The sequence below is a fragment of the Acanthaster planci genome, linkage group LG18 (genome assembly GCF_054643075.1).
Source record: "Acanthaster planci isolate LZ-2023a linkage group LG18, COTS_SCS, whole genome shotgun sequence".
Classification (NCBI taxonomy): Eukaryota; Metazoa; Echinodermata; class Asteroidea; order Valvatida; family Acanthasteridae; genus Acanthaster; species Acanthaster planci.
In genome coordinates this window covers 12,330,983-13,389,199 of record NC_141794.1, presented here as the reverse complement: position 1 = coordinate 13,389,199, position 1,058,217 = coordinate 12,330,983, and the positions used below count along the sequence as shown (strand labels likewise).

Genomic DNA, 1,058,217 nt, shown 5'->3' with positions numbered 1-1,058,217 from the left:
AAACTAAAATTTTTTGGGGGTGAGCCTTTCATACAATATTTATTAACTTTTAGAAAATTTTCCTCTGTGCAAAAAATAAGAATTTGGAAAGGGTTAGCCTTGGCTTTCAATTACCAGAACATTTTCATTTACCGAAAAATTTAAATTTGAATGAGGTAAGCCTTAAATGAATTCAGAGTTTTTCAGCAAAGAGGTGTGGCAGTGATGCATGAGGAAAGTCAAGGAAACGTCGAAGAGTGGCACGTCTGAGACTCGACTTTATTAGGGCCAGGCTAATGGACTATACCTCCGTATACGTGGCCCTACTCCTAAGCTAGAAACAAGTGGAGGAAGGCTTAAACATTAAAGCTCCCCGGCCGTAAATGGTATCAGCCATATACAGGTATTTCTCAATTGCCTTTTTGATTTTGATAATTGCAGTTTACTATACCCAATTTGCCCAAATAGTGAATTCCTGTCCATGCCAGTTGATGAATTATTTGTCATCTTGATACCATAATTTTGTTACAACTGTGATTTGCCCAAGATTTTCATAGGCAGTGAACATGTGCAACTCCAGACACCAGCAGTTGTGATCTCTGAGAACGTTAATTACTGAACACCACATCAGGTGCGGTCAACTAACATCTATCATGTGTTTGAATGAATCAATTTTTTAACATAGGAGTAGCTCTTGAGACTTTCATGCCTCTAAAAGTATGTAGTATACAAGTACAGTCATTGCAAAAGTTTAGGACCACTCGTACAAAATGCATCAACCTGAAGAAAAACCAAACTTAAACCAATCAATCATGGCAACTTACGTTTATTTTCTGTGTGTAACCTTTGCTTCTTGGTTAAACAGCTATTTGACTACATTTCCATGATTTGAAATGTTAACAGTCTAATGTTTAGTGTGCCCTCCTTTTTGCTGATTACTTAATTTTTTTTCTGATTTCTTTTTTACCCATGCTGCCTTACAGACAAAATATCATACAAGACCTACCTTTGCAGAAATTTTCATTCAAATGGGTATACAGATAGCACAGTGATGTTGTGCATCATTCAATGAGACATTGAGTTATTTTGATACATGTAGTATTGATGTGTGAGTCCCTATTGGTTCAGTTCCCTGCAACTTGGCAGTGATTCTTCAGTTAGTTTGAGTTTCTCTTATTTTGGTGGCTTGCTATTTTTCCAGGTCTGCCTTGTAATCAAAAACAACCTATAGGCTTGCAACGCATTGGCACACTTTGATGCTGGACCCCACACCTGCATACACACCTGGCAGCTGGCAATCGGGTAAGAGATGGATGACTGGACGATGGAGACATGTTAGTCTGGGTATGACATCATGCTCATGCACACATACATGTAATTGACATCTGCTTACTCTTCTGATTTGATCACAATTAGGCAGCTGTGTTGAAAGAGAAAAAAAGGGGAAGACAGTTTTGAAAGGGGAGGGGGCTGCGTGGGGTGGAAAGCAATGGAAGGTGTTATGTCACTGTGTTGGGGGGGGAGATAACCTTTCCCCTCCCCAGTAGGGTCAGGAAGATAAGGCATAAATTTAATAATGTATCTGCTTCAGCTGCAAATCTTTCCTTATTGAAAATGAAGTTGAAGTTCCCACTTGCAGCCATCAAAAACTGTACGATTCTGTGTTAATTTCTTTGGTCTTAGAGAGCCAAATTAAAGACTGAAGAGACTGCACAGTGCTGGATGTTATACACTTTGTAGACATGATGACAACTGTTTTCTGGCTGAGAACATAACCAACGGTAAACCTGTCTTGGGGTATAATTTCCCCCAAAATTTACTGATGAAAGCCATAGTTTTGAATCTTTGAGCATGAAAATGAATATCTGTCGTGTAAAAAGAAATTTTTTCATTATAAATGGGTGAATTAAATCATTTTATGATTATTTTAATTTCACTGAACAAAAAGCCCCTTATTGTCGTAAAATCTGCTCTTGGAACATTGATGAAGGTCTAAGGAATAAGACGGTCAGATTGTGGAATCAAAGAGGGCCAGCAGTCTATAACCTTTAGAAGAAGAGTTTAAAAAAATGGTTAAAACTGCATGTATCACTTTGCAAATACTGACCTTGACCCTAAACCCACCAGATGCAGCATACTGCAGCAGATGTAAAAGTCTGACACACTATAGCCGTGTTCCCATTGGACTTTCTTCCGCAGGCACATGGAAACTTACCGCGACATTCCTTCATGTCAATCTATGATGCACTGGGCAATCAACAGCAGACAAACTGGCCATGTTGAGACAATGGGAGCTGGTTTCATTGGACAATGCCACTGTTGGATCTTGTGGTGACTGGCAACCACAGACTCCTGGACTGTTTAGCCTTGGGGAGAGTTGACCTGTTGGATCTTGTTACACTGGGCAAGCAAATTACTTAGACAAATAATGCAGACTGGTGTGTTTGGCAGGGTTTCGAGCCATACAAACCTGAATAGTTAGGGTTATATATTGTGCTTGTTTTAATTATGAAAATGGCTTTGAAATCATTCACATTAATTAATGGAAATGAGGCCTTTCTATTTCTCCATTCCAGTTAACTTTTTCTTTATTTTTAGGGCACATGTTGGCAAGAGGATAGAAGCAGAGATGGTAGTGAGAATGGAGGAATGTGCTGTCCATCCAGGAGAAGTCTGTCTTCTGCAGTGGCTGTAAGTTGTCTTTTCAAATATTGAAGATGATGTTGAGGCCATACGTTGATTTCACAGACACATGCACAAAGTAACGAGAAGGCAATATTGAAGATTTCAAATACAGACACTCAAGCCAATAGGGGTCATAAGATATTACCTGAACCATGGAGGTAGGAAGTTATTCCTGAACCAAGCCACTTTCAGGTTTGACAGCTTAACAATCACTGTTGTGCAGTTATTGTGTGTGTTCATTTGACCCGAAAAGAACCAAGAGTAGATAGAATGTGCCCCCTCAAAATTTTGTCTGATATTGCCACAGACAGTAGTCAAGCCTTCAGGAGTTTTTCAGTAACCGTCTTTTGTGGTCTTTTTGACACCAATTCTGTGAAAATTGCACATACATGTACATGATGCATCTTTCTCGTTACAAGCACCCATTTTTTTCTGAAAGAAAAAGCAAAAAAAGCAAGTCTGGTCCGAGCCAATTTGGCTGCAGCTGCAGGCCTGTGTTCATTGCAGTTTCCTTGGCATGAAACAATAGAGAATATTTGTTTTTCCCCCTGGATGGGATGCCAGTCCATCGCAGGTTGCTGCCCCAGCTAATGCTGGTACCCATTTATATTCCTGGGTGGAGAGAGGTAAGCAGGGGTGAAGTGGCTTGCCAAGGGCCACAGTATACTGCCAGCAGCTGGATTTGAACCTCCAACCCTTTGATTGGAAACCATAAACCCTAACCACTTGGCCACATGAAAGAGGTCATCCATACTCTTCCATTTTTTATGAGCCAAGCCTTGGTTTCATAAAGCAGCTTTTTACAGTCACTTTGACAGCAGTTCTGTGAAAATCACACATATACTGTTCTCTGTGCAGCATCCACTTTCCCGAAACAGGTCAACCAAAAAAACCTGGCAACTTCTGGGTTAACACTGGAATAAAATTGACAGAACTTGATGATATTGATTGGTTTTCTCCTAGCAATCCTGGCAGGAGGAATTTCTGTTGTGTTTACTGCATCATCAGAGGCTTTGCTGTAAAATGCTGACCAACCATAGAGGGCGCTATTACCATTCCATGAAGCCTACTACATCACGCAACGGTAATGGAAAGATTAAAGGGAAAAAAAGAACTGAATACTGCCTTAATGGCACAATTGTAACGGAAAGAGGAAAAAGAACTGAACACTACCTTAGTGGTACAATGGTAATGGAAAGAGGAAAAAAGAATTGAATGCTGCCTGAATTCCCTGATTCACATCACCCCCCACTCATCTAGAAAAGCTGACAACTTTTAATGTTTATAGCAAGATACCAAAAACTGTAAAATATTTTCTATACTGAAAAATTCAGAGGACCTGACGTTTCAATCCTAGCAGAATCTTTCTCCAAGTTATGAATTCAAGTTTTTACCAACACAGTTGAATTTTTAGTGACATGTACATGATATAAAAACTGACCATTTGGAAGTGTACATATGGAAGGTTTGCAAATAAATGTTTGAACTAAAATAAAATACATGCAAGGTCTGACTATTTTGTGTTTTCTCTGTGCTTTTAATATATTGAAATTTCTGTTTTGTTATTTAAATACATGCAAATGTACTGTGCCCTCTGACCTTTTTTTAAATTGCGCAATCCTAACCTTTAAATATAAGTTCCGAATTCTTATTTATCAAGAGGCAATTGGCCTGGTGGTTAGCTAGCTGGCTGTCAGGCCAGGGGATCCCGGTTCAAATCCCGGGGTCCCCGGAAAAGGAGGTTTTTTTTTTTTTTTTTTTTTTTTTACTAAGTTTTTTAACAAAATTGTGCATGCCCACCTGGAATTGAACCCAGGTCCTTGTGCATAGCAGTTAGGGTCCTTAACCGCTATGCCACGGCACTTTCTTGGAGAAATGTGCTCGTTTCTAAATGTTAAACCTTCCATTGTTTGGACTTAGAATATTTTTCAGCCAAACTGTGTACTGGAGATGGGCAAAGGGGAATCCCTAGGGTCTAGAAGTCTGAGAGCTGATAGGAAGGGTATAGTGGATGGCTGAGGGCTTGGGACTACCAGTAAGCAGTATTAGAGCTCTGAGAATCCCATGGGGTTGAAAGACATGTTGCTATTGGGTTTATTGTACCCCTTATAAGATTGAGACTAAAAGGCTCCAAGAGGGATCTTTATATAGGGAGCTTGGAAGATGTTTAAGACTGGCAGGGTTTCCATGTAGGATGAGGCTATAAATGTACAATCTAAAGATGGAAACAGATGTACCTTAAACTCTGGCAGTGTAAAAGGGTCCAGATTAGAAGGGTTCAGTGGCAAAGGACTACAGTTTTACAAATAGATATACATGTACAAACAAGTTATTCTGGTGGTTTAAATAAATGAGTATTTATTTCACTTGAAAATAGAAATTTACTAGTTGTAATAAGTGGTGATTGTTTAACATACAAAGCATCTTTGTAAGGTAAAATTTTCAAATGAAACAAATTTCATGTCAGTGCTAATAGGTCCTTAGAATGCACTAAAAGGTGTTTAGTGAAAAATATTGTTTTAGACATTAATTTGGGAAACAATTGGTTAAAATTGAAACATGTTGGCCGCAAAAAAAAAATTAATATGAGTCAATGCGTTACGATGAAGAGAAACAAATTAAAGGCAAACAATAGTCCTTCAAGAGCAAAATGACCAATTGTCTATTCAACGTCACTATACTGAACAATTCGGTATACAGAATATGCCTCTTGGCTCCCAAATTTTCTGCGCACTTATACTACACATCACAAATTTGCTTTAAATTAACGAACAAAAATTTAAGACAGATGTCAGTGACTCAAAAGTTAAGATATAAAACTCCGAGATTGGAACAGCCATGTTATGAGCCAATAGAAAAACAAGCAGCCGCAAGAGAATCTGTTTTACAAGAACACACACATATGTATGTGTAACGACTGACATTTCAAAATAGGAAATATATAGCACCCTCTTCTTTCTGCAAATGGTGCCCTATTTTGCCAGGACTTTTCCCCCTTTTTTATGAAAATCAGAACGTTTTGATTTTTAGGCCTATGAAAATGCGACGATTGGAACAGTACCAATGAAATCGCAATAGTTAGGGAGATACTGTATGCTACACTAAGCATTGTGTATGGACCCTGCCCTGTTCATTATAGCAGCATTGTACTGTATACCAATACACAATACTCAAAAAAGTTAAGGGATCAGACATTTGTCTTAGAAAAGTTCAGCCAGGTGTGTACCTCACTGACTTTACTTATTGTACACTGAAGCTCATGTTCATGCTTGGTTGAGCACCATAGAATGTGATGAGACAATGCAATTGGTTAGTCTTGTTTCAGAGCCCAATCAGCTGGAGGGGTCAAAAGCATTGGGTAATGTGTATTGCTCAGGTATTGCACACCTTCAAAATGACCACCTTTCACTCTCTTTGCACATAAATTAAGGATGGAATGACTCTGAGGCAAGGGGGTGAGAGACTGGGAGTGTCTTGGAGAGTGGGGGGGGGGTACAATGACATGAATGAGACTGGCCAGTGCTATACAACCCCATTGTGGTAAAATTATGTACACGTATGTGTCTCACTTTAGGACCTTTTGAGAAAAAGTGACTGAAATATTGGACCTCTTACCATTTTGTGTTTAGGTTTTGGAAAACAGTGAAGTTGTTTTTTTATGTCTGACAACCACAAATTTGATTTTTTTTTAATCAGTCATCATTTTTACTCATAATTATGAAAATATGTGATTCGGGTGAAGATTTGCAAACAGATACATGTCCGATATTGCACTATTTCATTGAATAAAAGGGTCTCAATAGTTATATATAATTTTTCATGCTGAGATACGCACATCTTCGGAGTGCTTCATTTCTGTGATTCCGAATCACAAATACTGCCCTCACATTACCAGAATATACTCATAAACAGTGTCCTCACATTACCACGATATCATTCTAACTCAAAACAGTGTCCTCACATTACCACGATATCATACTAACTCATAAATAGTGCCCTCACAATACTTGGTTAAAACTTAATTTTTTATTCATCATTTTCAGGGCTGTGAAGGACCTGGACAAGGTGCTGACCAAAGTTTTTTTTTTCAGTGTCGTGAGACTTCAGTACTCTGTAGCGGAAGTTTCTTGTTTTGATGCCAGAAAATAGCCAAATTAATTGAGGCTCATTTTTGCGATGTGGATACATTTGTTTAAATTATTAATCACTATGTATGATCCTTTGATCCTTTGAGTAGTGTACAAATGCAGATAGACGTGCTCCACCACTAAGGTGGAAGCAAGATACTGCATCTCTGAGAAGATTGAGTCCTTTCCTTGCCTTTTTGTTAATCAATGCCTAAGATTCTGATGAGGATCCCTCATGCAATCTTGGAAACTGTTCCTTCTCGGTGATGAAGGTGAGGACTGGCATCTATCTGGGTTACTTCCTTTCCTTGACATTCTCATGAATCATCTCTGTGAAGTCCTAGAGGATCTTGTCCTCCATCTTCCTTCTCTCCAGGTTGAAGGAGGCGAGGGCACTCTTCTCATCAGCATCATGGTCTGCTTCTCCTGGGCATACTGCAGCTTTCATATGAGGAGGTCTGGGGAAGAAATTAATCACAAAAGGAACTAAGTTGCAGCAGCAATTGAGACATTAAAAAAACTGTTAGACTCCATTGCTTTTCTTCCATTTTTCATGTCAGAAAATAAACTATGACAAGAGGATTCCTTTGACACTGCCGACCCATTACTTCTGGAACCATTTGTGATTTGTATTCTTTGTTAAAAAATATTTTTTCCAGACACCCCTTTAGGGTTTAGTGAATCAAAAAGTGACATTTTTAAACACTTAAAATTGTTGTTTCCTTTCCTAACAAGTGAGGGCACTGTTTTAAAGTAAAACTGTAACGTCGATCAGGGAAGACCACAAACTTAAATGGACCAACAGCTCCTACAGAAATCAACAATTGATCCCAAAAGTGTTGGCAGACACATCTCAACAGTGTGCACAAGTCTGTTGAGTTGGATATAAATTGGAAATTTTGGGTGGTGACTGAAAATACTGTTTAGTGTTTATAACGTGGTCCCTTTTTGTGTTTAGGTTCAATATTTGTCAAAATTAAGGTAGATTCTTCTTTAAATAAGAACTCTGAACACCTAAATTTTTGTCCATGTTCACTGCTCACCTTCAAAAAGCCTGAAGAAATCCTCCTAATGCATGTGGTTTTAATTTTTAGACTTTATTTTTGAAATGATTTGGAAACAGTTCTCTGTGCTCTATCAGATAATACCTGAGAAAATCTGTTAAATTTACTTTTCAAAATATTCAATAAACAATAGGGATGTCAGGAATTTTTTATTTGAATTTCACATAATGTGCACCATGGCTTCTACCCATGGCTTGTAATAATGGGCAATATTATGAGGAAGAAAAATTGAACTGTGCCAGGTTGGAACTTTAATAAAAAGATCAACATGGCCAATTAATGTTTGGACAATTGCCACAGTTGCCCCCAATTCATCTTCTTGATGTAGAGCAGTGCTGCACAGAAAATCATGAAACCCCAGGGGACAAGGCAGCCATTTGCTCATGGTTATTAAAAATGGGGACTTTCCTTAAATTATGCCCCTGCTAATGTCAGTCTAAAGGTATTTTATGTCTGTGATTAGATGCTTCATTTCACGAGTTTTACTATTAAAACTATGAAACCCAAATTGCTCTTTGAACATGTTGAACATGTCTCAGGAAATGTGGACCACTGATCAATGGTAATTTGTCAAGAAACAGCAACGAACCATGAAGGAAAAGAACTTTAGGCCAGGAAAATGTGAACAATTCAACTACATTCAACTAGCTTGCCCTGGTTACAAGGGTTCAACCTCATCCCTATCATCTTGCTTGGTTGACACAATGTACACAACTATCCCTAGGTCAGGGTTGCCCTGAAAGCCAGCCACAAGCACCCGAGGGTGGATCCAGGACCCATTTTTTTTTGAGGACCAGGGACAAATTTGATTGTGGGGGCCTTTGTTTTTTTAAAGTTTTAAAGTTGTTTGAGGGGTTAGGCTACATTTCCACTTTTCAAAAGAAGGAATATTAAATACACCAAAATGATGCTTCCATTTTTTCAAATGAAAACAATTTTTGCTCCTTTTTTTTGGTTATGACCCCAATTGGCCCCTCCCCCTTTCCCAGAATCCAGGATTCATCCTTGCAGAAAGCCAGCAATGATATGAAACACAGGACTTACCTGTGCTACTTATGACGTAACCTGCGACTTCATTTTAGAGATTTCATGACACCATGACGCTATCCAGCCTCAACGTTCATGTAGGCAGCCAATGCAATACATTCACCTGGCAATGAGGCCTTCCCAAATCTAAAAACAGGGAAAAATGACGTTACACAACAAGAAAAGGTCACCAAAGGTTTTTAACATATTTTCCAATATTATTAAAGTGCATATTTTCCAGAAGCCTTCTGGATTTTTTTTAATAACTCGTTTTGTGAAAATCCAACTTGCCGTTTTGGCACAGCACCTTTCTTCTAAGAGAGGTCAACCAAGAATGTATACTTTTCTGCTGCCATTCCCAACTTCCAAGTGACTGTCAAACCATATGGCACATTTAGATAAGACTTTCCTTCTCAATTCAGATATTGAAAAGGAAAGTCATGCGTACAAAGTTTGTAAAAATATAAAGCACTGGACAGCCCAATTCTTGGGAAATTGCCGTGGGCTGTGAGACGGTCCAATGTAACCAAGCTCCTCCACGGTTAAGACGTTAGGAAGTACCACGGTTAAATCTACCAGCAAAAATTGATTTCTTCGCAGATGGCAAATATGACTGACAAGTGAAAGCTTTTTACCTACTGTTTTCTCCATCCACTGTTCTTGCTCCTCATCATCGTCAGAGTGGCCGTCACTTGGTTCCTAAATGGAACTTGAGTCTCTCTTGAGCCCATATCTTGAAAAGAACAAAAAGGATATAAAATACAGATGTCATCACTGACTCTCTGTGTTAAATTCAGCAGTGAAAACAGAGTGGTGACTTCTTCATAAAAAAAAATTGAAAAAATAAACAAAAAATGTAAGCAGTATCTTACCTTAGTGGAAAGCTGCATTGAATTGTCGAATTTTTCGGACAGAGGAAGTCACAGTACAAAGGTTTTGTATGGAATTGTTCATTTTGTTTCCGATATCTGCGGCCTTTTTACACACAGTCTTTGGGCAAAGTACATATATGTACTTACCTTCACTGGCTAACTTACTAGCTTACGGATAACATCAGAGTCATCTTCATCATTTTCTGTGCGGCCAAACTTGTCAGAGCTGACAAAGTGTAGACAAAGTAATGATTATTTATGCAGCAAGATGCAAGGATAGCATAGAAAGACGGTGGTTCCTGGAAACCTTTATGAATCCTAAAACTCCTCCCCCAGTATGATACATTCTCCAAAATGCTATGGACACATTCAGTTTGAATTCAAAGAGGCTGGGCTCTATCTTCCTCAATCTGCCACAACCTCCAGGTGGATTTTGAATTAAGACACAGGTAACAGTACGGGGGAAAATGAGTAAACTTGCAGGAATAAAGTTCACTTTCTCAATCCAGCGCTTGTCATTGAATAACCTGGGGCCAGCAGGAACTTAATCAGGTTCTGTGCTCTCCACTGATGCTGCCCATTTGTTCTATAATCTGCTCTTAACGACTTCCTCCCACACGTACAATAAAAACAAAAAAATGCATATAAACTCTTTAAAGGGCAAGCTTTGCATTTTCACGAATTGTAGAAAATTTTCAACCTTATTAAAGGTAACGTCCATAAAAGACAAGGACTGCAAGTTTATTTTGAAGACATTTTCTTTTTGGCAAAAAACGTAAAATCTGTAAGTGGTAAGCCTTGCGTTTTTATAAATTTTCAGAATACTTTTATTTTGTGAAAAATGAAAATTAAGACATTATTTCTTCTTATCAATTTTCTAAAAAATGTCATATTTCCAAGGAAAAGTCTGCTAGGGTTAGCTTTTTTGAAATCAATATTCAGATAATTTTAATTTTTCCGAGAATAACCTTAAATTTTTATACTTTTCAGAAAAGTTCATTTTGAAAAAAAAAGGAATATCTATTTTAGCTTCATGAATTTCAAATGAAAGATTCCTCAAGACCTCCAAGGATAGCTAAAGTTTATTTAACAAATACATGAAAATGCTAAAAGCATTTGGTTTAAAGCACCACTTATTTTATTCAAGGCTAATCCAAGAGAACATTTAAATTTGCATTATAGATGCACCAGAGTGTTACTGGTTGAAATTGGGCTTCAGAAATAAGCTCCAGATTTTAAAAACATAGCCCTGTATTTCTGGATGCCTGCATTGTTATTTGAAGTACAAAAATGTATCAAATGAGTGTGCTGTAGCTGGCAGTATTTTTAGGGGAAGAGTATTTAAAAAAAAACTGGCCAGTTTGTAGAAATACCAAAGCGGGAGGGCAGAACTTCCTAAAGGAAGGTAAAGTTTTTCCACCTTGTCGTCTTCACCTATATAACATGGGATCGCATCTCCTAATAGACAGAAAATTCTGCCAAGCAAGCCAGGTGACTTGTATAACTTGTCTTACTTTTGACTGATTCACATTTAACAGACAGTTTTCCTTCCATCAATTATCCAATGATGTTGGGCATTTTTATCAGAGAATTTGTTTTACCTTTGATTATACAGTTGACAACCAGCAGCATATAACTCTGTGATACTGTAATGAACATTTAAAAAAGATGAGGTTAAACAATGTTGCTAACCTTCAAACAGTTCTACATAAAATAACTTCTGCATCCCTACTGTACACAGTTACCTAGAGTCATTACCAATGCTAAACTTCATGGAATTTACCCTTAAAAACTTACACAAAAAAAATATAAAGCACGAAGAAAATCCCAATACAGAACTTTATAGACAAACAACAAGTTATCGAGCAGTATTCATAATGGTACAAAAATGTCAGTGGGCAGTTTTAGATTTTTCATGTTATATTAGCTTTCTGTTTCAATATTTTTGCATTGAAAGGATAGATAATCTGATAGGTAATTTTCACTGGAAGTTGATGAATATACACCATGGTACCTAACAATTGGATTTTATGTCACCTTCTTCATTCTTTTTGTCATCACCTATAACGATTAGCAATACAAATGTCAATACATTTTCCCTCTTGAAAATATGACCAAAACACACATATGTGATTTCAGCATTTTCAAAAATCTACTGATGATCAAGGACAAAACATGATTGTGGCAGTCATAGCAGGAGCACAGATATTTAAATATAACAGGAGTAATCAGCTTTTAGACATGATTAACTGTCAGCAAATCAGTTACTACTTCACAACTCAAAACGAAACCACTCTTAAACTTGCCCACCATACAGTACACCCATACAAGGCAGGTTGAAGAAAATTACATGAAACAAATAATTTTTTAAAAGTATTCAACCCCTGACATCATCAGCTGAATTTTGTCCCAAAATGGCACTTAAAGTAGGTTAAACCTTTGACTCTTGACCTTTAACATTAGCAAAGTAGTCTCTCCTATATCTACTCCTACTGATCTGAACATTAAATAGATTATTAGTTTAAATATGATAAAACTATAATGCTAAGATCATAAATGCTATAGACAGAATCAAACATCTTGTTTCATACACACAAGCCTCCACATTAGCATTAAGAGGAAAAAAGAAATACACTGTAATAAAAACTTGGCTTTAAACTGCGTATTCCCCAATAGCACCACGGTAAAACAATAAAATAAGATCTTTCAACCTTAGTACCATAAACACATAAATGTAGTTCACGATAAAACAGAATATAGTATACAAGTTCCTTGAAATGTTTAAAACAAGTTCCTTAGATGTTTTAAATGCACCATGTTGGACTGTTCTCACCATGTTAAGGCAAGACTGTCATTCCATATTTGGTTTCATGTAATACACAGCAATTATTTATTAGATTTCAAATGGATCATGAAAATATTTACTTGTTTTCAAGAAAGGTGTCCAGTCACTAACCAGAGTGACAATACTTTCAGGAAATTGTGAGATTAAAAACATCCTACTGAATGGAAAGATAACCAATCCAAACTATTATTGTATGTACAGAGTGAATTTAAAAACTTTAATGGATTTTTTAAAATCATAAATTAAAAAGAACAAAACAACATTGTTGCACAAACCTGTTGCTGACCAGGGATATTGCTTCTAAGAAACTGACGATCAAATTTGCAGGTGACTTTAGTTGACTAGATTTCCTTTTAGCTCGATAATCCTTACAAGTCTTGTCTCAGAATGAAAACTTGCAATTGCATGGACTGCCTCATTTTTAAAATGTAGGGAGCAAAATCTTTTGCACAGTGTATTTTGAAAGGACAGATTCTGTAAAAACTTTTAAAACTGCTTGGGACAAATACTGAAATTAATAATTTATAAACAAAATATATGGACACTTTGGAGACCCTGCAGGTCTTAAACCCAAATGTCTCTCGTTGAAGAAAAACACAAACTTTATGTAGCACCACCCAGCAGTCCTTAACCAGGGCCCTGACTATACATCCTCAGAGAGAAGAAATCAGTTCCAATCAATACAAATTATACGAAACAATCTCAAAACAAGCCAAATCATTTCAAAAGCAGTGCATTTCAGAAAAAAGTGAGTTTAATTCCCAGAAATGCTATTATTCTGCCCAATGACATATAGATAAGAGCCCTTGTTTATTAATTAAAAATAACATAAAACAATGTTTGCTTATTTCTTTAAATAGAGCAAACATGCACCACAATAACAAACCTGTAATCTGAAAATAAAACTTTAAGGTGTAATACTTCCTATCATGACAGGAAAGGTTCCAAAAATGTGACATTATTCCAGGAAATGAACCAGTGGTTGATTGTCTTATCATCAAATGTGTCGACTGGGGCGTTTTTTCCTTTCCCTTCGCAGGGACTTCAACTGTAAAGAAGATATAACAAATAGAATGATAATCAAACAAGTAAAACAATTCAAGGACAGAAAAAATGAGACTATCTTAAGTTGCAGTGTTACAGTCGAGTCCATCACAAGTCCAGTATAAGTCCATCACAAGTCCAGTACAAGTCTATCACAAGTCCATCACAAGTCCAGTACAAGTCTATCACAAGTCCATCATAAGTCCATCACAAGTCCAGTACAAGTCATTCAGTCTTAAGCTAAGTCACAAGCAATTTAAATGAACTGTGACTAAAGTCCTCCTTTTTCATCGTTCTACTTGTTAATTATGACTGGTCTTGTGAAAGAACTTCTGACTGGACTTGTGGAGTAGAGGAACTTGTGAAGGGATTCAAATACAACATTGTTAAGTAGGGGCTTGCATCTTCATTATTGTAATAAACAAAGACAAAGAAACAAGTTTACAGCTGCAGCAATACGTGTGTGGCATTTGGGAAAAGGGAGTATTGTTGGAAACACCCTTTGAAAACTATTTCTGATTCTATTTTCAAACAAGGTGAAATAAGTTGAGCTTCACACCAACCTGCTTTGTAATTTCACTGATTGCCGATTGCATTGTTTCAATGGTATCTTGTAACTCCACCACCACTTCCTCTAGGTAAGTTGTTCTCTCATCCAAGTCAAGCTCCTCCAAGATTGTGGACGCTGCTCCGTCCTCAGTCGATGATGCTGTCTTCTCTTGTGACTTGATAAAGGATTTCTTGTGGTTCTTATCTAGATGATGGTGTTTGAAGGTTGTGTGGTTGGTCCATGATGAAGATTCTGGAAACGTGTCCACAGACCGACGTGATCTGGACACACTACCCACAGTGAGACTAGATACAACCAGATCTATGGAAGAAAATCAAATTTAGCTTATTATTACGAAAAGTAAAGAAAATGCACATAAATGCACGTAATATACATATGTGGTTTGTAACAAGAATTGTAAGGAAAGGATGAATGAATAACAGACAATGTGGTACATGAGTACACCATGCACAGATCATTATGCATTATGGGTCACCAGTAACTGAACAATTTTCCTTAGTTTATTAGCATTTGCAGTTCTACAATTTAAAAAATGCATTCTCAATATAGTGAGTGGATTAAATAACTTAAGCCACGACTTTCAAAGCAATACTTGACTTTTGCAATTCAGAGCTCAAAGTAGAACTTTATGCTTCTAAATTTGGGTACTTCGCATAATATAAAATGTAAACTCTGCAAGATTTAAATAGAGCAGAAGTGGTAACTGTATATAGATGTTAAGGAACCAAAATGGCAGAGCATGAATAGTTAAACAGTTCTTGGTAAGTAAGCACAATGCCTTCAGAATGTGAATATGAAAGTAGAAAATACAACACCACATTGTAATTGTAACACATTTCTATGTTCTTGAAAAGCTAGATACTGATGCTTGTTTGCATGGAAAATGTACTGGTGTACCAGTACATGTGCCGGCATGCTTATGATTAAACATTTTCAAAGAAACACCTTTCGTTTCCAAGCTTAAGATTTGCTCCATCTTATGACAATCGCCCAACAGGAAACATGATGCAGCATCTTAGAGCAATACTTACCATGAGATTATTTTGAATGATTTTCATGCAATTGACATTGGTGCCACAATTCAAAGAACACACTAACAATACCGAGTCCTTGCCTACAGCAGCCCGGGATTCGTTTACTAAGGCAATCATTTTAAATATGGATCTACACATCTCCTGGTAGCTTATAACATACGCATTAGGGCATTGCACATCCAAAACAAATAGGAAATTTGAGATTTTTGAGAAAAATTTGTCAGGAACAAGAGGTGGTACTGAGGTAGTCAGTGGCGACAGAACTAATTATGAGTAAGTTGTAGGGTCAAGTCTAGGGACATCCGGTTCATCCAATGACCCTCACATGACCAACTGAATCACAAGAAGGGCAAGAATCAGACCTTGACTGAGTGGAACTTGAGGAAGTGATACGGGTAATTCCAGAAATTAGGGGTCCATTGTTTCCTGTCCCTGTCACATCTGACGTGATTTGGTATGTTCAGAACACATTTTCTAATTTCCAAGAGTGATGAATTAATGCAAATTACCTGCCAAACAAATAGTAATAGTTTGAAAACAATTGCGGTGATATTTCTATGTCAAATAACAGAGGTTAGATGTAACAGGGACATGAAAATGTCACAATTTTGGACCCCTAGTTTCTGGAATTACACATGTGCATGTAGAGCAATACTCTTTTCCAAGATGACCATTAAACAATTATAAATGACATCTAGCTTGAACTTGGCAGTGAAAAACACACCCCAATTTGAACTGGATTCCAGTTTTTAAAAGCCACTGTTCCTGCATTCTTAAAGTAGCCTTAACCCCAACCCTCCTCAATCCTTCACCTGTTGGACGGAGGACTGGGGAGTGTTAGGGTTAATGAAAACTGCACCATGGTCAAATATTTATATTTCCCACGGGAAATTACAACCAAAGATGAGGAACCTACTACATGTACATGTACTCTAAAAATGGGATCAGTCCATTAGACATAAAGTCTAAACCAGCCGGAAAACAGGAAGTCATGAGGAATCACAACTGACTAGACTATCTGACCGCCACTCAGCTGGTTCAGCTATGACATAACATCCTCACTTCAAGACTCTCTTTGGGGTTAGAGGGAGGGTGGAGTGTCATATCTATCCCAGGGGGGCGTATCGGCAGTGTCTGGACTGTGCCACTGAATCAAATAACAGCCCTTCCTGCCCATTAGTCCCTCCTTTTTGGTTGACCTAATAAATGCTATCTAAAATTAGCATGTCTCAATACACACTTACATACATGTCTCCCAAGAGAAGGAGTCTGCCTCCACAACAAAATAAAGATAGATGTTTGAAAACAGGAAGTGGCAAGGTGATGGTGGAGCAACAACGTAACCCCTGTGATATGGCTAATAATTGGCCAAGAATTGACATGTGACACCGAGTTTCTGCTGCGTAAGCATAGTACATTGCTAGAGTTCATTCATATGAAATAAGCAAGCTGATCATGTTACTATTAACCAAATGAACATCTGGAATTATAGGCAAGTGTATGATAGTCTTGCAGGAATGATAACATTCAATTGTTACATGTATGTTCGATTAGTATTATGCATTATCTATTTTGCACACTAAGCAAATGATGCATCCAATTGCTTTTTTTTAATTTGCAAAGCCATAACAGTAAACAAGCTGCAGGGGGGATGACAAGCCCTTCCCCCAATTTATTGCACTCCATCACATACAACTGTTCTTTGGAATTAGGATGATACATGAAACAAAATAATACAGATGTGTTAATCTGAATAATGACAATCATCTAAGAAAGCAAAACAAAGACTAGAAATGGTTAAGTTTGGTTCAGACTGGCAAGTACTATGGCTTGAGAATGAATTGCAGGTTCTACAGATCAACAAGAACAAAGACCACCGACTGATTGATCAGGAGATAACAAATATGATTTTGTTCTAGATTACATAGGATGCTTTTTGTTCTAAAGACTAACGAGCATGAATACACATATACATGTATGTATGAAGAACTATAAGGAACATGTGAAAGAAAGAAATAAAAAAAAACGTTTGCTACTTCACAAGCATTCACTGAAATGCAAAAAAGATAAATCACTGAAAAAATTTAATCACCATGGAAACGTGGACTACGCTGAATAGTTCCGGCAAGGACTGTATCTGTGTGCAAATTAATATTTTGTAAAGGCTAAGTATCCACGGTAACATAATTCACTGTTACTGATGCTTGGCATCATTTACCAGGGTTTTTTGAACAGCAGAGAAATGAGAAACTGAAGCCAAACCAATTAGGGCATGCTTTACTATAAGCTCCTGTGTCAATGGGACTAATTTTCTTGTTCACCTTCCATATGTTATTCACCTAATTTTGTTGGAATTAGGCATAAATGTTACATCAATCAATTTAGCTATCTCTGATCCATCAACTGCTGCACCATCCAAATCCAATCCATTATCCAAAGGGTCTTTTCCAGGTATTCTGCCTAAACCGGCAATTTCAGTCAACAGGGTGGGGTACATGTACACAGTCTACAGGAAATCAGGACAAGACATGCAAGATGAAAAGGGAAATATATCATTAAATTTGGAGGCCATGCTTCAGCACACGGAAAGGCACAACAACGGGACTGCCAAGGTTGTTGGGTGGATAATCATTACTCTGCTGCATCATGACATAGCGAAGTGTCTGTTCTTATAGTTAGTTGAAACATGTGATTCAAATTTCTCCACTCTGCCAATCAAATGCACAGACTCAAGGTAAAAATGTTAAAATTAGCAGACAGCAACCATCCAAAACTTGACACAATTCCTTTCCCCATTCCTACCCCATTGCTCATTAATCTATAGCAATGTGTTCTTGATGCCTGACCACACCATCCTCCTTAATGCAATGCACCCCTTTTTTGATCAGCTCCACCCCTTTTGTGTAACACATCAATCTAAAGTCACAGCGTGTTCATTCTGTACTTTTGTAAGCGCCATGGCTTCGCCTAGGCTCAACACCTTGACATATCAACACTTGATCAAATTCTAGGTCAAGCTGACAGAAGTTTACCAAATAAGCTTTGACATCTTGGCAAACTGGGCCAAGGACATTTGAGAGTAGGTTCCATACAATCAGGAGGCTGTTGAACTAAAAGTAAACCACAGGAATTTACATCAACGATATTGCTTTGCCAGCAATACAAAACCTCCCACATACAGTTGCTCTGTCATTGTTAGTTGCCCAATATCTGGCAACAAAAAGGGCACCACATGACAAAAGAGTACAAAGGAATAATTCAGCTTTGTAATCCAACAAAACATTCTTACAGGCTTTAAAATAAAAAAGGCACTAAAACTGAAAGCAGGACCAACTTTACAACTCAACATTATTTTGTTGGTATTCTTGACAATACAATTTTCTAGATGGAACAGAGAGAGAAATTTTGAAGATCTCATTACAGCTTAAAACCAAAGAGATAACAAAGTATGTTACCTTCTGGGCATTCAGCCCACATCCTCAGGTCAATGGATGGGATATCACTGCAATGTCTGAAGTCAATTGGGTAGTCATTCTTAAGGAAGAGATCTTCTGGGATTTGCTGGATGTCATTGGCATTGTCACAGACAACTCTAGCCAAGGAAATCTGCTTGATCTGAGTCAACTGACCCGGTTCAAAGGTGCCTGGGTTTTCATACCAAAATCTAGAGAAGAAAGTACCCAAATAAATGCGTAGTTTATAGCATCAGTTTGTAAGTTTTGGACAAATGAACAGATATGATACTATGCTTTGGAAAAGAAGATTAAATTTATTGAGCAATTATCAACTTCATACCTGTCCTCCCGCTCGCAGTCGCTTCATTTGTAAAGCCAATAAACAGCTGAATGTAGGACCAAGAAGACCCCCCTCTAGAGGATCTTCAGCTAAGCCTGCAACAAAGAGATCCAAGTTGCCTGGATGATGGTAAAGATTCTCCAGCTTGCCTCGGACTTCATCATTGGAGATTTCCTCCTGGAGATCATCAAATGTCTGAGCTGCAGACATGTTGCAGAAGACCCGCCAGTCATTGTAACCAGGAAGGGGCATGGTCACGCCCACGTTGGATGTTCAAGGAGGCAAGATCAAGAGCAATCTCATGAGCCATTTGGAAAAGTCTTTCAGTCAGTTCTGTGTTCATCATTTCATCAGGTTTAGGTTCCTTGAGTGGGGAGGTAAACAGTCCACGTAGAATTGGATCAATGCCACCTTCTTCAACAACACGATAAGGAGAAAAGAAAGCTTTGTGAAGAGGAAGATCTCTAAGCTCAATTGACTGATAAGTTGAGTTCAACCTCCTCAGGATAGGTTGGATTAAACTGTGTCCAAATCGGAAGGCAGCTGTTGCGAAGACATTCACAATAGCAGCACTGGTCTTTGGGTCATAACCTTCATAGGAACCAAGCCGGTCAATACCTTGAGGTCCAAGGACTTTAGGCATCCAGTGAGTGTAGGAGATGTGCTGCATTGCCGCACCTACAATTTTCCTGGTCTCCTGGTAATATTTTCTCACCATCCCAGTGTGGATTGATTCTAAGGAGTTCATCAGCAATGCGGTTGTGCTCGCGAAACCATAGTGTGTGCAATGACAGTAGTCCTAGTTGTTCATTGGCACGGAAGTCACCAGCAAGGAAACATGGGATGGGACTTTCATTCAAGTCACGCTGGCAATCAATCGGTGTATCACGATTGAAGGGAAGAAGATGTTTACCAGATGGCTGTGCAGCTGGTCCAGCTTTAAGACGACCCTTGTTGTTGGTGTAATCCCTGAGATCATCTGCTTGTCCTTTAGTGTTACCATAAACATTTGAGGCATCAATGTACGATGTAATTTGATTGATTTGCTCACGTGGCATGACAGAATTGAAGAACACAGATGTGCTACCACTACCACAGACAGCACTTGATCTAGTAAACTCCATACACTGCATGCGATGGATACGTGGATCATCATCAGGAACATTGATTGGGAAACAGGGTGGTTGATTCTCACAAGTGTCCTTACACTCAACGCCATCACTAAATCGAGCACGACTTAGACTGGTCACAGTAAAATCCATATCATGGTCTAGGAACTGACCCCACTGCATCAACATGTGGGAGTATTTCTCACTATCAGTAATAGTTGCTGTGGACATGACTTCCAGTGATACTTTCCGTACACTAGGTTTTGGGTAACCATTGTAAAGGTGTGACTGGTTCCAACCAACAGGTGTGTTGAAGCCATTCTCATAGATGGGTTTCAAAAGGCGTCGGAAGGGGGTAAGGGATGCTCCCCACTCAGGATTCTGGAGGTTATTACAAGTTCCATCATGGGTACGATATTTGCGATGGAAACAGATATCAGAACAGTTGACAATCTTGGAATGGGTTGTGCAACCAGACAGATTGGCAATCAGGTTCAGGAATGGACGAGACACCAAGTCATCATAGCTATACTCTGTAAACATAAACAAAGCAAAGGAAGGAATAGTACTCCAACAGAGTCATTCTGAATGGCATTAAAATCTAGTAGAAAATGTGTATGCATGTAGAATAAGCAAACAGTTTGGAAATCTCAATCTCCAAATGGCATATACCGGTAGGCCTACCCTTTCGATTATTCTTGGTTACAAATAACACCTAGAGAATACTGGTCCTAAAACGGTCTTGCTCGAGAATACAAGCAAAACATCTCTGCTCCAACTACAACACTGTGAAATTGCCTCTTTGATCTCATGTCAACCACAGAACACACCACTGGTGGCAGAAGGGGGGCAGGGGGAACCAGTGCCCCCCTCCCCCCATTTTCAGCTGGGGCACATGGCCCCCACTTTTTGCAGGGTCTATGGGTGCAGAACACAGACCACTAAATCAAGTGAGAATTTCTTGCCAGCTCATTAGCATTAAAAGTGCCCCCACAGTATCTTTGGAAAAAGGGGATTGTTTGGCCCCCAAAATGGTTAGATTGTGTAAAGAGGGCAGAATGGATGGTTTTGTTTGTGGGGATAATTAAAAAAGTAATTGGTTAACCCACAAAAAATTGAAAGATTAAGGACTAGACAATAACTTCATTTGTGTTTCTGAAATCTCAGGGATGTTGGTATGCATGTTAATGGGCCCTGAACAGTGATGATTTCACACTATTTTCAATGAGGCTTGAATTAGTGGACTGTACCCCTACATGTATAATGGGGTGGGGCTTAATGGATCGACCTTTTAATAGCTGATGTCCCATGGTCTAACAACTCCCTCTCCCCATTTGTAAATGGTTCTACCACCATCAGAACACACCAAACGTGCGACCAATGATTCAATCCAATAATAAGACATCTGGCCCAAAATGTCCATAAACTGAAGAAAATACATGTAATGTAGTACTCCTGTACCAACCCAAATGTCGCAATATTGATGGTTTGCGGATGTACATTTGGTTCTTACAGTAAAGTGACCCTAACATGAACACAGCTGAGAGGGTTAATGTCCCCAGTGAAAGGAGTACAGGAAAATATGATAGATAAATTCCAACTACAAATAAATGAGTGGAAGAAATTTTGGATGTGATAGCCTTCAGGTCCAATTTAAGGACATATTTAAAAGAAACATGGGTCAAAAGTTAGCTCTGCCCATTTTCAATTAATCTTTAATTCGGACTACTTTTGGCTGTACAAATTTTGTGCCATTGGGAAAAGCAAAGCTACATGAAAAGTCTATTCTTTATTTTAACACAGTGGAATATCATCTTTAGAGAGACAAGAGTGAAAGCATTAATTAAATCACATCAGAATTGGGTTGCAGGTTGAAAAGATTCCTAATACAGCCCACAACCAGCACAAATACTGAGGGTTAAAGGTAACCCAGCAATGTAGATACATCAACAGATCCTAGACAGATGGCCAGTCTAAAGGAGGAAACAATTGAGGAAATGAATATTTCCTGGGGAATTGCAAATACTGAACCTTTAATAATAGTAAATCTAGCTACAACAGCATGCTCAAAGAATGGATAAATTGCTCAGCTGAACTTGGCATAATAGGGGCAACATCTATGATTTGTAATTTCATACAAAAGACATTCCGAGTGCAACTTAAGTACATATACCATAGATACAAGATTATGTTCAAACAAAGCAAGCACAACCAAATCAAATGAATTGAAACAAAAAATAAAAACTACTTAAGTCTTCCCTTCATGCTCAAGAATTAGAAAATGAGTCTGTTCTCAAAAGAACCAGGAAATTTATGCAAAACACATTTCCACCCCCATGTAAGATTGTGAAGAAATATCCCCCTAAACATCACTTAAGGATGGAAAATAGGAATGCATGCTTCTACACTGAAACCGGAAATGTGAATTAATAAAAATCTGTCATAAACAAAATTCTGTGCAATACATTACCGTAGGTTTCCTTTAGTATAAGTGAAAATGAAAAGAAATATTAAAAACTCAAATGAACAAAAAGTTGGTTTTTTTTCCTTTATAGAACACTGCATTAAGAAAAGATTGAAAGCTGGCATCAAACATCAAAAATTTTGTTTCTCCAAATGCAAATTACCATACATATTTTATGAAAATTAATCTACAGAAATGGGACTGACTGCAGTTCTCATTTTACTAAGAGAAGAATCATCTTCTACCATTTGGGATAGCGTGGGCAGAGCTACAAAAAAATGGCAAGCTATGATCTGACTATCATTCCTTACCTACTCCAGTCAAGTTGACTTTCATTCCACTCTCAATGTGTCCATGAATCAATTGTAGCGTCTGCTCAAATACTTCGGCTGCTCTGGCAATGCTCATAGCTTCCATGGATGGAAACCTAAACAATGTCAGTAAATCGCTGGGTGTGAGGGGCTTGCTACGATCAAATAACTCTCGTCTTGTCTCATTGATGGCACGGTCAACATTATTAATGGCTTGAGTGATGGAATCACCAACAAACTGATCACCTTCACGGTCCTCATCAGGAGCATCTACAAGAAACAAAGATGGAATCCATAATCAAAATCAAATAAATCAATGCTACTCTCCCTCAACTGCTACAAGAATGTCCACAACTGGTAATCCCTTTAAACTGCTACAACTCTGTTTACTGTGAGCAAATGCTAGAGACCCAAGATTTCCACACAGGTGTAGCTGAATATTTGACATTTTGGATGATATTTCACTATCAGGAGTAAGCTTCTAGGCCAGGAAACAATTAAGATTAGAATCGTAGTCCCTGACTCCTTGAACTTCCTCCCTCAGTGGACTATGGATCATATGGGACATGAAGTCAGGGAACAGGACTGCAATCAAATGGGTCAATGGAATAACGTAATATGTCACAGTCTGTTGATTTGCAGAAATGTTAACATTTGTTAGAATGTTGTGTGTTATCTAATGAGCTGCCACTCTTACTATGGTTTCTAACAAAACATCCCACATGCACGTGGACAAAATGGTTAAGGAGGTCCCTAATATACAGGTGCACAGTGTCATAGTAGAAAGTGTGCATTACAATCCAAGGTTTCCAATTAGTCACTTCTTTTGCTATTTATCTGCTCAACATGAGTTGTTTTCCTTATTGACAAATTCTTCCTTACATGCATGCAACCTCTGATACAGTACATCGCCATTTCTTAAGCACTTTTAGGAAATTTTTAGTTAATTGCACTGTAATACTTACTGTCACACGTGCATACATTTTTAACAGCAAGCCAGTTCTAATGTCAGAAGTCAAACTGGTATGCCTTTAATTAGGTTCACCGGTGTTGCTATAAACAGACCGACTTCCAGTCAACTTGTCTGTACAGGAAAGCTCCCCCCCCCCTCCCATGGAGTAAACCAATGAATGTTGTTTGCGAAACTTTGGTCATTTGGGGGGACTGAATTCAGCTTCCTCTTGTCCTGTTTTGATTTTGTCTAGTCCAATCATCAATTAATTAATCACCTGTTTCCTCTTTCCAATTGACTACAGACAATATGGCAGCCCTGAAATTGAGAGCAACTCAACACTCAGAGTTGAAAGTGAGTTATACGGTAAAATCTCGATACCTCGAATCTCTGGGGAACAGACAAAAATTCAAGTTAAAAGAAGGTCCAAATTTGTTTTGAAGTCATTATTACGATGTGTATCAAAACATGTACCTATACGCTGACGCAGTTACCGTAGATCTCCCTACTTTTTGCTTACAGTTTTGTTGTCAATCAGCTGACAAATAACACATTACATGTACGGTAAATCATTTAAACTGTGTACCTTTGTGTGGCAAATCTTTCTTTTGCATTGTGCATGTGTGACGCATTGTGGTGGTCCCATTTCTGATACCGCACCGCAACACAGTGCCTTGCACATGCGTACTTGGGCGGGGTTTCCCAATGAGTCAGACGACTTTTTTCATCACATGAGGGAGCACCTTTTTGCACTTCAATAAAATTTCGTAAAACAAAAATTCTATTGGTGTCTGTTTTTATTTTTTGTTCTTCGTTCTTTATTTTCAAACTTGTTTATTTTTTAGGAGTGAGATTTGGCTACACAAAAGCTCTGCGTTGCAGTCACATGGTTGGTCCACTGCATGTGAGCATGCTGTGGTTTGTGGCTCTAATTGGGCAGCCATCGCACAGGCGAGTGCAAGCAGTTGGACCAGACCATTGGGTTAGACTTAACTTCCGTACATACGTGTGGTACCTGCGGCATACACAAAGATCTCCAACGCATTGCCGCAGCCACCGCAAAGAGCCATCAGTTGGCCTGCCAACGCACTGTCTACAATGGGCCCACAGTAACAATTGGGCCAATTCCTGCAAGTCGGATTTTGCGGTCACGGTGTGGTTACGTGTCTAGATCGATCATCATTGTAGTGCGCTTGCAAGTGTTCCGGTGTGAAGAGACGAAGTGCGCATGTCAGAAATGATTCATAACTCGACCCGCATTCTGTTTATACTTTCTGGAAGTTTTTTGGCGGCGGTTTCTTTTGGATCTGCTACACAAAAACTTTGAGGTAAATGAATCCAGCAAGGTGAGCAGTTCGAGTGACGGATATGTTTTTGTAAATAAGAGCCTATTCTTTTGGCAGGAGTTATTCTTCGAGTTAAGTGGAGTTTCGAGTTAACTGACTTTGAGTTATCAAGATTTTACTGTAATTCTTGATTTCTAATAGGACTTCTGAGAATGGTGTTGACATTTAAGGAAAAACGATGTGGAAGGAATTAACAAACTAACCACATTGCTGATTAAGTTTAGCAGAATGTTCAATTTGAGTTGGCCTTACCCACAATCAACAGCATACTGGTAGCAGCATATCCAATGCTGTTCCTTGCAGCGCATTCAAATCGACCAGCATCATCAGGACTGATGTTATGAATGACAAGATGACCTTCACTGCTGATGGTGTATTTGTTACTCTCAGGGATCTGGATACCGTCTTTACTCCATGTGATAACAGGTGTAGGATCACCAGTTGCTGAGCAGGGTAGGCGAATAGTCGCCCGGGTAACGACTTGTAGGTCACTGGGTGACTGGGTGAAAACGGGTGGCACTAAGAAGAGAATGACATAAACGATTAGAAACAGAATTATAAGATAAGCAAGGTAGTAACAAGTACCCCTACTTCCCTGGGTGAAATGAACAGCACTATAAAGAGAGCTATTCCCTGGGTGAAAGCAGGTGTCAATGGACACAGTGCATGGTATACTTATAAGAGACCCCATTTATGAGCTATTTACATGTATTAACCTAATGTCTGAAATGAAAATGGGCAACACTTGGAGTGAGTGAGCTTTGTGTAAGTGAATGCAGGCTATTTCAGTAAATTTACAAGAGTCTCTTAATGTCAGCTGAAAACAGAGAAAGCCAGGCCAACATGAGACAACTCAAGACCACAGGAAATCATTTCTTCTTTAATTCTACTTAACTCTTTCTAGACATTTTATCTCACCTCGGGGTCTGACTTCAATTTGTGCAGTGGCCTGAATGCTTCCAGCTGAGTTGACAGCGTAACAATCATAGTTCCCTTCATCTTCACGAGTAACTCTTACGATGCGCAATGTACCACTAGCAAGAGATAAATAGCGGCGACTGTCTGGCAAAAGACTACCTGAGGATGAACAATCAAGGTGAAATAAAGTTCATAAGTCACCAAACCTGGAAAAATCGCCCCAACATGGAACACCAACACTTGCTAGGCAGAAACAAGAAACAGGTCTTATTGTAAACGTACACAGAATCATTCAACCATAATCAAAATATTGCTTCAACTGATTTTCCTGCACCAAACCAATAGTATCACACAGCCATTTTAGAATACTGAAATTCAAAAACACTAAGAAACCTTTTGTCTTTTTACAATGGTTAGCAATGCATCAGGGGGCAAACAGAATATGTGATTACTGAAGTCCTAAAACCTGCACTTGAAACCGAACCTAGACAAAGAGAAGAAATATTCAGACAATTTACCATCTTTACGCCATGCAATGACAGGCAGCGGATAGCCAGCAGCTTGACAGAACAACTCTACTGTGCTGCCTTCTATAGCTGACAAGAACTGGGGGGTGACTTCAAATGACGGAGGAACTGCAATAAGTCATAATGAAAAGACTGCATCAAAACAAACCAAATTTGAAGAATCCTCAACTTTAAGAAATGTAGACAAATGTGCTTTTACTTCATTCAGATTTTCATTCTTTAAAGGAAATGAAAAAGAAACCAAAAGTTTACTAAAAGAATGAGAGTAAAGAACTTCATGAACCAATGTACAGATAAAGATTTTTAATAAAGATGCCCAGAAGTCTGTTTCAGTTGATTAACAAAATCTGATGATGAATACCCTCTGTCATTCAGCTTTCTATCCAGGGATCTTCAGCTAACTCCAGGCTCACCCCTTGATGCTAATACCTCTTAACTTACACTGTATAGATTTTTTTTAACCACATTAACATCGCGTGTGAGGGACACAGAGGCTTAAAACAATGAGTAACAGGAACAAATGTCTGCTTCAATGTTTGAAGTATGACAGCTAGATAGTGAGTCAAACCAATGTTGTGATTCATAAACACCTAACATTTTAATTGTACAAGAAACTATCTGTTGGATAATGGTAGGTCATGACTCAGATCATATCAAAGCAGGCAAATAAATTAAACGCTGCATATTTGCTCAAAAATACGCCAACATGTATGACCTTTAAGGCAGGTACTTTGAAAGCATTCAGGTTTTGATGATAAGTTGTCTCTGTAAAATTCTTCACTGGAATTTCCATGTTTAATTAATTTGATAAGTCTACAAGGGTCAAAATGCTCACTTTTATGCATCTTCATTCTCACTTTAAATAACCAGTTGGTTTGCTTGATCATTCATTCATAAATACCTCAGACAGTCTCCCTATTCAACAACGTACAACTTGACATTGTATTAGTGTGACAATGTCTGCTGAGAAGTGATAATGCCTGCTGCGTAAATCACATGCTGGCACCTGGAGACAAGACAGTTTAATCAATTCTGGTGGGTCAAAACTCAATGTACACGCAGCTCACCACACATGTGCCAACTGGACAATTTGCACATGGAATATTCAAAAAAGTGGACGAGGGTGTTCAGGAAAATGAAAGTAAAATTCTAGAAAAAAATCGCTGGAAATCTATTCAATACTGTCTTCTTTTGACTGACTAAAAAGGTATTTATGAATGGGAAGCCGGTCTTAAGACTAAACACTGATAATCCCTGAGCCACATATTTGCATCCATTCTCCTAAGCCGGTCTTTAACGCATGTATATGACCAGCCAGGCACATATTTATTCTCTTAATAATGCTTCGCCCTTTGCAGCAGGAAACAGTTCCTATCAATGCCACATCTCAATTTCTTGTGACTTTTTAGGCACTTTGTCATAAGAAGGCCTTACTTTCCAGACAGTCTGCCATCTTTCCATGGGTGGGGAGTCAGAGTCTAACTAACTACAGGCAGGGAAGTCCCTGGATAGAAATTTCAGGGTATGACTGAGCAGTTCAGGGATCACACAACACACCAGTATCACATTCATGTCCACATTATCCAGCCATGCTCTGTAACATTAAGGGAAATTAAAATTACCGGTGACAGTAAGGGTTGCAGAAGTACTCTCTGATCCAGCCTGGTTTGTTGCAGTACATGTGTATTCGCCACGATCTTGAGGTTGTACACTACTGATGTGTACAGAGCCAGTAGCTAAAAGGGTAAAGCGAGGGTCATCCACAACGCTCTGTCCATGTCTGGTCCAGGTGATGGTAGGACGTGGGTAACCACTGGCTGAACAGTCTAAGGTCACAGTTGTACCTTGCTTGACCTCCGTATCAGAGGGTTCCTGACTGAAAGTAGGTCGTTCTGAGCAAGAGGAAGACAATCAAAACTCATAATTGTAATTAATACTTATAAAGTGCTAGCCATTAAATGATCTCAAAGCATTTTTACAATCATAATTATTACTCCGATCAGTAGCCAACAAGACCAATTTCAGAAGTTTACAATAGCACACTTCCAAGTTCCAGCCACTATCTTCATAGGTACCCATTTATAATCTTGGGTGAACAAAGGCAAATAGGGGTGAAATGAATTACATGTACCTGTGGACTACCTGCTGGATTTGTACCCCTGACCGGTGACCATTTGAACCCTCTATACTTTACATCACCAAGATTATCCAAATCATACTGTCAGACTTACTTGGAGAGCCAAAGTATCTTAAATTGACCGCCTCTGATGTTGTTTCACCGACAGCATTCCTAGCCATGCATTCGTATTCTCCTTCGTCATCACCATTAGCATTCTGAATCATCAATGTGCCGTCATTAAGAATACTATATTTACTACCTACAGCATTCAGTGTTGCGGCAGGAATTTCTACGCTGTCAAAATAAAATTCAAATAGAGTTAAAAATATGCTTCCTTGTAGGATAATGTGAATTATTTTAAAAGTGGAAGCAATTCATGAAATAAAGAAACATTTTACCACATTAATTCAATTTTTCATGTAATTTTTTCAACTCACAACTGTCACTAACTGAAGCTCATTTTTCTTTCAAATGTCCCTTTTTTAACATTCCTCAGAAATTGCAAACTTCTATCATCCTGAACAGATGTTTGACATTAGACTGCTTGTTACTTGCATTTCCTATCCAGATTACCATTTTTTTTTAAAGCAGTCCGTGAAATATCAAAGCCAAAACGGAAAACATGTCTTCCCGATTGGCAAGCTAAAACTTTCAACACCTTACAGATGTTGGATACTGTTGCTACTGTAGTATCACAGGGGGATGTATAAACAAATCTTCAGGGTACAAAGTGGCACTTTCCTTTCCATGTTCAGGGCATATTATAACTCCAGGGTGTAATTAAAGTTTGAAGCTGTGATATTGGACAACTTGTCCCAATGGAATTCCAGGTATTAATCACTTCCTTGAGTAGCAAAAATTTCAGGTTGAAAAGTGGAGGCAATTTATCCTTCACCACTGGCTGTAAATTCACAGCAATCTAATTTCTTGCTTGAAGGCCTTAAAGTACACTTTATTAAGGTAAACCAGTAAATGAAGGGACCTTGTCAACATTTATGGTAATAAACTATCCAACATTGTGTATGGGACAAATGACATTCTTAGTGTGACAGTCAATGATTCTGTGAGACTTTATAGACTATTTACAAAAATGCACTTAAAGTGCATACACCTGCAAACTGTTAAAATCTGCAAACGTAAACAAATTCACTCATGAATGACTAAATTTAAACACATCCAAGTTACATTCCATCAAGACAGACAGTAAACAGTGATATAATGAGAACTCTAGAAGCCTGTTCAGGTTTGTGTGAGGTTACGTTTTTCTTAGAGGTGTCGTATCTCTTGATGTCCAACACAAACCAGACAGTTTATGACCCTGTAGCTGGAAGAAAACTGACTGAGGAAGGAAGCTCAATGTTTGGGTCAAAAAAAAACAAAACATGGCCTCTGGATTTTCCTGAAAACTAGCCGACCTCAAATAACATCCGACATTTGGGGTCAACTTTCGCACGACAACGGATTTATTGGCACGAAAAAGAATAAGGACTAGGTAAAAAGTGGATATACCCAGCTGAAAGTTGCGTGTTTTCCTTCAGGAAATTAATTGTGCAAGTTGTTACCGGTTTTCAAATGCTTACAGGCACGTAGGATAGCACTGCAGTGACAATATATGTACCTGTATATATAGGGAAACAGGCATGCCAAGTAACTCAAACGAAAACACACTTGGTCTGAAGTCCCTGGACATTTCACTTCTAGCCCAGCAAATATTAGAACAAAATCTGTGATATCACTGAGTGATGTAACACAAGACTTCATTAACGCTTTCATCAGAACACTACCAAAGAAAATGAGTGAGCCACTACTTTCATATTTGATTTCAAAGTGACAAAACAACTACAGCATATTTCCAAATGGGTCACAGGATTTTCTCGCATCTGTGTTCTTTTTATCATAATATTGAATTTAAAGACACGTCACAACCCTCAAACCTGTTCAACCTCATTATTTTGGTTTGCGTTCTGCTCATACTGAACATGAGAATGGGGACTGCCCACCATCAATGCTAAACAGCGCCCTCAATCATTCATGCACACAGTCAATAAAACCCCTAGAGAGCTGCTCTATGAGTTTGTGTTGAAGAACTACATGTACTAGATTGCCACAGCTATGTTACCTGTTGTGTAACCAGACTATTTCGGGTTCTGGGTCACCCATAGCTCGACAGCTAAAGTAGACATTGTTGCCTTCTACTGCATCAACATCACTAGGTTCAACCACAAAATGGGGTCTTCCTGAAAACACCAAAGAACAACGTTAAATTAATTTTTTTTAAGCGTTAACATCGATTTCTAACAATGAAATATGAAAGGAACCATTTCTGTTCTAGTTTTTATGGGGGTATGATTTTGCACCACATACACGTATTTAAACGTGTACATGTACAGCTGCATTTATGAATTGGATAATTGCGTAGGTTCAAACTGGATTAAAAGTATCTCAGCATTTTGTCCAGAAATGTAATTCCAGAAAATCTATAGCTGAAAACATTTGAACTAGTCCCCATAGGTGCAAGGAGGAGGCCAGTGTTCCCAACAGGATGCACTTCTTCAATGCCCTGTGCCTTGTGAATAAAAAAAAACTGTCCTGTGAATCCATCCTTCTCAAAATGGTTTCCAAAACAATTCAGAACTTGGGATAGTACAAGTTCCCCTGTGATACAATCCAATGTCAATATGAATAATCAAAATTGCTCTTACTTTACTAACATTACTTGAATACAACCTACTCAAGGGATCATACTTTCCATCCTAATTTGCATTAGTCATAATTCAGGCAGAAGTCATAGATCTGTCTTTCTTGATGCTAAACATATCCAGAATTCCTTTCACAAATCTCTCTTCTTAAACCCAATCCCTCCCAGAGTCCTTTTACACCTGATGTATAAGTTTCAGTAGAACCCTCTCCCTTCCATCAAACCTTTCCCAGATTCCAAGCCAACGCCCCCATTACAACTTACTACAGTTAAGTTCCTCTGGTGATATATCCATAAGGTTTCTGGATCGTAAGTTCCTAGGATATTCACAAGTTGCCGCAGCCTGCGTGTGACGTTGGTGACTGGCCTGCTTCAACATTTCAATCAGCCATATTAGCTTACAGTTACACATCAGCTTGTTTGCATCTAACCGTCTGCACAGAACAAAAGGTATTAAAGGAAAGTATGATACACAGTTTGGCTGGGACAAGAGTTGAAGACTGGTCACCAAGGTATGAGACCAGGTAAGGTTTCAACTGAACCAGATTCACTGTTGTGGGTTAAATACTTCAATTTTTCCCCATTGTTAGATTTCTTTTCACTGCTGGGGTCATTGTCTCCCTGGTTCCTTCCCCATCACCAACAAGTACATGTACATGTAGAATAGATGCTATTGAGGTTTCTCGAATTCTGAGTGCACAGCAAGAGATATAGCATCAAACTTAAATGGAGCATCTGAGAAACTATACCTAGACGGCCCAACATGATCAACTTTCAACCCATCCAAACTACCGTATTTTATTTTCCAATTCGTTATTAAATTTAGAGTACAATACCAATGGACCTCAGTTAACCTTTAATAGCTATTTAGGGGACCCCCCACATGGCAACAGATAACTAGACAGACAATGACCTCCAAGCAGTACCCACTAAAGTACCCTGCAAGCAAGGTTACCAACAAGAGTAACTCTGTCACCTGCATTAAGTTCCCAAATAAGCAGACAGCAGAAAGGTTTGAATGGCAAGAGAGGAGAGGATGTAGGAAGACTTGGTTTCCTGAATGAGTAGTTTGAATACACTAAGAACTGGCGTTTGATGATTGAAGTAGGATTTCACAGTCTAGACAAAATCTCCATGGTGTATGGCACTATGTAAGATAAGGTACCAAAAGCCCCCTCACTTGTTAAGATGGTTAGATAAAATTCCCCATGGTTGTGCGTCATCAGTTGTGGCTTGAACTTCACAGAAAAAAAGTGCAATAATTCCCAACTATAGTTGTTGATGAATACAAAGTCAGCCAATACTAATGGAGAAGTTCTGAATTAAAGTACATGTATGCCTGTGCAAATCTATAAGAGCATCAGCAACATGAGTTTAAGGTAGTGAAATCACATATTACATTAAAGATGAGGAAATAGTTACAGATGCCAATAGTAAAATGAAAGAAACAAAACTGCTTCAACTTAAAGTAACTCAAACTGTTACCATTAGTAATTATTTGATTACATTGGTGTTAAAAGCCAAAAGCTTAACATTATACAAGTCTCTATGTGACCAAACAAAGTCATGGTTGGTAGGGTTTAACTGGATATTTTATGTACATGTACCCCTGGCAACGACCCGTTCAGTAAAAATAAATTAGCAAGTTAAAATTGTGTATTTCTACTTACAACAGTGAACTTTTTCATAACCACCGAGTTATAAAGAGACACAGGCAGGGTATTTCCAATGCCAAAATGTATAAATTTTTGTTTATGGTGAAGCAATGACTCATACTAACAATGAAGGCAAAATGGCTGACTGCATTTTCTATTACTGTACATATTTTGATGGATGTGTCGTTTCAACAATTCTTTCCTATTTGTATAGCACTCCCTTCTTTTTCAAAAGCTAAAGCTTTGGGTAGGCGCATTTCAAGTGTGACCTCAGAAAAAGGTAATCTTAGCTTTCTAACCAGTCTCTGAGTGGGACAAACCTCTCTGCAATGTATTTACCTACAACAACCATCACAAATCAAACATGTTGATGAACATAAAGCTGACATATAATCATGTACACGCTTTATGCTCATCCAGACTTTGATCAATAGACTACCATCAGTGTAGCCCAAGGCAAAATCTAACACTGATATGCTCAGCAGCCTGGTAGCTTGTTAAAGGGAGACTAACATGAGCTAGGATTTAAGCTCAGACATCTGATGTTCCCTACCCACCTCTCCAATCACGACGCCCATTGCCCCCCCCCCCCTTGATGAAAAAGGAGACAAAAACAAGGCAATGAGGCAGCCAACTTAGGAAAACATGCAGAAACTTAACCACACATTCTTTTGGTAAAACAATTTAATAACATTTTTTCTGCTAGATTCTGCTGGATACATGTTTATGAAGTTATAGCAGGTTCACAGGAATGTATGAATACTGTACTGATATTGACCCATGCACTGTACATGCAAGAGGGAGACTGCATACATCTGAAGCCTCCACAATGATGAGGGTACACTTTGGGGAATAAGTTCATGCTACATGTACATGTGTAGTTTAGATATTTTCTAAGGCATACACACACAAGTCTGGATCTGTTTACTTTGCTCACTTTTAATTTGTTAATTTCTACTTTTAAAAAATATAACAGCATACCAAAGGATTATTCAATTCCAGATAAAAAAATGTGCTGATTCATTTGTCAAGTTTGTTGGACATCTAACAGCAGGGAAGTGGTTTTTCCTTTCAAATACAGACTCAAACTATCCAAATTAGAGAGAGAGTCTAAACCAGGAAGCTACATGTATGCCCGCTTGATAATTTTGGGTTGTATCTCATTCTTCTGGTAATCACTGTAACTATTCCATTCATGGATGAATCTACAAGTACAGACTGTATGTTCAAATAAAATCTTCACAAAAATCATCCACATGTAGTGTGCTATTTCATCATACATATTCTTCATCTAGCTTAAAAAATACAGCAGCTTGATTGTACCTGGTCAAGCAACCAACCACCAAAAAATGAAATTTAAATTTTCATAAATACTGATCAGTGAAGCGCATGCAAGACATACATGTACAATGACAAACTATACAAATTAGAACAACAGAGACCATATTCAATCTACTTGTGAACTACTGTGTAAATAGCAATCTACAAAAGCAGAGCTTTGACAGACAAACCATGAAAAGAAGGATCACCTGCCACACCTCGATCCTCAGTTACTTTTCTATGGGCTGGGGATTTGAAGTGTTCTGCAGTTGATACAATGTGTAATGTGAAAATAGGAAACAAGCCAGTTTGGTATTCACACAGTGGAGCCCAAACTGAGGCACAGTCTAAGGTCAATCAGATACCTGTGTGAGTCCTATGCAGACTTGCACACATACCTCTTTTCCAAATGACCTTGATTAATTTTAGATGCCAAACTGGCTCATTAGAGGAAAATGCAGGAGGAAGTTGAAATTTATGGCACTTGAGAGGACGGACTTGTGGATGCACAGATGGCAGTAGGGTCATTCTATAAATTAGGGGTCCAAAAGTCTGACATTTTTGTGTCCCTGTTACATCTGACCTTTGTTTTTTACATGGAAATATCACCGGAAGTAATTTCAAACTATTACGATTTGTTTGGCAGGCAATATGCATTAATTGATCACTCTTGGAAATTAGAAAATACGTTTTGAATTTACAAAGTGATGACAGATGTGAAAGGGACACAAAGAAATTTGACCCCTAATTTGTTGAATTCCCAATAGTCTAATTACTACAAGACTTGGTATTAAAAAAGCAAAGAGTATTTAGAAAAATAGATGAGGAAAAAGACAAATTAAAGAAGAGGACTCAAGTTGGGATAAAAGACAGCCAGTGCAATAAGTGCAATAGCAGCTTCAATCTTACCCTCTATGCTTAAAAGAGAAGTTTTCCCAACATTGTTATAGGCCATGTGGCAAACAAACCACTTTGCATGATGCCAAAAACACAATATGAAAGAACATTTAATGCTGAAATCTCACACTTACAAATTTGGTGGAGTTCCAGACTACAAGAAAATCTTGTGCAAAACCCAAAGATCCACAGTGCATTTTATTTTATTTATATCTGATCGTCCAACAGCACATTTTGTGCCAATTACAGGATGATAATGAGTGAAGAAGACAAGGAAGAAATGTTCAGTTTTAAAGGTGGAAGGAAAAATCCGGATACATGTTTCGAGGAAAACTCAAAGACTCAGGTAGGGACTGAAAACGCAATCCACATGTGAAACAAGCTGGATTCGAACCCAGACCCCCAGAAGTGGAAGGCGAGGAAAAAAACACTCCACCAACCTGTTTTCTAGAGAATGTATTACAGATATGCATGAATGCAAACACTCATAGCAATATGATCATTTTCTCACAAATGATGCTCACAATGCAAATGAGGAAACGAATGTATCACACGAAAGCATACACTAAACATACATACATAGATGAATCTACACGGGGGGGCTTCAACATTTGACTACATGATAAGCATCCACAGCAATGCAATCATGCCACTACAAGACAAGACTCTACCAACACAGGCACCAGTGCAATGGACACATGTACAAACAGACTTACAGCCTTTTTAGCGAATCAAGTCCCTGGAAGGTGCCGGAGTATATCGAGGTCAAATTGTTATTGTTCAAAAACCTGTAAGCATAGGACAAACGAGTAAAGAAGCAGAACAGAACGATGAGCTGTGTCCAGCGCATGCACGCATGCAGCAAGAGCAGAGGGTCCATGATAACTGAACAAAAGGTTTGCTGGTAAGCCAAAAAAAAATAGGGGTTGAGGGGCAAGGTATGGGAAACAAAAACTGGTGACAACATGTTTCAACAGAAAATGATAATTTGGATGATTATCAAAATGTTTTGGAATCAAGGAAAAGTAAACAGGAGCAGCATTAGTAAATTGACCTGACAACTAAACATTGCTGCTTAGGATGCTGTACCACAAAACTAACCAAAGTGATAAACTGACAATAATAGATTTTGCTTTAGTCTTCAAGAGATGTGTATTTATAAGCTTTTCAGGTGAAATTGGTGCGTTTCAAAAAACCTTACCGCTAGTGCAGGCTTTTTGTGCATAATCTGTGACTAAGCTTTTGATAAAGAAAATTTGGAACCCTTAATCACTGCAAATGTAAAAGCAACTACTGCATCTTCAAAATGAGCAAAGCTGCCAGTAACGATTATGATTCGTTTTGTTTGGATTTCTAGAGATTGATGATAGAGTTGTGAGTAGTGAAAATTACAATCCAGGCTCAAGGTCACTGCAACGAGCTTTATGAACTACACTGCTGTGTTCTACTGAACCTCTTTGCTTAAAAACAAATGAAATGACAAAAACTAATTCTGCAATATGCACTGTGTTGCACATGAAAAGAAATGATCAAATTCAAATTTATCAAAGAAGTCATTCAATGAGGACATCTCCTTCTTGATCATTTGAGGAATGAAATGAGAAATATTCCACACCGAACGTTTTAACGGTTTCTTTTTGCATGCACGATACTAGACATTCTGACTGACCAGTGCTAAGACAATAAAAGACATAACATGTATTTGGATGTCTGATCAGTTCACAGTACAGGTACCTTCAACTATTGGTACCAGCATCAAAGTGATTATTACCACACACATCTCACAAACAAATACCTCTTAACAGGCAAAAAAAAAGCAACTTACAGTCTCTCCAGCTTGGGTAGATTACTAAATGTTCCTGGCTTGAGTTCCTGAATTTCATTAGAGTACAGATACAACTGTTCCAGATTGACTAGTCCATCAAAGGCTTGGCTGTCAATTTCTGTTATTTTATTCTTGTAAAGATAGCTGTGGAAAACAAGATAAAAACATAAAGGATTACCGGGACAGAAATTTAAAAGTACATGTAAACATCCAAAAATTCAAAGGTAAGGTCAAAAGTGCCACCAACAAATAGAAATTAAAAAGCAAAGAAGATTTCTGGAGCAATGAGATTAAAAGTGTGGCTGGTTGATCAAAGTATCAAGTAAATTGACAGAAATGACTGATCAACTGCAGAGCCATCAGGAACAATTAAATCACACTTGAAGAAGACAGCTGGGAAACACTGACTTCCTCAGCACAGGAAAAAAAATTCAAGAAATAAGAGCATAAGGCAGAGAGAGCTACACGTATAAGGAGATGAGGAAGTTGGGAGTTGAGGTGGAAATTTGTGAAGTGAGAAGAAAGGTAATGAGTCAAATGCAAGGCCTAAAGGGGTTTAGCCTTCATTATGGATGCCCAAGTAAGTGGGACAGTAAGAAGATGCATGAATATGTATGTGAATTCATTCTTAAATATGTGTAACTTCAAATGCCAACTGTAACTGCAAAATGAAATTGCAAATCAAGACAAAAGGTCAACAGAATATCTTTCCTCAACTATTTTTAAGATGGCAATATTTTGTTAGCCTTTTGTGAAACATAACAATCCTTGAGTCTCTCAACTAGAACTCGCACTGATTTCAGGCTCAAAATGTTATTTCCTTACGTCCTAAAATCTATGGTTTTCTTAACTTAATAAACTTTTGGAAAAAACTTTTTTTTTCTGTTTTATCATCCCCTTGCCCTTTGAACTGTACCCCATAATGCCCTAAGAGTCAGTGAGCAGGTAAGCCTTAATTTCCATTTCTGCATTAGTGGCACGGGTACATGCCTAAAATTGACCAGACATTATCTGTGTCTACTTCCTCTATTAGCTACTTGGTAACTAAAGATGGGGGAAATAGAGAGAGACTTAGTAGGCAGGGGAAGAGAATCATTATTTCCATGCTTCTGCACGCTAAAACAAGTTCTTTCACTCCTAACAAGAAAAGTCTCCACCATACCTAACAGAGCATGTTCTTATATCAGACACAATTTACAGAATTGAGTTACAACCCACCTTGTCCACCAACACACCTGCCCCTCCCCCTTTATTTGTGACCTCCATATGATTGCATACACTCTTACGGTTCATATGACCTGATGAGGTGTATTTTCCCAGTTTCTACTTGGGGTAACAGGTGCAAATATATGGAGACAAAAGTAAGCCCCATGATTAGTTGGTTAGTCAGGTGCCATATCTTTTCTCCATAGGATACAGTTTAATCATTACCTTGAACTAACTCTTGAACCTTTTTACTGTCTCCACGTCTTCAAAAATATGTCATTTTCCAAGGATGTTTTAAGAGGAAACCATCCACAAAAAAAGACCGTTTTGTGCTAATTGACACATCACTGAAGAGACCATGTTTACCAGCCAATTAAGTTATTGTTTTCAACATGCCAGTATGGCCACCAACCCACATGCTAATAAGCTGGCTAATGGTCATTCAGAGGCAACAACAGGCAATGATTAGACGGCTTCAAAGCTCACAGACATCTACCCTGTCTGGTAGCTAGTTCAAGCTTAGTCTCTTTCTGTAACCCATCATCAAGGAACTTGGTACTACTACTTACAGATATTTAAGATGATGTAGTCCTTCAAATGCTCCCCTGGGTATCCTTCGAATATTGTTGTGGTTCAAGAGGAGAGTGTTTAGTGCTGTCAGACTAGAAAATGCCCCGGAAGGAATCTCTGCAATTTGATTAAACCGCAAATCTCTGGGAAAAAAGGAAAATCAAGAGATGAGGAACTATCATAATTACAAGTAGAGTTGGGTAACTTGGGTACACATAAAAACTAACCCTTACCTTCACCAGATCAATGCTACATGAATTGAACAGGAATTTCTGACATTATAATGCACAAACTCAACCAAATAAAACAATAAAATTACTCCCTTAAACACAAAATGAATACAAATTTTACTCAAAATATCAAATAAATTTATATAAAAGTCATATCAACAAACTTAATTCTTGAGAGGTACAAAATGCTACAAATAATGTAGATAAAATGTAAATAGTCAAAAGACAAATACTTGTGGTCTGAGAAAATGATTGACCATTTCAACTCCATGTGACAGACTCAGAACTGACATTTCTGATGTGTTGGTCTATTAACTACTTCTATTAATGTGCACTCTATATCATCCCCTTTCACACAACAATGGGTTGTGTTAAAGTTAGTCATTATGCCATGCTTGCATGATGAAAGCACAATCTAAAAGTTGACAACTTAGAAGCTAAGACTGCAGGTATTCGGAACAACTAACTGACCTCTGCTTGACTCCGCAGGTCACTGACATACATTACCTCCATTTCTTACTGTTCCCCTCGGGCATCAATTATTTTAACAGAAACTCCTGACCACTTAATGTACTGTACATAAAAGAAACAGAACACTTCAGCCCTAAACCCCATAATGCTAGCATTGATTTGCAATCTAATTAAAATGGGTCTCAGGCCAACAAAGCAGCCAGTGGCTCTGCATTGCAAACTCAAGACCAACTTGACAGATTATTTATCAGTCTGGGGAAGGAAGCTGACAGGTTCTGCTCCAGAACTTGTTTTGATATTCCTCCAGGGAGATATTTTTATAGACAAGTTCCTCCAACCATTCAGCCTCTAGCAAAAGATTCTGAAACCTTTTCACCTGATGCCTTTCATTTTGTCCCAGCTGTTCTAATTTTACCCTCCCTCCCCTAGTGGTGATAAAGAACAGTGTTTATGGGGAATAAAGTTCTTCAAACAAAGCTTGCATTTTGTGTTCAGACATTTAGGGTAGCCCTTGACACAAACAAGAGACAAAATATGTTGAAAAGGGGACAGGCAATAAGCACTAAATGTATGAAATAATAAGGTTTCAGCAATAGAAGGCAGTCAATTAACACTTAAAATTCTCACTGAAATGAGAATGTAGGATTTTCCGGAGGCCAATAATGATAAAACAGTAAGTTGAATGGCTAGACCAAATTTGAACCTTCCAACTGCGAGGCATAAATATGGCAAGTTCTTACTATAAAACGCAAGCTCTGTTCAGTAAGGTGAGTTGGCAACTTTTCACAGGACAAAGCCTGTTAACAGTATCCTTTGGAATAAAAAAGTGACTGTTTTAAAAAGGTGAACACTGTTGCAAGATATGAGGCAAATCGGTGAATCAAGCACTGTTGCAGGTAAGTTCTTCAGGAAAGACTGATCACACTATTATATTGATTCTTATCATAACTGCTAATCTTTTCCAACAATCAAAAGTGCTTGGACTGTGAATTGTAACGGCTGACAACGTGCACTACCACATATTTGTCAAATGTCTACATGCCAAAGGCAGAGCTTATAACTCTAAACCAGAAAATAAAATGACCTCAACTTCACAGGTTAAAATAAACAGGAACCTTTGAATTTCCAGTTGGACTGCTTGCTGATTCTCTCAGCAGGATTTAACCTTAATTTAAACAATTCTGCTTGGTTCACACTGTGAACTCTGTAAATGCCATGTTATACACATGTACATGTGTATAAATGCATACCGCATACAACCACAGATTAGGAGCTCTTCATCCTCAATAAGCATGGCAACCCACAGATTTTCCAACAATTCACCTCCCTCAGTGCGGTCAGAAGGTCAAGTGCATACAATGTACAGCTCCCGAATTCCTTGTTCCAAGTCATTCACAAATTTAGGCTGAGATTGTCATGTCTATGAGCAATTTGAAAAAGACTATTGAAATTTGTTCAAGCAAAGCCTTAATCTTACAAGAACTTAGATAATATCAAAGAAAGGTGTAAATGTAATGCTTCCGGTATAAACAGTTTTTCAGTACCAGATTTTGAATGTGAGAGCCCTACCATACACCTGCCCTATCTGTAGTTTTCAGATTCCAATTAAGTTCACATCCTCACTGCTCACTCCTCACAACTATACATGTACACTAATCTGATGTGTAGGCCGACATGTAAGTAACTTTCACCTATTTCTCGCAGCCTATCAGGTAGAAAATGACTCCCCGTAAAATTATTCCCTCATTTCTCAGGGAACTAAGGCTTCCGATTCCAGTAACAGACATCATAAGTAACAAGCAAACTTCACAAATAATGCCGCTCCAGTGCTTACATGCTCATGTATGTGTAGAAATCTTAGATGTATGTCAAGGATTATCTACCTAAGGAAACCACAGACACAGAAAAAGAGCTGATCTCATAAAGTTGCAAGAAACCCAGATCACACAGAAGATTCCATGGCCTAGTTGTTGTGAAAGGAGAGAAAATGCAGGACAAATTCAAGCAAACATTTAGGGGTCAATTTATTTGACCCCCAAATGTTAACTCTTAATTTTTTATGTTAAAAACAATGATTGCATGATTACACTACCGAAAATTCCAAAAAGATCAAGGGACATCTATCATTTGCAGCTTGATCAGTGTGCAGTGTGCTGTTGGAGTTAGCACTCCATCATTATGTAGACCAATGGTAAACTGTCAACTTTATAGAATTCACAGTTCCTTTTGATACTGCAGCAATCATTTCAGAATGAAAATCAAATCAAAACAAATGTCCACCTTGACTTTCAGGAGAATATCACTGAATGTGTCTGTCATTACCAGAGATGGGGCAATGACTTTACAGGTAAAACAAATACTCTAAGGTGACATTCACAATTTGGATCCAATTTGCCACCTGTGTTTAAATAACTTGTAAGATCAGACATTTCCACCACACATACCCTCACTCCTTTTGCACAACATCTGTTCAGAATTGTCTACAAGGTAATCTGTAAGTGGGACCTCCCATGAACATCCGCTGCCAACAACCAGGCCTGTCTATTCCTTCCTCAGAGATATACAACCAGAATGGCAACAGTGTTCCCTTGTATAAGCAATTGGGTCATTACTTCCATCACTGGCAGGTACGCTGACATGAGTTAGTGGAAATATTACAGACAAAGAAAGTTTAAGGCATCCTAGCACTAATTGGCTGCAGAAAAACAAAAGTTCTGTTGTGTGCATGTGTACAATGTACATGTGCGTGATGTACATGTACATTTACACATTGTACATGTGTACTGTACATGTATATGTATACACAAGTGCAGTGTACACAGGTACATGTACAATCAAGCGGACAAATTTGGAAAGGATTGGAAAGTATACCCTGGGATGAAAGACAGGAAATTGTGGAAGAAATACAAAGTTTATACAAAGTCAAATAATATATAATACAAAGTAGCAATAATTGATACAATATACAGTGTATCACAAAGCAATATTAACTAAAAATATAGGTATAAACAATATCCTGAGACAGACCTTTCTATTCAAACCCATTCTTTTAGATATTTTTAGGTTTCACTACAAGAACAACTTTGGCAGTTCAAATTTTATCTGATGGCAAGTCATATTAATCTGTATTGACATTCAAGCCTGTTTGCCATAGTGATGAAAGCAGGGTTTTTAAGAAGGAACACATCTCAGAAATAAATTGTTTACAAGAAATGCAATGTACGAGATCCCTTTTTCAATCCGTCTAACTTTGTATTTTGACCTTGGAAAAAATGTAAAACAGATCACAAAGGGAGTTTCCCCAGCACAGTCACAGATGGAACGGAAATTCCATAGAGCTACAGTCGCTGTGGGGCCAGACATTCTAAGGAGATTAGATCGTTCAAAGTCAGAAAGGAAAAACTGATATGTCTGGAGACTAAACCTCAAACTTAGTTTCTAATCGTACCCATGGGTGGCATTAAAATAGGTGTATGTACATGTATGTCAAAAAAAAGAATGAAACAGGTGAAATACAACGTCCATGCTTGGTCAAGTTAGTCAAGTTTCTAGGTTATCATTGAAGTTCCAAACATAAGGAGGATGGGAATATGGGTTGGATAGATCAAAGCCCCACAGGGAGATTAAGGGTTAGGGAAGATAAGGGGGTGGGTAGGGCCACACTGTTGGAAATCAGGCATTTTCCACTTGACCCTTACCAACCAATAGTGTAATCAAGACAGCATGAAACAAGAGCAGACTGGTAAAGGAATTTATTAAGTGTAACCCTCCATAATCTGACAATATCTGCTTCAGCTAAGACACTCCCATTTGCCATTGTTTATCAAGAGCAAGGAATGTGCCCGTTTTATGTGTGAGTACTTACATGTACATCTAGTAGGAGGATTTAGAATGAAAACACTAAGAGAAAGACAGGGTAAGGGTGAGAGCTCTAACCTAAGTGAAGAATGGCAATGAACTTCCTAAAGTGCTCCTAATACCCAGTTGGTATGACCTAGACCTCCATATCCCATAATCTGACATCCAGGTGCTCCAAAACACTCCCTTCACTTCAATGTTTTACTTTCATGTACAAAGCTGGTTATGTGCCTAGTCTGGCCAGTCACTGACTACACCTTTACTATACACTAGCAGGCTGCCGCACTTCGCTCAGGACCCGCAAGTGGCAACAAAGTAAGTGGAAGTAAGTAATATTTTTCCCAATGACACAGCAATCTCTAGATTTGGACAATTTTTAAACTGATGATTCTCAATAAAGAGACCAACTTTGTGCGGGGAGTGGCCCGGTGAAGTGTCAAAAGCACCTTCAAGAAATAGGAAGCAGACACCAACTCATGCCTTCTTTTGGGAATATTTCAGTTATTCCAGGCTACTCGAGTTTGATGGGCCCTATTTTGTAGGCCCTACATTCTGTTTTTGTTACATAGAAAAGTTTGTCTTTCTGTCTCAGTATTCACTGAACATTGCTTCAGAATCATCCCATGAACATGTCCTCCCCTTCGAGAAAATCAGGGTTTAATACAATGAATGTTTGGGATTGTCGTATATGTTATTATTTTCTCTTAAATGACAAAGTGCCACATGTACTCAGGCACTGTGGCAGCACAGGCCTGGAGAGTTTCTCCTCCAGGTCAAGTGGTGACAGTGATTTTTAGATGACGGGATTGGCAGTGGCATGCTGTCCGTGAAATGATAACAGGACATCCTTTGCATGCAGTGGAGGCACTTAGGGTGGACATGGACATTCACCATGCCAACCAAAGGTCACAAGCTTGCACAAAAAGGGATTAACCAATGCTGGACTCGACCACCAGGGAATAGATTGTGGATATTCATTACAATCCCTGTTGACCAATCAAACAGGAAGGTGGCAACCGGTACCACACCGGCACTTCCCACATGTGTGGACCAATCAAGTTGGAATGCATGTAGCAGCAGTTATTACGTCACTGCCAAGAAGCAGAAAAAGAGAACAGTCAGGGAACCAACACCGCTCCAGACCAATCAGGCAGGAGCGCCCCGCCGGTACTTGGCTCGACTGCAGGAAAATCCGTACTGGGACCATCGCACACACGCCCAATGGCAAAGACCATTCTATACGGCCACAGGACGAACGTGACACAGGCAAAGTTCGGGAGGGCGGCCGAGGGTCCAAAAATTTCATGCGCCAGGACCCCGTCCACCCACCCCACACAAGAGGAGGGCGCGTGGCTGGGACACCACTCCCAACATGGCAAAGGGTCAAATACATTGCCACCTCTGCCGGAAACTGCAAGATGGACGGGGCACCAGTGGGTTTCTCTCTTATTAGTATAGATGTACCTCTGACTTGCAATCTAAGAAAATCATGCATCACTGAATCTGACAACTTTTAGGACAAGGCTAAGATAAGAAGACAGACAGTCAGAACCTCTTTCCTGAGTCACAAAGTACAAATGTCAGTGACTCAGTTTGTTCTAGTACATGTGTGCACTTCTACTGATTAGAGCTAACTCTGTGTTTCACAGTTTGTGGATGGACTTTAAATCATGCCAAAACTTCACAAACGAGAATTAAGAGTTGAAACAAAGATCACCTGCTGCTGAGACTCTAGATTGTTTGCTCAAAGTCTGGGGCTCACATTGGATTGTTTGTCTGCTCCTACTGAAAGATCTGTATCACAGACTTCACCCTAACACTCCTCAGTCCTCCAACAGGTGAAGGATTGAGGAGTGTTAGGGTTAATAAGGAGATACCAATCAGAGCAATGGTTAGTGATTGAAAGAACAAGATTGTCATATTATTAAAGTAGACTGTGACAGATCTGTCATACTGCTTGCTCTATAAAGTGCAGCAATCTGTCTAAATCTCAAACACTTATTCAAATATACACATATATACAACAGCTGTTGATTAGGTGTACAATGCTGACTTTAAAAAGAAACCCTCACCATCGGAGTAAAATTGACACTAACGTCACTGGCTTTCCAACTATCAATAACCCGGTCCATTCCATTCTCAGATTTTGTTTAAAAATTCATCAGTTGATGCCAATTAAATGTGACTTTCTTTGGCTAAAGCAGCTTTCCTCCGCATGAAAGCATAATATGTTGATTGACAGGACATTCTGTGGGGATCACATTGAACAAATTCCATCTCTCTAGGTGGTAGTCTACCTTACTGAATGGTACATGTATCATAAACGAAGACATTACAGCTACCGGTATAGACATCTAATTGCATCCTACAATGTCTGTTTCGCTTTCTGTGACAAACAGTTCTATTTTTAGACACATTGCCTACCATCAGAATGTAAACTTTATTACACACAGTGATTGATGTACAATTTGTTTATAACTGACAATAATAACTGTCTAGGAATGAACTTTAAATTGATCACACAAAAGCCTGCATCTGCAGGAGCACTGTAAATCACAGAGGAAAAGCACATTGCTCTTTAAAGATTGGAGTTAAATGCGTGACGTGAGTGTAAGGTGTCGTTTAAAGTGTGCATGCTGGTCATTGGAGTTGACCTTGTGCAAAAATAAAGATAAAGAAACCGTTAATGCTTTCATTACTGATTAAGAATTACTGCTTATCTTTCTAAATTCTATGTAGGGATAGGAGCAGGAGAGTGTAACAAAATGCCTTGCCTAAGAACATAAGTACAATGCCCCCCTGAACTCAACCCCTCTCTGAAATCCACCAAACAACCCAGGATTTAAGACAATAACTCTGACACTTCATCATAATTCCAAAATAAATTCTTGTACATATTCAGCCTATGCCCATTAAAGTAGACTAGGAAAATGCTTTCACAAGAAGTTGACACTGATACTTCAATCGATAATCTTTCCACTGTTAAGGGCTTCATTCACAACAATTAATATTTGGCTTATCAGTCTAATCACCGGACATTTTTTCATCGCCACTGGAGGAGATGAACACCTGGTCCAACAAATAAAGTTGCACTGTCCCTGTGTCACTGCAAACTGATGACCAGGTTTCTACACTCTTATCACCGCTGTAATTGTATCACAGCTAATGATGACATTTTTCACATCACACACTGTATATTTTGAGAGTGGCTGGAATGCTAGGCGATATTTATTGGAGTTCACTGCTGGAAAAGAATCAACGATGAGCTGTGGAGAGCAGACTGTCAGTTGTATAAGTTGGTAATTGCCTGTGTCTTTTTTTTTATGCGACCCAGCGATAAATCGTAGCACAGACGGTATGAGGTACATGTATTTGGAACTGGACATTAGATTTAAGCCTGTGGAAAGTCTAGAGACTGAATTGGATTGTCAGTGCTAAGCTGTAAGCATGTGTATCATTTGCTTCAAAATGAGTTAATAAACAATTTATTGCTGTATTAACAAAGAGTTAATGGTTATTCCTTAAATTAAACTCACCACCAACGTCTTCCAATTTCCAGCTTCACAATTGCCACATGTTCTAACAATACAACTTTTCTAACCCATCTTTACACCTTACTTGGTGCAACACTAAACAACCAACAAGCTACAGGTCAGTCTAGTGTTCCTGTCTTGATTGTTAGCAAACAATTTCTTGTTGACTCAATTTGATAAACCTCACACCTCTGCAGACTGAAGACCCACACAGGAATAGGCCATGGAAGACCCTACAGAGCTCTTCTAGTATGCACACAATGCAAATACCATCCCACAATAGATAAATTATCTCTTTAGGGAAAAACAGCACACCATGATGAGAGAGACATGCCACCTGAATACACACATGTTGAGTCAAGTCAGTTTTTACATTTGTAAAAAGATAGCCTTAATTAAACAAACAGTTTCCTGCCAGTGTGATGAAAAATTATTTATGAATAATTTGCAGGGTTCATGAAGTTCATTTAAACACCTTATGAAAAGAAGCAGGGAACAACTCATACTGTATGTATATGTAGCACATCCCAATCCAAACAAACAAGAACTTTTTCTATCCATTAATTCAAAGTTGAAGAATGTTGAATGAACTGTAAACTTTGATCGATTTCTCTCCAGAATTATTTCCAGTGGCAAGTTCACAGGTCCACTACCACTCAGAAATGAGAAACCTAACCTTGCATTGCAGGTAGCCATTTTTTTTCAATTCAATCTATTGACATTTTGACCTTCACCGCATCTCCAGTGTCCTACTGCCCGCAAGCATTAACACTGATTGCTCTAAACACCACTTAGGTGGTATTCCTTGGACCTAAACTGAAACTAACCTCCATGCAAAGATTTTGATTCCAACATTCCCAACTCTGCAGGAAGTTCTAAACAAGACTGGTTGCCTGGGCTTCTGATGAGAAGCTCTATTTTCAGTATGAAGTATGGTAAGTTGGTTACTAATAATATGCAGGGTAAACCACAGCATATCTGTAATTTTATTCAAGCATAGATTTGTGTACATTAATGAAAATTGAGCTGATTTTAGCTTCTTTTCCTGATCATTTTTAGTTTATTGCTTCCGATTCTTTGGCATCAAAAATGTGACACAGAAATGAGGCTGTGTCCACAACTGAACTTTGAAATGCTGTGCTCGTCTTTTGAATAGTTATTTTCCAAAACGTATTATTTCACGTCCCTGGGCTCACACAAACTTTACTTTAGCCAGCTAAGGAATGTTCTAACCCATGCTAAGAAAGCCTGTCTTACTATATTACAAATTGCTGGCGGTATGGTACATGTATCAAGTTAAGTCTAGTGGTTTCAGGCATCAAGAATCAACCTTGCACTGAACCCTAGGTCATCTAGCAGGTGAAAGCAACTTGACAAAGTGAAATGACACCACTGTAGTAAATCATACACAATGAACTGCACTCAAACAAACAGACTTGTCATATCTTGCTATAAATATTCAGGACCTCATCAAAGGTTGGACCAAGAAAAGTCAGGTCAATAATGATGTGCATACAATGTACCTGACTAGGGTTAAAGTGGGTATGCAATGCACTATTCTAAATGTAAACTGGCTACAAAATGAGCCAACTGCAGAATTCTAAGGTCAACATTGCCCTAGATGACTGAGTATCCTGCTCATTAAATTGTGCATTCAAAGCTGGGGTGTTACACAATTTCAGTAGAATTCCAATGAGGACATAAGTCAAAAAAGCTACCCAAAAATGTTTTCACAGATACATATATACTTCACACCATGGCCAATTAACAAAATCCTCATTACAATTAACTGAGGAAAGTACATGTATGCCTATGCACACATCAATGTGTTCATTTATTTGCAAATTTGTAGAACAAAACATCTGCTGAGTTGTTGACATCACAAATTCAGTAGGCCTGTGTCTGGCATGTATGTAAGTTGTAACCATTGAGCTACAAACCCCTCTATGATGTAATGTACATGTACAGTGTACCAGCTAGTAGTCCAACTGTCTCAAATAAAATCTTTACATCCTTAACCTTGACTCGTGTTCCAACAGCTCCCTCAAACAGCTTCAAAAAACCTATGACCTCCTGATCATATTATATCCTGGCACCTGCTGGAGAATTAACCTACTCAAATCATCATGGACAGACTGACAGGAACTTGGCCGACAACAATACTGCTGAGGGCTAGGCTAGAAGGCACAGTCTATAAACAAATGGAGGGAAATTGAAAGAGCCATCCCCCCAACAATGACAGAAAGCACAATCAGGTGTACTGGTTAAGCCCCAGGACTGAGAAGATAATTTATATTGGACCTTGTACAAAACCTGTTAGCAATCAGTATCATGGCTTTAATGTGGCTGAAAGGCCAAGGTTAAAAGCTGTACCCTCTGATTGAATGCCATTAATGCTAACAACATGGATCTACATGTACATATATGTAAATCTACATCCATATGTGCAACAGATTTCCCAAAAAAGGCCCCAGATGTAAACGTGACCCTAGAGCAATTGTCTTTCCATAAAGCCAACTCAACTGGAAGAAAAGCCAAACTTGTTTTACAAAACTTTTCCCATAGTACAATACTGCAGAGCAGAAACTTTATAACAGCTTCTTATTTAACTTGTAAAATGATCTGCCTGTTTTTTGGTAATAAATCAAACCATGCATGATGAAAAGTTACTTCGCTTTTCATAGACAGGGGAGAGGTACAGAACTCGAAAACATGTTTACAAAGTGACTTGTGTGTACTGTTGGGTAAACTTGTAAGGGTAAAGGCTGCCATCATTTTTAAGAAGAAACCAATTTGGTGCATTAACCCTAACACTCCTTAGTCCTCCAACAGGTGAAGGATCGAGGAGGGTTAGGGTTAATTAAAACACTACTGCCTGCATTGAACAAACAAACATATGTCTCAGCCATTCAGAGAAACTGTTCCCAAACCTTCTGTTGAGTACTACATGTACATGCTTGAATAATTGGTAACTATAGGCATGAAATGATGCCACTGACTAATCCCACAGCCTCTAGGAATTGGGATATTAGGAACAATTGTGATAACAGTTGGTGAGGCCAGACCACCAAGAGACCTTCAGATAACCATCAGACAGCTTATGTCTAACAACACAAGATACAAGACCTTGCAAATAAATCTGCCACCGTTTTCACAAGGGAATATATAGTTCCTGTGGGCACAACCAGATGACAGTTGATAACCATGCACATGCACCTTTAATTATATGTATACAAATATGAACCTCAAAACAAAAAAATGGGTTCTCCACACAGGCAATGCAACTTCAAAAATATATGTGAGAAGCTGGTGCCAAAAAGAGACCAAGATCACTTTACAGAACAGTGGACAACTTTTTGACTGACAGCAAGGGTGTTGCCAAGCTAACTAAGAATTCCTACTTATTTAAATCTCCATTTACTTATCAGATACCCTGCCCTCAACCCTAACCAATAATAAGCTGTGGTCAGTATGGTATGGAAGTTAGGAGCCTCTTAAATCCAGACCAAAACCACAAAATCTACCCAAACAATACTGACAGGTTGTTTTCCCCCCACAGAGGAAAGTGTTTGCAGGTGAAGCAGAATCTCCCCCTGGTTGTATTTCACTGTGTCTTTGTTTGGGGTGAGTTGGTATTGGGTGAAGTTCCAGGTATGTCTGTTATGAGGTTGCTAACTTGCTATTGTATACAAATTTCTATTGCAATGTATTTTGGGCAACAGTATGGTAAACACTGATAGAGATGGCCAGGACAGGGGGACACATGTCCAACAAAGAGTCCTAGGTACTGGACAGGTGCTTTAGCCTTAGGAATCAATCTAAGCTGCCTGCTGGCTGAAAGTCTTTAAATTAGGATATCAAGCAAGACAAAATAGTGAAAAATTAAAATTGAAAATTGGGATTTGGATATCAAGATGGCCTAACATCCATAAATTCTGCATATTAAAAATACACAATTATTATGAACTAATTGGTAATGAAAATGCGTGTTTGGGACTACCTAACATGAATCCATTCTCCATCCTCCACTGCTGATTTATCGTTTTCCAATAGACTCAAACTTACTGGGAAACCTTGACAGTTTACAGTGACATGACAATTACACACAACAATCAAACACTCTACTAGTATGTTTGTGAATACACTAATTGGGCTGCGTAATTAAGCTTCTAGGTCATATTGCAGGCAGACTCCCACAGGTAACAGGTGCCTTCACCCTACCTCTATGTAAATAGAGTATACCTGCATCATTATCAAGGTGGAGTTGCTTCCTGTAGTTTGTGGATTCCGACTCCATCAGTCACCTGCCAGCTCCAATAAAAACATGTCTAACATGGCAGATTTTCTGCAAGTACCTACCTTCAAGAAATTTCCAGGGGATAAACATGTTTTTCACATTACATGTACACGTACCATGTAGGTAGATACTGTGGGTAGGTACATACATGAAGCATACATGTACATGTCAGCAACCAGGTTGGCTGCACCCTTGCTCCAAGGTTTAGCCTTGAGTCTATGTTTTGAGGATTGATAGACCCTCAGGCTACAGGCCTCAGGAAGTGCACATTACAATAAAAGAAGGCATCTTCTACCCAGAAGGCTATCATCAACATTGTGCCGTAAATGGTTTCAACTGAGTTAAATGTACTGCGGATCATTCCATTAATTTCAGAAAGACGTGAGAACTATTATTCTTACTTCTTCATTCAAGGTATAACAGCCAACTCTCGATACAGAGAACACTAACAAAATACTGCTTTTAAAGAGTAAATAACATGTGTGTGAGTCTCAAGGGATTGTCTTCCTGTGTTTTCTTTGTCTTCCAATTCCTTTTACAAGAAAGACCTGGTTGTTTGAAGTAATTTGTCGGGTCCCTCTGACTTTGTTGTAAAAAAGAGCTGACTGTACTCCTCTACCCCTCCTCCTTTTGTTACAGGTCATGACTCCTCAGCCGCTCAACTTTAGGCTATCTAGGTCATTGGTCTTGTGCCTATTGTCCTAAGCTGTCTATTTTTAGGGCTCTTTGTATCTTTGTTGTGGTACATTCCTTGCTGTCTGATTGAGTGACTCACTTCCTGACTCATCTTAGAGAAAAAATACCAGAATAAAACTAATGACAATCCCACTGATGAGTTAAAATGAAGTGGTCAACAACCACAGTTGATAACCAGCCAAGACAGCACATGTGCATACCATTACCATGTGTAACAGCGGGATGGTACAAGCCCACTTTATGATGAGTAGCCAACAGTCTATCAGGATAAATGACTTTATACTCTGATTTGACTGCACCATAACACAACTAAAGATATTGACAATGAAAAACAGACTGCATCTAATAAACCTGTGTTGTTTAATGTAAACCTGTGACTGCAATTGTATCAACCATGGGCTCCTATGTACATCATCACAACCATCAAGATGTAAGCCATAGGAATTCCATCTTGAAGATGTCTAGTCTACAAATGCATACCAGGACAGCATATCACCTAACAGATGGATGGATTACTATTCAACCCTTCCACTACTTGAATCAGTCCAAGGGATAATCATCAAGCCCATGCGGTATAATGTGCAATACTGTGGTATACATGTGTAAGCACAATGCTGTAAGATGTTTACTCTATGATTGCAAATGGAAATTACATTCCAAATTCAGGTGATTACAATGGCATCCCCCTTCGATTTTTCCCCCTGTATATGCCTTAATTCTGTCAAGAAATGATACCTCCATTACATGTAGTGGTAAGTGAAGTCACTTCTTAAATTCAAGTTGAAGAGCGAAGTAAAAGGTGACATTTCAACCACAAATTAAAAAAGATACATAATTATCTTTGCCAAACTTGCCAATGAAATTTTCCCATCATTCAAAGTTGCCCAAACTCACACTAGTCACACTAGCCCTGTCCTCCACTGGAGGGTGCTCAAGCCCACCATACAGTAACAGTATTTTCTGAACTACTTAACAATACAGTCCACATCATAAGAGGCTTATGGAGGGCTACAGGCAGAAGTGTACCCAGTAGGTTTCATGGAGTTCATGCAGAGATTGAACCGCTGTGTCAATACACCTGTCATTTTGAGGATAAGTTAACTGTAATGGTAGAACACGTAGCAGACACATTAGAGACTACCAGTCCCCAGGCTGAGACTGATTGTGGTTACAGAGTTATTCAGTTCATGAAAGAAGATGAATGAAAATTAAAGCTAACTGTCTCAGTTTTGATGTGGGAATGCCCACAAAAAATACAATAGAGCATAAAGAATGAGTTTCCTTCATGGTATCGTAGGTTCAGGACTTGCAGTTAATTAGAAAAAAACCTCTCCACTGGTCCAGTTCCCTCAACCTTTTGTGACTGTATTCTCTTTCTGTAATGCACCAGGAAGAAAGCTACATGTCTGTCTCTTTGTCAGCTTGGGTCACTGTACGAGACACGCTTACCACTGAAAAATAACCAGATGAGGTAAACAGCATTTATAATTGGCATTTAATTATCCATGTGCATTGCACAACCAAACCTACAACAACCAGACTACTTGTTTACAAGTGTATAAATGCAAACATAAGTTCATGGAGATCTCATAATTTTTCTGAAGCAATTAAGAAAACAAAAGAAAAAATAAGTAACAGTGTGAACGCTTTCTGTGACATCGTGAAATACAAGATTTGTGTCATCTATGGAACCAGACATTAATTTTTCCTGAAACAAATTGTTGATAAACACTTAATGTGTTTCATGGACAGACCAATTATAGCCTAGCTTAAATGCTGAAACAGACAACAAAGGCAACTGGTCCTCTTCATTACCCACGCAGGACAGTGGACTGGACCAAATAAACAACATGTTTACTCCAAGCTGCATTGTGGTCAATATGGAATGCCTGGTAACTTCACTTTATCAGGTCAGAAAAACTGGAGTCTGCCTGGTGTCTCAATAGAAAATGGCACATGAAGGCAGAACACAATACATAATCAAGCAATGAGTGTAATTTCCATCAGCTAGGTGATACATGTTCAGAGTTTTTTTTTTTTACAAAGGGACACCAAGAACACTGTAGTGTCAATAATGGGTCTAATTTCCTTCACACATTCCAAGAACAGTCTGACAGACAAGGACAAAACAAAACTGTGCCAGACAAGACACTACCTTCATTCTGACACTCATGAAGGTAGAAATAATTTTCAAATTATGTACAGTACACCAACTGCCTTGGGAAATGGGTAGGGTGTCCAACAAGGGGGACAAGGAAGTGGTAAGGGTAAAGGTACTAGATGAGCATGTAGCAAGGACTTATTGAACATGTCCAAATAGCCTTGAATGGGCATGTTATAATTATTTCAAACACATTTAAAGGAACTGAGGTTGTATTGTGCAGTGTGGATATTCCATTCTAGGGGGTGTGGCTTAAATAGATGGGTGTGGTTGGTGAGATGGAAGGAAAAATGGGGGGGGCATGGAAAGGGCTGAAGGGGATGATTTAAATGATTGTAGATGGTTTATATTTTTACTGTTGCATGCACTAGAATTTACCGTAACCATTTTGTCCTAAAATGCACCAAATCATTAATCATTTTGTTATCTGACAAAACAAATATATGTTTCAATTTATCACTAACAGTGGGTAATTAGGACTAGTTTTTAATCACTGACAAGTGGATGTTATCAAATAAGAAGATTTTAGTGCCGCCATCCTTAAAAAATATTGATGACAATGATAAAACTTTTCCAACAACTAAACACACTATTTGGTGGGTCTTATCTTCCTATGCATTAGTGTAAAGGGATCAAGTCTGGTCAATGTACATAGAATATGATGCCTGGCAGGTTACATGTAGATATGTGCAGTACGTATGGTACGTGTACAACCTTACCAAGAGCCTGCTTTAACTTTGTTGCATATATCCATGCGGATACATACACATTGGACATAAACTCTAACGACACAATTACAAAGCGATTTTCACCACACAACTGCTTAGCACTAAATGAAGAGCTGGTTTGGCCTAAGTTCAAGCATACCTCACACACTTTGTCATGCTGTAAGTTTTAAAGTCTCATCTCCAGCACCTCAATGAACTACCAACCAGTAAATGCTTAGGGCACATCCATACATGTATCACAACCTGTGCAAAAACGTACAGGTGTATAACTGTCATTCACAACATTTACCCTCTTTTAACCTCCACCCACATATTCACACCAACGCATTTATCTTTCAAGCATTCTTGGTTTTCAAACTTCACCTGTTTTCTGTTGATCCAACACACCCTTGCAAAGCCCTTTTCTACATCACTGAATGTGCACAGACAACTTTTTTCGACACTGGCCGCTAAAAGGTGTGGAGTCAGCACAGCTTTTGTTCAATTTGACAAAGAACTCCCAGAAAAATCAATAGGAACATCCGGAGAGTCTTGTACTTCTGGCTGGATGGAGTTGGCTTAGAAAGGTTCCTGCACAGAGAATTAAACCTGGGTCCATTAACAACCATGCAAACCAGCAACTACAGAAATAGAAATGGCCTACACCTTAGGGTCCTTTATGCTTGTCTCAATACCTGAAAAATGAAGAGAGAGAGACGGTTTTCCCTTTATATTGTATTGTTTGTAAAAGAGCTATCAAATAGAGGGGAAGTCCTCCATTGGTGTGCAATTCAGTGTCCTTGTGAAGGCTTTCTGAAGCAATAGTTGGCTGTTTGTGAATAGTACAAAAGGCCATGAGAACTTGATCACTATGGTCCTACTAGAAATACCTTCAATTGTGCATTTTATGACCAGTTGAGGTCCAAAACAACTGTCCTGCTTCAAGGGCAGTGTTTTTGTAGTCATTGCAAAGGTTTCAGCTGGATAAATTGAACATACATGTACATAAATTAAAATTGGATGGTTTGATGTTCCCATTATGGGAACCTTCAATACCAAAACATTCTTAAGTACAAATATAATATATATATAAAAATTATTGTTATTACTCACTCAAGTTTCTTGAGTAGGAGAATTTCAGTAAGTGACACAATCATCTTATTCTGTCCCAGTTCCTTGGTGTCATTCCCAACCTTCTAATTCTGCACCTACATGTACTCAATACATGCTGTTTCATCACAGTTTACCTAACTTCTTGACCCTCAACATTTTGGGTCTGGCAAGCAGGGACTTTAGACCAAACAAACATCAACTCTTAATGCCAACAAAAGTGCAGCACTGTACATACAGTGTACACATCAGAAGGAATTCAGTTTCTCAACTGACAAGAAGATCAGGGGTCAAATCAATATCTCATTGTATCAATCAGTTACTTTAACAACCTTCTGCATCACTACTTAAAGTCCCTTTTTTATTCCTGTTGAGCTTGACTGACTTGTCACTTACATGTAGATGTCAAGCCTCTTTGATATCCACCACGTCGGAAAAATCCATTAAATCGATTAGTAGAGATACTTGCACTCCAAGAGAAATACCATTAAGGACCAGAAACCAGTCTTGATGGATTAGGCAAAATCTGGTACAGATCGATTATTGTTATTGAGTAGTTCCGCGGATGTATACCTTGATCTACCATCCACCTCGTTGAGTCTTGTCACAATGCTGGAATTTTAAGCAAGAGATCTGACTAGGATTAAGGGGGATTTTCTTGATGCAGACCAGGGTCTAGATACTCTCTGCAAAGGAAGCATTTCTCAACCTGTGAAAGCAGCTTAGTGTAGTTAGTTTTTTCCTTTGCTTTCATCACTCTGACCCAGATAATCCGTCAGGGATTACGAATACAGAGAATCTTCCATTAATTTGCTCATAGTGTACACAGGTGCGCAGGCACCGTACCAGCACTCAAAGTAAGAGAACACATGGCCATAATATATCAAACCACTGATACATTTTTGTACAGTACGTTCAGGTACATTATTCAAACAGTCATTTGAGTCAGATTTTTAACTCAATCAGTGTGAACAGTGAACTCAAAGCAACACTTCAAAAACTTGTTTGACATTGCTCACAACTTCCAATAGACTGCACATAAGGCATTTACTGAAATATACACCTCATAATTCTGACGCCTCATAAGTTCAAAAAAAGCGTTTTAAAAAGTCCATAAGTCTGACGCCTCATAGGTCCAATGCCTCATAAGACCAACGCCTCATAGGTCCGATGCCTCATAAGTCCGACAAATGCGTTTAAAAGTTCCAACATTTTTTTTGGCTGATGGTAGATCTAAGGCCTCAAAAAATCTGACGCCTCAAAAGTCTGACGTTTGATTTGACGATCATTATGAGCATATGAAGACAATGCTAGGAACAAGACTGGTTCCTGGTGCAAGTATGGTGTACTATTTATGACACATACATATATTTTTATGATTTCAAAAGTACTACAGTCGAAAATGCCTTTTATATTTAGCGAAGTACCATACATCATTCCTACATGTAGTGTCATTTTGGATTAAACAAATACTGTACCAGTGTACAAACTGTGCAGGTAGTCTGCTTAATTTTGTTTACCTAACAGGGTCAGTACTGCCGAGGGCATGAGTAGGGAACGAAGTTGAATCTCGCTCACAGACGACACGTCGTGTGGGCCCGCACTCCTCCTTCACAGTCAATTGCACTGATGCCTCATATTAAGTCTGACCCCTCGTTGGTCCAACATCGGATTTAAGAGGCGTTGGACCTTTGAGGTGTCAGAACCATGATGCTGAAAAAAACATTGCCCATAAATATGACGCCTCATACATGTAAGTCCGAAAATTCGGACTTTTGAGACGTCGGACCTATGGGGCATCGGATTTACGATACGCACCCAAATTATCATGCTGGACATCATTCTCTGAGCATTCCACTTCGGAATGGTTGAAACACTCAGTCTATGATTCAACATCTGTAAGTTTGCTGGTTTGGAATTGCTAGCTCAAGTACTTTCCTTCACCCTAAATTTGATAAGAATCCTAATACACTGTACATGCCATCTTGACAGGAACCAGTTCCACAATTTTCACTTACAAAAAATGTCTGAGCCAACAGAGCACTTGGCAGCAGTCTCCAGACATCGCTCGCTCGAAAATTGCACAGGAAATCCTGGAATTAATCAACCCTGGTAGGAACGCATTCTTAGGATTACTTCAAATTTAAAAGGTGATATTTCCTCATTTGATTCCCCGATGAGGCAATTCCTCATGTCAGAACGGAATCTAGAAAAATACAGGAAATGAGATAAACTTCACATTTTCCAAAACACTAACAATGCAAACTAATATATATTTGAAACCCATGGATTATATTCATTCACACTATATTTAAGCACTCACATCTAAAAGAATTTAAACATAACATTGTACTTTCTTTCGCTACTTGTATTATAAGCTGGAACCATTCAGAAAAAATGTGGTATCACTATCACCATGAGGCAACAAACTTCGCGTGCACGATACTGATTACAAGCTGATAGCTTTGTTGATCAAATATTCTTATTCTTTGATTGCATTAAATGACAACTGAAGCAAGTACAAGGTTTCTGCAAAGTTTTTAAATGTCTGGGTTATCAATGTGGGGGGTCACTGATATGAACATGTGATCAGCCTGTTGTAAACACATCACACAGCAGCACAAACCATCATGAACATACAATACAGGTCTGAGCTGTCTTGGATAGCGAGACAGGTCAAGCAACATCAATCACAATGCATAGTGATACCCAATTGTGTCACATGTGAGAGGGTGTGTTCTACCATTGTAAACATAACAAATAATAAAAGCACCCTTTGGGAGTTTTTCCATGTTGACAAATTTTCTTTATTTCAGATCTTTAATACCTCCTGGTATGGGAGAATCAAATTCCAACAACTCTTTCCTAGAAACTGGAAATTTAAAATATCATTTACACATGAATTAGAGAGAAGCAAACAATTAGACAAAAATGAAGGAATATGAAGAGAAAAATCTCCAATAGGCACTAGTCTTGTTTTAAGTCTGTCAATCCTTTCATTTGGTTCAGTAGGAGTTCCGAACATTCTCTTTTTTCCCATTCCACTGTGATTTTCAGAAATTCCACTGACCTGGGAATTATGACAATGGTCAGCTTTCAATCAAATCCCTAGAGGCTAAGCCAATCAACAATCCATTCAGGAAACCATATTCTTGGGGTCAAAAGGTCAACCAGGCACCAGACATTACCTCAGACAATCACAATTTGTGATGTCACCTTTTTTGGGAAACTAACTTCAGGGCATCCCATAAAAATCAGTGGGGGTAGATTTATGGCATAAGTATGAGAAACTTGCCAAGTTGTTTTGCAGTCAAAAGACCAAGACAATAAGTACATGCACAATCTCACAATATGATTTGACTCATGGTTTCTGTATTCATTTTTATCTGCATCACACTGAAAAAAGCAACAGAGAGTTCATAGTTCATCAGACAGGAATTGACAAGCTGAACTGAATCTTCTCTTCAGTAGTAAAGGACGGGAGACCTTTGTGAATTGGCATACATTGCCTGGGCTAATGCACCTGATCTTAGGGTACACATCTTCAACCAGTTCATGTGTGTTGTTTGCAGTCAGTTCACAGCATTCCAATTAATAGCATGGGTTGGTAGGGGCAGTACCAATGCTACATGTACATGTATATGGGTGAGTAAATGCAAAAGTTCGTTGTCAGATTAACAGAGAGCTACACAAAGAAATCAAGTTGTTCTCTTGCGTACTTCTTGGTTGACATCACAATGCCAAGCTTTAATTTTCCAACCAGATACACACACTTCAGAGCTGAAGATATTCCAACTAAATGTTTGCCTTGCCATGCTATGTCTCTGTGGGAGATTTGTCTTAATCCATTCAGACAACAGGCTTTCTTTCAAGCCCAACCATAAGAAGCCCAGGATTCGAAAAAGACTTTCTTGTCCCAAGCTTTTTGAAAGTAGGATTAGACTTTAATCAATATGACAAGTGCCTGAGGAAGTGCTCTCAAAGTACAGTTTATTACAGCTGAATTGACTGGTAGAGTCACCTGGTCCATAAACATTGTGAAAGTTGATAATAAATTAATGCAAACTGCTAAGAATTAATAATGGAGCCAACCAGACAAAAAAGGTACTTCCAGACAGAGGCACTTACCAACTACCTGCTATTTGCCTGTTCACTGCAGACACCTGTGTACATTGTATAAGACAAGTGTGTACACCTGTAGGCTACTTAGATGAGAGACATTTTTGCCACTCTCAAGGAATGAGCATTCCGACAAATACCGGTACATAACTTTAATAATGTGGCCAGTCAATCTTAAAGCTTAAGTTGTCCCATTTCAAAGATTCCAATCCTTTTCTTTTTATTTTATACAATGTCTAACAGTGCAAGCACCAGAAATGGATGAATAAATTGGTTAACTGCAATGAAAATTTTCACAGAACATGTAAAGGCTTTACCTAAGGTACAAATAAACATAAAGGTTGTACATACACATGTACTTCAACATACAACCTTTATGTTTAATTGGCCAACAAGTTTTCCCTTTTTTCACCAGTGACACTACTTTTACATGTATGAGACCCACAACTACAAGTGCCCTCATTACATGTCAAGGACAGAAGGCCCCAAGTGGCTACATGTACATGTAGAAGTAGGGGTGCATGCAAGCATGTCAAAGGAGAGGCAAGCTATGTACATGTACATCTCTATGCATGGGTGGGGGTAAGGGAAATTATCTTTGACATTTTGGTGACTTTCTGTGACATTTAAAGTCTTTTAACTCTGCACAGTAACTTCGGAAGAGCAAATATTTTTGACTTCCAAACCCAACCAGCTGTACATGTACATGCAGGTCAGAAAAATACCAGTGATGACTGTTTCAAGGAAACCCTAAGCCAATAAAACAATAATAAACATTTTAACTACCATTACAACTTCAACATTTAAAAACTTTGGCACCTTATCAGCCAGTCACAGTGGTCTAAGTAAGCAGTAAATGTTTCACAATACAGCACCAACATCATACATGTAACTTTGTACATTCTGTACCAAAATAAACTGCCGCATACATGTACAGGTCTACATGTACATGTACATGTACTTTGATGTTTAAAAACATGTATGTCAGGTATTATGTTCCTTTGCCATAATGGCAGCCTTTTAAGTGAAGATTTGCCCGGCACCAGTCTTCAAATAGGGACAGTAATCAATCAAGGATTAGGATCTACATAGCTGTAAAATAACTCCAAACTATCCGAATGAATGGTACTCAATGGAAGAATGGGTACTACAAGGGCAAAGGTCAAAAGGATTCTTTTGGGACTCTGCTGTAGTGTCAGCCTGAAATGGATTTGAATTGGACATGACCTCGAAAATGGATGCGCTATTGAACATCAGCAGGAAGCCGATTCCATGGTTTTTTACTGCCACCACTCAAAGTTGAAGGTCATTTTATTTGGCTTAACTTGTCTATTTCCAGTCACATGATGTGTAGAATTGTGGGTCGGTGTAATACAAGATGACCCATGAAACAATACTCTTTGAAGTTTTTTTTTACAATCTCAGCAGCTGAGATAACTGAGGTTCATTGAACCCAGACTAAAGGATGACAAATTTTAAGAAATGAGGACTGTAACTTTGTTATGCAAGCAGTGTATTTCCCTATATATAAAAAAACAGAGCGAAAAAAATGTTGCATCCTGACTCTACTTCAGCAGTTGTGTACAAAGTCTATTGGGAGTGAAGAGAATTTTCCAAGTATTTCCCAACAACATTGGTAAATGTTTCTCAGTCCAGAATTTGTGTCTTTCCAGCATTTCTGTAATGACTGACTTTTATTGAGATGATACATGATGAGACAAGTGGAGTCGGGATACAACATCTTTTCCAAACAGAGATTTCATGAAACATAACGATTTGAAGAGCAATTTCAAACAAAGGTACCACTTCCCTGACTTTGTCACAATATTCAATTCTAAGGGTGTCCATAGTAAATTGTAAGTTTCTCATTTCCATGGTTTCCATTTTGGGCTCTGACTGAGGAAGGAAAAAACTTTTTTATGCTGCTGACCCTGTCTGGAATTTCCAACCAATAATACAAAATTGAGAAAATATGATTATTTCAAGAATTTCTATGGACAACACAAGTATTTTTCTCCCGACATATCCTCTCAGAGTCAGAAACAAAATGAAAACCACGTCCACAGAATTAATGCAAAGTCTTTCCAATCACAGATTGCATTCAAAATCAAATCTTATTCACAAAAATGGAATACTTACAGAATCTTTGTTTCATTATCAACTTGTGGAATCCTTGTGAGTTCCAGATGCATACATCTCACAGTGGTCCGGAAACACAAACAGCCGAGAGGGCAAGCGTGGCAGACAGCTGGTAAACACACGGTCAAAACTCCGAGGAGTAATAGTACGAACCTTGAATCCAGCGCCATGGCTCCCTGTCAGACACGGCGCAAGACTCACTGTCTGACCTGCTCAGTCCAAATAACTCACGTGGAAGAGGACTGCCTAGGCCTAGTTCCAGTCTGCAAGTGCCGCTTCAAATCCGGGCAATATAACCTTTTCAAATTTGTTTCTGACTGCTGCAACTCACAGGAAATAGACAGTCCGGATGTCGCTGTGCCTACTTGTCTGAAATGCAGATATCCCGGGTATGTGGCTGCCAAAAGAGAAGTTTTCATGCAAGTACCAGGCGCCGGCGAGGAGTAGTTAAGTTGACCATAGACGCGTCGTATCTACCCTTGGGGTACGTGTGGTGCGCACTCATACACCGCAGCTGATAGGGATACCATGCACACATGAGCCGGTTACTTACTTTTATTCTGATTCTGACCTCAGTCGTACCCTCTAGGCCACTAATTTTTTTCAACCCTCCGGTGTACACGTATGCCGGGTACTTCAAGGACAGACCGTCTGTTTGTTATCCGCAAAACATTGAGCTATAAAAGGTGTTGGAACTGACAAGAGTTGATTGGGGCCTGGTTTTCTTTTCTTTTTTTTATTAAATAAGATGGAGAGATGTAGGAAATTAGACAACTTTTCATAGCCGGTAAAAATGCATTGAATGGCATGCACACACAGGCACAAAATTTAATGTACAGTACATCTATCCATGATCTACCTACCTAGGCCTGAAGAATCTGACAACAGAAAATGGCTAAAACATGACATTAACAGCCATTGTGAGGCACTATATCATATATTATCGATGGCTGTTTTTGTTTATGATATGCTCACAATTTTTTGTCTGTCTCTCGTATGTGTCCTTTTCTTTAATTTTTAAGCTGCTACCCCTTATTTGCATGGTTACCTGCCCCATTTGGGGGAAACTAATAGGACTAGTTGTGAAAGGGGGCGCTATTTAATTTTTACAGCAAAACCTTACTATGCAAGATGGCGACTTCCAGAGACAGCACGAGTTCCAAGTTTGATCCAGCCTTTGATCAAGTTCATAGGCGAAAGAAAATGAAAAAGAAACCTAAACTAGAGACAGGAAAAACTGAAGAATCTGATGTGGAATTCAAAGGAAAGTGGACGGTTGCAGATGTGGATTACAGTGCCCTTAAGTTGGACGAACTCCGTGAATTTATGGGCATTGAAGAACTGTCAATGGAGCACGCGGTAGTTACTGGAAAACCGTCGTCAGCCCACTCAAAGCGTTCAAGGAATCGTGGTAAACGACGTCGAGTAAGTATCGGGGGACATGTAAATGAAAGACAGAATTGCAATACTTGTTTATGGAGAGTTAAGAGGAGTTGGTCTTTATCATATCTACTTGTCTTTGTCTATGTTTTTATTATATTTACTTTTAGATACTCAAACTCCAAAACGCCCTGCCTAAAAAATCATTATTTACAAAAAAAATTATTATTTTCACAAAAGACTATCAAACAGACCTTTGAGATCCCAAATAAAAAAGCAACAGTAAAGGGCGTAAAATGCGCATACATACAAGTATGTGTACGAGGTACCTCCGCAATACATGTACCTACCTAGGCCTAGGCTTAAACGATTAAATTCTATGATAGGCCTACATACATAATATGTACTGCTCAAATGTTTTGGACTCAAATCTTAAACTTTTATTCTCATGGCCTAAATAAGACGCGCAAAAAAAACTTTTGAAATCATCATTCAGGTAGCGAGGAAGAAATGTAATCTGATGTGATGTAGGCTATGTTAACATTGTCACTGATATGTAATCAAGTAAGTTTTAGTCACCATGGTAACTGCATACCCGGTACTTACATGTATCAGCATTTTAAATATTCAAAATGGAGGGTAGAAGCATTATTCATTGCCTAACTTTGTAATAAATAACACACAGGGACTAGACCTTAGGTGTTAAGGTAAAATCAGAGGCTATTCTTTATTTTAATGTAATTCCAATGAATGCAAAGATTTACTTAAGACTATGTGACAAGAAGAATGAAATACCCCCTAACGTGACGTCATGAATGTGCATAATGTCTGTTGTAAATTTTGAATATAAATATTGTAATATTTTTGAATTTTGCAGAAACAGCAACAAAAACAAAATTCCACTGAAAACCAACAAGTATCTCCACCCAAGAAGCAGAAAATGAGAAATCAGAGGAAAAATGCTTCTCAAGATCATACAATGTCAGGAAAGATGCAGCAAGAGTTGACAAAAAGTGATATCGGTAAACGTGCAGAAGAAGTTGTAGAGGTTACCATGAATACCAAAAGGAAGAGCATAGACAAAGTAGAGACAGAGAACCAAAACCCCATGCAGAGTAAGAAGGAAATGAGTTTCACCAAAGGGATCTCTGTTCCTAAAAAAGACAGTAGTAAGTTTATTTTTTTGTTGTCTTAAATATCTTGATATTTCACAGTGTGACTAAGATGCACAAGATTCATAAGTACCTCCAGTGACAAGCTCCGAGTGAATGCTTTAGCCATAATATCACCATGCTCTACAGAATTGTCCATGGACTTTGAGATGCTGAGCAGACATACTGCTTCTTCTTCACTGTATTAGGCATGCTCAGAACTACGTGTATGCACACATGCTCAGAAAAAGTGTGCATGCTCAGAACTGTTTGCCGCCACCAAGCATCCCTAAGTCTCCCATAGACCCATACTGCAAAGTCAAATCATATCAAAAGACCTTCCCGAGTGTCATATACTTGTGGAATATACTAAATAGACAGAACAAAAAAAAATGCTTGTCTTAACTGGAGTCTTGTCTTACCCGAGCTTGTATTACCGAAGAGTCAAATGTACTACACTCAGCTGTGTCTACCAGTTACTGGAGGTCTTGTGGAACCGCCTGAGCCTGCAATTCCTGTGTTTATTTGTTATTCTACAACTTTTGTTGAATTCTGGTCTTGCTTCACAGCCTTTGCACTGTGTTCAATATGATAATCCATAGGAGCTATTTACATGTAGCTCCTAAGAGAGATGTACATGTACATGTACTTGGTTGATGTCTGCACTAGTAAGCAGGAAGTCATGGGTTCGAGTCCCACCCAAGTACACTTGTGGGTTTCTTTACAAGCTTTGACTGAGCATGCAGTGTTACAATACAGGTCTGGCAGAGCAAAACTCCAAAATTAAATTACCATCTTCCTGATGCAAATTAATCCTTAGAAATAGGGATGTACTTGGTGGAAGAAGAAGAAAGATGCAGCATTTTAGTGATTATTGTAGTGGCAGAACTTTATTCATATTAAACATTCTTAGGTGAAAAATTGTATTATGATTATTAAGATTTTTTTATTTCAATCTTTTTATAGATGTTAATATGCCAGCTTGGAAGACTCTCCATGTTCCTCTGCCAGTTCTTAAGGCACTTCAGGACCTTGGCTACAAGGAACCAACACCTATCCAGAAAGCATCTATTCCTTCAGCCATTAAAGATAGCAAGGACATCGTTGGTGCTGCAGAAACAGTATGTCAATTTTCAGACTTTATGCATTGCAATTCCTCTAGGTTTCTGATGATTGTTAAAATACTAGAAACCACATACTGTGGTGTTTCAGTGTTTGGTCTTTTGCCCGGCAGAAGAGCGTTCAAGCCTTCTTCTTCCAGAGCAATCATTGCTACAGCTGGCAACAGGCAACAGACAATTTGTTGTGTGGATATATTGGAGACATCATTGATTGACAACTGAGAGTTGGCATGGGCGTAGATCTCAGGGGGATGAAGGGTGTATATCCCCCACTTTTCGAGGGGGGAATTGGCTGTTGCATCATCCACTCACTTTTTGTGATGAGCAAGGAAATTAAAGCGGATTGCGAAGAATTTTCAGGATTTCCCAAGGACTAAAATGTTTGCAATATTACTAAAAAGGGAAAGCAATATTTAAAAACCATAAATACGCCAATCTGATGTAAGATGGATGAATTTGATACACATTATAGATGCACATCTTTATCATGAACTCTGCCTCTACATAATGTATATTCCCCCCCCCCCCGTTTTTCACATTTTAAAGGGCCAGGCGAGAAGGCACCCCCCTACCTTTCCCCATGGCCCATTAGGCCACTGAACCGGAGTGGGGAAGTTACACTTTGAAATTCAGTTTGAGAGTCTTGTCAACTTGTTTGTCTGATGCTATTTCCTGTGATCTTGCATGGATTGAGTCATCTATGTGTATGGCCAAACTATGTGCAAGATATTGCTCTTACATGCATAGTTTAATAAACTGTTTCTTGTTGACAGGGAAGTGGAAAGACACTTGCATTTGGTATTCCAGTGATCCATAACATTCTACAACACAAAGCAGCACTACGGCGGGAAGCCAGATCAAAGATCTTCAAGCTGGCAAATACTGAATCCACAGATACCACAAAGCAGCAAGAAACATCTACCAAAAGGACTGCCAAAGAGACAGCAAGTGACCCAAAGAAGGAACAAAAAGCCATTAAGTTTCCTCACAGTAAAAGATCTGATGGCAAGCCATTAGAACTAGAAAGAACAGTGGTGAAAAGCAAAACAAAACAAAAGATGACGGGTCAGGAAGAAAAGACAGAAATTCAAGAACAGGACAGTGAAGATACAAATGTGGAAGATAATGACGAGTTTGAAATGGAAGAAACGGAAGATGACGATGAAGATGAAGATATTGAATATGATTTTGATGACGACGATGAGATTGATGAGGATGAAGCAGAAAGTATTGATTTTGATGAGGATGATGCTGATGACAGTGAAGGCAATATTGATGACATTGAAGACTGGGAACAAGAGGATGGAGGAGATTTCGCTGAGGCACAGAATGATGAAGACTGTATGGATGATGAGGGTGATAATGATGATGACAAAGACCTGAAGGGAAAAGTGGCCATCAAAAAGAAAGAAAAGATACCTGTGGAAAATGACAAACCCTCTGACAGATCTAAAAAACCTAAGGGCAAAAAGGGGCAAAGAAAACGGAAATTCCGCACTCGGGAACGCAAAGTGGTAGAGCTTGATGGTGCAGAGTTTGAAGGAATTGAGCTCATCAATAAGATGGACAAACGAGGCTTTGGTTGTGTTAGAGCCATTGACGACATCTCAGATGCAGAACTGTTATCTCAAGTTGGTCTGGGCGAGGTAGTTGAACAAATAGATGATGCAGGGGATAGGTCCAGTGATGACCAAGAGCTTTATGCCATGATATTGACACCAACAAGAGAACTTGCCATTCAGGTCAAGAATCATTTGGTTGCTGCATCAAAATACACTGATATCCAGGTAATGATAACATTCAGAGGGTTTATTGAAGCACTTGGCCCCAAAGTAAAAGAAACTCTACAGATACGGTTAAAAACTGCTAATTGTTGGATAACTTGGAGGAAAAGTTTTTCATAAGTAGTAACAGATACTTGGCTAATTACTACTTGACCAGTTCAGATGTAAACATACCATGGCCAAACTAGAAATAAATACTTTGGCAGCTTGCATGGCTACCTGCTTATCTTTGGAGTTGCTAATGATGCCTTTGTCCCTAGATTGCAGTGATTGTTGGTGGAATGTCAGCACAAAAACAAGAACGAGTACTAAGGAAACGACCAGAGATAGTGGTAGGCACCCCAGGAAGAATATGGGAACTTTTCAGAGAGGTAAACAAGTTCATTTCTTTTTCAAGATGTACTTCTGTTGGGGAGATGTTAAACTAGATAACGAGTTTTTGCTCTTGCATCAATGATTATCAATTAACACTGTAGGCTCAGTGCTTTTTCCCTGAGAGCTTGGAAAAACTTTACAAGCTAACTCATTTATACAGCTTACTTAGTACTTAGTGTTAAGTAATAAACATCGGTGTAAGGACTACAATTTGGTATTAAATTGAAGCTTTTTCCTTTTGTTTTCAAAAGGAAATTCCAAAAGTAAATTTTATCTCCTGAGATGGAACTCCAGCGATACCTTTGAGTCCTGGAATTCAGGACAGGAATTGTTCCTTAAGCAGGACTGAGGGGTAGAACCTCCTAAAGCCCAGAAAATCATTTTCTTCAGTATGCTTTGTGTAACCAGTGACATTTCAAATCCAACAGGGGGAGCCACACTTATCAACAATGTCAGGAGTTCGCTGCCTTGTTCTTGACGAAGCAGACAGAATGATAGAGAAAGGACATTACGAACAACTGATTGAAATATTACACCACATGAATAAGTGAGTATAGCTCCATCACTTCAAAAATTAAAAGTAAAAGTCTTCAGATTTGAAAGTAGCAGTGATAGAGTTGATTTGGGGTGCATTCAATCTCTGTGACTTACTTGTCTTCCGTGGAGATTTTGAAGTTTATGTGAATATTCGACAGAACACGAGTGTCTGTGAAATAGGAGGATTTGAGGTTGATAAGGAGAAATCACTTGTAATACTGTGATGCATCACAGCTTTATTTCATTTTTTCCTTATCCTGTGTAGCTCTCCTGCTAGTCTTCAACGACAGACATTTGTGTTCTCTGCAACTTTGACCCTGGTGCATCTTGGACCTGACCGGAAGAATTTGGCCAACAAAACCAATAAGAACAACCCCAAGCAGGAGAAAAAAGACAGAAAAGAGAAACTCAGTAAGCTGGAAATGATGTGATTGTTTCTGAATGTTTAAAATTCACTTCAACATTTTTGCTTGAGACAGTTGTAGGACCAGAAATTGGTCCATGAATAAAGCGCTAGGACTTGGGTCAGGAACAACAAAGTCCCAAGCTTTGAAATAGTGCCATTCTTCACATATGTTTATTCAAAGAAAACCATAAAATCCATGATCTCAAAAAATGAGTAAAATCATAAAAGTTATGTTTTATATTGGCTGAACAGTTGTTACGCAGTTGGATGCTTCCTTCTTTTTTGGCCCAGATGCCCTTATGAAGAAGGTTGGAATCCGAGATGATCCAAAAGTTGTTGATCTAACACAGAAACAGGGAACAGTAGCCAGTCTAATGGAAGCCAAGATCATTTGCGATGTTACAGTAAAGGTAATGTGCCATGAGGTCACAAGAGAAGGGCTGCTTAACTTGATAGACTTTAATACTCTCCTGTTATCTGTAGAAGGTTTGCACAGCAGTACAGAATGTTGCATTGTTTGCAGCAATACTCTTGCCGTGTGGTTGTTCATTTTCAGCCTGCACATGATGGTATGCAACTGACACACCAGAAAACAGGTTCAGGTTTTGCATATTTTCTGTTGCATTTGTGAACATAACCATCACATAACTCACATAATGCACTGCTAGAAGGTTTTCCAAACCAAATGTTGATGGTTGACATTTAGAATGCACAACATTTGCTCCAGAAGTTAGTGATATTACAATGGTAATTTCTCATTACAAAACCAGAGTAGGGATTTCAAGTCAGTCTCCTTGCGATGGACAGAGCATACTGCCTGACACATTGAGTTCCTCACGGTTCTTTTCAGAACCATAAAGACTCACCAAAAGATTGTATCCTTGCATGGTGCTACTGCAAGCTTTCCGACCTTAAAATCAGAGTTCTCGGGTTATTTTAATCCAAACTCCTCTTCGTTTTTGCAGGACGTTTACTTGTATTACTTCCTGCTTCAGTTTCCTGGACGGACCCTGGTTTTCTGTAACAGCATTGACTGTATCCGTCGTTTGTGTTCTATCCTGACACTCCTAGCCTGCAATCCACTACCTCTACATTCATCAATGCATCAGAAACAACGATTGAAAAATCTAGACCGGTATGCAGGTTATGTGCCTCAACGATGCTTGGCATCTGAATCTCAGCTAGTTTGAGTTGTTTTGTTCTGTTTTTTCTCTACTCTGACTTTGTTAAATTTGCATCATCTTCATCGTGTGATTTGTTGATACATTGTCAAGTTTCACGTGTCGTTATTTCAGCATTCAGTTTTTCTAGCTTCCTCAGACAACCTTTTCCCTTTTAATTAGGCAAGTGTCCTGTATCAATTCATTTCTTGACTTCTTGGTGCTTTTTCTGTCTTTGTTTGCCGCTACCCTCAGGTTTGCCTCCAATTCTACGGCTCTGCTCTTGGCCACGGATGTAGCAGCGAGAGGCTTAGATATCCCTGATGTACAGCATGTTATTCATTACCAAGTGCCAAGGACTTCAGAGGTAATCAGATCTTGTCTTTATCTTCACAGTTCAATACACACTTTGAAAATGAATTCTACACAGACACTGCTGTTAATTGAGAAAACTGCAGGATTTGTTTGCGCTTTCAAATATTGCACCTGTCAGATCTATATCCATCGCAGTGGACGTACTGCTAGACAAGCCAAGGAAGGCATTAGCATCATGTTGGTAGCTCCATCTGAAGCACACTTCTACAAGAGAGTCTGTAAGACATTGAAAAGAGGCAAGTTTAACTTTCTGCCAACTTTTAACCAGGGGTGAGATTTCTCAGCCTTTTAGCTGATTTCAGCTTTAGTTTTTATTTTGGATTCCAACTTTTTTCCTCACCGGCTATGTACAAAAGTATAGGAGATTTTCACAGTTCAGCTTCTTTATGCCCTTTTTCAGCTCTTTTCAGCTATTTTTATCATTGGTCAATCTCACCACTGTTATACAAATCAGAATCTCCAGTATTCTGGTTGCCTTGGTAAATACCCTAGTCCTGTAAGTTTATCTCACACTCACCAATTACTGTTCAAGTTTTGGAGATTTTCTATAACTGTTCTAATGTCACTCATGCCAACAAAAGCCATCTCCTGTGTTCTAAATCAGCTCCTCTGCTCCATCCAAACTAGTGACATTTGTGCATTTATTCTTTGTTTCACTATTACTTTTTCACTGTATTCTGCCAACAGATGACATTCCCAGTTTTCCAGTAGATCACATGTACTACAGTGCTGTCAAGGAGAGAGTTGACTTGGCCCGACTCATTGATCTAACCAATCACCGCATGGAAAAGAAGAAGCATACGAATAATTGGTTCATCAAGGCAGCTAAAGATCTAGATGTGGATCTGGATGAAGATTTAATGTATCCTGGATTTAAAATGACCAATTAAAAAATTGCTGCTCAAGGGTTGTGACCGTCCCAGTTTATTCCTCATAAAGTTTTTTCAGCCCTTTCTTTGCAACAAATGAGACAAGATTTACTTCTTGTTCTTTTGCTTGTTGCTGTTGCTTTAAAGCTGCAGGAATATGATAGCTGCTGAATTAAACACAATAAATTCATGTCAAATAATTCTTTAACATTTTCTCAGCTTGCATGATCTAGGTGATGCGAGAGAGCAAGGACAGCATGAGAGGAAACTTCAGCATATGAAAGGTAAATCTCCTTGCTCAAAATAATTCTGGCCAGGCAGAATTGAGAAAGTGTGTTGGTTTTTATTGGAAAGGTTTATTAATGAGCGTTGATGAAGACAGTCTCTTATCAAAGCCAAAGCAGGCTTCCAGTGTTACATCTTTGGTCAGCATTTCCCAGGTATTTCCAATGGGCAAAAACCCAGGCTTGTGTGTAGCTCTAGAAGACACATTTAGATTCACTGCAACATCAACTCAACAACTTTCATGTTATGGCACAGTAGCAGACATACTTTGCATTCAACTCCCGATGATATGCTCATTAGAAGATACTATGACTTGTAGTTTGTTTCAGTACCAACTTATGAAACCTGTAGTAATGTACAAGTTATGCCACGTTTGATTTAGTCCTGCTGTTAAACTATCTGTTGGCAGGTGAATTGAAGTCACTTCTGAAACGTACCATCTTCCCTCGTGGATCATCTTGGCTGTATCCAACAGCTGCTGGAAAGCTAGTCAGCCCACTTACACTAGGTCAGTTCAGATGAACACAACTTTGAAGGATAATTAACTAATGACCTAGTGGTAAAATGATTCAAAAATTCCATTACAAAAAGTTGATAGCATGCAGTGGTATAGTCTGGTATTCCTGAACTCAACATAGCACTATTATCCTTGTTCATCAGGCCAATTTAAATTGTGAATAAATGGTTAACATAATTCTTTAACTGAAAGTAGAGCTTTGTTATTCAGACAAATGCGGCACTTGATTAAAATAATGGAACAGTAGACAGTAAAAGAACATGTACATTCAAATTCACCTGATAACATGTTTCAATAAAATTCATGACTGAATATGTGTGTAAGCAGTCCAAGGTTTAGTACTCTTTACACTGCTAGATTGTGTGCTACAAATGTGTTTCCAAGAATGGATTTGTTCCTTGTTTTCTGAGCAGGTACCAGCAGTGCTTTGGGTGTGGTAAAGAGCAAAGTAGATAAAAGGAAACTTGAGGCCAGTCAGCAAGCTGAGGCAGAACCTCCCAAGAAAGTCAAGAAATCCAAGAACAAGTTTAAGAGAGCAGCAGATGAAACGGCAATCTAATCCTAACCTCCCAAGAAAGTCAAGAAATCCAAGAACAAGTTTAAGAGAGCAGCAGATGAAACAGCAATCTAATCCTAAGTGTCCGTTCTTAAAATAAACGTATTGCAGCGTCATGTTTTGACATTTATTTTCAAGCATGAAAGAATTATCAGAGACTTTTGCTTGTACACTCTGTTTCCGTTGACATGGATTGTTTTATTTCATTGTATGAATTTTGAAATGAGAAAGAAATTTGATGTCTCTTTCAAATTACTTTAATAACACACACTTCATTTAAATCGTAAGATAAGATTTAAAATGAAAAAGCAGTTCAATATTAAATGCAATTAAGCAACTGAAGAATTTGAAGGAAAATTTGGAGGCATAGTCACTAGATTCCCTAATTTACACACAGTAAAATCTAATGCTTTATTTCAGTCATTTTAGTTTTTCCATTACATTCTCTAGAAAAGCAAGATCAAAATACATTTCCAGAAAGGTACAAATGTGAAATCAAATTCCATATTTTGTATTTTAATTCAACTTTCTTCATTTTGATTTCAATTATTTGTGGCAAACATTTTAACTCATCTCTTTCAATAACTTCAGGTCACCAAGTAATTTATGACACACTGGGCTTGCAGCCATATTATACTGGAGGAACTAGAATACATCATTAAATATGGTCAAGCTATTTTATCATTAGAAATGTTCACTAAATCATAGAATTAGCAGTACATGTATAGAAAAGCCATCAAAAAAAGGGTGACGAAAGTGTGCCCTTACTGGGATCATATTTTGGGGAAGGAAAATCTGAACTAATTTGAGGTATTTCCAAATGTCCAACTACAGCATTGATCATCAGTTCTGGGTCCTAGAGCAGAACCAATGTTTATAGTACTGTATCAAAGAAAAGACAAAACTGACAAAACTTACAAGGAAAGGTGATGATGATGGATACCAGTCAGTTAAAGTCAATTTGACTCAAACATGGTAGCAGATTCTTTTCTAATAATCATAAAGAAACTTCCATCACAACACTTCTGATTCATGATTATCTCCATTCTGAGTATTTGTCAAACATTTTAACAGCTGTTTTAGTACAGACTGCAGAAAATAAATTTACTAAAACAGTCGGAAATTTCAATTTGGGTTGCAAAATTTGCACTGAATGGTTCGTCTGCATTCAAGTTGTATGCCTTAGCCATCTGCCTTACAGGCTACCATTGAGGAAGTTAGACACCAATGTTTTATTTACCAATACCTTAAGGTAACCTTAAAACCATACCAACACAGAATGTGTGCTGAGTCTGCATGGATAACTCGTCACATTCTACTTGAGGACAACATAAGATGCATCAGTAGCCACACCACAGTTATTGCCTTGTTGGTTCATGAGAATATAGCCATTATTGCCCCAGTAGGTAGACCAGGAGTTTTTAACAATCCAGTAGTTTGTGGTCTGGTTCCCCATCTTCTGGGACCCGTAGCCCACAACCAACACTGCATGATCAAGATCTGCAGGTTTGTTGCCTGTATAAGAAAAATCAAAATGTAAACTTTTATAAATATCACACTAAATCTTGACATGCATTATTTAACAGCACATAGAGAGATTGATAAACACATACTAAAAAACTTTAACTAAAACTCAAGAGTACATTTCTGATGAAATGCTGGGGCATACGAACATTATACATCTTACCGCAGTTCTTGTCATAGTAGATCCCAGAGGCATAGAAGCCAAACGTCTTAAGATGAGCATCAATACCAACGGTGATGGGACCAACATTAGCCACAGCTGTCTTCAAAGCTTTCATGTCTCCTGATGTCACATTCACATAGCTTTTAAGCTGAACTGCTGCTTTCTTGGGATCATAGTGACACATTCCATTCTAAGAACAAAAACAAAAAGTTCACAATACTCTAGGTAATGACTACACTGGCAATGACTCAAGCACATTGTGACTTTTACTAAAGAAGGCATATACAGCAAACAGCATGAATGAACCAAATGAAACACAACAGAGTTGAACTTCTTTTTGGAGACAAGAACAGAAGTCCATGTAGTCTACCTGTCCCATATAAGACCCATAGTCGTCTTCAGTCATCAATCCATGGTTCTGTTTAATCCATGAAAATGCTCTCCATTCCTCGCCACCATCACACGCATTATCACCAAAGCCCCAGGAGCAGTCCATCAAATTCTGCTGCGAGAAACGCACCATTTTCTTGTTCTGTTGAGGAAAAATGGAAATATTGGCCATGACACTGGTTAGTACAATGAAGATATTTAATTTAAATGATGACAGATTCTTTTTATCTAGATTTATCTAACTGCAAAATACACACATCAGTTGATTTCCATGTGACAAAAGACGGCCTTTACATAAGTCGTCCACTTGCTCATACCTTCAAGAAGTAGGCTCCTTCAATCGTCCCTGTAGCTCCAAAACTCCAACATGAACCACAAATAGCCTGGTCTTTGACTTGAGACACAGCCCCTGCACGGAGATTGAAAACAAGTCAATGACAAAAGGCTAGATTCAATAAAGGATGGTCATTCCCTGTTTGACTAGTTTAAGCTGATAGCCTGGTTGTAGTGCTGTGATACAATCACAAGCACAATAATGAAAACACAATGAAGACAAAGGCTAGAGCGACAACATACAGCTTGGTTCTAATTAAAGGTTCTAGCAGTGTAGATTCTAACAAATATGGAACAATACAAATTGTCATACCTCTGTCTTGGATACTGTCCATTTATTGGCCCAGATCGATCACATGAGAGGTCAATATATCTGCACATCACACTCACCATGAAATATCTCTTTCGTGCACATGCGCACGAGACAGAAGAGCTTCAGAAAGTTGGAGAGGGAACATTTCAGATCCTTTAGTCAGTTTTGCATGGTACCCGTAATACATTTTGTGCATAGGCTACCAGGGAATATGATCACACTCATAAAACAGACTCGTTCCCGTCCCTGCAGCGTATAAGGTAATGTGGGGACCACTAACCAGACTACATGTACTAACTGGTACCTGCACTAGTTTCATGTTAAAGTTTATGCAATAAAAGAAGTGAGGGAACAGTGCATTTGCAGATGATACCATTTACGTCTGTTTAATAGGTTAATTGTACTGTTTGACAGTAGGCTTTTGTCTTCTGAAATTCAGAGCTTGTTTCTTTGGATAAATTCCTTAAGACAGAGGTATGATAAAACAACTTTCGACCACTGCGGTGTGGGACATGACGTTTGGGTACGTATATTGCCCATGGCTTCGTCTCGGGGCACAATGCATCCCTCGTGTGTTCAAAACGTCATATGCCACACCACAGCGGTCAACAATTGTTAAATCTCAATCTAAATCGTGGCATCGGTAAATTTTCATAACAGTGGAAGTTATTGCTTGACTTCGAATAACCCCGAAGTAAAGCCCTCATCAAACACCTTTTTAGCAAACATTTGCAGTTTGGAGGTGCATACCCATAAGACGCCAATCAACAAAGTCTGGAGGAGTTGGAGCACTCTTGAACTCGTCATAAGGGAATGGTGCCCCGCCATTGTAACCAGTGGAAGTACGACGACCGCGCATCACACGGAGCTCATCCTCAGACCAATCAGCAAGATGATTAACTCCAAGTTTGTAGCTCAAACCTTGACGATTAACACCATGAATAAATCTGCAATTCAAAAGCAAACTGATGCTCTGAGGAAGTTCCCAATGAAAACTCTTATTCTCCTCAAAATAGTTTTCTTTGGAGTTCCATCAGCTCAGCTATTAAACTCTGTGTATTAACATACAAATACAAACTCCAAACAGTCCTGATTCTCCGATTTAAAGTTGTTCAACTATCCTTGTCTTTGTCTTTGTCTTTGCTTCAACAAAGACATCTGGTAAAAATGAGGTTGCTGAAATAATATTAAAGAATTCTTGAATGTAGTGGTTTACTTACCGGACATTGTGCGTAAACTGAGTCCTTCTCTTAGCATGCTCCAGTGCATCGGTGTATTGTTTGCCATGAATGGCCTTGTGTTCAGTAAACATCTCATGGTAACGATCTCCAAGCTCTGGATTTATCAATTCACGGTAGGGATTAGCAACAATATGTTGCTCTATACCAGGACCAGGAAAACTTCCACATTTGATACCTGTGTGATGTAAACAGCAGAACAGTTTATTTGGGTCAGCTCCTGAGTTGCAGAGTCGTATGATGGAGACTCAGGAGGATATGTAAGTCAAAGATTTTCTGTGGCAGGAATGGAACTCAGGAATGTTGTACGTGTTCCCTGTTCTAGTTTTTGAATACCAATACCGAGCTGACCCAATCACTGAAAACAACAATTTTAGAAATTCACAGTTACTCTTTGTGAATTGAAAAGAGCTAAATTACCGGTACCTGATAAAAGAATAATTAAATGTGAAATGTTAACCCCCCCCCCAAAAAAAGGTTACCAACCATCAGTCACCTTAATTCAGTTTATAGACTATTTCTGTGGTGATCTTCCAGAAATGTAACCCACTAAACACTTACCTTTTGGAGTGCTGAATGTGGAAGGATCTATGGCTGTCATGTTGTCAAAGAAATCAAAATCAATGACATACTTGTCAAAATGAGAGCGGAGGAGAGAGTCATAACCAAACATCTCATAGCGGACTGGGACAACAGGCATCATAGTGGAAACGTAGAAAGAATATCTGTTGACCTTAGCTCTTTTTACTCCTTCAAAGACAGTTTTTTTCCACACATCAGTAGACTCCCCATTAATCATTTCCTGCCCGGCATACTGTAAGAACACACCAAAAAAAACAGTGATATGAACTGACTAACTGAATAATTTTCAATTTCAAAATAATTTAAACAGCATGGTACTATTTAATTAAAGTTGATGGATAAAACTCCATCCAGACTTTTACGTTCACCATAGTTAATTCAATGGTTTTCATTTCCCACTGACCCCCATTTTGGCTTTGATTGAAGACAAAATAATTTATGATGCTGCAGCCATTGTCTGGGATTTCCTACCATGAAAAAACAGAACAAATGATCATAGGCCTACTACGAATTTCTGCAGACAACTAAATTTTTTTTTCCTCTTTCCCTGAGAAACTGGCCCTTCATCAAGGTGAGAAAAATATAAGAACCATGGAATCAACAATGGACGCCCTTACAAGGTGTCATTGCCGGGACATACCGTGAAGTTTTTTAGATTAGGGAGCATGTTTTGTGGCATCACCGTAGCGCTTTTGGTGCCGTTGATTTGGAAGCAGGATACCGGCTGGACATCAGTGCCCTTCCCTTTCACTGATGGTGAAATCTTGTACGTGAATCCATGAGGCTTCTGGTCTCCACGATAGAAGACCTTGTCCAAACCTTGGGAAAAAATCTTCTGCTTGAGATAGACTACTGAACTAATTTAAGCCTAACTTCAACAGATGAGTGTTATAAAGGCATATTAATCAGCATTGCCTTCTTTATCAATGCTGTTTAAGTGCGCACAGATTAAATTGATATCAAGGAACAATTTCAATTTCACACTGAAGATGACTCTGTGTAAAGACAATTTCAAGTACGAATGATAACAAATGCAATCTCAAACTAGTACCATTGTAATAATCAATTCTTCCCATTGCCTTGGGACCATCAAAATAGATTTCAAATGGTTCATCCAGCTCAGCATACGGTAGCTTAACATGGCCCCTTGCATGGTACCTGCCCCCAAAAACAGGGACCTTGGGAGGAGGTGTAGTGGTGTGTGCATGAGTGGTTGGTACTACAGTGGCAGGTTGTTGTGTTGGAGCAGTTGGAGGAGGTGTGGTGGTGTGTGCACGAGTAGTTGGTACTACTGTGGCAGGTTCTTGTGTTGGAGCAGTCGGAGCAGTTGTTTTTGGAGCACCAAAGCATGTGCCTAAAACAGTGAAAACAGGTACAAATATATCAGAACAACGGGACATTCAAGTGCCATATCAATTTCTGCGTGTGTATGGGTCAACCTGGAGGTTGAGTAAAGGCAGTTCCAACGTATGGTACTTGAAAAATTATCAAAAAGTTACAAAATGTCTTTAATGGACGTCATAACAAGAAATTGTTGTTTTTCTCTTTATATATTGACCAAAACATCAGTAAAATACTCTCATTGGCATAGCACGTCAGGCCAGAGGTCATAACAAACCGGCCTGGTATACTTGATTTCAGCACGTGATTAAGGTCTACCCGGGTTTTAAGTAAAAGTAGCTAAAACTTAATTGAAAAATTATCCAAAAATTACAAAGTATCTTTAATAAATGCCACAACAAGAAATTTGTGGTTTTATCTTTATTTATTGACCAAAACATCAGTAAAATGTTCTCATTGAAATAGCACCAATGATTAGCCACGTGGGGCTTCGGCAGTCAATAGAACATGGGCAGAAGATTGTCGGCAGGTTCAATACAACCTTTGATGTTGTGCCACCAAACGGATGTACGCACTGTACAGCTTTGAAGCAGAACATATGCTCTTTCTTCGGGTACATTGAACTTTCATTAATTTGACAATTCAATAATTTGGATTTACATTTCCTCTGTTGTCATGCAGAGATTCGCTTTTGAACAAGCTGCGTTGTATGTGCACAGTACGTACACACACGTCTTGAACACTTGCGGTAAAATCATCTTGACAAGTGTTTGGGTCGTAAAATGGCAAGCCCGATGGGAAAGTGATCCTTCATACCAGAAGGGTAAGTGAGAAGACATTTAAGTGCTTTACTAATTGTTAAATGCCATCTCAGGCTACCACCGTCTTAGGTATTACAAATGCCCTGGCAATTACCAACTGAGTTTAAAAAGTACAAACGTAGGCCTAACGAAAATTTTGTTCTTTCTGAAATTCCATCCACCATGTCCACAATCCAGTGAAAGCTTCAAAACACATCAATGCCATATTGCGTTTGAATATACTAACCAACAAAAGCAACCAGCCCCCAAACCACGACAAATCCTTTCATTGTCGACCACGAATGTTGCACTCAAATACAGAAACTTGGAATGCAGTAAAAGGGAACGACGAACTTCTGCAAGAAAGGAAGTGGCGGATCCCCGGTTAGTCTGGTTCCTAGATTACATCAGTACAAAAGTAATAGCTTAAGAGTAGCGTGGTGGAGAACCTGACTGTCTGGTGACTGGTCACATGATTTGTCCAAAGTTTGAAGGGCACATGACCACTGAGCTGGCGTTACAGGGGCGGGGCTTGGACGGAGGAGGGGGTTTGGTTACCATGTGTCAACTCAACTCATGGAAGAAGGAAACAAAATCATATTCCTTCCTCCATGGTGAACTGAACTCTGCTGCAAATGCAAAGCATTTTGGTTTGCTTAAATTTTTTTTAGGATTTTTCAATGAGATCCAATTTCCATCGCGGGACCCCACACACCTGACGGCCAATGCCAATGGCTGCTACTTAAAAATATGGTCAATACTGTAAGAGCTCGCTGCTGCTTTTTGATAAAAAAAATATAAACACTGAAAATGGTTTGACCTGGACCCCCACACAGTATGCAGGCATAATAATAAAGTGTAGGCCTCGCACTCAATACGTGTATAAACTATTACGTGCATGGCCCGCACATTTGCTCTGCCGGGCCGTTCATGCATGATCAGTCATGCGGCTCGTTAACTGATTCCGCGCGATCAACTGGTGGTATGGTAGCGATCTCTGGTGATGGTTAAAACCATTTACAAGTCACAAAATAGCCGAAAATGGTGGAGTAGGACTTCGGTATACATTTATAATTCATTCATAGTGTTGCATGGGGGTCTTTCTTCATCGTGATTGACCAACAGGACAGATGAAGAGTTTCAGAAGTCCGACGGAATGACGATATTTATGGAGTCCTGGGACGAATTTAGCAGGACCGTAACGCGCGCTCTACTATACTCCGTGCTGTACCGTCTGTTGATACAACTTTACCGTACAAAATGTGTGCAGTCACGCCCACACTAGCAACTCACGGAGTACATCAGACTGCCCAACCCCATTCGAGGAAATCCAAGTGTTAAGGTGGCTAAAAACACGCCGTCGTTCAAGCACTTTTCTGCCTGAAATCGTCAAATTTAGGAGTTGACAATATGGAAAGTAGCAGTGTGGTAAGTTTGAATGTCCAATTTTAAGTAATGGGAATGACCTCCGTGTTTTGCTAAATACATACATAGCCCTACATGTACATGTACGTAGTAACGACAGCAGTTCAAGTCATCAACATTTTATATGCGTAAGGTGGCACAGTCGTTTATGTAACCTTTTCCATTTTGGTGCTAATTTCATGTACCAGATTGTAATGAAATTACAATTTATTTTAAAATAAAAAATAGGTTTTTAATATTCACTTTATGATGATGACTAGGCCTATACTAGGGCCTCCATGTATGTAGGTCGTATGCATGTCTTTTGTGACCAGTTATATCCTTCCTGAAAACCAATCATGTTGCAGAAGAAATTTAAACTTTGTGTAAAATCTTATAAAATACCCCAGCTGGCATTGGCACTGTTGTTTTATTTCAGAGGGATGATTCAACTTTGATTCAAAAAAGTAAAGAAACACGATTTCCTTTATTGTAGGAAGATGTGTATTTGTGTGTTTTCCTTTTAAACCGAACTGGAAAGTTAAACTCACGAAAGATTAAATTAGTGACTGACATCAAAGAAGGCTTTTTAACTGCACAGAGAATGGATTTAGGGAAGATAAGTTTAATATTCTTACCACACATACATAACAACAACTATTTCCCTGTCTATGGAGGTACATTTTACATGTAGCTCATACTTAAGTTACAGAGTATTTCCATGTTGCCAAGCACCTTTTGATTTAGACTAAATGATGCATCTGCTGGAAAAATTGATATTCAACCTTTTTTTTCACACAAAAATGCATATACATGTACATACATGTACATGTGTGCAATGTATGTGTTTTGCAGGTTAATGTGCAAATTATAGCCATTCACAAGAAATTCAACTTCAAAATCTTTTTGGTTTTAAATGGAAAAGTAGTCTAATATGTGGCGAGCATTATCGTGATTTGGTCCAGCTTAATGTGTTACTGGAATCCTGCATGTATTACTAATACAAACCCCACTATACCCAGCAAGAAATGAGACCAAGGGGTACCCCCTCATGTCCAATCCCGATACACATTCCAGACTATTGTTATTTAACACATCCCCCCCCCAGATGTCTGAAAGGAATTCCCCAGATTCCTGCGAGACAATGACCAACACAAAGCATGGGGAGTGCTCTCCGTCTCATACCCCACACTTCCAGTATTACAGTAACTGCTGTTTAATCTTTACAACTGCAAACCATGGGCAGTGGCATATCCTGCAGCAACGCTGGTGTATAGCAGTTTCACCTGAGCAGTTGTGGACAATATCTGGGAGTTCTTTATCCCCTTGGTGCCCAGGACTGTTCATTGTTGGTATTACAGGCCTTGTCTGATATCCTTAGAATCTAAATGGAAATGGCCAGAATGAAGGCTTGTCTGTGAAGTATTGTGTATTCACTGTATCACTGTATATAGTGAGAGTGCACAAATACTTCAGTTTTATGTCTTCCATGGGCATAGGTGCCCATTACACCTAATATAAATGCATACATGTATGTACAGTACCTACAATGGTCCTAACATGTAAACAGCATAGACACCAGTGCATATTTAAGGTGTTTACATTGCACCTGTAGTATTGATATTTGAGCAGAGACTGTAAGAGCGGAGGATAAACAAGTTTTGGTTTGTTTGGTAAGATCATTGACATTTGTCAACCACTCCACATTCCCCATTTCTTGAATCATGTTCCTGGTCCCCTCCCTGCCTCCACAACTCCCTCATGTCAACTTCTCTAAGCATCCTAAATGATGGCATAAACAGTTTTTTAAATCCTATTTACTTCCACTCTAGATGATAATTATTGGTGCCTGCTTAGCTATTGGCGGCAATCTACTCATCAGTGTGTCTATGAATATTCAGGTGAGGACAAGAAACAGAGTGTTTAGCATTCATATACATGATGGATAGTATTCCAACAATTACATTTGGATATACATGTAGCGTGTACACTAAAACATTTTGGGCATGATTTTCATGTTTGAGTGTTGCTGTTTGAACAAAACATTCAAATATGAAATGGTATTTTTAAGCAGATGTTTGACATTTAGCATTTTCCGTGAGTAAAACTCATTTTTATCCCCACCATTATTGTCATCATATTGAATCATTCAAGAACGATATCATCAAATCATTTGAACAACTTTATAAAAAGCAACAAAAGGACACTTTAAAAAGTCATGCTGATGATGGAAGCAGGTGTATGAAGAATACAAATGATGGTTGAGTTTTAACAGATGGTACGGTGTTGTCATGCGTGCGTTTGTGTCCATTGTTCCAGTAACTACTGGTACATGTATGTGTGCAATATATAAACCTGTATAAAGATACTGCTTACTGGTACTCTGAGTATAATGAAGCATTGAGATCACGACAACATTACTAGTGCAGTGTTCTGTTACAAAGAATCCATGCTTATTGATTTCCGTTATGAATAAGTTCATTGTTCAATCATGTAAATGAAAGTGGAGAGTTGAGTGTGAAAAATGTCTTTACAAATTTATTGTTTGTGAAAATGCATTGAATCTCTGGACTTAATTGTGCAAAAAAATCATGAGAAACAGAGATTTCCAGTGAAAACAAGGGTAAATGATGTTCATGTGTATTGCTGTTGCATATTCCTTGAATTAATAGCATTTACTACATTGTACATGTACATGCAGTCTCCTTTGTTTCTTCTTTGACTTGAGAACTCAGAGCTTGAAGTTCATTTGTTGGTCATAAAATTTCATCTCTCCGAGTTCAGGCAGTCTTTCTTTTAAGCTTGTAATAAAAAATAAAATGCTGGCACCATCTTTCAAGCAAAACTGTCTAGAACAACCATCTACACCATCTACATGAATATGTAGGAATTACTGGTACAACCATGTACAGTAGACAGACTTGCCATTCCAGTGTCCTACATGTATACATGTACAAGCCTTCCCGGTTGATTAGTCATGCAGTGGTTCACACAGTATTGTCTTACTCCATTTATGATCTAACTCTCTTTGACCTTGCCATTTCAAATTCAGCCTCTTGGACTTGGGAATCTTTGTCTCAAACTTTCCATACAAGTTTATAATCGAGAAAGCGACTAAAAATCAATTGGTCATGCATTGATGGCAAAATGTCTGAGTTTTGAACCCCTTAAAATAGCCAATAGAAATACATGTAGCTAAATGTCATAACAATGAAGCACTTTGCCAAGTGGGAGCCTTTACTATAGAGTTGAGAGTTGAAATCACTTTGAACTCTTCATTAAACTGAGGAGACTGCTATGGGTGCCTTAAAGAGGCATCACATTTTACTCCTTCCATCTCTGATAGTTTTGTTGTGGAAACACTATTAGACAATACATAGCAAAGCTACATGGCATGGTGTTCTCTGAAGTCAATACATCCTGCCACTCACCCAATTTTGGACGACTGGCAAGGCAGGTTCTTCTCTCCACTTTTTCACACTGATAACATTTTATTACTCCCATATTCAGAAATATGCTCTAACAAGACTGGAGAACCAAGGCTTTCATGCAGAGACAAGTCACGATTACCTCAAAAGCAGGTTATGGTGGCTTGGTATCATCATGATGGTTTGTGGGGAAGTTGGTAACTTCATGGCCTATGGCTTTGGCCCTGCAACTGTAGTTGCTCCGCTGGGCACAACGACAGTAGTAGGTAAGTATGAGCTGGAAGCATTGCTGATGTCTACATCTGTTTTCTATTATCTATATTTGGGGTGCACTATGTCCCCATAAAACGTGACCTTGAAAAAGAGGTCTTTGAATCCCTTTTGACATTATTAGACTGAGAGGAAATGAGGGATATTGCAAGCACTCTGCCCTCCCTCCTTGGTCATTTAACAGAACTTAATTAATTGTTTAATCTTTTATTCTTGCAGCAAATGCATACATTGCAATCGTCTTCTTAGGAGAAAAGCTCAGAGCTCGGGATGTTCTGGGTAAGTTTTTTAGTTAAAAGTAAATGCAAAACTTCATAATCTGATTCTGTTTCCGTAAATTATGTAACTGCCAGTCGGCCAGGAGACTTCTGTCTGAACTTGTCAAAAATACCAACAAAATTACTTACATTGACTGTGGTTTGACATTTTACTTGATATCTGTTGCAGGGACATATCTTATCATCGTAGGTGCTTTTCTCATAGTGGTGTTTTCAACACAGGTAAGATGGCCCATTCTGCGAAATTCAAACCTAAGGCCAGAGTTTTACCGGTACATGTTAAATTAAAAACATCTGTTCTTCAGTACATGTTACCAAATTTGATACATCCCTTATCAATAATATTAATGTTACCATCAAAATAAATGCAACTTGAAACTTACTTCTTGGAACATGCAGAAAAGTTGTTTTGAATAGCCAACTAGAAAGAGAAAAAAAGGAAAAATGCTTGTGTGTTGATTATATGTCTATAAATTCTTCATAATTTTGTGACTTATGAATCAATATTTTTCTGTTTTTACTTATCAGAGTAACACCAGATTATCAGCTTTGCAGATCAGTGAACATCTCCTAAAGCCAGCATTTCTAGTTTATTTGGTGAGGAGAATGTGACATACTGATGTATGTCGAGAGAAATTTATTAGTATTAAGAGCATTTAATATCTCTCAATTTTTAACTTTGGCCAGGGGATGGCTTGATTTTGAGTTGGGAAAAAGTTGCCTTTTCAGCCAACCATCTTCTAAAATGTAGATCCTTCATTATCTGCTTCCAATTCAAAGCTGACATAAGCAAGAATGATACAAAATTGCTTACTATAATACAACAGTTAAATTGAAAGAAAATTCAGCAGTGTTACTGGGAATTTCACTTGACTTGCTTGCAAGTGTCAACACTAAGTATTGTACCTTTCATTGTAAATGAGATTTGATGCTTTATATATGAAATATCTGTAAATAACCAAACTTAAGTCTCTAAAACATGAAAATTAACACAGCTTTGTGCAAACATGACACTTACTTACCTGCAGATCAAAGACGATTTTTTCTTATTTTCATTTCTTTCAGGGAGTAGAAGTTATTGTTTTTATCGCTGTGAATGTAGTCATTCATTACTATGGGGCTCTTCATGTGATTTTATTCATTCTACCTGCAGCTATTCTTGGTAAGAAATTCAAACTTAAACAAAATTCTGTTATGTTTAACTGCAGTACTACTGTAATGCACTTGAGGTAAACAACATCTTGCAACTACATGTAGAAGGATTGATCCTTCGTCTTATTGAAAAAGATGCTCCTTTCTGAGGGATTGAAAGTCTTCCACCTGATTCTGAGATCGAAAGGATTAAAAAAGTGTTCCTTCTGATTTATTCTTTTTAGATTCATGTAAAGTTGCTGTTCAAGTTACTGTCAGTTTGCAAGAACAACCTGTAAAGAAGTCAGTTTTGTTTCTTTAGCTACCAGTAGTCTTCAAAATCTCCTTTTTCCTTTCTGCCTAAGTCTGCATGCCTAATATGCAGTCCTGTAATAAAGTCACTATGATTGCCATTAAGTATAATATATGTATTGTTTTTTTATAATCTATTTATAATTTTGTTGGCAGCTTCTCTGACAGTGATCAGTTCCAAGGCTGTCTCAGGCATGATAACTATGACTGCTGCCGGTGAAAGCCAGCTCATGTATGCTGTCTTCTACATTATGATCGTAGTCATCCTAGTCACAGGTGTAATACAAATAAGGTATGTCATACCAGAATTATTCTAGAATTGGCCAGTTCTTAAAATGGTGGTTTATTCATCACGCCTGAAACAATTCATGGTTCAAGTTATTCTTCTACACAGACATCACAAAGTACAATCTTTGAACAATTTTGTATGTATCCTTTAAGGAAATAACTTGATAAGTTATATCCTAATGAAGGTACGCATACACTACTGACACCATCTCATTGCTGATTTAGTGCAAGGACTTCCATGGCCTGCTGTTTGTTGTGTCAGACTAGTCTTGCAATTAAATGTGATCCTAATTAGAATTCCAGATTGAAGGCTTTTATTGATGTGACTGTAGCAAATTGGTCCTTGAATAGTGCAATCAATTCACTTCACTGCTGTGACATTTGAAAGTGATGTAACCCTTAATGTAATTTTGCAATTAATGTCTTGTTAGAGCAGCTGAGGCAAAGGCAGGTGGTTATTAAATCACCTGGATACCAGATGAAGTTTCAGGAATTGTATTTGGTGAAGAGTGGGAATACGATGTAGTCACATTGACAGCAGTTTGAGCAAGGACGTGTAGAAATTAGTTTGATCCATGGCCATGTTGGATGTTTATTTATTACAAAAATCAGACACACATTTTCTGTAACTCAATGTTGTCTCTGCTAATGCATGCTGCACAGTGCCAATTTTGTCCCATTTTGTGAGGAAAATGTGAAGGCTTTGCTTCAAAGAGCACAACACATCCAGATGTGCTTGTCTTGTTAACGTCTGTGAAATAATTGGGATTGAATTGCAGACTGACAAGCTCATTAGCCTTTCTCTTGACCTCACTCCCGATCCTCACAAAGGTCAATCCATTTCTTGTTTTTACAGGGCAAAATATAAATAGTTTAAATGCGGTAATAATACATGTGGCAGTCAACTTACAGCTTATGAAGTTTCACTCCCATACAAATCCACCGAATGGTGAATTTTCAATGAACATTTTTTTCACGTGTATGCAAATACAAATTTAAGTATGAGTCAGAAACTCCCCACATTACAAATCTGATTATTCAGCTTCTCTGAATCTGAGCAGCTTCTGCATAATTACATGTTTACGCTAAGCTGTCAAAGCCTCATAGCAGGAAACACTAAGCAGTAATTGATTAAATAGCAGGATTAAAGTCATTGAATGTTTGACTAAATGATACCAGCCCTGTGGCTAATAGATTACATGGCCTACAGGTTACTCATTAACTCTTATGTAGTTCCTTGCTAATACAGTCGCTGAAATAGTTCAGTTGCTGGTACACATGTGACTGGTCTGAACCTGTGCTCATGTGAGTTATCATACAGCACTCAGCCAGTATTGAATGAAATGTACAGGTCAATTTTCTGAACTCTAAATCCCAGATGAATCTTATAAACTTGATTAAAATTAATGAAATCACAATCAAGTATCAGAACAATCATCTCTTTAAAGAAAAATCATAATCATAGAAATGTGCATTATCATAATAATTCAAATACTTAAGCCAGTAACCCTTTAGTTCTCTGTTGAACTTACCTTTGTGAATTATGCTGTAACTTTATGATGATTAACATATGCTACTTTATTATGATGACCTTCTTTGCATATTTTTTTCCAGATATGTGACGCGAGCTATGCAGGCATTTCAGGCCACTGTAGTTGTACCAACATTCTTTGTATTTTTTACTGTCAGTGCCATATTAGCAGGTAAGCAATAATAAATGGGCATTCCTTTATTCAACATCACAAAATAAATTATACCAAATCCTGACTTTAATTTGAGTAATTATTTGATGAAAGAAGAAATTTACAGATGTAATTTGAGTTTGCAGCCTCCAGAATAACATACCAAATTTCTGAAGCATCAGATGAGCTTTGAAACCTTTTTGTAATGTTACTCATCTTTCTATTTCTTGCTAGGTATTTTTTTCTACGGGGAATTCAACGGTCTTACATTTGTACAAATTGTAATGTTTCTATTTGGGTGAGTTCAACTTTCTGCGTGTACTTCTTGCCAATTTGGAATTCTGCTTTTGTAGTGTTTGGTATGTCCAGCCTTTTGTAGCAAAGTTGATGTTTTACTCTTGTTTGTTGCTGGAGAATGCTTGGCCGTGCAACCATTGAACAAAAACCTTGTAAAAAGAGGATCAGAAGTCTTTATTTCTCTGCTTGTACATGTAGGTGCTTTTGTTCATTCCTGGGAGTGTACTTCATCACTCAGGGACGGACTGGTGAAAACTCACCACCGCTAGACAGCCAATATCAAACAGGACCACCAAAGGCTTTAAGTAAGTGAACAAAATTGGCAGCTTAAGGGCTGAAATTTTTTTTTATGAAATATTCTTAGCTATAAATAAAGCTAACCTCTCAGTTTGACTTCATGTCAGGAAAACTCATAATATTCTGGGTGCAGTAGCTTTAACTTTGAAACAAGTTTCACAAACCATCAAAGAGTTTCGATGGTTTTAGGATTATTTATGGGCCTTAGAGCAGGAATGATAAATTAATGGTATTCCTAGGGCAACACTGCTCGTGGATATGTCAACTTCATTAACACAGGTACACTCTATGTGTTATTTTATTAGTATTATCAAAAGACTATCCAGAATCTACAATCAGTGACTTAAACCTTCAATGATAGCACTCCTGTGTTTTACAAACGTTGACTTAGAAATTCATTATGAGAAAACTAGGCTTTCCTGTTTAATTGCTTTGTCTTTGTTGTCCATAGTGCCAATATGTCCCTTCCCATGCACCAATCATCTCGTTCAACCATCAGATGATGACGACGATGATAATCCCAGAGAGGTGGAGATGAAATCCTTAGTGGAAGGAGATGAAACTGACACCTCCAAGCTGGTAAGTGTCTCAGCAGACTCAGTGACGGGATCCTTGAGTAACAAGTGTTAGTGAAACAGGTGTTAGTGAGAGTTGAGAAGAGGAATAGTTACTCAGCATGTTCTCCAACCCTTTGTTTTATCAGTAGCAAAGATCAGCTTGACAATTCATCAATATCTCTGAGTTCACTGACAGTCAATCACAGGGCCAATCAATTCAGGTGGCTTTTTATCATTTCTTCCTGTTTATCCTTCAGCAGAAATGGGTTCTTTGGGTCAACAGTTCTTGATTCTATAAATATTAACAGAATTGTTTCTGTTTTATGTTTTCTTTCTCAAGATAATGTCCAATGGTACGGGAAAGTCACTCTTCAATCCTTCTCTACAGATGACCAGTCTGGACACAAAGACAAAAACATCACTACATATGTCTGATTTCACAAAAGACTCAGAAAAGCGAGGGACATCCACCAAAGATGACACAACATGACTGATGTCTACAGATGTCTGATTTCACAAAAGACTCAGAAAAGCGAGGGACATCCACCAAAGATGACACAACATGACTGATGTCTACAGATGTCTGATTTCACAAAAGACTCAGAAAAGCCAGGGACATCCACCAAAGATGACACAACATGACTGATGTCTACAGATGTCTGATTTCACAAAAGACTCAGAAAAGCCAGGGACATCCACCAAAGATGACACAACATGACTGATGTCTACAGATGTCTGATTTCACAAAAGACTCAGAAAAGCCAGGGACATCCACCAAAGATGACACAACATGACCTGATCAGTGATATCCTGATTCTGAGAGCTTGTACGTTCCATTTGTCTGGCAAAGTCACCTGAATTCAATTTGCACTTTTATGTGAACGGAAAGGTCCGCGTACATGTACCGAACAATGCCATGGTGTACTCAATAGAGGCCTTGCTTGGTAGCCATTTTGCTTGGCACGTCTTGTGTGCCACAGGGAAACCTCCTTTGTGCATACCCTTTTGTTCAAAACGTTGGCCTCCAAGATGGCATCTATGCAAACCCTCTATAGCAGCAGTTTACTGCCTCACCATTCATTGGGGTCTCTCTTAATAATTGACTTGCAGGAAACCAGATGGCACTAGTCGGTCTTTATCAAATGTGTAATCTATGACCATTTATACTGTTTTCAGTGGCAACTGATACACTGTGTATGGTCACATTGGTTGAAAAGAGTAATGTTGGTGAGGAATGACTGCAATGCTTGTGGTTCATATATATCCATGAATATCCAACGGTTTGTCAACCATTGGATATTCAGGTCCCACCAAAGGAGCCTCTCTTGCTTGGGACATTGTGCCCTATCTTGGTCCAGCTCGGGGGCCATAGGCCAGACAGAATAGGTGTTAGAAAGTTTATACAAGTAACCATTGGCCCAAGTGCATATGAAAATGTGATTGGAGAGTCAGAAAGCCATGCTTTGAAACCAGAGAGTCCTGGATGTATATCTGAAGGCTACATTTTGTTAGTATATGTTTTAGATCATTATCTGGTCCAAAATCATTCATATAAATACAAGTAACTGTATTTTCTAACTCCGCGTCTCCCTGTTAACATGGGTACTTGGTAATTTAATCAAGTATAAAATATGTGTATATATAGATTTTCTAATCTCGGTCATATTCATCAGTATAAATATTTTTTCACTAAAAACAGTTGGTATTATATTAGAGGCCTCTTGATCTAAATTAAACTTGACATTCATAAGGGAAAAGCCATGGAATCATGAATATGATTAAAAGCTGATTGTATTTTTCAGAAAAATGTTACACCTTGAAAAGTCATCTTTTGTTTTCTTGTAGTATCACAGGGCTTTTACTTCGAGCAACCATCAAACTATATGAACTCATCTCTCTTGATAACATGTTGAAGTGTTAGTTCAGCTTTTTTCATTGCTGAGCACAAGCTTATATTTTTTATAAATGAAATTTTTTGCCATCAGGGTATTTAACGTGGAAACCTTTATTTTCCGGTTTTTAGACTATGCTAGCTTGTGAAAGAAGTTCCGTAGTTTAGTGTTTGGCAATAATATATTGTCTATTGTCTACACTTTTAACAATAGCATCATCATACATTTCTGTGCAATGTTGGACTGGCCACTGCCTTCAACGAAAGAGACAAGAAGTTCTTAATGTAGCAAACTCTTGAGGTTAAGCGTTTTTCTACCATCTTTCTTGAGCTCAGTGTGAGGTATTAATTTATGGCACGTTGTCCATGGGTTACGAAGTTTTTTTTAACTTGAGTCACCGTAAACATGCAAGTTGTTTATAAAAATTATAAAGAGATGATTAGTGAATGAATTTAAGGACAAGGTAAGAAATCCAGTTGCATGCAAACATGTACACTGTGTGATACATGAAATAATGTTCAGAATGCCGAGTTAAGCTTTTGACATGCATCGCTGCAGCTCTTTTATTTGTGGTCTTGAATATTTTTATCTGACGTGTGATCTATCTATTACTGGTTTTATGATATCAAGGTGCTGTACTGTAGTGCAGATATTACCAAAAAGCCCTCTGAGCGTCCTGCTGGTAATAAACTTGTACTGTTGCTTTGTGTGATGTTATGTTCAATGTTCACATCTCGGACTTCTTTGTTTGCAACTCAAAAGGTGTTTGTTTAGTAAGGAGACACAGGTAGGACTTACAATGGATTACACAGGACTTTGGACATGTATTTGGTTGGCTCATCCTTGACATGTTCTTCTGTAGGGAAGCTACAGACTGGGTTGAGTGTACTGTTCAATAGGCATAACAGAGTTTTTATAGGTGCTTCTATGGCTGTCTTAAATTACAACTTCTGGTTGCAGGTTCTGCGTTTATGGAGCAGTAATCAGACAAACTGATTGTCAGAGATTAAAAGTACTGGGGGTTACTGAGGATTTATCTAAACCAAAAACTGCTGTTTTAATATTTAGAACAAATATATTTGTACTAAGGCAAAGGGGGATCATATATTGGTTTCCCCTCCTACACATGAACAACCCTCCATAACCAAAGGAGAATTCTTATGCAATTGTCACTAATCTTCAGTAATACATCCTCCATCATCGGTTGTGAAATTGTGCAAAGATAATTGCACAACTTTAAAAATAAAACTCAAGTAGTTATTAAAGGGTGTTTAGAGGCAAATTTGATAAAATTGTAATTGATCTGTATTTAGAAACATGTACACGTAAAAAATGTCAAATGTGATGGGTGAAATACTTTTGTATTCCTGTAAGAAATGGATATTTTTGAGAAAGAACCCAGTCTCTTCAATTTTTCTTCTAAGATTGTTATGCTCCGAACGCTACACTTTTCATCACAAATTGACTCCCTGATAATAAAACTTTACGTTGCCCCCAAGGCCCTGCCTAGAGATTGGTGGTGTACCCTAATAGCACGACCTGAACTACACAATATCAAAAGGGTATCTACAATCAACCATAATGTTAGAAGACAATAGGGTCCACTGTTACTCAAAGTCTATAGAGTTGGAAAAACACATCTCTTTCCTACAGGAGCCCATCACACAATGATAGTACGAACATGGAATAACTGGAGGCCGATGATGGATGGGTACTCTTTCAACCCAATTTCCCCCACTTAAAGACTTGTGGACCTATCACACAGTTAAAAACTCAAAAGTACGCATAAAAACTTGACTTCACAGAACAATTTAATCTGCGATCTCAATTACACACTTAACCACTCTAGGAGCTAATCTTGGATTCCCAGGCTGATGAACATACTGAGTAAAGTGGCAAAATGCAGAGACAGAATCAGTTACAAGACACACGTGATAACGAGTTTAGCCTTGCGACATCATAGAGCAGTTGACCACAGAATTCAGTAAGATCATCAACTTGGAAAAACATCAAGAAATATAGACTTGGAAAAACATCAAGAAATATAGAGACATTTTTAAATCATTTGCTAACATCGGCAGTCTGAAAACTACCCTAACAGGCTTTGGGTTCAAATTAACATTTCACAAGACTGAAATACTGGCCCAGAAACTGTTAAATTGCACAATTTCCTAGTTTGAGCAACAAGTAGCAGAATTTGTAACAATTATGCATGATTGCCCATACCAATACCAGCAAAATGTTTCTGAAGCTAGATTTTCACAACATCCTACTAACCCTTAATTTTTATTAAGAGAACCACTTTTTGGTTCAATGAGTTGTCAACAAACAAAAACATGAAATCAATATGACAGTTTGACATTCTTAACAAAATGTACAGTCAAGTGAATAGAATTCTATTGAATGAGCCAATTTTATATTTCAACATCACATGCACAACATGTAGTGCATTTTAGGTCATTGAAGAATATCATTATGTATGAATTCAGCAACATCTGTGTGGTCATACATCCACCCTCACAACTAAAAACATTCAAGCTGTTGTGATTTCACATTTTATTCTCAAATGACCTACCTTTTTGAAATACTGAACTTGCTCACTAGAGAACAAGTACTCTGCTCAGCCAAGATCTTTGGAAACATCAATGTCTGCAGTTGGAAGTACAAGTTTGTGAATTCTGAGACTAGAGGAGAGATTACCACATTATTTCTCTTATCTCTCAATGTCAAAGTGTTATTCTTTCAGTGACATCTATAGTCTGCCTCCCTCTGCTGCATCACCCTTGTTCTCCTCGGCAGATTTGGAAGTTTCCATAATCGGAACTGGTTCATCAATACCAAGTGCCTTCAGGACATCAGCCAATGGCACATGGTCACCAGGAGAGGACTGCTTGAAATTCAGAAGGACTTCTTTTCCCTCTGTAAAAGTACAAAAATCAATCAACTTGGACTGCAGAAAATGGTCTTTGTTCTAGTCTCAGGGCAAGGCTTCATATTAGTCCCTACATCCACATACTACTTGGGTTTTAATTAAGTGAAATTTTTGTCCCTTTATGCAATAGTTCCTAACAATGTCAAGTTGCTCACCCTTACTGACAATGAGAGTTCCTCCTGTCCCTAAACCATCTCCTTTCATGTTGCCTGTGATGCCGGCAGCTTTTACTCTGGGAAAATTCAAAGACAAAGTGTTAAGTTTAAAACACTCAAGGTGCAGTTAAGGATACTGGTACTTTAAGTTTTTTATGGTGTGTCTCAAATTTGGAATACCTAATCAGAGATAAGGGATCTCTAAAATAGAGTTTTTTGTAATAAATGTTTAAAATCAAAAGAATTGTTAGTAAGCATGTATTCATATCTTACCTTGGCTAGGGATTCTCTGTACTTCTTGGTGGATACGGCAGCCAAAATATTCCAATATGAAAATCGCTATGTACCCAATATCAGCATAAGTCTGCTTCTTAAGATCAACATACAATTCTGAAAAAAGACAACAGTCGATACATTATCCCAACCATGCCAAATACAAAACCATTCTATGTGACTCACACAGCAAATGTTGGCTTAATGCCGTTGTTTACTTTGGATTAATTAACAAAAGGATCATTAGCAAATGATATGTAAACTACACAGAGTCGGATAATTGGAGCTTTTGAAGCAGTTCATTTTAGGCTGAAATGAGCTACTATGAAGGTATTCATACCACTTGCACAATTTCTACTTCTCTTGCAGAATTACGATGGGTAATGTTTACATTCATCTTACATTCATCCTTCACTGAATGGTGCAAATAGTAAGTTAATGGTGGACTTGATCTCCTTGCCTTTGTAAATGTACATGTAAGATAACGACACTCAACTTGCTACTTTCCCCCAAGCAGGATTTTTTCACATCTTGAAACATTCGAGAAAGAACAAGAACACTTCTGTTTAACAACTCTTGACAAACCTTTTCTCCTTCCCTATATACTGGCAACTCACTTACCTCCATCCCAATATTTCCCTTCTACAAATTCCTCAAGGCCAAACTCCTCAAGTCCAACACCAACAAGGCGGATGTTGTGTGCATCAAGCTGGGGCTTGAGTAAGCTCAACTCTTTAGCACCCAGCCTGCACAAAGGTCATCCAAACCGACGCATGAAATGGATAACACAGGTCTGTGTCTTCCAAAATGAGCCCACAGTAACCATCTGTAACAAATTTGGATAACAGTCATTTCTTATCTAGGATTAATGGTAAGGTCAAAGGGCTCTAGATTTATGACACAGACCGACCTTCCGTGAACAGATGTTGGATGAAAGTTTGAATATGCATAAGGCAATTTTATAATTCTTTCAGATTTTACTTTTCAATGGTGGGGGGGGGGATTTTTAAGTCTCGCAATCTGTCACCACTACACAGCACAGTACATGTCGCATGTCCCCGCCTATGGGTGTTTCCAGGTCACAGCAGCAGTCAGGATGAAAATGGTCAAACCAAGATGCGGAGCAAGTGCGGTCATTGGTAGGCTCGACGCATGTGTGGTCTGATAAGCACGAACGGCATGAACGGAGTGACAGTCAAAGGATGGAAGCAAGAAATTGCAGAGCAAAAATCTCATTTCTTTTCAAAAACTGTATCATCCCGCTTATTAGGAGGTATAGATTATTTAGGTTTGCTAACAGGGGAAAATTTGATTTAAAAATAGCTCTTTTACACTTGTGAGCCATTTCACTACAAAAATTTGATTCGAAAAACCCATAGCATTACGACACCATGTAAACCTTGTCTTGTCTAAGTCACACAGAGTTTGCTGAAGTAGTGACTTAGAATTCTCAAAGTAGACTCTACCAACATGATAAATTGCCTTTGTTATCATTTGGACATGGTCAGGCGATAGTCAAAATGTTTTAAAAACGTCATACGTATATCACAAATAGGCCAAGTTACTTTTTACATGGAGGTAGGAAGAGACGACCTCCATGCTTTTTAGCATAAATTACATTCAAGTTGCAGGTTGCACTGAGGTCAGGTGGTTGCACTTGTAACCATGGTGCTACTTCTACTTACCGCCAGAACTGTTGGGTCAGAGGAGCGGACGTCGGACCCCACAGTTCCGGGGGTAAGTACTAGTCACTACTGCAGCACTGGTAGGGCCTATATAACTTTGTGTCCTTCCTCCATGCCATGGTTTTATTCCACCTCCATGAATAAACTAAGCACAGGCCTAAACATGTCCAAACTCACCTCGCCACTAGCCGCACTCTTGACAAGATTGCCGGCAATTTTAGAGAGAAACCCGGCGTTCTCCATCACGAGTAACTATAAAAACGGCCACTAGGGCCGTTCTCGTGCACAATCCGTAATACGATACGTTACGTTAGAGATGCCCTCTGCCGCTGCTGATATACGAAATAACTCGGGTCTTCTTGCACGTCTTGTATGTACAGTACATGTAAATGCACTAAATTTGCATTATATAACAGAGTCAGAAGTCCAGACACCCATTCGGCTTTTGGGCATAAGTTCATAGCATGGAGTTATCGATACCAGACTGCTCGTCTTGTGACCGCGTGAAGTACGCGCCTGCACCCCAATCGGAAGATTTCATCACACGGGGCGGGGGGGCATCGTCACCCTGACAATGGCATGTTACCTAATACATGTAAATGAATGAGTTTAACTTAACTGTTTTTTATTCTCCCATGATGGGTCTAAGACCAGGCATGTTTGTTTTCTGGAATTGTAAAATAGAACCTCTCGGTCGGATAAAATTGCAATATTAGACACAATATTGTGACGCCGCGCCCCTCCGACGAAGGCGAGGGCGCCCTCCTCCTCGAGGCGCGGCGCGTCGAACGGCACGCCGGAGGCCCTGAGCGCGGCTAGGGACGAGTCCGTTGGGACCGAAGTATACCGTCCCCCAAGAAAGTTGGTCTTCGTCGAGATGATGGCTAATCTGATTGGTCGAAACTTAATGACGTAACCTGGACAGACCTGACTTGAAACAAACTTCGCCTGGACACCTGACTTATATACAACAATTAATATAACCGGCTGGTTTATTCATCAACACACTCAACACCAGTAGAGGGCGCTATTGACGGAGAGACTGTGATTATACGTGAACGGACTTCGCCCAGATCTGAAGAGCAGCGAACACCACAATTAGTTGTGGGCATCCAGTGCCGAATCAGGGACTTTAGCAAGTCTACGGGGCTTATTGTCAGGGCTGCACTACACGCAACTCACGTCACGAGATCGCAATCCGCCCTTGCATCGACCGCAAGCTCCTATCAGGAATTATTATTGCACCACCAATATATAGCCCCTCAACCTACCGAGCCCCCCAACATCATACGCAAACCACTCGGACTTAGGCACAGTCACACTGTACTAGGCTAGGTGACTTTAACCCTTGCATGGGATTCTTGATCCTTATCTCAGGATCAGCCCTTGATCAGGACGACTAGGCCTAGCCCAAAGGCTGTGTAACACCGCGCTGTACAATCTTTGGCCTTGCCTAGCCTAGAGGATCGGAACGCGCGCCTTTCATAGCTTTCGCGCTGCTGTGACCACGCCCGCGCACGCGCTCACGTGACCAAGCAGTGACTTCCACTGCCCTATCGCACAACGCACAAGGCGGAGCCTATGCGCAGCGCTTGCTTAACACACAGCTATGTGCGCCTAACATCTGCCTCTGTTTACTTGGCAGAGCGCCATCTATTACTTTGCACCGTGCCTAGTGGACTAGCGCCCTCTGTCACGTCACAATATATTACATATTATTTTGTAACGCCTCTTTGTTCTCACAATTTCAGTTGGTCTGCCATGATTTTTTATTGTCCAAATTTTGCTCTTTATTCAATTCACCAATGCATTGCTATCTGCCAAGGCACCCCTGAAGGGCTCTTGTAACCAGTTTCGCCGTGATCGTACGGGGCACATGCTCTCTACATTCACGAAAAACTGATGCCGGGGTGAGTGTCCCCAGCCTGAGGTAAATGATGGAGGAAGGACACATTGTCACGAAGGGCTTTTCTGGGTAAAAATGTCTTTTCTATCTGTTGAGAGCAAAAGAAACCAGAGGAAGACAGGGTAAACCCCTTGGGCTGGGGTCTCTCGGCGGGACACAGTGCTTCTAAATTGACTTCTTTGACAGCAGACTATATATAAAAATTAAGTGGGCATTCGCGCTCACAGAAAAAAAAATTTAATTACAGTTCACGTTTCTGTCTCAAAACTACATGTATACAACAAACAATTTGCAGATTCGAACAACATCTCTGTTTGTGATCGATATCAGAAAACAAACATAGACCACCTAGACACGAAAAAGTGAAGCAACGTGCGGCCAGACATGTCAGAGACAAAAAGACTCACGTCACGGACACGATCGTTGGTTCAGTTGGACTTGAATAAGCCGAGGAGAAAAGGGTACGACTGATATCCCTCTACACAGAAACTCAGTCATGGTCTCATATCCCTCCGATCAGTAGAAATCTACAAACCCGTGTAATCTGCACACACGTTCAGCACACAGTTTCAACTGATTGAACCTCAAGGACAGCTGTAGGGAGTTATGTTGTTCCCACACCATTCCTGAGTGGAAGGCATTGCAACCCGGCCCGAAATCAGATCAGAGTTGTCAGAAGCTTCGGGGTCATGTGATCGACAAACGGCAATTAAGGAGGGCCTATGGACTCAAGAGACAAGTTGATGGTCGTTTCCTGGCCCACGATCCCGATAAACGGACGTTATTAATTTTCTGAAAGTTGTTTAGAGAGTTTTTCAATCCATGGGGGACGGAAAGCAACTTTCCCACCCATTCCCCTTGTTCAACTCCACCCATCGCACGACAACACCGCAATCTGACCAGCTGGAGAATTATTCCAGTACAAGAGGGCGCACTACATGCTGTCGAAACTCCAATCAAGCTGCCGCCCGTTCACCGAGTCCGAGGGAGACTTTGTCCATCCACAGGGCTGTGTGAGTTCAATTTTTTTATTGGATTAACTTTGTAATTACCTGATGATAACAGGTTACGTCATTTATCAAATACAACACTTGGAGTTTATTCGGTGGCTTTTACTCATGACACTGTACTTTGATCGAAAACAAACTGACGTACTGCCAGCCATAGGCCAGTGTTTTATCGAATTCGTGATAAAACTTGAACCGTAACAGGAAGATGACACTGTAGTGTGATTATGTATGTAGTATTAATTAGACATTAAACAGTGAAACTTTGACAGGTAAGAATTCCTATGCGGACGCTGCTTGACGCCCCGTGTACAAACTCTTTTGAAAGTTTGACTTTTGAGACTGGTCTGAAATGTTTTTTCTATGTAAAGTACTCGATACTGAACTTTTCTTGACTTTTTTTTGCTTTCTGACGGGCTAATAGGTCAGGTAGGGGGAATAATGCTGCCATCCATGTATAGAACTCTTTCCCGTTGACATAATCCTGTCCACTGTCCTTGTAAGAGATTCGCTAAACCTAGGCTAAGTAATCAACACTTGTACAAACTCAAACCAATGGCAAGGCCCAAGCCTAATACTAGTGATGTCTGACTGTATAGTCGCCAGGTCCCTAATTGCGCCACAAGTGTCATTGGATTTCATTGTAAGTAGCGAAAGAGACCTAGCAATTACACCATCATAGACATTTATAGTCCACATCTCCAGTACTGACATTGTTAGTGTTAAATGAAATGTTGAGTTATTATCCTGGAAAAGTGTGATGTTTTCCTGACTCTTGGATTTGAAAATTTTGGGAGGGATTCGGTACTACTAAGTCTTTGTAGTCACAATTTCACAAATGTAAGTACATGTAATAGTATTTTGATGTTTGAATGTTTTTCCGTTTCTTCATTGTAGAGTTGAAGAGATGCTCACTTGAAGCCAAGTCTTGTAACATCACAATGTTCAGTTTACTGTATGGTTTATGGCAGTACATATTTAGACGGGATGAATACTTCATCTTGATTCTTGGGCTGGATAATGCTGGAAAAACAGTAAGTCAGAAAGATATTTCCTGCAGAAAGCTGGATGAGATCATGAAAAATGAAAGAAAAGATTGAGAGTCCAAATATTTCTCATGACTACAAATCGGAAGAAAATGTCCCTCCCGAACAAAAGTTTAAAGATCACGTTTCACTTGACCACATCAATGCCGATTGGTGAATGATCATGTTTCACTTGACCACATCAATGCCGATTGGTGACTGATCATGTTTCACTTGACCACATCAATGCTGATTGGTGAACGATCATGTTTCACTTGACCACATCAATGCTGATTGGTGAATGATCATGTTTCACTTGACCACATCAATGCTGATTGGTGAATGATCACGTTTCACTTGACCACATCAATGCTGATTGGTGAATGATCATGTTTCACTTGACCACATCAATGCCGATTGGTGACTGATCATGTTTCACTTGACCACATCAATGCCGATTGGTGACTGATCATGTTTCACATGACCACATCAATGCCGATTGGTGAATGATCATGTTTCACTTGACCACATCAATGCTGATTGGTGAATGATCACGTTTCACTTGACCACATCAATGCTGATTGGTGAATGATCACGTTTCACTTGACCACATCAATGCCGATTGGTGAATGATCATGTTTCACTTGACCACATCGATGCCGATTGGTGAATGATCATGTTTCACTTGACCACATCAATGCCGATTGGTGAATGATCATGTTTCACTGAACCGCATCAATGCCGATTGGTGAATATTTTCCTTTCTTTCCGCAGACATTCCTGCAGACAACTCAGATGCAATTCAACAAGGACTACAAAGGCATGCCTTTGGACAAGATCACTACAACAGTTGGTCTGAACAGTAAGATAATCAACAGAATTGGAATACTTTTTGAAATAAGCCCACTTGAAGGAGTATGAGGTGATTTACTACCCTCAGCTCAAGGTGACTACACTGTGATGAGTCAGAAAAGACTCTTCAGTTTTATTCTTTTTGACTCTTATAAACCTTAGCTTGTCATTTTGTGAAATGAGCATATAAAGGTGAACTCAAATTTATTATTTTGTTTATTCAGTTACGCGTGCAATGAATCATGCTGTATGCTAGCCAGTAATGTGTTCATTGTTTGAAGTGGCCATGTTTGTGACAAATCTTTTATTTTGTTTATGTTTGCAGTTGGGAAGATAGACACTGCACGGATTCGTTTGATGTTCTGGGATCTTGGTGGACAGGAAGAATTGCAAGCATTGTGGGATAAGGTGCCTAATTTGCACAATTATCTGAAAGTCACATCATTCAAACTTACCCCAGGGAGACACCTCGTTGTAGTTATTATTCGATCATCCCCTTTTTTCTCCTTCCCAGTGGTGCAGAAAAGAAACAAAACACCATATATACCCTTTTGTGTATTATTAATTAACCTGTTTCGTTGACAACCTGCAGCAATGCATGTATTTTGTCAAACCTGTGCAGATCAGGGCAATGAAAAGTGATTGGATAGATGAGTATGCTTAGAGCCATGATCATTTCGAATCATTTTGTTTCTTCTCTGTTGAGCCAGTGAACACAAAAAGTAACTTTGAATGTCAACAGAAAGGTTTGTAAAGAAACGTAGCTTGGATCTTAAAAGGGAATAACAGAGAAGCTTGTTGTAATTTTTCTTGCAGTACTACGCAGAATCTCATGCTGTCATTTATGTTGTGGATTCATCAGATAAAGAACGATTAGCAGCATCTAGATTAGCATTCGGTAAGTTCTTATAAAGGTATAAGGCATTGTCATTCATACATATTGCTTGGGTGGAATTAATTTTCTAGACAAACTCAGATGGTCTATTAAATGTTTAGGATATGGACAAGCAATACTTGTTAAGGCTGCTTCATTCAAAAACTACAGTTGGGTCTTTAGGCTGTGTACAAAAATGTGGTTATGGCTAGATATAGCACATATCCATATGGAAGCTTCTTGCTAATAGCTTCAAGCCCTTTCCATTAGTGGGTAAGTTAGATCAGGCTTCAAGCAGTTGTTATGGACACCTTGATCATTTCTCCTCTGAGGACTAAACTTGCTCAACATGGATGCATAGAGCACATGCTTTAATACTTGGACTCCTTTCTTTCAGATAAAATGATATCCAGCGAAGCCTTACACGGTGTACCGTTACTTGTCTTAGCCAACAAACAAGATTTACCTGTAAGTACATTCAAGCAAGGTTCATTATGACTCTTGGGTAAAATTTTACCCAGTGTGATCTAAAGAAAATGATGTTAGCTGTTGTTTAATCTGGAATTTCAGCTTTCATATAGAAATCTTGTTTAATGCAAAAAAAAGAGAACTGGATGTACAGTAAAATCCAGCTAAGTCGGTACTCTCTGGACTCAAGAAATTATGACGACTTATGGGAATGCTGACTTGTGCTGCAAGTCGTCATTTTGCCGACTTACACGTACACATGTATTGCCTATGTACATTATGATTCCTTGCACTAATTCAATGGCTTTGATTTACCGTAGTTTATTTCTACCTCCATGGTCAATCACAGCAAATTCGCTCTCGATTATTATCCTGCAAATCCTGCAAATTCAATATTCAATATTCAATTCAAGGACGGCAAGCCACTTGCATATCACACCACGACTCGACAGTGCACTATGTACATGTACGTGATACAGTGCTACGGCACAGAAAATATACACTCATCCACACACACGCATTGGTTAAGTTCGTTCAGTATAGTCTGGATACCAGACCCGATGATTCTGACTACCCGACGAATCATTATCAAGGGTCGTCCGGGAATCTTTGGGCAAGGAACCAGACTACGTTCAATAAGGCAACCCCCAAAATGGACAGAGCGCATGCGTGTAGCACAAAGGGGTTACTGGTATTGATGTACTCATGCTGGCCGCATGCGCACGGGACTTGTCATGTGACACTTCTTGGCAGCTGCGGTGAAGGAAACTGATATGAAGCACGATTTTTTTTAAATGCCGACTTACACAAAGGAATTTTTGTGGTTTTGTGGAAAAGGAACCAAGAAAAACATATCAACTTATACGAAATGACGACTTATAAATGCCGACTTAGAAATGAAATTTTCAATGTAAATGCATTGCAGACGATTGGGACTTTTGTCAAACAGCCGATTTGGACAATATGATGGGTTACGCGATGCTGACTTCGTGGGAGTTTACTGTAATTTGGAATTTTGCTGAAGTAGATACTTCAGCGTAACTTCTTCTGTGTAATGTCTTCAAACAATGAGTAGACTGTTGGAGCCAGTCTGCATAAATCATCACACTGTGAATTTCACTTTTGTCAAAGTTCCTTTTCAATTGATTTTGTGGTAGGATGTTCTACATGTGTCTGACATTAAAGCAGAATTTAACAAAAGTGCATCCAGTATTGGAAGAAGAGATTGCCACATACAACCAGTGTCTGCGCTCACTGGGTAAGATAACTTACAGTGGCTGCCATATTGGTCTAGTACCTGTAATCCCAATTTGTCAATCACTAAGGTTTGTTTATCAGAGCCATCATACTATTCTGCCTGTATGTTTGTTAATGGGTGAAAGAATCAGTTTTGCAGTTATTTCAGTCTTGTACCCAGACTCCTTGATTTAAATCACAGTGTTGTAGATAAGCATTTTATGCAGTTCCGTTTTCTTTCGCACGCAGGGAAGGGGTGAATGAAGGCATTGACTGGCTAGTTGAATGTGTCAAACGGAATACATACCAAAGACCACCACATGCTCAAGAGATCAGCTGATGAGGTCAAATGTCCAGTCAACTTGATGTTGGCAGTGTTACATTGTTGTTTTGTGACTGATAACTGTTTATGGTTGTAAATACAGCGTACCATCATTCTCGATCAGACTGTCATTGGCAGCTCTTTCTGATGTTGAACTCAACCTCAAACAGACCATGAAAACTTGAAGTTGAGGTTGGACTTTCCACAAATAAAGGATATCCCATGGATGATGTGACATGCTGTTTCATTCCTGGTAGTTAGAGGTTAAGGACGTTCAAAGCGCTCACACATAGATCCTATATTCCTTGGAAATATAAATCCAATAATGAATGACATGTTAACATAGGATAAATGAACCATGTAATACACTTTGGTGTGGCAGTTAAAGTCCTTGGTAGAATGCTGACACTGAGTTAGATCTTCATACATGTATTATTTTATACCAATGTGTCTGTGTTTTAATTGGGCTTTGTAAGTGTATTTCATCATGTAATGTACTTGTTTTTCCAATGGGGGAAGAATTTATTGCAGTATTTTTATATCTAGATTATTAATTACATGTATGTATTGTGCTAGCTGCAAAGAAAACATTGCAAATGCATTTATTAAAGGTTTTTGGAACGGGACAAGGTTCTTGTCTCAATTCAGGTTTTGTGTTTGTTTTGATGTCTCTTTTCTTCGAAGGACTAGGTTAGAACCTTTTAATTTTGAATTTGATGCAAGTTCAGGTCTTCTTGATCTTGGAAACGTTTCGATAGGGCCTGCTGAACTGAGAGGCCTGGGGGTAGCGTGGAGACTTCGTTGTTTCTGTGTAGCATGTTGTCAACAGCCTAAGAGTTATTTGCGCATTAAAGGGAGGTTACACAAGTTGTTTTCTTGCCTTAATTTAAACAAAAAATGGCAGATGTAGGGGGTATAAAAGTTACTGCAGTTTTATTTCACTGACTTTTGTCGTGTTTGAGTTAATTGCTTTGGAAAATTGGAGAAACCACAGCGGCCTTTACAACAGTCAGTTTGAAAATCTTGTAATTTATCTGGTGGAAAATAATCACGGCGTTCTGAATGAGTGACAACGTACTCGTGGGGCTCGTCAGCAAATGAACAGGTATGACGGGTGCTCTTGTACTGTGAATTCAGGGGGAAAAATGTCATCAAGCAGCAGTGATGAAGTCACTGCAGTCGACTCGTTGCGGGATTTCCCGAACCACTTTTGCGCAGTTAACATCACCGGAAGTCTAAAATCCATTCTCAGTTTACTGATTAACAATTATGGCCACAGAAGAAATTATATCTTGAAACACGGGAGGGTTAACGCCTGGAAACCTTTTTTTTTCTTTGTGGACTAAACCTCTCGCTCTGCGCTGACTCGGTAACAGCAGCAATAACAAAAGTTGTACCATTATGTAACTGAGTGGTAGATTGCAACATTTTCGCGTAAAGAAATATCCCTTTTTGTACTCAAAGCGGACGGGCCATGTAGGATTAAATTGACGTTATATGATAGTTTTCAACCGTATTATAAAGAATAAGTTTGATTAACCCCTCTTTTATGCCATTAAATCAGCAAAACTTGACATTTTCTGTGTGCTTTTTTTCAGTTGCAGCCCGGGCTCTTAGCAAAAATTTACCGAAATCAGTCAATGAGGGCAGCAGACAAATCTTGGCAAAAATGTGACGTCATAGGACGAACTCAACTTGGTTGAGTGGTTATAAGCTGTCTGCACTAGTAAACAGGAGGTCGCGGGTTCGAGTCCCACCCAAGTACGCTTGAGGGTTTTTTTGCAAGCCTTCGGGGGCAACACTGGGTATACAGTGATGTAATGCACACCAAGGAGGGCAAAAATCCAAAATCAGTGTTTGGGTTTTTGTCAGGGAATTTCTTCAGACAACTTTTGGTTTTTGCTCCGAGAAGGGAGTGAAATAGGGTCGTGAAAACTATAATTATTAACATATTTCCGCGCATTTTAAAATTAGGCAGATGTGTTTTCTTATTACAACTGTTTACGTATGTTTGTTTTATGTGTTGGTACATGTTTTACAAGAAATCTTCCCAGCACGGCTCATCCCCTTTAAGATTTAACCTTGAACTGATCCAATTTCTCTTTTACTTTATACCTTACACCAGTTTTTCTCTTCTTTTGGTTTTTCATGCGTTTTAATGAATTTCCACCTGTGAGTTTTGCTGTTTTTCGTATCACCTATTTATGATAACTCCTGCAACATTTGTACACACGACACACAACATAGGCGCCTGATAACGAAAATGTTATGGATTTCTTTATTCGTCTATTTTAAAACGAAACGAATTTTTAACGCTGCATCGGTCGATCATCGTGAAACGAGAATAAAATGTCAGTTTCCTTGATAACTGCCGTATTCTACATGGGAGGAAATATTTACAGATTAACCGAAGCTGATACTTTTTTCAAGTAGGATTTTTAAGGATTATTTGGCAGTCCCATTTTTGTGATTGTACCAATGATGTATTTAAACCCACCTTTAAGGTGTAACATAACTCAAACTTTGGACTACCTCTAACTAAACCATAGTTCAAACCATAGTTGAGCAAATATGTTTAACCTTTGATCACGTGAAAGATATTGATCATATTGTATGTACCTTGCAAATACCGAATCGACACAATTGCGGTTGCTGGCGAGTGAACACTCGTTATCTTGTATCTGGTGGGTACGTTGAAACTTGGGTAAGCGTATGATTGTTGAGATTTCAAATGAATTGCGCCTTTCATTGCTTTTAATTGTTTACATCTTGCATAGATGTCCACCTTTTGCATGGTTGTGAAGGCTAATGTGAGTCTGAACCTTCATCCACAGTTTATCCGAAGGATATGAGGCCCTCCATCAGGAAGCATGATGGAGTTGGTATAGTAACCATATAGGGCCGTCACATGGCAGCCATCTTGATGCAGAAGTTACGTTGACTTGGGCTTTGTAAAAACTTCGCAGATGTTAACAGTATTAAATCTAGAAAAAAATCAAACTGGTTGAACATCATGAACATTAAAATGTGCACACTGCTAGCAACTAATTTAAAGCTTTCCAGTTCGTGTGCGTGGGCGTCAATCCGTTTTGAAAAGTGGAGGGACATATATAGGCCCAGCCCTGATCACAACAAAATGCGAGCGAAGCGCCGCTCTTGTGCCCCGGAAAATTTTGGAGTATATATGCTGTGTAGCATGATCTGAGACAATTTCTGGCTACGTTAGCCAGTTTTTTAACAAATGCTTTTGCAAGGTTTACATTTTCATTTACGTTTTTGAAAAATGTGGAGGGGGGATTGGTATAGTATCCCCCACTCGGAAAAGTGGGGTCCCCCACCAATTGACGTCCATGAGCATTGTATTACACTAAATCGATCATCTCTTTGCAGGTCAGATAATAACTATGCTGATCACTTACCACTGCAATTTCTCTGTAGAGTAATATAACCACATATTGATTATTGTTGTATATGATCTCGAGCTTGATTAAAAAGGCCATAACATGCGTTTCCCTGCAAAAAAAATTAACCACTTATGGGGCTCTCTGGTACTTCCCTTCGCCTCCAAATTCTTGTTAAGCGGAAGCCCTGATTGGCGCCACGATATATAAATTTCATATCATAAAATAAGTTTTTTTCACTTAATTGTCATAAAGACAAAGTATATTTCGGTCAAGATGTCTTCAAACTCCAGTCCAAACAGTGCCGACTTGAAGAATCTGATAGAACTGGCCGAATCAAAGATCGATAGCTCAGCCGAGCACTTGAACGATCTCAGTCTAGACATCTGGAATCACCCTGAGACAAACTTTAAGGAAAGTCATGCGCACAAAGTCCTGACAGATTTCCTGGAAAATGAAGGGTTCATGGTGGAACGGCACTTTGTACTGGAAACAGCTTTCAGGTTTGTAGACTCAAAAGTAAAATCCAAAAGTTCCATTTATGTAGCAGAGACTTTGAACGAACATCGCATAATATTATCCACATCGGCAGAAACAACTTTTTGCTTTGATATTGTGTATGCTTTATTTCTTATTCTCTTGTTTTCAGATAAGTTTGCTCATTTGATATTTGTCCGAGATTTTTTGGCTAGTATAAAGAACAACTTATTGCTTGAGGACAAGGTGAAGGGAAATTCGTTTTCCCCCTTAGAGCAACATTTGGATGTGACGACACTGGTCCTAATATATGCATCATGTGCGAGTATGATGCATTGCCTGGGATTGGTCATGCTTGTGGACACAACTTGATAGCTGAAGCCGGTGTAGCGGCTGGAATAGGAGTGAAAGCAACACTCCAAGCTCGTGGAAATAAGTATGGAAAGGTTAGGCAAATTTGCCTTGTGGCTATTGCTTAAATCTCAGCTGCGTCTCCCACTTTTGCTTCAAGATTCCGTTTCACTGCTTCAATTTCCTGAGCTAAAAGACTCAGGCTTACGCATGATTGTGTCAGTTTTCTACAAGGGGAATATCGCACGCCTAGCTGAAATTTTCATCTCTTTATGTGGATCAATATTCTGGCCTAATACTCGAGTCTGGGGTCAGAGACGAAGCTGGTGCTGGCTCAAAGCTAAGCTGTGGGAAAAGACCCTCATGTGAATAACAACATGCAAGGGAATGTGTTATGCAAGGACAAATACACTTATGCCAGCCATAAAATGCTTAACTGTAATCAACGTCTTGAACCAGCCCTCTTCATACTACAGACCTCTGCGCTGAAGTAAAGTGTCTTGCTTAGAAACATGCCTTCATTGTGTTCAGTACTCTATAGACAATTAACCAAGTTCTGTCTCAACATGTGATCGCATTTTTTTTCTAACTTAGGTGAATTTCTGGGCGGCAATCAGGGGTGCAAACATATGGAAATACTTAAAGCAAATTAACTGTGACTTTATGCTTGTACAAAATTTTTTGTACTTTGGCGGGGTGATCGGGGCAGCCAGGAGGGGACGTACTTATTTATTGTACCTTTTCACTTGGAAAGAGAAAGGTTTTGTTTTTTCATTTAGTTGCGGCCACTGAAACAGATGCCCTAATGTATACGTATAGACACCTTTGCAGAAGTGTGATTTTACGTGTTTCCAGGTGACTGTACTGGGAACTCCTGCCGAGGAGGGAGGAGGCGGCAAAAAATTCCTGATAGATGCTGGAGCATTTGATGACGTTACCGTAGCAATGATGGTGCATCCTTCCAAATATAACATCTTGCGACCCATCTATCTATCTATGGCCATGTAAGACCTTAACACATTCACAGTTAATTCACATTGCTTCTTGTACAGTTATGCTCATGAAAGAATTAAAATCATATTTTGTCGACACTCTTTTTTGATGAGTGTCAAGATTGATGGTATTTGCTTACAAATGATATGTTTGCTTACAACGGCTTCTTCATGATTATGGTTTTAAGGGGAAAGCAAATTTAAATTTAATTAAGTACCCAGGGACAGAGTTTTTAAGGAATACAGAAAATGGTCTTGGAGTAAATCTCCGTGGAATTCGAACCTAGATCCTTAAAGGAAAGGAAGGCAAATTAACGATCACCATTTTTCCTACTGTTGTTCTTTTTAAATATTTTTTCATAATCTTAATTTTTTCTTAAGTCTTTTGACGTCTGCCTATATTTTCTGCATCTCTTAATGTTCAGTTTCCCATGTGATTTTCCAGCTTGGTCATCAAATATTACGGGTATGCCGCTCATGCTGCCGCTGTGCCATGGGAGGGCGTAAACGCATTAGATGCCGCAGTTATGTGCTACAATGCCATATCTGCCATGAGACAACAGATGAAACCAACATGGCGCATTCACAGTAAGTTCAAAAGGGGGCCGGCCGCGGGGGAGAGTTCAGTACAAATCCTTTCGCTTTCGTTCCAAAATCTACCCCAGCGTTTGTCCTATGAGTGAAAATATGTGCATGTACGATTTCTCCATGCTTCCACATTCTTGCAAAGTTAGGGGGTCGGCCCAATTTAAAATTTTGTCTCGGTAATTGCAAAGACCACATGCATAATAATCCTTATTTCAAGATCTGGGTGATGTTTGTTCACAGTTGCTTGCAACTTCTATTGTCGTATCATTAACTTGTGCCTTCATCATTTAAACATTATTAATAAAAATGATTGTGGTAAACGAAAAATACATGTTCACTAATCTTCGTCAGAAAATGCCAGACACATTTTTTTAAAGTGTTCTAGTTCCTCGTTCATCTTTCAGCGATAATTACAAATGGAGGCGCAGCCGTAAACGTCATCCCTGACAAGGCTGAGTTAACCTGCAACATACGAGCTTTAGACGAAGCTGATTTGAATATCCTCAAGAAGAAATTAATTGCTTGTGCCGAGGGCGCAGCTGCAACATCAGGATGCAAAGTAAGAAATGGCTCAACCAAAGACTTCCAGGATGAATGCACGAATAGAGTCTAAACCTCTCTCTTTGTACCTTCCTGTTGAACATTTTGCTTACCGATGGTTAGTAAACTATGGCCGGCCGTTAGTACAAATAAGAAACTGAATAATTCATAAACGCCTTTAACAAATCGCACATAGTTTATCAAAATACGTATAAACATTCAAATAGAGTATTGAATGAAAATAAACCTCGTCAAATTTGGTTCAGGGTATTTCAGCTGACCTGCAATTTGTAGCAAACAACTAACCACAAAAAGGATTGACATCCCACACTAATAGTTAGCAATAGTGAAGTGACTTTAATCAACACTGTAGGTATCTCTATGTGCCTGAGTCAACAACCTTCCATTTGCCAGACTGACGGGCTTTAAGTTTAAGAATACTACTTACCTATCTCAGGAAGAAAACTCCTAGCCACTCTAGCATTATATGCTCCATTCTGATGGTACTTTTTTGTAGTTGCCATTTGTGATCAAAAGCAGCGAAAGATAATCTACACCATCTTAGTATTATGCGACACATTAAATTTACTAGCCGTCTCTGTGAAGCTGGTTTAATTTCAGAGTTCATTTCAATACATCTTCACTGGCATATTTTTCATTAAAAGTTCCGCCAGTATTCCGTCATTGTCGAAGTGAATGGACACGCCTTGCATAACATTGGGAGTGACCTTTGGCACCGAAATTAATCCAGTGCAAGAGAATTTAACCTTGAGGTTATTTACTTTTTTTCCTACAGGTTGAGTGGGAACAGTCTTCATCCTTTGCCAGTCTCATCTCAAACAACCAGCTGATATCCCTTTATGAGAAGCATGCCAAGAACCTTGGATGGAGCTGTGACCTAAACCTTCCGGCTGGCACTAAAATGACTGGGTCATCAGACGTGGGCAATGTTTCTTACGTAGTTCCAACCATCCATCCTGAATATAAAATTTGCGACGGAGCCAGTTATCATACGCCTGACTTCACAGCTCAAACAGGTAAAAGAGTTGCCTTCCAGTTAATATTCCATTCAGTGTTCCCTTTGGGACAAATCACCCAGTAGTCCATTTTCAGCACTTTAAAATTGGCTTTGGATTTCTGACGTAATGTCTTAGTCGAATAAATGTTGTGTATGCAGAATAGCGAATTTGCGATTCTTTTATTTAAAAGACTGCAGAGTAATACTAGACTCAGTGATTCTTTAGTTATACAACTTAGACCCCCGAAAAACTTTTCATGTAAATTTGTCTTCCAGGCGCGTGTCGTGCCCAGGCGCCAACTCTCAATCAGGGCAAGACCCTTGCATTCATCGCTATCGAGCTGTTACATCCGAGCGGACAAGAAACTCTGGACTAAATCCGTCAAGAATTCGAAGAAAAAGTCAATACGCTGTCTCCTCCGAAATACTAATGAAGGCTAGTCCCGGATCCAGATGTCTCTGAGGTTGAATTTAGACTGTAGGCCTATACAGGTTACAATAAACAATTATCGAAATGTTGCGATGGTGTCAGTAGGTCTAATTAGATGAATATTCAACCAAGTGTATGAACCGTTGGAAGCAGAGCTTATTCATGCGTTACCTGCATTCAGAATGAAGTAACATTTCCGGTCTTAAATGCTCATATCTGGGCTTGATACTTATTTTGGGAACAATATGCCATCTTGGCCCGAAACCCTGTCCAGGCTTGATATCCTGTCTAGACTCGTTACCTATAGTTGCCGAGGCTTGCTACCATAACATAGACCCAAACCCGTAAAGGCTCGAGACCCTGTCCAGACAATTTGTTTGATACCAAAGATTATCTTCAGGCAAACTTGAATTCTCAATACTGATTGGTCGATCCATGGCATTTAACAACTGTTACAATAATTGGCGTGTGGTGCCACCGCGGCTATCCACCCTCATACCCAAGATTACACAAATGCAATGCAGTTGACATGACGCATCAACTGTGGAAATGATCACAGTCATTCATCAGTTTTTGCGGCTCGGTAACATCGCAAGTGCCCTAGCGCTCGACGCGTGAATGATACATTCGCATCACGAGCCACCAAATACGGGCAATTCACAATAGTGCACCGCCAAGAGTTTGCAATGCGTTAACCAATCCCATTGCGCGAAATCGCACATTGTGATTGGTTAACGCGTTGCAAACTCTCGGGGGCGCGCCATTATGAAATGCCTGTATTAAAACTCACTATCTATGACCTTGGTGTAAGAAAGTTAATTAAATGTAAAACTGTTCGTAGTCATGGATCGACCAATTATGCCAGAATTCACCGCGTTTATCCACCTGCGGAACATCAGAGCTGGCCACAATCTCCCCGATGGAATGCATTTCCCATCAAAAGGTTGGACATTTCATTCGGTGAGCACGTTTTCTATTTTTCTTCCCAATTCTTCAATGCTCTGGAGTGCGTTGCAGTACATCAATCTGATAGTTACATGTAGTAGTCACACTGCTTGTTGTGCGTGATACGAAATTTAGAATAGGCCTATTCTGAGCCAAGATATCTTAATGGCGTTAGAAAGACACGCTTTCTATTGGTGGTCGACCTTCTTTTTACAAGTCAGTCGTTTGGAACGAGTCAATCATGATGCGAAGTCGCCCTATTCTTTCCCTGTCTTTCTTCAAAACCCAAACGGCTTATGAATTTCCCCCAAAACCCTTTTTTTGAATTTAACAAAGAGAGGTTAGCTCCCAATCTCGTGACTGTGAGGTGAAATAAATCAGGCAGTGGTTCTTAACGCGCTCTTCAGCGGCAACAACTACATTGTGACTGGTCAAGGGGTCAGCGACAAGAAGTCACCAATCAACAGTTTTAGACATCATTTGAAAGAGACTGCCTCACGCTTGGCATCATCTATATAGGACCGTTTTGTGCAAAGAGTGGTCCAGCGAACGGCGGGTGCACTGACCCCTCCAACCATCACCCATTCAGTACACACCATCACGATACCAACTAACAACAGTTACAAAAGTATAATCAGTACACGGTAATTTTCATGCAAATTCACCTTTTTATACTGCAAATCGTTTTAGTTACCCAAATTCCCGAAAAGGCTAGTCGAACATTTATAGAACGTCCAGAAATCTTAGCTAGATTTTTGCATTTAAAACTGAATACATCTAAAGCCAATTTAACTGAAGGGATATTCATAAAACCATTCACTATGACTCAACATTTCAAATTTCGATTTTTTTGGTCTTATAATGCTGTAACGTATTTCTCGCGGAATACTTTTGGCGTTCATAAATCACTAACTAATTTAGATTCTAATATCTTAATGAAGGAATGAAAATTAGTTCACGATAAAAGTACTAATCCACCTAGGAACCAAGAGGAAAATGCGGTCGGTAGTCGCATCTCTATTGTCATATTCTTATTTTAGGCCACAAATGTTTATCAGTCGTTTTTTGTTTTGTTTTGTTTTTGATGACGTTACTGGTTCTTTTGATCACTGTTGAACATCTCAAGCATTATCTGCCAAACACCAGTTTTCGAATTCCACGCCCAAAAGAGTAGGGTCCTGGTAAAATAAAATAAAAACAGAAAAGTTACAATGGTACATGTACATGAATGGTCCAAAAGTAAATTGAGAGGAGGCAATGGGAGACTTTGAGATGCTTGGTGGCGACAAACATACCGGTCCTTTTTCACCTGTTCTGAGCATGTGCGCACAGTCCTAAGCATGCGCAATGCCTTGAAACAGGGCCAGTATGTCTGTTACCACTCGTATAGAAGTCTCCGATTGAACAGACACCTATAAGCCAACTTGCAAGTAGAAACTTAAGCTGGTTTCCATATCGGCGTTAGAAATGCAGAGAGCAATGCAATCAAGACACGAACCGCAACGCGGACATATGGAAATATCGCAAACGGAGGTGTCGTCGACAATGCAGACAAATGCAAACCAGCCAGCGAACGATCAGCAAAGTTGAGCCAGGTTCAACTTTGCTAACTGTCTGCGTCGAGCAGCCGTTGTATCCCCACCCCAACACACATGCTGGCATGACTGGCATGCAATGATTCCCCCTCGCTTAGTTCCACGAATTTTGCCCATTTTCTCCTTAAAAATGCTTAAAAATTGCACCTTGTGATAAACTATATAGCTGAACATCGATGAAAATGCACGAAACTGGAGTAAAGTTTGGCACCATAAAGCGGTACAGTCAATGTAAAAGGTATTTTCCGCCAAACATCGCGGACTAACGCCATTTTGTCGCAATTTTGGGGTGGAATGACGTCATGCACTGTCTCTTCCGTTCGTGTCTGCGTCTTCACGTCTTACGTTCCATCTGGGTTACAAACGATTACATGCAGAGCTCGAAATTAGACCAAAAAAGTGTTTGGACAAAATATCATAACACAGTCAATTTTGTTCGGGCATGACCAGCTTTTGATCTGCCATATTATATAAAAGGTAACGTGCAGTGTCAGGGGTCGAAATTCACTTTTTAAATCTTTTTTCAACCTTTTTTAATCTGATTACTTACTTTCCCTTGAACATTATGTTTCCCTGCTTGTCCTTCACAGTAGATGTTTTCAGTTCGAGGACCCTTACATTATTCCCGTTGAGAAAATCCAAATACTTTATATCGTACTCCACCGTTCCTACATAAGATATCCAGTTCATGTTGTTCCCCAATTCTGCAGGAAAATAAATGTTATCACAATATACTCCCAGGTGGTAAGTCGTCCAGCCTATATAGAATTTGAGCCACAAGTGGTAGTGTTCTAAGGAATGTACAACCTCAATTTAATTGATCTTATGGGTCATTCAACGAGACAATAAAACAGAGACACAGGGCAAAGGACACAGTAGTAAAATGAAAAGTGCAAGTGAAATTTATAGCCGGGCTCTTGGATCTACGTTTATATTGGGTAACTATTTCTTTGATCTAATACTCCTCGGATGATTTCTTTGGGAGCCTTTTAAAGAAGTGCATGCTGAAAAAAAACGCGATGTTGTGGGCCAGAATACCGAAAATATAAACCGTGACTAGATTGAAAATTAGTCGACAATCCAGATTTACTTTTATAAGACACGGAACAAAAATCAACAAAGTCGGTCTCGGAATGTTTCACAACATTTTTCATCTTGATTCAACAACTTGGCAGACTTACTTTCTTTTCCTACGTAGCCTGGATACCCTTCTGGAAGAACCAGTACGTCTGGCACGTACATCGCAAGAATTGAAGCCTTGTCATCGGATTCTAATGCAGTCTTGTACTGCTGGTTCATTTGAACAATACCACGAAGCGCTGTGAAATTAACAATAAACAAGGGCATTCTGCTAAACAATCTGAGCCCAACTAATCTGCTCTCTTACATGAGAGAATATCCAGATTCTATGGACTAAACATGTCCTTCCGAAACTTTTAATGGAATGAAAATTTATTAAAGGTCAGTATCGATTCTGAAGGGTCCATGGCAGTATGAGACTTTGAAACACATTTTCTGCAAAGCACGTGGTCCTTACAAACTACTGGATACTGTTTATTGTTGGTTTTCTTACAGGGAGCTGACTTTTAAAATAATTTAACATTAGGATACCGTTACGGTTGCTCCTTTGGAAGAAAGATGTCATTGGCTTGTCAAATTTTCAGTTCTAGAGAGTAAAATATTTAAGTTTCAAGCAACGCTTGGTGCTTCAACATCGTCCATCAGATTTTTGCTACACTGAGTAAAAATGTAAACCTTACCTAAATTGCAACCTTTACTAAAATTATTTGGGGAGTGCAGAATAACAAAAATACACTCAGTTAGTAAACAATACCGGTACCTTGTTAAATCAAACTAAATAAGTGACGTTGCGGGTGTACAAACGATCTTTATACCTGGATTCAAACGAGCATGTCCAGTGGTGATGAGGGAACATCCCAGCAACAGAAGTACGCCAAGGTAGATCAACGAAGACATGGTGCAACGACAGGTGAATTGTGTTCAAGAAGAGCAAAGTATCGACAGATGTTAACGGCAAAAGATCGTGACCGTGTCTATGTTCAGAGGTCCTACGTGGCACAGTTAAGAAGGCCTTTTAGCAAGGACAAAACCGTGAAAGGATCAAAGTTTCGTCAGCGCTGATTGGTTGTTTTGCAGTGATCTTTTAACAAAAAGATTGGAGCCTTGCATGTAAAATTGCAAACACGCCAACCAAAGCCCTGACGTTGCAATGGTCAGTGGCTTCTTTGTCCACAAGCAAGGCTACCGTCAGCAATTTACATCTTCTCCAGGGGACCATTTTACACAAAAGGTACCAAATTCAATGGGTGTCTGTAACATAAGCGTCAATTTTCAGCAGACCTGAGGTTTCCCACTCCGGTCCTACATGGCAAAATCACTACCAAGTGTAAATGTAGTCTCAACATGATGCCAAGAAACCTTTAGCATAAAACCCCAGAAACCACATGGGAAAATTCCTATGAAGCATTGCAACCTGTCATGCATGGGATAATCAAGTTCGCTGTAGAATCTCTCCTGAAATTTGAAATAAATAATACAAGGCAACAATTTAGAAACAAGTACACTGTATTTGGACATTAACGGGATAGGAAAGGGGCCATGTAGACGGAATTAAAGTGTGAGTCTAGTCGCATTGAATCACTGGCTGAAAATTACCTGCTCAAACAGAAATTGAAATTGGGGAGTCGGGTGGGCGTAGTGGTTCTTTCCCCGCATTCCACCTCTGTGGAATGGGCTCGATTCCCGGCTGGGTCCACATGTGGATTGGGTGTTCAGTCCCTACCTGATTCCGTGGGTTTTACCCAGAATCCTCCTCTGGTGTTTTCCTCCCACCTCTAAAACTCTAACTGCTTCTCATTGTCTCCTCTCTACAGGTTTTGTCGGGCTTGCGAGCTGCAGTGCCTAGGGCGCTTTGAGGAATCCTTGGTGTCATTACCAGAAATATTAATAATAAAGATCTAAAGACTTGGGATAACACCAACAGAGCACCACCCCCTCACTGTTAGTTTGCATCAAAGTAAGGCCACCAAATCCCATTCTCATCGTTCCTAGGGTCGCATTTACACATGAGATATCAAAGTCAAAGGGAATCTGAAAAGTGACTGCCGATTCTCAGTAGATCTGAGGTTATTGACACCCGTCTTATACATCAGCAAAATCGCTCACAAGGCCATTCATTGTTCCCAACGCTTTAGCACGGAGTCCCAGAAACCACACGGGAAAGCGTTTTACAAAGCATGGGTTGATCCAGGTTGGTCCGGGAATAATCAATTTAAGTATTGGAGGAACTTTGAGAATATTTCAAAACTGAACAGCAAGACACGCAAACACAAGACAGGGCAATAGTTTTACTAGGGTTGTAAGCACAGACATATATATAAAAAAAAAACCTGGATTGCAACGCCTTTGTATGAAAAAGAAGCCAACCAGCGGCCATTTTACCGAGCCGAATACAAAAGCGTGGGTTGGCTCCCTTCTATTGACGTCAGGAAGAACAAAGGTGGGCATTGCCAGGAAAGCTTTGACAAGTTATATGTGGTTGAACAATTAAAAGCAACTTCTTGGCTTTCCATTGATATCTTTATTGCCCAACTACTGTCACGCATGACCGAGTACATTGCGATTGAAAATGGCAAGTCCAAGTAACATTTTAGCAAGTTTGGGTGATCGCTGCAAGCCAGGATGATCGTCGAAAGGCAGTTGAATGAACCTGATTTTCTTCAGTATTGACTGCAGTAACATTAGCCTCTTTATATACGCCCACACCTTCAACATATCGATACAAAGCTGACAGCGACGGAGCGAGTGGCGTAACTATTGGGGTAAATTTCTGAAGGGGGAGAACCCGGGGGGTGTGCACATATTTTAAGGGAGTACCACAAGAAAATAAGCTGTAGCTGCATAGATATTTAAACTCAATGGAGATTTCAAATGGGGGGGGGGGTTAACCAGGGGGTACGGACATCCGCTGGGGGATGTGTCCCCCCCCCGCCCTCCATAGTTACACCACTGGACGGATCATGTCGCCTCATGCGTGGCTCAATCTGTGACATTTTGTGTAGATTCTTCCAACAAACGGATGTTGCACACATCCCAAGATCCTGTATAATGAACCTTCGTCCTTTCAATGCACATCTAGACGATATAAAAAGTACAGTCTATGAGCAGTACACGGGAATTTCTCATGCAAAACTTCCTCTTTTTATTCGGCAAACTGTGTTAGGTAGACCTATTCTTGAAAAGGCTTGTTAATATATACGTGTTAAAAGTGTAGAGAGATTCTAGGAATTCCATATCATTTTAAGGATGGATAAAATGTTTTTTTTTTCAATTTAAGATTTATCTTAGATATTTGGAGCATCCGAAGGCGAACCCCTTATAGCCCACCTAGCTGAAAATATATTCACAGCACCAAACACTGTTATTCACCATTTAAGTTAAAAAAAACAATATACTCCTCTAATGCTGTAACGTGTTTCCCTTAACCATCACAACTGTACTAAACACACTTAGTGCTAATAAAACATGGTCAATTCTAAGGTCTAAATACCCTGCCTCTAAAACTGGACCTTCTTCCTAACTTCGTAATGTGATGCTGATTAATAAAGTGTATGAATAAACGTAAAGTTATTGGCGCAAATAGCCTGAGTTGCTGAAAGCGCCATTAAAACAAAACAACAAGGTCTAAATAAAGGACTGAAAATTTAAGTACATGATAAAAGTACTAGTCCACCTTTAGGAACCGAGTGGAAAATGCAATCGATTTTCACACCTTTTGTCATATTCTTAATCTGAAGTAAAAAAAGTTTATCTGTGGGTTTTTCTGTAGGTGACGTTACTGATTCTGTTGGTCACTGTTAATCATCTCAAGCACTATCTTCCAAGTCCCAGTCCATTTCCACAAAAGTAGGGTCCTGATCAAAATTAAATCCAAAATCAATAAAATGTTATTGCTAGTGTTATTTACATATAACACTGTTTCAAGATGTTAATTCAATTTTTTTTTTACTTACCCGATCAACTAATCAGCTACACTGGTCCTTTTTTCAATCTGATTACTTACTTTCCTTTGAGAATGACGTTTCCCTGATCACCCCACGCAGTGTGTGTTATCTGCTCCAAGACCAGTCCAGTATTTCGGTTGATAAAATTCAAATACCTAATGTTGAATTCCATCCTTTCCACGGAGGGTAACGATCTCAAGTACCTTGCCAATCCTGCAGGAAAGAAACATTATCACATCATGCTTCTTTTTTTGCACGTGTTAAATCGTCCAAACCACACTATAAACGGTTTGCATGGCTGCCATCTTGCAGGCCATAGGGTATGCAAAAAGGGATTTCCTTGTGGAACAAAAGAATTTCCCTGCAAAATGGCTACTACAAAAGGGTAATGTTCTTCAAGAATTCACAACCTTGATAGCATCAACTTTGGGAAATCCAACGAGACACTACCCGAAGGACATCGTAGTAAAATGAAAGTGAATACAAAGTGACATTTATTTTTCGCTTGTAACTTGGATATCTACTTAAATCAGGTTCCTATTAATCTGGTCTCATAATCCTCGGATTATTTCTTCCGAAGCTGGCATAAAAATGAACGAAGCGGCATGTGAATATTTCACAACGTGGCAGACTTACTATCTCTTCCCACAAAGCCCGGATGCCCATTTGGGAGAATCAGAACATTTATGGCGTACAGCGCCAAAAGCGAATTCATGTCCTTGGATTCTAATGCAGTCTTATACTGCCGATTCAACCGAGGAATATCACGAAGATCTGTGAAATTAAAACAGTGAACATGGACATTCTGATCACAAAGTCTGGGACCCCAGATAAGGAAACATCCCGCCAACAGAAGCACGCCAAGGTAGATCAACGTAGACATGGTGGAACGACAGGTGAATTGGATTCACAAGAAGCTGAGTATCGAGAGATATTAACTGCGTGACGGTGTATGTTCAGAGGTCCTATGTGGCACAGCTAAGAATGTTGGTTGCGAAGGTCAAACCCAACAGGATAACAGATTCGTCAGCTCTGATTGGAGTTTTTGCATTGACATTGTTACTAAAGGTTTGGAGTCTTGGACGGCAATTTCAAAAGCTCTAACCAAAGCCCTATCTCGACTTATTTGTCCCGAGGTGAAGTCACATCAACTCTTTACATCTTCACCAGGGTCCCATTTTACACAAGAGTTACCAAATGTAATGGGTGTCTGCATTATTTGTGTCGAATTTTTGCAGAACTTGGCCTGGGTTTTTCACCCCGGTCCTACGTGACAAAATCACTACCAATGTATGATGTGAAGTAACCTTAGCACAATGCCGCACGGGAAATCTTATAAGAGCATTGTTTAACCTCTTGTGAAACAACCAGGTTCGGTGTAGAATCCTTCTCGAAACTTGAAAATGAACAGGGCAACAGTTTACACAGAGTTGTAAGTAGTTGGACGTTAAAACAAATACACATAACTGCATGAGTCTACAAGAGATATTGAAAATTTGCAGTAAGGCACATTGTTCTCAATGAACCATTCATTCTATAAAGAAGTGTAAATTCTTCTGAAAATTTGTTTTTCTCAATATTTGGCAAAACAACAATATCCAACATTATTCTTGCGCAACGAAAAGTGCAATTTTCTACCACGGAACTATACAGTATTGGCTCTCCACTTCGTTTTTTCCCAAAGCATGCCCTACACACTTCGCCCTACCCAATTTGTGCGTCTCAATCGTGTACAGAGGAGCGCACCCCTTTAATTAGGCCACAAATATGTCCGCCGAGGTCATTAATAAAAGTTACGCACTAAAAATACTCTACATTAGAGAGTCATGAGAGCCATGGAATTGGAGAGTTGAAGAAATGTGGCGTTGAACCTCTGTCGTGGACTCAGGGCGTCCAATTCTAACCAATTTGAATGCACCCGGATCCGAAAGGGTGAACATGTAGCTTTTTTTTTTTTTTTTTTTTTTTGAGGGATGCATTTTCAAAATGGCTGCTTTCTGGGCAGGGAAATTTCCAACAGTTTTAGGGATGGTCTGCTTTGGGTGGGAATTTCCCCAATATTAAGTATGAAGTATTATCACTGGTGTCTACAGGAATTTATTTATTGGGGTGTAGCCAGAGGGACAATCCGTTCTTTGCACGCTGTCGCCATAAGCTTGGTGAACCTCTAAATGGTAGCTTCTCACATTTAAATGTAACGGGGTAGTGATTCCCGGCAATAAGCAATATACATGTACACAGGAATCACTGAACTGGCTACATTAATTTTGTAAAGCTGCCGTGGTCACACCGTTTTACCATTGGCTGAAAATCACCTTCCCCAAAAGATTACTAATTGGAATATCGAGAGACATAAAGCCAAAAAACTTTAAAAACTTCAGCGATTTAAGTATAGGACGTCTGAAAAATTATATGATAGCCGAAAGAAAACGTCGAGGTAAGGATGAAGTGGCATTGATGCAAATTTTCTACACAAACTCTTCGCATGCCAATGCAGCGTCAAATTGGGGTTGCGGTATTCAAACGACTGATCCAGGGTGTCTGAACAGAATAAAAAGATGCATTGCTGTCCGTGTCTATACATTACCGATCTCCTTTTTTCAGTCCTTTGGAAAGAGTCAAACCGTATCGAGGTCACAATCATTCTTTATTCTTGAGCCGAGTTGAACCATTCAACACAAGTTCTTTCCCAAAGCCCATAGACTTATCAAGTTGAACACGCTTACAAACGAATTAGGTCTACTGTTTACTCTTAAAGGTGCTACTATTTTATTGAATTTAGTATCGATAGACATAAACGGACATAAATATCGAAAGACGTGAGCCAGAATTTTTTCGAACTTGCAGCGATGAAACATTTCGATCATGTGGGTCAGATAACCATGTACCTCTTGAAATCGCGCACTTCACTGTCTTTCATAGGTCTAACTGTCCTCATCTGACGAGTGACGGAACGAGTAATGGTCGCTTTGGGACATGCAATGACAAACTTGTGGTCACTTAGTCCGAAGGGGAAAAAACATTCACCGCAATATGGGAACCACTTAAGTTCGTGACGATTTTATCCAAAATGGCGGGTATTGGATAAGATCGGCTTCAATTCTAATCGATTTAAGATACCCAATATGATATCACCCAAATCGGGTTGCCTTGTCAGGAATAGATCGACTGCCGAACTGATGATAGGCCCTATGGCCGATGAGTGTCTGAGCAACGTGACTTTGGGGAGGATGTACCAAAAACACTGTATCAACAATGAAGTTTGGCATTGTGTGCGGCAGTCCACGTGGTCGGAGTTTCACTCAGATGGCCTCAGTGTCATTATAGGGACATCGATGGAGTTGAATGTTTTTGCTTCAAGGTGTTCATTAACATAAACTACCACTCCATCTCCTTGACGGTCTTTCCTTGGTTGCGATGATAAGTTGTTTCCTTGGATGCTGAAGTAATTGCCGCAGTGTAACTGTAAGTTGAAATTATTCGCACAATGTGAACTTTCTTCTGGTTTAGGAAAACACTGAGATAGTCGACCTTATACCTTATTACCGAGGGATCGTGGATTACTTAAATAAAGAAGTAGGCATTTTAGGCCCATGCCTGATAGCATCCGTTGTAATGTTAATGAGATGTTGAATATATACTTCCATGGGAAGTAGGCCTCGGCCCAATATCACAGCGCTGCTTATTGTAAAATTCTGCGCTTACGAGAAAACGTTGGCACAAATGTATTTCATGAGTTCCGCACGCGAGGATTCTATGCTTGAAAGGATAGTGCAGAAATTCTGCACTGAAGGGCCGATGAACACGGTGAACAAGTGATGTACGAGAAACCAACAGATTTAAAACCATGACGTGATGGTAAAAACAGCAGAGAAGGTCAATTTAAATAGAAAAATCAAGACCGAATAAGACGGAAAACGCACAGCTAGCAACAGCGCCCTCAAAAACCTATTCAGGCGTATCAAGGAATTTTTTTATTAAAAGATTCAGAGTACTGAGCCAAGGTACTGTATCTCAAGGGTAAGAAAGATATGCTTTCTATTGAGGGTCAACCTCCATTCGTAAGTGAGTCGTTTAGACAGAGTCAATCAATTATTGGCGATGAATATTATCCATTCACTATTCTTTCCCGCCCTCCCTGGGAGAAAAGTAAAAAGGACCAATCCAACACACAATCTTTCTCCACTTATAAAGGCACGAGCTTATCCAGATGGTCACGTATCACAAAAAAAGGCCTACATGTTTTCCCGAACATGTACATGTACTTCTCAAACTGGCTGAAAGAACAAAATCTTCGGTGATGGTTCTTGACACTGGTCAGAGGAAACGCTGACTGGTCGCGGGGTCAACGACATCAAATAACCAATCAACCGCCCGAGACTTCATCTGGAAAAGACTGCCTCATGCGTGGCTCAATTTGTTAGACATTTTGGGTAGATTCGTCTAACGAACGGATGTTGCACCCACCCCAAGATCCATGTATAATGCACCTTCGTCCATTCAGTGCTCACCTTGACGATATAACTAATACAGTCCACAAAGGAATTTCTCATGTAAAATTTCCTCTTTTTATTCGGCAAACTATGTTAGGTAGACCATTCCCGAAAAGGCTAGTTAATACGTGTTAAAAATGTAGAGAGATTCTAGGAATTCCATGTAATTTTAAGGATGTGTTCTTTTTCCAGTTTAAGTCTTATCGTAGATATTTCGAGCTTCCAAAGGCGAACACCTTATAGCCCAACTAGCTGAAATATATTCACAGCACCATTTCCTCTTATTCAGCATTTTCCGTTTTGACAAATGTACTCCTCTAATGCTGTAACGTGTTTCTCTTAACCATCACAACTGTACTGAACACTTAATGCTCATAAAACATGGTCAATTCTAAGGTCTAAATCAAGGACTGAAAATTTAAGTGGATCATAAAAGTATTAGTCCACCTATAGGAACCGAGTGAACAATGCAGTCGATTTTCACACCTGTGTGTCATATTCTTATCTGAGATAAAAAAAGTTTATCGGCGGGTTTTCTGTAGGTGACGTTACTGATTCTATTGGTCACTGTTAATCATCCGAAGCACTATCTTCCAAGTCCCAGTCCATTTCCACAAGAGTAGGGTCCTGATCAAAATTAAATCCAAAATAAATAAAAATTTTACTGCTAGTGTTATTTAGAGATAAAATTCTGTTACAAAATGTTAATTCAATTATTTTTACCTTACCGATCAACTTATCAGCTACACTGGTCCTACTTACTTTCCCTTGAAAATGACGTTTCCCTGATCGTCCCACGCGGTGTGTGATATCAGTTCCAAGACCAGTCCATTATTCCAGTTGATAAAATCCAAATACCTAATGTTGAATTCCATCGTTCCCACGGAGGGTAACGATCTCAAGCTGCTTGCCAATTCTGCAGGAAAGAAACATTATCACAAGTCGTCCAACCTGTACAGAGTTTAAACCACACTATAAACGGTTTGCATGGCTGCCATCTTGCAGGCCATAGGGTATGCAAAAAGGGGTTTCCCTGTGGAACATAAGAATTTCCCTGAAAATTGGCTTCCACAAAAGGGTAATGTTCTTCAAAAATCCACATTGGTACCTTGATAGCATCAACTTTTTGCAGAATCCAACGAGACACTGTACCCACAGGACATCGTAGTAAAATGATGGTGAACACAAAGTGAAATTTAGGAACTTAGATATTTACTATTTTTTAATAGTTTGACAGACGGTTATTTAATGTTGTTCATACAGTGGTTACAGAGTAGAAGATGAATTAAGTTTTGCAATAGTTTGCCTGAAAATGTACAATGTCAAGCAGAAAGATAAAGCACACGTTAAAGAACAACATGTAGGAAAAGGGTGAAGCATAAATTTACCTTTGTACCCTAACCTATTGACAGACATACATATTACAAAATAGGACAATACAAGACATAAAATTGGGTTTTGGCAATGAGACACATACAGACGTTAGTCGAAATAAAGCATTTACTGTCCCAAGACACGGCACAAAAATGGACGAAGGGGCACGTGTATGTTTCACAAGATTAGTCATCTTATTTCAACAACTTGACAGACTTACTATTTTTTCCCACGAAGCCCGGATGTCCATTTGGGAGAATCAGAGCATTGTCTGCGTACAGCTCCAGAATCGAATCGATGTCATTGGATTCTAGTGCAGTCTTATACTGCCAATTCAACCGAGGAATATCACGAAGATCTGTGAAATTAAAACAGTGAACATCGGCATTCTGAGCACAATGTCTGAGATCCACTTATATCAAGTGTCTTATTTTAGAGAAAATCCGGATTCAAAATATATGTTATTCAGAAACTGCTTATAAGGAATGAAAAACCAAAGATGTCCACCTTTTCTAAATGGTCCACGGCAGTATCTAGTTTCGAACACACGTCCACAAAAGTTGTATTCCTTTCAACGCGCCTTTCTATATGCATGTGAACACTTTAACACGCGAAGAGTTGCGTATCCGTCAAAATCGCCCCGAAAGCGATTATGGCAAATAAACACACTGAACACGTGTGTAATGTTAATGGAGAAAAACGGGTACCCATGGGAAAGGCCTCAATACTCTTTGACGTTGTTATTAATTTTGGTTATCTTACTAATTGACTTTTAAAATAGTTGGACAATTTCCAAGCCTTTCATATCAAATTAAGGCTCCGTAGTGGTTTTGGAAGATATTTCAGAGCTTTCTGTTTAAACTTAAAACCTATATTTTGCTCATTGTAATGATGCAATAATTTACGGCTTGCTGTCCGAGAAAATGATAAATATTATTCAACTGATACAAAAAAAGGCAAAACATTCAGGTTTTAGGCAAATCTTGGCGCTTCAACACTCACTAGTTCTTTGCTATTTTTTTCGCACCACCCTAACTACAATTATTCAGGGGAAGCGTGCAATGGCTTAAATGCACTCTGTTAGTAAACAATACCTTATTAGGCTGATTAAAAAATACATAACATTGCGGACGCACACACCGATCTTGGCATTGTCCGTGTGCGTTTATAATTACAGTCTGTAACTTAACTCAAGCTAAATGACTGAGAAATTTAACACTGCAAAACATTTCTGATTCTTCAACCTTGTTTCTGTGTTCAAGCAGACTTTTTATTACCTGGATTCAAACCGGCTTGTCCAGTAGGGATAAGGAAACATCCCGCCAATAGAAGCACGCCAAGGTAGATCAACGTAGACATGGTGCAACGACAGGTGAATTGGATTCACAGGAGCTGAGTATCGAGAGATATTAACTACAAAAGACCGTGAAGGTGTATGTTCAGAGGTCCTATGTCACGGTGGCACAGCTAAGGTTTGTGGCCAAGGTCAAACCCAACAGCTGGACAATAGATTCGTCAGCTCTGATTGGACGTTTTTGCATTGGCATTGTTACAAAAAGTTTGGAGCCTTGAACGGCAATTTCAAAAGCGCTAAACAAAACCCTATCTCGACATTTGTCCCGATGAAAAGTCATATCAAGCCATTTAAGTCTTCTCCAGAATCCCATTTTACACAAGAGTTACCAGATGTAATGGGTGTCTGTATTATTTGTGTCGAATTTTTGCATACCTGGGCCTGGGTTTTTCACCCCGGTCCTATGTGACAAAATCGCTACAGATGTATGATGTGAAGTAACCTTAGCACAATGCCCCACAAACCACTCGGGAAAATTTTATGAAAGCATTGTTCAACCTCTTGTGGGCAATCAGCTTCGGTGTAGAATCTCTCCCAAAACTAGAAATGGAACAGGGCAACAGTCTACATATTAAACATAAACAAGCACTGCTGAGTCTACAAGAGATTATGAAGATCTGCCGTAAGGCACACTATTCTCAACAAAGCATTCATTCAAATAAGAGGTGTAAAATATTGTGAAAATTTCTTAGATGCAAAACCTGCATCAGGTTTGCTCAATATTGGGCAAAACAACAAATATCCATCTTGCCTCAACTGCTCTTGTCATTCCCAAAATTGATTACAAGTTCCAACGGCACAGCATAGCTGTGTTACAGCATTCTTCTTGTGCAAAGAAAAGTATTATCTTCTACCATGGAACTACAGTGCTGGCTTTTCACTGTGTTTTTTTCAAACGTATGCCGACACTTCGCCCTACACAATTTGTGCATTTTAATCGTGTACAGAGGGGCGCACCCGTGTAAATAGGGCACAAATATGTCCGCCGAGCTCAGTAATAAAAGTGATGCACTAAAAATATTCTACGTTAGAGAGTCCTGAAGCCGTGGAATTGGAGAATTGAAGAAATGTGGCATTTAACTTCTGGCCTGAACTCAGGACGTCCAATTCTGACCAATTTGGACGCAACCTGGTCCGAAAGTGGCGCTATTTAGCCGTTTTTCAGAGAGATGCGTTTTCAAAATGGCTGCTTTTGCAGGTAGTGAAATTTCCTTCATTTTAAGGGTGGTCTGCTTTGGGGGGGGGGAAATTTCTAAAAAGTTAATTGGTGAACCCACTAAAACTTGAATGGAAAATGAAAGAGGGCATGTTGAACATCATTTTCTGTCCAGCCTGGACACCTTTGAGAGTATTTGTAGAATAATTTTAAAGTATAGGGGTTTATCACTGGCGTCTGGGAATTCATTGTAGGGGTGCACGCAGAGGGACAATTCGTTCTTCGCTCGTTGTCCCCATAAGCGTGTGGACCCTCTATTCAGCTTCACCATTTAAATTCGGGTCACTGTGGTTCCCATCAATAAGCAACATACACAGGAATCACTGAACCGGCTCTTCATTGTGTAAAGTTGCCGTAGTCACACCATTTTGTGTAGTCACACCATTTTGGCTGAAAATCACCTTCCCAAACAGATTACGAATTGAAATATTGATGAAGTGGGATTGATGCGAATCTCATTTCTATACTAACTCTTCGCACGCCAATTCTACGTCAAATTGGGTTTGCAGTATTCACACGACTGATCCGGGATGTCTGAACAGAATAAGAAACATGCATTGCTATCCTTGTCTATACATTACCGACCTCCCATTTTCAGTCCTTTGGATAGAGTTAAACCATAGCGAGGTCACGATCATCCTTTATCTATTCTTGAGCCGAATTGAACCATTCAACACAAATTCTTTCCCAAAGCCCTATGCTTATCAAGTTGAGCACGCTTACAAACGAATGAGGTTTACTGTTAAATGTGCTACTCTGTTGTGGACTCTTTGGGACATGCAATGATAAACTAGTGGTTACTTAGTCCGAGGGGAAACAAACATTTCATCGGAGTATAGGAATAACTTAAGTTCGTGACGATTTTATCCAAAATGGCGCGAATTGGATAAAATTGGGTTCAATTCCAATCGATTGAAGTTATCCAATATGATATTACCCGAGTCCGCGGTTGCCTTGTAAAGATGAGATTGGCTGCCAAACTGATAATAGGGTCGATAAGTGTCTGAGCACACCTCGCTCAAAACAGATTGATTCCATGGTGTACCCGCAAACCTACTTCAACCACGTACACACGTGTGAACGCTGCATACTTAACTAGTTTATCTCGAATAAGTAGATTACCATCATAACACTATATGTATACTCATTACCATCACAACACTATATGTATACTCATTACTATCACAACACTATATGTATACTCATTACCATCACAACACTATATGTATACTCATTACCATCACAACACTATATGTATACTCATTACCATCACAACACTATATGTATACTCATTACCATTACAACACATCGCGGTCCAGCTCCTTTGACATCACAGGAAAAAGTTCTATAGTGCAGACGTCATAACCACTCGACCACCGAGCTTGCCGGGTCGGCTGGCCGGTCCGAGTCAGATGTAGCAGCGGGTACTGCGAACTATTGTCAAGATGTACTTTGCGTCGGGGAGATTTTAATTCTAATTATGGATTTTGCCCTTTTAATTTTTTTCTTAAGCTCTCAGACAACCACTGAGTATACAGTGTTAATTAATAAATGTATACGTCGGGTAAGGGCAAAACCCATAAATAAAATATAGAATTGCTGGAATTTTATATAGATTATAATAAGTTAGCCTTTCCAAGTCGTAAGATCACTCTGTACATATTTATTATTATTTTTACATGAAGTTTGTATAATTGACTCGTTAGTGATGCATTCGACGTTGATCATATTTCAACGATTGTTCAAAATAGCTCAAGATTTAACAGCCATTTTGTCCAGAATTTACAATGACTTAATTTTGGGTTGACCTTTATGTTTTTAGTTTTTGACCAGTGTTCTTTGTTTTCGAAATGAAAGCTCCAATTTGTTTTTTAAAGCTTTTCACCAATTCTGTATTGAACTTTTATAGCACCTATTTGCAAGCAGAAGGTTCGAAGCACTCAGCCGCATTGTGAACCCCCCGTCTCCCATTCTGTATAATAAAACCTAGAATCGATTTTGTGTTTTCTGTGTTGTTCGATTCAGTTTTCATTCAATAGAATCAGGTGGGCGCTGCGAATGAGCATGAAACACGAATAATTCCGAGTCGCGACCTGAAAAATCCTCGTGAAATATTTGCGCTCGGACAAATATATCCCGTTCAACGTACCAACAATTTTTTTCGGCCATGAAATCCAGTTTGTAAATGACTTCGTCACAAAGGCGGGCGCGCCAAGATTCGCGGGCTCCCATTGGACAATCGCTGAAGGTGCACGTAAACTTCTGTTTCCACGGTTCGATGAAAACGGCGATCGATGCATGTAACCCTACGTGCAGTGCATGTGCAGTGGGCGTGGTTTAAAATGTAGTGACGTCACACTTACGAACCGGATAGGATCGCATAAGCAAAGTATTTTCTGATGTGTGTACTGAAAATGAACGCTGTTTGGAAAATTCTGCCCTGCTGCCGCGTTAGGTTGCCCTGGCAAATCAAATCTTTGAGACTTTTCCATATTATGGTGCGGGAGTTTACCTTTCAAGTTCCATTGCCCAATCTGAAGGAGCTGATTATTAACAGAATGGCGAAGAAAAGGCGCCACGGCATCCTCAGTATTTGGCGGTTGACGAATTTGTCAATCAGTCTAGTGATACGAATTCCGCCTCAAGAGAATGACAGTTAACATTTCTAATTGCTCAGCAAATTTACTTAAACCAGGCAAGATATGGGACGGAGGGGTCCCCCCTTACCAGTCCAATCCCTATACACACTCTAGACTATTGTTACCTAACACATCCCCCTAGAAGTCTGTAAAGTATTCATGGGATTCCGATCAAACAATGACCAACACAAAGGCGGGAGGGGTTCTCTCCGTCCCATATCTTACTTCAAATGAATTTACTAACGGTGAACAAGCGACGTACGAGTAACCAACAGATTTAAGCAAGACGTAATGGTAAAACCAGACAGTCCATTTAAATAGAAAAATCAAGACCGGTTAAGAACGAAACAGGCAGTTCGTTAGCAACAACGCCCTCGAGGACGTATTCAAACGTATGAAAGAATTAAGAAGATTCAAAGTACTGAGCAAATGCAAGGTACCGTATCTCGGGTGAGAAAGATACGCTTTCTATTGAGGGCCAACCTCCATTTTGAAAGTCAGTCTTTTGGAAAGGGTCGATCATTATGCGAGGATGCGATGCAGTTATCATTAACTATTCTTTCCCGCCCTCCCTGGGAACAAATTTAAAAAGACCAATCCAACACGCAGTCTTTCCTCACTTACAAAAACATGAGCTGAATTATCCAGCTAGTCGCGAAACAAGGCTTACGTGGTTTTTTCTAATAGATACTCCAATATCCCAATCTGACTGAGAAAACGAAATCTTTGGTGATCGTTTTCCACATGGAGCAAGATATGGGACTGAGAGCGCCCCCACCTTTGTGTTGGTTGATCTCGGAATCTCAGGAACTCTTTACAGACATCTAAGGGAAATGTGTTACGTTACAATAGTCTAGGGTGTGTACAAGGATTGGACATGTAAGGGGCTACCCCTCCCTCCCATATCTTGCTGGGCATATCGTTTTCAGCGCACTGGTCAACGGAAACACTGACTGGTCAAGGGGCCAACGACACCGACTGACCAATCAACCACTTTATACTTCATCTGAAAGAGATTGCCCAACGCTTATATATTATATGGCTCAATCTGTAAGATAATTTGTATAGTCCAACGAACGGATGTGGCATCCTAAGAAACCCTGTATTATGTACCTTCGTCCATTCAAGGCACACCTTGACTGTATAACAAAGCAGTCTACAAGCAGTACGCAGAAATTTCTCATGCACATAATTCCTCTGTTTATTCAGCAAACTGTTAGGCAGACCAAGTCCGGAAAAAGACTTCTTAATACGTGTTAAAATGTAGAGAAATTCTAGGAAAATATCATTTTAAGGATTGATATTATTTCAATTTGAGTTTCAACTAAGATTTTTGGAGCATCCAAAGCCGAACACCTACCAAGCTAAAAATATATTCACAGCACTATGCACTGTTCTTCAGCATTTCCAATTTCGAAAAAACTTTACACCTACCTCTAATGCTACAATGTGTTTATTTCAACGCCAAGAACTGTATAGTTCTTGATTTATGACCACCATGGTGTCATAATTCTAACATTGAAATGAAAGATTGAAAAATAAAAGACATGATAAACACCTTAATCCACCTACAAGTGGAAAATGTAGTTGATTTTCACACTTCTATGTCATATTCTTATCCGAGGTCAAAACGTCCATCAGCGGTCTATTCTCTAGACGGCGTTACTGGTTCTATTGGTCGCTGTTGATCATCTCCAGCATTACCTTAAAACCTCTAGTCTGTGGATCCCATTTCCAGTGGAGTAGGGTCCTGGTATAAATTAAGACCAAAATAAAACCCCAGAAACATTAAATCTGTACATGAATCACCTGAAAGTGAATAATGGAGAGTGGAAAGCAAGATAATGGACAGACACGTCTTAAACAGACGCTGTATGAAGTATTGTTTATCACTTTTTCCAAAATGTTAATTTAATAAGGGAATAAATATGTGTCTTTGCCGGTCTTAAACGTGCGTTTAAAGGGTAACAGAAATAGAAATCATTCAGTTCACAAGTATTTCATAATAACAATAAATACGTAACAATTTAATAAACGTCATAAATTTAATATTTACCCCATTAATTGTGACCCCAGAATGAATAAAAAGATCCTACATTTCCCCGCCCACGAAACTCCACCTTTTTTGGCTGATTGGATGACGTCATCGCCAGATAACGATGCATGTACGGTGTATATGTACATAGCACACAGTACATGCAGTATCGCACGCTTCAATAAACCACATCGTGTTTGATGTAGCTTGGCCCACAGGCAAACACTGCCATGTCTCAGTTCAAGGTGTTTTTCTTGAACGTTGCGAGTTGTTAAATAGGGAAATTGTCTAAGGTATTTATGATTTTTTTTTTACTTTTCTATCACCGCATGTTCATAACCAAAGTGCACACGCGCAAGACTTGCGTTTGACAACAGCTGCATAGCAACAGGCTATACCTAATTTCGTGCGCTCTGGGCACAGAATGAGGCCGCGTCGCTTCTGTTGATGGATTTCCTGGAATCCGAGCATAAATAATGAGTTCTTTCATGACAATTCAAATTACAGTAATCATTTTATTTTCAGTAGCATTGATTTTATGCCCAGCGTCGGAAAATGTAAAGAAAAAAATGTGGATTTTAATAACCCCAAAATTATTCCATTGTTCACCTGAAAAAATTGAGTGTTGCCAAATTTGATAAATTTCTTTTGAGAATGAGTTTTCCCAGTTATAAAAAAACGAGATTTATACTCAGTAGAAGAGTCTCTTAATCGAATGCGGACAAAAAATTTTGAAAAACAAGTTTGAATTTGAACCAATGTACAAGTACATGTTCATGCACACAATCATGCTGATTCGCACTGGTTTATCCGTTGCAGTGAAAGTGATGAACAGGAAATGTCTCCACGACGATTCTACGTCGGTTATGAAATGGTATGGATACTAACAAAATCGGTACAATCCAACAGAAAATCATCAGCCTACTGTCAGATATACCGTTCTGGTAATCTGAATAGATGCAAATGGCTTTGAATTTTCGTGCGCCGTTGGAGCGGTGCGATTTTGGGGCGATAAAAAATGACCTGATTATTAAAAATGTTATCCTGCAGATTCAAAATAAATGCGTGAAGTCAGTGCAATAAGGGTAAAACTTTAATTTGACACTGGAATATTTTGTCTCAGAAAACTTACTTTTTATTGAAAGTAAGTCCAAAATAACTGCAAAATTTTACACATTTGATTTTTTTCTCATTGGTGGAAAGGGTCCAAATATTCACTTTTTAAACTGTTCTGAGATTCACCGTTACTTAAAAATCTTACGAATGGAGGAAAATGTGTGTTGCTCGTGGCTCTGCGTTTAGAATCTCGCGAAATTTATTTATGCTTCTACACTTTGGTATTTGTCAGGTCAGTCCTTGAAAAAATCCGCGCTACTGACGTCGTCTACTCGCACGAAAAACCGTTGGTGTCCGCTTGAAAATGAAGCGCGCATGCGCGCTGTTATGAACGTTGTCTCAATGGGGCATAAACATACCTGTAAGGTAAATAGCAACATTGGCCGTTTTTCAATCAGATTACCCACCTTCCTTTGAGAGTTACGTTTCCCTGCTTGTCCAAAACAGTCACTGTCAGCAATTCCAAGACCAATCCAGTCCTCTGGTTGATATAATCCAAATACTTTATGTTGTATTCCATCCTCCCCACGCGGGGTAACACTGAGCTGAAATAGCTTGCCAATTCTGCAGGGAAAAAAACCCTTCATTACACCATACTCTTATATTTTTTTACAATTATTAAGTCGTTAAACCTATACAGAATTTGAATCACTACAGAAGGTTTGCATGGCTGCTATCTTGCAGGCCGCAAGCTGTGCACAGAGGAAGTTTCTCTGTTGAACAACAGAACTGCCCCGAAATATGGCTAATGATCTTCACAGTAATTCACAACCTTGATACCATTAATTTTGGGTAATCTAACAAGACACGAGCCTAAGGACACTGTAGTGAACACAAAGTAAAAATTATATAATGCTAGGATCTCGGATCTTAAGTTAAATATGGTAAATAAAAGTGCAATTTAATCTTCGGAAGATTTCTTCGGAAGCCTGTAGTAAAGAGGTTCAGTGAACCAGGGTTTACTGTTCCAAGACCTAGCACAACATCAACGAAGCAGCATGTGAATGTTTCATAAGATTTGACATTTTCACAACTTGGCAGACTTACTATCTTTTCCAACGATGCTTTGATGCCCATTTGGAAGAAACAGAATGTTTTCTGAGTACGGCGCCAGAATCGAATTCATGTCACCGGATTCCATTGCAGCCTTATACTGCTGGTTAATCTCAGCAATAGCAAGAAGCTCTGTAAAATTAAACAGTAAACATGGACCATTCTAATCACAGAATCTGAGCTCCACTTACATCAGCTTTCTTATTTTAGAGAAAATCTGGAATCAAAATGTGTCATTAAGAAACTGGTTATAAGAAATGAAAACCCAAAGGTCTCTTCTAAAGGGTCAACATTAGTACTTCAAACACATTTTGCGCAAAGGTTGTGCTCCTATCGTACTGTTTGACGTAATTTTGTTTCGGTTGTCGTACTGGAATCTAAATTAACATATTTAAAAACAAATTTCCAGGCTTTTCATTCCAAATTAGGGTGCTAGTGCGGGTCACTTTATGCCAAGACATAATTCATTTTTAGCGCTTTCTGTTTATACTGGTGACCCATACTTGCCCATTGTACCAAAAAATAACGGTTTGCCCCGAAAAAGTAAAAAATATTATTCGCCTTTTTTTTCTTTGTTTTTTGAAATTCAAAAGAGTAAAATGTTCAAGTTTCAAGCAAATCTAGGCGCTTCAACATCACATCAGATCTTTGCTATCTATAGTACCTAGGTTAAACAGCAACCTTTACTAAAGTATTTAGAGTGCAGGATGGCGAAAATACTCTCTGTTAGTAAACAATACCGTACTAGACTAAACTAAGGTATTATAGTAGACGCACAAATCGATCTTGGCATTGTCTGCGTGCGTACATTACCTTCCGTAAACTTAAGCTAAATGACAGGGAAATAGAACACTGCAAAACATAACCAAGTTTTCAACTGTTTTCTACGTTCAAGCTGATTTTAGATTACCTGGATTCAAGCGGGCAAGTCCAGTATGGATTAGGCCACATACCAACAGAAGCACGCGAAGGTGAGTCAACGTAGACATGGTGCAGCAACGGATAAATTGGTTTCAAGCAGGGCCAAGCAGCGAGAGATACCAACTGCAAAAGATCTTGAAGTGGGTATAGATGTTCACAGGTCCTACGTGGCAGTTTAGAAGGGTTTTTGTCAAGGAACACGCCACAATATGACCATGGGTTCGTCAGCTCCGATTGGACGTTTTGCAATGACGTTGTAACAGAAAGATTGGAGCCTTGAACAATTTCAAAGGCGCTAACCAAACTCCCCTTCCCCGACTTGATCAGCTCCAGGGTCCCATTTTTACACAAGAGGTACCAAATTCAATGGGTTACTGTAAACATATGGGTCAATTTTCAGCAGACCTAAGGTTCTCACTCGAGCCAGTCCTACATGATAAAATCGCTATACCAAAAGGTAAATGCAGTCACAATATGATGCAAAGAAACCTTTAGCATAAAGCCCCCAAAACCACAAAGGAACATTCCCATGAAAGCAGTGGGGTAAGGTTAAGCCGGATATTAGGATGGGGGGGGGGATTGGAAAAGAGGAGGATGACCTGCTTGGCCATGGACATTTGAAAAGCAGGGGGGTGACACCGCATAGAGGCCGATGTGCATGATATTGATGTACATCTGTAAAATGTATTCAGAATGGCATATGGCTGTGTTTGATTTCTTTCCCTTTTGAATGATATTGCATCCATTTTAGTCTTCGGAGTCTGAAAATTCTTTAAAGCCCGCTCTATTTTTGCTCATTACAAAGGAGGGGGGGTCATTCAGTAGCCCCCCCAGCAAACTCGGGGGGGGGGGAGATATATACTGCCACCGCAAACCCCGGGATTTACGACCACAGTATGAAGTATTATCAACCTCAGGTGGGACAATCAGGTTCCGTGTAGAATCCCTCCCGAAACTTCAAAGAGGGCAACAGTTGACCGTGAAAGGAGTACTTGGGCATCATAAACCAACACAGCTGATTCTACAAGAGGTAATGAAGATTTGCAGTAAGGCACAATCTTCTCAACAAACCATTCATTCTAAAAAGAAGTATAAATTATTCCGAAAATTTGTTAGATATATAACAATTGTATCAGGTTCGCTCAATATTGGGCAAAAAAACCAATATCCATCTCGCCTCAACTGCTTTAGTCATGCCCAAAATTAATAACAAGTTTCAACTGCACAGGAAACAATGAAAAGAAAATCAAAATTACCCAAGTGATTGGTTTAAGAATTAGTTTAGTTTCACTACATAGCTGTGTCAAAATGAAAAGTGTAATTACCACGGAACACATGTACTGGTCTTCCATTGCTCAGTGTAAAACAAGCTCGCATGTTTTTTCATCAGCCTTGTCCAAAGCACACGACACTATTTCGTACACTACATTCACATCTTAATCATGTACAGAGGGGTGCACCCCTTTAAAAAGACCACAAATATGTATGCAGAGCTTATTAATAAAAGTTTTCACTAAAAATATTCTACATTAGAGAGTCCTAAGAGCCATAGAATTGGGGAATTGAGGAAATTGGCACTGAACCTCTGGCCCGGATTTAGGACTTTCTATTCTGAGGAATTTGGATGCAACCGTTTCCGAAAGTGGCCTTAGCCGTTTCTTCAGAGATATGCATTTTCAACTAGCTACTTTTCCAAGCAGGGAAATTTCCTTCATTTTTAGGGGTGGTCTGCATTGGGTGAGAATATCCCAAAATTCATTGGTCAACCCACTATGGAAAATGAAAGAGGACACGTCGAAGATCATTTTTCTGTCCAGCCTGGACACCAATGAGAGTTGTATTTTAAGAACAATTTTGAAGTAAAGGGATTTATCATTGGTGTCTATGGGAATTTATTTATAGGGGTGCACCCAAGTGGACAATTCGTTCTTTGCACGCAGTCGCCATAAGCGTGAGGAACCTTACACCAGTGGCTTCACATTTTTATAGCCGGGTCACTGGTTCCAGTCAGTAAGCATGATACACAGAAATCACTGAATCTGCTATACTTTAATAATTTAAGCTGCCAGTTCGGAGTTCTCCATGCTTATGGCGGCAGCGCGCAAAGAGTGAACAGTCTGTGAGACCTTACCACACAGGGATTTGTAATTCAAATGCATTTCAAAGTGAGTGAATGAGGTTAACCGAGATGCTGATACAAGAAAATCCATCTTTAGAAAAAATGACATTGCAACGCACTACCCCCACGTTATAATAGTCATGATAAATTTAAAGAGCACCTCTAAGGAAAACATGTTTTCTCTGATTTCATCTGTTCAAATAAATATGGAAGCATCCAAATCGAACACAGTATCATTTGTCTTCAGAGCTCAACTAAGAGAAGTTGAAAAAGGCTTTTTTCTGTTTATGCCAAGATGTGAATTCTGAATGTAGATTGCGTCATTCGGAGAAAACAGAGAAAACGAGGGGGAACCCTCGCCCAGTGTTAGTAGTGGATAAACCCTTGAGTATGCCAAACAACGGCTACATGCACTGTTTGGCATGCACAAGGTTCGATACCTTGTCCGGGGTTAACATCATGTCTGCGCCCGTTTACTACACGGAGTTGCATTTCTAGTCTTATTGAATTTGGAATACTTAAAACTGCTGACCCACGACGTCTGAGCAGAGTTAAAAAGGAATGCATAACCACGTTTCTATTCCTTTTAGAACGAGTCAATCACAATGCAAGGTCACAATTATCCATTCACTGTTCTTTTTTCCGTCGTCCCGAATCTCAACAAGATATTTTCCCCGGATGTAAAGGCACACTGGCTTATCGAGACAGACAAAGAACAAGGATGGGTTCAATACCATATTTTTGGGAAAGTTGTGTTTTTGTTGGTTGGGTTGGTGGGTTTTTTTATCATAAACATTGGGATTTTTCATGTAATCGTTTGGCCTCTTCTGGTCGATAAAAATGAAGAAAAATTAAATAGAAAAAATGCCTTTTCCCCGCACGTTTTCAAAGCATGACGACAAAGCAAAATAGAAACAAAATTTTGGCGGGGGTTGGGGTGGGGCTGGCATTTTGTCATTGATTTAGTGTTCATACAATACCGCAAGCTCTAATGCCAGGATGATTACACATGTAAATGGAAAGAAAGCAGTACACGTCAAGCTTTGATTAGGCCTACTGTAGTGCTAAGTTACAATTTTTGAATGCCTGTTTCAGTGTAGTTTTCTTCAAGTATTTCAATTTGCACATGCACAAGTTAAATGCACGAACACACTATTGTGCTGAATACCTCACTTGTCACTATCAATCACTTTAAGCTTGATGGGTGTTTGTTGACGACAGTCTGGTTGTGACACTGTTGACACATCCATCTTTTAAACTTAGTGTTTCTTTATTTGCATACAAAAATATTTGCATCGCGGGTAGTATAGGCGATCATGTACATGTATATAGTTCGGCTGGGTCCTAAGTCCTAACATGTAGAAATGTTAGTGGGAATTGAAACAATGAAGTGTGAAGTTGCCCGGTGTTGGCACTTGATACTTGTACTTGGCAGTCAGTCCTCCAGAAACATCTTCTTTGGAGTTTAACTAGAGGGGGTCGTGGGGAGCTATAGGCGTAAATCTTGGTCACATATAATTGTAAAAACTGTCCCTAAATATCTTATGCGTTGTTGAATCTAGGATATCCTGGGCAGATAATTTAACAGTCTTGGGGAAGAATGACTTCTTGAATGCTGTTGAGGATGTTTGTGACAGGAGCAAACAATTACCCCAAAGAAGGCCACACACTAAACAACGTCGTCTGTCCCAAGGCAGCGCCGAGCAGCCACGTTATTTCTATTGCAGTATGCTGAATTTTAGGCGTTTTTTTAATGAGGTTATATATGAAACCCTTTCTATAGGGCTTAAAGAATGTGCTTTCATGACAGAGGTTAGAAAGCTAGCTGCAACATTAAGGGAAGGTGTGCTGGACTACACTCAAGAACAAGGCATTCCCAACAAACTAGAATAAATTGATAAATTAGTCATCATCAAGCACGCAAAATTTTTACACTTATTTTAATACAATTACCACCTTTCCATCAGTGCACAATGAACACTACTATTGTTCCAAAGGTCTACAAATGTTGACATTGATGATCCTCGACACACACTGTACGCAGTCTTATAACTGCAACCTTTATCTGCTCATAAAATAATTTAAAGTATTTATTATATCAAAACAGATACATAACAAGATGCAGAAAAAGTGAGACAAATAAATGGTATATAACTCGTATGGTCACCGGTACCGTTGAAAATCAAAAGTCTTGACCAAAAGAACAACCAATTAAAACTAACGGATAAAGTAATTCGTTGTTTCGCTCGTCGCTCAGCGCCTGGGCGCTGGGAAGGGCTGATGCACTTGCACAGATTTTAGCGAAGGAAGTACGTCACACAGGGTCACAGCCAACGACGCAGAGCATGGTGGGTAAATTTCTGCCAGGTGCGCGAGCTCGCTCAATGCGTTAGACTAGCGGCGGTTATCAGTTCGACATTTTCTTCCTCAATGCTGAAAATATTCACACCACACTTTATTTACTCATCCAAAATGGATCAAGATAACCAATGATTTGAAATATGTCGCCAAAAGACACGTGATCAGTGATAGGCCTACTTAGTGAGAAGATCTATTACCAAACTGTGATTGCGCCAAGGCCGTGTTTTATGATACGCACTTTTCCCGCGTATTACAAGCATTGCCACCAGCGAACCAAGAAATTTATACAACGCTTCGCCAACAGGAAGTGTTAACCTCACGGTCACAGGTCTGCACAGTGCAAAGCCATCGGCCGCGCTGGGGGAAGAACAAAGTTCGTTGTTACCGTCAAAACGCACCCCTGTGAGTGTCCGTGAAACTAAAGAGGGCAGTGTTAATTTTTATAGCTAGAGTTGTTTACTGAGTTGAGACACGAGTGCCTCAATCACTGAATGTGTCAGTGCACGTGGAGAATTAGCCCACAATAGCTGCATGCTGAACACGTAGTGATCAGACTTATGGTTAATTTGGAGCTACATGTACTGTGATTTTAGACAGAGTTACAAAATAATTGAGACGTAAATGTCTCAACAGATAGCGAGACGAGACATAAGTATCTCCATTGTTGGAAAAAATTTAGTCCAGTGTGGGCCTATGCGCCAGAGTACAAAGACATTTGGTCATGTGATAGTCACATGCTTTTACCGCACACATCGTGAACAGCCATTTCGTTTCCCAAATCTGAAGAAGGTGCTACTCTCTCTATATGATATATAGCTCTGAATTTATAAGCTGTAAAATTTGAAGTACAGGTCACTGTACCGGGGTCCAGATGCATGGTGAAACGGTCAATAGACCGACTTTGATCTCGTCCAGTTGGAAATACTACTTCTAACTAGTGACGTAGCTAGGATTTTATTAGGGGGCACAGGAGAGCACAGGCATCTTATGGGGGGCCACTAGCGTTCAGTGGCGTGGTTTTTTAGGGGGCGTGTTTTAGTTAGCCTTGTTCAATATCCATTCATCTTTTTTATGGGCGGCACCTGGGAGGACACCGGGAGTTTTTTTTGGGGGGGGCACGTGTCTCGAGCCCCCCCCCCCGTGATTATGGTATCTTACAGCATTCCTTGCTCTAAGCAGGTTTACAGTGACCCACACAACATACACAACCAATTGCCTCTTGAGTTGACACTCGACAGACTTGGGCGTAAGACCACTGCTGGTTTATACACACACTAATTTCACTGTTACCTTGTCTACGAATGTACCAGGATTCAAGCCATATCACGCCCTCATTCGTACAGTCCCTCTTTCAAGATCGAACGATCAAAATGCCCACAAAATGAATTTTACTTCAGAACTTAAACGTCTTCTTAAATGTATTATAAATTAAAATATACGTAATATCCCTTTTTGTGAATCTCCTAGAAAGAACAATAGCTACTATGCAGAATTCACGAACCTAGATTTAGGGCTACCCAGAAAGATTTGCGACGTCTACACACTTTTTCACAAATTTTTCTGAAAGGCATGCAGCCTCTTAGCGCGATGATCGCTCGCAAATCACCCCCACATTAAATGAGAAGTGCGCCCTCAACGAATTATGCAATACATATGAATTTAAGGTTGTGCTCACGAACAGGGAAGGCATGTACAAGTAAATGTACATGAAACTGATGACACATATACGTAAGCCGACCCCCCCCCAAGAGAGAAAGCAAAAGAAGACTAAACTGCAAAATAAACGTTATTAAAGCTACGTACCGGATTATTGCAATTAAAAAATGGTTCTGGTGTGAAAGGGACAAATATTCTTTTTTAGCAATAACTATTCCTATAGAGTGAGATAACACTACACTGTAATATGTTGACTTATTGACTCTAGCTTAGTTTCGATTTTCAACCTGGTAAGCAACTGCCCCATCACCTTCGGTCATGGTCTGCTGAAGGTGGCTTCTTCAAACTGAAAATTAACTTCTTTACGCGAACAAAGACACATGGATAGTTTGGCTGCTTTTGGGGTTTTTTGTATTTTTTTGTTTTTGTTTTGTTTTGTTTTTTTTGCTTTCAAACAAGGACCCTACTTGGCGCAGTTCACCCCGCGTGGACCCAAAACTTCTTAATTCTTTCTTCTGGAACCTAATTCATCGACAAAGCTTCTGGCTGGTGCTTTAATTTTACCCCTACCACCACAACGTGGACCATATCAACACATATCAACTATCATTTGGCCATATGGAGGCTAGACTAGATGTCTACAATTCGTTTACACAGGGCACTTGCGTTTATACACTGACTCGACACCCGCACAGTAGTCAAAACACTCGGCGCAACACCCATCTTTCAAGCCGCCACAAATTGCGGGTTTAACTTTGAATTTACGATGGTAATAGCCCAAGGCAATGGTAAAATGACCGGGGGAGAACTAGCAGTTGAGCTGTTCATGTATTTTAAGGAACACAGCCAAACCACTCGTAACTCAACACCTTATGAAACGTGCATCAAATCTCATCAAATTCGGTCACAGCGCCACCAATTATTCTGCGTCTCATAGTTGTTGGTTTGTACAATCTTTTCTCTAGCTAAAGCTTTGGGGCCTGCATGTTTTTTACTTGACTGTATTTTACGCCATGTGGTCCCGTCATTAATTTTAAAACATAAGAATTTCAAAAGTTAGTTTTCCTGGCATGATCTTTCCATCTTGAAAATGATTTATTAAACCAGGTGCACGCTCCAATTTTCCTCAGTGTCTGTCCCATTAAACGTAGATGGTAATGCATAAAATGACGAATGAGGGTATAAAAACTGTGACTGTCACGGATCAGGGAGGTAGAAATCACAGCTTAAGGTATCGACTTCAATTTGTAAATGGTAAAAATGTAGCCTTTTTACCTCAACTTTTTCTTTAGTGAGCAAAAATAACATTGACAATTTTGGTCAACTTGGCTTGCAAACTGGCTTATTCTTCACGGGATGGGTTCTGCCATTACAGCCTCACTCCTTCCTCCTATCATAGAGCTCTATGCTCCTATCAACTCACCAGATGGTAGGTCAATCGTTCCTTACTCCATCGTCCATTCATAGAGCAATGTGTAGCGCTAAATACTGCTGGATAGACGGCCACCCCAAATCATTACAATCAACAAAGGGTTACGTCAGTCGGCGAATTCGTTCGTGTGATCTCACACCATGGAGGAAGGTCTCCATGCTCACACCAACCGTGAGAAATTCTTTATGACAAGGCGCTTCCCACGTGTATCAATGCATACCTATGTTTCTCTAATGAAAATTTAGCAAGTACTTGCCTTATTAATTTTCACGAACAGTGACTGCAGATATTTATATTGCGCTGAAAGGCCGCATGTACATGTACGTGACCAGCTACACTCTGCAGTGTTCCTACGCTGTAGGGTAGGTTCATTATAGGGGATTCACTGATCAACCCTTTGATAGTCCATTTTCTGGACAGTTGGCTACTAAGTGACCGCTGGTCATGAATGATGGTCAGTCCTCATTAGTCGTTGTTCAGTGCATGTTCAGTGTAAGTGGACGCAATCGTATATTAAAACGAAACTTTGCTATCGCATGTTAATTAACGGCAACAAAAGTGGGACAGATTTTATAGGGGGTATTTGGAGGACCCTCGTTTTCTGGAGGGGGCACTTAATGGGTTAGGTCACAGTTAACATTGACCAAGACAAAGTATCACAAACATTCGACCTTTTCCTTTCCCCTATTATCTGAGGGGGGGTACAGGTCTCGAGCCTTGTGCGTGCATCCATATTAATGGTCATCCCTTAGTTACGCCGCTGTTAACGAATCTGTGACGTTTTCAAAATTGTGTGTGGGTGAGGTCCTAAAAAAAGAAAAAAAATAAAGGAAAAATATATATAAATATATCGCTATATTCTTAGAAACGAGTCTAAAAGAGATAGGGGAGAACTTCCTGAACCCAAGTACACGTTCAAAATGGAAAGGGAAAACATAAGAAAAGTGCAGTCTACATTTTATCAAAGTCGTCGAGAAAAGACAGATCTTACGCTTCGAATTTGCTCTAAGCCCCACGTTTGTTTATTAGAGTCATTCTTTGCCCAACTGGAGTTGTTACATGAGAAGGTTCCGTGTAATGGACATCAAGTAAATATCTGAGAAATCAAACAAAAGAAAGCGGATTGGATGTCTACAACCTCACGTAACAAGACGAAATGACAAATGAGGAAAAACAGACATGTCTGAGTGAACAATGCTGAACGCGAACACTCCCGAAAACAGAGGGAAGAGGGAGAACAGCTGACTATCATAGGAAGGAAAGCTCACTAATCACCAGATTAATGCGTCTCAAGACCAGCTCCAATCTGCTCACATTATACTGTAAGGACCCATGCACTGTCCAACATCTCACCCGACGGTCGTTCATTGAAAATGAAGAATCAGGTGTCAGCTGTGACAACGTGAAAAACAAGAGTAGTTCGGAAATATGTGGATGGACACGCCCTTTGGCTCCAGCCAACGGACAGCTGGGGTTTATAAACCTTCCTTGACCACCGCACTAATTGATGAGTCGTGCATGAAAGGTTTTCCTCCTGCTACTCGTTGAGAAGAAATCTGTTTCGTAGAAGCGATCGTTGCCTCTTGGGTGGGGACATGGGGTATATAGCTGGGTCACGTCATTGGCACTTGTGAAGGTTCCTAACCATCAACATGGATCTTCCATGGCTCACCACAACAGACCACCTTCAAATACCACCACAGGCGACTTGTCCTTGTGGCGATCGAAAACCCTGCTGCCTTCAGTGTCTGTCAACGTCTTTATGATTGCAGAAACATTTGATACATATGACGCCCATTACATGCAGTCATTTTCATGACCACTGCCAGAGCTCTTTATAGAGAAGTTGCGACATGAGCGTCCCAATTGTTGGAACCAAAATGGTGGATTATGTGCCAGTGCACATGGATATTAAGCACACAATAGCGACGCGCTGTACTGCGCAGCTAATGAACAGTCATTTTAGTTCTAGAGTCTAGAGTTGACGCTACTCTCTCTACAGCTCTGCTGCTTTCACATCAAAAGCGCCCTCTTTCTTCACCTGTGGGAGCTGCCGTTTGAAAACAGAATGTTACTTTTACATACGCTCCCCACATGCCGACACGCAATGTTTATAGTTCACCAGTCAGTAAAAACCGACTATCAACTTACTCAGGGTTGCCTCCTCTCAAACAATATGTTTAACACGCGGAATCATGTCTTTTTCTGCAATGAAGGGAAATGTCTTTTGCTGATTGTGCGAGATGAGGTCTTTCCCTTTTTTTTAAAGATCCAGTTAGTCTTCGTACACTTTTGTGACATGAAGAATAATCAGCGTGCATGATAAACTTTGTTTGGTATGTGTTTCGAACTTGGTTACGGAGACCGGTCTTTACGGAACCTGGAGCAAAAGTACGTCTCAATCAGCTGGAAAGGATGCAAAAATACCTTACATTTCCCACCACTCCGAGTCATACATTTATAAATCGACCTTATCTGTATGATAATTGAACATTATCTTTCAATAACCTTTTTTCATCCATCATCTTCATAATCCAACCGAAAATAGGGCTGTGATCAAGTCTTTACACTGACGGACACCTTGCCCTGCACTATATCATGATGCGTAGGAAGCAATAATCGCTCCTTTATCTGCTTGCCAAAGGGCCGATTGTATGATCTATAAACCACTTGATGTAATACCTATTGTTAAGGTACCTCTAACCCCACACACGTGTGCTAGTTGAGGCCATGTTCCCATCTATTCTCTATTCATCACGCCTAGTTTTGGCGCCAGCTTGTCTGGACCGGAGAATGGGCTTGGCGTGCCGGCGCAGCATACCGATACCAGTGTTTACAAACACGTGGGAAGAGTCCGCTCACAGGGAAAAGGTTGTAGGCGTCTGGAAACCATCACGGCCACTGGTGCTCGGTGCAAGGCCCTCAGAACCTTTGGATAAATTTCGAGACTTTCAAAGGGGGGGGGGTGTCCTCTTGTGGATCAAGATAAAGATAACCATTCTATTGTGAGATGACGAAGTGACATCTCTAAAGGGGGTCAAGAAGCACTAAGCTATTTTGGGGAGGTGGCATCGAGGTGACGCCGTAAGAATCTACGAAATAAGATAAATTATGAGGTTGACTTAATCTAGGAACTGTGGAATAAAATCCATAACAACTAACATAGATCCAATTAGTATTCATATCATACCTTGCAAACATAGTCAAAAATTTCCTACAACGATTGAATAATTAGAGAAATTCTTTCGTGGGACTATTTTGCTTTTGATGCAACTTTTTATCACCTTTCGTTTAGTTTAGGCCCACGTTTGATGAAATTCAAATTATTTTTGTCAGAGTGGAAGCACAACTTGGCAGTAGGAATGTACCTGCATATAAACCGCTCTTAGTGAGATACAGACGGAAAAGTGATTTGATGGTACGTGGATTTTCCAGAATCTCAGAGACGGTTTTGCCCGATGGGCATGCTGAGCATGCAGTGAAGACATACATGTGACCTCTGACCTACAGTCATTGTAACCACAGTTCTTTTACAATCACCAACAATTCTTTGAATAATTGATTGTTGATTACATTCTCCTCATGATTTGGGACTTATTACAACATACAAGATCTAAAGAACATTCCACTGCATTAAATCGTACACAGACCCACACAACAATTACTCAAATGTTGACATCTTGGGTGGAAATTGAATGCGGACATCACACCTTTGACTGGTTCCATCATTTATGACCCAGCGGAGGTACGATTTTGTAACCTGGTAGTAAGATTCATTGCGCAGAGAATGGCAAGAAAGACTTGAAAAAGTGTCACGATAATTTAAAATGTTGAAATTAAAAATGGACAAAGTCCAATATCACAATCAAGAATGAAAACTGACTCAGGAACGGAGTCACATTTATTTTTTGGCACGCGTGATATTACACTCTTCTCGGTCCTCATGTAGACAAATCCGCAGTATCAAGTCATAATGAATCTTTAGTTGATGCTAATTGAATGTTTGCTGGTGTCTTTGTAGCATGACATGAATTCAAACTTTTACAACTTCCTCGGTACATCGGAGCTAGGCCATTACAACAGATTTCCTTTAATCCGATAAGCCCCAATTTTCACCTTGAGGTCCAATTAGTATTGGCCTATTGTAATCGCGGTCAAGTCGCGTTTTAACACAAAACGCCACCTGCAATATTGGAAAGAAAAATGAACAAAAAGCCGACGCCTTATTGTTTGGGGAACAATGCCCCCAAATCTTGGTAAACTTTCCCAGAAATATCTGGTGGGAGCAGTCAATGCTGATGACTAACAGCGTTGGATTTTATTCTCAGGAAATGTGTGTGCTTGTCCCACAGAAAGAATTGGAACAGCTGTGGCGATAATTATGCTGAAGCGTCGACCGTGACCGAGCAAGCTTTCTTAGTCGTGTTTACTGTTCGGTGTTGACATTTTTACAGTGTGTGGTTTGTGGTATTGTTGATTTTTAGAAGTGGTATCCCCGTATCGTTTTACACAGTACAAGTGTGCAGGTGTGCACGACTATTGTTCAGGGTCCCGTACTTGCCAGCGACGACCCTTTCATGATGAGCTACAATGGCCCGCATCTTCCACTGTTAAGTTCAGAGAGGCCCGGTCACGCCACAAACCGAAGCAGTATGAGCACCTCAACGAGCAACTTGAGAATTGTTCTACAGCTTCACGGCCAAGATTATAGCCATTAGAATACCTAAATTCAACAGTCTTCATAACTGTTTTGTAACTGTAATTCCTAGAATTTTTCAAGGAAATTGAAGTAAATTAGCGCCTTGCTAGACTTTGTATCCGCCAAGGCCCAATCATAGAGCTGGGACCGAAACAGCCGTCGACAAAACTAATCGCTGAGCGCTACTTCGGTAGCCAGCGGGTGCGTTGCACATTGTAGTTCCCTAAAATAAAATGTGAGAAATTGTATTGCACTTGAGGACTTTGAAGTCGCCGACAAGACACGGTTATCTACGATCAAACATGTAAAATAAACAGGCTGAAAATATATAGTTATGAAATTCAACCCGGTCACAGCAAGGAATGCATTTGTAGCTCTGCGCGGTAAAAGGTGGTATTTCCTAAGAAAATTGGGCCAGGTTGTAAATACATGTAAGTAGGGGAAAAGTAGGCCTAAGTTGTTCCAGAGGATTGTGACAGTACTCACAAATGTTCTGGTCCATAAAATCGGCAGGTTTCACATTGTTTAGGAAATTTGAGTAATTGTATAAAAATCACCGTTTATTAGTATATGTTTCGGTGTATAACCATGTACAAACTGGCTTTCTGAAAGGATGCACTAGGTCCGTAAAATGCAACAAATATCTCACCCTTTCTCCCCAAAATGAATTCACTCTGGGAATATTAGCAAGTTCTCTAAAAGATGGAGAAAGAAAACAGAGGAGGAGAGAAAGGAAATAATAGATGAGTCTTTGTACTTAACAGAGTTATATTACAGGTGAATTCAAAACCACATGCCTCTTGACGATTATGGTGCGTAAATATTGTGAGTCGTCTGGAGAATGCAGTCTCTTGACATCTTTCAAAAACTAGTCAAGGGCCATGGTACATCTTTGTACCTGCCGGCGTGGTTTGAACACCTGGTATTTTCGTGCCTATATTAGGCCTATGAAGGGCAATTCTATCATGTTGAAGAGGGAACACAATGACGTTTGTACTTACTACTATGAGTCGTATTTGACTGCTTGCTGTACCCGTTTATTCAAATTATTGTGAAATGTTTGAGCTGGACAGATGTTTGCGAATACCACTCAGGCAATGAATTTGGCGCAGACGAAGTTTTTGGTTGACATTCAATCGAGACAGCTGATGACGTCAAGGTCTTGATACTTGCATTTTGCTCAGGTTAAGTTTGGCTCAGGCTCATGCTTTAAAATCAAGCCAACATTGTTTTTTTTTTCTTTCAGTTTCCCTTGTTAGAACGGTTCTTCTGAACCACGACCACAGAATTTTAGATTCGTCTGAAGAGACACCATTACTACACGCAACGGTGAGACGTGCTTGCATTCATAAGAAGTCGTAACACCCTATCGATCGAAGAGATATTTAAAGAGTACCTCCATTCAATTGCAGTAATGGCTGGTCGACACATTGCTCGGGATATGGATGGGTAGAAGTGATGAACCGTGAGAATGGTTAATAAAAGTAAATAAAGTTTTAAACCTGCTTTTGGTTTTAAATGACATCCATCGCTTAGTAGACCTGTCCCAATTAGAATTTAAAAAAATAATATCGAGCATAAAACATATATTGGAACTTTCCAGGAAAATTACAGCTCTTCAAGGCTTTGCTTTAAAATACATGCATGATTTATTTTTCAACAATGTTGGTTTGGATCTTTATGGCCCCTTTACTAGAAAAACACAACACCTGGAGGTGGGATTAAAAAAAACTGGAAGGTCCCTCATGACAAAAGGCTACTTAGGGGTCATGGACATTAACGTACGAACAATGCGGATGTAGACGACCGTAAATTAGTCAACGAGTATTTTGGTTCCTGCTTTGTTGTACACGGTCGTGGTTTTAGTTATTGAATTATTTTACCACATGGGTACTTTGACAACTTCTGTGGAACTTGCCAACAATGGAATGGCAAACAAACAATTTAAGAATGGTTTACATCGTTCCTACCATGAACTTCCTTTATGAGTGAGAGCCATTAGTAAGGGAAATATGGTGTCACAACCATCAGTTGCCACACCAATCTCATTCTCAACCCTTTCGATTTGCAGAAATTAAATGCAGATAAACGATTTTATGTCCTCTCGTATGCTGCGCAAGATTTTACATTTCTCAGTTAAGAATAAAACTATGCTACTGAAGCCGAGAAAAATTAGTTTAACTTTCAGAGACATATCTTTCATTGAGATCGGTGATGCCGGTAAAATAATTATTCGCAAACATGTTTTACTAAGACGAACGCTTTTGCTGATAAAAATGACTCATACTACTACTGAAACCAGAGAATACAAACATTCCTTAATTCTTAACAAGAAATATGAAGGTCGATGTTATTACTCCCTTTAATATCAGACAATTTCTATTGCAGTTTCGGTATCATAAATATCATTTGCAGGTGTCTACCACAACATACCAATCCGCTCTCACGACTATCACACAGCGGCGCAGGCATTGTTTGCAGTAGCGACGAAGCAGTAAATTACACGGCAAGTCATTTCGGGAATTGCTCGTTGCACCTGGTGCCAAGTCCAGATCACTCCCACTGGGGATATTTTCGACTTTAATTTGGCCAACTTTCCTGAATCTCGATGTCCTACACTCATGCACGACAGCCAAGGGATAATTGGCAAATTTATTACTTCTACTTTTACTATTCCTCCATGTAAGCTTTAATTCCAGGTTTTTGTGATTTTTTTTTAGTAAGGACTGGAATTCAACAAGACCGTGATCTGCTTTCAATCAACGTCTGAGACTTGTGGCATTAGAAAGAGACCCATTCCTGTTTCAGTATTATGCTTAAAAAATTCATACCATTTCACAATTTTGATAATCAGTTACAAAAGTCATTCTCGTCAGGGATTGATTTGTTTCATTCTTTAAGAGAACACGTAAAGGACGAGGACAAAGTTGATTTGCTTAGCCACAAACGATAATTAGTGCTCCGTTCTGCATGGTACACAGACTGATATAAATATAATTCCTTACATCCATTACTGTGAGTAATGGTATTGGCTTCTGTTGTTTTCTTTATGACCCCGAGTAACCTTTTAATGGGAGGCGCGAATGCCATGTTATACGCACACCTGTTTAGCCAATTCACGTTTGTCTCCGAGCACACCCTGGAGTGAATCCGAAGGGGGAATCGTACAGGGTGCAGGCATAGTTAGCGAAACCCTGGCCCTATAATGGCTCAAAGGGCACGAAACGAAGCAAAGATCACGTAGTTAGGAGTCAAAGCGGCGCCCTGAAGACCTGTAAAAATAAATCCACCGAGCTAATTAGTGCAGTCAGCTAACTCAGGTCAAAGAGACCTGCTATAACCGTTTGACGCTCTTATAATTGTTGGTGTGAAGCCCGATATGGCGGCACCCCTATGCTAAAAAGCCACAAATGCCTGTGTCCCAGAGTCGACAATATTCGGCAAGCTACCCCATACCCTTAGACCACACTTATACATAGAATAAGGCAGGATTACGTGGCATGCAACCACCTCACCATACCAACGTGGCGGTGCTGTATTGTTCACCTGTCAGTAGAAGCCACGCCCACACTCATTTGAATGCAGCCGGCACGCGCTCGGCCTGTCATTCACTTCGTAGCACGCGACCAGAGCACTTCGTACCAAAGATTTGGCACTTTTCTTTGCCCAAAGTCACTTTCTTCGGGTATCATATTACCCGGTTTCTTTAAAGTATGCCTATTAAATCTGGACCAGTGAATAGGACACGGAAGATATGATGGAGATCATTACAAGAGCAATATCTCTGGAGCGTTGTGTAGCGTGGATCCCAACTTTCCCTCAAGGGAGACTCAACATCGGAAACTATCAGGCAATTCCACGCGAAATCTTTTGTTTCCGGGGAACCTCCCTCGTCCCTTTCTCGTGGGGAAAACTGGCCAAGTTTGCACCTGTTTTAACAGAGAAGAAATTAATTGCTGGCGTGGAAGAGTGATTAGAATGAGACCGCCGAGTGGTGAGCCGTGGGAAATTGAATAATTGGCACCAATTTGCCTCTGCCTTGTGAAGATTTGACAGAAGTTTTAAAATGGTTGCCCACTTTAATAATTCGAAGTGCAGTGACCACTGGAGTACAGTCAAATAAGAGACAAGCTGCTTGTTCTTGTGGTAAGTACCCCGTAGCCTTATTCAGACTTTGCAAATGTTTGTGTTACTTATTCGCATAACTGATCACATTTTCCTGTTTCTCTACCTGAAATTTGAATATCGAAGCTGGCATTGAATTGCCACGTCACCAATGTCTAGCAGCAGAACGAACGAAGATTTTTAGTTCTCCCTTGGTAAAATCGAGGAACATTTTGTGAATTCTGTTGTCATGACTTGTCCATCAAATGACCAAGCAGCAAAACCGCTGGTTCAGACCATGTGGAAAGTAGGCCTGCACGTTATTTTTTATTCAAGTATACCTATAAGGGGGGTTCGGTGCCTAACATTGTAATTCTTAAAGTTTTCGAAGCATCAACTAGACCGTAATAAAACAGACAGGTGGAATGCTTTTCAATGATTACGATTAAAACTGTATTTAAAGTTTTATTAAGTCTGATGGCGCGCCAGTACTAATTCTATAAAAGTAGAACCCAAGTTTCTATTGTTTCTAATAGTTAATGATCATCACCATTAATTAGTAGGAGGTGATTTTATGAACTTAGGAACTTCAATCGAAAATTAAAGGTACTTATTACTGTGCCGCACCTGCCGAAAGAAAACCACCATAATTGACGACATCTGAAAAAACGGTGGATTATTATCATTATTACTGATCTGCTGTCAAAAGTGAAGCATACTTTTGAACTTTGAAACTCCCAATTTAAGATCTAGGTCGTTATACCGACTCTGTTCACCAGCAGGTATTATATTTTGGCCTTGGTTCGAACCGAGCATTGCATCACCCACCGTAAAGCTTGGATTTTAACGGCAGGGTTTCTTATGCAAACCAGCGCGTACCTCGGGTGAGGCTCGACACCGAAAGACTTGAAGCTTGGACCATTACTCAGACAAAACGGCATCTAACCAAAAGATGACGACTTAAAAACACGATTATAACAAATTTTAGGCGCTTGCCAGGAATATGGAATATTCATGTTATATCATGTTACCATGTAGACTTAGGGATAAAAAACTACTCTTTACTGAAACCATGCATACATTAATAACCAATGCCAAAGCATTACATCACAAAGAATCCCGTCAACAGAGCAAAAACCACTATACATTATTTACTCATTTTTTTCCATATAGATACTCTATAGTGATATCAGCATTATCAATAACCTAACAATACAACACTCCATAAATTTGTTCAATGATCAACTAGGTAGCTCCACATTTTCGTACTGTCACCGCAGATTTTCAAGGGTGCCATGGCAGCTTCTGAGAGTGCGCACATGAGGTCTTGACACTGGAAAAAAAGTAGAGCACTGCTCACAACCATAGCAACCACCTAACACTTTGCGTATTCACATTCCTCCGTTGCCTAACTTACTTCGGAAAAGTTAGAAACCTCTTTTTCGTTTCTCCGTTTTGTAAATTAACATCTGCCACTCATGATACAGTTTCGTGTTGATTTTTTAGATCTAAGAAATCACAGACTCCTTGGACGGTTAGTGGGATAGGAATTGCTTTGCCCATGAACTGAAAACATATACTTGCCAGCGTTTACCTCAGAATACTTTTGGCTTTAGAATGGAAGCATCATTCAAAATTTCCTTCAAATCACATTGAAAGTTCATTTTGGCTCGAAAATTGTAGTCAGAATGAGACACAGGATCCACTGAGAAGTATCTTGATCTTATATCAGTTTTCCCACTTTCATTTGCACTGATGCCTAATGTGAATAGAGCATTTTGTGCATAAAAAGTAAGGAAACCTCCTACCATGGGGTACCATGCAGGCCGAGCCTGAAGCTACATTAGATCGGTACAGGTTGATATGCATACACCCCACGAGCCTCCTTAAAGCCGGCCCCGCGTCATCCAGTCAAACACATCTCCAGTTGCACCCCAATAAAAACCAGCTGACCCCAAACATTCCAAGCTCACAACTGTCAACTCCGCACAAGTTCACCATGTCAGTAACTGTTATCATTCCACTCCTTTACCAAGCACAAGCCACCCGAGCAATTTTTGGGAAGCGGGGAACCGAAACTGCGGTCTTGGTCACCACCTGTTATTCATTACGACCCTGATTTATTGTACACTGCTACGACAACCCTCAATAAGCTTTACACGCCTAAAGCAAGTCCTGATGTGAAACATTTTTCCAGACTTTTGATGAAAGTTCTTCATTCTTGCACGACATTTCACTCGATCTACATGTAGGTCTGTTACTCAGAACACGGACAGCTGGTGAAATGGTCCAGGCCAGTTGAGGAATGCTTCAAAGTCTGTGCCACAAAGAAAAGTCAGGGAAAACCATTTTCAAATTTACATGCAGCAAAATCAATTTGTCGGGAAAAATGTACACCGGTTAGGCCATCAATCTTCACACCAATTTACGGTCAGCACCGAACAAAACAAGGCTTATTATTTTTGGTTGTGATCAACCATCTAGCACCCTGGTCCTTTATCAAGCCGGGACCTGATATGGGTAATCTTGTAGGCATTGTTGGCTAGGCACAGGTGTTCATCGGGTGTGGGTGTCGCAGACATCGTGGCGCCAGTGAGGGTTAGCGAGGTCGCAATGTAAATACCTCGACTCGCTCTGTTGCCTTGCTTATAGTTCTATGTTTTCGTGGCCCGGTTTGCGACTGGGAAAACGAGTTCGCTGGGTTTGTTGGCACGGAGGAATGGTTGCACGTGCTTAATGTGATCCCGTGATGTGATGTTTTGAGATCTTATATCTCTCTACTCCTAAACATCCATCTCCGCCTTCCTCCACACATTCAAAGTTTACAAACTTTCTAGTGCAAAAAATATCCATGGCAATAAACACTGTCCGAAATGCAGTTGACAAAACCTGTCGTCTTGCGTCTGTTTTCTTAGCCTGGATTTCAAAAAGTTTGATGATCTGTTGATTCAGTCAGAGAGAGAGGTTTACTTGTAGTTGTATGCACTTGTTCAAGCCCCCTCGATTTACCTGTATAGTTCTTGCAAAGTGTACTTTTTGAAAACCTCATAGGTAAAGTGCTGATAGTTTGTTCCAAATATTCCGTATTATGTTGTAAAATTTATTCACACAAGTTTTTGAAAATTATGAAAATATTTGGCATTGAATGTCCTAGTCTTTCGCGGTTTTTTTTTGGGGGGGGGCTAAACTTTCCTAACCTAACACACTACATTGCTAACGATTAAATCCATCACATTTAAATCTGGAATTATTGTTGAAATTTTGCTCCAAGCAAAGTCCTTTACACGTGAATAATAAGCATTTCATTGTGAAGACGAAAGAATCGGCTTTTGCAGTTTCAAAGCACGGGTCAAAGTTTAGGATTATAAATATCGATAAGTCTATTTTTATAAGTTCGAGGGTGCCTATGGTGTGTTCTGGCGAAGTTTCAAGCTTGTCTTAACAATATGTGCCTGAATGAGCCCAGATGTTGGTTTGTGGGGGGCATAATACGCTAGCAAGCAGACATGGTAGAAGGGGTGCTAACGATTTTAGGAGGCCAATATTTGCCAAGTCCTAACCCTTGAATACCTTAAGTGGTTACAGCTACTCAAGCCGCCAGATAATTTCGTGTAATTTACAACAGCCCGGCGCCAGCTTGTCTGGGGGATCGGAACACTACGTAAACTTTCTGGCTCTGAAAACCTGCCACAACAAATGTGTAAATTGGCAGCTGGGTACGATATAACACTCCTACCTCCATTGCGTGGCTGGTGAAGCACTTTTTATGTAAAGTTTGTCTTTTCATGAACTGAGAGCGAACCGTGGGAAAGTTTTCTGGCATTTAGTCCGACGGATTCCAAATCTCGTTTTTCCAATCAACAACAAAGGAAAGATTTGGAATCAAGACCTCATTTAAAACCTTGCATGCTCAGACAAAAAAAAAATCAGTCAATGTTCTGGGTTCTGTGTTCGCCAGTTCTTAAAGAAGTTGAGAATATAAAACATTTATTGCAATTAAATATTGTTTAAAAAACCCGACTGAGTACTGAAACATTACAAATTAAACATAATTTTTTTGCCTTTCATTAGTATCTATTTCATACGACAATCGTGAGTATCTACATGTACAAAAAACACCGAGTTCTTCAGGCTTTCCGGGTAATACTCTGGGAAAGTGCAACAGGTTCATATGAGACAACCATGGATACGACTATCAATGTGACCATGTTAACAATCTCAAGCAGACACGACAGCTTACTTTGCCAGAAGTCAGCAGGGTTTCCTCTCCCATTATAGTTTAAAGACAACTAATTGTATTCAAGTTTACGGTATCATTTTTCTGGAATATGAACACCGCATTTTATTGACAAGAAACACTCGGAATTCCCCAACTCCAAACCATCTCAGGGTGTGAAAATATTTCACCGCTGACTTGTTGGCGGGTGCCGATAATTAGTGGCGAGAGAACTGGGCAGATTGCAGGTGTGCAGGTCCGACTTGACACCAGTTCGGAGGTGGCGATTTAAAAAGCTATTTATCACCTCTCGACGGCGTGTAAGTAATTGACTCAAGCGCGGCCCCCTTGTGTTCCAATTTGACTGACAGGGCGGTTGCTAGGACGACCGCCATCTTGTCGCCAGCCCGACAGTGTAGTGTACGGACTGAATGGATGACGTCACGTACCAGGCGCCGGTCTGGCGGAGGGTTGTGTTGTTGATTGTGGCTAACACTCACCAATTAATCACGTGTCAATTCTTATTCTGATCTTCATGCGAAAGATACACAACCATAGCGGACCCAGATGTTCAACACCGGGCTCCAAACAGCTAAATCTTTTCGGAGGGGATCAGAACCCAACCCCGAAAAACCCTCCAGAGGTGTGGGATCAGGTTTAGGGGCTTATTTCTCCGAGTGAAAACGGCGAGATTTGAGAGCAGTTTGCAGCTGTGGACATTTAAAAGGGGCGGGTTAATGTCTTGGGGTCGGTAAAGTCAGCGCCGATTGTGATATGCCGCGGGGTAAGGATGATTGACGGATGGGGGCGTAATACTTCTCGCTGATTGGTTGAACATGCGTCACCGATGTCATGCCGCTCATAACATTTCCACAGTGTGTGTTCCATAATTAATCAGGTAGAAGCTTGTTCATTGGTCGGCTTCGACTGTGTTGTTTCGTACAGACTCCACATCGGATCTGTGTACCCAGCTGATGTGGAAAAATTGTACAGTCGCCGATATATAGCACAGATCAAACGTGGACTACTGTGCGGATCACACTCTTCACTCAAGATCCACATCCATCTTACATTACTCTTGAATCCTTGCCTCCTAGTCTGAGGAATTTATACACCGTCAAGATGAAGACTACGCTTGCCGGTCAGAATTTAGCTCAGTCCTCCCTAGCGTCGCAATCTCATCTTGCAATGCACAGAACTCGTGATGAGAGTAGCTTGTCTCACCACGGAGGAGCGCATCCCAGCATATCCAAGAAAGCTTCGACATCCTCCAAGAGTCGTGCGTTCAATTACACCATGCACGACTGCTATGAAAGATTGAAGGAATTAGTCCCCACCATCCCCAAGAATAAGAAGATCACAAGGGTGGAGATCTTACAACATGTCATTGACTATATTCAGGACTTACAATCGGCGTTGGAGTCGCACAACATCAACGTGAGGAGATCTTCGATGCCTGGTCTCAGAACTCCCTTCACTTCCTTGACGCCTCAGCAAAACCTAGACATGTTGAGCGGAATAGAGGACCTAGAAAACTGCGATTGGCAAAGAGTGAGTTTGTTGGGAAAATGAATTTTACATCTTTCAATCGTAGTTGTTCCATTAAACGTGGTTGTGCCAAACATGCATTATTGTAAAAGCTTATTAATCGGAGCCTTTTTCATAATATACCCATGCAGTCATGGCAGAATGACAGTAATATAATATTGCCATGTATGTCACTGAATGTTTGGCGTTCTGTTGTACAATATTTAGAATTTTTCACAAAGTGTACGAGGTCATGTCACGTAGCCTACATGGACAATGTTATCTCCACTTTTCCATATATTTCATTTTACAATTTTTGGCTCTTGTGGTTTCATTTGTTGCGATGCAGTTATTACTCAATTATATGTTGATTGTTGCTATGACAACATGGAGGTCATACATTGTAATTGTAATATTTATAATCATCAACTGTGTGCCTTGTTGTGTACCGTCTACTGTAGATGTTCATCATCATGGAATATTTCTCTGTTGCCTTGGGGTAACATTTTTCAAAGAACGTCTGTCATCTAAAAGTCAAGCATTAGTATAGCGGGAAGTTCCTTTAGAAATCTGATTTCCACATTGACACGAATCTTTCCTTCCTTGTGTTTATTCCAAAGTGCGGAAGGAAGCCAGTCAACTCTTATCACGTCAGACCACAAATTATCTACACACGCTTGATTTCCACCATCCCTAATACATGTAAATGGAAAAAAGCGAACAAACCAAGTTCACTGACCGAGTATTTCGGCAGAAACAAGCCCAACTAATCCACACCGTTTTTAATTAACAGCAGGCGAAGTGTTCTAACCGCCAGCGGTCTTGATATGCAATTCGGACAAGCTGGAAAGACACCCTAAGGAGTTCACCTCCAAATTGCAATTACACTGGTTCCACAGATCGGTTTCTCAATTCGTTACACTTTTTTCTTCCAGGTACAAGTTCATCTACATGATTGTTATAAATAACCCCAGTTGCTCGTGAAACTGTCAGTTCGTTTTCCTTGGCCGATAAACAAGAAATGTTTAGTTTTTTTTCCCTGGAGGAGTGGGGTGGGTCGAAGATCCCAAGAACTCCAGCATGTCCAGACACTGCTGTCAATCACACCCATCTCCCTAGGTCAGTTGCGCCGACATTAACCCTCTGCCATCGGCGGTTTATATCTCTGACGCCCTCGGCCTAAGTGTGCGAGGACACATCAACATAAACTCACGGTGGTCCCTGTACCACTTGTTTGATTTATTTACTGAAAAATTACGATCTGTTTGGAGGTAATGTGGGGCCGCTGGCCCTGGCGCCACCACTTGGTAGTTTGTTGGGACATACGGTTGACAATAACATGTCCACACCTACTAGAAGAGATGCATGTGCTATGGCTGGAGCCATCTGTTTCCAACTTGTTTCATGAGTCCTGTCAAGAGCTGAAGTAACACTTGCTTCGATTATGGAGACTCCAATGCAGAAGCAACCTAAACAAAAGTTTTCAAGCGAAACATTGTAATACAGTCCAGTGTTTAATCTGTATTGTTTTGACATGAAATCAACGGGCATGTTTTTAACGGACCATTCTGACTTGTTTTGGCTGGGACAATCGTTTTGTACCCCTTTTTGGATTAGTTCGAGAATAGAAGCTGAAAGGTCTGCTGATATTCTTCAAATCCACAAGCGCTCTGAGGTTTTGTAAAAGACTGTTTCGGGTGGTGACGGATATATTGTTTAAAAACACTGCAGAAACAACATCAATTATTTACAGTCTGCCATCATTTCACTTCTTGTCAAAGATGTTCAATTTCAGAGAGACTTCGCCATCACCGACTTTCCTCGAAGGTTGCTGACCTACAGAATCAATCGAAATCGATCAAAGACCCCCTCGTTTACCTTCTCTTCTCAATGAAGCCTTGGTCAAATGTGACACTTGCTGGATGTCGGCGAATATGAATCAATATCGGTCCCAGTGACTTCCAAAGAGCTGTTTCCTTGACGTGGTTTTTTTTTTAGACGAAAATGAGGACACGATCCGGGGTAGACTGGCGTCAGTATATCGTGGGAAAGCTGTGTCACGCAGTCTTGGTAATCTGGGGAATGCCTGCCTGGTGCGCAGTAATAATAAACACAGCGCACTCTCTGGTCATCTAAAAAAGGCTAATATTTGCATTTCAATATTATTGTTTCTCACTTTGATTCTATGTGCACTGCAAAAATATCAATCCCTCGAGACAATTACTTCGATTCCCTGTAATAAAACTGTGTTCCCCCTAATTGGTTCAGGCATTATCTTGTAACCTCTGCTACAGAAGTTGAAAAGTACACAGAGATGGACTAATATACTAATAATTATAACAAATCTTTGCATGCCGTTGTGAGTTTGCGTTGTGGCCAGTGACAGCTGTTAGTGTGGGCGTATTTTGTTGAATCCCGCCATCCCTCTAAAAAGTTGTGAAACATGATGCCATGACTTTCTTTGGATTTGACATTTGCTATTCAGAGAAAGATTGGCGTCCTGCAAAGAAGCAAGTCTGTCTAGCGATAGATGGCTAAGCTCAATTCCTCATACTGATCATAAAATAGCTTAAAATCTGATATTACATGACCACTTCCAATACAGGGAATTTGAGTTGCGAGGTCGAATTTGCTAGTGTGACAACTTGGAGATAAATACAAATATGAAATTCCATATTTTCGCAGTGATCGATGTTAAACGGCAGCTTCAAGACACATTCTATCTGCAGTGCAGCGTCTATCAGCACCTGATATCAACGCACTGCTTTTTCAGGACCCGATACATGTACAAACTTCTGGTTTCGATTTCCGCTTTTTATCAGTAGCACTCACTCTTGATACGGTTGTGTCATGGGGAACAATTTTTAGGTTTAATTTCCCATTGTGGTCATTGATATTTGCCTTGTATAATCCCGCACCTGCTTAAGATGTGTTTCCTCAGTGCAGCATCTGCTGGGAAGAAATAAAATGCGAGCCTTTTTTAAATTGCGTTACTTCCTGCGTGATCGCAACCAGCCATTATGCTTTCCCCACCCAGTTTCGGTTTTAACTGTGTGGTACATGTAGTAATACGGTCACATGCATTCATACAATTTTAAGCAGCTTTCAGGTTCCATATTATACAGGTGGAGTTCTCCGTAAATGTGAAGTTCCATGTTTATGTATACGTACATGTAAATGATTTCTGCAAGCAATTCAGATGACTTTTGTGTACCTCTCGAAATTCTTAACAATAAATAGTGTCGTTCAGTCGAATTTACTTTCACCTATACCATCCTCGTTTTTCTCTTTCAGACGCTGCTAAATCTGACGTCATCAGCTAGAGGAACCAAATTGCACCCATACGAAACGCCGGAGAGTTCACCGGAGGCATTATCAACGTGTAGTTGCTAGCGATGCCTTAACAACTGTACATAATGCTGTAACATATCAAAGGTAAATGAACGATTCAGTGTCTTGTCTCCATTTCTTGAATTGTCTCACATAAAGGAGGAATCAAACTCTAAACAGTAAATTGTAAAGGTATTGAAGAATAAAAAGCGCGAAAAGACAAATACGTGTATGTTGAAAATGTTCAACTTATGTAATTCCAGTTGTTACTTCAACTATAAATAGAATTTTCAGCCGAAAAATCTTTCGGCCTGTGTCACAATGTTTGTTTTGCAATCCAGTAAAAATTGTTCCAGTTGTGGTCTTCGTCTTTTCAGACATTCTCGGAGTAAATTGAAACACGCTCATAAGTGCTGTGAAGATTTTGAAACAATGATTAAAAATATCTATAGGGCCTACACAAAGAGATTTATAACACTGTATGAAGTCGGACTCTTGTACGCATAGTTGGAATTCCCTTTCCATAATAAATTATGAAGGCCCTTTGGTACTTACTCTCCGCTGTTCAGCGGCCCGTGAAATTGAATCATGCTTCGATGAAGAAAAATAAATTGCTCAAACTTGGCGTAAATGTACCATTACATTAAAAAAGAAAACTTGTAATTGAGTCTCTCAAAAGAAACCTGCGCCGCACCGTTGGACCAACGTGTTTACAAAGAACAGGTGTTGGCTGGCACGGTTAGCGTTCTTCTGAGGTGTTCAGCAGTTTGATCTTGAACATTGGGTCCCTCAGAAATTTCAAACCGAAAATACACACAGTTTAAGAAGCCGTCTTTTGCTGGGTCATCAACGGTTAAAGCAGTTTCCGCTATGCAGTTCCATCCACGCACGCGGGAAAATACAAAACCGCTTTAAACCTGACGTGCGTATGTTAACACTCGGTTAATCCCCTGATTGCAATATCAGATATGACCTCCTTTCCTACAAGCTAACATATACATGTACATGTAGCAAAGCTAAGGTGTCAATTGCGGGAAAGAACAGTTGGGACCATGTCGCAAAATATGCACTGCCCACATACAATATCTCTTGATACTCAAGTTTCCACATATAACTCTATAAGGCCATACGCTCCTTTTCGCAACCTCAAATATACATTTTATATAAGTCAACGGTTTCTTTTCTTATTTTCCAGCTGTAAATATGTGAGTCGTCTTTATACACAAATTCCATTACCACCAGTTATCACGGGCACCTTACCTTTGAAGCATGCTCTTGGTGAAGACAGCTACCGTGGACTCGACGGATTCGACGGCAGACGCGTTGCACGGATCAGCGGTGTCACCGTATCTTCGCGGAGGTGTTAATACCTGTGCATGTTATGACACTGCATGGGAGATCAGTTCTAGCACCTGTTTATGCATAATTCAGATGAATATCAATCAGTCTTGAGACTTCAGCAGTATGTCTGATGACTCTGCGTACGAATTCATGCTAAGTGTAATTAAAGTGCTAACTAGAGATCAGCACTGACATTCAAGCACTTTAAGAATAGTTTGAGCCGTTGCGAGCAAAATTTGACATTTCAAGAAGGAACTGTTGTTGGTTTTTTACTTTTGATGCTTTTTAAAAAAGGAATTAATGGCTGCATATATCATAAATCAGAAGATACAGATGGCAAGCAGAGTGAGTCACTTGAGCGAAGACAGAATTGCTATACAAAGAGTATGATTTCAAATTTGGAAAAGGTAATAGCCGAAAATTTCAGCTTTCTTAAAATACTGTATAAATAAAAACGTAATTCAAAGTTTTAACACGTTGGTACCTATTTTTCCCAAGTCCATACAGCGTTTGGCAAAGGCATCTTCTGAGTTTAATCTTTGTGAATATCAGTCAAATTTGGTGGATGGAGAAATCTATTTTAAATTTTCACAATTAACCATAGTACAGAGTGCCGATTTACTGATGTCAAACCATTTTTTGAAAAACAAACTCTGAATATAGAAGTTGGATGTCGTGTGCCATATTACTGGTGTCAATTAAGTTGACATGATACGGAGATGTTATTGATGTATTTTGTTTTGGACATCTTCCGAGTGTCGTTCGAACTTGCCATGATATCTACCATTGTAGCCTTGCACATGTTTTTTTTTCCTTTCGAAGATGTAAAAGCTTGCATGGGTGTTGTTAGTTTGTTATTCTTCGTTGTGAGGTCAAACGGTGTTAAACGGGGGCAATGTTCGAGGTAAATACGACAGACCTTGGTGTGCTCATCCATGCTGAAAGTTTCTCATTGTTGCTTTAGAATTTGTCCTTGTGTTGCCAACAATCGGGAGGTTTCTATTTAACAGAATAGAACAGAAACAGCTTTTGTTACTTTCCTTTTGAAATCTTCGCCAACTGAACGTCTTACTATCATTTTTTCCTTCATCTGTGAAAGATTATGAAAACTCCTAAATTGACTTCATTGGGATATTTTCGCAAGGAAGTGAATTAGGGATACTACACCAGATACTTGTGAAATCGGACTGTGACCAAGGACAAGGATCGCTTTTTTAGATCTTAACAAATCTATGAATTTTCACATCTGGAATAATAAAGTAACCAGCTAGTGGAGAAAGTCAACCCGTACATTTCTTCATATTGCTGGTGAAGTACCCGCACATTTCTACTACATTTGTATTTATTGTTAGGCCGGGCAAGACAATGAAGCGATCCCTGGATAAAACGTCACTGTCGACCAACAATTTTATTGATGCAGGTTGTCTTTGCATATCAGCTTGATTTTGCTAAGTTTTAATTATTCACAAATGGCAAAAGGACCGGGTTACAGGCGGAAACGTCAAATTTTTATAACATGACTGTTCCGATGAAGATCAGGATATTACGCAATTATGTATGCTTTTTATTACTCCACATCTTGTTAAAAACCTTGTAAAACCTACCTTGATCTGCACAGAGGGTGCATATTTATGCCTTGAAAACTGGTGGCCAAATGTGGGATTATCACATCTAGAATTTGCTGATAAGTACAGGTTCATACATTCATAACTTATATCCATGTTAGACCATGCTTCACACGAACCTAAATGTTCCATTGAGAACCAAACAGAAACTCTAACATCTTGCTTTCCTATGTTACATACAGTATATTTACGAACCATGTGCTCAGTCGTTATCTTGATGTTATGTCTACATGTACATGTATATAATGACTGTTATAAAATTAAAAAAAAATCCAAGAATTTAACCTTTGTGTCCTGATATCTATTTCCCTGCGAGTTTATATCTGTGAATTGCGAATGCAGTCCCCATAGAAAGTGTACAGCAGGCTAGAGCGGTATACTATCAACGTTTACAATAATTACATGAACATCTGAAGCGACTTGGATAATTGTCTCATACACTCTATGTGACGAGACTGTTCCCCTTACTAAAATGATTTAATTACTGCTGTACGAATGCATTGTGGTTATGACATGGGAAGATGGATGCTAAACCTACCCGTAGGTGAAATTTGCCAAGCTTTATACAGAATGAGCGAAGTATGGAGTCCGTAGAGAAAAGTACATGTGCATTGTGCATGGATAGTCCTGACAGCGCGGAGGCAAAGTGTAAATACCACAAAAGCAATCGATGGTTCAATTTCTGCCCAAGAATGGTATTGTCCCATTAAGAAAGTCCCATCCGTAGTTAACTTGTTATAAACATAAACTCGTCTTTAAAAGACTGGAAAACAAAAAGTAGAATTAAAGAGACTCGAGACTCTGAATTTAGGCCTATACATAAGTACATGTACTGAATATACATTGTGAACATCAGTACCGGCTTTATGGCCGCATACTGAAAACTATTTTCCTGTGGATAAAATTCATGCAGGCCATGTCTTGTGTTCATGCTGGCAGAACAAGCATTGTACATGTACATTCAAGAATAGTGTGAGGAAATACATGAAGTACATCGGTTGTGTCTCAGCTCAAGAAGACGCCCATTTTGAGTACATTATCTTATCTTCCCTCGCTACCAAGATCAAATTTCACCAGCAAATACACTGGAAGGGTAAATTCTACTCTTTAAAGGGAGTTAACTGAGGGCATATTCATGACAAGTGTACAAGTGTCGAAAACAGCACAACCATGTTCTCCAGAATGTTAAGTCATACAAGCCTGGGTGCTCGGTTTGTCACAAAGAGGGCGCTATGCATGTACCAATCATTATGCCAGTCAAACAACCTGAAATGGTGCCTTGTAGTCACACTAACATGTGACAGAAGCGAAAGACTAGAGCAGTTTTTGCGGTCATTTAACCCTAACCCCCTGGCGTATCACCTGGGTACACATTTAAAATCTGAGTGTATCCCGAGTGTAGCTGATAAAGGCAAGAATATGGTTTGCTGTAAAGAATTTTTGTATTGAGTCAAGTAAGTCACAGGAAAGCTTTTTGACGAACCGTGTCAAATTGTAGATAGTGGCTTTTTACAATTTTTTCAGTTTGTATTTCCCAACTACATTTCTTCTTCACTAAGTTGACAGCAAATGTTGCTGATGCTTGTTACAACAATTTCACTTTATCATTTCACAAGTATATCTGTAATATTTTGCAAGTTATGAAAATTAAATACAAGACCTACAACACGGATCAAAATTTACACATCCTTCAGTCTCCATAATAAATGAAAGTGCTATATTATGTTCCTACTCGAGCTAAAAATACCACCGACAGGCAAAATTAAATAATGGAACACACATATCACGAGATGGAACCATGGTACAGACTTCCAGGCAATGATGTAGGAATACGCAGTACTATAAGTGCAATATGTCAGCATTGCGCTGGGCGAGGGCACAGCATTTGCACAAATTAGTAACCGTCATGCAAGCTCCTCGCGTTGAGTTCACCGATTCAATTTGGTCTAATGGAAGGTTGGATATCGCCAGACATCCATGGTCGACCGTAATCCTATTACCGAAATGGCGAGGTTCTCTCCCGTACAACCGAGGTATACTGGACGCGCTTCCCTGCTGATAACTCGTTCACCCTCGAGATGGTTTTCCATCACTTTCGCTTCTCCCAACGGTAATTTAAATCTCTGCAGATGGCCAAGGATGACCAAAGCAACCACTGGCCTACGATTTTAGGTATTCATGTTTTACAAGATGGAATCTGTGAGATTCAACACACCTTGCAATGCATTTTAACAACTACAAGAGTGTGCTATGATCAAGGAAAAAATTATACCTTGTGCTAAATGAGTACAATTTAAAACATGGATGGGGCACTGTACACGTCACCTCTCTATGATACCTGTAACTATTAAAATACGATAGAAAATGTGCACACTCATTACTTCCAATTTCAATTTAAACGTCCTCTCGGATGTTATAATTCTCAAATGAAAAAAATTGTAGCATATGAAATTAGCCAGGAACAAAATAACACGAGTCATTTATCTTTATAGAAGTCTTGAAAATCCGTGTAAGCTCAATAAAATTTTTCCATGGGAATAATATTAACAATCAACCGCGCAGAGCTGATAAATTCACTTGACTGTTTGGCCAGACGATAAGGTCCTTCGGTTTTTTTAAATTTTGGTATAAGGCATTTCATCAGAAAAGGACATAACAACAAAAAATGAAAGGTAAATTCATAGATCTCCATAATGTTACCATATTTGTCGCATTGTCACCCTCACCGCTACCACTTTCATCACTTTGCTATCGTCACCTACAAATGCATACCACAATTTTAATTTCATTCTTAAGTGTCTACATAATTTGACTTTGGGATTAGGACATGCAGGCACGTGTACGTTTTAACGCATAATATTCGTGTGCTACTCTTCGAAATAAACCAATACATATTTCTGAAATACACAGTTCACTTTGAGAAACCGATGAGGCTAAATTCAAATCAAATTCATCATATGGCAGACTTATGATTCAAATCAACACAGTTTTAATAGAAAACGTAAGTAACCTTGTCACTAGGATTAAATGGCTAAACCACATTATGAGTTTTAGAATAATTTATTCAAACTTTCAGGCTGTATACTACTCCAACCAGCCATTTCTATTATGCGCAACCTGTTTGCTACGCACAACAAAGCATCTGCCTACACGTATTTTAAAAATGCAGGTATAGAAAGCCTTCGAAGAAAGGCTTGAAAATACCTGTGAACAAGCAGTTAAAATATGCATGTATTACAAAAGTGAGGGTAGCAAACATCGTGCATACATAATATTTAGGTGCATACATTTAGATAAGCTCGTGAAATGACCAAATTTGCCAGGCTGTTGGGGGAAAACATCGTACGAACTGGGATACCCTTCTTTTCACTAATTTATTTTGCAGTTAAGAGCCACTATTTTAAAATCTCCTGGAGTGCTGGTATAAGCAACAGATCAAATTATGCCCAACTACAATACGACTGACGCCGATATTACGGAAAACGAATTTTTTTTTAAAGAAAAGCAAGCCACGGTATGTCATTTTTGGCGGAGAGCTATGAAAAACTCTCTCGAGTTAAATATTGTAATTGACCCTCGGTACACCTTGGCATCCTAGCAGCAGAAGCTATGACGGAACTATGGCAACTAACAACCTTCATTAAAACAAAGCCTTGACATGGCACGCATTAAAGCCTGGCATCCTGTTAAAGTTGTAGCACTTCAACAATGATGATGGCAACTACTGTGATGGTGGGCATTTTTTTGGCCTGACAGACGGTAGGACTTATGATTCAGAGTAACATGTTGGCTCTAGAACTAATTGCGAGTTTTACACGGGCGAGGGAAGTGACGCGACATCATCGGGCTACAGGGGTCTCCTGATCATCAACACTCTCAACTCAAAAACCTGTTCACTAGTTTCTGCTTTGGGAGTTGAGATCAATTCCACGACTGTTGTATGACTAATAAATTGGTTAGTCGCACCAAGGCTCGATGGTTGGCTGACTGTTTATGTTACTAGCATGGACTTTGCGAGGGGAGGAATGGAAAAAGGAAAAGAGAGAGGAGCTAAGAAATATCTCAGAACTTGACCTTTTTCCACTGTTAACGCTGTATCCGTTTGTTACTGATGAGAGATTCCGGAAAAAATGTGACGACAAGGCGCCCGGCTAAGTCGTCTAAGTCGTCCCATCTCTCATCATGTTCAATAAGAAGGAATTCACATAAGACAGAAACTTCTTTTGAATTAGCTGAAGATTTTAAAGGGAATTATGTTGAAGACGATGAACGAATCATGAATTGAACAAATCATTAGGATCATCCGGCCGCAAGGAACTCTCAGTCAATCAAAAGTTCAAGAGCAAGACTAAAAAAAAAATTGTTTCTTAGAAATGTGTGTTCTGAAGGTCGGGCATACATGTCAAGCTTCGAACAGAAATTACCATGAAACAACAAAAAGACGACTAGGGATTTTTGTGAGAGCAAAACAGCCGTCGTTTTTTGCCCCATCTGGCTACTCCAAACCGATACAACATATGCAATGATACATCACAGGCATCTCGACATCTTCCCCGTCCATTCTCCCCTCCTCTTTTTCTCTCTCGGGACAGCCCCCTCTGCCTCCTAGTCACGAGGACATGGGTTTATTTTCTTTGCCTATCAAGACAATCTTCTGCCTGTGATCCCCATATGGGTCCATCGCTATAATGAGAAGTACCGTTCCATATGGCACTGTGTTTGTCCGACCCTTCCATTCGATCCAGCTCTCTAAACCCTTCTCTACTGAGCTCAGCTTCGCATCCTTCTGCCGGAGTTAACTTTACTTATGCATGACGCGATCTCTCCAAGCTCAGATGTGGTGTTTAGGTTTCTGCACGTCACTGCATGACATTTACTTCCTCGGGCTAGCTCTGTACTCGCTGATTGAAGCTGGAAATTATTTATAAATCCAATCTAAATGCAGAAATTCGGCGATCGAATATGCTTATTCGAGACAAGTTCTCTGTAATTGTTTGTCTTGGAGTAGGGTTCATCTTAAAATATACAGTGGCACCACGCATATTTGATTCTGAGCATAGACATATACTTATTTCGGGCATTCAAATACATTTTTCGAGCAATAATCTCGCTTAGAAACATTTTGGTTTTTGTTTGTTTGTTTGTTTGTTTGTTGGGGTGTTGGGGGTGTTTGTTTGTTTGTTTGTTTGTTTTGGGGGTTTTGTACATGTTTTGGAAACAGTGCCACTCTTACAGAATCCACTCCCAAGAGGCATACGTGACACAGATTACATAACTTGTTCTGAAGCAAATTAAATTTTCAGTGTAATTTCAAGCTCTTTTCGACTCTACGCAACTTGATAGTATAAAACAATGATTCTCAAGAGGTATGTTACATTACAATTACCAGAAGAAGAACGAAACTTGAACACCTGATATCTGTATCGGTTTCTTATTTCAAACTATAACTTGATTTATTAAATTTAAACTCGTATAACATTAACCGAATTAAACCTGCTGCATTTATATTGTTATGTTCATTTCAGTTTAAAAAAATGTAAATCCGTTAACAACGCATCTGGTTACCACACAAGACTTGAATCATAAAACGGTCGTTCGTAAGAACCATGTACATGTACTGGAAACAGATGGAAGCGCGCGTTAGGCTCGTCCTATCAATCACGCAGAGGGCCAAGCACCTTGAAATAAATATCTCGCACCTCGGCCCATCAAATATACATGCCTTGGCAGGCATTTTCCTCCATGTCTCCGTTAATGATACTTCTGAAATAATTGGCCCGGATTCCGCAGGTTAGGTCTTTTGGGGATGGTTTCGCCTTGGTCTTTCCCGACGGCTGTTGGTGTTTAACTTTGGTCCCCAAGGAGACCCGAGGGAGACCAAACTCATTACTTCGTTCCGGTTTATGCACCACAATTTCCTTAAATGTCCTAAAGCAACAATGTTTCAACAGTAATTCTTCAACCTCGACCACTTAGTCAAGTATGCTCCTCACTACACCATCATCCTGCAGGGTTCATTCGGGAAGGTGGTTTCTTTACACCACCTTCCATTTCTGACAACCCTGGTTAGAATAACCGGGGTGGCTGAACTCAGTCCCTGTAATCTTGCTGTTGCTTAACATTCGGAACTATGAAGTCTCACTAAAAACCTCAAAGTTCCAATCTCATCAAAAGTAAAAAGATGGGACTGATGGAATGACGGCCAGTGCATAGTGACGGCCAGTGCATAGTGATGCTTATTAGGTGAAAAAAGGAAAGCAGAGCAGAGCGAATCAGAGCAGAACTGAGCAAAGCAAAACAGGCAGAGACAAAAAGGAAACCTTCAAGGCTTTCAAAATAATCACTTTCAGGATATGAAACAGTCGTTGTGCACATGACCCGTAATACTCTTCCTTAATGAATCAATGGGTCGAAGTAAAGAGTGCAAATGACTCCTTGCATGCACTATCACAATAAGCATACTGTCTCTCCTTCATACGACAGAAATGTTTATAATTTTCCTGACGATATTTTTGTTAACTGTTCTCCTTCGACAGAGTTTTCTTTAAAAAAAATACAATAATAAATGCGACATTTCATCACGTGTACGGATAGTGCATTGAGGGTTATCGCAAGGTAGCGTCAACGCGTCTGCATTGCTAATCCATTTCTGTAGAAAAACAAATTCGGAATACCAGTCGTAGATAAATTTAGCAGAGATGACGGTTTGATGTCACCACGTGCTACCATCTTTGGCTGTCAGGGGATATCTTTTGAACAGAAACCAAAGGGTTTATACTAAGAAATGGGAAATACAGGGGGCGGGTGAACGATCAATTAAGGGTGTTAGGATGGGCCAAGCCCCCAGCAGTTAAGGCGTGGTTTGTTGGTTTATCCACGCATCGACTTTTCATCCTCCAATTATCGTTGCTCATCAGTGTCGAACGTTTTCCACTCAAATCCACACACAATAACCAGTCTGTCTATCATTTTCTTGGCAGAACATCAACTGCCAGAGAAACTATATTATCAACCCACAACTACTGGTGATAAGTAATTCAATGAACGTCAGAAACCGCCAACAAGTGTCGATCATCGACAATTAATACTTTTGCACTAATGCTTTTAAATGTTGTGTCAATCCATGAATCGACATTTTAAAAAATCGATGTCAACGAGCGATTGTTTCAACATCATCTCGATTCATCATCTCAACACAGCACACGATGAAAGTCGGTCAATGGGCCAGTAATTCATGAAGATTAACATAATCCAAAAAATACAAACAGGATACGATAATCTGTAACCAATGATTTTATGAAAATCCTGTTGAGCTCTTCAATGGGGGGCACATGTCTGTCTTCTAGAGAAGACAGGCATCGTTTAGCTGGCGACAAGGCGTATCATCTTTTCCATCATCACCCTCATGCTTCCCATCTTCTTCCTCATCATCATCACCGTTATCATCATCTAACATCCTGCTACAACCTCCCCGCATCTAACTGTCGGAAACGGTCTTGATCAGTTTCTTGCCGAGTGAAGGCAAACTGACTCCTCTGCAGTGTTTTTGTTTTTCGCATTAAGAGCCACCTGGTTTCATTTGCTTGCAACTACCCGGTGGCCTGTTACGGAAGCAGATCTTTATTACTGGCAAAACCCAAAAAATATACTCACGTACATGCATTTTTTAATCATTTGACACCGTCAACAGTACTTTTTTCTTGTCCCTTTTTGCATGTGTAATTGTCGTGTTTTGTTAAGGATTAGTTATTTCCTTGTGTGTGTGTGTGTTTTTTTTTTTTTTTTTGCTCATCCCTCCGGCATTTCAAGAGCAGATAATCGATGATTTTCATGATAATGATGATTATGATGACACCGACTCACCTTGCAATGAAGATGCAGCATATGAGAACGCTTCGTGATTGCCAAGCAGTGACGGGGTGCAGGAAATTAATTTACCCCGGAATATTCAATCTGGAAAATTGTCCCTGGGAGTTAATGATGTTCGGTAATTACATATAGACACTCACGACATCGCCATTATTGTTGAGTTGGAGCGAGAAGGTTTGAGATTGAATGAGGTGGGGCAGGAGTGAAAGAAAAGAGACGGAAGAAACTAGGAGATTGATTGCTCAGTGGGGTTGAGAATGAAATGGGGACGGTTCTCACTGGGTTTTGAAATTAACATCTCGATAGGCTTTGGTTGGAAATAAAATAGACAAACTGAAGAAGGTAAAAAGTTGAACGAATTAATCGACTATTAAAGACTAACTGAATCTTGGAAGACAGGAGTAGGAGATAAGGAAAAAATAAAAATAAAAGACAACTGAACGAAATGAAAGTCAAGGTCAGGAGTGCTTAAAATCAAAAGAGAATTCAAATTGAATCGAACTATTAGAAAAATGGATTGACATAAACATTTTAGAGACATAAACAATTTACTTTAGGCCCATCAATTTTATGAATTTATTTTGGTTGAATAACTAAGTAGCCTAAATACATTGTATTTAAAATAGAAAGTTATGTAAATTGTGGTTCGCTATATTCTCCATTATGAATTTTTCATTACATTCTTTTCATCACATTGAACTGACGCTGATTCATGTGATATTATTATTTTCTATGTTTAATCACCCCTCTAATGAAGTTATCTTTGGGTAGTGGCCTCAGTGCAGTATGGGTAAAGTAGGACGTTGGCTCACAGCTAGGTCTACGTCTTCACTCCATTAGAAATGCGTGGAGACGCGTAGACAATTGACCTAACCGTAGCTCTGGAAGCCCGTTTCGGATCCGAATCAGCTTGCTGCGGCTACCACAAATGTCCACGAGAAAGGGCTTTACTCGCCACTCGCCTGTGATTACCATAGTCGCACGTGTAGTTCCCAGCCCTAAGCTAGCCATATAAATCGTCCACCGATATAGTCACAGGGAATTCTGGCTTGATCTTAAGTGGAACAGGTGAATACTATAGGGACATTATCGACCACAGAAACACTGGACACTTCTTGAAACACACAGCTAAATTTTGGGGAAACGAAAGAAGATGGCACCGTCTGGATCTTGATTAGAGGAGTCGTGCAGCCTCACTTTGCATCTCCCAGCATAAATATTTCAGCCTTTGAAGATAAGCAATAAGCGCCAAGTTCACGATCCAATTTCACATCTTTCTGCATCACCCAATTCGTGAGTGATTAATAAGACACACCACGGCGGCATGTTTTATAATGGTCGATATTTCCCCGCCTGCTTTGTTTATTTGCATTGCCCTGATAAACACATGGGCTAAATTTCCATTCCAAAGATTGTAATTTGTACCGTCACTGACATGGCTGTCTCGTTTAGTGTAGCTGTCTCTTGTCATTAAGGAACGAATAAACATTCATGTATTCCATTACCGTTTTTGCTAGGTATTGTTTCAGTTCTCTTGGGCTTTTGCCTCGAACCATCTCCTTAAAAAGCACGGATGTCAGTGGTATCATATCTCCCTACTGGGAGAGGATTTAGATGGTCAATCTTGGATGCAATATAGTTTTTGCGTCATTTTTCCCTATCTGTGGAGCCAGACGTGCTGGCATATATCATCATATCCGTCAAATACATGAAGCAAAATGATGGGGAAAAATTCAACTTAATTTTTAAATGATAAGGAAAAATATCTGAAGTGCTATTTCTGTTTCAAACATTTTTTGACACCTGACATTAAAAGTACTAAAATCCTGACAAGAATTGCCAACAAGTTGCTTAGAATCTACATCTATTCCTTTTATGGCTGTTCAATTCACATCCACTTACTTCGCCGGCTACTTTAATTTTGGTGTCAATTAAAATCGATTCAGAGTTGTTCTCTGCCTTGGCGTGTGGGTCCCGAAAGCTCGGACGTTTATGGAGATATTACTTTGACAATAAGAGTGACATGTCTCACAATTAAAGTGCGCTCTTTTGTTCTGCGGACGAGGCATTGTGCACTATTGTGTTGGATCACAATAACGACTCCCTCGTCTAGTGATGGTACCTCGACCGACGAAACTTACCGCCAAATTGCTAGTCATTGTGGAGTCTTTTAGCCGGCAGGAAATTTGATCTGAGATGAGGTGGGGGGAGTAGTCAGCCTGCGATATGACGAGCTCTGAATGAGATTGCCAAGCGGCTGGGATGAGGACAGAACGAAGATGTGCACAAAATTTGCTCCTGAAAAGAGGAGAGAAATATAACAACAAGAACACAAAGGGACAGTGGTTCTGAGAGGAAACAGGGATGGAGCTTGGATGAAAAGAACGGAGACGGGGTAAAATCAATACCATGAAACTGATGCGTAGAATAGAGGCGAATAGGGGCATGAACAAGAGGACAGGAGCCGGACGACGTGGTTAGGCAGAGGGAAGGGAAAGTGAAGCTGACAATGTAGTGTGTTACGAGATGACAAAAGATTTGAAACATTACGCTCACAGCTTTATACTGAATGGTGCATGAAGAGTGCGCATTTCCATAGTACAATGAAACAACGGGTTTTCGACACCTTCGTAAGTCAGATGACAGCAAATCGAATGTCTTAACTGTGCCTTTTTCACTAATTATCAACAAATAATGATTCAAAGTTATAACATTTAAACGAAAACTGCTTTCCTATATGATTTAATTGTATCATTACAAGTGTGTCTTTCTTCTTATTTCAAGTTGACAAGTCCACCTCATGGACCATGTTGTAAATTATGCATCTCATCCCATGATCCAAAAGACGTGACCCTGAGAGAGAATGGTTATCACACCGTAGACTCTATGACAACGAATCCTTCATCATCTCTAGACTCTGTTTGCTATCTGTCACGAAGACTTAAATCAACCAACGACACAATCTTGCAGGTGTCCTCATTATGAGCCGTATATCCCAGTCTAATTTACACCTAAATTAAGTGTTTACAAAGCCCTGTATTACATACGCTGAGATTTCTGTTGAATACACATATGCTGATGTAATCCTTTTGAATAAAATACTGTATTTGTTTTCTGGGATCAATAATACCTCATTAGTCATTTAGAGTTTATTGCAATATTAATGGAATGGTTGTTGGAATCGAGTCAATATTGACAAGTTGGATGCTGCACTGGCTAATAAGCCGTGAACGTTCGTCGTCAGGTGGTTGAGGCTGGCAACGAACGATCAAGCAGAACAGAAATCTGCGTACTTTGCTCCAAGAATTATTAATTGCTTCAAATGCTTCAAATGCTAATATTATGAAGTACACGACTGAATTTAACACATCGAGGAGACGGAAGAGAGGGCGGAAGGAAATGCAAAGCTGACGAAAAGGAATTCTGGAATGAGGAATAAAATACACTCACGTGATTCACACACTTAGCAACAGACACGGAGAAGGAGGCATAATTTATCACATATAATTTTATGTGTTTATATTTAAACTCATTAATTTCCTCACTTTAGCACTGTTGAACTCATTTTCAACAATATTAATTGAATAAGTGGTCCAATTTTGAAAACGTTAATATTAGTCGTTATTACTACCAACAAGCTAAAGCACAGCATCGAATCACCGAACACATCCTAATATCAGAGAAGGCCTTTAATAGAGCCTATTATTTCCAGAGAATGAAATTTCATTACGTGTACAACTCTTATGTTATACAGAAAGAATTCACGCGACAAAAATTATCAAAGAAGGAAGCTGATTTTGTAATGGGATAATTTTCATTCTTTGAAAATTACAGTGTGGCACGCAACATTGTTCTTCGAAATCTTCCCGACCTTTTCTTGCACTTAAAGCTACAATCGTAGCAGTCATGATTTTCACCACCTTGATTTTTATCAACCCTTTCCCATCTCATCCAAGACTGTCCCCTCGGCCTCTGACTTTTTACCCGATCGATTAACCTCCACTCAAGCGAGAGCAGACCGAAGAACCGTCAAATTTAAAATAGTGAGTCACAAAATAAAGATTCCGTCTCCTCTATTAGCGCAAATTTTGCCTCGCTGCGTCTGCTGTTTACCAATCCAATTGCCGGCAAATGAGGACAGTTTCTCGTCTGCCGCAGGCGCTGGATTGCGGTTGGGTGATTTTGCATATGCTTGAAATCGGAACATCAGCATCGAACTGAAAAATTATACCAAACAGCGGACAGTAATCATTTATACACCGATCGGTTAGCAGTTTCTCAAGGCTTGCATGGTCTCCAGCTTAATGTCCAACGGCATCTACAAAGGAATAAACATAGCTGAAACTTCATTTCATAGCAATACATCATTATCTCTCGTCTTTTGAATTAAGAAAATTTAATAGGCCGTAAATATGGTGGGCAGAATTAAGTGAAAAGAAAATTACATATGATGCTGAACAAACATTTTTGTGCTAAAAGGCCTAGCAAAGTCTAAGTGGGTAAACATGATTTAGGATTTGTTGTCCTCGACGGGACTCAGAAAGGTTGTACATTGTAATGAACACTCCAAAATCAGAGGTAAAAGTCTACAAATACATTAATTTGTGAATATATTTACAGCAGAGACACGGAGGTTGAGATGGATGGAAAAAGTAGGTTTGTCTCTTTGGAGGATAATATTGGACAAATTCTATGGTTCTTCCCGCATCGTGCTCAAGCAACTCATTGCTGGATAAGCTTTGCATCTCATTCTGAGTTCAAACATAAAAACAATGAGTTGCATTAATGGCTTCAAACATCCTTTACCTCCTAAATTTTCGCCCCAAACCTAGCTTATCAGTGAAATCACTGGGATATGTCAAGGAGCGCTCACGAATCAAGTATATTCAAAATTACAATGTAGATTGTATGCCTATGCTAATTTTATGTTTCAAAACTGAATCACTAATTGCTGCATTTTAGAATATCGTAGTAATGTTTTCTATGTGTGCATTTAGCAAATTATTCCCTAAGTTTTATATAATTTTATGAACTTTCTGTGAATATTACAATACCATACAAACATAACAAAACTGTGGTTTATGCTTATCCCGTGTCAAATAACGTGAATTCTTGTTCCCTGCAGCCTGTCGTAACATACAAGTATATAGCTGACAAGAAGCTGGGCTCATTTCAGCGTCTGTAAAGCAACGACAAGAGAACAGAGATCGGCCCTGACTGCTCGCTCCAACCCTGCCGGTCCGTAAGCTATCTACAGTAAAAGATTGCATCTCAGGGCAAGAGATAGGCTTAAGATCTCTACCGGGGACTTGTTTGTTCAAGTCGACAATAGATCTCTTCTCTCTTTGCCCTCTCTCCTCTTCACCATTCTCTCCTCTTTACTCTGACGTGGTTGTCATGCCAACAGAGTCCTCACTGAGAGAGCCTCGCTAGCAGCGCCCAACCGTTCACGCGTTCGGAGTGATATTCTACGCGGCATTCCCGGAACATGGTTTATTCACATCATGCAGGACCGTAACTGGCCGCGCATAATGCAGCTTGCTAACCAAGGGAAAACGCACCACTTTCGGGTCATCTTCCTTACTGATGCATCTTTCAAACACGCGAGAATGCGTGACAGGTTTCTTTCATGACGAATTACAATGACTTTTGAAAACGCGACTCTTTGTGAATGAATTCTTCAGACCCGTGTATTTCTCTGCATAATTACGAATCAAAGGTAGGCCTATAGGCCTATAGGCACCCCACGTTTATTTAAAAAAAACTGAAGATCTTAATTTCCATGCATTCTATTTTTTTGATGCCTTGACAGAAATCAAATCGCTTCCATCGATCTGCCCCCGATTGTAGTGCACCCCCAAGTGGCAAAAGAAAGAAAGATGGTAGTAGGTTTTCCAAGCAGGGTCTTGCATCCGTTCTGCGTGTACACAAAGTCCATATATTAATTCAAGGAATAAATTCGTTACGCGAACTCAGCGTGCTCCGCGTCAAACGTGCCTTTGATAACTATCATAAACGCGCACCTATGCAATGAGTACCAAAAAAACCCACTGTACCATTCTCACGTTTGTCCACAGTGACGATAATTACCATTTGAATTTTCTCAGTCATGTTTATTTCCAAAAAGTCACCATCACTTGGCACTTATTTCCACTTTCCGTTTCACAACTTCCACCAATTTTATTACCCTCCTCATGATCTTCATCACCATTTCAACCAAATCTCAACCTTCTCTCTGTCAGTGTCATGATCCAAAACGACCTGATTTTGCCCAATATCCTTTAAGAAATTTTCTCACAAATTTATTTAATAATGCCAATTCGACAGAAATGCCGTTTTCAAATGAAACAAAAAACCTGCACTTTACACTGACTCTGCTGTGCGATATGCGATAGTCAGTTTTGTTGTGATTTTTCCTTTCTCAAACAGAACCTGTTTTAAAAACGCCCTCATACAAACACGACAAATAAGTGCGGATCAACTGACGTTTTATTATTCTCCATACGGCTCTGGTCAACCCGTCTCTCCGGTCATTCATAAGTGCACGTGTTCTGCCTCTGGCATAACGGGGCTGATTTATCTGGTCGACGAGATCTTTGCCGATCCGGTCATAACTGTAAGAGTGGGTGAGTTCCCTTGCAGATAAAATCGATATCACCCGACCAAAACAAAATACGAAGCCTGTAAAAGCCCCGTGCCATTGCGCTTCGGGTGGAAAAACGATCTAATGAGTTTACAAGAAGATGCAGCGAATCTGTCTTTCTTTCTTGGTATGATGATTCCACCCACTGAAATAATCACTTTGCATTTGCATAAAACCTACATCAAACCCAAGTGCTTTCGGGATTCAGCAACTGATGATGAAGTCTCTTTGGGAATTTAAGCGGGAAATTTTACGCTAGAATGCATTTTGTATTTGAAGTTCTCTGTTCACTATTTCCAGTAGTTTTTCTCCTCCATCAAAATGTGATGATAGTTGCAAATGTACGTATTGCGTTATGATAAAACCACTTGAGGTCGAGTAAAAGGGATCATTTGTTTTTGACAAGAACTCATGCTTATATATAAGGGTTTTTCAGTGCCTTGATTTAAAGCTCGGTTTGTTAAATACCAAGGTCCAAGACAAATAATGGAAAACAAAAGGAACGGAAGGAAAAATCGATTTGAAATGACTCGAGTTTGTCTGTCCAGCCCCATATGAGACGGGTATCGATTGGTAGAGATGATTGACTTTAAAGAATCGAAGCGAATTGGCCTCTGGATACAACTCTATAAACGCGCTGGGAACGCTTCAAGCTGGAGCAATCACTCTACCGTGTATAATTTTGAAAAGTGGCTGTAAAAAGGTGATTTTTTTCGGAAATGTCACCAAGGATATGGGTTTGGATTTATTCCTTTTTTGTACAAGGCCACACAAGGGAATTGTTTGAACTGTTCTGTACTAATACCTGAATGAAATAATTTACTTAGTTACATTAACATTCCAACTTTCCGTGAAACCGCCATTCCAGCTTGCATATCCTATTAATCTACTATTTCCCAGTTTCTTAATACTCTATCATTTATTTCTATTGTCAGGACACTGACTTCCCTTCATTAATGAAAATCTCCTCACTTCCATCATGTTTCATCTCCCCATAGATTCTCTACCCTCACTTTTGAACTTTACCTTTCTGACACATAGTTCAAAGACGCCTTGTGCTTCATTTCAACAAAAGCTTCCATAACAAACGTTGTCGTTATTTTTTCATCATCCACTGTCCCTCCACTAATTACAATGTGCAGCCATAATATCAGCTAATTCTATTTTACAGTTTCCACTATCGCCATCAGCATCGTTTGCATTCATTTTGTCCTGGTTTTGTCGTCTCATCTTTTCAAGATCCATACATCTTTACAATGTTTATCTGTCTCTTTTGCTCTCCTCTGCTGTTCATCATTAGTTTGCTTTCTTCTTGTCACTTTCATCGCCTTGAGTTTCATCGCGTTCATGTTTTCATGAAGTCGTAAATATTCTCCTTATGACGCCGATCTTAATGGTCCACTGCTCAGATAAACAAAATTCTCTTAATAATCGTAAATGTGCAACACGTCGGTCTTTCCTTTCTACTTTCTGTAATTTCACTAACTTCGACACCATCAATTATAACCACGCAGGCCGTCTTGTATAGTTATCTTTTTGTGGTCGTATTTTTGGTCAAATGAATGCTCTTTTTATATCATACACTAGTCATTGTATTTCATGACCCTTTTTCCATCACCATCTTTCTCGTGACTTTACTACTTTCCCTTGACCTAAATTTGTACTTGTTTCTACCTCAATGAATCGTCGCAACCAGAAATACGAAGCGACACAAGAAAACCACACACCGTTGCCTTGTCAAATTTTGTTTGAATTTCGTTTTTGTGTCATGAAACGATGTGAAAATTCCATTGCTTCAACACCGGTTCGGCGCGCACGCGTCACCCCACGCGCCCATTGTATGGAGACTGAATCCGTCAACGTCTCGCACTCATAAACCTTCTCTCAACTCTATGTGACGATACAAAACGACTAATCGCAGAACCCTTTTCCTGACTGGCTAGCTTTTGTTTAATAGAGAGAGTCAGCCCCAGACTAGGGTTGGGAAAGACTCGGGTGTTAGGAGATGAATTGGAGGAGGGTAAGAGAAAGCCCCTCATAACTGGGAACCTTCAGCTGCAGAAGGAATCATCGCTTCGTATTTCCCTTGATTTCACGTCGCCAAGCTTTTCAGAACTAACCAGCGTATGAAATGTTACCACACGTGTTCACCGCACGGTACAACTTGCCAACTGCAAGGCCAATTCGCACGAGCGGACAAGGTGAACAATGTCGCCGTTTTACAGTAGGGGTGACGCGGCAGTACCGTGCAAGTGCAGCATGAGGCAATTTGCATAAAACAAGGTTTCTCCCTCTTTCTTTCAGTCAATTGAAACCAAACAATTAATACCTTATTAACCCAAGTCAATTAAGTGACTTCGTAACAATGTAGCCGTTTGTGGCGCGTGCACGCGTGGCTGAGAGACGCGTGGTGGGCCAAACCGGCTGAAGCATATAGGGCTAGCCAGGCGTTTGAGTACCCACTCCTTTGACTAGAAAACAGTAGCTCTTTGTTTGCTTAATACTAAAGCAGCTCTAGATATGCCCGTCTACCAACAGTGTATCATTATTCTCGACTGAGTTACTTTTGAATCAGTGACGAAATGATTTTCCTTGCAATACTCATTCCAAATTTGAGCTGCTTCCGATAGTACAGGACTCTTCCATGATGCCACCACAAAATATCATCGATTTTTCCAACCACAAATAAATTTTGTCAACTCTTACTAAATTTTCGGACAAGGTTTGATCAAGGGGAGAACACTTAAACTCGGTTTCCTTTGGTATACTTGCACAAACCCGTAAAATTTCATGATTAGCACTATTTGTTAAGTCTATACTAGTCATCTGAGATAGCCTACCCATATTGAAACTGAAGGACTGATAGGGTTTAGCATGTATTATGAGCATGTTAAGGCCGGTTCACACTTTATGGACTGCGAAAGCGAAGCGAATTTGACGTTAATAAAATTTGCAGCGAATTTTCGCTCAAGTTGAAATCTGTTCAATTCTTGCAAATTCGTGACGCGAAAATTTGATCAACCCCAACAAATTCCCGTCCGTTTTCGCTTTCGCGCGAAGTATAACCCGGTCTTTAGTCTGCGCTTAAGTTGCGATGATTTTGCTCCGAATGGACTACATCATTCTATACAGCATGCATGTTCATTGTATCAAGTAAAGCTCTAATTTGGTCGGCTCTTATGAAACCTGAACTGCAAATGTCTATCATTTTGGGATTACATATAAACGAGTATTGCCCAAATGGAGCTTCGAAACTCAGGCCGAATACTGTTTGAGGGACTTTGAGTTAAGATGCATTTATTACTCTGTAGGATCTTTTTACTAGATCTTTATAAGTCACAGTTTTGTTGTAGTGAATTCTGTGCTACTCACTGATTCTAACTAATAATTATTCCCAAAACAAATTATGACAGGTACGTTTATACTCGGTCGCCTTCAAGAAGATATACGTCTGATAATCAACTTGGTCATCAAAGTGCTATGATGAATTGCCAACTGATTGGTAAATTGATACAGAAGAAAAATAGACACGTATTTTCAAAACTTATAGATATGTCCAGAAATATATAAGAAGCCAAGTAATAATCGCACAAGCATCAAATACCTTGAAGACTGTGAACTTTGTCACCAAGAGAGTCTAATTTCCCATATCTACGATGCTATGGCAACGGCATAAAAGCACGCATCTTTTCCATCCATCTTCTCCAATCTCATAACAGAGAAGGTCAGTGGGTAAAATGGCGTGTGCCGAGAAAAAACTTGGCCGTAGTCCGAACACGTGCAGTAGAGCCGGAAACTCGCCTAATGCAGTCTCTTCCCCATCCCTCCGGCCTCTGCCCGGGGACCGAAAGCACCGCGTAATTACCAAAGAAGTCGACCTGTATACCCGCTGGCTGCCGCATCCGTGGACACGAACTCACAGAAACAAGGTAGACACGAGACGCGTCCAATATTTTTGATTAAGAAGAAATGTAATTACGCAGACCCGGCTCGAATTCCAAACGGTTTACCGGAGATTTTCGATGACGGGGCTCGGGCGTTTTATTGAGCGATTGCTTCTCGAAAACACAGGGTTTTTATGGGGCTTTTATGTTGCCTTCATTTCGCCAACATGCAGGTGTGCACTGCCGGAGGGCAAATATGACAAGATAATGAATAGAAGTCGGCAGGCCATCTATCTGGAGCGCTCTTCGACGCAGGTTCGGCGTTTCCTGAGTCTGAGAGAGTACGGAGGCCGGATTCGTGCTATCGCCGTTTGCCGGGCTGCGGCATTGCTTTTATTAGCGCTTCTATAATGACGAATCGTACAAAGGAAGAACCCCGAATACAGGTATTGCTCCGCTGAGATGCCATTCGCCATTAGATAGAATTTCGAAATATGATGATGGCTAGATCACCTCCTTAACTTCTATGAAAATCTAATCAATTTATCGCTGTACAATTCAAGAGTGCACGTCGCTTTTAGAAAAGAATTTTTGATTTCTTTCTGGATGCTGAATTAAATCTTAAAAACCGCACCAACACTTCGAACACCATTCTACAGACTACACGTATATAGCTTTTAGGTTCTTCAGAGTGAATTCCAACTCTTTTTAAATTTGAAATCATGTATAATACTTAATAACAAAATACATTACAGTGACATGGCGGAAAGTCCAGTTTTTAATCCCTCTCACTGTTGAAATAAATCACATCAATTTACCAAGAACAAAAACAAAATCCAGTTTGATGTTGGCTTTTTCACGACATTTGGATTTTAACATCAACTAATTGTTGATTCTTGAATGGATTAGCAGGCACAAATGCACTGAGTTTGAGTTTGCAACTCAACTATCTTTAACATGTTTAAGAAAAAGTAACACAAAATCCATACGTGGAGCGATCCCTGTTATTATCTTCTCCACCTCATAACGTGAATGAAATAAATCAGTTGCTAGGCGCCGCCGGATCCGATTCCCGCCAAAAAAAAAATCCTCCAAAGATAACATCCACGATAAAAAAAATGCTCGCGTTCGTTTTCATTAGTTTTAAGACAGTTTGGAAAGAAAGGGACAAACATGACAGTTGCTGCTGGGTAAAGAGAGAGAGAGAAGACGAAGGAAAAGCGAGGTAATATGAGACAATTTCTCAGACACGCGAAGAAACAATTCAATGCCTGACCTCCACATCTCGGATATTTAAAGGTTGCACGTTGAAAAACAAATCGGTTCCTACGGTGTTCTTCAAATAAGTGTGTCATACCGTGTTTTCTTTCTTTCAAGTCTTCAACCCTATTTATTTTGTGAATAAGTTACCCTGCGTCACCTACCGTCTCACGTAAACCGTGCACTGTTGAAGAGGGTTTGATTAAACCGAGCTTATACTACATGAAACGTGAATTGAATATTTGCTGAGTGATGTTTAGAGTCTGATGTGTATATTCAGAAACGGAAAAGATGGATGACTTCCGTATCAGAAAACGAAAAACGTAAGATCCCCTTTAGAATACCATGATACGGCCATGATAAGGTCATGATACGGCCATGATACAGCCAGAGATTTGATCATTATTTCATCAGACGATAATGGCGTTTTTGACGCCATGTATTTCCAAAAAAAATTTCAAATTTCCAAACGTACCGATATTTCCAATACGTGGGCATGTCTTCAAGCAAAAAAACTAGTTCCATTGGTCTGTGATCTTGCGTGCCATCCTACGATCATAATTACCATGTTGCATCTTTCAAAACACCAGACACTAATGAATATAATTACGGTGAATACAAATATTCATCGGGGTTGTCAGCAAGTAATAAGGCGTAATAACAACATGAGCCAAAAAGTAGAATCTGATTACCAAAGCTCCGGATAGAAAAATGAATAGCAAATCAAGGTGATCGTTAAGTTATTCTCAAACCATGACTATCCAAAACCTTTTATTTACTGGAAATAATCCAGAGCGCTTATGTTAATAGCAAAAAGTCTGCACTTTTTCAGCCATTAAAATATTATCTTAGTTCGCGCAGAATTACTACACAGATCCAATAAAATGAATTTATAATACGTTGCTTGAATTATTCTCCAATCATTCTCCATGTTTGTACGTCTGATATATATTTCATTTATTTTGTTAGAAAAAATGAGACTACCCTCCTTGAAATGATTTAATTAAAAATCGAATACACTCATGTATAAAAATGAATCTCACAATTACGACTGCATCGCTTTGTGATGGAGATTGTAGTATTCAAAGGGGGCAAACTGTCGAAGAGCCGTGTCTCAGAACCAGCTTATTCCATGGCTCCATGTAAATTATGTCTGCGTCCATGTTGCAAACAAACATTGCTAACAGCCTGCGATGACAAAAATCTACAGCCCAAAATACAAAATTCCTTCGCAGCTTTAATTGTTATACCTTTCTCGTTATCAGCGACCTCTGATAAAACATTGCAGTCACAAAGATTACCCTGAGGAATAGGAAGTTCACAATTTTAGAGTTTCTTTGTGGAATCAGCTGTATGTAGTCAAAGAAAAATATGGCACAAACGAATTACCATAAATGCAAGCATCGATTAACCTGATCTTTGTCTGAAACTCTGAATAAAAATGAGAGGTTCACGTTTCCCTTTGAAGTAACACGAATATTGAAAACACTAAATACGTATGTGCACAACACCACCCACAATTGCTGTATGTTGCACATGGTAAAGGCAACCAAATTAATACAAGAGAAAAGTACATGTTTTATTTGTTGGGCATAGCCATGTCGCAAGTGAACAGATGTCGTATCATCTATTTTTCATTGGCTCTGGTAGTACAGCAATTTCACATGTGATCACAAGTAGTGTTCTGTTTATGAGTTGTCTGACAACCGACCAGAGACTTGTAGTACGAGTTTATTATTAATGAAGCACTTTTAATCTTCATCTGCAGGGGCAGCACACCTGCATTCACTAATTAATCCACGGCAAACTGCTTCCCACGCTCAATGAGCATGTGTCATTCCAAAAGGACGGTCAAGTAGATTGACACTCATGATTAAAAGTCTTCACATTATCATAAAACTGTAAGGATGTTTACAAACTCGAGTGTATACCACATCTACATCTTGATGGTATAAAAATTGCAACAAATTTGTTCAGAATTTTAGGGGTTGATTTAATTGCTTCGATAAGGATGTACACACGGACATCGAAAACTTGCAAAAAAATATAAAAGTACCTCTTGGGGAGAAAATAATGAAATTTTTCAATGTGTTCCTCCACTGCTTCTCGAATACCAGATCTTATACCCTAACTACCTTCTATTATCATTATATAATTGTTGTGCCAGATAATGGCCCAATATCTTCTTTCTCCGTGGCAGCAACCAAGCACAAAGATTTTTGCTTTCAGTATGCTGGCTACGATAAACTCTGGAAATGCATTATGGACCAAATTATAATCAGCATCATGTAAAGGGGAAGGAGTTTCCAGCAGACAGCCCCATGACTAAAATACTCTGCAAATTTCTGCACAATTTTCTTCGTCTCATCACCTCTACGGTCTCGTCAAAGAATACCATTGCGGCACCAAGAATTGGAACGCATGCGTTTCCCCTTGAAGTCTTTTACAATGAATAATTTCTACCAGAAGTGATCATTTTGCATGCCTGAGTCTTATCTGATGTATTACACCGGCCTAAGCAGACGGTTTTCTGATAACTTTTAAACACAGCTTTACATTAATTATTAGAGTCCAACCTACCGACTCAAGACGCATCATATGACAACAGTTATGTAGCAAAAGCAGACAGGGGACCCCCTTGCGAACTCTTACTCCCATCCCACTCCCCTCCGGAAAATTTGGATTGTTTTGGGGTCCGAAGCTTTCGCCACGCCATCTGTTTCTATAAATTGATATACTAGAAAAAAATTTCCAAAGCCCCTTTTCCAAGTTGGATTTTAACTGAAGTAACTGAACGAAAAAAATTACAAATTCTAGAATCTTTGCACACGTTACTTTTCCTGTCCAAGGGTTCCGGAAGCGCGCCATCGTGGGTCAACTTTCAAGCTCGTTGGTCGAGTTCGGGCGGCCTGTTCTTGATACGGGTTTCTTGTTCTCACGCTCGAACGGCGAGAACACGACTTAAGAACACTGTTCTCGGAACAGGATCACACACCACCTCCTCAGCTCGTCAGGGTTTTACAGGAACACACGGAAAAACTCGTGAGATTTTGATTTTTGAACAGCTGCAAAAAGTAGACAGATGGCTTCCAAAGCCATAGACCATGTAGACAATGGGAATTTCTGAAAAAATTAACATTAATTATTTTCCGAAACACAGAAATGAATGTTCCTGTTTATATAGAAAGGAATTCAGCCCATCCAAACCTTAAGTCTCGAACAACGTACATCGACGCCGCCATGTTGCATGTTGCTTGTAATAACCGGTTGTTTGTTCCCAGCGTTCGAGCGGCCGACCCACGAACAACAAATCGAGCTGTTCGTGAACATACGGGGAGAAGCCGCCCGAACTCAGCCTATGTAAAATAAGTTACTCAGTGGTCACTGGCTGTCAAATGAGGGCGCACTCACAGAAAGCTTACGCGACGGTTTCTGGACACCGTACTGAATCAACAGTCGGCAAAATGTGACTCATGCCATTATTGATCATTTCCGCATGAGGCAATTTCTAAAATTTGGTGTGCAAAAGTGACAATCAGGGAATAAAGCAAGTCGGTGTGTGAATCACTAGGCTCCAACTTCCTGTTATCAATAATTACGTAATAAAAAATGCATGGATGCAAACATAAAAACCAAGGTTGAAAATCGATCTCTTGTGGCATTACCGTTTTATTATTAGTCACCTTTACCCAACCTTAAAATTCTGGCCCTCCCATCGATCATCCCCTGGACGAACTTGTTAACTTGACGTCTTGATATCTAGGAAGGGAGAAGTTCACTTTTCTAAATTACATTCCATTTGTTGGAGTTTCTTGATACTTTTTTTTCATGCTACTGATCCTTTGCTTGGCTACCATCTTATACAGGCAAGTGTTCTTGCTCCAAAGGGTATGGACAAAGGGGGTTTCCCTATGGAACAAAAGAACTTCCCTGCAAGATGGCTGCCACACGAGGTTTCTGTAGTTTCACGGAAGTCTTCAGAAAGGCCTACAATCCCCACTCAGTAACTTCTGGTTCAGTCTTTCCGTGAAGCTATGACAGTTATTACTTAGCAGGTTGTAGGATCCATAATGGGACAGATAGCTCGCTGCAACCTCTTTTACCTCTGAGGATGTACAATTACTCTGACCGTAAAGGCTCCAGTGGATCGGGCAACCGTGTGGGTCGCGGCCTAGGGTACCTCGGGCGTATGATCGCAACAAACCTTGTCCCCACTCGTACACCTCTCCACGGAAATACACCTTGAAATTGAAATAAAAACGAGTATGTTATAATGGAAATCTAACTTGGAATTGAAATCATGTCACTTTTAATAACAAAATTATGTTAGAACTTTCCAGCTTTCAAGCATTGAACACCCCTAAACTATTGCTTTTCGACTTTTCGATTTGGTTTTGGTGGATCACCGCACGGCAATGACAGCATTCTTTTTTCTTTTTTCTTTTTTAACTCCGCGCCGACTGGCTTCAGATTTCGACATTGTTGGCCTCTTACTTGATATCCCTGGAACATATTCTCACTTTCCTGTCCTCGGGCTAGGTTTTACTAGGTTTTACACGTTCCAATTCTGTTATCATCGTGGAACATTCGAGTCAACAAGCATTACCAGTGTGTGGATCGGATCCAGATTTCTTGGGATCAACTGGAAGGGGTCGATGACCTGCCTGCGAACCATTCCTCCTTTTACGGTGTCATTAGGCCAACCGCACATGTAGCTAAAAAATGGCAGTCGACCAAGCCACACATCGGAGATTGGATCTGGAGACAAATACACCAAAAACCAACTTAATTTATTGAGTGATGGAGAAATTCGCTGAAAGTATTCATGTAACGATGTTGATCATAAAGTGCACGTTTATTGTAACTAAATAATTGAGTCCATGATACACTTCCCTTTTAACATAACCAACGAAGAAGTGCATTTAGACAAAAATGGCATCTTGGGAAAAATCTTTGTCGCAATCTGTGGAATTAGTCTCTTCAAGTGGCAAACAACAATAAGTGTTTTCTATAATAAAACGTCTTCAGATGAGCCACTTTGCAGTCCTTGACCTAAGGAGAAGTTATGACGAAAAACTGATCTTATTATCGCTTTTAATTCGTTTCACTTCAGGTCTCACGTACCTTGCGTTGGTCCTTGACCTTTCGGAGGTATACTGCCACTGGTTCCCAGCCGCCTACACCCATGTGCGCCATGAACTAACACCAGCAAAAAAGTAGCAGAAAAAAATAACACTACGCGGGACCGATTCATTATCGCCGAAACTTTCAGGTGGGAGCACTTTTACACAAGAAAAGGTCTTTCTGAACTTTATCTTGACGGAATGTACGGCTTGTGAGCGATGGATCTGTATGACCAGTCACACGCTAGCCAGACCTCACACGGGAAATAAGCCTACATGTGAGTCATCGCTTAAAAATATCCACCAATTACTACTTACTTGACGTAACCTTTGTTTTTAGCATGTCGTAGATGGAAACCCATAAACGACTCTTACACAGTGTCAATTTGTCAAGGGTAAAGAACAGACAAAAAGAGCGGAAAATAACTTTTCAGAGGCGGAGCTACAATGTGAGGATCCCAGCAACTCAGTTGTACAGAAGTTCAGATACAACTCTTGCTTTCAAAATGAAAAGTTGGGAATAAATAGGCCTTGTGGTTAACAGTTTGTCGAATGGTCACTGGGTTATCTCAAGATTAGTTTTTATAAAATGAAAAGTCAAGAATGACAGCAGGCCTTGTGGTCTTACCTAAGTGTCACTTACCAGTTATTGTCGCAAGATTTGATCCATAAAATAAAGAAGCATTTATTTCACCATCGTCCATGACACTTAGAATTTTTCGATAACAAATTATCTGGGAAGTACAGGCACGTCTGACCACCCCCACGGAGTAGCCGCAGTTGACCCGTCAGTCAGGTTTTTGTGTGATTTATGCTCACATAAAGAACGTCCGCAAGCAGATGGATTTGGATGATGAAATAGATACCGCCTCCCGGCGGATTCAAGTCTGCCTGAAGTTGTTAGATTGTAAAATATTTAGAAAAACATAAGTTTGATGCTCTGATCAAATTAGCAGCCAACAGTTTAAAATTGTAGATCCTGTCCCAAATCGTCCTGCGCGTACATATACGCAATTCACCTGTACATTGTTATACACTACGGTACTTGACAAGACCGTTGGTATTACAAAAATTATCTTGAACTCACTGCTGACAGTTTCTGAATTTTCTAAATATAAGTTCACCCTGAAACCTACATTTAAAAGCATTCAAAAATGGGAGGCACGTTCAATGCTGTTGAAGAAACGTGCAACAAAAATACACAAATAGGGTTTTGTACGGCAAACAAAGTGTCGTATGGGGTCAATGTAAAGTCGTTCGACCAAAACCCCTGAACCAGACAGCTACTTTGAAACAAATCAATCATCAATGCACTTTACATCATTTTGACAGGTTTGCTAGGTACCGATAAGTCAGTGTACAAACGCCAGGTTTATCCATGACCTCCGTCTCAATGCTTTCTTTTTAGCACATATCCTTTCCATTCTCAGGGATTTTAAAAGCTATCGACACGAGTGGCAGATAGCTGTAAGCAATAATTCAACGGTTAAAGAGGCAGTATAAACTGGAAAGTTGCATTGAAAAGTTGAGTTGTTAATAAGTGGTATTTTTTAAACTGAAGAGCACATAATCAGGCATTCCAAATGACCTCTTGAAACCTGAACTCAATGTTTTGGTAAGCCTAAAAGCTGATAAAATGTAATTGATTTAGCTGACGTTCCTGGAACTTAATGCTCTCAAGATTTCTTGCATTTCGGGTAAACGAACTATTTCCCTGAAACAATTGGCGCATTCAGCAGTAGATTGGAACTATTAAGAAGTGCCTGACCTTCTGGATGAAGAGGGTAAATTCATCACAGACGTAAATGCTCAGGAGAGAGTGCCTTTTTAAGACTTAAAATCTGTTGGTGGATTGACAGAGTTTTGCATCAGTAGGTCAACTATGCAGTGCGTTGACTCGATGTCAGAGCTGCACTTTTGTCCTTCACGCGCGCAGTCATGTGGGCAAGTTCACAAGTTCATCGTGGGAGGATCTATCTGCAGGGACGCCTTGCATCTCGCATTTCATCAACGAGCTGGCACCATTTTGCATCATTTCAAAACTTCGAGCACGATAAGAGGGTCGATATGGCTCCATCTCTGCGAACGCCAGGTGTTTTCCAATTGCTCCTGATGCTACAACTTACCTTAAACTGGATACGGAGTGACGTAGAGGCGATTCGAGCCGTCAATCCTCCCGTCAGCACGACAGGCGTGGTAGGACATGAGGCAGAGTTCTCCTGCTCAGTGGCGGACAAATCAGCGAATGAAATATTGACATGGAGACTTGAGTGGGAAGGAACAGACTCCCCACAGTTTGTGCACTTGACAGCTGGGCAGAATACCACGACGTTTATCGTAGACGAAGAGCTCTTTCAAAAAAAACATGCCACCTACACAACAAGGTAATCGACGCAAGCGATCTAATTTGTAGCAATTCCAGACCTTTCACACTCAGTCGTGTTATTACTGTTAAACGTGCTACATTCAGAATACGCTAAAGGCAAGGACAGAGCTTGTGAAGGAGTATGCCTTTCGATCGCTATTTTCAAAGGAAGAGTTTCCAGACAGCACACATTTAAAAGCATGATTCCCACGACGTGCGGCTGCTTCCTTTGCTTTTTAGGCGTATAAATCTTATATCACTATTAAACTTGAAATGAGGCTTAAAAAATTTGATATAAGCTCTTCATCAGCATAAATAACACAAATTTGTTTTTAGGTTTCATTGCATTGCTCTCATTTTTATTCTCGGGTGCCAAACTGGTAACCTCGCTTTCAATTCAATATGGCCGACACACATGTGAACAAGAATAACTTGAATACCCAATAAGTTCACAACCCAATTACCACAATCTTATTGTCTTAAATTCTTACCAATTCAACCCGATTTCATTTCCAGATACAGTGTGAATGGATCCATACACACGACCGTACTACACCTGGATAACATCCAAACATCGGATGAAGGAAGTTTCGCTTGTGTATATCAGATTACCATAGGCAGTTCAATCATAACACGGATGATTCCGGATTACGGCCCCGTACGACTCACTGTATGGATACCCCCCTCGCCAACATGTTCCTACAGCAACCTTGAAAGCAATGCGACTGCGCACAGCAACACTACGACCGGTACGACTGTGGAGCTCAGGTGCGCAGACACGCTTGGCGTACCGTCACCGGAGTTAAACTGGCGCACGGATGATCGTAGACTAAATGCGGAAAACCCGCACGTCTATCAATACGAGCTTCAACCAGATGATAACGGAAGATGGTTCCACTGTGAGGCAACCAGTCCAGCAACGCGAGAGCCAGTTATCTGTAGCGTACGACCCATGAGAGATGCCCCAACGGCTGAAGTGACGCCAAAACTGCTTCAACTTATGGAAGGGGCGGGAAACATCGAGTTTATCTGCATTGGCAACGGCCTGCCGGAGATTGTGTCTTACCAGTGGTTTATCGATGGTTCCCCAACCTTCACAGTAGATCATAGAATCTACTCCAACATCAAAGTGACAAATGCTGGAACTGGATCAGTTCTTACTATTGAGTACATTTCCAAACTCGGACGGACTGTGGTATCTTGTGAAGTTATGGTGACAGCAGGGTTTACGGGGCAAGCGAGCGGGAGTGTGGTTATCTACGAACAAGAAAAATCAATCATGTACACACAACCCGTCAAGAAACAAGCTCATTTTAAAGTTGAAGCAGTAAAGCTTGGAATGAAACCATCCGTATATGCAATGCCCCTCGCTGTGCTCTTCTTAATCTTCATCCTAGTTCTTGTTTTATTCATCTGGTCTCGTAAACTAAAACGCCGGGACGAGGCTGCACACCGCTATACTCGGAAACTTTCCCCCAGTGAAGTGATTGCGAACGGGGAAGCTACCAAGCCGTTCAGAGCCTACAGGGTAACTACCGTGTAAACACACTCCAAGAAGAACCCAAGGAAAAGGTGTCACCAACAAAGATGTCGAGTAGAGACTACGCATCAAGTAAAAAAAAAACACATTTACATAAATGGGAAAGAACCACCCGGTTTACTAGTTTTCAAGAAAACGTCTGTCTGTTCACAATATCTCACGTAAATAAATACATGTTTCATTATTAATATATAGAAGACGCGAATACAGCACATGCTAGAACTCACTGACGTTCATAACTAAATAAGTACACATATTGACCTCAATTGAATAAAATTAATTCCTAATGATAATTCCTTTCTGCCAAATACCACAGACAAACAAACCATTTTCTGATAATCCATTACTATATTTCCATCTTAGCACAAAGTACATGTACACCGATTCCATAATCCACAGAGATTGAGGGACTATATTCTTGTAACGGTTTCGTTCGACTTAGGCCTAAGTTTGTTGTATTACTAGTTTAACACAAGAACAAGGAAAAAGTAAAAGTGTCCTCCACATTTTTGAATCGGCACAATTTTGAAACTTACAGTCTCATGTAAACAGTTGTTCAAGATTACACCAGTGGTTATTTTGAAAAAAATCAACCAGGGGTTAAACAACCGCGGTGCTCGTCTACTACTGATTCAGTTTTCTCATCAAACTTCCGATCATGCCGTTTTGAATAACTTAATCTTCCCTTTGAATGTTAAATACCTATATACACAGGATTTATTCATAGGAAACGTGCTGACGAACTATCAAACTTTTGCCTGAATATTTCAAAACCTTCACACTGTATTCTTCGTATATCTTAACAGCTGTATGTATTTATATTTGTTCCAAAAAGGTAGTTGAAATACTCAAACATTCATTAATGTGAAAATTTAAGTAACCGTGAAAGCAGAATTTTTAGCAAAATTTGTACAACGCATTTTTGGCTTGGCTTGTGTACTGTTGGTATAAAGATGGCAGGCATAAAGTGGGCTTGTAAAAAGGTTAATATTTCAAAAAATAAATGCACTGTTTAAGTATGTGTATAAGTTTCCTTTTCCATATCCTTCAAAAGCTTTCAAGTTTCGCATCAACATCTTCGAAAACAAGGACTGTTGAAGAAAGCAAAAGTTCACACTCGTGTTGGGGAGCCAAGACTCTAATCAACGCTTGTACCACACACCTCTTGCAGTGACAGCCAGGTAACTAAGGACTAACTTACCCTCAATTAAATGCCACGTATTTCGTACGTCATGCCTCCTTTCAGAAAAGACTAAAGAAGTTCGGATTCGGACGACTTGGTGACACCTAATGCACTCCGAACAAAAATCAGCAGTTGCCTCGATGGAATTCATAGGCTTCTTTCGCTTGTATATTATCCAAAATAAACTCTCGAGTGGGTCAAGTTTGTGGGCGGGGCCAAAGGGGAGACCTTTATTCTTAGTAGTGTAGTTACATCACAAACAGCGAAACTTGCTTGCATATTCTCTCACAATCCAGTCTTACATTTATTATTCCTCTGAGCTTCTGTTCATCACGATGAAGCCTGCTGCTGGCTGCTCTGAATTATTTTCAATTCGTTTTGTTCGTGTTTTAACCTCAGTCGCAATATTCGCTCCAGTAAATCAACTCTGCAGAAGCAAAAAATTCATGGGAAGAGAACATACTCTCAGACCAGTCTCATAAGTACAAAGATGCAAGGAATTTCTAATTCAATAGCCCAAACATTCAACAATTTTACAAGAAAGCATTATAATTTGAGTTCATTTCTCGATTTTAGAACGAACACTTAAAAAAACTTTCCCAGGTATTGGAAGGGCCCACATCAATTGCCAAGTAAAGGCCTTTACTATCGCCACCCCTTAAACAGTTGGCCACAAAGGCATGATACTTTCTTTAAGTTAAGAAAAAATAAGAAATTATACTTCAGAGGCTTAGGCGGAAATGATTTTTGGCTAGGTGAAGAAAGAGTTTGAGGAAGGACATGTATTGACAACTTCCAAGAATTTTAAAAAACTGATAGAAACAAACCTGTGATCTGGGTTTGTGATGCCCATTTTCTCCATTCTAACGGGATTGAGTCGCACTAGAGCACGCCCTAGGATAGACAGACAATTCAATGAAAGTCACTTGTGTGGTCACTGAATTCTTTGGTGAATAAATTTAAAGACACAGTTTGCCCTACTTTACTTTCACATTGCTGGATTTTTTTCAGTGTTGGGGTTGCTTCCATCTCCGATGGCCTTTGACCACATTCAGCATTGTAAACCTATTTATGATTATCAGTCCTGAATTGATCACCTTGTCTACCCAAGATTTCCCTTCTTATTGCCTCTCATGAACTAAAAATACACCGAACCATTTAGCTCTATCCCATTAAATCTTGACCAATCACAGCATTAGCCAGGAATAGTGCACCAGTGGCATATCCAGCAAGGACAAGATGGGGGGGAGGCAGCTTTCCCCCTGACAGATTGAACAAAAAGATTATAATTTTATATCAAAAGTTTATATATATTTATCAAATATTAACACCAAACCCCTAAGAAAACAACACCATGAAATAAAAGCAAGGATATCGGGACAATGGGCTAGGCTTTTGAGAATTTTTTCTCCCACAACATCATGTAGAATGAGTCCAAGCCACATTTGCTTTGGAATATGCCCCCCCCATAACACCAAGAGCTGGATATGCTGCTGTGTGCCATTGAATGTCTGACCAATGTGTGTCAAGCACGCGTTTGCCTAAGATATCTGCATTTGGAGCCTGAAGCATGGCAATCAAGAGGCACATGCATCATTGATCCATTACGCATAAACTCTTGGCCGCACTGCAGCTAAGGGAGGCAAATTCCATTTTAAGTTCTTTGACTCGCACCACAAACAATAACTGTAATAACAACTCCAGTGGATCCCTGTACCTGACAGGTCGTGTTCCTCGAACATCTGACTGTACAGGTTATGATACTGTTCATATTTTCTCAGCCATCGCAAAACCTCCACATTTCCCCAGTGATAAACCGTCTTTTTAGTCCGGCCACCTGGCTCATTGGGCTTCTGAGATCAAGAGCAAAAGTTCAAACATCATGACTCAATCTTCTGGAAATGAGATGCTGAAGATTAGTTTATTGAGACACAAGGATTTAAAAAAACAAAACGTTAGTTGAAGAGCTCCTGGACAGAAACTATGTTTGTTTTGGGGGTAGTCAAGGGGAGCTCTGGTTAAATATTTATTCCGTTGTTTGTTTGTGACCTCCCTTCTTGTGTACTCTATGTCACTGTATATTGTACAAGTACATGTACATGTTGAAAAATGAAATAAACGAAAAGATATAAAAACAATCACTGAACTGACTCCACAAACAGGCAATTAACACAGTGGAAATTTTAAAAGAAATATGTGACTAAGACGAAATTTTTCCATACCATTTTTTTATGCTTGGCCTTTGCAGTATGTGTCTTATCGTTATTTGCTGTTTCTTCTTGAGTTTCGTTTCTCATGATATGTTTGGCTCCAAAATCATCCATCACATGGCTTCATCTGATATTGCCTGATAAAATACAAAACAAAGACATTAAAAGCTTGGAAAAGATTTGTCTTCCACATATCTACTGATTATTGTAATGAAAATACTGCATGACCTACAATAAGCGCTTGTGATTCAGTTTTGTATCCAAGTCCATCCGAGTCCCTGTACATGTAAGTCCATCATGGGTCATGCAGGCTTAAGCCAATTCATAAGCTATTCAAATGAGCTGTGACAAAAGTATTCTTTAATCATTGTTCACGCTGTTATTTATTAATTTACATATATTCATCCAACAGTGCATTTAGTGCCAATAACAGGATGAAGTGATAATTAAGATAAAAATAAAGACACAGTTTTAGAGGTGGGAGGAAAACCCAGAATGAGTATTCAAGGGAAAACCCACAGAGTCAGGCAGGGACTGAAAACCCAATCAACATGCTGACCCAGGTGGGATTTGAACGCACGTCCCAGAGGTGGAAGGCAGGGGAAGAGCCACTACACCAACCTGACTTACGACTGGCCTTGTGAAAGGACTTGTGATGGACTCCCATAAAGCACCGGCATGATGAATACATAAGGATGTAAATATGCAGTGTATGAATAAGTTGGGTGCTATCAACACAATGGCGATCAGCAGAATTGCATCGCACTATCTGTCAATCCTGCATAAAATATCTTTAATTACCCTTTTTCAAACAATTTGCAACTACTAAGAAGTAAAAAGAAAAGCCAATTGACAATGTTACATATGCAATGTTACCCAGTGACAGCAAAAAAAATGAAAACTTGCCTATTACTATTATTACGCGAATGGATAGTCAAATTTATAATTGACCACTTTAAGCAATGATCATTTCATAATATACTTAATCTTTGAAACAAACAGTTTTTGGCCAAAGCAGTTAACCTTTAACATTGAGCTGGAAAGCCACTACTAGCAAGCAATTCATAACTTTCAAATTCAAATTTTTATCATTTAGTTTTTGAACTTTTGGGGGGGAGCTTCCTGACAGTAGACTGGTGAAGTTCAACTAAAACCTGGCCTAATACCTGGGGCATTTATGCGAGTCACCAATAACAAAAGCCCGGTATGGCAATCACGTTACTGAATGGATCTAGATCGCCAAGCCATGCAAGATGTGTGCATATATATCATATTGGCTGATGACAATCTTGATTGACAAGACGTGCAAGAAAAGATTGAGATCCTACCCACAAACATGATTAACATTGGTATCAACTCACATAGTAAAGTAAAACCATTCGGAGAACGTCTGGTGTCCCCACTGTTCCGGTTAATCTTTAAAATCCAAAGTGCAAGATGTAAGTTGAGGAAAAGCGTCACTAACATGAGTTGCCGATTACGCGCAGCACAGTCACAATGATGTGCAAGTTTTGGCCCGGAAGTAAACAACGCTGAAATGGCGCCCTCTCTTGATATTGGGCGGTGATCGTACGTAGGCCAGAAATTAGATACAATGCATATTATGAAAACCTGTCATCAGGAATGTCGCAGGTTCTTGGAACCTACATCTTCCTAAAAAATGTAGGTACCAAGAACATATCAATATCATATTGACATGCATGGCCGGTTGTTTGCTTTGTTCTTTTTTAATCACACTGTCTTGGATACACCATCTGTACTTTCATAATTTTATCGCTAGTCTGTCCATTATATTGAGAGAATAGTCCTTACGCCCCTATTGAAATGTCGGAATTCTACCAAATTTGACATATTTTATCCTTTATTTAAGTCGGGTTTATGGGCATGCTCTAATTTTACATAGCAAGTAGCAGAGGGGCTGATTCCGTTTAACCCTAACCCCCTAGGGTGTATGTAAAATCATATTGAAATCGGAAGATTTGGCACTGTTAGAGGTCCACTTCCTAAAGCCGCAATGCCCGTATGAGTACATTGGATGACGCTTTGTGACTTTATCGTGAAAACCTTGCGGCTGGGGAAGTCAGCCAGATATTGACAGTCTGTAGGTACCTCTGATGAGGAAGACGGTAGAATAGACACATGGCCACGTCACAGACCGGTGTACCAACCTGAGCTCATTATGGTTGACGATAGAGAGATAACAAAGACTGACACAACGAAATTCTTGACCGTTTAACTTGGAATAAAAACATCAGTCACATTCCTACTTCTTGCATGGGGCAATAGTAGTAACAGTAATCTTAAATGAATCTTCAAATTACAGAAAAAAAGTTCTGCGTATTATCAAAAATTCTAATTATCATGAACCTAGTAATTCTCTCTTTTACAACTCTAATATTTTAAATGTTCATGATATCTATCGTCTTCAGCTGGGCTCCCTCGTGCACCAACTCAACAATAACAACTTGCCTAAATCAATATGTTCACTGTTTACAAAAAATGATGGAATCCACAATTATTTTACACAACAATGTCATGAATTTCACATCAGGTCTCATGCCCGGACTGTATTTTCTAAAGCTACTGTAAAACACGAGGGGCCAAAGCTGTGGAGCTCAACTGACAATTCATCGAAAAAAAATGCCAGCTCCTCTATGTTTAGGCGTAAAAATATTATTAAATAACTATTTATATACCACAGAGGTACAGCCTACATGTTACTGTTTGTAATTATTTCTGCATGCTATTTTTTCTGTTTAACTGGTATTAATGTTTGTAGTTTGTTGTCATAAGTGTCTATGGATCCTCCACTCGACAAGCAATGCTTCTTGTGGGTCTCCATCCATCAACTAAATATGTCCCATAGAAAATAAAGTGAAGTGATGACATGACACGCGTTTGAAACGCCCTTTTGTTTCCAAAATGGCGGGTTGTTGTGTGTGCCGGGAATTGCATGAATCTTTGGGGAAATGAGCTTTAAGATTTTAAGATAAAGATACCAATCAGAGTTAGACAAGGTTACTGGAACAGTGTAAAGTAACAATTTTATTAATGGTGTATTGTCAAATTGCTCGCTGTTACGTTGTGAAAATGTTCATTTAATTAAGCTCAGTCTTCTCAAAATCAACCAAATGTGAAACAGGAGAGTGGTCCTCTATCAGCAACTCCCGGTACTTCCACTCAAGCAGACGGACCCTTTCTATGTGAAAATTTGATCTCCATGCTCACTCCTGGTGTTTAAATAACTTGTAGAACTTTTTGATCATAAAACAATGAAATTGAATAATCTTCGATGTACAAGTATTATTAAATCGTTCATCATTGCTGCCAATACATGTACCGTTGAAGTTGGTTTTTACAGCACTATACTAAAATCGCTCCAGTTTAAGTTAAGGCCAAAAAACAAGGGTCTCTTGTTTCTGGTCAGCGCGCGCGTCGCTGTAGACGTGACCTGCGCGTTGGCCAAAAAAGTGTTTATTTGGTATAATACTATGTCCAAAAGCTGCCAAACTTGCGTGATACACTGGAATCCTGCACTACGTAATTTTAAAGTTTTTAGTGGGGGGGGGGTTGACTTGTGTGTACAGTTAAGGAATCCCTCTAGGCCCCCATTAGTCGGGCATTCTTTCGTGTTCATCTACAAGCTGAAAACGCATATAAATAGAGTTGAGGCCTGTCTATTTCAGTGTTGGCAGCGGCGGTACGTACAAAATACGTACATGCAAATGTACATCAATTCTAGAAAACAAATAGGGGAAACAAATCCGCGACGCCGCACCACTTTTGGGGCCAGCCCGACCAGAAACCTGAGACATGTTTTGCCTCTAATAGTCTGTATTTGCAGTCTTGCAGCAACTGGACGAAATCGAAAACTAAGGAATGTCCGTCAAGATCAAGTGTCAACGTCACGACGGCTAAGACGACAGAAAGCTTGCCAGTGCGATAACATGAAAAATAATTTGCGTAGAATAGAGCTTCAAATTTGGCTCATGCATTGCTTTTGGTAATCCCAGCAAGCACACTAAAATGTATAAAGCTTAATTAAAAGATTAAAAGGTCACAATGGCTAAGAAAAGACAACTCTTGTTTGTGATCCAAAATTAACGTCGTGGATTTAGGTATATAGGCTTGGCTTTTTAAAGATTATAATACATTTTGTTACTTGTCAATAATTTATTACAATTTTGTTTCTTGTGAAACATTATATTTTATGGACAAATTACGAGTCGCTATGGGAATATTTTCAAGGGGAATACATGTATTCCGTTTCCGAAAAAGACTTATCGACAATACGGGCCGTTTCACAATAGTGCGCCACCAAGAGTTTGCAACGCGTTGGCCAATCACATGGCGCAAAATTTGTCGACCCAATACACGTTTGGAAAGAGTCGAAAGGTTACGTATTTATTGTCATTTTGAAAGACCTGACATGAACTAAATACTTCCAACCAAGCTTGGAAATGAATTTTTGGCAAGGTGGGTAATTTTCAACGTGGATGAGGCTTGGACTGAGTCCGATTTGACACACCTGGTAGACGCTCCTCAGTTGCAACTTGTAGAGAGTAGGAAGAAATATTCTCCGGCTATAAAGGCATGATGAAGAGAGGAATAGCGGCACATACTGGACCTGAGGCTCAGCTCGAAATACACCTCAGACACCGAGCCTTGGATGTAGATTCCAGGAAAGAGACTCGCCAAGAGTGATAAGGCGACTGGGAAGAAACCCATCTGGAACAAACGGTTAAAAAAAATTCAGTGGTTAAAACTCCATTTGTAAAACAAGAATATAAACAGTGAGAACATTTCCAGCTCCACAAAAAGCCTTTCTGATTTTTTTTATTTTTCTTGACAAAACTACAAAGCAAATGAAGGAATCGGGTCTCAGCGAGTAAAGGTTTGCATGCCTATCTATTTTATCACGCACCATGCACTTTCAAGTTATTTTATCAGTAAACAAGATCTCGGTTCCCCACTGATATGATGGAAACTGACCATATGATCTGGCAACACATACTAAACAAGCTGCCTGCTTCTGTAAACCCACTTTTTCACAAAACCTAGCTCGAAGTATCAAAATTATGCTGCAATTAGACATATTTCCAGAAAAAGGTTTTACAAGACACTTTACAACCCAGGTCCTAATGTTCTCGACTAGGTAACCCGTTGGTCAGAATACTTACAATCGTGTCAAATATTGATACAAAAGGGGATTCGAACCTTGAACCAATTGATTGCAAGTTTGGTTCTAAATACACTTTCTGCAAGTGATATTCAAAAGCACATCTACCCCCAGGCCTACCAAAGAGCGATCCCATTTGGATTACAAACGAAATCCACCTGATCTTTGAAGAGATTTTAAATGGACTTACCTGTCGACTTGCTAACACACATACTCATCGGTTGTTTTGTTTAGTCTGCTCCGTACTGCATAAAATTTACCAATCACTGCCGACACAGCCATCACTACGCCTAGAACGACAAAGTCGGCCCAGCTATATTTTGGTTGGTTAGTTTGCTCCATGATTTCAAACAAAACAGGTTGCTTGGAAGGAGAAAAACTAACGTGGACTTAAAAACAATCAAGAAACTTTAACTTTTGTGTCATTCATTAGGCCTATAACTACACTTTCAAGAGAATAGAGCCGATTCAAATAGAACACAGACAATACCAATGGTTATATTTTTCGCTTTGGTTTCCTTCGGAATGGATGCCGTCTTGACACCTCTGCTAGATTTAGTTCCAGACAGTGCTTTTATAACTTCCAATGTTGAAGAATGTCAATTCACCCCTGCGCTCCATTTGAACAGAAACGATTACCTTGGACAAATTTTGCAAAGATTGTAAATTTAAGTACAGACTATTAACTAAAAACTGGGGGCCCTTTTAGTAGTGTTGTGCAAGACAGCTTCAGTGGCAGCAATAACGATAATGGGGTTGAAGAGTCTCAGTAAACAATCAAAGATCAATCATGGTTTTATGATGGCGTTTTCTGAACACTGAGGGCGAACACTGCACTGAGAATATAAATTTCCCACTAGAAGGTCCCTCTGTTTCAAACCACGCCCGTTTCATTATTTGCTCGAAAAGTGGTATCATTTTAGATTATTTATCACAGGATGGTAGTTTAGAGGACTATTTCTAAATCACACTCAGTTGATGAGAATATTGAGCTCAATTGAATAAACATTTTCACAACGTACCAGCGGCTACAGTTACAAACTCCAAGGTGCGTCTTCCTTTATTTGACTATGAATCTTTAAAAGGTTCTTATACTTCACACACTGCTTCGGTGACCTTGTACAACTCTCATTTGTCTCGTTTTCATGAAAATTTATCAAAGCCCTCTGTAATTTATAGCCACTTCCCGAGGGAATAATGCAATTCCACGCACGACAGTGGACATTCCTTTCTTTTCGTGCAGTTGAGAAAACTCAGTGAAAATACTCACTTTTCTTTAACTGGGAAGTCCACATAATGTCTTCCTTTCCTGTCCTTCATGTGGACATCTTTTGATCACAAGTCCACACTAGGTATGTTAGGTTAGTGCATCACTTTGGGAACAAAATGACACCACAAACCTACATCCCGTGACCTAAACTGGACACTCAGTCTCAGTGTAAGGCATGAGGTCAGGGGTCCAGTCAACTGTTTTTTTCTTCAGAGCTATCTACAGACTGTTCATTTCTGACTGACTTTCCAAGCTGCTTTTTACAATAAAGCCACACAGTGTCCACCCCTTCATCAATGGATTTTACAGGCTCAACATCAGGAAAGGGGAAACGGCAAGCTATTACAACACCATCCGCACAAAGTTCCTCTCTCAGTTTGCCCCGTAACTTTGGCATCTAGAAAGAAAGTACACAAAATAACAGACATTTTAAAAAATATCATTGTCAATTTACTAAAAAAATTCCTAGATCTTTTTGAACTTCTAAAACCAATCTTCATTATTACGCTGAAATATAACTATGCTGTTGAAGAATCAATTTAATTTTGAGGAATACTTCTAAAGAAATAGATTGCGGGCCAGGACACAGTCTGACTTTTGTTACTTAGGCATGTACTGCTTGGTTTATCAAATAAAAACTTGTAAAACAAAAGTGCTCCAATAGGGGCACTACACAAGCACAAAAACTAACTCCAAATTATCCAATACCACTGCACAGAAATCAATGATAATACATATTAACCCTGGAAACTTTCATGCAAAAAGCTAACCATTGATGGTACTCCAAATACAACAGTGCTCTCAAACCGAGACAGGTCCACTTTCCATAAATCCCTCCTTTGAAAGTTGGCCCTACTATGTAATCCTTGTAGCCTGGCAGTCAGTCTAGAGTACCAAACCAACCATGGATTCAGCTCATAACCAGTAGCTTGGAAACCACACTTCGCTGCTTCTATAACCTGAAACACAAAGAGGGATACAAATGATACAAGATGATCAAGTGGGAGTAAAAATACAGCGTACCAAGTTTTAAAAATTCTGGTCAATATTTTATTCTTGACTAATCCATGATTACATCTATAATCATGATGACAAAATTCAAAGGAAATTATTATTCAACCATTCAACAAGTCTGAATTCCTAGCAATGCACATCTACACTTCTGGCTAAGGATCTAGGATTCCAAGAATTTGCAGCGAGAGGATGAAGAAAACTTTGATCTTCATGAAGAAATATCAATTTAACCATGGAAACAGTTGACAAATATGAACTCAATCCATCCGATGTGCTTGGAACTCTGTACTCCCGGTGAACCCTAATCACTAAGCTGAAAGGCAAAGCAGAGGATTACTTTATCACACAGGTTGTTTAACTCATTACTTCCGGAAACAAATTGTAAGACCTGTCATACTTGCATGAATCTAAATGAACAGTAACTTTATCAGGATCATTTGTAGCAATATTGGCCTGATTGAAATGTGTGTAGCTTTTATGAATTCAGGGGCAAATACTTTTCATTACAATTTGCACTTGTGGTCACTTTTGTGCTGATATCGAATAGACTTTCAGATGTGATTTTTACAAAAACTTACAATTCTTCCATCACCACTGCCAAGATCAACCAATGTGCCGCATGTTTTCCTGCTGAATGCAACATCTTAAAGACATTCTTCACCTGTCTCGTCGTGGCTGGCACATAGGGTAAGCAAATCTTGCGGAATGCTGGTAAAACAAACGGTGTTGCAACTGCATACAGTCCACCAATCACAGCTCCCGATATTCCAATAACGATAAGGCCTCCATTTAGACGTTTGGAAGGTCGGGTCACACGAGCATTGGCCTGTTAACGAAAACCAGGGGACAAGACAGATGAAAAATCATTTGATACTACGTTATTCAAACCTCATTTGCTACTGCTACAGTTAAAATACTATGCAAAGTGTCAAAAGTGTGGGCTGCTGGGATAAAGTTCCCACTTCATTAGACAATGTTCAATTTAATGCTTGAATTCCAAACTTTGTTAGTCATTAGATTCCATAATAACATGAAATACTAGACTCAGTATTGCTTATAGAGCAGCGTGGACATCTGAGAGTTTCGCAAAATGGCGGGTCGGTAGTAGCCAATGAAAACAACTGCAATGACTGCACGCGAATACTGATCAAAGAAATGATTGTGGAATCCGATCCTCTGACAGGCTGGAGCACGTGTACATCACCAATGTAGCCGTTTTCATCAGTTACTACCTGCCATTTAGCAAGATTCCAGGATGTCCGTGCCGTCCCATTCATGACATTGGGCTTAATTAAAGTAGGCCCAACTTAAACTAGTACGCCTAGGCCTAAGTACTGACTATCTATACTCAGAAGAGGAAAAAGCTAAATTTTGGCTTTCAGTTTAGTACTACTACATATTAATACTACCACTAAGCTACTGGTACTTAGTACTGGCCTACATGTACATACATGTACATGGCATGCAGTATCGCTCCCACGTGGGAGACCAGACTGGTCATGACGGTGCACTGACCTTAATTTTTAGGTTCTTGTCAATCATGACGATTTTGTAGGCAACATCAATTATGATTCCGACCTGCAGCCGCTCTGTATTCAATGCACTGTTTATGGAAAAAATAGCAACATTACGGTGCTAATAGCGCGTTAGAACTGGGGGCCGACATCACGAACGTGTTGGGCGCCGCCATTGGTAAACTGTAATTTACAAACCACTAGAGGGCGCTGTTGTGATTATCTCTGACCACTCATCTCTAAAAAAAAAACTTACAGAGATCAGGGTTTCTTACCTGTTCATGATTGGTGAATAGGTGAATAACCTTGGATTCAAGTTTAAGCCGCTTAGAGTTGAGTTGGAGAGAAACAGTACGAAATTGATTCCACTACCTTAGTCGGTCAATTGTTCATAGGAAACGAGAGAATGCTCTGGGTGTCATTAAAGGAGGAAAATGTGAGGCTTTTTCTTTGTTTGTTTTACTTATCGCAGTTGGTATTACTTTTATTATTGCTTTTGTCCCAATTAGTGACATTTTAAAACCATAAATATTGAACATTAAAAACGCCACTTCACTTCTTGTTTATTTGAAATGATGCATAAAACCTGACCATGGAACATTGTAAAACCGCATTCTAGCAATTTCTTGAACTGTTTTCCATATGATACCAGTACATGCTTTTGAAAGGTCATGACCTAAAAGCGTACCATTTAACAGGTTGGTCCGTCTTAAAATGACGTCACTTGGCAATTATCTTTGGATCACGACTTCCTGTCTGCCCCCTGCTTTGAACAAGCGCCAATCCACGCAAGTACAATCTCTGTCAAATTGCAGTTATTTATAACGGTCTCGTGTTGCAGACTCAAATGACTGAAGGTCAGTTCAGATATGCTGGGGGTAAAAAGGAAACAGTTACTTAGATTTCATTGGGGAACGTTTTGAAATAAATTTTCGTCTCAATATGACGTGGAGAATTCCCGGAAAGTACTTTTAGGCGCGTGTCGCTTTGCACGTCTTCTTAATAGGAAAGCTGAAACCTCCACGCTATGGCCAGTAAGTATTGCATACTATTAGTACGATTTCTGAGCAGTGAGTCCGTTCGTTTGACTACCCCACCCACCGAGTAAAGAATTTCAGTTTGCATTGAATTGCAACACAGAGGTTCGGCAATTTGGCGCCTTCGAAGAGAAACTGCAAAGCTAGTTGTTATCATTCGCAGAAATTCTATTTTTTATGGCTTCATCGATCCGGAAGCTCTCTCACCTATGTCATATGACGTCATACATATGAATATTAATGGTACATAAAAATTTACTGACACATGGTGTCACACAATATAGTTACAGCTTTTCCTCACTCACAAACATCACCAATGATCACCTCAATTTAAAAGTGGCTCAGTCTTTTGTGTTCTCAGCCGCTAGGACGCCCACCCAAGGACAGGCCGTGTGTTTATTCGTATCACATTCCGGGTGTACTTTGAAAACAGGTTCATTCAGAGCAAACCATGTTTGTCCAGGTATAGTTGACACGCAGTGAATCTTTCCGCCGCCTGAACGTCGTTTGACGTCGCCGAGAGATTAGTGCTGTTCAGAGACTGCAGTTCATCTCTGCCCGTGCAGTTGCTTTTCTGAAAAGGTGAGTCTTCAAAAGGCTTTCAATCACCAAAGGGGTGCGCGTTTTGAACCGTATATATATCGACTAAACAGTGAGTTGAAATTATAATCATAATATGTCAGTCTTGCGCTGGATTCAGTTCGTCCAAGTGTGGGTAAGTTGTAATACGGGTCCTTCCACGAACGTGTAATGCGAACCGCCAGAGGATTAAATGACCAGATTGCATACAGTACAAGGTGCATTTAGTTATTGTAAGATGTGGAATTTTTGTGTTTCCAGTATCATCATGCCCAGCTTCAATTAGCATGCACTACATGGTACTTTTTTCTTAGAGGGTCGCAAAGGCTGGAACTTTGCAACTTGAAATCTGCAATTTCTGGTGTAAACCTTTTTAAATTAATAGAAATTTGTTGACGAGTTGCAATACGAATTCAACATGTAACTTATAACCAGTAACTACCGATAAACAGGAATCGTCAATGGATTATTCATAATATCATGCATATTCGAAACGCAGAGCAGTTTTGAAAGCAAACTCATTTTATAAATTCATCACTCCTTTTACTCCATGTAGTTTACAATAAAACAAATCATTAAGTATGGTTGAGTTGGGGCCTACCTTTCACTGGGCCGACTACCTCATCTTCACATGCATGCTGGCAACCTCGGCAGGCATTGGCGTGTTTTATGCCGTGAGAAGCAGGAGCCAAAACTCGTCTGGAGAATACATGCTGGCCAGTCGGCAGGTGAGTAAGCTGTGTTATTGAGGAGGCTGTTAATCTCGGAAGACAGGTGCATGGTTGGATTACAGGCAAATGGAGGAAAAGAGAGCAAAGGGTCAAGCCGATTAAGAAATTGGTGTTAACGAATCCTGAGTGTTTGATTTCACCTTTGCTCTACAGGCCACTGACTTATATGAAAAAGTCGACGTGTTTGGAAGGCAGACTGCATGGGTTTCAATTAAAGGACACACCTTTCTTGAAACAGTAAATTCAAATTGGTCTAATAAGAATCAGTAATTTATATGTTATATTTAAACCCGTAGCAGACAGAGGCCTTTTTCAAGTTTCAACTCTCTAGCGTTTTCATATTTACCATTACGGTGCATCAACAGTTATGACACAGGCAAAATAGTATCACATAGGTGTTCTATTTCTTCATTTTTCTGAGATAACAGACAGGAAATATTAAGGCAAATTGAAATTATAGGAGGGAGTTTCAACGTTTGGATTAATTTCACTGTATGTCATATGCCCATGATGGATGTTCGACGATGCAGATAATAGTATACATGTATAATCATCACGTGGGTGTAGTTTACTTCCATGAGGCATAAAAATGGCATTTTCCATGCGCTCCCAGCCGGAAACAGTTGATTTGAGCTTTTTTTTTTTTTACAGCTGCTTACTTTTAAAGAGCCTCACACCTGAAAACTTTGTCAGCATATTAACTGGATGAAGATACTCCTCAGAAATTACTCTTTTTCGGTTAATTCCATTCTGAAACTGCATATTAATATCCCTTAACAACCAATAGTCAGCGTTTCTGAATAAAACATTTTATCGGCTGCAAAATCAGTTCCATGACTGACAAAAAGGTTAAAATCCTAGTGTTTGAGAAGTGGGCCGACAAAGCAATTCAATAACTCCTATGTATTTAAGTGAAAGCGCTGTCCCTGGCCTAGACAAGGAAGTTAGAATGATTTCATCCGGAAAGCCCACCCACCTAGGTCTGACCAGTCGTTCAGACCGTCATTGTTGCGGTGGCGTGCTTAGCTTGTTTGCATGATGACTTTGCAGTCGCACTATCGCGCAAGCGTAGCAAAAGTTTAAACTGAACTTCCCTTACGACTCTTTGTCGATTTAAAGTTCAGCACGGAAACAAAGTGAGCACACTGATCCTATTTGTAAGCAACACCTGACGTGCAGGGCTGTTCAGTATCGGTCCAGACCATGTTGACTTGACACAAGGAGGAAATTCCTCTTCGGAAATGGTGGAATTGTTAACTTCTTTCCCAAAACCTTTGAAACAATGACAGGTTGATTTCGCTTTGACGAGGAACTGTTCTTCCCTATCATTCTGCAGTGTTTGTTTCAAATAATTCATTCATTTCCTGATATCTAGGATGATACGCAGGTTGTGGTTTTAAGATTCTGGTCAACAAACAATTTACCTGCGTCATGTAAAATCCCAAGAATCTACCTGTCGAACGCATTGACCAGATCAGGCCATGGAAATGGTTCTCAAGAAACATATACAAAGAAATATATTAACGAACCAAAGCCAAACAATGCCCTGGGGAGGGACACAGTCGTACCTAATGGGGACCCTTTCGTGCGTTAGGTTGTTCCTAAAAATTGACGCTGTGGCTTACGAGAACCACTCAGATGATTAATGTAGCCCCCCACACCTTTACGCCTGATGGTTATATTCCTCCTTTCTTTCTATTGGTCTACCCTTAGATGAGTTTCTTCCCGGTGGCAATGTCTCTCCTGGCCAGTCTTTTTACCGGCGTCTTCATCCAAGGAAGTGTTGCTGAGACGTACTATCGAGGAGCCATCTTGCTGATTGGTTCTATTATTCCACTTGTTATATCTGGCACTATCTCAGGCCGTATCTTCATGCCCAAATTCTATGAGATGAAACTCACAAGTGTATACCAGGTGAAGAATGCCTTTAGAAGTTTTGATGTCTTCGATGTTCCTTTTTGGTGAAAAGATATTTCTGCTTTCATTTAGGAACAACCAATACTTTCGCTTGAACCAAACTAAAATATCATAGATGCAAAGTGTATTCGGATCTCATGATTTGGTCCATGGAATGATGTTCGAAAGAAGAAGCCCGTAAATAATCGGTAGGCCTACTATTCATGAAAGTAGTTCAAAATCACCTCTTCACATTTGGATACATCGTCGAGGACTACCCATTAAACCTACCAGTCCTGAGTCCTCCAATATCAACCCTCCAATATCAATCACTCTCTGTCAGCTGTCAAAAATAAATCACACAGCATTTTGCATTTATGGCTATCATTCTTTTTCTTCCTACACTGTTTCAAAGTATCTGGATTTGCGTTTCAATGTTCCTGTCAGAAACTGCTGTTTGCTGATTGGGTATCTATACATGGTAAGTGATGTAGCGTTTTAAAATTTCAGTAGTTTCTGGGGAAAGTCAAAAAGCCAGAAGATTAAAAGTGTTTTTTTTTCAAGTCAAATGAAATAAGTTTTGAGCTGTTGGAATCTGTCTCGTCATTTCAGATCCTGCACTCGGGTGTTGCTACGTATGCAGCAAGTGTTGTCCTGACAACGGGTAAGTAACTAAGGAGAATGCATAAAAGGGCAATTCAAACCTCAAGCCATTTTTCTCTATTATTCACCCTGATCATCTAATGGTTTAAATATTTCCTTTTCTTCCAGTTACTAGGGGCAAGTTGAGCGTGCTTTTGAGTGCGGTGATTCTCTCAGTAGTCTGTACCTTCTACACTGTCATTGTAAGTCATACAATGTAATGGAAGTTTTGCATGAGTAATTTCAATTATACATTAAATTCAGTTTCGCAAGATTGAATGTAGTGTACAGTGGCGATTTGTTTCAATTTATCTTCTTCAGACGTCAAATTGTGGTTTGTGGTGGTTGTGGGCGGGAAGGAGCTTGTAACGGTAATGTCCGGTCAGAGGAAATGGTCAGTCAGATCAGGGAGTTCTTGAGAACACCGGGGGATGGACGGAAGCATTTTGGCCAGTGGCTGAGGCCAAGATGACCACAATTGAACCCGGCAACCGAATCTAATTAAACTGATCCTTTGGTCATTGAAAATGAAGTGTGAATTCTAAGAGTTTCAACGGATCTATACGTTTGAGCTTGCAGATCCGGGAAACTTACGCAAGAATAGTCAACACAAGGAACCAGTTTGGTTTGCCTATTTAGCAGCCGTCCTTCGTGCAAAAATTGCAAACGTCGTTAAGGAGTTGAAACTTTTCACAGTTGTGTTTTTTTAAAAGCCTACTCTGATTAGATGTTTCTGTTATTTACTCAGGGTGGAATCAAAGCCGTTTTATGGGCAGACTGCTTCCAGATGCTTTTGATCTTCGCCTCTCTTTTGGCAGCAGTACTTCAGGGAGCAGTCACACTTGGCTATACAGAGATTTGGAATTTGAACTTAGAGGGCGGTAGACTCAACCTTTTTGAGTGAGTTGTAGTTCTACTGTACGGGGATAGCCAGCAGGCACATAGCGATTGCGGCGTCTTTTTTGTGTCTTGATAGACCTTTTCACCAATAAATTCAAAATTATGCTCACATGCGCACAAATGGCCATGGCGGCAAGATGTGTGAGCGGGCCATTGAAAACATACAGGGGGGCGAGTTTAAACATTTTCTCTCAGGTTTTTTGGCTTTGTTCAGTTTTTTCTTCAGGAAATGCCATGAAATCGTTTTGGCTATAAATAGTGCAAAAAGAGACCGGCTAAGATAGGCCACGGCAATCTTGTACGCACAGGAAAAATCACGATTGCAAAGTCTCATAGCACTAAAAATCCCGCTTGGATTAGAAACTAATAGCAAAGAAACGATTTAATGGGCTGTTTCAAAGAAAAAAATGAAAAAAGACAGAAAACCTGGGAGGAAATGATCAAAATCGCACCCCTGCCGCATGGGCTATTTGTGCGCATGCGTGCATAATTATGATTTTATTGGTTAAAAGTTATATTGGACAAAAAAAAACCCCGTTTACACGCGGAACGCGGTGTTTGAGCGGTCAAAAAACACAGAGCTTGCGCTTCACGATTTTTCAATGGTTCATGCTATGGAAAAGAATGGTCTCCGAGTTCCAAGTGAAAAGGAGTCAGTAATTGGGGAGATGCCTTGAACGGAGTGCGAACACTCGTTGTGCTCCTGTTACGGTAGCCTATACTTTCTTGCCTCTTCCTTTTTTTTCTGTACTATGACCTACATACGGAACCTATATGTAATACTGGCAACATTGACAATACCGGAATTATGGTAGAATGAACTTTAATGATCCGGTTACAATTGCACAAACAGGAAAAAGTGGCCACAGTCTGACCGACAAAAGGTTGTCAAACCTCAGTTTCCCAGGTCTGTCTTTTTTTATGTTTTGTTTTAAAAGCAAAGAAAAGTGAACGTAATTTTTAAGTATTCCTCAAATCGTTCTCTTCAAACTCTTCATGACATATCATATCTACGTCTTTATTCTGAACATTCTTTTAAATGATTTCTAGGCAATTTCAAGTTGTAAACAAAATATTAAGTGCCTCGTGTCAATTATTTCTAACCAGTTAATATTGCGATATTTTGGATCAGATTCAACCCCGATCCAAGGCTGTACGCTTCTTTCTGGACCGTTTTTATCGGAGGAACATTCTCATGGTTACCAACAATGGCAGTGCTGCAGTATCAAGTTCAACGATACCTCACCTGCAAAAGTCAGAAAACTGCACACATGTAAGTTGACCCTCCTTCAGACTATACCCCCCAAATCCTGTCATGAAAGGAAAACATATTTCACATTGTGTAATTATTTGCTTTCATGTCCAGGTACTTTATTTATTTGGTGTGCTCTAAAAATGTATGCACGGCGAAATGAAATCATTGCCCCAATATCCCGAACCACTGGTCCGTGTTAAGTTCTAGACCCCCCAGTCTATGCGGTGAAAGCGAACGTTGGTGCTGTACTTACATGAACGATTACTTGGTAAAAATGGATTACGTGCCATACATGAAAACAGGAAACGTATTGGATCGTTCGTGCTCCACAAGTCGAGAATTTCCGTGCTGTCGTTAGAGCCGTGCCCTCTATTTTTCAACAACAGCGACACAGTTCCGTGTTGTACCTAGTACTGCCAACTTACCGGTTCATCTACCGTAGAGCTATCTTGATCAAAACAATGTATCGGGCTAGGATTCGCTAGTTTTCGGCAAGCGCAGTCTGCATACCGGGAAATGTTAACCAAGGAAAACCATTAAACAATTCCTGAGAATTTTCAAGTGAAGTTTCTCTTATTCCAGGTATAAAATATCGAAACCGACAGGTACGAACTGGTGATCATAGTTGACAAAAACAAATCCAGAAAGATTTCCTTTTCTAATTACTTCTTTTTGTAGGTCATTTGGAACTTTCATCGCTGGGTGTATTGCTGTAACGATTCTCTGCGTTTTAGCCGGAATGGCATTATACGCCCGTTACGCTGACTGTGATCCATTCTCCAGTGGAAGTTTGCCCATCAAAGATGGGGTCAGTGATGTTAGATTATAAAAAGCTGATGAAAATATAAACGTATGGCTGTTTAAATCATCGAATGTGCCAAGTTCTCTTCTACTTTTACAAAAGAGGTTTCTTTCAGTGAGTGGATTTATTGTTAAAATTAAAGAGTTGTTTTGAGCTTTTATTTTTTTCAGTTGGTTAAAAAAGAGGTGTGTGTACTGTTTGCCCCACAGCTTCTTCCGTACTATATCTTAGATGCTTTCAAGGATCTTCCAGGTGTCCCAGGACTTTTTGTCTCCGGTCTTTGCAGTGCTGCTCTCAGGTAAAAGAAAATAATCAGCCAAGGAATTGATCAGTTCCACCTTTGTCAGCCCCAAGTGGAAGCTGAGGCTTAAACCTGACCGTTTACTAAGAACTTTCCCCCAATCCTAACCAAAACTGAATGTGCATTTTTCCAAATTCTCAACATTTATCCTCGTCGAGTCGAGTACACACTCATAAGTTCTTATCAGAATCATACCTTTTCCAAAAGAGATCTTTCCACATGGTGTTACAGCAATCCCTCTCTTTAGTTAGGCTCCACCATGCAAAACGCCAAGTTATCATATCAACATTTATCATACAAGCCAGTGGTATATCCAGGGGAAAACTTGCCCAATGACGGATTTTTGAGTAAAGCTTTTGATATTGTTTCTCCTCCAACCTCATGTCGAATGAGTCCAAAGTCACGTTCGCTTTTAACCCCCCACACACACCAAAAGCTGAATATGCCGCTGCTTCATGCCCTGACTGAACGCTCAATGTGGGTACTATGTTAGTCCTACCAGTGGCGTAAATTTGTGGCAGGGACTGTGGGGGTGATGGAGGGGGTGATGGAGGGGGTGGAGGGGGGTGGAGGGGGAGGTGATGTAACTCCAAAAAAGTCATCATATCAACCTTACCTCAAAACAGCCGATGTAGGCCCCTACAGGTGATTTCCTAAAACTCTGCCTTAACTCTGTGCTCACGAAAATTGATGTGCTGGGGGGGAGATAATAGAGAGTTTCGGCAGAAGTCGCGGTATATGGTCACGTACGAGGTGCGCCATAGAATTTGTTTCGGCGATCAGTATACGCTTGTGGGAGAGTGATCAAGCATGATTTCTGTACTTTTACTCTCTCTTTCTTTTCCATATGTTAACAATCTACAGCACTTAAACTGTCAGCCAAATCTCTGTCAGTCAGTATTTTTACACAAATGCTAGAGAAATGTTAAAACGACATAAATACAATACGTACGTAGTCCAACTCCTTTTCACGTCTAAACGTGTCCGTGGCCGCCACAGCCCATATTAGGTGCGCATGAATTAATGACGTCAGCAGCGAAATCTCGACTTCACGTTCACGGAGCGCGCGGCGGGGTTTCTGCCGAAATATACCCCCATCCACCCGAGATTTACGCCCGGGTCATTACTATGGAGTATTTCTTTGGGGGTAAGGACCTCTTTCACAACGTTTGGTTGATCGTTGCTGTTATTCTATTTTCTGATTTTTCTCCGTTTTAAACTTTGTAGCACCACTTCATCCATCTTGAATTCCATAGCAACAATAACTGGAGAACACGTGATCACTAAAATCTGGAAAGATCTTCCAGACATGAAGTACTTGTTCATCACCAAGATGCTTGGTAAGGACGCGACAAAGGTTGAAACTGTATATTTTTGTTTAACTAATGAGACTTGTCTAGAGTCAGAACAGTCCATTTAAATCAAAGTTTACGGGCAACATTGCACTTTATTTCAATCTCACTTTCAAAAATAAAACCGCAACGAGAATAACCTTTGCTCTGATCTCTCCTTTCACCTTTGTTTCTCGTTTTTACTTTGACAGCGCTTTTCTTTGGTGCTCTAAATATCGGAACGGTGCTTTTGGTCTCAGCATTCGGGGAACTTCTGCCGGTATGATTTTTTTCTCCTTATTTCAAATTAACTTGTATAACCTAGATATCACAACTATCATGTGCTGTTTTGCTGTAAAGAATGTTCCTTAACCAAATGGGCCGAAGATGTTCGACAACCGAATAGGTTGACGAAAGTGGGGATGAAAATGAAAGGCAACTAGTACAGTCTCGGTTTCTGAGTTATGTAATTTCCGACTCTGTGCTCGTTTTTCTATACAATAAATATTGAAACTCTTAAAATAACTGATAAAAGTCAGTGTTAAATTCTTTATTTCCTGACGATGAAATGCCAAGAAAGTTTCAACTTGCCTTAATTTTTCTCTGAAATTTCCCTTTCAGGCTTTGATTGGCATCATCGGTGTAACTAATGGCCCAGTTTGCGCGGTGTTCATTCTGGGTTTCTTTTTCCGACGGGCAAATGCAAAGGTGGGTTAAAATTTCGATATCGATTCACGGCCAAGTTTTCCTTTTATTCCTTTCGCAAATGTATTTTTCTTCAGCAGTTTACCACCTTTTTAAAATCCGTTTCCGTGTCGGAAGTGTTCGGAATCGATTAAATGCTATTTGTTGGCAAGTTCACCAAGATTCCCTGAGGTTGACTTTCTGAAATGTAAGGATCCACCGACATTTGGACCGTCATTAATTAATTCACTGGGTTCAGGTGCATGAATTGTTCATGAGAAAACCATAGACAGTAGAGTTATTCAAGCTGCAACACTCATTTTTCTCTCCATACAGGGAACCCTGGTAGGTTTCATTACTGGGATAGCTGTGGGTTTCTGGCTGTTTATTGGCTCAGTCTTTTACCAACCACCGATACCGTCTCTTTCACTGTCAACGGAGGACTGCCCAGATGTCATGACAAACACCTCAGTGATTGTCACTACAATGACCATGGATTTTGTAAACGTGACTGCGGCAGTTTCTCTACCACAGGCCAGTTCAAGGTAGGGAAAACCTTGGCAAGGCTAAAAATAAGATTTTTTTTGTTTCCTGTGTTGAACGGGGGCCGTGTTTCTTTACCTGAACTCCATCAAGTTTGATGAACAAAGTAAAAGGCATGTTCCCCATCGATACAATCAACTGCAGCTCCTTTGTGATGATCCAATTTACACCCTGCGGACTTGTCCATGTACTTTCAATTTTCCGAGGGGGTTCATTTTTTTTATATCAAGCTAAGATTTTCTAATACAACTTAACATTGACGACTACAGTATGCTAATATTTAATTATTTATTCTTTATACAAATTGGAATTCTCCCCTCTAGTTCAATCGTTGAGCTGTACAAGGTTTCTCGGATCTGGTACCCAACCATATGCATCCTGACGGTTTTGATTGTTGGTATTGTCGCCAGCCTAATATTTGACGGTACGTAAAACCTGCAAGAGTTATCGTATAATTATAATAGCATATCAGATAAATGCCGAGTCCATCTGCCTTTAATTAATTAATAATTATCCACTACCAGCCGGGGACTCCGAAATCAGAGCCGTATGGTTTATATGTGTGGCCGGGGTCTCCGACCTCGGACAAAGGAAACAGGCCCTGTAACAAAAGACCGTACTCCGAACAAAAGACCAGGCTGCTGGGCATTACCGGCATTTTTCACTCTCAAAAGGGGTGACAATCCAGCGTTATTTGAAACTGTATACCAGGGTTTGGGGCATTTAGAGCAAGCGGATTACCACCGAGGACAAAAGCTCTCCACCACCGCAGCGATGAGCCACACAGCACCGCTGCATGCTAATCTGGCCCCTATTGAAAAGAGGTCAGCAGTGCACTGAGCCAGGTTCGTGAACAAAAGATAGTTGTATAACACCGCACAATCTGGGCTCTGTTTACAAGGCTGCAGGCCTGGCTGAAATATTCGGGCGTCAATGAAGGTCACCCGTCAACTTGGAGTAGTGCCTAAAGATTACTCCGTGCGGCTATAAACGACTGTTAAATGGAATGAAGAATTGTTGAAGGATTTTGAAAACAGAAAAAATTGATAGTCATGCCGGCCCAGCATCATCAACGTTGAAAAATGCCCCGGCACGAAGTGGTTTTAAAGCCTTCTTTGTCGTTGAAAATCAGGAAGGATCCCAGACTGGAGGGGAAATGTTTAACAATTTCAGCTGGAAATAAGAAAAAATTATAGCTGTGTAGTCGAAGGAAATTATTTCCAATAAGAAAAACTAATCACTCTAGAGTTCATACCTTTATCAATTAAATAATTCTTTAAATGTTTGATGTTTTGTGCTGAATGTGTACGTTCCTTCTTTTTGCAGCATTCTTTGATAGACCTAAAGTTGACTCCCTGTTGCTCTGGAATTGGAGGAAATCTTGCTGCTGTTGCCTCACAAGCCCAGCAACAGTAGATGATGAGGTATATTGTGTCCCTTACCACCAATTATTGAAAAGCTTTGAAAACATGTTTCATTTAAACGCCCTTTTTATTTCAGAGTTTGATTTTCTCGCAGGCTCCATTTCAAACCTTTATTTTTTTTTCCAATAATAAAAAATCCCATTACCATAAATTTATAATTCTAAGCAGGAAGTACGTATACATATAGTTAACATTAATCCTAACGGTCCCGACTCGCCTTCAACTCTTATGTAATTATTCACACATCTTAGTGTTAAAATATAACATTAAGCCATTCAACTATTGGGTCGCTCAAAATACTGAGCATAAGTTTTCAAGTGTCAACTTTCAGACTTTGGTTTCAGAACAGTGTTCTTTGATTTTTAGAGTGCTTGTTGCCAGTTGAACCCCGCAAGCTGAATAGATTTTAAAGCTGTTATGAAAAAAATCATTTGGAAAGGATTCATTCATTTTAAAGAATGATTATTCCTATTTTTTCTAAAAAATATTTAAATATTTTTGTTTCCCTTTCACAGAAATCACTCTTTGGCATCACTAGCGACATCATGTCAGACATTACCGTGGAAAACGGCGAACCAGCCGGTGTTGCTAATCCTGCGTGTGTGGGATGCGAAGTGTGCAAATCACCCTCGAGAACGACTCACTTATAAATTGACATTTATATCACATCACTTATTTACAAACAGCGTTTCCTGCTCTTTGTCGGCAGTCAATAAATGTTTTTCGATTATCGGTTGATAATTTGAGAAATACATTGCTTCTGAGCAATACAGTGAGAGATTTTAAAGTACAAATTGGCAATGTTGCAATGGTAACGTTGGAAGGGAATTAAGCGCACGAATTCGGAAAATGCGGTCAAATTCTTCTGTTCCTGTATCATTAGAACTGTCTCTAACATTTAAAGGAAAATTGGGTCATTTTATGAAGTTCATATACTCGTATATCGATTTGTATCACTGAGACTGCTGTTTATGTACACAGGTTTATTTTCAGAATAATAGGGTAGCACTTTTACAAAGAGGGCTTCATAATAATTTTTATTTGGGTTTCAAGTACTGTGATCAAGTCTTTGCTATAAACATGTAGTATTTTCGCCATGTGGTGAAATGACTTTCGAAAATTGTGTGAAGCAATTGCATTTGTAACATAGTTTCTTTCTAACCCATCAAATTTACATATTTTGATTGCAGATGTATATAGAAATTTGCAGAACAACATAATGGTGTTTTTTAAATTAGTGTTTGTGTGTTTACATACTTGTACATGCATGGGCTTTCATGATACGGAATTAATGTACAAGGCTCCAAATTAATATTTACGACTTTGACACTGCTGTAGTGAACCATTTATGTTTTGTTTTAGTTTTCCCTGATTAACATTAGTGATATTTGAAATACGCCTGTATCAGACTGTGTATATGTAGCTAGTCATGTAACTTAGATTTTCAGGAAACGGCTGCAATTTGAACGATCCGCATTATTGTTTTTAACATTAAAAATAACGGGTTTGTCCGTCTGGAAGCAGATTTTGTAACAATCACACGATGCAATATTTCCTGGCAACTGGGAGAAGTAGCTGCAGCAAGATTGCATTTTGCAGCATGAAATGTCTTGACTAAATTTGATAGAGGGCGCTACACATAACAGCCCTTCACGTGTGTCGATCTCTACGGCCCAGAACTCCACAGTCGAATATGAAACAGGAAATGTCTTTTTTTCCTGTGTGTTATAGTACACAAACATTTATTTTAAAAAATGGCATAAGTCAGATTTTTATATTTTACAACTAAAATACAGCATATTTTTGGCAAACCATTCTATTGGGTCAGGCTTAACAATGTTTACGTTAAGTTGTTTAAACAAAGCTTAAAAATTATAAATTGTACATAAATCAGACAGTAATTTAGCAGAAATACAAAGTGAATATCGTCACTAAAGAAATGGTAATATTTCAAATAAAGTTTGGTTTCAATCTAAATTTAATTGAATCAAAGTCCATAAACGGTTCCTCAATATTGCCATATTATTAAAGCCACCCCTTTCCGTCATTGTAACAAAATTGGGGCATATAATTTACACATTTGTGAATTAATTCGCGAACCTACCAGATGTTTAACATATTATTTACTTTTATACACGTACTCGAAAAAATAGATTTTCTGGCATAAATCTCATGAATTAGCATTTTGTACATTTCTGACAACGTTACCATTTCCATCCACGGTCATAATTTTCTATTTTTTCATAAATTCTTCGATACATCCAAAGTATGATTTATTTATGCAAGTAATTTTCACTAACTTTTATCACATTCTTAATACATACATATAAACAGCCTCCATGGTCTCCTTTTACAGGCAACCTTTCCACGTCACGATTTCAGTTAAAACGTTACGAGGACTGGAAATCTTATTCAAAAATTACGATTTTGTTCTTATTATAAAACGGCCTCCCATCTCCCCTTAAAGCCGTCCTTTCCACGCCATTGTTTTGGATTTTTTTTTAGATTTGTACGAATTTTAATCCAAATTGTTTTAGTTTTCAGTTTATCGAAAATGCTATTTTTTCAGACCTATTAAAACGGCCTCCCTTCTCCCCGTACAGCCGTCCTTTCCACACCAAATTTAGATGAGTACGAATTTCAAACATATTTTTTATTTTTTTCAGTTCATATAAAATTACGTTCAATAGATCACATACATGTAAGTCTACGCTATTCACATCAATTTCAACCATTTCTTGGAGTCACTTAGCTCTAAGCCTAGCTAACTTTATAACGTAAGGCTTATCAGCTGAGGAATAGTACACATTACGCCTGATAACATTACATTATTTTTGAAGCTAAGCAAATATAACGTAATGTTATAGGCCTAAGTGAAATGGTTTAAATGCTTATATTCTGTCTTTAGGCCTGTCCATTATTAGCAACTCTAGGCCTCAATATAATCACCAACACTGTCCCTAGATTTTTTTTCGGTTTATGTTTAGGCCTACTCTGCAAAACCTGTGGGCTTACCTTCTGTATGGACCAAAGTGAGATGTATCATGAGTTTGGTTTTGTCTGACCACGATCTCTAAATCGTGATTTTTCCAGTACTGTCGGTCATTTTTCGCTTCTGTAGTTTATATTGATCGAAAAGGTAATGTAGCATTATTATCGATTATTTCGACCTTATAACACAGAACCCTCATTTGCAACAATCACATTCCAATTTGTCGAATGTACGACGTTTAAGTTGAATCTTCCGACTAGTAACACGAAGACCAACATCCGGTCTGATTTATGATGGTTCGGAAGGCATTATAGTAGTCGACTCAGTCTCATAACTTTTCGGATCTGAAAGCTGATCTATAAAAAAAAATTCATCACATCGAACATGTTCCCTTAAATTTACTTTTCTCAACTGTGGCATTTCAACAAATCTCCAATACCTTTACCCAACGTTATTTCACTGACCAATACAAAAATGGCCCTGGAGTCAATTATTCCTACTACAACTTCGCCAACTTTATAATTCGGTGACCACTGTAACCTTTCAGCCCTTGGCGCTTTCAACCATTGTATTTTCGTATCGGCCTCTACGAACCTATGTGGCAATTTTCTAACAGCACAATTCTACCAAAAGCGCCATCAACGTCGTTTCACGCGCAATTCAGTAAAGGGGAGGGGGGAGACTACCAGCCATCCCCCTAATAGCTCTCCTATCCGCGCCATTAAGGACATTTTAAAGCTGGCTAGTAGTCATGTGACAAGTGACTTAATACTGAACATCGGATTAGTGTAAATTTGACACTTTAAGCTACAGTTAAGCCTAAGATCATTTAAGTGGACACTGTGACACTTCCTGGTGTTCAGTTACCCCAAAACGTACGAACAGCTTGCAAACAGACATTCAAAGTTTATTTACAGCAAGTATTCGTTCCTTTACCCTGCAAATCTAATGAGTTGGGATCTTATTGAAAAGTACTCTGTTTTTACCATACTGACGCGTCTTTTGTGATCAATCAATAAATGTCGTGTTATCATTCTCCCTGAATCACAGAAATATTTTGGGGGGTAACAGTACCCTCAATACATCGTAATTATTTCACGTTAATCATTAACCGACTTCAGCCGTTGAACCCGATTGTCAACTGCCCATATTTCTTTGGCACAGGATTTTTAAAACTGTTACTAGTTTCTGAAAAAAAAGCAATGTTACATATACCAGTACACAGGTATCAGCCATGACAGACGAGTAATGATTGATACCTTTGATGAACCACCCATTTCTTACGCTATAAATACATGTACTTCTTGTAAATTCTATGTTGACTGATGTCTACACATTTATCACTTCAACAAAATCAGTCCATGTGATAAGAAACCATACATCACTCCTTTTACAAATATAATCAAAAGAAAAAAATTACATGTAGTTACACAAAAATTCATAGATGAACCGATCACAAAATCTACAAAAAGTAAGTTGCTTAAAAGCTGTTGTACAAGAAGACGAACGCTTGTCGGACGTGTAGATTTCAGCATAAGAATACTTATCGTTGAAAGATTCATGTTCATTATCAATCACGAATTTTTTTTATCCATGGATTGTCAACGTAATAACGCCCACATCGATTATTAATCCGATAACAGTAAACTTGTCGGCGTCTCGAAAATTGATACTGGTACCTTGCAGGGTTGTTACTAAGTAAACCAGTTGCCACTGTTCTACATGTATACAAATATCACTGATTTATGGTGGTTGATTATTAATTTCGATTGATCTGTCGATAAACGATAAACGATCGTTGGATTCGCGGAACTCAAACTTAATGGGCGATAAATTGATTAAGTTCATCACATGAAATAATATCATACAGAGCAGTAAGCTTGACAACGGAAACCTTTCAATACTAGTCAATACTCGATTATAAACCTTGTTGACAACTGCTGATACCTTACCAATATAATTATAACACAACACAACTGTATAAAATTCCACGACCCTTCTAATAAATCGTAAATAAAAATGTCTGATTAATCATTCAACTTTACAAACCGGCAAGATAAAAGTCATCTAGTATCGATTAAACCTTCGTTCTTGCTAACCGATGCATAATTTTACCTCGCACTTGCACGCTCGTTCATTTTACCTCGCACTCGCACGCTCGTACATCGTGTTCGCATACTCGCGGTAAAATACATGTACACGTTGTGTCCTCATAGTCACTCGTTGGATAACCGTTTTTCGCAAGTGCTCGATCAACTTTTTTCATTATACATGTAGGCCTACATTAACGTTCCCGTCGACACCATTTAACACGGTATATTCAAGGTTTGTACAAATCCCCGTTTGAAGTCACACGTAACAAGTTATTCCATAACAACTCACGAGATAATATTTTCTACTACATTTTTTGTAAAGACACTGTTATTAGTTATGTTCTTCCCATTTACCGTCTTGATAAATCAGTCACACAACTGATACCCGAATATACCATTACGAATTTCCCAATAGACCTACACCTTATCGATACATCAGTGTCTACATACAACGACCGATATAACTATAGAATTAATCATTTATCTTGAAGACAAACTCTTACTAAACACATACTTTCAATATGCTAAAGCAATTTAAATCTTACTGTAAATACCCTTCTTTCAATATTTACCCTGTAATCGATCACTTAAACCTTTGCGAATAACCATCACAAAAATTCTGACTTATTTCCCAGTCATAATAATCTACATTAAATAAAAGAATAATACAAAGAATAAACAGATTTCAGAAATCTACGATTTTTGATTTCAAGCATTTCATCGAGCATATCTCCCCCTTTAATACAAAATCATTTCTAATACTCTTTAAAATGGTGCAGACACGCGCTACCCGGAGTAACCCTGTTAAAAATTCATGATATTACTAGTGCTGTGTACAAAATGCAGCCAGTGACAACCCTTATCGGCAACGGACATCAGGCACCCAGAAGGTACGATTCATTCATACATGACTATTCCAATCTAGACCAAGAACTGACATCACTACCGTTCTCGAAGACAACTGACAAGGTAGACATCAGACGCAATTTGGAAATACAATCCTCGATTTCAACCTGTATGAGACTATGATTGTGTTTTATCCACCCTTATAATTAATCATCTCATTTTCTATTACACCGCGCAAGCAATACAGTACAATGCTATCGCAACTGATGTATATATATTTCTCTGTTGATTAATGGGCTTCAGCTTTTCTTGAATGTAGAAAATCTCCATCTTGGTTCCTGTCCTTCGGGTTATTTGAAATTCAGTCATTCAACACAGGTGCCTCGTGATGAAAATGCAGCAGATGTTTTGCTAAACTCTAGAGTCTTGTAAGGTGTGCGATTTTTGTCGAGGAGAATCCATTTAAAAATCCGCTGTCCATTAAAAGATGGGTATTCCTCCACAAAACTGTGACATGAACAATGTGGATCACGTAGTGGTACATTCTGCAGGTTTCTCCTGAAACTTCTTCATGCTTTATTCCAATATCAAGTTATGTAGTCATGCAGTCCGTTAGCAGACACGTGTCTTGCCTCCAGAAGTGAAGATCACATTTTAGGCTGGAATAAAAACATTTATAATCCGTCGACAATCCATTTTAAATGCCCGGAGGGGATGCTTACACATCCAGAGAGAACTCTTTCCAAATCAGACCATCCCTTCTAACGTTAAAGACGGTTAACAGATGCTTGTTGTAGAAAATTCTTATTTTCTCGTTACCAATACTTGATGAAAACACTTGAAGTCAAAGAATGTCTTTCATGAAGCTGCAGCAACTCAAAGACCAATCCACCTGAATACAAGTCCAACCCACTTACACCCATTGCAAATATTAATTAAATAATGAACTGAGATTCATTTGATTATATTTTATTTTCTTTATTATAATTCTAACACTTTAACTTTAGATCGTATTACTTTCTCATTGTGGCCCAACTCTATGACTTCAGTGATTTTTATTAGCACTTAAAATTATTTCATTATTCTTGTTTTAAATCGTTTATTGATTTAGTCATTGTTTAAATGCTAATTATTTTCCCTGCCCCTCCTTCCCAACCTACGCTGTGCTCTCGCAGCTGCATTAGTTGCTCTTAGCACTGAACTCGCAAATGAGTCTCCACAGAATGTTTCTCACCAGCTTTAAGCATCACACTAGAAAATTAATTCACCATCAGATATACACCCTGCACTCCCCAAGACGGAAACAAATCACGACCGTAAAAACCGAGATTTACCGCGAGAGCAAATTACCGACTCATGTCCGATATAGTTGGTGGTAGGCCTACCACACATTACGACGGTTGTGTTTCCGTCTTCGGCACACTTTTAGTTCAATTCACTATTCATGCTCTCATTAAAATTCACATAGGCTCAGTGACACTCTGCACCATCGTCATCACTATACACCACATCATGATCAAAACCATCCGCCATCACTACCATACACCATTATCGCACACCCTCACCACCACACACCCTCATCTACCATCACCACCTGCACTCTCACCATCATGCACCATCACCACATGCACTCTCACCATCATGCACCATCACCACAATGCACTGTCACCATCATGCACCATCACCACAATGCACTGTCACCATCATGCACCATCACCATCATGCACCATCACCACAATGCACTCTCACCAGCATGCACCATCACCACAATGCACTCTCACCAGCATGCACCATCACCTTCACCATACATCCAATCACCGCCATCCCTTTCAGTCACACGCATAGTGCTGCACCTGAGCAAAGCATATTGCATCGTTGCGAGCATTTCCCCCCATTCCCGTCCCATGAAATCCCCAACCTAACTGACATGAAACTTAAAAAGTTATGATCTTCTTTCCAGAATTTTTAATGAAACCTATCCGTCGTTTACATTTAGTTTTCTTGAGTTGAATACTGAGTTAGAAAAAGAATTAATTTCCCCTCCTATTCTGAGCTAAGTATCAGAAAACGGTCATCATCTCTGCATCAATGGCAAATACTTCTCAAAAGTTCAAACACGATTTGATTGACCAAACTCCGCTGTCTATTGAGATTCTTGGCGATGAATGTTGCTTCGAAGCAGATACTATGAAGAGTTCCTGGTGGCAGAACTGACGAATCTTCCGTTATTATACCAATATAAAGACCTGTTTGCATAATTGGAATCACAACTTCTATTTTCGATGAAGTGGTGTTGAATTTTGCCGAATCAATGCCTTTCCCAAACACATCAAATTTGAAGAAGAGCTGATGGTGTCGTTTGGCATGATGAACTCCGAGAAAAATCTTTGATTCTTGAAAATTCACAGTATTTTGAATCGTCGAAGAATTTCTGTCCCTTCATGAAGTTTCTTCCTTTGACTGTGTTCTTGTGAATCTTAACTTCACGAGTTTATCGGACGCCGATGATGGATGTTTGCACGTTAGTCATAACGTTGTTGACGACCTGCCTGCATTTAAATTACAAGTACACGTATTCCAGATTTTACACATAAATTTTTGACACTACCTCCAGTGCAAAGTTTGAAGGAGACATTCCTAAGTTTATCCTTCCGGTAGTTAGTACATCTTGATGAAAGGTATCGGTAATTTATAGGTTCTGGTTCAAGAGTCAAGATTAATAATTTACAGAAGAATGTGTACAAATTCGTAGAGATGAAGTTGCTTTGCACCTGTTATTCGAAATGTCAAACTTCACAACATACTTATGGAGACTTAACGTGATTGATGAGAAAAGTCTGGATTCAAGTAGGATGTTTCATGACGAAGATGTAAGGAAAGTTCTCTCCAGTTTGTAGACAACCAACATGTACATGTACTCTATTTGCTTTCTCTGGAAGGTGTAAAACGGTATGGAGCCTAATGGATGACCTTTTCCTTCAGAAGTCCATTTCATGAAATCTTTGCCAATTCATCTTCGAAACAAAGCTGTGAAATCATCTCCATGATTCGGTACAAAAACCTAATGAAACATCGGTATTTATAAATAGATGCCTTCCTGATGTTTAAATCCCCCAGATGGGCCTACCCATAAGTATTTTTAAACAGGTAAGCTCTGCAGTTGAACTGTTCAGGGTTTAAAATAGGGTTTTATGTCCTATTTATGATAATGTACTCCCCATAGGCACCCCTTATGAACCATCCCCTACGTGGCTGCCGCTCGAACTGTGCTCCTATGCTGCGGATGTTGTCGCAAAGGGCGTGCTTGCTTATTATCTCAACACCATTCACCATCCACCCCGGACATCACCGTTAACTTATACACACTTTCACGGCTCAGCAAGGTTAACACTCACATGTCCTTATAGGCTCACTATTCTCAGTATCGATTCTAGAAATAGAATCGATACTATATACCGTACGGGTACAACGAAACCGAATACCGAGTAGACTTACTCGTAATCACGTACGTACCGATGAGGAAAACACGTTTTAAAATCCGAAATTTTTCGATTCCGGATTTACGCCGGAAACCGCGAATATTCCAACACATCACTTTACAAGGGTCTTTCACTCATCTCATTCACCCACAACAGAGCCCTGCTCAAAGACAACCTCAAACACGTGGCAACTTACAAACTCTCTTTTGCACGCGCTTGCCCATGAGTTGATTCAATGTTATGCAATTCGCAGTGCCGCAATAAGCTTTTTTGTCCCCCTTCAAGACTTACCCAATTAGTTCATGACTACATTATTTAAAAATTTATGTCTTGAAAGTGTAACTGGCTACAAATAGTGTGTGTTTAATTAAAGGAAGAAAGAAGTCTTTTAAGAGTATTTGATAGACATGATTCCCACCCCTTTATGACAAATAAAATCCCTCAGACTACACAAGTGGGCCAGCTTTTTCCAGGTGATGCTCTCTTTTAGGATGACTTCAACTCGTATCGTTGGTCACCTTAAGATGAAGAATCCGAAGAGAGAATTTGAAGGAGATTGAAACAATTAAAAGTTCATCTGCCAGCTATTTCCATGACGTTTGAAATCCTGAAATCTTAGCAGGGAATAATGTTTCGATGGAGATAAAGGTCATTTGACCGCGTTTACTCTTAATTGAGCGAGCAATATCTTCTTGTGACGGAGAGACGAAGGAATCCGGTATATTGAAGAACCAACAGTCGTTATGTTATCCTCTTGAAGGAGATAAGCCACCATGCTTGTCTCTTAAAACATCACTACTTGCCAATAGTCCTTTTTGACGATGTACATGTACCAGAAGGAGATTTAATATTGTGACTCTCAGCTGCAGATCTCCGTTTTCACGAGTTTATCTAATTCCACTCAGCATTGTTCATGGTGTATAGACAAGGCGACAGCACTCAATTTCTGAAGCGCATGAGATTTAATCAAGATTACGACTACAAACGGGGAATGTTATTGCACGGAAAAGGAACATTACATGTATGCCAATACCACGCGTCTTTACCCAAATCAACAGCTGGGACAACATCCACGTGCATAATTGCATGCATAATTAACTGTTTGAACACAGGAAACCACAATCAGCGCAGGACACCTTGGGTTTGAAAGGTCAAACTAGCAAACTTTGGGCCAGCGGCCAGGGTGACATTGTTCACTTTTCAAAAGCGTTTTCACTCAGGAATTTACAGGTGGTTATTTCTTTCATTTCTCAAAACACCCTGAACCCACCTTAGACAATACACCGAGACAAAAATCAATACATGACTGTCGTCCGCAAAAAAATTTCAAAATATTTAAGTGCAGAGAGTAAATTTATAACGGAAAAGGGATAGACTCGGGAAATATTTTTCACCTGAAACTAACAAATTTTGATACTCACAATTAGAGCAAGGTTTTGATTTTTAGAATAGGCCTACACAAAAACAGTTGGAACAGGAGCAAGTTAACATAAAAAGGTTCACAATAAAGATCTTACCTCAGAACTGACTGAATTCTAGCGGCCTTGTCTTTAATTAAGCACAAACCTTTACCTGTTTATCATCGCTCAGATCATTTGACAAATCCACAGACACCTTCACAAATGCAGTTGAAAACTCAAAGCAATACTGTCACTCTTTCAGTTTCAGGTGTTTCTGTCCATAGTTCAAGTTTAAGTTTATTCCACCATGCCCACAGGCAGGTATCAGTTATAGTTTTCCAATTCTTAATTAGTTCCAGTGAGTTTGGGTAGTAAAATGGCGATGAAACATTTTTAGACTTTTGCGCAGGCATTATCCAGAGGAAAAGTTCGCTCAAAGTTCTATTGAAGTTTCTTTTCCACAATACTTTTACTCACGAAAGTTTCCAAAGACTTGAGTCATATCCTCCTCAGCACAGCGTGTCACAGTGAATTCCAACGGGGCAAGGGTAGCCCGAAAACAGCGTGGAAATGATGCCGTGCGCGCCTGCAGCATTCACCGTGACAATTGCCAAGCCGTCTCTCCTCCATTTTGAAGATTGCCCCCCAGTTCAAGAAACACTTCACCGTGAAAAACTTAATTGATGCCATGGCATTCCTTACACTGTTACCTCCATTCTGTGGGGTTTTCATTTCTTGAAGGTACGAAAATCCGCAGAAAATGTAAATTCCGTAGACCAACGATAATAGGCACCCACCCTGACGAACTGCATGACCACAAAATTCTCTTCAAAGGAACGCGCGTTTTCACTAAAAGCAGCCGACAGGTGAGTGAAAGGGCTTACATGTGCATTTTACACGGAAGGTCGAGCCTCGTGGATGTGTCCCTTCGCCTGTGCAATTCAACCGAAAATAAGATTTTGCTTTGAGTATATTTGCTTATATTAAACATATAAAAATAACTTAGTAAATAAGAAGTAAAACATTATGTTGGTATGAGTAAATTTCTTTATATTTCATGAAAACAAATGGCTCTAATTTATCTAACGAGGAGGAATATCAAAGTAATTTAAGGCTGCGTCCGAATACCTTGGCCCTTCTCCAATACTCGACTTGGGCTCCGTCTCAGGCTTCGTTCCCAAAACCAATCCCCAATTGTGGGCCTGAAGCGTTTAAATTATTTTGGATTACTGAAATTTTGTCTGTTTTGCATGTTATTTGAAGTTCTGTGGCACCATTAGACTGATTTCTTCGCTTACAGCTTCAAATTCAGCTAGTTAAAAAAAACAGTTGAAAAAACAATTGCACTGAATTGCGGCCACGTCTGTTGTCGGCATAGGCGCTAGGCCTACACATGTACGTTTCATGCGGATATACCTACAACAATTTTTGGATTCGGCATGAAGAAGAACGCCGAAGTGGAACAATACGAATTTTGACTGGTAGGTTAATCTAAAAAATGCATTGTTTAAAAAGATGGCTTGCACCTTAGTGTAGTGTGGAATGTTAACTCTGAAGAAACTGATTCCTTACCATACTGCGCATGTCTCAAAATACCTCGAACAAAACTATAATCATGGGCATCACCAGGATTTTTTCCCGAGAGGGGGAACCATTTTGACCTGTTTTCAAGATGTATTTTTGACCTGCAAAAAAACCTGGTGACAGATGAGAATTGGTGGTTTTTGATAAACCCCTTAAGGGGGGGGGGGTATTTTTAAAGCAATTCCGTGACTTTCATCCCATTTCCTCTCTTATTTCTATTCACTTCGTCTTTTTCCAACCTTTTTTAATGTTCCCCAATTTTTTTTTTGGGGGGGGGGAAGTGCCCCCTCTTGCCCTTTCCCCCGCAAACCCCATGGGTATAATCACGCAAAAAGGAAACAGTGCAAGGAAAAGCCCCGATACAAATGGTGTACGTGTGTGGGGGAGGTGCTATGGTTGTTACACAAACGCTCTGCGCGTTACAGGCAGCAATGGCTTCGTTCATTTATCAGGCTGGACCAGTATGGTGTCAGTTAGGGGCAAATCCAGGGACGTGGGGGCACACGCCCCCCTTTTTCGCTAAAGAAATTAAGAAAAAGAGGGAGAGAGAGGAGAAAAAGAGGGGTCACACTGCCTGAAAATGCACCACAGAGTGGCTAGAAGCCAAATGGCCCCAGACCCCATTCTGTAAAGTCTTTGTGCATTTTAGAGGGGGGCACGTGCCCCCCTAGTTTTGCCGCTGGGTACAACCATTTTTCATGAGGGTAGATTTAAAGATTTCTTTTGCGAATGAAAACAGAGAACTATCATCACCCACTTTGTCATCAGCGGCATGTTGGGGGCGGACCTGGGGGCACCCCCCCCACTTGCATTTGGAAAAACGGTTCACATGCATATCCTGATGTGATCACGATCATATACATGTATATGCCCAACATCCAGTCAGTTCCCCCCCCCCCCACTTTAGCATAAAGCCCCCGCTCGTCCCCCGTGCTCAGAATCCTGGCTAAGACGCTGCACCCCACCCTCCCCCAAAAAACCCTGGTCATTGCTTATTGTGTTTTAATCATACCCTTTGCTATCTATTTCAACAATCTTGTAACAGTCATTCTGTTGACATGGTAAACATTTATTCTATTGGTTTGAATTCACACTTCTTTTATTGCAATTACACTTCTAAAATGATAAGGGTCACAGCAATATCATTCACTGTTACCTGGACTTCAGTAAAAGTAATGATGACTTTAACTGTACTTACAGCATGAGGTATATATTTGATCTCTGTTCAAAGTAAGAATCATAATGATCAAGTGCTTCATAGAAAGATGAGAATAGAGTCTTACTCCAACACATCATTTCAGGTATCATTTACATTACAGGTGGCAATATTCAAAGAAACAAAAAGGAATAAAAACCCCAAACAAAAACTAAACACTAACAAAAATTACAGTAAAGATCAATCAATCTGTCCTTTTTTCCTAGATAGAAAGTTCGTATATCACACAATAGGCACCCTAAATCAAATCCAAATCCCACTCTTCCACAAATTAAGCCCCCTTGACCACTCCACATAAACTTTGATATTTAGCACAATTCCATTTGGCAAGTCACTTTTCAATGGGTAGCAATGAACCATATTTGGCCACTTTTATTCAGAATCCTGTCTCCAGACTGCTTGCACAAGTACCGACAGGAACGAAGGATGGGTGACCTAAGCCTTAACCAAATAAAGTCTTTTTGAAAGTTTAAATCTAAAATAAGATGAAAAATATCATAAAAATCATGTTTATCACAAAATGTCTATATTTAGGGATTTCAGAAGGAATGAAATCATACTATATTGTTCCCATTAAAATCACGTTTTAATGTTCCAAAAATTTGCTAAGCTGCTGAACTCTCAGTGAATACTGCGACCCAGGTCATAGGTCAACACTACGCTTTGGGCAATGTTTCATTGACAAGTTCTCCAAGAATGGCGATACTCTCTATCTCCACCAAGGCTCCCTAAAGATGATGAACAGGGAAAAAATAATCATTAATAATGCAATTAACTTATACATCAATTACTACGTCAATATAAAACACTCGTTACTGGTTCTTGATTCTGAATGGCTCGAACAAGATCCTTTGGAGTATTTCAGGACTCAGCATAACACAAAAAATGGCAGCTTTAATAACATGCATTGCGACTCTCAGACTCCCCCCCCCCATTTGTCCCTTGAGTGACACAAGCAAACCTTTTTTCTCTTGGTCCTGAACTCTGAGAAAATAAGACCCACTTGTGGCCCTCAGTCCACAAAACCACATGTACAGGTTGCCTTGGGGTCAGTACAACTTTTGACATCATGCCTGTCGGACGCTGATTGGGAACAGCAACAGCCACAGCATTCTACAGTGCGACCTTGACACTTTTAAATGCACCAATTTTCTAAACAATGAAATGATCTACAAGATAATATTGCATTAGGATCAGTTCAACTTGTGACATCATGCCTGTCTGACGCTGATTGGGAACAGCCACAAAAACAGCTTTCTTGTATTCCCAGCATTTTACAATGCGACCTTGACACTGAAAACAATGAAATCATCTACCAGTTTAACAGAATACAGCTCAAGGGTGGGATGACCATGGTTCAAAAGGGGAACAAAGTTATAACTTGTTAGGGCCTAAAAACTATGATTATACATGTGATTTGGCTTAATATTGAGATGATGTTGACCAAACATTATCAGTTCTGACTTCCTTTCTTCAGGTACAGTTCATCACAGGTCCCTTTACAGGTGCCAGTCACAAGTAATTTCACTAGGCCAGTCACAGTGATCAGTAACATGGGAACATGTGACCTACCTTAGTGGTTGGAGTTTGTACACCTTCCGATCATAGCCTATTGGGTCCAGAGTTCAAATCCTGGCAAGCGGTTACATATTGTGACCTTGGCAAAGTCACTTCCCCCTACATACTTCTCTCCATCCAGGAGTAAATGGGTACCTGTGAGGGCACATATCTTGATTTTGTTTTGCTGTTTGCAACTGATAGGGTAGCATTGGGCCAGCATGCCCCCCAGAAGCTGAGATTCTCAGGAATGTGAATGAAATTCCTTGGAATGACAGACACCGTTAGATACTGTGCACATTCATTATTATTGTTAACTGGGTGAACGATGACAAAGGAATGCATTTGTCGCTTTGATTTGAATAGCTCATGACTGGATGGCCAGTGAAGGACTTGTAATGGACTGACCACAACACAATTGAAAACTTACAGCAGGGAGAGCAGCAGCTTGATATGCAGCTCGCGCAGGATAGTTAGATGTGAAAACTGCCAAAAAAAAGAAGACAAAATGGCATAAACGCTTTTCCTGCATAATATATGTATATTTAGTGAAGTTCAATTTAAAATGACATTTATTTATTAGTCCTAGTCTGTGCTGATGTAGACATGTTTATGACATTGTGCACTCTGTTCTGCCAACAAGACATGTTATAACAATAATGCTGTTGCACTTTTGCAGAAAAATCTCGCCTAAATGGCTTTGTTCTAGGTTGTGCAATCATGAAATTCTTGCTTGCAAGGAAACGCCAAGGAAAGAAACTTTGAAAAAAAGAACCAGAAATAATTCTGACTTTTAACACTAACCACCAGAGAAAATAAATCCTTAAAAATTAAACACTTACACTTCTCGTATATTTGATTGACCACACCATAGTCAGCAATATCAGCCAGCAAAACTGTCGTCTTCACAACTACCGTACAATATGTATGAAGAAAGGAAAAGGGTAATTCCAGAAATTGGGGGTCCAAAAGTGTGACATTTTTGTGTCCCTGTTACACCTGACCTTTGGTATTTAACATGGAAATATCATCAGAATTGACTTCAAACTATTACCATTTATTTGGCAGGTAAATTGCATTAATTCATAACTCTTGGAAATTAGAAAATGTGATCTGAACTTACAAAATTATATGTCAGATGTGACAGGGTCACGAAAGAAAAACCCCCTAATTTCCAGTACTCATAAACGAACTTAAAAATGCTGTGCTGTGCACATTTGAGGGTGGATCAGTTTTTAGAGCACCATATTTCCGGACATTGCAGGTAAAATTCTACTCACTAATTGAGGGTCTGAACAAAAGTTGATAATATTTTTAAATCTACAGAAAAACAATGTTTATCAGAAGTCTTCTTGTTCAACCTCACCTTCAAACAACCTGATCATCAAATAGGCTAGGACAATGAATTTGAAGGTAGAGTTGCATGTAGACCAAAATAAGAATTTGTGATATTGGTTTGAAACAAACAAAAAACTTCTTTTACCATTACTGTAGTCGATGTTCTGTGTTTCCAGTATAGCCCCAATGTTCTTCAGTGTCTGCAAAACAAATTTATCCATTTCTTCTCATTAAATGAGAAAATCAACAAGTTGAGAGCTTCCACAAGGAGTACACTTTCCTATGTTCAGTTTTATGTTATCCAAACTCACACTGGTCTTCAGATAACATGGATGTAAATCTCTTTCCAGAGAAACAGTAGTTGACAGTTTCCCCAGTAAGATAAATCCTTTCGGTGACTAACACTACAATCATTATAATTTACAACTGTAGCACAGGAAAAAATGAGTGAAATATTTTCAAACCTGTGTTGTCTGTGCTTCTATGCCGTTTAGTAACTTGGAAGTGGTTGGGTCAATGCCTATCTGGCCAGACAGGTACAAAGTGTTACCAACAGCAATAGCCTGGCTGTAGTGACAGGAAATAATACGAAATTATTCTCATGCATACAAAATTGTCCAGAGAAGTAGAATTGTATACCTGTTTAAACTGTTAATCAAAGGTCTGAGGTCCTGAAGTTGTTCTACAGTACTCTACTCAGTGAAACTCAAGAGAACAAAAAAAGACGGATTCAATCATTGCCATTTTTTTGTGCACGCAGCAATTCTATGCAAGTCTAGGTGTACCTAATGTTGCACTACACCAAATACGCGCCCATAGAAAACAGTGCAAAATCAGTCCAAAAATGCACTGCCTGTTGACTCTCAGGAAGAGGTTGGCCTCCTTTTTTTACGGAAAATTCAAGATAATGGCCAGTAGTTCACTTTTCGTTTCAAATTTATCGGAGTTAAGCCACACGATTCTTTTTTAATTTGCCCAAAATAATAGTAAAACTATGTGCTCAGCAAAGAATGCCTCTAAATAGGCCCACAAGTTGGGCTTTTTCATTTTTTTGTGAAATATCCCAAACTGGAAACTACCAGATTTGTGATTTATAGAAATATCTCTATGAATGATCCCTCCTGATTATGGCATGTCTTATTGTAAAAACCCTGGCAGGAGGTCGTGGGTTCAAGTCCCACCCGAGTAAGCTTGTGAGGTTTTTTCGCAAGCTCTCGGACAAGCACTGAGCATACAGTGCTTAGTAATATACGTGGGTAAGGGCAAACCCGTTATATATAATTAACATCTCCCCAACGCAAAAATACATCTTGAAAATAGTTCGCGGTACCCGCTGCTTCATTTGACTCGGACCAGCCAGCCGACCCCGGCAAGCTCGGTGGTCGAGTGGTTAAGACATCTGCACTAGTAAGTAGGGGGTCGTGGGTTTGAGTCCCACCCGAGTAAGCTTGTGAGGTTTTTTCGCAAGCTCTCAGACAAACACTGAGCATACAGTGCTTATTAATATACGTTGGGTAAGGGCAAACCCGTTATATATAATTAACATCTCCCCAACGCAAAAAAAAAATACATCTTGAAAATGTAAAAACCCTGTTAGGATAACAAAATAGTGAGTGAGCGCACAGAAATCCAACAATCCAACGGGTCCTCCTTCCTCCATGGTGGAATGCACCCCTATCAAATATCAAGCTTTTGTGTACACGTAGTGATGTACACGTACGTGTAATGCATGTACATGTATCAACACATGTGTTCAGCAACCCTTTACAAACAAAAACTAACGCCTATCGTACTTATAAGGACCGATCGCCTTAGGGGCTTTCGGCGTATTGATGATCCTCCTCACAAGTCCAGCCATCTTCGTTCAAACTGATGGATTTTAGCTTCAGTTTTTCTCTTCAGCTGGCTTCGCCCTTGGCCTTGCACTCGACTCGCTCGCGGACTCAGCACACGCCACGTGACCTTTATTGATCACCTGACAGCAGTACATAACGCATGATCAGCAAATGTTTTGCTGGTACGTGGTTATTTGTTATAGCGCACTCAACGTACACGATGCATCGGCAAACCTCGCACGCGCGGCCCAAGTTACCTCTGATGGGCGGGGCTTTGGGCTGCGGACCCTCTCATCAGTTACAGTGGAAAACACGTGTTTCGTTTTGGGGGAGGGGATAGAAAAAGAACAGCTTGGTAACGGAAGCTATTAATAATTTTAACACTCAGAGGAAACAAATGGATAGAAAATGCTGAACGTAGCAGATTTATTTGTTTATTCATAAAAAAAAACCGCAACAGAAAGATTTTCTCGTTTTTTCTTATACAGCGGGTATGCGATTTGAAAATTGGGAGTAAGTACTAAAATCACGATGCAAATCTTTGTATTCTAGTTGCATATATAACGAAAATTGATAAAAGGGGTTGAATCAACACGATACCTGTCATCTCTAAGTGGGCGACTCAAGAAATTAGATAGGTGGGCCGTTTTCAAAACATTTCGTGAAAAAACCTGGTTCTATTGGCGCGGCGTTTCTTGGGCTATTTTAAAGACATCATCCTGGTGGGAACCATCCCCCGGATCTGCTTATATCTCAATGAACGAATTTTTCTATTTTATGAGCTTGTCTGTAATGTTCAACTTGTTTCGTTTAACTTAGTTCATTTTGTTTTCTTTTCTTTCTTTTTTAAAATTTACCCAGCTGCCCTCGAGCGGGACTTGCACTTTGGTAGCCTGTTGCATGCCGGGAAATGGGTCGTTTCACGCCAATGAGGTCATCAAATAAAGCGGCCATATTCTGCATGGAGGACTATCCTATCCTCGACGTGATCGAGGAAATTGTCCAACAACTTGCGTCCACAAATGTCTAAATTACACGGATGCTTGCTTCTGGATTAGGTTAAGATTTGGTCCTTGTCGTCGAACTGTGGTGTGACGTTCTAATATTCAGCTCTAATATGTGCAGGAAAAAGTTCTGAAGATTCGTGGAGTCAAAAAAGTAAGTATTAAAGTAGGCCCTAGGCGGCGGAGGCCCAGCTTACATTAGTAACGTAGGCCGTGGACTAGAGGTGCAGCTCCTCCAGCCTGTATCGTCGCGCGCTGCCAATCGATCGAGCTTGAGAAGTGGGTGGTGGCCCGGTTTCCGGACAGATGACTCCAAGTAAATTCCGAAATTAGGCTGTATAATTTCAGTGGTCCTTCTCTGTTTTGACTGTGGGTAGGCCTACTTGGATGTTTTTCTACAAAATGCAGTTGTTGAACTAGTATGAATAACGTGTAGCCTACATCATGCACATGAGCCATGGCATATAAAGACAGGCCTAACTGAAAGTTGTGCATGGACATTGAACATTAAGGTGTACATACATGTACATATACATACATGTCATGCTTGGACATGATGTAGGCCTATGACTATGTACTTTCATGTACCTCATCAGTCACTTACTCAGTCACTTTTGTACTTGTTCTGCGTGATTAGTCAATCTTGCATGAAATGCCTAACTTTACACGTACTTCCCTTTTTGAAACATCTCATTACCATGTCCACAAAACCATGTAAACTGTGAATTAGGAAAGGCTGTTGGCTTTTGACAGAATTATTGACAACTGATGAAATGTCTATGCAATATTGAGCGATCGCGCAAAGGTTGAATGATTGTGTGGATTGACTGAGAGTTACATCCTAAGTAAAAATGACCATCATTTCTCCCGTCAGCTGACGTGCATTGGAGCTTGGTTTGGAGTCACTTCAAAGTTCAAGCAAGGTGGATATTTCTGGCAAATTAAATGTGAAAGGACTAATAAGGGTGAATCATTCAATTTGGAAAGAGTTTGGAAAGAGAAAATAGGCCTAACTTACATTTTGAATCATTGTAAGATTTTTGTCGCTTTTCATTAGAATCTGCTTGAAACAAACCTTCATAGCACTGCGATTTTTCTCAATAAAAGCAAAAGAAAATTTTCCTTTCCTTTTCATGAATTTTGCATTTGAATATATTCAGATTTTGAAAATTAGTTTTTGAATACTGATAATCTACTGTACCAGTATATTCAGATATTCGGCTCAGCCTTAGAACTTACAAGCATTTACTGATGTGCTTTTTACATGTAATACATGTAGAAAGCAGTAAATATTTTGAAGACCTTTCCTTTCCGCTCTGAGCGGAACAAAAGAGGGCGTGCTTTTTTTTGGTACTCACCGCGTAGGTGCACGTTTGTAATGAATTTAATCCTATGGTCTTTGCGTACACGTAGAACGTGTGCAAGAAGCCGCTTGAAAAACTTACAATCATCTGCCTTTCTGTTGCTGCTGGTGGGTACTCTTCAACTCAGGGCAGAGTGTACGCAAAGACCATAGATTAAGGAATAAATTTGTTATACAAACTCAGCGTGCTCTGAGTCAAACGCGCAATTGATCCCATTATAAATGCACACCTAAGGGGTGAGTACTAAAGAAAACATGTCCTCTTTTGTTCCACTCAGAGCGGGTAGACCTACCCCATTGTTCAGAACTCTATGCACTGAACCGTACAGTGTTATATAAAATAATGTTCTCTGATGTTTTGTTCTTTGTAGAACTTTTACTTGATTGACTAAAGATGGGAAGTTTGAAGAGACGATATGATGCCTTAGAGGTCAAAGTGCGTGACCCGAGGTCAGAGTTAAACCATGAGGCACTGTTGGTAAGTTTTGCATCAAAACCAAAATAGCTGAATTCGAAATGGGACTCTGTACATGTAGTTAGTAATACTCTAGTTAGGATACATTTCTTACCATTCAAGGACACTAAGTCTGCTCCCCAAATAGAAAAAATATTTTCATATTTGTTAATATATTTATGGTATGTACATTGTACATACGGTATTGTACTGGTACATACGGTACAGTATACCGGTGTTGTACATAAAATTGTATTGATAATGTCCACGTACATGTGCATGTTTATCAGTTGATACTTATACACAGGCATTCTCATCATTTAGATTTTTTGCTTTTCCATAGAAATGTTCTCGTTTGAAAACCTTAAAATTACATTTTCTTTTTCATACAAATTGCATGTGGTACATGTAAAAAAATAATCGTCATGGAGGATTGCCAGGGTTATTTTGGTCACCTGTGAGTAATAGGTCACTGAGTCATTGGTCACAGGTCAGCCTTGAGTGAATTGTAGCAGTACACCAGTAAGTTGTACATGTGCCTGGATGGAAAGAAAAAGTGACTGGAAATTGTCCCGGGATTCAGCGAGGGAGAGGATATTCCCATCATATCCTGCCCCTTACCTCAGAAGATTGTGCCTTATACTATGACGAAACACTCATGCCTAGGAAAAAAATGGTTACAAATACTGTGTGATGCTATACATGTACATGTATATGCTGGTATGTGTCATAACTTGATTCAGTACTGTGTAAGGGTGCTTATCCAGTTAGAAATTTGCACATTATCTAGGGAAAGACCAACTCTTGTACACCTGTGTGAAGAAATGGAAAATTTTCTGTTGCCATTAATATACATTGCAGGTGTATTTAAAAAAACCAATGACAACATTACATGTAAACATAAATGCAATGTTGGAAGATGTCTGAATGTTGTTTGTGGCCCTATTCAAATGAGAATACCATTTTAATTAAGCAACCATGTACCGATACATCAAAGCAGAGAGTGTATTGGTAGGTTGAGAACAAGATTACTATAAAAACAGGCCATGGACCCATTGTACTGCATGGACTGGCTGACCTTTGCACACACTTTGAATACAACTTGGCTGTGCACACCCTTTTTAAGACCAGGATGTTTAACATATCAGTGAAACACTCAGAGCTTTAGACCCTATTACTTTAGGCCTACTACATTGTACATGTGTACCAGTACATGCACAGCACACACTGCTGAACACAATATTTTACAACTTTTATAGGGACTGAGGTGTCACATTGATTTCAAAACAGATCAATCAGATGTCCTACGCATGTACATGAGAACACCATAAGAGCACTTGGCCAGGTCATTAGAGGGGATATGGCACACACTGTCCGAATAAGCCAATGTACGTGTACATTGTACATACATGTACTGTACATGTATCTGCTTTCCAGGCACAGACATTGTGCATGCCAACATGTAGGGTGTATTCTGTGTGTTCCAGGCTGCACCCACTTGCAACTTGCATGTACAAAGCCTACAGACTAAAATGGCCCCAGGCTATTCAACAATGGTAGATTAGGTCTTGCATTGTCCACTGGATCATGAATGTAAATGCCTGAGTGCTCTGGACAAGGTGTATCCCACCTAGTGTATATACTGCACATGTCCCGCACTGGACAAGCGACCAACCATGGACCAGCGAGCTAGCCACAAATAATGAAAGAGTATCCATTTACACAGCTCAATTTTAAGGTCATTCCTGCTGTCAATTTTGGAGTAAATAAACCATCACAAATCCAGTGGTATGGTATTGTGCCAAAGGGTGGGTACTTGTAAAAGTATTGTACAAATATTATCATGATTGTGGAAGAACCATAGAGGTACCGGGTAGTTCCTACACAGCTCCATGGAACAACAGTGTTGTGCTGTGATGTAGGTTTGCAGGGAATATATCCAAACCTACATCTACATTTTGTATATACCGGTAATTACATGTACGTTGTGCTTGTATACATGTAGTTATAGCACTCATGAACATGTGCTTGTACTAGCGAGGAATCATTGAGTTGAAAACTGACACAGTTACATCTATGGTATGCCTACGAAGTAAATTTATGTTCATCCTCTGATCCTTCAATTACTGAAATATAATAATGATAACAGATGGGTAAGAACAATACACTGTACAATGTAACTTGAACCTGAGTCCCCTGACTATTGATGTTGAACTTCACTGTGCATGAACTACCAGGCACTGGACTTGACTTTATAATTGTACGCTTCCACTGTCTACATGGGTACATTTTACCTCAGGAAGTCATTCAAAATGTTGGAAACATGTGTAGTTTCCTCCCATTTTTCTAAATTTAGCTCCAGTGGCTGTGACAGTGCAAGTCTGTTGGTTGAAATAGAACTTTGAAGGGTACTTTGTGGTCTGTCATTCAGCCAAACAACCTCAGCCAACAACCAGATTAAAGCTTTGTCCTGAACAATGCCTGGCTCCAGTAATCCAGACAGTTAACTTGGTGAAGATAATCCAGTTATAGTAAAATGGTGCATACATGTAGACACCCTTGGGCTGTAAGTCTTCTTGGTCTCCATTTCACACCCAGAATCTCTAATCAGGCCTTCTCTAATGAAGTTAATGTTTGCCTTCCAGCAAATTTCTGGGATATTTCTCTCTCTTATTAAATTCATTTTGCAGCAGATTTGGTAAGATGAACTTTCATACATAAGTTTAACTTGGAATTTGCATTTGGAATTGCTGTTCTGTGACAATGCAATTACCTTTTGTGGAATCTAGCGAAAAAAAATAAATGTAAATGTTGCTGCTTGCATACTTTATCATCAGAGGTGGCAGAGATTGAATGTAGTACAATTTTAGTAGGATCGCATAATGACTAAATGCAATGGTGCATGGCCAAACATACCAATACATGTACTTAATCATGAATTATCAGAGCCACAAGCATGAGTGACATTCTTGAATTTTAATTGCACAAATAATAACATGTTCAGTCAGAAAAAAAACACTCTCGTGATGTGCATGACTAAAATGAGTTTCATGCTACAAAGTGCTGAAATAAACTCAGGTATGTGAATGATGTTTGGGGGGGGGTACGATAATTAATGGGAGATTCATAAAATATTTTGTCATATTTGAAAACTGTTTCCTTAATACAAGAGGGAGAACAGCTTGCGAGTAGAGCAAAAATAGTTTCAGTTGAGGAGTGCTGTGGTCAACACAAGTTGCCTAGATCTATTTTAATGGGGAAAAGATTACAAAACTCAGCGGTCTTAAACAGGACAAGGAAGGAGTTAATGCTGGAAACATGTGTTAGTAATTAGTGACGGATGGTTATGTGTCTATATCTTCACAACTTCATGCACATGTAATTACACGTTTCATTGGATGTATAGGAGTCTATCATCACCACAGGCCTTCACAGATAACGTAAATTAAACCTGCCCATGCAATCTTTGCGTGCGTGCTTGTGTAAGGTGTACGGCTGTCATCAACAAATCATGACTCTAGGATCTCCCGCTTGGATGCTTGGCTGAACCCAGTCTGTAAACCGCAATGGCCAGGGTACTGCTTGAATGGCTTGAGATGCTGGAGCTTGAGGAGAATTGACAAGCATGAGATGCATAATGATTTCAAGGTCTGGAAATATCATATCATGTATTGATGAAGATATATCCACCTTGCTAACCCCAGGAGGAAAATATGTCTGATTTGGTCTTACAGAGCTCAGGAACATTAGTGTTCCACTCACAAAATAATTTTTCTTCAAAGGCTTTATTTTCAATTGCTTCTACATGTAGCTATGATACGGTACTGTAATGCAGAATTTTTGCTTGTGAATACTTGTCAGAGATTCCTCCTCATTTGAACTTTCAGTTTAAAAACTGGTAAATGAAAAATTCTAAGAAGTGCTGTACAACATTGAAGATCAGTCTCCTGTCCATACAGTAGGATGTGCACCATTGCTTGAGAGCAAGTCCCCACATAGAGGAAGAATGATGATTGATGGTGGAGGAATTCCAGAGGTGTAAGTGCCTACTACAACACAAAGGTCAGCAGGTGACATAGGGCATAGGTCTCATCTCGGCCTCCTTGAGCTTCCCCCTTCTCAGTGTGTGTCTGTTAACACGGACGCCAGACTCTGGCCTACCTGTAGTGGGGTGGATGTAAGAGGAAATCATGCCAGCATGATAGGGGCATTGGTTTCACCATGCCAGGCTAAAGCCATGACATATCCGGCTAAAAATATCTAATTGCTGCCCGATTATATTTGTTTGGGAGTGGGAATGGGTTTGTGGCAGCCACAGGTTAACGACCTCTGACAGGTACTGCTTCTCTGCCCAGTGCATACAGTACATGTATGTACAATGTACATGTACATGTGTTTATTGCAGGGTACATGTATTCATGTACATCGTATGGATATCCCCATGTTGCTCATGACTTTTTGAGAGGCAATTATCATATTTGTACATCTTGAAATGTTCTTGGTTGTAACATCATCAATGATTATCGTCATTATCGATCGAGAGGCTTGAAAGGGCATCGTCGTAAATAAACATACTCAGGAAAAACGTCAAACTCTTCAAGTGCTTTGTTTTAACTAAAAGTATGTGTGTTCACTGCATGTTGGAATTCATAAGTACATTTTCTGTCTGTTTACGTGTACAGCATTTGTTACTTTGATCATATAATGGTAAACCAGCAATATTTGCATGACATGAAACAGATCTGCATGTACTGGTACATGTACTGGTGTTACAAATTTTTGATGGAAATAATCTTAAATTTTCCTGATTACAATGATTACCTTTATTACTGTACTTAGTGTATCACTTGCTACTAATTGTAGGAATAAAAGTGAATTGAAGTTCATCTCTGATTAACTTCTGAAATCAAGAAAAAAGTTGATAAACCCAGCTTGATGAAGTCGTAGTTTTGAATGCTGATGTTGACTTGCCAGTTGGCAGGTATGTTTTGACGTCACCCTTCCGACCCTCAGACCCCTGAGAAGGACTTCCAATGTTGTAATGACCTGTCTGTGTTTATAAAATCCGATAATTTTTAGCACTCGTTAAGGCAGTGAAGATAGGTGGGGTATTTCAGCGTCAATGTCTAACCCAACGCCATCATGTAGACGGATGATTTATGTTTATTGTTCTAGCTCTTCGTGTTGATTTATTGCTTGTAAGGCCCTGACCTGGAAGGAATTTTTAGTAATTGAAATAAAGGCGTGGGTCTTAATATATGCGCAGTGTAATGATTCATGTACAGAAATGTGTACATGATTATGAAGCAATGTTGCAGGTGTACGTATCTTGTCTGTGCATTGTAATACATGTACGACTTACATGGTTCCGAAAATGCAAAACGTAACGGAATCCAGCACACTAAAAACTTCACGTTTTTCTACATGTAACTCGTAAAACCTTATGTACATGTAAGTAGAACAGGATAGAAAAGGATATTGTCAGATGCAGTTTTATTCTGTACATGTGTACTGGTACATGTATGTCTGTTCATGTGAAAAAAAAATGGTGCATGGTTCAGAGTGAGTGCTATATTTTAACATTGGCGTCCTATTTTGCAGGAGGTCTCACCTGACCAGTAAGCATTCCAATTTAGTATCTCTGGGCAAAGATCTATGTCCTTAGTTTACAGTGTTCACTGCACTATACTAAAGCCAAGTGTGTCAAGTGTTGTGGCCTAATTACATGTACTGCGCTGCTATAGATCATGAGCAAGTGCATCCATGTCAGAGTTCATCTGCAGTCAATAGCAGCATTGTGTAAACCCTCAATAGGCCAAAGGCCTACAATATGAGCCATTTATCATACATTCCAAGGCAACGCATGATGAATGTAGCACTAGGGTATGTTGGGACAGGTTCATGGAGATAAGCACTTAACAGGTTCATACATGTGCTAAGCAGGTATTAGCTCGGAAGCAGTATTAAACATCATACCAGTATGATAGGCCCAATTTAGTGGGTAATTTGGTTTTAGCAGGAAACACATTTCTGTGCATGTATGAATGTGTAGCAATTACAGCTCCTGAAAAATACCGGTATACATGTAAGTTTACATGTACCTGTACTGTACATGTACCTGTACTGTACATGTACATATCGGTAATTCCAGATGTTAGGGGTCCATTTTTTTCATACCCCTGTCACATCTGACATATGATTTTGTAAGTTCAGAACACATTCTGTAATTTCCAAGAGTGATGAATAAATGCAAATTACCTGCCAAACAAACGGTAATGATCTGAAATCAATTCCGGTGATACATGTACATGTACCTCCATGTCAGATACCTGTAACAAAGGTCAGATGTACCTACATTACTGGTAACAGGGACTCAAAAATGCCACACTTTTGTACCCCTAATTTCTGGAATGTACCCATGTACATAAACATCTGGTAATTGTGTACATCAATACATAAATTTGAGCTGCTTCGTGTTGTCCTTTAAAAATAGAATATTCCACACAGTTTGTACTTTTAATTTTTTTGTAGTGTAATTAATTACAGGACTGTGATGGTGCATGTATGATGTTCTGGAACATTTGTCCCTACTGTATCACACTGTAATAGTGCTCTAGAATGGAGGGTACCAGGACTGTATGTACTGTAGGTACATGTACGAGACCTTGACACCAGTGATCAATGGATGTTTGTCCCATTGTTCATCCTGACAGATCTATGATAGCATGACGAACGTCCTGTGTGCATATTGCCTATGGGACAGGTTTGTGGTAACCACATTGATGGTGTTTGGATTGTGCAGTGTCACTTCCCATGAATCATTTCTGTTTTAATCAGAAGTGATAGGAAGTTTACTTTCATTTCAGCAAGAGGGAATTTTCCTTTTTTACTTCACCCCATAGGAGCAGTCACACAAAGGCACATTATTCCAGAAATTGGGACATCATCACCACCCAAGTGGATGAAAAATGCTTGGCTACATACAAAATGCCTCCATCAGATTTGAGCACAGTGAAAAGCTACATTTACATGTATATAAAGTGTTTTACAGAAGTGGGAAAGTTACATGTAAACATTATAAAATCCATAATTGTAACTGACTATTGTACCTGTACATGTAAAAAAGGGGCCCATGCAATATAAATGTACTGTATGTGTTCATGTTCGTGAAAATTTTGTAACACGCCCATGTTTTGTACACAATTCTGACTTCAAAAAGCACTAGGATAACAAGTGTGTAGCCTGGGGAATGGTGCTGTCAGTCACTATGACCCTGCCTGACAAATATGCATGGAATGTGATTGTCCAGTCATAGCATACACTATACACACAGCCTTGGCTGGCTAAGCGCGCCAATTGACAAGCAGAACTCTCTGTGTAAAGCTTGTGTGACTTCGGCCAACCACACATCACAACAGTCTTGCCTTTTGCTTCAACCTGACATCCATTCAATCATTTATTATTCTCCAGGATCAAAACATCCCTGTCTGAGTTCCAGTGCTATGCTAGAGGCTTTCCTTGTAGATTGTCATCCCATGGTCATTTGTTTCAGTCCAATGTCTCACTATAAATACATCGTGACAAATGGAGAAATAAAATCACCATAGTGCTGAGGTTTGCTTTAACAGCCCAAAGAATTATGCACACATCCTCAAGAACACAAAGATGAGCATGTTTACTAGGCCACCAGTGACTGGGTGAAGGAACAGTACCTGTACACTTCTCCCAGGAGTAAAGAGGAAATAATGACCAAAAAGCAATTTGGGGGAACTTTTTAGCTTCCTTTCAGTGGAGGGCCCTGACGTTAAATGTATATCCTTTCAAATATGAGAAAAGTCCCACAAAGCCTCACCCCACAGAAAGGCCATAACGAGTGACATAATGAAATTTTCAAAACTGTTTGGCTCTCTTTCCCCAAAGAAATTTTGCCCCCCCCTAAAAAAAATTGGTTTTGGATCTGTCCTAGTGCATGGCTGTAGACTGTAGTCATTGCTTAGCTGCTAAAGATAGTGGTTGGGCGTGGTGGAGGGAGTAATGGTGGCACAGTGGTACAAATGTTAATGAACTGGTTCATTTTCTCTCAATAGCTTTCCACTTTCTTCTAGAATTTGTTTGTGGGGTACATTGTGCATGTGTACCATTGCTCTTTAGGTACAGTACATGTACAAATACATGTACCTATCCCACAAGTGCCCTTTGTACAGGAAGAGTGTGTGTACATACATGTATGTGTAAGGACGCAATACTGGCTAACAAAAATGGGACACATAGGTAAAAATTCAATCTAGTGAAAGGTGTTTAATTTACTTTTAAATTATGACAATGGACCACCCTCTATCAGAAAATAGCAATGGGAAGATAATCGGCCCAAGAAATTTTCTTCCATGCAGTGCTTTCTGTAGAGGGGGACCTCATAAGTTAACGTTGGTTACGGTGTCCACTTTGCAGTCAACCATGCAATAATAAAAGTCAAAGAAAAACAATGTGGAGTTGTATTGTTGTGGTTAAGCTTTTCCTCCTTTCTGAAGGTCATCTTTAAAAAAAATGTTAATTGTTACTAATTTTACGATATCTTAATAAGGTGGACACCGTAACTAACGTTAACAAGTGTACTTTTTCACACACAACAATTTCAAATGATTTGCAGTTTGATGACTTGAGGAAAACAGCTGGTTGCGAAGCTTGCAAGTACTTCAAAGAGGACATTATCATTGACAACCAAAGAACAGATACCCTCAATTTCAAAGATCTTTGTCCTGTAGTTTAACGTTAGTTACAAAAATGACACGGACACCAAAAATTTCGAATCAAAGCTAACATTTCATGTGACAAGTTTATTATGACTTGCTTTACTGGAGCCCTCAAGGCAGTTGCCTCACCTTCAGAAAATTGCCTATGTTACTATGTGCAGGTGTTAATACATGCACATGCTTTTTCATTTCTTGGAGCATCTCTGTGATCTACATATCTGATAAGCCACTTCAGCCTATTTTTAGATGCCCTATATGCATGCAAGAAGGTTGCACATGAGCTTCACAGAAGTTGAAATCTTTGACATTGTGAACTTACGTACATGTATGTATATTTAAATGTGCACCATTTGCAACATTAAACAATTCTGAGGAACAAGTAAATTGAGTCAATGACTATTTTATTTTTCATTCTAATCTTGTTTCTTAAAAACTGTATTTCATTGTGGAGGCTATACACTGACGATCCCATCTGAAGAACATGGCACATCTCATTAAATGAATTTCATTGAATTTATTCAGTTCGTGCCACCTGGGTGACTCATCTTTGCTGAAAAACTGATGAATTTTTGACTACAGACCTTAGACAAACCTCTGATGACATACTTAGACAAAACTACTTTTGGCAATAAACGTTTAAAAATACTTATTAGCATAGACACTGTATAGTGCATTAATTTTACCTACTTCTTTGCTGTCCAAGTGAAAGTAACGCAAAGATGGATCTGGAATAAGTGAACTTGGATTAACAACACACAGAATGAATTTCCTGTTAACGGTCAGATCTTTTTCCCAAACAAAACTTTGCTTATTTTTATTTGGACGATCCATGCAGTATATAACTGCCAGTTCATCACTAATGATGCGCTTGATGGCACCTGGATGCATCCTCAAATGCGACGACAACTATATCCCCTGCAGTGAGCTGGCGATCGGCAGGCTCTTGTGGGGTCCTGAAATTACAGAAATGGCAACAGGAATGGTTGAAATCGAATAATCTTTGATTTAATTACTACTAAAGCTTCTTTCACAAGGACATGTGAATCTACAGACATATAATCTTATCCAACCATTGAATCTTTTTCTCCTTTCTGGCTTCTGAAATAAGATAGAAGAAAAATAAAATTCAAATAGAACAATTTTTTTAACATAACCGGCAGTGGCTTGATTTGTAGAAACATAAAAAAAAAACTCTAACAAGACCCCAGGGGTTCCACAAAGGCAAGTTCCCCTATCTGTGTAAACATCACTTGCCTACGTGTTACATCAACTTCGCTCCATTTACTTTTAATTCACTGCGAACTCGCCCCCATACTATTGGATGACAAATGGGGCGAATTTTAATACGAATGGGGCGAAGTCGAAAGTGCCGGTGTGTAACGAACGTGAAACACTGATGATTTCTTGAACTTGGCAAGGCTATTCTTTAAGTTTGTTCATTTTTGTGATGGACTTTAGCTTAAAAAGCGTAAATTTTTTGTCGTTTTGCAATTTCAAGCGGGACTTCAGATGTTTACTATTTTTTTCTTCCGTTCGTTAAACATGGACACGATTCACACGAAACCATCCAAGCGGTCCGCTACAAAGCCCAAAAATCACCCATTGACTATCCATTAAAATCTTCCCTTTTACAATGCCATCTGACCTCTTTTCACAAAAAAATACAGAAAATAAAATCTATTTAAGTTGATACAAACCTTTTGGCTGCTCTTTTTCCGGATATTGGCTGCTCTTTTCCTGATTGTTGGAGGGAAAGCTGTCGCGCGCAGCAACTTTCTCCGTTCGTTACAAAGAGACGCGAAAGCGGCGCGCGGTGGACACGGTGCTTAAAATAGCTTTATCTCGGAAAAGACGTATTCGAGCCTAAAACAATTGACCTTTAGGTCATCCATGCAGGGTACCATTGCACGTGTACGACCACTAGTCAGACTGCGTTGATCACCAGTTAAAACATGTGGACATTTTACGTTAGTTACAAAATGGACACGAAAATTATAGCGATCGATATGCTGATGTTTTCTCATCCTCGAGGGTAATTATGGTCTAGCACACATTTTACACGATGTTTATTAAGCTCATTTCGAATAAAAATGGCTTTTACAGGTAAGGGTGAGGCTTGTAAATGATGATTCTGGCCCTTTTCGTCATGGTATGGTGTGGTGGACACGATGTGAAACGAACGTTAACGCAGGTTCAGCTGCCATTTTGGAGCGTGGATTTATTTATTTTTTTTTTTGTAAAGGGCCAAAATATTACTTCATTGCTTAACTCAAAAAATATGACCATTGTGATAAAATACGTGAGCTATAAGTAAAGTAGTTGAGTTCATTAAATTTTGTTCAAGCAATGTCCCATTTTTGGGCGCCATTTTGAACTAAAATTTGCTCTTCAACGTGAATAAAAATTATAGACTCGCATTTACACTGAATTATTTATCTTTATTTATCTCTCAAATACATGTACAACTATAATCTCAAGCAAACATTGCTTGAAAATGGTTACATCATCTGATAAATTAAAGTTCATTTTTTGCATCATGAAAGTTGGCCAGTATTGTGACCTTACACGTATATGTTATCTGGTGCAGGTACATGTCCGCTGGTGCAGGTGTGGAACATGAATATGTACATATACATGTACATACCGGTACATAGATGTACTGTACATGTACATTGTACATACACGAACATGTCCATATACACGTATTTGGCTTTCTGAAGCAAGTAACGACATGTAAAAATCATGCATGTACATATTTAAGTTGTACTGTAGTGTAAGTCCAGTCTTGATGTACTGGTACCGGTACATTCAGAATGTACACAAATCCAGCGGACATACAATGTACATGTATGTACGGGCACATACCTGTATACACATTAACACTTTCTGTTGTTACTGGTATACATTGTAAATGTACAGTGTACTTGTACATGTAGTTATGTGTAGATACCCAGGTGCAGAATACGGGTACCTTACATGATGTACATGTATTCTGTGTGAGGATATATTGGTATGCAAAATGTACCTTCTATAAACACACCCATGTGTGTTTGCATACATTGCATTGTAGACTGCATGTATGTAGGTGCATATTGTACAGTGTGGTCATGTTTATGCAAGGCTAGATGGTTGTCCAATCAGTGCAGTCCCCTACATGTCTGTGTTCAGTTTGCCGTGGATTGATAAAGATATCTTTGTGACCTCTCTTTTTTTTCCATTTCATTGGAAGAGTCATAGATACCAGTACATCAGACAAAAATTAAATATGTGCAGGTGTTCATATCATTCAAACTGTAGAGATGTACTGTAGACTTTCCTGTGCCAAATTGTTCCATTGAGTACCAGGACTACTGGCGTTCACGTTCTTGTACTTGTACAATTTACATATGGGTCATTCTATAAATTAGGGGTCCAATTTTTTCATGTCCCTGTCACACCTGACATATGATTTTGTAAGTTCAAAACGTACTTTCTAATTGCCGAGAATGATGAATTAATGCAGATTACCAGCCAAACAAATAGAAATACATGTAGCTTGAAATCAATTGCAGTGATATTTCCGTGTCAAATTACTCAGGTCAGGTGTAACGGGGACACAAAATAGTCACACTTTTTGACCCCGAATTATAAAATGACCCATATAAATGCTTACAACTTGTCCAAGGGCAGGCAGAAGCCTGAATTTTTACTTGGCCTTTTGTCATTAACTACTGTTACATGTACATTTAATTTAGTAGAACTGTGAATAGAATAAAAATAGGGAAAACATGCTTTGACACATTTACGACATAAGGCTTACATTATACATTGCTTGGTATGTACATGTACTGTGTACCAAGCCTGTAGCTGTCAGTTTTTATTCCCAGAACACAGATGACATCCTGTCAATACACACATACCCTATCTCAAGTGGTCCAGCGGTGAATTTATAGCCTAGGAGTATCTCTTAGCATCCAGAGGATCCAGACTTTATGCTGAGTTTATTTGACATGCCAAATATAATTAGAGCGCCTGTGAATAAATCACAAATGGCCCATATGGCGGTGTCATTCATTTTAAAAGTCCTTGATGGCTTCCTGCTTCATGTCTCCATGAAGATTAGGAAATCTCATCCCCTACTACTTCACAATCCTTTTGCACGACATTAAAAACTTTTTTATGCTGCTTTCTAAAACTCCCGTAAAGGCCTTTTCACACTGCAGAGCCAATCCCTGGGAAATAAATCCCTGGAAAAATATTTTCTACCCCACCAAAACCACAGCAAACTTCACACTAGACCCATTTGGGAACTCCCAGGGACACTATTTAAGGGGAACACCAGTTGCTTTTCCCCAGGAAAACGTTAAATCCTGGGTTTTTTTCCTTTAACCCTATATGTACTCCTGAGCAGGGGTAAATATTCCCCCCCCTCCAAGGTTTTCCTGGGGATTTCTTTGGTAGTGTGAACAGACTGACCAAAATTCCTTGGCAATTTCCCAGGGAATTTGTCTAGTGTGAAAGCCCCTTATACACGTAGCTCTTTGTACATGTTATTAGTCCCACTGGCATATGAGTACTTGAAACGGGTCTCCAACATCATGCATGGATTCTTGAAAAGTTGGAGGTATTAAGCAGGTTATTTAGGACAGATCATTTCAGAAAAGAGCAAAATTTAAATTATTGGCTAATTAATCTATGTACTGGTACAAATACATGAGATGATATAAGCTAAAAATATGTTTGTTCAGCTGCTCATGGTGGCCCCTGTGGCAAATATACCGTACCTGTACCTATTTAACAGACAGAAAAACTAAACGCACAGTTTTTGTGACAGATACTTAGGTGTTATGTAGATTGTTTCTCCCCAAATGAATTTGTCAGGATTGGAGAAAGTTTTGTAAATATTTACATGTACATCATTTACATGATTTGGCAATATTGGTGACTCACATCCAGAACCCTGACTCAGATATAACGTGTATAATTGAAAACAAGGTTTAAAAGTTGAAAAAGTGAAAAGTTGACAATCCCAGTGGAATGCCCAAAATTGCTTTCCTCAATTATCTGCTCCAGGAAACCTTGTTTGTGCCATTGTTACAAAATGTCTGTGAGGGATAAAGTTCATTGTTATGTTGGGAAACACACATGATTGGCCATGGATGGCTAACACGTAATTTCCGTTTCTAGTACATGTACTTGTAAACAGTAATTTTTTTATAATTGTCCAGGGGGGGAGGATATTACAAAAAATGACAAAACTACCGGTACGTGTATGCCTACATGTGCATGTAACTACAAGTACATGTACATACGTAGCTATAAGTTTCCTGTTGTACTTTTGTCTCTTTGTACTTTTTTAACACCCCTCCTTCTTGTTCATATTTTGCACTTTTCATTCACTGAAACTCACAGGTGTTTCTCATACTGATACATTTACACCCTCTGTAATATTGATTACTGACATTAGAATCGTTTGCCAGTGATCCGTTGGGTGATTGGGTATGATTCCTCTCTCACTGTGGTGTCATGTTGCAAACCTTAGAGCATTACTGAAAAAATCATCTGCTTCAGTTAATCAGCTTTGGGCTTCTTGTGCCTGTCATAAATCAATAATAAAATAATAACAACAGTGAATAAAATAATGACAAAGGCAATTTTGGTGTTATTACGATTAAAGGTTTTTTATTACAAATGCATGCGTGTACAATGTACACGTATGTGATGGACTTTCGGTACTGTAGTCCGAGCAAGTTACAATGTACACATGTACATGTACGCACATTTCCATTTGTATAATGAGCATTACATTTTGTGTAATGTTAGAGTTAACTACATACATGTACATGTACCGTTACACATGTTTATGTAAACTGTGTAGTGTTTGAATATGGATAATGGAGGACATCACAACACATACATGTACATTGTAGAACATTAATTGTATTCACATGTGAAAGGAAACTGCAATATGTGTGCTTATTTTGCACTTTCAAATCCTGTTCAATAATGTGCCCATTTACCATATTTATTGCATAGAATATTAGCGTTGCACTTCCCCTACTGTACAGGTACATGTACATGTAATGGCAGTTTGATGCAGTCCACCTGTTGCTCACTTAGAGTTAGACAAAGTTTCTGTTCTGGTTTCATTCTTGTCAATAACAAGGGTTGGCTATATTTTTAGAACACAATGAGTATTCTGTCGTACCGTGAGTTTCTAAGTTTCATATCACAACAGTTAGAGTTTACTGCAATATTCTGTTTTGCTTTTGTGTTTTCTTTTCATTTTGTGTTGTAGGTTTCATGTGCGTGATTTTTTTTTTTTCAGGAAAAATATAGTTGAATCATGGTTGAATACACCTGTTTTTCATATTACAAGTCCATGTGCCGGTAGGGTCTAGTATGAACACTATGGTAGATTTTGAAATAATGTCATGATAAAACAGGATAGCCGTAACAGTCCCAAATCCTCTGATTTCAATATGATTTTACTTACATTGTACACCCTAGGGGGTTAGGGTTCTACCCCATGCACATTTATAACTCAGTCATTCAAGTTGTTTTTTACACTTTCTTACTGTTCCATTCCTCCAGAAACATGACCATTAACAGTCAGTATGGGCATCATTTTATTGACCAAAAAACACCATCAGTGTGATTTCCACAGTTTGTGGTGCGTTTGTAATTGTATAATAGAGCAAGTGGACTTTTAGTATGGACATAAATTTGCATACAAACATGTACATGTACTCGTACATGGGTAATTCAAACTATTACTACATGTATTTGTTTGGCAGGTAATTTGCATTAATTCATCGCTCTTGGAAATTAGAAAAGGTATTTTGAATTTACAAAATTATGTGTCAAATGTGACAGGGACACACACACAAAAAATGGACCCCTAATTTCTGGAGTTACCCATATTTATGTACCAACTCCAAGATAGAGCTGAGTCAATTTGACTAATTCAGTAAATTCAAATATTTGACTTTCAATTCAATCGGATGTCCAAATATTCGGTTGTACCAACCGGGGGATATTTGATGAACAAACCGCATACAAAGTCAGTTGCAATAACGCACACAATTGTAAGTAATAATCACTGTAACAGCTTCTCACCTCTTAGGAATATTTCCAGCCACGATTTTTCCAGCAACGATTTTATTAAGATTTAGAGATGAACAATACTTGTCCTGTTGAAAATTTCTATTCCTTTAAAATGTTTCAACGAATAATTTACTTTTAGAATCGTACGATTTCTGTCGCCTTTCATCTGAATCTGTTTGAAACAAGCCTCCAAGTGCAATTTTTCTCATATAAAACAAAAGAAAATTTCTCTCATCCTTTTCATGAATTTTGCATTTGAATATTCAAATTCAGAAAATAATCTTCAAATATTCAATAATAGATCAAATATTCAGATAGATATTCGGCACAGCCCTACTCCAAGACAGTCTACGTACACATGTACAAGTATCGAGCATGTACATGTACTACATGTATAACAATTTAATGGGATGTCTGAATACACCTGCTGATACAGGTAAATGTACGGTACCCTTGCAAATGTACTGGTAAATGTGCACATGTATGCACATGTACGCACGTGTAATTTAACTGTGCATGACTGTTACCTTTATGTTTACAGGATCAATTTACATGTACATAAAGTTCAGTGCTTGACTTCATCCAGTCGGCATTGTTATGATGGTGACACTGAGATGTCATTCTTTTGTTTGTAGGATGGAATCTCTGCTCTTGTGACTGACGTGAACATTCCAGCCATCAAGAGAAACAAAAATGTGGAGACCTTCCTGGAGAGATGTAAGTTGTTCATTACATGTACCTTGGATCATTGTCTGTCCATTGATTTTTGTTTTTAATCTGCTTTGTTCCAGTTTCATGTTAACACGTAAACGATGCTTCCAGATCCTTCAAACTTCACCAGGAGATGTTGGCATATTTTGAAGGATTCCTTGCAGTTTTTTTCTTAAAACCTAAAGTCATTTGTACCGTACTTACATGTACCAACTAGTTACTGGTACATACAACCCTAAATATGACAGATATTCACTTGCCAATCCAGCAATTTAGCCATTCTCATCTCTCTGTTTTACTTTTTCCTATTTTGGCAGATGACAAACTTGTGTTTGAAGTTGGTAAACATCGACTCTCTGCTAATGATTTTCAAGTCATCAAAGTCATCGGCAGAGGGGCTTTTGGAGAAGTCCAAGTGGTAAGAAATCTCATCAAAAATAGTTTAGATTAGATTAGATTAGAAATTTATCGTCTTCATCATAAACATACAGAAATCTTGTTTCCATTGGCATTATTAAGAATAATAAAAAGTACATTACGTAAAACAAAAGTTCATCCACGAAAATTATTCGCTGAGGTAAAATTACTTACACTGTAGTCCAGTTTTTTTGTCATATTTTGTCTTTGTAAGATACCTTTATGGCTGCATGAAACCCTAAATGCTGTACTGTTTACAGAGGTACGAGTGTATGTACTCGGTACCGATATTTGCTTCAAGAACAATACACTGTCTACAATTTATTGCAAGTGTACAGTGTTCACAAAAGGATTTCTAGCTCTGAAATCCCCCCCCCAAGTAATTGAGTTCCCAAAGTCTCTCATGAAATCATCACATACCGGTATATCTAATCCACAGAAAGATACTGCAGTACCGGCAGTGTTGATCTCATACAAATCAAAGTGATAGCCGGGAAAAAATGAATTACAGAATAGAGATTTGATTAGCAAGATTTTGTCTGTAAATTTGTGAAATGAGTACGGTTGTATTGTACATGTAGATGTATAATGGACCCAGTACTTTGTTTTCTCCTTCTGATGGACCGTCATGTATTTCCTTTGTCCTCCATAATTTGCAATTTGTCTCAAATGGCTGTCAGTCCAGATGTCTGTAGTTTTACTTTTCTCCTTCATATTTACATTTTTTATTCCCCCCATTGATCCTTCTCAGAAATGAAAATACAGGGCTGACTTGTTTTGAACATCGACTGTTTGCACGCAGCCAATTTTTAAAAATATCTTAGAGTGCACTTAAAAAACAGTTTGGGAGGCGAAAATTGACAGAAAGAGTGCTGTGAGTGATCCCTTATGAGCGTTCGCATCCATTAGCAAATTGAATGAACTTGCTTCACACATTAGTGGCCCAGAAGCCATACTTTTAATGGCCAAGTGAGAATACGGTGATGTAAACAGTTACCGCTACGTGAGTGCATGTGTCTAGGAAAGTCGTGTTTGGTCAGATAAAGGAAAAAATTGTAGAAGTAAATTTGACTTGTTTTTGTTGCAAAACTGCCTACTAATACCGGGTATTTCCACAATTTACTTCCTCAACACCTGGATAAAAGCAGCTTGTGGCATAAAGGGTTAGACAGTTTTACCTCCATAATTTTTAAGGCTCTTTTTTGAACATTATGCTCAAAGTTACATCATATTGTAGTCCTCTTACTGATACATGTAAATGCACCGCTTACATGGAGCGTTGCTTATTGTTCTCAAATTTCTTTTCTTTTTCTGCAAATTTTCAATGGTAGGTCCGGGAAAGAGAAACACGCAAGGTCTATGCAATGAAACTCCTTAGTAAAATGGAAATGGTAAGTTGAGGGGTTAAGATGTCACCAGGGCCCAATTTCATGGCGCTGCTTACTGCAGAATTCTGCACTTACGATCTCCATTCTGTGCTAACTGCGCAAGCAGAAAAATTCTGCGCTAACCCTTTAAGCACAGAATCTTTAGTTACTCGCTAACCTGTGAAATACTTTTGCTGCAAGCACAGAATTTTCTGCTACGATAAGCGCTGATTTTTTGCTTGCGGTAAGCAGCGCTGTGCAATTGGACCCAGCCCGTAAAGGAAGAATATCCACATGTGTCAGCAAAATAAACCCAACAACACCATTACTTTAGCCTTGCTGCACACGATTTGTGCAAGATGTGCCGGTACATGTACATTTTTATCCTTACTATTCGCTCCGAGCAGGAACAAAATAGGGCTTGTTTTGAAATGAAATTGACAGTCCTTTGGTATTCATGCACCGCACACATGTACATGTGCAAGTTTATGCGCGTTTGACGTGGAGCACACTGAGTACGTGCAACGATTTTAGTCTAGAATGTGTGGTCTTCGCATGCACCCCGAATGTGTGCTATAGAGCCCGGTTGGAAAATGTAGTACCATCTGTCTTTCTTTTGCCAGTGAGGGTGCACTTCAGCTCTGGGCGGATAACACACAAGGTCTTTTGTGTTAGGAGAATGCTTTGTTTGGGAATGTTTTGTTGATAAAAGCATGGGTGTGCTCAAGTCTGAAAAATTGTTCATAGTACCAAACCACTGTGCTCAATTTATTCCAAGATTTCTAATGTTTTATTTTGACTTTCCGGCATTTGTCCTTGTGGGTCGCTGTACTCAACCGATAACTAATTGCATTTTTATCAACATACCTTTGGTCTTTATGAAAGTCAGACATTCTTATCCCTTATTAATTTTGCCATGACTAAGCTGCTGACCTAGATTAATTTAAAATGCTTCATGCCTGGTGTATTTTGGTCAATTTTTGTTTCAGATAAGGCGATCGGACTCTGCATTTTTCTGGGAGGAAAGAGACATCATGGCATATGCCAACAGTGAATGGATAGTTCAGGTATTAAATGTGACAGAAATTTTCTAACTTGCAACTGCTGGACAGCATGGCAGAGCCCACATCTACAGACATACGTGAAAAGACAGTGTTTAGAAATAAAAATCTTGATAACAACAAACTTCCACATTTTGAAACAAGGAAGATATCCCATGAAGATAAACTGCAAAATAAGAATTGAAAATACCTGTGCTCTTGATTATGTTTCACTTTAAGCAGTATCTTTGCTCAAGAGAAAAGGTGAAGAAGAAATGATATTTACACCTGTGCAGACCTTCTTACATGACCGACATGACCATGCAATCTATCACATTGCATTATTTTTAAGGACTCAGTTTTGTTCTCACAGTTCACCTCAGATGATAGTGTGTTCTGAATTGTCCACATCTTATCATCTCAAAGTAGATTTTATTTCATGTTGCCAAAGGTTAACTCATGCATTAGGAACAGGTGCTAAGCTATTGGAGACAGCTAGAGAATTAGAAATTGCTTGGGGTAGCAGTATTACGTTACTGAGTGGGTAAAGTTACAGGTGCAGCTGTGTTGTAACATGCTGGGTTACTGTGTGTGTTATGGCACCTCAGTCACAGGTACCCTGTAGGATATGACAGTTGGTAACCTTGTCTCCAGTAAGATGTGATAAAGGATGAGACGTTAAAAATTCAAGGAGGTCAGATTAATGACTCCCAGGGTTTGATCATAGAGTGTGGTTTTATACATGACAGTGGTGTTGTTAATAATATGGAGGTACCGTACATGTACATGTGTGTGGACCGTGCCAAGAAAAGAAATCTCCTTCTATAAACCAAGATGTCTGTATGTTGTTGCAATTTGTCTCAGGTGCTTTGTGTTTGGGGGGTGCATGTATTCCAGAAAGCAGAGTACTTGATACAGTAATATGATGACCCTTGTACATGCACCTGTACATGCACTTTCTTTATATCCATTAAAATATCTGTATACACCTTTCTGTCCCACATTTCATACAGTACATGCAGGTACCGATAGCAATGGTCAACTTAACCCTAATAACTTAAAGAACAGGAAGCTTTGAGACAATGTGAGATAGAGAGGAGCTAATTATTGGCATGATTTCGTTTTGTCTTTACGACATAGCTTCACTATGCTTTCCAAGATGCCAAGTATCTCTATATGGTCATGGATTTCATGCCAGGCGGTGATCTGGTAAACTTGATGAGTAATTATGAGATCCCAGAGAAATGGGCCATGTTCTACACAGCGGAAGTCGTACTTGCGTTGGATGCTATCCACTCCATGGGATTCATTCACAGGTAAATAAACGCAAACATGCTTCATGTAGCTGCTACAAATTAATATTTTTGATGTTTTGAATCTGGGAACGTTGTACATGAGGACATTATGAATTCATGTATAAGTAAGATAAGTCTTGCATCATACGCAGGTCTCAGACCTTTTATTTAATTACATACAGTTACATGTACATTCGATCACATCTACAATAAGAAAGAGATTAAGGTCTACTGCATGGCTCACATGCATTTCACGAAGGTTGAACTTTCGGTCTTACAAAAACTTTCACTTGAGAAGACTGTTTCACTTGATAGATTATTCTGAGAACAGCACCATTCACATCTGATACAATCGACTGTTATAACAAACTTTCAAGGACCAGACCGCTTACTTTGTTATAAGACGAGTGAAAAAACAAAAACATTAGCATTCAAGAAATTAGGATTCTCAAAATCTGTTTTATATCACAGTAGTTTGTTATAAAAGTGTTCTTTTTAACGAGAGTTGACTGTACATTGTACATACGCAACTATGTACATGTAGTATTTCCTACTAATAAAAATCTTAATTTGGGATTTTGTTTTTCTCGATTTTTTTTTGTTTTGCAGAGATGTCAAACCTGACAACATGTTATTGGATGCAAGTGGACATCTGAAGCTGGCAGACTTTGGTACTTGCATGAAGATGGACCAGGTAAGGGCCCATTCATACTTCATGCAAAAGCGAAAATGAACGTGCATTGTGACGACAGATAAAATATTCACAATTTGAATTCGTAAAAGTTTAACACGTTTCAACTTGAGTGAAAACATTGGTGCAAATGTTTTGTGACACCCAATTCGTATACACTTGTAATATGGACCGGCCTTCAAGATCGATGAACCAGAGAGTATAGATTTCAACAATAATTTTTCTGTTTTTTTCCCCAAGTGCCTTATTTTAAAACTGGGCATTCTAAGCAAGAACATCCTCTTGATCTTTTGAGTTTAAAAATTAATCTGGAGCCTCTTTCATTTTGATCTTAATTTCCATAGGATGGCATGGTGAGGTCTGATACAGCGGTTGGGACACCAGACTACATATCTCCTGAGGTTCTCAAGTCACAGGCAGGAGATGGTTACTATGGCCGAGAGTGCGACTGGTGGTCCGTTGGCGTCTTTTTATATGAAATGCTTGTAGGTGAGTACCGGACCAGTTTTAATCTGAGCATTGTCCAAGTGTGTGATAGAAATGTGGTTTTGAATTCGTACTTACTTTATTGTGGTGCTTTACATTTCCCAGCTTGCGCTGTATTTACAAATTGGATTTTCTGTTAATACACAAAACTACATCAAATTAATGTCTCTAGTTACTGTATCGAATTCCATGATGATTACCCTTGCGTTTCCATTCCAGGTGACACGCCTTTTTATGCTGATTCCCTCGTTGGTACATACGGCAAAATCATGGATCACAAGAACTCTCTAATTTTCCCTGATGATGTCTCCTCAAGTGCCAAAGACCTTATTTCAGGTTTCCTAACTGACAGGTGAGTAGAAGGAACTTCTTAACAGTGATGGCTGTTGCTTGAAAGTTACAGCTATGGCTAAAAAGAACACAGTGCCTGTGGAAGCCACTGGCTAGCGGTTGCAACCACTCCTCATAGACAAGTGTGTTACTCCTAGCTACAGCCACTGGATGTGGACACAGCTTAAAGATGTTGGAAAGTATTGGCTATGGCTAAAATTAAACAGATGAATATGGAAAACATGTACATGTATGTGGGTAATTCCAGAAATTAGGGGTCCAAAAGTGTGACACTTTTGAGTCCCTGTTACATCTGACCATTGTTATTTGACATGGAAATAACACCAGAATTGATTTCAAACTGTTAAAATTTGTTTGGCAGGTCATTTGCATTAATTCATCACTCTTGGAAATTAGAAAATGTGATCTGTACTTACAAAATTATATGTCAAACGTGACAGGGACATACACAAAAATGGACCCCTAGTTTCTGGAATTCCCCAGGTAACTCCTAGCTGTAGCCTGTTGCTTCAGATAAAGCCCTAGTCCAATTCTAAAATGAACCTTAAGTGTTCTTCCTACAGTTAATATTGTAAGTGTGCAGTGAGAATTCTGCGCTTGTGAGTTAAGTTTTGGTTAATGTTTTTAAAATGTGTTTGAATTTTACTTTTTTGAATGTAGAGAGAACCGACTGGGAAGAAATGGAATTGCAGAGATTAAGAAACATCGTTTCTTTATCAGCAACAACGAGATGTGGACATTTGATAATATCAGGCAGAGTAAGTTTCTGTATTTATTCCAGAGTTTCTTGCAGTTGACCATCTTACACTCTAGAACAGCACAGATTGTGCGCAGAGCTGTGGCAGTAACTCTCCTGAAATAATAGCCACATTATCCCGGGCAAAATGTTATCATTCCTCACATACCGGGGTAGCAAGACTGTGCTGTGTCCTTCATAGAGCGAAACTTTTCCAAGATAGAACATTCCTCAATTCTTTACACAGCTAGTGCGACCACGATAAGGTACAAGAATACACAAGGCAAAAGCAGCTAGCGAAGTACCAAGAGAAGTTAGTTCAAGTGACCGATATCAAATCATTGTTTTCATTGTCATCACACCCACACTTACTTTACATACCTACTGTGGACATTCCTTTCTTTTCGTGCAGTTAAGAAAACTTGGTGAAAATACTCAATGTTCCTGAACTGGGAACACGATTATCAGCTGGCTTTTTGTACAAGGTTCCCTGACTTTTCCTCTATCTTTTATAACAGATGACCCCTACGCCAAAATGCCTCTAAAATTCTTATTCAGAGAAGGGGAAATGTCCTGTGGACATGTGTAAGTCCTCAGAACGTCTTCCTTTCCTGCATCGTGTGGACATCTTTTCTTCACAAGTCCACACTAGGTATGTAAGGTTAGCGCCTCAAGTTATCCCTTTCATCTTTGTTGATATTTCATTTTTTCCTAGCGGTACCTCCCGTAGTCCCAGAGTTGGCAAGTGATGTTGACACCAGTAACTTTGACGACATTGAGCCAGAAGAACCTAAACCTGAGGAGGATTTCACGGCTCCGAAGGCCTTCGCTGGCAACAACCTGCCATTCATTGGCTTCACCTACAACAGAACTCACAAGTAATGGATTTAGCAAAATATTTGTTTTGAATCCAAGCTGAGTGCACAGCACTGTAATTACCTCGTCCAAGAGGTGATCTTGGTGTGATAATCTGTGTATCAGGATATGTACATGTATTAACTGAAATGTTGCTTGATTGACGATGAACATTAGTTGGCTAATTGTTCAAGCATTGATCACCTGATCAATTAGATTATACAGTATAAAATTTATCCATTTTCATGATTAATTTTAACAAGTGGTAGCGTAAAAGAAACTGTGAAATGCAAGTGACTTTTTCCGTGAATGCTTTTTGATGCTTCTTCCAAATGTTCAGCATACGAGTACTGTTTTAGCCTAAAACTTCAGCAGGTTTTCAGTTTTGAAAACAACTGTAGACAAGTGTTACTGTAGCATTTTGTTTTCAGAATGGACTGGTGACAAATTGTTCATTTCTAAAAGTGAATTATGCATTGTTGTTTTTGTCTTCAGGCTCTTTAGTATTCCAAAAGGGAACGAGGAGGTAAGTATTCCTTCTCTGAAGATAAGGTTGTGGTGATTTTCCTTGTAATTGAACCCTGAGTTTAAAAAGTCTGTATTCACGTTACTGAAATGTGCATGTTGGAGATTCAGAGCACTCCCTCTCTCACCTTAACCCTAAGTCCTTTAACCAGTTAATGTCGGATTATCTTACCTGAAAAAACTGATGTGTGGGCTTTTTTTACCCGCAAATTCTTCAACCTTGCAACTTTGCTTTGATCCAACAAAGCATGACGTGCTAGTACGTCAACAGCAGAAATGAAAAAGAATTCTTTAAGATGCGTACATGTCCTCCGTGGAACAAATAAGAAAAAAAAAAGTGTGTTTACTCATCCAGCGTCAGGTAGTTAACGTCTGCTTGACCCCAGCAATGAGAGTAAAGCAGGAATGCTGGCAGTCCAGTTTTCTGATTCAAACAGTGCAATCACTACCTTTGTTTTAATCATTCTCATTGATTAAAGGCAACCATGTCTGATGAGGTGATAAGTTTGCTTATTCACTAGATATAGCACTTGGTGCCATTTATACACCGTCGGCATGTGTTTATCTCGTACCCACAAAACAACTTAGTCATTTCTCAGAAACCTGCTTGTTTTTTAGACCAGTAGGCAAGGCATTAATGGTTGTAGTCACATTGGTCAGAGTTAATTAGTCTTTACTCATCCACTCTGTTGAGTCATTGGATGAATTGAAGATGCCATTCTGCCCCCCTCCCCCGAAAGAAAAACTGTGTGCAAATAAACTCTGCCCAAGTGCAGGTTTTGAATTATTGAATTCATTCATCAAACTAGAATGCAGTTTGAGTGAAAGCTTCACATATAGTTGTAAGAATCTGTGGCTGCGATTTTTTAGAAATTGCTGCAGCTGCCAGTAGTTAGTTGCTGCCTGTTGAACACAGTCCAGTATCCGCCCTGAGCTGAAGTGCACCCCCAATCCGTGAAAGAGAGATATGTGGTTACAAGTGAGTTCTCGCTTGCGTTCTGCGTGTACATGTACAAAAAGACCATACATGCCAGAATAAATTAGTTACGCGTACTCGGCGTGCTCTGTGTCAAACGCGCATATACTTGCGCGCCTCCTGGCATCCCTATGTGGTGATTACCCAAAAACACGCCCTCTTTTATTCTGCTCGGAGCGGATACACGTACCAGTAGTTAACCTTCATTCACTGCAAAAGTAGAACCATTTCAAATCTTGCATGGATAGCTTGGTAGATAAGACACTAGATGTGATAAATTGATCTTGATAAGTTGACCATGCTATAAATTGATCTCGATAAGTTGACCAAGCGGTAAATTGATCTCGATAAGTTGCCCATGTGATAAATTGATCTCTAGCGTGAAGAAATGGTAGGAAAGAGCTCTCAAATTGTGTGGGAGAAAAAGTTCCAAACATCTTTAGGAGAATGCTTTGAAAAAAATGAGAAGTCAGTTGCCCCACCAGTACTTGCACAGCCAACATGTTTCAAAAACAGAGATGAATTCTCCACATGATGTTGTTTCAACATGTCGTCTTGTAAAATGAGTGCTTTAGTGTCTTCTGTGTCTTTCATTCAAGTCAGGATTAATCTTGTCAGAACTGGAAAAAGTGGAGGAACATTTTATTTTAAACTCAAAGAAACTGTCGCATGCTGTATTGACATGGAATTTACTGATTTTTTTTTTTTTTTAGAAAACTGAAATATGACCAGTCTGCAAACTAATATCGGGGATTTGAGAGATCCACTTTCTACTTTCACAGAAAGTGTGGTTTGATGGGGTTGGAAAAAATTTTTTGGAATACGACAAGAAATACTTTTGAGGGAAGAGACTCTACAATTACATGTTCAGTGTGTGGCTTCATTTGTTGGGTTCCTTCGTTTTGCCATGTTACTAAACCACAGCGGTCTGACTAACCAATCGCTTTTGTTTATATTTTCCCCTCTCATTTCTCCTTGAATGTCTTGCCTGATTGGGAACAACTTCACGTGGTGTGACCTTTGACCTTTTGCACCTAACATTAGCATGATGTGAGTTTTCCAATCATCTGTTTTGGAGCGTTTCAGTTCTACAAAATGAATCATTGGATAACTTGGTTGAATTAGTTTCCTTGACATACTCTCCAATTTGGTTGGATGTTAAGATGGGTGTTGATCGCATTGATAAGAATTTGTACGCTTTCTCTGTGAATTGTTTATAAATAAATTCCAAAGAAGACTCATTTTGTGGGAGCTGCACTTGCATTAACCATTTGTCCATAACATTTTCTTGGTCAAGTTTTTATATTTCATCAAGATCTTTCATAGTGATACTTACAATGCAAAAAAATGAGTCCAACTTAAGTTTCCACTCCTCTTCAGAGTCTGCAATTTTAGTAGAAGTCTATCATTTTTCACCTTTTTCCACTGCTAGAGGTCAAATGATTCACTTACAAGCTTCCAACTGGTTCTCCAAAAATCATCTGTGCTCATTTCAGAAAGTTTTAAACATACAAAATCCATGTAGAAAGACATTTATTGCTCTGAGAAATTAGCTTACCATTAGCATACCATTACCTTGAGAACGTCATGAGGCAAACTGGTTTGTACTAGTGGTTTGTTTTTGGTTGGAGCACAAACATTTGAGCAGTATTTGCGGCAAGATTGCTTCAAGAATTCATCATGCCTCAAAGCTGAGCATGTCAATACCAGTATGTAAGCTTATGTTTATAACTTTTAAGATTAATTTTAGAATCAGCTAGAATTTGTATTTACTCATCATTTTGCTTTCTTCTCCATGTTTATCAGGGTCCAAGACATCAATCTTCAGTAAGTTTGCCACGGGGACTTCCCCCACAATCACATCGATAGTGATAAAATATCACTAAGTGAAAAATATTGGAAAAGTGTTATTTAACCACAAATCGAAAAATTTTACTTTTAGGAACTTCTGCTTCCCAATGTATTTTGTATTCCCAAGCAGTTATTTTTTTCAAAAGGTCGTTAAATTATGCTCACAAAACTTTGTTACATTCCAAACCCTTTCATCCCTTCTGTTACTAAAATTTGTGAACTGAAACAGTGCGTTTGCTTTTTTCACAGCCGATTTTTGCGCAATATTTACTACTTTTTAACGAAAATGTTCTTGCTTTTTCTGCAGAGGGACTCAGATGAACTAATTGCAAAATTGAAGGACATGGATAAACGCTACGCCCACGAGAAACAGACACGAGAAAATTTTGAGCACAAGTACAGACAAGCCAGTGCTAAACTACATGCGGCGTATCAAGACCTTCAGAGAGAGGTAAGATAACGGCCTTGCTTGGCTAACCCAAGAAGAAATAATCGTCTCTTTTGAAAATAATTGTATTAGCTTCTCTTCTGAAGAAAAGGATGTGGGGTTGGGTTAGACTTGAATTTGAATCGATCACAAGTCCCTGCTAGTCCTTGTAAGTCCATCACATTCATCACAAGTCATTCAGTCTTGAGCAAATTCACAAGCTTTTAAAATGAGTTGTGACAGAAGCATTCTTTCGTCATTGTTTGCCCTGTCACTTGACTGGCCTTGTGAAGGGACTTGCGAATGGACTTGTGAAAGGACTTGGGATGCACTCGAAGACAACACTGAACTCTATAGTTTGTTCATGTTTTTCTCCACTCAGGAGGATGAAAGGAGACACCATGAAGGCAAACAAGAGAGGATGATCGCTGAACTGAAGCATAACAACAAAGAGGTTAGTTTGATTCTACGAATCATGGTTAACACTGCTGAACTTGTCACAGTGAAACAACATTCAGCAGTACCAACTTGTCAGTCTTGAAAGGACAGAAGTTGGTTCACAGCTAATTCCTGCTTTGTTTTATAAAGCAATAAATGTAAATCTGGTTCTGACTATTCAGAATGGTTAACCAGTTAACGTTAAATTTTTTACCCAAAGAAGCTGCTGCAAGCAGGGTTTTCCTTGCAAATTCTTCAACTGTGCAATTGTTCTTTGACCCAACAAGCACGCCGCATTAATATGTCAATGCGGAAATGAAAGAAGAATTCTTCAACGAGTGTATACGTCTGTGTATGTGTGTTTACACGTCATCTGACATCAAGTGGTTAATTGAGTGCTACACCTCAAGGGTAGGGGCAAGGGTAGTGTGATGCAAATCGCTACATGCCTTGGAAAGCCTTGAGCCTTTGAAAAAAAGTTACTTAGAAACACTGTCAGTAAGGTCTTAGCAGGGAACTTGATTTTTTCCTCAGATGAAGAGAAAGCTGGATCATGAGGCAGATGTGCGACGCCAGGTGGAGTCCCAGGTCAAGGTTATCCCTCAGCTGGAGGCGAAGATCCGAGAGATGAAATCCTACCAAGACAAGGCATCTATGCAGGACAGGCACATAGATAACTTGAAAAAACAGCTGCATGATGAAAGTGAAGCCTCGTCAAAATTCAAGAAATCATTGACAGATCACCAAAAGGTAAGACAATTTTGGGTCTAACAACCAGAAAAAACTCTCGAAAGAGCAACATCTTCCTTGAGTACCCAGGTGCACCTCCCTCATGAGTTGAAAAGCTATGCGACCGTAATCTGTGCATTTCATAGTCGTTTGTAAACCAGCGAAGTGCACTTCTCACCAAAGGAGCCTGCGTTGCTAGGAAAATTGTGCCCTCTCTTGGTCTCGCTTGGGACCCATAGACAACTTTCCACACTACAGTAGGGTTATATCAGTCTCGCAAAATTGTAAGAAAATAGTGTGAATTTTTCATGTTGAATGATTTTAATCTTGCAGTTTTCAAATCAAAATAGTAAATGCATGTTGAGTCCAGCCTGTTAAGTTGCAGTTCCTGTGTCCTTGGGCAAGATACTTGCCCACAAATTGCTTTTCTGTCCATGTTTCTCTCCAGTACCGTAGTAAATTCCTCAGACACGTGATATGTTTCGATTATTTTTAGTTACTTTTACTGAAAAGGACGCATCTTGTGTACGCGTACACTCCTGGGAGGTTAGATCGTCTGCCAAATGTTGCGTAGGCTAGATGAGCAGGTGGATAATAATCCGTACAGTCACTGACATAAGTGGTTGACAAAGGCTGTTAACAAATATTATGTTTCGAAAAGTGCACGTGTATGTTAAATGAGAATTGGAACACCTCCGTCTTGAATGCTGTATTTACATTGACCCAGAATGATCTCTTGATGCCACTCACCCTTTGACATCACATCACATAGCATTATAGACTATGCCCCACCCTGCAGTCCAAACCATAGAGCGGGGATAGTTAACTAAACGATCAGGACACGTAGCATCCTTGGCTTGGCCTTGGGTGCTGTAAGTGTCACAGGTGCTAAAACATTACCCACATCGGTCAGTCAATTATTCTGAAATGTTACATCGTTACAGAATTACTCCTTACTGGAGCAGGAAGTTCGCGACACCAAAGACAAATACAACCAGATCCTTGAGACAAAGCAGACCTTGGACCATGAGATCATCTCCTTACAGAACCAGCTAGAGGAGGAAAGAGAGAGGCGTGTCCAAATGGAGGAATTGAAGGCGGATGTGGAATGTATGACAATAACTGCCACAGAACGACTGATTATTAAATTTATATTCACTTCTGGGTGGTCCATTCATTGAAATTTGTGATATACTGGTCCTAACACACATGTACATTCAGTTTTCGAAGAATTCAATGGAGTGAACTCTTGTTGTAACAGGTCGCGTAACCAACCTAACGACTGACAATTTCCGGTTGAAAGAAGAGGAGAGTAGGGCCATTGCTGAGCAGCAGAGACAACAACAGCAGATCATCATGCTGGAAAAGGTACCTGACCAATCAGACAGATACATAGAGACAAACAAACAGATGAGCACTCATTAATTTACACATGATGTTGCAAATAGAAAAGAACTGTTTACCTTCAGAGTCGTATCCCTTTTGCCTTAGTTAATTGCTAAGTGAGTTTTCTCCTTTAAGAATTCCAAAACACGTTCATAGATAGTAACCAGGCTTTAAGCCTGGCAGTTTCTTTTGCCCTCATCTCATTTCTTCTTCCAAGCTTAAAGCTGTTTCTCGAGTGAGATTTGTCACGATTTTTCCTGATTTCAGGAAGTTTTCATTGAGAATGTTCCGATTTCAGGATGTCTCAAACAATCCCTTTCAAAATCTGGAATAGCCTGAGTTTACCATTGATGTGTTTTTTTTAAGCATAAAAGTTGATACAGAAAATAACACGGGGTGCCCTATTGACAAACAAATATATAGCATAGATCCTATACCACTGTGGGGTCCGTCAAACTCTCTGGTGATTAGTTCATGGATATTCTGTTGTCCTTGAGTCTCTCCCCTGTTGTATCCTGGCTTCTTTTTATGGCAAGGCTGACCTTTGCTCTTTGACCCATAGATGAAAGCAAGCCTGGAGTTTGACCTTAAGTCATTGAAGCGGAAAGATGAGCAGCGTGAGCTGGAATACAGGGCCCGAAAAAGTGTGATTGATGAGGTTAATCGCACCTCCAAAACCCAAGAGGAGGCCAACATGCAACTCATTGAAGGTGGAGCATTAAAACTTTATTTTTTACCCTTACGCAGGGAGAAATGTAGAACTCCAACTATTTCCAAACTTCTCTCAGTGACGGGCCACATTGCTTGTAACCTTTCAGGGGTTGTTGATGAGATTTGAAACTCTTAGTTACAGCATCTTTCATTTAATGAGTTTGATATTCAAACCTGATCAGTGAGTACTCTCCCTGAGTACTCTCCCAGACTCCATAGTACTCCAACCCCTGTTTCCTCCTAGAACTTGACTCTCGACCTTTGTCACATTGATCCTGGACCTTTACCCCTTTCTCTCGTCTTTTCACAGACCTCAAGAAGCAGATGAAGGAGGAGAAGGAAGCGAGGCATCAGTTGAATGAAAGCTGGCAGGATGCAATGAAACAAAAGTCACTGGTGGAATTTGACCTGAAGCAGGTCCAGCAACAGCTACAGCAGATGGAGGAGCAGAGGAAGGCAGATGTTGCCAAGGTGAGGAGGCTTGTTGGGGAAACGTTGCCAACAGATCAGACTCGTTTGCCAGGGTGAGGAGGATAGTTGGGGAAACCTTGCCAACAGATCAAGCTCGTTTGCCAGGGTGAGGAGGATAGTTGGGGAAACCTTGCCAACAGATCAGGCTCATTTGCCAGGGTGAGGAGGCTAGTTGAGGAAACCTTGCCAACAGATCAGGCTCGTTTGCCAGGGGGAGGAGGCTAGTTGGGGAAACCTTGCCAACAGATCTGGCTCATTAACCAAGGTGAGGAGGCTAGTTGAGGAAACCTTGCCAACAGATCTGGCTCATTTGCCAGGGTGAGGAGGCTAGTTGGGGAAACCTTGCCAACAGATCAGGCTCATTTGCCAGGGTGAGGAGGCTAGTTGGGGAAACCTTGCCAACAGATCTGGCTTGTTTACCAAGGTGAGGAGGCTAGTTGGGGAAACCTTGCCAACAGATCTGGCTCGTTTGCCAGGGTGAGGAGGCTAGTTGGGGAAATCTTGCCAACAGATCTGGCTCGTTTACCAGAGTGAGGAGGCTAGTTGGGGAAACCTTGCCAACAGATCAGGCTCATTTGCCAGAGTGAGGAGGCTAGTTTGGGAAACCTTGCCAACAGATCAGGCTCATTTGCCAGAGTGAGGAGGCTAGTTTGGGAAACCTTGCCAACAGATCAGGCTCATTTGCCAGAGTGAGGAGGCTAGTTGGGGAAATCTTGCCAACAGATCAGGCTCATTTGCCAGAGTGAGGAGGCTAGTTTGGGAAACCTTGCCAACAGATCTGGCTCATTTGCCAGGGTGAGGATGATAGTTGGGGAAACCTTGCCAACAGATCAGGCTCATTTGCCAGGGTGAGGAGGCTAGTTGGGGAAATCTTGCCAACAGATCAGGCTCATTTGCCGAGGTGCGGAGGATAGTTGGGGAAACCTTGCCAACAGATCAGGCTCGTTTGCAATGGTGGGGAGGATAGTTGGGGAAATCTTGCCAACAGATCAAGCTCAGTTTGTTGAGCCTTCAGAATGGATTCAAGCCAGCCAGCATATCCTAGCAAACTTGGTGGATGGCTGCATAAAAGTTAGCAGGAAGTTGAGGGTTCAAATCATACTCAAGCAAGTTTGTGATTATTCTGTAACTCTTAGACCATAGTGAGAATACAAGGTAAATGTATACATCTGTGTAAGGGCAATAACATTGGTATAAAAGTACAGATTTCTCCTAACACTCCCAGCGATCTTTGTAAATGTCTGCTGTTTTAAGTAATTTCAAACATTTATGTGAAGGATTCTTGTAAAAGGTCTTGACATTTTGCATCTTCAGATGGAGCAGCTGAATCTTCAGCAGGAGCAGGAGATGCAGAAGAGATCCTTCATTTCCAATGATCTCAAGACAGCCAATCAGCAAGTCAGCAGTCTGAGGGCTGAGGAGAAACGACTACGAGCTGAGATCCAGGAGCAGAAGGAAACCATCCAGAGCCTTCAGGAAGCTCTGCAGAAGGCCAGACAGTGAGTAGATCTAATCAGTCAATATTGTAGGCTAGACCTCTGAAGACCATCACAGGACTATAGAAAACCATCACAAGGTCATCATAAGACAAACACACGACCATCACAAGACTATCACAAGACAAACACAAGACCATCACAGTACTGTCGCAAGACCATTACCAGACAAACACACAGTCTATGTGTCATAGACTTAAGATCTATCTCAGAATAACCTGGAACATCTCAGAACAATTACAACTTTGTTCTCATCAGGAATGCTGCACTTACAACTCTACAGATCAGGGAACTCCAGGAAAATCTGGAATCGGAGCAAGAATTCACCGTAAGTGTTTGTCTTTGTTTGGAAAATGAGAAATATGTAATGTATCGAAACTTGTCCTGTGAATTTCATCTTTCCCAGGTTTATTTTTCATAACATCCATGTTGTCGAAAAATATAAACTGATTACAAACACTTCTCTACCTGTCTTAGAGGTTAAACTTACAATTCCAGTTTTTTCAAGCGTCAAAAAATTACTGGTTTTTATTTCTCATAGATAATGCTCAAATTGTTGTTTACTTTCCAGCAATTGTACAAAAACAACAACGTAGTACTAAATGATCAATTGGAAGAAAAAGAGCATGAACTGGAACAGCGGAAGCAGACCATCATATCACTGGAATCGGAGAGGTAAGTAAATCTATCTGTACAGACTTCTTGCGGAGAGGTTTGAATGAAATGTGTAAGAAATCTGCATAAGTATCTACACATCACTGGAACTGAAAAGAGAAAAACTCCGGTCTCAAGAAGAATTTAATGCGCAGAAAACCGAACTAGAAACTAGAAATGGTTGATTGTTTAGTTCTTGAATGTCCATGCTTGGCTTAACCCTAACCACCTAGGCTCTTTTCAGAGGATATACCCTCAATCCTTCACTATCCTCCAACGGCCCACTTAAAAAAAAATTGGGTACAGCCTCAATCTTCCAAAATCCTTTAATATTCTCAAACATGTTCTGTGAAGGGGTGCCCACTGCCTCGATCCTTCAAAACTCTCCCAAACTGCCCAGAGGATTTGGAAGGATTTGGAATGGGGTTAACTAACTCCTTGGACTGTGTTATTCGTCTTTCAATAGGGATTCCCTGTCCACACATCTGGAGATAGCTCTCACAAAAGCTGACTCCGAGCAACTCGCCAGGTGAGTTATGGCAAGAGAACATACTCATCAAATATTCTCTAATCGTTAAATCCGTGGATTTGTGGTTAATGAGTCTGCACAGGAAAGCAGAGTGCATGGTTCACTTCTTTTTGCAATTTATCTCTGACATTTATTTCATAAAAACTGCTTAGCTTTATGCAAATTCCATGCCAAGACTGGTCAATTTTTGTGTGTGCTCTGGTTGTCCTCTCCTGAAGACGACCAAAGCATACCGATTGAAATGTCCAGTACACACTCACTGGTTCTTATCAGAACCATACCCCTTTCAAAAAAGAGATCTGTCCACAATGTGCTACAGCAAACCCTCTATCTAATTTTTTCAAATCGTTTTTATAAGATGTAATTTTCCTCCAAGCAATGCCACTAGAATTGGATTGAGCATTATCTGTTTGAATGATATTCTACAAGAATCGTTCGCCACCAGAAAGCAGTGTAGTGACCTGAACAAAGTAGCCGTCAAATTTTAGTAAGAAAAATAAACATTTCATTTATCGTGGTGTAACCATTCCAGTTTTGCTTGTCTTTGGTTTACCATCAGGTCAATTGCAGAAGGGCATTGCTCAGATCTGGAGAAGGAAAAGACAATGAGGGAACTAGAAATCAAAGAAAACCTTCAGAGATACAAGAAAGATATCAATGAAAAGAACAACCTCATCTCACAGGTAATTCAACTCCTCCCCTTTTACTTGTAGCTCCTCCCCCTTCCACCTGTTGTTCCCCTCTTTCCTACCTACAGCCTCTCCCTATACCTTTTCCCATAGTCTCATTTATCCCTTTGTTAGGTTTTGCCTCTGATTACATTACCTCATCAGAGTTTGCTGATAAAGTCTTTTTTGATATGAAGATGCACATCCAAATTTTACCAGCAATAGTTCCCATGTCTCCTAAAATGAGCCCTATCCAATCACTTCTATCTTTTGGTCAATATGTCTCGTCTATTATCATGATTAGGGGGCATTATCCCCAACAGCCAAACTTAGAGAACAATGAAGTCGTGTATTCATAGTGCCACGGCACTGTATGGTGCATTGTCTTATCTACTGTATTTATGGCTTCAGAGAACAATACAGTCATGTCCTCATACAAGTGACAGTGCTGTATACTACATTTTACTACTAAGTAGTAATTTTTAGTACATGTATTATGTACCGCTACTGTTAAGGTTAATGAAATTCCCCATTTTAGGACTAATCAGAACTGTTTTCTCCCTTGTCAGTTTTCTGTTTCCCTGCAAAATAATTCCCTTCCCAACCCTTTCATTAAAGTCACCCCCATCTAGCCCTTACGCCAGCATCCTCCCTGTACATACCATTTGCCCCTTGCCCAACTCCTCAATGCCAGATCTTTCAAATATAGATGCGAAAAAGTTGACTGTCAATTTCATTTTTTTCAGGTTGTAGTAGTGTGACATTGATTTGTAACATTGTTTTTTAGTTCAAAACAAGTACTGGCTGTAGGTTTTTAGAGTCCTTGAATGAAAATGACACCTGTTATGAAGCTGACAGATCAACAAATGTGATATCTCTTTTTCTCTGGTCTACATTTCCATTTTGCTCTCCCTGTTTTTCATATATCTCCATCCTTGCTTCTCTTTCTTCACCTGCCGCACTTTGTCTAGTTGGAGGAAAAACAAAAAGAAGTAAGTACACCAGAACAAAAATTGATCCTCAGGAAATCATCAAGTGAGATCTTGGACACCAAGCGTTGCTTTTGCATGTTGCACGTGTCACTTGTCATCATCAGTGGAGGCCATGTCTTACAGAGCTGACAAGAATATAAATTTCACTGGACTTTTAACGATGGCTTCTTGGTGTGTGCGTTGTTCAGATTTTGGCTCAAATTAAATTTGCCATTTGTTTTGTAACAGTGTCAAACAAAAGATGCAGTGGACCAGCCAAATGGGATACCCAGTTTATTACATCTGGATGGAAAACCAGTTAATGCAAACCAAGATTTCTGCCTGATCATTCTCCTATTGATGACAGCTCTGTGAAATAAGCTCTCCACAAACAATTTCACCTGACACCATTATTTTGTCAAAATTTTCTCACAGATGTAAAGCACTTGTTGGAAGGTAGGGACAAACAATGATACTGTTTGTCTCTGACATTTTGTCCCTAGTTACCCAAGTGCTTCATAACTCATTTGCATTTAGAGTAAGTACAGTTTAGGTTTATATTGTACCTGCAATTTTGTGTCTGGGCTACGCATAAAAATCGTTTAAAAAAATAAAGGGTATCCTTTGTTTCTGTTAATAGTAAAATGACATCAACTGCTACAATTTACGGGTTTTTCACTTCAAGTTTTATGTGAAGTGCTTGCCAACACGAATTCGAATAATGCATTTTTGTCTCTCTGAATAACCCTTTTTAGACCTGTACCTTACATATTTGGGATTGCATGATATACCTGAATATCCAGCGCCTGGATTTCCAGGGTAGCAGACATGGTTTGCCAGAGTGAGGCAAAACTTGTTAGAGCTCCTCTTTGAGTTGCAGGTTCTCACATCTTGCAGAATGCAAAACAATACAAACTACCATATCTTATGAAGCATAAAATATTTCCTCTATGATGCAAATGGAAAACTAACAAATGAACAATGTCCGTAAGTTAATTTGTTAGGATTCAAATTATATAAATGTAGAATGCTGGGCAACTCAATCATAATTTCCAAATCTTCAATACAACCCTAGTGGTGAACAGGTGTCAGTGAAATAAACTGAAATGTAGATTCCTGGGATCATTGGGTAGCTATCCTTTTTTCTAACCACAAAATTTGCATGAAAAGAAATAAAATGGCTTTCTTGTATAAGAACACTTTCCATTCATGACAGATTGATTGTAATTCATGTTAACTGTTTGAGGGGAAGGCAAAAAAAAACATCTTAGAGTTTAATCCTCACAGAGATATATTTGTTTCTGCAAAATGCTGTGTGGCTTTGCTTTAAAATGCATGTCTTTTTTCAGGGATGTGAAGTAAAATATTCATGGGATTTCATTAGAATCCTGTTGGTTGTGGTAGTAAAGTCCTGTGTTGGATTCGAATGGAACAGTCAATTAGCACCCTGGATTGTCATTTGTCACACTGTGTGTTGTGGCCGAGCTCTTGAAGCCAGCTTGTTATCAAAAGTTAATACTGTGCTCATAACATTGTCGGTGAAGCGTAATATGGAGTACCCACAAGAAATGTGTGGCTACATTTTCAGGAAAACCACCAGTGCTCATACCCATAAAACATTTCAATGTCTTGATACTTTATTTTACTTGACGTGAGGGTACAGTGCCAAACAATCAATGTGAATGTGGGGTTTAATTTTATCATAGAATATTCCATTTTGTATATATTACTGAATTGGTTTCAGAATGTTTAAAAAAGTTTTGCACTCTATTTTGTGTGTGAAGTGCCATTTATTTTGCATGTTTTCTGAAGTTAAGCTCTGAGATCTTATTTGCAGAAACATGATGTAAAATCAATGACCTCCTGTCCCAAAAAATGAATTGCTTATTGGACTTAAAAGACTGGATTAAGAAAGTGATCTGGTATTTGGTAAAGTCGTACAAACCATCATTCAAGCATGGTAGATAATGTCAATTTCTCCATACTTGCATGTTACTGCTGCTTCTGATCTAGGTCTCACTCACTCTAACCAACTACATTATGGCTGTACTACCACAATTGTTACTAACCACTTTTCATTACGGAAATTGAAACAGATCTTCATACGCAAGGATTTGTCGTAGGGCAGCTGCACTTACAAGCAGGAGGTGTGAGGTTTGATTCCCTCCTGAGCTTCCTATGTCCATTGTGACCACTGTAGACTCCAACACAGAGCGTGAGATAAAACTGGTATTTTTTCTTCTGAAATATCAGACGGAGGAAAGCATCAACCAGATCAACAACAGAATGAAAGTTGCCTCGACAGAGAAGGATGAGATCTATACCAAACTCCAGAATGCCATGCAAGGTAAGGACGGTGACAAAGACAATGAAATGGACATTGTGAAGGATGACCAAGACAACAGCAAAGATAATGCTCTCTTAATGTCTTGACAGTTAACAAGAAAAGTGACGTGATCCTTGTCAAAGATGGTAACAAAGATAGTGTCAAAGACAATGACGTGGGCAGTGTCAAGGATGACAGGAACAATGGGAAGGCGTGTACAAGGACATTCACAAATGTGGATCCAGCACCAGTATAATGAGACTTTCCATTCAGTTGTATTCTCAATGATAATTGCTTTTTTTTTTAGTTTTTAACATTAAATGTATCATATTTTCATACCGATGTGAGCGACCATCTGTAGGCACGTTATCCTATCGTGTTTGTTTTCATACCGATATGAGCGACCATCTCCAGGCACATTATCCTGTCGTGTTCTCTTTCAGAGCTTGAGCGTCTGCAGACAGATAACGCCAACATCAACGTCCTCAAGGAGTTACACAAAAAGCAGCTAGACAGCGAAAAACTCAAGACACAAGCTGTAAGCGTTTTCCAGTTAACTCTTCTCTCCAGCTTTTAAGACAATGAATTTATGTTTGAACTGGAACTTAAACAATAAACAAAATAAGAAAAAAATAAATAAACAACACTGCTGTTGGTTCCTTTATGTTGATAACAATTTTTAATGTTGCTTTAATATGCCATCAAAAATGTAAGGTATCTTGTTCATGTGAAAATTTAGTTTATGCTGAACTCAAGTAAAAATCAGAGCGCCAAATCATACATACCAGTAGAGCTTAACAAAGATTTTACGTTTCAATAAGATGTTGTAATACAGCATTGTAAGATATCAATATCTGAGTGTTTTGGCATTTCTGTCCCTCCGTACAGCGGTGAGATAAAGTACTGAGCTGAAGGTATAGTTTAATTAACACATGACCTCCTTGTGTAGTTTCTACATGTTTGAAGTTTTCTTTTTTAAGGCTGTGAACAAGTTGGCCGAGGTGATGAATCGAAAGCTGCCGAGTCAACGTGGCAACAAAGCCAGCTCCTCAGATTTGAGGAAGAAAGAGAAGGAATGTCGTAAGCTGGAGCAACAACTCAACCAGGAGAGAACTAAACACAACCAACTAGCTGCTAAGCAAATAAGAGACTACTCAGACCTACAAGGGGTAAGGATTGCTCATACCAACTTCACTACCAACATATTAAAAATTTATCGAAGGATTACTTTGTCATTTTCAAACATTTGGTGTGGAAACCAAGTGGAGAAAAGTTGTCGGGCTCTGTGCTGCTGACAATTTAGCTGCATTGAGTTACGTGGCTGCAGCTCAATTTTTCAAAACTCAAGCTGGAAGCCACAAATTGAAGTAAAGTCAAAGTGTAAAAAACACCACCAGAAACTCTGATCCAGGGTGTATAAGCTGTGTAGTGACTCATCAATCCATATGCATGAGGTCAGGATGCCGATCATGCCATTCGTACAAAAAAGTCATCATTGGATTGCTATTCAGTTTGTTACATCAATAGTTTTATTGACAGTTGTAAGACGTCAGTAATCCTCCTTTTTTCTACTGAGAGGAACTCTAATAAGACAGAATTTTATAAGTTGGATAAAAAGGGCTCTTCTCAGAAATGTCACTGATGTTACTAGCTACTTCTTGTCTTTTTCCATAGCTTTACAACGAGGAGTACCAGAAGCGATGCCAACTTCAGATGGAACTTGACAGCCGCGACTCTGAGCTGGAGCAACTGCAGCACCGTCTGCGGACTTTACAGCAGCAGCAGAATGCCGATAATCTTAGCATCAGCAGCGCCGGCGATGCAGAGAGTGAGGACGGTAGGGGTAGCGTAGACCAATTTTATTCCCTCCACAAACTCCATAGCTTCTTGAGATGATCTTGTCTTCCCTTCTCCTCGTCATCACAGCTTGCTGATGGTTCTGTTGCAGTGCCCTGTCAAATCTACTTTCATTTTTTGTTTTTTCCTCGGTTTTTGCTTGTCTGATGTGGAGTGTTGGTATCGTATGATTTTGTTTTCTCTGGCCAGACTTTGTGCAAGTGCAGTTTAAAAAGAAACTGTGATTGTCTGATTTATGACAGTTGTGATTGTGTAATATAACTTAATTTGTAAGTAGCTTTTATAACTGTCTTGCATGAAGTTTGAAAAAGCCTTCAGGTCAGAAACTGATAGTTCCATTATAAATTTACACAACCATTCTCATTAGCTCTTGTGGTAGCTCTGTAGTGAGACTTTGTTTTGACATCTGCATAGCACCTGTTTCCTCTGATACCATATATCTGCATAGCACCTGTTTCCTTTGACACTATATATATATACAGATTCCTGTTTGTTTTTATGACTCATATGCTTTTTCCTGAATTCTGCAAACTTCAACACTGCATTAATCAATTAACCCCAACCACAGAGCTGACTCTACCGACCCAAACTGATTTGAAACCAATCAAAAAGAGATGCTAAATTTCAGTGAACTCAAGTGTGATTTGGGTAATAGGACACCAAGGCGACTTGGCTCCTTTCAATTCCTTTTCCTTGATTTTCCAACCAATTTTCCTGTGATCCTGTTACACAGTGCTGCATTCCTGGAAATGTCATCTCTCGGAATTTGTTTATTTTGCCAGTTTAAAGGTTCTTGCGCATTCAATTTTTAGTTCTTGTACTTCGTTTTCATTGATATTTCCTTGTTCTAGTTTTTTGTTGATGGAAGAATGTGAGATAATCACTCACTTTTTTTACTTGAAATCTGATTTGTCTCCTAAACTTTGCAACAGGTAACTCAGTTTCTTAACACCTGTTTCATAAAAGTGTCATCAAACCTGATCTCTTCCCGGATTATTTTTTCAATAACACTGGTCTAGTGCTCCCAGATAAAAGGAGATTTGTTTTTAGTTTGTCGTTTCATATTCCACACAAAAAGAGCAGTTTCGTAGTCAGATAATTGATTTCCTGGAGCCTTAAGATAGTGGTTTCTTAGTTCAGTTTGACTCAACAACTTATTTCTTTCTCAAGGAGGTCGCCTGGAGGGTTGGTTGCAGATTCCCAGCAAGAATATTAAACGTCATGGCTGGAAGAAGAAATATGTGGAAGTTAGCTCCAAGAAGGTCTTATTTTATGAGACGGAGGAAGAAAAGAACAGCAAAAAGCCATACTTGGTTCTTGATATCGAGTGAGTCATTTCTTTGTTATCTGAAATGTCAGAATTCTTCATATTGAAGACAGATACGAAATCATGTGTTGATAAAAAACAAGGGAAACAACCATTTTGCATTCCGCTATTCTACTTTTTTTTTTACTAACTGGCATTGATAAAACAGTTACCCAACTGTGGTTGAACAAGGTTGAGATCACATCACCTTGAGTTGATACAATTTGCTCAGACTATCCTGGTGTAAAATTGTCCGCTCTGATTTTGATCACAGTAAACTCTACCATGTCCGTGCCGTGACACAAGGTGACATCATCCGAGCTAATGCTCAAGACATTCCACGCATATTCCAAGTTCTTTACGCAGGGGAAGGGGAGAATCGAAGAGAAGAGCAGCCCATTGAAACCAACATAGAGGTAGGTCAATAGATGAGTTGACCAACAAACACATCCCAGCTATTACCAGCTCTATATGCTCTTCACATTTGACCATCAAAAGATCACTTTGTTAAGTTCTTCTCTAGAATTGATTCTGCAAACAAGTGGATGTTAATAATTCATTTTTTGTGGTTTGCGGTACCTGCTGCTATATCTGACTCGAACCCCAACAATCTCGGTGGTCGAGTGGTTAAGACCTCTGCACTTGTAAGCAGGAGATTTGAGGTTCAAGTCCCAACCGAGTAAGCTTGTGAGTTTTTTTGCAAGCTCTCAAACAAGTACCGAGTATGCAGTGTTTATAAATACATAAGTCAAGTAAGGGCAAGACCTGTGATGAAAAACTAATAATTCATTTTTCTAATCTGCAGGATAGCAGCGATATTATCAAGTACAAGAACCACAACTTTGATGTGGTTCACTTCCACATGCCCACAGTGTGTGAATTTTGTGGCAAAACATTGAGTAGTGTGATTAAGGCCCCTCCAGCCTTGGAATGTAAATGTGAGTAGACTCAGACCAGGTATGTGTTTAATGCTGCCTACTTCCAAGGCATTTCAGGATTTTGACCCAAAGTGCCGAGAGGGTTAGTCATTCAGGTCCTGCTACGTTTTCACACTAAAGATGTCAGGTTTTGTGAGAAATCTTATCCTCAAATTAGCTATCAAGAATTTGCAGTATTTTATCCAGTGTTGTAGTTGAGACCACTGAGGACCTTCATAAGACAACACAAGACCTCCAGTCTGAATTCAAGTCCCAAGCCATTCAAATAAACTGCAACAAAAGCATTCCTTTGTCATTGTTCACCCTGTTATTTGTGACTGGTCTTGTGATGGTCTTGACTACAACACTGATTTTATCACTGTTGTTCCCGCCCCTCTGTTGGATGGTTCCTGAATTTCTCCTCACTTATAAATAATCTCAGCCTCTTGCCTCACCTACTTTCTTTGTTGAGATTGTTTGATTGTTTTGTCGCCGAACACAGTTTGCAGGGTGATTTTGCTCAATAATAATCTACTAAAAGTTGTGACAAGGTTCATTCAAGATTGACAAGGTGAACAGCATCCCTCCGTCCTTGGTTCTTCAACACCCATTGGAGGATTGGAGCTTTTATAAGCAGGATCCCAACTTTGACATACAAGTGTTTAGTTTATAATTGATGGGCTCACCTCGACATGTGGGTGTTAGTTCTAAGTTTATAACTGACTCGCTCTCTCTCGTTCTTCTGGCTGCAGTGTGTCACATGAAATTTCACAAGGAGCATTTTGATAAGAATGAGGAGTTCTGTGCACCATGCAAAGGTGAGTGGAAATAGATTACAGTGGTATCACAGTACATTGTAACTAGTTGTATGGTTGGCTAAAATTTGATTCCAACTTGAATGTTGAGAAATTTGGCGAGTTTACCAATAAAACTGACTATTCATATCGTCCTCGTTAAACTCATCCATTTTTTTCCGTAAAGCATACCTCTGAAAAATGTCTTGGTAATCCAGCATAATCAGGACATTTTAAAATCTAAGACACATAATGCATCCGGAGGGTTTCGAACCTCGGTCACTCAGATGGAAGGCAAGACAAACTGCTATTCCAATCTTAACCCCCTTCCGTACCCCCTAAGTGAGTATGACGTCTCATATTGCATCATCTTCAATTGTTCTTGCAGTGAATATTGACCTAGACGTTGCTAAGAACATGCTGCTTATGACAAACTCACCCGAGGAGCAGCAACGATGGATTACTCGCCTTTGTCGACAGATCGCCAGCGCTCGCAGCTCAGCTACCATCCCAAGATCCTCATCAACAAGCTCACCCAAGTAAGTTGCCAGTCCGGTACCAACCAACTAATCCTCAAAGTGGGTATGTGCGTAGTTGACAAGAGTAACTCTCTCAAAGAGGATTCACGGTACTGAAACCAACTAATGTCAGATTTTCAGAACAGACTCACCCCCCTCTGTCAAAGGAGAGAGAGGCAGAGAGGACGACCACTTCAGCTTGGTGCCCAAAGACTTTACATTTCAATAAAGATTTAGCATTGTGTCATACATGTATGTGCATGAATCATTACGCACACGCTGTATGTCAGCCCAACAAGACATACTTGGACGCTATTTAAAAAAGTGCTATCTCATGGTCTCACTTGGAGACTGTGGGATAAAGGTAACCTTCAGCTGAACTTGGCAAATGACCAGTAGCCTCGGATTCATATGTGGTTATTTCCTTCAGCGCACAAAATCAGTTTTTTGTTATCCACCGGTAGTTGGTAGACAAAGTCTATTGCCATTTAAGCACAGCGTTACAATGTTGGATTTGCTTAATAATGTATGTCTGGCATATTGCATTAGTGACAGTTTTGTGGTTTATTTATGGTGCTCATTTTATTTTTTAACTTCTTCCCAGTAGGTCTAACTACCAGCAATCGATTCGGCGAAGCAGTGGTCCTGTCCGTCAATCCTCAACAGGATCCAATTCTAAGAGGTAGCTACATACTCGTCTCAATCAGGCCATTTGACTTCTGTTTAATGGGCTCAGCTGGGCAAAAAAAGAGATTAATTACTCAGATTGTTCTGTTGGATTTCTTCTTGAGTCACTCAAGGGTTTCAGCTTGTTGGATTGAAGTAGGAATATTTTCAGAAAGGAGAGGTTTTAACTTTAAAAACGTCTTTCGGTTGAAAATGGAGAAGAAACCCAGCTAGACAGAACAAGGAATAGAATTTTGAAAGATCGATATGGCACAAACAAGGTTCATTTTTCAGCAGAGGTTGTTCTATACTTAGTCATAATCTTTATAAAAATTATCACATTATTATTCAGTATATATTTTGATTTTTTTTGGTCAAAGTTTCTATACTAGCTTTAGTTCATTATATGTATATTGCAGTGGATTTAAAGGTTGGACTTGATAGGTTGGATATAGCTGAGCAGTTTTCTTTTAGTCATTCAGTATTTACTGTGATGTTTTCAGACTGCAAATAAATACCAACAGTTTCAGTTTGTGTAGGATTGTTTATTATTTATAATAATGTTATAGCGTGTAGTGTGGCAGTAAATTCCAAACACGGACTGAAGTTGGATTTCATCTTCCGAGACAGTCATACTAAATCTTAAGTTTTAATATCTTTTGTTTGATCGAAACCGTAAGCTTGTCAGCGTTCACAGTTAACAGTGATTTGTCTTTGATGAGATAATTCCACCTCAGCTCTCAGGTTTCAAGCATACAAAATTTAATGAGTAACTGGATTCATTTTGTTCATTGCAAAATTAGTTCTGAAAATGTAGTCTTTTGCTTCCTGCAGCATAGTGATTTCAAGAGTTACTCTTTCTGTCATCAAAGCATATTAACCAAACTTCATTCATAACAATTCATTAAGAAGCGCACCTTGCCTGTTGAAGTGCATCCATTTTCAAACCTGGGTATTTCTAGCGGCAGTTTCATGTATATGCCAGAATGTTGAGATACTCTAAAGGTGCATGCGTTTCTGCATAAATTGAACGCTGACCATCAAAAATCATGTGACTGAAAATCCTTTGTTGGCAATGGTATAGACTTTTTGGGGTGAACGTTTACATTTTGTATTGCATTCACTAATTCTTTTATCAAAGTGAAGATGGAAGTGGTAAAAGACAGATCTACTCCATTCTGGTAGACGAAAGGAAACGTCAATAAACATTTTTATCGGTGATAATTGGGAGGTGAATTTATGATCAACAGAAATAAGTTTTTCACAGTGTTGTAATGAGTCACCACATTTTTCGAGTCATTTTAACATTGTGACTCATGTTGAGTCATTAGGTCTAGAAGTCGAGTTGAGTTGCGTCAAGTACCGAGCTCAAGTCAATTTGAGTCACAAATTTTTTGTTTAATAACAAAATACAATAAAACACAACAAGATGTAAGTCATTTTTTGGAATTTTTATTTTCATTTAAACGTGCTGAAAAAAAATTATGGTGACAGGTATCTAGCAAACTAAAAATTTGCTTTGTATTTTTTTGAGACTGGAGTCTTATAAACTTGTACTCGTCGAGTCTCCATGAGAAATTTGAGTCGAGTAATTTGGTCACAGAGTCAAGTTGATTCGCCAAAAATTGTGACTCAAGTCAGACTCAAGTCATTGACTCAAGTCCTTACAACTCTGGTTGTTCATTGGCCAGTACACGGAGCGTGTACCTGTACATACATGTATCATAATGTATAACAGTACTGATATAAAAGAAAGTTTGTTTCTTACTTGGACAATGTGATTATTAATGATGAGACAACACGTTTTGTACTCTGGCTATTCTTTACTAATAATTTGTATAAAATCATTGATTTATGACAGTAATCAATACAAACAACTTTCAATAAATACATGTATGGCATCTTGAAATTCAAGCGGATCTTCAACTTGTAAGGTTTGAATTCCTACTGGAGGAATTTCTTCATCCTTAATAAAATTATTTTTAGATAAATATCTGTGTATTTGGCAAGCGTACAAGTGTGTTTGTATTCAGACAGTGGTATGGCTAAATTCTACTTGACAATGCATGTAATTTGATTTTGATTAAAAATTCATGTCTGTTGCCCAAAGGGGAGCTAGTGGGGTGAAAGGTAGCAAGGCATGGTCACTTGTGAAAACGTGGCATCAGCATTGGCTCGTGTCTCTGTGTCATTTAGCAGCTTTGTGAAAATCTGACTTCAGCATGGGTTTCCCCTCAAGCTGCTAAGCCATCTTGCAGCTTTTTAATTCTTGAACTAGTGGAAGAGAAAATAAATACCTGAAGATGTGCAGCGAAACAAATCAATGTTGTGGAATTAAGGAGGTTAAAACAAACTAGCTTATGACAAGTTCTGTAATTCCCCTTGAAGAAGTAAGTGCCCAACATGTTGTGGCATCCGGTTGTCAGTTCTAAGAACCAAAACCCAGCTTGTTCCCCAAATTTTGTTTGATTTTGTTTGACAAACCTCATTTCTGTACAAAGCTCTGTTCACTTCAGTCGCGCAGGCCATTTTTACTGCACTGTTCATTCAAACTGTAACATTGTATATGTAAATAATACATGTTTTTTCCCAACAAAGGTGTTCTTTCAGATGTTTTCTTTTCAGTCCTTTTCTTTCAATCAGGAAGACTCACCCTTTGCACTAAACTTGGTTTATGTTTTACTCACGCAGTAACTGTATGATGTAGAAATGAGAGTGAAAGTATATGTTTGTTTTATACAATGTATTACATTTACACAGGAAGGAAACAGCACCAAGATGTGGCTCCAAATATTTACATGTACATATTCATATTTGATTTGTTTCTGCTACATTTGATGGTTTGCTCCTGGAGCAAAGTGGGCAGTGTATCCCTTTAGCTTTTATATGGTAGTTTGCTGGTGCTAATAAGCACTTTTGAAAACAAAAACATTTACATGCACTAAGTCTTTTGCAATACACCCTCATTTAAATGTAGTGAAATGAGTTTTCTTCAGAGTTTTCTTATGAAATTATTTGAAAAACAAGGGTTTGTTCCTCTTTAGCTGTCACGTTTAGGTTTTGTGACATCATTAATGTTGACTCGGTACCCCAACATGGAGCCCAATGAAAACCGTCGCAGAAGTAACGAAATGGTACCTAATGCTTTTGCATTTAGAGCTATCTTAAGTGGCCTAATTTGGTATTGGCCATCCATGAGGTCTCACTCTAACATACTTTTCTGTAAGTATGATGAAAATAAGTCGCGTTTCTAACTAAGCCGTTATTCACGATTTTCTGCGCAAAATCTTTAAGGAAGAAGATACCCCTTCTGTTCACGTTGTGGTCAAGTCTATCGGTTTAACCAGTCATTGATCGTCATAGAAGGGTGTGCTAGTCACCTGATGACGTCGGTAGGCCAATCACGAAACAAGACAAGCTGTGTTGTTAGAAGCCATGTTCTTACCTGATATTACTTCTATGGTATATTCATTGGAAAAATAAGGATTCTAAATGTATTGTTTACCCTTTTAACTACTATAACACTGTAAAACGTATAATGCGAAACCAAATCTTCTCATGAGAGTAAGTGGTTGGCCAAAAAAATTCACGAATGATGTTTAGTAAATAAACATTAAAATGTTAAGATACGGTGTTTTGTCTCAATGCATTGCTTTTTACTTGTAGTTTTCTAAGCCATTGCAAGACCCAGTTTCGTAGAATGGAAATGCTGTATACGAAGTCAGCGACTCGATGTTCCAGAAGTCCATTGGAGAGGTCCACTCTGTAAATGTGGCACTGAACCCGGTGTCAATTGATGCTCGACTTCTTTTGCCTCTCCTCAAGGCTGGCCTCTAGATTAAGGCAACTTGACTTCACTCAGTGTTCGGTCTCTTCTAGGCCTCCGTAGCTTACAGTCCTTGATAAAACCAAGGCTTCAGACGTGGATGACGTCAACGTATCATTCCCGTCGTTGGAGGTAGGTCGCCCGTGAAAATGGGCGGAAAACAGCGGAAAGAACCCACTCCCTGTGAAGTACACACCAACATGTAGTGCACACAGAGCAATGGCGCCAATAAGCAGGCAACATAAACCCATCACCATGACAACATCCAAAATGATAGCCCGGTTTGCGTATTGTTGAGCGAGAGCCTCGTACGCGCGGGCTGACAGCTCTTCCTTAGCCCCAGACGGGGGTGACCTGGGGACGAGGAAACCGACGATCACCATCGTTATTCCAGCACATAAGGAGATAAAAATTGCAGCGAGCATTCGATCAGGCCAACTGCGGCAAGACAGATTACACATGTTCTGTAGCCTCAAATACATGCATGAATGGTGGTTGTGTGTTGGATCCAAGCTGCTATCGTTTGTGTTGATGCTTGAGCGAGAAGCCAGGGTAGCCATTTTGGACGAAAAAAGAAAACCACAGCCAAATCTTGATGCGATTAGAATAAAGTAATAAAATTGCTGTTAAAATGCGTCAATGATGCCATATTTACACTTCTTTGCAGGGAGCAGGTAATCACAAATGTGCTGTTACTATGAACGAAGCAACTGTATTCGCAATTCTCTGATGTCATTGATGCGTTCTCTCAGGTTTTTGATTTATGCTAGGTACGTTTGAAGGCAGTACGTGGCAACTCAACTGGATTGACTCCTGCAGCGTCCTGCTGCTGAGGCTTGTTTCTTGTTTCTTTTATGATGTCTCAACCTGAAACGCTTTGTTTTTTTTCCCACACAGGCCGACTGTTGTCATCTAAAATGAAAGATAAGCATTTATTTGGCAGGATTTAAAATTGGGTCATATTTGTTCTACATGTTCTACCCTTAAAAATACGTCGTAAAAGTGTCCGTACATATCAATTTAAGGGATATATATAGTTGGTTGAATAATGTGAAAACATAATGAAATAAAGAATACAGAAATGGTTTCAGTTTCAGAAAAATAAGTGAAAGTGTTTTCAAAGTAGCTTTCAAATTTTACATTGTTATGATTTGTTCGAGTCAGCATAATTTGGTTTCGGGTTCAACTGTGGTTCCGTATGGCAACATCAAAGTATAATCACCGCAGTAACAGGTGCACTTTTGTTACATTCCGTTCTCGTTTCATCTCGTTTACACTGCTAAATTCGGTTTGTATCTCCACAAAATACTGGTGTATAATGATTCGTTAAGCATATACCTTTAAGTGTTCATAATAACGGACTTTATTTAATCTGATATAGATAGTTTAGTTTATATTTTAGATATAGGTCTAGTTTAATCTTGATAATAGTTGAGTTTTTCCCACATTCTGTACCATTTTGTTATGGTGTGAATGTGCAGTGTACAGATCACAATGTTGCAACACAAACAAGCACACTCTATCTTTACTGTGTTTCTATCGATAAAGCTTGCTCATATCTACAACAATTTAAGACATGTACATAAGCCCACGCCCAACTATTTCCCGTTTAGACTAATTTTGATATGAGGCTAAACCTATCAACTCCCAACATTACTTACTCCGGTTTCTGATGAAAAACCCGCGTCAAGTTCCCATCATGTAGAACGACAGTATTATACTGTACAGCGTATTTGTCACGTATCACACCATATCAACTGAATTAACAGAATACATTGCATTCGAAGCTTTCGTGTACAAATCGATAAGGCCAATTGAAGCCCCACGTCATTATGATAGATGCCAACTGTTCATTATTATCAGTAACACCTGTTCCTAATTATGCAGACGTTGTTTTTTTTTTTTTTTTTTTTTTGTTCTTCAACATTCTGGTGAGGGACAGACACAGAAATCCACCTTTGTTATCAGTTCATATTCATATGATCCCTTCGATAACATTTTACGTGCCCCTTTTTTGGCTCCCTGTTCAGGGATTCCTCTGAAGAAACCGAAATTAGGCCTAATGTTCAAATTGCGCTTCAGGTAAGTTTCTGTCCTTGACTAAAAATAAAAATTTGCGCTGTTTGACCCATTCGTTATGGATTATGACTTGTCGTGACCATTGTTGAGGGTCACGGTAACCACACCGTGCATGTATCAAATCGCACTTCAGTTAAGTTTCTGCCCTTGACCGAAAATAAAAGTTTTTGTAACTAAAAAAATTAAGAGCTAAAATAATTTGTGACCATTATTGATGGTCACGCTAACCATACCACGCATCCGGGCTAGACAGACACAGTACCCTATTGGTAGAAAAGGCATTTAACGGGCACGGATGAACTGCATGGCACTGTGCAAGCTTGGCATTACCGTAGTTGTGGCTTGGAAGTACCTAAATTAAAGAAAGTACACGGATTCCATAAATTTGTCACAACTTATTTCTCGATGGGTGTACGCACTGACTTTGACCCCCCCAACGCAAGGTGTACCCACTCTTAATTAACATGCCCCTTGTGTGCATGTGCTTTATGGATAGCCCCAATGTTGGTAGAGTCTCAGGAATTTCAAAATCTAGATAGAAGAGTGATTGTGTGTCAGTAGAAATCTGCATTTTTAAAAGTGACCAGTTTTAAAGCTTCTTTTTTGTGTGTTTGGCAAGAGGATTTATTTCAAGCACTGCAATGCAACAAACTTGTCAGAGTTTGGGTAGAAATTTGGGGTAGAGAGAAATTGAAAGGCAAAGAAGGAAGTGAATTCGAGTGGAATGCGAAATTGAAATAGCTTGCATCCTGATGTTAAAAATACATTGGTAGGTTTTCCCTATGATCTAAGCCTTTGGCTTATATTACTTTTGCTATTGGCAACATGCCAAATTGAAAGAAAATCACGTGTCATGTTCTGTATGGAGAAAATAATGTAAATGTGTATATCACACACAATAATACATGTTATGTTTGAGTGGCATTTAGCGGAAAAATATCTACTGAAACACCTTGCTTTTAATACTGCTATAAATGCGTACCTGACTGGTACCCGGCAAAAAAAATCTTGCGCGTTTTGAGTAATATGTTACCTAAATGTATGCTTACGCCTTTAGAACCTTAGTGGGTAACTAGTGCGTGTTATATTGGTTTGTTTATATTGGTTTGTTGGGCGTTAAAGCTCTTACATCGCAGCAGGTAGTAACAACCAACCATCACTCCGAGCTAACGTCAACCCTGAAGGAGTAAACTTCTGAGAAGTAAAATATCGCCGACGTTTTTTTAACACCACAATGTTTCGTGTTACCATGTCGCGCAATTTCATTCTTCTCTTTGTTGTAACTATTCAGTTGCCTGTCCCTGGTCATGACGTGTATATCTCGAGCCTACCGAGAGATACCCATGTTACGCAAGAGCAAACTGTTGAACTTCACTGCATCGTTGAGGATAGGCAACCTTGGGAACGGGTATTTTGGGCTTTTCGCTGGCAAGAAGGCGATAGGCTATGGCGGTATATTCACATCACGGACGGGCATTTGACACACGAGCAAATTAGAGATGACATCGGTAGGTCTCACTTCGTGTACCGTGGCAAGTACTCACACCGGAGAGTCGTACGAGAGCGAACAAAGACCGTAGATGGGATCAGCAAGGTATTGAAGGTAGAGAACTTCACCCTCCAGATCGATTGGGCGCGACATCGAGATTCCGGGTTGTACATGTGCTCGTACAATTCCGACTGCCCGTCCAGCGATGTTAGTCGCGGCTCCGAGGTAGCCAGAGTGACTGTCGTAGCTCCAGAAAACTCTCGTTTACTGAGCTGTTCCTGCCACTCTGATGGTGATCCAGAGACTCGAAAGGTTGCCACCAAAGTAACGCTGACATGCACCGCAGCACACGAGCTCGCAGTTCAAGAGTTGCTCCTGCTTCGGGCGGGGGATGGCAGACCAGATCGTCTGAACCCCAAGAGTGGCATCCCTACCAATGGTACTGTGGTTCAAGAATACACACTCCAGGCAGACGACAATGGGATTGAGTTCTACTGTAAGGTGGATGGACCCAATGACGAGGTATATTGTTCTCAGGTTCCTATGTTTGTTCCACCGACCTTGACTCTAACTCCTGCCTCGCAGACAGTCTATGAAGGCGCTGAAGCCGTGTTTACCTGCACCGCCTCCGGGCTGCCATATATTCAGAGCTTTACCTGGTACGTTGGAGACACCTACAGATACCCCGTGATAAGGGATCTGGTTGTGTCTTTGGATATGAATCGTGGAGACTATACCTACGCCTCGTCCCTGCGAATTAAAGCATCAGACCAAATCAAGCGCGTTGTTTGCGTTGCTGCCGTTCCATCCGGCGTGTCAGCAAACGAAACGGCAACTTTGGTCGTCTGGAAAGCCGAGCGAGTGCAAGCTGTGCTCTCTGCCGACGGTCCAGCGATCTTGCCCCCTCAGACGTCGGCGTATTTTACTTGCTCCGTTCTCCCATCGGAACTTACAAGCGAGACCTCCTTCGTGTGGTTCGTTGATGGACTGAGAATTTCAAACGAAACGAGTCGCGGAGGTCTTATCAATGTGATTCCCTCCAGATTCGACACCTTCACGGCAGGTTCTGTTGTTGGATCAATCCTACGCATCAACGACCTACAACCATCAGATCACAACATCACTTGCCAAGTTCACGTTCCAGATTTGCAAGCCGAAAATAAATCCTATTTCATCAGCGTGCTTAATCAGAGCGATAGCACCTCAACCGTTAGCGTGGCCATAACTATTGGTGTTGGAGGTGCAAGTTTTGTTGTAGGTGTACTGTCGGCTCTGCTTCTCTTTATTCTTTGCTCTCAACTACCCACGAATCAGGTGGACATCTCAAACAAAGCTGAGGATTTGGAGGAAAAACCGTCGCAGGAATCTTCTCATCAACTGAACCAGATCAAGGAGGAGCAGCTGCATGCAGAGGGAGGTGGCAAGCTCTCGACGCAACCATCCACACCCTCCAATAAACAGAAATCCCTTACAAACCATCGCGACAATATCCAGCACACTTATTTCCACAGTGTAGAGTCTCAAGACAGCGACACGGTCCATTTGGGAATGCAAGTAAACGCTTTGTCTGACGTCAGAACCTACGAACAGATCCCGGAGATTTCACCTACAAGACCCAACCCGCCTGCTTGTTCGTCCCAAACCCCCAAGAATACATTGCCTCTACGTACCAACTTCAACGAAGACATTACCTCGCCAGACACAGAGAACAGGGTAAGCCTGAAATTCCTCAAGTTACTGAAGTGGCCTCCCAGGAGAGATTCAAAGGGATTTGAAATTCCTAGCATCTCTTCAAAGTGAGTTAGTTAAGTAAAAGCAAGCGATCAAAAGTGTGAGAATTCCCGGGGAGGGGGTGGGGATGTATCCCCTAGTTTATGGACAGGAATATGGGCCACAGGGTCGATCACCCCCAAGTTTCAATTAAAACAGACGAAAAAGTTAACTCGATTATGCATGACTGTATGTTAAATCTGATGGATTGCTGATGAAGATTGCCGTGCTAATAAAGATGCTCCTCATAATTTGGATGACTTTTCAACAATCCGAATTAATTTCGGCCATTTCACTTTGTATCAATTTGAGGAGCCAACTATACCTTCAGTTCATACGTCTTGTATAGGCTCATGTTATTGTATATAGATATATATACAGTGTATGTTTCTTCAGTAGTGGGAAACAATATCTAGGCGTTCATTGGTTAATTAAGTTCGGTATGCAGGGTGATAACTCCATCATGGAATTCCGTATCATCAGTGAAAAAAGGTAGAGATCCTACAAAATGAAGTTTTTGTGGGGGTGTGTGTGTCAGAGGAACACCAATGGCAATATCACGTGGTTTCCGAACCTCATCTGTCATCCTCCTGCATCAGCACCCGCCAACACACCCGTACGCTTACCTTACACACCCACCGTGGACATTCCTTTTTTTGTGCAGTTAAGAAAACTCAGTGAAAATACTTGTTTTTCTTGAACTGGGAACACGATTTTCAGCGGGACTTTTGTTCGAGGTTTCCTTGACTTCTCCTCTTCCTTATACAGATGACCCCTACCCCACAGTGCCAAACTTCTTTTTCAGAGAAGGGGAAACGTTCTGTGAACATGTGTAAGTCCACAGAACGTCTTCCTTTCCTGCATCCTATGGACATCTTTTGTTCACAAGTCCACACTAGGTATGTGAGGTTTAAACCGCTGTGGCTGACGCATTCTGCAGGGGAATGGGTGTCTTTGTGACATAATTGAACGTAACTGTATAGACCATCATTGCTGAACGTAAACTTATAATCCTCGGCACTTGCATGCACGTACATTCTAAGATTTCCAGCAAATTTATCGTGAACAGGGGCGGATTCAGGGGGCGTGGTGGCGCAAATCCTGGATCTGCCCAAGGTGAGTACATTTTACATGCATTTTATACCTGTGTGAAAGCTTTAGGTTCTCCCGGTCAGTTTCATTATACCACTCGAGAACCTATTGAAATTTGTTTCAGTTTTTGAATGCTCTTTTATATCGAACATCAAATGTTGTCATTTGATTTCGTTTTAGAGCAGTCACTGGCTAAACAATTTGATTCATCATTCAAGTTGTCCTTTCGTTCATTCAAATTCGTCAGAAAGATTGGAAAAAGGTTAGTCAAGAACTGAATTTGTCATCAAACAATTTCTTGCGTTCAAATTCATCTCTCTGGCATGGCATGTTTCCAGAATTTCTTGAGAAAAGAAAAGAGAAAAAATGTAAATTACTGTACAAGGAAACAGAACAAAATTATTTGTCATATAAACAACAGTCGTGTTTTTTATGAATTTCTACTGTTATTAAATTTCCATTTGAAATAGGAAAAAAAAACTATAGGTATAAACAAAAGCACTATTATAGAGCCTGAAAGTCGAACCCTTGGATGTGAAAATAACGTGCAAAGATTTTAGAATTTGTAATGTTTTTTCGTTCAGTTTCTTTGGAAAATCTTAAAACATCCGGTTATAAAAAACTAGCGTGTGTTTTGTCTTTAAGCGAGTTTATAAGCTTGCCAAATGAGTGATGACAGTAAGTCTTTCATCCTCAGCAAAAATGTCTCGCGTTGTGCTGTAAACTATAAACATCTTTCATTGTTGCCGATAAGGTAAATTTATACACTTGCAATAATAATAAATGTATTTGATATTCCCGCATGATAAAAGCAGTCATTATTACTAAAATAATTGTTCTTGATAAACTGTTTAATAATCGGTTTATAAAACTGAACTTGAAGATCAATGTAAAAAGAATTCCTTGCAACACGTCTGATTTGCATGACAACCTTTGTTGCTGCTAAATGACACTGTATTATTTTGACGCGTGTGGGTGAGAGAGAGTACCATCATCACCATGCCTCACTCGCATTCGTGTGTTTCGGAATATGGTGCCTTGTGGAGACGAAGGAGATTGGGTTGTATAGGCCTCTCTCTCCACAAGGAATTTCTAAACGTTTATAGGTCTTCACAAGGATTTCACAAAACTGATATTTGGAAATCGCTCTAAAAGGAGAAATTTTTAATGTGTAAGAATTTGTCGCAAGTTTACGTGTTTCATATACAGGACATTCGGTCAGGAGAGTGATTCGTGTTGAAATGGGAGCATTTTGAAAACATCGTTCCAGACGCTACCGTGTGATTAAATAGTAGTACTAGAGATGCGGCGAACAAAAGACATGTCTTCTTCTCTCCAAGGATAATTTCGGAAATGTGATTCCGCTAAACAAGCTTTGTCCACACACACATGCCCTACCCTGTTCTATGTGCATGAATTGGAACAGCGAGGAAGCTGGCGTTTCGGCGGTTCGCACCGCGGGTGTAAGCTTCTCGAATCGCGCATTTGTTGCAACACAAAACCTTCCGCAGTCAACACAGGGGAGCGGCACCGCGTATATGGCGATATCTGTGGCAAACACCATAATGCATGGGGGAGAGAGAAATTTGGGTTGGTTGGGTCGACCGTCGGCGGACTGTGCAAGAAAAAGGATTTTAAAATATGAAATATATATAAGGCCTATATATAATTTGGGTTGAAAAAAATGCAGGTATTCGAAAATGTTACAAGGATGCCTGCGCCTTTTCTATATTATTTTTAATTTATAACCCCCAGAGTCGGAAGAATTGATTTGTTTTTTTTCGTAAAAGTGGAAATATCTATAGTATGCGTTCTTACTTTTTCTTGGTATATGATGAAGACGGGGAATTCTATGAAATAACTGTGAATCTTCTTCATATTTACCCAGTTTGTCGTTCTAAACAACTTGGGCAGAGTACTGTTGTTTTGTAATGAGTCAGCGTTTATAAATATAGCACAAGCAAGGATAATTTCTATGCTCTAGCATTTTTTTTCTGAAATGACAATTAGTTTGTAAAAATTGAGAAACGTTCTTTAATATCGTTCGTAAGCTTGCCAAAAATGATTTATCAAGAAGTCTCTCACGTTTTGGCAAACAATGTCTCATAAGTGCTGTAAAATGTAAAATCTTTCATTGTTATCGATATCAAAGCAAATTGTATATGTCACAATGAGAATGTAACAATAATTTGATAAGGACTTACTGGCAATGGTTCTCTTACTTTGAGCTTGTAATTTGTACGTCCAAATATACTGCTACTAATCATCAAAGGTATATTTACTATTACTATATTAATGTATTTGATATTCCAGGTGAAAGCAGTCATCTATTTTATTACTAAATGAATTTTGCTGTATAAATGTTTGCTGGCCAATTTTATATGATACGAGTGGGGTGGAGTGCATGTGCCATGCCCCTTACATTCGCCGCATCATGCGGTGACACCGCTAAAACAGGCTGTGTCTCACGCGCCATGCCCTATTCAATGTGCATGAATTGCAACAGCATAAAAGCTTGCGTTTCGGTGTTTTGCACTTCTAACGCAAACTTCCCGAAGCGTACATTGTCGTGACACTAAACCTCTCTCACTTCGTAACATGGGAGCTGGACCGTGTATATGGCGATATCTGTGGCAAACGTGAGAAAAAATTGTTGGGTCGCGCAATGCAAGGCGAAGTGAGTTTTAATTTGAGGACAGGAAATGAATGGCTTCTGAACAATCAGATTGTAACAATCTGCAAGAGTAATTATTGTATTTACACGTTTAAACATCATTTAGTGCATTGTGAAAACAAAAAATGTAAATTATTACAATGAAGAGAATCCTAGGATATGTGTAAAAAATACAGGCATCAATTAGAAAGTTAACCAAGGGATGCCTTTGCCTTAAACAATCAAGTCAGAAAAGTGAACCCATTGAAGTTTTTCCAGCTCAGTGTTTAAGTAGGACGGATTAATTTTTTTTCGTAAAAGTGGAAATATCTGTTTATGCGATGCTTTCTTAGCATTTCTTTGAAATGCATGTAGACTCGGCTTCATTATTATTTAGTTTGTCGTTACAAACAACTTTGGGAAAGAGATTTATAAATGAGTTAGTTTAACTGTTCAAGCAAAGATGTTATTTATAAATAGGCTTGTGTAAGGTCTCTCCATTTTAGCGAATAACGTCTCACTTAGTGCTTACTGTATGAAAATCTTTCATTGTTATCGATATTACAGCAAATTGTATTATGTCACAATGAGAATGTAACAAAATTTGATAAGAATTTACTGGCAATGGTGCTCTTACTTTGAGCTTGTAATTTAAACGTTCAAATATTAATAAATAGCAATGTATTTGGTATTTTAGGTAAAGGTAGTCATTATTTACTGAGTCGCTTTTCTTGATGATATGTTTGCCAGTCATTTTTTTAAAAATTGTAAAACAAGTGGAAAATCGTTGCTGCTAATTTATGAAAAATGTACGAGTGAGTTGGGTGAGTGTGTCTGGGATTCCATTTGCTGCATCGTTTGTTTCTCACACACACTCCGCGTCCTATTCAATGTGCACGAATTGCAAACTGCGAGGGAGCTGATGTTTCCGTGGTTTGCACCGCAGGCAGAAGCTTCCCGAAGCTCACAAACTTTCGCACTCCCAACGTGGGAGCGGGACCGTGGATATATTATATGGCCACATATCTGTGGCAAACACCATGGGAAATGGCATGGGTAGAAAAATTGGTTGGGTTGACCGTCGCCGCATTGCAAGGAAAAAACTTGAGAACATGAAATGCACGTATTGTGTGGTGAACTTTATATATATATATATAAAATATATAGAAGGGGAGGGAGTATAAACATTCTTTCAGAGAATGGCAATTCAATGAACACAGAACAACAAATTACGTTGTGCGGAAAAAGAGGCTCAGAAAAATAAGAAATGCTCTTTTTCATATGAAATGAATTTCGGTGGGTCGAGTGGGAGAGACTGGGTGACAGGTGGGCGCAGGATTGCTTGGGGAGGGGAGGGTGTGATGACTGATGACGTCGGAGATTGATATCGGCAGTCGTGGTAGGCGAGGAATATTTATTTATTTGATGGATCGGATGTATTCTAATGTGACACGAAGTGGCAACAAACACTGCAAAGTTTTATAAGATGGAGAAATAAGAAGTGAATAAACGTTTACAAGTGCATGTAAATATAAGTTATAGTATAACATACAGTACTAGTTATTCTTAGCCAGCGAAAGCGTATATTTATACTATCAACCCAAAGTAAATATCGAAACTTGTTTACTTGTTACTTTGCTTTTGGATGAAAATGGCGATAATGAATGCAAGGCAGATAACAAATTGTTAGGGGACAGACATGTGGCCTTGTGGTTGCGGTTTGTGGCTCCCGATCGCGCTGTATTATATAGATTCACATCCAGAAGCTGGTGACTTGTTGATCTTGGACAAGTGAGCTGTTTACGATGAACGTAGATAATGGTAACAAGTTGGAACCCTTGAATCACAACATTGTAAGGTGCCAATAATTCAGAAAACCAGAATGGAAAAACTTACAGGGGTATTTATCATTGTTGAACAAAACACTTGAGGGGCTTTGAACCTGCGACCTTCACCGGGACTTCGGGAATGCGCTGTGCCCCACAAAATGATTTTTCATTTTTGGTGACAAAACAACTTTTACTGCTTACAGTTTAAGGTCTTTCTGCTGTGCTTGAAAATTAAGATGCTCCAATAAGAATTTTTACTTGTTCCCAAAATGCAGATTTAATATACAGGAGACAGGGACCCATTGCTTTATATCTTTTTACAAATGCAATATGCCACTCCTACTGGAGGGTATCATCAGATTGTTAAGTCTCCAGCGGGCCAACAGATGTGCATTTGCTGCATCGAAACCTATCAAGTGTTCGTTTTGCTTCAGATCGGAACGATGCATTGAAGACATAATAGATGCAGACGTTGCAGAAGCTGTTGGATGCAGCCAACCAAGTCGTAACGAAGACCAGCCAGTTTGGTAGGGAGATACCAGACACGGCTGCACAGGCTCGAGAACCTTGGATGGGTCCCCAACAAAAGGCGAAGCAGAGGGTGACCACGAGAAAAGTCCGGACAGCCTTGGTATCCGACCCTGGGCGGCGGGCGTCTCTCTGCTGACCGCTTTGTCCGCCGGCTTGCGCTTTGATTTTCCGTGCGTGCTGGCGACTGATCTGGATGAGACGCAGGTAGATAATGATCATTATGACGACCGGAGCCACTGCTACGACAATAGTCACAATGATCTCCAGGACGGCCGTGCCGTGCTGACCGATGCACAGTACGCTAGCTGGGATGTAAGACATGGGCATGATGAAGCAAATGCGGATGACCACAAGAGCTGTGCATAGAATGACCGCTACTGCCACAGCAGCCAACACCCACCGCCTCTGGAACCAAACAGGGAATCGAAATGGATAGGTGACGGCGACGTAGCGCTCCAAATTCAACATGCAGATGAGAGAAACAGATAAAGTCACCGATGTCAAAGCTACGATGCCTTGGATTCTGCAAACGACGTCCCCGAAGGGCCAACGGTCTAGTGCCGAGGCCACGATAGACGGTATAGCGTACAGACCAACAAGAAGGTCATTGGATGCTAGGGATGTCATCAGAATCTTTGTGCTGTCGGCTAAGTCTTTGATTCGCCGCACAACAACGATGGAGAAGATGTTACCAGCCACTATGAAGATGGCAACGACGGTAATGAGAGTTGTACGAAAGGTGAGTACAACAGGAGACACAGGGGAAGAGGGTTCTTCTGAAGTGGGCGGAGTCTGGAGGGAGAGGGTGTCGGTTTGGTCATTCATCATCTAAATCGGAGTAATTAGTCATTCAATGTTTCCGCCTTGATGTGAAAAATCTTGATATCCTCACAGATAGGTAACTGTATAAGTGGGTTATCCTGCACAAGAATTATCGACATCGCATATATCTTGAAGTGCTGCGGCAAGTGTGCATCCCAGTACTAGTGGAACTTCACAGTGTCGTGCAAAACGTTTCACAGGAGCAGTCTGCCTGACGAATTATACTACTGTCAATGAAAATGTTGTCCCTCGTCGGTTCTTACTAGTCGCTCCAATATCACAAAAAAATAGCCATCTGTTGTGATTTTTCCTGTTGAATGAGTAGCCACAACTTTACAATTCTTATTTTTACAAAACACACCGAACTGAAGTAGTGCCAAAGTAGAGAGGAAATGGTCAGGCTTCAACCAATTCGGAGAAGAAAACGAGGCATTTATGAACTCAAATTTTCCCGTATATTCTTAGGTAAGAGATAGGAAATTGTTCTGGTTACGAAAGTGACGTCTCAGATGTACCTTTTCGTCTAAGCATGTACTGTTACACTGACGCAAAAGACATCATTTCGCCTTCGGCTCTGTCCGCTACGAGTTACATACAATAAGCCAGAGACAATCCCCGAGCTCGTCTGGAGTGTTGGTTTGTTCATGAAAAGGCACCGCTACCAGTATTCTGGGATTTATATGATTACTTTGGCTTCACGTTGTCAAGTTAACGAATGACAGTCTACCCTCTCTTCATTAAACATCAAAAAATAAATTTGGCGACATTGATTGTATCGACAGAAAAAATTCAGCGTCAGCGGCAAACAGTCACGCACAAAGGCTTCCTAATCTTGAGAGATCGTCTGCCCTCATTTCGGAGAGGAGATAGGTGGAGTGGTATATAGTTCTATATACATGACTCTTGGAGGATATAGCCTTCATGTGGACCAATGGGTGATCGGGATCGTCAACGTCAGTGCCACGCGCTGAGAGTACCCAGTGCAACGTGCTGAGAGCACCCTGTGATGAACTTGCCTGATGGGGATAATTATTGTAATGCACTTTATGTAATATCACAGACAAAATGTACACTGAATTCCTGTCCACCCATTAACACTGCCTTACGCGATTAACTTTAAGCAGTGATAGTCTGGTGATTGTTGGTGCTTGTGGAAAAAAACAAACAACAAATAAAAGAATACAGAGGAACAATTTTCAAATTTAGTTTTGGAAAAAGTTCCAACTTTAGCCCTTTATACCTCAAACCATTGAAACTATTAGCTGCAAATGAATACAGATGTACATGTATTGAAATCTGCCACAAATAAAAACAATACAGCACAAGAAAACGTTAATTACGGTAAATAAAAATAAACAGCATGCGATCGGCCTTGTATTGATCTGGATGTTATTTTTTGTGGTACTTTGTGGTTTAATTTTGCAACATTTTATTAAGCTTCGTCGGGTGTTTTTACAAAATTAATTTGCATAGATGTTCACAGTTATAATTATTTCATTATTAGTGCTTCTGTTTGTATTATAATTTGTAGATGTACTATGGTCCGTCATGGATATAATATTTTAGTGTGGTTTTTCTGAGTATATATTTAGGCCATTTTACTGTTCAATGCATTTGAACAAATTCTATTTGGAATTTGCGCTTTTTAAATGTTGAAATTATTATTATTCCGCATGAGGGTATTATTTGACCATTATATCACTTCCAACTTTTGATGTCAGGGAGTTAGCCTTGAAAGAGCGGGTACAGATAAATTACTGCTATCAATGATGAATAACCCCTGTCCGCAAACCATTTACTGTCAAATACACCGCTGTTCCGAAAGTGGATGAAAACCGTCAATCACAGTACTTGCATTTGGCAGGGCAAAATTAGACCTGGATATTTCCTATGTTGATTTATTATTCCAAACGGTCACTTATCTTCCATCCTTCCAAAGCAAATATAATCACAACGAGGCTTAATTATTAAAAAAAACCAGGACAAGGCAACATTTCATAAGTATATTTGAGGTTTACAGAGCTTATAAAAGTATCGGGTAAGCCTGGCAACAGATTACCAACACGCACAATGATGAAGCTGGCTACAACATACACTACCCAATAAGAAATCAAACAGCCTGACAGTGACGCAGTGAAAGCGATTTCCGGTAAATGCATCTTTGCTCTTTATGAAAGATGGCTTCTTTCTCAGAACCTTAATGGCTTTTTGACAACTTATTTATCCGTTAGTCAAACATCACCAAGTTACTGAAAGCGGGAAAGGCAAAGCTCAGCCGTGTCCTAATGGGCACTATTGGAAATGGCTATAAGTGCTCACTGGTGGATAGCGTGGGACGTTAATGATGATCGACGCCGTGGCCAGAACACGCGTTTCGGAACGACCCCAGTATTAGGTCGTCAACATTAATATTTCTCCACGCTGCAATTGACAACGGAGCATGCGCACTAATTTCTGATTTCCAGTTTTGTTCCTTTAATATCTTAGTGACATAATGCAACCACACACTGAGAGGTCAAAATTTAAAAAAAAAATGTTTTGGCATTGCCGGCCGCGAAGTTGAGATAAAATATGGCGACTCGTCGTAACTGATTAATTTACGTATATATGCTACAACAAATCATGACAGTCTACTATTAAACTATTTGGTTTTGCATGTGGGCGGGGAAGAAAAGTTTAAACTTTGACCCCTCATGTGCTATCATCCATCATGAACTTACACAGCATCTGAAGTTTTAGACGGGATATCGGTGCCGTGAGAGTCAACATGATGAGAACATTAATCAAACAATAACTAGATGTCACGTTTGAAAGCATATTTTATATCTTCAATTTATTCCAGTTCTCCTTATGTGGTTTCGAAACGCTTCGTACAATATATCTGAGAGGTATTATTTCACGTATATTACATTATGTACAATGATTTCGATATATATCTATCTCCTTTCGATTACAATTAAATAATATACTGTCGTCGACCTATTTCATTATCTATTATCAAACCAACAGTTCTATAATCTTCACTGTATTTCACACGTTACTATAACGTTTTAAAGCTGGCATTTCTTGCATGTTAACTCTTTTATTCAACAGTTTTTAAAACTTTCCCGAAGTAATTTAGAAAAATAATGAAAGCCTGTGTGTAACAATTAAGCAAGGCTATGCCATATGACAATGTAAACATGTGAAAATGTGCAACACACCTCAATGACGTGACAGCCAGTCTAGTTGCTTAAAAAACTTCCACTCGAACCAGGTAAGCATGTGCATCACATTGTACGTATCGGTAATATGGGCACCAGCGAGACAAAACTTTTAACTGGTACCCGTACACACTACGAACGTTAAACACCTTGAAACTACGCTGGCTCCTTACAGCCACGGCAATGTAATAATAGGTACATACAGCTAAGATGGTACTGCGTTATCACTGAAGGAATTTATGACAGTTCTTTGGTCGGAATTTTCCAAATTTTCCTCTTTCGCCGTTGGCTTAGAACGACAGATAAAACGCTTTCTGGCATTTCTACACTCCTGTGTCTGTTCTACCATTTTCACAACTGCTGTAAGTATAAGTTTTTCATACACGTTGGTGAGGATTTTTTAATGTTATTTGACAGGCCTACACTACAGGCCTTAACGTGCTAAACATTGCATGTACGTTTCACGTCCCAGTTACGGCGTGAAACCTGTACATAGACCTATCATTCACTGAAGTTTATATCTTTTCCAAAAAGCAAACAGCTTTACATTTCTCACATATTCTCAGAAACTAAAATTATTAATGTTTTTAACGATTTCTGAGGAAAACAAGTACACCGCCACATTTGCCAAAGACACCATGCTTACCATGTACAGGCTACTACAAATCAAACGTGCAACATGCATCGAAAAGCCACATGATACAGCTAAGATGGCACACGACGTAAACATCCTCGTTTTTTTACTCACTTTATCTTTCTGCTGATTCTCTTTAGGAAGTCTTTAACCAGTTTTATTCTAGAGAGAAGTACATGTATGATCTCACCAGAGCACAACATACATGTATCTACATCGCAGAGATTGGAAACACAATGTTATGACGATATGAAATTAAAAGTAAAATTTATAGGACAAAAGAGAATTTTTGTGTATCATAAAAGACTTCTGTTTGAATTTCCACCCGATGGTATTTTAGCCCAATTCAAGTACATTAGGCGTAGTTCATACGTCCTAAATTTTATTTTGCAAGTGAATATAAAATGAAAGTCTACCGGTACATAATGGAATGTCTTTGGTTTCTGTTACTTCAAAGTAATGCATAAATGCAAACAAATAAAGAATCAACTGTACATATACAACTACAACTTAATATGAGAGTAAAGTATGTCCACTTTACGGGTCAATCACAAAAAAAATTTAAAGATGTTTTGTACACACTTTTATCAAGTTGCCTCATATGTGTAGCTGAACACCAATGAAAAGCAACACATGTACATTGCATACATTAAGCTGACACCTGTATTTGCAAGGCTAAATTTTTCACTGTCAAACTAATTAGTCAGGTTTTTTAGTGCCACATTATAAATTGATAGTTATCTAATTTGAATCTCAAAAAGGTGTGTAAAATTTGTTTGGCACATGTTTGACTTAACATCTTGTCATTTTTCCAAGTATTGATATGCATGTTTAACTTATCTAGCCGGTCTAGAACTTCCACCTAAACAACATAAAGGATTACATTTCAAAGAATACTTAGACTTTCTGCTAAACTGAATATTGATGAGTTTAACTGTTTAAGGTACTAGTAGTCAACAGATTTCCAGAGAATTGTGCATTTTGAAAAGAATGGGTGATATGTCATCCTGCAAAATCAATGCAGAACACAAGCTTCTTGTCACATACAAGCTGCCATATGTGGAATGCTACAAGTCCAATTCCTCACATTAATTTGGTCCTTGAACATTTTAGCTTTAGGATTGAAGGGGTAAAGTTTTACACTATTCATATACAATGGAATGCAACACTTTTATAAGCAGGGCATCATAAGTTTAAAGATTTGTTACATGATTATCCCATTTGTGAAAAAGGAGATCATTAGTGTTGGAACAGTGCATAAAATCTTCTAAACTTTCAGAGTCTTAAACAAAACAAATCAAATCAAGATGGTTTTCTTTAAAATTGACTTCAAATCTAAACAAGAAATTATGAATATTCACTGGCCATTATCTGAAACCTATCCTTCCACATGAATACTCAAGATAGGAATGTGACTTTTCATGGAACTTAAACCAAAGAAAACATTAACAAAAACTCTAATAACTAAATGCCTAAGGCCTCATCTTGAACTATGGATATCATTTGTTCCGGAAAGAGTACTTGGTGTGACACCAAAGAGCCAAACAAAAGGCAGAGCTACAGTATAAAGGTGCAAAGTTTCTTGCAAATTATTGAAAAGAAATGGATCCAAAAGATTAACAAAGCGATATATAACTAAACCGTGCTTCAACAAAAAAGTTGGAACTTTCTTATCAGAATTTTAACAGACTTAATATCTATCAGCAAATCAAATCTCAAAAAGAAAGAACTTATAATTCTGTAACACTGGTACAAATGAAAGAATACCAATTTCATTTTCTATACCTAAGAACAATTGTGCAGTTTCTTTGAGCTTCCTTTATTAGCAACTAATATAACGACGAGTTGAAAAATCACTCAGTGATTTGGCAAAACTCAGTAAAAGTACGTAGAGTGTGGAATGCAGACTCTGAGGTATTCTTCACTAATTAACATTTCACTGAATATACCTCTTTAAGCAACTGTATACAGATTTTTTTCCTTAGTTATTTTCTGGTTGATTTTTTAAAGATGTAAAAAATCCAAAAATCATTGAAACTGGCAGCATTGAAACATAAGATGTTATCAATCAACTGGAATACATGTACATGTAATTGGTTCGAAATTCCAATATCCCATATCCTATCAAATTTCAAATGAGTTAAATACAATTTAAATCTCTTTTAGTTTTCATTTTTACAAACTTGTAATATTTCTGCATGTAACAGAAACAAGAATGAAACAAAAAAATAAATATTATCCACTCTGCAAGAATTGAAAAAAAAATCTTGTCACATACAAATTTGACAATGCATTTAATTCATAGCACTGACATTTGTGTACAATTGACACCTGACATTAGAATACAGATGAATGGAAAATAAACGAGCACACATTATTGAACACACTGGCTAAAATATTTTTCTTGAGATATGAGATATCTCAAACAGCATTTTGGGAGTCTGGTTATATTACCAGAAACTCATCACTCAGTGAAACATACCGGCCACCCATTCCTCTGCTCCAGTTATTTCTTTTCCTCCCAAGAGTCTGTGACAACACACAGTATAGGATCTTCATCCTACGCCTCCTTTTAAATCAAAATTCTACTTACTACAAAATTTACCGGTACATCTCCGAAAATTTCTATTGGAGGCTTTGATTGAAATGCACAATGGATTTCAATATTTGGCAAGCAATGCATTCTGGGATTGCTGGAAGCACGAACGCATTGACAGTTAACATTTCAACTGACAGTAAATCAATAGATTACGATCTTATCAAATCACTCCCGATAGGATGCTTCTGTTTTAGCATACCAAATACGTTACCTAAGCTGGGCGCAGACACTTGTTTGATGGAGCAAAATACTGAGTTGTTTTAGTCATCAAACGCTTCACTTGGTGGGACGTAGGTGAATCCTGTGAAAGCGGAATCTGCTTCTTGCACACTAGCACTCACCATGTGTGGCTCAATGGACCGACCCACTGATTGAGGAACGGGCTCACGAACAAACTCAGGGTCAATGTTCTTGGTGTCCATACTGCTGCTCTGAAATAGCCAATGATAATTACAATGTTTAAAAGCTAGGGATTGCTTATTCTTAAACATCAATTTAATGAAAAAAGGAGTTTAACCTTTTCACTGACAAGCTATGGATTCTAAGCACAAATTCCTTAAGCATTAAAATGGTAACAAAAGAGAGGATGATTAATGTTGGACATTTCATGGAATATCATACAGTAATGTATAATAAAGAACACATGATCCAGCCAGGTACTGGTACGGGTCCTTCACAGCTGCTGACCACAGAAAGATGGCAACCTCAGGAAAAAATATATTCCTTGACTGGTTTTCAGCAAGTATTTGCTTAGAACACAAAACTACTCAGTAAATACTTTCTGTTACGACAGAAAGGGGTTTGCTTCCCATTACATGGCATCTGAAAAAAAATATGGGTCACACCATCAAAATACCGAGTAAGGTATGGTAAGTAGAGAAACAGGAAGCATAACTAGTTTTTTGGCCTAAGCAGCTATTAATAGATACAAGATGGCACAGTCTCTGAACATACAAACTTACGTACTGCCCTCTTTAGGCTGAGCATATGTTGTGAAATCAAAAGATCTGATGTTACTCTTTGTTTAAATACATGTACACTTTCTGATAACAGCAAGACAGGACACAATCAAGCAATCCGCAAAGGAAAATGTACAAAGCACAATATCATGCTTCGGAACTATCAATTTATTAAACCAATTAAGGTTTACTTAGGGTGCGCACATGTACTTGGGGCAAGGAAGAAATACCTGCAATTTTAATGTCTGAAGGTAACAATAGACCGATCCAGTAAGCCCCGCCCACTGCACCTGTGAGCACTTACCACATTCTCTTCTCCAATACCACACTAAAGGTTCCAGGTGTGAGCATCATACACCCGTGCACCCAAGTCGGACTGTTATGCGCACCTGTCCGACATACATCACGGCTGTGAATGGTCAGAGCACAAAGGACCAGGGCTTAATGGATTGGTCTATAAGGACAGAGCTTCGAGAAGTTTAGTGACATGGTACTTACGACACTAGGATTAAATGGAGGTGTGATTTCTCTGCCATCTAGCTGCTCCCAGTCAATAGGATCAAAGAACTCATGGTTACGGATTACTTTGAAGTCCTCGACTCCAGCACCAAGTCTCTTCTTACGGTCTTTCTGAAGCATCTGCAAGGTGGTTTCAAGAAACATTTCATAACATTATACCATCCAACAAGTCTCTTGACAATTTCAGACAGTGCCATTAGTATGTCAAATGTGGTAACAGGCAACTCCCACCACTGTCAAAGACATGGCTTCACAAAATTGAAAGACTCTTTGACAATATACTTATGGAAATATAAGTATTTCTGTCTCCAGAATTTAGGACTCGGTCACAACCTCAACGCAAATATTCTGGCCTCTGTAAAGGCCAGATATCAAGTCTTTCTGAACTTCAATTTTATCAATAAGACAAGTCACCACAGCTTCCACAACTGGATCTTACAAACGTACATACCCGGTAAACTGAAATACTCTTACTTGGACTTTTAACACTAATTGAAAGTCTGACCTTTCACATCACACTCTGGGATATGTTCATTAGTTTTCTAATTGCAGAAACCACTTACTCCCTCCAAGATGGACTTGGCTGGTGCAGAGAAGTTGCTCTTCATTCGCAGTGGTTTGTGGAGAATGTTGTCATACATCTCAGCTGTGTCTCGGCTGTAAAATGGCGGCTGTAGAAAAATGTAAGATTTTCTGCACTGAAGTTACTATCAATATTATAAAAATGTATCTTATCCTTTCTTTTAACTGAGATCCCCAAAGAAAAAGGGAACTGTGGGGCAGGGCTTGCTATCCCTGAAGGGGCAGGCTTTAGGTGAGGAAGGCAGTAAGGAGGAATGGAGAGTCATCTTACCAGTCCAGAGAGCATTTCATAGAGTACAGCACCTAAGCACCACCAGTCGACGCTGCGATCGTATTCCTGCTTTCTCAAGACTTCCGGGGCAAGGTACTGAAGAGGAAGACAGAATTAATAAAAAGGTTACTGGGATGAGGAATGCACATGACTAGTAATGGAAGACACTGACACAATGTGAACCAAGAGGGCAGCAGAGACTATGGCCATATTTTCTCCGCTTAGCAATTTTGATTCAAGTGGTAGAGACAACAAAAAACAGACGACTTGAGTAAACAACCGTGACTGACATCCCTCAATGGCACAACCTCACATAATTTAAAACTCTCTGTAGCAAGTGAGGAATTCAATTTGTGGAAAAATTAATTTAATAGTGTAATGCTGATCTCTTCTGTTTGGACACTTTTTATTTTAAGGGCAAAATATCTCTTTGGAAAGTGGACATCTGCAAGCGTGGCTAGACACAGAACGACACAGGGTAGAAGACACATGGGGGAATAGGGTAGTAGTTCTCCAAAAAACATTTTCCCCAAACTTCTACTGCATGTTAAGTACTCGGCAGGCTTGTCTGAGACTGGACAAAACCTACAATCTTGTCTGAAGAAGCAGAATTAAATGTACCTCAGGTGTTCCGCAGAATGTGGAGGTAGTGCCTTTAGCTTCAATGCCTTCCTTGCACAAACCAAAGTCTGTCAGGACAACATGACCTTCACTGTCAAGCAAGATGTTCTCTGGCTTCAGATCTCTGCCAGTAACAAAATGAGCACATCTTGACAGTTTTTAAACAAAACGATGATAATCAGATGGCCACTAACCTATCGACTATCCAGGAGAGTGGGGGAATTCCTAAAAAGCTGTAGGGAAAGTATAATGTTTAGCAAGATAACTTTGCTAGGAGGAATAGATTGCCAGTTTTATCTTAGTTTGTTTCCCTCAAATCGCAGCTTTGTCTCAATCTTCAGCCTCAAGCTGCACTTTCATTAACTTAGTCCCCAACTTAAGGCCTTCCGGTACCAACAGCTTTGTGCTGGAAATATTTTGAGTGTCTAGACAAGATTTGAGAATTTTCATTTTTATCTTTAGAGCAGTAAATGTTCCAAACTGATTGTAGACTTGAAGAAGCTAGGATTTGGAAAACTTCATGTGTATAGGTAGACTGATTTATGCTGATCTTACCCCAGCACTCACTTTCCCAACAACCATTTTCTACTTTGTAGCTAAGAGACAATGAAGGTGCTGAGTAGCCTACATGAATCAACTATCATACTCGGTCAAAAATGCAGACTGACAGACTGGCAGACCATTGTTGTAGTTGAGATCATCACAAAACCTGACATGAGACTGGTCTCAAGACCAGTCCAAGTAATAGGGTTATTAATGACAAAAGAATGCTTTTGTTGAAGTTCATTTGAATAGGTTGTGACATGAATTCAGACAGAGGGCTTTGTGTTCGTCTTGTGGTGGTCTTGTAAGGGTCTCGTGATGGTCCTCAGAGGTCTTGACTACAATACTGAGGCAGACTGACTGGAAGACTATCGCCAATCCAGGCTGAAAGTGATTTGAAGCCAGAATGCTTGGCTAGAAGATTGGGAGACAGCCAACAATCACCTGGCAGACAAACCAGCCCCATCACATCAAAACCAGAAAATCAGCCTACATTCTGGCAAAAACTCCATTATCCAATTCCTACATGTACCTGTAAATAATATCCAGGGAATGTAAGTAGCCAATTGCACTGGCAATTTCAGCAGCGTAGAATCGAGCCCTTGGTTCTGGGAAATTCCTCTCTCTCTGCAGGTGGAAGAACAGCTCACCACCATTGATGTAGTCAAGAACAAAGTACAGCTTGTCAGGGGTTTGGAAGGAGTAGTGAAGAGAGACGAGGAAGGGATGCTTGAGGTTCTTCAGGAGGACATTTCTTTCAGCCATGATGTGTTTTTGCTGTGCGCAGGATGGAAAGGAGAGAACAGAATAACGATACTTTGGAACTCTCTCAAGGGCATGCCAAAAAAAGACAAATTTCTTGAATGTTGGATTGGCAGATTTCTTTCCTAGTCTCCAGCTCTGTGCTCAGGATCCTTACCTCATTTCTTTGCATAATAGCTTTCTTTTCCAACACCTTTACAGCATACACTTTGCCCAGGTGCTTGTGTTTTGCTAGGAGCACTTTGCCAAAACTTCCCTTCCCAATGACTTTCAGAAAGTCAAAGTCGCTTGGTCTTGCCCTGAAAATGAAAAACAGAATATATCAATAAACTTCCAGAAGGAAAAATTTCGGTGATACCCTTCCAGTAAAGTAAATATAAACACAGTAGTTGACTGCATGTACAGGTATGCCTCCAATGATACACTGACAATCTTTCTGGGATGCAAGTGTTACAATGCTTTTTCCCAACAACTTGAGCATGACCCATTACTGAGATTGGAGCCTGCATCCTGAATACTTAAACAATCGGTCAAACACACTCGGTACTTCGAGAATGAAAGAAATCTTCATTACTACTTACGAGGGATTTGCAGATGGCCCCAGGTTGATTGTATTTGGATCTTTGGGATCGCTGAAGTATTCTGTATTGTTTTCATCAATGACATTGTTGTCTGAGTTGATGCGAGGGTCATCTAAGGACAGGAAGTTTTGAACGTCTGGTCTGTTGAAAGAAAAGAACATACATGAAAGGTGCACATCAGTATACCAATACATGTACATAACCCCTTCAGATCTCCTCATCCTACTATATGTGTTTTTATCACTCCATGAAAGTTTCACAGGAACCAAAAAAACCACTCCAGGACCTGAGCTGAGGAGAGTTCTACACTAAACTTGAAATGTTTGCTTTTAGTGGTATCAACTGCTTGGATTTTCTTCATGAAACTGCAGTTATGTGATGAAATATCTCCTTAATCCTTCAATATCTTTCAAATAACCCACGTAACCAGGTTTCACTTACAGTTTCAGAATCTTTGGATTTGTGATAATCTTTTGGATGAAGTCGTGGAGCCCTTCACGTCGCTGTCGGATGAACTCTGGGTCAAAGTTGTTGCCAAAGAGTTTCTTCCCAGGCAACTTGAAGTCAGCCTCTGGAAACTTCTTCTTAAGCTGAGTCAGGAAACAAGTAAGTATTGATGAAACCTCTACAAGAAAATTGTGAGTACTTCAAATGCTGATGAATACTTTGCACATTCATTTCCATGTACATGCAGAGTATATCCAAAATCTGCTTTCAATAAGAATACTTTACGCCCCTTCATCAGTCCAGAAATGCTTTCAAACGGAAAATCCAAACATGCTAGAAAAGAGATGACTTCTGGGAACCTACCACAATATAGCTTTAAAATAATCAAGAGAAATTTTGATCCTGTGAATTCAACCAGTCAGCCCATGTCTCCACAAAATGCAAAACACTAAATTTTTTACCAAGAATACGGGGGAGGAAATGCCAGCTTTAACAGAGAGTATGGGATGAAAAGGCCCCAGACAGCTATAACTCTAAGAACCCATGCAATCAAACAAGAACTGACAAGCAAATCCACTCAAGAACATGTACACATGGTGCATTGAGCTATAAACAGAACTACCAACATAAAAAAATTCATTACTCAGAGCTAATATATGTCCACATACTGGAACATGCGCATAAGGTTTTAAGGCCGCTGACTTTTTCTTACAAGTGTACATTTGACATGTGTGTGAATCATGGATAAATTTTTACACTGAAGTGAAATGAGACTGATAAATTTTGGGGAAGTGCAGCAAAATGTTTGAACAAATTTTTGGACTCACCATCTCATACAGCTTGTGGAATTCATTGTATCTTCTGAAGATGAACCACGTCTTACCTCCTGTTACCACGACAACCTTGTACACCTTAAAGATGAATAAAAGGGAAATAAATCACAAAATGAGAAACAACTCCACGAATAATTGGATTAAGAATGTGTTAATCTGATATTGTTAAACATAACAAGGCGATGACAAACAAGTGCCTGCAGTTTATCTCCAGTTTGGCTGTGATTAGTTTTGGAAAAACGTGCCCATGAGACTGTTGAAAAAAAACTCGATAATTTTACACTGTGGTACTTGAAGACTGGTTATCAATGCACAAGTTTGCATGTAATGATTATGACCAATCTCAGAAGGAAATTATGGGCTATGCTGCAGTTAATGTGAACTTTGGAACCTAACAATAGGTAATGATCTCCGAATGTGTCAACATCCAAAGCTTGCACAGGAAGACACCCAGCCTTGAATTGACCTTTTACGAGACACAACCTGGTACTATAGGGTAGTTATGCCCTATCCACTTGTGTGGCCTATAGGGAACATTGCATCAGTGCTCCATGATTGTATGTACATGTATGTTACTGTACTGGTGTGACTGCAGTTTTTTACCGTACAACTACACTGTGCAATGTGTACATTGTACTTTACATAAGCTAAGGACGACACCAACCTGTTCTCATGTACATGTAAGAAAAACTCTTTATGCACAGAAAAGGAACTATACCGCTACCCTCCAGTACTTCTGTACTCTGGCCACAGTTTCCCAACCTTCTTCCTCAACTCTTCTCATAATCACTACTTTAAGTATCATAACAATATTAAATGACACACGAGCTTACAATAAAAAAAAGGGGATTACTGTACCAGTACTTAATTTGATGTTTGTCAGTAAAATGACTAAGTTTAAAAGAAAGTACTGTTAATCTGTTTACATACACGTATCCCCCCCTCCTGTACACGTACATGCACTCCTATTCAGAGTAACCAACAGCCTATGGAAAAAAATGTGCAGAGAATACTGCACATATAATGATGTACATGTACAGTGTGCGTGAACTGTTCACTTTAAAGTAGTGTACCTTTAATCGGATGCATTCTCAAGTTCTGGAGTTCCTTAATTAACCCTAACAGTCCCAAATCCTCCAATCTCAATATGATTTTACATACACGTACACCCTAGGGGGTTAGGGTTAAAAACTGGTTTTGCATACATGTACCAAACTTTCTCCATTGTTTAAAGGTGACTATGAAATGTTCAGCAACTTACATGTACATATCAGTACCATGGTACCATACTAGTACTGGGTAGGCCCTACATGTACATGTACATTGTACAGTGTTCAGTACAGGTAGGGTTCACTGCATTTACCGCAATATATATCACCAAAACCACTTGTACATGTACGTGTTTCCTTACTTGAATGCCCACAAGCACATTGCTAGTGGATGCCATCAAAGGTCTCTGGAAACCTGATCCCAATTTGGTCAGAACAGAGGGCAATGATCATGGGAGGCCTGCCAATATTACAAGGACAGTGAAATATGAGCAAACCTAGGCTTGGGACTTGCTGCACTTGACAGCAAGTGCCCCCCATCCCCATCTATGGCATTTTATGATTACAGCATTATTAAGGTTTTAGATCCTTTTATAAATCTTCTCAGCCAAATGACATTTTAAGAAGGCCATCACAGCTGTTCTCCCATGGGAGACAGGGGATGCCATTAAGATAACCACTTCAAAAAGTAACTGAAAATTTGTAACAATCATGTAAGATGATCCACACCTACAGTGATCTTAAAATATGTACAGTATCTTTGGATCACTGCCAAGAGAAATTTCCTAAAAAAAAAAAAACCCTGTAACACTATCAAACCAGGCAAGACTTCAACAAATATAACATGCTGCCCTACCGGTATTCCAATACCATACATCTGTACATAGTAGCTAAAACACATCCCAGCCACTGCAAGGACACAATTAATTAAGAATGGTTTTTTGGCAGAGGGAAGAACCTGCCTCAAGCCAGCAGTGCCTTTGTTCAATCAGTCCTATCAATTACCTTCTTAAGCTCCAGTTCCTCAACCACTAATCCCTGAACAATGAGTATTAAAGCAATTGCTGGAAAGCGATGTAAACAATCAGGATACTTCAGTTGACTGAACAGTAAATGACGTAGGAAATCTCCTTGATTCAGTATCACAAACGCTGCTTCTGTTTTCTTGAAATAACTTGAGATACTGAAATCTGCAAAACTTGGAATGATCTGGGTGTAAAGTAGGAGATGGGAGGGACATCCTGATAATAAGTTCAAAGACACAAAATGTGGTACATTTCAAATTCAATCCAAGATAAAACCCTTAACGTGACCCGAGCTTGAAGTGACAATCTGCAGCTAAATGAGAGCAGAAGGGGAATGGAACAGCTGTGGTTTGTAATTGCTTTGAACAAGTTGTGTCATTACCTATTAATGACAAGCCTGCGAAGCTGAGATACGTAAAAAGGGCCTCCAATATACGTATAGCTGTGCAAGTGAAGCCAAGATAGTATCTGTACCAAGACTTGAAATAATTAAATCCCCACACAGTAAATGCTTTATTACTTTTGTCAGGTCATCACAGACTAACAGCTGGAAAGTTTGAAGGTGTCTCATTATGGCCACATGTGATCAGTATTTACTAAATCTTGGGAAAAATAAGATGAAAATTTCCTTCCATTTTTTTATCGGGGGGGGGGGTTGTATCTCAGTGCAGCAATGAATTGCTAAATATGAGCTTCATGTGGGCACATCACATCACACAGACGGATCAAATTATCTACTCAAGGTGAAGTCTTGTCTGTGACATATTTAGAAGTGTAATGATTACAATTTTCCATGTTCGGAGCTGAAGAGTAGATCCTAGCTATCAAACAAAGTCCATAAATACTTGCCAGTTTGTTTTGATACTGCCTTGGTGACATTTATCAAGGTGTAGTGGGTCCTTCAGAAAGGGCATAAATAGATGGAAACCAACATTACGCATTCCTAACGCTACATTTACATTTATCAATATACTCGTATCTACCTTTCCTGGTACATACTGTGCATGTACTTCTCCACATACAATGTACATGTATTCTGTTTGCGGTATCGATATTTTGAATTGTCCATGTGTATGCCCAGTGTTTTCTTGGCAAAATTTACTGCAGGTTTCATATTATTAACAATCCAGGGATGTAACAAAACCCAAACATCCCACAACTGACACCATAACCTAAACAAACTGCCAAGCCTCCCTGAATACATTTTTCAACACTGGTCAAGCCATACTGCATGTACATGCACGAAAATGTGGGGGGGTGTCTCGATTGATATCTTTTGGACGGCAAGTTTGAAATTGTCTCGATCTCAATCACAAAACTTGGTTAACATCAAACTTAAAAGCAAACTAAAAACCCTACCGTATTCCAACACACGAACTGCATACACTTACATGTAACAAAGTGTCGGTGTACATATAAGTTATGGGGGGGTATTACATGTACTAGTTGCATTGTACATGTACATGAGGAGTGTAACAGGAAAATGAAAGCTCAGCATAACTTTTGACAGCTAGGGCACAGAAACGGGGAGTCCTTCCTGTCCGGTGGTTTTCACCACACAGGATCCTGAGTTACATGTACATCTGAGGGAACCAATATGAGGCCTGGCTGACATCACCAGATCGAGGCCAAATCTTGAGCAGCCATTCAAATCAAATCTCAGCTCAGCTAAGAAGAGTTTTGCTTAAAGGAGAGTTACATGTACATGTACATATGTACCAGCCAAAAACAATGCATGACACTTGTACATGTACATGTATGTACATATCCCATACTGTTCCCAGCATACAAACATGTACATGTACCGGTACATGTGTACAGCTATCTCTGCTTCACAAGTTGCATATAATTACATGTATGTATGTATTTAGCACTGAACTCAATTTCCTCTTGCATCAGGCAGCTATGTACACATATAGCCATAAAAGGTGTAGCCTACAGATGGTGGATTACATGCACATGTATTTGTAACTGCTTTGCAGCATTCCATCCACAATCTTCTTGGCTAAAGACCCAAGAAAGCTAGAATACTGATTCATTTTAACAGCTTGGCATGAACCACCTGGTTTACTGGTACACATATACAAATGTACCAGTATCACAAAACAAAAGTTCATGGGAGTTGGGGATTAGGAGGTCAAAAGATTTCCTTGCATCATCATCATCATGAGACACTGTTTTAAAAACAAAACGGGTAAGTCAGACCATCTGTTTCTCTCCCAGTCACGTTTTGAGTGTGTGGATATACACTTGAATGAAAGCAGGGCCAATGAGGGAGCGCGGATTTGAGGAAGGGTCATTTGTTAATTGGACAAATCCTCTGCCAGAGCAACTGGCTGAACCAACAGTGACGAGGTCAAAAGGCACTAACTTTGCTCATCGGCCAAACAGGAAGGTTTCAGAGGGTAGGGATATACTGAGGATCTTCAACTGGACAAACACAAAATACAGACTGCAAGGACGATCACGAAAATGGGTTAAACGGACAGACCTTTCTGACAGGTACGGTATAACCACTACAATTGACAGTGTGCGCATTTTTGAAAGGAATTTAAACTACATGTACGCAAACTTCATGTACTGCTGATACATGTAAGTGCATTGTAACCTGCTAAAGTCAGCTTTACGCAAGCTTTGAATAAATACCGGCACCTTCATGTACATGCATGTACAAAGTACACGTAGTAAAATGTTTAAGACATCTGCACTAATATAAAGGAAGTACTACATGTGTGATTCAATTCTGATATGAAAGCTTCTTCCTCTCAACAGCTAGGCTTTCTTTAGCAAATCGCCACAGCTGATTTTGTTTTCTGGAAAACTGTACACTAAATGTACGTAATGCAGCTGGCTGGCTGACAGTGGATACAATACTAGGGGTTAGCTATGGGGTACAAAATGGCACTGACAAAACACATGTCCACATGAAAGCACTGACAGCTACTAACTTTCACCATGGAGCCAAAAAAGACAGGTCCATGTTTTCAAGTCTTTCTTGACACCCAAAATTGAAGTGAGGTCTACTCACCTTCTTCCTGTTATGAATAGATTGATTATAAGGACGCATGCAGACGAACACGAGCTTGACCAGACTTGCCATGATGAGGAAAAAATGAGGGCGGAGACACCTGTCCACTGGGAAAAATTTTCGGCAGGATGGAGAGATAATTTCCTCTGACTGCTGGAGAGATAATTTCTTCTAACTGCTGGAAAGTTGGTTGATGATTCCTCTTCAAGCACAAACAACAGTTACCCTGATAAAGCCTGGTGTCTGACTGGCACAAATAGACCCTCACAGTAGTGCAATATGACAACCACAATCTTGCATCTACATGTAAGTCACTTTTGGATTGCTATTTGTCATTTGACATAAACCAGGCTCAACTGTAATCTTAACAGTAATGTAGACGTCCCACTGTCTGACAGAAATACGCTTGATGGTGCTTGAGCAAATCCAGTGTAAGAGATTTGTCTGAAAGTCTTAGTGCTTATAACAAGTAGAAGTAATGTACAACCGTTTTGCTTGAAGATAAAACTGAAGTAAAATTCTCCAAAGTCTTATTCATTTCAAGAAAACAGACAGTCACTAATAAGTGATATACATTCTATGTGTGCATGTACTTTGCATAATCCTTGAGGTTCTTCTATTCCAGGAACTCCTCTCCAAGAAAAACTTCGAAAAAAAAATCTGGATCCTGTGAAGACAGTTCTGCAATTGCCACACAATTTGCAGGTTGTAACAGCTGTTACTCTTATAAGATTTGCTAAAATGCTTCATACATGTGGCTTATCAATCAAGCAGCATACAGTAAAACCAGTCTTCTGTCACCTGTTCCAATCATAGTATTCAGAAGCCGCTGCGTATTACATGTACATGTACCAAAGTCAGGCCACAATATTCCAAAAATTTGGACCAGTGTATTCCAATAATCAAATGATTTTTTTCAGCAGAAATGCCCAATTCCAGAAAATGAGAAAGCTTGGATCACTTGACTTTGGTGCTGTTGAAGTGTATAGAAGTGTTGACTTACAACCTGCTTGTTACAACTAAGAAGCAACCGGTACACATGTACATGTACCCGTGTAAGTCTACAAATGCTTGTAAAGAAGGACAAACTGCTTCTGAAGTAATCCACGTTATTGGATGCCTCGACTGCTGATGTCTGGGATGATCATGGCTTGCTGGATATGTGGCTCAGCGACTCAGTTTCCTGTAACTAGTCTGTCACACCCTGATGTCCGCTTTTTATGCCTCAAGCTCAATTCAGAAAACCATTCCCTAACAAGATGCTCAAGACTTCTCTGCTTGAATATTTGTAAAGTAACTGGACTGAGCAGAACAGCTACATGTGCATCTACACTCTTGTTACTCTATCGTGCATGTTATGCATCCAATCAGTACGTCGAGCATGTTCCCGTATGTAGTAGGTTTCACAATGCCAAAAAATTGGAGGTGTTTGCAGATTGCTGCTGAAGATAATGAAGGAACAGAAGCACCTGCTCACTGCAGACTAGTAGATACATGTACTTCAAAGTTATCTGCTGTTTCTTCATTGGTGCTGACATTTCTAATGGGGATCATCAGGAATCTAGTATGCTTGCTGGTGTTTTGAAGAATACACATCTAAAACCAACACCAAAAGTCATTCCCTCAAAAAAACCACTATGCGCTCAATATATAAGCTGATAAGCTCTCCAACTTCCAGATATTCACAGCAAGTTCTGTCCATGTACGATGTATCTCTCCGACAGCAGACTTCCCACAATAAATATAGCCCCCTTCACCAAAATGAAGGGAAGTGGGGAAAAAGCCGGTGACTCGACCGACTTAGCACGAGACCAAAATAGGAAATTTCCGTCGGCGTTGCGGCAAGTTTTATTTTTACACCAGCTGGGTACTCTCGATAAAAAAAGGACTGTGAAGCAAGAGAATGAGTCATCTTGTGCATGTAAGCCTTGGTTCGCAGGTGGTCTATAAATAACCCTATCTGAGAAGATCTAAGCACCCTGTTTTAATACAGGATCTGATTAAATAAAGTGAATTTATTTTAGGTTCACAACACTTGCATAACTAACCAGATATACTGGGAGTTTAATAGAGAGGATTAAAGTTGGATTAGTAACATTCTTAATGGGTGTGACGTACTGCACTGGTACATGTCCATGTGCAGTAAGTACACAGAGTGCCCTCTAGCATAGTTAAAGTTCATTAGCTCAATTTGTGGACCTAAACTAATCCCCCAAAAATATTTCATGCAAATAAGATAGATACAAGAAGTAAACATACAAGTCCTTGTAACACTGCCCTTTAGATCACATGCTAATCTATTGGCATCATACATGATCCAAAGATGGCACTTTTTGCAACCTATGTATTGTTATTATGAAGGTGGAATGGAAAGCGCTTGCCAGTTTATAGCCAATGATAGGGGCCTACAGTACTTTCTCCCCTGCTACCGGTAGATATACAAACACTGTTCTTTCTCCATCAATGATGTTGCTACTTGCAGTATGTACATTGTACAGTACATGTACATGTGTGGACATGTACATGTGTGGACATGTACCGGTACATGTGTGGACATGTGCATGTGTGGACATGTGCATGTGTGCACATGTACATGTGTGGACATGTACGGTACATGTACGGACAAATGATGCTCATATCATCAGATTACACACTTGAGCTGTACCAAAAGTGGGCACTATTTCCTGAGCAACAGAGGCTCCTTTGGTACAAACTGTGCATCGCTGGTTCACGACTGACTAGGAAATGCAAGCCTTGCAGTCATATCGCTACAGTACCAACAAAATAAACACGGCTCTTTTCAACCAACGTGGGGATGCTTCTGCTTAAGACAAAAGAAAAGAGTGATATCTTCTCCGGGTATTGTGACATTCCCATTTGGTAAACAGACCCATGAAACTGCTGATACTTGTAGGAAGGCATACACACACCGGCACTTCATTCCATGATTATGTTAGTGACATCACTTCTTATTTGCCCATAACAAGGGCCTGGACTTGTAATAGCTTAAGTAATAGTTGTTAGGGGAGACTGCTGCGGTGTCAATGTTGGACGGCAGGCAGGTGCTGTCACTAAACAATGTTCCTACGGGCCTTTCCACATGAGTCAAATCTCGGGGTTGACGCAGCGTTGAAAACTGACGACGATTCACACTTGAAAATTTTCAGCCCTGAGATTGATTTCCACCCGCGTTGAACTGGCTCGGCCCTGCTCATGACCTGGGTTGAGATTTTTCAACCCGGGTTGAAATTTTTTTGTGCCCTTTTCAGGGTTGAACTCACCCAAACAAGCTTGGTTCGCATGAAATACATATACATGTAAGTGTGAAACAACTCCACGTTGAAAATGGGGTTGAAAAATCCAATCATGTGTGCAGATAAGAAGTGGTTGATTTTACTACACCCTAGTGCACATTGCAATCCTTTTACATGAATCATTGAAAAGAAACAGCACCAGTACACCGTCACTAAAATTGAAAATTTCAATCCTGTGTCCTGAGATTTCTCAACCCAGGTCGAAAATTTGTTGTACCCATTTCCGGGTTGAACTCACCCTGATAAGCTTGGTTCACACGAAACAAGTGTGAAACAACACAGGGGTGAAAATGGGGTTGAAAAATCTAATAGTGTGTACATAAGAACTGGTTGATTTTACTAAAACGGTGCACTTTCCATGAACATCTCCAAGGAAACAAAACTGGAACTGAAAGGCTACATGTACACGCAAGGAACCAAAAAGTGCTGATTCAGCATGAATCAGCACATTTCAAGAGAACTTTCCATCTTGTTTTAGGTAACGGCAAACAGAAATATGTACATGTATGTTAATGATTCTCTTTACAAGGTGGAAGGTCTTTAAAGATATTGCCAGAACATCAGTTTTGCCTTTTTAGAACTTAAAATTCACAGTTTCTTTGAAATTCACTACACCCTAGTGCGCATTGCAATCCATTTGTACATGAATCATTAAGAAGAAACAGTACACCAGATGTGACTCATTTACATTTAAGACAGCACATCCATCAAGTGCCAACTTGACTGAGTCACAGCTGATCCAAAATTTAAACTCTCTCTTAAACATTTAATGGGAGTTCCAAGGCTTGAAATAGTACCCAGGATTTTAGTACAAACTCTAAGAGCGCTGTTCTCAATGTTTAACAGAAGTCCACCATGGCTCAATTGAAATCATACACGTGTAATAAAAAACACGCACCTAAATGTACCATGATGTTGTCATTAGCCTGATACAGCATACTCACTGTGGTTTTCTTGTTCTTCTCCCATGTCTGAGTGTCAGAAACATGGACGCTAGTACTGTTGGCAGCCATTTTGTCTTTCTCGTCCAGTCCCGCGTGGACCCAGCTGATGTTGTTTCACGTCTAACTGAATCTTTTTGGTGATGCGACTAAGCAGTCCTGTGGTAGCTCACACGCTATCAAGTGCAGATTTTAGGACCTTGGACGGAGGGAGTGAAGTGCTGTTGCTGTTATCGGTACTTGGCAGATGTCATGGCTACAGAATGGGTCAAAGGTCATATGATAAGCCAAAAGTTAACAATTAAAACAAAAAAATGTTGCAGATTTCGCATTGTCATTGATAACAGTGGTGAACAGGTCCCACTTCAAAAACGTTCAAAGGATAATTTGGGAACGTTGCACTTATCAAGATTTGCCTGTTTGAAATTCCCTCAGAGTTATAAATAGTAGATTTTTCAAAGCTGTACACAAAGTTCATGTAACAACTGCTGTTTCATCTCAAAGTGCTACAAAAGGGCAAAGTCAGGATATAAAACTTGGGAGCAAAAATGTTTTCTCGCAAAGCTACACGTACATGTGTAGGGTAAAAGACTGTTAATATCTGGTGTCATGTATGAAAAAAAGCGACTTGTTATATCTGTAATAACACTGCAATACCACATACATGTACGCCTCACATTATCCCAACCAATTAAGCTTTGTAATGTTATTTTTTAATGTTGCTGTACAGGTGCATGTATGTGTTTCATGTGTTAGCTTTCATTGCTTCAATCTTATCAAACTATAATTCAATCCTTTCGAACATTAAAATGCATAAAAGTTTGAATTGCCATAAACTACTTGCAAACAAAATGGATGTTGCCAATTCGCTTTACTCATGAAGAAACTAAGGTCTATCGAATTAGAAGTCCATAACATGTTATTCCGCCACTTTTCTCTTTATCAGATACACAAACTATTCAGCCTACATGTTAAGTGTACGTGTAAAATGTACATGTACAGGTGAAAAAAAAGTAATATATCCTTCTCTTCAGACAACCAATCAGACTCAGGTGTTCATTAATTGAAAGCTATTCCTCAGAATCACATCAAGATGTTTCATGACTACAGTGTGTCGGTGACAGAACAACGCTGACAATGACATTTACCCTTGAGAATTCTTTTCCTCTTTGAAATGTCCTTTCTTCTCTGGCAGCACCTGTCAGCAAAAAGCTGTGAATAATTTGATATATGGGAAATTCTGATGCTTACTGACGGCTTTTTGTTTTCTCCAAGTCTGGTCCACGTATGTATACTGGTACAAAGAGGCGTCATCTTTGAATGTATCATACAATGGAAGATTTACACACAGTGCCATTGTACATGTAGAGTCATTTCTGTGCACAGTTTTGACAACAGTTTTTTACATGTGTACATGTAACGTATCTGTGCACCTGTCTAAACGAAACAGCAATGTCACATACATGTACTAGTAAATACAGTAGCTGTCATCAAGAGAGCTGAAATTTGACAGTACCGGTACTTTCATTTATGTTACAACATCATCAGTAATTGAAAAGATTGAATACAAATAAAATTGATACATGTACACTGTATGCATGACGAATCCTAAGACTAGTGAAAGATGCCTCAGAGGACTTTTTTTTAACTGCCGTCTGAGTAAGTGCTCCTCTAAGACCACTTTCCCTCAGCAGAAGAACCAGGTACATTTACCCATCTTACCAACTGAGTACCTCCCTGCCCTGTTGCATGAAACTGAGAAGGTCCTTGTAGGTGCTCTTACGTCTGACAACCCCATTAGGCACAAAACACTCATGTTTCTACGTCTCCAACTCACCTAAACTTGGTACAAGTCTATCAATGTTCCTCCGAACATGTACCACTGCATGTACATGTACGTATGTACGGTGTATAATGTACAGTATGTAATGTAGGCCTACCGCACATACTGTACAAATACATGTACGTACAGGTACCGCGGTATGTTGAAAGAGAGGCTGGACTTGCAAGCTACAAGTACAGTACTTGATTAGGCCTATAGGATTCTTGTATGAGTAACTATACATGTGCATGTATGTATACACATACATGTACCTGCACCGGTACATCTATGAATGTACCGGAACCGTGCTAAGAGTGTAAGGGTTGTTTATTTGGAAATTTTGTACGATGAGTACATGTACTTGTATTCCCTGTATGCCCCAATATGGAAATTAAGAGGAAACAATGAAGTGTTCTCTTCTCAAGATGTTAACTTTAAGGTGCGGTGGAATCTTACAATGTATACATGCACATAACATCATCTGTAGGAGCATTAAAATGTCAATACCTCCCCACCATACGTAACTGATCTGCAGTAAAATGTACATACAATTAGTGTGTGGAAATAAAGCCTTCTCTGGTCATGTATCTTTATAAATCCTGAAGGCTATCAGACCTCCACAAATCCAACTGCATCATTCTGAGATGATTGTGACTGTTTCTGGACATCATGTGGGAAGTTGTTGTTTTTTTATACATTCCATCTTTTAATTCTCACTCAAAGCATGCAGCCAGCAGACTCAAGTCAGGGCTGTCCAAAGCAGAGGACAGAAAATATCCCTTGCTGTTTAAAGCAAGAGGATGCCCATTCATGACAGCTTCCTCATGAAAACTGTTCCAATCACTGACCCAGCATCAAGTCTAACCCATTCCAGGCGTCAACAGTATTCCCTCCGGCACGCCAGTTTCACAGTGACTGCGTGTTAATTGCCTGCTCTTAGTGAGTCCAAGCACGGACATGGCTTTCCCCTTTCCTTAGGTCTCATGGACAGATAGCCGTAAAATATCATCATAAGTGAAGTGTCTTATACAGACTTAAAGGTCAACACTTGGTATTTGGTGAACACAAAAATTCATGAAACAGAAGAAACGAAGTAGAGGGCATGATGTTATTTCTTGGCTCTTTTTGAGTGGTTCCTGAATGAAGGCAAGAAAAGCATATCTAAGATGTAACAGACAAGTGATGTTTCCCAGTAAATTTAATTTACTTGTACAAATAAAATATATTCACTTCAGTGTATGTACAATACATTTAGTATGTACATGTACTACATGTACATGTAGGTTTTGCATAGGCCTATATGTATATGTACACAATGTTTGTGTTGGAAGCTTAAACTCATATCATCCACAGGTACATGTGCTGGTGTATACAACTGTACTTGTACAGTGTGTATGTATAAATTTATGGTGGCCATCTTGTATAATCCATTTAATTTGTACATTGTTTTACCTTGTCTTGGCTTGTTTTGTCAAACATGCAAAACGTCTGGTTTCTAGATACTGTACAACCCCCGGTACTTACACATATACCAGAGAACTGTTTTGGAAGCACTTCAGTCAATAGTATACAGTAGTTTCTCTCATTAGGTGTATATCTACGCAAAAACATGCGGCATGATGACGTGATTTTGTAACACCTGAAAGGTTGCCAGCCGCACAAAAATAAGTTTAAAGCTGATGACAGCTCCATCTTTGGGGTATAATTAGTACATAAAACCGAAAGTACATACGCATGTACGGAGTATGGTACAGCGTGTATGGTGTATGCATGTACTGTACGTAGTACATGTACATGTATTCTATGTATCAAGAGAGGGAACAGTGTAATTTGACCACCAGAATAAGAAGCCATTACTGCGGTGGCACAATGCTCGTGGACAGGTGGTATGCACATTACATGCCTCTTCGACCAACAGGGTGTCGTGATTTGCCAAATGCACGTGCGCGTCAAGCTGAAGAATGTGTGTGTGAGTGCAGTGCCACCGCAGTTAGGGCGCCTAATCGGATTAGTCTACAAAGGTGTTTGTCTCTGTCTTTCCTTTTTCCTACTTGCAGCCCAACCAAGAGAAAGGTTCAAATCTTCACCCTTCCCCTTCCCCAGCAGATCTGACATGTACGTGCACATGTAGGCCCTCGTGCACCTTGTTATAGGGAAGTTTTCTAATACTTTTGCCAAATTAGGATCAATTAAGGTGGCAGGAAATTTTGCCAAATGTTTATGTATCTAGTGCAACCAGCAAAATTTTTCATAACTGCACAAGAAAATTTTCTTCATTCAAGAAAAGAAAACACCTTCTCTTGTGTCACGTCCCTGGAAAATTTTAATAAGAAAAACATACAGACACCTGTAATGCTGTAAATTCCTCTATTGAGAGTTCATTGGTACTATGCGTTAGGGACACTGTGCGCGTATGTAGTGTACAAATACATGACTACCGTATCACCACAAACTTATCACAGGCAATTGATGGAACCTGCATGGGCATAAATCAATTACAATTTAACCCTAATTGCTGTTCAAGTGCCCACAAATCAAAACATCTCTCACACTATCCGTTTATCTAACAGCTAGACAATGCCTCTGTAGGTTAGAATTGTAACCCTCCAAGTCACTCTCACGAGTCACAGCTATTTTATATTCATAAGGGTACACTAACATCCTAGCTTCATCTGACGATTGCACCAAATTTCCTGTGATTTCCCAATGGATATTTTTTCCATTTCAGAATATACCGTAATCTCTTTACAGCAGACTGACAGGCATCGGCTCTGATAGCCGGCAGAACTGCATGAAATACACACATGTGACCCGCTAAGCAAAAAGGTGTATTAAGTTGCGCAATGCAAAAATGTGTAATGGCCCATTCCATGTGCCGAGGATTAAAATATTTGGAAATATTTTGAGGCCAACTGCTTAACCAGAAAGCCTCTGTTGCTAAGGAAAACTAAGAGAGTGTCTAATTTAAGTTTAATGTTTCTGTTCGTTATGTTTAAAGGGCATGTGATAAAATTAAACTGCCTGGTATACATGTATGAATATCTAAATGGCAAACACATGTAACTCCAAAATGCAAAATGCAACTGGGATGAATTATACGTGTATATCAAATGAAAGCTTAGGATGTGAGCAATTTGATTAATGTACACATACATACTCAAATTCCAAAAAGTCTGACATAATACTTTTTTTTGCAGAGCCGGCCACATATTTCATATGCGTTACGCTATTCCCCAATGAGAAGTATTGCGCCTGAATTCTGTGAAAATTACACCAGTGATTGCCTGTAGTGTGTAGCATACCAGCTCATGTTCATGTCTTCATATTCTTTGTTACTGAAACTGAACAGATTTCAGTCTGGAAGATTTTAAAATTGCAATCTAATTAACCACTTCTGAAAAAGCTAATGGACACGAACAGAATAGAGCATACCAATGCCACGTCAAATCCAAAACATCTTCTTTCAAAACAAACCCCATCTTGGACTGTACATGTAAAGGAAAGGACCTGCCACTCTGTACATGTATGTTAATGTCACACATTGTAGTCTTATTTGAAATTAATTCTTTGGTCAGTGCAACCTCAGACAACCATTTCACAAACAGGTACATAACCCACTGTTTTCACTCCATGAGTTTTTTTCACATTTATGTCCCAAACCCTAAGGAGAGTGTTATTTTCCATTGCAATAATCACCTATGAGATGCTATACGACACTTCACAAATAAAGTCAGGAATATTTATATTCACTCCTGATTGTTTGCTATCAATATGCACACAGCTTTACGTGATATACATGTATGTACTCACAATAAAGCCACAGATTTTAACAATTCTACAATTTACATTTAGAATAGTGCAAAACCCTGCATACATGTACCAGACCCACATACATGAACTGTAAGGTACCATACGTACTTCTTGTACCTGGTACATACAATTCCCTGAAGTACGGTACTCATGGAAAATGTCTGAAAATAGCCCACGAATCCAACAAATCCAACTAAATGCTTGACATTTCTGTCAGTTGCTGATACTGACTCTTACAAATTCTGCCAACAATGAATGCTTATTATACGTTCTACCAGTAGTACGCATGGACTACATGTACAAATGATAGATTAAACAGTAAAGCTGAAGTGGGATTTTCTGAGAAGGCAAACAGCTTTGTGAGTAAAAGTATCAAATAATGTCTTCACTGTAACCAAACTGAATGCGTCATAAGGCTTTGCACTAATACTTTGTGCTTCCAGTTGTAAGCCCTCATGACAAATCCAATTACACTGTGTCAATTTTCATGGCCACGCCAACCAGATTAAAGTGCTTATTTTATTTTAAGGGCAGAAGGCTAACAAATGAGGACTGAAATTCAGCAAGCGGCGGCGTTGCGAGCGCTTCTCAAGTCGAACAAATTGCAAGCAGCTGCTCGTCACACAGACTTGGTGGGAATAAAACATGACATCACGCAGCGACACAGGTCCACTGATGAAACTGTGCCTGAACACTCCCACACAAGCAGCCTGATGTGATCAACTACTGCAAATCTGTTGGTATCATCACACATCACCATGGAAACGGGCATTACACATGTACTGTATTTTACTCAGACCTAAAATGCAAGGACCTGCATGTTCAGGTAAACAGGTTTCAAGGATACTGCATGAAATACCCATCAATACATGTACATACATGCACATGGGCGCTGTGATATCCATCCAGTTTGATAACTAAAAAGGCAATGTTTTGATTTGTACATTGTTTTAGAAAAAATTACACTTTTTAAATTGTCTCCATTGTGTGATATCTGCAACTCCTACATGCACTTTACATCTCAATGATGAAATCTGCACATCCACATGCACATGTTCATGTATGCACCAGTACATGTGTATATAGTGCAACGACAGTGCCCAATATAAATTTAAGTCAAACACAGCAGTGCCTGAAAAATATGAATAAACCAATCAATTCGGCAATCTTCTGGGTGCTATGCATTGATTTTAATTGATTCAAAGTGACCTCCCCTGAGCACAGGGAAAAGTGCCCTCTCCTAGAAATGCTAAGCCTGCTTCATCAAAATGAGTATGCCACTCTTTTGTACCTTATTACTCTTCACAATAATTAGACAGATTCCCAAACTTGACAATACAAGTATCCATCCATACTGGTGCATTATCCCAACAAATACTGTGATGGACAGCTGTGCAGCGTTTACAGATCTTGCATATTACATACACTGTCGGCAGCTTTCATCTCTTTACAGTGCAAAAATTAAACCTGAAGCCATGAATGCAGCCCAATGCTAACAGTAGAAAAACTCTGCAAGTGTTTCTTTTCCTCAGAAACAGAACCACTCATTCACGGCCACCGGACAGTGACAAACACCTCAGTTTGAATTTTCGACACCTTCAAAAACACCTTTAAAAGCAGCGATGCTCTGAGTCACGGGTGTTACTTGCATGAATACCAATCTCTACTCTGCTTACATGTACAGTATATACAGCTGTCTGTCGGCTTCACTGGTACAGGTGCAGACATTTCCACTTTTAGAGCAAAGGCGTGCATACCTACATGTTCATGTATGCATTATTAGAATAGGACTCTCGCAGACTGAGCAAATTTGTTAGTCTCGGTGTTTGCCAAAAAATAGGATTGTGTACCGTTGGTGCAGGTACTGCCGAAGTTGTGTTTACTCAAACCCTGTCAGCATTGAAAAGATGACTAGAGGGGGCAAATATTAAAAATGATCTGTCAGACGCAATGGAGGAGGGGCACAGACACTGGAAAAAATTCAAAGCATCAGACACGAACACATTATTGCATGGATAAATCTTCAAGTTTTTGTTCGTCCTGAGGCATACATGTGCACAGCTGTACTCTTACCATAGCCGTGAAGGATGCATGCATGTACACATCTTATAAAAGTTAAGTGTTTGCCAGTACCGTACCTGCATGTCAAAAAAATTCTTTTCCACAACCAGATCCATTTTCTCATTGTTACAGTAAATGGCAACAACTTTCTGCTAAAACCAAGAAATTCCAACTTTATCAGACCAGATCGTACCCTTTGTAAGCACAACCAAAGGCCAAAGTTGTACATGTATTAAGCAGAGAAGCAGAACTGGCGCAAATTTCTGAATGGTAATCATGTACCGGTAGCACAACTGTAGTTTAACTGAGACTACTCACAGTTTAATACAAGTCCAGCTTTTCTGTCAGTGTAACCTTTCAGCTAAATGTATTTTTAGTACATGCACAGTATGAAGTCGATCCATAGGGAGCAAGGTGCATTGTGCCAGGTGGTACAGACGACACTCATCAACAAGGCCCTACTTCCCACCACAGAATGTAAATTGACCATGGCTGAAGAGGGCACTTGATCTCAGGTGATGCTTAAATCAGACTGGGTTTATGAAAAATGACCAGAGTAGCAGGGATTCTGCTCAGTGTGTGTCATATCTAATGACTTTACCTTGAGTCTTGGGGTCAGGGCAAATATTTTGATGCTTTTCCAAGGCTTTCAAAATCACATATTAAAGACTCTGCATATAGGCCCTAGTCCTATTAAACTATTTCACTCTTATTTCTAAAGCATTTTTCCAGGGAGCTTTCTGAATCCTTCAGTCTACAGGCCTTCACCACATTGTGAGGACAATCTCTTTTGTTTTGGAAAAGTTGAGACCGAGTTGTGGAATGAAGCGATTTCTGAGGAGGTATGACATGGTTAACTGAGAATGAAAGTATATTTTGCCCATATCCTCCATCACTTGTTGTTGTTGTTGTTGTTTTGTTTTAATGGCGCTTTCAGCAACTCAGGCTATTTACGCCAATAACTGTACGTTTATTCATACACTTAATTAATCAGCATCACATTACGGAGTTAGGAAGAAAGTCCAGTTTTAGAGGCAGGAAGAAACTGGAGTACCCGCAGAAAACCTGCGAGAGCGAGTATGGACTGGAATCCAAATGCACTTAAAGCCTGGGCCAAGACGGGACTCGAACCCGGGCCTCATTGGTGCAAAGCGAGGAAAGAACTGCTACGCTAACCCGCTCCCCTCCTCTATCACTTTAATACATGTACTGTATTTAAATCAGGAATCTAATGTGCACAACAAAGTGATGATTAAATACAACTTACCATCTGCCTAACCTTGCAATGAAATACATGCCAAAGATGAACGCTTTTCAAGTCTCAATAGAATACTCTGCAGTCCAAAAAACAACTTTCTTATAAAAGTATCTTATCTGGTATTTGCCAGTTGTTTCTGCCTATATTCTCCAATGTCAATCATATCCTAGTTGATACATTTATGAATCTACTGTCTACAACATGTACACACTGTCACAATGGTGCCCTGTCTACACAAACCAGTCAAATTCCCTCAAATCGTTGTCTCTTTTATTGATGCAGACCCGTTCTGTCTATGCACGCAGACTGATGTAATCACCCTTGCCACATTCATTGCTACCCAGTCAACCTTATACATGTAGTACACGTCTGTTGTCAGCAAAATATTAGGTACACTTTTTTATGGGCATGTACAAGAAAGCAGTAAGTACATACGTACTGGTTCATGTAGGGCAACACGTATAGTAGATGGCTAGAACACCGACAATTTTGTCCAACTTACGGTATTATATGAGGAGCACAGAAAACTGTCCCACTTCAAATGTTCCGGATTTCAGATCTGGTTAATTCTGACAGAATCAGGAATATTCTGCTGCATTTCCCTCCTATTCCAAATACCATGTACAGCCTCACCTACATCCTTGTCATACAAGGCAAAGTTCAGCAAGGCACTCAGTGGTCAGTGGTTGTTGCCCACAGCAGCATGTGTTTGCATTAGAGGTATTTATTACCCTATCGCTGACAGAATCAACAGTGATTATGTGGGGTGTAGTAAGCCTAGCAACCCCACTCTCCACAATAACTAGTTAATAAATAGGCCCTTAGGGAATGGGTAGGGACCTCAGATCAATGCTCATTGGTTGATGAGGTACACTTTGAAACCCTGTGGTGGGTTTCTGTTTGACTCCTGAAGACGCAGTACTTAACTTTTTGTCCTAAATTAAGGTCATGAGATTTACATGTACATGTACAGTGGCCTTGAAATGGTCTGCTGTATACTAGGAATGAACATGTAGCCTGTAGGGCCTACATGCACCTCTCCCTCATCAGTGGGAGGGGCCAGTGATGAGATGGAAGGTCAAATACTGCAGACAGACTGATTTTGTCTCTGCATTTCAAAGGATTTTTATTTGTACTGGTACTCTGAGTGACATGGACATGTTGCACTGATGGGTGTAAAGAGGGGGCAACCCCCTTGTGACACCCAATTGAAAAGGGAGGGGGACAAGACAAAATACTGAAGAGATAAATAAAAGAGATGAAAGGGAATGCTAATCACCAGTTTGCTTAAAAAAAGACCAAAAAAACTTGAAATTAACCCAGGATTATCGCTGATGAGTGCTTTGTCCCCCATTGCCCCCTTCCTATCCCCACCACCCCCTAGAAAGAATGTTGGCCCCACCTCCTGGAACAATATCCTGGTATCGCACTTTCACATGTTGAAATGACAAGCCTGTTAACACTGACTGTGACACTATGTCAAATTTCACAAAAACCTCCTTCAATTAGTCTGCAACAGCTACCTGTGCATGTGTACTGATACCTCCTCCCTCCTCCCCCGTACATTGTAGCCTAAATCTTCATACATTGTTATGATCATGACTGTCTTGTATTCACTGGGAATGACCCCTTTCCTCAAGAGCTGCATCCGTAATAATGCTCCCCTGCATTTTGAATTTAGTCAGGATGAAAATAAGTTACAATGTGATCAAAATTTAACCTTCCTATGCAGATTACACGTACATAAACACAGACTATGCATGACCGGAATTACTTGAACTTTGGAACTTCTGAAAGACAATCTGTTTACCACAGATACATACATGTTACCCACAAGCCACATGCAAATTGAGTTTTACCCTAGACTTTGCACTTGACTACAGGTGGCAACAAAACATAATTAATGACTCAAATAAACACCATAGACTGACTGAAAGCTTTTACTCCAAAAATAGTTGAGGTTATTTATAGCAGTTGTTTTTGACAGAGGGAAGATTATCACTAAATGTTTCACCTGTGATTTGATACCCATTATTTGGGTAACACTTCTAAAGCAGGTCATCACATCTTACCGATCACTGATTCAACAATTTGGATGCTACTGCACCGTGAAACCAATAAATGACCAATGTTGATGGCTAAAACCATCAATGTCAAGGATATGAAGCATTCAGGTTCAAGACCTCATGTGGTCATTTTGTTTTTAGCAATGCGACCGTAATGCGTGGATTTCATAGTCATTTGTGAACCAGTGAAGTGCAATTCTTACCAAAGGAGCCTGCGTTGCCAAGGAAAATTGCGCCCTCTCTTGGACCAGCTCAGGGCTTATATGTGTATGGCTCATTTTTTAAATATTTACATGTAGATCCAGCAGCTGATGAGTCCACATGCTTAGCACATGTGTAGTACATAAAGCATGGGCCTCAGGACTTCACCATACTGGTACTGGGTATGCTAGTCGCAGACAAATCAAGGAGAACAACTCAGACAGTAGTCAATAAAGCCTTACATAATTCAAATCACAGGCCAGGTACATGTACATGTACGTCCACCTCCTCACCCGTTTTACTCTCTCAATTTGTGATGTGATAAACTTAGCCTGGCATCTTGAGTAAGCAACATTTGAATACAGATGTCGTTGATAACGTTTGTGTACTGTACATGTTAAATGAGAAATTTGATCCCCCGCCCACACTGCACAGCAAATTTGCTTTTGACCAAATGTCAAATCCTGACATTTAAATACACCTCTCTGAACAAAGAACATTTAAATATGGATATACATGTACTGAGATGGATGCCTATCTGGGCAACCTATCGGATAATACAGCATGTACATTTACAATTCCCCTGTGCAGAGGGAAATGCATAGCTCAAAGACTATTTCAGTTGAATCTTTTTTTGTGAGACTCGTGATGACAGCTTCTTTTATGAGAGCCTGTTACTAAGTCTACCAGGGATGTGAGTGGCCACTTTAAATTAAAGCTGAAAACAGCTTGCAAAAAGCTGAAATGTAAAAAGTTTCCATACTTTTGTACCGACCAGGTGTACAAAAAAGCTGAAATTCAGGGTCAATATCTGAACATAAAAAGCTGAATTCTCAGATCGCTGATCTACATTTATAGAGAGAGTTGTAGGAACAATTAGGAAACATCATGTTCCCTCTTCAAGGAAGATGGTGATTTGGTAAAAACCTTTCCTTGTTAATGAAACAACTCACATGCTCATCACCTGAAGACTGAGTTTCAACTTTTTTTTCATATTCAACTTTATCCAATTTTGCAAAATATTCAACAAACTATCACAACAAACACTGCAAGTGTCTTAAGCTGTGATCCACTCACTCAAATGCTGCCAACATCTGTGAGAAAGAAATACAGCAACATCTCAAAGAAGGTCTCAGGCTCTGCTCAATAATGCTCACAAGCTCCAAGAAGACACTCAGCTTTAGATGCAATCCACTCTCATCCCTGCCTATAGCAAGAACTTACAGTTTGTTCTTCCACTTAAGGTAAATCTTCCTCCATGGCCTCTGAGCTGGCTAGCTTCATTTATGGTGCCATAACATTCAGAGTAAAACAACCAACAGAGCTGCACTGCAATGGCCTTATACTGCATGGAGTGTACCTGAACTTTCACACTGGATATGCTTAAAGGTTGCACATTTACATGTATTTCCCAGAAACGAAAGCAAAACCTGAGGCCAAGGATCCACTTGAGACTATAATTGTAACAGAGGCTGCATCCGAATCTCGTCTAGAGCTAGGTCTAGGTCTTCGCTCCGTTGGAAATGCGTGGAGACGCGTAGACAATAGACCTAGCCGTAGCTCTGGAAGCCTGTTTCGGACACGGCCCGAGTCTCCCACGGTACCCTGTATGTGAATCACATCAAACATGTACAGCTGTACATGTGCATGAATCTACATACGTACATGCACATATACCGGCATGGTTATAATGAATACATGTACATGTACAGCAATCATCAATGGTATATGTACATGTATATATGCACTGCTAAAAGTCACACAAGTACTAGTGTGTACTTGTAAATACCTGGTACATATTAGTGAATCGAATACTGGTACACCCAGTACATGTACAACTGTATACTGTAGGTTTACATTGAAAAGCACTCAGAGATGATGGTTGTTCTTCTTGAACTGTCATCAGTTTAATTGCATTTTTCTTACCCCCTTGCCGTAACTGTGGGGTCCCACGTCCGCCTCACTCCCACGTGGGAGCAGGGTGGACGTCGGACCCCACAGTTTATACATGTAAGGGGGCACATTTTTTCATGGCTTCCTTGACTGTTCCTAATTTTAACCTAAACTCCCTCTAGAGCATTTTCATAAAGGGAAAGCCTATAGACATGGCTTAGTCTACAGGGCTCTCACAATGTGCAATATGTACATGTAGATACTGTACATGTACCAAGTGAATCACATAAAGCAAGATTGCTTTTCTCCACAAAGTAGGAACAGTCCTACCACTATTATTATTCAATCCTATCTTAAAAAGAAGAAAAAAAATTCTCGGATGGTGAATAATATTGTGTTAATTTTACTGGACCAGACGACCTCAATTTGGGAAGAGAAAGGATAATTTGGCTGTAGATATTTAATGGTACCGGTGGTTTTTTTTCAAATTGTTCAGAAACGCGGCACACCAAACATTTTTTTGAGTCTGAGTAGATAACACGTACCGTACCCCGGCACCTTATAGCCCAAACAAGAAGGGGCAAAAAAGGACAAATACATGTATGGGTGAAAAAAAGAGTAAAATATGATCAACTGTACCAGTAAGGTATTGAAGCTAAGCTTGCATGGGGTATCTTAGTTGAGAGAATTGAGTTCTCAACCCGAGCTCATGCAATTTGATGTTAATTGTCCCTGACCAGTGATTAATGCTGTGCAGCCACACAAGAAAAAATACAATTACATACGTACGGTATACATGCAGTGATATCAGATGGCCATACAGCGATGCCTGCCATGAGGGTCTGTGACAATTTGAATAATGCTAACCTGCCATGGATAACGTGTGCAGTTTGTGCTGTCTCATCAATTCTCATCAAGGTCTTATCTCACTTGGGATTCTGGAACTGCGCCAGTCAATGTACACAATGCATCCATCCAAGAAAAACGACAGATGCATATTTTTTCCTGTCGAATGCAGTCATCAAGTTGTCTAACCGTGCAATTATTTGAACAGCAAATACACAGGTATCAAATTTACTGTATCAAATGATTTTTGACAATTCTGCAGTGCCCACGGTAAATTTTTTTTGAGTGATTTCAGAATGATTTGCTTGTTGTTTAAGCAGAGCAAAATTTCTCTTGCCATCACTATACAAATCTTTCTCTACCTGTACAATTTATAATTGTTTACAAAAACAGTATTCAATTAATTCAGTCAGTTACATGAACATGCAGTTTGCAGATCCTTTCTGCTACATTTTAATTACTGCAGTAAACAGGTACATGTAAACTAACAAATCATGAAATGTGACTCACAATTTCCAGAAGATTTTTTTTAACAGATTTTTCCAATTCAATTCTGGAACATACATGTGCAAGAACTCAAAAATCCTTCCAATTTCTTCTGCCTTACAAGATATACACACATGGTAAGAACATTGGACAGTGAAATTTTGGATCAGGTACACTTGTAGACAATGTCTCATTAAAACCTATTCAATGTACATGTATGCAAGAGATCTCCAAAATTGAATGTGGCCTGAATTCCACTCTCTAAATGACCGCATCTATTCACGATGAGGCGCAATCCTAAACGCATAGCACATTCATTACACAACTGCCCCAGGCAGCTGAAACAAGCCAGAAATTCGATTTCTCCAGCAGGAATTGAATAAAAAAAGCTTTCTTGCCGTCAGCAAGCCACGCTGGCCGACCATCCTCAGTGACAAGGAAGATGAGCACGTCTGGAAGATATCAAGACAAAACTTCCTCATGGATGGACGGGCCCTGAATGACATTTAGATTGAAGATAATTTTACATGAATTAGATTGAGACTGCTGATTTGGCAAACATGTTCATCATGATGGAAATTTAGGGCTAAGGGAAAAATGATGCACTAAAGTCTGCATTATGATGGCACTGTCTACAGCCTGGCTCCTGCTTCATGTACGGTACATTAATTAAACACTTCCATGTCGCCTTGTATGTCTGGAAACTCTTCCCAGATGTTTGGTCATCATACACAACAGTAGCAATAATGCATAGATCTCCATTTTTTGTAGACTTGCTGGACTACAAGAAGAAGCTGAGATACTACTGGTGCATGTACAAATGTGTAACTTTTGCTTTATTCATAAGAATCAAGTTACAATACATGTACCCCCTTAAGAAATGAAAAGTGAATGTAGGAATGTCCAGCTGAATGGACACTCTTTCAAAGTGTATCAGTCTGTCAACAGCACTCATCATGGGCAAGAATGGTCCAGGAGCACCCTCACCTAAAAGGGAATGGTGACCATCATTTTCATCCCAGGAGGATGAGCAATGGTCCAACAAGCAAACATGTGGTTCATTCAGGTTTACAAAAAAGATCTTTGAGTTAAAACACATTCTAGAGACCTACACCTGAAGGACACATACGATACAGTGTATTGATGTGGCGAATCAAGCTGAGCACAGTACATTTGTACTCTATGTAAGCAATACGGACAGTTACTGTACGACAACAGGAAGACCACATTTGCTGCCAATCAATATTATTTATGACATACATGTACGTGTGTACTGTACCGATTGTTCCGGTATTTCTACTATTAAACAACACATTGTTTGCTCAATGAGTTTCATGTACATGTATACAGTATGAAACGCCAACTTACAGACATTACCTGTACATTAACTTGTGCAAACCACATTATTAATCTGATAAATTTGTACTGTAAATGCAATCTTTTTTTTTTTTTACTTTTGGAACCCAAACAGTCAGGAATCCTCCGATTAAAATGTAATTTTTCATGGATGCCCTGGAGGTTAAAGTTCTAAAAGGTGCATATTACATGTATGTACGGGGTAAGATCACTAGATAAAAAAAATAAGCTCCAAAATTTCAAAGATCTATTTTGGTCATTAGCAACTGCTCATCTACAGTACTAGTATACATGTACATGTAAAAGGTGACTGTCAAATTAAACCTGAAAAGTACAGGAAGCCAAACTCATCGGATCTTCCGAGTTGCATGTACTTTTTCAGTTTTTTCACATAATTTCAGTGCTTAACATCCTCATTAAATACAGTACACGTACATTGTATACATTCCATTCTATGCGATATTATCCTCTAATACACATCAAGTAAACTTTTTAGAGTCAGACTTCATGTACAGTGTACTCAACATATTCTTGTCATTGAATTGCCCAATCCACCTGTCCATGAAACGATTCAAAACTGCAAATTATGTAATATCAGAACCATCCGCACACAAACTTATCAAGGGTTTAAAGGGGATACTGCAGCAACGTTGTGTGCATACGGTATGCATTTAAAGATTTCATTCAGTTGTTAATCTGAAGCCTTTATGCTGGCAGTTGTTTTACACATACATGTACATGTAGCTACATACATATACATGTATGTACGGTACATTTACATGTACAGTGTGATTGCTTTACAGATTAACCACACTTTACAAAGAAACTGTGGGAGATACGAGTACATTAGGGGTGAGATTTCTCAGCTTTTCAGCTGGTTTCAGCTTTTTGTGTCATGGATTTCAGCTTTTTTTCCTCACTGGCTGTGTACATAAGTAGAGGAGATTTTCACAGTTCAGCTTTATGTCTTTTTCCAGCTGTTTTTAGCTATTTTTATCATTGGTCAATCTCATCCCTGGTACATGTACGGATATTCTACCTATCAACATGCGTTATGCATACGCGCATCCTGATTAGTACAGTGAGCACAGTGTACACATTTGTAAAGTATCCAATTGTGTATGACGGACAACTTGCTGCAACCAATTCAATGGAGCACGGAACTCTGGGATTGCTGAATGCCCTTCTGAAACCTCCACATCTCCAGGTATCGTACTGCCAACAGGGTTTCACAAGTCTGTGTTTTAACATTAATTAATACATGTATGTACATTTACATGTACCTGTAATGTACACTGTACAAGTTGAAAAAGAAGCTTCAAAGTAACTTTCTTGACAGGAATTTTTTCATATTAGCTGTACATACGGTACATACATGTACATGTACCACTGTTGGGTGTATAATGCAAAATACTATGTACATTTTTAGAAACCATAAGGGTTCTACATGTACATGTAATGTGTGGTATGGAAGTTCTTGAATTTAATACCACAAAATATTTTGAGCACACTATAGGCAGTAGTGGTTAACCAAATTGTACACCTCAGCAATAAGACTTTGAGTTTTCTAAAATCTAGAATCAGTCCACAAGATAACTGTGGACTTTAGCCTACAGAAGCACAATGGAAACTCACAGCAAACACCAGAAAATACTAACTTCACCAGGACAGCAGGTCATCACAACTGCTACAACTCTGTAACGGAAATATACTGTACACATATTTTTCAGCAAACCTGGCGAGTGACACATGTATACAAAAGGTGTAGATTCACCGTAAAGACAGGGTCATGATTCTGACATCAATTTCAACATTCTCGATGACTGTCAAAGACCAAATTCCTCATTTTGTTCTTTATTTTGGTGCATCTAGTTCAGTGCCTTTTTAGGTGATGCATATCGGTATTTCTGATGACCACTCGATGAGTGATATCTCGTAGGAAACTACGTGTACCTGTAAATGAAGAAGGTAAATTGTAACCTTGGTAATTGGCACTTACACTTTTCAACTGTAGACACAAACGGAATGTGCATCTCTTCACTTTTTTTACTGGCCAGACTCACAGGACACACCCCTACTGTCTAAGATGACAGATCGAATGCATCCACCTGCAAATTATCAGAACAACCTGATGTACAGACACGTTCAGTACATGTACAGTATGTAGGCCTCCCTCGTGTGATTCTATTCACTCTGTCGTTGAGAGATCCTGTAGTATGCAGATCATGTACTGGAAGCAGTCGTGCTGATCACAATAGTCCTTTCCTGTCACTGACGATCGAGAGCAAAAAAACATGAGGGTGACAGAGGCAAGAAAACTACTGATTTTCCTTTTTTCTCCGCTGATAATCAAGTCGCATCATGTCACCAACCTTTCACTTGTGATGCTGCTGCCATGCAGAATGCAAAGAGCTTTCAATCATTTGTCACACAAGGAGGGATAAAAGCCTGCCGTAAACGTCGGGGGAGGGATACTGTGTGACAAACTTGAAAGATTCAATTGTACGTGTATGTTGCGTGTGCACCGTAGAATAAGAGACTACTGCTTTGATATGTGGTAGATGAAGAGAGTAAGACGACTGCATCAAAATCTTCACTGTCACCATCCTAAGCCTGCCTAACTCGGCATAGTGGGGGGAGGGAGATCACCATGGCAACATGAGCTGCTATCCTATGCATGCGTCAAATCTCTCTCCCACTCTAGGGAATTTCCAACTTATATGGAGAGGTTTACCGGTAGCTTACGTTAAATTTAAAACATTTCCTGAAATGATCTCGGTACCGGTACTAGTACATGCCAACACACAAACACTTCTCGAGCCAAATCTCACATGGGGGTTCAAAGGTTAGACTTACAAGTGACACCTCCGTCATGTTCTTTCAAATCTGCACACGTGTACATGCATGGCCTGAATGATTTTATTTTCATGATTCAAGACACTTACATGTAGAGTGTACATCCATGTACACATGTATGCTACCAGTAGATATCGAAGGACTGAAGATGTCAAATCATGTTACTCGTGATGAGTATCCACCCTAACATGTTTTACCTTATACTCCAAGGCACTGCAATCACTTAAGCAACCAATCAATGTTGGGCAGTGAATTTCCCAAATGAATAACTCAACTGTCAACCAAGTAGTTACCGGAAGTCAATATTGCTAGCTGGTATTCCAATCTTATCCAGGAAGAACTAGTACATCATGTAAGTATACCAGAACTTACAATGCTGCCTTTAGGAAGAAGATCCATTATTGCCTTGGACTGATGCAAGAAGCCTGCAACCAACGGGCAAATGATTGAGCCATAGGGATCTCTTCCATCATTAAGAAATTGGATGCATTTTGCTGAAAGGTCAGAATGCACTTTTCTGGGCTCGATCATCAACCCAGCGGTGTATATTCTCTACACTACACCGTGGTCCAGTCAGTATCAATAGTGTATTATGGGAGCAAGCACAGTATCAAGATGTTAACACTGCATCTAACAAAGTTAACTGAAATTAAGCTTTTACCCAAACGATCCTCTTAAAATTTCAATTTGATTTCACAGGCACATGTACGTGAGGGAGATTTAGGTTACTGCTTTTAACAGAACAAATACCATATTCCATAGACGAAGTCCAAATGGTTGACAAGCCAAACCTGCAAAATTCAAGAAAAAGCTGAAGATCCCCACTACATGTACATGTAGTCCTCAACCTCACACTTTAGTTTCCACACACCTGGGAGATCATTGTAATCTATCCATGAAACTCATTTTTAAACCCACGGTGGATTTCATGGGCCAAATCCAAAACCTCTCACTGTAATTAAGACTACAGATTACATGTACATGTCTGAAAGTATGACTATGGCTAAAATTATACAGATGTACAGTTGTACATGCACATGTACATGTATGTGGGTAATTCCAGAAATTAGGGGTCCAAAAGTGTGACATTTTTGTGTTCCAGCTACATCTGACCTTTGTTTGTCAATATCACTGGAATTGATTTCAAACTACCTGTACTAGTATTTGTTTGGCAGGTAATTTGCATTAATTCATCACTCTTGGAAATAAGAAAAATGTGTTCTGAACTTAGAAAATCATGTCATATGTAACAGGCACAAGAAATAAATGGACCCCTAATTTCTGGAATCACCCATGTATGTAAGTCTACGACCGGTACATGTATGCAACTTGTGATGTCTTTTTAAAACATGGTTCAAGTTTCATTGTTGTGAGGAAGTCATCATATTAAGTAAAGATTGTACATACCGGTTACAGGCATGTTGGTACCCGTACGTACATATACATACATGTACATTGTAAATGTATCTTTCACATACTAGGAGTAGTAACTGAACAGTTGCATGTCAATGTACTTCATTATGTGTATTAAGACAACATCCAAATGTTACCTCAGCTCAAACAAATTTCCCACAATTTTTAGTCCAAAGTACTGTATTGCACTGGGATGATACTTTTGCACACTTACAAGTACACGTGTGTATGAATTTGTAAAATGTGATGAGTGACAACATTACCCGTACGGCTCCTAATCAGAATGTTAGTGGATAGGGAATACATGTATCTGGGGATACAAAAATGCAGACCAGAGCATGCCACTTTCAGGAGAGGCCTCTCAATCAAACAAGATCCAACACTTGAAACTGTTCTAACAGCAAAGTCATTCCAACATTTTTGAAAACCCTGCTGAGATGAGGTCAACAGGATCCAACAGATATTTACACCTGTTGGATCTTGTGTTCAGCTGGGTTTTAAAACAGAGACCCATCTACACCTGTATAGACAAGTTTTTTGGTTGTGTTTCATTCTTGAAATAAAAAAAAAATCAGTTCTGCATGAATCTTGGTTGGATCCAGTACCTGAAACAGAATTATTTTTGTCTCCAGGGCCTTCAAGACTTACTGCTACTGGTATATCTTGACTCCTGTCCTATTTCCTCTAAGGAAGTCTATCATGTCATGATGAAAATTAATATATTGATGTGCTATCAAAAGCCATAATTAAAATCTAACACGGAAGACTTACTTGCAATCGCTTTTCCGTAATGATCCTCTCACGCAACCTGAGGTGAATGGCAAGTACCGTACATGTACCGGTAGGTTACCATTTATTTTATGCGATTCAATTCTTTGGCTGTGGGTGGCCAGTAATTTACTTCTTTTGAACACTTATATTAAGGCAGGCCATCTGCAAAAATTTTTATTGCTTGTGCCACTTACAATGAATCATCATGACTGGAAAATGACAAAAAAGTGTAAATGGGTCATTCTATAAATTCGGGGTCCAAAAGTGTGACATTTTGGTGTCCCTGTTACACCTGACCTGATTTGTTCATTGAGAAATAAAGAAATGAGTAAATAATACACTTATTGACATGATTGATCTAAAAAGTTACACCAGCAAAAATCCAAAGATTTCGTGAAATTTCCCAAGGCCTAGCTTGCCTAAATTTCCAAGATTTTGGCCTTGGGAAAAATCCCACAACACTGGTTTAAATTTTTCCAATACAATGACTGCAGTACTTTGTGTAAAAAAAGGACAAAATTTAAGCCTCGTAAAATAGCGCCCTCTTTTATCTTCAGGCTAATGGCATTTTATATGTTTCGTTTAAAAAAAAAATTAATTTAAACATGCTACCAGCTACGCAAATCCACAGACCTAGGCACCTAGTAGTAGTAACTACGCATGGAAAATTTCAATCATTACAATACATCGTGCACTGAAAATCATGTCGACATGGCATGCATTTAATTTGAAAGAGGAATCCATTAGATAACTTTATCAACAAATGACAAAAAGTGAGCTTACTTACGAGTAGCTCTGCAAGTGGATAGTATCTTCAGATAGCTTGTACGTGAAATGCTTCAAGAGATCGGTAAAATTGGTGCGCAACTTGAAGATTCCCCGATTGACCGATCTACCTGCTCACATGTCAACCGCGGCAAATGAGCAGGTGTCAGCACTGTCTGGACGGCGGAAACGTAACATACGCGTTAATAACTTGACACATTGGAGTCTGGAAACAGACCAATTGCGCAAATATCCAATGTAAACATCTTTAACAGTGCACGCAGGTGATGATGTGTAACCTTTGACATAAAAAATGTATGGAAAGCCAATAAAAAGCCTTTTCAACAAAATCACTTCTTTCTGATCAGCGCGTCCCACCATGGAAGTTTACGTCCTCACCTTTCTTGCAGAACTAGACACGAGTTATTTTTCTGTCTAGAGCGTAAAATTACATAGATTAGTCAATTCAACTACTCGAAAAACTATAGATAGGGATGAACATTTCACTGGGCATTTATCAGATACAGTTTAATTTATTCTTACTTTTTGTCTATTTCCAGAAAAATGTGTGATCAAACTGGATATACAAAATTGTATTTCTTAACAACAAAATTAATACCAACCAATTTCTACTTCTCTGGATTCGTAATTGGTAAAATGTGTATTAGTTTTTGAATCCTTATGTTTTGAAATTAGGCGTGCAATACACGTGAAATGAATATTCACATCTGAAGCAAATAGTTTGGGAGCAAATTTCATCATGGCGCCGATTTCTCAGGTAAAGTCAGCGTTAGTGACGTGTAAAATGATGCTCGTATTGGCCTCGTTTGGAATGTTAATCGTTTGGTGTACCATTTCAAATGTGTAACTATGTTTCTTGTATTCGTATTAGTTATTCCAGAGGGAAATTTGTCTCTCGATAGCTCACAAAATCGTAGTAACCAGGCTCTAGCGTTGTTGGCAACGACGTGCATTCCTGTTGGCCGGGGCCTTCCTTGTTTTGTACTGCGTCAGTGCGTGGTTGTGTTGTGTCACTATCGCAGTCAGAGTAACATAACTATTTTTATGCGTTGTTACCCCTCAACATAATTAAAATTATACCTGACCAGAGAGAAAAGATTCCATACATCCCTGTACTGAAGTATCAACTTTTAGCAGTGAAAATATTGGAAAGAAACACATGCTGACATGAAAGAGATCTAATACTTTATTGTAACAGTTATCAGGCATGTCATGCATGTCAGGCCTAGGCCTACATCATCATGGCTTACCCTAACCCAGCCCCACTAGTGTGGCACGGACTCTCACTCCCGATCCATCCTTAGCCACACATCCGTATGCACAATTTCCAGTCGGCGGACTGAACATTTTCGGCGCACCCACTTATCGTGGGCGCAATTTCTTTTGCACACGAACATGATTCTTGACCTTTCCGTTTTCTAAATACCATTTATTGAATGATTTCACTCACGTTATTCAGGTATTTTCCAGTCTTTTTTCCTTTATCCATTTAATCTAACGGGCTTGCTCTCACAGTCGCCATCATTAAAATAAGGTCGTTGAACAATACGTCACTTGACCCCTCATCGTCTCGACGGCTGTTCCATATCAAGATATATAATAAATGGACTGAGCGATAAGATACATGTACCAATGGACTCTTCCAAAACTTTGGCAGCAGTCTCTACAGCAGTCTCTACCCATACAGATTATTGTCTTCACAATATGTATCATGTGGAAACTAATGTGAAGATGATGATGGGTGATGATGGATGTCTGATGGCCAATACAAAAACAGTAAATAGGTCACTATCATGACTGTAGGGAATGATTACTGGCGTCTGTCACATCTGTATGGAACTGTTTCCAAACTATCGAGGTATTCACTTAGATTTACATGAAGAAAACACAATTTTTCAGACAAGACTTACACTAGGTTTTGTGCACAGGGTGTCAAGCAGCAACTGTGTTACCATGGTTATGTTCTTTCCCTAACGAGGCATAAGCTTTTTTCTGAAAATAAGTAAAATCAAGTGTTTAGGTCCAGTTGACATGATTGACTTGATTATTGACTGCATGAAGGGAAAAAAATCGCACAGGCCCTACATGTGTAGTAAAAAACAACCCATTGTTCATGTTGTGGTCCGTCTTACCAGTGGACCCACTAACTAACATTAGAACTTCTGTCTTCAAATCTTGGACTTGATCGGTTAGTAGGACGGATAAGTCCAAAATTTGAAAAGAGGAGTTGTACGTGTATACATGAATGTACGTCCAAGGTCTCTGGTTCCGGGAACTCTGGCGGCAAGTGGTTAAAACTCAAATTTAAAAGTGAACCAAAGAAGTATATCCCCTGTAACATCCGTGCTGATTAATGGTTTTATTTTTTCAATAAATTCATTAGGAGATGGGGGAGAAAGGTCAACGAACTTCCATCGCCTTTGATGTGTCAAAACGGGAATTATTCAGTCCTCAAAACGGCTTCAAGAACTTGCATAAAAAACTTCGTAGTAGCTGGAAAATTACAAGGTAACAGGATCTAAAGCAACCTGAGTTGCTGCAATCTGAAAAGCATTCAACAGCAAGATATTCCCCTTCACGTTTAACCCCTTCACGCCAGGACGCGTTAAGACACGCCGTAAAAATTGAGATCCTCAGCCCGCTTTTCAGCTATAATTCTCAGTCCACACTCGAGTGAACACGATGAAAGAAGGCAGACCCTGGCTCTTGTGTATATGGTAATTGGTCTTTTTGTGTAGCCCAGAAATGAAAAGACCGAATTTGCATCATAATCACCAGCTTCACAATAGTCCGCACTTTGAAAAGAGGCAACAGGAAAGTGGAAGCTTGAGTAGAGCTGCATGCCACTGAACAATCAGCCTTTTCACCATGTAATTCAAAGCGTGCAGAGCACGCTGGGCCACAAACCGAGAATTTGCGGTTTGGCAGGTGGCCTTCGTGGCCAAGCGAGGCTTGAATTCTTGGAGTTGGCTTTTTGAAAGAAATTCCTGTCGAGAATGGGTTAATGGTAAATTTATGGTGTTTGTCCACTGATTATGTTTGTTGGGTATCCTACATGTACATATACACACATTTTTTTTATGAGCTGTGTCCTTTTATGAATTCACAACTTTGAAGTACAAATTCAAAGTTGTTTCTATTGCAGCTATTGAAATGTTCTTTCTTTTTTGTGCAGTTTTGTGACAGTTCAATCTTTATTTTTACAGTCAGAAAGATGAGATCACCGAGGAAAAGCTGGCCAATGTCAGAGTGTTTGTGTTGGCTGGACCTAGAGAAAAGTTCACTGCACCTGAGGTGTGTGGAAACTTTCAATTTGATCATTACATATGGCTGCCTTTGTTCTTGTATGAAGGCTGAATTGACAGAAGATATTTTCATTATACATGTATTTAATGAACCAACACCTGCTGCCTTGAACAGTGACCATTACACAGGGAGGAATTTTGTTGTTGAAAGGGCAAGGCAATTTCGCATTTGCCAAGGGCACTTGTATTAGAAAATTAACTTTCTATGGGGACATTTCAAGTGAAATATTCTAGATCTTAGATTTTATTGTAACTGCTTACAGCTAAAACTGCACTGAGTCACAATGAAATCTATGAGTGTGAGTTTTTACCAATTTTTGAAAGAAAAAGATGTCAAAAAACCCACAAATTTCTAGTTAACTTATAGAACTTTTATAATGGAAAAAGTGATTTTTTTAGTCTTGCTTGAAGTCTAACCATTGTGTTGGAATAATTGTTTGTTTTTCCTGCCGAGTCAGTTTGAGGCCATCAAGGGATTCCTTGAGAGCGGAGGTAGTGTGTTGGTAATGATGGGGGAAGGTGGAGAAACTAAGTTTGATACCAACATTAACTTCTTGTTAGAAGACTACAGCATCATGGTCAACAATGGTAGGTCTGCCAGGGAAATATCATTCATCCATTGAGAATTTATTAATAAGAGACCCTCGTTTCTGCTTCTTGATTTTTATAGTACTTTTAAAAATTGATTTATCAGATCAGGAAGCAAAGGGGGAGGGCTGTTCAAGTTACTTGACTGTCGCATGTTGAGAATACCAGTTGTTTATTTACTCTGTTGTTGAGTACCTAGAGTCTGACTTTTGGTCTCACTTTTTGTGTTTTTAGACAGCGTTGTCAGGACATCATACTACAAATATTTCCACCCCAAAGAAGCCCTTATAGCCAACGGTGTCTTGAACAGGTGAACTGCTTGGTTTTTTCTTTGCAGTGAGAACAAGTCATCCAATCTGATACTTCTAGCATTTGCACAAAAATGGAAAAGGTTGTATTTTGGTATCGGTGATGAAATTTACAGGGAGAGGCAACCATCTCCGTGATCTTTGTTCTCTCAAACAAATATTGACAGTGACTTTGGCCTTGTCTGAATTGTTTGGTTGAAGCTTGAAATTGATACAGTTAGTCTTAGAGTGTGGCTGCAGCTATACTACCCATAGAGTTGTGTGTAATTTCAAGCTGCAGCCCACTAATTCAGACATGGCTTTTCTCAGCATCTGCTCCTGCTCAGAAGCTGCGTGACCTCTGACCTCTTTTCATCCAACAGAGCGATAAGTGTAGCAGCTGGCAAGATGGTTCACAGTGTGACTGAAGATGAGGCTGCTAATGATACAAAGTAAGTTGTAACCTCAGAAGATGTCACCTCTTTCAGTAGCCCGTCATTCTTTTATTTGATCTTCCCTTCACCAGTTTCTTACTGGATCTTAACCCTAATGTGGCTATAAAGCATTGTTAATCCAGTGTCTTTTTATGAAGGCTCAAGTTCTGATTATTATGAAGTTGAACATTGATGATGCTAAAATGTGTCACTTTACTTATACTTGCTGACTGAAATCTAATTTTGTTCTCCTACCTTTAATATGTGGGTGAAACTGCATTTGACTTTGCAAGTAATCCACAATGATCCAAAAACGTTCCAGTAAGAGGCGATGCCTCCAAAATCTTCCAAAGAAGAAGAAATGACAGGATGTTCCCAAAGGGAAAGCCAGTGGTTTTTTTTGTAGGTACACAGTAGGACTGCATGAAGCAAAGAGTTCATCTTCTGGCATCTAAAATCTTTTTTTTTACTTGTTTCTACATTTACATGTAGATCAGTTGATACTCATTGGACAGAAAGGTATCTATCCTATTGGCTACTTATCACCAAATCAAATAAAATTTATACATATCATTCATAAAGTTGAACACAGATAAGAAGAGTACTGTCAATAAAAGGTCATATTTATAACAAGGACAATTTAGGTCCCAAGTCTTTGTTTTTCCTTGTTTTCCATTACTGATAATGCAAGGTAGCTATTACAACAAGGTAATTTGTGAAGTTCCAAAGAACAGCGTTACACTGCACATGGACTGTGCATCCATTGCATTCCAGTGATTCATAAGTTAAACATACACTGTACTTAAGAGGAATCATGTTTAACTTCACCTTCAAGGGGGAACCTGTCTAATAGCAGGTGATCCTTCTTCTTGTTTCCTTGCTCAAGTTCATTTTCTTCTTGCATACATATAAAAAAACAAATGTGTCCACTGGTAATTAACCGCTTCCTGCCGGGGACTCCGGAATCGGAGACGTATGGTTCATATGCGTGGCCGGGGTCTCCGAACTCGGACAAAGGAAACAGGGCCCTGTAACAAAAGACTGTACTCGGAACAAAAGACCAGGCTGCTGGGCATTACCGACATTTTTCACTCTCAAAAGTGGTGATAATCCAGCCTTGTTTTGAAACCGTATACTAGGGTTTGGGGCATTGAGAGCGAGCGGATTACCACCGGGGACAAAAGCGCTCCACCACTGCAGCGATGAGCCTCACAGCACCGCTGCACGCAAGTCTGGCCCCTATTGAAAAGGGATCAGCAGTGCACTGAGCCAGGTTCGTGAACAAAAGGCAGTTATACAACACCGCACAATCTGGGCTCTGTTTACAAGGCTGCAGGCCTGGCTGAAATACTCAGGCGTCAATGAAGGTCACCTGTCAACTTAGAGTAGTGCCTAAAGATTACTTCGTGCGGCTATAAATGACCATTAAATGAAATGATGAATTTTTGAAGGATTTCGAAAACGGAAAAAATGATTGTCATACCGGCCCAGCATCATCAACATTGAAAAATGCCCCGGCATGAAGTGGTTAAAAATGGAGTGCACACTTAGTCTGAACATGGCTTCAATTAGTCTTAGAACAAGCTGTGCATCATTACCTGTGACGTCCCATCATCTGTGACCTCTCATGAAGGATCATCTCACTTGCGCGGTAGGCAAAGCATTCCATGATGACCAGGCCAGAGGAGCCAAAAGTTTAAGTGGACGAATCAGAAAAGCAATTAACTACAATACAGATCTGATAACTCACATCTTGGCAAGTGCTGTTAAGCCAACTCATTGCTAACAAACGCTGCCTTTCCTCCTGTCTTAACCCTTTCTTGATGGGTGCAAGGAAAGAGGTGTCTTCAACCATTATCACTCCACCTGCTGCTGAGTTGGGTGAAGATAAAAAGTCCAATTACAGGGAGTGAGTCTCATTTCAAATTTGAATGCCATTCCAGCATGGATAAATTGAATCTCAGTATTGTTAGTGTGTTCAGTAACAGCCATTTTTTATTTCATTTAGTTTTTATTTCTTTGCCTTGTGTCGCAAAGCTGAACTGTACAAACATTTTGTTGGTTTAATTTCCCAGTGCACCTGATTTTGCATGATAGTCCAGCACGGGAGCACAGTGTCCAGAATTAGTTAGAATTTTACTCATTGTATGCACGCCCAAGTGGTGTTAGGACTCCGGTGTTTCCTTGAAAAAATTATCAGTAGATTGTGGTCAGGTATGAACTCAGGTTTGAACCTTGGTTCTGTTCTTTACAGTTTGCCTTCCTTCCTCATTAATGTCAGTGACGCATGACCATTAGTAAGAGGCAGTGTTATGGGAAAAAAATGGTCACAGGGTTTACACTCTGATTTATAATTGGATCTGTACAGAACATGACTGTTGATAAATGTACCTATGCATTTTCAGTTCACACAAGCACCTGTTGAGGCTATGTGTACCACAGTTTGTCTTATAAATCACCTGCAGTGTTTTGTTAACTAGTAGCCTTTAGCTATTCTTAGTTCTTGAAAAATGGTGCTTGCATGCCAGTATTGTACATTTCTGAAAAAAATAGCACAGTAATTAACTTTTCTTCATTGTACTAGAAAAGTGTCAGTCCTGCAAGATTGCTAAGTGAGGCCTGTTTTCTGTTATTGAAATAACTGGATAAATTAATATTTCATCTTGAAGAGAGGATGTTATGAGGATTTCATCTTTGGGGAGGGTGTAAGGGGAAATTGTTTCTTTATGCACAAGTTGTGTATACACGCATTTTGCAAGGGCGCATTTAGGATTGTGAATTTGAGTGTCTAGAATTGTTGCCATTGCATATTTTTCCTCAGGGCTTTGACCTATCTGTTTCCCTTTGGAGCTACGTTAAATGTCGCCAAACCAGCCACAGCAATCCTATCAACCGGAACCGTAGCTTTTCCTCTCAACAGACCGATATGTGCTCTGCATTCATCAAAGGTAGGTAGTATGAAGAGGGTTAGAGTTCTCAATTGAAGTTCCACTTTTGGTTAAGGTCTGGTTAAGGTCCTTATTTAAATTCAGACTTTTTCTCTACTCCAACCTCTTAATTAGATTCCAGTTTCTGAATTAGACTCTAAGATAATTTTTTATTCATATTATTTCAAGGAGTAAACTTTTCATCGGACTGTACAGAGTACAGAAGTGAATACATCATGCATACAATTACATATGTAACAGGCAGTAGCGCGAGAACCAGCGCATGAACCAACATGTGCATACTCTGTTCGTTTTCACTACATTCTCTTGTTCAAATAACATCATTGGTTCTCTAATTAGTCAAGGCGAGTGCTAGACCCAGCTCTTCCAGAGGCTTCAAACTCTACCTGGAGGTACCAAAAGGATTCAACTGGAATGAGGAAGGTTGAGCCTTGCCACTGCTATGAGGCAAGGTGCACCATAAAGGATACAAAATCTTGATACCAGTTTCCTGCACCTTGGCGGGTCTTGGCAGAATTCGGAGTGATCCTTACAAAACTCGATAGAATCGGCATTCTGTAGGAACAGACTTCACCTTTAGTTTCCTATTTTCATCCGCAGTACTCTAAGGGTAAGCTGGCAGTCCTTGGATCAGTGCACATGTTCAGTGATCAGTACCTTGATAAGGAGGAGAACTCGAAGATTATGGATGTCATCTTCCAGTGGTTGACAACAGACACTGTGACACTGAATGCTATAGATGCTGAAGATCCTGAGGTAAGTGTTATCAATATTCATTGTACATGAATATTCATCAGGATGATTTCTGTAATAAATGCAAGTTGTGTTACCAGATTTAGTAGCTGAGCTTGACGATGTTTCATTTTGTCATGACAAAAGTCCAGCGCATAAGGTAATCATTTCACAGATGTCTGAAATTTTGATCCTTTAATTTTGTCTTTGACAGTTGTTTCTTTAGACTTTTTTTTTTTCATTTGCTGGTTTATATGTATTAGAGAGGGCATACGTAGCTCCTCATTTCGTTTGCCTCAGAGCTTGACATCCTGATGAATATAAAGATTATTCAAGAAAATGCTGTTTTCCATTCTGATCTCTCTGATCATTTGGAATGCCTGCAGTTCAAATGGAGCTTTGCCATTGCATTATATCCTGAGATAAGATGTTCAACTTTGTGAAATTTTTCCTTTTTTTCGGACAGGTTTCTGACTACAACATGCTGCCAGACACAGCCAAGCTAGCGGAAAATCTGAGATGCTGCCTTCAAGAACACGACGATACACCCAAAGACATCAACTCACTGTTCCGTAGCAAACTGTACACGCTAGATACCACTACAGTACCCAAAGTTATCAGGTAGGGTGGATGTCTGCCAAAGGATTATCTGGTCACATCTAAAAGCCATGGCAGTGGCTTGAACTAACGCATGTCTGTGGAAGCCATTGGCTATGGCTGCTGATGTTTACCATAGACATGTGTTACTCATGGATGCACTCAGTTGATTTAGGCTGGACATAAGGCCAGTTCTCAAACCTTCATATATTTAGGATTTCCAAACTCGTCATTAACTCGTCATTATTATATTAGAGCTGCTACTTCATTGGTTGGCATGCCCTGTTATCAGTCATTGTATTCCAAGTAAGTGTCCCATATGCAGAGCAGCCCCCGGTCTTTGTCTTGATGCGCCCAGTCTTTGCCTTGATGCGCCCAGTCTTTGCCTTGATGCGCCCGGTCTTTGCCTTGATGCCCCTGGTCTTTGTCTTGATGCCCCTGGTCTTTGCCTTGATGCCCCCGGTCTTTGTCTTGATGCCCCCGGTCTTTGCCTTGATGCCCCCGGTCTTTGCCTTGATGCCCCCGGTCTTTGCCTTGATGCCCCCGGTCTTTGTCTTGATGCCCCTGGTCTTTGCCTTGATGCCCCCGGTCTTTGTCTTGATGCCCCTGGTCTTTGTCTTGATGCCCCCGGTCTTTGTCTTGATGCCCCCGGTCTTTGTCTTGATGCCCCTGGTCTTTGACTTGATGCCCCCGGTCTTTTTCTATGATGTCAGTTCAGACCTTCCAGAGAAAAGTTGATTTCCTAATACCAGTACACTTTGTGAAGGGGAAATTGTCTAGCCCCATCAAGAACGATGTTTTTGCCTTGCATAGTGACAGTGATGTTTTGTACCTTTGACCATTGAATTCGGTGTTTATTCCTTTTCATCCAGGTCATATGAGTTACTAGGAGTGAAACATGAACAGCTTTCCCTCATTCAGCCTCAGTTTGAGACACCACTGCCATCACTTCAACCAGCCGTGAGTAATACCCATCCTTAATCTTGCATGTTGGTGATGTTTTAATGAAAATTGTCGTTTTGCATAGTGTTGTCCCTGCTTACATGTATATCTTTACTCTAGAGTACGTGTGTACTTAATGGCTAAGATTAGTTTCACAGTTTACGTATTTCAAATTTTCTCTCTCACACCCTAGTTTTACCCTTTTTACTTTCATTTGTATTTAATTTTTGTCATCTAACAAAAAATTCTTTGAAGCCATTCTCCAAAACCTTTGTCCTCAAGTGAAATATTCCCAATTAAAAAGCTATTTTGATTCAGACATTTTTTTCTATTTTTTGCCCAGTAATTGCTGTCCAGTATAACATGCTGCATATCCCATTGAGGCATTTTGCTGAAAAATCCTTTCTAAAATACTAACACTCAACTGAAACACCCTGTGTCTTGCAGGTATTCCCACCAGCTTTCAGGGAGTTACCTCCACCCTCCTTAGACCTGTTTGACCTGGATGAATCCTTCTCTTCAGAGAAAGTCCGCCTGGCACAGATAACAAATAAATGTAAGGACTGCTCACTCCTAGTCATAGACTTAATTCAGTATAACGGCATGATATCCAAAGTTAAAGTTCACAATTCACAATTAGTTCAAATCATCATTATGGTCATTTTAAAAAAGACTAGGACAGTATTATATAGCACATTGGAAATATTACACAGCTGAGCTCCTGTGCCCAGGAGAAAAATTCCTTAATTTAACTCCAGAATCTGGGACTTGTAAATTTGTCAAATAGACTACTTCCCTTCCCCTCCAAGCAATAACAAAAAGAGAAAACTCCCTTCAGGATCACATTTAGAAGACTGGATGCAAGACATTATTTTGTTCCTGTTATACCCAGCAAGAAATGAGACCGAGGGGTACCCCCCCAACATGTCCAATCCCTATACACATTCCAGACTATTGTTACTTAACACATCCCCCCAAGATGTCTGAAAGGAATTCCCCAGATTTCTGCAAGACAGTGATCAAGACAAAGCAGGGGGGGTTCTCTCCGTCTCATACCTTGCTGCATATGGTTCCTGTAGCAAAATGTATTTACCCTGAGCCCTGTTAAGGTAGTGTACATATATCACATGACATCTTAGCTAAGTAAACTGCTTTTCATTTAGCAATGTTTTGTTGCTCATTACCAGATCTGCTATGTGAACTTTGTCCTTTATCGTCATAGTAACCATCTGTCACTTGTCTTGTGACCCATCTCTTCCCCTTACTCCTCAGGTACTGATGATGATCTTGAGTATTACGTCCGAGAGTGTGGAGATATCTTAGGAGTGAGCAACAAGTTACCAGCAGACAGCCGAGATGCTAAGCACATACTGGAGCACATCTTTGCTCAAGTTGTAGAATTCAAGAAACTCAACCAGGTGAGAATTGTGATCCCCTTTCTTTGTTTTTTACATCATTACTTTGTAGGTTTGGATATTTAGCTAGGGAGTCCCATGTTAGCAAGCTGTTGAATTCCCAGCGCTGATCCAGTTTTTTTCATAAATCTGGTTTTGTAAATTATTCAAGAGTAGTTGACTTCCCCCATCATAGGAAAATCTGCCCCAGCATAGCACCAGAACACCACACCTGGAACTGGATTTGAACCTTGAACCCTTCAATTATGAATCCGGCCATTCATTACTCTTGAGAAATAGTTTGCACATAGCCAGATTTGGTCTTGAGTGCTTGGCCAACAAAGTGGAATAATTGTCAGTATAAGTGTTAAATGTGTTCAGAATTTTACTTTACCTCTCAGTTCTCATATTTGAACCCCTCAGCTTTTATTTGAATATTCAATTGAAGAAAATATTCCTGTCATGTTATTATTTTGGTTACACTGTGACTATTTCCTGTTGCCAATTCTGTTGTATTTTGTGTAGGAGGATGAGGGAGTTGAGGATGAAGGCATCTACTGAGGGATGACTCATGAAATAGCAGTTGGGTATTTCCATCTGCCTTAATTAAGAGGTGTGTGTAGTCTTGAGTTTGAAATGTTCTCATCATTGCTCTCACTGGATGACACTGTTGCTCTTTACATATGAATGTGAAGTTTTCTATAATGTGTAGCAGGCAGTTGTCTAAAAAAGGAAAGTATAAGCCGAACCCACTAATTGATTCTTAATCCTCCATCATATTGATAATGTTTTGAGTTTACATTAGAATAAACTGAGGTCATATTGTGTATCATTCAGTCTGGCATTTTGATGAAAATGGACATTAAATTGGCAAAAAATATTGAGGATTCCTATTGATCATGTAAGATTCTTTGAAAGGTTGTTATTTCAGAAGTGTTCTGACAACCTGCTGCTTATTTTGTTGAGCCACAAAGTGCTGTGGGTCTTTTTTCCAAAAGTTGTAAAAATGTATTCAGTTTTTGAAAACATCAGATCCATCAAAAAACCTCCATTACATTAAAACCAATATCACTTGTACAAGGATAATGGATTTGGAAAAAATCTGCAAGTGCCACAAGTCAGATTTGTCATTATTTTAACTCCTTGTATGTTTTGCTGTAAATATTGTATTTATCCCAATTTTTTACTGTTGGGAAATCTGTGTATATACACTGTTTGAGTAGCTTTGGATGTGGTCGTAAGTCTTTCGATTGATAACACAGAAACAGACATGGTGACATAAGAATATCAAAGGTCATTGCCAGGGTCAAGGGTAATGATCCTGACTTGCACCAATTAATCTAGTTCTCTGAACACATGCCTTTCTAAAAGAAACGAATCTAGTGGTTTAAGGTCTACTGTAAAAGCAGATGTGTGCAAATGAAAAATAGTTTAAACTACTAAGCTTTACTGAGAGGAAGAAATAATCAAAAACAGTGCTGATTCTGCCTGTGTTCAAACCTAATACTTTCCAATCAGCAATTTTTGTAAATTATGTACAAGTACAGTTGTGAACTCTGACCTAAAAATTTAGGTTAAGCAAATTCTTTAGGGGGATGCTCTAGTGATTAAAACAGGAAATGCTCTAAGTCCTTGATAATAAACCCTATTCACGGGCCGGCCATATTGAATTTAAAAGTGAGGTTAACCATGCATTGTTTAATGATGAAAGTAAAATGAAAGCAACAAGGCAAACTTGCATTTGTCTTCTCTGATGAGTAATTTCAAATTTGTGATTGAAAAAAACAGAATTGTACCTTGCCAGACTGGAAGGGAGGCTTGGACCGCACAAAAGTTTCAAACAGTCTACTGAGTGCCTTCCTTATTGACAGTTTGCGATATATAACAGACTTAAGGAATAAGATCAAATGGCTTTCACGTGAATAGGGTGTATGCTTACAGGTTTTGATTGTTTATCTCAATTAAACAGCACGATTTTGAAAGAAATGCCTTTGTTGATTTGGATTTTTTATAATATTGACAAAAGGTATGGCCCAAACACTGAATATAAACTAATTTGCTTTCAACTTCGAGAGATTGTAAAGAGTAAATATGACAAGAGTTCACAAAGTGTCAGTCCCGAAAGCTGCCATTGAAAAAATGCACCTTCGAGATGACTGTCTTTTGGTGTTTCTAGATTTTTGTCAGTATTAAGTTTACCATTGCATAAAAATGCAAGGCTTTTTCCCTAATATGTTAAAAAATATTGCATGGGAATGATTTTTTTACCGTTTAGAATTTTTGACCCCAAATTAATTTTTCCCCCAAAATTAATTTTTCCCAATTTTAATAAAGTTTCAAGGCTAACCCCTTACCATTTTGATTTTTCGACCAAAAATGAATTTTTCTCAATTTTAATAAAATTGCAAGGCTTTCCCCATACCATTTGAATGTTCAACCAAAATTTCTTTTTTCACAATTTGATGAAATTGCAAGGCTAACCCCTTTCCGTTTTGAATTTTGAAACTAGAATGGATTTTTCTTTATTTAAAAAATTGCAAGGCTATCCCCTTACCACTTCCAATTTGCGACCAAAATTAGTTTTTTCGGAATTTTCAAAAATTGCAGGGCTTAACCATTACCACTTTGAATTCTCGACCAAAAATGAACTTTTCTTAATTTTAATAAAATTGGAACGCTAAACCCTTACCATTTTGAATTTTCGACCAAAAATGAATTTTCCATAATGTTAATATAATATGATAATAGTATAATGTTAATAAAATTCCAAGGCTAACCCCTTCCCATTTTAAATTTTCGACCAAAAATGAATTGTTCACCCAAAATTGCAAGGCTCACCCCTTACCATTTTCAATTTTCGACCAAAAATTAATTTTTCGTAATTTTAATAAAATTTCAAGGCTAACCTCTTACCATTTTCAATTTTGGACAAAAAATTGTTTTTCACAATTTTAATAAAATTCCAAGGTAACCCCTTACCGTTTTCAATTTTTGAACAAAAATGAATTTTTCGTAATTTTAATAAAATTGCAAGGCTTACCCCCTACCGTTTTCAATTTTCGACCAACAATGAATTTTTCGTAATTTTAATAAAATTGCAAGGCTTACCCTTACCATTTTTATTTTCGACCAAAAATTAATTTTTCGTAATTTTAATAAAATTGGAAGGCTTACCCCTTACCGTTTTCAATTTTCGAACAAAAATGAATTTTCCCAATTTTAATAAAATTCCAATGTTAACCCCTTAACATTTTGAATTTTCGAACAAAAATGAATTTTTCGTAATTTTAATCAAATTGCAAGGCTTACCCCTTACCATTTTCAATTTTTGACCAAAAATTATTTTTTCACAATTTAATAAAATTGCAAGGCTAACCCCTTACCATTTTGAAATTTCGACCAAAAAAGAATTAATAAAATTGCAAGGCTTACCCCTTACCATTTTCAATTTTCGACCAAATATCAATTTTTCGTAATTTTAATAAAATTGCAAGGCTTACCCCCTACCATTTTCAATTTCTGACCAAAAATTAATTTTTCGTAATTTTAATAAAATTGCAAGGCTTACCCCTTACCATTTTAAATTTTGACAGAATATCAATTTTTTGTAATTTTGATAAAATTGCAAGGCTTACCCCTTACCATGTTCAATTTCTGACCAAAAATGAATTTTTCACAATTTAATAAAATTGCAAGGCTTACCCCTTACCATTTTCGATTTCTGACCAAAAAGTAATTTTTTTGTAATTTTGATAAAATTGCAAGGCTTACCCCTTACCATTTTCAATTTTCGACCAAATATCAATTTTTCGTAATTTTGATAAAATTGCAAGGCTTCCCCCTTACCATTTTCAATTTTTGACCAAAAATTAATTTTTCGTAATTTTTATAAAATTCCGATGCTAACCCCTTACCATTTTCAATTTTAGACCAAAAATTAATTTTTCACAATTTAATAAAATTGCAAGGCTTACCCCTTACCATTTTCAATTTCTGACCAAAAATTAATTTTTTTGTAATTTTGATAAAATTGCCAGGCTTACTCCTTACCATTTTCAATTTTCAACCAAATATCAATTTTTCGTAATTTTGATAAAATTGCAAGGCTTACCCCTTACCATTTTCAATTTTTGACCAAAAATTAATTTTTCGTAATTTTTATAAAATTCCGATGCTAGCCCCTTACCATTTTCAATTTTCAACAGAATATCAATTTTTTGTAATTTTGATAAAATTGCAAGGCTTCCTTCCCCCTTACCGTTTTCAATTTTTGACCAAAAATTAATTTTTCGTAATTTTAATAAAATTCCGATGCTAACTCCTTACCATTTTCAATTTTAGACCAAAAATTAATTTTTTTGTAATTTTGATAAAATTGCAAGGCTTACCCCTTACCATTTTCAATTTTCAACAGAATATCAATTTTTTGTAATTTTAATAAAATTGCATGGCTTACCCCTTACCATTTTCGATTTCTGACCAAAAATTAATTTTTTTGAAATTTTGATAAAATTGCAAGGCTTACCCCTTACCAGTTTCAATTTTTGACCAAATATCAATTTTTCGTAATTGTAACAAAATTGCAAGGCTTACCCCTTACCATTTTCAATTTCTGACCAAAAATTAATTTTTCATAATTTTAATAAAATTCCAATGCTAACCCCTTACCATTTTGAATTTTCGACCAAAAATAAATTTTTCACAATTTAATAAAATTGCAAGGCTAACCCCTTACCATTTTGAATTTTCGACCAAAAATTAATTTTTCACAATTTAATAAAATTGCAAGGCTAACCCCTTACCATTTTGAAATTTCGACCAAAAAAGAATTAATAAAATTGCAAGGCTTACCCCTTACCATTTTCAATTTTCGACCAAATATCAATTTTTCGTAATTTTAATAAAATTGCAAGGCTTACCCCCTACCATTTTCAATTTCTGACCAAAAATTAATTTTTCGTAATTTTAATAAAATTGCAAGGTTTACCCTTACCATTTTAAATTTTGACAGAATATCAATTTTTTGTAATTTTGATAAAATTGCAAGGCTTACCCCTTACCATTTTCAATTTCTGACCAAAAGTGAATTTTTCACAATTTAATAAAATTGCAAGGCTTACCCCTTACCATTTTCGATTTCTGACCAAAAAGTAATTTTTTTGTAATTTTGATAAAATTGCAAGGCTTACCCCTTACCATTTTCAATTTTCGACCAAATATCAATTTTTCGTAATTTTGATAAAATTGCAAGGCTTCCCCCTTACCATTTTCAATTTTTGACCAAAAATTAATTTTTCGTAATTTTTATAAAATTCCGATGCTAACCCCTTACCATTTTCAATTTTAGACCAAAAATTAATTTTTCACAATTTAATAAAATTGCAAGGCTTACCCCTTACCATTTTCAATTTCTGACCAAAAATTAATTTTTTTGTAATTTTGATAAAATTGCAAGGCTTACCCCTTACCATTTTCAATTTTCGACCAAATATCAATTTTTCGTAATTTTGATAAAATTGCAAGGCTTACCCCTTACCATTTTCAATTTTTGACCAAAAATTAATTTTTCGTAATTTTTATAAAATTCCGATGCTAGCCCCTTACCATTTTCAATTTTCAACAGAATATCAATTTTTTGTAATTTTGATAAAATTGCAAGGCTTCCTTCCCCCTTACCGTTTTCAATTTTTGACCAAAAATTAATTTTTCGTAATTTTAATAAAATTCCGATGCTAACCCCTTACCATTTTCAATTTTAGACCAAAAATTAATTTTTTTGTAATTTTGATAAAATTGCAAGGCTTACCCCTTACCATTTTCAATTTTCAACAGAATATCAATTTTTCGTAATTTTAATAAAATTCCGATGCTAACCCCTTACCATTTTCAATTTTAGACCAAAAATTAATTTTTTTGTAATTTTGATAAAATTGCAAGGCTTACCCCTTACCATTTTCAATTTTCAACAGAATATCAATTTTTTGTAATTTTAATAAAATTGCATGGCTTACCCCTTACCATTTTCGATTTCTGACCAAAAATTAATTTTTTTGTAATTTTGATAAAATTGCAAGGCTTCCCCCTTACCATTTTCAATTTCTGACCAAAATTTAATTTTTCGTAATTTTAATAAAATTTCAATGCTTACCCCTTACCATTTTCGATTTCTGACCAAAAATTAATTTTTCATAATTTTAATAAAATTCCAATGCTAACCCCTTACCATTTTGAATTTTCGACCAAAAATAAATTTTTCACAATTTAATAAAATTGCAAGGCTAACCCCTTACCATTTTGAAATTTCGACCAAAAATGAATTATTTCAATTTTAATAAAATTGGAAGGCTTACCCCTTACCATTTTCAATTTTGGACCGAATATCAATTTTTCGTACCTTTAATAAAATTGCAAGGCTTACCCCCTACCATTTTCAATTTTCGACCAAATATTAATTTTTCGTAATTCAAATAAAATTCCAATGCTTACCCCTTACCATTTTGAATTTTCGACCAGAAATGAATTTTTCACAATTTTAATAAAATTGCAAGGCTAACTCCTTACCATTTTGAATTATTTGACAAAAAATGAATTTTTCTCAATTTTAATAAAATTGCAAGACTAACCCCTTACCGTTTTCAATTTTCGACCAAAAATGAATTTTTCTTGTTTTTAATAAAATTCCAAGGCTAACCCTTTACCATTTTCACTTTTTGAACAAAAATGAATTTTTCATAATTCTAAAAAATTCCAGTGCTAACCCCTTACCATTTTGAATTTTCGACCAAAAATGAATTTTTTCATAAATTTTAAATAAAAAGTGATTGAAACCAATTTTGATAAAATTTCAAGGTTAACCCCTTTAATTTTATAACAAAAATAAATTTTCCCAATTTTAACAAACTTGCACACTGAATCCCACATTTACCCTTGGATGGGGCATTTGAGAGCGAGCTCTGAACAAAATCAAATCAAGGTCATCATCCACCATTTGCAGACAATTTTCATTTTAATGTAAATTTTTTTCTTAGTCACACTTTGGCGTGTAACTAATAAGTTTTTTTCAGTTACATGCACTGTAAAATATGAATATAAAGGAACCACTGAAAGATTAAAGTGTAGATTAAAACACATCATTAAAAGATTACTTTAAAAGTACAAAAATTCACACATACACATGCAAAAACCAGGGAAATAACCATGGACACCCTCAGAATTTGTATTTTGGAGGGGAGGACTTAACCAACGAGTTGAAAGTGGTAAGTTACTGCAATGAATGTTGAGGGGGGCTGTGTTCTCCAAATAAACATTTGCAGTACCAATATTAGTATACATGTAGAGTCCACCATCTGTTTTGGTTTCCTCTTGGGGGGGGGTAGGGTTACTATGGCGATGCCATGGTAGCAACATACATTTTACAAAAACAATAAATACACAAATTTGATTAAATATTATTCCAGTGCACATGATTTTTTTAAGTACATCTACACGAATTCCAATTCATTATTCCATTATTGCCACATACACAGACAGGAAAGACAGGGACATTGACTGCAAACTACTCCCACGAACCCCAAAATGCAATCTGTCCGACCTGCTGGACTGCTAAGACAAAGGTGATTTCATTTCTCAGGACACCCCTGCCTCCACATTCCAATGGCCTAGCCTAATTTATCTGGATCGTTAAACTATAGTTACTAACTTACTCTGAGGAAACAAGGGTGGAATTCTCTTTCCAGCTGAGCCCCAAAACCACAGAGCCTGCCCAATGTATTGAGACAAGAAGTCATTTGAAGCCGCATGGGCCTAATATGAAGTATTTCTACAAACCAATCTACAAACAATAGGTTTTTCTTGTCTCATGATCCATGAAATATGACAAAAAAGTTTAACTACAAATAAAAACACTAACACTTCCTGAAATACACATGTAACATCTGTTATAAGATTTCCATTTTCCAAAATGTCTATGCATATTAATTATTGGTTTACGCAGCAGCAATATCCAAAATGTTTAGATCAAATTAACTTCGTAAAAGTTAGCAACAATTACAAAGCCAAATTTTACAACCCTAAATCTACGACTTCTTCCTGGCCTTCTCCCAACTTGGGGTCGGCTAAACCTACAAGCGTCAGTTATAAATACTCCAAGATGCACTGCATAAGGCATAGGCACTTGCTACATCACAGCCCAGAGCAAGCACTGTTCCTTTCTTCAAGGTCACACTTTGGGCAGGTACTGCCTACTGGTGGTTTGCAAACCGTTCATCAGTAATAAGTAAAAAAATAATTACAAAAGGCTCAAAGTTTCCTGTAGCAACATATTACATTACAGATACTATTCCAAATACTCATAAAAATACTTCATTAAATTAACGTGCATTTCGAACCTAAAACTGTTTATACTGAGGGTGTACTTTCTAGAAATTTTACTGTTTGTAAAACATATCAGTTAATGCCTGTAACAAAAGAAAAGTCTAATCATCGACTGCTGACCTAGTGCTTTCAACTTTTTAAGTCTAATTGCCTAAAAGCCTTCCTTACTGCCTCTAAAATGGTATGCTGCCCTCAGTCAAGAATAGATGCTTTCATCCTAATTGAATTTCCAAGCCATGATGAATCCTGTGATGACAATCAGAAGTGTGCTAGCAATGCAGCAAGCGGAGGCTGGTGTGGTTGGTTGGGGCTGGGGCTTTTCAGTTGTCACTGTTTGTGCAGCAAACAAAATGTGGAAACAACATTAACATAAGACACCAGATATTAGGCTCGAAATGGAGTCTACAACTTTGAGTGGATGTGTGCCAAATTGTGCAATGTCAACAGATGCCAGGCTTGTAATGGAGTCTACAACTTTGAATCTTGGGCAATGTGTCCCAAAGGAAATCATATACAAATATGCATGAATAGCAAGATGAATCTCCAAGGTCATTGTGATATTTCCTTACAAGTTGTGTTTTCAACTACTAAATCCGAATTTCACAGATCATTCCATTCACTACGTACACTTTTCTTTGTGGTGTTTGATCTTGAACTTCTGAAACCAACACTTCAATTTTGTCCAGATTTTTCATTTTCAGTTATCCCCCCATTCAAATCTTCATTTAACTTACCTCCAATAACTGTGTAAGACGTCTCCATGCCTCCCAGAATGTGATCATTGACATGACAATGTAACAACCAGCTACCAGGATTGTCAGCATGCATCTGGACTGACCCATACACACCTGAAGTCACAAGGGTTATATGAATATTCATTATAAACAAGGAATAAACATGTCCATGGCCACTGTCTTAAACCTCTGTTTAAGACAGCTCAGGAATATGGATGTTGATAATGCCAGAGCTGTACATTTAAGACTGGCCAAGCACATAGTAATACCAATTCATATATAAACTTCTGAGATACAAAGTCAAAAAAAGTTTTCAAAATTATAAATTTGCAACGATTCCCTCTATCCATTTTTGGTATGTACATGTACCTCTTGTGAGTAGCCTTAAACAATCTCCTGAGGAAATTGGCATAGCATGTTCTGCATGAGATGGCACAAAGCTAGCAGGTGCCCCATCAACCATTCAAAACAAGCCACCTGACTCTCTTGACCAATGGGAATGGGAAAACTCTTAAAAGTACTATTTAGTAAATATTTTCTTTGTTTCTGTTGAATACGTATCGTATTCCTAAGGAAAATAAGCTTATTTACATATGCATGACTGTATCTCAGAACTGTACAAATCCCATAAAACTTGCACTTAGATTTTTAACAGCATGATGAATCACTAAATAACAGTTACTTATGAAAGCATGCTATTAAATGCTGCATTGACACCTCAGAAAGAAAGACAAAACCTTATCTAAACTCAGCAGGGGTAGAATTCAAAGTTAGTTGTAGATATGAATGACTTCCAAAATCATTCATGATTGATTGAAAAGACCACACACAAGACAAAGTATCCCTGATACTGAATATTGAAGAAGGCCAACACTTCGACTTGTCAATATATGCTTGCATTTAACCTCATAAGAAAGAACATTTTCATACAAAACACCCTCAGATCATAAATCATGTCTTGCAGATTTGAGTTTATCTAGAGATCGGTTGCCTCATATCACAACATGCTTTAAGTTGTCTGAGAGTAGGTATAGTTGGTGTCTTACCAGCAAAGAGTTCAAAGACATCAATCCTGTTCACCATGGCTGTCCGGTAAGTGATCGTCTGGCCATGAAAGTGGACGGAATGGACGTCAACCTCATCCCCAAGGCCAATCAGGTACCATTCCACAGTGTCGTCCTTGGACATTTCAAGGTTACGGAGGTTGTGGTACAGCAAACCATTTATGCCTGGAGTAAAGGTTGGAAGCTACCAGCCTTAACCACTTGCTGCCAGATGGTTTGAAAAATGCAGTGCACATATTCGGGACTATTTCAAGATTTTTAGTTTTCAAAGTTCTTCGAAAATTCATCATTTCAATTAATGGATGTTTACATCTACACGAATTACTGTCTGGTGGCCACTATAGTCTGACAGACAAAATCTATTGATGCTCGAGTATTTCAGCCAGGAATGCAGCCTTGTAAAAAGAGCCCAGATTGTACGGTGTTTTTTAACTTTCTTCTATTCACAAACCTGGCACAGTGCGCTGCTGACCTATTTTTAAAAGGGGTCAGATTAGCGTGAAGCCGTGCTATGTGGCTCATCGCTGTGGTAGTGGAGCGCTTTTGTCCTCAGTGGTAATCCGCTCGCACTAAATGCCCCAAACCGTGGTATACTGTTTCAAAAAAAGGCTGGATTATCTCCACTATTGAGAGTGAAAAAATGTCAGTAATGCCCAGCAGCCTGGTCTTTTGTTCCGAGTACGGTCTTTATTACAAGGCCCAGTTCCCTTTGTCCGATTTCGGAGATCCCGGCCACGCGTATAAACACACGTGCCCAAAACCAGGCTCCCCGGCAGGAAGTGGTTAAGGAACAACCCAGTAAGCTCTGATTCAAGTTGGACTCAAGTTTTTCAGTAGGCACAGAATAAATGTTTTCGTAAATTTTACGAAAGGTACGTTTAATCAGAGCTGATAGACTCAAATGAACAGTTACTGTTTCAGATATGAAATTCTCATTTGCTTACCAAAGATTGTACAGCACCGCACAGCAGCGTAAAATGGTTAACTTTACCTTGAATACGCGTAAAACCTTGTTATAGCATGGGCGCCATTTGGGTGTAAATACACTAAGCTAACGCAACAGGTGCAGGTACCGAGACGCCGCGCTGAGCACGCACACCTGGTATGCCTGCACCTATGCATTAACGTTCACACTGGAATGGTACCTATGGTGATAGCAACTTTTTGGCCGAGTTCTCCATCTTGCCCCACTACGCCGCACTATAAAATCTTTGCTCCTTACCATGCATCAGGTTGCTCTCCTGAAAACCAGCATCTTCCTTGTCCACAAGATTCGGCATGCTGCAGAACTTAGCGATGTTCTCATCCAAATACCAGCTCTTGTTCTCGTCCATGACAGTAAAGAGCAGCACAAACTCCTGGTCCACATCTCGCCGGCGACCATCTTCACCGAGCGTGTCCGGACGACAGACAACCATCGGACCAACCAGGCCGGAGTTAGTATCACGCTCTTTATCAATGTTGGAGTAGTAAGCATAGACCACACAATTAGGGTCTGCTGCAGTTGGTCCAGCGCGTTCAGGAACTTTCCAGCGATAAGTCTTGTTTCCACCAGCTTGAACACCCCCTGTGGAACCAAAGAGAAACACCAATCTTTGCAACAGATGTCACCATAACGGTGGAAAATGGATAACAGCATTAATAGTAACCACAATGTCAGTGACGTCCAGTAACTTTTTACCATGCTCTATTTGCTTAATGCATACCACCCGCATCATTCTCCTGTTCATTGATTGCACATCTCACAAAGACATCACAAAAGCTGATCTGTTCTGAGTGAACACGAGTCTTTGACTAGTGTTTGTTTTTTATCTTTACGATAGAAAAACTGGATGCAAGTAATTTGGGTAGAGTAGCTTGCCCAAGGACACAGCACATGGATCTGAACTGGTCCTAGTGAACACCAGCCACAACATTTTAAATACTGAAGAACTTCTTACCTTCACTGTCCATGGAATCTTCGACCACCAGAACCCCATGCGGTTCCAAAGCGTACCGTCGACTTGCCATGTTCTTGAGAACAACTTCCACTGTCTCACCGACTTCCATGTGAAGCAATGGTCCCTGAACCCCAAGATGTGCATCAGTGCCTGTTCGATTCTTTTCCACTTTGAAGCTCTCATCTGTAAACTCTCTGAACAAGGCTTTCTTATACCTTGAACCAATGGATGTTTCTCCTTGGTTCACAAAAACATATCCCGGGCTAAAACATGGAAAATGGATAAAAGATACCCAAAGTTGGCATATGATGCAAGATATGGGGCGGAGAGACCCCCCCCTTGGTGTCGATCATTGTTTGATCGGAATCTCAGGAATTCTTTTCAGACCACTAGGGGAGATGTGTTAGATAATAGTCTAGAGTTTATAGGGATTGGCCATGTGGGGGGGTACCCATCGGCCCCATAACAAGCACGGTATCAATGTTGGTGGTCAGAATTTTAAAAGATTCACTGACAGCTCACCAAGGATAATTAACCCTAACCCTCCTGAATCCTTCACCTGTTGGAGGATTGAGGAGGGTTAGGGTTAATGCATTGAAAATGAACCACCTTACAGGCTGTATTTGTGCCATCAAACAGTTTGGCATTTTCTATTGTAATTCACAACATGTTTGTTTTTCATTTCAATACCAGTGTTCTCTCCATTCAAGTTATTTCTATGCTTCAGTTATTCACTTTTTCCCAACAATTCTGCGGGAGATTGTTTGAAGGTAAGGCCTTACCTTTCTGGATCGGTCAAGTTCTGGCTTCGTATCGGATCGTATTTCACTGGAACAAAGTCCCAGTATCTCTCCACAATGCCTATGTAGAATGTCCGGACAGCATTTCCAACATCTGGGGACACAGCATTCTCCTTGGGAGTTACTGTAAACGACCCCTCCATTCCTTTGACTAAGTGGGAATTGGTTTCACATTCAATGTGAAAACGTCCTACACAGAAAAGAAAACGAAGTCGATTTTCTTGTGACTTTTTCTGTACCCTCACAAACAAATATTTCCTACATTTGTTGAAACATGTTCTTTTGAAACTTTGATCTGACATATAAACAGAGTTAAGCAGCTGTAATGAATGCAACAGAAACAAACAGGACATCAGTGAGTCAAATACAGGAATGAATGATTATGTGAACACACATGTGAACAAAGGGATGAACAAACCAATATGGTCATTATTTTTCATTATTCAAATCAATCAAAAAGGCTACAAACGAAAAACAAATACATTACCAAATATGTAAATTAATCAATAAATTTCAACAAAAAAATCAACTTGATAATAAAAACCAGACAATCAGTTATAAAAAAATTGCTACATATAAAAAAAAGGACATCCAACAATGAATATCATAGAACAAAAATGGCCATCCTGATCATAAAAAGTCTCAATTATTGTCCATTATTTATGTAAGGCTATGAAATCTAAAAGTCATTCGTTACCGACAACATCTGCGTCCATGATGACTGTCTCAGATACACCAGGAAAGACTGGTACCGCCACTTTCCGAACCGAGTTGTGAGTGACCACCTGGCTCTCAAAAGCTACAGTATGCTCATCGCTGTACTTGCCGACTGCCATCACATGCCAGGAGACACGATCTCCAACAGTCATTGTTATACCAACAAGATTGTTGTAGGAGTAACCGTTAATTGCTAAACACCAGAAACAAAAAAAGAAAGGTATGATGGACGGGGTTCCCACATTTCATGGGAACAAAACTCCCTGATATTTCCCTGAGCAAAGTTAAAAATTCCAGGATCATTAATTTGCCGTTATAGTCTGCTAGTGAACATTACAGGTGTTCATGTTACAGGTTATAAGGTTATACATGTACATGTAGGTGCCCTACAGCTACATCGATACAGAGAGATAGAGGCATTTAATTACTACGAGTACACTAAGCTGTACTACAAAGCCACTACAGCCATGTAATCATCCAGAGGATTCGCTGTTTGGTATGGACACGAGGAGATAAAGTCTGACCACTGGGCAAACAAAATTCCCTGATTTGAGGGACTTTTCTCAAATTCCGTAACTGGAAAAGAGGGAGTTAGTTTCCCGGTTTTCCCTTATTTGGAGGAAAATACGATTGGAATATGATGAAGCAGGTGCTTGTGATGGTTTGTGTCATGTTGAAGCAGGTGCTTGTGATGGTTTGTGTCATGTTGAAGCAGATGCTTGTGATGGTTTGTGTCGTGTTGAAGCAGCAAATCAAACATTAATATTTGGAATATAATCATCTGCTTGTTTTCTGACCAATTTGGAAATTACTTCACGGATATTTACCCTCAGGGTAGGGTGTATGTTAAATCATATTGAAATTGGATGATTGTTAAGGTTAAGGCACAGACAAATAAAACAGTCTCAGTGATTTTAAGAAATGATGTAGAAATCTTACAAGCCATCTGATTGGACGTCACAAAAACCTCATCATTCTTGTCAACTGCTCCAGGATTGGCTGAGTATGTGGCAATGTTCTGATCAATCAACCAGCTGAGATTCTCATCAAACGTCGTAAAGAGGAGAAAGAATTCCTGATCTACTCTAAGCTGTTAAGGAAAACAATACAGTTGTCTTCAACGTAAAAAAAATGATAAACGCGGCAGAAGACTACCTTTTAAACTTGTCATTTTAAGCCAACTTTATCGTCATGTATTTGCAATTTAAGGGATATGCCCCCTCTTCAAAAAGAAACACCCTAGATGGCCCTCTACCCCAACAAATATCTCTTTCTTACGTTTTTCAAAATAAACACAACACAACAGTCTGAATCCTTTAAAAATTGGGAAATGTCACTATGATCATGATGGCAAAAAGAATTTCAAATTACGTCAGTTAAGAGCAAGACAAATGCTCAACTAACAGTGACCACTTTCTATGTGTTAAGTTTTGGTTGGGTAGATTCTATTAAAACCGATGCAAAACCAGGTACTGTATTTCAGAAGATTTGGTTTTATTCAAATGGCTAATGTGATACTTCAAAGGGAGTCTTCAGTATAGCTAGAGCTTTGGGAAAAATCACATCAGATCAACTTCAAGTGACATGAGAAATAGGTTTGCGGGTTTGTTCAAGTGACAGATTTCAAATGGAGAACAGATTGACTAGTTTCTCGTGACTGACCTGTTTGCCTGTAGTAGTGTTCAGACTTCCCTTTTTGCACACCAATAACGGTCCAACCAGACCAGCGAACACATCACCCTCAGGGTCAACGGCTGATGTATAGATCCAGGTAATGCAGTCTTGATCAATGTTGGTAGGACCGACGTACTCTGGTATAGTCCATGTGTAAGTGTAGGACGATTCAGGTATGACCGTCTCATCAAAGTGATCCGCACCTGACAAGATTGGATGGGATAGTGAGTTATACAAGATAGTGAAGCTAAGGTTGGAGTGTCCTGACTGAGAAGTGAGTTTTGAGTGCTGAAGCCTGAATTTGGAGTCTTGGTAACCAAGAACCCAGCAATGCTCATTATGGCTTTAATTCACATGTAGGTATGTTAGCTAACAAATTGGAGGCGGACATGTACATCAAGTTGTTACGACACAATTATTAGAAACTGTCAGGAGAATATTGAACAGAAGCTGCTGAACCTTTTCGTCCAAAACTGTAATAAGACGGACGTTAATCTGTAAAATGTTGAAACATTAATACATCTTCAGGATAAACAAGGTAATCATATGAAATAAACACCTCTGTTTTCAGTAAGGCTGAGAAGGGTCCAAATCTTCAGTGCACTAAAGGTGGGAAACTATACAATAAACATTTATTTTTTTAAAATATTTTTTCCATGTTTAACCAACACTTTCCAAAGGCAACTGCCACTTAACTTGGATTTCATATATGCATACACGTACATACATGTAGTTCGCCATCCATGCACATGATTGACTTAATGTATAAATAAACACGTAGATCGATGCTAAGGGGTATACAAAATGACCAATTATTCTTGTTTAAAAAACTATGCCATTAAAGGACACATTTATTTGTACTGTTTAAAAATGAACGCCTGATCACATTAATCAAACGTCAAACCTTAAAAAAGGGGTTCTGTTGAAACATTTTGGCAAGTCTATAAGCATTTACTGACCCTTTGTGTAAAACGTCCCAACCTTGCTGTGGACATAACTTCAAACCCAATATTTGACTTTGTCCTACCTGATGTGCCATCGTTGTAAGCCTGGCCCTCGTTAGATTTGTTGTAGCGTACTCCATGAGGTTGTAAGCTAATGTTCTGATTGGTCAAGCTGTTCCTTAGGGTCACCCTGATCACGTCCCCTACCTCTCCCCGGATGACAGGTCCCAGAATGCCCAGGTGAGGCTCAGCGTAAGATTGAATGGTGAAAGTGTTGTCTGTGTAACCAACAAATTTCGCTTTTCTATATTTCCCACCGATTCGATTGTCTTCCTTCGTGAAGAAAGGGTAGGAATGGCTACATGATAAAACAAATAAAATCAATGGTATGAGGAAAGCAATTGTGGTCAAAGTCAACTTGTTCTATTTCCAAAACATACAGGCACAGCTCCTTTTCAAGTTATCATGGGACTTGTTACTTCAACCTCAATCCCAACCCTGTTGAAATGCAACACAAAGCAACAGCGGTCATTTGGGAGAACAATACACATCAACATACAGAGTCTAATGTATAAGACTCTGTGTAACTTGGAACTTGATGTATCTGGAGCACCAAAAAGTGCCACAAAATTCATGGTTGCATTCTGTTAGATTCAGATGAACATTTCAGCCATGTTGCATTTTGTTCCATTAAAGCAAGGTTCTCATTTTAGCTGTGTTCTATTCCATTGCACTCAGCAGGTTGCCTAGAGAACATGAGAGACAGGATTAATGAATACACCTGCATTCATTGGTAGAGATACCTTGAACTATCATTGAAGCTGGTTCCATCACTGTGTGTTCTGTTAGGTGCATAGTCCCATTCAATCTCTTCAGCTGCTATAAAGTATTCACGCTGACCTGATGGCATCTCAGCTTCTCCTGGTGTCCCGCAAGATTCTGACACAGTGTATAAAGCCTGTGCGCCATCTACAAATGAGATTAAGAAAAATAACAGACTTGTTTCCTAAAAGAGTTCTGTGGAGCTTCTGCAAGGTCTGTAAAAAACACTCAGGCAGGAGGCTCAGCGAGTAATGGATCAAAAGCTACCTTTTCTGAGTAATTCCAATTGTTTATGTTACTATTTAGTGATAGCTGGTTCAATATGTGGTTGATATTGTATACATCAATGATTCCATAAACAAACTTTATTGTACTTTTTACTACACCAACTGGTATACTGTAATTTGTCATTTCACCTGACACATTAGAGGTTAAGTCAATAAAAATCAATTAGATATTCAACTACTCACACATTTCCACTTTTGTTAAAACCAATTAAATAAAAGAATCAATAATTTGGGTTATCTTCAAGGATTTTGATGTGACATGGTTTTTCAATTTAAGTTCAGAAAAGTGTTTTATTTCCGTCTAAGACAGAAGTTGTTGACACATATGTGAAGTGTAAAAATAGCACAAAAAACAAAGTTGGGACAACGCTGTTGGCAAAAGGAATTAGATCTATAGCAAAACCCCAGATTTCCCAAACACTCACCCTTGAAATGAGTGGTCGAGGCAGAGGTGACTAGCCAAGTTCCTGGATTCTTAGCCTCCATCATGGCACTCATCAAAACAGCTGGAGAAAGACTAAGAGAGTCCCGACGACGCCCTTGAAACGTCTAACAAGACAATTGAATTAAAAATGGAAGCATCAGCTGAGATTGTTCCAAGATCAATATTTGGCTATAAAAAACTTGCGTTTTAGTTTGACAGGAAAGGAGAACATCCTTGCCATCAGTACTATACTAATGTAAGCTCAGTACTGGTCTTGAGGTAGATTTGAACATACCAACAGGTTGCCATGGAAATAGATGGTGTGAATATCAGCCTCAGTCCCAAATGCCATAATATGCCAGTCAACCTTGTCTCCAACGCAGACCTCCAAGCCTGGCAGGTTGCCATAGAGATAACCGTTGATGCCATCCATTTTGTTACTACGGATAAAGTCGTCACTTTCTGAAAAGGCCAATTGAACAGTCTGCGTCATTCATGATCTTTAATCAAATTGACAACGTAAATTCTCAGGGGTAAGAAAGACCACAGGCTAGGACTGAGTTGTGGAGACCCCCTAGGGCCAATCAAATGAAAATTAAAAATGGACAAGAGTTTGAAGATTGCACAGTTTTTTATTAATTCTTACACTGCATTCAATAATCAATGATTGACATTAATCAATGGTTGATACTTATTGAAAGTCAGTGGACAGATACAGCAAACAATGAACCAAAGTAAATGAAAATAAATGAAGGAACACAAGATATAGTACTCAAAGCATACAGTTCTTGTTTGCCTTCAAAGAGAACCACCGTTTGACTAAAGCTATCAACCTTCTTTTATGATTCGTTTATTGAAAATCCTCCATATTACTTGTTTCAATCTATTACTAAAACCAAGAACTCAGCCCAAGACCCCTTCATTATTAACCAGTTTAGCCCGCAACATTTGGTTTACCCTGATCAAAATCTGTCCTGCCGATGTAGGTTTCCACATTCTCATTTAAGAGGTAACTTAGGTTCTCATCCATGATGGCGAACATCAGCAGAAATTCCTTATCAACGTCTTTTCTTCGCCCTTGCTCATCCAGGATCCCTAGCAAATCAGACCGGAGATAATTCCAACCACTAAGGTATTATCTTGAGATAATTCCAACCACTAAGGCATTATCCTGAGATAATTCCAACCACACAGGTATTATCTTGAAATGAATACTTGAAATAAAGGAAATATAACTATTCATCAAGTCATATGAAAAAATAGAAAAATCACCGGCAGAGGAAATAAGGATAAATTTTCCTCAATTTAAGGAGATCAACATAGAGGGTGTTGTGTAAGCTACAGTACAAGTTATGGAAAAAACTCGGACTGTTTACACAGTGATCACAAGTCATTGATAAGATTGGCAACGCAAGAATGATCTTCAGTCAGAAACTGAGTATTTAAAGCTATCTTAATACAAACCACACCAATCAATCCAAACACATCTAACAAACAATGGCCAGCCAGTTTATTCATAACAATGAATATGGTGAACAAAACCTGATAACAAAAGCCAACCTTCTTTACAGATGACAAGTGCCCCGATAAGGCCTGTGTTGGTACCCTCTGGGGTGGAGATGTGAGTGTGATATGGCCAAGGCCTACAATTCTCATCATTGTCAGCAGGTCCGGCAGCTTGTGTGGCCTTCCATTTGAAGCGGTGTTCCCCACCAGGTTTAATATTCTCATCGGCTTTGTCTTTTCCTGACGTCTTGTCTTCATAGACTGCACCTACAATTCAGTCAAATTCCACTTAAAAATTCAAATTGAAGTGACTTTAAGCTTTAAGAAAGATTCTTACCCTTTTAAAAATTAACAGTGACATAGCTTTTCTTTCAGTAGCTAAGATTGTTGACAATTTTACATCTCATTCACCAACTCTGAAGAATTTTTATTTTTGTAATTTGATTTAATACAGTTCTACGTAAACTAAATCTGTGGCTTAAAATTACTGCCCTAGGGAAAAACCCCATGAAGTGGGAATGATAGCCAAACCAAATAACGGTCTGTCCCATAACTTGTCCATGTCAAGTTGCTTTAAATCTTTTGGATATTTCCTTGAATACAAAGATACATGTACATGTCTTTTTTTGCGTTTGGGTGAAAGTTGTCCTGCACAGTCTAGTCACAGTCCAATGCAACAGCTTCAAAACATTTCCTCTTGGGTTTTCCCCAAAATATTGGCTGACCTAAACCCCAAATTTCCTTCTTCCTGTCAAACAAGAGGATCGTGAAAACATTGTGTTTGTGCAGGAGAGCAGAAGGCTCTGTTTTTGTCTTGTACTTTGTCTGGGAGTGGCCGGGGTTGAGGGGACGGGGAAAGAGACAAGACAACTAACTCAACATGAGCATGTTCACCAAATGACTTGGAAACATCCACCTTATTCCCAACTCAATTTTTTCAAAAGATATTTTTAGAGCAAGAGGCTGGAATTTCAATCAAATGAATGTTAAATGGTGACGGAATTTATACTTTTGCAACCAGCAGTACTACACAACATTGACAACATTCAAAACCAGGCTACAACCAGACAACTTCACCGAGTTTTACAATGTAGTCAAATCCCAAGTGTTTCCAAAACTTTCCTTATATCTTACCCTCAGAATCCTTTTCATATTTCATGCCATGAGGGTGCACTGTATACGGCCGACTGGCCATATTCTTGAAGTGGACAAAGATGGTATCGCCAACCTCTGCATAGAGCAAAGGGCCCAGAAATCCCAGCCATTCTGGCTTAGGAATCTCCTGAGTGTAGGTGTCATCTGTGTACTGCTTGTAGACTGCTTTTTTGTATTTCCGTCCGATGCGATAAGTGCCGTTCAGAAGGAAGTCTGCCTCATAGCTGCATGAATTAATGCATATAAAAACAAAATCACTATACATGTACAGGTATATGACACAGGCTACACACTCAAGGTCGGAGGTTATTCCATTTACTGCACTCACATCTGAGGAAGGAAGTCTGCCTCATAGCTGCATGAATTAATGCATATAAAAACAAAATCACTATACATGTACAGGTATATGACACAGGCTACACACTCAAGGTCGGAGGTTATTCCATTTACTGCACTCACATCTGAGCAAAGGGGCTGTTCTGCCCAGGAACTGAATATCAAGCAGGTTGTTGTGGGTGCCTCTCACTAACTTTCGCATTCAACTGTTCTTCTTATTAGCGCCTGTCAAATGAAGCCTTTCATTTTTCTTTTCTTTGCATTTTGCCGGTTTACCTGTTTAGGATGCACGCTGTTCACGTGCAGTCTCTCTGCAACAGTCTTAATGATGTTTGTACATTGCAAATGTAGTCAAAGCTTCATGATTTTCTGATATAATTATATTTATATGATATATAATTCGAATGACAGTGGTGTATTTTTAAGTATCTGTGCTTATTACAGTGTGTTTAGAAGTATATCTAATCTGAAAGTTCCTTTGAAAGTGGTACTTTTTGCTGTCACTTTTGTATTGTTAATTACGGAGGTTGATTTTATGTCAGAGTTTTTGTCCAGAAATGCACAGTTTATTTTTTATCTCTGACTGTAAGGGTCGCTTTATGACTATTTTCTTTAGCTGAATCCAACGTTGGGGTGAAATGTTGTACGTTTATTTCTGTGTCCGTATTAGTTTGATTCATATTATTAGAAACTAAATCATTTAACTTCAGTTTAACCTTAATTTAAACTATCGATGGCTTTACAAAGCCACAATTAGATTCACTGTTGATTTATACTGTTACTTAATGTTCTTCTTCTTTCTAATTTGATTCTTTTCGGAATTAAATAAAAGACGATTATATCAATACTTTAATTCCGAATCCACCTCCGACCTCTCCAGGGGCAACTCTCCATTTACTGTGTACAGAAACTTGTATGTTTTCCTCCTTTTTGGCTGCAACATGATCAAAATAACTGAAACCTTTCCAGTAGTGTGGGAGATAATCATAGCACATACATGTAAATAGTGACATTTCAGGCACATTTCATATAATGGTAAAGAGTTTAGTCAATAATTCATATTTTCCCCAAAGACCACAACACGAGTTTTGCCCCTTTGAGTTTCAAGTGAAATATGGAATAGCCACCAACAGACCAATCAGAGAGAAAAGGCAAGAATCAGTGACATCATCCCGACAGCGAGAATGTACACATGGCCCCAACAATACATCATACATGTACTGTACATGCATGTTTTCCAAAATTTTCTCTAAAATTACAAGTTAGGTTGAAGTGTAGCCTTTTCCAGGTGAAGTTTTGGGACTCTGATGTCATGGATGTTATTCATACGCGATGCACATTTCAGAACCTTCACTCTTACTGCATGTAGGCCCTGGTTAATACACATGATACTTGATAGGCCCATAGAGCTCTATGATAGGCCTAGGCCTACCATAGAGCTACGGGCCTACGTACATCAAACACGTACGTGTACGCCTGAAATTACATGAATTAAAGCTTGCAAAGATTCAAATAAATCATGTATTCTCATCATTCCTGCCGTGGCTGACAGGATGCAACAGTGTTCCCAACGTGGATACTTGGACATGAAGGGGCACTGCACATCATAAAATGAACTTGCTACTGTAGTGTACTACTGCCTCCGGAAAGTAACGTTTTTAATGGCAAAATCTCTGGTCACCACTTGTCAGTGCTGCGCTGGTGACCACCTTCCACGCTGTCCAATTTCGTTTTCATATAACGCCACCAAGAGTCTCACTATGAGCGCCATCAAGTACAGGTACAGGGTTACTTTTTTAAAAGCTTTTTTCGAAGTTCATTTTATGAAATTCAAAATAAACTTGGTTTCTTTCGAGATACATTTTTCTAAGAATCGTTTTTATGACACATCAGGTTCGTTTTATGGCATTATGTCTACGTTTGCAAATAAAGGTTTTTATGAAATTATATTTTATGATCAATTTTTTTTCATGAAACATTTTTCCCAAGTTAATTTTCAAAAGATGTATGTTCCCAAGTTAGAGTTTATATCTCATGAAAACGAACTTGGAAAACATATCACAAAAACCAACTCGACGAACACCATCCGAAAGAGGGATGGCTTGGACTTTCACGTACTTGAACTAAATCATGATCGCATCACTGGTTATCAACAGTCGATATCATTTATGAATGCTGGAGGACATCATAATTCACAAGAACAAAAGAAAAAAATTGTCTGAGATGCTAATGACTATGTACACAAACGCTGCGAGAGCCTCAGTCATCGGCGAAATTAATTTGACGATGAGAATTTGGGACAACATAACTCGCCAAAGGACTTCGAAGGTACCTTTCTTCCGCGTGCAAGCAATAGGGGCGATTCAAAATAGTGCGCCTCCAAGAGTTTGCAACGCATTGGCCAATTACTATGGGCCAAATCTGTCGACCCTTTCCAAACGTACACTGGGTCGACAGATTTTACATATCAAAATACATGTACGGGTCGATTTATAGTTGGCTGTCGAATTTGCATATTATCATGTATACGCAATCAAGCGCACAAGTCCGTGACCACCTTCTCTACAAACACTTAATATTACCGGTTAGGCCCCACTATTTCGCTTCTTTCACAGCTGATCTCACTCACAACATTTAAGAGCATAAAGAGTTCGACCAAACTGATGCAATAACTTGAACTCTGTGGTTGCAGTAGGCCTATTTGCAGAATAATCAAATTTAGAGGCACAGGCTGAGCTATATCCCCCCTCAAAAAAAACTTAAGCACGCCTCTGTCCTTCGGCACGCACGGTTACGGTTCCAATTCAGTCACAGAGGCGCCTCGCTACAAAATTGTGGAATACCTGAGTGCGCGCGCCAAGGTAACATTCCCCGACGCCATAGGACCAGAAACCCAACTGTTTTGTCGTAAATAATTTTCCATTCGCTCGAAAGTTATTATGCTGTTTTTTTCTAAAAAGCCATAGCTACTTCCCCACAAAAGACACCTGGCACATATTGTGACTCAAAGGAGGCGCCCAGATACCGAAAATAAGGCTTCCATAATAGGATTGTGAACAACTGAACAAAACTGGAGCTCACTTTTGATCGACTGTCGCGGGCTGCCGAAACCGATTACCGTCAAATCGATTCATAATAGCACACCTCCAAGAGGTTGCAACGCGTTGACCAATCACAGTGCACGAAATCTGTCGACCCAATGCGCGTTTGAAAAGGGTCGACAGTTTTCCCGTTTTGTAATTGGCCAACGCGTTGCAAACTCTTGGAGGCGCGCTATTGTGAATCGCCGATGGGTACAGTCCACTAATTCAAGCCCCATTGGAACTTTGTAAAATCAGCATTGTTCAGGGCCCAATAATGCATACCAACATCCCTGAGATTTCAGAAACACAAGTGAAATAATTGTCTAGTCCCTAATCTTTCAATTTCTTTTCAATTTTTTTGTGGGTTAACCAATTACATTTTTAATTATTCCCACAAAACAAAATCACTAACCGAAAAGAGATTTTTCCGAAGTCCGATTGCAGCCATTTTTCAAGTGGCAACCCTCAACTTTCCCGGGCACTTACGACCATTTTTCAACAGTAGTTTTTAGCCATTCTGCTCTCATATGAAAGCTCATAAGACCCAGGGAGTTCATCCTGGCAACGATTTACACAATCTCACTATTTTGGGGGATAAACAATCTCCTTTTTCAAAAGATACTGTGGGGGCACTTTTAATGCTGACGAGCTGGCCAGGAATTCTCACTTGAATTAGTGGTCTGTACCCAGATATTGTTGACCCAAAATAGGCCAATGTTATTAATTACCCTAGTGGCCTGTTGCCTTGAAAGTGCCAACGCTTCATGAACGGTCACTTTCCGGGGATTCTTCAACAATGAAAAAGTCGATAATCGATAATCAATAAGAAAACTTTCCTTTCCCCAACCAAATCCTGCATACACCACTGGTCACACTATCCCGTCATTGTCACATTTTCCCGTCTTTCCATGTGTTTCCAGTCACGTTCGCATTATCCAGTATGTTTCTTCTCCTGCTTTTCCATGATGGGTTAGTTCCTTTTCCACATGGCATTTACACGCGTCTTCAACCACGATTCAACCACGTGCAAGTACACGTGTGAACACAGCATCTTTGACTAGTTTATCTTGAATAGGTAGATTACCATCACAACGCGTGACATCGTAGGTCCAGCACGATTGTGACATCTCAGGAAAACGGTCTATATCCTCCGTGCTTTCTGCATAATTACTTTTATGTTTCATTTCTTTATACTTATTTAAAGCTATATTTCTCATCAGTTTGATAGAATGGAGAGCAATAACCCTTTGAACTGAATTCCTCCTGCCTGTTTATCAAATTAATGTTCAGTTACCGGGAGCCAGGAAATCTGCTGCTGCCCTTTCGAATGTTACTGAGTTTCGATTACCGTTTCCGGACTGTGACACTCTGCACGTATACATTATCTCTCCTTGACCTCTGTTTCATAAGTTGTGGCTTGGCGGTTACCGCAGCAACCCAATATTAAGTATCACACTATGTGTTGACTTAGAGTTACGTACATGCCTATTGTCATGTTCCTTGAAAAAGACCCATTGGTATCAATGATTACCAAATTGTGAACAGTTTTAACCATGCACTCGGTCCAAATGCTGTATCCAGGTTTTAGTTTCTAGAAAGTTTTAACAACTTAGCGCCGGTTGACCCAATATGGGCCACATTTTTTTATACAATCAAACTTGAAAATGCCAACGTGCGGCCGGGGGCAGCTTGGCCCCCGCCCCTTGCTGGACATACGCCACTGCCCAGCTAGCTCCTCAATAATTTGAAGGCTTTTAAACTAGACCTGGATTTATTTTATTCCAAAATCGGCATTTTGGAATCGGAAATAAGTTTTAAAGTGTGAATCATGACTATCGAAATCTTAGCGACTGAAATCTTTGGCTATTGTCCTCATTCAACGTCACGCACAAAACACCAAAATAGACAACAGGCAGAACCACCTTCCAAAAATCCCAAAGACGAACAGTCTTTCCATTCCTAGCAGGCAAAGGCCCCGAATCACTAATAAATATTCCCCCTTGAGTTACATGTCACATCATTATTTAAAGACGGCTGATATAAATCTACACCCGGCCAAAGGTTGTTCAATCCTGTACAGGAACGACCATCCATGGCTTTTGGAAAAAAATTTCCACCCGCAGTTGTTCCATTTTAAACCTCTTGTGTTCGTATAATTAACTGGCAACTGGCAAGAAACCTTTGTTCCTGTTGTTATTAGGGAAAATTGCGACAGTGGGAGACTTAATGGAGTATGACAGGGACTGAACAAATTTGACGACATACACGGCAATGACCATTTTTTGTCAATGAAAAGTGCATGCTATTCTGTAACAAAACTCACAGACCCTATCCTTTGAATCATATAACAAACCTTTTCAGCCATTAATCACTATTAAAACACAAGTTACATCTCCAAATCGCTTCCATTAAAACAAAGGCTTACCACGCACCTATTCTGCATGAGTGAGTAAGGTTTGGGAGATTCGATGGCGTTTATTCCTGCCATGTTTACTTGCTAAGCTCTCTGGCCCACAGCTTTTATAGTTAAACTGAGCATACATAGCACTATAAATAGTTCAAGGTCGCAATCCCAATGCCATCCTAACCAAATAAATGCGAGTCTTTTTCTTCCTCTTTGCACCATTCCTGCCGTTTCTCAAATGTTACTTTCTCTACCCACAGTTCCTCATCATGATCATAAATCTTACAAACCAACTTTGCACCCAGGTCGTACTTTGATTAGAAAGGGCCAGTTTATGAGGGAAAAGGACGCGGGCAAGCACTGAAAAACAATGAGGAAAAGTGGAAAAAGAAATTAACAGAGGAGCTGAGAGGAGAGAAAACCAACAAACAAATGCAGAAATGTAATACATGTACATCAAGCAGCAATTTAATCACCCCGCCCCCCACATATTACATAAAACCCAACTTTCACTCAACTCCACTGCTCTTGCCGGATGCGTGACCGATTTTACTGATGGACGAAGTTGGCCACGCCCAAAGTTAACTCTGGAAAATCTTGTGTAAAAGCCGAGATAAGAAAACTAGAATTTCGACCAGAATAGCGTACAGCTACAGTGGAGGCCGGGGGACCAGGGTAAATGGCAGAACGGCTGAAGAGTTTATGAGCCAAAATGGGATGCTGATAGAAAGAGAACGGTAAATGGAAAATTCATGCAAACTTCAGACGGTGAAAACTGATCATCACATCAGATCGATGACAAAAGGATTGTTGAATACATTAATAGAAAATAAAGCCCAAAATGACGGTTATACTTTATTGTCCTGATACGATATCATTATTCATAACCTAATTTAGTAATTTGTAACATAAACAGGTGTAAAACTAAAAGACACACAAGACCTAGGCAATCCACCTGCTTTATGAAGGTAGACGTTCATTAATTCAAACAGTGATATCGTGGGATTGAAGTGTTTCGCCAAGCTTACCTTCCTTGCTGTATGCCCGTATCCTTGATGAGATTTCTCCCTGAAGGGGCATAGTCCCATTCGATCTCCACAGCAGCTACGAAATATTCACGCAACTGGTTATTACCCAACCCTCCTTGTGCAGACACGATCACACCGCTAACGATTAACAGCAGGCCCTCAATCACAGCCCTGATGGTGTGCAAACGCTGCATGCTGTCTGATGATCAAACTCCAGAGACTGACATACAGAGACTGATACAAAACAAAAATCCTTGATACAGCAGGGTCAAATTCTCGTTGCAACCCTTGCTAGAAATCGTGTAGGGCTAGATCCTTGCTCGATGAGACAGTGTCAACAGGGCAGTGTACGCTGCACACGGTTGCAAAGTGCAAGTGCGATTGATTTAAAAAATACACTCAGCTACAGGCTAGGCTACAAGTTCGACAAGGCTTACACCACCCATGCGCCAGCTCACATGAACAATTGGCTGTTCAGCGCTGTACTGTCAAGCTTACCTCTGGCGATTACATTACGCAAATATACACTTGCGCGTGAGGTCAGATCAGAGACTGGGTGAGGCTTGGAGTACGAAGGGCCGGGGCTGAGTCGCGGACTAACTTAGCAGCTAGCTACATACTGAGGATCAAGAGGGCTCTAGGGCACCCGTCAACGGGCAATCAAAATAGCGGATTTTTATGTTTGAACGGTTTTGCTGTCTGTCCCATGGAGGACTGGAAACAGACAAGAAGAAATTTGGGTCAAGGCCCCTGTTGATGTCGCGTTTGGTGCTTACAATGTGTTAAGCATGTGTGACGGTTTCATAACAATCGAAACTTTGCAGCCGCTTACAGATTGAGTCAAAATTGTTTCTGCATTCCCGAAGCCTTGTTATGACCTTTCCAGTGAAACACTGAACAAAACACAATTATGAAAGAAACCAATGGCAACTTATTTCTGGGTCATATTGCATCTGTAAGCTAAATGGTGTGTCTGGAAGCTATATGGGAGTGATGTATCAGGCTTAGTATTTATATTTTCAACTAGCCGTTTACGGGAACTTACGATGTATAATAAGCCTCTGGCAGTGAGTAATCTTTGGGAGGACATCTATGACTTTGGACGAAGAGATTTTTTTTCTCATGACCAGACGGTTGCTCCTCAAAGTGAGACAGTACAGTGACTTTTCGGGATCCTAGTTGACAGATTGTAAATAATTTATCAGCGAGCTTATCACCGTACTTCATCTCGCTGAGTGGTCCGTGGACCCAACATATGGACGCGTAAATGGGAGACTCTGGGTGCCCAACTCGGGGGAGTTCTGCTGGGCAAAGGAACGTGTGCAATGGAGCCTTAATTGCGTATTACTGTGGGTGAGCTGCATTTTTAATTCGGTACATAGATGCAAAATTCTGTTCTTGATAACACAGCCGACCCTGACCTCTGCATGGTCTCGCTATGCTTCAGAAATGTTTATAAAGACTTGCTGAGTTGCAGCAATAAATTATTACCCAACTCTTGAAGGTCAAGAGACAATTCCTCCTGGGGTATCCAGGCTCATCTCGGGGGAAGGGGGGGGGGGCAAGAGGAGGGCAAGAGTTCCATGGGGGTGGGGACAGTGCCCCCACTGCCCATCCCTCACCCCCGGCAATGCCTCTGTTCCACCGAGTGCCATGGCTTGTCTGAAAACTTCCCTGACAAATAATCGTCCATATTTCTTCACGGACTTCAAAGTTTCTTTTAAAACCCATTTGTTCAAGGATTGTTATATAATTTCTAGTTAACTTTACTTGATTTATGCGCCATGAGCATCATTTTTGGCCGAAACCAGCGGGTAATACATTTTCTGTTTTGTTATTTATTAGAATTACATTAGCCATTCCTGGCTAATTGAGATGGCGCTCTGACGGAGGTGCAGGCCTGACATGGAACAGGCTACCGACTGAAGGACCAACATGGGAGCTCTTACAGTATGTTGTTATTTCTGATTAATTCCCACTTTTCAATACGGCATGGACAAAAATAATCAACACATGGGCATCAGGACGAATCGTTTTCATCGATAAGATATAATTTCATCAACTTTCACAAAAATAGACCGAATTATGCAGCTCATAAAACACATTTCGAAAGGAATTGGAAAACTGCACAAAATGACAGACCCTCACAGTTATTACGATACAAATTCAAGTTGTCTTCAGCAGAAGCCCTGTGTGATTAATACAAGAAAAAGGAATGCAACAGCGAACAGTTTGGAACCAGTTTCCTACATTATAAGGTCGCTCTTTTGCCTTGTAAAACTTCCTTTCAACCAACACATTTTGCTCATCAAATTTCAGACATAGTAGTTTGCCCTTTTACAACAGCTTGACATTTGATCCCCGCAACGAGCCGTTCATCACGTCCATACAATTCCTCCCCAGTGAACATTGTACCAAGGTTACTGAACTCATTATTCAGTCTACAGCTTCGTACAGCGAGGAATGCACGTCACGAGTACGGGACTTCCCCTGTCCTGCACCTTACGGACAGGAGGTTCCAGCATCCCGGATGGAATGAAGTGAAGATAAAAGATGTGGGTCAGTAACATCTTCCAACCAGTCAAGAGTGACATTCCCCTGAAGCGACATAAAGAAATCCGACATACTGAAAGGAAAATAGCTATATTTTAAAGTATTTATTTCCCAATGATATTTAGGTAAAGCAACAACATTAAAAGGCATACACATAAATGCAATCTTAATTGCCCTTCGTATACAGATCTCATATGACAACACGGGAGGATTAAAACCAATTATGGTATAAAAATATATTGAAAGGCAAAATCATAAAGTCTCCTGTGGTCCGATATACATGTATATTGAACAGACTGATTGCGCCCGCTGAGTCACGTGACCTATGGTGGGAAATCTCGTTACAGCGCCCTCCGCGAATTTTTGCGAGTTGGCATTTCGTGAAGCTTGGGTCAGTTATCAGTCTCTCTTACATAAATCTTGGAAGGAAATCTTGAATTTCTAAGCCACACACCTTTTTTTTTCTTATTTTACTAATGTTTTCAAGGTTCAAGCAGATGAACAGAGCTTGCCAGCAGAGTAAATGGCGATACGTTACCGCGACCGTGACATACAACTTGAAATTGAACATTTCCCCCAACCGGAACTTGAATTTGGAAAATAAAAATCGTCATCGATTGCACTCTTTCAAAGGGCGCCCACAACCTTACAGTGGTGTCATGGCTTCCCTTGTAGGCAGAACACGTTTTCTTGTTGGCCCAGATATTTTTCCTCTTCTGCGCTGCGTATATGCGTTGACGTCAGAATCGACCAGCTCTCTCTGGCCAATAAGGGGATGCCTTTTCCTCCACACATGCGTAGAGACGAACAAAATGGCGGCGAGGAGGAAGAGGACAGCTGTGATGTGCAGAGTGATGGTGAAACTGCCTGTTAGATCTTTACTTATACCTATAAAGACAAAAATGGGAATGGTGAAACTCATCATTTGTTCTTTTTAACTAGGGCCTACATAAAGATATTACCAAAATTGCTCAGAATGGACTAGTCAGGACCCTATACAGCCGCATGCATAGGTACTATTACGGTAGACCTTTGTAGTCAGGGCCCTGGGGACGTGCTTGGGCCTGATTTTATACAAACAACTCAAGGAAAGTGACTGTATCCACTGCCATGATACACTCGTGTGTCATTACAAGACGAGGCTAAGTAACTGGGATACCGCCAGACATCAGTCTAAAGTGCATTCTGGCTCTCTCTTATCTTTCGGCTCCCTTTGTGGCCACTGAATCCTTATTTTGCCGATGTAGACGTTTAATCTGTCCCCGGTAAAATTGTCTGGGGGGACAGAATTACCTAGGTAAAGGCCCCCACCCGGTAAATCTGTTCCCCCCCTCCAAGTTATTCTGTCCCCTCCAGGTAATTTTGTCCCCCGTAGTTTTGCCTCGTAGAATGTTTTTTCGCGTTAGATTGATGAATTAAGTCCACGTGAAATGAAGGTAGATTTTTTTTTTAATTTTAACCCTTCATCAAGCTCTCAAAATGGGGGGGGGGGTACGAGATGTAAAAATCAACCGAGCTATGCTCCCGCAAGTGTTTTGACATAACGAGCTTTTCAGGAAAAATCATGGTGACCGTTTAAACGTTGCGACAAAACAGTTGAAATAAACGGATACACAATCTGGGTGATAGACTTGTGACGTTGCATGGTGACACATTTCTCAGGGGGACAAAGTTACCGTTGGGAAAGGGGACAACTTGAAGTTGGCAGGGAGACACATTTACCAGGAAGGACAGTTTTACCTTTTACACCGGCATTAAAAGTCTAGACCGAAATGAAAAAAGTCCCATTTGGGGCTTCATGTCATGCAGTAAAAAACAATGTATACCGTCTTCACAGCCGAAGACGGAAGTGAAGTAGATGATTGAGAGGCTTCACAAGAGGTTTTCTTAGTAAGCTCACCACTCTTAGTATCATTGTTTCAATTGGACACTGTCACTGGAACAAACTCCAAGATCTTACCGAGAGTGGATCCTAAGGCACCTGCTGTCCCGTAAGAAACTAACAGCGAGGAGTAGGCTTCTACCGCACGCTCCACACCAAAGGTATCCACGGTGGCGCCGAAGGTGATCGAGAAAATCACTCCCCTTACGAAACCCACAACTGAAGAGTGAATAAATTGTAATTATTAGTATTTCATGAGTTCAAGTAGTTGTTTATGTTAAGAAAAGTGGTAGAATCAGCGCCAAAAAGGGGGTAGCCGATTCATTGTTGACAAGCCAGATTGACCACAACTCCGGCGTTTATTCAACTTAATGTTTAAATTTCCCTTTATTAGAACGAGCATTTTTCTTCACATTCTCTAGAATTCTAAGTAGCTCTGCTGTTGGGTACGAAAGAATTTGCTTGCAGGATCCCACCTGCCTGCTTCCCAAAAACAAAACCATGTTTGAACACAGAGACGAAAAGGAAGCAAAAACTCCGCTCACTTATCACGTAAATGGTGACCACAGCGAATGTAGGCACAATCAAAAGTCCGTATGTGGCAGCCGCTCTCATGACACACTCCGTGGCCAAGACAATATTCTGACTGATCGCACCTCGGTTGCCGTAGACGAAGAAGACCAGCATACGGGAGGCCAGCTCCATCCCCGACAGCACAATCACAAGAGCAGACGCTTTATGCTCGGAGATACCAACCGTGCTGGCAAAGCTCACCTTTCGAAGAACAAGAATTATGTGATAGAGAATAATCTAATCACACTCTCGTAGGTACAAGAGGGAGAGAGAAAAACTCATGTACTCCTGCTGAGAAAAATGACTACAGTTATCGATAATTTGACCAATGAATGATGGATAGTTAGCCATTTTGAAAGCCAGGCTCTGGGACATGGTTGGATTGCTTCTTATCATCACCCCTTTTCGTAACTAACCAGAAAATGAACTATCGACCTGAAAATGACCGCTTGCAATGGCAGACTATGAACAAAAGAAGAGGGCCACGGCAAAAATGTGGGTGACCACTGGATTTCTCGTTACATTGTTAGCCTATGAACCTCAGTATTGCGCGTGCGCCTTGATACACGGAGGAATGAGCCAGTTCTGTATTTCAACAGCGCATGCCCAAAATGAAGCGCATAAGAGGTCATTCGGACGCGTGTACGAGGTCTAGCCAATCGCGGCGGCCCTACGCTGAATCACAGGAGGGCTGTATTCCCTAATGACCTTGCTTTTTTTTAAATATCAGTGTGGCTCATTGACCAGTGTTTGAACTACGGTCACTGCTTGAACTTGTCCAAGATTGCAACTTATATTTGACACTTACAAAGTGGATGACGCTGAAGAGAACTGCCGATGTGGATGTAATGATGGCGGGAAAAAACAGCCAGTGACCAGGAAGACGAAGCAGCTGACATACCTCAGACAGAACGAGGGATCTGCTCTATTGGGATTATTGGTGGCGCCCTTTTTGTTGACCGGAACTGTTTCCAGTCTTGGTAGTAGTGCGTCACTAGTCTCGTGAAGAGTATATGCGACAAACGTCCCAGCGCTGACATCGATTTTACCCACGAAGTCTCCTGTTTGGGTCTGTTGCTGCTGTTGGGGTAAGGGTCCAACCTGCTGATTGTCTGGCTCATCTAAGGAAGAGCTGGGATTGAGTTCATTTTTAACCTTGTTACTCAAGCGACAGCTTCGATCAACTCTTCCCAAATCTATCGATGGCTGAGAGGGAGAGAAGCTACTTTTGGAAGATTCCCGATTAGAATGGTCAAATTCGTCTCCAACGTGAGACGGGATGGGTTGATAGGCCTTTTCCCCCCGCCCTCCCTTCGTCACTAATTTGAAATCCACAGTCTTGTCTACCAACCGAGTGGCGTGACCATTGACTGCAGACTCCGCGCTACTACAGCCAGCCTCTGCCCCGGTGTCGCGACAACCTGTGGCTGGCTTACAATCGATGTCATTGTCGTGTGCATCGGTGGCACTCGGTGGCCGCAACAGGGCGGTGCATAGCAAACCAGTAGCCAGTGTGAGGCCGGACACAATACGAAGACCATTACGCCAACCCAGATAGAAGCACGCTTGGTTGAGCGAAGCACTCAGGATAAGAAGCCCTGTAATGTGAAATTTTAGAAACACAATCACAGACATCATTGGACGTAACGAAAATCTCATAATATTACTTTGAGGACTTGAGCTTTCAAGTTATTGCTACTAAGGTCACAGGATATAACTCAAGTTAAAATATAAGCTAAATTCTCAATTTAGCTGACTGAAATTAAGCTCTATCGATTGGTGTGATTAAAAAAGACTGTCACAAACTTGCCAGTTAGTTAGCTAGCTATCCTACAAGCTAACTAATCCTACTAACAAACAACTGACGGTTCAGTCGCTCGTGTACGGAGGCTGTACGCAGTTATTTGCGGCCGCATCACGATGGAAAGTAGACTACTGCAAGCAGTTTCGTTGTGGTAAGATAATGATCCCACCAAAATGCCGGATCAAGATCCACCTTTTCCCAATTCAAGTGAGAGAAGATGCGTAGATACACCCTGTGGAATTCTTCTATAAGAATGCTCTGTCTTCCACAGGAGAGACCACAAGAGATCCATGAGCATCTTTAGTCGAAACGTCGAGTTTAACTCACCGGTTCTTCTCGTATAGCCACCACTCTTATGGAAGAGATCGATTCCACATGGTGTACCCACATATCTTCTCTCCAATTGTGGAATACGTACCTACTGGTTGGCCAGCTGATGTTAGGGAGGTGGCCCTTACATTGCTCTCTCCTGGGTAGTGGCTGGTAACGAGATTGATGGCCACCGTTATCATGAAGTTACTGCCCGCACCAAACAAAAGCCCATAGGTGATGTATACCACCCAAAGGTAATTGGCAAATGAAGTAGCAATCAAACCAGTAAAAGCCAGTAGAACGCCAATAAGGACAACTCGCTGGTAATCGTATCTGACATAGAGAGCGCTAGGTAGTGGTGCTAAGAAATTCATGGTCGCCCATGCCACGGATCCGACCCAACCTATGGAGGGAAAAATGTTAGATCATAGCAGCATTTTACGCGTCAGTCCTACTTAATTTGTACATGGTTTGTAGGCCTATAACCTCTCAACTCCTATTGAACAAACCCTACGTCAACTTTTTTGAAAGCACATCATGGCAGAGGTTTTCAAAATGTTTCCACGTGAAATATGAAGAAATGAATTTGACATTCCCCATGTATCATGACACTAGCCTTGAAATGATGTCATTACCCGGCCAGCCGTGATGGGTGCTGTTTGAGTTGCACACAGCTCGTGTTTATGGCCTTCAGCATCGAAGGGTATTTCATATGAAATGATCTGTGTTTTGACATGGGCAAATAAGGTATTAAAGCAGTGCATAGACATAACTTTAACCGGGATTGCTTACCTGTTTCGATTGATGAGGCTTGAAAATCTTTCTGAAGATACACGTAAAGGATGACGAAGGAACTGATGTTGCCAAGAGCGAAGACGAAAATGAAGAAGGATGCGAGCACTGCCAGAGGACCACGCTGCAGACAGCGGGTATAATGCGCGACGGAACGGCCGCGCCATGATCTTGCCGCGAAGCCTTCCCACTACACCGATACTTTGACCATCCGGGGCTTGAATCAATAATGCAATGGCCTGTATGCACACCCAGGCTGGTTAAACGTGTGCATCAGGAAGGACGCTTAATAATTATTGTGCGCTGTAGTCAAAATAACAACGTCTTTACACAGAGAGAAGACAAACTAGAATAGAGCCTGCGCTCTGACCAAGGTCAACACGACTCTGTCCATCCATACCCACGGGTCACCTGGACTTGGTGACTCGATCGTTTGTCGGCATCTCACGGTTCAGTGATTCTATGACGTAAACACACTGCTACAGCCTCCACTAATAAAATTTTTATGAGTTTTATTACTTTATGAGTAAGTTCGAGCGACGACAATAGTTGACTGGAGTTCGACTAACACCGCCCGAACGATGGATGGTTTGGACTTTCTAGTCAAACCATTATTTTGGGGTACATCCGCTGGAAACCAAAATATCGATTTCATTTATCATTACAGAGGGAACCATTCACATGAAAGTAATTGTGCAAGATTTCAGTTATCAAGTACGCCGCAAGAATCGCAGCCAACGGTGAAATGGCAGTAACGATGAGATTTTTAAAAATTACCGACTGGAGTCGTTGAAGTGTAACTGAGTTGCGCATGTGCATTTAAAAAAAAATTGACCACCGGTCGAACTATAGTTCGCGTCTGAACTTTCCCTATGGCGGATTTCGTGAATTGATTAGCAAATTCACTACGATGCGACATGCATTTTGTAGCGATCTGCCACTTATCAATATGGGTCTCCTCAGCGTATATTCCCTCATAAATATTCATAGTTTAAGTGCGCTTCTTTAAATCGTGCATAATAGTTCTGGTTTGTGCTTACTCCTCGTTATATTATACCTCTCTATTGTACAAGTAATTATCGACATTGTCAGGGTTGATTTTGGAGCAATGTTTATGGCCCCTGTAACCAAGCTCAATCTTTATTTCAATATCATGAATATTTAATTGCGTATGGATAGCACTGAGTGTATTCGGATTTTGGCGACACGTGAGTTTCGGTAATTGAAATTTCTGTCGTTGAATCCTGCTCGTGGGACTTCCCCCTTGAAAACAAGCCAGCTTTCTTAGCCGTAAATATCTCATTTAGGTAGTTGATAGCAAGCCAGCTTTGTATCACACTTGGCTTTATTGCATCCTTTGGAGGGAGTTCGTCAAGTTTCTGTGATTGTTATTTAGATGCGTTGTGTATAACAAGTAATGTGTACATACTTATGTGCCTGCACACTGTGCCTGACGCAGTGTCGATCAACATTGTCCTGTATTGTATTGCAGGGTGTTTTGTTCTGTAAGCTTTCTACAGTATTCCTTGGTTTTAAGAGATCACTGTCTATTCATGGAATAAACCACGACGATCCGCGCTCAGACACGTCGTGTCCAGCCCACCCTTACCACAAAGTAAACACTCTGAAAACAGAGAGACTTGGGCCCCTGTCCCCCTTGTGTGCGCTCCTACCTGGTGTTTCCCTACATTTATATTTCGAAAAAACAACTTTCGTCTGTCTTTCTGGCATTTTTGTGTGAAGGGACATTATCTCCTCTTACTGTCCGATCCGAGCGGAACAAAAGAGGGCGTGTTTTTTAGTACTCATTGCATAGGCGCGCGTTTATGATGGGGATCAAAGGCGCGTTTGACGCGGAGCACGCTGGGTACTCGTAACGATCGGCCGGCTTGTTCTCGTTTGTTCACGAGCAACTCGATTTGTTGTTCGTGGGTCGGCCGCTCGAACGCCGGGAATGTACAACCGGTTATTAGCGCTAGTAGTTATTTGTGCCAAGCAACATGACAGCGTCCTTGTGCATTCTTCGAAAGTTAATGTTGGATAATTAGGCTAACGTCTTTTCCATTAAAAAAAGTCAGTTCTGTCATGGAAAATTATTAATGTTAATTTTGCAAAACTTTCCATTGTCTTTGGCTTTGTAAAGCCATATCGGTACTTTTTGCGGCAGTTCAGAAATCAAATCTCACGAGTTTTTCCGTGTGTTTGTGTAAAATCCTGACGAGGAGGTGGTGTGTGATCCTGTTCCGAGAACAGTGTTCTTGGGTCGTGTTCCCGCCGTTCGAGCGCGTGAAAATGAAACCCGTGTCAGGAACGGACCGCTCAAACTCAAACCTTTGCGCACACGCAGAACGCGTGCAAGGACTCGTTTGGAAAACTTGCTACTATCTGTCTTTCTTTTGCCGCTTGGTGGTGCACTACAAATCAGGGCGGACAGTTGGGGGAAGAAACAATTTTCCCAATGAACTATAACACATGACCGCTCATTATATGAACACGGATGACTAGGAAATGCGGTCGAATTGCTCCAACTTGAAAGACGTTGAGCTTCCGTCGGTCAAAATTTTAAACAGGTATGAATTTCAGTTTTGTGAACGTGGGGGGGGTGCACCCACGTATATAGGTCAGAAATATGTCCGCCAAGTTCATTAATAAACGTTATACGCTCAAAATATTCAATATTAGAGAGTACCGAGAGCCATGAAGCTCTGGTCCGCACTTTGGGTTTCTAATGCTGAGCAATTTGGGTGCAATTGGATCCGAATGTGGCAATATTTGGCCGTTTTTCAAAATGGCTACTTTTCTGGGCAGGGACATTTTCTTCATTTTAGGGGTGATGATCGTGGTCTGCTTTGGGTGAGATTTTCTCAATATTTCAGTGGTCACCGCAAAAAAATTGAAAGAAAAATAAAAGATGACAATGTCGAACATCGTTTTTCTGTGCAGCCTGGACACCTGTAAGAGTTGTGAGCATTTTTAATATAATTGTGAAGTATATGGAAGTTATTTGTTGCGGTGCACCTGTAGACCTTCTGATTGAGAGGAAAGAATGTCTTGGAGGTCATCAATTTGGACAAGTGAGTACGTGGCAACATGTACAAGTTAACAACAACGGAGCCGAATCCACAGGGTGACTTGCCAAGAGTAAAGCGGGTCAAATATTGCCAATAATACTTCGCAGAGTTCCTTGTAGTAATCATATCTCGCAAAAGTCGGGGAAAAGAGAAGGAAACGTGAGACATATTTCTCATTCTAAACTTTTAAACTGATTTGAATATTTTTACAACTGGCTTGCTAACACAAATTAACAAAAAATAACACTGATCTCCAAACTAAGCACCCCTGTAATTATATTTGCGTATGTCTACTCTCATTACCCAAAGATGCAACCGTGCCAGCGACTAGTGTTAAAGTGTTCCAGGCAAAAAAGTACCGCAACATTTCAGTTATTGAGATGTTCCGAGATTAACTGAATGTTTACGATTGAATGGCGGCATTGACAAAAACTGACGCTGTCACTGGTCATCTTACAACTGGTTTTGTTTGCAAAGCTATAAATAGAAAGCAAGAATAAACTAGGCAAACTCTAAGTACTTTCCAAGCATAGAGAAAATGAAAGCGTACGGGATATATCGTGCATCCATAAATTCCCTCTGCTTTTGAAAGCCCTTGTTTTGTCACTCCTCGAGGAATTTGTAAAGCTTGTTGGACTTCAAGGCTAGTGAACAGGTTGCGAAAGAGTAAATGACTTTCTCACTGGTACGTACGGCAAGAAAATCTCAGTTGTGCACAAAAAGTTGCCTAATCCAACCCATTACTTAGTGGAGCTCTAACAGCGGTTCACCCACGGACAGTTAAAGGTTTTTCCCCAATTTGGGGGGAACAGACGTGGGTTACGATTAGTTACACAGTAATCACATTGTTTGTGCTGGCCTTTCACCAATAGAGGGCGCTGCAAAATCTGGGCAACTGTGCGTGTCTGCAGTTTGCCCACAGACGTTACAAACCTATCGTCCTCAACCTGCTCTCATACTTCGCTTGTAGCGCCTGTTCTGTATGCATCTCGCTATGCACTTCAGCATCAGGACCAATACGAAGACGACACAGTAAAACTGTAACACACGGCTGGTTTGGAGAAACGATCCCATGAAAGCTGTAAACGGAACAGTGCGACATGACAATAAAGCTGCCAAAAGTTGCAAGGAAATAATTATTAAACAGTGTTCATGCCGTCGCAGTTATGTCGCTGCAAGATTACGGTGTGCTGTATTGATGCGGAGCGGCGTGCAGATTTTAAATTTAAATACCAGCTCTACCCTATTCATGCGACGGCCATTTTTTTTTTTATCTTATTCCCCATATCGGTTTTACATATTGAAAACTGTCCATTAAGATAGCACCAAACTGTTTTGTAATGCGTTCCAAGCCTCCCTTTCAATAATTTTCAGAATCTGGCATGATATAATTCTGTGTGTTCGTGATTTTTTAAATTATTCATCAGAGTATACAGGTGTAAATTTTTCGTGAAATTTTATTTGTTGCTTTCATTTGTACTCTCAACATTCAAAAATGAAAAGTTAACATCGCTTTCAAATTCAATATCTCTGGCCCCGTGAATAAAGTCTACAATGGGAGTGTTCACTGCTCTATACTGCGGCCTATTTTTTCCCCTTTTTTTTACCCATGAAAGTCATTTCACCCATACTGCCAACAATTGACATAATGCGTCTCTTATAACTCTCAAAAACTGCTGTATAGTACTCACCTTGCACGTCCACCAGCGGCCTCATCACTGTGTGGAAAAAAGAACAAGTTCATAAAACACTTCAATCTGAGCATTAACCAACTGTGCCATAGCAAAAGTGTCGGTGGAGGTTTGGTTTCGGAGAATAAGGAAGAACACCTCTGGTTTATGCTCACTCATTGGTTTTTATTTCAGGTGGCCAATGGTGCTGATTGAACCACGCAGTGTCACCAAAAAAAAAATCGAGTAATTTTGGGGAACATTGCAATCGACATGTGTACCAAAATACCAATTCCCAATAAGCAGGTATAGCACACCAACCGCCAGATCAATTCAATTATCAACAGATATTTTCAGCACCAAATCTAAAACATTTTATTCAACACTGAATTCCTTAAAGCGGTTATATTGGTTTGCGTACCTATTAATCTGACGGTGGCTGTCTGCACACCGTTGGAATAACAGCGATATAATTGCTCATCCCATGCCGTGATGTTGGCGATAAGTAGGCTGCCCTCAAGGTCGTCAATGTGAACGCGCCCTCTCGTGGCGTTCGTTCCCGATTCGGGCTGCTCTGACGTCAGCATGCGGCTGCCATTTTTCCATTCTGTCACAGCATATTCCGAAGCGCTGTTGAGCCATAAAGGTGTACTGCATGTACGTTTGTTGGGACTTTGAAAAACTAATGCAGAATATCACATCTTATCGTCACTTCCTTAACTTGTCATATCAATTTTTGGACAGATTAGTTCTCTTTGAAAATTTTGTAAAACACGCAACTTACCCAGGGCAAACGAGGTTCACATCGCCTCCAATGTATCCAAACACCTTCAACTTCGCTGCAATAAAAAGGCAAATTTCGGATATTAAAACATTACATCAAGGACGGTTAAGATGCTTTATTGATGAATTTAAATCTGGACAATCACCTCTGTCTTTGGATGATTCCCCTCTCGGTCGGGCCCACGGGTTTCTTTGCCCGGGGCGTCTCGCTGCGGCATATCGCTGGACACTGCTGGAGAAGATATCTATTGGATCTGAAAAGGAATCATTCAAGTGTAATTCCTTGAGTGAAATCACCATTAATAATGTCTTCCAAATGTCCTCTTCTGGTGAAAGAAATTTGCGACTGTTCCGACTCTTCGAAGTTACTTCGTCGATCTTAACGTACTTTGTATGCAGGGTTGATTGCACGTGTCTATCATTTTCTCATCCAGCATCGGTGATTTGATGGTCTTCCAATTGAATCGCTCACCCGTCTCGAAGTGGCACGGAACACCGCTTTGGTATTTCAGTACTAGCTCCCCAGTCACCCTTGGAGATTTCGAAAAACAGTGACCTAAACATTTTCAAAACAAAAAGAGAATTGAAGTAACATTATTCAGACCTATTTTGGCGTGACAACCTTTTAAGGAAATATTACTGGATTGAAGTATGTTCCTTCCAAAAGGCATTGTACACTCTGTTGATATCATTTTGACAACCCCTCCCCCACAAAAAGGTGAAGACTCCACTTACAAACAGCAATTCTAAGTATAATAGCCAAATAAAATATGAATCATATAGCCAAGAAACTACTTAACAACTTCTACTTAACTTGACTGCATTATTTACCGATACGGATGCGTGTGCCTGGCTCACCACACTTGCTACATGGCCCCCATTCCATCCACAATGTATAAACCATGTCTCTCTTGCCGTATGGTTTTTGGTTCTTAGTTAGATCCACCACGTGCATCTTGCTAGGACGTTGCACTACAACAACTTTATGAATACTGTAAGGTCTGTCGGGAAGCATGAGACATATTGTTAGGGCAAACTTCAAAGCTAGTGTGAAAACGATTATCTCGAGTATGCTCTTGAGTTCAAAATGCCAGGATTTAACCTTGTCAGACAAACGTGTCATATCAATATTTTAAGCCATTATGAGGGCGAAGCGATCTACTGATCAATGTCCATTGCCAGTTTAAAATGGAAGGTGCCCAACTTTGGATTGTCCTTGCTTGCGACTTGTGAGAGTTGCCATTGTTGAGTTACCATTGTAGCGATCTGGACTTTGAATGATTTCACTAACTACTTACTCTTCTTTCTTCATGCAGATGTATCGGTCTTCGTCGCTACGTTCAGCTCGACGAATCTCCATGGACATATCATGGTTCAATGCATATTTGTTCTCGTCATCGTTGTCATGCCAACTGAACTCCACCGAGAGGTCAAGTCGCCGGCTTTTTATTCGATGCCACTTCACACCACCATAGAGCTCATTACTGCAAGAAATACAAACTACACGTATATGAACGAGGCAAAAGTGCAGAGGATAAAAGGTGGTATGCTATTCCATGTCAGTACCTATTTAGATATAAGACAAAGAACTGGTTGGACCAAACTGAAACCATTCCGGTCCTAACTGAACTTCAGTCGAAAACGATCGTTACGTTTAGTGAAAATGCACTGGCAACAGCCCTCAGATATTAATTTACAAACCAGACTAACAAGAGAAATATCAAAGAAAGAAAAGAAAAAAAAAGAAAATGAAAAGAATTACGATATTACCAAGGATGGCATTTCATCCTGAGCGTATCTCCCTCATACACAACCACGAACTTCCGGAATTTTTTCAGAAACTCTAGTGCGCACGTAAATGCTGTCGAACAACAAGATGAATACTTACAACTTGCAAATCTTAAAAATTTAGTTGTTATTGCACTCTCCTTAACTTTGGTTCAAAGAATTCACGAACAACATGTAACTGAATACCTTAATTCTCGCTTCGAATCTCCAACCCATTCATTTGGCACTCAATCGCTGTCAAATGGCTGATTATGCATGCCTTATCATCCTGAAACTAATGCAGGCAAAGGCACATTCCAATATTCAGGGACCTTGGGGTGGAACAAGTTGACTACCTCTTAGAGACAGGTGGAGTTCCCTCTGTAGATTCAAAAGTCTCCTAGGACTTTTATTTAACATTTAACTTTTATGTTACCTTTTACCTTAATTTAATCACTGCCACACAATTTTAAGTTGTGGATTATAGCTATATTACCTCATTTAACTCCAGTTGACTTTATTTACACTTTTATTATAACACATACAGTACGCATATTCCTCTTGCTTCCATATTTTACTTCATTTTCGATTAACTGTGTGTTATGTTTTCATTATTAATTTTGCCATCATCATTACTGAAGTTTTGTTCAAAATTAATTTACTGTCACTCTTGTCTGGTTCTTAATTATATGTTTTATTTTTTATTATTATTCTAAGTACTACTTGTTATTTCTATAATCTTTCATATTGTATCTAATTTTATATAGAAATCCTATGCTGTTCGACTGCTGTTCAGTTTCTGTTTTATCTTTCTCTTTTATTAACCTAATCTGTTTTAAATTGTTTTAAATTCAGTTCTATTGATTTTTTTCTAAGTTTTATCAGGGCTCTTAATGATAGCTGTTTTTAACTGACAAGGCTACCCTGCTGAAATAAAACAGAATTATTAACTGTTTATATTCTGACGGGTATACTTACGAAAATGGAGGGGCTTCACCATCTTGTGACGAGCTTCCTTGTCGGCTTTGGGGAAAATGAAAGATTATGACGGAGTAATATAGCTTCAGAAGAGGTACACTGTAAACAGTGAATGTTTAATTTGAATGATTAATATTAGTCCTTTTTTTGGGGGGGTTGACTCAAGCCCTGCCCCAGGGAAGGCTAATCGTCTCTCTTCCTAAACAAACCTTCTCTGCAAGATATCCTACACCGCTGGATGATCTTTTCGTCTCTGAGGTCTATTCCGACAATCGACAGTGTCTTCCAGATAAGGTGATTCTTAAAGGGGAAGTTACACGGTATCCCGTTGTGATACTGCTCTAACGGACTTCTTCCTGTGCTATAACAAAAGCCTGTTAGGAAACACGGGGCAAATGTAGTGTTAAAGAAAAGTTCAGGGCAGCGGCCGTCTGGTCCAGAGACCTGTCCACTGACCCTCAGTAACCAACTCAAGTGCCTTATCTATCTGTGGCGGAGATCTAGAACTGTCACTTGACATCCATCACATTATAATTACAGGCAAGATGTCAAAATCTTGTAGTATTTCAAGGGATGATGCTGTCTTGGAAGTGGAAAGACATCATCCGCAGCAGTGTTGTATTCGAGTCTATCACAAGTCACTGCAAGTCCCCGTAAGGCCATCACAAGTCATCCAGTTTTAAGGCAATTCACAAGCTATTTAAATATGCTGTGACAAAACATTCCTTTGTCATTGTTCACCCTGTTACTTATTACTGGCCTTGTGAAGGCACTTGTGCCTGGACTTGTGAAAAAATCTTATGAAGGACTTGAACATACAACGCTGATATGATCCTCAGATATAGCAGGATGAGAACATCTTGAAAATAAGATGTCGACAACCTGATACAATTATAACTTATCAAAGGATGATGACATCATGGGTGTAGGATGTCGACAACCCAATAATTCCAACCTAATTCTAGAATACAGTCATCTCATAATTATCTTATAGGCTGTCGCCATCTCATTTTCAGGACGTCGTCCTTCCGCGATAAATAACCCCAGAAATTCGACTCCCTATTTCAAGATGTTGTCGTCAGTGTCGTAGTCGAGACCATCACAAAAACAGACACAAGGCCATGCAAAAGACCAGACACAAGACCAGACACAAGACCATGCAAAAGACCAGACACAAGACCAGACACAAGACCAGACACAAGACCAGCCACAAGATCAGACACAAGACCATGCAAAAGACCAGACACAAAACCATGCAAATACCAGCCACAAGACCATGCAAAAGACCAGACACAAGATCAGACACAAGACCAGCCACAAGATCAGACACAAGACCATGCACAACCAGACACAAGACCATGCACAAGACCAGACACAAGACCAGACACATGACCAGACACAAGACCAGACACAGACCAGACACAAGACCAGACACAAGACCAGCCACAAGATCAGACACATGACCATGCACAAGACCAGACACAAGGCCATGCAAAAGACCATGCAAAAGACCAGACACAAGACCAGACACAAGACCAGCCACAAGATCAGACACAAGACCATGCACAAGACCAGACACAAGACCATGCAAAAGACCCGACACAAGACCATGCAAAAGACCAGACACAAGATCAGACACAAGACCATGCACAAGACCAGACACAAGACCATGCAAAAGACCAGACACAAGACCATGCAAAAGACCAGACACAAGATCAGACACAAGACCATGCACAAGACCAGACACAAGACCATGCAAAAGACCAGACACAAGACCAGCCACAAGACCAGCCACAAGATCAGACACAAGACCATGCACAAGACCAGACACAAGACCATGCAAAAGACCAGACACAAGACCAGACACAGACCAGACACAAGACCATGCACAAGACCAGACACAAGACCATGCAAAGGACCAGACAGAAGACCATGCAAAAGACCAGACACAAGACCATGCAAAAGACCCGACACAAGACCAGACACAAGACCAGCCACAAGATCAGACACAAGACCATGCACAAGACCAGACACAAGACCATGCAAATACCAGCCACAAGACCATGCAAAAGACCAGACACAAGACCAGACACAAGACCAGCCACAAGATCAGACACAAGACCATGCACAAGACCAGACACAAGACCATGCACAAGACCAGACACAAGACCAGACACAGACCAGACACAAGACCAGCCACAAGATCAGACACAAGACCATGTAAAAGACTAGACACAAGACCATGCAAATACCAGCCACAAGACCAGACACAAGACCAGACACAAGACCAGCCACAAGATCAGACACAAGACCATGCAAAAGACCAAGCTCAGGACCAGTTACAGGTTGAACAATGACAGAGGAATGCTTTTGTTGCAGTTCATTTGAATAGCTTGTGACTTCAAGTTGATTTCAGACTGGAGGTCCGATGTTAGTCTTGTGCTGGTCTCGTGTGGTCTTGTAAAGGTCTTAAGTGGTCTCGACTACAACACTGGTTGTTGTCCCTTGATAAATTATTTCAGGATATCAACATCTTAGTTTTAACAACTTATGTCGTCATCCTGATATAAAGCGTTGAGATTTCAACAAATCGAATGGCACTTCCATGCTCAGGCATGCCGTTTGCCAGCGCTGCAGAGCATGAAACGGGCAATATCAACGTATTCACCTATGCGTTCGCGGGTACCCGGCTTATTGCACTGACTGCACGGTCCCCAGTCGCTCCACCTCGTCTCAACCCAGAGCCTTTTCAAAAGTGGCGTAAAACCTTTCCTGTTATCCATCACGTGGAACTCTGACGGATTACGGAGAATGACCTGATGCCAACTGTACACGCTGGTGGCAAATGAAAAATTAGAACAGAAAACAAAAAAAATTGCATTAAGTGACCTTCTGATATTGATTGAGACGCTCTAAAAAAATAGTGAAGGAGTCTGAGTTTCTACTAGATTGAATCCAGTGTTTAAACCGCGTATCTGTCCTTTTGATTTGATTTATTTACAATTTCCACAAAATATTACTGCAAAAAATAAATTAAAGAAAAGCAAACTCAACGATTCCCAATAAGTGGAAATAGTAGGGATATCGCAAAAAGTTAAACAACTTATTTCCATTGCGGTCCCAATGACTCTATAAATGATTCTATAAACCTAAAGACTGCACAAAAGTCTAGAAATACTGCAAGTTTACTACGCAGTGACAGCTTCGCCAGCTACAAAACTGAAGTAGGTCAGCGAATGAACAAGGCTTACTGGTTATCTTTGGAGCATCTGTAGCGCCCAGCATCGCCTGGCTGAACATCGTGGATAGTTAAACTCATATCCCAATTGAGAATGAACTTTCCCACGGTGTACTCATGGTTGTGGAATTTAAAGTCCAGTTCCCTGAGATTAGAATCCACCCAAGTCCCGTGCTCTTTCATCCACTGGATGCCGATTTCTTGGATTCCACTGTATTCGGATATATTGGGGTTGATGTTTTTTGGGCATTACAATACTTGATTGCAGAAGAACTGGTTAACATAGAAATAAATTTGAGCCACACTGACTATTTCAAGAGCACCTCTATGGAGTGGATAAACCCTTGTGCGTGCCAAACAGTGCATGTAGCCATTGTTTGGCATGCCCAAGGGGTTTATCTACTACGGACACAGGGCGATTGTTCCCCTCATTTTCTCTGTTTTCTGCGAATGACGCAACCTACATTCAGAATTTGTATCTTGGCATGAATAGAAAAAGTCCCCCTTCTTAGCTTGTTATAGTTGCGCTCTGAAGACAAATAGCACCGCATTCGATTTGGACGCTTCCATATTTATTTGAACAAACAAAATAAGAGAAAACATGTTTTCCTTAGGGATGCTCTTTAATTCCATATCTTAGGGCTGTAAATCTGAATATGAACTTTTCTCAGAGATTGGGTTTGGAGGGAAAGATCGTTTATGATATAGGATAGATTACGATAGACGGTCATCGCAGGGTAGTCTTAGGTGTTGAATAGGGGCGATTCACAGTAGTGTGCCTGAAGAATTTGGAACGCGTCACAACGCGCGAAATCTGTTGATCCTTTCCAAACGCGCATTGGGTCGACAGATTTCACGTATCGTGATTGACCAACGCGTTGCAAACTCTTTGAAGCACTCTATTGTGAATCGCCCGTGCTACCCTGCATGCGTTTCGACCACGTGTGTGGCTTGCACACTCTCACAAAGATTTCATGAACTAAACTTTGCTCAAAGACATTCAGTACATATCTGGTAAGGTTAAAATACCCTTGATAAAGTTTGATAAAAAAAGAACAAACCATGGATCACAAAACAACTGCACGGAGTCTCCAGGAATCACCGGATCAGTCACACTTGTGTTCTCCCAGCAGCGCTTATCTACAAAAGGAAGACAAGAGATGAAGCTGTTTCGTAGAAAGATATAAGAAGTCTTCGGAATTAGTATTTAACATGACAATGGGGACCTATGCTTTCCAGGAATTATTTCAAACAATAAGAAAAGTTACGTAATGCTACTGACTGGAACGCAAGCCAAGCCCATCTTTAAACCAAACGTTTCAAAACGATGAAATGAATTTGGAATAGCTAGCGCGTATTCTTACTTCACATGAACAGAATCAAGGTGAGAAAGGCTTTGTGCTAGGGATTCTATTCTACAACGATCTAATGCTTGCGTGCGGCACTGCTTACAAGTCAGTGTCATTAATTCCTCCTTCCACAGTCAACAAACCTACCTTCTCTTTTGTGCTGGACATTGCTTGCCAATTGGCGGCAGCAAACACACAAGACCATTCCGATCTCGTGTTTGTCCAGAGAGTAAGCTAGATTTGACACTAGATTTCCGGGGATTGTGACTTTCGGGACCCCTTTCCCACAAAGAAAAAAGAATTAGATTGAAGCTTTCTGACTTACCTAACTAGATGACAATGACATTAATTCGCCGAACTGCGGAGGGTTTCGATTTTTGAGGGAATTTATGGGGGAAAAGTGACGACAGTGACACAGACCTCGCACGCACGCCTCCGCAGAAAATTAACACGGATGTCAACGTACTTGATAGAGTGTCTGTGATTTGTTACTGAAAAGTTTGTAAAGAAAGGTATCTTCATGACAATGAATTATCTTCAACATGGCATCTTCATGTTCATCAATAATTTTCTCCCGATAGTACGTTTTCTTCGTACTTCACATCGGTCAATGAAATCCACGGTCACTCCACTAGATCCCGGACAACATGTTTATTCCCTTCACTCGCACCGTCTACTCAATGAACACCCTTCGCTTTTTCGGTCCCCGTTCATGGAATACCATTCCAGATGACATCAGGAAGAAGTCGTCCGTGGGCCAGTTTAAGACCTATTACAAAAGAGTCCTCCTATCCCATTATATGGCATAGCTTTAATCTTCTGTGCTTACGGTTAATATCTCCTTCTTTTATTTTATTATCTATTAGTCGTCATCAAACATTACAATTTTGTGCAAATAACTTTTTGCCATCAGCTATTGTCATGTCTTTTATGTTTTGTCCGTCGTGTTTCTTTGTTTGTTTGTTTTGCTTTGTTTATGTTTGCTATCTCGTAGTTGTTCGTGTTGTTCTTGTTATGTCTTCTGTCTTAAGGGCTGTTTATACAAGCCTCTGCTTATTCAACAGCCCCATGCTCTTTTCTTTTCTCATTTGTACATAGACTGCTTTTCTTTATCTTATCATAAGCTCTATTGTTCTCTTTTCATTAAGTAGATGTATCTGTTTAAAGTTATTTACATCCACATTACCAATTTCAATGTACTAAGTTTCTTTTATTTCTGATGTATTTTCTTAAGCTTGCCCATTTTGTCAATTTCTATGTACCACGTTCCCTTAATTATCTATGTCATTTAAAAAAAGAGAATGGAATAAACGTCTTCTGGAATCTTGAAACTTGAAAGCCGATCTCTGATTGGTCCAGATGATCCATTAAAAAAAACAGCCAAAGGTCTGACGTAATAGTTCGCCCGTTCCTTTAGGAGAGATTTCGCTGATTGGAAAATACCTCATTTGCACGAATAAAAGAAAGAGTTTAATTGGTTCAAAGATACGGAGAGTACATGTGTCAGACGGATCGGCACTATACATAACGCACCATGTTCGTGCTTGTCAACAAGACCGTCTCTTCACGTTGACGAAAATAAGGTGAGAAAGTCACATTTCTCTCTAAATTTACTCTTTCAAATGCAACCCAAACAGGGTCATGGCAATCAAGAGACAATGCCCAAGTAAAACTCCTTTTCAAGGCTGATCCTTATTCGTAAACTGGGGGTTCCCAAATTCACAATCCCCACATTTCCACCACGTTGGTTGAAGTCATTAAAACAAGACGAAGCTAGAATTTATCCAGTCTGGGTGAGAGTGGAACAGTACAATTACCAACCTTGTTCATAATCCGCATTTTTGAAGCAGACGCCATAACATTTGCGCCCCCTATCGTCTAACTTAAGAGCCACGTGTTTGATTTTGTCGCCATTGATCGTCCCGTACATGTCACACACAAAATGGAAGGTCAGACAATTCCCCGGGCATTCACCTCGAGAGATGACGTCAGTGATGGACAATTGGCCGAGCTCGGACAGAAATATCTTGACCGATTGGAGTAATATTTGGAGGCTTCACACTTAATTTAACGATCGGTGACAAATCTTCTATCCACTGAAATTTACAAAATCTTTGTAAACACAAGGTGTTTTGCTAACAAGTAAGAAGTTATGCGCTAGTCCTTGCCATTCGAGCGTGCGTACCTACCTACATATCTAGAATCCCATTCTCCACCAAGAATTCGACTCCAGAAGAGAGCAACCGTCAATAGCACGAATGTCCGCATGCCCAAGATTCGTAAAACTTAAAACCTGAAGCTCGGATCCTTCTGTAAACTGTACATGCATTTAATAATTTCACATAGAAATATGGAAGGGTTGCGTAACACCGTGAACAGAAAACATGTAATTGTCGAGCTTTCGGTAACTGAGAACCTTCTCGGACAAGCAGATTCAGTTCCTTGTGTTCACTGGATCGGCTTGCCCTAAAAAAGGTACTCAGTTACCGAAATTTCGGCAATTACATGTTTCAGAGCACTGATTTTTATATTATATTCCTGTCAGTATAATAATTTCACATTTATGTGTTGCGAACGTAATGTGCTTGCGAGTGCTGCGTTCGTCACGCGCTACGCTTTCTGAAAACGCAACAAGGAAACGCTGTACGCACATTGCAGCGCAATTCCACGCGTCAATTCATTGAACATGCAAATAATGCGGCAAGTGCGCACTTCGACAAAAGCGAGCACGCGCTCTTGATGCAATAAAAAAAATTAATCTGTTGGACTGGATTTTCAAGGATGTTTCTCCAGCTTTGCATCCTTTGTCAAACTGAAACAAAAATGCGTACAGGTATATATAAACCAAAATCAAGAGAAAGAAAAATGTGTTGCTTTATTGCAGAAGTTGGTACACTTCATCTTTTGCAGGTTTCCCTCGCCTTGAAAGCTGTCAAAATCTTACTCAAAACTGGTGTAGGTACGCTCCCTGTAATTTCGAATTAGAACGTGTATTACCACACCAGGCATTGTAAGCGGTCACGACAATCACACGCACCACTGATTGATATGTAAATACACGACTCTCATAATTAAAGATCGCCCGTGTAGTAGCATTTTATTATTAAATTTAGCAGATTTCCCCAGCCTTGGATGCTGTGAAACTGTGACTCATATTCGGAAGTCATACTGCGGTTTTGAAAGGTGTCGCAATTATGACACAGTGGGGGCGGGGGGCATAATTTCTCGCTACAGTCGGTTATTTCAATCACACGCAAGATCGAATTGTGTAAACACACGCTTTAAAATAATACGTTTTGTTTTCTTTAAAAGCTTACGATGTTGTTAAGGAAATGCTGACTCATGTCTCAGTGAACCCCACATGCAACTTCAAGGGAAAAAAATACTTAACAAAAAATCTATGAACGTCATCATCTTTTTTGTGCATAATTTCACTGGACAGGTGTACTTTCTGATATGTGATAACAAACTCTTGTATTCAGTGACATCTCAGCAGTCATTTAAGTTAGCATCCAATTTTTGTTTGCGACGACAAATTCGGAGTAAGGTTTTAAAAAAGCAGGAATAAATGTCATTTCTTCAATTTTTCTTTATTATTCATTATTTGTTCAGTCGTCCCTCGCCTTAACTCTGTTCGTTACAGTACATTTATACGCAATGTTATTGAACGTCAAATTAATATAACAAGGAATAATAATTTTCTTTACACATAAATTTATAAAGCCAATCTAAAAAATTACAAAAATCAGTTCAGCCAATAGTGCTCATACTAAAATTACACCAAAATTCATACCATTCAAGGTGTGCCAATTCCATGGCCTTTGGATCTCGCCGAATGCATGAAATTAAAAATAACAGACGCACTATATTTTATAACGAACAACATGATTTACTTTAAAAGTCATACGGGTGTATGCACTTTTGAAGTAAAACAAATCTTTTCAAATAAGGTGTTACTTCTGCCGCCAAACCTCCGCTTAATATTCCTACAATTCAAAGCTGAATTAGAAAATATATAAGCACGTTACGTACTGATACACGGAGTAATATTATGCCTGATTAGGAGGCTTATGGTCAATCCTGAAATCGCCTCACCTCCCTGGAGACAAAAGAGTAACGTGAAAAATTGGGTACGGTAGCCTGCTAAGTTTTATGTCGGTTCTATGAGTAGAGAGGGCCGGGTGGCTGGTCGTCGAGTATAAGTACCGCGTTACCTTAAAGAACATTTGACAGCGCACCAACTAGGAAGAAAGACTCCACAAAATAAACATGCAGGCCTCCAGCTGATTTGATCAGCAAAAACCAGCTTCAACCTGTTCCAAGGGTAAACTACACATTTTTCTAATTGAAACATGTGTGGAATAGCAAATCTCATTCCTGAAGTTTAACAACATATTCAAAGACTATTTGAGGGGTGAGAAATTGAACAATGATTTACACATCAAGATACAAAAAACGTCACATCTTAAATGACGCATACCACATATTAGTCTACACAAATGTTCATCAAATACATTGTAGTGGTCATGCAGGTACTGACCATATAATACTGACCACAGTATCTTAGAACTGACTTGCAGTAAGGGCGGTAGTCATCATTTCAGGCCTACTTTAATTGTACTGTCATGAAAATACTAACAATGTTGTACAGATCTAGTCGGTCTAAACATTTCGAAAATATCAATAGAATTAAAGACTGATTATCATATCCATTTTGAACTGTGTACATCATTTGAAGCATAAACATTATCCATCTTACGGTTTAGGATTTGGAACCTATTTCTCAAGCTGTGTCCATTTGGTATGCTCATTGTTTCCTTGCAAAAGCTGACTCCTTAAAAACATTTTGGTCGTTCATTCTTCCATAAATGGTCCATCTTTTAATATAGTAACTAATTTCGTTGAATATTATTAGCCTCTACAATACAAGGCGAAAACAAAGACTACTAAATTTTGTCCATACATGGACACAAACTGGAAATAAAGCCTCTTGTTTTTAACTTTTCCACTTCTGTGGACGTTAATTTGAACATTTAACCAGTCCACGTTTTCCTCTTTTTCCAAGATGCGGCCTTGGCCAAAACATCAACAACAAACTGAGCTTTGTAAACCTTGACCAGTTTGCAAGCCCAAGACAATATTTATTCCCACTATCGCTGGCTCATTGTAGATTTCGTAAAAAACACAGAACGATAACAAAATCTACGATCTCAAATGGGAACTCTCGCAGAAGGCAAACGCAATATACAGTGTATAAAGCTTTGAGAAAAAGAAGCATAACTGAATAGGCCTATATATAAAAAGGAATACAAATATCAAGGCAGCTATTGATCTAATCCACAGAGCTACACAGCCCTATGATCTAATCTCAGTACACATCATACTAACCTTTATATTTGAGGTATAAATCACAAAGGATAGTCCAATGAAAGTACTTGGCAATGTGTATCGTCTTATTAGTCGTGTGCATATTGCATAGTAATAACAAAAGGGAGGCGTGTTCAGAACATCCAGGCAGGGTTTGGGAGGAAGTTCACGGGACTACGACAACATTTCGACACATTTGATATTGTGACCTTTCACTCTAAGTTTAGGTCACCATCTTAAGCTTTGAAAAACCGAAAAAAAAACAAGCCGAAAACGAATGTATTTTGTGGACTATTCGGAACTGCCTGTTAACGCGTCTTGGTTGGATATTTTAACATTCACCATGACGATTTAATTTGACGCTGGCAACTACCGTATGGGCCTCGAGCTGGACCAAGAGAGAGGGCGCTATTTTCTTAGCAACGAATGCTCCATTGGATCGGATCTGAACTTTGCTGGTTCACGAACGAGTAGGAAATGCACGGGTCACTGTTGCATCGCTATACCAACGAAATGGATACTCCCGACCAACGCGGCCTTTTCCAACCGATGAGGGAGCGCTTCTGCTAGAGGCAGATTACGGAAAAAACCAAAAGATGTCACCACATAAACATTCAATAAATTGCATTCTAAGGTTTGTGGACTGGATATAAAAATAATATTTAAAACTGATACAATTTGTAAATTAAAGGCCTTTGGCATCATTAAGAGTTCCGAGAAGCTGAACCAAGGGTAGGTCGATCGAGCTTGATGGGTCGACTTGGTAGAGTTCACGCTATAGGCCTATGTGCATTTTGGTTATTTGATATAATGTGACCCAAACCGCCAAAGCTTTTGGTAAATCCACGCGAATTGTCCCTCTTTGTTATAAATAGATTGGCAAAATAACACTTTGTGCAAGAATTATGTACAAGAAATTTACATCCAATATAAAAAAATGGTCTGGTGTGACTCGTCTAGATTTCGGTAATGATTTCAGTTCGTCTGCCGCCTCTATCTGGTACCGCGGCACTCCGTCCGAGGGAAGGAATAGGAGGTATGTATCCACCGTACGTACTGCTCGACAGGGTACCATTCTGTGTAGGGGTCAAGGGGTCATCGTCACTCATTGGTGGTTCGCAGTAGGATGCGTTAGGTGACACGGGGTCATTCAGTTGGGCACGACGGCCGTCCACATCGTCAGGTGACAAGCACATGATGTCTTCGTCTTCACTCAACTCCATGCTAGCTTTGTGTTCGTTGTTGGCCACCGCGTGCACGTCTCCGTCACAGCACCGCTCGTGGTACTGTCCGTCCGGCTCCAACGTGAAATACTTCGGCTCTAAGAACGGCACAGTGGGCGGTGTCTTGCAGGGTGAGTCATCCACCCCTTTAGCGGGCAAATCTACAGACTCGATGACGTAGCTGATGGGACTCTCTGGGCCGGTCTCGAATGGTATGGGCTCGACAACCTTCAGAGACAGCGATTGTTTGGAAGGTAGCGTTGCCGTGTTGGACGCTTGGTGGCGCGCTGCCGCCTCTGCCTCCGTGAATTCGGACATATCGTTTGTCACGCTGCTAAACTGGTCCTCGTCGATGCATTCATAGAAGCCACCGTCAGCCGAGTGCACTGCTTCGTTGGTAGTACTGCTGCTGCTATCGCTGATCTGTTTGGCTGGCTGGTGTAGCTCCTGGTACAGATGAAGCTCCACGCCTCTCGTCGTTTGCAGAGCAGTGTAATAAGCATCACAACGACCACATGGCGTTAAGCCGGTAGGAGGATAGGTGAGATTGTCCATGTTGTAAGAAATACCAGCCGATCGTTTCTTGGATCTGAAAGAGTTAAAATTCAGAACCAATTATTACCCATCAAAACAAAAAAAGATGCAGTGATGTCCCAACTAAGGATGACAATTTGTCTTAGTCTATGTGGCTACCGAGTTGCTTTGCAAAAATACAGTTCTATATTATGGGATATTTTGTGATTATTTTGGTAGCAAAACATTGAATCGAATTCCCTTTTCTTGAAAAAACAAAAGTCTGGTTTTGGCTTATTATATGCTTTTTCATGAACTCTGTTTCAGTTTTTGGAATAAAGACAAAATTAATAAAGAAAATACTCACCTTCGTCTTCGTCGACAGAAAAAGAACAGAACAAAGAAAGCCATGAAACAGAGGACGAACCCTCCTCCAACAGCCCCAGCAAGAACAAAGGCCGTCCACACTGCAGGATAATAAGTAAGAACAAAATCTTTAATTAATAATTAAGAAGCAGTTTTCAACAAGACCCTAGTTTCTTTTCGATAATCCTTCCAGGTCCACACGCAACGTATCACCATTGTCTTACAATTTTTACTTACTTTTTCCGAAAAAATTACGCAAGAGAGAAAGCAATCGCTTTTCCAAACGGGCAAACTTTCACCACCTACCAGGTGGATCTGACGGTGATCCTGCCATCCACGTGATTGGGGGCGTGACCAAATCAGTTTTCCTTTCTTTATTGGGCGTTGAGTTGGTGATTATACGTCCCAGTGTGGAAGCTGAGGTAGACTTCAGCTCAGTCCGCGGTGAGCGCGTTGGTCGTCGAGTTGTTGCTTTACGGGTCGTGGACGGCGTCTCTCTGGTCGTCGTCGATGGTGGCGCTGTTGTGGCTATTAAAAATGAAATGTTCCATATATAAATGAATAACCAGTTTATAAACAAACATCTAAGAAACTATAATTTGCAAGGCGGATGTGCCCTCAAATGTGTAAATTTGAATTTCACAGAATGCACCTTGCCGGGATATTGCAAAAACCTCAGTACGCTCAATGACGAGACCTGTTAATCGTTTAAGAAAAACAAATGAGTTGACCTAGTCTCATCTACCAAGCGACTTGGATGATGATTACTATCTAAACTCGCGAAGATAAGAGAAAAACGCACCTGTTGCCACCCTGACGCATTAATGTGAACCCTATATCACGCCTCAACCTTTATACAAACGCGCAAGGAAAATTAAATCAGACATTTATTACACTTACACGGGGATTCGTACACATCCATAAACCTGATGTCATCAACTGCTATATCGCTGTCAAATCCACCACGAACAGCTTCGAATATAAGCTGGAGAAAAAAAATCAAAGGGGAATCACGGTGCATAAGCTAATGATATCCTGTGGTAACCGTCAAGGTGACAAATACAACAGCACTGCTTCTTTCAGTGTCCTCAATACCATTATGAGCCTTGAGCTGGACCAAGAGAGGGCTCAAGTTTCTTAGCAACGACGGCTCCTGTGGTGGGAAATGATCACTTCGCTGGTTCACAAACGACTATGAAATGCACGCGTTACGGTCGCATCGCTACCAACAAAATGAATACTCCCGACCGATATGGCTCTTTTCAACTAATGTGCGTGCTTCTGCTCATATTGTTTTTGTCGGGACTAAACCTATTTTCTGTATCTTACTTATCATTAGATAAGTACCGTTGGAAGTCCTTTATCACTAGGCCTAAATCATGGCCAAGAATTCATTTCGAGATACAATTATTGACTGGAGATGTGACGGTTAGGCTTGGTGAGAGGGAAATCAAGAGTTATTTGTTAGCACTCGGCCAAACATGGATGGAGGAACTTAAGCCGGTGATGGAGTACACGATGAAGAATGCACCACCGCACATTCGCCCATTCCGACCGCCCAAAAGTGATATTGGTATTCAGTTACACTTTGCTGCATTGATTATTCAGTTTTGGCGGGACAATGTTTTGTTTCTGGCTTGTTCTTACTTTGGCTGTCACAGCCTCGGTAGTCGGATGTCTCAGCCAAGTTAATTCTACCTTCTATGGACTGCACCTCTTAGTTGTAACTGGGTCATCGGAAACCCATATGAATACAGACTCTTCAGATGGATGAAGTGAACAAAAGCTTCACACAATGACTTCATTTCTTACCAGAAAACATGAACGTGGACGGCCCAAGGGTAGAAACAACATTATTAAAAAGAAGGGCTTCGTCATCGCCGCTTTGTGATAAGAATCACTTTTCCTCATCATTGGCCTTTTGAGACAAATCACGGGTCTTTTGAGAGAGCGAGACAGAGAAGGCGATGGGACCGCCGCCAGATGGGGGAGGCGGCTAGGGTCGGTATATCCGCGGGCTAGACGCGACGATCGCACAACGCGATAAAGCACGACCGGATTCGCTCGTTCCCAGGCTGTGAAAAGCGCCCGCAGCGTTGAACAATAAACCCCCTAGTCCTCCGGTAAATCTCACAAAATGGGCGCGATTTTTTTTTTCATCCTAAACCTTGCAAAAATGGTAATGATTGTTTTCTTTCAATCAGGGAGGCGGTGACACGCCCCACAGGCGTATGTTCTGTTTTCGCTTACCTTTCGTAAATCCGTTTACAGGATTTTGCAATTACACCAAAATCCAAGCTCTTTTTTATCCAGGAAACGAGGGTACATTCGATCGTCGAGATAAAACCCTAAGTGAATTAATCACACCAAATGTGCCATTGGCATGGAAAGAATCTGATTTTCGTCTGAGGAAAAGACCATTGCAGATGCCTTCAACTGATTACGAAAATTCTTCATTGAATTCTTAAATTTGCCCTCAGGAGCCAGAGAATAATGAATCGAAACGAAACCATTTCTAAATAAGATTACTACTTTCCTCCTCAATTTTTAATTTTATTTTTCTCCTACTTGAAAATGTAATTTATAGATTGCTTATATAGTGGGAATTCGCACGGCGTTCAGTCTTCTTTATAGCTTCTCATAAATTCCCAATTGCAAAAATGAAAACAAAAATGTCCACAAGGAACACTTCATCTTGTCTGAGGAAAAAGCAAATTTCAAGGGTCCTATCAGGCTGTCACAATGACAATGGTTTGTTGCTTAGTTACTGAATAAATGTAAGACGGCGCGATTCATCTTATTGAACGGTGCACGCCAAATAATGGTAATCTATTACTTTGTACTTTTGTGTCATAGTAATAATTATGAAGATCTCAAATAGAGCCAGTAAAGGCACGCCAAGTGAAAATGCAGCTATCCGATGGTCTTTTTGCCAAGTTGTCCGAAGCCCTGGCTTACAATGTTACCAATGCCCGATAAAACAAAATCTCACTTACCATGGAATTTAAAGTAGAGCAAACTAACGAACTCCTAACGTGCAATGGAAGTCAGTCTTACCTAAAAAATCCTTAAACTCAGTCATGGTGTAAAAATATCATATTTTGAGCGAGAGATGAGATGCAGAGATGAAGTATGCAGGTCATGTCTCCATCGAGGGGAACCTAGTATTTTGTGAAGTGTTAGGTACCGGTGAGTCATGGGTCGAACGAGCGGGAACTACCGTCAAGTTGTCCCCAGGCCATCCAGAGAACAGTCAACGTACTCCACAAATCCATGCACCCTTTACAGAAGTTCTTCTCTTACTTTGCCTTTACCTGTGCTTCTCAAGTTTCTTTCAGAGGCATAATTCATTACTTCACTATTGGTGTGTATTTCACTTCATTTTTAAATTTTTTATTAATTAAAGGTGTCCTCTCCAGGGAGCGACTTTCACGCATGATCAGTGGCAAGCACACCTAAATCGCATTTGATGGCGCTGATTGGTCAACAAAGCAATCACTTGGCCAATAGCAGAACAGAGAGGCCAATAACACATCAGTATGTAAGCTTGACCACTGGAGTGGATATCGCACACTGACTACTATAGAGCCAATTGATTTAGGTTTTCGTAGAGTCATTGACCTTTTAAGCAAGCTTGAATTTCGCAAGGTGAGCGAAATCTTAATGAATTGCAAAGTGATGCTTGACCAATAGAATCTACAACGCTCAATAAAGCGCAATAAAGTGTGGAAGCCGAGCAGTAGGCTGTATATTTGCATAACGACAGCGCGTTTCGCGCTATCCCCACTGGTGTAAAAGGCGTCTTAAGTCCGGTTCATACTTCACGCAAAAGCGAAGCGAAGTCAACGTCCTGACAAATTTGCAGCGAAATTTCCTTGAAATGTGTTCTACTTCTATGAATTCGCGAATAATTTGATCTGACGTCAGAGATAAGAGTCAAGTTTGAACCGGCCTTTAGGCCTATATGGTGGGAATGGGCTGGTTCCCAAGTGTTTCAATATAAAAAATCCGAAGAGAATTTATGTGGTTGCCACACGGTGCCAGACTGAAGACAGTTGACGCTTTTATAAAGAAACCTTTACAACAAACGAGGGGTGTTTAATAACAACTGCTGCAGGGTTGATGGATTTACCTGAAAGGGCTGGGTGCAAAAGATGTCCACGACACCTGTCCCTAGCCACATGTCCCTTTGTCGTCTCTCCCGCGACCACAGTGGCAGACCATGACAGGCGTAGACAGTCAACGTGCCCAGTTTGTCGGGTTCGTATCCGTCCCACATGTGATAGAAAAACCTGGGAGTGAAACCAAAGAAGTGAAACGTATCTAGACAAATATCCTGCGAAAAGAATCGAAAGCCATTACTGCGGGACCACCCCGTTCGCACGTAGGTGGTGCGCGCGCGTTACATTCCTCTCCAACCAATCGGGCGTCGTGACTTGCCAAAGTGCACCCACACGCTCAAGTGAAGACATGCGCCTGTGTACGATGGCCGCGCAGGAATGGCGTCTCCTCAGATTTGTCTATGGTTAAAAGGATGAAATGTATGGACAAGGCAGCCATGAATTAGCACAAGGAATTCTGAAAAGAAGTAATTGGAAGACGTAAATCGGATGGATTGAGAGAAAGTGGCAAATGCATTGGTTACAAGGGTGGTGTACAATGCGAGTAGAGATTATTACCATCCATCAAAATTGCAAGCACATTCTCGTCGCGAATTGATTTTAATGCCAAGACGTCTTTAAACCGCTCTATGACTGCACCAAAAATATCAGACTCATTACATTACGTTTTTTTCATTTATTAGAGCGTATAATTGAGATCAGCCACAGAATAAGGTCGACCTCGAGTGGGGCTGATTTCCCCCACCAACTGGACGCAGTTTCCAAGCAAACAATTCAACGTCAGAGAATATAAAGCTTCCTGTTTTTCATTCCTGATTTGTAACTTCTCTTGGACAACAAAAGCGCGCCCCCAACGCCCATTTTCTCTTCTGGAAACAGCTCTCAGCCCAGAGTTACCACCGGGTCACTTGTTAAATCACACACTGCCAAGTACTGTTGCGATGCTACAACCCACACACACATAGCGCAGCTCCTTCCATGCCTGAAATTGTCTGGTCAGCTCAGACACAACCGTCTGGGATTTGCCCCCTTTCTTTTCACTCCCCTCTTTTCGGCGAGAAAAAATGCCGCGGAAATCTGTCAGGAAGTTGTCTAGGGACAATGGATCGGCGACGGAATCCAATAAGTCATGGCCTCTTTATTCGTGCATTTTTGTCGGCCGGCGTGCCATAAGCGCAGAGGACAGGCACGGGCTTATTACCGGACAAACACTTCACTCTATCCCCACATGATTTGACCGACTCGCCGGGATCAGAGACGAGAAATAGAAGCTCGCTCTTTGGAGATAAACAACCGGATTTTTGCCGGATTCATACCTGTCCTTTGAACACACACAGAAATCGGAGTCAATTTATGGAGACTCCAATCGAAGACTTGCCACCCCCAAGGGGAGTTTGCCAGGTTCAGCACTGGAACCGTTATCTACTCCGAAGGTCATTGTGGGCAAGATGCCGTCCCATGTACCGGGTTCAGGCATCAATATTTTTAAAAGACGCCGCCATTTGTTATGTTATCTTCCCGCACAATGCATACGCTGGCGTATATAGATTTAAGGCATATTACAACAAAGTCTTTGAATTAAAGGAGGACAAGTATGCAAGGTTCAAGCTTGGTCAACATAACGAATAGGCGGGTGAATATTTAAAATTTAAAAAGGTTATTCAGTCACTGACATATAACCATGGCTACTTTGTGTTCGACATACTCTCTCGACCTCTTCAGAACATGTTATTTCCTTTTCATACTTCCCTTCAGATAGATCCCGGAAGGCTTAAAATGTGATTCAGATCATAAAGCAGCTTTAGGCAACGAGGATATTGACGTCATCATGACGCCAAAGGTATAGAATTATTCAAAACGATTCGCTTCACAATAATTTCGTGCAGGTCATAATCGAGAGAGAAATCATGAAGAACTAAAACTTCAACCGCGTGGGTTCATCGACTTCAACGACTTGAGTTGGACAATTCGAATGACAGGTGATTCGGAAGCCATACTCGTACGCTGTTACTATATCTTTTTAAGAACGGTGATTGGCGTCGCGTTGACCATATGACCTGTCTAGAGCTTGAGGAAGCTGTTCATTATTATTGATAGCTGTACATCTAAGTCTAAGTCATGAAGGCTCTGCACACGTTTACAGGGTACAATGAAAAGCGTACAGGCCTACTTATTTGTAAGAGTAACAGAAAGTCAGCTGATCATTAGTAGAAGAATGGGGCTTCCTGTGTCTAAAATCCATCGTGGAGATGTAATGGCAGCATTTTGCTAACAAGTACAACTGGGCAGATAACAGTATTCACTGCCTGATCCCAACACAGAATTCATATCAGACCAAACAGGTGCTGTGTCAAAGTGGGATGAAATTACAGAGCTATGAAAGGAAGCGGTTGGGGTGACGGAATTGAAGAAGCAAGACAACATACCTGAGCCTGCCGTGCCCTTCTCGCAACTGGTAAGCAGGGAAGGAGAATCGAGCGACCTGGCCAATCTGAGTATCGTTGTAGGACGACGGAGCATAGATGTAGTATCCTAAACAGACGAGGAAATGAGAAGAGATTGGTGTTCAAGCAAATAATACAGGAGCCGTTTCATTCTTTGGGAAGTGTCTGACATGCAATGCAATTAAGTGACGCAAAGGTTTATGCAACTTCGTTTTCCCATCGGTTACAACGTTCAAACAACCAAGAAAGTCCTAAATTCGTATAAATATAACACAGATTTATGTCGCTCTCCCTTCTATTAACCTGGATCCTCAGTCATAATGAATAAACGGGAAAGAAGGTTAATAATATTGGTATTCAGCAAATGGCCAAGCGAATGGGTGGTTACTTCAGATCTTTTGCTAGTTATTGATGAGGAAGCACACCTGCCGTTTTACATTATTCCATGATTTCATATACAAGCGACATTATCTGCCCTTGCATTTTCATAAAAAACGGATATTCCACTACAAGTCTTCTTTTTTACCCCTAGCCAATAGAAGAGTTTTTTTTCTTGGAAAAATTTACTTGCACCTGTACGAACAAATTAAAGGGCAATTTAATGAAAACAGCTCACTGACAATATAATGAACTGCTCCGCGAAGGCAACACGATAAGGCCTCGGGAATTTATTGTTTATTAAAGAGCATTTGGTGAATCTGCTGAGCCGATTTCCTGGGAACGACAGCTGCCCTTTAACGTACTCTCTCAGCTGACACATACTGCAAGATAGCCACACTACGTGCCCAACTTTAAGTGCTCCAGATTTCTCCAGAAAAGTGATCTTTCCTTGTCCCAAAGCAAAGGCTGGCGTCACGACGGTGGGAAAGCAAGATTTAATAACTCACTTTACCGCGAATAAAAACCCAGCTCTGCCCCACAGCCGAAACATTTAAGAGAATTATGCTGAAGGATTTGGCGACGAAAATCACCGTCAACTTTTTTTTTTCTGAGCGCCACCCCTGCGGCAGAAGACGCTAGACTAGCACCGTCCACTCCACGCGAGCTGTGTTGCTGACGAAGTCACTCCTTTGCTTGGCAAAATGCAGTTTGGTTTTAATAATAACACAGAGTCAGGAATGTACTTAGATCTGAACACATGTATATTAACAATTATCCAATTCAACACGACAATAAACAAGGAACTGTTATGATTCAGTTAAGCCCGAGGAAGTTTGTTTTTTATGTTTAAGGTATAGTGCTAGTGCAATAGACTCAAAGATAGAATACCTTCGTGAACTTAAAGACAGCCAGGGCCTTTCGTCATTGCGACGTTACCTTCACTGAACCTCATCGTCAAGCTGGAGAAAATGCAAAGCTAGACTGCAAAGAAAAAACCTTTTTTGCAGTCGGCAGGCCCTTCTCCTGTAAAGGTTAGAGTTGTTATGGTGCTACGGTCGGATTATATACCTCAAAGCGCGGCATCACGCGTGCTGTCAACGTAGGGGAGTTCTATTAAGATGTCGTCTGCTGGCTGTCAAGCTGGCGCGCTCCATCCCGTTGGCAAAAATCGTGAGACTGTTATTTCCCGCCGAAATGGAGGTTGTAATTCCAAGGCAAACTCCACTTTTGGGGGTTAGCTATGTTATCGACAGTAGGCCTCGGATTTACGTGGGTTCTATAAATAAACTGACAGTTATCAACTTCGAAGCTTCACTGGGGAGAACCACAGCCTTTTAATGCTGCATGGAAAACATTTCAAGCTCAAAATCCGTGGCGATTATAAAAGTAACAAACACGCATATGCACCACATTTTTTTCTGGAATTCTCCAGTAAGTACGAAAAGCTGTGCCATATTTACCTAACACATAAATTTGGCACACAAAATACATTTCTCAGCTGATCGACTGAAATATTCCTCCTAAACAGTTGTTTTTGTAGCACGTAAACAACATTTTTTTCACTTGCGTCTCGCAATCAACCTTCAAAGGCAGTTGAATGGATCTTTTACGACCCATGTTATCCGCATCTTTCACAACCATTTTCCCGCCATATTTGATTATGAAGCTTAGTTCATATCAGAAATCTTGCGACTTTGTTCTCCGTTTTTTTACCATGAGCGTGCAACGTTGGGTTACCGTAGCCAACAAATCAATTTCGGATATGTTCTCATATCAAGCTTGGCAGATCGATGGTATCTGCAGATGTAGCTCTACATGTATGACGTCAAAACGAACAACCTACACAAAGCAGCTCGTGATTCTTTAAGTAAATAAACTCGACTTTAACATGTGTAAACTAACGTCTTCAACCAACTCCAGTCTTTAAATCAATCAATATCGATAGAGGGCGTTCCCATGTCAACAACTCGGTTCGCCTCTCTTACATGTGTTGACGAACGAGCTGACAGAGAATTGGGGCGAGATGCGTTTATCTATAGGTTTAGCGAATTTACACCCGAGGTGCGATTCGTGTGGGCCCCGTTAAAATAAAATTGGTTCGCTTGGCCTAGTTAATTAATCACATGATTATTTTTTCACCGGAGAAAAGGTCACATCTTACCTAATCCTACTCCAGCGAGACGAAACACTAGTCACTTCCTGCTCTGCTCGAGTCTGCCTTTGCAGTTCTTTCAATTTTTATATTTCCCCCATGCCCCAATTCCAACAGCTTCTGGTAAGTCTGTCAATCGTCTTAAGATTACATGTAGGTTCAAGTTGAAGCACAGCTATACCTGTAAGCCATGGGGGATCTTGTCTCAACTAAGCGATAAGTAGCTTACCTTGGCGGATAATTAAAAGTTGTATGGGGAACATCAAATTTGAACTGCTGTGTGGTAGCTAACATATTGGGTCCCTTCCAAAGATCCTTGTTTCTGATCATACGCGTTACTCTAAAGACTGCAACGACAATGAGCAAAATACAACATGTCTGCTGCCACCAAGTGGCTGACATTTGCCTATACGGCCGACGTTAACACTTTCCATTTAACACATACGCTGCACGATCGCTCAATGTCATGAAGTATTTCTTTTGGAAACATTTGCTGCGATGCAACTGCTAGGAGCAAGTGGCAAACGGTGCGTGCTAAATGTTTACCAAGGCCCAGGATATATGAACAATTTGAAAGACCCCCTGTGTCAGATAGAACCTTAGGTTCGTTATTCTCTTATTTAAAGATATCCCAAAATGGCTTTTCGAGTCTTCCCTACTGACGATTTGCATTGGTTACTTTAATAGAATCTCCATAAGAAAGCTGGCTCTTTCAACACGCCTTGCTTTATTAATGGGTTTGTATCCCCAAGCCCCGTAGCCATACCAATGACTAAACTACAAACAAATTCTGTAAGCTTTGCTCATCTGCTCAACCAGAAGGAACAAACGCGGGGAGACATTTGACAGCCAATCAAAGTGCGCTTTGCCATCCCTTAACCCATCTTTCTCCTGTCATTCTATTGTGTGGCCCTATCCATTCCCCACCGCCAATTATCTTCATAATTTCCAATTCAAACTTTTCCCGGGTGTTTTCACAGCCCTCGCCCGTCGATCCACTGTTTGTTTGTTTTTCTTTTTATAGAAAAAATAGCGTAGAATGGTGACAAAATTCCATGAAAATTCATTGTATTAGCGCGAACATTCTCATCACGTCTTACCGACACTGAGGGGAACACTCTGCAATGCAAATGAAGGCATTGGGGCCCCTCACACCACGCCTGTGGTACCACAGCAACCATTGCGTCGCTCTTGCCACGACCCTAATGAGAGGTCTACCCAACGGGTAGTTTACGGATGAAAAACCAAAAGAAAAAAATCTGAGCCCCCCCTCTCCCGTCTCCATCCGAAGATATGACTTGAGGCCAAGTTTAATTCATAGTGTTGTTCTGGGTTATCCTCTCTCTACCCCCCTCAAACCGCCATCGATCGGGCCCTCCAGCGCGGATTGATTTAGAAAAAGAAGGAACAGCACCAGCCATGGGGTGTGCGGCTGAGACGCGTTAATTTACGAGGATTTGGAAGCAGCTTAAGGGGTTTCCTACACTCGGCCTGAGGCTAATCTCATCACCGCAGAGGCAACTTAAATGACATCTCTTGAATAATGTACGCACTCGGCTGGTCTGAGCGGCACACTCCATCAATTAGCCCGTTGCTATCTCTGGTCAATAAGGGCTTCATGTTACGGCCCTAGATATATCGGAATGTCTCGCGGAATCTCGGGTGTGGCACGGCTTGGAGGTCCCTTCCCGTACCGCGCTTTGCATGCTCGACACGCCATTTTAGTCAATTCTCATGGCCTACGAGAACTAGTTATTTGGGAGGTTCTGAGAGACTGTATAAGGTTTACACGAAATTTTGACGTTGTTGAAAATTTTTTTGTTCACTTAAATTTGACGTTTGTGGCTATGGCTTACACGTTTCTTTTATAAAACTCATGCAGGAATAGTCCAATCCGTAAACAAAATGCCACCACTATGGCCATTTCTACAACACCCGTATCAACGTAAACTGCACAACTTGTATAAACTCCATTAATGTTAACCTCCACAGGGTTTTATCATGGCTCGCTGCTATAGACCTTTTTTACCCTCGTGACTGGATTACGCTAAATGTAAACAATACCACGACGTGTGAACCGCCTTGGCCACAGTGATCCCATGTCCGGTTCGTAAGTGTGACGACACTTCAGTTTAAACCACGCCCACTGCACACGTTCACTGCACATAGAGTTACATGCATTGATAGCCGTTTCCATGGAACCATGGAACCGAAAGTTAACGCGAAACTTCAGCGATCGTCCAATGGGAGCCTGCAAATCGTGGCGCGTCTGCCTTTGTGACGAAGTCACTTACGAACCGGATATTCCTACGGGCAGCTTCCACCGCGTGCAAGCGCACGTGCAAACAGTGCATGCTTGACTAGTTTATTTTGAATATAGGTATATTACCATCACAACACACAGCAGTCCAGAACGATTGTTACATCACAGGAAAAAGGTTTACATGCAACATGCCATATGCTACATGATACAAACAAAGCTAAAACGACAGCCTTGCTTAATGTGAGATGATAACTGTGTAGCACACTTGATATGAGGGCACTGCAAGCTGACTGCGGACTTAGTTGCATAACAGGCTTGGCCTTACGCTGTAGCAAAGTATCGAAGCCGAATCCTGCAGATTCGAATGCACTTCGCACGGTGTACCATTTCATATTCGTGGCAGAGGATTTTCTCTTGAATACTGATGAGCATGTTTACTTGGTGTTAGAAGGTTGAAGTAAAGAAAAAAACATGTAAAATGAAACGGGAGCAGCAGGTCTACGAGCCATATTCCTAAATGAAAGTTAATTTCCTCTCTCGCGCCGTGAAATAACGCCGAAATCGGTTAATTAGTTTGAAGCATTCCATCACATGATTGAACACAACAAGAAGCTGAATGAAAAGCCGATGCAGGCTACAGTAGACTAGCGAGAACAAGGAACTATGGGGAAAAATTGAGGTGCGGCAAAAACTTGAAGAAAAGAATTTCGCCCGAGGGCCGATTTCGGATCTGCACTGGCCCACTTCACACGCCGCAGAAAGTTTCCCAACTCGGCGGTCGATGTTGTGCCGCCACCGGGCGTTCGTCTTGCCTTACCGTCGGACCGGCTAGGTTTTCAATCGAACTCCAAATTCAAGAATCCACGGCCGGCTGTAGAGCCGATGACGATCCTTCGAAGACCAGCTGTATAATCCTACGGGTAGTTTCTGAGTTCATCGTGTGAATGATCGCCAAAGAGACCAGCTCGGATGACTTGCCATTTCATTATTTCGCCAAAACTCATATTTTCGATTCCGGCAAATTAGCAAGGTTTCCCTCAAAATGTCAGGCCGCTGAGGAAGCAATTTTCTTTCCCTTGCCGTTCAATTTTATCACGCAGATCGCGCTAATATACTTAATAGCAGGTAGTCCGCACGACGAAGGAATTATTACTCTGATTTCCCTCCAATTGTCTTCTTACTTTATCAGTGCAAGTAATGCACACTCTTTTTGTTTTTAAGTTTCCTGTCCACGCATTTCCTGAGAGAATACGACACATTCTACCGAACCGCGGCAAGGCAAGCAATTCTTTGATGTCGCTAGTCAAGCTCAGTGAACCCTGTTCGCCTGAGCATGACTGATTTGTTCTAAATGACGCAGTGACATTTTCGTTTCAACGCCAATGAACCCTTTTTATCCGTAGCCGCATGGCAGGTATTTTGAATGAGTGATTTCCTCGCTAGATGGAGTCTCGTGAGTCTCGTCTCATCCCATCACTCAGCGGGACTATACCACCGCTAAAAAATTGCCAAGATGTTTGTCTCACTGCGAATATCATATCGCTTGATATTCCGTCCGAAGACACGTTTCTTAGTTTCTGGGTTCGTTCAACGTATATATTCTCCACGGCCTACTACATGTAACACAAGTCTACTTTTTTACCCAGCATTCTCGGTTATCCAAAGAGCGAAACGGAATATCCATAATAAATTCCCTGAATTTTAGGATAAACACTAGAATTTACCGTCTCCGAGAAAGTTTCCATCTTTCTTTTTTTCTCTTCACAAGCGGTGCGCTATTTTCCACCATGGGACGCTTCACTGCAGCGAACACTTTGATTCTGCTGCGATTTCAAGGAGAGGATAAACGCTCAGATTCCACAAGGAAGGAGAGTCCCAGTAAGTGGATCCAATACCTATCCCACTTGCATATACTTCATCAACACCACTTTCAGGGAACGAGCTGTTTCCATTGCACAATGCAATACATTTTCACTTTCCAAAGGAAATCAATAAATCGATCGATCCATCAAATAGAAATGTAACAAAGGCTGACATTATTTCAAGGTAAGAATTGAATTTATAAACTGCAACTTGTAAAGTTTCGACAATGCCTATACAACTGGTTTATCATGCGAAAACACAGCAAACGTGTTTCAGTGTTTCTCTTAAAATATCATTTCTTTTATATTCTATTTGACGTTTATGGAGGAAAGCTTTCTTTTTTAATTAAAACCAGCGGCAACTCTGTCTCCAGCCATTGTCAAGTTAATACATGTATGTTCACGGTGTAAGCAGACCAAAAGGTGTCAAGGTCTGCTGCTACTCGGCAGGAAAGAAATCGTGGTTGTAGATGCGGAGCATGTTGAGATCATTTGGGGGATAGCTGTCTATGAACACTTAATGTACAACGAAGCAGCATGTGAAATGTATATCTATCGTGTATTACTTACAAAATGCGTACGTTTGAACCGAAATGGTACAGTACATACAGAAATGTATATATCGAGGCGATATGTGATCAGTGATAATAATTTCACGGGGATTTCTTGCACCGTATTGCCAAACACGATTCCTTGATAATTCCTCACCTTAAAATATTAAGTTGAATATGCTTGGAGCAACGGGAAAATGAATAAAGATGTCTGCTGCCACCCAGAGTTTAAACCTCAGACCTTCCATACGATCTCTAAACTTGCAAACACTTCAAACTAACAGCTTCAGGTTCACGACTTGAAATTTGAGATAGCGAAGATAAGATAGGTTTCAGTGATAATGAGGGGAACGTTGGAAGAGCGCTCATTATGAAATCTTACCTGATGAGTTGTTATAGGTGTGGTCAGCCAATGGACCGGAGTACCAGCTAGGGGAGTGACCTTTGGTACGAATCCAATTGAAGTCATTGTTGGATGACTGCGTGTACCCGCAGGCTCGTTCATTCTGAAAGTCGCATGATATGACAACTGCAATAGAAACACACAAAAATAAGAGATCAGGCAAACCGCCATACTGAGTAGTTATACAGCACGGAAGGTGACCACCTTGCGACAAAGTTTGCTAATGGTCAGCAAATATGGCTTCTGCACAGCTATGCAACCGAGAAGACACGTTATTAAAAGTACAGAATTGGGTAAAATCTAAGTTATCAAGAAAATGTCAGAGTAAAAAAAGATTTAAAAAGTCAGTCAAAAAAGAAAGGCGTGTCTCCATTTATTTCTTTCTCCACCAACCTTATGGTTTTATTACAGTAGCTTTACAAAATAAAAGCTGCAGTAAAATCACTGCTGACAACAACAGATGACTCATAAATTCACTTAATTCCAACTTTTATATCTTTTTGCAACAAACACACTTTAAACTATAGTCTTCCCCTTCGTGCGACACAGCCAGAAATTCATGAAGCTTTGCCATACAGTGTCTGCGCTCAAGCACCCTACAACATACAGAAAGACGTCAACGGCCATTTAAGAGGATATCGCCCAAAAGGTATCAACATGACCCTCATCGATCAAAGGGAACATCTGAATGTCGCGAAGTCGAAATATCAAAATACTCGGCGAATCCACTTGTGCGTATCAGCGTCGACAGCCCAACCTATCAGTAACGGCAACCGGACCCAATAAAACGCCCTTGAATTTTACAAGCCTAGCACAATTACGGCTATTTAAATACGCGGCCATTGTTCAGTTTGAAAACCCAACACGGGCACTGCTCAGACGATTATAACCATCAAATCTCTAAAAATGTTATTTTTGGGACGCACTTGAAAACCGCCGAGGAGTATCATTACACCGCACGTTAGAGGAGTATCATTACACCGCACGTTAGTGTGAAGTATGGCACCGCTCTTGGTAACTCAAGTATTTTTGTGTGTTGTTGAACGAGCCTGGGATAGGCCGAAAAGTCCGGTGGCGCAACACGCACGGGGACGGGAACCCGACGAAAACTGAGCACGCGTTAATTGACGCCAACTAAAGCTTGTTTCCTGTCTCCTCCAGAAATCTAATATAGAGTTACCCACTTGTTCGTGTGTGTCAGGTGTTCCCATCGATCCGTTTGTTTTGTATAATCCTCACGCCTTCGGGGCCTCTGTGTATATTTTGTAGGTTATCAACTTGATCAGATTCAGGAGCTTTGTGCTCAGCTATAATACACGCTCAACTCGCCAATGCGATGAGAGCCCAAAGAAGAGGCAGAACGGCACGGGGCGGTGGGGGGGGGGAGTTCCGTTACAGTTTGGCGTTCGTTGACATTTGGAGCAAATTACATTTAGGTAAGCGGCCGGGGCCAGCTCAGAGGCTCGCTAGCAAGGATGGGGGAACAGATAACTTGACAAAGTTGGTGAGACTCGCCGCGACAATACAACACCTCGGGTACGAGGTGGATAAACGAAAGGTGTATCATCGTAATGAGGGCATACAGGTCAACAATGGACGTTTGCTCGTAACAAATGCCCCTTCGGGGCTCTGAGAAGGGTAAATGCATGACGTAATATTTGTCGAGCACTCATCGGGAAGAGTTCAGCAGAGCAACAACACGTGTAAAAAAGTCCGCTTACGCATGACACGTGTGCACTAAATGTAAGCCGCTTCTGAATCACCTGGCTGCGACTTGAAATACGATAGACTCGTTCGTGTTTTAGGCAGCAGTCACGTTATTCGGACATGGCCCTACATGCGTTGATTAGGACAGAGAGTAAACCACAATGCCTAGCGTGCCAGTATCCTCCTATGACGTATTTCCGTCCGATTTTATGAAAGTCTTTTGCCCTTACCAGCGCCACATAAAGTCGGTGAGGACGATCGCACAATGGACGATAGGGAACAGAGCGCGTGAAACGCACAGCACGACGGGCTGAATATCAATTGGAACGGTGAGGGGAAAATGGAAACCAGGTAGGCCTACATTGACAGGCTCTTTCGCAGTAGTCTCTACACAGTTCAGCTGTCGTGGAATGGGGTATCTGCTCATCTTTATCAAACACCAAGTTCCCCAGGCTGTGTGCAATAATCCCCAGGAAGAATACTGCTCTTAAGACTGCAATTTCCCCGGTGGATGTCACTCTTAGGCTCAACCAGCTTGGACCGAAAACAACTTCAGCCGGTCACTGAGCTAGATGGTGGGCGTTTGCTGCCCAAAAGGACAATGTTATCCGGGCCTGTTAAAAGTAAGATCACTCACACTCACTCTCACAAGATCGCTTCACTTGACCGAAGATGGCGCTGTGCTGCGATGACAAAAAAATCCCGCGCATTTCTGTGAATCACCAGAGTACATAATACATTTTTGCTGACCTAGGAAAATGGTTTTCCGCTGAGCTTTATTTACAATTTCAGGCGCCAATAAACCCATATAGAGTACAGCACATTTGCGTGGAACTGGAAAACTGAACAATGTCAGATGTTTTCAACACGAATTAATATAAACACTTCGCAAAACCACAATGGCTAGTATGGATGAATCATACTTTTGGTTCACTTTATCGCAAACTATAAGCATAATTGCAGACTGTCAAAAATAAAATAAACACAAAGTAAACACCAACTGGCCTGCAGTAAATAACCGACAATGCAAAAAAACTAGAGGGTAAAATCAAAAGATTTCCATTAATGATTTGAAAACATTTCATCACCAATCCATCATGATTTCTTCCTCCCAACAATCCCCATCCCCTTGAAATCATCTGAATTAAAATGCACTTAAACAAGTAATATTATTAACATAAAGACCAGTTTCCATGGAATAACATCCGGTTCCCCACTGCAGCAATTAACGGCCAACTGGCCAAAATCTTGAAAAATAAGCCAGCATTCAGATGCATTTCATGTCCTTACAGGCCCCGGGTGATCATAGCCCTAAGGGATTTCCTCACTCTGTTGAAAGCACTGGGGCGGGCTCGGCGAACTAGCGCCCGAAGGAGCGACCCCGTGCGCCGGCCGCACTAGCTGCGCTTAACTTCCGCCATTCCTTCACATCGAATAATTTCGTTCGCCGCGCACAACAGGAAATGTTGGAACGGGGAGTGAAAACGCAGAGAGCTCGAAGAGTGCCACGAGGGAACACAGCCAGGTGGGGAAGGAAGACGGGTAGAAGGAGGCAGACAGCTCGAGCTTGGTGAAGGTGTTCGCTGCCTATCTTCAGTATGGCTTACGGTGGTTTGTGCGTAAACGGCTGTTTGCTGCCTGAAATATCACCGCTGGAATAATGGCAGCTTGCATGTACAATGCATAGTAGATCATATCTGTATCGTGACAAAACGCCAAGTGACTCTACAAGTAAGATATGTCGATTGAAGAAATATCGAACAACTTTTAAATATTCCATGTTTCACCACTTTAGAAAGACAACTAGCCTTGTACGAAACAGCCACCGGATGTGCCAAATTAACAGACAGAGCGGCTGATCGATAAAGAGAATGTTTAATATTTCAAAGTTAGGTCCAATGTCTTGGGGCTCTAAATTGAGTTGTCTGTTTCTCATAATTCTTACTGCTCCACCTGGCTTTGCCAAGTCCACACCTTATGTACAGGCGTCTGATTTGCTTTCTTTTAAGTGGGGGTTTACATTGCGGCCTCTCCGTCCACAAGTTCGCCGTCTCAGTCAACCGACCGTAAAAATGGAAGATGACAGAAACTATATTTACAGTCACGCTCCGCTGGGGCTCTGGGACTCGACGAATTATGTTTCTGATTACTGGGTAATTTCATAATACGCACTCTCGTCGACTTACAATTCTCGGCGGGGACCTGAGTTTCTATCAGGCATGTGGTACTTCGTTTTCCTCCATGCAGCGCTAGCGAAGCGCACTCCCTAACGCTTGTTCCATGACGACTACGGGTTAGTCTGTTCTGGATGGTGAAGGTCATTGAGGATGAGGGAAGGGATAAAGAAACGATCAGCTTGTCTCCCATCTCGTCTCCAGTAAATTGGGAATCTAAATCTTTCAGCAGCTTGGTTTACGGTGGGGGAAGTTGGGGAGAAAGGGAAAATGTCAAGTTCAAGTCTACCCCGTAACTCAGAGTGGAATGGTCATGACTTGGGCAAACATGATTATTTGCCAGGCCATTTCTAAGAACTGTCAATTGATTTCCAGTGTGCTCTCAGAAGTACAGGAAAATTTCCTTTTGGAGGGGACCATTTGGCCAAACGATAGCAAAAACACCCGTGATCGCATTCACGCAAAATCGGGAGGGGCAAAAACGCTTTTCGTGTTAGAATAAAGACAGATTAACGATACGCCCCTTTTGTACAAATCCCGCTCAAAAGCTACAAAAACTGAAAAACTTTGAAGAAGCGTAAAATCAGTTCAGAAGCCCATCTTGGAACACCAAAATATATGATATGAAAGCAGAACATTAAAGCTTCCAACCTTTTCTTTACAACCGATCCCCTGGCAGGGTCCATGACTAACACAACTGTCCTTTCATGCTTCTTCCTACCTCGGATACAGATCTGTGGTTCGTTGCAAAAAAATTTCTTCTTGGCCTTCAGGGAAGGGTCTTTTCTGCACTTCATGATTTTGTGATTGTGTTCTCTATGTTACATGTTTCATAAAACTATACATGTTAGAAGAAAACATAAGTTTATCTTAGAATGCCTGAGTTAAATTTTCATATACTGCGATCTGTCCCTTTAATGCAGAGGAATCACTTGATGGTTGGGGATGTTTTCTAGTCGTCGTTCCCACAGATATGAAGGCTAAAGGATAGTGTCTGTCACTAAAGATGACTTATGTTGAAATTGATTTCAAATAGGCCAGCTCCCCTGGCATTTTACCACGGCCTTATTTGGTGAAAGTTACAGTTGTATGAAGGTTTTTCATCAGGTTTGGCCTGCAGCGCAGATCTTCTTCTCAGGCACGGAGGAATATTAAGCAATCTAATACGCCACATTACAGCCAGCTAGTTGAAGAAGTATTGCCGCGTAAAATGCTGAGAGACCGGGAAAAAGGGGGCCACTTAAAGGTACAGACGGGCTCTGAATCGCCCAAATATGCAATTACGGAGCTGCAGTCAGAAACATGATCCATGAAAAATTTCATCGCCAAGCACCTTTTGCCTTATACGTCTAGGCAAACCTACAGGGTTCGCTGACCCTTTGTAATCTTCCTTTTCCTACTTTCTAAGGGTGCTTCGGTACAATATACACATCAAGGATGAATAGAGCACTGACCATTTTTTTTAACCACAGTTCAACATTATTCACACGACAAACGCATTTTATAGCTCTATGGGTGTTTACACGGAAATAAGCTGGACAAGGCTTCGTAGCCAGCTGCCCAGGTGATAAACTCTAATACGTGACCGAAATCATACCGACCACAGGGTACGGGGATACATAGTTCAGACCTTCAGGTTTTTATACCCGGCGAGACATGCAAAATGCACGACAGTAATATCCATAACCGAATTCCATGGGGTACAACTCTGAGATCAATAGTTACCAAACAACAGGCATTGACCTAGCCCAAGATAGGTCAAGTTGGTATAAATATGGCAGCCGGTATTAATATAATCCGGTTGCTCCGAGGTAAACATTACGGCACTGTAACAACTGCACGCCGTGAAATTTAACGACGGAAAAAATCGTCTCTTTCGAAGGTGTTGGTAATTTTATTGGCTTGTATGAAATATTTATAGATATTTTAAAGACGGTATTGTGTTGGGTGATTCTAAATGGATGACCCTCACGGTGCTGTTTGGCGCCACCAGGCGTTCCGAAAGTTCAGTCGAAACTTACTGGGGTCCGATCAAACTTCAAAGACGAATTACTCAAAGCATTGCAACACTGTGGCTGTAGGCCTAGTCTAATGAGATTTAGTGTGCACGGTCTACGTCCCTTTGGGTATTTGTGTGTTCACGGTGTAGTAACTTCCTTGATCGCTTTCCTTCATGACGTTAGTTCTCCACTGCATTTCACTGTTTATTTGTGTACTAACAATCAGATGTTTATGATACCAAGTGGCACGGTGCATATTTCTGATGTTCCAGGCTAAACGTAGAGACGAAATTCCAGTTTGGAGCAGAACCACAGCAGATTGTAATGTAAACTTCGCCACGCAACCAAGGCTCCAGTCTTGGGTGCTTTTGTTTTTCTACGACGGCTCATGGTTTCAGCAGACTCCTTTGAAGCGCGGTCCTTTCATCGTGCTGTCGCCCTGGGGCCGAAACGCGGCAAGGCTTCCCCTGATAATCCTGCAGACTCCCCGTGGTACGCGGAACACCCAGAAATGCGCATGGGTGATTGGTATAAAGCGACGTGATATCCCCCTAACTGTGGTGTCGCTCGCGACTGACCACGCGCCGGGTTGGGCGCGCCTCAGCCAGCCAGTGACACACACACACACACCCTGTCACACCCCGAGGACTTCTAAAAACTACCCCTACAGCCTGCGCAGAAAGACGGCTGTCCAAACTCATCTGAATTAGGACTGGTCGTAGTGCGGGTAACCGATCTCCGAAAATGGTCCGGGGCGATATTGCAATTGGTTCTGCCAGCTCTCTAGGATTAAAGCTTAGAGGACCTCATATTTGTGTTTCAACTTCTCCTTGTTTTCGCTCCGTGCGGATGGGTATTGCTTTGTTCATCAGTCACATTGCCCCAGGCAACAAAGAGCAACGCCGTCCTCTCCACCCTGACAAATTCGCTTCATCAATTTTCTCGGTTGGTCAGCAAGATCGTAGAAGCTCATTCATGATTCTATGGACTCATATACCATCGTGACGACGAAAAATTAATAAAACAAGTCTCTTGGTTTCCCTCCATTTCTACTTCAGCGGGGAACGTCCCTCCAGATTTCTAATTCTGAATTGGTATTCAGGACACCCATCCCCCAAAATCATATGTGTATCCTAATTACAAGCCCGGCAAATATTAATAAAAGTGAAAATGAAATGCAATATAGGATTACAATGCGGGCAGACTAGGCGACAAGGCTAGCAGGCAATCAGGGCCCGACAAATCAGTTTCGCCCGAGGTTCGAGTTCCAAGTCACCTTCTGTCGACCGGATTAATTGAGCCTGGACCGGTTTGTCTTTCTGATGACAGACTCGGTCTCGGCCAGCCAGCCTCGGACTGCGCCTCCTGCCTGTCTGTCTGACAACCTTTGATATCACCGAGGGGAGCCGAGCCGTGCTTAAGCATGAACACCCAAACCAAGCCTGTCAAGACACGATTCCTAACAACCATTACGGTTGATCCCCTCAATTAACCATCGCCCGGAATGAAAAAAACTCTCCAAACACACACAAATCTTCGGCAACTGGTAACTTACAAGAGCTAATTGGCTAGGAGGACGGACAGGGCTCATGAGTTGATATTCTGTTTCACGCCAACGCATCCAAGCTTGATTAGCTTTTGATCCTCGGTAACTCCTGGGTCGACCAAGGGCTAAAAACTCACCGAATCGACAACACACTAGCATCGCTCACCGGGTTTAAGGATGGCGCCATCACGTGCAGCCCGTTATTGATGACTTATTGACAACGACACTCAAAATCGTGACTGAGTTCTTCAGTCGGACACTTCCAGGTCAATAAATGTCCCCTGATTCGATTAGTTTCTATTCATACCCAGAGTTTATTGCTTGCAGTGACCCCGAAGAATCAGTCCTACTTTCAGTCCTGAAATCGGAAAGCTTTGGTATTTTCTACGGAAACAACAATAAAGGTTAAAAACCATTAATATCTTAGCTTGGTATGTACAGAAACGGACGACAGGATACAAGAGATTTCATTAACGTAGAGGTTATTTCCAAACGTAGACCTGCTGCTTTGCCCAAAATAGCACTGCCCCGAGAATATCGACTTAACACGTGACTTGATATGCAGTGTAAATCATACTAATTTAATACGTGAAAAATTTGCATAATGTAAACATCAATTGATTAATAATTATTATGATTGCCGTGCACGGAAATCCGTTTGATTTCAGAAAACTGTGTTCCAGCAAATACCTCTTTTTTAATTTCATTATCTTTAAACCTTTGCAGTTCGAACACCATTGCTATAAATCTGGATACATGTTTCACAACAGGAGGCTCGTCATCAAAGAACTTGTAGAAATGCCCAGCACACTGATGGTATTTGCTCTATAAAGATTTCCACTCTACACTATAGGCCTCCTACGCCCATCTATTTTTAGAACACAGTGCTCCCTTTACTTTCCAGCCATATTGATCAAGATCATTATAAGTGTGCGGCGTCTAATCGTTTGGGTCCCTCTACATTAAACACATCGATTTGCCCATCCAGTTGCGATTGACACGCACCTTTAAATTCCTCTCACAGTAGAGGAATCCCATGATATCGAACGGTGTTGATAATAGCCAGAGGCAGACTGTAGTTTTCCGTAATGGAAATGTAGCATGGTATTATCAAGTACATTCTTTTATAACTGTGCGCAAAACAAGTTCCATGTACCCTTACTAGTTTTTAAGCAGTTCTGCTAACCCACTTTTTACCAATTGCTTACCTACTTTTAAGCAAGCTTTATAAAGTCTGCTGATAACATTAGTAGCCAACGTTCCGAGGGCAAGTCTCAATTGGGCTTTGATTTCCTAAATAAATCAACAGAGTATTTTGAGTCTATATGACAAGAGAAAACAAGCAAGGATCCAATCTTACCAATGGATCTCCTTTAACCCCACATGTTCTAGCATTACTTTTAACCAATAATGCAATTCAAACAAAATGCAGTAGACAGCCACATCACTAAAAGGCGTACGTAGGACAAAACGAGATGTCAATGACACCCTGAAACACCTTACAGAATCACCCAATGGACTGGAGGATTTGGCAGGCGTCACACAGTCTGCTCTCCGTCCGCACGAGAATACATCGTTACGTGAACGGTTTTGTCATCTTCTTTGTCGATGTTATGAATTTTTTTCCCCTTCTCCTCTCTCACAACCTCCAGTCAGACATCGTCTAGAGCACCGGCGTGTCCGAGGGCACTCGAGTTTTCACGGACCAGCTGCATTGAGATTTTTACGCCCAAAGAGACTTGCAGCCACAGCGCGCTGCCTTTACTACGACAGCGAGCGGTCGTAGTGGCGTCGTGCTATCTACTGTAGCTTCACGCTAAAAGACAGGGATTGCTCTGCTGTCGGGCAATTGTGAAACGAGGTTTACTTGCTCACGGTCCATGGCGGTTGATATAATAATATGGTGAGATCGGGAGTAGAGGACCCATTATGGTTAAACCAGTTGCGGAATTGAGTGCATCGCTGGCACAAAAGCAACCTAGCCTATAAATACCTTCCCAACATCCCCTCAAACGGTGTTTCGTCCTTGCTCCTAATATCTTAAAGAACCCGTTCTCAAATCAAACGGAACATCTTCCATTCAGATAGAAAAGACCACTGACTGGAAGAAATTCCCGAATTTGATTATCTATTATGGGAATCGAACTTCACCTGTACTCTCCACTTCTTTGCGCCAAGCCAGGCATTCCCTGATGCAAAGCCGCGGCGACTGATATCGAATAGGCATCATTGGATTGTCTGGGCGCGTCTAGCGAGATATCGACGTTCACGGTGGATTGTGTCACGGACGTATGGCGTAGGGATTCCCCTGATAAAAACCGCTTTCAGTATAGGGGGAGTCATATCGAGGATTACCCGCTAAACAAGGGGTCTTTCACTTCGCCATTTCGATTAGCCGAAGAAGGAAAAAAGCGTGGCAAGAACATGTAGGGGCGCCACTTAGCGCTCGACTTCATCGGCGATGACGGGAAGTCGTATCCAGGCTCCGACTTCTTTCCTAATAAAAACCAAAAAGGCAGACAACAGGATGCTGCGTCCTTGTCCTAGGATTGTGCAGCCATAGCACTTGCCCTTGGGATTTGCGGCTTAAGTGCTGGTCACATGGTCAGGAAGGAAAGAATCTGGTTTTCACCACTGGGACGGTTGTGTGTGTTTACTTACCTTTTTGCATGCACCGTTTTTCTCTGGGCTCTGCGATCAACTCATGACAAGAACACTTTAAATCGCAGCATACTTGATAACACCAGTCCTTTGATGAGATATTTCAAATACTAAACTTGTACAAATTAAAGAAGAAAGGTTCCTTTTGGATGAGATTGACGATTTATAACATACAAGTACATTAATATATATTTCCTGGAATGTTTTTACTCAACAACTTTTTCCTGTTTACAGCAAACAAGTATTCCCTGCAAAACATTCCACATCAATGTTAGGTAGTATAGGTGGCATGTTTCTCGCTAGACGTTGCCAGACGTGTGTTGCTGTTTTGCGCACAATGTTTGACTTTCCCAAATCCTCTGTAACACCCCCGTTATTCCTTTTCCTGACTCCACCACCTGGAGTGTTTACTCTTTAATCAGCGGGTCAAGCCCTGTCCACTTACCGAGAGCTTTGCGGACGACCCTCCGCGAGCCCCATCCCCTTCACTTGAAGCCCCAAATCCGGCTGCAGGTGGAGACACTTGATAATGTCGGAGGGAGGGTATCGCCGACTTTCAACAACCCGATTACGTTTCCCGGGCCGCTTTGACGTTGGCGACTCACGGATTGAATTTAATACGAGTGGTCAGCCCAGTTCTTCGTCCCAAATTGACAATATTCAACCTTGCATCTTCTTCCCCTGCGTGCACTGGCGACGTCGCCACTAATATTCGCATGAGGAAGCTAAGCCGCTTTCGCCTCCCTAATTTCCTGGTTGCTTCAGCAGTTTTTTTCCCGATTCAGGGGATGAAATATTTGTTGGTAACTGGATTCATATGAATTTTCAACCGCACGAGGCGGCGCTATTTGTTGAGAAAACCACGTGAGATCTGCAAATTAATTACTGTTCAGCCCTTAGGGTTAAGCTAGTGGACCTTGCTATTAAAGAAATTATTTACGGTGGATGAAATCTAAATGTCAGTCCACATAAATCTAACAAGCCTGAACCTTGAGAATCATACAGCTCTTCAACCTTTTTTGTTTTGTAACTTCTGTTCCGATGTCCATGTGACGCACAAAGGCCTTTAATTATTTTTCACCCGATTTGGAGAACGGTGGAGAAATTCCTGAACAAACATTGCACGTTAGTTGGATTATCAACCATCTCAATGTGAATCAAAGTTCCCAGACACTTTAAAATCAAAACAGAAAATCATCTGTTTTCAGCCAAGCTTTCTAGTACTCTTGATAAGGTTTAACCAACAGGCCTATGCATCTAACAGCAAACCGTCAAAACAACCAATGTCCTGTACTTTAAACGCGTGTTGAAGTCTGCCTGGTCGTCATACCCGTCTCACCTTGCCCGTACCCTGGGGGCTCTGCCGACGCTACAGCTTCGAAAAAAATATCTTTGACTCAAAAGCCACACTGCCGACAAAAAAAGCCGGCATGACCCTCGAGAGTCCCCCCCCCGAGAAGAAACTTAAAGGTAACAGACACAATCCCCACCACGTCTAAATAAAGACTTGGTATCTGTCGCGAATCCACTCCAACGCCAACTTCAAAAAACTAGCCGAACAAAGGGCCTACAACTCCTTGCAGAACTGAGAACTCACAAACCAAACGGGGGCTGGGACTTCCAGAACAGGTCAGCCTCACCAGGCTCGCTTGCGGGAGGGAGGTGGTAGTCGAGCTGGCGACAAACACTCGTTGCTAACGATGCCCGGCCCCTCTCGGATGCCCTCTCGATCTTTGCTACTCGGTTTGATATTCCTTCACGAGTGCCTCTTGTGGCAGGTTGTAACTTACACAACAAGACGCTTACGGGTTTCCGCCTCGCATATTAGGCTACCAATGAAGACTGGCAAGTCAGGTTAGACCTTTGGAAATACAAAGGGTGAAGCACGTTCTCTCTTGTCAATAACCCTCGCAACACAAGAGTAACTACACGGGTGGAAGGAAAGTCGTCATGGAAAAAGATTAAATGAATTTGGAACAGTAATAGTTCACGCAACTCACTGTAGGAAGTGTAGTAGAATACCTATTTAACTAGCCAAAAGCTACAAATTGATTAAACCAATGCGTACTTCCCCCTCGTAACCCACTTGCATGGATCTCTGTTTTGATATAGCAATGTTCCTAATTCAAGTCCTCGAATTGCCAACCTACAGACAGCACAGTCGTAACCGTGCTCAGGAAATCTTGGCGTGGAATGCGGACAGAAAATTGGTTTTGAAGTCGAGACGATAACTGAGCACAGCTACAGCCCGCATGGATATTTAGGAATTTCGCAATTTAACAACACACACCGCTACAGCGCAAACAGGAAATCAACCGGCATTTCAAAGCCCGTCTTGAACAGTGAAGTGGGCAGCCACTTAAACCCAATTCTAGTCGAATGAATTCCGGCAGAGTGGTTCGCAAGAGATTGAGAATAATGCCAATTCAAGACTTAGCTTTGATTAAATACCTAAAATTCCAGGAATGTGATCTGTTTGCTGTGACAAACAGGAATTAACCATTGACCCATTCCGCAATGAAGATTGTGAGCGCTGAATCGCGGTAGGTACATACAAAAGTCTACCTAAAAGTCCTCAAAACACCCAACAAAAGGTGTTTTTCCCAAAGTGATGACAAGTGTGGAACAATGTGGTGAATGAGACAATGTTGTGGCCTTGAGGAAATGTGCGAACATGTTGACGTGTCCAAAGATGGTGGTGGATTTCTACGGACCAACCAGTTAACTTGTGGTAAAAGCTCGGTAGAGGCGTGCCGTGCGATACCGTATTGCCTTTGGTTATTGGTGCTAAATGTACACGTAATTTCTCTTTAATATGAACGACTTTACTGCAAGTTTTTAACGCTGGTGATCCATAACCTATAACTAACACATGCTTTCAATCAACTGATGCAATAAACACCTTACAAAACCCAATACCAAGAAATGTTCCCAACTCAAACCCTCCCGAGACAACTTTGGGATGAAGGGGAAGGAAAGGTTCACGTATGACAGAGCAACGTTGGAATCAAACCCACAGTAAAGCCATTCAGCCGCCTGCAATTTGTAACAGTTCCCGCCAAAATATCTCCAGACACTTTCGCTCTCGGGGTGTATGTATTTAATGGGGCCACGCGGGTCGTACTCTGAGCCATCAATCACAGAGGGGATCCAGGCCTAAAAAGTACGATTGGTGGCGCTTCCCAAAGGAGTGACCTTTGACATTAAGTGAGGAGCAACAGTCACAAAACACAGGGTCCTTGGGAAATTTCAGTTGTCACCAAAACAAGCCTCTGATTATCGTTATATCCGCATCGAAATCACTTAGCTGTGGCTCTTATGAGAACTCGCTGCGACCACTACCATGAATCGTGCGTGATTTCATGGAGTAGCCAAGCTATTCGGATTAGATATATCCATTCGCGAATTGGAACCGAGTGTGCACTTTGCAACTGATTCTATGGCCGGGCTACCACACCTTTGGCTACGTCGTCTATCAGCATGAGCCTATGTAGTTATAACAGGGAAACCAGTGACTTATAGCTCAAAGTACAAGACTCGGAACGGCCTGGAACTTCAAGGTCACTTTGGTTTAGAAGTATAAATCACCCAATTTTAGCTCGTTCAAAAACTCATGCGTACAGACTACGACACAACACCCAGGTTCCAAGCAAACGACGAGTCGGGCGCAAAACTCATACCGTCTGCACTATGGTCACGACTATGCACCACTATACAATATCACACACGAGTTCCATATAGGCTCTTCTCGGACGAAAAGAAGACGTGGCCTACAGCCTCCGTCCTGACAAGGACAACCCGAGAATAAGAAAACAGCCTTTGAAAATGATCTCCCCGTGCTGTTTTCTTTGGCGCCACGCGAGATGACAGTTACAGGGAGAGGACGTATCAGTGAACGTGATTCCTATTACCACTGAGTAACACGACAAGCGTCATCCTCTGCAGCTATTGCGATTGGTTAATCCTATAGTTTCCTCTCCAACTACTGCTACCCAGAAAAAGACTGACAGCGTTTTAATTGGAACGAAATACCAGCAAGGATTCCGTCGGGAATCATATTGGATGTCCAGTGCGATGATATGGCCAGGGGCAAACAAATATGAAATCTGATGTTGCAATCGCCATGTCCATCCTGGATTGAAAAAAACAAGTTGGCCCCCTGGTGTCGCTTCAATGACACAACCCCTTAAGACGACGGGATACCGTTTGGTAATGCATTATCTATATAACGCTCTGTAATTACGATGTATCTCATCAGCTTTTCGTTTTTTTTCCAAATTCAAATAGGGTTCATGACGTGTCGGTTGAAAGGCGCCAAAACTTTTCGTGTACTGAAGATGGGTGTCCCTTTCAAAAAATCACACGCACAAAGATAACGGAAAGATACGCAGAGGGGCAGCAAGACATGTCCTTGCTGATATTAACAGTCGGGATGCTCTTGCTATCGAGGCTATAAGCCGCATAAGAACGCAGGGTGCCTTTATGAGAAAATAAACGCACTAAATTGGTTCCAACCCAGCTTACTCCATAAATAGACCTATATACCACTTCAATGACACTTGAGAAAAAACGGCAGCTGCCCCTATCGAATCCTAATGTCAAGAAGGGACTTTCTTAGTGCTCATACGAGCCTCGTGGTTATTAGCATTTGACCAAAATGAATATGTGGTCCAATTATTGGTTGGTGAAAGAAAATGTCTCTGAACAATCACACCTGCGATGAGCTGATGGCACTCGAGAATAACACCCTGGCGCCTGGACGAGAATGTGCACATTTAATTTCAGGACAAGGAGTGGGTCCGGCGGTTGGTCGCTAGAGAGAAAATAAGAAACGAATAAGTGAATCACAGTTGGTCTATTATGCGCGGGGAATAATAGGTTAACGACAATTGCGGGGATGAGATTGGGACAGAACAGGTTCTGGCGGCTGGTGATGAGCACACCTGAGTGACAGTGTGGACAAACGGAAGTGTGAGACAAGAAAACTCCTCCAGTCCGGCTCCCGCAGCTCCTCAGCTGAAGGATTGGGCTCTTGACCTCGTCTGCAGTCGTCTGTGTGCGCTTGGTAGTTAGGGAGAGCTACACGCGGCAGCAGGCGGCTGTTTTGGTGTCTCCTTCATCAACGGCTGTTTCTAGCGCGAGTGCGAAAGCCGGTCACCTTCCTCCTTTGGGATTTCAACATGGACTGCTATTAAATTTTGATAGGTTGCCGGAACTGGTATTTATTCAACGATTTGATTTAACTCCATCTGTATTTGTTATCCTATTATGTCCTGTCCAGTGCTTCATGTCAACACCTCATTCCTATCGATCTTGATAATCTTGAGACCTACATATGCATCGGATCACCCATTTCGAAAAACCGTATCGAATACACAACACCCACGAGGTGTAAAGTGATGTATTCACTCATACTTTATACACCGTTCGTCGGCATTACTTTTAAACCGTAACGCCATAAATGATGTAGACATGTCGTGCATTTATGATTTCGAGAGGAAATGTGATGAGAAAGATCAATTATGCAGGCCCTATAAGTAAATCACGGCAAATGGCTTCAGCACATACGTCAATTTATGGCCTCCAAGCAGAAGCCATTTCTTGATAAAACGTCTGAAACAACCGATCCATTTGAAAAATGACTAACAACCGAAGTGTGATTGTGTGACACTTTGTGACTGATTGGACCACGTGCTTTACGGACATGCAACGGCCGAAGCGTACTCAATCAAGCACAGACTGACAATTCGGCATGCTAGTCCTTCCACTCCTATTCCCGATTCTAATTTAGTTCTTTTTTTTAACGTGGGTTTGGGGCAGACCTCTTATTAATGTATCGATTACCAGCAAATCATCAGACATTCCGGCTACTCCCATCCCTGATACACCGGCATCCATTACAGCCCCCTAAAACGCGGGAAAGATTTCGCGCCAAAAAGGCTCGACTGGAGTGTGCCGTGTGTGCAGATGTACGCATACTCATGGATACTGTGAACCCGAGTCAAAATGAGAGAAGTGCAAAGGAGCGGGAATTAAGGACACAGTCCCCTAACAGTTCTCTGCCTCGCTTTCTACCCCGTAGCCCTTCCGTTATCGGACTGAATAATGACAGGCCGAACCAATAAAGGCTAGAAAAACTAACGGAATGCAGGGCAGGCCACACTGCGCTGTGTGTACTTATTTACCCCGTGTGTCCGCATTGATTTGGCTCGCAAAAACACCCTGCCGGAGTCGACATGCACTGCGAAATCCCGTAAATGGGTGATCTTACTGCCCGCCAAGCCAGTGATTAGATTCGTTTGGACAACACTTTATCGGAGGAATCTCCAGTAATGCATGCAACCTCTGCTTTTTATAGACAAGTTTTTTTCTCTCTCTCCTCGTTTTGAAGTAAGATGGACTTCTCTACCTTGACCAAAGAAACGGCCGTGCGATGCGGAAAACAAGCCGCATTCGGACAGCTGTGGTTAAGGGCCTGCTTCCCTCACTTAAAGGGGCTGCTTTGAAATTCCCCGTTGTGACTGAGGTGTTGTTTTTGGTTGTCCTTGTTTGCAGAGGAATTGACTGCAAAACTGCTGCACATCACCTTAACTATACAGACATTCACAAACTCGGCCCTCTATTTGGTATACGGTCCTTAAAAATGGCTAAAATTACACAGCTCACTACAATCGGGACGCCTATGAAAACAACTATGGCAATGGTAGGCACACAAGCACTTTATCACAGTGGCAACATGCCAGATCACCTGGGAGCTAAACTGTACGCAATGATTTATAGCACAGAACCTGCACATCGTCATTCAAAAAAAAAAAAGAAGAGGGGAAAATTGGATTTTTAATTTAATCAAAATTAAGAGATCGATGTAGATCGAAGTGGCAAATTTGGAAGGCTCTGCTAATTCAAGCCCAAGAGCGTCTCTAATGCAAGTTTAGAGTCGTCTTCTGATTAAAAATCCTCTTTCACTCCTGTAGCAGAAACAGCGAGAAGGAAAAGGCCACATCAAGATGAAAACGCGCAGAGTATAATACACTGGTGCACTGATTACCGCTGCCTCCTAGCAGTAGCAGCATCCGTCTTAATTGAACATGTACCACCGCACTGTCTGAAGGAAATAAGTCAATTACTCCATGCAGCACAAACAGAACGTCAATTACTCCATGCGGCACAGGCAGCAAAACGGGAATAGATGATATCGAATGAAGTATTCTATATCATCTAACGTTCGCAAGTCATACCCATAGGTTGACGATTTTGTTTTGTACCTTTGAAGGTTCGTGCTCACATCAACATGCTGCCCGATGTTCTCTAACATCTTCTTTAACAAAAAAAAACGAGTTTCTTGAGGAACTTAAGAAAAAGGTAGCAGAAAAAGTAAAACTGCTTGCGATAAATTACTTTTATGTCCGGACACCATTTTGTGCATTGCCATCCCGAATTGTGCCGGGTACCAGCTGCACGTGATTAAGATTTCATTCGCCGACCTGGTAGGATGCAAGACGAATAACAATGAAGACGTCTACCAAAGTACGACGAGTAATAAAACTGCAATAAATACAGGCACTTCCCAAACACAGCTTTCAAAGGTCTAGAATTACCGCATCTTCAGCTCAGCGACAGCTCCTGTCACATATCACTTCTTAAAGATTCATAAATCCATACCTTCAGCCCAATTAATTCCCGATGGGGACTCTTTACGCAACCGTCCAACCATGCTCTAGCCAACATGTGATCTCATTTCTTAATCATGATTCTCGCACCGGGCACATTCCGAGACTGCATTTTTTCTCTCTCACAGCGGGATCTTTCCCTTCTTTAGCTGCAGCTAGAGTAAACGCTCCCTGCCAATTTCCTTGCTCTGCCGATATCGGTTACCTCAGATGGCCCTGAACGCTCCGTTTTGAGCCTAGCTTCATTACGCCAGATCGTCTGACCCTCCTGACCCGAACGTATCGTGATCGGCGGACTAGACTCATATCCAACAAGGTTTGTTTTAAACCATTGTTTACACAATGGACTAAACAAAAACCACTTACGCCGCTAGAAAACAGCCTTTCTCCCCATTTTTCAGATGTCATAAAATTCACAGTAACTCAATATAGGTTTACATGTACATATGTAGAATACACCGCCAACCGATACTTCAACTTCGACAGAATTGGGCTCCCCCCCGCCCAAACCGACTCTGTTTACAATAACATGGTGTTTGAGTTGTACCAGTTATCCGTTCAGCTTGATACATTTTTAGCGTCACTGGGGAACACATTAACGGTACACAACTGTTCTGGTACCCAGACGCATCTATCGCTATAAGCCTATTGCGTACATGTATTGTAATTTATGGAACCAAAGTGAATAACGGAAAACTTGTATAACTTCTTTACCAAGTCGAGTCTTAAAACTTCATAGCGCTATAAGAACAAATCAAAGTCCATAATTACACTCTGAATAGAAAAAAAACGTGATCTTCTTTGACTTTGTTCAGAACAAAGTCAAAGAAGATCACATTAATATCAGGAGATCCACTTTTGCAGGTCCCATGAAGAGCATCGATATCAGCCAATCTGATGTTCCACTGGGTATTCGGGGTGAAAAACAAGCTTAAAGTGTGTGTAACATATATTAGAATGGTTGAAATAACAATCACTGCGTGCATTATAGATTTAACAAACCGGTCTCTGAGTAGAGGTCACCTGTGGACGGGCATCGTGCTGCTTTGTCCATAATATACAAATCTTCAGAAATGAATGCAGGTGTTACCATCATCATAATATTATGCTTGAACAGAGCCGAGGATTTCAGACATCGAGCACAATCACAACCAAAACCCTCCGAGAGCAGATGACGGAAATGTCAATATGAAGCGTAGGTGGATGGCGACCGTGCCGTGAATGGAAACACAAGCTCCCTAGCCTAGCCATTCTGCTGGGGGGGGGTGTAACTGGGAAGCCGGTGGTGAAAGGTAAAGCGACAGCTTTGGTATCAGAGCAGCTAGGGAAGTTGGAAAACTTAGTTTACGCTCCACACTAGGAACTCGTGTCGAATGATAAATAGGTACTGTCACATTTCCTGGTGTGGTTTACGCGCCACGCTGCTGTGAGAAACTCCGCAGAAATGCTTAAATTCCTTTGCGGTTCCACACATTCCATGTTTATACATTTCAGCACGCACTTATTTATTTGCGCGCATGCTGTTACCATGTAGACTCTTGTGACCTATCGCCAACCGTGACCTTAGGCTCGTTCATTAGTGGGTAATGTTTACGCCACTCGACCAACCCAACGATTCTGTTCCTTTCACCAGGTGTTAATCATCATTTAACTTAAACGCACTGGGAGTTCAAGCTCGGGGTCAACTACTTATTAATTTTTTTTTACACCAGGATCCATCGATTGCACACGGGAAGTTTCTGAATCTGTTGCACATTTCATCGGAACAGTTAATTAAAGGTGAAGGCTTCCCTGCCGACTCGGGTCGCTATTGTTGAACTTTCCAACGACAGGCTGCAGCAGATGTTACAACGCCGTACAAACCCAGAAAGTACACAGACAGGAAGAAATAATCGCGGGAGATTTCGTTTTATTAAATTATCGATCCATATATCATTAGCCGTTTTGGAATTCCCGGATTTCCATTCCAATTTGTGGTGCTTCAACCCTCCCGATAGGCAGGTAATAACGTGTCGGACATATTTCATTTGCGTTGATGACGCGCAGCTGTTGATCTGCGCGAGAGGCGTTAGCCAATCACATCGCCAGAACAACAGTTGTTGAGTGTGCGAGGATCCCAGCAATGGCCATGTGTCACATTTTCTCTTATCTCGGCAAACCTGACGGAATGGGAACCCGCACCGATCAATTATAGCACAGATGAAGAGATGTAATCCTGAAGAAGTAATTCCTGAAGCGTGTAAACAGTGCTATACACATTAAAGGTAACGCGCCTATGAATAAACTAGCAGAGACGTGTACGCACTACTAAACGTTTCGCAACTCTCATTTCCAATTACAATCGCTATAATTAGCGTTAAGTATGAAACAGTCGAATGAGTTTGGCTATTTCAACAGAAGTGCTTCACATACTTCTCCTACTTTCCATGGCCGTTACCTTTTCACAATGCTTGTATCCACTTTGGGCTTTCATTCTGTCTAAAGTCGCTTCTCCAGCTTAGGAAATGAAAAAGTATCGCGCGCGTGTTCCACCTTTTGCTATTTACTCGTCGCTTCGTGTGCCTCGGCTGGGCTGTGTGTTCTACAAGAGGTCGTATTTGAAAACTAACAACCACGATTCGTCAAGACAAACACTTCTCGTCGTGGAAGAAAGATTTCTTTAATATCAGGTATCGGCGAATTCCACTGATGCGCGAAAGATTGATGGTATAGTTTCTCCAAAACGAGAAGGAAATGTTTGAGTAGCTTGGGGCACGCAGCAGCGCGAGCCAGAATCACCTAACGTAATTTCACCTCGATGCAGCCCATTAAAGAGAAAAATAGTGCCATTTTAATGAATTGTCATCACGAAATCAACAAAAACTAAATTAGACCGTAGTGCTCATTGCGACAAACCGGAACTAAAAGAAGAATTCGTCATTAGGGCTCGAGGCATGCAAGGAACAACGAGCAATAACACCAAATGGGAAAAGTCTTTTTAAAAACCACACTGGAAAAAGCTGAGGTTTGTGATTCTTCAGCAGAAAAAGGAAAAGCTGGAAATCCGTGTAAAGAGTACATTTCAAAACAGCGTTAGCCATGAAAGTCCTGCATGTTAAACCTATGGGCGTTTACAGGGTATGAAAGTACATGTGCGTACGTTGACATAAGGTACAGTACATAGTGATCGAATCGACACTTGAACAATCCACAAATTTACAATTTTCATGAGAAAACGCAGTCACGATGTCCTCACGTGTGTGTTTATACCGACTTTAAGTGTTTGCCGGCTTTACCAATACCAAGGGAACAGCAGTACGCTGTGACAAAGATGCTCGCAAACACGGGCCTGTCTTATTTTCCTCCGCAACGTGTAGGTGGAATCCCCTTGGGATGACTCCGTGGCACCTCCGGTTGCCAAGCTTAGCACCAGGATAACTAAAGTGCGGCTTGAGATGACTATCGATTCCTGTGCAATCTTTAAAAAAGCATGTTGTCGGTCAGGGAGGGAGGTCCTCGTGGAACAGCAGAAGATGGTGACGTAGGCAATGACGTGACGTAGGCCCATTCGTGCCACACTGTGCTCGCTATAAAAAGGGTAACTCAATTTGTGATTACAAAAACTCGAGTGGGTTCGATCACAGAGAAAGGAACACCGCTATCGAAATAATATGGTGTCAACAGCTATGGTAACAAGTCAAAAACTGTTCCAAAAGCAAGAGCACACTTAGTGCCTTAATTGCCTAATTGAAAAAAGCGAGGCTCCACTTGCAAAGGAGACTCTTGTCGTTACCATGTTGGGTGTGTAGCTGTCACGTAATAAACAATTCAAGTGGCAGACTCTTGCCAGTCTATAGCTCCCTTTACAAACCAGCCGTGAATAATAAAAAAGATACGCAACAAGACTGGAGCCCAAAATTGATCATTATGACGAAATCCTCGTTCAAACGGCTTGGTGCGACACGGCCAAAACAAAATAAAAGCAAAACAAAACAAAACCAAAATTACAAGAACAAGATTTTAAGCAATAATAATCATCTTCAGCCCCAAAACTGTTTCTCATAATAAGGTGGGAGCTAGGCCATGGACTTACAAGATAACGGTGACGCTCATGAAATTACCCCTGGGGCGACAAGACACGTGCATGCTTCACTATTGTTTACAAGACGGCAGCACTGTGGAGGTCCGAAGAGGGCCAGTACGGTTTCTGGCGTCGACTCTCGAGCGTCAGAAGGTGACATCCCAGTAACGGGCTAACATGGCCAACGGTGCTGACATCTATTTCAATGAAGGTACTAACATCGATGACAATACGACCAGCATGACATTGACGACTACCATGGTCTTGACAGAACTCCATTAAGCGGGGTTATGAGAAACCACTACCCTATTCAACAAACAGACCTGGGGTAAAGCCCTTACAAAAATACCCCCTTTTCTACACAAATATACAGAGTTTGTCCTATCAGTTGATTGATCGCAGGAAACATGGGCCAAAGCTCAGCCCCTGAATCATTTTAAGAATGCTCCATATTCTTCAGCCTCACTACGCCAAGCTAAGAAATCTTCTCCTGCACACGCGCGCGGCGGCAGTTCCAACAGATGTTTTATGTCAGCCGCCATGACTGTTAATATTTCACGCTGGTTGATTGTATACAATATGTAGCATATAAATTATGCGCATATCATCAGTCAAACGGTTGTTCGGCTCCAAGCGGACACTGCAAATAGTCATTGCTGTGTTCTAGTTTCTTCGTGGGGTACCGTTTTTGTCAGAAGTTTTGAGCCTTGAATGCAAGGAATGAAAGTTCAAAGCCCAAAAATAAAGCCAGTAATTTATTTGCTCGAACAGCTGAGCATTTCCACAACAACGTGACATGTGTACAGGAGGAGGAACTACACATACATGTTGCAAGGCAGACTAAGACAATTACAAATAGCAAACAGTTGAGTTATTAACATTCCTTTTATCAGTGTAGATTTGTGTTAACAGATGCCCAGTCGAGCAGCCTGCATTCCTGTGTCGATGCTTGCATGCCAGTTTCAACCCCGACTGCGGGAGGCCCTTGAAGCTGGCCCACCGATGTTTCAAGAAATTATCACGAAAACAAATCCACCAACACTGACATGACGGATTACGTCCCCATCATCTCAATTTTCAATACATAAAGCAGGAAAACTGACGTTTACACATGCATGTAACTTTCAGATGTTTAATTGGTACACTCTAAAACAGATTTTTAAGGAGTTTTTCTATCAACTTTGCAAACAATTTCAGATGCTAGGCATTCAGTGTCCAATTCCTAAACATCAATGTTCAATGGCTATCGACCAAAACTCTAAAATGTTAGCATTTAAACACGGTACATGTAGCACACCGATTGCAAGAAAATGTTTAATCAACGTGATTAATGGCTCAACACAGCTTTTGCAGTGTACCCGATGGGCGCCATCTTGAAGGTCGCCCTCTACCACCATGTTGAAATCCTATCCGATGACCGCTGCTCCACGAAGGTGTCCTTAATGATGTGACGCAACAACCGGGGCCAAACTAATCACTGCTAATTATCGACAGCGCTAAACTGAACATCACCCTGTGCGCTGTCCCCGAGTTCATTGACATCCAAACACCCAAGGCGTTGGATCGTCATCCATATTTACACACGGCTAGATTATCTGGTACACGCAGTGAAAGTTATTAAGATCTTGCGGGACTGCTTTTTGCTGGCGTGGACGTAAACGTACGTGTACGTGCACTGCGATCTTCGCGTCCACTTGTTACCATCCCACTCGCGTCTAGAGACGAGTTAGGTGGTGTGACCTTTCATCGGACAGGACGGGCACATTGACGCGTCAACAGGCTGTATATGAAATTAGAAGCTCAGACTTTGACAGTCCAAATCGATGCCACTGTCTTGTACCAAAGCGGCCGTGTTCGAAAATATTGTATTCCAATAACACACGGCACAGCCTGGGTTGTTAGAGATGTCATTCGTTGAGAGGAAGAGTAAACGAGATCCTGTCGTCTTCAAATCCTGAAATGGCGGTGGGACATAAAACTTGGAAGTCCTCAAATCGAACTGACCCATTCAGAGCGAATTCACATCAGATGTTAAAATTACGGTAGGAAACTGACAGGGGGGTGCAAAAAAATTATCTACAAGAGTGATAAGCATTACAAGGGCCATTTTTTCTTTCAAATCACAATTTTTAAAAATCAATTTTGCCTATTTAATTTGCTGTTGGTGGAAACATTATGGTACAACTCCAACCCACGTCTATGCATTAAATCCGGTAACGGAAGATAGATTCATATATCCAATACAGGAAATTGATGTCGCAGCCCTTCTAAAAGGGTTCAACTCGAATACATTGAGACGTTGATTTTCTTCAAGCTGAAAGGGAAAGAGAGAAAAAGGAACTATCAATTTCAGCCACAGAGGAGGCTTTGAAATTCACTTAGTAGTTCGTAAGCGGGGTTAAACCCGCGATGAAGTTTGACCCCGCCGTGACCTTTGCAGGCGACGCTATCAGTCAACGCTCACGTACATATCGTGCTAATGAACTACCGAAACGTCCTGGCTTTGCATTGGAATGCGCGTGACAGTGGCATTGGCGACGGTGTATTTTTAGGTGTATTGATACAGATGGGGATCAGATTCTCCCCCTTACTCATCTCTCAATGTGCCTGATTGGAAAATTTGATTGAGTATTAAAAGAAAACTCCAAGCATCTTGTTGGAAATCTACTGCAACTTGCAAGGTCTTCGACGTCCGCGACTATGCGTCTCCGCGGCTGCTGATATAGTACAATCTAAATTCGCATAGGTAACGAATGAACAGCACTGTTGCCTCAGTACTGTATATGGCGTTTGAATGCATGCATTTCTCTCTGCTTTTGTCGATATGTTGGCTGTGACCTGATCAATCGTTCCACTTCTTTGTCAAACCTGCTGTGAGTGGTGGGCGTTTACAGTAGCTGTGGGATACGCGTAGACAATCTAGGAGACTTTATCTGAGCAGGTAGCGAGGGTTAGATGATCGACTAATGGCTTCGTCGCATCTCACAGAGATCAAAGTGCTCTAAGCATGCTGCAAGGCCCCTTAAGAAACAAAGTTAGTAGTCTCCGAACAGACGGTATCCATTCAAGTAGCTAGTCAATGCTTACACTATAAACTCGATCTCATGTGACGGCGCTTTTGCCAATATAGTTACGTAGCATACAGTTTTTTTTTCTCGTTGTCCTTTCAGCTTTTTGCAACAGCACTAAGTTGAAGCACAGTGAACCACAGAGAAGAAGAAAAACAAATTCTCTGAGACAATTACAAAATTAGAATATGCTGGGGAGGGCGCGCACCATGTTTCAATTGAAAAGACATCTCACTAAGTCAGGATTTAAAAATTTTGGCTCTGCCTTCGTTGAGTAAATCTTTTACTGTACACCATATTACATCGAGGCGTGTACACATTCAAAGCACCCCGTTCAGCAGTGTGTGCTTACTGATATGGTGAGAACGATGTTTAACCAAGGATCAGGTTCGATCAGACTGTAATAACCGAAAGCTTCGTGAATCGATGTGGTTGAAAGGTAAACGCAATAACAACCCAAGACACACGTTATATTTGTGCAGACCTACATCAAACAAGTCATTTTCTTCCTGACCGCCAAGCAAAAAACCGAGCTTAATACCATCCCCATCACATCTCGATTTTCCCCGTCCCATTTTCTCAACTTTTTAAATGAGGATGTGAGCGCCACGGGCCCTTAGGCAGATGTTAACACTCGCAGCAATTTTTACTGTGGGTCTTATTAATTTCATTGATCTAAGGGGTATCAATGGAGCAGCCTACCATCGCCAGCCCCTCGAAAGCAACCCCGCCTCTATTTCCAAGCGGCGCAGGCGCGGTTTAAGATCATTTCACGCCACTCCGGGAGAGTACACTGCTTTTCTTTGAGATCTTTAAGTCCTCTTCCATCGTCGCTCCGATGAATCTATGACTAAACCCCAGCTGCCACAAGCCCATTCACCGGGTCCAAGTGTAATTTTCCACTGGGGTGGAAGGCGTGGATTGCGGGCAGGTGATACGGGTAATTGATCTGTTGAGCAGGGGGAGAAAAATCCATCGCTCATTAAGACGAGCTGGGCTCAGCTCCCCAATACGGGCCAGATTATCGGATCATCAAGGCGCTGATATCATGCCTGTGATGAACTCACCACCGGTTCCTGTCCGCAAACTGGGCTAATTTTCATAAGTCGTGATGGATTTCCCAGGTGACTCCAGTTATAGGTGTACTATTGCTGTCCTTGCATGTCGTATGCAGTGTTAAAATACAGCCTATACCAAGATCATTATGTTTAAACTAAGTATATCACATAATGATCCTGTAAGGGTCACCGGTGTCATCGCCGGTTATCGTGTTATGGATAGTTACTGACGTTTTATACCATGGACACACGTTTCTGTTGAATAAATGCGAATTCTACCCGTATATGCACACACTTGGTGTAACGATGACACCTTAACAGGAAGAGTTCTCTTTGAACAACAGTAGGCCGAGTGCTTAGGGAGGGAATTTATCCATTGCAAATAGGGCTTCTGCCATTATGGCTACATGTTTGTACTGGATTCTTCAGTTCATGACTGAAATAATCATGCACACAACACACTATGTTTAAACAGTTTTAACGACACGCCAAATTCAACTCCCTTCAGAATAAGTTGGGGAAATAAGCAGCGTAGGCCTATGGAATAGTCGTGGGAAATGCCTGAAGGGGGTACGAAAGAGGAAATTGACGGGGACAAGAAAGTTGGTTAAGAGGAGACATGTAGGACACGCACTAAACAACCACGTATTACTAATTTCATGGCTTGGTTTTCCGTAGTAACGAAAACAAGCGGATGTGACGAGTTATTACGAGAGTGTCCGTTTTTTACCCGTGCGCGTTATTGCCTGTTGCCTGATTCCATTCAAGACCGTGGTGGCAGTGAGGTTATGCGATACGAACGGGAAATTACGGTGCTCGGGGGCTGGTAGCTGTCTTAGGTATACCACGCCTGAGTCTGGCGTTGTAACCATAGTATGGCGTACCTACCAAGTCAAAGGAAACGCGACCAGGGGTGTAGCACCGGTCAGCTCCGATGACTGGTGTCCAACAATAGGCAACAGTCTCATCGTATCCCAAGCCAGTCACTTTTTCGCTTATTTCCCTTGGGAGAGGCTTTATTGAGTATGATACAAGACACCGTGTATAGCTTACAATTGCTTTTTGGGCGTCGTCGGTGGAGGGAATCTTCGTTGCCGAAGAAGATGATTTTCTTTGAGAGAGATAATATATCTTAGGGACAGCCATCCACCGCCGAGACGGAGATAGCTTGTTGCTGGAGAGCGGGTTTTGCCGAGCGTGCAAAATTGTGCGCCAGACCGATCCATCGTCCCATGCAAAAGTCGGTGTTTTCCCAGGGAATGGGTGAATTAATGTTGGGCGATAATGGTTGAGACATAAGTCGCGAAACCCCCGGGGGCCAATTTCTCTCTCACTCTCTCTGCCTTCTGGGAGGAAGAGCACCGACTCGGGCCCACCGTTGCCCCATCATTACAACGTTAAGGACATGCAGATTAAGAGGGCCTAAAACATTTAGGAATGTTGATCGGGAATTATTCACTTCATAAAACGGAACCCGTGTCCGGAAATCACAGAGGAGCAGCACTTATAATTGCGGTAGATGAACGGGCATTAATTGAATACACGATTTCGGCCCGTTCCCTCAAACGAATCACTCAAAGAGGACGGGGGATGTTGCTCGTAACTTGAGAGAAAATGTGCAATCTGTCAAAGTCCGGGTAGAAAACTATGAATTGCCACCAAATTGAGATACTCAACCGTCCAACGACTTAGCCACTGTTTGACGCGTTGTTTTAAATTGGAATCCCCAGGTAAACGAACGTGACAGTTAAATGCACGACCAATATTGTTATTCTTATACTTAGACCACGTAGACAACGAAACCCCGCGAAACTTAAGACCAATCGGCAATTTGAACGATTTTATAATCACAATATAAAGATTTTTTTAAGTTGACAGGCATAGTGAGAGGGCTTGGAACAACATGGCGAACAGGGATTCCAATTTTACTGAAGTGGACGCGTCGTTCTTCATCAAAAATGTGTTTATTCTACCGTGGGTTGAGAGCTTCGCGCTAAATTCTCCGTTGTAGGTGAAAAATATACATGTTCACGTATATGAAAACTGACGGAGCAGGCTTTTGCGGTTTTAGGTCTAAAAGTGTGAGGAACGAAGAATAAAGCATTCGTTTTCCCAATTTAAAATAAGAATTTTGAAAATTGGTAATGAGCAATGTTTTATCGTCGACTTGTTATTCATTTTTGGAGTAATTTCGTCACAAGCAGAGACACCAACAACAAAACTGCGCGTTTCAGCGATTTGTCATCCCTAACCAGCCATCGGTCTTGCGGACAGCTACACAAACAGCAATAACCATATGACGCGCACATGACCCCAAGCAATATAATATAGCGGCGGTGGACTTTTGACATTATCACTGAGAAGCCAGGGTGAGACTGTGGCCGTAGATCGAGTGACTTTCGATGTCCACTGGTTAGAGGACACCCTGGTCGGGGAACCAGTCATTCGTGACTAAACACATGTGACAAAGATCTTTTTTCGGGATAGAAAAATCAGGAGAGACTTCAGGTTGAGTATCTATCAGACATGTACTAATCTAATCACATGAGCTGCTTGATAAAGAACCCTTGCAGGGCACGGACTTTGCTGGTGAGACAGCATATCATAATTGATTCTCGTCAATTCTCAAAACAAAGTCACGGCGGCTGGCCAATGCAGGGAAGATTTCAAGTGTTGTCCTTGGAGATTTATGTCTTTTCTCGCGAAGAAAATTCAATAAGTTCCTCCTGAGACTGCTTGGCGTCGTTCGGTGCTCAGACAATGACGGAGATTGTTCTCATTGGCTGAAAGCGGCGTTTTCTTCGCTTTCTCTCGAGCAAACACAAATTCCCGCCACACAATAGTTCCACGAAGACTCGACCTTGGGAAGCATATTTGCCGCTGACGCAAATCTAATCATTTTCCTCTCTAGTGTTCCGTCGTAGCCATTTCTGAAAATTCCCCCTCCGGTTTTTCGGTCCTTAGAGAATACACAAATGAGTTCCCTAATCTTATTGATAGAGTCATGTGGTTGTGTGCACGGAAGCTGTTTGATTGCTCCTGGGACATTGGACCATAATCCAAGCAAAGGGAATTTCGGCTGGTTGCTCTCCATGCCATTCTCGAGTGCTCAGTTCGTATCCAAAGGATATCAAAGCGCTAAAAATAATTCATTCAGCCTTAGATTTTTTTCCTTTTGGTTGATAAAGCAAGTCACTATACAAGACATTCAAAATTATATTGACGACGTAGAGCATACACAAACTGATTTTCCCTACGCAAGGTTGATTCCCTAGTTTGCCGCGCATGACCGATAAAGCCTTTAAGACGCTCAATGCTGAATCGTCAAGGAAAGATTCCCAAGCCTCATAAATGACCAATCAATGGGAAAAGCAGATGTACAAATTACCGGCTTCCACGTCGAAACCCTGCCGTAAAATTTACATTCGGTTTAATTTGTTTTCCTCGTCTGCCTCAACAGATGCAAGCGAAGACGTCAAGCCAAATAAAGAGGCTTATATTTTACTCTGAAACGGATTTCTCTCCAATTTAGTACACGGGGAATTCAGATCTTTCTGACTGCTTGTTTTCTCTATACCGAGTCTGTTTGCTTAAATCACTCGGCAAGTGCTTTCAATCTACGCGCACATCGGGAAATATCGTCTACTAAACGACTTGACATGCGAAAACATTTTTTTCTGTGTAAATAAATCTAATAATACAATTTGTGTTTCAGCCTAGCGGTGCCTTGAGGTAGTTTGTTTTCATTAGGAAAACGTCTTTCCTCTCCAGGAATCTGAATTTTGCTCTAGAATCGTTTCCTAGCGCGGGAATGCGCAGAGCCAGCGGAACAAAATAGACCCTGTAGTCATCGTCGTTTTAAAGCCGTAAGGCCTAAGAAGCCAACCTAGTGGCGTCAAGGAACACACCACAAGTTTTCCTTCTCCCTTTGATGAAAGACGAAAACAAAAAAATCAAGGATTTTGTTCCATGGGCGACAGGCACACAAAGCACGAGGATTATGACAATGGAACCAAAAAATCCATTATTATCTCAGCCGGTGGGCCCCGACAAAGGCACCTGTACTTTTCCTCTTTATACTCTCGGACTTATCCTCGCCATACCCTGAAGGCAATCTCGAGCTTTTATATCGAATCATTTTATTCGATTACACTTTTTTGGCTGATTGAGGGTTTCCCTCGTTTTGACGGGCTCACGACAGGGCAACGAAATCAAGTTCTCCTGCAGCCGTACACGTCCGGCCGTCTGTGAGACTTCGGGTGTCGGCGAAACCCAACAAGATGGTGCTTGCGACTAGACTGTAGGCGGCTGACAGGTTCTGCTGGCGTTTAGAGATTGATGGATAGTGCGTTCGACCCTTCGGCTGATCCATTCCAAGTTCCTCCAGCGCCAATTCCCTTGGGTGAATCATTCACACAGCGGAAAGTTTTAAACCAGAGATCCCATGACTCAAGAATCCTCTCCGTTCCCCACTGCTTTCCGCGCTCTTTTGCTTCTAATCACGAAGCCTTCCCAATTGATCAATTACCCCACGTGTGGACCGTACGCGGAATTTAGAATGTCCCTCTGAGAATCGAAAAGAAAGAAAACAAGTGTAAAATTGACCCAAAGGTATAACGCGTGGCTTAAGTCAAGACAGATCAGTATACGTCCCATGTATTTGAAAGCAGTCAGACAAATGACACACCACAAAGAGATTCTACAAAACTCGGAGGGGAAAATGTTCATAAAAACGTGTACGCATCTTCCTCAACTCCTAACACTTACGAAGAATACCAATTTTTCACTCTGACAAGACACGCAACAGAGTGAAACTTTCAGTTTTCCTGTTAGGGTCTTCTTCCTCAGCGCTAAGGCAGCAGCAATGCTTCATGCTGTTGGAATTTCCTTAGAGTAAATGATTTTTCCCAAGTTAATCAGCTGTACATTTTCGGACTGCTGGACATTATGCTATTCCCGGTAATCAGCTCTTTTAAGCGGCTCGCCGTTCCCTTTAATACCTGCCTGAGTTTGGAATTTCTCCGATGTGAATGGCCTAATGCCGTAGCCCCAACCCATACATAAACAGACGTCTTTGTCTCGGACGGGGTAGCGAGGGTGGCTGTTCCCTCTCAGCTTTCATCAAAATTAATCAGATAAAATAATAATTTCCGCATACATGAGCACGGCGATGACAAAACTTGTTTTTACAGCAATGGCTCTCAACGGATTTCGACTCGTTACAAATTCGTCAATGGCATTATCCTCTTCAAGGAAAAAACTAAACTGTCAGGCATTTTTTCCCCTGTACTTCAATTCTTCGCAAATCAAAACGGATTTCTCTACAAGTTCACCCACAGGTGCCAATTATTCCTTTAATGCTAAACCTTTGACCTTGCAACTCGGTGCCGCAATATCGCTCGCCAAAAGAATTGTTTCTCCCAGTCGACGATAATTTGGAGTCCAAAGTTATACCTCAATAATGGATTCACTATTCGGCAAAGAGCTAACAACAATGACGAGGGGCCTCATTGTCGTTCGGCAAAAAGAGAATTCCTTCAGCTTGGACTGTTCTGATCATGCGATGTGGGAAAAACACAAATGCATAACTTTGTGATTCCAAGCGGAAAATCTGCACGACACCTCAGGTGCGCCGATGTTTAATATTGTTTATTTTCATAACCTCCAATGCCCACCGGAGTTGAGCCTGTGCTTTTGTGTGCCTCCTAACTTTCCGGGCACTCAACCTTCGGTCGCAGGGGCGAGCCAGGTTCAGGGAGATGGACGAACAAAAGACCCATGCGCTGATGTGGGTCAGGCTTACGCATCTTTGCCATAGTAATACCCTCGCGGCTGGCGGGTGCTAAATCTGTGAATGCAAGGGCAATATTGGAAGCCTACGAGCCCCTGTACTCCGAGACAAAACAATTTACATCAATGAAACTCGCCCATCGGGCTCACTTTATGAATGACTACACACCCCTTGTAGCCATGTTCCAATAATTAATTGTCTACCAAACTACGGCGCAGCTTTTTTGCCCGGTAAATCGCCTGTGTGCTTCGTGGATCGCGCAGGGAATGGGTTAATGATTTTAGGGACTCGGCTGGATGCTGTTGGCCTGGGGTCTGTCTGGGAAAAACGGTTTGAAGGAAAACTCGGTCACGGGACGAAGGGGCAAGAAAACAGAGGATGTTAGAAAACCGCTCAAGTTCGAACTGGGTTAATCACCAATTAGTTTAGTCACCAGAAAATGTATGTTAATATTGTGAACAAAGACGACATGTTGAGGGACAACACAACGTACAATGACACAAGCACGAAACAAGATGATTGGCTGCAAGAACTTAGCGCGAAGTTCAACCCTGCTGAACACCCCACCGTGTTGCCAAGACAACACGCAAATTTCTGCACAGGTCTGACGTCAGGCATGATCCATGGGTCGCGCTGTTTGTTTACACCGCGGCAGATCGGTCCTCTTCAAAGTCCAATTCGATATCGACGTCTAACACTTTATTGCTTCAGATCTACTTTTCGACACATGCAATTTCATTAGGCTAGCGGGAAGTGTTAATATATACGTCAGGCTTTCGCTTAACAGCTGAGGGGGAAGCATTCGCTTTTCCTCCGTACGAGGTTGAAGATTTGTATTCAATTGCAGTAGCTGGGTAGGCGCGTATTCAGGTCTCCGAGGGCTGAACAACACACTGTGCGCATGAGGTTTGGCAACTCTGATCTGCTCGGAATTTACCAGAGAACTTGATGTAGTATGAGTCGAAGAATCCTTCCACAAACTTCAGGCTTAGTCCAGAGTGCATTGGGGTCTGTCGAAGAATCTCATGGGCGTGGCATTTACATGCAAATCATTGTGTCACTCGTATTGATAATGACTGGCTACATGATATACTGAAGCACAACAGAAGAGGCCGTGTCCGAAATGGGCTTCCAGAGCTACGGCTAGGTCTTTTGTCTGCACGTCTCCACGCATTTCCAATGGAGCGAAGACCTAGACCTAGCTCTAGACAAGAGATTGGGATGCAGCCAGAGAAACGATCGCAGGCTACCTGTCACATGACCTGTGGGCTTAACCCTAAAAGAGCCACATTCTTTTTGACCATCTGAGGAGAAGGGGGCGGATCCCCCATTTTTTTCATATTTAGAAAACATGTGAAAACATTCAACGTTACCGCAAATGATTATGTAAAGTTTCAACTCAGTTTGACATGTGGTTATGTTGTTGTGGTTCTTTGGAGTTCAAGGCCACGGGTCAGCCAGTGGGTCAGTAGTAAAACCACGACTATACACTTTTGGCTGACGTACCTCGGGAAAATGTGCGCTGCTTGAAAACAATATGTCCAGATTTTGAAAATATTACAGTCAAAATGTCCGCAAAATATTACTGAAACAACTCGTGAAGGCTCAGCACGTGAAAAAATGCACTGCCGGCGACGATACTGGAAAAAGTGTCCCCCTTTGTTTAAGGTTAAAGTTAGCTTCGAAATAGTAAATGTTACATGTTACACAATCCATCGCTGACCTCCTGATGGCTTGGTTCTACCATGGAGGTAGTCCTACTTGAGAGTCAACGGATAGGCCTACATAGTTAAACACACACGTAAGGTGAGACAGTATCAGGTAGAAACATGTAAAGGTTCGATACATGAAATTGGACAAACACAGACAAGGCTGGCACTCAATGTTGCCAATGTTAGTCAGACTGAATAAAATTCCCCTTCAAGAATAATTCAAACAGTTCAAAAAGTTCAAATACCCTTATCGGAAAAACAGATTAGGCCTACGTCATTCAGACACCGCAATAAAAACAGAATTATCAAATATATATAAGGTCAGGTGTCAATCAGCACGATCTGGACGGCAGAGAAACTCAAAAACCTCGGTAACCCTCACCTAATTAAGGTTTTCGTATCAGAGGAACCATTTAATTGCATTAACCCTCCGCTTCGTCGCTATAACTTAGCTGCACTTAACAAGTGCCGTAAAAGGGTCGTAAAACGCACCCAGGTGTTAAAAACACGAGGGAAAAAACCTAGATTACGATGTCCTCAAGTCATCAGCTGGCCAGTTTATATCCCACAGTTTTGTTGATCTTTTATGAGGGATTTCTATGTCATGAGTAATTGTTTCATAACAGCTGCACTGCGGGACCTTTATGCAGGGTTACACAGAGCGCTTTATATTTATGAGGGCACATTCAGTCAGAGTTGCTCAGACATCTTATGAATTCCTTTTCTGCTTCCATAAGCGAAAAAACATTAATCAGGATAGTCACTGCTTTATTGAACTTGTTCACAAGCTTAATTCAAAAACACTTGTTTCTGAATTGTTGATTTTTACCGAAGTGTTTCCAAAATGCTATTTGACTCAGTCAGGTACCGGTTCAATCTCTGCCATGTCTGGTGTCTCGTATTCTTCAATTCAACGTTACATTCATCAATCGGATATCGTGCACTCGAGAAGACAAAAATGGGCTTGGGAAATCTGTTTATCTAATCGAATTGGTTGCTACTTAGTCCTAGCTTAATACAGGCCAACATGTAGGTTCCGGCGAAATTTAACACTTCCCATCCGCCAAATGGGACGGGATTTCCAGGACTATATACAATCCAAGCCGAGAAAAAAAGTGAAGGAAAGGGAGAAAAACTGATGCGATCAGGTTTACACCATCTCTGAAAATCATTTAACCAATTGGGATCCCAAGTCCCTCGTATCCTGATTACACACCGCAGGCCATGCTGGACTCTCTCGCCGATATTAATAAAATCAGATCTTGTGGATAAGGGGGTGGGGACAGAGGCGCAAGGAAAGACGGCCTCGTGGTTCAAGATGAAAAAAAAAAAACCTGGAAACTTCCAACCTTTTTCCATCGGCAATACAACGCGCATGGCCGTACATGCGTTTGCATTTAGCACTATTCCTGATTGGAATTATTTTTAACTTGTTTTTTTTTATTTTATTGTTGCCCACTCAACTCGATTGACACCTCTCCGAATTGACTGGCAGTATTCGAAGGAAGGATTTCCCACCTCGAGGGAAGATGAGCAGTAACAGGAAGTGCATTACTGGTATTCCGAGTCGTCTATTTGTTTAGATTTTTTTCTGTTAAGCTTTACTGGCCCCCCCCTTTCTCTCTCTCTCTCTCTCTCTCTGACTTGATGGTACGCGTTCCGCGCTGATGGGCGTCCTGTGTTTCACAGAGTGGTCTCTCGTTTCCTACGCGAGGAAATCCCGTCAGCCCCCCGGCACTGGCAAGCCCACTCGGGCCGTTCAACGCGCCCGGTCGCGGGTACGATTTCACGGAGATTTACACTCACCCCTTCCACAAAAAAAATTAAATCCACTCCTTCCAAACCACCCTCTTTGCCCCAGCTCCCGTGATAATATATCTGAAAAAATATCTGCGAGGGTGGCTAACATCATTAACCAGTGCTGAAGGTTTAACTTGTAGGAACCTAACATAACACGCTAGGCACGGAACTGTGGCAACGTCACTTCTTATGAACACATCGTCAGTTTCCCCGACACCCTTAATTTTATTTTCTTTGCATAAATCGCCGAACTCCCGGATTAAATAAACTTCTGCACGTAATTGTCCCGTAAATTTTCTTTCCTTAATTCCTTCCCCTCTCCTTTGCGGGACAGGAGCTAGGGCCTGCAGAGAGCGTGGATAAATCAACTCCGATCTCCCCAGACAGACAATTATCAACGATTGTATAATCGAAGAAACAGGTCCCTAGCAAATTGGTTTCCAGGGACAAGGCAGTCATAAAGGGAGAGCGCGGTCAAAGTCTCGCGAGATTTCGAAAGGGGGGGGCCTCGCCCGAGTAGCGAGAACCTTCGCTGTGCGCGTTCCCCAACCTCCCGAGTGACTTCCATATTGATTTGTCACCTTAATGAAGCAATTTCCGGCGTTCATGGGAAAACTTACCATAACTCATTTGCAGCTAATGACGATCTACAAAAACCAACGCATAGGCATGCTCACTGTCTGGCGCAGGGGCCCGAAATTCACGTCGGCATTCCGTGGTTGGCTTCATCACTCGAGGAAACAACGTGCATACGATTTCTGATGGGCTGTGATTTGTAAGTTAGCACAGATATTCAATTGATTTGCTCCCGTGTGAGATGAGACTAATATGATAAGGTTCCCCAGGGAGAAGTATGGTAAGGCTTGTGAACGATGATGAATGTGTTGAATGTCAACTAAGTAAATCTAAGCATTTCTATCACAAGTCACTCACCGGCATGTCACACACTCAAACGATTCCAGGACTTCATGAATGACCTATCCAAGCTCCCCTCAATTCTCCTGACATCTGAAACCGAACCCCGATTAACCCTAACTCCTTAGGATAGGTGAACAAATAATTCTAAATTGGACGATTAACGACGTATTGGGTTGAAACATCTCCAACTCGCGTGACATCCTGAGATACGTTTAGCTGGTGGCTACACTTTGGCATTTCACGCAATGTTTCGCCGCCGACCACCTCACTCAAGATGGCGACCATCTTGTACTGCAAAGCTCATTTCTAAAATATTTCCCCCAACCAAATGTGCTTCAACAATGCAATCGTGATACATTACAGGAAATACAACGACATCCGGCAGTACGTTGAGACATTTAGCGACATACAGATCTAACATGTTTATAGACAGCCATTTTGCTTCTACAAAGTAAAATACTTAATTCGCATTTTCACTATAGAGTGAAAACTTTCTTCAAATGATTTGCATCGACCTGCAAATACAACAAGAAGAAAGAGGGGTTATTCGTGCAGATCAACGTTTTGAATGTTGTGCAGTGGTCACGAATTAGGTCACCTGTAACTCGTAACAATAACCTACCAACAAGAACAAGAGTTTTTTTACAAGCACTTAAATCAAATCATGTGTTTTATAGCTCCATGATCAAATCAAAGCTCACAACTGCACGTGACTGGAGATACATGCACGGCTTGAAACGAGTCTAGGCCAAGGTGAAGACTGTTCTCTTTCCATGCTGCACCTGTGAAGATTCTGATGACGTCTGAGTCTCTCCAGCAACTTGACAGTTTGTAAGTCCTCTCGGGTGTTGGGCTGAGTAGTCTTCAAAGAGACTCCTTCACCAGAACAGTTCTGCAAGGAAATGAACTAAACCGAGAATAGCACAGTAGAGATGCCCACGGATAGACGTCTTAATCAAAACCAAACACGAGCTGCTGTACTCGTCAAAAAAGAAAAGATCCTTGTATCAGAAAGACGAGAAGATACACATTAGTGGCTTTGGACTGCGAGACCAAACCAAGGAACGCCAACTTACAACAGCAAGCAACGAATCTGTTAATGGTCAGTTGGTGGTCCATATTAGTAATGCAGTGAGTGGTTCGAAGTTTGGCGTTTATTCCAGCCACTCATGCCTTCAGGAACAAACACCAATCAGGGTGAAGGAAAAAAATCACCAATTGAAGCGTGTCTCCTCCCACAATACTGCAAATTTTTAACAAAGGCTACGAAGTTTGTAAAAAGTAAGGCGATCTGAAAAATCATATCTTAGAATTTCCCCAGTCAACAACTCACTGGATTCTCAGATTATAATAGTGACGATTAATTGGTAGTGGGGGATATGCCGGGGGTGGGGTCCACCCACAAGAGAAAAAACAGCTGGAGAGTGGACTGTCCACTGTTCTGTTACGGTTTTTTGAACTTTATTACTGCATGTACTAGCATCTCCCTGTTTCTAATTCAGCAATCATTTACTGAGAGCTTCAGGTGCGAAATATCCGACGGGTGAGTCGAAAATTCTTCTGTCTCTGAGGAAAATGAACCAAAGCTTGGTCCACCCCTGCAAGAAACCACAATGACACCGGGCAGTCGTGATAAAAAAATTATTAGCGCTACTGACGTTGATTGACGGCGTGCCCAAATGTGATGTAAACAGCTTTGCAGACTAATCATGGAACAGCGAGGGTTGTTACTGTTAGCAACCATGTAGTAACTTCCGAACAGTCTCAACCGGTGACAGTAGTGGGCTCTGATCAGGGAACTTCAGAAACAGGGGGGGGGCGTGAGAGAAAGCTAGAAACTGGAAGGGCCAAAAGCCGCTAATGCAGCTCATGAGATGGAGAGCAACCCCCCTGGTTGAGACACTTTGAAGAATCACCGCTAGAGCGTTCTTAATTAAACCCGTTGCGTATGTAGACATGACCATCTCTCATGGCGACCTGCGTGGCCACGCATAAATAAACACTTGTTTCCTGTATACGAGCCTGCTGGAATTTGTTTCTTCGAGAGCGCTGCTCCAAAATACAGAGAAGAGCTTCAAAATTTCGCCCCAGTTGACCACGAGGAAGACACTTTGTGGCAATTTTGTGTATCAAATTCGAAGTAGCATACCAAACATGGAAACAGTTTTACAAGATAAACTGCACTGAATCTCCACCTGCTACAATATCAGTGGTGCAAACAACTTTACCAATAACAAGGGAAAATGCTGCTTATGCAACGGTTCTTACAGAACACTTTGCCCAAGAAACAACGTTTTTGTTTGACGTGGCCTTCGGTGGGTTTAATAGTCGACCGACGCGTCTCCCCACAGGTTGGACGACAGAGGAAGTGGACATCCGTTACCTCGCCCAAGTCCTGACGGTTAACGAATAACCAACGAGTTATAAATACCAAGTCGGTGGCTAGAATCTTTCATTCAATTCACCACAACACTATCGTCAGATCAATCTTGTAAAAGGTTGTAAAAAAAGAGAGGTTGGTTGCAGATCGTAAATATTGCACCAGTGTGAGACTAGTAGGCAATGCTGGAATGTTGCTCGAAGCGGAGGTAAACACAATGACGGAAAGAAAAATTCAAATTATTTCGTAGAAGGTCCTTAGATATGCGTTCACAGTCACGCCTGCCCCGGGCACCCGTGTGTTTAGACAGATTTTAGGAGATATGTTCTGTTTCTACATGCATTTCTTGTAAAGCTTTGGCATTTACCCCGCTACAAGTATCAACATAACGTACCAAACGTTAGGCCTAAAGTTATTCACACTAAGATTTTCCGAACTTTTGTTCAGTTATCCGGACTCTAATTTAAGAAATTAAATTTAAAAAAAAAACTTGCGTCATATTTTCGCATACCACTGTTTAAACTACAATTTCCCTAACTTCACGGAAAAATGTTCCCATGAACAAATCATGAATGTAGACTGATTGGAATTGAATCATCGTCAATCAAGCAAGATGTCCCATTCTGCCACTGATCAAATGTTCAAAGTAAACGTGGACACATCTTACGCGTGGATACTCAATTATTTCTTGGCAATACGACACCACTCGTTTTAGGCAATTGGGTTACCCAGCAACAACTTATCTTGCATTTTCACAGTAATTGCAAATTTCCCCTCTTTACGATCTGAATCCAAAGGCAGCGGTACCGGTTGACAAACGTCATCACTCACTGTTTACAGGAAGTACCGAGGAGGTTTGGTCAGAAATACCAGGGCGGCACGGGACCGTGCAGTCTAGAGGAGGTAACAGGTCGAACGTCACTCGTTATTACATTTCGCTGGGCCTTGCTGAGCGATGGGCGATGCATTTTGCCGTGCACTTTTGCTTGCCCCAATAATCATGTTTGATGGATTGGAAAACTTAAACTAGGAGAAAATCTCGGCACTGGCCGCTTCTAAAAGCAGATGTTTCTTATCACGATGGCATTTGGTCTATGTCTCGGAACATTTACCCATCATCGCCCACGGAAATTTACTTGCGGGATTTATGATCCAAAATGCATTTTTGCATTTACGCAAAGTGCATCGAGCGAATTATTGAACGGTAAAAGCGTAGACTTAATGAAATGAACGGACCTTCTATCAACACAGCCATCACAAAATGGCGCTCCAGTGGTGTCAGGTTCATAAATCAAAGAAGGAATTTAAGATTTGGTTTTGGTAACTTTTGTTGAGCGATCTCCAACGCGACATATCTCATCTATGCCACTATGCGTGCATATCGATTGTTTGTCGTCTTCTCAGCCAACATGTCTTGCATCTAGAGACTCCTCAGAAAACATTGTTCAGCAAGGTTTTTCGCTTCGTAAAAATCAGATGTGTGTCTTTCATAAGCAATACGCCATGGCATCGCCTTGAGCATCATTACCAATGATGAAATGATTCATTAGCAGGTATGTTGGGAACATTATTAGAATTTTTCAAGTCGATATTTTTGTCAGAAAAATCCCTGTGCCATCAAAACACAGATCGTCAGCTACAGCGGCCCAGAATTCGTATGCACAGCAAGGAAACATTACACATGGTAATTACCGTAATAATCACGCAGGACATTTCCTCGTCTTGTCTTGAATAACATGTAAACCACTGACGTAATTGAATCATTGAAGCTGGCTGTGTTACACACCTGACACGGGAGCGTCCACGATTGACAAAGCTCCAGGCACCGTAACGTAATGATTCTTTTCAAGGGCACATGCTTATTAAGAATACCTTGTATTTCTGTATCCTCATCAACATTCTGTACACATGATTCTTTTCCTAATCATCATTTCCGATGAAATCTATCCCCGAAAAAAGTTCTGCTGCATCCTGGCTTTTCAATTTCCCTCATTACGTAACTCAATGCATTTCATCAACGCAACTCAAATGCTGCGCTAATCAAGCAGGGATGAACATCGCAATCAACGAGTTTAATTAATGCTCAGCGGGTGGGTTTTAATTTCCTCCTGGAAATGAGACTACAAACACACTGCCTTGCTCAAGCCCCAAGTTGACGGGCACCTTCCCCCAGTTCAGCATTTAACCCAAATGGCCAAGAAAATTACTCCTCTTTCCATAATACGTAGACTTGTCCTAGTCCAATCACTACCGTAAATGCGTTATGAGAAAATACCAACTGTGCAGTTGAATAAATTATACAGGCTCACACACACATAAACACCTACATGAATAAGAAGAGCGCGGAATGGTGGGAGTTTACCTGTCAATAAACAAGACAAGCATAGGATATCATTTTTTTCTACCAACTTAAACGGTTCAACCATTATTTCGCCCTCCGTCAGTCAAAACTGGTCTTGCGCTCACATGCACACGGCAAGCAGAGGCGATATTACATGTATAACCATTCCCTACCACAAATTCGCATGTCTAGTTCTAATCTCAAGGGGGAAGTGCATTAATCACAGCAGTCTGAAGCTGCAATGTGGACCACAAGCCTGAACTCCCTCTCAACAACTCCCACAGGCACCTTAAAGTGGCACTCTTGTCTCCCATAGGTCACTCAGACCTTAGAGCAAGGAACAGACCTACATGTACAGTACAGGCTGCCAACTGGCACGACAGTCAGACAACTCCTTCAAAGTATACCGAGGATGCACGTTCTTGTCTGTCTTAAACTGGAATTAAAACTATGCGACTTACCGACAGGATCGTAAAATTACAAAAATAAGACATGCATTTTGACCTTAAAAGTAGTGAAGAAGACGCAACAAGATGTGTTGATTTATGCTGAAATTTAATGTATGGTAGATATTCCGCTCGTTGTTTTCCCAATAGAATTAGACCATGCTGGCGCATTTCTGGTATCCAACAAAGAACGCACAGTGCACAGTCTTACAAAATAAACGTAATATTTCTTTTATGAATCACTCTTGAAAAAAGGACCCCAAAATTGACGCTCCAATCTCTACTTGTCCGTGTAAATTGGCCCCCGGTGGTGAATCTGCGCAGTGTGTAACCAATAATTATAGCCGGCCTGTGCCAGCGTCTTCCAAGCCGGGCCAACCATGAGAGCGATTCCATGAATCACCGGTGGCCGGCGGGTGGTAGGTTCACGGTAGACTGGACGCGTTTCCAGGGAATGCGTCTGGTTCCAACACGCTCGGATTGGCAATACTCGTCGGACTTGGAATAACAAGGAAGTCTTAGCAACGGCCGGAAGCGTGTCCCAACAATCAAATTTTCGGGACTTTTTTTCTGTCAGAATCCACGGTATCATCGTTGGTTCATTTTCATAATGAAATGAAATTTTACAGGCAACACACTCTCCAGCATAAAGATAGGCAGTTTATTTAATTCAAACATTTCAAAAAAATTATAATTTTTGGTGTTTTTAAAATGTAACAGACGGAACGCAAAAATTGTCAAAAGATAATTTTATGACAGACGTCAGTGAATAATTGTGAAAATATTCAGGATTATGTGAAACTTGAAAACGTATCTTGAAACAATACATCGAAATAATAAACAACGAGGACCTCTTGAACCATTCTTCAAGAAAAAAATCACATTCGGTATGAAATTTAACTTGACAAGCAAGGAATCCAATTCCCGTCTTTGCATAAACCCATGCAATCGCACCTGTCTTCGACTCCAATTTAACCGATACCCGTGTTCCATCGGAGCGTTTCCCCGAATAAGGAGAAACCAAATCAATAGCTCATGATACAAGTTACCAGCTGTCTGCCTGGATGGAATTCACTGTCTTACCTCGCTTTGATGTGCTCAAAATAGACACCGGCCGTGCGTCGACCGTTAATGACTCCGTTAAGCTTGTGGGCCTACATGTATACGTGTTAGGCAACAGAAGTTAGCTGAATTACATTACAGGCCAGCCAGAAAAGTCTGATCTGTAATGGCGTACAGTAATATGGAGCAGAAATGGACACACGACCACAACCCATAGAACTACAGGCACATCCTACAAGCGGACGGCGAATCTGCAGCCATTCTTGGATTCCAAAATACAAGTTTATTTCAACCACCATGCACAGTAGCCATGTTTAACCCGTCTCCCTGTGTGGTATTCTCTTTAAACATACTCCTCGGAACAGGTAATTAAGTCTTGGCAAAGAAGCGAGCTCAGGCTATTGCACTTCTTGTCTGTGCTGTCCTGTTAATTAGTAAACATCCCACTTCTGACACCAACACACGAGATCGTGGGGTTTTCATGTAAACTGCAATTGCACGAAACCCCAAGCGATCATTCAAATACGATCTACTATCCAACCAGTGACATAACATTTTAACGGCCAAATTCCTTCAAATAGAGGAAGGGCATGGTTTCATAATACATGTAACTTATAAGCATCGGACTTCAAGAATAAAATGTCGTGAGTAACGTCTGAATTTACTTGAATGACAATGTCGACTGCGCAAAAAGCCACACCGCGGTACAGGTTTACAACCAAACAGAGGGCAATCAATGATTAAAAGCTTTGATATTCGGCAGACTATGCGCCTGTAGAGAGAGGTCGACAAGATCATTACTATGGACGTGCGTTTACACAGCAGAGAATTAAGATTATATTACTGAATTTGCTTAACAGTGGAGAATTACCACCGTCATTTGAATGGACGAATTCACATCGGACTGTGAGAGCCGCATAAATTTGCATACACTTATCAATCCGGACAGCTCCGCGCTTGGTGAAATCACAGAGTGGTAAGCCACTGCATTAGCAAATTAGATATGACCACTGAGATTATTTGAGCGTACACACGAGCCACATGCTCGAGCTGCGACCGCTCTCTCCTTCAATATGCTGCAGAACCTGGGGCGTCTTATAAGGGTTCCATCAACTGCATCCGCCAAATTCCTTCACTGTTTCTCTCCACGTCGACAACAATCCCGCGAAAATAAAAAAAAAGCCCCGCAAAGGAAAAAGGGCTGGGAGAGAGGGATGGGGGAAGAGAGAAAAATATCAATAAGCTCGGCAATCGTTATTGCAATTTTCCATGAAGGAATTTAAGGCAAACGGGTTTGTGGACCTGTAGGCCGTGACAGGGGTCACCTGACCCAACCGTCCTCCGGGCTAACACCGGGTGTTGTGTTCCACCGCCCGCGCTAGGACCCGGGTTTATTTTCGTACATTTACGGAGGCCATTCCAATAACGCGTTTCCAATCAGGGATATTGCACGTCCAACGAAGTAAAGCTCTCTCTTTTCCCCCCAACTCTACCCCTCTCGGTTCGACCGTGCTCCCCACTTTTAATGCGCATGAATTTTTTCCTTCCTTTATTTTTTTCTTTTTACATGGTGAGGAGAGCTCGCGGGTAGCCAAACTTAATGGAGATCATTTACCGCGGAGAACTAGCGCCGAGTATTATTCTACCATCCCGGGGGTGGAAAGTTTGCACGGGCTGAGATTGTTGAAATGAGAGTGCATTGTGACTGAGAAGAATGGGCGTAAGCATCGCCAACAGTATAAGGCTATGAGTGAATCTCAACGTGGCTTACAATTAATTTCTGAGCCAACTTGGCAGTAAAACAAGCAAATATCAAAGACTTCTTACTCAGAAATATATGACCTGTTCACAACACCACTAGATCTAATTCACTTTTTCTTAGCATTTAAATGTTTTAACACATTCTCTTTACAACTCTTCTGTTGAAAATGAAACAAAAAATGTATCCCAAATTTTCTTTTAACTTTCTCCAGCAATGAAGTTGAATTAACCAAAAAATTAAACTCTATATAATGAAACTGACAGAACTATGTGAGGGCCACACCTGGTATCCTCCATAATTACCAGTGAACTAAACGCTCAGTGTCAACGAAACCGACAGCTGCTGATATGGGCTAAGCAAACAACACTTTTTTTGCCTAACTGGTTAATCGACTTTTGCATCAGCCCAATTTTTAAATGGAGACCGGGCCTCCGATAAAGCTTCACACGTGAAAGGCCGGGGCTACACAGAATGCTGAACAAATTTACCCGGGCCGGATCATTGGAGGGTTCTCGTTTCGCTCCGGAGTCCTGGCAGTGTGCGGCTGGCAATTATTAAAAAAGCTGGGTCCCTCGTCCGGCGATTCTACAGCAGCGCGTCATTAAGAGGAGAACTCGGAACAAACCCGGAATAACAAGGCGATATTTGCTCTTCACAAGCACGTACGGCCTGTCAGTCTCAATTCGAGTCGCTCTTAAACTACGGAAGTGTTTTCCTTCTTCCTTTTCTCTTCTTCGTCTGCTTGCTCTAACGGCGTATCTTCGACAGGCAACCACACCGTTGGAGAAAGGTTGGGGGGTTAAATTGCTTTGATGAGAAATAAACAAATAATGAACGCTCGTGCGTCTTAAAGGTCAATATAGGTCGGGTTGTTTTTACTTCAAAATTTGATGGTAGAGAGGACGCCTGACGTAAATACAAGACTAGTTTTCTTTTCAGGGTCATTTTTCCATTTACTAACATCACACGGCACTTCGCCAGAGGTTTGATTGTATAGAAGGCACGTGAAAATAACACAAGCTATAAAACAAGACTTGCCATTACCACGCCAGCGTATCATAACTTATGGTTCGACCGTCCTTCGTTGTGCACGCAGACCTGGGGCTGTACATGTACGTTATGTCGACAGGCATCGGTATCTCAATCAGAAGGTCCACTCACTAGGTAGGACTTGGCCAGTCTATAGTAATTAGATCAGTAACCCTGATATCTGCTAACGCTGTATGAAAATAATCTGAACCACGCTGAGTACAACGCTCATGTAAATAGATATTCGGTCATCAAACATTCTCAAGTGTAAATAGCGCGTCTCCCCTCGCCAAAAGTACAATGCCTCGTATCTGCGTATATATACACACTCGGCCGAAATGACCGCGCAAGAATAACCGGGAGATCCTTTCTGTAGAATCTCGAGTTTTTAGATCAACAACATTCGCATTAAATGTGACCGCGCCAGGCCTGAATTGTGCTAGAACTAACAACACGTTCGGCCGGGCGGAGCCAACGACAATTTAATTCTGCCAATATATTCCCACTTACAACTGGGCAAACACGCTGCCCATATAAATATCACGAGCCTCGATTTGATTAGGGGCCACTTGACAAACTCTCCCCCCCCCCTTTTTTCTGCTTGTTTCTGACCCCCAGGGTGCATTACATATCGTTCAGTTCTCCACCACTCAGAGTGCGTGTAACTCATCTTTCTATCAAGACAAACCCACCCAATCAATTATGTTCTAATTGCTTGGCCACATTTAGTGTTATTTTCAGATTTCTGTTCTCCTCTCACGATTCGCGACCATTCACACGGGCAACGCGTTGATGCGATTCCCTTGTCTCGAGCTAGGTCTAGGTCTTCGCTCCATTGGAAATGCGTGGAGACGCGTAGACAATAGACCTAGCCTTAGCTCTGGAAGCCCGTTTTGGACACGACCTTAGCCCTTATTTTGACAGTATTTATACCCGCGCGCAGAGAGAAAAGATCGATCACTCAAGTCAAGTGACGTCACGAGAATGGCAAGTCATGTGGTATTTGTGTCACGTGCTCAGTTCCACTCACTCGCTGAAGCATGTAAACGCCTTGCACTGAGACATGCAGTTTCCTTCGCCCCTGCCCATGAACTGTGAACACATCCGATAATTTAATTCAGTTATTCACATCTTTGGAGAGGGGAAAAAATCCGGCTGCTTGACGAACGAGCACCCTTAACCCCATGGGGTGTGGACAGCGGGACAACTTCCTGGCAGTTGAACGTGAACTACTTACGAAACGCACACGACTTCCACTGAACCACGAGGTCTTGAAAAAGCAAACAGAATCGGTCCAAACACGACGTTATTCGGATAAGGGTCTGTGGGCAGGCATCGCAATATCTTACAAAACAACAGAAGTTATCGTAACTTAGTAAAACAATACATTTCACACGTACCTACATGTATTAGTATTACCCATGACAAGATATACAAAGGGGCATGCAAAATGCGACAAAAAACTCGTTAATTGCAATGAGAGTTTCTGAACTAATTAGGACTGCCTAAAATACCCCATTCAATTAACCTGAACTTAGCCAAATCACGCTGTTATTGAAAACATTAATTTAGTCTTTCGCATGACGCCAAGCAAGACCAGTATAGTATACATGTATGTGGTCCCATGTCATGGACGTGTTTTAACAGCCGTTGTGAATACGCGCCAACACTAAATGAAATCCTATAGCGGTATAGAGTAACAAGACGACACAGTACCGCAACACCTTAGCACCTTCATACAGCGAATGGCGCCTACACAAATTGTCTGCCGCACCTGTAGGTGATGCAAAGGAATGTTTGCATCGACACATCCAATCTTATTAATATATATACATGAATTAATTCTCTTCTGACAGGTTTTGTTTCAGTGAGGTGATGCGGCGATGATTACAAGAATGTGACAAGCATGAATAATTAAAATTCCCGTCGGCAAAATGTGGAGAAAACGTTCATCTAAATCTATTCGAGAACGAGCACACAAATGCCAACCTAGACGTGCATGCCTCAAGGAAGTCTAGTTTCCTTCAAGATCTACGGCAGTCGAAATTCAAACAATCCTAAAGTTCCTTTGAGTCACCACAAAAAAGCAGCCCCCCTAAACAGAAACCGACATTTCAAATGATAATGCTGCATTATTCCAATGTACGACAGCGACAGCTGTGAAGTCGGTCATTTAGCTGTCGAAATATCTCGATGGCACACTCGACAATGTCACTGTCACTAATGGAAATTTTCACGTTTCGCCTGAATTCCTGTACTTTTTACCACCACCTTTGGCTGTTTATTGAATACCGCGACCAATCATCAGACGCTATCCCCTCTCGAGTCGCAACTACAAAGCTCGGCCAAGTCGAGCGCGAATCATTTACGATGAGAGAAAATCTCACCATCAATACTGCAAGTTTAAAAATTAAACAATTTAATAATATAATGTTCTAACATTATTACTGTTACACAGAGTACATCAACATGAACACGTCCAAGCATCGTTTTTATACACATTACAAATTCTCATAAAAAAAAATGGTGAAAATGTCCAACTAAACTCAAGGCTACAAAGACAATGCGTTACAGCACTCGCAAGGCGAAGTTATGAGGGAAAAAACTGCGAAGTAAAGACGAACCATACGACAACTCTTTGAACTTAAGTGGCAAATTACCAATAAAGTTCTGTCACAACACAGGACAAATCTGCGCAGGTGTGTCTGGATTCCAGACAAATTTAAATCACAGGCTTTAAAAGCTTCACCACTGATTAACATTGACTCCAAGAACCTGCGGTTACTTGAAAAACAGAACACACACTTTCTGAATATACAACGAAGTGGTTACATACCTCGGTCGGCGAGACAAACGCTACCGCAGCATACCACGTAGATAGCACAGACAACGGCCCACAACGTGGTCACATTGCCTCCGACGACTCCGGACATGCCACTTCTACCAACAAGTTTCAACACTCGGCCTCCCATAGTGCTGAATACCGTCGATTCCTTCGGCACACAAAATCACGATAATAACCAATGTTCCCAGAGCCAGGTCGACAGTAATTCCTCTCCTTTAGTCTCTGTGTATCTCACTCCTGCAGAAACTACTTGGAGTCCCACATTGTCATGGACCTTTCTGCGTTGTATGAATCTCAAAATGTGTTACTCTCCGTCAGAGGAACAGAGCACTATATAGGCGAAGACAAACTACAGAGTGCATGCCAGTTCTCTGAATGAACTACATGGGCCATTTACCAAGATGTGCACTGTGCACACCTGGTTCTTTATTCTGCCGAGTGAATGTGCGAAGACTGAAGAGTTCGTCGGCGTAACTTACATTCAATTTTTTCCTCCTTTGATAGACGGCTGGATCGATTCCGTGGATATACAACGCTCCACTTGCCACAAAAGGGTCGTGTTTGGGGTCAGCCCGCCAGCACAGATGAAGTCTCCATTGTCCGATGCTTAAGTTTCTTTATTTGGACTTCGTCTGCGAGCTCGGGATTACACCGCCCCGTTCACCCACAGTGGTCATAAAAGTGTAGGGTACTTACTGTACACAACAGACGTGCATACCACAGCGCTATGCCAATACATTCTCATCTACATGTACACTAACACTCCAGCCTAGCCTAGCCCCACACGCAAGCAAGTCTCATTATGCTTCATGTGATCACGCTGAACGTCTTTTCCGAACGAGAGGGCGCAATGTTTGCGAACTGGAAGCTGGGTTTTTGTATAGCTTCAACAACGTACAGTTCATGTCAAGTACGCCGCACATTGTCGAATCTTTGTACATGTATTTTGTTACTGTCAGAATGATAGCGCGATGTTACAACACTTGCTGATTAATCAAAAGTTTGTACTACTAATGTCACACAGACATAAGGCCTCTCAAGAAGTGAGTTTTGGGTGGGTAGTCTTGATTTATTTGCTTTTAAACTTTTTTACTTTGTTCTAATTAACCGATGCCAAAAACTCACTGACTATTCTGTAATTGCAATAGTCTACTGATAGTGAGACCATTCTGCATTCCTTCGATCAAATATAACTTCTCTCAAAATCATAGACTGAGTTTTGTACAAGCATGGAGGAAGAAGGTCCCCTCCTTCCTCCATGGTACAAGTAATTAAGAATTTAACAAAATCGAACTTAGAAAGTTAATGGGCTGTCTATGCATTTTATCTTTTATTGCTAAAACTTAAGTCAATTTTATTTTATATTTCAAAGTTCTCTAATTAGGTTATTTTAATGTGAAATTCTCAGTCTCATTTCTTTGCTGATTGGACTCAGCATTTCGTCCCACCATGTTTATGATGTCTTCCAAGTTCCAGCAGTTCTTGATAAATTCACGAGCCTTTTCTCATAATCTCTTTAGAAACCAGATACTAAGTTGCCGATAATAAAAATGACTCATGTTTAAAATCCTTAAAAATGAATCATGATAATTCACGGAGAAACAGTCATCATCTACACCGATGAATCGACCAAAGAAAAATGTCCAAGGTCTTTCACTAGTACAAGCGTGACTGGCTATCATATGGCTGAACGTTACAGTGTTACGCAACAGAAAGGCAGATCTGAGTTTAACGGGTGGTCGCGTATTGTGAAAGCTAAGCGCCCAGTCCTCAGTCTTGTTTACGTCACCCATACCTCCTTTTCAGTAACCAATGATAATCGGATTACGTATTTTGTCCACGTCGGTGGGTCATAACTGTTGCTTGTGGGTTAATGAAATTTACAGAACGAGGATGACTGGTTAGTTTGTGTAGTTAGGGCCAAAAGGTAGAGTGGAGTTATTACCTCCCATTGTCTGAGACAAAGACATTTGTCATCGGTATCTGAATTAAGAAAGGGTTGAGCTCGTAAGTTTGGTTCCCAATTTAAAACTTAAGGAATAATATTTCTATTCGTATCCTTGCAAGTTGCATGTGTAAGTACTTGTATAACGTTAAAGTTAGGTTCAGGAAATTCAAGCAAGTTGCTGGTATGCTGTGCATGAATTCAACAACGAAACGAATGTAAGCACGCATGTACAATGTAGCGCCAATTTCTGGAATCAAAAATGTTTGAATTTCTGTTGAAAACAAGAACGTTCATTGAACAACCGCTTGACTATACACGATTTTTCCGTTCCATCAGCAAGTATGCTGCTTGTCTCGGGGGCTTTCCGATTCGTGCCTACCGTAGATGGGCCGTTGTTTTAGTAAGCGCTGCTCGTGCTGGATGCATCCAGGGGCTTGATAGCCGTTTCAGACCGCGGACATCGATCTGTTAGCCTCTGCCTACAAATCAAGCCGTCGCCACATTCCTCGCTGCATTGTTTAGCCGCCTCTTCAATACTGATCCCTCTTCGGGTTTGCTTGACCAATCACTTTCGTTTCTCTTATTTGGAGAGATTTGGGTCAGAACGTTTGCAGATCACGCTTCAAATCCACAACTGACAGTGAAACTGGAAAACACCCACGGCAAGTTTCTTTTAAGATAAAGGATCCTATTTTTTTCTCAATAAATTTTGTTTTTAATAAGCATTAGTCAGGGTTGAAAAATGATATTTTACACATTTCACAGTTCTTTGGACATTAACAGTGACATGTTCTTTTTGTAGGAATTTTATGTTTGGCGCTGATCATTTCAATTGAACTGTGCTTTCAGTTCAGATGCAAAAAACAATGCTCTAAAGATTAATATTTACAGGTTAGCATTAGCAAGGAGGTTACCAGTCAACAGTTTACCAGTGGTGGTCATTGCTTAATTATGAGCTACCCCCCCCAAAGAAATTGTTTAGCAATTTATTATGCTTAAAAGCGTTTGGGGAATTAGGTCCACGAGTGCGCTGGCCTTTTTCGAGACGGCCAAACAAAGGCCGGCCGGGGCCATGTGACCCGCGCGTAGAGCCCGTTGTCGCAGCTGCAGAGTCTCGCTACGTAATGATCATCCCTTGTTAAGAGCGCTCAGAAGACAGGGGATGAAGGGACTCTAACGAGCTTAAGCCGGAACTGATCCCTAACGAGTCCTCAGGGGGAATCTATCTGATACCAGATATTGCAGACGTATTGATTGGTCTTACATTGTGTCTCGGCCGTACTATTTGGACTCGAGGACTTCCAATTGTCTCCCAAAATCTACATAATCCTACGAGATAATTTGCTGACAGTTCCGCTGCCATAATTGCCAAACAACCAAATTAAAGGTCGCTATTTACACAGTGCCAATGGAATGGTCTCATCTTGATTTGGTCTTGGCTGAGATGTACTGCAAATGGAGTCCTTGGAGGCTTTGTGTGGTAGCCATCTTGGAAGGCAGTGGTTGGGGCCTGTTTGTTTCTGGACGCAATCAGCGTTCCCAAAGCTGGTTCCCACTATCCAATGGAGTCAGTGGACCAATATCGATTCACTTTTTGCGATCCGCATCCGCATGATCCACAGGAAACATCATTTGTGCATACCCTGTGGAACAAAAGCACTGACCTGCAAGATGGCAGCCATGCAAACCGTCTATTAAGTTAGTCGCTGTACATCTGCTGCCGGGCCCACGCGTCATGCATGAAGCTTTATTTGAAATCACTGGCCTTGACACGTACTTTTTTAACACCAGCTAGCATCACGTTTCAGGCATTACTGATGGCTTCCCGAGCGTGTAGTAAAAATGATACACTTCTTTTGTCTGAAAGCAAGACATAATATTTGGCGATGGAGGGACTGGACCCCAGCAAGTAATACGTACAGAATCAGGAACTGAATTTGCACTGAGAAGAGTTTGCCTTAGGATTTGTAGCTTTGGTTATTTTACTGGATAGATTGCAAGAAATAAATCATCCGCTCTTCGGACAGCTCCAAACATGATGCATTCGGACAAATTTCTTTTGTTTCTTGGTTCTTGCTCTTTATTAATGCTCTAATGGTCCAGTAATTGCTCGGTCATTTCATACACTTAAGGCAATAATTTCTTAACATTTATCATGGTGGCAACAATGGAAACAGTAGTTATTAGAAGCGCCACTACCATCTGGGCGCATGGTTTAGAAAAGTCCCTTCCTTTACATAAAATTAATACCCAGGGAAAAGAATTTCACCAAAAGCGCAGGGCGCCCTCGACGATAGCAAACGGGTACTTTATAGAGGGCGGGATAACCATTTCTCGTTTCTCGCTACCTGTTTAACGTGCTCTTAGCAGGACCAAGCAACAGGCCTAGGGGACCCGATTTGTAGTGTAACCTAAGGTTAGTGGTATTGGGACTCTGCAGGTGGTTGAGTGCTACAAAACTTGAAGTGTGAAAAGGAAGCTGACGAGAAGACCAGAAAATAAAACTTTAAAAGTGAAAAAAATCATGCCCCTAATACAGCTGGCTCTAACTAGTAGATTTAAATCCATGTACGAACTCTATCCATTGTGTTTTCACACAAGACGTCAATACACCTTGCACAGTTATTTTATGACACAAAATGTTCAAATAGGTATTTACCATCAAGATTCGCCAACGTCTGTCCCACCCATCCCGTGTCGGATCACGGCGTTGAGGATGAAGATGTTGTTTCTGTCTCTTGCCTGTTGAAAGAGAGCCTACATGCCCAGAACTGTCCACTCTTCATCTAATCTCAAAATGTTTAAAATTAACTGCAAGGTGTATGGTGGGCTACGTAAAGAACACCACCTGGGTCTTTCGATAGCTAACACATGGAAGTGCCTTGCAAAAAATGAGGAAGTTGTCCGAACAGCAACCGTAGTATTGTCTGTCTGCAAAGCGGCGATAAAACTGTCCCACGCAGCACGCCATGCAGCCGCGTGACGTTTACAAAGGAATGCAACAAAAAACTTAAAATTCCAACAATGCCAAACACGTCCATGCAGAATGCAGTCTCAGCGTCCGACTGACCTGCAGGCTAGGGCTTGAATTAATACGTGTATCTTATGAAAGCCTCAGATTCGCAGTTTCAGCCATTTCTCACAGACCTGTTTGTGAATCATAGCCGCAGCCAAATTTTTTAACATTGTGGCAGAGTAAGCTTACTGGAGGAGCTGTGATAAATCAAGTGAGGGCGCTGCAAGGATTTTTTTTAATTGCGGAGGACGCCTTTGTTATACCACTTGCAAATAACAACTCGTGCTGAGCTACATCGTATCCAGAAAGGTATATCACGCATATATACATATATATAGTGAATAATATTGTGAGACCAGTTTGTTGGAATAACATCACCTATCACAGAAAGACAGATTTGCGGCATTTGCAGTCCTTAATCTGTCGGTTCATTTCCGCAAAATAAATGCGACTACGAATACCACATTATGTATTGCTATCCATAGGTCAATAAGTTGCGCGCATTTCCTGTCCATGCAAATCATCTCACGTCCGTTTCAGTGTTTCCTTTTCCAAAGGCCAGCACAAGGAGAATAAAAACAAGGATTCAAAAATCTCGGTTTCATTGACGTGTGTCTGTGCGTCACTCAGGCTAGGGTAAGCAACTGTACAGCCAAGAATTGGCTGCCATCGACAACTTTTGCTTTCGCAGTCATCCAGAATTTATTCTGATGAACAAAACCTGCGCGTCAAACACTGAATGAATGACACCATTCTGCTAACGTTGGTTTGAAGAGAATAGTACGTTTAATGCGATCATTTCTGTTTGAAAGAGGAACAGAACTCCTCAATGTTTTTATAATTGGTTGACTACCATTAAGAAGTAAAAGATCATAGCCTTGATTAACCTGGACTTGACAGTGTTAAACTGATCGTTAGAGAGTTTGGAGTGCAGTATTCGGTGAACACAGTTGTCCTTGTGGCGTTGTTGGTCAGGTGTTCTTTGATTAGCTGTGTCCAGCACCCAAGCGTTTGATGTATGCGGCATTTCTGCCGAGTTTTGTCGGATCAAGATGCATCTTCCAAATTGGGTGGTTGTCTGGATGTCATACCTGGTCCTGTTTGTTTCTGTGATTGTGTGCATTGCCATTCCCAGGACCGAAATGGTAAATAAAGATGGTAAGTTACTGAAAGACGTTTGTTATTTTCAGTAAAACTGTAATCTTGAGTTGCTGATCAGAAAAAGTATTCATTAAAGGTTCCAGAACCAAATTGTTTTAGGGGGGCCATTTTTGGGGGGGTTGTTGGGGGGGTTAATTTCAACATTTCTTGATATAAATCCCTTCGTGGCATTTGTGGATAACACAACCAAATTTGGGGCTCCCTGCACGCTATCATAGGAGAAGGGGAAGCGAATATAATCTTCAACAATCGTTTTTTGGGGAGGGGGTGGGGATAACTCCCATGCCCCTTACCTGCCAGTGCTCGCGTTAGTGTTGTTATGGCTGCTGCTGGAGGTCTTGATTGGTGCCGTTGACGTTTCTAATGATTAATTTTTCTCGTTAGTGTTGGTTTTCTTCTTGCTTTGTCTTCTGTCGTGGTTACTTTATATTTGAATTACTGATCTGGGGGCGCAGGAGACTTCCTTGCGTGTTTAATGAATTTTCTTTCAATTTTTTTTCTCTCAATGTTTCCAGACACCTCTTTAGATTACAGCCAGGAAGATTACAGTAATGTTGATCACTTCCAAAAAGAATTAGCTAAGAGATTGTTCCGTAGTCGCTCCCGACTTGGATTCGGCTTTGGTGGAGGTCGTTTTGGAAACAGCACGTCAGGTAGAGAGGCTTGGACGATCAAAATTTACGGATCATTATTGTCAAGCGCAATTACAAATGATTCAACTCAGTTGTCAGCTGTTTGGGATGAAATGTGACAAGGGCGTATCAAGAACCAAATTTAGGGAGGGGTAGAATTTTTGGCGGACGGGGGCAAGAAATTTGGGATGTCTTATTGGAATTTATTTATTTATTATATTCTTATGGAATTTATCATGGCCTCCGAATTGGGCAGAGGGTAGAGGCAGAATTTTGGCTCTCTTTCTTTTTAAACGAAGGTGGAAAATTCCACAAAAGATCATACAAATATTTTTAGCAGCAAGTCGAAAGTGTTCAGATTTTTAATGCAAATTTTTTGGTTCCCATGCACAGGGAAAATACCTGAAGCAGCGATGAAGTGTATGATAGGCATTTCGGTGTCGGCCGCAGGTTTCCTCGCTTCAATGCTCCTGCTTTCTTTTCGAAAAAAATTTAAGAGGTGGGTGAAATGATGTCCGTCGTGCAACTCACCATCAGCTGCGAAGTCCCAGGCAATGGGCAGGTTTGGCATTCTGCGCATGCCCACAATTAAGGGCGTCTGAGGTCATTCGGGAAGGGCTATTCTGCGCAGGTGAAGTGTGCCCTATCAGCACTGCCATATGCCGACTCAAAGTGTACTTCGTTCCCGAATGACCTTTCTTTTTTGAAAGACCGAGCTGACTCGCAACCAAAAACCGATATTTGGTGTTCAAATTCTTACGTAAAGAATCTCTGTGTCCTAATTGCGTCCTTGTATTAAAGCACAGACAATGACCAAAATTATGGGAACGTGATTTGTGTGAGAATCTTTGTCCAGAAATCAAACCCTCCACGTTATGGAGGCCTTTGAGGAACTCCCTAATCCGTTTGGCACGTGAAGGTATTAACCGTTTCAGGATTTATTGGGCAATTTGATAATAAAGGTTCATACAAAAAGACTAACAAAGTTTGGCTGGCTTAGGTTATGTCATCTTAGACTTCTAGGCATCAATGTTAACTGTACACGAGTGAAGGGGAATGTCTCCCTAAAAAGGCATCGATTCGGGGTAATTACTTCAGGTTGTATTGCTGATTGACACTTTTTAATTATAAAGCAATTGACTTGACCTTTCTAACATTATTTTGGCTAGCAAGCTGGTATGTTGATGATTTCTTGCTCAATGATTTCGACGCAGGTATTGCAACAGAACTTACCGTTATCTCTACAAGCGCTGGGCTGACAGATACGAGTTGGACCGTCAGGGGATCATGGAAGACTTGGACGACGACCACCTTTCATCATCTGGACAAGTTGTCGTAGATCGTGTCGTCTTCCAGGCGGGCAAGTCCACACGTCGGAACAGCACCGGCGGCACGAAGCAAGACTACACGGCCGTGCCACCCGATTCACCGGTAAAGACCGTGCCGTCCTCAGTAGCGGAAACGGTCTGCCCTCTCACTCTATCAGGCCCACAAAGAAACCCGAAAGTCCCTTAAGTCCTCACAAGCAGATAGAGGGAACTGTCGGCTCGCAGAAATCTGATTATGATGGCTAAATGTTGTTTTTCAAAAGTTTTAGACCTACATGTACCCTCTGAATAGTTATTATGGTTGCGCCTGACCGCGAGATAGCAGTTTGCTTGCGTAATTGCAATGAAAAACAAAGGTGGTTGGAGGAAAATAGTCTCGTGATCTCTGAGGAAGGTTCTACACATACATTTAAGAGGCAACCTAGCTCTTATTGATACTTAAATATAAAGACAGTACCCTTACCCCGGTACCCTTATCGGCTATCTAGATTACTGCGGGTACCATGATATGGCCTTTTGGGGAATACACCTGCATAAACGCTGCTTTTCGCTATTGAGATTGTCGGCCCGGGGCTTGTTTGTCTTCCAGTATGAATCTATACTTTAAGTCTGTACTACAAATGTTAAACGAAAATGAACTTAAACATCTGCATTATTGCCCTACACCATAGGATTATGATCATGACATGCCAATAATTGGATGAAACGTTTATTAATAAGGTATGATTACTGTGTGTATTTTTATACCGAGGGCACATTTTGGCACTTAGACAATTGTTTACTTTGACCTATTACGGTCGATAGGGAATGTAAAATACTGGCATTTGTAAAATTAATATCAATTTTAAAGACTTTCAGTTTTCATGATAATCGCCATCGTCACCATTATCTGGTGCCAGGGGGCAATCAGCTCATGTAAAAGTGCATCTTGCCACCCCCTCCCCCAAAGTGTCTGGATCCAACCTTGAGGTTATTATGCTATGAATATAATTATGGTGTACTTGGGTGCTACCGTAATTCGTTGTGTGCTTGCTTGTGCATAGCCAAGGAAAGTAAATGAACAAAGCATGTAAGCAAAATGGGAAAATAAATACAGGTATCAAGTGATACAAAAAATATGCGTTAAAACTGAGTAGTGCACAAAGGCGTGGGAGTGAACATACGTGGCCTGCAGACGCTTCTCCATATTAGGGGTCTTCCATTTTTGTCCTTTTCACAAACGTACAAAGCGTACTATTTTCATGCCCCCCCTCCTCCCCTCTAAAAGAGGACAAAATGGATGAACAAAAAATGATTTAATGTGGAGTAGATGACCAGAGAATAGTAGTAGGAGGAAAAACAATGTTTATGAAAGGCCTTAACATTCGCGGTTTTGCGATTGCCCGGGACAAATTTCTTCTTTCAGTTCGGGCAAGTAAAAATTAAGGACAAATTGCCTGATGGACAGGTACTTTTTTCTTACAATAAAAATGTCTATATTCAATAATGTTATTGCACCCATGTGGAAGCGAAACACTTGCCTTGATGGTCTCTTGCACGAGAAACGAAAATGAAAATGTTGGTAGGAAACGAAGAATTCGTCTCATCTTAACATACAATGAATTTATGATTCATTTTATCATGTAAAGGATTTATGATATGAGTGTCATTCTGCCACATGAAAAAGATATCACAAACTAGAATTTTGAGTACTTAATGCCACGAGTGCATACAGACTCAAAACACAGTGTCAACTAAAATACCTTGTGATTGATTCGCAATTCTGGATGGGAAAACTCCCTGTATAGGTCTATGAATTAATTTTAGGATTTTTTTAGCCCTGCAGGACGTATATTTTAACACTTTATGCTCAGTGTTTGCCCCCCGAAGGCTTGTAAAAAATTCGAACATACTTTGGTGTGACTTGAACCCACGAGTTCCTGCTTACTATAGTGCAGACGTCCTAACCACTCGACCACCGAGCTTGCCGGTGTCGACTGGCTGGTTCGAGTCACATGTGCTATAGCAGCGCCGAACTGCGAACAACCATCTCTGTATATTCCGTCATAATTCATTGCCCGGTTTCGATGTATTTGCAATTTTACCACCTTGTCGCCACACTACAATAGGAAACTGGCACACCAAGATGCGCGTGCTCTTCCTTCAATGGTTTCCAGAGTAACAAGGATGTATCAAAGGGAAGAGGGAGGTGTTTTTTCATTTTTTGTTACTAGCAGCAAATTGGAGCGTAAAACGTAACGAAGAGATACTCAAAGGGTGCCTCATCATGCGATGAGCCTTTGTTTTCATTTCTGTTGATGATATTACATTTTAAAGGTCACAACGCTCGTAACGGCTCAGCGCGCTAATATGAACGACAAAGGGATTTCTACTTGACTGTTGCTTCTTCATCCTTATGCTAGACTAGCCTCCAGTCAGTGATTGGCCAGAGATTGCTATTGATCTTCACGATCGCTTCTGCACACTACGCGACATGTGCAAGGTTCTTTTTTTCCCTCTCTCTTTTTCTCTTTTTCCCCGAGTACCAAAACGTTGTTACCTTCGAAGCCAATTACGGGTGATCGATTCTCCAATTATCTTCTTGTAAAAATTGTAATGGGACTTGCTACTAGATTTGAACGGAGCAGTATTGGTTCAGATCGTAAGGCACATTACTACATTATAGAGAACTGTTCCACTCCATCATTAGCCACACACGAGTATTACCATTATTCAAGTGGACGGACTGGTACATTTGGGTGAATGCATGTATTTCATAGTCATACGGACTTTCCATTGTAATATAATTCTTACAGTTAGCATTTGGATAATTAACCACAAATTATACACTGCCCACTCGTAAAGAAATCCCCATTCCAGTGACGGATACAGTTTGCATTTTTATCGAGGGCATTTTCCCAGCTCAACTTTAAGCTTAACTTGCATATGCCATTTATAGTATTCACAGTTCTCTACATGCACATGAAAATTGTGTTCGTCAATCCGACTACTGGGCTCACTCTTCATTTCGTCACTGTGTGCTCAACCTTCTAAAAAATGTCACCCAAGGTTCATTGCCCCAAACCCTCTGATGTTTTCATCCCGGTCGATCGATATGATAAACTCCAATGGTTGCATTGCTGTTTTATTATAACACATCGACTTTAAATACCAGATCAGTGGCGTGGGTAGATGGAGGCAAGTGGACGGATTTTTTAGACCAAAATAAAGTCCTTGGTATATATTTGTTTATCAAATATGAGCACCAAAACCCTGAAATAACAGACTTGAGAAAGGCTTTCGGTATTTTTCTCCCCCCCCCCACATCACTTTTAAATTTGCCCCACCTCCAGACACCAAAAGCTGGATACGCCGCTGGATCAGATCAATTAAACATTCTCAACCATTACTGCGTTGTGCCATCGCTTCATGGTGCAAACGACATCGTAGCTTAACAGCTGCATGTCAATTTCCCCGAGCCTCGTCATGCATGAGAAGACAACCTTCATAATCCTCCACCGTACAATTAAGCTCACTTTGTGCAACGCATATTGACAAGATGATGCCTACAGGGCTACTCGCCTTCGCTATTGCTGCTTCAAATACAATGTTTTCTGGTGAGTGGTGGTTAAATTAACGTCTATATTTTTCAATGTTTGGGAAGAGCTTGATGGGGACTGCATGTGAGCGTATATTAAGCTTCTCTCGAGAAGGCAGTAAAGAAATTTTTACAATCTCTTCACTGCCTCACCGTCCCTGTTTCCTACATTATGCGGACTTCTTTTGTGCAGAGGTCCACACTATGCCACGCCTGCACAATCCAAATTACGCCCGTTAAAGCACATAAAATATCCGATACTATTTGCCTTTACAGCGTACCAACTAACAAAAAGAGCTTGGCTTTCCGTAATATAACAACCAGTCAAACTAGTTTGAAAAAATCATGTCTGGGGAAAAAATTGTAATGTTTTCTTGTATTAAACGAGATAAATTATCAATACAATGCTTCAATGATTCATTTTAATTGATCATTTTTCTGCAATTAGCAGAGGCCAGGGCCCATGTTTGTTACCAAGGACAAGAGCTTCACACAGACGGGGATGGTAACGAAGCTTACAAGTGGGTACTGACTGCCCAAGATCCGTGCGAGTGCAGCGATATCAGTCGACTCTTCGGCGGGATCAATACCCATCCCTGGGCCCTTAAGGGTCATGATCCCAGTACTGGAACATTGGACAACTACCAGCAGCACAAATGCCCACTTGAACCAAGTAAGAGCTAGCTTATGACCCTTTTGCTCAGCAGTACTCGACTGAAACATTGGCATAGTATTGGCATTATTGGTAGAAAATACTGTTTGCGTGTGTGACCAAAAGGGTTGAAGAATCTATAGCCCGGACAAAATTGTTGGGACACTTGTCGATAGCCATACCCTTTGCAGGGCCCCCACTCCCCTGGTCCAGCTGGAGCATTGAGACCCGACTATGAGAGGGGGCCGGGGTGGGGGTCCAACCAGACTTGGCCAGGATTGTCAGAATTGGTTCGTAGTTGTGTATGTGCCTATATATGCCATGTGGTTTAGCGTGTGCATTCCGGCGTTGTTCGTGGAAAACATAAAAAATGGCGACCGGCGGTTGAATCATAGAGGATATCGCCTAACTTGGACAAATCGTACAAGTAAAAGAAAAGGAAGATAGGTAGCAGTGTTGTATTGTGTTCGACCATCACAATTGTTTCGCAGGATTTCATATACAGGGTTCATCATGGTATTTCGGCCCAAAGCGGTCCAAAATGATGCGTTCTGAATTTGAAAGGCCCTTTCTGGTACAGAAATAACTAACAATCCTGTGTGATATTTCTCATTTCGTCTTTCCGGTATTCATCAAAAGCCCAAAAAGAAAGCAAAGGAGAGACTCCAATTCTTGAATGATTTGTTGCGGCTCACCGTTCTTATTGTGTTATGTATATCGCGCACGCGCCGCGTTTTTCAGGGCATGCTGTTCGGTGAAAAAGGAGAAATGCAATCATCACAATTTTGTCTTTGGTCAACATATTATTCACTAGTAGCTTAGTGTTCCTAAGGCTTCAGCTTGGTAACACTTTAATGTATATAAAGTTGAGATAGATCTCCTTAAATTTTATTGTTCCTATCGACGATATCCAAAGATGTAAAAGTTAGCAGTACTTCGCCGGATACACATAATAGGCACGTATGAACTCACGTGTCTAACTTGGTTCATAGTTGTGTCGGTCTATATGCCTGTATATACCATGTGGTTTTGCGTGTGCTTTCCGGCCGTGTTAAAACATAAATGGCAGCTGCCCCCATGTTAGACTTGGCTCAAGTCGGGATCTTCCGTGACGTCTGTGTTTATGCTTTTGATATGGAAGCTGCGTGTTGTTACTTGCTTCGCGCCCTCTTGTGTCCACTTGTGTGAGTTCAGGAATCCGGATATGGCGAATCTGCCAGCCGTTTGTGCACAGCGAATCAGCTCATCTACCAAAACAGGTAGTAGCCAATCAAATTGCTGGACTTGTTTTCACATCATAGTCGTTCATACCTCTATTATAATGCGAGTCTACAAGTCTTAGTACTTTAATTGGTGGAAATTCCGGACACATTATGGAAGGTCGTGTCGTTCATATGCAATTATGAATAACTACGTAGGCCTATCACTGACCGGGGAGGTATGATTAGCTTATCTGTCAAGGCGGGTTTACTGACTGGTGACACACGTTGTAAAATCTTTGACCTTAACGACGGAAAAGCTACCAAATGAGGGCGCCTTATAGGAAGTTATGCGAGCGGCCGAGCTCGACGACTGTGTACAGTGTATGTGACGGGATGGCTGACTGGGGAAGAGCAACTAAGTCCGACTTGATTCAAGTCTACCCCTTTGTCCAATGAGACACCATAGAGGCACCACACAAGCGTGAGCGTTCTGTGCATGCGTCTATTTTGGCAAATCAATACAGCTGCCTTTCCATAAGCACGGTTTTTGGTCCTTCCCGTACACAGGATGCATTTGCCACGTTTCACTCCTGTATACAGTATCACTCCCCTCGACCAACAGAAAGGAACAGGAAATGCACGGGAAACGTGTTTATATGGAAAAAGGCACCTTGATGGTAGAAGTTTTATTGCGCGTTTACCATCTTCCCGGGAGTGTGGTTTAATCACAGCTACGGCATCTGCTGTGGTTGCCAAGCTTAATTTGATCAGGCTATAGCATGGAGTTGAAGTGCTCCCTTGTCGGCCAAGGAGACAAGCTTCTGGGAAGTATTTCAACCAAGCTTGGGCACGCGCTCGGTCCCCACGCGGACACTGTCCATTCAAATGCGCACAGTTTCATGAAAGCTTTTTTCGCGCTATATTCCAAATAGCAACCGCTGTCCTTGCCGCATGCAACGTTGTGACGATCAGCGTGGGGTCTCACGAGAAGTCATCGCTCCTCTCCATCACTTTGAACGACATGTCCGTCTGGGAACTAGAGTTCAATGTATCACCACAAGGAAGCGCCACGCAGATCACCAAGGAAATAATCCGTTTTTGGCAGTCCGGAATGGCAGCTACTCCCGCAGATTACAGAATCGGTAAGCTTAAATTCAGTTCTCTTCTTGTGATCTGACAAAAGATCCATACTAAAGTATTACGCCAAAGTGAATATCAATATGGAAAATAACCGGTGTCAGTTTCAGTTGTGGAAAATTATTTGTTTAAATCAAGACAATATAAGGGTTCGAACATTTCCAAGTAATTTCACCATCGAAGGATCCGACCTTGGCTGTTTTTCCGGTTTGGTTTATAGGTTTACATGATTCTCAAATGTTGCCTGAGATACGAGTTTATAATTATTCCCAGAAATGTATCATACGTTATCTGAAGTAGTCCTGAGGTCTAGTGTTCCACCCTTTCAAACCCCGTCCTTGGAGTAAAACTTCACTTGACACTTCCTATCAACACAAAACGCTCATACGGCGGTACAATCCATTTAAGGCTAGAAAACAGTTGAACAACAATTAGAACAAAAATAGTTCTGCCCAACATTGTACGAATTGTTTGGATACCTGAAGACAAACATTCACCAACCAAGCAGTAATCAACAGACCGTTCACAACCTTCAAACCAAGCGCACATTTTATTGGGGCTCTATTTGAAAATTTGATCACGATTGCAGAGTTCTCCCCAAACGCAGTCGAAATACTCAAGGAAGGAGCTCAAGCAAAGCGTGTTGATCTCATTTATGTGAACTGGTCGAACAAGCACTCCGTGGCCTTGGGCGGAGACCAACTGATCTTTGACGGAACATCTTATCCTACAAATCTCATCGTCAACTTTGAAGGCATCCGCTTCGCCCAGTTGGAGTCTGATTCGGGTGTTGGGGCGACCTGGATTTTCTTCAATGTTCCCTGCAGCTGGCAATGAACCTCTGATCATTAGAACCAGTAAAAAGTGATCGATTTAAATTATTTGTAACTTCAACTTCAAAAAGTCATTCAACCATACCGCCAAGCTTTGACTGTGGTATTCAAGGGCTCATCCAGAATCAAATTATCTGGGGGGCACACTTTTTTGGATGGTTGCAAAATTAGAATTGTTTATATTACCTTTCATAGCCCTCTTAGGGATGAAGTACGGTATGATACAATACGGTGAGGCACAGTCTGGTGCCGTAGTAAGAACACCAGCAACTATTCGTTGCAACAGAGACAAACTAATTATGTCACAGTCATTAATGTATGCATAGCAAACGACCACCCCCTTTCATTTACCTGCGCCGGAGTGACTGCGTTTGATTTGACACTCACGTGACTAATCCTGCTTGAGCCATGGGCCCTCCGAACCGGTTCCTTCGGGGAAGATCTGCAGAATACAATGCAAAAACGTGGTGGCGTTTTTCGAACGCTGCGAAGAGAACTTGACACTGTTGTAAAAAGTTCAGAAAATGGTTAAGTGTACTCGTAAACTGGCTGAACTTAACTAAGTTCTGTGAAAAAAAGACTACAAGTGTTGCTTTTAATTTTTTCGAGTCATTTCCCAAATTTAACTGATGTGTGACATCTTGACCTGGTCGCAGCATTTCGAGTGATCCGAAATGGTTTGTTTATTACCCAATAATGCAAGGCACTTCGAAACGGAGCCTTTTTAATGTCATCAAAAATAATAAAGATGCATGCCGGCCAACACCACTGCATTTAAATAATCTGTAATGTTTATCCTGTAATAAATACATAATATTGATTGTTACAGGAGATTATTTATTCATGTATAATAGCAATAAATTTATTTAAGTCGCATTGTCTTAAAGTGAAAGAATAGGTAGGACACTTTATAGCCTGTGTACTTAAAATGCTTTGCACCACCACACAGTGTTTGTGTTAAGAAGCGTATTGGCTAAGATTAGTTATCATTTTGTTTTTGCAACATGTTACTTTAGTAGAAGCCTCCATGGACTATCACCAGCCGTAAAATTTGGCACCGCGTATTGGTTATGTGCCTTTGGGAATTGAATGTAAAAGAATTAAGGTTTAGGCCTATCCGTGTTTCATCTGGATATCGGCCTCGAGCAGAAGCATTCCCTCATCGGTTGAAAAGAGCCACGTTGGTCGGGACTGTTCAATTTGTTGGTAGCGATGCAACCGTGACGTGTGCATTTTCTAGTTGTTCGTGAACCAGCGACGTTTAGTTCCGACCAAAGGAGCCTCCGTTGCTAAGAAAATAGCACCCCCTCTTGGTCCAGTTCGAGGCCCATAGTTACTGCGTAAATTTTTTTTAGCTTCAGCAGAAATAAACAGAATTTTTTAGGCTTACAAAATGAGTCGTGAAAATTGTTTTTCTATACATGTATTTGTAAGGAAAAACTAAAATCAAATGTAAAAGATTTGATGTTACACATTGCTGATTATTAATACGCCTGTATAGTATGATGACGTCACGTTTTGCTTGCACGTGCACTATCCAATGTTAGTTACGGACACGATCCACCAAGCCCTAGATGAAAGCACACATGTATAAACTAAGTGTGACACTTTTAGATCTGTTTGTCTTGTTGCATGTGTTGTGAATAAAATTGACTGGATCATTGGATTGCAAACCATTTTCTAGTGCCAGCTCATGCCTCATTTTGAATACTTTCCAATAATTATATTTGGCCTACAAGAGACAGTTTTGGGTTATTCTGAGAATGACGTATTCTTAGTTTCTTGTATGTAGATTTTATCAATGGGGGACCCAAATCGGCCTGGAAAGCGCTTGGACAAAGTCGATCTGGATAACTTTAATGAAATGTGTTTACCAATATCAAGTCGCACAGCATTGATGGAGACCTAAATAATCGTTCCCATGTATTGTTTCGAAACCAATGACTAGTTATCGATTCTCAGAGCGGTTACACTGTCCCGAGTGCATTATAGTGCGTACCAAACTGGGTCTCGAATACATTTATTGTTAATCATAATCTGTGTCGATTATCGATGAGCCAGTGAAGAATTGGGTATAAATAGTCTTCCCTCAAACGGCGAATCTTGCTGAAGAGTTGAGAGCTTAGATGGTGGAAGCAAGACCCGCTTTCTTCTTGCAGAGATGGGCTTTGTGTATCGAATGCCAGACTCCTTTTTGGTGAGTTTACTTGTTTCGCATATCAGGTGAATTAGTTTTAAAATTGCAGATGTTTTTATTTACACCTATCTTCCTGTTTACTGATCGTAAATTGACATCATTAACAACTCCTTCAGGTATTTAATTGACGAAGGGTACATATTTTGCGTCGGCCATTGCAGACATAATGTGAAAACACTTATTTCAAATTGCTCGCTATCAGAGACAAGAAACCAGAAATATCATTTCAGATTTGCTCTTTTTGTCTAACGCTCTTGTGTGCAAGGCTCTTCTTTTTGCCTTCCACAGCTCTCTGCGTTGTTTCTCACAGCTATTCTCTGGAACACCCAACAACCTTTGTGCGCCGTCGTTGTGAGACCAGACGAAGTACTGACCAGCGTGCTGTCTGCGTTGGACTCGGGGGTTGGGTCGGCCGACGAATCGTCTGAGCTTCTGGTGCAACTGAGGTCAATATTAGAATATGACTTTAGGAATTCAAAGCCTGCTCTCCTGGAGGATTATGTGAAAGTGAGTGAAGTGTAATCCCCTTTGGTGTTCTTTGTGTAATTCATGCAACACTCCCTCAATATTAAGTATTAAAGTGACTATATTTCTGACCGACTTGACCACATTATACCTTTGGGGGTTTCAAACACATTTTTTTAAAGTACCTTTGATTTTCATTTCAAATATGAATTATTCCAGCTTACATTGTTCAGGAATCTCAACTTAACTGCACGTTAGATCCGAGTTGAAAAGCACGGTACTGATCATGAGGAGAATATCGTGTTAATCACTAAAACCAGTCAATGTATTAATGGTTGAAATAGAGACAAAGATAGCCATAATACCTCCGTCATCTGTTGTATCAACAGCTTCTTGTTGACGTCCTTCAGAGTATATCGTCATATTCTGTTGCTAAGGAAATGGTGAGTTTGTAAAGGCCAAATTGCTTTCAGTGGTCAGTTGTTTTGAATCTTGAAAATATAGTAGGATGTTGGTTCGTTGAAGTTATGTGGGTGGCGCGGATTGTAGCCTAAGTAGACGAATTCTGCACGCTGTTTTTCCTTTGGTAACAACGAGCTCTTCCAGGCTGTTTAGAAAATAACTTCCCTCTTCACCTTGCTTATGATACCCAAGAAATGCAATCACGATCCTTTATATTGCCTCTGGAGCTATCCCATACAATAAGTCCAACCTCAACCTCGACCAACCTGTAAACCCTAACCTTGACATACAATGACTGTGAAATTTACGACAAATAGAACACAGTGTCTCGTGACGTCATTTGCTTTATTCTTTGCCCAGACACGTGACTTAGTCTTTGATTATGCGACATCCATTCTGGAGATTGCCAAGAAAATCGCAAGGGCGTGGCCAGAGGGATCATCGATGCACATGCACCAGGATGACAGAGGTGAACAGAAATTGGTCAATGTCAAACTTAGACAGACCCGACGATAAAGCTGATGTATTTTTCCCTATTTCCCCATTGATCTTTGACAGCACCGAAATCCAAGTCTTGAGTACATTTTTAACGTTTTATTATTTTATTTCAGTGGAATTTTCCTATTTTATACAGATGTGTTTTTGAGAAATCGGGATGGACTAACAAAGCTCGAGAAGGATGTCTTAAGCAACACGAATGCTTTCATGCATTTCGATCAGAAGGTCGTGACCCCGCCAATTGTTCTCGTCGAAAGTACATCTGGAGAGTTTCTGGGCTACAGCGCAGGTGCAGTGAACTTTAACACACTTTGGCTTGTTTCACTTCTGGGTGTCTCTCAGATATTAAACCAGATTTTCTGCCAGATTATAAAATGAGAATTTAAATGGCTAAGGTATTGTAATCTAAAGTTTGAAAATAAAGGTTTTGATTAGAAACAGGACATACGGAACTGAAAACGTAATATCCTTTAAATGAAGATCGTGAAGTACACCGTACCCAACAAAATTAATGTCTGCAAACTCATCAATTTTCTGATTTGACTTATGAATCGGAGAATTAAATTTCCAGAGTTTCTTGAGCTGTTTTTGCTTCATGTTGGCATGTTTTTTTGACACCTGTCTCTCAGAATTTGACTTTACGACCGATTATGAGTACAGCGAATTTGCGAGTGAACGGACCTTGAATTTCAATGCCACGAGGTGAGATAAACAACACATGTAATTGCCAGCACTCATATCACTGGTAAAATTACCTTGTTCGTTCATTTTAATTTTAGAGAATCGCGCTGTACCATAGGGAAGGTTACACTTGGAAAAGCCAATTGCTACACGTCTCTAAATGCGGTCGGGGTTGCACATTTACGTCTGGAGGAAACAGTTCAAGCAGCCGCTGCTAAGTGGCTAGTGGCTCAGTCCAAAGGCCGAAGTTTATAATGAGCCACCGCCGGTAATATACCGGTAATTATACAAAGGCTGTCAGCCAACACTGAGACTGCATTCAAAGACTTTATTGCATTGTATGTCCAACTGGCCTTCATGTAACCATATGTGCATTATCATTGCAGCGATGTTCAGATTGAAGAGCTAATCAACAAGGATATTCTCCTTCGGTACTCAGTACCTTCGGCTGACCTGTCGTCCAGCAGAGGCGTCAATGTATCTCGTAGAGAGGTCAGTATTATTCCTCGAGCTCATAGTTTTTAAGTAGTCATCGCGAATGTAAAGTTACATAATTATAGATCATAGGATCTAACATGTTTGTGGAAATATACGAAACCATTAGGTCTACTTTTCCTTTGACAAATAAACACTTCACGGCTGTAAACATCGCGTTAACTATGAAATGAATAAATTGTAACAGAACTGATTTTTTCATTCAGGAGTTGATGATTAAAGAGGGTGATAATTTCACCATCGTTTGGGCGTCGTCGACTGCCGCATGTACATCCATAAGTGACACGCACACACGGTATGTTATCTGAAGTCATCTAACCTCAGAGGGTTAAACTTTTGTTCCTGCCTCCGGGTTATGTACTTATTTGTAGTGTCATACGGAACTTGTCACACTTACATCTGTAGAGCCTCTCTAAAATGATACACCTACATACTCGCAGTAGGCCTAACTTTTTAGGGGAGGGGCTTCGTAAAATCGTGGCTGTTTTACTTTTCCTTCCATCTTGGTGTTCTTTGTTTCATTTTTCGTCCTGCAACCGAAACCAGAACAAGTTGCAAAATTGTGCACTACGAAGGCTGGAGTTCCCCATGCGAGTGCAGTCACGTGGATGACGTAACCGTCTTCATCAAGGTAAGTCTACTATCTTCTAGTCAATCAAAAAACTAACAATAGCTGTTACTGCGCCCTCTATTTAACTTAATGTTTAAAACTCCTAACTTTCCTCTGTATTTTTTTCTGCAGGTTTGGAAAATCGGTATTTCCAGAGTGTTCAGATGGTCTTTGTCTTTAAGCTGCGGAGTGTCTGTTATCGCAATCATCATTGCTCTTGTCCTCCGTGGATATGCTAGGTAAAAGTTAAAGGAATGTCTAATTATAATGAACCAGTTCGGTATTCCAAAACAGTCAGGGTCATTTTGAGAACAACGCAAGCTGTTTACTATCATAAGCGCGGGGACTTAGTAACTTTTAATATTTCATTACAAATACAGAGCTAATAAACCAATTAAGGTTTTACAGCAGGCTATTTGTTACAGTGCAACCAGTGCATGAATTGAATGTTGTGTTTTTCCGATCATGTTTTTACTGTGTTCCGTTCATCGTTTTTATTCTGAGTATATATCAAACTAACCCGAAGGTAATGGAATCCTCTGAAAGTTTTAGCCTATCATTTGTTTGTCATTCCCGCGTAGACGTAACTCTGTCATTCAGAGAAGGCGTTCGCGAAGTTGGAAAACGCCTTCCCGTCTTACGCAACGGTATTTTGTTCAGGCCGTGGTATTTGTCAGAAAGCCCATCGTACTATTGTGAATCAAATCTCGCCAGTTGATGAAGAATAGGTCGCACTGTACAATCGGACACAATTAGAATCTTTGGGTGCATGTTGGGGTTTTCTTATGTGAGAGAGAGATAGAGAGTCAGAAGTCATTTTTGACGTGCTCGAGAAAGACAGGGGTTTGGAGAGTGACTGTGTGATGCAAGACCGGCTTTGACTCCTTAAGCATCAGAAATCTGAGCCAGCAAATTTAGCTTTGTTGTGGATCTGTTTGACCACTTTGGAAAAGGACAGAAAAATCCGTTTCCGTGAGAATTAGGCAAACTAGGGCCTACTAATTCCAGCCACATAGACGTCCCGGTCGGCATTAACGACGTCATGACAACAGTTGACCTCCCAAGACAGTTGTTCAGCAAAGTACCGTAAGTGTTGTAATATTGAAGATTTTCTTACTTTTGTACATCGAAGTAAATGCCTGCAGATGATAAAGTTTCGTCGTAATTGTAGGAAGACTATTAAGCTGATCATGGAGATCTAGGCTGATGACTTTCAGGAAGATCGAAAATTTACATTTGTGAAAATAAAGATAATGGGTAAGATTTGTGGTAATTTAGAATTGTAAAGATCGAGGTTGGAAAGGAAACAAACTGGAGTATGATTTGGCTAGTTCTTTAAAACTGTTAAGGTTTTGGGTTTATTTATTGTAAATGGCCTCTTGTTGAGACTGGTCCCACTGACTCTACCGATGACTGAGAAGAGTCCCTTATGTACTGTTAAGGAGCATAGACTCTGAACTTGCTTTGCTTGACCGAGCTTTGGGTTGATCTACTGCGGTTTTGTTAGACGTTCAGAGGGCTACAGAAATTTCAACAGATGGTGGACCGATTAATTTTGCTATTTCAAAAACTAAAGTGGATATCTGATGGAACCTTTTTTTATGATTGATGTGATGATTCCAGAGTCACTTGATTGACTAATTGAGTATAATTGAGTTTTTATGACTTAATCACAGACCTGTAAATAATTAAATAATTCTGTAAGAAGTTCACTTTCTAAAACCATATCGAGCTCGTGTTGTAAATATTGGAGTACAGAATATTGAAATTCTAGGAGACCGTTTGATCTTGGTATTTTGGTTGTCGGTGCATCCTATGGGATCCGGGGTAGCCATTCCTAATTGTGAATAGCCAAATGTCGGAGTGGTGACACTATTGGCTGCAGCATAATCAAACCATGCCCTCGGAGGTGATTCAAATGAAGCGGTTGGTTGATGAAATAACAGCATTTTCTATATACCTTGAGCAGAAGCATGCCCTCAACGGTTGAAAAGAGTCGCGCTGATCGGGTTCGTTTTGTTGGTAGCGACGCGCACGCAACGCGTGAATTTCATAGTTGTTCGTGAACCAGCGAAGTAAAGTTCCTACCAAAGGAGCCTCCATTGCAAGAAAAATCTGCCTTCTGTTGGTCCTACTCAGGGTTCATTAATATGAAGACTTGACATTTAAATTTCATCTATAAAAATACCTCTTTGGCCTTGTGTGTTAATACCTCAACCAGACTTATAGCTACTTCAACAAAAATGTTATTTTCTCTGACCTCTTCTTTTTAGATGCCTATGGAAGACGGATACAGACCTTGCTACCACCATGGTTCTTGTTGCCATAGCAATGACTGATATAAGTCTGCTTCTTTCTGTGCAGGATATTAAGAGTGAAGTAAGTTGTGATAGAGTTTTGCATATTTCATTATTTTTACTTAATTGGCTGACAACTAATTTCTTCTCAAAAGCACGAAACTCCGTTTGAGTGTGTCTTCCCGTCATGTTTCGTCCTCCTTGCTCCTGCACTTTTGGGCGTTTTTGATCAAAAGGTTCCCCCTACAATTATTTTCTTTCTCTATTTCGCCATCAGATTTTCTGCAGGGCTAATGGCATCGCCCTGCATTTTTTCTACGCGTCAGTTTGTTCTTGGATGTTTGTTCGAGGGTTATTACTCCACCGCCAATCACACGAGCCGCTACAAATTGCTACAGGGTCACTTCCACATCAGCGAATCAGTTTTCTGATTGGATTAGGCATTCCTTCAGTCGTAGTCTTTGTTTCCACCATTGCCTTGTTTTCTCAGTACACGTCCGAGTTGGGGTAATTAATGGTTCCCGTTTTTTCTTTCATTGTACATGTATCAGCAATATTATTGACCTAAACCAGAATGAGCAATTACACACATGTTAAGTATTAGCATAAACCTTTGAGGGATATAATTTTTGAAATTTTGCAATAATTTCAGGTGTGTGGCTGACTTCAAGAAAAATCTTTTATGGGCGTTCCTGGTAGCACCTATTCTGATTACAACAGTAAGCCGGTTGTACCTTTTTCAAGTTGTTTGTGTTGTCAACTGAACATATTAAATCCTTCCCAAATTATTGAAATTGGGAAAATAAAAAAATTATGTGCTTTAGACAAACACAGAAAACTCGAGAAATTTGCTATTCTGTTCTCTTTAGCTGGTTCTCGGCCTCTTTCTCTACGTTGTTAAGTCTGTATCAATCAACAAGATGTCTGCACTGAATACCAAGGAAATGAAGTGAGTATAGTTTTACTTCCTCTGTTTTCACGCTGGAACATAACGAGTGTGCATTATTCCTAATTTCTACCCTTTTCTCCCCCCCCCAAAAAAAGACGCAATCTTTTCAAAAGTGCATGCCTGGCCGTTCTCACCTCGGTAGCATTGATACTGATGCCTCCATCGTTAGCTTCACCCACTGGTAAACTAACAGCCGCTCAATGGATCTTCGCCGTCATTAACTCACTCCAGGGCCTGTGCATGTTGTCTCTGTGCTGTTTCTGGGACTCGAAGGTGAATTGCTAGCTGTCGCTATTATTTTTCCGGCTGGTCTCTTCAGTAGTAAATTTATCAAGTATTTGGGCTGACCAGGATTGCAATTTTAATTTTCATTCATCGAAGCTTAATTTTAAAGCAATATCGAACACTATAGAACCACTCCGCCTCAATATTATAAGTGATTACATTTTTCTCTTAGGTTCGCAAAGCACTTGCTCATCGTGTAGGTCAAAGCAGGACACCCGATGAGAAACTAAAAATGTCTACACACAAGGTAAAATCTCCGAAATCGTCTCCAACCACGGAAATGCCCGTGGGTCGTGGAGCTTCGTACATCGAGGCGGACTTCACCCCTGTCGTGCCGGGCCCAGGAGCCCTTCATCACGGCCATGATTCGCCTACCATTTCCATGGAAAATGACGGCTTTGAAGGTATGTACAATTGCTGGCCAATTCAACAAATCTTTGTCGGCTAGCATAAACAACGAAAATTGCCTGTTAAAGTACAAGGGTAGGCCTAAACAATTCAAAATTATTTGATAGTTTTTAGAATTTTTACTAGCTGTGCTTGTACTTCCATTGGTTTTTAAATCAGTGGTGTTGCATTGATTTATGATGATAACATTTCATTTTAGATTGTCCTGAAATCGACTTGCGTGTACTGTCTCCGTCACCAACACCTGACCCCACCATGCGACCCGTGAGCACAAACCATGAGTTTATACAGCTTTTTGATTTCGAGGGTATACATTTTCACGATGCAAAAAAGTTAAACGCATGTGCAGTGCGCTCGTTTTATTTACATGGACGTTCTCAAGAAATAAACAAAATACCTTGTGTGAGACGAGAAACAGTTCCTACAATGACAAGAACAGAGGTACAAGAAGTTGTAACATCTTTTGATAGGTTTCTGCGATGTCAGACCTGACCCTTCAAGATCTCCCTGGTATGGTGTTCACCAACGAATCTGAATTCGTGAGAGAGGTAAGGTTAATGGTGAAACACTGTTCTTAAATTGATCCCTCAAGACAACGATATAAGACACCAGAGTCCACAAAAACCATCTGCTGATCAGAATAAGAGAAACAGAAATAGAGCCAGTGAATTTGGGAGAACTTTTCATTTCCCGTCGTTCCAAAACTGAGCGTGTAAAAAGCCCCCCTGAGTTATCACCAACCCTATATAGAAATGCCACAAAAGGGTTTTATGCTCAAAGGTATTTCCAATTGTTTATAACCCTTATTTATGCCCTCCCCTGGTTCTGGGGCCCCCTTGAAGTTTAGTTTATCCATGGAGGTAGGAGGTACCTCCATGATTTATCAATGACTTGTACCTACCCTGTTTTTCCAAGGTGAAGACCACCCATCGCGTGTTTGTCAAGGGAAAATGGCACGTTGAGCAAGATGAGAAGGTAATTAGAAAAGTATACCGACGTCCTCGATCCAACGCAGAAACATCCACAGTCTAAACTACTGTACAAAATATCACCAAGTATCGTCTGATGTCAGGGCGAAAGGGGAACTAGGGATTACAGAGTTTGTTTAAAGCTGCAGATTTCATTTCAGTCCAACCACACACTGATGTCAATGATACAAGAAATAGGATAGCCTACTATAACATAATTCCGTACAAATAATGGGGATGATTGTATTTGCAAGAACAAACAAACAGGCCAGGTAAAGTAGAATTTTCACTTGAAATATGAAGTCAGCAGAAATCGAACGTTCAGGAATTGTGGGCAGGCAATGTTTCGAGTAGGTTCTAAAAGTGTGATTTTAATTGCTAAATAGTTTAGGTGATTTAGGTGTTGTAATAATCAGATTGTTCAAATCTGAAACTGGAGAAGTTTGCTATTCATGTGACAGTAGGCTTAAAGAACAAATTTTAAAACTGATAAAAAAATCCACCAAAACCAAACATTAAATATCTATATCCTGAACATTGCCTACATTTTCATAGGGTACAACTTGACTCTGAAAGTTGAGAACATTGTGTGTATTTAAAATATTGTTTATAACATTTCATTTCATTCATTTCACTTATTTCATTTTTCGGGATCAACAATTCACGGAATACAATAACAAAGTTTACAAGAGAGAGAGAGAATACACAAGACATACAAAAGACAAACAAAATTTAACCAGCTCCCGCTGGATTACCCAAAAGAAACATGGTTTCTGTCGAGGGGCTCTCCAACTTAAACAGGAAACAATACTAGAACAATAATAAATATAGATCGATACATAAATAGATAAGAACAGGGCAGTAATATAAATTATAAATTATAACTCATCATAACTTATAGCTTAAATAAAGAAATGATATGGAAAAAAATGTTTATCCAACTTATTTTGTAGAGCTGTACTTGTATATTAACATTATTATGAAAAACAAACTAACCCCCATCAAAAACAAAGACAAAACATTGGAGTAAACAGTATTTAACAACGATATATGTATTAATGTATTAACCCCAGAAATAATACAGAAATGTAGTTAAAAATCCCAACATTTAAGAGTCAACTCTTTCAAAAAAGTTTCCCGTAACTGGTAAAATAGCCTATAGGTTTTGGCTAATTTTTGGGTCGGTCTTTTTGACGTACGGCGACGGCACTTGTGCCGTGGGTGCAGACCACTAATTCAAGTGAGAATTTTTGACCAGCTCATTAGCATTAAAAGTGCCCCCCCCCCACAGTATCTTTTGAAAAAGGAGATTGTTTGGCCCCCAAAATGGTGAGATTGTGTAAATCGTTGCCAGGATCAACTCCCTGGGTCTTTGAGCTTTTATATGAGAGCAGAAGGGCTAAAAACTACGATTGAAAAATGGTCCTAAGTGCCCGAGAAAGTTGAGAGTTGCCACTTGAAAAGGCATTCAGACTTCGGAAAAATCACTTTTTGGGGGTGATTTTGTTTTGTGGGAATAATTAAAAATGTAATTGGTTAACCCACAAAAAAATTGAAAAGAAACTGAAAGATACGTGACCAGACAAGAATTTCATTTGTGTGTCAGAAATCTCAGGGATGTTGGCGTGCATGCTATTGGGCCCTGAACGGTGCTGATTTTACACTGTTTTCAATGGGGCTTGAATTAGTGGACTGAACCCTTGTGTGTTTTGTACACGTACAACAGCGCCCTCGTGTATCCCGACTGAACAATTAGTCTGAGTCACGCTACCAAATTATACACATTCCAGACATAAAACATAGAGGGAGCCAGACTGCCCCAATACCATGTGAGACCACACGCTTCACGCAAAAACACCAATGTGATTTCCGATGATGGTGTAATTCTCCTATGCCGATGTATATGTCCATAAGTGTAAAGATATCAAGAAGGTGCAAGTCCCTGGTTATGCCATGATATTGAAGATACATGTAGAAACCAAAGGAAAGCAGAGTTCCTGTCCTTCTACTTAACTGGGCTGTTTCGCAGCATACAGACAAATTAACTCGGTAACACTGTGCAGTGTGCGCGCTATTCCATTCAACTTCGAAGTGATCAGGTTGTCTAGAGTGTGCACATTTGCAGTTTATAACTAACAAATATGGAGGAGCATGACTTGGACTCTGAAGCTGGTGCGGCAGGACAGTTTGACGATGCTGATATCGCTGATGAAGTTACAAACAAACTGAAGATGTGAGTACGGTCATGACAGGAGTCAGGGTAGGCCTGGTACTTCGAAAACTCTTAAGTCTAAGTCACTAACTCCATGATACTCCGCGGGGCTCAGTGGAGACAAGGTTTACATGGCGTCGTAATGCTATGGGGTTTGAAATAGAATTTTTGTGGTGAAATGGTTTGCAGCCGTAAGAAAGCTATTACTTGAATTAGGCCTAAATCAAATTTTCCCCTGTCAGCATACCTACTTAATCTTTACCTCGTAAAAGGGGATAACAAAAGTTTTAGAGCGTTTTTTGGGAAAAAAATGAGATTTTTGCTCACCAATTTCTCGCTTCCACCCGTTGACTGTTGCTCTGTTCATTCCGTTCGTGTTTATCAGACTGCGCATGCGTCAAGCTCACCAATGACCGCGCTTGCTCCGCATCTTGGTTTGACCGTTTTCTGTGGCGGGGGTAACATCACACGTCTCGCCCGATGTGTCTTTCCAGGTCAGAGCAGCAGCTAGGACTGTCCCACGTTGAAACACAAGATTTCATCCCCCGCCACCGAAAATGGTTGAACCAAGATGCGGAGTGGAAGCGAGAAATTGTTGAGCAAAAGTCTCATTTTTTTTCAAAATACTCCGCCTCATGCTCTGAAACTTTTGTTATCCCCTTTTTTGGAGGTACATGTATAGATTAAGCAGGTATGCTGACAGGGGAAAATTTGATTTAATAGCTTTCTTATGGCTGTGAACCATTTCACCACGAAAATTCGATTCCAAAACCCCAAGGCGTTATGACGCCATTTAAACCTTGTCTCCTCTAAGTCACACGGAGTATCACAAAGTTAGTGACTTAGAGTTCTCGAAGTAGGGTAAGTGGTTGTGCTTTACATACATCATACTTCATAGCTCCATGATTGACAATAATGATTAAAGTAACAGGGAGTCATTGTAGAATACCCGCCACTCTAAAAAATGACCCCTGGAATGACTGGTTACATGAGTACAAGGTGAAAATCCCTTGAGAAGAGTGTGACACTTTGAGATATACCTGGCTATGAGGTTGATCGTACGGCTTGGCGGGGTATTCTGTTATTGAGCAAGTAAGGGTGTTAAAGTGAGAGTGTTTTCATGATTCCAAAGAGATTCAGCGTGGATTCCTCCACGGATTCAAGGACATAGTTAAAAGTGCTTTTCAGGAGTAACTGAAATTCTGACAGAATACTGGAAAAAACCATAAACCAAAAACAAAGACTGCAGAGTGTTGAATCTGCCTTGACAAATTGATTGACAGTATCTAGCTGCCTGACTCATTTCTTTGATTTTCTTCCCAGGGAATCTTCAAAGAATAGAGCGAGTGTTTTGAGCCCCCAGGAAATTGAGAAAGGAAAGGCACTGGAAGATAAAAGTAGGTTAGCATGTGCAGCATAACTGTAGCTTTAACTTAAGACATTATTTTCTGCACTTCGTCGGCCAACCTTCCCCATTTTAATTTTTAATACAGTTATTTTACTGTTAACAAACTACTGATGCTGAACACAAGAACCAGCAAATTATGAAATAAGGCAGAGCTTTTTTACTCTTAGAGTTATTAAAGAATGCCTTGCAACATGAAAATTACCCCACGGTATGAATAGTTACTTTAATAGTCAAAGAAACCATGCCCCAAGCACTAGCTACACAATTCAAGGATGTTGATAAATGCCCAAGTCTAAAGTAACTACAGGCTGTGGATAAGATGCACATACAAAGTTGGAGCGAGGATGGGACAGGGGAGAATGAAGGCGTTGTATTTCTGTGAAAGAAAGAAGTGACTCCCTTAACTATAGCTACGAGACGCCAGCTACGAGACGGGAAAGATGAGTAGCAGGGTATTCTGTAAAATTGGCTTCATTCTTGTTTCAATGTTGTTGCCATAGTGACTGAGATGATGGGTAGTGATGATGAAGATGAGGAAGATGATAGTCCAGATGAGATGTGGGCTTGGGAAGAGGAGACATCAGGTACTGAAGAGGCGGGTTCTCCTTGGGTTGTGCCAGTTAACCAAATATTTGGATGTTTGATTGATAACCATCGACCAGGGTAACTTTGACAGGTTAAACTGTTCATCATTTCTGTCTTTTTGAAAAGCAGAAATGTTTTCATTGTTGATTGGATGTTTTTGTCATATGAAGCCTTAAGTTTTATGTAGTAGTAGCAAACATCCAGCTACTTCTGTCAATCCGTAGTTAGAGTTCAATGAAAAAATTTTTAAAGGATTAAAACCAAAAAAATCTCTCAGGCCCAGCTACCAGGTGTATCTTATGATAAAAATTAATTTCAAGGAATTATATGAGAGAATCTTATATCATTCATACAGTGCATTGCGAAGATATGATGACTACAAACAAGGCCTGTGCCAAAGTTACCCCAGGGTGCCAAAGTTACCCCAGGGTGCCAAAGTTACCCCAGGGTGCCAAAGTTACCCCAGGGTGCCAAAGTTACCCCAGGGTGCCAAAGTTTTCCCAGTTTACAGTATTGAATATATTCACAATTTAAAAGAAAAGTTATATTCAGATCTTAATATCAATGACAATTTTGTAAAAAATGGAAAAATCAATAATTCAAACATATATGTTAAAGCCATTACAAATAAGATTTGTGAAGCAGAGTCACAGGTCGCAACATACATGTAGTTGTTTGAATGAGTTGTTTTTCTTAACGTGTTGATAGAACGAAATATTATATTTTGTCACAGATTTTACGAAGAGATTTAATGCGTCACGCTCCCACACAGCACAGGTTAGGTTATTTGCGATGGTTTCTATTGAATAAATAATAAAAGAATTGTGACTGTCTAAGAGCTTTGTATCTTTATGACACACCTCTTTGTCTTTAACACATTCCTACATTTTGGCAAATGAACTGTGCCATATTGTTTATTCAATGAGCATCCAAGATATTGAGTGTTGTAAAACACAAACATTGTGGCTTCTTCCACTCTTCATGTGGTGTGTTTATTCCTTTTACTTTGATGTACAGCCCAATGCTTCACAGCCAAACAGTCAGAAGAAAGGCCAGTCAATTTATCAGGTTTGTTCTTTCACTCCCAACTTGCATATCATAAAAGATTAAATTTTCTAATTTGCACGATTACAGAATCCTTTGAAGTTATTTCTTTTCCAGTACCTAAGCAATTGTAAAATTGGAATTAAACAGGTTTGTTTTTTGTTCTGGCCACCATTGTGTACAAATCCCTTAACGTTTCTCCCCTTTTTGCAATATTTCCTAGCCCCAGGAAAAATTGTTGACAAGATTTTCTAACAAGATCAATGTTGAAAGATACGAGGGACCACAAAGCTTGCCAGGTAGCGCCACCAACCAAATACTAAAAACCAATAAGAAGGCAGAAGCAGACAGGTAATTGAATATTCATATCGAGTGCTCCAATAAAGGTAATGAATAAATTTCTGGAATATAAAATCCACCAATACAAAGACAGAATGCGGGATTTTTATGCATTATTCATATACACTTGTATTGGGGCACCAGTAAGACAGCAGAAAATCTTCCTTGAAATCAGTATTGCATTAAATATTTATTTTTGTTCAGTTGAATGCTCAGAGATTCTTTAACAGATGTTGTCAAAGTTCTTGAAAATTGTGGTAAAAGGAGCGAACATTTCTTTGTATTCAAGAATATTCTCACAGAAGGCCAAGTTAATTGTGTTGCCGATTGTTTTCTGCAGAGTACGAGTGAAAGACAAGGCTGACAGAGCAACAATGGAACAGGTGAGCTTGTAAATGGGGGAAGGTTTAGCCAAATATGGGGCACAGCATAAGGACTTATTGTGTAAGGACTTCTTCATGAAGCCTAGCCCCGAGGTTTTGAACCCCTCATAGAACCAGGGATCCAGGGTTGGAGGACAGGGGGACACAGCCCCGACATTTTCTCAGATACCACAGCGCTTTCTTTGTTCATGCTGAGCCCTTAGGAAATCTGTGCTAAGATGAACAAGGTAAGTAACAAGGATTTCAAATCCATTAATTTCAAGGCACACACTCCCATCAGATTCCTTACTCATCTACATGTATATAATTATTATTCCAGCACTTGCTTAGCTTGGTTGATTTCTTTCATTAATTTCACTCATGCAGAAGTAGTTCTTATTTACAACCAGGTTCTAGATCCTCGGACAAGAATGATCATCTTTAAGTTACTCAGTCGTAATTTCATCAGCGAGATTAACGGTTGCATCAGCACTGGGAAAGAGGCTAATGTATACCACGCAACAACCAAAACGGATCTCCACAGAGCCATCAAGGTAGGTCACTGACCTTTGAACTTAGTTCTTCAAGTCCAACTTTAAAACTTCTTATTCCCATATAAATGTTGGCTTTGGGCATATGTTGAATATATTGCAATGTGTTGTTATATTGGGTGCATGAGTATTATTTTGCATCACCCCTATTCAGGTAGTGACCAGTAATAACTACTAGTAAAATAACAGAAATCTGCTTTTATTGGATATCTTCTAGGTTTATAAGACTTCAATCTTGACATTTAAAGACAGAGACCGGTACGTCACTGGAGAATTTCGGTGAGTAGTAACAAATCTCCTGTCACATCTTGCACCTGCTGCCTTTAGTACTTTGGCTTCAATTAGATTCCATGAGCAGGACACTTTAATATATTGGAATTCAGGTTAGTCAGCCACGTAAAGTCAGATCTTGTCAAAGACGTGAAAGTAGTGAGTTTCTTTTGTTCCCTAATTTGACAGGTTTCGTCACGGGTACTGCCGGCGCAATCCACGCAAGATGGTGAGAACCTGGGCCGAAAAAGAAATGAGAAACCTGATAAGGTAAGAAACCGGAACTTTTACCACTAGATCCAACAGAAAGAGTGTTCATAGGGGTAAGCCCCATTTCCGGCTTCAGATATAAAGGGGGACCACAGTATCAGCTATGGAAGCCACATAACAAAAAGAAAATATAATTTTTATACTTGTGTTTTTACCGATGGGGGCCAGCTTCCCACCGGGGGTGCCTGAACCCCCCCCCCCCATGACAGGCTCGACTTGGGTTAGCTCACTTTCAGAGTTGACAGTTGTAAGCTGTTGTTTGTCCTGTTAAACAGAATTCCACCAAAAATGTGAGCTTTTGCATTTGATTGTATTTGGCATGGATTTGAGTTTGCTCTTTCTGACTCAAAAACTGTGTATATAAAGAATGTTGTCCATATATTCAAACGCAAAGAGCTTCTATTTTCTTTATCTTTTTCCTTTTTTTTTAATCTTCATTTGACTGCAGATTACATTCAGCAGGGGTTCTGTGCCCAGAACCGTTCTTATTACGTGGACATGTGCTCATCATGGAATTCATAGGGACCAATGGCTGGTGGGTATAATTGCTTCAAGGCTCGTAAGATATTTTGATCTGCTTGTCATCATGTGATCAGTCAAAATGTCTGATATCTTGCTGTGAATCTGAAGCCATGTCTAAAACAGGTTTCTAGAGCTATGGCTAGGTGCGTTGCCAGTGTATCATTGCATATATCCAATGGAGGGAAGACCTGGACCTAGCTCTAGAGAACAGGTTGGATGTAGCCACAGTCTTTCATTATTTTTACAAGTTGACTCGCCGTTAACCAAGTCCCGCCGTATATAATAGAAAAAGGTCATTATACTAAAAAGGTCATTATACTAAGCCACACATTCCCAGTGCTGCTGTCTCATTCCGGTGCCTTTACTGTAAGATACGACCCCTAAAGATGGCCACAGAACTGGACCACCACCCATCTGTCTAGCGCCCCCACTGCTTCATGCACGGAGGAAATACAAATTTGGAAACATTGCCATTTTTTCGTTTCTTCGTCAGGCCAGCGCCGTTACTGAAGGATGTATCTCTTTCAGAGAGCATGGCAAGAGAGTTGTATCTGGAGTGCATTCAGATTGTCCGGCAAATATATCAAGATGCCCGCCTCGTTCATGCCGATCTCAGCGAGTTCAACATGCTGTAAGTAGACTCTTTCAAGCAGCCCTCAACTCTTTTGGATCCTGCTTGAAGAAGATAGCTGGATTGAGGAAGATAGAGCCCAGCCTCTATTACTTTACCTGAGGCCTGATGCCCCTTGAAAGTTGAGGTACAAAGACTGTGCCATTGGTTTCCTGCACTGTGGAGGATTTTGTAGAATTGAGGAAGATAGAGCCCAGCCTTTGTTACTTTACCTGAGGCCTGATGCCCCTTGAAAGTTGAGGTACAAAGACTGTGCCATTGGTTTCCTGCACTGTGGAGGATTTTGTAGAATTGAGGAAGATAGAGCCCAGCCTTTGTTACTTTACCTGAGGCCTGATGCCCCTTGAAAGTTGAAGTATTTTAAACTGTACCACTGGTGCCCTGGTAAAGACTTTTTCATAATATCAAACTCTCAGCACTTGGGATAAACTTGACCAAGATAGATTTCTTCTCTCCATCCTGTGGAATGTTTACGACCTAGTTTACTGTCTCTATTGCTTTAGTGCTTTGAGTGCAGTTACAATTTTAGATTTATACTTGAGCCAAAGAAATAATAAATTTCACTTTAGATACTCTTTTTTTTAAATCTGTGCAGTTACTCCGAGGGCAAATTGTATGTGATTGACGTTTCTCAGTCAGTGGAACATGACCACCCTCACGCTTTGGAATTCCTTCGCAAAGACTGTACTAATGTCACAGGTATGATGAACTCATGGTCGCGAAAATCAGCTCAAAATTACAAACTCTCCTAATCAACAACTCTCTGAAATGATTTTACATTTTACCCAGACCCTTGTCCTGTGACAAGCATACAGACTTGTGAATTATTTGGTTCGTCTTTACGCCAGTAATCCTCTGTGCAGCGCTGTTCACTTTCTGAAAAGGGCCATTGTGCAAAACTTTGACGTGCCCAACTTCTAGGGCAGAGTCAATTCAAATAATTCACTATTTGATTATTCGACATTCAATTCGATCGAATATCTGAATATTCGGTCTTACCGACCGGCATATTGTTGATGAACAAACCATATACAAAAATCAGTTGCAATGACACACAATTGTACATCATAATCACTTTAATAGCTTCTCACTTCTAGGACTATCTCCAGCCACGATTTAGCAAGATTTAAGAGATGAACAATACTTCTTGCCCTGTTGAAAATTTCTATTCTTTTCAAATTTTTAATGAATAATTCACTTTTTTTAGCTCATTATAAGATTTATGTTGCTTTTCATTTGAGTCTGCTTGAAACAAACCTCCATGGCGCATTTTACTCATTTAAAACAAAAGAAAATTATCCCATCTTTTCATAAATTTTGCATTTGAATATTCAAATTCGGAAAATAACATTCAAATATTTGATAATTTATCAAATATTTGGATATTCGGCAGAGCCCTACAGACTTCACAGCATTTTTTCTGTCTGTCCTTTAAACATTAACATTTCAGTCACGCATTACACAGTAGGTTCACTTATTCGTTCAACTTAAAACTGGAAAGGAGCTATCCAGATTGTTAAACATGGACCTTGAGGAATCGTCGTCATTGTTGCTTTCTGCTCGCAGATGGCGCTGTTCATCCTTACAGGGTCAAAGATCCTAGAGAAGTTTTCCCAACAAATATCACACACGAGTGTTTTTCCCTTTTGTTTTTACCCTCAGAGTATTTCCGGAAGAACGGCGTATGTACCATGAAAGTCCGAGAACTGTTTGATTTTGTGACAGATCCCTACATCACCAAAGATAACATTGATGAGTACCTGGAGACGGTGAGTAGGATTGAACTTTCATCTTTCTCACAAAGACAGTTTCCAGTGAAAATTGGGTAGCATTTCTCCAAATTCATGTATTGTGGATTTTGTATTTGCTTAATAGTGACGCAAATAGACTTGTGTGACACTTGAATTGCCGCTGCCAGCATTTGGCTGTACTCACTCAGAGATCGTGCAAGTTTGTGCACATTCAGATGGAAATGGTTTTTCAGAGCGTGGCCCCACATGCATGTGAACAAGAGTGTGTATGGAGTGGGTCAACCCACTGGACATTGGTGGTGGTCGGTGAAGTGCCCTCATTCGGCCACACACGGAGCTCATTGTAATGTCAAAATTTTTCTGCAACATATGAAATTTGGCTCTTGCAGGCGATGAAGTCGGCTTCCGAGAGATCTGAGCAGCAACTATCAGAGCAAGACAAAGTCGACGAAGAGGTCGGTATTTTTTAACGATCCCAGAAAACCATGAAAGCATTTTGCTCTGTTGATTGAAAGTTTGCATTTCCAGATAAATTCAATAAATTTTGCTGATCTATGTTCACAGGTCTTCAAAACAGTTTTCATCCCTCATAACCTTGACGACGTTGGAGATTATGAGGAAGATATCATGAAAGTTCAGAAAGGCAAGACAGAGGAGGTGAGAATTGATTCAAGCAAGTCTGTCGGGGACAGATGGCATGTAATTCTCGTCATCCAAGAATATGTGCTGTCAGTAGCAAATGTTTCGGAACTATTTTGTCTCCAAATCCTTTCAGCTGATACAATATTCTCTTTTCATTTTTTTGCCAGATTTTCTACCAAAGGTTGACAGGTTTGAAGGATGAAGCATCTGTGGTAGGAATGTTTGCAGTTCCACTAAAAGAAAAAGGAGCTGAATAACTACAAACCCGTTAACTTAGATTTTCTTGTCTCAAAAGTGTGATTAGATTTTTCAAAATGATCATTATGAGCGGGTTTGTCTTAACTTGTCCAAATATGAAAAATATCGTGTCGATTGATGTGCTTTCAAATCAATTAAACTTTGATTAATTATTGATTTCCTTCGATTTACATCATGCAATAAATGTTACAATGCTGGTTTATTGTTGATTTTTTGTCTTTTGATTGTGTTATTATTGATTTCTATACAGAGCCCAGGGGACGCAGAGTTAGGCTCAGAAAGCAACGACAACACAAGTGAAGATGAGGAAAGGAGGAGCCAAAGTGGGTCAAGTTTACACCATCGCCCACGAGACGAGTCTCCTAGTGCTAAGAGGGTAGGAAGGATATTGTCTGAAATAGTGGACTTGAATAAGCATGCAGTATGAATGACAGTGTTTTGGTGGAGACAAGAGAAGATGCAAGATCATTGACAAGACCAGAGACCAGTCACAAGACCAGATACAAGATCAGTAACATGATCATTTACAAGACCAGACACAAGACCATCAGTAGGACCAGACAGAAGACAAGATACAAGGCGAGACACAAGACCAGTTGCAAGACATGGTTCATAAGACCAGTCACAAGACATGGTTCATAAGACCAGTCACAAGACATGGTTCATAAAACCAGTCACAAGACATGGTTCATAAGACCAGTCACAAGTACATGTAACAGGATGAACAGCGACAAAGGAATGCTTTTGTTGCAGTTCATTTGAATGGCTTATGACTTGAATTCAGACTGGAGGTCTGTTATTGTGGTTTCATGTGATCGTTTGAAGAGGTCTCTCCAAAAACTCTGAATACATGCAGAGCCTCTTTATTCACGACAGATGGGATTTATCTTCTACCTGCTCAGGATGAACAAAAACCGGAAAAGAGCACTGCATTATTTTAAACGATCGAACTTAGTCAGTTTTCCCTCAGGGAAATGAGGTTTCAAAGAGCCCCCCCCCTCGCAAATTGTAAACAGTGTAATGGGTTTATTTGATTATGTGATCGAGTAATGGACCTTGAGAAAGTGACGTCAAGCAGACATTTTGTCTCAAATTTTTTGTTTTATTAGGAGCGGAAAAAAGCAGTGAAGGAGGAGAAGAGAGAAAACAGGAAGAACAAGATTCCGAAACACGTCAAAAAACGGAAAGAGAAACTGGCTGTCATGCGGAGAGGCACACACAAGTAATGCCAGGAAAACAAACCGAAAAACCGTCTTCCTTAACCTGTTACTATTTCCATGGTAACGGCGACGTACCAAACAGCCGTAAGCACGTAACCGATGACAACGATAAAGCTCACCAGTATTATTCATGTTCCCATGAGACTGAGGTTGCTCAGTGAATGTGGATAATAACGATGGAGTGCTTCGAGCGCTATGATGGATTATAAAGACATTATTGTTATGGCAGTTACGGAAAACGATCTTGGGAATCCCACAAATTACCCCATTTGGGGTTTACTCACACATGACATGCATATTCTGCAGGTATTCCATTTAGTTTCTCTTTCATGTAGGCCTACAGAAACGTTTATTTTGGTTCTTAGTTTGAAAATAGCATACATGTACACATATTTTTAAGAACATCTGGAAAATATGAAAAAGGTTGATATGACGGAAAACGTGCACCTGCTAAATCGATACTTGAGAGACACAGGACTATTGAGTTGAATTTCTATTCTATCGTCCGTAATAGCAACAGTCTGACGACCCGTTAACATCTATATGCGCCTATACCGGCAACTTTTGTTTCCTTCCCAAACCATTAAAACAATTTCGTGAGCGATTTGATACAGTTCCCCGTCATAAAGATACTGTGACAAAAATCCTCCCACCATCTGTCAGTCGAAGGGAGTTGTTGTCTTTCAAGGGTTAAATTTCTAAATTAAAAAGGTGTTGAACTTGACCTACAATCTAAAAGCGAATTCAGCTCTCGATAAACTGTTAACATTTTGTACGATCCATGCAGCAGTTGAAACTCTCCCACAGCAGCAGAATGAAGTCCGGATTATATATGAAGTTATCAGCCGTGGCATAAGTTAATGATGGTATAAATATTATTCTTGTGGTCGCGGGTTTGAATCCCGTCATAGAATTTGAAGCTACATCCTTCCTGCTACAACCAGTGCATGTGGAGTTCAGATTTCACCCGTGCAGCTGAGAAGCAGGTAGCTGGCATACCGCTGGGCGTCGCCACTGGCACGGCCAGTCGTTCCATCTGCCATGCGACCGAACCGCTGCGCAGTCTTCAGCAGAATTACTGTCGTTAGGCTCTCCTTGTGTCCAGTTTCTATACTTCACATCAGTGGATCCGTCTTGGCACACCCATGTACCTGTTAAATACAACAGTCAGTCAATGGAGAATCAATGGAATTTCTTTCAAAATCATATTCTAAGACAACGAAATTTTATTTTATATGTGAACGTGGGACCGAGTTGCTTTATACCAAGTCGAAATAAAACATCGATCCGTACCACTTGTAGTTGTACATACCTTCGACTTGCAGGTCGTTGCAGTTGATCCAAAACTCCTGCGCGAGGGTAAGAAGAAAATCAGTTTCTTGGTCTGAATTTGGGGCAGCAAAACCACTCTCCATCTTGATGCACTCTCCTTTTGCTTCAAACCACGTCAGTGGCTCGGTGACTTTGTAGCATTTGTCCCCCCACTGGATCCAAGTTGGAGGACACGCCTTTCCAATTACCACACACCTCATGTCGGTACCACCTGTGCATCCCAGCAACAAATGAAGGCTTAAGCCAAAAATGAATCGTTTTGGTAACATGGTTTTGATGTTACCAACTGATTCCTACCTGTTTAGTTCAGCTCCTCGCTTAAATATAGCTTCGATTTCAAGATTGTCGCATTACTTCCGCAAGACGCAAACGATCAAGCTCCACCAGTCTAGCTTACTATGAACTGCCTACAACACAAAGGGCCTATAATTGCATTGTATAATTTGCAGGAATGCCCTTACTCGATGTAATGGACGCTCGCTCGACGAGGGCTTCGCAGACCAATGAGTGACAGACTTTGACATGTGCGAGGCCAGGATTTTTACTGGGAGAAAAACGAAGTTGGGAAGGGGAACAATTTTCAGGGGAGTAATCAGCTGAAATATGATAAACGAACGTTAAAGGGGTCAGTGTCGGGGGTCATTGTCGGGTTGTTTTCAACAGTGGCGTATTCAACAGGTTTTTTTTTTTACAAAGAATGGGCAAGCTGGAAAGAAATATTTTATCAAATGCTAGCACCAAATCAGTAAGAAAACAACACCAGCAAATAAAAGCAACGATGTCTGGACTGTAAGGCTTTTATTTTTTTTCTCTACATCATGTTGAATAAGCCCGAAGCAGCATTTGCTTTTGAATTTGCCGGCCCCCCCCACCGAAAGCTGGATACACCGCTGGTTTTCAAGCAGACAATAAGGGTCGTCTCCTTTTATCCTTTTGTATTTTCGTTATACCTTTTATTTTGGAATGTTTTGTCAGGGGCGTGCTCCCTTCCACCTAGCTCGACGGCTTTTCTGCCAGTCACTCAGTACGAATGTCAAACCAAGTTTTACGAACTGTTTTCTTCGGTATTTTGCGTGAAACGAGAAATGTATACGTGTCTGCTGTGTCGTTTGCATCAATCGAAAGCCTAATAGTTAACAACTGGTAGGATGGTAGTACAATGCTCATCTATCGACATGAGCCACAAAAAAGTCTGGCCACTTTTAGTCAATTAGCTCTCCATTATTTCTCCTAACGAATCCGGTGACCATGGTTACACCACGCAAAGTGGCTCCCATCACGAGCGGTAACGATTGTTATAACTCACAGTCGCTGCGTGCAAACGAACCTTACTGGGTTTTGGAATCGGGTGTGTCCTGTGAAACGTCGCTGGATTCGTCTGCACTGAAAACTTGAAAGGAGCGATATATTTTCACAGATAACATTGGTTAGTTTTTGATAATACAGGCCTACGACCCAAAACATCGTGAAACGCATTAGGAGGCTGCACCGTTAATATTTATGAAGTCACCAAGGAACTTCCATCATTTCAGATAAAAAAGATGCAGACATGAATCTAAACATTCAACGCTTCTTTTGTCCACAAAAACGTTTGTGTGATTGGTGTGGGCAGGGCTTAGGGAATGAGTAGGGGGTATACATTTGAATATAAAATTTAATATGCATATTTTAAGCACATTACGTATAACAAAGATGTGTAATTGTTTTACAATATATGATCATTTCTGTTTAGGGGATAAAGATATTCAAATAACATCAAAATGAAATATATTCTAATACAAATACTTCAATCCCACATTTATTTACAAAATTACAAGCTCGCAATATCAGGCCGTCTCAGTTTTCATAACGATACGAAAGAGACTTGACTTTCCTGTCTTCGTTGAATAATAAACGAGACCTTTTTCAGAACCAATTAAACAAGACATAGGCCTAGTCTCAATGAGTTTTTCACTAAACCCACATACATCCAATGAGAACAAAAGATGATATTGGTTTGTCCTATGCTCAGTTACCAATAATTACAATACAAGATAAAGTTCATTACTTGTTTGAAAGTTTTGTTTCCGCATGGTTTGTCTTGAATATTGTACTGCTCCACTCAGCATGGAGAGCTGTTGGATCACAGACAGCATGCTGTTTGCATCCTCCTTGCTGAGATGGTTAAACAAACTGGAGAGAGCAAGGCTGAATTGGGAAGCTGACCTTCCTAATGCTATCGGCGCTGGTAAGTATCACCAAATAAACTCTGTCTTGGTACATTGTATGGTAATGGCCTTATGCCTGAAAATGATACGTAGCGAAGATTCTAATTCATGTCTAGGCAGGACGTACAAAGAAACAAACGAAGATATGACAGACTGATTGCACAAAATGTGTCGGGTCAGTTTGGTAGAAGTTTTCTCTCCGGCTTTTGCTTTGCAAATTTTAATACCGGTACACTTTACAGGATTTGTAGCATTGCATCTAAATTTCAAATAACATGGAATTGGTGTAGAAAAATTTTATCATTTAACCTCAGAATTACAACCAGAAATGCGCAGTTTGGGAAGAAACTAATCTTCATTAACACTTTGAGACATCTTGGAATTTTAAAAGCTAAGCCCTATGGAGCTTTAATCTTTCAAGTTTGTGCAAGTCGTGTTCAAGTTCGTTTTCATCTTTTTCATCAGGTTGGATCCCTGACCCGTCGGACACCGCCCCTTTAATTGGTACCAGGTCAACATGACAGCTCTCCACATCTTCTCCAGTCTCCTTACCCAAGGATGTGGGAACGAGGAAGCGTGGGTGGAAACGTTCTCCTTAGCTTACTCCAACGCTTCGTGGAATTGGAAACACATCACCTATCAGGAGAGTGCACCGTTGGTAAGCATTCCAATTAGCTTCTCCTGTCTCACAGTGGCGACCTCTGTTGACATGTAACCGAGAATTGCATGTCACTTGCGACCAAGGATCAAAGTTGGTGTCGAGCAAATTTGCATATACAGAGCGAATGGATGAAAGTGACTTTATACATGCTTAGAAGTTATTTATTGGTCCCAAAGCTTTACCTAACGAGTGAATAAAACCATTGGTTTTAATAACTAGATGATTCGTGATAAACAAAGAAACAGTCTGCTGTTAGGATTGATTGAGTTTGAAAAAAAGGACTTTATTGGGAAATTAATGTAATGAATTGGTAGAATTTCAGTCCAAGTCACAGCTTTATATGGTTAAATGTTGTCATTTGTTTTTCAAAATAAAGCGTTTAATTTGTGGTGCATGTAATGTGCCAACACGTTCACAGTAAGACTGACTCTTTACAGGTGGTTACTGGCAATGCTGATCAGGTAACGGTCGTGGAGGTCACCTTTGGTGAAGTCTACGGCCAATACTTGCGGATCCTACCGCTCTCCTGGCACAACCATGTGGGCCTGCCTTTTGGGATCGTCGGCTGCCCCAGGAGAAACGGATGCAATGTATGTAATCCCTTTTTGGTTCTCAAAATATACGATGTTCCTCGCTTTTATTTTATTTGTAGTCAAACTTCTGTTTTCCTGAAAATAGTAGCTGTGGAAGCACCTCTTCATCGGTTGAAAAGAGCCATGTCGATTGGGAGTGTTCGTATTTCTGGTAGCGATGCGACTGTTTGGCGTGCATTTCATGCCAAAGGAGCTTGTGTTGCTGGGAAAAGTGCGCCCTCTCCTGGTTGAGCTCAAGACTCATACGAGAACCACTCTGTTGACCGTGCTTGGTATGGTCAACCTTGGCACTTACGATAAAAATGATAATGCAGGGTCTTTTTTTCTATAATAACGGTCTTGTTTTCCGATGAAGGTCAACTCTCATTTATGCATGCCGCCTCTGCCAACCACTGACCTGACGAAGCCGATTATCAAGCCAAGGTGAATCATTAAGCTCTCATTTAGTGTGGCCTTACGTTGAAGTACCACAGACTTGGAGGAGAAATATGGAAGGAAAATATCGTGAGGCTTACATTGGTTTTATTTTGTATAATTCAGCAAGCCAGGAAAAAGCAGAAAATATTTTTAAGTACCGGATATACCCATCCAGTGATCACGAAAATCACAAAACAGGAACAATGATTATTCCATTTAACAGTTTGTCTGAAAACTGTTAAGGTGTTATCAGTTTCTTATATAGTTTTGTCCTACCACAAACATCATGGACAATAGCTTCAGAAAGTTTGGCAGTTACTTGGGCCCTATAAACATCGCTATTCTTTTGACAATGAAGGCTAAACAATCATTCTATATTTTTCACAAATTTCTGTTGCGAACTGAGATGCGCAGTACTCGTCTTTTATGATTTCCTCGAGAGTTTCTATATTTTGTTTTTGTTTTTAATTAATGGTGAATTTTAGCGTTCAGGAACAATAATTCACGTATTCATCCGATCATCCGCTACAGAAGAGAAAAGTTATTTAGTGTGAGACTGTGCAGTCATTGCTAATGCTTGTGAAGTTATGAGTAAACCGTCGAGCACGAACGATAATTCAGCATCAATATAACTAAAATGTTATCAGATCTCAGCATGAAGGAAGTCGTCAGAAGTGGAGCACCGGTGCAGCAGGTCGTGTGCATATCACAGAGTAATCCAAACTACATGGTGTGTCGTTCCATTTCTTAGTGTTGCCCCAAACGGAACCACAGTCTTCCTCTTGGCCCAAGTTGTTGGGTTCGCCTTGATTCCAATCCCGATACTCCACCTCGATGGACCCTTCTTGACACGTCCACACACCTAAAGCACCATATACAAACAGAATAAGGACAAGGCAACATCAAGAAATCGTGTTCAGCGTGGATAAAATCTCACAAGAATTAGACCAAATTTGGCCTAATAGCACAACGCTGGAAGGGAGATCGTTTCGCGCATTAAATGCCTGATCGATTAGAAGAGTTGCTAAGATACACGCGACCCTCAATTTCACGAATATAGCCTGCACGCAAGTGAGTTTCGTCATTCGATTGGAGTCGCTTTTGACTTTTCTGTATAACCAGGCATTTTGATTTGATGTGCATCACTCGAAGATAAGCCTCGTGTTGCAAACCAGTATACAAATTGCCACCGATAAAAATGATAAATACCCAGAGGCGGATCTAAAGAGGGGCGGGGTTGCACCCCCCCCGTTCAGCAGCGGACGAAATGACGGGAAATGAGTACCAAAAAAGTCCAGGACGGGGATTGCGAAGTCCATCTATCCATCTATAGTTAAGTTTTGTATTCATCAGGGAACGGTGAATGATGCCTTCGGACGCCCTCAACCCCCCCCCCCTTTCCTGACAGCTAGATCCGCCGCTGATACCTTTACAAGAATTGGTGTATTAATCACTCGACAAGACCCCTAAAATTTACATTACTGTAAGTTTATTATACCATTTTGAGTTTTTATTCCAGTTTTGATTGTAGGCTTATTAGAGTGGAAAGTAAATTGGTGACAAATTTTATCCAATCCCTTATGGTAAAAAAAAACTTGGTAAGTAAAAATGGATTTATCCCTCCACTCGATTGCGAAAAAGCATTTTAGTACCGATTTTCGTCCGAATTTAACATAGATACAAGCCACTAGCCCTTGACAATTCCAACCACTCCGTCTGGTAAACCCTCAAGTTTATTTGTTACAAAGACAACGCCCTCAAAGAGTTATTGATTCGTTGACAGTGGCCAATAAGTTATTGCCCACTCCCCCCATATATAGGGCTGTTGAACTTATAATCAAATCTGGAATAATCAAAAAGAGTTTCCTTTAATACGGAAGATCCATAATAGTGCGCTACCAACAGTTTACAACGCATTGGCCAATCACAAAGCGCGAAAGTTGTCGACCCTCTCCAGACGCGCATTGGGTCGACAGATTTTGTGCATTGTGATTGGCCGACGCATTGCAAACTCTTGGTGGCGCACTATTGTGAAACGCCTGTGTAGCTATTAGATATAAAACACAAACCGTCTGTGTAGAGATCATTACAGTTGATCCAGAAGTAGTACTTCATGCTCAGAAGGAAGTCCGTTTCCTCCTTGGACTGTGGCACGACTAAGTCACTATCCATCTTGTCGCACTCCACTTTTGCATCGAACCACGTCATTTGGTGATTGAGAGCTTTGTAGCATTTACCAGTCCACTGGGTCCAACCAAAGGGACAGGCCTGTCCAATAGCGGTCACACACCCTTCATTTTGAGCAGTGCCTCTCATCGTCAGATGGAGGCTTATCAAGCCGAAAATGAACCGTTTGGGTAACACCATCGTCCTCAGATGCTTACAAGATGGTTTCTGACTGAAGAAATTCCAGCGTGTTGGCAAGCTCATGGACGCTATTGACTTTTGATATATGCCGCATAAATTTATCGCTTCACCGCTGATCTTTAGTTCCTTCACGGTCAAGCGGCACTGTGCGCTTCGTTTCAATGGGCGCCAATTTCTTATGTAATTTGCAAACGGCTTTGTTGCTGCTTAGATTATGTGGTGCTCCTGGAGATGCATCCTTTTAGTTTTCGCACATCACAAACACGCAGCACTGTTTAAATATGGACGGCACTGATATCATGGCTGAAAAATGAGTTTTGTTTCTGTGTAATTAAATGTAATCTTTGTTTTGCACAAGTGGTGGTGATGTCATTGTTACTTTCCTTTTTGTTTGTATTTCGTTGAAATTATCGAGTAGCCCAAAAGAGTCTGCTGCAGACGCGTGGTTGACACTAATTAACAAAAAATTGACAGATTATGAACCGCCCAGAGCTGGACCAGAAGAGGGCGCAGTTCTCCTGGTAAGGGAGGCTTCTTTGGTGGGAACAGCACTACGCTGGTTTGCAAACGAGTCCGACTATGAAGTGCATACATTGCGGTCGTATCGCATCTAATAAACACTTTCCACCAGCATGGCTCTTTTCAGCCGATGAGGGGGCGCTTGTGCTCGAGGCGGGTCAATAGCCCGGTACAGCTTGTCAGTGAATATGATACATTTTCAGGCTTACAAGCATAACTGACCAATATCCATATTTCTTTCCACTCTCTTTTCATTTAGTGCTGTCTGAATGTCAGCGATGCCTAACCACCTTCTAATGTGACGGCAGCGGACAGCAGCTGCCGTGTTGCCGGTGCCAAGAGGCCGAGTCCCCCTTCAACCGCTCCGCAACGGAGCACTCCTTTGGACACGCTGCCCAGTGCTCACCATGCCCAATAGAATGGGTAGGAAATCTTTGCAATTGTGTTTGGTATTGTTTTTAATCTCATTATGTCTATTAATTTTGAGTAGAAAGACCTGCTTACTTAACATAACAGTACAGTTGAATTAATCCATTCGAAGTTATGTTTTATTTCATTTATGCATGGCTTGATATGCCACGCCGTGCCGCAAATATCAACATGGTAGATGCAAGTTAACGGTAGGTTGCACCAGAGTGATTGTCCAGGAACATTCGTGATCTGGGTATTTTACATAGTTTCGACCATGTTTATTAACACTAAAGATTCGTTTGGTACAAGGTGCATTTGGTCATCTTTCTGCTTCCCGTTCGTTAGGACTGTCCCACAGGGTGTTCGATGTGCATGTGATCCTGGCAGTGCTTGTTTTCGAGGAGTTCAGTCCATCTGTCCTCCAGGCTTTTACTCGGAGGGACATAACTCAGATTAGTTGAAAAGTAATGTGCTGACTATTCCTTGTACCAACTTCTTTTCAACACCACACAGACTCGCAAAAGAGATGTCTATGCATGGCGCTATTGCAAACGTTTTTACAATCCCAGACTAATTGAAAACCCAGATCCAGATGCAATATTCAGTGTAGGCCTATGTTCAATGTACAAACATCTGGACGCAGATATCTGTCGACTGTGTCCACCGGGAACCTACCAGAGCCAGCCGGCCCAGGTTTCGTGCCTGAACTGCCCGGCCGGCTACGGTAGCACTTACGGCTAGGCAGCGTGTTTTACATGCGATCGCACGGCTTAATACTCGCTCGGCGACGGCACTACGTGTCAAAGCTGCACCAGGTACGTCTTCTGTGATTTCAAAACTACTATTGTATATAATCGTTCTTTTGGGTTGTCCACTAAGGAGTGTTTGTGTTGGCTCAAGAACTCGGTTAAAATGGGTTCCGTCCCTGTTATGGCCCTCTTTCCAGTTTCAGGGGTCTCTAGTAACATCCAGAAGCCCATTCTGTATGCAATTCCCCCATCAGTGAATCGCGGGGGACGGTGAAGTTTAAATGCAGCATATTTTGTGACGGGTTTGATTTGTTTTTATAAGGTTCATGGCAGTCAAGTCATGCGGCTTGAGTCATGTGGCTGAATGGTCTACATGCTGTCTTTTGATAGCTCCATGATAATTTGAACCGGTTGGTGCGCTGTTAGTCACATACCGTTCAGGAGGACTGTACAGATGAGATGACAATTTCATTTCAGACAATGAAGGCTTACTTCACCAAGAAACTTAAATGTTGCAGACACTATTAAAACTTTGGCCATTGATGGGTTGATTACATTGTTTTGTTCGCATGCATTAGTTTCTTTCATATTTTGATGTTGAGATGAATAAGGTCTGTGTACGAATGAACCGGGTCCATGCTTCCCTGGAGTGACATGTGTCAACACGTACAAGGACTGGATCGTTCGCTTGTGGAGACTGTCCTGTAGAGGCTACGAAGGAGAAGGGACGGCATTTGTGGATATAGACGAGGTATAGCTTCGTAAAAAGTTCGTAAGTCATAAGTCTCAATAGCAGTCCACAGTATCAGAACATATACCCTCTAGGTTGGCCACTGGATTTTCCTGTCAATTGCTTTACATACACCCCTTCAGAATGACTATTAGTTTTACAGTGGGGTGGGGTTAATCTGTACCTTTCATTTAATTATTATACAGGGCACTGATTTTGATAAAACACGTTTTTAACCCAATTTTCAGCAAATTTCGTTCATACACGTTTGATGATTTGTCCGGTTAAGTTTGTGTTCTTTATTTTTATGTTAAAAACAATCACTAATTAATCCGCTATGTCATGTTCACCTTTGAACTTTTATTTACTATGCATGTTGTAGCTTCCTCATTCCGTGAGCAAAGTACGTTTTGAACAGTCATTGTCACATTTGATGAGTCACTATGTATTGACTTTGATATTTTACATTGTGCCAACGATTGCATTCGTAGTGCCATACAGCTTATCCGTGCTAGGACCCCGACTCCTACATAAAACTGATAGGTGGATATGAATGTGGAGGCTGCCCACCAGGCTATCAAGGCTTTTACTCCTCGTAGCATTGGAATACCACACGCCGTGGCTAGCCAAAACCAGGTAGGCAATCCGACTGAGAGTACTTTGAAGATTTTTCTTGTAACGATATCCAGTTCCCTTATCTCAAAGAAACATCTTTAATTTCCAATCCCAAAACAATTCGTCATGGCTTCTTGTTATCAAAGAAGACTACCCTTTACAAGCGACTAAAATCCTCAGGTTAAACAGAAATGAAGTGGCAAAAATAAAATCGACTGGAAGATAGGTGCGGGCACTTGCCGTATATTTAGTCCGGGCACAAGCACCCAAACTTGACCATCGATCTTCCGGGTTGGCCATAGATTTGTGGTCCGAAGTCGCATCTGTCGCTTTTTGAACGACTGTACCTTTCATGGTTTGACGAAAGAAAATTCCATCTGAGTTTGTCAACTTTTACGAGTTACTTATTCAAATTAAATATGCTAAACGGAATGAAATTCTAGAGCTTTCAACCTATGGACACGTGGAAGACCCCCCTGTAAGTCGTTTCCCTAGTTTTTGAGGAATTCAGAACGATGATCGATAACGGGCCGGGCTGAGTGAGTGACGTAACCTTTGAACTTGATACTTTATTCATGGCGTAGTTCCAGCATTCCTTGGTCAAAGTACATTCTGAATTTGAAATATGCATATTGATATGCATTGATTTCACACTGTACAGAGCTGGATGTTTTCAACGTTGAAAACATTACTAATTGAATACCCCATAATGAATACGTCTAAAATTAAAATAAATATTTCCTCAAACTTTAAAATGAACTTGTGAATCTGTTCTGACAACATTCTGTTAGTCCACACGTATATGAAGTTCATGCCCTTGTCTCTGTAAGGATGACTTCTTGTATTAAATGTTGGGATGTCTTGTTGATAAATTTGTGTCATCTTCATTTATATTTAGCATATACAAAACTACTTTTACGCACGGCCACACCCCCATATCAAAGTTTGCGTAGTGTTATACCAGGACGCAAAATGCGATGTTGTTGATTTTCAGTAAATTTTCAAGGGTGAGACATATCTTCTGAACGGGATAAGCCCTCGGCATATTGAAAAAACTAAACTCCCCGTCTTAAGAGAGGGCGCAATTTTCTTGGCAACTGAGGCTCCTTTGGTCGGAAGTCCACTTCGCTGGTTCAGGATCGATTATGAAATGCGCGCCTTAAAGTCGCATTGCCACTATCAAATGAACACTTCTGACCAACATGGCTCTTTTCAACCGATGACGGGGTGTTTTTGCTCGATACGGAATCACCGTATAAAGCAAAGTTTTTTTTTTTTCAAAACCAAACTGCGGCATGTAAGGTGAACTGTTAAGAAAAAAAAATTGCTGTGAAAAAGTTAATGGGCAATGCGGTCATTTCACAATAACGCGCCTTTAAGCGTTTGCAACTTGTTGGCCAATCACAACGCGCGAAACCTGTCAACCCTTTCCAAATGCGCATTGAGTCAACAGATTTCGCCCATTGTGATTGGCCAACGCATTGCAAACGCTTGGAGGCGCGCTGTTGTGAATTGGCCATATTAATGACAGGGTAAAAACCAAAGTCTAGAGCGTTTCTCCAGGTACCCTGCGTTGAGTAAAACCAACATTTTTCTAGCTTGTTCAAAGTGTTTGGATTTAATGAAATATGTGATATGCTACCTCCAAAACCAGAAAGAAAAAGTGCGACAGTGTATTAGCATGGAATTCACAAAATCTGAGAGACGATTTAATTAACATTACATAAGTTGAAAAACATAAACCAACCGAAAGATGGGTGCGCGGTGTAAGTTTGGCGGTAAGTCGCAAGTAAATTGCAAGCTCTTCAGAGTAAGTACATTGCAAATTTCTGGCTGATAATTATCATAGAAGATATAGTAGATTTGGTTAACAGGCACCCATGGTGGATGTATATGTCGTAATACCAGAACACACCCTCCGGGTTGGCTGCGTGATGAAGTGCAAAGTGTATATATAGCTGCTGCTTTGGGAATGATATTACTGTCACAGTACGGTGTGACAATTCCACTTCGTTCATAATTTCAGCCTTGACGCGGTCATAAACAGAATTGTGTGTATTGTAGTAAAAATTTCATTGTTATTCAGTACCTATACGCTTATAATTCCGCACGAGGAGTTCCATTTTTATAATTTTGGGGTATGCAATAGTCACAAATGAGCCAAGTCTTTAACATTCACCTTTGACCTTCGAGCCCATTTTTGTCGGTGTGCATAGTACAATGCACAATACTACATACATGTGCATACATAGATCATGTACTATATAACTGCGTGTATAGACCTCTGCACTGCATGATATCATGCATTGTTTTCATATGGTGCTCAATAGACTTTGACCCCTACTGGCTCCATAGGAAAGTGCGCGTGTAAAAACGCGTCAAGTCATCTGTACATATAGCCTACTGATGTAGTTGTTAGTTAAAGAACAAAGGTGTGAAAAACAACAGGGGTCGTAATTGTTATTTCTGTCCTTGCAACAGTTACCGCACACGTCAGCCGACCTTTATTCTGGATCGCGGCTGTCATCCACATTCTTTCTAAAAGAGCCTCATTAACTCATTAGCAAGGGTAAAATATCATTTCAATAACATATTGTACATCGAAGTATAAGACCGCCCCTTTTCACATGACTAAATGAGAAAATAAGTATTTTTAAATTATTTGAAAAACGGCTGATTCATTGCATTGTTTTTTATTCACGTCCTGGAAAATCTGCGGGAAGTGAAATCACTAAGTCGATTTCACAATCAAATTAATGTTTTCATAGAGGATTATAAAAACAGTGCATCAGTGTTCGAACATAAATAGAAATTTAACATTAATAACTGCTTATACAATTCTTGATGGTTACCGTTTGCAGACATGTATCGATGTGGAAGAATGTGCAGCTAGTAATGGAGGCTGTGATATCTTGTCCGAACGTCTAATACGAAGGTACGCAACGTCGGTCTTTCAGATAATCTGAACTTTTAAAATATGGGTGCAATTATATTGTTTTATTGTGTGCATTATTTAGGCTGCCGTCAGACGATGAGTCATTTGATTGGCTGATAGGTTTGCTCAAAATTGCTGACAGAAAGATTGGGTCAGTGACCTTTCCAGGCGGCCACGTAACACCCATTGAGCTCTAGTTGTCACTTTGTATCATTACATCAAACCGTGTCTTTTCATATTAGATATTGTCGTTACTTCCGAATGCTTGAAAGTTTGTGCCATCATCATTTATTAAGGGTCAAAGATCACTGTCTCTGTACCCGCCAAAACTGATTGGCTATCTCGCTCTATTAATTGGGTTACATAGCCTGTTAAACCGTGCTTTTCGGATGTGAAAATAAATAACGAATGCGCTGTTCATGGCATCTGCTGTGTTTGGCATATTAAGTGGAGATTAATGGATGCTGCAAAATGACATTGTCATTTCACCCTCGCAGGATAATTGTCCATGGATTCCAAACAGTGGCCAAGAGGACAGTGGCAGTGATCAGCTTGGGAACAGTTGCGACGACAACGATGATAATGACAGCATTCCGGATAATAAGAACAACTGTCCCTTTGTTAAGAACTATCTGCAGGAGGACGGTGACGGTGTGGGGGACGCCTGAGACAATTGCCCAGTCGCAAACGTAGACCAGGCAGACAACCACCGTGACGGTCAGGGAGATGTTTGCAATATCGACGATGACGACGATGGTTTGTATATTGTGTATGGGTACTCTTTTCGTCAATAACCTTGGTAGGCAAACGACTATATCGGGTTCATCTTTGATTACCAAAGCAACAGGAAGTTTTATCTGGCCGTGTGGCGGCGGGAAAATGTGAACAATCGGAATGCGAAGGCGGACATTCGAGGACATCAGGTGAAGGTAAAAAATAATAACTCAAAAGAAATTTTAAAAATGAGGTGAAGACGCCTTCTTATCACTGTCGGGAATGAAGATAATTTGTTATAAGAGCGCATTAATTATTCATATTATTTGTTTCTTATTTCCAACGGGGAAACCTTTCAGTAGGACACTTTTCCCGAGGTACCCAGCAATTACAATAAGATTCATTACCACTACACTTACAAACAGTACGAGTGTTTCACGGTTGTGTGCCTGCAAGAGTTTGCACCTCTTTGGCCAATCACAGTGCTCGAAATCTGTCTGTCAACCCTATGCGCGTTTGGAGATGGTCGACAGATTTCGCGCATTGTGATTGGCCAACGCGTTGCAAACTCTTGGAAGCGCACTACTTGTGAATCGCCCGTACTGGGAAAATTTAAAAGAAATAAATGAAAATGCAAGAAGTTATCAAATCAAACAGTACATTAAAACGCATTATTGCGAGACTGTGCTTATAAGCATTTACCTGAGCATAAAAAATAAACACTTCACAGCAAAAGCAACAGTACCGCTACGTTCATTTAAAAAGCAGGATGTTATATATTACATGCTTTTCAAATTTGCTACAATAGCGGGCAGAGAAAATTTGACAGAAGTAGGAGGGGAATTGTAAATATATTTCACCAAATATTTCCAAAATGCAAAATTAAACCAGCATTAACTTGAAGTTTACCTAACGTCCTATATGGCTGACTAAGGTACTATAGTACCTTAGGGTAAACCCTCAGGCTTCATCTTTCTAATTTCAGATATAATCTTTATCACCCACTTGACCAGAAAGTGCACTCGTCCAGTGGGCTCGCTGCAATTTACCACTCGCACACAACAGCCAATGAGGTGAAGCTACTTTGGCATGATCCATTATTGCAAGGGTGGACAGATGACGCACAGATGGACTCTTAAACATCGTCCCGATGTCAGATTGATCAGGTAGGACAGATAATAATCCATTCAGTGAGTGGAAAAAAGCTCAAGTAAAACGACTGTATTTTAAGGTTGCACAGTTATCGGGAAATCCATTCTACTTTAACAGTAAAGCCAAAAAGTGTCAAGTAACCATGCGGTCTAAATATTTTTAATGAAGTGAAAAATGTGTTTCCTACAATACACCACTAATACCACTTGCATCGATATGATGCCATGGTCGTTGAATCTGTTGGCTTGTTGACTTTCATGGAGTTTCTTGTCCACAGGGGGCTATTCAACCTCCAACGTCCAGGCGCCTTCTGACGATAAAGGGAAGCAGCGCTGTCATTTCAATGATCCCGATGATGACAAAGGCCAGATTGTAACTGCCAGTTTGGTCAAAAATCCAACCTGGATGGAAAAAAATTACTTTTAGATGCACGCGTTTGATAATAGTCTACAATATAAATGCTCTTTTCAAATGCAGTATACAAACATTTCGTTGCCCCGTCGTTCTCTTCCACTCAAATGAGAGGCGTTGGACGTAATGTCATAATTATAGTAATCAATATCGCAACAGTGCTAACAAGTCTCTTTTTGGCAGGTCATCCTTTTTTAAAGCTGGTATTTCCTTACAAGAAGCACGAGGTGTCGTAAATTTACGGGCAACTCAGTTGGTTCAAAGCTATCTTACTCAAGTGAAATGTTTCAATTTTTATCAAAGTATGTGATGGAACTCCTCCATCACTTGGTTACCGGTTGATTCTTTCTAATATTTTGGTGTAATATGCAAATGGTTTGTGAATAGTTTACCTGGTAAGAAGCCCGCGATAGGTCGGCACATCCCACTGAACAAACCTATCCAGCCGTAAGCGTTGGCCATTTTCTCAGCACCAAGAACTTCCTTCATGATGACGTCACTGGCAGCCCACATGGAAGCATTTCCCATCATCAGGAGAACAGCGTTGGCCGACACCAACCACACAGAGTTCATCCAGGGGTCAATGATGAAGGAGATACCAAAGAGAGCCAAGCTTAGCAAAAAGGCCACGGATGATGTCACTTTCTCTTTAAACATAGCTAGGCTGGCAATTGTTATGCCCATAATGTAACCCAGCCCGGCCACAGTCGCCATTTGCGTGGCTGTTTGCATGGAAAACCCTTTTTCAACGGCGTGGGGCACGAAATAAATTATCCATGCCGATTTGCCTATTCTGCCCAATACGTAGAACAAAAGGATGACCCAAAACTTGTTTTCCCGCATCAAGTACGGGTCAAACCGTCTCGTGATGTTGACGCAGGTTGCTTTCAGCTGAGCAAGCATGCCTTGTTTGCTCCGTTTTTGAGAGGTTCGACTTCCAGGGAGCGGCTGGTATTCTTGACCGTCCTCCTTTTGCCTCGATTTCGGGATCATCAGGGCGCCGCACACGATGAAGTTAGCGGCCATCGCGGAGACCACGAGGAGGGCGCCTCTCCATCCATACTCATCCAAACACAGCTGCACCAGAGGTGGTAGGACGAGCAAACTGAAAGCTGAGCCGGTTTTACCGATTCCTGAGGCCAGCGAGAACTGCCTGTCGTGATAGTGCTGCGCGAGGTTCGCGCGGGCCAGCACATGGGGGAATGCATATCCAATTCCTGCCGCCATATGATAAAGAAACACACACGGTTAGCCTCGGCACCAGAACAGCTGTTCAATCCGTCATCTTATTCCTTTATAAATAGTCCCGTCAGATTCAAACAACATCGATATATAATTCCGGCTTTCACGTCACTTTTTAAACGCCTTAGCAAAGTTTTAAAAACTGCATCTATCAGATTAGGGTCTCAAAGTTCCGTGTGGTAAAACTCAAGGATTTATTTTTTCCGGTATTTTATGATGCCACTATTTTCTTCGCCAATACCTTTGAACAACTTTCCCCCTTTCAATTTTACACCTGATATCCGAAAAGTTCTCTCGTATCAGAATAGCCTACATTCAGAACGAAACACTAACCTACAAATATATTCAGATAGAGTGCAATTTGAAGGACATTAGAAGCTCTGGAAGCAACCATGAATCCTGCAGTGATCATGATTCCGCTTATCATGACGGTTGGTCGGGCACCGAATGTCATGCCGAGCGCACCCGCAATCGGCGCTAGGAAAGAACAGAGAACAGCATTTTGAATGATGATACTGTAACTCTATTTCAGTGTGCTTTCTTGTTCAAAATGACCCGTGTTCTTGATTATGAACTGAAATGTTAGGAACATTCGATATGTCCTCGTAAATTAATACATACACCAGCAGTTACTTTACGAGGTTACAGGAATCTATACAGTAAAGCTGTGTATGCAGCTCTGGACTGCGACAGAACTTTGCCAGAAATACTCTTTCGCTTTGCTTAAAATAATTCCAACAAGCAACATTCCATATTATTCCGGATTTGAAAAAGTTGGATTGGTAAAATGTGCTGCCGCATTATTAATAAATGTTTGTTATCATTTTTACTACATGTGTTTAATTTCTGGTAATGACACCACGGATTCCTCAACTGAGCGCCCTAGGCACTGTTGTGTAGTGCGCTGTTGTGTGTCAAGTTTCATCGCACAGTTCTTTCGCAGTTCTGTAATAGAACTTTGTAACCTCATCAAAGAGAATTTCCGATATGGTGCTACCGCCGACTTACTTCTCTTGTAAGTATTGTTTCGGAGTAAAATCAGCAAGATTAGAGAACAAGCTCTGCTGGACTATAAAAAGGTATAGATAAGATTATAAAAGGAACCCATGACGAAAACTCCACTTATTCTTAGTCAGCACATACACCTACCTAGGAAGTCATTGACGCATTCTACAAACTCGAAGATGGTCCCCATCTCCCAGGTTGCTGCCTCGAATTCTTCCCTCATGTCCACGAGGAGGATTCCTAGAGTCTTGATGATCATAGCTTGCAAGAAGAACTGCAGAAAAACAGCAATCGTCGCGAAGACGCCAAGGGTAGAGCGGTTGGAGCCTCCCATCTCGTCAACCACCTGAAGCCGGAGTGTGTTCGAACTGGCGATCTGAATTGGTCAAAGTCGGATTGTACTTTGACATTAAAAAGGTATCAGTTTAAATATTTACAGCATGGAAATGACGTAGAAGTTGCTCTATGCCAATTTGCATTTTTAAACTAATTATTGGAGCATTTGCAAATTGCATGCCAAGCTCGACATTTCCATAATGCAGCTCGTATTCTCAAAAACCGTGGCATGTTCTCAACACTGTGTTGCTACCAAACGCACGGGAAAGCAGATTGCACTAGAGCAATTTTTGGAGGTACATGTAAGAAATTGTAATGTGTCTCCATCACTATTTCACCCTTTTATCATTTATTTTGCTACGAAACTTTGGTCGATTGTTTTATATTCATTGTATGGTGATGTAATTACAGTACCCGTCATTTCTCGAAAAACTGTTTATGCCTCGATGTCTCAACTGATAATGTAGAAATACATCACTAATCAATAAAGAATAAAAAGAAGTGACGGATGATGTAGTGGAATTTCTAACCAATCCTGTAGCTGCAGCTGGTATTTACAAGAATTCTACTTATTGCCTATCAGAAGAGAATGTATCTCGTAAAAACGACTATCGGAAGAAATATTCCCCGCCTTCTAAAATATGATAGCCCTACAGAGCTTTTGCAGTGGACGGCTATCTCTGCTTTAGATGCAAACTTCACGTGAAGCTACAGCGTGTATAATTATGGATGATTCCAGAAATTAGGGGTCCATTTTTGTCGTGTCCCTGTCACATCTGACATATGATCTTGTAAGTTAAAAACTCATATTCTAATTGGAATTCCGGGAGCGATGAGTTAATGCAAATTACCTGCCAAACAAAATAGTAACAGTTTGAAATCAATTCCGGTGATATTTCCATGTCAAAAAATAAATGTCAGATTAACAAGGACACAAAAATGGCACACTTTTGGACCCCTAATTTCTGGAAATATTTCTTCTCAACTTGATGATACCACAATTATGCTAATACTGATTATTATTTTTTTTAGCTTATTAAGTACATGATGCTTCATACATGAATGCACTAACGGGTCGGTTTCAGCTCGGTGAAGTTATTTGCAGCTGTTGTACCGTGTGGCTTCGGGTTACTAAACATTTGCATCTGCGGAATACATGAAGAATAAATCACCTCTCACAGCTCATTAATTTTTTCATGTGCATGTGTTTCCTATAATCACATATGCACTGGTTCAATGTGTACACAGTTGGTTACTAGCACAATATGGCACGAGCTCTTTCTTTAGTTTACTATCGTCCTTTCTTAGTTTACTATTGAAGTTAACTTGCTCCACACTTCTGCACATGAAACAGTGCAGTATAGTTGTTGGACATCACAAAAGTGCAATTTGATATTCCAAGGAGGGATTGTCGGTTCAGTGCACAATATGACACAGCTGTGCATCTTTGTGCGGCTTATCAACTGATCCAAAGAGTGACTTCAGCATCAGACGGTTTTAAATTAATGGAAATCGGCTCTTTGGTAAAGTCAAACGAAAACGTTGAGCAGTTCCCGATATAGTTAACGGTAAAGGTAAATCTCACGTACACCACTTTGAAGCAATGTGGTTTTTCTGTTCCTTCCAACCGTTATCCCCAGCCTGTCTCCAATCTTTTCACCTTACTGCATGCATTAAAATAATCCTACAAAATGGTAGACGAAACTTAAGTTGGGTTCCATCTAATGACACATTTCCTTGGGAAACCTCTGTCTGTGGGATTTTACTCGGGCTGTTCAGGAACATAGTTTTTAAGATTTTAATCAGTTTATTTACTTATGCTTGTTGCATTTTGTCCTTTGATTAAAATGGCCTGGCCCTATTCACGCGACTTTTTATTTTGTCCGTGTACATCAGCAAAAAGCCCTGTACAAACAATGACTTACCTGTCTCCCATTTAGTTATTTATTCTCCTATCTATGGGCACGACAGCTAATGTAGTAGGTCATTAGGCATTGGACAACATTCGATTTGTCCATTCCAAATTATACTCGCGGGGACCAGTCACAAGTGTGTCCCAAGCCGTACAACGTATATATGCTGGTGTTGTGTGTAATTGACATTATCACTCAGAAATCGTAGTTTCAAAAATGCTTGAGAATTCAAAATCCCTCTTGCTTTAGAACTGACTTTGGAGCAGGATCAATGCTCCTACTTTATTATTCTTAGATTACTTATCATAAGCCGATTTTGGAGCGATGTCTATTATGAGCGTTGGTAATTAATATATTGATAGAAAAGTACGATTAACAATTTCGCCTCAAGGTGCAAAGCGTCCCTCGGGTGAAAGAAACTATACCATAGCAGTCAACAACTGTTTTGTCATATACCTCCAAAAAACGAACTCTGAATTTCAGAAATTCAAAAGACTGCGTAAACTTTAATGTGAAAGTATAGTGCGGTTACTGGTGAGTACAGTTTCGCATGTCCTGTAGTCGGGTTAGCGGTTCCTGCATTGCCTTATACGCTGCGGGGACGGGAACGAGTCTATTATAGTACTAGCGCGACCATTGATCGAATATCTCAGGATATGTCGTTATCCAGAGACATCCAGCAAACGTGATGGCTACTTCACTACTTGTAACAAGCGGTGAGACATCATGACGTTTTATCAATCTAATTAATATTATGTATGGCAAAAGGAAGATTATGCTTTAAAAGACGAAAGCACCTCAGGTCACCTGTGCGTTGTCAAGGTGGTTTGTCAATGCACACATTCACAAATAATGCCATTGTTCCACTTTTACGATGTCGTCATCCATGATAAAGTATCTCAGGATGCCGTCATCTTACCTTTACGATGTCGTCATCCCAAGAAATAGTATTGCAGGATCTTAACAAGTCGGATGGCACTTCTGGAGCTCTGTACTGCCCAGCGCCACGGACGTATATCATAATCTGGACCCGCAATGCAGCATTCGTGACACGGACGTCGTTGAAGCTATCGGAAGTAGAGTGGCGGCCATTTTACCGTGCCGGAAGATTCTAAACTAATCAACGCTAGCGTATGGAAGACTGCCACAATTTCTAATATTTTTGTAAAAAATATTCAGTAAGTTCAGTGCACCGAAGAAAACGTGATTTATGGCCAAAGATTGTTTACAGTTCTCTGCCGAACGGAATAGAGGTTATTTTCACGTACAAGGCTCACTGGCGATTTAGCACGACTATACCTAAGGTTTCTGTTCCAATACTGATCCCATAATTAGTAAACTTTTTTAATTAAGAAACGAAAAAATATTTTTTGGGGGCTGGCTTTGTATTAATTATTTATGAATTGCTTGCATGATTTCATTTTGCTTCTTTATAACAGATGCTGGCCAACACTTGGAAATGTCTTTTTCATGCAGGCCCCATGTCAGTCTTAGTTATGGCAAAATGAAAAGGAAAATTCTCCATTTTAAACTTAATGCACATTATGCCCGTCAACTTGATCTTTTTTAATGGCCAGGCGTATCTCAACACACCCTTCAGATTCTGTTTATATGAAACGTAATCGTCAAAACTATACCAGTGAAATGTAACTTGCCTCAGGATCTGAGTTAGTCTTGCCAAATGTTCTGCACGATGCGGCATCACTAAGCAGCACATCTTCCTCGTGTTTCAGTTCTTGTGAAAGAAAATCCATATTTATTACCCTCCGGTGATAATTGAATGTAGTGCACTGAAATTATTTACTATTTTCGACAAAAAATATCAAAAATCGTGGCAGTCTTCCATAGGTAAGTGTTGAGTTTAGAAACTTTTGGCACTGTAAAATAGCCCCACAGGACCTCCAATGGCTTCAATCAATCAGGAGAGAGGTGGGTCCAGATTACGTCCGTGCCAAGTGCCCTGTTGGAGCGCGGCTGGGCGAAGAGCGAATAACCATTGTTGTGCCTTGTAGAGGGCGCTTTCAAACACATCGCGTAGAGGGCGCCAGGTAGACACTCTGTGCTTGGGCCGCTTTTGGCTTGGGTCGAGTTCGGGCGGCCTATTCTTGACACGGTTTTGTGTTCTCGCGCTCGAACCGGCGGCGGGAACACGACTCAAGAACACTTTTCTCGGAACAGGATCACACACCACCTCCTCGTTAGAGTTGCATGGGAACACGCGGGAAACCTCGTGAGAGTTTGATTTTTGAACTGCAAAAAGTAGAGAGATGGCTTCCAAAGCCAGAGATAATGGGAAGTTTTGCAAAATTAATAAAAATTATTTTCCATGAAACAGAAATGAATGTTCCTGTTTAAATAGAAAAGAACTCAGCCCATCCAAACATTAACTTCCGAATAACGTACACGGACACGGCCGTGTTGCGTGTTGCTTGCCACTAACTACCAGCAATAACCGGTTGTTTGTTCCTGGTGTTCGAGCGGCCGACCCACGAACAACAAATCGAACTGCTCGTGAACATACGGGAACAAGTCGCCCGAACTCAGCCTTGGCCTCGAGCAGCAAAACATTCTAGAATTGACCTGTAGATACTTAAAGAAGTATCGAAACAATTTCAGACAATGAAGCACTCTCAAGACTGTGTTTAGCAATTAAAACATAATCTTACTACAATTATACTTTCAAGAAGCAAAATCCCTCAATATGCAAGCATATGTATGTGTTGTAAATGTGTAGGGTTTCTGTATTTAAAACAGGTCTAATCATCAAGAAAATGATTGAAAAGTGTTCAATAATTGTAAAAGCCAGCTTTTTGCAGCGCATCCTTTTGGACTCTGAGAATTAATGAAATGAGTTTCTCATTCAAACGGATCTTTTTAGAGCTGATTTCTGAATGAGTTTACTAACTTTGATGCTGCATCTTTCATAGGAAGCAGAATGCTGCTGGACCAAGCGTCTTTCATAGCGGCCTCATCCATGGCAAAGCGGGCTTTGTGCCAAGCTCCTTGGATCATGGACGTTACCGGGTGACCTACCAGAGAGCAGACGACGTAAACAGCGCAGCGCGGGGAGGCCAAACGCCCATGGGCGAGAGGAGCTGTGATCGACCATTGAGCGTCCGAGAGGAAACTTTGAAATAAGCAGTGCATGCCTTGAAAGCAAACGCCATACCCAAACAATGACATCTCAGCATTGTCAGGTTATTCTGACGCAAATCATTGTGTAGAACCATCACCCATGACAACGACGTTACGCTTCGGACTTGGATGCTCAAGCATTATTCAGTGAGCTGTCAGTAGGGGAGCTGTGCTACCCTTCCCGGGAACGGTATGTTTATTCTTCTTCACGGCATGCCAACAGTTTTATCCCACAACTGGCGTGCCAACATGTCATTTGTGCCTTACATGCTTGGTTGAGTTCCAAAGAAAGCTTTGTTCCAAAAGAAAGTGGCGTCGGTGAACAAACTTTTTAGGGCATAGAGTAAATAAACTTTACGTTGTGAACAATTGAAGGCAAGTCTCAAGATGCACGAGTTTTTATCATTAATATCAGTCAATAATAGTTCGCGTTTTAGCTGTGTGCTTTACATTTCATGATCTTACACGTTATTTCCTGCTGTTTTCCTTGGTGCAGATTTGGATAACCAGATTCTTTTTGGTCATTGGGAATTTTCGCTGTTTTCCTGTTTTCTACTTAAAGTTCTTATCGCTGTTGAAATCCAGATATCGCGGTATAACATTCGTGTTCGACAAGAGGCGTTATGTGAACAGAAGAGGGTTTAAATTAAAGCGACATTCCTATTTTTGAAATCGGCATGTTTATTCGCAAAAGTTACAGAAGAGAAACCTTTCCTGAATACTGAACACCCGTTTTTAGAGTCCAACAACCTCCGTCTTCAATGTTGATATTTTATTTTACCAATAAATTTTAAAATTTAAGCGAGTAACTTCTCTCCAAAACTAACATGAAGCTCGCTGTAAAGTGCTGGTAAAATTCGGTTATGAAACATTTTGAAGGTTCCTATGCCTTTAAAACTATAGGCACGCCCTGACAAGTTCCGCGACTGTAGATCCAGGTACGTGTGCATTGTACGAGTACATAATGTTGTGCAATGCCGCGGGACTTGAGCACGCATGGTCCGGCGTGACTCAACATTTCCATCAATTGGGTTCGACATCACACGCCCAACTGTCGGTGGACAGGAGCAGTTCGGTCGGGACTGTATTGACTGGTCGTCGCTGGCAGCCCAGGTAAGAAAAGCGTTTGGTCTTTTTAATTATGGCCAATGTTATCTCCGTATCGGGCTATTAGATATTCAAAATGTACATGGGCATGTCCAGGATTTTCCTACCAAGTTAATTTGTCAAACTGCGTTCGCAATTGCGTCAAATTTCCGAGTGCTCATATGATCATCAGTAAAGATCAGGTCCGTGCTTTCGTGTGAACTGTTGAAAGTAACACGCCAGGCAGACATCCGTAGATATACAGGCCAGTTTTTTACGGTTCTCAACAAAGTGAAATTTACTTTTAAAAGCCCATTTTGTACTGTACATTGTCATCGTTGCTTAGGACCTGAGATTTTGTAAGCAACTTCCAATTTGTTCATGGGTCTGGTCTAGCTCTCTTGGGGCTTCATGCACATGTGCACGGCATGTGACGTTGCCTCTTGAAGCTTGAGTGACTTGGCCGGGCATGTGGGACTCGTACCCCCAAACCGGACCAAGAAATTACACACAATAGATATTGATCCTTCTTTGTGGAGGGTTTCAAAGTCCCTTTCGAAACAGGATCCGATATACAACTGGATCTCCTCAATCAGAGTTTGGTTGCAGAAGCGGATCCAAGAATTTCCGAGGGAGGGGTGTGTTCAAATGAGGACATATACGTGTGTATATATATATAATTTTTTTTTTACAAATAGTATGAATTTCAAGGTGACTATCGCTTTCCTGCATCGGAAATCGGACCACTTCTTTAATGTTCATTTGAGTATTTCGGTACATCCTAAAACCTATTTCTCTGTGTCTTTTCCCCGTGGAATTGTATGCACGACATTTCTTATACTGGAAAAAGCTCAGAGACAAGTGAAAACGTCACGATGACGTTATCAGGTGTTAATTGATTTGATTCTCCTGCGATTATGTACATGTGGGTATTACGTATGGAATGCATGTAGCAGAAGAGATGACATTAGCTGCAAATACCGGGAATATCTTCAGAGGGATCTAAATTGTTTGAGCAAATGGTGTGACAATTACTCCTTGAAATTGTTATTGTTTTTTATTTAAACCATCTTTATTGAGGGTAGAAGCCGATCTTTTGGGGCCCTCATTAAAAAAGAAAAAGAAATATATCAAGAGCGTAATATAATTATTACCACCTATACACAAACATACAAATATATACAAATATGTATACGAAAGCCCAAGTTTACTTTAAGTGCAGTTTCTAAAGCAAAAATATTAGGACTTTAGATACAGAATGATCTAAAATGGAATTCCCAGGTTGATAAGATGTTGGCCAAGGCTGGTCAAAGACAGTTTATGTTTTGTAGCTGAAAAACTTTGGAATTAGCAGGGAAGAATTGCAGTGGTATTCAGTTGGTACATCAGACCAGTGCTAGAATCTGCTGATGTTATTTGGCATTCTGAGTTGACATGAAGCAAAGTAATGGTATTGAATGGATTCGATAAAAATATAAAAATATTTTAGAAGAGGATTATTCTCATCATGAAGATGCCTGTGCAACCCTTGGATTGGACACTTTAGCTAATAGAATGGAAGATTAGTCCTACTGCTGTAACTTTGCCAAAATATCCAGGTTAACCCTCGTATACCAAATCATTATTTCCTTCTAGCTTTGAATGTCATTGGAGAAATTTACGAAATAATAGAAGTAGTACCACTATTTGGACCAAACCAAATCGATTTAAAACTAGTCCTATTCCTCGGCTTTCTACATCAACATTCTGAATTCATTATTCTTACTTACCGGCAATTTGATTTAGGCTTGAGCAATATATCCTGGAATGGTACCGTGTCACTTGTTTGGTCTCTGACGTGTTATGATGTATAGACGGTGTATGTTAGGCTTGTTTATATTTTTAATTATTCTTATATAAATTTATTCTGTATTTGTATACATTTGGGTCATTTTAACAGTTTTGTTTTGCTGTTATTGTCTATTTTAATGGAAATGATGTGCAATTCAGCAACTAGGCTGCAAGACATCGTGGATTTAGTAAACTAAACTAAAGTAAATTCAAAAGAATTAAGGAAGTCTTTTTCCACAGCCAGCATTCCTCCCCATTAATATTGGTTTCAATGGTACCCGTTTGTTGTTGCCATATCAATTATGTTGCCCAGCAGCTGAGATTGAAAGGAATTACGGCAGATGAACTTGGAGATTGATGAATCGATGTTTGTCCGCAACTGTAGTCATTACCCCCATTAAAAACACAACATCGTAGATCGGAATGTTGAATTGTCAGAAAAAAATTTCCCAACAGTCCAAACACGACCTTAATTAGTCACGTGACCCAATGATATGACTAATTGCTCTGCCTCTCCCTTCGTAACCAACATCATAACATTAATATAATATGTTATATAAATTTCTGTCTAAAAAAATTGGAGAGTTTCCATGTAGCACAATCCGGCAGAGATAAAAATCAAAGAAAACAAACAAACAAACAAACAAAAAAACCCACAACAAAGAACCGCGTATAAAAAGTGGTAATGATGCGAAATGCAATCAGTCGCGATCTAAATGATATGACGTTTGAACTGAGAGAGAAATGGACGCTTGCTTGAGCATATCAGAGGGCGAACATGCAACAAAATCCCCCACCCTTATCCCCTTATAGATAAGGGAGATTAGTTTTGATATTCGGAAAACTAAGAATGCTATATCCTCCGAAGATCAGAATGAAAGATGTATTGTTAGGCATTAAATATGTACCTTTGGACTTTCATCGATGAGAATTTGAACTGGAACACAGATACTCAGCCTGTTGTAAAGCAGATCGAAGGCTCCACGTTATACGTTATTTCAAATCTACTTTTGATTGACTTCCTACAAAAGTGTCATTCAATCAGTTATTTCATTTTCTACTATCGTATGACCAAGGAAAATCTGATACAAGTCAAGAGGATCAACATAACCGCATGCACAATCCTTTTGTTTTGATGCAAGAAAAACAAACGATATTATTTTATGAAAAAGGTCCATTGGCTCAAGTCGACAAGATATGTGTAGATAGATAAGAGTAGAAATGACGCGCCATTTAAAGTCTGAGATAATTTACTGCAGGTCAGGAAGATTGATGTCATTATTCACACGTATCTTGCGACTCAAGTTTTCATTTTTACCATGTACAATTCACATTAACGAAAGATTTGCGATATGAAGAAAGGTTAAACTATTATGTTGGTTTTTAGATTTACTTTCACATTGTATTTTTATCAATGTTTTGTTATTGATGTGTTTAGAAGTTTAACATTTTCAGTGTAGCCACGAAATAACATTCAGGATTTTTTTATCAGTGAGACGAATAGAAAATTAAATAGGATTGAACCCTGAAGGTGGTGGAGTTATTAAACCTTGTCTTTTTAGTTCCATTATATATTTTTGTAAGTTTCATTTTTATGAGACTGACTAACCTTTCATTTTTATATTTTACGAACAGTTTGCCTGCATATGTGACATCTTATTGTAATATGGCGCCCTCTTTGAAAAAGTGTAACCATGGCGACCAAGTGACGTCACGATGAGAACTGTAAATTACCAATAAAAGGGGCCAGGTTTTGACGCCGATGTTGTCGATTTTTGTTGAACAGGGAAAAGACTCCAGTGCATACGTATGTGGGGTAAACCTCTGACAAAAGAAGTGTTATTATGCAATATTGTCGATAACCTAAGGAAGCCCAATAGTGCCAGTTTGAACTATTCAAAAATGTATTTTATTGCGAAATAACGCAATAATTCTACGGACATTTGGGGCACGTTTGCGCAGTTACTCCGGTTAACAAGAGTAGGATGCGTGCGCATGATACCCGGATGCAGGAGTATACGCCCCGTTAGCGGGAGTATACTCTCGCTGACCAGCGGGTCACACTCCGGTGGGACGAACGCACCCTAGAGTGAGCAGTGCAGGTGATTTCCCGTGAAGCAGTTATCGAGGAAAGCTAAGCAGTAAACATGACGTTACGCAAACTTGTGAGCTTCTGTTTCTCTCTTGGTTTGAGTTATGATCACATGTCGTGGTTTGGGCAGAAAATCATGGTATCATCGTAAGTTCGAGGACCCTGCTGAAGCGACGTTTGGCCTATTACGGATTGTCCAAGAGCCTAAAGAACAAGTCATCGATTGTTGATATTGCCGCTCTTTTCATACTGGAGCAGACGCAGGGGGTTGCGTTCGAGTAGACGCAGGGGTTGCGTTCGAGTAGACGCAGGGGTTGCGTTCGAGTAGACGCAGGGGGTTGCGTTCGAGCAGACGCAGGGGGTTGCGTTCGAGTAGACGCAGGGGTTGCGTTCGAGTAGACGCAGGGGTTGCGTTCGAGTAGACGCAGGGGTTGCGTTCGAGTAGACGCAGGGGGTTGCGTTCGAGTAGACGCAGGGGTTGCGTTCGAGTAGACGCAGGGGTTGCGTTCGAGCGAGCTGTTCGTGCTAACACGATACCCCTGAGCATTCGAACGGCTGGCGTACAACCAGTGGATCATCAAGATTATACTCTCACTTACGGGGTAGTATATACGCCTGCACCCGGTTATAATGCGCACGCATCCAACTCTTGCTAACCGGAGTAGCTGCGCGAACGTGCCCCAAATGTCCGTAGAATTATTGCGTCATTTCGCAAAGTTAGTGCGGGTTACATTTCGCAATAGTTTTTTTTTTGCATAGTTCAAATTGGCACTAACTGGCTTCCGTAATAACCAGCTGTTATTACAAGTTGTATACATTTTCAAAATTAGTCCGCCCCGAGGTGAAGTGCATCGTCAATCGGCGAAAGAAAGACAGGTGGTTACAAGCGAGTATAAGTTCTTGCACGCGTTCTGCGTATACGCTAACGATACATGCCGGGGTGTTATGCGTACTTGGCATGCTCTGCCTTAAACGCGCATATACTGAGGCGCGCCAATGCGCTGACTACCAAACTTACATTACTTTACACCCATAGCTACTACACTCCATCAGTGCTACATAGTGTAAGTACTTTATCGGCTGTGGATTCTTTTGTGATGCTCAATTTTCCTCTCTTATTTTATGGCCATACCTGCAGTATTAACTTTTGAAGTCTATGGTCCTATTCAAGTTGGTCATAAAGTAGTCAAGGTTAGTAAGACAGCTTAATTCTCCAACAATCATGCATGTATACGGAGTGGTACAAAAAACATACTGTAATGTCAAGCAAAACCAGTTTGGATCTGTCTAGTCTTTGCTCAAGGCTCCCGTGAAAATGGTCGCTTTTGGGAGGTCCTGTGCACAACCCACTGTACTGCTCGAATCGAGACTAATTTAAGAGCACTGGACTGGATCCGTGCAACGTTTGATATTTCCCTAACAAAAAGCAGCCAGGCGTGCACGCGCGCATACACGGTACGCGGTGCGTGTGTGAAAGTGAAAGCAAACGAAAGCTGAACGTGACGTTACGTAAGCCCATTGACAACTGTCTGGCTGAAGGATTCCTTCACCTGTCCTTCCGAACCCTGAAGCTTGGATTGAACCCGCAGCAAATAGCTCCATGGTGTAACCAAGGACAAACTACGAGCACAGACGTCTGGCATCCAGCGCCGTTCACGCGCGTTCCCGCCCGCCAACCTCAAACAACCAGGAATGTTCAGAGGTAGGCTTGTGTCTTTCTTTTGAGTCGCAGAAGGCATGCCATGCAGGAAAGAATGCACAGTACATTAGCGCGCCTAGTGTCTTTGGGGCAGTCCGACCATGGTCCGATCCAAGGCAATACCAACCATCACCTTGGCGCGTGAGGTTGTCCTGCCACAGTGCCAGTCTTTATAGAGGCGTGGAGGACGACCAGAGCGTGGAATGAATTGCTGGTTTGTTGTCAGTGCAGTTTAGTTATAATGAATGCACAGGTTTATTTGACCCTATCCTAGTGACAACAAAGATTTTGCCCTTCAACTCCGCCTATGTGCATAACCTCTATGTGAACACTGCAATATTGTATGTTATGAAGGTCGAGAGTAGTCGCTGGATTGACCTAAACTGCTGTACAGGTACATGTACACTGTACACCCTGTACAATTGCATGTACATGTACACCTGCTACCACGGCGCTCGTCGTCGGGAGTGCTGGAGAGGCACATCGAGGAATTCAAGGGCCACTCCGTTGTGAAAGTCAATCTCACAATACTGTCCCAACCCATTTGGTTTCGCAAGGTCAAATTAACAGTGGAACTTGCTAGTCCATATATTAAGTGCTATTTGTATTCCGCGCGTTTCATTCTTCGGCAGTAGGAATCCCATTACACGATTGTGTCCATCAGTGTGAGTGAAGAGGGCTTCATCTGTGCTGAGTTCTGCTGGTATACAGTACATCGCTATGAAGTTCTTTTACGCTCCTTAAAGCATGAAGCCATTCCAACCATGGCCCGATAAATGCTATTACCACGATGTTAGTTATCAAATCGTTCATCCGGTGTTTTTAGGCCTAATCTGGTTTACGAGTCAGCGATCTTTGAATTAAAGATTCTATTATGATTATGCATTGCTGATGCGTTGGAACTTGAAGGCTGTTCTTGGCTATTTTAATTTATTTGCAATTGATTGCAGAAAAATCATTGTCTTCCGTGTGGTACGCTTGGGGTTTATAAACAGAATTAAACTGGTTTTTTATGCGAATGAGCACAGTGAAGAAACATGATAAAAAATCAAATCCTTCACTGGCGGCCAACTACTACAGTGAATACGCACTCTGGTCAACATTTATACTGAACTTCCTTTTCAACTTGACGGTAACGCTTACTTTTCCAGTTCGGCAATGTACAGTCGAACCTCATTCATGAGATGTCCTTGGGACTTTGCAGGTTAACTCGTTAAAACAGGAACCCAATATATTACCAGGAACGAAAACAAGGAACAAAAACTGAGACTAAAAGTGTCCTTGTGAATATGAGCAGAATGAACGTTGTAACAATAGTGCACCTGTTAACGAGGATTGACTGTGCACGTATTCATATCACTAATTGTCGTTGCTCGTATTTACAGGATGATGGTTGAATGCTTGCATTTCAAAGCTTAAGTACTAATTTTGTTTAGTCCAGTTTACCTGTATGCTGAAATACACGCAAACTCTTGGTATGAATAAACTGTTTATGCAACTTTCAATGTTAAAACAAGATGAATACAGAACAGAGTCTTGGTTTCTTCAATAGGGATAGAACTCTTGTAACACATGACATGCCTTATGTAACATTTTAAGAGACTATATTGAGTAAGTAGGCCTACGCATCTTTGGTGTTCCAACTTTCATATTCGGCAATTCTGCTTTATCTTTTTGTGGGCGCACGGCTGTAATAGATTCGTATGATTATCTAAAATTAGTGTGCGATAATCACTTCAATTCCAGAAGATTCCCCTACAAGTTAAAATTGTGTACCCCATGAGCAATTATATGACCAGACGCAGAATGACGCTATCTGATCATCGTTATTTATTCGAAGTGAATTTGCTCCACAACAGAAGTGTTGACATGGTAATGAAGTACTGTAGTGCACAGGGTATGTACATGCATGTGAAAGTTCACCAACACTAACATTTCTTGCTTGCTTGTCCAATGATGTGACCTGTGACCAAAGTCCCGAAGTACAAGGGAAGAATTCAGTTGAGCTAGGCGGGCTCTAGACCAAGAAAACTGCTCCGGCGCTGTGGGGGGTCCACTGTTCCAGTGACACGGCGGTTCTGGTATTGGTAAGCCAGTTGCGCCGACAGTGTGTTGAAATGTCGGTGATATAAATCCACGTGAGTGTTATCAAACCGTTCTGGTGACAGTCCGTAGTCACGCCGCTCACGAATGTGCAAGGTTGCCCTGCTGTGACCCCCCCCCCAAATGGCGATGTTGTCTATATTATAATCAAACACGGTACACATGGCTGATTCTGGTATATGGGGGGGTGTACTATGATAAAGACCTTTTGCTGAGGTGAACATGTATTTTCCGGCTGAAATGATGTCAGTGGTGATCAGCTTTTGCAGATGTGCAGGACGGAAAAAAAATATTTTCATCAAAAACTAATGAATTTATTATCAAAAACTAATGAATTTATTTTCCCCGTTCAAAACCTTTTTCTCGTCACTGGTTGTATTTTGCGAAAATTGGCAGGAAGATCTATAAACTAACGGTTGATCAAGGGAGGACATAGTTGAATCGACTGTTCATAACATCAACATGGCTAGGATATCGATTCGGCGAGGCGCTGGAGTGGTGGTACGGCCGGGCACGCTATGCCCGCCCCGTGTGTTTTTCCCGTCACATAGGCCCAGTGATTCTCATGACCCAGACGAACTTGTCAAAATTGCGATGACCTTTTGCTGAAAGGTCCCGTACTCGCTTTCAGAATCGCGCGCAACACTCAATGCAACCTCCACGATAGCCGACAACGGAAACAAGACTATGCGTGTTTAGCTTCATGACAGCGGCAGTTTAAGTCCAGGGTTTGGGGGTTTTACCTTACGAATATACTTTGCAGAAAGGAAATTGGGGGACTTGTGACATTTCTCCCTTAGCCTGACGCGTCAGGAACTTGCGGACGCTGTGAAACTTTATCCGCCACGCTGTAGGTCTGTCAGCCGCTGCTCGAGGCAATCATGGCCACTTTTGGATATTAAAATCCCCGGATTTGGAATGTTGAATCCTTGTCATGTTTCCTTTTGGGCGTGGACAACGGTACTTCGAAAGAAGTCAGGAAAATGGATGAATTCACAGCCCTTTTGTCCATCAACTGGCGTATGCGTGCATGCTATATATCTTCCCTGGGCAAGTCTGAGTCACTTTTTTGAGTTGTGTGGCGCGCATGCAGCAAAAGCAAAGAAGGGCTTTCGTTTATTGATTGGACTTGTGAAGTTACTCACGGCCATAGGGTTCTGATCATGCATTAGTGTGCGTGTGTACTGTCTTTCAACTTCGACCTCTGGCTATTATTTTGGTAGGATTCAAAAGCAGAAACTTATTTTGATTCAAATGAGTTGACTGTGTTGTTATTTGAGAGGTATACTATACCGGTATTGTGCCGCCAACGTCATGTGAACGTTATTTAAGGGTCTCACCTGGATATGGACGTACAAGTAGGTTTGGCGTCGCCGACGCGGCAGTGTGATATGTTTGTTGAACGGGCGTCTCTCTGAAGTCTGTTCTGCTGCGCTGTCAATTTTTCTTTTTTTGAAGCACAGTTTCAGAATTTCTTGTTTAACAGAAGCTGACTGAACGGAATGTTCCAAAGAACTTAATCAGTGAGTTTATTGTCTCATATTTGTTCAGTTTGTGAAAACTGTCGGTCGGTTAGTCATTTGGATTTTGTTAGTGGCCACATGACTTCGCACAAAGCTACGCACCTTGCATTTAGAGGATTCTGTTTGGAATCAACAGGATGGCAATGTATTTGAAATCTGCTACCCCCTTTACAGAGACTGTGTAGTGTCACTTTCGGTGTAGGGAGATGTTTTTGAAAGTATCATTACCGCGAGACTGCAATATCTGCCCAGCGATATGAAATTTACCCTCATTTCCTGAAAGACATAGGAGAGAAAGGAAACCGTGAGACTGTAAATTTGAAAGTTTTTCTCCAGCGGAATTTTTCTCCCTGACTTTCTTTTCTCTCGTTTTCCTGGCAGCATTGTAGTTTCGTCTGTACCAGCTAAAAGCCGCAGTAAAACCGATCAGAGTCGAGCCAGGAGGTGACAGACTGGTGGCCGCACTGGTGGACAGACACCATGGGGGTCTTGGGCCAGTTAGGTTTGCTCATGCGCAAGAACCTCAAGCTCAGATTACGAGCACCGGTGAGAATTTCATGTTTTCTCATTTTTATCTTAACTGCTATATAATTGCCGTTTTTATGTTTTAAAAGCAATCATTCAATTAAATGATTTGTAATTTTAAGGGACAAACTATGTTTTAAACCTTTGCTTTTTTTAACCTGACCCTCTGATGTGATTATCCCAAAGTAGTCAAATAGCTGTTTGAAACAAATTCCATCGAAGTGTTATACGTTCTTAGGCGATGATGGGTTAAATATAAAATGAACATCACCAAAAAATGGTCACCGTCAGAAAAATTACTGCATGTACTTACAAAATTACATTTATAAAATGAATCAATATATTAATAATTAATGCAAACAAACTAAAAACCGATGTCCTTTAGAGTAAAGTTGTAGGTACAGCGTAATCCAACAGCATCCAGTGTTTTGAAAGCCTCTTAGGTATTATGTTTATTAAATTGTGGTAAAAAACCTTGTGTTTATGTTTACTGCATTTAAAAGGTCGAAATCTCACGCATATACTGCGTGAGTTGATTTTCCCTGGTAATGAGTTCCGTGTTTTAAACAGAAGATAAGTGGCCACTGTAACGCCTTTTCTCTCGTTTAATTCAAAGCAAAATCGACCATACATCCAGAGACCTAAGTGAAACTTTCCGATAAATTTAAAGCAGCCTCGAGCTAGGCTAATGTTAAGAAATACCGGCTGGATTCTATCTTACATGTTTTTTTCAATCATCGTGATCGTAGTCACCCCAGAACTGATGGCAATTGTAATGTTACCCGCTGCACAATCTCCAATTCCACCGTTTCAGTTCTTGGTCAAGGCGAGTACGGTGTGATATCATAGTGGCCGGTCGATATTGTAGTCACATCAAAATATCTAAATTTCTTAACAGTTGCACATTTTTTTCCAATTCGATGTACTGTTCTCACCCAACGCACATTTTTGCAAGACAGGATAGCCAAAAATCCCTACTTTTTCCATTGTATGTTTAATGCACGTAGGCTGATGCGTTTGCGGAGGTCATGTAGGCCTATTCAAACTAAAACCCTATCTTACATTGACTTGAAACTTCACATTTTTACTGTAAAGGTTGCCTTTCCATATGCGCGTCAACACTTGCGGCCAATCGTTGCGTTTCCGTCGAAATCGCTCCCGATGCGATTTTGACGTCCGAACGCAACGCACACGTACATATGGACAGGCGCATAATGAGTTTTTTTATACATGCGTATGGTGACATTATGATCTGGGCATGTGATATCTGAGTTCTTGGTTGGGAGGCGTAATTTACCCCTCCTCCCCGCAATGCGATGGTCCAAAAATAACCTGACTCTTTTGGGTTAATGTTGTAAAGTGATTTATGTACATGTTCAATGTTATGCATTCTGTGTTTCATTTTGTTTGTTATTAAAACAAACAGTTTTTGGTGCTCATTATTTGTAGTGACGCATTAGTGAGAGTGTTGTACGATAGAAAAATGCAAACATTTGCGAAATAATTGGGTGATGAAAATGAAAGTGACTCTGTTCAAAGCGTTGTTTACGGAACTCACAAGTATCAAATACTTGCTGTGTAAAATGACACCAGGGTGTTGTTTTCAGAGATGTGTTGAACGTTTCTCTTTAGAGTTGCACATGATTGCACAATTGAACAATTATTATGGAACTTTGCTGGAAAAGATATAAAAAACAAAGTAAAAATAACAGCGTGCGGCTGTCATTTTTGTCGGTCTTTATACACTCAGTGAAAGACGACATTCTCATTTATTATTAACAATCTCTATCACAATTCCCCCACTTTAAGAAAATTGCATTTTGTCAATTAATCACAGATCTCTAGACTGTCTGTCAATCTGTTTTCCTCCCGACGTTTTACGTATATCTGATTCGTTTTTGTCTTGGTTCCGATTAAGACCCAAATAGCGTCATCTCAACGCTTTGTTGAGGTCTTATTCTCAAAATTTCTGCCGGGTATATATTCCACGATGGTCACTCTACTGTCCGCCATTGAATATCACCAAATGTTTCGCCATCTTTGATTTAATTGGTAACTACAGTATGGCTTTTTTTATCTTTTTCGACAAATGTGTGTCGTAAAGAAACTTACTGTATTTCGGGAAGGTGGACCCGAAAAATTAAAAAGGAAAAAAAGAAAAAAGGGAAAGAAAAGGCAAAGAAACACATTTGGGAAATCCGGTAAAAGTCGCAAATTTGATTAAAACTCGAAATGTGCACCCGCCAACCGTTAATGGTGTTTTGACACCCCGTGCCCGTGAGGTAAGAGGTAAGTATGTGGGTTATGATTTTTGTGATCCAAACCATAATCATCAAAAAGAACAATGATGAAACTGATTTCTTGCTATGTCATTTTTCTCAGGTTTCGACGTTAACTCTGCTGCTATGGCCAATCCTTCTCTTACTGGCCATTGCATTAGTTCGGACGCGGTTCCAACCCCAGACAAAACCAAACTGTAAGTTTCTTAATTAGATCTTATCTTATCATTATTTAATCTGATGGGATCATCAGAAAGACTTTAAAAGCTGCCGCCAACGCGGGATTAAACTGGTGTTGGCCTGACGACCAATCTTTAAGTATTCCTTAAAGCTCCGAATACCGTAGAGTTCATACCCTCTTGTTAAAATATGCAGAAATTTATTGTATATAACGTCATTTTGGAATGAAAATATCTCATTTCACTTTTAGTTTGAAATGACCGGGGAACGTTTGAAATGACTCAGAATGTTCTTGCTGATTTTTTGACTGTTGATGAAGTCCTCACTTGATGGAAAGAACCCCTGGACTATTTTAGCCGATGTGAAGGGAGCATGTTTCCTTCTTTGTAAAATGTGTTCAATTGGTGAACGAATTTTAAAACCCCATAACAGTCCCGAATCCTCCGATTTCAATGTGATTTACCCTTAGGGGTTAGGTTAAACGAATTTTAAACTACACTGGCCTTTTCCCGCCATATACGTTCATGGATCTACACTGTTTTTGACATTGCTTTGGGTGTTTATATGTTGAAAAACACTCGAATTGAATTTAGTGTGCTCAACGAATTGTAAGAATTTCCGACCGTGAGTCGTTGGATCTATGGTTATAAGTCGACATCGGTGGAGTGACCTCTAGGGTGATACGAGCCCGGGCGGGTTCTGGGAATGTCTGGGGTTGTACAGACTATGGCAGTGCTGTTATAGGAAGGAAAATTCAATACAATTTGGTACTAGAGTACATATATGTGCAGATATGCATTTTAAACTTTATTTGGCATTTTGATGGTTGGATTTTTTCTCATCCCCTGTTTTAATTTATTATGTTTATATACTGTATCTACCGCTTACACTTGTTTATAGCTGCCAAATTTTAGAGTTTTTCCTATCAAGCTTTGTTTTTTAAATCCTGGATGGGTAAAGTTCGTGTAGTAACCTGTGCAGTTTTGGCTGCTGTTTGTGATTGTGAAAAAACTCCACCATTTCACAGAAGTGGAATACTTATGCGAAATGTATGCCGACAGAAAAGTCACATCGTCTCACCTAGTTCGTCTAACTTGTGTAGTTCTGGGGGAAAATTATATTTTCATTGTAATTTTTCATATAGCTCGAGGCCATTTTATTTGTGTAGTTAATTCAAACTTGAATTTTTCTGCAGAATATGTTGAACTTGAGCACTAGCCTTGTTCAGTATTCTATAGACAGTGGTATACTGGCAGAAAGGTGTCATCGAAGTAGTTTATTGAAATGTAAGATGGTTTTATTTAAGAGCACACGAGCATGCAGTCTGTTAACATGTAGGCCTATTGCGATATAATAGAAGTTACAGACAATGTAACATCATGTATTCTGTGTTCATTTTGCCTGGAAGTGGAGGTGCCGTCGAAAAATCATGGCAGGACAATGTCACCATTGCTCTGTGAACGCCGTATCGACTCAGTGTGAGAATAAAAAAGCATCCTGTTGAACTTGCGACCTTCAATAGGACACTAATTTCGCCCGAATCAGATCCTCACTCAATGACAGAAGTTCTCGTGACAGTGTGTCGCATTTTACAAGCTTTGTTGAATTCTCCTAAACCCATATTTTTAGTCCATGACGTGCCGTGCACGAGGCAGAAATCATCATCAAATGGGTGGGAAATGTCTTCATTGGTCTTTTATCATGTACGTCACTGGTTTCTGACCCCACTTCAGTAGTCACGCGTTTCATACGTGCGTAAACCAATATTACTCACGATGGCAGTAAATACATACGGCGGAATTTGGTCACGGTGGCTTCGGCGGTCAATGGTCGCACCTTTCATACTTGAGTAATCCAAGATCGCTGTCGATTGCAGTGAAACCATAGAGTACCACTCCTATCGATCCAGAATGTCTGGTTTTGGATTTATTGTTTTAAACCTCGCTTAAATCAATCGGGATAGTTATTATGATAGACACACATTTTACAAAAAGAGGAACTATAAAGAGAAGGACAGGTAACAGATGTTCACGCTTAGCTGTCTTTTCACGTAACCACCGTGACATTGATTACTCCAATGAATCACATTGTAGCCTTGAGGGTATAAATCACAGTGGTTTCATTTTATTAAAAAACCTACGTCTATTAGTCTCTCTTAATCGAAAACGTTCGGTTTAACTCCATCAATACCAAAAATACCATCAAAACGTTTGAGAAATTGAGTTCAGGGAATTAGTGTTTGAGGTCTAGTTGTCTTCCCTTGGAACAAATAATAGTAGGATTTCAGGATTTCAGGTTTCGGCGAGTGTGAGTGACATCAGGAACTTTGGACAAGCCATTCTGTTGTTACAGATCGATGCTTATCACTTGCTGCCACAGCCCAGAATAGGCTACAAATTCAGGCAAAACATTGATTCCGGCAAAGAGTCTGGGACAAAACACCGAAGCTTCTCAAACTTCCGTTTGCAGAGGAAACCAGTTCAGGAACTTTCAGATCATTAAAAAAATATGTATAATCTGCGTCACGTGTTGGCTGCATTTTTGCGTCATGGCACTTCTTCCTGCGCTGAAATGAAATGAAAAGAGTTTGACTAGAACCTATAAAATTTGGCAACGGTGTTTAATAGTCCCTTTATTTCTTTTGCAAGTTAATGCCCAAACTTTGGGAATGTTGGATGAATTAACAGTTATTGCCCACCGAAATACAATACTCGTTGAAACATTATTGCAAGCAAGATCAAGGATCCAACTTTACTCATCCTCTTCAAGCCAATTACCACGCCCACACCTGGGCGCGGTATCTTACCTTCTGATTCTGTCTTCGTTAAATTTAACGGAGAAAGATACTGTTGTGAATTTAAATCGATATGCTCTTTAAACTGTGGAAAACTGAAAAAACGCTTTGATATTCTAAAATTATGTTTCGATCCCCCCAAAAATGATGCTCGAGAATCTATTCATTGACAGTGCAGCTCAACTCCATGCACGATACCGTCGAAAGGTATCAGCCAAAACTAGGTCCGGAATTCTGGAAGACGTCCACATTTAGAGAGTTTGCCAAATATTTCAGTATAGTTGTTCCGGAAAAACTGGCATTTTATCAGAAACTGGCCTTGTTTTCCCCCACCACTGGTATCATCTTGGTATCAATCCTTGTCCCTCAGGTCATTATGACTCTAAAGCCATGCCGAGCAGTGGTCTGGTACCCTTTCTGCAGTCGTTCACGTGCGACCTTAGCACGTCTTGTAAGACCCAGACAAACAGCAGTCTGACCGGCAACGAGCTTCCACCGTATCTCAAACAGGCCAGGTAAGAGGTTGAACTTTGAAGGTGCTCTTTGGACGGGGGCAGCACCTTACGTGGATGGAGTGGTTTCTGGGGGACAAAGGGACACTTTCCCCTGGGTACATGTAGCCTTTTCTTCTCCGAATTAAACGTTTTAAACGATGTGGGGACTTTCATTATTATCATAGAATTTTTCACGGGTGAAAAAGGTTTAGACAATAATAATAAGAAGAAGAAGAAGAAGAAGAAGGAAAAATCCCCTCCAGACTCTAAGCCTGCATAACCGTTACTTTCAAACCTTCTGTCGACTGTAATCATCATGGTAGTTTCAATGTCTTCAGCTGATAACACCACTTGTAGTTTTCATTAACTTATATATGTACTTTACTCGTGCAAATCCTGCATAGTTTTGACTTGGGGGAGGGCTAAGTGGAGATTTCTTTCTGAAACGATTTTAACTTTTTAAAAAAAATTTGTAGGCTACAAAAGAATGGTCTCCAAGCAAGGTACTGGGACTGTTTCCAAGAGCTTTTCGATTCCCAATCATTATCACATCATCCATGACCCAACTTGGCTTTTAACGGTTTTCTTTACCACGCAAGAGTATCGTATAGACCTATAAATGTACATTTTCCTTGACATACAACAGGCACGGGAAAAAAGTCTGTGAAAGTTTTTTTTTTTGTAGATTTAAACAAAGAATTCAGGTAAGAGTGCATGTACGATATTGTACTCCTATAGTCCCTTGGCATGCAGTCGCGGGAGAAAGTTTCGCTTTGTATGCTTCAGCAATGTGTCCTTTTGACCTTGGACTCCCCGTACCACCATGAAACAGGTACGCGTGCAAAGAGCTCAGACGGAAGTAGAGCGGGAATATTGAACGGTGTTGCAATGCAAAGCCTTGAATCAGAAAGGGCTAGGGGTCACCGTAGGCCTACATGTATTTTTTTTTATTTACTCCGGTCACTTAATTTCGCGGAACTGTATGACATGATCTATTTGGATATTAGCAGATTCGTTTCTGGATGGCATGGATGAGAAAGAGCATGAAAGTATTAAACATTTTTCTATGGAAGCGGAAACAAACGCCGCATTTGAAAATTGTAAGATGTGCTGTCGACAAGTCGCTGGTCCCTATCGCCTTAGCTAGGCTGTAATTAAGGGCGTTCTCGTAATTTTTGACTTTGTAGGGAGGGGGTAAACTTACTAGCTTTCCCCTTGCAATTCTTAAGCTTATTGCTTTCCAATGTTTTTGGAGGGGGAGGGGTGTAGGGAAATTCGGGACAAGATCAGCGGCATGAACTTAAAAGCCTTTTCCCCTCGGTTTGAGCCAAAAACTAAAGCGTTGGTTGCAATTGCATGAGTAGGCCTACCATTCATAGAATTAACGGCGGACGCCCTGATTCCTTTCAAGTCACAAACAGAAGCTGTGGCACTGATCATATACTTTATTCAATGACGTCTCGAATTGAAGTCTTTTTGATTGAAAAAAAATCTTTGTGGGTGCAAAAAATCCAGTGTTTCAAAATGGGCTTACAACGAAATTGAAGCTCCTCGCCTGTGCGCGTGAACAGAGGGCGCTGAGAAATCTGGACGCCTTGAATTCCCTGCTCGCTTTTATCGACACTTGTTTTTACCCTCAAGATAACTAGCACTCACTGTAACACGGCTGTGTTAGCATTCTTATTCACGGCACATCTTGAAGTTCAAAGGAAGCCGAACAAAGTTGTTTGCACATTTTTTTAAATATCTTACACGGTGAGAGACAAGTTAACACTATTCCACGCACACCTGCGAAAGCGGAACAATTGAGTCACCCAAGTGTGGGCCCCGCCCGATTGTTAATTTATAAAATAAGTCGAGACGTTTTTTCTCTCTCGCACAGACTTGCTCAGATAGCAAATAGTCTGAATTCCGTCTTCAACAACACTTCAACGGTCGAATCCTTGAAGAATCTGCCGGAAGTCATCAAGCCACTCACTGAGCTCAGCAAGGACTTGGACTCAGAATCGTTGACAAACTTCACTGGTAAGAAAGGAAATCTTTCACGAAACAAAATTCGCTTGACTCCTATTGCGTCCAGACATCATCTCTGACTTATTATTTCCCTAAACACCACTTACCGATTTTAATTGATTGCAGCTATTACTTCGATTTGCAAGTTCATGTTTTGAAAATCAAGAACTTGTGACTTCTGCTCCCGCCCCAGCCCCACTGCAAAAATGTTTGATAAAAAAATCTGTATTCTACAAACTCCACAATACTGTGGGAACTGGTGTAAAATTGCTCCAAATATCCTGCCTATTGTCTGCTGTCACTGTGTCCATGACCCAATTCTACCTCTGTTCCAGGATATACATAGTGCTCAGTGATGCATTGAGTTACAATGCAATCATTTCACTCGATGATTTCTAGAAAAGTCAAGTCCTTGTTTGTCATAACAGTCAATAGGTAATGGTCCGGATGTGCATTCAATATTGCTTGAGGTTTCACGGAACACTAATTGAAAGCATGGGGGATCGGCACTAACTATATTTGAACCTCGTTAATAAGAGAACTGTTACAACAACATTCTACTTTGTAACGAGGACAGGCTCAGGTCCCAGTCTTTTTTTATTGTTTTCATTCCTAATAATACAAGAAAGAACTTTTACAAAGAAAATCAAAACTTCTCTGAAAAGTACGTAGCCCTTGCTTTAACCACCTGCTTTTCAAAATTCACCACCATGTAGTGCAGTCCTTTCTTGTAACGAACATTCATGTTTCTAGGAAAAAGTTACATTGTCAAACCCATGTATAGCCAACGTGATTAGACACATTCTTTTAAGTTACCATGAGACATATACCATGCAGGAACTTCTAGAGTACATGTAAAAACACAAAGTAAACCGTTTCACAATAGAGCTTTTGTAGTGATTGAGGAAATAGGTTCCAGTATTCTGTACTTTAAGTTAACGCCTTGTGAGAAAGACTAGGATAATGAAGGTTGGGTGAACTTTAAAAAAACCTTTTCAAATTTTGCTCAGACTAGACTGAGGTGAACTCTTTGAACCCAGGGTACTCACTGCAAGAAAAAAATCCATGGGAACCTTTTTTTTTCAGTCGTGCAAGGATTCAGAAAACAGATGTACATACATCTGCTTCAGGGCTTTTGAGCAATTCACGCATAAGGACCCCATAGATCTGCACTTTGCTGATAAAAATATATCCTTTCACTTCATGGTGTTTTCATGTACAGTTGTATATGCACTTACACTAGTGATGCCTCAGTGTCTAACACCAGAGGTTTATTTCAAAAGACAAGACTTTGTTTTAGTCGTAAGGCCCTTAAGTTCAGGTTTGTTTCAGTGATCAGCCCAATCACCTAAGTCACTCTGTTAACAGATGTAATTGTGTTGACACATTTCGTGCTTTAAGAAATGTTCATGTATGCTTGAATTTGCAGGAGTGCAGGAGCATTGAGCGAGTTAAATTTGAATAAAATCTGGTGCACTTAGTTATCTGATTGCACATTAACATTACAATTTGAATTCCCCAGACTAAAGGCACTGTTGCTATACCTTGTGATTCGGGGCAAGCTTTCGCACAGCGACCACCATCCCTGGAATGGACTGATTCCTTTGTGCCCTTCTTATCCATTCATAACAGCGTATTGTTGCAAGGCGTCTCTTGTGTAACTAAGCAAAAGCTTGCCTTGAATCACCAGGTATGGCAACAGTGGTTTTAGTATGGAGAGGTCAAATGGTTATGTTCACGTGAATTTAAAGAACTCAGTTTACCAGATTTTATTCAAATTTAACTCGCAAAAGGCTTATTGTGTCATTGAATTTAATTGAACTTCTTGTTTGATTGTTTGTGTCAATTTAAAAAAATGACAAAGTAAAAAATTTGTCACTATTTCACAGATCGGAAGTATCATGTAAGGGACTTCTTTCATAATGTCAGTGATGTCCAGCGATATCTCAAGCAGGAGGCAGGACTTGATGGGTCTGTGGTGGATGCCTTGCTTGGTGCTCAGATGAATGTTTATCAGGTAAACTCTTGATTAATTAATGATCCTGGAATCTATATTCTGTCAATTCAATCAAAATTCATCAGATCGATTAAAAATTAAAAACTTAATTAAAATCTGCCAAACCTGTTAAAACCTGTTAAATCCATCCCAATCTATAAAATCCTCAAAAAATGTAAAATCCATCAAAATGTATGAATATAATCCAACAATATATATGAACTCCATCAAAATGTATCAAATCCATCAAAATGCATCAAATTCTTCAAAATCCTAAGCCGACCAGTTGGTGTTGTCAGAAGTTAATGGGTCCTGACCACAGAGCCCAATTACCAGTGTCCAGCAGAACTAATCCTGTGAATCAATGAAAAGAAATGTGTTTGCCGTGTTTCATTTTCCCTGGTAACCTGTTTCTACTGATTGCAGCTACTGGAGTTGACTGGCTACATTGATTTCAAAGGCATTGTCTGCAACAGCACCAGACTGAGTAAGGTCTTGGCATTCCCACCGGAGACTGATATGGATGGAGTATCCCAGGCGCTGTGCAGTGTCCAAGATGACCAGATATCGATTATCATTGATGAGTTACAGACAAAGCTGGACGTACCATATCTGATCAATGAGGTATTCAAGCCTAACACCTGTCCAAAATATTAGCTGCATTGTGTCTTTCACCACTTAGCTGAGAAGAAAACCCATGCAAAATTCTGTTCCTTATTTTGTTTCAAGAAGTGGGCATCTACTTGTTCACTGCCCCAATATTGGAAACTTGGAAGAACATGTAGATCCAATTAACTGAGTTTTAAGGACAGTTTTCTGCTGACTAAGAAGCATTTGATTAAGTTGCCCATTCAGCTATTCTTCTAACTTTTAAAAGTTCAAACTTTCCTTTTTTGCATTAGTTTTCGGAGTTCCTGAAGGCACTTGGTCAGACTGACTGGTCGGCCATCTTAGACAATGCAGGCGTCCTCCTTGAACAGCTGCAAAATATCGGGAACTTGGGGGAGTTTGTGGAAGGGCTCCCCAACTTGCTGGAAGTTGTGAAGTTGGTGCCGACATTCCAAGAGTTGCTCAAACAATTTGAGCAGGGAACACTGGAGAAACAGTTGGATATGTAAGTGTGGACGTCTACAATGCCTTTTATTCAGTCACTTCTCTGTTCTTTTGAGTATTTGAATTGATGGAAAATCCTTTCGCAAGGGTTTCTTAAAGTAATTTTACCCTATAACCTTCTTGAATAATTTGACAGTGTTGTAAGCCTCATGGAAAGTTTAGATATGCAACTGATGAATGCGACATGGTGGAAGGATGTGACCAACATCATTTCCAGAGGACAGAGTCTCTTCAAGCTCGTGGGCAAATTTCTGAATGACTTTCAGGGTAGGTGAATAGAGACATGATTAGCTAGTGTAGTGGAACTCGTCTGACCATAACTTTGCATGATGTGGCATGAAAGAACTTTGCACATTTTTGAATGCATATCTGTTAATCCAACAGTGCATTTAGCACCAATTACAAGATGATAATGTGTGAAGAAGACAATGCAGAAATGTTCAGTTTTAGAGGTGGGAGGAAAACCCACAGACTCTGGTAGGGACCAGTGTCGAGACCACTTAAGACCTTCACAAGACCACACAAGACCAACACAAGACCTCCAGTCTAAAGTGAAGTCACAAGCTATTCAAATGAACGGCAACAAAAGCATTTCTCTGTCCTTGTTACCCCGTTACTTTTGACTGGTCTTGTGACTGGTCTTGTATGTGCATGGTCTTGTGCATGGCCTTGTGTCTGGTCTTATGCCGGATTTTGTGTGTGGTCTTGTGATGGTCTCAACTACAACACTGGTAAGGGCTGAAAACCCAATCCACATGTGGACTGAGCCAGATTCGAACCCAGGCCCCCGGAGGTGGAAGGTGAGGAAAGAAACACTGTGCCAACCTGACTCCCCTACGGTCCAATGAATTGCTAGATTTTATCCAGTTCATATTGACTTTGCCGTACACGGGGACCCACCACTGATTACAAGCTCCCACAGGGCAGACACAAATACTAAAGTTGTGCATTAACTTCCTGTTCCATGGTTCCGTGTAACTCTGTGTAGTGGGGATGTTTAAACTGAAGTGACGTCACACTTCTGAACCAGATAGTGACTTTGTCAGCAGTGTAAAACCGCACCTTTGTTCCTTCTTCTTAACATCATTTATTTAATGTACTTGTGTTTCTTCGATTTAGATAACGTCCCTATTGCAGACTTCTTCAGGAATGAAACAATTATCCTAACTAATCTGAAGAAGCAGCTCAACCTGACGAATGACGACCTGAAAGCAATCCTGCAACTTCAATTGAAACAGGACAGAGTAAGTTCACTGGTAGACACGCCAGATGTTTCACAGACGATTGGCAATGTACATAAACCGGCAAATGCATTTAACCCTCTTTGTCTTGTTTATCCATGGAGCAGGTACACAGGTTCACTCAGGGATTTTGAAATGTCACCCTAATATTGATCTTTAAATAACCTTGTCCCATTTTCCTCCAGATTGCTGAGTTGCTGCAACTCCTCACAAGTACGAGTCACCCAGCTGAGCTCCTCTGCTCTCCAGGAGTTCTTGACCAGTTCTTTGCACTGCCTGCCAACACCTCGTCAAACCTCATGTCTTTGCAGAAGACCCTATGCACTCCTGGCACTGACGGGAACCTAGCACTGGATGTCTTGCTCAACAATACCGACATCCTACTCTTTGTTGACAAGGTGAGGTAGATATGTTGAAAGGTTATGGTCTAGTTCTCGACGATGCTGTAGTCAAGACCTTTTATGAAACCATCCCAAGACCCAACAAGGCCATCATATGACCAACCCAAACCTCCTATCTGAAGTCAACTTGTGTCTGGTCTCATGTCTGATCATGTAATGCTCTCAATTGCACTGGCTTTAATGTCTCGTGCTTTAAAGTTTTGTCTTGATTATTAACGATGAACAAAGGAAATTGATTTGTGGGGGATTTGAACCCACAACCTCTGGAACACCATGCTGTTACGCTAATGCCAGTAATCACAAAGTGTTAGCATCCTTGTTCTGGGGTGCTATTAATGAACCATAGCACATCAGGCTGGATGGCTGAATTGAAAGCACACCTGTGCATTATTCCAGAGGTATCAGGTTCTAATCACGCTTTATATAATGTCTTTGTTCATCCCAATTGAGGAAAGTGACCAAGTTGCTGATATACATATAGACCTGTTCTTAACATCAGGCTGGATGGTGTAGTTGGTAAAGCACCAGACCAGTATTAAAAAGTCTCAGGTTCTAATCCCATTCTAGCCAGTTTCTTTTTTTAATATAACTAATGAAAGTGTTGTTTTCAGTGAGGACAGGTCCACTCTCATTTAAAGGATGTCGTTTTAATGAGGAAAGTCTGTCTGTTTATTGAATAAAAAGGTGACCCAAGTCCTGAACAGTCCGCCTACCCCTGTGCAGTGGGATGTTCTTCTTGATGACATCATGTCCATGGTAAAAAGCGTCCAAAACCTTCCTGATTTTCTACAACGCCTTCCGGAGCTCCTGGCCAGCTACCCTCAGATATTTGACCAGTCGTCCCTCCTGCAGACAGACTGGACACAGATTCTGGCTGGATCTTTACAAGGAAACATGACGATAGAAGAAGTCTTGCAGCAGTGGAGGTGCAGTCCAATATATAAAAAAAAACTGAGTGTTTCATTTTCTTGTAATGATCTTAAAGTCATTGCATTTGGCAATGTTACATTGCCTTCTGTTGCATTTCTGATCATTTTCATCTAATTTATTGGTGTCAGTTTTGGCAATGTTAGGAATGTATGTATTCTTAATTAAATGTTTGTTTTTCAGTCGTGGACCCATTTTTTCAGTCATCCAAGACATTTTGTCTCAAACTCCTGCATGGCAAGACATCAAGTACCAATTGATCCTCCAAAATATGGCGATGGATATAGAACTTCAGATTCTAAACATATTTACTGGTAAGTACCGTAAATGACATAAACCCCTTTCTAATTGACCAGAATAAAGTCTTTTGAAACCAGACAATTTTTATGTAGAGTATGGAATACTTTTTTGTCTCGGGAATCCATTTTCAGATGTAATTTCAATCAGATTTTGTTGAAAAGAAAAACATTTGAATTTAATATGAAATCAGTGATCTCTTTTGGAAACATTTTGACAATCTGCAAGTGCACCGTTTACACGAGTTAAAAAATAAGTTGGTCTCCTTTTTCATTTGTAAAAGGGTTTTGAGGTATGCACATGTACTAATAAAATTACATTTACACTACATTTGCACATCGGCAGGTGTCATTTTTTGGCCACCCCACATACTTTTTCTGCCCCCATACATAACCCTCATCCCCTCTCCTGTTTCTTGATTCCTCACAGGAGGGTCTTGTCCGGATGGTTGGCATAGCAACCTTACATCCTGCTACAAGTACGTCCATGAGACTGCGCCAGACCTAATGGCGGCCTGGAGTGGCTGCCATGAAATCCATCGCCATGGATACCCAGTTGCTGTCAACCATGAAGTGGAGCAAAGTTTCCTTGAGAGTATTGGGTATGTAGGCCATCAAGGAAGGACGCAATCAGTGGATGGTGTTCATAATTAAGCAAAGTGATTTCTGCTCATTGCAAAAGTCTGCTTTGTATTAAAGTTAGATTGTGCTCAATTACGAGTCAATCAGCAGTTGGTCTCAAGCCAGTCACAAGCCAGTCACAAGTCAGTCTCAAGCCAGTCACAAGCCAGTCACAAGTCAGTCCCGAGTTTATCACAAGTCAATCTTTGATCAATCTCAGACCCATCACAAATCAGTTACAAGCGAATCACAAGTCGTGACACACCAAATTGTAAATTAATGAGTTTTCTTCGTTACTACTTTTCTGCTTGTTGATTTTCTTTTTTTTTTCTCATCAAACCATTTGTCACAGAGAAGACAGCCTCTCTTGGCTGGGTTTGGTCTCATACGGTCCTGACTATGCCTTCTGGATTGGAGACGGATCGTTCCTTGTTTACCAGAACTGGTTCCCATCAGTCACGCCTACCAGCACACCGAACATGACATCATCAGTCGGGTCATGTGCAAAAGTTAACTTTGGCACAGACGGACTGTGGCACCATGCCAATTGCTCAAAGCCAACGGATAGCTACCTATGTGAGGCGGTGCAAGGTATTAGACTTTGCCCCGTTCCCTTATTGTGGGCATGCCCATGATTGGAAACTGGTTCAGCTAAAACATTGTCTCTTGCAAAATTAAACGTCTTGAATAAAGATTTTTTTAAAACTAGCTGATTTTTCGCATGAAACTTGCAAGAGACTGTCCAGAAAACCCATCTGTCAGAAAGAGTTCACAAGTGTACCCCCTCTATCAGAGGGAGTTCCCATAGGCATGCTGGAAGTAAGACCCATTAATGCAGAAATCAAGTATAACATTTCTAAGCTTCATGTCCGTATCGTTGTAGATCACAGGCTCGTCGAACTTCTCCGCCAGGATCCTGCAGACAAAGTTATCCACATGCTGCTTGAACTGGGACCAGACGTAAATGAAGTGATCCTCCGAGCGTTCCTGAATGCGACATACATTGAGGTAAGCAAGTCAAAAACAAACATGAGCAAGTATTTTAGATTTCATTCAGATTTTCTCCTGTCATGTTCCAATGGATTGACATTGTCTTGGATTGCAGCCAGTCTTGGGGAAATTTTGGCGAAAGATCTTGACCTTGATGGAAAGAGAAAACAAAATTGAATAATTGACCTTAAAAAAAGTTGCTTTCAGGAGTTTTTACACTAATTTATGTTTTGGAAGGGTTGGTATTGATGTGAAGAGTTCATACATGTTACTGAAGACTTTTCCCTCTTATCAAAATAGGCGTTGGTGAGAATGCCCCCAGAGGAACAAGTGAGGGCGCTTTGCATGATAGACTTAAGTTCCTTGCCACACTCGATTGATGTTGCCGAAGTCAGACAGAAGCTCTGCTCCCTGAATCTGACAGAAATTTTGGCTGAACAGATGCGGCACTGGCAGATCCCAGAACTGCAGGAAAAGGTGGGTGCTTAAAGTAAAAAGTAAAAAGTAAAGCATTTTGTGCCGTTTTATTGGTGGAGGTGGGGTGCATGGTGGGAGTCTGGTACCTGTAGCGTCAGGTTTACAAAAGATGTTCTTTACTTCATGTTACCACCACCCCATACCGTGACAGACTAGCAAGTTACACAACTGTGCTGAGGCCTGACAAAGTTAACGCACTGGCCCCTTTTTTTCGTTTCCGTGTGTGAGACAGGTTACTACAACTCTTAGGGAACATGAGTGCGTAGAAGACTGAAACTTGTGCAGAGTTCAACTGTGAAATGGGACAAAAAATGAGATTAACCTTGAGGAGAGGTTTATAATTGAGGAGACGAGTAATTAATATCACCGCCCTGCCTCATGCAGAATTTCATATTCCTTTAATAGATCAGAAACGATGCATGTGGCTTTTTTTCCTCCCCAACAGATCACGGATTACATAGCCTTGTTGAACTCTGCCTCTGGCCCCATCCCAGCTGAATATGCCCACTACGCCAACCTCTCTGCACTCGTCCACAAGTATGACCTCACCAGCAGGGCCTGGTCAGACATCTTTGCACGACCCTTCGACTTCCAGCTTATCCTTGATGGATACACTGACATCATCGGCAACCAGTCCAAAGCTTGGGAGGAGATGTTCTTCCGAGTCTTGCAGTCCCAGAATGGTGTATATCCACCAGGCCAGGCTAGTGCAAAGTAAGTGTGAGACAAATGGAACTCAGTGCTGGAAGGTCAGGTAGCTGTGTTCTGTCACTCATAGAAACAAAGGTATATAGAGGAAGCGCCATGTGCACTCACTCTTTGATGTATATTTGACTCTAAGCAGGTCCAGTAAATTTTGTCTGATGTGCCAAACTCTTTCTGTTATATCTGTCTTCTTTGTGACTGCTACAGAGGTACACATGCACAGTTACCATCCCAAGATCCCCCAATTTCATTAGAATTCACATAGTTCTGTCCGTCACATTGCTTTTTTACTATTAGAGAGGTATCCAAGCGTAGTTCCCACCCTGAGACCATTTAATTTCATCAGAATGTGCACAAAAGTCAGTCACATCTCTTTGTTGGTCACTGCTAAGGAAATACTTGGTTGCAATCCCCAAATTGCCTGAAGTTAACAAAACTTCGGAAAATATGATTTCTAGGTGTGTCAAGTTCTGCACTGCCAATCGCAGAGCTGTCTGCACCTTATTAATGCCGTCATTCTCTGCTTGCAGCCAGAGCATCGCAGATTTGCTTGACGTGTTCAGCCTCCAGATCAACCAGGTACTAGACATGCTGGATACAGCTGGGACTAACGAATCTGCTAACTTGCTGTTGCTGAAGGGTCTGATCACCGCTGGTCAGGGTTGGTTGAAGTCATTGCAGGGTAGGTTGGCTATATTAAGAGACATGAAACATGTTTGGATGGAGATTCCTGGAGTGCAGTGCCCTTATTTTCTGATCTGCCCAATTTATGATTGTGTTTGTAATCCCATCAACAAGCTGTGGGTTCAAATCCAGCCTCAGGAGGTTGCAGTAGGGGTGTCCTTAAGCAGGACGCTTTTCCTGCATTGTTCCCTACTAAACAGGAGTGAATGGTCATTTTCGAATGTAAATATTGTTGGTATGCAAATGAGTCCTTTGAGTTTAAATAATATCACCGAGATTTATATTTTCCAAGGTTTTTGACATTTAATGGTCTCGGTGAGCATAGGTAATAATGACTTTAGCTCCTTGTTTAATTCTCTCAGGACAAGAGATTCCCTTAGAAGATCTGTTCCAGAATCAGACAGCACTGCTACAGTTTTTCCTGGCTCAGCAGAACCGCACTGCTGAAGATATCCAGATGCTTTTCCAGGCTTGGTACAGAGCACAACCGGTGAGATGTAGACACTGGTCAATTGTCCAAATCTTTGATTTGTCGCTAGCTCAAACTCTGTACATTGTTTCTCCAAAAAACTCCAATCCTTTGCCTCTCACGACCTTTAATATCTGCAGCCAAAGGGGAAGCTACTTTGAGCTTTCTCACGGGTCTAAGTCATGAATCTTAAGCCTGAAACTAGAGCCTAGAAACTAAGTGTTTGAAAATCCATGCAGAATGTGTCACTGGCATTGCCTGTCATTGACAATCACCAAGGCACCACCGGGACATCGCCTCATTGTTAACAGTTACTTACAACCAGTAGTTGTCTTTTTACTCCCCTTAAAGTTTTTAAGGCCAGCCCATTCTTTGATTACCACTAAGCGAATCCACTTTCATGGGATTTTCACACTATCTTAGCTCCCTGTGGTCACAAAGCTGTTGTGCTGAAAGCGTCTTCACTGCCTAATAACCGTTACTGCTTTCTTCTCAGGTCAGCAATTCTTCCATTGTGATGGACGATTGGCAGCGCTTACTCGAGGAGCTGCTCAGAGCAACCACCGATATCCAAGACCTGCCGAGCCTCCTGCAGAGGCTGCCAGAACTCATGCGTATCCTCCAGCAGCCGCTGAATTTCTCCGGGGAGTGGAGCGGGCTGGCCGGCTTGATTCAAGGCAACATGACGGTGACAGAGTTCCTGCAGCACCAGAGGTGAGTTGTATTGACTTTGCGGCTGAACTGTTGAGGGCGCTATTGAACTGGATGAGGAATACGTGAGTTCATTTTATAGGTGCTTTGGAGAAAAAGGTAGTTAAGTCCCAACTTGAAGTTACTGTTCATTCTTTAGTTCTAGGACTGTGTTGTGCTCAGATTCCTAGAAAATGGAGTTGATGGCTTTGGTAGGATCGAGATCTACTCTGTCCATATATATTTGATTGTAAGATTATAAAAATGCTTCTGTCAACTGGGTGAACCCTTGTTAATATAGATTGTTTTCTTCATTAGTACGGTGGACTTACTGGAAGCTTTGGACATGGAACTTGGTATTCCCTCACCGCCATGGTGGAGGACAATCAAAGACATCATATTAAGGGGACAGAAAGTGCTCAGTTCTCTGCTGGCACAGGTGTATAGATACCAAGGTAAGGAACTGTTCAGTGGAGTTCAGTCAAGAAGAGTTTTCTGCTTACAATAGTTCTTGTCGAGACCTCAATGTGATATTTTCTCTGAAGGTGGCAGAAAACCTCTGCAAGGCTGTTGGATTTGCCGTCTGGCCTATCCAGCTTGATTTCCATAAGTTAAGGTGCCAGAAGAGCATCGATTGAAGATCAGAGGGCCAATCTTGTCACAGCTGTTAGCAGAGTCATTGCTGTGTCCTGTCCTAGGAGAGAAAATGGAGGCTGTATGCAGTTACACATGAAACTAGTTGACTTTACATGCAGGCTAGTGTACTTGACACCATTCAGTGTCCAAATGAGTCTGATTGTCACAAGTCTACGTATAGTGCCTCCCATTCAAGGTTTACCGGTTGTAAAACTCTTGCATTTGATTTGAAGAAATCTAAGAATGAAGAAGCCTGATTTACTGAAGTATATAACGAAGCTTAAAATTGCACTTCACAGTTCCTGACAGGTGGAGTTTTGTGCATCTTTCCTGTCTCTGTATTTCAGAGCCTTTGACTTTGGGAGAGCTGTTCCGTGACCAGTCCATCTTCAGAGATCTTTTCCAGACTCAACTGAACCTCACCCAGGCTGACGTAGAAGCTCTCAGGCGGACCAGTATTGACATGGACAAGGTAACCGCATACCCCCACCTACCCATTCTCACCATGTCTATCCCCAAGTCTGTCACTCCTCCACTCTCCCTCGTGTATCTTTAAAAGTCTATTGAAAGCAATTCCAACAGAGACATTGGATTGTGTATTTTGAAAAGCCCCTTTATTGATGAGTAAAACATTGATATCGTCAGCATTTATCATCAGCCCACCTTTAATGCACACCTCTATATAAGTTTTATACTTATTAAAGCAACTGCAAGTGCCCAGATATGTACCCCATATCACCACTTCACTGACTGTCATGCCATATGTTTTTTAGATACCTGCCATCAGTGTGTGGAAAGTTTTAATAGGGAGTTTATCTTTTGGACCTAACCTATTTATTTTAAAACTAGTACAATACGTTTTCTCCCGGACTGTCCAGGCAATTCCACTTCTGCTCAGTGTGTACTCAGGCCAGGAGAATCTGGCTGATGTGTTCTGCACTGGTAATCTGAGTTTGGTGGATTACCTCATCCTACCGGATAGTGCACACAGTGCACCAGTCAGACTAGCCGGTTCCCTGCAAGCAGTACTCTGCCACCTTGTCAACAGCAGCTCCAATGCCGATGCATTCCTCAGGATGGTTCTGATGGAACTGGACTTGACGATGCTCTCTGACAAGGTTTGTACTCCTCAAGGCTTAGGAAAAGGAGGGAGTCAAATATGCGACCCGCTCTATGAAAATGAGTCATAAGTCGCCAGATCCACTTTTTTAGTTTTCATTTGTATTAGAAGGAGCAAAGTGAGTTTTTTGTTTTGACACATCACTCAGTTTGGCTTCCTGCTGAAAGTGGATACTCCATGGTGAAAAATGCTGTGGGTTCATATTGATTTACACTGTGCAAAATTGTTCTGAAGGACTTTTTACTCCAAAGTGGCACTGGTGACTTAAGACATTTTCACAGAGTGGGCCACACATACATTCACACATTCCTGTCCAAATTTATGTCTGTTAAATGAATGTGGACCTTTAGCAACTGAATGTAATTTAAAGGAACAAGACAATCTGAGGTCTCAGAAAATGAAGGCAAGGAATAACCAAGGTCCTCAGAGTTTACAGATGAGGACATATCCAGGGTGCTTAGAGTTTGAAGGTGAGGAAAAGCCCAGTGTCCACAGAGTTTGAATGTGATTAAACTAAAAAGAGTCCCCAGACGATGAAGGGGGAAGACTTAATCAGAAGTTCAGTACCTGCAAAAGATTGCATGCATAGATGCTTTTGAAAAAAAGAGCTTGATCTTCTGAACAGATCAGCGCTGCTGTAGGTCAGCCAGTGGGGACCATTGATGACTGGGGACACTTCCTCCAGAAGGTGGCCAACATCTCTGAGGACATTCAACAACTCCCAAGGCTCATCAACAAGCTGCCTTCCCTCTTCAGCGTCTTCCAGCGTCCTTTGAATTTTTCGGGCGACTGGACCGGTGTAATCAGTTGGCTGAGTGACAACCAAACTTTTGAAGAAGCCATGCAAGAGTTCACGTAAGTCTCGCCATCCTTCATATAAATTCTAAGCAGGAATGATTACGCATAAAAATTTGACTACTCCAAAACTGGAGAAGACTAGATACAGGCAGGATACATCGTGTCACATTTCAATGGTAAGCATACTTTCCTATGCTTACCAAGTATCTGCGGCAAACAGCTCTGTGAAATTTTTTTAAATGTAGTGGAGAATGTGTTTCCTTATCTCATTTTGAAGGTGTATTAAAAAAACTCAGGCCAGATATCACAGAAAGTGGATCCACGCAATAGGAGACTTTGATGTGCTTGGTGGTGGCAGACAGACTGGCCCCCTTCCAAACATATCGGAGTCTCCTGTTGTCTACAGAGTTTATAATATAAAACTCACAGTCAAGGTTCCAGTTCCACGATTGAGCTGATATCGTTTTGAGAGCATACTCTTTGCTTCAAATAGTTTCCAATACTTTTCCTGACTTCCTAGCCAATAGTTCTCATGTGTTTTCCATGCAGCTATGGGATGTATCCTCCACTTTTCCAGAACCTTTTGTCTCAGCTGGAAATCTGGCCACTCATCCAGCAGCAATTGATCAGCCAGAACTTGATGATGGATCTGCAAATTGCCATAGTCAAGCTTTTCACTGGTAAACAGTAGTCCTATAATAACCCCTTTCTTTGCCTTGAATTTTCATGCACTTTCTGTTTGTACCCTCTGAAAAATTATCGATTTCTTGCTTAAGGTTTTGACAAGCTGAAATATGATAATTGCACTGTCAATAACAGGTGGAAAATGCACTTGTGTATTAGAGAAACAGCTGTGAAGGTAAAAGGTCGGTTTTATAATACTGAAGCAAAAATGTGACACGCTCCACAAAAAGATGTATTAAGTCGCACAATGCAAAAATGCGTAATGGCCCAATTCCAAGTGTCGAGGGTGAAAATATTTGGGAATATTTTGAGGCCAACTGCTTGGTCAAGCAGTTGGCCTCTGAAAGCCTCTGTTGCAAAGGAAATGTTTAAAGGGCATCATCTCAAAAAGCTTGTGTGATAAAATGAAATTATTTGAATATGCAAATAGCAAATAACTCCAAAATGCAAAATGCCACTAGGATGAATTATATATCAAATGAAAGCTTAGGATGTGATCAATTTAATTCTACATGTATATGTAAAACTCAAATTCAAAAAAAATTGACACCATTTTGCAGAGCTGGTAACAAATGAATAATCTTTTCTGATGCTAGACTGAAACTTTGGGCTGCAAATTCAGTTTCAACTCGAGGTAATTTCACTGTAAATGGTTTGTGACATTAAATTTGCATTGTTTGCCCTCCAGATAGCCCTGCAGCGTCAGTCAGGGCTTTAGCACAATTGTTCTCTTCTTGAAGGTACACCAGAAATTTGCTTCACATTGAACAGTTTTGTCTGCATGTTTTTGATCCAAACAGGTGGCACGTGTAGGCCCGGTTGGCATGGCGACAACTTTTTCTGCTATAAGTTTGTGGATGAAGCCAGCAATTGGTATACAGCTTCGTGGCAGGTTTGTCCATCGGCCGACCCTCAGAGCTCTCTGACGTTTGTCTACAATGAACAAGAACAGCAATTCCTGCAAAGCATCGGGTAAGGACAGAATCTTTCATGAGAATGATATGAAATGTGTATAACAGACTAACTTGAGAGATGTATGCGCTCTTGGTGTGTGTCTACAATGAACAAGAACAGCAATTCCTGCAAAGCATCGGGTAAGGACAGAATCTTTCATGAGAATGATATGAAATGTGTATAACAGACTAACTTGAGAGATGTATGCGCTCTTGGTGTGTGGCTCAGTGATCAGGTGTTTGGACTACTGATCACAGGGTTGGGAGTTCAAGTGCGGTAGCCGGTAGGATGTTGTGATCTTGGACAAGTCAATGTAACCCTTTTCTCTCTCTACCTGTATGGGGATAAAATGAGTAGAGGCCTCAACTTTCTCTGAAATTGACAGCCGAATTTGGTCTCATGGTCTGATATGATCAGGTGTCACCATTAACGGTGTAACACTTTCAACAGCAGTAGCGCTTGACTTATGTGCTTTATAAACAGAAAGTAACTAGTCATTATTGTTTATGATGTAATTTTTCTACTGGTAGTTCAACTAATATTTTCTTTCTGAATGCTTCCACATTTTTGCCGTCTGAAGTAAATTCCACCCCGAAAGATCATCTGTTTCTCCTCTTCTCCTGCAGCCCAGACCAGGAGTCTTGGATCTTTCGCTCTTCATTTCTTTTCTCAACTGAATATACATATGAGAACTGGGAATCTGAACCACAAGGTGACTATTACTGCGGGGCTGCAAACTTCGGGACAGACGGACTTTGGCATCAAGCTAACTGCAGTGCCCAGCTTAACAGTTCAGTCTGCAAAGTGATTCAAGGTAAGCTTGGAGGTTACAAGTAATTGTTCATGGGCTCTTTGGAGATCTTAAGTTGCCATTGTATGGTGTACACGTGAGAGCTGACCAAGGATGATATCACTGATTTTCAACAGAATGTGCACAAAAAGAGGGCAACGCATCTGACTGCAATTCTGTGTTCACTTCATACGTTATCTGTAGATGTTATGGTGTAGCTTATCATAAGGGAAGATGCACATCATGTGTATGGCATTGCATATGTTAAACGAATACCAAGTTTCGTAGAACATGCACAAATCAGTGTGCATTCTTGCATGAGAAGCATCCACCGAAGCAGAGCTTGAAAATGACCCTGTAGATGTTTTGATGCTGAGATCCCTGGTTGTACTTTTTTGATCTGTGTATAGATCATATTCTGATCACGCGCTTGAAGGAGCAGCCATTTGCCAATGCCACAAGGACCCTTCTAGAACTAGGACCTAACGTCACAGAGGCGGTCATCCAAACATTCCTGAATGCCTCAAAGTTGCAGGTAAGAGGAGCTGTGATTGTACTTTTGTTATTTTTTCAAGTGAAGACATCATTTCTTAAAAACTTTTGGTCTCATTTTTTGGTGTAAAATGTGACATCAGACAAAAAAAATGTAAGATTTAAAAATTTAAAATTTATCTCAAGGTTTCTAGGAATGATCATTGATTTTCATCTTTGGAACTGGGTCACTCTGACCTCTTAATTAGTTCATTTAGATAATCAAGTCTTGTCATTCACTGCATGTTTTTCTTAAATTACCACCTTTTAGATGCTGTTAGACACAAATCGGGATGACCATTCCACGCTTCTCTGCAGCGAAGGCTTTGTGGATCTGTCACCCTATGATGCTGCAGTCAGATCCCGCCTTTGCGACCTTGACCCCTTGACCTTACTACAGGAACAATCAGCATTCTGGAACATACCGCAGATTCAAACAGCGGTAGGTGTTTTATTGACTAAGGTACCCACAATGCCTATTAATAAGAGGAAGCATTGATGTGTTTTAGGTTCTATTAGAACGGTAACCTAACAAAATAAATTCCCAGCGAACTGGAGGAAACTGAATAGTTATCAGAACATCCTTTCAATAGACAATTATTTTGCTTCGCGACTTTCATCCCTGATTGCTCTATTAAAACTTGTACTTCCCTTTAAGAAATATTTATGTACATTTTGAATATGAATTTTAAAGACACAAGTTTTGTGGAGGATTGAAAGAACATATTCCAAAAATGGTAATATTGAGTATTGATTTCCATGTTTATTTGTTGAATAGTTTGAGAGATATTATACATTCATGACCTCCATGAACACGACGGTAATTCCGGCTGAGTTTGCACCGTACGCCAATCTCTCGGAGTTGCTCATCAAGAACGCAGAACTTCAAGCCCTGATTAGCGATGCCAGCATTCGTCGCTTCGATCCCAAGCTGCTCTGGGAGGATACCGGCATTACCGTGACTGGGACGGATGCCGAGTGGATAGCCATGGCGAATCGTATCCAAGCATTACTGAACCAGCAAGAGTTGATGCTATTGCTAGAAATGGCGTAAGTATTTTTACTGGAGCTAGCTTTGAAGTTGAGAAGAGGCTGGCTTCAAAATGACACCTTGGTATCTCCGCTAATGTCACATTTGTATCAAGTATTTTTGATGTCTTCACATGGTACATTTGTACTGTGCAGTTTTTTTTCATACATCATAAGTGCACTGATGTAACTTTTTGGGAATCTGGTATTAATTGAGTTGTCATGGTAGATTAATAGAGTGGGCTCTAAGGACAAGGTTGAAGGTTCCAAACCAGATCTGAATTACGTTTTTTTCTTTCCTGCAATTCTTGTTAAAAATATATTAATGGTTGATGGTAAGAATTTTGTTCTTTTTGCTCTTGAGGGATTTGGAGAGCTTTAGTTTTTAACCTGTCTTGCTTTGACCCTGTTTTGATGCCGCCTTTAAAGAGCAGGGAATTTCTGTTCACACCTAATCTAGCTTTCATTCCAAGCAAAACGTCACTCATAAACAGGTGACGAGCATCGCTCACAAGATGATTTTTACCATTATTGTTGCCTTTTCTGTCTGCAGAATGTTTTTGGTCTTTTCCAGTTTAAACATGGATTCGTTGCCAAACTTGTGTCATTTTTTTTCTTCCGGAAAGTTTTGAACAAAACTGTTACTCCTTTGTTTTGTTGCAGGACAAGAACAAGTGTTCCGTTCATGGTAAGGGATGTGCTACATTACAACAATGCCGTGCTCCAATTGGCCAATACAGCTCTGCAGACAACCAATCAACTCTTCGCTCTCATTGAAGGTAAAAGAAATCAAATCCCACTTGTAGTCAAGTGCAATTCCTTAACTCAAGTTGCCACCTGGCCTCAACACTGACAGTGAATTTTTCTTTGTTTGGTGTGACAGCATTCAGTCAGGGGCAGGTTTTCAGTGGTGCGATGCCAGAGACTGAACGCTTTTTGCAAGGCATCATGGGACTGATCGACAACGGCCCAGCACTCATTGCAGCTCTGTCCGCAACGTGGGATGACCCTTCCAAGGTTGGCATATTATTACAATGAAAACGTTTTCAACCTTACCAAAAAAACTAAGTTTGGGTTGTATACTTACACTGATATCTCAAAACTACAAGAAATTCACTTAATTGTTAACCCTTTGCTTTTTCCATTACGTTTTAAATAATGCTTTCATCAACAACTGATACAATTTTTCCAAAGCTTCCTCAAAGCTAACGTAGAACTTGCCCATTGAGCCCAATGAGCCCAGCAAGCTCTTTCATCATAGAATGAGAAATCTGTGCTTGTCACCAAGAGGTTATGAGTTCACATTCCAGCAAAGAAAGGCTGTGATAAGAGCTGTTCCTAACTGCTCTCTGCTGCATTCCTTTTACTAACTTCATATATCAACAAAGTAGAACACGCAAAAAGTAAGCGTTTCTTTAGTCGCGAAAAATTTAGGAGGCCTTTTTGTCATTACTGATATTTTATATTTAAACTCTTTGGTATAAAGTTTATAACTATTTCAAATTCGGACTGGTCTCCTTGAACAGTATTCTGATTTGATTGGATCATCGGATGTGATTGCACTGTTCTGTGATGGCACCGTCCGACAGTCTTGGCTGAATGCCAACAACCAGTCCATCAACACAACTGCCCTGGATGAGTATCTGTGTAAGGTGAACTACAGCGCTCTTGTAGTGGAGGTGAAAGACGTCATCAACTATGACCAGATTTTCTCACAGGTATTAAATAGCTCATTGACTGCAAGTTCTTCGTAGATTTTCTGTCTGAGCTTTGTTCTGCAACTTGTGATTGAATAAAAAAGATATTCATATTCCTTTGGAAGAAACCTCAAGTGTGCTTCAGGTTGCTTGCCTCAGCAATGGTAGGATCAACAACCGAAAACAGTTACGGCGCCCTCAATTGTATCTACCCATAGCCATTGGATCAACTCTGTCGCTTTTTGTGCTTTTCAGATCATTAGCCTTCAGACCGAAGATTTCAACACAACGATGCCAGACTCCATCAGCGTTGAAGATCTCATGCGGAGCATCGAAGCGTTGCAACTCAACCTGCAGAGCCTTCCTTTTACCGTTACTGTCTTCCAACACCGCTACGACGTAGCCTCATTAGGGACCGTGTCTCAAGCACTGTTCAGGGCCGTGCTCATGGGATATGGCAATATCAGCTTGATAAACCAGAATAAGTTAGTTCCATTTGTATAACTGAAGACAAAAAATATTTAGGGTTTTCATGTTTTAAAAGCAATCAAGAAAACATAACTCATTAGTCTGGTTTTGATGGACAGCACATAAAATTGACTACAATTTTCAAATTAGGGCTATCTCAGGAAAAAATAATCATCTGAATTTATTTCAGACAGTTTGTGTGAAATACAATCACATTTCTACATCACAATACCTGTATGAAAGAATGGAACGATTTCCAACACAAAGATGTTTGGATTCAGAACACCACTGTACAATGCATGGGCGGAAATCCGGTGGGGGGTACAGGGGGACACGTCCCCTCGTGAATTTGGTTTGGGGGGACACAATGTCGAATGTCCCCTCCATGTTTTAAGCAAAACAATATACTAAAGGAATTGATGAATCAAGGATTTTCATGTTTGTGAGTTTTTATAAATGGAATAAGATGATAAACACGGCGTGTATAAAAAAAAGTGTAAATTGATGTTACACCCACGATCGAGGAGAGATTTCCGCCCATGGTACACTGTCATTTAATATCTGCAGTCAAAGCATCTCACTGTATGACTTTCCTAGTTTTAACAATATATCCTCATATGGAATGTATGTGTTATCCCAGCATGCATTGCAGGCACACCCTCCAGAGTGCCAGCTCAGGAAATTCTAGCAACAATACTTGTGTTAAATTTACCATTCTCATCTCTATTTTCTCCAGCGAGCTGGACCTGGGTAGCATTCTCTATTCTGTCCCAGGCCTCAAAATGCTCCTCACCACGCTAGATGCAGACGGCACAGTAGATCTGAAACAAGTCCACGCCTACATCACCTTCATGAATCGGTTCCTTGACCAAGCAAAAGGTAGTTTTCCACACACACAGGTGTGGTTCTAGACTAGATACTTTTGAAATACCTAGTGCTATAATACCTGTCGTAAAAAGAAGATTTTAGTTGCTCAGAGATCAGAATTTTGCCTCTGCAATTTGTTCAACAGTGGTGTCGTAGAGTCCACTACAGGTCCAGTGACCCAATTCCTTTCTCAAGTCCAATCTCCATTCCTTTCTCAAGTCCAGTCCCAATTCCTTTCTTAAACCCAGTCCCAATTCCTTTCACAGGACCAATTCTAACGAACAATAATGCAGGAATTGTCTTTGTCAATGTCGCAGTTCATCTAAATAGCTTGTGACTTGGCTTAAGACTGAGTGCCTTGTGATGGACTTGCAAGGGACTTGTGGTGGTCTTGCAGGGCCTTTTATGGACTTGCAGGGACTTGCAGGGCCTTTTGCTGGACTTGCAGGGCCTTGCAGGGACCTGCGATGGACTTGCAAGGGACTTGTGATGGACTTCTAGGGACTTGCAAGGACTTGTGATGGACTTGCAGGGACTTGTTATCAACTCCACTACGACACTGTTGAGGTCACATGACCTGTCATGAACAAAGCGTTGCATTCCTTTTACCTGTTTGTAATACATCAAGAATAAACACCGACAGGAACTTACAGTTGTTACCATTTGAGTATTATTATTTACTAGTTTGAATTTTTGTAACCCTTTTTCAGAGACTTCTTGTCGTGATGGTTGGCAAGGATACAGTGGCACCTGTTATCGATATCTGAATGAGACACTTCCTCACTGGGACCTTGTAACCGGTGCATGCTACGCCCAGGCTCAGAGCACACCATTGCATGTGAACAGTGAGACTGAACAGATGTTCCTGGAGAGTTTTGGGTTTGTATCATAGAGATTTTCGTGTCATCTTTCCCATGCAATCACCATCTATGAATCTGTGGTAAAAAGTCATTACTTTTCTCCTCAATCAGACCAAACGCCGACGTCTGGCTGGACGACCGGTTCAGTTCCCTCAATGATGGTGCCTACTCCAACTTTGCACCTTCAAATGATTCTTTCATGAGTTGTATCAAGGCCAACTTTGGCGGCGATGGTCTTTGGTACCCCGCAAACTGCTCCGATCACTACAGCTACATCTGCGAAGCCAAACCAGGTACAGGGCGGAAAAGTCGGTCACTGATGACCCCATTTGTACAAATTATTACTACGCACAAAGGATAAATAATTTTGAATTCAGTTTTTCAGCCTTCTGGCCAAGAGAGTCCAAGAGTTTGTGATTTCTCAATTTCCAGTTCTTAGCAAACGAATAAACCTTATTTGAAATTCTTCAGGTTTAAACAGATTTTGAAGGCTTACCTCAATCCTGCATTAATAAACTTGAATACTCACTGTCATTCTTTCATTCTGTTCAGAGCTTAACCTAACCCTTGGACTTCTGAAACCATTGACCAACGACTCGTCCATCAGTCATATCATCAATACATTGGAGCAAACGCTTGGGGTTGAAACGCTCAACACAATCTTATCGTCACCCATTGATCCCTTCCAGGTAAACTATCTCATGAATATTCATTGTGGACTTCAGTGCACTCATTGGTCCAAACATCTTTAAAAATATTGAAGACACTGACTCTCGACCTGCCTAGGAAAAAGTCACATTCACTGCAATTTTTATATTCTGTGTTCCAGTTGAGTAGTCTTGTTGTAGGGGCTGATTGGCGGAAGGCGGTGTGTGACGTCAATGCCTTGAGGGCACTGTTTGCCTTCCCTGATGCCTTCAATGTGACGCAGCTTAGCGAGGTCCTATGCGGGGATGCATTCCTGGCAGCAGTGCAAGCTTTGACCAATGATACGCAAGTGCTTGAGTACTTATTGAATGAGGTTGGTTTGTTGTGCACTTACCTTTGACACGATTGCTTTTTGTGTTCTTGCTTCAAGTCTTGTACTCTGATCGAACTTAAGTTTGTATATCCAAATACAAATTTTAAAATTTAAAAGAAGAAATTGGCTTTTGCATTTTTCTTGGTCATAGTTAATATCTGTCATTCATTTAAAATTACAGATCGGCGCTTTGCAAGTCAGTGAATTCAACTCCACCTCTTTCCTCCAAGATGCTCAGACCTTTTTGTTTCACATGGCTTCCCTGGGCAACTACCGCATCAACTCTTACCTGCCCTTGACATTTTACCCCTTGAGAGAAGGATTTAATCTGTCGGCATGGCAACAGGCATTATCTGTGGAAACACTTCTAAGTTCTCTCGAGTAAGGCCAAATTTAAGTCCTTGATAAGACCTAAAGCGATACACTTGTTGGCTGTCTCTTTAGAGATGTTTATATTTTTTCAGTGCATGAGCAATAAATATGAGTTTAAAGTGTCTCCTTTTTTCTCTTCAGACATTTTGAATTGCATACTAAGCCATTTTTTATGTATCTGATTGGTCAGTTGTGATATTTTGATCTGAGTGAATTGGCCAATAGTCATTCAGGAAATTAATGCGGTGCATTTTAATTGGCTCTTACAGTTCCATCGACATGGTACTGACCAATGAAAGCTGGTACAGGGATGCGATCAAAGAACTTCGATCTGTGGCTTACTTCGTGGAATATTTCACAGACCGAATTTTGGTACTGAAAGGTAAAATAACACGTCAACACTTGACTGGTTTTACTACATGTCTTCTGTTCTTTTCCCTGAAACAATTGTATACAGGCCCAAGAAATTGAATCATTTTCCAAGCAACTGTTTGATCAGATAATCTCTGTAAATCCCCACCAACCACTGTCCATGACTAGACTCTTTGTGCATTGATTTATAAAGCGAATGAAAGATTTGGTGTTTTTCATTGCATATTGTTATAATAGCCTTTGATGTAGAAAGTTAATTCAGTGCTGAAGAGGGTTTCTCTTGGTATGTTCTCGGAGAGATCTTTAATGTTTTTATAATTGTCTAATTTTGAGCCTCTATAACCCATTTAAAAAATCTAAAACTTCCAGAAAGTTTTCCTATAAAAATCAAAACTGAAGAATATAACCGTTTATAACCAGCACTGACTGAGTTGTGTGCTAGTTTTCAGATTTTCAAAAAAAGATGTCATTTTCCTTTGTCTACATTAGGCAAACATTTAGTGTTTCCTGAAATCCGTAATTTGCTGGCCAACATCACCGAGACCGAAAAAATGTTTGAAGTTGTTGCTGGCTTCACCCCAGAGTTAACTGATGCGGTGTTGAGTCTCGTGGTTCAACAAGACAAGGTGCGTATCTGCTTGATTGAAAATGTTGATTTCCCTTCAAAGCTCATTTTGCCCTATTGGACCACTGTTTTCGAGACAAACTTCATTCTGAAGTGAACACACACACTTTTGAGCAAAGCGGAGTGAAAAATTATTTCTTGTATCATCTTGACCAGGTCAAAGTCTTTGAACCTTTTTCTAGGTTGTTAAAAAAGCAGCATGATATATACACAAGACAGTTGTGATGTAAGTTTGAATGTTGGCCATAAAGTCAGAATCCAGAATGATGGGACAAAATTCCTTGGCTTGTCAGAGTGATTGTACATTGATTACAATAGCGTTCTTTGTCAGTGGAGATAAACCAAGGCTACGTGCCTTGACTTGATTCAAATAAAAAGTCTGCACATGTATGAAATCTCAAACTGTTCTAAACATTACACTGTTAGAAAGTTTGAAATAATAAAGCGGTTGCATTTTGAAAAACAAATTTATTCTTACTTTTTGATTCGGCTTTTTCCTTTAGCTTGAAGAGTTCCTAGGTCTCTCTAATCCCTTGGTGGCTCTGTGCGATGCTGGCAATTTCAGTTCTTACTTCACCCTTCCTGCCTACTCTAGCGCTGATATCTTGGCTCTAGAGGGCGCTGTGTGCTCAGTGGACTTACAGAAACTCCAGATGGAGTTCCTGCAAGTGTTCCCAATTGACACTTTCATGAGTAAGGTAGGTTTGAAAACTTTTGAAATAATAGTTTCTCACCTCATCAACCAAATATCAAGTTTGTTGACCTTAATTCAAGGTTGAGAATTCATGTTTTTCAGAGACATATTCTAACAGAGTATCACAGAAGTAACGCTCACAGCACTTGTCAATGACAAGCTTTAATGTGTACAAAAATATTTTGTTGTCATTTTAGTATCTGGCTTATGTCAACACAAGCTCATCGGACAACCTATCGGCAATCAGTCATCGATTCCTCACTTTGTACGAGAAGACTGCTGCATTCTTGGCAGACCCCTTCACCGTCAACATCAACGAGACGTGGCTGAATGATACGTTCAGTGAGGTGGTACGGGTTCTTCAAGTCTGGAGTGCCAATCAGGCTCAGATGAATCCTGACAACTTCAGAAGGTAGGCGTCTTGGGAACCTCATTCCCATGGGTATGATCTTGCCATGCCACATTGGTTCCCAACATGGTAATGCTCACGTTACCTTCTGCACATCATGAATACAAAAATCAGCATCGAGCTTAAACACATTGACCACAGTCCTAATTTAAATCTGCCAAATAGTGGGTCGTTTAACTTACACATTGCCAGGGGTTAAAATTCCACCTTTTGAAATACACCATTAGCGTCATTTTTGTATTCCACATGACCAAGGGTTAGTGAAGGAATACTCATGCAACCCATGGAGTTGAGGTTGGCATCTTGGTAACTCCTTGGAAGATAATTACATCTGCAATAATAGGAATTAAAAGAATACTATTGGAGCTCAGTGTTACCCCTGATCAACCGGCTCGTAGTGCATATTGGAGTGTATAACTCCCATGCCTTTTCAGTGCTTATGGCTTAAATAAAAACCCATCGATAATCTCAAACTGATAGATGCCAATTTATTTCTGGTTAGAGAGGAGCAAGTACGTCAAGCGTCTTGCTCAAGGACACATTCTCAACCCCCTAGGCTGGACTCGAACCCTCAGGGTTCAAAACTACATTATAAGTGAGTTGGCACCAGACCAGGAGCAAAGCAGTGCACAAGGACTGATGTCAAGCAGAGTTGTCTTATAGATGGTTTGTCAATTGAACCTGATCAAATGACTTGCTCAGAACACAACCGATTAATTTCCCTATATCCTTTTCATTACAGCACTATTGTAATGCTTGAAAGTCTTGACGCCCAGTTCAAGAACCAGTCTTGGTGGGAGGACATCAAGGGGCCTATCAGAGAGCTGACGTCAATCCTAGACTATGCCAACATGAAGCTTAGACCTCTTCCTGGTAAGAAATTCAAGATCAGTCTTCGACCTCACTGAAAGAAGCCAAAGATCGTTTGATATCCGTCTATCAGACCACGTCACCATCCCATTATTGTTGGATATGTTACTTGGGGAAATAATTTTCATCTAATGGTTCATTTCCTTAGATAGGCTTTTAGGACCTGATGAAGTCAGAGCAACTTCTGACAAAACCGTGAATACTACGATGGCGTACTCGTTGAATTTCACTCTCTAATATGTTATGGTTCATTTCCTTCAAGAAAAACCCCAGATTTGTTCATCAGAATCTGAAAATCTTACGTTCTGTGTCCCTTCAGTTCTGTAGCTGTTCAATGGTGTGAACTTGCTCTCGCCAACTTTCATTATTCATAAAGAAATGATAGTGTCAGTTTCATTCTAGTACAACAATCATTGAAATTGGTTCTTTTCTTCAGGACAAAACTTCACGTTCTTCGACATCCTGCCACAGACTACGGCAGAGTTACTGCAGAGATTGATGGACGATTTCCCAGAAATTGTCACAGCTCTGTCCCAATCCTACGTCAACATGGCCAAGGTGAATTGTACAGGATGGGTGTTTTAAAACAAAAAACGGAGGGAGATTTTAGCAATGCTGTTTTAGCTTGTTGGTCTTTGGTTTAGTACTTTGGTTATTCACCAAGCAGCCGTATAACCCACTCTTCTGTTAAAGTCTTTAGGTGCTATGCTCAGTTATCCGCACTTCTGTTAAATGAAGCTGATGTTGAAGAAATTCAGAAATTTTTGGTTGCATTGTTTTTATTCAGCTGGAGACTTTAAATGGAACCGATGACTTGGTCAGCCTCCTTTGCGATAACTCGACTGGTATGACAGAGCTGATTCAATTCCTGCCTGGAGTGAACACCTCAGTCGTCAACTCGGTGCTCTGCTCACTGGATTACATTCTCTTGGCCTCAGAGTGGTCCCAAGAGCTGGTCTTTTTCGAGGTAAGCTCTCATTACCCGTTATTGATCCAGTGGAGTTCTGCATGAACCATTGAGGGCAGTATTCTTGTTAACCAGATCATCAATTTCCTGAAGATTAAAGTAGTATTATGGAAATGGTTAAATGATACCACGCTACAATAGAAATTTGCACAAATGGAACAGTCAAAAGACAGATCGGTCAGCATTCATTTATTTCTTTTCTTCAGGAGCGACGCAATCTTCCCCTGAACTGGACAGCTTCGTTTGAATCTGTCACATCTCTGGTGGAGACATTCACCAGACTCGTCCAATCACCACCTCAGTTGGCGATGTACGACGCGGCATGGTTCAGCGAGAAGCTTAGACAGACAGAGGCCATCCTAGCCTCACTTGTTCCGGCCACTACCGACATGTAAGTCCCTAGAAATCCTTTGGTGAAAAATCATCTCACTCGCAATCATTCCTGGTTTGGTTGAAAATGCTATGATGGACTAGATCGTGGCGTAATTTAAACCTTGTTTAAAACTTGAAGTTCTTGGAGAGTTGTTGAAGATTTTGCAACTTGAAGAAGCATGCAACACATTACCTGCTGCTTTTGTGACTTAAAATTCTCGAGTCAGCTTTTCAAATTCTTTGCCACAGCACTGGGGCGGAGCTGGACAACGTGCTGCTGTTCTTGGACAATGCTCTGTCTGGAAGGGGAGAGTTCTACAACAGCTTTGTTATGCAGTACAGGCTGGAAGATTACATCAACCGATTCCTCACTGATCAGATGTCTGCCTTCATTGGTATTGATATTCATTCTGGAGTGAGATTTGGAAAAACTAGATTTGATAAAAGGGTGATCTTCACTCAGTGAAACCTCCCTGTTTCATTCTTGAAACAGATCCCTTTAATAATCATATCATCAGACCAGGTAGGAAAGAAAAGTCTTGATGTGCAAGTGATGACATCTCATTGGCTGATGACCCTTTTTATTTCATAAAAACGACTGCATTCAAGGAAAATGTTTTGCTCTTACTGGGGATTTTTAATTTCTGCAGTCAGCCCCAAACGTGGTACTTCTGACGTGCATGTCTCTGTGTTCTCAAGATGAAGATAAAGAACAGTTTGGTTTTTCATTATTTTTGTGATTAGGGCAAAACTGGACATTCCCTTCATTGGAAGGGCTTTTCGCCGATGCTGCTAACGTCAGGAGTTTATTTGTCTTGTGGGATCTGGCACCAGACGTCATTGATGCCTTCATGTCCCTCAGTGTTCGTCCAGAGAAGGTAGGCACCGACTGAGCTCAGGACCTGTGGCATGAGTGGTATTACCTAAAATTGCTGGAGATTCGGGGGAAAGTTGCAGATGCCTTTAAACGTTTGTAAAAAACGATAGAGAGATGTAATTAGAAGTTTGGGTCACATGACCAGTATGGAACAATGTGGTATTGAGTACATTAATTAATAACTGGGTAAAATTTTGTACTGGAGAGGATTTTTGTATAAGAGGGATTAGAATTTTTCCTTATCTTGTGATTTATTTGCAGTGGGTGGTTTTCTGGAACACATCAGATCCCTTTTCGGTCCTCTGTTCCACCAATCAATTTGCCTCGTTCTTTGAGCTCCCGGCTGGCAGCCCTTCCAATCTGACAGCCGTCCAGGAGGCCGTGTGTGCGGTCAACTTCACCCTTGTTCCGCTGGAACTGTCCACCCACTACCAGCTGAGCCAAATTCAGGCCGATCTGGAGCGGATTGCTGTCAACGATCCCAGCCTTGGGCCGTTCAACTGGACAGCCTGGATGACCAATCGGAACCGTCTGGCGGAGGTCATTGGGCATCTGGTCTCAATGCCGCCGAAGATCGTCGTGGACTACGTCTGGTGGAATGCGACGGAGCCCAGGCTACAAGACGTACTCAACAGCTGGCTTGTCTATTTTCAACAGATGGCAGCCGACAATCAGGTCAACAGGTAAACTAGTTGTGAGCCCTGAGCCTGACCTTGGGAGTACGCTATTTCCACAGCAACAGAGGCTCCTAGGGTTAGAACTGCATTTCTTCGATTCGCAAATGACTATGAAATGTGTGCGCTACAGTCCTGTCGCTACCAGCAAACCGAACACTCCCAACCAATGTTGCCCTTGTAAACCGATGATGGGGCGCTTCTGCTCAAGACAGATAAACTCTGCAGCACTACCACTGCCCTGGCTAATTTTAAAAATAATGCTTCATTTCCTAGTCATGAAAAACTTGTTACATTTCGTGTTTGAGGGAAACTGAATTTCAAGCCACTTCTAATAGTCTTTGTTTACAGAACCAGTACCCATTCCACAAAGATAGTAAATATTTTCATCTGAAACCTTGACTTCCTGCAGTACGGTACAGCTTCTCCAAGGAATAGAGGCCGACTTGAAGGCAGCTGGGGTTTGGAATGTCGTTAGACCGTACTTAGAGATCTTCACTCTCTCGCTGGAGAGCACAGCAAATCAGTTGCGTGAACAAGGTACCACCAACCTTGGATTTATCTACCAAATTTAGTTCGTTACAAGACAGGAAGCTTCCTGAGGAAAGGAGCATATAGAGAGAAAATTCAGAGATGAAAAACAGAATATTGGTTTCTCCTTTAAACAGGAGACTACTCGTGCTTAGCATAGCATACATATCACATCCGTGATATGTACCTGTCGTGAAACTTGACAATAACCGACGTAACTCTTTCAGACTTTTGTTCAGTTTTGTGGCAGAACAAAATCACAGATTTCAATGAATGGACTCTCTCCATTCCACACAGACACGAGCTGCAAGCGAACTGAAGTGAAAGTTTGAAAAGCAAAGTTTTCTGATAATGATATTCAGATTTCCCATTCAGCTTATGAAATCTGTGCAGTTTGGCTGCTCAGTTTTCCCACAGTTCAGCCGCTCTGTGGACATGACCTAAGAAGATGTCTGATATAACTTGAGATGTTCAGTACCTTACGGCTTTAAAGAATAAGAGTTATTGATTGGAAATTTTCTTTTGCAGTTCGGCTTCAGACAGGCTTGTTGAATGCAACCGCTGTACACTCCCTTGTACAAAGCCTGAGCGTCACTCCGGACCAACTCAAAGCTTCTCTGGCAGACAGCGCATTCTCAGTGTTTGCGGTAAGCGATACGGATTTCTTTTGACTTGGAGCTTTGCCCATCTAAGAGTTATACATAGGCCTAATCATCAAAACTTTTGCTGTGAATTTACATTGATGGGGCCTTACTTTACTTTATTCCAGAACGACTTTACTTTTCTGCAATACGAATGTGAATCATGAATCATTTTTGCAAAACATGACACTAATTTTTACATCGATTTCAATGCTTTATGTGTTACAGCTTGCGCAAATCTACATCCAAGGGGATTGGGACAATGTGTTCTGTAGCTATTCAACATTCAGCCTCATCTACCCTCTTCCGCCCGCTGTAAATTCAACGGCCGTGCAGCAGGCCATGTGCACACTGAACCAAACCGAATTCTTCAGTCATGCTTCCAAGATATACAGCATTGACGTACTGAAACTGCAACAACAGGTGAGCTGACCTTTGACCCAAGGTTCCAATACCCAAGAAACGTGGAAGATGTTACTGTCTGATTATGTAGAGTTTCCATTATGAGTATAGGTCAATGTTTCTTTGTACCACAGTTTGCCGAGTCTTCAGAATGTCGGCACTATTCTTGACTTTTAGAAATCCTTGGTTTATTACACAGCAATTATAAAGGGAGTAGATATGTGCCTGGCAAGTTAAACGTGCATTTAAGACCGGCTCAGGAGAATGGACGCAATTACTGCCCAATCCGCAGGCAAGGGCATCAGGATTTTGTTCAAGAATTTTACTTTCATTTTCCCGGACACCCCGTCCATTTAATGGTATATTCCTTATACAAGTGGCCTAGAAGAATCTCTTTATATGGACGTAGCATGTGTGTGGTGAGTTCAGGTGCACAGACTCTTGACCAATAGGAATGGAATAAACTGTCTTTTATCCAGGCGCCAGCAGGCATCATCAAATCACAGCGGGCATTATCAAATGTTAATACTCGGTCACATTGTGTATTATTGAAGAGGGAAACGGTCTTAGGTATTCATGATTGAAATTCAATGGTAGCATTCATATAGCTTTCATGGCACAGTCTTAACCCAGCACAGTTTAGAGGTGAATTCAAGTCCGTAAAATGTCAAAAGTGTTCAAAGTAGGAAGCTGGGATTACGTAGACAGAACATATCTAACGTTCTGCTTCATTTTGCAGATGGCGATTATATTTGGCTTTTCCAGTGGACCGATGACCAACTTTGATTGGGCGCGTATTGAGCGGTACATTCAGGAGCTAATGACCTTGATGACTGAGTTGCAACACATCCCTATCTCCGTGCACGGAGACGCCCTCCATAACCTGACACTTCTGCTGGAAGTGTTGAATAGCCAGGCTGACCAGAATCTAATGATGTGAGTCGATATGAACATAGACTGCGGCTGTCATCCATGGTGTGGACTGGCAATTGGAATGTAAATTTGTGGCATTAGGGAAAATATTCAGTAGCCAAATATCAGAATAACCGAATTTGAATATTCGAATGCAAAATTCATGAAAAGGAAGGGAATATTGTCTTTTTTTTCATTGAGAAAAATTGCACTATGGAGGCTTGTTTTAAGCAGATTCAAATGAAAAGCATCAGAAATCTTACAATGATTTAAAAAGTAAATTAATCATTAAATAATTTAAAAGGAGTAGAAATTTTCAATGGGGCAAGAAGTCTTGTTCATCTCTTAATTCTTGCAAAATCGTGGCTGGACATACTCTTAGATGTGAGAAGTTATTATATTGATCATAATGTACAATTGTGTGTGTTATTGCAGCTGATTTTGTATATGGTTTGTTCATCAACAATCTACCACTCGGTGCGACCGAATATTTGGATATTCAATCAAAGTAAAGGTCGAATATTCGAATAGTGAATTATTCAAATTGACTCTGCCCAAGTATTCAGTATTGCCAGTAATTTTTGGTGAAGGATTTTTGATTTCAGATTCACTTCATGTTTGCATGATGTGCCATTATTAAACACTCAAGAAAAGTAGGTCCAAGTTATTAGTGTGAGTAAAAATTGAGAGTTTATCGTGGAGGTACTCGATAGTCTCTGTGGTTGCCCAAAGGTAACTCCACTATTTGTTTATTTACAGGAGTTTGTGTGATTGCACTTGGCCGAAATATTCAAATTACTTCCATATCACATTAAATCATGTGTTTTTTTTTCTGATTTCCAGCTTCATTCAAGTCTTGGAAGACATACAACCATATTTCCAAGATGACCGGATTGTGGTCCAGATCCGTGATGCTTTCTACGCTTCCCTGAACCTGACCAACGTCCTCAACAGGTACGAGGAGCAGACCCCAAAACTTGGCTGAAATTTTATTTTGTTGTCAATTCGTCTTAAGGGCAAAAAAATGCTATTGAAGGGATATCAAGAAAACCTTGCTTGATTATATACAGATTTTGCTTACTAGTTAGTTATTTACAGAGATCAGTGGGAGACCAGTCATGACCAGTATACATGTATGTTGTTTGCTGGTAACCAGCTTGTACTAAGCATTCTCTGCATATTCTGCTTTCAGTTTGGGCAACCAAAGACAGAAATAAGGAAATTAGAGGCTTCAGTCGATGCATTTTTCAAGGTTCCTGCGGCCTGGAAAAATCTTGAAAAGTCATGGAAATTTGTTTTTCTTTCTTCAGGCCTGGAAAAGTCATGGAATTTTGTAAAAATGACGAAAGTCGTGGAAAAGTCATGGAATTTTATGTGACACTTTGCGATTTCTATTATTAGAAATAAATGCATAAAATGTGTAATTGTATTTGCAACCTAAAAGGCTGAATAGTCCAATAAACTGCATTATTTGGTCGTAAATTTTCATAATTTGGTCATGGAAAAGTCATGGAATATAAGTGTTTTTTAGGTGCAGGAACCCTGATTTTTCGCAAACACTTTTTGTGCAACTCTACACTTGGTCTTGTACAAAAACCATTTCACATTCCTGTTGGTTTATAGGTGTTATTAAAAAGTGGTACATTTTAAACATATAGAATCGTTCATTTTTTTCTGAACAACTGAAGGCGCTGTTACTGTGATGAATATATTTCTTATCAAGAGAGGGTCACTCCTTAGTTCATTGTCGTGCCTTTTTTTGACAATCAGTCGCCACAGCAAAGGAAAGTCATGCCCGTATTAAAAAATTCCATCCGTAAATTATTGTGCATAATCAGTTCAACATTGAGGTGTTTTTACTGGATGACATCATCGTTTTACTCATGAATATGGAAATGCATTAGCGTAAAACTGGCAAAAGCACCTGTACCTTTTAATAGCCAAATAAAAATTACTTTTAAGGTTTAAGAGAGACACAAGTTGCATTTCCAATTGTTAATGCACTCTAGCAACCTGACAGCTGATTTCTTGCATTCAATTTGTGTTTATAGTGCCATGCCATTAGATGGTTTGCCATTGTTAGAGGCAGAGCTGAAGAGGTTGGATCTCTGGCAAAGTGTGAAGCCCTTCCTTGATTTTGCCAACTACCTCCTTGATGGAATTGACAGAAATCTACACCCAGGAGGTATGGGCGTGGCTCGCATCTCTCAAAAATAAGCCGATCTGCTTGGGTTTATACATTCATATACATTTCTAGTAAATGTGAAGATGTTTTAAATGATTAATGAGCCAATATTTCATTTGGAATGCATACATCCCTCTGAAAAGTTTACATCTTATACATATAAATGAGCTAATTTGCATATCAAATTTATTCATAAATTGTTTTCAAATGTCAAAGATATATATAAATGAAAGTAGACTACATATTAATGAGTTAATCATTTTCCATTGGTTAACAGAGGTTTCCAATCTGTTGATGCTCTCTATCGGTACAGTCGATACGCATGTATAGGAAAGTTGATTTCATTGGTTGCCATAGCAGCCCTCTACTCTAATCACTTAATCAATCACTTTTGCCGATTCTGCAGGTGAAGCCATTCCAGCATTTTTGTACAACCGAACTGTACTGGATAGGTTCTTCAGTGAAATCCTCAACACGGCAACTCCTGACTTAGCACTGGAGAGCGTAATAGACGGGGTCTTTCCAGTCTCCTTGGTAAGTGAATGTATAAAGTTTCCTACTGTCAAGCCATATTCAAATTAAATCTCTTTGAAGACTTCCTTCATCCATGATTCACCTGTTTGTGTCATGAACGCTGTTGTCGAAAACTTGTGTCTTTCACTTGAATTCACAGCAATGTTCTGCTATTTTTTTGTGCAGTTGGCGTATCATCATCTCTCCGATCAGTGGGATTACTTCTGTCATCCGGAGTACTTTTTTTGGCAACTGCCCGGTTTGAATTTAACAGCCATAGCACTTGAGCTGTGTCACTTGGACCGTGCTAACTTCTTTGGAACACTAGATAACTTCACCGGGGTGGATGTGCTTGGACTACATCAATCTGTAAGTCTGGCATCAGCCGTTAGATCTTACCTCTGGGTTTTCATGCTGTTAACATTGCCACTACATGTCACAGAGTGAAAACCAAAATCATGAATTTAATTATGTAATGCATCTGATGTCTCCTTGTAGAATTAAATAGAACCAGGCATAGCTTGTAATCAAAACTGAAAGAAATGAGTGTGACAAATTTATTGTTTTATTTGACATGTTATTCAGATTTAATCGCCGTTATTATTTTGAGAATACTGAAGAATTCAAAGAAAGCATTTTCTTGTTGTTGAAAATAAGAAGTCACTAATTAAAGATCGAAGAGTTAGTGGAAGCCAGTTATTGCTTCGATCTTGAAATGATGATTTATGCATCTCGCAGATATTTGAAATGGTGAACGCCCTACAACCTTCAAACAACACTGGGCAAGACTTTGACTGGGACAGACTGGTTAACAGAGTGGAATCCATCATGGCCGCCCTACAAGGCATCACGGGATTGCCTGGCCCTGGTAACCACGGCAACATGACCGAAGCCTCCCTTCTGTTGCAGGAATTGATGGATGGTTTGACACAATTTAATCTGAAACTGTGAGTTTATATGAATTTTAACTTGAGAACCTCTCTTATGTGAATGAAATGTTACAGTTTAAAGAAATATGCCAACTTGTTTTTTTTTTATTTGGTATGAACATTGAATTTATGACAGGAGTGCAAACTTGTTTTCCCACTACAGTTCGGTTGAGATCTTGGAACGTCTTGACACCCTGATGAATCGGGGAGGAGTGTGGTCGGAGATCCAGGGAGGTGTTGCCATGGCAACACACATTGCAAAATTGTTCAATCAGCAGCTGGAATACCTGGCAGGTAAGAATAACATACATGTGAAAAAAATGTATGTCTTTAGCTCTTCAAAATGGCCGCAGGTTTTACAGATCCAAAGATGAAATGTAACACAGTGGTGTTCATGTATCACTTAGTAATTTGTGTTTTTATCCATATTAGAATCCAACTACACCATTGGAGGGATATTTGTGCCAAATGCACAGAAAGTCCTTGCCCAGTATCTGGCCCCGGAACATGTACAAGCACTTCTGACAGCAACCATCAACCCTGGATTGGTAATGTAGTTAATTTTTTCAAATCTGTGGCTTTTAGATGGTAATCAGGGGGCCTTTTGCTCAGGAGTGAATGAACTTTCACACCTTTTGATCACTTTCTATTCAGGAAGTGCAGAGCGTGATAAAAAATTTGATATTAAATATTCCTATTGATCAACCGAACTGTGACTGTCAACAGGTATTTATCAAAACGGTCCTTCTCAAGATACAAATCTTGAGAAGCTTTAAATATTTAGAAACTGCCAATATTTCCCTGTCCTAAGGAAATTTGAGCTACAGTGTGGCTGGATATACTTGAATCAATTTGTGTCACTCCAACTTAAATATTAAACAAAATTATAAAAAAAAATTGTCTCTCAATTGAGGACAGTTTATCTTTTGTTCATTTCAACAGCTTGGTACTCTGACCCAACCTGAATTGTTGATGTCTATCCTCTGTGAACCAGCCCTGTTCAACTCCTTCATCTTCCTGCCGCCAGGCACCAACTCTGGTGCCCTACAGACTGCCCTTTGTGGCCTAGCCCAAAGCGACCAAACCTTCCTCAGCAATCTGACGGCCGTCTTCAATGTTGCTCATATTCAGAAGGAGGTGAGACAGGCATTGCCATTATTGCTGTGGCTATGCACCATTGTGCATCTGTGTTAAAAAAAAAACACAGCCTTAGCCATTCACCCCAAGGAAAAAAAAAATTGTGCACATTCTTTTGAAAATTTTCCATACATGCATGCATACATGCATGCAGTCGTAATCCAGTGTTTTCCATGGTTCAGATGTAGAATGCTAAATGCCACCTACAGTCTGTGTCTAGTACATAGATGACATGATATGACTTCAGTTGGGGGCGGGGCTAAAGGGAACAAGAGGGAGTGGAGGGGTAGACATAGTCACAACAAATAGCCATTAAATTAATGCATTATGAATTAAGACTAGAAGTTCAGCTATCCATAAATACTTTAAAATTCCTCCCAAGTCTCCTCTCAAAACCTGTTGGATTCGAATTACAGTTTATATAATTGCCATACTCAGTCTAAGGGAATATCTCAGAAGTTGGAATGAGATTGAATGTTCTAACAAGAATATTGCATAGTCTAATTGTGAACAGGAACATTTGACTTTTGAGACATTCCCTTAACAAGTAATTGAAAACAGTGATGTAATATTTTTCACATCCTGAATTTTGGAAATGCTATTGCTATGTTCTGTTTGCGAACTAAAATTCTTCAACAACAATTTGACATCAACTCACTTCCAGATTGAGAAGATCATCATAAACAGCACGACCCTTGGGAGCCTCACGGATATAGACTGGCAACAGTCCATCCAAGAGTTTGAGCATCTCGTCAACAACCTTCTCTCCCTGTCCATGAGACAAGACTTCCTTGGGGATTTCTTCACTCAGTGGATGGCTATGTCTGCACCCATCGCAAATCTGCCTCCGATGTGGATGAATATGACGTAAGCTGATGAATGTTGAAGCCAATTCAAATTCAATTCAACTTAAGTACATTTTGTTTTGACCATCTCCCATCAAAGTTTAATAGTCTGAATTGTTTACGGCACCTTTACCTTAAAATTACCAGGATGTATTAAATGTGACAGATTAAAGATGGTCAAAGAATATTGACACCAAAATCTTTGGCAAAACATCTCCTAAGTGAAGAATTTCAAGTTTCATCCAACTCTGAGGTCTCTGTTATTTGTTTTCACCTCTCTCTAGATCTTCCCAATTCTATCCAAATTTCCCTATTTCTATCCAAATTTCCCTGGCTCTTTTCAAATCTAGCTGATTCTCTCTGTATATCACCAAATTTTACCAGTTCTCTCCATATCTCACCGACTCTCTTCAAATCTCACGTTGCAGCCCCGACTTCACCAGTGTGTGTCAGTCATTGACCCCTGACCTCCTGAACACCACAGTTTGGCAGATGATGTTAAGCCCAGCCTTAACTTCAACCCACCTCGCCATGGAGTTCATGCAAGACATAGTCTTCACCCTACCAAGTAAGTGGTACCCAAGTATGGGCCATCAACAACATAGAGTAATGAGCAGTAGACGACTTGTGCTGTGAAATCCCATTAGTTATTAGGACAGTATTCTCGGAAAAGATTTCTACTCTTGCGTAAAACTCAATCAAAGGGAAAAAAAGAGAAAAGTTCTCTTTGCCCATTGAATCAGAAAATGATTGCAGAACTCACAGTTTAAGCCGTGCTCACCTTTTTACCCGTATTTTCTCCCTTTCACAGGAGGTTGTAAAATTTGTTAATGCTAGGTCTGTTTCGGTTTTTCAGGTCACCAAGAAGAGTTCCAGATGCTTGTCAACAACATGACAACTGTCGTAGAGATGTTCTCTGTCTTCTCAATGGTGGAGCGCGATGTCATTCAGTCTGGCTCTGCCGTTCTCTTTGACCCTGACCTACTGCCACGGGTAAGAATCATGCATCCCCTATACCTGAACAATTGAGGCGCTTTTTGCCAGTAACTTACTTGGCAGTGTTCTAATCATTTTTTTTCGCTTTTTCTTTTAAATCACAGTGAAATTTGCCAGTTTTGTGTCAGTGTACAAAGATTGTTTCATATCGCAGACTTTCTTTGACCTGAATTTTAACCCAAGATTATTAGTGAGGAATATTGTCAAATTCATTTTTATATGATTGGTAACAAAAACACCACAGCCATCAACACATTGTCGACATGGAGAGATTTTATGTCATATGTTCTTTCTGTAGGCTGGTCCCCTCACCATCAGCCTCCTGAAAGGGGAGATTTCTGGGGGAGTGGTCTGTGATGAGTACACCCTTAAACTGGTCAATGGCATTCCGAATAACGTCAATGCAACCCACCTGAGCAGACTGCTGTGTGGAGTAGACAAACTCATACAAACACACGCCATGCAGGAAGTCATGAGGATTGTGGGATTTGACAACATCTTGCCCAAGGTACAGTGTCATATTTGGTCAAGACAAACTTATCAGATGAAGTGTCATAAACTTGAATAAATACTATTGAATGTGGCAAATCCATGCAAAAGTGTTTTCTGTTTCCAATTTTATTACAGATTGTTGCCATATTTGATACCAATCCTGCAACCTCAGAGCCCTTCGACTGCCCAGCATTTGTCATTGATAGTCAGAATTTCATGGAAAGGATGTGGACACTGCCTTCAGAGTACTTTAACTTCTTCAACTCATTCCAACGGCCAGAGTACTTTGATCTGTTTGAATTACTGCCTGTGATTGTTGCAAATACCACAACAGCGGACATGCAGAGGTAGGCTGAAAAGGAAGTCAACTGCTCATGTCATGTGACCTTTGAACTTTTTAATTACTCGGCGAAGGTTCTTTAAATTTTTAATGCGACTGTCACCAGCTCAATAAATTGTTAATTAATGCAGAGAAAAAATCTGGTGCGTTGAAAAACATGTTTATCCATTGTTTTCTTTTCTAAAAATAGTCTGACTGAGCTGTACCATCTTGTGCAACCTCTGATTGGTCCTCTACTTAGCAACAGTCTGCAGGGCAACACAACAAATCTGAATGCCCTGCTACCATTCTTTGAGTTGATAGACACATATCTGATATCCCAATTAGGTAAGTTCTTAAAGTCTAGACAGCACCCTCTTCCGTGCTCTGAACTCATTGGTTTCCATAGAAGTAACAGCTTTAAATCTCTTCTTCCTCCACAGATCAGACAGGCTTTGTGGAGTTGAGTTCTTTGTGGAGTAACACCTCTGTTGTGAGGGATTACTTGAAGGTGATAGAAGGATTCAGCCCAGATATCATTGATGCCATCATCAATAACAAAGTTAACATTTCTGCTGTAAGTATGAACCAATTGGAACTTTCTAATAGTGTTTGAGACTGGAAACAGATTTTTCAAGTGAAGAGGTAGAGCATAGTTTAATTAAGAGACTTTTTTGACCCTTGGTATGAATTGAATACCCGTCTACAACTTTCCCTCTTCAGCTTTCAGAACTCCAGGGTAGCATCCAAGACCAGCTGTGTATGGATGATGCGTTGTTCTCCAAGTTGTTTGTGTTCAACAATACAGCCATCATGTCTGAAGTGCAGATGTTAGTCTGTAAATCTCTCAACAGCACGGATGTCCTGAGCTTCTTGGAAGGGTCCCTCAACATCACCGAGCTCGTCAGGGCAGTGAGTGTTGAGCTGTGATGTTGATAAGATCGAGGGTTGGGGGGAAGTAGCCTCCCACTTTTTGGTAGAGGGACACACCTCCCCCACCAAGCTTCAGGCTGTTGAACTGACTTTTCAGTTAATGAGTACAAAATGTGCATGCATTTTGCTTGAAACATGTACACCTCGGCAAGACCACATGGTGTAACATTGGTGTGATGCGCCCTCGTATTGTTGTTCCTTTGTTGCCAATTTTCAGACAGTTGATAATGGAGGCACTCTTTTTCATCCATGCAATCAGATAACCATGACCTCACCGATGGTGGTGACCCTCCCAGAGTACTTGAACCAACTGTTATTAGCCCTGGAGGATCTATCGGCTCTAGACCCAGCCCTTGTCGAGCGCTTTGTGACTGACCAGTGGCCATCACTGGTCAATGGACTGACAAATACTACAGACATTGTCAAGCTTGCTATGAGCGCAGAAGACTTGATTCAGATTGCAAATAGGTATGTCAAATATTTATCATTGGGGGGTGATCTATAATGTGGGAAATCTGCTGCTGAATACATGGGCATCTTTGCAATCAAGATTGTGCATGGTAGCCATTAATCCAGCAAAGAGCTTTAGTTCCACTGGGATACACGTGCTTCCCCTTCAAAGCAGTCACAGGAAAGGTGGTTGCAATGCACAATCTCTATAGTTGCCGCTCCCACAGTGGCAGTCACATATTGATGCAGTCCTCACAATAGATATTGTATAGGTTGAAAAATTGGCTCCAGCAAGATGAAGGTGTGTCACTTTTCTGACAACTTAACTACAGCTGAAAAACTGCTTAACTTGACATTGGTGAACAGTGTGCTTTGCTCTGCATTAGGAGAATTTTCACAAACTTCAAAAGAGTTTTATCAAGAATAATCAAAACACTTGTTTAAACTGTCAGTTGAAGTTGTTCTCAATACCTCATGGGTCACAGGAGAGAAATACCTACAATAATCCATCACAGACTCCATCATAAAATCTCAGAGTCAATCTGAAGATTCTTTGGCCTTGCACACATATTCAGTGGCAAGTACGCCATTGAAATATTGTCAATGTTTGTGTATATTCTCATCCAATTAGCTTGCAATCTGTGCTTGATGTTTTGCGGCCGGCGTTAGAGAACGACCCAACCTTCCAGTCATTAGTGAAACTCTTCGACTCTCTCAATGGCTTCAACGGGTTGTTAGACCTCATCGGCAAGTTGCCTGGTAAAGCATCCCCAAATTTCTCCAATCACACGTGATAACACAAATTTCTGAGCTAGATTTTTCATCTCTCCTCCGCTGTTATTCATTGCTTTTTTGATGTAGTTACACAATGACCATGTCAAAATTCAGCTGGTATTCACTCTATCTTGGACTTAGTTGGGCATCATTACATCATAACATTGCTACCCCTGATCAGCAGGCACATCATCTTCCTTTGTAATCTCAGTCGTTGTTGTTCCATCGCCAGATCTCTCCCTCAGCAAACTCTTCAGGGACCCAGCAGACTTCCAGGAGTTTCTGGTCATGGACTTAGGCTTCTCGGACGAGGCAGCGTCGGATTTGCTGTCAGCCTCATTGAGCTTGGAAGTAGTGAGTAGCAAACCAGCTGAAAAGTTTCGCTGAAGAAAATAAGCTTTGCATGTACATCCATGCCTTTAAATTGCACCAGCGTCAAATGAATAGGACTAGCTTTACCGTTATTACAAATATTACCAACTTTTTCATTCTTCCAACAGGCAGCGTCATTCAATTTTACAACTATAAGGACCGTCACCTGCAGCGAGGTCGAACTGACCAAGCTCATTGAGTTCCCGAAGGGTACCAACGTCACTGGTGTCCTGCAGTCTCTGTGCCGGCTTGATTCACAGCAGCTGACAGTGGTCTTGGATGGCATGATCAGCAGGCTGAACATTGGTGCTGTTGTGGAAGAGGTATGAAAACTGTGCTGTAGAGACAGGGATCCAGACCGTGACATAAGCCATTACAAATACGGCATTGTCTTTGGCTTAGGTTTTGAAGTCTCTTGAAAGTGTTTACCATTGGTCAAAAATGAAGGTTAACAAACTGTCATCACACAGCAAATGAAGTTTCATTGATTCAAATTCCCAGAACAAAGATCATAGCGTCAGCAAGAATCAACGTCAAAGTGTGAGAAAACCTTGACTGTAATTGTGCATGCCCGTGTATACAGTGACACATCTATGATAAGTTTTGTTGGTAACTTGCTTGAATACGACCTCGCTAGTGAACTACCTCAAGGCTGGGTTGACTGCCTGGTTTCCATCTCCAGCACCATGCAGAGAATGACAATGGAGGGAGGGGGAACAGTCTACATACCATCCCTCGTAGACGTTTGTTAAGTGAATGAGGGATGGCATGCACCCGTGCTTGTTCATTCACCAAGCCAATTCCCTGACCAGGTACCCACTGTGAAGCTCTCAAAGTTACCGCTCACAACATTTTGTTTTCCCTTCAGCTGTTGACATACACCATCCGTGAGAGGTTCAGCAACGCCACATCCACTTTCGACGAGCTGTCCAACACAGCAACTGACCTGACCAACATCGGCAACTCCTTCCAGTCCCTTCAGGTGGAGTTCCAAGCCCTCAACTTAAGCTCCCTGGCCATCGGAGACATTACTGATTCCCTCCTGGGCAACTCGGCGGCTCAGGTCTCCTCCACCACTCTGCTGTTGGAGACGGTTTGTGGTAATGAAGCCTTGTTGGAATTACTCTCATCAGACATTATGAACTTGTTCAGTAGGAGGAAGCGGGAGGCTGGGCGGAGTCGAAAGAGACGGGAGGAGGAACTTGATGTAGTACCTGGCAGCAGTAAGTTTCATTGTATTCTCATTAACTTTAATATTCTGTTACAATTGATAGTGTAGGTGTTGCGTTTCCATATGACTTTTAACCCCAAGTGTTTAGTCAAACCAATCAGGATAAAGTCTACATATTCATACTGTGACGGTGATAATGCCTATGGAGATGTGTAGTACCACCGGTGAAAGAGTTTGGGCCTATGTCACCCATAAGGTGCCGTCAAGGGCATACATGGCACCTTTAATAAGTGCCCCTTCTGGGACGTATTATGTTATACTATGACAGTTATAATGCCTATGGAGATGTGTGGTACCAAAGGGGAAGGAGTTCAGGCCTATGGCGCTCAAGGTGCAGTCAAGGACATACATGGCTCCTTCATATAGGTGCACCTGCTACACTGTCATACTGACATTGATAATGCCTATGATTGTGTGTGGTACCTAAGGTGAGGCACTTTTGGGCCAATGGCACATAAGGTGCACTCGAGAAAAACACATGGCACCTTGATAGGGGCACCTACCGGGACTAAGGCCGCTCTTAAGGTGTAGTTGGTGAAGTTGTAGAGTCACAGTGAATCAAATAGGAAACAAAAAGCACCCAGGTGACACATGGTACCCCACTTACTATAGTCTTTCACAAGTTTTAAGCGATACATATACGTTTGGTTTGGTTTAGCACCGTTTTGTAGTTCCCTCTACAATGCTATCCAAGAGGGTTATGATGGTCGCCTTGCATGGCGTTACATCAAGCCGATTCTACTGGGCAAGATTCCGTATGCACCCATCAATGCTGCTACAGCAAAAATCATCAAGGAGGTAGGAATCATCAATAACCAATCAATACATTTGCATGTTTGATTAATTCAATTGTTATTTTGATAGGAGTTGTAAATTTAGTTGACTGTAATTATCATTCCTGTGAATACCAAAGAGGTTTCAAAATCGAACAAAACTGGATTATTAAAAAATTTTCTGGCTGGAAAATAGATTCAGGAATTAATGGACTGCTGCTGTCTTTGTCTTGCTAGCAGGGTCCATCTTCTGAATCTTGCTCAGGCAAAATTATGCATTGTAAAAAGCCTGTTATGTTGCAGGTCTACAAGTTTCTGTGATAGCAACAAAACACGGCTTGGATAACAGTAGTTGTACAGATATGTTCATATTGTTACTGGTAGCTACAATGATTTAAAGCCTTGGATGAATCATTTAGGTTTGGATAGCCACAATGTAGAAGTTGGCCTGGCATAAAGCAAGACAAGTTCATGACTTTGCAGGTTTTCCAGTTGTATAATGCCTTTCCAAAGATCATCCTGCCATCTTCTGGTCTCAACTGACACATTGTGGTATTTTCTGTTTTTAGTCGAACTTCTTCTTTGAGGAGATTGCCACAATCCGGGATGTGGCTACGGCTTGGCTGGCCGGCTCTAATGATCTCATTAATCTGATAGACAGCAAACAGTTGAGCCTTATCCAGGTAAAGTAGAAACAGTTAGGTCAGTTTCAAGTGACTCAGATCAGAAAATTACATTTCAGCAGATACTTTTATCTGTTGAATCCACACTCATTACCATTATTGAACAGCTGTTTGTATTTTTCAGATTTTTCTGACTTCTGTTTTTTCTCGTTTTTCTTTCCTATATTGAATTTCAGGCAGTTTTCATCTGCGTACATATTCATGATTTGACATTATGATGCTATTGGTCACTCCTTTTTTACACCGTGTTTCCCAATTCTGTTTGAGTAAATTATTCCTTGTTCGAATCCGTCAGGACTTCCTGTCCAACTCCTACACCCGAGAGATCCTGCAGAGCCAGCTAGGATTGGATGGTGACCTCCTGGCCTCTCTACTGACCAGCGATCTTTCTAGCATCTCCACCGATGACCTTGACCAACTGAACCAAATGGCCCAGCTGGTGGTCAATCTGACCGCCTGTGTGGAACTGGACCGATTTGTCCCATCCAAGACACAAGGCATCATGGAAACCAAAGCTGAAAGATTTAGCAGAGACAATTTACTCCTCGCTGGTACTTGACTTTTACTTTAGTTCTTTGTAGCACCGGCTTTCATATTGTAGTACTTTTTTCCTCACCTGATTGGAAATAATTTCTCATGTGGCGCTTCGGAATAAATGAAATTGAAAAAAAAAAAGTAAATGTTGGAATATTCACACTTGTAAACATTTTCTTGTACTCGTTAATTTATACTCAAATACAGTTCAAAATTTAAGCACTCCACTGAATTAGATGCAGCCAAGTGGTTCATTGCATAGGTGTCATTTGCTGGCAATTTGCCAAATTTAAAACAAGGTTTTACACAAAAACGGAATGAACAAGTCAAATATTTTGCTGATATAATACTTCATGATTTAGTATTAAAATTGAGTGAAATTATGACAAATCATAACTCACTGAAAAAAACGATAACTTGGAGTAGATCTCAAAGGAAATGAATAAACATTTTAAATTAAGAGTGTTAAAAATTATTGTGATTATTCTAATGGATATTTTTCATCATATTCCGTTTGCAGCCGTGTATTTTAGCAATGTGCGTGATGACACCCTACCTCCACACGTACACTACAAGATACGTATGGATGTGGAAAACACAGCAGACACCAACCGACTCAGAGACAAGTACAAAGACATTATGATTCCAACCCCCCCCAAGATGCCGTCAAGGCAAAATTTGTCTATAAACTTGCATTCTCAAACTGAGAAGCAGGTTCTCAAGCTTTTAAGAGAGTCCCTAGTTATGTCCACTCTGCCCAAATTTAAAGATGGCTTGATTTTTATCTGACGTGAGATTGGCCATGCCCCTGGAAAAGGGACCGCATTTTTGACAATGTCACATTGTTTTGTTTCCATAGAGATTGGACTGCTGGTGCCAATAACGAACTGATCAATCAGGTGTACACACGTGGGTTTGTCGTCGTGCAAGACATCATTGAGAAGGGAATTATCCAATCGCAGACTGGCAACAATACGGAGAAGCCTTCCGTTTACCTACAACTCATGCCCTATCCGTGCCATGTTGTTGACAAGTGAGTTGGCTCAGTCGGTCTATCAGACTGCGGCTGTCTTAATGTCCTGGCTTTGGTTTGTATTAACGCATGTTTATGAGGAGGTGTTGAAGCCACTAGCTAGTTAGAAATGCCTTTTATGCCTTTCAAAGTCAGACAAATTTCTAGTTCAACCTACACACCATTGCTAGAGATTGTGGCCGAGTTCATGGCTGATATTCAAATTTAGATTTCTCGGAAGCCTTTAAAGGAGTGATTTTGATTTTGATCTCATAATCAAGTATGCAAGTGCAGAATACAGCAATTTCACAGATTTATTTTCAGACAAACAGCTTTAAACAGACGTTTGTTGTTTCTTTGACCAGGTTTGTAGAGCGAGTTAGTTACTTGCTGCCTGTGGTACTGTTCTTTGTCTTCATTGGAGCTGTTGGTACAATGACACATCAACTGGTTTATGAGAAGGAACTCGGAATCGAAGAGGTTGGTACTGAACTAAAGTCATAAATGTAATAATAGGTGCACAGCAAGGGGTACAAACTGTTTCGAGAATCTTCCACAAGCCGTAAAAGTGGAGAATATTCTCTTTGTGTGGGAAAGAAAAAGCAACAATTTAACTAGTTTACTTGTGCCGAAACCAAAGGACATCTTTAAGATAACAAATAACTTTTGACTTAAATGTTAAAATGTGACGTATGGATGGACTTGGATTCAAACTTGAGTCACAGAGGTGAAAATGTGCCACAACTTCACCCCGTTGACCTCTACCGTGTCTTTTCCAAACAGCTAATGAAGGCGATGGGCCTGCGAGGTGGTGTCAACCTCTTCTCCTGGTTCCTGAACAACCTCGTTCTCATGACGATAGTGTGCGCCATCATGGTGCTGATTCTCAAGGTCGGCAACATCCTGCCCTCGTCTGATTGGTTTCTGGTCTTTTTCTTCCTGATGTGTTTCTCCTTTTCGGTCATCATGATGAGGTATTTGATGTATACACCACTCTTATGTTCTTAATTTTTTTATATTCTTGATCACTGACGTTACTTTCACAAAATAATGGACTCAGCATCATGGCTCTTCTCCCCTCAAACAAGAATTGTCCAACGGCTTTATGAATATGTGCTAACAGGCAACGTTGTTCAGTGGATCAGTGTTGAATTTCGGCTTCAGCTGATGCACCATTTTACATAGCAAGAATTCTTAGCCAAAAGGATTTCTATTCGGTTTAATCGTATGATGATGATTTTTTTAATACATTGCTTTTTTTAATACAGAGCCATGAAATTCTTTTCAAGTTACAACATTCAAGACCTTTGAAGACGTGAAGGTTTTTTGAACTGAAAATTGTGTTTACATTTTGGCCGGGCGAGTGATATTTAAGCCTTCTATTAAACTCTTTGAACCTTACAAGTGTTGATAACGTTAAATGACCTTGCCACATAATCCATCGATATTTTCTCCCCTTTTTTTAGCTTTTTGATCAGCACCTTCTTCCAGAAAGCTCACATAGCGGCCTTTGCCTCTGTCTTGATCTTTACAATAACCTACGTGCCGTACATACCCTACGCCATCTTGCAACAGAATATTGGAACTTTCGGCCAAACTTTTGCGTTCGTAAGTATTCTTCTTTCTCCTGTCGAGGAACTAAATTTCTCTCCTACAGCTACATTTTTCAAAGTTAAATCATGCAAAATCTGACAAGATTCCACCTGATGTTACCCATTAATTTGGGGGGTGAGTGCTTCAGTACACATACAGTGTTTAGTTCTGGTATTAAAGTTTGGGCATAATGCTATGATTTTATACCATTTTGTTTTCTATCAGAATGCCTTCTTAACCCTACTGTATCCCAAAACTGTCAAAATCCACCTAGAGGTTTTGAAGGATTTTGTTGGGTCAAGGAAGGTAGACCCCAGCCATTTTTTCTTCTACACCGGGCTTGATGCCGCTTGAAAATCAAAGTGCAAAGAAAGTGCCATTGGTGTTTATTGACAGTGGGAGATTCAACAGGATTTAGAAAAGTTTCTGGTCAAAGTAGAAATGGCCAAGAAGTGAGAGTGCATCCCATATTGGTCTTATTTCATATCTATTTTCTGTGGTCTTTTTCCAGTCGTTGATCTCCACCTGTGCCTTCACCATCAGCTGTAATGAGTTGGCCATAAAGGAGGCTCAAACCGTTGGTGTCCAGTGGGATGCCTTTGCCCAGGGCTTCCATCAGGTTGACGTCTTTGGTTTCAACTGGAAGTGTGTCGCCATGCTGTGGGATGGCTTGATCTATTACCTCCTCGCCTTGTACATCAGCTCTGTCTTCCCAGGTCAGACCAAAACCATTTGCAAAATCTCAGATTCAGGCCATCTTTGCCAGAATTAGTCCAGTAAGCTCAGACCCTGCACCTGAATTTTCAAGTGTAGAGATGTCACGCTGTGAGTCATGGAAATTATTCTATGTTGGCCTGTCTTTTTGCATGTATTTTTTGTATTTCAAACTCTCCTTGTACATTTGATTTGCTAATTCAAAGATATTTGTTCTGGGAATTTTTGGAAAATGTACTGGTCTGAAGGTGTGAAAATGTCCTGTATGCTAGGACAGCAGTAATACAAATATTGTTTACTTGTTCATGCCTATGTATTTTTCCCCATCTCTTGTTTACGTTTGCAGGACGTCATGGAGTACCCAAACCATGGTATTTCATCTTCACACCTCGCTATTGGCTGAGCTGTTTCAGTCCCAGGTCAGACTTTAGCAGAGGCCAGACCTACGCTGGTGGCAGCAACAAAAGTAAGTACAAGAAAAAAAGGAAAACTAGTTTGAAAGTGCAGTCCAAAAGAAGAGCCTGGTTTTGTATGCAGGTCGACCACACTGTGAAATGTATACTAGATGGAATTTTCGTCAGAATGAGCACTAAAGTATGTACCGCCCATTCCATGTTGGCCATGGTTGCTCTTTACAGCTCCAGTGTGGGAGACACACTGTGTGTAATCACTTGTTTGAGCAGGTTCTATGTCATTACACATTACTAATTTTCTTTGGAATGCATACAAATGTGTCTTGCGTGGGCACCAGGCATGCATCAGAAGGGGCCTTTGAAAGTCTGTCGCATGTGTGTCTTTGTCACTCTTGGGGTAAAGATATTGTGAGTGAAGACTACAGTAAGTACAATACCCATTGCAGTCCCAGATAACAATACTAGTAGTAAACTGTATAACTTCAATTTTCATCACATTTGAGGGCGGATTGCCACCAGATGCTGTAATCTTCACCTCTTGTCTGTGATATTTTGACAGATCCAGATGTGGAAATGGAACCAACGAATGTTCCTTGTGGTATCTCGATCATCGGTCTCACCAAGAAGTACAGTCAGAAGAAGACAGCCGTCGATGATCTAACCCTCAACTTCTATGAAGACCAAATCACATCCTTTCTGGGTCGAAATGGTGCTGGGAAAACCACCACTATGTAAGTAAAACTCCCTGCTTGAATCCTAATAATAGATGGAATCTTGGTGCAATTCATTTTTCTTCACTGAAATCCATGATACGTTTGCATCAGAAACTTTCCATTTCCACTGTTTCTTTCAAGAATCTTTACAAATCTAGGAAAGTCTTTTCTGATAACCGTTTGGGTAGTTATGACCTTTTCTCACTAAAAGAATGAAAACTATTTTATTGTTGAATGATGAACATCAAAGATGATTTCTTGTGACTTCCAGAATGCTAAAGTGGCTTAATATCCTCATTCTTTTTCACAGCTCCATCATCATGGGACTGTTCCCAGCCACGTCAGGTGAGGTATTCATCTACGGCAAGGATGTTAGGAAGCGACTTCACAGTGTTCGCAAAGAGCTTGGACTCTGTCCCCAGCACAATGCACTCTATGACCAGTAAGTGTCTCCATAGTTCCCCCAACTAAGAATCAACATTTGCTTAATAGTACTGTACAATTCAAACTCGGTTAATACCAGCTGATATTTCATGTGATGCCTGCCGTCTGTGACTGGTACTCATCTGCTTCCTATTAAGAATTGTAAAATTGGTGAGCCAGGTTTTTTGTTTGCTATTCCCATTCGACATAATAGATGTAGATTATTCAGTTTTTCTTGTTACTTTTTGTTAATTTGATGTGGAGATATTCGGGCTGATATGCAGTTGTTGCAGATAGACGATCAGGAAATTTTTTTGCCAAAAGCTCATTCGGGGACCATTTTCCATTTAAGGTTCCAATGATCTTTTGTTTTTGCTTCTTTCAGGTTGACCGTACGGGAGCATATGGAGATGTACGGTCGATTGAAAGGAATGCCTCTCAAAGATATCTTCCATCAGTCGGAAGAGTAAGTGCTTGCTACTCAATGAAACTTTTTAACTAAGATCTTGTGCTTATACAAGCGAAATGATATTTTTGACACCATTGGCTATTGTTGTAACCGTGTTGCCAAAGGGATCACATTGGAGAAACAGAACTTTTTTTCATCTTTGACCACCGTGGCCACATTATATTTGAATCTAACCATGTCCCAACATGCATTGTACATCTCTGCCCACTTTCAAGGCCTAATACAGTTATATATTTGTTGCCATGGCAGTCTCATCAATGATGTGGGTCTGACTGATGCTGCCAACGAGAAGGTCTGCAATCTCTCTGGAGGTATGAAGAGGAAGCTGTCAGTTATTATCGCATTTCTGGGAGGGTCCAACATCGTCATCTTGGATGAACCAACCAGCGGAGTAGATCCACACGCCCGTCGCTCCATCTGGGACCTTATCAGCAAGAACAAGAGAGGTATACCATGGCAGTTATGTCCAATTTCTTCTACAACATTTAGACTCCTCAAAATCTCACTTGGAGAACACAGCCATCATTCTAACAGTAAAATAGCCCATTGTATTTCCCCAAGTCTTAACCACACCCATGATTTTAACACTGTAAAAATATGTCCATGCCAACCAATCAGAATGCATGAAGCAGCCTCATGAATATTCACACTTTAGGTCGAACCATTCTCCTGTGTACCCACTTCATGGATGAGGCCGATCTCCTTGGGGACCGCATCGCCATTCTGGATGAAGGCCAGCTCCGCTGCTGCGGCTCCTCCGCCTTTCTGAAGGCCCGCTTCACCAAGGGCTACACGTTGACCATTGCCAAGCAGTTAGCCAGCAACCAATCCACCCCAGAGACCAAGCCAAAGGCAAGGAATGGTGCCCAAGGAAGAGAAGACCTCAATCGGAACAGGGCTGTGGAGAATGTCTACATCGAAATGACTGACCTGAAGAAGTCAGAAGCAGGTGAAGATCACGCAAGTACCAGCTCTTCCAGTGGTGTGTCGTCATGTGGAGAATCATTCAACCTTCCCAAGGTTAGTTGTTCTGCCAATGTTATTGCACAAACTCTGAACAACCTGTAAGCATAGTTTTTGAATACGCTAAACAGAAAAATGTCACCAGGTGTTTTGTTCAAGGTCTTTGATTTTTTCTTGTTGACGTGCTTGGTGTGTTTCTTAACCTTTGCAAATCATGTGCTCTGATGTTTAGAATCTTGGGGTATTAATACCACTTGACCTTTGACCTCCTAGATGACCTCCCTGATCCAGACCCACGTCCCAACAGCCATCTTCAAAGAGGATGTTGGCACCGAAGTGTCCTTTACCCTACCGGTCAGTTCTGGCCAGACTGCAAAGTTCCAGTCGCTCTTTAATGAGCTGGACACCAAGCTGCCAGAATTACATGCCTCAAGTTACGGACTCTCGGATGCGACACTTGAAGAGGTAATTGCTATCCCTTCATACCCTTTATTTTCAAGACAATCTGGTGAACCCTACAAATGCTGCAACTGTGATTTGAAACTGTGGTCTTGCAGGGCTTTGTCATAGGCTTAGTCAATCTGAAACAATGCAATGGAACCGTCTCATACAATTTGGACTAGTGCAAATGTGATACACAGAAATACATCCAGTGACCTTACAACTTAGAAATTATGGAATCATATTGTGCGAGGTTGGTTTAGTGAATGTGTGGGTTCTGTGTGTTTTTCTTAGGTTTTCCTGAATGTTTCAAGCCCAGAAGGAGATCAACCTGATGGAAGCAAAGATAAGACCAAGATAATTCCTGATTCTACCGTGAAGAGGACCAGTGTTAGATATGACATGCAGCCATCCAGTTAGTTTCTTTCTGATCATTTCAGTAATCTGTCAGACACAGTGATTCTAAATTGGAGTCAAAGTTGCTTGGCAAAGTATTTACTAAAATGTTGGCCACTCTTTATTGTTAACTGGATTCCGCTGTTTCTTTTCTCAGCCCTACGTCAGTTTTTGGCCATCCTCCTCAAGCGGTTCCACTACACCAAGCGTGATTGGTGGGGTTTCATCTGGGCCCTTCTCATGCCAATGCTGATGCTGCTTTTGGCCGTGGTCTTTGGTACCCTGAGCAGCGGTGAGGCCAACCCATCACTTCACTTTGCCCCCTCGCTGTACGGCCCTGGTGACTATGTCTTCTTCAGGTAAGAAAGCTGAAAATGTCTATTTCGGAACCAGTTTGATACAACGAAACTATGATCACAGTGTCATAAGTTATAACAATCTAAAAGTCAATCACCCATCTAGCATGAATCGTCTATTATTACTCAAGTCCCACTCTCTTTTGTGCACATTTTGATGAAAGTTAACTACATTTTGTGCCGGACAAATTTGTTAACAACAGTGCATCCATCGTTGGCTTGTGTGAGTAGGCCTCACAAATATACAAATTCTGCAGTTGTTTCATTTTATCCTTTTTATCCGCCAACTGCAAAATTTACAACCTTAAGTATAGGAAAAACAGTGACCAACCAAATCATTATCAACCACATACACCGAATCAACATCAACCACACTTACCAAATCAACATCAACCACATACGCCAAATCAACATCAACCACACACACCAAATCAACATCAACCACACACACCAAATCAACATCAACCACACACACCAAATCAACATCAACCACACACACCAAATCAACATCAACCACACACCCTCAGAAAATAGTTAAAGTCTCTCCTTATTACACTGTCTATGTCTTATCAATAAATTGCAGACTTGGAAGAAAGAAAAGATGAATTTGTTTTGTCCTATTGGTTATCTTACAGTAACAGCGATTCCCACACCGCGGCAGGGTCCAAGATGACAAGTGCTATGTTCAGTGAACCAGGTCTTGGAACAACTTGTATGCAGGACTTTGATGACAGGTATTTTTTGAATCTTTGATGAGAAACCATTCCTTTGGAGACATTTCTCCCTGGTCAAAGCTTTCAAACCTTAATCCTCTAACCTTCCTTATTGAAATTTGTAGCTTTCCTTGGCTAAACTCACAACCTTCAGTTGTCAAATCTCAAAGGTTCTCCTTGTTCAAACTCTAAACCTTTTTTACTTGTTAAAAAAAACTAACTCTTAAACCCCCAGTTCACTTTTCTCCATCAATTTTGTGAATTTTTGGATATCTCAGTTCCGGCACCTGTCGATTTGTGGAACGGTTCTTCTCAAAACCTGTCTCAGACTACACCAGCGCTGAGATCGAAGACATCCTGGTGCAGGATCGCACTGCCCCGGACTGCTCGTGCTCCAAGAGCTTCATGGAATGCCCCGCAGGCGCGACGGGGGTCAAACCTCCGGAGTGGAGAATGAACACGACTGACATACTGCAGGACCTGAGCCTGAAGGTGGATCTCCACAAGTACTTGCTCAGGTCGACAGCAGACTTCCGATTCAGAAGGTCAGCCATCCTTACCAATGAACTTTCCTTTGTTGACAGGCTAATGCTCATTCGAAAAGGACAGAAAACCTTCATTGTCCAAGTCATTCACTAGCATACTCTACTGGCATACTCTACCTTATTTTTCCCAGTTCAGTATTGCTGAAATTTTTCCAATTGTATTTTGTGATCAGATACAATGGACTGACCTTGCACGCCATCAAAAGTTCAGATGGAACCACCAAAGATGTTATCAAGGTAAGTCAAAACAGATGTGAACTTTAGTTGGCATTGAAAAGTTTCTCTCTTTAGTTTGTTCGTAAAGACTAAAGCAGACTTGATGGCTGTTTTCTCTCTTGTCTGGAATCTTCCTTGTTGTAATTTTTTTGGAATACACCCCAGATGTTTCTTGGTTTATGTCAAGTTGTTTATGTTGTGTTTTGTAAGGGAAAAACAAACTTGTTGATAGTGATTATGTTGTCATCTTTTTCTTTGTTTGAACGTGAAGGCTTGGTTCAACAACAAGGGCTTTCACGCCATGCCAATTTCACTGAACACGGCCAACAATCTCATCTTAAGGTCCTCTCTGCCGGCCAATCAAGACCCAGCGACATACGGTGAGTTCTTGGCTGTCGCAGTAACACTTTAAGAAGTTAAGTGTAGGATTGTATGGGTGATCACTGTTTGGTGACGATGTTCATTATTCGAGGCCAATCCGACGACTTCACATCATAAGCCGCCCATAACTGTGTCTGCAAGGAATATTTCACTTCATCCCAGTTTTTTACTCATTTTGTTTTTCAGGTATCTCGGCGTACAATCATCCCTTCCAATTTTCTGAAGGGCGTATGAGCTTGAGAGAAGCGTAAGTATTTCTTGAACAGTTGTGGGCTACACAACAAGAGTTTGCCCTTTATGTCAACAACTTCCGCCACAATTTTTAGCTTTCAAATTTACCCACAGTTTACAAGTCCAGAAAGCTTCCTCCAAATTCTTGAATCTTCAAAAAATGACTTTTTCCTTTGGCTTCATTGATACTAAATTTTGAAATGGTATGGAACGTTCTCGGGTTTTTTTTGAGCTATGTAACCCCAGCCCCCACCAGCAGATAGACAAACAAAATTTTTAAGTGAGTGAAGTTTTTTAAGCATGCCTTTGGACCGACTCACCTTACTAACTCCCTGTTTACAAGGGTGGATCCAGGGGGCCAACAGGGGCCTTCCCCCCACCACCACCATCGCGACTAATGAGGGTTTTTTTAATCAAAGTGAAGATATTATTAAGTGTCTTAAATAGATGTTGTTTTGTATGGAACGAGCAATTTTGTACAGGAAATTGTTTCTGAGCAGCTGCTTCATTGTGATTAGTGCAGTCAGTTAATACAGAAGTGCGCTGGGACACTGCTTACTTGTTTTGGGCCTCCACTCCCCTCCAAACATCGTGTCTGGATTCGGCCTTGCCTCATGGCCGTATGCAGCTAGAGTGAAACTAGAGCGAAGGTTCTTCTTGTTCGAAACTGCAGTCTTTTGAAGATCTACATTAACAACCTCTTGGCTTTTCAAATAATTTCTTTTCATCTTCAGCTGGGATCAAATCGTTCAGAACTTTGGCATCTGTCTTATGATTGTCCTGGCCTTCTGTCTGATCCCTGCCACCTTTGCTACCTTCCTGGTCATGGAGTATAACAACGGATGTAAGAGGCTTCACTATGTCAGTGGTGTGACTCCCACTGGATACTGGTTGGCCAATCTGGTCTGGGACATGGTAGGTACCGAAGTGATGGTAGGCTCAGTCCATACTCTGGTAGAAAGTGTAAACAAAGTGAATTCACAACGTCAACAATTCTGTTTTCTCTCGTAGCCTTTGTTGTGACGTGTATAAATTTCTTCCATTCTTGAAGTTTTAACTTGGTGCTTAGACTTTGTTCAGTCCAGGGATTTTTTCTGAAAGTGTGAAGGATATGGCCTCTCTTACATATTGATTTATCCATTCACTTCCTTGTTATTTTCATAAATGGCATAATTGGCCATTTCACTCTAAGTGTTCCCTCCTCAATGGTTTTATTGGCCATTTTGCGGTCCATTTTTTCATGCAGTTCATGTACCTGATCCCCGTTTGCATAAGTCTCATCATCATCAGTGCGTTCGGTATGCGTGCCTTTGGCTCTAGCAGCAACATTTCAGCATTCTGCTTGCTGCTGTTTCTCTATGGGTGAGTCGGCTTGTCCAAATCAAATTCAAATCTGAATATTTCACGGATTTAAACAAACGTAGATCCTGTTAGAACATGGGACTTAGATTTACCACTCCTGTGTACTTAAATGCGAAATCTGAACTCTGTGCTACCAGAGAAGTTGTGGGAAAAATGTTCACAAGTATTCTTGGGTTCACCTGACCGAATCAAATTCAACTCAATAGCAATTGTCAGAAATGTTGACTGTTGATGGATAAAGAGTGCATAGTGCTTTGGAGGTGAGATCTTGACATTAAAATTTGCATCCTTTTACTCAAAATTGGATTCATAGTCAGTTTCCGTTAAGTTGTTTCTGGTTCTTCTTGGATGTTTGTTCATGGGCAGACTTGCTACCGCCTGCCAGATGTACGTGCTGGTGCCATTCTTCAAATCAACAGGCGTGGCCTTCATCGTCTACTTCTGTCTGGCATTCGGAATCGCCATCCTCACTATTATCCCCAAGTTCCTCCAAGAAGCTCCTCTGGTGAGTTCCAACTCCAATCCTTGAATTGGAAGACTTCAGTCCTTTATGGATTCTTGAAGGTAAAATCTTCTCTCACATACAGGTTGTACGTTGATGAAATGCTGCTTTATCTCATACGCAGTTCAATTAACAATTTAAAAATGATCAAATTGGAAATGCCCATAGGAAGTGCATCACTTTGCTTGTTGCATTGATGTGAGTTATATCTTCCAGCCAGTGTTGTGGTCAAGACCACTCAAGACCTTCATAAGACCACACAAGACCAGCACAAGACCTCCAGTCTGAATTCAAGTCCCAAGCCATTCAAATGAACTACAACAAAAGCATTTCTTTGTCATTGTTCACCCTGTTAACTGTGACTGGTCTTGTGTCTGGTCTTGTGATGGTCTTGTGTCTGGTCTTGTGTCTGCTCTTGTGTCTGGTCTTGTGATGGTCTCGACTACAACACTGCTTCCAGCAGCATCATTTCTCAGCTTTGACGTTCTTAATGGACACACCTCTGTGTAAACTTAAACACCTGTTTAACCGTTAATCCATCTTTTGCTTCAAACGACCCTGCTTAATATCGCTCCCTGCACTGCCCCAAATAATTTCCCTGCACACTACAGTTTTGGCTAACTAGAAATGGTTGAGAAACAATATTGTGTTTCCATTCCCAAACTTACAGGGTTTTAACAACAGTGAGCATGATGCCTTCTACTACATCGACAAGGTCTTTTTGATTTTCTCGCCGTACTGTCTAGCCGCCGGTCTCATTGATCTTCTCTACAACCAGTCTCAGGCGGACATCTACTCCACCTTTGGTCTAGACACCTATGCTGATCCCTTCAGCTTTGAGCTGCTGGGTTGGAAATTTGTCGCTTTGGCCATAGAGAGCGCTGTTGCGTTCATCTTCCTCCTGGTTGTTGAGCGCACCTGTCGTTGGCAATGCAAGGATTGCAAGACTGAGTATGTATTTCTTTCTCCATTTGGAACTTTTGCTATTTGCTGGCCTAAGGCTGAAGTGCACCGTGCTTTGAAAGAACAAGATCTAAGCTTGTACTTCTGTCGTGACCATTATTACTGTTATTCAGTGCTTCTTCATTTAAGTACAAATGAAGCAGTGTTCTTGGTTAGCCCAAAATTCAAGCTTAGGTAGTGTCTCTTGATTGGTCTTTCTCAGGACCCCTGATCACCATGGCGTCGAAGATGGGGATGTCAACGTGGAGAGGAGACGGGTGTTGTCTGGAGACACCAAGACAGACTTGGTGTGCGTCAAGAACCTGACCAAGGTAAACTGGACTCTGAAAAGATATCCTCACTCACCCCTCCCCAAAGCACTATCCCCACCCAGCCACCCATTCATCCCCACCCCCCAAGGGTAGAATATGTTAACATAAAAAAGAATCATCAGCGATTTCCCTGAATAGAGTTCTACTGTCAGGCTGAACTATTTCCCCGGAATGGGAAGAGCTAAACTACCATCTTTAACTGGCCAATCAGAATCACAGGAAGTTTCAACCAGTGATGTTGATTCTTCTGTTTTGCTCTTCTAATGCCAGAAGTGTTTACAGTGTTGGTATCCATACCTATGAAGCTTTGTCATTTAAAAACAGTTCTGTTTTTTAACCAGATATATTACTTGAAAACTTCATAATTTCATAATTTTTTGTAGTTTGTTTTCGTGACTCGATTGCACAACATTGGTTTTATGCCTTATTGTCTCCAAGGTGTACCAATCTTTTGGCAACTCTTCTTTGGTAGCCGTGGATGATCTCTGTGTTGGCATTCCCGGGGGACAGGTAAGCCAGATCCAGCATCCTGCAGGTTGACTTGTTTATATTACAATCAAGATGTTCTGATAGTGTGATTCCCAACATTGTTTCACAATCGTAGCATCGTTCTGTCTCAATTCTATATGATTCTGCTGTTCTTCCATTTCAAGCTTGTAATTTCAATTCTGACCTCTTCATTTTGAAGTGTTTTGGACTGTTGGGTGTGAATGGAGCTGGCAAGACCACAACATTCAGGATGATCACAAATGATCTGATGCCCACACGTGGCAGCGTCACAGTCAGATCCAATAGGTAGAGTAAAGAAAAGAAAATTGACATTAGCAGGAATTGAACCTTCAACCAACAGAACTCTTTACCAGGTACTTAACCAACCAAGCTTGAAAAACAGTGAAACATTTCTGAATGGATCCTGTGTCATGACTTGTTCAAAAAAGTAATTATTCATCAGAACAACTGTCCCACTAACCAATCAAGATTTTGTAATGTTGATGGAAGTTAGATTAGAACCCCGACCTGTGAAAAACAGCACCAGTGCTCTACCTACTAGGAAGATTGTCTTGTGATTACAGGTTCTTTTCCACAGCAAGAAATTTGCACCACACTGTCAGGTTTGCTGATGGTGCAAAGCGTGTCCCAATCTAAGTAAGGTTGAACTGAGATATTTGACATGGGTTAGATGTGAACCCACCATCCGCAGAACACGGGACCATTACTTGACTATCTTTTCCTCACTGTGTTCATTCCCTCCTTGACAGTGTTGGTTACTGCCCACAAGGGGACGCCTTGTACAATTGCCTGACCGGCACCGAGCTGCTTACTTGCTATGCTAGGATAAAAGGACTGAGCGGAAAACGGTGTAAAGTGGTAAGCAGGATAAATGGGCTTTAAGCCATTTCAATAAGCCATCACTGTGTTCCACTCCAAAAGCAACAAGACACTTTAAAAGCTACAGGCTACTGCAAACGGCCACAGGAATCACAGGAAGTCTTTAGACGCTCAGAAAACCGTAAGCCAGTCAAAAGACTACAAACTACACAGAAAGGCCATAAGCCACAAGGAGGTATCAAGTCATTCAGAAGGCTATTTGCCTGCCACTTAAATGTTATAGACCATTCATTGGGTTTTAATCTTCCCCCTTGGATGTACTTCACTTGGGCTAAAACCTATTATGGATGAAAATGTCAAGTGGAGAATATTTTGGTTCCAAAACAAGTGTGTACAACTTCAAGAACTAGTTTTTCCCATGTTTCTAGTTCTAATAACACGAGTGCAATCTCACAAATTTCCGAAATGCGTTAGCGAGAAGTTTTGATTTATTCCCTACATACAGGCTGTGAAGAGTGTCGTTCAGCAGATGGGTATGCGGCAGTATGTGGATAATCGCATCGGCACATACAGCGGTGGGATGAAACGATCGCTGTCTACGGCCATCGCTCTTCTTGGCAACCCACAAGTTGTCCTCATGGTGAGCCACAAGCACTTCGAGAACCAGTAACATGACCATTTTTCATTAATGAAATCAATTGTTCCTTCAAGGTTTTCAGACGTGCAGCTACTTGTCCAGTGACCCTTCACGTGCTAAAAATTGCCAGATTTTATTGTTTTTCTTTTGTTCTAATACTTTCAACATTGAAGGACACTGACAGATCACATTTGAAGAAGGGTCTTCTTGGGCTTCAGAGTGTTAAAAAAGGAGTTGAAGTTGATTTAGAAGAGCATTGTGTTGGGAATTTCTTTGTTTCCAGATAGTGTTTTTAGCATTTGCAATCTTGACCATTATGAGAGATTTGAAATGGTAAATTTGGAATGACGTTTTTCTTTGCATTCCATAGGATGAGCCAACCTCTGGCATGGATCCAATCACCAAGCAAGCCGTGTGGTCGAACGTCCTTGCTATGATCAAAAATGGCCACTCAGTGATTCTTACCTCTCACAGGTAAAATCCCTTCCGACCCAAACTCCAAATCCTTGCCCATCTAAGGGGTGAATTGTCAATACATGTACATACATATGTGATTTCAAAATCTAATTTACGTTCATGCCAGATGGCATGTACACACGTATTGGTTACCTGGGGCATAGCAAGGAGGATGGCCCAAACTGCTCTGATAAATTCTGTCCTCCCACATGGTGCTGGTTAATGTCTGTGCTTGTTCGCACACTTGAGTGATACCCGATGAGTGATATACACAGAAGCTTGGATTAGTCAGGGTTACTGCTGCATATTGTAGCAAACTTTGCTTGGCAACATTGTCTCAGGGTTTCAAAATTTGTGAAAATGTGGTAAGAAATGTTGCACAAATCTTGAATAAATGGCCTCCAAGGGTCAGCATTTATAATTAAATTCAACTTTGTATTGAAGAACTGTGGTTGTGCTGTCTTGTCACTTGAAAAAGTCCAGATTTTGGAGGGTCAAATGTAATACGAAGCTTGGGACAAGTTGTCAGGGAGTGGTTAGTATGATTTATGTGTTTGTTTCTCCAGCATGGAAGAATGTGAGCTTCTCTGTACACGTCTAGCCATCATGGTTAACGGGAGGTTCCAATGTCTGGGCAGCCCTCAGCAAGTCAAGCATCGCCATGGCGATGGATACACCCTCATCCTCCGCATCAGTGATGAGACGCTTGATTGGAGCAGCGTTATGGACTTTGTTGCCAGCACATTTCCTGATGCCATCCTGAAGGTATGGACTTGAATCTTTTTAGCTTTGTAAATGAAATTGTTTAGCTATTTCTTGTAATCAAACCAAGGATTCCTCAAAAGCACCCTAGACACTGGCTCACGAGTCTGGAGAAACCTTCAGAGAGGAGATGATGAAAATATTTTCAAATTAGAGGTGGGAGAAATAACCTCAGAGGAATGTTCTAGGTAAAACCCACGGAATCAGGTAGGTACTGAAACTCTTCATGTTATGGGATTTGGTCCCGAACTGCAGAGAAGAAAGGCACAAATAGTAGTAATTTTTCAATCTGTGATCTCAGACCTCTCAGTGGGCAATGATCTAAAGCTGCTTTTGTGAGGCAATTTGAATGGTTTGATCAAAAAAGAAATCCGGCAAACTCCTCTAGAGAAAGACTGCTAATGATTGCCTTTAACACTTATATTTTCTTCCAATTTCACCCACTGGAGTTGATGTTCTTTTTGCTGAAGTAAAATCTGTGGCATTGTAGTAAATATTTAGGGTCCCGGAAGTTGGTCTGAAAGTTATCCCATGTACTGCGAGCCCATTTGGCAAAAATACAGTGCTGATCCTGTTACGTAGATATGTTTTCAAGCAAAGTAAAGCAAGCAAGCAAAGCAAAGCTTGAAAACTCTGGCATTGTCTTTCTTTAGGAGAGACATCACAACATGGTGCGATACCAGCTGCCCCTTGAAACCAAGAGACTGGCGGACATCTTTGGTGCTGTGGAAGATAACAAAGCCCGCCTTGGTATCCAGGAATATTCTGTCACCCAAACAACACTGGATCAGGTGATTTGATGTGATCTATACCTATTAATCAAACCAGAACTACAGTTGGTTCGTTTATTTGTTTCTCAAAATCGTCAAGTTTTGCATGTGAAAAAACTCTCAATGGATTCTTTTTTATAAGGATTTCCTCAACTTGAATCAAGTTTCCACCAGTGGTATTGTTTATTTCATAGATTTTTATGTGGTTTTCCGAGAAATAATATAATAGCCTCGGCAAGTTTGACTTTACAATTAAAACTCCTATTCAGTAACATCACAGAACTTAGACTAAAATAAAATTATATCAAATGTTATGGAGCCGCATATCGGTCCTTGATGCACAAGTGTACCCAATTAATTTGAAGCCTTGTTGTCCTCAATAGGTCTTTGTCAACTTTGCCAAGCGACAAACAGACGGCCACAGAAGCAGCCAAGAATCCCATCAGGAATACACCAACCAGGCCTTCATTTTGGCAGACGAAGCATGAGCATAGATCTGGAATCAGCAAACAATACCAAAGTGAATTAACAAGGATATCTACTTAGTTTTCCAATGAACCTTGTACAAATTTTGTGTGTTCATTGTTCTGTTCCGTGTGACTATTGGTACCAATTTGTTGCAGTTTATTAATATTCTCTTCATACTCAGAAGTAAAACTCAGTTTTTTAATAATAAATCTAACATTCATTTACGTAATACTTGTTTGTTAATTCGTCAAAGATGTAGAGGACATTGCTCGTAAATATTTCAGTCTGAAAAGAACAAATAAACATATGACGCACTTCAGAAAAAGGGGAAGTAAGTTGCACTGTGCCTTTCCACAGAATGGCCCGCTCAAAGTTCTGAGGGCCAAATTCCTCACAGATATTCAGGGTTTTTTTGAGATTTAATATCTCTGATCATTAAAGCGTCAGGTTTTATGAACAGAAATGTTCAAAGGGAACATGCTGGTTGATAGGAAGAGCTATTAGGGTGTGTCTTCCAAGCCTAATCTGTGTTAGACTTAGCTTTTTCAAAGCCCATTTTCTTAGTTATACTTTGTTAAACTCTGTAAAATTTATATATATGAAAAAAAAAAAATTTTCCCCTGGAACTGAGGGAGGGGTTGAATTCTGCCATATACCAAATTATATTTTTACATTGTGGGCTTTCCAGCTAGTGACAAATTGTCTTCGTTTTTACAGCATAATATACCTTTTTTGCAGAACAGGTCACATTTAGTAGTTTTTATATTTTCCCTATGGTAGTAAATACAAGGTATATTTTTATGCACCAATAAATGCAACAAGCACCGTCGTTTCCCGTAGTATGTATATTTGAGCTTGTTCTCATATTTTCTATAAAAGAATGCGAGGAATTTTATATGCACTAATTAATGCAACAAACAACATTGCTACTAATAGCCTGTATATTGAAGTGTGTTTTTAACCAAATTTGTGTATTATGACAATCTAAATTTTAAGTACTTATAGTTTAAAATTTGTTTTTATGTTGTCGTAGCAAAAGTACTTGATTGAAAGCTTTTTTTTAGTATCAAAGATAAGTCACAGTAATAGATAACAGCAATTGTTAAATGACGTGAAATGAAAATAGTCTGTACAAGTTTACGAAATAAGATTTATATTTTTCTTCTGGCTCAACCCTAAAACTGGAGGTATTTTTTAGTGAGTCCGGTATTTCAAAAAGCAAGATCATTCAAGAACAAAGCACGCACACGTCTGCTTAGAGCCAGATCTTGGGCAGACCTCCACATCCAGATGACCTCGGACACACTTCATTTTCAGCATGCACTGTTGAAATACCAAACTGGCTCATAGCACAGTCTTTTTCAGTCAGTGAATCAATCTGACGTAGGCAGAGTATTGAAAACAAGTTGTAGGCTTGTAGCAGATTTACAATTTGGTAAAAAGAACGCACCTCAATTTTTTTTCACTTAAACTGACTGCATACTGTTGATAACGCAGCTCGACAGATGTACAGTATATAATGTCAAGTCTATTTTTTCTGAGAAGAAAGTTTGTAAAAGTCTTCTTGTACTTTGATTTTACAAGAGACACATGTTGAATTCTATCATTGCAGCTAGCATTTTAAATCTTGAAGTTTCTAGAAAGTGTTACTAGTTTAATAGGTATATTTTAGAGCGTATTGAATTTGTACCTTTAACAATTTAAAACGGTTTCATGACAGCATTTTTTTTTTGATGCTTAAACTAATCTTATATCTGGCTTTGAATTTGTAGGATTAGAATCTCAGTATTATATATCTATTCAAGTTTACTTGCTTGCATTTGATACTATTCAATTTTTTATGGTAGTTTAGATCGTTTTTAATGAAAAATTTGAAGTTCACATATTTCAAGCGTTGGTTTGTACATCTTTGCAAATCTATTCATGGGATTTTTAACTCATGTATCACTACAAGTTCTTTTTTACCTCATTAAAAACAAAATGAGCTTTGTAACTTTTTTAACATTTTCATTTCTGATATTTGATTGCTCTGCTGTCATCAATAAATTCAGGTCTTGTAATCTGACATACGTGTAATATGTTGTAATGGAGGTCCTTTGTGTGAAAAGTAGTACAAAAAAATTACTTTGAAATCTGTTATTTCAGAGGACATTGGTTTTGTGGTCACCTTGCCTTCAAAAAAACGCTTATGCTGAACCAGAGGAAGAAGTCGTTGTGTTAATGCGTCATTTTATGAATTAGGCGTTCGATTTTCTGTCTAGTGTCCCCGTCACATCTGACATTATTACTTAAGAACACTTTCTCAAACTTCGAAGAGTGACGAATTAATGCAAATTACCTGCCAAACAAATAGATATAGTTTGAAATCAATTTTAGTGACCCTTCCATGTCAAAAAGGGACACAAAATGTCACATTTTTTGAGCCTGAATTTATTGAATGATCATAATCAGCGTGGTTCTGATCTTGCGGTACGACGTTCCACCCCCAACAAAGAATACACTTTTCACTGCCTTTAAGTCAACTTTGTACCCGTTGATCCCTACAAGTAGGCCTATTATCCCGGATCAACATTTTTTCAAACACTTAACTGGTAACATAGAACAAAACTGGACACAAAACATGAAATCATTGTCTAAAGATAAAAGTAATTTTGAGAAGAATATTTATCTGTCGAAAATAATAGCAGTGAAAGAGCAGACGACAAGCGTCGTTGAAGAACAAATAGTCTGAGCACTGCCTCTACTACATCAAGGGTTGTACATGTCCAGTGCTAGGTACCAACCATGCTATTAACATGTTCTAAAATGGCGGCTCCCTCGTTTGATTTCGTGAGCGCTCGGCAGACGTTTTGTGTGAGTATTTTCACTTACCAGCAAACATTACTTTACCTATGGATCACAACTAGCAGTTTCAGGATTATTTTGTGCATCATATTTTGCCGTTAAACACGTTCTGAGTTTTTGTCGAGTTGTGAATGAGTATGGCGTGGGAAGTTCGAAGTTCGGTGGTTGGGAGTGGTGCCCATTTCCCGGACAAAAGTAATTTTTGTGATCTTCACACTTCCTTTTTGGCCACGAAAAAAATGAGAAGGTTTCCATACATCTACATTTCAGAGTTATTACCCTGTCCCTCGAAAATACTCCTCCATATTACCATAATACCAGTGGTGTAACCAGGGCTAACGTTAAGGATGAAGACATTTTCTCAACAAGCTCAAGGGGCAGCAGAACATGAATAATCGGCAGCTATAGGGCTTACCTGTACATGTGTTTCGTCAAAGGAAATTACATGTAGGCCTATGCCTACTCACAGATTTCAAATGGGGGCATCCGCGGGAGGGATGGTATCCACAGGCATGACGGGGGAGGGGGACCTGCCCCCTGTAGTTACCCCACAGCAAAACACCTGAACACAGGCTAAGACGTAGGCCTATGCCATGTTGCATTGGCCATGTTGGTAGAAATCACTGGAACATCAAATCAAAAACATGTATGAGAATTGAGATGCCCAAATGGGAATCTTTTTGTGAATGCAGCAACACAAATGAATGGGGATTGTTGAAAAATTGTAAGGCTGTTACGCCCACACTATAGCATCAGTCCCATCTAATGATCTATAGTTGGGCCCGTCTCAACTATAGCTGGGCCGTCCCAACTATAGTGCCACAGTTGGGCCGGCCCAACTACAGCAGAGAGGTCCTGTGTGCATGATGTGCCCAGCATGTGCCAAAGTCATATTGTTTACAAATGTCATGTCATTGGTCATAGGGCTAGATGAACAGATGAAATGCCACATTTTAGATGAACTGTGTCAAGTGTGAGACACATTGACTTGGACAATGTTGAGACATTTCCCACATACATTGGTCAACAATAGTTGGGCCAGCCCAACTGCAGCCCTACAGTTGGGACTGTCCCAACTATAGTTGGGACTCATGCTATAGTTGGGGCGTAACAAGTCCAACCCAACTTCCCTGTTGGTGGCAATGATGTGGCTCTGAAGTGGAAATGAATTGAATGGAGAAGATCGAAAGCAAATTTATCCAAGTCCCAAGTAGGATACATGTAGATCCTGGGAATGGGATATACAGGGATACGTGGTGAGATGAAAACTAGCAGGAAAGAGTTCCACATGCGGATGCCACTTGGCACCGTGTGCCCAAACCCTGTGATAGTGGTCGGAAGTGTTTTCTAAGAAAACAACTTGGTTTTTTCCCTCCTAAATTGAACTTCTCTGGACATGTTTTTACTTTCTAATGGCTGGTAGGTCACCATAGGGAATAATTACTGGTATCCGTGTATGGAATGGAACTCTTCCCAAATCGTAGTACACCCTAATTTTTCCAAACCTTGAACACGTGATTGTTTTGTGCCTGTACATGTACACTCTCTTTGGATTGCAGGAAGGCATAGAGCAAGCTTTTTTAAGTCCTGGGACAGAAAAGCTGAAACAACAATCCAGCACTGTGGATGGAAGGTATGGTGCTGGTGGCCAACTTATTTACTGTATTAGCATCATGAAGGTGTGCACACACATTGTGTGAGTTGTGTGAAACCGTCTGACGTCTGATGACTTCAACTTTAGAAGGTTGAGTCCTTTCCATGTTCACATCCCGTTAATTTATGTCTTCATCTGTCCACATAAAGAATACAAATGGTGCATCCATCTCAAAGACTTCTGCTTTATTGTTTAGATGAAAGTCATCCTGATGGCTTTTCACTCATAACTTCCATTCATCAGTAATTAGCAATCAAGGTATTGCATTTTTTGATAGAAAATCCAAAAATGTGTACATTACATGTACATACATGCTGTGTGTTAATCTCTATACACTCGTAAGAAAGAGCAAGGCTCTGTTATCTGATGTACTTTCCATTTTACACCATCCTAGTTTCCTGTTTTTCTTTCCTCCAAAAGCATCAGTAACCGACTAGGTCAGGTGTTTGCACTCAGTGGTATAGAGTGTCACATTGGTTTGCATTTTACTGCATCTTTGTTGCAACGAAAATCTGGTACTGCCATTTTCATAATGAAAAAACATTCTTTCTAGAACTGGGTTCTAGAAAGAACCTGGTTGAAAAATGCATATACGAAGTATACATTTTTGGGCTTTTCTGTAAACAGTTCAATTCCGTGATGCAGTAGTTTTGTATGTCACAACAACATTCAAGGTTTTGTTAGTATTCATGCAATGAAACCACAATTATATTGCGGCCATGTTTCAAAAACAACAAATTTCCTGACTTGGATTTCTCCACAGTTTATATGTGTATACAGTAAGTTTAGAGCCACGTTTTGGGTTTTGTTTTCAGTGAGGCTGAAAAGAAGGTTGCCTTGGATCAAGCTTTTCGTGATGTCATGGTGAATTTAGTGGTGAGTTCACAGAATTGCCATCCATGTGTGTGCACATTAGGTGTAATATGTGTCGTTTTCTTTCCTGATCTGTTTGTTATTAAAGTTTCCCAAAAAGTCACGCTTTAATTCATGAGATTCATGCATTTAAAAGTAATCTGTGTAAAATTTTGAAAAACCTTCTGTTTTTAGTGTTTAAAATGCGACTGGCTAAACAGGAAAAGACAATCATTTGATTCAGACAACCATTTCCACACGCTTGCCTTGATACCGGTCTGTGACCTCTGACCTTCCCCCAGGTCAAAGACAGCGACTGTCAACATTTCACTTCCCTCATCAACCTCTCCATTGAAGCAGTGCATCTTGGGATATGTTCCCCAGCCACTCCATTCCTCCTGTTGACAGATGTATTTGAGTCAGTTCCCATCAGCGTTTGCGACACAGTCTTCAGATTTGTTGAGGAGCGAGTCGACACCTGGAAATCAGTGAGTTCTCATTCCCGATGTTAAGTGAATCTCCGAGTATGAACTCACTTGTGCCCAAAAACCTGAATATAAGCGCACGTTCACAGATATTACAATTGCATGTTTGTTGAAAAAAATCTGCATATATAATGACAGATTTATATGACGGGTTTTGCCCTTAAATTAACATCTCCCCAGCGCAAAAATACATCTTGAAAACAGAATCCTAGAAATATCATCTTCAAAATTATAAGGCTGATTTCCTTTTATCTGAAACAGAATGTGCTTTATACGTCTGGCAAGAATTTCCTCCTTCGAATGTGCAATGGTAAGTTACTCAATTTCTTTGAAATGTTCGTGTTCAGTTGTAATTTTGGCATCACTGGATACTAGATTTCAGCCGTCCTTGGTTCATATCAAATCTGCTTCTTAAGTACCCAGCATTGCCAGATTTCGTCCAACTTGTAATTTTTGGTTTTCAGATTTGCTGCGCAGACTTTCCAAGTCCCAAAACACAGTGTTCTGTGGCCGCATCCAGTTGTTTCTGGCAAGGTTTTTTCCACTCGATGAAAAATCAGGTATGAATAAGAATTACTTATTTTTCCAATGAATCTGAATTGTTCTCTATGTGCTGCATTGTTATGTTGCTTTCGCTCGTTTTTGGTTTGAAAAAGTTGACTAAAACAGGTTTCAAACTTGTAACCTGTGGACTGCAGCACCAGTGATGCTCATTCAGTGAGGTTTTTTGATTTGGAAATGAAAAAATTCCTAAGAAAATGGGAGTTTGGATTCCAGCCCTTCAGAGTTATGCTATCACGTTTATGAGTACTTCCTTCGGCCGTCTTGCTTACATGCAGGGTTGAACCTCATGAGTCAGTTCCACTTAGAAAACATCACATCCTTCAACACGGAACCTCTCGACGGACCTCTGAGAGTAAGTCACTGTAATTCACTTGGTCACTCACGTCCACCCACAAAAATCCTCTCTGATTTAAGTAATACTCTGCCTTCCTCAATTCTGAAAAAAATTCACCCTTGGTGACAACCTCTTGCCTATGTGCAGACTAGTTCCAAACACTTGGAATTTATTCATTTTCTAATAATTATCATAGAATCCAGAAGTGACGAGAATCGAACAACAAGGAAATGCTGGCTTCAGCCAGAGAAGACCAGTATTTCATTTTTGTAACAACACATGAAAAAATGACTGTAGGTTTGCGAAACATTTCTCACTTAAAAAAGCTCACAGAATGTACCTTATTTAAGGAAAAGCTGTTGGGTAAACTATTTTGTATTGGGAGAAAAATGTGGTCGTTAACCCTTCCCCCAACCCTAATAATCCCGACACCCTGCTTAACCTAATATAATGACATCCATCAGCTGTAGTGTGAAAAGCCTGCCAAAACCCAACATAAAACAGCCAGAACACTTGGTCGGATCCTCATGTTCAACTTTCCCCGTCCGACATCACTGGTTATAAAAATCCTATTAGTAGAAATTTGCCTCCAAATTCTATTAACATTTGTAAAATGCATTTCTTCATAGTCGGAGGACAGAGATGACACAATGGAGGTTGAGGAAGGAGAGATGGCATCTAGTTCTTCACCCATCGATTACCTCCTCTATCGCAAATTCTGGGCCTTACAAGATTACTTTCGCAACCCCACCCAGTGCTACATCAAGGACAAGTGGCGCTTATTCCAAAGGGTCAGAACTGGTCTTTCTGCATATTCTTCCCTCATGCTGTTTGTTTCAGTGTAATTTGATCAAATGAACTGCACAAGTTACCATTGTTTGCCTTCCTCAGGTTCAAATCTCCTGAACTCCTTAGCACCCGCGGCTTTGTGTGAGGATTAGTGCATACCACACATACATTCTATTCACCATGCAGCTGCGGTTTCAATGTGGGCCTGCTGCTGGACAAGGCCTTGCATTCAGGGCATACCGCAGCCCAGCAGTGGCGGTCAAAAGAATCCCGGCGTTAAGGGGTTAAAGTCAACGGAGCATCATAGCTTTCAGATTATGTGAACCCCCATGAAGCCCTACAAGAACAAGGATGATTACAGATTAAGAAACAGCTAACTCAAAGCTGGTTTTATAGTTGACTACCCTGCCTTTAATCTTGAGATCAAAACTCTTAATTTGTGTTACAAACCAGAGGTCAAAGGTGACATTCACGGCACAATTTGTTCACCTTCAACAGCTGTGCAATGCAGTTTGTTGGGGAAATGAAAGAAAATTAAAGAAAGCTGATTTTTTTTGCCCTACTGGTCCCAGAATTTTGTCTTAACCTCTTCCTTTTATTCCAAGTACTTCTTTGAAATTCCCCTTCTCAACCATAAACCATAATTCTCATCATCTGACCCAGAATGCCAGAGCTGTCTTGGGAGCATTCAGCAGCTTGAAGCTCGACGACATCACTGCATCCAAGACACAAGATGAGACACCCACTGGGAAACAAGTCTTCTTTGCCAAATATCTCACCAGTGAGAAAGTAAGAGTTTGACTAGAATCACCATGGCTGCGTTTCAGACTCCTATGGGCAAGACAAGTCTCTGTTTACCAAGCAATGATTTTCATAAAAATTTCTCATCCAGTTTTTAACCATCAGCTCCTCTGAAACTCGGTTCCACATGTCTCTGTCAATTGTCTCTTGTTAATCCACTAGCTCTATGACCTTCAACTGAACGATGTCTCATTCAGACGCTACGTTCTTCTGCAGTTTCTCATCTTGTTTCAGTATCTCAACCAGCATGTCAAATTCAAAGGGTAAGCAGATGGCATTATTTCTGATTTCACCATCAAGACCTGGGAAATACTAAGTACAAAATTTGACTTAGCACAGGAAACATTGCTTAGCTAAAAACCAGTTACCTTCAGGAGAGTCATACTGTCTATACTGCTCTTGACTGGTCTTATCTAATTTTTGCTAAGCGGTTGCAGCTGCTTAGCACTGACTTATCAATGTCTTGTTTATATTTTGCTTGTTTTTTTCTCTTGTCTCTTAGGGCTCAGCAGGTGCTCACTGATGACATGTCCCAATTCATTAAGACCACCACTGAGACTGTCTATGACCTCCTGAAGGAGACATCTCCAGGAGGAGAGGAATTTGCCAAGACCATCCAGGTACATGATAGTCGAGAACCTTCGGATCGTTCCCACTGAAACATTTTCACAGATCAGCAAGAATTTCACCCCTCCAACCTGCACAGACAGTTCTGTTACAGTGTTCTATTTTGCCCTGCCCTGCAGTGAGAACAAGGCCTCCCAAATGGAACGTTCTGTGTGAAGAATGTTGCCCTCATCCTAGCCCATATTCCCCTTAGGTTTGCCCAAATCATTCGGCTATGGCTCGTAAGAGTACACATGTCTCTGCAGAATGGGCTAAGCCACAAGCTAGCAGCTTCCATTGGATTATGTAATATTGTCAACCATAGCCAAGTCATTAAGACTAGGCTTACTTCTGTAATGCCTTACCATGTGCTAATGATCATGGTCATTGAATTTGTTTCAGGCTGTTTTTCATACTGCGGTTTATCAGACCTTTTATTTATTGCTTTTGTTTTCCAGCACATCTTGAGTAGAGAGGAGCACTGGAACACATGGAAGAATGAAGGCTGTCCGAGTTACATCCGAGAGAAGTAAGCAGACCTCTTGCAATTTTGGACTTGACACCATAAAACAAGGAAATTATTTATGTTGAAGAAATTTTAACATATTCTGACGTAAACTCGGATTTCTGAATTGTCTGAAGATATTGAAATACATCATTTAAAATAATGCAACCTTTTTATTTTGAACAGGCCTGATTCTGCTCAAGCACAGCCCAAACCAAGGTAAGATCCATGTCATGGAAGTGGAGTTTTGTGATGTTGCAAATGAAGGTTGTGTAAAATCAGGCCCTCATGCACAAGTTTGGACATCAGCCCGAGCCCAACCAGCACTTGAATGTGAGTTTTCAATCTTTGACAAGAGCATTTAGATTACTTCTGTACATTCCACATCTCAATTTTTGGCAGATCAAGTCATGTTTTGCTATCCTAAAGAAAGTCAATTCCCAAAGAGTGCAAAACAGTTTTGTTTCCCCTTGTTCCTATTATTTTAACACTCCCAGAGACATCTGAGGACCAGTTTTAAACAAAAGATTTACTGTCGAGTACAGGGCAAATCATTTTTTGCTGTGTGTCTGTCCTCTGTGCTAAACCAAAACCTACACATGTAGAAGTATGCTTTTCCAGTCTGTCTGCCTGAATGGATGAAAGCGCCCTCTGTCACTCACAGTGACATCCCATACATGTAGTTGGTTTCTACTTAACAGACAGTTACCCCTAGTCACCTCACTGTCTGTGTTCCATTGCTCCTCAGGGCAAGGAAGCGCAGTCTGGGGGAGGAGCTGAGAATCAACGCCCCCAATAAGAAGATTGACATGGGAAGCCCTGAGCTGACTAGGCTATGGAACATCTGCCCTGACAACCTAGAGGCATGCCGGGCTGAGAACAGGTGAGCAGTCTAGTGGTGCAGAATTTCAGAGGATGAGATACTAGGTCCTCACAGATTGACATAGAGGTCCTCACAGAGTGAAGTGCAGGTCCTCATAGTCTGAGATGCACTTACTGCTTATTCACTTGTAGGGCCCCACATAGTGAAGTTTAGTACACCACGGGTTTAGGTGCATGTCCTCACAGATGGAGCAGTAGGTCCTCACAAAGTAAGGCAAAGATTATCACAGAGTTAGATGGGTTTCCTCACAGATTCAGATGTAGGATTTTACAGATTCACACGCTGGACCCATATAATCAAAATTCAGTTCCCCACCGGTTGAGATGCAAGTCCTTTAAGATGGAGAAGGAAGACCTCACGGATTTAGATGGAGGACCTCACAGATTGAGATGGAGGACCTCTCAGATTTCTGTAATTGCAAATTGTGTTGTGCATTGTTCTTTCTCTCACATCATGGTTGCTTTATGTTGGTGAAGTGGAATTTTGGGTTGAATTATCTAGGATCTTCATACCATCCCTGGAGGAGTATTTTGAGGAAGCAATTGAGCAAGCTGACCCTGGCGCCATGATAGAACCAGAGTACAAGTAAGTCAGACAGGAGAACCTTCAGGCATGAAGAGGAAACTCAATCAAATGTAAAACTTCATTATCATCTGAGTGATTTTTTTTTTATTCTTGCAGGATTAAATTGTGCGAAGTGTTGATCTGGGTTAAAAAGAGATGATTTCAATTCTGTTGTTGGGTCACTGTAGCATATATGCTTGCGGTCCATCAAGCTCTGTACAGTACACACAACACCTGCTTTTTCAAACGTCAGAGAAACAACCATTGACCAGTGTCTTTGTTTAGCCGCTTTTAGTGCAAATACATGACTACAATACACAGACAGTGTTGTGTTTGAGTCCATCACAAGTCCTTTCACAAGTTCAGTCACAAGTTATCACAAGTCCCTTCACAAGGCCAGTCACATGTACCTTCACAGGGCCAGTCACAAGTCCCTTCACAAGTCCAGTCACAAGTCCCTTCACAAGTCCAGTCACAAGTCCCTTCACAAGTGCAGTCATACTAACGGTAAACAATAACAACAGAATGCTTTTGTCTCAGCTCATTCCAATAGCTTGTGAATTGGCTTAAGACTGAATGACTTGTGATGGACTTTAATAATACAGGGACTAGCAGGGACTTGTGATGGACTCGCATACAACACGGCACACAGATCACAAAGTTTAGTCTTACCTCTAGTAATATGCTTCTCGCCCCTTTGAAAGAGAATGTTCCAAAAACCGTGCAAACCCCACAGCTTTTGTTTTAAGAATCCTTGAACCTTGCTCATGCTTGAAGAGAATCCTAGTCAGTTTTTCCCTTGTAATTGATGTCTACACTTTCTTATTCTTTTCCCGTCAAGAGTTGTGAATAACAGCAACTTTGCCTGGTGTGCTCTGCGGCTCTTGGCCAGGCGTAGCCCCTACTTCTTCCAGACTATCACCAGCTCCCAGCCACCTGTCAAGTCTGTGCCGGCATACCTGGAGCTGATGGTCACCAAACTGGCCAAGGATATGCCTGTAAGTCTGCCCCTAGCTCTGCAGTTTTCCTATCTTTGGCCCTGTCTTTGACTAGAAATTAAGATGCCATTTGGCTTCCCTAAAATAAGATACATTAGCTCAGCGTCATTCCACATAATTGTGGAATCTTCAAGCTGTCTTGTCCATAGATCGTATAGCACCGAAGGCTCAAGATAGATAACTCTGCCCAAAAGGTGTAATTACCATGGGTGCCATTTGAGCAAGTGATACCCCTGCACAATTTACGGTGATGCTTAGCGCAGGCACACCAGGTGCATGTGCCTGCCGTGGCGCCTGCATCTACGCAGTAATGTGCATTGTGCAGGCGTATCGTTTGCTCAAATGGCGCCTATGCAATTACAACATTTTACGTGTATTTACGGTGAAGTTCTCCATCTTGCGCCGCTATGCGGTGCCATACGATCTTTGGTCTTGTCTGATGTCAGCAATGTTCAGTGCATTGTGACACAGCTCTACTTTTGAGGCTGGTATTTTATTCCTTTTGTGTTGCAGCAACCTACAGTGGAAGAGTTGAAGACGGAAGCTGTAGTGGAGGAAAATGACGACTTGCTGAAAGGAGGAGAAGAAGGTATGAACCCTAACAGTCCTCACTCCTTGAGATTGAGGACTGTTAGGGTTAAACACCATAGTTACGCCACTTAAAACTGAGGGCGTACCCTCGTTGAAATGGGGAAGTCCCTGAAGATTGACCTACACATGGGTTTGATGCTTGCAGGTGTCTGTGTCCCCACCAACCTGTTTTTGTTACTTCAAGGGAAGTAAAGAGATTGAGCTATTCCACCAGCATCTCAAAAAAATGGCTGCCTTGCCCAAATGTGATGACATTGCCAGATTGATATGAGTGGCTGAAGAAGAGTAGATCTAACTTTTAGGGTCCTGTCTGACACAGTATGACCTGAAGAATGGTTGATTCCAGGATAATGGGAAATGTGACTCAGAGAGTAAGAGAATATGTGGCTGGGTTTTGTTAATGAATATTCCCCCGATTTTGGCGAATTCCTGTCCAGGTCTTGAAAAATCCAACATCCTCTTGGTGGAAGAGGTGGAGGCAGTGTCTGCCCGCCTTGGCGAAAACTGGAAGACGCTGGCCTCCGAGCTTAACTTCACGGATGAGGAGATCGGTAGCATACAGACAGAAAACCTTGAGATCCGTGAGCAGGCCAATGCCATGATGGGAGCATGGCTCGGCAGGGAAGGGGAACAGGCCACACGTGACGAGCTCATAGGAGCATTACTGGAAAGTGGACTCAATGACATCGTAGAGTCAGTGCTGACAGACAACGGAAAAAAGGATGATTAAGACTGTTTAGTTTCCTCATCCGAGAAGTCAGAGACAGTGACAGTGACATTTTTTTAATGTTTACCTGGCACTTATTGTATAATGTCTCTTTCCATATTTCTTGTGTGTCTTGTCACTTGTTTCTAACGGCAAATCTTCCTCATCTGTTTGTTAGCTCGCTGAATAAGTTTTGTCATATGTAACGAATAGTTCAAAGTGAAATTCTGAATTCCTGCTTTTACCGTACTGTCAGGCATCACTTCTAGGTTTCTTCTTCAGAAATGGCAAATGGTATCTTTTCAAATAAATGTAAATGAAAAACTTAGATCCTTACGATATTGCTTGAGTGGTCAAGTGTTTCTAAACAGTATCAAACCTTTTTTGGCTGAAAAAAAACCCTACATCCCAGCCCCCAACTTTATTTACATGTATTGAACTCCGATCCTACACTCGTTTTACTGTGCATTGAACCCATCTCCTACTGTTTTTATCTCTTCAAAGGCAGGCGGTATTAATTAAACTTCAGCAGTTATACTGCAGTTACATGTACACTATTTTTTTTCTATACAAGAAATTCTAAAAGTAAGTTGTTTTGTAGTTGGTTTTGACTAAAATTCTCCTAAAGAATAGGATTAATTAGTCAAATACATTGCAAAAACTGCATGGGGTGTTAAAAATTAACGCTCCTGGTGTTATGAGAACTCTACACCAACACTTTTCATTGGTATTAAAAATTTGATGTTACTTTTAACACCCTCCGGTGCACTGTCACATTTATAGGTGTACAAAGTTACACCAGTGGTGTTAGAGTACCACCCTGTGGTGTGGTCATCTGATGACACCAAACAGTGTTGATTTTAACACCACAGCTTTTGCAGTGTAGAACTCAAACTTTGTACTTTATGACTACCTGAAGTTCAAGTCGAGGGTTAGCCACATTTTTTTGTTCTTCGCCTTCCCCGAAAATACGCCGCACTTTTTGTCAAACTATTGGCTCCTTCAAATTAGCCGCCCACCTCTGTGCAAAATAGGACCATGAGTTTGAGGTTTTTGTGGGCAAATTATGGTAAATTGGAAGATAAAAGTCCCAAATTCGTGATTTATATAATTATTTGTCTGATCTGGACGCTCCCGATTACGGCACCTCGATCGTGTTGTAAATAATCCCAGGGTCCACAAAATAACGGGCTCGAGGGGCCAGGTGTATTGGGCGAGAATTCCAGAGATTTTACGTCCCACTTAATTCGGCGCAAGCGCGTTTAGTGCAGTGCTATCGTATAGGGGGCGCTGTAACTGACATTGCTGAACATTTGTTTGGTTATGCCCACGTGCGTAGAGTTTATACATGTACCGTACGTAGCAAGCAAACAAACGGTAATTTCATTTTTTGTGTTAAATAAGGAGACATGTCATTCAGAATTTGTGCCTAGTGTTTGTTCAATGCACGATAGACTACTGTGGCTAGTTTTAGCATTAAATTAAGACATATTTACTACTTCTTTTCGGTATTTTTCACCTGGAGTCGAACTAAAATTGAACAGCCCATTATTAAGGTCGAGTTCGGGCGGCCTGTTCTTGACACGGGGTTTCTTGTTCTCGCGCTCGGACGGCGGGAACACGACTCAAGAACACCGTTCTCGGAACAGGATCACACACCACCTCTTCGTCAGGGTTTTACAGGAACAGACGGAAAAACTCGTGAGATTTTGATTTTTGAACAGCTGCAAAAAGCAGAGAGATAGAGAGGGCTTCCATAGATGATAGACCATGTAGACAATGGGAAGTTTTGCAAAATTAACATTATTTATTTTCCAAAACACAGAAATGAATGTTCCTGTTTATATAGAAAAGAATTCAGCCCATCCATGGTTTGACCATGCTTTGACTAAGATTGTGAATATTAATGCTCTAGTATCGTCCACTCAAAATCGAAACTTGTACACGTAGCTCATTCATCCTGAATAACCAGTTACAACATGTACAATGTACGTTCATTTTAAGCCTGTAGGGTGACTGGTGCCCTTAAAAGAAAAGACAATTAAAGGTTAATTTTTCTTTTTACAAACATTTGAAAACTTCTTCGAAAATGTTTCTTGTATAATATGATAATACACATGAATCTCTGAGTTGATGTGCTTAAAAAATATTTAGTAGAAAACTGTAAATTGATTTCTGACAAGTTCACTTCCCCTGTAAGGGTTGTGTATCAAATACATTGCTTGTTTCTCATCCAAACCCATAATCCATCGCAAACATCGAAAAGGTTAATTATTGGCATGATTTTCCATTTTTTTTTAATGCAGAATAAATGCTTTGAAAATGTGCCCACAATGAAGATTTTAGGCCTAGGCCTACGTGTACTTTTCTGGAAAAACTTGTACGTGTACGTAGGCCTGTTAGGGGTTACTAGAATTTATCAACTTTAAATAAAAAATCTTCCTTTCCTTCCACTGTTCAGGAATTTTAATAATTTTGTCATTTTGACACGGCCATTTTGTTACTACGGTGATTTGCGCAATCTTTACTGGTGATGAACATGTACACCTCCAGACACCAGCTGTTGGGGTGATCTCAGGTGCGTTCAATTTGCCTCCATGAGTTACTTGAGTTTCAAGACCATTCCCAGGTCAGGGTTGCTCCCCGTAAGTGAAGCTAAGCCAAATGTTACAGGTACAGTTGCTTGGGTTTGAATGAATCTCTTTTTAACATAAGAGTAGCTCCCCTTTCATGACGGTGAAAATGCCGTAGACCAGTAGTTAAGCGTTCCCCTCCTTTACCTACGTCATTATATTAGCATACCCGCTGTTGATTTAAGCCATGGCTTCTTGCATTAATTTGGCTACACGGTCTGGCCATACTCAATGTACATGAAGCAGATCAGCAGAGACAAGTCAGCTCACATGTCATGTATTGTTTCTCATAACTGGAGTGGTCATCTGCTTGAGTTCTGTCTGCTAGAATCATTGATTGAAGTCCGAGTGTACATGTTCTATTTGACCGTGTTGACAAACTGTGTTGGTTAACTCTGAAAGAGCCATGTTATTTTGGACCGTGTACATGTAACTTGTCACTGCCAGCACTCTCACTCGGCTGATCCATACTTCATTTGTAAACATTAGGTGTGGTCAATCCAACATATTGTTTTGTTATGATGGTCAGTTGAAGTTCAAGACCACATACTGAATGTGCAGCCCTACCTAGATGTACATTGAGCACGGCAGTGGAGAAGTATAAAGTTTCGGCTGATCTGTGATTCCACAGCCCCCGAGCTCTTTTTTGGTTAAACTTCAGTCCTTGTTTTTCATGACTTACAGTGTATTTAATTTTTCAGTTTGGTCATTTTTTTAAGGGTTGATCAGTTTTTCTGGGAGGTTTTGATACTTACATGTCCATGTAGAATTCTTGTGTTAGTCCCTATTAATTCCGTTCCCTGCAACTTTGCCTGTGAACATTCTTCAGTTAGTTTGAGTTTCTCTTATGCGATAGCTTGCTATTTTTCCAGGTCTGCCTTGTAATCAAATGTACCCTACTTGCCTGCGTTGCATTGGCACACTTCAATGCTGGACCCCACACCTGCATACACACCTGGCAGCTGGCAATCAGGTCAAAGATGACTGGATAATGGCAACATGTAAGTCTGGATATGACATTATGCTCACCCACACGTACTGCTACAGGGCAGAAATTTGCCAGGATCGCTCCTGATTTCAGGATTTGTTCTCAGGATTTTCCTGATTTCAGAATTTCCAAACAATCTGTTTTTTAAATCTAGAATACCCCAAGTTCAGCACTGCGGTCTTATCTTATAAAGGTTGACACGTATAGAACACCAGAAGAGGGGATTTTAAGGGTTGCCTTTTAGGCAAACACCAATGTAAACCATAGACCCTCCATTGCTGTGGGGCCCTCAAAGCTTCTGGTGAGTACTTTGTGGTTTTTTGTTTTCCTCCAAGCTCACCCATTCTAACCCACCTGCTAACCCTTGTGATTTAATCATGTTAATTGCAACTAGGCAGGTGTGGTGATCTTATGTCCTGTATACATAGACAAGCTGGAAATACTTTTAAGCAGTAAGTGCATGTGCATGTAGTGAGGGGGTCAGTCTATTTGAAAAAAAAAATGAGGGCCAAAAAAAGATGTTTCTTCACCACTTTTGGAGCCAACCTCTGACCAGAAAGCGGAGACCTAAAGTTTTCTCTTTAGGCCTTAACATGCATGTTTTGCATCATTGAATAACCACAAGGCTAATGTTGTCAGGAAACAGAAATTGAAGATTTTTGATAAAACACGCAAGCCAGTGGGGGTCATGGGATGTTACTTAAGCCTAATGACTTTCAAGTATGGCAAAAATCACAGGTGTTTCATGAAGACTTTGTGTTCATTTAACATTGAAATAAAGTTGACAGAATGATGGCATTGATTGGTTTCCCGTAGCAACCCTGGTTGGAAGAATTTGCCGTGTGTTTCTTTGCCCAGAAACTAAAGAAGACATGTGCATGGAGCTCATCCCAGGCTGATAATGCAGTCGGCCTGAGAACAAGGCTGTGTAGGAACCACCCCAGGGGCTGCAGAATCAGCCGTGCACAGAATACTGCATGACTAGGATCTGTCGACACTGGTACATTATTTCAATTATTTTAAAAAATACCTCCGAAATTCTGTTACCTTTTTTCCCTTCGGTGAATTGTCAAGTTCTTTCCTCGCCTTCCACCTCTGCGGTCCGGGTTCGATTCCCAGCTATGTCCACTTGTGCATTACATTTTCAGTCCCTACCTGATTCCGTGGGTTTTACCCAGAATATTCCTCTGGGGTTTTCCTCCCACCTGTAAAACTCTAACTGCTTCTCATTGTCTCCTCTCTACAGGTCTCTTCAGGCTTGCGAGCTACAGTGCCTTGGACATTTTTGAGGTGTCCATTACCAGAAATAGTTAGGAATGAAAATAATAACAAATAAGATGTCCAGTCCAGTTTGCAACTCAGGTTAGAATGGAAGAGCAAATTGCTACAGAACTGAACCACAGGAATTTCATTTTAGAAGAGTTCCATTCTGTTTGTAGGATTTCACCTGCATTACTCTTGTATTTTATGAAATGATTAATTCTCAGATATTAAACAAGCAAAAATGACTTTAAAGTTCAAAGAACTTGCTTCATACTTTCATTTGAGTTGATCTAGGAAGCAGGTAGAATGGCCCAAAGTTGTTTTATCTGCAACTCATAACTTTCAACTCATATTTCCTGTGCTTTGTCAATACAGAGGATATGATGTCCCATAGGTCTACCTTGATGGAGCCGATCCAATTCACCTCTCCAACAACCACCCTTCCCTTTTGTGACCACCAGGATGTTAACCTCTGTGACATCAAGGAGCTCCATCCAAGTCAGTTCAAGTCAAGCCCAGGCAAGCTTGTCTTTCCTTTATTTCTGGCCCAATATTGTTTTAACTTGTGAAAAAAAGAGATGAATCTTGTATTTTATGACCTTCTTTGCTAATCAGGACAGTGTGAAAGAGGACCATTGCATGGACATCTCAGACTTGGATTATTTATTTCCCTTTTAAATTTTTGCTTTTAATTTTTTTAATGCGAGGTGGCAGCTTTGGCCAAAAACTAACCGCTTGTAGGTGCATGGTCACTAAAACCAGTGAGATTGGATGCTATACATTTGAATGGGCAGGGGAAGCCTTGCACTAGATCACATCTTTGTGGGAATGGGTAGTTTCACGCTTGAGGGAGCACTACCATTATGTACATGTGGGAATTGGTAGTTTCACGCTTGAGAGAGCACTGCCATTATGTACATGTGGGAATTGGTAGTTTCACGCTTGAGAGAGCACTGCCATTATGTACATGTGGGATTTGGTAGTTTCACGCTTGAGGGAGCACTACCATTATGTACATGTGGGAATTGGTAGTTTCACGCTTGAGAGAGCACTGCCATTATGTGCATGTGGGAATTGGTAGTTTCACGCTTGAGAGAGCACCACCTTTCTTTTCCATCTTCATTGATGCAACTGAAGTAGTGCTACATGTAGTTCATGTACCAAAAAAGTCTGGTCCGAGCCAATTTGGCTCATCAAGCAGGTGTTTATCTCTGGTGTCCTTGGCATGAAACGACTGGATGCCAGTCCATCGCAGGTTGTTTCCCCAGCTAATGCTGGTATGGTACCCTTTAATACTCCTGGGTGGAGAGATGCAAGCAGGGGTTAAGAGGCTTGCCAAGGGCCACAATTTACCGCCAGGGAACCTCAGACCCTATGATTGGAAGCCACAAACCCTAACCACTTGGCCACATGCCCCCCAGTTCATGTACCAACCATGTTCCTAATTTGGGCAATTCAGTGTCTTCTTGCTGGCTACAAACAATGGTGACCCCTTCAGTTGGAATGTCGGGCCAAACAACCTCCACTGCATCTGTATGCTAAAGTTTTGAGCCATTTTCTTACAGTTCCGATGAATTATCTGACAACGGAAAGTCTACAGGTGTGTCATCACTTGCTGTACTGAGATGGCCCACCCGGAGCTTACATCACCAACAGTTTGCTATGTACATGTGTTGTCAACTTTACTTGGTCGTCATGGTTTAAATTTCCTATCCATTGTTTCTCTGCTGACTTATGGCCAAAATGTAGCTTAAGTTAAAACCTTGTATCCTTGTCATTTGCACAGGTACCATTGAAGAAACAGTTCGTTAAATCTCGAAGAAGGCGGCACCATCTGTAGAATTCTTGAGGGCACTGTTTCATACCTTCAAATCCATCAGGAAGAATTTCTTCTCCAGCTCCATATTGTGTGGCATTTGTCAGGTATTCAACGTAGACCATCCCCAGAGCAAACCATTGGACATATTTAATACATCATTGGTGACAAACTTACGCATACACACCAAGATACTTAAATACATTGTATGGTACGTACCAGCTGTACTACATGAATCCTCTCCCACTAATCTAAGGTTCATGTTTTCACTTTTACTTTAGATTCTCTTGGGACAACGTTCACCACAATATCTAATTTTCATGGCTCTCCAATCAGAGTTAGGCACCAAGTCAAAATAGAAACGGTTCATGAAGTGGGAAACGATACATAAACGATAAGCTCCTTACCCGCTTCAGAGTAAAGCGGGCAACGATAGGGAGTCACTAGCTAAATGCTTGTGGTTTGATGAACACCACTCCTGGGTGATGTTTTCTAACAATAGAGAGCTTTAAGGATTACACTCCATTGTGGCTGGTGGTTGAGTCATTAGAGCTGTTTATCAACAGCTGGGACCCCAGCCCATTGATATGTCAACAATTTTGGGGGGGGGGGTTAAGGATGGGTTTATACTACCGTTTAAATGGATAAGGATTTTTTTCTTCAGTTTGCCACGCTACCCATACCAACATTAGTGGACTTTTCTTATTTCACATTTTAGATTGATTTTGAAGTCCCGTGATTGTTGCATCTATAATCTTCTCCATTTACTCTATTGTCTAATCCAATTATTGACAAATCTGTGATGTGGAAATCACTGCCTGACAGTGCTAGATTTTGGGAAAGAAAACTACAGATCTTAATTCAGTGACACGAGACTTAGTGATGCACATAGGCCCGTTGACTCTGATGGAGTTAGTCTTTTGTTAAGAGATTAATTGCTTCCCCTTCTGAATAAGCTGTGCTAAGCCTGTGGATGAACTGGCCCAATTTACATAACAAAGCCGATGCACAATAACCATTCATGGTAAGCTGGGAGTCAGGGCTTTTGTACCAAGGTGGGGGAGATGGTAGTATGCATCAAAGGGGTTGCCGCATAGCCAATTCTCTTTCGGGAAACGGTGTCTTGCAACCATTACCCACTTGCAGTTGAATCGGGCAACGGTTTGAAAGTGGATTAAGGGCAACCATTTCCCGCTTGGTCAACCGTTTCTATTTTGACTTGGCGCCTTACTGGGGGAGATTGGACTCGGTGGGAAATCTTGAGCCTTGAGAATACCAGGCTCAAATGTGTGATTGTTGAATGTTTATCAAAGGTTAATGTCCATATGTTGAACTTCTTGTTACGTTCACAGCACGGATGCCTGACTAGGTTGAGCATCCTGACTCGTCTACCTCTTTGCCTGCAGTTTTAGTTAATGTTCTGATGCTGACACCACGCGGCACCTGTTGGAATCACAAAGCATCACTGATATGCACTCTGCAAGTTGAGGGTAACAGCTAGGGTAAGAATTTTCACTTTAACTCTTTGGCGTAAGTGGGGTTAACTTTGCCTGGACGGGCACTTCTGATGCCCTTATTTTCCAGAGGAGAACACTCAGTGGTGTTCGGTCATAGTTAACACTGACTGAGACCAAGACAGACTTCATAATCTTTCTTAATTTCTTAGGGGGGCTTTTGTTCTAGGTATCTAATTTACTTTGCTATTGCATTCACCTGAGGTACATGTATATGAAGTGGCCTTTGGGTTGTCAAAAGACCACTTCTTCACCAACCCTAGCTTGCTTTCTTCTCAAGCACTCTACTCAGGACTAAGCAAAAATGAGTCTTGAATCAGGGAAAATTAGTTTCTTGGATGTCAGCCTTTGCACTCTCATGTTTTACTATCAATCCTGTATAAAATCTGTTTGTGCTATTGCTATCGCTAGTAAAACTATTATATCCTGATCTTTTCTTTCTAATTCAGGGTTATAGGAAACTTTTGGAAACGGAAATGAAGTCCAGGATCTCGTACGCAGATCAGTCCATCGACTAGATGTTCCAAGCCATCCATTATTCAGGTGATGCTATTCAAATCATAGTGAGCTAAAGTCATCACTGAAAGTTGTCCTTAAGTATACCCACCTTAGCCTAGCTTTCAACCATATGGAAGTTCGTCGGGCATTTCATATCTTAAACTGATCGTCAAAGTTTATTTGAGAGTGTAAAAATGTTGGCAAAGTGTGCACAGTTGGGCCTCATTGGATTCAAATCCAGAGAGGGACTGACGTGTTTCAGTCAAAGCAGAAGATGAGCTTGATCTTTCTTTGGTGAAGTTGTATTTCAATGTTACTGGCACATTTTATCCAGTTGTGTTACAGCAAAAGGTTCTCAACTGAGGTTCTTTGTTGTTGCCTTTTGGTTTCATTGTCTGATTTCATCAAGTCAACGTGAATCTCTGACTAGAAGAATGATCACCTATTTTACATTTCTGTTTAGTATTGCAATAAAGAGCCCCATCCATTACACTTTCATTGCAAGCTTGGATTGAGGCAAATGACTAGGAACTATCTTGTTCATGCATCCAGTGTAAACCAGCAGGTGGATTTGAGTGTCTTATCTTCCAGGCATACGTATCCAATAAGAGTTTTAGGCAGAAACTTGAATCAGCTGATGGACGTGATGTCTCTGGTCTCAGTAATGGCTGGACTTCAGCCTTACACCATCCAGACTTGAGTGACCAATGCTTGCTTCTGTTGGAACAATATGAACAAGCAGGCTTCAAACCATCCAGGCTTGAGTGACCAGTCCTTGCTCTAGTCTTAGCAACATGAATAGTGACTTGAATAGACTTGAGCTTTAAACCATCCAGGCTTGAGTTACCAGTCCTTGCTCTAGTCTCAGCAACATGAACAATGAGGTGGACTTGAGCGGCAGACCATCCAGGCTTGAGTGACCAGTCCTTGCTCTAGTCTTAGCAACATGAACAATGAGGTAGACTTGAGCCTTAAACCATCCAGGCTTGAGTGACCAGTCCTTGCTCTAGTCTTAGCAACATGAACAATGAGGTGGACTTCAGCCGCAAACCATCCAGGCTTGAGTTACCAGTCCTTGCTCTAGTCTCAGCAACATGAAGAGTAAGGTGGACTTGAGCCGCAGACCATCCAGGCTTGAGTGACCAGTCCTTGCTGTAGTCTCAGCAACGTGAACAATGAGGTGGACTTGAGCTTTAAACCATCCAGGCTTGAGTGACCAGTCCTTGCTCTAGTCTCACCAACATGAACAATGAGGTGGACTTGAGCTTTAAACCATCCAGGCTTGAGTGACCAGTCCTTGCTCTAGTCTCAGCAACATGAACAATGAGGTGGACTTGAGCCTCAAACCATCCAGGCTTGAGTGACCAGTCCTTGCTCTAGTCTTAGCAACATGAAGAGTAAGGTGGACTTGAGTCGCAGACCATCCAGGCTTGAGTGACCAGTCCTTGCTGTAGTCTTAGCAACATGAACAATGAGGTGGACTTGAGCCGCAGACCATCCAGGCTTGAGTGACCAGTCCTTGCTCTAGTCTCAGCAACATGAAGAGTGAGGTGGACTTGAGCATAATCCATCCAGGCTTGAGTGACCAGTCCCTGCTCTAGTCTCAGCAACATGAAGAGTAAGGTGGACTTGAGCCTCAAACCATCCAGGCTTGAGTGACCAGTCCCTGCTCTAGTCTCAGCAACATGAAGAGTGAGGTGGACTTGAGCCTCAAACCATCCAGGCTTGAGTGACCAGTCCTTGCTCTAGTCTTAGCAACATGAACAGTGAGGTGGACTTGAGCATAATCCATCCAGGCTTGAGTGACCAGTCCCTGCTCTAGTCTCAGCAACATGAAGAGTAAGGTGGACTTGAGCCTCAAACCATCCAGGCTTGAGTGACCAGTCTCCCTGCTCTAGTCTCAGCAACAATAAGAGTGAGGTGGTTTTGAGCCTCAAACCATCCAGGCTTGAGTGACCAGTCCCTGCTCTAGTCTCAGCAACATGAAGAGTAAGGTGGACTTGAGCCTCAAACCATCCAGGCTTGAGTGACCAGTCCCTGCTCTAGTCTCAGCAACATGAACAGTGAGGTGGACTTGAGCCTCAAACCATCCAGGCTTGAGTGACCAGTCCCTGCTCTAGTCTCAGCAACATGAACAGTGAGGTGGACTTGAGCCTCAAACCATCCAGGCTTGAGTGACCAGTCCCTGCTCTAGTCTCAGCAACATGAACAGTGAGGTGGACTTGAGCCTTAAACCATCCAGGCTTGAGTGACCAGTCCCTGCTCTAGTCGATCTGAGCAACATGAAGAGTAAGGTGGACTTGAGCCTCAAACCATCCAGGCTTGAGTGACCAGTCCCTGCTCTAGTCTCAGCAACATGAACAGTGAGGTGGACTTGAGCCTCAAACCATCCAGGCTTGAGTGACCAGTCCCTGCTCTAGTCTGAGCAACATGAAGAGTGAGGTGGACTTGAGCCTCAAACCATCCAGGCTTGAGTGACCAGTCCCTGCTCTAGTCTCAGCAACATGAACAGTGAGGTGGACTTGAGCCTCAAACCATCCAGGCTTGAGTGACCAGTCCCTGCTCTAGTCTCAGCAACATGAACAGTGAGGTGGACTTGAGCCTCAAACCATCCAGGCTTGAGTGACCATTCCTTCCTCTTGTTTCATTGTCAACGAAGAGTCGGTTTGAACCTCAAGCCATCCAGGATTTAATCCCTAGTCCTAGCTCTAGTGTAAACAACATGAACCATTAGATGGATATGAGCCTCTAACCACCCAGGATTGAGTGACAAATCTTTATTGTGGTCTCATCAACATGAACCATTATGTGGAATTTAGCCTGTAACTACCCAGGATTGAGTGACAAATCTTTACTGTGGTTTCATCACCATGAACCATTATGTGGACTTGAGCCTCTAACTACCCAGGATTGAGTGATCGATCCCTGCTCTGGTCTTATCAACATGAACCAGCAAGTGGATTTGAGCCTTAACCACTTGCTGCCGGGTGGTTTGAAAAATGCAGTGCACATAATCGGGACTTTTCAAGATTTTCAGTTTTCGAAATTCTTCAAAAATTCATCATTTCAATGAATGAACGTTTACACCCGCACAAATTACTGTCTGGTGGCCACTCTAGTCTGACAGACAAATCTACTGACGCCTGAGTATTTCAGCCAGGCTTGCAGCCTTGTAAAAAGAGCCCAGATTGTGTGGTGTTATGGAAGTTTCTTTTGCTCACAAACCTGGCACAGTGCGCTGCTGACCTCTTTTCAATAGGGGCCATATTAGCGTGCAGTGGTGCTGTGTGGCTCATCGCTGCAGTGGTGGAGCGCTTTTCTCCCCGGTGGTAATCCGCTCGCACTAAATGTCCCAAACCGTGGTATACTGTTTCAAAACAAGGCTGGATTATCTCCACTATTGAGAGTGAAAAAATGTCGATAATGCCCAGCAGCCTTGTGTTTTGTTCGGAGTACGGTCTTTTGTTACAAGGCCCAGTTCCCTTTGTCCCATTTCAGGTTCCCCGGCTCCATGCAGGATGTAGTTAGTATGGTTCTGCAATGAGTTCTGTTGAGGCATATCTATTATAGCCTCTTCACCGAGACCATGAGGACCGGCACTCCATCGTCCTCCAGCTCCACACCGTATATATGGGTGTCTTCCTTTCACGGTCTCACACACTTCAGTGCATCCTCGGCTAACCTCCTCCAATCCAGGGTACAGTGCTACTCTGCATATGTATTGTGACTGGTTGGGTAGGTTGAGTGCAGTAGACTCCTTCCTCACAACAGTGTGGGAAGAGTCTGCTAACAAATACCTACCCAAACAGTCAAGGCCCTCCTGTCCTCCCCACTCTGTCTTGGACCTCACACTCCAAAAAAGGACAGACATGGCAGCAGCGCCGTGATGCATCATGGGCCTAAAGGGTGCACTACGGTTGATCACATGAAGGAAATTTGCATATGTAGTGACTGTTTGGGTAGGTATTCGTAAGCAAACTTCTCCCAGACTGCTGTGAGGGAGGACTTTATGTTGGGACTGAGGTTTTGTTATCTCTTATGATGTGCTCAGAGAAATGACTAACACTGAATTCACATTGCAGGCAAAAGTGCTGTAAGAAAATCTTATAAAAAGTGTGGCAATTTGAAAAAAGTTTCAGTAGAATAGCTGTTTTTCAGACAATTCACGGAACATTTTTTCCGACCATTTCATCACTCTCCTGTTTTGAACTCAGTTTTCCTATGCCCAATAATTCTTTAAACTTGGCATGCATATAGACACATTCATTATCGGTACAGAGGGGAAATATCAATTCCATCTGATGCATGACTTTATTATTGGTGTCATTTGAAGGCCACATATGTGTCAGCTTACATCAGTGGGGAAAGTTGACATTTTTGGCTGATGAGCTCTCTTGAAATACTTGGTGCAGCAGGAGAAAGGAATATGTCTGATTTTTACCAAATTGAGGTCAAAATGACTAGAAGATATTACGAGAAAATTTCCTAAAGGCTTGGTGTGTAAAAAAACGTACTGTGATGATATTGGAACACAAAGAGGGGCAGATTCTTACCCCCCTAGCTCTTTTTGGATTCAAACAAATTATTCAAACCTCATTAATGAGCAGGATAATTCCAGAAACTAGGAGTCCTTTCTTTCATGTCCCTGCCACATCAGAACACACTTTCTAATTTCCAAGAGCGATGAATTAATGATGCAGATTACCCACCAAACAAATAGTAACAGTTTGAATCAATTCCAGTGATATTTCCATGTCAAATAACAAAGGCCAGATGTAACAGGAACACAAAATGTTACACCTTTGGGCCCCTAATTTATGTTATTACCCAGAACACTGTTAAAACCTCATTCTGCTCTAATGTAACATAGGCATTCTCAAGTTGCCATCCTTGGTTCTGCATTGTTCTCAGTCCTGATTATACAAGGTGATCGGCAAAGTTCCAAGGACCTCATATGGAATGTATAGCTGTAATCAGTTTTTCTTAAAGACACAAAGTTCCAAGGACCTCATATGGAATGCATAGCTGCAATCAATTTTTCTTAAACACACACTCTCTTCAGCTTTGTATCTTCTTTAACCCCTCTGCAATCCTTTAAAATTATTCATGCTCTCCTGGACAACTGAGGGCGCAGTTACTTGAAGTCACCTAGGGAACACATGGTTCATTGCATATGTGTTTCAAATTGTGACTGTAGAATTTAACTACTGAAAACCTATCTGATAAAGGGTTTGATGCTTTGTTTTTGCTGTGCACATTAAGCACAGTGAATTTACAAAGAAGTGAAAACTGAGTCCAGTAAAACCTACAGATATGCAGGATTTGTGTGCAAAGCATTGAGGCTTTCATCCTGGGATGACATCACAGTTTGGCTCATGAATATGTAAATGCTCATCATTAGCATGACACAAAAATGCTGTAGAAAACAAAGTCAGATTAATAGATCAGAGTCACAACGGTGCAATTTGAAGGTTTGCATTGAACAAATTAATTGCAGCTACCCTGTAAAGGGGTTGGACTGTCATACAGTGCAGTTTTTAATTAAATTGTCACAGAGTTTCATATGCAAAATAGATAGTAGCACATCTTTAAAAAATAATAGCATTCTAACAACGTAATGACAGTGGACATTTAGCCGTCGCTGGCAAATTTACCTAATCAATATTTTTCAATATGCATTTGTGCATCTAAAGGGGGGGGTTGACATAAAATTCTTACTTTTTTTTCTGCGTTAACAAAATTATTGTGACTACTCATTTACAACTGTTCAGGCCACTTTGGTTTTTCTTGCCCTGTTCAAAAATCTTCCAGGGCCAGTCGATATGACATACATATACTCTGTAATTAAACGTTGAAGTAAATTTAAAACTGACCCCCCCAGTCTATTTTTGGGACCAAAAAAGGATGATTCAGCTGGATCTTGTGATTTAGATTTGTGTCCTATGTATTAGACCACTGAACGTTTCATGGGAATTTGATTACCTTTTATTAGCTTATTTGCATATGCTTCAAAGAGGGCGCTGTCTACTTGTAGCAGACTAAATACCCTTGAGTTAAATGTGGTGATGACTAAACATCCACTGTCCTAAGTATAGTGTCCTGAAAAACTTTTCCATTTTTTCTTGTTCCTGTAGGCAAAAAGCATCAGCGAGGCTGAAGTGGTTCCTGTCTGCTGTGGTATTTGCTGGGGTTTCCTTTGGCAATCCTAGGTAACACAAACAGCGAGCTACAACGCTTAGGCTCAAAGATTACACTTACAGCAAAACATAAATGGAAAACATGGTTTAAGGCTTTTGTCTTATTTGGAACAGTTTTAGGCTTTTTGGAAGAGGGAACAGAGATTTCTAGTTAATTATGCACAACGTCTTTTTGCACAAAACCCATATTTTTAGGACTGCTATTACAGGTATATTTTTGTCTCTAGAGAAAGCCATCAAGCATACTATAAGTAACTATCTGAGTAACTTAAAATGACAAAGTTTTAGACAAGATGTGTACTCAAGTTTAGAAAATTCAAAATATCCATCATATTGTTCATGCTTGTGCAAAGTAAGTGAAATCAGAACTCTTAAATTCTCGGAGAAAAATTGAATTATTTTGTACCATATTTAATACTGCTTTTCATTTTTTTCTAAATTTTCGAGATTTTATGCATAGTTTTTCTCAGAGTGTAGAAACTTCTTATTCAAAATAAGCAGGTACCTGTAATGCGGCTAATGCTCAACACATTCCTAGAAAGTTTATAGCAAGATAGAGGCTTACTACCAAACTTTCTTATACGTCCTAAAAATTTCAAAATTTAGATGCCCTGAAATTTCAGTTCTTGCAAATTCTCAATCTTAAATGTTCCACAAACAAATGAATTTTTTGTGACAGAAACATAAATTACATGTAGAAATGAATACTTTGAAGAATCTTAAATACGGAAAGGTTTGGAAATATATTTTGGAAATACCACATATGAAGTGCATGTACACGCAAGGTCTGAATATTTTGTCTATTCCCTGCTGTTGGCATATTCAAATTTCTCCTTTTGTTATTTAAATATATGCAGATAAGCTGTGCCCTCTGACCTTTTTTGAAATTGCGCAATTCTAACCTTTAAATATAAGTTCCGAAATCTTATTTATCAAGAGGCAATTGGCCTGGTGGTTAGCTAGCTGGCTGTCAGGCCAGGGGATCCCGGTTCAAATCCCGGGGTCCCCAGGAAAAAGAGGTTTTTTTTTTTTTTTTTTTTATATACTAAGTTTTTTAACAAAATTGTGCATGCCCACCTGGAATTGAACCCAGGTCCTTGTGCATTGCAGTTAGTGTCCTTAACCGCTATGCCACGGCACTTTCTTGAAGAAATGTGCTCGTTTCTAAATCTTAAACCTTCCATTGTTTGGACTTAGAATATTTTTCGGCCAAACTCTGTACTGGAGATGGGCAAGGGTGGCAGTCCTAGGGCCTGGAAGTCTGAGAGCTGATAGGAAGGGTAGAGTGGATGATTGAGGGCTTGGGACTACCAGTATTAGAGCTCTGAGGATCCCATGGGGTTGAAGGACATAGCTTCATTATGTCCCATATTGCTATTGGGCTTATTGTAGCCCTTGTAGGATTGACACTAAAGGCTTCAAGAAGGAACTTTATCTAAGGAGCTTGGAAGATGTTTAAGACTGGCAGGGCTTAGGATGGGGCTGCAATGTACAGTCTAAAGACGGGAAACGGCTGTAACTCTGGCAATGTAATATGGTTGGGATTGTTGGAAGGTAAACGGCTGCAACTCTGGCAATGTAAAATGGTTGACATTGGTGGAAGGTAAACGGCTGCAACTCTGGCAATGTAAAATGCTTGAGATTGGTAAAAGGGAAACGGCTGTAACTCTGGCAATGTAAAATGGTTGACATTGGTAAAAGGGAAACGGCTGTAACTCTGGCAATGTAAAATGCTTGAGATTGGAAGGGCTAAGTGGCAAAGTACTACATTTTCACAATCAGATGATACCAGCAAAACTTCATGTTAGTTTAAATAAATGAACATTTATTTCACTGGTTACAGCAAGAAATGGTGATTGTTTCACAAACACACAAAGGCATTTTTGCAAGGCAGTATTTTCAAACAAAACAAATTTCGTGTCAGTGCTAAAACGTCATTGAAAACTATTGAAATTTCAGTGTTGCCTGCAAAATATCTAGTTTGATGAATAAGTTTCAAAAATATTTGTTTCAATAAAATATGTTTTCATGCTGAGAGTGAGGCCGTATTTTCAAAACAATTTGTGACTTGCAGTTTTGTGATAATTTTCAGCAAAAGACTTTTTCTAATGCTCTGGCAATGTGCAGGTACAACTTGGAAAATATGAAACACACATAGAATTTTGTCAGAGGAAAAACTTGTTGAAGTGAGGTTCAGAACGGCCACTAGGTTGACTGAACAGGGCTGGTATTTTGGCTGCCTGAATGGGAAACAGAGATGTGAATTGCATAATTTACCGTTCAAATTTTAAAAGCTTTCAAGCATCTACAGGCTTTCCAAATGGTAATACATTTTTCATACAAATACATCATTGGAATTTTTGTATAGCATTTTTAAACCTACACACATGAATGTTTTAAATGTGTGTAAATATGGTACATGGGTTACGATACATCAAAGATATAAGCTTATTTGCAAACAGTAGTTTTTGTTTCAAAGCAAACTGATCGATTGTGTCTGACTGTACTGAGTGTGCAAAAGTACCTCTTAACCACTTCATGCCGGGGCGTTTTTCAATGTTGATGATGCTGGGCCAGCATGACTATCATTTTTTCTGTTTTCAAAATTCTTCAAAAATTCATCATTTCATTTAACGGTAGTTTATAGCCGCACGAAGTAATCTTTAGGCACTACTCTAAGTTAACAGGTGACCTTCATTGACGCCTGAGTATTTCAGCCAGGCCTGCAACCTTGTAAACAGAGCCCAGATTGTGCGGTGTTGTATAACTGTCTTTCGTTCATGAACCTGGCTCAGTGCACTGCTGACCTCTTTTCAATAGGGGCCAGATTAGCATGCAGCGGTGCTGTGTGGCTCATCGCTGCGGTGGTGGAGAGCTTTTGTCCCCGGTGGTAATCCGCTTGCTCTAAATACCCCAAACCCTGGTATACGGTTTCAAAATAACGCTGGATTATCACCACTTTTGAGAGCGAAAAATGCCGGTCATGCCCAGCAGCCTGGTCTTTTGTTCGGAGTACGGTCTTTTGTTACAGGGCCCTGTTACCTTTATCCGAGTTCGGAGACCCCTGCCACGCACATAAACCATACGTCTCCGATTCCGGAGTCCCCGGCAGGAAGTGGTTAAGTCATGAACACACTACAACCCTCACTGTCCTGAATAATTGGGTATATGGAACATGCCCCTTGGCTCCAAAATTTACCATGCACTTTTACTGCACATTGAAAATTGCTTTAAAATTAAAGAAACAAATTTAGGAATGACGATAATGACTCAAAAGCTGAGTTTTCCGCAATTATTGATAATTCAGAAATCTGAACTACCATTTTATGACGGCAAATGGCACCCTCTTTTTTTCTGCAAATGGCACCCCATTTTTGGCAAATAGCGCCCTCTAGCAATGAATCCCTTTCTCCTTTTTTTTTTACAGAAATTGGAAAAGTTCCATTTTTGGGCCTTTGAAATATCACCCAATTAAATCGGAACAGTTAAGGAGGTATGCTACTCAAAGAATCATGTATGGACTCTACCCTGTTCATTATAGTACTGTACACCAACATATACTGCTCAAAAAATATCAAAGGATCAGACATTTTGTCTTGGAAATTTTCAGCCAGGTGTCTACTTTGATACAATAACATATAATGCATCATGGGTTTCAGAGTCCAATGAGCCCCAAGGTTGACCAAGAGAGGGCGCAATTTTCTCAGCAACAGCAGCTTCTTAGGTCAGAAATGAATTTCACTGGTACACGTCATCATATTTGTGGATAATTATAAAAATGTGACGTATGTGGTACAGAAGTATGCATTATTGTTTTAAAAAAAGCTGTTGACAGTTTTTTTTCATGTGGTGATGCCTATCGTATCTTGATTCAGTGCATCACTTCTCAGCTGTAATAATTTCCGAATCAAAATAGCGCCCTCACATTATCAGGATATCATTCTAACTCAGATTCTCCTAAAACTCCACTTTCATTATTTTTAGGGCCGTGTAGGAGACCTGGACAAGGTGCTGACCTAAGTGTTCTTCAGTGTCATGAGAGTTCAGTACTCTGTAGAGAGTTTGCATTGGACTGGAACCAATTAAGATTTTCTCCTTGTGTTGCCAGAATATAACTACATTAAATGACACTCATATTTCTTACGATGTGAATCCTGTTTTTAAAATTCTGATCCTTTGATCCTTTTGAGTAGTTTAGAAATGCAGATAGACTTGCTCCATCACTAAGGTGGAAGCGAGAAACTGCATCTCTGACAAGATTGAGTCCTTTCCTTGCCTTTGATCAATGCCTAAGATTCTGATGATCCCTTCTGCAATCTTGGGAACTGCTCCGTCTCAGTGACGGAGGCGAGGACTGGCATCTGTCTGAATTACTTCTTTTTGACATTCTCAAGAACCATATCTAGGAAGTCCTGTGGGATCTTGTCCTCCATCTTGCTTCTCTCAATGAAGGAGGTGAGGGCGCTCTTCTCATCAGCAGTGTCTGGTTCTCCTTACGCACAGCTTCCCCGTCGACACTGTCTGGGAAGAAATTAAACGTAGAAAAATGAATTGCAGTAGAAACTGAGAAAATTCTAACAAAAAATCAAGGATTCTTGTATGGTCCTCAATTGTACACCTTATTTCATACAAAACAGTCCGTGTTGTAATTGAGTCTGACACAAAGTCCCTCCTAGTCTATCATTCTTTTCAACTATTTTCAAGTCCGAGAATTAACTACCCGGTATGATGAAAGGACTTGGATCTCTTACTCATGACAGGACTGCTGATGGACTGAACTAACACTGCATATCGCACATCATTTGGAATTTATCTTCTGATGACACGTATTTGACATCCCTTTTGGGTGAAGTGAATTAAAAAGTGCCATCATCCCTATCTAGACAATTGAGGGCGCTTTACTATAAGGTCAATCTATAGGCATTTTAAGGAAATGGGGAGGATGCTTATTTTATGAGTACAGTATTTATTTTAAGATTATGAAACCTAAATTTGCTCCTTGAACAAGTCTCGGGAAATGCTGACCATCGATCATTGGTAATTTTCCATGAAAGAGCAATAAATCACCAGGGAAAAAGAAATTTAGGCCAGAAAATTCCAGCATAGTGGGTGCATTCAACTAGCTTGCCCTGGTTACAAGGGTTTAACCACATCCCCACCATCTTGCTTGTTTGACAAAGTACAAACGACTATCCCTAGGTCAGAGTTAACCTGTGTTAACCAAAAGCACCTATTGTTTTTTACAAGCCAAAAGCCAAGGGCCGATCCAGAACCAAAATGCATCCCCCCTTTCCCAGATTATGAGATACACCCTTGCAAGCATATGACACATGAGACTCCTACCTGCATGGTTACCTGCATCTTCAACTTTGGAGATTCCATCGTTGGTCAGTCCATTCACACCACGATGCACATATACATTAGCCAGCCTCAACATTGACAGCTATTGCAGTACATTCACCTGGCAATCAGGCCTTTGCAAATCTAAACACAGGGAAAGACAAAAAATACAAGAAAAGATAAAGTTAGGTTTTTAAATCACAAACTAAGAAGTTTTTCACACAAGCAAAGGACAGCCTGTAAATCTGTCTTTTTCGGCATCACATAAAAGTGGAATATCAAACAATAACCCTTGCAGGATTTGAATTTGTGTGACTTCCATGTCTTTTCCATGACTTTTCCTCTAACAACCATGACAAACAAGACTCATTTTTCCCCCAATTTTGAATGCATTCTCATTGACTTTTCAGAGTGATTTTTTGAGGATTTTCTATATGTATGACCATGGGAACCCTGTACAAAGGGAAAATTGTTATAAATACCCAAACCATGTTTGTTACACTTATAATTTGAAAGGAAAGAAATTGAAGGATGACTTACTTTATCAGAACAATGATGCCAGAAGATGAGCTTAAAGGGCAGGGGACCAACCAAGCTGCTATCACCTCATTCTATCAGGACAGTGATGTCAGAAGATGCGCTCACAGGCAGGGGACCAACCACGCTGCTATCGCCTTACTCTGTCATTGTAGTGATGCCAGAAGATGAGCCTACAGGCAGGGGACCAACCAAGCTGCTATCATCGGGGCAGTGATGTCAGAAGATGCACTCACAGGCAGGGTACCAACCACGCTGCTATCGCCTTACTCTGTCATTGTAATGATGCCAGAAGATGAGCCTACAGGCAGGGGACCAACCAAGCTGCTATCATCGGGGCAGTGATGTCAGAAGATGCACTCACAGGCAGGGTACCAACCAAGCTGCTATCATCGGGGCAGTGATGTCAGAAGATGCACTCACAGGCAGGGTACCAACCAAGCTGCTATCATCGGGGCAGTGATGTCAGAAGATGCACTCACAGGCAGGGTACCAACCAAGCTGCTATCATCGGGGCAGTGATGTCAGAAGATGCACTCACAGGCAGGGTACCAACCAAGCTGCTGTCATCGGGGCAGTGATGTCAGAAGATGCACTCACAGGCAGGGTACCAACCAAGCTGCTGTCATCGGGGCAGTGATGTCAGAAGATGCACTCACAGGCAGGGTACCAACCAAGCTGCTGTCATCTGGGCAGTGATGTCAGAAGATGCACTCACAGGCAGGGTACCAACCACGCTGCTATCACTTTAGCAGTGATGCCTGAGGATGAGCCAACAGGAACAGTACCAACCACACTGTCATCCACCTTCAACACCTGGTAAAGATAAGAAAAGAATGTGGCATTATTATCCGTCTGCATTGGCAAATACATGTTCAGGGAAAACTATGTTGTACTTTATTTTTTTTTATATTTTAATAAGGGAAAAAAGGGAGGCTAGCCATCAAAGTTAGGATATTTTCCAAACGGAACAGAAAGGAGACCGATCATTTGGGTTAGAGGATATTTTTAGAAGAGAACAACGCGGCGACCAATGTTCAAGGTTAGGAGGATATTTTTTAGAAGGGAACAAAAGGAAAACCAATCATGAAGGTTAGGAGGATTTTTTTTTCAATTTATTTTAGAAGGCAATAAAAAGGAGACTAATCATCAAAGGTTGGGAGGATATTTAACCTATGACTCTTAAAACCAAGGGAAAAGCCCTGCAAAAAACCTTGTTTAAGAGAATCAGCCACTGATTTACGCGGATAATGTGCCAACTATTGCCGAAGAACAGCCACCTTAGAGGGCGCTGGAAGCATGAAAAGTCGCTCATGGGTTCGGGTTATTATTAGTCAGCTGTTGATTGCCAGTGCGTATGCTAGCGCTCATCCGTGGCCCTGCATTGCTGGTTATCACCGACTGGAATGACCAGCGCACGCCCAACACTGCAGATGGAGTCTTCTTCGTGCAGCGCATGTACGTAGCGCTGTACAGGTGCCTCCTTGCGCGGGGGGCCTGCACGCCCATTCTACACGACACCAAAACATGTCCCAGCCTTGCGCACTGACTGCAGCTGTAACAGGGAAAAATGACACACTACGGGGAACTCACAAAACACCAAAAACTCTAACTAAACCAAAGGTCTTTGAAGGAAAAGTCGCAGGAAACGGATTTAATTAGGACTCAGACACCAATATTTGACTTCAACAAAAGGACAAACAAGAATTTATTAATGAAAAAGTACTAGAAAAATGCAAACAAAGAAAAAAAATAAAACCAAAACCCAATACAGTATGTAAAATGGACCTAATGAGTTTACACTCGGACTTCAATCACTGACTTCTAGCAAAACTGGGTCAACGACCAAACTGTCACCAGTACTAACTACAGAATCCGGGGACATGGGGGAATGGGTTGCAGTCTAGTCCGATAGGCCTATTTATATTTGAGCTGGACTCACCGCCGTTAGCTTCGCCATGAAGGAAGGCTTCGCCGACTCCGTTGCTAGCTGGTTAGGTAGGGTACCGGTGTCTCCGGTATGAACTGGGTGACGGACCCGCCATCGTCCCCGAAATCTCCAAAGACGGACCGCCAACTAGTTCTACGCCTACATGTCGCGGTAGAACGTTAACGCGACGACGCGCGTTGTCGTGCGTCGCGGTGTATCCGCCCCGAGCAAAAGTGCACCCCCAATCGGCGAAAGAAAGACAGGTGGTTACAAGCGGGTTCTTGCCACTGATCTCTATCCGGTTCGTAAGTGTGACGTCACTTCAGTTTAAACCACGCCCACTGCACACGTGCACTGCATGCATTGATCGCCGTATGAAAATCTATACTCTTGCACACAGCCAGTGAGGAAAAAAGGTGAAATCCAAACAAAAAGGCTTAAATCAGCTAAAAAATCTCACCCTTGAGTGATGAAATGAATTATCTGAAAAATTCACATCTGCAAGGGGTTAGTCTTGCCTTATCTGCAAGGGGTTGGTCTTGCATTTTTGAAAATTAAAGGAATTTTCTTATTTTACGTAAAATTCCAATGATACACGACCATTTAAAGTTTATTAACAAACCTTTACCATTCAATAATACTAATGTCTTAGGAACAGAAATAATCAGGTTTTAAATAAAACGGGGCCAACACAGAATGATGAAAAGTTACTCAAAATGTTCTTGATTTGAGGAGATTTTTAACTTCGAAGAACATTACACCATTTACTCAGACAAAACTTCTGCAGAACCATATTACTTGTTTATAATTGATCATCTATTGACAGCAACAAAATATGACTTAAAACCTGTCCTGCTTTCTGTTGGTGCAACTATCAATATCAACTTTTCCACATTGTTCTGATGAAGCCATACTGAATTTAAACGCAAAGTTGGCCCTCAGCGATCGGCGAAGTCGGAAACGGACATCCAGAGCTACAGGCTTTGTCTACTGTCAGCACATATACCTACATATTTACAACCAAGAAAAACTCAGACAGCTTTAGCCACAAGATTCATGTGTGGCCATCATCCACGTTTGGCAAATACTGACTATAGAACTCAACCTGAGACTCATGATTGTATTCAAATACTACGCATACTTTAAAAAAGTCATAACTGTATCATTACTGATTAAAAAAAAACCAGAACTTTTTACTAAAGGATTGACAGTGACATTACATGCCGATCTGTACATAGAGAGTATAGTGCCAACTTCAGACTTTGGAAACAAAATGGCTGTTCATTATGTGTGCAGTACAGCGCTTGCCTACTGTGTGCTAATTGTCCACATGCACTGACTCATAATCCACCATTTTGGTTCCAACAATTGAAACACTCATGTCTCAACTTTCTTATGTACAGCTCTGATTACATGTACACATACAGTGTATAAAACTGTTGTGGAGAAACAATCCGAACACTATTGACATTCATTCAAGTCTGGGATATCCGAGATCTTTGAAATGAAATGCCATCTAAGACATCACAGGTGTTGGACTGGAAAGCTCTAGGCACACGACAGAGGCATATCTAACGGTGATAGGGAAGTAAATTGGCCCCTTTAGGCACATTGCCTAATTCTTTGAGGGAATATTATTGATTTCTCTTAAAAAAACCTCCATTTCAACCCCTCACCCAAAGCCTGGATATGCCATAGGCTAAGTAAATCAACTTACAGTATATACGTATATTCATGCATCTGGTCCAATGTCTTGCATTCAATTACAATATTGTTTTAAAATCCACAAGCATCTTGACTTTTGTACATTTCTGATCAATGTGGAGCACAACCTCAATAACGGATCACAGAGGTAGTACTGTATACTTAAACAAAACGAAATGAGTAGAATTTACTGATATAACAAAAAAACACTTAATTATCACATGCATTTAAAAACTAATAATCTGGACATAATTGCTTAAAATTTGTTAATAGATAAATGTTTTAGGTAAGTACAAGTCACTGCAAATATGAAGTCGAAATACTAGTTTTTACACAAGAGGTACTTTTGTGATAATGGGATACAATGTAAAAACTCTACCTCGGTTAGAAAGGAATTAAAGTCTGCTATTAAACAAGTCACAAGGCAAATTACATCATGGACAGGTTGGGTCTGTATGCGGACTTGGCTACCTTAGCCTGAGTGTGGGTGGCTGTTTGCGGGGAACAAGCCGAGTGATGACGCAGACGGATGGAGCGACGGACAGTGGCTTTGACGGCATCACCATTCAGATCCGTGGGAGGGGCTGGTCGGGAATTTGGCAGACTGAAAGACTCCGCACTTGGGGCTTCCGCAACTGCAAATGGAAGCCAAAAAGACAGAAAAAGGCTACATGAACCTTTGCAGTTCATAAGACCTTACCCTTCAAAAATATTGAAGTCCTTGACACCTCCATGTTGATGCTAGAATCACGATGCCACACCAATGACAGAAATGAATAACCCTAATCTCTCTGACACCCAGCGGGGGTGAATTTCAAGAGGAAGAAGAGTTCACAAAACATTCAGCATAAGCATTGTAACAACGACAGCACCACAGTACAGTGGCTTTAATGTGCTTTGACTAGCCAGCGATGAAAATCCATGACCAAATAATGCAATTTCTTGGACTATTCAGACGTTTAAAATTGCTAATGAAATCACGCGTTTTATGCACTTGTTTCTGATTATACAAATCACAACACAATGTTTGAAAAATTCCATGACTTTTGAAACTTGACTGATCAAATGTCTCACAATTCTAGAGATGTTGGACCCAAAAATCCTGAGAAATTCGGTCTCTGATTATGAAATTCTTAGCCATATTGTGTGTCAAATCAACCTGTTCACTCCAAGAGAGATATACGAGATTACCAGTCAAATGTGATTGCGGTGATAATTTTCCATTTTCAGTGCACTCGTTTATTATTAATTATTGCTGGCAATCCTCATCAAGACTTAAACAAATTTGAAATTTACCCGAGGTGACTGGTGCTGGGGAGTCAAAGTGGATGAGATCGCCCCCGACCTGAGACGTAGAGGTACAGGACCCAGGAGGTGGTGTGAAGACACTGGAGAAGCTCACCTGTAGATAGAGACGATTATCAACTGTGACACAGAGGATTAGTGCAGTACAGAGTCCACAAAGAGAATTTATAGCTGCATCCGAATCTGTTGTCTAGAGCTAGGTCTAAGTCTTCACTCCACTAGAATATACAAGGAGACACATTGACAATGGACCTACCTGTAGCTCTAGAAGCCTATTGGGACACAGCCTACCATCTGAAGAGGCTTTATAGAGCTAGGTCTAAGTCTTCACTCTCAGGAAATACACGGAAACACGCAGACATCAGACCTAGCCGTAGCTCTAGAAGCCCATTTGGACATGGCCTACCATCTGAATAAGCTTTATACCAAGCCTTTGGCAAACAGATTTAGAAGCCATTACTGGAGGTGCGCTACACACTCATGGAGGTGGTACATGAAAATTAAATACCTCTCCAGCAAACAGGTTCAGTTGAAGGACGCAAGTTTGAGTGTGGTTCCCTGGCCAGAATGGCATGTCCCCAGATGTTTATCAAGCAAACCAGTCTGCCTGCACTCTCAGCAATTCAGATTTCATGAACAGAAAAAGGCTCGACCTTGAACAGTTCCCACACACGACAGGTGAAGTACTTGTACCTTGCCAAATGCTGTGGGTGTCCTACAAAGATGAGGGCTGTTGAGTCCTGGAAGTAGCACAGAGCTCCTAGATCGACTCCTGGTGCCTACACAAAGCAAGGATGGTCAAGGCAAAAACCATGTATTGGCTTGAAGATAAGGGTAGCTTCTAACCACTATTCGCCTCCCAGAAAAACCCAGAACAAAACTCTAGAGGTCAACGTTTACAATTAACTGTTGCTTCACTGCCATCCACTTATCAAACAATTTTCTCTTTATCTTCCCCAAATACTGGGATGAAGCCAAAACTCATTTGTGACAGCCTAACAAATGAAGTCCCGAGTCATCATCTCTGTGTCTCGGTTCAAAGCCTTCAAAAGAATTTTACACGATGGAAATCAACAAAACTTGAGCATAATTTTTCATGTACATCATGTCCATTGCTATCAGGATTCCAAACTCAGTGAAATAAACATATCTAAATTTGCTCTTTTTAATGCAAAAAAAGAACCTTAAATGGGGTTTTGACGGATCAGGTCAGATTTTGTTAATTTGGCAACTTACGTGGTGTATTGGAAAGTTGTGACCGGACCCCGAGATCAGCTAGTTGCTGCTGAGGTTCGGTCTGCATGAGTTTTTCTGCCTCCTGGTTGAGATCAACAATGGAGAGCATGGAGGGTTGAAGGTACTTGGTCAGAAGGTTCTGGGGCAATGGGAAAAATGCAGGAGGGAATTGGTTCGTGTTTTGGGAGACCTTTGCATAAAAGGATTCGTATTGGTTAAATTTTGAACCCACTGCTTGCTTGTACGGGTCAGTTCACATCGGGTAAGACGAGCACCAGCAAAGTTGACGACATTGGTTTCATGGATTCTTGGCACTAAAGGTGAGCTTGAAATGAAAACAGTGGCAAAACAAGCATGGAGAATACACAAAGACATGTAAAAATCTACAAAAAACTCACTTTTAATATAATCATAAAGACAATTCTGCTGGCAAACAAAAGTCTAAAATTCAAAAGTCGTCTCTAAAAATTTGAAACTCTGGCTAGAATCCTTTACTTGAGGGTTGCGGGGAAAAAAACAAGACAGTTGGTCAAACAGCACAGGAGTATGAGCCAAAATACCTGTTGTAATAACAAAATAAGTTGGTTAAAGCAAAGTTTGAACAAACCGACCTTAGAATTATAGGGTAGGGGTAAGTCAAAATCAAGTTAAGAAGAATATTGATCATACATGTGCATGTACCTGAGTTTCATCATCTTTACATGTATGTGAGGTGGAGACACTGGAAGAATCATCCTCCCTGGAGTCTGTCCTGTAGGGTGTGGCCAATTTCAAGGGTGTGGCCACCTGGCTTTCAGCCATGGCTATTTCGCCAACAGGTGTGGCCACCTTTTTGTCAGGTATGGTCATTGTAATATTCTTCATGGCTGTTTGGCTGGAGGGCGTGGCCACTTTACTAAGGGGCGTGGTCACTTTACTGACGGGCATGGCCGATTTGCTGACAGGTGCAGTAACCTCCCCGAGGACTAACTTGCTAAGTGTGCCGCATAGCTTGCCTTGTATCGACCTCCGTGCGTTCTTGGGTGTGTATCCCTGTGCAAGTGGGGTGTTGGCATTGCTGCCACTGGTGTGGGATGGTCGAACTTTGAACGGGGAACCAGCTGAAACAATAGAACATACATGGTACAAAGCACCAGCACGTATATAGGTCATTTGAAAATTTACCTCATCAATAGTTTTGAAATATAAATGTAAAAGTAATTCAAAGAGGTAGTAAATACAACTACAGGAGGGGAAAAGTGGATTGTATAAAAGGTTAAAGGAAATAGCACCTGTGATATTTAACATTTCAACTTTATTTCTTGTGATGAAAAAAAAAACAGACATAAATAGAATGCTCCGAGGAAATCAAGAACAGGGCAAAGATGTTGGATTGAGTGAATGTTTGAGGCTGACTATGAAAGTGTCCAAAGTATTTGTACCCTTGTTAGCTGCCTCCAAGTTAATACCAGCTTCTTGTGCCCAGATTATAAACAAAAACTTACAAACTGATTTCTACACAAAGCATAATATCCCAAGTTGAGATTGTCCAAAGTGAGTTAGTTACCTTCACAGTGACTGGCAGGGGTGCGCACTGGGCTCTCAACCTTGAAGAACCCGCCTTCAAACACCACCTGCTCGGCCGCTTTGGCCCGCGTCTGTCTGGCCTTCATTGTGGCCTTGATAGCCGCTAGACGCTCCCTGGCTGCCTCCCGATCCTTGTTGGATTGGCTCTTGGTGGCCGGTTTGGCCTTCTAGTACACAAGCACGAGACAAAGTACAGTAAAAGGTCGATCAAATCATCCTTTAGGGCCAGTGTAGGTGCGGCCTTCAACAGCCTGGCCTTCATGGTGGCATTCATTACCAGCCACTAAATGCTTTCTGGCTGGCTCATGGCCTTCACTCGGTATGTTTTTCTCAAGCAGATTTGCCCTGAAGTATAGGCCAGTGTAGGCCCGGCCTTCAATGGTCTGGCCTTCATGGTGGCATTCATTACCAGCCACTAAATGCTTTCTGACTGGCTCATGGCCTTCACTCGGTATGCTTTTGTCAGGTAGATTTGCCATGAAGTATAGTAAAATGACATAACAGATTTTGGTAAATTCAACCCAAGCTACAGCACTTAAAAGCTGAGTCAATTTAATGTTTACAATCAAAGCATGACAACTAAAATTTGAACCAAACTTTAAGTTTCCTCTTGTATGTTATCGTCTGCCAGACAGGAATTCTTGGGCAACAAAAGGAAATCAAAACATCATTGTCTAATGAGCAGTCTATTTTACAACAAACAAAATCATCTAGAACTGGGAAACATTCACAGAAGCAAAATCTTATTGTAGTGTTTTTCCATTCAAATCATGAAAGGATCACAGGTGGGATAATGGGGGACCTCTACAGGGGCTGAGCATGTTGGAATAACAGGCAATAAACACCAATAGGATACCCACCTTGACGATCTTCTTGGTCTTTGCAGGTTCCACCTTTGTCTCCTCCCTAGCCCAGTGATTGGCTTGGAGTTGATCCAGCGACGCAAACCTCCCCAAGACATCTTCCACCTTGAAACCCAAAGTGTTCAATTCCTGACATGTTACAAAGCACTTACTCTCACAGTGCAAAAAAATACATATATTCCTGACATTCATTTCAAGTCTGAAGATAGAATCCGACTCCAACTTATTTCAGATGGCTCAATTTCCTTTAAACTTGCCAACACTTTTCAATCGATCCCAGTATAAGAAACATGACTACTACTTGTGGGTAATTTGAACCAAGAACGTTTGCACAAAAACGCTATATTCAAGTTTGTTAGAATCCATCCGGGGGTTTTGAAAGACATTTTGAGGTAGGTAGACCCCAGCCTCTATTGCTTTACAGAAGTCTTGACACCCCTTGACAATTAAAAGGTAAAAGGCTGTGGCATTGGTACGGAGTATTTTGGCAGATGCAGGAAAGTTTCTAGCAAAAATGCAAAGGACATAAGAGTTGATGGCTACCATCATGCCCCACCTGGAAGTAGATCATGTCCCAGAAGCCAGTCAGATCTGAGCAATGAGTTTTCTTCTCTCCCAGCCCAAACTCGCAGTTATCCACCAGGCCTGAGAACTGCTTAAACCTCTGGTCAATGAGTAGCTGAGCCTTGCCGATGGTGCAACGGATCTCGCCACTAACTGAGGCAGGTGAAGCAATGTATGAGGTCTTGTCAGTGACAAAATATCAAGGCAAAGCAAAACACCAGAGGATGCTGAATACAAAGAACATAACTGGACTATGAACAATTACACTTAGGATGCACAAGGTTTAGACTCAAACTCAAGCATGGGACCTTCATGCAGGGCTTAACTGGCTACTGAGTCTCAATAAAGTTGATGAGTACCTCATTGACCACAGTGTGCTCATACTCAGTGACCGAAATTTTTAAAGTACATACCATCGTCACTCAGGTCTGTGTCCCTCTGCACAGCTTCCCACTTGCTGCAGAGGTCGTTCAACTTGGTAGTCTCTGTCACTAGCAGGTCTCGGAAATAGGACACATCTTCAAAGCAATTAAAAACAGACATCAATCTCAATCCGGTGCATGATAGGAAAAAACATGCACAACAGAGATACTGAAAATTCTTGTAGGAATAACTATTAGCTGTGGTACACCTGTCACCTTTGTACACATTCAGATGAAAAATCTGCCAAGGTAAAGTAAGAGTAAAAACTTGGGCAAAGACCGGGAACAATAATCAGCAGAGATTACACCTGCTTTGCCGGAGAGGGACAGCAAGTGAATACCTTCTTTTTTGTTCTGCGGGGGCGGATCCTGCAGCAGAGATTTCTTGGGGGAGTGGATGGCCGAGATCTCCAGCGGCTGAGGGGAGGTAGCTCGCTTCCGTCGGCTCGCTGATCTAGGAGTAGAACACCTGTTAACAAAGGAAACAAATAATATTTAGTGTGTGTGTGTGAGCTATATGCAACGTCAATTGGCAATAAATACTCAATAAAAAGACCATACATGTACATAAAAAAAGGCCTTTCAAAATATATGGGCATGATATTTGCCTCTAAAGAAACGCAGGAAAAAGTCTCCTGCAGAACCCAAGAAGTAGGACTACAAATCTGAACTCGTATTAAAATAGGGACAATATAAAGACTGTCAAGTGCACATACACGTCTTCACATGAAGTTACTCTGGCTTTTTTAAAATCTAGTTTCAAGTTACTGGTTGTCACTAGCAATTGATGCCAAATAGTGACATTTTCCCAAAACGTCTACAATCCCTGAGGACGTTGTTATACATGTCTTTGCATTGAAATGGCCACTTCCTTTTCCAATTCCCTTCCCACAGACCACTCCTCTTACCTTCCTTTTCGCAACGCTGTCTCGGGGAAGAGAAAGTTCTGGGTGCTGGCGGGGCTCATGGGCTCAAACTGAAAGTTGAAGGTGAAGTTGGCTGGTGCAAATGAGGGCTGGATGTCGGGGAACTGGAAGAAATTCCCCCTCTCGCTGGTTACATGCTGGGTGGAGGTAGGGGAGGGTAGCTTGGTGGGCTCAACTGGGGGAGGTGCGGTGGGTTCAGTGACAGGTGCCTTGGTTTTCTCGATGCTCGTCTTGGCAGCTGGCTTGGTCTTCTGGGCTTGACGGTTCTCTTTTTGATCTTCGGGAAAGTACATGTAGAAAGGCTCTTGTTAAACAGTTTCTTTGGTAACAGATTGTTTCACTGTGTTTAGACAAGTGTTGACCCAGACGGCAAACTGTGGGGTAAAGGAATTCATTGCAGCTACACTTAAAAAAATTTAAAATAGAAATTTTCAACAGGGCAAGAAGTATTGTTCGTCTCTTAAATCTTGCTAAATCATGGCTGGAGATATTCCTAGCTGTAAGAAGCTATTAAAGTGATTATGATGTACAATTGTGTGTGTCATTGCAACTGATTTTTGTATATGGTTTGTTCATCAACAATCTGCCGGTCGGTAAGACCGAATATTCAGATGTTTGATCCAATTGAAGGTCGAATATTCAAAAAGTGAATAATTTGAATTGACTCAGCCCTAGTTCTACCTTCCTCAATCCTACAAAATCCCCCAAACCTCTTGGTGGATTTTTGAAGGATCTTTGAAGGTTAGACACAATGCAGCCTAGAGCACAGAAGAATATGAGTCATATGACCTTACCTTCGCTTTTCGATGCCAGTCTAGCTGACTGCCGAGTCACTCGTTTGGCTGGGGCAGCCGTAACAGGGGCACTTGGTTTGGACTGGCTGGTTACAGACTGTTCAATTCCAAAAGGAAGATTTGGAATAGATGCTTAAATCAACAGAGGTAATATTAGGAGAACACTGTTTTATTTTTTTTTTTCAAATACAAACCTACGTCAAGAGATGTTTATCAAAACAGGAATTTTGCAAGTATAAAAATGCCTCAGATTTGATCAAAAATCAGCAATCCCGCAATCAGCGGAACTTATAACTTTTTGTACATTAACCCTAACACTCCTCAATCCTTCACCTGTTGGAGGACTGAGGAGTGTTAGGGTTAATCATTTATAATTGACAAAAAGCAGTAACCATCATTATGTACCTTGCTACTGGCAGCTTTAGTTAATGCTCGTGTGACTCGCCGTTGCAGCGCTGGAGTGTCTTTCTGTACCTACATGTAGTAATCAACAACATCCAGCCATTAGTTTCATTCGCATGTTCCACGGGCAAAGCCGAGTGACGACAATGACTAGCCATGCAGTCATTTCCAAGACCTATGGGTATGTATTCATGTATGAGCAGCATATTGACGTGCAATGCACATTGCTTAAAGTGTCTGGGATAAAAATAACCATGCAAAGTCGTGATTTAACCACCCAATATTTGGATCCACATACACTGTACATATCCTGTATGCATACCATCTCTAAAGGTCCCTACATAGCTTACCTGGGGTTTGGTCGGCACCGGTGCCTTGACCACAGACAAGTTGGTGGGCCTCTTGTCGTGGGTGACTTTGTAAACCTTGAACATGGGTTTCTGCTTCTCCTTCTCCAGAGCAAGTTTCTTCTTCAGCTCTTTCTCCCTTTTCCATTTCTGCAGCATCTCCCTTCTTGCCAAGGTTCCTGCCGTCTCAGCCTTGGTGGATGCTACCGCCTGGACATCAGCTGTCAACAGAGCACAACAAAATGTGGCCATCTCTTTTTGGGAACAAAGTAAATCATCCTTTTTTGAAAATTATTAGAAATCTTCAATTCTCAATGCTGGACAAAAAATAAGGGGCTGATCAGATGAACTCTCCCCACTACTTTTAATCTCTAAATGTGGGTCACAGTTTCTTTTTTTCAGTGTAAAAGAGACTTCACTTGTTTCATTTTACCCTTCAGTATCATGTATAACATTGCGTACAGGGAAAGAGTTCCATATACATGTACATGTCCGGTTACCAAATTAAACATTGTTATGAAGTTAATGTTTCTTCTTTCTCAAAGTCAGTTGTCTTCCTCAGATTGGCACTTTTTCGATAATTTTCAAGTCATATTAACCCTAACAGTCCCAAATCCTCCAATTTCAATACGATTTTACATACACCCAAGGGGGTTAGGGTTAAGAAATGTAAGTGGTAACTGGATACAGACTTCTTTTGAGCAGTTGCACGTTGCATGAGAGATTCACAGTACGGTATAGTGAGGACCGATGCTACACTTGGGGGATCAAGCATGGGTATCGTCTGTCATTGTAAGGTAGGGCTTGAGTTTGCTATCTACCTGTTGGCTTAGCTGCCTTCTGTACAGCTGCACTTTTCCCCTGTCTTGTCTTTGCTGTTTGCTGACTGATATTCTTCTGGACGTTCTCGTCTGTGTTTTCCTTAAGTGGCGTCAGGGACCCGATGTCTCGATGTTTCATGTATGTTTCGTCGCGCTGCAGCCGCTGATCTACAGAACGTCGCTTCACTCGCAAGAATCTTTTCTCTCTCGCATCCAGACCTAGGCCCTTCTTCTTGTAGGAGTACGAAAAATCCATTCTGAAATCTGAATTTTAAAACAATGCACTGACATTAATTAATTTAAAAACACTCAAGAGTAACCCCAAGTTAGGTGAAATTAGTCGGGTGGACATGGTCCATGCGTACACATTAATTACAATACAACTGGTTGATCCTGCTCGAAGCCTTGGACTTTACTTCCACTTTTCTCAACAATCTTCCTCAAAAAGGTGAATCGGACATGTTGTACATGTACACAATGACTGACAATGACTACATATTGATGACAGAAACATGAGGAAATGCAATTAACCTAACCAGGTCATGTCACTTGTTGAAGTGGCGATGACGTCATTTTTATCAGGGCACATGATAATGATGTAATTTTTCTCGCGAGATTTCAGGAAAATAATGAGACAAGAATGAAAGCAGCCAATATGGCCGCTATGACAAACCTATTTCCGATGGCTATTTTGGAAAAGTGCCAAGGTATTTTCGAACATGTTGAATCATGAAGACTAACCCGTCTAAAACAAGAATAACAACGCTATGAACACACAGACTTACAATGTACATGTAGGCTACCTAACATGCCTAGGCCTAAATGAAGTTTTTCTTCTTCCTTAACATATTAATTGCAATAAAATATCTTTATGCCTAACTACGACAGGACAACTGTTACGCCCCAACTATAGCATCAGTCCCAACTATAGTTTGGCACATCCCAACCATAGTTGGGCCTGTCCCAACTAGAGTGTCAAGTGTGAGACACATTGACTTGGATAATGTTGAGACATTTTCCACAGACATTGGTCAACAATAGTTGGGCCAGCCCAACTGCAGCACTACAGTTGGGACTGTCCCAACCATAGTTGGGACTTATTCTATAGTTGGGGCGTAACATGACTCTTTAGGAGGTTAGTCCTTTTATCAGCTCCATCTATTCATGGTTACGCCTACATGTAGTCCTACCGGTAATGCTGTAGGAAGTGAATATCCAGACATAACTTCAGTCTTGACACCACGTAACAACCATAGCCCGGGCATGAACATGCTTAACTTTACTATCAGGTCCCTTATTTCGCCACTTAGGGCCTACTGTCATAACTGTTAACCCTAACCCCTTAGGGTGTGTGTAAAATCATACTGAAATCAGAGGATTTGGGACTGTTAGGGTTAATGGTACAATGTTGATTGATGATGCATGTAGGCCTACTTTAGACATACATGTATACACTCTTGCTCTCAACATCGTTGAATAAACCACCACGTTCTTGAGTTCTGAAGTTTAGCGTACTTTGCAGTTTATTTCATCTTGCGAAAACACGGTATTTCGTGGCAGTTCCACAGCATGCACAAGATCCAGGCTTGATGGTCCATCGGACATTGTCATGATTGTCGGATGCGCCCAGGCCAGAGACAGGGTGAGTTTGGCCACGGACTGTGAATACCAATGCGACTTAACCAGTTTCAGGATGTTGACAACAGGTGGCGAAATTACATGAAATACGGACCTGGCAAGGAGTAATGATACACAGACGCCAGTTGTAGGCCTATGTCATGTATGTAGGCCTAGTGTTACTTACTTTTTTAAGCTGTAAAAAAGCACAGGGTGTCAACAAGTGGCGTCCATATATCATGTATATGGAAGTTCCTACCTTAGTGTGTCATGCCCACACACATGACACACTAAAGAAGTAATGTTTAAATAAAAAAGTAATATTTAGTACTGCAAACGTTAGTACTACTAGGCCTACTATTATTTATGGACATGATGGAGCAACACGACGAAGGAACACCGCATGACTAGGCCTACACCGTCACGTACATTATGCCCTACGCCTACATTACGTTACGGGGACTGGAGTCTAGCCGCAACTGTTGTAACTTAAGAAATTCCTTCTTTCCAACACTACCAAACACGGAGAAGACTGAACTGGTTAAACAGCTGACGACACAAAATTAATGGCTGAAAACTAAGTATGACTGAAACTAAAAAACAACGGAAACTTACCAAGAAATGCCCAATCTTTCGCTCTAGACTATGTCTTGGTGTGCTTGTTTAGTTCTACTTTCATGACTTTGGCCAAATCAAACTACGATCCAAAAACACTCAACTCGATTGGCCGTTAGAAAATGACGTCACTGAGAGGTGCTGCAAAATTAAACAGCGCCCTCTTTAAAGAATATTGCCAGGGCCCGCGCTATAATTATCTACGTGTGTGAAAAACTCGACAGAAACTTTGAATGAATCGCTAAAAGATTTTTGAATGCAAAATACTGATGCATTTGCGTTTTGAGAGCTTAATTAATAAAGTATGAATTCAAACCTTAAATTTTAAAAGAAAGGTTGGGAAACTGCCCAGGACATTACTTAAAAATTAAAACATAGAAAAAGCTTATAATAAGATTTCCTTAGGATCGTGGCAATAGTTTAGGTTTCCATATTATGTTGACAAAAAAAGTTCGAATGTTTACATACGTAACAATCGACTTGTGAAAACAGCCTACAATTTTTTCTCAACGGGGAAAGGTGGATTTTCACGAAGTTAAGTTCAGAAACAGAATTCGTACTAGCAAAAGTGGAAGAACGGACCCCCCACCCAAGAAAAACTATTGCATGAGGGTATTCCATTGGCCTCTGTTTGCACTGGCGTCCTCCAAAAAAGGGGGATAACGGAAAAATAACGAAAAGAACGGAGGAAAGGGAATGGAAGTGATAACACATCGGAATTGACCTTTTCCACGGTCAATGGTTTGTCCATTCACAGCTGATGAGTGCCCCTCCCTTGAGACTCGGAGTCTGCCCCATTCTTAATGTTGCCCCTGACAGCATAAAAGTATAAAACTTTTGAAGGGAATTAATCCAACTCTGCATAAGGCCACAAGACTCTATCAACATTGATTTCAAAAAAATGGACAAAAAGTCACCGGACAATTCAGTGCAGTTTTTTACCTTTTATTATCTTGAACTTTACAAGGAAAATTCTAAACGTGCGTTCATCCATCAGCTTCCACTGGAAACAAGATACGTATTTAAGTCCATCTTCTCAACTCAAACTTTGCTGTAGTTAAATGCAAATGTGTGCATTTACTTCACTCGCAATAAATTAAGAATAGAAACTTCCAAATGCTAGACATGGCATTTTTCCTGATAAATTTTGATTTGGGGAGAGTTAATTAAACCAATATATTGTGTGTTACATGGATTATATGATCTAATGCTAAAGACTCGTCATAGATTTGTGCTAAGTAACTTATAAAGAATTGTGTAGATCTGGATTTCAACTTTCGACAGATTTACATCCAAATGAGGATCAGGCTATATGTTTTCAAAGATCTGAAAAGTCTGAAAGTCGCCAGAATTAGGACCTATTTTGGAGGATCGGGTAACAAGTCGCATTGAAAATGTTTAATTGCTAGCAGGTGCAATAAACATTGTGTTCAGTAATCATGTAGTACTTCAAAAATCATATATTCTTTGCATTGCTTTGCCAATCAGTCTAGTTAAAATCTATTTGAACGATATAATTTGTTCCCTTTTACAAATAAAAGTAACCTTTTTCTACCACTCTAAAATTTAATCACAGTGAAAGAAACTAAGCAAGAAAAAAATGCCACTATAAATGAAAATGTGAGAAAATACGCAATAAAGACTTCACCAGAAATAGAAAATATATTGCAAGAATTTAGCATTTTTCTAATGTATTCAACTGCTGAGACGTCACTTACATCACCAGAAAGCTCCTTTTATTGTGACATCATATTACACAAAGATAAACTCTAATTGGAACCAAACTTTTCCGTCCTAATTCTCTATGTATTTTTTATGTTCAACACTGCTAATGCAAGATTCCTGTACCAAGGTAATCTTTCAAGTCCCAAGGACCTTGCTATAAAGGCATTGGGCTGTATAATGTTTGGAGAACCACGTCAAGAATTTACAGGGCCTTTCTCAGACCTCAGCTTTGTTTTTAGCCGTGTTTTTTTTTAATCTCTGGTCCCTGATGCAATTGATCACCTTTTAAATTGACAACCAACACAAAAACTCAATAGTTTTCATCGCTTAAAGCTTGACAAAAGCTCCTAGAGAGGGCAAGGTTCGTGATCTCACATTCATACTTCACATTTTTTGGTGAAAGCCTGTTCCAGATGGCAAGTAAAACTCTAGCCAGAGACTACACTGTCTTCACCAAATAACAATAAGTGCGTGATTTAAATTGAGACTGTATCTGCCTTATTTCATGCCACAAACACTGCATTTTACCGGTTTGGCCCAGTCAAAAATACAACGCTTCCAGAACTGGGAGGTTGTGTGTACATGTATATTCATGACAAATCTTGCTCATTTATGCAATACTTACATAAGTTGCATACTCTTCCCAAAACACACTCTGTTTTAAAAACAAAAGAACTAGAACCTTGATCGAGATTCCACACAAACAGATTTCTTCCACAATTCTAATCTACTCTGGGAAAAAGTCAAGATCTACAATGTACATTTATATACACATGGACGTGTGTGCAAAATAGTAACATGAAACAATAGCTGCTTTTACATTGGTCAAATAATAATGGCAAATACATCTATTTGTGTGTGTGGTTTTTTTTAGCAGTTTTACTCTTATTACAAATACTGTACCCTGGTAAACCCTGAAATTTGCTATTCTCCTGGTTTTGGTGTAAGTGCCAACATATAGATCACAAGAGCTTAAGTTGGGCAAGCTTCAACTACTCCGGATCCCTGATTGATATTTCTGGTTCTGTCACAAATGTAAATATACATGTACATGTACTTTACCTAAATAGCCAAGCTTGGAGAAGAATCTTTTTTTCTTGAAATACTATGCAGTGTTGTTTTTTTCCTGATTTTTTTAATAATATATCCACAGTAGTGGGTCTTGGATCTACATGTACCGTACTTGTACATGTTTAACAAAGTGGGGAAAAGATAAATACATGTACGTGTACGTGGAGATTCAAAGATTATGCCAAGGAGTGCAACAGACTTCTCCGAGAGAATGCTAATACAATAATGGACCCAGTACAAGACAGTATCAATCAATTATGATACACCTTTCCCATCCCTTTCTCAGCAACTATGCCTGTATCACAGCTCTAAAACACTGCCAAAAATATAATTTCATATTCTCCTAGATTTTGTGTTTCTTAGAAATTTGACTGGAACATATTTGAAGCAGTAAAGTGTTCTCTGCGTGAAGCTGTATATTAGTAAATGTATATTGCTAGTGCATGTAGCATTTACAACGTAACAATAAGTCTACTGTGCTTTGAATAATCTAGTTCACAATACAATCAGAGGACAGATCTCTTTTATCTGTTCTAAATAAGTCTCTCGACCGCAAGCAATACCTTCATATCAGTCAAAAAACAGCTGATCCAAGCGGACTTTGCATAGGACCTGTAACCTTTTTACCCCTTAATCTTTCTGCTCACCTTGCAAACGTAATCAGGGATTTGGTGACAGACTTTGAATAGGCAGACAATGGGGACATATTTGGCAACCCCCCCCCCTTCCAAGGATGGACTTTGTGTCTCGTGCATTTTGTTCCACATCCACCCTGTCAATTTCGTGTCAAGTACGAGACGTTGAATTTCCCGCAATCCCCATACATTCCCAACAGAGATTGATGACACTGACTGGGGGATTAAAAAAATATGGCTTACTTAACAGAGTCCACTCGGGCGTAGAATACCCACATGTACAAAAAATACCAGCAAAAGTACTGCAACACCACAATTGCTAACAATATTTGCTTACTTTTCTACATGTCAACTTTGCACGTTTCTCTAGCACTTTGATACTTGTTTAAGACAGGACTTGATTTTAGCACTGACTTACAATTTTTATTGCCTTGTTGTGTACTAACCCTTTTGCACACACAATACACATTTATCACTCCAAGACATACACACGTTGCAACATTAAGTGTGACATCAAATCTCAAAGTTTTTGTGTGTAAAAGCTCAACACTTCTTTGCTGATCCAACAATTCCTAAGCGATCACCGGTTGGGCAGCTTTTGTGGTTGCGGGAAAGAAAATACAAGAAAAGAAAGAGAAAAGGTGATTATTTATTCACTGTAGCTTGAGTTTTGGAATGATGGACTGAAGTGGCAAAAGTGGTCCAATTCATGCGATGATATGGGTGCTTTGAGAGGAAAACGCTTTCACAGTTAACACCAACATGAACGCTTCTTGTCTTGATATGAACCAGCATCAGGATACGTAATGGGCATGCAAAACGGTAGCACGATCAAGGGGGAATTTCACAAGACAAAAATCCCAAAAATTCGTTTCATAATGGGAAACAAGAAAGAAATCAAGGAAAACAGAAAGTATGAGCAGGTAGAGGTATGCCAACTCCACATGCTAACTAGATACCATGCAAACAAAGCAAGTCCAAACACACATAGCGCATTTCATCATGACCTTGCATCACAAAACTACGTTAATCAGCTCCGCTTCAAAGTTACAGAGAAACCACTGAACAAAACAAAAGCTGTGCTGAGATTCTTACATACCGGTGGCTACTCAAGGTAAAACAGAGTTCCGCGCAAGATAACGCTGTATGTGTTGCATCAAATGAATATACATGTACCTTCATGTATACTTGACCATCAATACAAACAAAATACTATTGAACAAATTTCATTCAAATGTCATCAATAGCATGATGGAAATGACACAAACATATCTGAAATATTTCATGCATGCATATATATTGAAAATATTAATATACAGGCAATCATGCTCAATTAAAGAAAAAAATAATGATGACAATTTGGGTTTTACACAAAAATACTGCACAGTTACAATAGATGACAATTGTTACATGTATATGATACAGGAAGGGGTTATGTTACAAGCTGCTATACAGTTGTGACACGCAAATCAATAACCACTTTTTCTCGCTCACCAGGTGTGTGTTTCATTGGGATGGAAGGTAACAGTGTGGACTTCTGTTGCTTGGCAACCGCATCTTTGTCTTTCTCTTCTTCAGGGACTCGGTGAGGCATGCACTTCCCCATGAATGTTAAGATCACAGGCAAGATGACCAGCCCGTGCAGTGCCCCAAACACCATCACCAGGAAAAGTGTCTTGAAGAAAGTTCTGAAGACGTAGACAGGCGCTGTGGAGAGGGCCGAGATGGAGATGATGGACGAGAGAGCACCTTGCAGGATTGCCATGCCCAGGGAATGGAGAGCGTACACCGCTCGACTGTTGGTGTCCTCTTTTGGTGCAATAACGAAACCGTATGTTATGTGCGCAGAGAAGTCCACGCTGAACCCGATGCAAAGGATGATGTTCACCATGGAAACCGGGTTGAGGTTGACATCCCAGAGAGCCATGTAACCGAGTACAGCAGTGTCAATGGAGATGACACAGAGTGTCACTAACAGGGCACATACAGGATGTGGGATCATGATGATAGCGACCACAAACATACAGACAAGTGTAATCCCTAGTGCCTGTAGCAGACTGGGGACGAACAGGACGTAGCTCTCATAGAGGACAAATGCCGGATGGTAGGCGATTACATCTAGATCAGACTCCTCGGCAAGGTCCCACAGCTCCAACATTGTTCTACATTCGTCATCTATGGTAAATAAGTTCTTGGTCTGGACAATCAGCCGTGAGGACTGGATGGTTTTTTCGCCTGTCTCCTTATCCTCAACCAGGTGAATGTCCAACTGGTACATTGTGTAGCGTGGATCATTGAGGAAGAGCTCCGTCAAGACCTCCATGAAGCTTTCCTTGCCTGGCTTGGCTTTGTCCGGCATGTGCAACTGGACACCTTCCCAGTACCGGCTGAAATCCCTCACCCAGGACTGCGTTATCTCCTCCCCAAACACGTTGTCGCTCTCCTCCATACGCCGTGTCAGATTCTCGATCCGGTCCCGTACCGTACCGTTCCAGTACTCCAGCTCGTTCTTGAATATGACGCTCACAGCCGGTCCAACCTCACGGAACTGCGTGTCCTCCAAGTCGTAGTATTGGAACGTCGGCGAGTCATTGATGGCGAGGTCCTTCAGGGACAACCCCTTCTTAATCTGCGTGCAGCCGTAAATAGCGCCCCCTAGGTACAGCAGATAGAGCACAACAATCGTACCCTTCACCCAGGATTTGGTCAGGAAGGGTCCATAGTAGAGGTGGAAGAACTTCATGATGCGGTGCTCCAGGTCGATAGTGTGGCCCTTATGTTTGTTTCTGGAGATGCCTCCAGAGCAGAAGAGAAGATAAAACTTGTTGGGTGACTCTTCCCTTGGCAGCACCTACGACAAATGATTGTCAGAACGTCAAGATGCATGTGATATCATACTTTGCAACTAAAATCTTCACACATCAAGGTAAAAATTTCTCAAGATCAGCAGAAAGATGACGGCAAACATTATCAGGCTTATTTCCAAGATTGCTCTTCAAGACTGTATGAAAGTTGTGCAGTGTGGGGACCCAAAACATTGTGAGGACACAACAAAGGTTTCATCATTATTCCAAATATCCCAACTAAAGAAATCGTCCCCACATGGTGACATAGACACAAAAAAGCTAAGAGAAAGGAATCTGTAGGATTGAATACAAAGTAGGTTACCCTACCTTCTTGCACGTGTAGCAGTGCAGGTTCTTGGCTTCCCGATGACCGATGAGGGTCATGGCTCCACCAAAGAACGTGATCTGATAGAAGTAGACAAATAACATGGCCACGCCGTTGTAGATGCAGAAGGTGCGGACGCCCGGCAGGGAGGAGCTGGCCCCAATGATGAAAGCCAAGATGGTGGTCAGGTTGGTAATTGTGACAGACACGCCAGCCTCAGAGAAGGTGCGCCCCATTCGCTCTTCCACAGACAGGTAAAGGCTGAGCTGACGCCAGGCGGCAATCATGATGAACATGTTGTCAACACCAACGCCTGCAGTGTATGCACAAAATCAAAACAGATTCCACAATGAAGGTAAATTTGGCTGAGTCCCAAAGCAAACACTGGTTACTGTACATCGCAATGCTTAACAGAAACTGGCCACCAGCTGCTGCAGTGTTGTTACCTTGTTTCTCTGTGGTCAGTATTCTGCTGATTTCAGCTTACTGGCTCATGGAGGTAAGCACTGTCCCATGCTCAGTGGCTGAAACCCTGCTAGCCACGCCAATCATTTCTTACAAGACAGTGTAAATGTTTTCTCAACACACAAATTCACAGCTGAGAAAACTCTTGAAATCAAGCTATGAATTCAGAAAAATTGGAAAAGAAGACAAACTCACCCAGGATGAGAAAGGGCATGAGGGAAACCACTTCGTTGTAACCTAGTCCGATGAGGCTCAGCAGTCCAATGGATGAGAGAATGCTGAGGCCAGCTGAGATGACACCGATGAGTCCCAGCCAGGGCTTGCTGAGAACCCAATCTCTCATGATGCAGGAGCAGACAGCAAACAGCAGAAGCATGCAGAAGGTGGCCACAAAGCGGGGCAAGACTCGGTAGGATGCTTCGTTGACTTCCACGGACAGCGTCATCGAAGTGCTGGTACGGATGTTCATCGTCGACGTCCTGTTCTGGAATTCGTCTACCACTTTGAGGAACTCCAACTCCCAGGTGGCAGCAAGGTGGTCATCCTCCGGTTCCGTCCCCAGGGAGTAAAACAGGCGGAGAGCCTGAGCACTTTCAATGTTGCTGTTGTTGTCTAACATGATTCCACCAAGGTTTGGGCCGAGGAACGCAGGGATGGTCAGGCCAAATCCGATGGGGATCTCTGACAGAGGATATGTCACGGTCAGATTTTCAAACTCGTCTATGCGACCCCGATAAAACTTTAGAATCTCGTTGTCCACGCACTGGCCCATGAAGCGTTGGCAGACATCTTCGTGCGTGACCACAGTAGTTTGGTTGTAGGTGACGTTGAATGACCGGATCACCTGGTCCAACTTCAAGAGGTCTGCCATGACGTCACGACGCAGAGCTGATTTGCCGTCCATTGCAGTTATGATCACCCTCCCCCTCCGGTTGAACAGCTCCAGCTCCCGGTTGGGCAAAAAATCGCCTCCCTCAATCCCAGTCAGGAAGTGTTCGCTGGTGAACTCGCCGTCAATGCGAGCCCGGCAGTCGTCGGGCGTAAAGAGATACTCCACATCATCATTGAAGTAAAACTGACTTAATCCACCAGCCAGAAGAACCACAATGATGAGGGGGCTGATCAGAAAGACAAGCGGATGTCGGGCAATCAACTTCCCGTATTTATAGAAACCTCTGTTGATGGTGCGATCCATACAGTAGTAATTTGCCATTCTGAAAGTTTCTTGGATATGCACAGCCAGAATAAGTCCAAGACAAATACTTGCAGCAGAAAATATTACAGTATAGAATTTGGAGTTTCAATTTCCTTTCTGGCTTACTGGTTGACTTGAAACCTGAGTTCAGTGAAAACCTGTAGGTATATCCTCACTCACTAAATGCAGCCCCCGAGCTATTTTTTCAGCATTTATCAAGCCTCTTGTGTCTTTTGGGCAAGTATTTAGAAGTCACAAATTCTGTGTGATGTGCAGCTGCAATTTTAGCTCAATCAAGCCAGGCGCTCTGTTGATGTCTCACATGCAATTGAGAACCACACGATTTCCAACAACTGATGTTGAATTTCAGCTTCAGTAACAGTTGCCACTCGATCATACCTCTGCAGTCAAAACAATGAATAAAAACACCAGTAAACTTTACAATGCAGGAGAGGCAGTAAACAAGAGTTTAAAAAGTATTCTAAAGCAACTTTGAATAAAAAAGAAAACATTGCTATCTATAAAGAAGTTCAAATGCTTCAAAACAAATGATGAATGCTTACACTGCCTGCTGTGCTTCGGCAAAAAAATGGGCATACCGAGGAATTTTAGCTGATCCCTCACCTGTTATTTCAAAACTGAAAATTCTATTCCTTCCTAAAGATACAACATGTCTACACTTCTAAAAGAAAGTTTGGTGGAAACTTGTGATATAGCTATAGATAACAGAAGTCATGCAAAGTGAAGGTCAGTGGGTTTAGCAGGATTAATATCTGAAGGCCTCAGTTTCCAGACTTTAATCTCTCTAATCCCCCCACTTCTGCTATAATCCAAGCTCTGAGTCCATGTGAACTCTGAATCAAGTCCAAACACAGGCTGATTTGGATTCCAGATAGCGATAGATCGTGACACTAGAGGCAACAAAACTTCCTCATGGCCATTTAAGAATCTCAAGGTTTCTCCTCCAGCAATGAAGACGGACTTGATGCACAATTTGGGGATCACAATTGAGCTTTTCAAAGAAATTAGATCTTCCAACAAATTTCAGAAGTCGCAAAAGTAAAACCTGGGCCTTTCCTGCCCAGAAAAGTATAGAACTTCCTGGGGAATAGACCGCAAACCAGGAGAATTAATGTGTGAAACTCTGAAAAAGAAATGCTTTGAGTGAAAACTACACTGTATTTGAATCCAACTTGTTCCGAACATCAGGCTGAGGGGATGAATTTTCATTCTTCAGTGGCAAAACCATGTACGCAGTTCAAACACTGATTTATTGCAAAAGTGAAGATGAAGACCCAACATGCACACAACAATGAATCTTACAAATCACTGGCCTCCTCACCCAAGGACTACTCCTTTGGACTAGTATCAAGTTGAGGAATTACCAGCCCCTCCCCCTTCCACCTCCACCCCTGGATGAACTGGGACTCTGGAAGCTGAGAGTTTTATACAGGTAAATAGCTGCTGAATGTTAGACAGGACAGCTCAGACAGTCCATAGAGAATGGCAATCAAAATACAGACAGGTGTCCTGTGACTGTGGGGATTGTGTACTTTAAGGGAAGGTCCCTATATACAAACTCTTCTACAACTTTAAAAAGATTTACACCATGCTGATTGAAGCCCTGGTGAATAAGACACTTCTTCGCACATGACCTGGGATCAGTTTTCATCACTTCTAGGTTGGCCCATGATTTGACAAGGTCAATGCATTTGCACAGTGTAAAAAAGAAGATATATAAGCTGTAACTAACAAAGGATATTCAGTCATAATGCACCACAGTACAGGTACACGTACCTGCGTCTGATAGGAGTATAAAACATGTCCAACTGTTTGAATACTGCATTATTACTATCACTATCACTGCTGAACTGTTGAGGTGTGACAAATCCTACACTGAGCATCCATTCTGTCCTTTTCTGCCTCCTGAAGCTTTTCTCTGCAGCGATTCAGACACTAGCCCCAAAAGTGATAAAGGAACCACCCCTTTGAAATATGCATTTCCCCACTGTGCATACCAGTGAAAGACAGACTTTTCATTTTGACTGATTTGGTCACAAAGGAACGATTGGGCCGGACGAGGCGAAACGTACAAAACTGGTGCATGACACTGGTTGTACAAGCATAGACTGTATTCATCAAATGTTGGAAAATTGCATATTTACTTTCCATTTTATAACCGTATCTACACCAGATGTATAAAAAAACACAACAAAAATGTAAACAAAAACAATACAGAATCAACAGGTATGACACTTAAATATTCCAATAAATGAAGGTTGTTATCAATCAGGGCAAAATACCAGAGATACATGTAACGGTACCACGGGACGTTTTGGGAATTTTTTCCTTTCTTCACCTTTCTTTCTTCAATGTTCTTGGGACTTTCCATGAGGTGTACTTACTTTAAAAGTCTGTTTTTCATAGGCAGCGCATTTTACAAACCATAAGAAAAGTATAAAAACAGACAGTTATTGTTTTTGCATCCAGTCACTGTGAAAAGGAAACTTCACAGCACTGACAGCTGTGAATCAACCCACTGTGAATGTTACACAAGATATCTGACCTCTTGCTCAACTGCCATTCTGGTGTAGGGCACACAGAGAATTCTACATTCATTTCCCACAGATTGAAACACGCCCCCAAGTTTACATAAAATACATAACAATCAGTTTGTGACTTCCCTAATCTTTCTAAGAGGTACATGTGTACTACTAGCTGCCATTGCAGCACACGTCCTTTTGTTGTGGATTTTTGTTTCGAATTGGTCTACATATACATATAGCTGATTCACTTTCACTTCTACTCCTTGAAAGTGAACAACGTCAAGATTGATTTACAAGTGAATGAGCCTATAAACTTGTCCTTAGGCCTACCGTTAAAATCGTCAATAAAGTTGTTGCTTCCAAAAGGCAAAGCTTGAAGTCTGATTTGATCAGTTCTTTAAACAGATACACCATGATGATAATTGATAGAGGTAAGAACAACTGTATCCCCATGTCTGTTCCGATGCATACATGTATATTTCAAATATTCTTCGGAAGCCTCTTCTGGTCTCACACTGACTTTTTCCTATCATTTATCCCCAATTTTAACTACTGCAACTCTTTTTTTCCCATTAAACTGCACAAACAGAAGCAATTTCTGTCTCATTGTAATCCAAGAGGTTAGACTGAAATCCTACAAATAGTAAAAAAAAAATGGTGTATCACATCAATGAAACTGATATTGCCATCTGAACCACATTATAGGAAAACTAACTCCAAATAGAACATGACACCCACTGTTTTCGTTTGCTTTTTAACTGCCCAAGTGATGCAATCTTTTCTGCTCAACATCCTGGCCCCCAACAGGTTTCAAAACACAACTGGTTGTATAGAATATCCTTAGTCTACAATCATACAATCTATAGGGAAACAAAATACCTGTACGAAAGGTTCGATTCCAGATTTAACGTGGCAGAAAAAAACCTCAAAAACGGAAAGCAATGCAAGCAACAGTAACACTACACTGCAACCCAAGTACAAAGGAAACGAACCAGAAAGTATAAAAGAGTTCAAACCTTGGGCGGTCCCAGGAGTCAACAAACTTTTCATTTCAAGGCCTTTGTCATGTTAATGACTGTGACTGAAATTCTATTACGCACCTTTTATTTCTTCGCAATGGAGCTCATATCCTGTTTCCAATACAGCAAAGGAATTTTTTTTGTAGTTCACTTCTCATATGAGTTAAACATGGAACTATCTTCCCCCAAGTCTAATCATTTTGGAGCTCAGAATTTAATTCCCAAAACTCAAGTAATCCATTCCAAATACTGCCCTGGCAAATGACTGGAGTGCAGAAAACTTTTGGAAAAAAAGGGAGTTTTCCCACAAAAAGTGTCCCACGATTTTTCCAGTCCAGTCTGATCTACATTGTACTATCACAAAAAGGTTTGCTAAAAGATGAGTAATGCAAAAGATAAACCAGCCAACAAAAGTTTTCCTGCAGATGTCGGAACCTAATATTCTAACCAAAACAGTCCAGCAAGTCCCCACAACTTGGTCAATATTTTGCTGCAGTACCATTACCAATAAAAATCCTCACCACGGGGTCTTCACGGACAGAGCAAGACTGCATTATTATTCCACTCTGTACATGAACATATCAACCATATGGGTTCAGGTTTATGAAGACTGAGAGGAGACACCCATCAAGTTTGTGTTACTACAATGGTTCCTGTGAAAGGATTCAAATAAAATTGCCAGACTGACAATAAAACACTTGGTTGGTGGTCTCCCGTTTTTATCATTCTTTTGCCGACACTGTGTGTTTTATGGAGTTGAACTTGCTGATCCTTCAGCTTTTCAGAAATATGGCCCCACACTTACTGGTATACCAGTACAAGTTCAAATACATACATATAAAGCAAGTAGTTCATTATTTTATGACCAAAAAAGTACACAAACAGGCATCTCAAAAACACACTTCATAAATGTCATTAAATGGCATTGTTGGCTCAGTTCACAGCTGATACATGTACATATATTTGTGGCTGGCAATGTAGAAAGACTGTAACTACAGGCTATGCATGTACACTCACATTGTACCATTTCCAAATAGTAGGAAAATATTGACCAACATACAATGTACATAGGCCTATGTAGATAGGTATGAACAATAACCCCTTAAGGTTTCATGTCTACATGGCTGCTAATAAAACATGCAAGTGCTAAACTTACTCATTGTGAAACTAACCAAGGGCCAATTTCACAGCACTGCTTAGGCAAAAAGTTTGTTTAAGCTTGAAAAAAGGCCTTGCTCAACAAATCAGTTTACCAGCCAAACTTCTTGTGATGTATATTGTTTTGGAATAGTACATATACTTACCTGTCTTTTGGTAAGCATGACAATCACATAGAGTTTGAGCTGGTAACCTTTGTTTAATTAAGCAAGGTTTTTTCACGTTTAAGCAAATTTTGAGCTTAAGCGGCTCAATTTCATTACAAAATTTTACAGTTATGCGTAGCAGAAAAGCTGTGCTTATTTACAGCAGAAAAATTTGCTTTGGAGGTACACTGCAACTGTGACTGTGCCAACTGTGGTGAGTATATGGAGACTTCCACTGTTACTCCACAATATTACATGTATGTAGACAAAGTTTTCCTCGGAGGCATGCAGGTAAGCATCTGTGCATAAACTGTTTTACGGTCTTCATAAAATTCAGCCCCCAGAGTCTCAGTGCGTAGCAGCACCATGAAAATGGGCCCAGATGTGTACTGGAAGTCAGGTTAACAATATGTTTTTTAAGCTGCCTTCTTACTTTCTATTAAACACATACATGAAAATACAGACCTACCCTGAGTCTTACCCGTCCATCATTATTGGTTTTTATCAGTAACAATTTTTCCTGACTGAATCTGTGCCTCCCGCTAAAAGTTGTCTTTCTGTTTCCTTTTCAAGTTACCTTCTGAAGTTATACCATTCCTCATCTGGCTAGAATCGAACTGCAGATTTCTTTAGACGCGGGGAGAGAAATCATTTTACATAAGTTGCTTTTTCGTCTTAAAAAATTGCCAAAGAACAGTTTATTACAACAATTTTTACTAACACAAAAGGAAGTAACAAAGGAAAAGCTAGCTTGTTACTTTTCCCACCTCTAAAATTGAGGTCACACTTGCTATTTTTTTTCGTTTATCTTTGGTGACTCTTCCAGCCAATACCTTTTAGGAAAAACTATCGTAGCTCCATGCTTTCAAGTTAAACCACAGGGGGACCATGAGACAAAGGACACAAACACATGCCCCCCCCACTACAATCAAAGAACAAGTACACTTACAACATGGTTTCATCTAAAACTTTGAACCTGCAAAGATCCTTCACTTGGTGATTTCAGCTTCCGTTAAAAACAGTTAAAATCTCTTAATTTAGAAAAGGAGACCTACTGTTAAGCAAACTCACCTTAACTTCCTTACTACAAGAGAGTACTACTACTAGCAGTTTTTTTTACCGAGCTCAAAAAACAAAAAATATGGCTGTCCCTTTCTGCGGCGGGTCAAACACACAGGCAAGTTTTTCCACAAGCCTTGGGGCAAAATTGTTCAGTCTGAATGCTTTGTCTGCAGTGTCTGGCTTCCCCACGAAGGTCTGTCAGGCGTTTCGCTGCACTTTCACACCCCAAGTTTTTTTTTTCATTCCTTCTTAAACCAAGGCCAACAAACTTTGGTGCTGGTGATCAGACCAATGACACACAACCTATTACACAAATGACTGGCTTCAGGAAGTGAAGGGCACTGGAACCAGGTTCACTGAAAATCACCAGTATTTTGCTACCGCTTTGACCTGATACAAAACCCTTGTCAGGAATCGAATCACTTGGAAAGCTGACTAACAAATTTAAATTGATGGAAAGAAAAGGAAGTCCAACATAAACTGTAACTCTGCTCTGGAAAATGGAACCCTTAAGAACCTTGCTGCTCCTTATACATTTGTTTTACCCTGTGCAAAAACTTTAAAGTCCAGGAATTAAAGATTAAAGCATCTCTTTAATCTTTTATGAAAAGGTTGAAATTTCTTGTGCTTCCAGAGGTTGAAGCAGGTACAGTAGCTTAGGGCCTAGAGGAAGAGAAATATCCCTGTGTCTTCAACAGTTTTAGGTTTCAATTTTGTTTCAATAAATAAAGTAATATAGACAAATAAAGTGTCAAGATTTCGGTACATCAATAGTGTCCATAAATTGAACATTCTGAATAGTCAACCCTTTTCAGCTACACGTCAGTCTTAACAAATTAAGAATCTGGGGAAATCCCGTCTGGTTTGCAAATGGCATCAGAAGGATGTTACAAAGCATTTCCAAGAGTCGATCACAGATCTGGAAATACCCATTCGGTTTAGCCAAGCATATCATACACATGACATATTAAGTGGTTCCTTTGGCGATGTTTTCCAATGAGAACACCTGCCAACATGTGTCTCATTCTCTGAGAGCTTTAGGAGGGTAAAACTGTTCAAATACTGGCAAACATGTAAATTGAATATTCATTAGCTAGAGATGAGACTATAGCAAATCATTTCAAGACTCTCCTCTGAATTAAGCTCCTCATATCTAATCCAAAATCTTGATTAGAATATGATGGGACTGTTGTAAAAAAAAAACACAGGTCACACTGCCGGTAAAAAAGTAACTGAAATTTCCATATTGAGAAAGTGAAGAATACTGGTTGTAATTAACGTGTCCTAAATCAACACAACTTTCTTATCTATTTAAATGCCGAGCAACTCGTACACATGTAAATGTACTTTTACACATGATTTGATTTGAATTGTTATGACTATTTTCTCAGAGACTTGTGTGCAGTCACCATTTCATTACATAGATGGAAGTCTGCATGCTGTGCGCCAGGCAGTACCAGTAACAAAGGCATTCAACAAACTTTCCACATCCCTACTCTAAGCCCACAGCAACCATCTGCAAAATCCATGATATCCTTCTATAGTCATATCAGAATGATGAATATGCATCACTTTTACCCCGGTCAACAAACTTTTCAAGTCACTACTGCAGCACCACAGACCAACCCTATCCTCATGTCATGAATAACACCTACTGCATTTCTAAACCAGCACATCAACTACATCATAGGCATGATGAATACGTCCATCTTCTTGTATTGTGAATATGCATCACTTTCACCTAGGTCAACAAACTTTCCCCACTACAATGACAATTGCGACAAAGGTTAACAAACTTTCCAGGGGGCCTGGCACTGCTTACCCAATCAACCAATCACTGTGCAAGATACCGTACATGCATAAACATCTGCATAATGTAGCACACTTCAGTCTACAGTTCAACAAACTTTTACATGAGACTGCTAGTCATACAGTGCATGGTCATGATGAGCCTACTGCATGCAGCTGACAGGTAAGATTTATGAATATGCAACACACAGCTTTTAAATAATGTAGAGGGGCTTACAAGAGTTCAACAAACTTTTACACACTGCTCTTGAGATGCTTTGATCATTGATGATGTGTACAGTACATGTGGGTGTTTATGTACATGTACATGTATGAGCATGGTAGCTGAAGCATTCTTCACAACAATGGCAGAAAATTCCACACATTTTCAGATGAATATTGGCCCTTGGGTTCAGAGATGACTGGTTCCACAAATAAATTGAAAACCCTGATTCTAAACTGTGGCGAAAGGAATCCCTATCACAGTATCAACAACATTTGGGTTTCCATATTATTGTTAAATATAATTAATAGTATATATTTACCAATTTAGGAATTTGCCCTCTTCCATAATTTACACATTTATAAAATACATGAAAAAAGTCTCTGATTGTGGACATTAGGAATGACAAAATATAAAAGCACACCTGATAATATGATTTCAAGAAAAATCTTGTTGCTAAGGTAGAAAAAGAAGCTGTAATTAAGAAAGCACCTGTTTCACAATTGATAAATCACACAGGTCACTATTGATCAAATAAGTTCCCTTGGTGAAAAACAGTATACTGCCAAGAAATGTTATAAATGATCATGATGCAATTTCTGCCCTTACAACATCCTGCTAGAAATTTCATCTTAAAGTTAAACAGCAGCCAGAGAATAAAACAAACACCACTTTAGGATTATCTCAATTCATGAATAATTCAAAAGTAAGGGGCCAACAAACTTTGTATGCCTACTGAAACAAGCCAGCAGCCATGATGTATAGTCTATTGACTGTGTGAACCAATCAGGGTTTTTTTCTGCAGGGGGGCTCATCATTATTCAACACACTATTCCTTCAACCAATCCTCTCCTCTGCAGCTGAGTAAACTGCAAATATGCATAACAGCTTCCTCCAGTGTACTGTGCAGGTCAACAAACTTTGCTATGTGGAAACTACATGCAGAGTTTCAAACTGGCTGTATGTAAATATCATTCAGAAAAGCATGACTTGCTGGCAATGATCCAACATTATCAAATAAAAATGAATTGATCCTCCGGCCAAATCTAAGCTCTAGGATCAATTCAAAGTCAAAGAATTATTACAAAATACATATATAAAAATACAAAATCAGGAACAACTGTGTAAAACTTGTTTTTGTTACACTTTTTGGAACAAAAATAAGCCTCAGCAAAATTAGAAATTAACCAACTATTCTGCTGTTATCTTTGTTCCCTATTGTTACAGAATAAGCAATTTCAAACTAAAAAATGTCTGTTCATTTAATTAAGACATTCTGTTTAATCTACATGTCCCAAATGACAAAACTTCAAAGGAGGCTTAAAATAAATTAAGAGACTGGTTGCAGCTCTTTGATTTTGTCTTGGTGAAAGAAATTATGTGATGGAAACAACTTACCAAAGAAATTCTTTTTTTTCTGATTGCAGGCAAGCACGTATCCTGAATTGAAGAATCCCTCCAGCACACACCAGCAAGGACTCAAGAGCTCCAAGCCCCCATTTGAATTGACATTCCACAGGCGAATCGATTCACCAATCCTGTTAAAGGAAACCGAGACCCGAATTTTTCAGAGTCCGTCAAAATTTTTCAGCTAAATGAGAAACATCAGTTGTACCCAGGTAGGTATCTGGCATTTGAATGCCATTCTGTTAATTTCTGGCGTTAGTCCTTCCCATTTCCCCTGCCTACGCTGAACCGGTCAACAAACTTTCCCCAGTCAACGCAGCGGCGGCTTCCTTACTCATCCATCTTACTCAAGGTAGCTCTCATTGGCTGCAGCAAAGGCAATATTACACACACGATCAAATGTGAGTGACGTACATGTATGAAGCACAAGCTGTGTATATGCATGATGCACACCCTGAATGTGCACGTATATAATACTGGACCATACTTGTATTGATTAATTACACATTGATCCCTTTGCAAGGACGAACACCGGCTTCCTTATTTTGCATAATTATTAATGTCGAAGTTTGATGAGAACAGAGTGGCAATTGGACATGGATGTGAAACGGCATGACGAAATGACAGACTTTGCACGAAATAAACCGTCTCTTAAAAAGGAATTTTTATATTACGGCTTATGTGTGTGCAAGCATTAGACAAATACACAGTGCATATATGAACAGCCTCCATTCATGTACCTGCACTTCTTATACCAATTAATTTGTAGTAAATAAAAACACTAAAGTGTGCAGGTACCCAGAATTCACATTAGCAGCAAACTGTCTGAAGCAAACAAGACTGCAACGCTCATCATAAGAAAATTTTATCCACTGAATATCAATTTCTTCAATATCATTCTTTCCTAGTCATACCTCTAAGGTCTTTGAGGATTGTCACCCTTCAGGGGAAAAAAATACATGTAATGTTACCGAGCATAAGTCACAGTGCACTGCTTAATACATGAAAGATTTACAAGTTAACATTCAAACACCAAACAACTACTGATGAAGAGAGTCACCTTGGATTTTTGACTGATCTTTGACCTAGGTCTATTATTCTGTCAATTCCTTTGACCCATTAAACTTTAAATCCATTTCAAGCGCACAATACTATTGTGAATCTTGAGTGTCCTATCTGTTGACCATATCAAGGCATTTTCATTTTCAAATTGAAGTTTAACAGATGTTTAAACATTTCTACAATACAGATCTCTGGAGAAATGTGACTTCTACTTCTTTTAAAACAAAGACAGACCATGCAATTTGGAATATATGCAGTGCCCATTTCAATATAACGGTCCCCAGGAAATGTACCCAAAATATTAAAACTGGTTAAATCCAAAGCACAAAGGGATTAACAGGCTTGTCTGCATCACTGGGAAATCACATGTCAATATATACCTGTTCAAACACTTCAAAGAAACACATCTGCAAAGTAAAACCTGTGCTTCACAGAGAATTCCAGGGCATGAATCAAATTAACCAAGGTTTGCAAAAGCACTACAACCCAAGTACAAGAAAGTGTGCTACCTCAGCACAAATATACACGTACTGTACAGTACATCCAGCACAGTGTACATACATGTACATGTACATGTATAGTATACAGCAAAGGGTTTTTTTTTTTCATTTTTCTTTTTAGTTTTTACTGTTCACAATGCATTATGATTGACGACTTTTCTTAAAATACTATTCTTGTGTGTAGTTTTGCACGTTCCTCAAAAAGGGAAAAAAAACCCTACCTGTCAAATAACTGACCTTTGTATGCTTCTGACAATGGGATCAGAACACAATGCATGTTATGGGTTCAAGAGGGGCATTTCTGCAACAATACATTGTACATGTACATTCCCTCTTCCAATCCAAACAAACAGTGCGCAGGTACTGTAGTGCTGGTACGTGCATGCACATGAATGTTGCAATATTTGTTTCTCTTTCTTGTACTACTGCCAAAGTGGGTAACACTTGGTTTTGCTCATCAGAGGGTTTTTTTATTTGGGTAAAAGTTCAATAGTGTTTTATTCTCTGGACTGAACAGCGGTCGAGTGTGCTATTCAGATAAACCAATTTGAATCAGCACAAAGAGGTAAATTTAGTTTAATGAGGAAACAATGGATAGAAGGTTCCAAAGTAAGAAACGAAACTGAGGAGTTACAATGCCAATTCAGCAAAATATTGAAATGGATTAGCCCTACCAAAGCTCAATGCTTAATCCCAAATCTCAAAATTGCATGTAAGGAATCACAACCTCCCCATGATTTTTTTTGTAACCCACCAAATCAGTGTCTCCAGTTCAAATGTGAAATCTACGCGACAGATCAAGGATTGCGCAATGCAGACTGATACTTCAAGAACTCACGAATCAAAAGCTGGACTTTTTCACAAATCATTTGGTACATGAGGTAATGCAACCTAGAGTAAACCTAAAGGACTCCAACATCTCAGACTCTTTGCTTTTTGTGGTCTGAAAGACTTGGTTACAATGACTAAAAAAAAACAGATTTCTACCATGGGCTTGCCCTGCTGGCCAATGTACAATACTGGTGGGCATCTTATCACAAGCATCCACTACTGACCCCCCCCCAAAAAAAAATCAACCACCTGATAAGGACCTGATAGACTGCTGGTCACTGTCCACAATTGTTGCACCACAGCAGAGGTATTGCAGAATGTTGTCTGGTAAAAACCGCAGTGCAAGAGAGGCAGGAAATATGGACAGGAAATCAGTTAACTGTTGAGCTTTAGAAACCAATCACCGACTTTGTATAGGAAGTTAGACACGTGATGGAAGGAACTTTAACCCTAACCCCCTAGGGTGTATGTAAAATTGTATTAGAATTGGAAGATTTGGGAGTGTTAGGGTTAAAAAGCAACAAGCTATTCCCTAAACCTCCTTCCTACACATACTGTACTGTACCTTTCATACCAAAGTTAAGATGCTAGGCTAATTCATTGATGCATCTACAAGGAGTTTAGCAGATGCAAAAACATCTGTTCTTACATTGAAAGGCATTGTAGATGTTCATACGTTCAGCTGAAGTTCAGGGAGTGAGCAGAACATACATGCACATATAATTTCGATACGAACTTCATCAGTGTCCATGTGATGCGTTAAACCTCAGTTGATTTCAGAACAGTGTAAAAGGCAGTCGTCCAATGGGTTAAGGGCCAACTCGTGTGTACAAATCCAACTGCAGTTTTGGCATGGATCTCACGTGTGAAGTTCATTGATGCATTAAGAACCTCATCAGGGTTTGTCTCACCATGCATGTCAGGTGAAATGTAAATATACAGTAGAGGTATAACACAGGTGCTGTATTTCACACACTGTATACTTCGATTTCAAGGGGGATCTTCAAACTCAGGTCAGCTTGCTGTGTTTTTTTTAACCACTGAGGATTTTTCAAGCCAGTAAATTCTCTCAGTAATCATTATGCAATCACTTGGGATGGTACAATGTCATCCAATATTTAATAGGTTCTCATCACCAAAATCATGTTTTGTGGTCAGAAAAACAAACAGCCCCTTGGTGGAAGGTGCAAACCACATTTACCACAGTTTGCCTGCTCATTGTTTGTTAAGGTGATTTGATAGCACTTGGGGAACAATGGACCCTCCTTATCAGGGTTGATTGTACCAAGTCTTGCCCAAATATTGACCGAAAATTTTTTATCTCACTTTGTGATATTGTTACTCCATACCAGCTGACTACAGTGCCATTTAGGTAGCTACTTACCGTTGATACATAATATTTCAACATCCTAATCATAAGGTTAGTTTCCTCATTAAAAAAAGGAAGAAAAATAACTATATAAAGAATTTTTTATCTTCACTGTAACAATGTTAAATTTCCCCAAAAAACCGACAAATACAGAAACAGAAGTTATGCATCCTCATATTTTGTCAGCTTGTTAATACATCTACCAAGCAAAGATTATGCAACCAAGCAGAAGACCAATACTCCATGAATGTCTACTCTGATGGTTTATTTAGTTTCTGCAAACCAGTTCATAATAACTAGTAACTACTGTCTACAGGACAAAGACTATTGAGTGTACCGGTGCAGATATTGTAGAATAGTATCGATTGACTCCACTTACAAATTTTGGAAATTATCAGAACTGAGAAACACGTGTCCAACTACGCACGTTTACCACTTTAGAAAATTTTCATGTAGAGAAGTTCCAAATCCTCACCGATGTACTCCTTGTGGTTCTGGAAAGTATTTCATGTGAACGGCTTTTACAAACCAGCACACTGCAAGTAAGTACAGTATGGTGCTTCACACCATGTGATTCTACCTCCATGTTCACACATACCCCACAGGTTTTGCAATATCGGCAAGTTTTTGCGGTCCTACAGTTTACACTTGAACTTTGTCCTGGGGGTATTCCTATGGGGATTTTCTGCCACAAACACCTGGAAACCTTGGGATATATCCAGTTGTGAACTTCAGTGACTTTGTACTGTACATGTAGACAAGTATAAGCATGAAGATAGAGGACCTTGAAAACCACTCTTAATTACTCGGATCAGTTCACACTTAATGTCCTATTTAAATACCAGGATTCTATTTAAAGGTTTTGAGCAGTTTTTTATGTTAGCCCGCGTTATATGTAGATGTAGATGCGGGTGAACGACTGCATGCACAATTCTGATCTCTTGGCCATGCATTGTGTCCAAAATTAGACAATTTTTTATTTTATTTTTTCTATTTTTATTCATTCATGCTGACACTGACAAAAACAACAAGAGTTGAAATAGAACAGACGTTATAATGAAAACAAATGTAAATGTACATTGACATATATTGTGAATAGAGAATTAATGAGCAACTACAGATGAGAAAAACAAGTGACAATCTGGATTTTTTTGTGTCGCATTGGGAGATCAACTTTGAGTTCACTCTAAAGCAATGGAGAATTGGAGATGTGCCAAAGGTAGGGACAATAATACTTCCTGAGAAAGTCAGTGTTGTAGTCGCGTACTTTCCGAGTACCAACATTCTCCGCACAATACTGAACTGGGTAAGAGGGAATAAAGCCAGGGTGCACAGGCATTTGATGGTAAATGTGCAAAGGTAAGATTACAAAATAAATGTTAGACTTCAGACACTCCCAGTTGTGTAAAATTTAAGTTTTAAGGAGAAAAGTACTCGGAAAGTACTCGGCCGAGTACTTTCAAGTAGTTTTGTCCTAAAAAGTTAATTTTAATCAAACAGTGAAGGTCTGAAGTCATTATGTTGCTTTGTGATCTTACCTTTATGCATGTACCATCAAATGCCGACGTACTTAAGCTTTGTTCCCTCCTAACTAGTTAAATATTTGGTAGAAAACTTGGTTCTCACAATACTCGACTACATCACTGGAGAAAGTCAGTTCCAAAATTTTGATCCACAAACAAACACTGTAAACTGTATGCTTATATATGTACATGTTTACTACTTGTTCAAGAAAAATAGCCTGGTCTCAAGACCCAACCGGTACTTAAGACTGCTTTGGTCTCAAGACCCAACCGGTACTTAAGACTGCTTTGGTCTCAAGACCCAACCGGTACTTAAGACTGCTTTGGTCTCAAGACCCAACCAGTACTTAAGACTGCTTTTTTCTTTCAGGAGCTGAAAGCTGAAATGGCAGCTGGGTGATTGAGAACTGATTTGGACAAACCAATCTTGACACATTTTTACGGGAAGGATCATTCCTAGCTGACTCATTCATGAGTTTCCTCTCTTTGAGGGGAAAACTTCACAGGAACAATCAATCTTTCTCGGTTTCTGGGAAATAATACCTTGATGCTGACACCCAGACGGTCTTAACATTTGAATACTTTATATTGGTTCACCCCTAGTCTAAGTCACGTTGTCAACTTGGTAGTTTTTTAATTTATTTATTGGTTGCTTGAAAAAAGACACCTATCCACTGTACTGTCGCTGCAGACTTTTTATACCAGGTCAAGAATGTAAACCTCTAATCTCGTGTGGGTTGGTGTGAGTTCTAAAAAGAAAGTCTGGATGTGAACTCAAGGCTCAAGTCACTCGTTTTAGTTTTATCACTTGAAGGGTAGAGGGGGTGATATCCTCTACCCTCTCATGCCCTAGCTTGGGTTTCTGGGTTAAAGTTGGAACAGATTTGGGCTACTTAAATGACTGAATCAGATGCCTGCAGGAGTACAGGATATTTCGTAACTTCTCAGAACACATTTATATGAGCCACAATGCACTGAGAAGAAACCTACGACTACAGTCATTAACACTGACCCTGTAAGTCAAGGTTTCTCCTTTCCTTTAGGTTCCTAACCCTGCCACACAGGTGGTTAACTCATATAATTTGTGGCCACTTCCCAATCCGCAACTGTCAGACAGTTTTTACCATTTATGAGGGCAGAGAGGTTAAAAAGAACCTAAGTTTACATATGGATTTAAACATAAGCCCTTGTTTATAGCAGCACAAACACAGACTCACAAGTAAAACAAAAAAGGTAGTGACAGTGAATTACATATTTTAAAATATAAAAATACCAACACACGTACGTACATGTACATGTATGGTGTAGCTGACTACAACGTTTGTACCAATGGGTTATGCTCATGCTATGCACACATACATGGACAGTGCAGGTAGTGTCTTCATACGCTTACATGTACTAATAATATTGTGCATGCTGAATGCAGACATCAAAATCCATTGTGTCTTCTTTTGGGCAGGTGGAAGAATATTGATTGACCAACCTAAGGAGCCTATACCTAGCCAAGTCAGTCAATACTTCCATTCTTTTTTTAGTTGGGGCAAAACTTTGATGCGCTCTCTTGTGGATCTATATGAGATGTGAGCATTTAAAGTTTCATACATAAAAAACGTGCCCTCTGCTACATATGCCATTGCTTGCATCATGCCTTAATTGGGACCTTTTCAGTGGCAGACAATTTGGTTTGTGTTGCTGCCAACTACAAAATCTGTCTGAGAAATATTTGCACGCAACTTGGACATTTAATGTTGATTCCAGAATTAATTTGCCAATGGCCAACTAGAACTGTATATATCGATCATTCCACTTGGCTCAAAATGGGAAAACACATTCTAGGTGTAATTTAATTTTCCACTAAAATTATATTGGCAACATTCCATGCCCAAATTGTCGTGATTGTAAAAGTAATGAAAACATCAGACTGCATCGACACTGACGGCAAACTTGGCATACATGTGTTTGTAACACGTCCAAGGTCATAAACGATGAAGCAGGGTACTGGGGCGGTCATGCTGGTGGGGAGACTGCACATTTTAAGACGACTGTCCAGAACTTTTTATCTATAGGTTATAAAATCCTCAGTACCGAAAAGTATTGGCAACATATGTGCCCATGTCCTGCTAGCCCTGAAGGCCCGGCCTTGCGTGGGTGGGGGGGGGAATGCCTAAACAGTCCTCCTTGTAAGCAGGTCGACCCCCTCAGCCTCTACCATTACCCTGATTACCGTGCAATGTGACCATAGAGGAATAGAAACACTGAATAATGGGACTGTCAAAAACAAATAAATTTCCAAAATTCCAGGAACATGTCTGTGGGCTATACAGTGGATGGTCCTACTGAGTTCTCCTGCCCAAAAGTTTATGGACCGATCATGTTTATGACTGTGGTCTCATAAAAAAAACTGGAAACGCAAATGGTATTCACAGCCTTCAAGTTGAAAATGGTCAGATAGTTATAGTGACTTGCTAAAAATTCACTCGACGTAAAGCCTTAGAGATAGGTATATTACATTGAAAAAATAAATGTGTCTCTTCTTAAAATACGGGGGGAAAAACGAGCTTACCTTAGTTTTCTGTCGGTTCCTCAACCTAGGCCTCGCCCCTATATCACAATGATGAATGCTCTGTCTTGTCCGTGGAGTCCTTATTCTGTTGACGCGAATCGAGTACGTGGACAAACTCTTTTGTTCCTTTCCTTGCGTTATATAATGCACGTGTACCACGGCTAGCCGGCATGCACAGCTGGCTACTGAAAAGTTTGTTGACCGCGCTTACAGCTGACCGCGCGCCAGCCGGCGATTGAAAAAATATTTGCATATAAATGACAAAAACGTGTTCTCATTGGCTACGATGCGCGACATCGTCCAAGGGTACACATAACGCGTCTGCTGATTCGTCATTTCTCTGCGGTGTTGGCATAATAGGGTCGACAAACTTTTTGACCACACGCGGTTCAAGGAAACAAAAATACGCGCGAAACCGGAGCTCAGCATCCTGCTGATGCAAATCCGTCATGGCTTTTTTTTATTAAGCTTCAGGTATATTATAAAAACCTGCAAATCTCTAGAAACTCGAGTTTGCTGTGAAGAGTACGGAAGATGAAATATTCCATCCATTTGGAATGAAGAAAGGGACAGCTTCGTTTTGAAAAATACTCAAGCATTCGACAGTCCCGCCAAGTTCTCAAAATCAAAAGCTATGAAGCGGGAGATGTTTTATCATAGAAGATTTCCGTCTCTATAATGGACACATCCAGTATACTTGTAGGCGTATCTTTGATTTTTACTGCTTAAGTACAGGAAGCGTGCATAGACCAACCAAGGACACGAAATTTACCCTGAGATTTCTGAAAATGGACTACTGAGGGCGCTAAATAGCACGTTCGGATATACCACAGGCAGCACAAAGGGTGCAGACCACTAATTCAAAAAGTGAGAATTTCTGACCAGCTCATTAGCATTAAAAGTGCCCCCACCCACAGTATCTTTTGAAAAAGCAGATTGTTTGGCACCCAAAATGGTGAGATTGTGTAAATCGTTGCCAGGATCAACTCCCTGGGTCTTAGAGCTTTCATATGAGGGAAGAAGGGCTGAAAACTACGGTTGAAAAATGGCCCTACGTGCCCGAGAAAGTTGAGGGTTGCCACTTGAAAAATGGCTGCAATCAGACTTCGGAAAAATCACTTTTTGGGGGGTGATTTTGTTTTGTGGGAATAATTAAAAATGTAATTGGTTAACCTACAAAAAATTGAAAAGAAATTGAAAGATAAGTGACCAGACAAGAATTTCATTTGTTTCAGAAATCTCAGGGATGTTGGCGTGCATGCTATTGGGCCCTGAACGGTGCTGATGTTACACTGTTTTCAATGGGGCTTGAATTAGTGGACTGGACCCTTACACCAAGTACGCGCCCATAGAAAACAGTGCAAAATCAGACCAAAAGGGCGCCGCCTGTTGACTCTCGGGCAGCGGTTGGCCTCCGTTGTTTTCACTGGAAACTCAAGATTATGGCCAGAAGATGACTTTTGGTTTCAATTTTATGGGTTTAGCCAGGAAAAATTTTTTTTCGCCTTTCCCCGGATAAACCCCCCAAAGTAAAACTACGCGCGAAGCTCTGAATGTAGCCGCCCGCCTCTGTCCAAAATAGGCCCACAATTTGGGGCCTTTGTCAGTGAAAGAAATACCCCCTAACTGGAAACTTACCAGTCCAAAATTCGGGATTTATATAGAAATATTTCTATGATCCCTCGTCTGATTGTAAAACCCCGTCGGATCACACAACATTAATGAGCTCATGCGCAGAAATACGATGTGGAGTGCAACCTACAGGATCCCCGCTTTTATTGCAAGTCATGCGATTTGCATGCATACGGTGTACGTGTCCGTGGTACCCCCCCCCCGCTTGAGCCCATCGTACACCGAAAGAATACGATGAAATTTTCTTCCGTCAGATTTAATACTCCGGCACGGGTCTCCAACTGTTTTTATGTGACAGCTCAACAAACAGACTTTCAAAGCTTTTTTCCCCTCAGTCTCATAACTGTGAAACTGGTTTTGAAGAGAGTTTTGACTTGCTCACCAAAACTGACGTACATTTAGACGCTAGACATCTACAAATCCTATGAAACTGGTCTGAAAATTCGAAGTATATCTAAACTTTGCAGCAGTTTGGTATTACAGAGTAAATGCTTTGAAATTTTCCCTGCCAAATTTGACTCTGTAGGACATGTTATTGCTCTCTGATGCCTGATATACCATAAAGCCAAAAGGGAAACGTTAGCTATGTCCGTACACGGAACTCATCAATGAATCCTTTTTACAGGTCACTGACTTTACAAAGTTCCCGTGTATGAAAAGAACCTTGCATTATCACAACTGAAAATGAAGAATCAAAAGACATAAGACCTGAAATTTTCCTTGCTTTCAACTGTAAATAAAAACACTTGAGATAACCCATCCCATATATCCTAACGGTATGGTGCTCTTAATTAAAAAGACACAGAGGCTAATCAATAACAAAGCAGTCCAGAATAAACTAGGTCTATTAAGACATAATAAAGACATGCTACATTGATTGCCAACTCACTATTACAGAGTGTTGCTAATAGGAAATGTGGTAAATGCTAGGCATGATCACAAATAATGTCAAACAAAAGTCCTTGACTCATACAAACACCCTGTCAGACGGTAACCTGTGGTGAAAAACCTGAGTTCTAGGTTGAAATGCTCTAGGACTACTTTAATGGATACAATTTCAGACCTCTTTGCAGAGAAAAAAAAGATTATACATCGTGTATAAATTAATTTGCCGAGACACCAATTTTTAGCCACCAATTATTTTCATTAAAAACAACTATATTTGGACCTCCAAAAATGCTACTAAAACCAGTTTTTGGGTAACAAAAACTAGTCTTCTATCCAGACTTTGAAAGACCACAACTAGAAAACTGTCTAAGATGAAGCAGATACTTGTTATACCCAGGTATTTGGAGACACTTTTCCATGCAACTCTAAGTGGGGTCACTAGACTGGCACCCTGACTTTTACAACTTTATAGCACAGCGTAACCCCACAGTTTTGATATAAAGCCCTGTTTTGTCTTTCTTTTTAACATTTCAGTAACTTAGAGCCTGTAGAAAATATTCACCTTATATTACAAAAGGCAAAAGTTACAAAAATAAAAAAGAGATAAAGCAAATGAATATAGAAATCTGAGAAAATGAGGCACAAAAGTGCATAATAATCTGAGTTCTCACATCTGTTCCATTTTACTAAAGTTGACTACCGTGCTTAGAGTTTAAAGACCAATTGTATGTGAGATAACAGGTCTTGAAGTTCCCACTTGACAACATTTTCCCGAGGGCCATCTTCTTTTCACCGTCTCCAATGTGATCATAGACCCACTGAACAACCTGCATATGAGAAACAAAACTCGACAGTGAGATAACTCAGCTCTGGAAGACATTTATGACCCAATCCTGAAAAAAAATGATATGGAAGGCTGTATGTACAGTAAGGGCATTCAGAAATATGAAATTCAACCCACTTTGTTTTGATTCTTCAGTCAGTAAGGAGTCAACCGATTAATAGTTTGCAAGATGGCCACTAAGTCCAAGGTGGCCATTTACTTCAAACTGGCCACTCAAAATGGCCATTAACTCGCTAAAGGCCATCAGCTTCAACATGGCTCTTGAAAAATCTGGCCCATTGTTACATCAGGTCACAAAATCTTCTAGTAACAAAAACCACAGATTGTAGAGAAAAGCTGGTTGAGGTAGCGTGTCTTAAAGGCCCACGGGGAGAGTTCATAGCAAAATGGAACAAGGTTGAAATACACGAACTTTTTTATTTACTCGGGTTCTACAAGTTGGTTTACAGAACACCTACCTTGGCGTCAGTCCCTCCGAAGTCCACCTTGTACCACTGGAAAATCTTGCTGAGACGGACCTCATTCTTCCCTGGCAGGACAAGACAGCCATCGGAACTTTCGAGAAAGGCCTCAGCTGCCAACTTCAACTGGTCATAGATACCCTGAACACAAAAAAGGCAGTGAATCCTATCTATATGGATATATGGCCTTCCACGGAACGAGCCATGCCATAATTTTTTTGTTTTTGTCTTTTGTATTTTCCAACTTGGCCAGATTCCTCAAAAGAACCCCACATCTTAAAAAAGGCTTAAATAGTTCATTTGGAAAATAGACAACAAAATAAAAGCAACATACAAGCATAAAAAACTTGGGATGTAATGCCTTTATCGGTACCTTTGCACTGTATGTTTTGATTGGTGGACAACTCCTCGCCCCACACACCAAAGCAAAGTGAATGAGCGGTTCCGGCGTCTCTAGAGCGATGACGAACCGCGGGTCACTCTTGGAGAAGGGGCGGCTGAACTGACCGATGCCCTTCCGGTTGCCCCGCAGGACCCCGTTCTCAATGTCTTGGAGGGAATAGATATGGCCCCCGATGATGTAACAGGTCCGATTGAAGAACTGCCCGAGGAAAGTAAAGAAGTAAAAAAATTGAAGGGGTTTGGGTTTAATTTCTGTCAAAGATAAAATTCTTCACCAAGCGAAGTATTCATCTATGGATTCATTCCACTCGGTTACTCACAAGCTCACAAAGGTACCAATTAAGCTTTTTATGCAAAGAAAGGCACATGTAATGGTAAAGTGTCTTGCCTATGGACATAACATATAAAAAGCAGCTGGATTTGACTCCCTGACTGGGTTATAAAGAGTATTTGTCAAAACTCAAATTGACAAAAGTGTCTGTATTGGGCTGATGACACTCGAAAATCAACCCTGATTTATTGGAGAGTGTGGCAAGATGCTACCATTTGATTGGACAGTGTGCTAAGATGCTACCATTTGATTGGACAGTGTGGCAAGATGCTACAATTTGATTGGACAGTGTGACAAGATGCTACAATTTGACTGGATAGTGTGGCAAGATGCTACAATTTGACTGGACAGTGTGGCAAGATGCTACCATTTGACTGGACAGTGAGGCAAGATGTATGACGAGCACAGTTCCTAAACTTGTGCAAATTATGCAATAGCATCATCAGCTCCACAGAATCAAACCTAAGGAGAGTTTTCTTATTAAAATTTCTTTCCATCACATTTAACCTTATATCGCTGCCAGATGTTTGTCGGTGGACCTTGCGTAACGTTGGCATGGATCACCAGCGCATTGTAAACGTTGATAAAAAAGGCAAGTTTCTCTTCCCGAGTTGCAGCGGCAATGTCGACGCGTACTAGCTCCGCCGTGTGCTTGACGTACTGCTGAAATTTTGGACTGTCCTTTATTCCCGGGTAATCGACACCCTGAAAAGGGGGAGAAATTCAGAATGTAACTATGCCACGATGTGTCTCTGGAGAGGTCAGTGTATATTAAAATGAGAATATCAATTTATGACGAGACATGAAAGTTAGCTACAGATGCTTTTGATGGTCTTTAGAAAGATTTACGCACAAGAAACGCTGAATATGCACACAAGTTAGTCTATACACCATTCTCATTTTGCCTACAACTTGTATGGGGGGCCAAAATTGGCAGAAATATCACCTTTCGGTTGGATTCAATTTTACCTCCAATTTGTTGAAAATGGAGATCTGTCTCAGTGATTTATAGGGTTGTATTGTGCATTATCATCCGGTGTTCTGATAGCTGCGTGGGATTTTGAACACTTTTGGAAATATTCTTTTACTTTGCACTGACAGCCAACGATAGTTTTCGCAGCCACTTGTAGGAAAAACATGGCTGTGACGTCAAAAGAGCAGATTCTATTTGCTGCTGACGAATGAATCCATCAAAACGTGAATCTTCCAAATCACTGTCATAAAAATACAAGGAAAGCAGTTCGAGTTGTCCATATAGATACCTTGCCATCTCGGGTTAGGTGCTGATTGTATAGATCAAGAATTAACTTGCGTAGCTCCTCTCCGAGTTCTGAAGCTAAAGGAAGAAGTAGAGAAAACTCAGTAAAGGAAAAGCAAATCAACACTTTTCGAGAAAATTCTTCAGAGTCCAAATTGTTTACTGTTGACAGTCTTGACAGTTTCCTATTGAGTGTTATCGAACCCATTGCAGAATTTAAGTTGATGCCAATTATGGTTATGCAACCGCAATTTGGAAAAAGAGCCCCTCCACATGCCATCATAGCTCTGGCAGGTTGCTCAAGTTCATATAGTCCCCGCTGTGGGCATTTTTGGAAATTCGGATACATCCCTGCCTGTGGCTCCATCACAAGGTCTGTACCATGTTAGAAACATTTACTGTCAGAACCACATGAGAATACTCTGGCCTCATATCCGAACAAAAATTGAAGCTTTGCCTAGCAGTAATAGTTTGAGTTCATTAAATTCAAGCAGTGATGCCAAAACAGCCCAACCTTTGGAAAGTGTCCCAATTTAGCATAACAAAGAACACGTCTACATGAGGCGAGAAAGAAACAGTTGTCTAACCAGGTCGCGGCTCACACAGGGAGCTCATACCCTGATTGAGGGCGGTAGCCGGATCATCCTCAATCAACCGATAGACTCGGTCACTGTCCTCAAACACCTGCTCGTGGGAGCTCTTCACATCGTGTCCGAAACGCTGCTCGATCAATGCCTGGCCAATTTCCACTGCCCTTTCACGATCTACATGTAAGAAGGCAGGTGATGTTTAAAAACATAGGGCAATAAATCAACTGTTGATGTGTGTACAAACGCTAGAGTCAATTTCGCACTGACAATGGGAGAAAATTGTTAGTTTGTGAAGAATATATAAAGTCTGTAGGGGACCAGCATACGGGGGAACCAGGGAACAAGCAAATCCCACTTGGGGCCCAGATTCATTCATGTTTATAACCCCGAAAAATAATTCCCAGTTTCCCTATTCAACAATGCACAACGTGACCATGTATAAACCATTTGATGCCCGTTGAGAAGTGACAATGCCCGCTGCGTACCTGCAGGGAGTTTGGGGAAAATAAAAGTAAAATTCTAGAACAAAACCATTGGAAATCTATTGCATATTGACTTCTTTTGACTCTCAGACTAAAAGAAAGTATTAATGAATATGAAAAAACATGTGCTTGGCCGGTCTTAGAAGTGTTTTCACACCGACTAAACATGTAATGTATTTATTCCCTTATTAATTGGAATTGTGTTGATACCAACCAACATCTTTGGTTTTCACGATCCAATCCACAAACTCACGGCCCACAAAGGTGTTTTTATAAACCTTCAGACCTCTGCGATTATCCGAAATCAATCCACTCTCCTTCAGGTCCTTGACAAGTAAGGCGCATTCATCCAGCTCGCAAGTGAAATTAAATTCGTCTCCTAGAAATTCAAAGAAAAACCCAAATCATGTGGTTGCACGCAGCATGAAATGCAAACAGCCACATTTCAGTGTTTCTCATTAGGTATTCACAACAAATTGGTGGAACTTGATTGGTCAAGATACTGTGAATGAAATGCGCATAAAACAGCGAGTGCAACAGTAAAGTTGTTCTGGTCTATCACTGGTCTCGTTACAGTATTTTGCATTTTTCTGTGTCCTTATAACTGCAGAAGTGAAACTATGACCAAAAAATGGGTTCCTGGAAATGCCTGAAAGTACATGTACAGCAACCACAGTATCAATGTGGGGCATGCCTGTGAAATGACTCAGTTATGATATACTAGAAATGAAGGATATTTGTTTAAAATGTAGCAGGTGATCCAGTGAAGATAACTGGAGCATGTCAAAGAGCCTCCAGACCAGTGTAAAGTTAAGGTATTTGAACTGATCTGTCCACAATCCTACAAACTCATTCAAAATCTGTTGGAGTCCACAGGACTTGGGACGATTAGAATTAATACAATATGTGGCCTCGTCTGTGAAAAATGAGTCAAACTTACCAGAGCTGCTTGTGAGTTTTAGTTTGTAATGGAAAGAGCACACTGAGCTGTTTGAAATAAAGTTTGGAACCCTAATGAAAACGCAGACAATAAATGCAGCCAGTCTTGATCTTGCGCATTCTTCTGAAGACCTTTAACTTGAAAGTATCTCTTGCGTCTCTCAACTCTTTTTGACAGAGTGAGTCACATCCATATGCATTGTACCTGCAGCAGATCCAATCTTCAGGCTGGGATCAGGTACTTCTGGGGCATCTGCAGGGGGCTCGTTATCTTCCACATCCTGAATGAGTCGCTGTAATGATTCCTTGTCTCGAATCTTCCACAAAAAAAACAAACACGCACAGGATAAAACTACCACATTTCTTGGGATTTGGGTTTCAAAATATCAAGCTTTGATTACCTGTAGGTAAGAATTTCAATGAAACCAATTAATCCTACAAAATCTTCCACTGTATCTGTCTTGAGCAGAAGCACCCCCTCATCAGTTGAAAAGAGTCAGGTGGTCAGGAGTGTTCAATTTGCTGGTAGCCATGCAACCATACTCATGCATTTCCTAATCATTCGTGAACCAGCGAAGTTCATCTCTGGCCAAAGGAGCCCCCACTGCCAAGGAAATAGCGCCCTCTCTTGGTCCAGTTTGAGGTCCACACTGTAACATTCTAGAGGCATCAAGCCCTCATTGAGTAATATTGGCCGGGATCTTTCTCAAACCTTAATAATTTTCTAAATTTCTTCCAGGATTTCAAAACCTCCATTTAATGTTACTCATTGTTGTCACTGTATCAGATATCAGAACGGGTCAAGTTGTTCAGTTATTTCTACGTAACCTAGGGATCCCTTGTTCAAATCTTGCCTATGTAAGGTTATGCAGACTCCGCTTACATGTTCTTCCACAGCACTGAGATTTGAGCACTTGATGACACATCACAGAGTTCGGGACAAAAACCGTGCATTTCTAAAGAAAAAATTTACTTTTTTTGGCTTCTCACCAATTCTTGCAAGTCGTCATTTCCTCCGATGTAGTGCGAGTTGAAGAATACCTGTGGCACGGTCCGTTTACCGGTTCGTTCGACGAGGCTCTTGCGGACCGATATGTCGTATTTATCCACGCTGACATCAACATACGGGAGGTTCAGCTCGTTGAGTGTGGACTTTGCTTTCATGCAGTGGGGACACCCAACGATAGAGTACACCAGGATTTGACCCTTCATCTTCCTGTGGGGTTAAAGGTCAATGAGGCATCCATCATGAATATGCACGCTACATTTAAATTTTTTGGGGGTATGCAAATAGGACTAAGTTTGCCAATCAATCTAACTTCACTCCCTTTGTTGACAACGTAACTTCAACTAAATGCTCTTAACCACTTCCTGCCGAGATTTTGTCTGTCAGGCTAGAGGGCCACCAGACAGTCCTTCATAAGTTTATAAGCGTTCAGCATTTTTTGAATTTTTAAAGAATTTTGAAAACCAAAAAAAGTGATAAATATCCCGGCCCAGCATCATCAACATTTATAACTGTCCCGGTAGGAAGTGGTTAAACTGCTGGCTTTTTGAGAATGACATCATCTAATCTTGTTACATGCTACAATCACGTTGTAGTTGGCCGTGTAAGTGCTTGAAAATAAAAACTCTGAATTCATTTTGTAGCTTGCAAATATTTTGGCAGCAGGATAGACTAACACATTCTGATTCTTACATCTGTTGGTTTGTTAACAAACAAAATATCAAAAATGCCATACACGATGGGCCTGTTTATTTCACATGGATATGGACGTCAATTAATGATCGTAACACTGGTTCACACCATCCACAGTGCAGGTTCGGTGACCGTAAGAACCAGGGTTATACATATAGTCGAAGACCAGACACAGAACCATGCACAAGACCAGTCACAAGGAACAGGTTGAACAATGAAAAAGGAACGCTTTTGTTGCAGTTAATTTCAATGGCCTGTGACTTGAATTTTAGACTGGAGGTCTTGTGCTGGTCTTGTGAAGGTCTAAGTGGTCTCGGCTACAACACTTTCGAGAACAAACATCGTAACAGCAAGAAAAGTTGGACACAAATTTTCAATTTTGAAAAATAAAGCTTTTTTCGAGCACTTTATATTCAGAGCACAACATCACACCATTTGCTCTCTTTTGTTTGCTAATGGAATCGGTTGCCATAGTGATCTATCTTATTTCATCCAAAGTGATGTTTGCACATCAACTTGACTGGCTAGCAATACAAACATAGCCGCAGTTATGGGTTGCCATCGTCATGCCAACAAGGGACAAAGTCAATATTTATCACTGGACTTCTTCAAATAAAATGTTTTTAAAAAATCCTGTAATTTTAATTATTTCAATATATTTGAAGACAATTTGTTTCGCATTTAAAAATGATTCCTCATCAACATAAATATTTACCCTCACCTTAAAATAGACATTATCTAATGCTTAAAAGCACTCCTGATAAAATAAACAGAAAAATTCCATATATGGATGCCACTTGACACCCCGTGCACAAACCCTAAGTGTTTTCTCAGTAAATAACTTGGTATTTTCCCTGCTAAATTGATCTTTTCCGGACATGTTTTTGCCTTCTGATGGCTATTAAGTCACCATAGGGAAGAATTACTGGCGGTGGTATATGGAACTTTTCCTAAATAAACAAACATGGGTTACTGAACCATTTACATGTAGATTACCTAGCTACGGGTGCCTGCGGGTCCCATCAATAGTATATTCCTCAAAACAGAAAAGAAATTCACACGTACACGGTGTATGGTCATGATGTTGAATATACTTTATATTCAGGACTTTACTTCAATACCTCATCAGAATAGGTCGGGAACACCAAAATCTTTTAAAATAATTATCCAGCTGACTTCAGAATTACATAAATGCTTGGACCTTGGTACAATCGTCGGGCCCTGTTTATGGTCTACGTAACACTCAGACATGCTTCAGTCCACACTACATACACTGCATTAAAATTGTGTACAGTCACTGCACTTAATTTACCTACCACTAAAGTCCATATGAGAAGCTTACCACCGCAGTAAGGGCACAGGTCTTCCTCTTCACGACTCCACTCGGAAGGTCGGTACCAAACAAATCCCTTCTTTTTTAAGCCACGATCACGCCATCACTTGTGACACGGCATGACTTGACTGTTCGAAGGATTGGAGCACGCATATGCATGATTGCTTCTCATATTAAACCGTTTCCGGCGCTGGGTTTACAAACATAAAACAGCCGTCAACAGGCTCCGCCCATATAATAAGGACCGTTCACAACAAAACTATAAATGATACAACCCGAAAGAAAATTCCATACATTCGTCTTAAAGTATATCTTTCTATTTATTCCAAGATAGCCTCAGTGTGCTGTCATACATCAAGTAATACAAACAACACGTTTTCTTAAACATTTTAAATTCCATTACCCTCTAAAAGATTTATAATTTGTAATCTTGCAAGGGTATTGCACTCAAAATCCAACACCGAGAAAAACGGCAAGCACAATTTTGAAAAACTACACCACAGATGTATGACAAGAAATGGGAACCATACAACCGACAAATCTTTCTATGTGAGTATTTCATGGGAGAGAATTTATATTTTGGCCCCAAACTAGTTTTCATGGGAAAAAAGATTTTCAGTGGAAGAGACATTGATGGTTGTGGTTGGAGTTATAGCGATAACCCCGCCCCCCTAAATAAACTCGAGTCTTAAAAGTGATATGGTAAAAACATGCCAGGCAATTCAGAACAAGTTTTCATAATAGCCGAGCCCTAAAAGTCTGACATATTTTCAATCCTGTGCTCTGCCGCCAATAACGTGCACAAGCTGTGGACACTATCTGGCAAGCTTCCCACAAAAGAGTTTCCTCAAGGAGGTGCGACCAATCAGATGGGAGTGTTCAAATGACTGGACACAACAGCCCATCCGACACTTTCTCAACTTGACAATGAACAGTGTTGTAATACTTCTTTCCCTTAGCACCTCAGAAAATCAACCCAAATACACGTATCCCCAAAATGTGGCCATTACAAAACCAGATGAATCTTTCCACCTGCTACCCCTTTAACCAATTTGGCCAAGCGCCAGCCTCACGGACATCCTGTTCAGGCGGTCACAGTTTCGAGTATGTCGTGTTGAATGCAGTTTGCTGTATCCTATAGAAACTAGATATGTAGAAGAAATCATCAGGTCTTGACCGGTTCCAATATAAAACCATTCATTAAAACCCTAACCCTCCTCTCAATCCTTCACCTGTAGGACTGAGGAGGGTTAGGGTTAAGACCGCTTCTGTCATACTTTCATTCCAAGTCTATACCAAAGGGCCACTGAGCTCTCTGTTTTGGACATAACACTCAGTATGGTATCCTGTTGAAAATGGACATTTTAGGGATGACAAAGTTGAGGGTTCTGATTCTTATAAGTCCTATTTTTCAAATGTGGCTCTGGAGACTAGTTTTGCTAGCGCTGATCACAATTACATCGGGCCCAGTCCTACTATTCTGCTTACAGCAAACAAAAAATGCACGCTTACAATGCCAGAAACTTCTGTGCTAAGCACCTTTCCATAGCAAATCATTTTTGGCATATACGCATAGCCGCATATGCAAATTCTGTACTTTAAAAACAGTGAGCTTACACGGTTAGGTCCAACATTTCCGCACCAGTGATGTAAGGCCATAAGTTTGAAGTTTCATTTGATCATCATTACGCTCTGGTTTGCTAAACATTACACCTCCACAACATGATACATTAGATATAAACACTCAATATAAATACATGAAAGACACACAACCCTTTGTCTTCATATTCTGCCTTAAACTCAATTTCTAGATAAATAAGTTATAATGAATCTGTAACGGCAGGACTTAGTCTCCATAAATTAATTGCAAAGAAATGGATTTTCTTCACAAATATGACTCTAATGAAACAAAGACTGGAATGGAACATATAATTTGAAATATATTGTTGAAAAAAAAAATAAGAAATTAATGCAAAGTTCCTTTTCCCTCTCTTTTTTCCAATTATACCTTGCCTGCTTTCCTTTCTTTTCTTACAAGTAAAAATATGTATCAAGTCAATGCGATTACAAATGTTTTGCTGTTTATGTTCAAGAGGTCAAGAGGTCTCAATATCACAGTATGTAACGTCACAAGGCATTGCGTGGTGATGGATTTCAATGCCTCTTACAAACCAGCAAAGAGGGGAATATTAACAAATAAAAAAAAAATCATTTGACTCCTTGGTTTTCCATCCACAACAATTCGTTTGAAACATGGTGCGTCACTGTTGGGTATTTGGTCCAATAAGAAGGACCCCCTCATTGGTGAGGAAGACACAGGCTTGTGGAGGTCTCAACGGGGCTGTGCACGCACCTTGCAAAAACATGAGGACTATACATTTGAACTGAAATTGGTCACATGTGCTAAATGACTCTCGTGCCAAGCGGGCATGTACAAGTGTGCGTTTGCCGTCCACCCCACCAAAGTGGTGCCGTTAATATATATTAAAAGACACGTCATTTCTTGTTCCTGCAAGATAGGAAGTGCGTTCAGCAAGTTCTGATCTAACATGGACAGGTGACAAAACATGCACGCTTGAAATCAAAGCGTTGCCATACCAAAATGCGTGGTGTTCCCAATGTGGGAACGGCGTATATTCAAGATGAGACAGAGCTGCATTTCTGGTCGAGTTTTTGTCAAGAAGTTTGTCCCTTGGGAATGTTCCCTTAGTAGACGCAGAGTTCTGGGAACTTCATCTCGTAGGTTGGGATAGATTGAAACTGTAGCGGTGTGGATGGGTCAGGCCTTGTGGGGCTACCAGCTGGCGTCTGTGGACTCCTGTAATGAAAGCCCGAAAAGGTAACCATCAGCGGATCATGGAAAATGAATCATAATTTGATTTGGTTTCAGTAATTTTATTTTGGTTTGTTTTCAGATTGAGCTCTGATTTATGTATCATTCAATTTGGTTGCCTGATGAGAACAGACATTATGTGGGTGAAAAAAAAGTTTGAACTGTTTTCCATTGTGCAAGAGTTTTGAACGACCTGTATGAAAAGTGGCTTTATTTTCAACTCATCTTTTGTTAGGTTAATAACTACAATGCATCCTGACAGAACTGACTGGACTCACTTTGTCACCGTCTCCAAGATGTCGTTCAACTTTTGCTGCCACTTTTCATTCTGAAACCAAAAGAATTAAATACAAAGGAAAACGATAAAAAAGATGAAAAACATGCACTACGTTTATTTCACTGCAATTTGAAAGTAATATTGTGACAACAATGTTGCCCACTGTCCCCCGTTTACTATTTTTAAGGGAGAAATTTTATGAGAATGGTTTCGTTTAATTTCCCCTCCTCCCCAAAAAAGTCCCTGAAATTAGCCTCACAGTTCAGAAAGCCAAAAAATACCTAAATTCCCCCCCCTTTTGCAAAGTTCACCCGCTGGAAAACTGAGTTTTAATAATCTTCTAGAGGGTCGCCTTCCCATCTTCTATTTTTGCTTACACATATCACCCTCTGATGTCTCCCGTTACATATCCTAACCTCCCCCCCAACTAATGCCTGCCCTCTGCCGATTCTCTTCACCCTTGTTTCGGCCGCCGCAGCCAGCTCATCCAGGGTGGAGTTGCGGAAGCTGTGCAGCACGTCCAGCCTCCTCTGTCGCTCGTCCTCGGCCGAACTGTCATTGATGCCACTGATCAAGACTTGCTTCAGGCTCTCAAAGGTCACCTCTTCTGGGGGTCGTTTCTGTGAATTTTGTAAATGCTGAATGAGTAAATTGAAGCCAGTGGTGAGACAGGCCATGCAGAAAACCCTGCTTACCAATTCTGTATGTCAAGTAAAAACTGGTTGGGAACCACTCGCAAAATACTGTACATGCTTAACTATCTTAGCTGGTAATCTGTGGTTTTTTGGTAAGCACAATTTCTTCCTGCTTTAAGCAGCTACAGGAAGTTATTCCCAGAGTTGTACTTTCTGCTTAATTAATTTGAAAGGAGCAAAAATCTACCTGTCACAAATGTATAGAAATTTTTCCAAAACACAAAGTTCAACTCTCAAAATAATGAAGCCACCCTACATAAAGCAGCAGCGGAATTATGGGAAACATTGCTTTGCAAGAGACATTCCTATGTAACTTTGGCACCTCTTTTCTGTGGTTAGTGATCTCTGTCTTGACCACGTACTCACCCGTCCTGGGGTTGGCGATGCTTGCAGAAGCTCAAAGTCAACATTGATGGAGCCAACCTCCGTCAAGCTCCGCGGACGACTGTCAACTGTACAAACCAGACAAGAAGATTTCTGAAATCATGTCATTTCTACAAAGTTCTGTGCCTTGCGATAACACAAATTCAGTAGGGGGCATTCTGGTCAAGATGGGAGAGCAGGGGAAGAGACTGAAGGAAATGAAGGGGGGGTGGCACAATAGATTCTTGACAACTGTTTGTGGTAGAAATTGGTTTGTTTACATTATCCACATTTTGACATGTTCACCTCTCTGAAGACCTCACAGCAATAATTCTTGCTTTTGTGTTGGTTTTAATTTTCATTTTTCACATCGCTCTACGTATTTTTGTGGGAGGCATCATATTGGGGCCCCGATACATGAAATGATATTTTCTCCTTTTATTTCATAAAGGCAATTTCATTTTTTTTGTCCTCATTTATCTCCATACTAATCAAATTCTTATTTTCTGGTCTGCAATTAGGCCAATGCTGACACAAGACTCACCACTTTGAGGTTGCTGAACGTGAATATACGGCACGGAGAGGCGAGTAACATCATGGCCGCTGCTGGCGAGCGCTTCGCTGATGCTGTCCACATGGAAAAGTAGCTCTGGTGCCAAACTACTTGGACTAAAGCAAGGACAGACACATCCAAAGTTACGAAGGCAATCCAAAGTGAGATATAACTCAATGAAAAACTTTCATCCTGCATGGCCATTATGCTAGGAAAACAGTCAACTCACCTCATTCCGGCCACTTTATCCTCCACGTTTATTGGTGGAAGCAGAAAGGGGGCACTCTTGCGTCTCTCTTCGATGACCTAGACAAAACAAGATAAAGACTGAGGTCAATTTTCAAACCTACCGTTGATCTCCACTTGTGGCTTACTTTTCAGCTTAAAACTATCTGCAGTCATGCAATCATAATGACACTAGAAAACTGTAAAACTTCAGTCTTTGTTTTGAACAAATAGATTTGATTTCAGAGAGGTGAAAGTGGACAAAATTAAGCCAATCTCTCCAAGCTGATGGGTCAAAATATCAGCTCACAGGAACAAGTGTCCTGATCAATACACGAAATGCCGAGGGATCCACGCTCACCTGGGAGATATGCTGGCACAATGATGGGATGGCAGTCAGTTGACCAATCAGATTCAAGTACTGGGCAACGATGGCATGGATGGCGTACAAGTGGCTTAGCGGCAGCTTTGCGTTGGGCTCACAGGTGTGATCCTGAGGAGATAAAGCAATGAGGACGGGTCAGATTGAACCAGGTCAACATATATTTTCATAGAGCGCCCTCTTTGGGTAATGCATATACCATATGGAAAGTTGTTCTTATATGCAGTCCTACTAGGGCAAGTTTGACTGAGTTCAACCGTGACTGTGTAGAGCGCCCTCTGTGAGTCAGGCACACCCCACATGGAAAGCCATAATTACTTGTGGGGTCAATCTGACAAATTCTATCATAGATGTGTGAAGCCCCTCTACGGGTCAAGCACACACCACATGGGAAGCAGCCCTTACCTGTGGAATCACTTCGACCAAATCCATCAGGATATGTAAAGCACCCTCTACGGGTCAGGTACACACCACATAGACTGCCGTCCTTACCTGCAGGGCCAGGGCCAGTTTAACCAAGTCCACCAGGACATCGTCCGTCCCCAGCTCCACGCACAGCAGTGCCATGGTGCAGTAGATGGCCACAAAGTTCTTGGTGGTGTTCTTGGCTCGGATCAAGTTCTCAAAGATGTGCCATTGGAACTCTGCCCCATGCTGGTCGGGCCACATAAAACCGGACAAGACAACTGTCACTCAACTTGTAATATAAAACTATTTGTATAAAGCACTATTTAGTTGTTTTGGGATTTATTTTAACTTCTTGATGACGGTCAAAAGGAAAAAGTCAACCTGGAATAGATACTTCAGAGTACCACTTGACCAACATTTACAAATAATGCCTCTATTCACACATTACGCATAGACTTCACTCAGTAACTCAAAAACAGAGCATCTGGGTTGAAAGTTTGAACAGATAGGTTTGCTAACAATCACATTTGATTAATATAACAGGTTTTGCCCTTACCCAACGTACATATTGATAAACACTGTATGCTCAGTGCTTGTCCGAGAGCTTGTGAAAAAATTCACAAGCTTACTCGGGTGGGACTCAAAAAAAAACCACCTTGAAAATGACACTTGAGATTTTCAGTGCTGCCATTGTAAGACTTATTGATAAAAGATGCATCTCTTGGAAAAGGATATCACTTAAATTACCTTTCTCATGAACATGATATCCTGTCTGGAAGGTTTCTCGCATTTGAGTTCCAAGTCAGCGATGTTCTTGACAATGCCACGGTTTGCGTACAGCTTGATGACATTTTCATGACGGTCCACAAGCGTGTGAAGAATTTCTTGGACTATGACACGGATGCCTGCGAATTGGGAATAAGAACACTTGACTATCTGAAGAAATGGTGGCGAATTGCTAACAGAACGACAACTCTTGCCAGAGGTATTGATTGCTTTGATGCAAAGGAAAGGGTAAAACTTAACCAAATTGATGCAACGCTGTTGGAATGAATTATGGCTATAATTTTGCAGGAGGGTCCTGGGATTTGGAATGTTGAAAAGACACCTCACCTGGATTAGGAATTACTGACATGTTGAGAAGCGGCTGGAAAAAGGATGCTGGGAAAGTGGTTGCCATAGAAACAGTCGTATACTTTGTTCCCACCTAAAACAAAATATAAACATAGTTCTGAATAAAATACATTTCTTAAGGTGATGTCTTCACGATCAATTTTTGACCATATACCATCAAAACAAGACAACAAAGGTGGCTATTGCATGGGATATATATCAAATACTATGCATATCTTTTGCAAGAAACTAACCTCCAATAAACTCTTGAGGAGCATATCCTGAACAAGGATGTCACCCTCCCTGAAGAAGATAAGGAAGCATAATGACGCCACTGTTGCTACAGTAATAAGCTAAAAATGTCTGTTGCTATGTTGATGAGTTAATACAGTCTGTTGCTATGGTAATGACCTAATACAGTCTGTTGCTATGGTAATGACCTAATACAGTCTGTTACTATGGTGATGAGCTAATAAGGTATGATGCTATGGTGATGACCTTATACAGTCTGTTGCTACAGTGATGAGTCAATACAGTCTGTTGCTATGGTAATGATCTAACATCGCCTGTTACTATGGTGATGAGCTAATACAATTTTTGGAAATCCGGACCTTTCTCATTGTCGGTTTCTGAAATAATTTGCATTAATCTTATAATCTGAGATGTCTGAAACTTGGAGGCAATCTGGACCAACCCCTTGGTTTCTAGAGACAACGGATGGTCCTCTTCCTGCAGCACTGTACTGCTACGATCTCGCGGCATGGGGACTTTGCCCATGATGAACATCATAATCTCAATCTTCTGATAGTCAGGGAGGATGCTAGCAAAAGCACCTGCCAAGAACAAATAAAATCATAAAGCAACTTTGATTGCAAAATACCGTTCCAGAAAAATAACTTCATAAAAAGCAAGGTCCTGAAGTCAGTCTAAATACTAGGCTTTGTTTTTACCCCAAATTATTTTTGTAAGCCTGGTAAAGTCTGCGCTGATTGTGAGCACTTGAGAAAGAAATTAACTCACAACCTTCTTATTATGAGTGTGGGAGCTTCGACCACTTGACTACAGCGCATTGTTTGGGCCAGCTAGTTGTACAGAACAGTGCATAAACAAATGTGTGTTTTAAATTCACTAACGATCATGCGATGTCATATTTCAATCATCCATTCCAGTACTTAGTATCGGCAGTTACTTCAAATAAATATTAAAGTATGAAACAAAAAGAAATTGGATCACTCTAATGGATTTTTGATTGGACTGTCATTTCATTATGGTGTGCACGTTCAGCATGTCCTCTTTCAGTGTGTTACCATACCGTCACTCATCCAAACCTTGTAGGCCTTCAAGCTTTTCCATGTAAGCTTTTTAAAGTCTGCGATTCAGAAACAGGCAACATACCATGTACAGTTTACTTAAGAAACTTAGCGCATATTGCCCTAACCATAATTCCAGAATTCACCTATGTTTGGCACAGGCACGGACATCAAATGTGGGAGCCAAAGTCATCATCTTCACGTGGTAAAGATGAAGATTCAGTCAAGTCATATCATATTGCTCTCCTGTGTTTATCTGCTACATTTATCTGTGATTTAAAGCCTGAGTAATCATAGGTGCTACATCTCAGAACCTCTCACCGATTGTATCAATGATGGCCTCTTCAAACAGTATCTCCTCATTCTCGTCAAACTTCTTCTTGGTCTTCTTGGCGCTGGCAGCAGAACGCTCGGCCGAGGAGGATGTGGCAGAGGCCTGGCCACCTGACAGGCGCTCGTCCACAGACAGGCGCAGGTGGCGGAGGAGTGTGTTGAAGATTTCCAGCACCGAGGGCCCCACGGCACCGTCCGCAGCGATGGCAACAATCTCCTTGAGGACCTCAACGATGCTGCGCTTAATCCTGGGCGTGTTTTTCATGTGTTCATCCAGGTGGAGTAGGAGGAAGTGAGGCGTGACGTATCGATACTGTGACTGATCACACGGGAAAAGAATAACGACAAAAATGAAAGTCAAACGGTTACAGATCCTTCACAATTCACCAGAATTTCTCAAGAACTGACAGGATTGAGGAAGGTGGAAACTATAATCTATGACTACATTTTATTTTCTATGATATAATGTTTTGCCCTTCACCATTATTTGTGACACTGTACATTCGGTCCTGTCCCAAGGCTTATGAACAAAAATACATGAGCTTACTCAGGTGAGACTCAAACTAACAGCGTCCCGCTTACTAATGCTGTGTCTTACTGCTCAACCACCGAGCCTGCCGGGGTCAGCTGGCCAGTTAGAGTGGGTGAGCAGCAGTGACCAGGTCAAGTATACTTAAATAACACCTGAGCTTTGATGTGTCTTTCCGAGTTGGTTCCAACACAGTGATGGACTTAGGAACATTCTTTAAGTCGAGCTCACCCCCTTGACTTGACACCGGTTCGTATTTCGTGCAAAAGCGAAAACGGATGCAAATTTGAGACGTCAGATCACATATTCGCATTGCAAATTTGTAAACGTGGAACACATTTCAACTTGAGCAAAATTTTGCTGCAAATTTTCCTGACATCAAATTTACTTCGCTTTCGCATTTGCTTGAAGTATGAAAAGGCCTTTAATCGTGTTTAACAAACTGCTTGATATTCCTGACTTTGTGGCACATATCGATATTGATAAAATTTCAGGATTCCTGTGAATATCAAAGTAACTTTTTTTTACCTGTATTGAGTACATGATCCCCTTGAAGACTTTGATGGCAAAGTTGTTGGGTACCCAGAGTTCATGCAGATCAAGATGCCTGAAATGAAATCCAAACCATCACAGTGACCTAACAAAAGGCAACCTTGTACACCATGGAAGTTTTGTCCTGACAAAATTCTTTTCCCGGGTAAACGACATGATCACCAGCTACAGAGGGCACTGTTTGGTCTAGTCGTCAAACAGACTATACAAGGAAGGCGCATCATGTGTGCACACTGTTCTGTGATCACAAATGGATTTCATCAGAATATGCACAACCCCGTAGTGTCTTTAACAGATCAGCACTTTCACAACCTAGGATTAGGGAAAGGCACCATGCCAAAAACAAGGCACATTGTCTGGCCCACGATAACAGACGGAGGCAAGTTGACATAGTGGTGCTATACTTCAATTTTGCAGCCAGAATTAGAGACCATGACCACAGTTTCACAATGCCAATTGATGGGTGGTACACGCACGTTACACAATGTTCTTCAACCAACAGGGCACTGTGAGTTGCCAAGTGCACATACACATCAAGCTCAGACCACGTGTGAGGGCAGTGTAACCGCAGTCATTGCAAGAGCCAAGAGAGTAGCACCAACTTGAAATTTGGAACCAAAATGGCAGTTCTCTATGTGTGCAGTACAGCATGCAGCTATTGAGTGATCACTGTCCATGTCCACTGATGCATGATCCACCATTTTGCTTCCAACAACTGAGACACTCATGTCGCAACTCTTTCTAGCTAGAAGCAGCTCTGAGTTAGTGTCAACTCCGTTTAATCTACGTCCAATTTCACCCAAGGATAACAGGTGAATTCTGCCTCAATTCTGGCCGTGCGTATTTCAAGTTACATAGAGCATTGTTCCAGACACTTCCAACACGTCATCAACGTCTCACCTCTCCAAGTCTCTCCAGACCCTCACAACAATTTCTCTACACTTGAGCTCAAGTTTCTGAGCCCTTGATTTTAATCACACCAAAAATAACTGGTTCTAATGGATAGGCCTACTTTAAGACAGGCTTGATGACTGTATGGATGTTGGCGTAGGCAGCTCGTCTCATGACGTCTCTCAGACAGCTATCAGCAAGTACCTCTGGTCTCTCCTCGGGATGTTCATGAACGGGAGACTCGTGACTACGATTCAAGCGAAGACAATCAAAGGAAAGGCTTACTACTTTGGAAATCCCCCAAAATATTATCAGGAGTGTACATTTTTCATCATCAGAAACAATTCTGTAGTTGTCCTTTGACCCTAAAAGAGGTGGGAGGGGGGTTAAGGATTTCTTTCATCTTTGCAACACTTTGGATTACACCAAGCCTTCTAATTGTTTTACAGTGATGAGTGCCAGCTATTATGAGCCACGTTTTAAGAAAATCAATGAACTCTTCTCACAAAAGGCCTGTTTTTCAGAGACAGGTGGGCCCAGAAATAAACTGCACTCAATGCAAGGGCTGACACCTGAGAAACGGATCTATACACGACCACCATAATGAAATCTTGAGTCAGATTGAGTTGACATTGAATTGAAATCTGATAGGGTAAGTAGAAGGGGGAATTCTTTTGCCAATATAAGAGGGCAAAAGAAGCTGACGCACCTGTCAAATCCCTCGCTCATGTTGAAGAGAAAGGACGGGACAATTTTGTCCATGTAGGTGGTGTCCCAAATGTTGACTTGTAGTTCATCGCTGACTGTCTTGCGTACCACGCCTTGTAGGCCTTTCAGCCCAGCCAATCGTATTCTGTGAAGTAAAACAAAAGGAGGAAGACTCGTGTCAAAGGTCTAAACTGACGCACATTTGTCAAAGTTGATTTTTCATGAGTCTAAGACCAGAAGCTACTTTAATGTGTCAGAGGTCAAGGTCAAAGGTAATTTTTCTGGGGATTTGGCAATCTGTTACACCTGTCAGTCTGACATTCTAGCCAGTTAACTACTGAAAAAAAGCAGATTTGAGGAGCCACATATTAACAGCACTGCCAAAATTAAAAATTGTCTATTTTTGTTTGGCGGTAAAACTCACTTCCGTCTTGTTTCGGCGTGGTCACTGTTGTTGTGACACATTGAGGCAAACTTTGAGATGAAGAAGTCGTAAGTCCGATGGTACGACGGTGTGTCCTCTTCAATCTGCGAGAACTTGACAAACTGAGAAATGGAGAAAAGGTCAGTTTCCTGAACTTCTAGAAACTGAGGAACAAGTTGGTCATTACCACTTCAATGTGACTACTTGTCAAAGTATACAACACAGGCCTCATGCTGAGAACATTGCCAACCTGACATAAATTGAATCCCTTTTTTCCCAATGTAAATCCATCAATGAAGTAAGCGAAGCATTAGCCTCCTTCCACTGCTGTGTCTTTTTTTAGGCTGTACAGTGCCCTCTGTTGTAAATGTACAGGGCCCATTAGAGGCCAGATGGTACTCACCGAGTTGGTACCCAGTATCTGCAGCTCGGGCGTGTTGGACTCCAGCAACTTGTGTACCATTCTGAGAAAGCTCTCCACGAAGAGGTTGAGGCTCTGGGCGTGGCAGGCCAGGAGGAGTTGGTCCAGAGCCTGCATCGAGATGACTACATAGCTGAGGGAGGGAAAAGCGTGAGAGGTTAATTCATATGAGGCCATTTTGGATCCCATTCCCTAAATTCTGTAGATTTACCAACACTCTGACTCTGGCATAGCGCCCTCGCTCGTGCAGGCACAGTTTCATTAAGAGAAAGCATATTTCTTTTACCCAATCCTCTGGCGGTAGACATCTCTGTCCAGCCTATGGGCCAGGTATCCACCGATGCGGTCCAACTTCTCGTTGTGAGAGACAGCATAGAAGGTAAGTCTCTCCATATTGTTGCGAACCAAGCCATCCTACAAACACACAAACAGGACAGCAATTAAACAGGATATTGACAAGAATATAATATAAAATCAGAACTCTGAAACTTGTAATTGCCGAGCTTTCGGTAACTGAGTACCTTCTTCAGGGCAAGCAGATTCAGTTCTGAATGAACGCAGAAAAATCCACGTTCGTTCCCCTGGATGCAGCTTTTTTTGAACTTGGAACGCTGCATCCAGTTGGAATTAACATGGATGTTTCTGCTTTCATTCAGAACTGAATCTGCTTGCCCTGAAGAAGGTACTCAGTTACCGAAAGCTCGGCAATTACAAGTTTCAGAGTTCTGATTTGATATTATATTCTTGTCAATATTCTGATTAAGGTGCTACGCAGCCCTTCCATATTTTTCAGCAATAAAACATGACCCACTCTAACAAAAGAAGTCATAAGTTGGCACTACTATTTTGAGTAACACAGAACATATAAATGCAAAAGACCAGTTTTAGATCCTTGATGGTAGGCCCATATTGACAGAATTAAGATAAATTCACAGAGGTGAAAATTTCTGAAAACTGCAAAAAAGAATCTAATACTTACTAAATATCAGATATCTGCTTGACTCATGAAATGTCTTTGGGCAGTCAACAATGATATCATAATAAATTTCTAGTTGAGCATTCCTGTCCTTTTTGGACAGTATTCATGCCATTGCCTCTGTCTCGGAAAAAAGCAAGATCCCATTTTCCTCCGTTGTGAAAGGAAAAACTAAAGCGATTTGCGTCGCTCACCTCGGGATTGGCCGGGAAGATGCTATCCACCAGGCGCTTGTAGCGCGGCTTGCACGACGACAGACAATTACAACACCCTGCATAAACGTAATGGGTCATGCTGGTAAACAAGCCTGAGTATGCCACAGTGCCAAGCAGAGAGCGGGATACCAAGGAGGGAATCAGATCATGCGCACAGTGCACAGCAGAAAAATGATCGGATCAAAGAATAAAAGAAACGGCCGAAGCACATCATAATGCACAGCAAGTAACCAAACGTACCCAGCATAATCAAAATTAATCAACATAGATCCCAGCCCCAAATGTTCATGATGTAAAAAACAGTGACATTTTTCCGCCATATACATGTATTTTCATTTTTCATGCACAAGTTGGTTTATGAAGTAAACAAACAAAATACGTGTATTTCATACAGGGTTTGGGCGACAGTGTGCAAAGAGAAAGAAAAATAAACATTTCTAAATTATTCACCATGTTTACTTGCAACCGTGTTAGTTGATTCAATCTTCAATTTTTCTCTTAAAAGGCCCATGCGGGATAAGCATAGCCCCATACAACATGTATAATGTCAGCTGTAGGCCTAGGCCTACTTTTTAGAGACTAGTTTGCACCCATGTGAATGGTGCATTGTACATGTAGGTTCTGAAGCAAAAGTACGTGTGTGTTACGCCCAAACTATAGCATCAGTCCCAACTATAGCTGGGCCTGTCCCAACTAGAGTGCTACAGTTGGGCCGGCCCAACTACAGCAGAGAGGTCCTGTGTGCATGATGTGCCCAGCATGTGCCAAAGTCATATTGTTTACAAATGTCACGTCATTGGTCATAGGGCTAGATGAACAGATGAAGTGCCCTATTTTAAATGAATTGTGTCAAGTGTGAGACACATTGACTTAGATAATGTTGAGACATTTCCCATAGACATTGGTCAACAATAGTTGGGCCAGCCCAACTGCAGCACTACAGTTGGGACTGTCCCAACCATAGTTGGGACTGATGGTATAGTTGGGGCGTAACATGTGCATGGAGAAAGGTTAAGGATCTGACATGCGTCACGATACCTTACCCCCAGAACTGTGGGGTCCGACGTCCACTCCTCTCCCTCGTTCGGACCACACATTCTGGGGGCAACAATATCTTAGGCTTCCTACATGTACAGTTCATGTAATGCAGTCTCTTGCATGTACACGCGTCATAATTTCACAGTCATGACACTCATGAAACCTACCTGGCATAATTTGAAGTATTTTTCCCGGAACTGATTCAGTGCAATCCAACGGCAGTCAGTGTGGTTTTGCCACATTCAGAATTCAAGACCTTTGGTAATCTGTAGAGATCACGAAAGACGCACAGCCTCGTCCTGTTATAATTAGGGTGGTCACAGCTCTTACGGGTCCAGTCCACTAATTCAAGCCCCACTGAAAACAGTGTTAAATCAGCACCGTTCAGGGCCCAATAGCATGCACGCCAACGTCCCTGAGATTTCTGCCACACAAATGAAATTTTTGTCTGGTCCCTTATCTTTCAATTTCTTTTCAATTTTTTGTAGGTTAATCAATTACATTTTTAATTATTCCCACAAAACAAAATAACCCCCAAAAAGTGATTTTTACGATTGTCCGATTGCAGCCATTTTTAAGTGGCAACCCTCAACTTTCTAGGGCACTTAGGACCTTTTTTCAACCGTAGTTTTTAGCCCTTCACCCTCTCATATGAAAGTTCAATGACTGGCCAGAGAGTTGATCCCGCGCGCCCGGCGGCAACGCGGCGATTCACACGATCTCACCATTTTGGGGGGCCAAATAATCTCCTTTTTCAAAAGATACTGTGGGTGGGGGCACTTTTAATGCTAATGAGCTGGCCAGAAATTCTCACTTGAATAAGTGGTCTGCACTCTTACCATTGAAAACGTATCCATGTCTTAGCATCCACCATGAAACAGGATTCTTAAAGGACTGCATTTTGTAAAAGGTACGATTTATAACGATGATGTCAGGTCAGGCCCGGCCTGAGTGATGGTGGAATTTTAATAAACATCCAATCTCTGAATATAGTGCATGAATGTCGCCCTCTAGACTAGAGAAGCAAAGCAACGTACGTACGTACACGTACAACGCCAACCTCAACCTCGATTCCACGGGCTGCGTGCGCGTTCCTTCACTAGAGGGTGCACTGAACTAATTCAAGCTCCATTGAAAATAGTGTAAAATCAACCAAGTTTGGAGCCCCATGGCAGGCAACTGAAGTCCCTGAGGCCTCTCAAACAAAAATCAATGTGTTGTTTGGTCCTTCACATTTCATTTGATTTTCAATTTTTAGTAGGTTAACCAATGAATTTTTTAATTATCCGCCCAAAACAAACTCACCCCCCAAAAAGTGAATGTTGCCAAGCCCTCCCAGCGGCCATTTTTCAAATGACATCCCTCACCTTCCTGGGGCTCTTCTGACTAATTTTCAATCCCATTTTTGTCTGCTTTGCCCCCAGATGGGTGCCCCTGAATCTACAGAGATGATTCTGGGCCATACTGACACAATTCCACCATTTCCTGGCCCAAACAGACCCCTCTTTTCGAAACAATCTCTGGGGGTACTTTTTCTGCGCCTCGGCCTGGCGGAGAATTTTCCTTGAATTGGGACACTGCACCCTAGATCGCGAAAGGAATGGCGCCAACATCGTACCGATGAAACGCGGTGGGAACGTAGTTGACCCCCGGCCTGCCCCACTCGCCAAACTTATTTTTATCCACTTCACTGTGGATTTTCCAAAAATTCTTTCTCTCTTAATTAAGACCTTTAATTATAATGAAACAAAATGAGTGCCTCATTGACATAATTTTTTTCTGGACATTATGAAAATTGATTACTTTAAGCTACATTATCTAAGGGGAATCCCAAGCAACACGCAATATAAGGAAATACCGTGGAATGAGCAATGCCCGGAAATTCCATGCCTGAGCACGCAATACCACCGTACAGGCTGCGTTGATCACACCCACGACAGCACAGAGTGCTGAAACGGGCGTCTAAGATCGTCTGCTCATTAATTGTGAAGTTCTCTAGACAAGACGGTCACTTGTTCAACGCTGCCAGAGAGGGGAACCTATCCTACGTCACTCCAGTCAGTGGCCGGGTAGTTAAGGAAATACGGTCTGACAGTGGTGAGCATTACGGGAGCAAGTTAAAAGAACGGATGTAGAAAAGATGGCTGCGAAAGAAGCAGGGTCGGTATAATTTTTCTTTTCGATTTGATGTATTTCATGCGGCACAATACCTTGTTGCAAATTAATTTACATCTCTCCACATTAATGATGAATAATTGTGATATCTCGTGGGCAGATCGTACCGGTATCACCAGAGACGATGGGTCCACGTGCCTCACTCAGAAAAGAGTTTTTTCCCAACGATGATGTTATTGCTGGACTCTTTTGCTTTCTCCATGTAAACCACAGCTGTGGTGATGTTTGTCTCATCAAGAGTGGGGGGGAGCTAATGATGTGCACGTGACTTTAAAGCATAATACATTATTATAGGATATTTATCAATCAGGTAAATATCGCAGGATGTTCAAGCTAACAGTATCTAGGCCCCACGGTCCTGACGACTGTAATATTTCCAAAACAGCATCCTGGATAAACGAACAAATACTTGGTGAAAGTATGAAAATTTGGTGCATTACTCTGTGCGAAGAATTGGATCTTCACCCATGAATTTTCCTGCCAATCTATTGACCTAACATCCTGTTTTATCCACGTCATTGCTTTTTTTCTTTGCTTTGTATATTTGAAAGCTGTAATTAAATATCCTCTGGAAATTAGTAAATATCTTCATAATAATCGGAGGAAAAACTGCATAACAGAACTATAATCAAAATAGGTTAGGCTTGCGGTTGTACCATGTGGAAGAAATATCTCTTTTATGAGTGTGTGGTTCTTAGAAGAACCGATGGTGAACACTCAACGTTCCGAACAGTATACTCTGTTCGATCGTCTTCAGGCCTAAAATCTTTAGCAATGTTTATTTTCCCCAACATTCAAAGATTCACTGCGAAAACCCCGGTATTATCTAGGGAACCATTCCAGCACTTTTCACCAGTGTTGACATTTTTGGTGTTATTTCAAAGCTGCTGGGTTACTTCTAACACTCTCCAATCCATGCATTGTAACAATTGAAGGTGTATAAAGTAACCCCAACAGTGCTAAAGTACATTTGGGTGTGTTCATGATAACAACAATTTAAAAATGTTATTTTTAACACCGGAGGCGTTTTTGCAGTGTTGGAACAGTCTCCCATGTTGTGTTTTGAAGCATTTCACCAATCCTTAAATTTAATGTGCTCAGAGCAGAGCCCCTCAAATTATTCGGCCCTTTCGAATAAGCTCCATTCCTGTGATGTCACAATCGTGCACGTGGTTGAAGCTGCCCGTAGGAATATATGCGATCACCGTGCATGGCCACGGCAGTCCAGACGTGGTGGTATGTTGTCTACATTTAGTGCAATCCAGTCACGCGGATGAAAAAGGGCTATAGATTACACGTCCAGCTCTGCAAACAACTCTAACCATCAAGTTGGTGTGATGTTTCCTGATGGATGGTTTACCAAACACATTATAAAATTCAGATTCAACAGTACAAATCCCTACGCACATAATAAAAGATCACGTGTGCAGACGACCCAGAGCTTGCTAGTATAACGCATGTGCAAAATCTCAAAAATAAATGCACGCTACACACAAAGTGGCAACGGCCTACGCGCGTCGATGTTTCTCGGCAGAGAAGAAATGAACGTGACATTTTCATCCAAAGAACATGTGATCGAGGGGTGGGAATATTGAGTCCCACTGGGATCGGTAGTAAACTTCCCTGGAAGCTTAATGTGTGGATCGTATCAGAGTTAAGGGCAAAAATGTGCATTCAAAGTCGGTCGACGGTTTAGAACCAGTTACTCATCGATATCAAGAGTCTTACCTGAACTGTTTATCAAACTAGAGACACCATCTCGGCTACCCAATATACTTATGATGATACATGTATGTATGCATTAGCTTAGACCAGCCCCTTTCAATTTAATTTAGGAATGGTTCGAGAAAAGATCCCTGGGAAGGAGGGCCTCTTTATCACAAAATTTCGACAGGTCACACTTTTGTCGATCTGTCTTAGCAGAGAGAAAAAATAACAATCGTGAAAAATTACTTTTAATCTCAAGCTGATCCAAGTACCCACTGCCACACACCGCAAATGAATAGGACATTCTCACCCTAAGGACATGTATTTCAGGAATGGGATCGAGCCTCTTTGGGATGGCTGGTGGTATTCAGAGATTATGGGCAAAATCGATTGATGCTTTGAACAGACAAGTGAAATAGTTCTAACCTGAAATTGTTTATAAAACTAGTCATACTGTTGCGGCAGCGCTTGCGCGCCCGCTGGGGGCGGACCCTGACAATCCGGAGGGGGGGAGACTGGTCTCCCGGTAAGGGATGGATTGGATCAGCTTGTAACACAGGTCATCAAATAATCACCTCCAATTTATTCGTCAATGGAAAGAAAACCCCAGACCCCACGGGTTGCGAGACCTACAGTGGTCTGCAGGGCCCAGCAACTCCAAGGGAACAGGCTGAAAACTGTCCGAAATGGTCCCGAAATGTTGCGCTGTCTCCACCGAGATGGCCACGGAAAGAAAAAGGACTAGACGTGGTCGAAGGGTCGGTAACGCACACTGGGCAGACCGGCATATCCAAGCGCGGTATAAATAGTAAAAATGTTGACAATGCCCGTATTACAATAAAAATGAATCCAAGCGTTTTAAAACAGATAATGAAGTTGGCGGAAGGCATTCCGGCTAAATCTTATGTTATCATGATAGAAATTAAATGGAGCTAATTCCAATAGAGGCGCAAGGCCACGTCAACGTGAAGGGTGAGGGGACCCTCTCAGTTGCTATGCAACAACGTAAACATTGAAAGGATCTTAAAGGCGTATGCCATGTGCATGTAGATTATACATGATAAATATACGGGCAACTCCCCACAATACCATAATATATTAGCTTAGACATGTGCGTGATTTGTTTCTCTTCACCTTACAGGAATGATTTGAGAAAAGGTCCATGGGAAAAAAGAGATCTGTATCATTTCGCTTGGAATCTGAAAATTGGGGTTGAGATCGATTGCGATAAGATAATACGCAAGATAGACGAAGACTTGGACAAGACACCACGCTTATTGGGGATCGAAGCCCTTCTGTTCAGAGCGTACTTGGAAGTATGTGACAACCGAAAACGCTGGAACGTTCGTAAAGCCAGAGAGTTCCTGGACAAAGCAGACGTGAGGATAGAACAGACAGATGAGCGTCTGCGTAAAGGCTACAAAGTTGTGTCACTGCTGAATCGCATGTGGATCGAGAACAAATGCCTTAAAACCCAAAAGGTCAAAGAGCTACGCGCTAAACTGGATGGTTACGAACTGGACGACGAGGATTATTTGGTGATCGAAGCAGTGCACGCGGCTGCTTTGACGCGTCTTGGGCCCAATGCGTATGCATCGGCTCTCTATAAGTTCGAAAAAGCGCTGAAGAAGTTTTCCGAAAATGTCAACTTCCTCTACGGGGCTGCGTTAATGGTGGGCAGAATGGCACGATATAGAAGAGTCGACACCCCTAAGTACAAAGACATGGACCCTATGGGTAAGGATCTCTTGGACAAGGAAAAGGATTACTTGCAAGAGATGATGAAGATAAAGGATGAATATCAGCTTGCAAGGTCAGCTCTTGGGTTGAACTTAATTGGACGAGGGGAAGAACAAGAAACAGAAGGACGAGATCATTTGACGAGGGCATACAAAGAAGCCCATGAAGTGCAAGAGGTAGTACTAAATTTAGTCAGATATTACAGACGTGAAAGTAGAATGGTTGATCAGGCCACAGGCATTTTGAAAAACAGAATTGAGGAAAATCCAGACTGCAATGAGAGTCATTACCAGTTAGCACTGTGCTACCTTAAAGACGCTAAGGAATGCAGCGCAGAACAGGAGAGAGACGAATGGAATAGAAAAGCTCTCGCTGAGCTAGAGCAGTGCCTCGAACTAAACAAAGGACACACATTCGCGATGATACACAAGTGCCAAGTAACCGATTTCTTGAAGAAGATCACTGAAGCTGAAGAGCTTTACGAAAACTGCATGCAGCAGTCTGAACACTGGACATCCGAGAACAAGTTTCATCTCTACTTTGAGTTTGCCTGGTTCCTTGATAAAAACCAAACAGCTACAGGACACAATTCAAGAATGGATTTATGGCAGAAAGTGATGGATCTTACAGCTTCGTTTGAATTTCTTGACGAGACATCTTGTAAATGGGAAGTAAAAAAGAAAGAAGAGGGGAAAAAGAAAACAGCTTATAAAAAACTGTTGGATCATTACAAAAGCAACAGTCTCGAGCGCGGAATTCTTCATTTCCAGAACTTTAATTTTGAAGAAGCTGAAAAGGTTTTGGAGAACCTGCCAGAACTCGAAAGAGAAACCAACTTCGACATCCCACGCTACCTTGCACTGACATACCTGAAAATGGGCTACGAAAGAGAGCTACTAGCTTTGTCACAAGGTGGAAAGCCTGAAGAAGCGAAAGGTATTTTTAAAAAGGCTCACGAAAATGCAATCCGTGCAATGGAAATTGGTCTGAGCCAAACGGATGGTCGAAAGCTAAGGGCTGACACGGCTCTAGCAATCGCTCACAACCAGCTCCTCTTGTCGCCCCCTACAACCATACAGCTAGACTCTCTATGTATCCGGTCATACAGGGAGGCTGTCAGATGCGGAAGTCTCGTTGCTAGCCTGGAGTTACTCAGATTGATACAAAACAACATTGTTCAAGTAACTTCAAGGTGGACCTTCCTCCAGGTAGGTCTTTGATTATGCTTTTTTTTTAAATTTAAGCTTCTTATTTTGTTTTAGAAGTGTGTTACAAATCTTCACTAAAGTGTTTGAAATCTGTCATCTTTATTTGACTTTCCAGTCGCTACGTCTTTCTTGTAATTTAATGCAGATGCTTGCAGAAATCGTCGTGTGTTGCTCACTGAGAAGCAGTGATTGTCTACATAAAGACCAGAAACCCCTCACCTTCGAACACGGTCTTAGCAGCCGCGATACAGACAAAGATGTATCAGCGCTGAACTGTAAAACCATCAAGCGTGACGGCAGGGCAATCCTAGATGGGAGCCCGTTCTTCAGGCCGGCTTGGGAGCAACACTTCTGCATGGAGAAAAAAATACTCACAGAGAGGTTTGAAAATAATGAAGGGGAACTTGAGTTGGATGGCAGGGAAGAGTTGGAGGAGATAACCTCGTCGAATGAAATCATCCGCGCCGCTGCCGATTGTTGTCTGAAACTACGCCCTCTGTTGGACGGTATTGTTGATAAGTTCAGGGTAAATATTTTGGTACGGAGAGATGTTTGAGTTAGTACGATTCTTCATGTGCAGTTAGTCTCTAATTTGCCTGATAAAGGTAGTGAATGTCTGTTCAATTGTGAACGAACAAACATTTGCCAAAATAGGTAGATTTTTGTTGCTGGTCCTGGTTGTTTCACTCGGATCTGGACCACAATCAGCGATCTGTCGTTGGTTTACGGACACAAACACCGCATACCGGATGATAAGATCACTGATCGAGATCTGTGTGAAACAAACAGACCCACAGTTGGTATTTCAAAAAGCAACCCCATTCAAAGAGTCCGCACGCGTCAGCACAAGGCTGTGCGTGCGGATAGTGCAAATCTTGCGCGTGCGTTCAAATGACCCCCCCATGTACTTCATTTTGGGCTACGTTGTCGAGGAATACGGAATTAGCTCATTAAAAACACTCGCCTTTTACCTCAGTGGATTAGTTTTTTCTGTTTCGTTTTACAGAGGGAGGAAGTCGGTCGCGACGAGGAAACGAAGAAACAATATTTTCCTTTGATACTAGACGAGCAGAACGCAAGGAAAATGCAAAGCGAATTGAAAAAAAGACTCACCTTAATCTTTGGCATTGACGTGGACAGAAACTATCCTAAGCTTTGGAATCAGTTACTTAAGGTACAAATGATAAAGATACCCTGAGTTAACTATGCATTACAAACGAGTTGGCTTATTGCATGATATTTACTCATTCATTTTCTTTGGAGTAATGCAACATTTCTGTCACACCAGGACGACAGCTTGTGCGTTTATTCATCGGAGCTAAAATTATAATTCGCTAAAACAATGAGTAAGAAAATGAGAGGTATGGGGGTTCTTAAGACCAAGATTTCACCGTTAAACACTTTCAACATATTTCATGCAAGCCTGCATTTGTGTTTCATGCGAAGAGGTGCTGTAGTATAATGCAATTTCATCTTCGAAATTCCAGACCCAACCTTGCTGCAACTCCGGAAATGAGTTCCTCAAAACATTCTACACCTTGGTTAACAAGATAAAGCACAGTGATGTTGCTTCATCGGAGAGTAATTTACTCATTATAACCAAGGACCCAGTCACCTTGGCTCGTCAGTGCACGGATAAAGTCGAAGAGATCTGCAACTTCTTCTTCGATGCCATGAGAGAAGCCACTCATCTAAGGAACAGGGTGGAGCAGCTTGTGAGTGACATCAAAGATGGCAGACATGAGAAAGCTGACGAACTGCTGAAAATACTGTCCAGCAAAGAAGACTTCGTCGTGCGGATGGGAAGCACTTGGAACTTGCTGGAGGTAAACTTTAGAGTGAAATTTACTGCAAGCCGACCAAATTTAAACCCGTACAATTAGCAAGCATAACTATGTTCATCTTAATAGTATAAAAATAGCCCGAGACAACAAAGTGTATCATTCAGATTATTATGTTGAAACACCTTCCTCGGGTAGGTAAAATGAGGACTTCAAAGTTGGTATTAAACGAACGTATAATTACAACTGACTAGGTCTTACTGATTTACCAGATGACTGCGCTGATTCGTCAAAGTAAAAGGCTGTCTCGATCACCTGATGTGGAAGCTGAAGAAGCTCTACGCAAACTGACGGAGGGCCCACAGGGGATATGTCACAACCTCCGAAGGCATCATCAAGAGGTTGAAGACGCAGTGTTGGAAAACCACGAGGATGATCGGCTATCAGCTAAGTGCAGAGAAACATGCAAAGAAGCTGTCAAAGCGCTGGATGCGGAGTTGGCTAAACACAAAACTTTGGTGAGAAATGCAATGTTACCAATTTGAGTCTCAATCAAATTATATAGCTTGTGATAAAGCATTTTTTGCGCTTCCTTTGCCGAATACCTGAAGACATGGACAAGGGAGAGAGAAGGATACATCACAAGGGGGCTCAACCCTCTGCTTTAAAACTGCTTAAAATAAGCAAGAACAGCAGGAATCCAAATTCCGTGCACAATTACCAAGGAAACTGCAGCAATTTAAGTAATCTTCAAGCTACTTTAGTTGAATGGAAAATAGGAGGAATGGTTAAGGTGAAAGGCTAAAATACCTAGAAACGCCACCCTGGCCTCTCATCACTTGTGGTCCAAAATCGAATTCCATCATGGCTCAGATTTTCAAAAGTATGAAACATATTTGTATGTTCTTTTTTTTCTTCCACACAGAGTGGTGATGGATCAGACCCACAGTCAACAGAAGTTACATTTCCACTTCTGGACATGTGCCCAGATGAAGAAACCCCTGGGCACTGGACGGGGAAAGTTACGAAACAGCTGCGTGGAGACCTCAAGCAGATGGGAATTCTTGTTAAAACCAACAAGAAGCTAGTGGAAATAATCCTGCAGGTGAGTGCTAGCAGTCATTCGTGATTGTCATGATATGGCGAATGTTTGTGTGACGTCAACTGCATGATTCTCTGCCATGATGAAGGTACACAGGTATTTTTCCAGAAAATAAACCCACAACAGGACCTTCTGGCATTTTTATTTTGTATCTCACAACATGACGTTTCTTCTCTGAAATCTCCAAAAGCTCGGCCGCACATGGAACTGATATTGATCATGTCATTGTATTCAGAAATTTGTTCTTTTTTATTATTACGATAGGCACAGCCATGCGTCAGTGAGAAGAACTACCGTTTCATCGCTGTGAAGACGTTTATCAGCGAAGGAAGTAACGACGGTATGGTAAAGATTAAGACATGCAGCGGTGACGATAAATCCTTCAAGATGTTGGACCTCACCCGCTGGTGTACAAATAACACCGAGAAAGTTCTCTTGGGTATGCAGTCCTGCCTACTTCTGCCCCCTTCTTAACTTGGAGACGTCCTCGTGGACGCTCAGAGCATAGAAATGCCATGCGTGGGCCTATTAAGACTTCTTCTCTCCAAATACGTATAGAACATAGGATTCCGAAAGTGTCTTTCAGTGCAACACTGGTGTTCCACAACACAGGGCGCCTAAACAGTTCACCGCAGAAAGGCCATTTTTTGCAGCGCATTGTGGGAAATCGCGCATATTATTCTGTTCGCCGGCTGGGTGTAGGAATCTTCCCTACGCTTTTGCTTCGCGCTGAATGCAAACACAACCACAATTTGTCAACACACAACAGCCAAAACGTACATGACATAATTCCAATGATGGGATTCAGGGCAATCCAGCGGTAGTGAGTCTGCCGCGGGATACACTGCCGGGAAAAATGAAGCAGCGTTCTGTTTTTAGTTTGTTTTTTTAATTATCATTATTTTCAATATACATATCGTCAATAATTTCGGAATATAATATGTATTTGGGTATATAGTTTTACGACACATAAATAAGTACATATTAATTTGAGATTCGGTATTCAGTTGAAAGTTACATTTGCATAAGGATCTGGAAGGGGGTCCCTAAAAGCAAGCTTGTCGGGTGTGAAAACACGAGAACAAAAAAGTAAAATTACACGTAAAACACATCACACGCATGACATGGGGTACAGGTATTCCAATGCAAAGCAATAAGATAGGAAAATAAAAATATACGAAGTTCACATAGCTACCCATTAAGAAGTTAACTTGAACTCAAAGAAATAAAAAACAGATAAGTTTCAGTTTTGATTTAAATAATGGAAGACTACGAATGTCAATGAGTAAGTAATGTAAAGCATTCCACGACATAGGACCTTCATGGCGAATCACCTTTTGCAAAGTAGTTGTTCTTGCAAACAGAGAGTGGAATTCTCCACAATTTCGGGTAAAATTAGGATGAATGTTGTCATTGCTACAAAATATCTGTTTAAACTTCAAGTGATACAAATTGTTGGCAAATAGAAAGGTTACTCTCAAACCACAATGTACAAGCTTTGATAAAAGAATGATCTATAGTGTCAAAAGCCTAGGAGAGGCCTGACAAGATACCAAGCTTACTTTGTGATGAGTCAAGCTTAGCTGTGATTTTGTCAATTCATTTGAATATGGCATGAGACGTTGAGGGATTTTCTCGAAATCCGAATCGAGCATTAGTTGTAATGTTATAATCGCTTCACTTAGTACATGTAGTGCGATTAAAAAAAATATTCGCTCAAGAGGTTTGGAGAAAGTGGTTAATACTGTAATTGGTTCGTAGTTGTTAACCAGTTTCGAATCACCACACTTATCAATAGAAATAACTTTCAGTTGGCAATCTTCATTTTGGGGAAATATTTCTTTTGTAAAAGCTAAATTCATAAGAAAAGGTAATGGCTTAAAGATTGAGGAAATGATTTCCCCTATCAAAGAACTGGTTATTCTATCATAGCCTGCTCATTTTTCTTTTGTAATGCATTCACAATATCACTGATCTCTTGCTAAGTAACTGAGTCGAGGAATATAGAATTTTGATTAGGATAAGACAAGTAGTCATAAAACTTGTTGGTATTTGACGGAATTCTTTACACTAAGATTTTGACCAATTGTAAAGTGGTTATTAAAATGAGCAGCTATGCGCTGTGGATCGTCAGTAGTTTCGCCATTGATGTCAATGCTATTGCTGCTTATTTCATCGTTGATTATTTTCTAAGTATTCCGGATACTACTTTTGTGCAATTTAATCTGCTCATTATAATAAATACGTCTTAGTCACTAAAATACCCGCATTTGGAAAAATCTAATTTACAGGTATTTAAAAAAATGTTTGCAATGTGAGAAGCAGATGTTTGGTTACCTTTATAAGTTTGTTAATAAGAGGTGCTGAATCTTCCTGTGACTGCTTATTGTTATGAACATTAATTCGATGTAAGTTGAAATCACCACACAAGAAGCTAAGTTTTCTTTCTTTTGAGATGAGGTCTGTATATGCTGCAGGTAATAACTTGCTCAAAGGTAGCTGTAGGATGTGTGTAAACCACCACCAAGAAGATTCTTACATTGACGAGGAGTGACAATATCAACAAGAATAAACTCCAGTGAATCATTACCTAGATCATCTATGTCATACCTTCGGACATATTGGAGACTCGATGACATATGCAAAGCTAAATCTCCCACTTTCTGTTCCCTCTTCTTGGACTCCAAGATGTATCCAGGTAGGTTTAGATTTAAGTTACCGTTGGCATTAAGGAAAGTTTTGTTAAAACCAATAATTGACAACTTTCGATTTACTGAATGAAGACGTGTCTTTAAATCATCAATTTTTTACCTAAACGTCTGACGTTGAGATGCAGGAGATAAAGCTTATCTGGATCATCATAATTAATTTCAAGACGTTAACAACTTAATTGTCAGAGTAATAATTTGTTCTGATAAGTTGATAAGAGGCAGTAGAGGTGTTACCACTCAACAAAGTATCCCTATCTCAGTATTCATCACGAAAAATGAATCTTAAACAACTGTATTATGATTTTGCAGGAACAAAACACATTTCGAGAAAACAGTGGAAACGCTCCATAACGTGCGTAAATAGCGCCCTCAAGACTAGAGCAGCGCCCTCAAGACATGAGCAGTAAGGTCACAACAATAGACCTCGGCCACCTCCCGAAAACAAAATTTATCCACTGAACGACATATTTTCCAAATATTCACTAGCTCAAGATCTTTAATTCAAATGAAATAAATGTAATGCAGACGAGTGCTTCGTTGACGTGAAAACTATTTCCAGACAATAATATGAAAATCGATTAATTTTAAATCACATACTATGTACTGTAGGCCTGTATCTCTGGGGAATCCCGTGCAATACGCAATGCAAGGAAATTCCCTGCAATACGCAATGCCAGGAAATGCCATCCAGTACGCAATGCTGTTGTTGGTCGCATATTGATCACCCGCACCAGCACCATAGACCTTCGTCTGTTCAGTAACTGTCAAGTTCTCATACCACTCTAGTCATACGATCGACGCTGCCAAAAAGAGGAGCTGAGCCTACGTCACACCAGTGTAGTCGAGAAAAAACATGTAGTAGTGGTTATCATGGAAGTAAAAGACCAGAAGTACTGCTGACGAGGACGAAGACAAGCAGTGATAGCAGAAAAAACATGCAAAACATGGGGACCAGAAACCAGGTGTTGTTGTTAGAGCAGTGTAAGGAATAGACAAAGATAGGGTCAGTATAATTTTAAGTTTTTGCGTTCATACATGCATTTCAGACGGGGGCAAATATGACAAAGCGGTGAGAATGCCCCTGCTGCAAACCGGCAATAGCTTTCGTGAGATGAGTTTTGTGATCTCGTGGGCAAAGCACACCCACAGTGACGCTAGGTCCGAGTCCGTGGGTTGTTTCAGACCCTCACTCACAAACCTTGGTATTTCCGACGACGGTGCTACCTCCGTCCGGCTTTCGCTTCCCACATCATGCAAACCAATTTCGTTGACAAATCAATATACCTACAGCGGCAGCAATTTCTTGTCAAGATTAAATTGGGGATGGGGGAAATTGCGCGGCTAATACATGTAATTGTAAAGCCACATGTGCATACAGTATTACAAAAATATTTACGTGTACATGTATATTGGTATCAACCAGGAAGTATATCAATCTGGCACATACAAGGGAAGGTTAGTTTCCACTTTCCTGGCAACCGACTTTAATATCTTCCAAATAATATTATGGATAAACTAACAAAAACTCAGCAAAACTATTTTAAAAATGGGTTGAACATTAATGTGGATGTGGAATCGGAACAATTTGCATGAATTTTCTCCTCAATCTGTTGGTCTTACATCCTGCTTTATTCACTTCATTGTTTATTTACCATGCTTTGTATTTGAGCTAGCAATATATCACAGGTTAATAAACCTTTGCAAATTCATTTATTTCATCTTTACAGGAAACAGCACAACAAATCCCCCACATAATCATCATGGACGTCATTTACGAGAATCCTCTTGCAAGGTAGGCAGACGATCCAGAGCTCACCACTGCTCATGTGCAAAATCGCAAACTAAAATGCACACACAAAGTTTTGCAATGAGACAGACACACGAAAACCAAAAGTAGCAGTCAAAATTTAGATAGGCCACACTTTTGTCGATCTGTCTTACCACAGAAAGAAAAGAAAACAATCGTGAAACATTAATGTCAAGCTGATCCAAGTACCCACTGCTACACACCGCAAATGAATAGGATGTTCTCACCTTTAAGAGCATGTATTTCAGGAATGGGATCGAGCCTCTTTGTGATGGCTGGTGGTATTCACAGATTATGGGCAAAGTCAATTGATGCTTTCAACAGGCAAGTGAAATGAAATAGTTCCAACCTGAATTTTGTTTCTTTTATAAAACTAGTCACACCATAATATATTAGCTTAGGCGTGTGCGTGATTTGTTTCTCTTCACCTTACAGGAATGATTTGGGAAAAGGTCCGTTGGAAGAAAGACCTCTATATCATTTCGCTTGGAATCTGAAAATTGGGGTTGAGATCGATTGCGATAAGGTAATACGCAAGATAGACGATGACTTGGACAAGACACCACACTTACTGGGGATCGAAGGTCTTCTCTTCAGGGCGTACTTGGAAGTATGTGACGACCCAAAACGTTGGAACGTTCGTAAAGCCAGAGAGTTCCTGGACAAAGCAGACGATAGGATAGAACAGACAGATGAGCGTATGCGTAAAGGCTACAAAGTTGTGTCACTACTGAATCGCATGTGGATCGAGAACAAATGCCTTAAAATCCAAAAGGTCAAAGAGCTACGCGCTGAATTAGGTGGTTACACAATGGAGAACGAAGATTTTCTAGTGATCGGAGCAGTGCACGCGGCTGCTTTGAAAGGACTCGGACCCAATATGTATGCGTCTTCTCTGGAAATGTTTGAGAAAGCGCTGGAGAAGTTCCCCGAAAATGTCAACTTCCTCTACGGGGCTGCGCTAATGGCGGGCAGAATGGCAAGATATAGAAGAGTCACCACCCCTGAGTACGAAAAGATGGACCCTATGGGTAAGGATCTCTTGGACAAGGAAAAGGATTACTTGCAAAAGATGATGGAGATAAATGATGAATATCAGCTGGCAAGGTCAGCTCTTGGATTGAACTTAATTGGACGAGGGGAAGAACAAAAAATAGAAGGACGAGATCATTTGACGAGGGCATACGAAGAAGCTCCTCAAGTGCAAAACGTAGTACTGAATTTAGTCAGATATTACAGACGTGAGGGACAGGTTTTTGATGCTATAGACATATTAAAAGATAGAATTCAAAACAATCCAAACTGCTACGAGAGTCATTACCAGTTGGCACTGTGCTACGTGGCGCATGCTAGGGGAAACAGCAGGAGAGACAAGGCAGCGATTCACAAATGGAATGAAGAAGCTCTTACAGAACTAGATCAGTGTCTCAAACTTAACAAAGGACAGACATACGCCTTGATGGATAAATGCAAAGTATATAGCATTTTGAACAAAACAAAAGAAGCGGAGGAGCTCTACGAGAACTGCATCCATCAGTCCAAACACTGGACACCTGAAAACAAGTTTCTGCTGTACTTTGAATTTGCCAAGTTCTTTGTTTATAACCGCAAAGCTGCGGAATACGAATCGAGAATGGATTTATGGCAGAAAGTGATGGATCTTACAGTTTCGTTTGAATTTCTTGACGAGACATCCTGTAAGTGGAAAGTACAAAAGAAACAAGAGAGGAGAAAGGAAGAAGCTTACAGCAAACTGTTGGGTTTTTACAAAAGCAACAGTCTCGAGCTAGGAATTCTTCACTTCCAGAACTTCAATTTTAAAGAAGCTGAAAAGGTTTTGGAGAAGCTGAAAGAGGTCGATCGAGAAAACTTCGACATCACCCGATACCTTGCACTGACGTACCTGAAGATGGGCAGGGAACGAGAGCTACAGGTTTTGTATCTAGGTCACAAGCCTGAAGAAGCAAAAGAGGTATTTGACAAAGCTCACGAAAACGCTATCCAGGCAATGATGGCGGGTCTGTGCCAAACGGAAGGTAGAAAGCTTAGGGCGGACACGGCTTTAGCGATCGCACACAACCAGCTCCTGTTGATTGGTCTTGGCAGTCGTGCCAAGACAGCTCTTGAACAAGGGGCTCAAGGTCAGCAGATGCCCTTGCCGTCCTCTCAGCAAGAGATGGAGGGTCAGAATGCCACAACACTGGATCAAGACACTCAGCACACAATGTCGACACCTACAATCATACAGCTAGACTCTCTATGTATCCGGTCATACAGGGAGGCTGTTAGATGCGGAAGTCTCGTTGCTAGCCTGGAGTTACTCAGATTGATACAAAACAACATTGTTCATGTAACTTCAAGGTGGACCTTCCTCCAGGTAGGTCTTTGATTATGCTTTCTTTTTTAAATTTAAGCTTCTTATTTTGTTTTAGAAGTGTGTTACAAATCTTCACTAAAGTGTTTGAAATCTGTCATCTTTATTTGACTTTCCAGTCGCTACGTCTTTCTTGTAATTTAATGCAGATGCTTGCAGAAATCGACGTGTGTTGCTCGCTGAGAAGCAGTGATTGTCTACATAAAGACCAGAAACCCCTCACCTTCGAACACGGTCTTAGCAGCCGCGATACAGACAAAGATGCATCAGCGCTGAACTGTAAAACCATCAAGCGTGACGACAGGGCAATCCTAGATGGGAGCCCGTTCTTCAGGCAGGCTTGGGAACAGCACTTCAGCATGGAGAAAAAAATATTGAAACACAGGTTTGAAAATAATGAAGGGGAACTTGAGCTGGACGGCAGGGAAGAGTTGGAGGAGATAACCTCGTCGGATGAAATCATCCGCGCCGCTACCGATTGTTGTCTGAAACTACGTCCTCTTTTGGACGGTATTGTGGACAAATTCGGGGTAAATACTTTGTATAGAATGATGCAAGAGTTAGTATGTTAGTATATGAAATTAGTCTCAAGTTTACCTGTTACTGGTGGTGGACGTCAATATAGTTGAAAAGGAACAAATATTGGCCAAATACGGGATACAATTCCGTGGCTAATAATTTTGTTACAATAAGCGATTTCAAAAAAGCAAGGTCCTTTTCCGCACAAGGCAGCGCGAATAAGCGGATGTTGTATGCGTGTATCAATGTCAGTTGATGCACTTAATTTGGGCATAAGCTGTCCAGGAATACCTAACTGGCTCGTTAATTAAAATCCCAGGACAATTACCTTAGTGGATCAGTGTTTCTTGTCTGCTTCCTTATACAGACAGAGGAACTCGGTCTCGAAGAGGAAACGAAGAACCAGTATTTCCCTTTGATGCTGGACGAGCAGAATGCAACAAAAATTCAAAGCGAATTGAAAAAAAGACTGAACACCATCTTCAGCACTGACGTGGACAAAAACTATCCTAAGCTATGGAATCAGTTACTTAAGGTATAAAGAAGAAAGATATTTTGAGTTAATTATGCGTTGCTAACAAGTTAGCTTATAATTTGTCATGATATTTACTCATTCATTTTCTTTAGAGTAATGCAACATTTTGTCACACCCGGACGACAGCTTTGGCGTTTGTTCATCAGAGCTCAAATTACTACATGTATTCGCTAAAACACTGCGCAAGGAAATCAGACGTATGGGGTTTACAGACAAGTTTAGGCTACACAAGGACGTCCTCGAATCTGTCTTAAGAATAAAGCACATTCAACACATATCATGCATGCCTACATTTGTGCTTCATGAGAAATGCGTCTGGTGTAATGCAATTTCATTTTCGAAATTCCAGATTCAACCAGGCTACAACTCCGGAAATGAGATCCTCAAATCTTTCTGCACCTTGGTTAACAAGATGAAGCACAGAGATGTTGCTTCATCGGTGAGTAAAATACTGGATATAAACAAGGACCCGGTTACATTGGCTCGTAAGTGCACGGATAAAGTGGAAGAGATCTGCAACTTCTTCATAAAAGCCATGAGAGAAGCCAGTAATCTAAGGAAAAAGGTGGAAAAGCTTGTGAGTGGCATCAAAGGTGGTGAGCTTGAGAAAGCTGACGATCTGCTGAAAATACTGTCCAGCAAAGGAGACTTCGTCGTGCGGATGGGAAGCACTTGGAAGTTACTGGAGGTAAACCTTAGAATAAGTAGCACGGCACAGCTACCAGACTCACGAGCAACCAACAAAACATAGCCATGTTCATCTTGTTAAAATATGCAGACACAACGAAGTATAATTATCATTCATATAAATTGAAGAAAAAAATTCCTGGTGCCGTATTTCCTGAAAATAAAGACAGAAAAATTGGTTAATTAAGAAAATATCACTATTGCTGACTCCATTTACCAGATGACTGCACTGATTCGTCAGAGTAAAAGGCTGTCTCGATCACCTTATTCGGAAGCTGAAGAAGCTCTACGCAAACTGACCGAGGGAACTCGGGTGATATGTCAGAAACTCTGGAGGCATCATCAAGAGGTTGAAGACGCCGTGTTGGAAAACCACGAGGATGTTCAGATATCGGCTAAGTGCAGGGAAACATGCACAGAAGCTGTCAAAGCGCTGGATGCGGAGTTGGCTAAACACCAAACTGCAATAAGAAACGTAGGTTTTCGAACTCGGGTCTCGATCCATTTATACAGCTAATGATGACAAGCACGTCATCAGCTCCTTTTGGCGCTATATCGCTTTATCACCCAAAGGACAGAGATTAGGGAGGATGGGGGACAACTTGCAAGGGAGAGAAACAAATAATCTCTCTTTTGCTTTAAAAGATGAAATAAAATTATGTGATTTACATGCACAATTAAGTAACCTCCAAGTCACGTTTTGTTGAATGGAAAACTGAATGGAAGGGAAAGAGGTTAAGGGGAAAACGTTTAAATGTCTAGAATCGTAGCCCTATCCTCTCATCTCTCGTGGTCCAAGTTCGAATTTCATTAAGGATGATATTGGACTCCGTTATTCCGAAAGCGTAAAAAGTTTCACATGATGTTTCTAATCTTCTATACAGCCTGGTAGGGGAACCGACTCACAAACGACAAAAGTTGCATTCCCATTTCTGGATATCTGTCCAGATGCCGAACCCGGTCAGCAAAACGAGCCTGGACATTTGAAGGGGAAAGTCAAGAAACAGCTGAAAAAAGCCCTCAATCAGATGAGCATTCCTGTTAAGATCACCGACAAGCTGTTAGAAATAATCCTGCAGGTGGGTGTTAGCAGTCATGCGTAATTGACACGAAGATGTCATGATATGGCAAGTTTTTGTATGGTGTCAACTGAATGATTCTCTGCCATGGTGGTGGTAAACTAGCGATTTTTAAGAAAATGTATGAACTGAAATACCTGCCATTTTAATGTTGTGTCTCAAAGCATGATGCGTCTTCTCTGAAATCTTCAACAGCCGCACATGGAAAATTACATGTCATCGTACTTATAAATTTGTTCCTTTTTATTATTACGATAGGCACAACCATGCGTCTGTGAGGATAACTACGGTTTCATCGCTGTGAAGACGTTTATCTCCGAAGGAAGTAACGACGGTATGGTGAAGATTAAGACATGCAGCGGTGACGATAAATCCTTCAAGGTGTTGGACCTCACCCGCTGGTGTACAGATAACACCGAGAAAGTTCTCTTGCAAATGCAGTCTTGCCAGCCTGCATCCTCTTCTTAAAGTGAAGGCGTCTTACGTTCGCCATGTTCTAGCTATGCTACTTCAGGCTTTTACAATGAGAATTTTTATGGAACTAGTCACAGTCAGTGCCATTATTGGGCCTAGCAAAATGCTTCCAGGTAGTTGTAGCAGACTCTTCAATTATCAGTCTTTACAAATCACGGACCAATGACAGCCCTAAGTTTTTACATTTGATGTTTTCGTTTTAATAGCTAGAAGTAACACCTGATTTGTTTGGTCATGCTTCCCTTGCTTATTATTTTGTTTGATGTCTATGCATTTGTTTATTTTGCGGAGTACTTTTGTACACTCAGTAATTAGTCACAGTGCAGTGTTTGTAATGTTAATAATGACGTCATACAAACAGGAAAGGAGGTAAGTGATGACGTCATTTGAAATTGCCCTTAGAATGGCTTTCACTGTAGCCAGAGGCTCAAGATCTATCTGTATCTAACTCCTCATGAGTTCCAAGGCTACCAAATTCGAGATGTGAAAAATATGTGACCCAGAAGACCAGCAAATAAAGCAGGCCTATCAAAAATGGCAATTTGTATCGGACACTGTATATGCGACAAAGTTAAGCTGGCTACATCCGCTATAAATGATGAGAACAGAACGAGAGTTATACGGACAGAGCAAGGTGTGAATGTGTACTCAATAATATAAATAAAAGGCACTGTAGATTTAGACTAATATAATGGATCTTACAACACCGTGAGTGCCCTTCAGTTTCAAAACCAAATTACTGTGTTTAATTAGAAGTCAGAGAGGAGGTTTCATCTATGATTGGTACTTGCCTATATTACTTGCTGTCATCAAAGTAGTTTTAATATTCACATATTCATCTTAAAATTTACCACAAAACTAGGGTTATGCCTACAATTTTATGAGTGAATTCTATGAGAATCTGTTTAATTAAAAAATCAATGAAACACTTCTCTCCAAAATTATCCAAAGTGAGAAGTGAAACAAATATAATCACGAGTCTTATGAAAATCTATCTATTAATTATTCGAACGAGACCACTAAACATAGTTTGTTGAAAAAAAAAACCTTCCAAATCCTGTGTCACAATACTTTCCAAGGAGACTCCTCACATCAATCAACTTTACATCGACGAGTAAACACATTTGATACGCATACGCGCAATTCAAAATGCGCGAAATCTGTCGACCCAACGCGCAGTGGGTCGACAGATTTCAACAGTGTGCCTCCAAGAGTTTCAAACTCGTTGGCCAATCACAATGCGCGAAATCTGTGGACCAAATGCGCGTTTGGAAAGGGTCGACAGATTTTTTGAATTGGTCAACGCCTTGCAAACTCTTGCAGGTGCGCTTTTGTGAATCGCCCGTATTGGCGAACACGGTGAAAACTCTTGGAGGCGCACTATTTTTGTCGTTTTTCAAAAATGTTCCACTGACAAAAGATATGTATTCCTGTACGGTTTTGTTCCATTTTGCTTTCTTTTATTTCTGTAACAATAACTTTATTAGTCCAATTTTTATTTGAATTGGTTTTAAATTTTATAGGCAGCAGGTGGACAACAAAGCTGAAATTCTGAGTACACAAATTTCCACAGTAAAGATGAAATCCTCTGAAAAGCCGAATTGTCAACCCTCTGCAAATTATTTTATTTCTCAAGAAATGAAGCAGACAAGTTTAATGTCAACATTTTGAGCACTGAAGATATACACAGAAGGTATCAAATATTCACATGATTTGTTCAGATAATAAAATGCCAGTAATCCACACGTAAACTAGCTTGGTTTCCCCGGTTGTTGGCTTTGATAAATTTAAATCTGTCTCATCCGCCAACGTGAAACAGATGAAACCGAGGTACACCATGGTACACTTATGTTAAGGGTTTTTATTTTTGGTATATGACTTCGAATTCGAATAAGGTTTTTGTATCGATGCCATGCTTTACTTACTAAAAAGGCTGCTGAAATCTGCTCATTCTCATAATCCGCTTCATAATCAGTCTGCCAAATTCTTGAGTTGGTGATGTTCACACGTTTAGAGTCGATTTCACCTACTAAGAGCTCAGTTCACTTCAAAAGACATTTATTTTCAACTCTCTCAGCAACCAAAGCAAAGAGGAATAACATTAAGCAATATACAGTGATATTTAGGTGATGCTCCAAGAAAACTTATCAATGAAATGAAATTAAATATATGGGAAATACAAAGAGCAATATAACTATTGACCACAAAGCCTTACCCGCAAGAAAAGGCTTGTTATGGAACAGGGAAAGTGCAGGTGTGTATGACACTCTTGTCTGCGACCAACAGTGCGTAAAGTTTATTGCACTTGTTCGTACCCAGGAGATATTACAGAGTTAGAGTACAGACGCATGGGAAACTTGTAAAGCATAGTTAAAGCTTGCAGGAGGGGAAAAAAGAAGTTGGAACGTATACCTGTGTTAAGAGACAATCTTGGAGATGAAAGAAATCTGACCCTTTGAAGAAAGATTCTGATCACCTCAAGTTTGCAGCTACGACTTTATTAATAGGAGTATCATCGGTCTTAAGGAGCGGCAACACTGTATTGTCGGGATATTGGATATAAGTAGATTTGTTGAAGAGAAATGAAATGTGTTTTGGTGCAGCTCAAGGAAGGTTTGTTGGCCTGCATGTAGGCCGGATAGATAATGCCGGGAGCTTGGACTCCCGGAAGTCAGTACGCAGTAAATAAGACATTGTGAGGCGTAGACCTACCGTATTTATCAAAATAATAATTCTGTTAACCTTTTTTATCCTTAACAACCAAGACAAAGGTTTGAGCTTGTAAAGTTCAGCTACGATATTTGTTTACTGTAAAATGATCAGGAAATACAAATTATTGTGTCCCAGCAAATCTCATGCAAAATGAGCGACATGCAACGGACCTACAAAATGTGAACAAAGTCCATATTCAGTAAAGAAATTATATATGTACTTTCTCCTTCAAGAAAGGAAGCATGTGCTTATTAAAAGGAAAATGTTTTTGTATGTTCACATCTGTCACAAAAAAAGTAAGATTCACCTCTTCCTGTCATTTGGATTGGTTGTTCAGTCTTCAAATTCATGACTTCAAAACATCCTGCCAAACAAGGAGAAACATGAGTGCACACCATTCAGTGAATTTGATGGAAATAATTTTGAAATCGGTCCAAAAAAGACTTCCAATGCCATCGTGATTTCTGTTCTCTTCTTGAGGTAGTTCTTCTTATTGTCGTTCCGTTTATCCGCAAAATATTCCTCGTTACAATTGTCACTTCATTAAATGCTAAAGCGTGCGACACAACGTCACTCGTATTTGTGATTCGGCCCAAACCCAAATTCCCCTGCTTTTAGGAATGAGTCGCTCTGTAACCATCGTGGAGGAAACTAAGCGCCGGCTGTAATAATCATTTAAAAATCTCCTGGTAGAACATCGTAGACACTTTCGAAATAAAAATTCTTTTTCCATGATATGGCGAACCGCTTCCTATACTGACGACGGGAATGTTTTATGACGGAAATATCCCAGCACTCCTCCATTTCGTGAGAACGTATGAAACGCAACAAGTTTAAGTCAAAGTGAACAAAAAGCCCAGACGGTTGATTCAATTCATCTTAACCGAGCCAGCCGAAAGTTCACTGAAAGATCAGACAGAACCTTTTCATATAACCAAGGCTTGACTATTGATAAACGAGAGATTGCCAACATGGGTGTACCTGTCGTGGCCTTATTGGCTGGCATTCGCTTGAACAAAAACGCACACACAGTGACATTGCCGCGCAGTCGTTCGTCAACAACGTTAACTATGCATGCAATACAATAGAGTTAGGATTTTGCTTATACCTGTTTGACAAAATAGAATGTGATTTTTGTGACTGTTGAAAAGATGTGAAAAATATGCCTAGACTCCAGATTCACTTCACGGGGCCACAAAAATGATGACGTATGCGTTTGTGCTGTATTTTGCCGTTGCGAAACCTGTTTTGTTAATCAGCCTTGGCATGGCTGCTGTTTTCTTTGATATCGAACGGAGCGTTAAACACAAAGTTTATCTCAGTCTCCAAGTTTCATTTTAGTGCTCGATGTGGATTCAGAGGTAGAGGTGATCTATTTCAAAAAACAAAAAAAAACCAACAAAAAATTGTACAAAAGCATAATAATACTCAGCAGATTCACGCAAAATGCCCGCCAAAATATTGCTTTCAATATTGCACCTCCTTAAATATTTGCGAGGTGCATTTATATACTTGGAGTAAATCTGTATTTGGGAGTGGCCTATCGGGGATGACAGATGGGGGACCGGAAACCGTTTGACACTGTCACCCCTCTCCAGAGCCAAGTGTTATACCACTGTCAAAGTTTTTTTAACTAGTCGCGAACTGATCACGTGATGTGCTGCAAGCATTTTAAAGTCTGTTTCCTTCTTGTTTAGAACACGTTTAAATCTTCCTGGGGTCTTTACAACTGAACATGTTACAGCTGCAAATATGTCGATTTATGACCCTGATACAGCAGACCTTTTTGTGATCCGACCTCAACGTGCATGGGTGTGCTATAAAAACGTTAATGAAAGCGCTGGTGAAACTTCCTCCAACTTTCAACTTCCTTTTAGGGGCTGCACTAGTGGCAGGCAGGATGGAAAGAAACAGAAGAACCTCCGATTCCGAAAATCTGCACTAAATATTTGACTAAGGCTTGAAAAAGCCTTAAAATGCGCAAGGTAGCTACAGAGCGATAAAAGAGGTACAGAGGTGAAAAACTTTGTTATCTTGCAACACTGATATTAGAGAAAATGATTCAACGGAATCAAGCTAAGATTTACTTTGCGATGGGAGACAATGCTCGGTGGTTGAGTGGTTTGAAGACGTCTGCACTAGTACACAGGAGGCAATGGGATTGAATTCCCACCCAAGCAAACAAGATCACCCGAAATAGTGAAAAACACATGTACTCACTGTGGGGATTCTATTGAGAATGTAATACAGTGTCGTAACTTATTGCTCTTGTCACATTGAAGCACACGCAGAAAAAGGACACATCTTCTTTTGCCCATTCAGAGTGTACAAATTCTCAAGTAAATGTATAACTATACAATGCAACGTCCATCTATTTCCTGGAGGAAAATAACCGTCGGCTGTAATAATCATCTAAAGATGTGCCGGTAGAGCATCGTAGACACTTTCGAAATAAAAATACTTTTTTCATGATTTGGTGAACCGCTTCCTATACTGACGACAGAAATGTTTTATGACGGAAATATCCCAGCACTCCTCCATTTCGTGAGAACGTATACGAAACACAACAGACCCAAGTTAAAGTGAACAAAAAGTCCAGACGGTTGATTCCATTCATCTTATCCGAGCCAACCGAAAGTTCACTGAAAGATCAGACAGAACCTTTTCACAACCCAGCCTTGACTACTGGTAAATGTGAGATTGCCAACACCGATGTACCTGCCCGTAGCTTTATTGGCTGGCATTCGCTCGATCAACGCACGCAATGCGACAATGCCGCACACTCGTTCGTCAACAGCCTTAACTATGTATGCATTAAATTACTCTCGAAAGAACACCCTATTCAAAAAAGTGCCGATTATTCTTAAAAGAATAATATACAGTTTGGAGATTCTTCAAACACTGATAGATTAAACTTGCCTTGATAGACACATAAAAGGTACTTGAGACATTTAATTACGTCAAACACGGTGAGAAACACTCTCAAAAATTAAGTACATCGCTTTATAGATATTACGGTTGGCGCTCTGTCTGAATGTTTAGATTCGACGCGGTAACATTTTCTGTTGACATTAGCGATTTTTAGTTAAATTGAACCGCTCCTTTTATTGCACTAGTACTTTTTAATGTGACTCGTTCATTTTTACATACCCCTTCCATTTTAGTTTCATTTTCTTTTTTTCCATTTCAATCATTTAAATTTATGTCTTAGTAAGTTACGTATAATTTTTATTATTTTACATGTATCATTTTTCTTCGTGTATTTTATTATTAAAAAATTCACATTTAACCACCTTACTTTCGGTCAAACGTGTTGACTCTTTCTCTGTTATTAAACAATTTTTAAAGGCAACTTCAACTGTAACAATTCATACGTAATTATGCAAAACAGATTAATCATTCAGAAACTTACATAGCATACTTCCCAGATGAATAAGATGATATTCCAAACAGACTTACGTGTGTTTTCCAAACGAAAAAATTCCTTTGGTGAATGATGAGAGGTTTCAAAGAATGAGCAAGTATTTCCAAGGTTGAAAACACGACCTTCTTTTCAAGAGACAATGAAATGTCCCCCGCTCCGTACTGTCATATCGATAATTCCGCAATTAAAGGTTGACAGAAATAGTAATCAGTCCGCCAATATGTTTCGAAACCATTATTAATTAGAACTTACGACATTTTATTATTGAATTACGTTTTTCCTATTTCTCTCTCTTAACGGCATTTTGTATGAAATTGCATTTTTATTTTTGTTAGGTAGAAAAACAGGGCTGGCGCCCCCACCGGCAGGACCCGCCAGCGCTACAATATGCGGCAGAGGGTACCCTTCTGTCATGTCTTCTTTTGTGTTGATGGAATCTTTGGGATTCCTTTTAGATTTCCGAGGGAGGGGTGCAGTAGGCACAATAGCGTTAGGGCATACAGCCTGTGCATCACACAAAAGGGGGTTCCTTTTTACCTCATATCGCGCTGGCTATCTAGCGACCTCTATCTTTGGACTGGTTCCTTTGTGTCCTTCTTATCCCTTGAAGAATGCAAAGTGTCTCTTATGTTACTAAGGAAAAGCTTGCCCCGGATCACAAGGTACCAATAGGGTCTTTAGTGTGGAGGATTCAAGTTGTTATGCTCACGTTAATATAATTGGAACTCGCACTGCTATTAATAGCAGTGATAAAGCGTTTGTTCTGATGCTACAGATGTTGTCTTTATAACTGTACATGATTCAGTAGAAATACCCGTTCCACAACTTTCATGATATTGGTTCTATCAGTTGTTGAAATTATTACAATTTGTAGGAACGTCCTGAGGCAAAATCACAAGGAACTGGTGGAGTGGAAAGAACTATACCGTTGTCACTTCACGTGGAATCTAAGAATCGGCGTGGAGATCGATAGACGATGACTTGGACAAGACACCACACTTACTGGGGATCGAAGGTCTTCTCTTCAGAGCGTACTTGGAAGTATGGGACGACCCAAAACGCTGGAACGTTTGTAAAGCCAGAGAGTTCCTGGACAAAGCAGACGAGAGGATAGAACAGACAGATGAGCGTCTGCGTAAAGGCTACAAAGTTGTGTCACTGCTGAATCGCATGTGGATCGAGAACAAATGCATTAAAACCCAAGAGGTCAAAGAGCTACGCGCTAAACTGGATGGTTACAGACTGGAGGACGAGGATTATTTGGTGATCGGAGCAGTGCACGCGGCTGCTTTGACGCGTCTCGGGCCCAATGTGTATGCATCGGCTCTCGATATGTTCGAGAAAGCGCTGGAGAAGTTCCCCGAAAATGTCAACTTCCTCTACGGGGCTGCGTTAATGGCGGGCAGAATGGCTCGATATAGGAGAATCACCACTCCTGAGTACGAAAGGCTAGACCCTGGGGGCCAGAAACTTTTAGACAAAGAAAAGGATTATTTGCTAAAGATGATGGAGATAAATGATGAATATCAGCTGGCAAGGTCAGCTCTTGGATTGAACTTAATTGGACGAGGGGAAGAACAAAAAAGAGATGGACTAGGTCATTTGACGAGGGCATGCAAAGAAGCTCCTCAAGTGCAAGAGGTAGTACTAAATTTAGTCCGATATTACAGACGTGAAGGAGAGGTTTCAGAAGCCATAGACATATTAAAAACTAGAATTCATAACAATCCAGAGTGCTACGAGAGTCATTACCAGTTGGCACTTTGCTGCGTGGCACATGCTAGGGGATACAGCAGGAGAGACAAGGCAGCGATTCACAAATGGAATGAAGAAGCTCTTACAGAGCTAGATCAGTGTCTCAAACTCAACAAAGAACATACATACGCCTTGATGGAGAGATGCAAAGTACATAGCTTTTTGAACAAAACAAAAGAAGCGGAGGAGCTCTACGAGAACTGCATCCTTCAGTCCAAACACTGGACACCTGAAAACAAGTTTCTGTTGTGCTTTGAATTTGCCAAGTTCTTAGATTATAACCGAAAAGCTGCGAGATACGAGTCAAGAATGGATTTATGGCAGGAAGTGATAGATCTTACGGTTTCGTTTGAATTTCTTGAGGAGACATCCTGTAAGTGGAAAGTACAAAAGAAACATGAGTGGGGAAAGGACGAAGCTTACAGCAAACTGTTGGATTTTTACAAAAGCAACAGTCTCGAGTTAGGAATTCTTCACTTTCAGAACTTCAATTTTAAAGAAGCTGCAAAGGTTTTGGAGGAGCTGAAAGAGGTCGATCGAGAAAACGTCGATATCACACAATACCTTGCACTGACGTACCTGAAGATGGGCAGGGAACGAGAGCTACAGGTTTTGTATCAAGGTCACAAGCCTGAAGAAGCAAAAGAGGTATTTGACAAAGCTCACGAAAACGCTATCCAGGCAATGATGGCGGGTCTGTGCCAAACGAAAGGTAGAAAGCTAAGGGCGGACACGGCTTTAGCAATCGCACACAACCAGCTCCTGTTGATTGGTCTTGGCAGTCGTGCCAAGACAGCTCTTGAACAAGGGGCTCAAGATCAGCAGATGCCCTTGCCGTCCTCCCAGCAAGAAATGGAGGGTCAGAACGCCACAACACTGGATCAAGACACTCAGTCCAAATTGTCGACACCTACAACCAAACAGCTAGATTTATGCATCCGGTCCTACAGGGAGGCTGTCAGGTGCGGAAGTCTCGTTGCTAGCCTGGAGTTACTCAGATTGATACAAAAGAACATTGTTCAAGTAACTTCAAGGTGGACCTTCCTCCAGGTAGGTCTTTGATTATGCTTTCTTTTTTAAATTTAAGCTTCTTATTTTGTTTTAGAAGTGTGTTACAAATCTTCACTAAAGTGTTTGAAATCTGTCATCTTTATTTGACTTTCCAGTCGCTACGTCTTTCTTGTAATTTAATGCAGATGCTTGCAGAGATCGACGTGTGTTGCTCGCTTAGAAGCAGTGATTGTCTACATAAAGACCAGAAACCCCTCACCTTCGAACACGGTCTTAGCAGCCGCGATACAGACAAAGATGTATCAGCGCTGAACTGTAAAACCATCAAGCGTGACGGCAGGGCAATCCTAGCGCCATCAAGGCACAGAACTACTTCTGAATGGCAGTACTACCTGTTCTTCAGGCAGGCTTGGGAACAGCACCTCAGCATGGAGAAAAAAATATTGAAACACAGGTTTGAAAATAATGAAGGGGAACTTGAGCTGGACGGCAGGGAAGAGTTGGAGGAGATAACCTCGTCGGATGAGATCATCCGCGCCGCGACAGACTGTTGTCTGAAACTACGCCCTCTGTTGGATGGCATTGTTGACAAGTTCAGGGTAAATATTTTGTATAGAATGATGCAAGAGTCAGTATGTTTATGTGAAATTAGTCTGAAGTTTACCTGTTACTGGTAGTGGACGTCAATAAAGTTGAGAAGGAACAAATATTGGCCAAATACGGGATACAATTCCGTGGCTAATAATTTTGTTACAATAAGCGATTTCAAAAAAGCAAGGTCCTTTTCCACGCAAGGCAGCGCGAATAAGCGGATGTTGTATGCGTGTCTCAATGTCAGTTGATGCACTTAATTTGGGCATAAGCTGTCCAGGAATACCTAACTGGCTCGTTAATTAAAAACCCAGGACAATTACCTTAGTGGATCAGTGTTTCTTGTCTGCTTCCTTATTCAGACAGAGGAACTCGGTCTCGAAGAGGAAACGAAGAACCAGTATTTCCCTTTGATGCTAGACGAGCAGAATACAGAAAAAATTCGAAGCGAATTGAAAAAAAAACTGAACACCATCTTCAGCATTGACGTGGACAGAAACTATCCTGAGCTATGGAAAGAGTTACTTGAGGTATAAAGAAGAAAGATACTTTGAGTTAATTATGCGTTGCTAACAAGTTAGTTTATAATTTGTCATGATATTTGCTCCTTCATTTTCTTTAGAGTAATGCAACATTTTGTCACACCCGGACGAGAGCTTTGGCGTTTGTTCATCAGAGCTCAAATTACTACATGTATTCGCTAAAACACTGCGCAAGGAAATCAGACGTATGGGGTTTACAGACAAGTTTAGGCTACACAAGGACGTCCTCGAATCTGTCTTAAGAATAAAGCACATTCAACACATATCATACATGCCTACATTTGTGTTTCATGAGAAATGCGTCTGGTGTAATGCAATTTCATTTTCGAAATTCCAGATTCAACCAGGCTACAAATCCGGAAATGAGATCCTCAAATCTTTCTGCACCTTGGTTAACAAGATGAAGCACAGAGATGTTGCTTCATCGGTGAGTAAAATACTGTATACAAATAAGGACCCGGTTACCTTGGCTCGTCAATGCACGGATAAAGTTGAGGAGATATGCAACTTCTTCTTTGACGCCATGAGAGAAGCCAGTGATCTGAGGAAAAGTGCAGAAGAGCTTGTGAGTGACATCAAAGATGGCAGACACGAGAAAGCTGACTAACTGCTGAAAATACTGTCCAGCAAAGGAGACTTCGTCGTGCGGATGGGAAGCACTTGGAAGTTGCTGGAGGTAAACCTTAGAATAAGTAGCACGGCACAGCTACCAGACTCACGAGCAACCAACAAAACATAGCCATGTTCATCTTGTTAAAATATGCAGACACAACGAAGTATAATTATCATTCATATAAATTGAAGAAAAAAATTCCTGGTGCCCGTATTCCCTGAAAATAAAGACAGAAAAATTGGTCAAGAAAATATCACTATCGCTGACTCCATTTACCAGATGACTGCACTGATTCGTCAGAGTAAAAGGCTGTCTCTATCATCTTATTCGGAAGCTGATGAAGCTCTGCGCAAACTGACCGAGGGAACTCAGGTGATATGCCAGAAACTCAGGAGGCATCATCAAGAGGTTGAAGACGCCGTGTTGGAAAACCACGAGGATGTTCAGATATCGGCTAAGTGCAGGGAAACATGCACAGAAGCTGTCAAAGCGCTGGATGCGGAGTTGGCTAAACACAAAAATTTGGTGAGAAATGCAATGTTACCAATTTGAGTCTCAATCAAATTGTATAGCTTGTGATAAAGCATTATTTGCGCTTCCTTTGCAGAATACCTGAAGACATGGACAAAGGAGAGAGAAGGATACATCACAAGGGGGCTCAACCCTCTGCTTTAAAACTGCTTAAAATAAGCAAGAACAGCAGGAATCCAAATTCCGTGCACAATTACCAAGGAAACTGCAGCAATTTAAGTAATCTTCGAGTTACTTTAATTGAATGGAAAATAGAAGGAGAAAAGGTTAAGGGAAAAGGCTAAAATACCTAGAAACGCCACCCTGGCCTCTCATCACTTGTGGTCCAAAATCGAATTCCATTATGGCTCAGATTTTCAAAAGTATGAAACATATTTATATGTTCTTTTTTTCTTCCACACAGAGTGGTGATGGATCAGACCCCCAGTCAACAGAAGTTACATTTCCACTTCTGGACATGTGCCCAGATGAAGAAACCCCTGGGCACTGGACGGGGAAAGTTACGAAACAGCTGCGTGGAGACCTCAAACAGATGGGAATTCTTGTTAAAACCAACAAGAAGCTAGTGGAAATAATCCTGCAGGTGAGTGCTAGCAGTCATTCGTGATTGTCATGATATGGCGAATGTTTGTGTGACGTCAACTGCATGATTCTCTGCCATGATGAAGGTACACAGGTATTTTTCCAGAAAATAAACCCACAACAGGACCTTCTGGCATTTTTATTTTGTATCTCACAACATGACGTTTCTTCTCTGAAATCTCCAAAAGCTCGGCCGCACATGGAACTGATATTGATCATGTCATTGTATTCAGAAATTTGTTCTTTTTTTATTATTACGATAGGCACAGCCATGCGTCAGTGAGAAGAACTACCGTTTCATCGCTGTGAAGACGTTTATCAGCGAAGGAAGTAACGACGGTATGGTAAAGATTAAGACAGACAGTGGTGACGATAAATCCTTCAAGATGTTGGACCTCACCCGCTGGTGTACAAATAACACCGAGAAAGTTCTCTTGGGTATGCAGTCCTGCCTACTTCTGCCCCCTTCTTAACTTGGAGACGTCCTCGTGGACGCTCAGAGCATAGAAATGCCATGCGTGGGCCTATTAAGACTTCTTCTCTCCAAATACGTATAGAACATAGGATTCCGAAAGTGTCTTTCAGTGCAACACTGGTGTTCCACAACACAGGGCGCCTAAACAGTTCACCGCAGAAAGGCCATTTTTTGCAGCGCATTGTGGGAAATCGTGCATATTATTCTGTTCGCCGGCTGGGTGTAGGAATCTTTCCCTACGCTTTTGCTTCGCACTGAATGCAAACACAACCACAATTTGTCAACACACAACAGCCAAAACGTACATGACATAATTCCAATGATGGGATTCAGGGCAATCCAGCGGTAGTGAGTCTGCCTCGGGATACACTGCCGGGAAAAATGAAGCAGCGTTCTGTTTTTAGTTTGTTTTTTAATTATCATTATTTTCAATATACATCTCGTCAATAATTTCGGAATATAATATGTATTTGGGTACATAGTTTTACGACACTTAAATAAGTACATATTAATTTGAGATTCGGTATTCAGTTGAAAGTTACATTTGCATAAGGATCTGGAAGGGGGTCCCTAAAAGCAAGCTTGTCGAGGAGGGATCCCTTTGATAATAATTAGCACATAAAGTGTGAAAACACGAGAACAAAAAAGTAAAATTACACGTAAAACACATCACACGCATGACATGGGGTACAGGTATTCCAATGCAAAGCAATAAGATAGGAAAATAAAAATATACGAAGTTCACATAGCTACCCATTAAGAAGTTAACTTGAACTCAAAGAAATAAAAAACAGATAAGTTTCAGTTTTGATTTAAATAATGGAAGACTACGAATGTCAATGAGTGAGTAATGTAAAGCATTCCACGACATAGGACCTTCATGGCGAATCACCTTTTGAAAAGTAGTTGTTCTTGCAAACAGAGAGTGAAATTCTCCACAATTTCGGGTAAAATTAGGATGAATGTTGTCATTGCTACAAAATATCTGTTTAAACTTCAAGTGATACAAATTGTTGGCAAATAGAAAGGTTACTCTCAAACCACAATATACAAGCTTTGATAAAAGAATGATCTATAGTGTCAAAAGCCTAGGAAAGGCCTGACAAGATACCAAGCTTACTTTGTGATGAGTCAAGCTTAGCTGTGATTTTGTCAATTAATTTGAATACGGCATGAGACGTTGAGGGATTTTCTCGAAATCCGAATCGAGCATTAGTTGTAATGTTATAATCGCTTCACTTAGTACATGTAGTGCGATTAAAAAAAATATTCGCTCAAGAGGTTTGGAGAAAGTGGTTAATACTGTAATTGGTTCGTAGTTGTTAACCAGTTTCGAATCACCACACTTATCAATAGAAATAACTTTCAGTTGGCAATCTTCATTTTGGGGAAATATTTCTTTGGTAAAAGCTAAATTCATAAGAAAAGTTAATGGCTTAAAGATTGAGGAAATGATTTCCTCTATCAAAGAACTGGTTATTCTATCATAGCCTGCTCATTTTTCTTTTGTAATGCATTCACAATATCACTGATCTCTTGCTAAGTAACTGAGTCGAGGAAAATAGAATTTTGATTAGGATAAGACAAGTAGTCATAAAACTTGTTGGTATTTGACAGAATTCTTTACACTAAGATTTTGACCAATTGTAAAATGGTTATTAAAATGAGCAGCTATGCGCTGTGGATCGTCAGTAGTTTCGCCATTGATGTCAATGCTATTAAAAATGCTATCTAAAATACGATTTGCTGCTTATTTCATCGTTGATTATTTTCTAAGTATTCCGGATACTACTTTTGTGCAATTTAATCTGCTCATTATAATAAATACGTTTGCCATTAGGTTGAACTTACTGTGATCGGAGTGTGCTCGTCCACACTTGAATTTAAAACACCCACAAACTTAGTAAAGGCGATGTTAGAATCAGGGGCAGAGGCCACACTTGTCCAGTCACAGGAATTCGGAGCATTATTTAAATTATGTCCTCTCGTTAATGTTTCCGAGTCTGTGCATCGGTGGACTTTAACTTGGAATGACTAACTGATACTGAAAATGAAGAGAATACTGGGAAGTGATCAGAGGTCTCAGTCACTAAAATACCCGCATTTGGAAAAATCTAATTTACAGGTATTTTAAAAAATGTTTGCAATGTGAGAAGCAGATGTTTGGTTACCTTTATAAGTTTGTTAATAAGAGGTGCTGAATCTTCCTGTGACTGCTTATTGTTATGAACATTAATTCGATGTAAGTTGAAATCACCACACAAGAAGCTAAGTTTTCTTTCTTTTGAGATGAGGACTGTATGCTGCAGGTAATAACTTGCTCAAAGGTAACTCTAGGATGTGTGTAAACCACCACCAAGAAGATTCTTACATTGACGAGGAGTGACAATATCAACAAGAATAAACTCCAGAGAATCATTACCTAGATCATCTATGTCATACCTTCGGACATATTGGAGACTCGATGACATATGCAAAGCTAAATCCCCCACTTTCTGTTCCCTCTTCTTGGACTCCAAGATGTATCCAGGTAGGTTTAGATTTAAGTTACCGTTGGCATTAAGGAAAGTTTTGTTAAAACCAATAATTGACAACTTTCGATTTACTGAATGAAGACGTGTCTTTAAATCATCAATTTTTTACCTAAACGTCTGACGTTGAGATGCAGGAGAGAAAGATTATCTGGACCATCATAATTAATTTCAAGACGTTAACAAATTAATTGTCAGAGTAATAATTTGTTCTGATAAGTTGATAAGAGGCAGTAGAGGTGTTACCACTCAACAAAGTATCCCTATCTCAGTATTCATCATGAAAAATGAATCTTAAACAACTGTATTATGATTTTTACTACAAAAGCTATGATTTAAATTAATGCATGTAGGAACCAAACACATTTCGAGAAAACAGTGGAAACGCTCAATAACGTGCGTAAATAGCGCCCTCAAGACTAGAGCAGCGCCCTTAAGACCTGAGCAGTAAGGTCACAACAATAGACCTCGGCCACCTCCCGAAAACAAAATTTATCCACTGAACGACATATTTTCCAAATATTCACTAGCTCAAGATGTTTAATTCAAATGAATTAAACGTAATGCAGACGAGTGCTTCGTTGACGTGAAAACTATTTCCAGACAATGTTATGAAAATCGATTAATTTTAAATCACATACAGTGTACTGTAGGCCTATATCTGCGGGGAATCCCGTGCAATACGCAATGCCAGGAAATTCCATGCAATACACAATGCCAGGAAATGCCATCCGGTACGCAATGCTGTTGCAGGTCGCATATTGATCACCCGCACCAGCACCATAGACCTTCGTCTGTTCAGTAACTGTCAAGTTCTCATACAACTCTAGTCATACGATCGACGCTGCCAAAAAGAGGAGCTGATCCTGCGTCACACCAGTGGTAGTCGAGAAAAAACACGTAGTATTGGTTACCATGGAAGTAAAAGACCAGAAGTACTGCTGACGAGGACGAAGACAAGCAGTGATGGCAGAAAAAACATGCAAAACATGGGGACCAGAAACCAGGTGTTGTTGTTAGAGCAGTGTAAGGAATAGACAAAGATAGGGTCAGTATAATTTTAAGTTTTTGCGTTCATACATGCATTTCAGACGGGGGCAAATATGACAAATCGGTGAGAATGCCCCTGCTGCAAACCGGCAATAGCTTTCGTGAGATGAGTTTTGTGATCTCGTGGGCAAAGCACACCCACAGTGACGCTAGGTCCGAGTCCGTGGGTTGTTTCAGACCCTCACTCACAAACCTTGGTATTTCCGACGACGGTGCTACCTCCGTCCGGCTTTCGCTTCCCACATCATGCAAACCAATTTCGTTGACAAATCAATATACCTACAGCGGCAGCAATTTCTTGTCAAGATTAAATTGGGGATGGGGGAAATTGCGCGGCTTATACATGTAATTGTAAAGCCACATGTGCATACAGTATTACAAAAATATTTTCGTGAATACATGTATATTGTTATCAACCAGGAAGTATATCAATCAGGCACATACAAGGGAAGGTTAGTTTCCACTTTCCTGGCAACCAACTTTAATATCTTTCAAATAATATTATGGATAAACTAACAAAAACTCGGCAAAACTATTTTAAAAATGGGTTGAACATTAATGTGGATGTGGAATCAGAACAATTTGCATGAATTTTCTCCTCAATCTGTTGGTCTTACATCCTGCTTTATTCACTTCATTGTTCATTTACCATGCTTTGTATTTGAGCTAGCAATATATCACAGGTTTGCCTTTGCATATATTTCATCTTTACAGGAAACAGCACAACAAATCCCCCACATAATCATCATGGACGACGTCTGCGAGAATCCTCTTGGAAGGTAGGCAGACGATCCAGAGCTCACCACTGCTCATGTGCAAAATACCAAAAGTAGCAGTCAAAATTTAGATAGGCCACCCTTTTGTCGATCTGTCTTACCACAGAAAAAAAAAACAATCGTGAAAAATTAATGTCAAGCTGATCCAAGAACCCACTGCTACACACCGCAAATGAATAGGATGTTCTCACCTTTAAGAACATGTATTTCAGGAATGGGATCGTGCCTCTTTGGGATGGCTGGTGGTATTCAGAGATTATGGGAACAGACAAGTGAAATAGTTCTAACCTGAATTTTTTCTTTTATAAAACTAGTCACACCGTAATGTATTAGCTTAGGCGTGTGCGTGATTTTTTTCTCTTCACCTTACAGGAATGATTTGGGAAAAGGTCCGTTGGAAGAAAGACCTCTGTATCATTTCACTTGGAATCTGAAAATTGGGTTTGAGATCGATTGCGATAAGGTAATACGCAAGATAGACGATGACTTGGACAAGACACCACACTTACTGGGGATCGAAGGTCTTCTCTTCAGGGCGTACTTGGAAATATGTGACGACCCAAAACGCTGGGACGTTCGTAAAGCCAGAGAGTTCCTGGACAAAGCAGACGAGAGGATAGAACAGACAGATGAGCGTCTGCGTAAAGGCTACAAAGTTGTGTCATTACTGAATCGCATGTGGATCGAGAACAAATGCCTTAAAACCCAAAAGGTCAAAGAGCTACGCGCTGAATTACGTGGTTACACACTGGAGAACGAAGATTTTCTAGTGATCGGAGCAGTGCACGCGGCTGCTTTGAAACGACTCGGACCCAATGTGTATGCGTCTTCTCTGGAAATGTTTGAGAAAGCGCTGAAGAAGTTCCCCGAAAATGTCAACTTCCTCCACGGGGCTGCGCTAATGGTGGGCAGAATGGCAAGATATAGAAGAGTCACCACCCCTGAGTACGAAAAGATGGACCTTATGGGTAAGGATCTCTTGGACAAGGAAAAGGATTACTTGCAAAAGATGATGGAGATAAAGGATGAATATCAGCTTGCAAGGTCAGCTCTTGGATTGAACTTAATTGGACGAGGGGAAGAACAAAAAATAGAAGGACTAGGTCATTTGACGAGGGCATACAAAGAAACCCATGAAGTGCAAAAGGTAGTACTGAATTTAGTCAGATATTACAGACGTGAGGGACAGGTTTCAGAAGCCATAGACATATTAAAAACTAGAATTCATAACAATCCAGAGTGCTACGAGAGTCATTACCAGTTGGCACTGTGCTACGTGGCACATGCTAGGGGATACAGCAGGAGAGACAAGGCAGCGATTCACAAATGGAATGAAGAAGCTCTTACAGAGCTAGATCAGTGTCTCAAACTCAACAAAGAACATACATACGCCTTGATGGAGAGATGCAAAGTACATAGCTTTTTGAACAAAACAAAAGAAGCGGAGGAGCTCTACGAGAACTGCATCCTTCAGTCCAAACACTGGACACCTGAAAACAAGTTTCTGTTGTGCTTTGGATTTGCCAAGTTCTTAGATTATAACCGAAAAGCTGCGAGATACGAGTCAAGAATGGATTTATGGCAGGAAGTGATAGATCTTACGGTTTCGTTTGAATTTCTTGAGGAGACATCCTGTAAGTGGAAAGTACAAAAGAAACATGAGAGGAGAAAGGAAGAAGCTTACAACAAAATGTTGGGTTTTTACAAAAGCAACAGTCTCAAACTAGGAATTCTTCACTTCCAGAACTTCAATTTTAAAGAAGCTGCAACGGTTTTAGAGGAGCTGAAAGAGGTCGATCGAGAAAACTTCGATATCACACGATACCTTGCACTGACGTACCTGAAGATGGGCAGGGAACGAGAGCTACAGGTTTTGTATCTAGGTCACAAGCCTGAAGAAGTAAAAGAGGTATTTGAAAAAGCTCATGAAAACGCTATCCAGGCAATGATGGCGGGTCTGTGCCAAACGGAAGGTAGAAAGCTAAGGGCGGACACGGCTTTAGCGATCGCACACAACCAGCTCCTGTTGATTGGTCTTGGCAGTCGTGCCAAGACAGCTCTTGAACAAGGGGCTCAAGGTCAGCAGATGCCCTTGCCGTCCTCTCAGCAAGAGATGGAGGGTCAGAATGCCACAACACTGGATCAAGACACTCAGCACACAATGTCGACACCTACAATCATACAGCTAGACTCTCTATGTATCCGGTCATACAGGGAGGCTGTTAGATGCGGAAGTCTCCTTGCTAGCCTGGAGTTACTCAGATTGATACAAAACAACATTGTTCATGTAACTTCAAGGTGGACCTTCCTCCAGGTAGGTCTTTGATTATGCTTTCTTTTTCAAATTTAAGCTTCTTATTTTGTTTTAGAAGTGTGTTACAAATTTTCACTAAAGTGTTTGAAATCTGTCATCTTTATTTGACTTTCCAGTCGCTACGTCTTTTTTGTAATTTAATGCAGATGCTTGCAGAAATCGACGTGTGTTGCTCGCTTAGAAGCAGTGATTGTCTACATAAAGACCAGAAACCCCTCACCTTCGAACACGGTCTTAGCCGCCGCGATACAGACAAAGATGTATCGGCGCTGAACTGTAAAACCATCAAGCGTGACGACAGGGCAATCCTAGATGGGAGCCCGTTCTTCAGGCAGGCTTGGGAACAGCACTTCAGCATGGAGAAAAAAATATTGAAACACAGGTTTGAAAATAATGAAGGGGAACTTGAGCTGGACGGCAGGGAAGAGTTGGAGGAGATAACCTCGTCGGATGAAATCATCCGCGCCGCTACCGATTGTTGTCTGAAACTACGTCCTCTTTTGGACGGTATTGTGGACAAATTCGGGGTAAATACTTTGTATAGAATGATGCAAGAGTTAGTATGTTAGTATATGAAATTAGTCTCAAGTTTACCTGTTACTGGTGGTGGACGTCAATATAGTTGAAAAGGAACAAATATTGGCCAAATACGGGATACAATTCCGTGGCTAATAATTTTGTTACAATAAGCGATTTCAAAAAAGCAAGGTCCTTTTCTGCACAAGGCAGCGCGAATAAGCGAATGTTGTATGCGTGTATCAATGTCAGTTCATGCACTTAATTTGGGCATAAGCTATCCAGGAATACCTAACTGGCTCGTTAATTAAAATCCCAAGACAATTACCTTAGTGGATCAGTGTTTCTTGTCTGCTTCCTTATACAGACAGAGGAACTCGGTCTCGAAGAGGAAACGAAGAACCAGTATTTCCCTTTGATGCTGGACGAGCAGAATGCAACAAAAATTCAAAGCGAATTGAAAAAAAGACTGAACACCATCTTCAGCATTGACGTGGACAGGAACTATCCTAAGCTATGGAATCAGTTACTTAAGGTATAAAGAAGAAAGATATTTTGAGTTAATTATGCGTTGCTGACAAGTTAGCTCATAATTTGTCATGATATTTACTCCATCATTTTCTTTAGAGTAATGCAACATTTTGTCACACCCGGACGAGAGCTTTGGCGTTTGTTCATCAGAGCTCAAATTACTACATGTATTTGCTAAAACACTGCGCAAGGAAATCAGAGATATGGGTTTACAGGCAAGTTTAGGCTACACAAGAACGTCCTCGAATCTGTCTCAAGAATAAAGCACATTGAACACATATCATGCATGCCTACATTTGTGTTTCATGAGAAATGCGTCTGGTGTAATGCAATTTCATTTTCGAAATTCCAGATTCAACCAGGCTACAACTCCGGAAATGAGTTCCTCAAATCTCTCTGCACCTTGGTTAACAAGATGAAGCACAGAGATGTTGCTTCATCGGTGAGTAAAATACTGGATATAAACAAGGACCCGGTTACATTGGCTCGTAAGTGCACGGATAAAGTGGAAGAGATCTGCAACTTCTTCTTAAACGCCATGAGAGAAGCCAGTGATCTACGGGAAAGTGTGGAAGAGCTTGTGAGTGACATCAAAGATGGCAGACATGAGAAAGCTGACGAACTGCTGAAAATACTGTCTAGCAAAGGAGACTTCGTCGTGCGGATGGGAAGCACTTGGAAGTTGCTGGAGGTAAACCTTAGAATAAGTAGCACGGCACAGCTACCAGACTCACGAGCCACCAACAAAACATAGCCATGCTCATTTTGTAAAAATATGCAGACACAACGAAGTATAATCATCATTCATATAAATTGAAGAAAAAATTCCTGGTGCCCCGTATTTCCTGAAAATAAAAACAGAAAAATTGGTTAAGAAAATATCACTATCGCTGATTCCATTAACCAGATGACTGCGCTGATTCGTCAGAGTAAAAGGCTGTCTCAATCACGTTATTCGGAAGCTGAAGAAGCTCTACGCAAACTGACCGAGGGAACACAGGTGATATGTCAGAAACTCAGGAGGCATCATCAAGAGGTTGAAGACGCAGTGTTGGAAAACCACGAGGATGTTCAGATATCGGCTAAGTGTAGGGAAACATGCACAGAAGCTGTCCAAGCACTGGATGCGGAGTTGGCTAAACACCAAACTGCAGTAAGAAACGTAGGCTTTCGAACTCGGGTCTCGATCCATTTATACAGCTAATGGTGACAAGCACGTCATCAGCTCCTTTTGGCGCTATCTCGCTTTATCACCCAAAGGACAGAGATTAGGGAGGATGGGGGACAACTTGCAAGGGAGAGAAACAAATGATCTCTCTTTTGCTTAAAAAGATGAAATAAAATTATGTGATTTACATGCACAATTTAGTAACCTCCAAGTCACGTTTTGTTGAATGGAAAACTGAATGGAAGGGAGAAAGGTTAAGGGGAAACGTTTAAATGTCTAGAATCGTAGCCCTATCCTCTCATCTCTCGTGGTCCAAGTTCGAATTTCATTATGGATGATATTGGACTTCGTTATTCCGAAAGCGTAAAAAGTTTCACATGATGTTTCTAATCTTCTATACAGCCTGGTAGGGGAACCGACTCACAAACGACAAAAGTTGCATTCCCATTTCTGGACATCTGTCCAGATGCCGGACCCCGTCAGCAAAACGAGCCTGGACATTTGAAGGGGAAAGTCAAGAAGCAGCTGAAAAAAGCCCTCAATCAGATGAGAATTCCTGTTAAGACCACCGACAAGCTGTTAGAAATAATCCTGCAGGTGGGTGTTAGCAGTCATGCGTAATTGACACGAAGCTGTCATGATATGGCAAGTTTTTGTAAAGTGTCAACTGAATGATTCTCTGCCATGGTGGAGGTACACTAGCGATTTTTTAGAAAATGTATGAACTCAACTGAAATACCTGCCATTTTGATGTTGTGTCTCAAAGCATGATGTGTCTTCTCTGAAATCTTCAACAGCCGCACATGGAAAATGAAAATTACATGTCATCGTACTTATAAATTTGTTCCTTTTTTATTATTACAATAGGCACAACCATGTGACTGTGAGGAGAACTACGGTTTCATCGCTGTGAAGACGTTTATCACCAAAGGAAGTAACGATGGTATGGTGAAGATTAAGACAGACAGTGGTGACGATAAATCCTTCAAGGTGTTGGACCTCACCCGCTGGTGTACAAATAACACCGAGAAAGTTCTCTTGCAAATGCAGTCTTGCCAGCCTGCATCCTCTTCTTAAAGTGAAGGCGTCTTACGTTCGCCATGTTCTATCTATGCTACTTCAGGCTTTTACAATGAGAGTTTTATGGAACTAGTGACAGTCAGTGCCATTATTGGGCCTAGCAAAATGCTTCCAGGTACTTGCAGCAGACTCTTCAATTATCAGTCTTTACAAATCACGGACCAATGACAGCCCTAAGTTTTGTTGTTTTCGTTTTAATAGCTAGAAGTAACACCTGATTTGTTTGGTCATGCTTTTCCTTGCTTATTAGTTTGTTTGATGTCTATGTATTTTTTTTATTTTTGCGGAGTACTTTTGTACTCTCAGTAATTAGTCACTGTGCAGTGTTTGTAATGTTAATAATGACGTCATACAAACAGGACAGGAGGTAAGTGATGACGTCATTTGAAATTGCCCTTAGAATGGCTTTCACTGTAGCCAGAGGCTCGAGATGTATCTGTATCTAACTTCTCATGAGTTCCAGGGCTACCAAATTCGAGATGTGAAAAATATGTGATCCAGAAGACCAGCAAATAAAGTAGGCCTACAAAAGATGGCAATTTGTATTGGACACTGTATATGCGACAAAGTTAAGCTGGATACATCAGCTATAAATACTGAGAACAGAACTAGAGTTATACGGACAGAGCACGGTGTGAATGTGTACTCAATAATATAAATAAAAGACATTGTAGATTTAGAATAACATAATGGATCTCACAACCCCGTGAGTGCCCTTCAGTTTCGAAACAAAGTTACTGTGTTTAATCAGAAGTCTGAGAGGAGGTTTCATCTATGATTGGTACTTGCCTATATTACTTGCTGCAATCAAAGTAATTTAAATTTTCACATATTCACTTTAAAATTTACCACAAAACTACAATTTTATGAGTGAATTCTATGAGAATCTGTTTAATTAAAAAATCAGTGAAACATTTCTCTCAAAATTTTCTGAAGTGAGAAGTGAAACAAATCACGAGTCTCGGAAAATCTATCTATTAATTATTCGAACTAGACCACTAAACATGGTTTGTTGAAAAAAACCTTCCTTCAAGGCTGACCAAATCCTGTGTTACAATACTTTCCAAGTAGACTAATCACATCAATCAACTTTACAGCGACGAGTAAACACATTTAATACGCATACGCGCAATTCAAAATGCGCGAAATCTGTCGACCCAACGCGCAGTTGGTCGACAGATTTCGCGCATTGTGATACCAGTGTTTCACAACAGTGTGCCTCCAAAAGTTTCAAACGCGTTGGCCAATCACAATGCGCGAAATCTGTGGACCGAATGCGCGTTTGGAAAGGGTCAACCGATTTTTGTAATTGGTCAACGCTTTGCAAACTCTTACAGGTGCGCTATTGTGAATCGCCCGTATTGGCCAACACGGTGAAAACTCTTGGAGGCGCACTATTTTTGTCGTTTTTCAAAAATGTTCCATTGACAAAAGATATGTATTCCTGTTCGGTTTGTTCCATTTTGCTTTCTTTTATTTCTGTAACAATAACTTTAATAGTCCAATTTTTATCTGAATTGGTTTTAAATTTTGTAGACAGCAGGTGGACAACAAAGCTGAAATTCTGAGTACACAAATTTCCACAGTAAAGATGAAATCAGCTGAAAAGCCGAATTGTCAACCCTCTGCAAATTATTTTATTTCTCAAGAAATGAAGCAGACAAGTTTAATGTCAACATTTTGAGCACTGAAGATATACACAGAAGGTATCAAATATTCACATGATTTGTTCAGATAATAAAATGCCAGTAATCCACACGTAAACTAGCTTGGTTTCCCCGGTTGTTGGCTTTGATAAATTTAAATCCGTCTCATCCGCCAACGTGAAACAGATGAAACCGAGGTACACCATGGTACGCTTATGTTAAGGTTTTTATTTTTGGTATATGACTTCGAATTCAAATAAAGTTTTTGTATCGATGCCATGCTTTACTTACTAAAAAGGCTGCTGAAATCTGCTCATTTTTATAATCCGCTTCATAATCAGTCTGCCAAATTCTTGAGTTGGTGATGTTCACACGTTTAGAGTCGATTTCACCCACTAAGAGCTCAGTTCACTTCAAAAGACATTTATTTTCAACTCTCTCAGCAACCAATGCAAAGAGGAATAACATTAAGCATTATACAGTGATATTTAGGTGATGCTCCAAGAAAACTTATCAATGAAATGAAATTAAATATATGGGAAATACAAAGAGCAATATAACTATTGACCACAAAGCCTTACCCGCAAGAAAAGGCTTGTTATGGAACAGGGAAAGTGCAGGTGTGTATGACACTCTTGTCTGCGACCAACAGTGCGTAAAGTTTATTGCACTTGTTCGTACCCAGGAGATATTACAGAGTTAGAGTACAGACGCATGGGAAACTTGTAAAGCATAGTTAAAGCTTGCAGGAGGGGAAAAAAGAAGTTGGAACGTATACCTGTGTTAAGAGACAATCTTAGAGATGAAAGAAATGTGACCCTTTGAAGAAAGATTCTGATCACCTCAAGTTTGCAGCTACGACTTTATTAATAAGAGTATCATCGGTCTTAAGGAGCGGCAACACTGTATTGTCGGGATATTGGATATAAGTAGATTTGTTGAAGAGAAATGAAATGTGTTTTGGTGCAGCTCAAGGAAGGTTTGTTAACCTGCATGTAGGCCGGCTAGATACTGCCGGGACCTTGGACTCCCGGAAGTCAGTACGCAGTAAATAAGACATTGTGAGGCGTAGACCTACCGTATTTATCAAAATAATAATTCTGTTAACCTTTTTTATCCTTAACAACCAAGATAAAGGTTTGAGCCTGAAAAGCTCAGCTGTGATATTTGCTTATTGTAAAATGATCAGTAAAAAGAAATCATTGTGTCCCGGCAAGTCTCATGCAAAATGAGCGACATGCAACTGAGTAACGCTGATTGCTCACGCTGGGAAATTCCCTTGAGCACGCAACACGCATAGTCCATGTGTCACGTGATGCCCAGGGGAGTCACACCAGGCGTCTGCTCAGAACCAGGGCTGCAGGCGGACGGAAAATCACATCGCCATTTTGGTCAAACCGCTGACAACGCTGAAGACAACTCACCCTTAATGCTGAGTCTTGGGGAAAAATGACTGACACGATGGATACCAGAGGGAACATCAGTCAACAACGTGAGAGAGGAAGGGAGACAGAAATGGTGAGGGAACGGAATAAGACGCATTGGAAGCAAAACACTGAACAGGCCGGACAGGAACAGGCGACATCAGCAAAGGCTGATACTGTCGAGGACACGACGGCGTAAGTAAAGGCTTTGTTTTTACCCCCAAAAAGCCTGGATACAGAATCCCCTCGACATTTTTCTGATATCGCCGTAGTGTGTGGTTTTTTCAGGAGCTTAGCCTTTAGGAGATTTTGGAGTTCTTCTTTGCGGTCAGTTTGACACCATTTTATGGTGAAAATCGAACTACCGTTGTGGCGCAGCGCCCGTTTTTCCCGAGACAAATCAGCCAATTATTTTCTCACTGTGGTGCTTAGTACATGCAGGCTGGCACGTGTAAGCCCGAACTTCAAATGGCCATAACAGCCAAAACATAAAACTTACTAAGTTCAAACTTCACGTTGGTATTGACGATAAGGCGTTTTGGGATATGCGTATCAAAAATCGAGCGTGGCATGGCCAAGTTCTTGGAGGAGGGGCAGAATCCGCCCCTGCCCCCCCCGGCTGTGAGACAGGCCAAAATAATCCAGCTCTTTGAGGGTTATTGGTTTTGCCTTAGTGTACATCAGATACAGGTAGTTTAAAACGTCAGGATTTCCTAATTCTGTTAGTCGGTGTTCTTAACTTTTCACTTTGATACATACATGTACATGTATTCTTAGGTCCACAGCTCCCTCAAAACGAACCTGCTTTGAAAACCTGGTTTTCTGAAATAAGCCATTTGTAGAAATTTATCTGATCACATTTTCGTCTTCAGGTTGGCACTGCAGGAGCGAAGAATATAAAATGCTGAATACCTCTAGCTGCTTTTATTTATATTTGTTTTCCAGCACATTTTCAAACCTGTTTGTTCAAGTTTGAAGATAGCTTCCAATTCGTCCCTAAAATCCATCACCTTTAAAATCCCCTGTTTGATTTGTCTTGGGTTGCTCACTTTAGCACTTTGTTGAAACAGTTTCATATATTTATCGAATTTTTTTATCAAAGAAACTTCGATTTCGTCGTGCCGAACGTGTGATACATGAAACAATTTCGTTATTCTACAATCATTGCTGAATATATTGATATCATTATTTAATTGTAAAATATCGTCGATATTTTTATTTTTTTGTCTATTTATGTCTATTTTACAGATGTTTATTGAATGAATTTGATCGAAAAAATCTTAAATAAATCGAACAAAAGACTGATCCAATGTTATCATCGCGCTGTTTATTCTCTAAAATCCCTCGTGACAAATGTCACCAGCACACGAGTCGCTAAACCGTCCTGGAGGAAAAGGCAGAGGAGGAGGCAGAACAACGTAGAAACTTTCGAAATAAAGAATTTTTTCCCATGATTTGGGTGAACCGCATCATACACTGACGGCGGAATGTTTTATGGTGGAAATATTCCAGCTCCCCTTCATTTCGTGAGAACGTATGAAACGCAACAAGCCCAAGTCCAAGTGAATAAAAATTCCGGACGGTTGGTTCAATTCATCTAACCGAGCCAGCCGAAAGTTCACTGAAAGATCAAACAGAACCTTTTTTTCACAACTCAGCCTTGACTATTGACAAACATGAGATTGTCCATGCCACACAGGTGCACCTGCCGTGGCTTTATTGGCTGGCATTCACTCGAACAACGCACACAACGCGACAATGCCGCACACTCGTTCCTCAATAACCGTAATTAACTACGCATGCAATACAACAGTGTTCAGGTTTCGTTTACCTGTGTGACAAGGGGGAAAAGGGGAAACCCCCATGTAATCTTTATGACCTTGGAGAAGATGCGGACGTTGCCAAATCTCTTTTTATTCGTCAGTCTTGGTATGGACGCAATAAATCGCTTTTTATCATTGTGACTTTCAAGATTCATGTACCGCACCTCCAATGGCATAAGTCCTATCAGTAATATACGGGTGATTCACAATAGTGCGCCTCCAAGAGTTTGCAACACATTGGCCAATCACAATGCGCGAAATATGTCAACCCTTTTCAAGCGCACATTGGGTTGACAGATTCCGCCCGATTGGCCAACGCGTTGCAAACACTTGGAGGCTCACTTTTGTGAAACGCCTGTATTGAAATTTTTTCGATTCGAACAGGAACGACCTGAGGAAAGATCCCATGAAAAAATGGATTAGAAAGAACGGCCCCTTTGTGACTTCGCTGAAATCAATATCAAATCCAGTGTATTATTTAGTGGCTGTATATTTTACGACTCCCACCTCTTACTTTCAGGGGTCATAAAAAATATTTCATTTTTGCATGGCAAAAAATTGCCCCCCAAAAACAAAAACAAATAAACAAACAAAATTGGGAAATCCTACTGCCTAAGTCCTTCTAAAAGGGACTGGGTAATACATCACCCTTGTCGAGGGTTTATCATTATTCAAAGTTGACTGATACTCTAAATAGACGTATTTGATGACAAATGCTAGAAATTTTAGTGAATTTCCTTTTTTTCATTTGAATTTTTAGGAATAACCCCCCAAAAAATTCACTAGAAGAGGCGAACTGGACAGAACTACCCCTTTGTCACTTTACATGGAATCTGAAAATTGGGGTTGACATCGATTGCGAAAAAGTCATACGTGACATAGCTGAGGAGTCGGAGATAGTGCCACACTTACTGGGAATTGAAGCACTTCTCTTCAGGGCGTACTTAGAGGTATTGGAAAACCGAAAACGCTGTGACGTTAACAAAGCCAGACAGTCCATCGACAAAGCAGACGAGAGGATAGAAAAGACAGATGAGCGTCTGCGTAAAGGCTACAAAGTTGTGTCACTACTGAATCGCATGTGGATCGAGAACAGATGCCTTAAAACCCAAGAGGTCAAAGAGCTACGCGATGAATTACGTGGTTACAAACTTGAGGGCAATGATCTTTTAGTGATCGGGGCAGTGCAGGCAGCTGCTTTGATACGACTCGGACCCAATGTGTACGCATCTGCTCTGGATATGTTCGAGGGAGCGCTACAGCAGTTCCCCAAAGATGTCAACTTCCTTTATGGGGCTGCGCTTGTGACAGGCATGATGGGAAGAAACAGAAGAAGCACTACTTCAGAATACAAAAATCTGGACTCAAAAGGTAAGGAACTATTGGACAAACAAAAAACATACCTGGAACAGATTATGGAAAGTAAGAACAACTATCCGATTGTAAAATCAGACTTGGGACAGAATTTATCTGGACGCGAGGACAAAACAGAAAGAGAAAAGGGAGTACAATATTTGAAAGGGGCTTACAATAACGCCAAGGAAGTGCACAAGGTAGCGCTTAATTTAGTCCGATATTACAAATGGGAAAAAAAATACGACCTTGCAATAAAAACATTGCAGGAAAGAAATGGACAAGACCATTATGAGAGTCATTATCAGTTGGCGCTGTGCTTTATGGCTAAGGCAAAAAACATCAAGAAGAAAACCACGGTGAAAAAAACGCCACGACCACGAGACACCACACAAAAATGCAGCACCAGAGATAACATTGCCTCTGCCGAAAAATGTGGAAGGGTAAAAACAGCGCAGTCTCCACAGCAGACAGTACGTCAAAGCGAAGGATGTACACAGTACAAAGGAAACACCGTACATACCGTAACACACGGAGCAGACAGTAAATCGGAGCAGCCCTCGGACGAATGGTATCGGAAAGCCCTTGAGGAGCTAGAGGCATGCCTGGAACTTAACAAGGGGCATAAATATGCTACAATAAGCAGGTGCGAAGTAATGCATGCTTTGAAGAAAACGGAAGCAAAAGCGTTTTTCGAAGACAGCATACAGCAGTCCGAACACTGGCCGACCAAAAACAAGCTTGACTTGTACTTTAAGTTTGCCGCATTCCTTGAACAAAATGAAAAACGTGAATCAAGAATGAATATGTGGCAGCACGTGATGGACCTTACAGCTTCGTTTGAATTTCTTGACGAGACATCCTGTATATGGGAAGTAGAAGAAAAAGCAAAGTCGAAAAAGAAACAAGCTTATTCCAAACTGCGGTATCATTACAATATAAACAGCCTCAGGTTGGGAATTCTTCACTTCCAGAATTTCGAGTTTGAAGAGGCTATAACGATTTTGGAGAACCAGTCAGATCACGATCGAGAAACCAATGCCGATATCCCACGCTACCTCGCACTGACATACCTGAAGATGGGCAGTCAGAGAGAACTACAAGCTTTGTCTCAAGAACGCCAGCCTGAAGAAACGAAAGAGATATTTGAAAAGGCTCATGGCAATGCAATCTGTTCTATGAATATTGGTCTAAGCCAAATGGAAGGTCGAAAGTTAAGGGCGGACACGGCTCTAGCGATTGCACACAACCAGCTCCTTTTGGTTGGTTTTCCAGGTACAGAAAAGGCTCGACATTTGCCTTCTGCATCCACTCAGTCAGAAACTGAGAGTCGGGACACCACTACTCCTGACCTAAATTCTCCATACATCCTGTCCTATAGGGAGGCTGTCAGGTGCGGAAGTCTTGTTGCTAGCCTAGAGTTACTCAGATTGATAAAAAACAACATCGTTAAAGAAACACCAAGATCAAAGTTCCTCCAAGTGAGTCTTTTTTGTCTTTGTTTACACTAACACACTTAAAATAGTCGTTAAGAGGTAATAATTTTATTTCGAGGCTTTTATCCCGACGCATCCCTTTTCGTTATAGATTCTTGCAGAAATAGACGTTTGTTGCTCGTTGGAAAGAAGTGATCATGTTCATCGAGAAGGTAAACCCCTAATCTTCGACAAAGGCCTTAGCAGCCGCAACAGAGACAAAGATGCCAGAGCATTGAACTGCAAAGCCATCAAGCGAGACGTTACAGCTATCTTACATCAGGAAAAGTTTTACCGACAGGCTTGGAAGGAGCATTTCATAATGGAACGAGCAATACTCCAAAAAAGGTTTGAAAATAATGAAGGGAAACTTGAGCTGGATGGTGAGGATGAGGAAAAGAGAGCGACCTTTTCGGAAGAAATAGTGTGGGCCGCTTGCGACAGCTGTGAGAAACTACGCCCTCTGTTGGATCGTATTGTTTACAGGTTTGGGGTAAGATTTGAAAGAATGTTTTGAGTGTAGTTTGCGTGAAAATTTTACGAATGCATATTTCAAGGCAAAAGAAGTTCTCAAGGAGTAATGATTTCATGGTTTTTTCCACAGACTAAGGAACGTGACATCGAAGAAAAATCAATGAAAAATCAATACTTTCCACTGATAGATGACAGGACCCCCATGGAAGAAGTTCCAGGAAAGTTGGAAAACGAACTCAAATTAATCTTCGGTACTGACATGAAAAAGCATTATTCCAAACTCGTGGAAGAGCTTCTAAAGGTAGGCATGATGTAATAGATTCCGAACAGGATAATATGCGACTTCAAAAATTGATGGAAAGATACATGTAAACAGAGTTTCTCCCAGACCTGTCAATTTTGAGTTTTTCAGCCTTATTTATTCAGACTTCCATACCTTTTCTTAGGAACAGACGCAACCAGGGAATGACTTCCTCAGAACCTGCAGGGAATTGGTAAACACGATCAAGCACGGTGATATTAGTTCAGTGAGTGAAATACTTGCTATAACGAAGGAACCAGTCACCTTGGCTCGTCAGTGCACGGATAAAATAGAGGAGATCTGCAACTTCTTCTTCAAAGCCATGGACAAGGCCAGCGATCTGAGAGACCAGGTGAAGCAGCTTGTGAGTGACATCAATGAGAAAGCTGACGAACTGCTTGAATTATTGTCAGACAACGATCAATTTGTCGTCACAAAGGGAAGCACTTGGAAGTTACTGGAGGTAAACTTTAGATTTAGAGGCAGAATTAGAGACCAGCAATATAGAACCGGACAACCGGCAACCACACCTAACATGAAAAGGCATCTCATAGAAATATTATACAGTCACGACAAAGTTTAATCAAACCAAATTTTTCGTTTTCACGAAGAGACACATTTGTCTTCAATTGGTAAAGGTCTGCAATAAAGGGCAACACCATGGGGGAAACGAATTTTCACGAAGAGAAAAAGGTGACTCCGGAAATGTATGGAAATGTAACAGTTTTGCACCCAGCACGTACAATGGCAAAAACGTGTGTCGTGCAAGCCGTTTTCACGTACGAGGCAGAGGTCACACGAATTTTAGCGTTTTTAATGAACAGACAAAGGTATTTGTATTTGAATTGTTTATATAAATACCTCAAGCTTTCTATAAACATTATTTCCTGGTTGAATATCATTCCAGATCCTTTCTCTCAAAATGTAGCACTGGTTTAGTCAAAGGAATGCTGATTCTGACCATTTGATCTAAATATAGTTAATTTGTATTCTCCGGCGAGACTTTGACTCGTGGAAAGAGTAATGGTTTGACTTTAATTGACTAATTTGCCAGATGACTGCGCTGATTCGTCGGAGAAAGAGGCAGTCTCGATCACCTGATTCCGAAGCTGAAGAAGCTCTACGCAAACTGACGGAGGGCCCACAGGTGGAATGTCATAACCTCCGAAGGCATCATCAAGAGGTTGAAGACGCAGTGTTGGAAAACCACGAGGATGATCAGATATCGGCGAAGTGCAGAAAAACATGCAAAGAAGCTGTCAAAGCGCTGGACGCAGGGTTAGCTGAGCACAAATCTGACGTAAGCTCGAGTTTTGATCGAATTACATAGCAAGCGATGACAAGAAAACGTCACGTAATCGAAAAAGTCGTGCAATCTAGCACTTTTGGCGCTCTCGTCACCACCCAGAGCTCGAGGATACCGACCTCTGACAATGAGGGACAACTCGCAATGGAGATGACCATGGGTTCGTCCCTTTTGTTGAGGATGGAACATGATATGCTAAGAAAATGTAAAGAAGATGCCAATGCACTAGATGCGGAGTAAGCTAAACACAAAGCTGTGGGGAGGAAATTAAAGCAAGAGATACAAGTACTCCCCAATCACAAACACAATCGATAATAACAGGCGTGCCTAGGTAATAGGCTTCTTTTATATACAGTTCTCAATGCCATTAAGTTTATTCCATTCGAAACTTTTCATTGAGAGTGTATTGGTGTTTGTCTTCAAACAGATTGGAGATACAGAAACTCTAGAATGTTTGGACATTCTAGGCATCAGGAAATTCCAGCTGAAAACAAAACTCCAGAAGATGAAAATTCGTGCTGACAAAGCCGAGGAGCTGGCGGAGACGATCACCCAGGTACCTCTCTAAATGCAAAATGTAATAAAAAAATCCTCACTCTCAAAACGTGTGAGTCCCTTATAAAACCACTACAAAATTAAAAAAAACACTCCAGCGAAAGACAACTCAAAAATCGGGCCAGTTTCAATCTAACCAAGGAGCCATATAAGCACAAATCAAAAAAGAAAATGCCCTTTATATGGCTGTTCTCTTGGAGTGATTTTTAATCTTCTTTTTTTAGAATGGTTTCTCACTTTTTGAAGTGAGGCGATCTTCACTCTTTTTCAGTGCATTCATAAGGGACTCATTCTTGTCGAGTTTGAGTTTTTCACTCTTTTGCCATACTGTAGTCGTCATTGTGCAGGTCTTGGAATGAAACCGTCATGTAGGCGAATTGTCATGATAACGGTTTTTGGCCATGTCACAGGCATTGGTTTCACACTTGGGGCCAAAAAGCTATTCGACCATATAGGACTGTTTTTCAAATGATGCCTGATGCCAAACCTGCAAGAAAACATGAGGCTAGGGAAACTGCACACAGAAACGAGAGCAGGCTGCGTGTGCATAGGGGTGTGTCTGAACACAAATTGACCTTTGTCACATCATCGCGTCAGGTGTAAGTTTCCCAAATTCCACAAGTGCATCTGTGAAAAAGCTGAGTATCAGGAGCTAAGCTTCCGTGCAACAGGTTTGCAACAAGTCTTGGGTGACCTACAACAAAGGGAATCACACAAGAGGAGATCTAGAGGGGCAGAACCTGCCATAAACGACTATGCCGCACCTTTCTTTTTTTTTGAAATTGTGAACAGTTGTCGGACATAGACACAAGAACATCACGTTCTTCCTATTACGACGAATCAAAAAATGTCTTTTTTTTTCTCTTTGCAGCAGGAACAAAGGTTCATCTCAAAGGAGAACTATGATTTCAGTGATGTGAAGAAATTTCTCACGACTGGAGGCGGTGAAGATAAACCCTCCAAGGTGTTGGATCTCACCCGCTGGTGTACGGACAGCACCGAGAAAATTCTACTTGCAATGCGGTCCTGTAGCCCCCGTACCACCTCCGTTACAAATCGCCCCAAACAAAACAGGAAAAAATAACACAAAAATATCATATCAAAACTCACGAAGGGATAGAAATCGGACACCAAATTTAAATAAACTTAAAATACACAGATTCTCTCGAATTTTCCCTCAATGCGTAGTGGGTGAGGTATAACTATCCTGAAATAGTATGACCCCTACAATTACAATAAGACAGGTCTTTCCAATGACGTCTTTGCCGGTCTTGATATTAAAGGTATCTTTCCGGTACTCAATGGAACTCCTCAGGTCTTCGATAGCTGTGACTTTGAGTTGCAAGAAATAAGTGGACCAAGAGACCAGGAAGCGGACTACAAAATGAAATTTAACTCAAAGTATATCAAGTCTTGTAGGATCTCAACAATATTTAGAAATAGTGAGAAAATAGCAAATATAATTCCAATCAACAGTGAAACCAGAGTTAGTCTGTGAAAATTTACGGCATTTCATTTTTCTGCTGTGTCGTAAGATGAAATCATTAATTAACGAGTAAGCCTATGCCTTATATATCCCGGCCTGATCTAGCCTTGTTTTAATAAAAGGTGCAGGTATAATTTAGTTTTGACGCAATCTCTAGAAATCATAACTTAGATAAACTTATACGTATGTTACTATCATTTCATCACCATAAAGGCGCCTTTCCATATGCGCGTTGACAGGTGTGTTGTGGGCTTAGTGAAGTCGGTGTTTGTCTCTGTAAAAGTGAAACGCATGAATGCATCTATTCTTCATCCTAAAAATGTGTAAAAATACGCAAACTTGCACTCACCAATCCGGAACGGCCAACCAAAAGGTAACTTAAAGAAATTTCAATATTTTTGCCTACTCCAAAAATAACTCATTTGTAGCCCTTATCCCCAGAGTTACTCATACACCATCGATCCCGGTTACTGCATGCCGGCTAGCAGCCAAGTATTTCGGAATTATAAACTGATGAAGCTTTAGTAAAGAGCAGCAATACCGGATCCATTCGAATATTTACACAAAATTTCTCTCCCAATATGTAGCGTCGCCTTCTACCTTACATCATTTGCTAATCAGGACGGACGTTTTTCAGTACAGGATGCCTTTACGAAGCGACCACAGACAGGTTTTTTTTCGCAACTTAATTTCGGAAATGGTCTATTCGCCGACGGGGCGCGGAAAGGTGAATTTTTTTCCGGTGTTTGACGGGACAGGAGATTCGCAAGTGAATTTCAAACGGCAGTTTCAAATGATCATTTCTATTGCATGGAGCGTCTAAATCTATCAAACGTCTCCCCAAGTTGTCAATTGACGTCGCTACATTGTAAATAGCACCAAGGCAGCGGCTGTCAACCGTAAGCTTGCAAAATGACCGCAACCACTTGGTGGCACGCTGTATATTGTGAACCGCTATGTTGTTTTCTTACACAATTCACTACCAAGTTTCTCCCATCGTATTATTTTTTCTTATACCAATCTATTAACCTAAATTTAAGTAGTTTCCGTACATTATGTCATTACTGGTGGTAGGCGTCCTTGTGTACTTCAATATCACTGTATTGCATTCTAAATTGTTCGAATTTTTAATGGCTGGAGAGTTCAAAACCAATAATTATTGAAGTGAATAAATGTTTACTAAGTTTAGTCACTGAAAGATTAGAACTGTATAGGTCGAAGGCAAGATTGTCCATTTTAGAATGATAACATGTTCATGATGTTAATCTCAAAGAGCAATTTTGTTGGAAAATTACACCTATTAGTGTCACTTGATAAAATCCATCTACTATCCGAATATGTCCTTGCTATCATCAAGTAACACACATCCAGTCTAGCAACGAGCTTTAGCCATGGTATACATGGTATATCGAATTATGGTTACATTTGGCTAAACTTTATTAAGTGTTGTTCCATGAGATGTTTATAGATAAGTAAAGCAAATCCCTCAAGAATAATCTCAAGTTAAAAGTGAAATAAATATTTTGTCAAAGAACAATATGTGCATCCTCACACAACTGCAATGGCGCACTGTAGATAAAAAAATTGACTTCTTGAATGAAAGTTAGTTCAGCTTATGTCTAAAATGACCAATTCAAAATGGCCAGACAGGCCAATGACCAACATTCGTCAAAAACGAGTGGAACATTCGTCAAATTTGACCAAAGTCAGTCATACTGACTACATATTTAGTCCTGTCTTGACTTAATAAGTCACCGAGACCCGACTTACCGATATTTTTAGTCATTTTGAGCACAAAATGAGTGACTTTTGTTTACAATGAGGCTAGCTGACACAACTGACTTCATGTTACCTCCCCTCCCCACGTAGCTCATGATTCTCAAGCCCCGCCCCTCCCCTCCACTCCGCAGAAGACTGAACCTGGGATGTATGACTATATCAGAGCTTTAGTAGTTAAGATGAATATCTAAACTGTATCTTTGACTTTCCAAATATTTTGAAATACAGGCAAATTTGGGGTGGGTCATACCCCCGGCCACAGCTATCCCCTTGGAAAGAGCCTGCCATTACACGACTGAACAATATTCGAGTTTACCCCCAAACTTGTAAAGTGCTTCTACTCACTATCTAGGCAGACCAACGCTGTTGCCATGATTGTTTGAAAGCCCAAGTCGCAATGGTGGACTAAAGTCAGCCAGCTGTGTGAGGGTAACAATTCCCCGGTCCAAGTTGAAAGCGCAGTGCATGCAGAGCACAAACGTAGGCTGTGTCTGTTCCAAGAGCAGTTGGACGAATGCCGCTTGCATTGGATGTAGAATGTTGATGCTACATGAAAACAATCAGCCGCGCGGCAGCCAAATGCAATTCAATGGAGACCAACGCAAACAATTCCAGCTTATGCCAGACACGTGTTCGCTGAATGCACCTTTGCCAGATACAATGCCTACACCTAACCTTCCATTGAAGAAGTACCCCCTCTTCGGTAAAGAGGAGTGAGGCTGGCAGAGATCGTTCCCGTCTGCAACTGTCTAAGAGAGGCAAAATTGAACCATTAAATTTTCATCATCTTCGCAGCATTTGGGGCCGCGTACATTTTTCAAAATAATGAAGACAATGTCTATCACAGCAATGATTTTTTTCAGTTGTACAACTTGTACTCTGAGTCTTGGGCCTGTACAGGAATATTTTTATATAGTTACCGAGTTAATCAAAATGTGCATGAACATGACCGTAGCCCCTTTCCTGAGGGGCATTATCAGCAGTCATCCAGCAAAAATAATTGTGGTGGAGGTTCTACCCAGGTTTTCTAAGATATTTCGAAGCACATCGGTGATTTTTATTTCCTTTTTGTGTCTCCTGGTTTTTGTCTTATAATTTCCGCTTTTCCGGTAGAGATAGAACCCCTGGCCTCCGGCGACGACCATGTGTGTTAGCATGTCATTTGTCAATATAAACACTAAATTAATTGCAGAATGGCCCAGTCCTCATCTGTGTCACAGGTATGATAAATTACCACCCCCTGAAATGTTTGATTTATGTCTTTCCACATCGCTAACTTGCCTTTTTCCCTTTTCACTGATATGCATGGGTTTGGCCAATGAACACGCCGCTGCTTTTGACCCCATCGGTCTCCAGGCTATTCAACCCATGGTTGGACATACAGAGGAAACAGGAAGGACACATCGGTTGACATCTTTTTTTCCCCTTTTTGTCTAGTCATTCTTTCCACTTTTATTACTATTTATAACTTTTAACAATTACTGCATATTTCTGTGGTTGCATACTGATTGTTCCTCGGCCCCGTCCTCTGCCACAAGGGTCTTCCCCGAGCTTTCCGGTATTCCCTCAACCACAAATTATCAAACACCTATAATCCCTGGCTGCGCTTGACAGTCATGTGGATTGCTTGTTATAGCGACCGTCCTTCATCAACGGCGTCCGGGAGCCGGTATGTATACTTTTTCTTTTTACTCAGAGGTCTCATTGTTTCACTCAACTGAATGTGATGACGAAACTCAGTAATCCTATAGTTATTTTCCCTGATGGGTTTTACGAGTTTCTTTCAGTGATTCAAACTATTGTTCTAACAGGAAAGAAATATCTGTTAGTTTCCTTGTCCCTTCCAGAACAAAACGCCTCCGCAACCAAATTTCCGTATTCTCTAACCCTCTTACCAATTATTGACCCCCTAAACTCAGGGTCACATTTAAAACACAAACTAACTCCTGTCAGTATCCTTCAATGGCTGAAATGCCCATTTTTAAAACAGAAACAGGCGAATAAATTCATGTGCCGTAAAAAGACTTTGGTGCAGCGCAATGACACGGTTTTCCGTTGAAAGAACTGCTGTCGACATTGTTGACATTGCGTGAACTGCAATCAAACGTTATCGGGTAGTTTTTTTCTACGTGAAGCCATGCAGCGGTTCATCAGGGGGGGGGGGCTTAACTACCTCTCCCTGGTTTTCATTCTCTCCCTTCTTTTTCTGACAATACAAAGATACAAGGCTACAGCCTAAACAAGGGCCTGTTTTCTTTTTCGTCACAATCATGTTTTTCCTACAGGTAGTTGCTAAAACTACATGTATATATGGCTGGTCGTCGAAACAAACTTAAAACTTTAATTCATGACGCGTTAAAATGTCACGCAGAGCATCAGCTACTCAAACTATAAAATGCTAAATTAAAGTACAATCCTATTTTTAAAAAAATGAGACAGATATCCATTTTGAAAAAAAAATGGAGACACATCGAAAACCAACCACAAGGGTATATTTCTGCAAACTTTGGCCGTTCGTACACGTTGAGAGTGGTCTACACTAGCTCTAACATATCCATTTATCTCAGTCCTCTGTAAGGAACCAGGGACGGGGGGGGGACTCCAGTCCAAGCCACCCCCACCCGACGACATCTGATGTTTTTTATAACGAAAAGGGAGGTCTCTCAGCTTCCATAAATATAGAGAAACATAAGAAACAGAATACAGTCTTCTCTGATATGCATCACAGCAATGATGCCTGAGTTGTCGGGCAAAGCATGGATAACTTCAAACGTTTGTTTAAAGAGCACCTTTCAAAGCGCCTTACTCTAAGGGATATAACACAATTTAAATACAGAGAAGTGGTATGCAAGGCGGCACAGAAAGATTGCGTCAGAAAAATCATCAGTAGGACCTCTTATAGTTTGCACTGACTTTTAACATGAATTACAGGAAAACTTGTCCCACGTTATTCTCGGATACAGCGCACCCTGCAGGCTCGGTTGGTTTCCGGCGTGAAAGAGTTGATAGGAAGTCAGACAAGAATGAACCGGAAGTGGGGGGTGTATGTGTTGGTCTATCAGACAGACACATACCAGATGTTATACTTATATTGTGGCAAAACAAACATTCATCCACCGGACGCTCTACCGCATGTATTTCGAACTCTTCAACTTCAAAGACATCGAATTATACACACTGTTGCCCCAGTATGGCTTTAACAAAACTCTTGGGAGACTAAGTTCCTGTTTCCATTCTTGACGGTTGCCGACAACACGCAAGATGTCGAGGAAAAGATGGTGTTTGACGCCAGTCGACACTAAAACTGAAAGTCATATGTCCGAAATTCCGAAACTTGCAGCAAAAAGTGCTTCTTTTAGATCGTCAAACCTTTTTAAATCTCAACTTTTCAGTTCGATTTAGGCGTATTTCATTTATAGTCAGCTATTTTGTTGATAAACGAAACTTTATTTCTGTGTCGTTAGGCAAAATAGTACACGGCACTGAGGGGAGAGCTAGAGAGGTATGAACAGTGCCAGCATACATAATTTTGTGTGGGAGCACTTCGAAAGCTCACACACAGACACTAAATTAAACATGATTCAATTTGCTGATTATGAACTTGGCTGTACAATTTCCGCTGGGACAGTTTGTTCTAGAACTCTGGCTACGAAGCTGAATCACGCAGGCAGTGGGCACTTCACTGGTCTTTAATGGTCTCTTTCACATGTTTCTGGGCCGTGCCATCACGATTAATCCCTGTCGAGGAATGTGATGAAGATTGTTTTTGCACATCAACTACCGAGAATATCCATCTGCTGTTAATTCTCCGGTGGTGCCTAATGGTGTCTATCAGAGCAGTTATCCCCCACATCATACCCAGCAGTGGCAGAAAGCTGGTATGATTTTGTATTGTTAAAAACTCTTAAAATAAATAACTCGAAAGAATTTTGCATATCGATAGAATATCTGGAGTCGAAGGACAAAAACAATTTTTAGTGCCCTCGCCCGCTTCCCTTTTAGCGGCAAAACAGTAAATACATGAAAAATAGAATTGTTGGAAGTCGGAACTTGTAAGTCATTAGACTCTGTTAGTCACTGTCCACATTAAGGCGGTCGACTACATTAGGCCTACTTAGCTACAGCTCCATTGGGCACACTTGCCAACGCAAACGTGGCGGTGTAAACGAGCATATCTGCCGCGAGTTGAAGTGCACCCTCACCGGCAAAGAAAAGACAGGCTGGTAGGAAGATTTTCCACTGGGCTCGTGCACACACTGAGCGAACACGCAAAAACCATACATCTCAACAGAAATTGGTCGCGCGTACTCAGTGTGTCCTGCACGCACACGCAGTTAGTTTCTACCAAAGGACCATTTTGGCTTTGTAAAAATAGGCTCTCTCTTGTCTGTGCTGGGAGTGGATACCATTGAGCCCCACCTCAGTTTTTTTCTGACCGGTCGCAGCCGTGATTTATGTCCGAAAAGCATGCTCTCAAATCAAACATGCGTGCATGCGCGTATGTTGCGTGCAGCTGGAGTATGTAGTGTGGCATTGATGAGCACGTTCTGAGCGCCACGTGCGTAGTGGGTGGGGCTTGCTGGATGGGTCAATTAAAACCTGAGAAAATATGCTCGATTCTGAGTCGGTGCTTTTTCTATCTCTGTCTGCCTAAGTGTCCGAGATTAGACCTCCTCATGACGGTCTGTGTACGTAAAGCACGTTTTAGCTGTTTCGGCATATTCGTCGAATTGGGTATTATTTTGTTCTCTTAATGGCTATTACGTAATATGAGACGTTTCCCCCAATACGCGAACAGAAAACGTTTGCGATCCTTTCATTTGTGCTAGTGTCATATACAGACTGCAAGTATATTTAACCCTGTATTGGCCACTGGAGTGCAGCGAAAGTACAGCTTGTTTTCCTCTTTGATTAATACATAGGCAGTCATTACGGCTGAGACCACATGCAGTCCTCATTCGACCTACCTGTTTCAAACTGGTAGGCATTGGGTCCATAAAACAAGTTTTTACTCAAGGAATGAAACGGGATATTCACAACACGAGACGGGGAAACCACAAGTTTTGTGCGGACTGACAGCTATCAGGGTTAAGGACACTTTTGAACTAAGAGACAAAAAACATTAAATTTTGCATTGCCCAATTATACAACGTCAATGAACCTGGTGGTGGAATGGGGGTTAATATGGTTTTGAGGTTAAAATTTAACCTGCCTCTGAGTACCACCTTTTTAGTATAAAGAACTTATTAAAAGCTAAAAAAATGGTGTAATTCGGTTTCAGAAAGACATGTCGTTTAGGTTATTTAACCTTTTGTGAATATATAATAAAAAGCCTACTGCAAAATTACAAAACACCAAGAAAAAATTTCTACACTCCAACTGGTATTTCCATCTTGAACTGATCTGTCCACTCAAACATTTCATCACCTCCCTGGTAAGTGTGACTGCCAACTTGGCATTTACCTCAACCCAAGGATTTCTGTAATGACGTCATCACTTGGCACGTGACGCCCGAAAGTTGAATTTTGCAGGCCTATTGTGTACGACTGGAATGAAAGTTCGCCATAAGACAAAACAAGATTGGTGAAAAGCGACCGTCTGTATCATGGTTAGTAAATGTCTAGTGTTTTTAAAACGTTCAATTAGCCAGTTCGATGTGTCAACAACACATGCTAAGTACAGGGCAGTTCAGAAACAGCTACGCAAGCGGGCGATAGTCTATCCTATCAGCGTAGCCAAATGCTGACTCATGCGCGCACTTTCTTTACGAGAGCCTTTTTTTGTTTAAATTTGTTGATGCCGAATTGGCTCATTAAAGGAGCATGCTTCATTACTTAGGCACCATTCAAGGCTCTTTATATTGTAAAGTAATATACCGATTCAGTTGATACGTTCCACGCACCAAGACAGGAGCGTGTCATAGATGGAAACACTTGTGATGTTAAAGTGACGTCACGAGGATGCATCGGGGTCAAGTTGCACCACATTAAGCGTTGCATAACCTCAAGCTTTGTATCTTCTGAAGTACACGGCGGATTTGAATCTAGGAACGTGTCATACTTGAAACATAGATAATTGCTACAATCCCTGTTAAAATAAAGTTGCAACTTTCAGACGTGTTTTCACTCAAAACGTTATAACTTAATACAGTTATAACTTTGTTTCATTAAGAAGATTCATACCATGTAGTGACTCAACGGTCACCAGAAGTCGCCGAGTCACTTAACAGCAAAAACAACTTGCATCTGTCCATCACACAACCAGTTTCTTGTCCTAAAAAATTGTAACTGTAGCCCTGTAGATGAAATCTTTTTCAAATAATTATTGCTGATGAAGCGGTTGAAACGCAGGAATAGATGCAGATGATCGAGAAACATATCGGCTGAGTTCGGCTAAATTGGAGACACTCTGTAGGCCTACTCTGAACTCATTTATTATCTTCAAAAACCGATTGTGGCTATGTCTGGATATTTATGACACAAAAGAAAAGTCAGGACCAAAAGGGTAGTCAGCTTTTCACAGAAGATGATGACACATAAGGGAGGCGTAACTTTCTTGACATCACTTCATGGAATTTGGAGTGTGAGGCGAGTTTAATTGTAAGTATCGATCTTTTCCATGCCACATGTACCTGGTTACAGACTGCAAACACATGCTGATTCACACCAAAGAAGTCATGGAAGCCAGGTTACTTGGAATGTAAGTTTAGGGAATGACGCGTGTTCAGGGAAAACCTGGAATTCTGGTGGGTTGTTCATGTGGGACACGGTCATTGCATTTGTCAAATTTCTTCCTTACATTGCTGGAGACAATGCTTTTACCAAAAACCAAGGAAACAGGAAAAACAACAACTGTAAGATATTCATGATTCAAAGCTAAATTCTTGTCATTTTTTTCTCTTTATGTAGTTGAAGCTATTTTCGTCTGTCTGTTTTCCAGACCTGGAGGAAGTACGGGTAACGGATGTGATGGAAGCATTCCATGTCCATTCAGCTGGACTGCCATCAGGAACATGGTGCGTCGTGACGGTGATGTTATGTGGCTTCAGACATGCATTTATAAGCGCGGTAATTGAAACTTGTCGTCTTTGAGCTGGCTGCTGCGAAACAGGTATGCTCAGTTAAATTATTGCTTCATTGCTTACTTATGCATGTACAATGTAGTTAATTCTCTCTGGACTGGCAACTAAGTACATTGTATGTTCAACCAATGAAGTTTGATAGAGACTTTTGCATTTAACCGAAAAGTTCTTGCCGATAAGCTACAAGGCGTAAACAAAAGTATAGGGCACCATTGCTCTTGTGTATGGCTCAAGCTGTGCTCCATAATCCAACCTCAAACCCGCTGATGTTTTCTCATGGACCACAGTTATCTTGTAATAACGTATGTTTTACCTCAAACAGCTGCAGGTGTACATTTTAAAGAAGCCATCTCATTTTCATTGCATAAAAACCAACAGTAAAGAACTGCACTGCATTAACATAAATGTACTCACTCAAAATGCCTTTAGGTCTTCAGCCATGGAATTTCCGATTTCTTAACAGTGATTTTTTTTGCAACAGACTCTTGTAGATCAGTTATGACGTTACCACTCAAACACCGGAGCGATGGACCGAAGTTCCAACATCTGTCATATACCACCTTAACTCTATGGGTAATGACTTTATATTTCCTTCTGGTACCAACTGAGCAACAACCCAACGGTAGGTATACCTTTGACATATTGGCTTGCACATTGAACAGTTGAAGTTAATATACGTCCCTTTCAATTTGACATATTTTAACCGAGTTCGCCCTTTCCAGTTGCCAAGGTAAATGTTCCCCAAGAAATCGCTTAACTCGATCCCGTGCTTTTTCAATGGACGTTTCAGCCAATGGGTGGAGCCATTTACGAATTTCCATTACGAATTAAGGCTGTAAATTTGTTTCAAAAATGACCTTTTCCAGAACAAAATAGACCCAAAACAATTTTTAAAATGTCAAAACGGAAAAGGAGGAATGGAAAAGAACTCTTTAGACCACTGCGATCCGGAAAATTAATCGTTTCCTTACTCATTACACCACGCTGCAGCGCGCTGGCCAGCCAAACCATATTCCTTTTACCCGTTTTGTGCCAAAGACCCTCTTTGACACTGTGAAGCTGCAACGTACATCAGGTGGATTCGGCTTAGACATCAGTTTCGCTGGCTCCAGTCAGAGCTTGAACAGGTGGTTTCCAACGCTGCTTCAAAATGGCTGGAACCAGCGAAACTGAAGTCTAAGCCGAATCCAGGGGTTTCGAAAAGGCCCTATGATAATGTACTACCGGCAGGTTTCGCACTGGGGCATGTTGCTGTAAACGCCTCGTGCATTACAAACTGCGGGTATGTTGTCGGATTGGGTGCCATAGTAAACCAGTGCATCTGGGTCCCATACGCAAGCACTCAGGTTTGAACGACCATCCTCATGAGATCGAAGACAATACGTTTCCCTTTGAGGATAACACGAGCTATTCTAAATACAATGTGCCACTAGGAGGCTGCCAAAGAAAGACCATTTTTCCAAGTACAAGGCGGGAATTGATTCTGTTCGCCGGCTGCACGTAGGGAACTTGAATATTTTGTTCGTCAGACAAGAAGATTCGTTAAGTGTATATTGAGTAGTAGTTTTAATTAATCTTTTATTCTCTGTGTTGAATGGAATGTCCCAATCCATCATTAAGTTCCCTAGATTGTCTACTGACACACTGAAATGCAGCAAGTCAGCCACGCTTCTGCTGACTGTAAATTTGATTATAAAGGACTCTCCGCGGCCACTTCATGGTGGCACACTGCACTACGATTCGCCCCTATGGTCTACTGTTGCATTCACATTTTCGAGGTGCTTTGAGCAACACACTAAACACTGACGATAGGGGGAAATTTCTTGTTATCCTCGCTTGCCCGCCATTCATGCTAAAGATATACGGAGCCCCTCGATTTCCGTGGGTGACACACACAATTATGCAAGGTGTAAAGGGGGGGGGGGCGTTTGCCCCCATTTTGAAATATTGATATGTGCACATCCAATATATGTTCAACCTTCCCGACTTTTGGGTTCCAACCCCAAATGTGTGCACCCCGGGGCATCCCCTAGAAATCACCATGGTTAAGAAACGTCGTGACCACTTTCATGAAATAACAGACAAACACACGTTCCAGGATTATAATAATCATATCGAAATCGGTTGAGGACATATACTTTGAAAGTTGCTAATCGCAAAGAGTTGTTTGTTTGGCTGTAATTCTGTTATACTTTCTTGAACATTTAAACAGACTCTGTGGTGCCTTTTAAAATTACAATTACGAAATTACGAAAAAAAAGGAAATCCGATTCCTTGTTATTATAGCTCCAGGTTATTTAGGATGCTTTGTGGACTGCCCTGGGGGTCAACCATGCTCCGGTCGTGCTCTGCGAACAGGAATAAGAGATGTAGACGTTGAATACATTGAATTGTGCTTCAGAATATGTCTAGACGGAATAGGCGGGAGGTACAAGTACGCAGGACTGGATTTCGCCAACAAATGTTTTTGCGGGAATAATGAAAACTTCGGCAGGTTCGGGCGACGCTCGGATTCTGAGTGTCACGACCGGTGCGGGGCAAACCAAGACCAGATCTGTGGAGACGCCAGCAGGATATCCGTGTACCAAAGTATGTGTTACAAGCCTACTCTAATCCTACAGGAGAGGGGACGCGGGCTGAAGTTTTTGGGGTTTTGCAAGTTCATCTCTTTTTAAAACGCAACACATTTCTCTGAGTCAGTGTCCCATACTGCAAAGTGCCCGTGTATCCTATAGATACTGTAAGTTCTCTTTGCATGACATGATACATGCAAAATCAGTATTTTTCTATGCAAGTGAGTTTTAACAGGTTCTGATACAATACGCATGTCAAAAGCAAAATGTCCCTTATTGTTTTCTTTAATGCTAAGTATCACAAAGCGTGTGCAACAATGACATCGGACCACCGACCAACGGAGCACATACCATCATCGACCCGCCTGCACTCTTTTACAATCTCAACAACTTCAAGTTCTTCGGGACTCGTGTGGATTTCTCCTGTGACGTTGGATATACCCTTCGCGGAGCCTCGTCCATTGAATGCGTAGACACGGGCTACAACAACGTCACGTGGAGTGACTCGGTACCAACCTGTGAAGGTGGGTATATAGAAAGTAATGTGTATTACATGAAGGTCTCAGTGTTTGGGGGCTCTTAAAAATAACGAGTGGTGGTAACAAATGCTAGGATTAAAAGTTTCATAATTGTAGCGTTTTCTCTACGCATTTGCGTCTTGTATGTAAGACTAACAACATTTCTACCACCCATTCCCATTCTCGATAACATTCCAGCATCTGACGTTGACTTCACTATGCAGACTCAAGCATGGAGCAGCAGAACCAATGAAAACACTACAAAAAGACCCTCAAGTAAAAACGGTGAGTCAGTACCCTTCTGAGAAAGAGGGTTCTAATTGTACTTGAGTATTTACCAAGGTCAGCGTGAATAGGACTTTTGCGACTTAAATATGAATAAAAACCGGTACATTGAGTTATCTGATTGTACCAAAACATAATTTTAATTCCCAAGACTAAAGTTGCTATACCTCATGATTCGGGGCAAGTTTTTCCATAGCGACCACTGTCTCTGGAATGGACTGGTTTTTTGAGCCCTTCTTTTTCCACTGAAACCAGTGTACATGCATTAGTTCAACGTGTCTCTTGTGTAACTAAGCAAAAGCTTGCTCCAAATCACGAGGTATGGCAACACTGTCTTTAGTATGGAGAAATCAAATTAGGTTCACGTCTCAGTGTACCAGATTTTATTCCAAATGTATTATAAACAAAATTCAAAGATTCAGATTGACGGATTGAACAGACTGAACGTTGCAGTAACAAACGCTAACACGGGTTGTGACATGTACATGTATGTGATTTCTAACTGGTTCCAGCCCCTGGTTATCTGGGCTGCTTCTTTGACTGCAAGAGTCCTTGTCGTCATGCCCTGCCGATAGGGCCATTACACAGCGAAGACCAATCCAGCGAGTGGTGCTTCAAACAATGTCTCGAGGACGAATCTAGCAGCCACAACTACGCCGGACTGGCCGACAAGAGTCTGTGTTTCTGCGGCGAAGACTACGACACAGCCAAGGAAAGACCAGTGGTTCAGTGTCAAGATTCGTGTCTCGGTAACAGCAACCAGATATGTGGGGACACACGAAGAATGTCTCTGTACAGAAGTAAGACATCTTACAAGGAAGAGCTGATGTTAAGTGTGATACTCCGACGTGGTCGGATAAGAACGGCATATACGAATGGAGATGGGGAACTCCATGACGTTCTCTCTTCCTCCTCTCTCAGATTTGTGTGGTATTTGCGCAATACCATCATACAGTGATATAAATTCTGATATCTGCACTGAAACGATATTGATATCATTTGATCTCGAAGTCACAATGTCAGCTCCTGGTTTACAGGTCCTGGTCTCTGCGTTTGCGGCCCGAAGCATGCGCAACCAGGCACCCAGCTGAAACAGTTGGTTTAGTCTCTCTCTTGAATTGATCTGCTGTTAGATGAATACTGTACTATCAATACTATTGTAGGCCTATATTGTTTCAAAGCTTTTGGAAAAACATTTTGTGTCTATCACAAAATTCCCCTCTTTCACGTTCAGTATCCCAAGGCGTGTGCAGTAATGACATTGGACCACCGACCAACGGAGACCACACCATCACCAATCCACGTTCACTGGATTACAATCTCAACAACTTCAAGTTCTTCGGGACTCGTGTGGATTTCTCCTGTGACGTTGGATATACTCTTCGCGGAGCCTCGTCCATTGAATGCGTAGACACGGGCTACAACAACGTCACGTGGAGTGATTCTGTACCGACCTGTGAAGGTGCGTATATAGAAAGTAATGTGAATTACATGAAGGTCTCAGTGTTTGGGGGCTCTTAAAAATAACGAGTGGTGGTAACAAATGCTAGGATTAAAAGTTTCATAATTGTAGCATTTTGTCTGCGCATTTGCGTCTTGTATGCAAGACTAACAACATTTCTACCACCCATTCCCATTCTCGATAACATTCCAGCATCAGTCGTTGACTTCACTACGCAGACTCAAGCAGAGAGCAGCAGAACCAATGAAAACACTACAAAAACGGTGACTGAAAGACCCTCAAGTAAAAACGGTGAGTCTGTACCCTTCTGAGAAAGAGGGTTCTAATTGTACTTTCACTGTCTTACAATCTCAAAAACTCCAAGTTCTTCGGGACTCATGTGGATTTCTCGTGCGACGTTGGATATACTCTTCACGAGAGCCTCGTCCATTGAATGCATAGACACGGGCTACAATAACGCCATGTGGAGTGACTCGGTACCGACATGTCAAGGTAAGTAAACTTCAACACACAAAGACGCTAAACATGGATCTTATTATGACGCCTTCGGAAACGAAGAACAATTTTTAGACAGGTAGCTTCCACCGCAATAAAACACACTTCGCGCGGCATACGGTGTTGACTTGACCACGCCACTTCACCGCAGATAGCAGCGTGATATGCGCCACACCTTCGAAAACAACTGAAAGGGTTTTCGAGAAGGAGGCCCACAAAACTGAGGACCACAAAAAGTGTGCTCTTTTCGCCAACTGTTAACCATGCTTTAATAGTCGACTGTTGAGGGTATTACCAAATTCCGCCCTGAAAACACTCGATGCGTGGCTTCTGGTCACAATCAACAGAACTGCTATAGTGCTCTTGTGAGCAAAAAACAAGTCCCGTTTGTCATAGTGATATAAGATTTTGACAAGACAGCCGTAGGCTCATAATGCCAGACGACCAGGTTGTAATTTTGAAAACAGTCGATACGCATGTGTCGGTATATGTTGGGTTCTGGTCATGGTACATAAACTAGCACTTGTTATGCCATACTGATACGATACTGATTATATTCCATTAACAGTTGAGCTGTCAACTGCGGTTCCCCCTGCTGTATCGATTCGAACCAGACTATCTCGGTGGTCGAAAGGTAAGATGTTTGCGCTGGTAAGCAGTCGTTGGTTGGTTTGAATCCCATCGGTGCAAGGGGTTTTATTTTTCATCAGCTCTTGGAAAGCTACGAATACCTGCCGTTTTTACTGAATTCTTGTCGCTACAGACACTCAGGCCAAAGAAATCTTGTCAACATAACAAGCTTTTGCTGTGAATGCAGGGTTAGACATGACATTATGCGTAAGTATACTGTGTTTTCTTACCTTGAGTAATAACTTTTTTTCCATGTAACGTGTGTTACCTGCAGGGTCTACGACAATGGTAAAATCGACAGTACCTGAAACACAAGAGAACGAGAAAAGAGACAGTAAGTCGGTGGAGCGACTCTTACACACTTTTTTTTTCATTTACGTCATCTTTAATTATTGAAGGTAAACCCCAATCCTCAGTACAAATACAGCAACTGAGACCCTCAGTGCAAATACAGCAACAAAAAGACGTGCAAGTATACCATACTTACCAAATAAGGAGATATCTAACACATTTAATAGCAATTAATTCCAAATTAAATTTAAAAAAAATGTAAATAAATATCCAAAGGTTTCAACTATAACACAAAATTGCCATTACAAATTGTTTGAATTTTAAATTGAATTTAAAGCACAAAATTAATATTTATGATTCGGCAGCACCATTGAGTGCAAAGTGAGCATATAATTTAAGACAAATGGCACTGTCTTCTCCTGCAGAACCGTTGGATCGTGTTGTGTTTGTCGTATCATTGGTGGCGGGCTTCATCACTGGACTGGTAGCACTTGCTGTAATAGTAGTTTTCGTGAGGTGGCATAAACGCCAGTTGGTCAGGAATGACAGGTGAGACGGTGTCACCAAGCAGGTATAAATTTCAGGCACAGAGGCTTACCACTATACCACACTAATAATCTTGCCTTTTCTTTCCTAGCACACGCGAGTTATGTCACCAGTCTGAATCGTTGGCAGGAGATAGTCGGGTTTCTTCAACAAGGGCAGCTGAACATCTTACAGGTGCATAACTGAAAAAATTGGAAACTTGACTTAAAAAACGAGGGCAATGAATTCACAAATATGTAAATATGTGCGATATAGGCATGCTTATGTCAATAAAGAAATGATTACACATATCAACCCAACAGAAGAAATGGAGAAATCTTGCATTATTGATTCTGGCACTTAATCCAATCAATCGATTCGAAGAGATATAATGCAATTAGATATCTTAATTGGTTTTTCAACAGATATCCCGTTGACCGCAATGGTCACATTGACAGCGAAAGACTACTGTCCAGAACACGACAAATCTGTGCAGGTGGCATACGGCAATACTGGCCCCGATCTCTCGTTCTCACGAGATCTCGTGGAAATCGAGGGCGAGATAGGTCGAGGTACCTTTGGGATAGTGCTGTTGGGCACCGCACTTGGGATCGAGGAAGTTGGAAAACAAAGCAAAGTTGCAATCAAAACAATCAAGGGTAAGTGTCCTTGTATGTATACACGATTCTAAACAACAAATTCTATTTCATATTTTTAAAGGCAGTGACACGAAAACAGGTAACATTTGTGCCTTACTTGAAATACATAGAGAAGGTACCATCCTCAAGGAACTGTCCAACACTTAGGCTAACATTTCTTTCAGACTAGAAAGATATAGAAATATGTATAGCGGGGTAAGGTTTATCAACGTACGCAGAATTTAGACCACGTCAGTAGGGAAGTCTATTCAAATATTTCAAATACAGTTTTTACATACTTTGTAACATTTTGATAATTTTAACTCATTACTTCCTTTCCAGAAGGTGCTCTTTACATTATTACATGACTTGTTACTTCCTTTTCAACCGACAGAGGGCGCTGACAGACAGGCCAAGATGGTGTTACTTGAGGAGCTGGACATTACGAAAAAGATTGGATCTCACCCAAACATTGTCAGATTACTTGGCTATTGCATAGAGGCAGGTAAGGCTCAAAGCAGAGTCTATATTATTGAACACAGACAAGTCTAATCCTACAATGAATACTGCACAGTGCAGAATTTAAGAAACTGAAAAAGCTAGACTCAAAGTGAGGCACAGAAACCTTCAAGAATTTAAAGAGATTACCCACTGAACGATTGCCAAGAGATACCCCCAGAATTTAACTTTACCACAAAATGCATTGTCCCTGCTTGGAAGGGAATTTTGCTAAGGCCCAAAATATGAAAAAGATCATATTTTGCTTTATAAAAGAATTATCGAGAAATACTGTCAGAGTTCAATTTTTCGCACCCAAAATGTGATGTCCCTGGACTCCCCGCAGCAGGAAAGGAAGAGGAAAGTGCGTACCTGTAGCTGCAGTTTTTTCAATGTATAATCACTGTGGATTTTGTGTGCTTCAATAAAGATCCTATCTATATCATCTTGGAGTATCTTGGCAAGGGAGACCTCAAGAAAGTTCTGATGGGATTCAGGAACACAAACACTAATGGACGCTACGCCAATATCTCTGGCCCGAGTCGCTCACTCTCACTGAGATTGCTCAAATTTGCCCGGGACGTGGCCGATGGAATGACATTTTTAGCGTCTCAAAAGGTAGGCATCTACGAGAAAGACTCTAAATGATAGGGTATGAAATTCATCAAGGTTTCAAAATATCAAGTTGCCTGGATAGTGTTGGGCTTTATCTCAAGGCCTACTCTGCCTTAAAAAACAACAAAATACATATGATTATTTGAACTGTTCAATGCGACAACCGTGGAATTCACAATATCTAAATCATCTTTCTTTCCCTCCTCCTCTATTCGGTTGTAGTGCATTCATCGCGACCTGGCTGCACGTAATGTGCTGGTGGACGACAATATGGTGTGTAAGGTATCTGACTTCGGACTCGCCCGTGACGTCATTAACATCCGAGTCTACCGGCAAGGATCAAAGGTATCGTTTCTTGCCCTTCCAACACTGTGATTCGAGAAGGAGCTGAGAGATCTACCCTGATGTAAGTTATAGCTTTTTCGTTTTCATGACAGGGTCCACTGCCCATGCGCTGGATGGCATTGGAATCTCTCCTTGATGACGTATACACAATCCAGAGTGACGTGTGGTCTTTTGGCATTCTGATGTGGGAAATCGTCACACTTGGTGAGACAGTTGAACAGAATACTTAACCAGACTTGGAAACTTCAATTTTGTGATATTTAAAGATTTGTCATTTACATTTGTTATAGCTTTATAGATACGCTAACGTTACCGGACGTACATGTATATGAATATGCAAACACTTGATTGCAATTATGTGCTCATGACAGGTGCCCGTCCGTACCCGCACATTATGACTGCAAAGGACATGGTGAACCAGCTAAGTGAAGGCTACCGCATGTCCAGACCAACAAACTGTAACACACAACTGTATGTACTGAGGTTTTGGCCCATTTTCCTTCACTCAGTTACGATAAAATAGATGTCTTATGAAATTAGCCATCTAAGAGCATTTACTGAATCCCAGAAGGTCTTTAAATCTGCATATTAAATTGAGAATCGAGTACAATTAAGGCAAAGAGAGCATGCTGTTAGAAATTTCAAAAGCCTACAGAAGAGATTATTTTATTTTCTGAAGTAAAAACTCTTCCTTGTTAACATCTAATTAAAAAGAACGGCATAGTGAAAAAGAATTACTACATCTGTGCCGTTTTACTTCGAGTGAACATACACGGTAACGTTTCTGTTAAGCCGACCGCTTCTTATTTCCCACTATTCCACAGATATTCCATCATGCGGAGTTGTTGGCACGCTGACCCACGGTTGAGACCAACGTTTCAAGAAGTTCTGGATAAGCTGGAGGGACTACTAACTGTAGAAATGGTAAATCATGCAAGAACACATTAGGGACTAGAATTTTAACCAATCAAACAAATCGATCCTACAAAATATGAAAAAGCATCACCGATAATTTCTCATTTCCGTTCATAAATAGACTCACCGGTTAGTTTGTTGTTGATCACTCATCATCTTGCATTGTTCTTTGGTTTTTTACACTACAGGGGTATGTAACTATCGACGACATCGACGAAAGCATCTATGATGATACAGAAATCATTCATGACTGAACGAGAAAGTCTGACACATGAAGTGCGAACACATCTCACCAAACATAATGAAAATTGAAACACGAATGACATAACTGACTCAAAAGTGAGATAACACTTGGCTCTTGGAAAGACAATGGAACTGATGCTAGATAAATACTAACCATTGAAAGATCAATCCATTAATACGGTGTCAGTCATTTTCACTAACCATTAAGGCCAGTGATATATTGCAAAAGAACGTCTAAAACGCCTGGCCCTCTGCAGACTTACAAAATTGTAGTAAGATGTAGGTCAACATCATAGGCCTATCAAGATTACAAACCATATTGGTATAGCACACAATTATAGTCTGCATATTACGGTATATGCCTTTGCATAATTGCTTTATGTAGCAAACGTAATTAGATAATTACACGCGTGGTATAAACTAAGTGTATCAGTTATACTGTTCAATACATTGTGGATGTATGTCCCACGGGTGAGACATGTTACGCTAACATAACATGTGAAGTTTTCCATATTGGTATTAATTGGTTAAATTCACCTGCTCTTCTCAACCCAACCCTTAAATCGCTTCCTAAAGTGGGGGAACAACAGTGTATTTCACCCGCAAGAAAAAGCTCTTACTAAAAGCTATGCCTAAACGTAATAATTCAGTCCTAATGAATGTCTTACTCTCACAGATACATGTATAGCCTATTATCTAAATATGGCATGCATGTAGTACATTCTACGGACTCGTCCACTTGTATCTAACGGTACCTCTTAACACTAAGCCCCCTTTCTATTGTATAAAATTGACATTTATTACCGCACTAGCTTTTTTAACGGTGTATCATAATGGACATTCTATATAGATTTTTGTCACATTGTAAGGTGTATTCTAGTTGACATTAATAGGAAATTATCAGCCCTTGTAAAGATGAGCTATATTGGACATTAAATGTCCTTTCTGCGCTTTCTAACGGAGCATAAGAATTGATGTTACTTGCCTAGATGGCCTTTTAAAGATCAACTCAAAAGGTTTCTAACTGTTATGGTTATGAAATGTTTTTGTGTTTTATGTTGACATAAATTACACACTTATCATAATGTCATTATGTGTCTCTATGCAAAAGATGACTTATCTTTTGAGAAATTTTGGAACATTTTTGAAAAGAAGCTTACAATGTGACCGATGGCGTCGCTTTTTAGAATCTGTAACATTATCAGGTATTGCGAAAGAAAAGAAACAGCTTCCAGTGACACAAGAGACGGGCTCCGTCGACGCTACAATTTTAGCCTGATCAGAGTTCTATGGAGAGAATAGCTTCGGCGCCTTTCATTTTTTGCACAGTCAAGTATACGGCTATTGTATACCAACTGTCCGTGTGCACTGGCGCATATACACCGCCAGTTTGTTTAAAACAATCTGCCATAAGTTGAAATGCAGCCTCCCCGGCGAAAGCACGACAGGCTCGTGAGAGGTTTTCCAACCGGCTTCCTGCACACGTTCGGCGCACATACGATCATTTTTCACTGCAGCATAAATTCGTTGCCCGTATTCAGCTAGCCTCTCGTCAAGGCCTTCGCGGCTGTGTTTATGTGTAACTGCAAAGCAGCTGGACCGGAGACAACATGCACGAGTGTTCCCACTCGGAGCGGATAGTACCACTCATATCACCCATAACTCTCTCTATACAGGGCGTGATGCATGTGACGTCAATTACGGCCGGCATTTTTGATGTGCATGCTCGCTCACTAAAGGCCCGTCGTGGCTTTCTGTACAATGAATGTACATGAACATAATCTGCATCTGTTTTGCGCCCGGCTCCTTTCTAGTCTTCGCAAAACTGCTTTCCGATCCAGAGTTGCTTTCACCAGAATAGAGTGCATGCATACAGCGCCGTCCTGTACGCACTCTCCACGATAATTGGTTACAGAACTCAATATCAATTTCTTGAAAATAAACCATATAACACCACCTTCTTAAACAAATTCAACGCTAGCCTTGCAAACGTTCAAAGTCCTTATAACCTATATAATTGTCATCAACAAGTACGAACCGATGAATTGGCAAAAGCAGCTTCGTTTGAACAGACTCCTATTCAATGTAAAGGGTCCATCGAAACTGAAGATTCTGTGGCCTAATTGTATACTTCTAAACTTTTAACGATCGGAATCATTCACTGAGAAGTAGTCCTATTAGTTTTAGTTTTGAAGAGGCATTAATTAGGATTAACTAAATAACATGTAAATGACAAGCTTTTGTTAACGAGAAAAGATGAATAAGATTGGTCTTTCGAAATCTCTACCGTCAAGCGTGCTAAACGCGCCTGGTTGTCACAGGAGGCATGTGCAGGTCTAGTTGAATAACAAAAGAGAAAAATATACCATGTAAATGTAATTGAAACATACAATAAGAGCAGCCTCTGTTATGTTTAGTGCATTGCGTAGAGAATACGTCCAGGTTAATGACGTACCAGTCGCCAAGACAAGCGTCGGTTGCTTATCAAAATGTGTTTCCGCATTCGGTCGTGACCTTTTTGAATATTAAAAAAAGGAGCAACAGAACAACGGCTGGGTGAGAGTCAACGACTATAGAAAACAGTGTTTGCAGGCAAACAAAAGGATAGGCATGATGTGTATGCTGGGGAAGGGCACAGAGCCAGCACACCCCAGGACCTGTGCTTAATGGGTGCACTGAACTAATTCAAGCTCCATTGAAAATAGTGTAAAATCAACCAAGTTTGGAGCCCCATGGCAGGCAACTGAAGTCCCTGAGGCCTCTCAAACAAAAATCAATGTGCTGTTTGGTCCTTCAGATTTCATTTGATTTTCAATTTTTAGTAGGTTAACCAATGAATTTTTTAATTATCCGCCCAAAACAAACTCACCCCCCAAAAAGTGAATGTTGCCAAGCCCTCCCAGCGGCCATTTTTCAAATGACATCCCTCACCTTCCTGGGGCTCTTCTGACTAATTTTCAATCCCATTTTTGTCTGCTTTGCCCCCAGATGGGTGCCCCTGAATCTACAGAGATGATTCTGGGCCATACTGACACAATTCCACCATTTCCTGGCCCAAACAGACCCCTCTTTTCGAAACAATCTCTGGGGGTACTTTTTCTGCGCCTCGGCCTGGCGGAGAATTTTCCTTGAATTGGGACACTGCACCCTTTATATACACCCCTTTTTCACAGTCTGACACAGAAACAATGCTGAATGGTTGAGAATGTTCCAAAAAACTCAATTTTTGAAAATAAATTGGAAAAAAAAGTCGACTGGCTGTGCTATGGGGAGTAAATCATCAAGGTCAGCCAATAGCAAATGTGCACAAACTGCCTATACATACACTGTACATGTACACTTCTACTATAGTGCAAACAGAAGAATGTCCAATCAGCATTTGAAAATTGCACCTTTCCCCATGAATAGCTTCAACTAGCATGTCCTACTGATAAGGAAGGGTTACCGCTTTGGCCATACACTACCAACAGCAGAGATCAAATACAAGAAAATTATGAAACTTCAGCCATGCTTTGACATGAAAGCTCTACGTAGAATTTATTCCTGTTGACACGCTCCAGCCCAAGAGTTGAAAACCTGAGCCCAAAATAGGGCACTTGCAACACAAGAGTGGAACAAACCACCAAGGAGAGTGTTTCGAACTTTCAGTCACCTGCGCATATATCCACAGCTTGGTCAGTTGGTGCGCGGGCTGTACTTGACCATCGAGGAAGTACCCCCACCCTTGGTTAGGGCCCTGTTAGGGTTACCCTTCATAATTAGGGTTGGCCTCCGTTAGGGTTAGCCGTCATTAGGGTTGGCCTCCGTTAGGGTTAAGCTCGGTTAGGGTTGGCCCACGGAAACCATCAAGTCCTTCGGTCACTGCTGATTTCTTGAAAATTACACGCAAAACAGCATGAACAGTGACAGAGTTAATTGTTTTTCAGAATTTCCACATGATTGCATGGGTATTTACCAGTGGAGTGTTGCTGCCAACAATCAAATGTTTCTCATGTCTCACAATTCATAAAACTGCTATCCCTGGCTTGTTCCGGTCTTTCCACCACTGGTGTAACTATCGCAAACGTGAGAAATGATTTTTCAATCCAACCGCCATGACATCCAGGACGCCGCCATCTTGGCAATATAGGGTGCACTGAACTAATTCAAGCTCCATTGAAAATAGTGTAAAATCAACCAAGTTTGGAGCCCCATGGCAGGCAACTGAAGTCCCTGAGGCCTCTCAAACAAAAATCAATGTGCTGTTTGGTCCTTCAGATTTCATTTGATTTTCAATTTTTAGTAGGTTAACCAATGAATTTTTTAATTATCCGCCCAAAACAAACTCACCCCCCAAAAAGTGAATGTTGCCAAGCCCTCCCAGCGGCCATTTTTCAAATGACATCCCTCACCTTCCTGGGGCTCTTCTGACTAATTTTCAATCCCATTTTTGTCTGCTTTGCCCCCAGATGGGTGCCCCTGAATCTACAGAGATGATTCTGGGCCATACTGACACAATTCCACCATTTCCTGGCCCAAACAGACCCCTCTTTTCGAAACAATCTCTGGGGGTACTTTTTCTGCGCCTCGGCCTGGCGGAGAATTTTCCTTGAATTGGGACACTGCACCCTAATATGTAAAGGTCAGCCATAGTCCTCAGTCTTCCATAAATTGACGCCCTCACATGTTATATGTTCACGTACCCTGTGGCATTTACGAAGTGTCGTTCCACTGCGATTTTAACATTTCAACAGAATTATTTTCGCTGAACTTCCCCTTCAACGAGAGGGTTTTGAAAGGCTTCTTCCTGATTACCATTTAACTGCAAACATAGAAGGAAGTAATTCTGCCTTGGTCACATGATCCAAACCACTACTAAAACCTTAGGTGCGCATGTAAATGGGGCATTTGCAAGCGTATCTGCACAGAGGCATCTTCATTTTTACTGGACAGGACAGAGAGCAAGGTAAGTGTAAATGCACAAGCTACTTAAATTTTCCATGCAAGCTGGATCGTTCACAAAATGTGGGGTCATTTCCTGTCCCTGTTACATCTGGTGAATTATTTTGTGAAGTTAAGAATTTCAACATATTCTGTAATTTCCAAAGAGCAATTAAGTTAAACCGATGACCTGCAAAACAAAAGCAATTTAAATCAATCTAGTGATATATTCCTCGTATAAAATACACAAGGTCAAATGTAATACGGACCGTAAAATTACATGTCGGGCACTGCTTTTATAGAATGACTCATCTGGGAATATTCAGTAGACGCTCGACATTAATTGTTTCTACTTATATACCCGATGTTATTGAAGCGACACCGTCCCAACCAATATCAAAATCCCGTCATTTAAAAATATTCAAAATTGGAACAACTTATTTCTGTGTTGGTAGCAACGGTGTATCCAGCTTCTGGGGTGTGTGAGCATGAGTTTGTATACCTATTCAAATCGTGGATGTATAATAAAAGGGGACAATAGGGTCCACGGTTGCCGAAGAGTCCGCGGTTGGAAAACGTGTACAAGACATAGGGGAGGTCTTCCGAAAAAAAAGTGTGAACAAAAGAGGAACAATAGGGAGTCCACAATTGAAGGCGTTTATGATGTGTGTGTATGGGGGGGGAAAGTCAAAAGGGAATGCGGCTTCGGCCTCATTTAACGTGGTGTTGGGGAGAACAAAGTAGCGCCGTAATCGCGCTCCCGATATCCCCGCTTTTATTTCATGGTGTTGTTTTCCTGAAGGTTTTGGTGCTATATTTGATAACTAAATACACCGATTAGTGTCTTACCATTGATACACCACTGCCTGGTAATTTTTATGTCACGAACTATTGACAATGAAAACTACACGTACAAATAAGTATAAAGACAGTAACACACTGTTAAACTCACATTTTATTGAAGTTGTGTGAGGACACAACATAAGTAAGTGGCAGATAGCAAAAGTGGACCAGCTTTCTTTAAGCCCAAGTCAACTTCCTAGTCATTTACATTGACCCAGGGGTATTACAAACTCCACGACGCACCAAATTTGGGGCCAACTAAATTATGTGAAAGCATTTAAAGTAAAGTTTAAGTTAAGTTCCTGCTTTGTTTTTGAGTTAGTTGCCAGGTCAGTAAAATATATGCAACTGAGCTGATTTGATGTTTAGTATTTGCGGCGTTAACGGTATACATGCGTGCTTCTAAGTTTGTCATTCACAAATTCAATGAAACATAGCTTTTTAATATTATAATCTATTTTAATCTACAAAGGATAGTTTAAAACGGAAATTCTCATCTTTATCACCTCACACTTATTCACTTTTGTACCTGTGCAGGTATGTGTGCAATTGGTGTAGGGCGCGGTGAGCACTCGCGACCAATTTCTGCTTTTGATTGTATGGTTATCGAGTGTGCGCCGGCGGAAATAGACAGGTCCCTCCAATGGGTGTGGTTAACATCAGAATAATCTTCAAGGCCATACAATTCTACTCAAGGAATTATACACGTGACCTCTTGTGGCGATACTGTAGGAGCAATTAGCAGCAATCCAGCGGAAAAATTTCGAATGTGGCTTGTTATTTCATGTGCTCGGCTTTTCATCTTTAGAGACCTATCGGCAACGAGCTCTTCGTCAAATCTTTGTATTGTAGAGTAGAAGGCGCTGGATGTACTCTGACCCAGCCAAACACATGTATGCTCTCCATTGGGAATTTGTGTATCGTTTCTTTACAATGCACCTATTGTTCAACCTGATTCAGTACCACTGGATTTATTTCAGGAGAAAGTTTGAATCAGTCACAGATTGAAGAGAGGGGCAATGTTCACCCTAATTTTACGCGTCTTGCTATGGAAGATGACCTTTCAACTTTTGTTTGTTCCCTCTCAGCAGGGAAATGGTAAGTTTGCTTGTGTCATATCTCAAGCCTTCGGTGGGACAAAATGAGTTTTTTTCCTCCATTCAGCTTTTATGGATACTTTGAGGAGATTATGATGAACAATTTGAAAGCGACACCGATCATCTTTACTTTTTTTGTCACTTCGTTCGAGACTGGAGGTACCGTTATAATACAAATTACGGATTAGAATTTTCTTTGGACCTTTTGAGATGCTAGCATAACGCCGATTCCAAAATCAATCAACAGTTTTGATGACATCCGGGAAGACACATATTCAAAAGGTTTCTAAAGTGTTCATTTTTTTTCACAGCTCCAGGCTATTTGGGATGTTTTGGAGATGCATCTGTTCGTGCACTCCCAGGCGGTTTTGCACAAAACTATAACGAACAATCTGTCGAGTGGTGCTTCAGATACTGCTTGGAATCTAGTTCAACGCAGTTTAAATATGCTGGACTCGAATACACACGTGAATGTTTCTGTGGGAGTAACGAGAACTATGACAAACACGGAAACAAGTCAGACGCCGAGTGTCGATATAGGTGCTCGGGAAACAGTGATCAGATTTGTGGAGGCAACTGGAGAATATCCATTTACAGAAGTAAGATGAAAAACTACTCACCTGACTGAATACATTCTGTCGTGATCTGCTTTTAGGTGTCAATAGATATTGTATCCTAAACATTAGATTTCGGTTGGGTAATTAATAAATGGACGACTGATGAATAGGTATGCGATGGCTCAGACTGGATTCTAGAAATATGCAGCAAAAAGAGCGTTTGATCTGTTGTAACCTAATGTAAAAGCTTATAAACATCACTGTATTAACTAAGGTCGTTGATCGTTGGGTTTAAATGGAAATACATTGTCACTTTCGACACCAACAAGCCACCAAGTCGGTTCTTAGAGATGATTGGTTTAATTGAATTATGCAGGGGTTATGTCCATTATTAGCAGGAGACAGTCCACCTTCACATCTGTTGGCAACCGTCAGGAATTCTTACTGGGACAGTGCCAGTTCTGGCAAGGACCTCCTTGATCGATTTTGGTTTGAGTTTTGTAAAACAGGGAGAAGTTGTCTAGGCGAATTTTTGTCCAAATTAATGAGGTAATTACAGGTATCTTTTCCACCCAGTGGCAAAAATAGGTTTCCCAATTTGGAATACACTGTGTTTACACTTTAAAACATTTAACCACTTCATCTCAAACTCAGTCACTCAATACGTGTGAAATGATGATTCTGGACAACCTGTTAACGGAAACCGAACGATCACCAACCAGCATTCACTGTTTTACAGTCTCAATAATTTCAAGGTTTTATATTTTAAATTCGATTAAATAATTTGAACGCTTCATCTTGTCTCCTGTAGTATCCCAAGGCGTGTGCAGTAATGACATTGGACCACCGACCAACGGAAACCACACCATCACCAATCCACCTTCACTGTCCTACAATCTCAACAACTTCAAGTTCTTCAGGACTCGTGTGGATTTCTCCTGTGACGTTGGATATACTCTTCATGGAGCCTCGTCCATTGAATGCATAGACACGGGCTACAGAAACGTCAAGTGGAGTGACTCGGTACCGACCTGTCAAGGTATCTCCCCGAACCACTGGTTTGCTCGGTTCATACGTATTCCGATCGTGACCAGCGATCCTTCAATAGTTCACTGACACCAGAGCTTGCCTGATGCGAACCAGCTGTGGAATCACTGATCGAGATCAAGATCCGTGTGGAACAAACAGACTTTGAATTCTGTTAACCCACTATATCGAGGGTGTTCGCGTGAAGATCACGTAGCAACTAGAATTGAAGTTTCATAAAAATAAGAATCATAATGAAATGAAATGATGAACTACAACGAAAGCATCCTTTTGTCATTGTTCAGCCTGTAACCTTTGACTTTTGTATTGTAGATGGTCTTTAATGTCTGCTCTTGTGGTGGTCTCGATTGCCACACCTGCTGTGTATATGTACGAGATCCAAGCCACTTTATCACTTGTTAAATGCAGACGGTAAGGATAGATCGAATAAGCACATGCTTTGTTGAGGGAATCTCCCTCAAAACATCCTGGTACATCCAACACCAGAAATTATTTATGTGCCGACAAACTTCTTTGCAGTACCAGCAACCGTGCCAAGCACTACTTTCCGGACCAGCACAGTAGCAACTGCGCCCTCTTCGACGCGTTTCAACAGAGACACGCCCGGGCCGTACAAAGGAAAGCTGAAAACAGGTACGAGGGAGCATCCATTTACAACGTAAAAACGGAGAAAAAAATAGAACAAATCGTTTTGTCCAAAACTTTTTAAAGGGAGTACCGTACTTTCATTTACCCTCATCACAAAACCATTCTTAAAGGTCGAGTTCGGGAAGCCTGTTCTTGACACGGGTTTCTTCTTCTCGCGCTGGAACGGCGGGAACACGATTCAAGAGCACTGTTCTCGAAAAAGGATCACACGCCATCTTCTGATAGTCAGAGTTTTACAGGAACACACGGAAAAACTCGTGAGACTTTTAGTTTTAACAGTTGCAAAAAGTAGAGAGATTTCTTCCAAAGTCTCAGACAAGGGGAAGTTTTGCAAAATTAACATTACATATATTTTACATTACAAACAAATGAATGGTCCTGTTTCAACGCACACGGCCGCCGCCATGTTCCTTGTTGCATGCCACGAAATACCAGCAATAACCGGTTGTTTGTTCCCGGCGTTCGAGCGGCCGACCCACAAACAAATCGAGCTGTTCGTGAACATACAAAAACAAGCCGCCCGACCTCGTGCCAAAGTTACGGAGTGAGAGTATAAACAAAAGAGGGCGCTTTGTCGCCTAGCAACGATATCCTCCAAGACACTTGCTTTTCGCTGGTTCAGGCACGCTGTTCACCCACTGCATGAAATACAGATGAATATTCATTTTCACATTGACAATATCCATAACTGCAAAGACCAACCGACTCCTGAAAAACTTGTAATCGATTCCTTCCTATCGTTTGACAAATGAGTTTGACGGCCTCTGTATTAAAAGGCATGGTGCAGATGGACATCACATTTTACCCATACAAGGCCTAACCTGTACAATTATGCCATAGACACTTCACGTGCAGTTGATTTAAATACAAGGCTTCTTCCGGTCATTTGCTTTTTTTCACCTCACATTTCCTGATTAAACTACAAATCACTGTCCTATTGTTGTGTTTCTCTCCACAGCAACAATAATAGGAATAGCAGTCGGAGCCGGAGTAGTCATAGCACTAGTACTGTCAGCAATCTTTATTTGGAAAAAAAGGTACCTGCAAAAGAATCGTACGATATTTAATTTCTATTAACTTCAGGTCTTTATCTGTGAATATCTGCTTGATAAATGGCCTACATGGACACTTTACTAATAATAAATTGCTAATGTGCATAGTGGCTATGGTGACAAAAAGGGAGCCCCTCCCACAGAAAATGAACATACAAGGGTATGATCAACAAGATCATTCAGATCTTATATGCTCGTGTTTTGAAAAAACCCTTACGAATTCTTTCTATATGCATTGGTGAAATTTAAGGCACTACACGCGTTAACCTTTTGAAGATACTTCTCTGAATTTTCCAGAAGATATACAAGAAAGAAGAGGCCACATGTGACATTGGCAAAGACTGGAGACCGTTACACTAACAATGCATACGGACTGCCGGAGACAGTCAGCCAGTCTGTTTCGAATCAGGCTAATGCACCAGTTTACAGTACCGTCATCCAACAGAAGTCCCATTATGACGACGTGTACACAACTCCTGATGTCGTCACCAGCACACGCAAAGAGGAGGAACCTCCCAGACCGTCACGTGACGTCAACGTTGGGAGTGCATCACCCGATCACGAAAATGGGTGGGTCGAGAACACAGTGTACGAGTGTGAATCATTTCCTGTCGACACAAGACCAATTAATGATACTGGCGGACAAACAAACGCACAGCCACCACTGACAATAGATATGAAGCCCGGATGGGTGGAAAATACCATCTACGAATGAAAGAGATATCCCAAGCGATCGAGCCCTATATAATTATGGTGTTTAGCAATCATACGAGAGATTAATGAAAACACGTACTACGACAAAACTCGGATTCCTTCTCAATTAGTGTACATCTCATTCGTGATGTTATACTTTTTGTTCTGTGCCCTAAGAAACATGGACTTGCAACGCCTTCGTATGAAAAATAAGCCAACCAGCGGCCATTTTGCCGAGCCGAATACAAATGCGTCGGTTGGCTCCCTTCTATTGACGTCAGGAAGAACAAAGGTGGGCATTGCCGGGCAATCTTTGTGTTCGGCTTTGTAAAATGGCCGCTAGTGGATTTAATGACTCCATAAGCTGATCAAGGACATTGCGAGTCCAGATTTTATTATACACGTCCGTGCCTAATGGCGGGATATTGTCTGACTCCTTGTAAGAAAACAACGAGAAATCATTACAGCAAAAGAAATCCATATTACTGAAAAAAAAATTATCTTGGGAACCACATCCAGTAAGTTAATGTTAACAAGGACAATCTGATGCATTCTATGGCGCACTGGGAGATAAGGGTCAGGCAAATAATGTGTCTGTGGCTAAACTATACTTATATCAATATTGTCCTTGTTCAGAGCGATGAACAAAAATGAGCTTGTTAGGTGTGAATATTAACGGATCAGCTGACATCCTCCATGTACATATTGTTACATGTATGTTCTGTTGTTAATAATGATTCAAAGTAAAATACATAATTCAAGCTCTATAGTCTTAAAATAAATTTGTTCCTTAGCATTTTACACCTTATGACAAAAATGGCCAAAGCACACGACTCAAACTTATTCAGGAGGAAGTCATTCTTTCCCTGTGCGTTGCAAACTTCCCTTTCAATACTTTTCCACTGTGGTGGAAAAACACTAAAGTATGTTTAAGCACTGATTTACTGCAGTAGACAGGTACAAAGAATATCATGAAATTTCAGTACTTTACCTTCCTTTTATACTCATGACGTTGCAGCTTGCTAGCGCTATATCGTGTATAAAAAAGTGTTTATAAATAGACATGTAGATGATTCCAAATTTGAAAACCTTTCAGTTACTATACTGTAGTAAAGTTAAATGCAAAAAACGCATTAAGATACCTTTCGTACGAATTCATAAACCTACAGACATGGTACAATCTTGTCGGTATTATAAGATTGTTCTATATGTACAATGTATATACACCATAACAACGAGAAATTTGGCCTTGGAGAGGGAGTCTTTTTTTACTTGTTTGATTTTCGTATTTCATGCCAATGAAGTCATTATTAAGCTGTTAAGAGAAGTTTGAATCATCTCTTTCTTCACGTCAATTTCACCTAAAATTAAGAATTTTATAGACATCCCCCTCAGCTCCCCTAATCCAATTGTCGATCCTACGGGTCCATTCCTAATCAAAATGTCGATCCTACGGTGCATTCCTAATCAAAATGTCGATCCTACGGTCCATCCCTGATCGAAATGTTGATCCTACGGTCCATTCCTAATCAAAATGGTATGACGACGTATTTCCCCATAATTGAGATCTTAGCCATCCTGCCTTTTCATATATTCTAGTAGAGAGCACTTGCCTATATAGGCAGGTATGTCTGTCAATTGTTTTCTTGATGATTCCTTCCGTTTCCATCCACGCATTACTTAATTAATGAAATTGAAACCGAAAGTCATAATGCCTGCTTTCAAGTCAATAAAGCGAGCGGCATGAATGGTAGGCCCATGCATCGAACGCTGGTCCAGAGTGCCACGTAAACACATCGACAATTAAGTCCAGTTACGATTTACGTAGAGGAAATATCGCGAACAATTTCCTTGTTTTACCGACGGCTATTGTCTCGATTGAGAGAAATGGATTCGAGTGAGTTTGCTACCGAGCCACTGTTCAGAGTTGAGTAATACTGAGACCGATTTTCCTATTCAGCGACTCCGCAGCATACCGGGGGTAATATTCCACCTGATTTTTATTAAAACTATCAAAATAAAAAAACTACATGATGTTGATTTAGAACAAACAAAACTCGTCAATGACAATGTTGTTAAGGAGATTAGATTTGTATCATATTGGACTCTCGATATCTTGATTGTCAAGCATAATTATATCCGGGTTCATGACTTTCAGGTGCACTGCGTTGATCGCTTCTGAGAGCGGGTTCAGAGCGGTGTCTGAGCGCTGTGCCGAGTATTCAATATTCAGGTATTCGATTAATTATTGAATAGGCAAATTATTTTCGAAAAAGAATTCTGAGATTCGCAAATAAAAAGGCAGAACTTCATTTATTAAATTAAAGAACTGCATTCTAAACGCTTCCTTTATACGAGGATAGTACGTGTCAAACTGGGGATATACTGCGAATTTCAACATTTCCCTGGCAATTTTGTAATGACAGATAGACCTCGGTTTCATTAAACTTCAATAATAAACTTGTTAACTTACTTAGTATTCGTCTTTCGTTCCCGAGTCACTGAATTCTTACGCTCGCGAGGCCGTAAGATTATGCGGGATGAACGGAATCGGTGCTGAGTCAGGTCGATATGCAAACGTGTCTGGTCGGGAAGAGAAAAAAATCGAAAAACCGCCAGAAAATCTAAAACCTTCACACCTTTCTCCACCACAGCCCACTTTTAAAACTTCAGGAAAACTTCGAATTCTTTGTTTCGAGCCTTCAAAAATCGCATCAAAACGTAAACCAACTGCCGATTACGAAAAGAAGTTTTCACAAAAATCACTTGTTTTGACCACTCTTGTACTATTTCTCAATTTGATTTTCACAAAACACTTTTGGAAAAGCCTTATCTTACCATGAAAATATTTTGGGCAGGAATTTTTTTTCCAAAAAGTGAAAATAAGAATTAAATTTCGTTAAATGAAGCATTCATTTGCCTGGCACGAATTCTCATGGCCCTCAATACGCATTCAAATAACCCTAAAAACGGGACATGCGCAGTTAATAAAGTTTCCTTCTGAAACATACGTGATTTGTATAAGAGGCGTTCAATAGCATTTTCTGGGAACAGAACTTAATCTCACAATGCTTTCCAACTGACTCTTCAACCGCGAGGAAATGCCTATTACTTGTACGCATAGGCGGACGTAGGCCTACATGTACATCGTGATCGGGTAATGTGACCCAACCTTCAATGATGATATCCGGAGTTTATTGCATAATTACGAAAGTTCTACGTGCACGCACAGAGGCAGCCCTACGCATTTAATCGAAAGGCTCAGCTTTGGGCAAACTTGAAGACATTTGGGCAAAGACACTTCAGGTGAGTTTGGTGTGTTTCGTTTAAAACGACTTCAATCTACCACCACTCCCGTGGATGACCAGGAAAACTGTGGAACTGGTGGGACTATACTGGGTGAAAATCCAACTTGAACCAACTTAACTTTGCGCTTGCGCTCAAAGCGCGCATACGTGTGAGTTGTCTACGTTTCGTTTAAATTTGGGAGACTTTCAGATCAAATGATTTCGGATTCCGAAGCAAATATAACCTAAGCTGGTACCAATAAAAAGTAGCATTTGACTTCTAAAACTATTTTCCTCATTCTGAAAAAAAGAGGACGGATAAGTAGCCGTTATTTGTGCTATCATCTATTGTATATTTGTAATCTATACAAATTGGGACGTAGCATTCAGGCCTAGATTAAATCTGATTCTTTTCTGAGCTTAAACGCGGAATTTGGTCCATGAAATCAATACCATTTAGTAGGTGCAGACGATGCTGCGCAGAAAGAAAGTTATTTGCATGGCTAAAGAAAAAAAAATGTGCGGCGAGCTGGTAAGCAAACGCGGGGCAATGACCCAATAACTTCAACTTTGAACAGTGTATGCACAAAATAAAGCGCGACCGAGGTCGCGCGGGAACAGCGATGCGACGTCGCGCACGAGGCCTGCATATGTCAGCGCCGACACTGCATTCGTATTTCGTTCTCGAATAACCTTGCCTGTTTGAAACATCGAACTGGGCGATAGGTGAACTTCCAGCTACATGACTCCCATGATCTTTTGCGGTCAAGGTAAAGCGCAATCATTTTCCGGGTCCGGTTTGTAATTTCATGCAACTGACCCACCGATCGACCGCTAACGGTGATCCCCACTGGTTATGTTAACGGTGTACATGTACATGTACACGTACACCGTTACAGTACATGTACATGTATACACCTTTCTGCAGCACGAAATACATGTACATGTACTCCAATCCAGCCTAGTACATGCACAAGCCATATGTCATGTGATTTTATGTGGTACGTGTCACCCTTTTTTCCGGACCAGTTTGGGAATGAGTTCTACTGTAGCTCTATAATGGTTCCATCGAGGTCACTAGTACTCTTGGTGGTGAATCTTGTTTGGTGTAAAAGGGGGATATAATTATCATTACATGCAGGAGACATTTTTGAAGACATGACGAAACAAAGAGGGGTGATGTTTGCACAACCTTTGCGCGGGTTGCTATGGGGGATGACCTTTCAACTTGCGGTTGTTCTCTCTGAGCAGGCTAATGGTGAGTTTTTTGTCTTCGTCCAATATCACTCATGCTTCTTTTACATTACAGAAGAAGTTTAAACATATTCTTTCGGGTCTTCATCGGTATTTATATAAGTTCAAGCGCCAATAGGCCTCCACTTACATGACACCAAATATTTCAAAGTCCCAAACAATTAACTGGGTATATATTTCAAAGAATTGGGCTAGCTAGAAGTGAAACAGACTATTTTCCCCTTGCAGTAATGTGCATCAGTTCCAATTACCGTCTATCTCTGGTGCGATACATCAGACACAGTTAAACTACGAGACGAAGGAAAGGGAACTGGGCTTCAACCCCCGATTTTATGATTTTGAAAACACCTTCACGAGGTTCTCATGTAAAATAAAGTCTGAATTTAAATATAACCTGTCCCGAACAGGGTCAGAATCCTGGCAGTTTGCAGTGTCGCTGACAACTGTGTGGTTACCCTGTAAAGGTTCGGAGTCTCCGCGGTCGCATTAAGCTACCTGTCCGAGTCCGGCCTTTCCGTGGGGCAGGTAAAACTATTTTGAACAGATAGTTTTTGCTTGTACCCGTCAGAAACCCCATTTTCGACTTATGGTTTGTACACTGATAGAAAAAACCGGATCAGATTTCCTTCCTAAACGCTGGGCTCGAGAGGCATCGTGGGTTATTACTAGTCTTTCCAAGCTTTCGTTGGGAGTAGACATAGGAAGGGACGGGTAGATATTGCAATACCGAATGAATCCTCGTCGTAAAGACCTGTCAGATTGCCGTTTACACGCATGAGGTTCCTTTGAAATGTCATCTCTCTTTGCCCAACAGCTCCTGGCTACTTGGGATGTTTCGGAGATGATTATGATCGTGCACTCCCGGCCGGTTTTGGAGAAGACTATTACGAACAGTCGGTAGAGTGGTGCTTCAGATACTGTCTGGAGGGTCGGTCAAGGCAGCACAAATACGCTGGACTCGAATACACAACTGAATGTTACTGCGGGGATAACGATAACTATGACAAACACGGGAGACAGCCGGAATCTGACTGTCAAGACAAGTGTCCTGGGAACAGCGACCAGATCTGCGGGGACCGTTGGAGGCTGTCCGTGTACAGAAGTAAGACAACAGTCTAAAAAAAAGGACACTTCAAATTTCCAACCCTGTCGTTGATGTAACACCCTTATGGGTGTGAAATGGCACCCCAGTATGTGTGTACCCCGGTATGATATTGCACACCCAGGCAGATGGTGCACACATCAAATTAGGGTACAAATTTGCACCATTTTAGGATGCTGGGTACGAATTAGCACCAACCATCTAAATTTCGCCTGGTATCTTGCTGAATCGAGTAAAAGCTGTTGAGTATTTTGTTGGCTGGCTTTACGAACTGCGCTTGTTGTTGAGATTAAAAGTCTTGACAACTTCGTATTGATCCCTGTAGTATCCCAAGGCGTGTGCAGTAATGATATTGGACCACCGACCAACGGAGACCACACCATCAACAACCCACGTTCACTGGATTACAATCTCAACAACTTCAAGTTCTTCAGGACTCGTGTGGATTTCTCCTGTGACGTTGGATACACTCTTCATGGAGCCTCGTCCATTGAATGCATAGACACGGGCTACAACAACGTCACATGGAGTGACTCGGTTCCGACCTGTCAAGGTATGTACCAGGTTCCTTCAACGAAAACCAACCACTAACTCAAGATACTTCGGAGAGTTAATTAATAGTTCTACCAATGGGAGAACCAAAATTCAATCTTAAATCCTCAGTAACCGTGCAGGTAAAACGTAAATGCCCATAAAACATGGACAGTCTAAGAAACTGCTTCATGCATGCTAAAAGAAAGACACTGAAGAGCAGTTTAAATACGTCCCAATTTAACCAACAACTCGCAATTAGATTTGAGGCAATCGGAGGCTAATGCTTTACAGTCATGTTTGCATCCCACTTTTGGCAGTTCCAACAACAACGTCCGAGTTTACGACAAATGTGCCCACCACCACGATTCCGCAAAGTACTGTTGTTGATGAGAGAGGGACTCTGACAGCGGCAGGAGCGCCCTCTTTGACGTGGTCGAGCAGCAAGACACCCGGGACGAACAACCCAAACGTTGGAGCGTTGAAAACAGGTAGGAGGCAGGGGTCTCATCCGTAAATAGAACCGAACATTAAAAACTGGAGTCTTACTCGCATGTCACAATATCAAGGTATAAATACTGAATCCAGACTGAATCCCTTTGTACAATGAAACCTGGGAGAAATTTAAAAACGTCCATAAATAAATGTGACTCAACTTCCTTCCTTCTTGACCAAGTGCCACAATTTGCATCGAGTCACTTCTTTCAAATGGCGCGACTCGACTCGAGTAAAAATTCTACGACGCGCTGAAACGTGAGCTGTGATAGGCTTGTGACTGACTTGGGATGACTTTAACACATGTCTGTATCTCTCTTCCCGATATCCCTTTTCCTGTTGTTTCATGCTTTAGCTCAGTCCTCTAATCTCTTTGTCCTCCACAGAAATGATAATTGGAATAGCAGTTGGCGGTGCGGTACTTGTGGCACTGGGACTGTTAGCAATCTTGCTCTGCGTGAAGAAAAGGTACATGAAGACATCGAATCAACTGGTGCTTAATCTATGCATCATTATGTTATGATGTCATTATATCCAGCAAACCAACCAATTCTCTATGAAAAAATGACACCGATTTGTTACAAACCGAAGCACTGAAACCTCAGATACGAAATCTGGAAGATCTCCTGATGTTCCGTTTTTCTGTCACTTAACGTGACCTAATTGATTATACATTCAGTCAAGTTAAAAAAAAACTCTCAAAGATATCTTGTGGATTTTCCAGGAAAAATTCAAGACAGAAGGACCCAGCTGTTGCCATGGCAACCATTGGAGAAAATTTCATCAACAATACGTACGGACTGCCGGAGGTGGTAAGCCAATCAATGCCGGAGCAGTCACCTCCACCCATCTACAGTCAGGTCATCAAAAGAAAGACCGATTGTGACGACCTGTACGCCACTCCCGATGACGTCACTAGCCCTGTCAAAGAGGACTCGCCTGAAAACCAATCACACAACGCAGGCTTTGTGTCTTTATCACGTGACCAGGAGAGTGGGTGGGTTGAAAACTCGCTGTACGCATGTGAATCGTTTCCAGTCGAGCCTGAAGCGACAATTAACGATTCAGACGGACAAACAAGCACTGGACCGCCACAGAATATGGAAGAAAAATCCAGCTGGGTAGAAAATATCATTTACGAATAGAAAACAAACCTCGTGCCAACCACCGGATGAGCCGTTTATCATGCAATGGAAGACTAAAAGACTTTGTAGATACCCAGCCTAATATGTGGGAAAGGGGACCCCCCTAATGTGATGCACAAGTGGAATACCCTGAGGCTATTGTGCCTACTGCACCCCCTGGAAATCTGAGAGGAATTCCAAAGATTCCACCAACATAAAAGAAGACAAAATAGAGGGGAGTCCCCCTTTGCCACATATCTTGCATCATATGGTATACTGACAGCTGCCTGAATCACGAGAGGTTGAACACTCGATCGATCGATGGGAATTAATCGCTGTTACAGTACATGCACTGTAGGCTAAAATTTAATTCATTACGATTTATGATACAGTTTCTATATTACAAAAAAGAAGTACATTATTCGTCGTCGTCGTCTCTTATGAAATTGACGTACAGCTCTTTATCACTCCATTGATTACTTTTTTACACAGAGTGTGAAAAAAGTGCCCACATCGAACTTTCCGAGTGATTTATGCAGTTATGTTTGAAGAGTTTTTTGTCACCAAACAGTATAGGGGCCAGCAAAGCATATTTCAAGAGGAATGGTTCAGAGAGGCTTAAATTAATGACTTTTTTCTGTGTCACTATGCATATCCATACGCGAATGTTTAAAAGCATGAAGCTTGTCTTGGAGTAAGACAGCAGGTGTAATACATTCCACCAAAGAGAAATATACCTTTTACTCCATGTGTTATACTCTACAGAATATCCGAATGTGGCTGATGAATTCCTGTAAGCATGAATATTTTGTACACTGGTTTCCTGTTAATATTCAAATATGTAAATGATAAAATCTTGACAAAGTAACTGTTTTGCACCAGAACTGTTTACAAGGGAAATAAAATGTAATCTAGCGAAGCTGAATGCTAAAGCTACGTCCCCTCTTCCTTTTCTTTCGAAACGACTATGAACAGAATATCCTGTCAGGCATTTTTATACACTTTTATCTGAGTTATCACAGACAGCAAACGGATAATCGTGCAGGTTACAGGTTATACAGCAAAGCTTTTTTATTGGCCACACATTGTCCTTGGAGGAATGTAATGTTCAATGCTGATTAATTTGGAATGAGCCGGTAATTTGAAAAGGTGTCGTCATTCGAGAACAAAGCAACTGACGTCACACGATCGAGTTCGAACGTGCATGTATTTAGCGCGTATGAGTAACCCTATACAGCTAAGCAGCACACAGGCCGACCTCAAGCAGTCCTTTAGTTCTTGAATGACCTTTGGTGCGATTCAGTCTGAGCTTGTGTCGTCTGGATCCAAAACTCACTCCTGCTTCTTGAACAACAAACTAACTGCAAAGTACAGGTACTGAGCGCCTCCCATGATTTCTTTAGCCGCTACATATATATATATTTGGAACGTATTACGGCAAAACTACAGTCTTTGGGTTCAAATTAATTTTCCCCCAATTAATTAAGGCGGTTGCAACCACTATACAGTGGTGACTAGGTAGGTGAATTCATTATACACGCCCCTTAACAGGAGCAGACCGCGAAATCGAAACTGGTAAACCCTTTCCGCGAATAGTTCCAACCTACCGTCCTTCAGTCACAGAACGAAGTCTGGGCCGTACACGGCAACACTGTTTTTTTCTTAGTTCGTTCAGGTTGACAATTATCCCCGTGCGATTTACTATACCCGACTGATACGATCTGGCCAAGGCACGTCACAGCGCACACACAAGGTATGTCCTCATTCTCAAAGTTTTGCATCTCTCTTGCTGTTTTCCCAACCAGACATCCCGATTTTTCGATTCACCAACCCAGAAAGAACTGTCTGCGACTGAGGTGTGTTCCAGTATCTCATACCTCACTGCGTCTTGCAGCTTGAAGTTCACAAAACCGGACACAACTTTGGATGATCGAGGTGCGCTTTGTAACGGTGGGGTCTGTGTGGGTGCGCTAACCTTACATACCTAGTGTGAACTTGTGAACAAAAGGTGTCCACACGATGCAGGAAGACGTTCTGTGAAGTTACACATGTCCACAGGACGTTTCCCCTTCGCTGAAAAAGAGGTTTGGAGGTATTTTGGGGTCGGGGTCATGTGTCGCAAAAGGAAGAGGAATAGTCAAGGAAACCTTGTACAAAAAGCCAGTTTAAAATCGTGTTCCTTGTTCAAGAAAAACGAGTATTTTCACTGAGTTTTCTGAACTGCACAAAGAGAAAAGAATGTCCACAGTAGGTATGTAAGGTAAGTGTGTGGAGGGGGGAGTTAACAAGCCCAGAAGTCCAACAGTTTTCCCATGCACTTTAAAGTGCTCCATCTTGATTCCACTTTATAGCTACGGTCCCACATGTACATTGAGATATGTAATAGTTCAACCGGGACAGAAATTCCGGGATAGTGAATTCCACACGGGTCCAGCAGGAAAGACGACGCAAGGCTTAATCGTTGCAGACCCCAGAACGCCGGGGTTATCTCACAGGAAGGATGCTGGACTCTGGAATGGAAATGTTACAGAGCAGGGAATTCGATCCAGACTTTCATTTAACAACGTACTGATCAAAAAGGTCACAGTGGTTCTGGCTAGGCCTTAGACGTAAACTAACAACACCAGTCCACCAAATACCATTTTTGCGAATTTCTTCTCATGAACACCCCGCTTCCACCTACAACTGGTACTTCATCCGCGAACAGTTATTCTAAAAACTTGCCAAAAAATGCCTGGGGCGGCAATGTACTTTGACAACTTGTCGGCTGAAAACGAAAAGATTTTTTTTAAAGTTTTCCTGGCTCCAATCAATATATTTTAGAAAAGTTTACAGCAGAATAGTTTTCAAATTGACCAGTCTCAGAGCTTCAGGTTTACCCCAAAGAATATCTGAAAAATTACACAGATAAACAGTTTACCCTTAAATAAATTCTGTTTCGTTTTGGTTCAACTGTAGGAAAATCACCTGCTATGATTCCTCAACACAAATCACGTCTGATGATCTCTCGATTTCAGCGTATGCACATTTGGTTATGGGCTTTGACATTTCACCTGGCAATAGTTCCTACTTGGCAGACAATGAACGGTTAGTAGACTTTTGGTTATTTGTGGATTTCTGGGGCATGTAGCGTTGTTACTGTTAGCACAAGTGGAGAAATGAGCACAGAACCATTTGGTTAGGGGCACTTAAAAATGTTGATCAGTTCACTTTAAAATACAGTGTATGCAGCATAGACAAACTCAGCTTCCCGTCACAAGAAGGGACGGTATGGTTTTCCCTGAGTTTACTGCTAAAGGAAATATTATTAGGCAGCTTCTGTACGACAATACGTTGTGAAGAGATTGAATTGTCATTCATCAAAGCATTCAATTTTGTGCTTTCACATGCACGGGGGTAAATCCCGGGGGATGGGGGTACCTAGGCCTACCCCCCACACTTTTTGAAGTGGGGGATGGGCTATGGAATCACTCCTCCCACTTTTTTGAGAAGAGCAAAATAGCGGATTGTAAGGAATTTTTAGGATTTACCAACGACTAAAATGTTTGCAATATCCCTAAAAAGGGAAAACAATTTTATAAAGCCATAAACATGCCATTCTGATGTAATAATAGTGTATATGGTGTAGCCCCCTTCAAATTTTCATAGCCAGGCGAGTCTTCCCCCGCCTTTCCCCATCATCCCACATCTCCCAATTTCCAGCACCGAGTTACGCCACTATTCAAATGACGTCCATACACTTGGACATGTACAGAAGTACTGTGATGAGAGTTGCACGGTTATCCTGGTACTTATTCTCTGAATTATTTCAATAAACTTCAACTTTCACTGTATAGCGTAATTCGACCAGCAGAATTAGAAGCCATTGCTGTGGTGCCGTAACGCTCGTGGACAGGTGGTGTGCGCACGTTACATGCCTCTTCGACCAACAGGGTGTCGTGATTTGCCAAATGTACGCGCCCGTCAAGATAAAGAATGTGCGTGTGAGTGTGGTGCCACCGCAGTTATGGCGTCTAATCGGACTGGTCTATACTGGGATAAGGCTTTTCCAATTTGACACAGCTTATCTACACGTGGTGGCATAATACAGCTTGAAGACAACCTGATATACGCGGTCTAAGAAACAGAACTAAATAAAATGAAATAAACTCAAATCACACACACACAAAACAAATCGCAAAAGAAAAGGAAATAAACCCTACTTAACTTGCAAACCAAGCAAAAGGAAACCTTACACATTAAAATGTACAAGAAGAAAAAACAAGGGGGTTGCAATTTTTCATGTTTCTGATTGAACAAATTTTGATTTGATCGCAGTTCCCGGGTTTATAGGATGTTACAAGGATTGCAACAGGGTTATCAAGTGTACTTTTCGTGCGCTCTCTATTGGAGAGATAGAAAGTGAGGACCAATCAAGTGAGAGGTGCTTCAAACACTGTCTGAATGTAACATCGGATGGCTACAGGTACGCCGGACTGGAAAATGGAGATGAATGTTTCTGTGGAAATAGCATCAACGGTCAAGCTAAGAAAACGAAAGACTCCGAGTGCACGACTACGTGCAAGGGAGACGGCAACCAGATCTGTGGGGCCTCACACCGCATCTCATTGTATGAAAGTGAGGCAATGTAACGTAGAGCTGTTGATGTATAACCTTTCAATAAAAGGTGGTGGGAGGGGGGAAATCGAGGTAGATGAGAGAACGAAGCCGTGACTACTAAAAATTCTCAAAAACAACTGAAATGACTTTATTTACTCCTTAGCTGTTATTCATCTACACACTTTACAATGATTTAATTTAAACAGCATAATTTAATCCTATTTATTCACAGATTTCAAAAAGGGCGGGGGGGGGCACGGGCATTTACGGGGAGGGGGGACAGAAGAAGACAGAAGATGCCCGTGCCACATGGTTGTTTAGACAAAACCCATTTCGCGAGTGATTCAGGCACATTACTAATGGATAGATTATATTTAAGAGCAACCAACGCTTCTATGAAGATTTCAGTATTTAAATTACAACTGCATTTAAGAAAAACGAAAGTCTTTGGTCACTGTATATATTTAAGCCCTTACTCGCATCATTGGCATGTCAGTGCAGCAGGACTTAAATACTGTACCGAATCAGCTTCATGAAATATGCAAGGCTGGGTCAACGTTTAACCAACGTTATCCCCGTGTTACACGTGGGCAATACCAAAGTCGAATTACACATGTAATATAAAGAGCATTGAATCGTTCATGTACGAGGCAACAACAATGCAAAATGCTTTTCTCTCCTTTTTAGGGTGTAGTTAATTTACATTCCTTTAATTTACTTCAGCAATTCTTTATTAACTATATACCGTAAACTCGGTGCCACGTTTAAAACTTGCTGATCATGCATATTTTCAACAACTGTTTTAAAATCAGTGGTACTGATTTTAAGTACACACTGTTTACGGTCTTGAAAACTTCGATTGAGTTTCTTGAATGCTTGCTTTCAATCCCTGTAGTATCCCAAGGCGTGTGCAGTAATGACATTGGACCACCGACCAACGGAGACCACACCATCAACAACCCACGTTCACTGGATTACAATCTCAACAACTTCAAGTTCTTCAGGACTCGTGTGGATTTCTCCTGTGACGTTGGATATACTCTTCATGGAGCCTCGTTCATTGAATGCATAGACACGGGCTTCAACAACGTCACATGGAGTGACTCGGTACCAACCTGTATGATCAATTCGTCGTCAGCAGATCCACCGTCAAGCACAGGTAAGGAAGAATCCATCTACTTTTTTCTCACAAATATTGTTGAATGCATGCAGAAATTCATCTTGTTTTACGAAACTGTAAGAAAAGGTGCCGTTTTTGCAAAGAGACCAGCTTGGTAAACTGTGCAGAAATGAGAAGCAGTAGAACAGTGCAGGTTTAGAAGTGAGAGAGGGGAAAAGCTGAAAATATGCTGGGAAAATCACGGGAAGGCTGTAAAAATCGAGGTCACAGGTACAGGTAAGCCTGGGTGGAATTTGAATGCGACGCAAGCACCCCGTAAGAACTGAATATTTTTAACACAATGAAACACAACATAAAAGAACGTGGAAAGAACTGAACTGTTCACCGTCAAAGCTGATGATGAACAGAAAACATCTTATCGGATGAGAATCTAAAGTTGGCACGGAGAAAATGACATCATGAAACTCGGCATCCTGACAAGACGGACACAGATTGCCGTGCATCCTGCACATGCTATCAACATGACCAGATTTAATACTTGTCCTGTGTCCCTAGAGGTGAAATTTATCATGTGACGTATTCTGCATGCACCGCCAACAGCTTGCAAAATAGATGGCAGCGCCTTGATTTCCCAACCGCAAGCTATACAATTTCCAAGGGAATTAAACATTAGGTTTTCCCGGCGGAATTCATCATCTTTGCACACGAATTAGCGACAGTTTCATTCAAATTAGCACGAAACAGATTGGCGACCTATATATCACCATTCAACGAGCAAAACTGATCATTTGATTTCATTCCAAGAGCATGCGATAATTGCGATTGCACAATCTTGTTATTCATAAAGTGGAGGGTCGGCATTCAGTTTGGAGAAACAGGCAAAAAGCATTCAATTCGCACAGACACTCCCGCTGTATGTGTTTTGGCGTTCAATTTCGTGAATCGGCAAGCATTTCTGAGATTCGTGCAGTGTTATCCATTAAAAGGTAAATCTTCTAATTCTTTCTTTTTAATTAGTTTATGCTAAATATTTCATGAAAGGAAACGTTTGGTTCACGGGTAGAGATCTCCATATAAATGCAAATTAAAATTCTTTATTAACAAAAATGGACAAAGTGGGGAAATGTCGAAAAAGGATGACAAAAATAGAATGAAACATGAAACATGAAAGCAAAAACATTACTTACAACTGTGGCAAAACAAGAAAAAGAAGCCATTGTTAAGAGAGCCCGAAAAATCTTAGTGTACTTGCACATTTATGGAGAGTGTGTTTCTTGTGTATAAAATAATAAACTACAAATCAGTAAACTGATCTAAAGGACTTTGCTTTCAGCATCCGTGATGAAGGTCAAAGGAGAGTTTCATTTCTACATTTTGATTAAACGGGCAATCAGTACTGGAGTAAATGTACCGTATTTTTGATGTAGAATTTGTTTGAAGTATATACAAATATACAAGTACATTCAATTCAATACGAGGGACACACCTCTAGCGTGTTTTCTACTTTTAATGTCCCCTTCTGGTCTATTATGAATCTTAATTTGACGTATAAGCCTCTTACCTTGAAGTTTTCTAATTTGAAGGCTCAAAATGCGAACATGATCGCCCATAGACGAAAATGAAAGTAAAACTCGGGAGAAATTTCTCATTCCAGTTACCCAGCGCGAAATCGAGTAACGGTTACGCACTGTTCAATTGAATGAAATTGATTTTAAATTGAATTTGTTACAGTACACTATTCGACGCCTGTAAACCAATTTGAAGACTCTACCGTATGAAAAAAACCATGGGAGCAACTTAATAAATTGAACAATAATGAATTTTACTGGGGAGATGACGAATTCGGCCCAGAGACCTATATTACAGAAACATCTCTGCAAACAACCCCTGCGAAGCAGATACGTTACACCCCAACAAAACCAAAAAGCCACACAATTTAATCATAAAACTCTACTCTATCCTCAGAAGCTGAAAGGAATCATAAGACAACTTCCGAAGGCCAGGTCAACGAAATCGGCGGACGTAAAAGGCAGTTACAAACAGGTATCCAAAAGTATACAGCACTTTCAGGCACTTCATTGCAGATATTCTGCTTAGATCAGTATGTAGCAAATATTCCTACAGTGTCTTGACGTCTACCCTTTGTGAAAAGTGTGGATCACACTCTAATGCTCAATACGCCTTTTGCGGGTGACCTTTGAATAAAATCTGGAACACTGAGTTCTTTAAATTCACGGGAACATAATTCAAATTCTTCATACTAAAAAACACTGTTGCCATACCTCATGGTTCGGGGCAAACTTTTGCTTAGTTAAATTTCTTGCAGTCCATTCCAGAGATGTTGGTCGCCATGCGAAAGCTTGCCCCGAATCACGAGGTGTAGAAACAGCGTATTTAGTCAGTTTACGTTTGTGTGCAATCGAATAACTCAGTGTACCAGATTTTATTCAAATTTAATTAGCAAATGGCGTATTCAGTACCACTGGAGTTACTCTAACATTTGGGCATTTTCAGGAAGGTACCATGGCCTGAGAAATTGGTCACTTCTTTCATCAGAGATGATTACTGATGATACGATGGCCTCTGCCTGGGTACGATGCGTGTAAAAATAGTCAATGTTACCAATATCTTTTTCTTTCACAGGTACGATAGTCGGCATTGCAGTTGGGGTAACAGCACTGATTATTCTTTTGGCAGTTGTCGTGGGTGTATGTCAATGGAAGAAAAGGTATCAGCCTGATCTCATTAGTCACTATAAACACTCCTCAGATTTCTCTCATATCAAATAAAATTGTTCTACGAGACCACATTACACAGGACTGGTGCAACCATTCTCTTGAAAAATGCCTTAACAACAAACAATATAGCAATACAGCCTACGGCGCAGTGGTATGATCCCAATGGATGTCTTGCAACCAACAAAAACAAAATTCCAAAAGGGCCTGGGAGAAATGCGCCAATCCTTGTTTCCTAGACATTATATCCATTACATCTTCGCGTTTGGGTACAATTAAGTTTTTGTGAATAATTTATATTTGACCACGAACCTGTAACATATAAATCTATAATCATACAGCATATATAACATCTGCAAGTGCAAGATTAATGCAAAATAGTTATTTGTAAAAGACTGTAACAGCTTGTAAAATTTCACTATTTCAGAGCTAAGAGAGAAACCAGAAGTGTAGATAATGTTGCCATGGCAACAGTGGAATCCACTTTTACGAATGTGTCCTATGAACAACCGGAAGTAGGGCAGCCCAGCACAGCCCTTGCCATGTCAACCCCGCCCATGTACAGCCAAGTCGCAAAGAAGCCGCCAGCTGGCGGTGAGGTGTACGCGACAGCTGATGACGTCACTACCCCAGGGAGCATGCCATGCTATCAAGCTGCCGTTATCTCTCATGATGATGAGGAGACAGGATGGGTTGAGAATACAGTATATGGGTGTGAATCATTTCCAATTGAGCTTCCAAACAATCCGCTTACAATGGAAAAAAAACCTAACTAGATCAAAACCTGCACTGTGTTCGATAGTACCGGTATATCATTCAAGACATCCTTTTCTATCTTCACCATTAACATCAAGTTCCTGCAACCCAATGAGTTGGAATATATACATTTCCTTGACTAGATTATTTCTGGCAAGAACTTATGGCCTGAAATTTGATGTGTGAAAAAGTGGCATTGGCGTTACACGTCAAGACGGCATAGATAAATAATAATTCGCTTTAATTTGCAAAGGTACGGACATCTGCCGCCACTTTTTGCGCAATGACATAACGCGCTGAAGTAATTTAGCCTAACAATTTCACTCGTGATATTTCCCATACGTATAGTTTATACATTGTATGGACAACGTAAATAACGGTGGTGTGTATACAGTTCTGAAGTGTTAACAAAACTCTCTCTCGATAACGATCGTATACAGGAGATCCGCTTTCAATAATGTGAACAGCATCAATCTATGGGGAAAAAAGAAATGATGTGCTGTATTGTATGCTAATTGTACCTTATTCAATCACTATCGGCTCCCAACAGGTTTCTAAAACACAACGGTGACAGTGCAAAAAGCTAGCGGATGAAATGAAAGCTTGTTCATTTACTTCCTCAAATTAAAGGGGGCACGTTGTCAATTCAATACCGTCTGCAACAAACGTTCATTTCCTTACGACTGCAGTGTGGAATGGCATGTTAAATGTAAAATACTGAACATATAATCAAGACGTTATACGCATTTACAGTCGTAATTGAATTATAATTATTACGTAACATCAATCTGGGCTTGTTAAAGTAAATACCTGGAATGAACTGCACTTAAAGTGTTACAACAGGGAAGTATAACGTTCTAATAGAGAAGTACGACTTGCTAATGCAATTTCAATTCTAATACATGTCTTAATAAACACACCAACGAAATCTGAGGTCTGCCATTCAGTTTCATTTTCTGTTTCTCAATATTAGCCCCCGCCGTGAATAAAATCATGCTGACATTGGGAAGTTGGGGACTGTGAGGGTATACAGTTGATTTTGTTTCTGGTTATTGGCGACTGCTTTTTACGATGTCCTGTTGTAAAATATTGATAAACACGACTAGAGTATAATCCTCGTTCCCTTTTCATTCTCATATTTTGATTGATTTATAACACCAATGAATTGAATTTTTTATCGGTTTATAGTAACCATTTTTGATAGGTAACCCCCCCCCATCCAGGCACTTGAACTTCGGTACCCACTTTTGCGCAAGTGCAAAAGCACGCAAGCACTAAAGGAAACCGAATCAAATTCGACAGAGAGTGAAGCCAAAACGTCCGTTTCATGCAGTATCACGCATGAGACGAACAGTCAAACGAAGCACTACGGGGAAGCACATGAATTATTTCCGACAGTCATTCTCAAGGAATAGTAACCATGTCTCCTTTGAAGTCTAGCCCGAGTGGTGGATGGCCATGCGGCCGCGTGCTTGAGTTTACTTTGATTACAACAATTTGTCGACTTGTATTAGTCCTCTCGCAGCCGCAGAACGGTAAGTCTTTTTTTCAATTTTTATCCAGTTTACTATCATGCAGTATCAGCATTTAACATCAATCATCTTTGAAAGTGGTCTGTCTTGTGGCAACGTCTTACATAAATATCACAGGGAGGGGAGACGTGATTCTAGGAAGGCTATGTAGGACGAGGTCGGAGAGCGACTGATGCTAGACTATAATAATCGCAATAACTGAAGAACTCATGCACACTTACATGTATTTGAATAACGATATCACGGAGTATAATCTTGGACAGGAGGTAACCAAAGGCAGGAACACTGGTCATCCGATTATAAGTTTCAACTTAAACCTAAAACATAACTCCCTCAAAAATAACCACCCAAAGACCTTTTACTCGAACGTATTGATTGAACTTAAACTTGGTTCCCCTGATTACAGCTCCTGGGTATTTGGGGTGCTTCGGGGACTGTGTGGGTGTTTTCTGTTCTCGTGCATTGCCGATAGGACCAAAAGACAGCGACTTTCAATCCAGTGAATGGTGCTTCAGACACTGTCTGGATGTCGAACCCGTCATCTACAAGTACGCTGGACTGGAATATGAGTATGAATGTTTCTGTGGAAATAACGAAGACTACGACAAATTCGGGAAGAAACCGGAGTCTGATTGTCAAGACAGGTGTAAGGGAAACACTGACCAGATCTGTGGAGACTCGGACCGGATATCTATATACAGAAGTAAGGCACTCTATTGCTACCATACCCTGGTGCTATAGGCCTACAGGTACATAAAAAGAAACGAAAGAACAGAATGAGGAACATAGGACCTATTCATACATGCGCAGAAATTGCCAGTAAGGTTAGATGGCGTTGGGAGTAGTTTTTCATCAGTACCGAAAATACAAAACGTGTCAAGAGTCATGAATCTGATGAGTTGAAAGCGTAGGTGAGAAAACACATTGGAATTTACTTTTAAGTGAAATTTTTATAATTTAAACTTCTTTCATAATCAGTATCGCAGAGCGTGTGTAATAATGACATTGGGCCACCGACCAACGGAGACCACACCATCACCAATCCACGTTCACTGTCGTACAATCTCAACAACTTCAAGTTGTTCGGGACTCGTGTGGATTTCTCCTGTGACGTTGGATATACTCTTCATGGAGCCTCGTCCATTGAATGCATAGACACGGGCTACAACAACGTCACGTGGAGTGATTTCGCACCGACCTGTCAGGGTAAGTAAATTTCATAAAATGCGCTTTTAAAAGATCAGTGTGTATATACAGTCTTAAAGCCATGAGCAAATAATGCTGTTCTGCGCCAAGGCCCTTCCAAGAGTCCAAGATTAAGCTTGTCATTGTATTTACACCTGTGAATGTTGAATACCTCTTTTAATACCGCTTAATTACTGCACATGACATAAGCCCAAATAAAAGAAGCTTCCCTTTAATCATTTTGCGGAGTTGCGGAGTTAAATGGTTCTTAACTCTTAAATTATTAATTTTCATTCTGTTATGGTTGTTCCCAGCCCCAACGACGACAAAGCCAATGACAACACTACCAACCACTTCAGTGTACTTGACATCCAACAGAACTACCCCATCGAACACCGAGACCAATCTGCCGAGTTACACCACGGACGAGGGAGCAAGAGACGACAACCAGACAACAGGGCAGCTCATAACAGGTACAGCTGTGAGCAAGTCACCATCACAGGCTCCTTCTTCGACTTGGTCTGGCACAAGGGCTCCTTCGCACGGGACTAACAATCCAATGGCAGCACAATTACAAACAGGTATTCCAAGCGATGGTATCAAGTGCAACTTGAAAGTCTGTTACAAAGTGGCCCATGCAAAATGAAGGAAAAACAAAATCCCTCACGGTTTCTTCAATTTCGTCGAAAGATCAACGACCTACAGTCAACATAACCGAACCCATTGTATAAACATTCACAAACATTCACATTCATTCATATTGTTCTGCAATATTTTTATCAGAGAAATGCATTACATGTACAGGTATGCTAAAAAGCATGATTGCGGGTTTTGTACGGATTTCAGTGCAGGTTCACTCACTGCTAAATAGTCAACACAAGCCCTTTCATGTGTCAGATAAGGTGAGCAGTGACAATGGATTGCTTTTTCACAGTTTATATGAATAACTCTGAAAAGGGAATAACAAGTGATGGACTTGCGGCCCTGCGGTTGACTCCACTGGAGCAATGGTGAACAATTACAATTCCTATTTTCAGCGATTTTCAAAGACTTTAAACAAACATTATTTTCTACAGGTACAGTAGTTGGAGTAGTGATCGGAGCTTTGCTAGCCCTAGCTACTCTCGTGGCATCAGCGGTTTTTGTGTGGAGAAACAGGTAAGACATTGATTTGGTATTCAAAGCACACATTAAAACGCCCAAAATACATCACAAAGTCATACCATATTAGGCCTCAAGGAGAAAACGTTTTTATTTTCAGAGCAACGTCAGATTTTTAGGAGAAATTGCGACGAATTCGCATTATTATTTGGCCATATTTTGCAAATGACTTTTCTCAGATTCAGAAAGACACGAGAAATGAACACTTCAGATATTGCCATGGATACAGCCGTTTCCACATACGCAAACCACACGTACACAAACCATCTGGCCGCAGATACTTACACCAGCGAGCCCAATCAAGGTGATGCTCCGCCCGTGTACAGCGAAGTTGTTAAGGAAAGATATGCCGAGGAGGACGCCATATTTTCGGACTCATTGGACCAAGATACCGGGTGGGTTGACAACGTAGTTTACGTGTGTGAATCATATCCAGAAGAAATCGATAAACGCAGTGACAATGACGGACAAACAGACCACCCACCGGCATTAACAATGAAAGGAAAGCCAGGATGGGTAGAAAATATCATCTATGAATAAAATATAACGACTCACAAGCACTACAAAGATTACGTGTAGCCCATGTCTTTAAAAGCAAGCCAGGGGAAAGTCCGTTTCTCTACCAAAGTGTGATGACCAAAGTTCTTGCTTTTGTGTGGGTGACGTCCAATCTTGTGTTGGCGATAACCTTTAATATTATACACTCCAAATCTTATTTGTTCACATATTTTTATGTGTACTTTTTGCTGGAAAATTACATGTATCATGCACTGCATACAGACGTGACGTGAACAGCACTCACTGGTCTCCCGGCAGCAAAATAACCAGTCAAGAATGATTTCTATGTTAAATCTTCTGTTGTTTAAGCAACCAGGGCCACGTCTATGTGACATGTAAAGATTCAAGTAAACATCTAGTCTGCAAACACATCATATAGGCCTAATTATTGTTGTTAAGAATAACAACTATTGCTTCAACAGCTGGTAGTGTTTCCGTTCTGAAAGAGCAACAACTGAGCAAAACAGGAACTTTCTTTTCCATTACAAAAAAAAAGATTGCTCTGACTTACACGCGGAAATTCCCTAAAAACCGTGACCACGTCAAAAGGTAGCTCCATGTACACACTTTACTTCTGTGAATTTTGTCAGAATTCCAGATCATTAATCTTTTGCTGTTGCATTGACAGGTCTGGTACGTATCTGAGATAAAAATCAACTACAGCGTCTGTGGGGATATGTACTCTCTTTAACATTTAAACAAGGATATTTTTGTCATGCTGCTTAAAGTAAACACTTAAGCCGTGCAAACCAAGCAGTTCTGTTGTATATCAATATCAATATTTGCTCTTCGAATCTTTGCTGCTTGGCTTGTATATGTATATACACTCAAGCTTAAGAAGCTTAGACATGAATGTTGTTTGAAATACATGTATGATTCTGTAGAGATGATGGTATCGATTACAGTTTTGATTTTTCGTTTAAATCACAATATTGTTGGATTTGGTATATGAGGTGTTCAATATGTGACGACTGATTTTATCAAACGTTTCAGCCTGCAGGCAGGCATTGTACTGGCACTACAGCGTCTTAGGTGTGTTTGAGACCATGATCAAAGGTGGGGAACTTCACCGTGAATGCGCGTAAAAAGTTGTTGTCACATGGGCGCCATTCAGGTGATAACACCTTTATGGCCGAATTACCCATCTTGCGCCGCTATGCGGCGCTATATAATCTTTGATCATGATGCTGTCCTATATTGTTAGTGCTGCTAACATTACTGTATACGTGTATATAGGGAGCCTTTGTGTGACGTCAGACAGTTCGCCGTAATGTTGACAGGGTCGCTTATGCAGGGAGTACACGGGAGAGCGGGTTATAGCGTTAGGTTTAAGTGCGTTTGGTTTCCAGTCCATACTCGCTCTCGCAGGCTTTCTCCGGGTACTCCAGTCTCCAACTGCCTCTAAAACTGGACCGTTTTCCTAACTCCGTTATACTCCGTTTAATGAATAAAGGCTTTGAAGCGTATATAGATGTTGACACAAATAACCTAAGTAGCTGAAAGCGCCATTAAAACATTAAAACAAACCAACAAACCAACAGGAGGGAGCTAGTACAGGGTACTCACGTGGCTCTCTTCAAGGATCACAACTATACATTCTTTTCCTCGTTTACATATACATGTATAATAGACATGCTAAACGCAAATCATTCTAAAACCTAGGATCCAAATGTAAAAAAAAAATCACAGATGCAGTTTAAATATTAAAAGGAAATTGGCGAGTAGAAAAGCAGTCGTCAGTAAACCGGACAAGAGTGGGACGAATCGGAACACGACATTTTTGCCCAGAAGTTGAAGTGTCACCCGTACACCCACGTAGTTCGACATGCCCATCCATGGTCTCACTGTTATAAACAGTCCCAACAGTCCTCAATTCTCCGCTTTTAAGATAGGATTTTCCACACACCCTCGGGTGTTATAGTCCTGTTATCATCCGCAAAGCGGTTCCTTCACATGCCTTCCAACCGACTAACCCAGTTTTATGTGTAGTCCTACCTGAGCTAGAGCAAAATGCAGTGTACTTACCGACGTTTTTTAGACCATACTTCTTGAAAATCGAATTCGACTTCTACATCCCAGAAACCAGATGAAGTCGTGTCAGTGTGCATATGAAACAGTATGGTGGCAAAGCTACCCCATACGATTTCTTGATGAAACCATTGCCAAAATCCGTTCAAAACTCGCAAGTATCACTCATGGCTCTCAGCTATAGAAACCATGATCAAATATTTCCCCCAAGGCTGGTGTCTTAATGTTACGTCTTCCCAAGCCATTCTATACGACCATGTTTAAAATGATCCAATGTTGTGTAGGGCTCGAGATTTTCGCGTAGACTGGAGATTTTCGCAAAATTAGCCACAAGAAGTTTATTCGGATTCGCCAAAATGAGCTCCAATCCCTTAAAAGCCATTTGCCTGGCGTAGATCAGCCCTTGGACGGAGCAGCTGAAGTGAAGTCGTACGTGTACATGTTATACCTCTAATTTGGCAACCTTGTTTGGTAGCAGTGAACATCAACATGACGATTACATGTGCGCAGCATGCAAAGGTGTTCGGTATACAGATTTGGGATTAGCAAGGATGACAATGTTCACTCGTCTTGTTCTCATTTCACGGTCGAGTAAACCGCGCACATCATTTGCATAAAGAATAAAACATGCCTTCACTGCTTCCAGATAAGTCTACGATTTCAGGAAGGCAACTGTCATGCACATTCTTCAGCTTGATGCGCGCGTGCATTTGGCAAATTGCTACCACAGTGGCTGTCAAATGAAACTCTATTTCTTTTCTTTCAGAATAGTTGCTATCATGTTCTTCTTTCCGTCGGGACTTTCTTTAGTTTAGGATTTTAATTAATTTGAGATTTTTGCCCTGCCCGACGTGTATTACCACACTGCATACATGTACTCAGTGTTTGCCCCCGATGGCTTGTGAAAAAACCACAAGCGTGCTTGGGTGAGACTCGAACCCACGACTTCCTGGCTTACTAGTGCAGACGTTATAACCACTCAACCATCGAGCTTGCCGGGGTTGGTTGGTTGGAGTCAGATGTAGCAGCGGGTACATCTGACTCCAACTATATTCATTCTTGGAAATTTAGGGTTTTAGTTCAAATTTAAAAAGTCCGATAAAATCTACCTCCTGCTCCATTACTTTAAATACCTGTAATGTCCTAGTTATTGCACAGTTAGTTCAAGGACTAGTTCTATCGTGGACGTCCTCTGTTCTGGGAACTACATACGTACATGTAAGCATCACCACATAGCTCTGCCGGTTTGCAAGGGGTCATTCTCCTCTACTGTGTTTAATTTCATTTAACATCACAATTATATAATAAAGTAAAACCACTTGTGTACAGAATACTTTGCTCGGGATCAGGAAATAAAAAAAAATAATCGCTCAAGAAGTTCCATTATGCTATGTTTATCAATGAATCAGATACACAAATTTATTGATGATTCTCTGAATCAAAATTATATTGCAAACTGTATTATGTACATAATTTTTGGGGCAACATTTATTTGAATTATTTTCTTTTCATTTATAACTATTAAGCTGTGTCACCTCCGTATTGGCAGATACCGTCCATTTTGTATTTTTAACCCATAAGAAGAGCTGATTCCCGAATAATTGTACAACTATAACTACGATTACTTTATAGCCGAATTATGTTTACTCAAGTACACTCAACCAAAAATTGCAATTAAATTTCCACTGACTTTTTACTTCAAGTTTATTGTTTGCTGTTCATAAGACTGTGTTATTGGAACTGTTATGCTGGTTAAGATTATATGAGGAAACGTTTCTCTGAAATGTACGTTTGATTTGATGAATCCAAGAGGAAACAATTATCTGGACTCGAAGACGACGTCTCTCATGGCCCTGTCCCGGACAGTGGAGGTCCGGCTGTTTGTTGAGGTGGTCTTGGGTGTTCTCATGACGGGCTGGTTCAACATTTTCTTCAGCTTGGCTTCTGCTTCCACGTCCACCTCCTCCTCGGCTCTGTGAAAGCAACGGTAAGAAGCAGTAAGCAGAAGTTCCACGGGTGCCCTGCGCAAGAGGTTGAAAGAAACATTCCCTGGATACCAATGGTTGAGTCTTCCTGACCCCGCTGCCAATGGAGATGAACCCAACCCCTCCTAAACAAATTGAAGATATTCATGAACCAAATGATTGAAAATAATAAAAAAATTCCAAGCCCTCCAATACGCCAACTCCCAAAATACATTGTAAAAGTATACGTATTCATCAGTGCACCGCTGAAAACTCAACCAACGCTGTAAGAATTAATTCCCCAACCTGTGTCTGTGTAGGCCTACTCTGTAAAATAGAAATCAACGAACAGAGACCGAAAAGGACAATTTTGTAGATGAGACAAAAATGCGTTTACACCGAGTCTGCTCTTCATGTCGCTTTTTGTGTTTAATAGTCCGGGATATCCCTTGAGCAAACACAAAGGAGCCTTGTTGGCAGTTAAAAACCAATCGGCCGTCAAGAACTAATACAATCTGCCAGGAGATGTAAAATTATTAAGGCCGTCAGTTTTATCATAAATGCATTCATGTCTCATTAATCATCTTTGGGCAAACAATTTCCAAGACAAGCCAAAAGGGAGGGAGAGAATAGTTTACTTACTTTTGCGGTTAGGAAGGTGTTAATAAAGACCAAACCAACCTTGTGCAGCCACTGCAAACTTCAAATCACTTTCGAAGTAAAATGCGTGATGACATGCTTTGACAGCGGTGAGGAACAAAAGGGTGCTGATATTAAAAAGGGAAGAGGCCCTTGTACGAAAAGACAGACTGAACATTTTTAATTCAATCAATTACAGTTCTTATAATAATACTCGTGTCCTACCTAAAAGTATGCTACATATACAAAACCACGTACATGTACATGTAGTTTATTCACGCTGACTTAGTTTTCATTCCACATCTAGCGCACAGACATATATAAAAAAAATCTGGACTCGCAATGTTCTTAATCAGCTTATAGAGATCACTGAATCCACTTGCGGCCATTTTACCAAGCCGACTACAAAGCTTGCCCGGCAATACCCGCCTTTGTTCTCCCTGGCGTCAATAGAAGCGAGCCAACCCGTGCTTTTGTATTCGGCTCGGTAAAATGGCCGCTGGTTGGCTTCTATACATTGCAAGTCCAGGTTTTTTTTTATATACGACTCTGATCTGGTCTCTTCAAAATAAATGTAAACCGTGTTCGACTGTACATATGCATGTATGCATAAACTATAGAGAAAAACGAATTACAATACAGTTATGAGTTGTATAAAGTGTGGCTCATGGGATAAACACATTTCACAAGGCAGTTCGCTTGTACACGTACATGAACTGAAGTCAATCAAAGATTGACTGGCAGTGTATACAAGAATTTCCCTTTCACAGTTTGACCATCCATAGGGGGCGCTATTGCAACACATCAGCATCAGTTGTATGGCTTCAGGCGCGCGAGACGTGGCCTGTAGTACTGCAGTTTGTTTGCACTGGCCTCATGAGTTGTGAACTTCAAACCCTGACAAAGAGCTTGGAAAAACTTCTGGGAAAGTGACAAGCTCTACCTTAAGCTCCTCTCTGCTTTTGTTTTAAAACTTCGAATTTTTATCGGCCAGTCACTCTGGCTATTACAGTGGAGCACTGTTAATTTAACAAGGTCCTTCGGACTTCCACAAATTGCCTTGTAACAGATACAGCCTTGTATTATCAGTAATGGAAAACAGCAAACGATTTGCCCTCCTTGAGTGCACATATCGGAGGCTGTATGTACAAACAGTAACAACTTACCCATGTACATGTACATGTATACCCATGAACATGATCTTAAAGGAACCAGGAAATAGAAATATTTTATAAATTTTACTAGAAACCCTCAAAATTGCATCTTTGGGTTTCAATTAACCTGATTTTAAATTTTTGTTTTGCAATTTTAACCCATATTTTGATGCCTTTTGGTTTTATGCTAATGCTATTTGCATATTCATGAGCAGACCTATGATGTCATCCAAGGCACTGAGTCTAAATGTTGCACTGATCTGTGCACAGAACATATCTAGATTTTTTAACCACTGCTATGGCAGATTTTTTTTTGGCAATTCATTGCTGTGCAGGTATATGGCAGTAATCCAGCAAAAATCCTTATAACAGAAATGTTCCCAGATGGCAAATTTGAAAATGAAAACTTGCAACCTGAACCATGTCTTCCTGGATTTACATCAAAGCAAAAGTGCCCTCACTTGTCCAGAAATGCTTGGCCAATTTTTAATGTTTGAAAAAGTGCACCGTTCGGTTCACGTAACTCAACAATGATGTCACACAGTCTTCATACATGACAGAAGAGTACAGAGATACACAAAAAGTGATCCTAAGAAAAATCCATTTCCTGGTTCCTTTAAATTTCATAATATGTACATGATTTACATGTACATGTACTTAGATTTTAGAAAAACAAAATCAAAACAAAAAAAATTAAAGTAAAACACAAAAAACAAAATCAAAACAAAAAGAATTAAAGTAAAACACAGGGCTGTTTAACATTTTGTAGCAAATCAAATACACAATTCACATTTAATCATTTTTTACATATGAAGTTATTTCTTTATGTACCTTATTGTCATACATGAATTAAAACGCCATCCAGAAATTGAAAACAAGATTACATTCCAACGAGGTTCACCTGTTGCATTCCTGATGCACAAGGTCTGATGGTGCCAAATCTGTACATATGTTGTACTTAAATGTCAAATTCTCTCTTCGCTGACTGCAGTTCCACTTTCTCCCTCATGCAGGTCATTTCAGAATTAGAATAAGCCACTCTGAGCATTTTTCTCTAGGGGGCAGAACACTGTCCCACAGCGCGAGCAAAGCTTTCAATCAATCACACAATCAGTGGAAGCTTTTACATGCAATGCCTCTCCACACCACAACAGGTTTGCTTTGTGTTAAAAATCCAATAAGCTCCAGAGAGAAGACTCACACCAATCAAAAGAACACCAGCAATCAAGTTCCAGCGTAATCCGCAATCTACTTACGATTTCAAATCTTGCCTGTACATGTCCTCTGCACTCTTTGGGATTAAAAACTCATTAACTCGTTGGACTGTGCCTGTCCGATCTTTATAGTACTGGCGGTGATCTTGGGCAAGCTAATAAAGCAAAACAGGTGATTTTGAATTACTGAATGAAACTGCATTCTCTTCATATGTAACAAGTCATCTCCTTCATGGCATTCATGAAATGTACCAAGTTGGATAAAATAAAGATAGACAGATATTCAACCAGGAATAAATTGCTGTTATTTAGTTCAACAATGATCCTGTATTTTTGGTTCATACAAATCAGGTTCAGCATCATTAATCAGAAAAGTAACAGGGCCTTTACCTTGTCAAATTTGTCAATCTCTTCTTTGCGGTCATAGTTGACATTGGTCAGTTCATATTTAGGCGCCGTCCGCCACTGTTCCCTTGTCCGATCCCTCGCATGGATGACCAGGTCAGGGTTGTGAGTGTAGACTGTTGGGAACTGACCACCTCTGGCGTAATTACTTTTGCTCTGGTTCAGTGTTTCAGAGCGGTAGTCTTGAAAGTACTTGGCAGTGGCATTACCATAGGTTTCGCCGTAGTCAAACTTCGTGGTAGGACAATGGCCTTTGTACCTGTGGCAAAAGTCAGAAATATAAGGTATCAAAACAAAATTGTGCAAGCATAATGTGCAAAATGAAGAAGTCCTATCATGACTATTATTCGCATTAAATTATTTCTGATAACACCACCGAGAATTCCTCAGAGTGCCGTGGGCACTGCAGCTTGCATGCCTGATGAATCCTGTAGATTGAGAGCATGACGAGAAGTTATAGGTGAGAGTAAAACCCTAGAGGAATATTCTGGGTAAAACCAAGTGACTAAAATCCCAATCCATATCCCATATTTGGACTGAACCAGGAATGGAACCCAGACCGTAGAGGTAGAGGGGCCAGGAAAGAACTACGCACAACCTGACTTCCAAAGTTGAGTGCTAACTCTACAATATTTATTACTGCTACCTAACAAGCAAATCCGGCCTAGAACTAATTCAAACGCTAAACTAGGCCAATCATTTCAACATGTTTAACCCTAACAGTCCCAAATCCTACACTCTATAACAAGTTTAACAGCATGCAGAAGTGGACAAATTGTTCAAATTCTGTTTTCGGTTGTTTTCAAACTGGGCCTGTAAGTAACCACAGCCTAGCGGACAATGGCGGAGCCAAAAATGTATTGTTTCTTCACTGTTACAAAACTGTATCACAATTCCCAAGGGCTGCTAAACAGTCTTAACAAACCTGAAAAACAGTCACGAAATTTGCCTACTGACTTCAATCTTTACGAAGCGCGCACAGCAATGACATGACTGTTCAGTCTGTAGTGCTGGTCAGCAGTGGAACTGACAGTGTTGATTAGCACTCACCCTGGCATCATTCGGGGCGGAATATAAGTCGCCTGGTGCGTTGTTTGAAGAGTTCCTGCACTTCTCGACATTTTAAATACGACTTAATTGTACTATTATCTCACAAAACCTGTTTTCATAAGTAAAACTATCAGACTCGAAACATACACTTTCACAAGTCTGTCTTCTTTCGAATGAACACGGAAGTGTTTATCGGTGCACATGGTACTGTTTTGACCGCGTCACTAGACAACAAGAAAATTATATTATTCCGCACTTAACATTTACAATCTTTACATTTTCTAAAAATGATTATTAAAATATTTGTCACAAAATGTGGACTCCAATTATTTATAAAAATGACCTTTTCAGTGGTTAGAATTTTCTAGTTTTGGTAGCTTAGAATTACTTTGAAAGCGCAGATTTATGGTGTAATGCGGCCTAGCAACGACCAGTTGCTAATGAAACCATTCACCTAACGACGTTGAGGGCGCTATTAACATATGTCTGATCGATTGATCGTCTGCGCTGAGTTAACATGGCCTCTAAGGGCAAAGGCAAAGCCAAAAATGCTAAAAAGGAAAAAGTTGTTGAGGAACTACCCCCACCCGAAGAGGAGAAGAAAGAAGATGAATTAGAGGAGAAGCAGGAGGAGGCTGGGACGGAAGAAGGGGCAGCTGAGGAGCAAGAACCGCCAAAGGAACCGACTCCCCCACCTGAGTACGACGAACCGACTCTGGCAGAGTTGATCGTTGAATGGTGAGCAATCAACCAAGTCCTTGCCCACAGCATGCACACGGCCTAAATGCGATAAAGCCTGTGGAAAGAGTTCCATATTAGCATGATTAGGCCATCACAAGTTTAGAGCATCACAAACACCAACAACTTAGGCTCATTTTTAAACCTGTTTCCCCCGACGTTACATTAAATGATTAGGCCAATCGTGCCAGTAAACAGTACGGTGTTCCTTTCCTTTACGACCTTGGCCTGTGCTGCGTTAAGCTAGTTTGTGGTGTTACCTATATTGCTGTCAATGATGTGCCCTGGTAAGGGCATAGTATTGTGCACTTACTGCTCCATAGCATTATGTGTCTTTGGTAGTTTTGAAGGTGAGAAGGTTCGAGGCTTATTTGATGGTGAAGGAACGGCCTACTTCAGTGGTGATCATATCTATCAGGTAACTAACATTTGATTTGAAATCTATACTGCATAACATTACATTTTGCTGACTGTCTCTTGATAGGCCTAGTCCGAAGCCTTTTGATTTCTAGTTTTATTCTGTTCTGGGTTTTGTTTCCCTAGGGGCAGTTTTCCCAGGGTTTAATGCACGGCAAAGGTGTATACACATGGAGTGACGGGGTCAAATATGAGGTGAGCTTTGACCAACAAACCCAGTCACAACTCAAATCCATACTCCGTACTTTTACAGTTCTCGTGATTATGTACGTGCTAGACTCGGTCACTGGATCTGCATGATGATTGGTCAGTGCCATTTGAAATCCACCAATCCCATTGCCATCGCTCGATCACCTTTTTATAATAATTCACGGCTGCGAAAGATAGTTTGGAATAGGAACTAAAGTCAGTTCGAGTGATCGACAGCACACCTCCATCAGTTCCCCCAGCATTTATGGATTATGCTAAAATAGATTGTCAGAAAGATTTCTTGGCAAGTTGGATATTTCTATATTTTTCCATTTTTTTTTATTTCCAGGGTGATTTCAACATGAATGAAATTACAGGTAAGGGCCTCTACACTTGGCCTGACAAGAGCACTTATGATGGAGAGGTCTTTAAAGGTCGTCGCCACGGACAAGGGACATTCAGATGCACCTCTACGCCATCCTCATACACTGGCCAGTGGAACAATGGAAAAAGACATGGAACTGTACGTTGGAGAGTTCTCTCACTGACATTTTGTTTTGGCTACATTAGCCCTAAAATTCCCAAATCTGTCAAAATCCACCAAGAGAGTTCGGAGGACTTTGCAGGTTTAAGGAAGCTAGGACCCATTTACTGTCACTGTATAACGGGCTTGATACTCCTTGGAGGTTCAAATGCAAAGGATATACAATTGGTTCCTGCGCAACAGAGTTTTGAAGATCCAGGAAGGTTCCTATGAAATTGAAGCAAATTCTTGTTTGTGTTCTTATGCAGGGCATCATACGCTACGATATGGACGGCCTGTCATTTTACGAAGGTGACTGGGTGAATGACATGCGTCAAGGGTACGGCGTGCGGCGATACCGCAGTGGCAATGTGTACGAAGGGGAATGGATGGCAAATAACCGACACGGCCAGGGCATCATGAGATGGGTAGACTTGGACCAGTCCTATAACGGTCAGTGGGTCAACGGAGTACAGGTAAAGTTTAAAGGTTTTGCAAAATCTCTCTAATAAGTTTAGATTTTGCCCAAACTCCAACTGCTGTTGAAGAGAATCATTTTGCAAAGTGAAAATAAATTGCAAATGTATCTTTATGTCCAATGACCAAAAAATACTTTGGCTATTTTAGCACAGTACAGTTTTGTAGCCAGTTTGATGTAAATAATGAATTTATAAGAACTAGAAAGGTAAAATTGCCAAAGTTTGGCTCCTAAACTCTATCATGCATTCCTTCAACAATGACTTTCAGTGTCAGTTCAATTCATGCATTGCACTTTTTCATCCCCTTAGGGTGATTTTAAGAATTGGTAAACTCTGATTGGCAAATGTCTCTCGATAAATGTCTTTCACAGAATGGCCATGGAGAACACACCTGGTACCTCCATAGGTTGCCTGGTTCCCAGTACCCTCTGCGCAATCAGTACATCGGTGACTTCCTGCAGGGGTTGAGGCATGGCTACGGGGTCTTTCTGTACGCCAATGGTGCCAAGTACGAGGGGGAGTGGGTGGATAACAAGAAATGTGGGCGGGTATGTAAGGCTGAGCCATCATTACATTATTACGACCGGTTTCTACTTGGCACAGAGCAAGTAGGAATGCGACGTTGTGACGTCAGACGAAGTATTTGTGCTGTGAATTCAGGGCGGTTGAATACATGTCCACTCAAGCAAATTCAGAGCAAATGTTTTGTGATGTCAAATTCACTTTGCATTTACCAGAAGTGAAACTTCTCTTAATTTCCCTAGTTGAAAGCTTTCCCGGTGCAATTCTTTCTTAATTCCATAAAAAGACGGAGTAAATTTGTGCAAAACCCTCTTAAAGCATGTTTATCTGAAAGGTATGTTTTCTACCTGCTTTTGTTTCAGTTTGTGAAACCAAGAAAGGTGTCCATTAGTTCCAGTTTGGCCAAAAAGACTGCCTTGATTATTCTTGATAAATTTCTTTGATGCTGCGTTGCTGCTTCTCAGGGGCTGTTTACTTTCAAGAATGGTCGCATCTTCGAGGGTGTCTTTGTAGATGACAAGATGGCGGAGTATCCTGCCTTCAGCATGGATGGAGCCACCACGCCTGACATCAGTAACATCAGGACCAGGACACCAGATCCTTCAGGTCCAGGTTGGTGGATTGGATTCCATTGCATCTGTGATCAATAAACAGATCCATAACACCCTTCCCTGTAGCATTCAGACCAGTAATGTATGTGCGAATCATTTGTTTCCAGTACAGCTTACTAGATGGTCTATCCCATGGCTTTGCTAGCCAACTTCTGCCCTTGCAACCACTGATGGTCTATCCCATGGCTCTGCTAGCCAACTTCTGCCCTTGCAACCACTGTTGGTCTATCCCATGGCTTTGCTAGCCAACTTCTGCCCTTGCAACCACTGTTGGTCTATCCCATGGCTCTGCTAGCCAACTTCTGCCCTTGCAACCACTGATGGTCTATCCCATGGCTCTGCTAGCCAACTTCTGCCCTTGCAAAAACTGATGGCCTATCCCATGGCTTTGCTAGCCAACTTCTGCCCTTGCAACCACTGATGGTCTATCCCATGGCTTTGCTAGCCAACTTCTGCCCTTGCAACCACTGATGGTCTATCCCATGGCTCTGCTAGCCAACTTCTGCCCTTGCAACCACTGATGGTCTATCCCATGGCTTTGCTAGCCAACTTCTGCCCTTGCAACCACTGTTGGTCTATCCCATGGCTTTGCTAGCCAACTTCTGCCCTTGCAACCACTGTTGGTCTATCCCATGGCTTTGCTAGCCAACTTCTGCCCTTGCAACCACTGTTCATACAGCACTGTCATTAGGTCGGTCCTATCAGGGAGATAATACACCAACTTACTTGCTCTGAACATGTTCAGGCTTACCTTTTAGGGAATACTGAACTGATTTTTTCTCTTTTTGGATATCTAGGCATGGGCGATGTGACGTCCCGCAGTGACGCTAGCAGGAACACACTAGGCCCCAGTCTGACCTTGGAGCTAGAACACCTGCTGAGTGACTTCAATGAGAATGACAGAGAGGAGGAGATCCGACAGGTAACTGGCTACTCCTGACACCTGAACTCATACATATGCATGAGAACTGACCTGTGAATGAAACTTGACTGCTGCATATTTATAAGGACAGGTAACACCCGCTGAGTGCCTGAAATGGTGTTAGTTGCTATGCACCGTGACTACTGGTTAAACCAAGAAGTTACCACTATCAAAGGGTGTAGTCAGTTCATGATGGAACTTAACAAAATGCTTTGTGTAGAATTTTCCATGAGATACGTACTGCAGTGGCTAACATACTAATTTTTCACATATAACCAAGCCAACTGTGTAGAAAAGCTGAAACAGGTGTATTGTCTATTGAACCACCTGCTGTTTGTGACTTGACTTAACTTGAAACCCTGTACGCAAATTTTTGTTCTTATGATGTGGTTTTCCTGATGTCTCACGGCAGGTGATGTTTGTGGTTCTCCGTCACATCACAACCTTCAAGAAAGTCTACAATTTCTACGGCAGCCTGGGGCACGACACGTCGCCTGACAACACCTTCATCATGACCAGGCTTCAGTTTTGGCGCTTCCTCAAAGACTGCCAGTTCCACTACAACAATCTAACCCTGACTGAGATGGACAGAATCCTATGTAAGTGGGATAAATGACCAACAAACAAATCCTGGATTTCGTTGTCATGTCAACTCTCTTCTCTTTCAAGGAAGTTGACTTGAAGTGTGCTATACATATAGACACATCACCATACCCTATTGGTCAAAGGGGAACGTGACACCTGTCTACCAGCAGGTTGCCACAGTGTTAATTGATTCCAACCCTGTTCGCTGGGTTAGTCCATAGGAGGTCATGGGTTCCAGTCCCATCTGAACAAGTTTATACAGTTTTCTGCTTTACTCTTGGCAAGCACTGGGCAATTGCGTGTCACAATGTTGAAGGATGAATCCCACTACGAAATAATTATTTCTTATTTACGTTCACAGCTCCCAATAAGACAGTCACCGACATTCATAACCCTCTTGACAAGCTCCTAATGCGAGAATTCCTGAACAATCTTATTACGCTGTCCTACCATATCTACCAAGAGGAATGCACGTAAGTCTGTAAATGAAGAAATCAAATAGTCACCGCGAAACAAGACGAAAATCATTCCAAAGCAGTTGTGAAACGATTTAACTTAAAGTTTAAATTCGTGCATTTGTTTAGTTGCACCTTTTTTGATTTCCATCCGATATGCTCGGTGTTGACGCACACCCTGTCAGGAAGAAAAGAGACAGAGAGGTTGGTGGAGACAGTTTCTACCAGGTGCCTAGTGCACATGCAAAGACTGAACGTTTCAATGGAATATGGTCGCATGAGCTCACAATGGCTTGCATCAAGCATGTGTGAACCTGATGTGTGACAGTGTTCCCTTTGATAAGATGTCGTTGCTATGTTAACACACACCATCTCTTGTACAAGCACAGAGCAGATAATCTTTTGTGTTGTTATTTTCGTCAGATTTTTGTTTCAGTTGTTTTTGAAATTGTCGTGTGTCTTCCTTACACAGAAGTCAAAGTGGTACTGTCCTGTCATGGTGTCTCGCCAAAGCCATGACGGATAACATCATACCAGCAGCCTGCGATGTCCAGGGCACATTCTTGTATGAACCACGGCGGGCAGTCAACGCCTTGGGTTACATGGACAAATGCTGGGAGATCTACTGCTCTGTCTCTTCCCCAAACAAGGTTTCTGGGAAATGACAAACAAGAGCCCAAGTCAGACAAGATTCTGGCAACTGCTCATTTTCATATATTAATAAAGCTAATAAAAGCTTGGGAGAACAAGAAGAGAAAGGATAAAAGAAAATCTGCATATAATCAAAAAGTGTTGCATTATATGTAGAATTCAATCAGCAGAAAGTGGAGGGTCAGTTTATAAATAGTTTAACTGGCTTGAAACCGTGTAGCTTAAAGAACTACAATGACAAATACAACACAGATGTTACAGTGTCAAAGGATTGGGCTTCAGGAAATATCTTTAGAGATAAGAATATTTTAGTATTCAAACAGAAATCATTATAGTACAATTGGACCAAAATTCAGACAAGAAAAATAAGAAACTCCCGCTACAAGATGTTTGTAATGGTGGCAGAGGTGGGATTGTTACCAATTACTGTGTTCTCTCGGTATCCTTTTCCCAACAGCATCCGCCTTTCGAGCCAACCTTGAAGATGAGAGAGTTCCTGTACATGCTGAAGGATTATCGTCTCATCAATGACAACTTGACTCCCAAGAGAATCTTGGAAGTCCTGGCAGCAGATGATCCGGGGGCATATGACACTCATGAATGCAATCTAGAACTTGAGGTACAAGGCGAATCATGGAGGAAGTTGAATCTGTTATGAACCCACTGCATAAGAGAGCTACATGTACCCACTGAGTACAAAGTCATTCGAGGCCGTTGGCTCAACATGTAGCTCAGTGTAGGCGTTACATTTTGATTGATTTGGAACAGACCACGACAGCACGTTCCACATCTCATTGACACGTCCCATTTCCTTCCAGATGACTTTCCTGGAGTTCTTTGAGGCGTTGATTGGCTGTGCCATGATCTTTGTGACCGAGGATATTGTCAAGGACCCCTCCACCCCAAGGCCGAGCACAGTCATATCGCACAGTCACAGTAGCTTCAGTGCCACCACAGGGGCATCAGCTTCAAGGGCTAGCCAGGTACCATATATTTATGAGCCAGCATATGCATATTCATGAGCTAGTTAGTACCTTCTTGGGCCAAATCATTGCTAATTAGCTGAAAGGCTATTCAAGGATACAGCAGTTTTGTCACTTTATGCGTATTCATGAGACAGTTTAGTACCCACATTGGTTTAACCACTACTTCAAGACCTAGCTAGATATTGTACTTCATGCATATTTAGGAGCTAGCTTGGCATCTCCATTAGTCCAATAATTGCTAATTAGCTTCAAATACTGCATATGAATGAATTGTGGCAGGGAAGCACTTGCTAACCAGCCAAGATGATGATGATCATGAATACCCATTTTTCTTTCTTTTCAGCCTCTTGATGACAGCGAAGAGCAGGGTACCACTGGTCCTGGTTCCCCACATCACACAGGAGCAACATCAGAATCCATGTCACCAGGGCCAAGGGTAGCCTCATCCACAGACGCCACCAATAAGGGGTCAGGGCTGGAGCTGTCTGCTGCCAAAGTAGAGGTGTGTGAAATGGAATAGGGCCACACAGAAATAAATTGTTCTTTGTCGTTACCAGCTTCATTATGATTAATCACGTATTTAAAAATGATACAAATTAAAAAGACAAAAAGGTAAAATATAGAGAGGTTGGAAGCCCTCTGCCTAAAGTGTTATGAATATCCTACTTTTTCCATTGATCTCTCAAAACCTTTCTAGACTATATGCAAACATTGTTTAGCCTCGTAAACACAGTTCTAGCTGACGACTTGCCAACTTGAAACTATTAACCCTAAGACTCCTCAATCCTGCACCTGTTGGAGGACTGAGGGGTGGTAGGGTTAAATCTGTGATATGTGCATAAAAGTTTGGGGAAAACCCACTATCCCAACCCACAAAAGAAAGAAAATTGACCGAAAACTAATTCCCCACCTGCTACTGTTAGTTTTCTTGATCTTGCCCCAGAATTGAGATAAATGCAACTGGTTTGATTGGCATTGTGGAATTTTGCCGTTCAAGTTGATAAAGATGTGATTGAAGTCTGTTTTTTTTATTCGATTTCCACAGGTTCAAGGTTCAATTGCAACTGGAAGTCAGCACACAGACATTGGCCAAGACCCGAGCAACACTACTATGGACCCCAAGGTGTTAAAATCAGGTCAGAGACATCCATTCCTCCTTCAGACAGGCCAAGCTCCAAATCGAATTCATTCCCTCTAAGAGAATGTATTTTGTTGTCTGATTTCTTCCGTTGAGTTTGAGGGCAAAGTAATCACAAAGCTTGGCCCCATTGAAACAAAAAATGTCTTCACCCGATAAAAAATGTTAGATTTTTGCATGGACTGCGATCCCATCTTTAAAACTTGTTCAAAAGATGTACAGGACTACTGCCTTAAAATGACATCAGTTGCAACCCTAACCCACCAAATTGAGTCATATGTCAGCAGAGCTACTTTTGTTTAAAAGGCCTCTAAAAGAATGTTTCAGAAAAGAAATCAATGGGAACCCCCAACATTTTTGCACCCAAAGAACGTCCATTTTATCAGGATCCCAAACTGAGTAGTGCATTGTTAAAAAGTTATGTTTATCCAGGCAGAACAAAATATCAGTGTTTGAGGACTAGTTCAGCTGTAAGAAAATACGCAGATGGAGTAGTTTTTACCTTTGACATTTTCTCTCGCATGACAGATACCTCAGGCCTAGTTGCATCATCCCACAGTGGACCAGGAGCCCCCTCCAGTGGAGGTGAGGATGCACAACAACCACACCTGTTGCAGTCCATGTTGTCTATGGGAGCTGAACAGAATGAAATGCCAGAGGGTAAGTAAGGGTGTGTCCATGGCTATGGCTATGGCTGATGGCTATGACTGAAAAAAAAACATGGCCGTCAATGGAAGCCATTGCCTACTGGCTGCAGCTGCAACCAAATTCCCATAGACACGTGTGCAAGTCTTAGCCATAGCCAGTTGATTCGGGCACAGCATAACTTTGTGTCATATTATCAACAGTCCTACTTGTATGACTTTGGCTGCATACAGAGAGACTTTTGTCATATTTGGGGCTAAGTTCTGACAGCCTCACACTAGATTTTGTCTTACAATTTGGCTGGGAAAAAAATTCATCTCCAGTTCGACTGCCTGTCTCACAAACAATGCAATCGATGCATCTCAGCGAAGTTGTGAATAGTGAAGATGATATTACCTGCAAGCTTCGAGAATGTTGCCATGGCAACAATGAACTGGGATGCAAATTGCTGTTTCATTAGGCCCCAGTCACAGTTTACAGAGGTGAATCATATCAGGCGAGTGAAAAGCGTTGGTAGATACTATACCTGAAGACATTACTCCTTTCTTTTTAACAGAAGAACCGGAGGAAGAGATGGACGAAGACACCAGACAGTTCAACTTCTGGACCCATCAGATCCACATCTTCTTCATCCGCAAACTTTTCCGAGCACACGAGCACATGCAGAGACTGAAGGAGACGGCCAGAGTTCTGCAGGCTGAGAAAGAGGTGGGTACCGGTTGAGAAACCAAACCCTCCATGTAGGAGTGGCCATTGTACTTGAAGAACTCAATCGTGGACAAACTTGTTAATCTACAATCCCAAAACCTCAAGTCTGTAATCAGTCGTACATTTGTGTTTTTAGGCAGCTGTCGTTGAAGCCCAGAAGCAACGCGAGAAGCGTATCGCAGCCTATGAGGCTGCGCGGGAGGCAGAACGACTGGCGGCTGAAGCCAAGGCTAAGGAGATGGCGGCAGCAGCAGCGGCTGCAGCAGAGTCTAAGGATAATGACTTAGACAGTGGCAGTTCGCACGAGACCATAACATCCCCAACCAAGGGCAGATAAATGGTCAAGACGTGATTTTTGTAGATCCAAGGCTTATGATTACAGACTGTGTTGTGAACATTGGAAAACTTAAGAATGTTCCCGACCTTTTTGAAAAGTCCTGGTGAAGAGCAAGACGGAGGTCATCAAACTGCCATTTTTGATTTTAGACAAGTGAAGCACCTGTTTTAAAATTGTAAATAAAAAATGAAGGGTTTTCAGCTTCATCAAAAATATTATTTTAAGAGGTCTGTTGTATTCTCATAGCTAACTGAGCCTCTGTCTTGTCTGCTCATCTACAGTCCAATCTCCTTATATATTCCTGTACCTTGTACATATTATAGAAATCCTTACAATTGTTTGTTTGGCACTTTACAACACATTTAACTATTTCTAATGAGCGGCTATTTCAATGCAAGGGCAAAACCTAAGGCCCAATATCATGGGGCTGCGCGTGGTAATGTGGTAGAGTTGCCAAATTTGTTCACAAAATGCTCCAGGTTGCACCCGACTTTAACCTTGACAGTCCTCAGTCCTCCAACAGGTGAAGGATTGAGGACTGTTAGGGTTAAAGGTTCATCATCTTGCAGAAATACAAATGTTACCTATAGCAGTGTGTTTATTATTCTGTCATAAAGTCAAGTGTACAAAACAATTTATATCTTAACTTAGGAAACATTCCTAACATCCATTCCGTGCAAATTAGACCATTTCAAAGGTGCTCGAAATTTATTTTTTACACTTTTCACATTCAGCAAAAGCGCTAGTTGGCGAAGAATATATTAGAGTTTATGTTTAACAATCCACCATCCAGCATCTACATTTTTGGGGGGAAAAACTGACTTCCTTATTTTTGAACATGTACACATTTTCTGACTAATCAAATTTGTGACAGAGCACAGCAGATCTTTTGTAAAGATTCTTTTTACTGACTGTTGTACAGAAAATTTCAACACGACAGAATTTCCAAGATAAATCTTTCCTGAAACAGAAAATTATTTTTTCTGCGAATGTTTTGATTTAATTTTGTCAGACAATTGATTTCAAACCCTCCCAGTCACAGGATAAACCACTTTTGGATGCAGTTCCCGGAAAACACATTTAATCTTTTGAATACAGAGGAAAAAAAATGGATGTAAACTACTGTCCTTACCTCAGCAAAACAGGCAAAAATAATTAAACAAGACAGACTCCTGTTTTATCAGTTCTCTTTCCTCATTCGCTGATAATTTATTCTTATAAAAGGTTAAACTCTTCTACAACCAGCCAGTAGTGAAATGGCCTCAGTAATCAGTGGGTCCATTCTGGCTTCAAAGACGAGAAAAAAAATTAAATAGCTTAAAACTGTACAACCATTTGTTTGAAAAAAAAAAAATCAAGACAAGAAGGTGTTGCCAACAAAATGAATGCAGGTGGTAATTGGACACAGAAACTGATCAGATTTAGGAACTGTCCTTGAGTTTTTGCTACAAGAATTCACCATTTATGCATGAAATGAGATTACTGTTTTGTCATAATTGATCAGCACACCCGTTGGAAGTTTGAATTTCTGTGAACAAGCCAGCACAAGTAACAATTTTGTTTGTTGCGTGGACATAATGCCATATTTAAGAGATTCTTTCATGAACCAAAACCCTCGTTCAACTTTTGTTGGGGAAAATTCAGTTGACTTGAGTCCAGTGTTATTAAACCGAATTGGATTTAAGTGACACCAAAGTCTTTAGTGGTTCGTTATTAAAAACAAAATTAAAATTACGCAAGCGAAATGCTGTTGACATTTCTTACATTTGTCACAGCGGAAGTCATCAAAACTCTTGTCATCAAAAAACTTTCAGCACTTCAAAAACCATCCCAATTTGTAGTGTGACTGGCTTGAATCGGGCAATACACCTGCACTCATTTTGAGGCAAAATCCTGTTTTTCTCCCACCCCCAAAAAACACTCATTCTGAGTATGAGTATTAACTCAAGTCCTTCAAAAACGTTTAACATGAGTGCACCCCATTACTCACAGAAATTTAAATAAAACCCTTTTCAGTGAGTTTCATATCTATGTCGTGCCCGAGCACACATACTATATAAAGATACAAGTTTGGAGATTTCACCTATCTCCATTTTATTTTTACAATATCACAATTTTTCACACAATCCAGACAAAGATTCAATGTAAAATCCCTCTGATGATAAAGAATATATATAAACACAATCCACAACTGGGTTTTAGTTATTTTTCTTAAACAAAGCCTTTACCAAAAAACAAAGAATGATCAAACAATTCACTGCACAAAATGAACAAATACACCAAGTCTGACTACAGCAAACTCAATTTGCCCAACGGTACCAAACACTAAAACGGAATGGCAGAAATAATTGTTTCTGTACAACTACACAACATAATTGGCAAGAACAGAAGATGAAGTCTTCATTAACAACTGTCAGTACTATTTTATACAGTCTTCCGCAAAAGCCTAGGGTCAAAGGTCACGCAGACTACACCAAACCGAGGTTTACACACTAAACAAGGACGCTGTAGCAACTGAATCAGACAGAGCCTGGCTGAAGTAATTAGTTCTTTTTTTTCTCAAGGGAAAGAAAAAACATCTCAAATATGACCTGAGGGTCTGCATGTTAGATTCTTAAGGTACTTCCAAGAATTTTTTGCATAAAAATACTTGTGCCTTGATTAATCACACAGTTCACAGTTTAAACACCAGATCCTCCTGTAACTGGCTTAACTAACCCAGATGTTAATCAATCCAGTTCAGTTTGAATTCTCCTGACTGAAAAGATAAAAGCTTTGGTTGACCCAAAAGGTAAAAGGTTAAACACCAGATCCTCCTGTAACTGGCTTAACTAACCCAGATGTTAATCAATCCAGTTCAGTTTGAATTCTCCTGACTGAAAAGATAAAAGCTTTGGTTGACCCAAAAGGTAAAAGGTTAAACACCAGATCCTCCTGTAACTGGCTTAACTAACCCAGATGTTAATCAATCCAGTTCAGTTTGAACTCTCCTGACTAAAAAGATAAAAGCTTTGGTTGACCCAAAAGGTAAAAGGTTAAACACCAGATCCTCCTGTAACTGGCTTAACTAACCCAGATGTTTATCAATCCAGTTTGCCTTTGAAGATAACTGAACAGAACCTTGGTTGACCAAACAGCCCACACGCTAAACTGCAGATGGTCCTGTAACTAGCTTGGCTAATCCAGATAATGTCCACTCCAGTCTGTAAGGAAAGACATCCCAAACCCTGGACTTGTTTTCTCAGCTCATGAGGCAAGCTGACGTTACTTAAAGAGACATAAAAACATGGGTATCTGGAGGGTTTGGTGCATTCTGACCAAAGATGGGCTGGGTGGACAGAATGTGAAGATGGTCGGGGTGTGATACCAGTGAAAGCAGTGAAAGCTGTGCTGGCAGCAACTACCATGATCCCTACTGATTACAAACTGCAAATAATGCCTGTGTCTATTGATGATGATGACAATGGATTTGTTTCTCCTTGGATAGTCACATGGTGAAAAAAAAACTTACATAAAGCAAAAACCTGGAAATTTTTCCGACACAGAAAGTAAATAAAATTGGACCGAATAAATAACAAAATTATTTTACATGCGCTAATAACATAAATACTCTCTAAAAATCAGCCATTTTGCTTCAATACAACTTTCCAAACAGTTTCAGAGAACTAATGATCCGAATTCCCTCACCAGGAACCAGAGACTTTGCTTGGGTTGAACTACCTGCTGAGGGTAACACTAGATAATTTGCCAGCTATTCTGCCGTTTGCAGCAATACAGCACTATCCAATATCCAGACCACAGCACTGCAGAGCAGCAGAGCTATGTCATTACAAAGTGACACTTTCCGCAAATTTCTGGATTTCTGAATGACTGATGTCGTTCCTCTCACGTTTCTACAAACTCCTTAAAGTATACCATTTCAAGGAACGTCGCAGTTACACATTCATTCAAGTTGTCATTTTCAATCATTCAAACTTTAAAACAAGAAGTCGAGGAGATTATGGTGTTCCTTACAATAAATGAGTCATACTAGAATAAAAAAAAATATAGAGAATAAGATACCTTGTGGATTTAATGAACTTGGTAAAGGTTGGATATATTTTACATCGTAGAAATTAGAGTGCCTGACATTGCAATTAGTGATGGATTAAAACTGGTTCATTATTTCACCATGAGAAGAATTGGTAGTTGATATATGCCAATCACAGTGATTCTTTTATGGTCCTCATTTACATATGAACAGCAACAACCAATCAGAACAGTTCCTTTGTGAGGTAGTCCATGACATTTACCAATCAATTCAATTGAGGACCAGCCTCTCTTTTTTGTTCTCGGACCAATGTAGAAATAAAATACCACTGAAAACAAAACTATCTGCCAAAAGTGGCCAGAATGAACTAGTCTATAATAAATGCAGAAAATATGTAACAGGGGAAAAAAAACACTGTTAGACAATAAATACCGAACCTGTCCCCAAAATATTCATTTTCATTTATATACCTCACAGGACTAATTAAAGTTTCCAATCTTGTCAATACTCTGGCTTGACCATTTTGCAAATGTCTTAGGAAAAGAGACAAAAATTTGAGTCTTTATTTCTTATTCACAAGTCTGAATTAGTTTATCATACTTCAGGACATTATTTGTTCATACATTCCTCTCTCCTGTATAAATTTAAAAGACTACGGTTTTCAGGGAGACTTTTATTTAACATCTGGGCTAGGTAAAAACTGAAAATTCTTTCAAATAAAGAGTATGGTACAGATTTGCACCCCCTCAAAAAACAATGTATAAACTGCATGCAAGAGTGCATTTATGTACAACGTGGAGAGGTTGAAAATCATGCACAAATCAAAATAAATATGAAATCGCAGTTACGTAATAATCCTTAAAAAAAAGAAAAGTTGCTATCCAGATGAAATACAGCACCGAAATTGTTCCAACGTAGGTTATTGCCAACATGACTGGGGTGCTTATGACAGTGATAAAAAAAGGATTCCATGGTGTGTTTTCTAAATTAGTATAGGGCTTTACATTCAAACATGTACGCATATGACATAAGAAAACGAAAAGCAACTGTCTTTGGTGTTTGCTTATTAACATTTAAAGAACATAAATATTCGATGTCCAATCCTTGATGAATTCTAGCTTAATACTTGGCAAACTCTTTATATCTGTGACCCACTCCAAGAAAAGGTGATTAAAAGATGCACTGTGCTTTTCTCTGCAATGCTCCGCCTAGAGTTGAGAGGGTGAACTTCAAGTTTTATTTCTGTTTTTTTTTGGGTCAGAAATCTTTGATCACTGAAATATCAGGTTTTAAGCTTGAACAAAACATGTTGGTTGCTAGGAAACATTAAGGGGAGGTTGTCCTCCAAGCATAAGTCTGTATTAGACTCAACTTTCTCAAACCTGTGGTCTCAATGGTGACGAAACTTAATTTGAAAATATCTCATATCTCTGAAACAGAATGAGATATTGAGCTCTGCCGTATACTCAATGAAAGTTTACACCGTGGGTTTCTGGCCATCCATGTCACTTTCTCCTTCCATTTTTTTGGCACAGCAAGTCCAATTTGTTCATAGTGAGCAGATGCTGGGAGTGATGATGTGGAAGGGAGCGATAACAAGTACTAAACTTTGTGAAATTGCCCAGACCTCAGATTGGATTGATATGCTTACAAACCAGCCAGAGTGTAGTGTATAAGTCTTGTCGTTTACTGAGGAAAGTACCGTTTAATGGGATCAAGTTTGGAGCAAGTTTCCACGTCACTTTTGGAGATGTGACGCTGATGTGTGGAGGTAAAGCACAGATGAGTTGGAAACACCCAGAGAAGCCAATAGCAAATTGGAGGTCTCAGGTTCGAAGGCTGTCCGAGGTGCCTCAGTTCCTGTTCCAATATGCTAGTCATGCAGGAGATACAAGGTGGACAAATGAAGCTAAGGAAAGGGACCAAGATTCCATTCCTGGTGAAGAGTTGGCTCACAGACGCTCAGGATGACCAATAAATCAGCTCATAAAACTGTTGACTGTCAATTTCTGCAGAGATTCAGTGAGAGATAAACGCAGCTTTTTTTCTTTTTAATTTTTTAAAAAAGATGTACAGTCCACTGTTTTCAAACTCTGGCCCTTGCTGAGTGACACTGGTGTTGTGGCAAAGATGGTGGTTGCAGTGACTTGTAGCATTTGGGGCTCAAATCCAATCGTGGCACTGATTCCCAAAGGTTGGTGACTGATACTGGGACGTTTGGGTTTTTTTCCTGAAACCGTTGATCTTGGCAATATTGACTGTAGGTAGCATGTAGGATCGATGACTACTGGCATTGGTTGGCAACTTATCAAGCTCTGCCCTTGGCGAAGAAGAGGTCATCTCACGAAATGAAGACAAGATCGATACAACAAAGAAAATTTCTTGAGCACATTTTTTTCAACACAGTGGACACACTCAAAAAGACGAAAACTCAAAACTCTGCGACTCATGGAGAAGTCGGTTGACATCAAATTCTGTACACCATATCTCACACCTAGAACGACTCAGGAACGACGAACTGTCCGCCAGTTCTAGAACCATGAGGGAGTTGCACTGGATGATACCAAGTGCCGCTGAGATCCCCAGCACTTTGAAATGCAGTACCGTTCCACAGGTTGTAACTCTTCTTTTTTCAATGAGTTTTAGAAGTGCGCTTTTTTAAGACAACGCACTGATACGTGGATACATCACACTGTTATTTTTCTTCTTAAATTTTGGAGTTACTGAGGTTCTTGTCAAGTGCCACAGTTATTGTTCTAGCACCATGTTCCGTTTTGAGATGGATGGCACGTGTAGTGGGTTTTAAAAAGTCTTCAGATGAAGTCTTCTCAGAGGTAGCCGAGATCGAGCGCGTGGTGTAACGCCGCAAGGTCGGAGTGGCTGGAAACTCGCCAGAATGGGAAATCCATCTGCATTGGTAGAGGAGAAAAATGAAAAAGAATCATTTGGAACTAGAAAGTGTTATCGTGAACTCCCTTTGCATGTCTGTTACAACTCATCCAGAATGCAGCAAATTCACAAGCTATCCAAATGACAAAGGTGTTGTATCAAATGCATTCCTTTGTCACTGTTCACCCTGTCACTTGTGACTGGTCTTGTGAAAGGACTTGTGACTGAACTTCAGACGGACTTATGGAAGGACTTGTGAAAGGACTCAACTTCAACACAGGAACTGTTTTGCACAGGAAAAAACCTAGGGCAAATGAATCAAACCGGGCAGCCTCTAACCCCCAGAAGTCAAGAAAAAGTTGTAAAACTGAGCTGCTAAGATACGAATGTACCTGCTTAGTAAGAACATAGACTATACCAATTTGCCATTCTGTATAAGTCCTAAACTTTATGTATTACGCAGCAAAGATCCATGCAACTGATTCACAACGGAAGATATAGTCTGGAACTTTGGAAAAACACACTCCCTGTGAATTTTGGATTAGTCATACTGGGACACACATACATGCACAGCAAGCTTAAGGTTCCATTATAGGCAAAAAAAGGGATCTGGGTTGGAAATGGTAAACTTGGAAGGGTCCATGCATGTAACTGTACAGGGGCCCCAATGTGGCTGACATTGCTCACATCGAAAGTGACAAACAAGAATTCAACCTGTAGTGTAGATTTTACAAATTGACCGAATTTGTCACAGCATAAGCTCAGTACCCTTCCTTTGGTGTAAGAAAGTCTTATCTCGCCTTCCCCTCTAAATCTTATTCACATCTACAATTTCACTGTACCTGTTTTCTTCACAGTTCAATATTATTTGATGCAACATAACAGGAACCCTTAATTAAATTAATGCCCTCGTTACCTTTCAACCCCAAATTACATCTTAAATGCACAAAACATTAACAGTCACAATTTTGGGTCATATTGTGAACCTTTTGTGGTTTTTCGACAGGTCGATTTTAATTTACAAAAACTTCAAGGCAATTTTGACACAATACAATGAAAGTTAACAACATCCACTTGGTATTGACAGGGGGTAAAGTGGACGTGAGGACTCTTTGAGGAGCTGACAAATGTTTCATTTGCTATTTTCGGTCCTTTCCTCCTCCCCCCCAAAAAATCTTTCCCATCATTAAGAGACAGCTTGGCAAGTCCAGTTCCCTGCACATCCCCCCCCACGGCACGCCTGGGCCCTGGTTGTTTGACGAGAACGTGCCTGTTTGCGTCTCCCGAGACCAGCCCGGTGTTCCCTTCCCATGCCTGCTGGGCCAAACCACGGATTGTCTTCATTTTACCCCCAGGTTACTCCAGATAACACTAGGCTCCCTTGGGATCCCTTATCTGGGCTGCAGCCCCACAATTTGCCTCCGCCCCAGCGGTTTCTGTTTGCCAATTCCCTCTCTTTTGGTCTTAATAACACAGATTGATGAATTTGAAGGTGGGCAGAGAGAAAAAAAATTAACTTTGACAAAAATAGTTTCTATTACTGTTGCTCTAGCATACAAAACACCTTTAAATGTAGGAAAAAAATAACTACATATCTGACGTATAAAAAAGCCTGGGTTCTGTCTTCATCCCAAACATATGACAGGGACTTCTTGACAAGTCCAAAAACGTAATGATTTTCATTTGCATGTGGTTCCCAGACTCCTTATGTAACAACCCAAAGTGGTTTAACTCTCCCCCAAGTCCCCCAACTATTTTTGCTCTGGAATGTGCTTGTCCTGAATTTCACTACTCCTGCTGTACCCGTTTGGCGCACAAATGTACGTCACTACTTGGTTTCAAATTGGAATGGTGTTGCAAATTTTGTAACTCAATGAAATTTCTGTATATCACATCCATTATACTTCTACACTGTTAGACAAACCTGGCCTGGCTTTTTCCTAGCTCACAAATGGATTGCTTCCTAACTTTTCAGTGACCATAATTCATTCCTCGAGAATCGGAACGCATTCTCTAGCCAGTGATTTGTTTGCCCACAGCCAGTTAAACCTTATCTCTCTGACTTTATTGGCTGGCAAGCCCCGTGGTCAAACCTCAATGATTTTCCCCCGCAGCGGTGGGAAAGCAACACCTCCCCGAAAGTTGGCTGCCCCAACCTTTTCAGGCGATTTGCCTAATGAGTGGCCTGTTGTTACTTGGCCTATCACTTGTTTTTTGGTTTCTGATGGCTGGGTCATTTGTTTGCCGAAGGCTTAGGGGGAAATCAAGCGGTCAATAAGTTAAATTCTGAGGAGATATTGGCAACAGTCTTCAGGGCAAAGAACAACGGTGGAAAAAAGCTTGCTAGAGACCCACTAAAGACAGACCACCTTCCTAAAGTAACAACTTCAAACAAAAGCCACTTTCACAAGTACTGCATTCAGAGTTTCAAAATTCGATGAAGACTTAAAATATCTTTCCTCTCCCAACATCTGTAACTAATGTCTGAAAATGCACCTCTGGTTGTTTGCCAGTATTATCATGGACCATGTTTTGTTGAATTGTTATGATCTATTTGTCTTGATAGGAAGAAAAGCCAACTTTTCTGCCAATGACAATTGTGTAATTATCATCAATCATCAGATCATTAATGGCAGATTTTTGAAAAATGCAAATTAAGTTTGTGATACTCACGCCGGATTCAAGTTACAAAACATATCACTTTTGCCAAAGAATGTTTGCCAAAATGTGACTGGATCCCACAAAATGAGACCTTGGGCCATTAGTTTAAGTGACTCTGTGTAATGTGAACAAGAGTATACTGGACTCCCTGTTTTGATATATCCCTTGGTTTGGTATCCTCATAAGAATAGATGGTACAAGAACTAAGGAAGAGAAAGGTTATGGATTCCTAAGAATTTGTAAGAAAAAGGTTATGGATTCCTAAGAATTTGTAAGAAAAAGGTTATGGATTCCTAAGAATTTGTAAGAAAAAGGTTATGGATTCCTAAGAATTTGTAAGAAAAAGGTTATGGATTCCTAAGAATTTGTAAGAAAAAGGTTATGGATTCCTCAGAATTTGTTGCAAAAAGGTTATGGATTCCTAAGAATTTGTAACAAAAAGGTTATGGATTCCTCAGAATTTGTAACAAAAAGGTTATGGATTCCTCAGAATTTGTAAGATACTTTTAAGGTCTAAACTCAAAAGTGGCTTTGGTGAGTTGTTCTAGGTTGGATCACAAGTTAGAAATTCGGCATCACATGCATCTATATAAGCTGAGATTCAAGATAAGCCTCTAACTGATGTTAACTTTGGAGTGGGTGATCTTCAGTGTTTTGCTCACAGAATTTTTGCTGTTTTCACTCCCGTGGGGAAGACGAATGCTCCCCGAAAACTTTCAAAAAAACCAAACGACCTAAAAAGACTTCCATCCCTGGAATACATTGGAAAAATTAGCTGTAATAAAAGTCTGTATTTCCACTTGGGGCTTTTTATTGCCAGAGTGCCGCAGGGTGTCAAAGCCAGGCTCGGTAAAGAAGTTCATCAAAGAGCGGGCCAAATTTGATGGAGGGGTAGATTTAATTAGCAACCTATTGACCTGTGAGTGATTGCAATTAGGGTGTGTGACAATCACATTAACAGCCTGGCGCTAGCGTCATAGCCCTGGGCAATGCTGTGGACTAGGACAAGATAAGTTTCCTCCATAAATATTCGAAAAGGGGGGGGGTGAGTTGGGAGAGTCTGGGTACCGCTTTAGGTAGGACAAGCGAGGGGGCACTCATTAAATGACGCTAATTACATTTCACTGGTAACCCAAACATTGGACAGACGTCATCGGTCATGGTCTACCTTATTCAGTGCCTGCGCCTGGGAGCAATGTGACACTGTAAAAACCATCCATCTCCAAGAAACAAATCTGGCCGAGGCTGATCCGAACCTTCGGGTCTAGAGTTTAAAACAGCTCTTTCTTCTATCCCCTTTCACTCTGCCCACCCAACCTAGTGATCACACAGACAACTAAAGATAATCTGAAAAGATAAACTGTAGTTTTATCTTTGGAAAAGTCTGGTTCTTCTGATATGCTTAGGTTTGACAGCTCATTTCAGCAGAATGTCACAGTGATCATTGAAATAAAACCCAACCTTTGAAACTTCTCTTTCTCCAAAATGAAGCTTTCTACACCTGCCCAGCTAAGCCATTGATGTGAAACCCTCTTCCCTCAAGAATCATTTTGAATGGTCAATTTAATGACAGTTTTGACACAACAGGTTGGTCTAAACCAACAACAAAATAAAAAATAACCCTGAGCATTACCAACCTGCTTAGCAGCCTGTTCCTCGTCTTTGGCATCACCGATTGCAACGTAAGTGATTTTGCGACCGAAGCGCGCCACAATGCGCTCAAAGCAGCTCTCTTTTCCAACCCGTGTGGCACTGTAGACATTCTCTATGTTGAAAACACCACCAAGACCGTAGAGAAGAACCTTCGCTACGGCTGGTACAAGCTGGGTGGTTGTGACTAACACGTTAACACAATTTGATCTGTTGAAAGCGGAGAGTATAAACAGATAAAAATGTGATTACGACCTATTCAATAGTATAGCTCAAATCTGTCACCTACTTTTCTGAAACCAGGTTTATGGAGAAAAATTTCACCAGTCGTTGGGTAGAGCAAAATCTTGGTAGTTAGCTGCTAATATCTTTGAAGTTAAAATTTACTCTCTGCCTTGTTGCCGGGTGGTTGGCTGCATTTTCCCAACCAAAAAATGAATGTGGCCTTGATGGGCAAACAAGTTATCCCAGAACTCAAAGAAGGAAAAAGTTCTGCAGGTGACATGCGATTAACTTCAATTCTAGGTTGATTAGATTTCCAACCTTGACCTATATACTTTCACAACGGAGAAATAAAGGTTATTGAGGATATGTTTCCTCGGTTACCAAACTTTCAAGACCAGTCATTATTCCATTTCTACCTAGACTGTAAAAGATATAATTAGGGCAGCATTTCTGTAGTTACATGATTTTCCATAGGATTTCTGCCGGAAAAAAATGAAGCAGAAAAAGCAGTGGTACACTACATCAATTGCTCTTGAATGTATCTTTGGGTTCTGAGTGAATCTATAAAAAAAAACAAGAACTGACAAATGATGCACTGCCATGGTTACCAAACCTTCAAGACAGACCACTGATTATTCCTCTTCCAAGGCTAAAAAAATGATGATTAGGTAAATGTGTCTTGACCTTAGGGTTATCCTGAAGAGATTTCTGCAGCAACTGCTCTTGACAGCATATGGTGATGGTCCTGCACTGAGGACTGATTTTGAATCAAAGGATGCCTTGCCATGTTTACCTTGAATTGATGATGGAGAGTGACTTGAGCGCGATGGTCAGCCATGAGTCGGTCATGGCTTCGATCTCCGCTCTCAGCTGCAGCCACTGCTCCCGTTTTTGCGGGCCCAGCAAACCTGCTGGCAAAAGGGACACCAAGTCTATGGGTCAAGACACAAGAGAGAGATGCAACGGTGTCAGCCATGATGAGAACAACGGTTACGGAGAGGAGGGGTGGGGAAGACTGACAAAGAGAGGGTGACACACACATTCGGGGACAGAAAGAGGTAAACTGTGGGAAGTTGAAGAGGGAATAAGATAAAATAGACACTTGAAAAAAAAATCAAGACATCAGAATCACACATCATATATAACACTTTCATCTGTCCCCCAAAAGTTTCAAAACAGAACACGGTTGACTCTGAGGTCATGAACTGGGGATGAGGAAGGGTGTAATTAAGAAAGCAGGGCAGGGGATCTTTGACAGGGTAGTACTTAGGGACAACGCACTGTACGTGTTGCCTTAAAAATACTAATAACGGCAGTTTTGTCACAAGGATACTTCCGCAAAAGATTTCTGATTGTGATCTTGCCAAAGATGAAATCCACAGCTTTTTCATTCTTACCTCCAACATTGTTCTTGTAGGCGCTGTAGATCTCCTTTATTCTGCGATACCGGTAGGCCAGTTTGCGCATCCAGTCCACCCCGCCGCGCACCCCCGTGGCGAGACACAGGTTGGCGCTTGTCGCTGCCGCATGGAACCCGTCCGTTTGGAAGTTGTAGTTACTGCCAAAGAAGAGGAAACTTCATCACTGGGATCCATACAAGAGACAGGGAGTTATTTCAACCTAAGGAAGTCTTGCTTAGAGTGAATTTTACAGAAACCACTCCCACCATATCCACAAGACGCAAATAGGTACTTAAAAGTGGAAATTCCTAGTTATAACATCTACACATGTGTGCAACTATTTAATTAGAAGGTGAGTAGCATAATTTCAGAATTATCAATTCTATAAAAATTGTTTCGACCCCCCCAAAATATCAATAATACCAAAAGAGTGTTAGTGGGATATCTCCTTGTAACACAGCCAAAGGGCAGGTGAAGCCAATTGTTATTTAAATATCAGCAACAATGGTTGGCTAAAAGAAACAGGTGGATAAATCCCACAACATCCTGTCAAAACAAAAGGCTGTGGAGGTTGTCTTGTCAGTTCGTGGGCAACACGAGACGCTAGCTGTTCCTATTCCTTGGGGCCGGCCCCAAAGCAGAGATGAATAATCCATGCGGATTGCGGTGTATCATGTAACAATTTTTCAGGTGGGCTTGCTTACAAAACTCGTGCACCGAGATGTCATGTCAAACACTAGCCAATTCTTACTGAACACAATCTGTACATGTACAATATTAAGATGAAAGTTTGTGGTAACACCGGGTCAAATTCTCATCAGTGTGGTTCTGAAAGAACAGAGAGGACTCAATGTTTCAGAAAGCATGCTCTAACAGTCATCAGGAGATTCCAACTTAGTAGAGAATGCATACTATCCAAAATGTCAAATACGCCTTTTTTTTTCAGAGCCCAAGTCACCCCAAAAGATGTTACTGCAAACTGTCATCGAACCCATGTTATTGCTATGTCCATCTTACAGGCTTTCATATCATAAAGGATCGACAATTTTTAACGCAATGTCCATGAGCGTGTACTTGTCAAAAGTTGGAGAGGGCACAATCAAAACGCTTATTTCACAGGAACAGCAGTAGAAGGTTGATGCCTTGTTTGCTATTTCATTTTCAGAATTCTTGCACAGACCGGGGGCTGCTTGTTACTTTCTTGACAGATGCAGAACAGGCTAATGATCTGCACAAATCTGACAGGACTGTGCCCCGAGCTAGGTAGGGCTAGGTCAAGGGAGGGCTGTGAGACACATGTCACAGGTTTTTGGAGCGTAGGGGGAAAAAAAGCAAAAAAACAATACAATACACTTATGGGAAAAAAAAGGAGAAAAGAAAAAACCTGAGCCTTTCTAGGCAGCCAAGAATATGATACAAATATGCAACAGACTTGTTTGCCTGAAGGTACGGACTGACAGTGTGGGCGGAGGTGCAGCAAACGGAGAGAAAAAAAAAAGTGGGATGGGGGGGGAACAGGACAGTAACACTCGCCAAAGACACTACACAAACATCTCTGCTCCAGAACAAGACTAGGAGATTGAAACTTAATAGTCACAATAAATATTAAAGGTCATTTTTGTTTTGTTTTGTTTGGGTTTGTCTGTTTCTCCTCACTTGGGTGAATAAAAACCTCTTTTGTGCACAGATTTTCATGCCTTTCTGCCGTACAAATAAGAGTTACAATTAATCTGAATAACCTGCCATATATGAAATAGCCACGATTGTTTTCTCAACCACTGAGACCAATGCTACTAATTTTTAGTTTTTTTATCAGGTGCATAATATGCCGATTGATCCGATGTTTGAAATCTGTCGCCATGCAAAAAGATTCTTTCATGCGGGTGTTGTAAATGGTGATTGAATGCATAACTAATCCGCTCCTTCCCCTAGGCACCGATGGCTTGGTGTCAGTCACTGGTAAACGCTACAACTTTTGACATCAATATTGCAATACTGGTCTCCAATGCGGATTGGCTTTCCCTGCTTGGAAATTTGTTTTCGCAGCCAACCGAGCAGAAAATGGGATCAATTTCTCCAGGAAAATAAATGAGGGGAAGCCAGCGAAATGAAGCAAAGTGGCTCCAGGGGGGAAGGAGGAAAGGAGAGGGTCCACGGGAGATGGTAGGAAATAAAGCTGATTGGTTTATCGCCAGAGGGCAGTGCGAGGTGATTGGCTAATCTTTGACTGGTGATTTAGGGCAGCAGAGTTAGGCAAATATGCTGACCAATACAGCATCTTTGTAACAGTTAGGCAGATTTGAGTTTTTCTTCAGTAGGCACTGAGAGTTAGGCAAGACACCCCACTCAGCAGGGCATTTTATTCTCTGATCATTGTTTCACAATCCTTCAGAGCACATATTCACAGACAATTTATCCGACTTTTTGAGGTTTAAAGCATGATTGAAAATACTATATAATGCAAGAAGAGACTTATTCTGAAATCATGATAAATTACTTAATTGTGAAATACAATGTTGACAAACAATCTGAATCTCCATCGTTTCTAGAGCCAGTTGCTATGGTGATCTCCTAGTATTCTTACCTGAGGTCTTGGCCATTGTCGTCTGATGCCACATCGTCTATGTGGACTTGATCGCACTCCTGAAGCAGAACAACGAAAATGGAGACAAATGTTGCAATAATCCTCAAGTTGTGAGCTGACAAGGACAATAAATGTGGTATCCCACTTAAACAAAAAAGTGGGGGGGGGGGAATTGTCAAGAGGCCTTTGTAAAAGGAAAACGTAACAAGGAAATCAGTTGATCTCAAAAGGGGTAGCATACCTTGTAAAATACCTCAACTTATCGATTGAGTTGCAACATTGTTATCTGGCATTGACTCGAGTCAGATTTCCTATCTGAACTGAAACCAAAGAAAGTATTTGAAATCTTATCTGCGATCAGAGATCAAGAAAGTGCCCCTGACCAACGTTCCAATTGCAGTCTGAATGACAAGGTCGCAAGCCACTGCCGCTTGTCCAAGATTCAAATCAGTTTGAAACAGTTTTACTGTATATCATGACTGAGAAATTTTTGAAGGTTTTTGAAAATGGCCTGTATGGGAGAGCTGTTTTTTTTTTCTCGAAATTCTCACAAAATAACACGAAAGGTGAGGGGGGGGACATGCTCAATGCTAAAACCTCTTTGTGTCTGTCTGTCTGTCTAAAGACAAACATTCCTGAAATTTGCTATGCATGAACATGCAGAGACCTGGATCCTTCCCATGAAGTTTCCTAGAATAAAAAGATTTTGTTAAATTAACATTTCTGTCCCTGAATGGGCATTTATATGCACAAACATCTCCAGTAAATGGAATAATGTTTTTGACACCTTCCTTCTACAGTTTGAGAACCTTTTTTGAGAGTGGCACTGATTTAAAAATGGTGTCATAACTTGTGGATGACAACAGCAGTTCAGTCTCAGAAGAAAAAATAGTGCACTGGATATTGAAATCCAGGGTTGCAAGTCCTCTTGAGGTTAAAGCATAACCTTGGATTCCCTAAAGGTTCCAAAGGGAAAGGAGGGTAAACTTTTTCTTTAAAAACCAAGCAAGAGGCTGGTCTGTTACCTGACCCTGAGGCCATGGCATCATTTGTTTTCACAGTAAACAGGTTAGTCTGGTTGATTGGAGAGGGCAGACAGTGTGGTCAGTGCAGGGGTTGGGTGAAGGTGGGTCTGCCTGACAACCAGGCTATTGTGGCACCCCCAAGGTTAAACTGTCTTTCCCCCAGGCGAGGGCCTTGCTTGCCACAAAAAGGGGGACATTCCTGGGCCCCTCTTGAAACCCAGATGGAGCTTCTGGACCTTTATGCAGCTATTAAGTACTGCGAATTTACATCTCATTAACATAAACCTCCCTGAAGTGTACATCTGTGTATTTGCATAACAATCACAATCCTTTTGTATGATTCATGCAAATCTTAAATGGGGCTGAGATTAGAAAAACCTGGAAAATGTAAGAATTTTGTAAACAGGCAAGTATCCTTTCTTATGCAGAATGTTGTGATCAGTGTTTTACAGGAGTCTGTGTACTAGGCTCAAAGTTCACAGAGTAATTGAAGAAATTAGGGGTCCATTTTTTATTTCGTGTCCTGTCACATCTGACATATGTTTGTAAGTTCAGAAAAAAATTCTAATATCCAAGAGTGATGAATTCATGTAAATTACCTGCCAAACAAATACAAATACTTTGAAATCAATTCCAGTGATAATTCCATGTCAAATAAGAAAGGTCAGATGTAACAGGGACAAGAAAATGTCACTTTTGGACCCCTAATTTCTGGACTTAGCCAACAGGTAAATGTTCATATGAATTCCAATTTTTGAACAGCCTATTACTTTCTCCCTAAACACTTGTCAAAATAAAAAAAGATTACTCAATCCGTGAAAAGTATAAGAAAGGCAAAAAGTGATCACGGTAAACTTCAAAAAGCAGAAACACCCCTGAATAACTAGAAATTGTAAGACAGCAGACTGATTTTCACTCATTCAAAAACAGACAGATGCCTCTAGAACTCTAGAAACATTTATTATTTATTATTATAACTAAAGGCATCAAGTTCAGATTTCTAAAGGTCTGCTTCGGGGAAAACTGGAAGCTTGACTAACTGAGTCCCGGTACCATCCACAGTTGTGATAACATAGGTTGGGCGGCCACAGACTAACTATTCAGCTATTGGGGAATGAATGGACTGCTTCCAACCCACCCTCCTGACAATAGTGCTGGGGAGAGGGGGGTTGTCGGACTGGCGAGCCACCTCGACAAGAATTGATTGCAGACTGCCGATTATCGCCTCCGGGACCAAATCAACACACCAATACTAATCAATCTATGACGTGACCGAATTTGGCTGCGGCCGGCCGGGTAACTGACAACATTCCTCCAGCTTTCTTTCTTTTATTAAAGGGGGGGGGAAGGGTTGAACCGAGCTGAAGAAAAAAAAAATGGCCAGCGAGCATTTTTCTATTAGTGAACAACCTCTACAGCTGCTTGCCGCTGGCAACTCATTTTCAAGATCTCCATAAAATATGATGGCAAGCTTGAGGACAGGAAAGAAGGGGGAAAAAAAGTGAAGTAATAGACAGAGAGGGAGACGGAGATGGAGGTAGGGAAATAGTATGAACCATCGCCAGACAAAATATAAAATAATAAGGGCTGCTTGGGCGAGTAGGAGCCCCGGGCTGTTTTTCTTTCATCTAGAAAATGACGTGAGGACAAGGAACAGAGAAAATAGGCTTGGCTTTCACCGATGTAGCATGGCTTGGGCCGGGTTAGAATGCTTGGCGGGGCCCGAGCGGTAAACCGGTCTTATGCTCAAGGGGTTTGTCGAAGATGAACAGATTGGGAGAGCCCCGCGGCAAGCTGAGCCTGGAAAAAAAAATTGCTGGGAGGGAAGAAGACTCCTTGAAAATAGACCACAGGACGGGAGAGGCTCGTTCTTTTTTTTTCCTTTTCGATCAGCTGGCGTAAACAGACGGCTCCAAATCTCCAAATTATGAGATGCTTTGCCAGGGAGGGGAGTAGATACAACAACGCCGCAGCGTCGGCGATGGACCTCTCCAAGGGATGCATATTTCATTTTGCTGACAGGGCCCCCGACAAAAATGGCCCCCGTACCGCGGGGAGCGCACAGCAATTGCCCTAATTCTTACCCATCCGGGCGGGGGGGGGAAGGAATGGCAGAGAGAAAAAGAAGAGAAGAGAAGGAAATTCTTCTGACAAATGGATGGGACGGGAAGCCAGAGAGAACACCAGAGCCACACATACACGCAAAGACTCTCTACACACTCCCAGGAAAACACATTAGGAAAATGAGATCCACCAACAAATGGAGGCGGATCTGATCTCGCTGCCCCACCGTAATGAAGTGAAGCTAAAGAGAAGTTCGGCTGACTTTGACAGTCCTGACGAGTTGACCCCTCAAAAAAGCCAGTTCAACTGTTACTTACAGTTATCACCAGCCATACAACTCCGTACAAATACAGTTACAATTCAAGTCTGACACTAATCATTATGCTTTATCAGTTTTTATCAGGTTCTGATTCAAATTTACATAATGTAACACTCAGACTGGTCATTTGTGCTTTCCTTTTGCTGCTTTTAACACAATTATCCTATCCTATGAGATGTCATTGTTAGTTTCAATAGTCACTCCAGCAACTGTTTTGTTTGATTCTAACTATTCAATGAGAACGGTTTCTTGAATGTTTTTCTCCATGTTTCATCACCAAAAGTTGAGTTTGACTAATCTTCCTGGTGATCTTGGAACAAAATCTGTGGGGGGGGGATAGGGGAAGGGGGTAAAAGCCAATGTAAAATAAACAGAAACTAACAAGACCCTGATAACTGGGCCCCTCTAAAGCAAACACTGTCCCTTGTCTAGTGGCGGAGGCTCTTGCAAAATAAACCATTTCCAACACAATGAAATTATCCCGGGGCTAAAATAATTCGCCTCACTCCTGGCTCTAAACACATTAGGGCTTTGCTAACTAGCCGTAATTCATTCCCCGGCAAAACTGATTTGACTGGTGATGCCTTTAGGCATGGACAGATCAATCAGGTAGGGGGATACCCACCAAAATAAAAAAAAAGGAACAGCCAGAATTTTTCCTTCTCTTGTCCTTGCTTGGAATTACCAAAAGCCATGGAGAAATACGAAGGGAACAAAAACCATGAACCCCCTTTTCTGCAGGGTGTTCATTTCAGTGTCCCTCTCTGTTTTTTTCCTACAGGGAGACTCTAAGCACTCCTATTGGCTGAAGCCTACCAGCATGCCTCGGGCACTAAGTTGCACTGCGTAGTACCTGTGATGAGCCAGCGATGCTGTTCCCCCAACACCGTTTTTTTTTTTTTTTGGTCTCCGTCTTTCCCCGGCTGTTTCCTCTGCGTGATCTTCGATCAATCCTCGATGCTGGCCCATGGGTTAGGTGAACAATTGATTTTCGGCTTCCGTAAAGATATCTTAGATAGTTGTCCATGCGTGGGGTAGCATACTTTGGCTGAGGCAGCCGTTGCTTTGCCTGCGCCAGGGCAATGACCAGCCCCAGTTCGGACTGTTTTCCCACATCGTGAAGCCTACTTTTCGTTAAATTTGGCCCGATTTTCTGAGCAAAATGACTACTTCGATCCTTTTGCTCATGTCGCTTGATTACTGCCTGGGACTACATATATGTCACCACCACTGTTGATGTAACATGATGTCACCCATGACAACACAACGCAACATGGCCATGTTTTAGAGATGCTTCTATTTTCCTAAACATTTTCCAAACAGTAGTAGGGGGGCCCATACCAAAAGCATGAAATTAATGAGTCCTGCGAAACCATGAACAAATGTTCTGACACTGGTAACAAACCCACTGCTGCATTCAAGTCTAGCAATGTTTTCCAATCATTTTTCTACAATCTCCCACACAATCCTTGAATTACTACTGACGATTTCTTTTGTCAGAAAGTGCGCATACGTATATCAGCAAAACATCAACCCCAGAATTATTTCAAATCTATATATTTCTGAATGCCGAACACCCCAAGAGCTGGCCAAATGATTATCTGCGATATGAAATGGTCCAATATCTCAATTCCCATGCCAAGACAAAAGGTCCACATAAAAACAGCTATCAATTGCGCTGGTCTATATATTCCGATCTGCAACGCTGGGGCAAGATTCTCCAGCTGGCCCTACCTGCCGAATGGCCTGGTTTCACAAGTCTTGTGCATCACCTGTTTTTTTCCCTCTCTTTTTTCTTTCTCTCTCTTGGGATGACTCCAATTTGCAATCCCCGGTAACCGAGCGTCCTGCCTGCCCCAACGTGGCTCGGTATCTGGCAAACTGCCACGGGACAGCCGCCCATCTTACTTTACACGTAGCCAAATTGATTTTCTGATTCCGCTTGCGTGAGATTTCTCGCCGCCAAACTCCTCACCGCTTAAACGCAGCGCGCGTCCCACGTGCAGCTTTCCTGTTCAACCTTTTCTTTTCCTCTCCTTCACTTTTCATCCTCCTCTCCGTTCGGTAGTTTCTAATAATTCTGCATATCTCGCCCCCTCGATTGACAGATCTGACGCGATTTTCGGCAGATTATAAATTGATTCTAATTTCTATGTAAATATGGCGCATATCGCATGTCTTTTACAACGCTTGCCCGGGACATAACTTTCCTTGACGTATGGGCTCAGTCTTAACCACCTTAATTTCAAATCGGTTATCTTTCCGTATTGATTACACCAGCTTGTGTTTCAAATACAAGGAAGGCACGACCGATACAGACAAGGCCACTTTCAGCATGAATGAGACCTACGTGTGGCTGACTGTGAAAAATGGTGCATTAACCAAAACTGCGATGACAAAAAATGTAGTGACGATAAAGTTCTTAAGTGATACCAGTTAGGAAGTCATTATTGTTTTATGCGATTGCATGAGGAGCTGCTGTTTTGTGGAATCCCACAGTCGTTCCGTATAAAAGCAGCCTTTCCCATTAAAAAGCACATTGATTTGACAGGGCTATTATGCCCCATCCTTGCAAATTTTATGGAAAAGTTTGGAAGAGAAGGTGACACAATGTCAGTGATGAGTGAAAAAAATGGTGATTTCAAAAAGCCAAAGAAAGAGATTTGACCACATCCAAAATCCTTCTAGCTGGTAAAAAAAAAAAGCCTTCAACATTGTTTTGGACATTTCCACATGGTGGTAAGAGGCTATACAGAGATCAATAAAGTGTTGGCTCTTGTCTTTGATCTTCGGGAGTAGTATGTTTCTAATCTTGCATTTCAAATCAAAAACACCCTGATCATAACTATTCTTCTGACAGACAATCAAATGAATGATGATCTTTCTTGGAAACTTCCAAAACTCCTGACCTCAGTCTACATGTACTTGTCAGAATTATAAAATATCAAGGAGCCAAAGGTTTGGAGGCGTGAAATTCCGTGCAAACTATTTCTGAGGTTTGTTATCATAATGTGTGTGGCTAGCGGAAACATGGTCACCTAATTCTGATCTTTGGAGGTAAGATGTTGAAGGGGGGAACATGGGACATGATGGATCGTCGGTGCTTTGACTTAAAGGAAAAAGTCTCAAAAAGGACTATAGGGGAGGTAGCTTTTCTGAATTTCATTTGCCGAGTCAAGACGTGACCGGATCAATTAGCATTTTAAGGCCTATACATGTAAGCTGGAACCCAGCCAAGTATTTTTTTAAAAAGGGGAAAATGAAATAGGCCTAACCCAAACACAGGAATGAACACATGGTTAGACAACCACAGATCAAACGCATTTCAAATCTAAACAAAAAATGCAGCACTGAGAACCTCTGTAAAAAATCAAGATGTCGGGATAAAATGGCTGTCACATTACCAAATTTGGCAACATTTCTTGTATAAAGATCACTCACTGCCCGCAGAGGCATGAGTTTCTACATTTATCAAACAGATTTCAAGAAGTCACCAAGCTTACCTCCAGATCATTGAAGAAGAGATGTGTGTCGGCCAGGTTGAAGATCATTTCTTCCATCCGAAGACCTAACGATACTGAAGCAGGGGCATCCTGCCAAATACACACAAGGGGACAGAAAAAAAAAAGTTCAACTTCATCCATGAATGATATGTCCAATCTCAAAACTGGAGCAAAGTGACAGACTAAAATGAGAATATGAATTGCAATACTTGGCAATAAACAGCCTCACAGCTATTTGGCAGAGATATTAAAACTGTGCAGTCCATTGTAACAAAAAAGGACATCTAAAATCTGTACAAAAATGACAGGTTAGATTAAAAGGGGAACCTTGTTGGGGGACTGCGCAAAAATCTCGGAAGAAAATGTTTTCCAATGAAAACCTACAAGTACATGTATTCTTTAGATTACAAATGAGTAAAACTAAGTAAGCTAGCTCTTGTCAGGAGAACAGTCAGTTGAGATTAGACGATAATGAAGAAGAATCCACAAAACACTGGGCACATATTTGTAACAATTAACACAGTTGAAAAAAAAAATATTTGTGGGCTTTAAAAGCCACCAAGAGATTAGTTCTGTCAAAGGTGGCTTCGATCAGGTGAATCATTAAGTATTTTAGTTGGAGTTGGTTTTTTGTATAAAGTACTAAAAAGTAACAAAGCCTGAATGATTAAAACTCTGAAAATCTACCATTTTGGGTTCATTTTTATAGTTTAATCTGGCCAAAACAGTGAGAGATCATACTTAATAATATCATGGCCTGCAGTCCTGGATCAATTACTTTCACATTTCAGGAATCGCTTAAATGTTGATGATACAGTAGTGAAGAGGAGTAAACAAAACAAAACAAAACTTGAAATCAAGAGTACTGTGGCCAGTATCAACCTGTTCACCTCTCTGTTCGTACACCACTCAACAGAGGCATAAAAACTAACTATGCATTTGGCTTCCCCAACATCAGGGGCAGTGCAATCTGCCCCAATGATCAGGATCAGTTTAAGTCTACCCCCAACCTCTTCCAGGGAGGATCTGAGAGTTGACATTTCATCACTCTGGGTCATTTGGTGCATTTTATAGTCCAGGGCCAATAAACCACAAAAAAGGCAGCAACCCAGGGCAGTGATGACAGTTTTACTCCCCACCAATTCCCAATGACATAATATTGCGATGGTGGGGGGGGGGTGATTGCACCAACCCTTGGTTTCTCACTAGTGGGGACCATACCCTGGCTGAGTGGGACCATAGTGCTAAGAAAGACCAAGACCTATGCAGTCTGCATCCGTGAAAGCAACAGTAAAAGCAACAGTAAACATTTATGGTCATAAAATGAACCTGCCAACCCCATGATCAGCACTCGTGACACTTCAGGCCTGTTGTAGGCACACCACCCTGGTACTAACACAGGTGAGTACTGTCGATCACACCTTGCTACCACCATGGAACATTTCCAATGTCGCCCATTAACCATGCCCTGCTACACCCTCCAAAACGCTTCAGCAATTTCAGAACTGTTGGACAGTTGTCGATGGATAAAAACAAAGGTTCTTATTTTGGGATAAAGAGTCACTCAGGTTTATCACTCTAACTTTCAGTTCAAGTCAGGTTCATTTACAAGAAATCACTACTCAAACAGGTAAAAGTATTCACATCCAAATTACTGGTTATTGAGAACAAACTCTCACCTCGACATCCCTTTAAGAGAATGTTAAAAACAATGTGCAAAACCTGGAAACCAGAATTGAAAGTGGTTTCACATTGATCACAGTATGCCAATTTATACACCACCATCAGTTTTTGTTCACAAACTCCACAAGACAATGGTAACACTTGTCTATCCACAAAGTAATTTTCTATGCAAGCACATGTACATGTACAAGAAGGCATTTTGGCCTCACAGAATGTCATGCATGTTAAACACACATGTACATCGAGCCAAATTTTCTGCTTGAAATTGCTTTGTGAAAAACAAGTCAATGCAATCAACATGAGCATTAACGAACAATGCCTGCAATGGAAACACTGAAACTTTCAAAAACAACACAGTTATCCTTGATCTTCGCCACTGTCATTCTATTTTGTACATGACAGATTCCATCCACTCATATTTTTCAACTTTCCTTAAAAAAACCCACTACAAACTTGTTTTGACGGGCTACATGCTGCCACGGCAGCATTTTTTGTACGTTCCTATGCTGAGCTTCCTATCTAATAACTGGATTACACACTGCAGCCTGCTTTTAACACTTTGCCTAATCCGTTTAAGCTGCTGGGCCCTGCGACTCTGATTCAATTTCAAACCCTTGTCAGAAACGATGTGAAGTTGGCGCAGTAACAAGCAGACGGGTGTCTCTACGAATTTTTTCTTTCTCTCCTTCCTTCAGACTAACGATCTGGTTTTGATGTTTGCCAAAGGACGCAGAGAAAATTCAATGGGAAAACAAGACAGCTCTGTAATGGAAACACCATTACACAGGGCAGCATTGTATGTATAATAATGTAATTTACATGACAAAAAAGTCACACTCACAGAACAAAACAAGTATTGGGAATCGTTCTAGCCCAGAAAGTTTCTTGAAGCTGAGGTTGCCGACACCACTTCAGGGAGAGTCACAGTAAATGTGAAATTTCTATTCTCTGAATGCAAACTAAAGCGCAATAAAAGAGAACAGGTCAAAAGTCATCCGTCTGCACAATGCCTGTGAAATCACAAATTAAATTATTCTTCAAGTCCAAACAAACCTGACGGAACAAAATTTATGCAGAAGTAACTTAAAAACATTTTCACCATTAGGAATTGGAAAAAAAAGAAAAACAACTTTTTGTCAAAGCTAATGTAACCATGGAGGGAACACAGTTCTGGTATCACTTGGAGGGTTGAGAAATATTTCCTTATAATAGGGGAGCTCAAAGTAACAAAGCCCTAACCACATCAACATTTGAGGAATTTGGGAGCCCTGGGGCCCCGCTTGTCACTTTGGACCTGTCAGGGGCAATACAGGGACCAGCCATGTGATTTTAATTTGGCAGGGCAGGGGCACAACTTGTTTGGGGAGGGCTGCACAATTGTTGGGCACGAGTGAGATTGTGGAATCTCCAGTAACATCTCTGGCATGGATAGGAAATGTGTTACCAATTCTTCTTAACTCTTTAAGGAGGAACAGCTACATGTTTTTGTTGTGAAACACTCAAACCAGATTATTCCATTAAGGCTTAATTGGTTGCAGGCATAATCTTTTTAAACCTTACAAACAGTCCAAGTTTCATCTTTTACTGCATAGCAACAGCAGTTTCAAACTGCTTGTTCCTGTTCACAAGTTTTGATATAAACCTTTGGCCCACACGTATCTAGAGACTAGTACTGGTTTACCATGCAATTTTCTTATTACAACAATTTCAAAGTTCTCGTCTTGTAGACAAGTTTTGCAGGCAACTTGAGGGTAGCCAAAATGAAACTTTTATCACTGCAACAACATTTTCAAAAGTTCCAATTTTGCACATGTAGGCCCAATAAATCAAATTTCAATTACAGTTTTGCAACAAAGCAAGCCAATTCAACTATTTGAAATCTGAAACAGTTACAGAATGTGTTTTTTTAATGGATCATTGTGCAAAGTGAGAATGATTTCACTATAAAAAATTACTCAGGATCCAGATGTTCACTTAGCTCTGCACTTTACAAGAGATCAAACACAGGGCGAGTGACCAGAGAGAAAAAAAATCATAATTGGGCGGTTCGACCCCAAATGAATGTTTTGAGGACCCTGGGGTAAAGTCCGTGATGCAGGCTGGTACTTCTGTGGGTTTGTGGTGGGCCCTCATACTGACCTGGGGCGGGCCTCTTGGTGGCCCCTAGGTCCTGTCAATCAATCCAACATGTCAGCAGTATCTAGGCCAATATTTTAAAGACTCTCATTTCGCCCATGACTTCTCAAGACTCAAGTCGGCCACCATTCTGGGTACAATAGACAAAGTGTCCATCCACGACTCATTCAAAAAAATGTGATGGCCTCACATAAGCTGCGTACAAATCTAAATTGTACCGAGAAATTGTCCGAGAAATCTGGTTCGAAATCCATCGATGGGCCACCTCCGATTCGCAGTCCCTTTAACGAGTAAACTTCTGGAGCAAACTCAACCTTTGAAATGACCGGAGCCGAGACGTGTCATTTCTCAGATCGGTGCACCCGTTAAATCTTTCAAGGTGGAGAGTGTGGCCTAATTAAAACATTTGTTCTGGGCCAAAGATAATATGAGTTTCCATCATTCAGGGGTCTTTGGGCAGATACAGATGTTGAAGAGAGCATAGCATGCTCGTGAAGTGAGATTGGTATCTAAAATATTGGTGCCATTCATGTGGCTCATTTTGAAGGACTGGAATGACAAATTCTTTTCTGGTCTTTAAAAAACTACCAACTCTTGAATGAAGGCTTTGTCACAGTACTGAATTCAAACTCAACTGTATTCTCAAAAAAATCGTGAAAAACCTACATTTTGATTAGGGTTTAACTAATGCTAATGAAACAGAAGGAACAAAGTTTGTTCAAACAGCCTCACTGGATTAAGCAAAATGGCGAGCTTCATTCTATTATTTTCATTTCATTTTATCGATATTGATTGTTTATTTTGGTAAAGTTATGTCCATTCAATCTGACAAATGTGCCAAGGGGAAAATTTTGACACAGAATGTCAGCTTTTCGGGCAGCAAACATAAACTTTCACACACCTGGCTCTATTAATCCCCAGACAATCTCAGAGTGTCTGTGGCCTTTGTACCAAAGGTTATTCATTAATGCGAACTGCAGCTCCAGAGGGCTCCACAATATAAACGGCTGCTTTGAACACCATACTTGCCCGGCAATACATTGTCTTGTTTCTGGGTCTGCTGTGTCATGGGAGAGAACAACGTATGCTCAGGCATGACTGGAGGTACGCAGGAATGTAGCAATCAGACTGGTGGCATGCCTTGACTCGACCTATTGGCATTTTTGTGTACTTCCTCATGATGCAAGACTTAGAGACGCAAGATCCCCGTGCTTGGAAGGAAGAATGGATTCATTAATCAGGCAAAACATTTCAGGAAAAAAAGAGAGAAAAAATGGCTTAACACGCCATCCTCATGGGGTTGGTTTCATTTTTGGAAATGTAAAGTGGTCTTGTAACAACTGCAGAAATTCAATGCATGTTCATTGTTTAGTCATGTGCATTCACAGAAACGGATCTGAAATGTCAGTTTTGGCATGCAGTATTCGCTACGGTATTTGCTCTGCAAGGCATACACTAAATCTACAGTTCTTCAGAAACTCTGGGATCACTGCAAAGTCTGCATTGCAGTTATTGGGCCGTACTTTGCCAATAATTGCTATTGTTACAGCAAATTAGATGTGGTTACAACCACATGGTGTTACAGCATGAACCGAAACTAGTGAACTGTACATGACAAAGTGAACCATTCCATTGCATTAATTTACTACATTCTGAGAAAGTGAAACAAGTTTTGCAAATGTGGTAAAGATTGATCACTTTATATAAAAATAATTGAAAGGTATTTTATGTTTCGTTTATATCTGTGATTCTCACACTGTTTTTCCATGTGCCACTGTCCAAACAGAGATCTGTAAAAACTGAAACAACATACACAAGTTTGGTCCTAATAGAAATAATAATAGGAATCTAGGTAACCTTCTTTTCCCACTATCCAGGGATCCCTGACGTTTATTAATGCCTGTCACTTGCCACAGGACTTGCATACACAAACAGTATTCAAGATTATATCAATGAAAGACAATATCACAAATTTGCTCTGGTTTTTGCAACATGTCAATGGCTCAACTCCAAGTGCATGTACATGTTCATAGTCTGGTGTGGTTTCACCATCTAGTTTTCGCATGAAAATTTCAGTCCACTAAGGAGGTGAACATTAATACACACCCATTCTTTCTGACAAACTAGGCGGATCGTGACAACACCAGAACTAACAACTTGAGTGCGGTCATGACCATGCCTATTGCCCAGTATATAGGCGCACTTTAAAGTCAATGTGCTCAGCCTGAAAAAACACCTGCCTGGGGTATCAATCAAGCCGACTGGCAATATGTAGGGACAGGGACAAAATGCCCTGATTTATCTGGCCCATAACTGGCCAATATAGGCCACTTGTCTTTCAATTAAGTGTTCTACTTTCTGCCACCCCCCCCCTTCTCTTTTTGACACAAGGCTCCTGACTTTTTAACACTCCTGCGCTGACAAAGCTACAAGACTCAGTCTTGGTCCTCCATTCTTGAACCCTTCCACTTCACTCTGACCTGGTTAAGGTATTCCCAAGAGCTTGTAGGGGTCTTTAAAAAGCCCCCAAAAGGATTCCTCCCATGATTCCGTAATGGGAGGGCATGGCCATGCACCTGGCCTGTTAAGTAATGGCCCACAACTGGCCCACAATTACTTCTACTTCAATTAGCAATTCTGACCAGCTGAAGAACGAGCCCTATAAATGACGTCTGATGAGGTTGCTTTCAGAAGACATGGGTAAGATTGAAAGAAAATAAACTATCAATGAAATATGTGTAATCACCACAGGTTGGAGGGCCCTACAATAAGCTCCATGGTGGTTGGTACACCCACGTTCATGTTTGCCTAGACACACCCCTCAAACCTATTTCATGTGCTCTATACCAACTTTTAATAATGGTAAAATGGAGGATTTCCCTGAGTAAAAGAGATTGGTTGAAAAATCCTGAAATCAGGAAATTCCTGATGGAAAAAATCCTAACATCAGGAAAAAAAAACTGACAAATCTCACCCCTGAAGAGAGACTAAACTGGACTTGTGGCTGGGTAGCTTTTGGGAGCAACACGGAAAGGCTAAGACATTCTAATGCAAGCCTTAACTCTTGAATAGATGATGGAAAGTACCTTTTGCAGGAAGCGTTGGCAGCACATAACCAACAGTGTATCAATGAAAATGATTTCTGTGCATTTCCAATGGAGCAAAAAACCATAGCCCTCTATACAACATATTGGGATGCAGTTTTTCACTGTCATTCACCGGTACTGGACTCATTCCCCGGCTGGTACACGTATGCAATGAACAAAGACAACCAACAAATACAGGAACTGCGTGAGGCAACTGTTTTATGGTCTGGTTCCTGCCTCCTCCTTCCAAATACTAAGGAAAGCAAGAATTACTGAAAGAGGGTCAACACCAACTTGAACGGGACAGTCTGGTGTGCATAAGCCGCAAGTTAAATTTATACGAGCAATAAAACTCATAAAGTTTTGAGCCCTAACATTGGAAGCTACATGAACTTGAACAAAATAACGAAGCTTTAAAATTCATACTTTCAGAGCTGACAGGCGGTAATTGGAAGGCACTCCATTTTAAAGACCATCAATACTAAATAGGTCATTCCTGAATAGCACAAACATCACAAACATTTATTCAACCTTTCCTCCCCCCCCCAAAAAATGTCATTTTTTTCTTGGTCTAAAGAAATATAAAACTATAACACCCTCACTACAGGCACAAAAAGTACAATAAACATTAACCATATGGCCCACACCACAAAGTAAAACAGATGGGAAATGTAGCAGATCTGTGAAGACTTTTCCAGACGCCATCTGATACAAGGAGGCTGGGTCTGGTGCCTGCACTCTGGGACAAACTCACGGCCAAGTTTACATGCAAGGCTGTAGTATCTACTAGGGGGGCAACCTCCTCAGAGGTTGGCCAATCTTGGGAGGCATTTTTTGCAGCTGTGCTTGTTCATTCAACATTCTACAATGGCCTTAGATCCCCCGAGGACTTGTGATGTCTGCACCTTTTGGTGAATGGGCAAAAAAAAATCCTAATGGAAAAGGTGAAGGATTCATTTCCCTCTAGAAAAATTGGAACAAGCCCCACAGTGACATTCAGCTCAAATCAAATGAATTAAAAAAAAACAGTTTCTTCTCTTTGTAATTATAAAAAAATGTATCATTCCTAATTCAATGCAAGGTGCTTTTACATAATTCAGGATTTAGAAATCAGCTGTAGATACATTCTTCGTTATTTTTTTCACTCAATGTTCACTGACGCAAAAAAATAAATACCTCTTTCAAAATATCTTCCCAATTGGTCACATAACGAACCCCATAAATGTTGTGTATGCAGCACCTGGGGCCAGGAATGAATGACACTCCCATACATTATTGATATGGTTTACCAAGTGTCAGGGGCAATTTTATTTTATGTCCGTCCAAAACAGGAAATAGATGTTCTACTGAACAGCTTTTTGCCAGTGCATATGTTCAATGCAACATTGTCCAGTGACATATTGCACGGCAAGATTCGTGATTTTATTTTATTAATTTTAACTAGGTTTAGCTGATTTTAGTGTCACCGTGTCTGGTAAAATTAATTTTCTTTTATCGTAGGTTGGGTTAGAGGCGTCTGTCCCGGGAAAGATCGAGACATCACCAATGCTAGCAGGGTTAGGTTCTCCCTGTTGGCAGGGCAGATCCTTATCTTTCATTTCTTACATTAAATTAAGTTAATTTTTTTTAAGTCGACTTGTACTGCGCCGTTGATCATTTTCATGGAAACGGCGCTTTATAAATTTTCAATTATTATTATTATTATTATCTATGGGCGTGGCAAGTAGAAATGTGGAAAAAGAAATCTTACATAAATACAAATTGCCTTCTACTGACAACAGTAGAGGTCTCCTTTCAGAAAACAAGGGAAAAAGGAGCTTTTAGCCCCAAAAGGTAATTCTATAAACTAACTTCTCTCTGTATCCAGATTTTCATCCGTGTAAACATCACAGCCAGATGATCACAACAACATCTACCATTAAAGAAAACTGATTATTACAATCCTGCGGCATTTTGGCGACCTAACTGCCACTTCACATGAGCAAAATGCTGGACCTGAGGCTTGGATAAAAACCCTAACCACAAGTCTCTCTTTGAGGACAGGCTCGCTCCTCGTCGAGAAACCCTTTAGTTTAATGTCCAATGCCTAACACTTTCCCCTCCCATCATCCCGACTCATAAATATGACAAGACTCCGGACTGTGCCTGGCGGCCCCGTTGAATAATTGATAAATGCTTCGTCATACCGACTGGGTCACCGCTGATTTGATTTTACAACCTCACCGATGATAAATGGTTTCCCTACCTGCTCCACTCTGGCCCAGTTAAAGGGCCAGCATCATCAAGATATCTAAAAAAAAAAAATAAATTGGCATGAAAAGTCGTATCACTGAATATGTACATCTTCAAAGCCAAGAGATGGAGCTAGTGCCAGGAATTCTTAACTATAAACAGGTCTAGAATGCATAGGATAAGCTTCTACCAAGAAATCGCTTCCAACATCTGTGTCTCAGTCCTGAACAACAAAGCTTGGTTCCGAGTCAGACAATGTAAAGATGGCAGAAAATCTTGGCAAAAAATCTATAATCAGGTAAGGTCACCTTTAAAGTATGTTGACCTTGCCAAAGTCTCTAGCCTGGAAAATAGAAGTGAAACTTCCACACAGTAATTATGAAAATGTCATGGAAGCAGGAGGGTATGTGTCATACTTTAAAGTGGTAGAAATAGTTGAGCAAAAAGCAAATCCACTTTCTCCTTCGGAGGTAACTTATAAACATTCCGAGTGTCGGATGTTTCTTAGAGAAGATGGATCCATGAGTGCTTGAAGAAACACGGTGATCAAGAGATAAAGGACAGAAAAATCCTTTTGGAATGCTATTTTGGAAAAACCCCACTTGTATTTAGCTTTTATTATGTTGTAACCATGCAACAATTGAAGCCCTTAGCACTCAAGGATCACTGGTATTCCTTACAGGAAGGGGGGAATCTACATGTATTTAGGAAAAACAAATCTGTCCAAATTCATCTTCGTTCCTGCAGTCACGACTATTTCCCTTATATGAGAAACTTCCACCTCTGGTCCAAAATCCCCACTGGGAACATTCACCATTAAAAATGCCACACTCCAACAGACATTAAAAAAACAGTTCATCCAAAGAGGATTTCTGGGACAACCCTCCTACCAAGCTTCCAATCTCTGTCACCATGGTCTCAGACCCAAGATGACCCAGTTCTGAGCCCATCTTGACAGGGAGGGACCCTGCCACGTGACCTCATGGGGGGAGGGGACCGGCTAACCAACTTGTCTCATGCTATTATTACCGGGAGGCTGCAAGTTCTCCGGGGCGAGACTGCAGGGGTGAGATTCGCATCACCAGGACAGTTGTTCTTCACAGTGTGGCTTGCCCGCACACACGCGAGCAGTCAACAGGCACATCTTTTTCAGACGCAAGTCAAGCACGCCATGACAATCTGATTCAGCATAAATTTGGGAGAGCATCTGCAAGCTGTTTTTCGCCAAGCAAATAACCACAGAGGCCAAAAAAAATATTCCAGAAAATAAGTAAATGTACAGTGTAATTGAAAAAAGCACATACAAGTATGTACATGTACCCAGCTACACATAGAAGTAGTTTTATGGCCAACATGTGCACGTAGCAGGGGCAGATTTAGGAATTTTGGGGGGGGGGTTTAGGATGGAGATTTTTTTAATGCCTCATTTTGGAAGACAAGCAGGAGATATGACCTAACGTTATACATGCCATACATGTACATTGTTTACAATGGTACTGCACAAGTTTTGGTATACATGTAGCCTACTTTTTGTCTCAGAGTGGGGAGGGGGCTATAGTTATGCCCATTTCATGAGCACAGTGTTTCAGCCAATGACACATTTATCAACAGATCATTGACAATTAAAATGTCACTACGTATGTTTCCACTGGTGATGGTGACCTTAAACATGAAACTATGCTTCTAGCAATGGGACAAACCACTCATCAACGTGCAGTTTCATCATCAAATCTTGTCTCGGTCTACGGCCCGGGTCACTTACGCATGCAGCGGCTTCGCAGTATTCTACAGTTGTCATATTTAATGCACTGTAATTGAGACGGAGGAAAAAACTTTATTATTTCTTGCCGGTTCCTTGTTGGACGTACATGTGATCTATAGCAAAGCAGCGCCTCCACGAACACCTGATCACACTTAATTCGGGTCCAACACGGACCTACATGTACGGATTGTTAAAAAAAAAAAAACACGATAATGCCACTCCATCCACGGTCGTAAAAAGGGAACTGTGAAATCCAAGTACAGTATCCTGCTGTTGGAGCCAGGGATAGAGCAAGGCAAACAGGGAGAAGAGAAAGTCAGTCTCCAGTAAGAAAGAGAGAGAGAGAGCGAGGGAGAGAGAGTGTTGCGGTCTAAAGTTTGTCGGCAGCTACATGTATTGTCGGATTGGGGTGTACCATTACAGCCCAGATATGCTGGGGATCGGGAGGAAAGCCTCTTCTCCGTTTTCAATGGGACGGGTTTTCATTTTCACAACACTGACAAGTCAACACCACCAGTGCTTCCATGCTTGCCCTGTAACACAAGGACAGTGAACTCCGACTAGATCTTAAAGAGGCTTTCCAGGGTAAAATTTGTTGATGCGGGCTGACTTTCATCCGGCCAGGGCCAGCTCTCGGCAAAAGACCCTTTCAAAGATGAGGTTTACCGAAGTTGGGGTTCTCGTGTTTGTTCCTCTGAAAGATTCACACGAACAAGTGCACACACTGTGCCTTGACCTTGTGGTGGAGGGGTGCAAGGCGGCCGACTTCAGCAGACTGGAGACTTTGAAAGAAAACCTACACGTAGGACAGTAATTCTCTGACAGATGTAAATTAAAATGACCACAATTGATTTAATGGGATGAAAATCCTATTGTACAATGGCACATACAAAACTCTTCCTAGTACCTGTCTTGCATGGATGTATTCAGGATGCTTGTTTGAAAGGACAATGCCTCGTCAAACAATCTTTTTGAACAACTGAGTTCAAAAGGGAAAGGGGGATATTGGTAAATAGGAGTATGAGCTAATATGGCAATATCATATGAATAGTATGAGAAATGTTTTATGTCCCAGACACGTCATAAACTGCACATGATCAAGGATTCGGACATCTGTAGCATCAAATACTTGGGCCCGAGAGAAGTTGTTTGATATCATAACAGCACTTTTCCACTGAAAACGAACCAATCTTGTGGTCCCTGCATTTTATCTTGTTGCAGTATCAGGACACGATATGTTACTGGCGTCGACAAGCCCTGCCTAGGTGCATGTTCTGCCTGCTAAAACAAGTCCACCAAGTCAGATTTCGTTTCTACACTGACTAGAAAACTCCTTCCCAGGAAACTGAGTCGATTGAAAAGTGAAAGGAGTTATTTTGCCTTGAGGACTTGGCAATCGTTTCCTGGAGAGAGAAAACACTTTATCAGGTGCTTGTACACAGTCAGGTGGAGTGAAAAAGAAATTCAGCTGAATAAATATTATGGTCTACTTTTTAACGCAGTGTTTTGTCTCCATAACAAACCCACACTGAGCACAAGGCTTTAAACCCGAGGTACGTGTATTAAAAGCATCCTAACAAGTTTCTAAATTCATCCTTTAAATCAATGGATTGTGACTTCAGTTTGCCTTTCCATCGCCACATTTAAAATTCTATCGTACTATCCTGTTCAGTGAGCTTATCTAAGTTCGTAAAAATGGGGTCGCGCAACTGTCAAAACACTCCATGGTTACAGGACAGCCGATGTCGAACCAGCAAATCCTGAAGTCGAAACCAGTGCAAACAGAGTGGTAACACGGCCCCTCCCCCAATGAGGAAATGATTGTTACTTCAGAACTATCAATTCTGTGAAAGATAATATGGGGAAAAGTTCATAGTGATCAACAAGTCAAGGAACTATCTCCAATGGTTCAGTTGGGATTTTTCTTTTGGTTTTCTGGGGATTTTTTGTTTTTGATTTTGGAGTTCAATCAACGGTTTCTCTCCAGGATTTCCTGATTCGAAAAAAAAAAGGAACATCAATCATCAATGATACTGCCTGAAATCGAGAACTTAACGGTGCAAAAAAAGTACATTAACACCATGCAAGGAATTCCCCAATACTTGGTTTGGAACAAATTCAAACTAAACATATGAAGTTGAAAGAAATATAGCACTGAGAGGCAAAAAAGAGATTTCATATGACTGTGCTTTTAAACTACAAAAAGTTCCTTATACAAAAACATTTTTAAGTTTTCATTCTACCTGTAATTTAACAGTTACCATAACTGGTCTTAATAAAAGTTCTCTGAGTCAATTCCTGATCTGAAATTAAAATAACTTCACAAATTCGCTGTCAATTCGATTCACCGATGAGAGAAAATCTTACGCTGAAATCAGCTTGAGAGTTGTGAACTTTAATCGGCCTGATCATGGTTTGGCTTATTGGCGGCAACATTCTTGAGTTCAGTGAGCCTCTACAGCCTTGGCATACCTGCTAGCCAGATAAGACAGCCAGAACCGTGTCCCCACTGCCAGCTGAGGTCACCACCAAATGACCCAGGGACAAGACAAACAGGGTGACAGAGGAGAGACCGACAAAGAGAAACAACCCCAGGGGGGAGGTAGAGCCAAGGCGTGGAGACCGAGACATTCTGACAAGGATCGTTGCCTTGCCTTCCTGGATGGAGGTGAGACAACCTTGGGATTTTTAATAGGCTTTTTTGGGGGTAAAGATGTGTGGGGCTTTTGTTCCAACCAAGATTTACTTATGGGTAATTCCAGAAATTAGGGGTCCATTTTTTGTGTCCCTGCCACATCTGACATATGATTTTGTAAGTTCAGAGCACATTTTCTAATTTCTAAGAGTGATGAATTAATGCAAATGACCTGCCAAACAAATAGTAATAGTTTGAAATCAATTCCAGTGATATTTCAATGTCAAATAACAAAGGTCAGATGTAACAGGGACACAAAAATGTCACACTTTGGGACCTGTAATTTCTGGAATTCCCCTTACATATTGAAAACCTCTTTATTGAGGGGAAAGAGAGTCAGGGAACCTTGCCAAAGATAGATCAAAGAGAACACAGCGTGATAGGCAGATTGTTTCATGTACGCGTACATTACTACCTCTGAATAACAGATATTGTGAGCTACCATATGCCTTATAAATTGCTAAGGTATTATAAATTCAATCTGCTGCAACACAACTTAGACTTAGTTAGGAAAAAAACAAACTCCTACACTGTATGCCAAAACGACTCCTCCAAAAATGTCCTTATATTCTCTGATCCCCTCTCCGAAAAAGATCGCAAACATCTGAAGTATATTCAAAATTTGTACACAAAGACAAACCCTAGGGAAAAAGTAACACTCTAGAAAAGACGTCACTTTAAATAACTGGTCATTTGAACAGGGTTCCTGTACCTAAAGGACAATTAAATTCCATGACTTTTCCATCACCAAATTATGAAAATCCATGACCCAATACCGCAATTTCTTGGTCTCTTTGGACTTACAAAGTTGCAAATAAAATTACGCATTTTCGCACCTATTTCTGACAACAGAAATCACTCACAGTATTTGAAAAATTCCATGACTTTAGTCATTTTTACCAAATTCCATGACTTTTCCAGGCCTGGAAAACAAAAAACAAATTTCCATGACTTTTGCATGACTTTTCCAGGCTGCGGGAACCCTGTTTGAAACTCACAGTAAGAAACTGAGAACCAATTCAAAAAGACATGACATGGGACAACGGCCATCGATACAGACTTTGGCTTCATTTTAGCTGTGTCCATGTTCGTATCACATGCACATGTGCCTCCACTAACAGCAAAAATCATTTCTTGATAACTGTTTCAGAATAAACCATTAACGAGTTCAATTTGAATAAAATCTATTTTGCGAGGTAATGCTTCAAAGGCAACATTCAAATTTACTACTACGAAGTTTACATTTGGTCTTGCGCTTTTTTCTAAACTTGAAGAAGGCAAAATGAAATTTCAAATCAGGAAATACAGTTTAAGGAAAAGAATTGTAAGGAGGAAGCAGAAAAATATTTCAGATGTGGGGTTTTTACTGCGTCATGCCTAACCTGGAATTTCCACCTCGGTTCTTCCTCTACCTTGAGGAAGTGAACTGACAAATTTGTTGTTGAATCTCTGGAGTTCCTGGCCAAGCCTAAGCCTCACCTTCTTGCCACCGTCAGGTGAGGCACGCCACAAAAAAAAAACCACAAAAAAAACAAGAGCAACATTCAAAAAAAAAAACTAGCTCGGCTTCCTGTGTTACCCGTTGGTGGTTTATTAAACACCGGACGGAAATTGTCCACAATCGGGTTCAGGCATCCTCTAGTCTCCTGATCAACCTGGCCTGTCAATAACCCCAATTGCCATTACTTCAGGAAACGGCAATACTTTCTAACTGCGCAAATAACTTCCAATGAAAAACAAAGCATTTATTCATTGTTTTGTCGTCTTAGTTCAAGATGTAGGACTACATGTGTACATGTAGTTGGTAGTTCTTTAACATTTCTAATATGATTACGAAGCATTTCTGTTTAAAACTACGACTTTATGAGCAAAAATTGGCAGGATATAAAGGAAATCACACAATGACAGACTAAGTCTCAAAACTTTTCAGGTGGGGAGGGCAGACTTGCTGTGATATGGGGGGGCAGTAAATTACGGCCTCTCCTGAGAAAAACAAAGACTGCAACGCCCTCCTTTCTCAATGCTGGTCCAAAAGAAATACCAAAACAAGGCACCTTAACCTAATTTCTATAGCTGTGCCGCCACAGAAAAATAAATATTTCAAAACATGCCCCAAAAGCTTGGCCCATTTTTCAAAGCCGGGTTTTTAGTATGCCAGTGCAACAATTTATTGAAGTATTTCCAAAAAAAAAAAAGAAAAAAACTGTGCAGAACCTTAACCTAATTTCACCCTTTGGAGAAAAAAAATGAAGAAAAGCCGAGGTTTAACTCATGGCGGACATTTCAGCGGGTTTCAACATCAATCATGACATCTGCTCGCACGTTACCACGACAAACCATGACATGAGTGATTGTCGGGGCTTGCAATTCATGTTCACGACTTAACACCTGTGAACTCTCTGACAAAGGCGAAGGAGGTCAGAGGTCAGAAGGGTTAATGTAACATGCCCTGCTTCGGTGGGTAATAAACTGGAAAGAATGCAGGCTGGACAGGGGAAAGAAGGAAGAAATCTCCACACGCCTTCAGGCAGCAGATGTCTTCATATTTGTAAGAGTACAATATACCAAGTACCAATGGCTATCATTGCAGTGAAAGCTGGCCTTCGTCAGAAAGACCACCGCATTATCTGGAGGAAATTAATCCATTTACATAAGGCTTCATGTCCACATTTCTAAGCAATAAAGGCCTACATAAAACACAACCTTCTTTCCACATTTTAGGCAGAACTTCCTCATGCGATTTCTTCAGAACAATATGGAGGGGCATCAGGAAAAAAGAGTGAAGATTGATGAGTTTGAAATAAGGCATACAGGTAGTTGACATGTTGGAACTAAGAATAAATATTGATCACAACCAACAGAACATATTCAGACAAAATGCCGAGAACGTTTTTTCACTAAAATTCTTTGTCTCTCCTGTAACACAAGTAAATATTTTACATGTGCAAAAACAAAGTACATATATGCCCGCTCCTACCTCAGACACGTTCTTAGCCTGTTTACATTTTCAAGCATGATGACTGAGTGGTTATTTAAAGCACTAATAAGCTGACAATCATATGCAGGTTGCTCGCTCGTCCAGTTTGTGACATTCATTATACAAATGTACCTTCAACCAGCAGAAACTCGAGTATTAAGCAAGGAACACAGACGTACAGTACTTGAAATATTTTTCAGGCGAAAAGCAAAAATGTGGAATTCAAATAAGCCTAAATTGATACAAATGTAAGCCCAGGCACATATTACTGTTTCTAGTTGTGCAAGAAGATTTATGCAACTGTAAAGTGAAGGGTAGTTCCTCAGCCCTGCGGTAACAATTAGTCAAACAATTTCTGGTGCCAATTATGCACCCATATCATTCCCACCATTTTGTAACAAATTCAGGTAGAAGGTAGCATTTCAGAGATGTTCAAACAACTTCTTGTACAAATCAGGCACTCGGAAAGCTAAAATAATATCACCACCATTTTGAAAAAAATGTCAGTCTTCCTTGGCCACCAAACAAATTTTATTTTTCATCTGGCCTTCTTTTTTGGCGTATCAGGAGCATGTCTAGGGCAATCCTGGTCTCCAAGTTCTTGATTGTTACATGTGTACTTGGCTTGGAGAGGACAGGCTCTTGAGTAATGGGGACAGGTGGGGTTTATGACAGGGGATTGGAAGAGGGAGGGAGGGAGGAGAGATGGATAGATTGGGGTGAAGGATGGGGTAGATATGAGGGCTGGGCAGGGTCTTAGCTAGTAATAGGGCATTGTGAATGTGGGCCCCTGACCCATTCCTTTTCCAGAGATGAAATTGCCCCGTGGAAGTGCTCTGAATTGATGTGCATCAACGCTTATTATGTTAATCAAGTAAATAGGTGATAAATTATCTTGAGGCTGAACTCTGCAGTGAGGGATGACGGAATGTAAGCTCAGTCAGGGATAAAGTCAAAACAACAAACAGAAAAAGAACGGGAGGCATACTGAGACCATACATTAATGCTCATTGGTAAATTTCAGGCTCTTGCTCTCCATATAAAAGTATGCCTACATTTAGGCAGACAATAACACATGCCACACAAGGAGAATGTGACATCAACACTGGTTAATGCCTCCTTCACTTCAAGCCTACTGCACAACTGGAAGTTGGGAACCAGATCATTTCCCCCTGTTCTTATTAAGTTACAGAAGGAGGGGAGAAATAGCATATAGTACTGCAAACAACACTTTTGTTTCAGGATCTATAAGTAAATGGTCCACTTACCTTGCCAAAGCGGGTAGCGTAGGACCCTGTGAGCAGCGAATGAAACACGATAATCGTCTCATCCAAATCCCAGACAAAGACTCGCTGACAAAGGTAGACAGGAAAAAAGGACAGTAAGACGTAAGACAAATTGCGTACTTACCCTGTACATCTTTAAAAATTTAACACTCCAACCTAGCTATAAAAATTTAACATGAAACAAAATGTACCCCATTTGTCACCTTCTGTTCTACCTGGAACCCCAGGCAGTGGAAAGACACATAATCATATGTTACCTGTCCCCACAAAATAGAGAGATATTGATATTTTTTAAATCAGCAGAAAGAGAGCTTTCCAGTGGTATGTACATGGAACACTTAGGGTAAGCATAAGGTGACAACGTGACATTATTCTGGCAGCTTTGCCTCTTTGTTCCTGACCATTGTTTCAACATTTCAGACCAGGAACAAATACTATACTCTTGTTGTAATTGCTGAGAATGACATTTCTAAATATGTGATTCTGTGAAATATTTGGAATTAAATAGGAGACGGGTCACTCTTTCCAACATTACCAAACCAAAAAATTGACCTTCCCTTCAAGATGACTTCAAACCCTCAAAATAGGAAAGAGTGGGAGGTGACTTAACTCTCATTGTGTCGTGACAGGTCACATTTTGCCAAGTCTTACCTTTGGATTCAAAGGTTACTTTGAACAGTAGGGAACATAGAAAGTGTTATTGGACAGTACAAACTCAGTCTTTTGGCAATGTGCTCCGAGCGGAAGAAAAGAGGGCGTGGGTTTTTTTTGGTAGTCAATGCCCAGGTGCACCATGAGGCCCGCAAGTATATTAGCGTTTGACACGGAGCACGCTGAGTATGCGTGACTAATTTACTCCGGCACGTATGGTCTTTGCGTACACGCAGAACGCGTGGAAGAACCCGCTTGTAACCACCTGTCTTTCTTTTCACCGATTGGGGTGCACTTCAGCTTGGGGCAGATAGTTTCAGTCAATTTTAGTTCGTAATTGGAATACAAATGGTGGTTTCTTTTGAATGATCACTCTGTGAGGCATCCAATGAAAATACCTGTTACATGGGTGTAAATTGATGACTGCTCCAATTGAGCTACATTGTGCTAGATTCTTCACAAGGTCATTGGTGACATATCGTTCATTTCGTGTAACTAGGAAATGAATGCGAGTTAACCCAATAACCCTTGTGGCAACCTGGATTACAATATTGGGAAAACACTTTGAGACTGCGCATGGCAGATCGTTCAGATCTTGGTGTTGATCCCCGTACCTCAAGACCGTCCTCCGGAGGCGGGGAAGGGTTGTTCCTCCTCCCCCTCCCAGTCCCACGATTCCTTGCGCTACTTCCTTTACTACCCTGTCTTCCCCTGCCATTGGCGTCATCCAACTTGATGGACGAGTCCGTGGTGAAAGAACTTTCAACTGCAGAGGAAAACAAAAATACGAGAAACCAAATAATGAAGGAGATAAATAAATCTGAGAGAGTGAAATATCGAAATGCCGAGTGCAACCTCCGAGTATACATCTTTGGTCAGACAAGTTCCTGAGTTACTCAAAAGACATTAATAATTTGTGACCCACTCTGTGAAAATGAGTCACAAGTCACCCGGAGCCGCTTTGGAGTTTTACTTTGTAATAGAATGAGGAATTTGAGCTAATAATAAAACTGGACGTTGTGTAAATTTTAAAATGTTGAGGATTCCAATTGCTTAAACACTGCTTCTTTCAAAAGCTTCAAACTAAAAAGCGGTTCTGGTGACATGTGACTCTATGAACATTCTGCAAAGCGGGTCGCGTTTTATCAGGAATCAACTTGGAAGACAAAACATCAACCCTGAAGCAGCTACTGGCTTTGCATGGATCATTTCCATCTGCAAAGTGGCACATGTACATTAGGATCACAATCTTCTAAAAAAAAGAAATCAGACAGTGAAAGGAAAAATGCACATCTGAGTTCGTGATCTCTTTTTGTTTGTTAAACAAATCTGTCACAGTTGGACTGTCACATACATCTAAGTACACCTATACATCCTGAAAATAAACAAAATTTTCTTGACACCCCCTACTGACTCGGGGTTCCATTCACTTTGCAAACGAAGTGTTCCTTTCCAGGACAAATCAGAACCAAACAATATGTATTTCAAACAGTTTGCTTTTCTCTCACCTCAATGACCTACTGAAAGGACATACATGTATCTTGTGTACATACCAGTTCCTTCTGACTCATTTTTTTTTCAAAGAACAGACATTTTTCAACAAAGCCACAAAATAACAGTCAAGCCAATAGCCACACCGGGTCAAAGGCTAAACATGGTATTCATTCAGTTGCTGTAGCCATAATGAACATTTGACAGATTGGAATGTAACAGAATGGAAATGGAACAAATGTGACTCAAAACTTAACATCAATTTTCAAGGTGCAAATTCGCAGTTCAAATAAATTATCACAGGCCTGAGCACAACGCAATATTTCCAATACACTAAGACAAAGACATACACCTCCAAAATGCACAACAGCCAAAACACCAGTAGGCCTACAGTACATGCACCACCAAGTCCAACCTCGTTAATGAAAGCATGGCTAATACAAAATTCTGCTTACAGCAAGGAAATCTTGTAAGTCCCAATCCTTTGTTTTCATTCCTAATAATACCAGGCTCCCTGTTGTAACAAGGTAATTTGCCAGGTCCCAAGGGCATCTTATTAATGAGGTTCAACTGTACTGTACGTGTAGTTGAAAACAAATTCTGCAATATTTTTGAAGCCTCGAAAAATCCAGCCACCCCTATGATTCACGTACGCACTGTTGAAACATTTATAACCCAATTCACAAGAAGATAACGTGTTTAATTAAAAAAAAAATGAAAACTGATTACTGTAATTATGGAAAGGAAAGCACCAATTCTCAGCAGATCCAGGGGAGAGATTAGTGGCAAATAAGATATCCACAATATAATCAGCAGTGGGTTTGAGGGCCTGACGGCAGCATAGGGTCTATGGTATACGTGTGCATTTGTATTTGCCTTCTTGAGTCCTACATCAACTTTTGTAAAAACATCTTTCTGGTATATGCAGGAGCTTCCAGATTTTAAAAGGGATTGTTTGAAAAAAAATTCTGAAATCGGGAAAATCCTGATGGAAAAAATCCTGAAATTAGGAAAATCCTGATGGAAAAATCCTGAAACCAGGAAAATCCCAATGGAAAAATTCTGAAACCAGGAAAATCCCAATGGAAAAATCCTGAAACCAGGAAAATCCTGACAGAAAAAAATATTGAAGTCAGGAAAAATCCTGATAAATCTCACCCCGACAACATTCAATTTGGTATTTACACTTTGCATCTACCGGTAAATTAATCAAAGCAGCACAAACAAAATGCAGAAATCACAGCTAATGTTTCAAAGAAAAAAAAATTATTTCACTGAATATAGGAAGAATAATAACACTATGAGAGTAAAGAGGCACACAGCTGTTTGGGGATTACATTCACTGATTTTTTTTTAAACATTTTGATATTTCGGCACAATTTATGACAGCAAAACAGAAGTGCTTGTCGGGCAATCTAGCCCTTTTCAATTAGGCTGGGGATCCAGAGGTGAAGAACAGTGTCTTTTCTCATCAGGGGAGAGCGACAGAAAAGAGAAGAGAGAGAGAACGACGGGGGGGAAGAGAGTGGGAGAGAAGACGTTTGGCCTGGGGCGACACGCGCTCACCCGCATTTTTTACCGGGACGGTAAACGAGTCCCCGCTGTAACGTGAAACCGCGCCATTGCTGCGAGAAAAAGAGAGAGGAAAGATGGAGCAGAGGAGATGGAGCAACCGAAAGAGAAAAGAGACAAGAGGAGGAGGAAAGAAGGAAAAAAAAAAAGCATCTGAAGGGAGATGGAAGGGGGGGCGAGAAAAGAGAAAAAAGCAGGGTAGCTGGCTCCACTGGCTCTGACCTTTTTATCGTTTCCTTTTGTCTGAAAATTGCCGAGGACAACGAACTGGGATGGACTATAAGCAAGGGGGATAGTGGTGAAATGGGGTTTTTAGGACATGTGCATGGATGCAGATTTCTTCGCCGGGTGACAATTCATCTCAGAGTCAGTTTGGCAAAACCAATCACCAAGCGGTAAATTGAAATGAGGAATTTTCACTGTCTGGATTTGTCATTCTTAGTTTTTGAACCCAGAAAATTCATATTCCACACAAAAAAACTGTGATATTGTCAATTACACTAATGTGTGATTTAATGAAAATGACGGGAAATGACACACAAATGCCATGCATTATGGATACATGTGAAGATCTGTCCATCTGTTAACTTTGCAGAAAAATGTTTTTCAGATTCATCAAACTGCAAATATGTGAGATTAAACTTAATTATTTCCAGATTCCAATAAGGAAGGAAACTGATTGACCATTCTGTCATACTAATTTTCAATTTTTAATCCACATCTAAAATCAGAGCTTTGTATCATTAATTCCCAAAATCTGGCCCACAGGCTTTGTTATTCATGCTCCATCCATAAACAAAATACAGCCAAAGGTCAAATTAAACAACACTGCACACAATGGGAATATGGATATCACAACAGTTCCAATTTATGAACGTTTCATGCATTTTGCCCAAATTGCAATCCAAAACTTAATTGGATGATGAATGCTTAAAATAGCATGAAAACAATGGAACAAAAATATACATGTATATGCTAGTTTCCATGACGAACATCAAAAACAATGGAACATTCCACCTGCGTGATATATAGATTGTTTCACCAAACCACGACAAAAAAATGAAACGTTGGATTGGCTGGTTATAATTACCTTCGTTAGCACTACTGGGCGCGTCTTGTGGGGCCACTTGGCCTTCCAGAAGAACAGGAGATTCGACAAATTCTGTAAAATGCCCAATCTGGACATTAGTTTTTTGTAAACATGCACATCTTTTTTCTGTTGCCATGACAACCCATTCCTTTACATCTTGGCCATTCTGAATTCAAATTTGTAATTCTCCCCATAGAAGCTTTGGTTAAACATGTTCACCAAGTAATGGGCAATTCAAAAATGCATGAAAAGTTCATAAATTCTGCAAAAATGTGAACAGAAATAAGGCAATGGGGGAAAAAAAGGAAAACACTAAACTAGCGCAAAAGGGGCAACAGAATTGTTGAAAAGAGAAAAAGCACTGCAAACTAACTGTAAACAAATAGCTCTTCTCAAATCAATGTAAAGATTCATGTTCATAAAATGCCTTTATCTGAAATCGGTAAGGAGCCAGGCTGACAAACAAGTAAATAAGTTTAATCATGTGATGAGCAAGCTGCATGTTATTAAAACAGAGAGATGCAACATCCTGAACCATATAAAAAGCTTTCATAATTCAACGTATTGCAGGAGGGTCATTCTATAAATGCGGCTATTTGAGTCTGTTTCAGCTGACGGGGGTCATCTGGCATGGGAGTTATTTGTTTGGCGGGTAATTTGCATTACCAGAAATGTCCAACATCATATGCCAGCTATGACAGGAAACACATAGAAAATCAAACCCAAATTCACAGAACCCGGAAATATCAAGGGAAAGAGTTGGCTCATATTCTTATTTCAAAATCGCAGCCGTGCGAAGAATATTCAAACCAGCTGAAAAGAACTTTAGCCTTGCTTGCATTAACAATGGCATACTCACTTTCAGACGGTAATGGTGCTAGCTGATATGTCGTCGTCGTCGTGGGAACGGATGAAGGTGTGGGACCCAGCGCGCTATTTGCCATGTACGGACTGCCGTAGCCTGGTGCCGGGTAGTACTGGTTGAAACCACTCTGACCATATGTACCATAGGAGCCATACTCTCCCTTATCAAAGCACAGAGAAAAAAAAGATGTCTCAATTGTGATGTAACAGAGCTTGAAATTACATTTCCCACTTTCTCAATTTGTATAAATACACTTGTGTAGCCAGATCCCCCAAATTGACAAGCACTTTCTTATTTCTTCTAGTAATTTGGGTTTTTTGTATCGGAAAGAGAAGACTGAGCTCTGGCTTTTGCGCACAGCTAAATTTGGCGTAATGATGAAATTGGACATGACATGCATGAACGTGCAAGTAAAAATGCAGAGACTTCCAACTGACTTTCATTGGGCAGGATTCTGGAGCCTTCAGCCCAATAAGGGGCTCTGGTGAGTGGCAGCATGTTGCAAGTTGTTCATTGATGCCAAAATCAGTAGTCTACTACCAGTGACACATTAGTGTTTGACCAGATAAGTGGGCCGGTTTAAGATAACTGCACATGTATATACCATACTCATAATCACAGGTAATAAACGATTCTTAATTAACCCTAACCATGCTGAACCCAACAAGGTTATGCAGGATTTCAATGGTCCCTAGGGGGTTAGCTATGCTGAACCCAACAAGGTTATGCAGGATTTCAATGGTCCCCAGGGGTTAGCCATGCTGAACCCAACAAGGTTATGCAGGATTTCAATGGTCCCTAGGGGGTTAACCATGCTGAACCCAACAAGGTTATGCAGGATTTCAATGGTCCCTAGGAGGTTAGCCATGCTGAACCCAACAAGGTTATGTAGGATTTCAATGGTCCCTAGGGGGTTAACCATGCTGAACCCACCAAGGTTATGCAGGATTTCAATGGTCCCTAGGAGATTAACCATGCTGAACCCAACAAGGTTATGCAGGATTTCAATGGTCCCTAGGGGGCTAGCCATGCTGAACCCAACAAGGTTATGCAGGATTTCAATGGTCCCCAGGGGGTTAGGGTTTCAATACATCTTCAATTTTGTGACACCTACATGTATTTCCAAGTCAAGTAAAATCTGTACCGCGGCTGTGTGAAACGATCACAGTGAAGCTGTCACATTTTAGGTAAACATGAATGAATACACGTACATGTAAATCCACTCCGAATCTTGGGAGAAACTGGGAGACATCGCCCCTTACCTGTGGTGAGCTGTTGAAACCCTGTGAGTTAGTTGTGGACGTGCTGCTGCTGCATGTGGGATAGGGGTAACTACTTCCAGTGAAACTACCTCCTGGAAATCAACAGAAAACCACAACAGGATGAGCGGCACCCTAACAAATTACAATGCAATTTCTTTGGGCACTTTGACTCAGATGGTAACTGTGCAAGTCATCGACTTTCATCCTTCAGCCCACACCATCCCACAATACCAAGAGCACAATCATATTAAACTACTGTAGGATAGAGGATCGTTAAGCCCTTTTGCTAGGGAACATTTTTCAAATCCTCAAACCTCTATTCAACTGAACGACTTTAAAGGCATATGAGAATTTTTTTTTAATCACCAGCTTTGTATTTGCTTTGATTTGCTTTTGACATTACCAATATTTAAACCTCTGCCTTTGACATTCTAAGCTCTAAAAAACATGTACAGTAATACGTTTATGAGCAGTTTTGAGTTTAGGGACAAAGCCAGAGACCAAGCCAGGGACTGGAAATCCCTATGGATTCTGTATAGAAGTATGCCCTCATTGACGACAATGGGGAAGGCCAGTGCCTTATGCTAACTCCAAGAAAGGTACATGGGCATTGTGCACGCTCAGAACTTGCACACTTCGCGCCGTAAACACTTGGCTATCTTTATGCATGCAGCGCGTCAGCCTGATATTTTCCAACTAACAAAGCGCCCTTGCTTGACACGGAATCTACTCTTTCAAGGGGCAGCCAGTTCTGCAGCAGACTGGTTTTAACAACAAAGTTACAGTAGCATGAGCATGTGCTATCAACTTCCAAATCGAACACTTCTGACAGGACAAAATGGCAGCTCTCACCTTGCATTTGATAGTAGGGGCTTTGAGCAGCCTGACTAGATGACCCTGTGAACCCTGCTGACCCATACGTGCTTAGATACGACCCTTGACCTTGCATTTGTGCCGGGTCTGCTTTTAACGTTTTCGAACCTGTAATCAACAAAAGAAAATAACAAAAGAGCTATCAATGATATGCATCTCCAATAAACTTTAGATCAAATAATATTTCCAATTTTTTTTTCTTGGACACATGCACATGTGTAAAGATTTCAGCCCTAGGTTTGTTTAAGAAACACAGCAGGACCTTCGATTTGGTCTCTGAACTGGCTTAGTATTTGAAACATCAAGGTGACAAAAAAAAAATCAGTCCCAGTTCAAGATGTTGAAAGATTCAGACAAGCTAGATAACAATGATACTTGTTGATGTTATCAATCATGCAGGATAAGTACTGGTCTTGTACATGGGGGCAGGAATGACATGAAGAACGCTAAGGTATCCTCCTTGAGACACTCCCAAGTGTGCTTCAATCACACATGTGCATAACACCAGTGGGGTGACTACATACCGTACATGTATGGTGGGATTTTGGGGGTGGGGGTCAGAGGGCAACTGGGAAGTGGGATGCACTTTTTTCTTTCCAGCACACTTTTTCCCCAGAAAACTGAAAGTGATGAATGGCGGCTATTACAGGTTGTGTAATGTACATTTCAGAAATTCCCACAAAGGGGGAGGGGCATCTGGGAGAGTGGGAAGTACATGTACATGTATGTCTGATTTCCTCTTTCTTTGCCCAAGGAATGTTTTGAAGACATACTGCAAAGAGTGCAATGCCTCACAAGTACATGTGTATATAAGTACATGTACATGTACGTTTTGGGTCTGCATGATTTTACCGAGCCCGATGTTGCATGGTATAGACAAAAACAGCTCTACCGGTGCCCCACTCCCTTTGTTTATTCAGTTTCTCACACCCCCCCTCCCCGGACACCTGCGATGACGCTAGACAAAGATGACACACACAACTGTTATGCAACAAAACAACAGACCACCAATATAAGTTTATGGTCTATTAAACGAGAATGATGGCCTAATAAAAAAAAAGCCGAGGATACAAGACCAGGAAAATATCTCTGCCTGTGCCACATACATGCACTGACCAGTCCACTCCCAAAGAACGGTACCTAGACACGACTAAAGGGATGAAGCTTAAAGCAGGCTTGAGTGGTGCCCCCTCCCAGTAAAGCTAACAGGTATTATAAAGAAGTAGTCCCATGCTGGGACTTACGACAGACCAAAATAAAAATACCTTCAATTCTAATAAACTCATATTATCCAGGCACTGGAGCCTGAAATATCATTTATCATATCAGTTTCACCAGCAATAGCCAACTGCTGCTTGTCATGTGATACCAGGTGACCAATCAGGCGTGACTTGTTTTCTATAATAGGTGAAAAGCCACCTGTTGAAGAGGAGACATGTGTTCAGTGCATAAAATAATAATAGATTCAACTGCACAAAATAATGGCAAGCCATGCAATTATCCAGTGTCCTGGGTCCTGAACAAAAGGGTTTACAGGTTACCACTAGCTGAAATAGAGGCAGCACTGGCGAGCTTGCCAGTGTTCTCTGACATCTTATTCAATGGGGTCTGCTCTTTTGGTGTCACAGTCGTGTTTTTCTGACAAGTGGATGTAAAACTATGGTTGGACGTCGGTATAAAAATAAAGGAATAATTCAAAGTGAAATCCCATGCATCTACAGGTATCAGAACTCTAGACAACGATACAACTATCACTAAATAATAAATCAAAATACAACCTAATTAAAATTAATGGGACACATGTCCATTTTCAACCAATTTGAGGTAAAATTGAAACTTGACCGAAAGGTGATGTTTCTGCAAATTATGGCCACCCATACAAGTTGTAGGCAAAGTGTAAGCGGTCTACATGGCAGTTCTGTACAGACCAACTACAGACTGAGGTTTAAATCTTGTCTGACACCATCTTGTCTGGATTTCTGTGCAGAAAACTTCCCAGCAGAAATACATTAAGATATTTCATAATGAAAATATAATCAACATCAACAAGATCATTTTACAATAGCTATGGAAACTTCCAACAAGCATTTCTAACAGCCATGATAAAGTACATGTACAGAAAACAGCAAATATACACGCACGTGTATGCACGACAGATCAACTCCAACCTAACCAGAAATGGTCAAACTTTGGTAGTAGTAAGACAGCCAAGCAGACAGGCAGACAAACAAGCCCCTCAAGAGAGATATTGCTCCCAAGAGTTCATAACTCAGAGTCTCCACATCTTGCAGACAGCAGGCCACTGGAACTGAAGTGGCTAAGAACATTCATCCTGTCAACTTTCTTCCCTGTCCAAATCATTCTCCTCCGGGCCGACCTGTCATATTTCTTATTTATTTGGCCAAACACCAACAGGTGTCTCATGGCAAAATGGCTCGGACTGCCGAAGCCTTCCTGTTATTAAAAACTGACAAATGCCGGCCGCAAGCTCATTCATTTCCCTGCCGGCCGAGCGCGGCGAAATCGGTGAGTGATGAACTGCCAACGTTTAAGTCAGCGATCGGCGTTAATGATTACGGTGCAGCGATATGAACCAGGACAACTTCCTGTCTGCCAATTACGAGAATAATCGATCAGTACGTTCATGCACCTTTACAACTGCACCGTAGAAAAAAAAGGGTAAACTGCATCTCACACATGACCAAAATAATGAAAATTTGAGCATCTTCAAACTTCAGTTCACACATTGTTCTGAAAGGCTATTACGGTATTTCATTTGTTCACTAGCTAAGAAAACGAGAGTTACACGCTCCTGGACTTTGGTATTTTGTTAAAGTCAATATAGACTCTTCAAAGGAATTTAAGCACTGGTTGCGGAAGGGGGGGGCAGTGGCCCCTCCCCCACTTTTTCAACTGGGGGCATTCCCCCCCTCCCACTCTTGCAATCCTTCAATGGGCTTGGGCTTAATGGACTGGCCTATTAATAGCTGATGCCTGATGGCCTCACAACTCCCCTTCCCACTTTGAAAATCATTCCGCCGCTGGTGAATTTAACACTTTTATAAATGGAAGAAGGATCAGAAGGTGTTTGTACAAATTTCCACAAGTCTAAATCCTTGCTGAACAAGCTAACGAGAGCAGCTCCAGTAGAAAATGTACATCAAACGAGGAAATTCTAAGCTTAGTGAGACTTCCTCGTTATGAGGTACAGAATAACTAGGTTTTGCTTTCAAAAGCAACTTGTTGAAAGTAAAAATAAACCCGGAAAGCTTCTGATCAAAGCAACTGTGATAAGAAATGGCAGTTGAATGTACATGAACAAAGTGATATGGGAGCTACCTACAGATTACTGCAAAGTCTGAACCAGTTCAGACCATGCCGCTTGGCTGTTTGGGTTTAAGCTCTTTGAGGTAACAAAAAAGATCACAGCACTTTCCGTCAAAAGCTTTTGCCATTTCTTTGAGGTTTAAAAAAACACAAAAAAGACCCTTCAACACTGCTCCTGGTACCCTAGCTTTGGGGACCAATTGATCCCAGCATCATCAAGCCAGACAAGACAAGAAGAAAAAGCCAATAAAAAAGGTCAGGGGAAAAGGACTGTTTTATTGCTCTGTCATGCCCTGTGGCATTGTAACAGCCAGCTTGCCAGATGGTGACCACAGACCAAGGGATCAATTTCACCTCTGCAACATGGTGAACAGGGCTTTTCTCTTTTTGTTTTTCACTAAAAGGGTTTTTTGGGGGGGAAAAGAAGAGGAAAAATATCTCCTTTCTTGTTTCGCTGAATGCACCTGTTTTGTGGACTGTTGTGACCTGAAAGAAATGACAGTGCGTGGCTAAATAAAAACCACCTATTGCTCAAATTTTCAAATACGTCAAGCAGGGTTCAACAGTAACACCAGTCCAAACGTCTTCTCCACTACTTCAAAAGAACTGTACTAATGGTCTCAAAAAGTCAATTCTTGGGGGCATTGGGGAAATTTTTCAAGCATAATCATTTTCACTTGAGTTCAGGTGAGATATCTGTGACCTAGATTCACCCAGAATTTGACCTCTAACCTCTGTTTCTGACCTCTATTTTCTAGGGTCAATCAGCATTATCAAGGATATGAGGCATATGGTCACTGATAATTGGTACCTTGCCCTCGCTTACAATAAAATTACAGTTCTGGTAAGTATCTGAGATTCACTTAAAATTCAAAGGTTATAGACAGAGTTTATTTGGGAAAAGGGTCATGGTGGAAACCAGTTTTTAAAATCTATGAGATTACGATCACTGACAGCTATATTTAGAAGATGAATTTCAAAATCTTCACAAATATTATTGTCTAGGGAACTGCTAGAAAGTTTTGTAAGAATTGTTTCCAAATATGAGGAACATGCATGAACACATACATGTATGATGCTGCAGGACTGACTGATAAAATGCTGAGTTTTCACATGATATATTCAAAGAGGTGTAAGACACGATGGGTTTTCACATAGAAACTTCTTCAAGTTCATCCTTTGCCAATGTCACTTTCAGCTCTGCCCATCAAAAAAACCCCGCTACATGTACCACCCTAATTCATTCATTCAAAGCAGTGGTCCAAACAACCCTGCATCACATGTTTTGCTTGAGATATCTTCACATTACAAATTAAACTCACTCAAAATATCTGTTTGTGCTTTCTTTTTTTCTTCAAATCTTCAATAGATACACATAAAGCTTAGCTTTAATCTGAATCCTACACTTGGGGATCTGGAAGCATCTTCATTTTAATCACAAAATTACAAAACTGAAATTCTACATGTACTACATCAATGCCTATAAAACCTTGATTCAACTGCTATTCCAACAACCGTCCACGTACTGGACAACTTTATCCCACAACATCAGAAATACTGAGAATCAGGGACTGCACTTACCGTAAGACATAGCCTGGGCTAGACCATACGGCGTTTGACTGGACTGGCCAGCGTATGGATAGCTAGAGTTCTGTACACCGAAGGTGGACTGCTGAGAGGCCTGGTAGTTGCTGCCCTGGGCCGATGGCGTGGGCAGTATATGCGGGTAGGCTTGGCTGTGAGGAAATACAATTATTGAATTTTTATTGTAATTTGTGCTATACTGCCTTAGATCTGTCAACGGGGAATGTTTGGGGGAGGGAGGCACAACATTTTTAAAAGCAGAGGAAGTGGGCCGGTATTGAAAGAGAAGATTACAAAGTTGAAGATACTCACCCCATTTAGAACTGGGATTTAAAAGTATCTGGAAAAGGACCTTAGGAACTGGCCAAGCTGTGATGGCCGATTTCAACAGCTCCCCAAACCACAAATTGCTTCATTCATTCCAATGCTACATGTGCAAACACTTCCGTGTTTTTCCAAATAAGACCAGCTCACAGAACTATAACAAGTGTTTGCGTCAACCAGGCCACTTTTCAACATCGATGTCGGCGACCCTTGAAAACAATGCCAGAAAACTACCCAGGAGGGGAACCAGAAGGAGCACTGTTTGATGTGTCAAATGGCCTCTCAGTGAAAGCTTTGCCTTGCTACACCATGCTGTGATGTCTTCATCTTCATGGCAGACTGGGAGCAAGGATGCTTCAAACACAGCTCAAAATGCAAAAGTTCCAACATCATATTTCAGCAAGACGGTCTGCATAAAAACTGATCCCCTTTACACTTGGCAATTCCAACTTCACACCACAGCTCCTTGTGAATGGTGAACACAATCCAATGTAGACACGATTTCGCAAGTGTATATCTTCGTTCGCAGCAGCCCAGGAAAAAAAATGAAAGGAGTGAAACAACCCATAATTGCCAGCATCCACTTAGCTCCAATGACAACAATTGCGATAAATAACAAACAGGTATTCATGTCTGCAAAAGCAGCCCAATTGCATACAAGTCGCATGTTTTAGCAATCAGAGTATTGATTCCTCATGAATATGAAGAAGTTGAGTCATCCAAAATGGAGTTTGTCGATATATGTATGTATCAATCCTTATGTCGGCAAAAACAAAAGAACTTTTGGAGTGAATCTTGAGTCAGTCCTTATTTGTCTATTTATTTGGAGGGTTTGAAAGTGTCATAAATTGTATAGAAAGATGTTGACTAAGATGTCACAGAACCACACACTCATGTACACGTAAGTCACCCCTGTATCATCTCCAGCTGTCCAAAGCTTTCAAGGCTGTCGGTGACACTAGCAACTTTTTTTCAACAAATCTTGTTCAAACTTAGCCTAGCAAATGAGCACTTGTTTAAGCCGGTCACGAGGAAGGGGAGTTAGTCACCATGCTAGGGCTCTAAATATTGATTTCAACATGGCATAATATCTCACAATGACCTGCAAAACTGATGCAGGATTTCCCAGTGTTGTCTGTAATCATTTTATACAGTTCTGTAACCTAAATCCTAAAAACTCCCAGCAATGTGCCTCCACCAACATGTGTTTCATTGCATCGAGGCCAGAAACTCAAAACAAGAGGAAAGATAATGTGTCACAGAAGTCGGTATAACTTACCCCACATCCCATCCGATATCGCTGGTGCTAAGCATTGTGCTAGAATCGGGAGATCGGGATATCCAACCAACGATACTTATACCAAACTCCGGACTGGCACCTCCCTGGACTTGTGAATATTTTCTTTTTAGGCAAGCAGATGTAACTGTGTGATGTGAGACACCAGCAGAGAATATGAAACCAAGCCGAGCCCTCTGCATTTCAATTAACATTCGAAAGCCGACTGACAAGAGGCCAATCAAACGCCACGTTTACATCTCGTCAGTGGTAGAATTACTGTTATTCAAAGCCCATTGACTATCCAGTTGAAACGCCATCGCAGCTACGGTTACATGTTGCACATCCAACTGGTGGCGAGACAGGAGTCACGGACGACAAAGTCGGAAAAGTTTGTTTGGTACGGCATCGCACAAGTCACGCCTAGCTGGTTCAGGCAGTCTTGTATCAAATGATACGGTGAGAAACCCACCTGTGGCGGAACCGCTCGAACCCTCTCTATTTTAATAGCTTTGGCGGCTTCCAAGCACTAATTAAATTATTTGCGCGACATTTGAGCATGGATATGAATATATATGAATTTCACCAAACGCAACGCCCAAAGTGTAGAACCCAGAGGCTTTGCCAACTTTGCATGCCGTCTATGCCAAACCAATGCAACGGCAGATGATATCCCAAGCAGTTATGTTTTATAGTTGACTTATCAAATTTTATGATGTAGAAGGTGGAAGTGGAACAAGCAGTCTGTGCATAACCCTCAAAAAAAAAATTTAAAAATCAACCCCTCTTCTCTGCTCCTCTGACTAGGGTAGTTGTGAACATTGTGCAGAATTTCTCTTTTAGAGTTCTGTTTATTTGTACAACTTGGCTAGAATGAGAGATTCAGAGAGTTCAATGGCCGAGTTGTGTGACTGTTGGACAGGGAAGGAGGGGGGATATGACAGTAAAAAAGAGGGGAGGGTAGATAAATGATTCACGGCAAACTGAAGAATTCTTCCATGACTCGAAGACAAACTTGCAAAAAAAAAAACAAAACAAAGGTTTTTCAAATGTACATATTAAACACAAACCATTCTGAATGCAAGTTTGACACAGAGCAACACACATGAAGTAGGTGGTTTACCCATGGTTACGCTTAAAAAAAATCACAACAAATGATGTTGGTACATCCATCTCTGGAGGTAAAATTTAGTTGAGGAGACTTTTTTTGCAAAGACCTTGGTTCCTAGCCCTGGCAGAGGTATTTCATCAAGTAGAGAGGCCAGTTACCAAACATTTCCAAGTCAAAAATGATGCTAACAATCACGACGGAACATGAGCAAAACCACATTTCTCAGCGTTCAAACTGTGCGTATCGTCCCAAAGTCTCAGATGCTACCCATGTGCTCCAGCCTAGCCAGGGAGATTTGGGGCAAACTGGGCTCTCCCCCTCCAAAGGAAATTTTTGGCCAAGAGTAAAACTGCTGGACACTGCCACATGTCATGCATGATCTTCCCCCACACCAACAGGTACTAATTAACAGACCTGCCAACCTGTCTACTCCTTCCTGAGGTCAGGCAATACCACACAATAGATTAAAAGGTATCAAAATGTGCCCCCAGTTCATTTAAAATTCTAATCTATTATGTGGTGATACCTGACCTCAGGAAGGAGTAGGACAGGTTGGCAGGTATGAACTACAATGTACATGTTCATGTACTAGTAAGGTGGCTGCATGCAGGCAACACCACTTTCCCAAGATCTCTGGAAGAGAGGGTGGCCAGTCTAAAAAAATGTTCCCACATTTCCAAAGGCACCCAAGGATTGGGTCAGTCCAATCCTGCAGCAGGTCAACTTCATGAAAGCATTGACTCCATTTGGAGAATGCATCACACGCTGTTTGATGACAGAATTATTACAAGAATGGGGCTTCAAATTTTGCCAGAAATCTTGGACAGAAGCTGGAGGAGGGGAACTCCAAACTATTAAATTAAGTTTTATGCCACATCACCTCAAGCTACCGACAACATCAACAACCATGCCAAAGTTGCTAAGTGACATCCTGCACTTATACTGGTATGTTGTAGGGCCCGCCCACCGGACACTTAAATGGCACAACAAATGACTCCATGTCTTCTTCAATACTACATGTATCAAATGAGGAGAAAAGAGACTGGAACACTGGGAGACGAATGGGGTGGGGGGAATGAGCAGGGAGGGGGATGTACAAGCTTAGGACAACATTGCTGGATTGCAATCCTTATAATTCTCTTATAGGCCTATTACAATGCAGTGTGCTGTTGTTGAAATATGCCTTTCACATACAAAGAAAATCCATAGTTTGTTCAATGCTACAATACCTCATCAATAACATGGAAATTCAACGTGTAATGTATCTAGCATTTTGATGTTCAATGGTAAAGATTTGTTTTTAAGCCTAACGTTTTGATCGCAGAAATGTTTTTTTTTTGTGGGGGAGGGATTTGTTTTAATCAAATTTAATAAGGTTGCAAGAGTCCCCCAAACCTTTACACACAAGGTTTTAAAAGAGTAAAGCGAAAGCCTGTGAAGATTTCAGATATGTGTATGATAACTTCTTTCCAGAAAAATAATTCAAAAATAAGGATCTAATCTTACCTTGGGTAATACTGCGACGGAAACTCTGACTTCGGCTGCCGAAGATTCATATCCAGTGAACTCTGACCCCCGACCCCTGAATTTGACCCTAAAAGCAAGCACAAACATGAGAGAGACATTCAAGCAATTGTTGGTGACTCAATCCTAACTTAAAATTCGCCCACAGTTTTATCAGAAAAATGGAACACGCTGGCCAACGGATTAAAGATTTTTGTCTAAATGCATATGGTGTCTACTTTCCACTCATGCCAAACTAATTATTTGGTTTGATTAATTCTTCACACACAGCAAGGCAATATACATGTACCAGTAGATCTGTATGTTAATACCAAGAACAATGACTTGAAGAGGTAATGTATCATTTTTTTACAAATTTTCTGTCAAACGAAAGCCTCTTGGAAACAGCAGGTAAGGCTGAAGAGCGATTTTTTGTTGATGTACTGGTGTTCTTGTGACCCACGCCGTGCAAACAGAGGATTGACTTTTCCACTTTGATTCACTGAGAATCAAAACTTTTTAAATGAACAATTCTCAGTTCCATACCCCTACCCTGCAAAAATACCAAAGCACTCAATTGAAAGCTGACAGAAATGAGCATGAAATTGACTGGCTAGCCGCTGCAGAAAAGCCAGACAAAGTTCTTTGTACGAGTCACATTCCTCACACAACACTTTACAACAAATGAATGCGAGGGAAAACAGGGTAGGCCAGACAGCTAAGCAAAACTTCATCTCTTTGTGGTTTGTGTGGAAAATAAAACAAACAAACAAAACAAAAAAGCCAGGAAGTAAATCATGAAACAAGCTTGCCAAATTAAAAAAAAAATGTAAAAAATGACATCTGATGACTGGGGGATTGAATAGCAGGCAACAGAAAATGTAAACAGAATGAAGTCTGGTAGATTTCTGTACAAAGGGTCCTTCCTTTAAATAAGGAAAGATTAAGAAAAGTAATTTTTGGCACCACTGTCATGGATAGAACGGGTTGGGAATGACGTGATGGGGAAAAGGGGTCATCAAATTTTTAACCAACTTTCATAAATGTTTGCTACCGTGAGTCTTTTTTGGTTCCCCTTTTTCCATAATGGTTACACCCCAAGATGCTGACCACTTCATATCTAAAGTGCAGGTTTGTCAGGAAACTTTGGACAACACTACACTCATTTGCGGGTGGATGCCCTCTCTTGAAGCCGACGAAAACAGTGACTTGCGCGGGCCACAATGCTGAGAACAAGAAATGCTGATTTTCAGGGGAGTTTCTCTTTCCACTCCGTAAAGGTCAACTTTTGAGATGCTGATCAGCATGTACACAGTCACAAGGTGACTTGAATACATTGTAACAGATCAAAATCACCAGGGTTGCGTTACACTCTGTTACCACTATTCACCATTTCCTGGTTGCATGTGACCGTACCGGTACATGAATGTCGGTGTTGGCACAGTTTGTGCATGTTTAAACAATAGCTCTGTAAATTGACTAAATTGGAATAAAAGGACGTTTAATATACATGTACATCAGTCTCAACCATTAGGTGGCTAAAACAACATTTTTCAACTCATGACAGCAGTGTCTTTTCATTCGGCACGACTGTTGAGCAGAGTACGGACAACTCTTTGAGCAAGGTGCCTGCCAGAGTAGCTCAAGAGAGGGCGCTATGCGGGAGGGAGGTGATAACAGCAGATCTAGAGACAGACCCGCTCACCTGCTAGCTCATCGAGTGGGGCGTTTACGCCATAGCCACCATCCTGTATCACGGTTGGCGTGGACGGGTCACTATTACTGAGCGGTTCGGACTTGACTACGAGAGAGAGAGAGACGAGAAACGAGAAGAGATAAAGAAAAAAAAATGAACTCAGAAAAAAAAAAGAAGGAAAAGGATAGCGCAACATAAACAAAGAGCCAAGCTTTTCCAGGGTAAGTACAGAAAACACTCAAGAAAAGCACAAAATATTCAGCAATGCCAAGTTTTGATTTCAATTTAGGTCACAGTGTTCAACAAAAATGAACTGAGTAACACTTTGGCCAATACTGAGAATGTCACAGAACACTCAAATGAATGTCATATTCCTTTCATGAAGACATAATTTTTGAATAATTTGGGCATGAAATACGACATTGGAATACTACATGTAGGAATAGGATACAATGTTAAAGGGCACAGCTGGGTCGGGTACACTCGTGAAGCACTTGGATTCACTTACTGGGTTAAGAACTAAGGTTAAAAAGTGTCCCATTTGAGCTGATAACAGCCTGGCATACATGTACCAAGAGCTCATAAAAAGGTAACAGTCAGCCAGTCTAATCTAATCACCCTAAAAACACATGGACATGTATAACAGACACCAAGAAGGAACAAATGAGTACCAATCCATACACCATGTAGTTCCTGGTTCCTACAACATCCAATAAGTCTGTACATGTGTATGCTGAATCCAACAGAGACAATAGGACAATTTGCTGTGGGATCTTGCTGGAGGCAAGCAGGGTTGGTGCAGATAACATGCTGGCGATACATGTATCAATGTAGGAAAAATGTCCTGAGCCATGCAAAGTACAGTACTCCACTTGTACATGTACATGAATGGGGAACCAAGGGTACATTTGATAAGTGATTTCAAGAGGCAAGGGCAGACCCAAAATGAAATTCTTGGGGGGGGAGGGAATTGGGATTCTTTATGGGCTTTTACGCTTTCAGTAAGTACATGTAAATGACGCCTTCCTACATAATCACTGCACTTTCATCATATATACGAAGAAAAAAAACATTTGCCCAATGTTGAGGGCAGCATTGTAGCTGAGATTATCACAAGACCACTCACAAGGAACCTGGTGGACAATGACAAAGGAAACCCTTTGTTTTGTTGCGGTTGGTTTGAATTGCTTGGGACTTGAATTGAGACTAAAGGTCCGGCGTTGGTCTTGTAAGGTCTTGTGACGTCTTAGGAGGTCTCAACTACACGTCTGGTGGAGGGTCACCAAGACCAAGTAAAGAACAGTTGCTTGACTCTACCTTCTTCCATCCTCCAAAATCCTTCAAATCCCCAGGTGGATTTGAAAGGATACATACAGCTACACGTACATGTACGTACAGGTAGGTGAGTGATATGGAATTTCTACGCCTTGAACGAATGAAAGAACTGCCTTCATGGCCGGCCCAAAGTTACCATGGCAACTGAACAACCTCCTCTTCCATCCCTGGATTTTCCTATCCTTGTCCGGTTTCACATGCACGCCCTCTCACAGGCTGAGTTTTAGTTGTCAACCAGATGGGCATACCGGTGTGAGTGATGACTGATCAGGTCCATACATGCACACGTACCCCAGATGGTGTGGATACATTAAAACAGACTCTTTATAGGGGCTGGTTTTTTTTCTTTAGATGGAATGAATAGGGTGATATACTGGTACTCCCATGTACCCAGGGCCTTCAACTGTCTCCCCCCCCTTTGTATATGAATGGCCATTCCAGGTTATTTTCTGACGTCTGGGTACAACTGCACAGTATTCCTTGCTTCATACAAATCATCACAAATAATTGTCTGCAGCAGAAAAACTGTACCAAGCTTAAGGATATTACATGATATGAGGAACAAGCTCAACTCTGTTTTCCTATCCTTACCACTTCTGATGTATCAAAAGGGATCAATACAAAATGTGACTGCTTTAGCTTCATTTTAGGAAGAATTTGACACGTGATGGAGGCGGCAGCTTGGCATGCGGCGAGAAAATATGAAGCAGCAAAATCCATCAGCAAAAACAAACCCAGCAACATAAAGCAATGTGCACAGAACTCAAACAGGATTTCGCCAAGAGATGCAAGTTGCAAAACCCTTAATGACGACTTAAACTTCATGCGTTTCCTTTGGACAAACCGTCCTTGGAGAAGCAAAAACGTGCTTCTCGACTGAATTCAGTGCTGTGACTACAGTGTTCTCCGATATTCAAATTTTATACAAGTCAGCACAGGGAAGATGGAATGGGAAACTTAGGCCGTGTCCGAAACAGGCTTCCAGAGCTACACCTAGGTCTATTGTCTGCGCGTCTCCACGTACTTTCAATGGAGTGAAGACTTAGACCTAGCTCTAGACAACAGATTCGGATGCAGCCTTAGAGACGCTTGGTGATCTCAAACATGCCAGTCCTTTGTAGCAGTTCTGAGCATGCGCGAGTTGTTTTGAGCATGCGTGCACAGTTCTGAGCATATGCAATACTGTGAAAGAGGACCGGTACCTCTGCTGCCACCAACATGAAAGTCTCTCATTACTCATATTTATTCTACACTGGAAGTGATTCAATGTTCACAACTGTCTGCTTAATAGCTGACAATGATCAATACATCCAGTAATGTAATTGGGTCATTCCATGAGGTTGGGGCACAATTTGTGACGGTGTCCTTGTTACATCAAAACTTTTACCACCTGTCACGACCTGTCGAGTAGGTCATTTACTATGTAAAAATAACACACACCTCTGTATTCAGCCTTGCAAGACATATAACAATGTCGATTTGGAATCTACATGCAGGGAAATAAGGGTTCATTTTTACGGAACCCATGTAATAGTTGACATCTTCACAAATTGTGCCCCAACCTCATGGAATGACCTAATTACAAATGGTGCAACTTCTGGCTTGTTGCAGCCACCACAGGGTTAAGATCTGAGATGGACACCCAACACCCAGAGTTTGGTCACAGAAAACAGGGTCACACAGTTCCTTGAGCTACGAGTGCAGAGATAGCGCTGTGAAAAAATGTGCAAAACGTGGAAGGAAACAAAAATTTATCTTACTTGAGGCTGCTGAGTGAACTGAATTCCAACTCTCTGTACTTGTCAACACACTAGTTTCTGCTGTTGTTGCCATAGAGACATGGTTACCTGGGAGACAAGGAACAAGAAAAAAGGGACAATTTCACTGACATAATTCTCCAGATAAATGTAACATTCTTTGAATGGTTTACTGAAAATAACAAGCACATTAATGAAACAATATCTAACTTCAAAACGGAAACCTTATGGAAAACATGACTTTGAATGTGAATTCTCGGTATCTATGACTTTGGATGTGAATTCTCGGTATCCATGACTTCGGATGTGAATTCTCGGTATCCATGACTCTGGATGTGAATTCTCGGTATCCATGACTTTGGATGTGAATTCTCGGTATCCATGACTTTGGATGTGAATTCTCGGTATCCATGACTTTGGATGTGAATTCTCGGTATCTATGACTTTGGATGTGAATTCTCGGTATCCATGACTTTGAATGTGAATTCTCGGTATCCATGGCTTTGGATGTGAATTCTCGGTATCTATGACTTTGGATGTGAATTCTCGGTATCCATGACTTTGGATGTGAATTCTCGGTATCTATGACTTTGGATGTGAATTCTCGGTAATCATGGCTTTGGATGTGAATTCTCGGTCTCTATGACTTTGGATGTGAATTCTCGGTATCCATGGCTTTGGATGTGAATTCTCGGTATCCATGGCTTTGGATGTGAATTCTCGGTATCCATGACTTTGAATGTGAATTCTCGGTATCCATGACTTTGGATGTGAATTCTCGGTATCCATGACTTTGAATGTGAATTCTCGGTATCCATGACTTTGGATGTGAATTCTCGGTATCCATGACTTTGGATGTGAATTCTCGGTATCCATGGCTTTGGATGTGAATTCTCCGTATGAGTAACTGGCGTATTCTTCTGGAGCTCCTTTTTTGTCTTTTTCAATTGCTAAAGGATGCAAAATGCATCAATCCATCTTGTTTTTCACCATGGACTCAGTGCTATCTGCACTTTTTCAAGGTACATCTGATGGTTATGACATGGCACAAATCAGCAGTGTATTCAAATTAATTAATTCTCGGCATAAAAACCTGTAATCAAATTAAATTGCTGGGCCTCTGACTAATCAAAAGCCTGCAAAAAATACTACAGCCGGCCACATCCAATGAGAGGAAAAAAAAACACACGGCCCAACCCCCGTGGGAAATCAGCCAAGACACCCTCTTAGCAATATTAACAGTTACAATGAATTGGATTAACAAGAAGAGGACAGTTAAAAAAAAAAAAAAAAAAAAAAAGCAAGATCGGCGAGCAACTCGATGGTGAAATTGGTCTTTTTTTTACTCCAGGAGAATGGCAGTTTTTTTTCTTTTTTTTTCATTGCCGGAGGTAAGATCAAGATTTAGTGATCATTTTGAAAGCAGGAAAGTTTCCGAAATTGCTATCGTACGAAGTGCAATTACCTTGGACGACGACACGCGCCTACGTATCGGTACATAATCGGGCCTCGTATTATGACGATTAAAGTGAGTGGAGATGATTGCTAGGACCATGAGCTACATGTAGGTGATTTCCTTTCCCTCCTCGTTTAAAGCTATAGTCGGGCGTGGCCAATTTCACAGAGCTGCTAAAGCACAAAATTTGCTTAAGCGCAAAAAACCTTGTTTGAAAAAAACAAAGGTTACCAGCTCAAACTCTATGTGATTGTCAGGCTAACCAAAAGACACGTTAATACCATCCCAAAACAATACAGATCACATGGAGTTTTGCCCAGTAACCTGATTTGTCAAGCAAGGTTTTTTCACACTTAAGCAGCTCTATGAAATTGGCCCCTGGTTTTACCCTTAAAAAGTCAGGTTATCAAAGCTTATATGTTCCTCTTACAAACACACATTATGCAGACCTAATAATGGATTTCTGTGCACATAATGTTCTGCATGACTGTTTAAAAACACAACAGCTGGTATGTGTTTTTTTAAACACATTGACGTAAATTTTCATTAAGGCCTTCTCATCACATTTCTACCTTTTTTCACAACTCTTGATATCTCCACAATTAAGAGAAAGCTAATTACTGAAGAAACGTCTGTCCTGGCATATTATATTTCAAATATTCATGCCTTAGCAATAAATCTAATAAGCCAAATCAATAAATTTATCGGTTGGCTCTTGGATGCATTCATAACATTTCATTCATCTCAAGAATCAATTTCATTTTATATCTAGGATGAACAATGAAACTTACTAGAGAGAGAAATGAACCATGACTTCTGAAATAAATTAAATTAAAAATTAAAATGAAAAACGCCCGCAATTTTTCGATGCCGCACCAGTGGTTTTTAGAAGTTTGCGAAAATATTCTCATGTATGACACCTGCATAAGAATGCACAGTATGCAGGGCTTACAGTAACTGGTGAACATGAATCATGTTTATGTAATTTCATCCGTTTTCAGCCCTGTGAATAGAAATTACCAATGATCATGATTTCTGTCCAATGACAGGTCGGGTCTCATGATCTCCCCACTGAAAAACAAAGGGCTGGCCACTCACCTTCTGTTCCATTGGTTGTTACAGAGCAGTTGCTGTCGGTGGAGTTGTCATGCTGTGGTGAGTTGCCGTTAGCGCTGGATACCTGGCTGTGCGGGCTCGCCAACTGCTGAATTTCCATAGACCTGGGAAGGTCAAACACAGGGGGGCATCCTGTTATTCTAAGCCTAGCAATTTGTTTGGTTCGAAACCATTCTCAAATCCTACAAAATCCTCAAAAAAGTAACCAAACCTAATAGAGTTGGAAGGCACCAGAGCCAATCTTGAGTTAAAGATCTTACAAAGACTACTGTATGACATAAATCAACAAGAACCTGAGTAATGTCCATTTACATGTACATAAGGACTGCAAACTGACAGTCCGATAAAACTCCTTTACATCCGAAACCCATTGAAGAAAATTGCCTTTAAGACCCATTTGTGGGATCAGGTCACCCTAGTAACCAACAACCTTGTACATGGTATGTGCATTTTAATTCTCAAGGAGCACCACTGGCCCTCATGAAAAGAAATGGTGGCTGGGCTCTACATGTACATTGTATGTACCTTCCTACAATCATGTTAAATCCAACAAATCTTCCTGGTGGATTTTAAAGGATCTGGGAGGGTGAAAATTAAGGGAAAGGAAAAACACGAATGTGACCTGATCTGAGTGCAAAATCACTACACACCCACGAGGAACCTTGGAATTACAAGTACTGTGTAGCAGCTACACTGTGTCTGTGTTTGTAAAATAGGAATCGATTCTTTGGCCAGAAACGATTGGTCATGTGATTTCATTGGTGAGGTCCACCACTGCAGACTCCAAAAAGCATACTGTAACACACACACAAAACAAACAAAGAAAAAAAAACAACCAAAAAACCATACCAAAGACCAAACAAACAAAATGAAAGGTTTTTCCAAGCTTCAACCCTGATGATAGTATAAGGAACATTTATCTTTTGTTCAGAAGACTGATTCAGATTTCTCCAATCCCGCAACATACAGGCAAGCCCGGGAAGACCACAACCTCTTGCTTTGCTTGACACATCTTTTAAATTCTTGACCGTACACTGGGTTACCAAGTTCAACAATATATCACGGGGAGGGGGGGGGGCTGAGGAGAAGAAATCGAGCCAAGAGATCCATCACCACGCCCGCCACAAGTTTGTTTTCATATTGTGTAAGTGGATGTTGTCAGCGGATACGAACTTGTTTTGCTACACGCTCAACGTGCGCCCGTCTCGGGTTACAGGTAAAATAGTCCATACTTTACAGAGTGGTGATGTAATGGGGAGAGAAATTGTTATTGAATTTTGGCAGGGGAGGAAAATGTGTGTATCTTTCTACGACAGCTGGTAGTAGCCGGTAAAGGTTTTGAGGGCAAACGGCTTGGCTAAAATGAGGAAACATCGTAACAAATGGATGACTTTAGAAAATTTACCTGGTGAAAAACACAATCAACTTGTTGAACACTTGCTAACATTACACAGCTAGCCTAATTCACAAGTTTTATAAAAGCTTTACATGAGCAAATTCCTCATTCAAGAACAGATTGACAAAGATCCATTCTTACAATGGGGAGGGAATGGCGATAGTGATAAATTATCAGCAGCTTAGGTTTTATTGTTTCTTCAGGCTGAGTTTCAGAACACCTAAGCCACTGCTAATTTGTCATTACTCTGTTGTCAAGTAGATCAACACTCTTCCGTAGGGATAAAAAAATATGCTGTATAACATGAAGGGTCTAACAATTCCCTTGATAAACTTCCAAATTTGTGACAATTTTGCAACCTTTTTGTCTTACTTTCCAAAGAAACGTTAGGGATGCTAAATGAAATCTTGATTGGAGAGACTAGTGGTCTGGTATCCTGCAGAGAAAAGCCTCCCCCCTCAATCCTGATCAAGTCAGAAAGGTTGCAATCTACATGTACCTGGGCAAAACAGGTTCCCTACCCTATAGTTAATAACTGGAAATGATTCTGGGAAATCAACTATTGATGGTGTGATCCAATCTAGTTGACACCAAGGTTACTAATCTTTTGTTTGAAAAATTCTCAAGAGCTGAAATTGTTCCACTTTCTTCTGCTTCCTGAGCTTTTACTGTGTTCAGGTTGAGCAAAAGGAGCAATTTTGGTGACATCACCGGAATGTTTCGCAGCCAACTAAACTGAATGGGGAACCAGACATTGGGATCGGGATAGCAATGGCAGTGGGGGTAAAAAAGCCAATTTCACAGTCTGGATAGAACTTTGATGTCATGATCCTGCCGCAAACAGACACCTACAAGTACGGCCTCAAAAATACTTACTACACATCGCATGCCAATGTTTGGGGATTTAGCACAAAGAGGACATCTCAACGAAACTTTCAGTGCCAAAAATTAAACAGAGAAATTTTCTAAGAAGCAACGCCAAACAACTCAACTTCCAGAGAGCGCCTCTGAACCCACCCTCATGAAGTGAAATTACATTGTAGAACAGTGGAATTACGCTGGCCTTGCTGGGGCAAAACTTCATTTTTACTGGCAGCTTTTCCTTGCTGTTTTGAAATGTGACACGCTGTCTGATACGAGAGGGGAAGTTTCATTTTACTGGCACCCAGCAGATAGGCAGAAACAATAGGTTTCCCAAGTAAATACATGCATATGTACAACCCAAAAATTCAAAACACTTGGCAGCCAGAGGGAACTCCTCGCACACAGCGTACAAAAAAAAGAAAGGAATTCTCTGCGTTATCATTTCTGCAAAATTGTAAATAACCACAACATATCAACCAAGAAAATGTTTCTAAATAGACAAATCGGGGCATTGAAACTTGTATCTTATTATCAAGCTTCCGTGAAACATGGTTGACAAGGCTCCAGCACGACTACATGTAAAGTTGATTTGGTGCAGTTATTTCAAACCTCAGTGGCTCTTTCTTTAATGTTGTCCCCCAAAACCTTCACCGACCAAAGCAAAAAGCCTCCCCTTCCAATTTCACACAAATCCTACCGCCGTGATCCATCAAATTGGGAATTACATGTGGTTTCATCGGAACCACTCACTTCTGAAGTCCTTTTTATCGGTCGGGAAAATCCACTGCACTACTTAGGGTGTGAGTCTTTCAATCTCAAATTGACAATATTTAACAAGATGAGATGTGTCGAACAAAATGAGCAAATCAATGTACATATACATGCCCGCACCTTCTACATTTGCTTCAGAGATTTCAGTTTGGCTGATATTTGAAGAAATGGAAAATAAGACAGGAAGATTTTAATGCCTCACAGATCACCTTCAAACCGAAAATATTGAAAACTTCCAATGCAAGAAATCAACGCCGACACATCAGCCAAACTGGATGTTGTAAGTCAGCCATGGCATTTCAGGCAACACAGAAAAGATTCATGCTCATGTCTGACGCCAAACGTATCCTCTAAAATTTCAACAAAAATGCCCCAACTCGGGCCACTGTAATACAGTCTTGATTCATTTCCACAAAAATTTGTTGTAATTGTAACCATACGTTTGTGCAACTCAATTTTTTTAAAGAAGAAAAAACAAGTCATGTTTTCCTAACCCTACGTTTCAACCTATACATGCACTGAGTTCAGGCCCCCTAAAATCCCCGCAGTCCACAGTAAATGGACAATGTACTGGATGTTTCCAAGTTTCTCAAGGCACAGTGCTCACTGCATGCAAGACATTATTTGATCACAATTCTACAAAACATAATAGCAGGAATTATAGCCGTCTAGCATCCTGAGGTATACATGTTGCATTTTTCTTAACTTCAAACGGTCTCCATACCAGTACAGTAGGGCACATGTAAATTTGTGTACATTATAGTGATCAGAATGACACACAATACCTGTGCCAATATAACTCTGTTTTGTGAAACTCACTTATGCTGATGAACATACCGATCTCATCAAACATTTTCAGGGTGATTTTTTTTTTTCATATTTCATGGACAATATCTTGTCCTAGTTCAAACAGGACAACTAACTCAGTGACAAATGCAACCAGTGACAAATGTAACCATGGCTTGTCAGATCAAGCAATACGGAAAAAATACTTTGCAGATCCGATGACAGACACTCACACATTCTCAAACTGTGCTGAATGTAATCTTTAAATAGCAATCCTTTTTCTGCATTTGGAAATTGTTTTAAGCTTCAGTTTTGAAAAAATTAAGCACCACAGACTGGGGAACTAACAATGCGACAATATTTGCCGATTATTTGCTCACATTCACGAAGTGTCATGCATCTTAAAGACTCAAACTGGCAGAAAAGAAAAGTAGCAGGCCAAAGACGGAACAGCCACTTGTCAAAGTGTAAGCCTAAATAACAAACCAGACCAACATATACCCTCCAAGAAACGTGTACAGTGTTCCTTTGTTTCTCTTTTTGTGATGCAGGGAGATGGGGACTTTTTCCTGGTGTAAACAGGAATTTTTTAGGTTTCTTGGGATGGGGAGGCTGAGTTGCAGAAGTTATTACTAGAAAAATGTCTAACTGGTAGGCAACAGTTCCTCGTTACAAAATCGCCACAAGTCAGCTACTGGTTAACAGATTAAGCAATTCAATCTGCTGATACTTTGGAAAATGCACCTGTTTATTAAAGGACTATTTATCTCATTCTTGTTAGTTTTAATTCTTTCGTCTTGTTTTATAACTGTTTTAATTTTAATTGTTACTTTCATTTCTTAATTTTGTTTTATAACTGTTTTTATCAGTATTTGTTTTAATCTTTGAAAGTTCATTTAATTTCTGAATTTTTAATGTACAGCACTTTGTGATGTCATTGACGGGGAAAGCGTTTTTTCAAAAAATTCATTATTATTATTATTAAATACTTTGAATGGGTTACCATGGAAGCTCAGGACTGTACAAACCATCAGTTGCACCATGAACTGACGTATCGTGGATAGTTGCCACACCACAAAGTGACGTATCGTGGATAGTTGCTGCACCACGAACTGACGTATCTTGTGCACAAAGTCTATGGACAGTACATCACTTTGTGGTGTACATATCCCAAAAATATCCTATACGTCAACTCGTAGTGAAACCGACAAATACCTATACATGTGTTTGTGACAATGGCAACTTCCATTCTAATTACATGTAACTGCATAACCTTTCTCCACACTGCAGCAATCTCCAAACTTTTCTTTCAATGATAAAATTATTTTCCAAAAAACTGTTCATCTCATATCAGTGAAAACACATCAAAGGATGATAGTGTGTCACCTCTTTAAACTGAATCTACATTCTTAGACTTTAGCCCAAACTATCTGAACTACGGAAGCACACATCTGATTTTTCCAATTGGAGTATTCACCTACACGTACATACCTCTAACATGCTTCAAAACAAACGCTTATCAGGACGCATTCTCCCTTCTTTCTAAGAGTGGCATTTCATTCTGTTTGAATTTTGAGTGAATAAATCTGCTCTGCCCAATCGAAACAGAGGGAATTATGAATTTGAGTAAAAATTACTCACTCAAATGGATCGAGATTTCACTCAACTTTCCACTGAAGCAGGCTCTCTTTCAAACACCACGTATTTCAATCCAAATTGGGAGTAATTTTCGTCTAGTTTCCTGTTTCACTCTTTGAAATTGAGAGACTTACGGCTTCTGTTTACCATTCATTGCCTTCACTTGCCAGGTTACAATTCTGAAGAAGCTTCAAGTTCAAACTGCAAATACGATTTCACCGTGACTAAATGGGCTGAACCTTGAAAAGTAACATCTCATGGGCTATCTTGCACAATGTTCCGGTTTCCGTAACAGGTCAGCTAAGAATCCATACCTTCTCCACAGTTCTGCTCAACACACGTGAGGCCATGAACTTCAAATTACCACACCGTCCAAACCCAACGTTATATTGAATTGAAAGTTGTTATTGTGGTGATACAGAGGATCTTTACATGTATGCTAAATTTCAAACTGATCGGGCATGTTACAACCAAGTTCACAGGGGATACCCCCCATCCCTATCTGTGAGATGGTCCTCAAAACCTGGCTTTTTTGGGTTAAGAAATCTTTACCAAAATTTGAAAAATTCTAAAGGCAAAAAGAGTAGGCAGATTTATCTCATCTGACTTAGCATGTTCTACTCCACTCGCTACGAAATGACCGCCACCATTGATGGCACAATGGAAATTTTGTTTCACAACATAATTTCAGCAGTTTGCTATTTCTTGCGGCTGCTTTGACTAAACTTTTGTTTTCTGTTTTCTGCTTTCTGGGTGTGCGACCTACCGGATAGATTTTTTGGTTTCCCCAAACAACAAACAACCAGCCGGATGCAGGTGCATTATCCAGTGTTCTGATTTCCTGCGTCATTCTCTGAAATTTTTCTGCATCTCTCACATCCTCTGTTGAAATCTCACGAGTGAAACTGTGAAAAATCCCCCGGCAAGTTCTTCCACATCCCCCCGCCCGAAGTCAATGGCAAAGACCAGTAAATTACTGTTTCCCCTCCAGCTTTTGGCCAGTGTAGGGTCTTAAAATTTCAGTCACAATTAAACTTCATGAGTAATGTCTGATTCTGAAAAGAACCACACATACTCAGAAAGACACATCCTTGCACGGTGCAATGGCAAACCTCTATAACGTAAACTTCCTATCGTTAAGCATTACAGTGTTTTGTTTTAGAAGTACCATATCACCAAAATCTATAACTTAAATGTAAGAAACAGTAAATATCACAACCCTATTCCTACACGGTGTACATGTACATAGTGTGTACATGTGGATATCATGGCTTTCAACCTCAGGCCTCTATGCTTATCAATTATGAAAGAATATTTAGGCAGAACAATTTCTTAGAAATGATATACTGGCAGACATCAGGAATACTTTGATTGAAATGAACCGTGCGCTACATGTTGACAAAATAATGGCTTCTAGTTACAAGGCATGTGACACTCCATTGAGGCATTTGTTAATGGCAATGCCCGGCCCCAGGAGAAGCCCCAAAAAACAAAAACAAAAAAAAATGTAGACAATACTCTAAAAAATGAGTTATGATTTTTGTCGTCGCCATCTTGGGAAGATGATCCATTTATGGAACACACAAGCTACAAAAACACTGAATAGTCATGATGAACAACAGTCATTGGATCAAATATACAGCAAATACATGATCTCATTCCTAATGACTACCTGTATATTATCAAAGTCATTAAACTTGAAAGATGTTTCCATTATCAAACAGCCAGAGTCACACACTACTGTTCATCCACAGGATGGGGTATAATATAATAACTACCCAACAATCGGGAGCATGATTTTCCTAAAAAGTGATATGGTCATAAAATTGACAGAAACTAAAGAAGAGGGAAGAAAGAAAACCAAATTAATCCAAAAACAATAAACACTCACCAACCCATCAAAGACGTGCACTTCGTACCAGCCCTCTAGTCTGCAAACCACTGACGTAGTAACCACAGAGGGGGAAAAAAACACAACAAAATCCCAGGCAGGCACTCCAGCGATTATCTTCTCCAAGACTCCCTCGATGGGAAAAGGTAAGGGTAGCTTTCCTCATGTAAGACAACAACTTCCATTAACACGCCGAAACCTCAGCAATGCTCCTCCTAAACACCACTATTGATGGCCATAATCAGATATACTGGGACAGGGAGTGAATAACTCGTGGACGTTTCAACCACTCATGAGCACAAAAATGATTCACATCACTACTGGGGCCGGCCATCAACATATACACACTCCACAGCAGTGCACAAGTCAGTCAGTGATTTCAAGCAGCCAGGCAGTACACCACAGACGCACATTCACTGCACCATTCACCCACGGCAAATGGTTTTGGCCAACCCTCCAAATCCGCCGTGGACCAATGGGATCAGCCCGGCCTCCGTGTCACCGCATAATCCTGATGACTGGAGTTTTTAGCCATGGGGGGCCAAGTTCTGTGGTCACATCTCAATGGATTTCTCACCATCTACCACAGAGAAAGGCAGGGAGAGATGTGAATACCCCGCTGCGCAGAACCTTAACCACACAATACACTGACAAGTGATGGGAGGTCTAGGGTCCAGCAATCTGCATTGCCTGCCCCAGGCCTGGGACTTGGAGGGCCAAAAGCAAGCACCAGGCATTGCTGGTCAAACACGCATCCCCTTATTGTTTCTGCACACAGCTAAAATCAAGGTTTCCTTTGTTAGATTTCCACTCTGTTACCGACCTACAAGGGTTGCAATAAGTGCCATCAACAACTTAGATAAACAAAGGAACAGTGATACACATTACCTGGTATAAAATTCAGCCAGGAAAGGCTTACACAGGATCCATGGTATAAAATTTTTTTCTGGCTTGTCAACAAGACCTGCCTGTGACAAACTGTATCATTGAATAGGTTGATTATTTGCTCCTCTGACCACAATTTCTGAAAATTTGACAAATTCCCACACCAAATTTTCACCACTGAAATTTCACAACTGGACAATCCTGGAGAATTATGGCAATGACCTGTTTAATGACACTGCTCTCCACTCCTCAAGATAAACACCAGAACCACTCTTCAAGACAAAATCAGGCCCCTGCCCAAACCATGCCAGTGAATGTACTGGCAGTCACTGGTCCCTAGCTTAAGCCACTCATACAGACTGTTCCACTGTACATGTACTCATCCCTTTGTCTTTAAGTTCATTAGGGATCATCTCAAAAACACTGCTGCTGTATGCCTCTGCAGAATCGCACACTTTATTATTTATAATGGGACAGTAATAAATTTATCAGGTGCTACCATCCTCTGCAGCGGCTGATGGAGGGGGGGGCAATTTTTCAAGCCCTGGATGGTGTTTGTTTAAGTGATGCTGTGAGGATTTTTTACTAAATGAGTACTCTTTTCATGGCCATCGTGAAATGTGTTCTACATGTACATGGAAATGAAATTGAAAAGCACATGGACATTGCCAGCTTTGATAAAGTTTAAAGCATTCATCAGAACATCAATTCAATATTTTTTGTTCATTGTTAAGACTTCGCAGCCTGTATTACTAAATTAGACAACATTAAATTCTGAATGAAAGAACACACAACATAATGGCTTTGTACACGTAAACGAAGGCAAGAAGAAAAACTACCTTTTTGGCACTGAACAACATAGTCCAAGATGAGAAATAAAAAAGTCTTGATTTAAGTGAGTTCATTCAAGCACAGTAAGACTTCTTAGTGTTAAAAGCTGTCTTGACAGGGTTAACAGGAAAATAAACTTGTTATCCACAGAATGGACATATACATGAACTATTGCCCTGCTCCTCAGTCAATATATAAATCATCCTAGGGATAATATAACCGCCATAGGGGTATGTATATGTAGCAGTTAAGGTTGCAGAGAAAACTTGACAGTGTTAATTAAACCTTCATCCAGCTATCCCTCAATATGCACATATTCTCAACACAGGAAAGAAAAACTGGTGTAAAATATCTTACTTATGAACACTGACAATAGAATTCAGATTTATCAGTCTGAAATTTAAAGTGTCATTTTCCAAAGTTTTGCCTCTGTTCAACCAAATAAAGGACATTCAGTACTCTATACATGTAGGTCACTTTTGAACAACCATGAATACGACCATTTTCTCTAATGACTACGTGTGTGGGGAAAAAGGGGGATGAACTGTGGGTGGAGCCAAGGAAAATAGTGGGCGGAGCAGATTTCCCCCTTTTGTTCTCTAGCACCAGCATCAATTATTTGAAAAAGAATGTTAACACCAACGTCCTACCTTGATGAGGATTGTGTGTGGTTCTCGTTTGCTCCCTCGCTCTCTATCCTGGCTCTTTTCACCTGTCAACAACACCCAAGAACAAAAAGGTTATCAGCCACTGTTGGATTTTGTGGTTTGAACAGAGTCAACTTTACCACTTATCTGTACCTCTCACTGCTGTTTTATTGCCTTCCAATGTCGGCAAGTTCCAGTGTATAAACTTACACACAAAGCTATTTTCCCTCATGTAATATAACTTTCTAAATTCTGTGAAAAGTTAGGATGATCACACACTTGATTAAAAACAACAATGTCATTTTTGCTGAACACTTTTCTAGAAATCACAAGAAAATCATATTCTTTTCGTTGGTGCCACAATTTTTGCCATCTTTTCTGAGAATGAAGGATGTCACGAACATGTAACCAAAATGGAATGAATTACGGGCAACATGATCCCATTTTTATCAATCTGTAAGGTTAGTAAACACTCCACGACACCAAACACCTTTAGGGAAAAATGAATGGAAGAAGGTATTGAAATGAAACACCACTCTCGTTATTGTGGCCACTTTTTTATTTTTTTTTTTACTCAAATATGTAACAGGAAGTATTTTTTTTATAATCGAGTATACCACATGAAAGCCTGCAGCCAATTTCAGTGAGCTACAAAGTCTCTTTTTACGTAATTTCTTTCAAGTGAACAAATTAATGAACTTGATTGGCAGATATTTCATTTTTGACTGAATTTGCAGTTGGTTAAAGATGGGCGGAAACCACTGCTACCCACTAGGCAGGTCTTTGCGATCCACAGTCACGCTATGACTCAAGTACAATTAAGACAACGAGGACTTGCTGGAAAAAACTGGTTCAAACGGTCATCAGATTTCCCCCAAAAGATAAACATGATGCGCATGTATGCATATGCAATCTTTGCTTGAACAGGGGAAAAAAAGTGTCTTGAGTATGTTTGGCTAGAATGTAGAGTATCTAGTTCGATGCATCATCCGATACTGTCAGCGGAGCGTCATAACAAGGCAGTTTTTTTTCCCTTATTTTGGTGAGCTTTGCCGGCAATTAAGGTCTCATCTTCAACCGGTCAAAATCATGCCAAATGGTGTTTGCTGTTTCCGGCCATGCATACCGGTCCTCATCACCGGTTCCCTGCGGCTGTCCGCGGCTCTTGTGTTTTCTGTCAATCCGCCTTTAACGGCCGTTAAATGGGGGGACCAATCGGGACCGAAATCAACGCCGTTGCCAAACCCCGGACGAGGACTGCTGGGTAAATGTCGGGACACGTTCTGGTATTTACGCAGCATGATCGGACACTGCAAGGGGGGGTGCATAGGCCTGAGCGATGCTTGCATGTTACGTCCCAGCGACAATGCTACATTAGCAGAGTGTTTGTGCTGACATTGATTGTGCATGCCGTGAAGGGAAGGGAAGGGGGGAGGAGTACGGGGGCGTACAAGACCCCATCGGGACTGGTTTACCGTCAGTGATTTGTCACATGTATCATACTCGGCCCAAAACTGTAATGTACACAGCCATTTCAGTTTGATAGCTTACTTACTCTGGGCATTTGTAAATGAGAAAAAAAAAATATTTCCATAACAATACTGCCTGCATAATACCCTTCCTTCGGTTAAGGGCACATATGATGACAAAATACTTGAGAAAAATTGACTGTAAACTGTGCTTTATAAAACCGATGCTGAAATTAAGGGTGAAAATTATGCCAGACTGCAATGTTGACTTTATGAGACCAACAATTTACATTCTTGAATAAAACATTGCAAGATCACCAGTAGTCATCAGTACCACCAAACAGGAAAGAAAATGTTTCCTGCCTGTTTCAGTCACAGAATTTGTTTTACAACAAATCCACAAAAGTTTAAATAGTGCACCTCACTTCAAATGTAAATGAATGTTCTGGTACCAACATGAAGGAATAAAGTATGAAGAAATCTGCATTGTGCACAGGGAACTAGACGAGCAAAGGTCTATGGAACTTTTTCACAGCTAGCAGGAAATGCACGACCTTCAGGAAAATGTTCCGACCTTTGTGAGGCACGTGTGATGTCGGTCCACACAGCCACAACTCACTGCCAGTTTTGCCAAGCACCAAAAATCATGATGTAATTAGTGTAGTGCTTCAAGCAACCAAAGGCCCGCCATGATAAATTATGTCATCATCTTTTCCATTAGGAGACTCAGCACAACCTCATTGGACAGAGAGTCTTTTGAGGGACAATCATTATTTTGTCATTAGGGTTTTTGAGGGCTGGATGAAAGTGAAGAATAGTCCAATCTCCTCCATGACTTCATTTGCCCTCTGACATTTTGCAATCTGAACCCAAGCAAAGACCGCCGGTGAAGTACAGTGGGTGCGGCTGCATTTGAAAATCTATGGCATAATGTGATGAACTCAGTAACCATGGCAACACTATCACTGGTCATTCACAGTGGGAGCCACTGTGTGGTGATAGGCGCTCAGTACAACACCGAGCACTGTCTGCCACTGAAGGCAGCCGTCGAGAATGCCAAGTGACATCACTGGATTTGTCTATGATCTACGTCACGGAACTCACAAATTTACAGTAACACTCTCTTCTAGACCTTTTGGAGAAGTCAGCGTATACACAGAGCTGATATGCTGAGGCAACTGCATAAGCACGCAATGAGTTACATGTAATGCAATATCGGGGAAAACAAATGTAACAAGATCATACTTAAGAACTCAGTGCTATTAAAAATCAGAAAATAAGGACTTTTACAGGGCTCCTGCACCTAAAGGACAAATAAATTCCATGACTTTTCCATGAGAAAATTATGAAAATCCATGACCCAATAATGCAATTTCTTGGACTATCCGCACTTTTAAAGTTGCGAATAAAATCATGCATTTTATGCAAGTCTGGTAAAATTCCGTGACTTTTCCACGACTTTAGTCATTTTTACAAAATTCCATGACTTTTCCAGGCCTGGAAAATGAAAACAAATTTCCATGACTTTTTCATGACTTTTCCCAGCAGGGGGAACCCTGCTATTATGACCCATGAGTTTTTCTCAGAAAGCACGACACCTCTGCATAGCGGGATTAGCCCTCCCTTCAAAAGCAACATGCAGATGCCCCCTTTATGTTAAAAAAAAAAAAAAAATTCTGGGAGAGTTCTAGAGACCTGCCCGTTCACGGATCTAGAACAGGAACAAAAACCAACAAGATGTGCCGCTTCAGCCAAGATGTTCTGATTCTTACATTTTACACCAAAGCACCAATCAATTGTCCAATTTCCTCTCCAAACAAACCCAAACTCCCCTGTGCCAGAATTTTTAACCTCCAAAAGGAGCGAATCTTTATCCACAAAAGAGAAAGAGAGGAAAAAAATCATCCTGTTCTCGTCAACTGTACCGACTGACACATATCTGCCCAGGGCTACGGGACGGAGACCAGTCAAGCCAGGACAATGGCACACTCCGCCTTGCAAAAGTACAACAAAGTACGGCGACATTACATGCACTTTTGTCCGACCAAGTTGGGACAAAGAAACGCCAAGGAAAAAAAAAAACACACTGGTTTGCAGCCCCATCATATCAGGGAGCCCTGCCCCATTCTGACATTGCTCCCATAAAATCAATATACGCCCATTTTTAACAAGGCCATTTAACGGGGACCCCGACAACTAGGTCCTAAAAGTGACTTCACATTCCAGCCTAAGAAATCCATTTGATGAGAACGAGACAGCATGACATGTAAAACTGAAACAGTTTCTTGATTGTTATGTTTGCCAACAAATTTGCAAGAGTTGCTTAAACAGATTGGTTGGAAAAGTAAACACAAATTCATGTCACTGCAACTTGCAAATTATACTTCAATCCCATGCTACACAAGTAGGTGACATCCCTCCACAAAATAAGAATGAGCGTTTCTAAGATATTAGAAAATCTTTTATGTCATGAGATTTTCAGAGTTCCAAATGCCATCCAACTTTCCCAGTGTGCCTTTAACGCATCTCCACCAGTAACCAGCAGACATCTCAGGACTGAAACCAGAAGCTGATGACACAGCTGGCGCCCAACCCAAACTTTCACTGTTTTCTCATCATCGGTGGGGCGAGGGGGGGGGAGAATAAGTCAGTAAAAGTGGGCGGCTGGCCGTTGGCTCATTAGTCGCCAAACAGCGCCATCGTGTGATGCACAGCAGGGGAGGTGACACGTTTAGAGTAATTACTCAAACAATTTTTTTTTTGGAGTTCCACCCTCCGCCCCAATTTTTTTCTCTGTGTCTTATTTTTTTGACAGGAATGAGGACAATCCCTGGCATGTCTCTGGGGTTGATAACCTTGAAGAAAGGTTGGATGAGATCACTGATAAGATGGGATACCAGGTAAATGTCATAATACAGACAGCTAGGGATCTGAAGAGTTTTCTACACTATGTGATAGTGATAACTACAGACCTCAACACAGTCATTTCTGAAGTCATAAATCTGGCTTCATGGGTGCATATGTATATCAAATATGGGGTATTTTATAAAAACTACACTGTCAGTTTGGTACCGTCAGCAAACTGTTTTTTACGGTGGCCAGTCAAAATCCTGCCAAATGAAGCAAGCTTGACACTGAATGACTGAAATAACTTGCCAACAAAAGTTGGCCTTTCCCTTGCAAAGAGCAAATGGCATGAAAGGAATACTGAGGGAGGAAATCTGGAAAACAGACTGGCGAAAAAGAATAAAAAATGCAGCCCTGATGATGAGGTCAAAAACAAAGGCTTCACACTGTCAAACACTGCTTTAATTAAACTATGTAGAATGATGTAAACTTGGCTAACGTTACTTTAAAATTCTCTCTAAATAAGGTCAGGGATGTTAAGCCTGGACTATTAAGCAATAAAGTTTTGTGCATGCAAGGTCAAAGATCAACAGACATGTTTTTTGTACATAATTTCAAAATCTATGCTTGCCCAGTCATTCAAAACTAAATCTGCACGAGCTTTATGTTGATTGCAGTAATAAACATTCAAACTACACGCAGCAAACTTTAATCAGTGGATTTTCCATGATGAGGCAAATCTCCTCTGCCCAAAACCTCTTCCCCCCCCTCCCCCAACAAACATTACTAAGCTGTGGTAATTGGGGAGACATCCTTTCCCAAATCTCCATTTGTGATCAAAATATGGAATCTATTTCCCCTCAGGTGTGTTATCAACTTGTCTTGCCTCTGTCCGAGGCATGCCGATGGCCAACAAGGAAATCTGATTTGGTGGAACATTTCCTTCGTTACAAGGCTCTACAAGCGCGGCTGCCACAAATTTAGTTCTGTGTGACCTGGTTCTTGTCTAACCTGGGGAAACAGCTAGGCGTGGTTTGAATTTCCGACTGTCAGTCCTGCCACTCGTCAAAATATGAAAAATATTTGACATTTTGTGCGGTTGGAAATAAGAACGGAGAATAAAGCGATTTGGTATGAGGGCCGAGACTTGAGTGATCCATACATTGTCTGCATATAGCAGGTTTTATCAGGCATCGCAGGTGACTTTTTGGAGCAGGGAAAATATCACCAATCAGTTCATAGGTCGGATGAGGGCTCGGCTCTGACAATGGGAAACATGTGTCGCCAATAATTTCCAATTCCGCGACATGGGAATTCGTGAAGATCTCCCAGCAGTGCTACAACTTGGAGCAGAATGTGCACACACCTGTTCACGACGGCCGTTCTAGGAGAGGCAGCCCAACTCAACAGTTGATAATAAAACAAACGACTTAATAATGCTCCTCGCCACATCATATTCACATCAACCAATTAAAATAAATATGAGGCAGCTTAATAAACCTGACAAAAACTATTTGAGAAAGTGGTACTCTGGTCAAAAGCTACATGTACATGTACATGGACAACAGTTTGATTCATGTAGTTTCAAGAACTGTAGAGCTCTGAACATAGCCAGTAGTCACAAAATTGATATTTGTTTGAAGAAAAATAGGTTCAAAAATTTAATACAAGTCGTTGGTGGCTTTCTTTGGAATTGCATTTCAAAAACCTGTTTAAAGCCTGATTTCTAAAATGAATTTCAATTCACAAAAGCCATTTTCAACAAACTAGAAGTGGATTTGGACAACCAACAGTTGAAAAACCTAGTCTTCACATGGACACGCCAATGAAAAGGTAGAAGAAAGAACTTTCACAAAATTCATTAGCTTCAGAACTTTTGGAACTCTTTCTATTAAACTTACCATATGTGTAAATACCATTCTAACGCTCTATTATGCGGCACATGGGTCATTCCATGAGGTTAGAGAACAATTTGTGACGGTGTCCTCGTTACATGGGTAACTTTTACCATGTGTCATGACCTGTAGAGTGGGTCATTTACTCTGTATTCAGCCTTGCAAGATGTATAATTTGGAATCCACATGTAGGAAAATAGCTGTTCATTTTTACGGAACCCACGTAACAATGGACACTGTCCTCATGGTATGATCCCCATACGTAAATAAATGCTTAATAACTTTGTAGCACATCACCCAAATGCATATACATGTAAGTGCAGACACTTCCAGATATTACTTTCCGAACTGTGGAAATTTTAGACATGTTAACAGACTTTTAAGCCCTCTTTTCAGAAAAAAAAATCCCATTAGACTTGATGTTTTAATCAGGTCAAATTTAATGGCCATCTCTTTGACACTTCCTCAAAAAGTGGACCTTTCGTGACTCAACAATATTTTGAGATTTTCTCAACCCGAAAAAAGGAACTAGGTTTTACTCAAGAAATATTAGAAGACACTTCCCAAAAGCTCTTAACGCAACAGCATAATTGAATTAAAACTAACTTCCTTAGCCATAATCCTCAAGGAAATTAAACGCATATACAAAATTTGTCCCCGTCGATGTGGAAAATAGTCTTCGAGTTACTGCAGGTTTTAATCATTTGCATTAACTCCTTACACAGAATATCTGAAGAGTTAGAAGGAATGCATTTCACTTTCAACAGAATCACACCCACAAAAAACCCAAGCACTTTTCATACACCAGCTTCTACATGTGTAATACCACCATCATCATCAAATCGGAGAAAATCACCCGTCCTCTTGCATTGTGGGTAATGGTTGCTAACACATCATGGCGTTAACTTAGTTCTGGTTCTGTCCTTGCTTAGCAGTCCATTTGATTAAGACACTGTAACTATTTCAACAGTTTCTTCTATTGATTAGTCGACTCACAATCACCGCAATCGCTTAGACACATGTACCTACCATGTCCTCAAGGTACTGTAGTTGGGTAAAGTATTGTATCCTAAGCATGTAATTGTTAATATCGACGCGACCAGCCAGATATGAGACCTTCAAGGGGTAAATATCAGGGGCACGATGTACACCATACCAACTAGCCAATCCTACTGTCAATGATCTTGCAGGTTTGTTCAAGTTATCCTCCTTGCTTGTTTTTTTTTTCCAGGCCTAAGCTATGATACACAAATCTCTACAGTCAAGACCAGTTGAAAATCATGAGATCTGACAGCAGAAAAGTTTGAAAACTTTGCAGAAAGACTCACAAATATTCAACATACCGGTTTCACCCACTCTATCAGTCTTCACTGCTGTTACTATATTGACTCCCCCCCCAAAAAAAAAACTGAACTGGGATATTTAGTTAATTGTGGTTAATCAGTTTGCTCATGGGCCAGCTTTCCTAGTTAATCCACTCACGTATTTATCTTCTTACCTCTTACCTTAATCAACTTTCGCAGACCACCGCCCATGTGCTGGCTAGTTAGCTAACTGGCTTCTTTCTTTATTGCCTTATATTATGGTGAAATGTTCCTGCACGTACACTAGTTTTTTCTTTTTCCTTTTGGAAGAGAGGCTCGTTGCAGGAAATTCAACTGGACAGGTGCTTTTTCCGGGGAGGGAGGGTTTGATTCTATTTTCTTCCTTTTGTGATTAAGCAGGAAAAAAGTACGGAACAAGTCCCCCTGGCTGAGGGCATGCAAGCCAACATATTTTTTAAGTTAATTTGTCACATATCATTCAAAAATTTTTTTGCATTTCTAACTAACTGCTTGCATAATACATGCCTGTTCTCTTGATATATGAATTTACGCTTGGGCCATTCTCTAGATTCAAGGTCCAAAAGTGTGACATTTTTGTGTCCCTGTTACAACTGACCAGTGTAATTTGACATGGACACTATCACCGAAATTGATTTCAAACTCCATGTGTTTCTATATGTTTGGCATGTAATTGGCATTAACTCATCACTCGTGGATTTTAGAGAAATGTTCTGAACTTACAGAAATCATATGTCAGATGTGACAGGGACAAGAAAACAATTGAACCCCCAATTTTAACTCGTAGAATGACCCCTGTGTACGTTTGCTGCAAAAGAAAATACCACCCGTGCACACTGATTTTCTGTTGCAGAAAGCTCATAAATACACCTGTATAAGGCACTAGCTAAATAAAAACTATAGGGAGACTGAAACTAATTGAGTCATTGTTTCTGTTTAGTTTTAATTAATATGCGTACTGTGGACCATAATGGGATTTACCAGCCGGGCAAACAAGCGTTTAGAAACAAAAACTGATCTTTGGAAATGACACACGACTCGGTGGAAAAGCCAAACCTTACAGTTTTGATGAATGACAAATCAGAATTACAGATGATTATATGCCACAACATCCCTGTTCCTGATGAAGCAGATTGTTTCAGAAGAGGAACGAAAAAACATTAGGACTTCTTGACACTGCCGAAGCAGCAGCACTTCCAAGGATAGACTTTTAGACACTGCATTGCACGAGTCCATGACCCTACCAACCCAGTTTTTCGATCATAAACTTTTCTCTCTTTTTTTGGACATGTACCTTTTGTGCATTCTATCAACCTCAGTCAAATAACAGCTCACCATGCAGCCAGGTACTTGATCTCAAATCATTTCAAAGTCTCACCATGGGTTTATGTGTTACGAAGTGCATTTATTACGCCATTTATACTTCAGCTTTGCAGGCTCTTCCACTTCATTTACTGCTCTTGGCTTGCCCCACTTCCCCATTCCAAATCATCCATGATTGATCGCATTATTCAACAGGGCATAATATCTCCCTTGTTCAGCCCAGCCTCCAACAAACACCCCAGTGCTATTGTTCAAATACGATTATCACGCTATTTATGTCTTCCAACCCACCCACCCTGCTTTGTTGTTTTACAATAACACTTCTTGCCATCCAAGCGTGAAGGTTTTCTTTTTTTTTTGGAAGTCACAAAGCAAACACCGGCTGCTTTATAAACCATTGTTCCCAAGCCACGGCATTCTATTTATTTCTCCTTTTTTTAATTAAATGCCATGCTTGTCTGTTCCCCAACAATAAACCCTTTCCATCCCTTCAGTTGTTAGCAGGGAAAAGTCCGGTATCGTATTTCCATTGTTGCCTTTTTCTGTACACAGGAATTATGCCTAGGTTACTGCCCTCAATTAACTAAGGAGGTACTGTACTCTAAACTCCTCTGAGAGATTACAGTTGCCTGCATTAAACATCTCTGCTTCTCTACACTTGAAATAAAGATGAAACGAACTGATCGATTTGATATTGAAATATTGACCGAAAAATTAGTAACAATCACTTACATTAACTGTTTAACTACATGCACTTTGTAACACAGAATCAAGTCAATATTGCACAGGTGTTTATTTCACAGTGCAAGCAGGAAAACTCGGCCAAGCTTGAAAGTCTAAATGTGCTAATCCTTGCACACACATGTTGGAGGTGTCTACAGCTTTGCTACAACACAAAGATGAACCAAAACATCGGTGAGCCATCCTACATCTGATATCACAGCAGTTACTGCTTACATGTACACTGATGTTACAATCTTTGCAGCCGAGAGCCAATTTGCAGAGATGAAATGATACATGTATGTATTATTAGAATTAGTATGATAACGTGTCCACAGGACGAAATCAAGTAAAACCTTTGAATCGGTCCAGTTATGGACTCCTGTTCATATTAACCTTTCATATCTATTTCTTGTTTCAGGTTACGGCCTGTAAGGCTTAAAAGAACTTAGGCAACCTAACTTGACGAAAGTTTATAAGAGACTGCATCTTGCACGCAGAAACTGATCTTCATTGCGGTTACAGTTTAACAAACACATTCCAATTCAGTTATTTCCTTTTATAGACCCAACATCATGGTGCTTGTCTTTTCTGGCACACAGTGGTACCATCCTAATGACCTGCTCATAAGAATCAAAGTCAGCAAGGTTAACTCAGAGATGATTTCAAGGAAAGCCCTGATACATGTCCGTGTACCTTGCTTTCACAGCTCTCTTGCTAGACCTACATGTATTTTTTTCTCCGCATGCTGACCTGTGTTCTCTCGGAAATTAAAAAAAAAAGAAAAAAGAGAGACCTGCTGGCAAAGTTGGTGAGAAGAAGTTGTATTCTGTCTGGGATCGGGCCTGACACAGTTTTGTTTTTGCAGCGCAATTCTCTCACAACACCTCGGAGGCAAAAATCAAGAGGGAATGGGGTCAGATATTGGCAAGGCTGGCTGCTGGCCTGGGGATAAAGAAAAGAAAATGTCCTGCAGTTTTTTTAAACGACTCTCCTCAAAGCCGAGAGTAGATTGAAATATGGAGACAACCAATGGTGAGACAAACTTATAGTAATAAGTAGGCTAATGAACGCCAGCTACAATGTAAGAACTACTTATTTAGTCCACACGTTTAGTTACAACTCCTATAACTTTTAACAGATGCCTTGACAGCAATTGCTTCAATTTCAATCAATTATCATTTTCAAAGTAAACAAAAACTGAACTATTTCATCTAATGCTTAGTCATTCATTTTCCTGGCAACATGCATATAATTTTCCATCCCCCCTCATTACTTAAGATTACAAACTTTTCTTTTTGTTTTCGCCCAGAAGCCGGTGATACATGGTATTGGAGTTCGCATCAAACAAATCTTTGTATACAAATACACAAAGCTTTAATCCTTTGTTCAATAAGGCCAGAATTCATTCTGAAGTCACACACTTTTGTACGCACCAATCCAGGCAGGAAGGCAGACAGGTTATCCACTGAATACTAAGAAAATTGATGTAACTCAATTTGGATATTATATCTAAAAGCAACAAATGGAAATGGAACAACAGAGACATTATTTCCACCACAACAGCATCAATTACTTACCAACGACTTAACTAAATAACCAAATGTTAGACTGAATGTACAGCCACATTCCTGGGATATTTCTCAGAAATATCCTCATCCTGACAATTTTTTCTCCACTTATTTCCCACCCAAAACTGTGATCCAATATCCACACATGCAAATGCAAAATCCATTCATAAAATTCACAAGCCTGGAAAACAATGCTAGAATCACAAAGCCAGGAGAGAAAAAAATACCAACCAAGAGCTACAGAAAGACTGAATAATCTAAACAGAAGAGCCAGTCTCCTTGCTATCACGGCAGTTCATTCATCATGGTCATTGAGGAATTTTAAAAGCTTTTTTTCCCCACTCTAAACACTTGGTCTTTTCCATCAGTTTTTTTTTCTTTTTGGCCACCGCACTTTATTTGGGCATCTATCATTATCTTCTCTGGGTGTTGATATTTAGGTACAAGCGGCTTCTCCCAGCCGCTCTAATAGTTGAGGCCGCAGAGCTGAGGAAACCGTGCGGCTGGGTAGTGGAGCATTAATGGACACGGTATTGGGAGACTCTCTGAGGATTTTCCATGTCTCTGGCTGCGCAAGAGTCAAAGCGTAGTGCCATTAAAATACCACTCATCTCGAGGCACACGCTCGCTACCACCACGACGGGGGAATTGTTCTCCGGAATCGACCGCACCGCGACCATCTGTGCACAATGCCGCTCTGTGGACTACTTGCTCAGTGCCAGCATACGCGTGCACCGTGAGGGTGATTTTTGAAGTCAGACAGTCATATAGCATCTTGCTTGGGATCACCACCCCCCCTGACTTGGGACGAGCAGTTGCTGCCAAGACTAATATTTGCATTGGTAGAATCAATTCATCAGTGCTCCTAAGGCAGGTCCAATTTTCATAAATTGCGGGGTGGGCCAACAATTACACCTTTTTTTCCTTTGTTTTGGTGGCCAGGGACATAAATGTAAAGGACGTACTCCTTTTGGGCAAAACAACATGAATAACAATAAAAAATTAACAATTGTACTAATTAAAATAACAGAAGAAATTGTCTCAAGTGTGTAGTATTGAAAACGTGAGAGCCAAAAGAAAAATCAGCAGGGAATTTCAAAACAAAAAATCTGCAAATTCTGAACAAGAAATATTCATAATTCACTTTCAGAATTCCAGTTAAAGCCCTCAAAACAAAGTACAGGCAGAAATTTCCAGCGTTTTAACTTTTGAACCTTTCATGCACCATTCAACTCGACAAGAAATGTAAATCCATGATGCAGAGATCCAAAAAACCTGATCGTTTTTCAGCATTAAATCGGGGAAAGCTGGTAGCAAGCGGTTAATTCTCTGCACAGTGTACGATACAGCTCGCGGGCCCTAATCATTACGCATAGTTACAGGCAAATCCAATCGCGTTATGAACAATTTTCGCGGGCAGATCGAGCCCGAGCTCCAGCTACGAGCACTGTCCGCATACAGATTTCCAGGCCAGGGCAAAGACGGTGCACACGCAGGGAGGGGGGGAGAGTCGAGCTCAGGGCTCATACCCCGGCTCTAAGTGCATCCCCCGAAGCAAGATTCCTCATCATGGCCTGCGCTGCAATCGCGCCAGCACGGCACATACAACTAAGCGAGAGGTTGCATATTATAGGATCAAGGGGGGGGTGGAAGACAAGCAGTCCTCCGGCAAGATGCACGCTCAACTGTCAATCACGCCACGTCCGCTGGACGCAGATTTGCCCCGTTATTGTCATGGTGGGAGAAAGCTGAAGACAGCAAACACGGCCCGACTCACAGCCAGAGTATTAAGATAAGTATCTAGGTGTATCACAATAACCGCACGGCCGGCGAATACTAAGCGCCAAATCCAGGCACAAAACGTGACCCATGAATCAGACACATGAACTGTTTCCACCAACAGACAAATATCAATGACATTAACAGCTCTGCCAAAGAAATACATGTAAAAAAGGCTTCTTTGTGAAACTCAGTAACACCAGCTCTCACTGGAGAAAAAAAAATCAACAGTTGAAGACTTGATCACGAATATTAGTCCCACTTTCTCCAAATCTGACAAAATTTAAGCACTAATTGGTTCAGCATGACATGACAGGGTTGAAATTGGGTTATGAGGACAACATCTTTTTAACTTCGCGCAGACGACTTTCCTGGACTCGTAAGAGTTAACAAGGCATGATTTCTCTGCCAAACAGATACATAATGTGGAGAGAAGTAACTAAATTCGAGTGGTCAAACCTCTAAAATCCACAAATTTCGGGGTAAAAATGGGAAAAATCCTGACAAATCAAAACCCTACAGTGATTCAATACAGGATAGATCACATCCAATAAAGTCTCCATGTTTACAAGGCACCAGTACATACCGGTATATGCTACCAGATTTGGGCAGGATAGAGCAGGATTTCAGACCAAGGTGCCAAGAAACAGCATTCTTTGGCAACAGTTACCCACCCTTGACCAAACCAATACGGGCGATTCACAACAGCGCACCACCAAGAGTTTGCAACACGTTGGCTAATCATAACGAGCGAAATTTGTCGACCTTTTCCAAACGCGCATTGGGTCGAAAAATTTCGTGCACTGTGACTGGCCAACGGGTTGCAAACTCTTGGTGGCGCGCCATTGTGAAACGGCCATATTCTTGACTGACAGCTTGGCAGCTAGGTCTCTGCAAAACTTGCATGGCATTAGAAAAAAAAACAGCTACATATTAGAAACAAGATTGGTTCTGATCTGTTGCTTCACCAAACAACATCTTTGGCCTACTGCATACATGTACCTACAATAGATTAGAACTGAGGCGAACAAATTCTGCAGTCACAGGGAAAAATTCCCCCTCCCCCCAAAAAATAATCTGAAAGGCACATACATATCCGAGTCTAATTCAATGTAAATCATGCAAGGTTGGTCAGAGTAGGGGAGAAACGTATCACTTTGCCTCGCTGACCCCTGCTCGACCTACTCAGTGCCAACCCACACAATTCACTTCTCTCAATATTTTCTCATATTCCAAGCCTATTCCATATCACTCATCTGGCTTCCCAACCGTCTCAAAACACCCTCTAAGCTGAGGCGACGATGCGTAATTCCATTTTCAATTTCTCGGCAAATATTAAGTGCGACTCCTATCTATTTCAGGCCCGGGTGCCCTCCAATTCGATTAGCCCATAAACACCACTTGACTTAACTGATGTTACTTTCCGAGACCTCATCAACAACATGTCCGTCAATTTTTTTTTCCTTTTTTTCCACTGGGAAGTTTGCCAGGCAGCACTAGGTTCAAAGAAAAAAAAAAGGGCAACAAAATCAGTTTGTAAAAATTCCATTACTTTGCAGGCACAGTAACTGGGCAAAATACTCCATAACCGTCTTGAATGGTAACTAGTATGAGGAAAAAGGACAGTCCTCCAAGAGCTGAAAGCAAAACCCACTTTCTCCTGTGAATTTCTCCTCCCATCTAAAAGCTACATCTGAAGATCTCTGTTTATCTCCAAAGCACCAATAGTCCCTACATGTACATGTAGGTCTATTAAAGATTTCAGAGAAGCCCAACCAACCACATACAAAAGAAATAAAACAATTTCAAGTTAGAGTTTGTGGCCAATATTTTTCTTCCTTGCAAACATTTAATGGGAAACAGGTAAAAATTTGAAAAACAGATATAAGACTAGATACCCGGTACATCCCCTAGCATGTAACCTCAATCTAGAATTCTGAGAAAACAATGAAGTTTTCACTCTGGAACTCAGTAAATAACACCCTCCAGAGACATTTCAAAGTACACGATTATTTAAACACCGAGCTATTCCCATGCGAGTCCAGTCTTCAAATTACAGCGGTCAGCATTTAGCATGCCATTTTGTTGATGACTGAGGGATCTTGAATAAATCATTGATCGGTGAAGTGACCAGCTCTGATCTGTCTGTCTCCAAAGCAATTTTTCTGAAAAGACCAGAATACCGTTGCTTTTGTTGCCGGCAATAAAGGCGGGAAGGGAATATATATGTATGTATGTTTGGCTTGAAGAATTCAGTAACTTCAATATTGTGGATATGATGAGTACATTTCAAATACTATAGTCCAACAAAAAAAAATGGAGCCTGTTTTACCAACAAGATCTGTTTCAAATTTCAGAATGAATTTTCCAACATCTCTTGTCAGTGCATCGCAAAGTAGTCACGTAGAACGTCATGGAATCACCCATATTTTACAGCAGCATACAATTATCTCAATAACAATTCTACATTTCTGAGCATTATTTCATGGAGCACTGCAGGGTTACTGAGCATATCCACCTGGAGCAGAAGCACCCCTCCATCGGTTGAAAAGAGACACCATGGTCTGGAGAATATCGTTTTGTTGGTAGTGATGCGACTGCAACGCTTGCATTTCCTAGTCGTTTGGGAACCAGTGAAGTTCAGCTGGTACCAAAGCAGCCTCTGTTGCTAAGGAAATAGCGCCTTCTCTTGGTCTACCATGATATCTTCACGGTTATGTTGGAATTTCACAGGTTGAATTTTGGTTGACCGTACAGAGAAACCTTTGCAAACAAAAATGTGCAGTGCACATCCTAGGCAAGCTACGCAGTACATGACCTGCAGTCTTATCTTCTATTTTAGTATAATTTCCCCTTCTTCACTGGACAACAGTGGGAAAATCACACACTACTGTCTGCCTCTTTTCCCTTGTTTATTTCCATAGAGCTCCTTCAGTCTGCTCAGTAAGGTGTCAATTAACCCCTGCTCTGGGTTAACTCTGAGCTGGTTGGGCCTGGCTAAACAGCAATCAATTGAGGGGGGCTTAATACTCTTTTGTCCCATAATCCACTCACCCTAGTGGTTGGGTAACTGTTAACAGTTTTTCACCATCTAACTGGGAGTTTAACGTCAAAGGGACTGAATGCTGTCCACTTCTGACAAATGATGGATGTCACATAAGGAAGTCTGGACTCAAGCTACTTGTATCCACTGAAGCCATCAGTAATACTATGAATACATTTGATGATTGATCATTGGCCGGTGTGCCATAGTGGTTATTGTTGCCACAAATGCTTTAGTTTACAATGGCCAGCAGTCTTTATACTACCTCTATACACTACACTGTATGTACTTAACATGGCAGGATGGCCGCTGATGGCTTCAATGACCTTTGTGAACTGATTAAGGGCATTGCAAATCCAGACGCTTTTTAATGATCATTTGACAAACTGAGGGGTCACATTGACAAAATACCACTGGCACCCAGTAACCATACCAAAAAGGTGTGCGACATGCTCAATATGTGTGAACAGGCATGTGTGCTCGTGCACTGCATGAACCCATAGGTATTCACTGCCAAGAGCAAGTTTCTTGCAAGCAGCCCATATCACTGCACACAGGATTTTTAAACTTGCCTCAAATTAACTGCACAAACCTTGAAAGTTCAAGCCGATAAATACAAAATTAAAGAAATAGAAGATTGAGGAAATCACCTGGTCTGACAAAAACAATTGCAAACCCGAGGCAAATCATATTTCTAGGAATTCCTCTGATACACAGCTGCGTCTTATCTAAAAGGACGCACATGATTTTGGTATGCAGGTACGCAACCAGAAGTCCAACAATATTGAGGAAATAGTGTCAACCTGTAATGGCAAACGAGGGATTTCTGAATGAGGAAATCAGCTAATCTGTGGATAACCTGCATACATATACCTGACTTTGGCACAGGAGCTGTAAAAAAAGCAATGATGCACAAACGGACTCTGTCAAACTGGCCTATACATATTTTGTGTTAGCGTGGGAGGTTACAGGAATACAGTTTCTGTTTCTAAGAGGTTTCTGCAGTCTCTTAGTCTTTCTTCATTTTCCATTCTCACTTCTATTGCGACCAAAATGCCAGAAACTGGAACTCCATAATCTCAGAAAATAAAGTGTACGCTGTGGCTTTGGCTTTTACAGGCGAATGTAACGTTGACCATTATGTAGCAGTACCCCATTTTTCCACTAAAATAAGCCTTTTAAGTTCTCCTAACTCACAGAAATGAAAATCTAAGGAAAACAGTATGACTTTACAGTACTTTGTATTTTAGAAATTCCCCTCCAATTGCTGTGTTGGTCTGACTTGCACTTACATTCACACCCCTAATGCTACATTACCCAACGGCGCAGAGTACGATCATCCTAATGCTGACATCTCGAAAAGGGTATGAAAAAAAAGGAGAGAGATAAGAGTTCTCCACAGCATGGCCCGGGCTTCGAGCTAAAAGCCTCAACCTGAGTGTTCAATTTGATTATGCCCGGCTTCTTGATGGCGCGAAGGAGTGGCCCAGGTTTGAATGCGGCTAAATTGATAGCATTTGACTCGCTAGGAGCACCCGATCAACAGGACTGTGAACCCCCCCCCATCAAACGAGGCTCTCAATCTAGGCCTGATTTGTTCAGGGGTCCGTGCCTTCTGAAAATATCCTTTTTCTTTCACCCTGACATTTAGTACAAAATCAGACAGAACAAGTGTTTTGAATGTTGGACAAAGCTCTGAATGAAGACTAAAACACAGGCTGCACGCACGTATAGAATCCCTAGATTTTGGCATCGTCAGCCGACAGAAATTCAGAGCTCTAGTCAATTTGATCACAAGTCCTTTCATAAGTCCTGTCACAAGTACATGTACCTTCCCAAGACAAGCCACAAGTAACAGAGGCAAAGAATGGCAATGAAATGCTTCTGTCAAAGTTCATTTGAATAATTTATGAATTGGCTTAACCCTCAAAGAGCCAGGGGATGCAATCAGCCCCTGCCTCTCCTCCCTTGATGTGCATTGTATTTTCCTTAGTATTGCCACAGTGCATTATTTTCAGGAGTTGCTCCTTTAGGAGTTTTTAGAGTAACTCTACGCGGTCACTTTGACACTAATTTTGTGAAAATCGAACAGACCGTTGTTTGCGCAGCACGCTTTTTTCCAAGAAGGGCCAGTCAAATATGTATACTTTTTCCACTGCCATGCTCAATGCATGCATACTGACATGTCATGTATGTAGCCTTGAAGATCCCAAGTCTTTGTTTGCTATTCCTGATTACACAAGATACATGTACCTACTGATATTATTACATGGTAATTTGTAAAGCTCAAAGAACCTTGCTCCACTGTGTTCCTAAAGTGCAGAGTTCATAACTAGACAGGAAGATCTCAATCGTTTCACGTCTAAATTTTTGTTTAAAAAATTGAATGTTTCAAAGCATTTAAACCTGCCCAAATAGTTCAGCCCTGTTGAAGTATTTTGTTGTGAGTTTATTAATTTGAGTACTGAAATTCATTTTTTTTCCTACGATATAATGCTTCTCAGAAAAGAAAGCAACAAGGCAAAATAAAAGACTATTATCTAACTGGCAAAATGCCCAGAAAAATTTACCACACTGGAATGCTTGACGGCTGATCAAATGTATACACCCCTTTTTTTTTCCCCGAGTAATTCCCGACCGTAATAGTCAAGACACTTTCTTGGGGTCACAGCGGCTAAACTGGGCTTTCCTTTGATGAGGGAACTTTTATTTAGTCATGGCCGGGGCATTTTTTTTCCTCATTGGGATAATAGCGTTAAGCAGGTTTGGGACAACAAACCAGTATTCATACACCCCCTCCCACCACAAGAAACACTACACTCCACACAAACTCCAGGCTCACTGGGCTTATTCTGCCCAAAAAAAAAAAAAAACCTGACCTCGACTATTAAAACATGGCGGCAAGCTGCTTTTCAAAGGGAGTGCAAATTTGAACTTGCAGGCTCCTTCGGCGACTGAGCACGTTCGGAAAACAGAAACAGGCGAACGGGACAGAGAGAGAGGAGAGAAAAAAAGGTGCTCACAACAATTGGGGAAGATTGTGGAAAAAGCTGGAAGAATGATCCGCGACACAATGTGGTGAACTCGCAGCACTCTCTGTCATGTGTAGGTCATTTTCTCTTTTGAAATACAAATCACGTACCAATGGATGTAGCAATACAAGGCACTATGCATCTCTGGCAGTAACAGTTTACGATCAAGTCTTTTTTTTTTACAGCATCGACTAGGAGGGAGCACCATTCCCAGCAATTTCCACCGTTTACACCCCCGATAATAAAACCACTCAGCGTGTATGCATAACCCAGTTCAAATACTCGTAACTCACGACGATCAAACAAATGCCAAACTGCAACTCAGAGCCCCCGCAGAGCAATACACGAGCCTCCCATCTCAACCTCCCCCCCTGCCCTGGCCAGTCCCAACTTCCATCTTTTTGGGGGCAAAGTAATAGATCGCGAAAATGCTGCTGGACCAATGTGAGGCTCTACAAAGCCCCAGCCTTGGCAAATCAATCATCTTGACAAGTACGAGTGCACGAGTTTAATCGATCTTATTTTGTTGGGGGGGAGGGGGACGGGCAAATGAATGGGGTTTTTACGATGGATTAGAGAACATTCACGGTTGAGAAAAGTGTTTATGTATCTGTTCGTGCTGGATTTATGACACCTCTCTAAAGGGCATCACCGTTCCAGTAAATTTATGTCGATGTAACAAGTCAACAAATACCACATTCAGACCATGCCAATATTCAAGGCGCATTTGGTGTGATCAACTGTAATTGCACATTCAAAGCCCAAATCACAAATTTGGCATGTGTGCTTGCCACATAATTCAAATACACAAAACCACAGCAAATATTCATTTCTGCATACTAAGAAAGAACCAATCAAAAGCTCTATGCTTCACTGAATGAGGAAACCAAATATTTCCATAGGCAACCAACACTATTACCGACGCTCAGATTCAGCGATTCTTTTAGACACAACCACAGTCTTCCTGTTGATATTTTCAAGGTGTATTCTAAAAATACAAAAATCCCACAATACTTAGTGACTAAATCAAAGTTTTAGACATAGGATTGATAGTTGGCAGTCAGTCAATCGGTGTGATACGATGCAGTTTTACAGCAAACAAACTTGGGTCGGGTAAAATGAAACTCTGCACTCTTGTAATCTTACAAGCTCAAAGATATTCAATTTGTTCATGGTTTGTCAAGCAGTATGCACAAAGCATTGACAGCTACTCAACAGAAATTCATACACGAATCTAAACTTTACAAAATGTGTAAATGATGGACTCTGTTCTATTTGTTAAAAAAAACTGAACCCTACTCTCTGAGGCATCCATGACAATAGCAATTGTTGTATGTGGGTACATTCCAGAAATTAGGGTCCATCTTTTTGTGTCCCTGTCCCATCTGACATATGATTTGTAAAATCAGAACACTTTTTCCAATTCCCAAGAGTTATGAATTAATGCAAATTACCTGCTAAACAAATAGTGATAGTTTGAAATCAATTCCAGAGATAATTCCATGGGGACACAAAAATGACACACTTTTGGACCACTAATTTCTGGAATTACCCATCTAACCAATCCTGAGGAATTAAAATCTTCCCCTATCAAATCAAACCACTGACATGTCAAAACACAGGATTTTTATGGGAATTCATGACATATGTCTAACAACTGTGAAGCCTATATGACAGGCCGATGGAGATTTATACAGTGAAAACACCCATGCTACAGTGGAGTGACACAGCATGCATTGCTGCTCCAGGCCAGGTACTGGGCAAATTTCCCCGCGGTCGGTCAGCATGAGGGATTAGTCAATGCCGTTCAAAACCTACATGTTTGGATGCTTGTTGGCACTCCATCCGTCACTGTCGGCATCGGTGGGGGGCATGGAGCAAGGGCAGGATTCCCCCCTCCCATTTCCATTCAACTCACTCAAATATTGCCCCAGAAATATGGAGGGGAATGTGTTTACCTTGTTAAGAAGACAGATCTTGGGCGGGCGAGCATGCAACATGTATCAAAGCGGGGATATCCGGGACGAGATATCAGAGAGATATGCCACCGCGTTATCATCACTATCATAGAACGACCAAGGCAGAGAGGCCAGCAGGATAAAGTCCCGGCGAGAAAATGTTGGCAACAGGGCATAAAGAAGTCACATGGTGTCTGCTGAGTGTGACCAAGCGTGCACATGTGAATCAAACCCGCTTATTGAAGAGAGTCTTTTTTTTTTCTCTGTCTCCCTCTCTCTCTCTGATTGGAGGTGCGGGTCGGGAGCTAATCGCCTGACAAAGCCTCCGCAGGGATTGTTGACAATTGGTTATTAACACTATAGCCACAATGTAGCTATTCAGACCGGGTCTGAATGGCTATGGTAGGGCCCGAGTCAATCACTGTGCACACACGCACTCACACTCAGTGCATTGAAGGGGGCCTGCTCCTTCAGCCCTACACACATGCACCCACCTCACTACCGTCTATTATTGCAGTTGGCCTGCCCAATTCTACCCACCATTTTGGGGCCTCTTCCACCCTTGCATGAACTCCAGCTTAACAATACCTCAGATCCCACGCACACAAATTTAATTACTTCAGTCCCGAGCAAATGATAAATATTTTGGTCACCGGTGCAAGGGGTGGAGGGGGGGGTTGAGAATACGTCCAAAATCAATAAAGCATTGTGGCAGTGGTAGCTTCAAAGATTGAAGAAAGGGAGAGCTAAGAGACTCAGAGTAGAATATGCCTGTGGGCTGTACATACCTGCATGGCTAGAAAAGGCGTGCATAATTACCACCTTGGCCCTTAAGGGTGGATTTTTTTTTTTTTTCGACCCGTAGTCCGGGACCTGTGGTTTTTCCTCTTTTTTTTTTTAGCGTCTCTCTCTGTCTTCTGTCTCGCCTCGGCTCAGTGGCCGCTCTTGGCCCAACACGCCTCCCCAATATGGTCGCCCCGAGCGCTGTTAGTCACAAAATTTGGCGCGGGCAATTAGCGGCGGTGGTCCTGCAGGACGGATGAGATGGCATGGAGTGGTTGTGTACCATCAGACCAGAGGGGAGGGTTATATACTTGGCCAAACCTGCCGAGGAGCTTACTGCTATAAGTTAGCAGTTGCATCCAACCCCCTCTCTGTATCCCTTGGGCAAACCCTCACATACAACATTTATCAGTTGGATGATTCAAATGTTGCCGGTAGCCATGCCGGGGGGGAACGCACAGCGCTCCAAGTCCGCTCAATATTTTATTTGCTCAATTTCATACAGTCTGCCGCCCTAGCTCGTCTGGGGAGGAATTGCCCGTTCCTGGATGATCTTCAAGATTCGGCATCCTTACCCCCCCCACTCAACTGATCGCTCGTCTTGTCCCAACGTATCATCTCGGTTATCCATCTTCAATTCAATCTCCCTCCTCATTGCGGGAATTGGTCTGGCTATTATTTCTCAATCCGCTTGTCGCCGTGTACACTCCCAAGAATAACTTCTTAATCAAATTCATTTATTTTAATCACGGCACTTCTTCTCCTCGCTGTAAATCACACGTCACAGCGGTACTTTTATTTCCCCATAACACAACATGGAGTGAATCACGACTTACACTTTGACACCTTCTAATGTTCCAACATATGGAGTGCTCACATGACAACTTCTAAATTGGATTACAGAAAATCCAACTTGACAGAGATATGAACTACAAACCCCTGAATGTTATTCCATTCATCCAACAGCCCCCAACTTATTTCCAAATACAGTCAACTCTAGTTACAACAAAGTTGCAGAGACCAGACAAATTACTTTGTCATAACCAGGACTTTGTTACAAGAAAAGTTACAAGTGAAAAAACAAAGAACATGAGAATTCAAGAAATTGGGGTATGCAGAATTTGTTCCTCGTAAAGGTATTTGTTTAAAACATAATACTATTCTTCACATCGAGAGGGGACTGTTTTCACTTTGACAGGGCGACATGTATTTGATTTCTAATCCAAGTTTAAACTTACACACAACTGAATATCTCATTGTCACAATACTGACACATAAACTGTTTAAGAAAAAAGTGTTAAAGACTGGTACCTTCAGGTCCCTTGGAGGGAGTTAAAACTCGGCCAGGAAATGTTTCGGAAATCTATAACCTGTCTAATTCCCAAATCATGAATGAGCCGAGGCAATAATCTCCCTGTTGCATGCTACCATATGATCTGAATAGTTACCAGCTGACTAGAAGGTTACTCGCATCAAGATGCTATTAGAGGCCTTCCACATGAATGCCGACAGTTCGTTCCCGCGTCACGTAGGTGAGCGCCAAGGAGCGACAACGACGCACTCTCTCCCTCACCGAGCGTGCGCGGGGCCCTCCTCCGAGAAATATTGACGTCTCTCAAGACAGAGCCAAGGTAAACAGTTTGAGGTGGGGTTGGAGAGGCAGCACTGGGCATATAACCCTCGTCCTGAATGCCTGATGAGGGACGCGACTGGTTCTCGGCGACAGCTATTACCACAAGTGGGTGAGAGAACCTTGGGGAAACTATCACCTTGAGAAAGCGGCCGCCATGTTGGAAAGGAATCACGTGACATGCAAAAGCTGAAGACAATATGCACATGACTGTGAAGTCAAAAAACGGGTCAGGAAAATCCCAACCCCCCCCCGGACTTTGCGTGGTATTTTTCAATATTGCCGATGGAAGTTCAGATGGCAAACTAAGAACAAGTTACTCATCTACTAGGTAAAGGCAACCCTGGATAAATATTATACAAAATCATGTTCTTTGAGGAAGAAGAGATCATAAAACATTATTTTCATGCTTTAATTAATTGCTTATATGAAAATTTGTTTCAAGAGACCTGGGCCCAATTTCACGGAGCTGCTTACCGCAAGTGAAAAATCGGCGCTTACCGTAGCAGAAGAATTTGCGCTTACGCCGAACATATTTCATGGGTAAGCGAGGAATTTTGGCTTGGCGCATGCGTACATGTACATCCAATAACTAAGGATTCTGTGCTTGAAGGGTTAGCGCAGAATTTTTCTGCTTGCGCGGTTAGCGCAGACTGGAGATCATAAGTGCAGAATTCTGCGGTAAGCAGCGCCATGAAATTGAGACCTGCTGTACACAACCACCTCCATACATGTACATGTACTTTCTAAGCTTTTCTACATGACCTGCACAATTAAAGTACATGTACCTCAAAGACAATGTACCTTACATCAGTGGAAGGAGGGATCCACAAACTATTGGGGGGGTTGGACATATTTTTGTCAAAACTTTTATAGCCTCTCTGAGAGGCGAGACTAATTTTTTAGCTTTATTTCACACTTTTGGAAGGAAGGAAAGTGAAGTATTAATTTCTAATTTGTTTTCAATAAGTTTCTTCCTTTTTTGAGGGGGGGTAACCCCCATTCGTTCCCCTGGATTTGCCAACAGTGCCGTGAGACCTAACCCTTGATGCACTCAAGTCTTAACATAAATGTACATATGCAAATGTTCCCATCCTGACCATGTAATGTAGCCCGTCTGAATGGTTGACAAAGCACACAGAACCCTGAGTTTGGAGATGATTAATTTACCCCCTCTTCAGTGAATGAACAGACGGCTAAGAGTTTTATGCCCAACTCCTGGTTATGCTCCTAAGGGGACACACAGGCCGCATCCCAATCGTCGAGATCTAGGTCTATAGGTCTTTACTCCATTGGAAATATGTGGAGACAGGCTGACAAAAAAATTCATTTTGAAGGCAGGTCTGTGGTCACATGTACTCTTCCGTGACAAACGGGGCGAACTTTTACCACCTCGGTTGTCCAAATAAATCGCCCAAGCGGTGTATCATCGGCCAAGCTTTGTTTCCAATACTTGATCCACTTTTCAATTAGTTGGTGAGCGCCCACTGCACTCTGCCCAGACTTTTAACGGCCACGGAATCTGGCCGGCCCTTGGGCGGAACACGGCGCTGTTTCAATATTTGTGGATGAATTATTCCTGGCAGGAACGGAACGGCAAATAGTTGCTGCACTTCGGCAAACACAGCACCACAACACACAGTTTTTTTCAACTCAAAATTACATATCACAGTAGAATACCCACAATGCAACAGAGTTTTTAAACTTACACCCCGAAAAGTTATCCTACTTCCAACATTAAAGAGCACATCTAGGGAAAACACATTTTCTCTGATTTTATCTGTTCAAATAAATATGGAAACATTCAAATTGAATGAAGTGAAATTTGTCTTCAGAGCTCAACTACATGTACAACAAGCTCAAAAGAGCCCTTTTTTTTGTTCATGCCAAGATGCGAGTTCTGAATGTAGATTGCGTCATTGTGAGAAAACAGAGAAAACGAGGGGAACCCCCGCCCTGTGTCCATAGTGGATAAGCCCTGTGCATGCCAAACAATGGTTCCAAATAATGGCTACATGCATAGTTTGGCATGCACAGGGCTTATCCACTACGAACACAGGGCGAGGGTTCCCCTCGGTTTCTGTGCTCTAAAGACAAATGACACTGCATTCGATTTGGATGCTTCCATATTTATCTGAACAGATAAAATCAGAGAAAATTTGTTTTCCTTTTAGAGGTGCTCTTTAACATCTTCATGGAAATCCCTTCAGCTTACAACAGAAACATGAACCTATCTTTGATTTTCCAAGCTCTTTACAATCATGATACTTTCGCTTATTTCCTCCCACAACTTCATGCAGGTATGATGACAATATAATCAATTTTAAACACCCCATGCTGATTGCTTTCGACTGGACCCTCATGTAGACTACAGCCACACGCACAAACCATAAATCATACTTCTTGAAGTGAGAGGTCTGCACAGCTACTGACAGGAAACTCGTGAAGTGTGAATTTGTTAAATGAGGTCACAGAAGTACTAGTACGTGATAGCAGAAACCTGGTCAGGTGCATCGTTTCATTTTTTTAAAAAAGCAACACTTTCTCTGAAAGAAAGCAAACCATAAAACCATTTTTCTGAGGTGGAGAAGGCACACTCCATTTTATGGGGTGGGTGGGTGCCCCACAATAACTACATGTACAATCTTGGAGTGCAAATTCAAAAGAAGCCCTCAAAGAATGGGGGCAAATCGTTGGAAAGAAGTACATGTACATGTGCAATCAACCTTTTTCTTGGGACAGACAGTAAATCTCAGAGGCTATGATGCCAACAATAATCACAACACAGCTTTCAGTCATTTTGTACAGGACTGGTACCCTCAATCGGTTAAGTGCGATCTACATGTATGTACAAGAAGTGCACACGCCTTGTTTTTCAGGACAGATTATAGACCACTGTCCTCAGACACAGCGATGCATACCATCTCAAAACCGAGTCTAAGGATTTGAACTCAAATTGCGCCCTCAATCGGTTATGCACAGCTCATATACATGTACAAGAAGCGCACACACCTCATCTCAGGGGACAGACCATAAGCCATTGTTCTCGGAGGCAGCGATGCCCGCTATTGCCAAACCGGTCAGTCCTGGGGAATCTGAATTATGATGTCTGGCAACAAAGCCGAGCCAATTTTGGCACTTACGGCGCAGGATCTGGGTCGGCAAATGGCCCGGGCTTGTTTATGTTTCATCTCCTTCAGCACCGGCCAGGGCCCCGACGTGATGCTCTCCGGCGTGAAAATACCGTGACAATCAAAATATCATTACGACACACCGCGACCAAGCTGAATACCCGCGCAGAAACAACCAGCGTGGATTAACAAGATGAACAGGATATTCAAGAAAAAACCTCAAGGGTGGTAGGGAGAAAAAAAGAAGAAACTCCATCGTGGCAAGGAGAAAAAAAGTCAATTTCAAGAAATCTTCAGGGTGTGCCTCAACAAGAGCAAGCAACATTCATGGAAGCAACCCTCCTGATTTTCATTCATGTATTTCTTGACTTCTGGCAATTTTCCCAAACTGCTCATGTACAACTCACTGCAAACAGAAGCACTGCATTCCAAAAACAGACACAAAAGAACAAATTTAATCTATAATCATTCCCCCGACAAAATGATAAACATTGACCATCAGTCGTGAAAGCCTGCATACAAACATATACATCTTCACACGGATGGGTTACTCTCTCCATCTCTGCATTTAGGTACAAAAACATTTGTGGGAAGCCCAGCGCATCCAGCTTCAGGGAAAGCCATCCAAATTTCAATTTCACTTTATAACCACTGGCAACACCATTTCCTAATTTCTTGATTATCTGTTTGAAGGTACATATTACAAGTAAGGCGCATTCAATGTTCTGAAACCACAACAGTAAAGCAGACCAGAAATCTGAACACATGTCGTATCAACAAGACTCATTTACACAAACAATTTTCTAATTACTGTCTGTTCGATGACAAAAAAAAGGGTCTGGGTGGCTTGATGGAAATTCAACAAAGGTGTAGAACCCTTCACATGGCAAAATGACATTTTCAAAATGACAAGCACATGTGTACATGAACACACACACAATTTCTGTGTTTCACCCTCTGGCAAAAATTGTGTCTGGTTTTGGTAGAACACGTCATAATTTTGGGCTTTAAAGTTCAATATGTTCTCACCTTTTCACATCATGCACAGCAGGCTATTCGGGCATTTTGCAATTGAGTTCAATTACTTACCTCGAGACTCATACAATTTCCGCAACAAATGAAGCGTAGACAATCAGTGGGGTTTGGGATTAAATTTGCCAAAGTAACACAAGTGTCACAGGTACATATTGTGATTTGCTCTCCTGCAAGTCGACGTTTTTTTATCTGGCAAATCACCTATGCAACGTATCTGATTTGGCAAAACATTCAACTGCCCATTACTTTGATTGCTTGCACGGTCAAGAAAAAAAATTTACGTGTAATGAATAACTCTTTGAAGGGCTTCGACTCTGGTAAGCAACCAAACTTGTTGAAACAATACCATTCAACACAGCTTGAAATCCTTTATTGCTCTCCTAAAATCCAAACATACCAGAGAAATTAAGTCTGGCAAAGAAAAATAAAAATGATATTCTTATGGCAACTGAAGAATGTATGTGAACTGCAAACTTGAGAGGAAAATATTTTGATAATTCAACTCAATTCAATTTGGAAACCTCTTTAAAGATGCATCGAATGGCTAGAAACTTATCAATGAAACATGTCTGCAGAGTTTCAAGTAAAATTCAATTTGCATTTCAAAGAGAAGCAGCGAGGACCAATTTTGATAATGCACTTCCCGCATTCGCGGAAATGTTTTCTGAAATGTAGTAAAGTTTCGCCCACTGATTTTGACCCAACTTTTCCTGATGAAAAGATTCCTTATTGAGTTTTCATGTAAAAAACATACGTGCATACGTACAAGCTCATAGATTAGAAGTCCATATGACAATTTTCCTGAATTTTTTTCAACATGACCCACCCTTTAACTCGTGACAAATTTCATTAGAATAATTGACTCTGGTCAGAAATGGGGGGGGGGTTTAAGTGATTGGCTCCCGATTTTCCGGGGCCCCGTGTCTGCCCCTTACAACAAAGTCCATCATGACATGTCAGCAGCTATCCACACTGCCACAAATTACTCAAAACCATTCAGGGGGCTTTTTCATTCATTATCTCCATTCATTTTTTTTCCCTTTATGATGAGAAAAGCAGGCCTCCAGCTCCCCCCCCCACTCTGATTAAATCCACCGTATTTTGACTGTGGATGGTGGTAGAGCAAACATTATGGTAGCTCGTCAAGGTGACTGTTTACGAATCCGCAAGTTTGATGGAGCCTGATTTTGTCAACTGTGATCCAGACCAGTTGTCAATTTGACTTTGCTACAAGGCAGGCTGCGACTAGAAATCCTAAGTGAGCCTATCACAAAAACACACCCTGTAGTGTAAATGGAAGGGTTTTCAGTGTTTTAACAACTCTGTCCTTTCCCAAAAAAATCTCTCCATCTCAGAAATAAATTGGAACTGTGCTTTTTTTCTTCTTTTTGTTTAAAATTTTCAGTAGACTCGGCAGAGTAGACAATGTTTACTCAGTAATTGGAATTTGGCTTGTACTTGACAAAAACACAGAAAAGGCCCGTAAGTTTCCATCATGTTTGCAGTGTTTGCCTGATAGTTTCAATATTTTTGTCGGCATACGAACCGGAAAACTGGCGAATCAAGCGTTCTGGTGATTTTCAGATTTATCTCATGAACTGAAAAATAAGTTTGACAACAGTATTCAAACAAAGTATTGCTCATAGAGCCAAAAACACAAATTACATTTAGGAAAGGATTTCAAAGACCATTTCTGACTCTTTTATACAAAGAGATCAAAAGAGGGTTATATTAAATATCGAAAACGAGCATGCAATAACTAACGGCGATATTTCATATTCGTCAGTTCATCATCTCTTCTAATAGCCCTCCACATTTGTTCTTCAGGTGTGTAAGTGTGGCTACAATTGGATTGAGACAAAGATCGATGTGTGTTTTGAAATAAAAATCAATGTCTATTGTAATGTCAAAACTGACGGGTAATGTCCATTTCTGACTCAAAAGGGAATAACAACTACGTATGAACATAAAGTGCTCCACCGTTTCATTGAAATTTGCATGTAAAACATTTTGGAGAGTTGCAACACTTCCAACTATTTACAAACACAAAGGAGACACTAAAAATGTGACTGGTCCCCTTAACTGTGTTCTGTCATTTCTGTGTCTACACCTCAAAGTGATGACGGTGATATTGCGATATGAAGTAAATAATAAAAAGCAATCAGTCTAATTCATTCTTCTACAGGTCTGAACACAAAAAAGGTCCACATTCGGTATCGGAAAATCTTCACAGTGTGTTCATACATGCACATGTACTTGTAGTATTCATTGTACATGTAAGGTCTAGAATACACTTTTCACCCATTGCACAACTAAATACGCATTACTTATTACCACGTCTGGATTTTGTACTCTCCAACCGGCTTAAATAACCACCTTTTCTGGACGTTACACTTTGACATTTCATGAGGGCAGGCCTTGAGGAGTGCTACTCGGAACTGATGTATAACTCGAACTGACGGGAGATAAGTCGCCGGGGCCACTAGTGATGACATTTGCCCAACACCAATCGAGAATTTATGAACAGAGTTGCCGATTTTATGTCCCTCTTAAATAGTCTCTCCGGCAGCCCGGCCTGCCCGAGCTGAAGGGTAATATCCGCAATTGGGCCCCACAATGACAACGGAAGACTGCCCCAGCAAAAAGATGTGGCAGAGATCAGGGTTTAGTGTATCCAATGGTTTAAAAAGAGATCTTCTTTTATGCTCTCTCTTCACCGTGGGTTGGCAGAGGAACGCAACACGGCTATCAGGGCTGAACACCAATCGAGCTGGGTGTAAGGGATCCAATGCACATAGCTACTGATATCCCCACTTGAGCTAGCCCAGCACTGACGGGTGGACATGAGCGCACATTGATTTTTGTCTCACGTTGTTCTACCGAGTGAAATCCGGTACTCGGTAAACATCGGAAGACATACACGGACAAAACGACCCCTACTTGATCACGGGCCAGCACCACCGACGACAGGTTTCAACGTCCCTCGTTCAAGGGAATACACACGGGAAAGAATGAAGTGACCGAAATAAAGGGAATGGGTGTACTACGCCTTGTATAAATCACTGCTTGCTTCATGTTAGCACAAGAATGGATAGACTTACCTAGTTTTAGTCAAGTTTCGGCACTGTACACTCAGTCTGGATTTGTGTGAGAGCGCCACGATAGCACGGCTTTGGCTAGGGACATCTGAGCCTAAACGGCCTTCGGAATCGGACAAACCGGGCAAACAGAGAGAGGTCCACGGGCTGGGAGGGGAGGGAAGTTGTTTGACATGGGTCGCTGCCCGCAATCATAACCAGAATCCAATCCCCCAATGCGATTGGTCGGTAGAGTTGTGGCGGTTCGGGGTGAATGGCACCGCACTGTAAACAACTGCTGACTAAACAAGCTTTGACAATAGATTTCATTTATTCCGGCTAAACATGGGAGATTCTAGTCATACTAAAAAAAATTACACAAGAAGAAAGTTAACACTGTTTACCTGACAACTCAGTTCAAAAGACTGCCGAAGAAAACAGGCGGTATCACATTGCAAAGATATCGTTTGCTGCAATCATACGATAACTTCCAAACCGCACACAATCACAAATATAAATGCACCTACCCATGGAATGACTTTTTCAGGGGTGATAGTGGGATGAAGAAAAATCTTTAAACAAAACTGACAAAGCGGCTGGAACTTTTAGTAGCTTACGGGCAGGATTTGTGTCCCACAAATTGAAGTTCATTTTGCATAAAGTCCAAAAAAGTAACAAAACCTACATGTAAAAACTCAAAACAGACATTTCCAGTAAAAGAAAAAAATCTTGGGAAATCGAACCCCTGTCCTTTCTGATACAAAACAAAAATTGCCACAAAAAGGAATGGGTCATACAGAAAAGAAAACAGTTCAGATAACTGAACGCAGAAGACAGTTTCAATACGGGCGATTCGCAATAGTGCGCCTCCAAGAGTTTGCAATGTGTTGACCAATTACAACGCGCGAAATCTGTCGACCCAATGCACGTTTGGAAAGGGTAGACAGATTTTGCCCACTGTGATTGGTCAACGCATTGCAAACTCTTGGAGGCGCACTATTGTGAATCGCATGTATTCCAAACTGACAAGCAAACAAATCAGCTTCAAAAAGAGGATCATGCAATATCACACGGTAAATAAAATTCAAGTCTACAAGGAAATGAAATTGCACATATGGGGAGAGGTATCTGTCTTTTCTGTCATGTTTCCATACCTATGATTGAAATCATCATCTAACGTAGAAATTTCAATGCTTCGTGCACTGGTCCTGGAACACAACTGTCCATTCATTGTAAACAGTTAAATATTCCTGGGAAATAAGTGAATATAAGCAACTTTACAAATGGTTGAACAGCCACATACATGTACATAGAGCCACTTTACATGTATGCCACAGGTAACATTTGAATAAAAAAAGTTACAGCAGTTTTCTTATTTTGTGTCCCACTCAAGCCAAACTTAGCTGGATTTTTGGGTCTCTACCAGACTAAATGGGGCTAATTCTAGACTATTTTCCCTGATATTTTCCGTGATATTCCACCAACCTTTTTGCCACTCATATGTTGCTGCATGAGGCAGGTTTCTACACCGAGCATACTGTTGGTTTTAGGGAATCCTTGAATCATATCCCCCAAAATCCAAACAGCTTCTGCAGTGCCAAGACACTCAAAGCAGAGCTCATTTTTAAAACAACTTTTGGAGAAAAAAAACAAACAAAACATGACAACTGTCTGGAAATCCTGTATGATTCCATAAGAACCAAATGGCAGAAACCTGCCGAGGCAAACCTAGACCAAGGTTAAAATAATCTCAATATAAAAGGTGTTTATATCCCTTAAATTCTACTGATAAATTACAACATGATACTCACTTTGACAAGATGCCGCATTCTTTTTCTCAAAACACTCTGTGGATTCCTCAATTCCTCAGCTTTACTGACATATCAAAAACCTAAAAAGCGTACATTCGTCAATTCTTGAAGTAGGCACTGGAAAATAATCTGAAGCCTGACACTCTTCTCAGAAAAACCACGAGGGGCTGTTTCACAAGTTTTTTTCCCCACACAAAAAAGATCACTCGCGGTTGAGTGATTGGACTTCCAACCCAGAGAACTCCGTCCAACCCCAGGAGGAAAGGACACAAACAATGTACACTAGCACATCTAAATGTTGCTAAATAGGACGGTGATTGGAGACAACACCCTGAAACTCAATAAGACGGCATCGGCTGACAGAGTGTGAAGCAGAAACCAGCTACAATGGCCATTCCTAATCCAGTGGGTGTATGCAGAGACAAGCCAAGCCTAATCCCTCTGGAAAAATACCATTATGGAAATGTAATAAAATCATGTCACAATTTTTCTCTTATAAAGACCAGGTGAACTATGCGAGGGTAACAACATTTCTCCAACATCAACTTGAAACTAAGTGCTCATGGGATAGACCTCCCCTGCAGATTCAAGAGCTGTGAAACCAAAAAAACCTGGCAGGTTCCCAGGTTTTGCGTAGCATTACTTTTGGCTCCGGCTCCGGCTCTGGGCAGACGGGCCCCAGTACAAAGACCAGCGCCAGAGATGTTTATGTTTCATTTTCTTGGGAGTCACTCAAGCAGTAAGGTTAACCTTGTCAAGTGGGGTGAAGGTGGTTTAGGGGGAACGATGTTGGAGGGCTTTCTGAGGCAAGGAGCTCCCAAATTCTGTGGGCAAAGTCTGGCTGGATCTGATTGGCCACAAGTTTCCCTTGTTCCTAGCTCAGTTCAGAACATGGGACTTTGTAGTATCTTCTTGATGACCATCAGGAAAGACTCAAATGTTTCAGTCTTCCACTATGTAACTGCTTTATACTGTTTGGCATGGTGACTCAAGTCAATGAAGGAGAAACCACCGACTTTGTTGATACATAGAAATAACCAACTACCGATGAACAAGCAATTAATAAACTGATTGCCACCAGTGAAGCCAATTAGTAGTGGTCAAGACGTGTTCGTGGATACTCATTCCAATTGGCCAAAACAGTTGAGGTTGTGGATGGGACATATACTTCCTGACAGTGGACAATACTGGTTCAGACGTGGCTGAATCCTGTTTTGCGAGTCTCCTTGGCTGTAACTGACTGCTATTAGTTCATATTTACTGAAGTTGATGATCAAACTTTGACTGAAAGATCACTACGACTGAAAGAACAAAGAACTTGGAACTCTAAAACTGTAGAGTGGATGTCAATTCTGGTCAAATTCAACTTTTTACAAAAGAATCGTTGCCCCCTCCCACCAGTACTCCACAAAGCCCCGCCCTTCTGCATTCAGGTCAACTCACCCCACTCCATCTTTCAACATTGCCCAAGTTCAGGGCGAAAGCTTCGCAAACAAACTTCAGGAAGCAAGCTTTAATTAAAAATGGAAACTTTAGACGGGTGGTTTCATTTCACCAGTTATTCCAAGGAATACCGCACTGACTTCCCTGTGCAAAAGTTAAACTGAAACTTGTTTTTTTCCCTTATAGCTTGACAGAGCATAGGTATGCTGCACACAAAGAGAAAAATGCACTTCTTTCATTTTCCTTGCACGCCGATGTGCAAAGAACTTGCACATAAACTCAGTCACAGTTACACTACACACCAAACAGAAGATGAATAACCATTTCTCTTAATTTGTTACAATTTAAAGTTGGCAAAGAGTAGACACTGAAGTTGCTTTGAAACTGACAAATGCTACGAATTTGTGTCATTATCTCTGCAGGTGCATTTACATATAGTTACAATTAAGGCAAACTTTTCCAGAAATGCGTCAGTGCTACCATTACACGCTTTCAGGATGTGCATACATGTATATGCATTCTGGGTTGGAGTTTTCGCACGACTGATAGATTTCTTTGACAATGCTTCAACAATGCACTCATGTTTGATTGCCATTGAACACGCACAATGATGAACTGATGATGGAACTGCCTGACAATACGGGCAAGATGTCAACCCCCCAAAATTAGCTCCTGGGGCAAATTGCTATTGTGTATTGCTTAACACGAACATTACATTGCATTTACAATGGTTTTCAGATTGGATCTGCATGTGAAGTACCGTGGTATCCCAAAGCCAAGAGCAGAACCAGCCTACGAATTGGCAACCAGATTGATTCCAGTGGTTAAATAACAGCAAAAGAGGTCATTCAAAAAGGCATCAAACTTGGAACTTTGAGAATCATCATGGCCATGCCTGTAAAAAAGTTCTTCTAACATTCCTTCTTCAGTACAAATGCAAATTAAGTCTATATGCATATGGGGAATTCCAGAAATTAGGGCTCCAAAAGTGTGACATTTTGTGGCCCTGTTACATCTGACCTTTGCTCTTTGGCGTGGAATTATCACCGAAATTGATTTCAAACTATTACTATTTGTTTGGCAGGTACATGTAATTTGCATTAATTCATCACTCTTGGAAATTAGAAAATGTGTTCTAACCTTAATAAAATAATATGTCAGATGTGACAGGGACACAGAAAAAAAAGGACCCCTAATTTCTGGAATTACCCATTATTGTAAATTTGGCATAAAAACAATTGTATTTTTGCTACGTTGCAACATAAAAAAGGACCTTTTTGGTGAACTGACTGCAAAGAATTTGTTCAACGATCAAAGACCTTTTGAAAAAACTTGGACCTTGGTTTACAAATGTCCCACAAACATTTGTGGGTTTGCACAAAAGGTGGTGGGAAACAGTATCCGATAGATGCTCTGATGAATCAGAGCAATTACCAAGCGAGAATAAAAGGCGGGTTGTAAAGACTGACAAAAAACCGGTCCAATCTTGTTTAGATTACCTGTTGACTTTGAGGCTCCAGGAGAAGAATGAGGAGTGAATTGGCCGACTGTGACAAGCGTGTACATCCACAGAATGGGAAAATACACAGACGGACAAAGCCCGGACGAAACCGAGCTCCCCGGACCGGGGTAAAACTACACCGACGACTGAAAGCAGCCCTGAAAACTCACACCCGGGCCAAAGTTGGAGCCGCACCGAGAGACGCAACTCGCCAAGTCTTTGGCCTTGTTTCTGATACCCCCAAACACATACACAAAAAAAGAAGCTGACCCACGGCCTTTCCCTGAACAAACCTCCCCCCCCTCCTTTTTTGCTTGACTTGAGGTTAAGGTCTGAATTTGAGCCCACAGGAAAACAATCGCTGTGCCATGATAGGGGAGAAGCCAGCATTCCAGCAGGTAAGCGATCGGTGGCAGACAACCTCCAGGGAGACGGAAAAAACACAGAGCTGGAATGGGGGTCACAATCATTGCGGCCCAGCAGAAAGGTGTGTTCCGAGCTGCAGTTAAGGATAAACCGGGTAATCCTAACAATGGCCTCTAAGGCAAACAAGGCCAAGTTGAAACAAGCTAACAGGCTGATAAGGCTCTCACCACTGATGCGTCGCCCAGCAGGGGGGATGAACAAAACTTCGGCGATTCCAAGGAAAAACTAACCAGGATATCCGCATGGTAAATCAAGTCACTTTAATACGCACAACGTGAAAAGAAATTTTTATCCAAAATCCTGACATGTGGTCAGACAGTTAAGCAGAATCTCTTTAGGTGGCTTAAGAACTTTGGTCTCCGTGTGAATTTAAACAAAACCTGGCTGCCTACTTTGAAAAATCCCTGACCCCCCCGCATACATGTAGATTCCTATTCCTAGAGCTCTACAATGGACAAGATTATCAAACAGCAAGACCGTTAACCGTACAAGTTACAGTACATGCACATTTCATCCTTCTGTAGAATACTTAGTCACAAGCTACCGTACTTCTATATTATGGATCATCAAATATGTACATGTAAGCCCCAGTTTGAAATGAACCAAATATAAGAATTCTTTTTTCCATTTTTGCCAATTTCCTGTTAAAAAAGGAAGGTTGACTAAGGTACATGAACATGCATAAAAGCCCACTACAGGATTCTACAGGTCTTTGGTTCTAAACCAAACCTACTTTTGTCAATATCCTTCCATCATGGTTCAAAATGCCAACAAATTACGTAAAACTAACACCGAACACCTTGCTTCAAACATTCACAACGCACTTCAGTTCCTCAGCAGATATTTAATCTACTACAGAAACTCTGTCATGTACGTACAGTACATGCATTGAAATTTTAGAGAAGCGACAACAATAACGAAGATAATTTTACAAGCTTTCAGAGAATCTCGCACTGTTACATCATAGCCTCCACTTTCAATACACACATACACATGTCCCTAGAGTATGTACAATGTACATGCATTACATACATCACATATATACTCTAGACAGGAAGTCAGATGTACTTATGTGCTAACCCACAATGTACAACAGACTCAACCACAGTGCTGTATACACATACCAAACTACATACCCTTATCACTTCCACAAATGTTATACTGTACAGTGTATGGATAACTTACATATATACATGTACATGTAATGTACATGTACGTTTAAAAATCCTTGCTAAAAATCTTTTCAAGTGACCATTTTTACACATGTTCAGATACATAACATCATTGGGGGAGAATTTCAGTTTAAAAGCCCCTACTGCCTAGTTTTTTTTTCAGAATTCAAGGGCTGTTGAAGAGGCTTTAGGCAAATTCATACTCGGTAGGATGCTTACTCAATCTCAAATGAAGTTTCTACACCATTCTGAATTCAGTGTAAAAAGAAGGCACAAGTTATCACTGTCCATGAAAAGGCCACCTACCGGTAACAGTTCCGACGCTTGAAGGTGGTAATACCAGCTTATTGAAGCTTTTCCAGCATTCATAGCATTCTAATGAGAAATTTCATCACTGTGAAATTTAAATCGTAAGTGAGTGGGCATCTGAAGGTTTGAAGCGTTTGTTTTGTTGAAAAACAAAATAGGTTTGGTGAAGCAACACTTGCTTTTTAATAATGATCAGTCCATGAAGGGACAAATAATCCACAGAATGTCTAGAAGAAAAGGTCCATCTAAATGAAAAGGACTGTGCTGTCTCTCTTTTTTTTTGAATGACGAATGAAAACAAAATTCCCAGGAAAGAAAGAAAGAAGGGACTCCGAAAAAGAGAGAAAAAACACGGAAAGGGGGGGGGGAAAGTGAACAGTGAATTTTTTGGATTATTCTTTTCCCCGGCCGTATGCAGCTGACGGTGAATCTGGTCGGCAAATCCATTTTTTTTCTCTCTTTCCGCCCGCAGGCATTGCATTCAGCCAGCGCCCAGCCCCAACAATGAACGACCTCCCTTGGTATTGAAGCACTTTTCTATCCCTGGCCCAGCTCTGCGCGCTGCTCTCGGAGTCTAGCCCCGCTTGAAAAATGAAAAAAAAAGACCAAGACCGACCGGTGACAAACGGCTGGGACTAGATTCTTAAAGACCCCGGCTGACAAAAAAACCCCACACACACACACAAGAAATGATCATAATACTGGGAACGAAGAAAGAACAAAAAAAAAAAAAAAAGATATAAAGGAGGAAAAGTAGGCCACCGCAATGTGGTCCAAGGCAAAGTGTGATTCAGGATCTAAGCCAAAATACTAATCCATTAAAGAAATGAACGCTTCTCAAGTGGTTGCACTATACACGAGGCAGGTGCTTCATCTACTTGCATTATGACCATTGCTTTGGCAGTTACAGTCAGGTCAGGCTGCGTTTCTTCTCATTTTGTTGCTTTTTGGGAACAACTGGAAAAACACTCTTGCACAAAATCAAACTTGGGACTGACATGTAATTCATGACTGAAAGAGAACATTCATTTTTGCTGTAAGTGGGAATCCGGTTTTAAGAAATTGATACACATGCTCTTGTACAACTGTTTCCTTTCCGTGTACATGTGCACAGATTTCAGCGATAATTCTGAACAATGTTGAAACTTAAGTCCCTTTAGCTCTGCACGTACATGTACCAGTATGTTATAAAGCTTTGTTTTCCGTATTAAAAACACAGTGGGCATGCACATGATCACACCTCCACTGTATGCATTTTGCACAATTTCAATGTTTTTGTTGTTTAAATCACAAGACTGCTTTCAGATTATCTGAATCTGAGATTTAAATGCATGCATGGTAAGTGGTTGTTTTGAGGGACTCCAGCATCCGTGCAGGGGGAGAGACCTGGAGGGAGTGGTGGGGCGAGGTGGAGAGAGCGTAGAGAGGGCGGTTGTGCTATCTTCTCAATTAGTCTTAAAAGCTTATTGGTCTCATTATGTACCCTTTTAAATTTGTGCCACTTTGTAATTGTGTGTCAAGTCTTACCATTTTGGCTTTTTTTTCTATTTCTTCATGTTTTCCTGTGTTACCAAGTACTTTTTGTTTATTTGTTGTCTTCCTTTTGACTAACCGTTGTAGATTTTTAATTTTGGCTTCTCTGTTTTATATTCCTTATTTAGTGATTTTTGTTATGTTCAGGGCCCTCATTAATAGCAGTAGCCTTTTAGACTTACTGACGAAGCTACCCTGGTTAAAGAAAACAGTAAATAAAATCAAAATAACTGAGCGCACCAATAATAATCTCGAATCAAATTCCACTCAGAGGCTGTACAAGAACAGCATCCCATTGTTTGTACAAATTAATGCTATGCTATTCAGAGAAAGTGATGACGCCAAAGACACCATTCGGAAATTTCAGGTGCAAATGATAAACTGTCAAAATCTACAGTTTTGGAGGGTCTTCAACTTTCTTTGTATCTTGCAGGATCGAGTCGAGTTTGTTGGGATGATTGAAGGCAACACCAGATTTTTCCTGATCGAGTGTCTAGCTGGATGGTGCAGCCCTTGTCTTACGAGTACTGCTGAAGAGAGAGGCTGAGAGCACAGAGGGGGCTTTTTCCTTGATGCTGAGCTGTGAGACCGAGGGAAGCCGGTAATGGCCCCGAGATATGCCCGGGCTCAGGTGGCTGAGACTAACGGCTACTTCTCGGCTCTTTCCAGGAGGAGAGTGGGTGACGCGCCGGACGCGTCCGCGTCCGGCACAGGCTCGCAGTGATTGCCTCAAGAGCATCACGTAATGGACCATTGAAACAAAACCTGTAGTTTGCCCGATCGGCCATTTTTCTTTCTCTATTTTTTTTTCTTTACCCCGAGAGAAATTCCCGATGGGAGAAGAGTATAACTGGACTAGGGGACTAGAATATATGGTACATTTGTAGGTTCAGGCTTCTCGTCGACTGCTGCGGGATTGTACAAACAGCGTTATATATCACACCGATGTGTTCCTAAACAGTCAACAACATTTGTCAGAGTCAAATTCAAGCGAACTACATGTATTCATCTCCTGTAGTCAATGTACACGTGTATCTCATCTGCATGTACGTGTACGGATCTGGATCTGTGTACGATGAAGTCACCGAAAAAATGAAGTTGCAGATTTTGAAACAGAAAGAATGTCACATGTCGATCAGACAGGTAACCTGATCATTTATGATCTTCTAATGCATAATCTTGGGCCAGTTAGCCCGAAAACTGTATCTGTACTTGGCTATGGCTAAGAACAACACATGTCTATGGCAAATGCCTGAAGCTGCTAACAAGCAGCTTTCCATAGGCGCACATATTACAGCTAGCCATAGCTTGGTATTGCGGACACGATCACAGCCTCTTGGATTTCACGATTACTGTGTCAAATGACTGCACTCATCTCTACAGACTGCTGCTTGACAAACACAATTCCTTGGAAATCCATCTGCAGGTACATGTTCATGTATCTAGCACAGTCTATGACCATTTATGATCACTTGATTGTCAAAATTTGACCAGTAAATTTGTGCAACCGGCCTAGTTTTTTTGCAGACACAGTCCGTAGTGTACTGACGTCAACAATGACATTTCACGTGAGTGGAGAAACTCTGGGAATTTCATCAGCTGGAGAAATGTGGATGGCGCGGGATTACATAAACCCTTTGCCATGCTCAATCCAGAAGACGGAAGAAAGCCTGTTGGATTTTGGTTGATGCGAGCAGGCACAGGAAATTGTCTTATTCTTGCATACTGTCTTGGAACTTGGAAGGCTGATGATGGGCTTTTTTGGATTGAGCAAAACAATGAGGGCAGCCTTGCAGATAGCTCTTTGGTTAAATTTGACAGTCCAACCGTGCAAAATGAAGAGGTTAGCCATGGGCGTTGACTTTAGGAAATGGGTTTCAGGGGGGAGATTTGAAATGCAGCAAAAATTCACAAGACATCCAGCAAAAACCCCAAAACTAAAAACTAAGCCAGAACCCCTGAAACAAAACAAAAACAAATAAAAAGGTATCTTCTGATAGCTAACAAAGCATGTATGAGGTCTCTCGATCCTAAGTAGTTAGGATTATGCAAATCTTGCACTTTCTTACATACATATGCTCTTCCTATTGGTCAGTGCATGTTGCTGGGAGTATGTAGACCTGGCACTTATGTTGTTTGCTGGCGGGGAGGGGGTGGTACTGTCCAAGTGCAAACCCCTGATTAATTAATCCTCAATAACAAAGAATTTTTGGACCGAAAATAAATAAAACCTGAATAAATATCCTAAGAAACACTCAGCTACCGGTAGTCATTATTGAAAGTGATAGATTCAAAATATTACGCGCTACAATACATGTATGAAAGAAGCTGCCATACTGACTAATGAAACTCCTGACACATCATTTTTTAAACCATTAGAATGAAACAAAAATGCATGTAACAATATTTAACCAATTTCACATCCTTTTCTTTAAATAAAGAGCATGTCATAACAAGTTGCAATATGTTTCTGTTAGCATTTGTGTACAAGGCAACACGATGCAAAATTACTGCTAGGAGCTCACCTAGAAATTGGCAGTCGACAGGAATACAAAATGAAGGATGCCGAATCCCACAAGCCAAAGCAATAATGGTGTTTGTAATCAAAAATGGTTTTGTCCCGGAGGCAAAAGTGATTAGCGACAGTGCGGGGGAAGGTTTAGATTAACGTCGCTATTGTATGGCTGTCAATTCAAATTTCTCGTCGGTCCGTCAAGTGAATTATATTGCTCCAGTGCATCTCTCCGTTTGTCTGCGGGACAGTCGTGAAGCAAATGCACTGCTCACTAATAACAGGGCTACGTACATGCACGGGTATGGTACATCATACCCTTCAATGCAATTTTCCTCTTGGATTCACACGATATTTGCAGCAATGTCCATTGAGGTATTTGACTTCTTTTTCAGAACAAATTTCTCAGGGTTCAAATCTGCACCCCTGCCGGTGTAGTGTAGTTGAGGAGCATGCCGTCGTCAAGTGAGTCTTTTTGTTTTCTGAATCGAGGCAAACCAAGTCAAAAGTAACTTCAAATGCCGGTAGTTACGAGCTGCTGCGTTTTGACTCGATGTGTAGCCTTCATAGGCCTTTTCACACTTGACAAATCTTGAGGTTAACGCAGGTTTGATGCAGGGTCACACTTCAACATTTGAGCCAGCCATGCATCAACCACAAGATTGACTTCAACCAGGATTGAAGTCAACCCTGCTCTGCACCACGGTTGAGATTTTCCAACCTGAGCTGACATAATAATCGTTCATGCTCATCTTTGGGTTGAACTCGGTTTAGCATGAAACAAGTGTGAAACAACGCTCGGTTGAACGCGGGGATGAAAAATCCATTTTCGACCCAGGGCAGACCCAGAGAGTATGAAAAGGCCTAGAGCCTACTGGCTCAACATCACACACATGTACAGTAAACCATAACTGATACTGTACACTCAGGGCTCACTTTGCAAGAACTATCTAACATTTATACACGCGTTCAGTAGTCTGCTCTTCAATTTTAACTTCTCTCCTTCCAACATACCGGTATCCTTTTGTATTCTGACATGCATTTCCCCGATACACAGACACACTTCTGAATGAAGGACTCGTGGCCATAAAGGGTACCTGTAACAATAGTCATCATCACCAGGAAACATGAGCAACCTTTCTTAAAGAACTCTGCAAACCTTCAGACATTCAAATCTTCCAAAACCACAGTGCTTCACTTCAATTTGCCACCCATGTTGCAATCTCTTTTAAAAACAGTGTGAGTGGACAGTGCACGCGCAGCGTTTTCTCAACCGCCCTTCATGAAAACTAGTTCTTTTTCATCATCCCTCCCAAACAAAAGCCCTCCTCAATCCCCTCCCTGGGGAACCCCCCTGGACATTTCCCGACCCTCGTCCCCTTCCCTGATCCCACTCTTAATTCCGAAGAAATCCTCTTCAGCATACGGGAAAAATTCCCATTTGTTTCTTTCGTTCTTTCCCCCCTTTTTTTTTCCCATTCTCAACCATCTACATGTAGGCCTACTTCCAGGGAAGGCAAGGACCGCAGTGCAGCCATTTCACCCCAACAGCCTACAACCTTCTCTAGCCCCAGGCAAGGCCCTGAGAGAGGGACATGTCCTCCCATCACAAACCTCGCGCCGTGCGATCCTCTCTGCATTTTGCATGAGGTGGAATTAGCGCGACGCCTGCATATTTGGAGCCTTGTAATGAGGCAGTCATGCAAATGAAATGCGGGCCCCGTTTCATGCTCATTACCATACGATAAGATACCAGGGAAGATGGAAACAATCCGTGAGATAGCGGGGAACCAGTGATTTTGGTCGATCCCTTTTTTCCGTGCAAATCTGGACAAAGCGTAAGTTCAAACACTGCTTTCTCAACGTCAGCAAAACTCAATTTGGATCAAGGTGCTTGAGAAAACAGAAATGTCAACAAGGAAATGATAAAGTTACGTTTGTGATGTACAAGCAGAACATGTTTAAAATGAATTTGCATTCACACAGACAACAGAACAGTGAAATTACCCAATGACTATAGCCTAAATCTGCAAACCTTTTTACTTCAAACTGATCGCAACTCTAACATATCAAGTTCAATAACACATATTCCCACACTTGAGAACAACAGTCGTTTTCCATTCATTTAATCAACAAGGATAGAAACAACTTCAAATGACTTGAAAATTTCACCAGTATTTATTTGGGATGAGTTTCGTCACTCATTCAAGGCCAAACGGAAGAGCGATACGGGTGCAATGACCAGCCAAACACTGAATACTACAAAAGCCCCTCTCTTGCTCTCATTACTCACAGCATAAACACTCATTTGTACTGGTAACGTCCCCACATGCACCCAAAATTTGTTAAGCATTCGGCTGAGTAAATCATTTAGTGCCGGGTATGGTTACAGTCAGCCTTGTGAACCGATCACCGTACGGCTTAATGCATGGGTAAAAACTCAACTCCAAGCTGGAGTTGTCATGCTTGCATGCCAAAATACTGAGTCGATTTCACCCGATACTCACTCCACTGAGGCATTTACATTCTCCTCTCTGCACGATTACATTTATCAACACTAAATGCTGAATCTGATCACTACTTCACAGCCAATACCCCATGAAAACATGCCCTACCAAAGCCACCGCCAAATAAAAAAAGAGATCTCCTGACTGATGAATAAAAAAAAAGAGATACATGGTACGCGTGTTAAGCAGTATCTTGAATGTGATCTGCTAAATGACTTTTCTTGTGAAATTTTTCGGGGGAAATCTAAACTTAACCAGGAATGTGTAGGGAGATTTTCTGAATGGGAGAAATGCAGGGGTGCGAACCACCCTTTCCAGTGCGTGTACAATGATATCCTCTTCAATTTTTGGGGCTGGCGCGATCGCGGAGCGGATCCATTACACGACCGCGTTGCTGGCGTAGCGTGATACTGTCCCAGGCCCTCTTCAAGCCTCTCCAATGCTGTAACTAGAACCTATTGTACAAAATGTATGGGCCGGCGAGAGGCGCATGAGGGTGCTTCAGTGATGCCTGACTTCCAGAACAAAAAGCTCAGGTAAGCCTTGGCCAGGCGTGAAGATGGGGACCGAGGAAGTTCAAAAACAGGCACCAACGCCGGACCACGCAGGGTTTTTTTTTCTCTTCCCTCCGCGGTCGGGAACTCGCCATGGCCGTTTTTTCACCAGCTTTTTTCCCCCCTCGCTCTGTCTCTCTCTCTTCGTTTTTCGTCTTCCTCGGCGTGTGCTTGCCAATTTTTTCCCGGGCTGAGTAGTTGCGGACTGCCCCAGGCAGGATGGTGTCGGGTTGCCGTGCTGGCCAAGCTTGCTGGGAGCTCGCAATTTGTGGCCGAGACAGAGAGCGAGCGAGAGAGACAGAGAGGAAGACGGTCGGCACAGCGGTTCCTCGGAGATGGTGCAGAGAAGGAAAACAAAGAACCCGGACTGTGCAGGTGATTCACACCGCATCTTCCGCGAGAAAAATGCGTATTTACGTGTGAACATATCAAAACCTAAGAACAAATTTCTACAGCAAGACACTATAACTTTTGATTCTCAGCACAACTTCCTGTTACTTCAGGCAAAAAATGTTTGAGGGGAAAAAAAAAACGCTGAATTTCTAACCGTCCTCATGATGGAAGTCGTGCTATTGCCCCACAGCTTATCAAACTCATCATGCACAATTTCCACTCGTGATGTACGCGGTTGTGACTGTCTACCACAGAATGTCATCGATGTCAGCAAACATGAAAATAAATAGTTTGTGTTGATGCACAGTGCCTTTATCTTTTTGTAGCATTTATCCACTCATGTCTTCAGGCACACATGTACCAGATTTCAATTTTCAGATAGTTTCCTAGTGCACTTGCATCACTAGAATCACTTGAGTGAACATATTGGAGCTGTTTATTACAATACAGTTCTCATCTAAGGTCATCACCAGCAAAACAAAGTACTTTACTGTAAACCTAATTCTCCTCCTAATTTATGTTTATACACATGAACTTTCTCATGAGGCAAGGCTCATTACACAGTGCCCACAACCAACAAACACCCCCTTTCAAGATTCACAGACAATCACCAAACAAAATTGCCCCTTACCAGACTTTTCCCACAAACAACCACAAGAACCACTCCATCCCACCAGAAAACATCAATGCCTGAGCCAACCAGCTAAACAAACCCCATTAAGGCCGATTAGGCAATCTCTCAAGCCCGATTAAGCACTGACTTCCCGCATCAACTGGACTTTTGAGACTCCACAATCCCAGGTTTACGGTTGATTTGCCAAGATCAGCAGTTAGTTAAAGATGCCCCCAGCATGCCTGATTAGGCAATGACTTCGCTTGGTTAGCAAGACAGTAAATTCTCTTAACAGGAATTATGTGGTGGCTTACAATATCCCTGGGTGGTATTTGGCAATAGGCTGCAGGTAGTTTGTTTGTGTGAATAATCTGTTTATAGGAAAAAGTACAACTACTGATGATAGAAAGGTATCCAGACAGACTTGGGACTTACAATGTCCAGTACAGCCACTGTTGTTTTATCTAAATTTGTGTCAGCACTTACAGAAAATTTAGCGAGTTTAAATCTACATGTTTAAATTTTGGAATATTTAAAGTAGTAAAAACTCCAATCAGTGAAATGTCTTAATGTAGGGTATAAGCATGCCTATATCATGTTATGTCTGTGAAAAAATCAAGTGAACTAATAGCAGCACAAAAAAGGACGACTCTTTTATCTTGTCAATTTTTTTTCAACACACCCAGCACCACCACCACAATAATGGCAGAAAACGAACCAACATGTGTCGTGTTCCTGTGCAACCTTATTTGGTAGTATGGGCGCAGAGAGGTTTACAAAAAGCGCCCTCTTTTGCCAACGCATGAATCCTGGTTGATTGCAAGTCCTCGCATCACACAGAAAAAAAAAGGAATACTCCCTGATGTACTCATTAACACTTGATATTTGGCACGTGGGTGTGAAATAATCCACCAATGATCTTAAGTGAAAGAGGTTTGCATTAAGGTGACAAGTGAAAGAAAAGAGCTGCCTGAATGAAACTGCCAGGGGATGAGAAACTTACCTGTGGGTATGTTGTTGAATAAAAAAATAACAATTCTACCTCCTTGGATTCGATATGGAAAAAAAAACACAAAGTTGAAATTGACACCTTCTGTGAAATGGAACGAAATTTCTCACAACTAAGAAATGAAAGGGCTGGACCAGTGCTTACAAAATTGAGATTGTTACAGGTTAAAGAAAAAACTATGACATGAAAGTGTGCATATCTACACATGTACGTGGTAGGTCATTTGATTCAAACCAAACAAAGAACGGTAATTTACAACCAGAAAATGTCACTTTTTCACAAAGTGTCCCAGAATTAAATGCCTATCTCCTTTTTGGCTATCTCAAATTCCAAACTCAATAGCACATGGACATTTGATTTGAATAAACAGTTTAGTACGTGTACATGTACCACTTTCCAATGATGGAAAACGTAATTAATAGAGAAGGATTAAACAGTATACATGTAAATTCTGTCCACGGCACAGGGAGATAACGATTTAAGGTTAACACGCAATTCACGGGTATTACTGAAAATGACTTCTTTGGCCAACATTTGATTAAAATGTGCAGTAGGCAACTAGCAAAATCAAGTATAAAGCTTTAATGGCACAGTCTATCACTGATTCTAAGATGTGCCTGCCACAAACTGACGAGCGTCAACAGAGGGAGTCACAATATAGACACTGTATAACACAAGGTGGCAGCATGAGCTACATGTACATGTACATGTTATTACATATAAGAGTTACTAATCAGGCCAGGTGTGCAAGGATACCTGTCCCCCAAACAAAGTCTGCAGGATGAAGACTGCTATAATCTAATGTACATGTATATGTACCGCTAGGTATGTGTAGATGGCATTGCAAGTTCTATTTAAGAAGCCTCTGTGATCTCTGCCCCCAATACAAGATGGGATCACATAAGGTTCATAAATCCAACCTCTCTGTAGTTATCACTCATACATCCTACATGTGGCGCATTTTGCTTGAACAAACAATTACTTTGGCGCATAAATTTACATGCCTAAAGTGAGCTGAGAATCCATTCAACAGGGCCTCGTTTTGGAAGGAAAGATGGCACTGGGACTTAAAAAGCAGACCAAATATCATGAAAGCTGAAAAAGTAAAATCTAGCAGAAAATGAATTGGTAGTTGGGTGACAGAAACAACATACCGGTAAAGTGATGAGAAGAAAATGTCCGATTTCAAGTTAGCATGAAAGCAAAACACTCAAATCTGAAACAATATACACGTACATGTATGTACATGTACATAAACGACACATTCTCAAGACATGTTGTAAAGGTTGAAACATGTACACGTACATGTACATAATTAGATACATTTTATCAAAATTTGGAAGCTTCAATTAAATTATTTTTGTTGGAATATAAATTTGCGGAACCTGTTTTTATAAGGTATTGAATGCCAATTTTAAAACATATTTCTTTAAATTAACAAATAATGACTTTGGTTTATGCATTTTCAGACGTATGTAATTGGATTAAACTTGTTTTCATGTTGAACTAAAAAAAAAAAGTCAACCTTGGCGGGTGACTCAAAACTAAATGATTCATGGAGAATAAAAATTACAGCAATGGTCAAGACAAGAGGGTCTTTAGATGCTAAGATCAAAAACATCAGGTGTATACCATCCAAGGCTAAAACTGCTCAGTGTATGGCAGAATAGCAGAAAATTGCCAAAATTAGCCGGGACAAAATAAGGAGTGTCAAGTTACCATTTCGGAGTGCGGGGCAAAAAAAAATTGCAAAGCCAACTGTTCGATTGTGTCCCTTGCAATCAGCGACTGGAGGTTGGGGGGTGGTGGGGGGGCAGGCCGCGCTGTTTCATTTCCTGGCAAAAATAATGACTCCACCTCAACCCGCTTTTTTTTCTTCTGTTATTTCCGCAGGAACGGACCTGCGAGAACAAAAAACATATCGCGGTGGACTTTTTGAAGGCCTATCGAGAAATCTTAAAGCCACTGTTTGTTGTTCCCAAAAATATGTTCTGATTGATTCAGCTGGCCTGATAGTAAAAACCAAAATTATTCAAGGGTTCAGTTATGATCCTATTATTGCACGTTTAAATTCTTTGCTCAAAATCATTTTTTAAATCAATCACCAGCTTAATGAATGATCAAAAGATTAGTAATAAAAACACACATCATTCAACATTTCACTCATTTGTTAACTCATCAACATAGGACTAGAGCTATTGAAGATCATTTTTCAATGTGACACATGAAAAATTAATTCTTTTGTACTTATCTAAAATTTAATCTAATCTAATCTTTTTTTTGTACTACAAATGATTTCTTACTCGTCTTTCCACACCCAACAATGAGAATGTGCACAAGCAAATTGTCCTGTACAAACAGCAGAACAATAAGTACATGCACGATGCATGAACAATTAAAACAAAATTACAGGTTGTCTTTTTGTTAACATTGTGAAAAAAAAGTTACACTGATACAAAAATATGCAGTGGCCAGAACAAAATGTGCGGATCAATATCAAAAGAAGTACAGGTATGTAAACAAGATGTCATGTGGTTCCACTGTTCCTTTAAGTGATTCGTTATCAGTGCCCTGCGCAATTGTCAGATTCATAAAAAGCCCTTCCCTAAGCCCGGAATGGTCGCTGCATAATGAATTCTAGGGTTGGATCTTCTGATTATCGGGGAGCCGGACCCTGCGATTTCCTCCGTGATTAAGCAGAGAGGGAGTTCGTTCCCGGACAGGAAATTGTTACAGCACAGGTGGAAATTGGCGGCAAATTGAAGCAAATAATGGATCCGGTGAGCAACGAGAACAGCAAAGTTTTCTTTTAAAAAGATGCTTTCAGAGGAAGCCTGATTAAAGTTGTCAAGATTTGGCACTCACAATGCCAAAAAAGTTTACCATTAACCTACTCAACAGCGACATTTCATTAGTTTGAAACACTCTCCACATGGTCTGACCTACATTGTACATGTCAGGTAGTCTATATTCTATGTTACATAACTATAATCAGTAATTTCATTTTTTTCACTTCACAATAAAATGATGAAGCACTGGCAAAAGACTGGAAAGAAGGGAGAAAAATAGGGTTCCACTTTAAATTGAAATAACTTTCTAATCCCTGGTCTGAATTTAATGTCAAAAACATTGATTCTGCATGAGTTAATGACACAATTAACACATCTTTTCAGAATATTAATCAAGCTTCAGTTATAAAAACATTCCCACAAATGCTACATGTATGAAGCTAATCTAAGACTTCTGGCCTTAATTTATAAATTCTTTTAGTGTTTTAAGACATTTGCATGCAAATTTGACAACAGTAGTGAAGTAATGCTTTAAAAAGTGAATTTTGCCTGAAAAAATGAAATGAAGAAATTTGTGTTTTGTACTTGAGGTTTATTCTATGCACCAAGAATGCAGCATGTCTCTTGTATGTACATACATGTATGTATTCACATGTACATCTTGAGAAGAAATATATTCAGAGTCCAAACGAAATTAAAATGATTTCTTAGGCTCAAACCTTCGGCAGCTTTGTGTGTGTATGTCTCCTCTTTTCACGTTTGTCTGTGTTTGCCTTCCTTCGACCAACCCTGTGTCTACAGACCGGGTACCGGGCACACAGCACTGGTGCCGCACAGGCTGCAGTTTCACTCCTAATATGTTATGTCTCATCAATTTGTGTATTTTATCGCTACCCGGGCTGGAATGGGGCCGGAGCAAATACTGAACACAAGTAGGTCTGGGGAGAAATATAGGTTTCGGGCGGTCAGGAAATAACACTGTACATTTTGTCGAAGGGGTTTTGAAGAAGTCGGAGATGATGTGAATACAGCACACTCCATTGATGAGTGGCGCTCACATTATGCACTCCACAAAATAGGCCTGCCACTAACTCCATTCATGACCAGTCTGGCAATTTTTAACGCTTAATCCCTTTTCGTTTCTATTGGGTTTTCCACATTTTGCGAGCGAGGTACAATCCTCGGTAAAGTATCCATGAGGAGTCTGGATTCCACCACAATCGCACAAGTGGGAGTGAGACTCTGTCATCACCCAATCTACAGTTGGGTCACTTCAGAATCCATCCCAGTCTCTCTGACCTGATTCTCGCACCGATTCTATCAGCAAAGTGTACCGATATCGGTCAGTGCTGACAGGGGAAGCAATGTAAAGTGCTGCCCCGCCAATGATAAGACTATCTCTCTCCCATCAGGGTTGAAAGAGGGAGGGAAGGGGGGAGGAGATTGGTGAGTTCCATAGCCAGCCAACAGGGGGGGGTTGGGTTGCAGACCGGAGTTTGATGACAGGACAAATTGAGGTTGGGCCCAGAGAGAAACCTGGGGAGCTGATGATAACTGTGATAATGTGATGGAGTGCAGGCGTTTCAGATCAGATGCGACGAGAGTGAGAACACTAGTGTTTGGATATGATGCAGCTTTGCTCCTGGCCCAATGTTGGCCAAGTCGATAAGCAGAAACAACCACTCACGGCAAAGCTGTGAGCCACACATTCCAGACTCTGGTCACACATGCAACCCTTCAAGTCACAATATGGTTGGTAAAATGCTTTACTAACCAAAACCTGTTTGTGGTAAGCAAACACGTGAGGCTCAAATTTACATGTATTACAACTGTCCATCCATTTGCACATTTTTCCTAGTTCCATCTTCACTGCATACTGATTACAGACAAAAATGGATTGCAGCCACACTAGAAACATCAACACACTGAAGTGACAGCAAAAAAAAACTATAACTGGAATTAAAGATAAGTACTGGTAAAGACAGAAAGGTACATTTACGGTGTACATATCTAGTATCTAGCACAACTTTGGTCTATTTGGGTGCTAGATAGGGCTGAATCAATTCAAATAATTCACTATTTGAATATTTGATCTTCAGTTTGATCAAATATCTGAATACTCGGTCACATCCACCGGCAGATTGTTGTTGAACAAACTATATACAAAGTCAGTTGCAATAACACACACAATTGTACATTATGATCAATATAAAAACTTCTCACATCTAGAAGTATCTCCAGCCACGATTTAGCAAGATTTAAGAGATGAACAAGACTTCTTGCCCAATTGAAAATTTCTATTCCGTTTAATTTGTTTATTGAATAATTTACTTTTTAAATCGTTGTGAGACTTCTGACACTTTTCACCTAAATCTGCTTGAATCAAGCCCTTATAGTGCCATTTTCTCATTTAAAACAAAAGAAAATTTTCCCTTCCTTTTCAAGAAATTTGCATTCAAATATTCAAGTTCAAAAAATAATATCCAAATATTCAAGAATCGATTGAATATTTGGTTATTCAGCTATTTGGCACAGCCCTAGTGCTAAACTTCTTTACAAGTACATCAGTTTCTACCTGTTGTACAAAGCAAGCAATTTATATTAAACCAACAAAAAACTTAATGGCAAATTACCCCTTTGGCTCTGATCAGGCATGCAGTACAGTACTGGTAAAATACATGTACATACACCTGCACCTGGTGTGGATAACTCAACTGTTTGCATGGAGTTTTAACATGCATGGCTTTGAACAGCAAAGCATTCTCCACGGAGGATGTTTGCAAAGCATGTACATTGTACACAGTGTGTATTCACTCTAGTTACGAGCCCCTGTGAGCAAAAAGGCACCAGGGCAGAACTTGAAATGTTTTGGAGGGTCACGCCCATCATGCCATCAGTAGCCACAGGGGTTGGTTGGAAACGGCCAGAACTGAACACGGGTGCCACGGTTTGCCAACTACAGCACAGGCCCTGATTAGAGTCAAGCCAGTGTTTGAGCTTAAGGTCTTTAAAGGAATCTTCCACAGTGGAAACTATCAAGCGCTGTGAACATTTTCTTCCAAGAGAGTAACTGAACATTTTTGTCAGAACGCCAAACCGAATGATATCCATCAAAAGAAGGAGCTCACTTTGTAAAAGCAAACTATAATAGTAACTGAAAAAAAAACCACTTAAAGACTCATTTTGTGGGATTTGGTACAAAATCATTCAAGATCCCTAGGTCTGCTGTCAATATGGTCAAAATACTGTGTCAGCATACACTGCCCTGAGAAAAAACTGTTTACCTGAGAACGGGAGAAAAGTGGAAGCTATATCGAGTGGGAGTGTGAGCAAATGAAAAGGGTGTTAAGACAAAGTCAGATCGACATCCAATGGAGTCCAATCTACACCTGACAGGGCAGGTGGCTGGAATGTGTGAGTGCTGGGTGAGAGTGTTTGGTAACTGGGGAGTGATATCACAGGTTCACTAGGACGTTTCACGTCCTTGTTTACCCTAAATACCACTGTTGTCTGGGGTCCTTCACTCAGAGGCATCATGTCCTCACTTGCCCTAAATGCCACTGTTGTCTGAGGTCCTTTGAACACTAGGAAGTTTCATGTCCTTGTTACCCTAAATGCCACTGTTGTCTGAGGTCCTTTGAACACTAGGAAGTTTCATGTCCTTGTTACCCTACATGTAAATGCCACTGTTGTCTGAGGTCATTCATTCGGAGACCTTTACATGTATCATGTCCTTATTTATCCTGAACGCTACTGCTGTCTGAGGTCCTTCACTAGGAGGCATCATGTCCTTGCTACCCAAAATGCCACTGTTGTCTGAGGTCATTCATTCGGAGACCTTTACATGTATCATGTCTTCATTTATCCTAAAAGCTACTGCTGTCTGAGGTCCTTCACCAGGAGGCATCATGTCCTCGTTGCCCTAACTGCTACGGTTGTCTGTGGTCCACAGTTCCCACAAATACATGTCCATGTACATGTACACTGTACATGTACCAGTAGCACAACTTTTTCTTCCCTTTTCCAGGGAATTACTGGTAGAACTCAAGTTAGAACCTGAGTCTTGATGAACTGTCAGCCATCCCGATTCCACCATCAGTGAACTATTACATGTACACTCTACATGTACACAAAACAATTGCTCCAAATACTATAAATGCCTATTTAAAAAAAATTGTTTTTCAAAATACTAGAGCTGCTAAGGTTAATATTAAATCTTTTTATGCTGCCTTTCCATGAGTGCAATTACACTTTCTGATCCATTCATTACTGTCCAATTGCAACAGACACTCTTTGTGAAATGCCAGCACAATACAAATGTCTCAATAACCCCCACCCCTTGTCCTTTAAGCCCAACCCCACAAAACATACCACAAATGAAGATGAAGATTTGTGTTACAGTACTATTAACATATGTACAGTATGGCTGCATTAATAAGAACTGCTTATGAAAAGCAAGCCATGTATCTTTTTTTTAAAAATGTATTGCAACCGTGGCAACCACAAATCCACATTACTGCATACTCAGATCCCTAAATGTTTCCAATTCCATGTAAAACTTCAAGAGCTTACCAGTGTGTATAAACAACCTTACAAGAACCCAGCAATTTTAGCGATTAATATCCTGATATTTTGGCCCGTTTTCCATTTTGCCGCTTTCAAAGCCTAGATTTTCGTGCCTGCAATGATGTATCACCTTTACATGTGTATGCCTACTTGTACAGCACATGTAGAATCCCTCGTGTTGCACTGTCAAATGACATTGCATTCAAGTCTATTTCCCCCATCCCCCTAGAGAAACTGTCATTACAAATGGGTATAAATGCATCTGACGAGTGTAAATACTCGGTACAATTCTAATATTTCCAATCCATTTTTTTTTCTTGGTGACCGGCCAAGCCGAGAGCAAACAGAGCACGCCAAATTGGTAGGGGAACACGGAAAGCCTTTTGGATCAGTGCCACGAGAGCAGCTAAGCACGCAAGCATTTACACACGGTGATGTATTTACTCGGACACTGTAATGTCCAGCTCTCTGGAGCTGAATGGCCAAGATTAAGGTGGACGTACAGGGGAGGAATTAGCGGGAGGCAATTTGTCATACTGTGTTATAATGTCTATTGTCCAAATTCACTTGAGTACAGAAGAACTCAATCAAATTGCTTTTATGACCATCGCTTTCTTATTGTTTTCACTGGACTGAGGTAACTAGCCTACTTCTATAGTCAAAGGAAATTTACATAAAGGCTCAAGATTCTACGGACCAAAGAGCTGTTCAAATTGACCAATACGTATCAGGTCAATGGCCCACTTCAAATGGGATCAAGTGGAGCAAAATAACGCTAGAAAGTGAACCGAAGATGTAAGTATACATGTACATTTACCTTGTAGAACCACACAAATTGCAATTCCTCATGTGCCTGGTAAAAGGGCGTTCATCTCTTTTTTCCCACTGAACTTACAACTACATCAGTTGGCTTCATTGCACTCTTTTGTAGACAAGCACATATATGTAGGTGAATTAGTCCTGGGCTAAGATAAGCGTTTTCCTTGGCATTTCTGTTAACTTCCGTATTGGTATTACAGTACCTCAGGACTTTGATTTCCACGGGCTCAAGCTATAATGCAACAATATCATATTCCAGTAGTTTTGATGGCAAGACAGTGGTTCATTGGGCTATTTTTTGTTTGCCATTCAACTATTTTCGTTTATAATATAATGCGAAAGACGGATGACATTACCAGATGTATTGCAATGCAAGACACAGGATTATTGTAAATTTTCATTCTCTTAATCGTGTTCAGAGTATCATTTCTAACAGAGATTTCAACGCGTTGTTTCTCTTCACTGTGTATTTGATATGGGCTCTTTGATTAGATGTCAAGGTGGGAAAACGCCAAACAGGATAAAATTTTGAGAAAAGTATCATATCTGGTAATCCGCCACAGAGCGAGGGGGAAATGCCAAGTTTATCTGGCGTGAGCCGGGTATTTCCTAGGTCTGACAGATCTGTCAGAAATAATGGTGACCAGGCCTTGAAATGAAATAAAAAGAGGAGGGGGGAAAAAGTTGGAGTGTGTGAAAACAGACATTAAAAAAATGTCGGTGAGAAAATGCTGGGAATCTCGTTGCTGGTGACAAGAAGAAAACAAAAAAGCACGAAGGCAAGCTTCTCAGAGACCAGCTGCTCTGGGGTTGTCCACGGAGATTGCCTTCAGGGCAGAGAGTGTTAAAAAGAACAGGACACTAGGGGTGATAGGAGAACTCGGCTAAAAATTACTGGGGTAGAACGACCGGCCAACGCGGTTTGGCCTGGCTCAAAGTAGGTCACAGAAATCTGCCGCTGTGGATTGGGAGCGTCAGCCGAATGCAGTTGCTGGGATGTCGAGCAATGGATGGAAACCAAGTAGAGATTATCACATTTTGTTGCCGTGGCAGGGAAATGCGGTAATGCAGAGAGGTGGAGGGGAACAAACGGTGAAATAAATTCAGAAGGGAGGCAGGGGTACTGGGTCACCTGGGATGGTCAGGTTTATCTCACTGTGAGATTTTTCGCAAATTTTAAGATAGGATTACAGGGCCAACACCGACGGCTGTAACCAAAGCCTTAAGATGCACAACACGAAGAGAAAATATTTAATCATACTAATAGAGAGTGAAATGCTGGGACTTTTTTCGTCTTTTTTTCCCCATCCTTCTGGCATCAAGTGAGGACTAGTCCTGAGATGGGCACCGTCTTAATTTGGAAGATGGCAACTCCTGTGTTCAATTGGCATCGTTGCTGAGATCCTCCAGTCCGGGAGTCACCGATGTCGGTTCCGCCTGGATGCAGGGGAGAGTCTCCTGGGGGGGTCTCTGATCTCCTGCTCTGTCGGATGCAGCGCATGCATCCTCACTGGCAACTTGTCGTCGGGGACCCCGAGATGCCAGCCTATATCTGCCAGTGAAACTCCATTCCCACCCATGCTCTGATTAGCTGCAAGGGTCCCCCTAAGAACAAAGCAGGTCTCAATGCTGCCCATTTCGGTGCCGTCACGATCCACTGACCCATCACACTTGGACAAAAAAAAAAAAAGAAAAAAATGTCCTGCACTGCTCTCCACTTTTGATCCATTAACAAATTAGCTTTTCCTCCGCCTTGCACATAAATTACTCAATGGTGCTGTTTGTTTTCATCACTTCATTAGTTTCTCCATCACCACCACCATTTTGGACTTCTTGTCAGGAATGGATGCAAGGGGTCTTTTTAAAGCCATAAATTATAGCGTCTTAAAGTGTGTGGGGGGGGAGAGTGGTAGGTTGGCATTCAGAGATTAGCAAGCCCATTAGAAGTGCCTCACACCTGGGGCTGGCTACATACATGTAGGACTACAGTACATTGTCTGTAATTTTCTCTCAAAATGTAAATCAAGAAATTGACTGGAGCAGGATTTGAACCTGCGACCTCTGGAACACCGTACACCAGTGCTCTATACCAACTGAACTATCCAGCCCTACATGTACGTTGGTGGTTCTTCCCAACTGTCAATATCTCTGTTCGGGGGTGCTAGCCAGGTGCCATTAAACCTAAAACACCATATAGCCAGGGATCACATCCCAATAACACAATACAACCTGGGAAAAGGTAAACAGGGAACACTCAAAGAGGATACGGCTTTTTGACAATTGGCAAGAGCCACCAACATAGGGCTGGATAGCTCTACGTGTAGTTGGTATAGAGCACTGGTACAGTGTTCCAGAGGTTGCAGGTTCAAATCCCGCTCCAGTCAATTTTTTTGTTCATTTTTACCAAAATGTAAATCTGCTAAACAATCGGCCAGAGGTTATTGTAAACCTGTACACCATGCAAGTTGTTGGAAATGTACTTGTACTTTTAGTGATACACAAAACATTTCCAAAGTTTATCCCAAGTACTGGGTCCCAAAAGAGAAATCCAGATCTGCCAACATACTGTACTCCTTCCTGAGATCAGGCATTACCACGCAATAGATTGAAAATTGAAATGAACTGAAGGCTCATTCACATTGTGTAGTAATGCCTGACTTAAGGAAGGAGTAGGGCTGGGGTGGCAGGCTTAGAAATCGAACTCTCTCCAAAGTGATAATTAATCTCACTACTTCATTATTTTCCAGACAGGAAAACACAAAAATTTGCACCGTTTGAAATCTTGGCTTGAAAACATTCACTGGACCAACCAAAAACATGGTCCCTAAAATGTGGAAATGCTCACATGAGATTAAAGATATACAATCAGAATTTCATAGAGTGAACACAAACACACGTACGGTAGGGCCTCGAGCGAACTGTAACAAACTTATATTGTACCCTTTGACACACTTTGTCTCCACTTGTTTGGAGAAAAAATATGAATACTGCCCTGTGGAAGGTTGACTTCTTAATGAAAAGGGCCGCATTGCGGCGGTGAATAGATCAGGCTGGAGATTAACGAGAAAAGTAAGCGGGAGAGACCTGCGCATCCCCGGAAAGATGAGAAAAGACTATTCACACTGAATACAACAACAAGGTATCAAGTTATGGGCCGCTCATAACAAGACTGCCACCATGTCGGCCCAGCGAGGTGCCATAGTTTGCGCTTCCAAAGAAAAACCCAGGAGCATCAGATGAAAAGAGAAAAGTGGCGTGACAGGCAGATGAGACCTGCAGGGGGGGGACATAGTGTGACCCAGGTGAGATACCGGTGGTCTTGGTGTCCCGGTGCCCGATAGGGTCTGGGCACGTTTTTGCCTGAATAACATGCATATTAATGAATGTCAACTTCATTACCGTAATCTTGATATCAACCCGTTCTTTTCCCTGGTGAAACTGTGTTTTCACACTAATAAAGTTCATAGAACTTTTCCAGGGACAGGTGAGGATTACAAGTTCCCACCACATTTATACAAAGACATTTTCCAAACACTTTGGACTTCTATTTCTTCGAACCTAATTTCAGACTTTTTGTGAACCTATCAACACTTCAAAATTTCTTACAGAAATGACAATCACTGAAGAACTTTACCCCAAAAATAAAGCCTCTAAAAAGGAAGTCAGAAATTTCACACTTTAAATACAGTGTAGGCCTACGTCAACACGAGTCATTGAAACCAGTGTGAAAAAGTGATGATACATTTAGCGTTGAGGTTGATGAGCTTGACAAAAACAGAATTGAAAGTGTCATTTCTTTGACAGTACAATGCTGTGCATGTATGTACCTGTGAAGTCTGTGTATATACTCCTGTACATCTGGCTTGACCTTGGCAGTCTGCATGTGCTGTACTCATAGGGCCAAAATGCATGAAAGCATGTACAAGTACACTTCTCAGACAAGTGGATGCAAACTTGAGAAATTTGTGACTGTAGTTTGCTTTTTTTGGCGATGTTGAACTCATGTCAGGACACAAATGTCTCTAGTCCTCTTAATTCCTGGCAATCGTAACGCTGTAAGACGACAGCGTCGAGACCGAGCGAGACGCGCTTAAACTCGGTGAATTGTTTAAACCAAATATCTCAAAAACCAACACACCTTAGCGCAAAAATCCACTACAAACACTCATGGCCCCGGCAAAATTTGTTGAACACACAGACGGAACAAGCCGTGGGTCCGGGGGTAGTGAAGAGCCGTCTAATAATTAGAGAGACGGCCGAGAGACGCGTGGTAAAAATGTCACCCCGTGCTTTAATAATAATGAAAAAAAAAGAGGTAAAAAAAAGAAAACACTTGCCACCGTCCTACGCCTGTGTAAATGGTACACACGTGGTCGTCACACCAAATGTGTTTATTTTAGGTGCAAAGCTAACAGGGGGAATGAATTGGGCTCTCGTCCTTGGGACGGGACAAAGGGGCCATGTTTGTGCCCTTGCACGGTAAGTTAACAGTGGCTATTCAATAATGCATGGCCCCCGTGTGGTATCAACATTGAGGGCCGGGGACGGAATGGGTTTTAATATACGGCAGTGGGGGGGGAGGACAGGAAGGGGGGGTCCAGTTGTGACGACGCTGGCATATTTCCTCAATGTTGACTCTGGACGGTATCTGTGTCAGGGAAAACAGTGACAGGGTTTTTTTGGGGGAGGGGGGTTGGAAAGGGGAGGGAAGGGCGGAACCCAGAGAACTGAAGAAAACCCAGAAGAGCCGGGGAGCAAAATATCCAAACGAGACACAAAAGACTCATTAACTTCCACGGAGCGCACGGAAACACTCCCTCAAACACTCGACCCATGAAGTTCACTCACGCCCGCCCGTGTGGGCATGGTGGATGGACCAATATGCAATGCAACATAACCTTCCATATATCCAACTCGTCAATACACCTGTACATTTCTTTTTTACAAGTGGATACAATGGTACAAACCACCTTACAATAAGCATCTCTGATTACTTAGCTACTGAGTGTGTCACCTTTATGACACACTCACTGAGTTGGGGCCAATTTTCTGCTTAAACACAAAATTGCAAAGTGCAAAACACCTTCCTTAAAAATCTCAAAATCTATGTAATAGTCATGCTAACCAAAAGACAGTTGAATACCATTCCAAAACAATATACATGTACATATATGAACACTGAACAAACCACTGCAATACACGGTACTTCAAATGTCCTAATTACGTGAACATGTGGATGGTAACAGTCTGTACTGTCCAGTCCTGTGCAATTCAGAAAGCTACTACATGTATGTACAGCACATGTACATGTACATGTACACATGCATACATGTACAGGCAGGCCTACATGTACACTGCACCTGTGTATCATGTTTACATGAAAACCAGTCAGTGTAGAGTTGTGCAAATCAAGATACCTGTACTGCGATACATGTTCATACAGCAACATGCAGTATTGTACATGTACGTGTGCACATGTATTTCAATGTAGATGTACATGTACAGTAGTAAATGCGTATTTCCCAGTCTCTGTGTGATTTCTACAAATGTTACCCATTTGAAAATCCAAAAAAGCCATGATGCTGACAACGATGCCGTGGCTTCAACAATGACTTTTGGGGTTTTTTCCACACTGAACGTAAATGAGCAAAGAATGTGTGACTTTCACCAAAACTTGAACCAAGCAGGGGCCTATAATGAGGATCTCTATTTCATTGTCAAAAGACAAAACCCAGCTTCAGTGTCTGTCCTGGTTCGTTCTATGTCTTTTGAGTCGTAGTCAGTGGCTATGACTCATGACATACCATTCAGCCCGAACTCAAACCCAAAGAACATGACGGAAACATTATTTATTCATTCACTGAATTGAATTTCATTTATCCAAATTTAAAAGGTGAGTACTCACCTTTTAAATTTGGATAAATGAAATTCAATTCAGTTTTGTTTAATATTTGTTGACATCTTTACATGGACACAGGTGCAAATATAGAATGCAGGATTTGTTTGACAATTATTGATGTTATTTTGTCATGTGAGTGAGACTCAATAGTCATCACGATGCATGAGTACATCACATAAAACCATTCGCTCTTGACAATTTCTTTCCCCTGCTAAAGAGAGAGGCCTCAAAATATTAACTCCTGGGTCCTCGAAAAGGATATTGACAAAATGATTCAGGGTAGAATCTAGGTCAGAACAATAAGTATCAGGGGATGGTTATGAAGTATTTTGTCTATTTGAAATGCTCCAGGAACAAACAAGAAGAAGGAAGGGGAAAAACGAGGTCAAGCCACGGCAGATGTTACCATGTGCTTGCACGACTGATCAGTCGCTAAATTGTCTCTGACAATGGTAATTTGGCGAGTCAGCGCGCGCAGCCTTGGAGGTGGAATCTCGGGGAGGGTACTGCTGACCTGGGCTCGATCCACCTCACCGATGGCATCCGCCGAGCATGTGTTTTTCTGCTGGCCACGTACGGAAGGATTCTGTGATTTCGCTTGGTGACCAGTCGAGCGTTACAGCAAACAAATGGCCAGGAAAAAAAAGACTGCCGGGCAAATTTTTTTCCAAAATTACACTCTACTGCAGGTGACAGATTTTCAAACACCATTCACAGTTCTGCATGGCCTATATTAATTGACTTACATGTACAAAACATGAAACTTCAGGCTTTCTGTATCATTCTGTGCATGAAATGATGACAACACAATGAAACAACTGACAACGATGTTCTGGGAACATCTGATCTTCTCAAAAATGTCTAAACCCGAGATACATGTACATGTACCTCAGCAATGTACATGTACAGTAAACAGTGCACATGGTTAATTTAACGTTAATCTCATCCCAAACATCTCTGTTATGTAACAGTTTAGGTTTTGATGAAAACAACAATTAAAATGTACATCCAGAACCAAACTGAACATACAAACAAGTAAACAACATGAAAAAAACACACAATAATATCTTGATTGGTTCCAGTAAATATGGAGTAACTATACTCTGTCAGCCCCTGGTAACCAAAGTAGAAACAAGAGACAGGAACTACAGGTACGGTAGAATCTCCACAGCACTGATACAAAAATGGCCGCAAAACGGTTCCACCAAGTCGCTCAAGTTTTTTCAAATTTCATCATGCATACTGTACACTTCGGGTGACACAGCTCTCAAGCAATGCACCATTTGTACCAAATAAGGGTATTTAAAAGAGGCACAATATTTTCCCTTATTTAGGAAATCCTTTGGGCAAACAGCCCTGCACAATAACAAAAGTGTGACTGCCAAAGGATAAACTGAACCCTCTCACATTTGAATTGAGGTGTTCTTGGCCAACAGGTAAAGGAAAACACCACAATCACTGAACTCTCTGAATTTAAAATACATTCAGAGGATTCAACGGATTAAAACTAGTCATTTCACACTTCAAGTGAAACACAAATACATGTATTACTACACTATTCATGGCGATTCAAAGTGAGATAGAACGATTGTGGTCTTCCAATGAATGAAGCAGATTCCTCAGTTTTTCATCTAGTGAGTTTTCAAAGACAAAATGTCAAAATTTGAAAAATTTCCCAGAAGAATGTAACGTAAAAACCTTAATTAAACATTAACAGCAATTTGCACAAATGCACAGATCTTTTCCGATTTGCTGTTTAGGATTCTATACGCTATACGCTATATTTGTAAATATTTTGCATGAACTGTATAACATTGAAACAATATACACTGTAACACAGATACACTCTAAAACATCTGAAAAAATACATGAATCTTTTATGATAGGAAAACATGGAAAATGTATGCAGTATCATGTATTCATACATGAAGCTCAAATTAACAGAATCCTAGATGGACTTCAATGGAAATGACTAACTCAGTACACAAATCTATGATCTAATCATTCATATTTGATGAGAAGGCTCACGCTGAAGACCTTTTGAAAAGCCAAGACAGTATAAATAGTGGTGTTCATAGCAAACAGTGGCTTTCAATGGAGAGACAGTAAAATCCCACAGAGCCATTTGCCGGGAATGGTATAGCTCACCGGACCCCGGCACAGATCGACAGTGTCTTTAAAGGCAATGGGTACTTACCACGCTTACATACGGACCTGACGGATATGGACAGCATGCGCACGTATTGGTGTACATCGCTGATCTGTCCGAGAAGGGTACTCAGTCCGCTCGGCACACAGTCTTCCCCCCCTTCCACCGCAAAGCGAACTCGCGCCCGCAACGGATTAAAAAAAGAGCTGAAATGGCGGGACACCGTGTACTGCAAGAAGAGAGAGAGGGGGATTGTGAAGCCCGACGGTGGGATCTACTGCACACCGTGCGACAAAGACTCCAGCAGGCAGAGAGAGAGAGAGACTGCTCGGTGTTTACTCTCCGTCCCCTATAGACCGCGGCCCCATACAGCCTCAATAGTCAATGTTACTGAATAGCCCGAATAAGTCCAGCGCTAAGTGAACCGCCTGATACACATGCCAGGTGTCACTTGTGCACTACACTGAGAGATACATGTTACAATCGGCCACAGAATCAACACATGATCTGCCCCTATTTTTTCCCGGTTTCCTCACGGTGGAGGAAGGGGTTCTGTGGGGGAGGTACAGTAGGACAGGGTGAGAGAGGAAGAAAAAAAAAAAGTGCAGTCACAGCGACGGGTGAGATTTGCAAACAGCACGGCGAGTCGCCCAAATACTGATAAATGCCAAGGAGAGAAGGTTGCTTGGGAGCTGGCTGATGCGGCCGATGAGCTCCGGGGTTTGGCCTGAACGTCTCGAGATGCTTGCTCCCCGGGAGGAAAAAAAAAGAAAAAAAAAATCACTCGCAGACGGCCTGGCAGATCCTAGGTGTCGCACTGGGGCTCCCCATGCTCTGTGGAGGTGTCAGAGTAAATTGATGGGCTTCGTTCGGCAAAATGGCCGAGTACGACCAAGCAGGACTTGTGACCGATGAAGATGATGGAAAGTGGTCATTGGGTAAATTATCATTCATAATTGACTGCCAATGTGTTCCATACAAACCTTTTCAAATTTTAAAACCAATTTCTAATAACCTCTTTGAAAACACATATTCAAATATTACAGGAATTTATAAGCTAATGTAATGTAAGGTACCTGTACCTTTCACAAGGTTGACAGATGATTTTGAAACTGGTGTCCAGTTACGCTTAATTTCAAATACAATGCAGGTACCGGTACCCATATACGTAGGTATACATGCACATACTAATTTCATCTCATGTTTTCTTCTTTGAACAAATGTGCATGTATATGTACATGTACAAGGTCTCGCTGAAACTAATCTCTATTACACATATTGGACATTTATATATTGAAAAAACGTGCATGTACGTGAACGGTAGCACTTTTTATTTATTTGGTCTGGATAGTTAAATGTACATACGGTGTACAGACTGTGTAATGGTATGTGCAAACATACATGTATGTTAAAATGGGAAAGCTGAATCTTGTAAGATTGAAAGAACCATTCAAGATGGCAAAATAAACTGTGCATTCAGTGCTGTATATTTACTCATTTACAGTGAAATGTGCACCATTTATCTACATAAAGCTACAGGTGCATGTACATTGTACAAATGTACATGCACCTGTGCTTTGTACATACATGTATGCATAAATCGCACATATGCATCATGTATACTGTACATGTATGGTCTGCTAGGCAAAAATTAGTGTCGGCTGATGATGTTGGAGAATGTTATCTTCCGTGGGTACATGTACAATGTAGGCATTCACTGTGTCCAGGGGACAAGTTCTTTTGTTAGGGGAATTTTGAACTGAATTGTGGGAATATTTCTGAGTCCCCACAACATTTTTGGTCCCCACAAAATAGGTGAAATGGTGAGTGTACATGTATGTGCCCACGACTACAGTGCGGGAGATTGTGTACATGTGCAGTACCTCTGTTACTGACAGCATGCATGTGGTGGGCTGAAATGAGGCATCTAGATGATATCTGGTCCATTGATAAGCCCAGCTGAGAAGATTTATCGGGGATAAGGCCTTGGAGTGAAGTCAAAGGGTCGGTGGAACTTTATGACAGTTGGCTGTAATGCCATATGGGTAATTCCAGATAAACGGGGTCCAAAAAAAGTGTGACATTTTTGTGTCCCTGTTACATCTGACCTTTGTAATCTGACATGGAATTATCACTGGAATTGATTTCAAACTATTACTATTTGTTTGGCAGGTCACTTGCATTAATTCATCACTCTTAGAAATTAGAAATGTGTTCTGAACTTACAAAATCATATGTCAGATGTGACAGGGACCCACAAAAAAAATGGACCCCTAATTTCTGGAATTACCCATATACAATGTGGACAAACAAGGGAAGGGTAGAATTACATACGTGTACATAAGCAAAACTGCACTGTCACACAGGGAATGATTGTTTCAGTATTGAGCGGAGAAGATACATGTATGTAGTTATTACCAACTCTGAATATAACCTACACGATCAAGTACATTCAGCTGATTTATTGGTGTGAGAGTAAAAAAGTTGCATTTGGCACCAAACAAAGAAGGTGAGCCATTCCAAATTTGGCCTTTAACCTCAGGAAATGTTGGGGCTGTTGCCGACCTTGTTTGAGAATAATTCACTGACAAAAAGCAACTTTACAAAACCGGGTTGTGGAAATCAACAATGTACATGTATAATTTATCTTCAGTCGGTAAAAACATGACTAAAATGCCACTTTTGCATGAAATTGCACTTGGACTAGTATTATTTCAAATATGTCAGTTGGAAGAATGTAATATATATTGTTGATTCGAATGTGGTGGCTACACATAAATATTCTGTGCATATTAAACGAATACATCAGATGTGTCCTTTTGTTTTCACTTGATTCCACAAATCAGCAATGCTGCAAATTATGATGCAAATTTTTGAAGGGGCAGGGAGTAAAAGTGGAGATTCAAACCATGCATGGTCGAGGTGCGGATGAATTACAAAGGGGCCTACTCTCCCTAATCAGAAATTTGCTAAGATAACGACTGTTCTGGCCCGGTCTGGGCACTCAGCCCTAGTGCTCCTGCGGGCTATCCATAGCTGCGGGCAAAAGGACCAATCTGGCACGAGCACAATGGGTGGAGCATAATGAGCGGCGGTCGGCCCGCTAATTCTGGGTCAACCAAGTTCAACGCTTTCCATCTCCCCCTTTCTAGGAGGGAGGGAGGAGGGCAAGAACAGCCCGGCCCATAGCCAGAAGTGACGTTCCATCGTTTGCTTTTGGGCTTAACAATTTTTGCCCACTTTCTTTCTTTCCCAATTTTTTTTCTTATGCTAATGATTTTGAGTGGGGCGTAACATCAAAGAGTTTTATGACAGACTTTGAATAAAGTGCATACAGTACGGTATATGCAGTACATGTGCAGTACATCGAAAAGAAACCCTATTTTTTAGCCAAGTAAACACATCTTTGAAATGATTAAGCAAACTTCAAAAATAAGCAAATATTTGTCAAATAAATGTGGCAGGTACACATGTACATGCATTCACTGTAATGCTATTTAAGTCCAAGGGGCTGTTCATTTGCACAAATGTTATTAAATCAAAGTCCGTTACAAATAACCACAACACGTTTGACATGTCATCAACAAGAAAGGGCCAAAGCCTGATTTCCGTCGGCAGAGAGCCGCTATAATTGTAAGGCACCAGCCAACCCCCCCTCCTTTCAACCTTTTGCTGGAGTGCGTAATGGGCAGGTAATTCGCCCTGAACTATCTGGCCCCCCCCCCATCTTATAATGTAGGACAGAGACCCCCGTCCGCCTGTCAGTGCGAGTTAGTGCCGGGGATTTAATGCCAAGAACATACAAGCACTCTCAGGCTTGTTGTGATTATCCTAGTCACTCATCCAATTAGGAGCGGGGACTTATTGAGGTGTTTGGGCTGAGAGAGCGGGCGCCATCATGGTGATATCCCCCTGCAACACTCACTCATTAAAGGGGCTCCGTTTCTCAATCAATTCCGACCAATTTTTAAAGGCGCTGGTGCTCTCCGGTGACCATCCTACCCATACACAGAGAGTCATTCAAGACCAGACATCAAAATCACTTCACAGAAACAGCCCACCAAAACAAGGAGCCAAGACAAGACTGATAACGAATGAAATTTTCAGTTCGGCGTCATTTTACAAATCACGATACCAGATGGGAAATTTCACTCACAAAATCTTCATTACGCGTAGCTTCTAAAAGTTGAAGCAAAGCTGATCTCACTGGACAATGTCCAAAGTCAATTGCAGCTGAAGAGAAAACCGGTGAAGCTTCTGTATGATATCACTGATTTATTCCAGGGCAATTTCACATTTTCATTTTCCAGGGTTGGAATTTCATAAATTAAGTTGTCAAAACAATCTTAAGTATTTCATAAACTAAAGCAAACCAAAAGTGAACATACAGAAAATGAGATGACACAAACAACTTATGAGGGATGAAAGACACTGAAACACCAAAACATTACATTTCATAAGATGCACGCATGCACACGTGTACATGAACGTGTATACACCTTCATGTATTGTACATGGTGGCTATGGATAGCATGATTATAATGTTCCGACACGGTAATCTGATAGGGATTAGTCATGATGCTAAGATGATGAGGTTAGAAATTTGCATTTGGCTCTTGTCGAATTTCAGAACGAGGGTCAAGAGTGATTTGACACCAGGAGCTGGAAGTGAGGAAATAAAAGAAAGTCCTGGGTGGTGATTCCTGTGACTTTGGAAATTGGGACGTGGTGATGGAGGGAAGGGGGGAAATTTGGATGTGGAAGAGAATGCCTGATGGAGACTAAACTGGAAGGGGAAATTTATTCTCTGTGAACACAAACCTTTCCTTCACAGAATTTGGCTCTGTGACTATCAAGGGGGAAGGGGGCAGGCATTTGGTGGGATTCCTGCGAGTAGAGCCTAGCCCTATCACCCCACATGATGAACTTTGAGTCACCTTGGAAAGTTTCAGTGTGGAGAATGAATCACTGGCTACCCACATTGTGGATAATTCAGAAGCCTACCTGGCACAAATACCGAGGCACATTTTCCAGCAATCCAGGAATGTTGCACGTACATGAATGTTTTAAAATAGACATGTACAGACCTTACAGAATGTGATTACCCCCCCCCCAAAAGCAAGTAACCCACCAAACAAACAGAAGTTCACAGATGGCCGAGAAACCGCAATCAGAGATGACACTGCTCAAGAAAAACAACAATAACAACACATGACTTTTTCAGAGCAGTTTATAGGGACATTTTCCAGATGATGGCTCTTCTTTCCAATACTAAACACCCTCCAGTAATCAAAGCAAATCAAATGTCTAGTTTCAGTTAAAACCTCCCTTGCAAAGGGATGCTGCCAAAACCTCAGCTCCCGATTATTTGGCCATCATTATGAATGAAGACATACATGTATCTGGATTCCAACTATTCACACACCATTTTCAAGGTGCAATCCAGAGCAAATCATTTCAATCGGTACTTTTTTTTTCAACTGTAAAAAACCAGTTGCGGTTGCTCCTTTAAACATCTCAACTACAACCCTGTCACGACGTCGAGCACCTTTAAAGGCAAGAGTCTTGCGCAGAGCGTGGGCACAGCAGCAGACTCTATTCAGAGCCCCCACTGAAAGACCCACTGTATTTGAAGGGATTGGGTTTTAATGTGATTGATGCAACCTGAACGATGACACAAGTGAGTGACAGCTTAAGAGGCTGGCTGACAGAAGGGGTGGGGAATGGGGAAGAGAAATCAGAGCAAAGATAAGGGAATTGAATAGACTCCTTGCTGGACCAGTTCACAGGGTGGTGAGGCCACACTACATGTGCACACGCAAATACGGTGTGCGGTTTAATATCAGGAGCCCCCATGGCATGTACACGTATTGGTCTAAAGTTCCCTTCCATTCGATCTCTTATGCTATCGCAAACAACACGGCATCATCCCAGTGGAAAACAAGATTTCTTTCCCCAGAGGTGCAAGATTGGCTTGTGGGGTTCATTCTTCCTACTGCTCTTCTTTGCTCCGTATGCAGCCAAATACCCAAAGGTTTAAGAAAACTGCTCGATTTTCATGGCACATTTTTCGTTGGAATGTGCACAAAACCCACAGCATCTCCACAGGCACTCAGTATGTTGCAATATCAAAGGGTCTCTCCCCATGGATGATGTCCGGGAAAGGAGGACAGGTATATCTGCATGTGTGCTGGGATGGTACCGCTGCAGTTCACATACATGTACCTGAATCTTCTGTGGGGGGGGAGGGGACAAGGGCCCAAGGTAAAATTCGGACGAGGTCAAGTTCTAATCCATCAGACGACACGTTTACTACTGCCCCATCACATGTACAAGATAGACTATTTCTGCCTTAGAATATAACCTCGCGGTCAAGAATTTTATCAATTAATCTCTGGCACTATGCCTAACAATGTGGAATTTAACGATATATATAAAAACACACTGACGGTAATCCATACATTTTTATCTTCAGTGCCTGAACCAGCGCAAAGCCACACATCAAATGTAAAAAGTCAATAATGTTATTGCTCAGTGAAAAATGAGAGGCAGTTGTCGTTGATGGCTCACAACATTCAGCGGGCTTCTTGTGTGCTCTGATGCGGGGGCCAAGAGGAGGGCAGGGAGAGACCTTCATCCCTGGCCTGAGCGACCCGGGGTCAACTCATCCTGGGGCCAACATATGGCTTGGATTTTCACCATCTCCTGGAATCTAAGGGTGCTTCCCCCTTTCATTTCTATCCGGGGTTTTGTTTTTCCTTCAACTTACAGTATAGTTTTTTAAATAATCTCTTTTGTAGGTTTTTTGTTTTAAATCCTCCACTGACACTTTAAGTGTGGTGTGTGTCAAGGACTTGGCTACGGCGTCTCTATGCTATTAACAACTGTTACTAAAATACCTGGAACCACGATCATTAAAGAAACTTTCAGAATTCCAGTTTCTTTTCAGAGTTTCTACATCCTTTATTTCCACATTTCCCTTGCTTCTGCTCTGAATACAGGTATTTGTAATAACTTCTGTAGCATCCAATAAATTTTTAATTTGAAAAAAATACACGCAAGGGATCCAAAGAGAACGGCTCTGACCTAAAAAGGGTGCTTTGCTGTTACTCTGCAGCTAGTATGGAACTCATTCGGGAGGCTGACAAAAAAAACCAGCAGATGGATGAACGAGCATGACCGTACATCCCAGATCTAACGCAGGCAACGTATGTAAGCTAACACATCAGAGTAAACAAAGGGAGCAGGAGGCAGGAACAAGTCACGGATATTTGGTGCATTGGGGACGAAATCTGCCGGCCCCTTAATCCTATATGCCCATTGATTAATAGAGGCGATCAATCTTCCCCAGATGCAGAACAGGAAAAGTTGGACAACTTGGGCGTTTCCTGTGGGCCCCAGCCAACAGGGGGGATCAAGCCGGGACGAATCGACAGGCAAGGGAGGGGGGGCCTTGCTTGTACTGAGCCATCCATCTTCCTGCCATTTCGCTTTATTGGGTTAAGGCCGTGATTAAAAGTACAACGGCCAAAGGCAGGATGGGACTGGGTTCGTATTCTTCCAAAATGACCCATCTTGTTTCTAAAACAAACTGTGGGTCTTGCAAACGCTGTACATGAATTCTTTAACCTCATTTTTGGCAAATTTCCTGCAAAAGCCTTAGACAGCTACCCGTGTATCCAAACACCCATGTGCTTGCACATGCACATGTAATGTAGTGTAATGTGGTGTGTGCATAGGATGATATTCACTTCCAGATTTTGATCCGTCCATTAGACGGATCAAGTAGATATGTAAATGGAAGCAAGACAGCATCACCAGCAAGAACTGCAAAGCAGAGTCCACATTCAACAGCAACTTCCAATAACGAGGATGTGTTCAACAAAAATAGTAAAACCACTTGCTTGTAAACCCAGCAAAGCGGCAGTGCATGTTCCTGTAATGGATGGTAATTACTGGTAGTTGTCGTTATCAACCTGCTGTTGCCTTGCCGCCTTGCCATTTGTAAGTATTTCCTTGTTAAAATATGCCACCCATCGAAAACCTGATACCCAGCGGCTTATTTTGTAACACAACAAGCAAGGGGGGAGGGGAAATAAAAATCAGGGTAAAAGAGAAGAGGAAACGTGTGGGGCGAAATGACATCAAAGTCGTATCGATGGAGACTCCTCTGGCAGTAGGGCGGTATCACAATCGGTCATCGCCGGTACCCACCCGCACTTGACAGCGGTACCGCCCAGACTGGTACAATACGTAAGCCCCCAGGAACAGCAAAGAGACCCAATTTCCTCACGATCTTGGAGCCGGGGTTACAAAGCTGCACCCAAAAAAAAAAAAAAAGGCCATGAAGTGGCTTGATGGGAGCCTCGGACATGGGGGGGGGAGATTTCGAAATCCGAGTCCTGCTCTCCTCGCTTTCAAAAACACCCTCCCTGCACCATCCACGCCAACCAGAGGGGAAAGGGGTGGGGGGGTTGCTGTTGAAGCCGGCCGTGTGAAATACCAGAGAATTCCGTCTGAAATTGGACACACTCTTTCACTTTCTCCCAACAGGGCCATATCCCTTGCCCCAAACTACATGTACATGTATCTCTGCGTCGTCTCCGTCTTCGACTCCAGGGTTGTCTATATATTTCTCTTTCTGTTCTCAGCTGTGACAGAACATGAGAGTTGGAACAGAAGCAGTGCTGCTTCAATACAAGAAAGGTGCTCACAGTTGGATGACACAAAGCGTTTCAAAGTTGTACTGATCAGTCAAATGTGTCCCCCTTCGAGCTCAAGAGTAAACTTATTCTAAAGACTGCACAGGCACTATGACAAAATTATTATTTTTTTTTCAACTGTGGCAGTTCAAATTCTTTCATACAAGAGAAAAAACCCTCAACTCTTTCTAAAATTCTGTCGTTTTCAATTTATTCAATTACATGTACATGTACTTCAGGATAAGTGTACTTTCCAACAGTTACAGGACATTTCAAAAGCATTTCTACTATCACAAGTAACGGCCACATACATGCATGTGCATGACTTCTCCAAGTTTCTTGGTCCTACGTGTAGTCTGTTTGTAAACATCTGTACTCTCGTGAAACTCGCTAGCAGCACCATTCGGTGAACTGGTTCTTGCCCGAGCCTGTTGCTGGGACCGACTCCGAGTCGGGCAGAAATTAACACTGACAACAGTGACCGGCCAGGTATCTGCGCTGCCACCAAGCCCTAATCAGCAGAAATCAGGCTATCTAAATGCCCCTTGGCCCTCTTTGAAGTTCAGCGACAGAAGCCAAATTTTTCCAGCGACATTCCTCAACGCCTCTCTCTCTCTCTATCTCTCTGTGTCGGTATTTTGCCCCAGACTCAATGCCCCCCCTCCCCCTTGCAAAATGAAATTTGTCAGGCAGACGCTGTCCCAAAATGACTTCTGTGCCACACGTTGGCATTGCCATCAATGACAGAATGGGGCTATCAAAATGCCCTATGGCTGAGCAAAATTTTGACGCTTGTGACACATCAAACTGTTTTCTGATTTCATCAACCTTGGAGAGAAGAGTTGTGCATCTTTAAAGAGACAACATCCTACAGAAAGTTCAATGCCATCATGTGTATATCAACCTGCCTTAAATCCCTCCGGATATTCACTTGCCCAAAAAAGTTACAAAATACATTGCACTTATGTACTTACAGTCCTGAATCCTCAAATTTTAAGGTGTCTTGACACACACCCCGGGGGTCACAACTGTGAACATTCCAACTTTTTTCCTCTTAGGAATATGAGGTATTTAACATAAACACACATTGTTTGAATAATACGTGTTATAGAATTTTCTCATCTAAATTTTAATTCTGAGCTGGAGAGTCCCTCGACACCGAGACGGCCATGTGTGGTTCTCAAAAATAAACATGCCTCAATTTGTTATGTATATATATACGTGCACGGACATAAATTTGTGTACATCTCCTACCGCTTTTTACCGACCCATTTTCTTTGGAAAAGGGATCGTGTGTCGATTCGTCCACAAGATAGCTAATTTGCACATGACGCCTCGGTCTGAGAAAAGATGCAATAAAAAAAAAATGTTCCTTCACGCGGGAAAGGAAAACAAGACTGCGGTGCATGAAGATACCATCGGGGAATTGTGGTAATATGGAAGGGTGGGAGGGGGGGTCCGAATGAGGCTATAGGCAGGGCCATGTGAATGCAGGAGCTGTGCCTAAGACAAGAGGGAGTGCTTGAACGCCGGTGAATTAGCCGTGCCGCACTCGAGCCCTGTTTGTTTGAGGGGATTGGATACAGAGAAGCGACTTGCAAAGACCCGAGCAGGGTCGAGCCGTCCGTCCACCCGCAAGTTCCCCTGTATTGCCTACCCCCGTCAAGCGTCCCGGGGGGGGGGGCCTGCAGAGTTTATGCAGAGAGGGCACTCTCCTCGTCGTGGTGTTTTCACAAAAGGGCCCTTGGCCAAAGGCGATTTGCTGAATTATGAATGGCTTGACTGTGTGGGGAGATGTCAACGTTAGGTGCTTGGAGACACGAACAAATTCCACACTTGAAGAATGACGACGATAAGGGAATTCCACTTTTTTGACAAATGATTAACAATTATAGGGCTGGAAAATTAATTTCCACCGGTGGCTACGATGCCCAGGTTGCAGGGTTGGACACGTTTGAAATAAATGCTTGAATTGAAGGATTTCTGAAAGAAGAGGTCACAGTGCTTCAAGGGATGTCTTTCACTTGTGAAATAAAAATCCTTTGAAAAAAAAAAATTAAAAATGATTACAAATTGATTCTACTGGCCCGAATAATACGCTGCATGTAGTTTATGACTGGAAAGATTTTCAGTAATATTCAAGTGACGAAATCAAACGAATCCTCACATGAATTATGCACGCAGCAAAACATAACATACATGTAAAAAAATTATTAAAATGAGTTGAAAATGATATGATACAGAATGAAAACGGCATGATTAAATTGACTGTGTTTCACATCTGTCTTTGCTAAAGTGAAGTTATTATTTATGTAAGATGCTGAATGCACCATCCCTCTTTGGAGAACCTATGTACATGTACACATAAGTCAAGCACCAATCTGTAATGCTTTCAGAATCATCCAAGATTGGACACACATAAAATTGTATCCATCACATCTCTCCTAATTAATGAAAAAAAAATGGGAAAAAAAATTTGCGGTACCTTGCCATGTGCACTAATGGCCTTTTCCCTCTGTGTTGTTGGTAAAACTATAAGTAATAGCCGGATCTTCAATGCCTAAGCCCCGACATCAGCATTGATTTGACCAGAGAGCAGCCCCATCAAAATTGCATGATGGCAACTTTAAAGGGAATGATTGCTAATGCCACGTTTTTCTGACAAGAGCTAAGGTCAGCAAAGTCGAAGAGTACTGTGATTCACAATCACGAAGCTACATGTAGGTGTACATGACAGGAATGACAACCAAACAATTTGTGTCTTAACGCTAAAATAAGAGGCTTGATTTGAACACAAACATTCACTGAAGCTAGCAGTATCATGGAACTAATACACTTTCACGTTTTAACAGTCAGTGACTGGATCCCAAAAAAATCAGTTTTAATGCTGTTTTTCCCCCCGTAATTTTCATTTGCATTACAAAGAGCAAACTGAGCTTTGCCGTGCATACTAGTAGCCCTCAGTTTAACACTCTGCCGTAAAAAAACATACACCTGTAATGTGGGTTTAACATGTTGAGGGGCCCTCTTGAATTTTGCAAGATTCCCTTTAAAAGCCTTAAGTTGGTGATTTCCAACTTGTTTGTTTTTAGAGCATGGGAAGGGCCATAACCAATATCTTGCTTAATTCCTGAAGGGAGTTTCTCTGTAGGATACATGTATCTTCTTTTGAAATAATTTTGCTTTATCCAAACAAACAACACTAAAAACAAAAATCAAAGTTATTAAGAACCACAAAATGGTCAATGACTTTGCCCATAATTAGATATGATTATCTTTAGGATTAGTGCTTTCATAACATCCTCCACAAGAAATGCCTTCATTTTCCGACCACAAACCAAACAAACAATGTTTTTCCCTTTTATTGATTTGATACAAGTTCTAGCGGTCAACCAGGCATGTCTTCTCCCCAATCCAACAAGGAAATTTCCTTTTTCCTGATTGGCACTAGCGTGATTGTGGCTGGCTGAACACCTGATACGATTGGTAAACAATGGTGTCAATATCCCGGTTGTACATGTACGTGTATTATTAGCAGAAAAAAAAAGGCCATCAGAAAATTAGGGGAAAGTGAAATTGGGGCAGAAAGTTCACACCTGAGTTAAGAAAAAGCTTCCATTCGGTTCATGTGCACGTCAAGAGACGAGGGACATGCCTCAGCATTACGTGTACCGACTGGTATGGGCACAAATGCATTGCTCTCCTAGAAAAAGTTCTTCCGAAGCTAGAGATCTTGTCTGATCAAAGAAAACAGCTCCATAGAACTTGCGTTATACACCAATGCAAACATTGTTTTGTTTATACAGTGACACACTTACATTTCCTGGATATGGGCGGAGTATTATGCAAAAACAAAGTACAAGAAAGCACTGACTTAAGTTCCTTCAAAACATCTCTACCGGGAATGCTCTGTGAAGAGTTTGACGACCTCGATGAACTTCTGCATTGAAATTGGTCCTCTACAGAAACCCGATAAGCAAACTTTTCACAAAAATGACACCACCGTGTCAACTTTCTTCCATGCCACAAACCTTCCCCCTTCTCTTAAAACTTCGGACGTGGTATTTGTTGGACCATGCTCCGAAAGTTGGGGGAAAATGTCAAAATCACAAGCAACGTCCACTTATGTACCAGTATAACACTTGAATAATAATCAACTGTATTTTAATTTGTACGTTACTGAAGACAACTGTGATCTAATTACAGCAAGCTGCTCCAGGATCTACAGGATACAACGTAACTGATAGGCAACTACCCAGTATGGCCAACCCCTCAACAACACAAAATTCCCTTTTCCCCAAAGGATAAAATGTCAATGCCAATGAAATCATGGTCTTATCTTACCAGTACAATAGCTCATTTTCATCATTTCAATGGAATCCATGTATTCTTGAGGGACCTATAAAATATACATGCACACGTACATATACTCTACATGTACATGTATGTACCGGTATATGGTGATTATAATGCACAATTTTGCATTATTGCAAATGATTTTGTATACATGTATAGATACGTTGTTCAGCAACCATCTGCCGGTTGGTACAACAATAAGCCATTTGCGAGTTAAATTTGAATAAAATCTGGTACACTGAGTTCATTCATGTGAACATAACAACTAGAATTCTCCACACTACAACCACAGTTGCTATACATGTATCTTGTGATTCAGGGGCAAGCTTTTGCTTAGTTACGGTACGTAAGAGATGCCTTGCAACAATACACTGTTCTGAATGGATAAGAAGGAACCAGTCCATTCCAGGGATGGTGGTCGCTATGCAAAAGCTTGCCCTGAATCACGAGGTGTAGAAACAGTGTCTTTAGTCTGGGGAAATTAAATTGTTATGTTTCTATGCAATCAGATTACACAGTGTACCAAATTTTATTCAAATTTGAATTGCAAGTGGCTTATTGAAGGTCGAATATTCAAAAAATGAATTACATGTATTCAAACTGACTCAGCCCTACATGTACATGTAGTTTGAATTCACACAAACTACAAGACTACAAACAACTGAAATCTCCAAATAAAAACGGGCCATTTCCTCTTCCATATTGAAATCCATGATGATAATGCCTCTTTAAATTTGTAAGTCGTTTTCACCGGTGATGACTCGCAGACCTCATTTTTGTGACCCGTTGCATCCCTAGGAAGTATTTTTCATTTTGCCCAGCCAAATATGGATGGAAGGGACTGCTGGGTCATGTGACCGGGAAGGAAATCACCACCACCGCCAGTGATTCTAGGAGAGCAAAAGGGGATGTTACAACGATGGAGTTTGAAAGGAAACAAACAACACCTCCAGAGACTGGAATCTGAAAGCTGAGATAACATGTTACAAAATTTTGTTTTTTAAGGGGGGCCCGACTGTTTTGTGACAGAGCCTTTTGTTCTTGTTCAGAGGCATGGGGAAACCCCCAGGAATCCAGCTTCTTTTGAAAATACTGGGAAAAACAACAGGATCACATTTCTGCAGTTTGTAAAAATGTTCTTATCTCATCACACCATTAGGGATGCAGATATAAAGCCAGTTCTTGAGGGGAAACAGGAAAGCTTTTGACCAATTTGCATGCATCGATATCAAATGGCTTTCCTTTTCTAAGACACTGTGAAAATACTTGTACTTTGTTGGATGGTGGAGACCTCTTCAGAGGTTGAGAGAACTAGTTACCTGTATCAATCACATTACAAATGTTTCAATGTGGGCTAAGAGGGAATGATATTTGCCACCTGTTTCTCTAACAGGTGTACCCTACATGTATTTTGACACTGTTAAAGCTTTCCAAGCGAAAATTGTGGGCAGACGTAAAAATAAGAAATTCCCCTAAAAATACATGTATGGCAAGAGACATAAAGATTTCAGTCTGAATGTATATGTACAGTAGTGCTGAAAGATTTTAAAATGCACCCAGCTTGTATCCTTCAAAGGGGTGTTCATTTCATTTCATACAACGTTGTTGCCACAAAACCTTTTCCGAGTTCTTTTTAACCAGGACTTGGGCGACTTAGATTTTCGTATCGACAGCATGTGCAGTACACATGTACCTACTGTACCCCGCTATTAGATGTCATGTAACAGGGACCAGAACATTTCTGTTTTCTGCCCAAGAGTGAACAGGCAACTTACCGGTACATACATGTAGTTATTATAGTTTTATGGTTTATTATACTGCTACTTCGAGGTTACAACCCAGTGGCTGAGTTGAGGGTGGGTTTTACAATGCCGTAAAATTAAAAAAAAAATTGAAACATCTACAGGCAGTATAAAAGGAATTCCCATAAAAATGTACCAGTCCATACAGTACGCGTACATAGCTACAGGAATGGAATACAAATTTTACAATTACATGTACAATTGAATAAAAATTTATGATGCGCTGTACCCATCATGTTTGAAAGACCCGGTGTTTGAGAGTCTGCTAATGGTGTGCTACATGTAAGCTGGATTAAAAAGTGAGGCTGGCTGTATATAAATACTGTACATGAACATGTACATGTATGTATGTGTAGACATTCTTTCAGGTTGGCTTTGGTATTGAACTTACATGTACATGTACAAATGTAGGTATCATTTTTCTCTGCTGCATTTTATTTTTCAAAGAAAACCTCAGGTGCTGGTTAAATTATTTATGGTAGGTAATGTTTGGTGATGCCCTATGGGCAGAATAAAGAGGAAATAGAACAGGGCGAAAAAACAGCCAGGTTTGAAGGCAGACTTTCTCTGGAGAATAATCCGACAACCCCTCAAGGAAGAGCAGTGTGGTCAGTTGATAAGACGCACTTCATGCTCTGGTACAAATCAAAGGTGAACCCTGCTTTTATCATGATGGGCACACCAGGCTGAAAAACATCTCAATCAAATGGTGCTGGTGGGTTAAACAACAAGTGGTTTCCCCACAGTTCAAGTATCCATCAACACAACAAAAGACAAAGTACTGTACCTTGGAAAGAAAGGTACCAGTGCACGCTTGATCAATATTTCAATACAAAAGGGACTTCATCCCAATAATCATTTCCTTCTGGACCTGTAAGAGAAAGAGTCAAGATCCGGATCTGGAGTTTTTGCATAACCTACTGTACATGCAACATGTTTCATTGCCCATTGATACATGTACAGTCTACGTACACTACATGTACATGTACCATACCAGTACATGTACTGTGTACATACTGTAGTTAGCCCCCCATGGGGGTGGGGCAAAGGGGTGCTTGTTTCTCCTGGGAAAACAAAAGGAAAAAGACATTTGGGAAAAAAGGGAGGAAACAGAAGTAATTTCAAAAAAGAGATGAATGGAGATGACAATCATCAATATGTTTAAAGAACAAAACTCACAACTGATAACTGTCATAAATCGAAACAAGTGGCTTCCCCCCCCAAAAAAAAGAGTCCTGGCAACACCAATGAAACCTCCCCTTCCCCAATGGAATCATTCCCCTTCCCCACTGGAATCATTCCCCTTCCCCAATGGAATCATTCCCCTTCCCCAATGGAATCATTCCCCTTCCCCAATGGAATCATTCCCCTTCCCCAATGGAATCATTCCCCTTCCCCAATGGAATCATTCCCCTTCCCCAATGGAATCATTCCCCTTCCCCAATGGAATCATTCCCCTTCCCCAATGGAATCATTCCCCTTCCCCAATGGAATCATTCCCCTTCCTTCTTTTCTTTCCTTCCCTTCAGCTCAGTTTCAATATCGGAAACACAATTATGGGTGGATCAAAACAATTGAACTCAACATTCCTAATTCATTCTCAAATCACTGATGTACATGTACATGTAAAGGGGTTTTTTTTGGGGGGGGGCTCAGATGCAAAGAAACAGTGCTTCCCCCCCCCCAAAAAAGGGAAGGGCACATAAAATACATGTACCACCCCAACTGTCCATCTAGCTGCCTTTGCAGTTTCAAAATACCACATCTAATCATCAAAACGTTTGGTATAAGAGATTTCACATCATTTCCCATTAACAAGCAGCTTGTTGAAGTTGTCAGAGAAAATTCATATGTATTTTAAGAATGAATGTCAGTCTTCGAGGGTTACAATTGCCTTACGTGTATCTATACAGGAAATATTACATATTTGCATTACTGGTGTCTCCATGGTGTCTCAGGGGCTGTTTTTGTTGTTTTAATTTAGTTACAACAAATGCACAAAAGGTTAACTCAAACCTATCCCAGTGCCACAAAACTTTTGCCTTTTGCAGACTTGTTAACGCATGACCTCTATTTTAACTCCAAAACAATTCTCAAGCATCTCCAGCGTGCCATACTTACAGGAGCTACCGCAAAGGAGAGAAAACCACAAAAAACTTTTCAAAAAAGGTGGTTTCACAAACAAAAAGTTCTGTTGCGAATGTAAGAGTGGCCACCAAGTGATAGACACAACAAAGAACTTCAAAGGAAGGTACATGTACTGTACGCAAAGCAACACAACTCCATCCTGACAAGTCCACAACGTAGGCGGGAATACATTCGCACATGAGGGTCAAATGATTTGGTTTCGGGATAAACAAGTTTTCCTCCGTGGACAAGTTAAATTGACGGCAAATTGCCCCCCCCCAAAAAAAGAAAGAAAATTGGCTTATTAAACTCTGAAAATTTGCCCTGGGCCATTTATGGAAATAGTGAAATGCCACCACACAACATAGCTCCCCAGATGCTTCGCTTAAAGTTAGGACACCAAAACACCCAAATTTACCAACTCTTGGTATAATTGCCGTATCATTAGGAGACTGTCCCCACAGGTTCCCTGCCCTGGAGGCAGTCTGCCAAGCCAAATAAACAATGCTCCCATGTCTGTCCACTTTCAGTTTTTATCCCCTTCAAACATTTGCCAACACTGTCCCTTCACTCCTTCTGACAAGTCACTTGGAGAACTTTCACAGTGTCATGTGGTATCCTTGCACCTGATAATTAATTGCCTGAACCAAGCAGTTTGTCTACCTGAGGTAGCATGCAAATCCACAGAGTTGCTGTCATAATACATGTACACAAGTCAACTTGACAGAAAAACCATCTCACACCTGTGGACATACACACAGCGATTTTTGACTGTGAAAGAATCAAGGACCAAGAGGTTTGGGATCTCCAGAAATGCAGGTTCATTCCTTGTCCTGGTATAAGACAACTTTCCCAGTAGGTTTTTCTGACAGTTTTTCCAGACTGCATTCTGCTAGTGCTAGAGTACTGGAGACTTGCTCCTTTTTGACAGTCCTCCTTTAAAACTACACGTAGCTTTGCCACACAGGGTCAAGCACACCGCAACCACGCTTTGCCTGGGACGTGTTATTCTAAGGTGTGCCCTTGACAAGTGGGGGGGGAGGGGAGGGGTGACTTTAATGCCCCACCGCCAGTGAGTGATACAGGGCGACACTGCATGTCAGCTAGCCGTGGGGTGCGATAGTTTGCACCGGTACTTGACTCCGAGACCTGACATTTCAACCTGATGGTGAAGATGGAAGCCTCGGGGCTGCGTCCAAACAATTGAGGCTGTGGCTACCCAATGGCAGCCACTGGTTAGTGGCTACCTGCACTGTCACAGACCAGGGGTAAGATGGGGTGACAAAGAGAAATCCTCAAACTTCAATGAGCCGAGCAGTTATAACAATGAAATGAACACAAAAGGGCACTCTCTAAAGTGGCTAGGATTACGTGAATCTTACTCTTTTACGAGAAAGTAGAAAAACCTACTTGATACTAAATCTCTATTAAACCACAACTGGGGACAGAATACCCTGGAATATGGAAATATCCTGAGAAAAAGGCTTGGGCCGCTTGGCCAATAGAGGGCACTCATCTAGGCTGCCTGTACACACTAACATCAACAAAATCAAAATCTTACACACTATGATTTCCTGAAAGCTTTCCATTCAGTTTCACACATGTACATGTACATCTGACTGCAGGGTCTGCTTTTTGTATTTAGTGAGGTGAGTTTAAAAGATCCGAAGTTGCAATGCAGCACCATGTTTTACCCTCAAAACATAAAACTATCTCTAGTGGGACCAAAGTGATCTAATTCAAGTTTTGTAAGTACTGTAGTTCAAATAACAATCATTCAAAAGTGCCTCTGCCGTCAAAGATAAGCCCTTGAGACAGCTACCGGTAACGCCAAATTCAATCAGAAACGAGTGTTGGATTCAAGTCCTTTTTCAAGTCCCATTATGGTGAACAATGACAACAGAATGCTGTTGTCACAGCTCATTCGAATAGCTTGTGAATTAGCTTCAGACTGACTGACTTGTGATGGACTTGTGATGGACTTACAGCCACTTGTGATGGACTCGAATACAACACTATCAGAAAGCATTCATCAGGGGCTCAACTACTAGATTTTCCCCGGGTCACCTGCGCACAAAATACATGCACATGGGTAACAGGCAAAAGTGACCAGCACTTGACTGATAGGCCCCAGTGGCTGACCAAACTTGACCAATGAGTTGAAATATAATGTACCGGTACTACCTGGTATCTGGTACGTGCTCCGAGCAGAAACAAGAGAGGGCCTTCTTGTACATGGAAACAATGGTCCTTAGGTGGGACCTCGTCATGCGAGTGAACAGGCCTACTGGTATGCGCGCGTTTGTCATGAAGCATGCAGAAAGCGTGCAACCAATTTACGTTTGCATGTACCGTACATGGACATCACATGAGCACCAGGCACGAGCATGAGCTCAGTTGAAAAAACTTCCCACCAGCTTGTCTCTGCTGTGCTGTTGAGGGCGCACTTCAATTCAGGGTGAATAATTTGAGAACCATTTCTAAACAAGTACAAATGACAGTCACCGGTGTTTTGGTAAATAGCCTCTTAGCAGTTCCTGTTCAATTTAACCCTCAGAAAAGTCTGTGCCACGTGCAGTGACTCTAATGGAAACATGTGCTGCAATGGTGTTCCAATGTATATAAAAAAGTGGTCAAGAGAGGGCGCCACACACATTATATGGAGTCAGGGTGAGCCTGTGCTTCCAGGTTTTATTGACCTATTGAACTTTTTCATTATCGTGACACTGTATTCATTAACAATGCAGATGCACACGTGAGGTTTCGTGTTGTCTGAATTTTTCTCCTAAATAATTAGCAGCACTCATCTGATTGCTTTAAATTTTTCTTTGGCTGGAAGTTCCACAGTCTGTACAATATTTGCATCTGTGCCATGACATGGAAATATTAACCCAGCAGGTTCAGAACTCAGATTTTATGGCATGCCTGCAGAATCTGCTAAAACTTAATAACTTGCTTTTTAAAGCTTTATGACTACACTTCCAACATGTAAGCATTTAATATTTTTTGTCATTTGGTCTTCAGAAACGGAGCTAGAGCTCTTTGCAAATGAAAATAAAAGTTTAAGGCCAAGCAGCCAACTTCAAACCTGCACATTCTCACCACTTCAAATGGCAAAAAAGCAAAAAGTGCATTTGGAAACTAAGAAAACTTACCGGTCTCTCAGATTCAGTGCAGGAAGGCATCTTGGTGGATTCCATTGTGGGTTTTTTTTTCTTTAGGCACGCAGTTGAAGCACACACGTTGCACTCGCTCAGGTCACGACATCATCTGTCTGTTGTCTCGGGTATCCCAGAACCACTGTTGATTGCTCGCTGCAAAGCCCGTTGGATGACCCTACGGCACATGTACCGGTTCATGGACAACTGTTGGTATTTAACAATCCGGTTCTACCTATCCAAACTCAATCACTTTCTGGCTGGGACGTGTTGATGTGACAGGGGGGAGTTCACATCCATTTCACATTTTAGAACCAAAAAAACCTGGATAAGCGTGGTTCAATACATGTACAGGTACCTCTCACACTATGCTGTTACCCGTACACAAGCTGTTCAAACAATTTTGACAGTGCGTTGTTTCAAGTTTTTTCTCCAAATTCAAAGCACGACCACTGAAGTAGGTTATATTCACACACCTAAAAAGCAAATTGTCTCTTTATAGCACACTACAGGAATGATCTCAAGAGATGCACGCCCCTTCTGGAAAACACTTGCATGAAAAATACTACACACAAGGGGGTACTCGCCGAGTCTTTCCGAACCACGACACTTGTAGAACTGAGGAGAACTGAATTTCGCCGTTCAAAGGTTGAGATGATGTCACAGCACTAGTTCACGACACTTATGGGTCCTTTATCTCTTTTGGACTGCACACGAATCTGGAGAGTTCTCCACACACGGCCAGCACATTACAACTCACCGTCCCTGTTTACTGAAGAAACAGGCGGCTCACGTTCACGACACTTTGGGCCACTCCGGGTTCTGGGTTGATACAGATTTTTTTTGCCCAGGAAGAGGAATTTACCACTCGCGTGTACATAGGCACGATTCAATCCAATCGCTCCAGCCTTGTCTGGAGCCAGCCTAGCCGGATTTGGAGGCAATTCCATCCGAATTCAACGGTGATAGCGCAAACAGGGTCCACAAACTGCTTCATATTGCCAACTCAAAGTCAAACTCCATCGCCTGTAAATTAAGAATCGAAACTGAAACTTGAGAAGGACAATGAGATGTGCTGAGAATCAATGGGGAAGACATGATTTAAAAGTCTTATGACAGACTACATACGTACTGTGTGGCTGTGTGTACACTGGCTCCCCCACAGTAATGAGATACAATTAGCTGCAAAATGTGGGATTTGAGGAGGAGGCACCGGCGAATACAGCAAACCAAGATATTTTGCTCAGCTTTTCCTGTACATCCTGGACCACATGTGATCATAATGGTACATGTACCTGGTACATGTACGGTATACGAAATACATGACTTTATACTTTTGCAATGTAATGTATGTACTGGAACAAATAACATACATGTACATGTCCATGTGTGACCATGTGCATTCATGTACATGTAAGTTTACCAAATATCTTCTAATTTATGTAAACTACCTACCAAGTACATGTACTGTACACGTACTGCTTGGTACATGTATGCCACACTTGTGAACAAACTCCTGCCAACTCACCAGGGATGGAAGTACCATCACACTGTTCGGAAGTTATAGCCAGAGTACATGTATGTACTCAGTGCAACCCATATCACAGCTTGGTTACATGTACAGTACACGTACTTACCTTAACCAACGACAGATTTCTTCTAGAGCTCTGCATACTTGCTTCTAAAAGAAGCAACCCTTAGTGTGGAGAAGTGAACAAATCTTCATCAAATAACAGGTAATTACCATACACCTACAAGCACATGTATTCTCGGTTCTTTATCCCACTCAAAGTGAGAGAGACATTTCTCATACATTCTCAATTACATGTACTCTGGCCATTTGAGCTTTTATCAACATTTATCTCTGCTCGACCGTATCACTTGAGAATGAGAACAGGACCAATGTGAGGAATTCTTGGGGTACAAATCTAAATGTTCTCCCTTGTTTTGGAAACAAAAATTGGAAATCTATCTTTTTGGCCTTTCTGAGGGGACAAGCCTGACCTTGGGGGTTTCTTTGATGACTTCTCGGATGGAAAGAAAAAATACCCTTTTCTCACCGTTTTAAAAAAAGAAAAGGATTTTGCTCCTTGAGGGATGCACTTGCCCAAGTCTGCATCTGTTTCCAAAATCAAAACTGGACCTCGTACTTTTCCATAGGACTGTGAAACTCAGCATTTGTTCTTATGAGAGATCTGTCAGATCTTAAAATAACACAGCTGAACATTAAATTTCTACCACAAAGTAATTCAGCCCAAAATTAAATTTAATGTACCTGTGTGAATGTCTTTTCTGATCTTGGGAGCACATGTATCTTATTCAACTTACACAGATGTAAATGGGTACATTCAGAGCATTCATAACACTTTTGCAAATATGCACAAACACTGCTCATCTATTTAAGTGTATTGAGCAATTAAATTCCATGGACAGGCTAAAAAAAATAAACTTAATTATAGGCAAGGTCTTCAAACTGACCCTTTATTAAACTGGCAGAGACTGTAAGAAACATGACACACATACACACAGGTGTCCTCATTACAAGTACATGTACAAGTGACTCCTGGCAAGCCAGGGCTTTGTTTGAGATTTGCTCATCATGCTAATATGCCCCGACTGGAGTCCGCCATTTTTTTTTTTTTTTGAGGGCTCGATCTACAGACTGGCGTCCTACCCGATATATTATAATCTCGACTCTTGGGGCTCCCGGGGGACTAGGCATCATCAAGTGTTTGTATATTGACTGTATGGATCTGTGTTGAGTCATCGGCCTTGCGGGACCGGCCTTGTGCAAATACTCTGGCCTTCCTTTGTCTTTGCCTCTGCTGGTGCTTTGCTTTGTTCATTCTGTACGGATAAAAATTAATTACACAAAGCCCCCCAAAAATTAAAATTCAGGACATTTATCTACTTTCAATTAGAACTGACATATCCAATCTCTTCCAATTTTGCAATCAACCCAAGTACAGTGTACATGTAGGCCTTTGTACAACTGCACATCGTTACTCGATCACCCTCGAATCTTCTCAAATAATCAGCTCACGCATGCAATGTGTACAAATAAACATCACTTTGCAGGATATTGAAATCAATATGCTGCGCATGCAAATGATCCATTCCAAACTTGGTGGGAATTATCATTATCTATAATTTCTGTGAAATAAACACACATGTACATACATGTACCGGTATGTTCTACTGAGCGGTGTAACTTCAATCCCAGATGTTATGAAATAACAAAGCCGTCTGGCAAAAGTACAGGACAAGCAAATTAGTGAGGAATGATATGGAGAGTTCCACGCAAAGGAAAAATCATACCAATGACGAAAATTGCCTGAATAAACACGTACATGTACATACGTCAATTGCATGGGGGTCAAACCTTCATATACAATGCATGTACAGCACTTGTAGTACGGGTGCCTTGTAACCAAACAGCTTTAGACAAGAAAACGAGCCAGTAAAATGTCATTTAGCCATGGACAGTTCTGACATTATCAAAGTCCACTTACAGGAGAGGCCAAGTGCATGTACCCAGACAGGGTAGAATGGGAGAGCAAGGAAGGAGCTATCAGACCTTCTACATACATGTACACTACGTACATGTACCTCTCTGCTGGTACTTGGCAAAGTCCCCACATTGGATATCACCCCAAGGTACATGGAAAAAGAGTGAACAAGGGAAAAGAAGACAGAAATGCCCAGCATTCATTGAAGAACCTCCACTTGTCAGTGGTTGATGAGTCTGCTACCATTGAATACTTTGCCCCCTCCTGGCAAGAGCCATGCCCCCTTCTGAGTGATAGCCATGCATGCCAGCTCCCCAGTTCATATGTACCTTTGTCAATCCTACACTATCCTCCCTGCTTCCTGTTGGATCTCAAGGATCTGGGAAGGTTGACGCTGTTTGCTTTTTATGGCATACATGTATGTGTAAAAAAAAGATACATACAGTACATGTATAAACCGTAGGAGCATTAGTTGAATCAAGATTGACTGAGAAATTGACTGTCAAGTTGCCTTCAACTCCATGTAGCAACTTACATGTAACAAGCAAGCAAGTCTTCCCAGTTTCCCCAATTCTCCCCCCTCCCCCGTCTCATTAAGACCAGGATATTCCCCCCTCCCATTCTGACCCTCTTCAATTTGGGAGGAAATCCGATTCAGTCATCGGGAAATGAGCCCACATTGGAACCAGCGCTCCCATGATTATTCTGAACAAATTGATAATTTCCTCACAGTAATGACGTTAAGTCATTCCATGGGTAGTTTGCTTTAAAGCAGATATCTGGTGATGACAAGTACAGTATGCATGTAAAATCCACCCCCCCCCAAAAAAAACAGTGACTGTGGGGACCTTTGCACAATGGTTTAATATCAAAATTTGAAGGAGGCCAGGCCTGACATTGTGCTGGGACTTTCGATGTATCACAATGGAAAGTCACACATGACCAACAAAATCACATTTTTGATTAAAAAAAAAAGCTCTGTTTGAGGAAGGGGAGGGGCAGATGTGAAAACTCAGAGGACTCCTTCCAAAGTTTTTGGCAAATGGGCGCCCAAGGTACCTATTCAAAAATTGCAGACAACTTTGCACCTTTCCTAGAGCAACTTAAGCAAACAGTCTTGACACAATAAGTGCCTGTACTCGCAATTTGTTAGGTTAGGAATATTTGTAACATTTCTCAGTCCTTGCATTATAAAGTTCCAAATACAACAAGGCAATTTGGCCAGTAGGGCCAGCCATGTTATCAGTTGACTGAGCAAATTGTCCAAGAGTTTTTAACTTCAACAAGACACTCAGTTTTTCAAATCAAGGCAAATTTAAGAATACCAAATTTCAAACACCAAAAAACCTTGCTCTTTCCCCATACACTGACAAGCCAAACCAAATTTATCAAACCAAACCACTCCTGAACTGTGTCTCATGTTTTCATAATTCAGGCATGCAATTTAGACTTTGACAAAAAATGAGGAAATTCCCATCTTCACTGGATTTTGTACAGTATTTTTCAATTTTTAATGGCATGAGTGTGAATTTAAAAAATGAGGAAATAAGCTGATCCGAAGAATACCAGTTGCATGCCTGACAATTAAGCTTATAACCTCACCAGTTGAAAATAGCCATGCTGGTCAGGAGTGTACCGTACGTGTATGCTTTATCGGTAGCAACAGACACACGAGGCATGCATTTCACTGTAGCTCATGAACTAGGGAAGTGAAGTTCCTACCGAAGGAGCCCCATTGCTAGGAAAATTAGGCCCGAGCTCTTGGTCCAGCTCTTGGAAAATGTTGTGTACATGTACATGTATGTGTTTTGTTTGATTTTTCATTGAAAAATATTCCGTGCTATTACTGTACATGTATACGTCAGCCCATACCGTCCTACAAATTCGTTGAGCAATTCCGCTTACTGACCAGTGTAAAATTGCTCTGTCAGAACTTGGTACCATATTGCACCCATTTCACATCAATCAAGAGCAGCGTTTTTTTCCCTTCACCCTCCAAGTTATTTATAGACTGGAGGAACACCCAAACAAGGTTGGATGCAGGGGTCTTCCTAAACATTGACACAAATGGATACTAATTTGATAACACCGAGCCCGTTACTGGGTCATCTGAGGTTGCCCATTCCATCAACACATCACCCTGCATACCCGAATGACTGACCTAAATACACACTGTAAATAGGTCAAAAGCTTGAAGCAATTTGTCTGCGCAACAAATATGTAGGACTTTGGAGGCACGTTTGACACGAGTGTACTTTCATAAATGTACAGTAGTGTATGAATTACGAGGTACCAGTAAAGCTCCATGGTAAACATACATGTGTACATGTACAATTCACACTTTAATTACTTACCAGTATATTTTACAATGTAAAGCACTGTAAATATACCAAATGATTCAAACTTGGACCACAAAGTATCTTTGCATAGGAAGGATAATCGAAAGATGGTATATGAATAATTAAATACCATAAACAAGTTCTGATGTTAGATTCTGTACAGGTGTGGCGCACACATGCAATACATGTACACCCACCAAATGCTGACGTTTTTCTTTGAAGATCCCTGCCAAACACCCACTTTTTTACACGCTGAGATGTCAATCTTTTTTCCCCCTTCTTTTTAACATGCTGAGATCTATTCCAGAGATAGCGGCTGACCTTTGTCAAAATGGATCAGCTAGCTTGCTGGGAGAGCTGCGGCAAGATGCAAACAGCTGACTCTAGGTCAAAGGTCACATGACTCGGGCGACCTTTGCCCCTCATTCCATGTGATGTAGACTTGCTCGAGTCGCTATTGTTTCAACTTGCTTGTCGCTCTTTGGATCTTGAACCTTGAGATGAAATACCGGCATTGTGCTAAAAAAAAGTGTCTCATTTCTTGGTGCAGAATCATTTCAAAACATCCCAGATATGGACATTACTTGTATCAGACCTACATGCACATGTACATGTACACATACATGTATGATCACTGCTGATGTTTGACTGAATGGAATTCTGAATCACAGAATGATCCTCTCACTCCACCACAATTGAAATTTGAAATTCACAAAATAAATTTCAAGCACATAAGTGTAAACACACTTAAAACACAGGCTAAAACATCCTCTTTGCGACATTCATTCTCACACTTTTCTCGTCGTAATAGACCACTCTCATTTTGCCTACTGGGCGGCCAAAGTATGCAGAAATACCACCTTTTGGTTGGTTTTTCAATTTTACCTCCAACTCCCTCAAAATGGATAGTTGTCTAATTGATTTTAAACAGGGAACTACATTTTCATTTATCATTAAGAGTTAGTAATATGTGTATGACATCTGTTCTGATACATATAGGTACATGTACATGTACGTGGGATTTTTAAAACTTCTTCAACTTTTGTACCCACGGCCAACCATAGTTTAAGCATCCACTTGTAGAAAAAACATGATTATAATGTCAAAAGAGCAGACCCTATAGTTGAGAGAAATATGGAAGGGGTGCGTAGCACCGTGATCGGAATGTTGACAAGAATATACCGTAATATCAAATCAGTGCTCTGGAATACATGTATGTGATTGCCAGTCACATATTCCAGAGCACTGATTTTATATTATATTCTTGTCAAGACCCTATAGTTGGACGCACAATTTTGTGTACTAAACCCAAGAGTGCACGTTCTCCTCCTCGCAGGCCAGTTTACCACGCATGTACCAACAGTGCAATTCAAGACCAATGATACACTTCCGTAAGTCCATCAATTGGTCCATGTACTTTGTCTAGCGCTGCTTTTGTATAGCATACATGCATTTTTGGCCCCACCTAGAGACATGAGGTCATGCACAGGTAAATTAAAGTGACCTAGTGAAGACAAATCACATTTTTGTATTGTGCCTCAAATAATGTGATGCCGCTGGTATTGAAGGGCTACGTGTCCACTGTGAGAGAATGACTTCGACATTAATTTACAACGTGCAGGTACATAAATGTACATTGTACATGTGTACATACTGTATACGTGTTCAACGGATACTGTGCATGTACTTCACCCAAACAGTACCTTGTACAATTTGGCTCAGGTAAAACACACCATGTGAGAAAAAAACAACCCATGAAATTTCCCTGTTGGTAATAAAGTTCACAATAAATCAAAGATCCCAGCACAAGAATTAATTTTACGCAAAAGTCACAACCTTCGTCTCATGACCTGGCGGCACAGTATAACAGGACCAATTCATGCATTGTGGAGTGACATGGAAAGCACACTGATTTGGGCCCTTGAAGACACATGGTGCTTGCTAGCGTCTAAAGAATTCCCCATCAAAACACTCAATAATGGCTTTATTTCCATTATCTACACACCTTTAAAACGTTACCCACTTGGCCACATGTATACATGTACATGGTGTTTGCCCTGCCTATTCAAGTGTGAGGCGGCCAACCTCACTTGATTTGAGTGACCACCTCCTTTCCTGTTGAATTTTACCACCTTGCCCTTAAAATAGACAAAGATGGAAGGAAAGAGCAAACTAAGTTAGATAGTTAGAAATAAATCAGTTTTAAATCATTCAGAATGATAAGGAAGGGCACAGAATACAGAACAAGATGGATTTATTTTAGACAAATTTTTGGAGTAAATGTTTTATTAGACTATATAGAATTTACATGTATTTTAGGCTTTTTTAAAAACACTCACATTTGTTTTAGTCAATAGAATTTTGACAAAATTTGTTGATCCACTTCACACATATCAGTACCCCAGGGGAAACCCTCCATGTACATTCATACATGTACTGTACTTGTATATCATCAAATAACACTGGCTAATACCAAAGGACAAATTGTTAAAGGGACAATGTAGCTTCGAGCACACGCACTTGTAGTTTTCACATATATTCTTTTCGCTCATTATGGTAACAAAATTTAAATGTATAACAGTCCTGAATTCTTCAAAGTTCTGTTGGGTGGCTTAGAGACTGTGTAACAAGTTTTCAAAGGGAAAAATCTTGGTGCATGTGACTTGGTTTATATTTTTTTTAAATTTTGTTATGGTAACCGAATACAGTTCTGAATTCTTCTAAAACTGTTGCATGGCTTAGGACAGTGTTAGCAGGATAAAGAGTTTTTGAAATGTTCTAAAATGACCTGGAAACCCCAATCAATGTTCATTGTCCACTGAACATGAGCTGACACCAGAACCACTCCTCTGTGAAGTGAATTTACACACTCTCTATTCTCATGTATCCAACTTCTTTTATTCACTGGGGGGAGTGCCCCTCCCACTTTTTTGACTTGGGGAGAATACCCCCTTCCCCTACATTTAGCAGGTCCTATAGATCTTTTTCACCCACGTGACTGGATTGCGCTAAATGTCACCATGTGTAGACCGCCTTGGCCACGGTGATCTCATACATTCCTATGGGCAGCTTCAACCACATGCCAACGCTGCATGCTTGACTAGTTTATCCTGAATAAGTAGATTACCATCACAACACCATGCACTCATTACCATCACATCGTAGGTCCAGCATGATTGCGACTGTAGGTCTATAATGGGGTGAGGTTTAATCAATCAACCTATTAATCGTTGGTACTGGTGCTTGATGGTCCACAACTCCTCCCCCCCTTTCCTAATTTGAAAATTGTTTTGTCGCAGTTGCCTTTATTCCCAGGACTGATAATGATTTGTTTTGGTACTTCAGTTAGTTTATAAATAAATAAATAAAATGTTTTCACATGAATTTATATTTTCAATTAGAATATAAACTACTGACCATACGCTATCAGACAGCATTAATAAATATCTCCATTTGCTTCTGGCAATACAGGCGATTCACAATAGTGCGCCACCAAGAGTTTGCAATGCGTTGGCCAATCACAACGCGCAAAATTTGTCGACCCTTTCTAAACGCACATTGGGTCGAAAAATTTCGCGCATTGTGATTGGCCAACAAATTGCGAACTCTTGGTGGTGCACTAGTATTGTGAAACAGCCGTATTACCAGTACTTTGGTCATTCATTACAAGTACATGTAGCTCATTCTATTCCAACTTACTATCGTGACCAATCAGATATCATTGAGATGTATACGTACCCATACATGGGCCCTCCTAGTAATGTAAAAATGTAGCTTACAAATTCTTACAGTTGTCTCCGCATTATCAAGATTACGGTTCTTTTGTTTTCCTTCTGAACCATGCATTCTGCATTACTGCCACCTTCAGTAGCTAGAGTTCCATATTCAGTGCCCATGGCATCACCATGTGGTTTTGCTGGTTGCTAGACTAAATTAATGTACCCCATCGCCAAAACACTTTGCGCGATTGGTCAATTCTGCATGAAATCTCCAAGTTAAGGTTCCTTTTTGGAAACAACCTTTTACAACCGTGAATTAGAAAGAAAAGGCACTTGGCTGATAACGATCAATGATGATTGAATCAACTTGTACCTTGGGCAACTCGTACCCTGGACAACTCGTACTTTGAGTTAAGACCACTTGTACCTTCATGTTTGCAATTTGGTTATAACTTTCTCGCTCTTCCTTTTCATCATGTTTAATTTTAAGATCAAATTTGACAAACACGTCAAGAAAAAAATCTTCATAAATCTCGAGTTGTCTCGTATGCGAAGGTATGAGTTATCTTTACAGGAGGTACGAGTTGTCAAAGGTGCGACTCAGCAAAAGTACAAGTTGGCACAGTTATGTTGAGTTGATGGTATGAGTTGTCAAAGGTATGGGTTGACCTGTTCCCTTCCATGCCTACCTGTACATGTACATCTGCCAATCATGTACTCCAACAATTTGAAATAAAATCTATGCTGCTATGGAAAAACTGAAATTGTAGACGGAAAACTTGTTTAGAAAACTTAAGATTTCAAGAGCCGAATACGGAACCCTTCCCCTTCCCGGTTTACTTGCCTTACATCCAAAAATCCGCACATGCAAAACACGATCAAGCTGCTGCAACCTTTCACACTTTGTTGTAAAGGCTCAAGTGGTGACCCCGTGACACCATGCACGCCACACATACGCACTCCATGACTGATTGTAAAAATGGGACAAGCTCCTTCACAAAATTCCCCACGAATGCATTATAGCGAAAATAAACCCTCATGCCTGGACAAACTTACCTACTTGCCCGAAAGCTGTTTTATCTTGAATTTTCGTTGATATGCGTACAACAGAACAACTAACGAAGAAATACTGAACCCGAGGCCGAGGGCACCCGTCCGCCGTTCGGCTCTGCGGTGGTCACGTTGTTTTGATGTACTCGATAAACATTTGACAGATGCGATACTTTCGTACTCTGTAACTGGTCCCCGTACCAAACGGAAATACAACATATTGGGAATTGGGACCAGTACCCTACTGTATGATATGAGATACCAACAAGGCTGTGTCCAAATCGTATGACTATGGCTTCAATTTTGCCTTGCTTTGCGCTGAGCTGAACAGCCGTAGTCATAAAAATGATGTGCACGGTCATACATGATTGTATCGCGTAAATTGTCCCTAGGAATGCTGGGACGATTCGCCGGAAGTTAATTGATTGGATTATTCTGATTGGACGCGAAACGAGGCACCTGTCACAAATTTCATTTTCTTAGCAGATCCCCAATGAAAAAGCTATGATGCATGGAAGCGTTGGAATGTTGACTCAATGTTACGCAACCCGTATTTTTTTCTTATAGCATTAATTATTTCGTAGGGTTTTGTTGTGTAATATCAGCCCCCCGCGTTCAATTTTGGCGCATAAATCCCTTAGAATTATTTGGCAGGACACGCGTCTGATCACCACAAAGGCTGGTTCATACTTTGCTCAAAAGCGGACATGAAATTGTGACGTCAGATCAAGTATTGGTGCGGCAAAAGCGCAAATGTTGAACGCAGTTCAACTCGAACGAAACTCGCAGCAAAGGTTTTGCAAGTCAAATTCCGCGCTTCGCTTTCCGGCGCCTGATGGGTGAAGCGACCTGAAGGGTGTGCACTTTATTTATTTCCTTTTGTTGTATGATATGATTTGATTGAATTAATTTTTGAAGGATTTCACTGAGTTAAATAACTATAACAGATATCAGTAGGTGATCCACTGATAATATTCAGATAACTCAATATTATGCAGACTCCATAAAGACTAATGAAAGCCATGTTTGATTCAATATTTCGTTCTTTATTCAGATCATCTTCCTGAAGATGTTCTGAATAAAGAACGAAATATTGAATCAAACATGGCTTTCATTAGTCTTTATGGAGTCTGCATAATATTGAGTTATAACAGATATGACATATAACAACGACAGATCTACAGAGAGCGGCCCAGCTCTCCCATACTTTTTGTGGGCTGGTACTTGTTTTAATACCGGTACGGTATCAGAAGTAAAGACATGAAGATTTTGACTAGTTTAAACATGTATAAAACGAGTTTTCTTTCACCCTACAGCCCCCCCCCCCGATTGCCGCAATGTTAAGTGCCACAGGTAAAGTCACAGGTGTTTTTTCGTAGGTTTCTGGGATACACTGCTTAACTTATACTACTCGGAGAAAGTTTAGCATGATAAGACGGTTGATACGATGCTCGAAGTATACAGAGAAAAAAATCCACCCCTGTCCGTTGCCTGGAATCGGGGGCAGAACATTCGACCCGCTCCCAACATTCACTTAACTTATTGGATTGTCTTTGCATTTTATTTGGATTTTCTAACAAAAAACGAACAAGACAATAATTAGATGCTGTCATAATAACTATAAAATCAGCAGAGATATGGGCAGACGGGAAACCGTCCTTCTATCACCAACTCAGGATCCATGCAAGCGCTGTACCGCTCAACCTTCTCCAAAAACCAGTTGGTCCAATCCCAAATTGTCATGATTATCTTCGATCAAGGTGTTAGTCAATGGCCGTGTGTAAACGTGTACATGTATATAGTACAGTCAGGGTACGTTCAATTTCAGTATACCTAACAGTAGCAATGCTTTTAAATCTGACGATTAAAAAGGCACTAGGCTCATTATCAACGAAGCCCCCGACGTTTCCAAGTTCGAAGACCATAGCTCTAAATTGGCTCTCGAAGATGAACACTGCGCCCTCTTTCGTTACGGGGACTTAGGGAGTCTTGAATGATACCTTATGAACAAACTGGCTTTTTCCTACAATTCCTGCAGCAACTGAATTTGCGTCTGCGTTTCTGGTCGAATGATAAAAGCTTGAAAGGGACAACTGAAACCATCATTCAATTTCAAAGTAGTCGGCATTTTAACTTGTGCGTCGGTTGCCTTGGCACCCTGCTGAACGATGCGCACAGGAATTAAATCAAGCATGTCATTCGGTCACCCACTTCACAAAAGTGTAATATCTCTCCGCTTTTTCAGAACAAATATTCATTTTTGAATTAACAGATTTATCAAATTACTAAGAAAGATGTTTTGAACAATGTATTATTTCTGATGAAAACTTATTTTGACCTCAGTATTACAGTTTTACGGGGTAATAGTAAATTTGACAAGCACTATGTTTTTCAGCGAAAAGTAAAAGGGTGAATTGTTTGACACCATCTACTTGGCCGAAATTGTTTACTTTGTAGTCAGGTTTCTCTCAATTGGAATTTGTATTGAGCGCTTAGAGGGCAGGGTATAAGACAGTGTGTACACTTAAATTGGACATTCCGCGCTACGGGGTCGAATCTTCTAAGTTCTACCGGTAAAAATGAGCTCGGACATTGAAAGCCACATTTTAAGAAAATATGAAATCAAAAGAAGACTTGGTAAAGGGGTGAGTAGTGCTTGCGGAAGAGAATCCTCCCATGTTACCTGTAGATTAATATGCCGTCAAAAATGAAATAGTTTGTAAAATCTTGCCCAATATGAGTGTGTCGGAAATACACGGATTTACATGCCGTTATAGCGTAATTTCCTCAAGAACTGATAAGCTCACATCGAAGGTCTGCCGACATTTAACTTTCAAAGTTTTAATAATCAAGCCGTGTCACTGCAATTAGATAATGGGAATAATTTCAGAATACCCTGTGTTAAGTGAAAATACAAAAGTGTGCACTCTTGTCTATCTCCATCACTACACTAGTCCATGATCTCAGACATGTCAGACTAGCTTGGGAACAGTGTCAGTCATGACACAGTTGTTAGCCTCGGCATTGGCATTATTCAGTGAACATGGAGAATGCTCATCACAGACTGACAGATTGGCATTCATGTTAATGACAAATGCAACTTGCCATTTGCAAATGAAGTGCACTGCGAAATTACAAAAATTACAACAGTTTTTAACACTTTTCCAGCCATCCAAATTGGCATCATCATCAGATCATGGTCGAGTTTATACTTAGAATTATTTACACGAGACGTTGTGTGCTGTAATTTCTCAGCGTCACTACACATCAGGTTTTCCTCAGCCTAAAAGCACAATGTTGCAACAACCAGTCATAATGCTGTGCAGCATCAACAAACATCAACAAGGGTCAACACACACAAGTAGCGTCAACAAACATGATGGCAAAGTGTCAACAACTTGAAAATACCCTCTGAAGATTTATATGTGGTTTTATCATATTTTAGAGACTCTAAAACCTGCTACTGTGTAAGAGAGGCATCAAATTCACTTCCAGATTTTCTCAAAAAAACGAACGGTTTTTGCAGTGTTTGGAGGCCACCATCTTTCTTTACTCTGTCATGGTGGCCAGTTGGGCTGCATGAGCAAGTCCGACTTTGTCTCTCAAATTTCAACACTCAAATTTTAATATCATTTCAGATAGATATGATACATTAAAGACCAACTCCAACAATGTTAACATTTTCATATTGAATCGAATTCACAAGAGCCAAGTCTAACAAAAGTGGCACTTATCAATATCTCCCTTGCAATACACATTTTTGTGTAAATGAAACACAGTTTTTGTACCCATTTTTCCTGGGAGTCCAGTCCGGTATTGTAAAATTGAATGTGTTGTCACAACTCATTAGCATCTAATGAATGTTGATTTTTGAGATGTACTACCGTGGAGAGGAAATACCACAGTGCGTGCACTTTAGGCATGCAAAGCAGGCGTAGCTGCGGACAACAACATGAACTTGAAGAATGCTGTCATTCTTCAGAAACTGAAAGAATTTCAATCCCAGTTTGTTCGCCGAATTTCTAGTACATCTACCAATGACACACGATTTTGGTATTATTGTAAATCATGAAGAAAGGAGCACAACCTCTCAACAGAAAAGCGATAATGCAGCACAGAAGACATGGCACACAGATTGATCCCCACTACGCAGTGCAAGCACATGTAACTCCATGTTCATTTGTAGCGGAACCAGTCGTTCCATGGATACCAGTTTCGATGTTTTCTTTGGTATTACATCATGCAAATTTCGTGTCTCAACAGGGCGCCCAGCGGTCAGGTTGTGGAAATTGTTCATAAAACTAAAAGACATCGTTCAAAAGTTCTGGCAAAGTTTCAAAATTTGATCATGCAGAGTTTTATATCAAGGAAATGTTGCACGCACGTTGTCCTCTGTGAATGACAACTCTTCTTAATTAAAGTATAAATTTCTGTTATAGAATTTCATGAACATGATGAAGTGTCCTTCACGTATCAGCTATCACTCAAAAAGGCCAGGAGTACAGATTGAATTGTTCATTTCTTCTCTTGACAGGCATACGGAATTGTATGGAAGGCCATTGATAGAAGGACTGGCGACATTGTGGCCCTCAAGAAGATCTTTGATGCATTCAGGAACCAGACAGACGCTCAGCGGACATTCAGAGAAATTATGTTCCTGCAGGTATTGTTGGAAACTGTGAAACTCAGTTAAAGATGATTGTAAGAGGTTGGTCACAGTCGTAGCAGAAAGTGCAGAAGGGGAACTGTATTTGCATGTTTAGAGAAAAACAAATCCTGTTAGCCAACAGAAACATTCTCGGAACTAGTGGTAACAAAAAAGCTTGACTATTGAGATATTTCCCAACCGAGCAATTGGTGAGTTACATGAATGCGCACTGGCAATAATGTAAAGGCGTCTTGATATGAGTGTGAGTGTTTATCGAGTATTAAATGTACACGCTGGGGTGACAGAGTACAGACTCACGACTCATTTGGTACCCCAGAAAAAAATCAATGGAAGAAATATCCAAAAATCTTACAAAACCTTTGCAATTGACCTTTCCCAACTGAAGATGAAGCAGTTGTCTCAAACAAAACTGGAAATTTTGAACCATATTGTCTGAAAAATTCAGTAAGGTTTTTACAAGTTTTGAGCATCAGTGAATATTAATCTGTTTCAAGTTTCTGACTTATGCAACTTGTGACTCCACTGTAGTTAGTTTTTAATATGTTAAATTCCATAAATGTTACAATTTTTTAATGTAAAGAATGCATTTTATTCCTTTATCATGTTTTTAAAAGGAATTTGGTGATCACAGAAACATCATTAAGTTGCTGAATGTTATGAAGGCTGATAACGACAAAGACATTTACCTGGTTTTTGAATACATGGGTAAGCACCAAACCCCTCCTCCGTCTGTGATCAGAAAAACTCTTCTGGCGTTGACTAGTAGAAATGGACAGAAGTCTAACCCTGCCGTGTTTGCTAAAGATTGCAATTGTTTTATTCCGTTTCCTTTGATGACCTGTTTCTTGTTCATTTATAAACCTCCAATTCAGTGCAGTTGAAAGCACACTCTAAGGTCCTTTTGTAAGATTGTTGGAAGATATTTAAGATTGCAGCTGTTGCATATGTTTTGTATTCATATCGTTAAAAAAATTTCTGTATTATTTTACACGTTCAAATGTGAATCATACATGTAGATACCGACCTACATGCGGTCATAAAGAACGGCAATATACTTAAGGACATCCACCAGAGATACATCATGTATCAACTGATCAATGCTACCATGTATCTACATTCCGGCAATGTCATTCACAGAGACCACAAGGTAGGCTTGCAAAAAAGACGCCCCCTCAAAGTCCCCCGGTATGCAACTTCTCCTGGGATCAGCTGATTTCCATGTTTTTCATCCACACTCATGCTATTGGAAATTGAAAAACACGGTACAAAGTCTCGTAAAGAGTGGAATTTCCTCGTTTTTGTCCAAATCCAAGTTGCATGCCTGCTCCCCCCCCAAAAAAATGACAAAATATCTACATGTACATTACACGAGAAAATCACTCTGATGCTGCATCTGTTGAAAATACATTGATTAGGTAATCCAAAGCACTTCCATCTTTCATAACCTGCTTGGAGGTTCTGTTGGATTTTGTAGAATTGAGGAAGGTAGAGCCCAGCCGCTGTTATTTTACATGGGGCTTGGTGCCCTGTAAATGCTAAGAACCTACTCTTGGCTTCTCGGTCAGTGGAGGATTTTGATAGTTTAAGAAATGCTCAGGTTTAGAGGTGAAATTTTCATTCTTTTCCTCACTTCTGTAGTGCATTTTACTGTGACAATTTTTTTTTAAACCACTCTGCAGCCTTCCAACATTCTCCTGGACAGCGAGTGTTTCGTCAAGGTGGCCGATTTTGGCCTGGCGAGGTCCATCACACAGTTAGACACAACACAGAGCGAAAGCGATCCAGCGCTGACAGAATACGTGGCGACGAGGTGGTACAGAGCACCAGAGATCCTACTCGCGTCAAAGAGGTAGAGACTAGACTAGAAGCATTGTGGGATATTAAGGTCACATGATCCAAGGCATCATTTGCCTTGTCTTCATTTGGCTTGCATCTAGCCCCTTCAGCTTCACCTTTTCCAAAACTAGAAATCTCGGTTCAGGTTAGAATCAAATCTAAATATTGCTGGTCAAAGAGACTAATTTGTCTTTAAAATCTGCTTATACAAGCGGAAATTGCTAAAATCTGCTTATAAAAGCGTAAATTGGTAAAATGAGTTCATTATTAGGCATGCTGTCTTAAATATGATAATTGACTATGTTAAATTTGTTCCAAAGCTGCCGTTTTCTCTGACAAACTATACTTGCTACATGATGGGAAGGACCGTTGGAAAATGTTTCATCACAGAGCTGCCAAGTCTTTCATATCTTGTTGCTCAAGCTTGGTAGTCAGTGTTGACCACGATTCACCGGGAGGTTTTTAAAAGATTTTGTAGGATTCAGGAAGGTTGAGCCCAGCCACTGTTTCCTTTAAATGGGGCTGGATGTCCCTTCCAGCTGAAGTGTAAGGAATTTGTCACTGGTTTCCTGCAACTTGAAGGGTTTTGTAGGATTAAGGAAGGTAGAGCCCAGCCACTGTTACCTTATGTAGGGCTTGATGCCCATTGAAAGTGACAGTATGAAGAATGTGCCATTGGTTGCCTACACAGGAGGAATTTGCAGGATTCAGGAATGGTCCTTGAAAGAATGGTTAGAGACATAGTTTAGGCTTGTTTTTCTGGGTTTTTTTATCACAGATATACAAAAGGAGTTGATATGTGGAGTGTTGGTTGTATCTTGGGTGAGTTACTTCGGGGAAAGCCCCTCTTCCCAGGAACGTCCACATTAAATCAGATCGAGCGAATCATGAACGTCATTGACCCTCCCTCCAAGGCTGACAAGGATGCCATCGACTCTGAATATGTCTCCTCAATTCTCGACAAAGCATCCGTCAGGTACGCGTAATCTGTTTGTTCAATCATCCTTCTCATCCTTGCAAGTTGCAAGAATGTGGAGTCAAAGTGGTCAGTTTTCATTAAAAATGCGACATCCCTTGCCAACACTAGGCACCTCTTGGCCAGAAAACTGAATCATTTAGTTCACCCACTGGCTCTTACTGACGAAATCCAAGTTGATTCTAAGACGCCAAACCTGGACGATTAGGGTCTTAGTTATAGACTGAGAAATCATTCAAAATAAGGATACCGTGACAATATCCGTCCATACCTTACTGTGCTGTTAGAGTTTTTGTTGCGAATGGTTTTTACCATCATTTGTAGAGGAGGTAGTTTTTGGAGATTATGATTGGCTCAGCAAGCAGGGGTAATAATGAGACAGTTGCAAACCACTGATCCCAAATTTCAAAGTCTCTTTCAAATTTGTCCACTTAAAGACATAGGCAATCATTTGAAGACGTCCTACCAAAGGCCCCACCTGATGCCATCGACCTGCTGCGGAGACTACTCCAGTTCAACCCTGAGAAGAGGCTAACAGCTGCTGAGGCACTCAAACACCCATATGTATCAAGGCAGGTGGCTTTCTGTCCACCCTCCCCCCCATCTCAGCATTTGCCCATGTTGGATCAGTAACTTATCTGTCAACCACTGGCCAATTTTCCCTGGTGATCTGTACACAATATATCTCTTGGGTACCAGGCAGAATCAACCAATGGTTGGCTAGGTGTCACCAATCAAAATCAGCCAATCAAAACCCTTCTACTTTTTTGTGGTTTCTCTTTTAAAACCAAGTTTTTTTTCTGGGTGACCGAAAAGAGTAAATTTGAGCCAACAAAATTTAACAAGACCAGTACCAATAAATTCTCAAGAAACTGTGGTAAAAGTAATCTAGTCCTGTCAAACTCAACACGGTTTTTACAGGAGATGACACTAGCTAGTGATGCAAAGAACTCTTTGGAGACTGGTGCAATGTTTTCACTGATTTGCATAGGTTTCACAATGTAGCTGAAGAGAAGGTCCTAGACTACGATGTCATCCCTCCATTGGATGACGATGTACAGTTATCAGTTGGCGAGTACAGGAGGAAACTGTATGAGGTCAGTCTAGTCACCTGATCGGAATTCAGCTAGAGATTTTTGGAGACATCATCTTTAGTACATTCTAGTCATCTGATCAGAATTCAGCTAGAGATTTGTGGAGACATCATCTTTAGTAGGCTTACGATCGCTAAAACGAATACCTGTATGTGGCCTTAAAGCTTATGTTGCTATAGATACACAAAAACTCAATTGTTGGTTTCTTAGGATCTTTCCAGACTTTGGAGTATTTGAACCCCAAATTGTGGATTTTTAGAGGTTTGAGAACCCATAGCTTTTTATGAGAGAAGTCACCCCTTGTTGACCATAGCATTATATGCTCTAGTGTACTGTGTTGAATGGTAATCTATGACTTTTTGTGGAACTGTGTGCAATGTGTTTGGTTTGATTATATTTGTAAAATGAGTTCTTATCTTTTTTGCTAATTTCTATCCTTTTTTATTCTTTTGTACTGTATTTTTGGCATTTTAATGTCTTACATTATATAAGCTGGCGTCCATGGGAGATCAGTGAGCAGGCTTACTAAATGGATTACCCAGGGTAAAAAAATAAATGAATAAATAAAATAAATACTATTGAACTCCCTGAAAAGCCACGGTATTCTTATTGTGTTTATTTGATAACCACTTTGCTAGATGTTTCCTGTCTTTCTCTTCATGTCCAAATCTCACCCCTTTCATCACGTTTGACATGACCCTATCTGTCCATTTGTTAGATGATAAAGGAGAAGAAAGCCAGACATAGAGAACGCCTACGCGCCGACGAGAAAGCCAAGGAAACTCCGCCCCCTGCAGAGCCTGCCCCCGTTGCTGCGCTACCGCCCCAAACCAACCACGTAGCCAGTAAGCAGAAAATAGTAGTGGGTGCCAGTGGAGCCGCGCCTCAGCCTGCGTACACAGGTAGGTGTGCTGAGCACCATTGATGACGTTGTCGTGATTTAGAATCTAGAGTAGATGGAATGCTTTATTTGTCATGCTCGTGAAGTGTTCTTCTTTGGAGTTTGTTATAATTTCTCTGCATGTATGGCACAGCTTACCAAAGCACTGTGGCCAAATTCATGGACCTGCCAAGCACAGAAGCTTGCCAGCCATGGAAAATTTACAATGATCACAATTTTCAACTGCACGCTAGCTAAGTCCAATGCAATATGGGCAATTTGCAATACAGTGTGCCACCAAGAGGTTGCCCCAACAGGTCTTTTTCCAAGTTTATCGTCGACAGAAGCCTTTGGTGATTTGCCAAGAATCGCATAGAAGTGTATGTCAGTAGACAACTTGTGGAAATAGATTGGGACATTACGTGCAATAGAAAGAAGAAAGGATCACTGAAACCGCTCCTAAAACCATATTCAGGAAACTTTTTCACAGACAAACATCAGAAAAAATTTCAAATTCCCCAAGTGCAGTCGGCGAATAGAATTTAGTGATATGGCCTTTCCATGGCAATTCAATGTATATTGGTTGCCATGGTGGACTGCATTGTGAATCACCCATTATTGTAACCGTTTCTTTTGGTTTTTTGGGGGTGGTGCCTGCTGTTCGGTGCTCTGGTCCTATTTCCCACCTACTTATTTTCTTTTGGTGATGCCTCTTTCCCCTTATTTGCTCTCTCTCTGCTCTGCTGTATGTGCTGTGGCTTGTGTGATGGTATCTGCACTCTTGTGTTGCTCTGTGCTGTACCCGTTGCCTGTGTGTCTGTCACCTCCCCTTACCCCAGTGGGCCGGTCGACTCGGCCTCCCCTCGCCCAGGGGAGTAGATCGGCTGCCCTTCTGTCCAACAAGCAGCCTTTGCAGCCGAATGGTAACGCGCACTATCACTCAGGTAATGAGCTTTTCAGAGTCGATTGTTGATGGTTAAATTTCAGAGTAAGTCATTTGTCAGTTAAGACTGAGTAAAGCCTGCTGCCCACCATTGTGATGTTACAGGGAGGGAAATTTCCCAGATTTCAGGAGAAATGTATTCAGGATACATAGATTTTTTTTTTTTTGGCATAGCATTTGCCCAAATTGTACGAGCAGTTTTCTTGAATTTTGCAAGAAGGTGATTGCAAGATTTGTGGAAGTAGAGGTTCAGAGGGAAGGCTTTTCCTTGTGTTGTTACTCAGGCCGGAATGCATTGGACTGACATGGAATTGGGGGGGGAGTGTCTGGTGTTAAATTGAAAGGACTCGGCACGGCTCCTAGCTGTGTACATGTGTCATGCACTGATGCTGTCTGCATTTTCTGAATGTTTCTCAGGAACCATTTTGTGTTTGTGGCACGTGGTTCATCAGTTGTCATTTCAATTGATCAGAATGACTCAAAAGGTTTGTTGATCCCAGATCTTTCAGTTGACGAAGGCCAGAAAAATCTGAGGAAAGTTTCATGGCATTGTCACCAATCACACTGTGTCATTGTTCAGAGTGTTGTGTGAACTGCTCGCTTTATTTGTAATCGTTGCAGGGGTAGCCTTTGGAAGGCAAGCCAAGGATCAAGCCCCAGTCGGCAGCCCGGCCAAGGCACCGGCCCAGGCTGGCCAGAGGTTCCTCACCAGGCAACGTAGTCTAGAAAACATCAATGCCGTAAGTCAGATCAAGGAAATCTTCAATATTCAATTGCTTAACGCTGTCCCTATTCACTTTGAATGCCCCCCATTAAAGGCAGAGTGAGGACTATTGTACAGAGCCACTGTCCTTTGACAGTGGCTCTATACCGAACCACGTGGCAGTGTGGTCAGATTCATCTGTAATTCAAACTTCGTCACTAAGAACACTGTAATAACACAACTATCTGCTTATAACAAGGAAATTTTTAGACTCCTGTCCTTTTATTCTCATTTTTTCATTCCTGATAATACGAGGTTCCTGTGGTAATAAGTTAATGTGCCAAGTCCAAAGGACCTCCTTTTAATTAAGTTTGACTGGAGTTTCTAGACTCCAGACTGAACATTCCAATTCAAGAAAGAACTCAGGTAAGTTGAGGAGAAAAGTTCAAAACCTGAGCTCGCTTTCCTCTTGCATGCAGACTGGCAGCGGAAGTGAGAACCAGGCACAGGTCTACCGTTCCCCTAGTCGCAGTTCTCGCCACAGTGCAGGCCACCATCGCACAAGGTCATTCTCTGCTGGGTTACGCAATGCCCAGATCACTAGGGACATTGACAGGAATCCACTGGGTCTGACAGTCACAAGCTCAAGAGTTGTAAGTTAATGTCAGTGTTGTGAAGTCAATCACAAGCCAGTCACAAGTACTCATAAATCAGTCCCAAGTCTTGACCAAGTCAATCATGAGCCAATCATAAGTCAACCCCAAGCCAATTATAAACCAATCCAAAGTCAATCTCAAGCCAACTACAAGCAGGCAAAAGTTAATCACAAGTCAACCTCAAGTCCATCTTACGTCAATCACAGACTTATCATAAGTTAATCACAAGTCTGTTCCAGGTCAGTCCCAAGCCATTTACAAGTCACCCCCAAGTTAATAACAAGTCAGTCTTGAGCCAATCCCTTGTCAATCTCAAGCCAATCACAAGTCTGTCATAAGTTGTTGCAATACTTACAAACTTTTATACCTGTGTATTTTGATCATTAGGTTCCAGGTCACAGACCTGTCTCGGCCAAGGAGGACCGCCCCAAACCTTCGTATGGCCGGAAGCAATATGGCACTAAGAACGCCCCCTCTGCAGGCGCACCAAAGTCCACACTTGGCAGCTATTCCCAAGCTCATGGAACAATCACGGCCAGCGGCCTGGCAAAGATCCAAACCATGAAATGGTAACAGGTGTGCGGCGAGGACAGAACCATGTTCTCTGCATTCCCCTGATGATAAAGAGTTCTGAGTTAAATCCATGCTTTCTCTTTCATCCGAAACCGCTGTTTTACTTGACTTGTCTCCAGTGTTGTTATGCCAAATGTCAAACGAACAGTGACAAAAGCCCTCCTTTGTCATTGTTCTGTCTGTTTCTAGTGGCCGGTCTTGTGCAAGAGATCACAACTAGACTTGTGGTGGACCACACCACCTGATCGTTCAGCCATTTGCTACCTCCTTGCAACAAAAACAAAATAAGCAGCACCCGAGCGCGGCGTTGAATTGAATAAAAAGCAGCATTGTCAGTTGCAGTACATGTAGTTCAAAAGTTTTGCCAAGCCACTGTTGAAGTTAGCCCATGAATAAAAAACCCTGACGAAAACCTTGTTACTCAGTATGCAAAATTAACACTTTTAGAGTTGAAACTATTGTGCCTTGTCTAGTTTTTCAAACCATATTTATGCTTTTGAAGATGACAGTAATTTTAAAGGCCTGAATGTGTATTTATGTGGTTTTTGGACATTTTGATCTATTTTATCAAGTTAATGTTAATCTACATTGTAAACTTCCTGTGATCCTTGTACCTGCTTAATCCCGCTGCAGTTATTTTGGCTCCCTGCTTCAAAATTTCTCCAAATTTTAGCCGTTGAAATTGAAGAAATTGAAACTCAAGACCTCAGACTCCATATTGTTCCCTGAACCTGTTTCGAAACTTGACTGTTAAATGAGATGGTACCGGACTATTTTTTAGTACTTGTATTTTTTTCCTAAATCAGGCTTTAAATCAAAAAATTGAAATTATTCATCAGATCACATTCTGATTGGTCTTGGAATTTCATATTTATTGTTTTCATTCCTACTCTCAAATGAAGAGTTTGCCTCGCTTTCAATTCAATATGGCCAATTCACGAATCAAGCTTATAATGTGATACCTGTTCAAGTTTTCAGCATTTTACCATTCCAATGTTTTTACTGCAATTGTGTTGCAATTAATAATCAAGATGTATACCTTTTTTGTCTATTTCTGAGGATGTGGGTCCGTTGTGTCTACGTTTAACTTAACAAGAAAGCCTTAATAACATACATCCTAAAACTGTTGCTCGGGGTTTTTTAAATATTTTTTTGCAATAAACAGTAAATATCTGCATTGTATTCTGTATTAACTCACCTCTCTCTCCGACACAGAAATGTTAAGTTTGCCTTTTAAGTGCCACTGTCAAATTTACTACATCTAGTACAGCCAGAAATTTTAACAGGATTTTTGCCCGGAAATGAGCTGTTTTTGTTTATTGTAACGGTTTGAACATTTATATCTGGGTTGTATACCCTACAGTCGAAGTCCAATTGTAGAATTCCAACTCTAGGGACTTTTTTGATATGATCCAAGTAGACAAAACCGTCAAATGCAAAGGATGAGAGTTACATTGGGAAGTACGGCTTAGAGTATGTTGTAAGAGCCAGAGTGATTTCCAGACCGATGATGCTCTTTTTACATTTTTGTCAGGTTAGCTCTCATTAAGGAATGGATTGGAAATTGTGGTTTGCATGTAGAATCTAAAATTTCTCAAAACCAAGCTCCGGTGCTAGCTCGCAGGATGCCACTTTATTTAACATTATTCAACAGGACTGCAGATTTTTTTCATTCGTATCTTCACCATTTAGTATGCTGTTATTGTTGTTACTTTGTGATTTTTTATGTGTCGAGTGTCAGTTAAGTTAGCTCAAATGCACCCTGATACTTCAAAATCCATCGCGAGAGCATGTCAGATTTTGTAGGATTGAGGATGGTAGAAACTAACCACTGTTTACTTACAGAGGGTTTGATGCCTTGTTAAAGTACAGAGAAAGTGCTATTGAAATTTTTTTCAATTGTTCATGAAGACAGCTGGCCACAGCTAGAAATTGAAGGCAGTTTGGAATTCCTAGAGATAGGTTGGCTTGATTTGCCTGTATTTAGTGTTACAGTATTCAATGCGTTGGCAAAACATCACATTCCAAGCGTTAACAAAGATCGCATTGCGTTGCATAGCCGCGCAAGATGGAGAACTCGACTAAAAGGTGTTATCATCTTGGCGCCATTCGAGTATGAACGTTAATGCATAGGCGCAGGCATACCAAGTGTGCGTGCCTGTCGCGGGCGGCGCCTGCGCCTGTTGCATTAACGTATTGTGTTCCTACCCAATTGGCGCCCTTGCGATAACAACATTTTACGCGTATTCAAGGTTAAGTTCTCCATCTTTAGCCACTTCGGCGCTATACGATCTTTCTTGTGAACACTAAAGATTGTGTACAAACTGTGTAGATACCTGTGTACGTTTAAAGTATGTGAAGATTCGCTGGAGATTTGTCAGTTTTGTAAACAGAGGGAACCGAGTCGAGTAAAGAAATAAGTTATTGTTGTCAATGAAATGGATTTAAGATTGTTCATTTGTTCCTGAAGTCGAATGGGGAAAAGGCCGACGTTTGGTAAAACTCCGAAGTTCCAGGATTTCAGGAATGTGTGCGCATGCGCAAGTGGCTTCAAGCGCGAAACTGCCCGATGAGTGTTTTGAAGCGTGGCCACAACAGCCGGCGTCGTGCAACCGTCGAATCAAATTATGTCCGTTAAGTGTTGGTTCTAATTCTAAAGTTTATTCAAATAAAGTGGCGTAAACGTCAGTCCAGCACACACACCCTCCAGCAGATGACGCGAACAACCTACTTTCGCCCAAATTGTTCGTCCAAGAAGAAATGGACTTTATTGTAACAGGCGAGGCCTGAATGGTGCCCTGTTCTATGGCTTACTGCATTTCAGAACTGTGCGTGTGACTGATTGGGACCAACGAAATTAGCAGCCCGACATCTTGCACTCGTCATTCAGGTAGGTCACTCGGTAATCCTTTCTCGAAACAGTGTAGTTGCCAGTGTGCCCACCATTTAACGTGGTGACCACTGGAACACGTGCACCTAATTTTTTTTTCTTATTTTAGAGTACAGATCAGTACAGCAGTATTGTTTTCAGATATTTTGCGCGGAATGCATTCAGCGAGCTGGCCCAAACTTAGTTTCGGCAAACAGCCCCCTCTTTTGGCAGTTGGAGGGAAAGGAAGTTTGCCTTGTTTCATGTATTCACTTACATGTACATGTACATTGTTAATTTAAGTTTGCCTGGTAGCGAATAGTGTCCAGGACTTACCACTCATAAGTCTTAGTTCATAGTTTTCATATAAAGACTACACACGATTTTTAGTGGCTGGCCAAACTGTCCGAATTTTGGCTATGGTTGGTTGATTTGCCCCAACGTAGTGTAGACTGCTGTGCACTTTAGCCTTAATGTAGCGTATAGCCACGAGGCAGACTCACCAATTGTGGATTTTTTTAACCTGGGCTGAAATTGGACTGAGTACTGACAGATGTGCTGTCTTGTAATATGCAGCAATGCATGCGAGATCAGTATAGTGCAGTAGCATAGAAAAATAATGCGTAATCAAGAAATAAAGTATGATAGATGCATCTACCATGTATAGCCAATGCCAGTGATGGACTGGAGATCGCAGGATGTCAGTCTTTGCATTTAAGGCTGTGATTGAAATATAAGGATATCGATGGATCCAGGTTTCGCTAATACCAGCCATTCACAATAGTGCACCTCAAAGAGTTTGCAAAGCGCTGACCAATCACAGTGTGTGAAACATCTGTCGACCCTTTCCAAATGCGCATTGGGTCGACAGATTTCATGCACTGTGATTGGTCAACACGTTGCAAACTCTTGAAGGCGCACTATTGTGAATGGCCCGTACTGGCTTCGGGGTTCAGCTGTCAAAAGTGGGTTTTACCCGGCACTTGTTTGACTGGTTTCCCCCCCCCCTGGCCCCTATTTTACCCCTTATTTTCGTTTTTTGAATGCCAAAGGCAGGGACCACGGCAAGAGGAGCCTATAGGAGGTTAGCCCTGATCCAGCCAAGGCCCTGTAGGCATAGATCCACCAGTGGTTAAGAGGGGACGATGTCTGCAGTAAAATAAGGCGAATTCAGAGTGTGAACAGTCTTACAACCCAACCAATCACCACATTAAGTTAACTGATCCAGTACTGAGCCACATAAGCCAAATTATATGGCACAGGCTAGTCCCAAAGTTCAGAACCGTTTTTAGGGGTTATTCGAGCCTCTCAGTGGAGTTCAGCTCATCTACGCCGTAAACTGCATCACCGATTTCCTTATTGAATTATCATTACGCGAGATAAGAGATACGTCTTGGATTTATTTGAAGGAAGAACGGGCGGGCTGAAAGTTGGCTCAATGGCGTCCTGGTATGGTGTCTCTTTCAAAGGTCAATTTGGCCGGCTGACCCCTGATTGGAAAGGTCACTATCTCTGACTAAATTTGATACATGATATTCCGGTATCGTTGGCATTTAATGCTGAGTAATTACTAGGGAGGTTTGATGTCCATGAGATTCCCAGGGCGACATGATGTTGCGGACCAGCAGGCGCACTGGCATATATATGTCACTCAGACCAGACTTCATGGTCTAAGTTGTGGTCTATACTAGGAAATTGTCCTTAGGAAACCAAAGTGAAAAAAAAAACTTAGGCTAAACTGAAAGGAAATCGACGGCAAAACTAAATGTGAAAAGAGCCTTAGGCACAAGGAAATGGGGAAACTGTGGAACACAAGATATCTACCTGCACCGTCTGCAGAGGTAAGGGTTATTGCAGGGGCACCCATTTCTGGAGAGGACCACTTAATAGATTAAGGTCATACATGTATTTTAATTCAGTCTCCAAGTTCCGAGCAGGGACAGGTAGAACCGGGATGCCGCACCCTTCTGGAGTTCCACTTAAGTTGACTCGGAAGTAAGACAGCCAATTTGCTATTCAGCCAGAAAGACAGTCGGCGCAAGCTATTCAGCCAGATAGCTTACACCAGGCAAGATATGGGACGGAGGGGTACCCCCCTTACCTGTCCAATCCCTGTACACCCTGTAAACTATTGTTACCTGACACATCCCCCCAAGAAGTCGGTAAAGAATTCCTGAGATTCCGATCAAACAATAACAAAGAGGGGGGGTTCTCTCCGTCCCATATCTGGCTTCAAATGAGATAGCTGTAAATTCAAAACAACTGATCGACGAGCTTGTTTGGGGGTGGTGCTGACTGGCGCCTTCAAGCAACCACTGTATTGTCCAACACTCTAAAAAGGATCAGTCAAATAAAACTAGAATTCAGTAAAATTTGACTAGCTCTTCAAGGTCAGCTGGGTGCAACTGGAAATTGGTCAACCTGACAAGATTTTTTCAGTCAGTTCATTGATTTTTCAAAAGGCATCGAATAGGAATCTTGTAAGAAAGCATGATTTGCCAAGAAAATCATTCGCCATTTTGACTAGTTTAAAGAGTGAATGGGAAACCAGCTCTGAGTGGAACGCGAGAAAATGTCAACAGACTGTATTCTTGTGTTGGCCATCTTGAATTGAAAGCAAGCTTTAACTTTTCATTTTCAGAACTAGAGAACACAAATAACAGCAACAAAACAAACGTTTGTTAAAATTAATGCCAGTGTCATTTTAGAATTTGTGATAAATTGTATCTGAAGGTTTTAAGCCACTTAAAAAAAACCCTGAAAGTTGGGCGTGGTTCGCAAATAGTCTGCCCCCAACCCATTTAACAGATTACATTGAATACGATAGGTTCAGGGAACACAATCGAAATGGCTTCCCCGCGAAGAAGGTCTACTCTCAAACGAGGATTTCAATATTTAGAATATTACCTCTTTAAAGCTATTAAAAAAAATAATAATAAATCCGATGTGCTTCCGACTGTTGTTAAACATAGGATATATTTAGGTATTGAACCTTGAAGTTGACAAGGAACATTAAGCTATGTACTTGTTTTTCTGGAGTTTTACAAGGATGTGATTACGATTGTTTTCTGAAAAACAATGTTACAGTTTGCACGCAACCAAAGTTATTTAAATTATTCCGAGAGAAAGATTCCTCCCTTTCCTTTGGAAAACCTCCAAAACTGTCACTGGCGCAGTGAGGAAATCCAAAAATAAACACGACCGGTGCATTGGTATTTTTTCGAGCCAGTTCCGACGGTGAAGCGTAGTCGAATGTTTCCGAAACCCTGCACTCCCCGATGGTTGAACTATTGGGCTCCCCCAACAAACAGACACAGGGTTAATGCGACGAGGAATGCCAAGTATGCGGAAAATTCCCCGCGGATTCTGACGATTTCTCGGCTTGCGTTCGCTCGATTGACGACAAAACTTTTGACGCAATGGGATCGGGCGGGGCGTCTGATGAATTTACAGCCATCCTCTCGCCGGTTTTCCTTTTTTATACGAGGTGTTTAAACGCGTCTGTGGAAAACAAAAAGTTGCATCGATCGTGCATGCAGGAAAAAAAAAACTTTTGGACAGATCTGATGATCGTCCTCTTCTGCCGAAGACAGGCATAACAGGTGATGACCCTTCCGTGAAACTGCGATAGTTACCACAAAATTCCAAAGATAATAACTTGGATCAGTCAGTAATATCCAATTAAATACTATAACTGATATCTTCATTTAATCATTACCTAACAGGCATTTAGGCAGAAACATAAATTATGCAGTGTTTGAGCATCGGGGTTTCTACTGAGTGTCGTTTTAGTGGACTTGCAAATGAAATATGTCTTCACGTTAATTTTGTGGTAGGTTTCGAGTTCGGGGGAAAATTGTCATCAAACTGTATCATCGGTGTTGTTTTGGTGATAGGCGATATATGGTGCAACATCAGCCTCGGGTCAAAATGATAACTTTAACTGCAGACTTCCATCAAGTTCGGCTGAAAACACTTCCCTTATCGAATTGAAACTCATCGCTACCCAGTGGTGAACGAAACGGATATCAGTGTTCGACTGCAGACGCTTGCGGTCGGCACGCAATAAATAACCGATGTTTTGTTCGTGTGTGTGTGTCTATTTTGACTTGTGCACGCCAGTTATCCCAGCACGAGAGGTGCGTGTCTCCAAGAGCATTTTGTGCGCACAACATCCGGGCGCCGAGGCAGGCCTGGCACAAATCCGACATTCTCCGCATGGTCGGCTGGGATGGGGGTCTTACCACAGAGAGAGGAAGAGAAATACCTCTGACAGATTGTTAGGAGAAAGAAAACCAGTCATGAAAACAAACACAGAGCAAGTTGAAACCTGGCTAGGGAATATCCAGCCAATACCTGCCATCTTTGCTCGAGGGCAATGCATAGTTGTGGCCGAATCCTCTTTTAACGCATCCAACGATTACGCAGGGGAATGAAGAGCGACTTCACGCCTAAAAGCAAGAAGATACTATGAGTTTAATATAAGCATTTGTACTTTTGATATTAGATAGGAAGGCGAAGGGTTTGATATGCTGAAAATGAATAAGTGCTCGCAAAAATCTGGCTTTTTTCTGACGCGTTTGAGTTGGGCATACCTGTATGGGCATGAGAAAAAAAGAGGTCCACACGGTTTGCGCACTCGCTGAAGAACAATTTCAAAGGCATTTTAGGCTTGGGGTTATCTGCTACCAAATGCAGGACAGTCAAGTAAATTCTTCAGAAAAATCCTGCGTAAACATTAAGTTTGTTCGCAATGGGAGAAAGATAGAGTGTTTTTTCCCGATTTTTTACCTACTAGCAAAGTGTGTTTTAAGTGGTGCTTACCAAAGGTAAAGCCGTTTTTCGGTAGAGTTCTGTGCACATCAGTAGTCTAAGTACTTTTGATATTAATGACACTTATGAAACACTTTGCTATGGGAAGATGTCATGTTTGTTGATGTTTGATACCCACTATAGGTCACGTGATTTGGTAGGCGCAGTCGGTCTGTTGTCGTGGGATTATTAGTAGAAGATTCAGGCATTGACCTGGACAATCTTCAAAGTTAAAAAGGAGGCAAAACTTTCATTGCAACGGCATTTTGTAAAGAGCAGGATTAAGGAGCAATCTATATTATGTCATTCTGAAACAGACGATTAATCTTCTCTAAACGAGCTGAAAATATCAGTGTTCTTTGTATGATTTTGAAATAATCGTTAAGTTGCATTCTTTAATCATAGACAGTAGGCCAAGTAAGGTGGAAGCTGAGATGTAGTGTAATTTGACAACCAGAATAAGAAGCCATTACTGCGGCGGCACAACGCTCGTGGACAGGTGGTACGCGCGCGTTTCATGCCTCTTGGGCCAGTAAAGTGTCGTGTTTTGCTAAATGCACGCGCCCGTCAAGCCGAAGAATCACGTTGCCACCGCAGTTATGACGTCTAATTGGATTAGTCTGCAAGCTTGGTCCTATTCAGTGGTTTACTCGTGATAAGGACTCCAACTTCCATCACCCTCATCACTGAAAGGATTCAGATTTGTGACTGACTGTTGTCATCCCGGGTTCTGTGAAATTATAACTTGATTTTTCTCAACATGGTGTGAGAATACATTTTTGACTCCAACAGTTTTTGCCGTTGCAGCTACAGATTTTGCGCAGGAATTTTCTTTGGAAGACTTGGAGATCAACACACCATTACAAACTGAAGACAGGCGCTTAAAGAGGTAAGAAAACGTGAACTTTACTTGATTTTCATTGCATCAGCGCCAGTAAATAAGCAAGACTGTTCAAAAGGGCAATGGAGATTCATATAAATTAGGGAATATTGCCACTTTTAAAACCCAATACGTAAATATGATGCATGACTATTGAGATCACGTCTCCCCCCAAAAAGGGTGCTTGGGGTTAGGCGTAGGCGTCCAAACCTGTAGCCAAAAAAATGGAACTGTGGTTTCTTTGAAAGGAGTTGCCCACCCGTTCTGGCCTGCTTTAATCGGGACAGAAGGTTGGCAGGAGTTTGCTATTTGCAACCCAGAATCGAAACTCGTCGGCACAGCCGCTTGGGCCAGGGGGCATTGCAGATTGGGCGCATGTTGTCAGGTCTAGACGGGGATCAGAAATGCGCTGTTTGGAGCAACCTTCCCGCCTCCCCGCCCATTATCACAGTGGGGACCTGTCCAGAACATTCTTCTCCGGCGAAATGAATTTTCTGGTTGTTTTGTCTCATGCTGACCCGCATAGCATTGGTGCAAAAGAGACGATTCGATAACGAACGGTGACATTTTAGTGATATTTGGAACTTGGAATTCTTGTAAATATTTTGTTCAAACGCTTGTGCTTCTGGAATAGAGTGGTTTATAAACTGGAAATGACGGAAAGAAACAATAAAATGAAGTGAAGACAGATAACGAAAGGTTGGGGATGATAAAGAGTTTTGAAAAAGATAATGAGTTTGAAGAACATTGTTAGGGATATATTACCTGATATATTTTTATCGTGAGTTGTTGAAATATTGCACAGACTTTGCAATACAATAAGATTTTTTGAATTGGTATGAACGTTATATTTAGTTTGATTTAAGAGGAAAGGAACACGGCCCAAACACTCATTGCTGGCTCCGGGGACACAAGTAACTGAGAGATTTCCTATTGATTTGGATAGGAAAAGGTTCCATCGGTCCTCTGTGTGCGAGCCGGTCGTGGTTGCGGCGACGCACGGGTACACGCGCGAGGACCAATTTCCCCCTCGGCGTTGGTCATGTAGCGATGGTGTCTACACGCCCTGTGGAGCCAATCTACCCTTACACCTGCAAGTAATGCCATATCGCCGGTTATGCAAAGGAATTATAACTCCATTATGAGTTCCACCTCAGTGGCATAAATTTAACGACTTTTGACAGAATGAAATGACAAGCAGATGTGAGACAAAAGAAAGAAAAAGGACTAGCTTGATGTCCAATAGAATTAAGATCGCACAAAGAAACAAACAAAACCAAAAACAAACACAAAATAAGCAAAATCTAAAAAAAGAAACAAAAACAAGCAAAGGGAAAGACAAGCAACCAAATTCAGAATTCGTACAATGTGTACTCTCGAAACTGATCTGTGGTCCAAGTATGAGATGAGGACGAAGGACTGTAGTCTATCAGCATAAGGACAAACAGGTGCCTTGTTTATTCTTTCCATCCCTAAACCTTAGCTTGGTATGCCAGCCTTGGCATGGTGTCCGTGAACGTTGATCTCAGGCATATTTGAAGTTACTTCAAAAGGGAGCTAGGGAAGGTATTTGACGGTGTTTTCGTACAGAGGGTCAGTTATGCGTTGATATTGGTGTACCTGCGCGTCTGTGTTTATGCAGCACCTATGGTTCGTGCATTGTTACCTCACGTTATGTCAATCTGGTAATTGGTACAGAAACATTGGGATGCGAGCGACTGTCACAATTCCGCCCGGCTATTTTTGTAGCCTCGTTTCCAGACTAATATTACAGCTCGTTGTGTTCGACTTTATATGCACCAGCGTATGTGCGGAGGGGATTTTATTTGAATTTCGTAAAATGTGTACGAAGTGAAACAAATCCCAGCCCCAATTAGAACAGCATTTTTGATCTCTTGTGTCGTCAATGTTAAGAAAAGATTTGTCTAATGAATTTGAAGTGGCTTTGTCATATATATCAGTTTTGAAAGAGGTCCAGCTCGTAGCCATTTAAACCTGGAAGTGGAACCTGCACCATGTTAATACGTGTTAATGAAAAAATGTGTTTAGTACTTCCTCAGAAAAAAAAAGAAATCGATCTTCAACCGCAACTGCCGACCTGAAAGTTTCCCACGCCCACGGTTACCCACCGACTCCCGGACAAACTAGATTGGTATAATTAACCAAGCACCCATCCACTCCAGAAACCCAGACGAGGGTATCTGCGGTCGAAAATTGCGCGAAAACAGTACTGAAAGACACCATGATGACTCGTTGACTCATGCGAGATTCCTCAGCATTGTATCAGCAATTATGCGTGTTTATTCTCTGTACGCGCACCTCAGACGTTTCTCGAGGATCAGTTGCAAATACTAAACCGCAATTCAGACTGTCTGATTGTTAATTATGCCATTGCTCCTTGTTCTCCTCTTTCTGTCAAAAGGTCACCAAACAAGCTACGAAGAAGAAAATACGGGTAAAAAAAACAGTTTTTCAACATTTTTTCGTATGTTTTATGCAAGTGCCTTCTGATTTATCACCGATTGTCTGTATGCGACTGCCTTCCAATTTATTGCTGAAATCGTGCCTCTTTTGTGTCTCTCTGCATCCTCTCTTTGCCTTCCACTGTCGTGGGTTTACTTCAGAGCCTTCAGATTCGTTTAGAACTCCCTTTGACTTGATAACTGACTAGAACTTTACGATATCACATCGCGAACAATTTCAGCTTCAAATGTACTCTAGAGTGCGGCATACAAAACAACTATAAGCCTACAATCCTGGCTAATGTGGCATCAGCTGCGTATTGCTTTCATTTACGTGATAAATATGTAAAAAGCTGGGGCCAATTTCATAGAGCTGCTTAAGCACAAATTTGCTTAAGCGTGAAAAACCTTGCTTAACAAACAAACTTTTGTCACCAGCTAAAACTGCTTAACAAACAAACTTTTGTCACCAGCTAAAACTCTATCTGATTTTCATGCTAACCAAAAGACAGGTGTAAATATGATCCAAAAAACAATATACATCACATGGAGTTTTGGCTGGTTACCTGATTTTTTAGGCAAAGTTGTCTCGCAATTAAGCAAAATTTGTGCTTAAGCAGCTCTATGAAATTGGCCCCTGCAGATTTACACCCGTGAAAATTGCTGTTTCAAATATATCAAAATAAGTCTATGGCGTAAAGACTTACGAAAATTTCCATCTTAAAATTCCAACTTACAGTTGTATAAGTTGTTGAAACTAAAGGTGTTTCTTGTTGTTATGAACTGTATTTTCATCTATCTCATTAATTTGTAAAAGGAACTAAACAACAATCGGGCAAGCTGGAGCAGAAAGACTCGATCCGAACGGACACGCATCATGCGTTGCAAATCTTGGATGCAACCGAGCAAACGTAGATGAGAGACTTCGATAAAGCCGAATCAGATCAACCCAAATCGAGGCACAATTTTGTTTCTGTCTCTCTCTTTCCCGACTGCCAAGGATCACCGCAGGTTCGAGAACCCGTTCCACCTATAACACAATTCCCCCAAATGTCGGCTGGAATGTCACCTCTATTTGATCACCTGTTGCCCCAGTTGGAGAAATCAACGGCAGGTTCCAGTTCCCATATCGATTGTTTGACGTCAGCATTGCCCCCAACAAATAGAATTACATTTTCCTTGTGGTAAGACGTGAAAGCGCGCACAGATTTCTACCATTTCATGATCTGATGTCGTTTTCCCCCAAATGAATTTATCAATGTTATTCCCATCTGAGGTTTAAGAAATTCTTCAGTATCAGATATCTTAAAAATGTATTTTGAGATATTAGGTTGTTTCGACCACTAAGAATCTGGAACAGTGACATAACTGACAAAAAGGCAAGCATAAAAACGCTTACGGTAAGTGGAATATTGCTAGGATGGCTTCAGCAATACAGTAAGAAAAAATTATGTGTTGCAAGCTGAAAATCTTTATTTTGAGGGAAGATTTGGAACCGAAAATGATAGATTCGTGTACCAGAAGAACGAGTGTGCGATGTGTTAAGGTGAATTAAACTGGTAAGATTGAATTTAATTGAGTACAAGCGTACAAAGAAAAAAATACCACAAGGAAAATGGCAACTGTCTTTCAATAAAAGTTCTTTAAAGGCAAGTTGCTATTTCTTAGGCTCTACGGAATTCCAACTCTGGGGACCAGTGCATGATGCAGCCCCGATATTACAGCTAGCTGCCAGAGTAATTTGGCCCGATTTCGACTCGACAGGGCTCCTGGCTCGGCGTATGGGAAGCTGACGGCAGCTCACCCGTGCGTCAAGTCCGCGGACGCCCCGTCCTCTAACCCAACATTGCACCGCACTTGCCCCCGCGAATCACGGCAGATTTTCTCGTTAAGCACGGTCCAATCGCCAGCCGGGGCGCCCCGCCGCGCAGTCTGAAAGGCGAACGCCAACTGGTAATAAATTGAAGTCGCTCGCTCGATTGGGAAAAAGTCCTGGCTTTTCAGCTCTCTCCGCTTGCCTGCGTGGTGTTTCCTCTCGTCTGATTCTGGCTCTGTGGTGGACTCAGACTTGATGTAGGATCTTGCCCGGTGAACTTGAATGCCAATTCTGGTCTCTCTATTTCCTGTTTGGGGATAAAAAAAGAAGAGGAAAAACTCTGGAACTTTATTATCAGGAGTCTGTAGACTCCTTACTTCACTTCCAATGAGGGGAAAGTGTAATTCAAGGTAAGCAAGCTGGCAACTTTTATCAATTCTAATTTCATAGATTAAAATCCTTTCAGTCTTCACCCTTGATTGATTTTGCTACATTTAAGCAGTCTTTTCATAACTTAATTAAAAATGTTGCAGCTGTGAAACACATGTTGTATCAGTACTGTAGGAGGAGAGGAGATAACCTGATAGCCTTTCGGCTTTTCCATACCTAGTATAAAGAGGAAATCAGAAGTTTTGTTGGAGCGAGTTAGGCATCCATTTTCTTAAACTGTTAAGAAAATTTAACTACGTTTCAGTAAAAATATGTTGTTGAAATGATCAGTTAAACATTCTTCAACTTGTCCTTTCGCCATGACACTGTTTACAGTGCTCCTCTCAAAAGTGTCATCCGATCTTGTCGGAGTTTGTCAAGGAAAATTACTGGCAAATTCTTTAAATAACTCGAGCCGATGACGTAGGCTGGGATTTGACCATAGGAGGGAAGATGCGGCAGAGGATCTAGCAAAGCCGAGAATGCTTGAATGTATGGAAAAAATGTATACAGAATAAGTGTGAATTTAACAGGTCTTTAATAGCTGGTAAAATAAGTGTCATTTTGGCATTGGCCAATCGTTCCAGAAATTGGCAGCATAATTGTGACCTTCGTCTTTAACATCATTGTCATAAAAATGCCTCTACCGGTCACGTTAAGTCGTTCCTTAATCTATGTTCCTTAATCTATGTTAATCAACTAATTAATATGCAAAAGTTATATTTGAGGAACAAGCACCTCAATCTAGCTCTTAAAGGTCGATCATAACGTAGTTGGTACCATGGTGACAGATTTGTACAAGATGCGCAAATCCAAATGAGGTAACGCTCTCATAACGCAACTACAAGTAGTATTAGAGGGGATATGCGATTTCTCGTTGCGTCATCGTTCTGAGTTCCAGTCAATCATTCCCCTTATAGCATCGAAACCACGAGAAGCCGGTTGAGCTACAGTTGAACCCTTAGTTGGTTAAGAGGTATTGGGTGCCCGAGACTGTCACAATAGCCGTGCAAAGGCATGGCACAAAACGGAAGGACTCTGAAATAAAACCATACCCCGAGTGAAGTTCGTAAATCCCAGGTGTTAAACATAAGTTAGACAGCGCCGCAGTGGGCAGCGCCCTGGGGCGTCCTAGCCCCTTCGTCGGTCCCGAACCTTCCACTTTAACCCCGGAGTGAAAGGGCGGGACAACTTGTCTTCTTGAACTTGGTCTCTTCGTCGTCGAATTACTTGCAAGTGCAACGTAGGCACTATCTGAACGCTTGCCAATACTGTGAAAACAAATTAAATGTTTTATTACATTACTTTGCATCTTTATTTGATTGTTAGTCAGTGTGCTACTTTTGTCAGGCTTGATATCAAAATACGTACCTTAAACTGGTAGCATCTACCGCATCGATCTTACATCAAGAACCCTAGTGGTTTGTAGGTCAAGTTGACAGAATAAAGCAGATATTTGTAAGTTGTGACCAAGTATACATTGCGGTGGTACCAAAGATTTCCCATATTAATCGTGCTTTATTAGGGCTCATTATTGGTAATTGTTCAAAAGCGTGCCATGTGTTTTTTAATTAATTATGTTCCATTTGTAAGAGATAGAAACAAGTATTATATCGTTAAGTCATTAGACTGGTTTAAAGGCAGTTAAGTTAGTGTCAAATTTCAGATCGTTGATTTGCAACACATGGAACCAGGGTTGCATTGGTGTGGAGGAAAGTAAATAATCCAGTCAACGTCGAGCCAAGTAACAAGTGAAATCACAATTATCATATTTCACAGGCAGAACAAATGTAACAAAACAAAGCTTTTGTGGTCGTTTGTTGCAGTAGCTCCCGACTCGAGACTGGAAGAGTGGTAAACGGTTTATGAATGGCTTCTGATTTTTTGACTTCAGCTAAAAGAATTGTGGATAGAAAAAAACATATCACAATTGCATCCGGGACAGTTGACGATGCACGTTCATGGACTTTGAAACTGACCTAAAGTTGTTATGAATGAAGCGTAAAAACAAATACTAAAACCAGGAAATTCAAAAGCAATGAAACATGAAGGGAAGCTAGCCTATTTTTCCATCATAAAGCAGGTGTAGAGTTTTATGCAGCTTTCTACAGGACCTGTTCCCTTTTCTCTTTGCTCCTGTTTGCCTGTAGCTGTGGGTCCAAAGTGTATCACCTTTATGGGCGTGCCGTGTAATGTTTGGTAACTTCCATCGTGTATGAAAACAAGCCTGCTGCGCGGGCATTCCGTGGCTTCAGGCGACAGTTTATTGTAGAAACTTGTTAGCGAACCACGTTGCACCAAGGTAGATCGTGACGGTGTATAAGTTCTGCAAAGTGAAATTATCATCCGTCTTACTTTTTAAAGCTGGAATGATTATGGAAAGGTCCTCATGCTTTTGTTCCGCTCAGATAGCAAGTGGTTGATTTCAACAATGATTCCATTTCATTTGTCTTGTTTAATGCTAATACGTATGTATTTGAATTGTGAAAGAGATATTGGTCAGTATAGCTTTTTAAAACTTTAAAACATATTTTTTAAAACAAATTTAAACAGTGTTTTTTCACCGGGGACGTGGCTTGCTTATGGACATAAGCATAACATTGTTCATTCCTTTGGCCATTTTTAAATGAATTTGCGATCTGCATACCCGTCGGAGTAATGACGCAGACACCCCTGTAAGATACAACAATTGTACATAATCACAAATTAAACAGATTAACAAAATTTGTATCGTTTAAAAGTGCTGTGCACAAAAACGTTGAGCGGCCTGGGTGGTATTTTACAAGGAACGCCTTCAGACAGTTGTTCAGATTCCCCCCGTTGATGGCCAAGTTCAGCCAGAGTGCAGGATAGATTGGGCGGGATAGCGCGACCTTGCGATGACCTAGCGGTCAGTTTTGCATAAATTGTACAGAGACTACGATTGGGTCGCTTAACACCCATATAGCTCATGTGAGGAATGTTTTAGAGGCGTCTTAATCTCGGCTTGCGTGTCCGCTGCACAGTGAGCCCGGGCGTGAAACTGATTGCTTGCGACGTGGAATTCAATCACATTTGAGGAGAGAAAAAAAAGTTTTGCGAAACAGGTGAGCGGGGTTGAATCAGTTGTGTGCCAAACATAGACGTTTTTACAGAGTGAAGTCAAAGTAGTGTGAAGTCACCAATGCAGATATCCCGCGCGATATGTTTCACTAGCAATTTCGGCCCAACAGTGTGGGCTAACAGGACAATTGGAGCTAATGACATTTTCTCAAGTGACATTTTTTCAGACTGTAGAAAACATGTCACATAATGTCTTAAGTAAGAGATTTCCGAAAGTCATCTCAGTTCGCTACTTGTTTTTACGAAACATTCCAGTGATGTACCTTAAGGCGTACTGTTGCTTCCTTCCTTTAATCCTGGCTACTTTACGTTGTCAGTTGCTTCCCTAGCTTGGCTGCTAAGCACGTACGCATCCTAGTTTGGTTGATTCAAACCCACATCTTCGATAAAGTAAAACAACAATACCACATCACTTGCCCCCGTTGCGGCTCGACCTTTAGCGGGCCCAGGGTTGCTTGTACTTTTACCTTTCCCCTTTCGACGACACGCATTCAGCAGGGACAGTAATTAGGTTTTCAATTTCACAGCTACGCTAGATCGGCCACAACGGAAAACGGAACATGGATTAGAGCGGCAGCTCGTCGACGAATGTTGTACCAAAATTAGCGCCAAGCGGGTCCGTAATGGGCTCCCGTAGGTCTCTGCTGGCCATCGCAACAGATGCGCGTGTGCGGACTGTTTGAGGCATGTGGTCTTGATTTTGCCTCGATTTTCCTCTTTGCCTTAACGGCCGGACCCGACTTAACAGGAGTTCATGTATTTTTTTAGGGTATTTTCCAATTAAACTGTGCTTGCATAGTTTGAATAACGCTTGTCATGTTTCATTTGGCGAGAACATTAATGTGTAGCGGCAGGTCTGAGTTAATGGCATTGATGACACTTCCATGAACTTGTACATAAACACCCGTGATACGAAATTACATATGAATTACGGTGTGTGAATACGCTTATGAAGCAAGACACGCCTTAGTATCATGTTTGAAAGTAACTTCAACCGGAAGACGCAGGCTTTTGGGGTATTTTTCTAATGAAAGTTATCAAGTAAAGCTGTGCCATAATTTTTTTTAGGTATTTCTGGTTTTGACGTATTGTTGATGAAAACTGGAAACGTTGTATTCGTGTTACTTTTATTTATCACCAATTAGCTTTTGTGTTTGTTTAACATTTTGTTCGTTGTTTGGTTAGTGGTAAACTAGATAGCGCAAAGACTGGTGCATAGATCTCAGTACTATTTATGTGACGCTGCTCTTTAAAATATACAATATGTTTTGATAACTTAGTAATGGAGATTCCTGCAACCCTGTAAATCATCTGATATTTCTCATCACCACTTCTGTCTTAATTAAGACAACCTCGTTAGCAGTAGAATCTGGTCTGTCTTTAATTCGGGCTGCGCCAACGGTGACGTTTCGATGGAGTCAGTGGCTTGCGTGCGGACTAGCCGTGGAGCGCAGGTCTCGTGTCCTTGCGTGGCGGGATGTCGATCCAAATGCAACGGATAAGGTTACTTGGAAGTCCAGGCCAAAAAGGTCTCCCGAACACCAAGCAGCCTAACTATTGATTACACTGTCTTTCACGTTCGTAAAAACGTCCATCTGTTTCTCAAAGCTTCAACAGTAGTGAGCTGAAAACAATTCATAATGAGAGTATGTTAAAAGTCGTCATGTTTGTCAACGCTGCAAAATGTAGAAAAGGAATAACATTATTCTACCATCGATTTGCATCCCGTCAATTAAGGACATGTATGTCGGGTACATTCTACATGGCTATGGGAAATTGTCAGTAAATGCTCCTGATGACAACAACAATTAGCCTCAATTAAAGGTTAAAGGTTATTTTTATCTGTTGTGGACCCGCCCGTGCTTTGAAAAGCTCCCAGTTTGCTCTTAAAAATCTAAATCCAAATTTTTAGCATACCGTTTGGCAATTTGCCAAACACTTCCCACGCCCTACAATTTAAAAAGAAACCGTGGAGCTTGAGCAAAATTGCATTATTTTTGTCGGACGGGTAGCTTGGCGCTCATCGGCAAGCCCCCACCCCCATAAAAAAGTAACTCATCCAAAAATATTCCTTACCTTTGACCCGACCCATCTCGGCCGGTATTCAAACGGAGCGTATTGTTAGCAGCAGGTGTGTCTCACCTGGAATGTTCCTACTGACAGGTGACGTGGTGCACCGCAGCGACGCGATTGGACAAGCCATTGGAAAAAAAAACAGCTGACGCAGGCACTGATATGTTAATTAGAAAAATAATGTGAAGATATTGGGAACATTCGAGACAGTTGTCACGAAACCCTTTAAGGTGAAAGGTCGGAAACTTTCAAAAGTCAGTAGAGTTTGAATCTGTGTTAACATTCAGTGGCGAACATTAGAAAGGGATGGTGACGGTGATTCAATTTTAAGTCATTCCCCGTGTGAATATTCTAAACTGTGACTTTAATGGAGGTAAACTTTGCACAAAATTCGTTGACACCGATGTGGAAGTCGGCATACTCAACTAAAAGCAGTGTCGACCGATCTGTCATTTTCAATGTGTGTGCAGGCGCGCATGCGTGTGAGCAGCGCCATAGAAATTTACATTTTAATAACTTTACACAAAAAATCCGTCAGGGCAGAATAAATGAAATTTCTGCACGTCCGAAAAAAGGAACAATTTGGAGCCCCCAATTTCAGAACCTGTTTTATTTTAAAGCTGACTTTCAACTTGATGTGACAGGTTTTGTTGGGTAAACATTAATGTAAGTTCCCAAGGGGAACCTACATCTCGGCAAACATGAAGCCAAAGGCCTTGGTTTTAGGTTATGTGGTTTGTTGTCGTGACGGTCAGAGAAAGTGATGAGATTAAGTCAATGTCATCGGAGACCGCCCTCATTAACAGGAAAGGAACCCGAGACCGATCGAGAAATTCAGGAAACTGGTCATAATATATACTGAAATGAAAATAAACGAATCTAAATTTACGAATGTGATTTGCTTTTCTCTTTCTTCAGAGTGATTTTTGTTTTAATTTTGAAGGTTCCATTTATTATTATTTTATGAATAAACACTGACCCAAAGAATCAGCTCCCACAAGTAACAATGTGCAGTATTAACAAGAACAATTTGTTGAAAAAGTGATTGGGGAAACAGTAAATCAGACGAGCCAAATGCATTTTTGATTTTTAAGAAGATTATGTGCTCTTGAGTATAGAAGGCCTTGCTTCCTGTAATTGGACGATGTTCCTGAGTTTCCAGTCACTTTGATAAAATGGAAACATCAGCTTGAAGAACTTCCTACTGTCGACTGCTGAATGAAGGCTTTCACCTCATCGTAGTTGAGAAATGGGACTCCATTGCCAAAAGGCAATGTCAAATACAATAGCACTACTTTTAAGGCACTGCAGCTTTGGTTATGCCAGCAGTCTGTGCTAAAATATGTCAGAGTCGAGTTGTTACAGAATTCCTTGCTCATGGAGACGCTTGTCACATTTTTACCGATTTGTTTTCATGCTTTGTGACGTTTCGTTGAGAGAAATCGTCACTGTTTTCGTGATGTTTTTCTTTACCCAGTGTCTTGTCTCTCAATTTCCTCACAGATGGCCTGTCAGGCCAGAGTTGTGTGTGATCTCAATGTTCCTTGCAGTCTCATTTTATCGAAACGGAGTGACAGCACGTGAGTATTTCTACTCTATAAAGGTCAAAGAGTGAAAATCTCGCTCTCCAAAAGAGTAATGCCCTTAAGAAAACACTCTAAAAAAGAGTGAAAGCCACTCCAAGAGAGTGAAATTTCCACTCTGCCAAGAAGCCAGAGTCTACTTAAAAAGGAATGAAAAGTATACTTAGATGATTAAAATACGTTTAATACAAACCAAATCTGATAACATATCAGAGCCAAAATTTGAAAAAGTGTCAAATTGTTACAGATTGAAATTCAGAGGTTAGCAAAACTGGCGACCGTGTTGCTTTGAAAGCAGCATTGAATTTAGAGGTTATATAATTGCAGTCTAAAGAATCCGTGTATGTATTTTGGATGGAGTATAGTTGAAAGGAAGCTGCATATTTTATTACAAATAGTTCTGAAAACGATATTATTTATATAAAAATAATTGTTTTCACTTACAAAGTAAGTTTTTTTTGTTAGTGCAAGCAATTGGGTCTTGGTGCAATAAATGTGTATATTTTGTCAATGAAAAATATCAACCATTGTCTCAATTCTTGATACAGTTTCAGGAAATGAAAATTCTTTCGAACTCTCATGTGTCACCATTTAGCCCTCAAGACTAAAAAGAAAATTCCGTTTTAAAGGAACCGGTCATGGAGCTAGAAAAGCCAATGTTAAGAGCTCCCGAATGCTTGATGATCTGCCCTTAAATTAATGATCAAGAACCGAACTTGGAATGAGCAGAAGCTTGTTTGCCGCGGGCGTCCCGGGTTATGTGTCCAGTTCAAGGGCGAGCCGAACTCAAGCTGCCAGAACTGGTTAGCTGAGGCGCGACAGAATCGGCAGAGCCTCACAGACATTGAAGTTAACCCTGTTTAGGTGGAACGTGGGATGGGTTTGTAGTGGTCTGTGCTCTAAAGCATTCGACCTTAAATTTGACTGGGCCAGGGTCCAAATTTGCTCACTCCCATTCTGGGTCCAAAATTGACACCTTTTCAGGCTACAATATGACATTCCACACGTCTTTTGAATCTAAAAAGTGTCGTGGTAATGGATTGCGAAAGGTTAGAGCCCGACTTCGGATCAATTCGACCAAGGAACTTGTCAAGAGGAGCATTGATTTCAAAACTATATGCAGTAAATGCCAAAGCATTACACTTGTTATCAATTTTCAGATATAAGCATTGATGCGTTTATTAAAATCACATTTACAGATTTCCATTCTAGCTTTATAGTGTTGGAAAACTGCATGATATTGACATTACCATGGTGTGTCGATTTGATGAAACCTAGAAAAAGGGAGCCCATTCGTGGAGGTGTTTTGCATGTTAAGTTTCTTTAGCTTACCGGTATTTACTAAAGTACGATTCCTGCAGTACAATAACATGGTAGGCTGATTTCCGTTATGTCTAATGTGTTGCTTTTCCTGCTTTGCTGGCTTCTATCCTTCCCTCTTCTTTCCTCTCTATGCCTTCAACTTCCTCCTATACCAATTCTACAAAATGGTAATCTGTTTCCTCTACTTTTCCCCACATCCCTATCTCCATCTTTACCTACCCTTATCCTCGCTTCAAATGCTGCCGATGTCCTCGGTCGACACTTCATCACCAACGGATGAACGTTTTGGCTTTCATCTGACGATGACGCTTTTGGTCCAAAAAATAACCAACCCCCAATTGCTGCCACCTTCCATTGTGACGCCGTGCCGGTGAAACCCTACCAACCGGTCGTTGCCAACCCAAAAATCCTCACCCATCCTGCTGTCAAAGATGCAACCCTTCATTCTTCACCACCACCATCATCACATCACCATCATCACCACCATGACCTTGCTTTGACGCTGCTATACCGCTTGCAACCATAAAAACTGTTTCCAAACTGCACAAAAGGAGTTCAACTTCCCTTGTACTTGGCAGAAACATTGGAGACGCTGGAATGCCCGGATGACATCAGGATCGGGGAAAATGACTTACCAGGTCAGCTCAGAATTGTCTAACATTTGTGGTCAGGTTTTGTTTCAGCAGTTCAGTCCTACGCGACTTCAAATTCTCCAATTTTAATATGATGAGCACACAGGGTAATACAATTTGATGGAGTCGTCAAAGTACCGAAGTACACTCGATATTCATATTTTAACACGATGGATTTGGAAAGTATTGTTCATAATCTTGTAATAGGGTCTTCAAGACTGAGTTCGAGGCCTACAACCGGATCATAGTGCTTTCACAGGTTAGGTTCATAACCACCAAGTTGGGTTGGGACGGGATGCATGGAGTAGGAAGGATCGAATGACCGATTTCCCAATCTGAACGGAGACCGCCTATTAAAAGTGCAGGTTGTGTCGCGGTCAGACGTTACTGATCTAAGGTCAAAGGAAGGAAAAGGGGCCTGCCTGTCTTTATACAGACACGTCTCCAGCACTAATCAATATGTAGACCTACTCTATTCCTTCGCATCTGATGCTTTACCAAATATGGCTCATGTAAAATTATTGACAAAATACGAGGCTTCAGTCTTCGTAAAGCTGTGCTGTCTACAAAAAAGAGTGTTCAAATATCAATATTTTTAGCGCCTTTTTGTTGCTGTCAAATCAATAATATTGATAAATGTGATTTCCATTGACACATTTCCTCCGAAGGTTGGGATGTGATCAGGCTGTTTACATTGGACGACCAGGCGTCAGGCATTAAAGAGATCCCTGGTTCTAACGAGTATCAAACAGCTTACAAGATCAACAAGAAGAGCGACCTGGTTCGATTCCCCACAAGGTACTCTTTTGGAAGCAGATTCTGAGGATAACTGAGAAAACGTTTCCTGCCATGGTCTGTGTAATTTATGGATTTCAAACATCGAGAACTGATCATGGTAAACAGCAGACTTTTTTATTGCAGGTCTCTAAATATGTTCTTGAGTATAGATTACCTTGGATTATCTTTTTTCGGCATCAGTAGGATTTTTGCCTACCTCTTGGAGTCAAGCTCACCAATCTAGAGTGGGGTCACCCCCAACTTGAATCAAGCTGACTGGTTTCAGTCAGTTTGACCCACTTGGAGTCAGAGTGACCCACTTTTCTTGCTGACTAGCGTTCAGTCAGGCTGACCCGCTGTGAGTCAGAACTAACCAAACCATTAGCCACGATGCAACCCACACTGACTTCTTCATGCCCTCCACAGCGCACTCTTCCCGGACGGTCTTCCCGATGAGTTCTCCTTCGTCTCCACCTTCCGGATGTCCCCGGCAGCTCGCCGAGAGGACTGGCTCCTTTGGCAGATCAGGGACCCTGCCAAGGTGCCGCAGCTTGCCTTCAGACTCAACGGTGAGCAGCGAGCACTTCAAATAGTCTACGTGGACACAGAGAGACAGCTACAGAGTGTCAGCTTTAGGTATGTTGCCATTTTTTTCCAGAAACCCCTTCAATACTCCTTGAACCATTTGCAGATCGGTGGAGAACGGGGCCATAGCCATAGTACAGAGAAGGTTTCAGGATTTTGAGCATTTAAGGGAGGTTTGGGTGAAAGAAGAAACGTTAAGTCCACTGGTTCTCAGAAATTCATCGACGCACAGAAGTTATCTCCTACGTGCTACTGCGACCTCAGCAACACCTTTTTGGCCTCTTTTAAAAAGGAGAACCATTTTGCACTATCTCACTTTGCTCTGTTTTCCTAAGCGTGTGAAAAGTCTACAGTGAGTCCCATACCTCAGGTAGGCCATAAAGATTACGTCAAGAAGTTTGGAAACATTTAACCCCCCCAAAATGCTGCTTTCTACCGAGAAATTAGGTTGCGAATCCACCCTTGCTTTGAACCTGATTTTGCTCATCATTAAGAATATAAAGGTACAGACCTTTATCACGATGTTGCCACGTTTGTCTTGGTCCCTGCAGACACATTGGCAATAGTAATAGAACTCCACATATTGATAAAAGGGAACAGACTATTTCTCCTACCAGCCCCAGTTTGGTTACATTGGTTCGAATGGTAGAAGAGCAAGAAGGTTACTCCGTGATACAGGTGGATCTGGTCTTCCTGGCGTTTTGTTGAAGTCTATTCCTTCTTATCTTGTCAGGGATGTGGAGGAGCTGTTTGACGGCGATTGGCACAAACTGCACATTATCATCCTGAACGACCGAGTGACCGTGTTCGTCGACTGCAAGATCGTATCGTCGACTCTGATTTCCCCGCGCGGCGTCGTGGACTACAGCGGGAAAATCAGCATCGGCAGGACCCTCCAGGACGACCAGCCGGTTCCGGTAATGTAGTGGTGGTTACTAGACCTCTTCATCTCAAAAGGAAGAGATCACGCGGTTGCATGACGCAGTCGTACACCTTGCCCTCCATCTTTGATCGCCCTAGTTCAAAACGAGGCTCATCAGTGTGAAGTCGTTACACCTTACTTACCACAGACATTATTATAATGGAAGTCAATGGAACCTGGAGTAAATTGTAATTAGTGAAGCGTGTGCATGCACGTGACGCAGACACTAACGTACAGAACAACATAAAGGGTTGTTCTTTTATTCCGGAGGAAAGCCTCCTTTGTGCATACCCCGTGGAACTATTACTGGCCTCCAAGATGGCATCCATGCAAACCCTCTATATTCTTTGTCTCGTCTTCTTGCTTTTCTTTAATTTATTTCATGTCAGGGCCGCTGTCTCATACGGTGGTGAATCAGTAAAACGAATAATTTACTTCTTCTGTTTTTCACGAACACCGATTGAGTTTTACTCTGCAAACACTGGCCGTGGAATCAGTGTTATTTACCGATGTCTGCTCTCCTCGATCTTTGTGCAGTTCGATTTGCAATGGATGATCATTCACTGCGATCCGTCGAGGCCAGAGCGAGATAACTGCGACGAACTCCCGGTAAGAATGACGGCAACTGATCTGCTATTTAGCATCGGTAAAAAGAACAATCAAGACACTCCAAATCTTAATTGAATTACGGAATTGCTCATTTTGAGATCCTGTTTTTAAATGCACTTATATTCAAACTTTGGAATGAATGTTGCTTATAAATACGTATGCCAGGATATTTCAACGATTTTTCTGTCTGTTATTTTTCATCTTGTAGCCGAAGACAGGCCCGGTAAGTTATATTTGAAATAGTTTTGTCCACTTTACATAAGCTTCAATGAAACATCCTTTAAAAATTTTCCCTTTATATACGATATACATAGAGTTTGCAAAAATAGAAGGAAGACAGGCGAAACTTGATGTTCTTTAATTTTTCAAGCATGTGAAAAAATCACTTTTTTATCCATGGTGACTAGTGCCTGTAAATATGGACTGAAATCAGTCTGTTGGACTTTAAGGTTTACCATTAACCGTTGGTGAAGGAGTTACCAAGGGGTTAACGCAGTGCATCAACGAAGAATAGGATTAATACATGTAGGCCTACCTGGTGATTGATGGCACGATAGGAGTAACCTCGCGAGAGGAATTCCGATCCATTATCTAACTTGCTGTTGTATTGTCACCATTATTTCTGTCACCTTACGGAGTTTGCTCATTTCTTGATTTCAATTTTTGTTTGGGGGGTCAGACTCCTGGTACTTGTGAGCAGGTGTGTCCACCGGGACCAGCGGGTCCAGAAGGACCGACGGTAAGCCCCAAAAATGAAAATATTTAAGACTCACATTTTAAAGATTTACTGCAATAAAGCGTATTTCTAGTATGCAACATTCAAAAGAAGTATGTAAATATACAAATTTTGTCTTGGCATGGAATTTGAAATATTGACACAAGAATAAAATGTATTGTACATTAAAAAAAATCTTTGTTCAGAGAATCTATGGATTGTTTTTTTCAGCTATCTTAATCAGTTTTTACTTATCACTTTTAAATTCAGTTAATTAATTCGGTTTCCAATTTGATTTAAAGTGAACAGTTTTAGTAAGTCTTCAGTAAGACAAATCTGCTTTATGTTCATTGTGGCCATACTTGGTGTGTTGATAGGGGGCCCCGGGAGCACCAGGTCGACCAGGGCGAGATGGGGACCCCGGCCTCCCTGGCCCAGCTGGGCCGGTAGGACCACGCGGTGTCGACGGATTCCGGGTAAGTATAGGCAAGCCAGCGGAAGATCTTAGAAAGCATTCCCATTAACGAAGCGTTTTCTTTACATACGTCCAAGTCGTGGCATAAGCGAGTCAATGTTAAAGTGACAGAGATGGGATAATAGGAAGTACAATAAGTAAGAACAGAAAGTAATGAAGATATTTACACAGTGCACAAATCGGAAAAGACGGAGGCATTTTTACAAAGCATGAATTTGCAAGAAAAATACAAACTCAAAAGTTCCAACTTAACGGTCCACTCTCACTGACCGTTCTTCAATTTTGTTGAATTTTAGGAAATGTAGTTTAATGGTTGCGGTTTTTAAAACTTTTATCTTTTTTTACTCTTTTCACAGGGATCACCAGGCTCGTCCGGACCACCTGGACCACCAGGCCCACGGGTAATATTTTTACCGTTTCTTATTTTTTTGTTCCTAAAAGTTTTAGCTTGTATAGAATCTTTTTATCTGCTTGTAAAATGTTTAATACTTACTTCCGAATTCAAAAATAAATAATATTTTTTCTTCAGGGTGACCCCGGACCCATGGGCATTGATGGAGTGAATGGATCTCCAGGGGAAAAGGTAACGAAAACGAATAAACTATTTCTGATGTTTTTCTGGGATCTCTACAGTTTTTATAATCAGTGCTTATGTATTGTGTCTAAACGTAGATAATTGATAAAAAAGTGATCAAAATCAAAATAAACACATGTATAAGGTTCTACGATTTGCCCACCAAAACTAAATGTGGTGTCCGTAATGTTATTTATTGAGCGAAAACGGTGTTGTGACTGATGTTAATCGGTTCTTAACTTTAGCCTCCAAAATTCCATTTTTAGACTTGAGATGAGCGACCCTCTCATTCCTGGTCGATTAACGAGTGGTTTCTATTTTGTTAAAATTTACAGGGCGATATAGGTGAACCAGGCCTCATCGGACCAGTCGGTGCGCCGGTAGGTAAACCGTTGCAAACACCCGCAAAAGAGAGGACAGCAAATTGAAAAAGTAGACCAATTATCCAATGATAATTATTAAACTGTACATCAAAGGGACACATTGAGTAATATTTGAAGTCCAGTGATCTGTATCTCTCAAAGGTTTCCATACCACCGGTGGCGAAATTTAGGCCCTACGGTATTTCTAGTGAACAAACGGTTCATTACTGAGACCAGTTGTTTTAAACTGTATCTTTTCTGTTGTAAGCAGCATAGAGCCTATGTGTAAAAATCCACGGTGGTCCATCGAGACGGTGTTTATCCCTGTCGTTACTGCAGTGTATAATTGTTTTCAATTTTTGACAGGGTCAACCAGGTTTTCCTGGCCCACAAGGACCACAGGGACCTCCAGGCGATTTAGGCAGCATCCAGGTATAAAGAAAAATACATTTTATTACCTTGCACATTCATGTCCATTGTACAGGTATTACATTGCCCGTGTAATGTGATGTTTAATTTATTTGTTTGGCCCAGGATCTGATCACTGAGCTTGGTTTGCTGAAGGGAGAACAGGGCTCACCCGGTCTGCCTGGTTTGAACGGAGTTCCGGTAAGTGGACTCTCACCCATAAAACCGTCCAACCTACAGAGAAAAGATTGGCTTGCAAAAATTCATCCCAGAAATTTCCTGCCATGCATTTTGTCATTGCTGTTTTCCGATTTGGCACTATGTCACTGGCAATGCTGATCATGTTGAGTACATACACTGAGGAATGTTGTCGCCTGTACCGTAAATAGCCGACAGGTCACAGAAGACATTGGGGTGGCATTCCATTTTAGGAAAACATACGGCAGAATGTTAAATCTCCTTGTGATTGGATCACTTTTATTGTCGTTCATACCCTAGCGTTTGAAATCATAATTTGCATAGTCCTTACATCTCATACTTTTCAATTGAAATCATCGTCCAAATATAATGTTGGTTCAATTTTGATCTCCTAATTTAAAATGGATACGTTTCTTTTCGTCTCAGGGAGAGAACGGTCGCATGGGTCCACGAGGACCGCGTGGTCCCACAGGCCAAGCTGTGAGTAAAACTCTTCCTTTCAGCTAATATTTTCAGTTTTGCTTACACTTTCTATTACCGCTAAAGCATCAGAAACAGCAGGTTTTATTTTCACATTCAACTGCCGTACATCGACAGCAACACGCCGACCACAATTCTCATGAGCCCCAGTGTCTCACAGCAGCCGTAGCAGTAAAATACCCCCCACGAAAAGCCAAACTTTACTGACGACATTGGCAGGGTCACCACTGAAATATCAGGACGCATCCTGCGATTCTGACAAGGTCGGTTCTCCATCTGACGAGAAGGCATGTTCAGTTTCCTTTCTTTGACCGAGTGTGTCGTCAAAGTGACCAGTGAAGTTGAGACAATTCAGACCTTTAAATGTTGCCAGCGAAAAGTCTCTATTCCTGTTCAGAAGCAGAGTGACTTAAGCAGTTGCCGGTTGCCATAAATGCATCAGCCCCATCTTTTCCGACAGTCCACCTCAAACAGAAGCGCACCTGCCTCGGTTGGAAAGAGCCGCGTTGGACAGGAGTGCTCATTTTGAAGGGATAGCAATGTGACTGTGATGCGTGCATTTCCTATGGCCGTTCGTGAAGTAGCGAAGTTCAGTTCCGACCAAAGGAGCCTCCGTTGCTAAGAAACTAGCGCCCTCTCTTGGTTCAGCTCAAGGCCCTTTGCAACAATACACATGCCAGCTGTTCATGTGATTTTCCACCGAAGGCGAATGATATCGTCATCGTTATTCTATTCGAGGATGCAATCACTTTGTCCCCCGACCTCGATTCCTCATTTCAAATATCTCCTAATTGCATGAGTTGTGTCTTTAATTTCAAGACCATGAATACCGAAGTCTGAGGAAGGTAATCACACCTTTGTGTCTGTTTTGCTCTCAGGGTCTAAATGGTGAAGACGGCACCAAAGGTGCTCAAGGCGCACGGGGCCCAGAAGGACCGCAGGGACGTCCAGGGCCTCCCGGTCCACCCGGTACACCCGTAAGATACCAACACTAAACGATTATCGGAGGATTAGCCGGATTCATATCAATAACGTTAACTTGTTTTGCCGGGATCACTGGAAAGTTGGCTTGTATGAAAAACAATTTTAACATGCATACGATTGTACAGGTTGTGGGTTTGCCAATATGAGTGTAATTTTAGAACATTTCAATTGAAATGAATCGCACTTGTCTGCATTTAAGTAATTTTGTGAGGAAGTTGCCGCATCGTGCTAAAGGAGCCTCTGTAGACACTGCCTGTTTCAGCCCGAGAGGTGATTATCCGCTTTTTGCGTCCTGAATGAAATCATCGATTGGGCATTTTGAACACGGCTAGTGTTTACACACAGTCTTGCATCATTAAAATGACAACACCCAAATATTTATGGCTTGCTTCATTTCACAACGAGTATTTGATATAACTGTTTGCTTTATTCTCTTATGTCTGAGTTTAGGGTGACATCGGACCCGGACCTACGCCAAATATTGTGGTAAATATTCAGAGTTTCCGGTGTCTGACTCGCATCCATGTTCTTGTTTGTTAAAAACCACTGTTGTCTTTGTCTGTCTAGAGCACGGGAAGTGAGTTTACGCAACAGCCGACGGCAGTCGTGGTCAGTATGTTTGTATGACGTCATCGCTTGACCTTTCACCTGATGTCATCACCCGGAATGAATTTGTAGAATGACCCCGTACCTTTCATCACGTTCATGATTCATCCTCTTCACGCTCATAAACGGCTTAAAACCTCTGATAATCATGTGGCATAGATTTTTAGATAGAGAACGAAAAGACATCTACCTTTTGGTAGATGTTCCGAGAGGCATTCATTTTTACAGATAGGGCTATTATTTGACATAGCCATGCCAGTTGGCTCATGAGACTGACGGTAAATGTTTAATACACGCTTACAGCCATTTCCCTCCCTGAGACACACTTTTCTCCCGCATTCATCGATTCCATTGTGTGGACAATTTTCATCCGTTTTTCCTCCCGATTCCACCAACCCGTACTGTTCCCACTTACAAACTCACCAACATCACCATCATATCTGCCTCTTCACCGCTTAATATAATAGTTATAGTCTCATTTCGAGGAGCCAACTTGAGACCCGCAAATCTATCGTGACATTCCTCTGTGCCACTGGAAATTCGTTACTCTTCGGTGTTCGACAGTACATGTAGCTGATTTGCCATTTTGTTCATATTTGTCATGTTGCTCGTTCTTTTTTTGTTGGCCAGTTTCCTTCATGGTAGTTTTGTGCTAGTTTTGTCTGCAGGCGTACACATCACATTCACTTCGTTGTACTTACATCCGTGCAAGTTTTGAGTGAGAGGTTTCCTGTCACAAAAAAACTGTTTTTGCCACAACCGCTTGCTCGTCTTTTATGAAAAAGTGTGTTCTTTTATTCATAGAAAGAGTGGACTTTGTTGTTCGAATTTCCAGCATGTCTACCAAGTTTCTCCTTCAAAGATCAAAGACGTGTTTTCCGTTTCTCTTTAAACTCTTACAGGGACCTCCAGGCGAGCCCGGACCTCCAGGACCTCGTGGTATACAAGGACCGCAGGTGCTGACTGCTTAGCATTAGTAGAAAAAACAGTGAAAAGTATTCATTATTCTCCCAACTGGATAGTTCGTAAGTGCGACGTCACTTCAGTTTAAACCACGCTCACTGCCCATAGGCCGAGAGCCACATGGGACCATTGAACCGAAAGGTATAGTGCGCAACTCGAGTACTTGTCCAATGAGAGCTTGCAATCAGTGGCGTGTGCGCGTGTATGACGAAGTCACTTGCGAACCGGACAGCAGTGAGTAGGACAACAGTTAATAGATGGATTTCACATTAGCGCCGTCTGCGCATATCCGCATCGAAACTGAGGCTCTCAGTGTTGAACTTCCTCGCGCGCGCCCGTGGAGTCGACACAGTAATGCAGTATCCGGTCAGTAAGTGTGGTGCTACTTCAGTTTAAACCACGCCCACTGCACAAGATAAACGACCATCGCAGGTACGTTAGTTCGCGGTAAATTGCCAGTATTTTTCTTTTGATTTCACGTGTCGAGTCATCCTGAAAGACTCTTCCACAAAAATTTGCAGCCTGAAAAGTCTGAATTAAACATACCTTTGCGTATTTTGTGTCTTGACTTCTTACTTTCAATCGTCTTATCGAATTAATAATTGAAGCTGACACATAGGCCTACAGCCTCGTTTTCAAACGCGGAAGTGCGCAGATCGACGCTAAAAGCGTCGTATTGGGATCCTCTATTGTTCTCATGAATGTTTACTACATGTATTTAGTCAGACAAGCTCCTTACGATTGGTTAGAAAAGTTACGGCAGTCAGACGTGTCTTCTGTCTCTTCAGTCTCGGGCAAGGCTTTAAATGAAAGCAAAGTACATGTATAACTATTGACGTGGCTTCTCATTAGATCAGATTATTAATATCAGTGTTTGTAAGGTCACAGACTGTCGACACTGAAGCACCCTGGTTCCTTTGTCGTGGCTAATTATTATGACCTAACGAGCCCGTTAAAACTATTCCGTTGTTTAACAGGGCGAATCTGGTGAGAGAGGCAACATTGGTAGACCGGGACCCCCTGGGGCAAAGGTACAGTTAAACGTCTTCAGTATTATGCAAAGCCACGGTTTACACAGCTTAAACTGCCCAAGTGCAGATAAAATGGTGAAATGATAGGGACACAAATCAAACAGCATGCACATTGGGCAGTTCGTAGAGTTCTGGGAATGATTATTTATGGTTTTGGGAATACCGGCACATGTTAAAAGCAAATTGTTTTCCTAAATTGTTTGGCAACTGAAAGTTCACTGACAGTGTTTTGGCAAGATTCTGTTTCTATTTGCCAGACTTTTGTTTTGTTTCAGGGTGAGGACGGGCCGCAAGGTCCACCGGGAAAGATTGGCGAAAGAGGGTCCCCGGTAAGTGGGCTACACCAAACAGCGGAGAGCAAACGAAAAAAGTCGTCTTCTTTGTTTAACAAAATCCTGCCGTTGATTTGAATCAAGGGGTAAAAGATTCATGATAAAGGATTAGTTTTCAGTTTGGTATCATAGAAACCGCATTTAAGCGTCCCAGGAATACTAGATTTAAAGTTGAAAGCATTCACTGGAAACGAATGAAATAATATAGCATGAGATTTAGAACCAGTAGTATTGATTGCCACTTGTGAGTATATACGTCCTCCCTGTACTTAGCTAAACACTTCCCTGTTCCCTCTGCCTACATTAACGAAACGGGCTCAATCCCACCCCCTTTCTAACAACCCCTTATTTTTTTCCTTGCCGAGTTGGACAAAGTCTGATTGATCTCATCCTTGTACAGTCGTCCTTCTCGTAATGGCATTCTATTTTGGATGGTTTAAATCTTTTCCTTTTGGCAACAATGGCTTACGACGTCTGGCATATCGCGAGATATGTCTTAGGCCGAGTAGGACCTTACGTCTACTCTGAAATATAACAGGTGAAACGTTGGAAAGACTGTTATGTGAGCCTTTGACCGGTTTACCTGCATAGTTTGATGTTACTTTTGTGCCGTGGATAGGAGAAACCAGTCTCAGTTACCCGGCTTCTCCAACAATATGAAACGGCTATTTGCCCATAGTTGGATTTGGTTGTATTTAGAAAGGTTAGGGTTGAGTTCATCCCAGGAAACGCAACTAAGTTAAACATTTCTTTGCAGGGAAGTCAAGGGCTGCTAGGACAACCAGGGCCGCGTGGTGACAAAGGAGAGGCGGTAAGTGACAATTTGTTGATCTATTCGTGTTCAGGGGCCGCATACATAGCCGAGTTGCTATCCAGGGCATTTTAAATGCTATGGTGTACCACATATGACATTGTTTTATAAGAACACCGATACAAATATTTTGGTTTCAGGGAATACAAGGTCTGATCGGACAACAAGGGCCACCCGGTACAGTTGGACCGAGGGTGAGTACACTAGCCCCATTAGCACTATGCTGTTACGTTGGCGTAGTGACTCTTTCCTCGCCTTCCACCTCTCCGACCCGGTTCGAATCCCACCTGGGCCCTAGGTCAGCATGTGGATTGGGTTTTCAGTCCCTGCCCGATTCCGTGGGTTGTCCATGGAATAATTCCACCTCTAAAACTGAACATTTCTTCATGGTCCTCTTAACTGTCGCTTCATCTTGTAATTAGCGCCAAATGCGCTGTTGTGTGAACATTATAAATAAATAAAGATGATTGTAAGTCAATGAAACTGTGGAATAATTCTCAAAGTTTCAACCTTTTCAGGAAATTTTTAAACTATTCAAAGAGGATTGCTTTGCTTGTCCAGCTTTTTGTCGAGTTCCATAACTCGGACACGTGTTATGAATTGGGAAAAGTGAAAATTACCCCTTTTAGTCAGAGAATTATGGTTTAATCATTGCATCTCGATCCCTAACAATTCTGTCACCATTCTTCCTACGAAGGGTAATGATGGTCCTCGCGGAGCACCAGGGCCGATTGGACTTCCGGGTCCGCCAGTAAGTACTCTGATCAAGTCCATTTATAATGACTTCTGTGCACAACTCTCTCCTCATCGTTGAAAATGAGAACTAGTGCCAGTTATTGGAAGACCTTTGGCGCCATCTTTCAGGCTGGTGTACCCTTTTAATAGCGATTGGTGCGGGGAACAAGCGAAGAGTCGTTTGTAAATCCTCAAATTACAAGAGGTAATTTTCGGGGCCTCTTAGGTCAACTGATGCACTGTCTAGTGTAGGAACCTTCTGGTAAAATTAACACAGCAGTCCATCTTTCCCAACCTTTTATGGAAATACCTTCGAAAGTGAAAATCTTCTCACCGTTTCCTTTGTCAAGATAGGATCAATGTTCCTCTGCGTTACCTCAGTTGACATGGCGCAAATTATTTCATGCGGCACTTCTAGCTATCCCAGAGATTGCCTTTGTTTAAACTGAAAGAGGGTAGGTGAAGACTGAATGTTACAAGAGACGCCAGGTTAGAAAGATTAGGGTGTGATTGATAGAAAGAAACCTTGGCAGACAGATACTTGCTTCATACTTAAACCAGGCAGTGAAAGAGTAAACTGAAATATCGCCATACCAGAATCATATCATTGGTCTATAGGTTATTGACTATACTCATCATTAGAAATCGGTTATTCCAGAAATTGTTCTCCTATTGACTCTGGTTAACATCAACACAGATGCTTTCTACTGTTTGCCTTCTTACATCTTACCGGCCATAACTGTTCAAAAATTACCCACTGCTAAAACATGGATCATGCTTTTTCTATTTTTCCTTTCTTAGGGTCCCACCGGCAGCAGAGGTGCCCCTGGGTTGTTTGGAATGAAAGGAGAAAAGGTTAGTGGAAAGTGAAAATGATAGCAACTTGTGAGTTTGAGAACTGAATAGCAGAATTTCTTGTACAGCAATGATCACAGCATCGACTGTCTACACCTCGGGGTAGGTTCTTAGCAACGGCGCTAGAACGAGTCATTTTGTTAGTCGAAAAGCGCATGCTCACTACGAAGTACACCCGCGATCATTTGGACGCGCGTGCAAGGTCTGCCGTATCGGGAACACGCGTGCGTGCTTTATTCCCGAATGACCTTGCTTATTTTTAAGGAAGTTACATACCAGTTGTCAGAACTCCCTTACCCAACGTTTCTTCATGACATTATTTACGTAAAATATCAACAACTATATAGTCCGCCGCAAAGTCGAAACAGAATTGTGGTGCAAACAGATTAACCCCTTTTTTCCCCGATGAAAAACGTCAATAGAAGTGGCAAGGTTTACGTACCTGAATGTAGGTTGAAGTACTTTTCTGGTAGCTCTTGTGGAAATATTCTGTCCACCTAGGGAGATACTGGTGATCAAGGACCTCGGGGCACTGACGGCATTGACGGGCAAAAGGGTGATCGAGGTGAAGAGGGCTTACCAGGAGAACGCGGTGTCCCTGGACCCATGGTGAGTTCCGATGAACTAATATTGTGTGGCTTCAAGACTGACTTTAAAAAATGGTATAATTACACTGTTGTGCCTAGCAAACCTTACTTTAATGTAGAATAACTGCTGTGTACACGCGTTTCATTTTTTGTCTGATGAATATCAAACCCATATAAGACTTAAAGGTTTTCATGGTGAAAGAAACTAGATCTATAGTAAAGATTGCGGTAACACCATGTATTTATAAATACATGGTAAAGATTGCGGTAACACCATGTATTTATAAATACATGGTGTTACCGCAATCTTTACTATAGATCTAATATCAAACCCCATACCTTTAATCTCGGCAAAATTATTATCTCAGGAAGTCGACTAATTTAAGTGTGTACTAGCATAATGTTGTCAAATTAAATTATCCTTTTTAATTTGTTTGGTTGTTCATGGACAAGAAAAGCTGCAGAGACGATATGTCAAACAAGTGATCCAACCCTGATCCGACTACCCACCGCTACTTCTAAGTCAGGCCTGTGCAGCAAAATAGCCTGCAAGAATTGAGATGCTAATATATTATCGTATGATGCAATACAGTGGCAGGCTTATAAGTGAGGCTAGTAAGCGTCAAGAAAATTTGCAAGCAGAAGGCTCGAACAAGCCTCACTTATAAGTGTGCCTTCTGTATTGCAAAATACGATAATATATTAGCACCACAGTTAAAGCATGGCCATTTAGCTGCACAGGCCTCACTTATAAGTAGCGGTGGGTAGTTAGATCGGGTGATCCAGAGATCGACAAGGTGTCTTTGGCATAAATAATTATAGGCTTAAGGTACCAAGATAAGCAGTTCATCCGGTACAGAGGAAGAGTTCTTATTATCACATTGTCGCAAGTTCGACTACCTCGCAAAGGTGTTGGGAAAAAGGTCATTTTTCGTCCATCTTGACTCCGACAGGGAACAGCCGGGCCCATCGGTGACCCAGGGGAGAAAGGAGAATCGGGCTTCCCGGGCCGTAAAGGAGACACAGGGAGCATTGGTGAACGGGGATTTCCTGTAAGTCCAAATACACTTGACACTTACCCTCCCGGATTAGTTCTGCACAAAACAGCAAAAATAGACCCATTACAACAGATCAATAATTGAATGTGACGTAAACAATGCAAACGTAGCGCGCGTCGGCCTACATTCTCAGAAAACAATGCAATTCAGAAACCGGGCCTAGTATCTCGGTATTTACAGAAGTATGATTTGTTTGAGTTGATTTGATGGTGGCGATGCGACCGTAGCGCGTGTATTTCATATTTGTCTGTGAACCAGCGAAGTGCGGTTCCTACCAAAGGAGCCTCCGTTACTAGGAAAATTGCTCCCTCTCTTGATGCAGTTCGGGTTCATAGTATGCACTCAAAAGGTTTGTTTCTTTGCAGTGGAAGACCGACGTGTACATAAAGGATAACATTTTCCTAATCCTGTTCTTTTTGGCCAGGGTCCAGCAGGCCCGAAGGGACAGACCGGAATTTTCGGACCCGAAGGACCGAAAGGAGAGCGTGGTCAGCCCGGCATACAAGGCATCAAAGGCCAGCGTGGACCGAAGGTAATAAGCCACTTGTGAGTAAAATTTGAATAAAATCTGGTACACCGTGTTATCTGATTGCATAGAAACGTATTAGTTTGAATTCCCCAGACTAAAGACAGTGTTGCTATACCTCGTGATTCGGGGCTATTAAGCTTTTGCATAGCGACCAGCAACCCTGGAATGGACTGGTTCCTTTGTGCCGTTCTTATCCATTGAGAACAGTGTATTGTTGCAAGGCGTCTCTTATGTAACTAAGCAAAAGCTTGCCCCGAATCACGAGGTATAACAACAGTGGTTTTAGTATGAAGAATTCAAGTTGTAGTGTTCACGTGAATTTAAAGAACTCAGTGTACCAGATTTTATTCAAATTTAACTCGCAAATGGCTTATTTGGACCCACTGCCCAGAAAATGACAAATTCACTAAACGTTCGTTTGGAGAGAGGAACACATCTTCATTATGGCAAATTTCAGTAACTCAACATTTCGATTAGAACAGATTAGAACAGTATCAACTGAAGTAAAGACATGAAACAAAAGAAAAGAAGATATAAAATCTTTAGGAGTTAACTTTGTTAGGCTACCCATCCCAGTAAAACGTTTTGGAAGTGGTAAGAATTACGTTTAACGCACCGTACCAGCTTTTAGCAAATACCCCCTTTGAAATAAGCAGGATCTGAGTGTCGTAACATTATTTTAGAATTTCAGAGCCATGAATCAAAATAAAAGGCTCAGATCTTTCTTTTTCAGAAATAGAAAAAATGTACTTAGGACTCATTTTGTCGGATCGAGAGACATTTGTCGAAGTACGTTAAGGCGTTGTCTTTATCTCATAGGTAAGAGTACGCAGTATCTCAACTTGCGCCATCAGGGAATGCTACACGAAAGATTGTTATCCTGTCAAGTGTTTGTTGCTTAACCTTGTGTTTTTTTCTGCTCACAGGGTAGAGATGGCGGTCCGGGGATTGTTGGCCCACCAGGGTTGAAAGGATCCATGGGCATTATGGGTTCTCGGGTAAGTCAAGTGTGACGATTATTCTCCAGTGTTACACCTAAAACAATAACTTGGATTGAACAGTCTGTGAAAAGTCGACAATATGCAGTAATTAACCCTTAAGAGCGCCACCAAACGTTTGTCTCGGAGGGACCACTTTTGACCTCATTGTCGACATCTTGCAGTGAATCGCGTATGCCGTACGATACTCACATGAGATATATTGCACAAACATGCGTTGAGGGCCCATTAATACATTCGTCGTTACTCACCCCCCCCCATCCTAACGGCAAAAGACTTGGGTTTTCCAAGTGTTCTCTCGTGTGTGACTTCATGATAAATCAGGCTGTTTGATGAAGGTTAAAACCGTTTCCGTCCGCAGGTTATTTTTTAAATCAAGCATTTTACTGTTCAATCCAATGGCAGAAGAGTTCATTCAACAATGTTAAATCAACATGTTGCTCAAATGTGAATTTAACCAAAATGCTGCATTCATACCTTTCGACGTGTGGTCACCGAAAATGTAAGAGTTGACTAATCTCATTTATATATTGCCAAGGTTTAATAAGGGAATAAATATGTGCTTGGCCTTCTTAATTAAACGTGCGTTTAAGACCGGCTCAGGAGAGGGCAATTTTATCGTTTGTTCTCCTAAGCAAGGTCTTAAACGGAAGTTTAAGACTGGCCAAGCACATATTTATTCCCATTCATAAATACCTTTTTATTCAGGGAGTCAAAAGAAACCACATATGATGGATTTCCAACGATATTGTTTAAAACTTTTACTTTCATTTTAGCGAACATTCCCGTCCATTTTATGGTATATTCCTTTTGAAAATTGTCCAATAGAATCCCCTTAAATGAATTTGGCGCGCGCACACACAGACTAATGACCAATCAGACCCGATTAAACTGTCATGTATGCTCGTATTCATGTGCAAGCGCATGATTCACGCAGCGGGCATTATCACTTCTCAATGGGTATTATCAAAATAATGTTAATACACGGTCAAGTTGCACGTTGTTGTATCCGCCCTAAGTTGATGTGCACCCTAAGCAGCAAAAGAAAGACAGATGGTTTTAAGTTTTCCAAGCGGGTCCTTGCACGCGTTCTGCACAAATACCATACAGTAACCCTAATATAGGGACCATTGAAATCCTGCATAACCTTGTTGGGTTCAGGTTTAAGGAATACATTCGTTACGCGTACCCAGCGTGCTCGATTATAAACGCGCGCTTATGCGGTGAGTACCCAAAAACGCCCTCTTTTGTTGCGCTCGGAGAGGATAGGGAGACTGTCTGAGGTATTTATGAATAAGGAATAATACATGCTACGTGTAGTTCTCTTTTCCGCAACCATAATATTCTGAGGACTGTTTCTGTAAAACTCCGTTCTTTATCTGCTGGGTTGTAATTTTAGGGTCCAAGAGGCGATCCTGGACCGAAAGGGGAGAGGGGACCGCCGGGACCCAAAGGCACAGCTGGACGGCAGGGCGAGGAGGGGAAACCTGGACCTATTGGCCCGCCCGGACTGGTAAGTACCGTCAACCCAAGACCTTCATCTCAAGATTCAGAAGCCAAACACTTTTGGTCTGATATTCATCGAAGAGGGCAATTACCAATAACAGGATGAATAACTATGAATTTAGCCCAGCTTGACAGAGTAAACCCACTACCAGTTAGCAGTAAACCGAATACTGACAGTACAGTTTATCTAACTCCTAATGAGGTCAAAGTAAACTACCCTGGCTCCATAAAATGACCTACTTTGTTTTGATCAGAGAGCCACCAGCATTATCAATGTTAGCCTTCAAACCGAGTACTGATACCACTCATTAATGTACTCTTCAATGCTAACTGCTCCAAGTTGAATTTTTATACTTATCTTGCCTGCGAAGTGTCGACGCAGGCCAGCCTCAGAGTGCAAGATAATGCCAGAGGTGAAAGACTGTTCATCAAAAAAGGACTAAGTAATGTTTGGTTTGATTAAAGGTACAACAGACTTTTTAGGAAAGGTGTTTTTGTTTTCATGTTTGTTTCATTTCAGGATGGTCAGAAAGGATTGCGAGGAGATCCAGGAGCAAACGGCCAAGTCGGTCCGGGTGGCCCGCAAGGACCTATCGGTGCACCAGGAGTCAAGGGCGAGGCAGGCCCACGAGGCTACCAAGGCGACAGAGGAGAACCGGGCGCACCTGTAAGTTATGTTTAAGAAATCAAATCCTTAAAGAAATCAATCCACTATCCATTCGACTATACCCACTTCTGTTTTCAGCGAGGCCTTTACGGCAAACGCAGCTTCTCCGAGCGTGTTGGTTATTTTGTATAACATCTAAATTATGTACCACCGTCAGCAGCAATATTATGAAACGTCTTCTGCAGATACAAACAATGAAAAAAAAGTGTATGGAGTAAGAGAATGGGATGGTATGAAGGTCACTTGTGCCAGGAATCAAAAATACTTTTAATCCCCCCTCCTTTTACCTTCTCGTTCCTGTAAAGAGTTGTACATTTGGTTAATTTCATTTCCTGCCAAATATTGTAGCTCTGAAGTTGTCTATTCCAGGGAAACACGCTCACATTGAAGCATAATCGACTTGAGCCTTGCTTATTAACATGGCACCTATATCACATAATACGATACATTCTGAATGCTGACATTTTGTTACAAAAGCCTTGTTTAATAACGGCTATTGGGCGGGGGTGTCGGAGGGGTATCCGTACTCAACATACAGATTTATTGATTTCCCCAAGTTTTTAAAACCAGTAAGACACGATCACATTCTAAATTTTCATTATTTTCAGGGTTTTACGCCATCGGATGATGACATTGCCAAAATAGTCGAGAGGGTTCTTCAAAGTAAGTCTTGTTGCCTTACAGGAATTAACTTATTGAATACGAATGAAATCTGTGAAAATTGACGTTCAGATTTCTATCAACCTTTGATAATGATGACTGTTTATACCTAAATGATTTTTGAGTATCTCAGTTTTTTTTAATGTGTTTTGATATTCAAAGCATGCCAAGAATAAAAATTCTCGAATTCGAATTTCTAAAAACTGGAATCCCAATTGGGCGTTCCTGAATCGGTGTGTCATTTTGAGTAACATTTAGACTAACAGTTCACACTTGCACTTAATCGTTTGGTCGCTTCGCAAATAAACATACAGGTCAGATGCAGAACATCGCCTCTCGGCTTACCGGCCCTCCTGGCCCACCCGGGAAGACGCTGCGGGGAAATCCCGGTCTGCGCGGTACCCCGGGGCCCAGCGGCAACCCAGGCAACCAGGGCTCGCCAGGCGAACCTGGCCGGCCCGGAGGACCGGGACCTCGCGGTGATCCAGGACTCTCCGGCCCGCCAGGTGAAATATTCTTAATACTTAACTGCACTTTAAAAAAGAATAATGTGACCCAGTCTAATAAAATAGTCACAAGCCCCAAGAGCACCAAATCTAAAGCCTTTATTGAAATGAATTTTGTAAATCAACAGCAATTCTTAACATTAATCAGAATGTCAAACTTCAGAACAAACAGCTCAATTCGTTTTTTTTCTTCTTATCTTGCATTTCAACCTGCATTTTAGTATTGTTTCGTCCTGTTCGAAATTATTGTGTAGGCCTGTTCGTATTTATACCTAGGTTTTATAGTTTTATTATGAGACACTTTGAGGTATTTTACATAAACGTCTTCTTATTTTGTCATGGATATTAAAACAAAATGACTGAAAATTTGACCGAGTCATTGATCCAAACCTGTTATTTAGGGTACGAAGTCACAGTCTAGTCACAAAGAATTTTTAAATGACGAATTAAGCTCAAAAGTACCGATACTGAGTACATGTACAAATGCATATGAGCTGAGTAAGAGCTGTGGCACACTTGAATTAAAATTGTTCGCCAAGCGTAGTTACCATTGAGGCACAGAGCAAGTAAGCAAAACGACATGAGTGACATGGAAAAAAAGTATTTCCCCATTCTTGTACTTTGTGCTTTTCGTGCTCCCCTTATACTCTTGCAGGTCAACGTGGTGCGCGGGGGGATAAAGGAAGCAAGGGCTACGGTCGAAGAGGATTCCCCGGTCACATGGGCCTTCAAGGTAGGGCTATCTTTATTCATGTAATTCGGCCGTTTTACAATAGTGCGCCACCAAGACTTTGCAACGCGTCGACCAATCATAGTGCGGGAAGTCTGTCGACCAAATGCGCGTTTGAAAAGTGTCGACAGATTTTGTGCGTTGTGGTTAGCCGCGTTGCAAACTCTTGGTGGCGCACTATTGTGAATCGCCCGTATTACCAGCAGTGTGAGCTTCCTGGTTTTGCTGACAAATTTGCCTAGTAACAATGTACTGATAAAAGGGATTCACCTCATGTCGTAAAATCGATCGAGGGGTATGCATTATTTATGCATATACTGGAATACTATTGAGCCATTTCATCTCTCTACGGATTTTAGAGCTCTATGTTGCAATTTTGATAAGTCACAAACGAAGTGTCAGAAACAGCAGCTATGTGTGCCCTTATCAGAGGCAGTTGTTTATACCAGGGAATGCAAGGTGTTTAATTGTTCAGCACAGTCTAGCAGCGTAGATACTACACACGGGATAGTGCTGATTAAAGTGACGTCTTGAATGTGGCCCATTCCCTTCCAAAGGAATCCCGGGCAATCCGGGCATCGGCAAGGACGGGAAAGACGGTCCACAGGGGCCGCGCGGCCCACAAGGGCCGGCCGGTCGGAGAGGTCCCTCGGGCCCGCAGGGTGCAGCCGGCTACTGTGAATACTGCAACTACCCCGGCGCGCAGCAGCTCGTCAACCCGTACCCGTACCAGCCGTATGTGGACCTCAACAACAAAGCTGGCTAAAATCGCTGCTGCTTGGTTTTTTTTTTGATCCAAAGTTTTTGATGTTTTCTGTAAGTATTCTAGAGAAGATAATGTAGTCCGGATGTTGTCAGAAACTCCAACAACGATAGTCACCACCGCCCTCAATTCTCTTGTAAATACAATGTGAATCCTGAAAATTTAACCGGATTTCGTGATTTGGTTCTTTATAAGAATGGACTGATCTTAGGTCTTTTTGGAGTAATGTTTACCCCGTGGTATTATAAAAGTTTTTTTATAAATAAGTAGACGTAACAACAGTCGTTCCTCTGCCTAACAGATTTAGGTGCTCATAAGGATTTTGCTCAATTCTTGCAGTTAATCGATTGCAAGCTATCATTTTGTTATTCATCAAATTCTTGTGCTTCATATGGTGCTATATACCGTGTGTTTCATAAATATTTTTGTTGTTTGTGGTAGTTGTTATTTTTCAGTTCTTAGAGTGACAGAATCCCATAGAGGCATACACTTTTCACATTTGTTCATGAGAATATAATTTTGTTTAACTAACAATTTGCACTGGAGTATCCAATCACTTTTAGCGTAGCGAATGTTAAAATTGCACTGTTACTAATTCCATTTTGTTTCTGCATTTTAGAAGTAGTGAATACTGAACAAAAGGTAAAATTCTCCTATCTGTACATTAACAACCGCAGACTGTTATTGTTGGTTAAAAGTCGTGTATTGATTTTAGGCCTATCATTTTCGTAAATTTGCGGAGTTCACTTTGTACATTAACATTGAAGT

The 1,058,217-nt window shown here is 40.8% G+C and overlaps 56 protein-coding genes, 4 long non-coding RNA genes, 1 other non-coding gene and 1 pseudogene across 133 annotated transcripts in view; 31 read left to right on the top strand and 31 right to left on the bottom strand.

The window, feature by feature from the left end:
* Positions 1 to 10,817: 10,817 nt before the first annotated feature.
* LOC110985685 (peroxidasin homolog) lies at positions 10,818 to 62,822 on the bottom strand. Its single transcript, XM_087149043.1, is given in 19 exon segments — positions 10,818 to 13,646; positions 14,206 to 14,513; positions 17,340 to 17,384; positions 18,703 to 18,917; positions 19,050 to 19,288; positions 19,290 to 19,745; positions 19,747 to 20,684; positions 22,927 to 23,196; positions 25,477 to 25,743; positions 26,143 to 26,301; positions 26,661 to 26,777; positions 28,292 to 28,561; positions 28,901 to 29,082; positions 30,908 to 31,025; positions 31,751 to 31,920; positions 36,075 to 36,146; positions 37,184 to 37,327; positions 38,959 to 39,102; positions 62,281 to 62,822. Coding segments are annotated over 19 exon segments (4,335 nt in total). The 5' UTR covers positions 62,451 to 62,822; the 3' UTR covers positions 10,818 to 13,595.
* A 559-nt stretch (positions 62,823 to 63,381) lies between these two features.
* On the top strand, positions 63,382 to 73,925 carry LOC110985677 (ATP-dependent RNA helicase DDX24-like). Its single transcript, XM_022246863.2, has 15 exons — positions 63,382 to 63,705; positions 64,538 to 64,829; positions 65,778 to 65,932; positions 66,706 to 67,719; positions 67,977 to 68,087; positions 68,520 to 68,638; positions 68,894 to 69,039; positions 69,326 to 69,444; positions 70,000 to 70,169; positions 70,450 to 70,561; positions 70,688 to 70,805; positions 71,257 to 71,431; positions 71,658 to 71,722; positions 72,133 to 72,231; positions 72,654 to 73,925. The coding sequence occupies exons 1-15, from the start codon at positions 63,412 to 63,414 to the stop codon at positions 72,797 to 72,799; spliced, it is 3,135 nt and encodes a 1,044-aa protein (XP_022102555.2). The 5' UTR covers positions 63,382 to 63,411; the 3' UTR covers positions 72,800 to 73,925.
* LOC110985678 (cathepsin K-like) lies at positions 72,974 to 79,885 on the bottom strand. The gene is made up of 10 exons (XM_022246865.2): positions 79,728 to 79,885; positions 78,391 to 78,693; positions 77,980 to 78,158; positions 77,319 to 77,571; positions 76,740 to 76,935; positions 76,270 to 76,466; positions 75,191 to 75,282; positions 74,854 to 75,015; positions 74,484 to 74,673; positions 72,974 to 74,311 (listed from the first exon to the last, which is right to left on the bottom strand). Exons 1-10 carry the CDS (start codon positions 79,768 to 79,770, stop codon positions 74,112 to 74,114), a joined length of 1,815 nt encoding a protein of 604 aa, XP_022102557.2. The 5' UTR covers positions 79,771 to 79,885; the 3' UTR covers positions 72,974 to 74,111.
* Positions 79,886 to 80,375: 490 nt separating this feature from the next.
* On the top strand, positions 80,376 to 92,713 carry LOC110985679 (NIPA-like protein 2). The gene is made up of 13 exons (XM_022246867.2): positions 80,376 to 80,908; positions 82,717 to 82,785; positions 84,395 to 84,578; positions 84,802 to 84,861; positions 85,030 to 85,082; positions 85,389 to 85,457; positions 85,926 to 86,022; positions 86,460 to 86,595; positions 88,206 to 88,294; positions 88,508 to 88,571; positions 88,769 to 88,875; positions 89,319 to 89,446; positions 89,765 to 92,713. Exons 1-13 carry the CDS (start codon positions 80,891 to 80,893, stop codon positions 89,912 to 89,914), a joined length of 1,224 nt encoding a protein of 407 aa, XP_022102559.1. The 5' UTR covers positions 80,376 to 80,890; the 3' UTR covers positions 89,915 to 92,713.
* Positions 92,714 to 93,339: 626 nt separating this feature from the next.
* LOC110985701 (prostamide/prostaglandin F synthase-like) lies at positions 93,340 to 96,828 on the bottom strand. The gene is given in 6 exon segments (XM_087148968.1): positions 93,340 to 94,235; positions 94,404 to 94,527; positions 94,677 to 94,742; positions 94,744 to 94,793; positions 95,298 to 95,502; positions 96,539 to 96,828. Coding segments are annotated over 6 exon segments (678 nt in total). The 5' UTR covers positions 96,605 to 96,828; the 3' UTR covers positions 93,340 to 94,068.
* A 1,239-nt stretch (positions 96,829 to 98,067) lies between these two features.
* On the top strand, positions 98,068 to 104,698 carry arfrp1 (ADP ribosylation factor related protein 1). 6 transcript variants are annotated; one of them, XM_087149039.1, is made up of 9 exons: positions 98,068 to 98,336; positions 98,791 to 99,280; positions 100,172 to 100,308; positions 101,074 to 101,161; positions 101,477 to 101,559; positions 101,968 to 102,049; positions 102,423 to 102,493; positions 103,651 to 103,751; positions 103,979 to 104,698. In XM_087149039.1, exons 3-9 carry the CDS (start codon positions 100,216 to 100,218, stop codon positions 104,067 to 104,069), a joined length of 609 nt encoding a protein of 202 aa, XP_087005165.1. In that variant the 5' UTR covers positions 98,068 to 98,336; positions 98,791 to 99,280; positions 100,172 to 100,215; the 3' UTR covers positions 104,070 to 104,698. The 6 variants fall into 6 exon arrangements, with proteins under 6 accessions (XP_087005165.1, XP_087005164.1, XP_087005163.1 ...); XM_087149038.1 differs by having other exon boundaries at positions 98,788 to 99,280; XM_087149037.1 differs by having other exon boundaries at positions 98,598 to 99,280.
* Positions 104,699 to 106,674: 1,976 nt separating this feature from the next.
* On the top strand, positions 106,675 to 111,938 carry LOC110985696 (peptidase M20 domain-containing protein 2-like). 6 transcript variants are annotated; one of them, XM_087148883.1, is made up of 8 exons: positions 106,675 to 106,755; positions 107,746 to 107,955; positions 108,204 to 108,375; positions 109,136 to 109,284; positions 109,718 to 109,860; positions 110,265 to 110,419; positions 111,197 to 111,437; positions 111,695 to 111,938. In XM_087148883.1, the coding sequence occupies exons 2-8, from the start codon at positions 107,918 to 107,920 to the stop codon at positions 111,793 to 111,795; spliced, it is 999 nt and encodes a 332-aa protein (XP_087005009.1). In that variant the 5' UTR covers positions 106,675 to 106,755; positions 107,746 to 107,917; the 3' UTR covers positions 111,796 to 111,938. The 6 variants fall into 6 exon arrangements, with proteins under 6 accessions (XP_087005009.1, XP_087005011.1, XP_087005012.1 ...); XM_087148885.1 differs by lacking the exon at positions 107,746 to 107,955 and having other exon boundaries at positions 106,678 to 106,755; positions 108,102 to 108,375; XM_087148886.1 differs by lacking the exon at positions 107,746 to 107,955 and having other exon boundaries at positions 106,702 to 106,755.
* Positions 111,939 to 113,483: 1,545 nt separating this feature from the next.
* LOC110985697 (uncharacterized) lies at positions 113,484 to 116,568 on the bottom strand. The gene is made up of 4 exons (XM_022246909.2): positions 116,284 to 116,568; positions 115,570 to 115,707; positions 114,939 to 115,092; positions 113,484 to 113,971 (listed from the first exon to the last, which is right to left on the bottom strand). Exons 1-4 carry the CDS (start codon positions 116,363 to 116,365, stop codon positions 113,884 to 113,886), a joined length of 462 nt encoding a protein of 153 aa, XP_022102601.1. The 5' UTR covers positions 116,366 to 116,568; the 3' UTR covers positions 113,484 to 113,883.
* Positions 116,569 to 118,465: 1,897 nt separating this feature from the next.
* LOC147796253 (uncharacterized) lies at positions 118,466 to 120,295 on the bottom strand. The gene is made up of 3 exons (XM_087148967.1): positions 120,049 to 120,295; positions 119,472 to 119,625; positions 118,466 to 119,322 (listed from the first exon to the last, which is right to left on the bottom strand). The coding sequence occupies exons 1-3, from the start codon at positions 120,293 to 120,295 to the stop codon at positions 119,244 to 119,246; spliced, it is 480 nt and encodes a 159-aa protein (XP_087005093.1). The 3' UTR covers positions 118,466 to 119,243.
* A 3,658-nt stretch (positions 120,296 to 123,953) lies between these two features.
* On the bottom strand, positions 123,954 to 126,739 carry LOC110985699 (uncharacterized). Its single transcript, XM_022246911.2, has 4 exons — positions 126,557 to 126,739; positions 125,500 to 125,637; positions 124,668 to 124,821; positions 123,954 to 124,532 (listed from the first exon to the last, which is right to left on the bottom strand). The coding sequence occupies exons 1-4, from the start codon at positions 126,636 to 126,638 to the stop codon at positions 124,463 to 124,465; spliced, it is 444 nt and encodes a 147-aa protein (XP_022102603.1). The 5' UTR covers positions 126,639 to 126,739; the 3' UTR covers positions 123,954 to 124,462.
* A 4,913-nt stretch (positions 126,740 to 131,652) lies between these two features.
* LOC110985698 (uncharacterized) lies at positions 131,653 to 135,950 on the bottom strand. The gene is made up of 4 exons (XM_022246910.2): positions 135,603 to 135,950; positions 134,687 to 134,824; positions 134,047 to 134,203; positions 131,653 to 132,238 (listed from the first exon to the last, which is right to left on the bottom strand). The coding sequence occupies exons 1-4, from the start codon at positions 135,679 to 135,681 to the stop codon at positions 132,160 to 132,162; spliced, it is 453 nt and encodes a 150-aa protein (XP_022102602.1). The 5' UTR covers positions 135,682 to 135,950; the 3' UTR covers positions 131,653 to 132,159.
* A 16,473-nt stretch (positions 135,951 to 152,423) lies between these two features.
* Positions 152,424 to 156,385, bottom strand: LOC147796252 (uncharacterized). The gene is made up of 2 exons (XR_015428279.1): positions 156,225 to 156,385; positions 152,424 to 154,301 (listed from the first exon to the last, which is right to left on the bottom strand). It is a non-coding gene; the product is annotated as an uncharacterized LOC147796252 (long non-coding RNA).
* A 566-nt stretch (positions 156,386 to 156,951) lies between these two features.
* On the top strand, positions 156,952 to 164,307 carry LOC147796251 (DNA-binding protein inhibitor ID-2-like). Its single transcript, XM_087148689.1, has 3 exons — positions 156,952 to 157,751; positions 161,022 to 161,162; positions 162,253 to 164,307. The coding sequence occupies exons 1-2, from the start codon at positions 157,323 to 157,325 to the stop codon at positions 161,118 to 161,120; spliced, it is 528 nt and encodes a 175-aa protein (XP_087004815.1). The 5' UTR covers positions 156,952 to 157,322; the 3' UTR covers positions 161,121 to 161,162; positions 162,253 to 164,307.
* A 22,087-nt stretch (positions 164,308 to 186,394) lies between these two features.
* LOC110985704 (uncharacterized) lies at positions 186,395 to 189,257 on the bottom strand. Its single transcript, XM_022246918.2, has 3 exons — positions 188,804 to 189,257; positions 188,286 to 188,437; positions 186,395 to 187,920 (listed from the first exon to the last, which is right to left on the bottom strand). The coding sequence occupies exons 1-3, from the start codon at positions 188,931 to 188,933 to the stop codon at positions 187,657 to 187,659; spliced, it is 546 nt and encodes a 181-aa protein (XP_022102610.1). The 5' UTR covers positions 188,934 to 189,257; the 3' UTR covers positions 186,395 to 187,656.
* A 1,138-nt stretch (positions 189,258 to 190,395) lies between these two features.
* LOC110985708 (uncharacterized) lies at positions 190,396 to 193,726 on the top strand. The gene is made up of 2 exons (XM_022246925.2): positions 190,396 to 191,186; positions 191,684 to 193,726. The coding sequence occupies exons 1-2, from the start codon at positions 190,741 to 190,743 to the stop codon at positions 192,708 to 192,710; spliced, it is 1,473 nt and encodes a 490-aa protein (XP_022102617.2). The 5' UTR covers positions 190,396 to 190,740; the 3' UTR covers positions 192,711 to 193,726.
* Positions 192,802 to 197,628, bottom strand: LOC110985709 (protein aveugle-like). Of its 2 annotated transcripts, none has more exons than XM_022246926.2 (5): positions 197,462 to 197,628; positions 196,113 to 196,237; positions 195,608 to 195,743; positions 194,718 to 194,784; positions 192,802 to 194,317 (listed from the first exon to the last, which is right to left on the bottom strand). In XM_022246926.2, exons 2-5 carry the CDS (start codon positions 196,212 to 196,214, stop codon positions 194,221 to 194,223), a joined length of 402 nt encoding a protein of 133 aa, XP_022102618.1. In that variant the 5' UTR covers positions 196,215 to 196,237; positions 197,462 to 197,628; the 3' UTR covers positions 192,802 to 194,220. The 2 variants fall into 2 exon arrangements, with proteins under 2 accessions (XP_022102618.1, XP_087004622.1); XM_087148496.1 differs by lacking the exon at positions 197,462 to 197,628 and adding an exon at positions 196,722 to 197,441.
* Positions 197,629 to 201,761: 4,133 nt separating this feature from the next.
* Positions 201,762 to 205,282, bottom strand: atpsckmt (ATP synthase c subunit lysine N-methyltransferase). Its single transcript, XM_022246940.2, is given in 5 exon segments — positions 201,762 to 202,946; positions 203,320 to 203,508; positions 204,142 to 204,198; positions 204,201 to 204,389; positions 205,079 to 205,282. Coding segments are annotated over 5 exon segments (666 nt in total). The 5' UTR covers positions 205,106 to 205,282; the 3' UTR covers positions 201,762 to 202,742.
* A 609-nt stretch (positions 205,283 to 205,891) lies between these two features.
* On the top strand, positions 205,892 to 219,161 carry LOC110985712 (sodium-coupled monocarboxylate transporter 1-like). 4 transcript variants are annotated; one of them, XM_087148493.1, is made up of 18 exons: positions 205,892 to 206,111; positions 206,578 to 206,696; positions 207,250 to 207,421; positions 209,138 to 209,338; positions 209,736 to 209,801; positions 209,933 to 209,984; positions 210,092 to 210,165; positions 210,711 to 210,862; positions 211,995 to 212,135; positions 212,796 to 212,925; positions 213,129 to 213,217; positions 214,448 to 214,560; positions 214,764 to 214,831; positions 215,173 to 215,259; positions 215,572 to 215,780; positions 216,102 to 216,202; positions 217,105 to 217,202; positions 217,718 to 219,161. In XM_087148493.1, exons 3-18 carry the CDS (start codon positions 207,275 to 207,277, stop codon positions 217,850 to 217,852), a joined length of 1,863 nt encoding a protein of 620 aa, XP_087004619.1. In that variant the 5' UTR covers positions 205,892 to 206,111; positions 206,578 to 206,696; positions 207,250 to 207,274; the 3' UTR covers positions 217,853 to 219,161. The 4 variants fall into 4 exon arrangements, with proteins under 4 accessions (XP_087004619.1, XP_087004618.1, XP_022102623.1 ...); XM_087148492.1 differs by having other exon boundaries at positions 206,548 to 206,696; XM_022246931.2 differs by lacking the exon at positions 205,892 to 206,111 and having other exon boundaries at positions 206,291 to 206,696.
* Positions 219,162 to 230,664: 11,503 nt separating this feature from the next.
* rida (reactive intermediate imine deaminase A homolog) lies at positions 230,665 to 235,685 on the bottom strand. 2 transcript variants are annotated; one of them, XM_022246938.2, is made up of 6 exons: positions 235,501 to 235,684; positions 234,172 to 234,274; positions 233,853 to 233,907; positions 233,212 to 233,280; positions 232,800 to 232,855; positions 230,665 to 231,540 (listed from the first exon to the last, which is right to left on the bottom strand). In XM_022246938.2, the coding sequence occupies exons 1-6, from the start codon at positions 235,563 to 235,565 to the stop codon at positions 231,469 to 231,471; spliced, it is 420 nt and encodes a 139-aa protein (XP_022102630.1). In that variant the 5' UTR covers positions 235,566 to 235,684; the 3' UTR covers positions 230,665 to 231,468. The 2 variants fall into 2 exon arrangements, with proteins under 2 accessions (XP_022102630.1, XP_087005047.1); XM_087148921.1 differs by lacking the exon at positions 230,665 to 231,540 and adding an exon at positions 231,561 to 232,525 and having other exon boundaries at positions 235,501 to 235,685.
* A 783-nt stretch (positions 235,686 to 236,468) lies between these two features.
* Positions 236,469 to 285,993, top strand: LOC110985687 (rho-associated protein kinase 2-like). Of its 6 annotated transcripts, none has more exons than XM_087148804.1 (37): positions 236,469 to 236,700; positions 238,281 to 238,387; positions 254,835 to 254,916; positions 255,228 to 255,328; positions 256,659 to 256,718; positions 257,684 to 257,761; positions 258,875 to 259,050; positions 259,639 to 259,723; positions 260,065 to 260,209; positions 260,426 to 260,558; positions 261,218 to 261,315; positions 262,009 to 262,171; positions 262,644 to 262,674; positions 265,456 to 265,476; positions 265,808 to 265,951; positions 266,310 to 266,381; positions 266,900 to 267,115; positions 268,039 to 268,204; positions 268,356 to 268,462; positions 269,043 to 269,190; positions 269,502 to 269,662; positions 270,977 to 271,161; positions 271,417 to 271,486; positions 271,730 to 271,833; positions 272,279 to 272,341; positions 272,901 to 273,024; positions 273,981 to 274,001; positions 276,234 to 276,327; positions 276,750 to 276,844; positions 277,287 to 277,475; positions 277,981 to 278,134; positions 279,334 to 279,490; positions 279,744 to 279,885; positions 280,275 to 280,407; positions 281,139 to 281,204; positions 281,569 to 281,719; positions 282,303 to 285,993. In XM_087148804.1, the coding sequence occupies exons 2-37, from the start codon at positions 238,304 to 238,306 to the stop codon at positions 282,382 to 282,384; spliced, it is 4,101 nt and encodes a 1,366-aa protein (XP_087004930.1). In that variant the 5' UTR covers positions 236,469 to 236,700; positions 238,281 to 238,303; the 3' UTR covers positions 282,385 to 285,993. The 6 variants fall into 6 exon arrangements, with proteins under 6 accessions (XP_087004930.1, XP_087004929.1, XP_087004928.1 ...); XM_087148803.1 differs by having other exon boundaries at positions 277,981 to 278,143; XM_087148802.1 differs by having other exon boundaries at positions 277,981 to 278,149; positions 282,306 to 285,993.
* LOC147796250 (uncharacterized) lies at positions 246,642 to 249,690 on the bottom strand. Its single transcript, XR_015428305.1, has 2 exons — positions 248,811 to 249,690; positions 246,642 to 248,066 (listed from the first exon to the last, which is right to left on the bottom strand). It is a non-coding gene; the product is annotated as an uncharacterized LOC147796250 (long non-coding RNA).
* A 2,092-nt stretch (positions 285,994 to 288,085) lies between the features above and the next one.
* Positions 288,086 to 295,745, top strand: LOC147796249 (uncharacterized). The gene has a single exon (XM_087148807.1). The coding sequence runs from the start codon at positions 289,504 to 289,506 to the stop codon at positions 291,556 to 291,558; it is 2,055 nt and encodes a 684-aa protein (XP_087004933.1). The 5' UTR covers positions 288,086 to 289,503; the 3' UTR covers positions 291,559 to 295,745.
* A 1,720-nt stretch (positions 295,746 to 297,465) lies between these two features.
* On the bottom strand, positions 297,466 to 301,112 carry LOC110985700 (trace amine-associated receptor 8b-like). Its single transcript, XM_022246912.2, has one exon. It carries the CDS (start codon positions 298,459 to 298,461, stop codon positions 297,466 to 297,468), a length of 996 nt encoding a protein of 331 aa, XP_022102604.2. The 5' UTR covers positions 298,462 to 301,112.
* A 149-nt stretch (positions 301,113 to 301,261) lies between these two features.
* On the bottom strand, positions 301,262 to 342,150 carry LOC110985681 (serine/threonine-protein kinase Sgk1-like). Of its 6 annotated transcripts, none has more exons than XM_022246871.2 (12): positions 341,993 to 342,150; positions 320,370 to 320,622; positions 311,004 to 311,087; positions 310,171 to 310,319; positions 309,730 to 309,870; positions 309,306 to 309,447; positions 308,919 to 309,163; positions 307,844 to 307,967; positions 307,223 to 307,318; positions 306,933 to 307,040; positions 306,349 to 306,489; positions 301,262 to 305,322 (listed from the first exon to the last, which is right to left on the bottom strand). In XM_022246871.2, exons 2-12 carry the CDS (start codon positions 320,436 to 320,438, stop codon positions 305,152 to 305,154), a joined length of 1,470 nt encoding a protein of 489 aa, XP_022102563.1. In that variant the 5' UTR covers positions 320,439 to 320,622; positions 341,993 to 342,150; the 3' UTR covers positions 301,262 to 305,151. The 6 variants fall into 6 exon arrangements, with proteins under 6 accessions (XP_022102563.1, XP_022102567.1, XP_022102566.1 ...); XM_022246875.2 differs by having other exon boundaries at positions 341,989 to 342,133; XM_022246874.2 differs by lacking the exon at positions 341,993 to 342,150 and adding an exon at positions 338,165 to 338,723.
* On the top strand, positions 310,245 to 355,204 carry ift52 (intraflagellar transport 52). Of its 7 annotated transcripts, none has more exons than XM_022246877.2 (14): positions 310,245 to 310,335; positions 344,375 to 344,499; positions 345,198 to 345,285; positions 345,755 to 345,884; positions 346,119 to 346,194; positions 346,555 to 346,623; positions 348,440 to 348,514; positions 349,427 to 349,553; positions 350,154 to 350,309; positions 350,752 to 350,906; positions 351,755 to 351,842; positions 352,272 to 352,380; positions 353,097 to 353,242; positions 353,744 to 355,204. In XM_022246877.2, exons 2-14 carry the CDS (start codon positions 344,378 to 344,380, stop codon positions 353,777 to 353,779), a joined length of 1,377 nt encoding a protein of 458 aa, XP_022102569.1. In that variant the 5' UTR covers positions 310,245 to 310,335; positions 344,375 to 344,377; the 3' UTR covers positions 353,780 to 355,204. The 7 variants fall into 7 exon arrangements, with proteins under 7 accessions (XP_022102569.1, XP_087004937.1, XP_087004934.1 ...); XM_087148811.1 differs by lacking the exon at positions 310,245 to 310,335 and adding an exon at positions 316,290 to 316,417; XM_087148808.1 differs by lacking the exon at positions 310,245 to 310,335 and adding an exon at positions 337,301 to 337,372.
* Positions 355,205 to 360,205: 5,001 nt separating this feature from the next.
* On the bottom strand, positions 360,206 to 381,199 carry LOC110985691 (hephaestin-like protein). Of its 2 annotated transcripts, none has more exons than XM_022246903.2 (17): positions 380,510 to 381,199; positions 373,638 to 373,882; positions 372,558 to 372,770; positions 371,955 to 372,092; positions 371,293 to 371,459; positions 370,999 to 371,122; positions 370,268 to 370,433; positions 369,548 to 369,822; positions 368,509 to 368,723; positions 367,786 to 367,936; positions 366,827 to 367,039; positions 366,112 to 366,319; positions 365,330 to 365,592; positions 364,612 to 364,956; positions 363,372 to 363,554; positions 362,326 to 362,439; positions 360,206 to 361,921 (listed from the first exon to the last, which is right to left on the bottom strand). In XM_022246903.2, the coding sequence occupies exons 1-17, from the start codon at positions 380,701 to 380,703 to the stop codon at positions 361,809 to 361,811; spliced, it is 3,327 nt and encodes a 1,108-aa protein (XP_022102595.2). In that variant the 5' UTR covers positions 380,704 to 381,199; the 3' UTR covers positions 360,206 to 361,808. The 2 variants fall into 2 exon arrangements, with proteins under 2 accessions (XP_022102595.2, XP_087004623.1); XM_087148497.1 differs by lacking the exon at positions 380,510 to 381,199 and adding an exon at positions 377,806 to 377,858.
* A 1,340-nt stretch (positions 381,200 to 382,539) lies between these two features.
* On the bottom strand, positions 382,540 to 388,819 carry LOC110985680 (uncharacterized; annotated as a pseudogene). The gene is made up of 8 exons (XR_015428325.1): positions 388,796 to 388,819; positions 388,426 to 388,615; positions 387,740 to 388,036; positions 386,326 to 387,115; positions 385,490 to 385,718; positions 385,023 to 385,163; positions 383,713 to 383,950; positions 382,540 to 383,107 (listed from the first exon to the last, which is right to left on the bottom strand). The product of XR_015428325.1 is annotated as an uncharacterized LOC110985680 (transcript).
* Positions 388,820 to 391,665: 2,846 nt separating this feature from the next.
* LOC110985721 (uncharacterized) lies at positions 391,666 to 403,875 on the bottom strand. 2 transcript variants are annotated; one of them, XM_022246943.2, is made up of 16 exons: positions 403,787 to 403,875; positions 403,471 to 403,598; positions 400,994 to 401,072; positions 399,946 to 400,143; positions 399,363 to 399,529; positions 396,904 to 397,068; positions 396,695 to 396,739; positions 395,720 to 395,810; positions 395,248 to 395,433; positions 394,781 to 394,950; positions 394,338 to 394,505; positions 394,096 to 394,203; positions 393,951 to 394,005; positions 393,588 to 393,796; positions 393,188 to 393,214; positions 391,666 to 392,575 (listed from the first exon to the last, which is right to left on the bottom strand). In XM_022246943.2, exons 2-16 carry the CDS (start codon positions 403,547 to 403,549, stop codon positions 392,439 to 392,441), a joined length of 1,884 nt encoding a protein of 627 aa, XP_022102635.2. In that variant the 5' UTR covers positions 403,550 to 403,598; positions 403,787 to 403,875; the 3' UTR covers positions 391,666 to 392,438. The 2 variants fall into 2 exon arrangements, with proteins under 2 accessions (XP_022102635.2, XP_087004624.1); XM_087148498.1 differs by lacking the exon at positions 403,787 to 403,875 and having other exon boundaries at positions 394,422 to 394,505; positions 403,471 to 403,762.
* Positions 403,876 to 404,846: 971 nt separating this feature from the next.
* On the bottom strand, positions 404,847 to 471,753 carry LOC110985702 (uncharacterized). Its single transcript, XM_022246915.2, has 8 exons — positions 470,949 to 471,753; positions 422,907 to 423,053; positions 415,298 to 415,403; positions 412,883 to 413,042; positions 409,651 to 409,735; positions 409,057 to 409,278; positions 408,752 to 408,851; positions 404,847 to 408,460 (listed from the first exon to the last, which is right to left on the bottom strand). Exons 1-8 carry the CDS (start codon positions 471,082 to 471,084, stop codon positions 407,605 to 407,607), a joined length of 1,812 nt encoding a protein of 603 aa, XP_022102607.1. The 5' UTR covers positions 471,085 to 471,753; the 3' UTR covers positions 404,847 to 407,604.
* Positions 471,754 to 476,566: 4,813 nt separating this feature from the next.
* LOC110985693 (uncharacterized) lies at positions 476,567 to 480,536 on the top strand. The gene is made up of 4 exons (XM_022246905.2): positions 476,567 to 477,079; positions 477,598 to 477,735; positions 478,108 to 478,213; positions 478,929 to 480,536. Exons 1-4 carry the CDS (start codon positions 476,974 to 476,976, stop codon positions 479,227 to 479,229), a joined length of 651 nt encoding a protein of 216 aa, XP_022102597.1. The 5' UTR covers positions 476,567 to 476,973; the 3' UTR covers positions 479,230 to 480,536.
* Positions 480,537 to 482,426: 1,890 nt separating this feature from the next.
* Positions 482,427 to 488,120, top strand: LOC110985695 (uncharacterized). Its single transcript, XM_022246906.2, has 4 exons — positions 482,427 to 482,638; positions 483,068 to 483,292; positions 485,406 to 485,615; positions 486,200 to 488,120. Exons 1-4 carry the CDS (start codon positions 482,581 to 482,583, stop codon positions 486,445 to 486,447), a joined length of 741 nt encoding a protein of 246 aa, XP_022102598.2. The 5' UTR covers positions 482,427 to 482,580; the 3' UTR covers positions 486,448 to 488,120.
* Positions 488,121 to 488,564: 444 nt separating this feature from the next.
* Positions 488,565 to 497,919, top strand: LOC110985676 (uncharacterized). Of its 2 annotated transcripts, none has more exons than XM_087148780.1 (19): positions 488,565 to 488,640; positions 488,929 to 489,147; positions 489,495 to 489,548; positions 489,928 to 490,036; positions 490,202 to 490,354; positions 490,695 to 490,767; positions 491,133 to 491,238; positions 491,448 to 491,536; positions 491,788 to 491,872; positions 491,984 to 492,090; positions 494,125 to 494,230; positions 494,426 to 494,655; positions 494,801 to 494,867; positions 495,018 to 495,097; positions 495,211 to 495,370; positions 495,555 to 495,786; positions 495,990 to 496,054; positions 496,261 to 496,338; positions 496,706 to 497,919. In XM_087148780.1, the coding sequence occupies exons 1-19, from the start codon at positions 488,605 to 488,607 to the stop codon at positions 496,820 to 496,822; spliced, it is 2,166 nt and encodes a 721-aa protein (XP_087004906.1). In that variant the 5' UTR covers positions 488,565 to 488,604; the 3' UTR covers positions 496,823 to 497,919. The 2 variants fall into 2 exon arrangements, with proteins under 2 accessions (XP_087004906.1, XP_022102554.2); XM_022246862.2 differs by having other exon boundaries at positions 495,193 to 495,370.
* A 677-nt stretch (positions 497,920 to 498,596) lies between these two features.
* Positions 498,597 to 509,566, top strand: riok1 (RIO kinase 1). Of its 2 annotated transcripts, XM_022246929.2 has the most exons (19): positions 498,597 to 498,991; positions 500,294 to 500,367; positions 500,879 to 500,962; positions 501,697 to 501,740; positions 501,981 to 502,031; positions 502,231 to 502,358; positions 502,687 to 502,729; positions 503,119 to 503,262; positions 503,477 to 503,538; positions 503,719 to 503,799; positions 504,248 to 504,334; positions 504,815 to 504,952; positions 505,548 to 505,651; positions 506,615 to 506,721; positions 507,093 to 507,158; positions 507,268 to 507,360; positions 507,513 to 507,557; positions 507,854 to 507,979; positions 508,713 to 509,566. In XM_022246929.2, exons 1-19 carry the CDS (start codon positions 498,900 to 498,902, stop codon positions 508,827 to 508,829), a joined length of 1,686 nt encoding a protein of 561 aa, XP_022102621.1. In that variant the 5' UTR covers positions 498,597 to 498,899; the 3' UTR covers positions 508,830 to 509,566. The 2 variants fall into 2 exon arrangements, with proteins under 2 accessions (XP_022102621.1, XP_087004907.1); XM_087148781.1 differs by lacking the exon at positions 498,597 to 498,991 and having other exon boundaries at positions 500,294 to 500,371.
* A 220-nt stretch (positions 509,567 to 509,786) lies between these two features.
* Positions 509,787 to 510,525, bottom strand: LOC147796248 (low affinity immunoglobulin epsilon Fc receptor-like). Its single transcript, XM_087148783.1, has 2 exons — positions 510,136 to 510,525; positions 509,787 to 509,974 (listed from the first exon to the last, which is right to left on the bottom strand). Exons 1-2 carry the CDS (start codon positions 510,422 to 510,424, stop codon positions 509,787 to 509,789), a joined length of 477 nt encoding a protein of 158 aa, XP_087004909.1. The 5' UTR covers positions 510,425 to 510,525.
* A 2,257-nt stretch (positions 510,526 to 512,782) lies between these two features.
* On the top strand, positions 512,783 to 517,419 carry LOC110985688 (retinoschisin-like). Its single transcript, XM_087148867.1, has 3 exons — positions 512,783 to 513,020; positions 513,461 to 513,613; positions 517,179 to 517,419. Exons 1-3 carry the CDS (start codon positions 512,880 to 512,882, stop codon positions 517,203 to 517,205), a joined length of 321 nt encoding a protein of 106 aa, XP_087004993.1. The 5' UTR covers positions 512,783 to 512,879; the 3' UTR covers positions 517,206 to 517,419.
* On the bottom strand, positions 514,122 to 516,516 carry LOC110985715 (snaclec crotocetin-like). Its single transcript, XM_022246937.2, has 2 exons — positions 516,103 to 516,516; positions 514,122 to 514,895 (listed from the first exon to the last, which is right to left on the bottom strand). The coding sequence occupies exons 1-2, from the start codon at positions 516,461 to 516,463 to the stop codon at positions 514,702 to 514,704; spliced, it is 555 nt and encodes a 184-aa protein (XP_022102629.2). The 5' UTR covers positions 516,464 to 516,516; the 3' UTR covers positions 514,122 to 514,701.
* Positions 517,420 to 517,421: 2 nt separating the features above from the next.
* On the top strand, positions 517,422 to 524,225 carry LOC110985716 (uncharacterized). Of its 4 annotated transcripts, none has more exons than XR_015428296.1 (5): positions 517,422 to 518,830; positions 519,301 to 519,445; positions 522,286 to 522,359; positions 522,857 to 523,288; positions 524,087 to 524,225. XR_015428296.1 is itself a non-coding variant. In XM_087148866.1 (5 exons), the coding sequence occupies exons 3-5, from the start codon at positions 519,359 to 519,361 to the stop codon at positions 523,050 to 523,052; spliced, it is 357 nt and encodes a 118-aa protein (XP_087004992.1). In that variant the 5' UTR covers positions 517,422 to 518,145; positions 518,682 to 518,830; positions 519,301 to 519,358; the 3' UTR covers positions 523,053 to 523,809. The 4 variants fall into 4 exon arrangements, 2 of the variants coding, with proteins under 2 accessions (XP_087004992.1, XP_087004991.1); XR_015428297.1 differs by having other exon boundaries at positions 524,059 to 524,191; XM_087148866.1 differs by lacking the exon at positions 524,087 to 524,225 and having other exon boundaries at positions 517,422 to 518,145; positions 518,682 to 518,830; positions 522,857 to 523,809.
* A 266-nt stretch (positions 524,226 to 524,491) lies between these two features.
* LOC147796247 (monocarboxylate transporter 14-like) lies at positions 524,492 to 525,161 on the bottom strand. The gene is made up of 2 exons (XM_087148868.1): positions 525,029 to 525,161; positions 524,492 to 524,626 (listed from the first exon to the last, which is right to left on the bottom strand). The coding sequence occupies exons 1-2, from the start codon at positions 525,147 to 525,149 to the stop codon at positions 524,511 to 524,513; spliced, it is 237 nt and encodes a 78-aa protein (XP_087004994.1). The 5' UTR covers positions 525,150 to 525,161; the 3' UTR covers positions 524,492 to 524,510.
* A 60-nt stretch (positions 525,162 to 525,221) lies between these two features.
* Positions 525,222 to 530,852, bottom strand: LOC110985714 (monocarboxylate transporter 11-like; the record flags this gene model as incomplete). The annotated part of the gene is made up of 4 exons (XM_022246934.2): positions 530,052 to 530,852; positions 527,028 to 527,259; positions 526,212 to 526,355; positions 525,222 to 525,853 (listed from the first exon to the last, which is right to left on the bottom strand). Coding segments are annotated over exons 1-4 (1,110 nt in total), but the record flags the coding sequence as incomplete, so codon positions are not given.
* A 2,321-nt stretch (positions 530,853 to 533,173) lies between these two features.
* Positions 533,174 to 614,049, top strand: LOC110985686 (uncharacterized). Of its 4 annotated transcripts, none has more exons than XM_022246883.2 (113): positions 533,174 to 533,380; positions 542,982 to 543,146; positions 545,508 to 545,601; positions 548,749 to 548,893; positions 550,755 to 550,897; positions 552,775 to 552,902; positions 553,308 to 553,505; positions 553,784 to 553,995; positions 554,131 to 554,261; positions 555,114 to 555,238; positions 555,421 to 555,633; positions 556,321 to 556,562; positions 556,747 to 556,877; positions 557,290 to 557,461; positions 557,833 to 558,071; positions 558,364 to 558,488; positions 558,771 to 558,947; positions 559,393 to 559,661; positions 560,183 to 560,334; positions 560,699 to 560,826; positions 561,302 to 561,519; positions 561,814 to 561,950; positions 562,479 to 562,603; positions 563,010 to 563,249; positions 563,877 to 564,106; positions 564,599 to 564,729; positions 565,534 to 565,705; positions 566,314 to 566,501; positions 566,888 to 567,012; positions 567,280 to 567,450; positions 567,787 to 568,058; positions 568,701 to 568,816; positions 568,921 to 569,054; positions 569,564 to 569,755; positions 569,990 to 570,219; positions 570,939 to 571,081; positions 571,780 to 571,948; positions 572,041 to 572,222; positions 572,482 to 572,618; positions 572,759 to 572,950; positions 573,132 to 573,331; positions 573,592 to 573,704; positions 574,184 to 574,320; positions 574,823 to 575,017; positions 575,211 to 575,425; positions 576,165 to 576,295; positions 576,729 to 576,850; positions 577,080 to 577,259; positions 577,466 to 577,650; positions 577,881 to 578,026; positions 578,376 to 578,509; positions 578,770 to 579,191; positions 579,595 to 579,722; positions 580,242 to 580,360; positions 580,583 to 580,777; positions 581,496 to 581,692; positions 582,512 to 582,622; positions 583,720 to 583,853; positions 584,260 to 584,387; positions 584,553 to 584,735; positions 585,105 to 585,313; positions 585,459 to 585,589; positions 585,728 to 585,843; positions 586,238 to 586,432; positions 587,097 to 587,299; positions 587,706 to 587,845; positions 588,134 to 588,270; positions 588,572 to 588,781; positions 588,901 to 589,112; positions 589,296 to 589,432; positions 589,528 to 589,661; positions 589,808 to 589,996; positions 590,277 to 590,485; positions 591,099 to 591,226; positions 591,474 to 591,595; positions 591,742 to 591,936; positions 592,482 to 592,836; positions 593,503 to 593,642; positions 594,187 to 594,300; positions 594,596 to 594,851; positions 595,355 to 595,460; positions 595,694 to 595,867; positions 596,212 to 596,326; positions 596,630 to 596,820; positions 597,313 to 597,454; positions 597,951 to 598,155; positions 598,500 to 598,619; positions 599,126 to 599,297; positions 599,590 to 599,721; positions 600,088 to 600,168; positions 600,421 to 600,617; positions 600,827 to 601,191; positions 601,408 to 601,599; positions 601,870 to 601,990; positions 602,129 to 602,330; positions 602,963 to 603,061; positions 603,319 to 603,585; positions 603,759 to 603,822; positions 604,073 to 604,181; positions 604,369 to 604,429; positions 605,148 to 605,328; positions 605,660 to 605,775; positions 606,142 to 606,280; positions 606,948 to 607,228; positions 607,443 to 607,551; positions 607,990 to 608,061; positions 608,240 to 608,346; positions 608,811 to 608,919; positions 609,386 to 609,520; positions 609,888 to 609,991; positions 610,540 to 610,738; positions 611,389 to 611,526; positions 611,889 to 614,049. In XM_022246883.2, the coding sequence occupies exons 2-113, from the start codon at positions 543,081 to 543,083 to the stop codon at positions 611,991 to 611,993; spliced, it is 18,411 nt and encodes a 6,136-aa protein (XP_022102575.2). In that variant the 5' UTR covers positions 533,174 to 533,380; positions 542,982 to 543,080; the 3' UTR covers positions 611,994 to 614,049. The 4 variants fall into 4 exon arrangements, with proteins under 4 accessions (XP_022102575.2, XP_022102577.2, XP_022102578.2 ...); XM_022246885.2 differs by lacking the exon at positions 533,174 to 533,380 and adding an exon at positions 538,700 to 538,977; XM_022246886.2 differs by lacking the exon at positions 533,174 to 533,380 and adding an exon at positions 539,054 to 539,188.
* Positions 614,050 to 614,717: 668 nt separating this feature from the next.
* thoc1 (THO complex 1) lies at positions 614,718 to 625,477 on the top strand. Of its 2 annotated transcripts, XM_022246927.2 has the most exons (18): positions 614,718 to 614,826; positions 616,377 to 616,450; positions 617,287 to 617,347; positions 617,626 to 617,811; positions 618,070 to 618,118; positions 618,273 to 618,368; positions 618,648 to 618,724; positions 619,336 to 619,497; positions 620,159 to 620,284; positions 620,459 to 620,559; positions 620,799 to 620,916; positions 621,361 to 621,431; positions 621,594 to 621,626; positions 622,156 to 622,290; positions 622,792 to 622,875; positions 623,696 to 623,852; positions 624,366 to 624,441; positions 624,881 to 625,477. In XM_022246927.2, exons 1-18 carry the CDS (start codon positions 614,758 to 614,760, stop codon positions 625,171 to 625,173), a joined length of 1,968 nt encoding a protein of 655 aa, XP_022102619.2. In that variant the 5' UTR covers positions 614,718 to 614,757; the 3' UTR covers positions 625,174 to 625,477. The 2 variants fall into 2 exon arrangements, with proteins under 2 accessions (XP_022102619.2, XP_022102620.2); XM_022246928.2 differs by lacking the exons at positions 614,718 to 614,826; positions 616,377 to 616,450 and adding an exon at positions 616,485 to 616,561.
* Positions 625,478 to 627,454: 1,977 nt separating this feature from the next.
* Positions 627,455 to 642,522, top strand: LOC110985719 (uncharacterized). Its single transcript, XR_015428298.1, has 9 exons — positions 627,455 to 628,783; positions 628,925 to 629,071; positions 629,629 to 629,770; positions 630,017 to 630,132; positions 630,409 to 630,552; positions 631,820 to 631,956; positions 633,202 to 633,351; positions 633,813 to 633,906; positions 639,996 to 642,522. It is a non-coding gene; the product is annotated as an uncharacterized LOC110985719 (long non-coding RNA).
* Positions 642,523 to 648,448: 5,926 nt separating this feature from the next.
* LOC110978764 (uncharacterized) lies at positions 648,449 to 661,135 on the bottom strand. Of its 3 annotated transcripts, none has more exons than XM_022234027.2 (16): positions 661,048 to 661,135; positions 658,816 to 659,079; positions 657,998 to 658,215; positions 657,651 to 657,719; positions 657,246 to 657,342; positions 656,434 to 656,728; positions 655,867 to 655,994; positions 655,517 to 655,621; positions 655,096 to 655,256; positions 654,537 to 654,644; positions 653,657 to 653,843; positions 652,792 to 653,210; positions 652,111 to 652,249; positions 651,568 to 651,653; positions 650,866 to 650,971; positions 648,449 to 650,204 (listed from the first exon to the last, which is right to left on the bottom strand). In XM_022234027.2, the coding sequence occupies exons 2-16, from the start codon at positions 659,069 to 659,071 to the stop codon at positions 649,999 to 650,001; spliced, it is 2,580 nt and encodes an 859-aa protein (XP_022089719.2). In that variant the 5' UTR covers positions 659,072 to 659,079; positions 661,048 to 661,135; the 3' UTR covers positions 648,449 to 649,998. The 3 variants fall into 3 exon arrangements, with proteins under 3 accessions (XP_022089719.2, XP_087004989.1, XP_087004988.1); XM_087148863.1 differs by having other exon boundaries at positions 652,111 to 652,192; XM_087148862.1 differs by having other exon boundaries at positions 653,657 to 653,840.
* An 836-nt stretch (positions 661,136 to 661,971) lies between these two features.
* Positions 661,972 to 686,808, bottom strand: LOC110978670 (patched domain-containing protein 3-like). Of its 3 annotated transcripts, XM_022233833.2 has the most exons (6): positions 686,507 to 686,808; positions 678,650 to 678,789; positions 668,310 to 669,710; positions 667,652 to 667,962; positions 665,973 to 667,329; positions 661,972 to 665,073 (listed from the first exon to the last, which is right to left on the bottom strand). In XM_022233833.2, exons 3-6 carry the CDS (start codon positions 669,325 to 669,327, stop codon positions 665,051 to 665,053), a joined length of 2,709 nt encoding a protein of 902 aa, XP_022089525.1. In that variant the 5' UTR covers positions 669,328 to 669,710; positions 678,650 to 678,789; positions 686,507 to 686,808; the 3' UTR covers positions 661,972 to 665,050. The 3 variants fall into 3 exon arrangements, with proteins under 3 accessions (XP_022089525.1, XP_022089524.1, XP_087004985.1); XM_022233832.2 differs by having other exon boundaries at positions 661,972 to 667,329; positions 686,507 to 686,806; XM_087148859.1 differs by lacking the exons at positions 678,650 to 678,789; positions 686,507 to 686,808 and adding an exon at positions 675,250 to 677,547 and having other exon boundaries at positions 661,972 to 667,329.
* Positions 686,809 to 688,253: 1,445 nt separating this feature from the next.
* LOC110978774 (uncharacterized) lies at positions 688,254 to 697,537 on the bottom strand. 5 transcript variants are annotated; one of them, XM_022234046.2, is made up of 10 exons: positions 697,349 to 697,537; positions 695,324 to 695,549; positions 694,539 to 694,650; positions 693,609 to 693,773; positions 692,940 to 693,086; positions 692,327 to 692,400; positions 691,572 to 691,769; positions 690,705 to 690,932; positions 690,329 to 690,472; positions 688,254 to 689,853 (listed from the first exon to the last, which is right to left on the bottom strand). In XM_022234046.2, exons 2-10 carry the CDS (start codon positions 695,543 to 695,545, stop codon positions 689,713 to 689,715), a joined length of 1,431 nt encoding a protein of 476 aa, XP_022089738.2. In that variant the 5' UTR covers positions 695,546 to 695,549; positions 697,349 to 697,537; the 3' UTR covers positions 688,254 to 689,712. The 5 variants fall into 5 exon arrangements, with proteins under 5 accessions (XP_022089738.2, XP_022089741.2, XP_022089736.2 ...); XM_022234049.2 differs by having other exon boundaries at positions 692,910 to 693,086; positions 693,681 to 693,773; positions 697,349 to 697,536; XM_022234044.2 differs by having other exon boundaries at positions 692,910 to 693,086; positions 697,349 to 697,535.
* Positions 697,538 to 697,660: 123 nt separating this feature from the next.
* Positions 697,661 to 712,641, bottom strand: LOC110978771 (protein EFR3 homolog B-like). Of its 3 annotated transcripts, none has more exons than XM_022234036.2 (22): positions 712,451 to 712,641; positions 711,779 to 711,877; positions 710,553 to 710,665; positions 709,669 to 709,796; positions 709,365 to 709,515; positions 708,962 to 709,083; positions 708,539 to 708,682; positions 707,951 to 708,076; positions 706,915 to 706,993; positions 705,846 to 706,176; positions 704,909 to 705,047; positions 704,469 to 704,517; positions 704,215 to 704,308; positions 703,849 to 704,006; positions 703,186 to 703,347; positions 702,673 to 702,804; positions 702,316 to 702,392; positions 702,078 to 702,202; positions 701,537 to 701,622; positions 700,934 to 701,113; positions 700,477 to 700,526; positions 697,661 to 700,183 (listed from the first exon to the last, which is right to left on the bottom strand). In XM_022234036.2, exons 2-22 carry the CDS (start codon positions 711,783 to 711,785, stop codon positions 700,072 to 700,074), a joined length of 2,565 nt encoding a protein of 854 aa, XP_022089728.2. In that variant the 5' UTR covers positions 711,786 to 711,877; positions 712,451 to 712,641; the 3' UTR covers positions 697,661 to 700,071. The 3 variants fall into 3 exon arrangements, with proteins under 3 accessions (XP_022089728.2, XP_022089731.2, XP_022089730.2); XM_022234039.2 differs by having other exon boundaries at positions 710,553 to 710,629; XM_022234038.2 differs by having other exon boundaries at positions 700,934 to 701,095; positions 712,451 to 712,638.
* An 842-nt stretch (positions 712,642 to 713,483) lies between these two features.
* Positions 713,484 to 733,264, top strand: LOC110978770 (uncharacterized). 3 transcript variants are annotated; one of them, XM_087148856.1, is made up of 9 exons: positions 724,668 to 725,038; positions 725,763 to 725,827; positions 726,278 to 728,219; positions 728,366 to 728,746; positions 729,103 to 729,270; positions 729,620 to 729,958; positions 730,178 to 730,432; positions 730,842 to 731,036; positions 731,295 to 733,264. In XM_087148856.1, exons 2-9 carry the CDS (start codon positions 725,796 to 725,798, stop codon positions 731,502 to 731,504), a joined length of 3,522 nt encoding a protein of 1,173 aa, XP_087004982.1. In that variant the 5' UTR covers positions 724,668 to 725,038; positions 725,763 to 725,795; the 3' UTR covers positions 731,505 to 733,264. The 3 variants fall into 3 exon arrangements, with proteins under 3 accessions (XP_087004983.1, XP_087004984.1, XP_087004982.1); XM_087148857.1 differs by lacking the exons at positions 724,668 to 725,038; positions 725,763 to 725,827 and adding an exon at positions 713,484 to 713,771; XM_087148858.1 differs by lacking the exons at positions 724,668 to 725,038; positions 725,763 to 725,827; positions 726,278 to 728,219; ... (4 more) ...; positions 730,842 to 731,036; positions 731,295 to 733,264 and adding exons at positions 713,486 to 713,771; positions 716,635 to 718,441; positions 718,587 to 718,967; ... (3 more) ...; positions 721,148 to 721,327; positions 721,589 to 723,486.
* A 4,521-nt stretch (positions 733,265 to 737,785) lies between these two features.
* On the top strand, positions 737,786 to 745,488 carry LOC147796246 (uncharacterized). Its single transcript, XM_087148935.1, has 9 exons — positions 737,786 to 737,804; positions 738,599 to 739,184; positions 739,431 to 740,451; positions 740,598 to 741,011; positions 741,366 to 741,533; positions 741,883 to 742,143; positions 742,438 to 742,683; positions 743,093 to 743,272; positions 743,535 to 745,488. Exons 1-9 carry the CDS (start codon positions 737,786 to 737,788, stop codon positions 743,742 to 743,744), a joined length of 3,105 nt encoding a protein of 1,034 aa, XP_087005061.1. The 3' UTR covers positions 743,745 to 745,488.
* Positions 745,489 to 747,047: 1,559 nt separating this feature from the next.
* Positions 747,048 to 755,479, top strand: LOC110978772 (uncharacterized). 3 transcript variants are annotated; one of them, XM_087148854.1, is made up of 9 exons: positions 747,048 to 747,284; positions 748,042 to 748,106; positions 748,476 to 750,417; positions 750,564 to 750,944; positions 751,301 to 751,468; positions 751,817 to 752,155; positions 752,372 to 752,617; positions 753,035 to 753,229; positions 753,500 to 755,479. In XM_087148854.1, the coding sequence occupies exons 1-9, from the start codon at positions 747,258 to 747,260 to the stop codon at positions 753,707 to 753,709; spliced, it is 3,573 nt and encodes a 1,190-aa protein (XP_087004980.1). In that variant the 5' UTR covers positions 747,048 to 747,257; the 3' UTR covers positions 753,710 to 755,479. The 3 variants fall into 3 exon arrangements, with proteins under 3 accessions (XP_087004980.1, XP_087004979.1, XP_087004981.1); XM_087148853.1 differs by having other exon boundaries at positions 752,372 to 752,626; XM_087148855.1 differs by having other exon boundaries at positions 747,048 to 747,325; positions 752,372 to 752,626.
* A 153-nt stretch (positions 755,480 to 755,632) lies between these two features.
* On the top strand, positions 755,633 to 765,845 carry LOC110978776 (uncharacterized). 3 transcript variants are annotated; one of them, XM_087148851.1, is made up of 9 exons: positions 755,633 to 756,977; positions 759,366 to 759,976; positions 761,234 to 761,439; positions 761,546 to 761,926; positions 762,038 to 762,208; positions 762,354 to 762,671; positions 763,263 to 763,508; positions 763,942 to 764,070; positions 764,941 to 765,845. In XM_087148851.1, the coding sequence occupies exons 1-9, from the start codon at positions 756,808 to 756,810 to the stop codon at positions 765,151 to 765,153; spliced, it is 2,445 nt and encodes an 814-aa protein (XP_087004977.1). In that variant the 5' UTR covers positions 755,633 to 756,807; the 3' UTR covers positions 765,154 to 765,845. The 3 variants fall into 3 exon arrangements, with proteins under 3 accessions (XP_087004977.1, XP_087004976.1, XP_087004975.1); XM_087148850.1 differs by having other exon boundaries at positions 759,366 to 761,439; positions 764,944 to 765,845; XM_087148849.1 differs by having other exon boundaries at positions 759,366 to 761,439.
* A 2,743-nt stretch (positions 765,846 to 768,588) lies between these two features.
* On the top strand, positions 768,589 to 785,541 carry LOC110978757 (uncharacterized). The gene is made up of 21 exons (XM_087148462.1): positions 768,589 to 769,003; positions 774,274 to 774,444; positions 774,897 to 775,037; positions 776,702 to 777,004; positions 777,285 to 777,512; positions 777,705 to 777,791; positions 778,304 to 778,591; positions 779,026 to 779,253; positions 779,446 to 779,544; positions 780,317 to 780,382; positions 780,653 to 780,712; positions 781,095 to 781,218; positions 781,307 to 781,389; positions 781,620 to 781,853; positions 782,227 to 782,337; positions 782,761 to 782,948; positions 783,168 to 783,290; positions 783,383 to 783,494; positions 783,662 to 783,761; positions 784,115 to 784,214; positions 784,394 to 785,541. Exons 3-21 carry the CDS (start codon positions 774,914 to 774,916, stop codon positions 784,457 to 784,459), a joined length of 2,724 nt encoding a protein of 907 aa, XP_087004588.1. The 5' UTR covers positions 768,589 to 769,003; positions 774,274 to 774,444; positions 774,897 to 774,913; the 3' UTR covers positions 784,460 to 785,541.
* On the bottom strand, positions 775,974 to 816,612 carry LOC147796245 (uncharacterized). 3 transcript variants are annotated; one of them, XR_015428251.1, is made up of 7 exons: positions 789,056 to 789,181; positions 784,333 to 787,110; positions 781,293 to 781,397; positions 780,609 to 780,682; positions 778,277 to 779,245; positions 777,340 to 777,504; positions 775,974 to 776,763 (listed from the first exon to the last, which is right to left on the bottom strand). It is a non-coding gene; the product is annotated as an uncharacterized LOC147796245 (long non-coding RNA). The 3 variants fall into 3 exon arrangements; XR_015428252.1 differs by lacking the exons at positions 784,333 to 787,110; positions 789,056 to 789,181 and adding an exon at positions 816,472 to 816,612; XR_015428250.1 differs by lacking the exons at positions 784,333 to 787,110; positions 789,056 to 789,181 and adding an exon at positions 797,779 to 798,252.
* LOC110978761 (uncharacterized) lies at positions 789,312 to 795,327 on the top strand. 3 transcript variants are annotated; one of them, XM_087148470.1, is made up of 6 exons: positions 791,184 to 791,309; positions 791,620 to 791,907; positions 792,677 to 792,904; positions 793,432 to 793,545; positions 794,519 to 794,597; positions 794,910 to 795,327. In XM_087148470.1, exons 1-6 carry the CDS (start codon positions 791,231 to 791,233, stop codon positions 795,325 to 795,327), a joined length of 1,206 nt encoding a protein of 401 aa, XP_087004596.1. In that variant the 5' UTR covers positions 791,184 to 791,230. The 3 variants fall into 3 exon arrangements, with proteins under 3 accessions (XP_087004598.1, XP_087004596.1, XP_087004597.1); XM_087148472.1 differs by lacking the exons at positions 791,184 to 791,309; positions 791,620 to 791,907 and adding an exon at positions 789,312 to 789,393; XM_087148471.1 differs by lacking the exon at positions 791,620 to 791,907 and having other exon boundaries at positions 791,190 to 791,309.
* LOC110978759 (uncharacterized) lies at positions 799,224 to 804,030 on the top strand. The gene is made up of 7 exons (XM_022234015.2): positions 799,224 to 799,362; positions 799,734 to 799,850; positions 800,661 to 800,948; positions 801,274 to 801,501; positions 801,800 to 801,970; positions 802,361 to 802,442; positions 802,699 to 804,030. Exons 1-7 carry the CDS (start codon positions 799,335 to 799,337, stop codon positions 803,117 to 803,119), a joined length of 1,335 nt encoding a protein of 444 aa, XP_022089707.2. The 5' UTR covers positions 799,224 to 799,334; the 3' UTR covers positions 803,120 to 804,030.
* On the top strand, positions 804,346 to 813,241 carry LOC110978758 (uncharacterized). 3 transcript variants are annotated; one of them, XM_087148473.1, is made up of 8 exons: positions 804,346 to 804,472; positions 804,904 to 805,033; positions 806,057 to 806,185; positions 807,416 to 807,715; positions 808,593 to 808,856; positions 810,783 to 810,860; positions 811,461 to 811,545; positions 811,980 to 813,241. In XM_087148473.1, exons 3-8 carry the CDS (start codon positions 806,071 to 806,073, stop codon positions 812,326 to 812,328), a joined length of 1,191 nt encoding a protein of 396 aa, XP_087004599.1. In that variant the 5' UTR covers positions 804,346 to 804,472; positions 804,904 to 805,033; positions 806,057 to 806,070; the 3' UTR covers positions 812,329 to 813,241. The 3 variants fall into 3 exon arrangements, with proteins under 3 accessions (XP_087004599.1, XP_022089706.2, XP_022089704.2); XM_022234014.2 differs by lacking the exons at positions 804,346 to 804,472; positions 804,904 to 805,033 and adding an exon at positions 804,713 to 804,851; XM_022234012.2 differs by lacking the exon at positions 804,346 to 804,472 and having other exon boundaries at positions 804,713 to 805,033.
* On the top strand, positions 813,393 to 820,474 carry LOC147796244 (uncharacterized). Of its 2 annotated transcripts, none has more exons than XM_087148468.1 (6): positions 813,393 to 813,843; positions 814,247 to 814,543; positions 814,819 to 815,046; positions 815,340 to 815,498; positions 816,102 to 816,183; positions 816,366 to 820,474. In XM_087148468.1, exons 1-6 carry the CDS (start codon positions 813,729 to 813,731, stop codon positions 816,724 to 816,726), a joined length of 1,242 nt encoding a protein of 413 aa, XP_087004594.1. In that variant the 5' UTR covers positions 813,393 to 813,728; the 3' UTR covers positions 816,727 to 820,474. The 2 variants fall into 2 exon arrangements, with proteins under 2 accessions (XP_087004594.1, XP_087004593.1); XM_087148467.1 differs by having other exon boundaries at positions 815,340 to 815,606.
* Positions 820,018 to 825,414, bottom strand: LOC110978763 (ciliary microtubule inner protein 2C-like). The gene is made up of 4 exons (XM_022234025.2): positions 825,199 to 825,414; positions 824,134 to 824,407; positions 823,786 to 823,898; positions 820,018 to 820,745 (listed from the first exon to the last, which is right to left on the bottom strand). Exons 1-4 carry the CDS (start codon positions 825,267 to 825,269, stop codon positions 820,592 to 820,594), a joined length of 612 nt encoding a protein of 203 aa, XP_022089717.1. The 5' UTR covers positions 825,270 to 825,414; the 3' UTR covers positions 820,018 to 820,591.
* A 256-nt stretch (positions 825,415 to 825,670) lies between these two features.
* Positions 825,671 to 836,078, top strand: rsph10b (radial spoke head 10 homolog B). Its single transcript, XM_022233939.2, has 18 exons — positions 825,671 to 825,936; positions 826,279 to 826,354; positions 826,480 to 826,548; positions 826,892 to 827,065; positions 827,335 to 827,541; positions 827,916 to 828,092; positions 828,531 to 828,678; positions 829,475 to 829,599; positions 830,012 to 830,198; positions 830,546 to 830,657; positions 831,112 to 831,289; positions 831,748 to 831,909; positions 832,109 to 832,273; positions 832,620 to 832,778; positions 833,322 to 833,412; positions 833,943 to 834,074; positions 834,616 to 834,767; positions 834,904 to 836,078. The coding sequence occupies exons 1-18, from the start codon at positions 825,716 to 825,718 to the stop codon at positions 835,102 to 835,104; spliced, it is 2,736 nt and encodes a 911-aa protein (XP_022089631.2). The 5' UTR covers positions 825,671 to 825,715; the 3' UTR covers positions 835,105 to 836,078.
* Positions 836,079 to 836,279: 201 nt separating this feature from the next.
* On the bottom strand, positions 836,280 to 972,729 carry LOC110978722 (protein phosphatase EYA1-like). 4 transcript variants are annotated; one of them, XM_087148464.1, is made up of 19 exons: positions 971,999 to 972,729; positions 909,313 to 909,374; positions 899,583 to 899,704; positions 897,032 to 897,118; positions 893,946 to 894,041; positions 892,244 to 892,331; positions 888,024 to 888,178; positions 883,095 to 883,223; positions 882,243 to 882,334; positions 880,975 to 881,140; positions 880,116 to 880,187; positions 876,577 to 876,728; positions 875,294 to 875,377; positions 857,455 to 857,544; positions 850,544 to 850,602; positions 847,957 to 848,117; positions 847,353 to 847,470; positions 846,322 to 846,544; positions 836,280 to 842,043 (listed from the first exon to the last, which is right to left on the bottom strand). In XM_087148464.1, exons 1-19 carry the CDS (start codon positions 972,053 to 972,055, stop codon positions 841,963 to 841,965), a joined length of 2,094 nt encoding a protein of 697 aa, XP_087004590.1. In that variant the 5' UTR covers positions 972,056 to 972,729; the 3' UTR covers positions 836,280 to 841,962. The 4 variants fall into 4 exon arrangements, with proteins under 4 accessions (XP_087004590.1, XP_087004591.1, XP_087004589.1 ...); XM_087148465.1 differs by having other exon boundaries at positions 847,353 to 847,467; XM_087148463.1 differs by having other exon boundaries at positions 847,353 to 847,491; positions 971,999 to 972,728.
* Trnar-acg (transfer RNA arginine (anticodon ACG)) lies at positions 965,934 to 966,010 on the bottom strand. The gene has a single exon. It is a non-coding gene; the product is annotated as a tRNA-Arg (tRNA).
* Positions 972,730 to 1,005,217: 32,488 nt separating the features above from the next.
* Positions 1,005,218 to 1,017,481, top strand: LOC110978720 (extracellular signal-regulated kinase 2-like). 2 transcript variants are annotated; one of them, XM_022233937.2, is made up of 13 exons: positions 1,005,218 to 1,005,357; positions 1,007,247 to 1,007,375; positions 1,007,996 to 1,008,086; positions 1,008,398 to 1,008,528; positions 1,009,061 to 1,009,230; positions 1,009,996 to 1,010,193; positions 1,010,631 to 1,010,765; positions 1,011,185 to 1,011,290; positions 1,012,006 to 1,012,189; positions 1,013,007 to 1,013,111; positions 1,013,732 to 1,013,850; positions 1,014,293 to 1,014,466; positions 1,014,857 to 1,017,481. In XM_022233937.2, exons 1-13 carry the CDS (start codon positions 1,005,292 to 1,005,294, stop codon positions 1,015,040 to 1,015,042), a joined length of 1,794 nt encoding a protein of 597 aa, XP_022089629.1. In that variant the 5' UTR covers positions 1,005,218 to 1,005,291; the 3' UTR covers positions 1,015,043 to 1,017,481. The 2 variants fall into 2 exon arrangements, with proteins under 2 accessions (XP_022089629.1, XP_022089630.1); XM_022233938.2 differs by lacking the exon at positions 1,013,007 to 1,013,111.
* A 10,557-nt stretch (positions 1,017,482 to 1,028,038) lies between these two features.
* Positions 1,028,039 to 1,058,217, top strand: part of LOC110978742 (uncharacterized) — a 30,755-nt gene continuing 576 nt past the window's right edge. The window contains exons 1-35 of one of the 3 annotated variants that reach the window (XM_022233977.2): positions 1,028,039 to 1,028,291; positions 1,034,989 to 1,035,065; positions 1,036,943 to 1,037,029; positions 1,037,692 to 1,037,821; positions 1,038,227 to 1,038,436; positions 1,039,119 to 1,039,302; positions 1,039,845 to 1,039,916; positions 1,040,125 to 1,040,139; positions 1,040,596 to 1,040,655; positions 1,041,009 to 1,041,107; positions 1,041,463 to 1,041,507; positions 1,041,636 to 1,041,689; positions 1,042,016 to 1,042,060; positions 1,042,409 to 1,042,474; positions 1,042,577 to 1,042,651; positions 1,043,075 to 1,043,128; positions 1,044,007 to 1,044,105; positions 1,044,680 to 1,044,721; positions 1,045,621 to 1,045,674; positions 1,046,659 to 1,046,712; positions 1,046,988 to 1,047,041; positions 1,047,802 to 1,047,855; positions 1,047,996 to 1,048,049; positions 1,048,553 to 1,048,606; positions 1,049,392 to 1,049,445; positions 1,049,947 to 1,050,054; positions 1,050,986 to 1,051,084; positions 1,051,515 to 1,051,622; positions 1,052,546 to 1,052,617; positions 1,054,017 to 1,054,130; positions 1,054,644 to 1,054,790; positions 1,055,399 to 1,055,453; positions 1,055,765 to 1,055,956; positions 1,056,612 to 1,056,689; positions 1,057,244 to 1,058,217. The exon at positions 1,057,244 to 1,058,217 is cut by the window's right edge and continues 576 nt beyond it. In XM_022233977.2, the coding sequence (XP_022089669.2) occupies positions 1,028,269 to 1,028,291; positions 1,034,989 to 1,035,065; positions 1,036,943 to 1,037,029; positions 1,037,692 to 1,037,821; positions 1,038,227 to 1,038,436; positions 1,039,119 to 1,039,302; positions 1,039,845 to 1,039,916; positions 1,040,125 to 1,040,139; positions 1,040,596 to 1,040,655; positions 1,041,009 to 1,041,107; positions 1,041,463 to 1,041,507; positions 1,041,636 to 1,041,689; positions 1,042,016 to 1,042,060; positions 1,042,409 to 1,042,474; positions 1,042,577 to 1,042,651; positions 1,043,075 to 1,043,128; positions 1,044,007 to 1,044,105; positions 1,044,680 to 1,044,721; positions 1,045,621 to 1,045,674; positions 1,046,659 to 1,046,712; positions 1,046,988 to 1,047,041; positions 1,047,802 to 1,047,855; positions 1,047,996 to 1,048,049; positions 1,048,553 to 1,048,606; positions 1,049,392 to 1,049,445; positions 1,049,947 to 1,050,054; positions 1,050,986 to 1,051,084; positions 1,051,515 to 1,051,622; positions 1,052,546 to 1,052,617; positions 1,054,017 to 1,054,130; positions 1,054,644 to 1,054,790; positions 1,055,399 to 1,055,453; positions 1,055,765 to 1,055,956; positions 1,056,612 to 1,056,689; positions 1,057,244 to 1,057,452 (2,997 nt within the window). In that variant the 5' untranslated portion in view covers positions 1,028,039 to 1,028,268 and the 3' untranslated portion in view covers positions 1,057,453 to 1,058,217. Of the gene's footprint in view, positions 1,028,292 to 1,034,988; positions 1,035,066 to 1,036,942; positions 1,037,030 to 1,037,691; positions 1,037,822 to 1,038,226; positions 1,038,437 to 1,039,118; positions 1,039,303 to 1,039,844; positions 1,039,917 to 1,040,124; positions 1,040,140 to 1,040,595; positions 1,040,656 to 1,041,008; positions 1,041,108 to 1,041,462; positions 1,041,508 to 1,041,635; positions 1,041,690 to 1,042,015; positions 1,042,061 to 1,042,408; positions 1,042,475 to 1,042,576; positions 1,042,652 to 1,043,074; positions 1,043,129 to 1,044,006; positions 1,044,106 to 1,044,562; positions 1,044,599 to 1,044,679; positions 1,044,722 to 1,045,620; positions 1,045,675 to 1,046,658; positions 1,046,713 to 1,046,987; positions 1,047,042 to 1,047,801; positions 1,047,856 to 1,047,995; positions 1,048,050 to 1,048,552; positions 1,048,607 to 1,049,391; positions 1,049,446 to 1,049,946; positions 1,050,055 to 1,050,985; positions 1,051,085 to 1,051,514; positions 1,051,623 to 1,052,545; positions 1,052,618 to 1,054,016; positions 1,054,131 to 1,054,643; positions 1,054,791 to 1,055,398; positions 1,055,454 to 1,055,764; positions 1,055,957 to 1,056,611; positions 1,056,690 to 1,057,243 lie in introns of all 3 variants that reach the window. The other 2 variants (XM_022233978.2, XM_022233979.2) reach the window with 2 other exon arrangements.

Coding starts and splice junctions, on each gene's coding strand:
- LOC110985681 (XM_087148812.1), bottom strand. CDS start 316,183: ATGGCAAGTCTGGTCAAGCTCGTGTTCGTCTGCATGCGTCCTTATAAT. Junction 309,871..310,170: donor AATCCAAAGATTCTGAAACT/GTAAGTGAAACC, acceptor TTCTTTCAACAG/ACCAGACGTTCAAAACTTCC. Junction 307,041..307,222: donor ATGAAATGCTCTCTGGACTG/GTAAGATGACTC, acceptor ATTTTTCTACAG/CCGCCATTTTACAGCCGAGA.
- LOC110978720 (XM_022233937.2), top strand. CDS start 1,005,292: ATGAGCTCGGACATTGAAAGCCACATTTTAAGAAAATATGAAATCAAA. Junction 1,010,194..1,010,630: donor CTCGACAAAGCATCCGTCAG/GTACGCGTAATC, acceptor GTCCACTTAAAG/ACATAGGCAATCATTTGAAG. Junction 1,013,112..1,013,731: donor TAACGCGCACTATCACTCAG/GTAATGAGCTTT, acceptor TAATCGTTGCAG/GGGTAGCCTTTGGAAGGCAA.
- LOC147796247 (XM_087148868.1), bottom strand. CDS start 525,149: ATGTGGGCTGCCAGTGACGTCATCATGAAGGAAGTTCTTGGTGCTGAG. Junction 524,627..525,028: donor TATCGCGGGCTTCTTACCAG/GTAAACTATTCA, acceptor TTTTCCATCCAG/GTTGGATTTTTGACCAAACT.
- LOC110978774 (XM_022234044.2), bottom strand. CDS start 695,545: ATGAAGGGTCAAATCCTGGTGTACTCTATCGTTGGGTGTCCCCACTGC. Junction 693,774..694,538: donor GAAGATTGGATCTGCTGCAG/GTACAATGCATA, acceptor TTGAATTTCTAG/GAGACGAATTTAATTTCACT. Junction 693,087..693,608: donor CGTGAAAACCAAAGATGTTG/GTTGGTATCAAC, acceptor TCTTACATGTAG/ATCGTGAAAGGGCAGTGGAA.
- LOC110985715 (XM_022246937.2), bottom strand. CDS start 516,463: ATGAGCTTGCCAACACGCTGGAATTTCTTCAGTCAGAAACCATCTTGT. Junction 514,896..516,102: donor TAATGATCTCTACACAGACG/GTTTGTGTTTTA, acceptor ATGGTGCTTTAG/GTGTGTGGACGTGTCAAGAA.
- riok1 (XM_022246929.2), top strand. CDS start 498,900: ATGGAGGAGCATGACTTGGACTCTGAAGCTGGTGCGGCAGGACAGTTT. Junction 503,539..503,718: donor TACGTCACTGGAGAATTTCG/GTGAGTAGTAAC, acceptor CTAATTTGACAG/GTTTCGTCACGGGTACTGCC. Junction 505,652..506,614: donor AGACTGTACTAATGTCACAG/GTATGATGAACT, acceptor TTTTACCCTCAG/AGTATTTCCGGAAGAACGGC.
- LOC110985679 (XM_022246867.2), top strand. Junction 86,023..86,459: donor TCTACCTGCAGCTATTCTTG/GTAAGAAATTCA, acceptor TTTTGTTGGCAG/CTTCTCTGACAGTGATCAGT. Junction 86,596..88,205: donor ACAGGTGTAATACAAATAAG/GTATGTCATACC, acceptor ATTTTTTTCCAG/ATATGTGACGCGAGCTATGC.
- LOC110978776 (XM_087148849.1), top strand. CDS start 756,808: ATGACTGACACGATGGATACCAGAGGGAACATCAGTCAACAACGTGAG. Junction 762,209..762,353: donor TCGTGGAAGAGCTTCTAAAG/GTAGGCATGATG, acceptor ACCTTTTCTTAG/GAACAGACGCAACCAGGGAA. Junction 763,509..763,941: donor TAGCTGAGCACAAATCTGAC/GTAAGCTCGAGT, acceptor GTCTTCAAACAG/ATTGGAGATACAGAAACTCT.
- LOC110985716 (XM_087148866.1), top strand. CDS start 519,359: ATGAATGTGGAGGCTGCCCACCAGGCTATCAAGGCTTTTACTCCTCGT. Junction 519,446..522,285: donor CCGTGGCTAGCCAAAACCAG/GTAGGCAATCCG, acceptor TACCGTTTGCAG/ACATGTATCGATGTGGAAGA. Junction 522,360..522,856: donor TCCGAACGTCTAATACGAAG/GTACGCAACGTC, acceptor TCACCCTCGCAG/GATAATTGTCCATGGATTCC.
- LOC147796251 (XM_087148689.1), top strand. CDS start 157,323: ATGAAGACTACGCTTGCCGGTCAGAATTTAGCTCAGTCCTCCCTAGCG. Junction 157,752..161,021: donor AAAACTGCGATTGGCAAAGA/GTGAGTTTGTTG, acceptor TTTCTCTTTCAG/ACGCTGCTAAATCTGACGTC.
- LOC110985712 (XM_087148493.1), top strand. CDS start 207,275: ATGGTTGAGTTGGGGCCTACCTTTCACTGGGCCGACTACCTCATCTTC. Junction 209,985..210,091: donor AAGTGTTGTCCTGACAACGG/GTAAGTAACTAA, acceptor CTTTTCTTCCAG/TTACTAGGGGCAAGTTGAGC. Junction 214,561..214,763: donor GTTCATCACCAAGATGCTTG/GTAAGGACGCGA, acceptor TTACTTTGACAG/CGCTTTTCTTTGGTGCTCTA.
- LOC110985677 (XM_022246863.2), top strand. CDS start 63,412: ATGGCGACTTCCAGAGACAGCACGAGTTCCAAGTTTGATCCAGCCTTT. Junction 69,040..69,325: donor AGACAGAAAAGAGAAACTCA/GTAAGCTGGAAA, acceptor TTTTTGGCCCAG/ATGCCCTTATGAAGAAGGTT. Junction 69,445..69,999: donor TTTGCGATGTTACAGTAAAG/GTAATGTGCCAT, acceptor TCGTTTTTGCAG/GACGTTTACTTGTATTACTT.
- LOC110985700 (XM_022246912.2), bottom strand. CDS start 298,461: ATGATGAATGACCAAACCGACACCCTCTCCCTCCAGACTCCGCCCACT.
- LOC110978757 (XM_087148462.1), top strand. CDS start 774,914: ATGACGTTACCACTCAAACACCGGAGCGATGGACCGAAGTTCCAACAT. Junction 779,545..780,316: donor AAGACCCTCAAGTAAAAACG/GTGAGTCTGTAC, acceptor TTCCATTAACAG/TTGAGCTGTCAACTGCGGTT. Junction 783,495..783,661: donor GTGGGAAATCGTCACACTTG/GTGAGACAGTTG, acceptor TGCTCATGACAG/GTGCCCGTCCGTACCCGCAC.
- LOC110985699 (XM_022246911.2), bottom strand. CDS start 126,638: ATGTCTACGTTGATCTACCTTGGCGTGCTTCTATTGGCGGGATGTTTC. Junction 125,638..126,556: donor ACAAGCCGGTTTGAATCCAG/GTAATAAAAAGT, acceptor TTAATTTCACAG/ATCTTCGTGATATTCCTCGG. Junction 124,822..125,499: donor GGGCTTCGTGGGAAAAAATA/GTAAGTCTGTCA, acceptor TCTTTCCTGCAG/AATTGGCAAGCAGCTTGAGA.
- LOC147796253 (XM_087148967.1), bottom strand. CDS start 120,295: ATGTCTACGTTGATCTACCTTGGCGTGCTTCTGTTGGCGGGATGTTTC. Junction 119,626..120,048: donor GGGCTTTGTGGGAAGAGATA/GTAAGTCTGCCA, acceptor TCTTTCCTGCAG/GATTGGCAAGGTACTTGAGA. Junction 119,323..119,471: donor AACGTCATTCTCAAAGGAAA/GTAAGTAATCAG, acceptor AATTTTGATCAG/GACCCTACTTTTGTGGAAAT.
- LOC110985676 (XM_022246862.2), top strand. CDS start 488,605: ATGGGCTTTGTGTATCGAATGCCAGACTCCTTTTTG. Junction 491,537..491,787: donor ATAAGTGACACGCACACACG/GTATGTTATCTG, acceptor AACCGAAACCAG/AACAAGTTGCAAAATTGTGC. Junction 495,787..495,989: donor GGAAAATGACGGCTTTGAAG/GTATGTACAATT, acceptor ATTTCATTTTAG/ATTGTCCTGAAATCGACTTG.
- LOC110978771 (XM_022234036.2), bottom strand. Junction 704,309..704,468: donor TCCTCAAGAGTTTATTGGAG/GTTAGTTTCTTG, acceptor ATTTTGTTTTAG/GTGGGAACAAAGTATACGAC. Junction 704,007..704,214: donor GTCAGTAATTCCTAATCCAG/GTGAGGTGTCTT, acceptor CCCAATTCGCAG/GCATCCGTGTCATAGTCCAA.
- LOC110978670 (XM_022233832.2), bottom strand. CDS start 669,327: ATGGCAAATTACTACTGTATGGATCGCACCATCAACAGAGGTTTCTAT. Junction 667,963..668,309: donor CATGCCCTTTCTCATCCTGG/GTGAGTTTGTCT, acceptor CATACACTGCAG/GCGTTGGTGTTGACAACATG. Junction 667,330..667,651: donor ACTGCTACACGTGCAAGAAG/GTAGGGTAACCT, acceptor CATTTGTCGTAG/GTGCTGCCAAGGGAAGAGTC.
- LOC110985698 (XM_022246910.2), bottom strand. CDS start 135,681: ATGTCTACGTTGACTCACCTTCGCGTGCTTCTGTTGGTATGTGGCCTA. Junction 134,825..135,602: donor ACTTGCCCGCTTGAATCCAG/GTAATCTAAAAT, acceptor TTAATTTTACAG/AGCTTCTTGCTATTGCTGAG. Junction 132,239..134,046: donor AACGTAACTCTCAAAGGAAG/GTGGGTAATCTG, acceptor AATTTATACCAG/GACCCTACTCCACTGGAAAT.
- LOC110985697 (XM_022246909.2), bottom strand. CDS start 116,365: ATGTCTTCGTTGATCTACCTTGGCGTACTTCTGTTGCTGGGATGTTCC. Junction 115,708..116,283: donor ACATGCTCGTTTGAATCCAG/GTATAAAGATCG, acceptor TTAATTTCACAG/CGCTTCGTGGTATTGTTCAA. Junction 115,093..115,569: donor AGGCTACGTAGGAAAAGAAA/GTAAGTCTGCCA, acceptor ATTTTCCTGCAG/AATTGGGGAACAACATGAAC.
- LOC110978763 (XM_022234025.2), bottom strand. CDS start 825,269: ATGTCGAGAAGTGCAGGAACTCTTCAAACAACGCACCAGGCGACTTAT. Junction 824,408..825,198: donor CCGCCCCGAATGATGCCAGG/GTGAGTGCTAAT, acceptor CTTTTGCCACAG/GTACAAAGGCCATTGTCCTA. Junction 820,746..823,785: donor TACAGGCAAGATTTGAAATC/GTAAGTAGATTG, acceptor TTGCTTTCACAG/AGCCGAGGAGGAGGTGGACG.
- LOC110985709 (XM_022246926.2), bottom strand. CDS start 196,214: ATGGATGATTTTGGAGCCAAACATATCATGAGAAACGAAACTCAAGAA. Junction 195,744..196,112: donor AGGCCAAGCATAAAAAAATG/GTATGGAAAAAT, acceptor TCTTGATCTCAG/AAGCCCAATGAGCCAGGTGG. Junction 194,318..194,717: donor ATCACAAACCCAGATCACAG/GTTTGTTTCTAT, acceptor TTGCTTCTGCAG/AGTTGATTTACTGGAGCGAA.
- thoc1 (XM_022246927.2), top strand. CDS start 614,758: ATGCTATTAACATGTTCTAAAATGGCGGCTCCCTCGTTTGATTTCGTG. Junction 614,827..616,376: donor GCGCTCGGCAGACGTTTTGT/GTGAGTATTTTC, acceptor TTTGGATTGCAG/GAAGGCATAGAGCAAGCTTT. Junction 621,432..621,593: donor CCGAGTTACATCCGAGAGAA/GTAAGCAGACCT, acceptor TATTTTGAACAG/GCCTGATTCTGCTCAAGCAC.
- LOC147796248 (XM_087148783.1), bottom strand. CDS start 510,424: ATGTTACCAAAACGATTCATTTTTGGCTTAAGCCTTCATTTGTTGCTG. Junction 509,975..510,135: donor CAACGACCTGCAAGTCGAAG/GTATGTACAACT, acceptor TGTATTTAACAG/GTACATGGGTGTGCCAAGAC.
- arfrp1 (XM_087149039.1), top strand. CDS start 100,216: ATGTTCAGTTTACTGTATGGTTTATGGCAGTACATATTTAGACGGGAT. Junction 101,162..101,476: donor TACAACAGTTGGTCTGAACA/GTAAGATAATCA, acceptor TTATGTTTGCAG/TTGGGAAGATAGACACTGCA. Junction 102,494..103,650: donor CCAACAAACAAGATTTACCT/GTAAGTACATTC, acceptor ATTTTGTGGTAG/GATGTTCTACATGTGTCTGA.
- LOC147796249 (XM_087148807.1), top strand. CDS start 289,504: ATGTTTCGTGTTACCATGTCGCGCAATTTCATTCTTCTCTTTGTTGTA.
- LOC110985691 (XM_022246903.2), bottom strand. CDS start 380,703: ATGCAGCGTTTGCACACCATCAGGGCTGTGATTGAGGGCCTGCTGTTA. Junction 373,883..380,509: donor ACGGGCATACAGCAAGGAAG/GTAAGCTTGGCG, acceptor TAATTCATGCAG/CTATGAGGCAGACTTCCTTC. Junction 367,937..368,508: donor ACACTACTACAGGCAAACAG/GTCAGTCACGAG, acceptor TTTCCTTAACAG/CTTAGAGTAGATCAGGAATT.
- LOC110978772 (XM_087148853.1), top strand. CDS start 747,258: ATGCAAAACATGGGGACCAGAAACCAG. Junction 750,418..750,563: donor CAAGGTGGACCTTCCTCCAG/GTAGGTCTTTGA, acceptor AATTTAATGCAG/ATGCTTGCAGAAATCGACGT. Junction 751,469..751,816: donor TATGGAATCAGTTACTTAAG/GTATAAAGAAGA, acceptor TCGAAATTCCAG/ATTCAACCAGGCTACAACTC.
- LOC110985688 (XM_087148867.1), top strand. CDS start 512,880: ATGACAGCTCTCCACATCTTCTCCAGTCTCCTTACCCAAGGATGTGGG. Junction 513,021..513,460: donor ATCAGGAGAGTGCACCGTTG/GTAAGCATTCCA, acceptor GACTCTTTACAG/GTGGTTACTGGCAATGCTGA. Junction 513,614..517,178: donor CCAGGAGAAACGGATGCAAT/GTATGTAATCCC, acceptor CTTTTCATTTAG/TGCTGTCTGAATGTCAGCGA.
- LOC110985721 (XM_022246943.2), bottom strand. CDS start 403,549: ATGCGGACATTCGTGCTATTGACGGTTGCTCTCTTCTGGAGTCGAATT. Junction 394,951..395,247: donor ATCTGCATGAAGAAAGAAGA/GTAAGTAGTTAG, acceptor GCTTCCCGACAG/ACCTTACAGTATTCATAAAG. Junction 393,215..393,587: donor AGCCACCGTCAGATTAATAG/GTACGCAAACCA, acceptor TTTTCCACACAG/TGATGAGGCCGCTGGTGGAC.
- LOC110978758 (XM_087148473.1), top strand. CDS start 806,071: ATGATTCCTCAACACAAATCACGTCTGATGATCTCTCGATTTCAGCGT. Junction 810,861..811,460: donor TAAAAGGCAGTTACAAACAG/GTATCCAAAAGT, acceptor TTTCTTTCACAG/GTACGATAGTCGGCATTGCA. Junction 811,546..811,979: donor GTATGTCAATGGAAGAAAAG/GTATCAGCCTGA, acceptor TCACTATTTCAG/AGCTAAGAGAGAAACCAGAA.
- LOC110978761 (XM_087148470.1), top strand. CDS start 791,231: ATGTTCACCCTAATTTTACGCGTCTTGCTATGGAAGATGACCTTTCAA. Junction 793,546..794,518: donor CAAAGGAAAGCTGAAAACAG/GTACGAGGGAGC, acceptor TTCTCTCCACAG/CAACAATAATAGGAATAGCA. Junction 794,598..794,909: donor ATCTTTATTTGGAAAAAAAG/GTACCTGCAAAA, acceptor TGAATTTTCCAG/AAGATATACAAGAAAGAAGA.
- LOC110978759 (XM_022234015.2), top strand. CDS start 799,335: ATGACTCCCATGATCTTTTGCGGTCAAG. Junction 800,949..801,273: donor GAGGCTGTCCGTGTACAGAA/GTAAGACAACAG, acceptor TGATCCCTGTAG/TATCCCAAGGCGTGTGCAGT. Junction 801,502..801,799: donor CTCGGTTCCGACCTGTCAAG/GTATGTACCAGG, acceptor CACTTTTGGCAG/TTCCAACAACAACGTCCGAG.
- LOC147796244 (XM_087148467.1), top strand. CDS start 813,729: ATGTCTCCTTTGAAGTCTAGCCCGAGTGGTGGATGGCCATGCGGCCGC. Junction 815,047..815,339: donor TTTCGCACCGACCTGTCAGG/GTAAGTAAATTT, acceptor GGTTGTTCCCAG/CCCCAACGACGACAAAGCCA. Junction 816,184..816,365: donor GTTTTTGTGTGGAGAAACAG/GTAAGACATTGA, acceptor GACTTTTCTCAG/ATTCAGAAAGACACGAGAAA.
- rsph10b (XM_022233939.2), top strand. CDS start 825,716: ATGGCCTCTAAGGGCAAAGGCAAAGCCAAAAATGCTAAAAAGGAAAAA. Junction 829,600..830,011: donor GAGAGGAGGAGATCCGACAG/GTAACTGGCTAC, acceptor GTCTCACGGCAG/GTGATGTTTGTGGTTCTCCG. Junction 834,768..834,903: donor TTCTGCAGGCTGAGAAAGAG/GTGGGTACCGGT, acceptor TTGTGTTTTTAG/GCAGCTGTCGTTGAAGCCCA.
- LOC110985695 (XM_022246906.2), top strand. CDS start 482,581: ATGATGCCTACAGGGCTACTCGCCTTCGCTATTGCTGCTTCAAATACA. Junction 482,639..483,067: donor TTCAAATACAATGTTTTCTG/GTGAGTGGTGGT, acceptor TTCTGCAATTAG/CAGAGGCCAGGGCCCATGTT. Junction 483,293..485,405: donor CAAATGCCCACTTGAACCAA/GTAAGAGCTAGC, acceptor TATTCCAAATAG/CAACCGCTGTCCTTGCCGCA.
- LOC110985696 (XM_087148881.1), top strand. CDS start 107,729: ATGTCTTCAAACTCCAGTCCAAACAGTGCCGACTTGAAGAATCTGATA. Junction 109,285..109,717: donor ATCTATCTATCTATGGCCAT/GTAAGACCTTAA, acceptor GTGATTTTCCAG/CTTGGTCATCAAATATTACG. Junction 110,420..111,196: donor CTGCAACATCAGGATGCAAA/GTAAGAAATGGC, acceptor TTTTTCCTACAG/GTTGAGTGGGAACAGTCTTC.
- LOC110978722 (XM_087148463.1), bottom strand. CDS start 972,055: ATGTACACCAATACGTGCGCATGCTGTCCATATCCGTCAGGTCCGTAT. Junction 892,332..893,945: donor CCCACTCGATGAGCTAGCAG/GTGAGCGGGTCT, acceptor GCTTGCTTTTAG/GGTCAAATTCAGGGGTCGGG. Junction 857,545..875,293: donor ACGCTACCCGCTTTGGCAAG/GTAAGTGGACCA, acceptor TGTATTTGGCAG/GATGCCCCTGCTTCAGTATC.
- LOC110985702 (XM_022246915.2), bottom strand. CDS start 471,084: ATGGGAGGCCGAGTGTTGAAACTTGTTGGTAGAAGTGGCATGTCCGGA. Junction 423,054..470,948: donor CGTTTGTCTCGCCGACCGAG/GTATGTAACCAC, acceptor TTTCTATTGCAG/TTGTCATATCATGCGACTTT. Junction 408,852..409,056: donor ATCACCGTCAGATCCACCTG/GTAGGTGGTGAA, acceptor ATTATCCTGCAG/TGTGGACGGCCTTTGTTCTT.
- LOC147796246 (XM_087148935.1), top strand. Junction 739,185..739,430: donor GATGAATATCAGCTGGCAAG/GTCAGCTCTTGG, acceptor GGCACATGCTAG/GGGATACAGCAGGAGAGACA. Junction 741,012..741,365: donor GCATTGTTGACAAGTTCAGG/GTAAATATTTTG, acceptor TTCCTTATTCAG/ACAGAGGAACTCGGTCTCGA.
- LOC110985678 (XM_022246865.2), bottom strand. CDS start 79,770: ATGAAAGGATTTGTCGTGGTTTGGGGGCTGGTTGCTTTTGTTG. Junction 76,936..77,318: donor CACATTCAGCACTCCAAAAG/GTAAGTGTTTAG, acceptor TACATCACACAG/GTATCAAATGTGGAAGTTTT. Junction 74,674..74,853: donor ATGGGTCTTATATGGGACAG/GTAGACTACATG, acceptor TTTTGTTCTTAG/AATGGAATGTGTCACTATGA.
- LOC110985708 (XM_022246925.2), top strand. CDS start 190,741: ATGTGGGCAAGTTCACAAGTTCATCGTGGGAGGATCTATCTGCAGGGA. Junction 191,187..191,683: donor CATGCCACCTACACAACAAG/GTAATCGACGCA, acceptor TTTCATTTCCAG/ATACAGTGTGAATGGATCCA.
- LOC110985687 (XM_022246891.2), top strand. CDS start 238,304: ATGGGAAGTTTGAAGAGACGATATGATGCCTTAGAGGTCAAAGTGCGT. Junction 254,917..255,227: donor GGAGACCTTCCTGGAGAGAT/GTAAGTTGTTCA, acceptor CTATTTTGGCAG/ATGACAAACTTGTGTTTGAA. Junction 273,025..273,980: donor AGAACAACCTCATCTCACAG/GTAATTCAACTC, acceptor CACTTTGTCTAG/TTGGAGGAAAAACAAAAAGA.
- LOC110985686 (XM_022246883.2), top strand. CDS start 543,081: ATGGGGGTCTTGGGCCAGTTAGGTTTGCTCATGCGCAAGAACCTCAAG. Junction 574,321..574,822: donor TCGTGGTTCAACAAGACAAG/GTGCGTATCTGC, acceptor TTTTTCCTTTAG/CTTGAAGAGTTCCTAGGTCT. Junction 575,018..575,210: donor TTGACACTTTCATGAGTAAG/GTAGGTTTGAAA, acceptor TTGTCATTTTAG/TATCTGGCTTATGTCAACAC.
- LOC110978764 (XM_022234027.2), bottom strand. CDS start 659,071: ATGGATTTTTCGTACTCCTACAAGAAGAAGGGCCTAGGTCTGGATGCG. Junction 655,995..656,433: donor ACAGCGTTGCGAAAAGGAAG/GTAAGAGGAGTG, acceptor CTTTGTTAACAG/GTGTTCTACTCCTAGATCAG. Junction 653,844..654,536: donor AGACCAAGAAGATCGTCAAG/GTGGGTATCCTA, acceptor CTTGTGTACTAG/AAGGCCAAACCGGCCACCAA.
- LOC110978770 (XM_087148856.1), top strand. CDS start 725,796: ATGGACGTCATTTACGAGAATCCTCTTGCAAG. Junction 729,271..729,619: donor TATGGAATCAGTTACTTAAG/GTATAAAGAAGA, acceptor TCGAAATTCCAG/ATTCAACCAGGCTACAACTC. Junction 731,037..731,294: donor TGTTAGAAATAATCCTGCAG/GTGGGTGTTAGC, acceptor TTATTACGATAG/GCACAACCATGCGTCTGTGA.
- rida (XM_022246938.2), bottom strand. CDS start 235,565: ATGGCTGGACTTGTGAGGAGGATCATCAATACGCCGAAAGCCCCTAAG. Junction 233,908..234,171: donor TAGAAGCACAGACAACACAG/GTTTGAAAATAT, acceptor TTTGTTTTGCAG/ACACTGAAGAACATTGGGGC. Junction 231,541..232,799: donor AAGCTGCTGCTCTCCCTGCT/GTAAGTTTTCAA, acceptor CATCATCTTTAG/GGAGCCTTGGTGGAGATAGA.
- LOC110985704 (XM_022246918.2), bottom strand. CDS start 188,933: ATGAATCGGTCCCGCGTAGTGTTATTTTTTTCTGCTACTTTTTTGCTG. Junction 188,438..188,803: donor AGGTCAAGGACCAACGCAAG/GTACGTGAGACC, acceptor ATTTGTCTCCAG/ATCCAATCTCCGATGTGTGG. Junction 187,921..188,285: donor TGGATCCGATCCACACACTG/GTAATGCTTGTT, acceptor TTCAATTTCAAG/GTGTATTTCCGTGGAGAGGT.
- ift52 (XM_087148808.1), top strand. CDS start 337,316: ATGGAGCACGGAACTCTGGGATTGCTGAATGCCCTTCTGAAACCTCCA. Junction 344,500..345,197: donor AGTAGCTGGAAAATTACAAG/GTAACAGGATCT, acceptor TTATTTTTACAG/TCAGAAAGATGAGATCACCG. Junction 345,885..346,118: donor CAGCATCATGGTCAACAATG/GTAGGTCTGCCA, acceptor TTGTGTTTTTAG/ACAGCGTTGTCAGGACATCA.
- LOC110985693 (XM_022246905.2), top strand. CDS start 476,974: ATGCATCTTCCAAATTGGGTGGTTGTCTGGATGTCATACCTGGTCCTG. Junction 477,080..477,597: donor CGAAATGGTAAATAAAGATG/GTAAGTTACTGA, acceptor CAATGTTTCCAG/ACACCTCTTTAGATTACAGC. Junction 477,736..478,107: donor TTTTGGAAACAGCACGTCAG/GTAGAGAGGCTT, acceptor TCCCATGCACAG/GGAAAATACCTGAAGCAGCG.